Source organism: Microtus pennsylvanicus, chromosome 5 (genome assembly GCF_037038515.1).
Source record: "Microtus pennsylvanicus isolate mMicPen1 chromosome 5, mMicPen1.hap1, whole genome shotgun sequence".
NCBI classification, from domain to species: Eukaryota; Metazoa; Chordata; class Mammalia; order Rodentia; family Cricetidae; genus Microtus; species Microtus pennsylvanicus.
The window spans coordinates 19,054,759-20,208,191 of record NC_134583.1 but is presented as its reverse complement, the minus strand read 5'-3'; the positions used below and the strand labels follow the sequence as shown (position 1 = coordinate 20,208,191).

At 39.6% G+C, this 1,153,433-nt stretch overlaps 4 protein-coding genes and 1 long non-coding RNA gene across 6 annotated transcripts; 3 read left to right on the top strand and 2 right to left on the bottom strand.

The window, feature by feature from the left end:
* Positions 1 to 138,883: 138,883 nt before the first annotated feature.
* Ythdf3 (YTH N6-methyladenosine RNA binding protein F3) lies at positions 138,884 to 171,326 on the bottom strand. 2 transcript variants are annotated; one of them, XM_075971326.1, is made up of 6 exons: positions 171,176 to 171,278; positions 170,738 to 170,762; positions 167,581 to 167,726; positions 165,194 to 165,279; positions 153,180 to 154,778; positions 138,884 to 141,951 (listed from the first exon to the last, which is right to left on the bottom strand). In XM_075971326.1, exons 3-6 carry the CDS (start codon positions 167,636 to 167,638, stop codon positions 141,928 to 141,930), a joined length of 1,767 nt encoding a protein of 588 aa, XP_075827441.1. In that variant the 5' UTR covers positions 167,639 to 167,726; positions 170,738 to 170,762; positions 171,176 to 171,278; the 3' UTR covers positions 138,884 to 141,927. The 2 variants fall into 2 exon arrangements, with proteins under 2 accessions (XP_075827441.1, XP_075827442.1); XM_075971327.1 differs by lacking the exon at positions 167,581 to 167,726 and having other exon boundaries at positions 171,176 to 171,326.
* A 96,295-nt stretch (positions 171,327 to 267,621) lies between these two features.
* On the top strand, positions 267,622 to 292,287 carry Ttpa (alpha tocopherol transfer protein). The gene is made up of 5 exons (XM_075971325.1): positions 267,622 to 268,205; positions 275,869 to 276,022; positions 283,637 to 283,830; positions 286,606 to 286,716; positions 290,380 to 292,287. Exons 1-5 carry the CDS (start codon positions 268,002 to 268,004, stop codon positions 290,551 to 290,553), a joined length of 837 nt encoding a protein of 278 aa, XP_075827440.1. The 5' UTR covers positions 267,622 to 268,001; the 3' UTR covers positions 290,554 to 292,287.
* On the top strand, positions 279,676 to 281,153 carry LOC142849355 (uncharacterized). Its single transcript, XR_012910566.1, has 2 exons — positions 279,676 to 279,888; positions 280,448 to 281,153. It is a non-coding gene; the product is annotated as an uncharacterized LOC142849355 (long non-coding RNA).
* Positions 292,288 to 302,634: 10,347 nt separating the features above from the next.
* Positions 302,635 to 323,554, top strand: Ggh (gamma-glutamyl hydrolase). Its single transcript, XM_075971324.1, has 9 exons — positions 302,635 to 302,848; positions 306,295 to 306,409; positions 310,464 to 310,514; positions 312,779 to 312,863; positions 314,125 to 314,263; positions 317,860 to 317,966; positions 318,063 to 318,153; positions 321,640 to 321,777; positions 323,102 to 323,554. The coding sequence occupies exons 1-9, from the start codon at positions 302,740 to 302,742 to the stop codon at positions 323,221 to 323,223; spliced, it is 957 nt and encodes a 318-aa protein (XP_075827439.1). The 5' UTR covers positions 302,635 to 302,739; the 3' UTR covers positions 323,224 to 323,554.
* A 41,262-nt stretch (positions 323,555 to 364,816) lies between these two features.
* Nkain3 (sodium/potassium transporting ATPase interacting 3) lies at positions 364,817 to 987,643 on the bottom strand. The gene is made up of 6 exons (XM_075974635.1): positions 987,217 to 987,643; positions 678,861 to 678,998; positions 670,178 to 670,258; positions 540,124 to 540,321; positions 408,870 to 408,930; positions 364,817 to 366,223 (listed from the first exon to the last, which is right to left on the bottom strand). The coding sequence occupies exons 1-6, from the start codon at positions 987,268 to 987,270 to the stop codon at positions 366,210 to 366,212; spliced, it is 546 nt and encodes a 181-aa protein (XP_075830750.1). The 5' UTR covers positions 987,271 to 987,643; the 3' UTR covers positions 364,817 to 366,209.
* Positions 987,644 to 1,153,433: the final 165,790 nt, after the last annotated feature.

Here is a 1,153,433-nt window from a genome sequence, read left to right as displayed (position 1 = left end):
CATTCCAGGATAAAAACAAATTTAAACAATACGTAGCCATGAATCCAGCCCTACAGAAAGTAATAGAAGGAAAACTGCAACCCAAGGAATCCAACATTGCCAACACTGCCTACAATAACTCAGGCATCTAGCGACCCTTCACTAGCACAACTCAAAGAAGGGAGACACACAAATTCTACTTCCAAAAAGAATAAGAATATCAGGCGTAAACAACCATTGGTCATTAATATCACTTAATATTAATGGTCTTAATTCACCTATAAAAAGGCACAGGCTAAGAGATTGGATACAAAAACAGGATCCAACATTCTGCTGTTTGCAAGAAACACATCTCAACCACAAAGACAGGCATCAACTCAGAGTAAAAGGCTGGAAAAAGGTCTTTCAAGCAAATGGTCCTAAGAAAAAAGCAGGTGTGGCCATATTAATTTCTAACAAAACTGACTTCAAACTAAAATCAATCAGAAGAGATCGAGATGGACACTTTATACTCATAACAGGAACAATTTGTCAGGATGACGTCTCAATCCTGAATATTTATGCCCCTAATATAAAGGCACCCACGTATGTAAAAGAAATATTACTAAAATTCAAGGCAGACATCAAACCACACACACTAGTAGTAGGAGACTTCAATACACCTCTCTCAGCAATGGACAGGTCAATCAGACAGAAACCTAATAGAGAAGTAAGAGAACTACTGGAGGTAATGAAGCAAATGGACTTAACAGACATCTATAGAACATTCCACCCAAATAGGAAAGAATATACCTTCTTCTCTGCAGCTCATGGAACCTTCTCGAAAATTGACCACATACTCGGAAACAAAGGAAACCTCCACAGATACAAAAAAATATCAGTGTCCACCTGTGTCTTATCAGATCACCATGGATTAAAGTTAGAATTCAACAACAATACTACCTCCAGAAAGCCGACAAACTCATGGAAACTGAACAGTCAACTACTGAACCACACCTGGGTCAAGGAAGAAATCAAGAAAGAAATTAAAGTCTTCCTTGAATTTAATGAAAATAAAGGGACAACATTCTCAAACCTATGGGACACTATGAAATCAGTGCTAAGAGGAAAGTTCATAGCACTAAGTGCCCACTTAAAGAAAACAGAGAAAGCATACACCTGAAAGCTTTAGAAAAAAAAGAAGCAGACACGCCCAGGAGGAGTAGAAGACTGGAAATAATCAAACTGAGGGCAGAAATCAACAAAATAGAAACGCAGAAAACAGTCCAAAGAATCAATGAAACGAAAAGTTGGTTCTTGGAGAAAATGAACAAGATTGACAAACCCCTATCCAAATTAATTAAACGACAAAGAGAGAACACACAAATAAATAAGATCAGAAATGAAAAGGGGGACATAACCACAGACACAGAGGAAATTCAGAGACTCATTAGATCTTACTACAAAGCCTGTATGCCACAAAACTAGAAAATGCAAAAGAAATGGACATTTTTTTAGATAAGTACCACATACCAAAGCTAAACCAAGACCAGGTGAACGATCTAAATAGACCTGTTAGTCGCGAAGAGCTAGAAACCGTTATCAAAAATCTACCTTCCAAAAAAAGCCCAGGACCAGATGGTTTCAATGCAGAATTCTACCAGAACTTCCAAGAAGAGCTAATACCTATACTCCTTAATGTATTTCACAATATAGAAACAGAAGAGTCATCGCCAAATTCCTTTTATGAAGCTACAGTTACCCTGATACCAAAACCACACAAAGACCCAACCAAGAAAGAAAATTACAGGCCTATCTCACTCATGAATATCGACGCAAAAATTCTTAATAAAATACTGGCAAACCGAATCCAAGAACACATTAGAAACATTATCCATTATGATCAAGTAGGCTTCATCCCAGAGATGCAGGGCTGGTTCAACATACTAAAATCTATCAAGGTAATCCAGCATATAAATAAACTGAAAGAAAAAAACCATATGATCATTTCATTAGATGCTGAAAAAGCATTTGACAAAATTCAACACCCCTTTATGATAAAAGTCTTGGAGAGATTAGGGATACAAGGGTCATACCTAAATATAATAAAAGCTATTTACAGCAAGCCGTCAGCTAACATTAAATTAAATGGAGAAAAACTCAAAGCCATCCCACTAAAATCAGGAACACGACAAGGCTGTCCACTCTCTCCATACCTCTTCAATATAGTGCTTGAAGCGCTAGCAATAGCAATAAGACAACATAAAGGGATCAAGGGGATTCGTATCAGAAAAGAAGAAGTTAAGCTCTCGTTATTTGCAGATGATATGATAGTATACATAAGCGACCCCAAAAACTCTACCAAAGAACTCCTACAGCTGATAAACACCTTTAGTAATGTGGCAGGATACAAGATCAACTCCAAAAAATAAGTGGCCTTCCTATACATGAAGGATAAGGAAACAGAGAGGGAAATTAGAGAAACATCACCTTTCACGATAGCCACAAATAGCATAAAATATCTTGGGGTAACTCTGACCAAGGATGTGAAAGATCTATTTGACAAGAACTTTAAGTCTTTGAAGAAAGAAATTGAAGAGGACACCAGAAAATGGAAAGATCTTCCTTGCTCCTGGATTGGGAGGATCAACATAGTAAAAATGGCAATTCTACCAAAAGCAATCTATAGATTCAATGCAATCCCCATCAAAATCCCATCAAAATTCTTCACAGATCTGGAGAAGACAATAATCAACTTTATATGGAAAAACAAAAAACCCAGGATAGCCAAAACAATCTTATACAACAAAGGAGCGTCTGGAGGCATTACCATCCCTGACTTCAAACTCTACTACAGAGCTACAGTATTGAAAACAGCTTGGTATTGGCATAAAAACAGAGAAGTCGACCAATGGAATCGAATAGAAGACCCTAACATTAACCCACAAACCTATGAACACCTGATTTTCGATAAAGGAGCTAAAAGTATACAATGGAAAAAAGAGAGCATATTCAACAAATTGTTCTGGCAAAACTGGATGTCAACCTGTAGAAGAATGAAAATAGATCCATATCTATCACCATGCACAAAACTCAAGTCCAAATGGATTAAAGACCTCAATATCAATCTGAACACACTGAACCTGATAGAAGAGAAAGTGGGAAGTACTCTACAACACATGGGCACAGGAGACCACTTCCTACGTATAACCCCAGCAGCACAGACATTAAGGACCTCATTGAATAAATGGGACCTCCTGAGACTGAGAAGCTTCTGTAAAGCAAAGGACACTGTCGCTAAGACACAAAGGCAACCCACTAACTGGGAAAAGATCTTCACCAACCCCGCAACTGACAAAGGTCTGATCTCCAAAATATATAAAGAACTCAAGAAACTAGACCGTAAAAGGCTAATCAACCCAATTATAAAATGGGGCATTGAGCTGAACAGAGAATTCTCAACAGAAGAACTTCAAATGGCCAAAAGACACTTAAGGTCATGCTCAACTTCCTTAGCGATCAGGGAAATGCAAATCAAGACAACTTTAAGATACCATCTTACACCTGTCAGAATGGCTAAAATAAAAAACACCAATGACAGCCTTTGCTGGAGAGGTTGTGGAGAAAGGGGTACACTCACCCATTGCTGGTGGGAATGCAAACTTGTGCAACCACTTTGGAAAGCAGTATGGCGGTTTCTCAGGAAATTCGGGATCAACTTACCCCTAGACCCAGCAATACCACTCTTGGGCATATACCCAAGAGAGGCCTTATCATACAACAAAAGTATATGCTCTACGATGTTCATAGCAGCATTGTTTGTGATAGCCAAAACCTGGAAACAACCTAGATGCCCTTCAATGGAAGAATGGATGAAGAAAGTATGGAATTTATACATATTAGAGTACTACTCAGCAATAAAAAACAAGGACTTCTTGAATTTTGCATGCAAACGGATGGAGATAGAAAACACTATCCTGAGTGAGGTAAGCCAGACCCAAAAAGAGGAACATGGGATGTACTCACTCATATTTGGTTTCTAGCCATAAACCAAGGACATTGAGCTTATAATTAGTGATCCTAGAGAAGCTAAATAAGGAGAACCCAAAGAAAAACATATAGGCATCCTCCTGAATATTAACCTTCAGCAAGCGATGAAAGGAGACAGAGACCCAAATTGGAGCACAGGACTGAAATCTCAAGGTCCAAATCAGGAGCAGAAGGAGAGAGAGCACGAACAAGGAACTCAGGACTGCGAGGGGTGCACCCACAAACTGAGACAATGGGGATGTTCTACTGGGAACTCACCAAGGCCAGCTGGCCTGGGTCTGGAAAAGCCTGGGATAAAACCGGACTCTCTGAACATAGCGGACAATGAGGACTACTGCGAACTCAAGAACAATGGCAATGGGTTTCTGATCCTACTGCACGCACTGGCTTTGTGGGAGCCTAAGCAGTTTGGATGCTCAACTTACTAGACCTGGATGGTGGTGGGGGTTCCTTGGACTTCCCATAGGACAGGGAACCCTGATTGTTTTTCAGGCTGGGGGGGGACTTAATTGGGGGAGGGGGAGGGAAATGGGAGGCGGTGGCGGGGAAGAGACAGAAATCTTTAATAAATAAATAAATTTAAAAAAAAACTTCCATTTTCAGTCTTAGACTTTTCAATTCCAGGCAAGGGGGGGGGGGCACCGAGAAACCATTCTCCATTACAGTGCAAAAGGAGGGAGCAGGTAGGTGGCCTACTTCCAGAGTATGAGTGCTGACCGTCACTTTTAAAATGATTAAGTAAGCAACCCAAAGAAAAATATACTGAGGGTAAATTTCTAAACCAATCGAGATGAAAGACCTGGTTAGGTCAAACTGTCACCCTCCCTGCTCCATTTTCTTTAATAATGGTCCATTGTGTTAGCAAGAAGCCCAGCCACCCGCCCCTCATGAAGAGCTTCCTACAATATAATTTACATGGTATTAGGGATTATCTTTTTATCTGCAAACTAAACAAGATGAAATTATGTCAGCCCAAGTCTCTACAGACAAGGTATGTCAAAAAGATAAATTACATAATTTATATTTGCATTCCTTTGCATTTTTAATATTGTTATATTCTTTGCATTTCTAATTATATTTGCATTTTAAATATTGAATTCATTTTTTAATTTCAGTGGTAAAATGACATGATATAATTAGGAATAGATGGACATGGGACATGTTCAGAGCCTTTGCTTTGCCTCCGCCGCAATCAAAGACTTCTTTCCTTCCCATGATACCCAAGTACCCAGAAGAGCAGCATAATAAAGCTAAGCTCTGCTGGTTACTAATTTGGTATATCTCAGTGTTGTTTGAAATCATTCTTCTGCTCTCCCCTGTAAGCAGATTATACACCTCTACCCGTGTGATGCTTTCTTGGAGGCAGAATAGGTACTTTTGCTCCACCATTACGCCTCATTATGTTGACAGATAGAGAGGCTGTCCTCGGTCAGCATAGTCCCTTGCCACGAGAACAGCATGCCCCAGACAGGGGCTGTCTCTGCAGCCAGGATCTAGAAATGAGGTAGGGCTGCAGATGGCCCACACACAGCACAAAGCAGATATTTAGCCAACTCACTGACAGCTTTGTTACCTTATGTGAGAAATAAAGAAATGTTTATATGGTAGATCAAGAAAATTATGAACTAGGAAAACAGCAAGTTTACTGATATCAGGAATTAGTATACTATATGATCATCATATATAAGGTGGTCTAAATGAAATACTATCATTTTGTGTCAGCTACATTAGATTTACCAATACAGTTCTCTAGAGAGAGAGAGAGAGAGAGAGAGAGAAAGTGTGTGTGTGTGTGTGTGTGTGTGATAGAAGTAGTAGTTTATTCATTGTTAGAATCCTGCTATGGTTTGAGCACCCTCTGAATGCCAATGAGTTAAAGGCCTGGTATTCATGGCTGTGCTCTTGGGAAACATTTTTAATGTAAAGTCACCCATGGGATGTCCTGACATCACTGTGGTGTACCCTTGAGTGGCATCATCATAACTCATAAAATTTTTACAAGTGATCAATTAATTCAGCAAAGTAGTAGAATGCAAAGACAATGCAGAAAAGTCAGTTTCATTTATATTTACTCACAGAGGAGATTAGGAAAGCAGTTCCGTTTACAGTACCTTCAAATAGCGTAAAGCACTTATTAAACCATGTAGTTGAAAGACTTGTACAATAAAAAATAACATACTATCACCAAAAGAAGTCTGAGGTCTAAATAAAGGGAAACGTGCGCTTCCTGGATTGGAAAACTTAATATTGTTAACAGTGTCAGTCGTTCCCAAAAATTATCTACCAATTTAGTTTGGTTCATTATCAGAACCTAATTTTACAAACAACAAAACCTACCATGCGAATTCTCAAGAGATACTGAATTGCCATAAACAATCTTGAAAAAGGATAAGCAGTGTTGGTGGAGTTATACTTCTTATTTTAAACTGTATTCCAAAACTAAGTAATCAAAACAGTGTGGTATCAAGCTTACATATGTATGTATGCAAGAGGGGGCTGCAGAGATGGCTTTGCAGGTAAAGGCACTTGTGGATAAGTTTGATACCAGAACTTGGAATAAAGAAGAGTATAATCTACTCGAAAGTCATCCTTTGACCTCCACACATGGGCCATGGCATGTAGAATTGATTAATCTATGAATTGATTAATTAATCCAAACTAAAAGGCCCTCCCAAATATACTCAGTCAGTTTCTAAAGAAATGCCAAAACTTGAAAACTGGAAAGATACTCGGTGGTTAAGGGTTCTGACTGCTCTTGCAGAGGATTTGCTTTCTATTCCCAGCACCCATATGGTATCTTATGACAGACTGTAATGCATGTTTCAGTGAACCAATACCCTCTTCTGACCCCTATGAAATGCATACATACATACAGGCCAAACATTCATGTATGTAGAATAATTAAATCTAAAAATATTTTTAAGAGTGCAAGAATATTACTCAATGGACAAAGATCATTTTTCTAGAAAATGTTTTAAGTGTGTGTGTGTGTGTGAGTGTGTGTGTGTGTGTGTATACAAATGAATGAAGTTGGACTCAACTAGCCCCATATACAAGAAGCAGCTCATAGAAAGTAAAAATATAAATAGGAGCTTAAAGCTCTAACAACTCTTGAAAGTAAGCATGCAGTAAAAGTCTCAAAACATTTTAAAATAATTTCTCAGATTTGATGCCAAAGGTGCAGAAACTGAAAGGATAACTGGAGACCCAGGATTCTAGGATAGTTTTTTAGCTTTTATTTATGCTTTAAGAACCTCATATACAAGTACTGACTGCGTTTGCACCATTCTTTCCCTGCCTCCCCTTGCCCCAGCTCTTCCTATGTGTTCCCACTCCTTCTCGAATTAGATCTGTAGATCAAAAAACATCATGAAAGTAAAGTGGCAAGTCACATGATGAGATTAAATATTTACAAATCATATATCTGATAGATGATTAATAGCCAAAAATATAAAGGACTCTTAAAAATAATAACAAAGGAACAACCCAAATTTAAAACAGATGAAGGAATTGAGTAGACCTTTTTTTTTTCTTTTTGGGTTTTTCAAGACAGGGCTTTGCAATGAAACAGTCCTTGCTGTCCTGGAACTCACTTTGTAGACCAGGCTGGCCTCAAACTTAAAAACGATCCACCTGCCTCTGCCTCCCAAATGCTGAGATCAATAGTGTGCGCCACCATCACCCAACCTGAGTAGACATTTTTCAAACAAGTAAGTAACTAATTAGGACATGAAAAGATGCTCAAAAACATTAATCTTCAGAGAAATATACAACAAAATAAGAAGATTCCAGGTCATGCCAATTAGAATGATTGCTAAAAACAATAAAAAGTCAAAAAAACGATAAGTAGTTAACATTGTTGGGGATTGAAATAATCGAGACCCTTGGGCCCTGCAGACAAGAATATAAACCAGTGTAACCCCAAAAGAAAAAATATAACTATCTGAAAATAAAATATCTTATAACTAAAACAATTAGTGGTCTAGCAATTCCAGTTTGGAATGTGTACCCAAAAGAATCAAGAGAAAGGACTTTAAGAGATATGAGTAAGAGTGTTCAGAGCAGCGTTACAACAGCCAAAGTACAAACACTACCCATTTGTTCACCAATCATAATTGGGTAAACCAAGTGAAGCACTTGCCTTGAAACAAAAATTCTGACATAGACTATACATCTATGAGACCTGATGATTGTATACTAATGAGCAAAATGCATCAGTCATGAAGAAATGTGACTCTCTGTTCTATTTCAATCAGTGAGTTACTTATAATAGCAAAATCACAGAGACAGGAGGCAAATTGGGGGTTCTCAGAGTCTGGGGAGGAAATGGGAATAGGAAGTAATCGTTCAGTAGATGTATTGCTCACTTCACAAGATGAAGTGGTTTCTAGGGAGCATATTGGTGAATGTGTTCATTGAGAGGATATTTAGTGCCATTTAGTGGACTAAATACTGAAAATGATTAAGATTGTAAATTACAGTAAAAGCCAAAACTTGTAAAAATAATAATGATAATAACCTGTTTCATTGAGAAGCAAGTCTTGTTATTAGACACTGACTGTGATGAGAAACCCCAGGACATGTTGAGCTGTTGGACCTCAACAAGGGAAATCTTACCGTTCATGATTCAATATTTCTTTCCAACCAAAATACCAATTGATGAGGAAGGCAAAGAGGCACAATGATTTTAAAGGCTTTAAAAGCCAAAGCCTTATTCCTACAAAGTTCTAAGTAGACATTCAATCTTAAATAAGACAAGAAATAAATAGAATAATAAAATGAAATAATATGGCCATTTTCAAAATAGAAATCTAAGGTGGTTAGCACATCTCACATTCCCATTGTTAACTCAGACATTATTATTGAGAGGCATGTGGTTTACAGTTGATTTGAACTTAGAAAAGTATTTTCTGAAAGGCATTTTTTTCTTCATTATATTAGACGTGTGTGTGTGTGTGTGTGTGTGTGTGTGTGTGTGTGTTTTGTTTTGTTTTTTCAAGACAGGATTTCTCTGTAGCTTTGGAGCTTGTCCCTTCTTTTATACCCAAAGGACAGGATATCTTTTAAACTAATTTTAGAATATTTTCAATATTTTTATTAGATCTTTGAATCTATAAATTGCCTTTGGTAGAATTGCCATTTTTACTATGTTGATCCTCCCAATCCAAGAGCAAGGGAGGTCCTTCCATTGCCATACAATGTGTTTGATCATATTCAACCCTTCCCCCAAATCTTCCCAGATCCACCCCACTTTCCTGCCACTCAATAGTGTCTTTTATACACACATACATACATAATACATACATACGTATGCATATACATACATACATACATACATACATACTCCTTCAAGAACAATTCCTCTTGCCCAAATATTCTAGGATATATGTTCTTCCTCCAGGTAGTGGCAGGCTTACCAGGGGCCACGCTCTGAAAGAAAACTGTCTGTCCCTTGCCCTGGAGCTAACAATTGCCAACAACTCCGTAACCTAGGGTAGGATTGTATGCCTAATTCTACTATCCATGCTCGATCTCAGTCTGGCTTGGGCTTGGCCAGGTTTTGTACATGTTGTCACAACCTCTCTAAGTTCATGTGTGCAGCTGCCTACTGTGCCCAGAAGATAATGTTTCCTTGTAGTCTAACACTCTTTCTGCCCTACCCACTTCCCTTTTCTACAATGATCCCTGAGCATTGGGGGAATGAGAAGCTATGTATGTCCTCTTTAGGGCTGATCATTCTGAAGTCTCTTATTCCCAGCACCTTGACTAGTTGTGGGTCATTCTGTTAATCACCAGCTACTGCAAATAGAAGCTTTTTAGATAGGACTGAGAAATTTGTTAATTTATGGGTATAATTGTAAATCATGAAGAGACAGGTCATAGGCCCTAGAGGAAGATCTACTAACAATTCTTTTAACATTTAAATATAAAATTTTGTATTACTTTTCCAAACTTATCATTTTCCAAAGATTTCCAAAATTAGTGTGCAATATGACCCTTAAAAAATAATTAATTTGAGAGTCTGTAAGATGGTGCAGCAAGTATAATCATGTTCTTTGCCTAAAGACCTAAGTTCAATATTTGGAACCCAACTCCTCAAAATTGTCCCCTGACATCTATATGCACACACATACACACTATACACACACACACTACACACACAGTGATAGAATTAAATTTAAAAGAGAAAACATGAGATCAGGCACATTCAGGATGATATGGTCTAGACAAAATAGAACATAATGTTATAAAGGGATAAAGGGAAAGTTAAAATAGGAAGACTAAATGGAATTGGGATCTAGGGGAAAAATAGACCATAAAACAATACTCACAATTACTTCTTATCCTGTCAATTAACGTGATGGTAATAAGTAGTTTTCATTGGGCCTAGTTTTTTGTTTGTTTGTTTGTTTGTTTGGCTGGTTGGTTGGTTGGTTGGTTGCTCTTAGTTTTTGGTTCTTGCTTTGTTTTGTTTTGTTTTGCTTTGTTTTTCAAGACAGAGTTTCTTTGGAGCCTGTCCTGGAACTAGCTTTTGTAGACCAGACTGGCCTCGAACTCAGAGAGATCCACCTATCTCTGCTTCTCTCGAATGCTTGGATTGAAGGTATATGCCACCACCACCCAAAAGGTCTAAGTTTCCCATCTATATTATTTATTATGTAAAGTAACACATGTTCCAAGAAATTATCATGATCATTAAAATGATAAATTCTACTAAGTATTTAGAATAGTGCCTGACACAATAAGCTGAAGATTCTTGAGACATTATTTACTGAGTGTGTAGCAACCAAAGCACTGCAGCTACTGGAAGAGGACACAGACGTAGCCATGAACATGCCATACATTCTGTTGAGTGAGTGCCATGCAGATGCCTGTCCTTACAAGGAGAGAAAGTGTCATAGGCTAAAACAATTGGTGGTTTTCTTCCTTTCTCGAAGGTGACAGTTCCCTCCTCTGGATTCCCTTAGCATCATACCCATGCTTTTAATCTAAAGCTTCAAGCTATAGGGTCTCTGAAGCAAGAATGATCTCTTGTACAAGTGTGTGATAGCAGAGCCTGGAAAACAACTGAAGTTTAATAAGATGTCAATAAATGTCTTCTAAATTGATAAATTTCAATATGTGAAAAAAGAAAGCATACTTCGTTAAAGTAATCCTCTGACCAAACTTTACTCTTAAGGGGAGAAAGGATAGCTCTCAGCAACACTGAACAATTTAATTTAAAATAAAGAGGCAGGAGCAGGAGAGATATCTGAAAGTACACAGCACTTACTGCTCTTGCAGGGGATCTGGGGTCAGTTTTTAACACCCACATGGAGTCTCACTGTGATCTGCAACTCCAGTTTCAGGTGATCCTACTATCTAAGCCTTTCTCTGGTCTCACTGGGCACCAGACATAAAGACAATTACATACACATATGTGCAGGCACTCATATAGATACATAAAAATAAATGCATTTTAATATAAAATTAAAATGATCATGATTCCCAAAGTGTCCTCTCATCCCCATATGTGTCACATGCACACACACAAACAAATAAATGCATAAAAATTTAAATAAAAGATGGAAGCTCATGGGGTCTGCATTGTCATTTATTGAGAGCCTACAGTGGGGAAAACACAATGCAGCATATACAAACAAAGGAAAATATTTCCCTTGTGAATGCTCATATTGAGTAAAGAAAATCAATTTTTACACAAATTCTTCAAAATCCCACCAGTTATTCTATTTATAATAAACAATTTTACTCTTTTAAAAGGAGGCATTTCCAATTGGAGTGGTAAAGAAGGGGAGCTTTAAGGAAAGATACTTAGGTTAGGTATTAGACACAGCAGCCACTCATTGACATGTACATGGTAAGAAAGGATGTGCAGTAAGAAGGTACATATGTTGGCATGTTAGGAGACATGGGGTTAGACCACAGAATGAACTAATGAGTAGATGAATGAATGAATGAGTAGAAAAGCCAGATTCTGGGCATTCTTAGCTCATCTGAGGAAACTGAATGCAAACCTGGCCTTTGTCCCATAATTGAGGGAGATTAATATGCTCTACTGAACACAATGGTCTGACACCAGGAATAAATGCAGTGTGCAAACAGAGATGGAGATGATTAGTGCCAGAACAAAGAATTAAAAAGGTGAGAGGTAGACGAAAACATCCACAAGGTCAGGTTGCTAACATTTGGCAGCTGGCTAGATATGCATGTTCAGCAGAGAGAAGGCAGAGTGACTTTTCATCATTAAAAGACAGTTGACCTCTGGCCAAGAGAAATATCCCTTTCCTGTGACTCATTCTCTACCAGAAGCCTCTGATTTCCTGGAATTATTGATAAAATTTCTAAGTTTCTCGATGATGAATGCTTAGAGCACAATTTTAGTAGTATCTTGATGATAGATTTTTGGGACACAAACTTCCTCCTCCAGCCCTTGAAATGCTTCAGACTCAGTTAACTCACGTTTGAGCGACCGGTCCTATTTCTAGAATCTATGAACAATTGCCAACAGTTCTGCCAAGTGACAGTGAATGGATAGTCAGATGAACGGATCCCTATGAAATAAAAGTGTGTGTGTGTGTGTGTGTGTGCGTGTGCGTGTGCGTGCGTGTGTGTGCGTGTGCGTGTGTGTGTGTGTGCGCGTGCGCGTGCGCGTGTGCGTGTGCGTGTGTGTGTGTGTGTGCGTGTGCGTGTGCGTGTGTGTGCGCATGTGCGTGTGCAAAAGAAAAGATCTGCCATGTCACAATATTGATTAAAAGTCTCCAACACAGGAGTAGAGGGATTGCCACCTCGTTTACTTAGTTAAAAGCTCTAACCCCAGCGCTGAAGGAGCTGAGACAGGAAAAGTACATACGCAGGGAAAGCCTTCTGAACCTAGTGACTTCCAGACTAACCCAGCAAGGCCCTGTCTCAAAATACAAATACAATGAACAAAAATTATCAAAAGGTCTCTACATCCCAGCACTTGGGAGGCAGAGGCAGGCGGATCTCTGTGAGTTCAAGGCCAGCCTGGTCTACAGAGCTAGTTCCAGGACAGGCTCCAAAGCCACAGAGAAACCCTGTCTCGAAAAACCAAAAAAAAAAAAAAAAAAAAAAAAAGGTCTCTACGGGTGAACATAACAGGCAGTTACTCATTATCCTTCAACCCAAACCTGCTTCCTTTCTTGCTCCACTTGTCCAAGTCTTAGTTCCATACCTCCTTTTTAAAAGTCCATTTCCAAACAAAGCCCAGCAGAAAAGGCTACATAGACATCCAACAGCAAACCTTCCTCTTCAGTCGTTCTCCTTAGTCCTCTGGTCTGTTAGTGAGGTCTGTAATGAACACCTGCATGGAATCTCTGAGCTAGCACTACACAGCTTGCTTGGTCTCCATTCTCAGCCTTCTCACACCCACGCACTATGTTACAACTCTAGTTATTCCTCTATTATAAAAATTCAAAGAATATTATTTTACTTGAATCTTGTCACTGTGTTCTACTTTTAAAATTATGTCCTAACTCTTTAGTCTCCTGTGACAGTACTCACTACATTGTATTACAACAGGCTGTTCCTTTCTGTGGGTCCTCCCACATACTAGAAACTCCTAAATGGTTTTAGGATGAAACCTGTTGTTTCATAATTTTATATTACTCAACCCTTCAAGAACATTATCAATTTTTTTGTCTATTTTACAGAGAAAAACATATGACTCGGGGTATGTTATATAATTAAATATAATGACAGACGCAGGATTGAAGTATCTAACTCCAAAGCATTGTAGCTGAACACTTATTCATATTGTTTTATTTTCTGTTCATTGTTTTCTATTTTTTTTTGTTTGTTTGTTTTGTTTTGTTTTTTGAGACAAGGTTTCTCTGTAGCTTTGCAGCCTGTCCTGGCACTAGCTCTTGTAGACCAGGCTGGCCTCGAACTCACAGAGATCCGCCTGCCTCTGCCTCCCGAGTGCTGGGATTAAAGGTGTGCGCCACCACCGCCTGGCTTGTTCTCTAGTTTTACTAGCACTATGTGAATCTGATTCAGGGCTCTACTGTAGAGTGTGCATATTTGGAAAAATCACTGAATAACGAGTTTCTGAAATACAAGTCATATTCACTTCCAAGATCTGGCACCTAGTACAATGCCTTTTATACAAACACACTCTTGGTTTGTTCTGAAAAATGATTTTTTGAATTAAATAAAATGTCACAATGGTGAAGTGATTTTCAAGTACCATTTAAACACTAGTACTTATGAGACATGCAAAAGATTAAGAAAAATATTGGTTAAATTCATTTATCATTTTTAGCTCATGAATTTTAACTACTAAAAGGTCTCCCTCTAAATCTGATTTAAGTAATAGCTCAATAATTTTTGAACAATTTTTTCTATTTAGATTATTAATAGGATTTCACCTTGCTTTGTAAATCCACTCATGGTTGGCTAATGTCTTTATTGAGTCTTTCATCATGAGATCTCTATAGAAAATTTTCCTTGGAGTCGTAACTTCTACCACTAATGGAAACTTCCAGAGCAGGTGAAGTTGTAAAATCTAAGGCAAATGACCTCAAAAAAGCTTCCAACTTCTACTCAGATGACCTTAGTTCTTCACTTACCAGCTCTGACAGAGTGAGCTTAGAGCAGCACATTTTTAAGGCAAAATTTAAGTGAGTAAGAGAAGAAGACACTGAATCATCTTAGGAATGCTTACATGTGTTGGAAGAGGCTAGCCTTGCGAGATGACTTAGTATCCAATGATGACTGGGTATGACTTATGAGATTTTTGTAGAACATCCAGGTAGACCCACCTCCTCTATGCTCTTTGTGTATATATTGCTCCTTCTGGTCCACCCTTTTCCATATCCTGATAGAAAGGCCACCTTTATTCATGACTTAGCATACAGACACAGTAGGTTTTTCTAAAATCAGACCTTGATCCCACCAGAGCAATCACTATTCTTTGCAAGAAGTAGGGGAAAATCACAGTCTTCTATAAGAAGAGCGTATGGGATCATAGCAATCTCAGTTCTCTTCTAGAATGGGGGAGCCAGTGGAGGAGAATGCCTCTGGCTCCATAAGAGAACTCTGTACTTTTCCAAATACATTCTTCTTCATGTTGAGACTAATAAAAGTAGAAAAAATTGATATTCTCAAGCTAAAACATCCATAGTAATGCAATTGGGGTTTCTAAATATGACGGGGTATTGAGGAAAAGCATTACAGGAAATTATACAGTTTAATATAGGTAATATGTGATATATGAAAGAACCATATAGTTGCTATAGAAGTTCATGAATGTGTTGCTGTGTGAATGTCTTGCCCCTGAAAACTTTACAGCAGAGGCTTGTTCTTGATTAGACAAGGATGTAGTTTAGAAGAATAATGGTTCCTAGAACTTAGATGAAATAACTTGTAAGGCTCTTTCATGTTGGGGGATATTCAGTCACACTGTGAACTTTGAGTTTTCATTTACGTTAATTTAATAAAATTAAGCTTGGATCAGGAGGCTGTGTTAACAACTAATTGACAGAAACCCCAGAGGGCATCAGGGAGAGAGACTAGGTAGACACAGGAAGTAGTAGGGTGGGGCTTTGAGTGGCGTGGCTTTTTGTGGTTTGGCAAAGTCAAAGCAGGGGTCTTCCACGGATGCCAGCAAGGAGAGAGGGTTTGCTAACTGCCATTCAGCCTCTTTGAACGGCAGACTGTAGAATGAATTCTAATAGATCTTAATAATAAAAGCCCAGACTCAGATATAGAGGGAAAGGCTGAGAGATCAGATAAAAGGAGACAAACCACAGCCACCTTACCTACTCAATTCACCAGTGGAAAAAGAGACTGAGTTCCTGTCTCCTCCCACATTATCACTTCCTCTCTCTGTCCAGCCGTATCACTTCCTGTCTGCGGTACAGACCTCCAGACTTCTAGGGTTAGCTAGTGGCTCGCTCCAGCCTCTGATCTTCAGGCAAGCTTTATTTGTACCAACAAGATATCACCATAGCAGGTTTCCACCCAACCTTTGAATCTTGAGTTTTATTCATAATTAGAATGATAGAGCTTAAGTTAAGGCTACCTTTGGCAGCAGTGACAGGACTGGAGCCTGCAGGAGTAGAAGTCTTGCCAGGCTGCAGCCTGAGCAGCCAGGTCGCTGCTAGAGAAGCAGGCCAGTTAACTGTGGAGTTGCAATTGCCGACTGAGATAGCAGGAGATTAAGGCACAGCCATTGTGCTAAGTTAAAATAACACTCTCCAACTACGATTTCCAGGAAGTCGTTTGAGGATCCATTTTCAATCTCTTGGTCCCTTGGCACATACTTGACGTGAAATTAGGACCAACCGTCAACTACTGCAGCATCTCTGCTTCCAGCCCTAATAGTTAAGCCCCAAGATTATTTTAAAATCTACTGCTTGGCATAATGGATATAGTCACTATAAATGTCAAGATGAGGGTGAGAACCAGAAAGGGGATGCTGATCTGATGTGAACAGTCTTTAAGGGGACAGTGCTGGTAGGCGAATGAATAAGAGGGAAAGACAAAGGAGAACCGGATAGCTGGGATAGCTATGACCCACCAGATCCGAGACAGTACATCGAGCATTCCCGGCAAGCATACAGTGCCTGGCATGTAGCAGAAAATTAGGAAAGCCACTGGCTGAATGGATGGACAGACAGACAAAGGTTGAGTAAATGAACAAATGCTGGAGAGAGGAAGCAGGTGTGAAATTTATGAAAGAAACTATACGAGATACCTAAAGACAGAAACTAGAATTAACTGTCAGAATTAACACAATCAGTGAGAAGAATCCACCTCTCTAAAAGTCTGGATTGTTTACTTAGGGTCTAATTTGTGATTTCGAGGTTCCTTGTGTTCACTTGGTTTCAAAAGATCCCTACTATCTTTCTAGATGTCCAAAATAAACTATGCATCCCTTCAGAGCTACAAACACATTTCCTCACCATAGCTCACAGCAACAGACTACAGAGAAACTGTATTTCGCTGCCCTTCAACTGGAAGCAAATTCTAAGTGGGCAAGAAATCTCTGAACTAAACAAGTGGTTTGAAAACAATTCTGTTGGGTGGAGATAAGTTAAGGTGCTTAAAAAGCCCATTAAAGTCAGTGAAGAGATTGAGTCATGCTAGCAACAATAGAGAAGTCAGACACTTTGGACTGTGAAATCTCTTGAGTTACATAAGTGACCTAAGAGTGCTGGGAAGAGAAGCCTCCAAGTGCCTTGTTCAGATGCCCATCTCCAGCTCAGGTGCTATGAAGATTAGTTGTTTCTCTCCAGCATTCGTTTCTCTCCTTACATCTGAAGGTCAGCCTCAGGGACTTAACTTCTTCCATCTTACTCCCCATACACCCTTGTCTTTCACCTGTCCTATTCCCTCTTACCTAGTACAGATGCTCAGAAGTCTTTTTGCTATGTGCTTCAAGCACTGAAGGCCAATTAGAGTGGGAAAAATCATTCTTCTAACCCCGGACAGGAGCATTCTAATTATGTGTTTCTGGCACTAATTTCCCATATGTTAACTCAGCTCCCTGCTCTTTTTCTCCTTGACTTTTTTCCTTCAGATATTCCCTTTAAATTGTCTTAGGCCAAACAAGGAAAGATATCTTCATCTTTGATACCAGCAGGAGACAGACTGCGCCATTAGAGTGTTTGCTGCATAACAGTGAGCAAGGACAGTTTGTTTCAAGAACTGAATGCTTCAAAACCTTCCAGCGTAGCTGTATAGCTCTCTCTACCTCAGACCTGGATGGATCTGGACTCGAACTATTTGCCTGATATCACACCTGCTTTTCCTCCTCCAATTTCACATGTACTGATGTATCTATTCCTTCATAGACAACTTTGTTCTCAGTTGAGGAACATTTTCACATGTGAACCTTTGGACTATTGCCATATGCTTTATAATAAGGTAGAAGTTCATTGCTGCTAATCACATTAACTCAGAAATTGCAGTGATTTCAATACATTATATTTATTTCTAGGTGAAGTCCGCCTGGGCAGATGGAACTCCAGAAGCGTCAGTGTCCATTCAGGAACACAGGCTCCTTCGATGCTGCTTCTCTGTGCATGCTTTGATGTCCTCTGTATTATCATGACAACCAGTAATAACGGCAGCACATGGAGGAAGAGGCCACCCAAAGATCACATGTGGTGGTTCCATAGGCTGACCTAAGTAGTATTGTCCTTGCTTCTGCCCAAAAACCAATTCCCACACCCCAGTTTGATGGTCTCGGGTATTCCAGTGAACAGGACAGAGAATAACACTGCTCAAGAACAACAAAATGTGGAAGAAAACTAGACAATCTTTGACATTCATAACACTGAAGAATAACAGTGACTCAGATAATATCTAACATCCCCGGAATGCATTCTTTGTACCAACCATTGCGACAAGAACTTTAACCTTGTTGGTTCATTAATCACTAATCCTCTCAACAAAGAGGAACCGTGAGAGATGAGCCTCGCCATCGACTGCCCTTGGATGAACAGTATGAAGCTGAGGGGATAAAAATCAGAAAATAACTAAGACTGGAGCCCAGCTAGTGTTTCTGGTGCAATATGCTTCAGTATATTCAAGACTTTTGGTGTCCTTGGACCCTGACCTCTGGACCTCCAGTATGCAGTTCCAGCTTCAGCCCCAGGACAATGATGTCCATTGCTTCCTTGGCCATTTATTCCTGGCTGATCTTTCCAATGTAGCTCAATGAATTAATCATTTCTTCACATGAAAATGGATTTTCAGAGCTAGCAGCTCCCTCCCTAAATGTGTTCATAGCTGATGGAAAACTCTTCTAGTTAATAAGGCAGGTATAATACAGACATAGATGTAACCTATTAATTAATTTTGGTGGAAAGAATGCACAATCATACCACAAGGACACTTGCTCAACTATGTCCATAGCAGCTTTATTTGTAATAGCCAGAACTGGAAACAACCTAGATGCCCGTCAACTGAAGAATGGATAAAGAAAATGTACCACATTTTTATATTCACACAACGGAGCATTACTCAGCTATTTTAAAAAATGACATCATGATATCATGAAATTTGCAGGCAAATGAATGCAAGTAGAAAAAAAAATACCCTGACTGGGGCAACCCAGAACCAGAAAGGCAAGCATGATATGTACTATGTACTTACTCATAAGTAGGTATTAGTTGTAAAGTAAAGGATAATGAGGCAACAATCCACAGCCCCAGAGAGGCTAGATGATAAGGAGGGCCCAAAGAGGGATGCATGGATATCCTTGGGAAGGGGAAAAGGGGGAGATCTCCTGGGTCAACTGGGAGTGAGGCATGGGGAGGGTTGCCAATGGGAATATGAGGGAGCAGGTTGGGTAGGTTGGGGGGCAGACAGAGGGGAGAGTAATGCAAGAGAAGTCTTGATGGGGATGTGCATTTCAGGGTCAGAGAGAAACCTGGTGCCAGGGAAACTCCCAGGAATCCAGAAGGATGACCCCAACCAAGACTCCTCACAATAATGAAGGGGGTGCCTGAACTGGCCATCTCCTATTATCAGATTGGTGACAACCAATCTAATAAAACAATCCTAATTTTCATCATAGAGCCTTCATCTAGTAACTGATGGAAACAGATGCAGAGATCCACAGCCAAGCACCAGGGGAGCTCCAGGAGAGCTGCTGATGAAGAGAGAGAGAAAAGATTGTACAACCCAGGTGGGTCAAGGTCATCACAAGGGAACTCACAGAAACTTCTAACCTGGGCTCACAGGAACTCACAGACTCGGGACCAAGAGCTAGGAAGTCTACATGGGACCGAAGTACACTCTCTGCATCTTGGTGACAGATGTATAGCTCGGTTTATTTGTGAGACTCCTAGCGATGGGAACAGGGCCTGTCCCTGATACTTGAGTTGGCTTTTAGGAACTTATTCCTCATACTGGATTGCCTCTCAACTTGATATAGCATGCTTTGTTGATACTTATGGGAGGCCTGCTCCTTTCTGAACAGAAACAGATGAGGAGGGTATAGGGGTGCGTAGGGGAGGTAGTTGAGGGAATGGGAGGAGAGGGAAAACTACAACCTAAATGTATCATAAATGAAAAAATTAATTAATAATAAAAAATAATTTTGGTAGAAAAAATAGCTTTTGAGCTGTTAGGCAACCACAGAAATCATTCTCCATTGAGCTCATACAGTCTCCTTCTTCTGGCTTTTCAGCAGAGACTACAAAGACCAGGCTTCCAGATAAATCCATATCGTCTATATCTATATCATTTATTCCTATCAATGTATATCTGCATCATCTATACCTCTCTATCTTTTTTCCTTCCTCTCTCTTTTGCCACAGACAAAACCAAATCTTCCCACGAAGAGCTGGAATAATTTTTTTTTCATTCTCCGAATGCCCTAACCTTATACATCTGGATTATATCACCATACACATGAGAAATAATAAAGAAGGTAATAGGATGATATTAACTCTAACTGCTGTGACCTGGGTTTCCTGGAATGATTCTTAAGTGTTGCAATGGGATGGAACTGAAGTTGAATAAAAAAACATTAAAGACAAAAGGGGGGGGAGTGATTGGTTGCAGCTTTTGAACTAATTCCCAGTTTCCCATCGTCCTCCAGATAAAGACAATGCAGCCCGAGGCCATGTGATTTCAAGCCAGCTAAGTGAGCCTGAAGCATCCTTTGCAGAGGACTGAAATTCTCAGCAGGCTCTAGAGAGCCCTTTAATGGATTCAAGTTTTAGACTCAAATGCAAAGGTGAACTCACAGAGGCTTCTCTCAACCTGAAGCTGTTAAACAGGCGAGAACAAAAGCTCACCCAGCGCCTCTTTCAAGCGGCTCTCAGCTGCAGGAAGGCTTTTCCCCTACACAGACATGCTTTTGGAGCAATAGACAAGGCTCTTCTGTTTAAATGCAGACAGGATTTGGGCAGGCCCCGTGTTGTGAGAAAACACAAGTCTCATACAGGACATTTCTGGTGGTTTTCTTTGCACCATTAAAGAGGAAGTTGTCTGGCTTGTTGGATCAGAATTGTAGAAGGATGTGTTTCGTATGAAAGCATCATAACTGTTTTAAGAGGACAACGCCATGGTAATGAGAGCAGCTGGGGTACAATTTGCTGAACAGAGCAAAGCGTGAGGAAAGCAAACCTCGGGAATCTAGTTCTTCCCTGTACATCAGCCTTTGTGCACAGAAACCTCTATAGCTAGGATATCTCTAATTAATGTCTTGAGTTCACACTGCTCCAAAATTAAAGAGGTTTTGAGACACATGACAACACAACTGGAAAATTCCACAGCTGAGTTCACGTGAAGGGCTGCAGCCAAAACTCAGGTATACAATAAATTTACATTTAAAAAACATATAGTACAATAGAATATATATGTGTATTAGTTACATAAAAATGGCTTCTGGTCATGTGTATAAGGTTACATAAAGGATATAAATAAAATTTTTAATTTGGACTTTAGTCTCATCCACATGTTATCTCATTACATATGGAAATTTTTCAAAACCTGAAAAACATTAGAAATTAGAAGCACTTGTGCTCCAAGCACTTCTGATAATGGTCACTCATCCTGAATCCCAAAAAAGACTGAGGAGGTTTTCATAAGAGAACTTAAAAGGTAAAATACTTAAATTCAAACGAGCCTCTAACTGAGGTGGGTTCTGTTCTTTGCACACCAGAGGAAGGGGGTCTTCGAGACAGAGGAGGTACAAATAAAGAGTCAGAATCAGCTCTGCCCATCACTATCTGAATGGGTAAGTCCCTTTGCCTCGTGGTCTTGATTTGTGAAATGTTAGCTATAATATTAATTACCACTTCATGAATCTATTTTGGAAAAAAATGTGTTTGTGCGGTCTGTATATGCCACTCCCTAACCAATGGATTTAGCAGCTATGATTTGAAGGAAAATAGAAAACAGCACTGGCTGAGCTGACATGAGACTCAGTCTGGCATCCTGAAGACTAAAGAAATGTCCTCGGAATACCAGATACCACATACTGATTAAGACTTCTGTCTTGCAAAGGATAACCAACCTATAGTCCACAACTCCAGCGAAGCTATGTAACAAGGAGACCGCTAAGAGAAACATATATAGATACCCCTGGGAAGGGGAAATAGACAAGCTCTCTTGAGAAAATTGGGAGCATGGGGATGAGGGGAGAAGGGAGAGTGGTAGGGGAGGATGAGGAGAAAAAGGGAGGAGAACATGAGGGAATGGGATGGTCGAGATGGGAGAAGAACAGAGAGTAAGTGCAAGGAAAGAGATATCTAGATTGAGGGAGCCATTATAGGGATAGCAAGAAACCTGGCTCTAGGGAAATCCCCAGGAATCCACAAGGATGACCCCAGCTAAGATCCTAGACAATAATGGAGAGGATACCTGATCTGGCCTTGTTCTATAGTCAGATTGATGACTACCTAATTGTTATCATAGAAATTTCATCCAGCAACTAGATGGAAGAAGATGCATAGATCCATAGAAAAGCACTGGTCTGAGCTCCCAACGTCCAGTTGAAGGGAGGGAAGAGCGGTAATATGAGCAAATGGGTCAAGACCATGATGGAAATTCCCACTGAAACAGCTTACCTTACTCCTAATGGGAACTCACTGACTTCCAGACTGACAGCAGAGGAAACAGCATAGGACCAAACTAGTCACTCTCAATGTAGAAGATAGTTGTAAGACTGGAGCAGACTGTGGGGGCCACTTGCAGTGGGAACAGGATTTATCCCTACTGCTAGAACTGGCTTTTTGGAGCCCATTCTCTTTGGAGGGATACCTTGCTCAGCCTAGATATAGTGGGGAGAGCCTTGGTCCAGACTCAAAGCAATGTGCTAGACTTTGTTGACTCCCTATGGAAAGCCTTACCCTCTCTGAGGAGTGGATTGGGGCGGGGTAGGAAGGTGGAAGGAGCAGAAGGAGAGGAGGGAGTGGGAACTGGGATTGGTATCTAAAATGAGAAAAGATAGCTTTTTTAAATAATAAATTAATTTTTTAAAAAAAGGCTTCTGCTTTGCCAAACTGAAAGCAAACTCCTGGCATCGATGGCTTGCTTAGCTCTATATTTCTAATGCTTAGAATATACTAGAAATAATAAATGAATAGGAAATGCCCAGATATCTGAGTGAATGATGAAATCACCATCTCATACATCTTCCACCAAATTTAACTCAGTTTGCTCAGCCTCCCCCTCCGCCAGTTTACACTGCAGAATGGAAGGCGTAGAATCTCCATCTGTTGTGGTTAAAAGTGAAGCAAATCTGGGAAAAATAAATGACCAGCATATGTCTCGTTTCTGGGTCTCCTTCACAAATACTCTAGACTTCAAAAATTAGATAAAATAAAAATAACTGCCAATTTGGAGAAAGTCTATTGTCTGATAAATCTATAATGCACTCGTTAGCTAACACTTTTAGATAAATAATGAAGAGACCACTGCTGATTAGTTAGTCCCTGTGTATCTAGCTTTCTCTCCAGCCTCCCAAGCCCCCAGGCATGCTAAGGTTGCTCTTTCCATTGTGTCCTAGAGCACAGTGAGCTGCTGAGCAGAGCTAAACTGTAAACAGGCTCCCTTTGTGGGGGCTCCTCCTCTGCACTCCAAAGCCAAGAGAGATTCCCTGCAAACACAGAGAGCTGCAATGCAGTATTTGCCTCTGCAACTTTGAAGCCATATTAAAGACTATGGATATATAGGGTAGGCTTGTTATTTTCAGTGCTCAAAGGCAATTAAATAGCAGAACTCTCAAGGGAGGCAGCTCAGGAGCACCTTTAAAACTGGCCAATCCTAACGGTATTTTACTGATCTAAATTATTTTAGGTTCTCCTGAAAACTACGTAGCTCATCCCCAGAAAAAAAAAATCAGCTGATAATAACTGGAGTCCTACAGTACCATTATGGCAAGGGAAGCTAGAGTTATTTATCAACAACAGTGTGCCTGAATCTTTCAAAGCCCAGGAAGAAAACTGATACAGCATCAGTATGACATGCAGAGTCAAACTATGGAAAATTCCAAGCTACTCTCCCAGAGGTCATTTGCCTCTGATCCCACTGATACTAAACATGGGAATTCTGATTTTTCACTGGGGACTGGGGCTTTGCTCAGAGTTACCCAGGGGTCCCCTCCTGCTTCTGAGCACTGTGTCTTCCACAGTCTGCACTGCTCCCTTCCACATCACTTTCTTCTTTCTCTGTCTTGCCTGCACTCTCCTTTGTATGCTGCTAAAAACTCCCTAATTTCAAAATTGTAAAAGTATGTCTGTGTCACTTAGTAGAATACACCTCAGCTCCCAACGCCAAAGTTCTGTTTTCAGATATCAGAGGACAATGGAGATGAAGGAGAAGCTCTGCAGCATCAGAGCTCAGTGTCATGCGGGATTATGGAAATGCTAAAGGAAGAAAACGCAGTGTTCTTTATCCACTTACTTTCATTTAGGAGATCTTTATGGTCTGCTGTAGAGATGGAGCTTGATCCTGCACTTTGCGAAGGTAGATATCCAAGAATCCATTAACCCTTCTAACCCCTACGTGAGATAAGCAGCCAAAAGTATAAACCCGGCCTTATAAGTGTGGAAAGGAATACAAACAGGCTAAGAAACATAACAAACACTGCTTAGCAAATTAATGTAGGAAACATGGTATGTGTGTGTGTGTGCGTGCATGTGCTACACTGAGTCATTGTTTTATTTTTCTATTATTTTCTTTGTGTCCTCCATTGGTTTTTTTTGTTTTGTTTCTCTTTCCTGAACTCTTGAAATGATTTGAGCAAGATACAGTAGTCTATTTTTATTTACACAGATGTTTCTTGCTTTCGTCTGTTGCATGGCCTATATGGGTGCAAATACAGAATTTTTGTAAGAACTTTGACTTACCATCAGCCTGCAATCTTAAAAAGAGCAAGAACAGTTTCAAATATGTTTTTCAGGGATAGTCAGCCTTGTATTTCTTGCTTTATTTTTAAATATATTTCCCTCTCCTGTCAACTCACCTTCCTGTCACTAAGTCGGGTCTATGAAACTGTCACATGGTTAGTTCGCATCATCTTGCACAGGGTTAAAATGTTAAAGTTTTAATTAATCTGCACCTTTCCTCTGAACAGCTAGACTCTGTCCTTCTTGAATGCTAGATAGTGACTTCTCTTTCTATGCTAGTATCTGTGCAAGTGTTAGGGTTCTGAGGGGAAGGGTATCCTACCGACCTGGAAATCATGCAATACCTGAAGCTGGGGTGCAGTGGGGGGTGGTCTCCCTTCAGAATGAAGCAATCCTGCTCCTCTCTAAGAGAAAACTGGTACAGTTGAGCTCTTCTCTGTCCCCCTAAGGAAACGTCCTGGCACAGGAATCCATTTCTTCTGCTCTGCTCAGTTTCAGCCCAAGATGTTACTTTGGCTTCACTCTGCTAAAGGGGAAACTCCTGCAGAAATGTAGCAATCTCCTCAGGCTCCAGTGAAAAGAAACTTTTTCTGTTTTATTCCCAAGGGAGGTTCCCAGCAGATGTAACTATTTCTTTTGGTTTTTTGTTTTGTTTTTTGTTGTTGTTGTTGTTTGTTTGTTTGTTTTTTCTGCTTAGCCCTCTTAAGGGAAAGCCTCAACAAAGGTTCTACTCCATGATGGCAGAAGAAGATCTTCACCCAAACCTCTTTTAGGAAAGAGATTTATTTGAGAAAGAATCGAGGAAAACGTCTGCCTCTGCCAGGGTGGGAAAGGTTCGCCCACAACTGAAAAGCAGAGGGCTTCTTAGGGACAGAGTTTTCCTGGGGAGAAGACTTTCTGCTCAGGGATTGGTTAGTTTTCCCACTCAGAGACTGGTTGGTTTAGTTGGTCAAGGGCAGAGTTAGCTCTGGTTTCAGGGCCAAGCTGTGTTTCTTTCACTGCCCCCCCCCTTTCAGCCTTTTTGGCTCTGTTTTCAGGGCTAAGGCGTATTTCTTTCACTGGCTCTGTTTTTAGGGTCAAACTGCATTTCTTTGGCTCTGGTTTTAGAATCAGGGAATAGTTTTGTGTTGTGTTGTTGTTGTTCTAGCATCAGGGCTAAAATGTTTCTTTCACTGACTCTGGTTTCCGGGTCAGGGTGGGTTTTTTTTCACTAGCTCGGTTTCAGGGCCATGATGGGTTTCTAGATTCAGGATGGGGCTCTAGATTCAGGGCCATAATGGCTTTCACGGACTGACCCTTTCTCCCTATAATCTGAAGACGATTTTCACAGAAAAATTTCCCAAAGCCCTTCCTAAGTGAAATTTCTGCTCTCTTTTTTGGTCAAATTGTGCTTCCATGGAGCACTTCAAATGACCTTCTCAAGTGCCATACTTGAGCTGATTCACAGGTTCTGTAAGAGCAGGCACATGCAGATGTGAGAGACCATACAGCTCTTTGGCCCAGGTATCCCATGAATTTAGCAACTGGTTAAACTAACTGGACTCTAATAACATTGGCAATTCTATAGAGTGTGTTATGTGCAAGATAATGACTCTGAAACAGCCATCTTGACTTCTTCCTGTCCTTTCATTCTTTTAGCCTATGATTAGAAGGCAAAAGACTTTCCATTTTACCCTTTGAGGTGAATGAGTCATCAGTAGAGCGGCTGCAGCAGAACCTGCGGTTCCCAGAGGTCCTCTGTGGGAATCCTGACACATGCCCTGCTGCCACAGAGTGAGGAGAAACCAAGAATTTACAATGCCGTGCATTTGAGTTCCTCAGCAGGTACATTTAGGCTGGTTTCTCCAACCTCCCATCACTTCGGAGTTCTGATGCTGTGCTCTGCAGTTCAGCAGTCTGTGGCTGAAAGATATGTGGCAGCTAGGGGCACTGCTTGTTGTGCAAAATAACTATCCAGTGAAGCCAGGTTTCTGGTCCCAGCCGTCCTCTCTTCCACAGAGTCTATGCCTGTGGCCCAGGAAGTCAGAACTACATCAACTGCAAGCTCCCACATCCCATCCATATCCAGATTCATCTTCCTTGCGTATTTGTCCTGAGGAGTGACTTCAGACTTGCTGTTTCTACTGCAGGTTTAATACATCCTGATTCGTTTCTGTGCTCTTAGCATTGAGAGATTGCTTTTCTCTCTTTCTTTTGTATATCTAGTACATGTTTTGTGTATACAAGTACATGTATGTATACAGGTGAGAATATGTGTACAGGTGGAGGCTCAAGGCTTACACCAGGTGCTGTTCTTAAGAAGCCATTCACTTTTTTTTTTTTGAGGAAATGACTCTAATACCCGAGGCCCACCCACTGGTAGGCTGCCTAGCCAGTGGAACTCAAACATCTTCCTATCTCCACTTCCGTAACACTGGGATTTTAAGCACATGTCACTAAGCCGGGCTTTCTGCCCAGGTCATCAAGCACATGTCTTCACAGTTGCACCTCAGTCACTTTCCCAGCTGAGCTATTGTCCCAGCTCCAGTTTTGATTTTTTTTATTTTTTATTGAAAAAAAAATTTCTGCCTCCTCCCAACCTCCCATTTCCCTCCCCCTCCTCCCGCCCTTCTACTCCTCCTCCCGCCCTTCTCCCCCTCCCCCTACTCCTCTCCCCCCCTCCTTCTCCAGTCCAAAGAGCAGTCAGGGTTCCCTGCCCTGTGGAAAGTCCAAGGTCCTCCCCCTCCATCCAGGTCTAGGAAGGTGAGCCTCCAAACTGGCTAGGCTCCCACAAAGCCAGAACATGAAGTAGGATCAAAACCCCGTGCCATTATCCTTGGATTCTCATCAGCCCTCATTGTCCGCCATGTTCAGAGAGTCCGGTTTTATCCCATGCTTATTCAGTCACAGTCCAGCTGGCCTTGGTGAGCTCCCAATAGATCAGCACATATCTTATTTAAGGGAGCCACCTTAGGAGTTGGCAAGAGACTTGAACCTAAAGTGGCTCCCAGGTGCCCAGGGCAATGTCCCCAGTTAGTTCCTTGGGCAGCTGAGGATAGGGAATCTGAAATGACCCTATCCTATAGCCATACTGATGAATATCTTGCATATCACCATAGAACCTTCATCTGTCGATGGATGGAGATAAAGACAAAGACCCACACTGGAGCACCGGACTGAGTTCCCAAGGTCCCAATGAGGAGCAGAAAGAGGGAGAACATGAGCAAAGAAGTCAGGACCACGAGGGGTCCAGTTTTGATTTCTATACTCATCTAGCACCTGTACTTGGTCAAAAGTGGTCAGACTGAAGGAAGATGGACCTAAGAAGTCCTTCCAAATAAGAAGCCCTAATTAGGAGAAAGAAGTAAAGTTGAGAAATCAAATATGAATACTTTTCCTTTCTTGGGATAGAACTCTAATGAAGACAAAATAGAAGCATCCAGAAAGTGAGGAGATGCCAACACAAACATCAAGCGAGGTCACATTACCCAGGAAGCCTGACATGCATGAGAGCATTTGGAGGAATTCCTGCAGTCCAGCCTGCACAGGAGCAATGACAGGACACTGGACAGGAGCAATGACTCTTGGAGTGAGAGGCAAGAGTGCTTTCCCACACCACTGCGTTACACAAAACCCTGTGTCTCTATTTGTGCCAGCAGTACCCTGCGGACTGAGCACTTGGTGAAAGCGGTGAATAAACAGCAGAGATCCATGGTTAGCATAAAATAATTTTGGTAGGTGACAACTTTTAACCACTAAGAAGAGCGAGAATCACAGTATCTAGCTTGGGGATACCAACTTAAAGAGATGCCCAGCACTCGGCAAGGTCAATAGGAAGACAAAAGGTTCTGGCAGGCTCCTACCTCTCCTCACTGATGCTTCATGATTAAGCCTCAGAAGCCACCTCAGCAAGGGACAGAGGAAGGAGGTAAAATGTAAAATCTAAACAACTGTCCTATGATAAATTTGAATATACAAAATATACTGCTTAAACCAAAAGAATGTGGTTTATCACCAATCACAGCTTATATTTCTTCCATACTGGGGGAGAAGTGCATGGGAAGGAACAGTACTGGGGAGATGAAGTAGGAAAGGTTTTTCTGTGTTTAATGTATAAATAAAATCTATGATTGGTAAATCCTGTTGCTCTATAGAAACTAAAAGATAAACTCTAACATGAAAATAAGAAGACATGTAAGTAATCATTTCAGATTTGTTATTGCAAAACGTTCATATTCAACCAAATGTCCCACAAAAGAAAGCTAAGTGCATCAGTTAGACAAGAAAGTGTGTGCCTGTCATCTAAACCTGAGAGACTACAGAAAGGAGAGCCCTACTTTAAGACAGTGTCTCAAAAATAAAATAACTTTAAAAGGAAACAGAAGAGAAAAAAGAAATGAAGGGAAAAGTCATATATATCATGATAGATGAGTACTATAAGCAATATTATGCAAAGAGTTGTATAATGAACATATACATCCCACTAAATCACTTGTACAAACTTTAAACACACAGAACTATAGAGTAGTTGAAAGCATTTCCTCTGGAGCTTTGCATGAGCCGAGTACTCTTCTAAGGTTTTCCATATACTAAACGGATTCTTCTCTTTAACCTTAAGATACTGGCAATATGAGTACCCCAACATATTTTTAGAACCAGATTCTGTATAAAGATGTTTAGTAAATTCTGAAGGAGTCAGAGCTAGTAACTGGGATCCCTGGGATTCAAATCAAGACAGTCTGATTCCAGAGTCTAGATAGTATGCTTGACTCCCTCACTTTCTAACGTGTGAAGCTAAAACAAAGGAATACAAGAAGGTGAAGAATGTGGAATCACAAAGGCAAATATGAAAACAGATTTAACCTCTGAGATAAGGACAAACAACTGTGTGGGGACAGGAGGAAGGAGGGCTTTAAGGATGGCTGCCATTTTATTTCCTAGGTGCAATGAGATTCTTCCTATTATCCTTTGCGCTTCAGTGCAATGCATCTGAAACCCATCACTGAAAAATTTTAGGTAGCTATGTTTTCTTTCCATACTTCAGTTACAGTATACTAAACCAAAATGCTCCAAGTTCCCCCCTTCCTCCCCTTCTCCCTTTTCTCTCCCCATCTCCCCTTACCCCCATCCCACCCCACCCGCAAGATCTCAATTTTCTCTCCGGCAGCTTTGTCTACTTCCCATAGCCAAGAGTATAGCTATATGTTTTTCCTTTGGTTCACCTTCTTACTTAGCTTCTTTAGGATTACCAATTGTAGGCTCCGTGTCCCTTATTTATGGCTAGAAACCAATTATGAGTGAGTACATCCCATTTTCATCTTTTTGGGTCTGGGTTACCTCACTCAGGATAGTGTTTTCTATTTCCATCCATTTGTATGCAAAATTCGAGAAGTCATTGTTTTTTACCGCAGCATAGTACTCTAATGTGTAGATATTCCACACTTTCTTCATCCATTCTTCCACAGGGCAGGGAACCCTGACAGCTCTTTGGACTGGAAAGGGAGGGGGAAAGGAGTGGGGGTAGGGGGAGAAGGGTGGGAGGAGGGGGAGGGAAATGGGAGACTGGGAGGAGGTGGAAACTTGTTTTTTTTTCTCATTTTCTCAATAAAAAAAAGATAAAAAAAAAACCCAAAATGCTTTCAGGTATGGCAACATTTCCTTGGTTCTGCTGTATTCTGAAATCTGGATTCACATCAGGTTAAAATCTAGAAAAGACTTTTTAATATCAGTGAAGTGAGTAGAAGTGGTTTTGGAGAAGAAAGTCAAATGTCCCTTCAATGGTGGCCCAAGTGAGGTTAAGTTCAGGGACACCACTCAAACCAGATGCAGTATTTGGAAGCACACAGTTCAGAGCAGATGTCACAGAAGGGTAAAAATGTCTGTGAGTTCTCTGCAAGATATAAAAGATTATGGTCCAAGAAGGAACCAAATGAATGGAGCCAGAAGCAATGAATAAGTAAGGTGAGATCTGAGACCTTTCCCCCTGTTGCAGACCCCCCAAGCAACAGTAGGCCACTCCTCCAAGATGAATCAGAGCCTGCCTCAGAATCAATATCCCTTATCATGCAGCTTGGAATATTGGCTTCTTCAAATGAAATCTAAAGCATCCATTCAGCAAGAGGGATCTCGGAGATCATAAAGAAGACAGTGATAGGCAGGACCAGCTCTCCCAGTTCTCATGGCTCTGGGGCCAGGTCTCCTGCCTTTCACTAGCTGCAGCACATGAGAGATCAGGCCTTTCAGCTCGCCTGGGGTTAACACTGTTGGTGGGGCACAGGTGAGGTGGTAGTCCTGTGGACACGAGCACAGAGAAGCGGTACCTGCCCTCCCCCTCATATGCCATGTATACATACATGGCTCCCTGCCCCCCACCTTCTTTTCCTCTTGGAAAAGTGGATATAATCTCTGGTCCCTGTCTCAACCCTTCTCTGAGTCAACAGACATGCAGGATCAATGTGGTTCCCATCCTTTCCCAGGCTGCTAAATTATCTGTGACAGAAAAAAATTGAAAAGAATACAAAATAAGGAAAGTGGCTTTAATTAAATAAGTGAGAATACAGGAAGGGGGAGAAGTAGAGAAAAAGGGACATCAGTTTAAACTGTCGGTAAACCAATGAATCAATTTGCATAAGCAAAAGAAACTGGGTAGTTAGTTTACAGATTCTTAAGGAACGGTTCTCAACCCGGTTCCCTAACAGTGATTCACAAGATTCTACAAGATGAAGAGAGCTCTAAAACTGAAGAAGATGGAAAAGATTTGCATGGTGGAGGGGACGAAGACTCCAAATGGTGGGGCTGGGTTCTCTCAAAATTTCTACCCAATGTCCACAGCATTTCTGGGGCTTATAATTTTCCTCATGAGGTCCACTATATGTGCCCAAGGAGGGCAAGCAAGCAACCCTACTCCTGGGAGCCTTGGCCCAAACCCACAAATGAAGTAAAAAACTCAAGAGTCAGCCAACATCCAACAGAAATCCCCAGAGTCGAATACAAAGTAACAATCGTGAACCCCAGAACTGAAATTTGATCCCTCCTCTAACCACTGCTTCAGTGGTTCTCAGTAGGAAGCAACCACCCTACAATGGTGAATTTTGCAACACCTGGAGAAAACTATGGTTGCAGCAAATGGCAGAGGAGAATTCCCACAAAAACCGACAGCAGTACTTGTGACAATGAATTTTGTCTGCCAACCTAATTTACAGGGGAATCAACTAGAATATACACCTCTGTGGGGTGTCTGGAAGAGTATTTCCTGGAAGAATTGGCTGAAGAGGAAAGCCACTAGCCCAGAGCAGGCAGCTCATTTTGACAGAATCCCTGCTGTATAGAGTCTGAGGGGAAAGTAGAGCTACATTCACCTACTTGCCTGCCTTTACCTCTGTTGGTGAGAGTACCAACTGTTGCTGCTGTCAAGCGTTCTTGACTGATGCCTGCAGCCTCTCCTGTCTTCTAACACAGACTGAATACTAGAAATCCTCCACACCGGCAGAACAAGCCGGGGGCTGCCAAACCTGCCAACCTCAAGGACTGAGCAGCTTCTGGGTTCTCTAGCTCCAGCATACAGACTGCCATTGCTGAACTACCCAGCCCATGTTGTAAAACTTCCCTTTATGATATAAAAACAAAATGTTCCAAGAAGTGGAGATGTTGCTGTAATAAACCTCAACCGTTGGAACTGATTTTGAGGAAGAATGTGGAAAATTTTGAAACTTTGGACTAGCAAAGCTCTTATACTGTAATCACAGCATATTGAGCTATTCTAAGAAGATCCTGGAAGACAGGAATGCTGAGAGCAACACCGGCGTGGAGGCTCAGCTCATGAGGTCTTAACGTTTTTTTTTAGGAAATGATGTGGAGACCAATTTTGCTCTATTCAAAGAATCTGGCTGTTCTGTCTGTCCTGAGAACCTGCAAGAGAGTCAATTAAACAGCAATGGACTAATTTTTTGGTTTTTATTTTTATTTTTACAGAATTCCAGTATAGTATTGTAGGTGGACTTTTCCTTGCCACTTATCAGTTCTCAAATAATTGACATGGAGTCTCTTTTTTTTTTTTTTGAGACTTGGTATATCTTTATTAAGATCACATTAAAAGGAAACGTTTCATACAAAACACCAGGGAAAATCACTTTAAAATTTCTAAATAGTTAAATAGTTAGTTAAAACTAAGTTTGGAGGTAGACTGTCACATATTCTGGACCATAGATAAGGCTGCTTCAGGGTGTTTGTAGAGAGACAGGTAGGCTGCAGGTGTAGCACCAATAAGATACTTGAGTCAAGGAACCTGGCTGGTCTGGCTGACATAGTAGAGAAGTAGGGGCCCTGGGCCTGTTCCTAGCCAGCTCTGCAGCAAAGGCTCCATATAACTGTCAGTGTCACGGTGAGTCATATCCCAGAGGTTACCTAGAAACAAGGGGCAGGCCGTCATGATGCACTTGAGCACGATACCAGCTCCCTCCAGGTTTCCATGCACACGAGGGCTGCACTGCCACAGCCAAACAGCAGAGCCATTGCCTGGCAGCTCAACTGCAGGATAACCTGCCCGTCAAGGAAGTGGGCACAAGCTCCGTGCCCTGCATAGATGTATAAATCATGCTCCTGACATGGAGTCTTAATATTAATTATAAATGTGCTTCCAGTATCTCAGGCTTATTACTAATTAGCTCTTACATTTTAGGTTAACCCATTTTCCTTACCTAAGTTCTACCACGTGACTCATGGCTTGTTACCTCATTTCCCACATGTCCGGCTTCCTCTGTTTCTTCCTGGCAACTCCTCTGATCCTACCCTTCTTTTTCCCAGTATTCTGTTTGTCTATACTCCTAACTTTATCCTGTCCATCTATTGGCCATTCAGATTCTTTCTTAAACCAATCACAACGACATATATTCACACAGTGTAAAGGACTATTCCATACAGGATAGCATCCAGGCTGTGGCACAGTTACTCATTGCAGTAATTATGATCTGTAGTGAGAGAAAGCAAACGAAGCAAAGTTTTGAGAACAAATTTCTGTGAGTAAGCTGAAAGTCATGAACAAAGAGAGTTAGGATTATACACATCTCTAACTGTTAAAGAGAAACCCCTCATCTTCACTGGAACAATAAGAAAGCAAATGTTCCCTGAAGGCAAGACCCTACCCTTCAAAGGCTCCAGCTTGTGAAAATGTACATTTTTCTGAATGCAAATTTCATTCTGAACTTAGAATGCCTCAGAAAGGGTTCTCTGATCAAAAACAACTGCCTAGGAATGTTATTTTGCAGATTTGGGTACAAGTTGTACAGAGACTGAGAGAACCATAGTCCACACAGGTCACCACTTGGTAACATCTTCTACATGGTACCAGCATTGCACATATGAAAGATATAAAATGGAGGGGGGTTATGCAGTCTTACACCGTAGCTCCGAAGAGCTGCCGAGGCAAGGCAATCTATGGCATGGCTGGAGTTTTTATGAGGAGACCCTGAGCTAACACTGCACGAATCTGTGAAGGTGAATTTTAAGTTGCAATGAAGATCTCAAGATCCTGGAAACAAAAATCAACATGCGATATCCACCAAGGAGAGTTGTGCATGGGGATCCAGATCAAGAGAGAAATCGTGTGCTGCAGGCAACAGAGCTGGAGAAATGGAGTCCACATGGTTCTCTCCTGAGCTCCAGACTCTGGACAGGAAACTGCAGTATTTGATGTTTGCTCTGATGTGTTTCAGTTTTGCTTTCATCCAATCAATTTTTTATGGACCCACACCTCCATTTTAGGACGGGAATGTTTATTCTGTGCCACTGTATATTGGAAGCACATAACTTGTTTGGTTTGCATTATACAGGGGCTCAGAGTTAAGGATTGTCTGTATCACAGCAGTAACACTTTCAAGTTGTGTTTTTGTTTGTTTGTTTTATTTAATGTGTATATTTTGCCTGCATGTATGTTTATGTACCCCCTACATGCCTGGTGCCATGAAGGCTAGAAGAGGGCATCAAATTCATGGGAATTAGAGTTACAGATGGTTATGACCTGCCATGTTGATGCTAAGAACTTGATCCAATTCTTCAAAAGCAACAAGTACTCTTAATCACTGAGCCACCCCTTTAACCCCAGCACTAACACTTTCAAACAATGTTGGAACTGTTAAAAGAGTATGGAGACTTCTGAACTTGTACTGAGTTCATTTTTGTATTATGAGATGGCCATGAGCCAAAGAGGACAAGAGGAAGAAGACAGTGTTTTACGGTGATTTGTTTGAGTGTCAGGTTAACAAAGGATAGAGCTGTAGCTAATTATAACTGTCAGGTTGATGGGCTCTAGAATTACCCAGGAGATATATCACTGGGAATACCTTAAAAGATGATCAAGATTAGGTAAATTGACGTAGAAGACTCAAGTATAGCAGATAGCAACAGCCTAGCTGGGGGAAGTGGTTCTGAAGGGGCAGCACCATGGGGTTGGGGGAAGTTTCTGAATGGGCTGCACCATTCTGGGGTGGGGGATGTTCTGGGTGGGCTGCACCATCCTGTGGGCAGGAGGTGGGGGTAAACTTAGACTTAGTAAAAAGGAAAAAAGCTGAAAGACATCAGTTCTAACAAAATCTAAGTTCTGACTGCAGATGCATGTGACTACCTCAGGATGCTGCCGGCATGACTCGCCCACAGTAGAATAAACCAAAATGAACCCTTCTTTTGGCAATTATTTGTAATAGCCCTCTCACACTTAACCAAATATACCTCCACGACATGGTGAAATCAAGATTCAGAGAATCAAAAACACTGCTCAAGTGAGACCCAAGCCAAGCATTAAAAGCACAGAAAAAAAAATAAGTGTATTATAATACATTTGTATTCTTTAAAAATCATGTAACAAATTTGTAAAATATATATGAGAATATAGTTATAAAAATACATGCAAAAATATGCAGGCTGGGCTTGGTGGTACATACTTGCAATAGCAGCTCTTTGAGGTATTGCAAGTCCGATGCTAACATGAAAGACACCGTGAGTTCAAGACTGCTCTTGGGAGAAACATGTGAGAACCTACCTCAACATCTTAAAAATACAGAAACATAGCTAACACTAATTCTGTGATCTGAAGGAATAAATAACTCCTTAGATATAAGAATTGAAACAAATATTTAATTAACTTAAAAAGTATTTTGGATGGTTCTTTATAGGAGAAAATACTTTCATCTGTCTGTGAAAATGTTTTTGCTTCCCTTTGAGAGAAATAATGGTTGGTATTATAAGCTGTATGAGAAGAAAAACATGTTTCTATGGCATATTAAGTATATTAAAATATGTCCCTTCATCGAAGTTCTTTAAATTGCTCCAAATCTCATTATTTCTGCTAACTTACTAAACAGAGAAAAGAAATTGCCATTTAAACAACAATGTCTGCTAACACAACCACTTACTGCATAAACACAAGTGTCTATTCATTCAGTCAAATTTATCTGAGTGAATTAAACCCTACTTAGGACCGTTAATTAAAGTTTTCATTCTTTATCTCTGTTATAGCACATGAGGAATCTTGTTTGAGACAAAACACTAGTTCAGGTGAGGAGACCTGAGGTGAGAGCGTCCTCATTTCAGGTAAGAAAAAGAAGGCCAGAGTATCCTTAATTCAGGTAATACTTCAATAGCATTGTCATTTTTTTTGAAGGATGCACATTAATTGAATTTTACATTTTATTCTCTGCTCAGATTTTAGCTCACATTTATACCTTTATGTTTTTATAATAAGACCATAGACTGTGAATTAATCTATGTAAATGAAATAGTATTTCAAAGAAATGAACATCCTCACAAATCCCAGAACTCCTCACAGAGATGAAAAGACTATGTTTAATAAAACAGTATTGAATTACACAGCACCCGTAATTGTCCTGCTTCCCTCTGCCACTGAGAATGGTAATAAGGAAGGTCTCCTCAGACCAGTGTCCACTGTCTTTCAACATCTGGGCAGGTGTGTTGAACAGCCCTACCGATTCTCATTAAGATGACTAAATCTTGATTTAGAAAAGAGAGAGAAAGAGGTTTTAAAAATACAGCATGCTCTAATCAAATAAGAAGATAATTCAGATGTCTTTATTTTGTCCATGAAAATTACTGCCAGTTGAGACACATAAAAGCAAATTTAATCAAGTTGATATAATCTAATACGTAGGAACTGACATGAGCTGCATAATATTAAAAGGAAGTTTTCTGTGACCCAGGCATCCAACATATAATGAATATTGTATCAACAGAATCTACACACATTACTGAAGTTCTTAATGAATGTTTCTAATTATTCTGAATTCCTTCAGCGTAGTTGTCTATATTAAGCAAATGAAACAAATAATTGTAAATTAGCACAGCAGTGACTACATACTGGCTAGTTTTGTCAGTTCAACCCAACCAAGAGTCACCTGGGAAAAGGAATCTGAAACAGAAGAATTGCCTCCATCAGACTGGTCTGGGAGACTAGACTGTCCATGGGACATTTTCATAGTTGCGCATTGGTGTAGAAGGACCTGGGCCCTGCAGACAATATGTTCCCAAGCAGGTGTTTCTAGGGAACATAAAACAGCCAGCTGAGCATGAGCCTGGGAAAGAGTCAGAAAGCAAACCAGGAAGTGGCCTGTCCCTCAGGATTTCTGCTCCAAGTTCCTGCCTTTGAGCCACTGCCCAACCTCCCTCAGTGGTGGACTGTTACCTGACCATGTAACAAGTCCTTTCCTCTCCCAAGTTGTTTTGGGTCAGTGTTTTACATAACAACAGAAAGAAAACTAGGAAAGACCACTTTTTAAGAGCCAGAGATTTGGGGATCATGCTATTGTAGAGCTCAAAATAGAGGAACCTGGGGGTACTTGGCAGCAGGGTGACACATAGCTCACCGACTGGAGGAGCCTGTTTCAATTTAAGCTAATTGTTTGTTTGATTGACTAGTTGATTGGTTGCCTATTAAATATGTGGATTTAGTGAGAACAAGGAAGAATTTGAGGGTCAGTTCTCATTTTGATCGTGGCATAAATTAAGAGATTAAGAGGGAAAAAATGATGCTAGCTTGATGATACCCACCTAAGTGATGTGATGATTCCCGGGTTGGCTAATCAAGTAATCTCCTAAAGAGAGAACTTGAAAGAAGACTGAAGACCACTTGAATCTATTAATCAAGCTGATGACAGAAGCACTGCCCAGACACCGTGTGTGCCCAGACCATGAATATGAAATCATGTTGGGTATCACTTCGCTGTACTTTTGTCAATACTATTTAACCTATTTCTAATCAACATGTAAGCAGCAAACTTATGTTCAGAGCCTTCTGCGGGGGGGGGGGGGGAGAGAGAGAGAGAGAGAGAGAGAGAGACTAGAAAAAAATTTACTTTTGAAGGATAAACAAAAAAAAAAAGAAATCACTCCTAGGCGTATTATAATCAAACTTCCAGAAGCCAAAGGCAAATAAAAAGAATGTTTAGCAGCAGTGAAAGGGCAACAGCAGTATAGAAAACCAAGGTCAGATAAAAAAATTAAGTAAATCTAGAATTAACAATGATATGGAAACATTAAAAGGAATATATCTCAAAGTAAAACTTTCAAGACCCAGATGGATTTATTTTTCAATTCAACCAGACCTATATAAAAAAAGACTAATTCCTGTTCTTCTCAAATTATAGTATGAACTCAGAGAGGGAAGGGTGCTACAAAAGTCTACCTACAAATTCAGCATTAACCTCATATCAAAAACACATAAAAGCACAACAGAACAGAACGTTACAGTCTCCCTGATGAAGATGAATACTAAAACATTCTCAATGTTCAATATATATTTGTATGAAATTTTTCTCTGTAAATAATACCATCTACAATGAATATACACAGTTTAAAATTAAATAGCAAATTAAGAAGCAAGTTACATGACAAGGGAAATTTCACTTTGGACCCTACTCTATATTGATTTAATATAAATATATAGAAATAGATCAAATATAGATTCATTATTTGAAAATCAAAAATCATCACAGCTGTCTTGAGTAAAGCTGAATTTGAAAGGTCTATATCACATTGGAAGGAGGAAACATGGGAGGGCTAAGAAGGAGGACAGGGAATGGGGTAGTTATATAATTATATTTCAATTAAAATATATTTTTAAAATAAGTTTATACCTATTAAAATTTTTAAGTCAAAAAAAATAATAAAACTTTTTCAAAAAAAGTTCTAAGCTGCAAAGTTTTATTGATAAACTCTATGTGGCATTAACAGGAAGATGAATCTGGGAGGTAGCTCAATGCTAGAGCACTTGGCTCATATGCTTGGGGCCTTAGGTCCCATGCCCAGTAAGTGTCAAACAATAAAGCAAAAACAAATAAAACCATTAGAGGAGAAACACAATCGTGAGCACAAAAAAAAAAAAAATCCTCCAGAAAACTGTCTAGGACACACTTCAAAGCTCTTCTTATAGGTTGCAGTTAACTCCTGATATGGGACTTCCCTCTGTGTGCTGTGATTACCATCAATGAATAAAGAAACTGCTATGGATCTTTAGCTCGGCAGAACTTAGCTAGGTGGGGAAAACTAAACTGAATGCTGGGAGAAAGAAGGGCGGAGAGAGAAGCCATGAAGCCACTGATGGATACAAACTTGCTGAAATTTTGCTGGTAGGCCATGACCTCATCGTGGTGCACAGATTAATAGAGATGGGTTAAATTAATATGTAAGAGTTAGCAAATAAGAAGCTAGAGCTAATGGGCCAAGCAGTGATTTAAATAATATAGTTTCTGTGTGATTATTTTGGATCTGAGCTGCCCAGCAGCCAGAAACAAGCAAACCTTACAACAAACTCCAGCACGTTCATCAGATTGGACTCTAGCAAGGAAGTAAAGCCATAGACCAATATTCCTCATGAACACAGATGAGTAATTTTTCTAGTTAGGTTGTAGCTGCTGTGATAAAACAAGGACAAAACCAATTTGAGGAAGAATAGGCTTACTTGCCTTGCAGGTTGCAAGGTGTCATGGGGAAGTCAAGGCAAGAACCTGGAGTCAGGAACTGATGCAGAGGACATGAATGAGTGCTACATATTGCTTGTTTCCCATGGCTGGCTCAGCCTGCTTTCTTATACAGCCCATGCCCATATGCCCAGGGATAATACCCACAGTGATATGGGCCCTCTTACACCAATTAACAATTAAGAAAATGCTGCACAGATATGCCCACTTTCTGGCCAGTCTCACCAAGTTAGTTTGTGTAAAGTTGACAGAAACTTACCAGCATAGCAATTTTCCAGTTTTACAAGTGAAGCAATACATAGAAGGAATTATACATTGCTTTATACCAGACATTTTGCAGAACTATAAAACTGAATTAACATTTAAAACACAATCAAGAAGCTGCAGATATAGCTTGGAGATTAAAAGTACTTGCTGCTCTTCTAGATAAGTTCAGTTCCTAATCCCCACATCCAGCACCTGCACTCATGGACACATATTTCAAAATAATAAAGCAAATCTTCAAAATGGAATGAAAATGGATTCATCAACAACAGAGAGGAAAAGCATACAGTGATCCCAATACAGAGACAGAATACTTGACAGTATAAATCTGACCACCTGAACCTCATAGAATAGAAAGTGGGAAGAAGCCTTCAATAAGTGGGCACAGTAGATCACTTCCTAAATATAACACCAATAGCACAGACACTGACAGCAACAATAAATAAATGGGACCTCTAAAACTGAGAAGCTTCTGTAAAGAAAAGGACACAGTCAATAAGACCAAAAGGCAGCCTACTGAATGGGAAAAGATCTTAACCAATCCCACATCAAACAGATGACCAATCTACAGAATATATAAAGAACTCAAGAAATTAGACATCAAAATACCAACTAATCCAATTTTAAAAATGGGGTACAGATCTAAACAGAGAATTCTCAACAGAAAAATTTCAAATGGCCAAAAGACACTTAAAGAAATGTTCAGCATCCTTAGCCATCAGGGAAATACAAATCAAAATGACTGATACACCATCTACACCAGTCAGAATGGCTAAGATCAAAAACACCAATAATAGCTTATGCTGGAGAGGATGCAGAGTAAAGGGAACACTCATCCATTGCTGGTGGGAATGCAAACTTGTACAACCACTCTGGAAATTAGTATGGCAATTTCTCAGAAAATTGGAAATCTATCTTCCTCAGAACTTAGCAATACCACTCAGGCATATACCCATAGGATGCTAAATCATACTACAAGGACATTTGTTCAACTATGTGCATAGCAGCATTATTTGTAATAGCCAGAACCTGAAAACAACCTAGATGCCCCTCAACCAAAGAATGGATAAAAAAAACGTGACACATTTACACAATGGAGTACTACTCAGTGGTTAAAAAAAAATAACATCTTGAAATTTCCATTCAAATTAATGGAACTAAAAAAATACCATCCTGAGTGAGGTAACCCAGACCCAGAAAGATGAGCATGGTATGGACTGACTAGTAAGTGGATACTAGCTATACAGCAAAGGATAAGGAGCCTATATAACCCATGACACCAGAGAAGCTAACTAACAAGGAGAACCCTAAGAGAAACATATATAAATCCTCCTTGGAAGGGGAAATAAACAAAATCTCCTGATAAAATTGAAAGCATGGGGGTGTGGGGAAAGGGAGTGTGGAAGCATAGAAGGAGGGGAGAAGGAGATGGGGAGGAGAACTTGAGGGAATTGTATAGTAGAGATGGGGGAAGAACAGAGACAGAGAGCAAGAAAAGAAATGTCTTGATTAACGGAGCCATTATGGGGCTAGCAAGAAACCTGGCACTAGAGAAATTCCCTAGAATCCACAAGATGACCCCAGCTAAGATCCTAAACAATAGTGGAGAGAGTGCTGGAATTGGCCTGGCCCTGTAGTCAGACTGATGAATATGTTAAATATCACCACAGAACCTACATCCAGAAACTGATGGGAGCAGAGGCAAAGAACCACAGTGGAGCACTGGGCTGAGATCCCAAAGTCCAGTTGAAGAGTGGGAGGAGTGAGAATATGAGCAAAGAGGCCAAGACCATGATGGGGACACCCACTGAAACAGTCTACCTGAGTTAGTGGAAGCTCACCAACTCCGGCCGGACAGGGAAGGAACCAGCATAGGACCAAACTAGGCCCCCTGAATGTGGGTGACAGTTGTATGGCTGGGACAGACTGTGGGGCCACTGTCAGTCAGGGATTGATCCCTACTGTTTGTACTGGCTTTTTGAAACCCATTCTATTTGGAGAAATACCTTGCTCAGCTTAGATATAGTAGAGAGGGCCTTGAACTTTCCCCAAAGCAATGTGCCTTACCCTCTCTGAGTAGAGGATGGGCATGGGTTGGGAGGAAAGGGTAAAGGGAATGGGAGGAGGGGAGGGAGTAGGAACTGGGATTGGTATGTAAAATGAAAAAAAAAAGATTGTGGTTTCTTTTAATTAAAAAAATCAGCACACCCTGAAATCTCAGTTTCTCACTCACATCCTTTTGGGCATGGAGAGACATTCAATGTTTTGTGATATTCCTTGGTATTTACATTAGTTCCATCTTGTGGTTCTACGTTCCTCACAGTTCATGGAGTTCTTATCTAGTCAGAAAGTGGGACAAGTGAGAAGATATGAATGGGTAGATTTTATCGATCAGATAAAGACTTGGGGCACTTCAGTTCTTCTCACATTCTATTGGGCAGAGCTCAATTCTATAGCACAGATAAAATGGCCTGGGAGTATAATAAATGTACCCTTCCAGAGACTGGAACATTCTATGTCTTTCCCCATCTATCCCAGATTCCATAAATTCAGTGAATTCTATCAGCACATAGGGAAATTAGTATGGTTTATAATTGGGCAGAGACAAATGGTGTGTAACTCATTGACTACAATTCAGTTTCTTGGCCACATTAAATCAATCACCAGAAGCCTAAAAGTTCATATTTAGTTGAGACCCCTTGGAAGGAGATTATGTTTCTAAAAACATGCCCCTCATCACTCACAGACATCCCTTTGGCTGCCAATGTGGTTTGCTTTAAAGAGAGCTCTTAGCAATCTATGTTTAGAATGAGAAATTTAATGACTCATAAAGTAAAATGGTGAAGATCTACAGTAATACAGCTAACCCAAAAGCAAGTGTTGAGACTAAACTTCAGATTTCATAATAATCCATATCTACTTAACTCACTTTGATTAAATACATTCAATGTGGTTAGCTCTGCACTCAACATTTTAAAGACAGGCCTGATAGCTTCACTGAAGGAGCTTGGAATTTATTCTAAAGAAATAATACTTTTTAAAGCATATAAAACGCATACATTTAAGTAGTCTTTAGAGTAAGCAGCAGAGGTGCAACCTCTGTCCAAGTGCTTCACGACAAGAGAGATTTGTGTGAAGTGAGGCCAAGGGCACATTTCCTTCACTGACTTTAAACTCAGTGAGATACAGAGAAGGAGGGGAACTTACTAAAATGACACTGGGGCTGAGAAAAAGCATGAGTGGAAACCTTTTTGGAAGACAGTAAGGAGGATGGGCGGCTCAGGAGAACTGGTATTGGCAATGGTGGCCATGTGAGAAAGTATTTGGAACTCCATCCTAAGTGATTCTGAAATCAGAAGCAGTTAGCTGCAGTGGGGACTTCAGTCAACCACAGCATGCCTATCCGAGGGTTTAACAAATGCTTTTCAGGTGACAATGTGACAGTGTACTGAGCACCTTGAGCAGAGAGAATGCCTTTGAAGAAACTGAACATCAAGACACCAAGGGACTAGATTTAGTGGTACAAGAGAGCCCTTCAGAAGAGAGAATACAGGAGAGAATGACCCCCAACCACAAAATACTGCATTTATAAAACAATACATGAGAATGTCAGTGATATTATGGAAGTAATGCCCAAGCAAGTAATATAGGTCAATGTCCCAATGTGGTGGCCTGCTTGTCCACGCATCCCTGTCCTGTTTACATTTTCATTGCAAGAGAAATTATATAACCACCTAAATAAGACCCAGTGCTTTTCTTGAAAAACAATAATTTTTTTGGCAAGGACATTAAGTAAAGCCACAAGCCTATTAAGAAATGCAAGATTATGCGCATTATCTCTTACAGGCAGGCAGTGATGTTGGTAACACATTGCAGAGATATCTTCTCGAAGGAAACAGATGTTCTCAGTTGACAATAGAAATGCAAACAACAGCTTCAGAATTTTTTTCGTCATTTGGTCTATCCATCTATTTATATGTTGCCTTTGCTAAGAAAATAAATAAAATAGACAAGCTCACAGATAGAAAATAAAGCCAGATAAGAAAAAGTAAAAATAGATGATGGAATCAAGACAAAGAATAATAAAGTAGAAAAATAATGTAGCACAATGAGTAATATCATTGGGGCATTTGCAAAATATATGCACATACATAATACTAAACACAAAAATATGATGGCAATGCCCTAGGAACTATGTGGACATGAATGTTTCTAAAGGCAGTTCGCATAACACAGTACATTAATTGAATTATTTATTCAGAGAGGGAAAGACCATTTCTTGAGACCCCTCCCAAGTACTTTCTCTTGAAGATTTTCTACAAAATAAAAATTAAATAGTAAAATATCATTAATACTGTGTATTTCCCAGTCCTCTTTCTGTTGCAAATACTAGGAAACCCAATTTGGTTCTACTAACTTGAGTACTAAAAATGTGCAATCTAAAAATGAAAATGTAACAACTGAGTTATTACAGTATGGTTGCAGGCATCACCAGGCATAACAACCATGCACAGGCCATGTAGTTAGGACCCTCTCCCTCTGCTCTGCCTTCTGTTGTGTGCAAGGAGACTCTCCCACTTAGAAGCTTCAATGGCCACTCCAATAAGAATAGAACTAAGCCATAGCTTCCAAGACTGTAAATATTACTCTTTCTGCCTACCTCACTTTCATCACTTGCACACTCCCAAGTCATCATTGTGGTCAGAGAAGGGTTATGTGTGCCCTAGAGTAGGGTACAGTCACTAGACCCAAACATACAAGCTTCGTAGTCAGGCGTGGATAGTTCTTTAAAGAAATCTTGGCCATAGAAAACCGTGCTCATGTTCTCTACACATGCTACAAACTTTTTTAAGACTGCTTCTTGTACTTTCCCTTTAGAAGAGTAAAGGGTTTTTTTTCTATACAAATTTGCTGTAATTCTAGTGAGATCAATGTGGAGGTCAGACAGCTATGCAGCTATTGATGTGACTTAGTTGGGCTCTATATGACCAGTTTCTGATACAGATCAATATTCATTTAAGAACTTTAAATTAAAAGACTACTTAGAAAGATATGGGGGAGTAAAGATAAGTATTAGACTTATTGAGGCCCCTAGGTTCTAGTGACATTAAGGAGTCCTCAAAGTCGCAGAGCAAAAAGTGTGAGTTTGGAAGTGAAGCTATGGAGGAGGGAACTCTACAGGCAGGAAGTATGAAAAAGAACTATCCTGGAACCTTCTGCTATGTCTTTCCATTCTTTTGTCTTGTCTACTATGGTTTTGATGCTGGTTCTTTCTTATTATGAGCCCCAGGTTGACACTACTTTTAAGAGACAGAGCCTGGTATGAGGGAACTTAGATCTCTGAGTATGCCTTAAAAGAGCCAGTGGGACCCTTTTTTTTTTAACCTTTCTTTCTCTCCCTCCTTTTCACCCTTATCCCGCCTCCCATCCTCATTTTTACTCCCTGGCCATGAGGTAACCGTTTTGTTTTCTTTTTTTTCCTACACAAACTTGACGTGATGGGCCTTCTGGTGGCCCAGTGCTCCAAAGCCAATTAATCATGTATTGGCACCTACATCACTATAAACAGAAGATCAACTTCTCCCGTTGTGAGTTGATTAATATGAGTTTGAGTGCTGGGTTCACATATGTGCAGGGTTGCATACATATATGTGTGCAAGGAGGCCTGAGGTCAGCCTCTAGTGTCATTCCTTAAAGGAATTTTGTTTCTGAGATAAGGGTATCACTAAACCTGGAACAAAAACAATTTGGCTAGACTTGCTGGCCAGTGAGTTGCAAGGATCCATCTGTGTCTGTATTTCCAGTACTGGATTACAGAGATAACTCATGATGAACAGCTTTTTAGCTTTTTAGGGATCAGACTCAGGCACCATGATGACATAGCAAACACTTTCCCAATTGAGCTATCTCCTCATTTGCTAATGCAGGTATTTCCAGTACTGACGAACAGCTGACTATCATGGTGCCAGCAGAGTTGGCAAAGGGTAAAACTGGTGATGGAGTCTATAGTAATAAGTTTTGTGCATCATAGAGAGGAGAAATGTAAAAAATGTTTCTAAGAGAAGAAAAAAGGGGGGATGGAAACCATCATATCAAAATTTTAGACACATGCACCCACACACAACACACCTCCTTTCTGACTGTCCTCAAGTAACCCAAGAGCAGACACCAACTGCAAGAATACAGCGAATCCTCCTTCTTGACTTTTACTCCTGAAGAAACAACCTTGAGAGTGTAAGAACTGAGTGGTCATAGAGCATCTTCCCCCAGCAAAATCTCCACTGGTTCTGCCACTCGAGTCCACATTCTCCCCGAGTTCCTGCCGTTCATTCCATCGGTTCCTGATCTATTTCTCCTGCAGTATGCACTCTATAGGTATTCATGAAAGAAATCTTGTTTCCAAGTTCTAACCATGGTGGTTTTCTGGCCACAATAACAAATTCTTACTGAAATATTTGAATAGATGATATTAACTCAACCATTAAAGGGAACAGAGTGGCTCAGCATCCCTCAGTGCATCTTTCTAGATTCTAATTCTTTCCAGTAAGCCTTTGACACCAGTGCTGCCATGAGATTGAACACAGACATTATGTTTCTCATTAATGCTCTGTCCTGTGCTCTTTGACACTCAATATGGTCACATCAGGTCAAAGTTGATGAGCTTAATAATCACAAGTTCCCAAACATAAAAGCACTATTTTCAAAATGAGATCATGCAAAGGAAGACCATAGCCAGAGACAGAAATACTCTCACAGAACAATTCGGGTTTAGATCAAACCAAGGAGAAATAAAAGCCAAGGCTACACTGGCTGAATTTTGAAATTATTCAAAAACTTACATTCAGCCTTTCCATTCACTTGGAAATGATTTATACATAATCACTGCAGCTTGTCCTGTTGGGGTTTTGCTTATTTGCCAGCAGTGGGCTGGCCTAGGTTGGCAATCTGCTTCCATCCACCTACATCAATTGCTTCCTCATCCAGTAGCCATGGGGTACAGCACTGAGATGAAGGCAGGGAACTGAGTGAAGAATGAGCAGCCCCTGGCTTCTGAGAGATAGCAGCCTAACACATTCTAAAGCCAGCCGATGGGCTTCTTGCAATAGAAGCAGAGGAGGAGGATTAAGTATGGGTGAGAAGACACAAGAAACTTCACAGGACTATGTGAAATTGGTTTTACTCCCCGCACTAAAACCCAGGGTCATTCTAACAGGAGACAACTGAGTAAGACAGTTTCAGACAGACAGACATCCTCTCAGGACTATATCCACTCACACCTTGGCATCTGTACCTTCCCTCCCTACAAACTTGAACTGCGGTGCTGATTTTTGAACTGAATAAGATGCTCAAATGTCCAAATGAGAATTCACATGGGGAATCTTGTTGAATCTTTTAGAGTTGGGCATTACTTAACTAAACCCTTATATAAAACTTGTTCTAATCAACCCATTTACTACCCTCTTAGTTTATTCTGGGAAGCATAGTCTGTGCATAGTCTGGCACCAAGTTTCCAAACAACACAACCAGAGTGTTGAAGACAGACATTAACCAAAAAAATTGCCCTTTGATACATCCCATAAGGAAAACCAACAGACATATGTCTAAGGCAAGCTTTGTATGGTGATAGCTTGAATAGGACCAGACTGTTCATGGATACTATTCAGTGCCTCTAAATGGGATTGATATCTCATCTGAAGACCCAACACTTCTCTTCTATCCTCCTGTCCTAGTCCTCCATCCTAGGATGTTCTTTTGGTAAGATGACCACAGTCATTGTCACAATATTAACTCTTCCAAGCCACAAGAATGGGATGTGTTCCATCTTCTAGTGTCTTCCTCAATTTCTTTCTCCAGTGTCTAAATTTTTCATTGTGGAGGTTTCCATTTCCTTAGTTATGTTTACTACTAGCGTGTGTGTGTGTGTGTGTGTGTGTGTGTGTGTTGTGAATAAGATTGTTTTTTAATTTTTTGTGCCCAGAAACACACATGTCATGTGTTCTATCTTACACATGAATCCTAATCTCAAATCTTTGGTGTGAGTATCTAATGTTATCTCAGGGATTCTACTGTTGTGATAAAACACCATAACTAAAAACAACTTGGAGAGAAAATTTCAGTCCTGCGTGAAGAAAATTCAAGGCAGGCATTCAAGGTAGGAAACTTGAAGCAGAAGCCATGGAGGAATGTTGCTTATTGGCCTATTCTTTGTGGTTTGCTCAACCTATTTTATTATAGTTCCCAGTATGAAGAGCCCAAGACTGGGCCTTCTCATATCAATCATCAATCAAGAAAATGTACCAAAAGATTGCTCGCAGACCTGACTTGTGGAAATATTTTCTCAACTGAGGTTTCCTCTTCCAGAATGTGATGTGGGATTCCCCTCTGTATGCTGTGATTACCATTAATGAGTAAATAGAACTGGCTTGGCCTGATAGGGTAGAATAGAGGTAGGCAGAGAAACCTAAGCTGAATGCTGGGAAAAAAGGGCAGAATCAGAGAGAAGCCACGTAGCCCCTCCAGAGACAGATGCTGGAACTTTAGCCAGTAAGCCACAGCCATGCGGCCATACACAGATTAATAGAAATGGGTTAAATTAATATGTAAAAGTTAACCATTAAGAAGCTAGAGTTAATGGGCCAAGCAGTAATTTAATTAATACAGTTTTGTGTGATTATTTTGGGGCTAAGGGAACCAATAAGCAGCTCTTCCCTCCTATAAGAATCTCTCTAGCCTGTGTCAAGTTGACATAAAAAACAGCCAGCACAAATAACAACAGTCAAAAACCAGCTTTATTAAATGACACTGCTGTGGATTCCAGAACAGACAGATAGCAACGGATGCTTTCTTATCCCAGAAATATGATGAAACCACATAAACATAGAAAGCCCATGTGGTGGGGGGGGCAATTCTTTAACAATCCCAGAATATTAATCCAAAGAGTTAGAATTTAATATTAGTCACAGAAAAACAAATTATTTTTTACCTAGGTTTATGAACTATTACATTATTATGAGACATTATTGTGATATATATGTGTGTTATTTTTCTTTTATTCTCCCTAGTGTCTACTAAGTGTGAACTATAAAAATTAAACAGGATTTACAATAACCCCCACTCCTTATAAATCTCTAATAGGCTAAATTAATACATTGAGTTCCATGTGTAGCTCCCAGGTTCCCAGCAGTCACACAAAAAAGAAAGACAACAATAGAGCACTGTGAAACAATCTACAATGAGAAACAAGTTTAAATTCTATTTTGACGGGGGAGAAAAAGTACTTCCTTTTTGTTGGATCTCACCCAAGCACAGTTACGTAGCACTAAAGGATTTAACAGCAATGTGTGCCCATCATTGTCTTCCACCCCAGAACTTTTTGAGTGTGCCAAATTAAACAATTGTTGTCATTAAACAATCATTCTCACTTCCTTCTTCCAAGTCCCTGTCAATTGCTTTTATAATCCTTGTTCTTAATGATTAGGGTCTTCTAGATACCTTATATAAGGGAAATCACACATCTGTTCTCTGTCCTGTTATTAAACTTAGCATAATATTTTTAAAGTATATTCATCTTGGGATATATATATATATATATATATATATATATATATATATCTTGTATGTATATGTAGTGAGATATAGGTGGCATACTGCAAGATAGAAATAAATATATCCAAACCTGTTTCCTTTTAACGGTGAATAATAATCTACTCTCTATACATACCATATCTTGTTTTCTCATGCATATATTAATGGTAACATAGATTCTTTCAACCCCTTGGCTATTAGGAATAAATTTGATATGTATTCCTACATATTGGAGTCCTTACTTTTCATTATTTTGAGGCTTATAAACATCACAGAAGGCTGAATCATTCTGTGTGGTGTCATGGTTTGAAAGGGAAAGCCCCCATAGGTTCATATATTTGAATGTTTGGTCCCAGTTGGTGGAATTGTTTGGGAAGGAGCAAGAGCTGTGGCCTTACTAGAGTGGGCGTGATCTTTTTGGAGGAGCTGTGTCACTTGTGACAGGTTTTGGGGTCTCAAAAGTCCACACCAGTGACAGTCTCACCCTCTGTCTGCTGCCTGTGGATAAGATGTAAAGCTTCAGTTTCTGCTCTGGTGTCATGCTGGTCTACCTGCCTGTTACCATGTTCCTTGCCATGACATTCATGGACTAACCACCCAAAACTGTAAGCAAGCCCCCAATTAAATGCTTCCTTTTATATAGGTTACCTTGGTCATGCCATCTCTTCGTAGCAGTAGTAACTAAGAAACATGGTAATTCAATTTTCATTTTAAAGGAATAGTCACACTATCATGCAACTATGACATTGTCTGTTTTCACTAGAAACCTACAAGGGTTCCAGTTTCTACATGTAACTACCAACATATTTCCTTTTTAAAAGATAGTCTGAGGTATCTCTGGTATCTTTGGGTGGAACGACATTCTGTGTTCCCTGCTGCCTTTACTGGAGGTCCAGCAAGAGACTCCCCGTATCTATCATTCTCTTCCCATCTCTGTATGCAGTTTTTCTAGCCTGCCCGCCAATTCCCAAATAACCGATGTAGAGGCTTAATGTGAATTATAACTGCTCAGCCAATTGCTTGGGTTTGTTCCTAGCTAATTCTTACATTTAAATTATCTCGTATTTCATATCTATGCTTTGCTGCATGCCCATCTTTCTTCTCTCTGTATCTTCTGTGACTCCTCTCTTCACCCTTCTTCCCAGCATTCTCAGTTTTGATCTTCCTCCTAACCCATCCTGTCTAGCTATTGGATAGTCAGCTTCTTTATTAAACAGGAAGCAACATATATTTGCACAGTATAAAAGAGTATTCCACACATCTCCCCGCTTTCACCAGTATGACAAAACAGGCCAGGGAAGTCCAGAGAACAGTGGAGTTCATCTTCAGGAAATCTCAGAGTTATATTTCCTGCATACTGAGTATTTTCTCTCTGTCTCTAGCTCAACCTCTAACAGGCCATTCCGGATAGGTAGGTACATCACTCCCCTCCCACACTCTAGAAGTGTTTCTCAATCTTCCTAATATTGTGACCCTTTAATACTGTTACTCATGTTGTGGTGACTCCCAACCATAGAAGTTTTTTTTCTTTGCTACTTCATAACTATAACTTTTATGAATTGTGACAAAAAGATATAATATTTCTGATGGTGTTAGGTCGCCCCTGTGAAAGGGCTGTTCAGCCACAAAGGGATCACAACCTACAGGTTGAGAACCACTGCTCTGGAAGAACCTTAAAAGTGAAAACATCGAGTACATGAGTAGGATGCAGAAGTGATGCTCAGTACAAAGGACCCAACCAAGAACCCACCATGACCTCCAACCTGATAGAAAACTTCAAGCAAGCCACTTCATCTTTCTGGGACTTTGTTTTTCAGATTTGTATCAGATGAAGTCTTTCGTTGAAAAATTTGGAAGTCTCTAGTTTCACCTATGTAAATAGGTACATGTTAATGTCTGCTATGGGACAATGGCCTGTACCCTGTCAATTATATTTTATATAAACAATGATTGCCCAGTAGCCAGACAGGAAGTATAGGCGTGGTGACCAGGCAGGAAATAGAGGCAGGGCAGTGAGAATTCTGGGAAGAGGGAAGCTCTTTCTGCAGTCCTGATAGAGGCAGAGCAAGCAAGATGTTACTGCCTTGCCGAAAAAGGTACCAAGCCACGTGGCTAACATAGACAAGAATAATGGGCTAATATAAGCTATAAGAGCTAATAAGAAGCCTGAGCTAATGGGCAAATCAGTTTACAGTTAATTTAGATCTCTGTGTGATTTCTTGGACTAAATGGCTGGGGGACCTGGTGGGACAGAAAATTCAGTCAACAAACATTCATTAATAATAAACTATGTACTCCATTTCTAAAGTCTGTGCTATCTGATATGAGAAACCTGTCACAGTAAAATTTGGTGCCCATGTAGATACAAAAGAGTGTACCAGAAAACACAGGAACAGACCCATGAACACCAGCTAACTGCTGAACATCAATTGAGCCTCTGGGCACATGCAGGATATGTGCTTTGTGTATTATTGTTCTTCAGATTATCACTTAATCCCTGTAACATGGTAACTGATATAAAAGGCTAATTCATTGAGAACATAATGATGTCTGTTATTTGTTTTCTCTCCTTGCTTAATACTCCTTGGAACCCAACCAAAAGCAAGCTTTACCTAGTCCCCATCAGGGGAGTCAGCAGAGCTGTATTGATAAATTCTAGGCAGAATAACAGTGATCCAAACTGTAAATGCTGCCTCCAAATGGTAAAACAGAAGAATAGATTACTTTTTAATATATAAATAAAATAACTGTTGCCAAAATTTAAAATTAGGCATGTTTTATGTTTTCTTTTATTTTAAAGATCCAACATTTTTACTTCTTTCTGGAAAACAATCACAAAAACAAACAAGAAACTGGACAGCTGGGCAGAAAAGATAGCAGAACAGGTTCTGGGCTGCTTGCAAGGCATACAGGAGCACCTTAGATACCTTTATCCTCTGGGAGAGCTGGACAGTGCCCACAGGGTCAATGAACACCTAACTTCTCTCCAACCTGAGTGGAGGGTAAGAACCTGTATTTCTCTTAAGCTTTCCTGGAGGAAGTGCCATACAGGGCATCCTGGATTTGAAAATTGGCTCACTTGGACCTCCAGAATTCCATGACACAAACAGTTCTTTTCTAAGAAAGTGCACTGGAGAATGGGAAAACGGTGAAAGACTCAAAAACAAGCGTAAGGCTCAATGGCCATCCTGGCAATGATAAACTGACTACTGATATACCTGGTTTGGTAACTGGAGCCTATGTAAAACACCAAAATTCTAATCTACTAATACTATCATCAAAAGTTAAAGGCACCTTTAATTCATAAGCAGTTAATAGCAGTTAGCAGTACGGCATAGATAACTCCTCCTCGTAAGACCCTGGCACACTTTTGGACCTTAACTTTATAGTAATAGTTGTAACTGTTAGGTATATTTCTTAAGATGAGCCTCTCTGCCAGTGCAAATAATTTCAATCAGACCAAATTAGGCCAAATAAAAGACGCCCATGTTTAAGGTCACACTCCTGGATGGCCCAAGAAAGCAAGGCAAGGGGAAGAGAGCAGGGAAGACCACATAAAACCTGGAAATCACGTGTTCCTTTTCTGGGTAGCAGCCTAAATAGCCTGTGGGAGTGGTTCTCCACTTTAGCAGGCATTTTTGACCCTCCCTGGAGAGGGGTCACTGCTTGGTGGGCTTCCCAGAGGTGGAGTCCAGACAAAGACGACTCCCAGGGGAGGGGGCTTGAAATTGAGCTTCCTGCTCCATTCCTGCTCCATTGGAGCTCTTAGGATGAATGCCAGGGGCTGGGTGATGCTTCCAAAACAAACAGTAACCTCAGAATATACAATCAATAAAAGTTTGTTTGAGTAGCACTGATTTCTCTTGCACTAGAAATGAGAGTCTATACTTACATGAGTTCAATTGTGTTGAACACATAGACTTCAAAAACAGACAATCTTGCCTATTTCATATTCAGTCATAGAAAGGAAAGAATGAAATAAAGGAGGCTTGGACAACTTTCCTATGATGGTTACTGCTCAAAAATAACCCAAACAATGTTTGAGTGTAAGATCCCGTTGACTAGAATTAAGGTTCTTGCTTTGGGATGAGGGAGACAGAGAAAATACATTAACCCAAAGGAAACTTCTGTCAGTAAAGAAGAAGAATAGCAGACAGTAAAGAAATGGTAACAACCTCTGTTACACATAACAAATCCTGGTGCCAGTCTCTGCTGCGAAAGTCAAATGGCCTTATCCATAGTTGGTACCTATTCAGCCAGGAGCTGAGCATCATCCAAGAATGGACAATTGGATGCTTCTTCCTAGGAAGCTAAATCTCAAGTTTTGGAGGCAAGGGTGGAAAGCAGCCTCAGAGATTCTATAGTAGAGGGTTGCTGGGGAGCCCACTTGCTGCAGAAGAAGTTGCTGTGCTCCCCTATCCACTCTAGAAACTATGGACTCCTGCAGTCCCCAACCCTGACTCAAATACTGTTGTATGTTCTACAACCACTCTACCTCACCACCCCATTTTGGATGTCTTCCTGGTATATTTCCTCTTGCTGTTCTTGGCTACACTCCATGCTCCACTGAGGAACACTAACTTAGCTCCAGTCTGAGGAAATAAAAAGTGACTCAAAGTCAAGGGGCTGGCAAACACTGGCCCTCAACCTCATGCCTAGTGGGATTGGAATCATGCCATTATTATAACCTGCTTTCAAAGACATAGGACTCACCCCAGAATTTATTACTGAATTGTAATCTTTTTTTTTTTTTTTTTGGTTTTTCGAGACAGGATTTTTCTGTGTCTTTGGAGCCTGTCCTGGAACTAGCTCTGTAGACCAGGCTGGTCTCGAACTCACAGAGATCCACCTGCCTCTGTCTCCCGAGTGCTGGGATTAAAGATGAATTGTAATCTTTATCTGCGTAAATTACTTACTGCCACAGAGCAAACAGTCCCAATTGCCACATTTTAGATGTCAAACATTTATTACCTCACAGAATTTGAACTAGAAATCTGACACTCAGTTGATTGCCTGCGGTTCCTGAGGTAGACAGTCAGCAGTGGCCAAGGCCATTGTCTTCCCTGGATGTGCAGTCAGGGAAAGGAAGTCTGTTTCCAATTTAGCCATGAGCTTGTAGGCAGCTGTGACTCTGCTAATGGCGGCCTTACTGCAGGGATGCTCATAACATGATCTGCTAATGGCGGCCTTACTGCAGGGATGCTCATAACATGATCTGCTAATGGCGGCCTTACTGCAGGGATGCTCATAACATGATCTGCTAATGGTGGCCTTACTGCAGGGATGCTTATAACATGATCTGCTAATGGCGGCCTTACTGCAGGGATGCTCATAACATGATCTGCTAATGGCGGCCTTACTGCAGGGATGCTCATAACATGATCTGCTAATGGCGGCCTTACTGCAGGGATGCTCATAACATGATCTGCTAATGGTGGCCTTACTGCAGGGATGCTCATAACATGATCTGCTAATGGCGGCCTTACTGCAGGGATGCTCATAACATGATCTGCTAATGGCGGCCTTACTGCAGGGATGCTCATAACATGATCTGCTAATGGCGGCCTTACTGCAGGGATGCTCATAACATGATCTGCTAATGGCGGCCTTACTGCAGGGATGCTCATAACATGATCTGCTAATGGCGGCCTTACTGCAGGGATGCTCATAACATGATCTGCTAATGGTGGCCTTACTGCAGGGATGCTTATAACATGATCTGCTAATGGCGGCCTTACTGCAGGGATGCTCATAACATGATCTGCTAATGGCGGCCTTACTGCAGGGATGCTCATAACATGATCTGCTAATGGCGGCCTTACTGCAGGGATGCTCATAACATGATCTGCTAATGGTGGCCTTACTGCAGGGATGCTTATAACATGATCTGCTAATGGCGGCCTTACTGCAGGGATGCTCATAACATGATCTGCTAATGGTGGCCTTACTGCAGGGATGCTCATAACATGATCTTGACTTCTCCCCACCAACAGGGCAGGCATAAGAACCCAAGACCTATGTCACCATCTTCTATAGCCCAAGTGTAAGAAAGCCCCTAATTTCTATAATATCCTGTTTGTTAGACAGGACTCACTAGAGCAGAGTATATATATAATTCCAATATTTGGGAGACTGAGGCAAAACTTCCAGTAAGTGCCTCCTCTAAAGAATCTCAGACTTCCCTCCCACCTGTTGGAAACAGGAGATTCAATCCATCAAGCAAAAGATCAGAAGAGAAACTATCATCAGTAGACTAGATCAAACAGAAGTACAATATCAGGACTAGAAGAGAATGTTGAGAAAATAATGAAGCATATTCAGATTTCAGTACTGAACAGATAAGACCACAACACTTGTAACTCTGGGACAAGATCAGAGGATCAAATGTAAGCATCCATGGCACAGGAAAAGGAGCTGAGGTTTACAAAAAGAAAGAAAGAAGGAAATGAAAAAAGAAACCAAAGGCATTGAGAATCCTATTAAAATATGCCAGAAAATTTCTCAAATCTTGGCAAAGTAAATAACCAGCCACAAGAGACATTTATAGCCATAAAGAGGTGATGGAGGAAGGTCATTGGCTAATAAAGGAACTGCCTTGGCCCATTTTATTGGTTAGGACATAGGTAGGTGGAGTAAACAGAACAGAATGCCGGGAGGAAGAGGAAGTGAGGTGAGACTCGACAGTTCTCCTCTCGGGAGCAGACGCCTCAGCAGAAACGCCATGCTTCCAGCTCCCAGGCAGACGCACACTATGAAGCTCCGACCCAGGATGGACAGAGGCTGGAATCTTCCCGGTAAGCGCACCTAGGGGTGCTACACAGATGATTAGAAATGGGCTAAATTAATATGTGAGAATTAGCTTAGATAGAAATGGGCCAAGCAGTGATTAAATGAATACAGTTTGTGTGTTGTTATTTCGGGGCAAAAGCTAGCCGAGCAGGCGGCTGGGGTGTTGGGGACGCAGCCCCGCCGCTCATATTACTACAAATGGCGCCCACATGGACAACTGCTTCCACATAAAGCCTGAGACAGCTTGGGAAGTAATTCTAGAACAAAATGACAGCTTTGTGCATGGTTTCTTGGTAGCAGCAATTTCTCGGTTCTACTCTGCTTGCTAGAGGCAAGCAAGAGCTCTCATCTAAGAGAGGCTTCCTGACTCAGCTTCAGCTGCAAAACCCTGCAGCTCTTAAGAGGTCCTGCCACGAAACACTTAAACAGTGTTGACGAAAAGCTGAACACATGCTTTTCGGTTTTCAGCCGTAGCAGGAAAAAAGCTGCGCCATTTAAAAATGCCGGCTTTCTGGGCCATCCTGCAAGGGCAAACTCTGACTGTTTGAGGCAGGAGGGCCGGCTACCGAGAGAGGACTTGAGTGTTGTCTGTTGTAGCTCGCTGGCTGGCAGGGACCTTGAAACGCCAGTTGTGGCTATAAACATGGCTACAGCCAGTACCTCAGCCATGAGGCTGGAAAGCTAAGGAATGGGCTACATCTAGCTGTCAAAGCCACGGCTTTAGTCCTACTGATATTGCTTGGTAAATTAAAGACTCATGTGGTCAAAAAACAGAGAGATATACAGTAAAGAGAGATTCAAAGACAATGAAAATTTCTAAATGGTTTACAGTGTGTTGAAAATATATGCAGACTAAAAGTTCAAGTTCTTAAAGTAAAAACAAAAATAAGGAAAAAAGAGAGTAGTTGGGTGTGGTAGCACACGCCTTTAATCCAGTGCCTAAAAGGCAGAGACAAACAGATCTCTGTGAGTTCAAGGTGTAGTAGCAAACACCTTTAATCCCAATGCCTGGTAGGCAGAGACAGGCGGATCTCTGAGAGTTCAAAGACAGCCTGTCCTACAGAGTTATTCCAGGTCAAAGATGTATGCTCAAAAAGCAAAAAGTTAACATAGGAATGTCACAGCTTATATTCTTAAGCGCCTAGTGATTTAAAGGCGCAAATCAAAAGTGCTCCTGGATAGTAAAAAATTGCAGATTCACAATAGGACAGATTCAGACCACTAAATGAGTCACACTGTTGGATGAATGTATGTAGGCTTGAGAGAGAGAAGAAAAAGAATATAGAAAATAAAGTTAATGTTAAAAAAAGGTAAAGTCTTTAAAGAGACAGAATAAAGTAAAGTGATAGAGTAAATATAAGCCACGTAAAAATGGAAAATTCACAGAGAGTCTGGATTATGTACATTGTGCTTTCTTTAAAATTTTTGACTGTAAAGGAGCTAAGTACAGACAGACATTTCATTATATGGACTGCCAAATGGAACCAAAACAGATATGATAAGGGTATTATAATTTCAAAATTTGGGTCTAAGGATATGATGCTTTGGAGAGGGTCTTCTTTTGTTTTCACAGAGGACCAGACCCTTTGGACTTCTTCTATCCTGATTTGGTATGATAGACCACGACCTCCCGAAAAGTTCCTGTGAACACCCTCAAAAAATTACTTCACTCAACTGCCAACTGAGATGACCCTGGCACACAGGTTATACCATGAAAGACCTAATTAACGACGCCCCCATTCAGCAGGAAGCAGTTTGGAGAGAAAAAACTGCGCCCATGTTCCAAAAATATTGTTTATAAATATTCTTTTACATTTAAAGGGGGAAATGATATAGGTATGAATAATTTGCATTGGTGTGGATTTTAAGGTCAATTTTGTTATATATATAAGTGTTTCTGATTTTGATTAAGGTATTGTGATTGTGTAGTTCATTTAAATATGTACTGTATAATTAAGAAATATAGGTTGTTAATGGATAATCATCGATAATAGTAAAGCTTGTAGTCATGTCAGTTAGATTTTCTAGATATATAGAGATATATTTTAGATAGACATTCTTCATGTCTTTCAAAGATTACAGAATAGGACATTTAATGTTTTAATAACTGAGGACTTTTCATGACAATGAGACACTCTGCTCCTGGCAGCACCAATCTACTTCAAGAAGAAGATGGGCATCGAAGAGGATCCTTATGGAGTTTGATAGCCATTTGGGCAAGAAACTGCTCTTGCCTGGACTATTGCATAAACTGGACACAGAGAACCCACAGAGAGAGGACTACTGAATTTGCCTAAGGTGAGATGATCTTTCGGGGTTCCTGATTCATGAAAGAGTCTGTGAGACATTCTGCAGGACACAACAGATAGTGACTGAACTGACTTTGAATTTTCCTGCTTTATGGAAATGTCTGCATGGGCCTGAAGGCTGAAGATGGATGCCCCAACGGTACAGAGGAACTTTGGGTGACTGTCCAGGTAGCGAGATGTCTCTGTCATTTCTAGAGTTTTAAAAGTTGCTTTTTTCTTGTTTGCTTAGGTAGTATTGTATCTTTCTGGAGTCTCTGATGGAGTTAAGAATAGTTAGTTATAGTTATAGTTTTACTTAGTTATGATAAAGATTATTGTAACTTTTACTTGATAACTGTTTTGTTATATGTAATTTTGCTATGTTAAGGTTAAAGCCTTCCTTTTTTTTTTGTTTAAACTGAAAAAGGGGAAATGATGGAGGAAGGTCATTGGCTAATAAAGGAACTGCCTTGGCCCATTTTATTGGTTAGGACATAGGTAGGTAGAGTAAACAGAACAGAATGCCGGGAGGAAGAGGAAGTGAGGTGAGACTCGACAGCTCTCCTCTCGGGAGCAGACGCCTCAAGAGAGACACCATGCCCCGCTCCCGGGCAGACACACGCGATGAAGCTCCGACCTAGAATCTTCCCGGTAAGACCGGTGCTCACAGATTATTAGAGATGGGTTGATCGGTATATCAGAATTAGCCAGTAAGGGCCAGAGCTAAAGGGCCAAGCATTGATTAAATGAATACAGTGTCTGTGTAATTATTTCGGGGCATAAGCTAGCCGAGCAGGCGGCTGGGGTGTTGGGGACGCAGCCCCGCCGCCGCTCCATATTACTACAAAGAGGCATGACCAAAGAAGAGCCTGTCCACACACATAGTCAAAAACCAAGAAATAATATTAAAGATTGGAAGAGGAAAGTGTCACTTCACAAATCAAACAAATCAAAACAATATCAAACCTCTCAGCAAAAGCCCAAAGTCCAAAAAAAGCATGGTATGATATATTTCAAGCCCTGAAAGTAAGTAATTGCCAAATAAGGCTGCTGTAATGTATCCAGGAAAGTTATCTTTTAAAATCAAAGGAAAATACAGGCATTTCAAGCCAAACACAAGCTAAGGCAATTTATGACCATGAAACCAGCATTGCAGAAGATCTTTAAGGCAACACAACACACAGTGAAGAAGGAAAATTCCAATCATAAAACCATAGGAAAGAACACATTCCATAAGAAATACATGAGCAAAGGAGAAATAGGAAAGAATTCATCATACCTAATTTTTTAAGCACATAAACCCTTTAATGCAATGAAAAAAAGATAGGAAGTATAAACAATAATCAAATAACTTGAGAAAATAGCCAACAAAAGTACAGAAATCAGAACATCTCTGTGAATAATGACACTAAACGTAAAAGAACTTAATTCTCCAATTAAACCCTGCATTGTGATGCATGACTATAAATCCAATCACTTAGGGGGTCAAAAACAAGAGAACTATTGGAAATATAGGCATAGCCTAGTCTATTTAATAAGTTCCAGGCAAGGCAGAGCTACATAGCAAGACTTTATCTCAAAGAAAGCAAAACAAAAATCAAATTATTATGATAGATATAGAATGAATGATTGATTTAAAAGCTATTTATTCTGTACAAGAAGCTCACCTCATTTAGTGAGGACACATGCGGGCTGACAGTGAAAGGATGAAATCCATGTACCAAAGAAATGGAAGACAAAAAAGAAGGCAGAATCCCTTTAGGTCTGTTCCAGCAATCTTCAAGCCAAAATTTGAAGAGATATAAGTCACTCTACATTACTAAAGAGAATAATCAGCTAAGGAGGTAAAAGACTTCTACTCTGGAAATGCTAAAATAATGAAGAAACTGAGCAAAAAGGTAGAAGGTGAAAAGCCCTCTCAGGCCACTGCATTGGCAGAACTAACACTGTGAAGATGATTGCATTCCAGAAAATGATCTACGGGGTCATTTCAGTTCCAATCAAAATTCTAAATTCTATGCAGAAAAACTTAATCTGGGTGTATCAAAAGGCCTAACATCAAATTATACCATAAAGTCATAGTAGCGAAAGTAGCATGCTGCTGTAGACAGATTGAGCAGAATAAAAAACCAGAAGTAAAGCACAGCAAAGGAACCAAAACCATACAATGGAGAAAAGGCAGTCTCTGCATTGGAAAGTCCTGAAAAACTAGATAGCCACATATGGGAGAGGGGAGCGACTTTCAACACCCCTCACAGTAAAAAAAATCATAAAACTTGAAACTGCTAAGAGAAAACATAAGGAAATACATCAAGATGTAGGCACAGCCAATGACTGATTGAAAAGAATTCCAGAAATGATAACAGGAATTGAAAAGCAGAATTATCCAAAATTTTAAAGTTTCTACATAGCAAAGAAAATATTTAACAGGGTGAGGAAACTGCTTACAAAATGGGCAGAAATTTTGACAACAAAGTATATAACAGGAAAGTCATTATTCAAATATATAAAAGAACCCAAAAATTAAAACATTAAAAAATCCAATTAATAAATTGGAAAATATGGTGACTAAATATATAAAAAAAATGTTCTACTTCTTTAGCCAATGGGGAGGTATGGATCAAAACTGCTCTAAGATTTCCTCTCCCTCCAGTCAGGATGGCAGCTATCAAGAAGAGTAAAGACAAAAATGATGCTGAAATGTAAGAAAAATGGAACCCATATATCTTTCTGACTGGATTATTCAGCCACCATGGAACTCAGTCTGCATGTTCTTCACAAGAAAACTTAAAATATAACCATGTATGGATACAGTCTAACTAGACTACTCCTGTGTGCATGCGTGTGTGTATGTGTGTATCAACCATATATATCTATGGTATATAGATATACCATTTGCCATCGATGTTAAACTTCAGTCACATTGTCAAGATGAGGAACCAGCCTAGAGGCCCACCAACAGAAAAACACATTTTCAAATGGGTATGGATATATAATGGAGTTTATTCAGCAGTGAAGAATAAAATTATGACATTTTCAGAACATTGATGGAACTGAACATCATCATGTTTAGTGAAACACTGTCTCTCATGTAGACTCTAGACCTCTCTCTGTGAGCATGTGTGTGTTGTGTGTGTGTCTGTGTGTGTGTTGTGTGTGCATGTCTATGTGTCTGTGTGTGTGGTGTGGATATGTCTGTGTGTTGTGTGTGTGTTTGTGTGTGTCTCTGTGTGTGGCTGTGTGTTGTGTGCATGTCTGTGTGTGTGTTGTGTATGTGTGTTGTGTGTGCATGTCTGTGTGTGTGTCTGTGTGTTGTGTGTGCATGTCTGTGTGTGTTGTGTGTGTTGTGTGTGCATGTCTGTGTGTGTGTGTGTGTCTGTGTGTTGTGTGTGCATGTCTGTGTGTGTTGTATGTGTCGTGTGTGTGTGTGATGTTAAAGCTGAAGTAATATATCGATATTAAAATGTTCTAATGGGACCCATTACTTTGTATATTAACTAAAAAATGAATTTAAAAGATTATTTTTAAATGCTACACATTGCAAACCCATTTATTAAATGTCATCCAATGATAAATTGAAAGTATTTCTTGCAAGATCAGGAACAAGACAAAAATGTCCACACTTAGACTTTCATTCACTTGGAAGTAAAAAAAAAAAGAAAGAAAGAAAAAAGAAAAGGGAAATAACTCTGGCAGAAGCAGACTCGGCTGAATTTGACTGTGGATTAAAGAGATCCGTAAGTGAGATGGTGGGGATCCCAGCCTAGCATTGAGATAAGTCAGGCAGAGGAAAACTAGTGGTGAAGCCCTTGCTTAATAAGCCCAGTGGAAGGGAGGGGAGCCAGTGAAGGGAAATGCAATCTCAGACTGCTTTTGGCTGCCATGAGGTGAACAGATTCCCTCTGTCATTAAACACTGTCTGACCATAGCCTGCCCATCAAGAAAACACCCATGAACAAAAATTCCAGCTCAGCTCTCCTTTGGGTTGGTTTTCTTGAGCATTTCCACACCATGATTGAAAGCGGCCTAAAAGATGGGCTATTGGAACTGACAATTTCAATGTAAACCTAGGTTTCTCAGGTTTCTGCTGTCTCTCCAAACAATTGTGTGGAGCAGACTGTTAAGGCTCCTTGTATTAAACATCAATACCAAGAACAGATTCCATGATCATAAAACCTGTCTTAGAATAAGAATAAAAAAGATTTTCTTCGTTTGACGGTAGTAATGATAACAAACAGATACCCTCAAAAGCCCTCAAAATAAACCACAAACAAAAAACAAAAATCTTCTAGTTCTTTGGGCATGGGAGCTTGATAGAGAAGAACAGCCAGCAACAGATGATGAGGAAGGTCATGGGATCTCTCCCTGTACCACCCTCCTCCTGTCCCGAGAGGCCATGTAGCTAGAACCAAGTTGAGGGCTCTTCTTTGAGCCCACACTATGCATTGCCCGTCATTATCTCAAAAATAGCCCTGTATAAATGATTAGTTTATTGCTTCATCTCCAAATCCACTCTCCCTCACCTGCTCTGCAAAACTGTGTCTGGGCCTCTTAGTTTTTCTTTACCAGGTAGCACAACGTCGAATTTTATCAGTAAAGAACTCCTGAGAGATGTCACAGGAAGAAGTGGTACTCTCTTTTGGTTGGGACATACTTTCTAGAATGATACTTGGGCAGCACAGATTAGAAGAGAATGAATCACTCAACAGCCTAGTTCAATCCAGTGACACCAACAGGTTCATTTTATAGGCCAAGCTTTCAGTGTTGAGCTTATTTGATTTTTGTAATTGTGCATAAACTTAGGAAGGATGGTTCAAAGTCACAGTTAAAAAAACTAACTTTTAAATAGAGTTAATACTATATAGTTCAAAATTGCAAAGAAGAAGAAGAAGAAGAAGAAGAAGAAGAAGAAGAAGAAGAAGAAGAAGAAGAAGAAGAAGAAGAAGAAGAAGAAGAAGAAGAAAGAAAAGAAGAAAATTTAAAATGACATCCCGAGGTAACAGAGATGTTAACTGGATCAATTTCATCACTGCCAAATGCGTAGGTATGTAATATCATCTCATTGCCCTCATGAATTCATACAATTTCTTCAGCCAGTTAAAAAATTAAAAATTGAAAAACAAAAACAGGAAAATATCCCAGTGGCTGATGAAGCGCAGGTACTTCTTTGCACACCTAAGTCCTTCAGGTCCTACAGCAGAGCCCTGACCACACAACAGTTTTCAGCCAGTCAGCAGTTTCCATGTTGTGTCCTCTCCAGGACAGTTTGTGATAGTCATCCTCCATTGAGATGCTTCTACATCAGCAGCTTTTCAGGACTTCCCTGCCATTCAGCGACCTCATCACCTGGTCTTCATGCAAATCTTCTCCAACCCTGGGCAGTCTGCTCCATATAGCTGCCACTCCCATACTCTTTTTGATGCCTTTATTCCTAGCCAATCTCTTGAAGTTCTAATTCTTAATAATTATTTCAACCTTCTCTGTTGAAATGTCCATGTGCATTTTTCTCCCCAAAGGACCTAGATACATCTTAAAAGCAGGCACCTCCTAAAGAACTTCCATTAGATCAGCTATCTTGGGCATTTCCTTTTAAAACAAACGAGTAGAGAACATGCAAAGACTCTGTAATTCTCTTTGTGATAGATCACTTTGTCTAAGACAAATTAATAGTATTTTTAGAAAGTTAGCTCATGATATTAAATGAATAATCTCAACCCATTTAACATTTTCTCACAAGGTTTTATTGACTCATTCCACACTTCCCATTGGTCTTTGGGGATCTCCCAAATGTGATGAGGGAATAGGTGATCTCAGAAAACCAAACACACTGCTGGGTACTCTGTCACAACGGTCGCAGTCTCACGGGTTATAGAAAGTGAGAAACACCTGAATACAAAGACACAATTAGTGGGCAGGTAGGTGTGCACTCTTTCTCTCATCTGTATTAAAAATGGAAGTATGCAAACAAGAGAGATAACAAAATACTAAGCAAATGGAAAAGAATCTGGGGGTACCTGGATAGTTCAAAGGAAAGAAAACAAGAGTTAGTGGTCTGTGGAGTTTCAACCTCTGTGTTTTGTGACTCTGTTGTTCTGTTTTTTTTTTAAACATTTCCACTGGCCTTTAAAACTGTCTGACAGAGAGACCCAAAGTGCATATTATCCAATCATTTGAGTTAATCCTGTGTCTGCCTTTGCCTAGAAATAAGTCCAGAGAATTCAGCACATCAAGGTCATTTTCTGTGGCAAGTGCAATAGAATTTTGCAGCCAATGTTAAGTCAACTGGCAGCTGTAATAACCCTAAACCATCTGTAGCCCTGCATTTGGTCTGCAAATGAAATAAAAGAAAGGTCTAGCGTCAGTTGTGATGTCTTAATGTCTGTCTCTCACATTGTTCACCTCTGGTCATGTTTGATTCGTTCATCCCTACCTGAAATATGTGGTTCCTGACAGTCTGTAGGTACTGACTTGACCAGCAACGACAGAGGAACCTGCTCTATTCACTTGATTTCTCATCACTTAATGTTCCACTCCTTAATAGATTCACTTGCTTCCCCCAAAGAGCCAGAATCCACGAGCTATTTACCTCTGCATTCTACCAGCCTCCTAAGCATGATGATGATCTCAGTGTGTTTGATGACCCACTAGCCTCTACAGACTCCTAGGCTAACAACTCACACCAAAGGCTTCATCCAGTTGAGCAGAAGCCTATGGCCACAAAACATTTTTTTAAAAAAAGATCTGTTTTCTTTTTTTCTTCTCAGTGTTTATCCTAATGTGTCTTACTCATTCCTTCAACCATTTCTTTATCTAATCATTGGTATTATCTGAGAAAATTTCAGAATATCTTTTCAAATTATTTAGGAGAATTCCTAGCATCTTTTAGGTACTCTGTGTTTGTCTCAATGCTTTCCATGGATATAAACCGTGAGTCTTCACTGACTCTCGCTGAAATTGTGGCAATTTGACTGCTGCTATCTTCTCAGGTTGTTAAATGAGCCAAGTTGCTGGTGAGAGAATGTTCACATACTGGACAGTGCTAGAATCTGGAGAAGGGCCGTATACAGCTCTAGAGCTGTGGATCTATGAGCAATACCCACTCCAAAAAGACAGCTCAGTGAAAGATCATATGTTATTAACACCCAGCACCCAGGAAGAAGAAGACTAAAGCCTGGTGGGGAACCCTTCTGCTATTTCCACACATCAAATAGATTCATAATCACCACAGAAACAGCTCCCACAATACTCTTTTTGCTCAAGTTCAAACCTGCATCTAGTACAAATACATCTAATTATTAACAGACTGAAGTCACATTCCCGAACTCTAGCTTGAAGGGAACCAAGGAATGTAGGTACTCGAAACTGAAGCTAGAACATTCATGAAAAGACAGGAGAACTTGTGTAACTATGACAAACTGCCAAGAGGCAAAGACTCCTGAAGTGCATTTTTAAATAATAAATAGATTTATTTATTTCTACTATTTATTTTTTAATTAAAATATAATTATTTTATTAGCTTTAATTTTTAAATTATTAATATTTTAAAATACATAGTTAAATTATAATCATTATTTCCCCTCCCTCTCTTTCATTCCTGTTTTTTAAAATTCCATCATTAATATAAGCTTTCAAGCATCATTTAAGCCCTTTTAATGGCTTCCTTTCTGTCATTATATTGCATTTCTGGAAAACTGAAATACAACCAGATGTACATAAAACAAAACTGAAGCATTAGTGCTTCCCAACTTTGCTCATAAGTGTACTTTTCTTCCCTGTGTGGAGTTCTTTCTCCTTCCTGTTGTCCAGTCTTGGCCCAGGGTAAAAATTATCTACCAAAGCAAGGACTGTGACTCAGAAAGTAAAACTTACCAAGGAATTCAGCAGAATGAGAGAGACACAGAAGGAAATGGAATAGAAACATAAGGTCACTATTGGCACCAACATAAACTGCCAGAGGACCATGTGGACCCAAATGGGGGGTTAATGATGATGCTAGGGTTTGAGGGCAGACTCCAGAAAGACTTGGCAGGACAACGTAAAACATCTTGGTGTAGAATGATAGTGCCAGCTGGTACATCTTTTCAACTTTCTTCCCAAATAAAGGGAAGAACAAAACTCCATTGCTGTCTTTGTTTAAAAGCCTGTTCCTTTAGAACTCAGGCCATATACTAGCAGTCTAGGGGGACACACAGCCTACAGCCTACAGCCTACAGACACAATTCATTTAGCTCAAACACTAGTTTTATTGAATTAGAATTGGTTGTCAATATAAAGCAAACAATTTCATGTGACTCTAATCACTAGCTTCTGTTTAAAGCCTGGAAAATTTGCAGACTGTAAATCTACATGCTTCGGAACATCAATAAGCACAAGGTTAGAGGTAACCGCTCTTTTAAATGGACCCAGACCCCACCACTCCCTAATTCCCTGAATTCTCACCTGCTTCAGTCTTTTCTATTCACTAGCATATCCTGTATGAGTTTTCAATTCTTGCTTTAGAAAATTGAGAGAGCCTTTGGAGGGATTATATGAAGAACCTGTACTATAGATAAATAATACAAAAATTAATCTGAACAAAAATGGGTTCTGAAAGATGCCCTGCATAACTACAAGGGATGCAGAACAGTCTTTGGACACAAGAGTAGTACAAATGCAGCCTATCTTCATGACCTTGATGCTCTGGAGATGCCATGAACTCCCTGAGATATAAAACAATTATTTGAATTCCTAATCAGGAAACATTGACCTACACTTCAATGTCCATAGGCCAAAGAGGCACCAGACAGTTGCCAATGGAAAGGAATTAGATGCTTATCAGAAACCTATATTAACATAGTCATGTTCCAAAGGGGTTGTTAACTCCAGGAAAGGAAAAGATTGTGAAGAAAGTTTCTACAACCCTGAAAGAACATATAATGGAAATCAAAATTACCTACATGATTTTTTAAGTGCTAATACACTCTTCCATAAGTTTATAAATAATTATAAAACAACACAAAAGTGCAGAGTGCCATGGGAGTATACAGCAGGTGATTACAAGTATTCAACAAACCATCCTACCAGATGAGTGATTCCTGATGGGTAGCCTCACTAAGAAACATCCATGGGGTTACTAACTGTGGAAAACAGTTCTTTTGCCTGTATTTCCTTCATGTGTCACTTCATTTCTTCCCTAACAACTGCATTTCTTCCCCAAGAACAGCTTTGGGTGTATTCCCACCGCTTGTGTGTTTATCTCATGTAAATATTCCATCTATTGGGCATACATATAGCTGTGGATGGCCAGGAAGATGATTCTTTTTAACCATATAATTTTGATGAATAGAGAAATAATAATGGGATTATTTTACATTACTCTGACTGACAGAGGATTCTCAACCACAAAGCCAGCCTTTTACACAGACAATTAATTTTAGACTTCAGAAAATATTCAGAGCAGACTGCTTGTCCCTGGAGACAAATATCTGGACAAATATGCGATGTCATTTTCCCAGATGCTTTGTTGAATCAAGGTCAGTCTACCACCCACTTTGATAGCCATAACTTTCTCAGTAATTGACTTTTCGCATAGTACTAGTCTCAGGCTCAAGGTCCAACCCATTGTTTACTCTCTTGGAACAATCACCAATTTAGGTTATGTGCATGGCCAAGCATTACTCACTGGCAGGTAAGTGTGACTTCTCCAGCCTAAGAGAAACTACACAATTTATCTTGTGCTGTGAGTACTGATCGGGACCTAAAAATGTAACATAATAATTGTCCAGAATTTGACTGTGGGAAGAGCAGTAGCAGTGTATAGAAGAATGGCTGTGTGGAACTGTAAAAGAGCTATGCAGAGAGAGAGAGAGAGAGAGAGAGAGAGAGAGAGAGAGAGAGAGAGAGAGAGAGAGAGAGAGTTGAGTGAGGGATATAATTGAGTGGGCAGAGAGTGAGTAACTAATGAGTGAGTGAATGATATAGAAGGTATGAGTGTGTGTGTGTGTGTGAGTGTGTGTGTGTGTGTGCAAGAGAGAGAGAGATGTGTGAAAAAGCTGCTGCCATGTAGAGGAGCCATGCTTAGAAACTGTGTAAAGTGCTGTATGGTGGGAGAGTTATACAAAAGAGATGTATAGCTGTGGCTGTGTGGAGATTTGTAACTGTGTAGAGGCAAGAAAGATGAAAATTGTACAGAAAAGAGATGTAGAAGAGAAATTCATGTAAAAATAAAGCTGTGTGGCCATATGAAAATAGATGTAATTGTGTATAGAGATGCAATGTTGTATGTGTGAGAGAGCTCTATATATGCAAAGAGAGACATATGTGTGTGTGTGTGTGTGTGTGTGTGTGTGTGTGTGAATCAGTCTGTAAGAAATATGGCTGTGTGAAGATATGTGGCTATGTGGAGACAAAGAGATCCTCAGAGAGGATATTTGAGATTAAGTAAAAGAGAAATTTACCTCAGAAAGTGTGTATTTTCCTATTTTTCCCTCTCAGATAGAAAAAGTCTAGCCCTAAGATAGACAAGAATTTTCCTTAAACATTCACCACATTCATGGATTTGGTTTTTGTGCATACCCTGGGTGATGACTGCAGGCTGTCTCCCCAAGTCAGTCATAGCAAAAATCTAAAATTAACTAGTATTTACTTTGAAACATAGAAGAAGTACCTCCAGGAAAGGGCACTAACACAGTAGCATTGTGATTCACAAAACTGGCATGCATACATTTGAGCTATATTCTAGAGATTAATATGGGCAGGGTCTAAAAACAGAAAGGGAGCCAAGAAGCTAATCATGAAAAACAGAACAAAAAAACGGAGTTGATTTCCAGGTAACAGAAAGAGACAGGAATCTCAATAGTCCACAAGTTAGATCAGTAGGCAAAAAAATAATTAGTTCAATTTTAGACATACTGGTTTTGAGCTTTCTCTAGTACATCCAAACTGCTATTCCACAGGAATATGGATGAAAAATGAGGCTTGGGATTATTATATTTAGGAAAGGTAGAAACTATTTCACCACTGTAAAGAACTGCCAGACAGCTGGCTTTAGAAACACAGAGAGCTGGCTGTGCTGCAACCGGGTGAGGCTGTTGATGGTGTTATGAGGGTTGCAGTCACACTAGCTGTATGGACTAAAGATCCAAGTGCAAAATGAAAATTCAAAGGTCCTTCTCAAAAACTAGGAAGAAAGAACCACCAAAAACACTAAAATTTACTTCTGACTTCTCTCTAAGTCTCTTCATTGACTTGTTCTGGTGCTTTATTTGCTAATTAAGTTCCACTGTCTCTGAAATGAGGACATAGGTGAGGAAATTCCTAGGGTCTAAGATGCTGACAGCATGACTCACTTGTGTGTATGTTGGTCCACCTCACTCAGAGCCAACTTCCCGTCTACACCACACATTCCAACCTAATGTAGACAGCATAGAAGGATGACACCAGTGTCTTATGTAGGGGTGGAAACTGTGGCCCAAGAAGACCCACAGGCCCATCCAGGAACTTATGCCTGGTCTCTGCTAGCAGAGGACAAGGGAAGAGGAGATAAGGGTGGAAATGGAGGGGCAGGTGCTGGGAATGGAAAGGGATTGGCACTGAAAGAGTCAAACTCAAACAAAACTCCAAGGTTCATACATAGTAGTTAGTATAGTAAGTACCCACTACTTCCTCTTTAAATACTAAAGATGGGTAAGGGAAAGAGGCATGCAGACTTGTTAATGTGGAAGAGACTAAGAGACTAACAATATGGAATGAGAAGGCATATTAGTTTCCATGTATCCTTCTTGGTGTGGTTTGAATTTTTAAGCATATACATATATTTTTTCTAGTTTTGTGGTACTCCTAACAGTGAGAGTTAGTACATCTCTGACTTTTTTTTGCCTGTTCTTGAGACTCTTTTCCTCCTATTAGGCTTTTTTGTTCAGTCTCCATACAAGAACTTTAGCCTTGTCTTGTTGTATCTTGTTTTGTCTTGTTTGTTTGTCATCTTTTGGAGGCCTGCTCTTTTCTGAAGAGGAAGCAGAGGGGAGTGATTATGGAGGAGGGAGATAGGGGGAACTAGGAGGAATGAAGGAAGGGAAAACTGTGGTTGGGATAAATTATATGAGAGAAACTATTTTCAATTAAAACATAATATAACAAAGCCAGGTGAGATGGCATATAGGAAGTAGAAGCAGGAAGATTGGTAAATTCCACACTAGGCGGTAGTAAGTATCAAAACCATGTCTAACTACATACATCAATAAATAAATTAAATGCATGTGTACCTACATACACTTTGCTAAAGAAAGAAAACAAGTGAATAGCAGTGTGAAACAAAGCCAAAGGCTCTGGATATATTTGCCATCATGTGAGTGACTGTAGGGAGTAAGATTGCAGAGATTATTCCCATTGGCAGAATTTTACTGAATCAGTTACCAGGGGAGAGATGTATGCATGTACAGTCTGTGATGGAGGGTAGCCCTGCAGTGCATCCAGCACACGGGAAAAACCTAGCTAGAAAATGAAAACTGAAGTCTTCTGAGGATTTGACGTTGAAGGAGGGGTTCTTTGTTCGATCCTTTGTTGTTTTCTCACAAATATCAGATTGCTGTGACTGTAGAGGACCTGTGGAAAGCCAGCGACTCTTGTGTCCTGTAAAGTTGATAGTGAACTGTCTTTCCAAGACAGAATGAGGAGAGCATCTATGCCCCAACACTGAAAGAAGCAGTAAAATGATTGGCCATTGGTGTGTCTAAAGCATATTGCATTTGCTTCTTTCAATTATTGTACATTCTCCAAATTTTCTATAGATTTAAAATATAATTTAATTACACTGGTCCCACTTAGCCACAATTGGGCTTTCTGCAATTTCATTTGTAAGTTGACTGCCATCCACAAGTGGCAATTGGAAGATTCCACAAACAAGCAAATGACAGAATGTCTATCCTCTCATACATGGGAATGATCCTCCCTAGATCTGTGTGAGTAGCATTATGTACCCAACCTACTAGTCATGGCCATGACTCAGGTATCCATCTGCTGTTTGGGTATCATACTAATGATAAAGTCAGGTAATTCTTATTTTACTTGTGTCCCCAAAACACTGGAATATAGTAAAACAAAAAAAGTCATCAGAAATAAAACCTAGAAGGGGCAGAATAATTATGATACTGTGTGACGGTGACTTAGGGCACATTAGGACAGTATGTTGAGTACTTCAGTGGTAGCAGGTACACATTGCAGGTCTTACAATGTATTCCAGGAAAAAGGAGGATTTTTCAGAGTTTTAGATAAAGTGTATCAGAAATATAAAGGTGACAAATATTATTTTCATTCAAGTCTTAATGTCATGCCTGTGAGTTCACACCAGAAAAAAAAAATGACCAAGGCCACCTGCTGGGCAAAAAATGCATAGTTCATCTCTATGCTGCCTAGTCTGGTCAACAAATTTTTATAGAGCCTTCTCCAACACCAATCAGAAAATATTCCAAAGAAACCTCACAGGGTTGAGCGTATAACTCAGTGGTAGAACACAGCAGGCAAGAGGCTGTCAATTCAATCCTCAGCATCCCAAAATATAAGATTCCTTGCAAGCATCAGGGTCAACAGGGAAATGAATCACAAAGAGGCAAGAAAGAAAATTCAGTTCAGCCCGACTTAGTCAGTGCTGATTCAAACTTCTAGAGAGTCTGACACCAACTGATTTATTTTAAGCATATTTAAACACATTACAATTTGGGGTAACAAAGCAACCTGGGATAATACAATCCACGGTGCACAAGGAGGCATAATTACGTCAAATCTTATTTCAAAATACATGTGACCATGAAGATGGGTCCTATAATTATGAGCCTAGATTATGGTGTTGTCTCTGACCATGACAACATAGAGGGCAGCAGACTATAAAGTGCATGTGATGTCTCCCCTACAGATGGATTCTACTGACAGAGAAACAAAACTAAAGACAAAGATCTAAGGAGAGTGAGTCTGGAATAAGTATTCTGGGGACTTTGGGTGAGGTCTGACTCTACATATAGCAAAGGTAAGATAACCACATCATTAGCAAAATCCACTGCTGCGAAACAATGGTCTGTACCCTGTCACTTACATTTTAAATAAATGCTGATTGGCCAGTAGCCAGGCAGGAAGTATAGGCATGGTGACCAGGCAAGAAGTAGAGGTGTGGCCATGAGAATTAGGAGAAGAGGAAAGCTCAGTCTGCAGGAGTCATGACTCAGCCACAGAGGAAGCAATATGTGACTGCCTCGCCAAAAAAGATACCAAGCCACATGGCTAACATAGACAGGAAATATAATACGGGCTAATATAAGTTATAAGAATTAGTTAATAAGAAGAGCCTAAGATACTGGGCCAATCAGTTCATAAATAATGTTGACCTCTGTGTATTTCTTTGGGACTCTATGGCTGCAGGACTGGGTGGGACAGAAACCTTAGTCAACAATCCACATCCAGCCTTCTGGGTGGAAAACAGGTATTCCTTTGAAGAGACAGCCTTACATGATTAACATTCCTGGTTTCCTTGGTGATCTGCAAGCTCCCATGCCTGCTACACTAAAGTGAAAGAGACAAAAAAAGCAAAAGGAAAAATTATGAATACAGTTGAAAGTGTGTCCTTCCACATGGTACATCATGATACATCAGAATAGCTTCTGAAAAGAGATTTCAGTTTCTGGGAATCCAACCAATCATCTTCCACCTCCTCTGCTAGATAACCCATAGCACCCAGGCTCCCTGGGGCTCCCCTCAACCTGGGCAAGTGCCCTCAAAGGAATCGGAGGCTGTAGAAAGAGCACCCACTTAACAGATAGCTTCCAACAAGAACACATACAGAGATACACTGAAAACGGAACAAACTTGGAAGAGTAGAAATAGTGAAAGCAGAGAGAGGACTTGCAGTCTTGGGACCTAAGCAGACAGAGCTCTGCAGAAGAATTGTTATGCAATAAATGCTTGCATTTTTAACTTTTATTATCTAATTCATATACTCAGGGAACTTTCTGTCATGTTGAGTATGTGACTTCTATGATTATTCAGTCCTATTGGAAGGGAACATCTTACCCCTCCAACAAAGGTGGGAAATAAGCCTCGCATTCTTCTCTAATCTCAGATACTAATTAATCTGAGTTTGTTAATTTATGTCTCAGCTCTCTGAGTCCCTACTGTAGTCACACAGTCTCTCTGTCCAATCTTAAAATCCCTTTGAAATGGTTGGACGGGATTGAAAGGCAGGGTGGCCATTCGACAATCATGCCATCTTACACCTCCTTTGCTCAGGCTCAAAACAGCAAGGAGGGCAACGGGGCTGTTGAATTTCTCCTTGAAATTGACAGCAAAAAAAAAATTAGTAGCTATGCAATTTAAACAAAAATAGCTTTAAAAGTTATAGACCCTTTCAAAATTGATTGAATTTTTAGAAAAATGTGTGTCTTCTTATTACCTCTGAACTCAGGGAAACTAAACTGAATAAATGCCTATATTGAACCAAGAATAGCTGTCTATTTAAACTATGTGAAATGGTGCTGATTTTCATGACTCTTAACTAAAAATTCATTTCCCTCACTCTTAAGCCTAAATCACAATCAATTCCCTTACTGTATGGAATGATTGCGACTTGAAGGCTCACATAATCTGACTTTTGCTGATGACCTGCATAGTGCTAAAAAAAAAAAAAGCTGAGCTGCCTCTTCCCTAAGAGAATTGGCACTGAGGTTAATCCAGCTCATTCAAAGGGCTGCTAACTTCCTTCCCCATCCAGTGAGGCTTAATTCGGACCACAGTTATAAGCATTTTTATAGAACCTTTGAAGTGTGGGAGGCTTTAGAGAGCTACAAGAACAGTGGCACATTTGCTTCAGGAATTCCACATGCTGGTAAAAGAAAAATGCGTCTTCTGACAGTAAAACAAGGTGCAAAAGAATAACCTCAGAGAACCTGGAGCAAACAACTGGGTGTGTAGACAGCCATCTTCCCCGACAGCATGTAGGTGGAAGAAGGTACTTACATTTTTGTCCAGTCTTGGAAGTTAAGTTTATGCTTTATTATTGGACTTTAAATATATTTTAAACAAAGTCAAAGAAATATTTATAGCACTATAGATGACGATATATGTGTGTATATATTTTATATGCATATATATTCTAGCATATAAAAAATATGACAATGCAAATTCACTCTAGGACTTCTCTCAAAGAACAGTGAAAACACTTTAAAAATGCTCTGTTCTCATCCTAATGGAAAATGCTTCATTTTTAATGTTTAGGTTACAGTAACATTTTCCTTATCCATATATAAAAATGCCATATGTTAGGGAATTCTCTAGTGTTCAATGTGGAATCATAAAAGATTCATAAGTAGTGTTGGTCACTGTCATAAAAAGTGTCTTCTCATAAAAACAATGCTACTTACCAGAAAAGCAGCCTGCCCCCCACCCCACCCATACTCCCTGTGTTCTCTGCATCTCCTGCTCACCCTCTCATGGGTGAAGTTCTGAGAAATCTGCTGAGCTGCTTCTCTTAGCTACTTGTGCTGTTTTTGATGCTGCCTAAACTCATAATTTCAAACACCTCCTCACTGGGAGTTTAAGCTTACATATCCAAACTGGAATTATAACCTGAATTTAAACACATGTATTTGCTAACAGTCTGATGTTACTGTTGAAATATGTTATGAGACTCCCCCACCTGCCTCAGCTTCTTTAGCCAGCAAGCAGGCAGGCTTCCTGCATATAGGCTGCTCCTACACCACCACCCTATCGACTGGACCCTGCAAGCTACAAGTCCCACTCTGTCCCCAAACTCTCCTATCCGCCACTACACCCTCCTATCCCCCATGACCTTAGAGGAACACCGAGAGGACCAAGAGGTGAGTGATCACCAACCTAGCTGAACACCCCACTCTCTATGTCTTTGGTAACAGAGGCAAAACCCTGGGCCCATTCCCCACCTGTATCAGCTTCTCTAGACAACCAGCAGGCAGTCCTGCAGGTAGGCTGCTCCAAACTCCAACCCCATCAATCGGACCTGTAAGCTACAAGTCACACTCAGCCCCCAAGACCCCCTATTCACCTGCAACATAAGAGGAAATCTGAAACACAGGCTGCAACTACACAGAGAGGATCAAGAAGTGAATGATCACTCACCCAGCTAGGCACATAACTTCCTAGGCCCTCCATACTAGGGCAAAACCTGGGTCCCTCCTCCACCTACCTCAGATTCTCTCGACAGCCATCAGGCAAGCCTCTTGCAGGTAGGCTGCTCCAACAATCCCCATCTCATCAATAGGACCCTAGAAGCTACAAGTCCCACTCTGCCTCCAAACCCTCCTATATTCCCTCTGTGACATGAGAGGAACTCTGAAGCATAGGTTGTGACTACACAGAGAGGACCAGAAGAGCAAACTAAGAGAGCAGACCATGGGAGTAGACTAAGAGAGCAGGCCAAGAGAGACTTCATCCACTCCCTAAGACACAGACAGAGACAGTGCAGTGCATACCAAAAGCAGTTCCCAAAGACAAAGACAGCAACTGTAAGGATTGGACCAAGAGGCAAAGACACTGCTGGCACCAATTGGAAGAAGAGATGGGTAGGCGCCAATGCAAGAATTCATTCAACAACCTAAAGTGTAACATGGTAACACCTGAACCCAGTGGTCATACAACAAGAAGACTTGATCATCCTAACCCAAAAAGCAGAAGAAATCGATTTTAAATGTAACTCTATGCAGATGATGGAGACCTTTAGAGAGGAAATTAAAAAAAAATCCCTTGAAATGGAGGAAAATACAAACAAAAAATAGGAAGAAATCAATAAATCTCTTAAAGAAACCCAAGAAAACCAAAAAAAGTCAAACAGGTGAAGCAAATAGTTCAAAAAGGTGAAGACTTGAAAACTGAAATAGAGGCAATCAAGAAAATGCAAACTGAGGTAATTCTGGAAATGTAAAATCTGGGTAAATGAATGGGAACTCCAGAGGCAAGCATATCCAACAGAATACAAGAGATGGGAGAGAGTGGTGCGGGGGAGGTCCATGTGGTGGACTAAATCCATAAAAACCTGAGAAAGCTTGAAAAGGAATTCTAGACACAGAGTTTAACACAGCTTCTTGCTGTTTGCTGGCAGTATGCCACAGCTCCCTTAAGAAAGACTTTCCTAATTCAGCCTTGACTGTTTTGAGATGCTGGCTTTCTGGGCCTTGCTGCCGCCGTGACCTCTGTCTCTTTTGGGAAATGGAGCACCTGGATGGGGTTTGTGAAAAGACTGCTGCAGCTGGTCACATGGACTGGCTGTGTGCCTGAGAACGGGACAGTGTGCTTGGCTCTCAGAGGCCCTAGCAGCTCCACCATGTTGGACTGGGCAGGCAAGCAGGAAGTACTATATATATCATAGTAATGGTACAGCTTAAGTTTTAGGCTGGGTGGGCAAGTAGAAAGTACCATATATACCATAGTAATGGTGCAGACCGAAAAAGATAACTATAATCCCAGATCTCCAATTCCTGACTTTTTTTTTTTCAGATGCATCCTCAGAACAACAAATGAATTCTCCAAGTGAGATGGGATTGTTTCACACAGAAGGCCTTTCAGGTTAATATTTATAAATACAACTAGTCTATGTCCATAAAGTTAATCTTCACTATTTTCTAGGACTTTTATATCCCAAAGAGCCATAATTCTAGATATGTTCAGTACAAGTTTTCTAAATCCAAAGCATCTGGCTAGAACATTATACATATAATATTTCTTATTATACATTATAAGAAAGTCCCTTGGCTAACATGATTATAAGGCTGTTCTATGCAGTCTCTTCTCTCCTAGACATGCACTTTCTAGTTCACATTAAGGACAGAGAAAGAAATCAGAAAAAAAGAATCTTCTTTGTGGTGTTGACACCCAAGGAAATAGACAAGAAATAATAGTGGCAATTCCTATGGAAACATAGTTATTAGATAGTTCTTTCGGTTTTAACCTTAGGCAAATGTAAACAAAGTATCAAACTGTTCCATGGAATTACTACATAAGGTCTTGAGAAAGAGGAACTCTTCAAAGGCAAATACCACAAGTTTTAAATAGCAATACATTGAGCCCAGCATAGTGGTGCATGCCTTTAATCTAAGCACGTGGGAGGTAATGGTAATTGGCTTTCCATGAGTTCAAAGACAGCCTGGTCTACATAGGAAGTTCCTTAACAGTCATGACTGTCCCCTGAGAGAGAGAGAGAGAGAGAGAGAGAGAGAGAGAGAGAGAGAGAGAGAGGAGGGAAGAGAAAGAGAGGAAGGGAAAAAAAGGAAGGAAGGAAGGAAGGAAGGAAGGAAGGAAGGAAGGAAGGAAGGAAGGAAGGAAGAGTGAGCAGTATATCCATAAAGCATGGTGAAACATAATGTTGACAGTACCAACAATGATTTAACACTGCTATTTCTAACTATTTTATGCAGAATTATGCAGAAAACATATATTGTGCCTATCCTCTGGTTGTTTACTCAAAAAGTCTTGTTGATATGGTCCAAATCTCATGACTCCTTTGAGAGTTGTTCAGCTGAATCAGGTGATTTGTCAAAACTCTTGCAATGTCAAAATTACCAAATTCCAAGCTGAGTTTTTTGAAAAGCAATGCTATATTTGTGCTTTAGTGCAAGGCACACAGCATACTTTATCCGTTTTTATAAAGTTCTCTCAGGTACCATAAAAAGCAAATTAAATTAAAGGTCTTTGCTCTTAAGAAAATTGCAGTTTAACAGAATCAACAAACTTTTGTAGGAAGGTTGTTGGCAAGGAGCAGGACAGATCTTGGTGTGATGGTACACACCTGAAGCAAGAAGCGACAAAGTCGTGGCCAGCCTGAGGTACAGACAGACGTAGCTACATAGCAAAAACAACAAACACGAGCAAGACTGTCCCCTTTCCTGTTCCTCTAATTAACTTCCCACCTCATCATGGTTTCTTTCAGCACTCTGATGTCACCAATCAAGAAGCGACTCAGCCAAGAAAGTCCTCACCAGATGGCAAGCATGATGAGCCATCAGACCTCAAGCAATCGGCCTCCAAAACTATGGAGTAATTAAACTTTTTACTTTTTGTGTTGTCCAGCCTCAGGCACTTCGTTGTAGCAAGACAACATCATCTAATTTTAAGCTTAACAGTTCAGATGGACAGGTGTCCTGGCAATTGGGGTCAAGGAATACAAAAAAGGCACACTGTACAACAAACCTCACCCAAGAAATTTTCAGGGAGGGGAAAAAACAGGAGGCTGGGTGCCTCTGCACAGGGGAGAAACAGCAGAGAATGGAGCAAAAGGTGGAGTTTATATAGTTTCTTGGGGGAAGGGGGGTGGAACTTTTCAGGGTGAAGCTATCCAGGTTGGGGACTGGTGGAATTTCAAGTCCCTGAGCTTGGACATTTTACTCTGTAGGGTGGGGGCTGGGTCCAGCCATTAGGGAGGCCAATTAAAGTATTCTGGGGATGGAAGCTTGGAAGCTGGCAGTTAGAGGCCCTCAGGAGAAAGACAAGAAAGACGTGGCCACTCATGTGCCTAGAGGGGCTTACACTAGTAAGAATTTCTTCTGTGGTTAGGTAGAAAAGAAAAAGAGAAAAGAGATAGAGAGAAAAAAGGGAAAGAGAAAGAAAAAAAGGAAGAGAGAGGAAAGGAAGGATGAGGAGAGGGAGGATCAAGGGAGAGAGGAAGCAGGGAGGGAAAGAGAAAGGAAAAGGGGGAGAGAGGGAAGAAGGGAAGAATGAAGGGAGGAAGGAGGGAGAGAGGAGACAGGAAGGGAAAGAGCATGTTTTTTTGCCAGAAAAGAAATATAAACCATGACAAACTCTTTAGAAGAGGAACCCAGAATTCTCAGGGCATACATTCATGTACTCTAGTGCACAAGACATTCATGTATTCTAGTGGACACTACATTCATGTATCATATCCTAGGGCATACTTCCATCAGAAGCTAAGCTAACTTCATAAACCTTTGAAGGTTCATTGTCAGTATCTCACTCCTATCACAGCACACTAAAGACCAGGGACAACATGCTTCAATGACTGTAGTAATATGGACGCCGGGGCTGCGTCCCCACCACCCGAGCCGCCTGCCCGGCTAGCTTTACCCGAAATAATTACACGGACACTGTATTCATTTAAACACTGCTTGGCTCATTTCTACCTAGCCTCTTCTAGGCTAACTCTCGCACCTGGACTAGCCCATTTCTTATCATCTGTATAGCACCGGTCTTACCGGGAAGATTCTAGCCTAAGTCCATCCTGGGTCGGAGCTTCATCGCGTGTGTCTGCCCGGGAGCGGGTCATGGTGTCTCTCTCTGAAGCGTCTGCTCCCCAGCGGAGAGCTGTAGAGTCTGACTGAAGGCGTCTGCTCCCGAGAGGAGAGCTGTCGAGTCTGACCTCACTTCCTCTTCCTCCCAGCGTTTTGTTCTGTTTACTCCTCCCACCTATCTCCTAACCAATGAGAGCCAAGCAGCTTCTTTTTATTTAACCAATGACCTTCCTCCATCAAATGACAGGAATAATCTCCCTAGCCCTGGTCACAGTAAAGAGAATATCACCAAGGAGTTAGGAAACTGGCTCAGCCTATGCTGACTGTAGAAGTTATATAACTAGCTTTCTGACTCTAAAAATAAAGAGGGGGGGAAAATTCCAGCTTAAAAATTTTCAGCTTAAGCCTTTTTTTAAAAAAAAAAATCACTTCATAATGAAAGAAACGTTTGGATTTTTTAACTGGTGCCCAAGCACACGGAAGAAAGCAAGATGGATAAAGATTTAAATTCAGTCCCTTTCTTCTATTGTGTAAGATTACGGCATCAACAACTAGCAATTGAGAATAGAGATACATCATTATACTTATTTATAGCGTTAACTACTTTACATTCATCCACACAAGTGAAACTGTAAAAAAAAATGATAAAGGGAGTGTATGGTTCTTTCATTAGCTTGTCTGTAATACTGGATTGGTCCATAAATTAATGTGTGTAAGAGGATGAGAGCAAAGAAAGAATTCAAAGTGTTACCATTGTAATTATAGCTCTTTAAATATCAAAAGGCACAAAGGAAGATTCCTTTTTGAAAAGACTACTGACTCTCTTGGCAAGACACTATTAATTACTCATATAAATCTGTAGTTTGCACAGCCAGAGCTATGGGTGACATCACATTTGCCAAACTCTGGGTCCCCGTTGGTCTCAGCGTGTTTCTTTAAACTCCTGTTTACCAAAGGATCCCTCTGTAAATTCTGGCTTTGTGCTTAGAGGAAAGGAGCAGAGAGCTCTGGGATACAGGTAGCTATGAGCGTCTTGCACAGGCTGCAAGTCATACAATTCAATCAGAAAAACTGCAACATGGGAATTACTAAATTATGCTGGGGAATGCCGTGAGCAATAATAATATCACAGTCTTATTTAAAAAACAATGCATCTAGCTTCCATAAACAAAGTGTTTATGAAAAAACACACAGGCAGGTAAAATATATGAAGTGGACTCCCAACCTAAATTGAGAGGGATAGCCCCAGAGGAAAGAACACTCAGAGAGTCCCAACTACATGGGAAGCATTTGCCTCTACATTTTTAGATTTTATAAGCACACTTAATCAACACTTTTCTTTTGAGCATCCATTGTACAGAAAAGTTAATAGGATTAAAATCTGGCCTGTAGCACTACACTTTTATAAGAAATACTGGCTCTAGGGAGCATCTTCCAAGCTGCTTCAGAAGAGAGGGGGAGATTGTGTTGCTTGATAAAATAAAAGCCTAAATTCAAAGCAGCATATGTGCCCCCTGCTGTTCCCAAGCACCAATTTTTGTCTTTAAACATGCACAAGAAATTTTGAAAATTTTGTGGAAAGGAAAATGGACTTAGGACTCAAGTGAACCTGATCATCTCCTTGGAGAAAGTATAGCAGACACTGAAGGCAGCAAAACCAAAATCCAAATTTGTAAAAGATGCTGGAGTGAGAAGAAAATGGCCGGTGTTCTTCCCAATGTCTACCTGCTGAATGCCACGTCAGACTATTGCCAGGACTGTGTACACTGAGGACGTGAAGACTGAGCCAAGTGGGAATCCCACTCACCTACCTGGTAAACTTGATGTGACATCATTGAATAATGCATGTGTAGTAGGGCTCCTAATTATTCAATAAGCCAATTAGCTATAAGCCTTGGCAAACAGCCAAATTCTATCGGCATCAAGAAACTTAATCGTGCAACAGAGTCTGCCTGTGCTGTGAATACCCCTATCAGAGCTCAACTTTGCAGAATTAAGAGGTGAGTCCAGAAAGAGGTGACTAAGCCATGTCATGAGAGCTTTGTCTATGAGAATGGGCTGCACGTTCATGAATGAGTGCGCAAATGAGGTATCACAAGAGTGGGCCCAATACGAAGCCAGTTTGTTTGTCATATGGATGCAGCCCTCTCAGTGAGTCTCTCCAGTCGCCGCCACCAAGAGGGAATGCACCAAGTGCAACCTGTCAGCCTCCAGTCATAAAGGCAGCAAAGCTCTTATACAAATTACCTACTCTGTGGTATTCAGTTACAGTAACAAACAATGAATTGAGATACTCCTCTACACAAACACAATGGACAACAGCAAGACCAAACAAAGAGTTTCTTCTGGAATAGCAGACAGTTACTGATGCGACTATGTCTTCAGTAGCAGTTCAGTCATGGGCCAACAGAGGCAAAGGAGAGCAAAGGTTCTAAAATGCAAAATGAGGAGGGTCATATAAGTTTTTGTAACAATTGTATTTGATTACAAAAGGTAGCAGAGATGCTCTCCACTTATGGACACTCAGTTAGTGGGCCGACATCTGTAGAAGGTTTCACTGCAAGGTTGTAGCATCCATGCTGTGAGGTTGCATTTCTCCATCCATTGCTGGGAACACCGGCACCACAGGTCAAAGGCATCCTGCCATGGACTTGTCGGATTCACAAGTGACTTTGTTTGGGTATTGACAATTTTTAAAACCTCCTGTGTTCCTAGTCACGTAGATAAGCGCTGGCATGTCTTGAAGTGTGGAGACCCAGAAAAGCCTTGATTATGCATATACATGTGCCAGAAGGCAAGGCAATGTGTAGGCAGAAGAACCCAACCACAGAGCTGATAAGGAAAACATGGACATTATCTTGTGAAGAACTTGCTGGGAGCATCCAAATGCCACCTGGAGAAACACTGCAAAAATTTTCAGCAGATCAATATTCTGTCGATATCCATAGATGAATCCTTTATTTTAATATTTTATTTTTAATTTTTAAACACCACACCCTACTTTCTGTATAGTCTATATATTAAATCACACTATAATTAAATGATTTGAAACAATTTCTAAAAGATAGAGAGAAATTTCAAATTGCGAAACTCCTCCCAGGAGAACAAATTTAGAAAAAAAAAATCTTTTTTTTCTAAGTAGGTCAATGAAACTAATGTATTCAGTGACTAATCATGTCTAATTCCTATTCCACTGATGGTTAAAAGAATTCAAAAGAGAGCCCAACTTTCACAATTACTGACTCAAAGGAGCAATGCATATTGGATTCTTTTGGTATGCAAAACTGAAACCATTTACTCATAAGGAAATAAGTAGGGAATGTGTGTCTTACCCCTCCTGACACTCCACATCGCCCATATGATATGTTTACTTTTATGATGGGCTCTAATTTCTTTTTCTATTACATTCAAGTTTTACAAATAATTAAGACTACCAAGATGGCTTCACAGGTAAAGGTACATGTCATGAAGCCCAGTGACCTGAGTCTGAGTCCCATTCCCATGTCCCACAGTGAAGGTTGTACACCCGCTCCCATAAAGTTGTCCTGTGACCTTCACATGCATGCCATGACATTCACGCACAATCACACACACAAAAATTGATAATAATTTAAATGTAATTAAAAGATATTTAAATGCACTACTCTAATCATCACCCAACCTACTCCTATACTAACCTAAACTGACTTTCTTAACTACACCACTGATTAAAGAACAAAAAGACTATTTGTGGTCTAGTAAAAGAAGAGGAATTATTATGGGCCATTCAGCAGCTTTAATGTGTTGACCTTGGCTGTAGGTCAGGGTACTTGGCTTGACAACTTTCCATGACTTTAACAAAATACCTGAGATAAACAACTTGAAACGTGGCCATGTTTACCTGGGCTTGTGGTATTGGAAGTCTTGGCCCATGGCACTTTATGCACTGGTGTTAGACTTTTGGATGATCTAAGCAGATCATGACAGGAAAGCACTATACAGGGGGAGACATGCTCACCTCACGGTGCCTGGAAGAAAATGAGGTAAAAAACTGGAGCTCTAACTTCTCCTTCGAGGGCATGTCCCCAATGACCTAACTTTCTTTCACTAGGTCCCATCTCCTGAATCTTCCATGCCTCTGACAGTGCCACAAGCTGGAGATTATTAGCATGTGAGCTACGGAGGACAGTGACGATCCAGACAGTACTCTTGGTTTGCACGCTACCATGCTCTAGGGCCAGATTTATGGTAACAGAATGATGTCATTGGTTCTTCTCCTTGCACAGTTTGAATGAGTAAGGTGAATTTCTGCCAACAGCCCTCTCCAAAAAAATGACAGGACCTTCAGTAATCTTCCAAAGTTTGGGCTAGTCATGTCTTGTATGCAGATGAAAGCTCACACCATCACTCCAAAGCAAGCTCTTATTGGTCATCATCTTACATGCTATACCATCAGGATCTGTGCTTACTTCCTTTGTATATTCACATTTATAGTAGACTGGTACATGGGCGCAGGTGTTAGTCACCTTCGCCTTGTCTTGTTGGAAATAATGCTTAAATTTTAAAACATTTAAATAATTTTATATGCTACCTAGTATAACATTGGTTTTGATCTATTTTATTTATAAAACATAATTAGCATCTTAAGCAAATTTTTTATCTGCTCTGTACTAGATAGATTTGTGTCCGTTTGACACAAACTATAGTCGCCTGAGAGGAGGAAACCTCAATTAGTAAAACACCATCATAAGATTGGGTTGCGGGTCAGACTGAGTAGTTTCTTAATTAGTGATCAATGGTGGAGGGCCTAGCCCATTTGTGGGTGGTGCCGCCCCTGGGTTGGTGGTCCAGGGTTCGATAAGAGAAAAGGCTGAGCAAGCTATGTGAGCAAGTCGGTAAGCAGCAACCATCCAAGACTGCTGCATCAGCTCCTGCCTCCAGAATCCTGCCCTGTTTGAGTTCCTCTTCTGGTTTTCTTCAGTGATGAACAGTGCTTTGGAAGTGTAAACTGAATAAACCCTTTCCTCCCCAAGTTTCTTTGGTCATGGTGTTTCACCACAACAATAATAACATAATCATAACATAATAACCCTAAGACATATTTTTTTCTCAGGCCAAGAAGATAGAGATACCGTGTGTGTGTGTGTGTGTGTGTATGTGTGTATGTGTGTGTGTGTGTGTGTGTGTGTGTGTGAGAGAGAGAGAGAGAGAGAGAGAGAGAGAGAGAAAGAGAGAGAGAGGATATTTGATAAGTGATAAGTGTTAAGGAGAACAGAAAAGCAAGATAGGTGAAAGACGATGGGGTTAAGTTGGAAGAAGGCATGTCTGATGGGAAGGTTTACTAAATATAGTGACCTGTACAAGTTGGTCTTGAGAAACTCCATGAGGGAGCAATCCATGACAGTATCTGTGGGAAATGAGAGTCCACGTTCAGGGAATGGGAAGTCCAATTGCATCTATAGGAAAAAGTGCCATTTCAGTGTGTGTGTGTGTGTGTGTGTGTGTGTGTGTGTATGTGTGTGTTCTGGTTATGAAATTTTCATGAGGTTTCCTGTGAGTAAGACACACTCCTGCATATACTTGCCTGTGGTTATAAAACTTACCTCTAGGAAGAATGCATATTTTGACTTCAAATATTTCCTTCATCATGAACACTGTGTTCTAAGGGTACTATCTCTGGTCACACAGTGAGCTAGGCATCAAAACTAGAAGAAAGGTCAGCCTATGCACTCCCCACTCTATCACATTCACCTGGCTTTCTTTTTGAACTTGAGCAAAATGCATTTACTTTTGATATATAAAGTCATACCCCATCAAACGTTTAAGACACAAATGCTACATAGAAAGTTTAAACTTAAAAAAGAAGCCAGTTATGTTGATTTCATAACATTTGAAAATATTTTTAAAAAAGTATTCTGAGCCCACAGCTCAGTGGGATAAATAGACAGAAGAGATTCTACCAGTTGACTGGGGGCAGGTGAGGATGGAAACAGGAGGGAACAGGCAGGAAATTAGGATGGAAAGAAATGGAGGGAGAAAGTGCTGGGAGAGATGACTTCAACTGGGGGCCTTTGGGAAATGATGTAGAAACCCAGCGCAGTAAAAACACCTTGGAATCCATTAGTGTCACCCTAGCAAAATGTCCGAGTAATGAGAGATATGGAGCCCAAATTGGTCCTCTTCTGTTCAGTTCAGGGGAACTGGGAAATCAATCCAGACACAAAACCTTCATCCAACAATCTGTCCTGCCTATAAGAAATGCTGGAGCAATGTTGCCAAACTTGTGTGAGTGGCCAACCCATGACTGGTATGGCCCTTGCCATGAGATGGAGAGGTATTTTGGAATGATATTTTTGTGCACTGTGAAGAAATGTCACTCAGATTGGTTTAATAGAAAGTTAAACTGTCCATTATTAAGCAGGATTTTCCAGGCAGAGAAAATGCTGGGAAGAGAAAAAGCAGAGTCATGAGGAGACACCAGGGGTGCAGAGGAAGCAGCATGAGCTTTACAAAGTGAACGTAACTAAGCCACATAAAAGAATGTAGATTAAAAGATATGGGTTAATTTGAGTTATAAGAACTAGTTAGAAACAAGTCTAAGTTTTTGACTGAGCTTTCATAATTAGTAAGAAGTCTTCTTGTGGTTATTTGGGAGCTGGCAGGTGGTACAGAAAAATCTGCCTACAGTGGAGGTCATGCCTAACACTGCCTGGATGGCCAGAAACCAGGGTCAGGACAGTCCAGAGATACAGGATAGAACCAAATACAATCAGCAAAAAAAAAGTCAAAGAAATTATTCCAAATGAGATTGGGCTATACTCACAGATCAGTGCCTAGCCCAGTTGTCATCAGAGGGGTGTCTTCCAGAAATTGATGGGAGCACATGCAGAGACTAAAGGTCAAACAAAAGGCAAAGTCAGGGGAACCCCAGAGAAGAGGGAGAGGAAGGATCGTGAGAACCAAAGGGGTCAAGGACATCAGAATCAATTTAGCAAGGCTCATAGTGTCTCTGAAAGACTGAAGCAATAAACACCAGACATTTATGGGGCTGAGTTAGGTCCTCTGCATATAACTTATGGCTGTGTAGCTTGGTGTTTTTGTGGAACTCCCAACAAAGGGAGCAGGGTGCCTCTGACTCTTATCTGTATGGGGGACCCTTTTACTCCTATTGGGTTCCCTCATTCAGCCATGATATGAAAGTATGTTAGGTCATGTTTGGAGGATATCCTTGGGAGATTGCCCTTTTATTTTTTTAAGGGAAACATGGGAGAAGTTGATCTGGGGGAGAGAGGAGGTGAGGGAAGGGACTGAGAGGAGTAGAGGGAGGTGAAACAATGGTCTGATATAATGCATGAGAGAAGAAGAAACGTTAAAAATGGATAAATATTGGTTTCCATCATGAATACTAAAATCTTAAAATTCATTCCTGGCTGGAACTTAATCACACATCAGACTTCTGCATAGAAGCAGAGAACACCACACTGACCAAGTCCCTCAGCAGGGGATAACAAACACTACAAGTCTTAGCTCAACCTCTTGGGTTTGAGATGACTTAAGAGGGGAGGTGCCAGGCAGAAAAGGAGAATCAACAACAAAATTATTTGAAATTGTTAAACCCTAATTCTGTATATGCCAATTAGAAATAAATATATAAAATCAATAGGAGTCTGAAGCTGATGGAGGAAGGTCATTGGTTAAGTAATAAAGAAACTGCTTGGCCTCATAGGTTAAAACATAGGTGGGAGGAGTAAACAGAACAGAATGCTGGGAGGAAGAGAAAGTGGGCTCAGACTCGACAGCTCTGCTCTCTAGAGCAGAGACGCCATGCTCCCCTCTCCTGGGCAGACACGATCGATGAAGCTCTGACCCAGGATGGACGTAGGCTAGAATCTTCCCGGTAAGCGCACATTGGGGTGCTACACACAGATGATTAGAAATGGGCTAGATTAATATGTGAGAATTAGCCTAGAAGAGGCTAGATAGGAATGGGCCAAGCAGTGTTTAAATGAATACAGTTTCCGTGTAATTATTTCGGGGCATAAGCTAGCCAGGCGGCGGGGGTGCTGGGGACGCAGCCCCGCAGCTCCTATTACAACATGAAGCAATAGCTCAAAAGTTGAAAGCACTTTCTGCTTTTTCAGGGGACTCAAGTTTTGTTCCCAGAAACTATGTGACAGCCTCCATCACTCCAGTTCCAGGGGACACAATCCCCTCTTCTGGTCACAAGGGGCACCAGGCAAACACATGATACACATTCATACATGAAGGCATTCATTAATACACATAAAATGAACACAAATAAATCTTAACAATAGAACATTAAAATAAAATCCTAAAACACTACCAAGTGATGTGGGAGTGTCATATATCAATCTGTTGATTTCATTGGCTAAGTAATAAACAAACTGCTTGGGCTCATAGCTTAGAACATAGGTGGGTGGAGTAAACAGAACAGAATGCTGGGAGGAAGAGGAAGTGAGCTCAGAGACTCGACAGCTCTCCTCTCGGGAGCAGACGCCTCAGAGAGATGCCATGCCCCACTCCCGGGCAGACAGACGCGATTCAGCTCCGACCCAGGATGGACGTAGGCTAGAATCTTCCCAGTAAGCGCACCTTGGGGTGCAACACAGATGATTATAAATGGGCAAAATTAATATGTGAGAATTAGCCTAGAAGAGGCTAGATAGAAATGGGCCAAGCAGTGTTTAAAAGAATACAGTTTGTGTGTTGTTATTTCAGGGCCTAAGCTAGCAGGCGGCTGGGGTGCTGGGGATGCAGCCCCGCCACTCTTATTACTACAACCAAGCATCATTAGGTTAACCTAACGGCTAATATTTATATGTGTTATCGGTATTCAAAAGCTTATAAACTCTTATGAAAAGCAAGACCATAACTTTTTAACTACTGAAAGAAATAAAAAAGCAAGCTTGCTGATATGGCCTGAGAAGTGTCAGAGTTTAATTTGTTTCAGAGTGTGATAAAGGTATTAAGACGACATTAGTTAACATACTGGCCTACAGTCACACTCCGTTATAGGGTTCTGTTGAATTTGTCGTTTAAAGTGTGAAATCCTTACATTTCCCAGAAACTGCTAATGATGTTAACTCATTCAGTACCGTTATGCTCGAACAGTATTGAGAGTGGGTCTCTCATCTGTCTCGGTCACCTCTGTATCTCAGGGCAGATAAAAGAAACGAGATTAAACCTTGCATTTCCCTGGTCTCCTGCTTCTGTCTTGCTACATGATCTCTCCTCACAGGCCTCTGTCACTATGGAGCTCTTGGCCATAAGGCTTTTACCAGGACTGAGCAGGTAGATTCTGTGACTATACATGTGACTAAATGACTTTCTTATTTCATAATCGTCCCAGCTTCAAGTATTTTATTAAAAAATACAACATGGACCAAGCAACTCCCATCAACACAACTAACTGGTGGTGTTTTTTCAGTCTTTATTTTCATCTAGGTATAATTATAAAGCAGTCATTACTGTTTTCGCTGACCACGTGTGTTTCTCAGTGTTTTTGTTTCTTGGGATAACTAACAACAGGGGTTACATTTGAAAACGTTCAGGTAAACATAGGAAATGTCAAGCTATATCAAACTGAAACCACAGTATCCTGCAAGACTGCCCTGAGCATTAGCGCTATAAACCAGCTCTGATGTGAGTCTGCAAAAGCTTCCCAGACCTTTTCTAGTGACATGCGCTGGGGACTCAAGTATTAAGGAACTCTCTGTGGAAACAAACTCTAGCCTAGACACTGTGGGAAATGGAGGAACTGAAACAGAGACATGACTCTTCCAAGCCAATAATCCTACTGAGCATGTGGAGTTTGAGACAGCAGAGGTTCAGTCTTCCAGGCACCTGGCATCTGGAAAGGCAGCTTAGAGGCAGCAGCAGTTTTTGCAGGTACACTGCGCCCTGGATACAGCGGTATTTTGAGCTCTCTGAAGCTCTGCAGGTGGATATGTATTACACCTCCCAGGTAGATATGTCTAGAGATATATGCCAAATGTCCAATATAAAACTAGGCAGAGAAAAAAAAGTACCAAGAACTTGACAAATAAAAAAAAATGTGAGCTTGGCACAAGAATCAAGTACACTGCCCAACACAGTGGCACATGCCTATAATAATTCTAGTACTCTGGAAGCAGAGACTAAAAGGTTGAGACCAGCCTGAACTACAGGAAAAACAATAGGGATGGACAGATTGCTCAGAGGTTAGAAGTACTCATGGATCTTGTAGAGGACACAGGTTCAGTTCCCAGGACCAATATCAGGTAACTTGCACATTCCAGCATCTACATTCACAACTGCCAAAAAGTGATTCCAAGGGAACTGACACCCTCTCCTGGGTTCCATGGTCCATACACAAACCTACACCGACTCGGGCACACATACACACACATAAAATTAAATAAGTTAAAGAGTAAAAACGTGTGGTCTTCCTTGAGAAAGTGGGGTTGCTGGGATGTCTTCAAGCTCATTTCCTCCCTCATCTTAACCCTTTAGTTCACAGGTGTTTCCCAAATTCAGAGCTCAGGAGCCTTTCCACTCATCTTTGAAATTCTGCCATTGGGGTAAAACTTTCTATGCTTTATGTAATTCTTAACTGAAAAAGAAAAGTAGCTTTGATCAAGATTTAACATTCACTTTCTGAAGTCTCCACAAAATCAAATAAAATAATAAAAACAATATCGAAAATAAAAGTCCTTCAGTAAGCCTGAAAACTCTCTTCTAAAAAGGATGGAATGTGGTGAGATGGCCAAGTGGGTAAAGTCCTGAGCTCAGAATCCCAGCACACATATAAAACAGCTGGGCCTGGAAGTGCATGTCAGCATCCCCAGTGCTGAGGGAGAGAGGCAGAAGAGAGACCAACAGATCACCTGGGAGCTTACTGGGCAGCCAGACCAGCCAATCAGCAAGTTCTAGGTTCTTTAAGAGACTAAGGAAGCCACCTGGCATTGAACTGTCAGACTTTACACACGTGAACACATGCATGTCCACCTGGACACATATCTACACATATGGACACATGTGCACAATACACCAAAACCAGAGAGATGATAAAGAGTATGGCTTGCTTACAGTTTGTTCTCTAAAGACGCGGGGAACCCTTCAACTATGAGGTTGTGCCTACGTGTCTGAGACAATAAACATTTTACACACCAAATACTACCTTAGTAGCTCTTTATAAACATAGTTAAACTACATTGCATGCATATTTGTTTTTATTTTTAACGGATGCATTGAGGTTTACTGACAAAATACAGCAAAAATAATTTAGGCATAAGTTTAGAGATTATTCAAAAGGTTAAAAAAACACTGGTCAAAACTTAAAGAAGAGAAAAAACTTTGCTAATATATAATTGAAATTTAAAAAACAAGATTTTTAATAGCAGAGAGACAACTGATAAAGACCTTATTTCTTCCAGCTGACTAACCTTGGAGCCACAGCAACTGTAGCTGCTTTTCACCATCTTTTCAGAAGACTTTCTGAGGTTGCCATCTGTTGGCGTATGACTGATACAGCAATTCAGCAAAGCAGATAATGAAGCAAAAAACATAGAAAATTGAGGAGACAGATGTGGAAGACACACACAGTCATTTTCTTTTGCATTTCACATCTGTTCTCTCTGAAGCCTTCCCAGTAACACAAATCTAATTCCTGGATTCAGAGCCTTGAAACGTTATGCTATAGAGCAAGCAGCTCGCCTGTGACGTTCCAACACATCATTTATCTTCTTCTCAACATTGAGAGTCTTGTACTCCTAATGCAGCTTCTGTTACCATGGGAGAGTTCACACAGATCTACATATGTATGTGTGAAATTGCATTGATGAATCCATGCTCCACTTGCCTATTCTGTATTTTAAGGAATGATCAACCATACCTTAAACATGCCGCTGTAAAGTCATGAACACATTTTACTGGCAGTGAAAATAACACAAATATTTACCTATTCCTACATGATGTATAAAGCTATTCATCTAAATAGAAAATCTCCTTTTCATATTTTGAACATTTTTGGACCATGCAATTATAGCACCTATTCAAACAATTCAGTTCAAAAAATGTTATGAGATTGGTATTTGATTATTTTAAAAGACTTTTTTTGACCACACACTGCAGTCAAACCATTTTCTATGACTTTCCCATTGTTGAAGCAATGTCATAATGGTCAACAATGGGCAAGTCATTATTTCCCAATTTGAGACGTATAGATTATTGGGGTCATCAGTTATATTCTTGATAGCATGAAGATTACTGGCAGGATACTTGGATTTTCCCCATCTCTAGTAGATAAATCATTTTTTGAGAATTAAAAGCATATTTTTGAATCACATGAATAAAAAAAAAACAGTTAACTTATTAGGACTGAGAAACACTGTTTTTACTCCTTAAACACAGTTTTCCAGAGCCAAACATGATGCTACATTCCTGGAATCTTAATACTTAGGAAGCTGAAGCAGAAGAATTGGAAAGGCAGGCCTAAATCAGGCTACATGGAAAGACCTTGTCTCAGAAAACCAAAAAATAAAGGAAAGAAAAGGCATTAAAACAAAAGGTTCTGTTCAAAGGCTAAATTTAAGGGCCATGGTGCAGTGCTTGGCCTGGCATTTGTTTTTCTGGATGTGTTGGCACCACATGGTTTTGCTTATAAGGCTCAGATAGCACCACAGGAAGTGGACTTCTATAGGAAACCTGTTTTCAGCCAGAGGAAAGCCCTCATGACATTCTAAACTGTACCACAAAAGGATTCAGGGCTCCTATGGAGAAAGATTCCAAGGGCATTGGGCTCTGACTGAAAGGTTGTAAAAATCCTGCTGGTCTTGTACCCTTAAATCAGCCCCACAGGGATAGCATTTCTGCAAACATGTCTACTTGGTCTTCGGATGGCACAAACCTAACAACATTCAACACAAATAATTTACATACATGACATTAATACAAGGATTCTTTTTCATGCAAAGAAGCTATTTATTTATTTATTTTTGCTAAAGTTCAAGAAAAATCATTCATCAATATGACAATCTTAACAATGAGGCTCTCCAGCCTGAGTTCCTGCAGGCCCTGGCTCTTCCTGGCTGCTTGCTATAAGGTGAGATACTCGGGCCTTCTAACCCTGTGTCTTCACTGAGAATGAAGACATGATACCAAGCAATCTGGGAGCTGGTGAGGTGACTCATGGCACAGAACCTGGCCGAGAGCATGAACTCACTGTGGGTTGGCTAATTCTGTTATTCTTTACTCTTTATTATAGCACTCTGGGATCAAACTTACTGAATCCATTTTGCAGGTGAAGAAACAGATGCAAAAGGAACTGAGACTGCCACCATACCATGGCCAGGTTCGGAAACCTGCTGTCTTCCCACTAGGTGGCACTACTCTCCAAGAAGCAGCCAGGAACTCTTCGATAGATGACCGGGCTTCTGGCCGTGGCCAGCAGTCCCTGCCGGAACTGCCTTTTTAACTGGAACTGAGGAAATGGGGGCAGCATTCCTCGCTACAGCGACAAAAACGCCATGATTATCTTCACAAGAGCAGCTTCCCCAGACAAAGGAGAGGCCACTGACTGCTAATGAGACAAAAGCCAACTCTATCCCACCTCCTCCTCTGTCTCCTGGAGCAGAAAAGCATCAGGATCTTATTTCCCTTCTAGTGTGCCTTCTGTGGAGAGTCCGAGAAGGAAAGCGCAGTCGACGCTTGGTATATTTGTTTCCTGACAGAATTTTCCTACTTACCTAGTACAATTCATTGTTCCCAAAAGCAATATAAAAACCAAACAGTCGTGAGATTTCTTTTTCCTGTGAAAGCAAATCCCTTCCACATGATGATGTGCCCTCAGAATCCTGGAGATGTAAAGGATAAGTTGGGACATAGGGAATGTGGTGCCTCCCACTTCAGGCTCTGTGCTGCCGTCACCATTCAACAGGGAGATAAAATTCTCCACACTATCAAATGTGACAAGTCTGCACGGACAGCTAATCCTTCTGATTTCTTGTCATTACGTTGCTCCTCGCTGGTATAATATGCAATAATTGCCCATGAAATGGATGCCGTTAGCCTGGCTGTCAATGACGGGAAAATGGAGGCTTGTGATGTGGAGACTTCAGTGGTGGTGGTGAAGAAGAAGGTGATGCGGGTGTATCGTTAAAATGCCTTCTTTCGAGACCGTGACCTGAAAGATCATGACCAGTGAGGGAGCATTTCACAAGCAAGCTTTTTAAAGAACCGTGGGGAACAGCATGTGTCTTCGCCCGACGTCTTTAGGAGTCCTTTTACAACATGAGCCACAGTACAGGACAGACAGTCTCTGCCATGAGCACTCACCTGTGCTCCTGGTGCTGCATGGAGGCAGAGAGACCAGGCAGGATGGTAGAGCCATGTGAGCAGACCTCGCCCTGCTGCCGTTCTCTTCCCACCCACAGTCACAGGTTCAACTTTCTTGCAGTAAAGTTACAGCTTCATAACACATTAGACCAGCGTATAACCACCCCCCTTGCTGCTTTGGGTGCTAGGGAGGATCTGGAAAAGATGCGACCTCCAAGGAGCTTGGGTCCTATTGCACCGGCCTCTGCAATACAGCATAACAGATGTGACAGGAAGACATGGCATCTCGCTAATGCAGGGTAGCTCTGGAGGCTGGAGGGGAGGAGCATGGAGGAACAGGGATATGAAAGCTGAGCAGGAAGGAGAGAGACGAAAGGTAAAGCCTTAGAAGTGTGAGGATTTGATCTTCCATCTAAGGGGAAAAAAGGCTGTCGTAAGTTTCTAACAGGAAACAGGAGTAACACAGAGACACCAGTAATTTAGAAACTCCCTTCTCGCAGTAGAAAAGAATACAAGCCACTGCTGCGACACACTCAGTAATGGTATACTGGAGGTGGAGGCATGAAGGTCTTGGGTTCAAGGCCAGCCTGGGCTACATACATAGCAAGACCCTGTCTCCAAAGGGAAGAGCACAAAAGTGCTGCAATCTCATGGAGGTGGGTCTTGTATCTTATCTGTTGCTTTCATTGGTTAACTAATAAAGAAAACTGCTTGGCCTGATAGGACAGAAAATTAGGTAGGAGGAGTAGACAGAACAGAATGCTGGGAGAAAGAAGCCGAGTCAGGCAGTCACCATGATTCTCCCACTCCAGACAGAGACACAGGTTAAGATCTTTCCTGGTAAGACAGCTCGTGGTGCTACACAGAATATTAGAAATGGGTTAGATCAATATGTAAGAGCTAGCCAATAAGAGGCTGGAACTAATGGGCCAAGCAGTGTTTAAAAGAATACAGTTTCCGTGTAATTATAAAGGCCTATTGGTGTCAAAATGGAGAAGTGGGTGTCTGAATAGACTTGTTAGCACAATAACGAACAGAAATTGTCAAGTGTGTGTGTGTGTGTGTGTGTGTGTGTGTGTGTGTGTGTTGTGTCTATAGGAGAGGAGAAAGCCAAGCCAGTCAAGGATGGCTGGGGAAGTAAAGGCTAAGCTATTCTTGTTACTGTCAAGGAGATTTAAGGAAGCAGGTTAGTGAGTAGACAGCAAAGTCCAATTTATCCAGAAACATGTAGATATTTCTCAGTTGTCTTTTTCTACGAACTGCTCATTTAACACCTCCTTTTAAACTGTAACATTCAATGCTTCCTAGGATACTCAGGAAAAAGCCATGGCCACCACCATTATCTAAATCCAGAGCACTTTCTTTACTGCAGAAGGAAACCTCATACCTACTAAGCAGATATGCCCCATCCTTCACTCTTCCAGACCCTGAGAGCCAGCAATCTTTTTCTATCTCTGAGTATTTACCTGTCATTCATATAAAAATTTAGGGAGCTACTGTATATAATAATGGTCGAACAATGACTGTTATTCAACCATGGAAATAAATAAAATACCCACAATATTATATGGGTAAACCTTAAAAACATTATGCTATATTTATCATAGCCAGAACCTGGAAACAACCTAAATGCCCATTGACCGAAGAATGGATAAGGAAAATGTGGTGCATTTACACAATGTAGTACTACACAGCAGAAAAAAAGTAAAAATCTTGAGATTTTCAGGCAAATGGATAGATCTAGAAAACATAATATTGAGTGAGGTAACTCAAATCCAGAAAGACAAATACCATATGTACTCACTCATAAGTGGTTTTTAGTCATAAAGCAAAGAAAACCAGCCTACAATTCACAATTCCAGAGAACCTAGACAATAATGAGGACCCTAAGATAATGAGGACATAGATCTAATCTACATGGGAAGTAGAAAAAGACAAGATCTCCTGAGTAAATTGGGAGCATGGGGACCATAGAGGAGGGTAGAAGGAGGGGAGAGAGAGGGAGGGAAGCAGAGAAAAATACAAAATAAGTAAATAAACACTATGCTAACTAAAATGAGCCAAGTTATTTTAGGCTGGATATAGAGCACACACCTTTTAATCCCAGGACTGGGGAGGCAGACACAAGAGGATTTCTGCTAGTCACAGGCCATCCTGGTCTACAGGGTGTGTTCCATGTCTAAAAGAGTTACCAGATTTACAGGTTGGGGGGGGGGAGGAAGAGGCTGATCCCCAAAACCATATTTTTAAATATTTATTTATTTATTTATTTATTTATTTATTTATTTATTTATTGTTTTTTTGAGACAGGGTTTCTCTGTAGCTATGTAGCCTGTCCTGGAACTAGCTCCTGTAGACTAGATTGGCCTTGAAATCACAGAGATCTGCCTGCCTCTGCCTCCCAAGTGCTGGGATTAAAGGCATGTGCCACCACCACCTGGCAAATCATTTATTTTTAAATTTTTTTCTTTATTTTATTTTATATACCAACCACAGTTTGCCTTTCCTGTTTTTCTCCCATTCCCTCCCTGCACCTTCCTTCTGATCTCCCATCCACTCCTCCTCCATCTCCATTAAGATGGGGTAAGGTCTTTCTTCCTTGAGAATCAACAAAGCATGGCATATCAAGTTGAGGCAGTACCAAGGTCCCCTGCATCAAGACTGAACAAGGCATCCCTCCATAAAGAATAGGTCCAAAGAGCCAGCTCATGCATCAGGGACAGGTCCTGGTCCCGTTGCTAGGGGACCCACAAAAGACCAAGCTATATAACTGTCACCCAGATGCAGAGGTCAATCCCATGTCCGTCCAGAGTCCGTGAGCTCCCACAAGCTCAGGTCAGCCAGCTCTGTGCGTTTTCCTATAATGATCTTGACTCCCCCCAACTTGCTCATATAATCCATCCCCCCGCTCTTCAACTGGACACAGAGAGCTCGGCCAGTGCTTGACTGTGGGTCTCTGCATCTGCTTCCATCAGGTACTGGATGAAGGCTCTATGATGACAATTAGGGTAGTCACAATCTGATTTCAGGGGAAAGCCAATTCAGACGCCTTCTCCACAACTGCTTAGTCTTAGCTAGGATCATCCTTGTGGGTTCCTTGGAGTTCCCCTGGTACCATATTTCTCCCTAACCCCATAATGACCCCCTCTGTCAAGATATCTCTTCCATTACTCTCCCTCTCTGTCCCAACTTGTCCTCCAACTTGATCATCCTGTTTTCCTGTCTCCCCATCCCCTCCTCTCTACTCCCCCCACCTCCAGTTTACAAAGGACATCTCATCTATTTCCTCTTCCCAGGGAGATCTATGCGTTCTTCTTAGGCTCTTCCTTGTTACCTAGCTTCTCTGGGGCTGAAGACTGTAGCCTGGTTATCCTTTGTTTTATATTTAATATCCATTTATGAGTGAATACATACTGTTCTTGTCTTTCTAGGTCTGAGTTATCTCACTCAGGGAGATTTTTTTTCCTAGTTTCAATTATTTGCCTGTATTCCTTTGACAAATTCATATGTGCATGTGTGTGTGTGTGTGTGTGTGTGAGAGAGAGAGAGAGAGAGAGAGAGAGAGAGAGAGAGAGAAAGAGAGAGAGAATTCTGTTCTCTGTCAGTCTCATACTCTTCTTTTTCCCTCCCAACCCCACCCCACTGATCCCTATAAGTAAAGTCCCTTTCCAACATTCGGGTTTTTTTTTTTTTGTTTTATGACACACTGAGTTGAGCTACGGCATCTGCGTGACCATAAATTTGAAACATGGTGGGCTCATCAGTTGGTAAACAGTCCCCATGATCCACAGGTGCCCAGCCTTTTACACCCCAGAGCATCCCCTAAGCAAAACAGATATCCTTCCCAGAGCATCTCTTAGGGAATCCTCTCCAAGACGCCATCATCAGATGTGACCTTCTGTGGCAAGTGATAAGACAATGTGGGAACCTGGAAAGAGTCATGTCCCCAAGCATCATTAAGGAGGAAAATGTCTAAATGGTACTTCTCAGGTGTTACCTGCTTCACTCCCTGGAGCTTAAAATGCCAAATCTATAAAGGAGACAGTCTGTCACCAGTTCAGTCCTGGTGGGAGACCCCAATCTATAAAATCAAGAATGGCACTGGTAATAGCCTGAGTCATTTTCATAGTCACCAGATTCAAGAGAGTCAAGAAGGAGTCTGACATGATAAGGGGGAAGAGCAGGAGGGTTGAAGGCTTTAAGGGGTGTATAGGACACTTGCATCACCTGCTAGCCGCACGACTCAGGCCAGATTCCTGCACACCAGGGCCTACATCTGTCTACAACAAATGAAAATGATAACAACACAGAGTGATATTTATACAGTGTGCCTGACCCTGCTTAAATCCATCTTCAAAACATCCTGGTCTCACTTGTCCTTTGGGTCTCATAGAAGTAGGGTCAGAGTTACTGTCTGACAGAAAATGAGATTCTGTGGCAAAGCAAGGTGAACTAGAGTAAACAAAAGGCTCTCCAATCAGCTTGAGGAGAGGGAAAAAAAATTCCAGAGAGAAGGGTTAATAGTTTAAGAAGGTGGATATGCTGATTGCTGTGGGGGTCACCCCTCACTGTGTGCAGGAACTAAAGCATCATACCACAGCTCATAAATATGTGCAGATATTAATGTATGTCAATCAAAAATGTTAAATGCAAAATAACAATTACTCTAATAGCTTAAAAAATATTTTTCTGGTTAAGGACATTGGTATAATCACATGCCCAGAGTTGCTAGAATGCCTGCCCAGTCTCATCCCATGGACCCCACTCTCAGCTAACCTGGTACCAAATTCCTGCGCAGGGTCACCTTGGCAAGGAACTGTTGATGAACATCAGCTCAAGAGATGGAGTCCTTCACTCTTCCCTGGACCACTGTCTCCTCAGGATGCTTTTCTGTGTTGCCTGTGTTCTCTCTACTACAGTCTTTCCTTTTGCATCCTTTAGCTTTGGGGCAGCCCACACACTGAAGCTTTCCACTGCATCTCCCTTCTCCTCAATTTCTGCTCCAGCTTTCCTCCTTGTTGTATTTATAGTTTGATGGCAAAGGGTCTCAGGGCAGAGACTTTACCGTTTAGTATAATCTTACTTTCTGTGTAAAGCTATGTATTCTTCTGACTCACATATAAACTGTAAAATAAACATTACTCAAAGAATAATAACTTACATCAGTTTTGTTTCTTGAGGGGGTGTGTTAAAGCTCCTGTCCCCATCTTTGGTTCTACCCTAGGGCCTCTCTCTACTCAGGTTTTATCTCTTTCGTTCTGGGTTTGTTTTCTAGAGGGTGGGCATTGAACCAAGGGCCTTGGCCTGCCTGGCAAGCATTCATCCACTGAGCTAGAAACCCGGTGGCTCTAACTTTTGGCCTCAAACACTTTCTCAATTCTCCTACTCCTTCACCTTTTCTGGATCATATTTCTTTCTATCAGTAACCACTGTCCTCACAAACGTCTCTCCTCTTCCTTCTGAAGCTTCCCATATAGGTGAATACATCATGAGAGGTATTTCATCTGTCACTCCCCAGTGCACAGGACACCAGGTTCTGGTCTTCCACCACCCCAAGACAACTCCTTCGCTTCCATATATATGTATGTCACTAACTACAGTATGACTAGAGACTGTCCATTATTTCAGGACATCCTCCCAGTCCTCGTGACGTTAAGTCTAGCTTTCATGAAGTGGTAAATGGTAAGTGTAAAATGTTTCTGTTCAAGTTTGTGTGTATAGGTGTGTGGGGAGGATGTATGCAGCCATGCACGTGTGTGCTGACAGCAGAGGTCTGAAATGCTCTCTCCCTTATTTTTTTGAGACAGGATCTTTCACTGAACTTGGAGCTCACTAATTCTCTAGACTGACTGGCCAATGAGCCACCTGGGGACCTGACTGTCTCTGCCTCGGATCACTAGGTGTGCACGGCCATGCCCCACCTCCTATGTGGGTATATGTGACTCAATTTCTCACACTTGAACAGCAAGTGCTTTCTTAAACAGCCCTCCCAGCTCCAGATGTTTCTAATGTACTTGGAGAAATAAAATATTTGCAACTGTAAGTCAGCCCTCAGACGTTCTTAAAATGTCCACATACGCATGTCGGGGAATCATTGTTTTAGGAAAATGACTAGGAAAAGGCACCACACAAGATCAGAAGAATTAGAATTTAGATCAGGTTGCAGCACATTGACAGGTGAGGAGGAAAGGAACAGCAGGACGTGCTAGCCCACACCACGCAAGAGTCTAGAGCTCCTGATACACATGCACATGTGGACATCACCAGTTCCACACTACAGATGGTGAAAAGGAGTCGCACAACAGCTGAGAAAGTAGCGTGCAGCCATCAACCAGGAATGTGGCGTGGCTAGAGGCAGCAAGTGGACAAGAGTCTGCTGACATAGGAGTTGATTTCAGAGGCGGTGGGGTTAACTGTTAGGTTCCGTGACAAAATCTGCCCTATACTATGGGAAAGACAACTGCATTTTCCTGAGATAGAAGTCTGTCCAAGACAGGGCTGAAGAGTTGGCTTGGTGGTTAAGGGCACTTTTTTGTTTCAAGGGATCCAGATTTGATTCTCAGGACCCAAATAAAGGCTCACCACTTCCTTGAACACCAAGCACGCACACGTGGTACACAGAAGCACATGCAGTCAAAAAACGCATACACATAAAATAATAAAACTAAATCTAAAACATAAAGATAAAGATCAATCCAAGAGCCTCGGAGAAGAGCCTCACTGAAACCCCCCTCATAGCATAACCACACACACCGGTAGGAAGGGTCAGCTGGAAATTTCATCCCCTATCTACCACAGGTTTCTGTTGTGATCTCTGCCACAGAACTTTGTTTCAAGTTATTAGGATTTGTTTCTTATCTTTCTGTTATAATGTAGCTAATGCACTCTGACAGAATAATAATGCTAGCCTGGGAGCAAGACTTGTTCTGCATTAGAAAAATAAATAAATGTTGTAGACAGTTACCTTTAGATTCTCCTGCATGGCTGACAAAGGATTGGTACACCGAGCATAAAGGGAAAGACCTCAAAGAACAAGGGAAAGAAACACTAATGATTCCGTAGATGGTGGGAAACCTGGTAAGCCTTGGGTTGGACACCTGATATGGAGTTAAGTGATGTGTCATTCTTTATTGTGATTTTTAAATTGGATAACCCAAGAATGCTGTCTCCAATGTTACAAAGGCTCAGTAATGGTGGCACTGAAAGACATGCTAACTCTTGGCAGACAGACTACCCAGGTCAATCTCCTAAGGGTTGGCACAGAGATAACCCTCTGTAGAATTATGTATTGGTTTACACATATGGTTTTTTGGTGGTGGTGGTGGCGGTTTTGTTTTTAATATGCTCTTTCTGTTTGTCAGGAGGGACATCTACAAAGTCATCAGAGTTTGGAGGTGAAAAGTGAGGTCACCTAGCCCAATATTGGTTTAAAAAGGAATAGAAATGACATGGAAAATCTAACAATAAATGACAATCATAGAATGACACCTAAGTACCTGTCTCAAGTGTCCCCTTGAGACAGTTATCCAAAACTATCTTTCAAATTGTCCTGTCAGGTTTAGTAGTAACAAGAAGCTGTCCATCACTAATTAGAAACTTTATAATTCAATTCATATCAATACAGTGATATTTCCACCAAAAAAAGTCAGCTATGAAAGTAAAGAAAAACAGAGGAATGCTTATTAGAGTGCTACTCTAAAATCTTTCCCAACTTGCATGTCAATCCGTCTACACATTTTTAACTGGAAAATGAAGCAGTCTGTGGGAAAATATTTGGATGATTCTTCAGCGCTTGTTGGAGGCAGTGTATTGTCATTACATTATTATCACAAGTATATCACTATCAAATTTGGATATAGTGTTGAAACATATAATACAATAAACACCAATTCAAACTAACCTGGAAAGAACAATCTAAATAACATACTGTGCCATTAAGATGCTTGGCAGTTGAGGCTGGAGAGAAGGCTCAGCAGTTAAGTTGATGGCTGAGAACACAAGCCCAATTTGTAGACCCCACCTCAGGTGTACACAGCTGCCTGCAACTCCAGATAATCTGACACCCTTTTCTGGCCTCCCTGGTACTCTACTCAAGCGATGAAGCCCCATTCGGACACACAAAAATTCACATAACTAAAACATTACAATTAAATTGTTTTAAAGATGTATGGCAGGGACCACAAAGTTCATAATCTAGAGCAGTGGTTCTCAACCTTCCTAAGGCTGTGACCCTTTAGCACAGTTCCTCAGGTTGTGGTGACCCCCAACCATAAAATATTTTCATTGTTCCTGCATAAATGTAATTTTTGATATTGTTATTAATCGTAATGTAAACACAATGTAAATATCTGATGTGCAGGATATCTGATGCGCAAACCCCAAAGGGATCATCACCCCCAGGTTGAGAATTGCTGGTCTTGTACAATGTTACTACTGCAGTCAGCTTGGGTTTCGTCTGTCTTATAACAGCATAAAAAAAAAAGATTTCTATTTGAAACATGGCTGTCACACGATATGAGTAACATGGTAAATTCTTCTCAAAATAATTTAACCAGTCTTGTAAACACATCTAGAAATGTATTAAAATCCCACTAATCCAAATCCCCAATAATTCCAAAGTTAAGTTCATTTTCTCTATGTCAACATGAAGTTCACTTTTCTTCCAAGACATGTAAAGCTGTGTTTCCATAAAGGACAAGCTGAGTTAATGAAATTTAACTATCTAGTTTTTGAAGAGCTCAACAGTCGAGGCTTTCAAAATCCTACATTGCTGCCATCTGGTGGTAAAATGAAGTTCTTTCTTCTCTTCAAAACTGACTATAGTTCCCAAACCATTTGAACTCTACAATAAATTCTTCTTCACATAAAGCATAAAAGCAGGGAATTAAGCCATTGCTTTTAAAATGTTCACTTTTATTATATGCAGTTTAAAGACCCAAATAAATGTTCCTTTAGAACATGTTATCTTCAAATTACTTACTAATTACTGCCCAGAACAAGCTCTTAGCCTAACAAGTTAAACACAAACAATAAGGAACAGTCTTTGCTAAGCCCACCTATGCTATTAGTATAACATGGTTCTTAATATCTCATGTGTTTCAGAGCTCCACTGCCATAGGCTATCATCAGACCACAACTTATTAGAGAAGTATCTTTGGACGAATAACCTAGCTGTTCTATGCTCCGTTTCCTTACCTGTGAAGTCAAATTTGTTATGAAAATTAACTATATATATATATAGCTATATATATATATATATAACGGTGTATATAGTGTATATATACATATATAGTGTGTATATATACATATATAGTGTCTGTATATAGCATATGTAATATGTGTATGTGTGTGTGTGATACTTATACTGTCATTAACAGTGGTGGTCATTTATTAGCATTCCTGCCCTAAATAGTATAATACATACAAAAGGAGTAGCTCAGCTGGTGTCTGGTCGCTAATCCCAAATGTCTACCATCCGTCTACCTAAAAATGAAATCCATCATGTTTTCTACTCTGTTCCTCCAAGCGTCAAGCGGACTTTCTTTGCCACTGCCCCAACTATGAACTTTACCTCTTGAGAGACAAGCTATTTCCTGCCAGTTTCAAAGAAGCAAAGACTAGGACAACTACAAAAACTTCTGTTCAAGCATGGCTACAATAAGAAGCACAGGACTGATTCATCCTACGCCTTCAAAAACCTTCTTAAAGGATTAAGTGATAGAGCCCGAAGGCTTCCCTCCTATTACTTAGAGACAATGACATCATGAAACGGGGCATTCTGGGTCACCTGCTTGAGCATTCTGAAATAGAAGATGAAATCGGGCTGGCCAGTTGATGCTCACTGCTATGCCCTGTAAGAGGAAACTTGCTGGCTCCCAGGAGCTAGCACTAATCCATCAGAAACTGTTTCTACAGTCTTGTTTCTCACAGGACTTGCCTCAGGTGTTAATTCTCAGATGTTAAGCCTCAGATTCATAATTCTGAATTATCACATTTTGTAGCAAGAAAATCACCTTAGAAGAAAACCATGTTAGCAGAATAATAATCATGGAACACCATGAGTATGCTGAGTTCCCCAATAGATCTAGTGACAAAGAGTGGCCAGAAACAACAAACCAAAACATAATTCATTTTTTTAAAGTATACGATATTTAGCTGGTATGATCTCATAGTGCCAAGAGAGAAATAAATCTAAAAATTGCCTTAATATAATACAAGGGCTGCCGGGCGATGGTGGCGCACGCCTTTAATCCCAGCACTCGGGAGGCAAAGGCAGGCGGATCTCTGTGAGTTCGAGACCAGCCTGGTCTACAGAGCTAGTTCCAGGACAGGCTCCAAAGCCACAGAGAAACCTGTCTCGAAAAACCAATATATATTAAATACAAGGGCAATTCTTTGTAACATGGGAAAGTGAGAACAGGTGCATAGACATGGCTTCCTCTTTGAGTGTCCCTCACTCAAAATTAGCATGTCTACCTAACACATCATATACTTCTGTCTACCACACAACTTAGCCCTAGTCTATCGCTCACAAGGGGTTATCGTCATATCATTTAAAAATACTTTGTGGATCATCAATTGTGTATATGTGGCCAATATTTCCTGAAGGCAATATTTTATCAGTTATCAATTATGTGCATGAAACAATTCTGCATAACATTTTGTGCTGTGGCACACGAACAGAAATTGCTTTATAAACTTGAGTCAATAAGCTTCCAAGCAAACTAGAATGGGATTAATGTGCATTCAGGTGCATTATAACTAACTCCCAGATGCGAAAGTCTAGACAGGCAATAATAAAGATTAACAGTCTTACCAGGATTATGAGCCAGAAAATTATTGGAAAAGATATTTTTGATTTATTATGGTCATCAAAAGAATAATTCCTGGGCTATAGAATAATATGAGTCCAGTTCCAGAGGACACAAAGACTCGATTATTAATCATAGAAATGATTTATATTTTTGTATCTCAAAAATCATTTGAAAATACAGAAAAGAAATTAATTTTGTCTATTTATTTTGGAAAGGACATGAAACTAAGTTATTGGTCTACATTTTCAAGAACCTGAATCACACCAGGCCATATCACGTCTTTTGGACAGAACTAATGAAAGAATAGAGCTTACTTAGACTCTCACAAAACCCTGGGCATTCTTTCAGTGCATATCTCTAAAAGTTCGGCATATCCATGAAGAAAGATGGCATAGCAACGGCAAAGCTGACCCTGAGAATAAATAACAGCGTTGCTGCTCACTCTCTTTCTTCCTGAGACCCAAATGCAACGTAGCAATGTTTTTATATACCTCGCTCGTAAATTAAAAGACCCATCTTAGATCACCCCAATTCTCAAAGCCTGTGATACATCATGAAGAAGGAGAAACAGAGATAAACTGGAAAGAAACTTCTTAACGTGCTGCAAAGAATTCAGAACAGCCAGGTTGTAACACATTGGTATTTTTTCCCAAGAGCTCATTCTCTCTCCCTTCCTTCTCCCCCCACCTTCCTCTCTCTCTCTCTCTCTCTCTCTCTCTCTCTCGCTCTCGCTCTCGCTCTCGCTCTCGCTCTCGCTCTCTCTCTCGCTCTCTCTCTCTCTCTCTCTCTCTCGCTCTCTCTCTCTCTGTAGCTGAGGCAGACCTGGAACTTATGAGATTTTTGCCTTAGTCTCCAGAGATGTGACAATACACATAATGTCTCTGTTTCTGATAAAGAATTAGTATCTTAATTGACCATCACCTTGTCATATGCTAAAGGATGTGATTGAGTCAGAAAACATTTGTTCCATCAGGCTGATATGTTTCACTGTTGATGGCACTTTAGCTATTTTATGTATTAGATGTGAGCTCTGCTAAGATAGGGGTTTTGTGTATTTTTCTACCTGCCACTTGGCAGACTGTTCAACACAGTTGTTGAATGAATAGTAAACATGACCAATAGACTCACTGATGTAATTTGCTGGCTCTGTATGAGATACATACTTTAAACCAGTAGTTTTTCTCTGTAGCAATAATAAACACATACAAATGCAAATGGAATATACTCCATTCACAACAATGACAACTATAGTCACAATATAAGAATGGAGAAATAATTTTTAAAAACAGGAAGAAAGTAAATGACTATTATTATTGGGGACTTGGGAATAGAGCCCAGAGATAAAAAGCTTGTCAAGAATTCTTGAAGCCTTGGGTTTAATTCACAGTACTGCAATAAATATAAATAAATAAATAAATAAATAAATAAATGCCAATTCTCCCTAAAGTAATAAGCAAATAAATATAATTCTAATTAATGTCCCCAAAGATTCTTTTATCAATATAGTTATCTCATACATCATGTAAAAAAATAAATATCAAGAGTAGTTCCCAAAGAGTGTTTTTAAGACGTAATGATAAGCTACCACCACCCCCGCCACCCACACAGGTGCTGGGACAGTAGGTCAATCTCATCCCAGTTCTCTTCCAGCACAGAGGGAACCTGCAGTCCCGCACACCCTGGGTAAGGAGCTGCTGAAGGACCATTTTGTCAGTTTACTTGTCTTTTGTCCTCAGTCCTTTCGGTGAGACCTATCATACACAGGTCAGTGTCATTTGAATGTTACAGAGTTCTCTCAGGGGGCATGGAATGACTTCAAGCCCATTCAAGGATGTTTGCACAGATGTGAACTGTTGAAGAACAACTGTTTTCTGGTCTCTCTGGGCTGCTTTCAAACCCAAACTACTGTGGCTAGTGTTGACGCATACACGGAGGGGCAGATAGATCACCTCAGAACACATATTTGCATTTATTTGCATAGAAGTTATTCCCAGATGTGAAATGTAGGTCATATGGTCCTCCCACTTCTAAACCAGGTAAAGACTTCTGAGCTAGGGCTGGAGAGGTGGCTCAGAGGGTAAGAGCATTGCCTGCTCTTCCAAAGGTCCTGAGTTCAATTCCCAGCAACCACATGGTGGCTCACAACCATCTGTAATGGGGTCTGGTGCCCTCTTCTGGTCTGCAGGCATACACACAGACAGAATATTGTATACATAATAAATAAATAAATTTAAAAAAAAAAAAGACTTCTGAGCTAGGAAAGGTGTACTTCATTCTAGACCGGTGGGAATCTTCCTACTGGAATGAGGAGCAGAGCTATGAACAGAGGAAATTCAAAGCCATAGCCTACACAGGTACTCTGCATGTTGGGTGGCCTGTCTGTAACCATCCAAGAAAGCTGGGACCAACATTTGTGGAACATAAAAGGAGAACATTATGCTGGGGCGATAACTCACTGAGTAAAAGTGTCTGCCATGCAATTCTGACCACCTGAGCTCAGTACCCAGGAGCCATGTAATAGGTGGGCTGTTGGTAGCATACTTCTGTAATTCCTGCACTCCTATAGTGATATAAGAGGTGAAAATGGGTGAATTAGAAGCTCTTGCTTGGCTCTCTTGGAATATGCTGTGCGGCCAAAACAAAGAAGACCCTGCCTCAACAAGGTGAAAGAACTGGCCCAAAAAAGTTGTCCTCAGATAATCATGTTCATGGCCGTATATGTGCTCATTCACATGTGTATGCATGCTCAAGTGTTGACATACAATAATTGTTTTTTTAAAAAAAAAAAGCTTGTTTAAGGAGAGGGATGAATGAAGAAAAGCATTAAAACTTGCCTGGCACCGTATTACAAAGCTGATTGTAAATCACAAAATTTATTCTGAAAGGAACATGAGAGGTTCTGCAGATGTCAGAATGTGCCTTTGGTGACTGCAATGAACGACACTCAAAAGAGGAGGACACCTGGGGACCAAGGAAGAGATGGGACATCCCTCAGATGGCCCCCATTTTGACTCCATAAAAGTCAAACTGAGCAGCAGCATTTTGAAAACAGTGGACAAGGAAAAGCCTTTAGCAGAGGCCGCTCCGGAAAGGTGAGGGTTCCTAGGGACAGCATATGGTGATGTGAGTGGGAAGGGCTGTGTCAAGGGACTTTGCTGAGCTCAAAGGATGGCTCGGGTAGGAGAAATGATTTAAGGAACAGAGGAGACTGCTGGTGAAGAACCGACCCCAGCATCTTCACCGAGCTCATTGGGAGGAGAATGCCGTCAACGTGACCAAAGTGGGACTTATTTGAACATGAAACTATACCCCAGTCACCCTCAAAGAACTCACCCCAAAAAGAAATTTGGTAAATATAATGTGTGTGGTAAAATTTCCCAGAATAAAATCTAAGCCCAGTACACATCAGAAAGTGCACATGGGAGAGAAATCCTACGACCACGGTGAATGTGAGAAACCTTCACTAGCAAATCCCACTGCTCAGTGTCTCACAGAACACACAGTAGGGCGGATCCTGAGCATGTGGTCTATGTGAGAAACCTTCACTAGCAAATCCCACTGCTCAGTGTCTCACAGAACACACAGTAGGGCGGATCCTGAGCATGTGGTCTATGTGAGAAACCTTCACTAGCAAATCCCACTGCTCAGTGTCTCACAGAACACACAGTAGGGCGGATCCTGAGCATGTGGTCTATGTGAGAAACCTTCACTAGCAAATCCCACTGCTCAGTGTCTCACAGAACACACAGTAGGGGGATCCTGAGCATGTGGTCTATGTGAGAAACCTTCACTAGCAAATCCCACTGCTCAGTGTCTCACAGAACACACAGTAGGGCGGATCCTGAGCATGTGGTCTATGTGAGAAACCTTCACTAGCAAATCCCACTGCTCAGTGTCTCACAGAACACACAGTAGGGCGGATCCTGAGCATGTGGTCTATGTGAGAAACCTTCACTAGCAAATCCCACTGCTCAGTGTCTCACAGAACACACAGTAGGGCGGATCCTGAGCATGTGGTCTATGTGAGAAACCTTCACTAGCAAATCCCACTGCTCAGTGTCTCACAGAACACACAGTAGGGTGGATCCTGAGCATGTGGTCTATGTGAGAAACCTTCACTAGCAAATCCCACTGCTCAGTGTCTCACAGAACACACAGTAGGGCGGATCCTGAGCATGTGGTCTATGTGAGAAACCTTCACTAGCAAATCCCACTGCTCAGTGTCTCACAGAACACACAGTAGGGCGGATCCTGAGCATGTGGTCTATGTGAGAAACCTTCCCTAGCAAATCCCACTGCTCAGTGTCTCACAGAACACACAGTAGGGCGGATCCTGAGCATGTAGTCTATGTGAGAAACCTTCACTAGCAAATCCCACTGCTCAGTGTCTCACAGAACACACAGTAGGACGGATCCTGAGCATGTGGTCTATGTGAGAAACCTTCACTAGCAAATCCCACTGCTCAGTGTCTCACAGAACACACAGTAGGGCGGATCCTGAGCATGTGGTCTGCTCAGTGTCTCACAGAACACACAGTAGGGCGGATCCTGAGCATGTGGTCTATGTGAGAAACCCCTTCTGCCAGCCATCATTGTGCAGCAGAGAAAACACACAGAGCAAATACCGCCAGGGTGAAAAATGAAGAATGCCCTTCTGCCAGAAAATACCAGAGAACATGAGAGGACTGAATGGCAGGAACATTTGGCCTCCAAACCCACTCTTTTCTATTGCACCCACAGTTGGAGTGTTTCTCAGCTTTCTGTTGCTCTAAGGAATACCATGTAACTGAGTTCAGCCAGTAGAATGAGAAGACGAGAGAAGATGACCACTTCCAAGCCTGGCACCAAAGCCACTTCCCCACAACTCTCCCTGACTTCTCGGTCTGTGAGACTAAAAGGCAGACGCTGTTAGATGGCCTTGGGATCCACAGGTAGAAGATAGATCGTGACTTTCTGCTGGTTTCAGTAAGAACAGTCTCCACGGGCATATATATTTGGATGTTTGGTTCCCAGTTGGTAAAGTGTTCAGGAAAAACTAGGAAGTGTGGCCTTTTTAGAGAAGGTGTGTCATCTGGGGTGGCTTTGAAGGTTTCAAAGGTCAATCCATGTCAAGCCCAGTCTGGTCCTCTTTGCCTTTAGCCTGTGGATCTGATGTGAGCTCTCAGCTGTGGCTCAGCACCATGCCTGCCTGCTGTCATTCTTCCCACGATGATGATCACAAACGCATTTTCTAAAACCACAAGCAAAATTCTTTTTCATAAATTGTCTTGGTTATGGTGTCTCTCTACAGGAATAGAACAGTAACTAGATACCTGAAAAGCATCAAGTCATTCAACCTCCTCACAAAAAGGTCCCTACTTCTACTCTACATGAATGAGAGATAACAATTTTATTTAAAAATTTATTGGCCAGGCGGTGGTGGCGCACGCCTTTAATCCCAGCACTCGGGAGGCAGAGGCAGGCGGATCTCTGTGAGTTCGAGACCAGCCTGGTCTACAGAGCTAGTTCCAGGACAGGCTCCAAAGCCACAGAGAAACCCTGTCTCGAAAAACCAAAAAAAAAAAAATTTATTACAGGGGCAAGAGACTATGAAGTCACGTAACAAAATCTAAATGGTATGGATATAGATGCAGATTAAAATAATAAATCAGCTGAGGGTGGTACTGCACGCCTTTATTTGCAGCACTTGGAAGGCAGAGGCAGGTGGGTCTCTGTGAATTAGAGGCTAGCCTGGTCTACATAGTGAGTTTCAGGCCAGTCAGAGTTATACAGTGAGACCTGTCTCAACTGAAATAGAATATAAATATAGTAAATCAATGCAATAAAATAGAAATCCAGAAACAGATCCCAGGTGTGTGTGGCAAAGAGACATATTAATGTTCTGAGTAAGGACTTGCTAATTTAATAAAGTAACTAGCACAGTATTGAAGAGAAAGTGATGTAGAGCTTTTATTAATGCAAAACAAACTCCAGGGGTATGATTTAATTCTAAAAACAGATAAAAACAAAAGAAATTGAAAATAGGAAGAAAGCAGAAGACTCTACACATGAAATCCAGATACAGAGAAAAATCTTACTAAGAAAAACCAAACTCTTAAAGAAAAAAAAAACAAGAAATCAGGAGTGCAAAAGAAAAGAACATAGGAGGAAATGAGGGCAGATATTAGATAATCTTTAACTAGAATGGAAGTATCACAAACAAAATTTATACACAAAATGAACTGTGCTTTGTGGAGCTCACATTGCACATTAGAATATCATCAAATTATTATTTATAAATACAAAAGGCTCTTAGGAAATAATGCCTGACACGGGCAAAGCATACAAATCGGCAATTCACAGAAGAGCAGAGTCAAGCAGCCGTCACACATGAAAAGATGCTTAGATTCATTAGTAGTCAAATAAATGCAAAAAGTAGCAATGACAGATCATATTTGACAAAAAAAAACGAGAGGGAAATGAAAGCCCAACACTGACAGGAGTGTGGAGAACAAGAAACTGCTACCTGACAGGGCAAAATGTCCAGCGAAATGGTGTAGCATCTATTACAGATTAATGCACTTCACATCCCTGGACCGAGCAGGACTCCTACATCACATTGGGCATAACATAAGAACACAGGCATCAGAACTAAATATGTATCCAAGTGTGTTTACTGCAGCATTGTAGAAAATGGTCAACACAGCAACAATTTGTTGAGTTAGTTATAGCATAAAATACTGGGCATCATTTTCAAAAAAATTTTATCTAAAAGACTTTTTTTCATTTTACATACCAACCAGAACTCTCCCTCCTTTCCCTCCTCTCACTCCCCCCACACCATCCCCCAACTCAACACTTCATCCACTCCTCAGAATGTGTAAGCCCTCCCAAGGAGAGTCTACAAAGTCTGGCATATCAAGTTGAGGCAGGACCAGGGCCCTCTCCCTGTATCTAGGTTGAGCAAGGTATCTCCTCATAGAGAATAGGCTCCAAAAAGCCAGTTCATGCACTAGGGATAAATCCTGATCACATTGTCAGTGGCCCCAAACACTGTCTAACCCACAGAACTGTCACTCACATTCAGAGGGCCTAGTTCGGTCCTCTGCAGGTTCCTCAAGTATCAGTCCAATGTCAGTAAGCTCCAACTAGCTCCGGTCAGCTGTCTCTGTAGGTTTCCTCATCATGATCTTGACCCTATGGCTCATATTATCTCTCCTCCCTCTCTCCAACTGCTCTTGGCCTTGTACTTAGTTGTGGATTTCTACATCTACTTCCATCAGTTTATATTTACCCTTCATCTAGTCATTCACCCAATTAACCTCCCTCATTCTTTTCTACTTTAAGAAGAACAGCAGGCTAGCCCTGAAGTCCGCAGTTAGTAGAAATCATAGCTCCATCCAGTCCAGACCCTAATCCACGAGAGGCACTCAGCATATTTAATTCATTTAAGCATAATAGCAAGGCAAACTGTATCTAGACCTAGTAGTAGCTCTCCGAAAATGAGGCTTGAGAGCTGATTTTATATACGAAAAGACCTGAGAGGGCGGCTGAAGCTTTGGTTGCTGCTGTTAAACTGACAACGCTATCACTAGCGTAGTCATCAACACCAGAGGTCTGAGAAGGATAAATGTCACTGGAGCAAGCAGGAAATATAAACCAAGCAGCTCCCAATCTACTATAAATGACAGAGACTTGCCTGCTACCTGCAAAATTACCCTCGGTTCCTCAGTGCTATCTTGATTCCGTTGGGGGGCAGAGGTCCTGGGGCAGCAACAATCTTTGGCCACCAGGCCTAGATAGGATCAGGCATATTTTTCTGTGGAGTACGAACTTGGGGAGACTGACCTACCTTGTCTAGGTAATGTAGGACAATAAACTCCCCCATGTTTGTCCACGGTGTTGACAGGGTTTTTCACCCTGTGGCAAGCTTTCCAAGTAGAGATTTTCTGTGCCCCATTCAGATCTTAGCTGATGCCAGGAGCTGCAGCTTTCTCTATTAAAGGAAGCTCTTCCTAACTTTTCCCTTCCATTAAACATGTTAAATGGCATAGTCAACAGATCTCTGAAACGTTTTAAGGATCATTATCTATTAAGTATATCTAAACTAAACGAACTTTGCTTATTTTTAGTTGCTTACCTTGGAAACATACACAGGAGGCATTATGTCAGTACTTAGCAAGACCACAAGGATATTTCTGAACACATTAAAGAGTTTAATCATTTAGAAAGAATTTGATCACTATTAGCTTGCCTGTCTTAATTATCTTTAGTAGTTTACAGTAAGTTAGTAGCTTTCATAAAATTAGGATTTGTAGCGGCATAAATAAATGCAGGCAGATATATTAAAAAATATATACAGCTTTAATGGTTAAATAAACTTACAGAACCGAGGTTCCCGCGAGCACAGGAGGCTGGAAAAAGAGACCACGCAGGCTCCCAGCGCCCAATTTATCAGTCAACATTCCCCCGAGGCAAACCCGCCCCTAAGGGGCTGGCTTAACCCTACAAGGATTTTTACAGCTTTTTCCTGTAAAGTTTGAGGCTTAAGATTTGAGTTGAATTCCTTGCTCATGCTCTCTCTCCATGGAGGTGGGTGGTCCTTGGACTTCCCACACGTCAGGGAACCCTGATTGCTCTTTTAGCTGATGAGGGAGGGGGAATTGATGGGGAAGGGGGAGGGTAATGGGAGGCGGTGGCGGGGAGGAGGCAGAAATCTTTAATAAATAAATAAATTTTAAAAAAATTAAAAAAATAAAAATAAGAAAATCCTAGAAAAAAAAAGATTTGAGTTGAAGATTTAACTGAAGATCTTTTAGCATCAAAATAAGCCATAAAAAATCAGTACATTCTTCTCCTCTGAAACCTCTTAAGCCAGGCCCCCACAGTTCAAATCAAGCTTAGTATCACCATCTTCTATGCTCCTACTAGTATGGTCCATTCAGCAGCACTTAAAGCATTCCACTGCTTTCCTAACACCTAGTCCCAAAGTTCAAATTCCTCCAAACAAAACATGGTCAGGCCTAGAACAACAATACCCCTGGTACCAACTTCTGTCTTAGTCAGGGTTTCTAGTGTTATGAAAAGACACCATGACCACAGCAACTCTTATAAAGGAAAACATTTAATTGAGGCTGGCTTCCAGGTATAGAGGTTTAGTCCATTATCATCATGGCAGCAAGCAGGAAGACAGACATGACGCAGGAGAAGGAGAGCAGAGTTCTACATCTTGATCCACAGACAGCAGGAAACTTGTGTGCTACACTGGGCATACCTTGAGCATGAGACCTCAAAGCCCACCCTTACAGTGACACACTTTCTTAAACAAGGTCACACCTCTTACTAGTGCCATTCCCTGTGGGCTACACATTCAAATATGTGAGTCTACGGGGCCATACCTTTTCTACCACTCACCCTGATCCTGAGACTTCTCAGTGAAGCCTTTCTTATGAAAGTTTCCATGTACTTCGCAGCCTCTACCAATAGAATAGAACCTTATGCTTATTCCAAATCCCTCCTTCTGAGGTCCTTACCCTGAGCACTGCTTATCAGCAATATATCTCAATCTTACTCTACAGGTCACAAGTGATTTGCTATCTTACTAGGGAGTTTGTATATAGTTATACCTAAAGTTTTGTTATAAATACTGTCACATGGAGACTTTTTCCCTACAGTTTAAGTGATATCAAATTCTCTAGAAGTTTTGGTCCATTCTGACTGAGCAAGTCCTGCTCTTTTGAGTTTTCACTTTCACCTCTTCGTGGTTTGTTCCCTGCCAGTGGTGATACCTGATGGACTCCACGACACTTTGCAAAGCTTTTCCTCTCTGGTAGGAATTGTCACTGGGTCTTTCTCCTCGGCCAATTTTACATGTCACTTATAGAAATATTCGTTCTTGTTTCACAGGGTCTCAGATACTTTTCCCTTCTTTGGCACATCTTATCTGAGGCACTGGAGAGCAGGGCCATAGAGGACTAGTGAGCAGAGCAGTCTCCTCAGCATCTCAAGAAGCTTAGAACAATCTGAATCCAACCAGGAGCCTGAAACTGCACAAAAGTTAAAGCATTAAAAAGTTTGCAATAAAAAATTAATGGACTCTGATTTGAGGATGACTTTAATATTGTGTGTGTGTGTGTGTATGTATGTGTGTGTGTGTGTGCGTGTGTGTGTTCACATGCACCATGACGCACATGTGGAGATCAGAGGACAATTTGAAGAATCTATTCCTTCCTTCAACTGTGTGCCAGGGATTGAACTCAGATCATTAGTTTCAATGGCACTTTCATCCACTGAGCCATCCCACCAGCTCAAGGGTAGCTTTTTTAATGTGAGAAAAATCCTACATAGTATCTTAGAACTAAAACTATCTCCAAGGAAAGATAAACAATGAACCTCAAGGGTACAGCTAAGATTTCTCTGAAGAAGATGTAGTTACACCCTTCTGGACAGCAGAGAAGCTTTCTGGACCACAGTCAAAGCAAACGGGAAACAACCATATGTAGGTTGTGCTCTTCTACAAGACCTGATCCAGATCCAAGAACCCACATTAGGTAGCTCACAGCTGCCTAAAACTCAGGTCCAGGGGGTGAGGATCTGCAGTCACATGACATATTCTCACACCAACATGCACAAATAAAAATGAATCTCTCTTAAGCAGAAGCATAGCTGGGCATAGATGGTGGTGCACACTATAGCCCCAACACTAGGTATGTGAAAGCAGAAAGCCAAGCATACAAAGTTATTTTTGGCAATGTAGAGGCAATCCTGGGCTGCATGAGATTCTATCTCAAAAGAGAGTTCACAAGAAAAGAAAACCCATGGCTGATTTGAAAAGCACCAAGGTAATACAAGGACAGGTAGACCATGCCATGGTCTTTCAATGATAAAATACCTAGGTCCCTATCTTAGTGAGGGTTTTACTGCTCTGAAGAGACACCAGGACCATGGCCACTCTTACAAAAGAAAACATTTAAATATGGCTGGCTTACAGGACAGAGGTTTAGCCTGTTATCATCATGAAAGACAGCATGGTGACACACAGGCACACATAATGCAGGAGAGGTAGCTGAGAGCTTTACATCTGGATCCTCAGGCAGTAGGAAGAGGCAGTGACCTAATGGCAAGACTCAAAGCTCACCCCAGAGTGACACACTTCCTCCAATAAAGCCACACCTGCTCCAACAAGGCCCCACCTCCTAGCAGTGTCACTCCCTGTAGGCCTATGCATTTCTATTCAAAACACCAAAGTCCCATAGTGTCCTCATGAACGTCTACTGTATTAGTTATTTGTTGCTATATAATTATTTCAAGACTTAGTAGCTTACTATTACCTTTATTTCTCTCTGTGTGTGCATCAGAATCTTCGAGAAGCCTCAGAGCAGCTTCAGAATCACAGCTTCTCTGTCAGTATCACAGGCCTCCATCCAGGTACTGTCTAGGGCTAATTGTCTCACCTGAAGACCCACCTGAAAAAGGATTTGCTTCCAAGATCCTTGAGATAATTGTTGGCAGGATTAAGTCCCTTAAAACATGTTGGACTTGAAAGAGATTGTTTTGTTGTGTGATGGAGCTGCTAGTAAGTTGTCCAAACTCCTGTAAATAACTCTTCCTATAAGGAACACTAAGTAAACTCATTGGTTCACCAACAAGATGTCAAAGCAGAAAGAGAACTCTCTGGGAAAGGGAAGATATATAACGAATATGTGTTAGCAAAATCATTTTTTAACAAAATGAACCGTTGAATGAAGGTTAACAGTGTAACTCAAGGGCTTGCCTGGCATCTGAGGTACAAAATAGAGCCCCGGGTGGCTGGAGTTTGCCTTCAGTTCAGTTCTCCCTTAGCACGTCCTGCCTATTTTCTCAGTACACTCGCATGAGAAGACTCAAAGGACGCACAACAGAAATGCTAGACTTTTAGTCTGCTTCTGCCAACTCTACGGTGTCCCACTCTTTAGAAGCACAGTGATGTCTAGCACACAGCTAAGCTCACAAGGATGAGAAGAGCAGGGACTGGAACCAAGGAGAGACTGACAGCAGTCATCTGCCACAGTGGCTGGCGCTCTTCGTTTTGATTAGAATAATACATTTTCAAAGTCAAAATTATGAAGGAAATTATTACAAAAGCAGTATCAAAAGAAGAAAAGCCCTTTACAATTAATACTGGATATGGAATGTTTCCTGCAATGTCTGCAAATTAATTCTACAGGCAGATATGAATAGATATTTGTGTTAGCATCTACCTGGCATCTTACAAGTTACACACATACATTCCATACAGCCCCTCCACAACTTACAGTGGTTTGATTTATATAAACATTTGCTTTTCAATAGTATGAAGGCAATATACATCCAATAAAAGGCAGGGATCAAATTTCAAACTTTGAACTTTTCTCAGGCTAGAAATTCACAGTACAGTACTCTCTTGTTATGGCACTTCTAAGTTTCTGAAAGTGTATTATAATTATGAGCATGTTTAAAGCAGGTTGAATTATGAGTTCTGTAGCCTTGGGGCATTAAATGCAATGCTGACTTATGATATAGTCAACTTAGGATGGATTTATTGGTAGATAACTATATCTGTATAATATATTCCCCAATCATATGTATTTATAAATTATTTCTCTAAATTTTATATTATGTATTTCTGGGTAACCAAAACAGTGTTGCACTACATCGCAATGATGAAAAAGTATACATTAAATATTAAGTTATGCCCACGCTGCATGTAGGACTATATAAGGGTCACTCTAGTATTTCGTGTGACATAAAATTTAAGCCTGATATGACTATACATCTATGGCACCATGGCAGGACTCTATTATACCTTTTTAAAGACTTGTTTATCTTTGTGTGTATGTATGTTTTGCTTGTAAATATACATATATATGTGTATGTGGGGGTGGGGGGTGGGGGTAGGGGTGTGAGTGTGTGTGTACCACATGCTTGCAGTGAGTTCCTGTTGAGGCCAGAAGAGAGCATCAGATCCTTTCTAACTAGCATTACAGATGGCTGATAGCTACTAAGCACCAAGGAAGTATTGGAAATGAAAGCTAGTTTGAGCATCAAGTGCATTTAACCACTGAGCACTCTCTCCAGTCTCTGTGGTACATTTTCTTATCTATGCATGGTACCCTTCTAAGCCATTGCATGAATTTATATACTACATTATTGTTAGTTTAATATATTCTTATTAAATGCATGCTGTGGGCCAGTCTACACTTGGCACTGGAAATAGGGAATAAAGAGAGACAATTGAGACATCTGAACACAAGAAGTCTCTGTACTTGGATGGACAAATACATATGTAAACAGATCAACAACAGACTCAGTGATTGTGATAATTGCTACAAAAAATCAATATGGTTATGGTAAGAACAGTGGTTCTACTATGTTCAGCGTTAAAGAAGGGTGTTTTGGGATGAAAGGTGTATTTGCCCTGAAATCCAAAGAATGTCAATGAACTAGATTTTCAAGGAGGTAGGGGAATATACTCCAAGCAGAAGGCAAGGTAAGTCCAAAGGTAGGTGTGGTGAGTTCCAATGGAATTGGCCCCCACAAGTTCACTGAGAGTGGCACTATTAGGAGGTGTGGCTTTGTCAGAGTCGGTATGACCTTGTTGGAGAAAGTACGTCAGTGTGGGGGGGGGGGGCTCTGAGGCCTTGTTTATGCCTAAGTCACACCCAGTGTCTCAGCACACTTATTACCTTCTGATCAAGATGCAGCCCGCCACCATGCTCCCCGTCATGATGATAATGGACTGAAGCTTTGAAATTGTAAGCCACCACCTCAATTAAATGTCTTCCTTTCTAAGAGCTGTTGTGGCCATGGTGCCACTGCACAGCAACAGACACCCTTACTATGACAGACAGGAAGAACACTCTGCAGCAAGGAGTTAGAGCGACTGCGAAATGTAAGAGGTGGTGTGCTCGGTACGTGGTGGCAAAGGAAAAAAAAATGTGTAAAATCAGCCTGGGGATGAGGAGCAGAGATCTGCGTGTGGGGCCCAGAGCCAGAAAACGGATTTGGATTTTAGTTATAGAAATGACACGACTAATTCACATGTGCTAAGTCTCTGATTCTGTGCCATGAATGAACGAGTGTCTAAGCTCAGCAGGAACAGCAGGAACAGCGGGGAAGCTGTATGGGATAGACAGAAGCTGGGCAGTGATGGTTCCAAGCAGATCTCCAGCAGGGCCACTAGAAAGAAATGGGTGTTTTCGGCAATCATGTCTGAAGGGTTAGACATGAAGAGACAAAAAGAAGACTCTGCCTTTGCTAAAGCTAGGCAGAAAGGAAACAGCGCCCCATGCCGATGAGGACTTCATAGCCAATATGCGACACTTCTTACTCAGCTACGTAGTTGAACTTCAAGAAACAAATTAAAACTGTTAAAAAATACCAGTTCTAGTGTAATCAGCAACTAGGTAGCATTGGAACCAAGAGATCAATATGGCAAAGTTGGAAATGAAGACTTAACAGTGTACAGGAATAAGCACAAGGTATTGAAACAAATGAAGAGCAAACAGGCAAGGACAAGATGAACAAGGGAGGAGGAATTGGCAGTGAAGATTTAGTAGAAAGGAAAACCAAGTAAATGCGATGCCAGGGAGTTCAGGAGAGGAAATTCTTTGAAGAAAAGGGAACAGCATCAAATGATGCTGACCTAAACACTGAGACATGTCCTTCTCATATGGCAGGTCAGAAGTGTTGATGACCTTGGTGTGGGTAGTTTTGAAAAAAGTACTAGAAACAGATATAGAATCTAAGTATGTCGAATGGGTAAATGCAGCTTAAGAGGAAAAAAAAAACAAATGATTTGAGAAATACTGGAATAAAGGGAAACTTTGAGTCGATAGCATTACTATCTGAGTAATTCACCCAACAGAACTCTCAAACAGTAGATAGATGTCGGTCAACACTTGTGAATGATAAGATAGATCTACTGAATGTACATTTATTAAGTTCTCTGATTAAGTAAATCACTGATTTTACTCTGCAAAGCAGAAAATGAACTGTTACAATTTCTACCATGTGACAGTCATTTGTTTCTTTAGACATAAAAGATCCAGGCCCTTCCAACACAACATAGAATATTGTAGGACAGAGACAGATACATGAACCCAGACAAAGGAAGGCTGCTCAGAGGTATAACCGCTACATAGTGGAGCCTAAAGATCAAGATTTAAGCACCTACTATATAAGCCAGACTCTCCTTCAAACACATTGCAGATACACACATATTAGTACCTGAAACAGTGAAAAAGAGGTGTCATTATCTCTATTTTACAGACCATGAAATAGAGACACGTAATTTAAACCTCCCAAGACCATCTACCCACCCTCTGGACACTGCAGTCAGGATTCAGAACTGTAGGTAAGACTTCACACTACGTCTTAGTCATCACATCTGAAGGTGTGATTCCAGGGCAGTGGCATTTTCATCACCTGAAAACTTGTGAGAGATGCAAATTTAGGATCTTATAAGGGCTCACCAATCTGAAATGATAGAAAGGGCTCTACAATGCCCCTTCAGTAGCCCCTTCCATTGTGATCATGCTCAAGATGGTGAGCTAATGCAGTTTTAGATAGGACCTCCTTAAGTTAGGCAACCTGACAAGCAAACTAAGGTGGTTAAGACATCAGGAGGAGAGAGCAGCAGAGGGGCAAGAACGAACACAACCTATGTGACAGCTGGTAGTCATGAACTAATCCCCTTTCTGCATCTGCCTTACTTCCAGCCACTGAGCTAGCATTCAGTTCTGCCCAGCAGTGGCCTGCTTGGCACAGGTGTGGCCTGTCAATACCCTTTTTCCCCATACCTTGCATTTGCTAGAGTGCGGGTTCTCTGAAAGCTTGTTATAGGATGCCCACAGAAATCACCTTGACACCCACACTGCATCTGAACCCACCACCTTCCAGCAACAGAGGAAGCAGGATGAATGTTGGCAACTCATTGAGACCTCTTTTCCATTCTCTTAGCAGGTAAGTCTGTGGCGGCATGTGTCAGGAATTGCAGTGACAAGGGAGAATGCCAACCAGGACCATGAAGGAAACAAACACTTATGGGGCACATATGAGACCTGGAGGCAACAAAGAAACCTGGAAGCATGGTGCCAAGGACAGTAGAATTAATACTGCTGAATTCAGCTTCACGTAAGCCAGGGGACAAAACATTTCCAGCAGAGAATGCAAGCAAGATTCAAGGAAGGCAAGAAGTGCAAAGCATGGATTTAGTAACACATTACTGGTAACTGCTGACTCTGTTGGATGCAGTTTCCATTGCCAGCATGAAGGACAACCTACAGGATGCTGAGTCTTTGAAGAAATATGTCTACGGTACAGGAAGAGATAAGTACGGAGGTAGCTGAAAAAAGCAGACAAGAGAAAGTTGCTGATTTCTTATCTTGGGGGAAGGTCAAAAACTTTTATGATCTATTGGGCCAAAAGGAGGCAAAGATAAAAGGCTGAAGGGGGGCAGGAGAAGTGACAGGGTAATGTCTCTTAGCAGGGAGGACCTAGCGTCCTTATGATGGAGGTCATTTAGGAGGAGAAATTCTGGTCTCATTGCCACTCAAAAACAAAAGGGAATGAGAGGAGAAGCAGCCACACATGGGTGCAGACAGGGACTGAAAAGTGCCTGGGATGGCAGCCTGGGATTTCTGTGTTCTATATGAAGCAGGAATGACTGTTGTGTGCTACTGGGAAGGGAGAGAGACTGAGCCTCAGGAGAATGTGAAGTAGGAGGTGTGAAGAGGGCCTGGGTGAAAAGATGGGATAAACTGAGAACAGTGAATCAAGTACCAGAAGAGGCCAGCCTTGAGAGGATGCTCTGCTTTAGTCAAATATATCGCTTACTGTTTCATAAGAATGAACAGAGTGAGCTTATGTAGACTTTCCCCAGATCACAGGAGAGGGAGTATGTGACTGTCTCTCACTTGCTAAGGGCTCCAGGAAGGGAGGAGTGAACACACTGAGCAGCTGCAAGCCTCTCTCCTGTCACTGCCACCACTATCTGGGTTTTTCACAAAATGTTTATCTATAGTCCAGCTTCTTGCCCTACAAGACTGGCTCTTAAAGCAAGATAACATAAAGCCCATCCACAGACATGCAGCATGGGCCTCTTTCCCTGACTCCTTTGGGGGGGGGGCAGATTGGATTTTTTCTTCCTGGGTGTGATCATCTCTAGCGGCTGAGGTTGGTTGTCTTGAAGGAGAATCGAATGGATATAGTTTGGATTGTTAGCAGATGGACACACACATACAGACTCGGCTCAGGGCATGCCTGGAAAAGCCAAGTAGTAAACGTGGTTTCATAAACTATGCTAAGCAGGATCTGTAAGAAAGTCTGTAGAATCCAAAATTGATATGAATAAAAATTTCTGGAAGTACGCTGCACTGGCTGTAAAGGAAACTCCTGAAAGAAGTCCTCTCTGCAGAGACTGACACTGATCAGCATTTCAGTCCTGGGAAGGGGCTGGAATATTGTAGGTCCCGAGGCTAACCACCTTAACTTGGGCTAAGTTCTGGGCCTCTGGAGCAGCCATTGCTTTGCCCCCAGGTGTCTAACTAATATCTTGACAGCAGATAAAACCCTTTTAGAATCTATTGACTTAATGCACAATTACCTCCTACCAATCCAAAAGCTCAGAATACTGTCAGATAGCATCTTCAACCTATAGAAAAGCTTCCCTCATTTTGATTACCTGTCTCTCTGATAGACGCACTAATGTAGTGTAAGCATCTCTTGTTCTCATGCCTCAGATCTCACAGAGGTTAGAGTGGACCTGAGTGTAACACAGGTGTTGTAACTGCCCTGTACCAACAGGTTTAGTTAGGGCTCTCCTAAGCCCCTGTGGAAACAGTCCTGCAGCGCTGGGGGCACCTGATCTGGGAACTGGGACTTGCTCCTCTCAGCTGTGGTCTGCAGCCTTCGACGCTGGGCACAGCACTCACCCTAGCTGCTGACTAGAACTGGCAACTGTTGCTTAGATGGGGTTTGGAAATAGGGTCCTTCACTTCTGGAAAAAGAGGCTCTTCCAGTCTCCTCAGATCCCTCCATCCATTAAAAGACTCAAATTCAGCCAGGAAAGGAAACTTGTGACTTACTCATTTCAATCACAAATTTCAACCATCTTCCCATGCCCCATACTGCCCACCCCCACGTACTTTTTCTCACAATTCCTAATACCACTGTTTGTCTTCAGTGACTTATCCAACTATTTATCTGTTGATCCTTTGGCTTTTCCACCTATAACTTTGGTAGAAGAGATAAAGCTTGTTTGCTATGATCTTAGGAAATATGAAATAATATCTTTAGGGTCATGTGTTTGGAAGAATCCACATTTCAGTGCAGCAACTGACTCAGGGACTTGGCTCCCAACCTCTTTCCCTTGTTGTAGATTCTGATCTTAAATGATTTTTCCATCCATTACAAATTCATCCTTCTTTTCATAGTTGGACCATAAAGAGATTATTGCATTATCAAAAATGTAAACAGCACTCCACAGCTATACAATGATATTCCCTTCCAAATCTCAGGCGGCTGCCACCACATCTCCCTCCCAGGAGTCTGTTGACATAGATAGCTGCTGTGCACACAAAGATGATGTTTCTGCTTCCTTTGTGAAATCACTCCAGAGCTTCTGGGCTAAAGACAAGCAGGTGTTGTTCTACTTACACTATTAATTTGACGTCAAAATTAATCTATCACATCCCTCAGCTAAGGGGAGACAGACTACTCCAGGACCTGTGTAATTCTTCAACCACAAATAAAGCTGCACTTCCGGGTTCTAGAGCCAAGCAGGTGCAGACAAGCCCTCAGGCAGAAGTGCCTGATGTTAAAGCCCTCCCTGATGTGACCCACATGCTCATGAGAGGTTACATCCACTGTGACTCAGCTAAGCCCTTGTGTGCATGCGTGAGCCCGTCATCTGCATATGACGTAGTCAGGCAAATTCCCTGTGCGTGTGGGCCAGGCAGCTTTTAAAAAGCTAGACGCTCCCTCTCCCTCTCCTCCCTCTCTCTTCTCTCCTCTCCCTATCTCCTCTCCCTCTCCCCCTCCTTTCCTCCCTCCCTCCCCTCTCTACCCCCCCTTTCTCTCTGCACACCAATCCCCCAGGCCTGTACACGTCCTCTCTAATAAACTCCTGAGTGGGTTTGTTGTGTGTTGTGTTTCCTTCTCACTCGCGCCAGGTAATTTCAATCATATTCTCGCAATAGAACCTATCCTCATGGTTAATTACATTTATGGAAAGAAAAAAGCAAAAACAACAACAACAAAAAACCTAAATATTCATTTGTAATCTGTTAAAAAATATTTAAGTGTGGATAGCATCACTCCATGTGCTAGGGTCCTAGACTTCATGAAAAGGGGAAGTGAGCTGAGCATCTTTCTGCTTCCTACCTTCAGATGCAGTGTGATCCACCTCCTCAGTCTTCTGCTTCCCATCACCGAGGACAATGCACTCAAACTGAGATCCAAAATTACACCCAGCTGTTTCCAAACGAGAAGCTGCTTACTGGCTTACTTACCACGGCTTTCTCAGCTGGCTCTCATATAGCATCAGGACCACCAGTCCAGGGGTGGCAGCACCACAGTGAGCTGAACTTTCCTACGTCAATCATCAATCGAGAAAATGTACCACAGGTCAATTTAGTGGGGACATTTTCTCAGTAAAGGCTCCCTCATCCCAACTGACTCCAGCTTGTGTCAAGTTAACCTGTAGAGTACAAGAGAAACCTGTGCTGCAGTCCCTCACAGGCTGCTCCTTAGCCTTTCTGTTGTGTCTCTGCTGGTGCATTTAGGGGTGCTTGTCCATAAGTGGGTTCTCATCCTCCTTCTATGTATGCTTACTTAGATCTTGGTTATCTGTAACAGGTTCTCTGGATGAACAGAATGGATACAATGAATATACATAAAGGGAATTTATTAGATTGGCCTACATGATATTGTCTGGGTACTCTAACAATGGCTGTCTTATAATAGAGAAGCCAAAACTCAGCTGCTCAGTTCAAGAGGCTGGTTGTCTCAGCAGTCTCTATCTGGTGCTGAAGGCCCAAATGATTCCTACAAAGATACTAGTCTTCAGTTGATGGAGGAAGGTCATTGGTTAATTATAATAAAGAAACTGCTTGGCCCTCATAGGTTAAAACATAGGTGGGAGGAGTAAACAGAACAGAATGCTGGGAGGAAGAGGAAGTGAGCTTAGAGGCCACGTTCCCCTCTCCCGGGCAGACGCGATCGATGAAGCTCCGACCCAGGATAGACGTAGGCTAGAATCTTCCCGGTAAGCACACCTAGGGGTGCTACACACATTATTAGAAATGGGATAGTCCAGGTGCAAGAGGTAGCCAAGAAGAGGCTAGATATAATGGGCCAAGCAGTGTTTAAAAAAATACAGTGTCCGTGTAATTATTTTGGGGCATAAGCCAGCAGGCGGCCGGGGTGCTGGGGACGCAGCCCCACTGCTCCTATTACAACATTCAGTCCACACTGATGGCCTGAAACTGCACAGGAATGCAGCAGCTGTAGTTACAGAGTAGCCGATGAACCTATCAGATATAGTGGAAACACGCAGGCAAAGAAGTTTCCCTCATTCATCATTTTCATCTGAACTGCAAGTGGAATGTGCCCCACAGACATCTGGGTGGGTCTGCCTATTTCAAACAGTCTGATCAAAGAAACCATTAATAGGGCTGGAAGGTGGTTTCCACTCACATGGTGGCTCACAACCATCCAACACTCCATCTCCAGAGGATCTGATGCCTTCTTTCGCCTTCACAGGTACCAGCACATGGTATACACATCCAGGCAAAATGCCATACACATAAATAAGATGAATATATCTAAAAACTTAAATAAAACAAATAAAATCATTCACAAGCATGCCTAGTAGCTTGTCTTTTAGATGATTCCAGAACCAGTTGACAACCTACAAAAACATCACAACATCCATCCAAACAGAAGTAAACCATCAATTTACAAATACAAGTGGCATGACTCTTCCAAAACTTTGTAATTCTCTAGCAACTGATTCTAAGGTTACTGCAGTAGGAAAATACTTAATAATGAACAATTCTTTCCAAAGATCACCAAATTCTGGAAAACTTCTGAAATGAAAGCCCCAAATACAGGTAATTCTTACCTATTACTGACTTGTCCTGTCCCTTTAAGAGACAAGCCTCGCCTTCCAGCCTGAGTTCTCTTTTCTGTCTCTCCCCCAAAGAGGTAACTTCTCCTCTCCTCTCCCCTGCCTCTCTCTCTCTGCTCTTCCCCCTTCTCCCTTTACCCCCTTTTCCCTCCATAACCCACTAAATAAATATGCCTAGCCATCTCTGTCTCTCACCTGCCACAGCTCCTTGTGGGACCAGCTGCCCCACTGAGGTCTCTCACCTGCTGCCTCCCACCTGCCTGGGACCTACACCCATAGTGGGCTCCTGCTGCACTTGGGGAACTGCACCATTTTACTGAAACCATTACACTACCCCCACTAGTTACTAAGCAGAGCAAGATAGGAAGATCCTAGCGCTGAAGATGCCACATGCCCTGGTAGGGGGACACGGAGAAATCAACCTAGAACTCAGAAATTGGCCCCCACTGTGTCCCCCATAGTATCTAATGGTGCTATCCAGGCTTCTAAAGGACAACTTAACTGCCTTACTCAGCTGTGGGCCCTGCATGGAACACTACTGACTGGCCAGTCTGGTGCAGTGGTAACATGTCTATTACAGGGGTATTACTGTGATTGAACTTGAGGCTCACTCCACAGGAGGAAAACCTTGCCTGACATTGTGCCCTGGTAAAATATCTGAGGCCACAGAGGTCATAGACAGGAGTTGGAAAGCTATTATTGTTATGATAAAAGTAAAATGCTGTGGATCCCCAAGTGGCTGCAGTGGGCAGCGGACCATGAGACCACACCGCAGGTCCCCGAGTGGCAATAGGTAGTGGGCAGTGGATCCGAGAGCAGCCAGTACCAGGCAGGGACAGCGCAGTTCCCCAAATAGCTGCAGTGGGCCACGAGGGATGAGTCCCAGGCAGGAAGCCGCAGGCCCAGCAGGTAAGACACAGAGACAAAAAGGCACGCCATGCAGAGTGAGGTTGGATATTTATTTATTGGGTTATAGAGGGAAAAGGGGAGAAGAGGGGAGGGGGAGTGGGAAGGGGAGTAGTGGAGAAAAGGGAGAGACAGAAGCTGCCTCTTTGAGAGGGAGACAGAAAGGAAGGGACTCAGACTAGAAGCTGAAGATCAGCTTGCCTCTGCAAAAGGGAGGAGGGAGTGGGCATAGCTTATCTCTTAAAGGAACAGAATAGATCATTACAATTGTCTCTTGCTGTAGTTGATGCATTAGTGAGAATTTTTCCCATTGGTTTCCACGATATGGACTATGTAGTTCAACAGTTGCTAAGAATCTGGTAGCTGCCCAGTCTACCACAAGACTGTAGGTCTTCTTTTTCTTTCCTGTATGTAAAAATTTGTACACAAGTTTGCAAACTGGGACTCTCTGCGTATCCAACATATTGAAGTGACTGGGGAGCCCCAAGTTCAGTTGAGGTTGGGTTTTTATAGTAGCAAAGGTAGGGGTGAGGAATTTCTAAGGTTCAGGACCAATGATTGGCTAACATTTGTCTAGAGTGTCCTGGTGAAAAGTGATGGGTGTGTGCTGGGCTAGGACATTAGTTCCTGGGTGGAGCATAGATGGTCTCAGTTTGTGGTTTTTCTTAGAACTAGGTAATACCTTAGAGTTAACGGAGACTCACGCCTATCTTGATTTGTCTTAGTACAAATCTGGTGTTGAAGGCCTGGAGGATTCCTGGCACTGGCCTTCAGTTTGCATCAGAAGATCAGAGAAGCTGAGTCCTAATGTTAAAAGAAAGGCAGCGGTTGTGAAGTAACAGAGTAGCTACTGTGATTAGCAAGTAGCAAATGCCTTAAAGTGGCAGGCCACCATTGTTATTCAACTAAGTAAACATGGTGTAACCCTCAGACTGCCTTCTAAATTATTCATGCATGCCCATAGATTAGTGCTAATATCAGCTCTGGTCAGAGAAGCTTTTGTTTTGTATTGGACAGCAGTTACTGCAGAGACTTATCAAAATGCTGAGAATAAGGAACTGCTCAACCTTACACAGGACATCTAGATCACACCCTTCAAAGAGCAGAGAACATCATGGAAGACAGGGCAGGAAGAATTTAAGAGCCAGAGAAAGAGGAGGAAGTAATGCAGGAAGCTGTCATCTGGGTAAACCACGGACCCTCAGGACCTATAATGAAGAACCTGCACAATATAATATAATGAACCATATGCCCAAGACTGGACCTACCAATTCAGAAGTTAGTGAGGTCTTTCTCCTCCTGGGGATTTAGAGGCTTAAATAGTTATTCCTAGCATCGTGGGGCGGGGGTTGGGGGATCACATGAGGCCCCACTCATACCTCTCTGAGAAGCTACTGGCAGTTAACGGGTTGCTGGGGAGGAGTCTTCTTATTCAATGATGGATCAACATTATGTTGCCCATGCATGGTTTTGTAAATCTCCTCTCATCCATGCTCGTGTTAGCAGTCGTAATCAAAGTCACTGCTGTCCTGATGGCCCTTGACTATCAAAAGGTAAAGAACAGTCCCTTTTGCCAGGAGGTCCTGCCCACATGTATAAGGTCCTTTAATCGGTAGTTTCCACCAGACATGTGGGTCATGATGACAGACCTGACTGGTAGGGATTCACTCTAAAATCCTTTCTCCTACATGTGATAAAATGGGAATTCGCAGCCTACTAGGTGTGATGCTGGGAGGGAGACTTCACTTCCTTTACTATAAGTTACCTCACTCATTCACAGGAATATTCATACCGTTCTTGTGGGGATGTAAAGGGCTATGTAGTGGGCACATGATGGAGGAAGGTCATTGGTTAAAAAAATAAGGAAACTGCTTGGCTAGAATATAGGTGGGTGGGGTAAACAGAACAGAATGCTGGGAGGAAGAGGAAATGAGCTCAGACTCCATAGCTCTTCTCAGAGGCAGACGCCAGGTCAGACATGTTGAATCTTTCCTGGTAAGCGCACCTAGCGGTGCTACACAGATTATTAGAAATGGGCTAAATTAATACGTGAGAATTAGCCTAGAAGATGCTAGATATAATGGGCCAGGCAGTGTTTAAATGAATACAGTTTGTGTGTTGTTATTTTGGGGCATAAGCTAGCCAGGCGCCGGGAACCAGGCTGTGGGAAGAGGCCCGCAGCTCTTACAACAGGCACATGCCAAGAGCTATGGCAGAAGTTCTCAAACTACAGCTGCTAGTTTCCATTTGACCAAATTCCTGCCAAGCTTTCTGACCCCAGTACCGCAGATCACCCTTTTTCTTTCATCTTATGCTAATTCTCTCCCCAAGTTGAGTCTTCCTCTTTACCTTTTCTCTAAGTTCTTTCCTGTTACTGCTCATCCCAAAGCCAGATCCATGTGATGTGACCGATTACGTTTGGTTTCTATCAGGAACAACTCAGTTTAAAGAAATGACTTCTGTGGTCCCCACATAAACCACATGTAGGGACCTAAGGAAGCAACTGTGCTATACCCTCTCACCTTTCTGTAGGCTGAGTAAACTCAGCAGGGATGTTCTGCTGTGAGGGGTTTTTTGGAAGCTGAGATGGGTGCGGTTCTATGTACGCAGTATCATGTGAGCTCACGCATAGGACAGCCAGATTTACATATGTCCAAGAGGGTATCCGTAAATTACAAGACTGGAAGCTGGCCGGCATTTTAAATCTTGGGGTCATTAGGTAAGGTTATCACATCTACTATGTTCTTCTGGTTACACAGTCCCAAGGAAGGCCTCATTCATGTGGAAGACCATCTCTAGTTCCAAAAGTGGGAAAGCAGGCATGATAAAAAGAATAATGACCATTTTTACTTATCCCAAAAGGTTTAACAAAAACAGTACAGAAAGTACTTTCTACTATATTGGCATATTGACCTTCTTGGCAAAGGTTTGCCATGGTGACTTGGGAGTGAACTGATCTCTTAGCTGTGTTTCAGTCTTATTAAGGCACGCTTTCTTTGACTCCATCTTAGATATGGAGAAAAGTGGACCTTTAATTTGCTCTCAGAGACAAGTAGACAGGGCTTAAAACAGAAGATGAGATACTACCACTAGCCTGACTGCTGATAAAAAGCAAAGGGTAAGGCGGGAGGTGGGGGTGACAAAAAATATGAAAGCTAACACCAAGCCCATTTTCAGCTCCTTGCTGGGAGGAACTGCAGCAGCTGGCACTGAATTTTTACAGTATCTATTTCTGCCATGCATTTTCACTCACCTTGGGGTGGTAGTTTTTCACACCATTGCAGGACCGGGTGCAGGAAGTGAAGCGTGCCAGGTCGGCTAGCTGTAGATCAAAGTGCTTCTGAAGAAGCAGGAGGAACAGCCTAACTAGATTCCTCTACATAAATGGCAACAATTAGATACTATCAGAATTGGACAAAAGCCATGGGTTGATTCATGCGTTGTTCACTCAGAAATCTTTGTTGAGAAGATTCTGATAGTGGGCAAATGCTGCTACCAATTCAAAGCCTAAGCATGAAAAGCAGCAGTGAGAAGTGCCTCTGCAGAGGGTGACAGCTAAACCTGCAAGACCAGTTTCCCTGAAGCAGCAGCACCTTGACTCTCTGCTCTCTTTCTCTAAGATGAATCCTCACGCCCAGAAGTGGCCACAGAAAAAATAAACAAGCGCATGATTTCTGGACTGGAGAAACATCGTAGCCGGTAAAGGTTCCTGCCACCAAGCCTTAGTTCAAGTCTCAAGACTCACATGGTGGGAGAGCATGGACAAGTTGTCCTCTGAGTTCACATGTGCGCCATGTTCTCGGACAGCCAGACACATACACACACAAAACAAAGAAATACAATTGTAAAAGTTTAAAAATCCGGTTTCCTGCTAATTAGATGTAAAAAAATACATATAGTGTAAATATAAACAACCTGAATGGCTACTGCATTTTCTATAACTGTTTTCCCAACGGGATGCCTGAAGCCAACAGTTAGATTCACCTAAAACCACTAGAGGGCTCTGGGAGACATGTGAGCAGGCTACAGTATCCAGTCAGTCATAGACAGGATTGCTTATCCAAGTACTTGACACGGAGAGCATGGCTCAGAGTAAATGATACAGAGAAGCTTGAAAAATGCTCTCAAAGAAAACATGATGTTTTATGTAGGTGTCAAGACCCTATGAAAGAAGCAATCACCATTATCAGTGGTTGTGTTTTTTATGGTAGTTTTAGGAACTACCTTAAAGGCTATGTTAAAAGGTGGTATAATATGTAAACTGGGCCTAATAAGAGTCCTTAGGTCACTGGAATAAGCCCTTGAGAATGTCTTTGTTTCCTGGCCCTTACGTAAGCAATTATGTCCTACTGCATGACCCCTGAGATTACTACTCCTACCAAGCACCTCCATCAATAGTATCGGTTACTTGGTGCTGAGACAGAACAGCATGTGGCGAGACACCAGATGCCAGCCTAGGCAAGACAGGGAAACCCTATCTCAACTAAATCACAACCAGGAACAATGCCAGAGAGCAGCAGACCTTCATAATCCAGATTTATGCAGTGTAATCAACTCATGGCTAAAATCTGGATAAATCTACCATTACCTTTCTGACACCAATTATAGTTACAGAAGTGATAAGGATGATAACAGGAAAGATGGGAAAAAGCTTTATTTTATATATAGTTTGATAGTCTTCAAGATAAAATTTTCCTGGATATTGATAACTGAGATGAGAAAGTTAAAATCAAAACATTGGATTTTGGATAGTAAATACCTATCTATAAGTAAAGTGATTGCCTTGCAAAATGGACAGCAGAGGGAGCTGTTCATCCCTAGAACACACCATAAAGATAAAAAAACAACCAAACAAAAAACCATCGCAGCATGTGGTTGTCATTCCACCACTGCAAACACAAACAGATCCCTGGGGCTCCTTGACAAGCCAACCTAGAAAAAGAGGTGCGCACCAAGTCAATAAGATATTTCAAAAAATTAGGCAGGCAGATTCTTGTGCAATGATACCAAAGACCTCCACACACTTTGACTTACACAGGTGCATGCACACACATCCACATGCCTATACACAAAACACAAAATTTTTAAAAAGCATAATTTGAAGTAAAAGCAAAAAATCCAACAAATATAAAAATGCAATCAAGACTCAATAGCTCCCTCTGCTGTCCATTTCTGTAACTGTTGCTCGATTTATCTTTTTTTTTTTTTTTTACTTTTTGTTTTATTGAGAAAAAAACAATTTCCGCCTCCTCCCAGCCTCCCACTCCTCTCCCCGGCCCCCCCACTCCTCTCCCCCTCCCTCTCAAGTCTGAAGAGCAGTCAGGGTTCCTTGCCCTGTGGAAAGTCCAAAGTCCTCCCCACTCCATCCTGGTCTAGGAAGGTGAACATCCAAACTGGCTAGGCACCCACACAGCCAGGACATGAAGTAGGATCAAAACCCAGTGCCATTGTCCTTGGCTTCTCAGCAGCCCTCATTGTCCGCCATATTCAGAGAGTCCGGTTTTATCCCCTGCTTTTTCAGTCTCAGTCCAGCTGGCCTTGGTGAGCTCCCAATAGATCAGCCTCACTGTCTCCGTGGGTGGGTGCACCCCTCTTGGTCCTGACTTCTTTGCTCATGTTCTCCCTCCTTCTGTTCCTCATTGGGACTTTGGGAGCTCAGTCCAGTACTCCAGTGTGGGTCTCTGTCTCTATCTCCATCCATCGTCAGATGAAGGTTCTATGGTGATATGCAAAATATTCTAGCCTTAAATAAAGGTCAGTGAGTCTATAATTGGATATCCTAAAGAAGCTAAAGAAGAAGGTGAACCCAAAGAAAAACGTATAGCTATCCTCCTGGGTAGGGGAAGTAGACAGATTGCCAGGCAAAAAATCGGGATCTTAAGGGTGGGGGGAGGGGAGTAAGGGGAGATGGAGAGAGAAAAGTGAGAAGGGTAGGATGGGGAGAACTTGGGGCAACGGGATGATTGGGATAAAGGAAGGCTGGATAGGGGAGCAGGGAAGCACATATCTTAATTAAGGGAGCCATCTTAGGGTTGGGAAGAGACTTGGACCTAGAGGGGCTTCCAGGTGCCCAAGGCGAGGTCCCCAGTTAGTTCCTGGGGCAGCTGAAGATAGGGAACCTGAAATGATCCTATCCTATAGCCATACTGATGAATATTTTGCATATCACCATTGATTTATCTTTTTAAAACTAGAAGCCAGATTAAGCCAATTTGAACAAAGTTCCTGCAATGCCTGCCACTTTTTTTGAAGCCTGTTCCAGTGTCATTGGTTCAGTCCTTTTCCTGTGTGCTAGAGTACAAACAAGGACTGGCTAGGTTCCTAACGATCAACATCTATGCTTAATTTATATAAACAAACTTGGTCATTGTTGAAGTCACTGGCTGCAATAAGAATCTGTACGGTCTACTGCAAGGGTCTATATTTTGATACAGAAAAAGAACAAACAGTAGTCAAGTTAGGGATAACAGAAGTTCTCAGAAGAGCCAGGGCTATTGCTGATCTTCAAGATGCCACCAGGAGTCATTCTTATTAATCCATTTACCAACTTTAAAATCATTCTGTTTTACGACACATTAGTCAACAACTGAAAATATCTTGCTATAGCTGTCTTTGAAGAGGGAACTAGAAAGTCTAGGCTTACAGTCCTGTTGTGGTCACTAGCTGGGAGATAATTGGGACCGAGGCAAACCCTGGACGTGGCTGAACAGTGATCATGTATTTAAGTTCCTACTGGAATGTGTAGGTCAGGAGGAAAATTGCCAATCCAGTCTTCTTTAACCTTACAGATCGTCAAATTGCACAGAACTGCTTAGCTCCTGACATGACTCCTGACTGGAAATCTTATCCACAACACCCTAAGCTAGAAAAATGATTTTTACTCTTTTGACCACTGGGTAGTCATTTTTGTTATCAAAGGAAAAGCAAGACTAAAGTAACATCCATATTACTCTCACAAAAGTCCCTCTCAATATACAAATCAGGACAGCAGGTGTGCACCTGTAAGTCTCTGCTCTTCTCAGAGGCTGAGCCAGGAAGATCATCTGAACCCATGAGGTCAGAATAAGTCTGAATAACGTTGTACATTTCAGAATAGGAAAATCCAAAGTGCGTTTGTTTGTTAAACCTTTATGAGGTGTGAGGATGGGTGGTGAGACGGTAGGAGGAAAAGGGAAACCAGCAACCAAAGCCGACTGCAAATCCACTAGAACGGATATGCTCAGTGAGAAGTGCACCCGACTGGGTACAGCAAGATCAAGAGGAGGGGGATGTTCACTGCTACGACGGCCAGAGGGCCTGGGTGTGGTGGAGCTTATCCAATAGTACTGCCAAAGAAAATCCATCTATACTGAGCGTGGAAAGAGACCAACTTTTTCATTTTAGTATTATTTATTTTGGTTCTTTGAGACAACGTTTCTCAGTGTAGCCCTGACAGTCCTGCAACTTGCTCTGTGGACCAGGCTGGCCTCAAACTCACACGATCCGCCACCTCTGCCTGCTCAGTCCTGGGATCAAAGAACCACCACCCAGCTTTTTTTTATGTCTGGAAGCCTGGCTACTCCACATTTGGGAACTGGGGATGTTGGATTTGGGGGTGCAGTCCATGATCAATGTTCTAAAAATGTATGTGGGTGAGTGAATGAGAGAGACAGAGTGTGTGTGTATGTGTGTGTGTGAAGACTATGCACCACCATACCACAGAAGCAAACAGGATACATAATTAACAAAGCTCTCTAAAGGAGACCCAGTGCCAGATGGATCAGAAGGGACACACTGAGCTCCTTCACGTGTTTCCTTTCATGTGACAAGAGATGCTGCAACAGGCTGAATGCAGAAGACAACCCGGCCATTCCACTAAATGAAGCAGTGCTTTACTCTTTGTTCTGACTTACAATGTCATAGTGAATGCCAGTACCTAACCCACAGGAAGAAAACATCTTTAGGTTTGCTTGGTGTGTAGAAAGGTCTTGAGATGACCAGTTAATATTTAAGAATAATTAACTTTACATCGCCACAAATTATGTAAATTTTGTAAAATTTGACACTACTGACACTACTATTAGCAAATTATCTGAAGACTCAATTAAGAGTGAAGTCTAAGTTGAGCATCAGTTACTAAACTAGCAAAGGCAGTGTGACATGCTTGTCTTTTGAAACCTGAATCACTGTGCTATCCAGAATAACTTTTGTCAAAATCTCACTTTCTAATTTGATTGTTGTAATGGCTACCCTTGGTAGTCAACTTGACTGCATATGGAATTAAATAAAACCCAAATGACTAGGCACACTTGCGAAGGGCTTTGGTTCTTAATTAAATCGTTTGAAGTGGTAAGACCCACTTCTAATCCAGATTGGTTGAGGTGGGAAGACCTAATTAATAGCTAACATTTGAGGGCATAAAGCCCAGGGACAGAACCAAACGCATGATGATATTTATCTCATCTAATAATTTTGAAATAAATCTTATTATCATTATTTTACTATTTTCTCTCTTAACCCACCAGAAAATACAGACTGACTTAGGCAGGATTCTCAGATTCCAGGAACAGTTAGTTATCCACCTCCACAAAGCTCATGCTCTTGCCCATTATAATAAAATCGCCACCTTTAATCTCGGGAGACAGAGGCAGGCGGATCTCTGTGAGTTCGAGGCCAGCCTGGTCTACAAGAGCTAGTTCCAGGACAGGAACCAAAAGCTACGGAGAAACCCTGCCTCGAAAAATCAAAATAAATAAATAAATAATAAAATCACCTTAGAATGTTCAAAAGAAGTTCGTCAACATTATGGCAAGCAGAGTAAGCCAGGCACAGAAAGGCAAATACCACATAATCTAAATGACCTCTGAGAGCATAAGACAGTGGTGATTTATCAGAACCTGGGAAGAGTGGGGAAGAGAGGTGGTTTCTCTACAAATACCCCCTTGATTCTGTCATTTAGGCAAGCCTTAAACTCCACAGTAAAGAAGCTACAACTGACAACAGTTAATGGTTAGTTAAGTCGGAATGACAGACATGACAGCTATTTTCACCTGATTGTTACATGTTGTAGACAGATATCACAGAACCACACAAACATGTGCAAATGCTATGTTGATTTTTAAAAGCATATAAAAAAGATTCAATTATAAAAGATGCTACACTATTTCACTTTTTCCTTTTAAAGGGAAACACCAGTCCAATTACAACAGCACACATCTCCTACCTCCGATTTTTCTCCAGCAAAAGCTGAATGATTATCACTTCCTACTCACATACAATAGCCAGAACAACCTCCCCATGACCTAACACTTGCTTATCTTCTACCCCTTTAGTAGAATCCCTGCTTCTTCATACAATTACACTTGAAATGGGTAGAAGGCCTATGAAAATTCCTTCAAAGATCTCTGCTGTCCCCTTGAAAAGGGTAGAGGAAGTGAGGTGATGTATCCTTCTAAAGGGAAAATACTGGCATACAAGCTTTCAGCAACTGAGAGTGAATAATTAAGATTCCTATGTTTCTGCATAAAATATAGTATATCAATTCTCCACTCAAATGTGGACTGTGGCTGCCTTTGAATAGAGTAGCAGCCTGCAGGGCACTGGGATGCACAGCTGCACTCCTGGAAGGAGGCAAAGGGCTGATGATAATCTGAGGGCAGTGTGAGTCACACAAAGACCCTGTGCTTTAGTTAGACATTTTCTAATCCTGTGACCAAATACCTGAGGAAACAAAACATTTCTGCTTCCTGGATTTATCATGGCAGAGGAGTGACATCACAGTGGCCAGGAAGTGGAGATGGCTACACTTCTTTGTCCTCCTCCTTTTATTACATCGGAGACCTCAAGTCTTACCTGGGAAAGTCCTCGCTCTCACAGAGGCACCCCAGGGGTGTGCTTCACAATCTTATAAGCTACTTCTCAATTCAAAAAAGCTGGTGTTCAGGGTTAGCCAACACATCCTTGTCTCACAAGACAAAGAGAAGCTAATTAGGTCAGCCATAAAGTACTTTACTAGAATGTGCTAGACTCTAGGTTTAACTTCAGGCACCATACACAAGAAACAAGTACACTGTACATAAGAAAGCTGACAAACCCATCTTAGCCAGTCAACATCAACAGCATGTTACTGTATTCAGTCTTGATATATGGAAGAAAAAGAAAAGCCCTTCATATGTGTAGTCCTCCTCCCTCAAGCTTATGAACCATATAACCAGCCAGATTCCAGAGGAGAAATATTCTACACAGTATCGATCATCATTAAACAGAAGCCCCCCAAAAAAATAACCACCAAGGAGACATGAAAACTAGAAATGCCACGGTGTTCTTGAGGTGATCCTGACAAAAAGAGCATTAGGTAAAAACTAAGAAAAATTTTAAAGTGTCATTTAGGAAGTGAAGGGTCTATACTCGCAAATCTCTAAGATATCTGAAACTAGGAGAGCTGGGTACAAGGTAGTTAAGAACTCTGAGATCTTTTCACATTTTCTGTAAAACTGCTCTAACCTGATTTATGAAGAATAAAAAGATACTGTCAAATGGCAGAACAAAAAAAAATGGACATGTTTTGGGGACATGTGTTCAATATTCTGAATACAATACAGAAAAATCGTATGGGTGGCCAAACTTACTTTCAAAGGAGAAACATTTGACATTGTTATATACTACCATAGCCTACAAATTATCAAAATTCTCTAATTATCTAAATAAATCATGCTACAAAATCTGAAAAATGCATTCCTAGCTGCATTCTATTTGCACACTAATAACAGACTGGCTCAGTGTCGGGCACCAGCTAGATCAAACTCAAGCGATGTATTTCTACATCCCCTAGATACAAATCTATCCTGTGTCTCAAAATGAACAGTATGTAAAAAAAAAAAAATCACCTTGATCAGTTAACCCTAAGGATATCTTAGTTCCTAGAACAGAATTTTCAAATTCAAACTGAGACGATCAGTGAAAAATAATCAGGTTCTAACTGTAGGTGAGGAATGGCTGACCTCAGTTCTATGTACAATGATGAAAAACACACTTTCTCTTGGGGAAATGACCAAATGCAGGCTCCTGCTGCTACGGAGGTGGATGCACCAGACACAGGCAGTCATTTTTGTATACACACAACCAGTTTTGAGAATAAAAAACTAAAGTTTTACTTTTCTTACCTGAATGTTTTTTTTGTTTTTGTTTTTGATTTTCGAGACAGGGTTTCTCTGTAGCTTTTTTTTTTTTTTTTTTTTTTTTTGGTTCCTGTCCTGGAACTAGCTCTTGTAGACCAGGCTGGCCTCGAACTCACAGAGATCCGCCTGCCTCTGCCTCCTGAGTGCTGGGATTAAAGGCGTGCACCACCACCACCCGGCCTGAATAAATGTTTTAAAGAGAGCTAGGCTAATAAAAAATATACCATTCAGAATTACGATGACCACCCACATAAATTCCTTAATTCTAAAAGAAAATGTAAAAATTGTTAGAAAAGCATTCCTTGGGGCCAAGGAGGAGATATGTTTTTAGACGGCTGCCATTACTTTCCTATTACATTTAAAGGGGAGGGGCCCCTCTCTTCCTCTTCTATCATTAAGTATTAAGAACATGTAAGTCAACAGTTTGCTTACATGAGATAAAGGGACATTTCTTGTCTTTAATTCACTTCATTTAAATGACCAACAAAAACGAGTAACTTACATGCAATTGCCAATCAGGAAAACCGTAATAGGCAAAAAAAAAAAAAAAAAAAAAATCTAGAAAGCAAGACATATTTATAAAGATAGATAAAAAGAACACAGATATGAGTGAACAATTTTTATTGAAACCCTCAAAGATTAAAGAGGACCAAATGGTGAGTTCGGTACCATAACAAAAAAAAAAATCTCACCTACTGTACCATCATTCACAGGAATGAACAAACCCAAACACGACAAAATTCAAATTCTCATTGATAACTGCTACAAGTGAATCTATGAACTAATCATTTCATCATACCCTTCCTTTAATCATATGAAAAAGGGAATTTACATGGCATAACAAAAGATATGCAAAACTTAATGAAAACACAATTCTCTTAAAATCTCACAAACTTACTTTTAAAGGATGCAGAATGCACTTGAAATGATTGAATGACTTAAGCTGATTGGGTTTTTTTATTGCAAACTGTTTTAACATCAGCTTAACCCTCATGCATGGTACTCAAAAATAACACAGCTTTTCAATTAAAAGATCACATGTTAAAATGAGGAATTAAGCACTAAAAGGCTGAGTTTTTTGTTTGTTTTTTAAAGGAATTTTCAAGTACCAATATGTATAGTGAGAGAATACTAATTTTGGTTACACTTTCCCCCTTACTGTTAAATATACAAACTATAATACCTTTAAAAATAAAATAGCCACATAAGATAACTTTAATAGAATCATTCAAATGACAAATTGGAAAAATATTAAGCAAGAAATCACGGGACCAATAATGTCTTAATTTAAGATTATTCAAACATTTTATTATAAATCTACCCTTGTAGAGCCCAGGCTCTCTCCCTTTTGGTCCCCGCAGTTAAGAAACATTCCTCTGGTTGTACTCTAGAGACAACCTGTAATGATTTCATTTTATGGAAAAATAATCTTGTAATATACTGACTGACCAAGAAGGAAGAGAAGGTTGGTGCTTTGGGGAATACTTAGGTGAGAAAAACACAAAATTACCAAGTGGAAGCTTTTTTCCCAAAGGAATGCTGCACCCATTTCACTTAAGATTAGAAATTCAGGTTAAAGGCACTGGGATGTTCTTCTCACCACGAACAGACTCAGCTACACTGGCCCTGTCTGCGTCTACTGCAATAAGCCTGCTCGTTGGGTATTTCGATGACATTCCTTACATAAAACCTAATGTAAATTAAACAAGACTGAATTAGTTTATAATGTAACTAGTTTTATAAAAATATCCAGAGTTGCTAATAAAGCACCAAGAAAAAGAGAACCTCAGGGGGAGGACTCAGCTCCTTCCGACAAGGTCACCCTTTTACAGTTTTCTCTAGTAGGAGCTCCAGAATGACAGGTGTCATCTTTGAAATGTCCTACCTATACAATCTTAGGGATATAGAACATTGCTGTGCTGGCTATACCCAAATGCCAATTTTCATTATAAATAGTTAAGAGACATGTTACAAGATTTCATGGCTTAGTCTCAAAAAGGTAAAATAGGTGCAATTTTCCTTTATGAAAGTTCTCATTCTTTAATATACCATTAACATTTTGATGTTCCCTTCAGTAAACACTGACATAACCACACTGGGACTACCAAGTAACTGTGAAGTAGCTATGGTTATCTACAAATACTGTATTCTAATAAAAATACAATATTTGCACATCCTAAAACATTGTACAAAAATTATATAAATCAAAGTTTCAAAGAAATATCCATCACGAGGCTTTCAAGTTGAAGTGAGCAAAGACGAGAGCAAATGAAAATTTCTAAACACGATGTAAACATAAATGGAGTAACGCAAAACATCAAGGTATTCAAATCTACTGTATTGCTATTTTCACCTTTAACATATCATTCTACATAGCTTTCTCCTTTCAAAACAGTAAGATAAGGGGCAGGACATTATTTTCATAACCTTATGCCATCAAATCACTCAATACAGATGCACAACAAATTGAATTATACAAAATCAATTCGTTTCAAGATACAAAATTAATGTTGATATGTAATTAATGAAAAAAATAGGATGTTAAAAAGGTAATTATAAGAATACCCAGTTATATGCTGTATTCCCACTTATATAGATCTGATCAATAAAACATCAACACATTCACTTAGATACTGATTTAATTCATGGATCAAGGCCATATTTTCAAAGTATTTTAAGGATGCCAGGACACTGCAAAAGCTGAAGAATTGAGGAACAGTATATGCTTGCTAAACAAGAACTATGTTTATTTAGCTAGTTGAGTACCTAGAGTAATAAATTTTTAATTCATGATAGCAATCCGCTCGCAAACACCCAGAAACAGGATTGAAGGGTTTTAAATGTAGTTATAAAGGTCATAAAAAGTCTGATTAGACTGAGGTACATTTACTCAAAATGTTGAGATTCATTAAGTGATAGAAACAAAATAATCCCTCAAACCAATACACATTCTCAGTGTACATATAATTGGGGAGGGGTGTGCATTAATTGGTGAAGACCACCAAGCTGCATATCAATATTCTGTTACACCAAATAGTTTGAAGACAAGGGAAATATTCTAATATAATTTTAGATTATGTTTCTTTTGGCTAAAATAGAGCATAAGGTTGCTTTGCCATATTAAAAGTTTACTACAATAATTTTTCACATAAACATTCAGACTTCAACTCCAGGACTAAATATGGCATGATTATTTTGCTTTTAATCTGTCAAATAGCTAAAAATTGACAATTTAAAAACTACAACAAAGAAAAGGTTGAAGCAGTGAGACTCTTACATCATTGAACCACTTCTAATGGTTAACTGTTAGTACTTAACAAATTCAAAGAGTTAATGAATCCTTGCATTCATTCAGTCTTCTGTGCCTTAGCTAGGATGCATAATTACAAAAGACAGCAGGTACTGGTCAAAGCTTCAGGACAGAAAGTGCTTGATGAAGTTACAGTTCTCAAGTGTGTTTGGTGAGAGTATAAGGGCAGATGCGTTGATGAAAACCATTACAAGAAGAGTCAATCTCGTGTTAAAATGTTCAAAGATGTCACCTTAAGCAGAAAGAAAGCTTTGCTAACTTAGTCTTCTCTGACGTCTTAGGCATTTCCAGAGTCTGCATCATTAGTGTTGTCGTTTAACAGGACATCTCCACACGGTGGTTATTGCTTGTTTCTAGTTCTCTCCTGAAAAAATAAATAAATAAAGATATTATAACAGAAGACAGTCATTATGCAGTGATTTTTAACTACAGGAACATATACTGCAAATCATCTCTAAGCACAGTTCTTCAATTACTAATTATTATCTCTATGTATCACAGTGAGATGAGTGTTACAAACCTTTTAAATAAAGAACTCCAAAAACAAGACTATTTCAAGGTAGTTTATATCCTCTTTACTTCCCTAATTTCCTACAAACATTTAAAATAAGAATACTATGGGTTTTTTTTTAGTCGTTCCAATGATATTTAAATAGTGTGATATACCAATTTAAAAGCTTTTATTGACTGAGATGGAGACAACATTGCATTAGATTAAAGGTACATTAAGAGTTCGCTATAGGGCTGGAGAGATGGCTCAGTGGCTAAGAGCATTGCCTGCTCTTCCGAAGGTGCTGAGTTCAATTTCCAGCAACCACATGGTGGCTCACGACCATCTGTAATGAGGTCTGGTGCCCTCTTCTGGCCTGCAGACATACACACAGACGGAATATTGTATGCATAATAAATAAATATTTTAAAAAAAAAGAGTTCGCTATAATTCTGAAATGAGTTTGGTTAAAAAATGCTCATCATTTATTCTCACATTCTGTACACTGTAACTTTTCACATCAAGAATAAAGAAGACCCAAGACTATCTTCCAATGGGGGCTGTTTGCTATCCTAGGGGGTGAAAGGGGGAACAGGAATGAGAGGGCTACATTAGACAGGAATGTATGATAACAGGCAATCAGTTACAATGAGAATAATGTATTATTTAAAAAGAAATAGAATGCTTCAGTTTGAAGTATAATAAACTTTTTGAAAAAGAATTTATTTATTATGCATACAGTGTTCTACCTGCATAAATGCCTGCAGGCCAGAAAAGGGTTATAGATGGCTGTGAGCCACCATGTGGTTGCTGGGAATTGAACTCAGGACCTCTAGAAGAGCAGTCAGTGCTCTTAACCCTGGGCTATTTCTCCAGCTCCTGTAATCAACTTTTAAAGATTCACCAAAATACACAGATTGCATACTTAACTCATTTCTCTTTATAAAGCTTTATAAACTTTCAATTCAGGGGACAGAAAAAGAGATAATAAAGTATAAAAGAAAAAATTCACACTAATCTAAGATGAGAAGACTAAAAAATCATAGATTAGAAAACAGGGTGAACATAAATATACTTACATTTTTATAACAGGAGTCACCATAAATGTACATTGATCCATGAAAATGAAAACTAAAGAATTTTTAACTCATATTACATATTTATGAGAAATAATCCAAAACACACGAACAAGGAAAAGTTAAAAAATAGCAGAAACATATTACAACATAGACCAAACAATGTCAGACAAAATATTCAATAATCCGAAATAAAGGCTACTGCTACAGATAGACATTTAAATGGTATAAACAGTACATTCAAGTTTCCAAAAGCTCTAACTATACTAAACACAACTTTATACTAAATAGAATTACAAGAAATAGATAGTAAATTCATGATAGGAGAATATAACATGTTTTTCTTAGTAAAACAGACAAGTACATCAAAAGTTCAACATAAAAACCACAGAAAACTGAATTTAGACTGTGTATTCTAACTAGGACACCAAGGACCCCATGGCAGCCCAGAACCCAGAATAAAAGACTGATAATGCCAGGTGAGTTCAGAGTTGTTTTCCTCACTTTTTAAAAACCTTTGCTGTGTGTGTGTGTGGGGGGGGGGGGAGTCGACTTGTGAAATCACTTTTCTCCTTCTACCTTATAGGTTCCAGAGTTCAAATCAGCTCATCCCACTTGAGCAAGCACTTTCACCTACTGAGCCATTTTGCTGGCCCAAAGAATCAGTTCTGCCGGGCGGTGGTGGCGCACGCCTTTAATCCCAGCAGTTGGGAGGCAGAGGCAGGCGGATCTCTGTGAGTTCGAGACCAGCCTGGTCTACAGAGCTAGTTCCAGGAGAGGCTCCAAAGCCACAGAGAAACCCTGTCTCGAAAAACCAAAACAAAAACAAAAATAAAAAATAAAAAAACAGAAAGAATCAGTTCTATACACTCTGTTTTTGAACATCAATTTCAGAAGCAAAATGGACAAGGCGAAACACACATCACACCTGAAATTTCTTACACCTCTCAAACTCTTCAAAAAATATTGATGTTAGAACATTTTTCTATGAATAAATGTTAATTATAGTCCAACAAAAAGCTAAAAATTTACATGAGTGGAATTTCAAAAAACATTGAAAGCTAAGATAATAGTGTGCTGGTTACCCAACACAATAAAACAAAAATAAAAAGTTAATTTTTCCTAACAGTGAATGACTGGTTTGAAATCTGAAATAAAGCCAGTCTTGGTGGCATACCACCAATAATCTCTGCACCTGAGGAGCTGAAGCATAAAAACCATGAGCGCTAAGTGAGACAGAAATATATAGGAAATCTTGTCTCACAAACAAATAATTAAATAAATAAATAATCATTAAATTGAAATAAGAGCACCAAGAATGCCAGTAAGTTGAGAAGGTTAAGACAAAATGAACAACTTTTAAAAAGGCAGAGTCAGTGAGAAACTCTGAACCAATATTTAAAGTGTAGACACAAGACTTATTGATGAACTAGATTAAAAGTAAGGAAGAGAAATGTTAAACTGGCAAGGCTTCTCAGTGAAGAAAGGAGCTTGGATGAGAAGATCTGATCCACAGAACCCACCCACATAAGGTAAGGAGAGAATCAATTTTTAAGTTGTCCCCCTAACCTCCACAAGCATGTTGTGAAATGCGATGTTTCCCTCCCCAATTCTTCATGCACAGGAATACAACAATTATACCTACATGATTTTTTAAAAAGAGAAACATCATAGTACCCTGTCTTCTAAAAGATAGAGAAAAAGTAAGGGGCAAGCAAAGAAATAGGGAGTATATTAGATTTAAGATGTTTTCAAATGAGAACTTCAAACAGATACTGAGATAGACACTCCTGGATACAATAAGGACCATTCAGGATGGGACTACAACTGGAAATTACCAGTGCTTAGTAAATGTCCACCAAGAAAACTTGTCTCCCCAAAATATATAATCCATTTCTTTTAAAACAGTAATAAAGCTGAGAGATGGCTCAATGGGTAAAGTGTATGCCTCTCAGACATGAGGACCTGAGTTCTGATCCCAGTATGCACAAAAAGACAGCCAGGAAATACACATCAGTAAACCACACGAGAATTCCTGGAGGCTAGCCTAGCATTTGCACTATTAGTTAAAAACCTGAGACTGTCTCAAACAAGATACAAGGTGAAAACTGATAAGCATACACACACCTACACATGAATACACACACACAACCCATAAAAGAGCAAGTGAGACAAAAAGGGAATGAGACAGAGAACAAAAACTTACATTTACACTACCAAAAGGTAAGGCTGTGTCTCAAAGTATATATTCACAAGAAGGTATTTGTAGGCTATCTGCTACAGATCAGAAGATGAGACTCAGAAATGATAGGCTGCCAATGATCTCATCGACTTGTTATAAAATGAGAATTTACCACACAATTGTTATAAAATGAGAACTTAGCACACAACTGGCATCGCAATTACATGTGCTAAAGAAAGTTGAAGGAAATATGATTTGCATACAAAGGATCACCATCCAGTGCACCTATGAAAGGATTATTTATGCAGAAAGTCATTAGACACTTTTTTATGTTATAATCCAAAGTGATTCAGAAAATTAAATTTTTACTTTAATGACTGCCACTTTAAAAAATAACTTAGGGAAAAATCCTTCCCCCATTTTCCATCATTAGCAAAATACATCCAGTAAGCAGAGACACTGATATAGGAAAGCTCCTGAGTCTTTGAGGAAAACAACCATGTAGTCTAAGTGCTCTCTACCCCAAGCTAAGCCAAAAACACTGGAGAGATGGCTCAGTGGTTAAGAACACCTTAGCAGGTGGCTGGAGAGATGGCTCAGTGGTTAAGAACACCTTAGCAGGTGGCTGGAGAGATGGCTCAGTGGTTAAGAACACTGGTTGATTTGATTCACAGCATACACATGCCATCTAGCAATCATACTGTAACATTCCAGGGGATTTGACAACTTCTTCTGGACTCCATTGCCAGTGCACACACATGGTGCAGTCATACATGCAGGCAAAACACTCTAACAACATTACCCCCCCCCCCAAAAAAAACCAAAACCCCACATAGTCAGTAATCTTTAAAAATACAAGGAGAAACAAGACAGAGAAACTGAAATAGACTGGAGGTAACTGAGACAACATTAACAAAATGCAACTCTGGTATCTAGACAGAGTTTTGAAACAGAGGATAGAAGAAAATACCAAGATGTAAGAAAAGTCTGTACTCATATTAAATGGACCATGACTGAAGTTAAAATAGCTAATAGACTCAATTCTTCAGGAAATTTGCTAACTTATATGAAAAAACATTTGTAAATGTGAGAAAAATTTATGCTCCAGGGTAGAACAGGGGACAGGGCAGTGGCCCAATGGGTAAAGGCAAGTGTTGCACAAACTGATAACAACACTCCCAGAATCCATGTGGAAGAACTGCACAAAACTGCCCTCTGATGGGCACATATGCATTATAATGTGCACCTACTTAATATACACATGTGTGACACATGCATGCACGCACGTACACCACACTAAATGGTGTTAAAAGAGTATGTAGGATAAGGGCAGTTAGTGGATTAAAACCCTATCCACTCAGAAGTCAGAGCGAGTGTGATAGCCTTTCATCCTCTACGAAACTAACTCTAATTAGAAAGCAGAGGACAAGAGAATGTAAAGAAAACACATGTCGGTAGTACACAACAAATCTAAATTATAGCGTCAATAGGAAAAGGGAAACGAGTATGCTTTGAATAAAGAGGTTGTTTGAACTTCCTTTCTATTATAATACCACCCTTGCTCTTTTTTACGCAGCCACCATATGATCTAGAACTACACTAAATCTGCACTTACAAAGTAAGTGTTTCCGTGGTTCATGAGATGGCTCACAAGTTTAAAGCACTTGCAGGACACGTGGCAACTCTCTAAGCCCACAATCCAAGATGGAAGGAAAGACAGATTCTAAAGCTATCCTGTGCACTCTGAAAACACCCCCACACTTATGTAGATATGTTTTGACTATTTCAAGACTTGACAAACAGTCTAGTAATATATAAGCAAATAATATTTTGGCAAAGATCAAATAAACTAAATGTGTACTACAGAAACAGGAAAAATGAAGAAGTTAACAGAAAAGGTTATTTTACAAAGTGTTTCCTGAATGCTGGACAAGCATCCTACCAAGAAGGTGCTTCTTCAGCCTGGTAAAGTAGCTCATTGTCGAAAGAAAACAAGGCCCTTGGTCCAGTAAGCTTTGAACTAAATTCTGCCAAAAATGCCATGATTATAAAGCAAATCTCTCCAACCAATTGGATCTTTAGATGAGACTCTAGGCTCAGCTTAGATTGACACTTTGTGCCTAAATTGACACTTTGTAACAGTCCAAAGCTGAGAATCCATCCAACACTGTGCCCTGATTTCTCAGAAAAAAACTGTGCTAGGTCACTGAGTTTTATGCTATTTGGTAACCAGAGATAACTAATACAGAAAATGTTGTGATCCATGAGCAGCAAAACCCTGTGCATGGAATAGCATATATTCAGAACTGAAAGGGAAAAGAAGTCTTTCTAACTTTATTAGTATTCATTTCATGGGTTAAAATAGACAAGAAATATTCCTAAAGATTGGGGGGAAAGGCACTACTCTAAACTCAAGAAGTTTGGTTTAATACCAAGTCAATTTTTCCTGAGGAATGAATCACATGTAAATTCCTTCCCATGAAATAAATACTTTGGTGATGCATGTCTTAAATCCCAGCATCTGAGAGGCAGAGGCAGGTGGATCTCTGATCCATGCCAGTTGATCTACAGACAGAGTTCTATGATAACCAGGGCTACACAAAGAATCCCTGACCCAAGACAAAAAAGAAAAAAGTCTTTGATTAAAAAAATACAACTTACATTTGTTTATTAAATTAAATGGGTTAAGGTACATTCCTATAATGCCACACTTGGAAGGCAGAAGCAGAATTAGAAATCCTAGGCAAGAAGCAACTAGGGGTGAACCAGTGACTTAAAACAACAAATCCTGCAATACGTATGGATCCTCAATTAGCTGAAGAAAGCAATACACATATTAATTGAAATTCTCTTCAGCTTAAATAATATGGATTCACAATTAAAGTATGAAAGAAATAGCTCCCTGAAGGTCTATGACTAATCTGAACAACCAGAGAGGCCATTAATTCCCTGAAAGCTTCCCCCTTTTTTTTTTCTTGTTTTTTTCGAGACAAGGTTTCGTTGTAGTTTTAGAGCCTGTCCTGGAACTAGCTCTTGTAGACCAGGCTGGTCTCAAACTCACAGAGATCCGCCCGTCTCTGCCTCCTGAGTGCTGGGATTTTTAAGCAACACTGGAATATAACATAACCACTACAAGCTGGCAGAGGGAGGAGGGGAATCAATGCTATAAAATGTTAAGCAAAGATATTGTCATGCCAACAAAAATAAAAATAGGCCAGCTATTAAAACTAAAACTTAGAGCTGGAGAGATGCCTCAGTGGTGAAGAATATGGGGGGGAGGGGGTCCCAAAGGATCTGGGTTCAATTCTAAGCACCCACATGGTAGCTCACAAATCATCTAATTCCAGTCCCAAAAAATTTTATCCCTCTTCTGGCCTCCACAGGAACTGCACATGTGGTAGACAGACACAGGCAGAACATCTGAATCCACAAAAAACATAAGGATTAAATTAAAAAAATACACGCGCACACATAAAACCCCATACCAAATTGTCCATTGACAATAAGGATTTATAAGAGTAAAATAATATAGTATATAAAAAGTGATTCATCCAACTGAAAAAACTAAGGATTACCTAGATGCTGGGTTCTCTAGATGCAGAAAGGGAAGGGGCAGAGCCCGACCTGCTGGGCTTTCCTTGGGGCTTTCCCTGAGTGAATGACCCAGCCCTCCTAAATGGCCAACAAAGAAACACACCCATGAGTCGGGAGTCTGTCAAAGCAGGATCCCATTTAACAGTATCAGGCAGGAACTTATATAGGGTTGTGATGGGGTTGGAGAAGCTTGGAATGGGTTGAGGTGGAGCAAAGAACACAAGGGCCAATAGTATTCTGTCACATTAGTGGTGGCTGGGCAGAGGCAGGCCTAGGTCAAGTAACTAGAGACACATCTCCAAACTCGAGCTAGGCTCAGGAAGTTACACTAGGCCTCACCAAACTCAAGTTAGGCTTAAGAAGTTACACTGGGCCTTATGAGGCCCAACACCTAGACAGTCTACTACTGTGAGGATACTAACATTTATACTAGACAAATACAGTCAGCTCTTCTTTATTTTCCTCTCATGTTCAAGGATTATATTAGCTTTACCAAAGGGGCAACATATACAAATAATTCTTCTGGAAGCAAATAAAGATAATAAAGATTCTACACTTGGGCAAGCACTTGCCTAGAATTCAAGAGGCACGTTTCCATTTTCAGATAAGTTTTATCAAAATCAGTGTTATGTATCAGGACTTTAAATAATAAGCCTAAGGCACTAGTCCTTAAATTACCATAATATCTGAATAAACTTCAAAAAAATAAAAATGGGCATGTGTCCCCCACTCTATCCCCTAATGTTCTACCTAGAACTGAACTTCTATAACTTACCGTTTGCACAAATGGAGAAATCAAATCAACAGACAGCACTTACTAAATACAGCAAACAACCAGTAAAAACTAGAGATTAGACCAGTAAGGAAGAAAAATTCTAAGACACTCAAACTATGAAAAGTCTTTAAAGCACTGGTTTTCAACCTGTGGGTCATGACCCTTTTAAAAGTGAAAGACCCACAGACATGCTCTATAACCATCAGAAAACAGATATTTACATTATAAATCTGTAACAGTGGCAAAAATCAGTTACAAATTAATAAGAAACATAATTTTAGGGTTATGCTGTAAAGGGTCGCAGCATTGGGAAGGTTGAGAACCATTGCTTTTCAGAATTTACTCACTTGACAGTATCTTAACAGGACTGCCTTTTTGACAGTCCTACTACCTGATACTAAGAAATGAGCAGAGAGCAAACTCTGCTCCTGCCTCCTTTCAATCAGCCTCGAAACCCGTCAACAAAGATTATCAACAGGTTTTTTTTCTTCTTCCCATATCCCTTCTCTCTGCAAAGGATAGTGGTTTCTAATCATAAGCCCATTTTGTTTGCTAGGCTTAAAGACTCTTTCTGCTCTTGAGCAACAAATCTGTTTAATTGAATATATGTTCAGAATCCCTGTGGAGGGGGTATTGTTCCAATATAACCAATAGTTAACAGGAATTATCAGCATTTCTTCAATTCTTTTTTTAATTTTGTTGAAATGTCTCTTTCAACCTTTCTTTTAAAAACTATGGAGGCAGCCAGGCAGTGGCATATGTCTTTAATCCCAGCACTAGGGAGGCTGAGGGAAGTGGATCTCTAAGAGTTGGAAGCCAGCTTGGTATACAGAGCAAGTTCCAGGACAGCCAGAGCTGTTTGTTACACAGAGAAACCCTGTCTCAAAAACAAAACAAGATCAACCCCCCACGGCCCCCAAAAAACCCTATGAAGACTCAGGCTCAGTTCTTCTAAGCTTAAACTTTATTGCTTTACCTACCTGAGGGATGTAATTCTATACTCCCTCTATTGCACTCTGAAATAAGATTTCACTTTTCATTCCTAGGGTCAGAGGGGAGAGGAGACACTGTTGATTACCCTACTAATCTTTCCTGTCTTTTATCATTTCAAACTAGCCTGCTAATCATCTGGTAACCCCATTATTCCACCTGGAAACATGGGTTTAGGAAAGTTCCCAAAATATCTTTTACACTAATTGTTTCTTCCTGCTGCTTAAAAAACAGAGACCACTTCTCTTTTCACTATATCTTTTTCCTTTTCTATTTTCATGTCAATTGTTCTACATTTGGTTAACTTTTCCAATTTGAACTTGTGAAACTTCAACAAGATCTAACATGGGAATATATTCACATTAATCTGCTTGCTAACCTATTTTTTTTAACTGTGATAATCATGTTCTAAATTTTCAATAAAACTTTTTAGTATTCTGCTCCAATTATGTAGGAATAGGAATCCTTCCTACAAAGCAAATTGTAACTTTTGTTTTATATGTGTATAATGTATGTGTGTGTGTATATGTATGCATATATGTGTATAGCTGCTTGTTTCTGAAGGATCTCTCTGTATAGCGAGAGCTGTCCTGGAAGTCACAATGTATAACAGACTGGCCCCAAATTCAGAGATCGCCTGCCTCTGCCTCTTGAGTGCTGAGATTAAAGGTGTGTACCACTACACCTGGCTCCTACATTTTAAACTATCTTTTGTTCCACGAATTATCCAATTTTTTTTTATCTTGGTCCTTTCATGAAACTTCATTTTACTCAAATATAATTAAAACCGGCTGTTCAAATCTAAGAATGTGTGCACATCAATGAGTTAGTACCTATACAAATACTGATGAAAGATTTTTCTTGCAGCTTCAAGTTCCCCTGAAACTTCTCATTCTGAAATAAGAAAACCTGACATTTAAACTTATATGGCAGACAGGATATGCCAAATTGGCTCCTCCACAGGAAATCTTGTTGCCTAGAAAAGCAAGCTGGAGAACCCTCATTGCCAAAATAATCATGAGTGGAGAAAACTCAGTAAATAAAATATATATTAGAACATCAGAAACAATAAAACCAGAACTAAATTTTCAGACTAGGTAAAAAAGGGATGTAAAAAAAAGTACTTGGTGGCAGAAGAAAGAAAAAGCTTCTACATATTTCTTTGCCATCTTTTTCTCCTGGACAATCTTATCTCACTTCAAGAGACTCAGCTACAGAAGAACAAAAAGTTCCAAGTCTGATTCCCATGTCTCTCAACTGTCTAAATCAGGAAGGTCCCTACCTGTATTTCTCAAAGATCCTAAAATAAGAATATCCCAAATGACATCTTTACCCACATCACACAGTCCACATTCCAAATTATTCTCCTGATCCACTGTCTTATAATAGCAATTACAATCTATTACTTAACCGATAAGCTGAAAAGACACCCTGGCAACTTCTGATCCTATTTTCCTCACTTCCCACATTTAGCTAGGAGAAAACTCCATTTAGCAATTCATTTAAACAGCTCCTACAAAGGTGCAAACAGCAGTCTGAATCACTCCAAAGCCAAGTTTCTAACTGTTCAGCACAGCAAGACTGGCACCAGCGTTACCCAGGTTGCTTGTCAGAAATGTAGCTAAAGTCCTTACCAAATACAAAAAGGGGTGACACTCCAATAAATACTTCTGAGTCTTATGGTTTAGAAACCATTACAGGTCCTTACCTCAGCAGAATTAACCACTGAGTGCTCAATGTTGGCTGAAGGAGTTTCCTCTGCTCCACATATGTAAGAAGTCATATGATATTTGAGTTCATACAAAGAAATGAATCAGTGCTGTGTTTTCATGAAGACAGAAGTGTGTGCCTTAACATTAAATTTCCCACAAATATTTCCACAGTGGCTAATGTTATTTTATTCTTGCTTATTTTCAATAGAAAGTGTACTGCGCATGAAAAAAAAATTCATTTCCTACCCTTCCCATTCCCTTTACATTTAAAATCAGGCCTTCCAAATTGATGTTTAGTTCTGAAGAGAAAGCAACTCAAGCCTGTCTTGCCTTGGGACCACATTCCAAACTTATACAAATATATGTAAACTCAGGGAGTCTCCCCAAGTCTCACAGAAAGTGTGCTAACAAGAGAAAATCAAATACTACAGATCGAATTCTAAAGGCCATACCCTTCTAATCTCCCACCCTAATGTCAAATTCTTGCTCTATTTTGTTATACATATGTTTTGGTTCTATAAATTATATACTATAGTTACATAACACACACACCACCTTTATCATAAAACAAAGCATTAACAAATACTTGAAAATATAGCAACATTTAAGAGCAGTAACTAGAAGGGCTGCAGATAAAAGGTAGATTAGAGTTCTGTTTCTTAAGCTTTTGGTTTCATAAACTATAATATTCAGAGGTATAAATGGATGCCATCCCATGCACTCCACCCATGAGGATAAATCCTCACACAAAAAATTATTGGATTCGTACTTACCCTTCGCATGGCTTCCTCCTCCTCTTGACGCTTTTCATAATGTGCAAAGTCATCAAAGATTGAGGTGGTATGCTTGAATGTAGCAATTATTTTAAGCACTTGCTTTGCTTTCTCTAGGGGTACTTCTTGAGTGTCCCTTGAATTGGTTACTGGTTTGTTGTCATTGTTTTCTAAGCGAATATGTCGTAATTGGTTATTGGGAACATCTTTGACAAAGATCCATTTAACTTCAAATTTGCCCTTCCACTTATCCTGAGACCAGACACCAGCATATGCATTATAGTCCACAACAGACTTCATTTCAGCCACTCCACAAAAATGTCCACTGCCATTCACACTGAAGAGTAAATAGAGCGGGCCTTTCCCATTCAGGGAACGATAAGCTGCATCCAAACGCTTATTACCATGCTCAGTACTACACCAGATAGAGTACTTAATGGAACGATGTATATCATCCTCGGAATAGCTCTTAATTATAAACACACGTCCATTCTTCAGGTTCCAATCAAAGTCTTTGGGATTATAGTTGTTTATGGCCTTTAGTTTTTCCAGCACTGGATGCACCTCTACACTAGAAGGTGAAGCACTAACTGGTACAACACCTAAACCAAAGTTTTCATTGCCTGCTCCATTATTCTGGTTGAAGCCAGTCCCCCTATTCCGAGGAGCTACCCAGCGGTTCTGCAGTTGTGGCTGCTGAGGCTGCACTTGGTGAGGCTGGGCCTGTGGCTGAGGTCCTTGTTGCTGCTGTGGTTGTGGTGGCTGAGGCTGCTGTTGAGGCAGTTGGCTTTGCACCAATGGTGGTGGTTGAATTAATGGCTGAGGCTGCTGGATTATAGTTTGAGGAGGCAGAACTGGTTGGGTTGGTGGAGCCTTTACCACTGACCCTTTTTCATCCCAAGTTCCAATATTCATGTTGTGTTTTATAGGAGGTGGTGGCACAGCAGAACCCCCAATGCCCACATTGCCCTTGGGTTTAAGTTTCGGTTGAGGTTTGGCAGGCTTTCTGGCAATAGCAGCCCAAGAAGTTGGTTTAGGTGCTGCACTGCTAACAGGGGGCACATTATTGGCTGCAATGCTAGTCATACCACTGCTGCTCAAGGCTGTACCTACAGTTTTTGTCACTGCAGCCGTCAGGTCACCACCAATTTTCAGTCCAGTCATGCCTTGCTCAATACTACTAATGCCAGGCACCTTACTCAAAGTATCATTGCCAAATCCGGCCTGTCCATCAGTAATAGCTCTCCCAAGAGAACTAGGTGGATAGCCGTAACTGCTACTATAAGCAGAATTTTGTGTTGATTGTCCCTGAGATCCACTTGTCCCCCATGTAGAGAAATCAGCATTACCAGGAAAAAAGTTAAATCCATGTTGACCAAGAAATGGAGGGGTATTTCCTAATGCCCCTGGTTGACTAAAAACACCATCTGGTATATAATGATGCTCTCCATTACTCATTTGTCCATAGGGTGTCAGATACGGCACAGGCTGGTCTCCAGCCGTGGACCATGCTGCTTCCCCAAGAGAATATGGAAATCCAATGGATGGAGCATAGTAACTAGGCATATATGGATCTGACATTGGTGGATAGCTGGTATTCTGCAAAACAGAAAACCACAATCAGTAGTGAAATGTACGCTTGAAAGAGAAAAAAGTTATCTGAAATACTGAAAGCAGTTTTAAGTGAATGAAAGAGATGTGCCTAGTCAACATAATTAAAATTTCAAATCAATATTATCAGCAGAAATATTTACAGATGAGTACCATCGCCCTAAAGACAGTCTTGCTGCCCAGCTGTACTCAAATTCACTCTACAGAAGACTGGCCTCAACCTCACAATCCTTCTGCTTCTCCTAGGTGCTAGGATTAAGCATGTAAAAATATGTCAGTGATAATTTTAAAATATTACAAAATTATGGCATTTTTAAGCAGAAAATGTAGGAGTAAAATAAAGATTGTGTTTCTGTCCCAATTTTAAAATACTGAGATTTTTTACAAAATGCTAATAAGCTTTACAGGTACAGAATATAATATACATACAAGATTTAAACAAATTTGGAATACTATGTCCAACAGAGGAATTAAACTGCAGTCTTTATGATGGAATCAAGTACTGCCACTTAAATTTTGTACTTAAGAAAAAAATGTAGAAATGCTGTATCTGAGAATAAAATAAAAATCAGTATTATGCCTACACCATGAAACACAATTAACTGTTTTACTCTTCTCTATTTTAAAAACAAAATACAGTAAAATATACTCTTCATCTTATTGCTGCTCTCTGAAGACACAGATTTTTAAAAGAAAATTCCATTGTCAATAAGGGAGACTCCAGAGGCTCTCAAAATAACAGTCTGTTCCTATAGCACTTTGGATGCCCACCAGAACTAGATGTTAAGACCCCACTACTGAAGACAACATACACTTTTAGTTATAGTAATCAAAAAGTCAAGAGGGAAATAAATTGGAAGCGTCCTCTCTTACTCTACTTGATAGCTTGCATAGTGTAAGACGACATTGGATCTTATGGGAGAAAGGCATCAAGTGTAGACCCAGCTGCAGACCTTTCGAGTTGCAAAACCAACCTGTCAGACAAGATGCCTTCAAAGGTACAACACTGGCATGACTGTTATGAGGGGTAACCAACAGCTTGCTGCAACAAAACTCCTTCAAAATCAGCCTTTCCTGCCCCGGCTCCCAGCATCCCTCCCTGGTAGATCCCAAGTCTTCCCCTCTGAACCCCACACCCTACTTCACCCCAGCAGGCATCACCTGCTGACCCAAAGGCCACTCCTGCCAGGAAAGCTGACTTTCATTTCCACCTCTCCTGCTGCTCCTCCAGCTAAATCCCCCAGTCTATCTCCAACTCAGTAACAGGACATCTGCAGCAGTTTCCCTTTTCTCCCTGCCTCCATGGCCAAGGGATCACACTACTCCAGCCTTCCTTACCCCAACTCATCCAATTATCCCAGCCTCTAACAACAAGCGTTTCCTGGGAATACACCAACTGAGCAGCCCAAGGAAACAGGTCCACAGAAAAACTTACTACCAAGCAACACACTGCTATCATACTCTCCTAAAATTCAAAGAGGAAACAGGAACCAAGGGAACAAACACCCATTCAACAAAGACAAAACCAGATTATTAGCACATAGATCTACAATCATCCCAATACCAAAAGTTGCTAGAAGAAAAACTCCAACCCAAGGTTAACTACAACCATGAAAACCATAGGAAATAATATCAGACCAGCAAAATCAAAATAAAATGGAAACATTCTCTCCGTTATCTCTCTCCACTACAACCACAACAAAAACAAGAAAATAACGGGAAAAACAACGATCGTTTGTCGTTAATCTCTCTCAATATCAATGAACTGAATGCCACCAATAAAAACAACAGACTAACAGAATGGACGAAAAGCAAGCCACAACCTTCTGCTACATCCAAGAAACACACCTGAACACCAAGGATAGACATTACCTCAGGGTAAAGGGTTGGAAAAAGATATAACAAGAAAATGAACCTGAGAGTCAAGCTGGTAGCCATTTTAATGTCTAATAAGACTTCAAACCAAAAGTAACCAAAAGAAATAAACTACATAATCTACCAAGATGATAACTGAATTTTTAACATCTATGCCCTAAATACAAGGGCACCCTAATCTGTAAAAGAAACACAATTAGAGCTAAAATCATACATTGACCCTCACACATTGATGTTGGGAGACTTTAATACCTCACTCTCATCCAGACAAAGACAAAGAAATGATGGGGCTAACAGACTTTCTAAACCAAATGAACCTAGAAGATATCTACAGTCACCCAAACACTTTTAAAAGACTACACCTTCTTTTCTGCATCTCCGGGAGCTTACTCAAAACTGACCACTGATGTGGGATTCCCCTCTGTATGCTGTGAATACCATTGGTTAATAAAGAAACTGCTTTGAGCTTATAGCAGAGCAGGGCAGAAAGAGTTAGGAGGAGAAAACTAAAAAGAATGCTGGGAGAGAGAAGGCAAAGTCAGGAAAAAGCCATGTAGCCCCTCCGGAGACAGACACCAGAACTTTACCCAAGTAAACCACAGTCTCGTGGTGATACACAGATTAACGGAGATGGGTTAGTTTAGGATATAGGAGTTAGCCAGAAATACGCTTAAGCTAATGGCCAAACAATATTACAAATAATATGGTTTCTGTTGATTACTTCGGGGCTGAGCAGACAGGAAAAAAACGAGTGGCCTCATACTACAGACCACATACTCAAGACACAAAGTAAGTCTCAACAGATACAAGAAAATCAAAATGACGCCGGGCAGTGGTGGCGCACGCCTTTAATCCCAGCACTTGGAAGGCAGAAGCAGGCAGATCTCTGTGAGTTCGAGATCAGCCTGGTCTACAAGAGCTAGTTCCAGGACAGGCTCCAAAACCAGAGAAACTCTGTCTCGAAAAACCAAAAAAAAAAAAAAAAAAAATCAAAATGACACCCTCCATCCTATCAGACCACCTTAGAGTAAAGCTAGATTTCAACAATAGAAACAGAAACCCTACAAACTCATGGAAACCGAACAACTTTCTACTGAAGGAACAATGGGCCAAAACAGAATAAAGACTTTCAAGAATTGAATAAAAATGAATATACAAGCCACATGCCTTTAATCCCAGCACTCGGGAGGCAGAGGCTTGCGGTTCTCTGTGAGTTCAAGGTCAGCCTGGTCTATAAGAGCTATTCCAGGAACTGCTCCAAAGCTAGAGAAACCCTGTCACAAAAAAAGAAAAAAAAAGGAGAGAGAGAGCTACCCAAAAAGAGAAAATTGCAAGTTATTCTCAAACTCAGGGCTGAAATCAATAAAATAAAAACAAAGAGAAAAACACAAAGAATCAAAGAAATGAGTTGGTTCTTTGAAAAAATCAGTAAGACTGACAAACTCTTACCCAAACTAATAAAATCAGAAACAAAAAGAGAGGAGTCACAACAACAGACACCAAGGAAATCCAGAAAATCCTAAGAATACACTTCAAAAACTTGTATTTTATTCAACTGGAAAATCAAAAATAAATGAATCATCTTTTCAAAAGATACCACTTACCACTGGTACAAGAAAAATATTTCTGAACAGAACCCCCTTAGCACAGGCAGTAAAATCAACAATCAAGCAATAGTACCACATGAAATGAAAGCTTCTGCATAGCAAGGGACACCATTAATAGGACAAAAATGGCTGCCTAGAGAATGAAAATTTACCAGCTCCAGACTTGAGAGAGCACTAATGTCCAAAATATATAAAGAACTCAAGAAACTAGATCTAAAAAGCCAAAGAATTCAATTTAAAAAAAATGTGGAACAGATATATACAAAGAATTCTCAATAGAGCAATCTCAAATGGTTGAGAAACACTTAAATGTCCAATATCCTTGGCCATCAGGGAAATGCAACTCAAAACTACTTTGAGAGTCCATCTCACACCTGTTGGAATGGCTAAGATCACTAACACAAATGACATCATATGCTAGAGAGGGTGGAGCAAGGCAAACACTCCTCCACTGTTGGTGGGAGCACAAACTTGCAGTCACCATGAAAATCAATAAGGCACCTCCTCAAAAAGTTGGGAAATGATTTACCTCAAGATTCACCATACCACTTTTGGGCATATACCCAAAGGACACTCTATCACACCACAAGGACACTGCTGCTCTACTCATAATAGCCAGAAGGTGGAGGGACCTAGATGTACTTCATCAAAAGAATGTGGTACTTTTATACAAGGGAGTATTATTTAGTTGTTAAAATGACATCATGCAATTTGCAAGCAAATGGACGGAACTAGAAAAAAAAATCACCGAGTGAGGTAACCCATTCAGTATTGACTTTATATAGACATTAGTCAACTAAGTGATAATCAAGCTACAATCCATAGATCCAGAGTGGGCCAGTATTGATGAAGGGTTCAGAGGGGACACATAGATCTCCCGAGAGAGAGAAATAGGATGAACTTTATTGGTGAACTGGGAGGAAGGGATGAGAGCTGAAATGGGAGGATCAGTTGGGGAAAAGAAGAGGAATGGAGCCGAGGGAGGGAATGTAGGGAGAGGCAACTAGATGTAAGGGGCATTTGAGGAGCAGCAAGGAAACCTAGGACAATGAAAACTTCCTAACATATGTAGTCAATTCTAATAAATTTTTCAAATAATGAGGAAGACAGAGTCCCAACTGGCCACTTCTCACCAAGTTTGTTTCATCTAACTTTGGCATAACAGTCACATGGAAATCCCCAAACAACCCAGGTTGCTGCCAAGATAATAAGCTGCTCTCCACAAACTGCCAACAAGACCCCACTGATGACAACACCCACATAACTCATTGAAGATGGAGAATTCGAGCTGGTGTCCACAAAGAACCTTTACCCCCATGTTCTAGTGTCTTTGGTATGGGAAGATACTCTCCAGGGTACCAAGAGAAACTAAAAAACCAATCCAGCCAAAACTTTTACCATCTTCCTACCTAAAATATTTGCTAGGGCAATGTTGACACAAAGCTTATGGGAGTATCCAACCAATATGTGATTTGACTTAAGGCCTATTTCATGAGCTGGAACCCATACTTGACACTGCTTAGGTGACCAAGAACTAGAGACTAGACAGACAGCTCAAAGACCTAAGATAAAACCAATTACTACTAGTCTAAGCATCAACACCAAAAAGATGACTCCTGTGATATCTGCTACACTCATAGATAAGTCGTTTACTCAGCCATCATCAGGGAGGCCTCCTCCTGCAGACATGGGAACAAATGCCCACAGTCAGACATAATCCAGAGAGATTGTACAACACCTAGCTCTAATTGGTATATTGCCATCAATTCTCTCCCCTCAGAGCTCAGGCAAAGAGCAAGAAGAAGAGTAAGTAGGGTAGGTAGTAACTGAGGACAACAGGAGAACAAGGCTTTCTAAGTCAACTGAGCAAGGATCCTATCAACTCCAAAGACTGAAGAACCAAGCACAGGGCCTACATGGGCCATGGACATATGAATTATAGCTTTCACTTTATTTTTACAGAACTCTTGAATGTGTGAATGAGTGAGTCCTTGATTTTTATGGCTTCTCTCAATGTATTAAAGAAGCCAAAGTGTGATAAATATAGTTAATAACTAGTTCATTCCAAAACTGATAGCGGTGGTGTTTCAAGTGTTCACAGCATAAAAATATTATTAAAACTATTTAGGGTATAGTTTAAATCCCTTGATATAATCATTCCATGTTGTATATCCATGAATCATAACTATATAAATGTCTAATTCTAAACACTTGATTCATAAAAGAAAAAAAAATCCTCAAAATATCCCTGGAGGTCAAGACAAATTTAAACTCAAGAACTGAAAATGTTTAATGAAAGACAGTCTATATTTGGACACTGGTTTCAGTTCCATAGGTATACTTGGATTTTGCACATTTTATATAAGTTTTACTTCTAAAAGAAAATAAGATATTTAATACTACTTATAAATGAGAATGCTGGTTCAGTGAAGGAGAACTAATATACGTAAGGAGAATTATAAGTCTGTAATATTTTAAGATAAAAAAATTTAACAAGACATAAAATTAAATTTTAAAACAAGAGAAAGGGGTTAAACCTAAGAGTTGAGAGAGGCAGCTGTAAATGACTTTAAAAAATCCTAAGTGTCAGAGAATTAATAAAAATATTTATTAAAAAGAAAAACATTAAGAAATGGATATGCTGTCCGGGCAGTGGTAGTGCACACCTTTAATCTTAACACTCAGAAGCAGGAGTATCTCTGAGACCAGCCTAGTTTAGCAGAGTGAGTTCTGGGACAGCCAGGGGAACATGGTGAAACCCTGTCTCAGAAAACAAACACAAAAACAAAATAAAGAACCTGAAGTACTTCAGACTCCCAACTTCCAAGCCCAGAATGCTGGCATGCAAATATGATACTAATACATGTGGAAACTGATGGGCTCAGAGCCAAAGCCAATGTGGGCTACATACATCAAAGCCAATCTCAAACAAACACACACAAACAAAAAGGCTCTCCTGATTTCAGAACCAATGGGTTAGTGATTTTTACAGTATCTATAGTGATTTTATTTACTTTCTTCTATTGGTCATTGCAAAAACTGAGATTTACTCCAAAAGCACTGTCAAGGCAATAATCCCAGTACCTGGAAGACTAAGGTAAGAGTCTTAAGTTTGAAGCCAGCGAGGGCTACACAATAACACTATCAAAATACAATCATACAGATATCATGAAAAGTGTTAAATATAATAAAATCTGTGTTTCACCAACTGCAATTTTTCACTCTGCAATTCTACCAAATAGCCTTAACACATGCACTCACTTCGTATCTGTGTCATGAATCCTTTGTCCCTGCCACATACCATCACACCAGTGACTAGGAACAGAAAGATGAAGAACTCATTCTTTGTACTAGAATGCTCCACAATGCAGCAACAAAAACTGACCCTCCAACTTAACTAGTATTATACTCATGTATAAAAAATAAAACAAAACACATCAGCAAAGAGCTAACTCATAACTATAAAACTTCACGGTTTAAGTTTGAAGGTTTACTTAAAAAAAAAAACTAAGGTGCTTATTTTTGGTTTTTTGTTTTTAAGAAATTAAAAAAAAAACCCTATTTTCAGAAAACAGTTGTCTTATTTCCCAAGGATGGGCATTGCTGACAAAAGATGAGATAAAGCATGTAAGTCATTTTAAATGCATTCATATGACAAATATAGCTATTTCTGTGAAACTCTAGTAGTAGTGGTTTTATGTGTGCTTTATTTTTTGTTTTAACTTTTGTGAGACAATGTTGCTATGCAGTGCAGGCTAAACTCAACCTCACTTAGGAAGTTCTAGGAGTACACCATCACATCTGGCAGGTAATTTTTTTATTAGTATTGACAATCACAGAATCAGACTTGGATTTTGGACTGTGGAGTAATACACCAGTAGAAAAATCACATCAATAACCAGTCATTGTTAAAATACAGGACACACAATGCCAAAACAGAATAAAACTTAAACGTAATTATTTTCTCAAGCCTCCACTGGGAAAGCATAAGGACTGGTTTAGTGTCTTGGGATTCCACTTGGTTTGTGGTATATACATACCCCTCTGCTAATAATGTGCTTACTATACACACACTCCTCTCCAATCAGTGCAACCAGCAACCTCAGAGCCACACCCACAGAGGACATGTTTCTATTCTTCTAACAACAATCAAACTTGGAAAGGTTCTATTTAAAAGTATTCTCAATGCATTCTAGTCTGAAAATCAGAGAGATCCAGCCAGGGCTGATTTGGGGTACATGAAGAGTAAAACAAAACTGTATCCTTTTAGGAATTATACTCTTAAATCTACTTATTCCTATGTATATGACAAAATTAGATGCATATGGAAAGGAACATACACAATGGAAAAATTATTGTATGACCTAATCTATCAATCAAAACAGAGAAGCAACCAAATTACACCCTCAGCAATCAGCCCATCCTTCCTTTAGACCTTATAAAGAGAGATCCCAGACAGCAACTTGAGGCCTTGAATATTTTCACTCATGTGCCTGGCTGCTCCCTTGCAGCATATGCTAAATTTTTCTACTGCTTTGCTTTAAATAAAATTTCCTTGCTACTTTTGCAAATCAGCATGGGTTTTAATTTCAATTCTGTAAATAAAATGGCCAAGAATCTGGAAACATTAAACACCAACAGTGATCAACACTGACCACAGGTAGATAACATCAGTATTCCAACTTCTTTAAATAAATGTTATTTTCAATTTACATAGCATCCTCAACAAGAGGGCAACTGAAACATGAAACCTGGACTCAATCACCACATTATTGTGAAGATTAACAGGGAACCAATGATCTGTTTCCTTCCTCCTTTAAAAAACACTATAAAATGGAAGAAGTATGGTGTCAGATGAATAAGACCAACATTAACACAATCCTAGAGCTAGCCGATATTAATCGGATTTAAGTGCAGAAAACAACTTAAATCACCAGACGAAATTAAAACACCTTTCCCACCAGATGATTCATCTTTGTTATTTATACTTTTTAAAATTACATGAAGGAATTAATTTTAAAAGCACAATGTGTAGAGCTGGAAAGTTGGCTCAGCAGTTCCTGCTTTTCTGGAGAAGCCATAACTTAGGGTGGACAACTCACAACTTTTAACTCCCAGGTCCCAAGGATTTAACACCCTCTTATGGCCTCTCCAGGACCACACACACACATGCAACATATATTTGCACACATACACATAAAAATAAATCTTAAAAAGAACCTCATAATCTATCCATTTAACTTTAGCTAAATCAGGACTTCAAGGAACTAATTCATTAAATACCTGAACAACTTTATAAAGTTTGTCAATCATGCTTACTTGAGTTATTCCAGAAATAAACTTAGTTTCCATTAAACTAGCAATTCTCGAGTTACTTTTACAGTTCAGCTAAGAAATTCTGATTTAAAATCATATAACTTACCTTTAAGATCTTAGACAATTTTCCATTTTTTTCTATACAACAAACCTAGTTTCCCAGTTCTGTATTGCTAATGCTTTTAAATGCACGCCTTGTTAGAGGTAATCATTTTTGGTACTGTGGAAAGACAAATGTTGACATCTTTTCTACCCCTTCCTGCCAAGCAGTCACAAATTCTACCACTTGTTTCCATTCCTCCTGATTTATTTACCCCTCTCCAATACATACTAGGAATCTAAGACAGCACACAAAGGAGAGTAGATAAAGAAAAATGCCCAAAGGTAGATGAGGGAGACCAAAGCCGTCACTTCTATAAGCTACAAATCAAGTCTACACATTCCACAAAGCAGAAATCTTTTGTTCAAATTGTCTAACGAATCATTCCATGAGAACACTTAGTGCCTTTTCCTCTTATGCTTTTAAAGGAATCTAGGTTAAAGTTACAGAGCACATTTTTCATATCTTTTTACAAGTGGAAGAAACGATACTAGAAATTTCATTCCAGAATATTCTCATGAACTGGTAAAGGTTGAAATTTTGTTTTCAAAATTGGATTCTACCAGTGACACAAATTTGACAATAAACACGACAGCAAAAATTTTATCAAAATATAAAATATCTTTATTTTATTGCTTCTTAGCATTTAAATTATCCTTAAGAACAAATTCTCAGAAGTTACTAGGGGCTAGGCATGTAGCTTAATTGGGGTACATGACTTAGCATGTACAATATCACAGATTCAAATCCCAGAATTTTGAGGGAAGGTTACTAATGATCTATATTTAATCTCCATGTTCGCAATAAAGAAATATTTATAAAGTCCTTAATTCTATTCTCTAATACTACCAAATTAAAAACTGCAGTAAATTAATGAAATTCAAATTTGAATATCTTAAAGAAAATATACTTAACTAAAGTTGTAAGACACAAACTAATCTATCCAGTGAAAGTTTCCAGCTAGTAAGTTTAATTTGCTTTAGTTAAAAATATGTGGCTGTAGCAGGCAATAGCAGAGCACTTCTTTAATCCCAGAATTTGGGAGGCAGAGACAGGTGGATTTCTGAGTTCAAGGCCAGCCTGGTAGACCAAGTGATGGACAGACAAGGCTACATAGAGAAATCCAATCTTGAGAAGGGGGAGGGAGAGGAAGGGGGGAGGAAAGGGGAAGGGAGAGGAGAAAAGAGAGGAGGGAAGGAAAGAGAAGGTAAGGAGAAGAGGAAAGGAAAGAAAAAAGGAAAAACAAGGTTGCAATAGTAAAAGATTAAATCATGTTAATATTCAAAAATTCTAAGCATAATATATAAAAATAACACTCATCTTTAAATATTTTAGAACCCCATTCAGTTACTTATAATCCTAAACCTTCAAGTGTTTTTCACCACATGTAGGCAAATTTCACATTACATTAATCTTGTATTCAATTAGATGTCTAGTTGAGAAAAAAAAAATCAGTAAAAACTAATAGAAGTTTATTCTTAAATCTGAATCTGCAGAAAACTTACCTGATTTGTCTGGCTACTTAAGTATGGCTCAAAATCATCATCATTTACAGCATCTTTTTGATGAATCGAACCATTTTGTACTGAAACTAAAAAACATATTTGTATTAGAAATGTTGTAAACCTTATAAAATTTATAGCACAATATTAACATTTCAAACACTTTTCAAGCCAACTCTGAAAAAAAGAATAGTACAGAATTTCTTGCTGTTTTGATTTAAGAACTCTCTTAAGGATAACCTTTAGAAATAATGTGTGCCAAAGAAAACCTAGAAATCCCATGATCTAAAACCCAACATTATATAAACCTTATCTATATACTCTCCTTGATCAAAATCTTAAATATCCCAATTTCAAAATTATAGTAAGCAAAGCAAGACAGAAATGTTGGGAAGGCTCCCTAAAACTGTGTATGACTTTAAAATAACCTTAAGTAATGATGTAGATAATATATTTGAGTATGTGACCTAACTTTATAAAAGTCTGTTAATCTGTTAAAGGTAAGAATGTTTTTCTTACCAAAACTGGGTCTTCTTCCTATGTTACCCAGGCTAACCCTGAATTCTCAATCATCCTACTTCAGCTTGTGAAGCAATGGGAATACAGGCATATATACAATACCAGGCTGAGCCTTCAAATAACTATTTATGACCTGAAGTTACAGTAAAAAATTACTTAAATGTCTCCAAAGTGGTTAAAATTGATGATTATGAAAAATCTAGAAAGGCCTAGGTCTGATGCCACATACTGGTTTCCACAGCACTTGACAAGTAGAAGCAAAAGGAGAGAAGATAAAAACCAGTATGGACTACACAGACTGAATATGTAGCACAACCCTCTCATTAAAAAGAAAAGGCCTTATGTTGTTTTGGTTTGGTTTTTGACAGTACTGGGGGTGCCAACCCAGGCCTCGTGTACGTTATGTAAGCACTCTAGTTAACATTCTCTAAGACTTTGATTCTCTAATAAATGTGTGTGCACATACCTTGATTCTCAAAGATTATCAACTCACTGGTGAAATTAGCATGCACTGAAGTTTTGTGTTCAAATCTAAACACCAATAAAGAAGACTTTCACATGAAAGTAAAACTACAATTAAGACACCAAAGATGATGATGATTACTCATGAAACACGTGAGAAAACAAACCAGAATGTCACACTAGTTCAAAACTACTTCATACACTGTAAAAAAGACATTATTTTGTAGTCAAGAAAAAAATACATTTGGACACTGTCCCAGTAGTGCCTGAGTATAGCATTGAAAACCTCCTGGATTTCAATTTCAGGTCTACTACTGAGGAGGCAAGTGGTCTCCAGTCGTGATTTGAGCTCATTAACCTAATAATAACTCAGGTTATTCAGTGCCTATTTCATTTCATCTTTGTATGAGATGACCATATTTAATAATCTTTATTAATACTAAATGCTGCAATACCCCAAATAAAACTAAAAATTATTCTGAACCAGAAAAACAGACAAAGGTTACTGGGAAAGTATCTGATACAGTAGCAGTATTTGTTATTGAACGTGAAATAAAAAAGAAAAGGCAATTTGTGAGGGATGTCAATCTCTTAGAATTACTGCTCAAAACTACAATATCACCAAGTATGGCCAACTAATGTGGAGTTAAATTTACCAGAATATCAACTCTAATTTTGTCCTAAGTGTACATTACCTAAAATGTAACATTAGTGAGCAGTGGCTTATGAGCAAAGATCTATTAAATCCCTTCATTCTTCATCCAATAATGTTCAGCGATAGCTCAAAAGTAAAACTACTCTGAGCATGAAGGATTCAGAGCTGACCTCTATGGCCCAAAGATCAAATGGATCCTGACTCCACTTATAAGATTCAACAGTGTTTCATAATGACTTCACCAGAGTCAGGTTTGGCTAAATGGGCTCCAGAATTAAAATATGTAACTGTTACTACTAACAAAATAAAACGGAGGGTGTCATATGAGGGCTAAGGTTCTTCCCATTGGTTTGACTATTCCTTTATCAACAATAGTGATGCACAGTCTTTTATTTCTTGAAGGACAAAAAAAAAAGTTTCTGACTAGAATAGACTATTAAACTAGTATGAATATCAGCCTGTATTAAAAACAATTTCTATCTCTTGTATCCATTAGTTCTTGGTTATCTAGTCCTTACTGCTAACATAATCAAAAAAGTATCCATTTAAAGGCTCCTAATAAGATACTAACTAGCCCTTTAATTTCAGAAGCATACTTCCTTAAAGCAACTGTTTCATAAGATTTTAGTTGTTGATCATTACTTAAGGACAATCTAATGCCTTGGAGACTGAAAGTCACTGAACATTAATGAAATCTAAGCCACTTCTATATTGTGTAAAAGTTCTTCAGGGGAAAAAAGAACAGATGACTTACATGATTCTTCGCCTGTTTCCTCTGCCCTATGAAGCAAAGTCAAATCAAGATAGAACATGGGCCTTAGAAGCCAGGTGATTCTCTGCTCTGGTCCTGACTACATCAAGTTAGGAAAGTCAACAGATGTGTGCATCATGTTTTCCCACCTACAAAAACAGCGACAATACCATATACCCTCTATCTCCTTACAGGAATGTTGTGAGGATTAGTAAAAGTATGAAGCCAAAATAATGATAGTATGGTGTTTTGAAATCATTTATTAGGGGGGGACAGAGAGAAGATACAACATAATATTGCTAAAATACACTAATTTTCTGAAACATTCAAACAACCAATTTCAACCTAATTCTTTTAAACTGCAGTTGTATAAAATGATGTACGTGTCCCTCCTACAGAAGGAATGAGGAGGAAAAAAAACCAATTTCCACGTCTTGCTTATTTATATAAACTTAAGGAACAAAAGAAAGGAAGGAGGAAGGCCTAAGAGGACATCTGGACACACAAATGAAGACACAGCAAGCAAAAGTTCTTGTTAATAAAGAAAATTATGGACCAACAAATAATTATCTTTACATTTTAACTATCTTTTGGTATTATCTTGCCAAGTATAACAAGCAGGTCTGACATTTTACACAGGAAAAAAAATTTTTAGTTAAAAAAAAGGAATATGTAAAAGTAAACCAAAAATTAGGAATTACATTTCAGAAGCATTTTGTCTTTCCAAATAGACTGACAGAACTCCTTTTCATTCTTTTAGTCCAATAAGCCTTAAGGTTTTGCTTAAGAACACTTTGCAGAAAAAGACACTAAAGCCAGGTGTTAGGCTAATGTCAGCTAAAGGTAATTCATAAAAGTAGCGTCTCAGAAGTCATATTAAGTCAACTAGTTTAAAATCTTAACTGATACCAATTTCTTAGGAACACATAAGGTTCTTAAACTCTGAAATTCAAAAATTATTAACCACATCTTTACAATTGTAAAGCAAGAAAAACAGTTTCTGCTTAATAATAGTACACAGACTTACTATAGGATAATTTCACTAACTTAAAAATAAGTCAGCTAAGACAGACGTTTTTCTCAAATACACAAAAGCTCCTAACTGCCATTTGCTATCAGTCCTGACTTGGCTTGTAATGTATTTGTAAACTTATAATGGTTTCTATCATTTTATAATGGTTTCAACTTACATGACTTTAAGCATACCAATACTTTTGGACCAGTAGCTTTTCTTCTCTTCCTCAAAAGAGGATAAAAATAATCCAACAGGTAGCATCTAGAGCAATAAGCTGTTGTGATTACAGTATCTTAACAACAGGATTTACAGTCACTCTTTTTTTGTTTATAGAAGAGAATTTTTTAAAAAAAGTGCAATGTGCTCAACAAACTTGGTAAATCAGTAGCTATATGTGGTATTGAAACCCAGGACTGTAAGAAATCCCAGTCTTCATCCTCAAATAAAACTATAAACTGAACAAAATGAGTAAAAGAAAAACAAGGAGAATAAAGAACAAGAACTATCCAAAAACCATAATGTGTATGTGTAGCTACATATCAAATCAGAAGTGACACTATCAATTAAAAATTCTCATATAAAAATGCAGTCACCAGGTGATGCAGCCTGTGGCTGGCTTCTGTCTTTAAGATAATTTATAAGTAACTGGTGTGTAACAACAGAGGTCGCTAGGCCACACCAAAGTAAAGTGATTCCTGAGTAAACCAAACTCGTGGTAATCCAGGACAAGCTTACAATACCCAATCTATATGGTGGTCTACATTTCTTATCCAAGAAGAATTTCACAGAAGTCACTTACCTTAAAATGCGTAACACAAAACACTTAGCACTTCAAATAGCCTTGCATAGTTCTAGGATAAAACAGTTTACACTAGGCAATAATGACCACAGATTTCAGATGGTCAGATTAGCCAAAAGAAAAAGAAATTCCTTTTAAATTTACAAATGTTTCAGAACTATTTTTAAATTAACCTCTAATTCTGAAGTTTATAATTATAACTAAAATTCCATAAGTTGATTCCTAAATGTTTATGTGCTGAAAGAAAACATTAATTAAAATAAAGCAGTAAGTTTGTTACCTACACACGTCAATGCGTCTGGTATATACAAATTTTTATATAAAATGCAGCATGACATGAAGGAAATTATTCTGTGAAGAGCATAATTATTTTCTAATTAACCAGCACTGCCACATAAAAACCCCGGAAAAAAATTAAAAGCATCAACAGAAACATGAAAGTTATACCTAAAGGGCTATTGCAGATCTTTATTCTCTAAGCAGTACTTGGTTACTAGGGGGAAAAAAACAGGAAGTATAATTGTATTTAGTGTCATTTCCGGAACTGCAAAACGTTATAACTATATAGTTCATTGGAATGTTCTTTAATTGGCACCACCCCAAGAAAGGAGTTATTGTCCTAAACTACTATCACATGACTTATGTCATAATGTTTCAATCAGCTGACTACTGAGTTCCACGGGCATAAATACAAACTACATTTATGTTTTAAATGCCTTACTTTTAATGGTAGTTTTTAAACAGTAAGTTATATAATGCTAGCAGTAACTGCACGAATAATTTCCTTCTCAGGTTTTTGTAAGATACCAGATTGAGACACACCTTGCAGTCAGGGCTATATACAAAGAGATACTTGCTGTTAGGAGTTCTGTACTGCTGTTGCCTCTTTGCAAGCAACTTTTATGGATCAGTGATTAACCGTACGATTTTCATTCATGTGACACAGAACGCCATCTGAACTGCAAGTATAAATATTATCCAGACATTTTAAACAGAATGTCCACTTCAAGAACGTACTTAACTAGACACAAATGTAGAAAATTGTGACCTAAGTTATATAACAAAGATAAAATAGAAAACTAAAGAAAAATCTTACGTTTTTGTAATACGTTTTGTATTACTGAAATACAAGCAAGACAGCTGTTTATTCTTGCAGAACTTCGGTTTCTACAAACGTAGCTTCAAACCCAGGAACTACCTAAACGTTAGCTGGCTTAGCTGCGATGGATGTTTTTCTAACCTTTACATTTAAGAAGAAAAGCAAAAACAAAAAAGAAGCCGCTGGCGGTTTAAAAATAACATCAGGGCAACATCTGAGAGAGAGAAAATGAAATAACCAAACTCACCTTTATTTCCTTGCCCTTTAGGTCTCTGGAGCAAGACGAAAGATGTGGTAAAGGGAGGGGGAGGGAGGAGAGGAAAGAAAAGTGTGTTAATCAGAGACATTATCGGAGACAAGTTATTCAGAACAATCCGCGTAGGAGTGAACCCCGCCAGCTCCTCCGCAGCCACTCCGCCGTCGGCCTCCCGCCGCCCCTCCGCAGCGCCGCCAGCGCCCGCCAGCCGCCAGCTAGGGGCCCAGGCGCGGCCGCCGGGACATCCGGCCCTCGGAGCGCTCCCGGGCGCCGGCCGCGGGCTCCGCCGCCAGCACGCAAGCCGGCCTGGGCGGCAGCCCCGCCGGACAACCCCCGCCGCGCCGTTACAGGGCCGCCGGCGGCTAGAGGCGCGCGAGGGTGGAGCTCTGCGGCTCGGGCCTTGGCCGAGCCCGGGCCCAGCTCCCTCACCTGATCCACGCTAGTGGCTGACATTCTTCACCGCAAGCCGAGAGGAGGAGCCGCCGCCGCCGCCGCCGCCTGGGCCTCTCCGCGAGCACTCACAGCAGTCGGCTGCCGCCCTCGCGAAGCTCTGCTCCAGCCGCCGCCGCCGCCACCGCCGCTCGCGGGGACTCCGGGAAGCGGGCTCGCTCTCGGGAATCGCCGAAGGGGCCCGAGCTCGCCGCCGGCACGCCGCTCGTCCCCGCTCGCCCTCCGCTCCTCGGGCCCACAATGGCGGACCAACTCCCGAGCCCCACTTCCGCTCCGGGCCGCCCTGACCTTCCGCTATCCAGTCTGACGTCCACGCACACCTCGCAGTTCCTCCCCCACTCCCGCCACGGACCCTGGCTCCGCCCTCGCCGCTTACGTCATTGAGCCGGGGGGGCGGGGGCTGGGGGGGGAACTGCCGTACGCGGGACGCGTGCGTGGGACGGAGCGCGTTTGGGGCGGGCGGGAGGGCGGCGCCGGCCTTCGCGTTCCCGCAGGCGGAGCGGAGCGCAGCGCGGGGTGACTCAGGCACCGTTGGGTGCAGATCCCGCAAAGCCAGCGCGGTGTCGGGGACCGCGCTCGCAGCTGCCTCTTTGTTCCTCTCGGCTCGCGGTTGTTTGGGTCTTTATGAATAAAGTAGCCCTCCGAGAGAGAAACCGTTGCTAGACTTCCGTCCCCCGGAGGGGGAAAAAAAAACAATGTTAAAATTCCACTAGAAACTAGTACTGTTACTTTCTTACCAGTTGGCAAACACAAAGGAGGTCGGTCATTTGAACTTTTGATATTTTTATTGGATTCCCTTCCAAGAAAGATTTCTTTAAAGGTGTAGCGTGGACTCGTAGTAAAGAAACCACATACATAACTAGTAACATCCTTTCAAAATCACCCAGGTTAAGTGCTAACTTATTAAACAGAAAATTAGAAAAACCGTACAGTCTGCTCCCGTAGTTTGACAATATCTTATAAACACTGGGTTAGGTCTGCTTTTCGTGTAAATCCTCAAATAGCATTTTTTGTTTGTTTTTCGCGACAGGGTTTCTCTGTAACAGATCTGGCTGTCCTGAAACTAGCCCTTGTAGACCAGGCTGGCCTCAAACTCACAAAAATCCGCCTGCCTCTGCCTCCTGGGATCTAGGATTGAAGGCCTAAACCACCACCACCGCCCGACTCTCAAATGCCATTTTTAAGGTGTGGTCAGTCCAAATCTCTTCCTCTTCTGTTCTCTTCCGTTCTAATCCCAAACTGTGATTCCTTCAATGTCCCAAGGTTTCTCTTACTCTCCAATGTTGTGCCTCATTTTCCTCTTCCCAGTTTGAGTTTTCAGCGTTTATTGGTAGAGGCACTAAGGTGGGAAATTGAGACTACACAAGAGAAAGAGTAGGAAAGCTCACAGTCTTGCCTTGGGCTCCTAAGAAGCCTGTCTTTGGAATCCCATGAATCTCAGTTGAATTCTTTCCTGGCAACAATTTGTTTATTGCTCCTATCTGAAAAGCCTTGGCTTTGGAATCCCATGAATTTCAGCTTGAATTCTTACCTGGTAATGATTAGTTTATAACCTTGGAAAAGTTACAGAACCTAAACTTGGCTTCAACAAGTAGCAGTGGCACAGGTAAGCTCCCCGAAACCGTGGCCTTGTACTTACTAGTTCTTACTTCCTTTGCTGAGCGAGTCCCAGCATCAAAATTGTAACTTAGTGAGTATTCATTAAATGTCAAGGCATAGTAGTCGATTAAATATTCACTGTATCTTGTGTGTTAACTCCTGTTATAAAAATTGAAGGCCAGGTGAGGTACTTAGGAGGCAAAGGCAGGCAGTCAGATCGCAGTAAGTTTGAAGATAGCCTGGTCTACAGAGTGAGTTCCAGGACAGACAGCCAGGGCTATGTAAAGAGACCCTGTCTCAAAAGAAAACACACACACACACACACACAGTTAGGTTAAAAAATAAATCCAAGGCCAGAAAGGGGCAAGTAAGAGCAGTTGTAACAAAAACTATATGAGTTCTGTACCTGGAACGGATGAGCTAGATGCAGAGAACCAAGCACTCTTAAAAATTTTCCTCTGACCTCCAATGTATATCCACACACAGACAAATGAAAAATAAATAAACAAATAAATAAATAAATACATGCATATATACACACAAATAATGGGCTAAAAAAATGGTTGGTTCATCAGTTAAGTGCAAGTACTGCTTTCACAGCGGCCTGGAGTTCAGTTCCCAGCACCTACCCCTTGTGATTCAGAAACCCCTAACTCATCTCCAGGGGTTGGGTGTTACCCTCTGGCCTTCACTGGAAGCTACACTGGTGTTCACACATCCACACAGAGACACATGCAGCATCTAGGGATATAATTACTAACAGAAGACTTGCCTAGACTGTGAAGGTCGTGTGTTCAAGACTCAGTCCCTAGTACTGCACAAAGGAAAGAGCAGGGATCAGAAAGGGTGAGGAATATCTGATTAGTTTATGTGAGACACAATTTAAACACAGGTCTAGAGTTTCTATATAGCCTTCACGTAATGCTGCCTAATAGCAGTATTCTATGAGTTTCTGTTGTCCTTCATTCCTGCCCTTCCCATCAACTCCGTGTTTCCTGACCATGGCCTTTCCTCCTAACAATGAGGTCTGAACTTGACTAGAATGCTCATTTCCTGCTCATAAAATCCACTCAAATTAATGCAAAGTTTTGGCTGTTACTGGGGATAAATCTCAGCACTTTGCTTAAGCCAGGAAGTTACTCTGTCAGTGAACTTTGCTCCCAACCATTTTCAGCGCTTTGAAGTATGTTTAGAAACTAGCTAAACCCATTGCCAATGCTGCCAAGGATCTGTAGATGAACCTGGGGAAATGCTGCTGCAGAATCTAGATGATAGACAAACTACTCTCTTAGAGGACCACGAGTCCACCAGCCCCAGGGTCTTTATAACATAGTACCCACAGCCCAGAAAGGAAGATGGTTGGCTTGGCTTCGTCATTTACTGTGTCTGACTTGGTGCTCTTATGCAGCAAAGTTCCTTTCTGTCCAACGGTTAACTTTCAGATGTTTTTTGTGTGCATTCAGGTTAGGTTCAACTACAGGTGCCATCAAGTTTAAAATACCAGGAATTTAAATGGCCGTCCGTGTTTCTTTTCTGTAAATGTGAATCTGCTACGGTGTCAGGTTTTTTTTTTTTTTCTCTACTATGCAATATACTAATCAATGAAATGACAAGTTTGGTGAAGGACCAGAAAGTCAGGTGTGTAGAAAGTAACAGGCCAGTCTCAAATTCACCTCCCTAAGTACAGCATTTCGGGATATTTCTAGAAGAAGCCAGGGCACCTAAGGCACAGGGAAAGGTGATCCTAGGTAAGGAAATGTGGCAGGTAAACCATGCATGCATGCTCTAACTCAGTGGCTCTTTATGGAGTGTAGGCTGAAAACATGATGTTAGGATGCTCTCGGGGTCACCCACCAGATGCTGCGTTAAGAGAAAAGGGTTAATGCTTAGCATTGATTTGAGCTGCTTTCATATGCTTGAAAAACTATGTAAACTGATATTGCGTGCATAGGAAGGTTAATAGGAATTATTACTTAGTGCTGTGTATTTTTATATCCCTGTGTTGTAATACCTAGGAAAACAAAAGAGAAAGGATTTATTGTGGCTCGTGTTTTCATAGGTGTCATCCACAGCTACTTGGCTCTATTGCTCCTGTTCCTGGGGAGCATTGAACAAACCAAAATGACTCACTTCCTGCTGGGCAAGAAGCAGAAAGAAAGAAAAGGTCATGGACAGATGGATAAACTCAGCGAAGATGCAGGCACTCCCCTAGTGACCTGTTTCCCCCAGCTAAGCCCCACCCCCTCAGAGTCCATTCGACCCTGAGTGAATCCCTTTTAAGGTTACAGGGCTAAGAAGACAGTCAAAAGCCCATCCACTCCCATCTGCTTTTTGACACGTGAGCCTTCAGAGGACAGTGTCGGTTCAAATCCAGAGTGGGACACAGTATCTAAATTTTGAAACAAAAGTGACAAAAAGTAACTTTTCCCCTAGGTTTCGCCTCTAGGGCACTAACACTTCGGCCAGTGGCTGTGACTGCTTTGCTCCCAGCTATCATTATCACATTCCCATCTTGCAAAAAAGAAAGAAAGAAAAAGTGGGGGAAAGGTAGAGCCCTGTCTAAGGGTATTTCATAGCAGTTTTATTTCCCACTTCTGTCTACCTCCTAGTAACCGCAACATTTGTTTTCTGAAAATTCTTAGTTGCACGGAAACTGGAACATGTATTGTGAAATGGAAGAAACTTAACCACCCAGGAGGAGTACCAGATGACAAGAGAGATACATAATAAGCAATGAGCTGTGTGCACAGTTCTTCCCAGGTTTCACTCTGTTCACTACTAGGATTTAAACTTTTAATTTTGCCCAACATCCACAGGAACAAGTTTAAGCACCTGCATTATGTTCAAGTCACACAGTAAATGAACCAAGCCCAGCGAATTTGTAGGTTTGACCGCTGCATTCAAAGGTGAGATATCTAAATCCTGTACATACAAAGGTAAAACTAATAGTCAAGAACATTGAATAAGGTGAAAATAAAATAACGCTGTTTTGAAGCCCGCGTATTTCTCAAACATACTTGTGGTTATTGCGGGGATATTTACTATGGCAAGAAAAAGAAAGAAGAAAATATGGAGCCTTCGGTTGCCTTTCAGTGATGTTTCTCAAGCGTGACTCTTATCTCTTGGACTAACTACAGCTTTTCCCAGGAATTTGTTATAAAAGCAGTCTCTAGACCTAGGCTAAATGTACTGTCAAGTTTGGAACAAAGTGTATATTTTTAGAAAGAAAAACAGGTGTCTATTTTGAAGTAATTTTAGATTTCCAGACGTGTTGCAAAGATGGTACCCACAGTTCCTACACATCTCTTACTCAGCTTCCCCTACTGTTCTTGTCTTATGCAACCACACTACAATTTAAAAAACAAGGAAATTGCCTGCTGGTTAATAGACTCAAGCTATGCATGTCACAGAGCTCCAGACCTTAGTAGGCCCTCAGACCTTAGCACAACTGACTCCATGATGAGAGTTTCATTCAGGCTGTAAAAGTCGAGACACCTAGACAGCGCCACTAGCTAACATGGAAGCAAAGACCTAATCCATCAAAGCCTCCAATGTACTTACCTTGTTTTCTGGCTTCTGTAGTTTCACTTCTGGCTTTGTGTTAACTATTATATCAACCCAAGACATGGATTTTGTGCTTAAAGCTCACACTGAGAAAGGCCAAGGGCTGCACTGGAATCCTGATCACCCAGTAAGTACAGTTGCTAGTTTATTAATAAACACTTTCTTTTGGCTTAAAGCCATGCCCAGGCAGTCTTCTCTGGTGAATACCCCATAATCCACACTGCTGAGCTTTCCCGAGTTTCCACACTCATAGTCCTTCCCTGTTCGGGAATATCACGTTACATTTCAATATCATGTTTCCTTCACTTTATCAGATCCATGACAGTTTCTTCATCTCTCCTTGTCTTGGGACAATGAGTACAATTGATAGAAGGGCATTGATTTAAGTAAAGCTCCTTCATGGGACCCCAACGTCTACGATAAAACTAAAAGTACAAATGGAGCTGTAGATACTTACGTTCCTCAACACCAAACTCCTTTTCTTACTTTCAGAAGTCAGGATTAAAGAAAACAAAATTCCTTAGTCTAATTTAATTGACACAATAATGGAACTTTCCTGAGCTTTAATTTTTTACAGGAATAAAACCAAGCAATAGGATTTAACTGAATTTTCTTTTGAGATGCGGTCTCGCCCAGGCTGAACTCCTCCAAGTAATGGTCTTCCTGCCATAGTCTCCTAAATGCTGGTGGGATTACAAGTGTGTTCCATCACCCCAGACTTCTCTACCAGTACTTTCCATTCCCACCCCCACCCCCCACTTCCCACTTCAGTGGTTGGGCTTAGTTCTTGCTTCTATCCAGTTTTGTATAACTAAACTGTGACGAGGACCGATGATAACGATGCTTTCCAAGCAAATCAAGCAGTCATATATTCCTCCCTGCCCTGAAGTGAAAAACTTAAACCTCCCAAAGTAGGCATATGTTTTCCTTTTCCATTCCTGAGCTTGTGACAGGAGGACATTCCCAGAAGAATGAGCTTGAAGAGCAAACAAACCGTAACAAACCAGACAGATGTTTTAGTTCTTCCTGAAGCAAACCAAAGCTACGGGCAACACCCATCTCCCAACATCCCCAACTGAGGCTTGCCCACCTCCCCAGAGAGTCCAACAGCCAGTGTTCATTTCACAATCCCCCTCGCCCTCAGTGCAACCACCAGCTTGATGCCTTGCTGCTGTGATCACCATACAACAAACATAGCCTTTAGCTAGTCCTCAGTTTGCTGCTCTCTGTCTGACTATACAGAAGTGGCCCATCCCTGCTTCCCACTATGTGGTGTGGGAAAGGCCAGCATGAGCAGTCAAATGAATCCAGAGTGGGCTTGACTCTAGATCTACATGGCGACAGGGTCAGTCATGGTCTGTGCTGGCTATTTTTATGTCAATTTGAGACAAGCTGGAATCATCTGAGAGGAGAGGACCTCAATGAAGAAAATGTCTGTATGAGCAAACTGTAGGCAAGCCTGTGATAATTTCCTTAATTATTGGTTGATGTGGGAAGACCCAGCTCCTTATAGGTGGGGTCACCCAGCACTGATGGTCACAGGTTCTGTAACAACATTGGCTGAGCAAGCCACATGAGCGACACTCCTCCATGATCTTCGTGGTTCCTGCTGTTTGTGTTCTTGTCTCCACTTCCTTTGATAATGAACTGCGATGTGGAAATGTAAGCCAAATAAACCCTTTCCTCCCCAAGTCGCTTTGGTGATGGTGTTTCCTAACAAACATCTGATGGAGGAGGGTCATCTTTCTAATCTGTTGCTTTTATTGGTTAATTAAATAAAGAAACTGCTTTGGCCCTTTAGTAGGACAGAAAATTAGGTAGGCGGAGTAAACAAAACAGAATGCTGGGAGAAAAAAGCCGAGTCAGTCAGTTGCCATGATTCTCCCGCTCCAGACAGACACAGGTTAAGATCTTTCCTGGTAAGCCAGCTCATGGTGCTACACAGTATATTAGAAATGGGTTAGATCAATATGTAAGAGCTAGCCAATAAGAGGCTGGAACTAATGGGCCAGGCAGTGTTCAAAAGAATACAGTTTCCGTGTAATTATTTCGGGGCATAAGCTAGCCATGTGGGAGCTGGGGTGGCCCAAACGCAGCCCACCGCTCCCACTACTATAATCGTCAGTCTTACTAACACATGGTCAATGATAGAACCTTAAACCTCAGCAACTTGCCTCTTAAGAACTCTTCTAGGCAGCTTCTACTCCAGACAGTAGTAGGGGCAAATGCCACCCACCTCTTAGGCTTCGACTTAGCCCAGAAGTTTCTCCAATCTTCTATCCCATGTGTGTTCTCAGCAGCTCCATTTTCTAAAAGCTGGGGATCCTGTCCCTAATGAATCACCCTGGGTGGGAGCCCATAGCCCTGACCATAGGAAATGTGGCACGGAGAACTTAGGGAAAGTGCCAAAGCACAGGCCATACGACGTCGCTCAGTCTAGGCTCCCAGTCTCCACCCACTAAGTAGGATCCATGCTGCCACTGCGGTGACTAAAGTTATTTTTATGTTATTTTGTCTCCCTGGCCCCTCCTGCCAAGGAAAGTCAAATCCCTGGAGAGAAGGGATTGGGGGAATTAGGGAGGAAACAAGATTGGTCATGAGTTAGTTATTGTTGAGCCTGGGCAAAAGCTTTCTAAGGATGAGTTATATTATTCTGTCTACTTATCTATTACAAGCTCCCAGCAATAAAAATATTTTTTAAATATTTGAATTATGAAAGCAAGTGTTGCTATTCACAAGTTAGATTCTCTGTAAAGTCAACTCAAATGCTGAGTTAACTGTCATAGGACCGTGGCTCCCAGGTGTAACACAGGGTTATATTCCCTCAGGCCTCGAGTCACATTTTTATCAACAGATCATTTACGTAGCCTTGTTTTGCCAATGCTTGTGCTTAAAGACATCTTGTTTAATATAAACTGTTGATTCATTAACCTAAACTCAAATACAACAGCACAGTGACACCTGTCTGAATGAGGCTAATCCAACACACTTTTTCTGTCTATCTATCACAGTCTCTTGCAGGAGGTATATATACTAAATTTCAGCACTAAATGTGGCAACCATTTTAAACAATGAAATCAGTAAGGCAAAGGTTTGAATGTGTGAAATACACTACCAAAAGGAAGCTCGTTTACAAGGTAAGATGTGAAACAAGAGGCCAGAGCATGGCCTGATTCATATCTTCTGGGACCAAAGCCTTCTTCCAGCAATTCTTTTGCTACCCTGCACATCCACATGGATGTGACCAAGAATGTACTATCGGATAGGTTTGGAGCTGGTGAATACCTTAGAATTAGTAAGCATGTTATAAATACAATGTTAGCAAACATAGATATATTTAAATTGACACGTTGCGATAATTGAGTGTTCCTTCTCATTGGTGCAAACAATACTAAATTATTCGGGGTTGATTAAAGGGTTACTGCCAATTTCATACATATGCAATGTATTTTGGTCATTTTCATCCTCCATTATCTTCTCTCATTCTCTCTCGCTCCCGCTGAACCCTTTCTTTATCCAAACAATTCCCTCTCCTGTTTTCCTGTCCTTTAACTGTTGGTTTGTTTTTGTGACTCACAGAATTTAATTACAGTTGCTAAGAGCATAGGTGGCGGCTATTTACTGGAGCTCAGGGAACTGAATCGTGTGTACACCTGGGAACATCACCATGCCTGTATCATTGAGAAATATGACTCCCCGAAAACATTAACAGCCAGTACCTCCTCAGAGAAGGGTGGAGTCTCACGAACCCTTCCTCTATCCCTGATGGGATTTTGACCTGGTACCATCTTGTGCTGCTAAGCACAGCTGCTGCAGTCCTGGGTAAAGCCACGTCATGCCTAGACTGCAGCACTTTGCAGCACCTTCCCAGCCTCCACATCTCCCATTCTTTCTGACTCCTTTTCTGTGATGCTTTCTGAATTTTAGAGGACACGATCGAGATGTCCCATTCAGGGCTGATGATTCAGTAGTCACTTATTCTCGGCACTTTGAGCAGCTGCAAGGTTTGGCATTGGCAGTCACCTACTGTAAAGAGAAACTTTCCGGGCTAAGGTTGAGATCAGATTTAATCAGTAAGTGTAAACAGAAATATTTAGTAGACGATTTGGCACCATGTCTGTTTCACAAAACTACAATAAATATTCCCTACGGGCTATGTATCACCAGTTATGAGCATTTGACCAACTTTACTATATCAAACAGAAATTCTCTCCCATGGAGCAGGCCTCAGATCCAGTCATAAGGCTCTTTGCTACCCCTGTAACAACCATACTAGTGGGTGCTCTTGCCTGATGGTTGGTAGTATCACTCACAATGTCCCTGACTGGGTAAAACACTGGAAACTCTTCCTCCTCATTCAGCCCATATAACTAGACAGTTTTTCAGGGTCTCCCTGACCAACAGTTCATTAAGAGGCATGGGTATTTTCATTAAAAACCTATGGCTTTTGGGAGCAGATTGTATACCCACACAGGGTACCTCCATTCAAACTTTTTTTTTAAAAAATCATATGTAATTAACTTACAGACTAGTAATTTACTGTATAACTTCTCATATATCCTACTATAATTTCTGTCTTTTTTGCTCTTGTGATAAAATAACACAACCAATACAACTTAAAGAAGCGTTTATTTGGGACCTATAGCTCCAGAGGCATGGAGTCTATCACCATCATAGCGAGGAGTGTGATAGCAGGGAGGCATAGCACTGGAGTGGTAGCTAAGAGCACACATCTATAAACAAGAAGCAGAGAAACACTAGGAACGGCTAAAGTCTCTTGGAACCTCAAAGCCTGCAGTGACCCATACCCTTTAACAAGACCACAGCTCCTAATCCTCCAAATCCTTCCACTAACTAGGGACCAAGTATTCAAACAGGAGTCTATGGGGTTCATTCTCATTTGAACCACTACACATCCTTAGCTTGGTTAAACCCCTTTCCCATTCCTTCCTCTCCTATATGGCCCCACTTCTATCCTCCTTCAAAGATTTCTACTCCTGAGGCTGGGGAGATGGCTCAGCAGTTAAGAACATTGGCAGCTCTTCTCGAGGTTGTGAGTTCATATTCCCAGCAACAACATGGTGGCTCACAGCCATCTATAATGGGATCTTAGCCCCTCTTCTGGCATGCAAGTGTACGTGCAGATAAAATATCATATGCATAAAATAAATACATCTTTAAAATATTATAAAAATATTTCTACTCCCAGTATTTTTCTCTCTACCTTCATATCACATGTATTTTATCATCTTTCTTCCCTGAGGGCTTCTCTCCCTTTTCTCCCAGTGATCTCTTTCTAGCTTTCTGGTCCCTATATTGTCAGATAAACCATCAGAGACCACCGCACTGATGCTCTCAAAGCCAACTAGCAAGTCTATATTGCCAGCCAGAGACTGCATTGGGAATTTGCCCAAATTATGCAGCCCAAGCCTTACATCTCTTTTTCTTTTATGCACAAAATCCATATCCTTCTTGGTCCATGTCAATTAGCAAGAATCAAAACTACAAAAGCCAAAGAACAAAGTTAGTACTTTTGGAGTATTTTTTTTTTCACTCAGAGACTTTCCTAGAACTATGGACTAGGTCTTTGTTCCAATTTGGTAGGTCTTGGGGCCTATGTGCTGGCTTTTAAGGTGAGAATGGTGCCTCTAACACAGCACCGGTTGTGCTTAGGTCTAGGGACCTATTACATTCTCCACCAATTCTGTGGGCATGCGTCAAATCAAGGGCTCACCTTGAGGGAGGGGTTATAGGATCTCAGCACTAATAGTTTAATAGAATACATTCTAACTATGCATTTGAGCAAGCAGGATCCTATAGTGAGGGCTAGAAGAAAAGGGATTAATCACCTAGCAATTGCCACAAGTAGAGTAGTTAACCAAGAGAACAAGGATAGCTACTGGCTGTCAAGTTCTTGGTGTCTCTTTTCTTCTTCATTAAGGTTATTTCTGACCATAGTTAAACTTACTCTGACTGGTTGGAATAGGAGCAACAAGTTTCTCCCAGTGCTGTACAGAGGCCTTTTTATTTCAAGAAGAGGTATGAACCTCTGCAAATCTAAACAACCTCCTCTAAGGAGTCTACCTGAGCTTCCAGATGGAAAATAGAATTTCCCAGATGGCCTAGATCTTTGTCTGCTTGAGCACTGAGTTCCTTAAGGTTTTTTATCCCCCACAGTTAATGCTGAAATTCCTACTACATTGGGCCTACAGCCAGCTTCTATGAACAAGAGAACAGGAACAAAGGTGGCATACAGTACACAAGGAAGCTCAGAATTTAGACTTAGGTGGGCTCTGTCCTCTTCTCCGTCATAGATGAACACTGGTGTAACAAACCCCAAAGAATGGGGTATCCTCCAGTGTAAACAATTCAGAAGAAGCACACTTGGTTAAGCCAATAGTGTCAACCAGTCAGGTAGTGTCTGGGGCCTGGAAATCTACTTGACTGCCATTCTGGAGTTAACCTGCTGTGTATGGTTAAAGGTACCTACATAAGAAGAAATATCTGGGGAGTATCTTTGGGACAGTAAATAAGTCTTCCAGGCCCCCCAGAATAAGCTTAGGATGGTCCCATTTACAATTGACAGGATTGGAAGCGGAGCATGTTACCTAATTAATTCTAACCCCAACATAGTATGGGGGCTTGGGCCAATGGACCAGATGACCCTAGGTGGAGGGTTTTTGGATAGCAAATTTGGTGGGTCTCTCTCATTTACATGTAACCCGACTCCCCCAGGTTCTACCAGTTTCTCAATAATGACCTTCTGTTTCCTGCCTGGTTGTAACCCTAATAGATAAGGGATTGCATTGCCCAAGACCACAAGTAGGTTATGATGGTTTCCTTTCTAGGGCTATGAAGGAGTCAGAGTGCCTTCCGGAGGAATCAGTTTTGCAACCCCACTGAGCACAATGTATCTACCTGGCTCTTGGCAGATGGGAGGGTGTATCATCTGGACAGGCGTAGAGAGATCAAAGCCCCCTTTTTTTTCACAGCTCCAGGAAGAGATTCCTTTGTGATTTCTTTTTTCCAATTGCTTCTGAATGTAAAATTTTACAGAAATCACTCTGAAAGGTGGATTCAGTCTTAAGGGATAGAAGGATTGGCTATGACCTTCCAGTTTTGGTCTTTCCTAATTCCCACACTGATGGTCTTGGCTTCTGGGACTTCTGGGCCCTTCCCACAGGGAGACAGAGCAGAACAATTATAGTCATCGGGTCCATGTTGGTTCTGTCTTTAGTGAGTCAGGGGAAGGACCTGGCTAAGACCCATCTATCATTGTCCTCTGTAGCCCCTTCACCTGGGTGTGGTGGACCCACAGGGTGTACACTAGCAACCCTCACTGCTGTAGGGGTGGTGAGAACCACAGGATATAGGACTTTCCACTTGGGCTCCAGGTTCTAGGTCTGGATCCTCCTTGCCCATATAAGGTCAGTACCCTGGAACTTGTGAGCAGGCTCAGATACTGGCAAGGGCACTGCCTCTCAAACCATCTGATGAACAGTTCTCTGGTCTTGTTTCAGGGCCTGTTAAGGACTTGGAGAGGGAACGGTTAGTAACTTCTACCTTATGAGTATCTCTTAGCTTAGGATGGAGAGGGAAAGACTTACAAACATAATTTCAAGTGGGGTGAAACCTTCTCGATGTGGGGGGCAGTAGGATAGTAGGAAGTTGGACCAATATTTTCCGGTTTCAATGATGTTTTTAGCGACTCTTTCCTTCCAGGATCCTTTCTATCTGTTCTGAGCTTTGTGGCCCATAGGCACAATGCCATTTCCAATCAACAAAAAAATCTTTGCAAGATTTAGATAAGCTTTGACCACAAAATTGAGGCCATTGTCAGACCCCAGGGAGGCAGGCAACACAAATCCAGGAACTATCTCTTGGAGGAGTTTCTTGGTGACTATTGAGGCTGTCTCTGGGTGGGTTAGGTTTCCACCCATGCAGAGAAGGTGTTTATGAAACTAACAAGTACTTATACCCAAGAGCCGTAGCTAGTTTGACCTCTGTAAAGTCCCCCTTCTCAATGTTCTCCAAGGGCGCCATCTCAGGCACAGATGCCTTTTGGGAGCTTTTCTTCCTCCATCGGGTTCACTTGTGCACAAGTGGTACATATGGATACAATGGCTTTGACGAGATTATCTAGTTGAGGGATATGACATCTGTGCCAACAACAGTTTTAGGTGTCCCCAGATGGGTGCCTGGTGGCGTTTGGTGACCATCTGTATTCTGATAGCAGCAGGAAGCACAGGTTTCACATCGGGCAAGACACACTGCTCATTTTCCTCCATTTTGGAATCTTCCCCCTTTGTCCACTTGGTTCCTTCCTGTGTGTAGCTTGAGGATCAGAGTAATTCAAGTTTGGGCAGGGTATCCAGGAACTTGAGAGGCCTCACTGATTCCTGAGCTTCTTTCTATGCAGCCAAGTCACAGTACCCTGTCCCAACACCCAGGTCATCTAGGAAAAGAGAGCAGTTTGTCTAGTTGTCCCTTCGACAACCGTCCATCAAGATGTCGCTTGTTTAAGTGGCTTCATCAGGACAGAATGGGCTGTTCCCATGTCCACCAGGACATTTAACAGATTTGCCCCCTACCTTTAATGTTACCTGTGCTCCTGGTGGCCCAGTGAAATGGAGTCCCGGCCTCACCAGTCCTTGCTCACATGAAGAATGGTACATTTTTCTTCTCTCTTTTGATTAGGATGGCCATTCTTCCTGTGACCATTTTGCCTATAATAAGCACATTGGTCCTTGTCTAGCCTCTTTCTTTCCCAACATCTCTGTTGAGAAACAGAGTCAACATCTGACTTCCACCTCAGGGACGTCTTTTATCAGTCTCCCTGAGAACTGCCATGACTGCTCAGGTTAATCTTTTGTTCTGTTTTTCTTCTAGAGAATCACGATTATTGTAAACCTTTTGAGCACTCTCCAGTAACTGGGACCTATTCATGCCTCCATACTTCCTCTTCTATTTTGAGACAGGGTTTCTTTATGTAGCCCTGGCTATCCTGGAAGTTGCTCTTTAGATCAGGCTGGCTGCAAACTCGGATATTCGCCTGCCTCTACCTCCCAAGTGATTCATAAACACTTCTGACTTCTGAAGTTTCTGTGTAATATCTGGGACCCTCTGCATAAGAAAAGCAATATTGATTGCTGGTTTTCCTGAATGTTTGGGTCTATAAGCCTCACAGAAGTGTTTCCAGGAACCCAGTGGATGATTCTGAGGGTTACTGTATAACCTCACTCACCATCAACAGCTTTGTGAGTTTTCTAGTATCTGCCTTCAATCCTAACATCTCCTGGCAAAAAATTGTCCAGAGCATTCTTGCCTTAGTCGGTGTTCAGGTTCCAGTCTGGTTGGACAGAGGGAAAACTTGCTCTATTTAGGCTGTGTTGTCCTCAAGTGATTTTCCACCTGGCTGAGGGCACCTTTTCTATACCCACACCTCAACCATAAAGAAGGTGGCCAAGAACTATTGGCATTTATCCCAGGTCAGCTCATGGGGGTAAAAGACAGTCTTGAGGAGACTAATAAGAGACTGGTCCATCCCCAGCTCCTTGCAAAGAATAGTGGTTTCTGAGTTTTCCAGCTATACAGATCATTGGTTGAAAAGAAGTCATATATCATGAAAGGAGTAGAGGGGAAAACTTAGGCACACCAGAGCTGCCTCCTTTAGGAGGAGGGCAAGTTGCTTTCAACATTATGGACATTCCTCCCAGAGCTCCCTTCATAGCCAGAGGCACTCCATGTCTGTGGAGGGAAGAAGGAGTCTGGGGTAGAAGAGACTACACCCCCTTTCCATGAGCAGGGCAAGGGAAACTGTTTCTCCATCCCCCAGAAATGGGCACCATAGATATCCTCATTGGCAAAATCCTCATTGAAGGGTTTTAACATGCCCTTCCTGGGTCTGTTCACTTTATTTCCCATTTTAGATCTTTTCCCCCAACTAACAAAACTGGCAGAAACACAAAGAGATATATAAAGACAGGCTGACAGTAAAGACAATCAGAGGAGGCCACCACATAGACCTAAACCAGGGGCCTAGTGATTTCTCTCTCAGATACTGGGCCCTGAAAATTTAGGGCCACATCCAGTCTTTTAAAGTGTTCTTCTATTCAGAAGACACCTTAAGCAGACTTATCTTCAAGATGACATATTCAGGAGGCATTCTGTAATTACCCATTTTTTTGGCAGAGGCATTAGGAGAACTAGAGGCGGGAAAATTTCATGGATCCCTAGATCTTCTCAAGGACCTGTCTGTTTTCTGCGCTAGCCAGGACTTCTGAAGAAATCCTAATTCTTGAGTTACCTTAAACGCATTACTTGAGAGAAGTCTGTTAGCTTACTTGGCCCCTCCTTCCCAAGAAGAAACCAGATACTTAGCCAAAGAACTCTTTATCTGAGCTGTGGAGTGTGACCAATCAGTAGGGAGTTGCCACCTGTTTCACCCCAGCAGTGAGATAAGGTTGTAAGGTGCCCGGTCTCCCTGCAGCTCCAAACCACAGCACTGCTCTCTTCACCCAGAGGCCATAGTGACCCATGGCTTCAGACATGGTGAACCTTGGAGAGAAAGAAGATCAAATACACGGGACTTAGAAAGCCAGGAGCCAGAGGGACCATGGCATGGAGTGCAGCTGCCTCTGGTGCTACAAGAGCGGCAATGTACAAGTACAGAGGAAGGCCGTCACTGGATAACTGGCAGTGTCCTCAGGTGGGGACAGAGGATTGAAAACCATTGGTGGTTATAAAAGGGCATTTAGAAACTTCTTAGCAATGCTGGTGGAAATGGACTAGGGATGACAGCTGCCACTACTCTGTAAATAATGATCTTTACTGGTCCTGATTCTTCCTCCCGGCAGTGGCAGCATGCATGAACCTGTGGGCTTGGGCAGACCTTGCTACATCAGTGCCCTCTTTTTACCTATTCACATTTTCCCTATTTTTCTAGACCATCTTTTTTCCCTTGAAATGCCTCCTAAGGTTTTATCCATCAAAATTTATTATCTTGTCCTTCCACCCCCTGAGTCCTTTTCAAATAATAAACTATCATATTGTTCTGACTCATAGATATGATTAATGAGTACCTGTCATATGGCCTATGTGGGTGGAGCTATTTACATATGTTAATTAATTTAGACATATTGCAAGTATGCCTTCATTTTACACATGAGACAACTGATATTTGGAAATATTTAGTAACTGGTGTAATGCCGCTTAAGTAGTCATATTAATTTGTTGCGTGTAGATAAACACTTTGGTTCATGTCTTAGCTGGGGTTTCTATTGCCATGAAAAGGCACCATGACCACAGCAACTTTTATGAAGGAAAGTAATTTATTGGGCGTGGCTTACAATTTTAGAAGCTTGGTCCATTATTATTATGTTGAGAAGCATGGTGGCAAGCAGGCAGACATGGTTCTGTAGAAAGAGCTGAGCGTTGTACGTCTTGATCTGCAGGCAGCAGGAGACCGTGTGTCGTACTGGGCAAAGCTTGATTAGGAGTTGTGGCCTTTTTAGAGGAAGTGTGTCTCTGGGGGGTGGAATTTGAGGTACCAAAAGCCCATGCCAGACCCAAACACATTTTCTCTCTGCCTGCAATTTGCAGGTCAGATGTGAGCTCTCAGTTACTGTTCCAGCTAGGACCATGCCTGCCTACCTGCCTGCCTGACACTCTGCTCCCCATGATGGTCATGGACCCACCCACTGAAGTTATAAACAAGTTCCCAATTAAATACTTCCTTTTATAAATTGCCTTGGTCATGGTATTTCATCACAGCAATGAAACAGTCACTAAGACAGTGGTTGTCATGTTCCTTGTTCTGTAATATTAAAATGTGCCAAAATGTCAAGAGGGCCAGAGTTTCACTAAGAAAGTGTGAGTTCATGTGTTCTGATGCCTTGAGGGCAGTTTCCTCCCTCAACAACTTAGTTCTGGAGTTTGATCACCATTGCAGCAGTGTTGGCAGGGAGCCTAATAGGTTTGAATTTTAAAGGTATTAAAGTTATCATCTCTAGAAGTTGAGTTAGTGATCACGGAAGTTGAACCGTCTGTCTCTCTTCCACATAGAGAGAGTGGCCTTCTAATCTTCGCCAGAGTTGAAGCAACCCAGGATCTTCATCTGATGCAACTTCCCAATCTTGGACTTTTATGTGCTGTATAAGCTTTTTCTCATTTATAAATTACCCACTATCTCATTTTATAATTTTAAATTTTTATTTAATATTTAAATAGATACTCAAAATTATCTCATTTTATAAATGATAAATTTATCTAAAAATGCCAACTGTTTTGTTATATAAAAGTGAACTAAGATTGTGCTAAGTTTTCCTTTGAAGTACCTGTATTCAGAGCAATAATTAAACACCCTCATTCCAATGTGTTAAATTTTATAATGGAGTAAACGCATAGTTGCAGTTTTGAGGCATAAGTGAGGAATTACACCCAAAAGTACTTTGTGGGGCTGGAGAAATGGCTGGGAGTGAAGAGCACTTGCTACTCATGCCAAGGACTGGGGTTTGATTCCCAGCACCCAGGCTGGAACTCCGTCTCCATGGCTCCCCACAGGCTCTTCTGGCTTCTGCTGTGACCTACAGCCATGTGTACAAGCACACAGGCGTCCCACGAGCATGAAAATAAATATAAAAGTTTAGAAACAGTACCCTGTGAGGACTGGAATTATATAGCCCAGTAGTAGGGTGCTTCTCAGTATATGTGAGGCTCTGGGTTAAATCTGTACCAACACAACCAGGCACACCAAATTTTGAAAATATTATTTTATTAATTCGTTATATCAGCAATACTTTTTAAAAGTCAATCTTTAAATGTTTTGAGCATCATAATAAACAATACAGCAGTAGGCATTTCTAAATCTGAAAGTGTCTAGGTAACAATGAGAAACTGACATATTTACTAATAATTTTATTAGTAAATAAATTTATAGGAACTTTCATAGAAACCCAATTCCTCAATTTATAGGAACTTAACCACTAAATGTTAGTTCATTGTTTATAAAAATAACTTGCTTTTTTGGTGATGAGAATTTAGTCTTAAGGTATCTAAAACCTTATGGGTTTAGTTGTTTCCTGCCTAATGTTGAAATCCAAGGCTGGGGCTGTAGCTCAGAAGCAATGTGCAATGCCCTGGCTTGAGTCCTCAGCAACTGGGCTCTGTGTGGGAACCTCTATGGAGGTGTAGTACTTAAAAGCTTGGCGTATCAGCTTACTAGGAAGTAGGGTTTTTACCGGTATAATTACTTAAGATGCATTTATACTGGTGTATACTGGGATCTTAAGCCAATATGACTGCTGTCCATGTAAGAAGAGGAAAACAATACAGACACACATACAGGGAGACTGCCTGTAAAACAGGAAGCAATGTTATATGTGAATCACATCAACAAGCCTTCTGAAACTCGGAAGGGGAACAGAAGGAGCACTTCAGGTTTCAGTGGCAGCACAGCCCTGCTTAGTGGAACTGGGAGACAATATGCTCTTTTTTTGTCTTGAGACAGGGTTTCTCTGTAGCTTTTGAGCCTGTCCTAGAACTTGTTCTGTAGACCAGGCTGGCCTCGAACTCACAGAGAGCCGCCCGCCTCTTCCTCCCCTTAGTGCTGGGATTAAAGGCGTGCACCACCACTGTGCAGCAACAATATGTTTCTTATAGCTGGTTGTTATTTTCCTCATGGTGACCCACGATAGTTAATGAAACAGCTAGTGCATCTTCTTCCTGAACATCAGGCTCAGTCCAGAGCTCTATGAGAGACAGAGAAAATAGTGGAAAGGCCAATGTTTCACCTAATGTTTCTTCAGGTTCTTGCTGAGCTGCCAATATTCAACAGCTCATTGCAATTTCATTTTTTCATCCTATGATAACTGCACTGTGTATGTGTGTGTGTGTGTGTGTGTGCGCGCGCGCGCGTGCGCGCACGTGCATGGTTGCCATACTATGTATGATGTGTCTGTGTAGGTTGGAAGACAACTTTTAAGAGTCGGCCTTTTGTATGTGTCTTGCATCTCACCTTAGGGAAGCTAGGAGTACAAATGAGTTCAGCTACATCAGGCTTTTTTGTAGGATTGCATTACTGATGGCTTTTGCTTTTTACAGGGTGCCTCTATGTAGACCTGGCTGTCTTGGAACTCCTTATGTAGACCAGGCTGGCCTAGACGTCACAGACATTCCCCTGCCTCTGCCTCCAGAGTGCTAGGATTAAAGAGTATAGCACCATGACTGGTCCATCACCTAAGACATCTTGCTGATCCAGTTTTCTCTTTTTAACAATGCAATCACCATGCCAACCTTGCGGGGTTGCTTAGACTCATATTTCCAATACATGGGAACTAGTAGGAACTCATCCAGTTCCTCTGAGAACATGCCAATAGATGGTCCTTTCAGTAGCATTGTTTCACGTTCTCCCGTGAATAATATTTAAAAAAGAAACCCTACATTCCACAGCAAGTATTTCCTTCAGTACTTGTGTTAGTTTATTGTCACTGTGATAAAATACTCAACATGAACAGAACAGAAGGAAGGATCATTTTGCTTCATGGTTTAAGGTCATGTTGGTTTAGATCTGCTGCTCTGGTTCTGAAGTGAGGCTGAGACAGTGGAGAGGCCATAATAGAGTAGATAAACTTACCCCATGGCCTTGCGGGTCAGAGGGAAGCAGGAAGGGGACAACATGGTCCCAGTGACCCTGCTTCCTCCAGCTAGTCCCTCCCTCCCACACACACACTTCTCACAGTTTCTATGGTTTTCCAGAGCTAACCTCAGCCCAGACTTCCATGAGTCTGAGAGAGACAGTTCATATTTAGACCACAAGAGTCAAATATAAGTTATTTATTTTGGATTTCGGGACAGGGTTTCTTTGTGTAGCCCTGGCTCTCCTGGAACTTACTCTGTAGACCAGGCTGGCCTCAAACTCCCCTTAGTCCTGGGATTAAAGGTATGTGCCACCCCTGCCCAGTGCAATGTTTATTTTTGTCTAAATTCATTCTTTCATTTTCATTTTTGTTATTGAGATTTTTACCATTTTGACACAAAACCCCACTCTTCTGTTTTCCCTCGGGAAAGGAATGTGGCTACAGGAAACAAAGCTGAAGTTTCAGTCGGATGGGGCAATGCTCCCTTTACCTTTTCAGTTCTAGAAAGCAGAGGCCAGAAGAGAAAACACAGACACTGAGAAATAGATAGGAAAGAGAGGAGACATAAGTAACTATAAAGTTTCTGCTTCCTCTATCTTTTCTCTCTTCCTCTTGTGCATCTGTTTACATTTTGCACGGAGAAGAGTCCCTCAAGGCCAGGAATTCAGACTCTGGTAGGAGAAGCATGGGGAGGGAACCTGTGCAGAAGCTGAACCCGGTGAGCTGAGGGGCCTTACCTCCAAGGAGCATTCCATGGTGCAGTGAGCTCCAGGGGAAGTGCTGCGTTTCTGTGTCAGGCAGGTCTGCACAACGTCATGGGAAGTTCTGAAGTAGCCCTGAAGAGGAGCAATACTGAGGATCAACTACCTTCTCTCCAATACTGTGGCTCCATGACATGGGAGGGCGAGGACAAGAATCTGACTAACCAAGGTAAAGTTTCTGCTGGCCTCTACAAAGAAACCACAAAGTAGAAGTCATGTTAAAATACAGATAACGCTATACTTTTTTAAAAAATATTTATTTATTTGTTATGTATTCAGTTGGCCAGAAGAAGGCACCAGACCTCATTACAGATGGTTGTGAGCCACCATGTGGTTGCTGGGAATTGAACTCAGGACCTTTGGAAGAGCAAGCAATGCTCTTAACCATTGAGCCATCTCTCCAGCCCAATGCTATACTTCTTATACATCTGAATTTGCAAGCAGAAATTCTTGCCTCTTAGAGCTATTTATATTTTTGGCCTGTAAAGCTCAACTTATGCCAGGAGATGTCCTTGACCTCAAGGTGCTTACCATCCATTCAGGCCGCAGGTTCTAAAAATATATCGCAAATCAAAGAAACATTGCCAAAATGCAATCACATCAGAGCATATTGATAAATTCTTCGCATTTCATGCTGTGATGGTAAATCCTCCTTGAGGAAACTAGGCTAAAGCTAAAGCCTGACGTAAGAATCGTAAGAATCGTCAATGTGAAATGTCAGAGGTGGAGGAATAGTAAAGGGGAGGAAGTAGAGTGGTGTCAGAGCTGCAGAGACAGGACAGCCAGGGATGGAGAGCAAGGCTGAATTTCTGTGACTACAAGCTAGAAGGAAGTTCAGCTTTTGAGCATTATTGTATTTAATGTTATGATATTATTTTAGATATTGGTTTTGCTTCTTTGGGTTATTTTGTTTGTTTGTTGGTTTTTACCTTTTCTTCATTTTTTTGATACAGGATTTCTCTGTGTAGCCTTGGCCATCATGGAACTCCCTCTGTAGGTGAGTGGACCTCTGACTCAAAGACCTCCCTGCCTCGGTCTCTTAAGTGCCAGGATTAACGACAATCTCATTGTCAGAAGATTACTATTTCATTTGTTTTCCAAGCATGCTGACTTGAAAATAAGATAATGTAGCACATTTAGGTCAAAAGCAGAGAGGAAAAGCAGCCATTATTTAAAATAGCATTCTGTCACAAAGCTCCAAATAGCGTGCGTGACTGAGTTTGGGAGTAAAATTATGTTCACTCCCTGTGCCTATTTCTAGGCATTGTCTGCAGCTTCACATGGTTTTCTGACAAGGTTCCTCTCAATGGTTTAGGGCTCGGTAATTATGCCACTGTCTTTCACAGAGTTTATGGTATTTACAAGAATAAGTGAGTGTAGAACTTTAAACCAGTTCTCATTGGAATCCGTTAGTTTTCAAATGGATTAGAAGTTTCCACAACACATCCATGGTATTATGGTAACAACGTGGTGTGATAATTTAGACTTGCCAGTGTATTCTCCCTTTGAACTAGTACACACAGTAGACATAAGTCTGTACCATTACTAAGCTGTTTATTTGGTCCTCTGTTCTTGGATGTCAACACCTCCTGGGGGATCCATCTCATTTCTTTGTTTCTGCTTTCTCTTCCATGTTTCATGTGCTACTTTTCCAAGCCCTATCTGTTTAACTTCTGCAGCGCACTCTTACTTTCTCACTATTCTGCGGCTACTGACTTTTTTCCATCCACATTTCCAGCATTGACAGAGTTCTTTGAACTGTTCTCTGCCATCAGCCACCTGATACTGAAGTTGGGAATTTTACTTTACTTCTCCCTTAAAATCTGTCATGGGTGCCTTCCATTGTCTTCAAATTTCACTAAACCTGTAATTCAAAAATAACTTTTAGCATTCATTATTATTAGGATACACACATATATACATATAAATATATGTACACACATTTATACATATATATATTTGTATTATAAGAAACTTTGCTTAAATATCTTTTCTCACATAACACAGGCTGGCCTCAAAATCACTATGTAGTAGATGACCGTGACCTCCTATTCTGTCTCCATCTCAAGTGCTGGGATTATAACCATACACTACTTTGCCTGGCTGCTATTAAATAGTTAAAATATAAAATAGTAAAAATACATAAAATATCATATAGTGAAAAAATTAAATCAAGAGGAACTATGTTTTACTCACCGCAGAAGACGGACATTAGGCCTCTCTATTCCATGAGCCTGTCCCCTCCCCTCCTTCCCCTGAGTCCTTCCAATTCTCATACTCATGACTCTTGCCTTCTAGTCAGGATGGATTCTATAGAAGGTTCTCATGGTACTGCCTTGCCTCCTGACTTTGTACAGGCTGTTCCCTCTGCCTGCACATAGTTTTACACTTATATCTCCGTCACAGCCCCTTCCTTAACTAATTCACAGTTGTTCTTTATGGGGGACATGGAGGTGCTTCTGACAGAGAAGCACCAGGGGAACCATGAATGTAAAACACCCAGGGATGTCTCTTCGGACAGAGAGATGTCTAACCTGTTGTCCACTCCAATGACTGGGTGGAAAGAACAGATGTAGTTATAACCTGGTGACCTTTTCATTATCTGTGTTGCCGAGAAATACTCCAGATCCTCTACAGGCCCTTATCATGACCTTGTTGTTTTTTTTCCAGCTAATCTACAGAACTTCTCTCTCTCTCTCTCTCTCTCTCTCTCTCTCTCTCTCTCTCTCTCTCTCTCTCTCTCTGGAGGGGGGGTATTTCTATGAGTTTTGGAGTCTGTCCTGGAACTAGCTCTTGTAAACTAGGCTGGCATCGAACACACAGAGGTTTGCCTGCCTCTGCCTCCTGAGTGCTGGGATTAAATGGAATTAAAGGCGTGAGCCACCACTGCCCGGCCCTATCTTTATTCTTTATGGACAGTAACAGCTCTGTTACTTTGTACATGTGTCTGTGAATTTAATCTTTCCTTTCACGAACAAGGAAACACTGATGTTGAAAATTGGAAACACATAAGAACTAAGGTAAAAAGAGCCCATGCAAAAGAGGAAAAAAATCCCTCTCAATTATTTTGCAAACTGTACTACAGTAATGGATTGCTTGGACCCTCTCAGGAGGATCATTTAAATAATTTCTCTGCTAGCCACATCTTGGCAGGTCCTGGCAGGGCAGGCTGGGTAGACTGAGTCGAGTTCCATGGAGTGGTGGTCAGGGTTCTGCGGCAGCGTGAGCCCCAGGACTTACTTGGTTGCCCACTGTTTGGTTTTCATTTTCCCTTGAGTATAGATAAACCAATTGCACCTTCAAGGAGAAATATTGCAGCAGACTTGACTTCTAGTACAAGAGCAATTGCAACAAGGACATAGAGAACCCTCAGTTAGTCTGTGGAATTGCCCTATTTCCATAATTCATAAAAAGGCTAAGGATGCATTTTGACTGTTAAATGATCTCAGGGACATAAATTTTACTATGAAGACAATGTGGACCCTCCAGCCAGAGCTCCCCTCTCCTACTGTGGTTTCTTAAAGACACTGAATTATACTTGACTTAAAAGGCTGCTTTTTCTCTATACTTTTATATCCTAACCTTGGCAAGCTGAACATAAACTTAGAGACTGGGGACAGCCAGAGTCATCAAGGCACCTGACCCCCAGGAAAGTGGAAAAATCTGAGGGGCAAAAATAGGTCTTCAAAAATGAGATGCTGCTGTCTATTGAAATTTATGTGTCAGTTTATTGAATGGACTGAAGAGTAATCAGACGGAGTCTTTCAGTCATAATGGGTAGCTTTGGAGCCCCCGTTGGCACATCTTCACGTAAAATGACTACCCTAAAGGAAGACTGAGCTTCAACATTAACCAACCTCATGTATAAATTAGCATATAAAGGATAGAGATACATTGAGAAAGGTAACTGGCCTAATGAGAGAGAAGAAACATTACAGAAGGGGTGTCCGTAGAGAGGGAGTAGTGAAAGGAATCTGAGCTGAGGTTCTTGAGGAGGGAAGGAAGAGTGAGAACCAGTAAGACACGAGCAGTTTGGAGATAGAAGTAGAAGAAAGGCTTAGTATACCCCATCATCAGTTGGGTTTCCTTGCCTGAAAAACAGTGATCAAAAAAAAATAAATCCAAGCCTGCCTAGCAAACCTGGCAGGCTGCTTGCAGACATTATCCTGTCTCTGTTCTTTCAGACCCAGTCCCTGAGTCTCAGTCCTAGAGCGGCTGCAGAGCGTCAGTTGGGATCTTTGCTCACCCCTGCCCACATCTCCTGTGGATCCCACAAACCATTCCCTCCACCTCCTTCCTCCCACTTGTTGCTTTGCCCCAGACACAAACACCAGCAGCACCGCCTTCCACTGACCCAAGGGCTGCTCCTCCCAGGGCAACAGGCAGGCTGAAGTCCTAACCATACCTCTCTGGTGGCTGTCAGAGCCAATCCCCAAGGCTTATCTCCAGCTCTGTAGCAGAACACCTGCTGTGCCCTCCCTTTCCTTTCTGACACCATCCCTAAGGGATCACAAAGTCCATCTTCTCCGATATCCCTCCCCCACCTCACCAAACCTCCAACACCAACATGCTCTCCCTGAGAACACAACAGCTGAACAGACCAGGAAAACAGGTAACACACAGCCTTCAAAATCTCTGAAAATTCAGGGAGGAAACAGAAACCAAGCAACAAATCATCCACCCAACAAAGGTGAACCCAGAAATCAGCACCAAGACCTTTAGTCATCTCAAACCCCAATGCTGAGATGCCAGCATAAAACCACAGTCAGCAACAGCCAGGACCATGTGTTCACTAGAACCCAGATAGCATCACAGCAGCCCTGGATCTTCCAGCATAGCTAGAGCACAAGAAAACGATCCGAAAACAGTTTTTATGGATATGATAGAGGTCCTTAAAGAGGAAATGAATAAATCTCTCAAACAAATGCTGTAAGAAAATGAATAAAGTTGTTCAAGACCTGAAATTAGAAATAGAATAAAAAAAACCACAACAAACTGAGGGAATTCTGGAAATGAAAATTTTAGGAATTTGACAGAAGCTACAGAGGCAAACTTCACCAACAAAATACAAGAGATGCAAGAGAGAATCTCGAGCACTGCAGAAATGATGAAAGAAATGATTATATTGGTCAAAGAAAATGTTAAATCTAAAAAACTCATGTTAAATATAAAAAAAAACAAAAAATTCAGGTTATTTGGGACATTATGAAAAGACCAAATCTAAGAAAAACAGTAAAAGGAAGGATAAGAAACTCAGTTAAAATGCCCAAAAAATATTTTCAGCATCCAGAAGAAAATCTAGAAGAAAACTTCTCAATAGCCACAAATAACATAAAATATCTTGATGTAATGCTCATCAAACAGTGGAAGACCTGTATTACAAGAACTTGAAGTCATTGAAGAAAGAAATTGAAGAACACACCAGAAAATGGAAAGATCTTCCATGCTCTTTGGTAGATAGAATTAACATAGTAAAAATGGCAGTCTTACCAAAAGCAATTCACAGACCTTGAAAGAACAATACTCAACATCATATGGAAAGCAAAAAACCCAGGAAAGCCAAAACAATTCCATGCAATAAAGGAACTTCTGGAGGCATCACAATCCCTGACTTCAAACTCTATTACAGAGCTACAGTACTGAAAACAGCCTGGTATTGGCATAAAAACAGACAGTAGGACCAATGGTAGTGAATCAAAGACCCGGAGATCAATCCACACACCTACGAACACCTGAATTTTGACAAAAAAGCAAAAAATATAAAATGGAAAAAGAAAGCGTATTCAACAAATGATGCTGGCATAACTGGATAGCAACATGCAGAAGAATAAAAACAGATCCATATCTATCGCCATGCATAAAACTCAAGTCCAAATGGATCAAAGTCCTCAATATAAAACCAACCACACTGAGCCGGGTCATGGTGTGGCACACTGTGGCACACATGCCCGTCTGCGCTCTATGTGCCACCATACAGTCTGTGAACTGGGCAAGGGGCTGGAGATTGAAACACACAAAGACTCACAAGAGAGACACAGGTCATCCTTGATGCCAGAATGCCCCCAAAATGCCCTCGTTATTGTGTCCAGGGGCAGCTTATATAGAGATAGCCATGCCCCAGCCAAACGTACCAGAAACCATTCCCCTGCCATCAGGAACTCCTGAGGGTCACATGCTCAGAGCAGCTGTAGGCACTCAGATCAGGGGAAAACAAATTATTTACAAGAAATTCAGGATCTGGGGGTTCACAGTTCCCAACAGCACACCTTTAGTCCCAGCACTCGGGAGGCAGAGGCAGGTGGATCTCTGTGAGTTTGAGGCCAACCTGGTCTACAAGAGCTAGTTCCAGGACAGGCTCCAAAAGCTACAGAGAAACCTTGTCTTGGGGGGGAGGGGGAACTAGCAACCAACCACACTGAACCTCATAGAAGAGAAAGTGGGAAGTACACTTGAATGCATTGGCACAAGGAACAACTTCCTAAATATAAACCCACAGACTCTGAGAGCAACAGTTAATAAATAGAACTTCCTAAAACTGAGAAGCTTCTATAAAGCAAAGGCCATGGTCAACAAGACAAACCAGCAGCCTACAGAATAGGAAAAGATCTTCATCAACCATACATCAAACAGAGGGCTGATCTCCAAAATATACAAAGAACCCAAGAGAACAAATAGTCCAATAAAAAAAAATGGGGTAAACAGAGAACTCTCAACAGATGAATCTAAAATGGCACTTAGGGAAATGTTCAGCATCATTAGCCATCAGTGAAATGCAAATCAAAGCAACTCTGAGGTTCTATCTTACACCTCTAAGAATGGTCAAAATAAAAAACACTGGTGATAATATATGCTCGAGAGGATGTGGGGTAAAGAGAACACTCTGCCTTTGCTGGTGGGAGTGAAAACTGGTACAGCCTCTTTGGATATCAGTATGGTAAATTATCAGAAAATTAGGAAACAACCTACATCAAGACCCAGCAATACCACTTCTGGGTATATACACAAACGATTCTCAATCATACCACAAGGACATGGCTTAATTATGTTCATAGCAACATTATTTGTCACAACCAGAACCTGAAAAGAACCTAAACGCCCCTCTACCAAAGAATGGATAAGGAAAATGTGGTACATTTGCACAATGGAGTACTACACAGCAAAAAAAAAAGACATCTTGAAATTTACACACAAGTAGATGGATCTAGGAAACATCATATTGAGTAAGTAACCCAGACCTAGAAAGACAAATATAATATGTACTCACTCATAAGTGGCATTTAAATACAAATCAAAGAAAAAACAGCCTACAATTCACTATCGCAGAGAACCTAGACAACAAAGTAGACATATGAGACATACATGAATCTAATCTACATGGGAAGTAGTAAAAGACAAGATCTCCTGAGTAAACTTGAAGAATGGAGATCATGGGAACTGATTGAAGGGGAGGGGAGAGTAAGAGAGAGGAGTGGAGAACAATATAGCTCAATAAAAACAATTTTAAAAAAAGTATGAAAAGATTAAGAATATAAGGAACATACCTAAGCATAATAATGGCAATATACAGCAAACCTATAGGCAACATCAAATTAAATAGAAAAAAAAACTCGGGCTGGAGAAATGGCTCAGTGGTTAAGAGCATTGCCTGCTCTTCCAAAGGTCCCGAGTTCAATTCCAAGCAACCACAGGGTGGCTCACAACCATCTGTAATGAGGTCTGGTGCCCTCTTCTGGCCTGCAGGCATACATGCCAGATAGACTATTGTATATATAATAAATAAATATTTTTTAAAAAAAGTCAAAACAATTCCACCAAAATCAGGAATAAGACAAGGATGTTCCCTCTCTCCATATGTATTCAACATAGTATGTGAAGTTCTAGCTAGAGCAATCAGACAACTGGAAGGAGATGAAGGGGATATCAATTGGAATGGAAGAAGTCAAAGTATCATTATTTGGGGATGATATAGTTGTTATCCCCCTCCCCAAAAAATTCAGAGGCTGGGCGGTGGTGGCGCATGCCTTTAATCCCAGCACTCGGAAGGCAGAGGCAGGCAGATCTCTGGGAGTTTGAGGCCAGCCTGGTCTACAAGAGCTAGTTCCGGGATGGGCACCAAAGCTACAGAGAAACCCTATCTTGAAAAACCAAAAAAAAAAAAAAAAAATTCAGTTGGGAACTTCTTCTAAAGCTGATAACACTTTCAGCTAAGTTACTGGGTACAAGATTAATTTATAAAAATAAGAAAATAAGAAAAGCAGTAGCCCTCCTATATCTAAATGACAAATGGAGTGAGAAAGAAATCAGGGAAACAAGACTTTGACAATATAGCCTCAAATAATATAGGATATCTTGGGGTAGATCTAACTCAAGAAGTGAATGATTTGTATGAAAAATCTTCAAGTCTTTGAAGAAAGTAATTGAAAAAAATATTAGGAGGTGGAAATGAATTGGTAGCATTAACATAGTAAAAATGGCTATCCTACCAAAAGCAATCTATAGATTCAACACAGTCCCCATCAAAATTCCAACACAGTTCTTTACAGATTTTGAAAGGAGAGTTTTCAGCTTCATATGGAAAAATGAAAAACCTAGAATAACTAAAACAAGGATGCATAATAAAAGAACCACTGAAGGTCCCACCATTCCTAATTTCAAGTTGTACTACAGAGGTATAGTAATAAAAACCACATAGCATTGCCATAACAATAGATATATTGATCAATGGAATCAAACTGAAGCTCCAGACAGAAATCCACATACCTATGGACACCTGGTTTTTGATAAATATGACAGGAACACACACTGGCTAAACCGGACTTGCTGAACATAGCGGACAATGAGGACTACTGAGAACTCAAGAACAACGGCAGTGGGTTTTTGATCCTACTGCACGTACTGGCTTTGTGGGAGCCTAGGCAGTTTGGATGCTCACCTTACTAGACCTGGATGGAGGTGGGTGGTCCCTGGACTTCCCACTGGGCAGGGAACCCTGATAGCTCTATGGGCTGACAAGGGAGGGGAACTTGATTGGGAGAGGGGGAGGGAAATGGGAGGAGGTGGCAGGGAAGAGACAGAAATCTTTAATAAATAAATAAACGGAAAAAATTTAAAAACAAACAAACAAACAAAAAGACAGTATGTTCAACAAATGGTGCTAGTCAAACTGCATGTTGGCATGTAGAAGAATGCAAATAAATTCATATTCAACATCCAGCACAAAACTCAAGTGCAAATAGATCGAAGACCTTAGCATAAAACCAGATATACTGAAGCCGATAAAAGAGAAATTATGAAATATCCTTGAATACATTGACATAGGAGACAACTTTCTCACCAGAATACTGATAGTGCAGACACTAAGATCAACAATTAACAGATTGGACCTCAGGAACTGAAAAGATTCTGTAAGGCAAAGGATACCTACAGTATGGGAAAAGACTTTTAATTAATTCCACTTCTGAGAGAGGACTAATATTCAAAATATATAAAGAAGTCAAGAAACTAGATATCAAAAAAACCCCTGAATTAATACAAGTTAAAAATTGGTAAAAGGTCAAAACTGAAGATTGCTAATAGCAGAATCTCAAGTGGTTGAGATTCTCAACATTAAAGAAATGTTCAATATCCTTAGATATCAGGGAAATTCAACTTAAAAATACTTTGAGATTTCATCTTACACCTGCCAAAATGTCTGAGATCAATATCACAAGCGACAGTTCATGCTGGCAAGGATGTGGAGCAAAGGGAACGCTCCTCCATTGCTGGCAGGAGTGCAAACTAGTACAGGCACTATAGAAATCGATATGACAATTCCTCAGAAAGCTGGGAATCACTCTACTGCAAGATCCAGTCACACCACTCTTGGGCATATACCCAAAGGACATATTTCATCCTTCCACAAGGACACTTGCTCAGCAAGTTCTGTTCATAGCAGCTTTCTTTATTCATAATACACAAACCTGGAAACAACCTAGATGTTCCCAACAGAAAATGATAAATAAAATGCGATGCATTTACACAATGGAGTATTACTCAGCTGTTAAAAATGACATCATGAAATTTGCAGGCAAATGAACGGAACTAGAAAACTCATCCTGAGTGAGGTATCTCAGACCTAGAAAGACATATTCACTTATAAGTGGATATTAGCAACTGAGTAAATGATAACCAAGCTACAAACTGCAAACCCAGAGAGCTTAGGTAAGGATTAGGCATCTTGAGGGAGATGCAGAGAGATACAGGAGCTTGGGCTCAGGTTGGAGGGAGATAAGGTGCAGGTAGTAACTATGGGGAGGGACGGCTGGAATTTGGGGGGTTGTGGAATCCTAGTACAGTGGAAACGTCCTGGAATCTATCAAGGTGATCCTAATGAGGATTCCTAGTAATGGGGGATATGGATTATCAATTGGCCATCTATTGTAGCCAGGGAAGGCATCCAGTGGTGTAGCATGAATTCTAATTGATCTTAATAATAAAAACCCAGACTCAGATATTAGCGTGTGAAAGCCGAAGGATCAGAGAAGCAGAGCAGCCAGACACTAGAGTTTTGATCTTTATTAATTCTCTGACTGAAAAGGGCAAGATCCTGTCTCCACAAATCCTCAGAGTGAATGCTCTGTGCTCCTGTTTCCTCTTGTTTTATATTCCTCTCGCTGCCCATACATATCCCTTCCTGTCTCCACCTCCTTAGTGCTGAGATTAAAGGCATATGGATCTCAAGTACTGGGATTAAAGGTGAGAACTACCACTGCCTGGCTCTGTTTCTCTCTTTAAGGCTGAATCAATCTAGTGTAGCCCAGGGTGACTTTGAACTCACAGAGATCCATCTGCTTTTGCATTGCAAGTGCTGGGATTAAAAGTGTGTGCCACTACTGCCTGGTCTCTATGGCTAACTAGTAGCTTAGTTCTGCACTCTGATCCTCAGGCAAGTTTTATTCATTAAATCACAAGCAAAATATCATCATATTTCCCCCTTTTGTATAAAATAAAACATAAGATTATAACTAATATAAGAAAAACTATATACAATAAGTATAGTAACTATATACAATATTTACAGGCAATAAATATATCAACAATGTCTAGTCCATAAACATTGACAAATTCAGAGAAAATACTCAATTAACTATCAGAGACCCACTTATTCTCATTATAAGGCTAAAGAACATTTTAAGCTTATAAAATATTTTATTATAATATATTTATTAATATGCAATCTTGATAAGTAGGTTACTTTAAAAACAACAAGCACCCAGCTCCTTTCTCCCAAGACTTCAGCTGCTTTGTCAACCCTTTTAATATATAAAATCAGGCCATAGGCATTACTCTGTTGTAAATAGAAGTTTTTATTTCCCACAGACATTCAATCCCAATAAAACACATAGAGGTTTATATTCATTATAAACTGTTTATAGCAGCATTATTTGTCACAACCAGAACCTGGAAACAACCTCGATAAAAGAAAAATGGAGAAAGAAAATGTGCTACATTTGCACAATAGAGTACTACACAGCAGAAAAAAATAATGACATCTTTAAATTTGCGGGTTAATGGGTGGATCTAGAAATCGAGTGAGGTAACCCAGACCCAGAAAGATAAATGTAATATGTACTCACTCATAAGTGGCTTTTAGACATAAAGCAAAGAAAAACTAGCCTACAGTCAATCCCAGAGAACCTAGACGACAAAGAGGACCCTAAGAGAGACACACATGGATCTAATTTACATGGTAAGTAGAAAAAGACAAGATCTCCTGAGTAAATTGGAAGCATGGGGATCATGGGAGAGGGTAGAAGGGGAGCGGGGAGGAAGGAAGGGGAGTGGAGATAAAGCATGTAGCTCAATTAAAGAAAAACAAAAATCAAACAAACTAACAAACAAAAAGAAACTGGGCGGTGCATGCCTTGAATCCCAGGGGTGTGTGCCTTTAATTCAAAAACTAGAGAGGATTATAAAGCGAGAGGAGGCAGCTCTCAGTCACAGTCTCATTCTGAGGTTTCCTGGATGCAAGGTCGCCATTTTCAGACTGAGGTCGAGGGAAGAGCCAGTGACTAGCCGCTTTGCTTTTCTGGTCTTCAGGTTGAACCCCAATTTCTCTGAGTTTTTTTTTATTAATTGTACTTCACTCCATAGAACTAGACAGAGTTTATTACTTTATTACCAGACTCCAAAAAGGGTGATAAATTCAAAAATCAAATTTTAATAAAACTTTTTTTAATATGACTTTTCTAGACAGAATTTCTCTCTGAAACTTTGGAACTTATCCTGGAACTCACTCTACAGACCAGGCTGGCTTTGAACTCACAGAGATCTGCCTGCCTCTGCCTCTTGAGTGCTGGAATTAAAGGCATGCTGGCTGCTGCCTGGTTTCAATGAAACTTTTTACTATTTCTTTATTTAAAGGAACTCACTTTACAGTGACTATGAATGATTGAATAAAAATTAAAAGGTGTAAAGTTTATTTAAGGCCTGAGAATAGAAAGCTTAAGCGGTGAGAAATGTTTTAGGGTTTAAGGAGGTGTTTTAAAATGTGCAAATTCAAGTTATACTGGTATGAAGACACAAAGGCTTGGCGTATGAGGGTCTGAGAAGGTGTTATGAGGTAAATGGTTTCAACTTGAAGTTATAAAACGATGGCTTAAGTCTATGAGAAAGGTGTCAGATTTCTTTCCTTTGCTATGCTATTGCTATCCTAAGACTTCATTGTTTTAGCATTGATCAGTGGAGTTTGGAGAAGTTGTTAACCTAATTGTGGTAAAGCACTGTTACCATTCAGACACAAGCTTAAGATTTTAAATTTCCTTTGGTTATCTTCCAATTATAGACTTCTGGGCTAGAGTCATGTCTGTCCAATCTATATCTGGCCCTCTGGACAGAGAAAAAGATGTTCATTTTAACCCAAAGTTAAAGCTTTTGCTAGGCCTGGAAGGCCTAAGTCTGCTTCAGCTGTTTTACAGACAGCAGTTAACTGGCTTTTCTGCAGTGTAAATTTCAGTGACAGGGCTAACGTTTCTGGAACTTCTGCCTGTCATTGTAAACTTAAGCAAGCTCCCTGTAAGCTCCAGGGAATTGGCTTGGATCCACTCACAGGTCAAAGGGAGTCCAGATAAATATTACCAGTCAACAGCCTGTTTCCCTACCTGCCCATTCCTGGGGGTGGGAACTCTTCTCCTTTCCTGTTCTTGTGACTCACCTCACCCAGCTACCGAGATGGTCGACTTCGAGATTTCAAATGCACATCTAAGAAAAAAAATTCCACTAAGATTTCTTAGCTTTGTGTTCTACCCCTACAATATTTGTGTTCCACAGTTATCCAAACAATTAAAGACTACACATTGCTCCAACTGTGGCCTGCACCCTCCTAGCCTGGAAGTTCCTACAGAGCCTGGACAGCAAGTAAAACAGCTGCTCTTCCTGGACCTGGTTAACATTCCAGGTTTTTGGGTCCCCAACTACGATGTCCTAGCGTCAACGGGAAGAAGTCATAGATAATTTCATTGTCCTTTATCTTTCACTTATCACCAGCAAAAAGACTGGGCTGTTAAATTTCAAACCCAGGACAAAAGGCTAAGGGGCCTATTAAACATATCAAAGCTGGACCTGGCCACCAGGTTCTCCAAGCATACCCTCAGTACCTCCCTGTTACAGAGTATGACTTGCATATCCCGCTCTCTACCTTCAAATACCCAGCTCAGGAGCTGAGCTGCTCTTAAAACAGCGAAGTACTATTAACTGTATAAATTCTTCTCACAGTCCTTTTTATTTATAACCAGACAGCCTCCATATGGACTTTTGCAGCTAATCTTAGACAACCCTGGTATGATGATGAAATTGAAAAGCTCTAAACTTCTTGACAGTAGTAAGGGGGGCTGGGGGGAAAGGGAGAGGAGGGGGCGGGAACTTATATGATGTTTTATGTAAATGGACGTTGATTCTATGTAAACTAATCAAGATTGGTTGAACAAAATAGTAACACCCTCGCAAACTCTGCAACAATTTGAAGTCCCAATATGCCTCCAATGACCCTGCCCCCTGCTACCCCAACTCTTCATTGCCTGGCTCTTGACCTTGAGAGACTTCATTGTACCTATCAGAGTCATCCTTGTTGCCCCATGACTTATACAGTTTCTCAAAAAGCAAGTTACTAATATAGCCAAAGTCACCACCAACCAAGCTTTGGTACACTCTCAAACTATTCGTACAGACTTTACTGACTCGTTTGACGACCTGGTCCCATTCTAAAGCACAAAGCCGAAGATGTGGGCTCCCAGTTCAGATGAGGGACAGCAGAACATTGCCCACACCCGAGACACCTCTCAGAGGGCACAGGAGGAATGGAGCCGTTCCCTACCCAAATCAGGCCTGGACCCACTGTACTCCATAGAAACAAAGACCACATCGTGTTAGAGTCAGTTAAACTTCCCTTTCCTCGCCAGAGAACTGGCTCCTCAAAAATCATGTGACTGGCAGTCTGCTAATCTAATGCTCAGAAAATCCCTGCCTCTGCTGCAGTGCTTCCTCCTGCCTGCTTTGGTGTTTGAATTGGTCATTCATGGTTGCCTGACTTGAATCAGGTCTGCATATGCAAATTAGGTGCATTTCCTCCCTGCTCATTTGTCCTCCCCTGTCCCCTGATTCAAGCTATATTATAAGCTGGCCCTGACACAGTCTCCAGGGTTGTTTATGCGTGTCATACTCACCACCGCCCTGCTGAGACCCTGCTCCCCAACTCCTCTGCACCCTGAAACCACTGGGGGACATACAGAGGGGATTGCTGGGGAACCCACAGGAGTCTAATAAAAATGTTAAGCTAACAGGAATAATATATACACAGATGATCTGGTGTAGAGCCGCGTAGGCCCTGCACTTGATGCTTTTCGTCTCTGTGAGCTCTTGTGCCTCGCTTAGTTGATTTAGAGGGCTTCGCTCTCTTGGTATCCTCCACCCCTCTGGCTCTTAGAAAATGCTGCCCTGCTCTTCTGTAGGATTCCCTGAGCTCTGAGGGGAGAGATTTGATGGAGAAGTTCAACTTATACTCTCCCTCTGCATGTTTGGCTGTGGGTATTGTTAAGTTGGGAGCGTCACCCTAGCCCCCAGCATCCATCCCAGCCCCATGGCCTGGGAGTTGCATTGCTCTAGACTCCAAATCCCATCATGCCCCGGGGGAGGGTCAGGACCACACCCACAGGGCATTTATGTGGGCTCCCAGAGGAGGAACACGTGGTTCCGGGGTTTGGATGTGCTCCGTGTTGTTTTGTCTCCCCTGCCATGCTCTAGGCCACCAGAGAGCGCTGCTCTTAATAAAACATGAGCATTTTAATTCGGTTTAATCTGTTTTAATTGAATTTTTGCATGCCGGTGGAGTGGCTTGTCTAAAGATTTTTTCCAAACATGGAGGTCCCACTGAGGGGGTTCAGTTTTTTCTGTGGGCTCAGGCCCAGGGTCCAGGGCCATGCTGGAAAATGCCTTTTCAGTGCGTGTGCTTCACCAGGCAAGTTCAGCTTCACTTGGTGAGTTCCCCTTTTAAACTGCATGCGGGTAGGGTTTTGGGGTGACCCATTTGCTTTTTGGGCATTTGTTGAAGTCTCAGCTATGCCCAAAGCCTGATCCATACACGTGGCAAAGGCCAGGCCTCTTACTGAGATTGAGAATAAAAACCACTCACTTAATAGGAGAGAGTATAATGTTGTACCATGCTGAGAATTGTTTTTAGGAATTTTTATTGCCAGTTTTAGGAATGATTCCTGGAACAAAGAGAGGCCTGTATGATTAGTAAAACTACTAATATTACAGTAAAAATCTTAGCAGAAATTAACCAAGAGATGGGTGAGTTAAGAACCACAGTTTTACGAAATAGAATTACTATAGATTATTTGCTGCTCAAGTATAATCTTGATTGTCAACAATTTCCTGCCATGTGTGATGTGAATATGTCAGATTTTTCTCATATCGTCAATGGTCAAACTACTGACCTGCATAAAGAGATAAACTTTTTGCTTAACTGCCCTAAAATCTAGACCCTGACTAAATCCCAGGTCACATCCCATGCCTCTCCCCCTCCCTTCCTGGAACCAGCAAGGCAGCTGGGCCCTGGCCCCACCTCTAGTGGAACTCCACTGCTCTGATGCAGTCCCCAGCAGCCTGCAAGCAGCTGAGAGACCTGCCTCCAGGTTGCACCTCTACCCCTGCCACTCACTGGATTTTGTTCCTCCAAGACCCACTCTGCTGCCCAACCCTACCCAACTGAACATCCTCCCCATGGCGAGCACTCTCCTGTAGTCCCAGACTACTATACACAGCAAAACTTTGAACAATATCTATCTACAAATTCAGCACTACATACAGAAAGTACTAGAAGGAAACCTCCAACCCAAGGAACTCAGCTACATCCACAAAAACACAAGCAATAGATAATTTCACAGCAGTAAAGCCAAAAAAGGGGGGGGGGGGACACACACACACAGCAGCACCACCACCAAAACCAAGAAATAACAGGAATTAAGAATCACCTATCAACAACATCTGTAAATATCAATTGCCAATGAAAAAACACAGGCTAATAGAATGGATATGAAACTCACCCCAACTTCAAAGACAGACATTACCTCAGAATAAGTTGTTGGAAAAAGATTTTCCAATCAAATGGTCCTAAGAAGCAAGCCAGTGTAGTTATCCTAATATCTAATAAAATAGAGTTCAAACTAAAATTAATAGAAAGATATGGAGAAGGACATTTCATATTCATCAAAGGAAAAATCCATCAAAAGGAAGGCTCAATTCGGAACATCTCTGCACCAAATACAAGGGTACACATATCTGTAAAAGACACATTACTAAAGCTTAAATCACACATCAAACCCCACACATTAATAGTTGGAACTATTCCACTCCCACCTATGGACTGGTCTGCCAAAAGAAACTTAACAGAGAAACAAAGGAACTTACATGTTATAACTTCAATGGATTTAATAAACTCTACAGAACATTTCACCCACATGCAAAAGAATATACCTTCTTCTCAGTACCTCATGGAGCTTTCTCTAAAATTGACCATATTCTTGCTCATAAACCAAATCTCAACAGATATAAAAAATTAGAATAAACCTCTGTATCTTATCAGACCACCACATATTAAAGTCATAAATAAACAACAACATAAACTACAGAAAGCCTGCAAACTCATGGAAACTGAACAACTCTCCACTGAACCACCACTGGGTCAAGGAAGAAATAAAAAAATTAAAGACTTCCTAAAATTCAATGAAAATCAATTTACAACTTATGGAACACTATGAAAGAAGAAGTGCAAAGAGGAAAGTTTGTAGCACTAAATACCTATGAAAAGAATTTGGAGAAACCTCACACTAGTGACTTAACAGCATACCTGAAAATTCTAGAACAAAAAGAAGGAAACTCATCTGGAATGAGTACATTGCAGGAAATAATCAAACTAAGGGCAAAAATCAATAATTTTGAACAAAAAGAACAATACAAAGAATCAATCAAACAGAGTTGGTTCTTTGAGAAAATCAACAAGACAAACAAACCTATATCCAAACTAACCAAAAGGCAGAGAGAGAGAGAACATCTAAATAAGCAAAATTAGAAACAAAAAGGGGACATAACAACAGACTCTGAGGAAATACAGAGGATCATTAGGCCATATTTTTAAAATCTGTACTTGACAAAATTGGAAAATCTGAAAGAAATGGACAACTTTCTTGATAAATAACTCTCCCCAAAATTAAATCAAGACCAGATAAATAATTTAAATAGACCTATGATTCCTGAAGACATAGAAACAGTCATTAAAAGCCCTCCTCAAAAGCCCAGGGCCAGATGATGGTTTCAGCACAGAATTCTATCAGAATTTCAAATAAGAGCTAAAACTAATACTTCTCATTTTGTTTTATACAATAGAAACAGAAGGAACATGGCCAAATTCTTTTTATGAGGCCTTAGTTACCCTGATACCCAAACCAAACAAACATGTAACAATGAAAGAATTACAGACCAGTCTTCCTCATGAACATTCATGCAAAAATACACAATAAAATATTGACAAACAGAATCCAAGAGCACATCAAAAGACCATCCAGAATGATCAAATAGGTTTCATCTTAGAGATGCAGGGATAGTTCAACATTTGAAAATCTGTTAATGTAATACATCAGATGAACAAACTGAAAGAAAAAGCTGCATGATCATCACGTTAGATGCCGAAAAAGCCTTTGACAAAATCCAAAACCCCTTCATGATTAAGGTTTTGGAAAGAACAGGGAAACAAAGAACATAATTATATGTAAAAAAGGCAATATAGAGCAAGCCAACTGCCAGCATCAAATTAAATGGAGAAACACTCAAAGCAATTCCACTAAAATCAGGGACAAGACAAGGCTGTATACACTCTCCATATCCATTCAACATAATACTTGAGGTTCTAGATAGAGTAATAAGGCAACAAAAGAAGATAAAGGGGAGAGCTGGGCAATGGTAGTGCACACCTTTAATCCCAGCACTTGGGAGACAGAGGCAGGTGGGTCTTTGCTCCAAAGCTACACAGAAAAACCCTGTCTTGGAAAACAAACAAAGAAGAAAGAGGAGGAGGAGAAGGAGGAGGAGGAGGAGGAGGAGGAGGAGGAGGAGGAGGAGGAGGAGGAGGAGGAGGGGAGGAGGAGGAGGAGGAGGAGGAGGAGGAGGAGGAGGAGGAGGAGGAGGAGGAGAAAACAAACTGGAAAGGATGAAGTCAAACTTTCACTATTTGCAGATGATATCATAGTATACACAGTGACCCCAAAAATTCTACCAGGGAACTCCTATAGTTGATAAACACCTTCAATAATGTGGCTGGGTATAAAATTCACAAAAGAATCAGTAGCCCTCCTGTATACAAATGATAAATGGACTGAGAAGGAAATTAGAGAAACAATACCCTTTACAATACACACAAACAATATAAAATATCTTGGTTTAAGCAAAATCAAACAAGTGAAAGACCTATAAGAACTTTAAATCTTTGAAGAAAGAAATTGAGAAAGATATTAGAAAATGGAAAGATCTCCATGCTCATGGATTGGTAGGATTAACATAGCAAAAATGACAATCTTACCAAAAGCAATCTACAGATTCAATGCAATCCCCATCAAATTCCCAACAAAATAAATTATTCACTGACTTCAAAAGAACAATATTCAACTTCATATGGAAAAACAAAGAAACCCAGAGAGCTAAAACATTCCTGTACAATAAAGGAACTGCTGGAGGTATTAACCATCCCTGAATTCATGCTCTACTACAGAACTATAGTAATAAAAACAATTTGGTATTGGCATAAAAACTGACACATGGAACAATGGAATCAAATAAAAGACCTTGACATAAATCCACACACTGATAAACAACTGATTTTTGACAGAGAGGTAAAAAAATATACAATGGGGGAAAAAAAGAAAGCATCTTCAATAAATGGTGCTGGCATAACTGGATGTCAGCATGCAGAAGAATGCAAATAGACCCATATCTATTTTCTTGCACAAAACTCAACTCCAAGTCGATCAAAGACCTCAACATAAGTCCAGTTCCAATGAATGTGGTAGAAGAGAAAGTGCGTAGTATTCTTGAATACATTGGCACAAGACACTACTTCCTGAGTATAACACCAGTAGCACAGACTCTGAGATCAGCAACTAATAGGTGGAATCTCCAGAAACCGAAAAGGCAAAGAACACTGTTAATAAGGCAAAATTGCAGTCTACAGAATGGGTAAAAATTTTCACCAGTCCCACAGATGACATTGGAGGATAGTTGTACTAAAAGCCACCAACGTTACAGCACACCAGGCATATTAATACAAGACATTGAGTTTGTCCTGCTTTCTACAGTATCCAAGAAAGCAGAACATTTTGTTTGGAAATCCAAGAGCGTGTCCTGTGAATTCACAAGAGGAAAATGCCGCTCCTGTGAAAGACAAATCATCACAGGCATGACAGCATTTGTCCAAGATCATGAGGATGTACAGGAAAAAAACAAAGAAAACCAAAACTGACAAAACAAAGGAGCAATCTCATTTCATGGGCTCCATGGCTGTTACACATATGGCAGGAAGTAGTCTTGATGATGACAGAGCAAACTTGCTAGCTTTCTTCTGATACACTTCTGACTATCTGTGTGTCTTTAACGACAACTGAATAAAGCTGGGAACCCTAGGAGTGCCTTCCCAGTTTTCAGGTCTTGAGGCCACCCTGCCATGCCTCAAGTCCTTGCCCATCTGCTATAGAAAAAGTTAAAAAAAACCTTTTGAACTGAATTTATTTACTATTTTGTTAATTATGGTTATTTGTGTGTAGGTTGGTCACATGTGTGTGGGTGTTTGCATGCCACAGTGTGTATGTGTGTGTGAGTGTGTGTGTTTCTGCGTGCACATATGCCCAATTGCCTCCCGAGAATTCTTCACACATTTCTTGTCTGCACTCTGTAATTTTTCTAACCACATGTCTTTCTCATCTTAAACAACGCACTGGTTTTGTTTCACACTGACTCCTTTTGAAATTCCTCCCTACAGTGTAGTCTGTAATCCAGCCTTACTTGTCTGGAGTTCCACTAGGGAAGGGACCTTCTCAGGGTGAGGATAACAGCTGCATTGTTTCCCTAACACTTGACACCACCCGGACTGCTGTTGGAATAGTAGTGAAATAAACACGGATGTGCACACATTTATACTGTCAAGTATACATCCTTCAATGACAGAGCTATGAGATTTACCCTAGCGAACCTTTAATGTGTTGTTGGACAAACTCGAAGCTGGTTTCATTTCTCTGCTGTTGTGAACAGAGCAGATATAAATGTGGATGTCAAGTATCTCCATGTCAGGATGTAGAATCCCTTAGATACATGCCCAGGAGTACAACAGCTGGGTCTTATAAAAGTTCTATTTCTTTTGAGAAACCCCCAAACTGGCTTCATCAGTTTACACTCCCTCCAGTTGTGAATAATGGCTCCCCTGTCTCCAGCTACAATGATGCTTTATTAGAAGTAGGTGAGGAGCCTATAAAATATACTGAGTAGACTTTTGGGTGAGTCCTGTTTCACTTGACATTTCGGTCTTTGCAAACTTTTTTTTTTTTTAAATGTGGATTCTTCTAAATTCCCACTAGGTGGCGATAGAGTGAAATGCATCAACCTTCTCCCTCCCTGACACAACTTCTTAGATTTTGTCTGTGTGTGTGTGTGTGTGTGTGTGTGTGTGTGTGTGCGTGTGCTGTTTCAAAGGCAAGCAAAAGTGTCATTCACTGACCTTGCTCATTCTCCTCATTGTATCACTATTAATCTGAAAAATATCAATTCACTGCAAGTCTTCTGACTTAGGGCAGATTTAAGGATTGGCATCCATTAAATACCTTAGAAACTTTATTGATGTATGCTAAATGATAATTTAAGTAAACATTTTAAGTAAATATAAATATTTAAATTATACAATCTAACACCTAGGGCTGTGGGGCCCTTGGAAAAACTGAAAATATGTGGATTAGGGTTTGCGAGTCACTAATTTAAAACACAGTACTTTTACATTGAGTAATGGGTAAAGTACCATCTTTTCTTAACTTTCAAATATTCAACTACAGTAATGCAAAATTATGCACACTGAACTTACTGCCCTGAAATTACTCTAAGGGAAGTTGTGATTGAGTACAAGAAAGCAGGGCAAATGATTTTCTTACTGTAGCACTGCACACGGACAGTAGGGTTGGGATTAGGCTTCACACAGGAATACAATGCACGGTGTCTGTAACATGACAGTAGATCTTTAGACAACAAACACCCAAGTGACTGAAGCATCACACAGCGGCATATTTGCAAAAATGAATGTCCTTTTAGTATAGGGAAAAGTAAATCCTGCATACATCTGTTTGTAAAGATTTGCTCATACATCTTTGAAGTTGCTTGCCTCAGAAGAGCAGGTCATGTATTTCCAAGGACCGTGAGTTTGAAAAACAGAGAAACACTGTAAGACTTTTACAACAGCTGGAACTGTGCTCTAGCAATGCTCCTCACAGAGAAGTGCTCTAAGAGGAGGGGAGATTATTCACAGGAACACAGAACATAAGTCATTTACAACAGCTGGAACTCTGCTCTAACAACACACCTCACAGAGAAGTGCTCTAAGAGGAGGGGAGATTATTTACAGGAACACAGAACATAAGTCATTTACTAGGGCTGCACTTCATAAGGACATTAGGGCTAAGGTGAGAATAGCGTTAGGGTTAGAACAAGAACGGGACAGGAGAAAAGAGAGTAAGGATCTGTAAGTTCAGCAGTACAGGGTACTGTCTTCAGGAAACACACACCCAGGTGACTAAAACATCTCCCAGTGGTGTATTTGCAAAAACCAATGTGCTTCTACTATAGTACAAACTCAATCCTGTTTACAATAGTTAGGAAAGAATTACCCAGACATCTCTGAAGTTGCCTGCATCAGGAGACAGAGCATACATTGCCAGTTTTACTGAGTTCTTAAGAAACTGCAAACACTTTCATACAGCATGAAGAACTTCATTGTAACAGTGCACCTCCTGCAGAAGTACCCAAGGGTATGGTCATTATTCCCAGGAAAGCACAGCACATGACTAATACAACAGAATATTGGTGTAGTGCATAATGGCATTAGGGTTAGGGTGGCATTATGGTTGGGGCTACAATAAGAAAGAAACGTGAGGGGAGAGGATGCTTGCCTGTAACTTTAGCAGCATAGTGACCTCCATAGAAACCACAGGCACCATTGACTAAACCATCACAAGGTGGCGCATTTGCAAAACATGGTGTGCTTTCTACTGAGGTGAAAACTTGTCCTGTTTACAGCAAGGTGGATGATTTTTGTCTTGAGACTCTGAAGTTGCTGCACCAGGAGAGCGGTGAGTGCATTCCTCAGTAAAATGGGTTTGCTAGAAATAGAGGGCAAACTGTGGCACTTTGACATGAGAAAGAACTTTGTTAAAGTAGCGCCACTCTGAAAAATTCTGTAAGGGAAGTGGAGCTTTAGAGTAAGAAAGCAGGGTAAAGGAGCTGATTATTGTAGCACAACACTAGGGCATTTGAGTTGGAGTCGTGGCTGATAAAACAAGAAAGGACTGGAAGAGCCCAGAACGAGTGCCTGCAGCATTGACAGTACACAGTACCAGCTCTAGAAAACACATGCCCTAATAACTAGAACATCACACAGTGGCATATTTGAAAAACTAACGTACCTTTCCTGTTACAAAAAGCTAGATCCCAATTGCATAGCAACATGGACGGTCTTACCCTTACGTCTCTAAAGTTGTTTGCAGCCGAAGAGCAGCGTGTACATCCCTCAGTAAAGCAGGTTGGTTAAGAACACAGTAAAGAACATGCTATGATTACCACAGAGAGTACTTTGTTCAACGAATTCCCTGCATCAAAATTACTGTAAGGGAAACTGTGATTGACTGCGAGAAAGCAGGGGAAATGAAAATTTATTTATTTATTTATTTTTCTTTTTTTAAATTTATTTATTTATTAAAGATTTCTGCCTCTTCCCCTCCACCGCCTCCCATTTCCCTCCCCCTCCCCCGATTAAGTCCCCCTCCCTCATCAGCTCGAAGAGCAATCAGGGTTCCCTGACCTGTGGGAAGTCCAAGGACCATCACCTCCATCCAGGTCTAGTAAGGTGAGCATCCAAACTGCCTAGGCTCCCACAAAGCCAGTGCGTGCAGTAGGATCAGAAACCCATTGCCATTGTTCTTGAGTTCTCAGTAGTCCTCATTGTCCGCTATGTTTAGCAAGTCCGGTTTTATCCCCTGCTTTTTCAGACCCAGGCCAGCTGGCCTTGGTGAGTTCCCAATAGAACATCCCCATTGTCTCAGTGTGTGGGTGCACCCCTCGCGGTCCTGAGTTTCTTGCTCGTGCTCCCTCTCCTTCTGCTCCTGATTTGGACCTTGAGATTTCAGTCCGGTGCTCCAATGTGGGTCTCTGTCTCTGTCTCCTTTCATCACCTGATGAAGGTTAATATTCAGGAGGGTGCCTATATGTTTTACTGAAGCCCTACACAGGGACAGTAGGATGAGGGTCAGTGTTAGGCTTTCCACAGGGATAAAGTGCAAGAGCTGAGCTTGGCTATCTGTAGCATGGTCAGCACACAGCTGCACTTTAGAAAACACATGCAGAAGTGACTGAAACATCACAGTGGTGTCTTTACAACAATTACTGTTCTACTATAAGAAAAAGTAAATCCAGTATACATCAGTTTGTAAAGATTTGCTCACATATCTTTAAATTTATTTATATACTTAGGGATAGATTTACTGGCTGAGAAATGTTGGGAATTGAACTGGAGGCCTTGCAGGTAGCAGGCAAGAACTGTACCAGTGGGATGTCGCTGTAGCCCATGGAAGGAGTCTGTGAGAAGATACGAACCCTCTTCCTGAGAGTCCTTTGCTTTACATATGAAGCATCATTAACACACATGGGGTGGTCTATCTTTTAGGGGATGCTGCAGGAGTGAATTTTCTCCAGTGTCTTTGAGGAATTGTTTCAGTGTCTTTGAAGATCTGAAGTCACGCTTTAATTAACTGTATATTTTTATTTTTATTTGAAGTGGGGTTGGGGCTATGAGTAACACCAGCTTTCAGAGGGAACCTCCAGCCTCCCTGAGATTTATTTCAATGATAGCAACTTTGGATGTTGTGTTACCATTCTTCCTAAGGTGGTTAAAGCCATCAACTTATTTGGAAACTCTTAGAGGATTCTAGTGACAGCAGCTTTCACTAGCATCAAGCGACCAGGGACTAATAAACAGAAGTGTTTTTCTTGATACAGCTAATAAACAAACAAACAAACAAACAGATAAATGATTTTGATGGGATGTATAAGTGGAAAGCATTCCAGCTGATCATGTCTGATACTAAGTGGAAGGGGGGAGAGTGTTCTGGAACGCAGCAGGTGACAAGACCTTGAAAAGCTGCTAGCTTGAGAAAGGGATATATCAGATCTCTGTGGTCTTTTGGGAACAAAACACACCATTCGAAAAGGCCTAGTGTTTGAATCAGGCTATAAAGTGACCTTCCAGGCTGGTTGGCTCACCCTGCATTTTTCTAGGAAGGGTCAGTTCCAGCCCCTCTTCACGGGCAGCAGAGCCTTTAGCAGCAGTAAGGAAATGATTGACGACTGGAGGAATGATTATTATTTCTCACCAGCAGACAGGTCCACAGCATCTGGAGAAATGATTTGGTAGTTTGCAGCTGAGAGCTGTCAGATTAAACCCAGCAGGGGGTGGTTCTGTTGGAATCCTGAGGCTGCTTTATTTCCTCTGCCTTGAATCATTGAGTGACTGTTCTTGCTGGTGTTCTCTTCCTCACTCTAAATCCTACCCTCAGCCCAAGTTCCTTTGCTATTTGCAAAGGTATTGAGACAGCAGCAGACTGAAAACTTAGGTGCTTGGGTGTTGGTCGTGGCGAGAGGACAGTGTTTCATCTGTCCCATCAGTGTGAAAGGTACTTCCAACTTTTAAAGCTGAGATTATTCTGCTCCACTCTCATTCCTGGACAAAAACAGGCCTCTCGTCTGGATCTTTTCTTTTTAACAATTTCTATGAAAAGACTTTTATCCAGACACTGACATGAGTATCAGAATACACATTTCAATGCGAGAGTGGTTTTCCCCTGTGGAAAAGAAAAGTGCTTAAAAAAAAAATCCATCTGCTGGGCGGTGGTGGCGCACGCCTTTAATCCCAGCACTCGGGAGGCAGAGGCAGGCGGATCTCTGTGAGTTCGAGGCCAGCCTGGTCTACAAGAGCTAGTTCCAGGACAGGCACCAAAGCTACAGAGAAACCCTGTCTCGTAAAACAAAAAACAACAACAACAACAACAACAAAAAACAACCAACCAAACAAAAAAATCCATCTGTCCATACACAAGTTAATGCTATTACTTTTTTTCTTTTCTCCCCTCCCTTCTCTTTCTTTCTTTCCCACATTATTCCCCACTCTTTCTTCTTTCATCCCTTTCCAAGTTAAAGCCATAATCTGGTACAAGGCTTGTATGTGTCCTATGAGCTGTCACTTTCATACGTTCATTGATGGCTCTGATTAATTTAGGTTAGATCCAATGATATTGAGTAGCAAGGAAGCAAGCTTAATGTTGATCTCATGCTACTGTTGAGTTTCAATAAGCTGCTTCTTTGGAATCCGGGGCTCATTTCTCTGTCTCTCTCTGTATGTATCGTGGATATGTGAGCAGAATGAGTAATCCGTAGATTAGAGATGCTAGACACAACAGGAGTGGCCTGTGGCATTGGTGAGCAGGAGCTCACTTTGCCTTGAGTTTATGAGGTATTAGTGGGGACTCGGGCTCATGACAGATTGCTGAGCAGTGTAAACAAAAGGGTTCTGGAGCATAGGATGAGTTTGGTAAGATTTCAATTAATGTATGGATGTGCGATTATGGAATTGGCGATATCATATTTTAGTGAGAGAAGGTTGTATCTATTAACTACTCTCTCATCGTTGCTTTCCCTTGTCTCCTGAAGTGTGATGGTTTTATTCAAGGGGAAAGAGTGCAAGCGGTGACATCCATAGCAGCAATGGAAGAAACGGCTACTGAGTATAAGCTTTCAAGTGACCCCTTCATCTCATCTTTCTTTTCTCTTCCATGGTCATGTTGCTTACAGATACCTTGTGCCACCTCCCAAGTCCTAACTACGCTCTCACTGTTGGTTCAGATCTTTTTCCTGTTACTGAAAGTCCCCCAAATTTACCTCTAGTCTGCTTTTTAGTAGGTGTTTTATCTCATTAGGTAGAGTTTATAAGCTACCAAAATCATTAGAATAGCTTTCTCTAATTTCTTTCCTTCTCTTTTGTATTTCCTCCATGTTTTGTAACTTTTCCTCCCTTTCCTATTTTAGAGGGAGAAATATTTGGTTTTATTAATGCAGTTAATAGCTATACATTTTTAAAAACTTGATATATTCTAGGATTTTCTAAAAATTTGGTTCTACTTAGTCTCTTGATTTTTCCCTGAGCTGTCAGCTTACACTTAAAAAAAAGTACAAGTTATTTAGTTATTTACTTGGACGTACCACCTTATAAGAAATTTTAGTTTTATTTTAACAAGTAGTTTCTGAGTTCCTTAGTTTCTTACTACCATAGATGTTTCCTAGCTCAGGTTAGTATTTTCTGAGGTTTTCTCTGCTTACTGTGAAAGTAAAAGTAAGTCAGTGATGGCCTCCCTGTTCTAACAGTTTCCTTGAGGTAAGGATTAGTCATAACTCAGGAGATAGATGCTTTCTTGCTCTTGAGTGTTTGTGGCTTCCCCAAATTCTCATGCTGTAAGGCTAACCCCTAGGAGCAGGTATTTGGATGTGGCATTGTGGGAAGTGCTTGAGTCCTGGAAGTGTAAAAGGCATGCATAGGAAGGCCAATTTTAAGGCAAGGAAAGGGTTCAAAAGAGGCACTTCCACCTTCCACCACATGAGGGCCCAGTGAGAATCAGAAACTCTACCGAAAACTGCGTTTGCCATCTTCCAAAATGCTGAGAAGTAGATAAGTGTTGACAATCTGCCTGGTACGTAGCATTTTTTTTTTTTTAAAAATAGAGTCTGCATGGATCGAGATGGATGCTACAGGAGCCTATCTGAAATTAGCCAGGTGCCTTTAGCTTGTCTTTTCTCTTACCTCTTACTGAATGTCCAACTCTCCAAAAAAGGAAAAGAAGCTAATTTGCTGTTTTATTTTCATCATATATATCCCTCATCATCCCTCATGTGTGTGTATGATGAGTTCTGACTAGAATTATAACTATTTTTTTTTATTGAAAATGAAGTTTTAAAAAATATCTTACAATCTTTAGGTAATGTAAAGCTTTTTCATGTGCCAGACTTAGCAGAGCCTTAACGAGTTGGTGATTGTTAGCCTATGTTTGCACAACAGGCAGGGGTGTTTTCTTTTGATTTGAAGCTAGTCACAGTTTTCAGTTGTCACTAGCCCTTGGAGGGTTATCCTTAAGTGCCATTTCCTCTTAGAGATTTAAAGACTATGAGTATGTCTTGATTTTTTAATATTGAAATGCTTTCTTTCTTTCTTTCTTTCTTTCTTTCTTTCTTTCTTTCTCTTCTTCCTCTTCTTTTGTTTGTTTGTTTGTATTATTGTTGTTGTTGTTTTGTTTCTTTGAGACAGGGTTTCTCTGTGTAGCCCTGGCTGCCCTTTAACTATTTCTGCAGACAAGGTTAACTTCAGACACACAGGGACTAAGAAAAGTGTGTGCACCACCACCCAGCAGAATGTTTTCTAAAGATGAATGGGCTTTTGTTTCTTACTAGACTTTAGGTTATATAATAAACTTTTAAAATATAATAATTATATATAATAATGGTTTTGTTATAACATTTTCGTACAGGCATATGATTTTTTTTATCTTATTTTGTTTCCTTTCTTATGCCTCTTACTTTTTCTGATTTTTCCCTCTTTTTTTCCTATCTACCCTTCATCTTACATTACATTTAAAAATTTAAGGGAAGTTTGGTATTGGACTATAGAGAACTAGAGCAGATACTTACCATATGCCCTCTCTACTCTATAGTCATAACTGCTCCAGTTTGTGTGTGTGTGTGTGTGCGCGCGCGCGTGTGTTGGGATCAAATCCCAAACTTCAGGCATGGGGAGCAGGTGTTGGCTTGCTGAGTTACACACAGCTTCTCCCTTAGTGTTCTGTCTTGCATTCATGAGCACTAGTTATAACTGATGGTCCAGCGTAAGTTCCTAGCGTTTGTCAGAATGTACCTTGTCCAGTGCTGCGGGTGTTGATCTGCTCAGTGCCCATCATTGTAGCACTCTGAAGAACAGCTTCTCCGACTGTAATCCCATCTTCTTCATATGTGCATACCCAATGACCTCCAACAACCAGTGTATTCGGTCTCTGTTGTTTGTTTCTTCCAGGGTGTCGTATGGGGTGAAACCTGTTACGGTGTGCACGTATGACTTTTCTGTTTGTTCTTGGCTGGTTGTTTTTATTTGCATAATAATTTCACGAATGTTCCTTAGTGTGTCCATTCGTCTTGGTTGCTTCAAAGTTTTGCCCAGTGAGACCGCAGAGCCTGTATGTGTTTGTGCAGGGGTGTTTTCTATGCATTCACATTTCAAAAACCATCTTAGTGAAAATTTCACAGCATGACTGCCGAGTCCCATGGTGAGTCCATGTTCAGTTTTGCAGAAGACTGTTAAACTTCCCACAGGTGGCTCTGCTAAATCACACGAACACCCACAGTGCACCAGCTCCTTGCATCACCCCTCAAGGTCATTCTACTGCCATCCCTGGCTTTTCGGATTTCAGTCATGAAGGTTCGGTATGGGCCTCCTTTCTGTCTTAACTAGAGATTCCATAATAACACCAGTACTGTGTTCATTCTTTAATTTGTTCTCTACCTTCTTTCACGAGACATTTGTTTATGTCTTTTGCCCACTTTGTAATGGTAGTGTTCCTTTTCATTATTTTGTTCTACAATATAGAATGTAGATTGTCTTTTAATTCTCTTTATAGTGTCTTTTGCAGAAAGATTTTTATTGCTTTTAGTAAATTCTAGCTTAGCATTTTTTCTTTTCACTTTTTTTTTCTTTGAGGGATCATGCTTTTGGTGGTATTCCTGAAAAGTGGTTACTGAACCCAAGGACACCCAGATTGTCTATATGTTATCTTTTAAAATTTGATTGCTTGTTAAGAGAAATCCATATGCATCTGTTTAAGGGGTACCAAGGGATTTATTAAGATATAAAAGGGAGGAAACACACTCACAAATATAGGATATAGTAAATCTAGTTGCAGAGTCCTTGGAAAGCTGGGGACTGATTACACTTTGCTTCACGCCTGACTTGGTCTTCACCAACCAAGACAGCACGACTATCCCCAGACTATCCCCACTCCTTTCTTAAAAGAGGTCACATAGGTAGACAAGAAGTCCAACCTCAGTCGGGCCAGGTAGCCCAAGGTCATGGGTGGAGCAAATACCAACCACAGTTGAATATATAGGGTTGTTATACCTTTGAGTTGGTTCTTTTTGTGAATAACATTATAGTCTGTGTATTGATGCATTTTATTGTGCATAGTTATTTAGTTCTAACACTACTGAAATTACTACCCTTTTTATATTGAGTTATCTTTATTTTCCTTTCAGAGATTAGTTGACTGTGTGTGGGTGATTATGGATTCTTGTCTAGCTTTTTTTTTTTAAAAAAACAACTTTATTGAGATTTCCTTAACAATGTATACAATCACCCATTTACAGTACACAAGTTACTGGTTCTGACAACACCCACAGAGTTATGGACATAACTCTCCATTTTAGCATTCTTGTTCTGTCACAGAGAAACTGCAGCCACAGCAGGCATCATATCCCATCACCTTTGCCTCCACTACCCACTAATCTTAGCCCTAAGCAAGTACTAATCTACATTGTTTCCATTAGATTTACTTATTTTGGACCTATGTAAATGGAGTCTTTTACCTGGGCTGACGAGGGAGGGGGACTTGACCGGGGGAGAGGGAAGGAAATAGCTATTGTTTTTTCAATATATCATATTGTTTTTTCAACATATCATATTGACTTGATTATTACGGCTTTATGGTTAGTTTTAAGGCTAAGTGTCCTTCTCTTCCACACCATGACTTTCTTTTCCCTATTTGTATTTCGGTGACTGTTACAGGTCTTCTTTCCTTTCCATAGAAATTTAAAAATCAACTTGTCATTACTTACTAAGTATCTTGTGTAAGTGTTACAGCTGTGAAGGAAAAAGTATCCTGATAATCAGAGGCCAAGGAAAACCTATAGCTCTGAAGGGAAAGGTACTAGGTAGTCACAGGCCAAGGAATCTTCAGCTCTTAAGGGAAAGGTATCCAGGCAGTTGGAAGCCAAGGGATACCTGCAATTGTTACAGATTTAAAGGGAAAGGTATCCTCGTAGTCCAAAGTCAAGGATTACCTACAGCTCAGAAGAAAAAGGTATCCCAGCAGAAGTGTTACAGCTTTGTTGTTGAGGACCGGCTTCAACAAAAAACACTTCTTGCAAGGGTAGAGGTGTGGGAAAAATAAAAACACAAGCCACAAGACACTATTGAAAGGGAGTTTCAGGGATTATTCAGATACCCAAATCATCCGTGTTTATTTTCCACAGCTTTTATATGAAATGTAAACCCGGGGAGAAGGGTATTGATCTTTGTCAAACACTTGCTTTACATCTCTTGTTAATGATCACATGTTGATCACCTGTTGATGTAAAAAATTGCATTGAGTTTTGAATGTCAGGTCTGCCCTTTTTATCTGTAATAAGTCTCATGTGCTGTGGTATATAATTCATTTGATATGTATTATTAGGTTTGCATTTTGTTGAAGATTTTTACATCAATGTTCATTAGATATATGGATTACATGTTTCCTTGTGGCTCTACTTCTTCCTCCAGATCTTTGGTGCATTGGTTGACAAGGGAGGAGGACACAGAAGCGGGACAGGATTTAGACAAGCTGTGGATATGTCAGAGATAGCCCTCAGGGAGATGACGTCAGTGAACCAGCTTAACTTTATTCCACAGTTTAGGGAATAGATAGGATTGGGAAGCCTGGAAACAAGCTCTAATTTGCAATAAGTGGCAACAAACTCTAATTTGCAATAAGGCTTAGTATGTGACAGCAGGGTCCCAGAGCAAAGTTTCTATTGTAAGTCTTAGTTACCAGATGTGCGGCAGGGGAAGACTTCTAGCAGGGAACTGTGCCAAGGGTCACGCTAAAGATAAGTCAAGCATCCAGGTCCAGAGATAGCTTTCAGATAAAGTCAATCCTCTAGTTGTAGAGACATTCCTCAAATAAGGGCAGGTAAAGAGCAGGAAGTCTCACTGGAGTGAGGTGGGAGGAAGGAGTTTGCCATGTTGCCAAGTTTAGAGAAAGCTGCCAGGCTATGGTAGACTGCAGCTCTGACCAGCAGGACCTCCCAACATTTCCTTTCTGCTATTATAATAATAATGCTGACTTCATAGGATGAGTTAGGAAGTAGTCCCAATGCTTTTTTTGTTCCCACAAGGATTTCGGACAATTCTAGCATATCCTCCTTAGATGTTTAGCAGACTTCATCAGCGAAACAAGTAGACTTCTGGTACATTGAAAGGTTAGTGATAACTGATTCAACTGTCTCAGTAGATAAAAGTTAATTTTCATATCAAGCTTGCTTGCATCTCTCAAGGAATTGCTCTTTGTTTGTCTAACTTATCTAATATGTGGATTTGGATTCATTCCTATTATTCTTTTGTTCTATTAATATGCACAGGCAAAGTTGCTAGGTTGCTTAGATGCTTCTCTCTTATATTTCTGCTATTTGCAACCTCTTTCTTTCCAACCCTTGAGAGGATAAGCCTGGCTAGAGAAACATCAGTTTTTCTCCAAGAACCAATGCTGTTTTTTGTCTTTGTTGTTTTCATTCTCATTGTTATCTGAGTATAATAATAATAGCTTTGTTTTGGTTAGCTGTACTTGTGTCTCACTACCCTCTCTCTCGTTGCCCTTAGGCTCCTTTCTGCCGTCAGTTCTACCGGTTCCTGCCAGCATCCACTACTCTTCTGTGCATCTGTACACTACACCACTTAAAATTAACATTCTCTTGATGAGTAATAGTCCATTTAATAGTTTCTCCATAATTTTAGTTTTTTGGAGTTTTCTCTATTATGCACAGAGCTCATTAATATGCATGTGTAAGTATTTGTGTTGGTAGCCAGCTTAGTCAGTAAGTGAAAGTGCTGTTGTTGTTTATATGGTAAGTGCTGTTTAGCTTTTTCACTATGTACCATATTGTAGTCCTAACATAAAATGTTCCGGTCTTGCTACTTTTGTGGATTGCAGACCTTTTATTTTTTGGGGGGGGTGTCATAATTTCATTTCATTGTTTTCAAGGTCTGATCATTTATTTGTTTCTTAAAGACTAGTTTTGACTGGTCTCATACTTAGAAGCTTTCAACAAGAACAGACTACATTTCTTGATAATCTGTTTCTGGCATTTTTCTTTGGTTTCCTTCATCATCTTGGTCAAAAGTTTAGCATATTCTGCATCCTTCTCCTTGGTTTTCTTAGTGGACTCTTTCTTTAGTGAGCAATACATTGATATTTGGCTTGCAGGATATGTGAAGTATCAGGACTCTGAATCTTCGGTTTTTTGGTCCTGGGCTTCTTACCTTCTTTGTTTAAGGACTTTCTGATAACACTTTGGAGGATATCATCTTCTTTGGTGAGATTGAAAAGCTTCTGGATTCTGCTAGTTCTTTTGGGTCCCAACCACTGAAGCACAGTATTATCTATCAGTCTAGGAATATCCTTCTCTTCCTTTCTGTAATGACCAAATAAAGAAACCTCAGATGGTTTTCCATAATGCATCTGTTAACAGACTTGGGCTTACTCTAGTTCTTCTTGGTCAAGAATGTCCCTTTATAAACAGTAGATGCATTCTGTCATGTATCTCAAGACACCTTACTCTTTATGGAAAAACCTTGCTTGTTGTTCCACCACTGATTCAGACAACATAACCCTTCCACTCTTCACCCAGAGCACTGACAACTCCCTTCTGTGGCTATGTGTTTCTCATAGAAAGTGTGAAGTTTGAGTTCATCATCCACGTCAATGTATTTTTGATAGCCAGTCGCCAGGAAGGATATGTGCTACTTCATCTTCAAACAACAAACTACCTAGAAGGTACCATGTGAAAAATCTGGCTATAGTTTTAAAATTACATACGAGCCAAAAAAAAGTGTAGTTGCTTCCCAAGCTCCTTCTTCTCTTAGGCCAAGATATTAATGAACCATGAAACATTTGCATTTATGAAAACTTGAAGCTTAATATTTATAGAAATGTGTTAGCTAATGCTACAACCTACTTACACTTTCTCAGTTTTTTTCACTACATCCATCATATGTTCCAGGAACCAGCTGAGGACCCAGTGTTGCATGTAGTTGTCATATCTCTACAGGTTTCTTCAATCTGAGTCTATCCCTTAGTCCTTCCAAGATCTTGGTATCAGTCCATTGTTTTGGAGAACTCCTAGTTTGGATTTGTGTGAATCTCATATCAAAGTTGTATTGAGGTTCTGCATGATTAGGATGGACACAGAGTTAGAAAATGTGTCTCCGTGCATCATGTCAAGGCTACACAATAGTGGTCTGTCACCAGTCTTGATTCCGTGGTTATGTGGTATCTGTCAGAGCTCTCTTGAGTAAAGGTATTATCTCTTTGGAAGACTCTAAACACCTCTTGGCTGAATGCATTAGTTCTTCCTCTGTTCTGTTTTGCTTTCTTTGTTTACCGTCTGTCTGCAACACGAGCACATAATACATGGTCTTCCTGGACATGTACAATGAGTTTCAAAATCAAGTTGTATAGAATCTCCAGTGTTGTTCCTGCTGCACAAAATTGTTTTGTCTCTTGAATACACTTTATCTTAAAATCAATTTGTCAGTTTCTGCAAAAGTCTTTCTGAGACTCAGGTCCTTATGCTTGCTCAGTTAGCATTCTTATCCAGGGAGTCACCTCTCTAGCCCTATTTTTAATTTTTTGAGGGGTGACTTTAGGCTAGGCTAGCCTTGGAGTCTTCCTTGTCTGATTAAGGCTAGCCTTGAACTCTCCATCCTCCTGTGTCAGTCTCCCAAGCATTGAAATTACAGGGATGTGCCTTAATACCTGGCTTATTAATAAGGCATGTTGTACCAGGATATAACGAATATAATATAATATAAAAATAAAAAAAATTATGGTAAAAGAAGATGCTGCTTCCTTCATCGTTTAGGAAATTACATGGGAAGTAAAGGTTTTGTGCCAGCTGCTAAATATGACCCAGTGGATATATTCTTGTTTTTTTTTTTGTTTTTATTTCTTGGTTTTATCATAATGGCATTTCAAAATAGTGTTTAGGAGTCTTTAAAAAGTCTAAGATGGTGGTGTATTTTCTTGGAAAAGTAGCATTAAAGTACATTATTTTTCCAGTGCTGGGAATTGAACTCAGGCCTCACGCATGCTCAGCTTGCGCTTTACCACTGAAATGTATTCCCAAATCTCATGTTTGTTTTTCTTGAGACTTGATGCACTACGATGATGCTAGAACATGTTAGGTCTCTGTAATCAACTTAACCTGACCTCTGCTTCATAGTAATTCTTCATGGTCGAGTCTAACTCTGCTCTCTTTTCAGAGTGTGCAGAGTGTACTTCTGACGCCCAGTTTACCAAGACTATTCCTCTTTGACAGAACCTGACTGTTATCCTGATTTTAGTCCTTTTTTGTGTTTTTAAAAGAGAAATTTAACCACTCCTTATGCTGGCAAATAAGCTAACAAAGGAAAAAGAAAAAAAAAATAAAGGCTTTCACCAGCGATCTTATTTTGCTCATGCTGCAAGCAGTTTTGAACCTACTCTGATGTGTTTTCACCACCTTTCTGGTCATGGCCGGTGCTTTTGGGAGATGACTTTAGTATTTTGTTCATTTTTTCTTATCTGTATTTTGTGTTCACCATCTCCAGAAGGGGACATCCTTTACAGTTCCGTTCCTTACCCTCACCTATGCTTAATTGAAATTTGACTGCATAATAAAAATATGTTTTAATTTTTTTAAAAAATTATTTATTTATTAAAGATTTCTGCCTCCTCCCCGCCACCGCCTCCCATTTCCCTCCCCCTCCCTCATCAGCTCGAAGAGCAATCAGGGTTCCCTGACCTGTGGGAAGTCCAAGGACCACCCACCTCCATCTAGGTCTAGTAAGGTGAGCATCCAAACTGCCTAGGCTCCCCCAAAGCCAGTACGTGCAGTAGGATCAAAAACCCTTTGCCGTTGTTCTTGAGTTCTCAGTAGTCCTCATTGTCCGCTTTGTTTAGCAAAAAACTTTAGCATAGTAAGTGTATTTCTCCATATTAATTCAAGATATAAGTTTTCAAATAAATGGAATAATATTTCTTGATATTTTTGTTGCTTAATTTCTTTTTTTAAATATTTATTTATTTTGTATATAATATTCTATCTGTGTGTCTGCCTGCAGGCCAGAAGAGGGCACCAGACCCCATTACAGATGGTTGTAAGCCACCATGTGGTTGCTGGGAATTGAACTCAGGACCTTTGGAAGATCAGGCAATGCTCTGAAACTCTGAGCCATCTCTCCAGCCCCTGTTGCTTAACTTCTTATCCTTTTTTCCTCTGAATTATTTCCTAACTAGTTGACACTTCCCATTCCTACTTCCCCCCATTTCTATTTCTGGAATCAGAATTATTTACCAGCCCTCTACTGTACACACTTATGAGTGTAAACTTGGTCATTGCTGTTAGCCTACATACCTGCTGTAACAACAAAACCAATTTCTGGTTAGAGAATGAATAGAAATCTTAAACGTCAAGTGCAACACCTGGCTTTAAGTTAAAACTGGGAGCAGAATCTTGTGTGACTGTGTAGTTTTACACCTAGCAAGAAAACATGTCTACAGTGCATTTGAGGAAGATTTTATGTTTCAAATGCGTCCAAGCCATTCTTGTTGTCATATTTTATTAGCTCAGTTCTTTTCTTCTTATGGAAAGCCTGTACTTTGTAACATTATTTTGAAAGAATATGACACCATTAAGACGGATATTGCAATCAGTGTTTTAAAGCTATGTCTGAGCTCATGAAAAGGTCTGTGAAAGAAACACAGCAGAAAATGTGCAGTAAGCAGTCAGGCAGAGTGGACGGGGGCTGCCGGTTAGCCCTGTTTGTAGGCACTCCCGACTCTCAAGGGAACAGCATACTAATTTGGTTTTCCTATTGAAACATGTTTTACTGGTTTCTTTGCTGTGTAACACTAAAGCACTTAAGAATCACATTTATAGACAGGAAGTCCAAACTGGAAATTTCACGACTTCACTTTGATTGAACCTTACAGTCTGCCCTTTAATTTTTCGTGAGATACTTGTATCAGCAGCCGTTTGTATTCTTTTATAAACTAGGCCTTATTTATAAAGCCTGGTGTTTAGGATGACTTCGTTGTCATTTAGACTCTTCTCTATATACTTTTCACATCGAGTGGGCACTAGAGAAATGCCCCCCCCATGTTCTCTGATGCTTTTTCTAGCTGTCTGCCATTGTTTATCAAATTTCAACTGTTGTGGAAAGTTTGGATCATACATTTTATTCACTTTGCTCTTTCTGTAAGGCTTTTCTTTTTTATTTATTTTTAATTAATTAATTAATAATTTTTGTTAAAAATTTCCACCTCCTCCCCTTCTCCAATTACCCTTCCCTTCCTCCCTCCCCCTCCCTCTTCCTTTCCAGTTCTGTAAGGCTTTTCACAGATTGACTAAATTGCAAAGATGGTATTAGATTTTTCCATGGCTACTTAAAATTTTGGGGTAGAAGAAATTTGATCTCTGTGTGATGACATTCATCTTTCCAAGCTTATGTTTTCTGTGGGTGAGTTGGTGGGAGAAGCCTTCAGTGTTAATGAAACTATTGAGAAAACAAGGAAGTATTGGATTTTGACGGACTTTTTGGATGCTTGTTCTATGTCAGTCAGTGCTAGGCACTCTCATAAGAGTCAAGTCATGAAATGAGTGAGTGATATCTTATTTTTTGAAAAAAAATGTATATAGCCAAGTCTGACTTTGAAGTAATGATTCTCCTTCCCCTGCTTCTCAAGCACTATGGTTACAGGTGTGTGCTACTATGCTTGGTTTTGAACTTTGGAACCTTTGATAAAAACTTTGTATGTGGTCAAAGCTGAGCTTTGGAATCCACAGTCCTCCCAGCCTCCCTCCCTCCCTCTGTCCTCTCTCCGTCTCTCTCTCTCTCTCTCTCTCTCTCTCTCTCTCTCTCTCTCTCTCTCTCTCTCTCTCCCCCAGGCTGCAGTTTCCCCTCTCTCCTCACATCCAAGCCTCCCCCACTCCCCTCAGGTTGAGACCTCCCAATCCACTCCTCCACTGACAGTGTTTTCTTTTCTTTTTAACTTGAACTGTTCCAGTGGATGGGAGTCAAGCACAGCACTGTAGTTCCAATTGTTTTATCATTGGAATTTTTTTCCATTCTGTGCAGGTCAGAGCTCATTATAACCCTTCTTTAGACACTGTGTGTTAAAATGTATATATAAGCTTTGCATTTTCAACAGGTTTCTACTATCATTTACAATGTATAATGTCACATTTACAAAGTATAATGCTATGCACATGTGTATTTTTACAGATTTACTTTGTTATCAGTAGCTTATACAGTGGGAGACTGAGTTATAATTGCAAATTTTATCATGAGAGACTTTTTCTTTCAGAAGTTGCCTTATATGCATTTGGATTCCCAATCTTTGGTCTCAGCAGCATCTTACATGGTAAATAGTATACCACTCAGCTTCGCTGGACTCCCAGGATCATGCTTCACTGTCACGATAATTCACAAGATGTAAATTCATCCTGGTCTTTCTAGTTAGCCACAGCAAAGGTGGCACATGCTTTCTATGACAAACAGGGTTGTCTTCTTCATTCTTTCTTCGTCACAGAGCAGCTTGGATGTAGTCTTGGAATTTCTTCTTGTCCTTGAATTTCTTTTTTCAGAAGTCTTTATTTGAAACAATGCCACATGAGTTCTAGTTGGAATTAATAACAAAAACGCAGAGTCAGATATTAGGGGCTGAAAGCTGAAAGATCAGAGAAGCAGAGTAGCCAGCCACTAGAGGTCTTAACTTTACGACTCTTAGTCCCCAAAGGGACGGAGTTCCTCTCTCCACCCCACCTTATCACTTCCTTTGTCTGTCTGACTGTAGAGACCTCCAGACCTCTGTGGTTGACTAAGGACTAGCTCCTCCCTCTGATCTTGAGGTAAGCTTTATTTACTAGAGCACAAACAAAATATCACCATAAAACAAGGTTTAAATCCCAATATGGCTTTTTCTCACATCATTTTTCATTCAGTGTCTAGTAAGCCACGTTAGATCAGCCATATCATTTTTTAATGTAAATGTTTGAGGAAATAAAAAGAGGGTAGAAGACACGAGGAAGTTGCTGGTGGCTTGTCACACTTGCAACAACTTGTTTTCAGATTCCCTTTAAGTTGGCTGTGGAAAGTTGCATGACACACACTCTACGCACCACTAGAGGTCAGTGTTGTGTTGATAAACACAGGCACCTTTTGGTTCTGAACTCTGCATCTTACCGCTGGGAGTCTTGGGGCCTGGGACTTGCATTCTTTAATAAGCTTTCAATTAATGATGTGTATAGGATGTTTCATAGGCACCTGACAGTGTTAATGGTGACTTCTTAGGTTCACTGCTCACATTAGGTAACATTTGCAGCTATGCTCACAACCCCCTACTGATTTCTAGTGGGTTATTCTTTAATTTCAGGGGCCAGATCGCTTTCTCAGACCTAGTCCATTCATCATCTGCTGAATTCCTGTAGTAAGCTTTGAATCTCCATTGACCCTGTGTGTTTCAGGTATCCGGACTGGGGATTCCCGCAGTGGCAAAGCACTGCTTTTCAAATTGAGAAGCACTGTTTAGTATTTTCACCTGAATATCCAACAGACTTATGGTGCTCAACTTAGTGCTTCATGATTTAGTCTATAATTTACATGGTCCCTATTGCTAGAGGTAGCTCCATTGTATAGCCATTGAGGCCAGAATACTTGTTCTCATTGAATGAGAGTTGTTCTCACTTCTTTTTCTCTTTATCATGTTTAGGATGCAAATCAGTTGTCTCCTGTGTGTGCCGCTACCATATTTCAGTTCTCGTCATTGTTATTTGGGGTGTCACAGTGATCTATGCTGCTTTTCCTGCCTTTAGTCTAGTTCCCCCAGTAGCCCTTCCTCTGTGCCTAGATGATTTGCTGACCTTGTAACACTCTGTTCACACTCCATTGTCTCACCTTTGACCCCTTGACATTGAAATTGCTTCGCTCTACAGTCAAGTAGACATTAGAAACATGTTTGTGGGAAAGCAGTAATACAAAAAGCATCATTTTAGTCATATATAAGGAGCACTGCCTTTCTCCCCCCTTCTTCCCTCCCTCCCACCTCCTTTTCTGTTCTTGTTCTCTTTCTTTTACTTATATATTTTTAAATATATAAATCATAGACTAGCCTTGAACTTACTATAATCATCCTATTTTCATCTTCCTGGGATTGCGGGTGTACCCCTCCATGACCGGTTACAAAGACTTCCTATAGGAAAAACTTGATACTGCTTTAGAGAAAACACTGGATTCAGTCATATTATCAGGCAGAAAAATGGTCTAAGTAGGAAAGTACAAACATCCCTAGTATTTTATGTAGGTGGACTTTTTTGTTTTGCCAACCAACTTCCAAATAACCACACATAGACTTATTAATTAAAAATGTTTGGCTGATAGCTTAGGCTTGCTATGAACTCCTGTTACAACTTAAATTAGCCCATTTTATTTTATCCATGTTCTACCAGGTGGTGGTACGTTTTATCAGCATGGTAAGCTCATCTCCTGTTCACTCTATGTCTGACTGGTGACCCCGTGACTCTGCCCTCCTTCTTCCCAGTGTTCTCCCAGTCTGGCTCTCCTGCCTAACCTCTTACTGTCTATCTTTTGGCCAGTTGGCTCTTTATTAAACCAATGAGAGAAAGACATTTTCACAGTGTATAAAAGGATTCTTCCAGAGCGGCTTTAGGATGTGATCTGATATAAAAGGGAGTGATATGGAATGTTTTTCTATATATGTGGTCTTTTATTGATTGATGAATAAAGATGTTTTGGCCAATAGCTTAGCACAGTAAAGCTAGGCAGGAAATCTGTGGGAAAAAAGGTTGGGCCAAAAGTTTATTTGAAAAAGTCAATGAGAAATACAAGCAGAAAAGCCATGAGGAAATCTAGGCCAAAGCCTTGGACAGAGCCTGGTGAAATATCTTGGTGAAAATTCCCAGAGAAAAGCTTGGGCCTAAAAGGTCACGCCAAAAATCCAGACCGAAAATGCAGGTGAACAACAGTTTGGAAAGTTCTCCTCATATTCCTTGGGAGTTGCATCCACTAGAAGAGCTGATGCCAGCTTCCTGTGCAAAGAGGGTGTAGCTGCACCTTCTTGTTACAGCAATGCGCCACAGGGAAAATAGCAGGGCGGGAAGTGGTTATTTAGTGTACAAAAGCAGTGCCCACGAGCTGATCATTGTAGTTCTGCACTGTATTTGGATTAGAGTTCATATTGTTAAAACAAGAAAGGAATGGGGAAGCAAAGTGTGAGTGTCTGTAACATCAGCAGACAGAATACTGCCTTTAGAAAACACAACAACAAGTGACTAAAACATTGTCCAGTGATATATTTGCAAAAAAACCAATGGGTTTCTACTATAAAGGAAACAGAAATGCATTTGCTTACAACAGTTTGGAAATAGTTTCCTATACATCTTTGAGGTTGCTTGTGTCAGAAGAACAGATCTCACATTTCTGAGTAATGTGAGTTTTTAAAATAATAGAGTGAAATTGGTAGAGCTTCTAGAAGAGCAAGAACTCTGTTACACTATGCACCTTACGGAGAAGTGATGCAAGCGGGTGGTGGCTTTTCATGAGACTGCACAGCACACAAGATTACTTTTCTTGCCCTGCATCAAAACACAGATTTATGCTTAGTGTCAAGGGTAGAGTTAGAACTAGAAGGAAACATGGTAGCCCCTTAAAAGTATTTGTGAATCTTTAGAAAACAGACATAGAAGTGTCTAATACAATACACCGTGGAGCATTTACCAAAAGAAATGTATTTCTATGATAGCAAATATAGAAACCTGTTTACGAAAGTAAAATTTGGAAAGGGATTCCATGCCTCATTGAACTGGCATGTCTCAGAAGAGCAGAAGCTACATTCCTAAGTAAAGAAAGCAGAGTTAAAAGACAGTAGCACTTTACAACCGTAAAGACGTATGAAAGAAATGCACCTAAGGAAAAATCACAGCAAGGGAAGTGGTTATTTGGTATAAGGAGCAGGGCACAGGACTTGATTACTGTAGCACTGCACAGGATGTTTGGGGGTAGAGTCATTGCTAACATTATAACAAGAAGGGACTGGGAGAGCAGAGTATTATTGTCTGTTACATTAGTAGTACATATTATCACTTTTAGAAAACACAAGCCCAGGTGACTGAACCATCACACAAATGTGTGTTGGCAAAAACCAATGAATTTTTACTGTATCAAAAACTAAACCCTGATGACAATATTGTAGACAGGTTTACTCTTACATCTCCGAAGTTGCTTGCATCAGGAGACAGAACAGACGTTGCAAGGTAAAGTGAGTTTTAAAAAAGGAAACTAAAAATGTTAAGACTTTTTACAACGTCAGGAACTCTGCTCTAACAACACACCTCACAGAGAAGTGCTAAGAGGAGGGGACATTATTCACAGGAACACAGAACACAAGTCATTTACTAATGCTGCACTTCATAAGGACATTAGGGCTAAGGTGAGAATAGCGTTAGGGTTAGAACAAGAACGGGTCAGGAGAGAAGAGAGTAAGGATCTGTAAGTTCAGCAGTACACGGTACTGTCTTCAGGAAACACACACCCAGGTGACTAAACCACCACACAATGGTGTATTTGCAAAACCAATCTACTTCTACTGTAGTGAAAACTCAATCCTGTTTACAATAGTTAGGAAAGAATTACCCAGACATCTCTGAAGTTGCCTGCATCAGGAGACAGAGCATACATTGCTAGTTTTACTGAGTTCTTAAGAAACAGACTGCAAACACTTTCATACAACATGAAGAACTTCATTGTAACAGTGCCCCTCCCGCAGAAGTACCGAAGGAAATGGTCATTATTCCCAAGAAAGCACAGCACAAGAGTGATACAGTAGAATATTGGTGCAGTGCATAATGATGTTATGGTTAGGGTGAGCCTTATGGTTAGGGCTAGAGTAAGAAAGAAACATGAGAACATGAGGGGAGAGGATGCTTGCCTGTAACTTTAGCAGCACAGTGACCTCCGTAGAAACCACAGACACCATTGACTAAACCATCACAAGGTGGCGCATTTGCAAAAACCAGCGTGCTTCTCCTGAGGTGAAAACAGTCTGATAATTCTTCAAAATACTTGACATGAGTTACACAACGAATAAATACAGATCACACTAATCTCAGTTAACTGAATATCTTCTTATTCCTCCCCCTTTCCCCTGTAGTCCCTGTTAGCCCTGCAGTGACCTTAAAGAGTATGTGATATAGTACACAGGGTCCACAGACTATCCATGGCGTTCACCATGGGACTCTCCTCCTGCTTCCCCTCTGTCATCCTTCTCCCTGTTGACCCTCTCTTCTCCCCAGCTGGTCCCTATGTTCTTGCCCTTTTCTACATATGCAGGTCTTGTGCAGGTGGCCATAGCTGCTCTGTGTTCATGATTGCAACAGCCGTGTCCTGTCCAGAAGAGCATACTTCACAGCACTCCTCTCCACCCTCCAGGTCTTGACTCTTGCATACCATCTGTCCCCTTAAACTTGGAGAAGTTGGTATAAACAGCCAGGTTAGTGCTCAGCACCCAGCAGCTGCTTATTATCAACACACTGACCTTTTATGAGTCTCCATGTTGCCAGAATTCACTGCAATAAGGAGCTTCCCTAACCAAGGCTTAAATCAGCACAGACATACATGTTAGTACTCAGGCAATTCCTCTTGAAATCAATTTAGCAATATAAGCTGGGCGGTGGTGGTGCACGCCTTTAATCCCAGCACTCAGGAGGCAGAGGCAGGCTGACCTTTCTGTGTCTGAGGCCATCCTGGTCTATAAGAGATAGTTCCAGGACAGGCCCCAAAGCTACAGAGAAACCCCGTTTTGAAAAACCAAAAATAAAAAACAAAAAAAACCCCAAAACCAAAAAACAAAAAAGTATTCAACATAATCAACTATCATGTAAATGCAAATTAAAAATACGTTGAGATTCCACTCATACCAGTCAAATTAACACTCATCAAAAAAACAAATAACAGCAAATACTGAAGATGATATAGAAAAAGGAAAACACATTTAGTATTGCCGGGTATGTAAACTGTGTAGCCACTGTGCAAATCTATATGTCTGTTTCTCAAAAAACAAAAACTATTGCATAATTGAACTATCTCCAAAAGTCTCCATATTGTATGACAGAGATACCTGTCTTTGTGACCCTACTCGCAATAACTAGGAAGTAGAAGCAGCCTAGATGTCCATCAACTAACAGGTTGGTAGTGGAAATGTGAACATAAAAGAGGGACCCGTTGGGAAGAACAAGAAGTCAACAGGGAGAGGCATAAGAGAGGGTAGTGGAGTGTGAATATCATCGCAATACATCGAATACATAGATGGATTCGATTATTAAAAAAAAAAGATGGCAATGGAAGAGGGATGAAACTGTCAATCTGTTTTCCCCTTTTGGGTTAGTTGTAGAGAACTTCAGCAGGAAGTCAAGGAAAATTTAAATCAAATTTATAATTTTGATTATTAAATAACACTAAATATTTTATTCTAACTTAAGGCAATGGCAACACTAAATGACAAAGGAAATTGCATTACATGAGAGGGACATGGAAAACACTTCCAATGGACAGTTGGAAGTCTAAGTGGGACATAAAAACAAATTTGATTCTTATTGATTAATTTCTGGTCCTTCCTTACCCAACATGTAGGTTACATTTGTTAAGTTTTTATGATGAATTGCAATGCTCAATGCTTTAGATGAGTCTTATTGAGGTATAATTCACACAGAGTCTAATCCACATTTACACTGTGCAGTTAGGTGGATTTAGTACTTCAGTGGTCTTTCCCTGATGCACAGCCCTCGTACAGTGTATTTTCTGATTGATGTTTAATAATCATCCCTCTTTCTTCAGGATGTAGATCCGGGTTTCTTAAGTATCTCTTCTGGCATTTCTGGACAGATGGTAGTTTTATGCTGTGCTTTCATTGTATGATGTTTGGCACATACCTGGCCTGATGACAAATATTCCAGCTATGGAAACAAAGAACATCTTGACACATCATTAAATGTCCTCAAAGTATGAACTCGTCCCTTGTGGGGAAACCACTGAGAGCTCCACCTCTGCCCCTTCCTTTCTTGTTTTCTATCTGTGGTGTGTATTAGACACTACTCAACACATAAGTTCAGGATTGGACGCTGTTAAGCACATAACATGAAGGCATCTTTGGAACTTGGGCTCTCCCGAAACTCTTCTTGAACAGATTTAAACCATTCCAGGAAGCAATCTGGTCTTTGCCCTCACAGCTGTGAGGTCAAATGACTCCTGGCTGCTGGCTCCTGTCTCTACAGCGTCTATGAGCAGGGATGTGCACTGCTGTTTTCCAGCCAAGAATCAGACACTGATCTGCCAGATCTCCTTTGTAATAGGAGAATTTGCATCTGTTCTCTTGGCCAACTCTTTGGAGAAGAAAAAGAGAAGCTCTTACTGAGTCCTACTGAGGTAAAGTTTGAATCTCTTCTTCAGAGGCCTTCTCATTACATTGACTTCCTTTCATCTCCACTTTTGGTCTTTTATACTGCAAATGAAAATTCATGAAAAGAAGGTGGAAATGATGGGACGCTTAACAAAAAAAAAAGGAATCTCACACTAGCTCAGAACTAAGAAAACAGATAGGTGTTTATTAAGGGGGTAGAGTTACAAGATCAGGATGTTCTGCTTGAACGATGGATGAAGATCAGATCCAAAGCAAACTGAACAGCCAAAACGGGGCCCAGAGGCAAACAGAGAGAGCAAGGAAGGGGGCCGGTCGCGCTTTTGCATCCAGTAAATAGTCCATGAGGCCATGCCCCAGTATTAGCTGTAACCTTACACCAGCAAGAAGCCATGTTTGCAAACACTGAATGACTAAACTGTACCGACATGGAAACGTTGGGATATTGCAGGACCAGAGCCAACTATCTTATTCTTTGCTAACTTTAGCATCCTGAATAGTAAGGCTTTGCTCACTTCTGTGTCATACTAACGTTCAGTGACTACTAGACAAGACCCTTTGAAATCTATTAATTTGGCAGACCTCTAGCTTCTACCTAGTCCCGAAGTGAAGACTGTCATCAGATAGCATTTGAAACCTATAGAAAAACTTCCCCAACTTGCTGCAACAACTTCTCTCGTGTTTCCCCCCAATGTATTTTACATGTGCCTTGACTTATGTTTCTCTTCATTTTATAAACCTGGAAACTGTGCCAGGTGGTGGTGGTGCACGCCTTTAATCCTATCACTCAGAAGGCAGAAGCAGGTGGATCTCTGTGAATTTGAGGTCAGCCTGGTCTACAAAGTGAGTTCTAGGACAGGCTCCAAAGATACAGAGAAACCTTGTCTTGAAAAACCAATTAAAACAAAACAAAAAGCTAGAAACTGCTTTCATGCTGCAATGTGGAATTTGTAGTAACCTAAATCTTTGTTTTGGGGCCTTGGTCACTCAAAATGCTCAAGAATAAGATGTCCCCCTTTCCCTTTAATATGAGAGCTAAGATTTTGTTGTTGCTGATGTTGTTTTGGTATTGACAATACCACACTCAGAAGTGAGTTATGAGAAAATGACTTTGATAACCGTAAGAACAAGTTTCGTATAGTTCAGTATGGCAATCTGGTATTTAAACACCTTGGAATGTTCCATTTTATCTTTCTGTGGCTCTTGATCAGGTTATTTTCCTCTGTCAATTAAAGAATTAGAAGGTAGGAAAGAATTTCAAATGCAACAGGAAAAACTTCAAACGCGGCGGACAGAATCAGCTAGCAAAGAAAGACTATTTTAGGTTTGTGGCAAGGCGCACACAGCCTGTGCACAGAGAAAGATCCTCTGCAAAGCAGAGAAATAACTTAGGAACCCTGAAATCCAATCTCTCCACAAAGCATGGGGCTTTTAAAGGCTCTTGAATTGGTCTTTCTTTCCCAGGGTTGGTCAGTTTGAACAAGGATTGGGAGGCTTTAAGTCCACAGGTCTGTGCTAAACACATTATCCTATCTGGCCTTGAACTTGTTGGACCAATCCATAAGCAGATTGGTTCTTCCATAAGGCCTTCGTTGAAAGCTGCCAGGCCTTTGTCACAGGTCAGCTGGGTGGGGAAGACCTACTATTTGTATGTCTTATGGCCCTCTCCCCATCAGTTAGGCAATCTGCCTCTTAGTCCTTCAAAGGGTTAAATTATTTATAGTGAATTCCATTTGACATTATGCAGTCATTAAACATTAGCATGTACAGAAATACTATCAGAATGTACTGGCTGTAGAAAAGGCTATAGCATTTCCTTGAAGTTTTAATATTGAGAATATATTTATGTCAAGCATGATTGGTGCACACCTTTAATTTCAGAACTTGGGTGGTAGAAACAGGTGTATCTCTGTGAACTCAAGATCAGCTGTGTGTACATAGCAAATTCTGGGCTAGCCAGGGCTACATAATGAGACCTGGTACAAAATAATTTTTTAAAGGAAAAGAAAATTAAAAATATATTTCTATGCAGAAAACAAAAGAAAATACATTTAGGTAATGTTTGTGACAATCTATAGAAGATAGAATTTTTTTCTTTTTTAATATCTGTGTATGTTTGTATGTGTGTTTACATGTTCATGTTCACATGAACTCCTGTGAGTGGAGATTAGAGGACAATTCAGGATCCCCGTCCTTGACTTCTGCACTGACTGATGTAAGGTCTCTTCCGGTTCACTGCTGCTGTTTCTGCCAGGCTAAATGGCCTGTGAGCTTCTCTAGACTCGATTGTCGCCCAGTTCACTGTAGGAGTTCTGGGATTACAGGTACCCATTACTATGTCCTGTTTTTTCTGTGTGTTCTAAAATTAATCCCTGGGTTTGCTGCCTCACATTAAACAAACAAACAAACAAACAAACAAGTAACATAACCCCCAAACAACAATGTTCCCTGGGTTTTTGGGGTGCCTTAAGCGAGGAAAAGCCTGCTGCCCCGAGTCTGTCTTGGAGACCTACATTATGCTACAAAAGGCCAATCCTTACAAGCTGTCCTTTGACCTCCTAAAGTTTGAGGGGTACACACAAATAAAGATGTAACGTTTACTTTTTAAAAGCGCTTTTCCTAAACTATATACCACATGCATGAGCTGTAAATGGAAAGTGGTCATTCATGAAAATTAAAATGAACCGAGGCTTATTCACGTGTTCCTGTTTTAAAACTCAAGTTTAGCAGAAAGCCAGGAAATTTACTCTTTTTTTTTTCTCTAGAAAGCTTCTCTTAGTTTCATGGTTAAAGTCCAAACTCAGCCGGGATACTACAGGCTGCCCGCCTTCCCGCAGGCTTCCTACTTCTTAACACGCCCATCTGTGCCTTCTGTGCTTTAGGTATGTATCCTCTGGGAACTTTGTAAACTTCATTTCCCAGAATCCCATACCAGCTGATTTCAGGTCAGCTTTCAAAAAAGGAAAAAGATCTACTTAGTCTTTGATCCGCTAGTATTTCTGCAGCAGCATTTACAATCCCAGAGAACCTAGACAACAATGAGGACACTAAGAGAGACATACATGAATCTAATCTATATGGGAAGTAGAAAATGACAAGATCTCTTGAGTAAATTGAGAGCATGGGGACCATGGGAAGGGGTTGAAGGGAGGGGAGAGGAAGGGAGAGGAAAGAAAAAAATGTTTATCTCAATAAAATCAATTTAAAATAAGAGTGACTCTTGTTTTACAGGTTGAGGGTCAAATTGTAGGAAAGTACTTTAGCACTGGGCTCCATTTTCAGCTCCTGGGAATTTTGGAGGCAGTGGCTTCTGGGTAGCTCAAGCTGCTCCTTAGGTCACTGAGCAGCCAAAACTGACCTCCAATTTCTGCTCCTCCTGCCTCTGCCTGCCAAGTGCTGAGATGACAGGCATATACTACCACACTAGCCCAGAAGAGGTCTTTTCAAACTACCAGGTCACCAAGGGGCTTTACCTCCTCTTCAGTCCCAACAACAGCATACAGAGCAACTGGAGAGTCCTAGCACAATCCCAGTGGCACTTCGTGGTCTTTCATCAGATCCAGTATCATTTTAGAGGACTTCTGTGGTCCCAGCAACAGCCTAGGGGTACTTCCTCCACAGTTCTGCTGTCTGATGACCCCTTTGCGTTATTGTCCCAGAGGTTACTAACCTTGAATGGCTCCCCCACGCTCCTCAAAAACAAGCATCATTTATCATACTCATCACCACGCAGCAATGATTGGAGTCGTACATACAATTAGTAACTTGGGAACTGTGATCGGTGTTCATAAGCCTCTTCTTTTGTTCAGTTTAGAAAAGTATCAGTTGTTTAGATGATAATTTGCATTGCTGGATTCTCTGAAGTTTAAAGTTTTCAGTGTTAGTGTTCCTAGATAAAATAAACTCTGTATCCAAACTTGACTACATGATAATCTATCTACATTGTTTTTCAAAAATAGCATGGAATATTGCTAAGATGTCTGTTAAATACTTTAAAATTTGTTTAAATTTAAAACGGCTGTTAAGAATTATGTCCCACTATGAACTAGTAGAAACCAACATTTGTGACCTTGTATTCCAGTCTAGTTTCTGACACCTTATAGAGGTGCTCATTATGTCTAATGGATAAAACAGTTAAATCAAAAAGTAGCATATTTGTGATGTCAACTGCATAGTGCAAAACTTATCATTTTCCTGCAATTCCCATATCTTTAGGTTCCCTTCTTTGTAAATCCAAACTGCACCACATATTACTTCTACTTTTAAATCCTGGAAAAGCTCCTCCCACCCTAAAACACTCCCTGGAGATGTGTATCACCTCCCTGTCAATCAATGCAGTTCTTTTTATGCATTGCTGTTGCTGCTGTAGCCGAATAGCTACAGCTGGGCGCTACTGCTGGGCGCTACTGCTGGGCGCTACTGCTGAGTGTGAGAGTCCCATGCAGAGATACTCCACATTGGGCTTTCTCCACAGTCACAGTCCTAGACCACCCATGCTGATACAGCTTGACCAGCTCCAGCGGGAAGGTGCCTCTTGTCATATCTGCTAGGGGGTTTCCATGGGGACTTCAGGCTTTAATTGAACTTCAAATATTTAGTGAGATGAGCAATAAACTTTATTAAATGCAGACCTTTCTGTCAGGTGTGAGCACCTTCCCTGGGTAAGTCTCTGGGTTGAAATGCATATCCTTGGTTTCACGTCGACAGACAATCTAGATGGACACTGTTGACTTAACTCTGTGAAGATATTGGTTTCCTAACGACTTTGTCAACAATCTGTTGATATCTCTCTTTTGACCAATTGTAACCTGATGCACTACAAATAACATACCACTTTATTTCTTTTGTCATGGTTCATGCAAGCTTCTTAAAGGCAAACAAACATACAATGGTATAAAAATGCCTTCTTGAAATATTTAGGAGACTCACAGACCAATTTTATGTGGTGTAAACTTACATAAATGCTATTCCAAAGGATTATTTGAACTTGGCAAAGAGGACAGGAGTTAATTTTCATAACTGGTCTCCAGAACTAACTGAAAGGGCAAGGCTGAGTAAATAAGCCCGAGTTGGTCTTTGGATATTTACAACACCAGGAAGTGTTTGAAAGGCCACTGCTGAATCAACAGAGAGCAACTGTCACATTTGTCCCCAAAACTGTGCTCAGGCACTTCTGTTATTTCTGAAATACAACAGTCAATAATTTTCATGTAAGAGAAAAACTATGTGTTATTTTATTGCTTGTTTGTTTCCCTTTTAGACAGGTTCTGCCTCTATAACCCAGCCTGTCAACAGACATAGACTCCTCCTTTATTGGCTTCCTGAGTGTCACTGTACCTGACTACAGTCATTTAAGTCCTGAAATAAGCTGTTTTAGTTTGATATTACAAAATAAAGTTCCATGCAGCCTTGCACAGGGCCCAGTGCAAGCTTACACTTTACAATTATTTATAAAATGAATTTATTAGCACTACATATGCTTAGTGTTTAATTTGCTGTGTAATAAATATTGGAGAATTTTGATCTCCCCTTAAGTCAGACTGCCAATCTATAACACACAAGACACATAAAGTTTGTAGTACTCTCATTGGCACATTATTGCTATGCATGTGTACTTGAAATGTGAAATTTCCTCTCAAAGTTCTGTGGGCCTTGAGTTACATGACTCTCCCCTGTTCTGTGGTGAACATTAATAATATTAATAATTAATAATTATAATGTTGAATTATAGTGAACATGATTTCCAAAGGCATTACATTGGTTGAGTTTGGGCTCTCTGTGGTAGTGGTTTATAATTGTACTGTTTATTGTGACTACAATATGGTGCCTTATATGATGGGCCCATGTTATGAATAAGAGTTCCCGAGAGATTTTGGTATTTCCTTCAATCTGTTGTGATTGACAAATACTGGTTTGTTGATAGATTTGAGGAACTTTAGGGTACCTTTCATCTCAATAGCTCCTGAAAAATCCAGTTACGTGTATCTAACATTTTACAACAGATATACGTGCCTATGTGGACAGGATAGAAGCTATAAGACACTATGTTAAGAGATATGGCCATAGTGAGTCACCCCTTAATCACTTCTTTAAACTTAGTAGGAAAGAGTTAAAATGGTCCATCAAACATAAGATTTTCCAGTTCTCAGGTAAGTGGAATGCAGAAATTCCACTTAACTAATTACACATTAATGTTTATTAAAAATAAAATATCTGGGGCTAATAAATGGATGAAAAATATTGCTTAAAGTCGCATAGTATCCCTTTGGTCAACATTCAGTCTTAAGACAGTGTTCTAATCCTGCAGGCTTGAATTTTGCTGGTGAGGGAGGGTATTATGTTTGATGAATAAAGTAGGTTGAATCAAAACAATACTATAACTGTGTTAGATTGCCAGCTGCATAGAACAAAATGCCATTTCAAGCCTGGTATGCATTTCTTTTGAATTCATATTGCTGGAAGCAGTATGTTTTGTGTAGTGAGCATTGCCAATGTGTGATGTCATAGCTTAGTTGGCAAAGGTTTTGTTTTTATAACACACATAAAATATTCCTACAATGTGTGACAAGTTAGCATCACTATTTTCCTTAATGCTATTCTAGCTTCTTCATACCTAGATTCCCCTTCTTTGGGTCACCCTTTAGTTATGCCATTCCTGTACATAGTTTCCAGACAATTGTTGCTCTCTAGTGCATCAAGATGAGTCATTTGTTCAAGCAGCTCATGAAGGAGCTAAGTTACATTGATCCGGAACTCTAAGTTATCTTTGAAAGTAGTAAAATTACATTATTCTGACATTGGGTTTGTTGATAAGTAGATGGTAGCACCAACTTCTATCTTTCTTCCATATGACCTTTTTGGGTTATACATTTAACTTTTGAGTTCACTTGGGTTGAAAGATTCCACCTATGTGAAGACTCCATGAAAAAAGTTTGTCAGTTACTGAAAAGGTTAAACGGAGAAGTACTACAGCAGCCATCAAATTCACTCTTAGGTAAATGTCCAAATGAAGTTAAATCTGGACTTTAAATAGGTATTCGCACACCAATGCTCATAATAACCTTGTTAGCAGCCAAGAGGAAGAAACAATTCAGTTGTGCACAGAGAGATGAACAGACAGAAGTATGGACTATAAAATGAGCTACCTGTGTATAATGTAAAGCTTAGCCATTGTTCTAGTTAGTATCTCTGTTGCTGTCTTAAAACACTAGCAAAAAGCAACTGGGAGATGAGAAGCTTTATTTTAGTTCATCTTTGAGAGAAATTAAGATTGGAACTCGAGGTAAGAATCTAAAGCCAAGGAAAGACAGAGGAATACTGTTTACAAGTCTGCTTTCTGGCTTATGTCCAGATACTTTTTTTAAATACATCTCAGACTCACCTACCTAAGGACAGTTGTTCACAGCAGGCTGGGTCCTTATGTATCAATTTGAAACCAAGAAAGTACCACAAACATGCCCAAAAGCTGATACAATGGGAACAATTCCTCTTCCTAGGAATGTCAAATTGACAGCTGGAAACTATGACAGTCATATAAATAATGTAATTTTGTATATGCTACATTTATAAACCTCAAAAATTGTATTAATGTATAGACGGAAGTTTCTGCCCTGCCTAGTCCTGCAGCTGTTCAGTTCCAAATAAACACACAGAGGCTTATATCAATTTAAACTGTTTGGCCTACTGCTCAGGCTTATTACTATCTCTTACAACTTAAATTAACCCATAATACTTGTCTGTGTTTAGCCATGTGGCTTGGTATCTTTTCTCATTAAGGTATTCTCATCTTACTTCCTCTGCATCTGACTGGTAACTGCATCTCTCTTTTCCTCCTCCCAGAATTCTCCTAGTCTGATTGCCCTGCCTATGCTTCATATTTGATTACTGGCCAATCAGTATTTTATTAAACCAATACAAGTGACAAATCTCACTGTGTACAAGGGCATTATCCAACAGAATTTCCTCTTCTAATCTCCTTTGTTTAGCTTTTTTCCCCCCTGACCATTATCCACAACAACTTGAAAACAAAACTCTAAACAAAGACAAATGTCCATAACATTTGGAAATGTGGACATAGTTTTCTAGGTTACTTCCTGTTGATTGGGGTTGCTGGTAAACTTTGGGGAACACTGTGAAAATTTAATATTATGGTCAAATCCTGATTGGAGTATTCTGTGAGGGTGGATTGCTTTAACCAGTCACCTTGAAGCTGTTCTGAATGCAGAACTCAGAGAAGACTGCAACAGAGGTCCTCTGAGATGTTGGATCATCTAGGGCATCCACTCTTATCAGAGATTTTTCAGGGAATCTTCCTTAATCAAATCTGATTTTTCTTAACCCATAATAAATTCACGGCCTCTCATTTCCTGTAGAAATAAAAGCAGAAACTCCTTTCCAAAGTAACATATCTTTTGACTTAAATTTTGAAGTCAAGATATTTAAAAACTATATAGAATGATTTAGTCCAGCAGCATTTATAATCAAATGTCTTTTAGCAGTTGTTGCTCCTTCCTCTGCAGTCGAACAATTCAAAGATAACCCAATAAGATCCAGTATTGAATCTCTCTGTGTATTTTCCATTTTACATCGTTTTTTATTATTCTATTTTTAAAGGACTTTTCCTATCCCTTTTCTCTCCCAAGCTTATTTATATTTTTAAACACATGTAAACCATTTAGAGATTTTTTCCCATTGGAATCTGTCTTTACTGTATATCTCTAACTTTTTCTGACCACATGGATCTTTAAGTTGCTAAGCAACATGGCTAGGATCAAAGCTGGGACTTTGATACCTGCCTTTGCCCCATTCCTTGGCTTCCTGAGAGTTTAGCTTATTGTCAGAGGTACTGGCAGGAGCCACATTTATTGCCAATTCTGTAGAGTTTCTAGGCCCATGCAACCACCAAGAAGCATTTTTTTAAATTTTTCAAGACAAGGTTTTTCGGTAGCTTTGGCACCTGTTCTGGAACTACTTGTAGACCAGGCTGGCATTTAACTCACAGAGATCCACCTGCCTCTGCCTCCCGAGTGCTGGGATTAAAATCTTACTCCACCATCACCCAGCCGATAAACATCATTTAAATGTCTGGTAGCAGGGTCTCTTAAAAGAGCCTCACAGTTTTTGCAACCAATGCTAAGTCAGGAAACCTCTCTTAAGGGAGCCGTGCATCTGCTTTCCTCTAGCAAACAGAGCCCACCTGAGAAATTGCTGCTACTAAGAAGCTGTACTTGACTCTGTTCTTTTATGTCTAGAATCCCTTCCCAAGTTCTCTCAGATTTTATGTGGATATAGTTGCTGAACATTGGGTTCCATTTGTAGATGGAGGTTTCTCTCCTGCCTAGTCCCACGGCTGTTCAGTTTCAAATAAACACTCAAAGGTTTATATTAATTATAAGTTGTTTGGCCTATTGTTCAGTCTTATTACTAACTCACTCTTACAACTTAAATTAACCCATAATTCTTCTCTATATTTAGCCACATGGCTTGGTACCTTTTCTCAGTAAGGCATTCTCATCTTGCTTTCTCTGCATCTGGCTTGTGACTGACTCTCTGCCTTTCCTCTTCCTAGAATTCTCCAGGTCTGATCACCCTGCCTATACTTACTCCCTGGCAACTGACCAATCAGCATTTTATTAAACTAATATGAGTGACAAATCTCAACAGTGTCCAAGAACATTATCCTACAACATTAAGGATAATAAGTCTCATACAAAAAGACAATACTGCTTTATTCCACTTGTATAAGGTACTCAAAATATGTAAATTCATAGAGACAGAAACTAGAATAGAAGCTATCAGGAGCTAGTGATTTCATTGTGGATGAATGGATTTTATCTCAAATATCTAGTTATTAGCTATTAAAGTGATTTTATATATATTATATAAAGTGATAATATAAATATTATGTGTTCATATTTGACTGCCAAAAGTAAATGTATGAAGATTATACCATGACTTTATCTCTAGCTTTACTTCAACATCCCTCACATTTCCTCTGCCAACCTTTCTGTCTACTTTCCTATCTTCTTCCCCTTTTTCTTATTTTGTTGTTAACAAGGTATCACTATGTATCCTTAGCAGATGTGAAAATTTCTATGTAGACCAGGATGATATAGCACTCTTTAGGATCTACCTGCTCTGCTTCTCCAGCGCTAGTATTAAAGATGTGCACCACAATTCCTGATCACTCTTTTTTTCCCTCACTTTTTAACTGAAGCTGATCCTGAAATTCCAAGCCTGCTTTAGCCTTCCACATACTGGTATTTGAAGGGACATGTCACTATGTCTGGCCGTCTTATATGTTGGAGCAACATTCATGATGCAACACATGCGGCTTGACTGACGCTAGCTGTTAAGTCCATCGGTATCTGGATTGGAGAGAACACATGTGGCTTGACTGACGCTAGCTGTTAAGTCCATCGGTATCTGGATTGGAGAGAACACATGTGGCTTGACTGACGCTAGCTGTTAAGTCCATTGGTATCTGGATTGGAGAGAACACATGCGGCTTGACTGACGCTAGCTGTTAAGTCCATTGGTATCTGGATTGGAGAGAACACATGCGGCTTGACTGACGCTAGCTGTTAAGTCCATTGGTATCTGGATTGGAGAGATGGAAGGTGTGAGCAGTGTATGCCTTAGAAGCAACGAAGTTCAAGGACTTGGAATAGACTTGCATGTTCGTAGAGCAAAGATAGAAATCAAAATAGATTTCACTAATAAATAACGAGGCAGAGTCATGTAAGAACACTCATAACAAAGCAGTACTTATGAAGCTGAAAAATCTAAATTATTAGTCAAACCATCTTTAGCCATAAACCAAGTGTGAGCATTCTGGTGTGGGTGCATGTATGTATCTTAAGGTAAAGCTCTTGAACAAACAGAAAAATGCAGGTTATGTAGTAAACTTGTATGTGCCTTCAGTTTAATCGATACATTCTCTTTTGTTTGGCTAAAATACCAACATGAAAGAATAGGAGCAACCCCACCCAGAGAAGACACTGACTCTCCACAGTCTTTCACCAACGAGAAGCAGAAACTGGCCCTGTATTTGGATGCTGAACAAAGGTCCTTAGGGCCTCATCACAGGAAAGATAGTATTGCTAATTTTTCTGGTGTATATGAAGTTTTTTGAGATTGGGTTCTGAGTCAGATGAGCCAAGTATGAGTACATAGATGCATTCTGGGGTTCATTTTCAGCTCCAGAATTTGGCGTAATCAATCATTCACCACACAGAGGCTGTGCTCAAACCCCCACAATGCTCTCAAGTGGCAGTGACTCACTCATGCCGGGAGCCAGTTTTAACCATTCTGTGAGGCACACAAGAACTGACTAACACAAGTTCTCTTTCATATGCATGTAATAAGTGTGTCTGTGTAAGTTTGCATGTTTATGTGTGTAGTGTTTCCAAGGACGGAGCCCCAGACCTCATTTGTACTAAGCCAGTATGCTAACATTTGGTTATACCAACAACACTCAGCCTGACACTGTGTTTCAAAGCAATAAGCATTTGAAACTTGATAGTCTCATTTCTAAACAGGGATAGTATTACCTACATCACAGCATTATGGTGAATTAAAGATAATGTATATAAAATATTCAGTATGATAGCTGGCAAAACAGTAAATATTAATAACTTTTAATATATTCAGTCAATGGTTTTAGTATTTCTCATAATGATGACAATATCTACCTGATCAGTCAGTTCTATATGATAATTTGATTTCTGTAGCTTAAGTTTATATAAAAAGTATTTATAGATTTGAAGATGCATACATATTGACAAAAGGTACTGAGTCTGAAGTTTGATATTGAGGCCATGTCTCAGTTGTCAGAGTGCTGAGATTTCATGCATGAGCTCCTAGGCTTAGCTTAGATATTAATCTTAATTTGACTGATTACTAGCTGTGTGACTTGGGGAAAGCTCCTTAGCCTCGGTTCATCAGTTTCCTTTATAACATATGAGTAATAGAGTCAACTCTGTAGGACTGCAGTGAAAATGAAAGACTTGAAATTAAGCAAAGAAAACCAGCCTACAAATCACAATCCCAGAGAACCTAGGCAACAATGAGGGCCCTAAAAGAGACATACATGGATCTAATCTACATGGGGAGTATAAAAAGACAAGATCTCCTGAGTAAATTGAGAGCATGGGGACCACGGAAGAGGGTTGAAGAGGAGGAGAGAGGAAATGAGGGGAACAGAGAAAAATGTAGAGCTCAATAAAATCAATACAAAAATTTGTGAATAACATATCATATTGCCCAGCATATAATGTAAGTCTGTAAGGCTTTGTTTAATGTATTTTCATATACATTATTAGCACAAGTTGCTTTCAAATAAATTATTTTTTAAAATATTTATTAATTTATTTTACCATCTGACTGCTGTTTCTCCTGCTTTTTCTCCTCCCGGTTCCTCCCCCCAACCCTCCTCTGCCCCCACCATCCTCTCCTCCTGAGTTTCTATTCAGAAAAGGGCAGGTTTCCCATGGACATAAACAAAACATGGCATATCAAGTTGAAGGCCGGACAAGGTAACACAACATGAGGAAAAGAATCCCCAAACCTGCCAGAAGAGTCAGAGACAGCCCCTGTACCCACTGTTAAAAGTCTCACATGAAGATCAAGCTACAGAACTCTAACACATAGGCAGAGAGCCTAGGTCAGTCCCATGCAGGCCCCTGGTTGTTGGTTCAGTTTTTGTGAATTCCTATGAGCCCAGATTAATTGATCCTGTGGGTTCTCTTGTAATGTCTTTGATTCTCTGGCTCCTATAATCCTCCTTCCTCTCTTCAGCAGGATTCCCTGAGCCAGGCCCAGTGTTTGGCTGTGCATATTTCCACCTATTGCTGGATGAAGCCTCTTTGATGACAGTTGAGTTAGGCACCAATCTATGAGCATAGCAGAAAATCATTAGGAATCATTTAATCACTTTTTTTTTGTCAGTTGATTCTATCCTAGGTTTCCAGACTCTGAGTCCTGGCTCTCTAGGCAGTGTCAGGGGTGGGGTCTCTCGTGTGGCAAAGGTCTCAAACTGTCATGGGTTAGCCACTCCCAGAACTTCTCCATCATCTATATCCCAGCACATCTTGTAGGCAGGACACATTATAGACTGAAGGTTATGTGGCTGGGTGGGTGTCCCAGTCCCTTCACTGGAAGTCTTGTCTGGTTACAGGAGATGGTCCATTCAGGCTCTGTATTGTGATGGAGGAAGGTCATTGGTAGAAAACAAACTGCCTTGGCCCATTTTGATAGGCCATCCCTTAGGTGGGTGGAGTAGGCAGAACAGAATGCTGGGAGGAAGAGGAAGTGAGCTCAGAGGCCATGCTCCCCTCTCCCTGGCAGACGCAATCGATGAAGCTCCGACCCAGGATGGACGTAGGCTAGAATCTTCCCAGTAAGCGCACCTTGGGGTGCTACACACATTATTAGAAATGGGCTAGTCCAGGTGCGAGAGTTAGCTGAGAAGAGGCTAGATATAATGGGCCAAGCAGTGTTTAAAAGAATACAGTTTGTGTGTTGTTATTTCTGGTGTAAAGCTAGCCATGCAGGAGATGGGCGGGACAAAAAGCAGGCCCGCAGCTCCTACTACAGTATTGCTAGGAGTCTTAGCTAAGGCCACCTTCGGAGATTCCTGGGAATTTCCATTGCACTAGGTTTCTAGTTCATCCCCAAGATGCCCCCCAAATCCAGTTGCCTCTTCCAGCACTCTCTCTTCCCACTGCCCCCAAACCAATACCTCCTGTTCCCACCCCCACTGCCTGCTCCACCTGTGATGTCTGTTCTATTTTTCCTTCCCAGGTACATTCAAATGGGCCCTTGGACCCTTCTTGTTATATAGCTTCTTTGGATCTGTAGATTGTAGCACGCTTATCTTTTATTTTGCAACTAATATCCACTTATAAATGAGTACATACCATGCTTGTCTTTCTGGATCTGTGTTACTTGATTAAGGATAAATTTTTTCTAGTTCCATCCATTTGCCTGAAAATTTCATGATATCATCATTTTTAATAGTTGAGTACTGCTTCATTGTGTAAATATACCACAATTTCTTTATCTATTCTTGGCTTGAAGGACATTTAGGTTGTTTCCAGTTTCTGGCTTTTATGAATGATGCTGCTATGAACACAGTTGGGCAAGCGTCCTTGTGGTATGACTGAGAATACTTGGGTACATGCCCAAAACTGATATTACTGGGTCTTGAGGTAGATAGATTTCCAATTTTCTGAGAACTGCCATATTGATTTCCAAAATAGCCGCACAAATATATACTCCCACAGGCAGTGGAGGAGTGTTCTCCTTATTCCACATGCTCTCCAACATAAGCTCTCATCAGTAGTTTTGATCTTAGCCATTTTGACAGGTGAAAGATGGTATCTCAGAGTCATTTTGATTTGCATTTTCCTGATGACTAAAGATGTTGAGCAACTCCTTAAACGTCTTTCGGCCATTTGAGGTTCTTCTGCTGAGAATTCTCTATTTAGATTTGTACCCCATTTTTTTTCATTATATTATTTGGTATTTTGATGTCTAGTTTCTTAATTTCTCCATATATTTGGAAATCAGCCCTCTCTGTCAGATGTGGGATTGGTGAAGTTCTTTTCTCATTCTGAAGTCTGTTGTTCTGTCTTGCTGACCATGTCCTTTGCCTCACAGAAACTCTTTAGTTTTAGGAGATCTCATTTATTAAATGTCAACCTCTGAGTTTGTGCTACTGTTGTTATATTCAGGAAATAATCTTCTATGCCAATGCATTCAAGCCTACTTTTGACTTTCTCTTCTATCAGGTTTAGTGTAACTGGATTTATATTGAGGTCCTTGATCCATTTGAACTTGAGTTTTGTGCATGGCAATAGATAAGGATCTATTTGCATTCTTCTACATGTTAACATCTAGTTATGTAAACACCATTTTTTGAAGATCCTTTTGTTCCGTTGTATAATTTTGGCTTCTTTGTCAAAAATCAGTGTTCACAGATGCATGGATTTACTTCTGTGTCTTCAATTTGATTCTATTGATCCACCCATCTGTTTTTATGTCAATAAAATGTAGTTTTTATTACTATACCTCTGTAGTAGTGCTTGAAATCAGGGATAGTGATACCTCCAGAAGTTCTTTATTACAGGATTGTTCTCAGCTATTCTGGATTTTTGTTTTTCTATATAAAGTTGAGGCCTTATTTTAAGGTATGTAAAGAATTGTGTTAGAATTTTGATGTGTTTGAATTCAATTGTGTTGAATCTGTAGATTGTCTTTAGTAAGATGGGCATTTTTACTATGTTAATCCTATCAATCCATGAACATGGGAGATCTTTCTGTCTTCTGTTATCATCTTCAATTCTTTCTTCAAAGACTTGAAGTTCTTGTCATATAGGTCTTTCACTTGTTTGGTTAGAGTTACACCAAATATTTTGTGATATTTATGGCTATTGTGAAGGGTGTTGTTTCCGTGATTTCATTCTCAGCACATTTATCATTTGTATATATGAGGGGTTCTGATTATTTTGAGTTAACCTTGGATCCAGCTGGCTCACTGGGAGTTTTTGTCAGCTGTAAGAATTCCATGTAGATTTTTTTGGTTTCTTATGTATATTATCATATCATCTGGGAAAATATGTTTTAACTTCTTCCTTTTTAATTTGAATCCCCTTGATCTCTTTTAGTTTTCTTATTGCTCTAGAGAGAAATTCAAGTATTGAACAGATATGGAATAGATATGGAGACAGTGGACAGCCTTGTCTTGTTTCTAATTTTAGTGGTATTGATTTGATGTTTGTTTCAGCTTGCTATATATTGCTTTTATTATGTTTAGAAATATTCCTTGTATCCCTGATCTCTCCAAAACTTCTATCATGAAGAAGTGATGTGGGAGTGTCATATATCAATCTGTTGATTTCATTGGTTAAGCAATAAAGAAACTGCTAGGCCCATTTGATAGGCCCACCCTTAGGTGGGTGGAGTAAACAGAACAGAACGCTGGGAGGAAGAGGAAGTGAGGTCAGACCCGACAGCTCTCCTCTCCGGAGCACAGGCCTCAGAGAGACGCCATGCTACCTGCTCCAGGCAGACACACGTGATGAAGCTCTGACCTAGAATCTTCCTGGTAAGACCGGTGCTCACAGATTATTAGAGATGGGTTGATTGGGATATCAGAATTAGCCAGTAAGGGCTAGAGCTAAGGGCCAAGCAGTGATTAAATGAATACAGTGTCTGTGTAATTATTTCGGGTAAAGCTAGCTGGGCAGGCGGCTGGGGTGTTGGGGATGCAGCCCCGCCGCTCCATATTACTACAAAGAAGTGTTGGATTTTGTCTATTTTGTTGATTTTCTCAAAGAACCAACTATTTGTTTCATTGATTCTTTGCATTGTTTTCTTTGTTTCTATCTCATTGATTTCAGCCTCCTTTCATTTACTCCTTCTGCTGAGTTTGTTTCTTTTTGTTCTAGAGCTTTTGAGTGATTACTAATATGAGATCTCTCTAATTTCTTTATGAAGGCACTTAGCACTCTGAACTTTCCTCTTAGCACTGCTTTCATTGTGCCTCATCTCATAAGTTTTGGTATGCTATGTATTTATTTTCAGTGAATTCTGGGAGATCTATAGTTTCTTTATTTCTTCCTTGACCCAGTGGTTGGTCATTCAGTAGAGAGCTGATCAGTTTCCACGAGTTTGTGGGATTTCTATTGTTTCTATTGTTGTTGAAATCCAGTATTAACCTGTGGTGGTTTGGAAGATAGAGGGGGTTATTTAAGTTTTTTGTGTTTGTTGAGGCCTGCTTAGTGACCAAGTATCTGGCCAATTTTGGAGAAGGTTCTGGGAGTTGCTGAGAAGAAGGTATATTCCTTTGTGTTTGGGTAAAATTTTCTGTAGTTACCTGTTAGGTCATTTTGAGTCATAACATCTGTTAGTTCCATTATTTCTCTGTTTAGTCTCTGTCTGGATGAACTGTTCATTGGTGAAAGTGAGGTATTGAAGTCTCCCACTGTTAATGTGTGGGGTTCATGTGTGATTTAAGCTTTAGCAATGTTGGTTTTAAAAATGTGGGTTCCCTTGCATTTGGGGCATAGATATTTATAATTGAAACATCATTTTGGTGGAATTTTACTTTAATGAATATAAAGTGTCTTTCCCCATCCATTTTGATTAATTTTGGTTGGAAGTTCATTTTGTTAGATACTCAAATTACTATAGCAGCTTGTTTTTTGGGTACATTTGCTTGGAAAACCTTTTTTCTAACCCTTTGTTTTGAGGTAATATTTGCCTTTTATGTTGAAGTGTGGTTCTTGTATGTAACAGAAGGATGAATCCTATTTTTGCATCCATTCTTTTAGCCTGTGTCTTTTTAATTGGAGAATTGAGTCTACTGATATTGAAAGACAGTAATGATCAATGATTGTTAATTTCTGTTATTTTGTTGTTGTGTTGGAATATTCAGGGCTTATAGTAGGATAACTGGGTTCTGGTGGTGACATACTGCCTTAACTGTTGTTCCTTGTGTTCTTACACTGACTTCTAGACATCTGGGTTGAGAGTAATTAAAAGTCTAGATATTGATTTCTCAATTTGTCTTTATTGGATGGGTGTTTTGTTCTAGGTTTCTGTTTCCTTTCTGGTCTTCTGGTCTATGTGACCTGGGCTTCTCCCCATCTGTTTGGTTTCTGGTAGTGTGGGACTCTCTGTCCCAGTTGGAGTCTGGGAAAGGCAACAAGGAGGACATAGGACAGGTGACAGTGTGAGTGGATGTTGAGATATTGAGAGAGCGGGAGAGTTTGACCAGCAGGCAGGCACTGATTACATTTAGCATGAGAGGCCCCTCATGATCTAGATTCAGGGCTTCAATGTGGCAGACAGCAGCATTCAGACAACACCATTTAGAGTGAAATTTTATTATTTGTTGCCTACGTGATTTTTTATTGTAGAGTAACAAGATAATGTGAAGTCTTCAAAACTGGACAAATAAATGCCCTGAATCTAGATCATGAGGGGCCTCTCATGCTAAATGGAGTCAGTACCTTTATGGGATTTTAAGGCACATTTATGCCTTCTGTGAGGGGACAGAGCAATGGCACCAAACATTTTTATTTTATTATTTTATTTACTTTATTTATTTTATTATACATCTGAATAAATTTATAGTTATCAAATTTTTGTATCTGTTTTTTTTAATTTTCTTTTTTAAATTGAAAACACTCTTTCATACAATATATTCAGACCGTGGTTCACCCATCACCCATTCCTCTCAGATCCTCCCACCTCCTCACCTCCCAACTCCATGCTGTCTTTCTCTCTCTGAAACAAATAAAAGGCAAACAAAAAGCAAACCAAACAGAATAAAAAATAATGAAGAGAAATCACAAGAAATACAAGCACACACAAAGAGTGAAAGATATAAAAATACAAAATCAGAAATCTTAATATATGAGTAAAGTCCATTAAGACAAAAAAATACCCAAACAAATTGATATGGGACAAAAGTCTACAAAAAATAACCATTGGGCTCATTTTGTGTTGGCCATCTATTGCTGGGCATGGGGCCTCCAGTAAATGTGGTTAATACGGCCATTGAGACCCATTGGGGAAAACTAATTTTTTCTTTGCAGATGATAATCAGTTGGAGAGAGGCTCCTGGTTAGGGAGGAAGCTTGAGTTCTCTTCCCCCTCTAGGCACTGGGATCCCTTTAAACTTGAACCTGCGTAGGCCCTGTCTATTCTGCCACAATCTCTGTAGGTTCATCTGTGTGTCAGTCCTGTTGTATCTCGAAGGCATTGTTTTCTTGGCATCATTTATCCCTTTTGGCTCTTACAATCTTTCTGCGTCCTCTTCATGAGCCCAGAGGGAAGGGGTTTGATCAAGACCTCCCCTTAAGGACTTGGCTGTTCCAACGTCTCTCCCCCTCTGTACATTTTCCAGTTGTGAGCTTGTGTGTTAGTTTTACCATATGTGAGGTGTTTTTTTTTCTGCCTGGGAGCAAGTCAAGTCCCTTCCAGACACACCCTGCAAGAGTGACTATGGGTCACGGCAGTCCAAGAGGAACTTCAGCCATCATTATCTTCCTGCAGTTCTGTGTAGGGGTGAAATTTCCCTCTTCTGTGTTAACATGTCCATTCCTATTGGCATTGTTCCAGTCTTGTTTCTGTAGTCATTTTTAGGACAGACTGTTTCATACAAAACTTCTGGTACCCTGGCTCTTACAAGCCTTTCACCCCACATTTTTGTGATGTTCCCCAAGCCATAGATTAAGGAACTATGGTGTGGATGTATCCACTGGAGCTGGTCTCCTCATGATCAGCTGATCTCTGCTGATGTGGGATTTCCCTCTGTATGCTTGAATACCATAAATGAATAAAGAAACTGCTTTGGGCCTGTTGATAGGGCAGAACTTACTTGGGCAGGGAAGACAGACTGAATGCTGGGAGAAAACAAGGGTGGAGTAGAGAGATGCTGGAGACAGGCACTGGGAATTTTACCCAATATGCCACTGCCATGTGGCGATACACAAATTAATAGAAATTGGTTAAATTAAGATGTAAGAATTAGTCAATAAGAATCTAGAGCTAATGGACCAAGCAATGTTTGGATTAATACAGTTTCTGTGTGGTTATTTCGGGGCTAAACTAGCCAGGCAGCCGGGATGAACAAGTAGCCTGGCTCTCCTTGCAACACTCTTCATTATGTTCAGATGTGGTTTTCTATGATGGTTCTCATTTGCTATAAAGAGAGGCTTCTTTGATGAGGTACGGTAGCTACACTTACGTAGTAAGGATAAAATTTAGAATGTAGCAAGAAACTATACCGATTTAGCAATAGAAGATTATGTTCTAAGGTTCATGACTTCAGTAGCCTTGGGAATCTGGCCAAGTTCTCAGTACCAGACATAAATTTCTTCCTTTTGACTAAGTTTTAATTTCAATTACACAACTATTGGTTGCCACTGACACATGAGTGTCACTTACTGCACTTTTATTCATATCTTGCCATGCTGATAATTATCACGGTCCTTGGTGTTACAGATAAGGAAGACAGTTTAACTGCTTCCTTCCCTTGGAAACTTGTGACCTTAATAATCTTAATAGTCATCTAGTAGTTCTGGACAGATGCAGCTGGAATGATCAAATTAGATAATTAGTGTGGTTTAACAAAAGGATTGTATATAGCACCAAAAAATGTGGAATCCAAAAATCATTAATACCTACCGACCTTGTTCTAAGTCAAATACTGTTCTCCTAAGGTAATTATCTTTCCTATTATCTCAGACTCTGGATATATTTGGGAATAGGGCCTTTGCAGATGTGATTAAATTAAACTAAGGCCACACTTTGTTTAAGAGCCCTAATTCAGTATACCTGGTAGCATGAAAGTATAAGAACAGAAAATAGTCTATAGAAGCATATATAGAGAACACAAATGCTCACAGAAATTGGTGTGATATGGCTAGCTATATGATAAGGGACATCAAACACCTTGGCAAGAAGCAAAAGACAGGAAGAGTGTAACATATCTTACCCAGAGTCTCCAAAAGAGGAGCAAGGCCCCACAACCCTTGGATTTCAGAGTCGCTTCAGGACTGCAGTGATGAATCTCTGTTGACTCACCCCTGATGGTGGTATTTTGTTATAGCAGCTCACACAAACTAATACAGTCTTGAATAGATAAAAGGTAGGTAGTTAAGAATACCTAGAAAGCAAGATCATGGCTACAAGTTAGGCACCATTATGGCATTCAGCAACGGAGTATATCCAATCTGTGAGTTCATGGTGGAAAACCAAGGGAATGATGCCAACCTCAAATTCTCCAGCTGGTACCCTCTGTTCACCAAACATAGGAGCCAGAGGTCAGAAACGCACATTGAGGAAATCAATGAAAGTCAACTTTAGGGTTGGAGAGATGGCTCAGGGGGTAGTATGTTTACTAGGCAAGCGTGAACTAAGATACCCAACACTCACATAAAATGTCAGGACACCTACCTTTAACCCCAGTGGTAGGAGGCAGGGAGATAGGTGAATCCAAGGGATGCAATGCCCAGCTAGCCTTGCTAAATTGCTGAGTTCCAGGTTCAACTTGTCTAAAAAAAAATCAAATGGAGAAAAGAAAGCATATTTAACAAATGGTGCTGGCATAACTGGATATCAACATGTAGAAGAATGAAAATAGATCCATCCATATCTATCACCATGCACAAAACTCAAGTAAAGATGGATCAAAGACCTCAATATAAAGCCAGCCACAGTGAACCTTATAGAAGAGAAAGTGGGAAGTATACTTGAATGCATTGGCACAGGAGACCACTTCCTAAATATAACCCCAGTAGCACAGACACTGAGAGAAACAATTAATAAATGGGACCTCCTGAAACTGAAAAACTTCTGTAAAGCAAAGGACACGGTCAACAAGACAAAATGACAGCCTACAGAATAGGAAAAGTTCTTCATTAACCCCACATCAGACAGAGGTCTGATCTCCAAAATATACAAAGAACTCAAGAAATTGACCATCAAAAGAAGAAATAATCCAATAAAAAATGGAGTACAGACCTAAACAGAGAACTCTCAACAGAGGAATCTAAAATGGCTGAAAGACCCTTAAGGAAATGCTCAACATCCTTAGTCATCAGAGAAATGCAATCAAAACAGCTCTGAGATTTCGTCTTATACCTGTAAGAATGGCCAAGATCAAAAACACTGATGACAACTAATGCTGGAGAGGTTGTGGGGAAAAGGGAACACTTCTGCAATGCTGGTGGGAATGCAAGCTGGTACAGCCACTTTGGATGTCAGTGCGGCGATTTCTCAGAAAATTAGGAAACAACTTTCCTCAAGACCATGTAATACCTCTTTTGGGTATATATCAAAGGATGCTCAATTGGGCCACAAGGACATGTGCTCAACTATGTTCATAGCAACATTGTTTGTCTCATAGCCAGAACCTGGAAACAACCTAAATGGCCCTTGACCAAAGAATGGATGAGGAAAATGTGGTACATTTATACAATGGAGTACTACACAGCAGGAAAAATGATGATATCTTGAAATTTGCAGGCAAATGGATGGAGCTAAAAAACATCATTTTCAATGAGGTAACCCAGATCTGGACAGACAAGTATCACATGTACTCACTCATAAGTGGTTTTTAAACATAAAGCAAAGAAAATCAGACCACAAACCACATTCCCAGAGAACCTAGACAACAAGAGAGATATACATAGATCTAATCTTTATGGGAAGTAGAAAAAGACAAGATCTCCTGAGTAAATTGGGATTATGGGGACCTTGGCAAAGGGTTGAAGAGGAGGGGAGGAGAGAGGCAAGGAGGGGAGAAGAAAAAAATGTAGAGTTCAATATAAATCAAGAATTCTTATGGAAAAAGTGTGATAGAAATCAATTAGGGGGAGATATGTGATGCTGACCTCTGGTCTCCATGAAAAGTGCACCCACAACCACGTGCTTATAAATATGCATACACACACATTTGCTCACACGCATGCCCACACACATGGCCCCATGCTGATCCTGTATATGTCTACCGTATCATATCCAAAGAAGACATTACCGAGGGAAGGATGTATTTGAGATGAGAGTGGGGATTGTTACACACTCTTAACACTGGTACATGTTAGTCAGTGAGATACTCCTGATTTTCTGTGCCTATTTATAAAAAAACACATGAATTTCAGAGTTGTTATCAGTGCATTTGCTTTTTCTGAAGACCCACATTTGGTTCCCAGTAGCCACATCAAGTAGCTCACAATTGCCTATAACACTGTTTCCAGGGGATCCGATACTTCTTGTTTCCATGGACACTGAAAAAAAACCAAACCAAAACATGAATTTCATGTTCACACTTGGATTTCATCCCTAAAATAGTTGAGATGTTTGGGTGTAATAGCAATGCCCTTGTCCTGCCAGGGACACTCTGGTGAAAGGGTTGGCACTGTGCAAAGTGGTAAAGTTTCAAGAGAGATCTTCAGGTCACTGGGGATGTGAGACAGTCTTTGGCCAACCCATTGAGTTTTTTTTGAGAGTAGTACTAGACAAAGATCAAGTCTGCCACTTGATCCTCTTTCTCTTTCTGCTCCTGTTTGAGTCATAACACCTCGTTCCTACATATATTTCTGCTTTTGTGTGGTGCCATCTGCTGCCCTCTGCTGAGGCAAAGTAAGTGGTGGTGGTAGGGGAGTCACCCATATTTAGACTTTGATCCTCAAAAACTGGGTTAAATAAACCTTCTTCTTTTTGATAAGTTAGCTGCCTGCAGGATTTTTGTTGTAGTATCATTACGCAGACAAATATAGCAACAGATTTTAAATTCAAAATCCAAAACCACTTCTGATTCTATATATTTCATAAACCCATTTCTCACACAGCTTTTAGACTGGCAGTGTTGAAAGGGGCCCGGTATTGGAAAAGACTTAGCTGTAGATCCAGGCTCTGGCACTTCTGTCCTGCTATTTGGCATTCTGACTTACTAAATGGTGTTAGAATTATGTACACATTCAAAGAATCACATTGTGATTTTTTAAAAAAAAAAACTAACAGAAGTCCGATAAGCCCTGTCCTATTCATAACACCTTTTAATGAATGCAGCTGTTAGTCAGGTTTTCTTCCTGGGTACCTGTAGTGTTAGCTTTATGGAAAACTGAGGTAAGACAGTTACTTGAGTACAGAAGTTTAATATCAATCTAGGTAACATAGTGAGATACATCTCAAAACAAACAAAACAGCTGGGCACAGTGGTGCATGCTTTTAATCTTAATATAGGAAGACAGAGACAGGGGAATTATCTCAAATTAAAAGCAACAGCAAACAAACCCCACACAACAAGAACAAAACCAACACACACACACACACCAGACCTTCCTTTGTTGTTGGGACTTGTTAGAGTCAGAATACTTGGCCATAGAACAAGGAGTAATTGCAGTACTGTATTGCTTATTATCAGCTTATCTGACCCACCAACCTGTAACTAAATGCTGTTATGTTCTCATCCAGCGATTCTCAACCTGTCCAATGACTCTCACAAGAGTTGCCTAAGACCATTGGAAAAGGAAGATATTTACATTACAATTCATACTATTATCAAAATTACAGTTAAAAAGTAGCAACAAAGATAATTTTACGGTTCGGGACCAGTAACAACATGAAGAACTGTATAAAAGGATCCTAGCATCAGGAAAGCTGAGAGCCACCACTGTAGCCAACTGTACAACCCACACCACATATGAGTGCAGCCTAAATTCTCAAGACACTCATTCCTACTGCTTTGTTATCCCTCCCATCACTCCCATCTGAGGCATCATGGAGATGCCCCTTAAGTCATTAAATGGAGGAAAGAATCACATGGCAGAGTTTCCAAGTAGGCACACACTACAACAGCGTCAGGTGGGTATGGGCAATGATTGCATGAGCGTCCTGTTTCAAGCTAATTTTGACAGAGTGAAGGAAAATCTACCACCGGGCATTGTTCAGGAGGTAGAGCTCAGTTATCTGTCTGTTTTATACTGGAGGACTTCAGGCCTGAATGACATTTTTACTCTGACTTTCAGAAAGTGGCCAATGGTGGAGTCCAACGAGGGACTTGGAAGCAGCCATCCTGGAGAACTGAGTGTCGGGCCAATGGGTGAAAACGTATGTAGCTGTACCTCTTGAATGGGCACAGGCTGAGTACTAATGGTGTTTATATTTGTAGTGGACAGGTGAAGTTAAAAGTCCTCCAAGGGCCTTTCCTGAGATGATGCTTTCCTTTTCAGAGGGTAAAGCAACCCTTCCTAGAGTTGATTATTCTTCTTCATCTGGTCCTGCTCAATGCATCCATTACCACGTGTGAATTATGGCGGGAAAATAACATACCCATGGACTCAAAACTCAAAAACATGGGCTTTTTTCAACAACTCGTATATGCTCTTCACCGGTTTACCCTCAATAAAAACTAGCTTTCAACCTTAATGTAGCATTGTTTCCTGGAGTCACCCCTGAACCCTTTCTCTTGGTTGCACTGAGTAGCTTTCATTTGGGGGAAGCAGTGACAGGTCCTTAAAACAGTGCTAATATGTATGTGTCTACTTTTCTTATAAGAGTAGTTTCAGAGAAACTACGATGGTCCTACAAGCAGCCCCCACAGACGCTTTGTCTTCAGTGTGGTCTCCCATACATATTTTCCCTGACTGCAAAATTTGCTTTTTAGCACAGAAGAATAGCAATGGTCCACACAAATAGAATCTGCAGTGCCTTTTCTATCCCTATAGTTACAATAGCCACTGACTCAAAAACCAGTTGTGTTGACTAATATTGAGTCAACTTGGCAGGTTCTAGACTCTCTGGGTATGCCTTTGAAGGCTTATTAGATTAGGTCAGCTCCTGAGCATGCCTGTGAGAGACTTACTCCATTGAGTTGATGAGGTTGGAAATCCCTTTCTGGACCTGAACCAAAGAAAAAGAAAAAGCAAGCTAAGTTTGGGAGTTCATCTCTCTGTGCTTTCTGAGCGCCACCTTAAGATCCTGCTTTCTGACTTCCTCACTATGACGGATGGCACCCTTGAACTCTAATCCCAAATAAACCTTTCCTCCCTTCAGTGGCTTTTGTTGGGTCTTTTGTCACAGTAGCAAGAAAGGAACTCATACAGTAGCAAAAACTGAGAAAGAGCAACCTAAGGCTTAGTTCCAGGTCTACCTGGAAGAACATTCTGTTGGTTGGTGAGTTATCCCAAAGATCTAGAAATAATTTAAACAGGGTCAGTCGCTACCTACTTCCTTAGCATCCACCATCTACTCAGGAAGCAGCAGTGATCATGTTCCACTTGCTGTGACATCTAACCTACGACTACAGAAATGTTTCCACTTACTAAACTCTGAAGTTTTGGCTTAGAAAACGTGGAGATCTTAATTTCATAAAGGAAAAAAATCTCACTGGGGAACACAGTAACTTAGTTATTCCAGTAAATAAACTGAAACTTCCAATAGTCAGGCAAAGCTTCTAAATAAACCATTAGAAGAGGGGAGTGATTGTTTGAAATCACCATAGGAAAGGACTTTCTATTACACAACAGGGACAAAAGACTATGTTTGCGACCAGAAAGTTCACTCAGGAGTCCTGTGATCTGTGGCAGCAATCTACGGAAGCTCCACTCACTAACATCAGGACCACCGATGTGTCTGGATGCCTGGAGTCCATGGAAGCAAAGGTTTGGACCATCTCTTCAGGTAAAGAATTTTGTGCCACTGAAAGAGAATAAAGCGACCATGGGATGAATAACAGATGAGGTGGCTCTTAATATTAACTTAGAGAAAACTAATCCATTACCTATTATCAACACGTTGCAAAACAGGCAACTTCAAGGCAAGGTTTACTGCTTGCATTTCTGAGCTCAGCCAAGGTTGGCTAACAGGCTCTGCTGATCTATCTGGCTCACTCATATGACTAAGAATCACCTGACTGAAATAGCTTCAGTTTGGAACTTGGCTTTGCTGCAGGTATCGCCCTGCAATGGACACATTCTCATGATGATTTCAGAAATTCAGGTGGAGAGTCAACAGACATATTGATACTCTGCTCAGGATGGCACAGCAATCTTTCTCCTATTCTATATTGATAAGCGCAGGTATAATAAAGGGAGGATGGAGACGTGATCTGCTTACTGAGAGTAACTGATAATTCATATAGTGAAAAGTGAAGACTCAGGATAAGATGGAGAGTATGGGTTGTAGGTAGAGACATACCTTCCTAACAATTTGGGTCTCATTGGGTTGTACAGTTATTCCTCTCCTTGTTCAAGTGAGTAGCATCAATGATTTCCATTGTAGTGGACTCTGTTATGTCTCACGTTCCCTTGGTGATTTCTCTGCCTACATCTGTGAATTAGTTCCCTTCTCTAAGCTCCAGTCAACTGGTCCCTTTGTATGTGTTGTCTATTTCCTGTTGTGACCCTAACTGGTACAGTCTCTTGAAGATTGTCAAATGAGAGTAAGATGTTAAACGCATCCATACTGGAGGTGAAGAGATAGTTTAGCAGTTAAGAATACTAGTTGTTCTTCCAGAGGACCTGGATTCAATTCCTAGCATCTGCTTAGTGGCTCAGAAGCATCATAAAGTCAGTCCCAGGGATCCAATGCCCTTGTCTGGCCACTGAGGACAATGCAAGCACATGGTGTAGACATATATGTAGTCAAAGCTATACTTACAAGGTAAAAATCAATATTGTTGTATTTTGTAAAAAAGTGAAGTATTTAAGTAGCTGAACAATAATCTGAAAGATGGAGATTAGAGACACTGACATACATACACCTAAAGTCTGTAACATTTTTTACCTTTTATTATTTTGTGTGCATACCTGTGTATGGGTACCTGTGTGCATGAGCCATAGTGCATATATATAGGTTAGAGGAAAGTTTCCAGCATCTGAAGTCTGTTCTGTTCTTCTACCATGTGGGTCCTGGAGTCCTATGAATTCAAGTAGTTAGGCCTGCTGGCAGGCACCCTTACTTGCTAAACCATCTTCCTGAAACAAACTGTACCTTTTGACTTCCACCTAACCTAACTGTTATCCTGCTGTTTGCTAGAAGCCTAAATAATAAGAGTTGAGTATTACATGCTTAGTATGCTGTGGTTACTATATAAGGGCAACAATATGTGGCAAATTAAACAGAGATGTATTCAAGGTCAAACAGACATATTTTAGATAAATGGGTGGTCTTCAAACACTTCAGAGCTCTACAGAATATGGCAATTTAAGGTGTTTGAATAACCTAAGGCTTTTCATGACAGTGAGACACATCTGCTCCTGGCAGCACCAAATTATTTCATGAAAGAATGATGGGTATTGAAGCACCTCCATATGGAATTTGCTTTCTTTGTGCAGAAGTTAGCCACTGGGCAAGAAATTGCTCTTGCCTCAATTGCTGACAGTATGCTGTCCAAATCAAATGAGCAGCACACAAGAGGTGACTGACAAATTTTGTTAAGACAATGTAGGAGTTCAAAATTCCTGCTTCATAGAAAAGTGTGTCATGTATTCTAGGCATGTAGGCCAAAGATAGATGCATCAAATGTTGCAGAGGAACCTTGGGTAACTCTCCTGGCAGCCAGCTGTTTCTGTCATTTCTATAGTTTTAGAATCTGTTTGCTCTGTACTTCCTGTTTACTCAGGTAATATTATATCCTTTTTGTGTCTTTGATTGGGTTGAAGATTAGATAGTTAGTTTTCCTTGCTACCAAATTCTGAAAAGAAACTCACAAAGGAGATATGAAGTATGTAAGGTTGAGAGAGACATAAAAGCTTAAATTATTTATCTAGGAAAATGTTTTGGGTCCAAAAAGGTAGCTTTGAGTTGCTAATACAAGTTACGATAGTGAATTAGGCATAACACTTTGGACTCACCAAGATAAGGTAGATAATTGAGTTGTTTCTCTGAATTTGCCAAATAGAAATGGACTGGACATTGTGAATGAAATTCTTAGGAAAATTGTTCTCCTTTTTACTTAGATAAAAGGAAAAATGTAGGATATTTTTACACTGTGTGAAAATGTATTGCTGTAATTGCTGCAATAAAAGTTGAATGGCCTATAGCTAGGCAGGACATGGGTGGGACTTCAGGGCAGAGAGAGAGAGAGAGAGAGAGGGAACACTGGAAAGAAGAGGGCGGATCTCCAGGCAGACATGGAGGAAGCAGCCTGAACAGTACAGAGAGATGAAGTAATAATCCATGTGACAGAACATACATTAAAATAAATGGATTAGTTCAATTTATAAGAGCTAATGGGACAAGCCAAATGTAAGGCCAAACTTTCATAATTAATACTAAGCCTCAGTTTCAGGCCAGCCTGAACGACAAAATGAGACCTGTATCTCAAAATGCCAAAACAAATAACAGTCATAAACCTTAATGACATATGAGAATCCTGAAGTTTTTATATAGATTCAGGATTCATTATTGAAAAATCAGGATGTTTACATTTCCCATTAAGTAATTGATTTTTACTGTAAGAACCCGTCTGTGCATATTTGCTCCACTACCCTTTCTCCAACTCCTCTCTGCCCTAACACAGTTCCTCAGGTGACTTGGTTTCCACAGTTCCCCTGCCACTTTCTGGTGTATTCTGAAACCTTTGCACCTGCCCGTGGGCTGCCAGTAAGCTCTGTTTATATAACCTTAATAGAATCAATAGGAATAACATTGTGCGTATAAATTTTACAGATGCGTAAATAACAAACACATATAGTGAACTTTCCAAAAAGGATGCAATATTCAACATGTTTGAATACTTTACTTTCTTCCTAAGTTCCAAGATGCAGATGCTAATACTAGGAACCATTCAGACGGTAGTTTTGAAATGAATTGTTTCTTGAAAGAGAAGAAAAATGCTGTGTCTGTCTTGTTCTAATATGCTTTTCTGTTGCTGTGATAGAATAATGGCCAACAGAAAATGGTTTGAGAAAGGAGTTTCTTTCATTATATGCTCCCAGGTAGGAATCTATCACTGGGAGAAGTCAGGGCAGAAACTCAGGACAGGAACCTGGAGGCAGGAACTGAAGCGGAGAACACTGAGGCGAATTGCCTACTGGCATGCATTCTGTGGCTTGTTCGGCCTGCTTTGTTCCAAAATCTAGCACCCCCTGCCCTGGGTGGCTCCACCCATAATGGGTTGGCTCTTGCAGATAAGTCATTAACCAGAAAAATGTTCTATAGATGGACCCAGATACCTGATGGAGGTAATTCCTCAACTGCCCAGGTCAGCCTAATTTGTGTCATGTTGAAAAAGAAACTAACTAGCACCCTTGTTAATGTATGATTTATCTCTGTTGCTTTTACCCCCAACCCACACAAGAATGAAAACCTCTCCAAGGCAAGCAGAGTGTTGTTTTGTTCAGAGGGTGCCACCCAAGAACCACTTCATAATGACTGAAACATCTGACATTCTTGCTCCCTTCCCCTTCTGAGTTCCTTGATGGCGAGGGTCTATTTTCACCTGCAATATCAGCCTTTTGTGAGCATGTGCTGAACATTCAAGAGGAATTAGTTTTATGGATTCTCTCTGTCTAAGTGGCAGTTCAATTCTACGATAATTTCGATGGATGGAAGTGAAGAAAAAAGTTCTTTTATGCATTTTCAGGTTTCCGGGTCATCTGTTGGCGTGGTCTTCTTCACCAAACATCCTGATACCATCACTTAAGAGTTTTATGATGAAATCTAGACACATACATTTATGATGTTTAAAAACTGCCTGCCTCCACCCTCACCCCTTGAATTTGTATATGACTCTAACAGAGCTAGATGCCAAGATCTGGGAAGCATTTTCCTGGACAGAAGCAAGGAGGGGGAGGAGCAATAAGACTGCCAAGGCTGTTTCCTTGAATTGCAGTTTGGAACGAGTTACAATACCAGAGATGACCGGAACTCACTCAGTCTTAAGGAAAGAGTAGCGTAGAGGGGGCCTAGAGTTTCTGCCACAGGCTGTTAGATAGCTGTTTAAATGCTCTTTACAGCTTCGCAGAAAGAATCAGAGGGGGAGGGCAAAAAGGAAAGGGTGGGAAAGGTCCTCTGGCAGCCTACTCATAAACATTCCAAGTAACTTTTTGACTTTCAACACCAGGACTTTCCTTAACTGGGACTGGCTCCGGCTACTATAGAAAGCCCTAAGAACGCGATCAGCACCCGAGGGCACCACGTGGGTTCCTTTAAGAGAGTGCCGTGTCCCTTGCCCCGGCGGGGTGAGAGAGTCCAGGGCTGCCTGGGTGAGTGTGCGTGGGGCGGCGGCCACGGCGAGGGGCGGAGGGTGGCGCTGGGCCCATGCTTTTCCCCCCGCCGCCCTGGCAGCGGCGGTGGCGCGGCGGGCATGGCAGAGATGCGGTCTGGGCCAGTGGCCGGGCCACAACTCAACGCGCTGCCCGACAACTCGCCGCTGGTACAACCCGGCTTGAGGGAGCTGAGGCGCCGAGCGGAAGAGGCGGGCGTCCCGCAGACCCCACACCCGCTGACTGATGCCTTCTTGTTGCGCTTCCTGCGCGCCCGGGATTTCGATCTGGACCTGGCCTGGCGGGTAAGTGTGCACCGGGCAGGATCCACGGGAGCCAGGCTTGGAGATGTGGCTGCAGGTGCGTCCCGAGCCCCGGGTGTCCCTCCCCCCCCTCCCCGCGGAAACTGTGGTCCCGACCGTCCGGTCCGACTTCTCTCCGTCCAAGACGGTCTCCAGGATTAGGCAGAGTGGAGATACGGAAACTCAGCCCTTACACTCCTTAGTAAGTAACTCCAAGAGAGGTCAGAGAAAAACGAGATGGACATCTGAAGGCATCTTGAAAAGGACTGTGCTAATAGAGCTAAATGACAGGGCTGTCAGGCAGTTTGGCATGTTTGGAATCCAGGGCGGGAAGCGCGATTCTTTTGTGTAACAGGTATTCACAGCACACGGGGGAGGGATCCTGGTACTGGAGAGGTGCGACCTTGAGTTTGTCCATCCGCGTCAGAGCTCTTCTCATTTAGTAACTGTGAGGACCGGACAGTAGTTTCGAGAATTGTACGTTAACCTGTAACTGGTAGAACAAGATGTGCTCAGCCCTGTGCTTGGCACAGAGTAAGTTGTCAGCGGTCAGCGGGCGATCTGACCATGACCGAGACCTTTCTCCAAGGGAAAACACTAGGGTGCTGAGTTCCAACATCTCCAAATTTATTGAAACCAATTTTATTGGATAAGTGCTATGTATGGCAAAAGCAACACAAATAATACAAAATAGTAAAAAGTGCACAGGAACTTCTAAAAAAAAAAAAAAGAAGGAAAGAAAACTTCCTACCACAAACTTTAGTTAGTAGTAGTTGAGTGCCCAGAAGTAACATTACCTGTTACTTCGCGCATGTGGTCTGTGTTCTCTCAAACAGGTGCCTGTGTTTTTATTTTTTATTTTGTCTTTTCTGGGCCACTTGTTGCATGGAATCATCTCATGTGAGCACAAGCACACACGTCTTACACTTTTTTGGACTCTATTTTCTCTTAAAATGGAGGTATTACATTAAACATACCGAATCAGTTCCCTGTTTGTGGCTGTAGAGATTGTTACCAAGTGGTGCTAGGACCCGTGCTCCCTGCTCATGCCTTCATCCAGTGATGGGGACCTCAGTGTCACCTTGCTCCCTGTTCATGCCTTCATCCAGTGATGGGGACCCAGCACTGCCATACTCCCTGCTCATGCCTCCATCCAGTGATGGAGACCCCAGTGTCACCATGCTCCCTGCTCATGCCTTCATCCAGTGATGGGAACCCCAGTGTCACCATGCTCCCTGCTCATGCCTTCATCCAGTGATGGGAACCCCAGTGTCACCATGCTCACTGCTCATGCCTTTATCCAGTGATGGGGACCCCAGTGTCACCATGCTCACTGCTCATGCCTTCATCCAGTGATGGGGACCCCAGTGTCACCTTCTCACTGCTCATGCCTTCATCCAGTGATGGGGACCCCAGTGCCACCTTCTCACTGCTCATGCCTTCATCCAGTGATGGGGACCCCAGTGTCACCTTCTCACTGCTCATGCCTTCATCCAGTGATGGGGACCCCAATGTCACCTTGCTCCCTGCTCATGCCATCATCCAGTGATGGGGACCCAGCACTGCCATGCTCCCTGCTCATGCCTTCATCCAGTGATGGGGACCCAGCATTGCCATGCTCACCATTTAGCCTGTTATTTAGTGTTCCTCCCCCCCCTTTTTTAATAGCCTCATTCTGTCTAGCAGAACAAAAAAAAATGCCATTGGCAGGTCGGTGTCTATTTTCTTCTATCACTGACTTTGCATTCTAGTTTGTCTTTATACTTCATACATAAATAGGAGCTAACCTTGATGCGTCCTTATTGCACAAGTTCATCAGTTGCTAAAGTGTGCTCCTGTTTTCAGTGAAGAAACATGCAGCATCTTTGCAGGGAGCTTTCACTTTGTGTGCTACACCAATAAAATGTGCACTGCATAATGGTGTCTTTTTCTCCATATATGTACGCTGCCTTACCAAATATGATTCATACCTCCTAGATGAGAAACAGCTTTTCATTATAACATGCATTCATTTTGTTATAATTGAGGTTAACCACATTTGAGATATCTAAAACTCATTTTTCCAGTTATCTTTTTTTGGTTTTAGCCACTTGTTCAATTTTTTTTTTGCTTCAAAAATACCTATCTACTTCAAAGAAATAAGGTCTTTGTCCTAGCTTAGAGCCTTTCTGATATTTAAACCCTGTCCTTTCTGAAAGACTAGAACGTTTAAATATGATTAAAAGTATTGACTAGTTTTTGTTTGCTCTTGGGTTTTATTGGTGTTTTGTTATCTGGTGACGTCAGCAGTGCATCAGAAGGAGGCTTCCAAGCTCACCGTATCATCATCAGGACTAAGTTCTGATGTGCAGCAGCCGTAGAGCTGGGGAAACAAGCTTTCTCCACCCATCCACTGTTCCTTGTTTTTATTTATTTTTATATACATTAATTCATTTTTGAAGAGCCTTGTGATCTTGATAGACACTGACACTCCTGTAGTGAGTTGCCTTTCACAGGACCAGCATTTTCCTCTTGTGGAATTGAACTCAGGTTTTTCACAGGACAAGCACTCACTATACTATTGTTTGAAACCCTTACCCTCTGTTTGGGGTACCGTAAAATTATTTTTCTTTCTTTTTTGAGCTGGAGATTGAACCCAGGGCTATGTACATGGTAGGACAGTTGTCCATAACTGAGCTGCATCCCCAACCCTTTTATAAATGCTTCTACCAACAATTTCTTTAGAAATGGATTATGAATTGCTCTTCTTTTAATGTTGATTTCAATTTTGTGAGATTATTTTGATGTTAGGAATGAAATAACAGCTGCACCTACTAAATTAAATTACCACTTCACTTCTTTTCCTGTTCATGCTGGGTGTGAAGTTTCTGAACACCCTGATCAAGGAATGCACTAGCATGCACTTGGCAGTTACTGAATATTAAAACACAGTTCATATATTTGAAAGAAGCCCTTAAAAATACAGAGAGAGATCTAATAACTAAATCTATGAACTGTTGGTCTTAGCTGCTTTTTAAACAGTCATGAATAAGCAGGTAAGGGTATGGAATCTGTCCGTAGCCTTTGCGAGAATGTGCACATTTCCTGTATTCCGTCTTTTGCTGAATGGTTTTCATTGCACAGACCCTTGATGAACTGCCTAGTAGGACTGTGTCTGAGTCCGCTGGACAGAACCCAAGTCTCTGCTTGTGACCTCTCTGTCTTGTCTGCCAACTGGAAGGAAAGAGGAGAGGGCAAATGTCTGCAACTTTCTATTTTTTTTCTGAAGTGGTAGGTACTGCAATCTCTCCTCATGGTATATAAGCTCTAACACTTTGTAGGAAGAAAATTCCAAAATGCCCTCAGTTATAATGACATTTCTTATTATTCTGGTTTTCTAAGTTATGATAAATTAGTATTTTCTAGTCTTAATAGCTTTCAGTACTCACTGTTAAGCTGTGGCATAGTAGACTAACTAACCCATCAGTACTCACACAGCTGTAGGGTAACCCATCAGTACTCACACAGCTGTAGAGTAACCCATCAGTACTCACGCAGCTGTAGAGTAACCCATCAGTACTCACGCAGCTGTAGAGTAACCCGTCAGTACTCACACAGCTGTAGAGTAACCCATCAGTACTCACGCAGCTGTAGAGTAACCCGTCAGTACTCACACAGCTGTAGGGTAACCCATCAGTACTCACGCAGCTGTAGAGTAACCCATCAGTACTCACACAGCTGTAGGGTAACCCGTCAGTACTCACACAGCTGTAGGGTAACCCGTCAGTACTCACACAGCTGTAGGGTAACCCATCAGTACTCACACAGCTGTAGGGTAACCCGTCAGTACTCACACAGCTGTAGGGTAACCCGTCAGTACTCACACAGCTGTAGGGTAACCCGTCAGTACTCACACAGCTGTAGGGTAACCCGTCAGTACTCACACAGCTGTAGAGTAACCCATCAGTACTCACGCAGCTGTAGAGTAACCCATCAGTACTCACACAGCTGTAGGGTAATCCATCAGTACTCACACAGCTGTAGGGTAACCCATCAGTACTCACACAGCTGTAGAGTAACCCATCAGTACTCACACAGCTGTAGGGTAACCCGTCAGTACTCACACAGCTGTAGAGTAACCCGTCAGTACTCACACAGCTGTAGAGTAACCCGTCAGTACTCACACAGCTGTAGGGTAACCCATCAGTACTCACACAGCTGTAGGGTAACCCATCAGTACTCACACAGCTGTAGAGTAACCCGTCAGTACTCACACAGCTGTAGAGTAACCCGTCAGTACACACACAGCTGTAGGGTAACCTGTCAGTACTCACACAGCTGTAGAGTAACCCATCAGTACTCACACAGCTGTAGGGTAACCCATCAGTACTCACACAGCTGTAGGGTAACCCGTCAGTACTCACACAGCTGTAGGGTAACCCATCAGTACTCACACAGCTGTAGAGTAACCCGTCAGTACTCACACAGCTGTAGGGTAACCCGTCAGTACTCACACAGCTGTAGGGTAACCCGTCAGTACTCACACAGCTGTAGAGTAACCCATCAGTACTCACGCAGCTGTAGAGTAACCCATCAGTACTCACACAGCTGTAGGGTAATCCATCAGTACTCACACAGCTGTAGGGTAACCCATCAGTACTCACACAGCTGTAGAGTAACCCATCAGTACTCACACAGCTGTAGGGTAACCCGTCAGTACTCACACAGCTGTAGAGTAACCCGTCAGTACTCACACAGCTGTAGAGTAACCCGTCAGTACTCACACAGCTGTAGAGTAACCCGTCAGTACTCACACAGCTGTAGAGTAACCCGTCAGTACTCACACAGCTGTAGAGTAACCCGTCAGTACTCACACAGCTGTAGGGTAACCCGTCAGTATTCACACAGCTGTAGAGTAACCTGTAAGTTACTCCGAACAGTAAGCATGAAAATCTTTACATCTGTTCTTTACATTTCTGTCTTAAACTGGAAGGATTCACAATAGAATACTGATAGTTTTTATAAGAGCAAGACAGACCATACTACACACATGCGCCGCATGCGTGCACGCACACACACACACACATACACACACACACACACACACACACGTATGTATGTTTTCTTTGAGTCATGCCATATAATGCCTGGTATTTTTTGAGGACTCTATCAGCAAGAAGACCAACAGTGTACATGGTCCACTAGACCTTGGGCCAGAACTGTGAGCCAAAATAAACTTCATCTCTTTGTAAGTGGCATCATCTGTATTGTTATACTATTAGCAACAAAATAACCCAAAACAATTTTTCTTCTTCCTGACAATTTCCATCAGACTAGCTTCTTTTTGTGAGGTTTATCATACCATATGTAAATTTCAATCTTCATTCTTCTTGGTGGATAAACATAATTTCTTAAGGTTTCATTACCTATGATAATGGTAGTTACTTATAAGGTAAAACTGAGAAGATGGTACTGTACTTCATAAAAGTGGCACGAATACTTTGTGTGTGTGTGTGTGTGTCTGATGTCTATGTCATGGTTTGAAAACAGACAGAAAATGTAACAGGGTACCCACCATAAACCAAACATTTAAATAGACATTTCTAATTTTTGACTGAAATAGACAGCTTTTAGTAACAATAGTAAAAAATATTTATTTGAAGCGTTTTTTGGTTTTTTTTTGGTTACTGTTGCTATGGACTTGAGTTTGGTCTGAGAATTGCTTAGTAGCAATTTGTTTTTATTATTAACATTTATGCCAACTGTATTTGGGAATTTGTTTATCAGTGTAGAATAAATGACCAGAGATTTGGATTCTTAGCCCTTGGAAGATTGAAGTGTCAAGATGCATGGCAGTAATTGTTCATATTCACAGAGATGATTCTTTTCAAGCGTGGGCACAGCTAATGGCTTCACACATTGATCTGTTCTTTCATTCAACCTGTTTTCATCTCCCGAGGCCACAGTCTGAAGATATTTGCTGAATGTGCTGCCTCCATTAGAATGACCTCCCTAGCAAGACACACTTTTACATTCCCAGGACAATAAAACATTATTCTATATGGTCACCAAGGTGTTGCTCTCAGCATTTCCACAGAATACAGATTTAAAGACTTACCTTTGTCTGAGGAAATTGTCAAAATATAACTAGGCATCATAAAACACTATTGACACTGATTCTGATGCCACCTAGGACAGGAAGAGCAAGTATGTGGACAGAATGAATGCATCAGAGCTACAATGTGCCTCTTGTTCTTGCGGCCTTTGGAAATGTCTATTTAGGTCACCAAATATTTTTGCTGGCAAATTGAGTGATTTTCTTCTTTCTTACTTTGCTGCATTTGACTTTTAGCAAGTCTCTTGTTTAGGCTAAGGAGACTTCATTAGATGCAGAAATGACAGAGACAGACAGAAAAAGAAGATGAGAACATGAGAATAGGAATAGGAAGAGGAAGGAAGGAGAGAGAAGAGAGGACCACAGAAGCCCTGTCCTGTAGGATTCCATGGTGATACTTTTCTCACAGTCCAATTGGTCCTTCTCCAGCTCAGTCCTAGCCAGGGACTCATTCCCCAGCTCAGAACTCCCCTTCTGTGTAAGCTATTATACAGGAGGATTATCTGGATTACCACTGTTTTATGGCTACAGCTATCATGTTTATGGTAACAGATTTCAAATGGGAAGTTCCTTTGATGAAGATTCCCCAGACTAAGACCCTAAGTCAGTGAAGGACAAGGTTCCTATGCAGTATCTTCCTAGTATTTCCACAAAATGCTTGCCATTTCTTTGCCTTTCACCTAACTGAGGTTTGACATGGCTAAGAACACCCTTTAAGCATAAAACAATTCAATGCCAATCTAGGAAATAAGACAATGCCAAAAATCAAAAGAAAAAAATTTTTGGTTGACTCGCCAATTATTATGGCACTTCTGTGGGTGGCACAACGAGTTTCCTTTACACTCTATTTTGCCAAGATCAAAGTTGTAGTAATATAGCTCCTTTACTTCTAATTTATTTGATTGGATTTCAGTCCTTCTTCTAAAAGTACTAGGGGCAGTATTTTAGTTATCTATTGCTAAGTAGGAAACCTCCCTTAATGTTTTTGATGTACAGCATGATTTCACACTTGCCTGTGCTCTGTGACTTGGCAAAAGCTCAGGGCAATGATGCATTTTGGTTCCTCATGGTATCCAGTGGTAATCTGACTGAAGTTAGACTATATAGGATGGCCTCTCCACTTCCTGGGCTTCTCTCCATGTGGTCTGCTCCCATCCAGTAATCTTACATATGCCTGGGTCAAACTCAGAAGGCACCAGGCTTTTGGGTCCAGCATACTTTCATTTCCACAGCTACAGTATCTGAAAAAGCTGGGGTGTAAGACCAACTCACATCCAAAGCCAATTCCACGTCTTTTGGGAAGTTATACATCAGAAGGTCTGGACTTGCTGGTGACTATTTTGGGAGACTATTATGGAGGGCAACTAAAAATGACAGAGTCTTGAGTTCATGGCCAACTCTTGCGATCTCGAATTCTTAATGAAAGGAGCTCTGTCTTTTATAATGAAAAAAACCTTCCAGATTCTGATATGATAGATGACAATGTTCACACACAATATCAAGCCTTTCAACTGTTTTACAAAATGTTTACCATGTACATCATTTATGGACACATTTAATTTTATTTTTCAGTTACTGAAGAACTATTATAAATGGCGAGCAGAATGCCCAGAGTTAAGTGCAGATCTGCACCCTCGGAGCGTCATTGGACTTTTGAAGGCTGGCTACCATGGAGTGTTGAGATCCAGAGATCCCACTGGCAGTAGAGTTCTTATTTACAGAATTGGTAAGTCATATGCAGCTCGTCTCCCTCCTGTTTTGTTTTGAATTCTCCCTTTCATTACTCGCTGTTCTGGTGTTTCTTTTCGCCAATGTTTTATCTCACCAGGCTGCTATAGTACAGTCCCATAGACTGGTGGCTTAGAAACACTGAATTTTAGTTCCTACTGCTGGAGGCTGTGAAATCCGACATTAAAGCACCAGTGATTTTGATCTGATGAGGGATCGTTTTTTGGTACACAGAGATTTTCTCAGCCTATTTATACTATTTTATCACATAGTATAAAAAATATAGTAGCCCGTGGGGCATCTTAAAATGGCACTAATCTCATTCATGAGGACTCTACCTTTCTTCCCCAATCATCTTCCCAAATCTACTTCCCAAGACCATGAACTACTTTGTTAGGATGGCTTGGCAAATCAAAGTGTTTGCTACAAAAGTCTGATGGCCTGAGTACAAACTTTGGAACCCATAACAAAAGGAAAGACACGACTCCCTAAAATTATTCTCTGACTTCTACATTTGAACCTTGGCATACGCTCTCTCTGTCTCTGTCTCTGTCTCTGTCTCTGTCTGTCTGTCTGTCTGTATGTATGTATGTGTGCCTGTCTCTGTCTTTGTGTGTGTGTGTGTGTGTGTGTATGCGAGTGTGCATGTGTGTGTATGTGTGTCAGAGGGGTGCAGGCAGAGCAATACCATGAACTTAGAGGTAGATTTCTAGCATATGACTTTGGAGGAGACATAAAATTTCACATCCGTCACTGGTGACCTGTAATCTCTGTTGCTTCTTTAGTTCTGTGTGGTTAAAACTTCCAGTCGAGAGAAGAGACTCTCACTCTCCCAGCTCTGCCTCATGGTCCATTTAAAAGAATGCAGCTAGCTAACCAACATTTCAGGAGCAGAAATTCCTTCAAATATACTTACGAAGAGCTATCTCTGTCTGCCTGCCTGCGTCAATGGAGTCTCAAACTACTGGTCATGCAGACTTTGATCTTTGAGGTCAGCTGGCTTTGAACTTCTTGGGCTCAAGCGATCATCCTGCCTCAGCCTCCTAGTACTCAGTGTGATCACAGGCAGGTACCACACCCAGTAGCTCTCTCTTTAAAGATTTAACATGCACATGTATCAGTGTTCACTGCTCATCTCTACAGAAGACCTTTGCCTTTATCTCAATGGCTTGCTGCTTTGTCAGGATCAAGATACTGTTTTTAACTCTTGAACGTATGATGTAAATGAGTATCACTGGAGTCTGCATTTTTTGTACCAGGTTAATGTATCACCAGCAAGCACACAGTAGTGGCTTTCCTGTCCTTCTGTTGCTCCATGCATTCCAAAGGAAGCTTCTTAGGGATGGGGTGGCCAGCATATATGTTTGAATTAGCAAAGAGACTAACATATTACAAAAACTTTGGGTTTAAAACAGTAGAATTCAAATTTCAGATAAACCACACAGAAGTTTTTAGTGTTCCCAGGACACACTTATACTAAATCTTGTACCCAGTTTATCTGAGATCACCTTTAAGTGCTGCTTATATTTTATGCGACAACTGTGCTTAAGTCCCGAGAGCATAAAAAGTGAAACATCCTGCGGCTTTATTTTAGCCCTCTGCCCCCTTTTAAGTGTCTGGGTTTTGGAGTGCCTGGCTGGGCATTTGTTGTTGTTTGCTTTGTTTTTCTAGTTTAGATACTGAGACAAAATAGGTGAAAACAAACTTTTTATAGTGAAAAAGCCAATATGATTTTTTTAATCACCAATATCTTAATAGCACATTAACAGGTCTATTGTATAGCCTAGGCTTCTGGAAGTATAGTTACTTAAAAGTGTGCTATTTTGGAGCTGGGATAACAGCTCAGTTGGTAAAAAGCTTGTTATGTAAGCATGAACACTTGTTTGTCCAGTTTCCCGGAACCCATGTGAAAAGCTAGTGCATGCCCAAGTACGTGTCTATAATCCTGGTGATGGAGACGGGTAGTTGCCTGGGGCTTGCTGCCCATAAGTCTAGCTGAATCAGTCAGCTCGAGGCTCAAAACATAATGTAGAGAATGATAAAGACGTTCACCATTGACCTCTGACCTCCTCCACGTATAGCCACACACACACACACACACACACACACACAGAGAGAGAGAGAGAGAGAGAGAGAGAGAGAGAGAGAGAGAGAGAGAGAGAGCTGCTGTTAACTCAAAGATATTTAACCTCAAAGATACATAGGTTGAAGGAAGGTCAGAAAAGGAAGGTATATCATGAGCCTCCTGTGTGTTATGTTATTTTAGAATAAAAGGAAGAAACTTAGAAATATTTTATGAATAAAAGGACAGAATAAGATTTTGTAGATTTTCTCAATTGAATTGAATTAATGCAATAGCTGCATCTGTGATAAACTTTCCCCTAGAAGCCCAGTGCAGTAACTTCCCCTCTGTATTATGCTTGCACGGTAAAAGCAGTGAGAAAATGCAGAGTCCTTCCCTCTGTGTGGACTTCTATCAGCACCACAACAGAGGATGTAATTTGAAGCCTTTACTACTATCATACTATAGAAGCAAAAGCAAATTTTAGCAATGAAGATTCAGTTTCAATCATAATTGAGTTATTATGAGTTGAAGCTATGGGGCATGTTGACTTTATTGAAATCTACAAAAGGCACATAGTAAAAACTTATAAACACAGAGTTGCTGTGAGAATTACATCTTATTTTATATAGCACATGCAGGCACATATATATGTATACACACACATATAAAATGAGAACATTAACTGAGACACAATAGTTAATAAATGCTAAGTAGATCCAGGGAAGAAATAAAATTCTAATTTCTCATGTCTTTCTTTATAGCGCTTACTTAGCTAGTACCGTGCAATAGAACCCTCAGTGATGCCCCTGTTTGACAGTAACTACTAGCCTGCACATAACTATAGCATATATATAGAAAAGTGGAATTGAGGCTGCTGGGCTGAGGAACTGAACTTTTAATTCATAGTCACAGGAGGTGAATACAGGGCAGAACGGGTCTGACAGGTCACTTGGCTTGACTCGGAAATGAGTCAGAAACTGTTTTATAGTCTGCAAATCCCCTTTGCAAGCTCACGTTTTGTCATCGTTGCTTTCCGTTCTGAAATTCCTTTCCGTTCTGAAATTCCTCAAGACACTGGCCTCAGACTTCGCTTCACATGCACCTTATTTCTGAAAATTAAAAAAGTTATGTGCATTTGTGCATATCTGTAGTGTCCTAGTTTTGAGCTGAATAAATACTTCCTATATTCTTACCAAGAATCTGAGTTGCTGTAAATCAAAGGCAAATCTCATGGCCATCTCTTCCCTTTCTAGGTCTTTATCTTTTTCCTCACAGCTTTCTAATACCAACTAGCATTTAGAGCTGTTAAGGCTCAGCCTCTGAAAACAAAAACGCCTCCTTGGTCCCACTCCAGCCTCCACCTGCCACCTCTGGTCTCAACTTTCCTGCCCTCAGCCAGACTCTTTGTGTTCCTGCCAGTCACCGGACATGGTTCTCAAGATTCTCATGTAAGCCCTGGTCTCATTTCCCTCCCAACTCTCTGAAAGGACGTTAGGCAACTGTAGTAAGCAATCCTCTTTCCAGAAAATCTGCTCAACAGGCCAAGTTCTATTTGGCTTCTGCAGTAAGCCAGCACTTCTCTCCTGTGAACCACTGTTCTGTGTCTCTGTTACCATGCATTCCAGGAGGTTTTCCTTCATCCAGAGTGGCATTCTTCATTTCTACCACAGGAAGTACCTGCTTTCATTGGCCTTTCAGTTCTGGAATTCCTCGGGACACTGGCCCCAGCCTTCACTTCACGTGTATCTTATTTCTAAAAATTAAGAAAGTTATGTGCGTTTGTGTATATCTGTAAAGAGGTATGTGCATACAAATGAAGATGGCCAGAGATACCAGAGGCAGAATGGGGTCCCCTAGAGCTGAGTTATAGGAGGTTGTGAGCTGCTTGTGAGAAATGTGGGTTCCGGGAATGAAATTCAGGTCCTCTGCAAGATAGAACACTCTTATCTGCTGAGTCATGTTTCCAGCCCATCAGTTTCTCATATGTATTTTTATCTCTCTCTCCTATAAAGGAGGAAAACAGATCTAGTCTAGACAGTCTCTATCATAGGTATTATATAAACACAAATGATTACCAGAACTGTGTCTTTACCATGTTTTATTCTTTGGGGATTCAGATTAATACAATTGGTTTTCTGTTCTTCCTGCATCCGGTTGGCAGTCTTCTGTTCTGCATTGTGGAATGTGTACATATGATCTTTCTACCCCCAAACACAATCTCAATAAATAGCACAGCCAACTTACTTGGATGCCAAAGCAAGGATATTTGAATTTCTGAGCTTTTTCAATTTCTTAGTTATTAAACTTTCTTTTATTCTTCTTCCCTCTTTTCCTCCCTTCTCCCCTTCCTTTGACAAGATCTCACAGAACCTAGACTGGCTTTGAACTCAGTGTATAGCCGAAGATGACCTTGAACTCCAATTCTCTGGCTTCTACCTTCCAAGAGCTGTGATTCCAGGTGTACACCACCACACCCGACCTGAAACATTTTCTGCTTCACACACCCTTGAGGCATTCAGTGGTCTCCAGTCTGAATCGCTATGCATTTTTTTCAACTAAGGAAAAATTTTTCTATCATTAATGTTCCTTTCTTGTTTCCTGCTTTTTGTTTGTTTGTTTCTGACTTATTTGGGTTTTGAAATGTCCAGAGTCAGCTGCATTGGTCTCAATTTTTTTGACAGTACCAGATTGTGTTCTTTTATGTGAGATTGGGAAACATTCTTCAACTTGACTTTTTAAACCATTATTCTTTCACTGATTGGTTCTCCGCTGCCACTTAACCAACCCATCAACTGATGTTTTTCAGTTTATTTTTTTTTTTTTGATTTTTCGAGACAGGGTTTCTCCGTAGCTTTTTGGTTCCTGTCCTGGAACTAGCTCTTGTAGTCCAGGCTGGCCTCGAACTCACAGAGATCTGCCTGCCTCTGCCTCCCGAGTGCTGGGATTAAAGGCGTGCGCCACCACTGCCCGGCTTCAGTTAATTTTTATTTCTGAGATTTCTCTTGAATTTTTAAAAATAGCATCTCTTTTAAAATAAAATATTTTATTTATTCTTTGAGAATTTCATTCATGTGTATATTTTGATCATATCTACCTTGTCAAGCTCCTCGCAGACATCACTCCACATCCCCTTTCCAAACTCCTGTCTTTTTTTAATAACCTATTAAAGTCCAATTGGTGCTGTCCATATGCAAATGAGTATACAACCATCCCCTGGAACATGGGCAGCTGAGCAGGGGTTACATCCCTGAGTACAAGAGGCTATCCCTTCCCAGAAAGGTCATCTGACAATAGCTTCTTGCCAGGATGGGGGCGCACTGAGTCCTTCCCCTATTCACGCTGGAATGTTCACTGACTTGATCACAACTACCACTGCTGTCGTGAGGTCGGGAGTTCATCAGCATTGTCACACCCAGAGGACAGGGCTTCCCAGGAGTCTGCGCCAACTTCTACTTCTTTCAATCTTTCCACTAGGTCTTCTGCGATGGTCCCTGAAGAGGGGTGTGTGTGTGAGTATGTGTGTGTGTGCACGCGCGTGTGTGTGATAGATGTCCCATTTATGGCCGAGGAGACTACTCCACAGTCATTTAGTCTCTCCACTTTGACAGTTTGTAAATGTCAGTGTTAACTGCCATCCACTGCAAAAAGAAGTTTTTCCAATGAGGGCAGAGAGCTGCACTAATCTACATGTAGAAAGACAAGTATTTAGAAAGCAGTTTGATACTATAAGCATTTAGTAAAATCGTAGTAATAGGTTCCCCCACAAGGGTTATGACCTTCCTGTCTATAGTCTTGTGACCAGATTTACAATACCAGGTATGTGGCAGGCCTCACATATAATTGGGAAGGAGTTGCTTGCATAGTGGTTATGCCACTATTGCCACAATGGGCAGATCTGGCTAGATCTGTTATTACGGAACCTCTCTGGGTTCACAGATGGGGTAAGGGTGTTGACGACTTTTATCCTGCAGTAGCATATATTACACATTTCAGCTCCATGATGATGGAAGTGTGTGGTGTCTTCAGCAATACAGTCTTATCGCCAATAATTACCCTCTCCGAAATATTTCTTTATTTACTGTGTGTATGCTTGTGTGGATGCAGGGGTGTCACATCATGGGTGAGGTCAGAAGTCTACTTTACTATCAGGAACCAGTTCTTCCCTCTACCACGCTGCTTCCTGGTATTGGGCTAAGCAGTCAGACTTGGTGGCAAAAGACTACGCCCACTGAACCGTCTCCCTGGCCCTATCTATCCTTACAAATGGCTTCTTCTTCATCCCTTACATCTGTGAAGCTATTCCTTCTTTTCATTCAGCTTCCTCTTTTAACTGTTTTCTTGATTTTTACTGATTTGTCTATGGAGTTTGGTTCCTGTCTTCTTGTATGTGTATCATATGACAATTTTTTAATAAGTCTTGATCACTTTTAAAGACAACCACTTTCCCTGACCATTACTACTATCATTTCTGCCCGCCATGACCTGTCTTAAGGATGGTGGGGAGGGACAGGCTGTGTGGATAGGAATATCAGTACCTACTCTTACCATAAGTACTGTGTTTTCTCTGGGTGTGTACAGCTGCCTTTCCAAGCCAAGCTTCCTGCCCAAGCCTGTAGGGGCATGACTGATCTGTGCTGGTCCCTGAGATCTGGCAGATGACCAGCTTGTCTCTCTGCTCTACAGGCTTTTTCTTTAGCAACCTCTTTGGTTGCTGTGTTAGTCATCTGTCCATCATTGTGACAGGGTTCCTGAGGAAGTCAGTGTGAGAGGAGGAAAGATTGGCTCCAGAGGTTTAAGCCCATCTTTAGTTAGCGTCATTACTGTGGGCTAGTGTTGAAGCAGAATGCCATACCAGGGAGAGCGTGATGGAGGACAGCTGACAAGATTATGGTGACCAGGAGTCAACAACTGAGAACAAGAAGCAAAATATCCTCTTCAAGTGCACACACATAATGACCCACTTCTTCCAACCAGGTTCTACTTCCAAATTCTCAGTACCGGCCGCCTGTCCACTAAGTTATGAATCCATAGATGCCTTAGTTCACGGATGAGCTTAGGGTCCTCTTGAGCTAGTTCCCTCTAGACAGTATGATCTCTGAACACTGATGTACATAAGCTGGTGGGTAGACTTCAGATCCAAACCACAAGCTGCTGCGATTCTTGCTGCTGATTGCAACCCAGGCTCACACTTTTTTATGTCTGATCTTGGAGCACTGTCAGAGGCATTAAACATGTTCATTTCCAGGCACGACCCTCTCTTGAAGTGATGATGTGATCTCATTTATCAATCACATTTGATCTGCATTTCTGGATATGATTCTAGGCCATGTTCTTAAAATCTATTCATATCCAGAAATTTAAGGAAGCAGGGAGAAGCAGGCAAATATTTGGACCTCAGTTCAATCTATTTATTACTTAATTCATGATTCCTTGTTCATGATTTTATTTTTACACATCCTTTAGGCCTTAAAATAATTTGTTCCCTTAAAGAATCTTTCTGGTTCTTCACACAGTGCTAAGATGCAATGTCTTTTTATTTTATTGTAGCATCCTGGGACCCAAAAGTTTTTACAGCCTATGATGTATTTCGTGTAAGTCTGATCACATCAGAGCTCATTGTACAGGAGGTGGAAACTCAACGGAATGGAGTCAAGGCTATATTTGACCTGGAAGGCTGGCAAATTTCTCATGCTTTCCAGATTACCCCATCTGTAGCCAAAAAGATTGCTGCTGTGCTTACAGTGAGTATACATTGAAACTATTAGTGTATATATATATATATATATATGTGTGTGTGTGTGTGTGTGTGTGTGTGTGTGTGTGTGTATAGGTGTGTGTATACAATGTAACTGTTAAATATATAACAGTGTTTAATTGTGTTTGTACATTTTTTGAAACAAATATTATACATGATAGATATATTTAAAGAATGTCAATAGTAAATATAAGTAATTTATTAAAAATGTAACAAACCTCAAAATTAAATACTTTCAAACTAAGTAAATATAGAATGTATACATTTAAATATAAAGTGATTTTATTTTATTCTTGTCACTTAAGGTTTCTTCCTAAACTAAAATGTTGACTCAAGCCAGGTGTGGTAGAATATATCTGAAATTCTGGCATTTAGCTGGTATAAGCAGGAGGATCAGAAGGCCAGCCTGATGAGACCTGATGTCAGAACAATAATAACAACAGGATAATAATAACAAATTTTTGACTCAAAAATTGTTGTGGAATAGAATATTTGTTTAACTGCGTAAAGATGTGTTGCATTTGTTTATGTTGCAGAATATTTTCTAACTATGGAAAGATGTACTGTTTTTGTTCATGTTGATTTGTTTAACTATGTAAAGATGTGTTGCTTTCTCACCTTGCCTGCCTAAGGCATTTGATTGGCCTAATAAAAAGTTAAATGGCCAATAGCCAGGCAGAGGAGGGATAGGTGGGACTGGCAGGCAGAGAGAAAAGGGGAGCCATCTAGGCAGCCGGCTCAGACCAAGTCAGCCGGACACATGGGAAACAGGACAATAGGATGGTTGGTACACAGATGAGGTAAACGAGCCTTGGGGCAGCACAGAAATAAATAGAAATGGGTTAATTTAAGTTCAAAAAGCTAGTAGAAACAGGCCTAAACTAAGGCTGAGCATTAATAATTAATAATAAATCTTATGTCATGGTTTGGGGGCTGGCAGTCTATAAAGCCTGCTACAAAAATATAACAATGATACAATATCACATGTCTTGCTAGCTATAAATTGATATGCCTTTCTTCAGAAATCAAATCTTTGTGTACACACCTGTGTTCGTGTGTGTATACCTACACATGCATGAATGTATGTAAAAATTCCAGAGGAAAACCTTAGGTTTCATTTCTCAGTTGTCATTTCCCCTATTTTGATACACAATCTCTCATTGGTCTTCACTTATTAGGTTGAATGGCTGGTCAATGAACCCCAGGGGCCTTCTCCATCACTCCAGTGCTAGGACTATAAGCATATACCAAGATGCTCAGTTCCCCACAACTCATCAGTTTAGGGATCAAACCCAAGTCCTAATGTCTGCATGACAAGCAGATGAGTAACTAAGCCATCTTTCTAGCTCACAAAGTCTTTTTAAAAAGCCATTATCTTTAACCCAGTAATACTACTTCTGGGACCCAGCTAATGAATTATCTTGAATACAGTAGGTGCACTGTACCTTGTAGCAATAATAGTTTACTATGTGCTAGATACTTTCCTAAGGTTTCCAAATGTTTTTATACTTAATGGCCACCCTGGCTGATGGCAGACAATGACCACTTCAAATCAGCAGTGACCTCAGGATCCTAGTGCAGGTCTGCAGAGTGTAAAAGCTGTTCTACAGTCACCTCTCTTCCTAGACACAGACAGTGCCGTGCAGCGTAACATAGAAGAAAATTAGATCCAACTTACTTGCCCAAATATAAGGAAGTGAGCACTTCAACGATGACATCCATTTGATGGACCATCTTAACAACGTTAAATCTCACAATGCTCACCACAAATCATATTGCAACAATGGGACAGCACAGGATGCAAGAAGGTAGTTAAATTTAAATAAAATTATACATCGGACCTGGGAAAATCCCAATTAATAATACATCTCAAAATGGCAAGAACGGGAAAAATTCTCCGTAAGAGAGAAAAAAGTATGTATTAACCTCAGTTACGAAACTTTTACGTAAGAAAACTGTGAATGGGTTTATTTTCTTTCAGGTATTAACCATTTAAGCTTTCTAAGCAGTGTATGACTTGTACACTAAAGATATATGCCAATGTAAACAATTTAAAATGTGTGCCTATTGTGATATTCTTTCAGTTTTCATGGATGCTTGATGTTTTTATCTAAAAATATTTTTTGGCAAAAATACTAAGTTAAATATGTCTCAAGTTGCGATTGTTTCCTTAGGAGAAGCTTTATGTGTGATTGGGGAGTAGACTTTCTGATCAAAGAGTGCAGATGGCTGTTAAATACTTGGCCTAAGCTAAGAGGATAAAGCCTTTCTACAGGTCTTTTTTGAGTCCACTAGCAGTGATAGATAAACCAGGCTTTGTGTTGATGGAATAAACCATTTAAAAATGGAGTCACACTTTAGAGTCTGTTGTAAATGTGTGTGTCTGTGTGTGTGCATGAGCACACACGTATGCATAGAGGACAGAGGTTAATGTCTTTTATTGTTCTCCATTTTATTTTCTGAGACAGGGTCTTAAAATCAACCTAGAGCTCATCATTTCTTCCAGGCCGGCTAGAGAAGAGATTGCTTGCCTCTGGTCCTCTGCTCTGGGGACAGGCACAGCCATGGCAGCTGTTTATGTGACTGCCTGTGGTCTGAACTCAGGTCTCCATGCTTGCATAAAATCACTTTACCCAATGGGCCATCTTCTAGAACATTATCATAAACTTCTAATGTGTTCATAGAAGAGACTTAATCTTTCTGAATGTAACTGCAGTATTTATGTTGTGTTATTAAGGTCAATTCTTTTTCCTTTCAAAAGGATTCCTTTCCACTGAAAGTTCGTGGCATCCATTTGATAAACGAGCCAGTCATTTTCCATGCTGTCTTTTCCATGATTAAACCATTTCTGACTGAAAAGATTAAGGGCCGGGTGAGTAAAATAGATTCAAGCTATTTTATCTCCTGAGAACATTCTTACTTCTTCCCATGTAAGGACAGTTTTACTATATTCCCATGTCCCTTGGCCATAAACCATTGGAAAAATATTGAAAATCTTATCAATCATGTCAAGGACTCTTATAAATTAAAATTTACTTTAAAGAAAATCTAGCATTACTGGCTGTGAGACTCTGGGGAAATTGACGTGCATTTATCACTGGAGAGTAAGATCTATTCCCTGTAGAGGGCAGTGTGGTAATAGTTATGACACACTATGTCAACATTTTCTGGAAATTCATCAGCTAGATATAGCTGTGTACCAACAAAAACATAGACACAGAAAAAGATTAAAACCATCAAGCATTCACCGTGAGGGGGTGGTCGAAGTAACTGTGATAAATTCACACAAGATTGCAGGGTGTGTTTCAAGGTGAGATACATGTCATGCAGATCAGTGTTGATATTAGGCTACCTTTTTTTCTGGGAAAGGGGGAGAGTAAGAACATATAATTATGTTTGCACCAAAATGTATTTTGTTAGGATAAACAGAAATATGGGTCATTTCCAAATGATCCAGTGAGGGTGGGTGAAGGCAGAGTTAGTAGCAAAATCCCTGTATGTTTTTAATCTTGTTTTGATTTCTAAGTTATGTGAATGTGTTACTTATATAAATAAGAATGTCTTAAATATCAACACGTGTAACTGAAGCATTTCATGCCTGGGGAATATGATTTCATATCTGACAGCTGAATCAAAGGGGTTGGCTTTCACTAACCTGTCCTGCTGAGCTTTACGTAGAATTTTTTAATTCAAGTTTTGTTGTTTATAATGTTTGAAAAGTTTGTTCTTCACAACAGCAACTGCTTCCCTGCACTGATCCACAGAGGAACATTCTCACAGCTTCCATTCAGGGTACTGTTAAGCTGTCCAGCTTGTCCCTTACTTCTAGGTTCAAGTGACCCTCTTATTTCAGCTTTCTCAGCTGCTGGGGGATGCACAGGTTGCACCATTTGCCTGATACAAATGGTTCTGGAAGAACATTGTGACTTAAGCCTAAAAAATATAAGTAGTGATGGCATTTATCATGATGGTAGTAATTATAATGAGATACTTAGAAACTTTTCTTCCATCTTTAGAAAGCATAACATCTTATACCTGGTGAGAATATTATGATCGTATAGAGGTTCTTTGCAGTGTAGGTGATCCAGCTGGTATTTCTTTCTCTTTATTTTCCTTAAATTTATTTCCTTATTCATTGACAATTCTAAGCATGTATCTCATCTATTTTGCTCATTCCCCCATCCCTTACCTTTTCTCAGGCTACCCCACTGCTATTGAACTACTTCTTCCTACCCAGTCCCTCTCCTTCTTTCTTGTATTTTAATTGCTATTTGTGACTTCCAGTGGGTATTTCTGTCTTAAAAAAGATTTGCTCTATTCTTCAGTTATGTATATATCTGTGGGGAGGTATGCATCTATGAGTGCAGGTGCCCCTGCAGGCCAGGAGAGAGTGTCAGATCTCTTGGAGCTGGAGTTATGTGTGGTTGGGAACCACCTGATACAGGTTTTAGAAACTGAACTCTGGTCCTCTGGAAGAGCTTCAAGCAATTTTATCTCTCCAGGACAATTTCTTTCTGTCTGTCAGAAAAGTCATCCCTAAATTGTAAGCTCTAGTGAAGCTGGCCACTTCTGGCTACTTTGCATTTAGTGTTTTGTTGTCCCTTCAGTGTAACTTAGTAACATTGGATACCATCTGATTAACTCTTAAAGTTCTAAAAATAAGTATATCTATTTTGGTTTATATTCTGAACAATTAAAAAAATTGAGAATAACTAAATCTAATGAAAAGAGAGAATATAAACCAAAAAGAGAAAAACTTTAAAGGCTGAGATGTTGGGACTAGAGAAATGGCTCAGTGGTTAAGAGCAGTGCCTGCTCTTCCAAAAGTCCTGAGTTCAATTCCCAGCAACCACATGGGGGCTAACAGCCATCTATAAGTGAGAACTGGTGCCCTCTTCTGGCCTGCAGGCATACATGCAGACAGAACACTGTATACATAATAAACAAAACAAAAAACAAAAAAACCCTCAGATGTTAAGTGAAGCAGCTTGGTGAAAGTTAACTCACATCAGGCTTGCCAAGATGGGTAAAGAAACCCAGGCACTTTTCCTTCTCAGCTTCTTGGCAAACAATATACATGTCAATATTTCTCCTTTCCATAGAAGATAGAATTTCTTCTCCTCTAACTGATTTCATCTTAGATACTCTAAAAACAGTCAAGGGGTTGCAATCTGGAGTTACAAACTGCCCAGTGTTGGTGCTGGGAATGAAGGTTTGCTGAGTTATCTCTCCCTTCCCAACCCTCATTGTTCCTGCAGCTCTGCAGGGAAATGATCCGCAGAGAGGCAGGAATGAAACTCGGTTGAGCAATGGCTTTAGTTAGCCAGGCTGGCTCAAATTTCTGGAGTCTGACTCCAGGCAGTTTATCTCTTACACAGTTAAACACAGTAAACTTTGGGGAACAAGTTTCCTCCTGACAATTGTCACAACAAAGCTTAAGGCGGTGCTACGTGGGAACTATTTTGCAAATTGTATCTCGTTTGGAAAGCACCAGTGACCCCTTCCACAAGAACGGGTTCTGTTGACTGAGGCGGATAAGGGTCTAGGAAGCAAAGGTTTGTAATAAGCATAACAGCAAAAAAGAAAAATAAGCCTCTTGGGGGTTGGAGAGATGACTCAGAGGTTAAGAGCACTGGCTGATCTTCTGGAGGTCCTGAGTTCAATTCCCAGCAACCACATGGTGGCTCACAACCATCTGCAATGAGATCTAGTGCCCTCTTCTGGCCTGCAGGCATACAAGGAGGCTGAACACTGTGTACACAATAAATAAATAAATAAATCTTTTTTTTTTTTAAAAAAAGCCTCTCTTGCAAAATACGTGGGGCTTTTTTCATAGGAGTCTGCGGTATTCAGGTGATGGCTGGCTCAACAGAACAGCTAAAGGTTACCAGATTGTTAAGCAACATCCACTCGAGCCTTCTGGGTGCAAAGATGTCACCCAGATGTCAATTTTGTCCATTGAAGAAAAAAGCCTGTGTGTTTAGCAGTTCTTGTTTCTCTAGTGTAAGCCTGGGGGCCTCGTGCCCTTCTACACCCCTACCTGTGGGAAAGATATTTTTGCTTATTTTCTTTAGTAAGATCCACTTTTGATTTCTATGCCTTGATTTATTTTCCCTTTACTGTTGTGCTACACTTTTTAAAATTTAAAATGAAAATTTAGGGTTCACAACTGTCATAATTTCTTGATGGTATTGTATTCATTGTCTGCAATCATATAAATTACTCCTCTTGAGCCTAATTGTGAATGTAGCTATATGCTTCTGTTTACTATGAATTAATATCAGGTAGTAAATTTTATCATCCTTTTGTAAATATACCAATGCAAATCTAAGAAAACAGTAAAATCATCATCTACATCAGCATAATCTAAATACAAGTACCATTCCTAGATAGGAAAATAATAAAGGATGCAGTATCTGTATGTTCCTGCCAGGCTCAGTGTGTCCTGTTTTGTGAGGTTTGCTTTTCCATTGGAAATGCTTCTATCATGGTGAAGTCAAAGACAACATCTTCTAAAACACCGTGGCTCTTTCAGATTCACCTGCATGGGAACAATGACAAATCAAGCCTACTCCGGCACTTCCCAGACATTCTTCCTCTGGAATATGGAGGTGAGGAGTTCTCCATGGACGATGTTTGCCAGGAGTGGACAAATTTTATAATGAAGTCTGAAGATTATCTCAGCAGCATTTCTGAGACCATCCAATGAGAAGTTATTTCCTGGGAATGACTTTCTCATTATAACTTCAAGGATGGGATCTTGTCTGGTTACTGAATTCAAGAGCAAACCTTCTAAATGAATTGAAGCTTATCAGACCTTTACACATGCAACATGTATATCCGGGGAATGTTTTAACTCTACAATGCTCTGTTCCTTTTGAATTAATTAATGTTAGAAGAGATTCCTGTTTACATGCGAAGAACAAACATAGCTACACCTAAAGCACCTGTTCCCGTGTGTCTTTGTATGGTTCGGGAAATTTAATTTTAAGCAAAATTTTATGATCACATTGCTTAATACTAGATTGATGACTAGTCCACCGCAAAGATACTGTGCATATCGAGTGATGGAGAAACAAACTGTGCTCAGTTGAGTCTGGTGTCAGATTATAATTCAGACGGCAATCTGAATATAGCTTTATGCCGGCAGGATAGTTTATCTCAGGAAAATCCTATGTTAGCATATGAACAGCAGAAGAAGCCTTTGAATGTAAGTCTACATGTCGCCATATTGTATGCAATGAAATCACTATGGCTGATAGAACTGATTTAAAACTTTAGAAAATATTCTGGCCACAGTTGATGCTGTCTTATGCAGTCTTGTGTTTTCAAATAAGTAGAGGATAGAATTGTGGCTTCTGTTTATGTTCTACACAGGCTGTGTATACCTGAAAAAAACAGAGCTACACAAAGAAAGAGTTTACATGATATTTAGCCATCAGCAGTTATAACCAGCACTTTTCAGATTAGTCATAAAAGAATTTGAGTTTTCCTGTTATCTCAGAATAGTCTAAGTTCCATGATTCACGTTTAATTTAAACAGTCATAGGTAGGGTGTGCTGTCTGTGCCACAGTGGGGTTCATTTCTAAGACTTTCATTCATTGGGAAAGATGTAATCTTATCCCATATTCAGTTCAGTCTTAAATTCCTGACATAATTTTCGTACTCAATGTTGTCTATTAATTTTATTTTAAACTTGAAAGAATACAAAGTAGAGAGTTTATTAAATATGTGTTCAATATTAATCAAATATTAGTATCTTTTGTGCAAGGATAGTTTTCATTGCACAGGGTGTTTTTCTTTATAAGAAAATGAGTCTAATCAGATGAGCTGATACTTATGATTCTCTGTACATATACTTCTGACAAAATCAAAGAGGTGCAGATGTTCTTCAGAGAACGTGTTTAATTTTGATTTAGCAATTCGATGCTACTTTTACTATTAATTTTACTAAAGGAAAATCTTGCTTTTTTCTTAAAACGTTAGTCTTCTTTATTAAATCATAAAATTAAAATTGTATAAATAAAAATAGAAATCAGTTAAAGGACTAAACAGCAATAAAACACCTCCAGCTAGTGAAACTTTTAATCTTGGAGGGAAACTCAGATGTTTCTTTATTTGCATGTGGCTATTCAATCACTTGCATGATTCTGTGGAGGAATGGCACATGCCTATAAAGGCTAATGTTGCTAATGCCCTTTTAGTGTGTGCATTAGTGGTGAAATTTTTCTAAAATGCAGCAGTTCAATGAAGACCATTGATGAACAGTGTGAGTAGACAGTTCTGAATGGTTCTGGGCAAATAACTGGAATTCCTTATGTGCCTTCACTGCAGTTGTGCCAGAAGCATTTTCTGGAAGGTGAATTCCATAGGTGTTTACTATGTAGTAGAACTTCACAATAATTTGTTTTAATATTGTTAAAAATAAATATCTTTCTCATACACCATGGTGTCAATTTTTTTTATTTAAAATGTAAATGAGGCACTATTTAAAAAATGCTTTTTCTTTCAGAAAATAACGAAGACAAACTACTCGTTGCCCATTATATGAACGTTGATTCCTTTCTTTCTAAGTCTTAGGTGCAGGCTGCTTTATCCTGCTGCTGAGCTTGGTGGCCTTGGCTGTGTCAAATACCGACACTGAGCCACACACTCCAGTTCTGGCCTGGAGTTATCTGTCTTTGGAGTTCATGTGCAGTTTTACATGGAGAGTAAAAAATACCTAAAAAATAAAACCTAGTCAAGAAAAGCAAATCATTTGGTTGATACAGAAGCACGCTGATTTGTGGCTTTCAGATTTATTTTCATGCTGCTTAGACTTTTAACTCAAGTGTGCATGGCTTAGCTTTCTACAATTAGCTTTGTGGCTCCTTGTATGTATATGCCTGAGGACATGGGTTCTAGTCCCAGCATTTCATAAAACGTAGATAATCCAATTTTAGAACTGTTTCCTACCAACCCAGACCATGATTTTATTGGTTAAACTAGATTTTACTGATGGAAATAGAATTAAAGTTCTTTCGAGATATTTTCTTATTACTTACATTAAATGTATAGATCAAAAATTAAATTATAGAAAGAAACCAACCCAACATTATGCTTTCTGGAACACTCCTCACAGACTGTATATGCCAAGTTTTGCCTTTTGTTAGATGGCAGAATTGGGGGAACTGGGAGTTACAAACCTGGAACCAGAAATAAAGCTAACCATATTAAGACTGATGGAGGCCACTGCTTAACCAAGACACAGACCTGCCTACTCCCCCACAGCCTCAGCGCTCCCCCCACAGCCTCAGCACCCCCCCCACAGCCTCTGTGCTCCCCCCACAGCCTCAGCACCCCCCCACAGCCTCAGCACCCCCCCACAGCCTCAGCACCCCCCCACAGCCTCAGCACCCCCCCACAGCCTCTGTGCTCCCCCCACAGCCTCAGCACCCTCCCACAGCCTCAGCACCCCCCGACAGCCTCAGCACTCCCCCCACAGCCTCTGCGCTCCCCCCACAGCCTCAGCACCCCCCCACAGCCTCAGCACTCCCCCCACAGCCTCTGCGCTCCCCCACAGCCTCAGCACCCCCCCACAGCCTCTGCGCTCCCCCAACAGCCTCAGCACCCCCCCACAGCCTCAGCACTCCCCCCACAGCCTCTGCGCTCCCCCCACAGCCTCAGCACCCCCCCACAGCCTCAGCACTCCCCCCACAGCCTCTGCGCTCCCCCCACAGCATCTGTGCTCCCCCCACAGCCTCTGTGCTCTCCCCCACAGCCTCAGTGCTCCCCCCACAGCCTCTGCGCTCCCCCCACAGCCTCAGCACCCCCCACAGCCTCAGCACCCCCCCACAGCCTCAGCGCTCCCCCCACAGCATCTGTGCTCCCCCCACAGCCTCTGCGCTCCCCCCACAGCCTCAGCACCCCCCACAGCCTCAGCACCCCCCCACAGCCTCAGTGCTCCCCCCACAGCATCTGTGCTCCCCCCACAGCCTCAGTGCTTCCCCCACAGCCTCAGTGCTCCCACACAGCCTCAGGGCTCCCCCCACAGCCTCAGTGCTCCCACACAGCCTCAGTGCTCCCCCCACAGCCTCAGGGCTCTCCCCACAGCCTCTGTGCTCCCACACACAGCCTCGGGGCTCCCCCCACAGCGTAAGTGCTCCCCCCACAGCCTCAGTGCTTCCCCCACAGCCTCTGTGCTCCCACACAGCCTCAGGGCTCCCCCACAGCCTTAGTGCTCCCCCCACAGCCTCAGGGCTCCCCCCACAGCCTCTGTGCTCCCACACACAGCCTTAGTGCTCCCCCACAGCCTCTGTGCTCCCCCACAGCCTCAGGGCTCCCCCACAGCCTCAGGGCTCCCCCCACAGCCTCAGTGCTCCCCCACAGCCTCAGTGCTCCCCCCACAGCCTCAGGGCTCCCCCCACAGCCTCTGTGCTCCCACACACAGCCTTAGTGCTCCCCCACAGCCTCAGTGCTCCCCCCACAGCCTCAGGGCTCCCCCCACAGCCTCAGTGCTCCCCCCACAGCCTCAGGGCTCCCCCCACAGCCTCAGGGCTCCCCCCACAGCCTCAGTGCTCCCCCCACAGCCTCAGGGCTCCCCCCACAGCCTCAGTGCTCCCCCACAGCCTCAGTGCTCCCCCACAGCCTCAGTGCTCCCCCCACAGCCTCAGGGCTCCCACCCAGCCTCAACGCTCCCCCCACAGCCTTAATGCTCCCACAAGGCCTCAGTGCCCCCCCTCCCGCACACAGTCTCAGCACTCCCACCACAGCCTCAGCACTTAACTAATTGCTCTTTTCTCATCAAGTCAATCATATTGTCTACTTTTTAATTATTACTTTTATTTTCTGCGAATGGTGTTTTGCCTCCATATACTTCTCTGTACCACATATTTGCCTGGTGCCTATATAGGCCAGAAGAGGGTACCAGATCATCTGGGACTGGAGTGACAGATACCTGAGACCTACCATCTGCTAAGAATTGCACGTAGGTCCTCTGGAAAGCAGCCAGTGCTCTTCACTGCTGAGCCATCTCTCCAGCCCCACATGTCTTGTTTTTGACAGCACTGTGGATTAAATTCTGTGTTGTGGCAAAAAATTAAAAAAAAATAGAAAATAAAAAATAAAAAAAAATTCATGACCAAGGCAGCTCTTATAAAATAAAGCATTTAATTGGGAGCTTGCATAGAGCTTCAGAGGTGGGTCCATTGACATCACGGTAGGAAGCATAGCAGCAGGTAGGCAGACTTGGTGCTGAAGCAGTAGCTGAGAGCTATATTCCTGATCCACAGACAGCAGGCAGAGAGAGGGAGACTGGGCCAGGCATGCACTTTTGAACCCTTCCTGAAATAAGGCCATACTAACCCTTCTAATCCTCACACAGTTCTATCCATGGTTCCACCAAACATTCAAACATAGGAGCCTAAGGGGGCCATTCTTATTCAAACCACCACATTTCACTCCCTGGTCTCTATGGGCTAGTAATCATATAAAAATGCAAAATGCATTCAGTCCAACTATAAAAGTCCCATAGTCTTTCAGACCCAAGACTGTTTAAAAGTCCCAAAGGCAATCTCTTAACTGCAACCTCATGTCAAAACAAAAGCAAAAAGCAAATCATACGCTTCCAACATAAAATGTAACCGGATATATACTACCATTCTATAAGGGATGAAAAGGAGCATAGAGGGGAAATGCTGGCCCAAAGCAAGGCCAAAAAACCAGGAGGGCAAACTCCAAATTCTGCATTTCATGTCTGATATCAAAGTGCTCTTTGAATCTCCACTTCCTTTCAGCTCTGCGGACTGCAACCCACTTCTCTCTCAAGGTCCAGTTCAAGAACCAGTGTGCAGCTCTTCTTGGCAGGAATCGCATGCCTCTGGCATCTCCCACATCTAGCGGTCTACAACACATGCAGGCTTTACCCTCATAGTTTCACAAAGTGGCTTCTTTGGCCCTTCACGCAGAGAGACCTCGCCTAACACATACCTGGCCTCTGTGGTATTCCTTCGCTGCAGAGGGAGAGTCAAAAACCCCTTTCTTGTGTCTTCGATGTTAAAGCCAGCCCCATATGGCCATATCTGCCAAGTTCTGCTGCTTGCTCATGCTACTAGCTTTCAATTACATTTGCAACAGCTTTCTGTTGTTGATGGTTTCCTTCACTGCTTTCTTTTACTTCCTTCTTACAAGTTGGAAGTTTAGCTGGATGGGATCTTGCCCTGAGGTTAGTATTCCCTTTAATTCTATTTAGCATCCGGTTTTTTTTTAAACTTTGTATGTCTTTGAGCACTGGACTTGCCTCAAAAATTAAAAAAAAAATCTTATTATTCCTTTTTTCCTCAAACTGTGTATTTTATATTTCTTTTTGCTGTGCTTGCTCTTTTTCATTTATTATGGACTTTGAGACTATGGGTAAAGACCACAGACTCAATCCAAATTATGACTGAGTTTATTATTACTGTTAGCAGAGAAACAGCCGTAGAGCCACGTTGAAGGAATGCCACCCAGAAGAAGCTACACATGAGTTTTTAAAGGTGGAATTTGCAGGTGCTTGAGAAAGGGCGTCACACCTCTCAGCTGTGAGGAGTTGTCCCTCTTGCTCACTGCTACACAGTGATAAAAAAGCGGTCTCACCCTTGCTTATACAGAGATAAGCAGGTTTACAAAAGCCAGGGCAAGTGGTTACCACGCAGTAGCCACACCATTCAGGGTAGGGTGTAGGTGGCTTCAAAGGCCAACAGCTCCTAAGGAGGGTATCTGGTACAGAATAGTGCTATCTTAGCTGTCACCCACTGTAGATCTGCCTAAGACTGAGCCCTACTAACAACATGCCAGTCAATCCTAGGCCATCTTGAAATCTCCTCTGCCAATGGCATTAATCAAAAACTCTTCAATTCACCATCAGGTAGATTTTTAGGGCAAGGACAAAAAGCAACCACATTCTTCACCAAACTAGCACAAGAATGGTTTCCAGGTCAGCAGATAATATTCATCCCCCTCTGAAACCTTTGGATTGGGTCCTCACAATTCACATTGCCCTTAGCACCTTTGCTAAACCTAAGCATGATTTCCTCTGCTCCTACAAGTATGGCTCTTGAAGCCCTGCTTCTGGTTTTCTGGTCCAAAGTCCCAGAGTCTTTCACATTCTTTAAGCAATCAGTTTGGGCAAGTCTATCACAGCAATACACTTTCCTGGTACCAACTTTTGTCTTATTCACTGTTCTATTGCTGTGAAGAGACATTGTAACTAAGGCAACTCTTGTAAAGCATTTAATTGGGGGCAAGTTTCACAGGCAAGTCTATTATCATCGTGGTGGGGAACAATGCAGCAGCACCCAGTGACACACTTCCTCCATCAAGGTCACACTTCTTAATCCTTACAGTTTCACTCCCTGGTGACTATGGATTCAAAGATATCCATTAAAAGCATTCAGCAGATATTACTTAGGAGAGAGAAAACAGTCTACCAGAAATAGTTGGGTAACAGTACATTATATAGTAAAGGACATCTGAGTAATTCCAACAATGGCAGCAGGAATGGCTGAGAGCTCACTTCTTGAACAGTACGAGACAAAGAGCACACAGGGAATGTCATGAGTCTTTTGAAACCTCAAAGCCTGTCCCTAGTGACACATCTCCTCCAGCACAATTGCACTACCTAATCCTTCCTAATTGGTTAGTTCTACCAACTGGGCAACAAGTATTCAAACATATGAGCCTGTGGGGCCATTTTCATTCAAGAAAAAAACAACACGGGCAAAGACAAAGAGGGGAACAAGTAGGACAATTATGAGAATAGTAAACAGCCATGCATTGTCAAGAGGGATGGTATGAGAGAGTGACTCAATCATCTTGGAATATGGGAGGCCTTGGATACCAACAGCATTAAATATTATAGATAATGCACAGTAGATTTGTAGACAATGAGTCAGTGGGAGTTCACAGTTCTGCATTATATAAGAACACTTTCATACAAGTATTTAAGGACTAAAGTATGTTTTAAGTTTAAATTATTGTGATTAAGAGATCTATAAAACAGAAATACGTCTAACGTGTAAGCCCCTCTTGCCCAAGGACAGATAAATTCCTGGAATGCTGAGGGCTGTTTATGTAAGATAACAAGCCAGGTGTTTCCACTTCTATAAACATGCTTGGTTGCCCCAACTGCACAGGATGTACTTGATCACACATAGGCAAGAAGTTTGTCAGGATGTATATTTGCTCTCACTGGGTGAAGTCAGGAAGAATACAGTGCCTTTAATAAGCACCTAACATAATTTGTGGCCATCCTCTGGGAATCCTGGTATGGACCTGGTTAGTGTCTTTTGTCCTGGCCAGTATTTAATTAAAGTTTGCGTCAAATTTGGTTCAAAACTTGTGATAGTGGTCATATTCTTTTTTTTTTTTAAGATTTTATTTATTTATTATGTACACAACATTCTGTCTCTATGTATGCCTGCAGGCCAGAAGAGGGCACCAGATCTCATTACAGATGGTTGTGAGCCACCACGTTGCTGCTGAGAATTGAACTCAGGACCTCTGGAAGAGCAGCTAGTGCTCTTAACCACTGAGCCATCTCTCCAGCCCTAATGGTCGTATTCTTGCTAGTGGGATTAACATGCCGAATGTATCCCTCATCCTATTCTTAACTCTCCCCTTTCCCCTTCTCATCTCTTAAGTTCTCTTGGTTCCTTTAGAAAATTTCTACTTCATGCCCTATATACATAAATGATCTTGTATATCTTTATAAAGATTAGAAACCATACCTGAGAGAAAATATTAAATATTTGCTTTTCTGACCATCTCAACTCACTTAATATGATTATTTCTAGTTGCATCCGTTTTCCTTCAAATGACATAACTTTGCTCTTTATGGCTGAAAAAAATTCCATTGTGTATATATACCACCTCTTCCGTATCTTCTCTTTTGTTGCTCCATGTCTAGGTTGGTTACATAATGCACCTATTGTGAACAGTGCTGCAATAAACATCAATATGCAATAATCTCTGTGATATGCTGACTTGGAGTCTCCTGGGTAAATACCCAGGAATGCTATAGCTAGATTTATGATAGATCTACTTTTAACCTAGTTTTAAATTAACTTTTGGGCCTGGAGGGATGGCTCAGCCGTTAAAGGCTAGGCTCACAACCAAAAATATAAAAAAAATATAAATTAACTTTTGTTACATTTTATTTATTCTGTCTGTGTGGAGTGAGCATGCCCATGCCACAGTGCATATGTGGTCAAAAGATAACTTCAATGAGTTGATGCTCTGCTTTCATCACGTGGGTCCTGGGAATTAAACTCAGGTCGTCACACTTGGTGATAGACCCCTTTACCCAATGAGGTTTCTTTTTTGTTTTTTTGAGACAGGGTTTCTCTGTGTAGCTTAAGAGCCTGTCCTTGCTTTTTAGGCCAGGGTGGCTTTGGACTCAGAGATCCGCCTGCCTCTGACTCCTGGGTACACTGGGATTAAGGGTGTGTGCCACCACCACCTAATATCCACTGAGATTTTCAAATAGTTCCTCTTTTGTTCTTTGGAAATACTTCCATACTGATCTGTGTAGAAGATAAACTGCTTTATACTTTAGTCAACAGTACCTTAGTTCCTTTTGTCCATATCTCACTTAGCATTTGTTATTTCGTTAATGTCATTAATGACTGTCATTCTGATTGAGGTGAGGGATCAATGTAGTTTTAATTCATATTTCTCTGACAGCTAGCGGGTTGAATGTTTTTTCATGTATTTATTAGTTATTTGTGTTTCATCTTTTAAGAACTATTTTATCACTCAAGTTGTTAATTAGGTTGTTTAGTTTTTGCTGTTGTATATATTTTTTTGATTTTTTAAAAATGTATTCTAGGTATCAGTCCTTGACAGATGTACAGTTGGTAAAGACTTGGTCCTCCTCGGTAGACTATCCCCTCACTTGACTAACACTTTCTCATGCTTGGCAGAAGCCTTTTGATTTCCTGAGGCCTTGGAATGGTTGATCGTAACTGCCAACTTGATGGGATTTAAATCACCATGGAACCAGAAGTGGTGGCAAATGCTTTTAATCTTAGCACATGGGAGGAAAAACTCTTTAAGTTCCAGGCAAATGACTAAATGACAACATAACAGGCCCAACAATGAGAGGATTCTCTTTAAATCCTGGACAGGTGTTTCAGTAAGAGGGAACGCTTAATGTTAGAGAAGAGATTTTAAAAGCATGGTGACAGGGGAAGCCAGAGGAGCTTTCAGAAAAATCCACTGGACATGGGAAATACGTGGCTTTCATACTTAAAATATACATCACATGAACACACATTGCTATCTATAGCATTTCATTGTGTAACCTCAGCTGACCTTGACTTCACAGAGATCCAGCTGCCTCTGCCTCTTGAGTGCTGAGATGAAAGGTGTGCAACACACATCTGGCTTTCTTTTTTTTTTTAAATAAAAGATGATGGTTGGTAGGACGCTTCACATCACTTGATTTGATCTGGGATTACATATGTGACAAAGTGCACAGAGGAGCCAGGTAGTGGTTAGGAACACAGATTTGTGGCAACTTCTTGACTGCCTGTCTCAGGGAGAGAGTTGCATTGCCTGATTTCTTTAGGCTGTGAGATCTGGCTTCTTAGTGTAAACAGCATTTTTTTTTTAAATTAAATCACTGATGGCCCATTAGCTCTAACTCCTTATTGGCTAACTCTTACATATTAATTTAACCCATTTCTATTAATCTGCATATCACCACGAGGTTGGGCCTACCAACAAAATCTCAGCACATCTATCTCTGATGGCGGGTCCATGGCGTCTCCTGACTCTGCTTTCTTCCTCCCAGAATTCAGTTCTGTCTTCTCTGCCTACCTAAGTTCTGCCCTATTAGGCCAAGGCAGTTTCTTTATTCATTAACCAATACAAGCAACACATAGAGGGGACTCCCACATCACCTCCCCTTTTCTGTTTAAATAAAAAGGTTTTAACTAAAGGGTAGGTCTCTGTTCTAAGAGAAACTAGCATTTGTTGGTTTCAGGTGAGCCTTATGGCCAATGCCATTACAGTTAGCAGAACACATAGGAAGTGAAGAGCTGACATGGTAGAAAAGAGGAAGCAAGAGACCCTCCAAGGGACTAGTCTTACTCCATATACAGTAACACTCCACTCCAACCAGACCAGATCCACACCTCTGAGATAATATCAGTTGATTAATGAAGGTGGAGTCGGACTGACCTATTTACCTTCCATTGGGCCCTACCTTTTAAATTTTCCATGTCGGCAGGGTCTCACTGAGGACAAAGCTTCAAGCATATGTGTGAGGGGAGAAGGGTGCCACACCACAGCAAGGTTACACTGTAGGCACATACTTATTATCTGAGAAATGGTAGATTACAGAATATGTGGTATCTGACATTACCTAATACCTTCCTAAAAGAGTGAAAATAACTAGCAATCTACCACTTTATCACGGACCAACCCATTCATTTTCAATAATACTTCATTGTAAATTTTTTTATGGTCGTAAGCTGGTTTTATGAACACATCTGACCATCAAAGTTATGAACACACACATATACCTATATTTACCTACCAAAGTCTAGTTCTTCACCTTTCCCACTTATCACTTCTCCATCTCGAGTTGATTGTTTTGATTAATTGCAGGCAATTATTCCCCCTTTGTGAAGAGTCAATTTCTCCTCCAGCATAGATGCATACTTACAATAGATCCTTATCAACTCAATTAGGCTCAAACCTGCTTGGCATTTTCACCGAGTCCTTTAGGACTTATCACTCACCACACCCTTCTGCAGTATTCTTCCTTTGCATTTGTTTTTCTTGATGCATGCCAGAACTTTTCTGTTGTTCTTTCCACAAGTCACACTCTCCTTTTTTTCTAAAGCCTAAGCCTTTTACAGAAAGACACCATTCAATAGATCTGTTCATCTTCAATAGATTTTTTCTATTTTAATCTGGAGTCTAACTGAGCCTTGACAAATAGGAACTTCCGTGCTGCAGGCTATGAACGCATGCATTCTTCCTGTACCTTCAAAATACATTTGTCAACCTGAGCCTTTAATTGCTTAGCTATTGCTCTTGTCATTATTTTATATGATAACTAGTACTTTTCTGGGACTGGCGCTCACAACGACGCTCATCAAGGATCACACATCCTTTGAGTGTGGCCTGATCATGCCCTTTTGGGGTAGGTTCCAGGAGTCAGTCCTTCCCTTAACCCAGTTCTAAGGCAAGGGGACCGGCGTGTGAAGGTGTCCTCTGTGGTCTGCTCTTCAGTTCCTCCAGAAGTCCGTGTGCCCAAATAAATTGAGATCAGTAGAATGTCTCCAGGAAGTCATCCCGCGTCCTAACATAGAATGCTGTCAGCATATCTGAGCCAGGGACCTATGCTTTTATGCAGCAGAGTTCTTTGGTGACTTCTAGAACCTCACAGGCCTCCGCTACTTGGTTACCACACAGGGCCAGGCGGGACCCGAGGTCGCCCTCAGGTCCGGGTCTGGTCGCCTCGGTTCTGTGGTTCGGTGTGGGTGACCTCTCCCGGAGACATAATAGTTCTCAGGGAGAACTCACAGCACGCGGAGGCCAGAGGGAGTCCACCCGCCGCGTCTTCACAGTCTCAGCAGCGGTCGCCCGGCGCGTGCCTCTCGCGGGGCCGCGGGTCGCGGGTCGCGCGCAGGGCGATGGGGCGGCGCCGAGCACGCTCCCTGAGCCGCCCGCCCCCGCCCCGCGGCCGCCGCACGCGCGCGCCCGGACTGCATTTCCCATAGGCCTGAGCGGCGCGGCCGTGCGCGCCCTCGAGGCTCGAGCACCGCCCAGGCCGCGGGGCCGCGCCCCTGCCCGACCCCACCAGTGCGCGCGCCGCGCCGCAGAGCCTTTGAAAGGCGGCCGGAGGCGCGGGCGGGCCAGGGGGCGATGGCGAGCCTGGGCCACCTGCTGTGCGTGCTGGCTTTGCTGCTGTGCGGGCCCCCGAGCCCCGGGCTATCCAGACCCCATCAGCGCGGCCCGAAGAAACCCATCATCGGTAAGGAGGCCCGGGACCACTCAGGGTGGGGACGGGTGTCGACGAGGGGCAGCCCGCGAAGCTGTCACTGCTCCGGAGAGGTGTGCGGATCCCCATGCCCGCTGTTTCTCACCAAAGCAGCCTGGGGCGGTCCCGTGAACTTTAGGAAGCACACAGCTCAGGCAAAGTCTGGATTTGAGGCTTCCGCTTTTGAGCGAAAAGAATTTTAGGGAGAGCGAGTTGTGAAGCCGAACTGGGATCTATCAAAAGTGTTAAGAGAGACTGTCAGTGTAAAAATGAAACACACGGGAGAGCATGGAGTCTACACAAAAGACTCCACTTCTAATGACCAAGTGGTCATTGTTCAAGAGATGTCCACAGGACCTCCCTCTTTATTCCTGTTCTCTTTTTCCATGATGAGAATTAAGATTGTAAGGAGGATGCAGAGATATTCTGAACAGGATAAAACCAGAACTTGAAGGGTTGAGCAGAGTAAGGGGTTAGGATATGTCTTACTACAAATGACGTGAAACTCCTAGAAAATTAAAGGTGTACCACAGAGAAGGGAGAAACACCTTTATAAACATGAATCCACTCTTGAGTGTTAGCTGGTGGGAGGATTCGACTAGACTCCAGTGTGAGGGGTACTTTTCCTGCCCTGTGTCCCCACCATTTTCCCTGCCTTTCTTATCCCAGAAATTCTGCACATGGTTAAATTTACTCACATTTCCTTGGTTGAGGACATAAATGAAGACATAATAAATAAAACAGAAAAGTGAAATAGGTAAGGAGTTAAAAGGTGGCTTGGACTTTGCCGTTCTTGGCATCAAGTGACAACGGTGGTTCTGAGGATCCGAATGCCAGTTCTATTTGAAAAGTAGAACATGTAATAGTTTCCAGGATATTTGCATTTCAGATGGTAAAATTGGTTTGCAATCATGTCAGACATTTGAAAAGCCACCAAGGAGAACTTTTGGTTAAAATTGGACAAAAGATGTTTATGGGTAAGCATAAGTAGGATTATGCTGTTTGATTGGTGTTTCAGTTGAGCACTAAACAGAACTAGAAAATTTGTTTATGAATTTGGGAATGACCCAGTTTTCAAATGGGTTGCTCACTAACATTTGGAACCTTTCTGCCAAAGCTGTTTCTGGTGATAGTTAGGTTATTCAAGTTGAATCATGTAACATATGTAGTGAATTGTACTTGTAGGTTTAGGGAAAAGAAAGAAAAAGAAAACAATGACAGAAGATTTATTTTATTTTCTAGAATCGAAGCAACTCTCAGTTGAGTATAGCAAAAGCATGCTTTTGGTTAACCTGATCAATTGCAATTTTTCTTTTATATTTATAGTTATTTTGCATGTGTAGTTTTTCTTTTATATTTACAGTTATCAGCTATATTGTATGCTTGTCACATGCACCTATGAAGGTCAAAAGACAACTTTAGGAGTCAGTTCTCTCCTCTCTCCATGTGGGCCCTGGGGATTGAACTCAGGTCCTCAGGCTCAGCAACAAGTGCCTGTACCTACTGCTAAGCCATCTTGAAGCCTCCTCTACCCAATCAATTAAGATAATATAGTTGATGGAGCACATAGTCTGTGTAAGCTACTACTTTAGGAAACACAAAGGAGTCAAGGACAAGATAGCCACAGAAGTTGTGAGATACCCTGAAGTGCACATGGCATTGGGGGCACATGTTGAGAGACAGGGCTTACAGTCTGAACTCTTTGCCTAGGAATGGGAGAAATGAGTGGGCTGGGGTGTGATGGTGGAATTAATTTACTGTTGCAGGCACTTGGGTTCCCACGATTCTTCATGCAGTCCTTGCAGCACCTCCCCTCCTGCTTTACATCACTCTGTCTCCCAGGGTCCTTCTGTGCTCTTCTTAGTTTTCATTGTGAAGACTATCTTACCTGATGGGGAGGAGAGATACATTCGGACATTTGATATTCAGGAGCGATTCCTGTCAACTATTGTAAGACGCCAAGAATACCAATGCGATTGTCTCGCTGAGACAGTTCGAGTGACAGGCTGTCTCACAGAGTCACAGATAGTCAATGTGCAGATGTGATGTTTTTTCGTTGTTTACTTTCTGGAGGCCAGGGCTGGATCCAAGACACTGTACATGTTAAGCATGCCCTGTCATTCACTGATGAATGTTGGACGTCAGTATGCTGGACTTGGGTTTCTCTGGTAAGGGGAATTCAGAGAGATGAGAGGGACAGAGCATGAAGTCGCAGAGCTTATGAAGTTCCAGTAACCTCTGAGGAATATAATGAAGATGGTAGCCCCTATTGGCCTGCATATCTCTGTTCCATTAACAGTTGCCTTCTTGCTTTCTCTGACATATTTCCAGTCTGATGGACTTCTTGCAGAGTGACTGGCTAACTCATGACCTTGGCATGGTACTGTTCTTTGCCCTGAATTTCTCTTCTTCCACATGTGGGTGTATGGTTCATTGCACCACCCCACTGATGCTTTGGATTAAGCGGCACATTGTATCTTCCCCAGAAGGACTTGCTCCACCGCTCTGAAGACTTGTTCTGCTTTCCCAGGGAGGACTTGCCACCCTGTTTAAGGGACATTGTAAATGGAACACCTATTTCTTTGTCTTCCTTCTTGACACAAGCACCAGCCCTCATAATTTTTTTTTTTTTTTTGGTTTTTCGAGACAGGGTTTCTCTGTGGTTTTGGAGCCTGTCCTGGAACTAGCTCTTGTAGACCAGGCTGGTCTAGAGTCTCGAACTCACAGAGATCCACCTGCCTCTGCCTCCCGAGTGCTGGGATTAAAGGCGTGTGCCACCACCGCCCGGCTCCTCATAATTGGATCTAAAAACAAATCTCTGTATTGTTTGTCTTAACCTCTTTACTCTTCCACCCACTAGCATTAAAGCCTGCAGGGTAAAGATTTTTCTTTTCTTTTTCTTTAATTCCAGTGTCCTTAGTACCTAGTTCAGTGCCTGGCATACAGTGTGATTAAGCCATAGTGAATGGATGAGGGGACGATGATGTCATCAGCTTTATTTCTGTGGGAAACTAAAGTTTGAGGGCTTTTTCAGAAAGGATAAAGACCTGTTAATAGTCTCAATGGGTGTGGTGAATGCTGGTTACCTAGATAGATGGAGATGAAAGGTATTTCCACCTTGACTTTGCTGACAAGTATAGAAATGTGTCTTTGTGGGGCAAGGGGTTGGCACCCTATAGACTTAGTGAGTTGTCTACGGTTGTGTGAAGAAAGCTGGGGCTATTTGAAACATACTTTGGGGACTTCTGGAACATTCCTGGTGTGGTAACAAACTGCGATCACCCTTCTCCACTGCTCTCCCAATGACTATATGTAGACTTGGAGGAGATGCAGGTCTGTGAACTGAGAAACAAAATAGTGACATATGCATTATGCCGCCATTCAGTTTTGAGGAAGAAATAAATTACATTGCTTGAAATTAATACTTTTTTGAAATTTAGGAGTATTAATGCAAAAATGCAGTACCAAGGAGATGAGAAACCTGGGAAAATACTACATCGCTGCGTCCTATGTGAAGTACTTGGAGTCCGCAGGTGCGAGAGTTGTGCCCATAAGGTATGCTGCTGGGATTTCCGCCAAGGGTGTAAAGAGTCGTCTTTTATCTCTAAAATGACTTTCCTATGATTGCGTCATTAAATGGAATGATGTTGCCTTTGATTTCAGCCATAAACTTATTGCCTGTAGACTCCCATTAAGTTGTTTTTAAAGTTCTGTGTGTCTATAATGTCACTGAAAGTATGCTATATGTCTGTTAGCATTGAGAAAGACATGATCGCTTCCTTCACCCCAGAAAAGACACTCCTCACAGACACCATAAAAACCATAGTAGAATCTCCAGTTTAGTCAGCTTCCTGCTGACTACTAGCATAAGGGAACACTTCAGGGATGAAGGACATATTTTAGAAGATGACTATAAATATACTTTCCCGTCTGCTGAAAGTTTGTCAGTGATGACTGTATTAGTATTGCTGTAGGGTCAATGAGAGGTATTTTAGTTTTAAAGGAGTTCAGTTTGGGGTTGGAGACATGCCCCAGTGGTTAAGAGCACTTGATGTTCTTCCAGAGCCTCCCTGAACCTGTGTAGGGCAGCTCACAACCACTTGGAGCTTTAGCTCTGTGGATCCAACTCACATGCGTGCATACACACAAACACACACACACACACACACACACACACACACGCTTAAAGAAATATAGTAATAAAAACACCTTTACAAAAGTATTTATTTTATGATAATATGACTGAGAAAAATAACACAATCTTATACTTTCAGCTCAAAGGCATTGATTTAATCACTCATTTTTCACTTGAAAAAAGTTAAACAAAAATCTTGTAAGCACACTTACTTTGTCAGCTAAAATCAGTGCATGAGAATCTTGTAGACTTCTCATCTAATCTATTGTGAAAATTCATGCACAAAACACTATTGCAACCTATTGTGCAAATAATTGCAATAAGGAGTTATAATTTATATACTATTAGTATTCAAAAGGCAAATATTATGATTTAGAGCAGTGGTTCTCAACATTCCTAATACTGTGACCTTTTAATATAGTTCCTCGTGTTGTGGTGATCCCTCGCTATTAAATTGTTTTCTTTTGCTACTTCATAACAGTAATTTTGCTACTGTTATCTGTCCTAAAGTAAATATCTTTGGAGATAGCGGTTTACTAAAGGGGTTATTACTCACAAGTTGGAGAATCTCAGATTTAAGGTTTTATAAAAAAAAAAAGAGTCTTTATGTTGAGATTCCTAAGGATTGTCTTGTTTCACCTTTCACATTTGACAACTGTCTTTACCCTTAAGGTTTGTGTTTAATTTGTTGGTGCTGAATCTGATCTCATGTGAAATCATTTAGTCAAGTTATAGAGCTGAGTAAGAGGTCCCCGAGAGTCTCCAGCACAGTGTTTCAAAGTTTATGGAAGTTTTAAACCCCTATTTCAGAGGTTGTTGCCGATGTGGGAAAGACACTGCAGAGCCATCGCAGTGGGCAGCCCTGTCCAGAGCTGCTGAGAGTGTGGGTGTGAAATAAAAGACGGGGTGCTGCGGAGGTTATGAGTTGATAGGTGCGTGGCCTTAAAAATCAGTAAAAATGATGACTCATCAAATACAAGGGTGCAGAGAAAGAAATAGGTGGGAGTGATGGGAGCTGGGGAGTCTCGAAACCAGATGACTTGTGGAATATTAGCAGTTATGACAAGATACTGAAAACCTGATTGGCAGCTTGTGGGCTAAACTCCAGCGCTGGCACTAAAGTTGATTTTCAGACTTACTGCTTGAAATTGGGATCATGTGATCCTGTAGTAACTATAATGTATGGGGCAGAAATTCTATGTGTACAATGAAGAGAGTTTTTTGCAGCATTACTGTTAGATTGGTTGCTGGGGACACTTTCTGGTAGAGGGGAGAAGGTGGATGGGAGACCCGGGCAGAATTCTGCTGTAGGTGATGCTTGGCCTTGGTTTCAGCCTACCCTTTCTGATCACCTTTCTCAGGACTTGGTACTTTCAGGTTGCCATTCCCAACTGTGGGACTATTAGAAAAGACGGGTCCTGAAAGGTTGAACACCACAGCCCAAGCTGGCCCATCTATTTTAGAATATGCTCAGTCAGTTCACAAAGCATTTAAAATAGTTCTGAACATTTATAAATCAGAAGACTAAAGTTTTGGCTTTTGAAAATAGTTCCCTAGGTCTTCCTGACAGTAGGAGAGCTGTTGCCGTCTGGCACTGGTGACTCCATGGCTTTGCATGCCACTGAAGCTAGACTTGTGCCATCAGTATTGGGCTCATTTTGATTGTGGAGAGAGGAAGTTATTTCTCATAACTGTTGAGAAGGTTTTTAAAATTTCTCTGACAGTTTCATGCATGTATATCATGCATTATGCTCATACCACTCATTCCTACCCTTTTAAATAATAGTTCAAAGTTTCATTGAAATTTTTATACACGTATACAATGTATCCTGATCATATTCACCCCTTCCCTCTTCCAACTTCCTGTAGGACCCCAGCCCACACCAAGCGCATTTCCCTTTCAACTTCATGTCTGTTGAAAAAATACATTTTTCAGCCAGTACATCCAATTAAGGGCTCATATTCATATCCACTGGGGCATGGACAACCTACCAATATCTCAAAAGAAAAGTGACTCTCCTCTCCCATCAGCCACCAACTGCCATCAGCTCCTTAGCTAGGGGTGGGGCCTTGATAGCCCCTCCCCCATATCTGCTGGAACTTTTGACTGGCTTGATCTTGTGTAAGTTTCATGCCTGTAACCATAGCTACTGTGAGTTCAGCCATGGGTTTTAACTATGTTTACAGTACCATTGATGAAAGCCCGCTTGTGGGACAGGCTTCAAATTCAAGCAAGGGAATGGTTGTTTATTCTCACAGACAGTCTTGCCATTATTGTTCCAGTGGGTGCATCTTTCTTGGCAGGTCTGTTATTTCATCATGTAGAATCTAGTGCTAGGTAAGACCGTTGGTGTCTTTCCTCTGCCAGAAGCCAGTGTAGCATCTTTCAGCGCCAGGAAAGCTAGCCAGCAGGAGAACTTCCTGCTCAGTTTAAGACTGATTTCTTTGTGTCCTACAAAGTGTATGATGTTGTAAGCAGCCTTGTCTTTTACTATTTCCTCCCACCCCTGACAACCACCCTCTCATCCCAGCGAACCCCTTCCCATCTTCATGTCTGCTTTGTTTTTGCTTTGTAACCCTCCTGGTTTAACCAGTGGACAATGTGTGGAGTTCTCCCCTGGAGCCTGTGTCAAAGTCCATCTCCAACATAAACTATCTGTCTGAACCCACATGGAGGCATGGGAATAAAGACACAACTCACATAGATTTATTAGGAGGGAGATTCTTAGTGAACCCTCATGAAATCCTGAATTCACATACTGAAAGTTCCTCTGCATTTATTCTCCAAACAGCCATATATATCAAAACATAAACTGAGGGGGAAATTCACTAGCATTCTGTTTCCCAGGTAACCAGGTGAATGGCTTTAGTCATGCCCACACCTCTGACCACACCTTTCTATGCCCATTTTGTCACGTCTTTCTATCTTCTTGCTCTGTATGCCAGCTCTGTCACGTAGGCCGGAATTAGCATCTCTATTCCAGGACAACTGGACTTGGATGTTCTAGAATAGCAGCAAGAACTTTATACTGTTGAACCATTTCTCCAGCCCCATAAAACTTTCAAATTTTTTGTCTTTATATAAAATGGCTGAATATTTTTAGGTTTCTTGGCTAATAGATATTACTAGTGTCCGGTGTTTGATTATATTAGCATCTACTTTAAAATATTGAATGTAATTAATCCCAGAAAAACAGATTAACATTTCTGATTAGCTACACAGGGTATAATCCTGTGATTTTCATAGCTTGACAAGAATACTTCTAGTGTGGAAATGCAGTATTGTCTGATATTTAGGTAAAAGTGTTGTAGCACTTGCCCTGTATATTCAAGGCCTTGGGTTCAATCTGCAATACCTAAAAAGACTTAATTTTTTATTTAAATGTTTAAAAATTAAGGTGGTGACTTCTTTTTTCTTAGGCTTCAGAAATGATTTCCTTTATAAAACTGTTTTTTTTTTTAAATTATTTTCAGGCTCGATCTTCCACTTACAGAATATACAGAACTTTTCAGATCTATCAATGGGTAAGTTGGCTTGATAGTGTATCAAGTCTTAATACAGTGTGTCAGTGTGCACATATTAAAGTTTTCTGATAACTTCCCAAGTGCTTCTGTTGGCTGTTTTGAAGGGAGATGTAAAGCTGCAGTGAAGAATGAGAGGTAGGACAAGACCTGGAGTAGCCTGTACTGTAATTCCCGTTCTCTGGGAGCCCGAGAGAAGAGAGCAGAAAGTTCACCAGTCTGAGAAAGAAAAAGACAAGAAGGCCGGGAGTGCAGCCCAGTGGTAGAGGACTTGCCTGCTCCTTAAGGTTCAGGGTTAGTCCTAGTCCTGAGCAGGAAGCAAGTAGGAATGTGTAATTGTTACTTACGGGACCCATGATTTTTAACTTAATTTTTGTTTAAGTGCCTAAATATTTTGAAATATTCAAGTCCTATGTCTGAGATTACTGGTTGATCATCTTTCAGAGGTAATTTGAATAGTTCTTTAAAAAATTTCTCTGCTTCACCATAAAATATGTGAGTAGATAGCCCATAAAACGGGATTTGAAATCCAATGAAAACTACTTTTCGTTGCTTCCAGCTTGAGGAGTTGTGTTAAGACACCTAGGAAGTTAAGACACTGACATCATCCCAGAGACTGACTCCCTCTCCACACACAGACTCTGAAGCTGGGCATTAGATTGGTGAAAATTACACTAGACAGTTGTAATTTACTGTCTCTGAATGGAAACAGAAAAAATAAAGTATAATAATGTAAGCTCAAAAAATACTTTCCCTGAGGTAACGTGAAATGAACTTCACACTGTCTTATGGGAGAACACATACTAGACAAAGTATGGAGCCTGTGCTCAGGGAGACTGTTATCTGGGGATGTTGGGCCAGTTTTACTGTGTAAAGAACTATAAGGTCCCATGAATTGGCTGTGGTCAGAGGCAGCTTTTAAAATACGAGCTTAATGGGGATTGGTCTCCTCCAGTCATCCAGGGTTTCCTGCTGTAGTCTGGAGTAGTGTTTCAGCACACAGACTTAGTTTCCTGACAATGGAAACCAGTCTTGTCACAGACTGACACCAAGCCTGAATCATAGAAGAAGAATGATGTATTTCTTCAATGCAAAAATGGCCTCTGGCTGGTAAGAGGGCCTAAATGTGCTTGTCACACAAGCCTAGTGAGCTGAATTCGTCCCCACATGTAGAAAGAAAACATACATTCTGTGCTCATACACCTCTCTCTCTAACACACACACACACACACACACATACACACACACACACAGATAAATTCAAAATAAAAGACTCCAGCGTAATATTACAAACTGATATTCAAATATTTTTAGAACTTTAGAACTTAATATGTTTAGTCCAACTTTTGTTGGCCAGAAAAGCCAGACCACTTTTGAATAGCCTTTGTTATCTCAAGGATATATTGAAAACTATTGTATTTTCAATATAGTGGTTATTTCAATATGTGTTAAAGAATTAAAACATTTAACATTAATCTAAAAACCTGATATAAAAGCATCATAATTTTTTATATATTTTATTTATTTGGTTAGAATGAAAAGAAATTTAACATTTGTGACTCATCTAAGACTTCTGAGAATGACAATTGTGTGGATTTTCAGGATTTCCTAATACAGTGTACATTTCTTTCTTTGTGTGTTTTGAGACAGGGTTTCTCTGTGGCTTTGGAGCATGTCCTGGAACTAGCTCTTATAGACTAGGCTGGCCTCGAACTCACAGAGATACGCCTGCCTCAGCCTCCCAAGTGCTGGGAATAAAGGCGTGCACCACCACTGCCCAGCTCTGTGTTTATTTCTTAAGAAGTGTCAGGACTGTGAAGAAGCAAATTCTTGTAGACATTTAATTCTAATCAAAGTAAATGTTCTGATTATTATGTGCTTTGTAGTCTTATTCTCTCTTGGGACTTAAAATAGATGTGTATTTATAGTTGGCTTGGCCTTACTGATCACCTTAATCATAGCCAGCCACACCTGGAGATTTGCTTCTTCATCTCCACCCTCTTCAGTCTCTCTCCCTTTATTTTTTCTGCTTTTGTTTTGTTCAGGTTATATTTTGTTCAACGAGCTTGTTTATTGAAGTTTTAAGAGAATATGTGCAAAATTATTAACCACAATAGTTTCTGAATGGCTAGAATTATAAATATTATATATGTATACTTGAGTATATATATGGTAATTATGTAATAGTAATAACGACATTTTTAAATGAAGCATATTTATTTACTTGGTGAATGGAGAAAAATATATCTTAATTGATTTTGTTTCAGAATTCTTTTTCCTGGAGGAAGTGCTAGCATATCAGAGTCAGAGTATTCCAATACAGCCAGAATATTTTTCAACAAGGCCATAGAGGTAAATCTGCTATTGCTTATCACTCCAAATGGGTTGTCTCTTTTCATAAAGATGACTATCTTTCATAAAGTATATAGTCTTGCTTCCTTCACAGATACTCCAGCCTTACTCCCCTTAGCAGTCAGACATGTGCTATGCAGGAATCAAGTATCTGTTTCAGCCTGTTATTTTTGCTTCATGTAATTTAGGGATTCTAGGAGTGAGCCACACCTCGTAGCTAGTAGAGCTAGTAGCAAAGCTAGTACAGCTTGTCCCTCTCTTTGATCTGTTCTTTTATGTACCGGGTGTGATGCCTGCACTACTAACTCCCCTCTTCTTGGTTGTTCCATCCAGCTTCACCCTTCTTCAGAGCCACATGTTGACACCAGACACAGCTCATGCTAGAGAGGTTTTATTCTGAGCCAAGTACAAGTCAAAGATAAAGAGTTACAGAACAAAAGGAGTTTAAAAACTGGTTTGCCAAGTTGATGGTGACACACTACAGTAGAGCAGACAGGTCTCTTACGTGAGCTTCAGGTGCTAGCTTACAAAAGTTTTAGCTTTAGGGCTGAGGAAAGCCAGATATTTGCTATGTTCAGCATTGTATTTCAAAGACTGTAGCTAATAGTAATAAACATATCAAGTGAGGCACAGAGGTTGGTAATAAATGCCTATTAAAACAGATTAAAGATAGCTCAGGATAATTCGGGCTCTTAGTCTGCAGCATGCTGTCTCGACACAGGCACAAAGTTCTAGTTAGTCAGTCTAGACTCTGCAAGACACATGTGGCTTTATCAGAAAACTTCAGTTCACATACGTCGGGCCCTGTCTGTTAGCCATGCAGAGCCCGTAGCCACTATACATGCCTCGCCTTGGACTTGCACTTCTGCCATAGTTTCTTAGATTCTTGTTTCTCCCTTATAATATTGTTAGCAATTTTTCATTTATTGTTTCTGGCCTCTCCTAAACATTTTCCTCAATAACAACTCTTTTGAGATACTTGCTTAATAACTTTTAATAGCTAGACTGAATAACTCATGGCCTTTAAAACTCTTTGGGTCGAGACATAATGTCCCTACAACTGCCTTTTTCCAACCTGCCTCAGAGTATTTCTGAAGACAGATTAAGTGTAGCCTACTTATGAATCCCAGAAAATTCTACAGAAATCTGTGTTGCAGTAATAACAAGCAATATTGTGCATTTCTTGTTAGAGACAGACGACAGACAAAGACATACCTGCAAAGTTTGAATGAACATAGTTTTCTCTTTTATTCTCCCAAAGAGTTATGACAATGGAGACTATTTTCCTGTGTGGGGAACATGCCTTGGATTTGAGGAGCTTGCTTTTCTGGTTAGCGGAGAAAGCTTACTAACGCTTACAAACACTGCCTCGGTTCCATTGCCATTGAACTTCACTGAAGGTAAAAATATACTCCAACTCTTCTAAAAATATTTCTCAACAGCACTAGTAAACACTGAGTATCAAGTGAGAAATATTTATTAGTCTTTGAAATATTTGGCGACCAAAGCCATGAATTCACTCTGTTACTCATTTGTGGAGATGACAGGAAAGTTTGTCTTTTGATAATTAATATATTGCTTCTATTGGTCTCAGGATCATGTGATTAAGAATTCAGAAACCATCAGTTTCTCTTAGTCTCATGTCTTTTCACTGAAAAAGTTTTTACCTCTATAAATTCTTTCTGAGAATTAATCAAAATGATGATTTCCAGTTTGCATGTGTAATACTTAAAGTACAAATCTTTTAAGTAGATATTATTGCTCTCATACCAGAATTCTCTCTTTGTCTACACATGTTGTTTTGTCTTGAATGTATTATATTGCAGTTTTATTCTGGTACTAAACACTTGGAATTAGCAAGACTTCACAAATTAAAGGGCTCGGTGCCAAACAAGACCATTGTGTTTGTGTGCTATCAAAAGACAAATCACCAGGCTACACACACACTCTTGCTAGTTGCTGTAACTTCACAGAACTCAGGAAGGTACTTGTATTTGCTTACCGTCTTGGAACTTCCATGACCTTGGGTTTCTAGAGTTCCAGAATTTTTATTGACATTTTCTTTCAAAGCATGTTTGAATTATTGTTCAAATGGCTGAATTCAGTCTCCTGAACCTCTCCCATTTCCAAAGTTTGGGCTGGTTGAAAGTCCTCTAGTCACTGATTAGTCTGTCTGGTAGTCAGCCCCATTCTGAAGTAATGTAAGGGTTAAGTATTAATCATTTCATTAGCATAATATTACTCATGAATTTCAGTGGTTTGAGACACGCTTAGAAATCATAAACAAATTCCATTCAAATTTTAGATCATTTTGATTAAGTACTATCGATTATAGATATTCTCATTAAGGATTTTGGGAGGGAAGAGTAGTGATCATTCATAGAATTCATAGAATGTCCCATACATTCAAAAGTCTTATTTTCATTATTTCAATCCTTGCAAGAGTATTATGGAAGTATATGTTTAAGGTTGGGCTTTTGGGGTTGCAAATAACAGAAGCCCAGTTTATACAACATAGCAATTATTCAGGGTACTTGGGTTCTCAACTGAAGCTGTTAGCAAGAATGTGAGCCTGGCTTGGCATGAGCCTTGAACACTCCAGGACTGTGTTTTCACTCCTCTGCAGGTATTCTGATCTCTGTGCCTGACTATAGTCCCCCATGCCTCTCCCATTCCCAGAGGACGGCTACTTCAAAGTTCTCTAGTCACATGGTTAGTCTCTGGTAATCAGCCCCATTCTGAGGTGGTCCGCGGAGAAACACTGCTTCCTTTGTCTGTTTGCAGAGCAGATCTTTTCTTTGGCTTGGTTAGTGCTCCTTCCTCCTTAGTTGGTATGCTTAACCTTTCTTCAGTTGATTAAACTCGTTGTTTGTCAGTTTCGTACATGAATATAATGTATATTTATTCTCCCACACCCTCTCATCTCCCACTCCTCCATCCTACCCATTAACTGCCCTCTTTCCTTTCCCTCATTTATGTCTTTTTGATTTTTGTTTTGTGACTCACTGATTTTAACCACGCCTCTGTGTGATCATGGGTTTTGAAAGGCATTTCACATTGCTTCTGTCTGTTGACCTTTACACCTTTTCCTCCTCTTGCTGCCATGTCCCTTGAACTGTGGAGAAGGTGGGATGAATGTCCTGTTTAGGACTGAACATTCTTCTGACCTTTACACTTTTCCGCCTCCTGCTGCCATGTCCCTTGAACTGTGGAGAAGGTGGGATGAATGTCCTGTTTAGGATTGAACATTCTTCTGACCTTTACACTTTTCCGCCTCCTGCTGCCATGTCCCTTGAACTGTGGAGAAGGTGGGATGAATGTCCTGTTTAGGACTGAACATTCTTCTGACCTTTACACTTTTCCGCCTCCTGCTGCCATGTTCCTTGAACTGTGGAGAAGGTGGGATGATGTCCTATTTAGGACTGAGCATTCAAGCATCACTTATTCTCATCACTTTGATGAGCCACGAGTCTACATTCATTGCAAAGAGAAAATTCTTTAACTAAAGGCTAGCATTTGTCTGTAGGTATAAACACAAATATTTAGACTGTGGTTTGTCATCATATCAATTTAGCTAAACAGCAGTAGTGAGTTTCCCTTTAGGGCCCATGATCTTCTCAGCATCCATGTTATACATGCATTGGGCCAACCAGAGGCACTTCTCTGGAAACACTGTGTTTTGTTCACCATTTACTCATCCTGATTGTGCCTTAATAATGTCTGCTGTTTAGTTGAAGGTCAGTGACTCAGTGGATTTTATTTTTTCATGTATAAGTCATTTCTCCATACTTAAATTATTTTGCATGCCTGGATTTTATAGGCCCAGGCATATATTTTCTCCTATGAAGGCAGCCTTAAATCTAATCTAAGAGAAGTTGCTTTACTACCGTAGCAATCATGACATTTATCATACCAAGGAGCATATCTTACTTTTCAGTGCCAACTGTAGTTACAGGGTTCACAGCTGGGTGAAGCCATTGTTGCCTTTTCTCTCTCAACAACTTGCACGGCACTTTCTGGCACTATGCAAGCTCTCCAGCAGGGAGGAAGCTTCCATCTCAGTTCCAGCTTGGTTTCTTCATTTTATGTATCCAAGGGGTGTGGTATCCTCAGCAACAGGATCTTACTATTTAGTTCTGGGGGCAACTGAGAGGAATGGAAACCGCTTATATTGCTGTAGGAGTCTCGTTTTCCTCCCTGACCAGCAATTAATGCATAAGGCTATGTCTCACACCTACCACTGGGATTTGTAGAAGCAGCATTTCCTAGTCATGCAGGGTGTCTCTTTTTTTCCTTTTTTTAAATATATACATTTTAAAAGAGGATTTATTTTTTCCTCTTTCTCTCTCTCTGTCGTGTGTGTGTGTGTGTTTATGTGTGTATGTGTGTGTGTGTGTATACACTAGAAGAAGGAGTAGAATCTCCTGAAGCTGGAGTTAGAAGTGATTGTGAGCTGCTATACATGGATGCTAGGAATTGAGCCTGAATCCTCTGCAAGAGCAGCAAGTGTTCTTTACTGCTGAGTCGTCTATCCAGCTCTGTCCCTGAAAAGTTTGACTTGGTTTACAAAGCAGTAGGTTCTCTAATGGCCTTTGGTTTTCATTAATCTGTTCTCCATGTCCTCTTCTTTTAAGTTCTATATACTTTTGAAAATACATTGGAAATGCTACGTCCTTTTCTGGGAACACAAGCATACAAATTTGGAAATTGTTCTTATTTTTCAGAGGTTTCTGAGACCCAGAGTTAAGATTCTCTGCTCTTTCATGGCTAGCCTATTTGTAGTTATTCATATTAGAAACTTAAGACAGGGAATTCCATCTGGAGTGTATCACCTTTGTATCCATGTTTGCCAGGCCTTGGCCCGACTGCACGGCTTACCATTTACTCATCTTAATTATGTCTTAATAATGGCTGCTGTTCGGCTGCAGGTAAGTGACTTAGTAGGTTTGATATGTTTATGTGTTTCAGTAATTTCTCTGTGCTTAAATTATTTTAGGTGCGTTACGGGGCAGAATGTTCCGGAATTTTCCTGCCGAGTTATTGGTGTCACTAGCATTAGAGCCTCTGACTGCAAATTTTCACAAGTGGAGCCTCTCTGTGAAGGTATCCCATGGTTACACCACCATAGCATCTCCTTGGGGAGAAGAACACATTTAGGAGAACTACGGAATTGACCCCTGTTCTATTCTTATATTTTAGAACTTTACAGAAAATGAAAAGTTAATGAAGGTTTTCAATATATTAACAACAAATACAGATGGCAATATAGAATTCATTTCATCTATGGAAGGTATGTGCCACTATAGAGCATATAGACTTAAAATTTTCTCGCTTTAATTTTATAGACCTCTTTTCTTGGGAGTGAAGTTATGTGACTTTAGAGTTCAAAGACAGAACGTCCTGTCCACATTCCAAATGAGGTGAGGTTGACCTGGGGTGATGATGGAGAAGAGGAGTGAGGATCAAGGAAGGGTGAGGATGAAGAACCAGATGGAGATGACACTCTGTCATTTAAGTCAGTGCACATCTCTGTGTTCCTCATTGCGAATGGTCTTTGAAAACAACTTTGAGTTAATAAAAAAACACACGACAAAATATATACTATATTTTTGTTTGCTTTTTGAGGCGGTCTCTCTCTGTAGTGCAGGCTAACCAGGAACTCTGTCCCAGGCTGGCCTCCAGCCTGTAGCGGTCTTCCTGTTTCAGCCCGCTGAGCTTTGTGGTAACAAGTGTGTGCTACCATGTTTCCTCCTAGATGGTGATATCTATTGAATTTAGTTTTCATTTCTATGATCTTTCAAAACGTGATGTCAGGGCAGATCTATAACTCTTGATGGTAACTTGAAAATATTTTTCATAGAGGAGACGTACGATTATTATAATAGTTATTGCACCAAAGGGGATTTGCAAGTGTTGGTCACACTTGATTGTTTTAGTGTGTGTGGTGGTGAATATGGTATTTAAGAGATGTTACTTTCCTGACTTTATGTTCTGTCTCTCAGAATGTGTGATGACTGCATGGCTGTGAACTTAAATGGGACCCTCTGTGAGAAAAGGTTGATGGGGTATTTGGAGGAGCTGGAAACAGGAAAGGGACCCAGAGACAGAAGACACTTTCTCTGCTTTTGTATCATGTAGATTCTTTGATTTGGTGAGGCTGGAGAGAGCAACGTGAGAGGACAGAGTCCTAGGGAGGAGAATACCACAGTAAGGTGGGGCAGTGATTGTTACTTGGAGATTGGCCTTGCCACTGTGACTTCGTCTGTTTTATGTTGCTGTGACTGAATCTCTGAGACAGCATAATCTAAAAGGAATAGAGTTTATTAATCTCCACTTTTCTGGAGGTTAGTGGGTTCTGAAACATAGTGTTAGCATCTGGTGAGGACTTCATAGCTATAAAGAGCATCACTGAGTTTCACATGGCAAATCACGAAGGGATGTCAGGGCAGTTTTCCTGCTTACAGAATCACTGATGTTATAATGGCCTCACTTGTCTAACCTGTTCTAATCCTAATTCCTACAGGTTCCATTTCTGTATACCAGTAACAAGATTTAGGAATTAACTTTCCAGCATCCAAATCTGGGGAAATACTCCTAAACCATAGCATATTTGTTAAATCAAGAGGTGGGAAAAATGTCTATGCAGGAAATCCCGAGAAATGTTGGTCAGCTCAGGGTGAAGTGAGGTTGTCATCTTTCCACCCAGTTGCTAGTATCACCACCTCCCAAACGTCTTGCAGTAGAAATCTTGAGTCCACTTTGGCTTCCCTGCCTCATTGTCTGCTTCTAAAAACTTTAAGCTGATTTCTGTTTCCCAAGTCTATCTTGTATAGACTTTCTCCTCTCTACCCAGCTTCCTCCTAACTGCCCATACCTTGCACGTAGGCATGAAATCTCACTGAGAAACAAGCCTCAAATCACTTGGTCATGTAACCCATGCTCTCTGCTGCTTTCCCTGCATACTGTGTTCCTTTGAGATTGTACATCCATTTCTGCCCTCTCCAGACAGAGCAGTGTTTCCCACCTCTCTTTCCTCCCATATTTTCTCATGTCACCCAAAGCTCCTCATGTCCCTGATGCCTTCTGGTACGCTCTCTCCTGCCTTGAAAAACTCAAGCTAGCTATCTTATCTTTGAGAAGCCTTCATCATTTTCCTCTTCATGTCTTGGTGCTCTGTGTGTTTTCTTTGTGTTCCTTGGTCATGTTGCTCTTTACTTGTATTTGTTCAAGCTCTGTCTTTCCATTTAGACTAAGGGCCAACTGAGAACAGGAGTTTTGTCTTTGCTTTTTCTAGGGCTTTGGGGAAAACAGAGATAATCAATGAATGGCCATTTAAAGTATAAAGTTGGAAATTAGAGATTTGGGTTCCTTGGTTCTTCTGATCATGTCATCATACCAGCCTGATACTTTGATGACAGCCGTGAGTTAGGAGCCCTTGATGCTCTACTTGCATATTTTTATCTCACTTTTGATCTTGTTCTAAATTAGTGACTCGGGTTATAATTTCTACAGTTGCAGAGGAATACCTTTGGGTTCTCAATAACCATTTTCTAAAGAGCAAGTCTTACTTGTTTCTGAATGTCAGCATCTATATGTCTCTGTGTGCCTGATTATGAGATAAATCCTCATTTAGACATTTTTAACCTCAGCCTTGCTTTTGCCTGTGAGTACTCCCAGAACAGAGACAGTGCAGCAGCATGAGAGGGAGAAGAGGCAGAGGGATGTGGGGGTGTGTGTTTAGAGCTGCTCGCTGGCCGTGTTTGCTTCTTGTGCACTCCAGTAAGGCTGGATGCAGTGTTTACTTTCTCTCAAGCTGCTGTGCAAGTGGAGAGTCGGAGTGGGATGTGAGAGGATGGCGTTCTTTCTCTGGACGGCTGTGTTCTCCAAGTGCTTTCTGAGAGCCATCATGGTTTCCATTCTAAAGCACGGATGGGGGAGGGGCAGACCTTGCTTTCTATTCAAACGAGGAAAGACACATGTGGATAAAGACTTTCAGAGATATATACTGTCCTAAAAACCTGAAACTGCTAAAGCATGTAGGAAAGGTGAAGAAGTGATGCATGGCATTTTCTCAGTTCTAACCAGTCAGCATGCAAGGGGCCATTCTCGTATATGACTTCCTCCCCACACGGAACTGTTTTCATCCTAATCTAAAAGTTTAAATAATTTTACTTAGCTAAGAGTATGTAAAATATCTAAGAGTTCTAAACATAATTGACCTACAATCACGCAGAGTACAGCTGTTTTTAAACTATCAAAGTTTATTTTAGCAATTGTTTCCCTAAAGCCACGAATCATCCCATAGGCTGAGACAGATTGGTGAATATAAAAATGATGGCATAGATTGTTCTTATTTCCCTAAGTCATCATGGGATTAGGAAATGTATGAAGAGCGGCAAGGTGCAGACCTAGAGTTGTGTGTCACCATCTGAGTGTGCACTCAGGCCTGAGATAGAACTCACCGGTGAAATGTATACCTGGCGTGGGTGTGGTCCTAGATTAGATGCACAGAAAGAACTGGAAGGATTCCCAGGCCAGCTGTTGTACTTCACTCTCATTTCCTGGAAATACAACTCACATTCACGTTTAAGAGGATACATACAAATCAGTGAGATGCCCTGGCCATGAGCAGTGCTTTGTGTGAGACCATATGTGCAACTTTTGGGGTTTGTGATTTTGGTGAGTTGTAATGTTTTATATAGCATTTATATGAAACAGTATAGGAACATCATCACAAAGCATTCTTTGTGCTTACTACTGTGTGTCCTCCACCCAGGATTTACGTATCCAATATATGCTGTCCAGTGGCATCCTGAGAAAGCCCCATATGAGTGGAAGGACTTGGAAGGCATTTCCCACGCACCAAATGCTGTGAAGACTGCGTTTTACTTGGCGGATTTCCTTGTTTCTGAAGGTAATGTGTGTATGGATGTATGATCTCTTTACTCCATTATGGCTTTGCAGGGAAACTGTGTGCCCTTCTCTTGGCTCCTGTATATTTTTTATTCTTTAGCGGTTAAATAAGGTCTATAGATTTAATTTGAAAATATTAAATAATGTGAAGGCCTTGAAATTGAGATATTAGGTAGTCATTAAAAATCAGGGCAACTATATTTAACAGAGTCATCTGTGATCTAGTGGCCTGAATCCTTGTACAGTGATTTAAAGAATGTGGAGTTTTTATTTCTCCTTGAATACTTTCAATTCTGATTTTTCAAAAACAGTGATGTAATTATAATAACTGTGGGGGCATTATTTGTTATTTTTTCAAGACAATGATATAAATGGAAGTATATCCTGTGGCAGCCTGGGGCTTTATGATTGTCTGTCTGTAAACAATGGGATACTGAGAAAAGTTACTAGCCTGGATTTTCATGCATTCTATATTCGTGGTTGAATGGAGAATTTGGGCGTAGGTATGTTGAGTGATATTGGTGAGAGCATAGAGGCAGTATGCAGGGGACAGACATCATTGAGGTGACCAGTTGAGGACTCGATGAGCCCAGTGTTCATCTTAGCCCCAGCTTCCCCCTATGCTTTTTGTCTACCTTCTTGCTCATATTAGAAATCTAACAAGCTCTATCTGGTCTGTGTTTGAAATGATATATACTTGGATGGAGTGTTGGTCCAAAGGAGCATCTTCCTCTTTGCGGGGGAGTGGACAGCCTTAGTGGGCAGAGCAGGCTTTGCTGTAGCTTAAATCTTATAGTGGTTGTTGGGTCTTTATCTGTCAACATGCTTTATAAAAATATCAGGACCTGTATTGACCCTGACATTATTCTCAAAGCTTAGTTCTCACCCGTCTACAAACTTCTCACTAACCTCCTGTGTTGAATAATTCTGCCTTGTTTCCTCTGCTGGCACTCACTTTAGTTTCTCCACTCCTTTAACTTGTACACCCTCCCAGAGTCCACTCAGCTATACTTACTTCCCTGGTAATGGATCCACGTCCTGTCTCTACATTCATCCCAGGCCTCCATCAAGTCCTGTGCACATGTAGCCTTGTAATGAATGGTAGGCTGACTCAGGGGCAAGAGCTCTAACAACAGCGACTGTAGTTAATCGGCACAGTTGTATTGGTATTGTATGCATCTCTGAGGCATTTTTCTTCTTGTGCTTTCTTCCCCAGTGAATAGTCCTGCTCTCAGGATGAACTATTATAAAGTAGTCTTTTGAAAATCTTGTCAACCAATCTTTTTTAAAAAATGAACATTATTTTTCTAATTTTTCTCTTGCAGCTCGGAAGAACAATCACCACTATGAAAATGAATTTGAGGAGATAAAATCCTTGATTTATCAGTTCTCTCCAGTTTATACTGGAAATATTTCTTCATTTCAGCAATGTTACATGTTTGACTGAAAGTCTTCATTTGGTAACAAAGCAACTTGGCATAATTCAGTGACAGGGATTTCTGTCTACAGATTGAATTGCTAAATCACTGCTCACGGCACTGTGAGAAGGCCACACAAATTCCTTTTCTGTACCTGCTTCTGATTATTTACTTAATACATGATTATTTTTTATCAGATTTGATAATTTGACAATGAAAAAGATAAATAGTCATGGTATCTTTCATAAATAACCTTTTGGTGTCTAAAGATTAGAAAAATATAATTTTTTAAAAATATACTTTTTGTGTGATTTCTTATTGTTTTCAGGAGTAAAAGCCACCCCAAATCTACCCATCTTATTTTGAGTAAAGTCTTTTCAAGTTCTACCTCCAGGTCCCTATGACTTGAATGACAGGCGTGTGTGTGAGCGCATGCATGTATGTGCGTGCACCTGTGTATATATAAAGATATATAAACATTTTTCTTTCTGCTTTGCTTTAGCTCATGATTAATTTACTGAAATCAGGGTCTGTATATTTTAATTTTTATCGCCATAATACGTAACACTACACTGCCAAGAAATACCTGTGGCTACTTGTAAAATGAGAAGTTTCCCACCATGGAAAATAATTGAAAAACACTCATACATATATTTCTGGTGTGTTCCAGTATATTTCTCTTTTGTGCTACTCTCCTCAACCACCACTTCCTATCCCATATACATCCTCAAAAATCTAAAACATAGGTATTCCTTGGGGACCTGTGAGCTGCTAGGAAATAAAGGTTTTTTTTTAAGTTTAAAAAATATTTAATATGTATATTTTTGTGTGTCTCTGTGTGGTGTGTGGGTATGTGTTTGTGAATGAATTATTTAGTGGTGTTGGTTCCCCTGGCGCTAGAATGACAGGTGGCTGGAAGTCACTGACATGGGTGCTTAAAATCTAACTTGGGCCCTTTCTCTGCAAGAACAGTGCATTCTCTTAACTGCCACTCCATCTCCTTAGCCCCAGAAAGAGAGTACTTGATACATGTCTAATAAATGGTGCTTATAATTTGCTTTCCACTCTTGTTGAAGATGATATATGGAGGTGGAATTATCCTGGAGGATGTATGAATGATTTTATGTGCAGAAAAGTAAAAATAGGTGTAAGTTGTTTTGATTTGCATTTCTCTAATGACTAAGGATGTTTAACATTTCCTTGAGTTTCTTTCAGCCATTTTAGATTCCTCTGTTGAGAGTTCTCTGTTTAGGTCTGTACTCCATTTTTTTTTATTGGATTTTTTGTTCTTTTGATGACCAATTTCTTGAGTTCTTTGTATATTTTGGATATCAGACCTCTGCTTGATGTGGGGTTGGTGAAGATCTTTTCCCATTCTGTAGGCTGCCATTTTGTGTTGTTGGCCATGTTCTTTGCTTTACAGAAGCTTTTCAGTTTCAGGAGGTCCCATTTATTAATTGTTTCTCTCAGTGTCTGTGTTACTAGGGTTATATTTAGGAAGTAGTCTCCTGTGCCAATGTGTTCGAGTGTACTTCCCACTTTCTCTTCTATGAGGTTCATTGTGGCTGGCTTTATGTTGAAGTCTTGAATGGCTAAGATCAAAAATACAGATGACAACTTATGCTGGAGAGGTTGTGGGGTAAAGGGAACACTCCTGCATTGCTAGTGGAAATGCAAGCTGGTACAGCCACTTTGGATGTCAGTATGGCGATATCTCAGAAAATTAGGAAACAACCTTCCTCAAGACCCAGTAATACTACTTTTGGGTATATATCCAAAGAATGCTTAATCGTGCCACAAGGACATGTGCTCAACTATGTTTATAGCAGCTTTGTTTATCATAGCCAGAACCTGGAAACAACCTAAATGCCCCTCTACCAAAGAATAGATGAGGGAAATGTGGTACATTTACACAATGGAGTATTATACAGCAGAAAAAAAATGACATTTTGAATTTTGCAGGCAAATGGATGGAGTGAGGTAATCTAGACCCAGAAAGTCAGTTATCACATGTACTCACTCCTAAGTGGTTTTTAAACATAAAACAAAGAAAACCAGCCCACAAACCATAGTCCTAGAGAACTTAGACAACAGTGAGGACCCTAAGAGGGACTTACATAGATCTAATCTACATGGGAAGTAGAAAAAGACAAGATCTTCTGAGTAACATGGGAGCATGGGGACCTTGAGAGAGGGGTGAAGGGGAAAGGAGAAGCAGGGAGGGTAGCAGAGAAAAATGCAGAGCTCAATAAAAATAAAAAAAAAGTAAAAATAGTGATCTCAATATACTACGATAAACCACACTCTCTGGGCAGTGAGAACAAATAGAGCACAGAAATTAAAAGGGATTGCAACTTCAGTCAGCCAAACAGAGCTTTGTAGCAGTGTGCTAGGGTTGGTTTCTTTACTGAATATTATCAAATGTCCTACTCCCAGACAAATTCGTGTCTCTTGCTACTAAGCGAGAGAGACGTGTATGATTTAGCATTGTAGCAGGGTGGGTCAGAACTTCATAGATCTGCTTGTCCCTGGTAGCAAGCCCTAGGAGCTTCTCCTCTCTTCTGCTTGCTCCAGAGCTGCTCACTGGTTTGTTGATGGTAACCACAGCTACATGAACATGTGAATGATCATTTTCCTGCTCATGTTAACTCTGCTAGTTTCCAACTGTGCTTTACATTAGGATCTGTTCATTCCAAGTATAGACTCTCTTTTAAAGTTACCCTCATCTGCCTTCCTTACAGCAACACAGGAAGGCTAGGCAAGGGCTTGACAGTACACTTGAAAAGCAGGCCCTCTCATCAGGTCAGGTGTTCTTCCATCAGGGAAGCAAGAGACAGGGCATTGGGTAGAAGAGCCTGAGGATGCATGACCCTGGAAGATGGGCTCTACTCCTGGTGGCTTGCACGAAACGTGCAACATCCAGAGGGGGAGGACTGCTGCGAGGAAGGGGGCATAGGCTGAAGAGAAAAGGAGGTGGTGTGTGTAGACTATAAAAAGCAACCGGAAGAAAGTGCAGAGGAAGGTTGGGGGCCTGGGCCTGTAACATGCAATAAACCCTCTTCTCTTAGTGGCCAGCTGATTGAGTCTTTGAAGGCTGTTTAGGAAATGTTCTGTGTATTGTTCTCTCTTGCATTTCCCTTTCTCTCATCTGTATAGAATTATATAAATATGTAAGTACAGTGTTGAGGTTGTTCATAAGGAGCCATTTCTAAACTTATGCCTAGTTAACTAGATAGTTCTGTGGGCCCACTGTTACGTGGGAGTCCCCTCTGTGTGTTGCTTGTATTGGTTAATGAATAAAGAAACTGCCTTGGCCTGATAGGGCAGAACTTAAGTAGGCGGAAAAACAGAACTGAATTCTGGAAGGAAGGAAGCAGAGTCAGGGGATGCCATGGATCTGCTGCAGGAGATGGATATGCTAAATTTTACCCGGTAAGTCACTGCCACGTGGCAATATACAAATTAATAGAAATGGGTTAAATTAAGATGTAAGAGTTAGCCAGTAAGAAACTAGAGCTAATGGGCCAAGCAGTGATTTAATTAATATAGTTTCTGTGTGGTTATTTTGGGGCTAAGCTAGCCGGTCAGCCAGGACAAACAAGTGGCACCATCCCTTCCAACACCACTGTGCCAAATTTCAGGCCTGGCACAAGATGGTTCATGGAGGATGTTAAGTATGTCCCCATTCTGTACTGAAGAGTAGGGGCATTTTAACCTGTCATTGCCGTGGCTCTATAGTTAGGATGGGTATACATCTTTCAAAAGCACAGAGATAACTCATGAGGAATTACTGAAGCCTGTAGCCTGGTACAGAACAGGACTTTAATTTATTTCCCACCCAAGTTAGCTTTGTCAGTCTGACACAGTCTAGAAAAATCTTAAAAGAGAGCCACCATTAAGAAGTTGTCTAGATCAGGTTGGCTGTGGTCATGTCCATGGGAATTGTCTTGATTATTAATTGATGTAGGAAGGTCCAGCCCAATGTGGCCAGTACTATCCCTAGGCAGGTGGTCCTAGGTGGGATAAGCTATATATAACTATGCATGAACAAGTAAGCAAGATTACTCCAAGTTTCCTCCTCTGAATTTCTCTCAATGATGGGCCTGGAAGTCTAAGCTTAAAGAACCCTTCCTTCCTTTTAAGTTGCTTTTGATTATGGTGTTTGTCATAGCAATAGAGATCAAACTAAAACAGAAATTGGTACCAGGTAAGTAGGAATGTGGCTACAGCGAACCTGACCATGTGGCTTTTGTGTGTTTGGACTGTTTTGCTGGAGGGTTCTAGAGGATTTTGAGGCTTTGGGCTAGAAATTTCATCTATTGCTCATAGCTTAATGGGCTGTTGTGGAAGCTTGGGCAGTAATGTTGAAAGAAGTGTGGACTGTGGACTCTGGCTTGCAGTGCTTCAGGAGGAGCGAGGACTTAACTGGAGGAGACACCATTCTTGGGATACTTTGACTAATAGTTTGTGCTGGTTGGTAATTCTGTGCCAGGGAAGCCAGGTGTGATTAACAAATTCCACACATTTTAGTGAAAGTTTTTGGACTGTATCAGGACATTATAGGGTGCTGGTCTCCCTGGCTTGAAAAATCACCTGTGGTTAATAAAATGTCAGCATCACTGAGGTGAAATTTGAGCATAGGAAAGTATTTCTTTAGGGTTGGCATACTGGGATCTTTGCTCCAAGGGATTCAGAGCTTCATCTCAAGCTGGCAACTGAAGTTGGAAATAATTAATGACTTCCCACATGGTACTGGTTTTGAAGACATGAAAACTTCAGGACTGAAGAGGTTGTGGAGAGTGATTGAGGCCTGGATTTTTCCCCCTGGTATTTCTCATAGCAAGAAGGCAAACTAGAACTGTGCTTGAATTCTCAGTATTCCTCATTGTCCGCTATGTTCAGCTAGTCCGGATTTATCCCATGCTTTTTCAGACCCAGGCCAGCTGGCCTGGACAATGAGGAATACTGAGAACTCAAGAACAATCGCAGTGGGTTTTTGATCCTACTGCACGTACTGGCTTTGGGGGAGCCTAGGCAGTTTGGATGCTCACCTTAGGAGACCTGGATTGAGGTGGGCGGTCCTTGGGTTTCCCACAGGTCAGGGATCCCTGATTGCTCTTCGAGCACATGAGGGAGGGGGATTTGTTCGGGGGAGGGGGAGGGAAATGGGAGGCGGTTGCGGGGAGGAGGCAGAAATCCTTAATAAATAAATAAATTTTAAAAAAAAAGAACTGTGCTTGAATATACCATCCAGAATTGCACTAGAAAATATACCGTAGGCTAATATACCCACCAGAATTGCATTAGAAAATACACTATAGGCTATTATAGCCTCCAGAATTGCATTAGAAAATACACTGTAGGTTAATTTTCTTATAGGAGAAAGACTTAAGGCCAGTTTCTACCCAGTGGATATTTTAAAGCACATGAGTTGAAGACATCAAAAGATAGAGACTTCCCATGGGTATGGATTGGTAGGATGAATAGGATGAAGATGGTCATTTTATCAAAAGCGATCTGGATTCATGCAGTCCCCATCAAAATTCCAGTTCTTTACAGAAAAACAGAAAAGTTTACAATTCACATGGAAGCACAAAAGATCAATCCTGAACAATGAAAACATTGCTGGAGGTATCGCCAGTCCTGATTTCAAATTAAACTACAGAACATAGTAAAGACATACTGTCCCAGCACACACAAAGCAGCATCACTGTTGGTAGAATAGAAGACCCAAATACAGATCCACAGACCTACAGCTACAGGGTTTTTGATAGAGGCCAAAAATACATTTTGGAGAAGAAAGCATCTTTAACAAATGGTCCTGCAAAACGGAATATATACTTGTGGAAGAACTAACCTTGATCCTTACATCCCACTCGGAACAAAAAGCAATTCTGACTAGATCAAAGACCTCAGAGTTATACCTGAAACTTTAGAGGAAAGAATAGGGAATGAACCAGGATACAGGCTTGGGTAAAGGCTTTCTGAGTAGGATCATGCAGGAAAGAGGTGCAATAATCAACAAGTGGCTCCCTGTGAAATTAAAGATAAAAATCTTCTGTGTTGCAAAAGAGACTTCATTGATGGAAGAGGCATCCTTCATAACCCCCCCCCAAACTATAAAGGAAAACAGTCTTTTTTAAAATTTATTTAGTTTACATACCAGTTCTATTTCCTCCTCCCTCCTCTCCTTCTGCTTCCCCCATCATCCCCCCACCCCATGAGGAGCAGGTGGGAAAACAGTCTTTATCAGCTATATATCTGAAAGGATGAGTGTCTAGAATATACAAAGAACTAGAACATCTAGTTACCAAGAAAACACAACCCACAAAAAACTGGGGCTTTAAACAGAATTCTCAAAAGAAGAAATACATGAGGGGAAAGTTTTATTTATTTTCACTAGTATATTGAATTAAAAAATTGAAGATTCAGTATTTTAAAAGTGTTCTTTTATTAAAGTAGAATGACCAATTTTGAATTCAGTCTGAATTGGACACATGGCTGCAACACAAATGAAACTTCCCATCCAGTGCCCTGACACTGATGTGGTACCCTCCCAAAAAATCCTGGAAGGAATTGCTCCTAAGCCCCCTTGAAAGGGCAATGATGCAGAAAGCCCACAAACAACTGCCAGTGCCCTGACACTGATGTGGTACCCTCTCTCAAAAAATCCTGGAAGGAATTGCTCCTAAGCCCCTTTGAAAGGGCAATAATGCAGAAAGCCCACAAACAACTGCCTGTCTTCCTCCTACTCCAAATATAGATTGAAAGTCAATGGGAAATTTGCCTCCTGTGCAACTTCTACAAAGAAATTCAGGGTTGTTCCTTTACAGAAGGCAAGAACCTACCCAGGCTACCCAGAGGCCAGCTGCAGGGTTGCAGACTGTGAGAGTGAGCCTCCTTCTCAGTCCAACTGATGTGAAGGAAGGGACTTGGAACGGTGTAGACTGCTCAGGTAATGCTGCGACATACTGAGGCAGGATCCAGGGGTCTGGTCTGAGCCACCCTAGGGCTTCCTGGCCTTGTCCAGGTTGTTGATGTTACCCACTACTATCACTGCTCAAGACTCTGTCCCAGGAATTCTGAGAGATAGGGTTTCTATTACTTTTCGTCTGCGGGGGAGATAGTTGTCTTCCTCATTATCGTTTCTTCATTTTGTCCTGGGGCATTTGCTCATGGCAGCTTGTGGGGCCATGTTCAAGGGCAGCTAGCAGAGAGATCTGTGCTCTGATAGCCCCTTGCATCTTGGCTCTAGCCACTCTTCAGTTAGAGGTGGCCAGAAGTGTGTACGCTTCTACCCTACCTATACCAGGGCCACTTCCGGCCCCTGTGCCCCTCTCCTGTGTTGTAGGGAGTTAAGTAATATTTTTTAAGGTGTCCAATATCCTTAATCATCAGGAAAGTGCAAATTAAAACCATTTTGAGATTTCATCTTACCCTAGTCAAAATCAAATGACAACAAATGGTTAGGATGTAGGGAAAGGGGAACCCTTCTTCACTTTTGCTGAGATGCCAAACTGGTGCAGCTACAAAGGAAATCAGAGTGGGAATTCCTCAAAAGCTAGAAATAGAGCTGCTATTTAACCCAGCCACTCTTTGGCATAAACCCAGAGAGCTCTATCTGCTGCTACAGATATGCATGAACATCTGTTTTCATTGCTGCTCTATTCAGAGAAGTGAGAAAATGGAAACAACCTAGATGCCCATCACATACACAATGGATTTTTATTCAGATATAAAGAAGAATGAATTTTTCAGGTCAACAGTTAAAACTGCAGCGGTAACACTGAGTGAAGCAACCCAGATCTATTCTTTTCTCCCTAAGTTGTTCTGGTCATCGTGTTTGTCACAGCAACAGAAAGGAAACTGGAACAAGTCTTCATCCCCAGCCAAAGAGATATTGCTAGTTGATGGCTGACTGGGGAGAGACAGTGGCTTTTGGTATGCTCTAGTGGATGGCATGATACCCATGAGTATATGATTTTACTCAGTGGATTGACAAAAGACAAAGAAGATGGGATATTGGAAGGGAGGATATGCTTGTTAGTTTTATGTCAACTTAACACAAGCTAGAGTCACTGGAGAAGAGTGATCCTCAATATCAATAAAAAAATGCCTCCATAAAATCAGGCTGCAGGCAAGACAGGATTTTTTTTGTTTCTTTCTTTTCTTTCTTTCTTTGTTTATTTTTTGTTTTCCTTCTTCCTTCCTTCCTCCCTCCCTCCTCCTTTCCTACCTTCCTTTTTTTAACTTCCCAGGATGCATTTTTTCCTCCTTATTCTCCTCCCAGTACCTCCCCACTCTCACCATTCTGTCTATACCTAGCAGTCCACACCTCCCCCATTCCTGCTTAGGAAAGGGCAGGCCTCTCATGGTTGTCAACAAAGCAGGGCAAGTCAAGACTTGCAGTAAGACTAAGCACCTCCCCATGTATTAAGGCTGGGCTAGGTGATCCAGTATGAGGGCATTGTGTTTAAATTGTTTGTCCTAAGAAGGTTCTGGGGAAGGGCTGCTTTGTTCATATTTAGTATGTGCTTACTGACATTTATTTACATGTTTTTCTAAATCCAAACAATAGTCTTGAAATCATTACTTTTTGCATTTCATTCATGTATAAAAGTACACTGAAACTTACAGCTTTAGACTGCGGTCTGCCCAGTTCCTCAGACCCCAGGTCCAGCAGACAAGATCTGCTTAGGTTGGTGGAAAAGTCGACAAGAAGGAGGGAGGGAGGGGGAAAGGGAGGGATGAGGGAAAGAAGGAAGGAAGGAAGGGAGAGGAGGAAGTAAGTCTATCCCTCCTCAGAAGCAGCACTTTGTTGACTGTTCCTTGGACTTGTATTCATCTTATTGAAATTATTTTATACTGAAGAGTATACAGTGTTTATTCATATATAATTTCTTCATTGACACTAGCTTAACAGATATTTTGTAGGAATACATGAGAAACACTAGATGTCAGGAGAGAACCGAATCCTCTGGTGTTTAACCAGTTGTGGATTTGAGAAAACTGCTAGAACTCAAACAATAGCTACTGTACAGTTGTAAATATTTAACTACTTATGGCTGTATAAATGTAGGCTTACCTCTAATATCATCTGATCTATGAGGAAGCTCTGACTAAGTCAAAGACAGAAACAAAATAATTCCAACCATCTATTAAGAGACATGGCTTTTAAACACAGAAATAATTATGTAGATTATATCTAATATTAAAATTTCATCTACGCAGATGATTATACATGTCTGCAATTCTAGCATCCAGGAGGCAGAAGCAGAAAGATTGCCAGCATTTCAAGGCTAGCTTTGGCTATAGAGTGAGCTCTAGGCTAACCGGGGCTCTATAACATGATGCTGTTTCAAAACAATCAACCAAAGAAAGCAAAACCCCAAAATGTGTTATTTCCTCTTTCTTTCTAACTGGGCAAAATTCAGGCCCAGAAATGGTTTTCTGGGTAATACAAACCAGCTGCTCCTGTGCAATTTGCTCCTGGAATGTGGGTGCCTGCAAGGAAGGCTCAGTCAGTCAGGGACCATGGGGATGTGGGGGCCTGCAAGGAAGGCTCAGTCAATCAGGGACCATGGGGATACGGGTGCCTGCAAGGAAGGCTCAGTCAGTCAGGGACCATGGGGATGTGGGGGCCTGCAAGGAAGGCTCAGTCAATCAGGGACCATGGGGATACGGGTGCCTGCAAGGAAGGCTCAGTCAGTCAGGGACCATGGGGATACGGGTGCCTGCAAGGAAGGCTCAGTCAGTCAGGGACCATGGGGATACGGGTGCCTGCAAGGAAGGCTCAGTCAGTCAGGGACCATGCCTTCAGTTCTATAAAGACATACAAGTGACACTTTAAGCAAACATGGGCACTGTCTGTTATTTCCCTTGAGGGGAAACCTTGTCAACATGTGCTGAAGAACATGTTTTGGTTTCCCTGGGTTTGTGACAAAGCTCTTACTGCCTCTTGTTCCTGGTGGGTTTGTTCTCTGCACATATAATTGGCAGGATTTTAGGCTTCCATTTTTTGACATTTGTAGTAATTCTCATCAACTTCAGCTTCACAATGAAACTGTTCTTTAGGATTCGCTCTGTCACACTAAATACCTTCGGCTGGAGTTAATTCAACCCAATCTCATCTGAAATCTGTTTAGTAAGAAACACAGGAGGGTTAGAAAATTTCAAAATGGAAGAGAACATTGATTATCCCGGTGAGCAGTGGGGACATTTGATCCCCACTTGTGACACCTATTAGCTACATTACCTCTGCATTATAATGAACTGTTCATAAGCTACAGGTGACAGTTTTTCTTGTCCAAGTCACGTGTTGTATCTTGTATACTTCCAGAGGGCAATAGGGAAAGAAAGTACCAGAAGCCAGGGTGGCACAGATCAGGCCCTATTTCTATCCTTGTCTTAACTGTAGTCTTAGCCTTAAAACTTTATTCTACCCATCTTCTAAGGTCCAATGACAAGCAAAGTTCAGTTCCACTGAAGTTTATTGACCTCTGGAGCCTGGGTGAGGGGTTACGGGCAGCAGGATAGGGGACTCCAAAGCAAACACACTGGAAAATCTGTGCCTAGCATGGGTGATGGCCTGTCGGATGAGTGGATGGTGTGCTTGTCCCCTAGCTCTCCCAACTTATATACTCTAGCCCCTCCTCAAGCCTCCAAGACTCCATGCAGTTAGGGTAGAGTTATTATATACACAAGCTCAGGAAGAGTGGCTGGATCCTCTGGTGAGGGTCTTTAAAAACACTCTCTCCACCACTCCTGTTAGCAGAGAATGCTAGTCGACAAGCCCAGCTGGGAGGGTGTTTGCAAGTAGACCCAGCTGGTCTTCAGAAGATTGCAGTTATTTGACTCAGCACAGTGCTTGCTGTACAACCCCAAGTAGAAATTTTTATAGTGTTTGAAAATCTGGGGAAAATATACTTTCTATAGAGTTAAACAGGAGTTTTTGTCCTGGATCAGAATAGCAATCTGACTTTTCCCATAGAAGAACCTATTATTTCTCCTCCAACTGTGAAAAGTGAGTTGAAGAGAGGAGGGTCATTTGCATTCTTTTTCTTCTGTTGTCAAAGGAATCTAAATTGCTCTTTCCTAGTCTCTAGGCAAGGCAAAAGGAGCTTATGCAAATCTACTGGTAAAATTAAAGATAATGAGTGACCCCAATTTGGAGTGAAAGTAGTTGCATAAAACACATTTTTGAACTATTTTAGAATAGACATTAGAACAATACCAATACAATAATGATAATTTTTAAAATATTGAATTGAAAATCACCTTCTGTGACTTCCCCTTGACATGTTTCCATACAGTTGTACATGAAATTTATACCCTGTTTTTTTCACTTTTACTGGATCAAAAAAGTATGTTTTCACATTGTCACACTGCTAGCCTAGCTGTTCGTTGGGATGACGGGACACTTGAGCTACTGAGCTGTGCAGGTTGAGCTGAGCAGGTTGGGATTGGTCAGTGTAGAAAGTAGAAGGGCTCAACCAGGGCAGGGACTCTCCTTTACGTGGTCCAAAGTCAAGGAATGAGGCAGATCAAAGCACACACGTGGCATCAAAATTACAAGTGCAAAAAGACTTACTATATCTTATTTTTTTTAAAAATCTGAGTCTTACATTTGTTTCATTGGAGATCCCCTAACATGTTTTACATTATCTGAGACTATTGTAAATGGTGTTGTTTCTTTTGCAAACTGTTTGTCATTTGTATGTAGGAGAGCAACTGATTTTTGTTAATTAATTTTTCATCTAGCTACTTTTCTGAAAGTGTTATCAGCGATATGAGTATCCTGATGGAATTTGTTAGGGTTATTTGTGTATACTATCATACCATAAAAGTATCAAATAAAGATATTTTAAATTCTTTCCATCCAATTTGTATCCCCTTGATCTCCTTTAATTCTCTTATGGCTTTACATGGAATAGGTATGGAAAGAGTGAACAACCTGTCTAGTTCCTGATTTTAGTGAAATTGCTTTGAGTTCTCTCGATTTAAGTTGATATTGGCTATGGGCTTCCTGTAAATTGCCTTTATTATGTTGAAGAATGTCCCTTATATCTCTAACCTCACTAGGACTTCTATCATGAAGTTGTGTTGGATTTTGTCAAAGGCCTTTTCTGTTTGTAATGAGATGATCATTTGGTTTTTGTCTTTCAGTTTGTTTATATGGTAGATTATATTAGTTAATTTTCATATATTGAACCATCCCTGCAGGATGAAGCTTACTTGATCATGGTGGATGATCTGTTTTGATGTGTTCCTAAATTGGCTTTGCAAGTATTATTGAGTATTTTTAGATCTATGCTCATAAGGGAACTTGGTCTGCAATTTTTCTTTGTTAGGCCTTCATGTGGTTTGGGTATCAGGGTAACTGTGGCCTCATAAAATGAATTAGACAATGTCCTTTCTGTTTCTCTTTTGTAGAATAATTTGAGGAGTACTGGAATTAATTCCTCTTTATTCCCGAGAGAATGTTGAGCACCAAAGACACTCCACCTGGAGCCTTTCTTTTTGGCAGAACTGGCCTTTGGGCAAAGAAATGCCCATACCTCAACCACTGACAGAGATACAGAGCATGCATCAATGGATAAAACAGGACTGTCATATCCTGCCAAGATAGGGTAAGATAGTTTTGAAAAGTTGCTTGCCTTTGAAAATGGTATGTCAGTTATGTTAGGCCTTAGCCAAAGTTGGTTGCTTCAACGCTGCTAACGTGACTTTGGGTGATTGCCCAGGTAGCTAGTTGTCTCTGTGATTTGTTGCATGTTTTGGAAGTTGTTTTACTGAACTTCCTAATTACCCAGGTAACATTATTTCCCTTCTCAGATCTTCGATGGGGTTGAAGACTATATAGATGTAGTTACTTTTCTCTCATGACTTGGCCAAGTTATTTATTATACAAGACCTAAGCTAGTTAGAATAGGATATTTGTACTTATTGTATATAATTTCATAGTAGGTTTAGAGCTTTCTTACTTAAACAAAAGGGGGAGGTGTTGTGGGAGGTCCTTCCGCTCCTCCAGCCTATAGCCGCTGAGATACCAGCCCATTGGGCGTGGTCTTTCTCCCTTTAAAATAGCAGCCACTTCCCTCTCCTCGCTCTCTTCACTTCCTGCTCCGCCGACGACTAGTCTCCCTTCCTGGTTGCACAGAGGGCTGTTGTCTGGGACGGTGATCTGTAAGTTTTTTCCCCTTTAAATAAATACCACCCTATTAATCATAACTCCAAACTGGTGTGGCATTGTTTGTGACTTACGCCTTCAATTGGCGTGGGAGTGATTTCTTATTAATAAAGAAACTGCCTAGACCCATTTGATAGGCCAACCCTTAAGTAGGCGCAAAAAACAGAATAGAATGCTGGGAGAAAGAAGCTGAATCAGAGAGTCGCCATGATTCTCCCACTCCAGACAGATGCAGGTTAAGATCTTTCCTGGTAAACCAGCTCGTAGAGCTACACAGATTATTAGAAATGGGTTAGATCGATATGTAAGAGCTAGCCAATAAGAAACTGGAACTAATGGGCCAGGCAGTGTTTAAAAGAATACAGTTTCTGTGTAATTATTTCGGGGCATAAGCTAGCCATGTGGGCGGCCAGGTGCGGGGGACGCAGCCCCGCTGCTCCTATTACTACAACAAGACAATGTCCCTTCTGTTTCTCTTTTGTAGAATAATTTGAGGAGTACTGGAATTAATTCTTCTTTTGGCACTAAAGCCATCTGGCCCCAGGCTTTTATTTTTTGGTTGATAAACATCTATGTACTGTTTTTATTTCTTTGGGATTGTAGGTCTGTTTAAAAGGCTTATCTCATCTTGGCTTAACTTTGATAAGTGTTATGCACTAAGAAAATTATCCATTTCTTTTGGGTTTTCTAATTTGATGGCATATAGGTTTTTAAAGTATGGTCTGTGGTTATCTGGATTTCTTCAGCATCTGTTGTTACATGTCTCACTTCATCTCTACTTTTGTTATTTTGGAAATGCACTCTCGGCTGTTCAGTTAATTTTGATAAGGTCTTGTCAATCTTATTGTTTTTTTTTAAAGAACCAAATCTTTATCTCATTGATTCTTTGTATTATTCTTGTTTGTTTGCTTGTTTGTTTCTATTTTATTAATTTCAGCTCTAGGTTTGGTTTTTCTTGGCATTATTTTGGGGTATGATTTTTTTCTTATTCTAGTGCAATGGATCTCAACTTGAGGGTTGTCAACTTTTTTGGGAGGTGAGTACTAGATATCCTGCTTATCAGATATTACTATTAATAACAGTAACAAATTACAGTTATGAAATAAAAACAAAAATAATTTATGATTGGGAGTCATGACAACATGAGGAATGATATTAAAGGCTCACAGAATTAGAAAGGCTGAGATTTCTAGTGTGCTAACTTACTAGTATGAGACCGCTCTAACATTTTTGTGTGTAGGCACTTAATGCTACGAACTTGCTTCTTATGAATACTTTTATTGTGTCCCATATATTTGGGTATGTGTATATTCATTTTCATTCAATTCTAGAAGTCTTTAATTTCTTTCTTAATTTGTATCTTGACCCATATTTTGTTCTGAAATAAACGGTTCAGTTTCCATGAGTTTGGCAGCTTTCTTATGTTGATATCCAGTTTTAATGCATCCATGGTGCTCAGATAGGATACAAGGTGTTATTTAAATTTTCTTGTAACCTTTTAAGACTTGCTTTGTGTCCAACTATGTGGCCAATTGTTGATAGAGGCTGCTTGTTCATTTCTTGGCTACCCAGATCCAAAACAATCACACTGAAACTATATTAATCACAACACTGCTCAGCCAATGACTCTAACATATTCCTAGCTAGCTCTTACATCTTAAATTAATCCATTTCTATTAATCTGTGCATCACCACAAGGTTGTACCCTACTGGCAAAGTGGTGGCAGGCTCCAGCAACCATCTTTTTTTATGGCTTCTCTCTGACTTTACCTATTCTGTCTTTACATCTCTTTTTGGATTTTCTGCCTGGCTTTACTCTGTTAAGCCATTGGCCGAAAGCAGTTTCTTTATTAACTAATGGCAACAAGACATATTTACAGAATATAGAGGAGAATCCCACATCAGCCAATTTTGGAGAAAATTCCATGAAATTCTGAGAAGTAGGTATATTCTTTTGTGTTTGTGTGAAATGTTCTGTAAATATATATTAAGCTCATTTGATTTATAACATCATTTAGCTCCAGCATTTCACTCCTTAGATTTTTCTGGATGTCCCCTTTATTGTTGAAAGTGGAGTTTTGAACTTATCCCCTCTCAGTGTATGAGGGTCAACATGTGATTTAAACTGTAGTAGAGTTTCTTTCATAAACTTGGATGTCCTTGTGTGTGGTGCATAGGTTTTAAGAATTACAATGTCTTCTTTGTGGATTTTTTCATTGATGATTATTTAGTGTCCTTCCATAACTTATCTTCTGATTAGTTTTGGTTCAAAGTCTAAAATGACCATATTAGCTTGTTTCTTAAGTCCATTTGCTCAGAATTTCTTTTTCTGTTGTTTTACCCTGAGGTAATGTCTATCCTTGATGTTATGTTGTGTTTTTGAATACAGCAGAAGGATGGATTTTGCTTTCATATCCATTTTGTTAGGTTGTGTCTTTTTTTGGAGAATTGAGACACTTGCTATTGAGAGAGATCAATAAACAGTGTTGATTCCTGGTATTTTGTGGTTTTGTGGTTGTGTTCTCTCTCTCTCTCTCTCTCTCTCTCTCTCTCTCTCTCTCTCTCTCTCTCTCTGTGTGTGTGTGTGTGTGTGTGTGTGTGTGCGTGTGTGTGTATGTTTCCCATCTTTCAATTGGTTTGTTTGGGATTATTTATTTCTTGTGTTCTCTTGTGTGTGTGGTTAATCCCTTTAGGTGGAGCTTACCTTTAGCATCTTCTTTAGGGCTAGAGTTGCATATAGAAATTGCTTAAAAATTGGCTTTGTCTTGGAATACCTTGTATTCTCTATGATGATTGAAAGTTTTGCTTGGTATAGTAGTTTGGGCTGTCATCTGTGTTCTCTTAGAATTTGTAGAACACATATCTAGACCCTTCTGTCTTCTAAAGTCTCCATTGAGAAATCAAGTTGTATTCTAATAGTCTGCCCTTGTATGTTACTTCATTTTTTTCTCTTGCACCTTTTGATATTCTTTTATCTTTCTTTATGCTTAGCATATTGATTATTATGTGCCAAAGGGACTTTATTTCTGGTTCAGTCTATTTGGTGTTCTGTATGCTTCTTTATGTTAAGGAAATTATTTTCTATGAACATTGAAAATATTTTCTGTGCCTTTGACCTGTATTTCTTCTCCTTCCTCTATTCCTATTATTCTTAGATTTGGTTTTCAGATAGAGTCTCAGATTTCCTAGAGTTTTTGTGCCAGGATATTTTTAGATTTAGCATTTTCTTTACCTAAGTTATCCAGTTCTTCTACCATGTCTTCAATGCCTGAGATTCTTCCTTCCATCTCCTGTATTCTTTTGGTGAAGCTTGCCACTGAGATTCATGTTTGAGCTAAGAATTTTTTAATTTCCATAATTCTCTCAGCTTGTGTTTTTTTATTGATTCTATTTCTACTTTCTTCTGGCCCTGCACTATTTCATTCATTTCCGTCTACTGCTTGTTTGTGTTTTCATATATTTCTTTAAGGGATTTATTTGCTGGGCGGTGGTGGTGCACGCCTTTAATCCCAGCACTCGGGAGGCAGAGGCAGGTGGATCTCTATGAGTTCGAGGCCAGCTTGGTCTACAAGAGCTAGTTCCAGGACAGGAACCAAAAGCTACGGAAAAACCCTGTCTCGAAAAATCCAAAAAAAAAAAAAAAGGATTTATTTATTTTGTATTTAAAGACCACTACCATATTCATAAAGGCTGTTTTAAGGTCTTTTTGTTGTGCTTCAACTATGTTGACTATTATGGTAGGGTTGCTAGGCTCCAGTGGAAAATATTGTACTGTTTGATATTGATTGTAGTTTTATGTTGACATTTAGACATCTGGGTTTGGGAAGGTTATTATTCTAGGTGCTGATATCTTGTCTTATTATTGTCTGGTGGGTAGTTTTGTTCCTTAGTATCGGTTGCCCTCTCTGATTCCTAGAAGGGTGTGGTGGATGTGTGTTGCCTGGTATGGATTCTGGTATTTTCCCTATTGTTTCTGGGTAAAAATGTGTTTCTAGGTATTGAAACTTGATACTTAAGAATGGGGAATGGCTGAGGTAGTCCATAGGAGGGAAGAAAACAAGGTATTCCATCAGGATCATTTACTCAACTAAGAATGGGGGAAAATAGTGAGGAGAGGCCCCAACAGGTAGTGAGAATGAGACTGGGGGGCTGGATATGGAGGGGAGGAGGGAGACTGAAGATCTGAAGCTAGCCCACCTGTTTTGCTGTCCTACTTGCTTCTCTGGCAGGCTTGGCTGTCAAGTTTCCAGAGAACTCCTGCTAGAGTTGGGTGCTGGGATAAAGTCATGAGTTGGGAGGATGGTTAGAAGAGATCTACCTGGAGATGGGAGCAAGGAATGGAGTGAAGCTGCAGTATCTGGTCTACTATGAAGATGGGGGTGAGACTTGGAAATTAGATTTGAAGGAGAGAAGGGAGAGGTGAAGATCTGCAGTTAGTCTAATGCACAATTAATAAAAACTCAGTATCAGAAATTGGGGTTTAACTTAACGATCTGAAAAGCAAAACAGGCAGCCACTGGCTCTTACCTCAATCTCAGTTTGAAATGGCGATCCTTCCTCCTGGAATCTCAGAATGAGCCTGTCTGTTGAAAGCTGTTTTTGCCCATTTTATAATCTTCTCTAGGGCTGGGGCTAAAGGTGTACACCACCGTCATTAAAGGCATACAAACCACCCAGTTCCTATGGCAACTATGGCTACTGGGATTAAAGGTGTATTTTACCATAACCTCATCTGTAAGGCTAACCAGTGGGACTGTTTTACTCTCAGATCTTCAGACAGTCTTTACTTATTAAAATACAATTGAAATGCTACCACATTAGTCTACATGTTTCCCTAGCACCAGTGTCCTTTTGATTCCCAGGGAATGCTTGCTGGAGCTGGGGACTGGAAGTAAGCCATAAGTGTGGGGGAGAAATGTTGGGGAGGGGAGCGAGGAAGGTCTGGATGATTCACTGGAGATGAGGGCAGGAAGGGAGGTGAGGCCGCAGTAGGTGTTCTGTTACAGAACTGGAGAAGTGACTAGGGATTGGATTTGGAGGACAGGAGGAAGAGGTGAGATCTGCAGTTAGCCTATCTGTTTCTCTGGCCTGGAAGGCCATGCCTATTCTATGATTTAAAGAAACTTTAGAAATTATTTGTTTCAAATAATTTTTTGAAATTATTTTTCCATATATACAAAATCTGAAACAAATAAAATCCAAGCGTTAAGGATTCATAGGATAATAATTTACCAAAACTCATATACAAAGCTCCAAAATTATTATTTCGTGTTTTTGTTTGGGGTGTATTTTTGAGACACGGTTTTGTTATGCAGCTATGGTTGGTCTGGCACTCACTAATATCCACCTGTCTCTGACTCCTGAGTGCTGCCATCCATGCGCATGTGCCCATACCCAGGAAAGATTTCATTTGAAGTTGTTTTTATTTCTTTTCATCATTTTTTTATCTTTGTAGCCTCTGAAACAGATGCAACCATTTCCCCCACATGGCTTTTACATAGTTATGTTCTCAGGGAATGCCTGCTGATGTTGGAGCATGGGATAATGGGATAAGTTGGAGCAAGGAAAGTTGGGGGAGAAAGTCCATTTGACCCATTGGAGATGGGAGTCTGAGAGAAAGAGGAAGCTTTAGTATGTGTTCTTCTACAGAGTTGAGGATAAGACCCTGGTACTAGACTTGGAGGAAGGTAGGGAGAAGAGTTTTAAAGAGCAATTAAATCATGATGGTTCTTTAGTTCCTTTCTATTTGTACAGGAAGGAAGATAGAATAATGAATCTCCCTCAGAGCTTATAAGAGCAAACCACAAAAGTCTTTGATCCATCTTATCATTGTGGCTTCTGCTTAGAGCTATTCTCAAAGTGAGGTCTGTTATGAATTGCTCTCACTGCATCTTCATGGACTGAGCTACATTGCCAATCTCACAATGCCCCTAGTGCACCTGCACATGCTTTATGACTGCCAGGATCTCATTTTTCTAAGGTTAACATCTTCAAGGCTTGCCCCTCAGTCTATCTTTAGAAAAGGAAACCTAACTTCCAGAGTGTCAGGCAGTACTTCTGATAATTTCATGGGGTAATGACTCATTCCTGTTCCAATTTAATGGTTTCAATCCTTTAGAGAATCCTGCTTTTGTGACCATTCAGTTGTTGAGATATAAACCGTTGAAAAGAAGCTGGACCTTAGAAAATGGTAGGGCATTAGTCAAACTATTAGCAAGAGGTGAAAGTCTGAAGACCAAGTCTGTCATGGTGTTCTTGCTTGTGATTAAATAAAACAGGTGGGGCAGATGTTGCCTACTACTAGGAAATTCAACTTGCCGGTTTTCCCAGTACTGGGTGTGGAATCTAGGGCCCTGTGAATACTAAGCGGGTTCTCCACTCCTGAGCTACATCTGAGCCCTCTATTATTTATTTTCTTCAACAAATGTCTGTCCCATCTGAAGGACAAATGGCTCAGTGTTCCACTCATCTGTGTAAGCAGGCTGCTGAGAGCAAAGAATCAGAGAGAACGACAGAATGTGTGTGGGTCAAGAACCATGATTCTTGGAAAGATGAATGAATCATAGTATTAAAGGGGGAAGGATACCATTTGCTAGTTCTTTCATTCAAACATCAATTCATTTGTTCTTTGAGAAAGAGTCACACCTGATAGCTGAAATTGGCTTACTATGTAGCTCAGGATAGCCTCTAGCTTGTAGCAGTACTGCCTCTCAGTCTCTGGAGATACAGGTGTGAGTCACCACCTTTATCCCATATGGACGTTAGCTTCTCAAACTCAGCAGCTTGTGAAAACAAATGGAAAAGCAGTAATGATAAAAGAACCCCAGATCTGTGTTTTATGTACAACACAATCCCTGACAGCCAGCCAGTGATGGCTATCAGGTGATCACTGGGAGGCCGAGCATGTAGGGCTTGACACTGCAATAATGGAGCCTCAGTGCTGCTGAGCAACCTGAATGTACTTTCCAAGTCTGTGGCGGTCTCGTTGTCCTAGTAAATTTTCCCCCACTCATCCTCCAAAGTTCCAGCTACTTTTCTTTCTCTTCTTCATTTAAGAAGATCCACTTGCTCCTATAAACTCAGATGAATCAGAAAAGAAAGAAAAAAATGCCTGCAAGCTTCCATTACTCAGCCATGTCAGCTTTACCTGCACACGAGCTGTCTGCTCTCCCTGTATCTTCTTTAAGCATTCACATATTGTGTGTTACTGAATAGCAGGTCCTTCCCATTTCCCAGTGTTTGAGGATATCACACTAACCCACAGTTTTCCTACACCACTAGCCCTCCCCAGATCCAGAATCACTGAGGTCATCATGCTCATATATAATCTTCATTCTCGTTGATCCCATTCTCTCTATTTTGCTTTCTCAATTAACTAGTAAACCTATTGTTTGAAATTTTCTGGGTAGCCTCAGCTGTCCTCGAACTCAGTGTAGACCAGGCTGGCCTAGAACTCATACACATCTGCCTGTCTCTGCCTCCCGAGTGCTGGGATTAAAGGTGTGCACCACCACTACCCAGTTTGCTTCTATATTCTTGCAAAATTATTTCATTGAGGGTAGATATTTTTTACCTTCATGTCTCATTATCAAGGTTACCAATACTTTCCACAGGACTAGTATAATATCTCAAATCCCTTTTTAACTCTCCTGATACCATTTTTCCTTTTTGGAAAATACAATCTTTCCTTGGTGTTATCAAAATAAATTAATTTTAAAATATTTTATAATTTGCAAATGATAATTAGATGTATTTATGGAGTGCGTGGTGATTTGGATCATAATGGCCACCATAGGCTCATATATTTAAATGTTTAGTCATCATGGAATGGCATTATTTAAAAGGATTGGGAGGTGTGGCCTTGTTGGGGTAAGTGTGGTCTAATTGGAAGAAGTGTGTCACTGCACCTGGACTTTGAGATTTAAAGAGCTCAAGCCAGGCCCAATGGCTCTCGCTCTTCTTGCTGTCTATGGACTGAGATGTAGGACTCTTAGCTATTTCTCCAGCTCCACATCTGCTTGCATGCCAACATCCTTCCAGCCATGAGGATAATGGAATAAACCTCTGAAACTGTAAGCAATCCCTGATTAAATGTTTTGTTTAATAAGAGTTGCTGTGGTCATTATATCTCCTCATAGCAATAGCACACTAAGACAGAAGTACAATGTGGATTTTTGATATAGGTATAAAAATATGAGAGATTAAATCAAATAAATTAATGTTATACATCTTTCATTTACTTGTCTGTCATGTGATATTGAATTTGGACTGATGAGGCATTCAACTTTGTGGACTGAACTACTGCTGGCCTTGCCCAGAAAGCAGATGGCCACTGTTGCACTGCCAAGTCCCTATCAGTTAGCTGTAAGCCCTTCTAGTAAATCCTCTTTTATGATATACACACATTCAATCAATTCCATTCTTCTAGAGAACCTTGCCCAACACGCCATTTGTTAGACCACCACATATTTGTATTCCCGTGCCTGACTTTTACAGTTAGCATAACACCCTGTTGGGTATTATTACAAGTGACAGGATTTCATGTGTTTAATGATGAAGTGTTATTCAATTTTCATATATACTGAAGTTTGTGTATCCATTCATTTACTGATTGCTACTTGGACTGATTCCATGTGCTGGCTCTTAGCAATTGTGTTGCAATAACAGAATGAGAGCACAGACATTTTGACACTGGTTTCAATTCTTTTGGATAAATTCCAAGATGTAGGACTGCTGACTCATGCAATTTTTATTTTCAATTTTTGAGAAATTTCCATATTTTTCTCCATAATGACTGAATTAGCTTATATTTGCAACAATAATCTGTGAGTTTTTTTCTACATATTCCTGCCAAGACCAGAAATAATCCATGTATTTACAATCAATAAATTTTGATGAAGATGCTTAAAACGCACCATGGAAAATGACAAATGTTTCAATAAATAATTTTGTGATGTGGGATATCCTTCTGTATGCTGAAAATACGTGAGAGTTTTTTGGTTGATGAATAAAGCAGTTTTGGCCAATGGCTTAGCAGAATAAATCCAGGTGGGGAATCTGAACACACACACACACACACACACACACACACACACACACACACACACACACACATCAATCTATCTATCTATCTATCTATCTATCTATCTATCTATCTATCTATCTATCTATCTATACAGAGAGAGACACAGAGAGAGACAGAGGGAGAATAGGTAGTATCAATGTCGCTGTTGAGGAAGCAAGATGTTAGGTAACAAGCCACAAGCCTCATGGTAAATTATAAACTCATAGAAATGGGTTAATTTATAGTTAAAGCTAGCCAGTAAAAAGCCTAAGCCATTGGTCAAACAATTGAAAGTGATATTTAGCCTCTGAGTGATTACATCATAAGTGGCTGAGGGGACCTAGGGGGTGGAGAGAAACTGGTTCAGGGGCCAGAGTGACAGGCAATGCTTCTAGCTACATCTGGTGCCTGAACATTTGGGGCTAACCTAACTATGTTAGCCAACCCATGTGCCTGCCCCCCATCCACTTCTGATCCAGGTGCTTGTACACCTGCTTAGGGTGAGGAGGAGCCTCAATGGGTCTTCTAGGGGTGCACAGACATTTCCAGGCCTCACAATGCATTACATGGCAGATTTAGCTTTTGCTTAGAAAAAAAAAAAAGAATTTCTGTGTTGCTCACTGCTTCCCAAAGTTGAGGTGATGAGCACAACTCCCAGCTGCTGGCCGCAGAGCTGCCAGTGAATATACCTCCACCATGTTGAAAGGCTGAATGGAGAGAAGCAAAGCCAGAGTCCAGGTCCACGTAACTATGCTGCTTACAATTTTAAAACACTCCTGGTCAGAAAAGGATTCATATGCACAATAGAATAGATTTAAAAATTAAAAAAAAAATTCTAAATAGGTCACAGTGTGTTTAAAAATGTACATGGGTATTGTGTTTATGCAGCTCATTTAAAAATGTAATGTAAGAAATACAGATTGATAGTCATCTACAATAACTTAACTTTTAGCCATGTTAGGTTTTCTAGATATACAGATATATTTCAGTTAGATATATAATCTTCAAAACTTCAAAGACCTATGAAATATAGAATTTAAAATGTGTCAAGAACTTAAGCTTTTCTTTTTTTTCTTTCTTTTTATTTATTTATTTATTTATTAAAGATTTCTGTCTCCTCCCCGCCACCACCTCCTATTTCCCTCCCCCTCCCCCGATCAAGTCCTCCTCCCTCGTCAGCCCAAAGAACAATCAGGGTTCCCTTCCCTGTGGGAAGACCAAGGACCACCCACCTCCATCCAGGTCTAGTAAGGTGAGCATCCAAACTGCCTAGGCTCCCACAAAGCCAGTATGTGCAGTAGGATCAAAAACCCACTGTGATTGTTCTTGAGTTCTCAGTAGTCCTCATTGTCCGCTATGTTCAGCTAGTCCGGATTTATCCCATGCTTTTTCAGACCCAGGCCAGCTGGCTTTGGTGAGTTCCCGATAGAACATCCCCATTGTCTCAGTGTGTGGGTGCACCCCTCGTGGTCCTGAGTTCCTTGCTCATGCTCTCTCTCCATCTGCTCCTGATTTGGACCTTGAGATTTCAGTCCGGTGGAGACCCACATTGGAACTTAAGCTTTTCTTGACAGTGAGACATGTCTATTTCTGGTGTCACCAATCTACGTTAAGAGGATGATGGACATTGAAGAGGCTACTTATAAAGTTTGCTACCCATTTGGGTGAGAAACTGCTCTTGTCTGGATTTCTTGACTGTATGCTGTGTAAAGTGGACATGCAGGACCCCCAGAACAGTACTGCTGAACTTGTCAAAAGACAAAAGGGTCCTTGAGTGTTCCTGAATCACAGAAGAAAACAACTAACCAACTTTGCCAGTAAAAGGCAGAACAGATCTCCAAATTTTTTGCTTCATGAAAAGTCTGCCAGATACTATGGGCCTCTAGACTGAAGATGGATGCTCTTATGTTACAGAAGAACTTTGGGTGACTGTTCAGGCAGCAAGATGTCTCTCCCAATTCTAGCGTTTTGGAAGTTACAATGCACTTCCTATTTACTTAGGTAATTTTATATCCTTCTGCGGTCTTTGATGGATTTGAAGACAGATAGTTATAGTTTTCCTTAGTTATCATAAAAGAGAAATTAGTTCTAAAACTTTAGACTCACAAAGATAGACTAGATGATATTTTCCTTAATTTGTCAAATATAAATGAACTAAATATTGTAACTATAATTTTTGCTTGATAATTTTTTGTATATGTAATTTTACTATGTTAAAAGAACAAACCAAGGACCTCATTACATGACTTTTCCTGGGAAGATGTTAAAAATAAATATTTACCCCACATAGGAAAATGATGACAATTCAAGAAATAATTTTTCTAGATCCATAGTCATCACTCCCGAATAAAACTCAACTCCAGAAGTGTAAGCCAGTTAAATCATCTCTTGCCCTAAGTTGTTTTGGGTCAATGCTTTTATCAGAGCCTCAGAAAGTAATGAAGAACACCTGGTGAGTGGAGAATTCCATCAGCTCTCACCACTGTGGCCATCACTGTGAGGGGAAAGCCACCCTTGTCTTTTAGTGGAGAGAATACTGCCTTGTCTCTGCCTCCTCATCCAAACCTATCTCTACCTTTCTTCACTAGTCTCTGGTTATCAAAGGATCCTTCTGTCCTCTTGCTCCCTTGTCTGAACTCTGCAGCTGATTCCTAGCTTCCTCAGAGTGACATCTGATTTGTACACGGGCCTGTGAAGTCACAGGGTCTGGTCCTGACCAGCTCTTCCATCTCCCCTCCATCCAGCACATGCTTCCTCCTTCTGTACCCGAGCATCAACCTTACACACATTTCTGCTCCCTTCCTGCCTGCCTTTCCCGAGCTCTGCGATAAGTAACGTCTTTTCTTGGCACTGTTGCTCCCGTCTGCCACCTCATTTGTCTTCACAGTCTATAAAACTATCCAACATAATTTTATCTACTTGTTCGTATAATTATTTTCTGCCTCCTTACCTGGAATGCAATTTGCATGAAGACAAGGACTTTATTTTGTTCTATATCACTGTCTGCATATGCCTAGTGGCTCGTAAATAAAGGAAGAGCTGTGTGCTCTGTGCCAGCCACACTCTGGACTGGAATGAACATGAGAGAACAGTCATATCCCTGAGCTCTGCGCTGGAGGGCTGAATTATAGCGTCATTAAGGGAATTTTCACTACTTTTAACACTATGCACTCTCTTTACACTTAACCTCTGGGGAGACTCTGACCCCATTCTAAGATGGCATCCAGGCTGACTTGTTCATAAAATGTGTGACAAGAACCTGGTAACCTGAAGGTGTTTTAATCCTCCCATAATATACGGTAGATAAGTGCTGAGGTCAGTGGCTCTGAATACCAGACATACTGAAAATGTCCCGGGCTCATGCTCTCAATTTTAATAACTCTGCCACAATAATACAAATCCATTAGCACTTGTAGGGGAAAATGTAAGTCTGATTTTTTTTTTAAAGAAAGCACCAAAGATTAATGTAGGTGTCTGGATGCTATCTTCATTTTAATTTTAAAAGGTTAAGGAGGGAGCTCTTTCATTGTGAACAATATATCAAGATTTCATAATCTACTCCCCAAGCATTGTCCCCCCCTTTCCTCTACCCCACGCCACCTCACCCATGCCACCACATAGTGCATGGGGAAGGAGGCAGGGTCAGCTTTCCTGTTCTCAGAGAGAGCTCTCCTGCGCCCCTCAAAACAGGGTCAGCTCTACTCTGTTGCCTGGGCGAGGGGCAGAGCTGACTCTCGTGAGTGTGGCAGTTAGTGAGGGGCAGGACCAGTTCTCCCACCTGCCACGAGCAGTGAGGGGGGAGTGGGGAGGAACATATTTCTCCCTCACCCGCTCCAACACATGTCAGATGAGGGGTGGGGCCAGATACTGTCTGTCTTCATAGCCTTAACTCCCCCAGCCCTCACTCTGCAGCCATTTGGAATAAACTCCCAAGGAGGACAGGGGACACACAGCTCAACTATCCACTGGGATTAAGCAAGCAACAGATGTCTGTGCCAAGCCCATCTAATTGAGCCTTAATGGTTTAATCAAAGAGTTACATAGCCATCTGCTTTCCCTGGGCCTTGATGGGCTAAGCACGTGTGTAACTACTTCCCTTCAGGTTGTCAAGGATGGGGATGGACTCATGTAAATGCCAGGTGTGAGAAGTTTCTCACATTCATCAAACAAACTCTTTACTGTATCCTTAGTCTGGAATTGTCTACTGGTAAAACTTCACAGAATCACTAAAGTTTCATTTCAATATTTAGACCCAGAATGACAAATTTAATGGCTTTAGTTAACCCTCCAAGGCCATTGGATTAATTTTGTATTTCACCTACTTTTGCTTTTTGTTTTTCTGAGCTGTCTTCATGTTGAAAAAGTGGTAAGAAGGCCAAGTTTGTCTGTGGAAAACATTCTAACCTACTTCAGCTAAACAAAAAAAAAAAAAAAAAAAAAAACCTTCAATACCCCTTTCTAGTGAGCACCTAGGAAAGACTCCACTTGGGAAAGAGGGAAGGTGGACCACAGGGGTCCCATACTTTTTTTGAACCTCTTAATGCTTATGAAATGAACATCAAAATAGGTACTCTGCTTGCTAGAATATGTTTCCAAGTTCCCTGAATTCTGTATTCGCAGCCTCTAGTCCTCGGATGCCAAATGGGTCCATGTGTTGAGTGAGGCATGGGAAGCGTGTTGTCTTGTGGATGCCAGGGAAAGAAAGCAAAGGGCCAGTGGAGGGGTGAGGTGGGCGTGGAAACTCTGAGAGTCGAGGAGGTCTTCGCCTGATGTCAAGGCCTGTCTTGTCTGCTTTTCACAGATTTTTCTCTCTTTGTAATTGGTGTTGGGTTTCTAGTATAGATCTATACAGAAAACTCCGACTGATAAAAAAGTCAATTATTCATAATGGTGTCAATGAAATAAGTGTAGAATTCACGATTGGTGAGTCTGGAAACTAGAATAACATGGATTAATAAAAATGATGACCACATAATGCAGAAAGCATAGATGCAGGAGGGAGGAAGTGCAGAGAAGAAAAACAAAAGATAGGAAGGAGAGCAGAGAGCGGGGGTGGGGCATGAGACGTGGTACCCCTCGCTTGTCTCTTCACTGTGCAATCTGGACTGCCATTCAAGGAAAACATTTCCCTCAGTTTTCATTCCCCAGGACACACTGTCCTTAAAGATGTATTCAATCAGAGTTCTAAAAGGACTGCAGTAACTGGAGACACGCCATTATCTTCTATTTCTCATCAACAAAATGACAAGGCCAGAATCAAGTACCATTAATGCCAGGCTTCCTCATTAGAGACCTTTAATACAACTCTTACAGGAGATGGCAGCTTTACGGGAGAGGCATTGTGAAAGCTCACTTAATGAAGTCACTCTGACACAATCTGAAGGCAGAAATGTCTTCTGTGACTGAATTTCTCTATCGACTAATGTCAAATTCTTATGCATCACTCAGAGATAACCAAGAGTGTCCTTTGTTGTTTGTTGTGCCACTGCATCAGTTCGGATGACTTCAGGGAGAAAGATAATTAAATTTAATTTCTGCTTTAGTAAGGGGAAGAATACAGACTCTGTGTCCTTTGTCAAGTATTCTGGTTTCTAAAGGTACATGAGGCAGGATGTCTTGGTACTGGCTTGTTTTTCCTGACCTGGGAAGCCAGAAACAGGAAGATTTTAAGTTCAAGACCATCTTGAGCTGCAGATGGAAACACTGTCTTCAAAGCAAACAGACAAACAACAAATAAGCAGGCAATAAATTCAAATCTTAGCATTTACTAGTTTTCTTTTCCCCCTGAGCTAACAGGCCCTGTTGCAGGTGATCAAATGTGCCCAGGTATGGCTAAGACCTAACTCATGGTGTCAGGGAAGAGAGCTGGAATAGGACGCATGTGTCATGAAAGCAGAAGAGGTCACTTTGAGAGAAGTGAACCAGTGAGTTGGGAACACAGAACATGGGAGAGACAGATAGAGCAAAGTATAAAGAAGACACACGTACGAAAATGCTATAATGATACCCACTACCTTGTATGTTAATTTAAAAAATAATAATAATAAACTAATTCACTCCAGTGGTTTCTGCCGAACAGCCCTTGGCTTCTCCCCACCTGCAAGGCTCCTGAGCTCCTGAGACCTTTGCTTTTTCACCAGGTAGCCTCACTGCTGCTTCTTCCTCAGGTCCAAAGGTGTCTTCCAAGCTTATCTGCATTGCTGGTTGCTCCGTCTTCAGGTCTTGGCTCAGTGGTCCATTCTCAGAGGAAGGTTACGTGGCCACTCTGCATAGGAGGCCTGCCCTCCATCCCACCGCACGCATGGCCACTATCAATCACATCATTCAGCCCATTTTCTAAATCATTCCCAATGAGAATTGATTTTTTAAATTAATTTATTCTTTGACTGTAATACACTCTAGCTGCATTCAACCCTCTACCCTTCCTTACCTCACTGTTACCTCACAGTAACAAGTTCCTATCTCATGGTCAAGTCTTTATTTGGTTGTTGGTTTTGCCTGTCAACACTCAGTATCATGAAGACCCCATGTGGCTCCTGTGAGCTCATGAGTGCTATGACTATGTCACACTCACATGACAGAATTTCATGGTTTTCTCTCCCTTTTCCATAATGTTTTCTGAGCCTTGGAAAGGGTGATGTGAGTGGCTTAAAGTGAATGAATTTTAATAGGCTTACTAATTTGTACCATTTACATTTTTCTTGGGATTATTTCCCATTTAACTTCTACCACATAATTCTTCTAACTTTTTGATGGCACCTATTATCATCACAATTCATTTCTATCTATTTATTTAAAACATGGAACATTCCAGGGGGACAGCATACCATTCCTACACAGGAGCCATATTAATCTTTCCTGCATTCTTCCAATTATTAAATCAGGCCGCTGAGGTGAGCGAAGAAAATTCTGTCGCTTTTATTGGTTTGTTTCAAGTTTACATTGAAAAATAACTTTGTAGCTGGTATCCCAATGTCTTACCCTCTAAGACAGAAAATCAAAAATTTTCTGTCTGAGTGACTTAAAGTGGTCCTCTAGCTCAGCACAGTGCCTGAAAGAGTCTGAAGATCCAACAACTACTTCAAAAATGTTAGATGCCCAGAAGTGCAGGTGGGCCCAGTGTTCCTAGTGAACTTGGAGAATATTAGAGAAAGAGACAGGTGCCAGAAGACAAAACGAGTTATTCTAAAAATGGAAGAAAAAAAGATTTTTATAAATTATCACTTATAAATTTAGAGAAAATCCCAAGGAAGATGTTAACATAAGAAATATTACAAAGTCAGTGAAAGACTTCAGAGACAGTATGACAGAACACAGAACACCTTAGACCAGACAGCTAGCATTTTCATAGCATTAGTGCATTAGCTTCCGCTGGAGAGATGAGAGAGATAATGAACCCAGGCTTCAGAAGGGCCCTCTACCTAGTGCCATGTGCATCCTTATTCTAAGGACTCACTGGGTCCTGCCTGCTCTGCATTATGTGATAGTTTTATTAGCTTTTTCTGGATATAAAATTTTGAAAATTTTGCAAATGACATGAGCCTGAGCCTAATAATTGGTAAGTTGATTCTTCAGAAATTACTATTCAGGTGTTATGCATGTTCAGAATTTAGGATGATGTACTGTCTTCATCTGTTTGCACTACTATAAGAGAATGCTACAGACTATGGAATTTATAAAGTACAGGGATTTATTTCTTATAGTTCCTAGAATTATTTCTTGAGGGTAGCAGATGGTGAGACCTTGCTGTGTTGTCACGTGGTTGATCACCTGTGAGACAGAGCGTGCTGGAGTAATACATATTTGAGCATTTTGTATTATCCTGGAATATTAACTGCACAAAACAATAGGTTTCATTACAATATTTTCATATATGTGTATTTTGTCATATTCAGGGGGCCATTGTTCTCTAGTCTTGCCTTTATAATAGATCGCTTCATATTTGTGAAGGCAGACCTCTCATGACCTGACCCAATCACACAGAAGAGCCACTTCTCAATATGATGCTATAGGGATGACTTTTGAGTACATGACTCTCAGGGGACAAGTTAAGTGATTGGACCAATTATAGTCATGTAAGGATGAGAGAGGAGGGTGATGCTGGACAAAACCCAAGCAGGGATCCATGCTGGAATAGGGGAGCAGCAAAGAAAGGAGGCCAATCATTCAGGCTGTGTCAGGCCATGGAAGATCTCAGACACCAAACTGAAACGCTTTAATCAAGTCCTTGTTTCTGTTTCAACATTTTAACTCTATTGGGACTTTCCCCATCCCTTGCTGTTGAACTCAGATGACATTGAACTCGTGTTGTTCTTTCTGCCTCTTCTTCCCAGAGGCTGTGATCACAGGTGTGTGTCATCATGTTGGGCATCTACTACAGCATTTTAAGAAAACAAAGCTCAGATTTGTTATTTTAGAAACACGGCATTACTTTGCCACCTGCAGAAACATGCACCATGCACCTGTCTTCCTACCCTTTGAAGTCTGAGATGGAACATTTTTTTCTGTCAAAGAATTTAGAACTAGCCTGGGAAAACAGCGGCTCTCTCTCTTTGTGTGTGTGTGTATGTGTATGTGATATTTATAGTAAAGCATTTTGGACACTCGAGTTCCATCAGAAAAGCATTAAATGCAGAGATGATGAGACCCATAACTGAAAAAGGGGTTGTGGGGTTTGAGAGTAGGAGCTAAGAAATGAGCCATACTATCAAAGTTACTTTGACAAAGGCAGAAAATGCAGGAGTGAGAAAACTATGTGATTGATTGTGGTTTAATCCCACAGCCTCGATAGAGTATGGGAAGAAATAATGTCGTGGTTTTTTTTTTTTTTGCCAAACTAGACATAAGAATTTACATGCTAAGTCAAGGGAAACTCAGCATGATAATTTAAATTAGTCTTTGCTTTGTTTTGGAGTGGGTTGGTGCTTTGGGAATAGACTGTATTTTAGTCTTTGATCAATGGAGATAGGGATGTGGTATTTATGGATTTTTATATTGTTATGTTTATGCTGCTAAGGGAACAGCATTGTGTTAGTCAGCCTTCTGCTATTGTAATGACTATCTGAAAGAAGCCAGCTGACAAGGAGAGTGGGGTGGTCTGGCTCACAGTTGTGAACTCATGACTCATTAGCCCCTCCTTCCTCTTCCACTGCCGGTGAGACAAAACATCATGGTGGAGAGAGAGCAGGTGGTGAAACAAAAGCCAGGAGCTTGCAGTAAAGCAAGACGAAAGAAGGGTCATGTTATCTCCTTCAAGGGAACAATTCCAGTGACCCAAGAGCCCCCCCCCCACCACCAGGTGACAGTCTTTACTACCTTGCTGTGGTGCACGGACTGCAGAGTGAGCCTTTAACTCATGGATTTTGGGGGACATTTCAGATCCACTCAAGAGCATCACTAGAACAAGATTCCCCATGTTTAATAAAGTTACAGAAACCACAGAAATATCACGAAGGCAATGCAGAAAGTTCCCATGCAATGCGACTGCCCACTACCTTTTACCTGTTGTTGATGAACTAACAGGGTGAAGATTGGCAGTCACCACAAGGGTAATTCAGTCTCTGTTCCTAGGGATGGAATCCCAGCCTGGGTGACTCAGGTCAGGTATTTAAAACTCTTTTACATCTGGAAGATTATGTTGGTGTTAAGGGGTTGTTGCTCCCTGGCTTGGCTTGGTGGAGGGCATTTTGCATGACTTGACTCATGAACAGTGAAGAAGTTAAAAAGAGTAGGTAACCTGGGAGCAACATGATGACAGGCAGGGGGAACGAGGAGAGGCCTGGCCAAGAAAACTCATTATGACTCTCAGTACACTGGGCCCTGAGGCCTACTTTTAGGCATTTCTTTCCTGCGCTGCTGTGTTCTACATAGTTACATGGTTACTATCAAACTTTGGTATAATTAGTTTAAGGCTTTGTGCTCACTTTGCATGGATACTAAAATGATAGCCCTGGTTTCTGCTTTGGAACAGGTAGCACGAGTGAACGGTAGAGGCTGAGGGGATCATTGGCTGAGAAACCAGCTTAGCCATGTCTAGTGGCAAATCAGCTGAGTGGGTGCGCAGTATTTCAAGTCTTCTGGAGCTTCTTGGAAAAGGGACTGGTTTTGTCTGGTCACAAAAGCCGTAGTCTTTCATTGCATGTGAAATAGAAGTATAAACGCTTGATCTGAAGAACTCAGAAACACTCAGGATGCATGCTTGTCCAAGCTCACCTTTACTAATACACGAGAGAAGGGATGCACGCCTCTCTGAAATACTCGGAAGCGCAGGTCTTGAATTTTAAAATATTTATATTTTTGCAATGAAATTAAGGATAAATTCTAAAGATAAATACAGCATTCCTTTGCTTTGGATGCATCAGAAGGTAATTTTAACATATGCAGATTACTTGACAGGTGAACCACAGTTTCATGGTTTGGAATTCTGGACCTGTGGCATAGTGCCAGTGCTCAAAAAAAGTGTTAAATTTTGGATTTGGGGATTCAGGTTGTTGAGCCATATTACAAAGAAAAGCATTAAAAGTAACATTTGCCTTCTATTTCAATGTACATCTTTATTCATGGTTGAAAATAATAGTTTATTACATCTAACTTATAAACTTATTCAGAATCAATGTGTTCAGAGAGAAATAAAATGTATGTATTTTCTAGCAAATGACAATGTTCTGATGGCTGTAGAATTTAATATACAGGTATATGCACAAAAATGTAAAAGGTAGTTGCCAAAACAAGACCTATTACCAGTGTGTGTAAGAAAAAAGACTCATTTACTCATAGGCTACCAATATTATACACGACAGTCTTTGATCGAGTTTAGTTATTTTCCTTTAATTCACTTGGTAGCTCAAGATGAGATAGAAAAGACACTAGAATACAGTGAAGTCACTTCACAGTGTTACTTGACAATAGAAACGCATATTAATACAAAATATCACTTGAGTTTCACATAGAGGTCCAGGGCCAAGTTTGAGAGACATCTTGGTCAGCAAGCAATCCGAGAACTATTAAAGACCGATTATTTAAAAAAAAATACCCAAATATTTCTGCTGGTAAAAATGTTGATGGTTTAAAAGCAACGAGAAGTAGGCACAGATGCTGTCATCTGTCATTTTACCAGCAGACACAGAGTGAAACGCTCTGGGTGCTTCCGTTCCTTTCCACAAGATGGCAGACTGGGTGTAGCAAAGGAGAGAGCAAATTCATTGTTGATCAGTTACAAAAGAAGGCTTGGAGTCATTCTTCCCTTTTTAATATTGCTATCTGCACTCAGCAACAGTACTAAGAGTTCCCCGTTTGTCAGAAACGACAGCAAGGGAACAGCTGTGTGTGTGTGAACCCCCAACTATACCTGGGTTCACCGAGGACCCTCCTGCTTTGGTTCTCTTACACCTACCTGTCTCTGCTGGGTTTCTTTCATGCCCAATCACACCAGGTCCCACGGCAGCCCTCCAAGGTCATCAGAGCTAACTAGAGGGTATCTGTGTGTGGCTGAGGTAAGTGTAACTGTCCGGACTGGCAGGGGCTGCAGAGTGGCCTACTTTAATGACAACTCAGGAGTGTAGTGGGCTGCACTTGGCTCGTGTGCTGTGGGTGACTATGGTTCTCAGATCTGTTCCTAGGGTCCCGAAGGACAGGGCGCTTATTTTCAAACGCACGCGTGCTCAGACGGGCATGTGGCTCAGACCTCATTGTCCTGAGCATCTCAGAGTGGCAGTGATGTCTCAGAGGCTGCGCTCTGTAAGGGAAGAAGTCTGCCCGAAGCTCTGAGGATTCCGATAATCAACTTCTCGGGGAGAAATGGGACATTTGATGTGTTTTCATTGCTCCCCCCTGGGCTGAGGGGTTCTTTCATCAGCAGATTCATAGCAAGTGTTTCCTGAAAGAATCCCAAGGTAGCAAAGGAAGTCGCATTTGGGCTGACATCATCTTTGCTCACCAAAGCTCAGAATCTGTGGGAAAGGAAGTCCCCCATACTTCTTGCCAGTGCCCAGATAGCCTAGAATGTTGTTAAATGTTTGAGGCTTTGCCGGTGAATATATCTCCTCGTGATTAGACCGTGTGCTCCCCGTGGACGACTCTGCTGCTATTTTGCTTTATTTCTCTAATACCTGAGCAGAGCCCCACACACGTGAGGGGCTCCGCCCGAGTGCTGTGAAGGAACCACAGTAGCCACTGCTTGCCGGATGTGATTCGAAGGAGTTCATGGACTCCTGCGTCCCTCAGTGCCAGCTGTTGCACTGACGAGTGTGCCAAGCATGGCGGTAACCTGCAATAAAATTTCCCCATCAGTCGCAGTTCCTGGGTGCTCAGCTTCACACACCACAGGGCAAGTCTGGCTAATGCAGGAATGAGAAGCACGCCTCAGTGCAGCTGCCAATGGATTTCCTTTTTACCGGTTATCGATAGACGAGAAAATGGGACAGGAAGCAAGGTTGTTTTTGGTGAATGTAAGCTAGAACCCTTGAATTTCAGGGAGAGCGCATGCCAGATCAGTGTGGCATGCTTTGGGGGAACCCCCCTTTTTTCTGTGAAATATTCTAGGACTTTGAGAAGTCTGTGCCTGAGAAAGCTGGCTATTGCTCCAAAAGAGACAATTTGGTAAATACCAGGTAAAGAAAAATCTCTTACAGGGATAAGCCTCAGGAACGGGTTTTAGGAACTTAAATCTTGAAAATCAAATGTTTCTCCACTTCAGACACTTTCTTACCATGCTAAGGCTCTTACATGAGGCACGCAGGGGAGATGCCTGGGATATTATGCCATGTTCTTAATCTAAGTGTCTTTAGCTTAAAAATATTCAGAGACGAAGGTGAGATTTCCATGAACCTAACTGCATCAGAGGATACTTATAAGCACGGGGCCGCTGCCTGCTCCGGGCATATTGTGTTGCAAACAGCAATACGACATTAAAGAAGCGTAAACAATGAGGTCTGTGTGCTCAGCAGCCAAACCTAGAGCGTTTCACTCAGATGAGGGCCCTAATGATTGTGATGCAAGACCACTGAAACACAGTGAGAAAGGTGTGCTCGTTCTTAGTTCACAGGGGCAGGATTTTAACTAAGATCTGGGTTTATGATCATCGAAATGAAACACTGCTTTGTGGAGCAATGCCCTGCTACATGAAGACTCCGTGACAGCAATTTTTACCCCCAAATGTGTCCATAAACCAGCGACTCAGGTCCTTACGCTATTTTCTCCCTGCGTTCTTTTAGGGGCTGTGCTCTAAACGGTTGCCAGTATTTTTCATATTTTATGCAATAGCTGCTTTTTAGGTTTTCTGCTCCTAATCCTAATTATTTTATTAAGATGAATATGGGTTGTGGTTCAATTAAGAGGAGAACATTCTAGGTTGGAGAGCTTCCCCATGAAGAGTTTCCGAATGTGGAATATAAAAGAACCTACTGGGGGTGGCAGAGACCTTTTCGTCTGTCTTTTGCTCCTTGGCTCTGCTAGGTATGCAGGAGGTTGCTAGGCAGTGGGGCTCACTCTCCTCATCTGTAAGAAGTCTCAGAAAATCCTCTGAAGTCAGAAACCTCTCACTGTTTCCAGCCCTGGAGTTCTCAGTGGGAACTCTCACCTAGGAGTTCCTAGGAGAGGATGAGAAGCTGCTTCCTTATTGGATGGCAGGCATTCTCTCTGAGAACTGATGTAGGTACTAATTCCAATTCTCTCCACTTCAGAGTCTCCCCTGAGGATCTGAAAGTGTTTTGAAGTGCTCACACCCACATTTCTCTTGAGTTATGTGAAATAGGAAAAAAAAAAGTGTAACGTCGACATCCTTAACAGAAAACGAGACATGTTTTTATTGCAATTATTACTGATGCTAATAATACTCTGGGCCTGTGGCAGCATCTGTCACATGGCAGCTCAGATCCGCAGCAGAGCTTTAACAAAAACCCCATTTTCTTAAAGGTTCTGTCTAATTATTATGGAGCTCCTAAGTTATAGGTGTAGAAGGTGTGTGTGCAAGGAAATCAAGGAAGCGGGATGGCTACAGGCTCTGAAACAAATGAGAAAAAAAGAAACATGACTAGAACCCGCTAAAACCACTGCCCAAGCCTCCTACTTCGCCAAGGATCTAGCCAAAGCAGACCCCGCAGGGCCTACAGTTACAGGGGACATTTTTCAGCCAGCAGAGAGACTTTGATCTCTGGGTCTATTTCCGGTAGTTTGATATCTGTCATCAGTACTTTTCTTTGTTACATTTAAAAGTCTAACAGTCATCAACTGAGTTTTAAATCCATTATGAGAAGCAAGTGGTTTGAAAACAATACAGCGAATTAATGAGTTCTGCTTATCTTCTAGAAGCAAGTTAAAAAAGCCACAAGACTTGCCCTGAGCTCTAGTCTTGCTTGCAGGCTGAGCATTGTGGCACCTGCTATAATCCCAGCCGACTAATCAGGAGGCAGAGGCAGGTGGGTCTCAGGTGGGTCTCGGTGAGTTCCATGCCATTCAGGGCATGAGACCCCACCTCAAACAAACACAGATATGTACCCTGCTACTTCACACAGTATATTTTGCCGAAAGCACCAAGCCCAGAAAATGGTGGGATCTTAAAAGCATGCTAAAGATGTAAAATGAGAACCCAAATCAATGCCTAAATATTTTGGATAAACAAATGGATTAATTGATGACAATTTATAATTACGCAAAATCTAGGCAATGCAAAGAGAAGTCTGCAGGCTACAAAACAGGTGTTGATGAAGGAAAGCAATGCCTGTTTCCATCGTCAACACCTAGTTCAGTAGTGATCATTGTGATTACATGAGACGGTAGGTGGTCTTCATACACCACTGTAAAACTGTAGTGAGTTTGCTTTTCGCTTTGATAGATATGATGCCAGAAATTACCCAGAGCTTCCCTTTGAGTAATGAGGCTTATGAGGGATGAAAATGTGAAGCAGACCCAAAAGTGACTTTAAGCAATTTCTTAGCACGTTCACTTCCCCAGGACCTGTCCTCCAACTGTTGCAAGTAATCTATCTACATGCTGGCTGGTAAAACACAGTGTGCAGGGTATTTAGAGCCCACACAACTGTGCTTAAGCTACTAGTGAAGAAAGCAGGTACAGTGAGACCAAGCTGCTCTATCCTGTGGAAAGTAAAAAAACAGCGACAGGTGGCCTGGGATTTCCAATTTTCCCTGAGAAGACAAACCTGAAATCAAGAAAAAACCAAAAACCCAAGAAAACACAATGTCCTCTTGCTAGTCACTCTGCTAAAAGAAAAACAGAGATGGGTCACCAACAGTAGGTAGGCTGCAACGTGCACCTGCAGGGTCATGCATACCTGCACCAAACGTCACCACAGAACAGCTGACTGAAGAGGCCTGGTCAGTAGGGACTCTGCAGAGGAGAGCCATGGCCTGTATGCAGAGGAAACAGGGCTAGACTGATTCACAGATCGAATGGGCACAAGGTGACGCCGCTGCTCTGAGGAGCCTCAGTGTCCTCCTCGGCAGGACATAAGGAGACAGCACAGGTCTTTTCAGTGCTGAGTTTAGCTGGCAGAGAAAGGACACACTTTTGTGGGGATGTGTACCTGATTGCACGGAAGGCCAAGAGAAGAAATCGGATGCTCTGGACCTGGAATTATAGGCAGTTGGGAGCTGACCAAGGTGGATGCTGGGAACTTTGATGTGGGAGTGTCATATATCAATCTGTTGATTTCATTGGCTAAGCAATAAAGAAACTGCTAGGCCCATTGGATAGGCCCACCCTTAGGTGGGTGGAGTAAACAGAACAGAATGCCGGGAGGAAGAGGAAGTGAGCTCAGACTCCGCAGCTCTCCGCTGGGGAGCAGATGCTTCAGAGAGACGCCATGTCCCGCTCCCAGGCAGACACACGCGATGAAGCTCTGAACTAGAATCTTCCCGGTAAGACCGGTGCTCACAGATTGTTAGAGATGGGTTGATTGGGATATCAGAATTAGCCAGTAAGGGCTAGAGCTAAGGGCCAAGCAGTGATTAAAAGAATACAGTGTCTGTGTAATTATTTCGGGGCATAAGCTAGCCGGGCAGGCGGCTGGGGTTTTGGGGACATAGCCCCGCCGCCCCTCCTTATTACTACAGAACTTAACTTGGGGTCCTTTGCAAGAGCAGCAGACAAGCAGTACACACTTAACCACTGATCCATCTCTCCAGCCCCTCTTGCTTACGTTTAAATAAATGAATGAATGAATGAATGAATGAATGGTATCTTGCTGGCCTTAAACTTCTAGGATCAAGCAAACCTTCTACCTGAGGCTTCTGAGTACCGAACTCCAGCTATCTGACACTCATGCCCAGTTCACTTAGTCATTTTTAAATCATCTGTTGCAGTGGTGGGATTTGGAGACATTTTATGCTCAGAGAGACTCTAACTGGCGCTCTTCAGTGACTGAAATCACCGAAGAGAAATCACAGAAAAATATCCCTTGCAGGTTAAGGTTCTGTTTGTTCTTAAGACAGTTAAGAATAAGTTCCTGTTTGTCCTATGCAGGTTAAAAACTTTTTCGTAGTTAAAGATTAAGTTCCTGTGTTAAGTTCTTGCAAGTAAAAGTTTCTATTTGTAATTAAGAATAAGTTCCTGTTTCTTAGACCTGATGTAAACTGCCAAGCATGGTTTTTCTCCTAGGCTTGCAACCCCATTTACATGATGTACATCCTTATCCTTGTTCCCTCCCCTTCACTGTGCGTTTCTAACGACATGCAACAGCTGACTCTCTTGATCCTGGGAACACCTTATCTCCCCTGTGAAAGGGGTCTTAAGAGGCCAGCAGGGGCTTAATCTTGATTCAGGGTAAGACAGCTAGCTTTGTCAGTTCTGGGTGTACCCCCAAGTAAAGCTTGCTTTATTCATGCATTTGTTTTTTTCTCCTCACTACTCTCAGATTTTACAACATTAGGTTTGCTTTCTGACTATATAGACTAGATAAAAAAGCAAGAAGTAGAAATTTTTATGACATGGAGCTGATGAGGACATTTTTCACAATGTTGGAAAGTATATTCCTAGTTTTTATAATCTACAATAATTAAGAAATTGAGCCCTCCATTTAGCCGGGCAATGGTGGTGCCACATCTTTAATCCCAGCACTCGGGAGGCAGAGGTAGGCAGATCTCTATGAGTTTGAGGCCAACCTGGTCTTCAAAAGTTAGTTCCAGGACAGGATCCAAAGCTAAAGAGGAACCCTGTCTTGACCCCCCCACACACACCAAAAAAAAAAAAAAAGGAAATTGAGACCTACATTTCAACAAGATTGTGCTCTTGACGTGTGTGGTAGAGACTGCTCAATATTCTTCTCTGTGTTTACTATTCTTAGGTTTAGATGGTTACAATGCATCCAGAATATAGGCTCTATATATTCTGCCCAGCTTTCTTTGCAACAACGTTTGGGGTAGAACAAACTTTGACAAATGATGTAAGTAGAAAACCTATACAGTCAGCTTCTGAGACTTGTTCTTAAGGGAAAGAAACATCACTCTGTATGATTTTACCCCCTCGTTGGCTAGAATTTAAAAAGCAAAGGCATAAGCTTCCACAGTCATTTTGAATGTTGTTATGATTTAAGAATGGTAGTCACAAAGGATGAAACAAGGAGAGATCAAGATCTCTAGGAAGCTCATAAGCTACTCTCTGCTGGCTATGTCCGGAAGTTTAGAATGTGAGGAGGAACAGGCAAGGGTGTTAGCTAAGCCGTAGTCTTTTGTTGTTAGTGGTGTTGATGGTAACGGACATTTATGGTTCAACACGGTTCTCTATAAAAGCAAATTCTGTGAGGAAAACCACCTAGACTATCAATTTCTTCAGACCAGTTCTTCACCTTTGAAGAGGAAGGGGAAAGTGTGCTCCTGGTAGAAAAATAACTCATTTGTTTTTACTCAGTGAAACAAACCATTTGACCAAGCGAGCAAACGGGAGGTAAGGGCTGGCATTGTCCATACCCAGGAGAGGCATTCCGATTCTTTCATCCTCACTCTCACCCTGCTCTTTCTTGTTGTTCTTTTCCCTCCCCCTTTTCTTTTATTCTTTTAACTTATCTCTCAAGTTCAAGCCAAAGCATATTTTGGACTCTTTGAATACATCATTTTTTTTAAAAAAAATATTTAATAGGATTCATGCCCTTTATATGAATGCAAGTTCAAAGAAAATGGTTAATTCTCTGTGGCCCCATTTCCCCCCCAAATCCCAGTTTTTAAGGAGATTTATGCACTTTGTAGAAGTGGCAGTTTCTCTAAACTCTTCAGGAAGGAAAGAGATGCTGCTCACAAAGGCATGATTTTCTTTTCTAGATTTCCACTTTTGAGAGTTTTCCCCAGCCTTTTTTTTAAAAAAATCAATCAGTTCATTCTCTTAATGTTTTAAATGTAATCACTCCCTTTCTGAATGCCACACTACTTATTCACAGAAGGAGTAATTTTTGCCATTGATTTTGCTTTTGGTCTTAATTTGTTGTCTTATTTATAACAAATATTTAAACTCGACTTCCAGACACTTTAAAAGACTCCTTAACTCGGAAATGTTGCAGGCCTTTTGTATATTGAGGGAATATTTTTTAATTTATTATTTTTTTAAACAAACTTTTTTTTTAATGCATACCTATCCCAGTTCCCACATATTTTCTAAGTTCCAAAATTTAAAGTTTCTACATCTTTAAGACAGGTGGGTATGTGTGAGCTCAACAATGGTGCCAGAAATTCAACAGTCACTGAAGTCAGAGTCATATCAGAAGCCAGAGTTGTCCGTCCTGCTGATGGGTGCCCAGGCTAGCGAAGCCAGCTCTCGGGTCAGAGCAGCGCCACCTAGTGGTCATCTCCAAAGCCGCATGTTTTGTATCATCATTGGGCAGTAGTTTTGCTCAGTTTATGGCTGGTTCACTACCATATTAAGGCCGCCCTTGAGTTAGTTCATTAACATATACATGCCTGTCTTGACTTGGCTGTAGCTGAGCTGCCTGTGGCCAGTCCATAACACATTAGTCATTTGGATTTTTTCCTACTTTACTCAACCACCCCTGGAAAGGAAGCAGACACTGTTTTGATCTAAAATGTCAAGTCAAAACACTCAGTTCTAATCAACTGAAAAGTTTCTCCAATTTCCTTGTTAAAGTGACTCACAAGTGGTAAATATTTGTTTTAAAAACTTCCCACCCAGGATGTTTTGCCTAGGGATACCATCTTGGGAATGTCATTTTTAAAATTAAGTACAAAACGAAGGTCTGTTTAATCTCGGCAAGATTCTAATTTTTAGAGATGAAAAGTGCAATATTGTTCTTATTTGTTACCCAGTTTAGCAGTTATGATGGTTTCCCTTGTATTCACAACATGTATTTTATTTGATTCTAATAGAGACAAATTTCTCTTGTCAGGAGTGCGCTGTTTGTTGGATGAGTCATGAGAACTGACTCGGGTTTTATGTATCCATTTGGCCATGTCACTTTGTCCAGATATTTGGTGAAAACCAGATGAGATTAGCATTGAAATCAGCAGACAAACTCAGGCACAGTGCAGTTCATAAAGGGATATGTACTGAGTGTAGACAATGGAAAGGGGCCCAAGGAAGTGTTTTCTCAAGTCTCAGACATGTTCTATATTTTGGTTGAAGCACTGCTTATTCAGTTTGTACATTTCTCAAAATTTCTCACATTGTACCCTTAAAATCTACGCATTTCACCGCACGTGCATTTCATCTCAATTTTAAAAAAACCCACAATTGTTTTATTTTTTTTCAAGATGAACCATTTTCTTCTTAGAAAATTAGGTTTCCAGTGTAATTTTCTTGGTGACTGGGATGGATGGGAAAATGAAAAATTGATGTAACTCAAACATACATATTTTCTTTACAGGTCTCTACAGAGAATACCATAGGATTTGAATGTTCTCTCTGAATATCCTAAAAGTTCCAGACTACAGATCTGTGGTTGTGGTTTCTAGCCCACAGCCTCTGAGCTGTATGCTTAGGTCTGAAATCAGTGTTGGGAGTGAAACAAAGAGCAGAAACTATGAAGAAGAGGGCCAGCTAAGCTCCCTCCACAGGAGAATGACCCCCACCAATTGATTCTCTCCTTTTGTACACACAGTAATAGAACACATACATAAATTTGTGTCTCAGAATATTGCAAGAACAAGATATGTTTGAATCTGGAAATTTAGGTTGCCGTAATATTGTGGAGTCTTCAGAAGTTGAGAACAAGGGACTCGATGTTTTGTCTGTGTCTGGTGCTGTTTAAACAGTGATCTGTGTTTACTGTGAAAGTTGGATCCAGTTCTTTGCAAGCTACGGCAGGTCCACCCTTAGGGTCTGGTGCCTAGAGCCAATGTCTGTTCACACAAACCCGTTCGCTTAGCAGGGTTCAGCAGCACGGACGTCACACCCCCCCTCAGCAACAGACAGTCTCCTTAGAAATAACTTTGAGAATATTTTCACAGATTTTTGTTTTCATTTTGCATGCCTCAAGTTAAATATTGTAAAAAAAAATTAAAAACCATTTTTTCTTTCTTCCTTTTTTCTTTTTCTTCTTTTTTTCTGTTTACAATTTACAAGTGCTCATATGAGGAGGAGATGACTAAAAAATACCCACCCAAGCACCCAGAACGCAGCTAGCAAAACAACGCTAAAGTTACACAGGCTAAGACCAAAGACCTCGCAGCTCTGCAGTCGCTGGCCCGCAGGGGTTGCAGTCCTGCTGTCTGGGAGGAAGGTGACGCTGTAGGATCCCCAGTGCCAGAGGCCAGTGGTTCTTTGTTCCCTAACTCAAGTCCAGGAGCCGCTTTTCAGAATCAATGTCATTACTTATTTCGACCTAAAAAAGAAAATATGAATAACTTTAAAGAACTGGTAAATGAATGATATGCTGATAAATTTAAAAAGCCTGCCCTTTTCTCTAGGCCGCTTGAAATGCAAAGTAGTTTCAGGTGGACCCGCTGCTGTCTGAGTAGCGAGGCAGACAGACGGCTCAGCTCCCCGGCTTTTTGATCAGTTTGTAGCAATGGCAACGCGGATGGGGATGCGGCCTGACAGCAACAAGATTGTGGGATGAAGTGGTCTCGCTGTCTCAGAGGGGAAAGCAGTATATACACCCCCATTCACTAGCCCCAGCCCGCTAGCCTCATTCTAACAGACTGTTAACAGGCGTCTTGGTCTGAGACAAATCATGGACCCGACTTCCTCACAAACATCCTGCCCTGGGATGTGTAACATTAGGTATCCATGTGCCTTGGCCACCGTGGCCAAATATTTGGTGGAAAAAAAATTGCCTGGCAGTGTCCTTAAGATGAGATTAACATCTAAATAAATAGACCAACTAAATTATATTTTGCCCCACAGTGTGGGTGAACATCGTGAGATTTGTTGAAAACCTTACCACAGAGGAACAGGGGCTTGTCTCTCTCTCTCTCCAGATCACTGGCAGCGTTGACTTATCCCTTCTCTTCCATCTCCCAGCCTCCTGGGCAGATTGTAATTTTCCAGGATCCATTACAATATCAACCAATTTCTTAACACTCTCTCCTCTCTTTTCTCCTCCATCCCTTCTCCCCCTCCCTGCCTCACCTTCTACTTCTCCTTCTTTTTCCTCTCTCTCTCTCTCTCTCTCTCTCTCCCTCTCTCTCTCTCTTTCTCTCTCTCTCTCTCCCTCCCCCCCTCTCTTTCCCTCCCCCCCTCTCTCTCCCTCCCTCTCTTTCTCTCTCTCTCTCTCTCTCTCTCTCTCTCTCTCTCTCTCTCTCTCTCTCTCTCTCTCCAGCAGATCCCCTCCATGTCCCCAATGTCAATTTTCTCCTCTGGCAAACAGGAGCACTACACCCTTCCGTGTTGGTCGTTCTGCTGCCCCCATTTGGAGCTGGCCGTGCGTATCACTTCTTTTGAATGCGAGGATCTGAATGATGCGTTCATGCACAAAGTCAGCTTCGGCACAGCACCTGCGTAGCCAGCACCCAATAAAAGCTAATCGGATGGGCGTGTTAGGGCTCTCCATTTCTCTCCTGTGAAGTCTTACCTCTCCTTTGACAGGAGGATGGAAACTGGCCTCTGAGCACTTCTACTGGTACTCAGCGTTGCTGAGGTGTGTTGGGTCACAAGAACTGAGGTGTGCTCTCCCATTCCCTGTGTGCAGCTCGTGGCCACTAGTGTCACCGGTGACTCTACCCTGCTTCTCTCAGTCATCGCAACCATTGTAGTAGCAATTCAGGCTGTTTCAACCAATTTCACAACCCTGTCTCTTCCATTAGCTCAATTCAGTGACTGACTCTATGGCTCAGGGTGGACTTTTCAGTTATCGGTTGAAATAGTTAAAATATCTCCAACTTTCTAAGGTTTTTTTTTTCCCTCCCCTGCACATCCCAGGAGGCCCCTGGTCCTCTGGAGTCACCCTGCAGCATTTACTTCAGACTTCTTCTTCTCTGGAGTTTGGATGGCAAGCCACTAAGTCTAATCCTTTCCCTCTGCTTTTTAACAGGGATTTCCATGGAGAGATAAAGAGATGTGATTATAAAAATGGAATTTTGTACTTTCACACAATCTTAAGTTAGCAGGAAGAGTACAGCTTCTAAAGATTGTTTCTTGTGCACTCACGACGCTGGTCTCGGTGAGGTGGGTATGAACTACTGTATCTAGTATGTGGGCACTAAGGATGTCATTGCATTGCCCTGCCACAGTGAAACAAACCTGACACAAGGAATTAACTGGCCCAGCGACAAAGTGTGGGGGCCAGCACAACCTGCCTAACTGCAAGAATTAGTCTACCGACTTGTCTGCTTGCTTTTAGCTTGTCTCCATCACCACAGTTCTTAATAATATTTAATATAGATTTCATATCTGCATTTCTCTAATTATCTAGATATGTTTCATTACAGTAGATTCGTTGAGATGATAATTTACATTATATTTGACCATTATGTCTTCTCGAGCTATTTAATTATTAACAATTTCTCATATTTAATTTTTTCTTACTTTATTATGCATATCCAGATTTGACTCATTATACTACAATAGTAGATCAAGGTCAGGCCTGACTTTATCAATGGGCACTTTGTAGGTGGTGGTGTGTGTTTCTCACATGGCACATCGAAGAACACAGACTATCTTTTTTAATATTATGAGTGCATTCATTTTGAATCCTTGAAATCATGCCATCCCCTCCGGCTTTAAATATGTACATAAAGTTCAGCGAGGGCTTGATGAACCCTGTTCCTAAGGCAGAGCACAAGTCCATCAGAGGACGATGATGCTAGTTCAGAGTGTCACTGGCTGCATATTCTTGGAAGACTTGCAGAAATTTCTTTTTCTATTTGTTTTCTAAGATTTTTGGCAATACAGCTGGTGTGCATACGTGTGTGTGCATGTGTGTGTGTGTGTGGTGTGTGTGTGGTCTGCCCTTTCTTCAGTTCTTTTCAATGTCTTTATATATTCATTTTTTTACAGCCTTGAAAGAGTGAGGGAGGGGAGGGGGGTGTATCAAAACCCTGACTGGGAAACCCACAAAGACAGTTGACCTGGACTTTGGGATCTCACGCACTCTAGACCGACAACAGGTGGGGATCCTGCATGGGACCTAACCAGGCACTCCACATCTGGGCTACAGTTTTGTAGTCTGATCTGTTTGTGGGACCCCTGACAATGAGACCAGGATCTATCCCTAGTGCATGAGCTGGCCTTTTGAAGCCCATTCCATATGGTGGGATTCCTTGCTCAGCCTTGATGGGGGCGGGGTTGGTCCTGCCTCAACTGAATGTGCTAGGTAGGTTGGGGATAGGGTAGAAGGGGAGGAGGGGAGGAAGGGGGAACTGTAGTTGGTATGTAAAATGAATGAAATGAAAATATAAAAAAAATTCATTTTGATACGGTTGGAATCCCTGTTTTGATTTACCTGTCAATAAAAATTATGCCGCTCAAAAAAAAAGGGAAAGAAATAATATTTTTAATGTGAATACAAACACAGATGGTGGAAGCAGAGGAGGATCCTTACAAAATGTCTTCTCACCTCCATATGTCTGCCATATAGAACTCAAACAGCGCACACACACAGGGGCACACTCGTGTGCGCACACACACACACACACACACGGGAGGGGGGAGACAGACAGACACACAGGCAAACAAATTAAATTACTTCTAAAAATAAATGATTGTGTAGCATCATTTATAGAATTTTCAGAATGAAGAATAACTTCATTCTTGACCTAAAGTGCCTTGTAGATTAATAGGGAAGTTAAAATGACTGTGATTAGAAATCTGAATTTGTATAGTGTTGAATGGCATTATTTTTACAGCAGCACAGTTTGAAAGAAAATGGCCCCCCAAGGGAGTGGCACTACTGGGAGGTGTGGCCTTATAGGAGAAAGTGTATCAATGTGGGGACAGGTTTTGAGGTCTCTTTTCTCAAGCGTCAATCAATGTGACAGTCAGTTGACTTTCTGTTGCTTGCAATAAGTAGGACTCTCAAGTCCGGACCACATCAGTCTGTATGCTGCTATGCTCCCTGTCATGATGATAACGGGCTGAACCTCTGAAACTGTAAAAGCCCCCTCAATTAAAAGGTTTATATATATATATGAGTTGCCATGGTCCTGGTGTCTCTTCACAGGAATAGAAACCCTAACTAAGCCAGGTAAGAACTGGATTTTAAAAAGTTCTAGGGGCAGAGAATGAGTTTGCATTTTACAATGTCACATGAAAGCTTGAAGGAGTTTCCAGTGATAATAGGATAGTTGACTGACCTTCACTTGTAGTGACCACTTTGAACCCTTTTACATCTGCAATGTTGGTGACAACCTTCCTGTCCAGCGAGGACAGGGGAACTTAGCCTACTATAATGATGAAACTTCTACATCTAAACTCAGCATTTCACACAATGGCCACGTTTTAGCATATGCTCTTACAGTAGTCCTAACATTCATATAATCAATCAGAAAGTCACCAAATGCCAGCGCTCCCAAACCAGAGAGAGCAAGGAGCTGGGATGCAGCTATCCTTGTGCTAATAAGGCATGCATACAGGGAATCCGTGGGAGTGTGCTGCAGTTGTAGGGCCCTTGAAATGGTCCCCAAAGGTTAATATCTCTCAAAGTGTCTTCTAGTTCCAAGGACTGATGGTGGCTTTCCATGAGTGTGACTTTGTGCTCAGCAGGAAGAGTCAGTCAGCCACCACTAGGAGCAGATGTCAGTGAAGAGAATTCTGTGTGTCACAGGGGACAGAGCAAGCAGATTTTACATAGCTCAACACACTCTCTTGGTAAGTATTAAACTGCGAAAACCTATCAGGAATAAACGCAGACAGCATAAGACAGTTATCATTTATTTATCTTTAGTCTATTCTAGCCATTATTGCTCAGAGTTAGCCTCTTAAAGGTTTTTTCTTTTTATTATATTTTTATTACTTAAAACAATTTTAAATTTAAATGTAGTATGATCATATTCTTCCCCTCCCCCAAGTCCTGACAGATCTTCCCTCCCTACTCACCCAATTTTAAATTCTTTCTCAAACAAAAACCCAATATAACAACACAACTGCCAAATCAAGAAAGCAAAATAAAACACCCCCGAAAAGAGGAAAACAACAACAGCAAAATCCCAAACAAAACTGTAAAGAAACAAAAGCACACAAAAATCTTTGGAGTTCATTATGTGTTGATCAACGACCCCTGAACATGAAGCCTTCCCTGAAGTGGTTGACAAACCCAGTGTCACTCCATTGGATAAAACTGATTTTCCGTCTCTCAGCAGATATAAATGTCAGTTCAGTTGTTAACATTTACCACAGTGGCAATGGTTATGCATTCATTCATTCATTCATTTAAAATATGATAAAATAAAATATAATAAGATAAAATAAAAAACTGTCACATCGAATTTGGGCAAGATAAACCAGCAGAAAGAAAAGAGCCCAATATCAGGCACAAGAAGGAGTAACCTACTCATCAATACACTCAAAAATCTCATTAAAAACTCTAAGCTGGAAGCCACAGTATATACACAGAGAAGCTGGTACAGGTCTGTGCAGACGCTGTGAGTGTTGCTATAGTCTCCGTGAGTTCATAAGAGCTTTGTTCATGTTGTGTAAAGGGTCTTGTTTTCTTGGTGTCCTCCATCCCCTCTGGCTTTTACACACTTTCTACCTCCTCTATTGCAGGGATTCCCGGAGATCTGAGGGTCTCTGTATCTGTTCCCATCTGCTGCAGGAGGCAGCTTTTCTGATGATGACTGAACAAGGCCCTTATCTATGAGTATAGCAGAATGTCATTTTATGGTTACTGCTTTTTTCTTAGAACAATAGTATTTGGTTTTACCCTAGGTCCCTGGAATATCTAATCTTTGGTTATTGGTGACCCAAGCATGTCAGGTATTGATAGATTCCATCTCATGGAATGGGCCTTAGGTCAAATCAGGTATTGTTTGGTTACTCCCACAAGCTTTGCTTCAATATTGCACTAGCCTATCTTGCATGTAATACACCATTCTAATGAACGGTCTGTGGCTGGCTTGGTGTTTACATTTACCTTTTGATAGCACGCAGAGAACCTGATGTACCACTGCCACTGGAAAGCAGGCATGAAGGTTCCACCAAGGCATGGACTGGACATCTTCATGTTTAATGAATTTGTATAGGTGCTGTCCTCAATAATGGGGCATTTCTGTCAGTTTGTGGAGAGCAACCTACAGTCTTGTCAACAGCCTGGGTTGTTGGAAAGTTCCTGAGGAGTCCCTTAGGAGAACAATTCAACTAGATGTTACCCAATCCCAATACCAGAAGCTTTGTTTGGTGACAAGAGATATTCAGTTGGAGCTCTGTCTCTACCGCTATTGGCAATTTCGTCTAGATTGCCTTCATATCTATATATAATTTAGGAAGTTTCTACTCTATTAGGTTTCCATGCTACTCTTCAAATGCCCCTTAGTTTTGGCTATCTCCCCCAATACCCCCTTTCACAACCTCTTATCCCCCCTTCTCCTCCTTTTCACTTGATACTCCCTTTACAGGCCTCCCTTAAACACTTACTGTCTATTATATTTCCATTTTCTAAGGAGATCAGTCTGTTCTCTCTAGTCCCTTACTGTACACCTATCCTCCCTGCATCTCTATAGTATAGCTTGGTTAACCCTGACCTAGTAGCTAGTATCCAAGTATAAGGGGATACAATACATACTCTGTTCGTCTTTTTGGGACTGGGTTACTTTACTCAGGATAATTTTTTCTAGCCCTATCATTTACCTGGAAATAGCATGATATCACTTTTTAACAGCTGAGCAATATTCCATTATGTAAATATAACTCAATTTCTTTAAACGTTCTTCTGTTGAAAGACGTCTAGGTTGTTCCAATTTCTGGCTCTTATTAATAGAGCAGCACAAACATAGTTGAGTGTCCTTGTGGTGGGAAGAGGCATCGTTTGGACATATGCCCAAGAGTGTATTCCCATCTTGCTGTGGAAGCACCACACTGATTTCCATAGTGGCTGTAACAGTTTGTGTTCCCACTTACTCCACATCCTCTCTAACATGAGTTGCTGCTTGCGTTACTGATCTTAACCATTCTGACAACTTTAAGATGGAGCCTTAAAGTCGTCTTTATTTGTATTTCCTTGATGCTTAAGGATGCTAAATATTTTTTAAGTGTTTCTCAGGCATTTGAGTTTCCTGTATTTAGAATTCTCTGTTTAGATCTGTACCCCCTTTTCTAATTGGGTAAAAAAGTTCTAATTTCTAGTTGTTTTCTTGATATCCAGTTTTTTGGGTTCTTTATATATTTTGGCGATGAGCCCTCTAACTGATATGGAGTTGGTAAACATATATTTCCTTTCTGTACACTACTGCTTTGTCCAAATGATGGTATCCCTTACTATGAAGACACTTTTCAGCTTCATGAGGTCCATTTACTAATTGATACTCTTAGTACCTGAATTAATTGTATTCTGTTCAGAAAGAGAAATCCTGTGCCAATGAGTTCAAGGGTATTTCCCAATTTGTCTTCTATCAAATTCAGTATATCTGGTTTTATGTTGAGGTGTTTGATATATTTGGAGTTAAGTTTTGTGCAGGTGGGTTTATTTGGATTCTTCTCCATGTAGCCATCCAGTTTGACCAGTATTATTTGTTAAAGATGCTGCCTTTTTTCAGCATCTATTTTTGGACTCTTTATTAAATATCAGGTGTTCATTGGTATATGGATTTATGTCTGGGTCTTCAATTGCATTGATTGGTGTATCTGTTTTTGTGCCAATACCATGCTGGTTTTATTACTATACCTTTATAGTACAACTTGAAATCAAAGATGATGACTACCTCAAACAGTTCTTTTACTATTGAGAATTGTTTTAGGTATTTTGGGGGGTATATGAATGGGTTTTGTAGAAAGATATTGCTTAAATTTGGTTTTAACATGAGATATCTTATTTCCTTTGTCTATGGTGATTAAGGTTTTGCTGGGAATAACAGTATGGGCTGACATCTGTGGTCTCTTAGAATCTGCAGGACATCCATCTAGGAACTTCTGGTGCTTAGAGTTTCCATTGAGAAGTCAGGTGTTATCCTAAGAGTTCTATCTTTGTTACCTGTTCTCTTTCCATTGCAGTTTTTAATATTCTTTCTTTGTTCTTTACATCTAACCTGTTCGTTATTATGTGCTGAGATGACTTTTTCTTCTGGTCCATTCTATTCGTGTTCTCTTTGCTTCTTGTACTTTGACAGGCATCTTCTTCTTTAGGTCAGGGAAATTGTCTTTCAGGATTTTGTTGAAAATATTTTTCATGCCTTTACCTGTGCTTGTTTTCCTTCCTCCACTTCTGTTATTCTTAGACTTAGTCTTCTCACAGTGTTCCACATTAACTGGATGTTTTATACCAGGAGTATTTTAGATGGAATAGTTTCTTTGACTGATGTATTCATTTCTTCTCTCATGTCTCCAATGTCTGAGAGTCTTCCTTTCATCTCTGTATTCTCTCGGTGCAGCTTGCCTCTGAGGTTTCTGTTTGTGTTCTTAAATTTTTAATTTTTGTATTTCCCTCATTTTGGATTTTTAAAAAATATTGGTTCTATTTCAATTTTTAGGCTTTAGATTTTTTATTTATTTTCATTCAGCATTTGTGTTTTTATGGATTTCTTTAAGGGATTTATTAATTTCCTCTTTAAGGATCTTCGTCATATGTATAAAGTCTGGCTTTTATTATCCTTCAGTTATATTGGAATATTCAGTTGCTGCTTTGGTAGGGTTACTGGGCTCTACCGGAGACATATTGTCCTGGTTGTTATTGATTGTGTTTTATGCTGGCAGGTAGGCATGTGGGATTGGGAAGATTGTAATGCTAGGTGCTGATACCTGGTCTTGCTTTTGTTGGGTGGGTATTTTATTCCTTTGACTTTTGTTTCTCCTCTGGATCTTAGATGAGTGTGGGAACTGTGTGTTGACTGTAAGAAAACCTTCTGGAGTCTTGATAGGTGTGGGCAGTGGAGGGTTCTAGGTATAAGTTGTTTCTGGATATTAAGACCTGAGACTTTGAAACGAGAAAGCCTATTGGGGAGGAGGGAGATCCATAAGAGAGAGGACAGCAGGGTTTCAACCAGGATCTACCTCATCAGTTCCTTTGGAATAATGGGGGCAGAGACTGAGGAGAGGCCACAGTAGAAGGGCTCTTAGGAGCCAGAGTCGAGTCTGGCAGGTTAGACTTAGAAGAAAGGAAGGAGTGTTGAAGATCTGTATTTATCCTACTTGCTTCTCTGGTCCGAGTGGTCTTGGCCTCCCGAGGAGTATGTGCTGGAGTTGGTGGCTTGGGCACACTAATGAGTGGTAGGAGGAGGTTTAGAGGTGGAGATCTGTGTGATCCACTGGGGATGAATGTCTGCAGGGAGGGAAGTTAGGCGGCAGTACTTTCTGCTGCAGTGCTAGGGATGAGACTGGGGGATTGGACTTGGGAAAGCAGAGGGAGAGGTGAAGATTTGCAACTAGCCTGTCTGCTTACTTTCCCAGAGGGGCCTGCAGGTTCCCAAGGGAGTTCCTGCTGGACTTGTTGGGGGTAGGGGTGAGAAAAAGCATTGAGTCTGAGAGGGAGATGAAGAGGGGAAGATCTTTGGGATCCACTAGAGATGAGGTAGGAGGCTATCATCAGCAGGTATTCTGCTGCAGAGCTGGGATGAGACCGGGATTTGATTTGGTGGAGTAGAAGGAAAGGAGAAAGTCTGGCTCTAGCCTACCTGCTTCCCTGACTGGAGTGGGAACAGCTGTTTTTAAACAAGGATGTGGAAATCCACCGTTCCATTTTCTTACCCATCTACCCCACCCCAGGCAACTTATGATTGTGTACCTGACTTGATTTACTGACTAGAACTCAATTAAAACTCTAAATACAAAACCATCTTGTATGGAGACAACTTACAAAAGGTACCATTACTAACAGAAAAGTGATGTTCTCAGGAAACAGCAAATAGATGTGTTCATTTTGGCATCTGTCCCAAGCCATCATAGGTGAGTTTCTGAGTTTCCTATATAGCTAGGCACTTCGAAACAAACAAACAAACAAAGAAATGAAATGAAAAAATGAAAAAAGAAAAAAATCAGGCAAAGAGTATATTAACTATATTAGCATGCAGGAACATTAGACTTAGAGGCAATCATGACCACTCAATCAGTAGTGGCCACAGAACATGTAGCAATTTTTGTGAAGAAAATTAGTCTTCAGCAAAGGCAATCGGACAAGTCAAGATACTGCAGAAAAGTCAAGCTCTCATTTGGAAGTCCTAGGAAAAGATTGCTTAACAGTGGCAGGCGAGTTCAGAGTCAGCGGTCTCATCATCCAACTTCCTCTTGGAGTTCCTCAAGGAATCTGATCCAGCACTGCTGTGGCTCTGCAACCCTGTTCTGGAACTTGACTGCTATCTTTTATTTGATAGACTGCCTTGGTCTAATTACTTTTATGTGAAGAATTATGGCTACGTGGGACTTAAATGCCTGCTACCCAGATGCTGCTTTTTGAATGGAAATGCATGAGTCATGATTTTGACACACGAATGTAGCCACTCATCATGTTCTCTGAAATCCCATCTCACTATCGTACGTGTTTTATGCTCTGCTGTTTTCCTTCTCAAAGGTAAATTCGCTTTTGTTAGCCCTTTCTCCTTGCTTTCGTTATTGCCTGCAATGTGTAAATGTCCCTTCAAAGCCCAGCTAGCCTCTAGAACACTTGGCTTGGTGCTCTTAGGTGAGAACTTGCTCTTTGCTTTCAGGGGAAGTAGAGTCCCTTGTGAGCCATGGTCAGAGAGGTCCAGGTAGAGATCTCTCTGGGATGAGAATGCGATTGTTCCCTCACTGTCAGCTATGGCAAGATTATGTACTCCAACATAAGCCAACTCTGACCTTTGTCCCATATTGGTGGACCACACTAAGAAGACAACCATTGAAAGTATTTCATGTGTATGCATGTAAGAGGCATGTGTGACTGCATTCATATGTGTGTGGGTGCTCATACACATGTGAACATATGTTTCAGAACATTAGAGGTCAACATTAAATGTCTTCCTCAAGCACCTATCATCCATCCATCCACCTATGCATTCATGTATGTATGTATGTATGTATGTATGTATGTATGTATGTATGTATCTATCTATCTATCTATCTATCTATCTATCTATCTATCTATCATCTATCTATGAAACAGAGTCTCACTCTAGCCATTGCTGGACTTGAATTCACAGAAATTTCCTCCTGCCTTTGCCTCCTTGGTGCTGGGACTAAAGGTATGTGCTACCAAATTTGACCTCTCTCTTATTTTTTTGAGACGGGGTTCATTATTAAACCTGGAGTTCATTAATTTACTTAGACTGTATGATCAGGAATCTTTGGGGAACTTCCTGTCTCCACCTTCTCTTCATTAGGGTTAGGGATTGGTCATGCTTCCACGGCTGCCATTTTAAACAGGTGATAGAGGTCAAACTCAGATATGCATGACTGCATAGGCATGAACTTTAATTATTTCCACTACTGAAAGTATTTTAGACATAGCTGTAGGCATGTCTAAACAGTTTAGAGAGCGGTGATATAAAGAGTATAATGAAGCAGGTAATGGCATGGCAATTGCTGAGCTTGCTTGAACCCTGCCAAGAACTGCCAAGATTTCTGCTCCACCAAGGCATCTAGTACCTTCTTCCTTGCAGATTTTCTCATCTTATGTGAGTAGAATGTCCGACAACAGATCAGAGAGTCATGCAGTTTTTGATCTTGCCCTCTAGAGTCCAACTTCTTACACTGTGGGTTGCCTACAGTAACTACTGGCTGTAAGACTTCCTACAGCATACAGGGGCTACATACATTATGATGTGTCACTGAATTTGGGAATCATAAATAATTTGGTAAGAGTAAAAGGATTCTGAATGCACAGTGAGCAAAAGCTAATTCAACATTGAATGTGTAATGAATGTGGGAGCCTTTCTGGCAGCAATCACCTGGGTTGCATCACAAGACTCCTTATGGCTTACTTCTGAAACGTAATATGCACACTTTACACAGTGTGTATAAGCATGTTATGTAATACCAACACCTTCTGGCTGAATCATGCAGCTCAGACTATTGCAAACTATGAGTTGCTGTGCTTTTGTGGTATAAGTCTTCTGCTGTCACAGAAACACATGATTGAACTACAGAAAACAGAGACTTAATATTTTCTTACTGCCATTATCTAGCATGCAAGTGTTAAATTAGCATATCTTTGATAGCCTTGTGTTTGAATATTTAGCTTTAAAAATTGCTGTTTTAATTTCTGTTTTGCATTTTGTAAAAGGCCATAAAATGAATTTTGATTTTGGATTAGAACAGAATTTCCAGCAATTTCTGAAATGTTCCTAAGCATACTTCTACTATTTTTATTATGTATTTAATCCAATTTGTGCTATAGGGGAACAAAACTAGGCGGGGAAAAACTACAATTGGCGTCCTCTGTAAGAATGAATTATAAAAGCAAAAGCAATAAACTCTGAAAGATAGTGAAGATTCTCTACAATCTGTGCACTAAATTATTCAGCAAAAATTTAATTGTAAAAATGTAAAAATAAACAAAATGTCCATCTCACTGCTACACAAATTTGTTCTATCTTTAATGGTAAAATGATATATGCCAAAATATCTTTTATAATTTTTTACAACTAAGTGTTTGATTTGTATATCTATCCTATGTATCTACAGACTGTGGTGTCATAGGAAATTTTTATTGAGTGAAAAATGGTTGGAAGCAAAGAATGTTTAGTAAAACTCTGCTCTAAAGATTTATGAATAATCAAATCAGTTTCCATATGAGGGGCATTCTCCGGCTTCCTCATCCTCCTCTTCTTCCTCCCTCCATCCTCATCTTTTCTTTTTGGTTCATGATAAAATTGAGAGAAAGGTCCAGAGACTTCCCATTTTTACGTGACCTTTGCCATTGTCAACTGCCATAAGAAGGTGGCTGTATTGGTTATAATTGCTAAACTTACACTGGTACATCACTGTACCCAAAGTTCATACTTCACATTGAAGTGTGTTTTGTGAATTTGGAAAAAGACATATAATGTCTAGTAATGTAGTATCATTCAAAACAAGTTATGCCACCAAAACCTTATCTAATCTCTTTCTCTCCATCCTCTGGTTTGTGCACTGTCTTCCATTAGTGAGTCTCTATGGCCATGTGTTCAGACTCAAACACTTCACAAAGCCTTTTCTGTCATCTTCCTTCTCTCACTAACAATATACAATTACATTTTTATGAGTGATAGCCATTTCTCTTGACTATTGAATACTATTATGCTGCCGTTATTTCTGCAGCATATGCATCCTTTTACCTATTATAGGACATGGTGGTTTCTTCCAAGTGTGGGCCATTCTGAGTAAAGCGCCAATAAACATCATGTGCAGATTTTTGTGTGGACCAAATTTTTCCACTCTTTTGAGGAAATATCCAAAAGGTGAGCTGGTAGGTCATGTGGAAGGAGCATGCTGGGTTTTGTGAGAGACTTCCAAACTGTCTTGCAAAGGAGTCGTCTTTGTTCCTTTTATAAATCCCATACCCTCCTCTCTGTGTCCCTTCCCAGGGAAGCCTTTCTCTATTAAAGAAAACATCTATTTTATTTTGGGAGAAACATTTTGTAAACAGACATTGCACTTTTGCTTCCCAGCTGCCTAGACCAGAATAATCACATAGAAACTATACTAATTACAAAACTGTTTGGCCCATGGTTCAGGTGTATTCCTAGCTAGCTCTTACATCTTAAATCAGCCCATTTCTATTAATCGATGTATTGCCATGAGGCATCTTTCTCCGTTGGCTGCTACATGGCATCTCTTTGACTATACCTACTCTCTCTATAGCATATTCTTGGGGGGATATTGTTTTCAGTTCACCTTTTTAAAATGTAGGTCTCCTTTTCTGGGTGATCAGCTTTGGAGGCCAACACTCAGTTACTATTTATCTTTTTATCTCTGGCTCCCAGGGAAGGGAGTGGTTTAGAACATTGTGGTTAATCAATTAATGATTATAAATTGAATTAAACTTATTAATTAATCAGTGGGACTTGATATCATTACTGTGAATAGAAAGAGAACAAAAAGCCAACTCCATATGTAAACTACAAGATCCCATCATAACTGGTCTCTGTTATATATGTTCACAAAACTGAGGAAATTGATGCTGATTCATGGAAGTGGTGTTTTCCTGTAGAGTTGTACAGTGTTACCTATGAGTGAGCTGTCAGCTTTTATCAATCCCTCTTCAATAGAAAGGCACCTATTCATGTACACATGTCTGGGGATATGCAGGGATTCTTGATTCCCTCAATGAAGGACCTTTCTCATGACATCTGGCTTTATACTCCATGTAGACTAAAGAGGCTTAATGGAAGTTTAAAATCAACTGAGCATTCTCTCTCCTTTCACCAAGTTAGTACAGAAACCTGGCATTTTCTCCAAGCTGGTGTGTGTGTGTGTGTGTGTGTGTGTGTATGCCTGCACACTCACACATTCTATGGTATCAATTTAGCTGAGTGCATTGCAGTCTAATATAAAAGGCCTTAGTAAAGGAAATCAAACATCTGACAGATGCTCTCTGGATCAGTGCTGAAACATTGGCGTACTGGGGAGGAACAGATACTGATTTTTTTCAATTGTTCTATGCACAGTGATTTCAATTCAGCTTAGTTGGATCTTCCAGATTCCCACACCCCTTCACAGATGAAAGGCATCCCATATTCACATGACAGGATAATAAGCATAATGTGTCAAAGTAGAGCCTTGTTCTGTAGCTTTCTGCAGCCTGAAATTTGTGCTGATGCTCCACTCAAGTGGTGCAGGTCCAGTAGTGAATAGGGACAGTGAGGAAACCTCCTAAGGAGAGAGAGGGCTTGATCAAAACTGGTTAGGTGATCTTAAGAGGATGTTATGTGTTCTTGATTTACAGAGATGCAGAGAACATAAAAGGAAGTCACTTGCCCCAGGACATGCCACATGCACCTTGAGAGATGAACAGGTCTTTAATAATCCATCTTTAACGTCCCAGATAAAGGAGATTCTATTAACAACATTAATCAATTATAGTTCTTAATGATCTCCCTAATTCACTCTCTTACACAGCAGCATTTTTACACTGCAATTTCTCTCTAGAGTTATTTTTTTATGGTAAGATGAAAGAGTCCATTAATCATCCTCTTATCTTATAAAAAACATATGAAGGTTTTCCCAGACATCACCAGGAATTGTCTTAGTTCTCTTTCCTTTTCCAGTGTACTCAACATCCTAGTAATTGTCATAATTTCTGCCAAGCTACTCAACTCACAAATACCAACTTTTGGAAGACCTCATTTGTGATGGTTTAAAAACAAATGTAATGAGAGGATGCCTGGTCTTGGGATGTTATATAGTTCCATTGGGATTTACATTAAGAACTCTAAACTTATTTAAATGCCTATCAGATGATGGGCAAAGTGCTGTCTTGAATGGTGTGTGAGTTACAATTGCTTTAGCTAATTCTTTACAGGCTACTTAGGATCTCAGTCTCCAGAGGAAGTGCAGATCTGAGAAGTAACCAATGTGCCAATACAGTGTCAGTGAAGTCCTTCTATGTGTCTGCACACCAGAGGTGGCTTCATGGTGTGTATTCTCCATTACCATGAAATTATGTAAGGTTGGGCTGAACACACAGGAAGTTCATCTGAATACATCTACTCATTCAGGCTAGGTGACCCCCTTATTACCCAGCGATGAAGCCAGCTCCTCAACTTACTAAGAATGAGACTTTGAGAAAGCTCCTTAATTCTTTGTTGAGCTCAGTTTCCTTACTCATAAAATGGGAATATTAATTCATCTATATTAATATACTTTTCACGATAATTAAATGAAATAGTGCAGACAGCATAGTTAGCAAACGGCAGCTGCTATTTTATATGCTTGTCTATTTTCCCCTTAACATTTCCCAAGAGTGAAGTCACTGGGCATCTTTATTTCTGAGTGATTTATCAATCCAGTGACCAAGATTCCTTCTGAATCTGAAACTGGAACAGTCCTAAGGAGGCATTTTGTTTGTCACTTTCCCCATGTATCTGATGAATGTAGAAAATTTATTCCTGAGTTTAAAAAAAAATTATAAATAGCACAGAGTGTAAATGAAAATTAGAAGCAATTGTAACAGGGTCACAGACCTTAGTAGGCCCCCAGATCTTAGCACAACTGATTCCATGATTAAAATACCATCCAGGCTGTAAAGCTCATCATGTAGACAGCACCACCTGCCAAAACTAAAACAAAGGCCTAACTCATCAAAATCCATAGTTCTGGGAGCATCTATAAATGTACTAACCTTGCTTTTTGGCTTCTGGATAACTGTTCTTGTTAACTGAAGTATGTCAATCTGGTACATAATTTTTATGCTTAAATCTCAACTTGAAAAAGGCTCAGGGTTACACTAGGTTCCTAAACACACAGCATAGTTATCAGCAGACTAATAAAGTCTTTCTATTGCTTTAAAGGCATGTCTGAGCAGTCTTCTCTGGTGAAGAGCCCACACCAACAATGGCTCAAGTGAACTGTGCTTACTGAAGATGACCTCCTTCACTGATCCATCTTCCTCCCATAAAGCCACAGGAGAGATGACGTAAGTCTCAGACATGGTAAGGAAGGTACCTGGATTCTGTCACTCTGGACTCTACTCTGCTGTGCTGAACAGAGAGACTCATTCAGTCCCCACTTCTGAAGGATAAATAATCATGTTTTCCCACATGGAATCAATCCACAGCTGATAAAAAAATTAGACAAGAACATCATTTTAGAAGCACATGCCACATCATCTATAGCAAATCCCTTCTGGAATGAGGAATAATGACATCGGGTTACATGGGAAAGATTGTTTTAATATGAGTGAAAATTAAAGCCGTGAAGAGCCGAAGGTCCATAGTACCCCAGGGTTGGTTAGTTTAGTCCAGGTTAGATGGGTTAATATTTCGCACACCATCACGCCTCTACTTACAGGTTTAACAGGCTTTAACTCAACATGATCCTGGCAGTGGGAGTGCGCGTCTAGTCCACCTATGAAGTCAACTGAAATACAGCAGCCCAAGTTGGATCAGTGTGTAAATGAAAATGCACGAAACACTGACTTTTAAAGTAGGCTATATACGCATAAGACCAAAAAATATCATTTCCTACAAAGTGGAAGAAGTGAATATTTAGTATGAATGGCTGCTAAAAAAACATTAGGGAGATTTTCAGAAGCACACAAATAACCTGAGCTTTTAGGACCTGAAAAATTACAGTGCTGTTGATTCTGGCAAAAAAAAAAAAGTGTGGTCATCTGAAGTATTATAAGGTATGAAATAATATGTTTGTCTCCTTATAACTCGAAACACATGCTTTCTCTTTTGGGTAACAAGACTTGCTTTTCACTTTCCTTCGTAAGAACACTCGCTCCATCATTAAAACCACCCTGGGGAAGCCCGCAACCTGCCTCCATGCCTCTGTCTTAAAGCTACTCTTAAGAAACAAGCATTTGTCTCTTGCAAAGGACACCATAAGGCTCTGTCTGGAGTCTCTAGAGGCGTGGTGAGTTTTGTAATCACTTTTGAAATTTTTTTCTACATTACTCTTCTTTTACCGCAAATTCATGTCTTCTATTTTTTTTTTCACTGAAAAATATTACTTTAAAGCAGTGGCTTTTAACCTGTGGGTCACAAACCCTTTAGAGACTGAACATCAGATATCCTGTGTATCAGATATTTACCTTCTGATTCACAACACAAGCAGAATTACATTTATGAAATAGCAACAAAATAACTTTATGGTTGGGGTCAGCACAACATGAGGAACTGTACTAAAGGGTTGCAGCATTAGGAAGGGCGAGAACCACTAAACTAACGTTTGGTTGTGTAGCAGTGGTTTAGTAACAGGTACAAAGACACAAAAGGGCACTGGGCTCTCAGGGACAGGAATATGAGTGTGTGTGCACATGCAGTAAGATCCACAGTATGCAAACAATATCACATTTCAGTTCGAGACAGGCATTCTGGAACTATGGTTGACACATAGATGGATTAGCTCAGAGGTTCTACTGAACTCTTCACTAGCTGGTAACTGGTGGCTTACTCTACTTCCTCTCAGTAGCTGAAGCAAGCCCAGGACAAGCAAATTCTCATCAGCTCAACAGACAGATATGAGCCTGTGGGTGCCTAGCAACTAAACGGCAAGAAGTATCTTTAAGAAGCTCCCTGGTTGACAAGAGAGCCAGAGGCCATCTTTTTTTCTGTCAGGTCCACAGGACACCACCTTAAGGGGAGAAGTGAGGAGAGGCAGCTTGTCTGAGTGAGACCCTGAAAACTTTTTTTCTCAGAGTGTGAGAAAAGCATTGAAGTGTCAGTTTGGATTAAGCATTATGAGAAAGTTAATAAAATATTTGGCCTCATATCTTTGAATCTCTGTGTAGAATTATAGAAAGAAGAAATTATAATTAAAATTGAGTGACTGGATTTATAGGGCACTTTTCAAAAGTAAAGAGGGTATGAAAATACACAAAATTTATAAATAACTTTAATAATGTGTAAATAATAAAATAGTCTGACTTGAAAACTATATTCAAAATTGAACCATTAGATGGTATATATCTACATACATCAAAGTAAAATCAGATGAGATCTGTATATTGATTTTGACATTACAATATAATATTAAAAGAATCATTATTTTCCATATAAATCTACCATTTTAAATCTGTTCCTTAATCATTTCTGTTCTTGGTATATCATATCATTGATATTTTGAGAAAAAATTTTCAATATTAAATATGCAATTTTTATAAATCTATTTACTGTCCTCTCTAAAGTTTCTTTGTAGGATTAGTATGTTTGAATTAAAAACATCTTATTTATATTTTTGTATTTATTTTATATGTATTCATGCGTGCATCATGTGACTGCAGGAGTCACAGAGGTAAGAAGAGCTGTCTAATCTCCTGGAGCTGGAATTACAGATGGTTGTGCTATGCTATGTAGGTGCTCTGTCCCGAACCAAGGTCCTCTGTGAGACCAACGAGTACCCTTAACTGCTTAGCTGTATCTCCAGTCACAACATTATATTTTAAAATTTATTTATGTGTGTGTGCTAGTTTGAATAGGTATGATCCCCAAAGACTCATGTGTTTGAATGTTTGGCCCATAAGAAGTGGCACTATTAGAAAGTATGGCCTTGTTGGAGTAGGTGTGGCCTGGTTGGAGGCAGGTTTTGAGGTCTTACATAGGCTTAAGCTACAAGCAGTGGGTTAACAGTCTCCTTATGCTTCCTGCAGACCAAGATGTGGAACTCTACATCTCTACAGCCCCATGTCTGCCTGAACACCATCATGCTTCCTGTTGTGATAACAATGGATTAAACCTCTCAAATTGTAAGCCAGGCCCAACTAAATGTTTTTCTTTATAAGAGTTGCTGTGGTCATGGTGTCTCTTCACAGTAATAAAAATACATGTGCTTGGCACATATGTAGAGGTTAAAGGACCACTGCAGGAGTTGGTCCTCTCCTTCTACCATGTGGGTTCTGGGGATGCAACTCAGGCCATTAGGCTTGTCAGGATGCATCTTTCCCTGCTGATCCATCTCAATGGCCTAGGGTTAGTAAACTTGAAAGTAATACTGAAGTGAATCTGGAAGTCAAAAAGTTTTTAGTGGGGAAATAGCCTTCTAATACTCTGGGAAATATGTAGCAAATTGGTTAAACTGAAGATATGTGTAAGATATTTTAGTCCATCCAAACTGCCTAGGCTCCCACAAAGCCAGTGCGTGCAGTAGGATCAAAAACCCATTGCCATTGTTCTTGAGTTCTCAGTAGTCCTCATTGTCCGCTATGTTCAGCGAGTCCGGTTTTATCCCAGGCTTTTTCAGACCCAGGCCAGCTGGCCTTGCTGAGTTCCCAATAGAACATCCCCATTGTCTCAGTGTGTGGGTGCACCCCTCGCGGTCCTGAGTTCATTGCTCGTGCTCTCTCTTCTTCTGCTCCTGATTTGGACCTTGGATGCTCACCTTACTAGACCTGCATGGAGGTGGGTGGTCCTTGGACGTCCTAGAGGACAGGGAACCCTGATTGCTCTTTGGGCTGAAGATGGAGGGGGAGGGAAATGGGAGGCGGTGGCGGGGAAGAGACAGAAATCTTTAATAAATAAATAAACAGATAAATAAATAAATGAATAAATAAATAAATAAATAAATAAATAAAAGATACTTTAGTCCAACTTGGGTGGTGGTAGTGCATGCCTTTAATCCCAGCACTCCGGGGGGGGGCCAGAGGCAGATGGATCTCTGTGAGTTCGAGGCCAGCCTGGTCTACAAGAGCTAGTTCCAGGACAGGCTCCAAATCTACAAAGAAACCCTGTCTCAAAAAACAGAAAAACAAAACAAAACAAAAGATATTTCAGTCCAAACACCTTTCTAGGATCTGGTTATTGTATCTTTCTCTTAGTATCATGTATATTATATTTTTCTTTGGAAAAATTTTGTAAGACAAAACCATAAATAGTATCTACTCATGATGGGTTTTATCTGGTAAATATGACAAAAAATTTTAGGTCTCTGATCAATTTATGTTTATTTTGGTAAAAAATGTAAACTTGGACAACTGAAACAGGAACTTTATCAAAAGTATTTTCGAGACAAAAATATTTCAAAGGGAAATTATAAAAATGAATAGTCCAATCTTGTGTAACACTTGAGCATTTATTAAATCTCTTTAGTTTGGCAAGGACAAAGTTTAATAGTTTCTTTTTCATAAGCCTCTATTTATTGCAATTTACTAAAATTTCCAAAAACGAATGCTTGATATTTTGTTTGTTGAATAATCTACTTAAAAAGTTTAAACTAATTTTCACTGTAATAAAACGAAAACACAGTGATTTATAAATCACTTCACAACTCTTATATGAGACAGTTTCAATTGCAAGGTATCCTCCAAAGTCTGGTCACTGAAGAGAAGGAAGGAGAAAACATTTATTCTCCCATGCTGAAGTCATTTGTTTGCAGTGTCTGCGTCATCATAAAAATATAGTAGTATATTTACTTTATGGAAGTGTATAAAGTTTGAAAATTAAAAGTTTCTATTTTCATGGGTAAAGTACTGCAACTTTATTGTTATAAAGTTATATAGCACCAGCGAACCTTGATTCTAAATATACTTTATTTAGAATGTATATGCTTTATAATTGTTTCTTAATTTGGTGAAGAATGCTGTTTTGTGTTTTTACCTATTTATTGTGCTCTACCAAAACTATAAATTTCTATTACTTCCACACCAATAATGCATCTTTAAAATTTTAGTGCTGAGTTATCACAGCATTTAATATACCAGCACTTATCATAACAGTATTTTAGTTTACTGTGATTCCATGGATTGAATTGCCAGCCAAACAAACCCCCAAACTGGTGTGTCAACTGGCATGTAAAACTGGTCTCCTTATTTCAACTCTGAGAAATTTCTTCACTAGTGTATCAACACAGGTGTTTAAACTTCTGCACTTTCTCCTCGAATTAAAGCTGATCTGCTGGAGTGGGCTGAAGCTTGCTAGTAGGGCCTGTGACTACTGGGCTTCTCCATTCTATCATATCCAGGGAGCGGTTGACTTTCTCCAGCCTCTCTGTTTAAGCATGTATATTTACAGTCAGCAACTAGCTTCATACTTCCTTGAAAGAAAAATTTTCAACTATTCTTTAGTCTTTAAGCTCTGAACATTGTGTTATTATTAGTTTTCTTACAGATACAGCCATGTGTTTAAAGGAGAATTCTATTTTCCATATATGCATCTCATGTCTCGATGAGATTTTGAGAGAGCTAGATACTATGGTTCACTTTTTCTTCCAAAGACTTCAGACACAATTATTAATACTGCTTAAAAAAATCTAAGACAAAGTTTGTGTTAGATAAGATGCCAGGCCAACAGCAAACAGGGATTGTTCAGACAAACCAGGATATATGGTTATGCAGTTTATCCAGATGGGGTACTATTCCAGAGTAATGGAAAACTTTCAAATCTCTGAAAAAAGATGTTGTAAGCCATAAATAATATATAAGTAGACAAGACTATAAAGAAATCAAGCACGGAATGAGTAGGAGGTAATGAAGGTGAAAATACCAGAAATTCTTTATGGATGAGTTCCAGCAGTGTGGCTTATGTGTAGTGGCAGCCTACAGGACCACATGCTTCTGACCCACTCAAAAGTACACAAGGCAATGAAGGGATTATAAAGGAGACTTAACAGAAGGCTTGGAGATGACTTAGTGGGAAAAGCTCCAGCTTCAGAAGAAGTTTGCAGAAAGGCTGTTGAGTTCCCCTGCTAAAAATGGAAGGGAAGGATGCGTTCTCAGATGTACTTGGTGAGAGAGAATTGGAAGAACTGCAGTCTGTAGAAAGGCTGGAATGAGTTTCTGTGAAACAGAACTAGGGAAGCATGACCAGGACTCCAAAGGTATTAAACAAGGAGGGTCTGAATGCCGAAAACATTGGAAATCTGTAGCCACAACAGCGAAACGCCATCCTGGAACTGTAGGATAAAGGGTGAGCGTGGGTCGCAGGCAGCAGTCAGCCACAGCATGCCAGGGAGCTGCAGGGCATTGAGGCTGAATTCTGGGTACTCTGGTTATTACATCCCAGAAGTGTGACATGCACTTTAGAAATAAATTAGCACAATTAGAGTTGGCATCCACTCTCTAGAAATTCAGAGCGTCACTGTCTCTTCCATTCCCAGAAACTGATGCATTGCTATCATGGGTCTCATAGGGAGAGACCAGGACCAGGAAAGGCCCCTGTTTTCAATCCTTCAAATTCACTTCCGGTGCCAATTTTCAATCGCACAGCTAAGCGCGTTCCTGGAAGAACTAATGTTGCTTGTAATTGAATATCTTTGTGGTTACCCTGACGAGATCCTCGGCCAACTGAATGAACTCCAGCCCTTTTCCACGGAAGCTTATCTCATTGTACGCGCTCACGTTTGTGCTCGTGACCAGCTGTGACTTCTCGATTCATCTAAAGGGCACTTTGGGTCATGAATGAAGCTCCTATCCATGATACTAAGTGAGTCATCTTTGTTCAGCCATTGCAAACTTCACTTACACAGAAGTGAAGAATATAAACTAGACGCCGTGCGTTACCCTCCGTGTTCAGCATAGAATATGTACAAGATATATGGTAATGAACACAGCAGCTTAGTGTGAGCAATAATTCATTGCATGTCATCTGATAATGGAAAGCTAGTTTCTCCTGGGCTTTTCAGAGGCCATGCAGGCTTTGATGCTTTTCATTCTTCAGGGAGAAACTTCTGGTGCTGTTGATATATGTTTCTTCCTTTCTGAGCCGGAGTCCATTTTTCATTGCATCTGTATTTCTTTGGATCTTCAAACTTCCTCTGAACCAAAAGCTTAGAATATATGTAAAAAGAGTTGGGCAACCAGGAACAAGTTTTTCTTTTATTTTCAAGATATCATGTTAATTATATTTCTCATTTTATAAAGTATGGCAATTTGTATTTTAATTCACTTTTTATGTCTGAGTTTTCCCCTAGAAGTTTTATTGGGGGTCATAGAGGAGGGAGCCCCTTTCATCTGTGGAAGCAGTCATAGGTTCCTCAATCATTCTAGGCTTGGGCTTTGGGGTTCTTATCTGGGCGCATTGGGGAAATTGTCGTTATCATGAACAGGCACTGAGTAGCTGAAGAGTGTGGCCTGGTTAATCATGGCAGCACACTTGGTGCAGGAGCTGCCTGAGGGTATGATTACAGTGATGCTCATATGACTAGTGAGGCTCCCGTGGCTACATGATCAGCACAGCTCCGTTGCTTAGATGATCCTTGAGGAAGGTGAAGAGCCTCTTGGCCAGCTTGGTTTCCACAGCCTCATCTCTGAGTTTTAACAAAAGACATGCTTGGTTTTAACTAGGCATATTTAAGAATTTGAGAAGTTCTTTTTGTTTTCATCTTTGAAAATATATCTATAAATATGTATACTTACAATGCCCAGAAAATATCAATATAAAGGAACAGATTTTTTTGTACTTCCATTATGGCAGATTTTAAAATTAAGCAGATTGTAAATATTTCATTATATTTTATTCAAATTTCTTTTGATTTTAAGAACCACAAGTCACAAAAATGGGTAAAACTCTCACATTATCTTCATGACTTCATTTTACATATCACACTGGTCCTGGTTTGAATTCCAGCTTTGCCACTTTTCAGCTTTGGGACTATAGAGCATCATTTAGCCTCTGAGTAAAGGAATGCTCATATACGGCCGGCTGGTTGTAGTTGCATGTTAGTAAGTGATAGCATACTCTATGGGATGAGTTTAAAAACATTTGCTCATGACTGACAGCTGGGGCTCAGCAGGAAAGCTCATTTCGGCTCCACTCTGTCTTAGCTAGGGGCTCTGTGCGGGGAGTCAGAGGACCAACTTCTGAGATGACTTATTCACCTGGCTGGAAAGTTGGTCCAGGATGTTGTTTTGCTTGGCTGATCTGAGGCTGGGAAATGTATTATTTCCAACAGCAGCCTCTCCTGGGCTGTCCTGAAGCATGGTAGTTGAATTCCAAGGGCTAACAACCGCAGATAAAGAGCCCAGCAGAATCTGTGTGATTTCCCGTGATATAGCCTGAAAACTTGCACAGTCATGTCTATTAAACTCTAGTCATTTAGCCTGACGAGACTTAAGGGAAGGAAACAGAAAATTCTAGTGCTTGAGGGGCTTGTCAGATAAGGAATCCTATGCCTCTCATTTACAGTCTAGCCTGAAACTGTGCTACGGCCTAGTGCTGAAATGCGCCATTTCTAGGAAGCAGTCGAGCGCTTCTTTGTGTCCCAGTTTTAAGTGTATTTGATGTGGGAGTGTCATATATCAATCTGTTGATTTCCTTGGTTAAGCAATAAAGAAACTGCTAGGCCCATTGGATAGGCCCACCCTTAGGTGGGTGGAGTAAACAGAACAGAATGCCGGGAGGAAGAGGAAGTGAGGTCAGACTCCACAGCTCCGCTCTCCGGAGCAGACGCAGGAGAGACGCCATGCTACCTGCTCCAGGGAAGACGCACACCATGCCCCAGCTCCGACCCAGGATGGACTTAGGCTAGAATCTTCCCGGTAAGCGCACCTAGGGGCGCTACACAGATGATTAGAAATGGGCCAGAGCAGTGTTTAAAAGAATACAGTGTCCGTGTAATTATTTGGGGCATAAGCTAGCCGGGCTGAGCAGGCGGCTGGGGTTTTTGGGGACGCAGCCCTGCCGCCGCCCATATTACTACAAATGGCGCCCAACGTGATGGACTAAACCCACTTAAAAAACCTGAGAAGGCTTGAAAATAATGGAGAGAGAGTTTAATACAGATTTTTGCAAACTCTGACTGTTTGAGGCAGGAGGGCCGGCTACAGAGAGAGGACTTGAGTGTTGTCTGTTGTAGTTTGCTGGCTGGCAGGGACCTTGAAATGCTATAAACATGGCTGCAGCCTGTACCTCAGCCGTGAGGCTGGAAAGCTAAGGAATGGACTGGATCTAGCTGGCAAAGCCACGCCTTTAGTCCTACTGATATTGCTTGGTAAATTAAAGGCTCTTGTGGTCAGAAACAGAGAGATATACAGTGAAGAGAGATTCAAAGACAGAGAAAATTTCTGAATGGTTTAAAGTGTGTTAAAAATATATGCAAGCTGAAAGTTGAAGTTCTTAAAGCAAAAAACAAAAAAAGGAAGCGAGTTGTTGTGTGTCGTAGTACACACCTTTAATCCCAACACTTGGGAGGCAGAGGGAGATAGACCTCTGTGACTTCAAGGTGTGGTAGCACACGCCTTTAATCCCAGTGCCTAGAAGGCAGAGACGAACAGATCTCTATGAGTTCAAGGTGTGGTAGCACACGCCTTTAATCCCAATGCCTGGGAGGCAGAGACAGGAGGATCTCTGAGAGTTCAAAGACAGCCTGGTCCACAGATATACGCTCAAAAAGCAAAAAGTTAACCTAGGAATGTCACAGCTTAGATCCTTAAGCGCCTAGTGATTTAAAGGCACAAATCAAAAGTGCTCCTGGATAGTAAAAAATTGCAGATTCACAATAGGACAGATTCAGACCGCTAAACGAGTCACACTGTTGGATGAATGTACGTTGGCTTGGGAGAGAGAAGAAAAAGAATATAGAGAATAAAGTTAATGGTTTAAAAAGAAAAAAGTAAAAGTAAAGTCTTTAAAGAGACAGAGTACAGATAGTTATAGATATAAATAAAAATAAGCCGCGTAAAGATGGAAAATTCACAGAAAGTCTGGATTATGTACATTGTGTTTTCTTTAAAATTTTTGACTGTGAAGGAGCTAAGTACAGAGAGATATTTCATTATATGGGCTGCCAAGCTAAACCATAATGGATATAAGGGTATTACGATTTCGAAATTTGGATCTAAGGACATGATGCTTTGGAAAGGAGTTTCTTCTTTTGTTTTCACAGAGGATGAGACCCTGTTCATTTCTTCAATTCCGATTTGGTATGATGGACCACGTCCTCCTGAAGGGTTGCTGTGAACATCTTCAGAAAATTGCTTTGCTCAACTGCCAACTGAGATGACCCTGGCACACAGGTTATACCATGAAAGGCCTAATTAACGACGCCCCCATTCAGCAGGAAGCAGTTTGGAGAGAAAAAACTGCGCCCATGTTCCCAAATATAGTTTATAAATGTTCTTTTACATTTAAAGGGGGAAATGATATAGGTATGAATAATTTGCATTGGTATGGATTTTAAGGTCAATTTTGTTATATGTATAAATGTTTCTGATGTAACTTTTACTTGATAACTGTTATATGTAATTTTGCTATGTTAAGGTTAAAGCCTTCGTTTTTTTTTTTTTGTTTAAACAGAAAAAGGGGAAGTGATGTGGGAGTGTCATATATCAATCTGTTGATTTCCTTGGTTAAGCAATAAAGAAACTGCTAGGCCCATTGGATAGGCCCACCCTTAGGTGGGTGGAGTAAACAGAACAGAATGCCGGGAGGAAGAGGAAGTGAGGTCAGACTCCACAGCTCCGCTCTCCGGAGCAGACGCAGGAGAGACGCCATGCTACCTGCTCCAGGGAAGACGCACACCATGCCCCAGCTCCGACCCAGGATGGACTTAGGCTAGAATCTTCCCGGTAAGCGCACCTAGGGGCGCTACACAGATGATTAGAAATGGGCCAGAGCAGTGTTTAAAAGAATACAGTGTCCGTGTAATTATTTGGGGCATAAGCTAGCCGGGCTGAGCAGGCGGCTGGGGTTTTTGGGGACGCAGCCCTGCCGCCGCCCATATTACTACATGTATTTACCAATAATTAATCAGAAGGAAAACATTTTATTTCAGATTGAGCCACACTGCTTGTTGCCTTGTCAGGGAATTAAGGGATGGTGAGTTCCTGTACCACTGTGTTTAGCTCAGAGAAGACAAAATTCAGGAAGTTGAGGACCAGTTACTAGGTTCATTATTATTATCCTTTCCTTTCCTTTCCTTTCTTTTCCTTTTTCCTTCCTTCTTTCTTTCTTTCTTTCTTTCTTTCTTTCTTTCTTTCTTTCTTTCTTTCTTTCTTTTCTTCCTTTATTTCCTTCCCTCCCTTCCTTTCTTCCTTGTTCCTTTTCTTTCCTTCCTTCTTTCTTCCTTCCTCCCTTCCTTGTTTTTAATTAATTAATTAGCTTATTTGTTTTCTGTTTTCTTAACACAGGTTTTCTCTATGTAGCCCTGGATGTCCTGGAACTCACTCTGTAGACCAGGCTTGCCTTGAAGTCAGAGATCTGCCTCCCGAATATAAGGAATATTAGGAATAAAGGTGTGTGTCACCACCATCCAGCACTATTATTCTTGTGTGTGTGCGTGTGTGCGTGTGTGTGTGTGATATCAAATGTAGAACTTAGAACCTTTTGCAAGCTATGAAGGTGTTTGTCACTATGCTCTACCCCAGTCCCAAATATTTATTTTAACTTTATCTTCTGGTTCATCACTATTCCTCACTTGCATTGCAATTTTCTTGTTCTATGAGGTGATTCACATGAAAGAAAGATGGGCAGGAGCTTGATGCCCATTCAGTTCATGCAAAGAGAATGCACAGCACCTACCAGAAAGAGGGGCTTTTAGGAGAGACCAGTTATTCCAGAGCCAGGGGCAATGTAACTTTTCTAGTGTTAGCAGGGAACACAAAACTCTACACTGTCACTAATTTGCCACTGTTTTCTGTCTGATGAATCTGAGCTTCCGAAAGGCACAACTTGCTGTGCTAACCCAAGGCTCTGGGCTTGGCAATCACAGCACTCCAAGGGCGTGTGGACACTATGCTGCTGTGTCTGCCTTGCACGGGAACTTGACAATGTCCTACAACATTGAGGATTTCACAGGTAGTGATGGGATGCTTTGCTGCCTAAAACATCGTGACCCCCCCTACAAGGCTTGAGGTAAGGAAATGACATAATACCATCTTCATGGCTGTTCCCATCGCTCTCCATTTGGCTCCGGGAGCTTCTGGTCTTTCACTTCCCAGCAAGGACACAAAACGAAACACAGGAGCACACAGAGCTAACAAAACGTGCCACAGTGCATCAACTCTAGCTGGAATAGTGTAGGACAGGGTGCCAAAAGCTGCCCGTGTCTTGAGCCCAGTGTACAACGTTATGGCTTCCTGCCACTCCCATCTCATCCCTCTCCACTTCCAGTTCTGATGTGTGCTCTGATATGGTTCAGCTGCCCTCAGTGGCAGTTTGGTGCAGAGAATCAGGTCGCATCCCCACTCTGGCTGGTATTCTTAGGTTTTCCTTACACTGGGAAATGAGACAAGAGAAAGTAAGAGAGAAATGGTCTTTATAGCAGGGGTGGGGGTTCCCCTCAGGTAAATGCAGAGTCTTCTCAACAGGGCGCACACACTGGCTTTCTGTTGCTGTCACAGAGTACCTGAGACTGAATAATCAATGAGAAAGAATTTTTAGTTGACAAACCTGGATGCTTCTGCTAAGGACTTTTGTATTGCCTCATAATCCCCATACAAGAGGAAAGGCCGTGAGAAAATGAGAAAGAGAAGGTGTTAGAGGCAGAACAGGCCTGAAGAGGCTGGCTTGATCTCTAGCGATCTTCTCTTTTGACAAAGACATTCACTGTTCTTAAGACCCAGTCTCATGGGGCGGTGGTGGCGCACGCCTTTAATCCCAGCACTCGGGAGGCAGTGGCAGGAGGATCTCCGTGAGTTCGAGGCCAGCCTGGTCTACAAGAGCTAGTTCCAGGACAGGAACCAAAAAGCTACGGAGAAACCCTGTCTCGAAAAAAAAAAAAAAAAGACCCAGTCTCAAAGCCCTGTCTTGCAACATTACTGCAGAGGTTATCAGTGTGCTTCTTTTGATAACACACTTTTCTTCCACCACTGATTTATCATATTTTAGAAATTTTCTTTAGCTTGGGGTTACATGAGAATCTGTAAAAATCACAGCAATGCTGTCTTGTTCCCTCGGGTAAGACCGTGTCCTGATAGAACCTGCATTGAGCTTGTGGTTGGAATATTTACATTTGGAAAGGTGGAAAATCACTCATCAGACATGTTTTGATGCCTTCTATGAATGGCTTCATTCTGGAAATGTACACTTACTTCCCTTTAAACTCTGCTCAGGAAACGACAGGACAAAACTCAGTTGATGAATTTGTGGCCTCAGGTCACCTATGGGAGCCGTGCAGGCTCTCTGTAGACTTTTGCTGGGGGTGGGGGTGGATGGTATGGAACTTGCCAGAGTGTCTATGACATGGCTCCATTCACCTTTCCTTTCCTTTTTGATTGGCACTGACGTTTATCTCTGCTCTTTATCTTCCCCAGTAGCGTGAATTCTGAGGGGCTGGGCGCTCTGTTCTTCCTATTTTATGTGACTCCATGGGATGCTTTTCAGATGAATATGTCTGCTTTGTGTGACACACAGTGACTTTTTCTTAATATTTCCAGTGTTATTCCTTTAGATGCAGGGACATGCTTATTGCCGTTATTCCTGGAGGATCCCCTAGACCTTGAATGATTTAGTATGTCGTCTTTGATTCTTGCATCTGGGATGCTGCTCAGGGTCCCTGTAAGCTGCTTTAATGATAGCATTTGCTATTCGCTGCCTTTGCTTGCGGCTTTGTTTTGCAAGAGCCCTCTCGTCCTTATAACGACGCCAGTAACACAGCTGCTCACATCTTCCTTATCTCAGGGCAACACACACACTTTGAGTGTTTATTTTCTAGTATTTAGAAAAGAACAATTATCGATTTCTTTTCCTTCTCTCTTTTCCTGACAAAGCTTATGTAGACCAGACTAGCCTACACAGATGAGGATTACCTTTAGGAGGTGACCCCTGCCTCTGCCTCTCAACTGCTGAGACCATAAGCAAACATTATCCCATTTACTAATAAGTTTTTTCTTCTTCTGCAACGCTCATTTTTAATGGCAATTCTGTCCTTTCTGAACTTTCTCATCTTTGAGAGCTGCACTAGTTGCGCTCTGTTTCATAAGGGTAGAAATGTCTTTATCCAGCCAGACAATTTTCAATCAGCTGCTTAATAACCAGATGGGATGGTTGCCAATGGCAATGTGTACAGTAAGTTTTTGCAATGTGTCAGTTACTGTCTGTTCATATTTACTGTTGACCAAAAACTGGCCAGTATTAAGGGCCTCATAAGGAGCAACATTTTATTCTAGACAAAGCACAATTATAAAAAACGAAACCCACATCTCTGTTTTTGGAGCTTCCCTGCATTTTTATTGCCTGCTTTTGGCTCTTGTTCCTTTTGTGAGTTCAGTTTTCTGGAACAAAGTCTGTCTGGCATTCTTTGCTGACAGTTTCTTTCCATGTTAGAATTTCCTGAGAGTGTGTGATACTTAAATAATGGACTAATAAATTCTAGAACCTCTTTGAGGTCAATGAAGCAGAAGAAAACGGCTGAAAGGAATAAAAATATTATTCCAAAAAATACAAAGCTAAAGACAGTCCCGAAATTTGTTCAACAACTCTAAGTGAATTCTTGCCCCATTGTAAGGTATTTTCTTACAGTTACCCTGGTTTACCCAATCCATTTTTCTCATTCTTGCTTATGACTAGCCAGTGTTTTACTTTCTTCTATAAATCAAGTGACAAATACTTGCTGCCTTTGAAGTCTCTCTATAATTCCTTTTTATTGTCTGCTTCTACAATGTTAGACGTTTCTCCTTTGAAACACTATTTTTTCTTTTTTTCTTTTTATAACCAAATCATTACTTTTGGTTCTCCATTTCCCAGGACAATCTCCATCTAAAGTGCTATTTCTTTACTGAGATTTCTCTTATAAATTCTTTTCTCGGTGAATTACTTTTCCAAGAAAATTGAATCTGACCCGATCATTCTCAAGATTAAATCCCTTTACCACCTCACACCATCCAGTTGAACATCCCAGGTAGTACGGCCTGAGTGGGTGCAGTCGTGACAGAACGCTAATTCCCTCACTCTCTGACATGTCTGTGTATGAGTGGGTGTTTGTATATTTGGTTCATGTGTATGTGTGTACATATGTGTGTACATTTGTTTGTATGTACGCTCTCATGTATATATGCATGTATTATGTATGTGTCTAAATGTGTTTGTGTGAATGCATGAGTTCGTAAGCATGTGTTGATTTTGTGAGAACTGACCGTTAGGATAGATAGCAACTAGCCCTTTGGGATACCCATTTCTTACTAGGAGAAGAGTTGTTTATGCACTGGGTAATTATAATTTTGACATTCTCTGAGTGGCAAATAAGAAAAGGTTTGGAAACTGCTGGTGCCAAAAGACTTCAATGTCCCTCACAGACTGACCTATCATTCATGTTATAAGCTGGACATGCAGAGCTAGCTGTTTATGGTACCCTATGAGTCAGATTTTCCCCAATTTTTCTGAATGTGTGCTTTTTTTCCTTTAGAATTTTAGCTTAAGAAATATTTTTCCAATTATTTAAAAATGTGCTTTCTTTGTTCTTTTCCTGATGATGTGGTATCCCATGCATATTGACAAGGCACATGCCCTGCACATCCATGCTTGATTCAGTTATACCACAGCCTCTGTTCATTTCTTGGACCGCTTGATTCACTTGGTATAACATCATCTTCTCTCCACTGTTCTGTATGTGCACAGGCCTGGCTTACCTATTAGGATGCAAGACCCCCTGGGAAATGGCTAAGTTCTTCCATTCATCACTGTATCTTGTGGCTTACCACACAGATGCCCCTAAATGTCTATTCCTTGAATGAACAGATCAATAAATCCACAAAAGATTAGATATCTGACCTAGTTTAGACATCCCAAACTAAATAACATGTTGGGTCAGAACAATACATGCTTCCACATCTTGGCAGATTGATGACCCCAGGACAAGAAAAGATATTATGAGTTAAATGCAGATTAATCAAACACTGAAATATCTATAACAGTTGGCATCCTATCTGGGAAATGGAGCAATGCAGAATGCCAGTGGTATGGTTAAATGAATCAAACAGAATGCCAACCAAGTGTGGTCAAGTTAGGCTGGAAGATACTGAAGTGTTTTAAAGTGGTGGCAACTCTAAAGTGAACCCCAAAGGGGATTTGAGTAGAGCAAATATGTTTGTCTCCATCTACTCAAGTCTTGGCGCTCTGGCTGTTTTGTTAGTCATAGTTGTTGCATGTGGTATGAGAATCTTTGTTTTAACAAATATGTATGCACATACATATAAACACACAGACACACATGTATACATATTATAGTACATACACATTATTTAAATCTAGTCATAGAAGGATAGCATTCACTTGCTTTCTACCTGAATGCTCCTGATCATGAAGATATATGTCAGTTTTCATGTGCTAGAAGTTGAATTGATAGTGTCTGATCACAGAGAGACAGAGAGAGAGAGAGAGAGAGAGAGAGAGAGAGAGAGAGAGAGAGAGAGAGAGAGAGGTATGTGATAGCATTAGTGGTCTCCTATTAACTCTAAACTGGGATTTATATCAGCTGAGTATGCAAAATAATTGTGACTCTTAATATAACCTTACAGATTATGTACATAAGAGAGACACTCCTTTAGAGCCAGTTCATGTTTTAATTGGATTCTTTTATTTGCAAGTTTAGGTTGAGTGGACTTGGAAAAATTTCAATAAATTCGAGGGATCTATTTTAAACTTGAAATTTAATTTTTGTATAAGTTTATTTTATTAGATTTATTTGCTAGGGCAGCTTTAAAACCAACAAATAGGCAGTTTTCTTAGAAAGAATCTTTTGAAAATCCCCAACAATGATAACTATGATGACGTCAGTACAGGTTAAATGCTAAGAAACTTTTCAGTTGCAAATGAAACAGATTATGTGAATGAATCCAGACTCCAGACTTAAACAGATCAAACAAAATTGAAGACAGATGGAAAGTCGGATCATTTCTCCATAGTCCTCTTGTTCAACTCCAGTTTTGAAATGAGGCTATAACCTGTTCTCTTTGAGCCACCAGCGTGGGTCACCTCTTCGAACCTACGGAGCAGTTTGTGTGTGGGGGGTATCCCTGAAGCCACACTTGGTTTGGCTGGAATCTTCTTTCAGGAAGTAATTTCCTTTGTGTCTCCAGTTTCTTCTCTCAGGAAAACTGCTTTTCCAGCTTCCCCTTGCAGTTTCATTTGATCCTTTAAGTCTTAGTTTAAAGCTGTTGCCCTAGAGGGCTCTCTGAGTCACACAGGAGAACTCTTGCAGGTTTTTGCTCAAGGATTTCCCCATTGTAAGCACCCCTGGATACTTCTCAGCACCTTGGGTCTCAGAGGCATTTAACATCTTAAATACCATGGCCAACTTTACTGTAAGACCCAGGGCACTTGGGCACTAAGGCACCTCCATTTTAAATATGCTGCACAAAGTATCCACGCCTGTTCATGTCCCACAGTCAAAGGAAAAGACTTTGGAAAGAATCTGGAAGCAGACATTATTTAGGGGGAAGGTGTGAAATCCACTTTGTCGAAGTCAATCACTCAGCTGTGCGAGGCTAAAGCACACAATGTAGCTGTATGCCTTGGAGAAGAACAAATTGGTTTAATGGCTAGCTAGGCAGCCTCCGCTCCAGCTTGTAGAGCTATAGGAAATTTCTCACAATGGTGTTGAATGAATCACTACAAGTTTGCAGCTGATTGAACTGTGGATGGGACGATGTCCTTGAAATAGACCATTAACTCTAATGTAGACTTTCTGTTCTTACGAGCAGCAAATGAACAAAAGGGGAGAGGAAGGAAAGGCACACGCATGTGTGTGTGTGTGTGTGTGTGTGTGTCTAGATTTCTAAGTGGGAAATATGGACAAAGTAGAGAAGCTAGTCAGCTGTGCTCTATGAGACAATTCACCTGTCTTGTGCCACTCAAGCGACTTCTGTTTCTGTCTTTATAAACATGTCCTATAACCTCATTTCAGTTCCAGGTTCAAATATTGCTCCCAGAAGTGGCACTACATATTATTGCTTGTGGTCAGTAAAACACTTACTAGAAAGACATAAGCTTAGCGTTCCATATATGCCTTTTATTGCTAGTTACTTATACGGCACTTCTCAAAAGAATTAAATTAGGTCTTTATAAAATCTTAAACATTTAGCCTGAGACATTAGATTTTTTAAAACTATTATATGCCATTTTGTTATTTAAAAGGTCCAAATATCGCTTTTATTATTTGGTCTTAAAACATTCTGTTTTATTGCCTGGTTTTAACATGCATCAATACAGAGTCATGAGGATAAACCATAAACCTATGTCTGAAGGGAAAAAAATCTAGTGAACATTCTAAAAACAATGAGGACTTATCATTTCAAAAGCAGCCAGAACTGGGGAATCAAATTCTATTTGGTAGTAATCCCAGGGGAAAAAAATCGCTACATTTATGAAGATTTAGAAATGACATTTAAATTGTAAAATATGTACTGTTGAGAAAGAAGAAAGGATTGCTCTGAGAAAACTCAGGAAAAAAGTATACACTGTTGAAAAAGAAAGGATTACTCTGAGAAAACTCAGGAAACAGGATTACCTAGTAAACTAGAAGAACAAAATTTCCATCAGCTAACAGTGACCATTAATTCTAAGGAACGTGGATAAAAGCTAAGAGACTCTGACAACCAGAAGGTCTTTCTGGCCTTTGGGATAAGGTTTTCTTGACAGAAATCCTGATGGCAGCTGAATGGCTGTGAAAAAGGTGGAAAAATTGGGACTGTCAGTCTGGAGACACAAGGAAGAGACATGAAAGAGAAAGGGTGTATGCAAATAGGGTGAGGCAGCAGGTACTCCTTTCTCCTTTTTTCTTTAAAAATGTGTGCCTTCTTAACTGAGGAAGGAGGAAAAGAGGAAACAGTGATTGGGAGAGAGAAGAAAAGAAAGAATAGTAAAAAAAAAAAGCAACAGACCTTCATGTTTGGAGGCATAGAGATAAAAGCCACAAAAACATCCTTTTCCCACACAGGATGGAGAGAATCTTTCTTTTCTACATCAGAGACGTCGGAGTTATGGATAGACAGATGGTTCTGAATGCAGAGAGCTCAGGGTATTTGAGGGTGGGAGCCAGCCCATGGGTTTTAAATTCTCTTTGTGACAATATTTCCATGACAGTCTTTGCGTAGGTGTCATAGATGCACGTGTGTGTAAGCAGGTGTGTACACCTGTGTAGAGGCCAGAGAAGGATGTTATATGTGTCCTGCTCCATCACTCTCCATCTTATTCCCTTGTGGCAGGGATTGTCAATGAAAGTGGAGCTAGACTGGAGCCAGCAAGGTCCAGTGGTCCTACTGTCTACATGCACTGCCCCGCCCCGCCCCTGTGCCTCAACCACTGAGAGGTGGAGTTACAGGCACAAAGGTAACCACACTTGTCTTTACCCAGCTTTTCACATGGGTAGTGAGATCTAAATTTAGACTTTTATGCTTGCTGAGAACTCATTTCTCCCCCAGGGAGCCATCTTTCTAGCCCTCTTTCTAGCCCTCTATGAGAGTCTTGATGATAAGGGCACTTGAAAGAACAGAAGGGACCACGAATCACATCATCACTTTGAGTTCATCAATTTGTCTAATCATCCCTAAGCAGGGATCAGGGATTCTAATATCTCTGAAATGTAGGGTTCTCTAAGGTACCAATAACTCACAATGTTGATCTGCGTGAGACCTGGGGAAGATGCTGACTAGAAACAGATGACAGAATGGCATGACAGGTGGCTGGCTCTCGTGGGATGCCGTGAAGCTTCATCAAGGCAGCTGCTGTTGTCAGCATCACTAAGGATCTCAGGACCAACACAGAGAAAGGAGGGCTCAGTGTGCCCACAGTGCGGCTGGCGAATCTGGACTGGCAGTTACTCATCAAAGTTGAGATGGGGTCAGGATTAAGTTTTTGAAGTCAGATTTAAAAGAGAAATACAGAAATTCTGGCAGAATGTGTCACTTGCTCCAGCTAAATTTTCCACTAATAACCTTACAGTGAATTTCTGCTCATCCTGAATTCCAGGTGCCACAGGGTACGGACAACTTGTCATTTGTACCCCATTCGCTTATGATCACATCTGAGCTGCAAAGTCCCTCATCCTCCATCCTAAACCATCTAGACTGCAGAGTCTTCTTTCTTCCCCATTAGATTAACAAGGCTCTGCACAGCTTGACACTGCAGCTGAGCAGGAGCTCCAGGGATGCAGCTCTGAGGAACTGCCACTCATGCTTGGGTAGGTTTTTCAGTGCTGCAGCTGCAATTGAGTCACCCATGCTCCTGTAGTAACTGTTCACTCATTTCCCTGTAAGGAACTCCAATAGCCAACAGAGGCGCTGTTTCACCAAGCTATACGTGGGTGGACTCACATCCTTAGTCTGCCATCACTACTATATGTGTAGCGAACAGTCATTTGCTCACAGTTAGCCAGAGAAAGTCACACAACTATATGTTCTAAAGAATGCCCACTGTGCTAGGAAATTAGGTTGCTATGGTAAATACCTTGACTGTAGAAAAGTAAAGTTGTGTTAAATGTTTCGAAGGAAAACACATAACGTTCCAAGAAAGCATTGGGTTTTACAGGTCCTGGCTCAGGTTGAGCTAAGGAGGAGAGCACATTGTGACTTGTATGTATACAGTCCCGGCTCGGATTGAGCTAAGGAAATCTGCACTGAATTGGGCAGCAACTGGGTATTGGCTTCACTGAAATTTTAGCCTTTACTTTGAAAATTGTTTGAGAGAAAGGTTTCCCTATCTTGATCCCATGGAAAGTCTTGCTTGGCCTGTGTGTTTCAGTGCTTGGGTGCCTATATAGAGAAAAAAATAGTCTTATGACATATCCAGTAACTGGTGTCCTCTCTCTGCCTTTGATCTGTAGCTCAGGCCCTTCTTAGGTTGCCAGGCCTTCCCATAGGTCAATTGACTGAGTTCACCACCTGCAGATCCCTGATATTTAGCGGTTGCCCAAATCAATGTGCCAGGTGCAATTTGGAAACCAAGATGCGGATCAAGACTAGAATAGAATCCTCAGAAAGCCTGCTAGTACTCACATACACTAGTGGTTTCTTTCAGCATAGTTTGCCTTATCTTCACACTGTCTTGAAACAAAACCTTCCCTGCTGGTAGGTTCGACAAGACAATAACAAGCTGGCATGTCACTTTGGCTGGAACTCACAAAGACTTCAACAGGGTTTTATGAACATGCCGGTTTCACTGGAGGAGTATTCATTAAGACTGATAGGTGAATGAAAAAGAAGGAATGAAAAACAGAAGGGAAACAGATGTGTTGGCTTTTTCATTAGGTCAAATGTTGAAAGTCATGGACCCCACCCAGTGCTCCGTCAGCTTTTATCTCTTTGTCTTTGATCTGAAATCATCATCTTCATAAGAAACAGCAAATAAAGAGGCTGAGAGGTAACTGGGAAGGTGAGTGGTTGGAAATGAATGTTTTATCAAACGTTTACTACCCTTTAGAAACATCCATCTGAAATGGTAGCTTCCCAGATTCTGTAACCAGGGCAGAGGAGAGCAGTGAGCTGCTATTAATGTTTAAGGTGCTGGCAGCTTTCAGTCTAAGAAGAAGGCTTACTTCCATATTTTGAACAATGTGGAGATGTCATTAGTTCGAAAGGAATCAAGATAAATGATAGAGTATTGGCCAAGATACCGTGTCAGCAGGGTAGCTTTGAAGTCACCTTCCAAAATGAGCTCTCCAGAGCTATACTTAGATACATTGTAAAGTTATTAATGCTGTTTTCTTATTTAGTATTTAAATTTTTGAAAAACACTTCAAAGAACACATGCTTCTCTTTGGATTGGCAATGTCACATTCAGAGAGTATCACTCTATTGCACCTAGAATTCTACAAATTGTTGACAGCAGTTGTCATATACTATGAGATCATGGGAATTGCCAGTAAGTTTGATGATGTGGGATTCTCTTCTATATGCTATGAATATGTTTTATTATCATTGGTTAATAAAGAAGCTGCTTTGGCAGATGGCAGGGCAGAATATAGCTAGGTGGTGAAAACTAAACTGAATGTAGGGAGAAAGAAGGCAGAGTCAGGGAGGCACTGTGTAGTTGCCAAAAGAGAAAGATGTCAGAACCTTACCAGTAGGCCACAGTCTCACAGTGATACACAGAGTAATAGAACTGTATTAATTTAAGATGTAAAAGTAGCTAGGAATATGCCTAAACCATTGGCCAAATAGTGTTATAATTAATACAGTTTCTTTGTAATTATTTGGGTCTGGGTGGCTAGGAAATGAAAATACAGTCTCTGCTTGCAATTGTTTCCTTATTTAGTATTTACATTTTTGGAAAACAATTTAGAGAGCACATGCTTCTCTTTGGGTTGGCAATGTCAAATCCAACGAACATCACTCTATTGGACTCTAAATTCTACAAAGTGTTGGCAGCAGTTGCGAAATTCTATGAGATCGTGGGAATTGGCAGTACATTAGATTTTTACTCACTTCTGTTTCTGAGAACTCTGGGACAATTTAATTACACCTGTTTCTTAGGTCCTTCTTTCAGTAAAAATGTAAAATTTCTGTCTTGAAAACTTCCAGACTAAAAGGTTTGCAATTTCTTTTTCACTGCCATCCTGTCTTACATTCGATTATCATGTTATGTTGAGCATAAAGACTTTGCTTTGAACACCCCAGGCTATTTCTGATTCTAAGTATTATTGGAATTGATGGCAACATAACAATAACAGCTGGATGTCACTGAGTAACTTTATGCATGGCTCCAATAGCAAGCACTAGAATTGAACCATTAATAGACTGGGTTCTGAACAGCTGCCTCAGTCCGAGTATGGTGGCATTTTGTTAGCTGATTCAGGGATTTCCATAGAGAAGTCTCACTTAATTAAAGAAATCAAAGTCAATAGGCCTACAGTAGCTGTCAGTAGCAATATAGTCCCTGTCCTTTTATAGCTTGGCTCTAGAGCAGTGATTCTCAACCTTCCCAATGCTACGACCCCCAGCCATAAAATTATTTTTTATTGCAACTTCACAAGTGTAATTTTACTAATTTTAAGAATTATTATGTAAAGATAGGATATGTAACCTGTATGAAAAGGTATTTTACCTCCAAAGGGTTGCAACCCACAGGTTGAGAAATACTGTTCTAAGGGCAGTTTTAGAGAAGTTTGAAAGGCTCTATCCAGCCTAGGTGAGACTTTTTTGAATGTCACTGTGCTTTTCCTACTTTCTCTTAAAAATCATAAGCTTTGAGGAGATGCTCTTCTATATTCATTGTATTAGACACAAGACTAATGGCTAGAGTGTCTTTTCTCCTGCAGCGAGTCAGGACAGACTATTGGCATCTTGTGAGAGTCTTCAGAGAATTCAGTGAGGAGAAAGAAAAAAGGCCCCATTTTTGTGGGTAATGTGTGGGTGAGTAGTCCAAAGTACTTCATCAGAAATTCATTACAGCTCAACAAATGGTGCCTGCATAACTGGATACCAACATGTAGAAGAATGAAAATAGATTCATATCTGTTGCCATGCACAAAACTCAAGTCTTAAATAGATCAAAGACCTCAACATAAAACAACCATACTGAATGTCATAGAAAAGAAAGTGTGAAGTATACTTGAATGCATTGGCACAGAAGAACACTTCCTAAATATACCTTCAGCAGAACAGACACTGAGAGCAACAATTAATAAATGGGACCTCCTAAAACTGAGAAACTTCTGTAGTAAAGGAAAGGTCAACAAGACAACATAGTAGCCTACAGAATGGGAAAAGATCTTCACCAAACCGATATCAAACAGAGGATTGATCTCCAAAATATACAAAGAAATCAAGAAATTGGTCATTAAAAGAAAAAAAATCCAATAAAAAGTGGATACAGACCTAAACAGGAATTCTCAAGAGATGAATCTAAAATGGCTGAAAGACACTTAAGGAAATTCTTGACATTCTTAGCTATCAGAAAAATGCAAATGAAAATAATATTGATATTCCACCTTACACCTATAATAATGGCCAAGATCGTAAACACTGATGACAACTTATGCTGGAAAAGATGTGGAGCAAAGGGAACACTCCTTCATTGCTGGAAGGAGTACAAACTTGTACAGCCCCTTTGGAAATCAGTATGGTGATTTCTCAGAAAATTAAAAAATAACCTACCTCAAGACTAAACAACCACTTTTAGGCATATATCCAAAAGATGCTCAATCATGAGTACAAAGGCATGTGCTCAGCTATGTTCATAGCAGCATTGTTTGTCATAGGCAGAACCTGGAAACAACCAAAATGCTCCTTGACCGAAGAATCGATAAAGAAGATGGGGTACATTTACACAATGGAGTACTACAAAGTGTAAAAATAATGACATCTTGAACTTTGTGGGCAAATGGATGGATCTAGAAAACATATTGAGTGAGGTAACCTAGACCCAGAAAGGCAAACATAATATGTGCTCACTCATAAGTGACTTTTAGACATAAAGCAAAGAAAAATCAGCCTACAATTTACAATCTCAGAAAACCATTCAGACAACAAAGAGGACCCTAAGAGAGACATACATGGATATAATCTGCATGAGAAATAGAAAAAGACAAGATCCCCCAAGTAAATTGGGAGCATGGGGATCATAGGAGAAGGCAGAAGGGGAGGGTGGAGGAAGGGAGAAGAGTGGAGAAAAGTATATAGCTCAATAAAAATAACAAAAAATAATTACAAAGAAAAAAAAGTGCGTCCCAACTTACTACCCAAGCTCTCTGCTTTCTGATCACTAGCATGCCACACTTCTGTCACAGCTGTGAGTCACTCCTGTACCCATGTCTTCTCCACTATGATGGACTGTATCTTCTCAAATCAAAAGCCAAAGTCAATTCCTCTTGTGGGCTGCTTCTTGTCAGGTTTTTGGTCACAGGAGTAGAGAAAATAACTAATATAGGATGTAATTGAAACTTTCAAAAGAAGGGCTTAGTGCAGCCATGTTAGCAGATGGGAATATGGGACACCCCCAAAACCCCTTCCTTTCTCTGTTACATCTCAACCAAGAGTTGAGTTGAGAGGTTTTGCTCAGTAATGTGCTCCTACCATCCTGTACAGAGCCAAAGCAGCAAAGCCAACAATTATGGATGTAACATCAATGACTGTAAACCAAAGTAGAAAAAGATGAGATGTCCTGAGTAAATTTGGAATGTGGGGACCATGGGAGAGGGCAGAAGGGGGAGGGGGAATAAAAGGGGAATGGAGAAAAATATATAGCTCGATATAAACACTAAAGAACTGTAAACTCCTCCACAAAAGAAATTCATTATGGCAATTCAAGTATTTATTTTACCCGAATCTTAGCTTCTTTGAAAGCTCAGTGCAGGTGTTATTCATGTTCAACCAATTGTTCCTGGCTCTGCGGACTTGTGTGTGTGTGTGCGGGGGGTGGAGGAGGGTGCATGGGTCTGTGCTCCTCTTCTGTACCTAGCTTTGTCAATGTGCAGAACCAATGAACTCCTGAAGCCATCGTCCCCTAAGTTCCCCTCCAAGTGAGACAGGGTGCTAGGAATTCTTCCCCTTTTAACATTAAAAGCAAAATATCCCCCAGGTGGGCCTAAACCATGCTGCTAATGTTTGCCTGCTTTCACCACCTGACACCTTTAACCTCAAAGGCTAGTAATTTGTTGAGTTGGCGGAAAGGAGATCACACTGTCATGGATTTTGGTTCAGGCATTACTCCTGCATTTGTTGGTGGGACCATTCACCTTGGAATTGGTTCTTGAGAGGCCACTGTAAAAGTGAGCAGTGCATCCTCATTTTGTTAAATGCTCCATTTTAAGCAATTTGGATAACAGTGGACATGGGTAGATGTGATTTTCTACAGTGATCCAACCTTGAAAACTGGTTAACATTGCTATTGTCTTTCATGAGCACTCCCCAGAGCCGTGTGGAAAGCACTCTCTACATTTGCAGGTGCTCAATAAATGGCTTTTATTGACCTGTGCCTCTAAAACAGAACCTCGAGTCATGATACCCCTTGTATTTGATGCTAAACCATGGCTTATTTTCTGAGCATTCTGTGAGTCACTTTAAGTAACTCTTGATTTTTTTTTTTAAAATTTCGCATGAACGGCTGTGATTTTGTTGTTTCACAAATTTATATGATTCACATACATGTGAATCTTACAAGGCATTTTATTACTATCATTGTTGGTCAAATTTCAAAACTTGACCAGTAGCACACTCCCAAGTGGTGATGACTAGAAAAGCATTGCTTAGCTCAATGGGGGGCCGCATTCTGATGTGACTGACTGTACCCTCCAGGCTTCTGAGGCTCCCTCACGCTCCTGAGCAGCTCAGAGTGTGTGGGGGGGGTCCCTGTTTACTGCTCCTAGCTTGTGTGAGGCTGACTCTGTTGCCTCTGTTTTAACATCACTCTGCCGAGTGCAATCATTTTAGATTTGAAATATGGAAGATTTCCTAGCCTTGGGATGGCCTTTAGGGATCAGCATCGTACCCAGAGGGAACCTCAGGGAGGGATTACAGTACTTACAGGTGTCTTCCTCCTCCATGGAAAGGCTGATCACATAACAGGCATACACAAAACCAACCAGCTGAAAGAAAAGTGAATGCTTTTAGAGTCTATACCAATATATCAATAACTTCTATGAATGTGTAATAGGATAAAAATTATACATCTAAACAATAGCTGCTATTTAACCCTTTTTCATTGTTCAGTAACCTAAATAGCTTTCTAAAAAGTAGAAATAAATGAGAAGTAAAAACAATTTCTGGGTACCTCACTTAGACTCTGATTTAGGACATATGCACCATCATAAATTATTTCATACATATTATATTTTACTTTTTTCATATTTATAGAGCCATTTGTACTGTGTTCATTATTCCTATAACCGTTTTAACGTTTAACAGGCAGAAAAGGACTTGAAACATGTTGCACATAAACAGCAATCATCTACTTAATAATTTAAAACGCTGTGAGAAAGTAAATTCTATTGAGTACTAAATTGTTTTGTTAATTACATCATAATAAGATACATTAACTTACTGACGATTAGTTAGTGGTGAAATACGGCAGAAGGAGAGAAAATGTATATTTTAATAAGTGTCTCAAATAACAAGCATAGCACAGAGCAGCCTTGCAGCTTCTCCTGTTTTTTCCTGCATTTCCCTGAATGATGATTTCTGGTCTACACAGTCAGGGACATAACAGTTCTCCGAGGTCAAAACTGTCAATTAATCTCAGCTAAGCTAAAATTACTCGGGTTCTTCAATAGGGTTAAAAATAGCAGCCTCCTTAGCTCTTGTAATCAGCCATTTTGCCCTTTTCTGTGCGGTCAAAGCATTTTTTTTCCTCCTCCTATCCTCATTATAAAATAACACTGAAACAGAAACATTCTGAGAGCCCCAGGGTCAAAGGCTTCGTACTGCAAAGAGTACCTATGGGATATACATGTGTCCACAACGATTGCTAACACAGGTGTATAACCCTACCACAGACAAGAGAGATAAAGATCCAGGAGTCCTGAGAGGCTCAGTGGGAAGGTAGGGAGCCTGGCCTGTGAGTGCCTACAGCGCGGCTTCCTACTGGGGAAGGCGCTCAAATAAAGAATGCTGGAACTCTGGGTTTGGAAGGGGAGTATGCGTATTAAGCTGTCAGCCAGCAAGTGGTGATGCAGAGACACAAGGATGATACAGAGACACAAGGATGATGCAGAGACACAAGGATGATGCAGAGACACAAGGATGATACAGAGAAATCCTAACGGGGAAGCAGCCTGAGGTTGAGACACCCACAAGATCACTCTGTGGGGAAAACAGCAGCCTGTGGAAACTGTCGTATCTAGGGAGTGTCCTCTGCCAGCTCACCTGTGAGCCAGTCGTGTCTAACCCTTACTCCCTATGTCTTCCATCACTAATACTTCATCTCCAGAATTAACAAGTGAGGAGGAGTTGAGGCTTAGACAGTTAGCTCTATGGTCCCCTCTTACTGAATACCTGGGTAGTGAGATGGGGCTCAAGTTGAGGAGCTTGGGGTTTTCATGAACCTGGTTGAGATAATTTAATATCTGCAAAGGAACCCAAAGAAATTGTAAATTCAACTTGAAATATAATCCAAAAGGTGAAATAAGATAATGTCTTTGGATGTGCCTGAAGTGGCAGTAGAATGGACACAGCTGCCTTTTAATCGGCTTCTACCAGCTCCAGCTGATTTGTGCTGTGTTTCTGTATGGAAATCAGCTCCATGCAGAAAAATGGAGTGACCTATGATCACCACTACAACAGGGTCTGGAGTCCCCTCATGCTCTTGCACAGTCTCCAAGTCCCAGTCCCAGTTCCATGACCATGTCAAGACTGAGTCACTCATGCCTACACAAATACGCACCATTTGAATATTACAATGTACACTATTCTATCATTGTCATTTCATTATAATTCATATTGGAATATTATTAATGTTTTCTATGTATTTATTCCTACTTCTATATTTTGATTCCTAAGGTAGAATATAACAGTAAAGCAACACTTTTTGTTGTTGTTATTTTTACAACTGTTGACCTGTTTTTTAGCGTGTTTGCTTCATTTCATTCAAAATCATGCCTCCTGATGTTTTGGAATAGTCAATACAATAAAAATGTATAATTATTGTGAGTCAGTGAAAAAACAATAAAATCTCTTATTCTACCTTAGTAGTAACTGACAGTACTTGCCTCACCATGTCATTGGAAATAGAGGCTTTGTTCCTAAAAAATGCAAATTCATAAAATAAAACACCTTCTCTTGTAACAGCTTTACTTCATGTGATACACTTTGAGTTTTTATCAGTCATAGTTGTGTAAAGTATATGAAGTTTCTTGGCCTATTTAGGAATTTACATTGTTAGTAATTCGTCTTTTTAAGATTTATCTTTTATTCATGCATATATGTGTGTGTCTACATGAGTGTATGTGTACATGTGTACCATATGTGTGCAGATCCCTGTATGAGCTCGAAGAGGGCACTGACTGAGTCCCCTGTAACTGGAGGTATAGATGGTTGTGAGCTACCATGTAGATACTGGGAACTGAACCTGGGTCCTTTGTAAAGCAGTAAGTGCTCTTAACCATTGGGTAACTTTTCCATACCCCATTCTTAACTATTTTCATGCTGTTTTATGGTCTAAAATAATTGGTAAATGCATTGGACTTTTTTTTATTAAAGAAAGTAAAGGTGGCTTCACAACGTTGGAACAGTTTTCCTGCTAAATTATAGGCTGAGAGGCATCTGCCAATGGACAGGTAGGTGCCTAGCTCTTGTTGGTCTCTCTGCTTGAGAAGTACACACTGTCTACCCAAATATATACTTATGCTTAAACCAGGTACTCTCTTATACTTGTTTTATGTTGCAGGTGTAACAAACTGATATAAATAATGAAAAGTTGTTTTCTTTGTTGAGCCTGGAATAGGCTTCATTGAGCTACTATCACACATCAGCAGGGCTGTAGTCCGACTAGAAGGTCTTACAAAAATCGGTTCCTTTACTGTTACAGCTTCCATAAGCCTTCTGTATTCCTTGGCTGGTGTCACTACCTCTCTTCAATGTCAGCAACACCAGGGCACATTTTTTCTTGTGTTGCTATCATTTTTGTCTTTCCTACTCTGCTTCCTTGTCGTACTTTTCCTGGTGTGGGTCATTGCGTTGAGCCCACGTGGACACTGTTGGACAATCTCCACATTGTTAAGCCCACCTGATCATCACACCTACTTTCATCCATAAACACAAATTATTTCCCTTTGTGTTTAGTAGTTATTTCATCACAGGCTTTATCCTACAGATTGGGACGTAGAAACCCTCTCAGGATATTTATTCTACATCTGTGAACTTGTGTTTTAAGCCATGGGCAGGCTTCCCATAGAACTTCAGCTCTAAGACATGGTATGAGAGAGTAATTTTCTGAGGTCTGCTTTGAGCTGGAATCATGGTATTGGATGGTTTGAACAGAGAAGTTGTGCCTTCATCAATTCCTCTCAGTAAACTCCATTGTGTAATACTGAGATAAAGCAATTACAAGTGAAGCCCATCTTCACATCTGGCTTTATGTCTTTCCAACTTTACTAAAATATGTGTCCTAAGATCAGAACCTAATTGCTTTAAACATCACCCACTTCAAGTGGTTTTACTGAGAACTTCAAATTGTGGAGGACTATCTTTCATTTTGAGGTAGCATGGCTTTTATTTTGAATTGTGCCTGACAGAGACCACACACATACCAAGAGAATGATGCATGTTCACTCTTATTTAACAAGATACATAATTCACAGATGTATATGTAACCAGTTTTACCTTAAAGCCACAGATTTTTGCGGAAGAAGCATTGATAACACTTGAAATTGTTGAACTTAGAATGTAATTTGTAAATGTGTTGAACCCTGCATGAATTCCAGTTAACCTCAGGTTACATGGCTGCCACAGGTAATCTGGCCACACGGTGTCTCCTGCTATGTCCCTCTCCACATACTCCGGGGTATTGCTGGAATCTCAGTGCCATATTTTACCTGATGTGTGGATCTGGTGAGGCTACCACTGGGAAACCACAAGTTAGAAGTTAACTTTTCTTAGGTTAAAGATAAAAGCAAATAAGAAAAATGATATAGCATGTTTTCCTCATGCTGCAAATGTTATTGGTGCATCCTTCAGATACGGGAATTCTGGGTTCTGACTTTGGGTATCTGTTTGGCCTGTGTGGTAGTGTGATTAAGAATGGCCTTATAGGTTTATATGTTTGAATGCTTAGACACCAGGAAGTGGGATTACTTGAAAGGATTAGAAGGATTAGGAGGTGTGGTCCTGTTGGAGGAAGTGAGTCATCAGGGATGGACTTTGGGGGTTTCAAAGAGTCTATAGCAGTCACAGCATCTCTCTCTCTCCTCTCTCTCTCTCTCTCTCTCTCTCTCTCTCTCTCTCTCTCTCTCTCTCTCTCCCTCTCTCCCTCCTCACTCTCATCTCTCTCTCTCTTCACTGCTGCTTGTAGACTAATACATAAAGCTCTCAGCTCCAGGGTCACACCTGCTTGTATGCTGCCATGCTTCTTGCTATGACAGTAATGAATGGATTCTAAGAAACTGTAAGCAAGCCCCTACTTAAATGCTTTCTACGTGTTGCCTTAGTCATGATGGCCGTTCATAGCAACAGGATAATAACTAAGACAACTGCTTTGGCAGCTAACATCGATGAGGGGGATTTTTGCCTGAACAATAGTTTAATGGGTTCAGGCAACCTGTGTTCAGTAACATAAACATTAATGGATTAGATTTCTTTGGAACCATAAGGGCTCGACCAAGCTGTAGCTAAACAAGCTGCAGGTTTCTTCTATGGTTGTTAAGATGACTGACACCCTGGGTCTGCTTCAGCAGTGTAGAAAAGGATGGCCCTTGACCCTGCTGGGGTAGAAACCCACCTGAACCAGTTGTGTTGTTTAATGACACACAGACAGAAAGTTAGACAACTATTTTGAATATTGTTACAGAGGTTGCTATATTATATGATAATTTCGTAGTTTAATTTTCATATCAAACTAAGGCTAGTTAATTCTCACACAATCACCATTTCTCATCTAGATAAGTGACAGGCAATGCTGTGGGGGCATGTTTGGATGAGGGCATTAGGGGCACTCTGAGGCCAGACTAAGTGAGACTTTTATCATAGTCATATTATGAGTATGAATTTTTATTGTTCTGCACTCCTTAAAGACAATGGGTGGCACCTTTATTTACACCCAATTGTTGACTTAAGTTAAGGTGAATTATTATTTTCTTCCTTTTGGGTGCCTTTTGAGCAGGACGTCTAAGTATTTATTTAATTATACATTCACATGTTGCTAGTCTTTTTGACAGAGAATATATATTTTGGTGTTTTCTAATATTGTGCGTTCCATTTGGCACAGCTGGATCCATCAACATTTATTGGTAAGTCCATCAGCATTTCCTGGTTGGTCTGTGGGCATTTACTGGAAGAAAGGCCAGAGGATTGATGAGAAGGCCCCTTAGGAGCAAACAGGCTTGCTGAAACACTGCTCTCACATATCGATATGTGGAGTTAATTTGATGGAATTGAGCCTGGAGACTCAACAGGAGACCACTTTGCCTTGCGCACCCCCCCCCCCCCACCTCACCCCCTGCTCCCTGACAGAGCAACAGAGCAATCTTGACACTCTGGTTTTCCTTCCAGCTGCTAGAACAGGTCTGGAAAGTATTAAGTGGCTCATTGGTAAATCATTTTGATGTACATTTATGTACTTAAAGATACAAATGTAAGTGTCCTCCAAGGGACTTTTATACCGTAAAATAAAATTTTACTTTTTGCCGGAAACTTTTATATGGTTCTAGTTCAAACCTTCTTCTAGCATCACAAAAATATATATGTTGACCAGATGGTTAACATTAAAGATTAGATGTGAGGTTTATTGCCGTTATTTCCTCATCCAAGTAAGTAAAACTGAAATTGAATAAACACTTTGGGGATGGATGGATAGCCTATGGCAGTAAACAAGTCAGGAGAAACATGGAAGTTCATTATACATGGACGTCTGTGAAGGAAAAATAGCAAGCTTTGGGCTAATATTTTCAGATTACATTCAATGTAACTTGTATTTCTCCCCGATGGTTTAAGGCTATGGATTCTGAAAAAGTATTAGGTTAGCTGTATTTCATGAAAATATGTATTGTCTATGTGCTGGTCAAATGTATTTTTTTTTTCAAATATTATATCTTTTGACTGACAGAAAACATTGCCAGATATTTAATCATAGTGACAGTACACTCCTTATCTAGCAAAACAGTGTTCTTGCCAAGGAAATGTGGGAATGCACAGTCCTAAAAGAAAGGAATAATATGGACCAGCAGAGTGTTTGTCAGACCCAGTTGTTCACTAATGGACCTTAATACAGCCTTGATAGATGACATAAAAGGAATTTTGGCCAGGAAATTGAAATATACAGTTCCATTAGTTAGGAACAATAAGATGAAGATTTACCATGCTAGAAACATTAGCTCACTCTCCAGGCCTTCAGACAGAATTTGCTGGTCATAATCTCAATATTATTACAAATGAATTAATTAAAAGAGTTCCTTTTACTTTTGCTTTATTGATAGCCATATTAATAAAATATTTATTACAGGAATTACTCTTGCTATTGTGATTAACCAAACAGCTGTTTAATTAATAATGTTATGCTCCTGAGAGCCTGTCTAGACATCCAGTTAATCACCAAACTGTAGATGGCTGGCTTGTGAGCCTCTCAGTTTCCCAGAATATGAGTTGAAATAGTCTCTGTGGCTCTCTGCTGATCTACAAGAAATATAATGAAATTCTTACTTGCCAAGAGAAAAACACATACAAAATAAATAACACTAAGGTGACAATCCTCACTATTTCAGCCCTTTTGTTTTTTGGATATTTGAGACAGGGTCCTACTCTGTAGCCCAGGCTACAGAGATACGCTGTAGCACAAACTAGCCTCAGATTCATGGACAGCCTTTGCTGCAGTCCCTGATAATTGAAATTACAGGCAGAAACCATTAACCCAACAGAGACTTTTTCCTTGCTGTGCTGACGACTGAACCTGCTCATCAAGTGATGTGACCCTGGGCTCCAGTTCTCGCCTATGTTTGTAATTTTAGTAAAGTTTTGAAAGAGCTAACATTTTGCCTCTTCCCTTAAAGGTATCCACTACCATATAGAATTTAAAGCTATCTTCTCTGCCAGCTTGTAGCGTCCTGTAGCTCCTCTAAGAAGATGGATGACCGCAGGAGAACTTCTACCTGGAGGCTTGCTTTGGATGTGGCAAATCCAGCCATACAGCAAGATTGTCTTTCACCTCATCAGCTCCCTGGACCCTGACTGAACTGGACAAATCGGTCGTTCCATTCTGCCAAGACAGGTCAACCAATCCCTACCCCCTACAGGAGAATCTGTCAGGCCTCCCGGGCTTAGCAGTTAAAGGTAAATACTGCTTCTGAGACTTGTGTTTGCCAAAGACCACAGAGAGACTTGGGATTTCCTGGGAAGCTGGAAAAACTGTCTGTCTCCCTTCTGCTCATTTACTTCTCCCCCCTCAGATCTGTCTGATGGCATCTGATGACTTAGGGTACTAGAAACTCATTAGTTTATTTGTTAAGTGTCCTGCTAAAAGTACAGATGGGTGTAACTCTTTTACAGGCTTCATAATCTAAAATTAACAGGTTTCAGATGCAACTTCAGAGGTTCAAAAGTTTTTAATTTCCTCTAATAGTCTTTTAAAATGTTCATGCCTTTTAATCTAAAGCCACAGTCTTTTGCTATGACACCAAGATGTTAATCTGTTCTAGTTGTTTTGCAGATAACTGCAGGTTCCAGTACCGAGTCACCCTTCCTGCCAGACTCACAACCAAGTCCACCCACAGAGGGTTCTCCAGATAAGACCAGCACCTACACCAGCTCCTGGGACTTCGCCAATGGTACTGTCTCTCCAGGCTCAATTGGGCACCTACTCAGCAACTGAAATCTGGTTTTAAAGGGCACATCTGTTCTTGTATCTTACTCATTTCACCCTTGCCTCTCCCGTACCACCAGGGAACATCTCTGGTCCTTTCATCCTGGCCGTTGTCACCCTTTCCGTTCCTAGCCCCATTCACGGCGCCAATGATAACGACCTTTTTTTTTTTTTTTCTCCCAGCAACCTGACTTCTCAGCTCTTTCAAGGAAAAAACACCTGAGGTCTCCAGGATGGGCATTAACTAGATGCCTCTCCACCCACACCTCCTACTGAGCATGAGCTCACCAACTCCCAACTTCCCACATTGTCCCATGAACGCAAGAAGTAGTCAGACTTGAACCGGTAACCATATACTCAAAGAATCTGGAATGTTTGGGTGGAAGCTCCACCCCAAATCACCTTCCTTATCTCTCTCCAAACCTGCTGTATCCCAGAAAGCCTGCCAAATGATGTCTACTCCCCTAGAAATGCTCATGACCACCCCTACAGGGTATTTAAACTGACCCCCAGAAAACAAACGTGTGGTTTTCCAGTCTTCCTTTCCCATCTCCTCTCTGACGGGGCTGGAAAATCATTCAGAATCATTGTATCCATTAAACCTGGGCTTCTTCTAATTTGGTTTGATTTGGTCTGATTTGAGTTGTTGCGTCGGCAGAGAAGCTTATCAGGGTGCAGAAACTTTTCAAGAATGAAACAACCACTTTTACTATTGTAGGGCCCTGGTCTGCCCTTGTTCCTGGGGTGCATCTGGAGGACAGTTTCTGGTCAGCTAACTAAGCATCCTGTTTGTTTCTGTGTTCTCCCTGCCCCGCCTGGTGATTAGCTGCAGGGCATTGTCTCCATTGTTAATATGGTAATTTCCCACCTGCCTGGGCAGAGATCCTTGTGCAGCATTTAGGTAGATAAGGACTCCCCCAAATCTGAATAAAAGGGCATTCAGCTGATCTCCTTTCGAATGACCCTGGTCTCTTTGTGTGTTCTTTCAATCTCCAGGCTCTTGCCCAACTCGCATACGGTACAGTGGTGCACGGACACAAAATCGGGTGTTACATACTATATTGAATAAAGACAAAAAAATTAATACTTGTTTTTTAACAGCACCTTTGGTGTAAGGGTTAATTCCTTTCCACCATTGGAAACTGACCAGAGGTTTGGTTTGATTTGATCCACAGGCTTTGTGTAAGGACTGGCAGGATTCGATTTCACACACAGAAACATCAGGATCCCAAGCATGTGTTCTAGTTGTTTCCTAGGGAACCACTTCAGGTGAAATGTATGAGTGAGACAAGCTCACCTACCCTAGCAGAAGGGAAAGGTGTTAGGGGAGAGAGCAGGTCAGCGACTTGGTCAGAAGTCAAGCAAGTCTTTCAACAGAAGAAGCTCTAGGAATATCCCCAAAGTTCTATAATTCATGTGCACTTTGAGCAATGTGAAACTGCTGGGACCTTAAGATTCGAGAATATTCTCTATTTGTTGATTTTCATCCCTCAAATTCTGATTAACTCTAAAAAGTTACTGGCTAAAGATAAAAATGGGAAATGGACTGAGGCTGACAATCTGTTCCCGTGGGAAGTTATTGAATATTTGTGAGTATAAAGCTTCAGTATGCAATGTATTTGTCTTACCGTATGCTGAGACGTTAAGTTGCTCATTAGAAGAAGCTCTTGGTATCACCTCTGCTAGAGTTTGGTATTGCTCTTTTACTCACAAGTTAACAGTCCAGACTACAGAGACATGGCACTGTTCCCCATAAGGATTATCCACCTTATGGGGACTGCTGTGCCCCTCAGGCTGTGAGGAGTGCTCTCACCCCAGTGAAGGTGTGCGGAAGGGGAGCTGGGAGCTTCCATCATAGGGAAGAGAAACAGACCGGCTTCTTGTTTGCAAGGCTAAGTGACCCAAAGTTACTTCACCACTGAAGTTCGTTTGCTGCAAATGCAACCTAGAGAAATAGCCCAGGCGGGGGACAATTGCATTTCCTGTAATTAGATGGCAGATGGTGTAGATAGTATTTAAAACCATGTGACTGAATTAGATCACTAACTGAGTGAAGCCAGGGAAGGATCCCAGAACGAGATGTTGAGCGTTATAATAGCTGGGCACTGGAAGACAGCAAAGCAGGGAAGTGTGAGGACACTAATGAGGACAGCCAGCAGTATCTGATCTCTCTCAGGTCTGGACAAGGGGGGCTGAATGCTGATCTCCGCACTGGATCCTGACGTCATAGATGAGTTATTTTTGTGGGGAACGGGACACCTAATTGACTGGAGTTGAGATCATGGGAAATAGGATGCCAATAATTCTTTCAAAAATATTTAGATGAAAAGATGAGTAGAAGCAGGGATTGTGGAGAAAGTGTGATGTCAGTGAGTTTGTTCTTCCTCAATCACCCCCTCCCTTCCTTTCTCCCTTCCTCTATCCTCCCGACTTCCATGGCGATACAGAGTATTTGCAGTATGATGGGAATAAAGACTTTTAAAACCATGATGTGCTGTTTTAGGTATTTAAGAACAAAGATTGTCTTGCCTGTTCGGTGCTCCTGCCCCTATTCCCTGCTGCCTCCCTCTGCAATCTTGACTCCACTGAATGTCAAGGTTTCTCCTGTGCATCTGTGCTCCATCTCCTGAACATGCCTTGTTCTTTGCTATGGTCCTCTCTCACCCTGTTCTCTCATCTCTTCCTGCATAAACACACTTGTCTTTTATTCCACCTGTATATATTTGATTTCTCTAGTTGGCCCAATGCCAACATCGACTGTCCCAGCCCTTTCATTTCAACACCACAAAGCATAAGTTCCTGCTTTCTATAACAATTGTGTACACTTGACATCTTACATTGGGTCCTGGAAGGCAGAGACTGCCCTACAAGTATCTGCAGCAGAGGTGTCTTGGTTTGGTTCTCTCAGGGAGAAACTCTGTGTCTTCCTATACATTGCTTCAGACTCAGGCCCTCCACAGAGGCACTTCTAAAACGATCGTACCATCTAGTCATTTCTAGACCACTAGGCTCTACCACAGAATCTTTCTTCCTTAACTCAAGATGGGATTTCTACCACTCAGAACATGGCCTTATAAGAAGCAGGCATTCATCAAAGTTTTGAATGGGGTGAAGGAGAGGATCCTGTATGTCTACAGAAAAGTGGAGGAATCTCAGAATTCTGAAAGTGTCAGCAAAGTCAGCTGCCACATCACTTGACCAGTGTAAAAGTCTCTTCCCTGTGTATACTGGGCTACTGCATTGATTCAGTAACACAAGAAACACTTTTGACCCCCTGACCCCTATTTCTGAGGAATGGGAATTGAGTTTTGTCTGATGGCTTCCCTTCAGCTTTGGGTTGGTCATCAGGTCTGTCTGTCACTTTAAGGAGTTTTATATAAAAAGAAACAAACAAAAACCTCGGGGACTGAAGAACAGGCAGCAGGTAGACAATTTAATCTTACACTGCTTTGTGGACACATTGCTTTCTTTATTGTTCCCAGGAGGGCCTTTTTGAGGCACTGCTCCCCAGTCTACCTGCCTTTTCCCACATGCCCAGCACAACAGAGGCCTGCTGTCTGAGGAACCTCAGGGGAAGAAGTCTTGAGAGTTACTGATTTGCTGTTTTGTTAGGTTGCTAGAGTTGCTGTGCATCTTTGTAATAACTAACCCACTTGTTTTTTAATCAAACAACTTGTTCTGTTCTTTCCAGGATCCACGATGAGGATTACGTCTATTTATGAAGCCCCAGCGAAGTCTGAAATCACCTAAAGATATTTGGTTCCCTCCTAAAAGGCCCCCTGGCACCTGGATGCCCAATAAATCAATGAGTATGGAAATAAGATGTCCCCTCTACGATGACCATAAAAAGGGACAGAAGGGACAGCACCGAGTTCATCCAGGCCCTGAGGATTTATACCCTTTATGTGCGTGTGGGAAGCACTCCTGTAGACAGCTTCCAAATGGAAAACAAACCATTTGTTGGCTTCCACCAAGGAAGAGCAGACTTTTAACGACCTGCTTTTGTGGTGCAGACACTGCAAACCAGCTTAGCAACATCACGGAGGACATAAGTGCTACTTAAACTCGTAGACAATTCATCCTAGAATTGTGCCCATCAGGTACAGGTTGTTGAGTTAAGTGCAGTGTATCATTTTCCCCCTCAAAGGGTACCCATTTAAGTAGATAGCTGCATCTAGGGATTTTTGAAGATAAATGTTTCTAGCAAAAAAAAAATTTCATATACTCTCTACCCATTTTTACATCCTAAGTATAACTACAACAGACTTTACAACTGTGAGTTTGGGGTTAGGGAGCTGTTCCTGTAACAGTGCCAGATGAGCTTGATTTTGATGAGAGTAGATGTTGTTCTTTTGCCGAACTACAGTTCCCAGCATTCTCCTGGATATGGACATTTCCCAGAAGCCTTTGTATTCCTCGTTAAAAAGCAAGGGTCCTACGATCCTCTCTCTCTCTCTTCTCCCCCTCTCTTCCCTCTTCCATTCTCCTAGTGTATCGGCACACCTTCACCTGCCTGTTGCCCCTCCCCCATTAAAGTGCACCCACGTGGGACTGCCGCGTGTCTGTGTCTTTTCCTCGCGTAACCGTCTTTGCCTTCTACCTTGCAGCCAGAAATTAATTAACAACATTGGTGCCGCCGTTTGACTCGTCTGAACCGACTGCCTGCACTCACTTCCAACTGTTTACCACGGCCATTCACCTCATCCTCATCCGTGAGTTAACCTAAGTTGGCTTCCCCTCCCCCGGGGTGCTCAGAGGCTGTCCTGCCGGCTTTCTTTGGTGCGTCCTGGACTAGGTCGCCAACCTCCCTCCCCCTTCCCCCCGGATTTTTGCCCTTGGCTGAAACCTGCCTTAGTCCGCACTGGGAGTTCGGTGCTCCTGGCCTTTTTCTCCTTTTCTTCTAAACTTTCCTGTCTCCGGCCCACTTCGGTGCGGTGCCTCCGGGCTGTACGCAGGCCCTAAAACGCTTAATTGTCTCCTCCCAGCCAGGGCTTTTTCTCCCCCGTACGGTAGCTGTGTTCGGGCCACTTGAGTGCTAACACGCCCCAAGAACACCGGGACGCCAGCGTTCTTGGCCTTGCCGTGTTCGCGGTACCTTTTGGGTACCTTTTTGCGGGCGGGCTTCAGTTTCAAGTCATGAGCTCTGTAACCAACCCCCGCACCTGAAAGGCTGGTGCAATGCCATCCCTCCAGGGACCCTCTGCTCCTGCCGCCATGGATCCCGGACAAACCTCAAACTCCATACCCCCCCCACCGTGCCTGGAGGGGCCACTCGCTCTCACTCCGCCCAGTCGAGCGATAGCGATTGGCTCACCCATTCCTCCTCCTTCCAAGGTTTACTCGCCTGCACCTTTCGGCAAGCCGCCGGCCGCGGCCCTCCCCCTGCTCCTGCAGTGGACCCTGCTCACCTTCCACTGCTCTCTGTCGGGTCGCACCATCGCGAACAGGGGGGGACAGGGGCGGAGCATCTGGGTACGCATTTTCCCAGGATCGCAGTTGCAACGCGATCCTCTCCGCCAGCTCTTCTGCGGCTCCGAGCCCTTCCAAGGGGACCCCTCCTCATCTCACCCTTTCAACTCATGCATGGGTGGCCGGTCTTAACCCCCGGCTTCTCATCGGAGATCTCTCCCCTTCCTAACCACCTGCTCACTCCCCTCCTTTTCTACTTACGCTCACTACTGTGGGACTTCAAAGATCATTCACTACCTCGACCATGTGCTAATACATGTCCACCGCCAGTTAAAATAGGAGATAAGCTGCCAAGCTTGAAGGGATTCCTCATTGGATTCACCTGTCACATCTTAAACCGTTTATCTCCACAGCTCAAGATAATCCTTCATATACGGTAACTCAAACTGGAGCCTGTTCTCTTAAGTTCCAAAGGACACCTGATCCAGTTCCCCTACCACAGTCTAAGGAGAACACTGGTCCCCATCCGTCGTTGTGTTAACACACCCTCCCTTCTTTAAATTCATAAATAACCGTCTAGCTGTCATTGCAGGTACCCTCATTAAATACGGAGTCAAGTGGTAAGCAGATTCTCCTCTACAAAGCTCTTTAACATAACAGGCCAGCCACTGACTGCAGCAGTGGCCCCTGAAATGTTAAGAAATGTATGGTTAGAATCTATTTCTTTTAAGACAGTTTCTTTAAGCTCCAGGATGCCAGCCCAACCTACCCAAACAAATCAAGCACAAGCGGACCATTAATGATAAGTATTCTTTTTATCATTTTTAACCCCGGACATCCTATCTCCCCCCCACTTTTTAACCTCTTTTTTACCTTTTTAATTTTCTTCCTTTTACTAATGAAACTTTTGCCTTCCAGCATCTTAATGATGACCCAGCTACTCAGGAAAGCCAGACAGATTTCTTCAACTAGCTACCTCAGATGACAGCCGATTTCTCCAATCAGCTACGCCAGACACCAGCGACCTCAGACACCAGCAGCCAGTGGGACATCGCCGAAATAATCAAACATTCCCTGGACCCCTCAATGCCCAAAGCCAGCAGGAAGCAGCCATGAGAGACCGGACTACACCCCCATTCCCTACCCTTCAAGGTTCCCCAATTTTTTTTAATCAAACCAAAAGGGTGTAATGTTGTTCTTTTGCCGAACTACAGTTCTCAGCATTCTCCTGGATACGGACATTTCCCAGAAGCCTTTGTAATCCTCGTTAAAAAGCGAGGGTCCTACGACCCTCTCTCTCTCTCTCTTCTCCCCCTCTCTTCCCTCTTCCATTCTCCTAGTGTATCGGCACACCTTCACCTGCCTGTTGCCCCTCCCCCATTAAAGTGCACCCACGTGGGACCGCCGCGTGTCTGTGTCTTTTCCTCGTGTAACCGTCTTTGCCTTCTACCTTGCAGCCAGAAATTAATTAACAACAGTAGAGAAATCACTAAGGCCCTGAGGTCTGTTTCCTCGTATCTTTTCTACTCAAGGAGTTTGACCTAACAAACTGGAATGAAATCTGGGTGAGGCTGGGCATGGTCACACATGTCTTCAATCCAAGCACTGCATAGCAGGCGGATCTTCATTAGTTTGAGGCCAACCTGGTCTACATAGTAAGTTCCAGGCCAGCCAGGGATGGGGACCTGTGTCCATTCAGACAAACTGAAGTGATCCCAGACTTGCTGGTTGGATCTTCTGCTCCCTCTTCCAGTCTTGACCTGTTGACTTCACTCTTAGACTCCTTATACCTGGTTGTTAAGAGCTGGTTTATAACTGGCTCTGGATTGTGGACCAGAGAAGGAACATTGGGTCTTGGGAGAGAGCTTTGATTTCAAAAGTGAGGTCCAGGTGTTAATATCCTGTTCCCAAGCAGGAAGAAGTGATGATCTGAGTTGGGGTCCAAGATGGGACCCTCAGTTTATTTCTTGCTGCAGAGGAGTTATTTGTAGCCCACACCCTACTAGTGAAGGAGGTAAACATCCTGAATCCCACATGGCCTGAGAAGACAGTGTGCTTCTTCCTAGTTATTCTTCAGCCGAACCACGTGCTATCTACCTAGCCACACCTTAAAATGCTCATTTTATACTTCACATTCTTATAATGGTGTCTAAACCTTTAAAACCTTTTTTCCTTAAGCACTAAAAGTATAACTTTTAAGTATTATGCATAAAACAGCTGCATTACGATGCTGTCTCTGATGATCCAGAGTTTTTGTACCTTCCCTTTAGTTTCACTGGGTATGTTTTCAATTCAGTGAGAACTACTACTCATCTCTCTCTTTTTTCAAAATTTATTTATTTATTTTTCATACCAATTCTGGTTCCTCCTCCCTCCCCTTCTCTTACTCCCTTTCCACCGCCATCCCACCTTCCTTGGGGAGTCAACAAAGTCTGACCTACCAAGTTGAGGCAGGACTAAGCCCCGCCCACTGCATCAAGGCTGAACAAACCCATAAGGAATGGGCTCCAAACAGTCAGTTCATGCACCTGAAATAAGTTCTGATCCCACTGCCAGGGTCCCCCAGAGAGATCAAGCCACATAACTGTCACGCACATTGAGAGGTCCTAGTTCAGTCCCATGCAGTTTCCCCAAGTGACAGTCCAGAGTCTGTGAGCTGCCACTAGCTTGGGTCAGCTATCTCTGTGGTTTATCCATCATGATCTTGGCCCCTCTTGCTCATATGATCCCTCCTCCCTCTCTTCAACTGAAGTCCAAGAGCTCAGCCCAGTGCTTGGCTGTGGATCACTGCATTTTGCTTCTATCACTTACTGGGTTCTATGATGACAATTAGGGAAGTCACCAATCTGATTACAGGGGAAAGCAAATTCAGGTACCCTCTCCACGACTGCTAGTAGCCTTAGCTGGGATCATCCTTGTGGATTCCTGGGAATTCCCTAGTAACAGATTTCTCCCTAACCCCATAATGGCTCCCTTTGTCAAGTTATCTCTTTCATTGCTCTGCCTCTCCTTCCATCCCTTACTCCACTGGCCAATCTCAATCCCTCATGTTCCCATCCCCCATCCCTTCCCTTCTACCCCTTCCCAGTTTGCCTAGGAGACATAAACTATTTCCCCCTTTTTGGGGCCTTCCATGTGTGCCCCTCTTAAGATCCTCCTTTTTATCTAGCTTTTCATCTTCACTGGTGTGTTACCATCAGTAAGAATGCAAAATTTTCTTCTGTTTCTGATACTTATGCTCTTATTGTTGAAATTAAGAGATTTAGGATGGTTTCAGAACAAAACAGAATTATGTGGCCATATTTCCCTTCAGATAGTAGTACCAAGACAGTCCAGCAGATTCATTATTATTGAAGGGAAATAGATTAACTCTATCTTTGGCACAAGATTTATCTAGCTACCATGTCCAAAATGAAGTGAAACGAACTCATAACTCACTTGAAGTGCCCATCTCGACTTTGAGTCTAACTCCTGTGTTGCTTATACTCCTTAAATTATGTTTTCAGTGGTTGTGGAGTGGAGAAAGAGAGACTGTTTCATAACTTCAGGAACTTATCTTTTGGGAAAATGGAACAGGTGCCTACCCCAAAGGAGGAAGCCATAAAAGCGATCTTACTTGTTCTAAAAGCCATCTGTGATTTCTGGAAGGAGAGCGACTGCCTGGCTGGATATGCGGCTGCGGCGATGCTTTGAGTGGAGGCACACGGCAGTGTCCGTCAGTGATAAGCTGTCATAGGCTCTATGGGGAGTGGGTGCGTTTCTGTGGTGCTTGGGCTGGTTCAACATCCCTGGTGGGGTAAGACTTGGTTCCTTTAGAGGACATTTTTGATCCAAGTGGCAAAATCTTCTCAAAGAGAAGACTATTCCAAAACGAAAGACTCCAGAATCAGTTTGGGACGTGAAAATGTTACCATTCAAAAGGGAAGCTTGGGGATTTGATAATTTTTGAGACAGGTCTTTTTCCAACTCCCATACAGATCATAAATTAAACTAATGATCCCTTTCTCAGCCTCCCGAAATCTATGAGTTTTAAAACCATTTTTCAACTATCTTTTTGAGAATTAACATATTCTTTTACTCCACGAACCAGGGAAATGAGCTAGATAATTTCTCATTTTTGTTTAAAAATCTCCTGTGGACACATAGTATGGCTCACAAAGTTCTAAAATGTTTTGTGTGGTTCTGAGGGAAAAGCACCTCTGTTTTGACTTCATCTCTTATAAACACAAGAGCCAACCGTGGGGTTGAAAGTTGCCTTCTGGCTTCATTTCTGCCTTCTCTGTTAGATGTGGAGTTTTCAGCAGCACAGACTAGGCAGTGGGCGGGAGGGTTGGCTCAATAGTAATCAGAGACTGACTTCCTGCTAGGACTTGAAAGGTGGAAACTGTGGGGGAAGAAACTTTGGAGCTGTTTTAACTCAGTGGGAAAGAATGGCATTCAATGAGCTTTAATGATATGAGTTCTGAAAAATGCCATCCGGGTCCCCACAGTGTAGAACCAGCTGCTAAAAGCATGTAGTCCCTACTGATGAGCTGGCTCTCAGCTTCCCTTCGTGGCGGGAGCTGAGCTGAGAAATTGTTTATTATCAGGGCTGTAGAGAAGATCTGAAGAGCGTACGTGCATGGCTCTTGCTTCTGTCAGCACTCTGATAGTACAGGGCAGGGAACATCTCTCTATTATTATGGTGCATGCTTGCATTTCACTATGGAAGAAGTATTATTAATGTTGACTGGGTGGTGGGTATCACCTAGCAATTTGTCTGTTTCTTGATGATTTCGTTTGTTAGTTTGCATTCTATTCCTGCGGCAAACACAATGACCAAAAGCAACTTGGAGAGGAAAAGGGTGCGTTTTATGGTACACTCATGCATTACAGTCTGTTATTGAGAGGCGAAGGCGGGAACTCAAGGCAGAACCTGGAGGCGGGAACTGATGCAGAGACTGAAAGAATGCCTCTAACTGACTCGCTCCGCGTGGCTTGCTGAACCTGCTTTCTCGTACACCTCAGGACCACTGGGTCCTGGGTCATCTGGGGTGACACATCAACAGTGGCCTGAGCCATCAATTAAGAAAATGCCACAGCAATTAGCCCACAGGACAATCTAATGGGGGAATTTTCTCAATTGGTGTTCCCTCTTCCCAAATCACTCTAGCTTGTCTCAAACTGACAAAAACCAAAAACAACAACAACAACAACAACAAAAACCTAACCAGCATAGTAGAAAATTCAAATTTCACATTGCATTTGTAAGGTAAATATTCTCATTTTTTTTTCCTTTGTGAGAAAGCAGAGATCAGATCAGCTTGTATCATGCCAGCAGCTAGGGAGCAGTGGAAACAGCAAACACACATATTTTCTTTTCCAAAGATTTCTGTCTCTAACATAGTGTGCGGTATGTCTACATTTACCAGGCAGACCTGAGAGGATGAATTTGTATACGGGAGACTCCCGAGCACTGAGGAACTGGCAGTTCCTGCTGATTTACCTGCAGCCGTTACTGCTTTCTTCTGTCTTGCTAACTGACCACCATAGAGACCCCAACTCCCCAGCACTGAGGAACTGGCAGTTCCTGCTAGTTTTCCTGCAGCCTTTACTGCTTTCTTCTGTCCTGCTAACTGACCACCATAGAGACCCCAACCTTGTGCTATTTCTGCATGTGCCTTCTGTGAGCCTGTTCTGGAATCACAAAGAATAGATCTACAATGCGCAGACCTTGCAAATGATCTTTTACTGCTCAGTTGCCCTGTTGGCCCTCATCTCTATTCTCAAATTCATCCTTGGCCTCCATGCTGGCCACAGTCTAGCACTGTGGCCCGAACTTGGCAAGTCCTGTCTTTGGTTCAGCTCACGGTCTTCAGGGATTCTGCCAGGTAGTGTCAAAACCTGATGTTCACCAGACTCTCGTCCCTTAAGACCGTCTTAGGGAATCAGTGTATCCCCCTCATTTCTTCAGTGAAAAGAAAACGTGAATAGGTTGTTTCCCTAAGCTTTTGGACTCCATGGAAACTCCTAATCTAATTCAGCAGCCTCCTTGCCTATTACTCTGTGTATCTGTGACTGCTAATGTGTGAACCTGCTGCATGCGGAGCTGGATTCTGTTTCCACTCATTCCTTCACTCACTGTTGGGTCTGAGGAGGGAAGTCCCTCTTCACACGTGACTTTTGTCTGATATCATCCGTATTTTATTTTATTTTTTAAAAAGATTTATTTGTTTATTTATACAGTATCCTGCCTGTAGGCCAGAAGAGGGCACCAGATCTCATTATAGGTGGTTGTGAGCCACCATGTGGTTGCTGGGAATTGAACTCAGGACCTCTGGAAGAACAGCCAGTGCTCTTAACCGCTGAGCCATCTCTCCAGCCCTCATCCGTATTTTAGACACTCGAACAGAGTGTCTTCCTTAGCACAGAGACTTTTTTTTCCTCTGCTTTTGGAAATGACCACTTCTCCCTTATCTTAAAAAAATACCATGTGATTATGTCCTGTCTCACAGCTGCTCCCTGCTACCCATGAGGGTCTGAAGTAGGCATTGTCTTTCTCCTACTTGTTCATTCTTCTGTGATTCCCTGCAGTTTGGCTTCTGGCCCTACTTTTCTGCTGAGTTTGCTCTCTTAAAGGTTAAGAACCTACATTTTGTCAAATCAAATGGTTATTTTACCATTAAAATTTACATAGTATTCATACTTTGCCCCAAATAGATAGCAAGCACTGGGGTTCACTATCATTCCCTAGGTCCATATCTTGGCATTGTAGACTGGTCTCCGAGGCGGTGCTTATACTGGGGTAAGAAGGCACTTAGAGGATGATGGGTCTAAGCGATAGCAGTACCAGTCAGTTTTCAACTACCATAGTGAAGTTCCTGCGTCAAACAACTTAAAAGCAGGAAAGCTTCATTTTGGTTTTTCGTTTCAGCCAATGATCCTTTGGCTTTGGGCTTTGGGTCCTGCTGTGAGGCAGAACTTCAAGGTGGGAGAACACATGGAGTAATGTGCTCACCATGAGACAGCATAGACATTTCTAGGTCTAGTGTCTATAGTTAACTGTTTTTCCACTAGGCACTATCTCTAAAGATGCTAAAAATCCACGAAGATTTACTAGTTTACTTAGAAATAAACATCCCACTCCAGTTGGGAAAACAGGTAGGGTAACTGCAGCTCTTCAACTCTTTCTCCTCTTCAAATCCAAATCCAAATCCAATCCCCCTGTCTCACCTCCATCCCTGTATCAGAGCACCTGCGGTGGCTTTGGCAGCCTCTGTGTCCCGGTCCCCAGTAGATCATACAGATCTTTCCCCTCAGCTGTATCCCCATCATCTCTTTATCCCAGTCTCAGCTCCATTGGGAACTCAGTGCAGGCCTATCAAACACTGAGGACTTGAAATCAGGTAGGTTAACTGCAGATCTTCACCCCACGTGCTTCTCCTCTAACTTCAATCCCCCAATACCACCTGCACCTCCAATTCGTCAGAAGACACCTGCTGTGACCTCCTCATCTCAGCTTCTGTCTCCAGCAGATCAAGCAGTTTGCCTCCTACCCACTCATCCTGTTATCACAGCCCTGAACTACAGGAGACATCCCCTGGGGATCCACCAGCCAAGCCTACCAGATAAGTAAGCAGGCCAGTAATGGAGGTAGGCTAGCTTTAGATTTTTGCTCTCCCTTCTCTCTTCAATGTCTAACACTCCAGTCTCATCCCCAGCTCTGCAGTAGACTACCTGTTCTGGCATCTCTTCAGCCTTTGCCCTCAGTCTCAGGGGACTAAGCAGATCCTGGTAGAAGACCCCGATTTCCTCTTTTCTTTGAACTCATATGCCCAATTCCTCCTAGTTCATCCCAATTTCTGAGTATCAACACTCAATAACTTGATACATATTTTATCAGGAAACCCCAGTGGCCATACCTATCAGGATTACATAAGAATTTCCTAAAAGGCAATATACTGCCATCACACTCTCCTAAGAATCAGAGCAACAGAAAACAAGAACAAAACAACCACCCAAAAAAGACAAGATCATGATATCAATACCTAGAATTACAATCTTTCCAAACCTAGATTGTTAGACCTCAGCAAAAATCTCAATCAATCAATAACAACCAGGACAGCATGTGCTCTTCTAGAGCTCAGCAATCCTACTATAGCAGGGCCTGAAGATTCCAACACAGCTGAAGCACAAGTAAAGAACCTTAAAACATCCTTTGTGAGTATGATATAAGTCCTTAAAGATGAAATTAATAAATCCCTTAAAGAAATCTATAAAAAACAGTGGAAGGAAATGAATAAAATCATTTAAGATCTGAAAGTGGAAATAGAATAAATATTAAAAAAAACAAACTGAGGGAAATTAAAAATTTAGGAACTCAAACGGTAACCCCAGAGGCAAGGTTCCCTAATAGAAATCAAGAAATGGAAGAGAAAATTGCAGGCATTGAAGACATGAGAGAAGAAATGGATATATTGGTCAAAGAAAGTGTTAAATCTAAAATACTCCTGGTATCATCCAGGAAATGTTCACCATTATTAAAGAATCTAACATCCAAGAATAATAAGAATAGAGAAAGAAGAAGAAGCATAGGTCAATGACACAGAAAATATTTTCAACAAATTCGTAGAAGAAAATTTCCCTAACCTAATAAAAGGAGATGCCTATCAAAGTATAAGAAGCATACAGAATACCAAATAGACAGGACCAGAAAAGAAATTCTAGAGCCTGGAGATAGCCTACCACTAGGAGCTAATCAACTCGGCTACCATCTGGACCATAATCCCATATGTCTAGTTCATGCACCCCAGCATTTACTCCATCTATAAGCTTCTGGAGCCTGGGGAGGAGGGAGTGCTGCAGAACTAGGTGTGGGAGCATGTCATCACCATCAAAGATGAAAATCTTGAAGCATGACTGTGATTGAAGATGACAGTGGTTGTTGGCTCCTGATGTGGAACCACTGAGCAGCTCTAAGGAAACTGCGGGACCCATGGAGGCTCTGAGGGGATACAAAGCAGTGAGGAGGAGTCTGTAGAACCCAAAGCATCCCTGGAATAACTAAAAATGGTAAGTTTTATGGAAAGATGCTTTAAAAAACTGAGCTCACGAAATTGGAAAGAAAGATGGCAGAGAAGAACTATGACAATGGGGTGGGGTGTGTGGTGGAACTACAGAGACTACAGATTTTGGCACAAAGGATTTAGGATTAATATGGGAGCAGACAAAAAACATGGGCTTTGACTAGTTTTGGTTTGAAGTCTATTTTGCTATGTCTTACAATGGCTACCCCAATTTGCTACTTACGTTTATTCGCTCAGAATATCTTAGATCACATTCACTTCCCAAGGGCTGGGAGAAAAAGACTGACCATTGGCCTGGAGCTTTTGAAGATCCTGCCCCTGGTTGTACTGTGTAGTAAGTAATAAGAGCGGCGGGGCTGAGTTCCCAACACCCCAGCCGCCTACTCAGCTAGCTTATGCCCGAAAAAGCAACACACAAACGGTATTCATTGAATCACTGCTTGGCCCTCTAGCTCTAGCCCTTACTGGCTAATTCTGATATACCGATCAACCCATCTCTAATAATCTGTGAGCACCTGTCTTACCGGGAAGATTCTAGGTCGGAGCTTCATCGCGTGTGTCTGCCTGGGAGTGGGGCATGGTGTCTCTCTGAGGCGTCTGCCCCCGAGAGGAGAGCTGTCGAGTCTGAGTTCACTTCCTCTTCCTCCCAGCGTTCTGTTCTGTTTACTCCACCTACCTATGTCCTAACCAATAAAATGGGCCAAGGCAGTTCCTTTATTAGCCAATGACCTTCCTCCATCAGTACTGGCTACCCTGACTAGCTGCAAGATCACTCTAACTCTGGGCAATACCAAGATATCTTAGAGGAGTCTCAGCTATGGTCCAGTATTTATGGTGCTCCAGAAAATAGAAATATTGAACCAGACCAGTCATTCATTGCTGTGAGTATTTGCATGTAAAGCTGTTTGTGAGAAAAAAATATACTGTGTGACACACTGCAGTTTGAAATGCCACTTCTACTGCCAAACGTGGTGTGCAGAGGTGGGAAAGGTGGAGGACCAGAGTGGCACTTTTGCAACAGTAAGAGGTGGAACTAGATATTCGATGAAGGTGGCGACAGATGTGGGAGAAGGCTGTGGTGGACAGGGGACCATCTTGTTGCTGAGTAGAGTCAGCAGGGTAGCATACAGCAGCCTGGAGCTCCTGCAGGCTCTGTCCCCAGATAGGCTGCCCAGCCACATGCCCTGACTCTGAGCAACAGCAGGATGTCATAGATGGAGAGTGGCTCATTTTCTGCCCTTCATGATCTATGCTGCCACCGAAGGTCATGTTGATGTCTGTGTTCTATGCTATAGTTGGAGGATGTGCTTGTGTCTGTGGTCTGTGCTGTCATGGATGGCCACATTGTTGTCCCAATTTGATGTCTGTGGCCCATGTTACCACCCAAGGCCATGTGGATGTCTGTAGTCTATGCTGCCACCTGAATCCATGTTGGTGTCCATTGTCCATGCTGCAGCCAAGGTCCTGTTGATGTTTGTGGTCTGTGATGTTGCTGGAGGCCATGTGGATGTCTATGGTCTGTGATGTCATCCAGTACCATGATGGTGTCCATGGTCCATGATGCACCTGAGTACCATATTGATATCAATAGTCTGTACTGCCACTGGAAACCAGGCTAAGGCTTATGGTTAATGCTGACACCAGAGATCATGTGAAAGTCCATGATCCATGCTTCTATGTAGTCGCATTTCAGTAGTATTTTAATACATAAGGATTGCCTGAAGATTAGAGGGTAAAACAGCCCCACTGGGCAGCCTCACAGACCAGGCAGTGGTGACACACACCTTTAATTCCAGTAGCCAAACTAGTTGCCATAGAAACCTAGTGGTGCATGCCTTTAATCCCAGTACATGGACAACACAAAATCGACTTGGTATGCTTTTTTTTACCTTTTTATTTCTCCTTTTTTTTTCTGGAAGGAGGTCTCCAGGGTGGGGGAGTTGACATGGGAGGACTGGGAAGTGAATGTGATCTAAGATATTCTGAGCGAATAGACTTAAGTAGCAAATTGGGGTAGCCATTGTAAGACATGGCAAAATAGACTTCAAACCAAAACTAGTCAAAGGATTAGTTAAGGAAGGATATTAAATACTCATCAAAGGAAACATATACCAAGAAGACATTGGAATTCTTAACATTTATGCACCAAACACCAGGGCACTTGAGTTCATAAAAGAAACACTACCACAGCTTGTACCATATATTGACTATCACAAAATGATAGTGGGAGAATTCAATACTCTATTCTTACCAATAGACAAGTTATCCAAATGAAAACCAATCAGAGAAATGCTGGAGTTAAATGACATTATAAACCAAATGGACCAAAAAGATATTTACCAGAAATTTAACACAAATACCTCATTGTTGGCAGAGGTTTCTGTCTCTTTTGGTCCCACAGCCATTCAGTCCCAAAGAAACACACAGAGCCCCACATTAATCATAAACTGACTGGGCTATTAGCTCAGGTGTCTTATTAACTCTTACATCCTACATTAACCCATAATTCTTACCTGTGTCAGCCTTGAGGCTTGGTACTGTTTTTCAGCAAGGCATTCTCATCTTGCTTCCTCTGTGTCTGGATGATGACTACAGATTAAACCTTTCCTCTTCCCAGAATTTTCCTGTTCTCATCACCCTACCTCTACTTCCTGCATGGTTACCCCACCTATACTTCCTGCCTGGCTACTGACCAATCAGCATTTTATTAAAACAATACAAATAACAGGGCACAAGACCATTATCCCGCAGCACCTCATTGTTTTTTTCTCAGCATTCCATGAAAGTTTCTTCAAATTTGACCACATACTTTGACTCAAGTGTTGTGGAATATTATTTTAACTAGGCAAATATGCATTACATTTGCTTATGCTGGTGGTGATATTTTGTGCTTTAACAAATAAAACTTGCCTGATGATCAGAGTGCAGAGCTAGGCACTAGTTAGCTGTAGTGGCCAGGCAGTGGTGGTATACACCTTTAATCCCAGCACTTGGGAGACAGATGCAGATGGATCTCTGTGAGTTCAAGACCATCCTAGGATACATGAGATTGATCCAGTCTAAGAGAGAATCAAAACCAGGTGGTGGTGGCTCACTCATTTAATCCCAGTACTTGGGAGTCACACGTCTTTAATTCTAGCAGTAGGAAGGTGAAGACAGGAAGGGATATCGGTGGGCAAAGAGAGCAGTATAGGCGGGGCAGGCAGGAGCTCATGGCATTCAGTCTAGGGATTTGTAGAGACAGCATCTTGGCTTTTCAGTCTGAGTATTCAGAGAGGTAAGAACTCTAGTGGCTGGCTGCCCTGTTTCTCTGATTTTTCAGCCTCTACCACCTAATATCTGCGTTTTTTATTTAATAAAACTAGTTAGGATTGTGTTATACATGCTATGGAATATTATTTTAACTATGTAAAAGTGTGATACATTTGTTTTTGCTGCATTTGTTTAATAATGTAAAGATGTATTGCTGTTTTACCTTGCCTTCTTAAGGCACCTGATTGGTATTGTAAAAAAGCTGAATGGCCAATAGCTAGGCAATAGAGGGATAGGCAGGGCTGGAAGGCAGAAAACATAAGGAGGAGGAAGAATCTAGGATGCAGAAGAGAGAGAAGGAGGGAGAAAGAGAGAGATGTCCATGGCCAGCCATCCAGGCAGTTACCAGCCAATAGACATAGAGTAGTACATACAAAGTGGAAAAAAAGTTAAACTCACTAAGAGAAAATGTAGATGAAGAGAAACAGATTAATTTAAGTTATACGAGCTAGTGGGACAAGCATAATAAAATAAGGCTAGTCTCAATAACTTCCTATATCCTATCAGACTATAGTGGATAAAATTTGAATATAAACAACAACAGAAAGAACAGAAATATTCCAAACTCATGGAAACATAACTTACTACTGAATGAAAAAACAAAATAGGTCAATAAAGAAAGACATGACAGACTTTCTAGAACTGAATGAAAATGAACTCACAACATACTCAAACTTATGAGACACATGGAGGTAGCTCTAAGAGGCAAGTTCATAACACTAAATGTCTAAATCAAAAAACTGAACAGCTCTCATAATAGTAACTTAACAGCCTATCTGAAAGTTTCAGAACATAAAGAAGAAATGACACCCCAAAGGGGAAGACTGCAAGAAATAATCAAACTCAGGGATGAAATAAATAGAAACAAACAAACAAACACAGAAAAACAATATGAAGAATGAATAAAGCAAAGAGTTGATTCTTTTGAAAAATCAATAAGATTGACAAACTCTTATCTGAATTAACTAAAAGTTGGAGAGAGGATTTTAATAAAATTAGAAATGAAAAGGAGGACATAAAATGGATACCAAGAAAATTCAGAGAATCATAAGGATATATTGTAAAAACCTGTACTCCACCAAATTGCAACATCTAAACAAAATAGATTATTTTCTTGAAGATAACATTTTCGAAAGTTAAATCAAGATCAGAAAAGCAATGGAAACAAACCTATAACCCCTAATGATATAGATGCAGTCATTTAGTCTCATAACCAAAAATAAAAAAAACAAACAATAGCCAAGGGCAGATAGTTTTAGTAAAGACTTCTACCAGACTTTCAAAGGAGAGTTAGTGCCAATAGTTCTCAAATTATTTCACAAAGCAGAAACAGAAGGAACACTGTCCATTTTGTTTTATGAGGCCACAGTCAACTTGATACCCAAACCACATAAAGAGCATGCAAAGAAAAAAAATTACAGACCAATTTTCCCTATGAACATAGGTGAAAATTTTTTCAATAAAATATCTGTAAACTCAGTTAAAATAAACATCAATAATGTGTTCCACCATGATCACGTAGTCTTCACCCCAAAGATGCAGGGGTGGTTCAATATATGTTATCAGTTAATGTTATCTACCACATAAACAAACTGAAAGACAAAAACTATATGATTATCTCATGAGATGCACAAAAAGCCTTTAACTAAACCCAATGCTCCTTCATGATAAAAGTCCTGGTACAATTAAGCATACAGGAGAAGAATGTCAACATAAGAGAGGCAGTTTACCGACAGTAAGCCCAGAGCCAATGTCAACTTAAATGGAGAAAACTTTAAAGCAATTACACTAAAATCAGGAACCAGACAAAGTTGTCCACTCTCTGTACACCCATTCAATATAGTACTGGAAGTCCTAGCTAGAACAATAAGACAACTGAAGATCAGGGGATACAAATTGGAAAAGAAGAAACTAAAGTATCTTTATTTGATACTTTGATGATAGTATATATAAAAGGCCTAAAAAGGTTCCACTGGGAAACTTTTTCAGTTTATACTTTCAACAAATAGCTGGATACAAAATCAACTCACAAAAAGCAGTAGCCCTCTTATATAAAAATGACAAAACAGTCCAAGAACAGAATCAGGGAAGCAATACTTTTCACCGTAGCCTCAAATTACAAAGACTATTTTGGGGTGACTCTAGCCAAGCAAGTAAAAAAAAAAAAACTATGTTTGTTAAAATCTTTAAAGCATTGAAGAGAGAAATTGAAGAATATATCAGAAGATGGAAAGATTTTTCATGCTTATAGTTGAGTAGGATTAATATAGTAAAAATGCCCTTCCTGTCCAAAGCAATCTACAAAATTCAATGCAATCTTAATCTAAATTCCAACCCAATTCTTCACAGATCTTAAAAGGACAATTTTCAGCTTTAAATGGAGTTCTGGACAGTTTCATGTCAATTTGATATAAGCTAAAGTTATCTTAGAGGACACAATCTCAATTAAGAAAATGCTTCTATAAGATGTGAATGTAAGTAAGCCCGTAGGGCATTTTCTATATTCGTGACTGATCGGAGAGAACCCAGGCCTTTGTGGGTGGTGCCATCCCTGGGCTGGTAGTCCTGGTTCTATAAGAAAGCAGGCTGAAGAAGCAAGGGGAAGAAAGCCAGAAACCAGGGCCCCTCCATGGGCTCTGCATCAGCTTTTGCCTCCAGGATCCTGCTGTGTTTGAGTTCCTGCCCTGACTTTGTTCTATGATGAACTATGATGTGGAAATGTAAGCCAAATAATCCTCCCCAATGTGCTTTCTTTTCATGGTGTTTCATTGTAGCAATAGAAACCCTAATTAAGACAAATGAACACCAGAGAAAGAGAGACAGAGAGAGACAGAGAAGACAGACAGAGAGAGAGAGAGAGAGAGAGAGAGAGAGAGAGGGAGGGAGGGAGGGAGGGAGGGAGGGAGGGAGGGAGGGGAGGGAGGGAGGGAGGGAGGGAGGGAGAGAGAGAGAGAGAGAGAGAGAGAGAGAGAGAGAGAGAGAGAGAGAGAGAGAGAGAGAACAACAACAAAAACCCAGAATAGGTAAAAAACAACCTGCATAATACAAGAACTATTAGAAGTATCACTACCTCTGACGTTAAATTATACTACAGTACAATAGTAATAAAAACACCAGGTTATTGGCCCAGAAATGAACAAGTCAATCAATGGAATCTAATTGAAGACACAGACATGTCCACACATCCATGGAAACCTTATGTTTAATAAAGAGGCCAGAAATTCACACTGGACAAAAGCATCTTCAGCAAATGGTGCTGGTCAAACTGGATGGCTGTATGTATAATAATTCAAAAAGGTCCATACTTATTGCCCTGCACAAAACAGAGCTTCAAATGGATCAAAGACCTCAACGTACAATCAGATATACTGAACATGATAGAAGACAAAGTGGGAATAGCCTTGAATGAATTGGGACAGGAGAAGGCTAACTGAGCAAAATACCATTAGCACAGGCATTAAGGTCAACAATTAATAAATTGGATCCCATGAAACAGAGAAACTTCTGTAAGGCAAAGGACACTGTCATTTGGACACAATGGCAGCTGACAGAATTGAAAATAATTTTTACTAAGTACACGTCTGATAGAGATCTCATATACAAAATATATTATATATACTTGATCTATAATATATACTATATAAAATATATTATATATACTTGATATATAATATAGTCTATATAAAATATATAACTTTTTTATAAATAAAAGTATAGAAAAGTACATATAAAATAAATTACAAGGAAGCTAGATAACGTGAAAACAAATAACCCATTTAAAAAAAATGGGGTAAAGATCTGAACAGAGTCAAAAGAGAAAACTTAAAGAAATGTCCAACATCCTTAGTCATCTGGAAAATTCAAATTAGAACTACTTTGAGGGTCCATCTTTCACATGTTCAAATGACTAATATCAATAAAACAAATGATAGCTTATGCTGGTGTGGATCTGGCATAAGGAGAACACTCATCCATTGCTGCTGGGAGTGTAAAGGACAGACACTATGGGAATCAGTGTGGTGGTTCCTCATGAAGATGAGAACTGATCTACTTCAAGATCTGGCTATAGCACTCATATATATATATATATATATATATATATCCAATATATCCTACCATACAGATACTTGCTCAACCAAGTTTATTCTACTGTTTTATTCATAATATTAAGAAATTGCAAACAATCTAGATATTCTTTATCAGATGAACAGATAAGGAAAATGTGGCACATTAACACAATGGAGTATTACTCAGCTGTTAAAAAGATAAAATTATTACTTCATAGGCAAATGGATGTGGCTAGTAAAACTAATCCTGAGAAGGTATCCTGGACACAGAAAGATAAATATGGTATGTATTTGCTTATATATGGATATTATCTGTTAGATCAATGATAACCCATAGAAATATAGAGGTTAAAAATAGAGTAAGGGACCAGGATGGGGACTCAGACAGATCTCCCTAGGTAAAGGAAACAGAGGGCTCAAAAGGATATGATGTCAGCTTTTCTGAAAGATACTTACCAAAAGTACAATACCACATCTAAGTGTTTACCACTGTCTGGGTTAGCACATGAAGGCGCTGTAACTCCCTAATAGGAATTAAATTTGTATTCAATGACAACACGCACCCTACAGTATCTACAATGAGAAGACTCTGTTCTTTACTCCTTTTGTTTGCTTGTTTTTTGTTTTGCTGTTTGTCATTTCCTTGCTTCTGATTTTGTGTACTGGGGATCAGACCCAGAACTATAGTGAAACACTCTACCACTAAGCTGTATTCAAAGCATGTTCAGAGACACATACACACCCATACACTCATATATTCACACACACACACACATACATACAAACGCTCGCACGCACTCTTTTCAAAAACAAATACTGGTGTATTATACACTGTAGCTTCTTAAACACTTCTCACTCAAAACTCCTTTTTGCCTAAGAAACAGCTATGCAACCTCAGATACATTGATAAAACAGGCATGCAAATAAAGTATTTACTGAATAAAAGTTATAGACAAATTTATTTTAAAGCAATTGTATTGATTACTTTTAATTACGCTATTAAAGGCAGGAAAATTTGCATACTAATGAGATAAGTATGTTTATTTCTTTTTTTCAGTTGCCACTCCCTCAATTTCGTATGTTGAATTTTCTGTTATTGAAAATATAATTTTTTCTTGCATATTATATCCTGATTATTGTTTTTGCTCCCTCTGCTCCATCAAGTTCCTCCCCAACTCTCTCCCATCTGAAAACACCCACTTTCTGTCTCAAACTTAAAAACAAATAGGCAACTAAGGGATAATAAGGTAATATAAAATAATATAATGTAATATATAAGACAAAATTTAATACATCAGAATAGGACTAATAAACAGAAGGAAAAGAGCCCAAGGAAAGGTCCAAGAAACAGATACAGATTCAGACATCCACCCATGTACACATTTAGAAATCCCCCCAAAATACTAAACTGAAAGCCATAATAAATACACAAAGGAGCAAAGGACCTATAGGGTATAAAGGGAAAATATACATATGGACATACACATCATACAAACATACATACATAATACATACAAACATACATACATATAGATAAAAATAAAAATAAGACAACATCTTTTAATAACAGAAATTCCTGGCACAACATTATGAGACAAGGAATCTCAAAAGATTTCATTGAGTTTATTTCCTGTTGGCCATCTACTGCTGGGCCTGAGTCTACCCTTTAAGGGTCGCTTGCTTCCCCAATGAGATTCCTTGGAGAAAATAAAATTTTTATTTGCAAGTGGTTATCAACTGGAGATAGCTTTGGGGTAAGAGATGGGGGCATGTGTTCACTTTCCTTCCAGCTCTAGACCCCATCTAGTACAGTCTCATGTGGGCACTGTGCATATCGACTCAGCCTCAGTGAGTTCATGTCTGCATTGATCCTGATGATTTAGAAGTCTTACTTTTCTTGTTTCCTTTATCCCCTGTAGTTCTCACACTCTTTCTGCTTTCATGTCAGCAGGATTCCCTGAGCCCTGAGAGGTGAGATTGGATGGAGACATCACGTTTAGGTCTGAGTGTTCCTAGGTCTCTCGCTCTCTGCATAATGTCTGTCAGTCTCTATATTTGGTCCCATCTGCTGCAAGAAGAAGCTTCTCTGATGAAAGCTGAACTAGACACTGATCTATGAACATAGCAGAATGTCATTAGGAATTATTTTATTGCTACATTTATTTTTGCTTGTTTTATCACAGAAGTATTTAGTTTCACCCCAGGACCCTAGGACATCTGGTCTCAGGTTCTAGGTGACCCAAGCAGCCAGAAAGCATTAGGATAAACCCTGATCATACTTTGTTTGATTCAGAAACATTTTCTCACACCAGTTAATATGATGATAGTTTAGAACAATTTTCTGCCTTCTCCCTCCCTAGGTGCTAATATGACATTAATCAGAGCTGGAAATTCACTCCGACCAGAGGCAGATGTGAATGCCTTTTAAATTGCTAACCTGTGTCAGCCTCTGTGAAACCATGTTCATCTTCAGCAGTGTGCTGCTTCCTTTGCCTTTCATTTCTGTTCATTGTTTTCTTCCACCTCGTGGAGGGTTTTACCTTCGTAATAACCCAGAGCTGGTATTCAGAAAATAATTATATGGTATATAACATAGAACTATTAAAATACATTTAATCCTTGTTAAAATGAACAAAAGTAGCCTCAGGAATCTATTAAGATGTCTGGCTCATGAATATTTATTGGCAATGGTTTTCTGTTATTTTTATTATTGCAACCAGGGCTGTTTCAACTGTGCACAAAAAGGGCATCCAAGCCTTTCATTTATGATGGATTGTGGGTAGCTGTCAGCAGGTACTTCCCTAGAATCCTTCTCTACCCTCTTATTAAAGATATTTACTGTATGAAAATGGAAGGGGGCAAGAAACAAGAGTAGAAAGAGGGCAGAGAAAAAAACGAATAACATTGTTAAAGCTAAAGCCTTACTGGATTTTAAGTATCTCTTAGAAACAGCAAAAAAAAAAAAAAATGGTAAGAGTAAAAGCTTGTCTCTGCTAGATGCTAAATAGTAATTGTATTTGAACCATTAACCTGAAGGTTTCCTGACTGTGCCTGCTCCCACCTTGCCATTCTCTGCTCGCTGTCCTCAGTGAAATCCTGTGTCATCCTATATTCCCACTTTACCCCATCTCTATTTTCTAAGATGCTTTGTTTTTATTAGACATTAAAATCATAGTCACCTCTTAACTCTCAAATGATGAAACATTAAAGAAAGATTTCAATGTAACAATCACAGATGGATAAAGTTTATTGAATGAGCCATTATCTGGTACATGAGAAAGGGCCATTTGGTTACAGGAAATGGTGTGGATGACAAACATCACACCTAAAAAGAGTGAAGGTGCTGGAAGTTGTGCTTCTGTGTTTGCTAAGAGACCAATGGTAAGAATGTGGACGAGCAAGCACACTTGACTGAGGAAGAGGAAACTAACAGAGTCTAGACTGGTAAATCTTTTATGTTTGAATAACTTTCACACCTGTGGACTCTCTATCTACTGTATAAGTGGGAAAGGACAATGAATGACTTAGCTGGGAGAGAAACTACTTTTCAATTAGTTAGGGAAACAATGTAATAAAACACAGATTGATTGAGGGGGAGGAGTGAACTGCATAACAAGTTCTCACAGGGTTGACGGAGGGAAACACCGGCATGATGTACCCTCTCATTATTGTTCAAATATTCAAACTACGGGAATGGAAAGACAGAGCTGTCAATCTTACTTGCAAATGAAGGGTATGCTGATGAGCACACACGCATCTGCAGTCAGAACATAACAATTTTCCATGATGAACTTTGAAGGGCAGAGTTTTAAATGTTAGCCTACTATCTTCCTAGAAAGCTTATCAAAACATTTTCATTTGGCTTTAGCTCAACAGGTTCAAGAATGGTATTGCAGACTCTTAAGAGGGAGAACTGTCAGCAAACTTGCAGTACATTCAAGCAAAGAAATTGTTTAAAATAAGATGTACTTTACGACTCATATGTGAATTGTGAAGGTGATCATATAATATGAATTAACGTATGTTTTTTTCTGTGTTTCAAGTAGAATTTTGTTGAAGGAGGCTTTTGAATTTGCTCTTTATGATTCCATGATGGTTTCACATTATGAGACTAGTAACATGCACTTTCTTTGTTTTTGAATGCAAAGTGGATGAGAGTCCTGCTCTCCAGCCCAGGATCTCAGTCTCTCACAATGACTATACTAACGCAGGGTAGTTGGAAACCCAGGAGGCTGATCTGAACTCTCAAGTACAGACCCTTTCCCAGCCTCTGGGATTACAGGTGTGAGCCCCCACGCCCAGCCTTTTCTCAGTTTTTAAGAGCCATTAAAACCCATCTTCTCCATGGAAGAGTAATTAAAAGCCTTTGTATGTAAAATATCTATATAATGTACTTTCTAGTGGTTAAATGGAAAGTAAAGGCTTCTTACTACACCCACAGACTTAAGTGTTTTAGTACTTAGTATCTAATTCTATACTGCACTATCTTGATGACTTTTGAGGTTTCTCTTGAAATTCAGCAGGATTTAAGACAATATGTAGGCATATGATGTATGTGCTCATATGTGCACTGCAGAGGCCAGAGGAAGTTGTCTGCTGTCATTCTTTATCACTCTCCTATTTATTTCCTTAAGACAAGTTTTCCCAGTTAATTGATCAACTCAGTAAAACTGCAATAAAATACAATCAAGAGATACTGCATATATCTACAAGATAAATGTGAAGTTTGTATGGAGAGCCATGAGTCTTGAAATGATATGTAGTGTGTGAAAGTCCTTGGGTTCACTAGTGAACTATGCTGGATATTTAGGGAGAAATGAATAATATTTGTTAAGACCTGAATTTAAGATGTAGTATAAAGCTGTAGTGCTAGAATATAGAACTAGCAAAAGAAAGATAGAAATAGTTACAAGCAGAATAGAGAGCACAAAAATTTATCACACAAACATAGTGAACTATTTTATTTTTCAAGATAGGGTTTTTCTGAGTACCCGCTCTACTGTTCTGGAACTCATTCTTAGACCAGGCTGACTTCAGACTCAAAGAGATCCAGCTGCCTCTACCTCCCAGGTGCTGACATTAAAGACGTACACTAGTGTTGCCAACGCGAATCTGCAACCACGACATCTGCTGGGTTGGGCACCAAATGTGGATGGACACAAAAGAAATCCCACACTAGCTCAGAATTGAGAACTAGATGGTTATTTATTTAGGGGTAGACTCACAAATCAGAATCCTCTGTTTGAACGGAGATCAGAAAACGAATCCCGCAACGGAACCGAAAGGCTGGAAAAGAGGCCGGATGCATGCTTTTCATCAGCATATATAGCATGAGAGGGCAGGTAACCACTAGCTGTAAGACTTCCTACAGCACACCAGCACTACCTAGCTCTGATTTTATCTTTAACTACGAAGCAAAGATAATGCAATGGAACAGAATCAATCTTTTCAAAAAACGATCTTGGGAGAATGTCACATCTGAGTGCAAAAATTAAGTATAATTCTCAAATGATTAACTCAGAATGTTTTGTGTACTTATATGTTGAACACAACACTATGAAATTCCTTTAAGATGATATCCAAAGCTAAATAAGGAGAACCCAAAGAAAAACATATAGGCATCCTCCTGAATATTAACCTTCATCAGGCGATGAAAGGAGAAAGAGACAGAGACCCACATTGGAGCACCGGACAGAAATCTCAAGGTCCAAATCAGGAGCAGAAGGAGACGAAGCACGAGCAAGGAACTCAGTACCACGAGGGGTGCACCCACACACTGAGACAATGGGGATGTTTTATCGGGAACTCACCAAGGCCAGCTGGCCTGGATCTGAAAAAGCATGGGATAAAACCGGGCTCGCTGAACATAGCGGACAATGAGGACTACAGAGAACAATGGCAATGGGTTTTTGATCCTACTGCACGTACTGGCTTTATGGGAGCCTAGGCAGTTTAGATGCTCACCTTACTAGACCTGGATGGAGGTGGGTGGTCCTTGGACTTCCCACAGGGCAGGGAACTCTGATTGCTCTTTGGGCTGATGAGGGAGGAAGACTTGATTGGGGGAGGGGGAGGGAAATGGGAGGCGGTAGCGGGGAAGAGACAGAAATCTTTAATAAATAAATAAATTAAGAAAAAGAACAAGAAAAAACAAAACAAAACAAAAAAAAGATGATATCCAAGAAAATCTAGGTGCTCCTATGTATGAGAATGCTTTTCAAAATAACATCAAAGGCAACAATCTACAAAGAAATAATTGACAAGGTTGACTTTATGAAAATTAAAATGTTCTGTTCTGTCAAAGACAATTTCTAAAGAAAGAGAAGAAAGGCCCCAGCCTGGAAGAAAATATTTACAACAATCATATTTGATAAATTACTGTTATCCCTAGTATAAAAAGAACTGTTAAAATTCTGCCCTAAGCTAAAGTCAAAAACACCAAGGATAGCCTTTGCTGGAGAGGCTGTGGAGGAAGGGGTACCCTCATCCATTGCTGGGGGGAATGCAATCTTGTGCAACCACTGTGGAAGTCAGTGTTTCGGTTTCTCAGGAAATTCGGGATCAACCTACCCCTGGACCCAGCAATACCACTCTTGGGAATTTACCCAAGAGATGCTCTATCACATGTCAAAAGCATTTGTTCAACTATGTTCATAGCAGTATTATTTGTAATAGCCAGAACCTGGAAACAACCTAGATGCCCTTCAATGGAAGAATGGATGAAGAAAGTATGGAATATATACACACTAGATTACTACGCTGCGGTAAAAAACAATGACTTCTCGAATTTTGCATGCAAATGGATGGAAATAGAAAACACTATCCTGAGTGAGGTATTCCAGACCCAAAAAGATGAACATGGGATGTACTCACTCATAATTGGTTTCTAGCCATAAATAGGGGTCACGGAGTCTACAATAGGCGAATCTAAAGAAGCTAAGTAAGAAGGTGAACCCAAGGAAAAACATATAGTTATCCTCTTGGATAAGGGAAGTAGACAAAATTGCCGGGGAGAAAAGTGGGATCTTGGGGGTGGGGTGGGATGGGGGTAAGGGGAGATGGGGAGAGAAAAGGTAGAAGGGAAGGAGGGGGGACTTGGGGAAACAGGAGGATCGGGATAAAGGAAGGTTGGATAGGGGAGCACGGAACCACAATTCTTAGTTAAGGGACCCACTTTAGGGTGGGCAGGAGACTTGACCCTAGAGGGGCTCCCAGGTGCCCAAGCTGAGGTCCCCAGTTAGTTCCTTGGGCAGCTGAGGATAGGGAACCTGAAATGACCCTATCCTAGAGCAATACTGACGAATATCTTGCATATCATCCTAGAACTTTCATCTGGCGATGGATGGAGATAGAGACAGAGACCCACACTGGAGCACTGGACTGAGCTCCCAAGGTCCCAACGAGGAGCAGAAGGAGGGAGAACATGAGCAAAGAAGTCGGGACCATGAGGAGTGCACCCACCCACTGAGACAGTGGAGCTGATCTACTGGGAGCTCACCAAGGCCAGCTGGACTGTGACTGAAAAAGCATGGGATAAAACTGGACTCTCTGAACATGGCGAACAATGAGGGCTGATGAGACGCCAAGGACAATGGCAAGGGGTTTTGATCCTACGTAATGTGCTGGCTTTGTGGGAGCGTAGCCAGTTTGGATGTTCACCTTCCTAGATATGGACGGAGGGGTGAGGACCTAGGACTTACCACAGGGCAGGGAACCCTGACTGCTCTTTGGACTGGAGAGGGAGGGGGAGAGAAGTGGGGGAAAGGGGAGAGGGGTGGGAGGAGGGGGAGAAGAGTGGGAGGAGGGGGAGAAGAGTGGGAGGCTGGGAGGAGGTGGAAATTTGTATTTTTTTTTCTTTTCTTTATTCTCCTTTTATCAATTAAAAAAAAATTAGAAAAAAAAATTCCGCCCTAAGAAAATGAATAGTGAAGTAAAATGGCCTAAAGAGCTGAAGACATATCTTAACAAACAAGATACAAAAATAGTAAATAAGTAAATAAAAGGTATTCATAATGTTACTAGAGGATACAAACTATAAGAATAATATAACATTAAGCATGTAGTAGAATAGCGAACTCCCATGTCTTAGTATTTCTATTGCTGTGAAGGAACATCACGACATCTCTTATAAAAGAAAACATTTAATTGGGTGGATTACAGTTCAGAGGTTTAGTCCATTATCGTCATGGTGGGAATCATGGTGGCACACAGGCAGATATGGTGCTGGAGAGGTAGCTGAGAGTTCTACACCCAAATTGGCTGGCAGAAGAAAGAGAAAGTGACACTGGATCTGAATTCTCGAAACCTGAAAGCCTACTACCTCCACCATGGCCACACCTACTCCACCAAGGCCACACCTGCTAATAGAATTGCTCCCCATGAGCCTATGGGGACCATTATTATTCAAGCCACCAAAGCTGCAGAACTATGTCAAGAGCAAATCCTGGGAAATTTTTGCTGAGCACTCTGAGTTCAACAGAAACCCCCATTCATTGCATGCGGCAAAGCAGAACGGCACAGTGGGTTGGGAGCATAGTTTAGCAGCTTCTTAGAAAATGGAACACGTTCTTTTATATGACTCACAAATCACATCTCTTGGTGTTTATATAATTTCTTAAAAAGAAACTTCTGTTTATATGAATACCCAAGTTTAATGTGTACAGCAAATTTATCCACAATTATTACAACTTAGAAGTGACCAAGGTAGAGGATAAATAAACCACGGTTTATTTGGACAGCACATTGTTCAGCTTAAAATGAAACTGGACATAAATGTGGAAAAAAATATGAGGAGTCTATAATGCATATTATTTAGGGAATGTAAAAAGTTTAGACAGCAACATAATGCATGCGCTTCAGAGCAATGGCTATAAGCAAGGTGAAACAATGGAGTGATCCAAGCACCAGCTGTTGCCTGGGTTGGAGAGGGACACAGGGGTTTTCAGACAGTAAGGTATTCTACAGGATACTATAGTAATGGGTGTAGTCATATATTTGTTGAAAACCTATGGAATCTATAAAAATAAAAGAAAATTTAAATGCAAAGTATAGAATTTGGGTTATGGTATTCAAAATAAAACATTCAGCTATACAACAAATACCCTCCTAGTGTGAGAATTTTAATTAATATGCTTTATTCTTACAGCACTATTGGCTCCCCAGCAAAAATGAACAGAAAGTAGAGTTCTCATACACCCGATGGTGTGGCATATTCATACACGGTGAAAGTATCCATATAAGAGAATAAAGGATACTTGGGAAATCCCTGTAATTTCTGATAAACCTTTATGTGGACAAAAATTACTTGTAAACTTAAGGTCTACTAGAAGAAAGATCATTAAAGTGTGCAGATTGGATATACAGCTGAACTAAATATAGTTAAGATTTTTAATGTGCCTCTGAATGTGAAACTTGTAGTCTTCTCTCTGCACTGGTACTCTTAGTTATTGCTTAGCTACACCTCCTACTTCCTGTATTAAGTAGGTTTTGAGCAGTTAGTTGTCAGGTAGGAAAAGGTAAAAGAGGAGAAGAACCTTTAGTTTGATCCTGAACATCTGTGTCTGTCTTGTTCTCATCCCAACATAGGAATCTAAATGGGCTGGGGGTGTGCCCAATGGTCAGTCTTCCACAACTCCTGCTTGTTGGGTTTAAAGAAAATGGATAACTGTTATCTGTATTTAGGCATAAGATTGCAGAAGAAATCTTCCTCTTTAATTGTAGTCTCCTGCCTTCTGTCATCCCAAACACACACACACACACACACACACACACACACACACACCCCACATACACACACATTCTTGATTTAGCTTCATGCTAAATGGCTTAATGCAATACTTCTGGGCCCAGGTCTGGAGTACGGATGTTTCTTTTTTTTTAAATTGATTTTTATTGAGTGCTACATTTTTCTCTTCTCCCCTCCTGCTTCTCTGCTCCCCTTAAACCCTCCTCTTGTCTTTTTCTACTTCCCATGTATATTAGATCCATGTATGTCTCTCTTAGGGTCCTCATTGTTGTCTAGGTTCTCTGGGATTGTGATTGGTAGGCTGGTATTCTTTGCTTTATGTTTAAAAACAGCTTATGAGTGAGTACATATGATATTTGTCTATCTAGGTCTGGGTTACCTCATTCAATATGATGTTTTTTAGCTCCATCCATTTGCCTGCAAATTATAAGATGTCATTATTTTTTTCTACTGTGTAGTATTCCATTATATAAACGTACCACATTTTCCTTATCTATTCGTTGGTCAAGGCCCTTAGCACCTTTCATGAGAAAACTAATGGGAAGAGTAATTTTTGTGAAGAGTTTTGAGTCTGCACTGCTCTTGACAGTTGTCTCCTTTTCTTGCTTAGTGTCCTGCTCTGCATCTCCTATTTCTTCATGTACCACATTCTCTTGGTTATTTCAACGCATCATATTCTGCACTGAAATGCTAATCCAGGCAAGTCACACCCTCTACATGGCCAGTCTCTGCAAGTGATCAGAAAGGTCATGGATTGTTATCCCTCCAAATATCACAAGCCACTGAGCTACTGACCAAGGTCTTGTTGTACCTTCTTCAGTTGCATCCTGGATGTTTGATGTCGTCTGCTTTAATTCTTCCAGCTGAATAGAATCTTGCTCAATGAGTTTATTAATAATTTCTCCCGCATAATGCCAAACTCTTTTTATGAGGCTACAATTACCCTGATACCCAAACCACACAAAGATATTACTAAGAAAGAGAATTATAGACCAATTTCACTCAGGAACACTGATGCAAAAACACTTAATAAAACACTGGCAATCAGAATCCAAGAACACATCAGAAAAATCATCCACCATGATTAGGTCAGATTCATCCCAGAGATATAGGGATGATTCAGCATATGAAAATCTGTCAATTTAATCCACCATGTAAATAAACTGAAAAAACAAAACACATGATATGTTGAAAGAAGCCTTCGACAAATTAACAATATTTCTTCATGATAAAGATCTTGGAGAAAGCAGGGATACAAGGAACATACCTAAACACAATAAAGGCAATATACAGCAAGCCAACATCAAACTAAATGGAGAAAAACTCAATGTGATCCCACTGGAATCAGGAACAAGACAAGGTTGTCCACTCTCTCCATATCTATTCAATATAGTACTTGAGGTTCTAGCTAGAGCAATAAGACAACAAAAGGAGATCAAGCGGATAAAAATCAGAAAAGAAGTCAAACTCTCACTATTTGCTGATGATATGATAGCTTACATAAGTCACCCCAAAAATTCTACCAAGGAAACTTCTACAACTGATGAACACCTTCAGTAATGTAACAGGATACAAGATTAAATCAGAAAAGACCAGTAGCCCTCCTTTACACTGGGCTAAGAAAGAAATCAGACACATCACCCTTCACAATAGCCACAAATAACATAAAATATCTTGGTGTAATTCTAACCAAACAAGTGGAAGACCTGTATGACAAGAACATTAAATCTTTGAAGAGAGAAATTAAAGAAGACACCAGAAAATGGAGAAATTTTATGCTCTTAGGTAAGTAGACTTCACATAGTAAAAATGGCAATCACACCAAAAATAATCCACAGATTCACTGCAATACCCATCAAAATCCCAGCAAAATTCTTCACAGATCTCAAAAGAACAACTCTCAACTTCATATGGAAAAGCAAAAAAAAAAAAAACCCTCAGGATAACCAAAACAATCCTATACAATAACGAAACTTTTAAAGGCATCACAATCCCTGACTTCAAATTTACTACAGAGCTACAGTACTGAAAACAACATGGTATTGACATACAAATAGAAAGGAGGACCACCTGATTTTTGATAAAGAAGCAAAAAATATCAAATGGAAAAAAGAAAGCATATTTAAGAAGTGGTGCTGGCATAAGTACATATCAACATGTAGAAGAATGAAAATAGATCCATATCTATCACCATGCACAAAACTCAAGTCCAAATTGATCAAAGACCTCAACATAAAGCCAACAGTCCTGAACCTCATAGAAGAGAAAGTGAGAAGTACTGATGACCACTTTCTATATATAACCCCAGTAGCACAGACACTGAGAGAAATAATTAGTAAATGGGACCTCCTAAAACTGAAAAGCTTCTGGAAAGCAAAGGACACAGTCAAGAAGACAAAATGGCAGCCTACAAAATAGGAAAAGATCTTTACCAACCCCACATCAGACAGAGGACTGATCTCTAACATGTACAAAGAACTCAAGAAACTGGTCATCAAAAGAACAAATAAATAATCCAGTAAAAATTGGTGTACAGACGTAAGCAGAGAAATCTCAACAGATGAATCTAAAATGGATGAAAGACACTTAAAGAAATGCTTAATATCCTTAGTTATCCAAGAAATGAAAATCAAAACAACTCTAAGATTCCATCTTACAACACCTGTAAGAATGGCCAAGATCAAAAACACTGATGACAACTTATGCTGGAGAAGATGTGGGGTAACGGGAACACTCCTCCATTGCTGGTGGGAGTGCAGACTAGTACAGCCACTTTGGATATCAGTATGGCAATTTCTTAGAAAATTGGAAAAAAACCTACCTCAAGACCCAACAATACCACTTTTGGGTGTATACCCAAAGAATGCTCAATCGTGCCACAAGGACATATGCTCAACTATGCTCATAGAAACTTTATTTACTATAGCCAGAACCTGGAAACAACCTAAATGTCCCTTGATCAAAGAATGGATAAGGAAAATGTGGAACATTTACATAATGGAGTACTACACAGCAGAAAAATAATGACATCTTGAAATTTGTGGGCAAATGGATGGATCTAGAAAACATCACATTGAGTGAGGTAACCCAGACCTAGAAAGACAATTATATATACTCACTAATAAGTGGCTTTTAGACATAAATCAAAGAAAAATCACAAATAATATAGCAGTATAAGTTATGAGCTGTAATCTAAAGGCTGAAAAGTGAACACAGGTCCTCTGTGAGATCAGTGAGTATCTTTAACTGCTGAGCCATCTCTCCAGCCTAGGTTCTCTTAGGAGTTTTAAGGGAAATATTAATTCTGGGGCTGTAGAGATATCTTAGCAGTTATAAGCACTGACTGCTTTTCTAGATGACTTGTATTAAATTCTCAATACCAATAACTGTAGCTCCAGTTCCAGGGGATCTGAACTCCTTACATAGACATACATATAGGCAAAAAAAGATTAATGCACATAAAATAAAGTAAAAAAAATAATGAAGGTAATGGAAGAGGGAAGCTTGCCCTTTTCCTGCCTGCCCTCATCTCGCTGGCAAGTCAATTTTTTCACTGACATGACAGCCTACTTCTTCAGCATTCTGATGTATCCTGAAGACTAGTTAGACACTCAGCCTTGTGGATTGAACAATTACTGGATTCTTGAACTTTCTATTGAGAGACAGCCTTTGTTGCAATAGTCAGATCATAACGTGCATGCCACAACTTCTTCCACATTCTTTCAATTTTCTCTCTTTACTGTGAGGGACTGGAAACCAGTTCAGCAAATGCCTTCATTCAGCTCTAGAAAAGTAGCTTGACATGGAGCTAATACCTCTGATGTATTGAGACAGCATCTGGTGACCGTCCTTCTGGTTAACACTGGAGTGCTGAGAAGCTGAGCTTACCAGGTCTTGGAAAGGATAATTGCAGGCAATTTCCACCAACTAAGCTGTTTAGAATATGCAACGTGAGCAGAGGTATTTAATAAGCACTCATGTGTATGATAATGCAGGCATTGTCACAGCAGCCCCCCAAAACAGGTTGGACCTAGCTCAAGGCATGAATTGCAGTTATAGCACAGCACTGACATCACGTTGTGTGTGAAGTCAAATCATGGCTGTGGTTAATCCAATCCAAAGCAATGTTATCTGGAACTTCCTGCTACTATGAGTGTGAATTGTTTCTTCTGGAGTTACTCACTGCCTCTCTGGCCTAATTCTTAAAGATCTAGCTTGCAGTAGAAACAGATGGGGGAGGGGGAAAAGAGAGAGAGAGAGAGAGAGAGAGAGAGAGAGAGAGAGAGAGAGACAGAGAGAGAGACAGAGAGAGAGACAGAGAGAGACAGAGAGAGAGAGACAGAGAGAGAGACAGAGAGAGAGACAGAGAGAGAAAACAAAAGGGAGTAAAAGGAAAAGCTACTGAATGGCTGGGGTGATAAAATTATTTTTGCTTTCATTATAGTTTAGAGTTTTTATGTTGCACCAGAGGGTTACTTAGAGTTGGTAGAAGGCTCAAATGTTCATAATTTGACTTTTTATTCCAGCGAGCACATCTGCTTCCTTTTCTAAGAGAAATACTTCCTTTTCATTTAAAGCTATCTTTCAAACTCCAGGTGCACTGGTCTCCTAATGCATTCTAGCTCAATCTCTATATTCTTTGCAGAATGACGTGCAGTCTGGGAACGAGGCTTTCTGTCAGTTCAGTGATTTAGTTGCTGATTTGCTGATGTGTTTTAAAGTCACGTATACCTACACAGTTGTGTGTTATAACTCTATTTGTATGTATTGCTCAATGTGTACAATATTTCACAGAGAAAATGAAGGCAAATATCACCAAGATAGTGTTTTTACATATGAAGATATTCTCACTTCTGCATAGTAACATAAGGCTTCTGAAATTAATTGCTTTTACCTCTCCCTTAACTTTAGGGACACATGATATGGAGAACTGAAGTGTCTAGAATCTCCACTAACTTTGCACACATGCATATGGATTAGTGCTATTGATTGACAAAATTAATTTTCTATTCATAATATAGTTACAAGATCAGACAGCTGCCCCTCTATATTTAAAGCAATAGCATGATCCGCCTTCCCATCTAGAAGGCAAAACCAAATTACCATTATTATTAGAAATAAGAAACTTCCCAAGATGTGATCATGTGCAAATAGAACAATTCTAGGGAGAAAATAGTAATTTGTGAAAAACAAAACAAAAGGAGAGATGATAGATAAATAGATAGATGATAGATAGATAGATAGATAGATAGATAGATGGACAGACAGAAAATGAGATAGATGGATAGACGATAGACAGACAGATAAACATGAGAATATAGCATAGAACCAAGGGATGAGATTATAGAAATGTCACATGTACATAGGAAATTATGATTCTCTGTGGATGGGAGTGGGTGCAAATCAGAATACTTCAGTAGTTAAAATTAAAAGAGATAAAAGAAAGTAGATTTATTAAAAAAGAGGATTAGCTATATAGAGAAACCCTATCTCAAAAGTTAAAAAAGATTATTCATATATTATTATGATCATTTGGACAATGATATTATGACAAAAATCAGGTAAATATAATATCTAATCTTGGACACGTAAAAAAGCATGTTTTTAAGTGCTTTAAATTTGTCTTTGACTAAAGAGGCGATTTAAAGGTCAGCATTTTTTTTTCTTATTGAAAAGAGATTCTGTTTTCACAGAATATATCCTAAATTCTGACTCCGTGTCCTGAGATGGGATTGGGAAGAGGGAGGAGAGTCCAAAACAAGGAGGTACCAGTGCATCAAGCCACCCTTGCTATGAAGTACTAAGGATCAGCCCATGTACGGAAACAGAGTAAGGGGAAGTGCTGGCCTGTTCCCTGTTCCAATGGAAACAGTGGTAGTTGCCACCTCCTAAGTTTGAGCATTGAATGAGATGATAGATAAATAGGTGTAGTGACATTTCATTTACTTTAATAAATAAAGCTTGCCTAAGGATGAGAAAAGTAAAACAGCCACACTGACCAGCCTTATAGACCAGGCAGCAATGACATACAACTTTAATCCCAGTAGCCATACTAGCTTGCCATAGAAACCAGGTGGTGGTAGTGCACACCCTTAATACCAGAACCAGAGAGGATTACTAGAGGGGAGGAGATGGCTCTCAGTCACAGTCTCACTCTGAGATGCCCTGAGGTAGGATTACCATTTGAGTCTGAGGTAGCTGTAAAAGTAAGTGTCTGACTGTTTTGCTTTTCTGACCTTCAGGTTGAACCCCAATTTCTGTCCCTGAGTTTTTATTAATTGTGATTCACATAGGTACATAGACAAACATATAGATATATGTGTTATAAATGGCAGTTATTGTTGCATTAATATCTATAAAACACACATATACCCTATTAATGAATCAGGCATATTTTTCCTCCTGTCTCATATGCCAAATGTGAAAATGTTGCTAGGACAAATACAGTTATATACTGAAAAAAAGAGGGGAAAGGGGGCTGAAGGGATGGCTTAGTGGGTGTTAAGAGCACTTGTTGCTCTTGTAGAGGACTGGGGTTCAGTTCCCAGGACCCAGATGGTGGTAACTGCTTGTAACTCTTCTGGTTCCATGGTGCACATACGTATATGTAGGCAAAGCACTCAAATACATTAAATAAAAATAAACAAGTCTTCAAGATAAAGAAAAATATTGCAGTAGAAATATATCACTGAGTATCAAAAGCATCACTCTATTTCACGAATACGACACGGGAGAAACAACGAGGAAATTTTGCATGCCAGAGCCTTCATACACATTGAGGCGAATGCTTCTTCTTGTGTGTTCATTCACTTGAGGTTATTTTATAATGTAAAAGTGAAACTGCTGATTCAAGCACATCTACGACTGAATCATGAAATCACACATAATATCTAACATTCTAACATTAACTAAATGTCAAACTCCAAGTGACAACGGCACTATGCTTTTTCATAATGAATAGGTTAATATAATAAAAATTGCAAAATAGCGTTAGGATTGTACTGCCTGGAAGGAATGAATATACTTTTTTTTTTAAAAAAAAAATAAGGCACTGACGGAATTGAGTTTATTTAGAAAATACAATAAATTCTCAAAATATTTTGAAAATGACAAATATTTGAAAATTGTATCAGGTTGTTCTGATTCTGGTCTAATATATAGCTTCTTAAAGTCACATGATTAAGTGACTGGTTATGTCTGTGTCAAAAACTGGCAACAGTACAAGGTTTCTGGGTACACCATGTCCAACAGTTAATCCATAATGCATCATGAATCTGAGGTGCTTCTGTCAGCATCCACCTGTGGTGCATCACGTGGCTTGTCCCTGATATTGTACACTTTACTCCTCTCAACCCTCACAGTATAATTTGTCTGATGATCTCAATAAAGTTAGTTAATGCATGAGACTTTAGTTTACCTCATTTATATATTCCATTCCCCCAGGTCTAACTACCTCTAGAATAGTAAACAATTTTAATAGTTTCTTATCTTTCACACGTCACTGATGAAGGTTTTGAGTGCTATTTTCTTGACCCACTTTTGCCCTCATAGCCCTATTAATTATCACTGTGTAGTTTTTAGGAATATACATTTTCCATTAGGGATGAATTTATGGGACATTAAGTTTATTCATCAAAATGTTTGGAGTAGATTACAAGGTAGAAAGAAATGTCTTTATGATTACATTGTGGGATTTCAGTAGAGAATATGGGCACACCATTCTTCTCAGCAGCATGACTTCTCATTCCTTAGTAGCCACACAGTGAGCATGCTTTCTGTTATTTCCTGAAGAACATGGTAGAAGCCAGTGAACTCGCAAAGTAATGAAAATGCAGGTGCTGGTGATGGATAGGGAGGACTGGAGAGGAGTCTCAATGACAGTGGCACTTTGTTATACTCTAACTCTGCTTAAAGAAGTAGATGTATCCTATTAGCCTTTTTCTGTTGCCACGTGAGCTTTGCTGTGGCTCTTGTTTGTTCAGGGACAAGACATGGACAGACTGCATATTTATTATCAAGCAAATGAATAGTATGGGCCTTTAGAAGTAAAAATGTAAAATGTATGTATCTGGCATTTTGACTCTGTGGCTTGAGGAGGCATTAGATCTTCTGCAAGATCATAAAGAGAACCAGTAAATACATCTGTTCTTGGCTGACCTGGTTGTTGAGGTTCTACCTGTTTGTGCTGTGGCTGATGGGAGACTTGGCTCCCACCAGAAAGGCCCACAAGTGTTTTGTGAGTTGAGGATGATGGCTTGTTGAAAAATAGCTTCTCAAGTTGCTAGACTTCAGGGAGACAATTCTAGAAATACCCATATTACTTTCTTCCCTGCTCTGTGAAGCAATAAATTTCCATTGTTTAAGCACCCATTCTATGGTATGTTGTTATAGCAACTTTAGAAAACAAATATTCCTAGTGAAATTTCCTTTTATTTTTTTTTTTAAAAGAGCAGAAAGTGTTCTGGAGTTAAAAATATATGGAAACCAGTTCTAGTCTTATGGCCCACAAACTCTTTTTCCCGAGTAATCAGCATCTTCCATTTTCCATCTTCCTACCTTTGCTCAAATTTCCACAAAGCTACTTCTAGACCCATGTCTTAGCTAGGATTACTATTGCTGTGATGAAAAAACATGACCAAAGCAATTTGGGGAGGAAGAGATTTATTTAGCTTCTGCTTCCATATCACAGTTCATCATCAAAGGCGTCAGAATAGGAACTCAAGTACCTGGAGGCAAGACCTGATACAGAAGACGTGGAGAAATACTGCTCACTGGCTTGTTCCTTTATGGCTTGCTCAAGCTCCTTTCTTATTGAACCCAGGGCCACAATTAACTAATTTAAAAAATGTCCTCCAAACTATCAATAGGACAAAACAGTAACCTACAGAATGGGAAAATGTGCTTACCAACCACACATCTGAAAGAGTGTTAATTTCCAAATAAATAAAGAACTCAAGAAACTAGACATCCAAAAACCAAACAATCCAATTAAAAATGGGGTACAGATCTAAACAGAATTCTTAACAGAGGGATTTCAAATGTTCAAGACTCACTTAAAGAAATGTTCAATATCCTTAGCCATCAGAGCAAATGCAAATGCAAATGACTAGGAGAGTCCATCTTAAACCTGTCAGAATGGCTAAGATCAAAATTATAAGTGACAGCTCTTGCTAGTAAGGATGTAAACCAAGGGGAACACTTCCATTGTTTGTGGGAGTTCAAAATTGTAAAGCTATTTGGGAAATCAATAAGACAGTTTCTCATAAAACTAGGAATCAATCTACCTCAAGACCCAGCTATACCACTCTTGGGTATACCCAAAGGATGCTCCATCATACCATAAGGACACTTGCTTGACTACATAGTAGCTTTATTTATAATAGTCAGAACCTAAAACAACCTAGATATCTCTCAATAGAAGAATGGATTTAATAAAACGTGGTACATTTGCACAATTGAGCGTTACTCAGATGTTAGGAACAATGACATCATGAAATTTGAAGGCAAATGGACATAACTAGAAAAAAAATCATCCTGAGCAAAGTAACCCAGAACCAGAAAGACAAACTTGGTATGTACTCAGTTATAAGTGGATATTAGCTCTAAAGTAAAGGAATTCATTCTACATTCCAAAGACTCAAAGAAGCTAAATATAATGGATGTCTTAAGGGAGATGCTAGGATCTCCCTGGGAAGTAGACATAGAATAGATGTTATGGGTCAACTGGAGGTAGGTAGGGATAGGAACGGGAGGGATCAGGTGGGGGGAATAGATGGGGAGAGTACGAGAAGAGAAAATTGGGGACGTGGGGCATTTCAGGGACAGGTAGAAACCATGTACAATGGAAACACCCAGGAATACACAAGGATGACCTAACATAAGACTCCTAGCAATAGGGGATACATACCCCCCAAACTGGCCGTCTCCTGTAACCAAGCAAGACTTCCAGTGGAGGGATTGGGACATCAACCAAGCTACATAACCTTTGACCTGACTACATAATGTGCTGGAGTAAAGGTGACCCAGAAATTGTGGGAGGGGCCAACTAGTTTCTGATCCAGTCTGAGACCAATACCATAAATGCGAGCCCACCCTGACACTGTCTGGTGCACTAGGACCCAGAGGTTAGATAGCCCAGAGATCTACAAGGAAATCAAATATGACTGACAAAAAAATAAAAGTAAAAATGTAACAATGCCTAATCATATTCTGCTATATTCATAGATTCCTCTCCTTAGGAGCGACATGCCATGCAATCAATCCAGAATGAACCAGAAGATGGATCATAAACAACTGATGAGCCCAGTTGTATGGAAAGAGTGTAAGAGAACAACTGGGGAAAAGATGAGGGAAATCATTAAAAACTCTTCACAAATATAGAAAGTGAATGGGAGAAAATCAAAAGAGCTATAAGGAGGCTTCAAAAGAGATGCTTGGTTATGCACAAAGGACAACACCTGCAGAGATGATTAACCTGGCAGAAGAAAGACGGAAACTAAAGAGCAAATGAAGAGGCAATCTGCAGACAGCAACATACCACAACTATCTGTGCAGGGAGGTCAGAGGAAGAGCAAACAAGGATAGAAAGCTGTGTGTACAAGGTACATGCAAAGAGGTCAAAGAGGCTAGACTCCAAAATAAACCACATTTTGTCTACAAAGCTATCCAATGGATAATTGCCAGACACGCTCCTAAGATTTGGGTGATTAAAGATGGGCAAGATAATTCATTAACAGAGTCAGGGGAAGTAACGCAAAGTTGGAGACAATGTTTTGACACACTTTACAATGACCCTAATGCTGTCAATGTAGACTACAATGAGAAATACTTCTGCAGACACTTAAACCACAAAAGATAATAAATAAAGGTTAAGTATCTCAGGAGCGAGATAGAGGAAGCTATCAAGAGAGTTAAACACAGGAAGGATGATCATGCTGAAGGAGTTGGAAGTGGCTACAAAAAGGCTCAGAGGCTGAGACACTTCTCAGACTCTTCAGGGAGATATGGGAACATAAAATGATTCCCACAAAATAGAAGCACTCATTCATAATTCCCATACACAAGAAGAAGGACAAACTGGACTGCTCAAATTACAGGGGCATTAATTTGTTGTGTCATAACAGTAAGAATTTCTCCTCCATTATACTGCAAAATATAAGTGCAGAACAGAGGAAATCCTAGCAGAGGGCCAGTGTGGACTCAGAGCTAACAGGACAACAACTGGTCAGACCTTTACTTTGAGGCAACTGGAAGAATACGAAAAATTTGGAAAAGACTTATATGCTTGTTATATCGACTTCAAGAAGGCATTCAATAGTATTTGGAGGAAAGGACTTTGGGAAACAATGAAGTTCTACAGGTACCCAGAGAAAATCATAAGAATACTAGAAAATGCCTATGAAGATAGCTTTGCATGAGTCACTGTGGAGAACTAAGTGATGAGTTTAAGACAGTTGTAGGAGTGTTGCAGAGATGTGTCCTCTCACTACTACTCTTTAATATATTCCCAGAATTAATAATAGCAAGAGCCCTGGAGGATGAGGAGATAGGTGTTTCACTGGCAATATAGCATTACTTAGCAACGTGGCTAAATATAGACAAGAATTTATGAGTTAATTTAAGTTGTAAGAGATAGTAACAAGTCTGAACAATAGGCCAAGCAGTTTATAATTAATATAAGCCTCTGTGTGCTTATTTGGGACTGAGCGGCTGTGGAACCAGGTGGGACAGAAACTTCTGTCTTCACTTGGCCTCATAGGAGCTCACAGAGACTGAACTGACAACCAGGGATTCTGTATGGGACTGACTTAGACCCTCTGCATATATGTATAATAGTTATATAGCTTTGTCTTCTTGTGGGATTTCTAACCTTGGGAGCAAGGGTTGTCTCTGACCCTTTTGCAGGCTTGTAGGGTCATATTCCTCATAATGGGTTGTTTGGTTCAGCCTTAATACAAGAGGAAATGCCTAGTGTTACTGAAACTTGATATTCCGTGTTTGGTCTATATTGATGGGACATCTTTTCTTTTCTTTTCTAAATAGAAGTAGAGGAGGAGTAGATGCTTGGAGGGGTGCAGAGTGGAGATCGGGGGAGGGAGTGGGAAAAGAGGGGGTGGGGAAATTGCAGTTGGGATGTTAAAAATAATTTAAATAATAAATGAGAAAAAAATACCTTACAGACTTACAGCCTGATCTTACAGAGGCATTTCCTCAACTGAGGCTCCTTCCACTCTGATGACTTTAGCTTATGTCAAGTTGACATAAAACTAGCCAGCACAGCTCAGGAATCCTTATTGGTCCTGAGTCACCTTTAATAGGTAAGCAGTTTCCTCCCTTACCCATTCCCCTATTTCCTCCTACCCCACTCAATTCTGTAGCCATTGCCACACCCACTGGCCTAGCTTCAGATCACGGGCCTTGAACCTGTTTTCTTCAAGAGCCACCTTTGACTGGCGAGAGGCTCCTTTCTTCTTCCATTGTTTCCCTTTGCCTGCTGCCATTTATGCTCTCACAAGTCCAGCTCCAGCTTTGGAGCCAACTTTCCTTGGTTCAGTTAAATACTGCATCCTCCAGCTTAGCCTGGCCTACCTCAGGTCACGCATCTCCTCCACTGGCCCAGTCTAAGGAAGGCCAGGTTATAACATCAGACTTACAACCAAAGAATGAAGTCCACATGTCCAGGTCAAACTGTAAAATCAAAAACAACATGAATGGCCAAGACAGCATCAAAACCAGTTTTCCTATAGAAGAATTCCTTAATGAGAACTGCCTAGATTAATACCAGGCCACAGAATTTAAAAGAACAATCAAAAACTTCATTAAAGAATGCAAGGAATTCAAGACGATACAAATACTTCCTTAAACTTCAAGGTGATTTTAAAAATAAATGCTTGGGTGATGTCCAAAAAAATACAAATATTTGTCTAAATGAAATGACAAAGATAATTCAGGATTTGACACACCAAATCCAATAATAAGATAGAAAGATTCAAGAGAATACAAGCTGAATTGAAGGTGGAAATGAAATACTCAATATCCCATTTAAAAATCTCAGAGGAAAATCTTACTCTTAGAAAAAATTAGGTGGGAAATAGAATATCATACTTGGAGATAAAGAATCTAGAATAAAAAATCTGAAAAAATTAAAAAAGGGACACATCATCCAGGAAATACAGAATATTGTCAGAGGAACAGATCTTCAAATTATAGGCAGTGATTAGTGTTAGGTCTCAAACTCACAGCAAATAGCTAAATGAGATGCCCATTATCATATTAAAAGGGTTACCAGGTTCTTTCTTCATCACTCAGTCTCTAACTGTTGTAGGGAACTCCTGTTTGGCATACCCCACTCCTTCTGTGAACCCTCCAGTCCAGGTCTTAGGCTGGGTTTCCCTTCCGTGAACTCCTCTGGCCCCTATATAAGTCACTCACTTTGGCTATGCCATTCTCTTGGCCATTCTCTTGACCAGGCCACCCCTGTTGGCTGGTAGTTCCTCTCTGATTCTCCCCTCTTTTTTCCCCATTTCCTCAAATGGCCCTGCTCAGTCTGGCCAGCTTCACTCTGGACTCTCCCAGATATCTCTGTCTCTGTCCATGCTCTCCTTTTTATCCATAATAAACCTTCTCTCTCACCATATTTAGGAGCAATCATATCCTTTCTCTTTTCTTTCTTTCTTTCTTTCTTTCTTTCTTTCTTTTTCAGTGAGGAGAAGAATTCCATATTAATGACATAGTCTAGATCATTAACAAGATCATAGAAGAAAAATTACCCATACTAAGGGAAAAAAATCCATACAGATAAAAGAAGCACACAAACTCCCAACTAGATGAGATCAAAAAAGAAGCCCTCTACAGCATATCATAGTTAAAACACTAGATATACAGAGCAAAGAAAAAAATGTTGAAACTGGAAGAGGACAAATAATAGTTACATGTGTTGTAGTGAGAGTTACTGATGAAACACCACGACCAAAGGAGCCTGGAGAGAAAAGTTTGTTTGACTTATATATGCTGAGTCATAGTCCACTGAAAAAGTCAAAGCAGGAACTCAACTTGGTGTGAATCTAGAGGCAGAAGATGATGCAGAGGCCAAGGAGGATTGGTGCTTACGATTGCAAACAATGGCTTGCTCAACCTGTCCCTTATAAAACCAGGATCACCAAACCTGAGTGGCATCATCTATAATGGGCTGGACCTGCCTTCATCAGTCACTAATTTTGAGTTCGAGACCAGCCTGGTCTACAGAGCTAGTTCCAGGACAGGCTCCAAAACCGCAGAGAAACCCTGTCTCGAAAAACCAAAAAAAAAAAAAAAAAAAAAAAAAAAAAAAAAATGCCTTACAGTCGTGCCTGTAGCTTGATCCTATGGAGGAGTTTTCTCAATTGTGGTTTCTTCCTTTCAAATGACTGTAGCCCGTGTGAAGTTCACATAAAAGTAGTCAACACAACATATAAAGGAAAATCCATCAGAATAACATCCAATTTCTCATGAAAACTCTGAAAACCACAAGACCCTAAAGCATTGCACTCTAAGTTCTAAAATGAACAACTGCCAACCTAGATATTGTACTCAACAAGTGTATGCCATAGTTGGAGAGAAAAAAGCTTTCATATTTCAAGCAGCCTAAAGAAACTCATATTAAAAAGGGGGTGAGGGGAAACTGTAATCAGTATGTAAAATAAATGAAAAAAAAAATTAATAACAAAGATTGCTATTGACCAAGAAAAAAGTCACTAAGCAGAACTTAAGAAAGGAATATTCACAGCCAAGAGATTCTAGAAAGAAAATGAATTCATAACTCAGTGAAAAGCCATAATGTAGAATATTATGCTGCAAAAATATGAAAATATTAGCAATTTACACACATTTTCAATAATAACTCTAAATATTAATGACTTTAACTCTCCAATTAAAAGACACAGGCTAGATGAATAGATAAAGAAAACAAAATCCATCTATCTGTTGTCTGCAGCAACCTCATTTCAGCTTTATATATAGGTATCGCTTGAAAAATGAAGGATAGAAAAACGTATTATAAGCAAATGGGATAAAGAAGCAAGCATTTTTGTTATCCTTGTATCTGACAAAATAGTCTTCAAACTAAAATTAATCAGAGGAGATGAAAGGCAATTTATAGTAACCAAGAGATAAATTTAGGTATAAACACAACAAACTCTAGGATGCCAAATTTCATAAAAAGAATACTTATGGAATTAAAAACATAAATTAACACTAACTCAGTAATAGTAGGTTATTTCAACACCTCACTTTCTGCAATACATAGGTCATTTGAACAATAAAATAAACAGCAAAACCTCAGAATTAAATAGCATTTTTCATCAAATGGACCTAGCTGATATCTACAGAATATTTCCAAACATCAAACAATTTGCATTCTATTCAGTAGCACATGGATATTCTCTAAAAGAGGCTGTCTGCTGAGAAACAAAGCAAACCTTAACAAATACAGGAAAACAGAAGTAATCCTATATATTCTGTCTAACCATTATGCAATAAAACTTAAAACTGATATCATACCAAACTCAAATGTACAAGCTCATTTAGATTAAACAACTAATTAATTAGTGAAGAGTGAGTTAAAAAGGAAATCAAGAAAGAAATAAAAATATTCCTGGAACTAAATAAAAACAAAACACAACAAAACCTCTAGGGCACATTTAAAGCAGTTCAAAGAGGGAAGTGCCTACATTAAAAAAAGCAGAAACAACACAAATAAATAACTTAATGATATAACTCAAGAATTTGGGAAAAAAAACAGAGTAAACCAAGACCAAACCCAGAAGAAAGCAAGAATAATAAAAATCAAAACAGAAATTAATATAATAGATTCAAAGAAAACAATACAAAGAATCAATGAATTTAAGAATGGTTCATTGAGAAAATAAACAAGATCAAGAGGTCTTTCACCTAACTAGCTAAAAGAAAGAGATACCCACACTAACTGAGTCAGTCATGAACAGAAAAAGATTTTAACAGAAATCTCTGAGGGAATGTTCTAAAAACCTGTTCTCCATTAAGTTGGAAATCTATAATAAATGGTTGAATTTCTTGATTCATTCAAACTACTGAAACTAAATCAAGAAGAAGCTTAATAACCTCAGCAGACTCATGACTAATGAAGAAGGAGATTGAACCAGTAATAAAAAGTCTCTTAGGCCTAGATGAATTCAGAGCATAATTCTACCAGAATTTCAAAGAACTACAACAAATCCTTAAGCTCTTGAAAAAAAAGAACCCATGAATGCAAAAGTACTCAGCAACATACTAGCAAGAAGATCATTGACCATGATCAAGTTGGCTTTATCCTGCAAACAAGGGATTGGTTCAACATATATAATAATTTAATAAATCATATAGATGGACTTAAAGACAAAAATCACATATTCATCTCAATAGGTGCAGAAATAGCCTTTGACAAACATTCAATGTGTGTTCATGATAGAAATCCTAGCAATTTACAGATTCAATGCAATACCAATAAAACTACCTCCAAGTTCTTCATAGAAGACAAAAAAAATCCTAAAATTCATATAGAACTAAAAAAGACCCCATATAGACAAATCAATCTTGAGATAAAATAAAAAAGAATACTGGTGGCATTGCCATTCCAGACATCAAGATAATAAAAATAGTATTGGGCTGAACTCCCAAAGTCCAGTTGAAGAGGGGGAGGAGTGAGAGTATGAGCAAAGACGTCAAGACCATGATGGGGACACCCACTGAAACAGTCTACCTGAGCTAATGGGAGCTCACCATCTCTGGCTGGATAGGGAAGGAACAAGCATAGGACCAAACTAGACCATCTGAATGTGGGTAACAGTTGAATGGCTGGGACAGACTGCAGGGTCACTAACAATGGCACCAGAGTTTAGCCCTATTGCTCATACTGTTTTTTTGAAACCCATTCTCTTTGGATTGATATCTTGCCCAGCCTAGATATAATAGGGAGGGCATTTGACACCTTCCTCAAAGCAATGTGCCTTACCCTCTCTGAGGAGTGAATAAGGGGTGGGGTGGGAATGAAGGTGGAGGGAATGGGAGGAGGAGAGGGAGTGGGAACTGGGATTTGTATGTAAAATAAAAATAGATAATTTGTTATCTTTTTTTTAAAAAAATAAAAAATAATATGGCACTTTCACAAAAACACATGCATTGACCAATGAAATAGAAGACCCCAAAATGAGTATTTGTAACTATAGTCACATGACATTTGACAAACAGGCAAAAATATACACTGAACAAAACCAGCACCTTTAACAAATGGTTCTGGTAAAACTGAATGTCCTTATACAGAATAATAAAATTAGATGTTAATATATCATCCTGTAGAAAATTGGATCCAAGGGTATTAAAAATCTCAATTTGGAGTCTGAAACACTAACATTGCTAGAAGAAAACACAGGCAGTTTCCTAAAAGGATATAGGTGAAGAAGACTTCAGTGGTCAAAAAATTAAGGACAACAAGTAACAAGTGGGGCCTCAAGAAACAAAAGAGCTTCTGCACAGCTAAAGGAAGCAATCAAATGAAGAAGAATCTCACTGAATGGAGAGAATCTTGGCTAGCTGTGCACCTGACAGTGGATGAATATCCAGAATATACAAAGAACTGAAATAGTCAGGACAACAAAATGACTCACTTAAAAATGGGTTAGGGATCTAAACACAGAGTTATCAATAGAAGAAATAAATTGGCTGAGCAATATCTCAAAAAGTGCCCATCATCCTTAGCAAATAGGGAAACACAAATTACTTTGCTATTTCATCTCACCCTAGTCAGAATGGCTAAAATCAATAAAACAACTAATACCAAATCCTGGTGAGATGGGCAGGGAAGAGGAAGCCTTGTTCCCTGATGGTGGGGATGCAAGTTGGTGTAGTCACTGTGAATCCTCAAAAGACTGAGCATAACTCCACTATATGTCCCAGCTAAGTACTCCTTGTCTTTTGTCCAAAGGACGTGCCATATTCCTCTGCAGATACTTGCTCAGCCATGTTCGTTGCTGCTCTACTCACAAGAGCTAGGAAGTGGAAAGAATGTTAAATGTCCTTAACTACAAATGGATAATGAAAATGTGATACATATTATACAAAATGGGATACTATTCACCTGGAAAGAAAATCATAAAATTAGCAGGCAAATGGATGAACCTAAAAAAAAGAAAATTAGACTGAGTGAGGTAACTTAAGAAGTGCCATTTGTTCTCTCTCACAGGTGGCTACGAGTTCCAAACACTCAGATCCGAATATACAACATTGAGGAACCACAGAAACCATGAGGATATGAAGTGACTACAAGTTAGGAGGCCTGAGAGGGGGGTCGCAGGATATATGTGATACAGACTGGGAAGTGGAATACTGATGGTTTGGGGCTCCCACTGAGCAGTAGTGAGGAAGGTCAAAACCGAACAAAGAGCGATGGAGGCAATTAACACCAAGGTTGTTTGATAAAGCCATAAGAAATCACATTATTTTATATTTGCCAAAACTATATATATGGGCTGAAAATGCTCCCCACTAGAAACATAAACTAATAAGACCCTTAGTCTCCCAGGTGAGTAAAACTTCTTTTTGAATGATTGGTCAGGGTAGTCCAAGTGACTTCTGAAACAATATAGACCATCACTTAATTGTATCTCAGAGTGTTGTAGAATATTAGTTAAATGTGTTACATTTGTTTATACTGTGGAACACTGGTTTAATGAGGTAAAGATGCATTACATTTTTTTGTAACATGTGTTTAACTCTGTGAAGCTGTATTACTTTGTCTGCCTAAAACACCGAATTGGTCTAATAAAAGCCGAATGGCCGTTAACTAGGAAAGATAAAGGATTGGCGGTACTGGCAGACAGAATAAATAGAAGGAGAAAAAGAGAAGAAGAGAAGTGAGAAGAGGAGGAGGAGGAGGCCAGGGGCCAGCTCCACAGCCCCACAGCCACACAGCCCCACAGCCCCACAGCCACACAGCCACACAGCCACATAGTCCCATAGCCACACAGCCAGACATAAGAAGGAAATAAGAATAAGAAGGAAAGAAAAGCTATACAGAAATAGAGAAAGGTAACAGCCTATAGGCAAAAGGTAGATGGGATATTTTGACTTGAGAAAAGCTGATTAGAAATCAGCCAACTTAAGGTAAGAATAAGTCTCTATGTATTTATTCGGGAGTTGGGTGGTGGGCCCCACAAAAAGTAAAGAGTAAAATATGAATTACACCAGAGGTTAAATTTCAGTCCTTGTTGCTGAAGACACTGCACACTTTGGACACTGGACTCATGATTCAAGCTGTATCTAATCCAAAAGCCCCATTTTTCAGAGTCTAGCTTCTGTGGTTTCAGAAAATAATATGCAAGCTTCCAATGGAAGAAAGCAGTTAATAGTGCTACCCCTTGGTATGGCTGGAAACCCAGTTAAGTTTCCAGGCGCTTAGAGCAGCTGTGGAACTTAGACAAGAATCTAGCACTACCACTTTGTTAGATCACCATAACCCCATTCTACCTCCTAAATTGAATCCTTATACTCACAGATAAGTGTAGATAATACCTCTCATCAGAGACAATTCTCTTTACAGCAAATGAAAACAATCATAGAAAACACAACTAGATATAATGTAGAGATTAAAAATAATTGTGGGGAACCCATCCATACTAGATCCATCTACATCACATCCCCATCCTTTATGGCCTAGGGAACACGATAGGAGAGTGGGCAGAACAGTTGATAAGAGCCAGAATGCCAGGATGTCAACTGTGAAACATCTCTCCTAGAAGTGGCTGCATCTGTAAGATCAGAACAATTGTCATATCAACGGACATTCTAACATGGAAGGGGGAACTTTTCATGGTGTCCCACCTATAAACAAAGATCTATGGCATCTAGTGACTGCTGGGAGGAGAACTAGCCTCTTCCAGAGATGAGCCCACTTACTGGTTACCCAAGAGAAAGAGGCTAACCCTGACACTGCATACCCGCAAGCAACACAAATGGATTAAGCAGGTTGTATTTATATATTTGTATATGCATATACTATGCACACACATGACAAAATAATCAATAAAAATGTGGCTACCAACTTAAAATTGGGGGCAGGGGAGTGGCTGAGAGGATAAAAGGGAAGCAGAAAGTGATGTACTAATAATTTAAAAAGCAACTTAAAAAAGAAGAAAACAAAAAGGTGCTGCAAATGTCTCTCAGCTAGTAGAGAGCATTCATGGCAAGTATGAAAACCTGGCTTTGGTGTTGATTTCCAGTGCCACATACACCAGATGTAGCTCATACTTACATAGGGAGTAGAGGCAGAAGGATCAGAGGTTCAAGGTTTTTCTAAATATACTGGGAGATCTAGGCCAGCCCTCACTACTGAGTCTATGTTTTACAAAAAGTGAAAATTTATATAAAAATATAATGTATAAATACACAAAACTTAGTATTTGTATGAAAATTATTAAATTAGAGAGAGAGAGAGGCCAGATTTAGAATGATGTGTGCTTTTAATACATGGTTATACTGCTAAAATGACCCAGATTTCAACTTCTAAAGACCTTACCAAGGCAAAGTGGAATGCCTTTTTTTTTTTTTAAATTTTTTCGAGACAGGGTTTCTCTCTAGCTTTGGTGCCTGTTCTGCAACTAGCTCTTACAGACCAGGATGGCCTTGAACTCACAGAGATCCACCCGCCTGCCTCCACCTCCCCAGTGCTGGGATTAAAGGCGTGCACCACCACCGCCTGGTGGAATGCTTATTTTTTGACATGAGTGTCAAGTTGGTGATGTGACTGGTGCTACACAGTTTTAAATGAATGAGAGAAAAGATATGTCACTCAATCACTAAATTATGTGATAGTCCAACAGAATTATAGTCAGAAAAGTCTGAGAGACCTGTAATATTCAAAATGACCACAATACTTCAAAAATAGAGGCTTTCTTTTTTCATGACTCTGACCAGTGTATGCCCTCAAGAGTCCCTGTTTTGTGTAAACGGGCACATCTGTGCTAATGCTGTAAACCTGGGGTAAATGTGAAGGTATTGATTTTTGGATAATGACTTTGGGTAGCATCTGGTAATAGTTGCATATACAAGTATGACTACATCTCTTCTTGAAGGACAGAATGGATCTTTGTGCATATTTCTTTCATTAAATTCTCCAGGGGAGGCCAGCACTGTCTGATCACGAAAACATACATCCAGCAGATTGATTGCTCAGGCACAGGGATAGAGGCAGGAACAGTTTTGGCTTAAAAGCCCCACTAGATTTTAATTCTGTGTTTTCTGTTTGAAATAACACATTTTGCTTTGCTTGGATCCCCCACCCCCACCCGTGATTGCGTACCTTCTTGAGACCTGCTGTTGGAGTGATTCTGAAATGACCCTGATCTTGTCTGCTGATGGTGTCCAATAAAGCAATACTATTTTAGTTAAGGTTTATATTGTTGTGATGAGGCACCGTGGCCAAAAGCAAGTTGGAGAGAAAAGGGTTTATTTTGCTTACACTTCTACATTGTAGTTAACCACTGAAGGAAGTCAGGGCAGGGGTTCAAACAGGGAGAGGATGTGGAGGCAGGAGCTGCTGCAAAGGCCATGGAAAGGTGGTTTTTACTGGCTTGCTCCCCATGGCTTTCTCAGCCTGCTTTTCTGTGAGACCAGAACCACACTGGAGCACTGGACTGAGCTCCCAAGGTCCCAATGAGGAGCAGAAGGAGGGAGAACATGAGCAAAGAAGTCGGGACCACGAGGGGTACACCCACCCACTGAGACAGTGGGGCTGATCTACTGGGAGCTCACCAAGGCCAGCTGGTCTGTGACTGAAAAAGCATGGGATAAAACCGGACTCTCTGAACATGGTGAACAATGAGGGCTGATGAGAAGCCAGGGACAATGGCACTGGGTTTTGATCCTACTTAATGTGCTAACTTTGTGGGAGCCTGGCCAGTTTGGATGTTCACCTTCCTAGACATGGACGGAGAGGGGAGGACCTTGGACTTTCCACAGGGCAGGGAACCCTGACTGCTCTTTGGACTGGAGAGGGAGGGGGAGAGGATTAGGGGGAGGGGGAGAAGGGTGGGAGGAGGGGGAGAAGGGTGGGAGGAGGGGGAGGGAAATGGGAGGCTGGGAGGAGGCAGAAACTTGTTTTTTTTTTCTTTTCTCAATAAAAAGAAAAAAGAAAAAAAAAAAGAAAACCCCTACAGGCTTACCTACAGCCCAATTTTATAGGCATTTTCTCAGCTAAGACTCTGTCTGAGGGTCTCTGTTGCTGTGGAGTGACACTATGAGCATGGAGAGGAAAACATTTACTTGGTCGGCTTACAGTTTCAGAGGTTTTGTCCATCATCACCACGGCAGACCGTAGAGGAATGCAGGCCCACAGGGTGCTGGAGAAGGAGCTGAGGGTTCTACATCTTGATCCACAGACAACCGGAAGTGAATTGTGTCACTGAGCAGAGCTTGAGCATAGGAGACCTCAAAGTTATCCCCGCAGTGACACATTTCTTCCTACAAGGCCACACCTACTCCAACAAGGCCACACCTCTTAACGGTGTCACTCCCTTTGGAGTCCATTTTCCTTCAAACCACCATAGGTTCTCTCTTTCCAGTTACTCTAGCTCGTGTTGATTCGATATAGAAATATCAAGGACAAGACAAATCCCCAAACTTCAAGAATCCTAAAGCCATGAGGTACCACACGAAGCATCTACGAGTGATTGTCTCTGTGGTATTTATATTAGTGGGTATGGAACCTCTTTTGACATTGACTAGAGGTTGTAGTTGTTTGGGGCACTGGGTTCTTAAAAGTGTCATCCAGGTCAAGGTGTTACCTGACCTTGATACCAAACGTTTTGTGTATCTTTTTTTTTTTTTTTGAGATTTTACTTTTACTTAATGTATGAGTATTTGCCTGAATGTACCACTAGTATCCAGTGCTCTCATAGGCCAGAATAGAGCAACAGATCTTCTGGAACTAGCGTTATACACAGTTTGGAATGATGCCGTGCTGGGCATTGAGCCTAGATCTTCTGGAAGAGCAGACAGTGCTCTTAACCAGTGAGCATCTCTCCAGCACCATATTGTTAGTATTTTATTAGACTTGAAAGATTTCAATAAAATGAAGTTACTTCTAACCCACACCCACACTTCATAGTTGCCCTTCCCAGTCCTCATGGCAGACTCTATCATATCAAGCCTATATTCCTTATGATCCCAGAGCCCTGGGAATTATTGTATCACATCTTTGTGAGAAGTTGTGATCAATCAATAGACAAGTTTGCCATGCATGGCAAGGTGATTTGCCTTAACTCTCTTTAGCACTCAGCATCATGCCTTCCTTCTGCTTGCTCTGAAATGAGGCCAGTCTGCTGGCCCAGTTCCAGCGAGTTCCAGGGGGCCCCACAATGGAAAGCTGATGTGAGTGAAAATATTTAGGCTCATATATTTGCTGTACAAATTAGAAGTGGTTGATTTTTGATAACAAGCTATGCACAAGACAGAAGACATTCCACACGCCTATTGCAACTGTCACGTCTTACAACCTAATTCAGAAATCAGGGCTCAGGCCATGCCATACTGGAAAAAAGGAGTCCATCTGATGGGGTCATGTCCCCGACTCCTGACCTTAAATATGCAGGCAAGAAAATGTCGGGAAGTACTGCTGACTATTCAAATGTCACCAGGATTTGAGAAATACCGAGATTAAGAGAAAGAAATAGGAAAAAGTTCTCCTTAGTGAATTAATTTTCCTTCACATCTGTTGAGTAGAGTCAGTCTCGTACACTGGCTTTGGGACTAGTTTTTCATGACCCATTATTGTAAATGGTTTGTATTGGTAAAACCAGAAGCAAGGAAGCGAAGGCATGCTGCCACCCGGAGGCACTGGCACTCTGTATATGCAATGTGATTAATTTTCACAACAGACCCAAGGGGTGCATGGCATAGTTTCCTTTAATAGAAGAGAACGGTAAAGCTCAGACACTGGACCCTGTCTGAGGTCACAAGGAAGGGCGGGCATGAAATTCTGTTAGGTCTGCACAGATACTGTTCTCACTCCTATGGAATCTGCTCCTGCATGCTGCATGCCTTGTTGAAAGGAAACAACTCCTATCATAGCACACATTTTGCCTCTATGATGTTTTCATGTGTAGTGTGTATATGTGTTCATGTGCCTATAGGTATACTAGTATGTGTCTGTAGGGCAAAGGTCTAGTTTTACTTGATGCCTGTTTTCCTCTCCCCCCTTCCCTTTTTTCTTGTTTTGTTTTCTTGAGACAGGGTTTCTCTGTGCAGCTCTGACTGTCCTGGTACTCACTTTGTAGATCAGGCTAGCCTTTAACTCAGAGATCTGCCTGCTTTTGCTTCCCAAGTGCTGAGATTGAAGGCATGCACCACCAGCTCATAGCTCCTTGATTTCTTTCAGTTTTATTTTTTGAGATGGGATCTTTCACTGAACCTGGATCTTGTTGATTTAGCTAGACTGACTGGCCAACAAGCTTACTGAATCTGACTGTCTCTACCTTATCAGTGTTCAAGTTACAAGCACTTGCCACTACACCCTGGTCTTTTTTAATTCAGGCCTTCATGCTTGTGTGGCTGGTGAGACTGGTGTGGCTTGCATTTTACTAAGTGAACTCTCATCCCTCTCCACCCCCTTACCATTCTCAAATAGCTCATTATTATTGTTACTGGTCCCTACTTGTTCAAGTCAACATTGAAACAGAAAGGCCTCAACTTTTCCATCTATTCGTGCTTAAGAGTTGCCATTGGCAATAATTTTGACATTTCTGAGGTCACCTTTCAACACAGAGACACGGGAAAACACAGTCTGGCTCTACAATTCAAAGTGAAAGAGAAAATGGAAACAAATGTCAAGTAGAAGAATGATTCTTTCAGACAGAGCACTAAGGGAGCAAAGCTATTAAAATTCCCTTCTCCCTTCCTTTCTTTCTACCTGACTGTATCCTTTTTATGTGACTGAAGTCCGCACTGTCACAAGCAATGTTTCCTGGTATCGTATAGGACACAGAAACTGGAACTGTAGCTGTGGATCTTCTACAGAAGACTGTAGAACATTTGTTCAGTCCTGGGCATGGTAAAGACTGAGGAAACCCCTCAGCAGGAACAAAGAGATGAAGGTTTTTTGTTATTAAAGCAATTGAAGCTCTTGAATAATTATTTAATTTTGGGTTACGTAGGACTACCTTTTCACTTGAAGCAAAACTGCAGAACAAGGTAACTGGAAAGAGAAGCCATTATTTGAAAGGAAACTGAACTGGGCTGGGATATAAGTAGTGCATATAAACTTAAAGCAGAGACAGAACTGAATTTCCTTCCAGCAGGACAAAGGCAGCAAGAAAAGCATACACTCTATATGCATTTGTCACTGCTCCCGTGGAAGCATAGCAAAGTTTGCCACATGCATAACAATACAGCATGATGTTAGTTCTAAAACATAAACCATCTTGTGATTATAAAAAAGGAAAGCCCGACCACTGGTTGCACTTCTGTTCTGATAATCTTGTCCTTGCCAGCTACACATTGCTCTCTGAGAACATTCATTCCTCAGATCTCGCGCTTCTCTGTTACAAATTCACCATCTTCTGGATGGAAAGCACGCGGCCTCCTCCCTTGCCCTTCACATGTCAGGTTCCTGCTTTTGATCTTCATCCTTCATTCTTTTCGGGTAGCTACAGGATCATGTATGGACTCCTAAAAACTCAAGTTCTGAGGAGGAGGGCTGTTTCGCCTTGGGGGTAACTGTCAAATGTGTGAAATTTGACAGTCTGAATCTATCTTTTATCTTCTCAAGTGAACGAAGGTTTTAATACAGAGCTAAGAATTGCAAAACAGGTACATTTTACTAAATAATGCAAAGGAATACAGAAATCAATGGGGACTACATATTCAGAAAATTTGTATTTACTCTGGCAACACACGGAAGATTCAGGGACTTCAGAGGATTGGTCTGAGCCAAATCTGTCTTCTCATTTTCTGTCCTAACACATTGTCCAATCTGTGCTTGATAATGCCAGCTCCCTTCTGTTTCCTGTCCTGCCTGCCAAGAGATTTGCCTCGTCAGCAGTCTGCATGTCAGCTGGCCTTACTTTGAATGACTAACATTTTATTTGTGTCTGGTTTATTTCACATGAGCTGGGATAACTGTGGTAAGTCACAGAAATGAGAGAAATGCAACATCAGTCACTGCAATGTTTTCCACGCAAATCCGACTCTTTCTTCTTCCTGGGTTTTACATCTACCCACACCCTGGTCATTACTTCTGCTATACAGAACTTATGTTCAAATCCCAAGAGATGATAATGACAAGAGTGTTAAAGAAGCGCCAAGTCTGTTTTTATAAAATTTCTTATTTGGAAGCAATGAATAGGTGGAAGAAAGGGTAGTTATATACATATAGGCAAGAGGTAAATTCTGCTAGATTTAATATTGTTTGCTTTATGAGTTAACAATCAAATCACCGATTAATGTCAGAATAAGAAACTGAACATATGACACTGTTAAAGCAACCTCAACGTGAACATCTGCCTTTCTATTAACATTAAAAGGGCTGGAACAGCAAAATTCTCTTCAATTTCTAACGATATCCAAAGAGGATATGGGTCTAGAACATGGTTTGATGATGATCCATAATTTTATATGTTATTTCCTGTTGGTAAAACTTGCCCCAGTTTCTCTTAAGATGTGGAGCATGAAGGCAGGTGACCCTGGAGAGCAGAGACACAGGATGACTGTCTAAGGGGTATTTCCCCTCTGGGGAACAGCGAGATGACTCATGACATGCTAGGTATGCCGAGACTCTTCTCCTGTCAAAGTCTACGGCTTCTTCCTTGTCATAGTCCTAGTACCTATCGTCATCTACGAGACAACCAATGAGACAGCTAATGGAGACAGCCAATGGGGACAGACACCAAAATAAAACAAGCACCTTTCACAGCAAATTCTTCATTTTTATCTTTTGCTTCATGATTCCATTTTACTGGACTTTGGGGAAATCACATTCAATTATAATTCATCTTCATTTGTATTTATTTATTATTATCAAGGCATTTATAGTATGATCCAGCTATGAATTAAATCATAGGGATTTTAAAAACACCTTGTGATTGCAGTGGAGTGAAGAGAAAAGGTTTGTGTTCAGCAATAACGCCTTTCCTATATTCTTTGCTAAAAAAATTGTTTTAACTTGACTTTGTATTTTGTTGTAAGAACTAACCTAAAGATTAAATTATCAATAATAGCAGTTGATTTGATATGTTCTGACAGGAATATATAATCCTCATCATCTTCAGAGGCAAAGAATTTTTTTTGAGTGGGCATGGGCACAGATGGTTAATGAGGAGTTGCTTTTTTTCTGCAGATGCTCTCATTTTCTACTCAGTAAAACATTTAATGGCCTGGAGATTTCCTCCACTATGCCTTCCATAAATCACAGGATCACCATGTTTAACAGCTCAGGGTAGAAATGCAAACCAGTTGGGATGCAGGAACATCTTTACGGCCAAGGAGGCCCTTTTCTCTGAGACAGATCAATGTTCTCTGTTTTGGGGGCCTTTAAGGTCTTGGTTCCGCTCATGTCCTGGCTGTTACTGTTACTGTAATATTAAATCGGGAGGCAAACACTCTTTATCAATGCAGCTGTAAAGAGACTGAAATCATTCTGTCACAATAGATCTGTGGTGCTATGCGTGGTTGTTCTGGGTCCCTATCACTGATAAACTACGTTTATAGCTTTCTGACTTTCTTGGTGGCATTTCTTTCGTACCACCAGGAGAGGTTATAAATTGGTATACATATCAGCAAAGGAGAGGAGTGAGCCATGCTACAGTATGGAATAGATTCAGTAGGATTGTGCACAGGAGTTTCAAAACTTCTATCTTTTAGACAAGAAAACCAAAAGCATGAAAACAACAGTCTGTTTGATATTGTAGCAAATCATTCCAATGTAGTCACCTGAGGACACCATACACCTTGGTTGAAAGACGGAGAGAAATCGACCTCTAACCAATTGGGAAACTTTCTTCATGCTGACTAGCTGTCATACGGCTGAAAGATGAAGACTTCTTGGGAAGAGATGATATTAGTGGTCTTGTCCAGTTCTAGACTCTGTATTCTCTAATACCAAAGTACAACTCTTATGCCAGAGGTTTGATGGGAAGAGTCTCTTTCTCTGACTTGCTTAGCTTCCAGACAGAGTCAGGAAAAGTGTTGGATTCTTAGGTCTCGTCTTTAACTAACTTACTCTTTTGCCTCTTTCCTTCAGTTTTAAACTAAAGATTTTACTGGGTTCCTCCAGGTAATCCATAACACCTGTAAGTCCTTAACCACCGTTCCATCCTCCAAGTATTTTCTCTTAGGCAAGGCAGCATAGTAACAGGTTTTAGGGTGAGAACTCGCTTTCCTGGAGTGTGGTGTGAGCATGGTGGAACCCACCTCAGTGCCTGAAGAAGTATATTGGGGAAGCATGTGGTTGACCTCTTTCATCTCAAAATCAAGTGGAAAAAGAAAACCTATACAGCAAGCATTCTGGTCCTGTCTACTGTGGAGAACCACTGTTCAGAGTGGCTGGTGTGCCAGCCCAGTTTCAAATACTCTGAATGATATGATGTGGAACTTTCTGTCTTTCCTTTACCAGGGTTTCATTTTTCCTTCAGATGGGCTAAGCCATTAACTTAAATGATTCTTTACTGGTATACATTCATTGTCCACAGTGTAGAGTTTTATAAACAGAGTTTCTTTCAAACATGCCACATATTTGATCATGGTTACTTCCCCTCCTCAACCCTCTTTCTGATGTCTTTTTTCATACTCTCCTTCATTTCCTTTGGCTCCCCTATATTCTTGTTATATAGACACAAAAATTGGATTGTGTTCTATAAAATATCTAGGATTCACAGGAGAGAATATTTGCCTTCTTGAAGTTGGCTTAGTTTTTGCTTAATATGATGACCTCCGTTACATGTAGTTTTCAGCAAACAACTCTGTTTCCTTCCTCTTTAAGGAACAATTTTTAACATAGCAATGGGAGCTGAATGTATTACTGATATAATGATAACGAAGGAGCCCAGGAGTGTTTGCTTTATTTAGAATTAGAGCATTTATTTATGAGACTTCTTGCATTCTGAATGGTCAGTAAGCACTGGGGTAGCAAAAATGCGATCTGACCTTACTAGGAAGTTATCTCTCATTGGTCTCTTCCTGGAAGCATTATCTCACACACAAAATTGAGAGATTTCTTTTTTCTTTGATTTCTCTTTTTATTGATTTTTTTGACTTATTGATTTTTATTGATTTATGGATTTTCCCCTTCTCAAGATTTAGATAGATCACCACTCAAAAAGGAACACTTACATTAAGATCTTAGGAAGCCTGATGGATATGCCTATGTGAGTGACACATGCATCGTAAACCCTATTCATAGTCAGCCACGGGTAAGTCAGTATCTCTTTGGGATCTCTGTTTTCATATCAAGCCTATCATTGAAGAATTGTAGGAGTTAGCGAAGATATGCTCTGGGAAATATACTTTTTCCATTCAGTAAATATAACAAATATTTTACTCATATTTATAAAAGCCACTTATAAAACTATTTATTGTGTGTTCACTAAGAGCAAAGCTATGGGAAGACGAATTTGAATGTGAATGTGTGATTGTAAGAGCTACTTTTACCAATACTCAGCCTAGATTATAACCTAGAGAGAAGATATTTAAATTAATTTGTGACTCAGTGTAGTGAATATATTTTATAAAGTTTGCTCTTTTAATTTAAATTCCTCTTCATGTTTTACACATATAACCAATGCCATGTCATGGAAAATTAAGCCTATAAAGTATCTTTATTTATAATTTTAAAAAGCTAAAGCACCACTATTAAAGATGTGAATATATTATTTTTCTATAATTTATAAAGAACATTTGGGGATATTGAATTTCATTTGAAAAAGGCACAAGTGATCTTCCTTCCTTTATTTCACATTGTGTTGTTGTAAAAGTATATTTTAAAAAATTCGTATGTGGAAATCAGATAGTCTATCCGACTTTCTGTATTTAAATTGGCCAATTAAACAACACTGAGATTGTGCATGAATATAGAAAGTAAAACTGATGACAGATAAAGACATGCTTGCTAAGCTACTGGAAGGAGGAAGGAACTCGAATGAAATGATAGGACGTAGAACAGCATCACCAGATCTGGCTGTAGTAGGGACATGGCAGTGGCTATATTAGCAAGGAATGAAATTATACCAAACAGATTTACTCTGTGTGCTTCTCAGGTGTGGAGTCAAATAATTTTTATTTCCTGGAGAAGATTCTAGTGTCTATTAAAATTTATCTCCTATTTGCACAAAGTTCTCGAAGTTAATTGAAATCATTTCCCACTATTAAAATTCCAAGCAATCCTGGTAATTTCCACAAAAAAAATTCTCTTTTTTTCCTCATTCTTATTGAAGGACTTCCAACATGTCTATAGTTTTCTTGGATGTCGGAAACTGGCTTTTCAAATAATAAGGAGTTCTTCTTTGTTTATGATCTTAGGTGACTCTGTGCACATTAAAACACATATGTAATGCTGTTTCTAGCTCTGATACCCAATGATTGCATCTTACAAATGCAAAATATATCCACCTATGTAGGCAGTCACCCCTTGCCGAACAATGCTTTTGCCTTTGTCATAAGGTTGAAATTTCTCCAGCTGAGGTCTACACAGATAATATGAGACAAGAGGATGTCTCACACGTCATCCTATTTACAAAGTTTTATTTGATTGCATCTTCTTTAACTAAGAATCTTCTGGATCCACAAGTCTATATGTCACGCTAATGTTCCTTGGTGTGCGTGCATACATGTGTGTGTGTGCGTGAGAGAGAGAGAGAGAGAGAGAGAGAGAGAGAGAGAGAGAGAGAGAGAGAGAGAGAGTGCATGATTTTTTGCCTAACTATTCCTTTTTTATGTTTTTCTGACAAGATTTTAGAATTTTAGTAGTTCAATGTAATTGCCTCATCTTGATAATTCTCATTGACACTAGGATGTACCTTGAACATGATAGAGTGAACAACTAATCAAATTTCCACCAAGTTTGATCCCTTCTAGAAACCAATCCTCAGCTATTGCATATTCATTCCCATGACAACATTTGCTTAGGTAAGGGGTTCTGGACTGTGTTTAGTTAAGGCAAATTGTCCTTGTACATTAAATTCACTTTTAGTATGAGAGACAAAATAAATTATTTAATGATCTTTTATTCTATGCTAATCTCAAAGCATTCTGGGTTTTGAAAACGTGTGAAGACATGGAAAAAGAAGAAAGCTACACAGTTTAAGTAAGATTGCTTCTTTCTGAAAAGTAGTACATTCTGGTACTGTGACATAAGACCATATATGTATGTTTATATGCTGAATATTAAAGGTAATATTAAATTTTTACTGGAATTTTTTAGCATCAAAAGTAACTCATTAATTTGACTGACAAGAATTATGGACTATCTCTTTTTGTCTCTACATAGCTGAATATCTACCTGTAAATCAATTGTGACCATTATTAAATCATTAATCACTGATTTAAAAAGATCATGAAGTGATGTTTTAATCTTAAATAGGACAGTGTTACTTTCCTAAGCTTCTAAAGGAGCATAGAATCAATTGACTTCAAGCATTTTAAAAAAGTTTTTCAGGTTTGTAAGGACAGAAAAAAGATAACGCTCATTAAAAATAAATACTAGCTCATTATCTGCATTGTTGTTCACTGGGGAAGACTTGCTAATGTTTTCATAGAAAACAAATTGTAGAATTTTGAAGGAATGTTAATTAGAGAAAGGATTGGGCATTTAGTTTCTACTTTAAGAGTATGTGTCAGAAATGACACTTATTTTATTGATGAATGTATGCATCACATTTCCATTCTTAAGGCAAACTAGGTTAGAGTTTAGTAAAATGTTGTGTCACTTTTCATAGAGATGCTTGTGTTAACTCTCTGAACATTCTAAGTGCTGCCTAAGTTCCTGGGTTGACTCCCAGTTCTGTGTTTTAGAAATCTCGATAGTACTTCATACTAGGGTTATATACAATGTGGAGATGACTTTATCTTCACAAAGACCTTGTGGTCAAGTCAGAGACTGAGAAAGAAAGGGAGAGAAAGGGGGGAAAATAGATGATTTATTTTGATGTTTTTTTTGTTTGTTTCTGTGAAGAATGTTATGAGGATTTGTGTTGGGATTGCATTGAATCTATAAATCTCTTTTGGTAGAGTAGTCATTTTTACAATACTAATTCTATCAATCCACAATCATGGGAAATCTTTCCATCTTCAAGAGTTTTCCTTGAACTTTTCATTCAGAGACTAAAGATATAGAGTCATCTGTATCTCCTTTGTTAGGTTTAGTCCTAGATACTTTTTAAGACTGTTATAGATGGGGCTGATTCTATGATTTTCTCAGCATGCTTGTTATTGGTCTATAGAAAGACTACTGATTGCTTAATTTGATTTTGTACCCTGTTACTTTGTTGAATGGGTTGATCATTTTTAGAAGTTTTCTGGTAGAATTTATGGCATCTCTTCTGTACAAAATGGTGAAAATGGTGCTACTCCATTGTAAAGCCTATTCATTGATCACAACAATGACTAAATTGGAACACTAATTGCAGTGGTTTAGTACTGGCAATTTTAACTTGGTGATAGCCAACAACTGTCAAGTTGGATGTCAGGTAAATCTAATAGGAGGAAATATATGCCTGAGATTATAAACCTAGCCAAATATCTGTGTCTGCAGAGAGATCATAGTTTCTAGAGAATAACCTATTGCTGCCATTTTCCTAAACCAATATAGTTTCTAACTCTTTTTAAAACACTTACTTTTATACTCATAGATACATGTAGTTCATACTTTTTGTCAAAGAAGCTTCTTTTACAAGAGATAGAGTCTATTACAGAAGTTCACAACTGGTTGAAATATAGAAAATAAGTGAGTGTGATTGATATGTCTACAATGTAACTGCTACACCTAAAACTCAGATAAAAATTGAGGGAAAGGGCGCAAAAAGATTGAAAGAGTCCGAGGACAAGAATACCTGCTGTTATAGTGGACAAGGACACCTGCTGTTATAGTGTCTTCTATATGTATGAAAACTGTACTTATGGAACTTCAATGATATGGTCACCAGACAATACCTGATCACAAAAGACAGTGACTTGCCAGTGTGGATGGGGGAGAAGTCAGAATGCACCACCCACAGATGAACAACAATCAATGGATGCCAAAAGAAGGAGGAGTTGTTTTCTCTAGGGACCTCTAGTTTCCTGATAGATTATCTAATCTCAATTTGTTAGCTCTAAACACAGGTACATATGATCAACACTAAATGGGCTCAGTTGGTTATATAACACCTGTACACACAAACACACACACACACATACACACAGGTAGAGAGAGAGAGAAAGAGAGAGAGAGAGAGAGAGAGAGAGAGAGAGAGAGAGAGAGAGCACAATAATAATTAAAGAGGAGGTCATGAATTTGCGAGGGTTTGTTGGTGGACAATGGACGAATTGAAAGGGGGTCAGACAGGAGTAGAAATGATATAAGTATTCATTTCATGTGTCAAATTCTCACATATTTTAAGTGAAAAATGCCTTGTTAATCTTTTGTCTTGATGTCAAGTTAGTCTCAATTTGTTAAAAATTAATACGTCAATAATATGTATAATAAACAAATATCTCAGACATTTTTAAAATTGCATCTGATCTCATTATCTTTTAAAAATCTTATTGTGGGTGGGACCAGAGCGGCAGCAGAGGACACAGGCTGCTGGCGGCGGGAACCGTCCCAGCAGCAGAAGCAGGCTGCAGGGACCGCGCGCAACACCAAGAACAGATCGCCCCACTACAATTAAACCAAAGAGGTAGGCCTTCGGTTGGGGAGGTCCCTGGCAAAGGAGGAGCCGGGTCCTATTCCTGAAGACCTTTCTGAGGGGTGAGAGGGATCTTGGCCCCCGGCAGGAACCAGGAAACAGAGCAAGGGCATTTTGTAAGGGGAGCCCCTGGCCAGCAGGGGAACCTGAACCAGTTTTAAAAGACCCCTTAGATAGCATCGATAGGAGGAGATGGGCAGGCGCCAAGGAAAGAATTCACCCAATAATCTGAAAAACAACATGAAAACACCAGAACCCAACGATCTTACAACAGAAGGTCTCCAACACCATAACACAGAAGAAGTGGAAAAAATTGACTTTATGAAAGCTGTAGAGTCCCTTAAACAACATGTGAAAAATGCCCTTATAGAAATGGATGAGAAGTATAACCAAAAATTTGAAGAAATGAGTAAATACGTACATAATATCCTGGGAAACCAAGAAAGAACGATCAAACAGGTAATGGAAACAGTTCAAGAATTGAAAACTGAAATGGAAGCAAGGAAGAAAACACAAACTGAGGACCAGCTGGATATGGAAAATCTAGGTCAACGAGCAGAGCCTACAGAAACAAGCATAATCAATAGAATACAAGAAATAGAAGAAAGAATCTCAGATTCTGAGGACAACATAGAGAAAATAAACGCTCTGATCAAAGAAAATTGCAAAGCCAACAAATTCTCATCACAAAACATTCAGGAAATATGGGACACAATAAAAAGACCAAACCTAAGAATAATAGGAATAGAAGAAGGAGAAGAGTCACAGCTCAAAGGCCCAGAAAATATTTTGAACAAAATTATGGAAGAAAACTTTCCCAACATAAAGAAAGATATTCCTTTGAATATTCAAGAAGCATGTAGAACACCAAACAGACTGGATCAAAGGAAAACATCCCCTCGCCATATAATAATCAAAACACAAAATATACAGGTTAAAGAAAGAATACTAAGAGCTGCAAAGGAAAAAGGCCAAGTAACTTATAAAGGTAAACCGATCAGACTTACACCTGATTTCTCTATGGAAACAATGAAAGCCAGAAGGTCCTGGATAGAAGTACTGCAGAAGCTAAGAGACCATGGATGCAAGCCCAGACTACTATACCCAGCCAAGCTTTCGTTCACTATAAATGGAGAAATCAAGACATTCCAGGATAAAAACAAATTTAAACAATACGTAGCCACAAATCCAGCCCTACAGAAAGTAATAGAAGGAAAATCGCAACCCAAGGAATCCAACATTGCCAACACTGCTTACAATAACTCAGGCATCTAGCGACCCTTCACTAGCACAACTCAAAGAAGGGAGACACACAAATTCTACTTCCAAAAACAATAAGAATATCTGGCGTAAACAACCACTGGTCATTAATATCACTTAATATTAATGGTCTCAATTCACCTATAAAAAGGCACAGGCTAAGAGATTGGATACGAAAACAGGATCCAACATTCTGCTATTTACAAGAAACACATCTCAACCACAAAGACAGGCATCTACTCAGAGTAAAGGGCTGGGAAAAGATCTTTCAAGCAAATGGTCCTAAGAAAAAAGCAGGTGTGGCCATATTAATTTCTAACAAAACTGATTTCAAACTAAAATCAATCAGAAGAGATCGAGATGGACACTTTATACTCATAACAGGAACAATTGGTCAGGATGAAGTCTCAATCCTGAATATTTACGCCCCTAATATAAAAGCACCCACGTATGTAAAAGAAATATTACTAAAACTCAAGGCAGACATCAAACCACACACACTAGTAGTAGGAGACTTCAATACACCTCTCTCAGCAATGGACAGGTCAATCAGACAGAAACCTAACAGAGAAGTAAGAGAACTACTGGAGGTAATGAAGCAAATGGACTTAACAGACATCTATAGAACATTCCACCCAAATAGGAAAGAATATACCTTCTTCTCTGCAGCCCATGGAACCTTCTCGAAAATTGACCACATACTCGGAAACAAAGGAAACCTCCACAGATACAAAAAAATATCAGTGTCCACCTGTGTCTTATCAGATCACCACGGATTAAAGTTAGAATTCAACAACATTCCTACCTCCAGAAAGCCGACAAACTCATGGAAACTGAACAGTCAACTACTGAACCACATCTGGGTCAAAGAAGAAATCAAGAAAGAAATTAAAGTCTTCCTTGAATTTAATGAAAATAAAGGGACAACATACTCAAACCTATGGGACACAATGAAAGCAGTGCTAAGAGGAAAGTTCATAGCACTAAGTGCCCACTTAAAGAAAACCGAGAAAGCATACATCGGAGACTTAACAGCACACCTGAAAGCTTTAGAAAAAAAAGAAGCAGATGCGCCCAGGAGGAGTAGAAGACTGGAAATAATCAAACTGAGGGCAGAAATCAACAAAATAGAAACGCAGAAAACAGTCCAAAGAATCAATGAAACAAAAAGTTGGTTCTTGGAGAAAATCAACAAGATCGACAAACCCCTATCCAAACTAATTAAACGACAGAGAGAGAACACGCAAATAAATAAGATCAGAAATGAAAAGGGGGACATAACCACAGACACAGAAGAAATTCAGAGACTCATTAGATCTTACTACAAAAGTCTGTATGCCACAAAACTAGAAAATGCAAAAGAAATGGACATTTTTTTAGATAAGTACCACATACCAAAGCTAAACCAAGACCAGGTGAATGATCTAAATAGACCTGTTAGTCGCGAAGAGCTAGAAACCGTTATCAAAAATCTACCTTCCAAAAAAAGCCCAGGACCAGATGGTTTCAATGCAGAATTCTACCAGAACTTCCAAGTAGAGCTAATACCTATACTCCTTAATGTATTTCACAATATAGAAACAGAAGAGTCATTGCCAAATTCCTTTTATGAAGCTACAGTTACCCTGATACCAAAACCACACTAAGACCCAACCAAGAAAGAAAATTACAGGCCGATCTCACTCATGAATATCGATGCAAAAATTCTCAATAAAATACTGGCAAACCGAATCCAAGAACACATTAGAAAAATTATCCATTATGATCAAGTAGGCTTCATCCCAGAGATGCAGGGCTGGTTCAACATACGCAAATCTATCAATGTAATCCACCATATAAATAAACTGAAAGAAAAAAACCATATGATCATTTCATTAGATGCTGAAAAAGCATTTGACAAAATTCAACACCCCTTTATGATAAAAGTCTTGGAGAGATTAGGGATACAAGGGTCATACCTAAATATAATAAAAGCGATTTACAGCAAGCCGTCAGCTAACATTAAATTAAATGGAGAAAAACTCAAAGCCATCCCACTAAAATCAGGAACACGACAAGGCTGTCCACTCTCTCCATACCTCTTCAATATAGTGCTTGAAGTTCTAGCAATAGCAATAAGACAACATAAAGGGATCAAGGGGATTCGTATCGGAAAAGAAGAAGTTAAGCTCTCGTTATTTGCAGATGATATGATAGTATACATAAGCGACCCCAAAAACTCTACCAAAGAACTCCTACAGCTGATAAACACCTTTAGTAATGTGGCAGGATACAAGATCAACTCCAAAAAATCAGTGGCCTTCCTATACACTAAGGATAAGGAAACAGAGAGGGAAATTAGAGAAGCATCACCTTTCACGATAGCCACAAATAGCATAAAATATCTTGGGGTAACTCTGACCAAGGATGTCAAAGATCTATTTGACAAGAACTTTAAGTCTTTGAAGAAAGAAATTGAAGAGGACACCAGAAAATGGAAAGATCTTCCTTGCTCCTGGATTGGGAGGATCAACATAGTAAAAATGGCAATTCTACCAAAAGCAATCTATAGATTCAATGCAATCCCCATCAAAATCCCATCAAAATTCTTCACAGATCTGGAGAAGACAATAATCAACTTTATATGGAAAAACAAAAAACCCAGGATAGCCAAAACAATCTTATACAACAAAGGATCGTCTGGAGGCATTACCATCCCTGACTTCAAACTCTACTACAGAGCTACAGTATTGAAAACAGCTTGGTATTGGCATAAAAACAGAGAAGTCGACCAATGGAATCAAATAGAAGACCATGACATTAACCCACAAACCTATGGACACCTGATTTTCGATATAGGAGCTAAAAGTATACAATGAAAAAAAGAGAGCATCTTCAACAAATTGTGCTGGCAAAACTGGATGTCAACCTGTAGAAGAATGAAAATAGATCCATATCTATCACCATGCACAAAACTCAAGTCCAAATGGATTAAAGACCTCAATATCAGTTTGAACACAGTGAACCTGATAGAAGAGAAAATGGGAAGTACTCTACAACACATGGGCACAGGAGACCACTTCTTACGTATAACCCCAGCAGCACAGACATTAAGGACCTCATTGAATAAATGGGACCTCCTGAGACTGAGAAGCTTCTGTAAAGCAAAGGACACTGTCACTAAGACACAAAGGCAACCCACCAACTGGGAGAAGATCTTCACCAACCCCGCAACTGACAAAGGTCTGATCTCCAAAATATATAAAGAACTCAAGAAACTAGACCGTAAAAGGCTAATCAACCCAATTATAAAATGGGGCATTGAGCTGAACAGAGAATTCTCAACAGAAGAACTTCAAATGGCCAAAAGACACTTAAGGTCATGCTCAACTTCCTTAGCGATCAGGGAAATGCAAATCAAGACAACTTTAAGATACCATCTTACACCTGTCAGAATGGCTAAAATCAAAAATACCAATGATAGCCTTTGTTGGAGAGGTTGTGGAGAAAGGGGTACACTCATCCATTGCTGGTGGGAATGCAAACTTGTGCAACCACTTTGGAAGGCAGTATGGCGGTTTCTCAGGAAATTCGGGATCAACTTACCCTTGGACCCAGCAATACCACTCTTGGGAATATACCCAAGAGAGGCCTTATCATACAACAAAAGTATATGCTCTACAATGTTCATAGCAGCATTGTTTGTGATAGCCAGAACCTGGAAACAACCTAGATGCCCTTCAATGGAAGAATGGATGAAGAAAGTATGGAATTTATACATATTAGAGTACTACTCAGCAATCAAAAACAAGGACTTCATGAATTTTGCGTACAAATGGATGGAAATAGAAAACACTATCCTGAGTGAGGTAAGCCAGACCCAAAAAGAGGAACATGGGATGTACTCACTCATACTTGGTTTCTAGCCGTAAACCAAGGACATTGAGCTTATAATTAGTGATCCTAGAGAAGCTAAATAAGGAGAACCCAAAGAAAAACATATAGGCATCCTCCTGAATATTAACCTTCAGCAAGCGATGAAAGGAGACAGAGACAGAGACCCAAATTGGAGCACAGGACTGAAATCTCAAGGTCCAAATCAGGAGCAGAAGGAGAGAGAGCACGAGCATGGAACTCAGGACCGCGAGGGGTGCACCCACACACTGAAACAATGGGGATGTTCTATTGGGAACGCACCAAGGCCAGCTGGCCTGGGTCTGGAAAAGCCTGGATAAAACCGGACTCTCTGAACATAACGGACAATGAGGACTACTGAGAACTCAAGAACAATGGCAATGGGTTTCTGATCCTACTGCACGCACTGGCTTTGTGGGAGCCTAGGCAGTTTGGATGCTCAACTTACTAGACCTGGATGGAGGTGGGGGTTCCCTGGACTTCCCACAGGACAGGGAACCCTGATTGCTTTTCGGGCTGGGGGAAGACTTAATTGGGGGAGGGGGAGGGAAATGGGAGGCGGTGGCGGGGAAGAGACAGAAATCTTAAATAAATAAATAAATTTAAAAAAAAAATAAAAATCTTATTGTGTTGCCTAGACTGGCCTTGAACTTGCTATGCGGCCAAGAATGGCCTTGCACTCCTGTGTCTCCTGCTCAACCTCGTGAGTAATGGTATTACCAGCAGGCACCATCTTGTCCAACCATCTCTTAATTTTTGCTTTCCATGTAGAGTGTCTCTCTGTTACAGTTGACTTTGATTGTAGAACAGATGTTCTGAATCTCTCCATCTGCTTTACTTGTAGCATTTTTTCTTCTTCTTTTCTAATTTTCTTAACCCTTACTGCTGGTGACATATGATGTCATCCCTTGGTTTAAATATTTTCCGTGACCTTTTTAAGGTAAGAGCAAGGAAGTAGGATAAACAAGAATTATGCAGGCAGTTTGTTGAAACGGAGCATCTGGATCTTCAATTCAGATGTTTCTGACTAAGGTGTGGCATGAGGTGAGGTTTTGAATTTTTAATTTTTCTATAGCACTTGAGCCATTCTGACTCTGGTGGCAGAGACTGATATTCTGAACAACTCTGCACTAAGTCTGACTGAGCCCCTGACTCTGAGGCCTGCTTTTCCATAAAGAGCTCCTCAGTTCTCTAGGGTCCTCCACGCTGTAACATTTCTCTCTTTATCACCAGTCCTATGGGGGATTTCCTGTCTGTTTATGGTGTCTACCTACTGTAGTAGTGTGTTGTCTAGTCTCTGACTTGGTGTGGCAATGGGGGTGGTGTCTGCCGACTGGATATCCACTAACAACATGGCTCACGCACATGGTGGGGAAGCTGGTTCTCAATGTTTCCCCATCAGATTCTCTGTTGAGTGGCTTGGGCTTCCTTACTGAATGGCATCCTAAATGTATTCTGGTTGTCAAGATGCTAAAAACCAGTGGATTTTAGCAAATAAACCACAGGGATTTAAAATTAAGCAGACATGTTCCTCTCATTGTAGCATTTGCTGAACAAGTATTTAAAATAGTTCATGACTACCTTAAAAATCATACAATAAAACTGAATAGGAGATCCTACCAGGGTCTGCTGTGCTGCTCTTGTTTAACTTTTGCTGTTTTCCAGGACTAAGTGCAGATGAGTAGGTTCATGGAAACTGGATGTGCTCAATGTGCCTCATATGTAGAGCGATCCTAATTGGTAGAAGCCTTTTGCTGTTAATGTCAACAAATAATAAAAACTAATAATGGGTAATGATTTTAGCATAAATGCAATTCTATAACGTTCACACAGAGGGATTGGATTCATCAGAATTCAGTACATTACTAGTCTTTCTTTAAAGTTACAGCTTTAGCTTAGGCCGGCAAATTACCTGTTTGTAATTTATCATTATTGATCTATTATTTCCTTTTCAAACACTAGGACCAGTGTAATAGTGTCACTCAAACCTGCCAGATGACAAAGCGATCTCCCATCTCCGCTCGTAGGCCTTGGTAGCTCATTCTAATAAGAGGAAACACATTGAAGAAAGTGATATAAAGCTGTTTTCAGACAAGCAGAGGAATCTTGCTTCAAAACAAATGACTGTAATTTACACTGTAATTCAGCATGTCTCAGCTACTTAAGTTCTGCCAGGCTATTCTGTATTCCTAGCTACAGTACAAGGAGAACGATGTATTTCTAATAAATAATGTATAATTAATTAGCATTTCCAAACACATCATATCGTTCACATATAATTGTCTTCTCCCTACCCAAGCAGCAGGTACTAATGAAATCAGGCTTTTGTCTCGGAGCGATCAGTGCCTGTTATTTGGTAATTACGGAATGTTTAGGGAGTGGAACTCAATTTCTCTAGGCTTATCCATTTAAAATCAACCTTGTTACTACAGAATGGATAGATTTTTTTTTTTGCATGGGGAATCTTATTTAACAAAGTTAGAGAAAAGGGATTCTCACTCTAAGGAAATTTTAGTATGTACCACCTAAGAGAACTCAATCATCCTGAATTAAACAGAAGTCAGAGATGCAGGCTGCATTTCAGAGTAGGGCTTTGTCTGCAATTGTGATGTACACTAAGTTTGCTAGAGGTAGCTTAGATAAATATGTGATTGTTTACCTGCATGGACTAGAGTTTTAGGGTTTACATACACATGCATGCTTAGTTGTTAAAAAACTATTACTGCAATATTTATTTTGTTTATGCCTTCCACATATTGTTCAGTGACCTACTGTTCTCTTAAGAAAGAGATCATTGAAGTGCCGTCACTATTACAAGCATGATCATTAAAAATGAACAGATAGAGGTTTACAGGTGGCAGCTGGGTAATGACTGAGAGAAAGATCTGAAGAGAAGTATGGATTCTGATCTTAGTATGAAGCATTTCTTGTAACTTACGATGTGATCCATGTGCATGTAAAACATGCACTTGCAATTTCCAAAGCTCCCAGCTGCTGCCTTCCATCCTCTTACTCTATTCTTGTGACTGACATAGTTGCCTGAAGCTGAGCAGCATCCTGGCCATAAGCCATGGGAAACATCCCTGTTAACATTCAACAATAATGACAATAGTGGGACACTCATGAAAGTCCCCTTGGAGCTCTGCTTCATGCACAGCCTGTGAAACCCATGTCACATCTAGTCATTGGTTAACTTCAGGAACGGAGTCTCAAGAACCTGGGTCATTCTCATTGTCAATCAGGCTTAGCCACCTGGGTTTCAGTCAGTTTAACTGGTTTAAACTTAGCTGTGCACAAACATAACACAAAACACATATAATATGCACGAAAGGTGATTAAGCCATTGCTTCATTTAGTAGAGTGAATTTCATCTCATAGCAACATGTAGTCTCTACTGGAAGCAGAGTACATAGATTAGAGAGAGAACAAAAATACTGTCAGTTCTCCAACAGTAGCTCAGTTGGGTAAACATAATATATTGTGGATTCTCCCCAACTACCTGTTGGGTTTACAACATAGACACACATTAATGTGTGTGTTGTATGTGTGTATATATATATATATATATATAATATATGTATATATGCATGTGTACGTATATATAATATATCTAACATGTGTGTGTATATCTATGTGTGTACATGCTGTATTAGAGAAGAGGAATATGGTCTTGCCTCATCGCTTATCACCAGGCTATTCGACAACTTCAGGTAGCCCTGGTAGTCATAGAGGTTTCTAGATTAAAGTAATGGAAGATACCATATTTGTCAGCCATATAGACACTTAAAATGAATAATATATAGGAATTATAACTAGTATTTTTTAAAATTGTTATTTTAGAAGAAGTAATCTACTGACCAACCTGTACTCCAGTTTTGTTAAATTTGCTAAGTCTGATTGTCATGGACTGTTTAATTGTTGCAGGAGACAATGTGAGGCAGTTGGATGGATGTTCAATTACTTGCTCTTTATCTTAAATCTTTGCTTTACTAGATGGAAGACGATAGGACAAGCTTTATTTCCCTGCTTATATCCCACACTACACTGTCTATGCCTAATATGGGATTCTAAGTCAAGATCCCTGTGGGGATCTTTCTCAACTCCATTCTGATTCCTGAGTGTTACGTGGTCCTTGTTGTAGTTACTATTTAGTGAGAGAGGCATGATGCCTGTGAAACTGTGTGTGATATTTAGAATTGAGGAGACTGCATAGTGAGACTGTCAGGGCACAAGTTACCAGGATGAATGTGGATGGAGAACGGTGGGATCCAGAGTGAGAAGAAGTTCAGGGTTAAACAGAGGTCCTAAAGAATGAAGGAGTGGAGATGTTTATGGAACTTAGAAGTTGAAGCCACTCATCTGCTAGAAAGTGAATGCCTGTAATAGTCACCCTACAGTGAGGATGAAGCTGGAAGAGATGGTTTTAACTGGGTGCACAGCAGAAGGTGGCAAGGTAAACTGTGGCAGCTCATGAAGAGCTTCATTACTCAGTCTGAGAACTTCATCTTTCCAAAGCAATGCCCTTGCTCTTTCTGAGGTCAGAGGCCCTTTGCCTGGTGCTGGGTTTTAAAATAAACTTAAACAATGATTACTTTATTATTATTATGAAAATTTGCTATTAGACTTAAACTCTCTAAAGCATATCTCTGTGTTTATTCTGTTCAACATCATATATAATTTATCTAATTTTCTACAAGAGATTCCTCCAGTACCCCCATGGACATCAAAACCTGAAAAGGGTCAAGTGTCTTCTATAAAGGGTTTTAATATTTGCATATATACTATACACATTTTCCAGTATACTTTAAGTCACTTCCAGATCACTTATAGCATCTAGTGTTACATAGTTGTTATGTGAACAGATGTTACTTAAAAAATAATAAAAGGGTTATCAATGTTTAGTTTAGATACATTTTTTTCCAAATACTTTTTATTTAACCCCAGTTAATATGCACAGGATAAAAAAGGCTTGCTCTCTTTAGCACAACAATACCAAGGAGGAAATTATCTAAGTTTTTCCTGGATTTGTATGTTTTTTGAAAGAGAAATATCTTTAACAAAGGCTGAATGCTCCTAGGGATAGTCTCTGAGACTTCCAGGCTTCACACTTAATACAAACTTCAGCATAATTTAACACCAGTCACCCCAACATGGGTGGGAAAATGAGGCAGTTAAAAATCATGGTTCAAACATAAGCCTTTCTTAGATTGATCCTACGTAAGTGCATGAACATTAATTGAGACATGTACACATTCTATCATAGTTCTTTCATACTACCAACCACAAGACATTACCATGTAAAAGTTATTTGCATAGAGTCAGATGCTAAAATAAAATGCTTTAAATTTGATTAGTATATAATATAACTTGCATCACATTAATGTTTTCTATTGAAGAACTCTTAAAGATCTTTTATTAAGTTACTGTTTTTATATATTTAATAAAATGGAAGTTTCTATTGATGCCTTTGCTTAGATCCTTCAAATAGTCTGTCCCCTATCCCAGCCAGAGGAAAGAAATTATGCCATCAAGAAGATAAAATCAGCAATAAACCAACCACTATAGATCAGCTGGTGCCTTTTCCTTTTGACAATATGCTTCATTTTGATAACAGAAGGATTTGGTCACCTTTCTCAACCCAATTCACACTCCATACAGGGTCGTAAATGAGTAATGAGAAACTGAATTTCCACAGTGGTGTCTTGAAGGAAAACCAGTGTAGCTGTGGTTATCAACCTCCAGGTAATGGCTTTTCAAAGTAAGACTACAGGAACACAGCCTCAACAAGCACAGATTGTGTGGCTTCCTTCTCAAGTGTGCAGAAAATATGAAACTTACTAGTTTCTCAAAATTTCTCTTTTGATAACATGCTGTTGTTTTCTAAAATTCATATGGGAATATGAACACAAGAACTTGGAGAGGTGGACTTATTAAGAATCTCTCATTTGCCTGGTTCTCCAAATGAAATGGATATGGGAGTTTAGAAAAGGCATATTTAGCAAGTTCATATATTATGTTTTATAAACTCAACTAACATTTTATTTTACCTAGACTAAATATGTAGCTCATGGCACATGTATGTACCCTTTAGTATATGATACAAAAATTTATAGTCATTAAAATGACAATTAAAAATGAACTAAGAATGTTATTATTCCGATTCTCTTTCTTTGTTCAAAAAGTTCTTATTGTTTCTTATCAGAGTACCTACTTCACTGATGAGAAATACCTGTGAACAGTCCATGTCCTGTTCCCTTTCCAATGTAGAGAATTTTCATGACAGAACATTTTTCTAATGATAGGGAAAGGCATTACTGTTTTGAGTATTGCTAAACTTTGGTGTGGAGATAAGACTCCAGACTTGATACATTGGAGAGAAACTGAAGTTCTCCATTTCCCATCTCTCTTATAATGGATGGTGAGTTTGTATACAGATGATCATCTGCTTGACAGTGATGTATTTGAGGATGGCTTTGCCAGGCACAAGATAAAAAGCAATATTTATTATCAATAAAGAAGTGAAAGATATTCTAGTAGAGAATAATTAGTATCATTCCAACTCTGTTTTCATTTTATAGAAACCAAGAGCTCAGAGTTTATCTCTGCAAAGATAATTTAGGCTTTGAATTTTGTATGTCTCTCTTGATAAAATACAATCAGCATCAATTAACATTCTCTTGCTTATAATTATGCCTGTTATAGGTTCAGGAGAATACAAACAAGCAAGAAACAAGTACTGTGAAGACAAACAAAAAATAAAGGCTTTGTAAGCTCAGATTGCTTCGAGTTACTTAACTAACGGCACATTTGTGTTTGTGCTTGCTAGCTGTGTAATCTGCCACTCTAACATCACCATGCAGCCTGAATTCTCACCTGTTCTTTAGGTTCCTGTGTGATTCTCTCTTTTTCTCTGCTGACTGCTGGTTACTTAGTGACATTCGAATTCATATATTACTGAGTGGGTTCATTAAAGATTGACCTGGGATCTTGTTCTTGTTCCAGTATGTCCAACCTTTGTACATTATGACCCAACATCATTATGTGTAAAGTTTAAAGTTAACACTTTGGGAACACAAAATCATATTACAAAAAAACCTTAGAAATAATATCTCATACTATTTAACTAAGTTTATTGTTTGATGTTGGACCACATTCACATCTCTCTACAGCTCATGGAATGTCAGGCTATGGGCAATAAATTTACCTAACCTACAGTTCTAAGTTGCTTGGGCATGGTCTCTCTAAACTGCTTCCTGTTTTTTGTTGATTGAAGTATTTGGGGGTTCATGGAGACCTTTGGGGGGTCTTAGTCCATCAAACCACTTTAGTCTGTAAGGAATTCATAGCTTTTTATTCTCTGTGAAAACAAAAGTAGAACCTCTTTTTCAAAGTAACTTATTCTTAGACCCAAATTTTGAAGTTAAGATACCTTTAAAATACATATGTTGGTTTAGCTTAGCAGCCTGTACAATGAAATGTCTCTCTGTACTTAACTCATTCATGGTCAAAAAATTCAAATAATCCAGAATAAACATAATCCATAATCTCTATGTATATTCCATATTTATGTGGCTTATTTTTCTTACTCTATTACTTTTTCCACAAGTTTAATGTTTATTTTATTGTCTTTACTCCTTTAATCTATGATTGTCTGTATTCTTATATTATACCTGTCTATATTCTTATTTTCTCTCTCTAACCTATGTACATTTATCCAACACTGTGACCCATTTAGAGGTCTTTTCCATTGGGATTTGTTGGCTCTAACCAGTCCAACATGGTGGAGGCATGTTCACTGCCTCTGAGAGCCATGCAATTGCTTCAGCAGGTCTATGCCACAATTTAGCAATTTGTAACACACTGCTCACAGACCCCACTTAAGTGCTCGGCCTCCAGAAAGAGCCAGGGTTGTTCATGCAATTAGCATGAACCAGGAAGCTGCCATTTTGAAACCACATATTTTTTGCTGCTAATGCTGAATAAGAAGACCTCTCTTAAAGGAGCTGTGGTGCCCTTGTTTGCCGCCAGCAAACAGAGCCCATGTGGAAAAAAAATGTGGCTACCAAGAAGCTGTGCTAAACTCTGTTTTATGTCTAGAATTTCTTCTTAAGCTCTCTCAGGTTTTTTGTGGATGTAGTCAGCCCACATCGGTGCACCAGCGATACACTGTCCACTAGACATCTTTTAGTAGAACACACCTCATATTCATTTCTGTCTTCCTTAAATCAACTCTAGGTTCTGTATTCTCAAACATGATTCATGATATTACTGTCAACTACTGCTATGTATTTATAATAGTGTTTTAGTCAAGAATAAATCAAATAGAAATGGTGATCCCTTAACACTACACCAGAGCTGAAAAATTCATATCATATAGTATTGTTACTGAATATTCTCCAAAGCTAGTCATATTTAGATGCACAAATAATTATCATTATGTCACAATTGCTTATAATATTTATAATGTTATATGACATGCAGGTTTGTAGCCTAGGGCCAAGAGGCAGCTCCAGCTGGCCTGGCTTATCAGGAAGCTCTAGCTTAGTATATGTATGAAATCAGTTGGCAATGTACCTTCATAACTATCTCCCAAGGTGACACAAGGCTGCAAACTGCTCACCTTTCTCCCACTTTAATGGAGCTTCCAAGTCAATCTTCTCAGACAAGGTGTTTCCTTGTATGCTGAGTGTCCAGATATGCATAGCAATGTACATAGGGTATTTTAAAAGCTTTTTGCCTCATTTCTGTATGTTTGGTTCTTGCCACACACTCTATACTCTACACCACTATGTGAGATCTATGTACAACAAATATAAGTCTTTCGTCTTATTGCAAATGGGCCTTGGTTCTCTTAGCCTATAAGTTTAAACAAACGTATTAGGACACATTTGCTAGGAAAAGTCCTTAGTCAAGTGGTTCTAAATTAGCCTCCAGTTTCATGCCCTTTCAGGTTCTTGGCTCTAGTTAATCCATGGCTTCCTTGAATTCTCCAATACTTTCCTAACATAGAGATTTTTAAATTAAAATCAGCACTGTTATTCTGATTAAAATAATTTTTTCTCCTCTTTCAATATCAAAACTTGCTAGTTGTTGAAGTTAAAAATTGCTAAATAGAAAATAGCATTTACAATTTTCAAATTGATTTAGATTGTTAGGTATCAACAATTTAGAGTGATAACAGACTTTATAAAGGATGAAACGTTATTCACTCCATCCTTTTCATGTATGTATCTGTAATACTAAACGGCCTTTTAAGATCATTATTACTGGACTTTTGAAGAATTTGTCCCTGAAAACAATAAAGATCTTACAGTGTTACTATTTAAAAAAAACTTGCTATATTTTACTTAGTGTCTTAAAACATAAAACATGTAATCTAAAATAACATCATACAACACTTTTGCTAGAAAATTTCAAAATCTTACTAATATCAAAAGTGTGCACTTAATAATTTTATACATGATAAAAATCAATCAGAAGAGGGGTTGGAGAGATGGCTCAGGAGTTAACAGCCCTGTCTGCTCCTCCAGAGAATGCTGGTTCAATTCCTAGCACCTGTATGGCAGTACAAATTATCTCTACTTCCAGTTCCAGGGGATCTGATGCCTTCTACTGGTCTCCGAGAGCATCAAGAACACACCTGATACACATACACTCATGAAGACAAAACACCCATACACATATCAAAAATATCAGCCATCAGACTAATAGTAATAATAATGAAGGAAAAATGATCTTTTCCTCAATAATTGTTCTTGAAAAATGAAGCATTCAGCTTTATGTAAGTTACGAGGAAAATGGTAAGAGGCATAATAAATTATTTTTACTCATTATGTATGGTTGAAACATAATTGGAATAGAAAAAATATGATGCATATAGTAGAGGATAACATACTACTGTGATTGAAAAAAATTAACCAGCATGTTTTCTGTAACTCATAATAAATTAAAATGAAGTGTGAGCTAAAGTGGCTGAAATTAAAGTAGTGACTGAGAAATATTTTACTATATAAATTACAAACATAAACATACCATAGAAAGAATAGCCTTGATGACCTCCTGTTCACCAGCAAACTAACTTAAACACTTACTAACTTTTTGTCAATTACCATTATCTATTCCCCACATTTTAATTTTTGTGGCAAATGCCAGTTATCATGCCATTTGTGCATCCCTCAGTTTGTGCTCACGGCATAAGTATTCAGCAAAACAATATTACTAATTCAAAAATTTAAAATGTACAATGAAATTAATAATTTCTCAACCTACTATAAATGGCACTTCATATTTATTTTTATCTTAATTATGCAATTTTATTCTTTGTTAATTCATTACTAGCCTACATCTGTATATATTTTGGTTGTCCCATTAATGTGTTTTTCTTTCTCTTGAGGATTATTGTTTGGTCATTACAGAAGGAACCGGTGTTAATATGACCTTGAGTTCAGAATGTTGCCAGATATGCCATCCCTCTTTACTTTGAATGAAAAATAATGCTTTCAACAAGATCAGAAGTAAATCTTTCCCAGACAGAGATGGTCCTGGGATGGACATTAGTATGCTGTGTTAGAGTAAATTTCTTCCAGTTGTACTCAAAATTTTAATATCACTTTTCTAAGTAAGGGTAAATTCAATAGGATTCTGATACATTAAAAACATTTATTTGAAAGCAGTACAGTGAAATATTCTAGAAAGAAAGTGGTGATGATGTTTTGGAATGCATTTAGAATGCATTGACGTCCTCATGAGCATCAGGCAGAGCCACCTCTTTTGAGTTCCAACTTGAAAAGCATCACGATAATCACTCTGAAATTTTCAGTCTTCTTTTCTATGTCACAGAACACACACTGCTATTTCATGTAGAAGAAAACATTTTCTAAGCATGAGTATATTGTACTTTATTCAAGTGAAGACAGCATAATGCATCTCATTGATGTGTTTCTGCGACAATTTCTCCAATTCTCTTTTTCTAATTTACCACTTATTTGTTAAATGGATTAGTCTGTTTGTCCCCTAAAATCTTTTCAAATTCCGAGACACCCCTTACTTGACTGTTTATGGCATTTGTTTACTTTACACATGTCAAAGTGTTCTGTGTCTTGTGTGTGGAGGCCAGAGGAGAACTTGTGAGTGTTGGTACTCTTTTTCCACCTTGTGGGTTCTTGGGATTGAAACCAGGTTTTCAGGCTTCATGGAAAAGCACCTTTATCCACTGAAAAATGTTAGCAACATCTTACTTAACCTTTAAGGCCTAGGGTTTTTTTTTTTTTTCAACTCTCATATGCCATCCCGGTTCCCACAAAGTTCCTCTGCTCTGTAGTGAAAGTCCATAGAACTATCTGGAGTTTTTTTTTTTTATTGTTTATTGGTCTTCCTTCCTTCCTTCCTTCCTTCCTTCCTTCCTTCCTTCCTTCCTTCCTTCCTTCCTTTCTTACTTCCTTTTCAGTTTTCATTTTTTTGTGTGTGGATTTCACATCATGCACTCCAATCCCACTCATTTTCATGTTTTTTTCATTTCTTTTGCCCTTGAAACCTCCCCTCAAAAAATATTAAATACAAATAATCTCATCATGGAAGCTGCAGTGTGTCACAGTATCCTTTGGTACATTCATCTCTACTTGTGAATGTTCATTGTAGTGCATCACTGGTCTGGTTCAAGGCCTTTAGCTTTTGCTTCCTTATCAATATGGGTCTTCGGTTGTTGCCCTGTGTCATGGAAATACTGCATCTTTGGATCTACAGGAGCTTCTCCTTTATGTGATCCAGCCAGCAGTTCACAGATGGGGTGGATGTTGGGGTTGGCCAACTCATAACCCTGGATCTGGACCTGGGTGGTGGCTGAGTTGGTCAGTCTGCTAGCTAGCTTTCTCACATACTGGACAGTGCTCTCAAGTACAATCCAGGCTGGTTCATCTAGTTCACAGGCAGCAAGGGACAGGACCAGTTTTTCTCTTCTCACACCAGAGGCTCACCTGTGCCACATCAATAGGGTCAGCTCTACTTAGCTGCTCAGGCTAAATACAGGGCCCACACTCCTGAGACCTGAAGCTGGTGAGGCCAAGGGTCAGCTCTCCTGTTCCTATGCCCTCCCCGTCACCCCACCAACAGGGTCAGCTCTATTGTGCTGTCCAGGCGAGGTGTATAGCCTGTTCTTCCAAGTGGTGCAGCCAGTGAGGGTGCACAGCAGGCCCAGCTCTTCTGCTCTCATGATCTCAGGGCAGGCTCACTGTGCCCCGCTTGCAGGTCCAGCCCTACTGTACTGCTCAAGTGAGGTGCAGAGGCCCTCTCTCCTGAGTGCTGCAGCCATCAAGAGGCAGGGACAGCTCTCCCTATTGCTCCATGCAATGAGGGGCGGGATCAACTCTGTGTAGCCCTTGGATATCAATGGGGTCCCAGGTGGCAATCTAGACCATTGACCTTTGGCCTTTGGTGGTAACAAGGGACATGGACATCAACACAGACCCCTTGCTGCTGCATGTCTATAGGACCAGACATGCCTCTCAGTGACAGCACCATCCTGGACTTCGCTATGGCCTCGGGTATCTTTATAGGCTACTCATATCAGGCTTTCCTTCCGGTCCTCCAGTCTCTAGACGTCCCTCTCTGTGTAGGGCTCAAGTTGTTCCACTTTTCTTTTGCTCCCACCTTCTGCCCCATACTCACACTTCACAGTGGCTCATGCTGCAACTGGGCCATTAATAGGGTGGGTCTCTGGCTGTTTTCAAGTGTTTGTCCAATTCAAATTTAAAGGAAATAAATCTCTGGTCAAATTAGACCCAGCATGGTAAAACTATAATTCAATATAGTCTCAGGGTCGAACCGCCACCACAACCAACTAGCCGCCAGTATCATTTTATCCTCTCTCTTTCAATCGATGAAAAGACTCTTGATGACAGGAATTCTATTTACCCACGTTTGACCTGGCAGGGTCAGAGGTGGTGCTTGGCCCATAACTGGGTCTTTATAAATTTTTTAAGTCAGTGGTTCCCAATCTTCCTAATGTTATAACCTTTTAATATAATTCTTCATGTGGTAGTGACCCCCCAACTGTAAATGATTTCCATTGTTACTTCAAAACCATAATTTTGCTGCTTTTATGAGTTGTAGTGTGAATACTTTTAGAGACAGAGGTTTGTCAACCGGGTTGCAACCCACAGGTCTAGAACCATTGTTCTGAATGACTGAATATATGAACTGTAAGACAGAAGGCATGGCTTACATAAAATTTGACAAAAGAATGATTAGAAAAGGAGAGAGTAAAATTTAACATTTTCCAGGAATCATATAAGATCCATGTGACTTCACAGCATGTCCCATTTATTTAGTTATTTTCAAATGCTGCTTAGTTCTTATAAAATACTCTTTGCACTTTCAAGTTTTACAACTTTCCCTCCTTCCTTTCTTTTTTTTCTCTTCACCTCTCTCTCTCTCTCTCTCTCTCTCTCTCTCTCTCTCTCTCTCTCTCTCTCTCCTCTCCCTCTCCCTCTCTCCCCCCATCTTTGAGATGGAGTAGCCTAGCGAGACCTGGAAGCATAGCCCTGTAACTCTTGATGCCACCACAGAAGCCTCTTGGCTGCTAGGATCACAGGTGTATACTATGACACATTTTCTTATACAAACTTCTTATTTTGGTTTCTAAGATTTACTTTTTAATGGCCAAAGAGATAATAGCTCAGCAGTTGAAAGCTAAGCATTTTTCTTGTAGGGAAACATAAGATTGGTTCCTAGCACACTTGAACATCACACGAACACCTGTAACTCGAGCCCCAGGGGGATCTGATCCCTCCAGCTTCTGTGGCACACATGTGGCATATGTACAACTGGCACACTCACATAAATAAAAAATTTCAACACAAGTAAATATCTAAATATCTTAATTTTTAATTGTGTGTGTGTGTGTGTGTGTGTGTGTGTGTGTGTGTGTGTGTGCATGTAATGTTGAGCTGCCTAACATGGATTCTGGGGTTTAAACTCAGGTCCTCTGGAAAAGCAGCAGGTACTCCAGCCTCTACACTTTTTAAAAAAATAATCACAGTCTTACAGGAAATTGTAAACATGGTTATATAAGCCCTTCATCCAGTTTCTCCATTGATAAGAACTGTAATGTGATACAAATATCAAAAAAGTTGTAATTATAGTTGTAATTATTCATTTTCACAGACTACCTTGCTTTTCTCAGTTTTTGCATCAGCATATTGTGTTTGTACATATGTAGGTATAGGTTTATACAATATGCTAAATGAGTTTATATAGACCTTTGCAATTTGTTAGAACTCTAATTTTGATAGGCAGATACATATTTCAATGAAAATTATATGAATCTTAAAGTCAAATAGAAAAATGTTAGTTCTAGGACACGTTTTGGCTTAAGATATACAATTTTAATGTGAGTACATTTCTTCTGCTTCAGATATCCAGTTACAAAATATGAGAAGAGACAAAATAAAAGATTGATAGGCTCAAATAGTAAGATGAATTAAACATGAAACAAAACGAAGCACGAATGATTCATGAAAAGGGGTCAGGTTGGCTGTACCCTGGTGTCGCATCAAGAAGCAACTATAAAGATTATAACCACCAGAGACAAACTCCACAAATAATGCACCCAGGTTTTCTGAAGCCCTTGTCTGCTAGGTAACTTTTGTCCCAAGCCCTGGATTCTAAGGACTTTTCAGGGATCTGGGAAAAGAGAGGATACACACTCATCTCCATGAAGGAGCTGGACCTCAGTGAGTGGTGGGAATGTATGGTCCTCCACATCTCAGAGCAGAGATCTGACAATTGCCTTGAGACCTGGTTTATAAATGAAAGTCTGCAGGTTGTGAACAGGAGTTGCTGGAGTCCAGCTCCGGATGAGGTAGGGTCTGAAGATGGGTTGGATGCAAGAGCCGGGACCAAAGGAATTAGACACAGAACACTTCTTAGTTTCGTTTTAGGAGAGATGGACAGAGATGAAACACATTTCCATATGGCTTATCCTACTCTGACAACCTGTATCTCTCACAGACCTTATTTATACACAAAACCATTTCCTCTTGCACAACTTTTAGTCATCATTGATAAACTACTGCAGAATAAATTTATTATTTTCAATCATTTTCCCTCAAGTTTTGACATCATAGATATGATCATGGAGGCCCCTTTTAATTTGTTTCTGTAGAGGAGTAGCAACTTAAAGAAGCTAGGAATGCCAAAGGGTAAAGAATATAGACGAAGAGAGAAAAACAAAAGCCTCTTAAAAACACAGTATCAAATAAATTTTAATACTACATGGAAAGCTCCTGCTTAGAAACACTACCCACAAATCCAACTAGAACATGGATGTATTTCAGGAGTGAGCCAAGAGGAGTCTAGCAACAGATGGGTGTGTCCTCAACATTGTAAACAAGAGAGCCAAAACACTGATGGGAGAAGGCAGGTCTATGAAGAACAGAAGTGATAGGAGAATAGTTAGGCATGAGGAACATCCTTTAGACATTTTAAACAAACAAAAGCACACACACAACTAGGGTGAAGAAATGGCTCATTCAGTAAAGTACAAACATGAGGATTTGAGATTGGACACCAGAACCTGTGTTGTGGAGATGCATGCCAGTAATCCTAGCTCTTGGGAAGCAGAGTCCAGCTGGCCTAGCTGAACTGGGAAGCTCCATCTTCAGTGAGAGATTGTGTTCCCCAAAAGATAGGTAGAGAAGCAGTTGAGGAAGACATTTGAGGAAATTACAAACTTTCTTTTTTATTGCGAAAACCTTGTTAAGGAAACAAATATGTCAGCTACAGACTGAGAAAAAAAAATTGTACATCCAAAAGAGTACTGGTATCTAGAAAATATGCAGAAATGTCAAAATGTATCAATAATAAAATAAATAGCACAATTAAAGATGGGCAATAGACATTGTTTATCCAGCTCTCTGCTACTGTTACAGAACATCTAAGATAGTCTGCTTCCAAGAAGAAAGTCCACTTATTTTGGTTTGCAGTTTTGGAGGTTCTAGTTAGACTCAATTGTTCCATTGGTTTTAGGGCTTCAGTGAGGCAGCACACAAAAGGCAGAGCTGAGCTGTGCCCTTCGTGATTAGGAACAAAAGGGAAAAAGAGAAGAGACCACAATACTCTTTGAGGGTACGCCCTTAGAGATGTCAAACTTTCCACTGACCTTCACTTCTGCACTGTTTTACCATCTCCCAACAACCACTGTGACAAATACTGTAATACACAGGCCTGAAAAACATTTCACATTCAAACTGTAGCAGACCAGGTAAGCATTGCACTGAGGAGGTCACACAAACAGCAAGAATAAGCATGCAAAACATTTTTTATCATTATGAGCTATGAGGGAAGTGGCAACTACGAACTATAACTTAAAATAGTGACAATACCAAAAGCTGGTGAAGATTTGGAAAATTAGGTCACTCGTATATTGCTTGTCAGATTGTGCAAAGGCATGAACGCTTGGGAAGAAGTTTATAGTTTCTTTCACTTCACACATTAGAAGACAGATGTCCAGCTTAACATTTACAAATGAGAAAACTGAAGCCTGTGGGTCTCTGTGGCTTGGAGCCACTCTCAAGGCAAATTCGCCCCCACAGTGCTGACTGAAATGCAGCCCCTCTCTCGTTCCCATGCTTTCATGCTATAAATATTTTTCTCTCTCCTAGAAATGACCTCCTCCTCCAAATACATCCCATCAGACTTACTGGCATGTCTTGAAGACTCTTCAAATCGTAAAAGAATTGTAAGGTGCATGAAAGCTGAATTACATTTTTCTTCAGAGTAAAAGCTCGTCTGTATTTCAAAGATCATTTGCTTTTCACTTTCCCCATTTCTCAGCTTCTCAACATGTGGTTGGGAACCGACCCTGAATCTAAAATTCATGAGCACGATTGCTCAAGCAAGCAGCTGCATCCACAACGTTCAGCCTCCTAGAATGGAGGGACTTCCCCAGCTCAGGGGCATATCAGGGTTGCCGTTGTGAGCTCTGAGTGAAACTTTCCCCTCGGACCTGGCAAGTAATACTATAATCTATTATATGATTATTACATAAATGACCAAAGTCTATATATACTAATGTTGTCTTTTCCTTTAGTCATAAAAGTAAGCAGAGCTAAACTTAAATATTGTTGCCCCTATAAGCAATTTAGACAAGACGTGGAATTAGAAAATCTAGTTTTCATGGCACAGATGTAATTTTTTTAAAGCAGTGTGTCACTGGTCTTCGCTTTTTATCTGTGAAGTCTATAACAATTAAAATTATTTCCTGAATTGCAGGATTTAATAGGAAAAATCTGTGAAAGCCCAGGATTGCACTGAGAATTTAACACACTTGTCAAAGAGCTTTGGATTATGTTGCAAACTATGGTTGCGGTAGTAGAACTACATTGTTTCCTGGTATGGACTGCATGGTGACCACTGCTTCTTGACAAAGTTCCAACATTTTTATATTGCAAATCACATTTCTCCACTACCTTTTTACTTTCATTTTTAATGATTCTCGATTTTTATGCTTTTTTTTCCTTTGGAAATTTTATGTGAACCTTGGTAAAGGACAAAAATGTGTACAACAGTAGTCTGTCTAAACAAAATAATTCTTTGGAAAACATTCCATACCACCGTGGAATCGGGAATTCTATTGTGTGGAGTAGGAGGGCCTTCTGTCTATGTGTTACTTTCTTTGGTCAAATAAAGAAACTGCCTTGGCCTTTTGATAGGGCAGCAGCTTAGATAGGCAGAGTAGACTGAACAGAATGCTGGGAGAAAGCAAGCAGAGTCAGGCAGACGCCATGGCTCTCCTTGGATGCTGGTTAGACTCATCCCAGTAAGCTACAGTCAAGTGGCAATACAGATTATTAGAAATGGGTTGAATCAATATGTAAGAGCTAGTCAATAAGATGTTAGAACTAATGGGCCAGGCAGGGTTTAAATGAGTATAGTTTCCATGTAATTATTTCAGGTGTAAACTAGCCAGGTAGCAGGGCACTGGGAACGCAGCCCTGATGGAGGAAGGTCATTGGTTAAAATAAAAGAAGCTGCTTGGCTCTCATTGGTTAGGAGATAGGTGGGAGGAGTAAACAGAACAGAATGCCGGGAGGAAGAGGAAGTGAGGTCAGACTCTGCAGCTCTCCTCTCCGGAGCAGACACCTCAGAGAGAGACGCCATGCTACCTGTTCCAGGGAAGATGCACGCTATGAAGCTCCGACCCAGGATGGACTTAGGCTAGAATCTTCCCGGTAAGACCGGTGCTATACAGATGATAAGAAATGGGCTAGTCCAGGTGGGAGAGTTAGCCTAGAAGATGCTAGGTAGAAATGAGCCAAGCGGTGTTTAAAAGAATACAGTGTCTGTGTAATTATTTCGGGGCATAAGCTAGCCGGGCAGGCGGCTTGGGGTGTTGGGGACCACCGCCCTTATTACAACACAGCCCACTTCTCCTTATTACTACAATTGTACCCTCCAAATTACACCAAGAACAGGAAAGTTAGAGATTTACTAGACACACCTGATCCCAAGGATAAAATGCCTACAATTCAGATGCAGAGCCCGAGGCCATGAACGGCAAGAGTTCAGTTAATAAATACAGAGAGATCAGAATGGTACAGAGTAAGGCATCAGTACTTTCCCTTTTGGGATTATTATGAAGGAAAAATGTCCATATTGTAAGACTGAGAATTTATATTATAGTGTCTGCTCCCCAGAAGTCCTATTCCAAGGTCAGGCATTTGGATAAGGAATTTCCATTTCCTTAAAAATGGAAATTACTGCTTGATAAGACAGTAATTCTTCATATCTTTCTATAAATAGGTACTTGGAGCCCTTCCTTTAACATACTGCTGGTGCCTATTGTCAAGGTGAATGCTAGATTTCAGGGGCTTGAACCCCTGATTTCAAGCCACACCCCAGTTCAACTGCCTCCTGTCTCCCATTTAATCCTATGTGCAATGATAGAGTATAAAAAGTATAGTCTTTTTTTTTTTCCAGTTAAACTCTGCTGACAGCCATCCTGGTTCACCCTCAGATCTCAAGATGGTGTCTGCCTCCTGCTTTTCCACTCCCACCCCACCAACACCATGCACCCTCTTTGGGGCCTGAATTAAATACCCTGTCAAATAGTTTTCTCATTCATATGTGCTCCTGTGAGTACATAAGGTAGCTGTGTGGTTAGTAATAGGAGACAGCAGCTGTAGTCACCACACGACAATGTGCTGATGGAAATTACTGTCAACCTAGAAGAGCCACTGAGACAACCACCATAAAGTAAAACAGAAAGAAAGAACTATTAAAGATTTCTCAAGTTTGTTTGTTTGTTTTGTGAGAAAGCTTCTAAATTATAGGCTTCAGGATGGGATGCTGAACTCAGGGACAAAGGAACCAACAAGTGTGTTTGACACACAGGAAGAATACAGCTGAGAAAGCACTAAAGTGAAGTGGAACCCTGCTTTAATAAGTGGGTCACTGGCCAGGGTTGAGGGGGGCAGGCTTGCAGTTTTATAGATCTGTCCATTTCCTGAGAATTCCCTACTTCCTGACAGTGGTATATTGTGACTTTCTGTGGTGCTTTCCTGTTGCTCTGCCTTCCCTGAAGTGATGCACTGTGCATCTTGAAACTGGGAAGCAAAATCAACCATGATTCCCCTAAATTTTTTTCTCAGCACTTATCTGGCTAAGTAAAGCAGAAAATGAATAATACAGGTGTCAAGTTGTGTTCATTACAAATGAAGTGAACTGAAAAATTAGATAAAATCAACACAAATAAGACAGAGGTGATTGAAATTAAAGCTGTGTAGTTACTATTGCGATCAAAAGGAGATAAAAATATGAATTGAATTTAGAGTTTTAAAATAAAAAAAATATGCAGAAGTTAGAACTAATCATTGAGAGGCCAGAAAAAGATGAAATATTTTTCAAATAGCAAAAAAGAAATAAAGACAGAAAAAAATTCATCAATCTCAGAGAAATTAGGAAAGAAAAAAAGCAAGAAAAAGGCATGGGAAGTAAACACAGAAGGATTTTTGAAAATCTATATAGATTAAAATTCCATTACTAAGACAACAGGAGAGGAGGGGCATGCGTCGGCGCTAGGATAACAGCTGCCTCAGAGTAGAACGGCAAATCATTCTCATTTGCTCAGTTAGTACATGGATACCTGGTGTACAAGCCAGGTATGCTGGGCACACCTTTAATCCCTGTAGAAAAAGTCCAATGAGCTGAGTACTCCGCACATACAGGAATAAAAGAATAGCACAGACACACAGCTCAGTTTGGTTGCTTGCAGGATGAGTTTCAAAAGTGTTCCTACACGATGCCAGGAGCACAAGTTCTCATTTCCCAGTGACCGTTGTAATGTGAAAACAAGCACAGTACATGGCTACAGGGCTGTGAGAACTCCGCTGAAGACAGAGCTCCTGTGTCGCTAGTGACATAAACAGTAGAAGAGCACAGCACAGAACTTCACCGTCTGTAGCAGGGGATTTCAATAAACACTATGCCCCTTTATGGATTTACTGTAGTATAGCTTTTAAAGTCATTTTAGAGTGTGCTTTTATTCATAAGAAATGTAAGAGAAAGGGTTAAAGGCTGTTCCACAGCCTCAGGTACTGATGCTCCTTGTTACTGAAGACCTTCCAGGGAGAAGGAGGAAGATGGTGATGAGCCTGCATGGTACTGGCCTAGTTTAATATCTGTGTCTTTTGTAACATTTACCAAAGACATTTCAAGGGGAGAAAAAGTCATTTAAAATTTGAAGGACACAAAAATATTAGTAGAATAACTATAAAAAGAAATAAGGTTTGTGTACAAATGCAGTCCATCTTTGAAGCTGTTAGTGGGAAAAAGTCAGAAACATTAAAACGTAAAGTAATATTTAATGCATTATTTTTAAGTATGTGCATGTCTTAGCACTGGTGGCAGAGTGTGAATGAATCTGAGTGCAGTGCTGGCAGAAACCAAGAGGAGGGCATAGGCTCCCCCAGAGCTGGAGTTACTGGTGGTTCTGAGATGCCTAATCTTCGTGGTAGCAACTGCCCTCCAGTCCTCTATAGGAGCAGAGAGCACTCTTAAACACCAAACCCTCTCGCCAGCTTCTTGGACTACTACTGAAGGAAGAATTAAAAATTAAATGTGTTGCAGGATATGTTTGTAGTGTTTTAACCTATACAATCAGAGTGCAGCAATGGCCCTGGGCTACACATGCCCCTCTCACACTTACTCCCTGATCAATGCAACTGCTTCCAGGCCTGACAGTCCCTTTAATGGTCAGGGTCTCACACAGGTTTATTGTTAAAAGCAAACAAACAAATCCTGTAACCTCTGAAACCCTAAGTGAGCCCCCTCAGCCACTGTTTTCCTTCTAGGTGCTCTTCCCAGCGATAAAACCCTAATTCAGACATCCTTGCATCATATAATGTAGATAACTGGGAAAAATCAAGACATTTTTCTGACTTTTACTTTTTAGACAGGGTCTCACTGTGTAGCTCATGGTGGCCTTCAACTTACAATCTTCCTGTCTCAGTCTCCTGAGTAGAGACATTTCAAGTGTGTGGTCACCGTGCATAGATGTTTCTTTATTATTTATTTTAGGAAGAAAGGACAGCTTTATTTAAACCCACCATATTAAATCAATGGTTGGAGAAATCCCTGAAGTTGCAGACTATATTTTATGATTGACACCACAATTTTCAGTCCTATGTAATGGGATCTCCTTCTTCTAGGAATAGATGTGATATTAAAGTGCATCAGTTACAGCATGTAAGTGGTGAAGGGGTCGCCTTCATTATCAGTTTTATTTCATAATCCTACAAGTCTCTGTCTCTGTACCTGTCAGAGAACCTCATGGAAATTCCATCTGTACAGCAACTGGCAGAATCCACTCTCGGCTTAGCAAACATAACAATTAAGAGCTGAAGACACAACTCAGTATGTTTAGTGTTTGCCTTATAGGCATAAGGGCCTAAGCTTGACTCCTAGAACCACACAAGAAAAACTGTCAAGATGTTGCATACTTGTAACTCCATTGTTGTTGGGGAGGTGGCCGAGCAGACAGATCCCTGGAGCCCACTGACCATCGTTCTAGGCTATTTGGTGAGTCCCAGGTCACTGATAGACCCTGTTTCAAACAGAGAAAGGTAGATGACCCTTGAAGAACAACACACAGGGTTGTCTTCTCCACATGCACATATACAAGCACTCCATATACATGATTAGGCACATATACATTTACACACATGCGTGTATATAAAGAGTTGTATAGTTGTATGTAAACTATAACCAGTTTAGGTAAGAAATACATCCTATGCATTAGTTACCTTTCTTTTATTGCAACAAATATCTGTGATATTTCAGTGTAGGTAATGAGACAGATCTTAAAGCAATTTAAGTCATTGCATGTGATAGTAAATGCTTGTATACTCGGGAAGCTGAGGCAGAAGGCTAATGAGTCTAAGACCAATTTGGTCTACATTGTGAGTAATGGTAGCCTGGTGTACGTATAAACATTCTGTGCCAGCCAAAAGTTGTTTTGATTTTTAATGAGGAAATATTTATTGTGACTCCTAGTTTGAGAGATTTCTATCCATGGTTGGCTAGTTAGTTTACTTTAACCTATGGTTAGGCAGCATATCACGACAGGAAGGAAATGGAGAAGTAGCAGGGGGTAGGGACAGGATCTCAATATACTCTTTGTGATCATAGCCCACAGCAGTCTAACCTTCCTTCATTTGGCCATTCCTCTTAAAGTGTCTACAACTGACTAATAATAGCATTGCCAGCGAGGGAACACACACTTAACATGTGGGCCCTTGAGAGACAGATGGGATTCAAAATCTATCTCCACGGCATTCTCCATTGGAAAGGCTCCCCATCTATATATCTCTTCTTCTTACCATAGTCACATGCCCCACCCCCACCCCCAGAATTTACACACAAACTCAAATGGTACTGGAAGTCACTATGCATGCTACCAGAGGAGAAAGTTAAACACCAACCCAACTACAAATCCCTTGCTTTACAATGGTGACCTGCTTGCTTGTTATACTGCTACTCTAGGAACACAAATACTGTGGGAGTAACTCACCATTCTCTGATTAGATTTAAGGCCCACTCCGTGAGATAGAACCTGTGCCTGACATCTCTTTGGTCAAGAACCAAAGACTAGAGAGGTTATGGACCCAGGGGGATAACTAGGCACATAGCAACACAAAGAGCCCTCATGACATCCTGTTTTTACACATACGCCACTGTCTGACGCCGCCATCATCAGAGAAACCTTCTGTAGTAGACAGAAATGAATACAGAGACCTACAGCTAAACAATGAGCAGAGAGGGAGAGACCTTGGAACACTCATTTCGGGATGTTTTCACCAAACCCCTCCTCTTCAGGGCTCAGAGAACTAGGTGGAAGAGGAGGCAGAAAAATCGTAAGCGCCCACAAGGGTAGACACGAAGGAAACAGTTGTTTCTGACACAACAGGGCTGACACACAAAAGAACTCTCAGACACTGCAGTGGCATGTATGCAGCCTGCACAGGCCCAAGCCAGATGGGGTCCCAGCACAGGAATTAACTCTCAGACACTGCAGTGGCATGCATAAGGTTTGCACAGGCCAAAGCCAGATGGGGTCCCAGCACAGGGAAGGAAAGCGAACAGAAGCTTCCATCCTAACCTGGAAACTATCGCCACTCAACAACTACTCACAAAGGAAAATTTAGGTTTTTTTTTCCAATGGAGTCTCACTGAATATACAAACCACACTTAAGGAAGGGCCCATGTCCAGCAGCCAAGGGCTAACACAAAACAGACTCAGTGGTATTTTTTGAGACATTTTGTTTCTTAATGCTTTGTTTGGACATTTTAACCTTATCTGTCTTTTGTTATTTATTATGATTTCCTTGTCTATTGTGTTTTTATGGTAGATATGTATGTGTGTCCATGTTTTCCTCTCACGGTTTTTCTTACTTTTTAAACATTTGTGTTTCCGTTCGTATCTCTTCTTCTCTCTTTATGGGCTTGTTTGTTTCCTAGTGAGAGGAAGGAAAGGTATGAATGAGTGCTTGTGGAGGTGGTGAGGATCTGGAGGAAGTGAGGGAGAGAACACTGTAATCAGAATACACTGTGTGAAAAAGTGCTTTTTAATTTGCTTTTTTTAAAAAAAAAAAAACAACCTTTTCTTATTTTAAATACCAATCCCAGTTACCACCCTTTTCCTTCCTCCAGTTCCCTCCAATTTCTCCCCACCCCACTCCCACCCATTCCTCAGAGAGGGATCACCCATAGGGAATCAACAAAGTTTGGCACAACACTTGAAGCAGGACCAAGGCTCTCCCTACTATAGCTAGACTGAGCAATGTATCCTCCAAAGATAATGGGCTCCAAAAACTCAGTTCATGCACTAGAGATAAATACTGATCCCATTGCCAGTGGCCCCACAGACTGCCCAAGCCACCTAACTGTCATCCATATTCAGAGGATCTAGTTTGGTCCTATGCAGGTTCCTCAGCTGTCAGTTCAGAGTCAGTGAGCTTCCATGAGCTCAGGTTAGCTGTTTCTGTGTGTTTCCTCATCAAGGTCTTGACATCTTTACTATATTATTGCTCCTTTCTCTATGCTACTGGACTCCGGGAGCTCAGCTCAGTGCTTAGTTATGAATCTCTGCATCTGCTTCCATCACTAACCCCACTTTGGACAGAGGACTTATCTCCAATATATATATATATATATATATCCCTCAAGAAAGTAGACAGCAAAATACCAAATATTCCAATTTAAAAAATGGGGTACATCTCTAAACAGAAAATTCTCAACAAAGGATCTCAAATGACTAAAAGACACTTAAAAAATTGTTCAGCATCCTTAGCTATCAGGGAAAGCAAATCAAAATGATTCTGAGATTCCATGTCACACCAATTAGAATGGCTAAGATCAAAAACACCAATGACAGCCTATACTGGAGAGGATTCAGAGTAAGGGAACACTCCTCCATTGTTCGTGGGAGTGCAAACTTGAAAAAATATTTTCAATAAAATCATCAAAAAGTACAATAAATGAAGATGGAATAAAATGAGTTTGCAAAGCCTCTTGAGAACAAAATCTCCTGCTGACCAACTTTTGAGTTCTGTAAGTCCTCAGCTTAAGAGACACTTTACTGGGTATATGACCAACTTCAGGTAGAGTGGACAGGAGATGGAGTAGCTTCAGCATGAAGGACTGCTGTTCTGGTAGCTCAGGGATGGTACTGATTTCTGCTTTTGTATGGTGACCACTTACTTATTAATAACATTAATTAGTGACAGTTGAATGAGATTCTCTTGTGCTTACACACATTAGATATGTAAAAGTACTTTTCTGTGATATTTGTCTCATGCCCCATTCGCTATTTATTATAATCAGACAAGAAGCTACATATGTCAAAAATAATCACCTCATTATGGGGTCATTTATTGCTAGACAAGACACATTACTTTTTTGTTTAACAGAAATGGCATGCTCTATGGCCCGAGACCCCTAAGAGTGACAATAGGAAATCAGATGACAAGATGGTAAAATGGGACAGATCTGCCAGTGCTGGAGCTCACAGGCTTGCTGGGGCCTTTGGCTTTATGAGAATCCTTTTATCTTGAAAGTCAGAGAGCAGATATTAAAGCACATCTAATTTGAGTGATTAGAAAAGCAATGACTATCAATTATTGCTTGTATTCTCAGGAGGATTTAATCAATAATAGCTGGCATCAGGCTGTTAGGCTTAATCAGTGATTTCCCATCTCAGCCTTGTATTCCAGCACTGATATGAACTACTTAATCCAGAAATGTCAGGTTTGATGAAGTTAGTGATATTCTGGGTAATGATAATTCGAATGCATACTTTAAGTGTTCTAACAGTTACAGATGAAATAAATGTTATTGATTTGGTCTTCTTCTACCTCTAGTACCAGCTCAGGTGCTCACATTAAACTTCTGGGGTGGAGGTGGCAGTAGCCTACAGTGCTTTTCTGCTACATCCTCATCTCATGAATCGGCACCACTATTGCCACCCACGGCCATTTTATTCCTACCGTCACAGATGATTATCCTACTGGTTAGCATCAAAGTCAGAAAGGCAGCTGGTGTTTAAACTGGCTGAGTTTTGCAGCTAGGTACCAAAAACAAACAAACAAACAAACAACCCATAAATGAGCTGTGTGGATGTGTTCCATTCCATGCCTGTAGTTCTCAGTGGACCAAGAAGCCTGGAGGCAACGGTTAGAATTCAGAGATGTGCTGGGTGTGCTAGGAGCGCGGCAAACATAACTGATAGGGCAGCAATGCCATGGTAAAGTGGGGGTCGTTTCCACGTAACTGACAATTCAGCAGAGTCCAATGCTTGTTCTCGGAGTTCTAGGAGAGCTGTTTCTGTTTCCCCAACAAACGTTTTGTCTGAGAGGGTAACTTTTCTCATAGGCAAATATATCTCCTTGACAAACTCATTCCCAAATGTTGTTAAAGACAAAAAGCAATGTAAGAATCCTGAGACAAAATTTGAAGTATCTGAAATTTAATATTTGAATTTTTTGACCTCCAAAAATGACAGTTTCATATGGCTAACACAGCAGTCGTTCCTTATCCTTGCAGGACACATTGCTGCTTTCTAGAAACCCTTTGGATATGCAGAGATCAACACCATGTCTGGCTACTCTGCATCCCAGTACCTGGAAAGCACCACACACCCAGCAGCACTTAGGGAGAATGGTTCTTTTCCTTTTATGACTCTTGTTCTGAGAGTCTCAATCTTCAAACTCACAAGTAACCTTTGAGCTTCCTCTTTAAGCATTTGTAGACATTTACACACATAAACACAGAGACACCTGCTTACAGATGCACATGCACACAGGTACCAGACACACACACACAAATACATACACATACGAATATACATGCCAGATAAATGCAATACAGACAACATTCGCGCGCGCGCGCACACACACACACACACACACACAGAGCCATGCACTCACTATTCACTGACCATTTGGATTTACTTTCATACCAATATAACAAGAGAAACAAATGCGGTATTGATGGTACATAGGAGAAATTCTAATAACATTTTTAAATGCCAGGATAATCATATTCTTTTGCCGAATTTCCCTTCATTCTAGTTTTGCAAAAAATATTCCTATTTATCATGTTTAATTAGATATTCCTTAGCAGAAGCCTGCAATTTCTTTCCCTACCTTTCTCTTTTATTTTAACTACTTTATTTTATTAATAGATGCTTTAGTCTTTTTAATTTTTTCTGTTCTTGTTATTTGCTGCCTAAATCTTTTGTGGAGTAGACAAGGATGTAAAATAACCTGCAAAAGCACACATGGTATATTTTTAATATTTGCTCTTGGACACACACTGCATAAAGAATTGGAATATGCTCATTACTTGAGTTATGCCATTCCATTCAAAGAAAAGAAAATGGTTTATTTCCACAGTCAGTGTGAAGGATGAACATTAATGCAGTACATAAAGACACAAAATTGTCTCAGGGAAAGTGCTTCTTTTTCCTGCCTTCCTTGTTCTCTTCTGCTGTTCATTTTATTCTATGGGCTCATTCTACTTCTCATTCAAGATTATGTTTGCTAATCTGTGGGTTCAGGTCAGAGCAGAGAGCAGCTGTGGGCACTGTAGATCTCCAGGTGAATCATATGCTTACCCTTACCCTCAAGAGCATGCCTTAAGCAGCTGCAGTCAGCCTGGGTGCATGTGCCAGCCCGGCCAAGCCTTTGACAAATTAAGAAGCAACCAAATCACTGTGTTTTCATACTTCACTGACACCAGGCACGTTACAGACCTTTCTCAAAGGGTAAAAGCTTATGCCGCTTTCTTTCATTTAGCAATAAATATGTATGGGATTACCAGCCCATTGTAAATGGGCTAACCAAATGCATTCTAATGCAAAATTGCTGGCTGCTTATCTAGGAGTTTGACAAAATGCAATTACAAGACCAATTATTTTTCTCTGCCCTTTTGTTACTACTCCCTGGATCAATAGTGATGGACTCTGAAGGCTTTTTATTTTTTCTTCTTCCAGTTTTGCTAAGTAATTTGACATGCATCCTTCTCTAGTAACTGTATAGTGAAACAGAGCCTAGCCAGCCTGGGAGCAGGTGGCAATCCCTGAGGAGCACCGGGATGGGCAGGACTTGAAAGATGACACCAGCTGCCCTTCCCCAATATACAAAAGTGGAGGGTGACTTGAAAATATTGTCTTAGGTGGGAAGAGAACGGTAGTACTGTGTGAAGTACAATTATTCTCATCCCCTTATGTACCTCACAAAAATATTTAATCACAACTCCAAGTTTTAATTGTAATTTCTATATCTCTGGCACGAACCTCCTGGACTGTTAGGGTACACGGCTCTCTATTCCTTGCATATACGTTTGGAGGATATAAGGGTCTTTGCTGAGTTTGAAAGCACTTGAGTTCAGCTCTCTTATCTTTTTAGAGGCTGGTGGTAATGTGGAGACAGAAATGGAAGAGGCAGCCTGTCTACAGGGAGCACCTTCTGCCTCTGATCTCAGCATCCAGCCTATGCAAATTTTGGTATGCTGTGGTATTGCTTCCGCTCAGTTCAGTTTTCTCATGGTGAAATACCATACCAGAGCCACTTCTAATGCATCAAGACTTTCCTTGTGGAGTGTTTAATGGTCTCTTGGGGAGAAATGTTCTGTAGACTCTGGGGCAGTCTATGCATCCTGCTGCTGGGGATAGAACCAAGTGGAATCACTCTCATCACCATGGCATTGGTGCTGTGCTTTTATTATCAGTGTCTTAGGCTACTTTGCCTGCTGTAATCAGATACCATAACTGGGTGGTTCAACAACCCCAGAAGTGTTCTCTCATACTTCTAGACTCTGGAGTACAGGATTATGGTATCACATAATCAGATGCTTCTAAGGGCCCTTGTCTGGCTTGCATACAAATTGCTGACTTACTCTCACTTCCTGCAGTACACAGGGGTACACAGTTAGTTCTCTGGGTGTAACATTCTTACAAAAACACTGACCCCACTCATGAGAGTAGAGTCGTGGATTACTTGCCACCCACACCTCTCCTCTTTCAATGTCTCACCTTGATTTTAGGATTTCAAAACTATGAATGAGTATTAGGTCAAAAAAAGTCTACAGTGGTCTGTTCATTTGTTTGATAAATAATTTTTGAGTGAAATATCCAACTATATATTTTATTTTAAAATTTTATACAAAATAATATTTTATCATATTCTTTCCCTTCACCAACTCCTTTCAGATTCTACACACTTCCATGTCTACCCAACTACATGTTTTCATGAAGTGTTGTATTCCATATTTTGAAGACTTTTCATTTAGGTCTATATTCCATTTTAAAATCTGGACTATATGTTTCCTTGCTGTACATTTTTTGAGTGCTTTAGATATTCTAGATACTCTCTATTAGATCTTTTCTCATTCTGTAGGCTGTCACTTTGCTGGAATGATGATGTCCTTTTTTGTACAGAGAAGGTTTTTAGCTTCCAGATGTCCCATTTATTAATTATTGGTATTAATGCCTACACTATCAAAGTTCTGTCCAGAAAGTCATTTGTTGTGAAATATTACTTTAACTAGGCAAATATATGCTACATTTGTTTAATGACAGAAAGATGTGTTGCTTTGCCTGACTAATGTACCTGCTTGTCTAATCAAGAGGTGAGCAGCCAATAGCTTGGCGGTAGAGGGATAAGCAGGGCTGGTGGAAAGAAAGAATAAGGAGGAGAAATCTCAGATTGAGAGAGGAGAAAGAAGAGAATGAGGGAGAAAGAGGGAAATTCCCCAGGGCCACCCAGCCAGGCAGCTGCCAAACAGACAGACTAGAAGAAGCAGGAAAAGTGGGACACAAAGAGTGAAAGAAAGGTAAAAGCTCCCAGGCAAAGTGTAGATGAAAAAAATGAATTAAATTAGGCCATAAGAGCTAGTGGGACAAGTGTAAAGTACGGCGAGGAGTTCATAACTAATAGTAAGTCTCCATGTCATAATTTCAGAGCTGGTGTATGCCCCCCAAAATCTGCTACAGTCCTTTCATGTGCAAAGAAATTTAAGCACATTATTATTATTATTATTTTGGTTTGTTTTTTCAAGACAGGGTTTCTCTCTGTAGCTTTGGAGCCTGTCCTGGCACTCGCTCTGTAGACCAGTCTGGCCTTGAACTCACAGAGATGTGCCTGCCTATGCAAGGAAATTGTTAAATGTTGTTTTAGGACTGCAACTTACATATATAGCTTTTTATATGTTCATTTATTTTTTAATATACTCAGAAACTTTCATCTTTTTTCCATAGTGCATGTGTCTATTTTTTAAGTTTAATTTTGTGATGTTAATATAAGATATATTAATATTGTCTTCTAAATGGAATGTTTTGTGACTTATACTGTGACCATTTACTTTTTCCAATTTGCCTTTTCTTTTCCATATGTTTTCTAAGCTTTTGTTTCTTTGTTTCTCCGTTTATCTTTGTTTCTCCGTTTATCTTCTCCCGTTGAACAATATTTCCCCTCCTCCTTAGCTAGTGCACCCTCTTGTTTTTAGACAGTCCCATGTAGCCCAGGCTATTATTATGTTTCCTATGGTCCACCCTACTCATTATTTTTGTTGTTCTACCCACATTCTTTCCACGTTAATTTCAAGTGACATTTTAAATTTATTTCTTTTGGAATATTTTAAAGATTCAATATGTATTTAAATTTTACACAGTCTACTTACTCTTCAAGCTAACACACACTTAATTCTGAAACACTGTAGACTTTTTGCTCTGTTTCGTCTTTTCCTTTCTTTTGTCTGATGTGATACATCCCAATATACTTCAAATCCTAACAACACATTGGGACAAATACTGTTTCTTTTACAACCTTGTATCGTTCAAGTAAATTAGAAAAAGAGAAATAATACATTCATAGAGTCTTTTACATTTATTCATATATCACTCCGATACTCTTAATTTTCCTTTTAATTCAACTTATTATCTGATGTTGATTTCTTATAGCATAGACATTTCCATCAGTATTTTAAAGATGACAGGTAGAGTAGACACGGAGTTTTCGGGCTTTGTTTATTTTTGAATATCATTACTTCATCTTCAGATTTCATCTGTATGTTGTTAGAGAGCAGATTGTTGATTGTCTCTCTGTTTTTTGTCTTTTTAAATGAACCTTGCATAACTTAACTGATTCGAATGGGAAGTCCTCTGTCCATTTTATTTTGATTTCCTGAGTCTCGTGCCTTGACTTTCTATTGTTACTTGTGAGTTTAACCATTTGAATTTCAACCATTTGGCTAGGGCATAGTGTAGATATGACTGTCCATCACTCATCTTTCTTGAAGTACAAAAGTTCTTTGGGTCTGAGGATCATATTTCATCACTGTACTTAATAAGTCGAGGCTCATTCATTCTTTAAAAGTTTTTGACCACTCTTTTCTCACTCTACCATTATGCTTATGTTGTTGTGAGTCACTAGGTCCTTCTCCAACGTTTTAATTATTTTTACAAAATATGTGGTATTAGATAATTTATTCATTCATTTTTCTTCTGCTTGATAATTCTATCTTCTGCCATTGTAATTCAGATATTAAACCTGTTCAGTGGATTTCTCATGGAAAAATTTTTGATTTTAAAATAGCCTTACATACATATTTGATTCTAAAATAGCTATACGTACATATATACATGAATATATATATATCTTCTAAATTAGCCACATATAAAATTTTTTTTAATAATTAAAATGAGAAATCCACTGAACAGGTTTTTAGCTGAATTATAGTGCCCAAAGAAAGAATTATCAAAAAGAAGAAAAATGAATGAATAAATAAATTACCACTTAAACCAACATAACCTTCTTGCATTCAAGGTTTCCTTGGAATGTTAAATTCCCGAATCTAGGATATACTGCCATGATCTCAGAAGGCTCTGTCTGAATAACTGGAGGCACATTCCTATACCCAAGGTCCAGTATGCTCTGTTGAGAAATAAAAGTTCTACTTTCAAACCTATTGAGTCATGTCATTGTAGATGCTGGTTATTTTGTGGGTAACACCTACCTGAGAGGAAAATCGATCTGTGAAAATGAGGGACACACAGAACAGCAGCAGGCAGGTGGAGATGATCCAGACATGCTCAATCCAGCTGTATCTCTGACCTTTTCTCCTGCACCATGTATATAAAACAGCTATGATGTGTATATATCATATATGAGATTTCCTATCACTTAAACATTGTCATATTTTCTTTTCATTATCTAAATGAGTTTTTTAATGTTGAATGTATTTATAGTTGCTGATCTGAATTTTTTTCTGCTAAATAAAACATTTTAGCTTGTGTAAAGAAAATTGTATAACTGCTAGGAACCTTGTCTAGTATTTTATTTAGCTGTCCCATTTCACCAACATATTTAACTTACTCTGCAAAAGATTCTTGGTAAAAATCATAGAGTCATGAAGAATGAAGGAAAAATATTTTCTTGTTTTTTCTTCTGTGCTTTCAGGACTTTCTTTCAGGCATATAGTCAGCAGCTAGCAGAGATCTTGCATCTCTTAAGTTTGCTATTACACATTTGTAGCCTCCCAGTTCTATACAATGTGAAACCATCATGGAGGGACACTACAGCTTTATGCCATATAATTTATGTCTGGAAGGATGGACATTCTCATATTTGCAATTGGTTAAAACCAACTCTGGGTGTTATCCATTCTCAAGGGGGAAGGGTTGCATTTTGCCAGGACATGAGTATTAGGTAAGTTATTGAAGGTCACCTCAAGATCATTAAACTAATAGGAAGAATTCACTGGAGGAACTGTAGTTCCTAGCTAGTCTGTGGTTGAAGACCTGAAGGTATGCTTGAGAAAGTTTTCAGAGTATGACTTAATTTGTAAGCTATTTAGGGGAATTGTGTAAACACTTCATTGTCCATCATCGTCTAGAGCCCACAGCCACAGAATCTTAGCAGTGTTTGGTCTTATGATGTGGAGAGACTCCTGGAGCTTGGAGAGAGGTACATAGGGATCAGAGAGTTACTGTACTGTAAATGGAGCCAAATGACTTGCTGAAGTTGTCCTGTTTATAGACAATTTGAACAAACCATTATAGATTCCCTAGACTGTCCGGTCACTGTTTAAAAAAAATAGCTCATCAATTCTTTGTAATAATTTTTTGTATTTGAACTATCTGGGTTGAGTAAATAGAATTAGCTAGATAATTTGGCATTATATAGCTAATACTTTTATTTGTGATTGCTGATTATAATTTTAATAAGGTAATTGTGGGGTGTGAAGGACTGTAGAATCTCTTAGTGACTGTAAATTTTTTGAAATAAACTCATCACTGTACCGTTTATTCTTTCATAAGTTGTATGTCTGAATAACTGGAGGCACATTCCTATACCCAAGGTCCAGTATGCTCTAATCAGGATCTGGACTGAACTTTAGAACTTCTCTCATATGAAGTTTTACTAAATATTTCATTTGTAGTAAGATGTTTTCTCTAGTTTAAAATAAATATTGTTAGTGTACTAAAATGTAAATCCTATTGATTAATCAAGTGTTTGAAGTTGCAACAAAGATCAGTAGAAATAATAAGCTTTGGCCAAATGTATTTCTTTTGCTGTTTACAAAAAACACATCTTAACCTCAAAGACAGGCAGTTGGGGCAGACTGAGGGGCCACAGACAGTGGCACTGAGATTTGTCTCTACTGCATGTACTGGCTTTTTGGGATCTAGTTCTCTTTGGATGTATACCTTACCCAACCTAGATGTAGTCGGAAGGGCCTTGGACTTGTCACAGGGCAGGGTGCCTTGTCCTCTTTTGGGATTGGAGGGGGAGGGATGGGAGGGTATGTGGAGGGAGTGGGAAGAGGGGAGGGTGGGAATTTGGATTGGTATTTTTTTAAAGTAATAAAATAATAATAATAATAAATCTCAGTTATGTTTTCGTTTGGTGCCAGTGCCCATACCCTGAATATGTGAATTTGTCAAATATTCAAATAGTAGTCTTTCAGTTTTATTTATTTTTGCAAGAGTTTGGAATTCTGCTTAATCATAAGAGAATGCATCTAGAGCTAGAGTCCTTATCCATTTATAATATGTGAAAGAACTAACCAGTTTTATTAAATTTCATTTGAGTGGATTTGTAAAGTAAAAAACGAATCTTTTGTCACGGGTGCTCATAATAAGGGGCAATCGCTTATCACTATCACCAACACAGTCTGTCTCAGTCCCCAGATGTTGGCACAGGCTCTATGTCTTCAAAGCAGGCTCAGAACTGCCATAGTCTTTCAATACTTGTCTTTTTGCTCAGCCAGAGGTCAATGCTATTTTCCATGAAATAACTCAAGGCAAGACACAGCATCTTTGCCAAGTGTCTGTAATGTGTCTTTCTTTCCAGGCCATATATTCTGGAATAGAGAGAACTATCCCAGTCTCCAAAGAAGTCGATGCTTTATCTGTTCTATATTGGATGACAACTTTCCTGTAACAAATCAGAAGAGCTGAATGCACATGAGAAAGTAGGTTCTCTGTGAAACACAGGAGGCAGAACTAGAGGGAAGTTCCAATGTGATTAATTGCAGATCAATCAACAAGATACCATTTTATTGCTTAGAGGAATCAGTAATAGATGGGTCTGACCAGAGGGTACATGAGTGTGTGTTTAATCAGGGATTGTATCAACATTTATCAGGGATGTTCTAGACCAGCACTGTCCAAAAGAAATGTGACGTGAGTGCATAGATAGTTGTAAATTGTCCTTCAGAAACATTCAAAGATTTTTTAAAAGAGTATGTGAAACTAATTTTAATAGAAGATTCAATTTAATCCCAGAAGATCCAAATTATTTTTATTCTGATATAGTTAATCAAGAGATAAATAACCAGGGAATTATTTTATCTCTCTCCATTTGCATTGTTTTCAAAATGTGTTCCTGTAGCATGGATTGAGCTGCACCTGCTCCATTCTATCTGCTCTAGAGAAACATGCAGCTGATACTGTAGGTGGCTGTGAATGGCATTCGAGATGTAAGAAAATTGAACTAGATTACTTCAAATTTCCTTTAAGAATTTTAAGGCAGAATGTGTGCCTGGCATGTGTGAGGCTCTGGGTTCAATCCTCAGCAACACACACACACACACACACACACACACACACACACACACACACACACTCACACACACACACACACACTCACACAAACACATAGACACACAGACAGACAGACAGACACACACCAAAGCAAAACAACCCCTCTTTCCAAAAGTCCTATGTTCCTAAGTGAATATAGGAATTAAGAAATTAAGAGACTGTAGGCATTCAAAAAGTCAATGAGGAAGTGGTCTTGGTAAGAGACACTGTCCCTCTAAGCAAAGTAAACAAGAAAGCATTTATTGACTCTGTTGCTGGAAAAGGCTGGAGATAAAGCTGGTTTGGGCATATGTGGATCATCTTTGCCTGCTGACTGCTGTTACTGTGTGTCCCTCATTTTCACAGATCGATTTTTCTCTCAGGTAGGTGTTACCCACACATAACCATCATGTACAATGACATAATTCAATAGGCTTGAAGGTCAAAGTAGAACTTTTACTTCCCGACAGAAGAGCCTTCTGGGGTTCTGGAAGTATATCCTAGATAAAGGGATTTAGCATTCCAAGGAAACCTTAAATAAAAGAAGATTATTTAGGTGTAAGAGAACAGAATTGAGGAGGAGCAGTCCCAGCGTATGAAGTCATGGTCAGAGTGACATCTTGCACAAGCTACTCAAGTTCCCCTTTTCACTTACAGTTGCTAACATCACCTCTTAAACTGTTGTCTTCATTCATCATTTGGTTTAGACAAACAGCACCTAGGACATCTTTCTCCCGTAATGGTCAAAGAGGACTGAATATAAATTATATCTCAATAGTTACAGTGAGCTCTGAGAATCTGAAGGTTCAAAAGTCTTCCTCCCGATGCTTGTTAGCTGTGTGGCCTGGGACAATCTACATAGCAATTTCTTGCCTCAGTTTCCTTATTTAGGAAATGCGACTAGTCGTAAAATTGATTCTACGATTAAATAAGTTGAAAATTCCTCAGAACAGTGTGTATACATAACAGCTGCATAGTAATGTTGCCTTTATGTCTCTATTGTGTGGTAGTCAGTAATGACCTGTGGAGAACTGTGTCTACATGGTTTACATCTGATATAGCGAGTCACTGAATGCACCTGGTCCCACCTAGGCCAGAGCAAATGCTTAGTCATTATTTGTTGCTGATTACTGTTTCAGAAATAAAGCAAACAATGGGGATCCTATTCTCCATTACAAAGTAGTATTGGAGTAATTACAACATCCATTTTGGGTTTATGTGAAAACTTAATTATGAGTTCCAATTATATTTTAAAATAATATTGAAATAAACTTACTTCAGTGCTAGTAATAATTCTACAGAATTAAGTCCTGCATTAAAATAGAAAATAAAATATTGAATTCAATATAACACATAAAAGTATTTTACTTAATGGCACATATATGTAATTATATATTGACAGTTTATAGTTGGTGTATATTTAGAAGAGTGTGGTTTAAGGTTTATGCTCATTCTGTTAAATTTAGTAGAAAATAGAATCATCTGCAACTACAACTGTAAGACACATCCGGAGATTGGTATAATTAAGTTCTAATTTTAAAGGTATTGAATTTTATTTCAATTTTTATTTTTTATCTAGACACTGTTTCTCTGTGCAGCCCTGGCTGGCTAATCTGGGATTTATGCTGCAGACCAGGTTGGCCTTGAACTCAGAGATCCACCTGCCTCTGATACCTGAGTGAATGTTAAGATTAAAGATGCGTAACACCATGCCCAGCTAAGGTAGTACATTTTAAATAACTCATCCATTCCTACATAGAGAACTTATGTAAAAACAAAGTTTTACTCAACTTTCAGGGAACGTTAAAAAGTGAATTTGGCCTGTTTACCCCAGGTAAGAAAGAATAAACATCAAAGCACACTTTCTGATGAGATGCAGGCAAGTTCTGCCTAGGCAGGTCCTCGCATCTGAAAGATGCCAATGCTAAGAATGTGCTGGGGGGCTAAGAAGAGTCCTGAAAGCATAGACAGAGGCTACACTCTCGGTTTCCGTTCTCCTTATTTGTTCTCTAGGGACTTCAACCAGGCATGATTTCAGGTGTTCTCTTACTACAATATATCTATGACAAAATATGTGACAGAAGCAGCTGAGGGGAGCAAGGACTTGTTTTGTTTCGTGGTTGCACAGGACACACAGTCCATGGATCTTTGGTCTCCTGCACTCGAGCAAGAGATATCTTCATCATGGACAGTGTTGACTTCGTGGGTGATCAGGAAGCAGACAGTAAGCAGAAGAGGTCAGGGATGATATATCCCCAAGGACTCGCCCCCAGTTACCTACTTTCTCCAGATGGGCTTCAAGCCTCACAGTTTCCCAAACTTCTAAAAATAGTGTCACCAACTGCTGGGGCACAACTGTCCCAAATATAGATTCAAGGCAGGGTACCATGTAGGAAGTACACACACACACACACACACACACACACACACACAAGATTTTTACTTAAAAGAATTATTTATTATTTTGAATTTCTAATATATGATTAATTTTACCAATGAGAATAATTTGGCAAATATTTTTCACTTTGAAATCTATGCAGGATAAAAAACAATCTCATATGAAAATTTTGACTTACATGATAGAGCCAAATAAACAAAATTTACAAATTGACTCTTTAAACCTTAATGTCTTTTTAAAACACACATTAATGTAAATTTATTTATATTAATTTTTGCTTCATATATTAACAAAGCATCCTCAGTGGGTATAGTAGAGAGACACAGAGATAGGACAGATCCAGGTGGGATGTTCCCTCAAACCACTTGCTGCAGAGTTGTCCTAGCTTTGTCATAAATACATATATTTGAGATAATAAAGTCCATTTTATGTGACTCTGAAGTGAGTGCATGACATCACATCAAAGGAAGATGCCAGACATATAGAATATGCTCACTAAATGAGAGTGATGGTTTGTCACTACAATTACTGGCACGAAAGCCCTTTAGAGCCAAACCTTATAGCACAGCTCCCTGTTTATTTGGATTAATTTAGCTCATTAATTAAAGGCTGTTGTGTATCCCAAGATTTCAATTGGTTCATGTTCCAATGTCTGTAGGATTTACTATTTATCTTTGCAGCTAAGAAATGATTACGCACTACAAACATTTTCTTGAATTTTACATAAATCAATTTTCAATAGAGGTTACTTACATTAATCAGTTTCTTATTAGTGATTTTGCTTTCGGTCAGATGTGAGTGGCTGATGCTGCAGTAATTGCTTTAAACCATTGCAAAACGGCAATTGATTCTGATCCAATGGAATGGTGGGATTAGATAACCTGAGAAGACATACTTTCTATTTCTAGAATATACTCCTTTAAGTTTATACTAAATATAGACCACTTTTTGTATGACCTGAAACATTTTTATTATACAAACTTACATTTCAAAATACTTTGTGTTTTTGATTTTTTAAGATGAAGAAAAGCTATAAGTACAGCCAGGCGGTGATGGCACATGCCTTTAATCCCAGCACTTGGGAGGCAGATGCAGGTGGATCTTTGTGAGTTTGAGGCCAGCCTGGTCTACAAGAGCTAGTACCAGGACAGGCTCCAAAGCTACAGAGAAACTCTGTTTCAAAAGGAAAAAAAAAATAAAAAAAGAAAAACAAAGACCCTAGACCTCATCTCAGTAGCTACCAGCATCCTCCACTCTGTCACTCAAAGCCAAAGTTTCTTCCTCATGCCTCCCTTTCCTCCTTTCCTTCATACATCATTTCCTCTCTTCCCATGAGAAGACATTTCTTTTAGTACAGCCACCACCAAGTCAATTTCTCTCTTCTACCCTATTTTTTTTTTTACCTTTTCCCCCTTGTCAATCTATTCTCTGAACATTTTTAAAGTCCTAAACACAGATGGTGCTTCTTTCCTGAACTCGAATTCTTCCTCTTCGGTCAGTATTCTCTTTCCTCCTCTCCTTCTTCTAATTTTGACTCTCTGAATCAGGGTCAGTCTCTACACCTTTGTCCTCATCTTTGAATACACAGTCCCAACTCAGTCTCTTCAGTGCCAATACCGCAAGGGTGCATGATAATCTGCAGACCCTGTCATTTCTTCAGGCCTGCTTCTCACTTTTGATCACTCTTTTGATTATTATATCAAACCTAGCCACGGAAGTGAATATTTGTTTATTCTGGAATATATTTAACATTACTCATTAAATGAGTTCATTCATGTCTCAAATAGAACGACTAACTTAAAAAAAAGTACCCTGAACAATCTGACAAGCATTGGCTAAAGCAGTTTAGTAACCCAAGCTGTCTTTTGTCAGGGTAGTTATTTGGAAGAAACCAAGGAAAAATGGTTTCCTTTCTTATAACCTTGTTAGCATAAAGCAAACAAGTTTCAGTAGAAACTCTCTCACACATACAGAAGTTTATATCAAATAGCCTAAAGCCTGTCATAAAACCTGATCCGTAGAACCTATGAAGTTCCAGCCATGCATCCTTTTTGACAATCTGAAAAACACTCCTTTACAATAGTCTAGTAGAAAGATGGAGAGACATACATCAAATTAGAATGACGAAACAGAATCCTAAAATATGTGCGATGGTGAGACCCATGCAGACCACCACACTCCAGGTAGCAATACCAGGTCAGTTAGATTAGGATGTTCTGTGCTCATCTACCCTCACCTTCCAAAGTCACTTTTGGTGGTGACCATTGCACCTCTTCAGATAACACCTCAGTTTTGTAAATCTGTGCATGAATAACTGGTGAAACATATACTGGTATTCTACATCAGTAGCAAGTCACTAAGTCATCTTTAAATTAAAAAATATCAGAGAAAAATTCATTATATTTTGTATTCTAGATAAAGATACTGGGGAAAATAGTGAAATGACAGTAAGCAATGATAGGATTTAGTAGGTGTAACATCTCACTTTATACATGCAGCTGTTTCAGAAGTGTCATTGCCTCCCGGCACATGTATAGGTCTTTGAGTGTTAGGGACCTTTCTTTCATCATCCTCCTTAAACTAAATTTAAACATTTGCTTAGTTTTATTGGTTGATTTCTTTCCCTTCTCTTCTCTTCTCTTCTCTTCTCTTCTCTTCTCTTCTCTTCTCTTCTCTTCTCTTCTCTTCTCTCTCTCTCTCTCTCTCTCTCTCTCTCTCTCTCTCTCTCTCTCTCTCTCTCTCATTATGTAGCTCTGGGTGACTTGGAACTCACTGAATAGATCTGAGTAAACCTAGAACTCAACAGTTATCTACCTAACTCTGCTTTGAGTATGCTACCATGCCTTGCTTATGTGCTTTATTTAATCACATAAACTTAAATGAGTTAAATTAAATTTTAAGTAATATGCATTCATTATTTCCCTCTTTCCATAAAATTACTAAAATTCTATTTGTCACTTGAATTTAGATCTTATATTTGAGATTTTCCTTTCAACTGCTGATTCATCTAATTAATGATCAAATCTGGTTTTGCTTCTGTTCAAAAATGTCTCTTCTGTTGCATTTTACACACACTGTTAAGGGCTCTATCTGTTTGTAGGGCTGTTCTCTGAATTCCAAATTGTCTCTAAAAATAAAATTGACAAGATACATAGTTCAACTTTGATGTTGGATTCTCCCCTGCATTCTGTGATATATTGTATTACCACTGTTTAATAAAGAAGCTACTTTGGCCTATGGTAAGACAGAATAGAGCTAGGTGCGAAAGCTAAACTGAATTCAGGAAGAAAGAAGATGGAGATAGGCAGATGCCATGTAGTTGCCAAAGGAGAAAGATGTCGGAAACTTACTGATAGACCACAGTCTCATGCTGATACACAAATTAATAGAAAGGGGTTAATTCTTGTAAAAGCTAGCTAGAATTATGCCTAAGCCATTGGCCAAAATGTGTTGTACTAATATAATTTCTGTGTGATTATTTAGGTCTGCGCAGTCGAGAAACCAAGACATAGTCTTCATTTACACAACTTTGTTAACATTTTTTCTGCATGCCCCATGAGGAAAAAGACTGTCAGTCTCTGTCTTTACTAAAAAAATTTAAAGCTCCAATACAAAAGATAAACATACGTATATATATATGCATATATATATATACATATATATAAAACAACTCATTCCTCAATACTTCTATGTAATTTATATAGTAAGTCATTATACTGAGTATGTTTTCAGAAAGATGAACACAGGCAGAAAAACCAAAATTTTTGAGAACAATCTTGTTACTCTAACTGACTGAAAGTTGTCATTTTTTTCTGTTATTTGTTCTGAGAATGTGTCTGACTACGAAGTAAAGAATACAATTTTTAAAAAAAATCATATTAACTCTTAATTGGTTCACAGTTTGTAGAAAAAATGAGTGTAGTAATTGTGTCTTTACCAAAAATAATGAGGTACCAGAATTTTACAACCTCTGAGGATCTCCAGGAGCAATTTTTATGTGAAAGATTTCAACATCCTTAATAAGAAAAATGCTATTATGTAAAACAATAAAATAAATTTGTGTTCTTAAAATTTCACATTTGTAATCTTGTAAATTCTTTATGGATAAATTTGCCCGTTCTTTTCCCCTTTTTTGAGATGTTTTGGGCAATGAAGAGGCAGAGACGGGGTCAGGGAGACGATATCAGCATCTTCTTACAGGTCACTAGTTTTATGTATACGCATGCACCTTACTGCAGGTGACTATATATATATATATATATATGCACCTTACTTCTGGTGACTAGCTGCATGTGTATACACACATCTTACTGCGGGCGACTAGCTGTATGTGTATGTATACATATTATTACAGGCGATAAGTTGTATGTATATGCATGCACTTTACTGCAGATGACTAGCTATATGTATATCATGCACTTTACTGCATGTGACAAGCTGTATGTGTATGCATGAACCTTAGTACAGGTGACTAGCTGTATGTATATGTGTTCATCTTACTGCTGGTGACTAGTTGCATGTGTATACATACATCTTGCTGCAGATGACTAGCTTTCTGTATATGCACGCATAAGACAAGCGCAAGAACAAAGTGCATCCAGTGAATGGTCATTTAATCTAGCACCCCATTTCTTTGCCAATATCACCTACCCTGCTCTCATTTGACATGCAAGATAAACACTTTTTTGTTCTTTATTTCTTGCAGATTTGTTTGCAAGTTTTGTCAATGTTTTAGAATTTCTATTTCCAGTGATACTTTATTTTTTTAAAAAATATTCTATTGTTTGCCAAACCATTTCTTTGAGTAAATTTTTTTGGGGAATTAAAATTTTTTATTATTCTAAAAATGGTTTTATGGATAAAAAGAATATTAGGAGCACTGATTGCTTTTGTAGAGGATCTGAGTTTTGTTCCCAGAACCCACCTCGCAGCTCACAACCTTCATCAAGTCAAGTTCTATGAGATTCAACACAAACTTTAAGCCTCCATGGGCACTGAATGCATGTGATGTACTTACATGCATACAAGCTGGACATTTATACACATAAGAATAAATAAATTTTAATATTCTCAAACTTTCACTTTGCAATAAATTCAGACTTACAGTAAATTTGTGAAACATAGTATAAAAGATTCCTACATATTCTTGAGCCAGATACCTTATACACCTACAGTACAATAAAAAATAACCAGCAATTAATACTTACATAATTCTGTTTTCTAGTATACAGATATATTACAAAATTATCCTAAATTTTTATTTGATCTATTTTTAAATGTATATACATTTTAATTAAAATAGATTTGAATCACCTTCCCCCTTTTCTTCCCTCCTTTCAACTCCTCCTGTGCTTATTATTGTTACACACACACACACACACACACACACACACGCACGCGCAAATATATAAATGCAATGTGCTGAGAGCACTTTTTGTTTGGTTATATAAGCTTCCAGAGCTCATCACCTTGTAGTGGATAACCAGGAGGGCTCAATCCCAGGAGTGACTAGTTCTCCCACTCCCAGAAGTCTTTAGTTGCCTGCAGTTCTTTGGCACAGGGGAAGACCTCTTGAATCTGCCCCTTCCATGTTCATATTTCTATTGCTCCTGTCACTCTTCCACTCTTGTTTATGTGCCCATATAGAGCAGAGACTGTTTCATAGCAACATTTCTGGCTCTAATAAAAATTTCAATAAAAGTCTCATTGTGGTCTCTTCTCAATCTAAGACATAGATCCACTTTTACTGTAGATGCTTTGTGATATCCGGTGACTTTTGTTCCCCTAATCTAGAAGAGTTCTTCATGCTGTCTTAATTTTAGGTGACTATTTTTTTTTCAATAGCAGGAGGTCTTAGAAGCTTTAATCCTCTGACTTAAGAGTGTATCGTCTCAGTGTGAACAATACACATACACACCACCAAGGACACAACACCTCATTAGCTTGGTATTCAAACCTCCTTCATTGCAGCCACCCCTTCCTTTCAGCTTTAAGCCACTCTTCCGTCCAAGACTACCCACTTTTCTCCTAAAACGTTTTTGTTTTTATATTTTTTCTTGTAGTATTTTTCTATGTGGAATTTTTTTGCATTTATTATTACCCAAGAGAACTTCCAGGACAAAAGATAAACATTGCAGCTTCTCTGAATGCTACTTTCTCCTGTGGTTTCTAATGGCACATAGAAATTAATTTTCTAATTAATCATGTAATGAAATCAATTAATGCTAAGTGTCTAACATTAATACTCATTTTATATCTGGAGTAATTTTATAGCTTTCCTGGTCTTCTACAATAGATCAAAACATATTATAGTAAGGACAACACCAAATTCAAGTTAACACATCTCCAACCTCTTACCCCAAGGTTCTACTATAGCATTTCGTGGAGAGTAGGGAGCTACAACTGTGTTTGAATAAATGAAACTACTTGTCATTTAGAAAGAATACAAAATGTGAAATGACAAATTTTTCTTCATGAAATTTATACAAAATTTTGTTTGCAGGTAAACGCTTTTTAAATCATTTCTCTATTATGAATAGCTACGCTTTCAACCTAATAGTTATTTCAACAAAGAGATAAAGATGAAAGTCTGCCAACATCCAAATGACATTAAATTACCCTAAGTAAAATGTCAGTAAAATTAAATTTCTTTTCTCTAATACCACTAAAAGCCCATAGCCACAATGTTTGTCTTGGTTAATTATTTAACAGATTTTAGATTTTCTATATTAATGGATTATGTGTCAGATAGTGTTTCTAATTAAACTTTGAATTTCTCTGATGAAACGGTATTTAAGTCTATAGAATGTCATAACTCACCTTTGCATTTAACAATGTCTAGCAGATCATTTAAAAATAATAAGGTAGTAATAATTCATAAAAACTCATGAGCATGTCTAAGATACTCATGGATATTGAAGCTTAGGAAAATGAATTTCTTTGTTTGGAAATGACAAGAGAGTTTTGATGGCTGTGAGAGTTGATTAACATGCAGAATAAAATTTAACTTGTACATTTTATTATGAATAAGATACAAAATAAATCTGATCTTTAAATATTCACATTCTTTAAATTATTAAAACCCATAAATCCTATATATAATTATGGACAATATGAATATTATGCTTACATAAGACTAGGTAGTTTGATAAGAACAAAAACCTGTAAATCGGATGTTTCTATAAGATGATAGATATTCATAGACAGGTATATGATGGATTGCTGAAATTCCACTGGGAGTTTTATCAGTGGGAAGGTGAATGCTATATAAATTTGAATTATAGTTCTGAAAATTTGACCCAATATTGTGTGTGTCTATTGCAGGGATAAGAATTAAAATCAAGCATATGATAGAATATTATTCAGCAATAAAGGGAATGAGGTTAGAAGCCTTAAAAATGCTGCTAATTGAAAGAATGCAGGAGAAAGACTTTCACTGACTTCACATCTGATAGATGACTAATATTCAAAATAAAGTACCCAAGAAACTAGACATCAACAAACCACACTATATACATTTTATAAATTTTTAACAGACTTAAACAGATAATTCTTATTAGAGGAACCTGAAATGGATGAGCGACAGTTAAAGAAATGTTTAACATTTAAGTTATTAAAAAATACAAATCAAAATTACTTTGAGATTCCATTTTACAACTGTCAGAAACGCTAAGACAAAAAAAAAGCCGACAAGAAACAGTTCTTAAAGGTGAGGATGTAGAGCAAGGGAACACTCCTCCATTGCTGGCTGGAGTACAAACTTATAGAGCCACTATATAAATCAATATGGCAGTTCCACAGAATACTGGGAACCAATCTACCTCAGGATTCAGCTCTACCACTCTTGGGCATATAACTAAATAATGTCCCATCCTTCCACAAGGATACTTGATCAACTATGTCTATAACAGGTTTATTCATAAAAGCTAGAAACTGAAAACACCGTAGATGTCTCTCAGCTGAAGAAAAGATATGTGGTATATTTACATAATTGAGTGCCACTCAGCTGTTAGAAAAGGTGATATCATGAAAATTGTAGGCAGATGGATGGAACTAGAAAAAAATCACCCTAAACTAGGCAACTTGGATCCAGAAAGGAAAACATGTATTCACTTATAAGTGGATACAAGCTGTGTAGTAAATGATAATAACACTATAGTTACAGATCCAGAGAAGTTAAAGACGAGATGTCTAAAGGGTATGCAAAGATCTCCCTGGGAAGGGGAAATAGAATAGATTTTGTGGGGATGGTGGAAATGGGAACAGAAGGGATCAGGTTGGAGGAGGACTAGAGGGAGAAAATGATGTGGGAGTGATTTCTTTCTAATCTGTTACTTTCAATCCAATTATAAAATGGGGCACTGAGCTGAACAGAGAATTCTCAACAGAAGAACTTCAAATGGCCAAAAGACACTTAAGGTCATGCTCAATTTCCCTAGCGATCAGGGAAATGCAAATCAAGACAACTTTAAGATACCATCTTACACCTGTCAGAATGGCTAAAATAAAAAACACCAATGATAGCCTTTGCTGGAGAGGCTGTGGAGAAAGGGGTACACTCACCCATTGCTGGTGGGAATGCAAACTTGTGCAACCACTCTGGAAAGCAGTGTTTCGGTTTCTCAGGAAATTCGGAATCAACCTACCCCTGGATCCAGCAATACCACTCTTGGGAATATACCCAAGAGAGGCCCTATCATACAACAAAAGTATATGCTCAACTATGTTCATGGCAGCATTGTTTGTAATAGCCAGAACCTGGAAACAACCTAGATGCCCTTCAACGGAAGAATGGATGAAGAAAGTATGGAATATATACATATTAGAGTATTACTCAGCAGTAAAAAACAAGGACTTCTTGAATTTTGCATACAAATGGATGGAAATAGAAAACACTATCCTGAGTGAGGTAAGCCAGACCCAAAAAAAGGAACATGGGATGTACTCACTCATATTTGGTTTCTAGCCATAAATAAAGGACATTGAGCTTATAATGCATGTTCCTAGAGAAGCTAAATAAGGTGAACCCAAAGACAAACACATAGGCATCCTCATGAATATTAACCTTCATCAGGCGATGAAAGGAGACAGAGACAGAGGAGCACGGGACAGAAATCTCAAGGTCCAAATCAGGAGCAGAAGGAGACGGAGCACGAACAAGGAACTCAGGACCGCGAGGGGTGCACCCACACACTGAGACAATGGGAATGTTCTATCGGGAACTCAACAAGGCCAGCTGGCCTGGGTCTGAAAAAGCATGGGATAAATCCGGACTAGCTGAACATAGAGGACAATGAGGAATACTGAGAACTCAAGAACAATCACAGTGGGTTTTTGATCCTACTGCACGTACTGGCTTTGGGGAAGCCTAGGCAGTTTGGATGCTCACCTTAGGAGACCTGGATAGAGGTGGGCGGTCCTTGGGCTTCCCACAGGTCAGGGAACCCTGATTAGAGCAGATGAGGGAGGGTGACTTGATCGGGGGAGGGGGAGGGAAATGGGAGGTGGTTGTGGGTAGGAGGCAGAAATCCTTAATAAATAAATAAATTAAAAAAAAACAAAAACAAAAAAAACAAAAACAAAAACAAAAAACAAAAAAGAAACTGCCTAGGCCCATTTGATAGGCCAACCCTTAGGTGGGTGTAGAAAACAGAACAGAATGCTGGGAGAAAGAAGCTGAGTCAGTGAGTCGCCATGATTCTCCTACCGGATACAGATGCAGGTTAAGATTTTCCCTGGTAAGACAACTGGTGGTGTTACAGGGATATTAGAAATGGGTTAGATCGATATGTAAGAGCTAGCCAATAAGAGGCTGGAACTAATGGGCCAGGCAATGTTTAAAAGAATACAGTTTCGGTGTAATTATTTCGGGTAAAGCTAGCCGTGCAGGTGGCTGGGTGCCAGGAAAGTAGCCTGCCGCTCCTAATACAACAAGAAAAGTATGGGGAGAGACAACTGGAAAAAGTGAGTATTTAGGGGGTGATATGGAAACCTAGCATAGTGGAAACTCCCCTAAACCTACGATGGTTACCCTAGCAAGGACTTCTAGTAATGGAGGATATGAACTGGCCATCTTCTATAACTGGGACAAGTTTACAGTGGTGGCTCTGGGACACTAATGCCACAAACCCTTCGACATACAACCTGTCCTGCCTACAAGACATGCTAAGATATGGTGGCTAAGAGCTTCTGGGTGTCATTAACTACCAATAACTGGTCTAACTCGAGGCTCAAGCCACAAGAGGGAGCACAGAGAGGGAAATTAAAGCCTTTTGTGACTAACATAGCAATGAATTTATGGGACTGTGAATTGCTACAGCAGTGGAATACCAATCACAGAAACAAACCATATATATGTATGTATGTATTGTATGTATGTATGTGTGCATATGTGTGTGTGTGTGTGTGTATATACTCTTACTGTTATTTTCAATTCATGGAGCTGCCAAGTAAAATCATGATTCTGACATGAGATACACCACCTTACTTTTCTGTGGGTTTAAAACTTAACTCAGCAGCTAGGCGGTGGTGGCACATGCCTTTAATCCATCACTCGGGAGGTAGAGACAGGTGGATCTCTCTGAGTTTGAGGCTAGTGTGGTATACAAGAGCTAGTTCCAGGATAGACACCTAAGCTATAGAGAAACCGTATCTTGAAAAAACAAAGCAAAACAAAAAGCAAAACAACAACAAAAACTCAACTCAGCAGTAGGCTCTGGGAACACACATGCCTTTCTTTGCCATGACATAAGGATGCTTAGTGGTGTGGGTGAGAGCATGAAGTCTGGAGTCTTTCTATCTTCATCTGAGGTTCACATTCACTCAGAAGATATAGAACCCAGGAAAATCCCTTTATCTTTGTGTAAGTCGTATTTTCTGATGTGTAAAATGAGTATAATAACATTTACCTAATGCGCCATTCTGAGCATTGAGTTCATACTCATAAATCATTTCGTGCAGCCTCAAGCAAATGTGAGGTAGGGGAGAAGAAACAGAGGTGAAGGGAGAGAAAGGGGCAATTTTAACTGTGCTAACCTTTTTGGTGGTGTACAATCAATAGAAATTTAATCCAGGGATTGGGGTTGCACTTATTTTTGTACTGTTTTTGTAACTCCGTAAGTACTGAGTTAGTTTTAGTGCTATCTGTGACTGTCACTGTAAAACTGACTCTGAGACAGAAGAGGATGCTATCTCTACAGCCTTTTGAAGACAGAGATTGTGCGGGTAGACTAAGGTTTTTTATTTACAGCTTATAATATGCAGTTTTAATGTTTATTTAGGCTGAATGCATCTGATATGGGTGTCTGAGAACAGCAACAGATGAAGATGTGCAAAAGAAAAATAGCTTAAAGAATGTGGGGATAACAGAAAACTGGTTCTCAGAACTTTGCCCCCAGTTTCAACATGAAAACTTGCTTCTACAATGTGAAATAATGAGACTCACGTCTGTGAAACCTAAGAGAAAATATCTTGACCCCAAGAACTCAAGACAATATATGCAAAATTAGTTCCAAAGAGAGTTAGAGGTGGTGAGTCTTAGAGATCTTTTCCAGGTTTGTGGGAGAAGGAACAGAGGGATTGGATTAGTGTTGTGTAATAATCTTCCTAGGAGAAGGATCGAGGGTGACAGATGGGGCAGAACCTGGCTCTACAAAGTTCTTTTGACATTTCTGACCATCTTCCAGGTGAGGAATGAACACACGGATGTAGACTGAACAGCCAGGCTTGCCACAAGGAGCTCAGATCATCTCACAGCTGGACCATAGCCATGGACTCTGATTTCTCATCTTGACATATTCCCTTGAAAAGAGCTTCAGCTCCATGTGCTGACAATTTACAGTAGCCCTGCGGAATGAGGGTAAAAAGAACCTTTGTTCGGACTTGCACTCTTTGATTCCTGCTTCCAAGCACAGAATGCATGTATATTGTAGTGTGTGTGTGTGTGTGTATTTAGAATCTGGTCCATGACCATCTTTGCTAGCTGTTATTTTTGTCATTTCTATCCAACTTGTACAGTTTTTTTATGTGAAAGTTTTGACTAGAGACTCCTTTCTTCTATTTCTAAGCAATAGCTTAAATGCAGAATTGTTCAGTTCACCAGCAGCGCTATATACCTTGGCAGATCATTCAAACATTTTCCTCTAATTTAGTGAAGAACAGCTGCCCTGAAATCCTTGGAGGCCCTCACCCAAACATCTAGGTGGTATGTAATAGTATTCCTTTCCTAGGCTCTTTTAGATGGTTTTATCCATCCAGTAGGTTAAGAACATAACCTTTGATGTAGCTGAGCCTGCAGGATTCTGTCTCATATCAAAGAAGTCTCTGTTTCTTGACTACAGCCTGCTCCACACCTAAGAGAGTATTAGCCAATCAACACACAGAAGCCATTAAATTTAGAATACACAAACAATTTTGTATGATCAGATTGTAATAGTGCCCATACTCCACCATAAGAAAAAAAAAGAAACATAAAAGTCAACCTCAACAATAAAATGTAATGTAGAAAATCAGTTTCATTTTATCCATAGTTTTGGTTGTCCCCAGTCAATTTTTATTTAAAACTGTTAAGTAGAATGCTCCAGAAACTAACATCTAAATATTTTTAACTGTACCTAGTTTTGAGTATTTTTGTGATGAAATCAGTCACTTTTCAACCATGCTTGGACATGAATTATCCCTCTGTCCAGTGTATCCTTGCTCTGTCCTCTACTCTTTGTCTGAGATGTTGGGTTGGTAGCCATTATATGGCACTGGCTGTGTTCTCATTTCTTTATTTTCATCAATAGCTTTCCAGAGAACAACTGCAATGGTTTTGAAAACTCAGAGAAACCAGAAAAGACATAAAGTACTTCCTGTAAATGAAAAGATGTAGGTTCTTGACTTAAAGTGAGCAAAAATGAAAAAAACCAAAAAACAAAAAAACACACGCTGAGCTTGCTAATGTAAATTATTACTTCTAGTCTTTTACTGGGCATAATTAAATTGTATCCATAGATAAGCATATATATATATAGGAAGAACAATATATTATAGGATCCAGGAATATCTGTGAATGACAGACTGTAAGCATGTTGTAGGAATGAGGAATTTGTTAGAGGTCTTTAAGTAGTTCCTATTGATGGGGAGGTCTACTATAATCCCATAGCTGTGAACAATCAGAGCACATTATATTTCAATGTAAAAAGATAAAATATTGCATATTTTGTCTTTTAAAATGCATTATACAAGAAACCTCAGAGAGCAATGGCTAACCCATTTATTCCGTAAAGGCTGCATAACAACATAAGAACTATGAATGCACACTGGCAGCCTTGACTGGTCACTAAAAGAAATTAAGAGATTCATTTACAAGTGACAGGTACATTTGGGCGGCAACATACATAGCTTATTTTAAATTTCCTTTTGGGTAAGCTTTTATGAGGCAGTCCAGCTCCTTCCCAAATATCCTCACCTTGCTCTGCATTTAGCTTGGTGTTACTCTGGGGAAATGGCCTTTTGGTACCTGCATTCTGTCTCATTGTAGACCTTTGGAAAGTATGCCATCGTCTCACAAAATGGTTTAGCAATTTACTGTGAACATTTTCAAGTGAAGTTAATTTTTCTACCTATAAGGCTAGATAAGTGTTTGGATTTTAAAAAAAATATATTAAAAACCTTAGAATGTTATTTAAATGGAGGGTTCTTTTGTATTTTAAATGGTTAGTTCTTTTGTAGTTTAAACCAAACTGAAAAATCATAAGAGAATGCTAGCCTCCAGATTTCTAAAGCGAAGATTTCATCACACACATTTTACTGGTTTCACTTGAAACTACTGATTAAAGAAGGACCAGAGGCTTGCAGGACCTTGGTTCTACTGCAATTTAATGTGCCAGGTTTTGTTGACTCCCCATGGGAGGCCTTACCTTTCTGAGGAGTGAATGGGGGTGAGTTGGGGGAAAGCAGGAGAAGGGGAGTGAGGGAGTGGTACTGTGGTCGGTATATAAAATGAATAAAAATTTTAAAATAAAAGAGGACCAAAGGAAAAAAATAAAGACTCATACAATTATGTGGAAAATGATGATATATGATAATTATAGAGCAAGACTGTAAAGATCTAGAATAAGCTAAATTCTTGATGGAACTTTAAAAACATTTTACTGTTTCCACTTGAATCTACTGATGAAACTACACTCACTAGATGCCTTTTGTTGTGTCAAATAGTGGCTAGTTCATGTGCAAAATAAAGCTGATAATGTTTATATTATATTTTGACTCTCACTAAAATATTAACTCCTTATTGGGTCTCCAAGACACACTGTACCTATCTGGAAGTGGTAACACAACACTTTAATCTCAGGACTTGGGAGGCAGAGGCAGGTTGGTCTGTGAGCTCAAGACCAGTCTAGAGTTCCAAGCCAGTCACGAGCAAGATTCTGTCTCAAAAAGAAAATAAACCACTGTACATTGTTCTTGATGCTACGCATTTTAAATAATTCCCCTCCATACAATGCTCAGAATGTAAGCAGGCATCTAAAGCAAAGAAATTACCTAACAGAATTCCTGGTACGTAAAACTTTCTGTAGCATAATCAAGCCAATTCCTCTGTTCCTTTATGGAACTGTGCTGGAACTGTGTCTTAACATAAAATATTAAATGTCCCTGGTAGGACTTAAATTTTTAAGGAATAATTATTTGAAACATGGGGTACATAATGATAAGCAAGCCATTGGACCTGCCTCCATCATTCCCCAGGAACAGAAGCCCATTTGAAGAATGCATTAGCAGCGCAGCTTGCGGTACTTAGTGGATAATGGACCACTTTGGGTGGTGATGATATTATTCCACTGTGTAGTGCAGGTTGGGTCTCAAAGTGGAAACCATAGTAACGACTTGGTCCTAAACAAAATGTCTATGTGAAGAAAATTAACTGGAAAAAATCCAGTTAATATGTATCATTAAAGACTCCATGATTGCCACTGTTTCTGTGGCTAATGCTTTCTGTGTGCTTATATGAGGCCTTATGTACCAGGTTGCAGATATAAGATGTCAACGAAGAAGACTTTCTATTGGCCAATAATCCAAAAGTGAGACTTACAGATAGCAGTATCTGTACAGCACTGTGGATGACCTCTAGGTACTGGAAATCGACGACACAGCCTGTGACTGAGACATAGGTGTAGTCATCCATCATGCCATGGGCCGATGGGGGCAGCACTCTCCGGACACAGCCAGGTCCATGTTCTCTCCACCATGACCGGTGTACAGAGATGTTGAAGGTCATCAGATCTGTGTCCTACATGACAGTAGACAAGAGAACAAAAGAGACAACCTCATTTACATCATATTTCTGGCTTTGACATCGGAAGGAGTTCAGGACAGGTGAAAGTGCTGAAATGATTTTAATTTCAAATGGAAAAAGAAGAAAATTCAAAGTCAAAGAGGCCTGTGAATATTACATGACTGCACTACTGAGTTATCATTTAACCTAGAGACTTAGTCCTTTGGGCAATATTAGCCTCATAAGGTTAGTACACATCAAAAGTCCAGCAGAAGGGGGCTTTGCTTACATAGATTTTTTGATGCATTTTTTTCTGTAATATCATTGGCATCATCATCCTAAATTTATATTTACTGAGTGTTTCATTAGATGATGTTGTGCAAGAATTTCACACACTATAGCTTTTTTTGAAAAATCTAATAGGGGATTTGTTCAGAATCCTCTATAGATACCAAATGTAAATGATGCAATATTTACATATAAACTTTAGCTATTTTTACCTAAATCCAATTCATCTCTATATTTTATAATATAATGCCTAATAAAATGAAAATTCTGTGTAAGTAGTTGAGGAAATAATGAGAAAATAGTTTGAACATGTTCTGTAAAGACACAGTTTGGTCTTACCTCACTATTTTCAATCATTGATTGTTAGAATATATGCATATGAAATCCACTGGTATGAAAGTCCATCTAAGCATTATTATCAACAAAATTAGAATTTAATGAATAATTATTCCCTCTAAAATGCATGGTACATTTCTAGAATCTGTTAATTTTATTTTATATATCAGCAATCAAACCTTTTCAGACATGATTTAAAATTTATTAGAGTGTTTAGTGGAGACAATTATGGATTTTTCATCTTCAAGAGAAGACTTTTAATATAGGGTGAATATGTCGAATAGTAAAAGCATCCCCTAACTTTTTGATGTCAACAGGAAAGTATCATTGGAAGTATGACACTTGACTTTCTGTGACAGGTTCCTGTGCATTGAAAATTTTGTTACATCTTCAGGTTATGTGTATAAGGAATACATACACATACTATGTAATTAGACTGGGGTCCCACACCCAAATTATCTTAGGTATACATAAATACTACAAAAAAACCAAGTAAATCTGAAAAATTTGCCCCAAACACTTTGGATACAGTATTCATTATCTATATTTCTACAATATCACCTGTGGAAGACTAAAATATTAACATCTAAAATTCTGGATAAGATGGTAGACAAGAAATTCCCTTTGTATGACTTGGTGAAGAGAAAGAATGAGTGAAGAAAGAAAAAGATTCTATTCCAAAGACAGAGCGATTGCTGTAACTGTACAAAGACCAATACAGAACTTCTGAAAACTGCAAAGAAAGAAGAAAGGGATACCATGAGTAGAAATAAGCCAAACACAAGACATCGCCATTTGTGTGAAAGAATAGAAAATGAGTTCTTATCCAGAAGGTAACAGGACATCCTTGTGAAAGATTTGCTTTAGACAAGCTCACATCCCTGACAAACTTCAAATCCAGTTGCCAGTTTTGACAAGACAGTGATGTCTTAGGAAATAGGTCAGTACTGGAAAGGAACCCCATTTTATCACTCTAATTGTCTCAGATAGTACCATCTTGAGAGGGAACCTATTGGTTGAAAATGAGTTAACACGTGGGGCCAGCAGATGGGGAACAATCGCTAATCTGGAGGCTCAACTTAACTAGTCCCTATATTAGGGTAACAGCTATAAAGTGGCCATGATGAACAATAACAAACCAAACAAGCGAGAGCAGAAGAGGTTTCCGCTCAGGAAGTGAACTGTGTGTGGAAGGGCAGTTCCATCTAGGTGCCAAGAAACAGACTGCATCAACTGAGGGTAATTGTACACTTTGGAGTTGAGAACTGTGAGCCTGACGTCAGCATGTGGGTCAATCTCCAGAGCCACCCTTCTAACATTTACTGCTGAAGACTCTGAAAATTATGAAGCTCCAGTAGGAAAGTTGACATCCACATGTTTGTCAACAGGGTAATTAATACTGGAGAGATCTCCAAAGAGTAATGCCTCTTCTGCCTTTGCAGTATTGTTGCTTCCCCTAGCACATTTAGAGTACACCTCTCAGCTAGAATATTAGCACGGCAGAGGATACAATCTGAGGAGCCTTGTAAGGTGGAGCATCTGCGAGCTAAGAGTAGCTGCTAGTATTAATGCTACACAGATGCACATAGAAGGGAATCTACAAATACACTAACACCTATGGTAGACACCAAATGCTTGTCCAACATGGGCTAACCCCAACATAAGTGACTGGAAAGAAGAGTCTACAAGTACAACTGACTTTCATCCTTGGTCTATGGCCTGCTGAGAGTGTGGATTCCATATCTGTTGGATGAAATATTCTGGGAATATTGGTTGAGATCACTAGACTAAATTCTACTTGAACTGAATTTTTAAATTTTTTTAAAAATTTAGTTAGTATGACCTATTTAAAGTTAAGGGAACTGAAGTAAATCAAGTAAAGGTATTTGTAAAACAAACCTGGAAACCTAGGTTTGAACACTAGATCCTTGGTAAAGGTGAAAGAAAGAACTGACTTTACAAGTGGTCCATAAATTCCACATGTTATTCCCACCCCAGTCATCATAATACGTATACACAATAGTAATAATGAACAATTTAAAAAATATGATGTGGGAGTATTAATGATACCCACTAATAATATTTCAGGATCTGTGTGACCTCTCATGTCCATTGTGCTTGTTTTATAAAAGTGGGAGGCCCAATATTTGTTGTGCATATATTTGTAATACTTACATAACAATGATGAAGTATTCCGTTTCTTAATATTTTGTGGCCTTCTTTATCTCTTTGGACTATTTTTGTTGCATGTCTATTTTTATCATATATCAGAGCAGCTATGCCTTTTTGCCTTTGTTTGCTTACTGGATTGACTTCCACTCTGCAGCAGTCTTTGCCAAACCAGAGTCATTTTTGTAGTTAATAACAGTTTAAATTTAATTTCTAACTTAGTAACATGCTCTACATCTGTATTTGTGAGCTAAGTTTTTGTTGATGGTTATTATTGAGGGATGATTACTAGCTTGTGTAATTTTGTTGGCTGTGTTTTGGTGGGATGACTCTTCCAAATTGTTCTAGTTCTTTTTGTCAACTTGAATCAAGCTAGAGTAAGAGGAACCTAATTGAGAAAATGATTCTATCAGATTGGTCTATAGGCAGGTCTTTGGGGCATTCGTTTTTGAATTATCAGTTGATGTGGGAAGACCCAACCACTGTGGTTACTGTTGTCTTGAACAGGTGGTCCTGGAAGTATAGAAAAGCTGACTGAGCCAAATTGGATAAGGAAAAGCCATCCTACACAAAGAATTACAAGTAAGTGAGAAAAGCGGGGAACTAAAGAAGTGACCCTCCTCAGGGAAGAGCACCCTAACTAGTTGTCCCCTGCCAAATGGTCATCCCTGAAAACAGACATACATGTAGCAATATTCTACAACAGTTTATATTTAGCAATATATATATGCATGTAATAACAACCGGTGGCAAAAAGAGGCTATGAATTTGAAGGAGAGTAGAGAAGGGTATATTAGAGAGTTCGGAGAAAGAAAAGGAAAGGAAGAAACAGTATAATTAAATTACAATATGAAATAGTCATCATAAAAAATAAGCAGACTGAGCGAGCTAGGGAAAGCAAGTTAGTATGCAGTGTTCCTCCATGTCAAATGCTTCAGTTCTTGTGTCTAGCTTTCTACCTTGAGTTCCTGCCCTAACTTCCCTTCATGATGTAAACCAAATAAACAGTAAAGTAAATAAACTCTTCCTTCCCGAGTTGCTTTTTGATATGGTCTTTTTCACAGAAATAGAAATATAACCAGGATACACGTGAAGGATTTCAGTTGCCCATGTGAAGCAGGAGAGATAATGCAGGGCGAGCAGGTGACACCCAGGCCTAGGCACTGAACAGTTACGCAGCTTGGAAAGGGAATGGTCTCTGGGCTAGATCATTGCTTAACTAGGAATCTGGGTGAGTGGAAAGAAGTCAGACCAGGAGACTGCACAGGGGCAGCTGAGGGAGGGGTGGGTGAGCAGACTAGGGCATTGCATAGCAGGGAAGTTGGGGAGGAGAAGCAAGGTCATATTCTGTAGGCTTCAGAGCTTCCTCTCCTCCTAAACAGATCCTGTTGTCATTCAGGCCAGAAATTTTTGCTGGAGCAGTTCCATGTATGACCAGAGGTTGTTAGGCAATTGCACCTGCTAATAATTGCTCCTCTAGTTACTTTCAGTGCTGTCTGAGGACAATTTCCACTTTAATAGCTTCTGAAAGTGGGGATTGAGACTCTGAGAGCATATGGAAACTGGTAGGAAGTAGAAAGCTCTTGAGCTTACGGATGGGTAACACTGAATGCCACTGGTTTTGAACTCCGTACAGTGCAGTGGGGAAACTGAAGGTTATACTCTCTTCTGCAGAGGGTGAGCAAGGAGGTCACAAAGATGCTACAGTATGTTCCTGGGAAAAACTACTTTATGTGGTTGGATTTTCCTCAACTTAAGGGATGCAAAGAACTTTTATGGGCATGCTAAAAATCATACAGTAATAAAACATCATATATATATATGCATGCTTGTTGGTTTGCTATTCAATTACCTTTGCAGAAATAGTGCTTTATTGACAATAAAACATTTCAGTTCATTTTTAGGGTCTGTTGATTTGCTACATGAATCATTTGCAATTACTCTCGGAGGGAAAAATATTATAGAAAAATAATTGCTTTCATTGGTGAATTTGGTTTAATGCAATGAAATTTACCTGCAGGCAAACTGCAGAGATTTGCACCGACTGCTCTATTTTCTGGTCATCAGATTTAATCTCTTACAGTTGGTCCTGATTAATATAGAAGAAGCTGTGTGTTTCTTCTCGTCTTAACAGAATTCATTAAGTTCAGGATGAATTAACATGATCTCAGTATCCATAGAAATTTCTCTTTTTTTTAAAGCCCTCACATCCAGTGAACTTTGCTATTGCAGAATATAAGTTCTTTTCAATATGACTTTGACTAAAATGTATACAAATAAAACACAAATCAATTTATGAGTCAGTCATACATATTTGTTACACTCATAAAACCTCTCAGCATAGCTCTCTCTCTTACTCTAGAGATACAGCCACTCATAAGCCTTAGTATGTTTTTTTCACCAAGAGTATTAAAATTTGACAGTGAACATTAATACAATAAAATTATATTTAAAGTCCAGACATGAAAAGTTTGCTATGGAGTTTATTTTAGACTTGTATCTAATTTCTATGCCCTTCACTTCTGGATTTATAACACACAAAAAAACTACTAACCACATGACAACTGAATTTCCTGTACAAGAAAGATCAGACAAAAGGAATGCATAAAATGTAGTGTTTTTATATACATAAATAAATACTTGAGGCCATTTATTTTGTTGAAACTCTTAGTTTCCAAGTCAAGACCTGTAGTTTTTAAACACAGGCAGGTGTATTAATCTGAAACCACAATTATATTAAAGTAATTTTGAATATTTTAAATGTCATTTCTCCTTCTGATTCTGTAATTAGATTAATATATGATGATTTAAGCTCACCTTGTCAAGAAAGTTGAAAACAAAGGCAACTGATGCCTTTGAGATACAGGATTAAAAATGAACTAATGGAGTTTGGATTCATGAAAATATAGGTGAGGGTAAAATTTGGCATCCTCAAATATGACACCTTGCCATGAGGATTACTTTGAGCTAGAGAAATTTAAAAGAAAAAAAAAGCTTTATTTTTCTTATTTGTTTAAAGCAAGGTCCTAATTTACAAAGATGCACTCCTTCAGTGCCTGCCAAGGGGAAGGCTAAGCTTGATCATCTAACAGGACTCTCCTTGCTGCCAGCCCGGAGACAACACAGATGAGTCTACAAGGCAGTGCTTCCTAACCACCATTGTCTATGATTTTTTTCTTACACACACTTCTGCGTATGTGTTCTGAAAACTGGTATTTGAGCAATTTCTTTGATAATCATCCATTCTGTGGGTATCTGTCATGTATACATGCCAATGCTCTTATTTTTTCTATGTTATTGTTATTCCATTCCATCATTTGCTAGTCAGTGTCTCGGCAATGGATTTAGGATAGAAGAACAATGTTATTCTATTGGTAGAGGGTGGTTTGTAGAACAAGGAGGAAAAAATGAGAGAAGAGAAACCAGAAAAGGAAGCAAAGCAGTGTGGGGAAAGAATAGATGCAGACAGGGCCACAAAGCTGTAAGGAGAGCATGTGGTGTCTTCCTTTTGTGGTCATCAGTGAAGGCAATCAAAAAATAGAATGATGATTTTGAGAGAGGGTAAGAAAAATAGCTGTTGATAGATCTACATTCTATGGTTAAGGCCATGTTCTTCAAATATTTGAACTACAGAAAATTGGTTCAAGAACCCTTTGAAATGTTGCTCCTTAATTACACATATAGACATGGATGCCCACATGTTATTCAAATTGTTTCCAATGTATTATTTCACATGCAAAAAATCATTATTCATTATTTATGGTATGTAATGTAATTATACAAGTTTTCATTAGCCAAAGAGTTAGAATTATTCTCTTCATTCTTTATATCATCTGCTTCTTATTGTGTGTGCTTAATTTGATTTTAGACAATCTCTGTTTCTAAAAACAGATCCAACTAAACAATAATATTTATATTTATATTTAATCTTAGTTGCAGATCAAAGGGTTGTTGAATTTGCCATTATATAGACATCTGTCTTCTCGTCTTTTAACTTTGTTTTTATTAGTTGCCAGCACTACTGGACGTAAAAGCGATGACGTGTTACAGAGAAGTCCATCTGTGGTTAAATAATTTGCTTATATGCCTTTAATCCCAGCACTCGGGAGGCAGAGGCAGGCGGATCTCTGTGAGTTCGAGACCAGCCTGGTCTACAGAGCTAGTTCCAGGACAGGCTCCAAAGCCACAGAGAAACCCTGACTCAAAAAAAAAATAATTTTCTTATTTTTCAATTGTTGGGTAGAATTTGTATTTATACAATAAAATCATGTGAACAAAATACTTGTGTATTTACGAATGTGAATTATAAGAGTAATACATATCTAATGATCTTCTCTACCCTAAACATTTTAGGGAGAATGTAGATTTATATGAAACACAGAAAATCATGCTTCATGGGGGGAGGTTTAAGTACTTAGATATTTTAATACAAAGACCGACAGAATTGGCCCAACTGGGACAGTAGAGGAGGAGGTAGATCAGTTAATTTCAGTAAGAGGTAGGGGAGAAGTCTAGGGTTTTCATCATCAGGGAGGAAGAAGCTGTGGTTGGTGGCTTGTGCATATATTAATTTTAGGTAAAGGACAATCAGTTATAACACCTGTGCTTGGACTAGAGGAAGGGTTTGCCATTCTTAGGGAAGGCTTTGTCATTTTTATGGGTCTGAGAAACTGGGGTCCTTGACATGGCCATGATCATGCCAATGATACACATTTACTCAGGACTTCATTAATCCTCCACAACTTTTTATTGATTCAATAAAAATTCAATATCAATTTTATTGATATAGCAGTGATTATATATCCCTTTTCTACAATAAGAAGAGCTGCTATAGAAGTGCCTACAGGATATTCAAGCTTCCAATGGAGAAAACATGTCATTTGTTGATGCTTTTTAAAGTCATTTTGCAAGTCACAACAATAAAATGTGTACCTCTGATGTTGAATATAATAGTCTGAAAGCCTAGGAGTAAAGATACACTTCTGTAATCATGGCACTCTGGAAGCTGAGGCAGGAGAATTGAGACAATTTAAGGATAGTATGGCTCATAAAGAAACCTTGTGTCCACATACATACATACTACATACATACATATATACCCACACACTTAAAAACCAGTCTTCAAAGTGGGGACTGGTCATTAAGCATTTATATACTCAACTTCTCATCCTTATCGCTGTGTATTTCTGGAGTTTTTCAGTTAACTGACTGTTGGCCAGATATAACCTTTATCACTAAACTGGGGTTTGATGCCATAGTTTCAGTCACTTCATGAAGAAATGAAAGCCTATCCATACATTATATGATAATATTAGCATAGCTAATATTAGCTACACTTGGGATTTAGAGAGAACATAAGAGTTCTTATCTCTTTTTATTAGGAATGTGTATTACAGAGGGAAAAGCACGTGCCAAGGAAAATACACACATAGCAGTTACATAGTGAAGGGGTAGTTTGATATTGGTGACTAGGGTTGCTTTATATAAGATGCCCAGGATTTGTTGTTCTAAAAGATGAGTAGATATTTATGTTAAGACCTACAGAAAGGGTGATGGAGAAATGGCTTTTTGGTTAAGTGCTCTTTCTCCTGCACAGGACCAGAGTTTGATTTCCAGAACCCACACGGTGGATCGCAACTGCTTAGAACTACAGTTCCAAGGAATCCGACAGTTCTGATCTCTTTGGCCACCAAGTACGCACATGACACAAAGATATACATTTGCAAAAAAATACACATACACATATAATAAAATACATAAAGAAATCTTAAAGAACTTTTAAAAAATCTATTGAAGAACTAGACAAACTATTAATAGAAGTCAGTATCAGTGAAAAAGAGTTTCCAGGCTAACAGATTACACAGGCAGAAGCTGTAGATGGTAAAGAAGGTTGGATATTCAGGGAAATGGCAAAGGCTCTAGGGATGGAGGTAATCTAAGATGAGGATTGGGTGGCTTAAAGAGATGTTGAATCCATAGGAGACAAAGTTCTGATAAAAAATAAAGACATACCCAAAGACTGTCTTGGCATCCAAATATTGATATCATTTATTCTGGATTGGCAGAAATTTATACAATGTATGTTATTGGGCAAAAATGAAATAAGCTCATCAAATTGTGTCTGTAGTGATAGATGTATAAGATTGCATAAGGAACAGAATGCTGTGGCATATTTCAGAATAGTCTCTTTCCCTTCCTTGATAGTGGCACATGGAGACATTGCTGAGTGTTGTGAGAAGTGTGTTGAACACTGAATGTTAAAACTGAAGGAACTAGGTGGTTCTCATGCTGCCTTTCTTGTTTCTCTGTGGCCTTTACCCCTATCACTGGACACAGAAGACTCTGTTGTTCCATAGTTATCGAGCTTTCCTGCCAAGGTCCGATCCCACGAGGAATTTATGCTTATGGCATTCAGTTTAATTCAATGTCATTCTCTTTATCCACAGCTCTAATTTTGAGTGTCAATTCTCGTGTTCTCACTTGCTGCTCACTCGTCTGTTTGTAGTTTTATACATGTTAGAAAGTGACACATTGTGAGGGTGGCACACACCTTTAATCCCAGCACTTGGGAGACAGAGGCAGCTAGCTGGATCTCTGTAAGTTTGAGGCCAGGGTGGTCTACAGTGAGTTTCATGACAGACAGGACTGTTTCACAGAGAAACCCTGTCTCAAAAAGTCACAAAAAAAGAAGGGTGGTGATTTCCAAGATGTTTCCATGCTGATTTAAACACTAGAAGAATCCTCTTTTCTTCTTCCCTCCCTCTCACCCTTCCTCCCTCCCTCTCTCCCTCCCTCCCTCCTTTCGTCCCTCCCTTCCTTTCTTAAGGATTTCTCCTAAGACAATAATGCTAAGTGCAATTGTAGAGAACATAACTAAATGGAGGAAGTTCCATCATCTCTGCAGAGAGGAGTAGCACAAGTCTGTGGTGTAATCAACAGGAAAGGCTTGACTATGCTGTCAAAGTCTCATGTTTTCCTTTACATAACATTGGGAAATTTCTACAAGTTAGAAGTAATCCAGGATTTTTTAATTATTCTTTATTGTCTCAATCACTTAAGTTAAATATTTAAAAACTTTTCAACTGCTGTATCTGAATCATATTTTATAGGGTACAATGTGTATAAAATGTGATATGATCATGTCAGCTGTTAGCATTTCCCTCATTTATTCCTGTTAGAATATTCAAGGTTTTTCTTTAGCCATTTTGGAATAAGTAGTGGTTTGTTGTTCACTGTGTTGTGCCTTGGAACACTTGAATTATTCCTTCCTAACTGTATTTTGGGGCTTCATCTTGAACCTCTACTTAGTATCCCTCCATGCCACCCTTTCAGCTTTCTGCTTCCTAATGTCAGCTTCCAGTCCATGACAAAACCCCAGAGGTAATTAATTTAGAAATATTTTTGGTTCATGGTCATGGAACTTTCAATCCATAGTCACCTGGCCTATTACTTTAGTCTTTTGGCCATGTGAACAGTACGCAGTAAATGAAATGGAGAAAGAAAAGTACTCACTTTGACAAAGTCAAAAGCAGAGACTGACAAACAGACAGATAGATATGATCATTGGTTTCCCACTATCCCTTGCAAGGGCATATGCATATTAACCCTTATTCCTCTCAGGAGCCTCAACTAATGTTTTTACCCTCTTCCAGTTGGTTACTGGTACTAAGCCTTTAACACACATGACTTGGAGGGCACTCTAGATTCAAAGTGTATTATGCTCAGGTAATGACTATTTTAGTTTGGTCTGTGGGATCACGTGTTTTACCTAGTCTCATAGAAGAAAAAAGGAGGAATAAAAACATGTCACCTCTCTGTTTTTGACTCACTTTACATTAGTCTCCTTCCTGTTCTTGCAGATGAGATTTCATTCAATATTTATAGCTCAATAATCTCCTATTGAGTATTACCACACTTTCTCTGTCAGTAGACCTCTGGGGTTATTTCACATTTTGGCTGATGTGATCAGTGCTTTAGAACCCTTCAAGGGTTGAGAAGAGCACATTGAGGATTCATAGAACACCAGCCCTCTGCAAGAAAGCACATCAGTCTTTTAAATGCTATTATGCGTCTCCTACCAGTGATTAATTTTTACTTGGAACATTCCCATCCACATCTTTGTTCATATTGTTTCTTCTACTTTTAAGAAATACAAAATCTGTCCATATGGCAAAACCAGGATGCCTTGAATATTGTCTTCCAAAGTCTTCTAATACTTGAATACTGACACATTATGTAAGTGATGTCCCAAAGAGTGTTATTAAACAGACATAATGCAATTCATAAATATATACACTTACAATATACTTATTTTGTATATGCATATGTTAATATGTTTTTCATTTAAGTTTTATTGCAATGATGTACATTTCATTTTTAATCAATGCATTTTTAACATCTGTAGTTTACTTAGGTAATTACCAGCTGATGATTCAACACATCTGGCTTCTTTGTCTTTGTGTTAATCAATAATTGTTTGATTACAATATTATGCCTCTTATGCTAATTAGACTTTTGAGACCATGAAATTGTTCTACCTTTGTGCTTCATGCCGGCACTAATGTGTTATATTTATAGTTCAGTGTATTCATAAATCATGAACATATTTGCATGTCTACACACATAATACTTAATTTGCACAAAGGGAAATTTTCTATTCACGTTTGTTTTTATTACATTTACCACCTGGAAAGAATATCCTTGCTTGTTTTTTAGTTCAAATTAAAAGAAAATCCTTGTTAGAGAGAAAAAATAATGTTCTAATGTGACAGAATTCTTTAAAAGAATGAAATGTCATACAATATTTCCATTGAGGTCTTTTAGAAAGCTAATTTGGTAAATAGAATAATACTGCTACTTTTGTACTATGGATGCTGTTAAAATCTTAAGCTAGGAAAGAATATTTTCTTAATAATTTCTTTTGATCAAATAATTATGAAGTCTAGAAAGAAATCTGATTATTTATAAAATTGCCTGTGTTTAAACCCTATTCTACCGAAGCTTTTCTGTGACCACCTGTCTCCGTTGACTGAGTGTTCATCTTGGTTGGCTTGTAGAAGGTATCCTAAAAGATCTGGAAGCTTTTGAGACAATCAGTCAAATGCAGTTCCTTGGGGTTGATTTCTGTTGAGAGCTGAATGTGTGTTAGCCTCTTCCCAAGGCCTTGATCCTCACATGTGATTTTGTATGTATTGGTTGCATTTACATTGTTATTACCAAATACATAGCAAAAGCTTAAGGGAAGAAGGACTTATTTTGTCTCACGTTTAAGGAGGTACATGAAATTACGGCAGCGAAGGTATGGGACCAGCTCTTATCCACAACAGGTGAACCATCGGGCTGCTTGTTCACATCTCAATGAACCAAGATGGACTAGAGGCAAAGCCAGGAAGTCCTCCCAACCCAGGCACCCATTTACTCTAGTGGAGTGCCACCTACTAAACATATTATTACTAGCTGGACACCAACTGTTGAAATGCATAATCCTACATGAGAAATTTGACATTCAAATACTAATGGTGTATCCAGGGAAGAGAGGGCTATCGCTTTGCTGTAGGGGTAGGTAAGCTGAGGTTTAAAATGCTAACTCTACCATCTACTGCAGCATTCATGTTGAGAATATTTCTAACAAATGTCATTTAACTTTTGATTCACTTTAAGAGCTAGTTTGGAAATTCAGTGATTCCTTTTATTAACATTGGATGTATCCTTCATCTAGTGAAGTAATGACTACCTTGATAGCCTGAGAGTATACAAAGCATAAGGAACAGCTAAAGAGCAGACATTGTTTTATTGGTACTCAATTATGTACTAAGAGAATGATAGTGTAGGACATTTTCCTGAAATATTTTTGGTATAGATCTGAGTTATGGGAATATCTTCTTTTGTCTGGAAACTGAGAGTGCTTCCAAGTCATTAATTCATTCACACTGGAAAGTGAATGATCTCATTTATGCTAACTGCCATAAACCCAGTTAGTTTTAATTTTCCTAATTAAAAGAAAACACTTTTAGCTTGTCTTAAAAATGTTAGAATTGAAGCTTTCTGAACAGTATTTGGAATCCTGTCAATCAGTATACAATGTGGTATATATTTCTTTCAAGAGGCAGTGGCATTTGCCTTATACATACTGACTAGTCTTAAAGCCTGTGTGTTTTTTACTCAAAGCATTCTTATCTGTAATTTTTGTAGGTATCTACATGAACATATATCTTATTATTCAAACCAGATTTGCATCTATCCACACAGTCCCCTCAATCTGTGGCTCTTTCCAAGAACGGACTTCTAAGTGGAATCTAATTGACTGTGGGTAGATCACTGTGATCTTTCAAATGACTGCTGTATGACGTTATCACATATGAAGATTAGTAAAAGAAGACATGGCAAGAGAGTGAACAAAAAAGTTAAACATTGAAAAGACGAGAAAAAAGTGAACAGAAAACTCCCGGCATTACAGATTTTTGATAACTTCTTCTGTGCTTCTTCTGAACCCTTCACGGGACTCTAAAGTGCTGATCTCAATAGTTAAGACTCAGGAGCACTGGCTCTCTTGCCCTGTCTCCTTTGCCAAAACACAAGAGTCTTCAAACAGCATAGGTTTGCTCCTTATGAAAAAATGTCACTATAGATAGATCATGATAAACTTAAAAGTGTCATGAGGCTACAATATCTGAATCATTGTTCTTAATTTAACACAGTGTGAAATAATTCATGTCCTAACTAGCTCTTTATAATCTAGGGTGCATAATCTATGTCAGTTAAATACATTAGAGAATACAGAATCAAAACAGCTTGATTCAGAATTGTTTATGTATCATGTGCTTTTTACAAAAATTGATATATTCTGATGATATGATGCTTAGATCATATTATCAACCAATGATAAGGCCCATTGGCATGCTATTTATTATTTAAAATAGTCAACTGGGTCTACTAAGAAACATTATAAAAGAACCCAGGTTTGAGGGGAGGGGTGAAAGTCATTAATTTAGTAAGTAGGACATGCCATTTTTTCTGAGGCTATAAGAACCAATCTATCCTGGGCCAACTCTTTTTCTGTGACTGAGACATTCTGTAACTTTAGAAGTTAATTTAGAGATTTTGAAGGAAAAGATCAAGGACAAAATGATAAACATAAAATTTTTATTTCTCCTTTTTGAAAGACAGTGTTTTCGGGTGTGTTTGGCTAAATAAGGCCTCACAGAACTCCCAGGTGGACACTGCACAGCAGGCATGGTGAATGAGATGTAGGCAGCACTTCCTTGACATTGTAACCCTATATCACCATCAGAGAAACAGTAACAGAAAGTTTCTGTGCAGCAGGTCATGGGTTGAAGTTCGTACTTTAAATAAATGGACAATTAGAATACTTGAACTTATGTCAAGTTATCAATTATCCCTCCTTATTTCCTGGATTTTTATTTCCACTAAATAAACTCTTTAGCATTATCTGGTTTCAGACTAATACCAAATCTCAGCACAGCAACTCTTGAGGCACATTGTGTAAAATTTTGATTTCTATCCCAGGGTCTTTCCTTACGTTTTAGTACTGAGGAAGTCTGTTATATGAGGTTGCTTGTTCATTCCCAGCCACCCAAACTACCAAAATAATCACACAGAAACTATATTATTTGCAACACACATATTTTTCCTCTAGGCTCCATGGTGTTTCTTGACTCCACATTTTTTCTTCCAGCATTCAGTTTAGTTTTTCCCACCTACTCTATTCTACTCTGCACAGGTCCAAGACAGTTTCTTTATTAATCAATGGTATTCACAGCATACAGAGGGAATCCCATATCATCTCCCCTTTTCTGCTTAAACAAAAATGAAGGTTTTAACTTTAACACAGAAACATATAGCCCAACCAGAGACAGATGCTGAATGGTCAGTACCATGTGACGATATACAGATTAATAGAATTGTGTTAATTTAATATGTAAGAGTTTGCTAGAAAAATTCTAGAGTCATTGACCAAGCAGTTTTTTAAATAATATAGTTTCTGTGTGATTATTTTGGAGCTGAGAAACCATGAGCGAACAAGCAGCCTCCTACAACAGAAGTCTACTTCAAAGATCCATCCTTTATGTAGGGAAAGATATATACTAAATTATATATTATATACTATAATATATATACTATATACTATAAGATATATACTATATTATATAATTTTGAATTAGCTGTTTTTAAAATTGTGTGTGTTTCTGTGTATTGCATATGTGTGTGTGTTTGTGCGTGTGTTTGTATGTATGTATATATGTGTGTGTGTGTGTGTGTGTGTGTGGTTTTTTTGTGTGTGAATAATATGTGTATGTGGGTGCATGTGCCATAGCATATCTGTGGAGATCAAAGGACCACTTTGGAAGTCAGTTTTCTCAGTTCCTTTTTATGAGGGTTCTTAGGATGGGATTCATGTCACTAGGATTATACAGTAAACACCTTTACCCTCTGAGACATCTTACTGGTACCCCAAAATGAACAATTTTAACACATGATTTTGAAAAGGACATTTTACACTAGTACAGAATAAGCCATAGGAAACAGGAATACGTGCCATCAAAGTTATATAAAATATGAGTATTTCTAACTCTCTTCTCCTATGATTCTGCAGTATTATAAATTACAGCAAGCATTATTACATGATCATCAGTAAAGGCCCAGGAAATAAGGAAAGGGACAGACACATAGTGCACACCAAATTTGTTCACATAAGTCTAGATGGACATCACATAACCAAAAACATGCAGTTAAATACTTTTTCAAGCTGCAAATAGGCCAGTTCCCTTCTGTCATGGGCAAGGTAACCTGAGGAAGAATGAACCTCTTCCTCTCAACTCCTTTTCATATTTGTTAAGGATTGAAATAGTATTCTCCCAACACAGCAAACCAACAGCACCAACTCAAGTGAAAGAACAGGTGAATTACTTCGTGGATTTTGCCATCATTGACTTTGGAGAGTAATGAGTGGAGAAAAAAAAAGATAGCAGGAAATAAAAACTGTAATTATCAGAGAAAAGATGGATTGGTGTGTAAGAATTTTATGGAGAAATTTAGTAAATCTTGCAGTTGATTGGTCAAGTTTGGACATGATTTACAATTAATAAAGTATGAATTCATTGGTAATTTTGACAGCTAATAATTCCTAGTATTCCATAGTCATTTACTTTATTCATTATGATGAAATTGTTCTAAAGCTCAAATGTGCAAATAGCCTATAATAGAGTGTATCACATACAATGCATATTTATTTATTAACAGAGAAATAAAGGTGTTCTTATAATTTAATGGAGATGCATAAATGTGTTAGGGCCATCATTTCATCATAAAATACCAGGAATTATTATAGAAAACATTCTGGGTCTTTTATATAACCATTCTCATTGTTATAATAGATTCTACCTTGGGACGTATAAATTATAGCTTCATAGCTTGGTTACTCAATTTGGTTATAATTTCACATAAATTGGGTCTCCTAGTTAGTGTCTCTGTCTGAAATGTGGTTATTATATTTGGTAGCTAGTGCAATTTTTTTCTTTTATATTTATTTATTTAGTTCTATGTGTGATTATATTGCCTGCATGTATATCTGTGCACCATATGCATGCCTGGTGCTTGTAGAATACAGAAGCATCTGATTCCCTGGAACTTGAGCTATGGGAAGTTGAGAACCACTATATGAGTGCTGGGAAGTGAACCAGGTCTTCTGCAAGAGCACCAAGTGTTTTTAACCACTGAGCTACTTCTCCAAACCCAAGTAAATTCTCACATCTGATGATAATGCACACAGATGATCAGAGGAGCAGAGCGCATTTGCATCAGTGAGGGCAGAGACTTATTTGTCTGACAAAGCATGACACAGATGGAGTGTTTGCTGCTATTTTTCTGACAATCAATTGAAATAATAGTCAAGGAAATAGTAGAGGAAAGGCAAAACATGATCCCAGCTGATTGCTGAACAGTCATTCACAGGGCCAACTCATCCCAGATGTTGCAAGGGTTCTTAGGCAGGATTGCAATCTTCAAAGCTAGTTCCTGAGAGAAGCTAACCAGACTCCTGTTTGACATAAGGAGATGGCAGATAGAAGGAAACAGCACCAGCGGAAAGGAGACTGACCTATTTTAGCAGTAGGGTTGTTGTTGAGGTTCTTAGATTTCTGATGAAGGATCTGACTTTTTATATTCTGAAGACCATCTTATGCTGAATATTTACCCATGAAGTAGTCAAGATATTCTACTCTAGTCTTTGTATACTTATGAGGTAAGAGTGATTTCATCGATTCATTGTGTCCCCTAATGCATATATCTAATGTTCCTGACCTGACCTGGTCATTAACATTAATCCAGCCTTTCCTTATTAATATGCTTGCCGTTTGTCTGCTACCATGAATTCTGATTTGTTAAAATAATTATTCACCTGAATAATTAGAATCCTAGTATAGAAAGAAGCAGAACACTGGTCTATAGGGAAACTATGATCACCAGCAGAGTTGTGTTCTTTTGATTCCTGGAACCTCCTGTGTCAAACCATTACTTCTCTCTTTCTTCCCTGTCTTTCTCACTGTTGTTACAGTTACCAAGACCCAACTTGAGTTCGTCTTTGTGTGCATGTGTGTCTGGCAAGCATATAATGAGTTTCTGTTGGTGATTTTTTTCTCAACTAAAGTCAATAAAATCTACATTTGCTCAAATCTACACATGCTCAAATCCATGTATTTCAAAGGCTTAATCATAAACTTTAAACTAAAATTGAACATGAGAAAACAGACATGAGCATTTAAAGGTGACACTTCATATAAAATAATCAAAAGGAAAGAAAAGAAAATGACTAAATATAGGTATGCTTGCTTCAGTTGACACTCAAATGAAGTAGGGTTGGTGTCAGAGGATAAAGTCATCTGTTCCCTCTTGTTTCATTAAGCTACTTTGAAAAATGGTTCACCAAATCAAATATTTTCAACCACATGCTAAAATGAATAATATTCATGGTAATAGCAGCATGTTTAAACAGACAAATTGGCTTATTGTATTAAGGAAAAACATTACATGGATTAAGCAAATCATATTAAAATGTGTAAAACTCAACAAACTGATTTGACTGTATTTCTTGGAATTTAGTCAATAAAGCCAGCATCCCTTTGGGATCATTCATGCCAGAGATAAAGTACCAGGGAGCTACTTAACAGTAATTGCAGGCAGCTTTACAGCTCCAGAAGGGCATGACAAAAAAAAAGGTCCTTCCATTACCACAGCCTCCTTGCTGAGGTTGCTTTACTTAAAGTATGCGATGCTCACTGAGAAAATCCATGACCACAACTGAAGGGAACAAAGAAACAATCTACAGAAGACCAGCACTGAGAAGTTAGGTGCTATATTCTTTCATGCATAATTTTGTATCTAATTTGCTACCGTGAAGGTTTAGAGGTAAACTGTTTTGTGCAATAAATTGTAAAGGTTTGTTATTCTATAATGAATCTCACTTTTTTATTGATTTTTATTGAGTTCTACATTTTCTCAGCTCCCCTCCCTGCCTCTCCCCTCCCCTTCAGCCCTCTTCCCAGGTCCCCATGCTCCCAATTTACTCAGGAGATCTTGTTTTTTTCTACTTCCCAGGTAGATTTGATCCATGTATGTCTCTCGTAGGGTCCTCATTGTTGTTTAGGTTTTCTGGGATTGTGATTTGTTGGTTGGTTTTCTTTGCTTTATGTTTAAAAACATGAAGCTCACTTTTTATATTCACATATAAACATATTTGAAACAAATTAAAGCCATGCAACTGAATTAGTTATCATAACTTACACTTCCCATTTTGAATATGGAACTATTTTCAGCCTTGGTTAAATCTGCATTTGTGGTAAAATTCATAGTTACCTGTATATCATTTGCTATTTCACCACAGTGAGGTTTGTACATTTTTTATATTATTTACATTTCACATATATGTAACCTGAGCTTGGGGAATTTCATTCCCTCAGTCACCTTTCCTCCTCCCTCCTCCCCCATTGTAGTCCTTCTTAACAAGCTCCTCCTACTTTGATGCTCTGTTTTGGACCCACTGAGTTCAACTGTGGCTGCTTGTTTGAGTATGGAGGGAAGATGGAAAATTTATCAGTGGCTACACCTGAGAAAAACTTCTCTTCTTTTCCCAGGACCCAAAACCTGCCCATAATCCTTCAGGTCTTTCATAGTAGTTTGTGGGTGCAATGGACTTGTGATATCCTGAAGATACTGGTTCTTGGCACTCCCATTCCATCTTTTGGCACTTATATGTTTTTCCTGACTCTTCTGGGAAGTAGCTTGAGTCTTGAAGAGGGTGATATAGATGAGCTATTTTGTTGCTACATTTCTCTGGCTGCTGTGGTAGTTATTACCTAGCCTTGAAACCATGGCAGTCCTCCCGCTCAGCTTCCCAAAGCTGGGTTTCTAGGTGAGAACCACTATGTAAAGTTCTTTCTACAGTAATTCTTAAGGAAGCATTGAATAATTCTACTGTTGCTGTGAACTCCTAATTCATTTACTCAATCAGATACATCTTTGATGGCAGGATGGTAAATTTTGGTTGGGTTTCTTGAGAAATGATTTCAAACAGCTGTTTTTCTCTGAATCCTAGTTTCCAGGCCAAAGGGGGAAAGTCTCCATGTGTATATAAACATCCTGACACTGGCTCTTTAGAACAATATTAATCTCTAAGCCACAGACTCATGTATTTTTTAATCTACTTCACGAACAAAAAAAATTATAATGGCCCATTAGGAAACATTAAATCCCGATCATTTTTGTTAATGTTCTTGCTAATATGTGTTCCATAAAGTTGTTCACTTTTATAACTATGATACTGGTGTCCTGGGTTAATGAGCCATGCAGGTCCTAATGCTGCACATCTGCCATTAATCCATTACCAGAAAAGGGTAATCTACCAACCCTGCAGATGGATCGGAGTCCTGGAGGGGTAAATTATCCCCATCCTGTGTTGCTATGTAGTGTCTGGTGATTGACAGAGCACTTTCACATACATTCAGATGTGGTTTCTAAAACTATTCTCTGATAAAGAAGTATATGCAGTATGAGTCTTCCCTGTTTGTGGACCCTGGCAAGGAACCATGGTATCTGTGTGTCCTTGACCAAAGAGAACTGACAAAGTGTTCGTTTATGAGGATGGCCATTGGCTGAGTGTGCAATTCTCATAGAAACACACTGGAAATAGAGACCTAGGAAGAAGATGCCATTCAGTCAGTTTGACAAAACATTTCTGGGTAACACTGTCCCCATTTTGGGGTGAAGAAACAAGATTTTCAACCAATGGCAGCCCCACAGTAGAAAGTGTACCCAGCCTTTGGCTATATGTTGCTTCTCGGTTTTTCCATTAAACCTATGCTGACAGACTCTTTGTTATACCATATAAAGGGAGGCTGTTGAAAATCTGTGTGGACCAGGGCTTTGCTTGGAGAGGATGATGTTGCCTTCAGGTCCTTATGGAGCATCTATTGACATAAAGGCAATCCTGTTACATTATCTTGTGACTATGTTAGGAGAGAACTAAACTCCTGTCATTATAACCATAGAAGAGGAAAATTTGGAATGAAAAAAAAAACAGGTTTCTTTATGTGTGTTTATCATTTATTTATTCATTTAGTACTTTTGCTGTATTAGAGATTGAACCTAGGGCTCCAAACGCGTTAGGTAATCACCGCACCACTGAGCAATATCTTCGGCCCTCTCTTTATGTTTTTCCTTTTTATTTTTCACCAGGATCTCACTAAGTTTTACAAACTGGCCTTGAAATTGCAACCCTTTAGCCCCAGCCTCTTAAATAGTTGAAATTGTAGGACTGTTCAACCATGCCCGGATAAATAAGCTTATTCAAATCTGTGAAAACAGCATTATTATTTCCTTCTAGATGTTGTCATGATAACATAACAACAAAGATGAGGAAGTCAGATGTAGCACTTCAAGTGGGCCAGCCCCAGTTCTTAGCTCCCCATAGAATTTAATTGTTGTGGCTTAAGGCTCACAACAATCCAAAGGGACCATGCACCTCATAAGGTACGATGCTGAGTGTCCTGTGTACTGCTCTATTGCTGTGAAGAGATACTACAACCAAGGCAACTCTGATAGAAGAAAGAATTTAATTGGCATGCTTACAGTTCCAGAGGGTTCATCCATTATTATCATGGCAAGGGCCAGGTAGGAGCATGACAGCACTGTAATTGCATAAAGAGAAAGAGAAAGATAGATAGATAGATAGATAGATAGATAGATAGATAGATAGATAGATAGATAGATAGAGAAAGAAGAAGAAGGAGGAGGAGGAGGAGGAGGAGGAGACCATCACACAATTTTACACCACTCTGTCTTTCCCAGGGTGAAAATCATCCTTCATATCTTTGTAGCCATTTTCTGCCTTCTCACAAGCCAAATGCAGGTGGGAAGCATAGGAAATGTAGCTTTAGGAACTCTGCAATTTCAGACATCCATCAGTAGCCTACACTCATAGCCTTTAAAAAAAGGAGGAGGAGGAGGAGGAGGAAGGGAGGAAGAGAGATGTTGCGGGAGGTCCTCCCACTCCTCCAGCCAATAGCCGCTGAGATACCAGCCCATTGGGGCGTGGTCTCTCTCCCTTTAAAAAAGCAGCCACTTCCCTCTCCTCTCTCTCTTCACTTCCTGCTCCGCTGGTGACTAGACTCCTGGTTGCGTAGAGGGCTGTTGCCTGGGAAAGTGATCTGTAAGTTTTTCCCCTTTAAATAAATATCACCCTATTAATCATAATCCCAAATTGGTGTGGCATTGTTTGTGACTTACGCCTTCAGAGAGATAGTGAGAGGGAGAAAGAAGGAGAAGAAAAAGAAGAAGAAGAAGAAGAAGAAGAAGAAGAAGAAGAAGAAGAAGAAGAAGAAGAAGAAGAAGAGGAAGAGGGGGAGGAGGAAAAGGAGGAGGAGGAAGAGGAAGAGAAGGAGGAGGCAGAGGAGGAGGAGGAGGAAAGGGAGAGAGAATATCTCGGTCTGCCACAGCTTTTGAGACTTCAAAGGCGACCCTCCATGACATACTTCCTCCACCAAGGCCACACCCACTCCAACAAGGCCGGACCTCCTATTCCTTATAATCCTTTCAAACAGTTCCACTCCTTGGTGACTATATATATATGTGTGTGTGTGTGTGTGTGTGTGTGTGTGTGTGTGTGTGTGTGTGTGTGTGTGTGTATGTATATATATGTATATACATATCATATGCCATTTTTATTTAGACCACTACACTAAGTTATCAAAACACCAACCCTGACAAGTTTCCAGTTTTTATGTTCCTACTTGCAAACTGAGACTACAGTTTCATTGTCCCCAGTTACATTTTAATATGCTTGGCCGTCGTGAGTTTAAATAATTTGCCTTTAATAGCTTATCATCAAGTAAACCTGATTTTTAAAGGCAATCTGAGAGAGTAAGGAATGACAAGGCCTCAATGGGACACCACCATTTCTTCACGAGGATCATGAGTGAAGAAGAGGAGGTGAGACTGTAAGGTCAGAGGTTGCCGAGGACTACTGTGAATCACTATGTTCTGGATATGCTAGGGCCTTCATACACAGGAACTCACAGCAGTTGAGCCTGTGTGCACAAGACCAACTAAGATCAAACCACTCAAAATTTCCATATGAATGGGGAAATTCATGAAACCCACACACATAGCCAAGGAGCTATTTCAGTCATGGCTGCTTAGGGAGGGGAATCATCATTTTTCTTTAGGAATGCTGTCCCAGGTCTGTACCCATGTTCTGGTGAATGACTCTTTACCCATGCACATGCCATCAACATCAAATGAGTTCCATGCTTTAAAAAAACATATGGAGCGATGGTTTAGAGGTTAAGCACGCTTCCTGATCTTGGAGACAACCCGAGGTTAGATAGCAAAACCCACATATGGTCACAGTATACTTCTACCTCTGTGTGTACCTGCACATGTCCACATGAACATGCAGAGAGACACACACTCATACTTTTAAATAGAAATAAAATAAATTTTAGATATCGAGCATATAGAAGGTATTTAGTAAACAACAGTTATTTTATTTCCAATTAATGCATATATACATATGACAAAAGAATCATAAAGTGCTAAATACTTACAATCAAAGAAAGGAGTCTTCTCTAGTTTTGAACTATGTATACTAGTATATTATTTTATTTAAAAAATATGTGTATATTAGGGTAGGAAAAATGACTCAGAGCAAGTAAATGGAGTTGCTTGCCAAGCCTGGTGACCTGAATTCAATACCTGGAATCTGTATGGTAGAAGGAGCAAACAGACTCTTAGATATTGTGCTCTGATTTCCACATGCATGTTGTCATACACAGAAACAATGAATAAATACAAGTAATATACTTATGTACATCTGTTAAATATGCTGCTAACTTTTATGTAGACATTCGGTTTTTAATAATTCTGTCAGAATTGAAACACATACTTTGTTTTTCATCAATGAAATACAAGTATAGTCCGTACAAATGTTTATAAAGGAATGCCCTATTTTACAAGGAATTGATTTGCTCCTAAAATGGAAAAAGGAAATATCTATGGAAAATTATATAGTTTACATATATATAAACTATATAATTTTACTAATAATACATATAGTATATATATACATACACACACACACACTCATATATATATATATTATATATATATGCTGGTACATGGGCTGCAGATCAAATAGTCAAGTAAAAATATCTAATATACCACTAGGAAATACTATATTATCTAGAAAAAACTAAGTCTGATTTATTGAAATCTAGTGGCTTTAGATATAATTCTGGTTGAAAGAAATATTAATAATAGTAACCTAATTCTAGCCAAATTTCTAATACATTTTAATTATATTCTTGCTTCCTTAGAAATCTGATAAAGTTTTCTACAGAAGGAATAAACTAAAACTACATTTGCATTATTTCATTTAAACAAAATGAGATACTCTACATATCAAAGTTGTGTTTAATGATATACATAAGCTGAATAAATGTTTACTTCGATCCACTATTGATTTGGGAAGTAACAAATCTCAACTAATAAACATTCATAAAGAAAGCATTCCTACTAAATGAATTATTTGCATTTTATAATAGGCACATTTTGTGATAAAATACAAACAATGATTATTAATAACATCGTGGTTCCTCAATTAGTATTTATTGAATAGATCAGAATATAGAAAAAATACAATGCCCATCTGAATTATTGTGAACTTCATCTTCATATAGATATTATTTTAATTCACAAGACTATGTATTGCTGCATTAGCAGAAGGAAGAAAGTAGCATTGAGTTTGCTAAATAAAAATGTCTGTACTATGTGATGTATGATCCATTATATATCTTTGATGTACTCAAAGCACCCATCTATTCAATACTACAAATACCAGTTTTGTGTCTGCTACATGCAGAACATTGTTAAATGCTGTGGGAGTCAAAAGTGAAAATTGTACCATACAGTGTCTTCTCAAGACAGGGCTCTGAAAACATATTCAGTAAATACTTGTAAAAGGATAGAATCCAAAGACAATCACAAGGGGGTTCAGAGAAATGGATGGAAGAGGGCTCACAATTGTAAAAGTTAGGAACAGGTGACAGATGGAAAAGCTGTGGGAAATCCAAGTTACGCTTGCAGAATCACAGAAAGCATTCTCTACTTCTAGAGAATAGAGAGGCTGCTTAGCAACCATCACACTCTGATATCCTCATTTCTTTGCTGTTCTGCCTTTCCTTCCCACAAGCCTGGAAATGTGTTCACCAGAGGAAAAAGCAAGCATTTTAAAAAGGAGATGCATACCACAATGGTCACACTGGACTATGATCAGGTCCCAAATAAATACCTAACATAAAGGCCCCAGCTTCTTCTCAGACCCTCCTGCCCCCAGATAACTCTCCCGTAGATAGAAACGGAAAGATTCTTTGCTGGGGAATTTGATCTCCTAAACAGTAAGACAAAAATCCTGACTCCTGCTATTCCCCCAGAAATTTAACAATGTAGCTCAGAGTTGCAAAGCCCCTCATGTGTACAACAAAGCCAATCAGGTTTAAAATCTCTTACTCATAAATTAAGTTTGAATAGTGAGCTAAAGATGGAAAATCTGTGGGAGGCACTCAAGATAGAGATAGAAACAAATGAACAGGCAAAAGTAAGCAAACAGGAGGTTGTATCAGGCAGCAAGAAGAAACCTAATAGATTATAGACTGGGCACAATGGTATAAGCTTGGAATTACAGTGCTCAGGACTCAAAGAGATATCTTTAAACACAAGGACATCTTATCCTAAATATGGGGCTTCAGATCAGCCTCAAAAATATAATGAGATGCTGTTGCCGAAAAAGAAAGACAGACAGATAGGAAGAAAATAAATAAATAAATACATACATACATACATACATACATACATAAATAGGAAGGGAAAGGGAAATAACAAGAGGGACAGAATGTCAGGAAAGAGTTAGTAATGTGCACAAACCCAAACCATGATGTTATTAATACAAAAGATAAAACAAGGATATAAACTTGCAAATAAAAAGATCAGCAGATTTTGTTGGTATAATATTTACAAATGTAAAAGTAGAGAAGAAAAAAAGCTGTAAAAAGATAGAAAGCACAGGTAAGAAATTCAGAATAGTTCAGAATATGCAAGGAAATCTCATTGGAAAGCAAAGCCCATAAGTGGAGGAAAATTTTGACAAATAACTAAAGAATAATTTCCTACAAAGGCCATGGGTCTCCAGAAAGAGCGTCTGCTAATTGTTCTACACAGGATGTTTATTTCATAAAAATTCCTGTTCCTGAAAACTCAATCACTAGATCCAATGATGTCTCAAAGGGGCTCTTACAGTAAATACCTCAGTAATTGTAGCAAGTGTTTAAAGCTAGATGATTATTCAGGGTTTCTGTTTGGATTTTCTTCTCATTAACCTCTCTATGCTCCCTGAACCATGAATGAATAAATTTTAGAATTCTTTGATGATAATGCAACTGAAAAAACAATAAAGCAATATAAAGCAAACTCTTATATGTTTTAATTTTTATTATGTTATTTGTTCATTTGAAGCAGGGGTATCAACCCTTGAGTGCATGGGAAGGTCATAATAAAATAAATGAATATCAGAGAACAATTTTGCATGAGTTGGTTTTCTGCTTCTACCAGGTAAATACCAACGAGGATCAAACTCAGGCCATAAGGCATGGCAACAAGTGGTTTGTCATCCGACTAGAATATATTTAACAAAACTAAAAATAAACAGGAGAGGAAATTTGTCCAGGATATTACAGGCTTGCAGAGATTTTAGAATATTAAATCAACTTACACATCCCTTAGCATAAGGATTATTACCATCTATAAAAGTGATGTCTCGTGGCTATGAATTGTCCTAGATATTCATGGGACAAGAGTGATTCTTAAAGTGATTCATTCCACTGGACCAAATCATTGGTCTCCTCATCAAGTAAGCCTTCTCATTGGTTAAGAACCTTTGTCAGGAAGAGTAGACTTGAATTCATATTTAGACTTTCCTTTCGTAAAGGACTGGGACTGTAGCGACTATACCTTCTTGCATTCTTCTCATTATCCCGTTTTTTAATTTATTTTTTAAGACGCTATTTTTTCTCATTTTACATGCCAAATCCATTTCCTACTCTCTCCTGTCGTCCTGATCCCTCCACTTCCCCCCTCCAAGTTCATTACTAGAGAAGCCCCTTCTTTGTTTGGCCTGTTTTTTTTTAAAGATTTGCAGAAAGACCATTATCACATGTACTCACTCATTAAGTGGTTTTTAAACATAAAGCAAAGAAAACCAGCCTACGAACCACAATCCTAGAGAACTTAGACAACAATGAGGGCACTAAGAGAGACTTACATAGATCTACATGGAAATTAGAAAAATTCAAGATCTCTTGAGTGAATTGGGAGTATGGGGACCTTGAGGGAGGGTTGAAGGAAAAGGGAGAAGCAGGGAGGGGAGCAGAAAAAACTGTAGAGCTCAATAAATCAATAAAAAAGATTTGAGAATTTCATACATGCACATATCTTTTGATCAAATTAATCCCCTTTTCTGTCTGCTCTAATTCCTCTTGTAATATATATATATATATATATGTGTGTGTGTGTGTGTGTATAATATAATGTATATATACACACACCCAAGCACATATGTGTGTGTGTATTCCTCCTCTACTATAATTCTTCTAATTCCTCTATCTACCCTACTTTCCCTCCAAACATCAAGTGCTAATTTTAAAAAACCCGCTGAGTCTACTTAGTGATACCTGTATGTGCATGGGCATAGAACCATCTACCGTATCATAGTAGCCTCTCAGGGTCCATATCCCTGAAGAAAACTGACTCTCCCCAGCAACCACCAAGTGCCAACGGATTTCAGATCAGCCTGGGATTTCTGAACCCTTTCCTATCCATGCTGAGATTTTGTTGGCTTGCTTTTGTGTGCAGCCACAGCTATTCTGAATTCATGTGGTACTTTTCTTACCACAAAGACCGCTTCACTGTACACGTCTACAACCTCTGGTTCTTACATTCCTTCCATCCTCCCCTTCCACAATGATCGATCAGTCTTATAGGAGATGGAGCATGATATAGCTATCTTATTTGGAACTGAGCATTCTGCAATCCCAGAGTTTGCATGTCAGCCCGTTGTGAGTCTCTGCATTAATTGCCATGCAAAAAGAAGCTTCTCTGGTGAGAGTTACGTGACATACTGTATCTATGGATATAAAATTAAGAACTTGGGACAGTTCATTATTACATTAATTTACATGGCTAATAGTATTAAATTGTCCCCTAGGACTATGACCTAGCCGGGACTTTACATCCAATCAGAAAGTGGCTGGCTATTCCTGTAATATTCATGTCCATTGTACCAATGGAAAAATCTTGCCAGGCCATTATTAGTGTAGCTTGAAAAATTCACAGATGGTTAAAACTGTTATTTTTTTTCTCCTGGTATCTGATGCAGCACCTTCCAGCCTTATGAAAGCTGGCTGGCAGGGCAAGAAAGTCAAGCCAAGTTTACACCCTCTGTGAAGGAAGCCATAGGACCTGGAGCACAGCAAGCATAAAAAGCCTTTAGAGTGCTTACTGTTCTTCCAGAGGACCGGAATTCTGATCCCAGCACCTACATTGGTCAGGCTCTTTAGCTCCCGGGCATCTGACACACTCTCCTCACTTCTTCTGATGCCCACATGCATATCCCTCTGCATCTCCCCCACGTAATTAAAAATAAATCCTTTATTGAAAATTATTCATTGAAGAGGATATTTAAGGGAAAGATCACTTTTTGTGTATCAAAATATTAACATGTAAAGAAAGCATTAATTTAGAAGTGTCAGAAAATAAAGAAATATTCCAGAAGTGGGTTTTTTGTTGTGGTAAATATGGAAAGGGGGAGAAAAAAAGATAAGAAAATTAAAGAGACAATCAGAGAAGGTTTGTGCCCAAGTATCTCTAACTGCAAAACAGAATAAGAGGAATTAGATGTCAAATTAATAAGAAAGTTATTGAGTGGGCTTATCTGAAGCTTTGTTCTCCTCCAGGTGAAACTGTTTTGGGAAGCTGTAGAACCCTATGAACATAGGGACAAGCAACTAAAGCAGCCCACAGGGGTGGGTCCTGGGGGTTACTCTCATAGTCATACACACTCTTGGATTCTTGATATGCTTATATATCAGCCGCCTCCTCTGCATCACATGACCTTGTGCCACGGACCCGCTCTCCCCTCCATACCTTCTCCACCATGATGGATCAACATATTTAAATCTGTTAGCAAACTATAGCTTTCCTTCCTTCTGTTACTACTGGTTTTTTTTTTTTTGTCAAATTTAATGAGAAAAGAAACCAATACACTTACATAGAATTAGCAGTGAATACATATATATCTAGTATATATAGTTATTACCATGTGTTTTATATATATAAATATATGATATGCACAAAGACTTATATATGCATAAGTATATGTACTTATATATGCATAAGTATACACAAAGACTTATATATGCATAAGTAAATACCTCAAAAATACTCTTTCTGGCACACCAAGACTATATTCCATTAAAGGAGGGAGTAAGTCAAGAGAGAAGGCATAGATTATGGAGATGTTTATTACAAAGGGAAGCCGGGAAAGTGACAAGTTCTTTTAGAAAGGCGAGCTTCCAGGAGAGCAGGCTACATGAATTACCAGATCTAGATTACATTTCCTCAGTTGACTTGTGGAGCAGGTCTTAGATGAATGAAATTAAAAATTAACTACTATTAACTACTTTGTGAAATTAGAATAAAATTGACTGAGTAGTTCATATATTATCTATTATCTTTAAATTATATTTGGATAATTTGGGGGAAGTTTTGGAGTAATTTCATGATGAACACATAGAAAACTAAGCAAGCAAAATAGAATAGGTAATGTCTAAGAATCTCAAAGTTCTTTCGGAAAGAAAAATGTCTATATTCATAGCACATCACAGGTACCACGAACATTTCATAGCCTTAGTAAACACTGAATAGTAAAAATGGCATAGCAATATAAAATATAAAGTCAAAGTCACCTTATTAATCCGTGAGACTATGAGTCAAATCTATATTTAATGATTCTTCTACTGAAATGTTCTGTTGACCTTCAAAGTCCAAATTAGAAAAGAATAGTTAAAATGAAAATTAGAATTTGCTTCAGAGGAAAGCTAATGACAGATGTTCAAAACATTATATATTATGAGATTAAATAATTGTATTACCCAGTTAACTGGCTTTAGGTAATATATTTTTAATAAATTAAGTAACAAACATATGTACTACTTGCAGAGTAGGGACTATTAGATTTAGTGTTGCTGTCATGGAAGAACACCCCTGCTTCCTTGTCGCCCATAATGAGCTACTTTGGAATACATTACAGAGATAGTGTTCTTTCTTACCATGCCACAGAACAAAAGGATGAAATATTGGGGCAAATGGAGGCAATCACTAATGCCGACAGTCTGAATCAGTGCAACAAAGCTCCCAGAGAGTTTAATTCATCTGTTATTATGTAGCCTCACTGAAGTTTGCATGATTTAATGTAGGATACTAATATTTCTAAAAGAATAATCAAAGTTTAACTTGAGAATCAAGATGAAATGTGAATGTGGCAAAATATCTCATAATAGAAACCTGGAAACAAAACCTTATATTATGCTTAAGTATCTTCCAGGTTTCATGACAGAACAATTTCAGTTAACTTTAAAGTGGAACCAAGCAGAAGTAATTTTGTGCATGTGTGCACAAAGGTGTGCGTGTGGGTGTGTGCGTGTGCATGTACACATGTGTATGTACACATGTGTATGAGAGACAGAGAGAGAGAGAGAGAGAGAGAGAGAGAGAGAGAGAGAGAGGGAGGAGTGTGGAGGCTAAAGGTTGATGTCTTGTCTTCCTCAGTTCCTCTCCAGAGTCTCTCACTGAGCTGAGAACCCAGTGATTAGCTATATTGGCTATACAGTAAATCCCAGCGATTTCCTGTTCCTTCCTCTCCAGTGCTTGGATTACAGGAGTGCCCTTTGGTGTCTGACTTTTCACCTTTGCTGAGGATCCTAGCTAGATCCTCATGCTGGCACAGCAAATGCTTAGTAACTAAATCATCTTCTGGGCCTCCAGAATTAAAGCAAACAAACTAAACTAAATAACAGCATGGTGATGACATCATTTCTAAGGACCATTAAACACAGCTCTGGTTCCCTTACTCCAAGTTTCAATTGTGTATCAAAGAGAATGTCACAAAATGATGTTTGTTTTAGTCATCAGTGCTTGTCCTGGGTAACACAAACAAAACTATTAATTACACAAGGAATCAAATTTCTTAGAAAGATCTTGTCTTTCTACACACATTATTGGCATGTGCATCTAACATTTGAGATCATAATGAGCAAACATTTTTTTGACTTTCAGTCTGCTTCCATTAAATAAAATTCCATTGTGTAGTCTGTTTAAATCTTAATGCTTTCTGAGAGGAACAGCATCACAAATCCTGGATTTGAAGTTTATCCCCAATAAGTATAGTACACAGGTACATTCTAATGCTAATGGGCATTGATAGTCACTTCAGAACTGAAAACTGCTTAATTTTATGTGATATGCCATTTACTATTTGCCTACGAATACTGAAGTGTAAAGACACCCTGACAAAAACCTATGATGTGGACACGAAGACAGACATGCAATGAACAAAACCATCAAACAAAGAAGAATTAAGACATTCCTCCTTCCCAGACACACATGCTAGCACTTAGGGCCTCTTAAGTAAATTAACAGGACTCTCCTGTGTTCGCCTTCCACACCCTGTATCTTGTGTGGGTGAGAATCCCAGGGACAAACACTTTGGCATTGTGGTTGGTAAGTCAGAGCTTTGAAACTGCATCAGCAAAGTTGGTTCCAAATGGACTCACACAAAGAAGCTTCAGGGGAGACTGTGCTTGGATGTTCAGGGGTAGCAGGTAGTTGAGAGGTTTGGAAATGTAATACAGTTTTCACTCTGGCCTATTTTGAAGTGATGTTATTAAGGGTGGTTTTGAAGAAAGCTTTTGTGAACAGTCTAGATAAGACATTGTATCCTTCACACCACTTTTCTTACTTAAACCACTTTTTCCTACTCTGCTGTATTTGACTCCAAAGAGTTTCCTTGTCCACTTCACTGTACACCACAAACTGGGTTCTGCTTTTATTTCACCAAAGACTGAGTACAGTAGCAATGGTCACTCATTGGACTGCAAGGAGTCTCCTTGTCTCATATTTAACTGACTGCCATATATTTTTTAGCTTCCTGACCATTCCAAGACCTCCTTATGTTTCCAAAGCCCATAAAAATATGAAATAACCAAATCTGACATTTTTCTAATTGAGAGTTAAGAAGCATGACAAATGCATATTTTACCCCTATGTACTTCAGGGTGCAGGCTGTACATTTTTGACAAATGGTTGGCAGCATGCATTCAAAGGTGAGCATCAGGTTCTACACCGAGCTGAGGCCTCCTCCAACATGGTTGGATGCCATGTTTTAAAATGTCCAGATGGCCAAATCCTAACATTTACTGCATTACAGTGGCAGTATTATGAATCAAACTGTGAGAAAAAGATTCTTTGGCCAAAGTAGTTATTGCATGGTGATAAAAAGTTAACTATCTAAGCAATGTACAGGGATTTATAAAAAGGTAAGTCTGGTTGAATTTAATGCTGACCTTCAACAGAATCATTTACTTTCTATCAAGGACAGGTGGGTTTATAGGAGAAAAGACTTGCTATATATAGCATTTATGGCTAACCTAAAGGATCAAAATGCAAGCATAATATTTGGAAATAATTTCTTTCTGGCTCAGGGTACCATGGGGCAGTTCAGGTTCATAAAGTAAGCGGATGGAAGGTAATAATATAAATTGTCATATTCCTCAGCTTAGAAAAAATGGTACAGTGATGATGTGTTTTATTTTTCATACTACAAAAGGTCTAGTTTCACTCTGTGGTTATTGCACAAAACAAACAAAATTAAGTGACTTTGTTTTTTGAAAAAAAAATGTGTTTCCCAAGATAAATTTATTTTTTAACTAAATAAATAAAATGTGTGCTAAAGATCATGTATTTAAGTTCTTAAAACATAGGATTTATTTTTGTGTCTCCATTTTCTTTAATAAAGTTGGTTAATAGGTGATTCAACATTCAAGTAATATATATCTTCTGAATTGATTATTCTCATGAAATCAGAGTACAAACATGGAAAAAGATTACACTTGTGGAAAGCTAAACCAATTTCAAGGTTTAAAATATCCTTCCACATTTGAGTATAATTAGATCTGCGTAATTCTAGAAAATAGTGCTTCTTTATTTCTTTAGATAAGGAAATAGTATTGCTGAGAACTCTAACATCCTCACAGTGGAGACACAGCATATGGAACTAGTAAAATCATTTTAATGTCCAGATCATTGTTGGAGCCCACAAGACTCTACAGTGAATACATAGCTGACAGACCAATAGGAAGATCTACAGGAAGTGTATACGTACACATCCACATGGAATAACCTGTTTGGTTCAACTGCGGGAACACTTGTCTTTTGGAAAAGTCACTGTCATATCTGTAGAAACCTTATGAAGCCATGATTCTTCCCTTTGAAGTGGGATTTATTCCCAAATCACCTCAGCAGTTTGACTTCTGCACAGGCAACAGAGTAACCTTGCTCCATTCCCCTACACCAGGAGGCCTTGGAGTGATGGCATTCATGCTTTGTTCTAATAGTCAAATTTATGTAGAGTCAATTCCACCATTACCTGCTAACAGACCACATAGAAACTGTGGTAGACAGGCACTGAGCAGGAAGTCAGCAGGCCCCACCTTTGCAAACAAACCAATCTGAGTGTCCTGAAAGCTGGCTACCACAAAAGAGATTAGATGAGGAGAATGGGTGAATCAGGATTCAGGGATGTTTAGTAACTTTATCTAATGCTTTGGAATGTCAGGCACTTTTCCTTGAATGCCAGCTCATTCCTAGGTCAGGTCACCTGTTCTGGAGTACTGTTAGGTTTTACCTGCCCCTTTTGTGGTTTTTATATGAATATTATCATTGTCCTTGCCTATGGAATTTTCCAAATTCGTCTGTAAAAACTAGAAACCTACTGGAGATTAGCTCTTACCCTTCTTCTTCTTCTTGCTACTTCTTCTACTTCTTCCCCTTACTCTCTTTCTTCCCTATTCCTCCTCTTATTCTTATCATTCTTCTCCATGCCCTTCACTTCACTTTCTCCCCCTCACACAAAAAACAAAGAACATGCAGAGGTAAAATATTTGAGGGTTTTTTCCCCCTCAGATCCTTGCTTGCCATAAACATCCAATTCTGAGCCCTGAGGGGGTACTGAGGCTGGTAATCAAGGCCCCTGATAGATTATCACTAGCCAGTTACACAAGTGAGCTCTTTAAAAGAATCTTATTTAAAAATGACTATGGTTCTGTGGTGGTTTGGATACGAATGGCCCTCAGAGGCTCATGTATTTGAAAGTATTATAAGGATTAGGTATTGCAGAATATTTGTTTAACTATGCAAAGATGTAATGCATTTGTTTGATTATGTAAAGATGTGTTGCTGTCTTACTTTGCCTTCCTAAGGCACCTGATTGGTCTAATAAAAAGCTGAACAGCCAATGAAGGAGATAATAGGTAGAAATTCCAGGCAGGGCTAGTAAGTAGGAAGAAGTATTTAGGTTGGAAAAAGAAAGAAAAAGAGACTCTAGGAAGACACAGGGGCCAAACAGACAGACATGGAGAATGCAGGACAGTAGAACATACAGAGTAAAAGAAAGGTTTAAAATTCTGAGGCAAAATATATATGAATAGAAACAAATGAAGTGAAAAGAGCTAGTGGGACAAGCCTAAGCTAAGGTTGAGTATTCACAATTAATTATTAATAAAAGTCACCATGTTTTTATTCAGAAGCTGGTTGATGGCCCAAAGAAAATTCCAACTATAATTAGGAGGTATGATCCTGTTGGAGTGGGTGTAGTGTTATTGGAAAAAGTATGTCTTTGGCCGTGTGCTTAGCACAGTGGTTCTCAACTTTCCTAATGCTTTGGCCCTTTAATACAGTTTCTTATGTTGTGGTAACTCCCAACAATAAAATTATTTTGTTGCTACTTCCTAACTGTAATTTTGCCGCTGTTTTGAGTCATAACGTATCTATTTGATACACAGGATATCTGATAAGGGACCCTAAGGTTCGCAACCCACAGGTTGAAGACCACTTTCCTTGAAGTGTCAGAAGTCCTTGCCAGAGACAGTCTCTCTTTCTCTGTCTACAGATAAATACGTAGAACTCTTCAGATACTTCTCCAACACCATGTCTTCCCAAGTGCCATGGTGCTGCATGCCACCATGATGATAATGGATTAACTTCTGATACTATAAATAAGCCCCCAATTAAATGCTTTCTTTTATAAGAGTTGCCTTGGTCATAGTGTCTCTTCGCAGCAATAGAGCCATTACTAAAACAGGCTCTAACTAATAATTAATTCAGTTACCTGAGTTTAAACCTGAGGTGGTAGACATAACTTTGAGTCACATAAAACCCTGTCAATTTACTTCTTGTGTTATTTTATCACAATGCACATAGTGAAATATTAATCAGACATTAATTAATACATTAAGGATCACCAAGGTTAGAGATCTTCCTTTGATGAGACTGGGAGACAACAAAGGTTCAGTAAAACACGATGAAAGGGAGGATATTTATTCTTAGAGGTATGATTTTCCATCCTTCTCTTCTGCCAAAGGAGTGAAAAAAGAAAATGGAAGAAGAAAGGCTATTTAAAAGCAGTTGGTATGCAGATTTCCCCAAGTAAGCACAGTAGTAATCATTTAATCAGATATATTTCAGAATATTGAAAGCAGCTTATTTCATTAGTGTTAATTTCATTTTGAAGGGCAATGCCATTTAAAGAAGTTCTTAATTGGTCATCATTCAGGGTTTAATATGGAGTCTCGATGTAATCGATTTAGAATTAAAAGCATAATTACAGAGAAATCTAGTAGTGTGCTTTATAATCATGGAACATAGTGCACTAATTTCCTTGAACCTGTTTGACCTTTTCTAATGAGCTTTTGTGTAGTTTTTATCACATTAAATCCTCAGTTTTAAAAAATTGGGCAGAAAAATTATGCATACTTGATATGCATCTTAAAAATATTTCAGAGTATGTTCATAAGAGAAATTGTGTAACTATCTCAGAGAAGGTCATAGAAAGGCATCATATCTAATGATAATAACATGTCAGGATTTTTTTTTTTCTGTGATGGGTTTAGCAGACAGTGAGTGTAAAGAAATATTTTTCTGGTGATAGCTCTTAAATTGGCAAAATTTAGACAATATTTTTACCTTCACATTGAAAAATCATGTAATTTCAACAACAGGTAAATGACTCAGTTACTATCTAAATCACCCTAACTCAATAACTTATTAATAACTGGAAACTAATCAGCAGGGATACTTTCAGTGGACTGCCAAAGGGTCACATCTCCTCAGCTGTCCTTCTCAGCATTTCTCCAACTAAACTTCCTAGATAATTGGAAAGTTCCCTCAAATTTGCAGTTGATTCTAGGTACTTGATTAGTGAGTCTGCTGAATCCAGCTGTTCTCGGAAAAGTTGTGCATAAACTGAAATCTCCCTGCGCACTAGTTTGCAAAGTGTCAAAGTGATTGAGCTCAATGTGTAATGTGCGAGGAACTAAACTTGCCAAGGTCTGCATGGGACTAATGGATATAGCCTTCAACAGAGCAAACATGCTACGGCTGAGTTCCGAGAAGCAAAACTTGTGGAAGTCAGAGGATGGTAGAGCTCCTCTGGTAAGGGAGAAAGCTGAAAGTTTTGTTCGGTTGTGGCTGTCACTCTGTGAATCTACTAAAGGAGAAATAATGTCTGCAGAAAGCTGAACTCTTAAAACTCATGGATGCTTTTGTCTTTAAGCTGCTTGTGAGAGACTAAGTCCTTGGGTAGAGCTCAATAGACTTTAAGTTTGCACCACATTATGTTATTCACAAGTGAAATTTAAGGAACATACTTATCTTTGAAAGTTTAAGTGTATTTATCTTTGAAAGCTGTTTTCATCCTAAAATTATGTATCTTGTACTGCTGTGTGAAAAATTAAACTTTGTTCTTTTTCTTTATACATTGTATATTTTTTCAATTTATAAAATCAATTTCCCAGTTTTTATTGATAAAATTTGTTTTTATGCATCATATTTAGAGAAATTATTTTTACCACATAATGTACTCTCTCCAGAATTATTTTGAAATGTGTATTGTTTTAATAACATTAAAATGATTGAGATTCAATTAGTAACTTATTGGTATTGATATTCAGTTTTGATTCTTTTATACATTACCTCTTCACATATTATTTTGAGTCATGCATCTTTAATTCAAATTAAGTATAATTTTAAACAAACTTTTAGCAATGGCAACATATTGGTTTTCTAGCTATAGAATGCTCTCCTATATAAATCATACCTCTTAGAAAAGTAAAAATATTTTTTAAAAAAGCACCCATGAGTCATTTTCAGTCCTTTTCCCTCTAAGCAAATAAATTTTAGTTCTTTTGCCAAAACCATTTTGTTGAGACCTAATATGTTCCTGGTAATATTTTGGGTGCTAGAGATGCATCACAGAACAGAAAACACAAAGGTGCTTTCCCACGAGCAGCAGATGCTGCAGCAGGTGGGAGTTCCTAAAGGCTGCTGGAGATAAGGACAGAAACGGGCTAAGTGAATAAGCAAATACTGAAGTATGGCAGAGAAGAGCATACACTGCTCAATGATGCAGTTTAGAGTAAGGCAGGCATTCTACATAGGATGTTATGGGGATGCTGACAGCCATGGGTGTAATGTGAGAAAGGCAATTAGAACTTGCTAAGGCCCTGAGGCAGGAGTGTTCCCTGGAGACTGATGACAGAGAGGCAGATGTGGCTTGGAACACAGAGGGTAAAAGAGGGTGACAGACAGGGAAGGAGGGGGTTCTGTAGACCATCAAGAACCAGTGGAAAGTAGCAAGGACTTACCTGTGCTTTCTATTGGAACAGGAGCCATGCAGGGTATCGAGGAGAGGACTGTGAGAGTCTGAGATGTGGTTGAAATAAATTGGAAGAATGACAGTTTGGCAAACACACTATGGAGAGGCAAATGTGATGATTCAACTCATGCTTCCTCTAGCAATCAGGAAGCACCTTTACTAACAGTGTGCTTTCATGCCTATTTATTCAAGTGTTCTGACTTTTACTAGGAAAAAGTGTAAGTGAGACTAACAGAGAAATACTGAATCACACTACTGGAAGGAACCTTGAAAATGAGCCTATTTTACGTTGCCTGAGTAAACACCCTAACCAATGACTCAGACACACCTAGTGAAGGCTTCAAAGCTTCTTAACATCTATACTCCAATGCTTTGCAAATACTGCTTTCACAAAGTTCTCCCTTATGCCCTATTCTGTAACCTACAATTCATTCTCACTTTTTAAAACAGGGGAATAGAAAGCAAAGGGCATCAGATAGAGAACAAAAAAATCCAGATTTCTAATCATTTGGGGTTCTAATCAAATTGACCTACAGTATAACCCTTGTCAAATTATACTTGTCCTATAAACTATGTCATAGATGCGGACCTTCCCTTTAGCTCCTAGGAAGAAATGAGCTCTTAAGTCCAGATATAATTAGAATCACTGTTGTTACTATTCTCTTCTCATTAGAAATGGGCAGTTAATCTAGTTCCTTCCTGGGATCTTAACTCAGCAAGACGGTGCTTGTTGCCTCTAGATACGGAATCTTCAGGGAATAGTAAGTCATCAATTCTGAGTAGGGGAAACCACTCTGAACGCACCAAAGCTTTTAATCCTGATTTAGAGCCATTCCCCTCCACTATAGTGAGTGACCTTTAAGGAAACATTCCTAACCATTATTTAAAAGTAGCTGAGCAGAGCAGTTCAGCATAGTCTTCTGAATTGTACTTCAGGTGTTAGAGCACAGTAATCCAGTTAAATATTTGACTTAGAGAAAATTTACTAAAAGATATTAAAACATGAAAAAAAACAACAGCCTAACTTCATAATATAAAATGTTGTATATTTATATATGTAAAAATATAAAATGCATACACCTACATAAATAATCTGTTAAAATACCTCCTTGTTAGGAGAGGTTACTAGCTCATTTCCCAACCACTCTGACTCGAAATAATCACACAGAAATTATATTATTTGCAATAATGTTTGGCCAATAGCTTAAGCATATTTCTGGCTAACTCTTATACCTTAAATTAACCCATTTCTACTAATCTGTCTATCTCCATGTGGCTATGGGCTTATCAACAAGTTTCTGATGTGTCTGTCTCCTATGGACACTACATGGTTTCTCACTGACTCTGCCTATGCTCTCTCTATATCTCTTTACTCTGTTAAGCCGTTGGCTGAAAGCAGATTCTTTATTAACCAATGGCAATACAACATTCACAGCATACATCACCTCCCCTTTTCTGTCTAAACAAAAAGGAAAGTTTTAACTTTAACATAGCAAAATTACATGTAACAAAACAGGTATCAAGCAATAATTACAGTTAAAATATTTATTTCTACTTTATATTTTATCATAACTAAGGAGAACTGTAACTATAACTATAAATTTATAGTTATAGTTACTCCATCAAAGACTCCAGAAGAATATAATATTACCTAAGTAAACAGGAAGTGCATTGAAAATAACTTCCAAAACTCTAGAACTGCCAGAGACATCTCGCTGCCTAGACAGTCACCTAAAGTTCTTCTGTAGCATTGGGGCATCAATCTTCAGCCTACAGGCCCATAGTATTCAATAGGCTTTTCCATAAAGTTTTGAAATTGCTTACAATGCACTTCCTGTGAGCCATCTAACTGACATGAATACTAGTCTGGGGGACTGGGTCTTGGATGCAGATGCTGAGACATAAGCACCAAGAATATCTGATCTTGGGTAAAGTGAGGAACTTCTTAGTGATTGCATTGCCTCAGTTATGAAACAATGATATCTAACTCTGTAATTCACAAGGAAATCAGATGGTCTGTATGTTGAGAAAAGTGGTTTCTTATGCTGCCTCTTCCAGAGTTCAATGCCAGACCCTTGAAATGTAGGGATGGTGGGCTTCCTAGGGCTCTAAGCCACACAGACAGTATGCTTTCCGAAAACTCACCAAAGCACACTTTCTTGACCATGCACATTTTTGACCAGAAGAGCTTTTAGTTTCCATGAGCTGCTTCGGAAATAAGAAAGGGCAGCAGTCACCACTAAAAAACAAAACCCAGATAAATATTCCTCTTTTAATGCGGTATAAACACTTAGATTTTGGGTGAAGATCAAGCAATGACTCAAAGATGTGATGATTTCCTCAGCTTTAAGTTGATAATGATGTCATGGCGTCAGAAATCTTTGGAATTATGTTTATCAAATTAGGGAGTCTTTAACCCATAGCAGGTTATGAGAACATTCTCTTACTAACAATATATGAGGACATACAACTCAGAGAACCAAAAACCAAGTCAGGAGCCAGGGAAGAGGGAAGGTGCTTGGGAGTTTTGAATGGTTGTCAGTGGCATTTTAACTAAAAGGAACAAAGAGGGCATGGCTCGCTGTGAGACGAACTGAAGTATATGTGCCGCACCCAGGAGTCAGTTAGATCAACAAGCTCACGCTCAGGAAAGACTCTCCAAGGTTACAGATCTGGAAGCTGTCAGAATTGCATTAGAGGAAATAACCAAGCAGGTAAGTTGACTGACAAGGAATTTCTGAATGAGGAATCAAGGCTTGTTGGAATTCCAATAAAAGAAGGCAGGGTGGGCTATACTTAGGGAGAAACAAACAAAGCAGAGAGGTAAAAACTATAAAAATAAGTACACCAGTGTTAGCGTCACTGACTTCACAGCCAGTGGGACTAAAGGTTAGTGTTACGGGTAAACATCGCTTTGCTCTAACTCTAGTTTTCTTTAACTGAACAAAGCACTGATTCTTTAGAGTGGATGGGGGGGAGGTCTCCCAAGAAGTTTCTGTCTTAGACTCAGTCAGCCTAGCTGGCTGCACTAAAGGGTAGATAGTTGTCCCAGGGCTGGGTGAGTAGGATCTGAGCATCCTGCCAGACACTGTGTGTGCAGGCTGACTTGACTGCAGGAGTCTATGTCCTGCCTCTGTCTCTTGTCTCCTATTCCATTGTCAGTGCTCCAGGATTACAGACAAACTGCTATGGTCACATCCATGTGAGTTCTGAGGATTCCAACTCACGTCCACACACCTGCTCAGTAAGTGCTTCCCAGTGGGCTATCTCCGCAGTCTGACATCTTCTAACGGTCCATTCTGGGCTTTTTGTCACATAAAAGCCCAGAGCTAAGACAGAGTGGAAGCTCTCATGACCACTTGAAACCTAGACTCTTAATGAGGCAGCATCACAGTGTGCTTCTGTTGTCTATGGTGAGTTAGGAAACAAACAAGATTCAAGAACTGGATAAACAGGTTCCATTCCTTCAAGAGGGATATTCAAAGTCCTGTTGTAAGGGTATAGAAGCAGGGGTGAATGTGTGTAATCAAAGCCACGCAGAGGAAAAGCAGAACCCAAGTGGCCAAGCCATGCACAAAAATATGGCCAGCTAAACAAAGGCTCGTAAAGATGAGAACTACTGTTGCATGGTATGTGTGTGTGCGTGCATGTGCGTGTTTGTGTGTGTGTGTGTGTGTGTGTGCAGAGAGAACTGGAGGTTTATGTGAATGAGGATTAAGATAATTTCTGATGGATTTTTGTTCAAAATATTAGAATCTAACATTTTTCAACTACAACACATTTCTTTTCTCTCTTGGGTCAACAAAAAAACAAAGCCAACAGCAACAACACACTCCTAGTATGATGTTGAAACACTATGAAATCTTGAAACAATGAGAAATCCACACAAAGGAGCTCAGGAATCATGTTATCTAGCTCTTGCTGGCACACCACAAGGGCACCAACCATGGTACTCAGCCCCACCTTTTACCACCCTCCCAATCGCAAAGCCTTTCCTTAGAGGCAGTTCCCACCAGACAAAGCATCTCACTGTCTTTCTTGGGGTACATCCCCACACAGGTGCTTAAGATCTCCCACAGTTCTTCTCTGCCAGCCTCTCTCCAGTGTCAGAGCCACCTGCACAAAGGAGGAGATGGTGAGTGACCAAATGAAGGGGCACTGTCGCTGCTCAGCGTCAACGATTTCTTACAAGAAAAACACTGAACATCACAATTCAAACGGAGGAAACCTCTAAGATATGCAAATGTTTTGTTGTCGATGGCAAGGATGATGCACCTGTTATCCCCCTGCACTCTATCAAGGGGACACATTGTCTGCATAATTTATTCGTTGGTTTCCCAGGGATCTGGAGTGTCAGGCAACACAACGGAAATTGGCGAAGCGGTTAACACAGGCAGTGTCTTCCTCCACCTGTGCCGGAATCAGTCACAAAGGCAATCGCTCAGGCATCTCTCCCTTGTAAATGTGGCCCAGCGAGGCTCCCAGAGACTGCACGCTTTCCCAGAGTATCGCTTATCCAGACAAACTCAAGCTGTCGTCTCAGCAGTGGGACGTTTTGCTTGTGTGAAATGTGCGCAGCTGTCAGAGGAAGCTTGATCTGTACTACAAACTGAGAAGCTGGAGAGAAGTATCTGTCAGAATGCTCAGCTCCTACCTACCCAGCCTTGGGGCAACTGTCTGCTTTGAACTGCTGCCAGCCCGGCTGACTGAGGCTGAGGAACCAAGGCACTAATGCTGAATACCCCGTTTCTCTGTGCCGACTTTGGAGAGCTTCCCAGTTTGTGCATCTGCCTTGGCTTCAGAGCTTGTACTTCAGAGAATGACGCTTTCAAGAGAGACACTGAGAGCAACCACATCCATTCAAAGAGGGAGAGTGACATTTCTTCTTTCTTTGAGGGACAAGTGCCTACCTCGTTACTTTCTGCCCCCGACATTGTAGCTGCTGGTGAATGTGTGGAGACAGGAAACATTTCCTGGCGCACAAAGTCCTGTGACTAGGGCCTTTGTCCAGCTGCACTGTCCAAAGGAGGCTCTTATGACAGCGGGGAGAGGAGGCTGAGAAGGGAGATGGCGTTATGAATACAGTCAAGCTAACGAGTCTTCTTAGGCTCCTCGCTCCTCTGTTCAACCTGTGGTACATACACACACATGCACACACACAAACACACATATACACACTTTGTATTTGTTTCATTTTCTGTATAGTAGAAAACACCAATGAGCTGTTTCTGGTTACAGCTGAAGAAATTGAAATATAATATATTCTAATTTCCTTAAAGAATGAACAGACCCCTTTGGTATTTTGCAATATCCTCTGTATCTGTGTGGTATGCCAATAATCTGACTTCATGATTAAAATATATATTATATACTAAAAATGAAACATCCAATTTCTAGAGATTTAAGAAAGAGATGTTGATAGTGTTTAGGAGGACTCGGTGTGTGACTTGGGGTGGTGTAGTTAACAGGACTACCAAATATTCTTTAAGATGTGCTCTTTTGACCCACCGTTTGTGTAAGAAGTCCTAAGATGCTGTTCTGTAAAAGGAAAGAGTCCCTCAGGATCATGAATGTCGCAACTGAGGCTTTGAAATCTGGATTATCAGATGAATCTGGCAGATGAACAGACACATCAATGGAGCCAAGGATCTAAAATGAGCCTTTATTTGGAAAATTCTGATGGGGTCAAATCTATGTCTGCTTGAAGTGAAAACGTGAGCAGGCATTGTCCGCTTGCAGATTTTTCAAATCAGAAGAAAAGGAGCAGAGAAAGGCAAACTCAGAGTGATGGATGGAGAGAGGCGAAATGAACTGTATTCTCTGTGGAGGAGCTGAGGGCCAGCTGGGCAGAATGCACAGAGCATGCGCCCTCCCTCCATAGAAGGGATGGTTCACTGTCCTCTGGGCACTTCACTATAGCAACAAATCTGGAGGCGCAACTATTTGCACACAGCCTGTCTTACCACACTCATGAAGGAATTAATGTTGGTTTTTCCAGAAATAAGTAAGTTTCTTCCAAAGTGGAGTGGGTGCTGGCTTCTCCCCCACTCCCTTGTTTCCCTTCTGCCACATGATTTCTCTTTCAGACTTGCTCGTGCTCCCCGAATTCCCTTGCTCTCCCATTTCTCTCACTACATGATGCTCTGTACCTTTTGGGGATACTGCCACCAAGGACACTATCAATAGATGCAGTCTGACATTGGATGAGAACCGCAATCCAAGACAAACCCTTTCCCTTCCAAGTTAACCAGTGTGTTGTGTGATGTTCTTAACAATGAAAGGCTGGCTAAACAAAGTAAGAAGGAACAGCTTGGAGTCTCTCTCTCTCTCTCTCCCTCTCTCTCTCTCTCTCTCTCTCTCTCTCCCCCTCCCCTCCCTCTCTGTGTACACTAGAAAGCAGACTTCTTGATGCCTGTCATTATGTGTGTCCTTTTACCAAATGAGTGCTTTCAAGCACAATATTTTTATGTTAGCTAAAGTTAAAGCAATTTTATATATCCAATATTTTCTTTGAGGCAATATATACATATATTGCTTTTTTCTTTGCTATATTATCAGAGTTTATTCCAAATTTTGGAGTAAGACTGGTATTCAATTAATATTTTATGAGAGTATTCACAAATGAGTGAGTTTGAATCATTATTGAATATTTTATTTTAGGGCACACCAAATTATCAAACACCTTTTAGGAAAATCACTGTGTATTTAAATGTATTATCTCACTTAATCTTCCGTATACTCTAAAACGTAGATTTCATCATCTCCATTTTGCAGATAAAGAAATTGAAGCTTATAGAGAATATCTGGGCCATATCTGTCTGACATTCAGGTCTATTATTTCATGATGGAAACAGATAGATGTCTACACGCTATATGAATAGACTGTCTGGGAACTGAAAGCATTTTAGAGTGCTCTTGATGAGGAAGTAAATATCTGTCACTGAATTATTGAGTTTGTTTGACCATCTGCCAGGGTCATGTAATAGAGAAGACTGGAAAAGACCTTGAATGTCTTCTCTTAAATCTTAATTTATTGTTTAGACACATGCTTAACTGCCAGAATAATGTGGCCCTTTTCTTTTTTCTTGGTATTTTTCTTGTTCTCATTTTCATTAAAGCAGATGGCTGTTCTAGTGCTGACACCCCCAGGAGAAAGACACTCTGACTGGCAATCAGAAATCCTCCAATCTTCAACCTTTCTGCTCCAAAACATCAATGCTTTCGGGAAACGGGGAGCTAATGACATATAGACAAAATATGTGAAAGAAACATCTAAGAAGTGAATAAGGTTTTCTGACCAACTATGAGAACACGCTGATTTTGAGATCAGTGCATGGAACATGGAGGAGGAAGTATGCACCTCACTACAGACAAAGAGGTACCCTTACCATTTATGGAAGCCGTACAGAGGGAAGCTGCTTTGAAAATGAAGTGAGGGCGTTGAGAATATGTTACACATCTGTTTTCACAGAAAACCTTGGGAGGATGGATGTCTCTGCTGAGAAAGAGACACTGCAAAGGCAGAGTGTGGGACTTCCTGACCAGGCAAAGGGTCCCACATGAACAGTATCACTGTGCTCTGTGATGAGCTTGGAGCAGGCAGGAAGAGGAGGGTACTGGCAGGAAACTGGTCTCGGTCCTGAGGGACCTGTCCCTCCAGGATATCAGCCAGAAGACGTCCTCCCACCAGGCACTGTTCCTGGAAGGAGTTGCAGTGGCGCACCACCGTGGCTTTCAAAGTGACCACTGCTTACTTTCAAGGTATAATTCTTTTCTGTTCATGGATATTGATTTAGAGTGGTCTCATGAGTTCTGAAGAGGGAAAATTGTAAAAGGGTTTAGGGAAAGAAATATGAATAAGATTCTCCTGGCCTAATTTATCTGCCAACATCAGATACTTATCCAGGCCTTGAAAGTCTTCCTGTCAGAACAAGTCACTCTGCCCCATCCCACTGTATAAAAAAATCTTAAATGTGCCCACGCAAGGTTGGCGGTACCTGTTTAAATCCCACTCATGTAAAGCTCTTGGGGCAGTTATTTCAATGTCATCAATGCCATAATAGCATCTGGGCTAAAACAAAATAAAATTCAGCATTTGATTATAAGGACTGTAAAGAAAAGGAGGTTGCTGAACTCTCTCTGAGATGAATGTTGAAAGCCTTTATGGTTCATTTGAATTGATTGTTATTGACAAATTTTCTCCCAAGATGAGAGTAGAAAGCAAGTAGGTTGGAAGTAAAAAATGTAGCTGATTAAATTCAGTTCATTTACCTGTGAGGATTAGGAAGTTAATGAAAACAAATAAAATGGGGACTATTTTACAAACCGGTGGCTGAAAATGAGGACAGAACATTTTTAATATTATTTCTTTCTAAACAAATTGCATAATAATAAGAACTAGACGTTCTCACCCAAGTCTTTGTCTGTGGATCCAATTTGCTCCCCTGAGCTCTGGTGAATTTAAGTTATATATTCTCCAGACAGAGAAAATATTAACAGCCGTTCTGTCTATTGCTTTGTTGTAAACCTCTGTCAATGGGAAAGTAGGTCTCCTTGGGAGGAACACCACCATTGTGGGAAAAGCCTTGTTCATAACATGCCAACAACATCTTCCAGTGCTTTAGAAGAAGACACAGGGACAGAATGGGATCTTACCCCCTACTGAATTAGCTCACTAGGGCCTCTTTAATACGCAATCCTTAGACAGTTATCTTCTCAGAGCTCTGGAGGCTGCCTTCCAGGATTCAGGTATAGCCCGAAGGGGTTCTTTAGAGATTTTCTCTGCTTTCAGGTCATCCACGTTCTTATTTCCCCATGCAGTGTTCCCTCTGTACTTGTCTGTCTTAGCTTTTGTAGCAAGATGTCCATCATACTAGATTAGGGACCATCCAGGGTTCTCATTTAACTTTGTCTAGTGTCTCCACCTCGAAATACAGTTATAGCTATGACTTCTTCATTTATGTGTGTGTATTCACATGAGTGTATATTTGTGTGTATGTGTGTAGCTCTAAGAACTTCTGGTGCCATCCCTCAAGTGCTCTCTACTTTTTCAGTCATTGCCTTTCACTGGCCTGAGGCTCGCCACACAGGTTAGACTGGCCAGCCAGTGAGCCTCAGGGATCTGTCTGTCTGAGCCTTCCCAGCACTGCGGTTACAGGTGTGAGTTGATACAGCCATGTTCCAGCTGTGCTATAAATCAGCACTGAGTGTGGGAAACATTGGTCTCTAACAGTGAAGTGCATTTTAATTGGGGATGACAGATACTAATGAAAAGCTATCATTCTTGGCTTTCTTGTGTCTTGTCCCTGATGGGAACTCTAAAAGTCACGTCCACGGAGAATTCACAAGAGCCATTGGGTCCTTCATTACACGGCATTTTAAAACTCGTAAAACTTATTTCAGACCTCAGCTGTTAGGGGGAAAAGGTTCTGGAGCACCCAGAAACTAGAAAGAACCCAAGGACAGCTGGTCAATTTAGTGTTACCCTGTATCACAATAAACAAAAAGAGGGCCAAAGATGTTGTTCAGTAGTGGAGTTGCCAAGCATGCACAGGATTAATTCTGTGTTTAGGAAAAAGCAAGAAAGAGTGAAAAACCTCCCTGTATAGTACTAGTTCTCATTGGACCACCTGCCCAGAACTTAGAACACTGAGACTTATTATTAATTATGAAAGTTTGACCTTTAGCTTAAGTCAGTTGTCCTCAACTGACTCCTATAATTTAAATGACCTCATTTATATTAATCTATGTTCTATCAAGTGGTGTTATTGCTCTTCTATCTTGCACCTCCTGTTTCCACACCATATCTCCTGTCTCCGCACCATATCTCCTGTCTTCTCCTGTATGCCTTTCTCCTGCCCTGTCCAGAAGTCCTGCCTCACCTCTTCCTACCTAGCTATTGGCCATTCAGCTCTTCATTAAACCAGTCACAGTGACACATCATCACACAGTGTATAAAGATCCCACAACATCCCCGGAAGAAGATGATTTTTTAAAATTCTCATCCCCACCTAAATTCTCGAGGACTGGTACAAGCGTGGATAACAATGTGGTCTTGAGTCTGACATTTGGTTGAGAGAACAATTGTGTGTGTTACCAACCTAACATCAGAGTGTCCTTGAAGAGTTACATCCACCACTTAGTAATCTCTCCTTACTTCCCTTTTCTACCGAGTTTTCTAAAACATTGTAGTTTTGTGGATTATGAGTCCTCTAATTTTGGTGTTACTTGTCATTTGTAGATAAAAATTGGACCGCTCAGTGGGTAAAGTATTGGATGAACAAGCAAGGACGTGACTTCCTATCTCAGAACGCAAATCATGCCAGATGTGGTAGTGAGTATTTTAATTCCAGCACTCATACGCTGATATGGGAGTTGGCCAAAGGATAATCCTTGGAAGCACCTGGGCCTGCTAACCTGTTGGATACAGCAGTGAGGAACAATATTACAGCAACTTAGGTTTTCTTTGGTGCATCCAAATTTCAATATCAACATGCTGTTATTCTCGGAGATAACTATTAAGTAATAAATGCTTAGAAACATTGCAGTAACATGGCATTTGCTCTGACAGCTGTGATCTGATGAAACAAGGGACAAGGCCATTTCACAACACAATACACTCGATGGTGGAAGAAAGTTGGCATGAGATTTAGCTACACTTTTCAGGACAGGGCCCAGCTTAAAGACGATGAATTTTTTGTGGATGGTTTGCTCTTTTTGGACCTCAGCTGGCGAGAGGTAGGGAAAGCATAGACTGTGAGCCTGCATGAGGGGAAGGAGGGTGGCTCTACACGTCAAGTGCTTGTCTGAAGTGCTTTTTCAATGTCACTTCATCTTGCGTGATTCTTAGAGGGAATGATGAGTCAGGTACCATGAAGTAGAGTGACAGTCTTCGTTTTAAAGATCAAGGTAAGCTTAAATAACTTCTCAAGATGATAAATTACTGGCCATTACAACCAAGATTAAATGTGATAATAGAAAGTTGACCGAGTATCATACTCCCTTAATATAGAACCAGATTAGATCAACTTTCCCTTTGGTGGTATATGAGTAAGGCTATTAATAGAACAAATACATAACAAAGCATGACTTCACTCTATTGCATTTTGAAAATTCATCTCCCTATTACTTTGAATCAAGTGAAAAAAATGTCTATGCAGTACATTTTCCCTTCCATCATCCCAAGCACCTTTAATGATTGATTGTAATTGAGAAGCTAAGTGTGAAAGTCAGTGTTTAAGAAGGGAATATGCCAGGATCCCTCCACATTGATCTTCATACCCATAGAAACAAACCACACCCCCACAAGCTAAAGCACCAAATGGTAGCAATGCAACTACAAACACAATGTGAAATCATAGGCACTTTATCCACTTCTAAAACTGTCATTCAGACGAAGCATTATCATTGCTGGGAATAGTTTACTAGTACTTAAACAGTTCTTCTTATTAAGTAAGATAATTCAGATGAGAAATGTCAAGCTTCCAGGCTGAGCAGATAAGTAGTTATCAAGAAAGCTTTTCCCCTTTTCTGAAATTGTTCTAATTTTAACTGCATATAAATAAAATTATGCTAGTTGCCACTATTTCAAAAAGCTTGGAGAGCGTATGTGTGTATGTGTGTGTGTATGTGTGTGTGTGTGTGTGTGTGTATTTACTTCAGTTCACTCAAAACATTTACTTATTATTACAACTTTCTTCTAAAGTTCAAATTACTATAATTTGAGGCTAAATTAGTTGTAATTGATGACAATTGTCAAGGAAATTTTATGCAACTAAACAGACATTTATTAACCAAAAATAGTTTAATGTAGAAACTTAGTGCCCTGTTTTTTTGTTTGGTTTTGTAAAGAGACATTAAACTGTGTGTACCTACCGACTCATGTCCCCCCCACACACACATGGAGAAACACATATTTTATTGAATTTTTGGATTCATAATATTGGAAAAGAGATTGTTTCAGAGTTCTTCAATGAAAGTTCCAGGAGATCACCAAGGCCATCCTGTCCCCTCTCTGATTGAGATATTCTGAATTCTCCAGTATTGTGAGAATGTAGTATCTTTTCAGCAGTGAAGAAAGGAAAGTGAAAGGGCAGCAACCAAAACTCTCGTTAAGACATCCATGTGTCCACAATTACAGATTTGCTTCCAATACAAGCCTCCTACATTTGCTAAAACAAATTGCTGCAATTTGAGTGACTTAAAAGAGACATTTATTATCCCACAGTTCTGCGTGTCAGAGGAGCTGGGATTCTGCTAGACACACATGGCATAGCAGCTGGGCCTGCCTCTAAGATGAAGTTCAGATGGAACCTGCTTCTGCTTCTAGTGGAAGTCTGGCTGCTGGACAGATCTAGTTTTCAGCTTCTACAGGATCTACCTCCTAATGTGCGGCCTTCTTCAGCTTCAAATTCAGGAATGGAGGTTAAATTGCTCTCATGTGTTAACTCACTTGACAATTGACTTTCTCTGCTTCAGTTAGGAAGCTCTCCAAGCAGAGGGCAATCTCTGCTTTTAAAGTAGTGGTTCTTAACCTGTGAATTATGAATCCTTTGGGGGTCACATATCATGTGTCCTGAGTACCAGATATGGACATTAATATCTATAGGAGTAGCAAAATTACCAAGTAGCAATGAACTAATTTTATTATTGGGGGTCACCACAACATGTGGAAATGTATTAAAGGGTTACAGCTTTAGAAAGGTTGAAAACCAGTGCTTTAAACATTCATGTGGTTAAGCAGAGTTCACCTGAGTAATTCCAGACAACCTGAGTTGCCTATTTTGAAGTTTCTCATCTTTGTTACAAAGCCATGCTAATATCGTCACAAGTCCCTGGGATTAGAGAGTTGTGTTCTGTGGGGAAATCCACCTGCTTACAACATGATTAAAAGCTAGCAATGTCTTTGTCTGATTACCTATTACCTGCACCAGGTACCTCCCTCCACCTCCACTTGCAAATTCTGAGCATTGTTTGCTTCAGAATGGGGGGTAAATGCAGGTACCTGTCAGTAATGTCCTTCTCCTTCCCAATTTCCAAGTGTTCCATTCTTAGTATCCTCTCAGGTTCTGACTCTGCTGCCCTGCAGTCCTGACTGGTGTCTTCTGTGGGGCTCAGTCTGGCACGTGACTGTCCGATGTGCTCTCTGCAGGTCCCGTACAGACTCATCATCACGGTTTCTAAACTTGTCAATTCCAACCAAGCACCTCCAAATGTGCCTTTTGGGAAGTTCTCTAGGCTTTCTGTAGCTTCTCTAGGCTTTCTGTAGCTTTCCTAGGCTTTCTGTAGCTTCCCTCTGGTTCTGGTTTGAGTAATCATCCTTTAGCACAAGGCTCCGCTGCCCTCCAGTCTTGTATTTGTCAAGAGTTTCCACTTGGTATGGAATAATATGAAAATGCCTTGTGCTCAAGTAATACTTATCAGATGCAGGACATTCTCATCAACTGACTTGAATCCATATATGATGTGATGAAGCATAGCTAAATAAGAACTTTTTTTTGAAATTATATGTGCCTCAGTTAATAGAAAAAAAAACTAGATAGCTAGATCAACAGTTTTCGATAAACTATTCAAGAGTGGTATATTATGGTAATGGAATTAATGGACTTGGAATGACAAGGTTCTAAGGTATTCACTTTAGTAATTAGATAATTTTAATAAGTGAGATATATTGATGAACTATATTAATATTAAAATATGATCAACTATTTGGGGCTAGTTGTAGGGATGAGGTGGGGTAACCATGGGCACCGGGTAGACACTGTCAAAGCTCATAGAGTCCTCAAATACTATGATGCCATAAGCTAAATTTATAAATAATTATTTAGTACTTACTGGCTTCAGTTCACTTCAAGTCAAATAAGATGCGTTTGGATTCCTCCTTCAAGGCATGAACAACCTTTTTGATCAGGTAGCAGATAAATGAATATCTGGGCTTTAAGGAAGGAATAATGTCTGCTGCAGCAAAGACTCACATAAAACACGGAAGGAATAAAACGAAGAAGGTAATTCCACTACTGAGAATCACACACAGTATTTTGTGTAGACACTTTGTAAATGTTATTGACACTGTTGAGCCCCTCACTTGCATTGAATCTTCATATATACTAGCATCAACAAAAGAGTGCTTTCAAATGGAGAAATAGGAATGGTGTCTCAGGAGCAGCCCAGCTTGCCCGCCTGATACCTTTGCTTCCTGTTGGGCTCACACACTGTTCATCCTGTCATTTCCTGAGCATAGAATCCTATCCATCATTAAAATTTCTCCTGGCGCAATCTATCAAGTTCCCACCGTGTTCAGTCTCGAAGTTACAATTATCCGCATTTGGCACATTTTAAGTTTGTATAAACTTTCCCTACACTACATTTGATGTTCTCTCAATTAATAAAGTTAAAACCAGATTTTTTGAAGGGTAAGTACATGATGCCTCATTTTATGTCATCAAGATGGTTGAGAAGAAGTAAAGGGCCGGTCATGGTTTAATGAGTAGATGGGTGTCTCAGTCAATGTTATATTCTTGTAAAGGGACAGGGTGACCACAGCAATTCATATAAAAAAAGAATTTAATTGGGACTTGCTTAAAGTTTCAGAGGTATAGTTCATTATTGTCATCGTGAGAAGTATGATGACATGCAGACAGGCATGGTGCTGGAGAAATAGCTGAGAGTTCTACATTTCTATCCACAGGCAGCAGGAAGAGAAAGACAGAGCCACTGGCCTGGCTTAGGCTTCTGAAATCTCAAAGCCCACCCCCAGTGACACATTTCCTCCACCAAAGCCACACCAACCCCAACATGGCCACATCTAATTTTTCTCAGGAGTGCCACTCTCTGACGACTAAGCTGTTAAATATGTGAGCCTGTGGGAGTCATTCTTAAGCAAACCATCGCAATGAGTGTGATTGGTCCTTCCTTGGCAAAATGTTTATTTATTGTTTGATATTTTTCTAATTGATTGGTTTGTGGCAGAGTATTCATCAACATACTCTTTCATTTTCTTCTGTAATGCTCAACAATAATAGGGTCCTCTGTGGTAGAGAATTCACTGAGACATTTCCAGTATGGCAGAGAGTACATTTAGTATCTGGAGGAAATAGTGAAGTCTATAATGGTGCAGCAACTCTCAGATAAACTCAACCTTGAATCCTGGCTCAGGTAACAGAGGCTGTGGACCCAGGAACAATTTATTCCAATTCTCTTCTAGAAAAAGCAGTGTTCTATAGGGTGGTAGGAAGGACTAAATGAGATGATATATGCACCCACTAACATTTCCCTTTAAATACACGTCTTGCTATGTGCTAAGACCTTACTTAACCTTACAAAGTTAGAACTACTACTATTATTATTTTCATAGGGAGAAACATTTTTCTTTCTTCACAACAATCATCTACTTTGAAAAGGTCTCTTTTCTGAAGGCTTTGTTGAGCTCACTGGCAACTTTAATCCAAACTTCCTTTTCTTTTTCTTTACACAATTCTAGGATTACAATAACATTGGTTCTTACCTCACAGTAACAAAATTTTTAATTACTAATAAAATATTGCTCTGTGTCAATGGTCACACAGCTGGAAATGGCTAGGGTCAATACTAAGAGCCAGGTGATCTGACTCCAGAGCTAGCATGAGGAATCTTTAGTTTACTTTATATGTTCTCCACCCTAGCTCCCAAGGTCTCCAGATTCAAACGTAAAAGGAAACGAAATCACTAAGGACCTGAGCCCTGGGTTAACTATGCATATTATTTTCCTGGTGTGGCTGCAATTTATCACCACAGGTTAGTAGTCTTGAAATGACAGGAATTTGTTCTTCTACCCTCTCTTCAGCCAGTATTCAAAACCAAAAAGAATGCTCCTTTCACCCTATGGGACGGGGCAACTTTCCTTTCTGTCTAGCTTCAGCCATTCTAAGATTTCTGGCTATGCCCCTTTAAACTTTGAGGTTATTATGTTCAGTGTTTCCTTGGCTCTGACATTGTCTTCTCTGCTATGTGTTTCTAGTCTCCCTTTTCATGTATGTTTTAAGGACGCTTGCAGAAACACTTATGGCCACTTAAATAATCCAGGATGAACTCCCATCTCAAGAGTCTTAATTTAGCTGCAGATGAAACACTTGACCATGGAAGAAAACCTTCAAGACTTCAGAAAGGCTGGTATCTCCGGGAGGCATTGCTGAGTGCACTCCAGTGGAGCCCTGTGAAACTACTGTGTCCTTGAGTGCGTGGATCCACAGTGATAGACTGTGAAAACAGCTGTATGGGCAGGTCACCCAAACGAAGTTCTTTACTTCCAACTATTATCACCTGCCATGGATAAATTTAATAAGAGGCCTGAGTCTCAGTAGTTTACCCTGAGGCAATGCCTGCTTGCAGGAGGAACCATGAGCTGAGATTACCCAACCTCCACCCAAGAGCAGATCATTCAAAGAAATGCCTGGCAATCCAACCACTGTAAATAGGAACTCCTGCCAAAACACAGTCACCAGGACACCACTAGACAAATGTCAGCCAACCACAAGTCCTAAACCTAAGAGACCCCTCACTCCCATCTTTACTATTATAAAACCCTATTCTAATTGAGCTCGGGGCTCTCTGTTTATTCCAAAAGGTTGGACAGGCGGAGAGACTGAGTTTGCAAGCTTGATTTAAAATAAAGGCTTTTTGCTTTTATATATGGGACTTGGTCTCCTTGTTGGCTTTTGCAGGGACTTCGTGGATTTGGGGATAACATACAGTACTATTTTATATACAATAAGGAGAAAAAAAAGCTAGTATGGTTAATCAATTAACACACATGCCCAACAAAAAGCTTTAGTTGATATTAGAGGGAAGAAATGAACAAAAAACAAAATCCATCACCATGGCTTGTCTATTTTGACCTTGGCAGTAGCAGAGGGAAAAGAGTTTCTGTGAGTTTGGGCACAGATTATGTCTTAGTGTCCTGTCCAGATTCAGTGTTGGAGACATACCTCTGAGTGAAGTGCAATGGCCTAAGGAGGGGACTATGTGTTCAGAGTGGCTCATCTGTGGCCCCCTAGGTATAGGTGCAGAAGCATTGGGCAAAGGTGAGAAGACTTCAGAATGGGGAGTTAGTTAGTACTCATGTGGCTTCCTGGCTACACAGCACATCAACCTTCCTTTTATAACCGATGGCGAGGTTTTGAGGGCTATCACATGCCAAGTAAATTTGTTTCAGGAGTCCGGTGAAGTCTGAGGACACATGAGCAGCCTGCAGTGCAAGCTTCTCTGAACCAGCTTAGGTTCTCTGTTCTGTCTCTCTTGGGCAAGGCACTGTGAGGTGAGTTCTGTTCTAAGACCTTTCCTATGTGGAATAATACAATGTGCCTATGGTTACACCCCGTTGACAATATGCTGCTCTATGAGGGAGAACAAGGGCCCAGCTTCTTGTTCTGATGGGTGACAGTAAAGGTTCCTTTAAGGGTGATACAGGCATCTGCTGCAAGTCTGTCACCTCGCAAAGAGACTTCTGCTAACCCTGATGTCATCCTCTTCTTATAGGGATACATCTCAGAAGTCCTTTACCATGCAGTATCTATCCTCAAGATTGTTTCTTTGTGAATCTGACTTAGTGAGTATCTGAAAAAGACTAAAACAAGCAAATAAAACAGGATCTCCCAAAGTGTAAAGCCCAAACAGCCTCATGATTTGACTGGCTGTACAACATGTTCAAGGACAGTTATCCCACAGTTGGCTTATAAATATATGAAACAAAGCAACTCAGCTACAAAGTGAGATTTTTCTTTAAGTTTGTAGAGCCAGTGAGTATTTAACAAGACTTCCAAGACAGTGAATTTTCAACTTGTGTTCTGATATCAGTTACTAACCATGCTACAGACTTGTATATAAATTTGTGTATCTTCCACAATTTAGCTCCTCTGATCTCCTATAATAGGAGACTAATGTTCCTTAACACTCTCAAGGTGATTATAACTATTAAATGAATTATGCTCCGCAGAGAAAACCTGCTTACCATGGAAAAGCATCCAGGCATGTTAACTTCCTGTTCATTCACCACAGGCAGTCCCAAACCCTTCTCTTTTCCTTGTAATCGTCCTCAGAGAAAAATTGCGGAAGAACAGGAAATATGTTTTTTCTATGTGTTTACCTTTAAATAAATAAAGATACTACATGGAAAAATAGTATCAAAATGAATTCTTTTCTTCTAATTTAAAATCAGATTCAAAAGCCGGGCAGTGGTGGCACATGTCTTTAATCCCAGAACTCAGGAGGAAGAATGAAGCAGAGCTCTGAGTTTGAGGCCAGCCTGTTCTATAGAGATAGTTCCAGCTAGGATTGTCATACAGAGAAAGCCTGTCTCAAAACAAAACAAAAAACTAGACTCAAAATACAAAGGTCAATATGTGTTTTCTAGAAAGCACAGCTGGTCTGTGTGTAGCCTATACATTATCCAGGGGGACCTGATGAGTAAAAATGGCATATACCTACCTGATCCCATGGTTCTAAAAGTGCAGCCTGTAATGTTGGATGAGGTAGAAAGGAGTAAATGGATGTTTTTTGATAGAGGGTTCCCTTCCTTCTTAGTCCATGTTTCAGTCTTAGAACTCATGATCTTCAGTGACCAGCACAAAACTTCCATAGTTTCTGTCTGGAAGCCCTTTGGTCTAGGTGCTTATAACATGGCTGCTCCTCCACACTATAAGGGAGGAGAACTAGCCTCCTTTTGCTACTTTTAGTTGCTTGCATAAGTTGGGCTATCATAAATTATAGATGAAATTTTTACTCTTTAGAAGAAAATATGTATATGCCTTGCCAGAATAGAAAGGTCATAAGAAAAAAATCTTAACTTTGATTTGCTATAAATTATTCAATTACTTTATTGAATACCCATTGGTATGATTTGAAAAGAGGAATGTGAGAGTTGATAGTTCACAGAGACTAAAATTTAATAAAAGTGACACAAATATAGAGGTCTCAATGTAGGTAGGAATAATCCTCCCTTTTTAATTTTACGCCATGTTGAAGTTTACAAAACTCTTTTGCATATATTAATGGGAATGATAATCCTTTGAGAGGTAGGTTACATATCCATAACCTCATTTTGCAAACGATCAAACTGAAATTCAGAAGCATTAATATGAAAAATAATTAACTGTTGTGTTTCCAGACAAAAGCTGTGCCATCCCACCCTGTTTTTCCCCATTTAGAAAAGGCCTGTGCAAAAGCTGTGTGTGACAATCAGATACATTGGAGCACAACCTAGGACTAGTTGAGGAATATCCAGGGCAGGACCAGATACCTAAGCTGTATTCCCCTCCTCCACTATTGTCGCTATCTAGACCTTAATTGGCCACAGATGTCATGGTAAGGATACCCAATTTGTTCTGTGAAGTTAAAGCACTAAAGGATGCTCACAGCCTTTCTCTGCTTATCAGTCTCTCAAAGAGATGTCTTCCCGTACAGGGATTTCCAAGCATCTCCACCTCCTTGTGTGATTGGTGGTACTAAGATGTAATCTTAACAAATAGTAGTATTGCTTCTCCCCATATTAAGCTAATTGATAACAAAGCCCAAGTCACATAATTTCATTTAAACTGTCAATTCCTTGATTGTCTATAGGCAAACACATAATCACTTTGAAGAAAGACATTTTTCATTTCATTGGGGAAAATGGGGGCTTTGTTGGGTTATACAGCAATTTATGGAGTCTAGTATAGAGTAGTGTTTCTTAGTTCACTTCTAAGACATTCATAAACATAGCAATCTAAGACATTCAGATTCATGCTACATTAAACAGTTTATTCCATCTTGAAGTACACTTACATTGCCTCACATGTGAAAGACTTCTTACAATGAGTTGGGTGAACTTGCATCTTCTAGCTGCAACTCACAATGGCTATTCAGTGAGGGTGTATGTTACTGGGCACATGAGCATTGCCCATATGGTGTCATTTTCTTCCTTTTCTTTACCTCAAAGACTTCTTTTCAGAATTTATGTGGTTTTGGAAAAGCTGAGTCTACCATAATTTCATCAATGAGACAAATGATTTACAGAGAGCAGGCAACACACCCCAAACCCAATGACTTATGATAGGCATATTATCCATTTTAACAGCCATACTGAGATCCAGAGTGTCTTAGAATAGTGAAAATGTGAGATACCATTCTCTAACTAATTTATAGGTATGACTGCCACACTTTGGATATCTGAAGCCTTTCTTCTGTTTGTTTTGTTTTGTTCTTGTTTTTTGTTGTCTGTTTCCTGCTACCAGGAAATCTATGCAAAAAAAAATCTTGGCCATGGGGAATAGAAAAAGTATAATGAAGCAGGTACAGACCTTAATATCATTATCTTAAGAATTAATTGCGTCTGAAGTCCAAGCCATGTATGCAAATAGATTAGGTTAGTAGAGTTGAGATTTCATGTTGCTTATAAAATTAAAGTTTCATATATAAAATATTACCCCATAGCATCATTGTAATTTTGACTTTCTCATTGAAAGAGAATGAATAGCCTTGAAAGAAAAACATAAAGGTATAGACTATGTACTTTCTCAGAACAATTTATGTCAGAATTTCCACTTTCATTCTTTCAAGAGGATCTACAAATTAAGCACCTTCCTGATGTTATAAGGCACATGGGTAGGGTGTCTATAGTGAGAGCAAGTCTCTGTTCTCACAGTATCAAATGTCTATTTTCAGGAACACTTGAAAGACAACAGGACATTCTTGGTATGGGAGTTTTTTGTAGTGATGAACTGCGGGCAGGCCTGCTTTTTGTTCTGCCCAGCTCCCGCATGGCTAGCATAGCCCTGGAAATAACAACACACATTGTTTTCTTTTAAACACTGCTTGGCCCATTAGTTTTAGCCTCTTATTGGCTAACTCTTGCATCTTGCTTTAACCCATATTTAGTAATCTGTATAACACTATGAGGTGGTGGATTACTGGGAAGGCTCTTAACCTGCATCTATCTTGGAGAGGAGAGCTAAGGCATCTGCTTGACTCAGCTTTCTTTCTCCCAGAATTCTGTTCTGTCTTCCCCGCCTACCTATGGTCTGACCTATCAGGCCAAGCAGTTTTCTTTATTAATTAACCAATGAAATAACAGATAGACAGATGACACATTTCCATCAGTTTTTAAAGCTTAAAAGCTGCAGAGGCGCTTCTCTAAACTCGCAACTTTTCAAGGGAAGCAGGATGAGGGGGTAGCCTGTCTTCATCCTCCTGATTCATCTTTCAGAGAGACGGAAATATTTCAAGTGTGTGAGAATGAAGAAAAAACATATAACTTAAAAGCAACAGGAGCCTACAAGAGCAGATGCTACTAGACACAGTGCACATAAGAAGCAAAAAAGACTAAATACTTGAGGATTCAGATGAAGATTTCACCTGGATTTTCTCCTTTGCTTTCTGTATGTAATACATAACATTATTAGTCATATACCAATTTATGATATGATTTCATACACCAATATAATTGCAGTACTTAGTTTTAAGCAAGAGAAAGCAACTCCTATTTTATGAGTAAATATAAATATATTTGAAGAAAGGTGGCACATACGAATGCTTATGAGATGCATCAAATAGGTGCTAGGTTGGAAATATTGTTTTAGAAAGATTAGAAATGAAAGAAGCTATAGAGTAGCAGTAACAAAGCAAGGTGAAACAGAAGCCAATGTCTATCGAAGACTCCACCAGCATTGTTGAAGTTAAAAGATAATGTGTATTGTTGTGGAATAATCCTTTTGTATACTGTGAATATGTATTACTCTCATTGGTTAATAAAGAAGCTGACTCACCAATAGCTGAAGAGGATAAGGTTAGGTTAGAGAGCCAAATTGAGAATACTGGGAGGAAGAAAGGCAAGTCTGGATTTACTACAAGATTCCGAGAAAAGTAAGATGAGCATGCTGTATTAAGAAAAGGTACCAAGCCATGTTGTAAAGCATAGATAAGAAATATTGGTTAATTAAAATGTAAGAATTAGCTAGTAAAAAGCCTGAGTGATTGGCCAAGCATTTATAATTCATATTAAGTTCCCAAGTGATTATTTGGAAGCAGTTAATGGCATAGAGAGCTCCAACTACAGTGTAACATTGTTACTTTCAAGGTTCAAGCTGATTGTTCTAAATCACCAGAAGAGAATTCTGTTAAACAAAGACTTATGGGTAGCCCTTAACTTCTTTAGTCAACAGTTGTTCCCAAAGTTGTTTTCTAAAGAGGATCATATGCATTACTGGGGTAGGCTACTTCTCAAAGGAATCTGTTCATTCCATAGGGAATACTTTAAAACAAACAAACAAACAAACAAAAACTACTCACATTTATACAGCAATAACCGAAGATCAATGAAACCTGACTCTGATTCCTGCCTGTTTAAATAGGGAAGAATGTCAACGAAGTTAACTGTAAGAGTTAGAACAAAGCAAAACAAAATAAAAAAACAAGTTTCTTATCAAGATAACAGAATTTCTATCATGAGTGGAGGCCTAGCACTCAAATTCCTGGCCAAGGAAACATCCCTAGAAAGGCTGACTCACCTTAAGCTATACTAAAACGATGGGAAAAACCTACTTGTCTTTAAAAGATATTCCCTTTGTAAGTATGATTTCCTTTTCACTTTATGTTTCCTTCATATTTTCAGATTCCTTACTGTGGTGGTTTGAATAGATATGGCCCCCATAGACTCAAGTATTTGAATACTTGACCAATAGAGAGTGGCACTATTGGAGTAGGCGTGGCCTTGTTGGAGGAGGTGTGTTACTGTGGGGTCATGCTTTGAGGTCTCATGTGCTCAAGCTGCACCCAGTGTGGGAACACAGCTCACTTCTTGTTGCCTGAGGATCAAGATGTAGAACTCTCAGTACCATGCTGTCATGCTTCTCATCACAATGATAACAGATAAAGCCTCTGAAATTAATTATAAGCCCAGCTCCAATTAAATGCTTTTCTTTTGAAAAGTTGCCTTTTAAGACATAGTCTCTTTTCACAGTAAAGAAACCCTAAAACATCCACTCATTCTCCACATCCTCCACATACATTTCCATGCCATGTTCTTGTGTGTCTACCATGTGTCCAACATATGGCAGCTTAGATAATATGGCTTTTTTTTCCTTTTCTCCTTCATTCTCCTTTGAACAATTGTTAACTTTAAAGGTTGCCTGCCCAATTTTTTTTTTTTAACACCAATAGACGTGCCCTTGACCTTTCATTTAGGTCCATTCTTCAGGGGTTTTTGTTTGTTTGTTTGTTTGTTTTTTATTCATGAGATCAAGAATCCCAAGAGCAAACCCTGACATTCCTATATCAATAGTCTGGCAACTGGTTTCTGCATTGTGTCAGAAAGTTAAACGTATAAGTCTAGTAAGATACATCTCAAGGAGAAAGTGTCAATATTATGCCTGGTGTGAGTCAGTACAAGCATTTCTCAAAAGCAATGTCTGCCCAAGATGCTCTTCACACAGCAGGGCCATGCCTGAGGATATCAGACTTGGCCCTTTTTAAAAGAGAAAGGAATCCCGAGAAAGAAATGCAAGATACTGTTTTTATGTGTTCACTCTGTCTTTCTTCAAGAGCAGTAATTTTTGCTGCTGTTCATGCTATAGATTTGATTCCAGGAATTAACTTTCCTAATTTGGATTATATAAGTTCAGATCAAAAACATACACTTAATTCTTAGATGAAATTTTTTGTACACAGAAACTTTGCTTCCATCCTAGTTTAGCAGTACAAAGCTATAGAAGAAAGGACAATCCACTGTTGTTTTTCAGAGAAAATTATTTCTTAGTTACTGATTCCCTTAACATGCAGAACACACAGAATAAGGGACAATCACGCTTTCCTGCAGTAGAGCTATTTGTAAATGTAATGCACTAATGCAATATCTAAATACTCAGTAGGTTTCTGACAGTTCCATCTATCACAATGCAGTGCTCACCATGTCAGGGCCCAGATGAATGGATACAAAGGCAATGTCATTCTAATGAACTGAGCCAAGGAGAAGAAAGGTGAATAGACTCCAAAGCACAGTGGTCATTGGAATAATTTTGCAATGAGTGTCCTTTGTACCTTAACTTGTATTTCTTTTATTTTTTCCTGCAGATATAATTATGCACTACAGCATGATTGTACAGTAAGCAGAAAGTCACTTGATGAAATACATTCCTTCCCCCAAATGAAAGAATGAAAAGAGTTTAGAAAATTGGCCATTTTGATTCTCTTGGAAAAGGATTCTGAGACAATGTTAGGAGGGCAAGAGTAATGGCTAGTGTTTGTGTGCATGGTGGATGGGGAAAGGCTTCAAACTGAAATTCTCGACTTATAAAAATCCAGATTAAGTGAATCAACTCTGGAGGAAATCAGTGGTACATAGGGTAGACATAGAAGGGCCTGTTCAGTGAGGAGCACTGTTACATTTAACATTACTGAAATAACAGTAACAGTAATACTGTTACTGTTACATTATTGAAATACTGTTACATTTTCTTTAGGCCAAATCCTTTAGTCTAATGACTACTTGATATGCTCTGAATAAATGGAAAGCTATAAGGGAGCTTCGGGCTTGTAGATAGAAACTTTAGCCAAGAATCTCTAACAAAGAGGAATAAGAGAAAAATCATCCAATCTCTTCAAGGGTATTAAGATTGGAATGTTTTGAGCTAGAGAGATGGCTCAGTCAGTGGAAGCATTTGTCAGAAAAATGTGAGGATGGATTTTTGATCCCTTGCACCCAAACAGAATGCCAGGTGGAGAGAATTTTGTAGCAGAGTGCTCAAGGTGATGAGACAGGCTGATCCCAGATCTCACTGGCCAGTCACTCTAACTAAAGCCATAAGCTCCAGGTTCACTAAGAGATCCTAGCTCAAGATAAATAAATAAATAAATAGATAGATAGATAGATAGATAGATAGATAGATAGATAGATAGATAGATGGATAGATAGATAAACAAACCAAACCAAAGCTCCAGGTTCGTTAAGAGATCCCAGCTCAAAATAAATAAATAAATAAACAAACAAACCAAACCAGCCAACAAACAAAACAAACAAAACAAGTAAAACTACAGTGGACGATGACTGAGGAAGACCACCCAACATTAACCTTTGTTTCCCACGTGCACATAAACATACATACACACATGTGCACACACAAACATGCATATATACATCCATCTCTAACACATATATACACAGGAGCATAAAAAAGTTTGAAATGTTTTATTCTAGTGCATGTCAAGCCTACTTGAGCATGTAAATTTCTTGGGAATCTTGTAAGAATCCTGATTCTGATTTAGTTTTGAGGCAAGCCTTGAAATTCTGCATTTCTAACATGCTTCTAGGTGGTACCAGAGTTGACCTGACTCATGGGCACTCATGGGCCTATGCACAAAGGACTCTAAATCTTATCACAGATAGTTGTACATCCACATCGATTGCTGCACTCCTTGTAACCGCTAAGAAATGGAACCAATTTACATGCCTATCAACACATGAATGCATATAGAAAATGTGATTCACATACACAACAGAGTTTTACTCAGCTGTGGAAGAAAATGAAATTGTGACACTTTCAGAAAAAAATGGGTAAAACTGGAGTTTATGATACGTGGAATAATCCAGATCCAGAAAGATAAATACTGTATGTTTTCTTACACATGACAACCCTGGATTTGAACCTTTATATATATACACACACATATATATATATGTATATATATATATACACACATATATATGTATACATTCTGTAAATATAAGTCACAAAATTAGAAAGAGGAATGTGAAATAAGAAGGGGAACAGGACATTTTTTGGGAAACGAAAGAGACTAAAACACAAATGCGTAGGAGCACAATGGATGGGAGAGGTGGGTGAGGGAAGAGGATCACGCAGAATGCAGTACAATGAAAATATTCTAAAGAAAGGCATTTCTTTAAATGATAATTAATAAGCTAATAAAATTAATTTAAAAGGCACCATGTCACAGAAATAAACTAATTTTGAAATTGATTTATATTTTCACTTGTCTGTGGTGTACATGGGTGTAGGTGCATGCCTATGTGTGAAGATGCGCATGAACATGTGTGTGTACTCCTATGGAGGCCCCTGGTTGATACTTACGTGTCTTCTTTCATCGTTCCCCATTTCCATATTGAGATAGAGTCAGTCCTTCATTTGGACCCAGAACTTGACAACACTGCTAGCAGCTATTCTGACTTACCAACTAGCTCTGGGTATCTGGTGCTTCTGCTTTCTAAGAGTGCTCAAATTACAGATGGGGCTGGGGGACATGGTTTCTAGGCACTTAAGGATCCAATCTCCAGTTCTCCCTCTTCCGTTAAAAGTCCTTTAACCACGGAACTGTCTCTCCAGCCTGCCACAATATTTTAGAATTATTTCAGGGCCCATGGGATTACTCATCCTCATCTCCTATAGAGGATGGTGCCTATCAATCACTGCATATGGACAGGGAATGCTGCATCCCTGCATTCCTTGGGGCTTTAGAGGTTCATGCTCCGGGGAGTTTTGTCTGAGAAAGGCAGATAGGAGAAATAATTCTTTTCCAATGAAGACACTTGCAGCAGTGCTTACTAAATTTGATCACCAGAATCCACGGGAGGGAGGGAGGGAGGGAGGGAGAGAGAGAGAGAGAGAGAGAGAGAGAGAGAGAGAGAGAGAGAGAGAGAGAGAGACTCTCCCAAGTGTTGCCTCAGAACTTCACATGTCCACACATGCACTGTATCATGAACACTCCCAACACAAAGATACCTCTCACTCATACATACAACAACAACAATTAAAATCAGGTAACGCAAATAAAGATTACAAATGTCACGAGAACCTAGTGGAGATAATGGGTTAAGAGAAGATTTTGGGACTATCATCAGCACAAGAACATCTGCATTGCAAAGTTAGTTATAGATGAGCAAAGGGTAAGAGCTGAGCTTCAGGCGACACTGAAAATTCCAGCGGCCCCTTTCATCTGAACTCCCTAACACCACCTACCAGCCACTCCAGATGAGCAGGGAATGTGACATCCTGGATTCCTTTGAGCCTTAGCTTATGCTCTGGGGAACTTTGCCTGAGAAAGGCTGGAAGGGAGAGATGACTCATCACAGTATCCTGGTAGTTACTGGCTAGGATGCTGGAGGAATGTTAAAGCTTAGATCTCCATGGAGAAACAGACCAAGAATGAAAAGGGAGGGAGCCATAGGCATAGATAAGAGGTCAAAGAAATTGAGACAGGTTTCATGATTGTCCCTTCCTCCTACAAGGCCATCACAGAGAAGTGTCTGAGGAGAGCAGGAAAGTAGAGTTTGAGAGAGGTCAGAGGTAGAGTAAAATATATTAGACAGCAAGTATCATCACCCTCTACAAATTGAATGGAGAAATGGGATCTGGATGGATTTTAAACAGGAGAGTTTATAAGTATTTGGTCATTAGATAAAACAAATTTTTGATGTTAATCAAAAATGTTCCAGCAGAGAAGACTATCCAATAATTCAGATTTGAAAGGATGTAATCTTTAAAGTTCTAACCAGACGATGGATGACCCACTAAGCTAATTATGATCCAGTAGGATAATTCAGGAAGCAAAGAGGATGAATGATCTTAAAGAAGATATTGTTGATTAACTCACTGTAACAAGAAACAAAGTTGATACTTTGAATCAGTGACTCCTTACTGTTTGCTAAATCATGGGCCAGTCTTCTTGAAAGTGGCCATTTAAAGAAACTTTAAATATATGGGCTCAGGTATATGGCCCAGGCATCTAATGAAGATGGTGCAAATATAAGACAAGGAAGGTATTGTCATTCTCTGCTGCATTCTTTACTCCATCAGTGAAGGTCTTGTAACCCATATCCTCTTGCTTAACTTAAATGCATCCATTCAGCAAATGCTCACACAGGAAAATCTGGTAGGAAATACTTTACATCTGTGATTGGATTCATCCACTGGTTATTGAAAATTTGAAAGTAAAATCCACAGCACCAGTTAAGAACAAGATGAAATTACCTGGGTTCTGATATCATTATCTTGGCATCAAGATGAAGATGGATAGCCTTGGAACTTTCAGGCCTGATTTAGCCAACACATCCAGTATTGGGCAGGAATACATGAAGTAGTTCAATTTGTTATAGTTGAATGACTTGTGATATCTCTTTGCTCAAGCACATGGCTCTCCCAGACATCCTAGCTGGAAAAACACCTGGACACACTGGACCTTCCTCAGCTACTTACTAAATTAACACACTTATAGTGATGTTTCTTAAATGTTTTCATTTTTTTGCCTATTCCTGACTCTCATAGCTTACTCTTTGAATTACTGAAGAAATGACTGTCATATTGATACTCTGAAGCAGCAATTTCTTACTCTGTATGTTAACCACCAGTCTCCTGGAAAGTTGCCATTTATAGAAACTCCAAACTCATTATGGTATTTCTTTACTGCCAGTCTAAGATTTTCCAATTCATTCACATCTTTAATGCTCGAAACTATCTTTTCCTGGAGCTACATATGGGTACTTGGCCCTGTATGACTGACTTCACTTCCTAGGCCCCAACATGTTTTCTTCATTATTTCTATATTGCTTATTCACATTTGAAACACAATATAAGCTTATCTTGGTTCATATTTCAAGAATTCATCCTTAATTCTGTCTTCTACATAAAGCCCTTTTGAATATTTTGTAGTAATATGAGCGGCGGGGCTGCGTCCCCAACACCCCAGCCCCCTGCTCAGCTAGCTTATGCCCCGAAATAATTACACAGACACTGTATTCATTTAAACACCGCTTGGCTCATTTCTACCTAGCCTCTTCTAGGCTAACTCTCGCACCTGGACTAGCCCATTTCTTATCATCTGTATAGCACCGGTCTTACCGGGAAGATTCTAGCCTAAGTCCATCCTGGGTCGGAGCTTCATAGCGTGCATCTTCCCTGGAGCAGGGAGCATGGCGTCTATCTGAGGCGTCTGCTCCAGAGAGGAGAGCTGTGGAGTCTGAGCTCACTTCCTCTTCCTCCCAGCGTTCTGTTCTGTCTACTCCTCCCACCTATCTTCTAACCAATGAGAGCCAAGCAGTTTCTTTTTATTCAACCAATGACCTTCCTCCATCAATATTTCAAGTAAGAATGAACAGTCATTATTTCTGAATCTCCATATGAGTTAAATTATATAGCCATTACAGTACTCACTTCCATTTTGTGCAGTAGATAATGTGTGTTTTCCTACCTGATTATACACTTCCTGTATAATAGAAAGAGATGATATTTACTCACCATTGCATTATCTCCCTAACACATTGGCATAATGTCTTCTCGAGTGCTTTGTCCAAAGAATTTGTAATGAGTTTATAAACCAACCATTAAGGAACCCTGATTGCTCTTCGAGCAGACGACGGAGGGTGACTTGATCGGGGGAGGGGGAGGGAAATGGGAGGCGGTTGCGGGGAGGAGGCAGAAATCCTTAATAAATAAATTAATTTAAAATAAATAAATAAATAAATAAAAGGTGACAAAGAAAGTTAGGAGTCATTTACTAGATCATAAGTTGTACAAGACAGAAAGTTTTATCAACTTCTGAAAAACAGAGAATGTGTTGGTTTGAATACGATATGCTCCCACCAAACTAACGACATGGCTGAATCCTTCATGGAACAGTTGGGAGGTGGGCTCAGTGAAAGATGTCTGCATCATTCAGCAGGAACGTTCAAGAATGGGTTAACTTTTCCCCTCACTATTAAGTGAGTTCTCACTCCCAAGGGCCTGGAGTGGCAGCCTTAGTAGACCATCATAAAGCAAGGGTTTTTTTTGTGTGTGTGTTTGGATGTTTATGCACACGTCTGCTACTTCCTGCTTCCTTCCATAAAGTGAAGCAGGACAAGACCACCACAAAACACATTAGTTCAATAAGGAAAGTCCATGTTCCCATGAATCTGCACTCCTCCTTATAAAGCACCTGGGTTATTCTAATATAACAGTAGATAAAGAATCAAGATAAAACAAAAAGAACAAGGTAAACTCAACAATAATTGCATAAATGTTGGTCCTCAGATTTTCTGAAATGTCTTAACAAGGTGGTGACTTTACAGATCACCATGAGTGACATGGTGGCTTCTCATTCCTTCGCAGGCATTACCAGGGGTGGTGAGAGATGGAAAGTTTAAAAAGAATCTATTTGAAAAAGCAACCAATGAGGAAAGAAGGAGAGTACAGAAAGGGAGGAATAGCTCTTTTAGAAGGGGAGTCTTCATCCTCGAACCATTGCCCCATAGAAATTGCCTGATCCAAAATAAGTAGGAGATGACCAAGTACACACCATTTCCTCATTGCTTCTGCCCTAGTGAAGCAAAGGCTCGTATAGGCGGATATATCACCAATAGAAAAAAAAAGAGGAAATTCTTAAATTTTAATGAACCCAGTCTTTTAAAATCATCAACAGTTGATTCAAGAGTTTGTGTGGCAAGTGAGGAGCTAAGTGGTACCTATAGCTCATACATGCAAGGGTATCACTATCCTTGTGGCCTAAGGAGTGTTTATTTAGTGGTAGAGGGTAGAGAGAAGCCAGAGCAGAAGCTTGACCCAGGCAGTGGATCTATCTAGTGAGAAAGAATTGCACATAGGCCCCCATGTTTCAACTAACTGAACATCGTATACTTCTATAGTATTCCCCATGCTGCTCTCATGCAAATCTGAAAACGCACTAAAACCTTGTAAAGATACTTTGTGTAGATAAATCCCTTTACTCTACTGCAGGCAATCTGCATCAGATGGAGCTGGGTGATAAGAGCTGGAAGTCCCCTGGTACTCTGGGGAGACCATTGGATTGATCCAGTGGACCCACAGTCCACATTTCATTTTCTCAGCTGCTCAAGGTCCATTTCTAGTCATCTTTTGTTTAGCTGAGAGTTGTAGACATGGAAAGGAATCTTGACCATATGAATTCTCAGAGATTTTAGTGTTTGATTTTACCTTAACCACATGTCTATATCCAAAATTGGTTTACAACCCTAAATATCACCTATAACCACCTTTGATCAGGCCTCTTTATTTATTATTCAAAATCAGTCTTTCTTTGTGAAGTCTCTGACTGTTTGATCACTTTTAATCATTTCTCCAGTTAAGACCACCATATGGATTGTCGTGGCCCGTGAGGGTCCAACATAAATTCCCTAATTCCTCAAACCGGCTGGAATGGAGTCGCGAGGAAAAGAACCGACACAGCTTACACCGTCATCATGGAAATGGCCAGATTGCCGTTTATTCTCCAAACATTTTATATACCCACACCAAATTGAGCGGGGAGGGGGAAAACCAATTACACCATCACCTAGGCAACCAGGTGCCTTGGCTCAAGTCACATCCGCATCTAGCAGTCAGGTAGGCCCTGAATTAGCATCTCTATAAGACATCCTGCCAAATTACAAAAGGAAAGAAGCACCAAATATCTGAACTCTTAAGTCATCAGCTTCAGTCAAACATCTCTTCTCAGGTAATCCACATCTTAACAAAAGAAGCTAGGAGCAGGCATCCTGGCCTTTGTTAAGGGCAGAGACAGCTTGTCTGCAGAGCTACGTGGTCAGCTAGGACCGGGCTAATGGCTTTTGTGCCATATCGAAATATGGGCCCACAATGGATCATTCCTCCCATAACATAATCCAGTGGGATTTTCCAAGTCACCATCTCTACTGATATGAGCTGGAGTATAGCTGAATTCTTTACTCTTCATAGAGAGGGAAAAAAATAAGGTTTAGTTTTTGAATATTAACTTCTAATATAGATACCTTTGCACTATGCAGACTTAATTATAGATGATTGAACTAATTGTGTGCTCTGTAGAGTCTCTTTTGAAAGTGCTTTAATCGTATTCTACTCTTCTTCATTACATCTTTGTGAGGTATGACCACAAGATCAATTATTTTCCTTTAATAGAAAGAAGAGGAGGAAAGTGGTTTCCTCAAGGTCACTTACTAAATAATCCCTGGACCCAGGTGGCGGAAAGATCAGCTCTCAGAAAGAGCAAGAATCTGTTTCAGTTTTCAATCCAGGAAATCCTGTTGCCTCCCAAACCATGGCATGATTTCATGTCTGCTTAGCAGCCAGGCCTCCTGCTGAGTTGTTCAGTTAGCCAGAAAGGATGCAACAAAATGTGTAGACAGAGCTCTTCCTCTCCCCTGAGGAGAACACAGCACACATGTCTGATTGGACCGCAAGAGATGGAAGGCCATCATGGTTCATTCATTAATGGAATGAACCATGCTAGAGAAGCTGAATTTTATATATACCTCCTTTTCTGTCACAATGACATTAAAAGCAGAGGTATTCTGTCTGTATTCATCACAATCTACTAAAGAACAAACACCCCCAAAGAAAGCAGAGACTTTTGTATTTCTTATGCATTATCACTTTTTGATACACATCACGAGCTTCCTATAATAATCTTAACACAAATCTGGCAAGAGCCAGAGCTGAGTTCTGAATCCAAGGCTGCCTCATTCCCATTTTTCTTGATATAAGACACTGAATGAAGGTGGGACTTTATAGGACAGATTGTTGTTCCGCAGGGGATGAGAGAGACAGACTTGAGTAAACCACTTTTGGAGGCCAGCTTGGTAGAACATGAAAATGAAGTGGAATAAATGTCCTTATGGGCTGTGGTACTAATTTAGCTTTGTGTTCTTGGGATGGTCAAGCCATAACAGAGAAATTATATAGAGCTAAAAAACAACAATTGATTGTTGTGGACACTTAAAGCATACAAAGCGATGACTTTCCATATGGAAGTAGGCACTAGGGACATGTGCTTCCACTGGATTGGACCTCTCTCTTTCTCCTGTCACTTCATCCTCATCATTGCTCTATCTTAGTAGCCTTGAATAATCTCTACACTCCAGATATATACTGCTGTGTAAATATGCAGAACATTCTGACACTTAAAAAATATGTCCAGAGCAAACTAGGAGGGGTGAGAATTACAGTGTAGCCTGCAGGCATAAGGGAGAGAAATGAGTAGGTAATACTTCACTTTCCAAAGGTTCAGGAGTAGTTTTCCAACCAACTGATAAACAGGGGGATGAAATTATTAACCAAACCGACAAATACACAGGCTAGCAAACAAATAAATTATTTCAGCAGTATTTTAAAAACCATGTTTCATTCATGATAAATCACCAAGTGCAAGGGAAGCTATAAATTATATACTTATTTTAAAGACTCAGCATCTTGATGGTATGATACTATTTATTCAAAAGTAAGCCATAATATATGAGTTGGTCATCATAATTAAATATGATATAATGAAGAGTGATCAATGTTAATTATGAACAGCGACTGCCTCAATTTGCCAATGATAAACTAAATTAATTTCTGCAAATAGGTAATAAAAATAACCATTCCCAATGTGAAATGAAGACTCCCACACTGAGCCCTTATTAGAAAATTGGATTTTTACTAAGGGATAAAATATTCTGATTTTGATGCTGCCCTCGTAGATGACAGCGGGCTGAGAAAGCATCTTCACTGAATGAGAAAACTAAGATGATCATAAGTTTTCCCCAAAGCCAGGCTTCAGATGGAGCTGAACCTTCAGACTGTGATTTCAGGGTTTGTAAATCCAAAACTAAGCAGAAGTGCTAGGGTGTTTCATGTCTCAGCTGTCGTTGTTGATGCAAATGATTAAAAACCCTAGAGAAACAGAGATACATGGAGGGCTGAGGTCAACACAGAGGTCTGATTATTTACAGCTACTGTTTCTCCTTGTGTGAGTTTTCCTGTGTGGATATACACAGGGTTTTCCTAATAGGCTCACTTAGTGTTTACAGAGAACACAGGACAGGGAATTTATTCTCATTTTCCACAGCAAGGTTTCCCCACGATGGAACAAAAGCTGTTTGGAGTGCTTTTGCTCAAAGGGCCACAAATCCCAGGTTAGGATTCTTTCTACTAAGTTGTCACCAAGGCAAATTTTACAGGAAGCCATGGAGTACTCAATTTAGCAAGCATGATGTCTACTCAACAGTATTCAAGGTTCAGAAAGTAAAATGATGAACAAGACAATGACTTTGCCTTCTTGATGCTCTGGGGTTGATAACACACAAGGCAAGTTACTCAGTTTTAGTTAATTTTTTCTGATTTGTAGTGATAGGAAAAATAAATAGCAATGACAGAATTCACTTTGAACATAAAAGATGACAAAAAAAAGTAGCTTTGTAAGAGTCCCGATTTCCTGTTATTGACATTGGCAGTAGGCACACAACAGGATGTAATTTGCTTTCTGTATAATACTATGTAAGATGGATCCAAATGGAGGTAATTTAGTGTAGAATATTGACTAACCAATCCACTCAAGTGAATATTATTGAATAAATATAATCATGCATTATTACAATTTCTAATAGATTCTGACATTTAGAGCATTTTCATTGTGTGCTTATGAAATATTTATAAGATTGTCCAGATAAGCTAATAAATAATAAGACATTTAAAATATGCTTTAATAGCTACTTTGAAAGAAAAATTCATATGAGTCTGATGTTTAAATCATATGAAAGTTGAAATTGTTCAAATACTGCTTTTTTTTCCAGTACAAACAGCATAACTACACTGAAGACAGTTATAAACAGGAAGAACTAACACTGCCTCATCTACTGGAAATTGATCTTTCTAAAGTTTCAGTTTAGAAAACACAGAAGAACTTTTTTATTTTAAAGGGATTCACTTCACACAAACGGATTTTTAATAAAATCTTCAATTATTTGCTACCATGTGGATTTACTGGTCACTTCATTTTTCTTGTCTTGTTTATTGGTTTCTTTATCTCCCCTGAACAGTCTTAGCTGGAGGCAACCTTGGAATTGCAGAGCACCAAATAAGAAGAAAATGGAAGAGGTGAAGTCTGTAGAGGAGCTGCTGGGGAGAATGAGAATTTTGCTTAGTGGGGACCATGGGATGACTGGGCCTACACAGAAAGAAACCATAAACACATTAATTCAAATTCACAAATTAGAGACTGAATTAACTCAGGTTTTAGAAACATATAATTGTAAAATATAATTATAGTCTGTAAAGTGAGGCTTAATTTGTGACACTTGTTGATTGCATAAAACTACCAAAGAACCCCAAGCAGGATTTTATAATTCTGTGCAACTGTTTTTCACTCCTTTAATTTGCCAACCGTTTCATGATATATGAAAGAACAGCCATTGGAGGTATCAGGACCCGTATGTCACTAGCCTACCTGACATCTCTGCCACTCTGCCATTCTCTTTACACTCCCTGTTTCCCAATTTAGATAATGTCATTCAGCACCGAGTTCCAATGTTAACCATAAGATTTGGGACATTGGCTTTTAAGCAGGAGAATAATTGCAGTAGTTTCTGAAATTCCAATGGCTGTTCTATACTGCCATGAAGCTGTCGTTCTGCCCTTTTTAGGAGAAAATACTTGAGATTTTTCCACGGGAGAGGACTTTTGTTTGACTTTATTTGTATATTTGAAGGAAATGTGATTATGCAATCTCTACCCCGACCCTCCCAAAGCTTCAGTTATTCGCTGTTTACACCAAGAGTTTGCTTATGAGATGCTACACTATCACTCCACATTGTTCTCCCTGTTTTATTCTTTCTTTATAGGTGACCTCCTTTGTACTTAATTTGCTTAGGATGCCAAAAATACACACATCTCTCCCTCCAAAATGACAAACCACACATTCTGCTGCCTGTAAGACATCTCTATCTGCAATTGCCATGTCTGAAGTGAATGTCTTCCTTTTCCACAATAACTGAGTTCCACAATCTTATCTTTGTCAGCCTGTGTTTGTATTTGTGCAGTAAACTGCCACGAACACAATCATATAGAAGTCAGAGTTATTCTCTCTCACCTCACCTCTCTGTGTTTATATCAGTTCTCCTTGGTTTTCTATGGATGTATTAGGGCCTCTCCTCTTTGTGTATTCCTCTGTTCACTACCAGAAATTCAGGAGATTAGTTATAATGCCTGTACTTTACTACCATAGCTTCCTATATCATTTCATGCTTCTAATCGTACATCTTTCTAATCTAGTCTCCATCCTGGAGTCAACATCATAATTTAGAATTCAAATCTGATTATGTGAGTTTCCTGTCTAAAATATGTCAATGACAACCTGAATGACAGAGTAATGATACTTTTTGTAATATTTTCTGTCAATGTGTGTGTGTGTGTGTGTGTGCCACATCTCCCTAGGAAAGATCTGTCACACAATACTAAATAAGTCTGTATTTTTTGGGGGGATGTGGAGTTTCTGGGATACCCATGACTGGGCTTTGTATTTGACCATCTATTTCTGAGAGGAGAATTATTTCTTATTTATGGTAACTTCAATTAAATTCTTCCATATAAACACAAACACACTCACACATGCACACACATACGTGCACATACATGCACATGTACACACACACACACACACACACACACACACACACACACACTTCCATGTTGCCTTTCAAACATTCTTAGTGTTAGTTTTCATTCCTTCTAGCTCTTTGGTCCAACCATCCTTCCCTCTTCTCACCTATTCATTTTCCCCCTAATATATCTCCTGTGTTCTACTAACATCCTCCTGTTTAGTCATATCCATGTAAAATATGTCAGAAGCAGAGCTTGCTCTTGAAGTACAGGAAGAGGTGGCCCCCTCAGGCTCATTGTGCTGCACCCTTATGTCATCTACAAACAGCTGCCTTGTCATCAGAACTCTGTCTCTGTAACTTCTTAGCGGGGCACAAATTGTCTTTTCCTACCCCAACACTGGCACCTTGTATTTTGGACTTGATCTGAATTACAAAGTGTGCATATGACATCCTTGCTTTGTTTGATCATAGACTGTCATCCTCCCCAGATTTGTGCATGCCTATGCATAGCAATACTCCTGGCATCCTATCTCTCTGTAACTGTGAAGATTCCTATCATTTACCTCCTGTTTGACAGCTTCTATGTCTCTTGACTTCCTCTTGCTTATTCAGTGTCACCCCTGTGTCAGTGTGTGTGATTGTGGGTGGTAAACTCCAGAAGATCTGTGTTTGAAAACCTTTTTATTATATCTCTACTACACTGATAGTTTGGTTTAAACTACATTTTAAATGGGAAATCATTTTCTTATTAACTTTTAGCTTTGAGACTTTGCAACATTATCTTTTGGATATGATGTATGAAATAATTCTTAAGTATTAAGTGACCTTATTGACCTATCATCAAAGGTGTCAAGCATATGCCTCCCAAATTGCCAACTGAATATTTGGCCCTCTTTCCCCTTGTGGCCCAAACTTACATGCTAAAATCTCAAATCCCATGCTGATGATGGCTTAGGGGGCAAGCCCTTTGGGAAATCTTCATCCTTAGACTTGGTTATATCTTAGTCCTGGACTTTCCAACCACCATGGCTATGAGAAATTAATACGTTCTCCGTGTAAACCTCCCAGTTCATGATATTTCACTATAGCAGCCCGAATAGACTAAGATATATCTTCCCACACCCTTGTGGGCACTTATTTGCCAATAAGATTAAAGAGAATGATTGTAGTAATATGAGCGGCAGGGCTGCATCCCCAGCACCCTGGCTGCCTGGCTAGCTTATGCCCGAAATAACAACACACAAACTGTATTCATTTAATCACTGCTTGGCCCATTTCTATCTAGCCTCTTCTCGGCTAACTCTCACATCTGGACTAGCCCATTTCTAATATTCTATGTAGCACAGCTAGGTGTGCTTACCGGGAAGATTCTAGCCTAAGTCCATCCTGGGTCGGAGCTTCATCACGTGCATCTTCCCCAGAGCGGGGAGCATGGCGTCTCTCTGAGGCGTCTGCTCCCGAGAGGAGAGCTGTGGAATCTGAGCTCACTTCCTCTTCCTCCCAGCGTTCTGTTCTGTTTACTCCTCCCACCTATCTTCTAACCAATGAGGGCCAAGCAGTTTCTTTTTATTTAAACAATGACCTTCCTCTATCAAATTATTACTAAAGAATTACGCAAATTGCACTATGAGAGTTGACAATTATTCCTCCCCTGATTCCTTGGGCGTTTCTTTTGAGCAGTTCAGATCACAAAGAGGTGCTTTTTAAAAGGATGCAGAACCCCTTCATCATGCATATATGAATATAAAGTGTGAATAACAATTTAATCATGAATTTGAAGGAAAAAAGGCAGGGAATGTCATTGTGGAAAAAAAAGGAAAAAAATCTGAATCAGAGTGGCAGGGAGTTTGCTGTGATACTGTGCCTTCCACAAATGTTAGTGAAGCTACATCCATAAAAATCTCACCAACATGGTTCCCTAAACAGGAACTTAAGAAGAAGGATGCCAATAGACATGCTAATATGGAGGAGGGAAAGCTCATGAGGCCTGAACTCTAGACAAAGAGCTACAGGCAGTGAAGGACAGGTCTGAGGGAGTGGTGTAAATGGGGAGGGTTGAGAAGGAAGAAAGGAAGGGGACATGATGTAACCATAATCTCAAAAATATTTTAGAAAATCTGTTACTCCTGAAGGGAAAATATATTGTGAATTCATTGTTTTTCATTTAGAAAATGTTATCTTTTCTTATTTTTCTTAGGAACTGGTGGGAAATTAAAATTACATTCAGATGAAGGTATGTTTAAATTTCAAAACAATTCATGTGAAAGATTAGAATATACCAGTGGCAAAATTTCTTGAAGTGTAGATTTATATATACAGTTTTGGTCAATGTAAAATCTTTTGTTATTTTTATAACAACTTCAGCAGTGTTTACCCTATGCTCAAAAACATGTCAAGAATGTGTCACCAGCATTGATAATGACCTCCATTTTCACCTCTTCTACAAAGTAATGAGACAAATAAGCAAAGCAAGGACAAATATCTGACCATAGGCTCCCATCTGATATATACCAGGTGTGGGCTCTCATGTGGTGCTATTCATAAATGTAGAACTCCGTATCTCTATGTTCAGCATGCTGTATGTAATCAGTTATGCAAGGCATCTCTATTTCATTTTCCTTAACCCCAAGAGAAGACCAACTGAAAAACAGCTTTCATGGTGTGACTACAGCTTGTGCCCTTTAAAAATGACATTGAATCTTGATTGCTATTGTGGTGGCAATGGTGGGGAGTCAGGAAGAATGCCTGTCTAGAAGGAGTTCTAGCTCTCAGGAGCTCTATTAGGTGCTGTGAGAAGAGGCTCTCATGAATGTTCTGTTTGCATTACAGTCCCAATTTTTTCTACCACTGGCTACTGAAAAAGCATAGCCTTTATCATGTCCACTGACAGGAGAACTCTGCAATCCCTAGCCTCCAGGCCCCATTAGACTGCAACCTGGGAAATTCTGTGACCTCCAAATGGCTATCTGAAGAGCTAATTCCTAGAAGTGATGAAAGCCAAACTGTGCTCATTAGGAGGCACAATTTTGAAGGGAGCAGAAGATAACAGAGTACACACATTTCCACAGTCAGACCCATTGGGGAACAGTTCTGTAGGGTCATTATGGGGAGTCAAGAAGAACCTCACAACACTGAGAGCTGGCTATGCTTCCTGTGAAGCTGTCTAGATAGTGCAGCACTGGAGACCACCTCTCCTGCCTCTCCAAGTCACTCCAGCATTTACAATCATTTGTCTTCAGTGATCTGCCATAGCACCCTCCACTTCATGAAGTGTGAGGATGGAGCTTTGCTTTATAATGAGTGTTCACTGAGACCCGGGCCATTATTATTATTTTTTTTTACTGTTTGTCACACCTATGATGCCCTTAGGGTTTCTCCTAGGTTACCTGTCTTGTTACCCATTCACCATTTTAGTAACTGGTTGCAATTATAATCTGATGACTCCTCGAACTCTGTCTCCATACCTGCCTTAGGCCCTGAGATCAAGGTTATAGTATCCTGCTTTTACTGAATAATCACCATGCAGAGAACGGACAGCTATCTTCAACCCAACATTCTCCAACTGGCCTCAACTATGTTCACATGCTAAAGCAAGCTGCTGTAGTCCTGCTCTCATTTTTCATAGTAACTGGTACCACCATGAAGAAGTCTCCTAAACCGGGAACCTGAAAATCATCTTAAGGCATTTCTATCTCTTCCTCCCACTCTGCTCATCCATTCTCTCAGAAAACCTTGAAAATTTTGCCTCTAAGCTCATAAACTCCATTCCCTCTCTACTGACCTTTCTTCCTAGTCACCCTCTGAACCGCCATAATCCTCAGTTCATTCTGTACAGAGTGTCCCTTTGAAAGAACGATCTCAGCGTGTTTTGTTGTTGATTTTGTCTTAAGTAAATTTTTAGTAGAATTAGGCTGGATCATTATCTACTAATTTTCACTTTTAGATAAATGCCTCCCAACTCAATGTCCCTTCGACACCTGTCCCATATCTTTATTCCCAAGTCTGTTTTTTGTCCTCAGGTGATTCAAGGGATTCAGACTTAGTAGATTTTAATTTCCCTATAAATACCTTTACTATTCCATACCTGAGTCTTTTAACACTCTATTTCCTTTGTCTCACATAGCTTTAGTTTGCCAAAATCTGCTTCATCTTTATAAGCATCTCCCCAGGAAGGCTGACCAGATCCCCTCTTCATTTCTCCTCTCAGGTCAATGGTTCCTGCCACAGCAGCCTCTCCACCTGTGTCATTTGATCCCTTCCACCAACACCACTCAGTCAGGCTTATTGCTAAAACTCCTAGAGATCAACCCTAACCTGGCCTGCTTATAATTTGGTTCCTCAGAAGTTGGCACAGTGACTGGTCTAAAATTCTCACAATTTGATTTGCTTTTCTCTGATGGCTAAGGATGTTGAGCATTTCCTTAAGTGTCTTTCAGCCATTTTAGATTCCTCTGTTGAGATTTTTCCATTTAGGTCTTTACTCCATTTTTTTTAAATTGGATTATTTGTTCTTTTGACCAATTTCTTGAGTTCTTTGTATATTTTGGAGATCAGACCTCTGTCTTATGTGGGGTTTGTGAAGATCTTTTCCCATTCTGGAGGTTGCTGTTTTGTCTTTTTGACCGGTGTCCTTTGCTTTACAGAAGCTTTTCAGTTTCAGGAGGTCTCATTTAATAATTGTTTCTCTCAGTGTCTGTGCTATTGGGGTTATATTTAGGAAGCAGTCTCCCATGCCGATGCGATTAAGTGTATTTCCCACTTTCTCTTCTATGAGGTTCAGTGTGGCTGGCTTTATGTTGATGTCTTTGATCAAGGTGGACTGAGATTCCATCTTACACCTGTAAGAATGGCCACGATCAAAAACAATGACGACAACTTATGCTGGAGAGGTTGTGGGGTAAAGGGAACACTCCTGCATTGCTGGCAAGAGTGCAAGTTGATATAGTCCCTTTAAATATCACTATGGCAATTTCTCAGAAAATTAGAAAACAACTTTCTTCAAGACCCAGTAATACCACTTTTGAGTATATACCCAAAGGATGCTAAATAGTACCACAAGAACATGTGCTCAGCTATGTTTATAGCAGCATTGTTTGTCATAGCCAGAATCTGGAAACAACCTAAATGCCCGTCGACCGAAGAATGGATAAGAAAAATGTGGTACATTTACACAATGGAGTACTACACAGTATAAAAAAATTAATGACATCTTGAAATTTGCGTGCGAAAGGATGGAGCTAGAAAACATCATTTTGAGTGAAGGAACCCAGACCCAGAAAGACAATTATTTTTATTTATCTCAATGGGTTTTCTAAAGTTGGAAGGGTTCATGGAAAAGCTCCACAGGTTTTGATTCAATAGAACTCTTTGTAGTGTTAATGTCTTAGTGTGAAGTCCTGGCATATCATCAATAGGGTTGAATGAAGTCTCTTGCTAATTCACATTCTCAGCCTTATTTAAAGCTGTACATTGTGTTTGGTGGTGGGTGGTTGGAAGAATGAAAATATTCCATAGACCTGCAAGTGAAAATGTAGCAGTGAACATGTAAGCACATAATTCTCCAGATGATGTCTGTCTTAGTGCTGTGAAGAGACATTATAATCAAGGCAACACTGATAAGAGAAAGCATTTAATTGCAGGTTTGCTTGCAGATTCAGAGGTTTAGTCCATTATGATCATGGAAGGAATCATGCCATCATACAGGCATAGCACTAGACTAGTAGCTGAGAAATAAATTCTGATTTGTAGGTGTGTGGTCAGGGGAGAGACTTGGGCTTGGCATCAGCTTTTGAAACATTAAAGCACACTTCCAGTGACATTCTTCCTTTATCAAGGCCATACCTCCTAATCCTTTTAATCCTTTCAAATATTGTGACTACATGGTGACTAAGCATTCAAATATATGAGCCTAGGGGAGCCATTCTTACTCAAACAACCACAACAAGAAAGTGACACTTTTATGTCACTCTACTATTATAAATCTTATAACATGTACTTCATAGCCAAAGTTTTTATCATATATTCCAACATAATTAATACAACTATTGATTACAAGCTAGCAGATAGCTTTTGAAAACAGCAATATTTTGAGATGTATAAAGTAATACTTTCATGCATATGAGTCATTAGATTGACTAGACAATATTTGTAAATATTACTCCCTGTTGACTAACGAATGAAAAATGAGACCCTTAGATGATCTGAGATATAGATCTAGAATAATGATGGGAATAGTAACAGAGAGTGGAAGTCCCTTCCAAATTTTACTTTAGAAAAAATATGTCTTCTAGATTTTAGAGAATTTGTCTTTTCTTATAAATTAGATAATTAAGAAAAACTTAAATCTAGTATGATATTAATTTATGTTTGTGGATATGCACATGCATGAATTTGAGAGTGTGGGTACACTCTGCTGTGTATGTGGAGGTCAGAGATCAGTTATGAGTGTCTTCTACTGCTGCTCATGTATTTTTTGAGACAATCTCACTGAACATAGATCTTATTGTCTTGGGTAGACTGGATGGCCAGCAAGTCCTGAGAATCTGCCTGTTTCTACTCCCCAGCACTGGGTTACAAATATGTGCAACCTCATTTAATTTAATGTAGATGCTAGGGTTCTAAACTCTGATTCTTATATTTGTATGGTTAAGAGTTTATCCACTGACCCATCTCCTTTGTCTCCGTGACTTTAAAAGAGGATTGTTGGAAGTTGTACATATTTAGGATTGTATAGGTAATATCATTTCTTCCTAATTACTTTTTCAAATGTCCTTATTTATTTTTATGTAGAACCTCAGCAAAATTGAGTTCACCCTTCCAATCTTATCCTCTCTGCTTACTATTATCTTTTTTTTTTTTTTTTTTCGGTTTTTCGAGACAGGGTTTCTCTGTGGCTTTGGAGCCTGTCCAGGAACTAGCTCTTGTAGACCAGGCTGGCCTCGAACTCACAGAGATCCGCCTGTCTCTGCCTCCCGAGTGCTGGGATTAAAGGGGTGCACCACCACCGCCTGGCTTGTTATCTTTTTCTTAAAGCCCCTGTTTTATTACATGTTATCAATAAGATGTTGGATCAGTTCCCAATTCCCTTTCTTATAAAACACACATACACACACATGCATACACACTGGTAACATTTTTCTTTCCTTAAAAACTTCAAACAGGGATTAATGGAAAGTTTTGTATAAAGTATGAATATGCAATATCTTAAAGAATGGAAACTCAGCTCTTCTTTAGAATACCTTCTTCCACTCTGTTCTGTGATCTAACCCACTAAGGATAGAGTTCGTTGAGTTCATTATTAAAGAGTTATCCAAATCTCTTCTCACATCCCTTTGCTTCTCCTGCCCAGCTGGTTCTTAATTAGTGCTGTAATCAGAGCATCAAGAGATTTCTATGATTCCAGTCAGGTGAGTGATAACCTAATCAAGCAAAGTTAAAGACTCTTCTTACAAGGAATATTTACTGTATAATTTCCCTCTGGGTTTCAGTTTAATCTATGTAATAAGAAAATGCAACATGGTTCACATTTTCTGGAGATAATGTGACTATAGAAGGCCTGTGTGCATTCCGAGCTACAGAGCAAATGTAGGTAACTACATTAGCAATTAATTATGCAAGCATCTTCATCAGCCAACAACTATTACTCATTTGGTGTTTGTTGACATTGTTCTAGCTTATGCTGACAACAGAGAACAAAGGCCTTTACATTATATTAATTAAGTTCCTGTTGGAGTGTTGGGATCCCCCTGGTGACTTATTCTTGCTAGGTGAATCCTCCATGAAAAAGCTAAACCTCATCCATGCATTAATTTCTGAGATAGGTATCATTCAAAAACTAATAAGCAAAAGTAATAAAGTATCGCTAAAATTAATACTTATAATCATTATGTAGACATTGCTGTTTAAAGCGACAACAAAAGCAACTATCCATAACTCCTCCCACAGATTTCATTATATCTTTATGTGATAAAAAAGCTTCAAAATCTTAAATCTGAATTTTTTGGAAATTTGTGGGAGATGTATAGATTGCTCATATAAAAAAAATAGACGCTTATTCTTTGCATAGTTAAACGTGTCGTTTTGAAGCATTTCTGCCTCCTAATATACTAAGAATGTCAGTCTTGCTATGTTCTTTAGTCAGAATGCTCATCCTGGTGTGTTTCTATCTGTGCTGCCAATGGGAAGAACGAGGCATGCAGTTCAGATATTCTTAATTTACAAAGGCAATGTTAACAAAGACAGTGAAAAGATCTAGAAGACTATGAATGTTTTAATGAGAAGAATCTTCCATAGTCTCAGTCATTTGAATACCTTCTCTCCAGTTGGTGGTGCTGCTTGGGGAATTGTAGGTGGTACAACCTTGCTAGAGGACTGGCAGTGAGTTTGAGGTTAAAATGCATCACTTACATCGAGGTTGCTTTCTCTACTCCCTTCTCAGCATCTGTCTTCAACCTCCATACCTGTAACTTACTGTCAATCTGTCTCCACCATCATTAACTCTAGACCTCTGGAACCATGAATCGAAATAAATTATTCTTTAAGATGCCTTGGTAATGCTGTTTTTTTTCAATAACAGAAAAGCAAGTAATATAAAGGGTTTTATAGGATGGTACAGGAAGCATCTGTCATCAAGAGAGGCAGCCAAGAAGAGGAAAGGTTAAGGGAGGATGAGTCATGCAGACCAATGATATGATGTCAGTAGCCCATCAGCCTAGTGTTACTGTACAGTCCCTTTCTTTCATAACTTACTGGCCCTTCTCATTTGCTAAAACCAACTGGAAACCAGAGGACATAGGATTACATCACTGGAATCCATCGGAAGATAGTCTGAACACTTATGGGAAAGAAAAGTACAAAATAAAATGAGAGCTATCTAGCCAATTTTTGTGCATCACTATGACAACTACATTAGAATAAGAGGTCTAACAGGCATAGCAGCAGAAGCATTTCTCAGCTAATACTAATCCCACTTAGATATGCTTGCTGTGCGGATTAGAAACCTGTAGGTAGATACTGAGTCACAAAAGAGAAGAACAAATCACCACACACCAAGGCCTCCTGAAGCAGTGCTAAATTGAGGAACAATTGTGCGATCTCTTTAGTCCACTGCTTTCTGGACAGCACATGGGAATTTGTAAAATTCTTATATGTAGGGAGAGCCCCTGGCTAGGGATTTGGTGTTAGTAAGGTTTGTAACTGGAGCATCACCCACTCCTCTCTATCAGGACTGGAGGCAGGGCCAAAGCTGAAAATCACTTGGTACACTTTTGGCCCAGTTCATGTTCCTGTGAGGACTGGTTGACAGCATATAACCAGCTCCCCATCCTGGCGCGGGGGGGGGGGGGCAACATGAGGAAATTTAGTGTTGCCTAAGATAACCTTCACTCATAGAGGGTACCATTTTGTCACATTCTATTCCCTCTTTTAATATTTAACTCATAGAGTAATAGTAAATGTACAAGGGGTTAATAAATCTACCTGTAAATTAACCTCTCTAACTTAATGAACTTGGTAAAGATACTTCCTTGTTTTGCTACAAAATGCCTGAAGCAATGAAGGGCTGGGTAAGAGAACTTCAATAGGTTCTCTCATCAAGAGACTTTTTTGGTCATTTGTACTGACTTTTAGGACATCAAGAAAATGTCCTCAAAACTATACAAAAAAGAAAACATTGAAGGTGATTTTTCTGAGCTTAATAATGTGTCAATTCTAATGGGCCATGGTAGCTCACAGTTCTGGAGAGGCAGATAGTCTTGACCACCAGTTCAAGGGTAGCCTAAGAAACATAGTGAGGTCTAGGCCAACCAAGACTACATAAGTAGACCCTTAGCCTACAAAAGTCCATAAATAAAATAAAAAAAAAATCAATGTATCAACTTCAGAAAGTGCCAAGAAAGTTATTTGATCCAAACTCACTTTTACAGAAAATTAAATTAATATTCACCAATAAACCTTTCTGCTTATCCACTGCTCCCATATGAACTAAATGAGAAAATGGTAACACAGGTTTCTACATTTGTTTCAGGGTGGGGAGATATAAAACAGGTAGGGAAAGCCATGTCTGCTGACTGCATTTTAGTATATGATCTCTACTTAACAACTTTTGTACAGAATAGAAAAAAAATAACTGTTTTTCATATGGGAAAGGATTAAGAGGATTGCTATTCAAGGAAAGAAATGAACATGACCTTTTATTGTAGAAAACCATTACGATGAACAGTCACTGGGATATATTTACTTTGGCACATGCACACATATACATACACACCCCCAAAATATGTATTAACTATCTCATTAATTTTTTGAAAACAATGCCATTATGTTGTCTGGGAAAGTGACAACAGGCCAGGAAATAGGAAACGGATCATCCTTTCATAGTACAGCAGTTAGAATTCAGCACCCACATCACTAACTTCAACTAGCTGCTCAGCGCCTGTGAGACTGTGTGCTGCTAACAGCGGATCACAGGGCTCTTGGTGAAGAACTATATTGCATTGTTTTCTGTGATCAAGTGCCCGAGGGAAGCAATGTGAGGAGAGAGTGGGTTACTTCAGTTCGCTATCCTGGGGATACAGACTACAGGGCGGGAAGCAAAGCTGCGAGAGCAGACCATTTCATGGTGGCAGGTGTGTGCAGCTGAATTGCAGTCTCCGCACATCCCTGTGGACCAGGACATGGCTAGACAAGAAGTAGAGGGCCCGATGTCCTCATCGCTAAAAGAATCCTCAGCCTAACAAAGCAGTGCCACCAGCTAGGGATTAGCCAGCTTCTCAAACACATGAACTTATGGGGACATTTTCCAGTTCGACCTTTGTAGTCTCCCGAAACGTACTGCCTTGAGAGATGCAGTTGTCTGACAAGTCTCAGTTTGGGTTCTTTGTTGCTGTGCAACATGTCATGTATTGGGGTACTGAGTTCTTTAGGAATACAATGGTTATCTCTGGAGTGGATAAATGTAGGAACATTTTTTCCAATTATTTTATTAGTTTCTGAACTCTCAACAAAAGACATTGCTCTTATTTTTAAAATGTATTTTTGTTGCTTTTCTGGAGTCCTACTTTTAGAAAGTGTAATCTGATTTTCTGGAATAGCAGATTCCACTTTCTAAAAGTAGTCTGATTTGGTCCATGCGTCTCCCCTGGAGTTCCTTAGCCAGAAGGAAGCATGGAGCTCATGAGACCCAGGGAGCTGGTACAACTTACAAGGCTGGGGTGCTCAGAAAATTACAGGTGCTTCAACCTCTTCCGAAGGTTATAAAATCAGTAGATAGTTGCTGGGTAGAGGAGCCTGCACGATCAGCCGCCTGCCGGGACACTGGGCGAGGCGCTCAAGGAACACAGCTTTCTAGAGCAGTCATCCACGCTGGGATGGAGTTGCGCCTTACTCATCCATATTCCTGTACGGAACCTCAGAATCTTACTGGCTGCTGAGCTAGCCTTGGGTGGAGGAACAGATGTTTGTTCTCATCTCCTCAGAAAAGTCCCAGGTTACTTCACAGTATTCATTCTAACGTGCTCAGAACGCCTTATCTGGTGACTCATACTCCTCTCACGAATAAGGTCAATTTGGCCAGTAAGAGCCTCATCTATGGCTGCTATTCACTTCTATGTAACAGCAAAAACACATTTTGAATTTTTTTTAATTTATTTATTTATTAAAGATTTCTGTCTCTTCCCCGCCACCACCTCCCATTTCCCTCCCCCTCCCCCAATTAAGTCCCCCCCCCCAGCCCGAGAAGCAATCAGGGTTCCCTGTCCTGTAGGAAGTCCAAGGAACCCCCACCTCCATCCAGGTCTAGTAAGTTGAGCATCCAAACTGCCTAGGCTCCCACAAAGCCAGTGCGTGCAGTAGGATCAGAAACCCATTGCCATTGTTCTTGAGTTCTCAGTATTCCTCATTGTCCGCTATGTTCAGAGAGTCCGGTTTTATCCCAGGATTTTCCAGACCCAGGCCAGCTGGCCTTGGTGAATTTTTAAAATTGATTTTAACTAAATATATGATAGTATTGAACAGATAGTAATGCTTTGGTAGATGTTCAAAGGACATAATACTTCAAAGTACACAAAGCAAGTTGTATCTAAATTTCTCTTCCATTTTATTATTATCTTATACAATAGCTCTTTTCTGAGCTTGCATCTTACCTCAGCAGTGTAGCGTGTAAGTTGTTAAGCAGTATTTTAACCAAGAAATAAATCCCTGTTTAGGAGGTTTGAGGCGGCTATGGATTACCATTTTGAATATGCTCTGTTTACTGCTTAGAACCCCAGTTGTCTTTCATGACTCAGAAGTCTACAGCGAGCAAACAGGATACAGAGCGTTACTGGATTACTGAGCCTGTGGTGATTCTGTAATCAGAAGTTTCATCACTATATGGAAGTGTCAACCGCCATTAAACAGAGCTCAGCTCTCCTCACAGTGAATGCATTTTCTGTTTGTTTTTGTTTTTTGTTTTTGTTCTTTGTTGGCTTAGCTATAAAAACTGTGTGTTGTCTGTTGTTCATGAACAAAAATCAAAGCAGCATCATATATTTCTTAAGAGGTTCTTTTAGCATGATTAGATGACCTTATTTATAAAGCATTCCTAGTGCCTAGCATACTGATTGAGTCTTGGTGGCCTGCAAATCATTACCTCTGCATCTTGTTAAAGGGCAGATTTACGTGCGATGACTATGGACTGGAGCCATGTGCCTTTAGCTGTTTTCTTTAAAGGATATTTTCATTATTAACAGCAGATTATAAGTATATGTTTGAAAATACTATTCTTTATTTAATAAGCTCCTAGGTAATGTTGACATTGAAACAAGTGTCTGAAAGAGTGAGTGACAATTTTTTTTTTCTGTATCTATGTCTGTTGCTACCATAACACTCAAGAGTAGAAGTTATTGATGAAGATGAATTTGAGTAACAAAATTATCTGAAATGGAACTGGCCTGCCTGTTGATTTTTCAGCAAAAGGAAAAGATATTTTAGCAAAAAAACATGCATACAGTGAGCCACCAGGTTAGCAAAAGATCATACTAGTAAGAGACCAGATTCAAGGAACAGAAGTGAGATCTACATGGCTGGGAAGTTGACTCCACATCCAGAGTATGAAGAGGCTTTTTCCTGAATCCCAAAGCCCAGATCTATTGGCGAGGTACGTGTAAAGGAAAGACAGCAACAACAACTATGAGCATCTGTTAAATAGTTACAGAGAAATGTTTGTCTTGCGCATAATGTGCAATTCAACCAAGGGTATTCAATTATTTGAATATTTATGTGGTGTCTGACTCACAGAGCACTAAATTATGACCTGGAATAAGATGCAATGTAGTATATGCATCAGATTCTCCCTTTGAAAAACATATAAACAAGTTAGAAAGTAATATTTTCATTTCAAAATGTTATAAAAAACAAAGGGGTATAATAGAGTCAGAGGAGAGTTTTAATATGCTATAGAGAGTTAATAATCTAGCTAGCTTATTAATCAAGTATTTCTATATAGCCAGTAAGAGACTTTTGAATGTTTTCAGTACAAAGAAATTGAAATTGTGTGTCTCAGGTGATGTGCATACTTACTGTCCTGATTTACAAACTGTCATGTGGGTTGAAATGGCACAGTACATTGCATAATGTAGTAATTACTATATGTCAATCAAGATATGTATAAATAAACACAATGCTCACAAATATGACATAGTATACTCTAGACAGAAGATCAGATTTGGTTGGGTAGTAGGTTAGGACTTTTACTGCCACCCCACATTCCCCCTATTCCCCTTTCTTCAAGATGTTTACTGATTTTTTTTCTTTTTCCCAGTGTCTTTTTCATCATTTTCAGCTGTCTTTCTTCTCATCCTGTTTATTAAAAGTCAATTCATTCGAAAAACCTCTTCAATACCACCCATCACCAAATCAGCTCACACTGTGACTCACAACACCCCACCCTCCCTTTCCTCTTCTTTCTCCATTCTGTTCACAGCCCACAACTTCTCTTTCTTTCTTTCTTTCTTTCTTTCTTTCTTTCTTTCTTTCTTTCTTTCTTTCTTTCTTCCTTCCTTCCTTCCTTTCTTTCTTTCTTCCTTTCCTTCTTTCTCTCTCTCTCTCTCTCTCTCTCTCTCTCTCTCTCTCTCTCTCTAATCACATCTAGTTTACTGTCAGATGCTTCTGGGGTTTTTGTAATTTCTTCACTATCCTTTATAAGACCAACTTACTCCTCTTAGGTCTCTCAGCAGGTACTTACAAACACACTTTGGTACTGTCTAGACTTCTTTTCCAAAAGAGAAATACCTTTTGATGTGCATGCCCACAAACCACTGTCTGATGCCTTAGCAACATAAATCTTCAATTCAGGTCACTTGCATCTCACCCATACTGTACCAAGGTCTGTCTATTCTGGCCACAGTCGGTGAAACATTCATTTCTTACCCACCCATCAGCATGGAGTTGATTTTGACAAATCAGATGGTCCATTTTCTAACCTCATCTCACAGTAACTTCCTGCAGCATGTGACTTGGTGATCACCTCGACTCTCTAAGAAGCCCAATTTTCTTGGCCTCCTTACCAATATGTTTGTGTGTTCCCTGAAGAATCACTGAAGCTTCTTACCAGTGAAACCTCAGAATTTTGTAGCTCCCAGGGCTCAAACCTCATCTCCTTTCTCCTCTCTGTTTCTTTCCAATTCAGCTTCCAGAAGTTTCACTTGATTCACATATTTTCAATCAACTCAAAGTCAGACTTGGCAGCCCAAGTTACTTGGGAGTGTGGGGCAGGAAGACTGGAAGTTTAAGGCTGGCCTGGAATAGAGAAACAGTACCAGGCCACATAGTGAGATCTTGCCCCAAATAACATGTCAAAGGGGGAAAGGGGTAGATCTTTGTGGGCTGTTTGCCCAAATGACACAAAGTCCTCAATTTGGTTCTTTATATTATTACATGAAAGAATGACTGAATGGATGAACAAATAAATAAACAATATGCATTCTGTGAGCCTTTGAGAATTTCTGTGATTATGAGATATGAGAAGATTCCTGATTTAGGACATTGCATAGGACATAGCGGCAAAAGTCTCCAAGGCGATTTATTTTTATCAAATCTTCGAGCTAAATAGTCAGAACTATGGCAGTTTTATCATAACAAAGAATAGGGCTGAATATATCTGTGGGAAGAACACAGAGCACAAGGGTCGCCCAACACCCTCTGGGCATATTTTGCATATGAAAGCTGGGTGGGTTGGAGATGAGGGAACAAAGAGATGACATCTAGTTATGGGATGAGGGTTGAATCTGTAGCATTAGAAATGATTGCCTTTATTAAGAAAATTGAATTGGGGTGTCTCGATCAAAGAAACAGTAGTAGTGATTTGGCTAGGTATTGCCTTTTGTGGGATTTAGAACAAGGAAGACCCAGGTGTATTCTAGTTCTGCACTTGTCAAATTCTGCTTGTTAAATCAGTCTGTCATAGCATGTAAATTGTAGATCTGAAGCTTAGCTCAGCCATTTAGAAGATGTCCAACCTAGCTATGGGAGATTTGAAGGGAAGATGCCTGCAGCATCAAAGGTCTAACATAATCTGACTCAAGCTTCATTTGCCTCTTTGCTTCTACCCTAATTTCTACAACAAAACTTCGTTGTGGAAGAATTAGTATACAACCAAGAACTAATAAGAATTGACTAAATTGTTCCATTAAGACAACTTTGATCTTATTATTACTTCTTTGACAAACACTGGCGTGCATGGGAATGCACATACACACACGTGTGTGTGTGTAGATGCACATGTACATGTTTGTGCACATAAGCGGAGGGCAGAGACATTAGATATCTTTCTCTTTATATCTCTTTATATATATATTTTATATGTAATGTCTTTACTGAACCTGGAACTTACTTACTGGCTATACTGAGCTGGACAGCAAGCTTAAGCTTTTGGGATCCGCCTATATCTGATTCTTGAAAGCACTGAGATAATATGTTAGCAGTCTTGCTTGGCTTTTTATGTCAGTACTGGGAATCAGTATTCAGTTCTCATGATTGCATGAAAGGTAATTACTTACTAAGCTATCTCACTTGTTCTTATATTTTTGGTTGTGAGCCTAGCCTTTAACGGCTGAGTCATCTCTCCAGCCCATCACTTGTTCTTTATTAAAACTTTCCAAGTAGCTTGATAAAGGATTTTATGGTAAGATAAGTCAAACACTTTTCCTTCATTCCTTCATTCCCTTCTTCCTTTACTTCTTTTGGCAAAATTTTGGGTCAGGTGTCAAATTCTCTGCATAGTTAATTGTGGAGAATTCATATTCAAGACTTACATATTTCCACAAGGCAGAATGCTTTAGGAATCCTCTGAAAGCTATCGTACTGTGTCTTAAAGCCCTCGACTCTCCCGATGATTCTTTTTGGAAAGGATGAAAAGCTGTGATAAGTGGAATCAAGGAGCAGGATAACTGAAATACTAGTAACACACCGGGGAAACTCTGTGTTATTGAGCTTTCTGTTCCTTTGGCCAGAATACTTGAGAGAATAATGTTAAGGTAAAATTTATTTCAGCTCAGTTTAAAAGGCTCCGTTGTTCTGAGCTTGTGATAAAGTAGAACATCATGACAATGAGAACGTGTGGCATAGGTGGATGGGAACAGAAAGTGATGGAAGGTCATCAAGGACAGGACTGAACCCCTACCAAAAATGTGGCCCCCGTGCTCTACTTCCTATAGCTTTGCCTGTCTCCTTAGTTCCTAGAATCATCCAGAACAGCACAGATGAGGGTGAACCTTTCTATCTGAGACATTTTATATCCAAACCAGAGCACTTTCCCAAACTGTCACAGAAATGACGCCTAACCTGTCCAAGATATTTTTTGTAATGGACCAGGAGGAAAAGGGTCACCAGAAAAGCATAAACTGTCTGAACCTCACAGAAACCCAATCCTTATATTTTCTTGTATGTTCTTGCTCCTTCTTTCCACTTTGGATTCCATTGTTTAGTGTAGGACAGGTGGGTCTAGCTCCAGAGTCTCCTGTGCTGTCTTATTTGTATTATTTTGTTGACTCTTCACAATGAATTAATGACAGTGCCTAGGATTCATAGTACTCCCTCAAAGTTAGACAGCATAGCCCTGGGAGTCAATTTAGGCTCTTTTACTAGTGCTTTTAAAGGCTGAGGATTGCAGTTGGTAGAAGATTGAATACACTTACATTTTTGTTTGTGACCCTACCCTTTAATAACCCTGCTATCTATGAGCCTGAACTGGCCATATTCTCTAACCAGGCAAGACTTCCCCTTGTGGGACTGGAACCGGAACACCATCCTAGCCACAAAACCTTCAGCCTAAACTTGTCCTGCCTGCAAGATGTGTTTAGGCATTGGTGGCTCAGAGCTTGTGGTAGGGGCCAACTAATGACTGGTCTAACCTGAGCTACAAGTCACTAGAGCCCATGCCCAATACATTCCGGATGGCCAAGAACATGATGCTTGATGACTCAGAGACCTAGGGTAGAACCAAGTATGACAGGATAAAAAAAAATCAATGAAATGATTCCAAATGATGTTCTGCTATACTCTTAGATTAGTATCTAGCCCAATCATCATCAGAGAGGCTTCCTAAAGAAACAGATGGGAGCAAATGGGATCTACAGCAAACTAGGCAGAACCTGGGGAATCCTGAGGAAAAGGTGGAGGGGGAGTAAGAATTGTAGGAGTCAGGGGGGTTGAGGACTTAAAGAGAACACAGACCGCTGAATCAATTAAACAGGGCTCATAGAAGCTCACAGAGACGGAAGTAGCAGTCACAGAGCCCGTATGGGCACACACTAGGTCCTCTGCCTATATGCTGCGTTTGGGAGGCTGTGGTTGGGATATATTGTATGAGAGAAGAATTTAAAAATTAGAATATTTTATACAGATGGAAAGAACATCGTCCACTCACTGCTTGGATTCACTAATTTTGTTTCCAATGTAGGAAATTCCAGGTAGAAGAGCATCCTATGAGGGAAGAATAAAAACTCCTTGTCCCCACAGGCTCCTGTGCACACACATCCCTTTGCTCTTTCCCCCCATTTCTTTCACAACTTGCTAATGCAAGCAAATGTTGCTCTGGGCTCTTAGAGCAGCCTCCGAGGTGCTCTTTGAAGATGCAAAGCAGGCTAAGTGGTAAGATCTTTTGGATGAACACTGAACTTTGTGAGTGAGAGAAAAACAGATGTCTTTCTGACACAAATAGATTGTTTCTTTAAAGTGTCCCACTCATAAGCCTGAAACCATATTTTACGAAAACAATTGGATTCACACCTAAGATGAATCTGATTCTTGCATAATCTTTTAAAAAATGAGCTAAGATGAGGAAGTAAACTCTCTCCAATAAAGAAAGACTTCAATTTTAAATAATAAGTGTGAGAGCATATTAAAGTCATAATGAAATCAGATTAGCTAGTTTTTGTATATTTTCATGTACCAATTTACCATTGCTGATGACTGTCATAGAGTAATATGAACATAAGATCAACAGCGATTTCAGAGTCCTCTAGTGAGATCTTTGAGGCAATATTTATATCATGAACATAATTTCCATGTGTTAAAATGGAGTATGAGTTAAAATAAAAAAAATTATTTGCATAAGTAATGTCTTGACTTCAAATAGAGGTTTCACCCTGAAAACCATCCTGGTGTCCCCAGAAAAAACACTCTCCTAGAGTTCATAGGATGCACCAGTGCAAGGTCAGCTGTAGAGCACTTTCCATTTGGATTGGTACTTTTTTCATATTTGAGGGGCTTAAACCTACCATAAGCATGGAATTTCAGAATTAGCATTGGTCAGAAATATGTTTATTAAAATATAGTAATTTTTCTGCATTGATGTAATTATAATGGAGCTGTTGGTATGTATAACATATGCAATAAATTGTGTGTGTGTGTGTGTGTGTGTGTGTGAGAGAGAGAGAGACAGACAGACAGACAGACAGACAGAGAGGAGAGAGACAGAGAGAGAGAGAGAGAGAGAGAGAGAGAGAGAGAGAGAGAGAGAGAGAGAGAGAGAGAGAACAGCATAGCTCCAATTTTTGGAAGGTGCAAAAAGGGGAAAATGTCTCCTCCTTGAAATTTATCATAAAGCTCCTACATAGAATATCTTGATGCCTTTTTCGGTTGGGAAATGGGTCTTATAAATAAATTAAGCACCGCTAGGTTAGAGATTTTGCCTTCTCAGACAATGGTTCTCCACTTATTTCTGAACCCACATTATGGAAGTCAGCCATGGGTATTTTCGTACTTGCCTGCTACAATTGTCCTGAGCCTGCACCTGTATGATTAGAGATCCTTATCCTGTGTCTTCATTCTGAGCCTCGTAAAACCCTTCTTATGTGGCCTGAACTGGTGGTTGTTTGTGTATTCTGTGCAGACAACGTAGAGTCAGCATGTAGGTATTTCCTCTTCCCTTTCCCCCACATCATGGTGTGGCTTCTGCTAGCAGTCTATCACTGATTGCCACCATTATAAGATGGTGATGGGAAAATACACAGGGATTTTCATTCTCTGTCTTCTCAGGATACTGGGAAAACTTGCTGTAGCCCGGGGCAGTGTGGCTTATAACCAGCAGAAACCCATTCCTCATTATTCCAGAACCAGATGACTCATTTAGTTTTTTTTTTTGTATTTTGTTTTTGTTTTTTTGTTATTGTTTTTTTATTGATAAGAAAAGAATAAAAAAAAATTTCCACCTCCTCCCAGCCTCCCATTTCCCTCCCCCTCCTCCCACTCTTCTCCCCCTCCCCCCACTCTTCTCCCCCTCCCCCCACTCCTCTCCCCCCTCCCTCTGGGATCTTGGGGGTGGGGTGGGATGGGGGTAAGGGGAGATGGGGAGAGAAAAGGTAGAAGGGAAGGAGGGGGGACTTGGGGAAACAGGAGGATTGGGATAAAGGAAGGTTGAATAGGGGAGCACGGAACCACAATTCTTAGTTAAGGGAGCCACTTTAGGGTGGGCAAGAGACTTGACCCTAGAGGGGCTCCCAGGTGCCCAAGCTGAGGTCCCCAGTTAGTTCCTTGGGCAGCTGAGGATAGGGAACCTGAAATGACCCTATCCTAGAGCAATACTGACGAATATCTTGCATATCATCATTTAGTTTTATGTAAGGGTCCAGTTCCTGATTCACAGGTGGCTCCCCACACTGTGACATTCTGTGGTGGAAAGGGCAAGAGGGAACTCTCCTCCAGGGCTCACAGTCTCTCAAGGTCCTCACTTCCCAGTTCTCCATTCTGAGGTTAGGATGAAAACACACTGACCTGGAGACGAGTGTGAGCATCCTGATCACATCGCTTCCCTAAGGAGTTCTCACGTAGTAATCCTGTGCATGGCTGTGCAGTTGGGGAGGAAGACCCTTCTACAAACTTACCTTCTCAGAATATTTTAATGTACTACATATCACAATTTATGAGAACCTCAGGATAGAAGAGCATACAACGAGAGAAGCCATAAAAGAAATTTCTGATTTCTTTTAAAAGAACAATCTCAGGCAAGGTGTTGGGTATATTTGTTAGTATTTGTTTGTTTTGTTTTGTTGGGTTGTTATTGGAGGCAAAATCTTCCCTTTTCTACTTTACTGTTCTATTTGATCTTTAGTTTATTTATTCTTCATTATTCCAATACAATCTGACCCCTCTGGCAATGCTCATTCCCTCAAGTTCCTGAACAAGTTCTCATTCACTTGTCTGTCCTAGCTCTCATGCCCACACTCTCCTTGTTGAAAGCCACCTGACCTACTAGGTAAATTAGAATTCCTGATTCTCAGAGTTTTCTCTGTTAGGGCGTGACTTCTGCATTTTTTCTTTCTTTTCTCAGAACTGAGACTCCTATTTAAAACAGCATCCTGACTTTTTCATTTATCCCTTCCATTCATTCTCCCCTTTCCCATCTTCCTTCATTTCTTTCTTTTCCTTTTCCTTCTATCTAAAGTAGTGATCTAATGCCACTTAGAGCATCCCTTCTATTCTTGTTTGGTTTATTTTAAATAAGTAAGTCCATTTATGAACACATCCCCCCTTTCCCTCTATCTATAAATGAAAGTGTATAGATATTCTTCCCTCCCTCTTTTCTTCCCCCTCTCCTCCCTCCCTTCCTCCTTCCCTCCATTACGTTCCTCCTTTCTTATTTCTCATAAATTTACACTGGTACGTCTTTGCATGCTCATAGCTCTGCTGTCTTTTCCCTCTAAGATCCTCCTGGCAACTGCACTAGCAGCTGCCCCCTTCTAGTTCTATGTTTGTTCTTGCCCAAAAGGTTGAGAAATGATTCAGTCTCTGATAGGCACAGCCACTATTTTCTTGAGTCATACCTACACAGGGAAAATCAAAACCAAACAAAAATTACTATTGCATGTAATTATATTTGTAATTTCTTGGTTTCAAATGTACTAGATTCATAGTCTGCATGAAACTCTGTATCGGTCCTTTGTATTCAGAGAGTACAGATCCTACCCAATAAATGCTAAAAATTCTGCTGCTGTTTGCATTTTTTAACACTTGGCCAGATAGAGAATAGAGATAGGAATAGAGCAATGGGAATGTAGTCTTGAATACTTCTTATAAAGTGCCTCTTAGAGGAGGTGTACACCCGCTCTAGGTGTAGATCCCACCAGTGTTAAGTGATAAGCTCTGGTTCTGGGCCACAAGGATCCAGCTCTACCTAAAGTGTGAAGTGGGACATGCCTTTCTTTCCTCTTCTCTCACTTCCCCAAGAAGACAACGCTAGAAACGACTGGTGACTGTAAGAGCAAAATGACCAGTTACATGAATTTTCTGTTTTCCATTGCAAGAAATGTGATCCATATTTGAGAAGCTAGGACTACAGAAAGCTCTTGTCAAGAACCTAAAGTTATTGAGAGTAACTTTTGTAATGATCAGGTAGTTCTGAATATATTTGGTAGGATATAAGGTTTGCAAAAAACTGTTGCATAGAAAATAAAATGGATAGGGAACTCTATAATCAGAGATACATTTTATTATATATACTTTAAAATTTCACTTTTATTATGATGTTATTATGTTGACATCGGCATTGTGAGTTTCGAATTAATTTTACCTTAATTTACAAAAGGAGAACACGATACTCTGAGAGCATGGGTTAATTGTTTAGCTCATAGCTGAGAGGCCTAAAGGAAGGTGAAATCAAGACTCCCTCCATGACGCTCATTCTGTGCCTCACAGCCTCCCTATCTCCAGAACCAGATGGTCCTTAAGATGATGGCTTCAGGGTTAGTCACACTTACTGATTTCCCAGATGAGCAGAGTTCCACTCCCAGCACCCACTCCCATATCAGATGTCTCCTAACTGCCTGTAATTTTGGCTACAGGAGATCCCACACTATCTTCTGGCCACATGAATACTCATAGTTATGGGGGAAAGACAGAGACATACATATATACAAATAAATGGCAAGTAAAATTAAATCTTTTTTTTATTGAAAAAAAATTTCTGTCTCCTCCCAGCCTCCCATTTCCCTCCCCCTTCCCCACTCCTCTCCCTCAGCTCCTCTTCCCCTCCCTCTCCAGTCAGAAGAGCAGTCAGGGTTCCCTGCCCTGTGGAAAGTCCAAGGTCCTCCCCAATACAACAGAGAATATTTTTTATTTTTAAAAGGTATCTTGATTCAACTCTGCTTTCCTCTGTAGCTACCTGCCTCTTTGTCTCCATCACTAGGCATCTATTAACCACTTAACCACTCCAGAAGAAGAAGAGCCGGGCCTCTGCCAGAGCACTCTCAGTAGTGACAATGTTGGGGTACATCTTTATTATATAACCTCTCCTACTGTACAGTGCACATGCCTTCAGCAGTCGTTTAATGTAACTCTTTCTTTTAATGATTTTTTTTTTTGACAGGGTTTCTCTGTGTAACAGTCCTAGCTGTCCTGGAACTAGCTCTTGTAGCCCAGGCTGGCTTTGAACACAGAAAGATCCTCCTACCTCTACCTCCCGAGTGTTAGGATTAAAGGCATGTGCCACCACTGCCTAGATGCAGATCTTAATTAAAGACCTTTGTCAATAAGCTCTTAGAACTTTACTATTCAATTGCTTTTCTGATTTCAAATTTACAATGTTTCACCTGGAATGGAAAGAAGCAGTCTAATGTTTGCATCAACAGTTGCAGATTGTATCTGATATTTTATACTCTAGTCAGCATGATCACTGAAGTACATTTGGACACATTGGCACAAGAGACCATTTCCTAATATAACCCCAGTAGCATAGACACTGAGAACAACAATTAATAAATGGGACCTCCTGAAACTGAGAAGCTTCTCTAAAGCAAAGGAAAAGGTCAACATGACAAAATGGCAGCCTACAGAATGGGAAAAGATCTTCAGTAACCTCACATCAGACAGAGGTCTGATCTTCAAAATATGCAAAGAACTCAAGAAACTTGACATCAAAAGAGCAAATAATCCAATAAAAAATGGGGTACAGTCCTAAACAGAAAACTCTTAGCGAATGAATCTAAAATAGCTCAAAGACATCCAGGGAAATGCAAATCAAAACAACTGTGAGATTCCATCTTACATCTGTGAGAATGGTCAAGATCAAAAATACTGATGACAGCTTATGCTGGAGAGGATGTGGAGTAAAGGGAACCCTCTTCCATTGTTGGTGGGAGTACAAACTTGTATAGCCACTTGGGAAATCAGTATGGCGATTTCTCAGAAAATTTAGGAATCTACTTCAAGACCCCGAAATACCACTTTTGGGTATATACCCAAAGGCAGAGCATTGGCATCACAAGGACATGTGCTCAACTATGTTCATGGCAATATAATTTTTAATAGCCCAAACCTAGAAAAAATCAGATATCCCTCAGCCGAAGAATGGATATAAAAAATGTCATACATTTTCACAATGGAGTACTACTGAGTGGTAACAAAATAATGACATCTTGAAATTTGTGAGCAAATGAATGGATCTAGAAAAAAGATTGATTTTGGTAAGTGATATTTATTCTGAAAGTTTTCCATATCCTTTAACTTTTTCAATTTTGTGGAAAACAGGTTCTCAAAATATGACCTGATAAATCTCTGTATTCCCTCTGTGTCTGTGATTATGTCCCCACTTTCATTTCTGATTTTTGTTAATTTGTATATCCTCTCTTTGCCTTTTAGATAAAGGTTTGTCTATTTTGTTGATTTTCTCAAAGAATGAACTCTTTGTCTCATTGATTCTTTGAGATTAGATCTTACATCTGTAAAAATGGCCAAGATCAAAAACACTGATGACAACTTATGCTGGAGAGGTTGTGGGGAAAAGGGAACACTTCTGCATTGCTGGTGGGAATGAAAGCTGGTATAGCCCCTTTGGATGTCAGTGTGGTGATTTCTCAAAAAATTGGAAAACATCCCGTATGCAGATGGAAGCCTGTGGAAGACTCCAAGCTACAGTCTGCTTGGAACAGATAGAATGAAAACCACCTGTGTGGGAAGTTTGAGAAGAGAGGAAGCAGAAAATTTAGCAAAGATTCTTCCATAAAGGTCTCTAGGAAAACTTGTTAAGTATCTTGGCTCTTCTTTTGAAAGGTGTTAGGAACCATTGAAGTATTAAAAATAGAGGATTGACCATATATTTTTTAAATATTTATTTATTTATTATGTATACAATATTCTGTCTGTGTGTGCCTGCAGGCCAGAAGAGGGCACCAGACCTCATTACAGATGGTTGTGAGCCACCATGTGGTTGCTGGGAATTGAACTCAGGACCTTTGGAAGAGCAGGCAATGCTCTTAACCTCTGAGCCATCTCTCCAGCCTCCCATATTTTTTCAATTTTAGGAAAAATGTGGCAATGGAGGAAGTGGAGGGTGGAAAACGCATAGATAGATTCTTTATTTATTTTTAGACTGTGAATGAAGATGACCGACAAATGACCAAGATAGGGAGAAGGGATGGAAAAGCAAACCTCTGACATGTTATGAGGCCATCGTGGATATACTGATGAGGAAATGCCCAGGAGGCTGGAGTGGAGGCTAAGAACCATCATTTCTTCTGAGAACATGCATTCTGAGAATGTAGTAAAAACTTCCAGTGCTCCAGAAATTCCAATTAAAAAGACACTGCTAAGTGTATAATTGGTGGGTTGAGCTGGCAAGGAGATGTCACTGGTGACTATATAAATTTGTCCCTTTGGAGAGTGAGGAGACTGTTCTCTTTGGGGAGCAAATTGGAAGCTGGGAAATGCAGGCAACTGGAATAAGGTTGTCCTTCTAGAAATGTGATAACTAAGAGAGGGATCCAGGGCAGGAGCTAAAATAAAGACAATCTTTTTCTAATATTCAAGGGGATCAGATCTCCTGTTAGCCTGTAAGAAGCAAATGTCCTTCAATGATCACATGGTTATGAAGGGTAACTTTTCAGGATAGTCTTGGTTTCCCAGTACTAGTTAGGTCAAATCCTATTGTAATGGTTTTCTATGTGGTTTCCATCTCCATTTCTTGCATAATTGGTATCCAACACTCCATCCTACAATATCCCTATATCCAGACTACCTCTTCTCAAACAACTGTTTAATGAAACTGCATAAAATTTTTAATTAACACCTTTAAAAATATCCAAGAGCAGTTACACTATTGACTCACAGTTTATATATAAGCTCCAAAATTGCAAATAAAATGAATTAATTTAAAGTATGCTATTTAATATTTCTCCAGCCTAAAACAGCTTGTGTTGTGGCAAAAGTTTTGGACCCTTCACATTCCAACATGTAGAATACTTTTTCTGCCCATAAATTATTTACATTGAACTATTGGTTTTTCACTTTTTCCATAGTAAATATAAAACATTGATTTGTTATTTCTGTGTGTATCTCTGTAGACTAGTTGGGTATGTCAACATTTCTCTTGATTATTTTGCTAGTAAACTTGACTTGCTGTCACCATGAGTTTGTATCCATGTATTTAAGCAACAACAGACTAATAAAATTTGAAATAAAAATTTTGTCCATGTTGACAATGGACTTTAACTTGCAGTATCATTTCGTAAAGAATGTAGTTTAAAAGCTATTTACATAGTGATTACAATGCACTAGACACCATAAATAATCTAGAGATGATTAAAAGACTATAGGACAGCGTATGCAAATTATATGCAAATGCTACTCATTTCATACAAGGGGCTTAGACAACCATAGACTTTTGTGTCTTTGGGATGTACAAGACTTAATGCCTTAAATGATACAAAACAGCTCTACTATTTATTTAATACTCCCATCATCAGCACAAGGAGGAGCCACAGTAGATATAAAACCACAGGATAATGTGTGTTCCCTTTTGTGTATTACCACTGTCTGGCAAAAAGCAGACTTTCATTCAATAACTAAAACCCTCAGATGAGAAAACAAAGCACAGAGGAGATAAATAATTTTCCTTTTACTTGGGATAGAATCATCAAGTAGATAAAGAGGTAAGGCAGTGGTCAGGATGAACCTGTGTATGTGAGCTGTTGTGTCAAGATCTGATAGAAAATCACCCTATGTACGTGACTGACAAAATTACCAGAACTACATTTTACTTTTGTGTCTCCCTTTATGTGTAGGAAAGACCTATTCTTTTTCTACTGTCAAACCCTAGGACAGTGTCTTATATAATTATTAGTATACAACTAGGTTGAGAAGGAGAAAGTGTTGTCAAATAGAGAAAATGCTTTCAAATATAAAATTTTGGGAGCCTAATATATTCATTGTTTGAGTGTGACTAAAATGAATTGAACCCATGTATTATCTATTAAAAATATGTGACAAAGAGAATTATATCCCACACAGTCCACAGGAGTTAAAAATACAATGTGTTAAAAGGTTAAAATGAACATTACTGTCTTTAATCGAAGATGGTATCAAGGAATGGACATAGAAGTCCGTTCCATATCCAAAAGAAGTATCTCTGCTTTTTTTTTTTTTTTGCAGGAGAAAGAAGTTGTCAGAAACCATGAATTTTATATGAGAAATCCATAAAACTTTCTTGATAAAGAAGAACACAAAGTGTAACCATGATTAAAAGCATGCATTACATGAAGACATTAAAAACACTGCATATGTATAGATTTTAGACAAATGAAATGGAGAGGAAAGAAAACTACTCATTAACATGTGGAAAGGTGGACCAGAGAATTACTTACAGTGATTTATCAGTGCTTAATAAGAAGTAACATTATATACCTCAACAAAATGAGACATTTATTTAGATTGGAAATAGGAAAAAAAAAGTTGGTTAGCTAATGGTACAATTCATCAAGAAACGTTCTAATTTCAAATACAGGTGATGGCAAAATGTGAAAATCTTGCTATACAAACAGAGGATTAGCCCAGCAGGAAACCATTAGCAAAACAATAATGTAATTTCTTGTGCAGCAACATGTATAAGCACTTCGTTCTGCTTTGAGATAATAACATTTTAGCATCTGACGAACATAAACTTCCATTTGAGGGTCATTCTCCTTGCAGACCTTTGACTTTTGAGAACTTCAGTGTCTCCGACTGTTGTGGTCTATAGCTGTAGGAGGTATGATGGAGGATTTTAAAGTCATAGGCAAGTTCTAGGGGAATCAGGAATGTTAAACACTCAGGGATGTCTCCTCAGTAGAGGAAATAGAAACCCTGCTTTTCACCCAGAAATCTGGGAATGGAATTTGTTAGTGACCTGTTAACCTTTACTATCTGTAGAGCTAGGCCTCACCCAAATCCTTCAGAATGTTTATCTCAGACCCTCCCTCATTATACCTTTATAGAAGCCATCCTGAGGGGAGAGGTCACATGTACTCCATGGCCTGCTGACCTCCATACTGTCTCAGTCAGAAACCACACGAGATGCTAGAACCTTAAGCTAGAGAACCCATCTTCATGGTCACATGTATTTTCTAAAGGAGTTTCCATGTTGCCATGCCTTATGCTTTACTGTGTACATGGAATTGGAATGAGAACTGTCTGGCATCAGACACCCAAAGCTTGATCTAGCCCGATTAAATCAAGCTGAACCAAGTTCTCAATCTCACCCTTTGCAGTCCATTTGGTACCAAACTTTTGATTGCAGGGGATCTTACACATAATGATGTAAGGCAACATGCATGGAAGCACTACTAATATTTAACATGTCCCATCAAGCTTCCACATGTGTGCGTGCACATGTGCATGAGCACGCACACACGTGTGCATGTGTGTTAGTGTACATCTGTTCATGAGCATGCGCACTGGGAGGTCATAGGTTGTATTGGCTAATTTTATGCTAACTATGTTAACTTGACACAAGCTAGAGCCATTTGTTGGTGTAGGAAGACCTTCTGTATATGCGTTGCTTTTATTGGTTAATGAATAAAGAAGCTCCTTAGGCCTGTGACAGACAGGGAAGAATAGAGCTAGGCGTAGAAAACTAAACTGAATTTTGGGAGAAAGTAGGCAGGGTCAGAGAGATGCCATGTTGCTGCCAAAGAAGACAGACACCCTGGAAACTTACCTCATGGTAAACAAGCCTCGTGGTAAAATACAAAATAATAGAAATGGGTTAATTTAAGATGTAAAAGTTAGTTAGAAATATGCATGAGCTAATTGGCCATGGAGTGTTGCAATTAATATAGTTTCTGTGTGATTATCTCAGGTCTGGTTGTCTGGGAAATGAATGTGCAGCCTCTGCCTACAAGTTGAGAAAAGGAAAACTCACTTGAAAAAAAATGCCTCTACCAGACTGGTAGGTGGGTAAGACTGTTGGGCATTTTCTTAATTACTGGTTGATGGGGGAGGACACAGCCATTACTGAGAAAGTAGTCTCGGTGCTGTAAGAAAGCAGGGCAGGCAAGTCATGAGGAGCAAGCCAATAGACAATACTCCTATATAAGAGAATGTATAATTGGAATGCTAAAGTAAAAAAAAAAAAATGGAACACTCTCAGGACTAGACAAAAGAGGCAGTTAAAAATGCCTATTGAAGACTCAGATACTGGATTAATGAAGGAACAACTCCTATGCCCAAGAGTATGGCTGTTGCAGCATCTAGTTAACTTGAAGATTTCAATTATCACAGATAAAATGTCCTGGTCTAAAAACAAAACAACAAAAAAATGAGATGTGGGTTTTTTTGTGTGTGTGTGTGTGCTGAGTTCTATTTTCTATGCTTTACATAGCGAATGGTACTGGTAACTACTCTAAAGTAGACGTGCTATTTTTATAAGAAGTGTGTGGGCAGGGCGGCGGTGGTGGCACACGCCTTTAATCCCAGCACTCGGGAGGCAGAGGAAGGCAGGTCTCTGTGAGTTCGAGGCCAGCCTGGTCTACGGGAGCTAGTTCCAGGACAGGAACCAAAAGCTACGGAGAAACCCTGTCTCGAAAAAAATCCAAAAAAAAAAAAAAAAAAAGAAGTGCATGGATGATAACACAGCGGCAAAGTTTAGTGACTTGCCCAAGGGATGGCAGGTGAGGCTGGGATGTACATCCTAACAGTATTTTGCCAAAGGACCTGACTTCCAAAATGCCACCACTTACCTTCCAAGGGTTTCCTAATTCACTCTGTGGAGCACTGGGGAACTTGGTACTCATGAGGAAGGTAATAAATGCCTAATAGTCTAAAGACAATCATGCCCTCACACCTGCAAAACTTTCTAACCTGTGCTCAATGCACCATATAATGTGTTTGTTCAGTAAGAATATGCTATGTATTTATTGATTTAAATTTAATCTCCCCACTCATGGGACTCATCCAGTTCAAACTGAAATGAGAGTCTATTAAAGAAAAAGGCAAATCATTCTTTGACTCCCAATTTTTCTTTATAGAAATCATTGATCATTGAGCATCTTATGAGGGAACGTCTACTATGTGTTAGTGGGAGAAGCCCTGGTGGAACTATTGGGAGTCCTTCCTGTATATTGTGGTACAGGAAGAAACTCTCTATGGTTCTCTCCTTCCATACTGGAACTAATGAATTGAAGACTACCACAAGGACCAGAAAACTGAAAAACAGAATGTAATGTGAAGAAACTGCATGAACTACTATTAGAATCAAACCAGGCATGGTGACATAGCTTTTAATCCCAGCACTTGGGAGATGGGGAAAGGCAGATCTCTATGAATTGGAGAGGCAGGGATGGTCCACTTAGTGAGTTTCAGGTCAGCTAGGGCTACACCATGAGAATTAAAGCCAAAGTCAGATTAATTTATTTAATTTATTTAAAAATGAATCCTCCCATATTTCCTCCATCCCCCTCATACAAATGTGCTCTTTCTACATATATTTATTCATTCATGTATATGTATTCTATAAAGGAGATGATTGACAATAAAGAATCAAAGGAAAAGTTAGGAATATTTCCTTTTTTCTTTTATGGGTATTAGAGTTTGTTTGAAATGTACGTCTGTATAGTATAAGTATGCAGTGCCCACACCCTTGTGAAACAGAAGTTTCTGTAAGGCAAAGGACAACTTCAATAGCCTAAAATGGCAGCCTACAGAATGGAAGAAGATGTTCATCAACTTCACATTAGACAGAGGGCTAATATCTAAAACATTTAAAGAACTTAAGAAAGTTGATATCAGCAAACTAATCCAATCTCAGTGCTAGGAGCCTTACAAACAGACCAAGCTATACAACTGTCACACTCAAGTAGAGAGTGTAAGTCAGTGCCATGCAGGATCCTTAACTGTTATCTCAATGTCCATAAGCTCCTACTAACTCAGGTCAGCTGTTTCTGTGGGTTCCCCATCATGAGTTTGACCACCCTAGCTCCTACAGTCCCTCCTCTCTTTCTTCAGTAGAACTCCTGGACCTTGGCCCAGTGCTTGGCTGTGAATCTCTGCATCTGCTTTCATCAGTTACTTGATAAAGGCTCTTTGATGACAATAGGGTTGTCACCAATCTGATTATAGTAGATGGCCAGCTCAGGATTATTGCTACAAGTTTTAGCTGGGGTCATCCTTATATATTTTTGGGGGTTTCTCTGGCAACAGATTTCTCCCTAAGCCCAAAATTCTGCAGGCATCAGAGACACATGGTGTACATACATGCATGCTGGCAAACACACACATAAAATAAAAATAAATAAGCATTTATTTTTAAATTTATTTTGCTTTAATGATTTTATTTTATTTAGAAAAAATAATTGTTATCTAGAACACAAAAAGAACTCCTTAAACTTAAGAGTAAGAGAGAACAACTCCCAAATTTAAAATTGTCAAAATAGATGAATAACCTTTCCTGTAGAAAAGATGTGCAGATGGAAAGTAAATATATGAGAAAGAGATCAACACGTCACTAGAAATTGTAAGTTAAAGCTTCGTAGACACCAGAATCTACTGGAATGGGCTAAACCCTGAAGGATGACAGCATAAATAATACATGCTAGCAAGGATGAAGAGCAAGAGGAATACTTATTTGTTACTGATGGGAATTCAAATGGCAGAATATGTTGGGAGACAACAATTTCTTACAAAACTAATCATAATTGCACCATTGATCACAAGATCATAACCCTCTGTGAGTTTCCTTCATACTTGCTCAAACAACTTGAAAATTTATGTCTACATGAAGAGCTGCCCATAAATGTCTATTGTGGCATTTTTAAAGCCATCACAATTTAGAAACAAGAGGTCATTCAGAGTGAATGAGTAAATAGACAAATACATCCATTAAGTATAATGTTATTCAAGATTAAAACAAAATGAGCTATCAACTCATGAAAAACAGACAAGAGACTCAACTGTGACTCATAGGTAAGAAAGAACAAATCAACTGAAAGGTCTATGATCTAAAATAGTTACAGTTTTGATATGACACTGTGGAAAGGGCAAAACTATAGTGATGAGAGGATTAGTGGTTCTCAGAAGGCGAAGTGGGTGTAGGCATGGAGGATTAAAAGGAGAAACATGGATGATTTTTGAGCACGAAATCTATTTTTCTTGCTACTGTAATGGCATTATATCCTTGTAAAATCCATGGAATGTTGAACACCAAGAGTGAATTCTAGTGTAAACTGATTAGAATGAATTCTAACATAAAGGAAAACAATTAGAATGAACTCTAACTAGAAAGTAATATAATATGAACCATGATATTTGGGTATAATGATGTGCCAATGTAGGTTTGTCCCTTGTGACAAACACACCCCTATAGTGAAGGCTTTAATAATGGGGCAGACAGCACACTCTTATTGGCAGAATACATGCAAATTCTGCAACTTCTACATAGGTTTGCCACTTATTGAAATATTCCCTAAAGTTTATTCACAAAATTATGAGAAAAGTGCTTGCCCACAATCAGTAGGAACCTAATTTGTGAGCCCAACTTTTATTAGAAATAACTGCCACTCACAATGCCCAATACCCAGAATCCCATGACAACTGCTAAACAAAATAATGGATGCATGAACAAGACATGATGGATGAACTTGTGCTGAAAGTAGCATGCTTTGAAATATACCAAAGCAGTGCTGATAGCAGTTTTTAAAAATCATGATCTGTGGTATCGTTGCAGTGGAATATATTCTATCCTGAACATTTTGTGCATGAAGCAATGCTTATAGGAGAAATTACAACAGCATAAATGTTGCAAACATATAAATGTTATAAATACAAATAAATAAACTAAGACTAAGTAAAACTTGTCATATAAAAGTTGGACATGGGAACCCAACAGATAGAAAAGAGTCCCAGGAGATGGCTCAACTCACAACCAAAAATAAAACTATAAATTTTATAATGGCTGTGCAAACCAATAGCTTAGTACTTAAAATATCTTGAACTGTATAATGCATTCACTAATTATAGTATTGATTTGATCTTACATTGCACTATATAGAAACTCCTAGTGTTACTATACTGAAAAATCTAACAAAAATATTTATTCCCCAGGACATTTTCTTTCTTAACATTGTTCTTAAAATAGTCATCTAATTATTTGTGATATATTGATCATCCATTTATATATTTAAGATAATTTACATTATTTCCTCTGACATAACTGCTCTTATAGAACAAATGGGTGAGTAACTGGACAAATTATGACACAAGCAGAACATAGGATACCATGTGGCAATAATAAGAAATGAAGTATTGATACATATAACACCTTAGACAGGTTATCAGAGAATTGGGCTCAATGAAATGAGTTAAAATATGTAAGCCATACACTATGGTATTCCAGTTACAAAACATTTTGGTAATGATAAAAACATGGAAAGCAGACATGGTTTCCAGGGGAACATAAACAGCTGGATGAGAAATATGGGAAGTTATAAAGGGCTAGCTAGAGGATCTCCTCATGATATACATCCCTCCTTCCTTCCTCTCTCTCTCTCTCTGTCTCTCTCTGTCTGTCTCTGTCTCTGTCTCTCTGTCTCTCTCTCTCTCTCTCTCTCTCTCTCTCTCTCTATATATATATATATATATATATATATATATATATATATATATATATACACACACACACACCCCTAATTATTGTTGTGTTATGGCTGGGAAATGCACTAGATTTTGTAAGATGTCATCATTGAGGAAACTGGGTAAAGACTATATTGGACCTCCTTGTTTAATTTATTATAACAGTTTACAAATAAGAATCTTAAAAAAATGCTTTACAAAAACATTATCTTAAAAGTGTTTGTCACATAAAAACATTCTTATTATGATGTTTTTAACAATGACTAGTTTAAGTAGACTATACCTAGTTGGTTTAACAGAAGTATTTCTCTATATATTAATGAATTTAGAAATATAAGTGACAATAATAACTAAGGAAAAAGAGGTCATGACTTTGAAAAGAAGTGAGGAGTGAGGGCATGAAAGGGCTTGGAGGAAGGAGAGGGAAAAGGAATTGATATACTCATACTTTAATTAAGATTATATTTTTAAAAATTAAGCTGCCCCCCAAAAGAATAACTATTAAAAAGCTGGCTTATCTTTGAGTGGCAGATGGGAAAAAACAGATTCTGACTCCCAGAAACATTCTAATATATTTCTCAAGTTGTAGAATATATTTATATATACTGCATTTAAAATCAGTGGCAACAAAACAGATCTGCTTAGGTTATAATCATCCATTTGGCCGGAACTTCAAACTTGAAAACTTTCCAGTAGGCTGGCAGAAGAAGGGCCTTAATGGATACCTGGTTCTGATATTAAATAAATGATCATTTCCTTCTCTTCAGAAAGAAGGTTGTTATAATTAATGGGCTAATTTAATGGCACATCTTCAAGGCAGTAATATTAATTAAGAAGAAGGCATGTAAATGACCTTCTGAAAAGGACTTATCTCTTAATTTGCCCACAAATGAGCACTTGCAATGTCTTCTTAATCGATATCAGGAAGCTGGCAAGAATTAATGCTGGGGTTCTTAATTTCAACCACTCCAAAGAGCTCTCTGGTTTCCCACAATCAGACTAACCCACTATCATCCTTTAATTTACCTGGCCTTTCAGGCAGAAGTGAATTTAAGGCATTTATGGTTTTGACCTAACTATCTGACAATTTTCATTACTTTAGTCCTTGACCAAAAAGCTTTGGAAAATGTCAGCCTTTCTTAGGCCATTGTTGAATATGTTAATTATATCATTAACATCTTGCTTAGCAGAGAAAAGGACTCTGCATATAGAAAGTGGTATGAGACTAGAGTAGAGGGATTGAAGATAATCATACCTTTTTTTTAGGGGAAAATTTGGGACTTTTTTTTTTTTTGCTCTCTTCTCTCCTAGACATAACATGACTACCTATCATGTCTCTAAGAACAAACACAGATGAAGTACAATTGTCTCAGATGGGAATATCAGAATATAGCATTAGTCTATTGGAAAGACATCAGTTGTGAAGTATTCAGGATTATCTCTGGCATCTTTAAATTGTCCAATGAAGATACTACCAGAAAACATCTGTATTGGAAGTGGGTCCAGACGGAGGTTAACATATTAGCCCAAGAGATAGCAATATGACATGATGGGTATTTTAAGGTAAAGGGAACTGAGAAACAGAATGCACAGGAGCAAACTCCCCCTGCACCTGATTATGAAACCTTTATATGAGAGGTGTAGAACCTATCTACTAAGAAAAGAAAAACCATTATTTTGGAAGACACAGGGCCAAAGGATCTGAATGAATTGACTAATTTAATTGTCAAATTGACTCGTGCTAGAATCATTCAGGAAGAATCTCATTTGTAGCTGGCCCATCTAGCAGAGATGAATACACTTCAAACAGATGCTTTTACTCCCATTTGGCTATGAGACTACAGAAAGAATGGATCCCAAGAAATTAGAAATTCTCCAGGAATTCTCTACTGGGAGAAAAAAAATGGCTGAAATTCTGAAAGCAGCCTGAAAACTTGTCATCTGTAGAAAGACCTAACAATTTGTTAAATGATCTTGACTAGGGGCTGAGAAAATGGTGTTTAGGGACCATTCCTTGACCAGACTACATAGTTATGTATACCTTTTGCTTTCTACTTAAACCCTTCATCATGTCACGACCCCAAATAAAGAATAAGGGAGGATATTTTTGTCCTTCCTGCCAACATGACTAAGTTGATGAAATGTCCTTTATGTGCTTTTTACTATTAGTTTAGTTCTTCCAGATGACTTATTGGGGTCAGGTGGCTAAAATTTTTGGGGTGCGGACTTTAACTCCTATGTCTGATAATACAATGAGGAATGAACTTCGTTAGGTTGGGCGTATCTGTGGGGAACTATTTGAATGAAGTTAACTGATGCGTGCATTCTAAGCCCACTGTGGGTGGCATCATCCCCTATACATGATAGCTCTTCAGATTTGATGGTGCCTGGTGGGTGTAGGGTTGGGGAAAGACTCAGTTTTCTTTAAAAGGCTGGACACTGGGAGTTTGACCATGCTCCACTGGGCAGCACAAATTGAACTGGACTTTTTTTTTCCTGTTCTTTTTCTTGGGGGAGGTCACAAGGGTCAGTGGGTGGCGAACTTGGGAGGATTGGGAAGAGAATATGATAGAGGTCACTACGTGAAACTCATAATGATCAATAAATATATATTTTTTAATTAATTAATTTATTTATTATGTATACATGTTCAGCCTGCCTGTATGCGTTCAGGCCAGAAGAGGAAACCAGATCTTATGATGATTGTGAGCCACCATGTGATTGCTGGGAATTGAACTCAGGTTTTTTGGAAGAGCAGCAAGTGCTCTTAACCGCTGAGCCATCTCTCCAGCTCAGATCAAAAAAAAAAAAATCTTATGTTGAAAAAATGAATACTAAAAACATCAACCAACCAACCAACCAAACAAACACAAAGAGTAGAGAAAGTTAGTTGAGTGAGCATCAACTGTGCATGTATGTACTCAGCTCTCTTTGCTTCTTACTGTGGATGTGATGAAACTTGCTACTTTAAGTTTCTCTCACCTTGACATACATGCTATGATGGACTGGGAATTTTAGGTCAAATAAATCCTTTTTTCTGTAAGCTGCTTTTGGTCTGAATATTTATCACAACAACAGAAATAAAACTGGAACACTGGCTTTGCTATGCAACCCCTCCCTCCATCATTAGCATTACATCCTACTCCTAGGTCCTTTCTCTGTGACTAAAAACTCGTCATCAAACACAGACCTAACTATTTCTCCAGGTCTTTGTTTTCTGACAAAGTTAAACTAAATGCATTTGTATGCTAGTCTCTTAATAAGCTTTCATTGCAGGAGTTCCAGCTAACGAACCAAAACTGGACAGAAGGAAAAGTTGTTTTGTCTTTCCCACAATATTTATCATATCCCCACACCTTCAAATCTGGTACCCAGTTTATTAATTTTACGTTTCATGGATGCACCTTGCTACTTTTTTGGCCATATTAACAAGATTTACACTAAGAGCTAACAAGACTACTTAAAGTAAAACATCTCTTCACAACTTCTTTCAGCTGCATGCCTGTCTCATGCTTGAACACTTCTATTTCACCGTTAAAGAAAGCAACTCCACTTGGAAATTGTCAAGTTAAATCCAGTAAATGTAAACAAATAGATGTGTCATGCAGCTGCACAATGAGAAGTAGGCAAGGACCAGTCTCTTCCTCTGCCGGGACATCATCACCTTCAGAGTACTAGTTATATTAGACAGATATTTCTACAAGTTGGAGCCTGGCATCCATCAAACATCACAGCCAAAGTGGAATGAAAATGCTGAGCTCAACAATGGAAACAATGGAGACTCCTTCCTTCCTTCCTTCCTTCCTTCCTTCCTTCCTTCCTTCCTTCCTTCCTTCCTTCCTTCCTTCCTTCTCTCCTTTCCTTTTTCCTTCCCTTCCTCCCTCCCTCCCTTTTTAGTTCCTTCCTTCTTTCTACCTATACTTCCTCTCTCTTTTTCATTCTAATTATTTCCCAACCTCCCTCAGAAAACAAAGCAAAATAACAAAAATGAGGAAAAGAAAAAGTGACCATAATTTATTGTTTTATATATGGGGAGTAATCATGTAGAATAACAGTGATTGATAATCAGAACTTCATAATACAGCAGCATTAAACTGCTTTGAAATTAGGACTTGTCTCCTCCTTACTGGCCCTCTGACTTCTATGGGATGCATTTGGATTCTGATAAATCAGTTAGATTCTTCTAACCCTGAATTGGCATCACATCTCTGAAACAGCCACATTCTTGGGTGTGTACATTTAGGGTTAGACTACCTTTTTAGTGATCATCTTTTATATCTTTACTGAGAAGTTCAGTTTCTCAAGTGCAATTCATTCAGATGCAGAGTGAAATGAAATGAGTTGGCTAGGACAAAACGAGAAAAAGTGGGGGGAGCTACAGTAAATTGAAGATTCCATGGCAGATTTTGTGCTATGGATGATTAGTGAGTACAGCAAGTGGAGTGGGCAGCATTTCAAAATCTAGTCCCCAAGCTAGGTCAAAGACTTTATGAATTCTGGAACCGGAGTGATGATTTAGGACAGCCCCCAGTGCTTGAATTCACAGGGTGACTATGCTAAGTCTTCCTACCATCTTTTGTTATGTAGCCTTGGTGCCATGCAGTGAAACAAACTTCTGTTTATTCATAAATCTCTGATATATGAAGCTTTTCTACTCCTTATAGAAGACAGAAAGCCACTTTTGGGAAGGAGAGAAATGTATAAAACAGTAAAATATCTGTCTGGTTCTGCTTTTTTTCTTTGCATGTTGTGTCTCTCTTATGTAGTAGTTGTTAATAATGGAAATGATCTTAGCCTTGGAGAGATCAGTCCAGATTGAACAGTGAATTTTTCAAGTATCATTTGTGTGACCATTGAAAATTGTTTATCTTCTGCAATATTCTATTTAATTACGTATGTAATAGACAAACACTTTTTATGCAAGAGTGAGGGTACTGGAAAATGAGTTCCTGAGGCAAACCTGCTTGGCAACCAATAGGTCTTCAATGGCCGAACTTCTGTCTTCCTACTTGAGTCTAAGTTCTTTGCATCTAAAGATGGTCTCATTCTGATTTAACCTCAACATATGCTGTCAAGGCACACTAGTAATTAAAGATGATATGATTAGTGTGGTATAATTAAAGAGTATGTATTTATTTGGTATATTATACCATCCTAGGACAGAGCTTCTAAGACCCCATGGATCTTCTGAGTGGCAGTAATTTTTGTTTGTTTTGGGGTTTTTTTTTTGTACTGTTAATATGGAGCTCCTTTAAATTATAATTGATTTTGTTACTAAAATGACTTTTGGAAGTAGGGTGGGATTACAAAGCTTCATAAAAAGAACTGGTTGTCAGAATAACAAACTACATAACTAGAAAGCTGGACCTGTCAGTCCACACTTGTTAGAGAATAAATTCAGCCACTGAAGGTGATTGATTTAACCAACCTTGACTACATAGCAAAACCGAGGATTAATGCCTACAATATTCACAGAATTTTAAAATCTCAGTTAAGAAATCAATGAAATGAATATACAGGCTAGTAAATTTAACAAGAACTTCTCAAAAGAAGAAACACAAATGATCAATAAACAAAAAAATGTTTATTCTTCAGGGGAATGCCAATCAAAATTGCTTCAGATTTACACCTTACCCCAATCAGAAGAAAGGCAGTCACTAATAAAACACTACCAAATGTTGGTGAGATTATAAACAAATGAACATTCTTGTACAACTGGTTTAAACCATTCCAGCTGTAATGGAAGTTGGCACAGAGATATTTCAAGAAAATGAAAGTAGATTTGCTATGTGACTTACATGTACTATTCCTATGTATGTAACCAAAGAACTCCAAGTCAACGTGCATTTTGTTTATGACAGCACTATTCATGATAGCTAAGTTATAGAACCAAGCCAGCTGTCCACCCATAGAAGAAGGGGTAAAGAAAATGTGAGGATTTTTTTTTTCAGCTGTAAAGAATGAAATAATAGCATCTACAAGAAAATGTATGCAGCTAATGTTTAAATAGATAACCTAAAATTATACATGTACTGGAGAAACTTCTAAAATATTTGAAAAACTCTTGAATAATTTAATTCTGGGAACATGTTATATGTAAAAATGTTAGACTGGCAAGGACATGGAGACCTCCTCTCTCCCCATCTATCTTTCACATGGTTGTTTCTGCTTTGTATCCCTTATGACAAACTCCGAGTCATTACGGTGGTTCTAAATCTTCCTAATACGGCAACCCTTTAATATAATCCCTCATGTTGTGATGACCCCTAACTATAATATTATTTTTATTGCTACTTTATAACTGTAATTTTGCTACTGTTATGAATTGTAATATAAACATCTGTCTTCCTAAGGTCTTAGGAGACACCTGGGAAAGGTTCATTTGACTCCCAAAAAGATTGGTACCCATAGGTTGAAAAGCACTGTCTTAAAGTGACTAACTAATCTCTTGTCCTACATTGTTTTCTTGCCAGCACTTTATAATACATTATATTGTGATTAATTATTTGCATCTCTTCCACCAAAATAAGAGCAAATTCTTTTTATCCCCAAGTTATATTGTTAGTATGTACAATATCACTATAAGAATAACAGAAAGAAACTGGGCAGACATGGATCTCAAATCAGAAGCTACAGTTCAGGATCTTGTCCTTGGCTATAAGTTGTACAGTCCTTGATTCTGTCCTGGTCTATGACTTATAGTGCCAGAAATGTTTGAGGTCTTGGGTTTCTACTCTGGCTTCTTGCTCTTTCGTTTCCTATTATACAGGCTGAGCAGCACTTCCTGGAAGTTGAATGTGAGGACAAGACTGAAATTGAGGGGCATGAACAACTTAGGAATTGCTCAACTGCAGCTCATCCTCCCAGGCAGCAACCAAGTAAGGCCTTAGAAACTGTAGATGGGAAGCTTCCAACCATCTCTCAGGACCTGCTCCTGATTTCTCGAAAGTTCTCATCTGTGAAACTGTAACTGAATTCTTTTCTAAAAGCATGCTCTCCTTTGTCTGTGAAATTTATTATTTGGGTTCAATAGCTAGAAACCACTGGCTCAGGAGACTTTTGTAGCTCTTTATTTTTTTTTTCAGAACCCGGGCTCCTTACCCTATCCCTGAGCAATGGGGCATCTGAGGTGAAATAGTCTTTCTTATTCTCAAGGAAGCCTTCTTTTCTTCAGTAACACTAGTGTTATTAGAACTAAATGTTCAATAAATGGTTTGGACAACTGTTTGATTTGGAAACTAAGAAAAGAAATGTTTAAGAGAGTTGGAACTCATGTAAAATAAAAATTCTAAAATGATTTTTCTGTAAAAAGCATATAGAAAGTGAACATTTTCCAGCAAACAGCACGCCTTTGGCACATCTACAACGCCATTATTTCTTACCTCACATACCTGACAAAGTGTTTTGATTGCTGCTGTCATGTTCTGAAAAACACCTAGAGCTACTGGAAGGAAAATACAATATAAATGCAAACTAATAATACACGGCCTCTGTTTGATGCCCCTAATAAAGTATGTGGAGTTTTCCACGACCCAGTGAAAAATGAAATAGGGAGCTGTAAGGGTAAAAGCTAGATCAAGTTGAAATCATTCCAGGCTGACCCAAGCAGCCGGACAGCTTAGAATGCAAATCTCTCTTGATTTTAGCCATAGAAATTATTTCCTGATGCTTTCAAGCTTTCTTTCTGCAACAATTAGGAAAATATTTGTTATTTTTATAATAAGGCTTAAAGCAATGAATCTCATTCTTCCAGGTGGTAGTTACAAATGCCCAATACTACATAAAGAACAACATTTAGATTCAAAAGAAGTTGCTTATTGATATTCCAAAGCAACACTTCCAAAATTATCAGGTAAAATAATTTGTACCTGACTGATGTGGGAAGAATATTGTGTACCCAACAAGCAAATTCTAAAGACAGCCAAGCCACTCTGGATCTGTCACTCTTCAACATAATGACCTCAAGGTGCTCCATTCATGTAAACTTTTATTGCATTAATATTTATAATATAATGACAAACTTGTGAATTAAGCAAGAATCATAATCTAATACTAAATGTGATTTATTAAGCAGTTCAATGCTTGTCCGTTATGATGAATTAATGAACATTTACATTTTGCATTTAATATTTGACCTGAGACAGAAATAATTAAACAAATGGTCTTTTTGCCCTCTTCCCCGCCCTCAGTTTTGAGAACAAAATTTTGCGAGGCGATCAGTGCCAACAAACAAGAGAGTGACCACCATTTTGGAAAGGATCTCCGAGACCCAACTGATAAGTCAAAGACAAAGTAAGAGTGGGCACTTTGTTCTAAATGATAGCAAGAGACAATTGTGGAATCGGTAGAAAGAAGCTGATTTGGATTACTGTTCAGAGAAGCCTTATTGGTAGATCAAAGAATGAAGGGCGCAGGCAACCAGGATGGGTACCAAAGAAAAAGGTACTTCAGTCCCAAAACAAAAAGGGCATTTCTTGCTGTTTTAATTTCTGGAGCGTGTGGGAGGTGTTTCAAGACATATGAATTCGGAGATGCCAAACTCACAGATGCAGGAAGTGAAGCCATCCTTGGGTCTGGGTATCAGGGTATCTGGCTTGCTCAGGGCTCTCAGGGGAAGAGAAGGTAGGTCTGCAAAGCCACAACATGGACATGCTTTCCCTCCCAACTCTAGAGGGGAGCCGCCTGATTTCAGAGAGAGATTCTACAGCTAGAGGATCTTAACTTAACTAGTATGTCTCAGGTTTCAGATTCATTTAATTGGTAAAAATGACACATGCTAGAGTTTCGCATAGAAAACTCAATTCAGTGTTTTTAAAGGACATTGGCACAGGCAATTTTAGATTATGAAGAGCAATCACAACTCAGATTTGCAAGATATAAGCTTGCTAAAATTCACCAGAAAAAAAATAATTGAAATCAATGTAAACACTGAGAATTTCAAAGTATATCAAAAGTTCCTTTTTGGTAAGCTCCAAAAATGATTCATTATGGGCCACACTTTGTTGTGTGTAAATTATGACGTGCTGCAGCTCATGAATATTCATCCACCAGCAATCGTCCTTCCCCATCCCCAGGATTACAAATTCTCTGGAGGGTTGAACCTATTTTCAAGCATGAAGAAATTCAATATGAAGAAATTATTTTTACTGACTTAACACCAATGGGGAGAATAAGTGGAAAGAAATTACACTAATAAAAAGGGGATTTTCCTTTAATCATTTTCTTATGAAGAACTGCCAAGTAGGCTCGTGATGGGAGGTGCAAGCGATGATATCCCCCACGATGGCGCAGGACTGAAGAAATATGGACAGTGATTTCTTTTCCAAGAAATAAAAGCTTAACACCTCCCCCTCATAAATGCATTGCATTAGAACACCTAGGCTGCGAAGGTGCTTAATGGTTGCGAGAGAGAATACATCACCCTTCTGTGACAACGCTCATCTGCATACACCAGCTAGGCTCACCAGGGGATGTGGGCTCAGAGGCCTCCCACGTAGAAATATAGGCATTCTCAGGGAAAAGCAGTTCCTCGATAAACTTTATAACCTCATTCCCAACTCCAGCTGTCAGTTTACAGCTTTCCAGATTGACGTCTTAAATCAAGAAAATGCCACACGCATACAGTAACTGGCCTAATCTTTTCTGTAAATTGCTGCCTGTGGTTTTCAAAAAACATAGTAAATTGCCGGCAATTGACAATGCTTCGCTCTGTGCAGCCAACTTCACTCCTGCAGTTAACAAGTCAGTGTCAATTATTCATACACATCACCCAATGGCTAGGCTCTTTCTGACATCCATTGATTTCAGACATCAGGAAGCCGCCTTTCATACTGGACTGAAATCCATATTGTGCCCTCTGCATGCAAAATTGGATGCAAGAATAATAACCCCAGTTATTATTATGCCTCAGTATCTCAGTTAATGGTGAGCACAGCTCACTGGACATCTGGTGCTTCTGATGCTGTTCCAAAGCAGGGCAGAATCATTTCTCAAATATCGGGACAGCCTCAGTGCCCTAATATTTCAAATACTCGGGAGAAATGTCTTCTTTATTAATTTTATAATTAGAGGACAAAAAGAAATGATGAATTGTATCTACTAAGCAAAGCTTCGGATGGCCCCTTTAGAACTATGTTTTCAAATGGCTGCACTTTGTTCTAGAAAGAGAGTCAATTCCTGTCTTAAGAATTTGCTCAAGCAAATTGAATCTTCATTGCTAAAATGAATGTAGAAAGAGGGTGCTTGTTCTTAAAGGATTTCTCCGGCATTTTTGCTTGCATCGTCGTGCTTCCTTAAGGGGATTCTGTGGGAAGCATATTTACCTGTCTTTGAAATAGTGTTTGAGTCATTACTGGCTCTGAGCTAAACAGTGGACGATGAAGAGTCTTATTTTTGAGCAGTACACTTGTCTCTCTACGCTCAGGAAAATGAACCCCAGCAACATCAAGAGGATCCTGTAGACGCAATTGCCCCTTGTGTATCAGAAGGCATTTTTAGGTCACTGACAGGCACAGCACGTAACTTGAGACTTGTATTTTGAACGTATCTCAGCACAATCACCTCTGCAGAACAGTGACCCCAGTTCTGACCCCTGTAATCCCATGGAGTTTTCTCTGCAGGGCACACTGACCAAAGGAGAGTGTGAAAAAGGAGTGTGTGCTGAGGTGCAGTGTTTGAAAAAGTCATTAGAGAAAAAAATTAAAAGTAGAACCTCAATGCGCTTTTCTGAAGGATAGTAGGTCCATGCTAACCTCTCTGTGAAGGTCAGACAGTCACTTGAAATGCTTTTCTTTACACCTAAGCTCATGTTCTCTGGGAAAGCAGCTGCTGATCCCGGGAAAGACTGTGCTCCCTGCCCGGGTTTACAGTTTGTCCTCTTTCCATTATCACCTACCCACTTGATACATCCTCTTGTTAGTACTCATTGAATGTTTGCCTGTTCTGTTATCCACAGCTTCTAAATGGCACTGCTTACTTATTTTCCCCCTAACTTTACAAGAGTGTCAAGACTATATAGACTCACAAGACTTGGTACACTTTGAGTGTTTGCCCTTATTCTAGTGATACAAAATTAACTTTGTCTGTCAGATAAGTATCCCTGAAGCATCTAAATGAACAAGAGGAGGAGTGGTAGGTACACTGAAGTATATTTTGTGTCTAAGATATACATTAGTTACTTTTCTAATGCTGCAGCAAAACAACATAGCCAAGGTAACTTATAAAAAGAGGGGTTTATTTAGTTTATGGTTCCAGAAGGATAATAGTGCTTCATGATGGGGGAGTGGCAGGAACAGGAAATTGAGAATTCACATCTGCAAACCACAAGCATAAAGCAGAGAGCCAACTGGGAATAGAGTGAGTCTTAGAAAGCTCAAAGCCTGTTCCCTGTGATGTACTTCCTCCAGTACATCGTATCTGTCCTGAACAGCACAACTAACTGAGAACTAAGGATTGAAATGCCTGTGATGGCGGGGACATCTTGTTCAAACCACCACACAATTTAATAAAAGCATAAGCTGAGGATACCGTACGCTGAACACATTAGGAGGCTAACACTTGTAAATAGCCAGATCTTTGGGCATGGTGCTTAGGAGCCAGTAATCAAGATAAGAGGAACTGTTCACTTCTGCTTGACTGTTGAGATGATGTTTTTGGCATCATATTGCAAATTCTAAAACAATGGCTTATGTATATATTTTAATAGAAAAAAGAACACAGAGGGTTCAATTGATTGTGATCCAGTGTCTAATGCACTGTTGACATTTTCAAGGTCATCACAGAACCAACATGATTGCCATTTCTGTAGTAGCAAACTAGTGGTCACTTTATTTCCTCATCTTTAGAACAGGTCAGTGCTCTTTTACATGAAGCAATTTTGCAAATGTGATTGAAACAAGGTTTGTCAGATAGAGGGATTATCCTGTACAACCAGCTGAACCCAGTTTTAATTCCAGGAGTCCTTAAAAGTATAGGATAATATCTAGTTGCAGAAAATTGGAGATTTCCTTTTGAGAAGCTCGTGACCAACACTTGAAGGTATATAGATCATTTTCTCTCCAGTCACCAGAAAGAAATACAGTAAAGCCCTACAGACACCTTGATTTTGGCCCTTGGAGACCTATGTATTTCTAACCTACAAAAAAAAGGTGGTAAATCCGAATTAGTTGACTAAGTGTAGACCTGTTTTTAATAACTCTTGAACAGCAATTCCACTGTATTCCACAATATCTCAGCTGCCAGAATTCTCCCTGTGTGTGTGTGTGTGTGTGTGTGTGTGTGAGAGAGAGAGAGAGAGAGAGAGAGAGAGAGAGAGAGAGAGAGAGAGAACTGCAACTTCAGATAAAAGCAGGATTTTCTTAGATTCCTAACCAGCAATGGGACTGGGTACTAACAGGCGAGCAGAAGCCTTTTCCACCATGGTTAACGAAAGGACGATTAAATGGATGTGGGCATCTAGGAACAGGGAAAATGGAAATCTACTGTTTATATTTGTAATTTAATATAAAGGGACATTTTCATTTGAATTTTATTAAATTTTAGTCATTTGCCTCATCTGATGTAGTTCAAATATTCAAGTTCCTTTAAAAAGCTGTCAACAACTAGGAGAGTAAAGTAGATTACTTTTAAGGTCTCTATTCATACAATAAAAGTAATCCTTATATAGTTTTATCAGTCTCTCCTCTTCTCACCTCTCTGTAGTCCTCTACCTTCGATGACCATTGTCCCACTCTACTTCTTTGTGGTCAGCATATTTTAGTTTATACATTTGAGAGATAGCATTTGGAATTTGTCTTCTGGCATTTGCTTTGCTTCATTTCATATTAGGTTTCGCAGTGACATCCATACAGACACAAATGACATGAGTTAATTATTTTTTTAAATAAGAGTATTAGTCCATTGTATATATGCTACATTCTCTTTATCCATTCACCCGTTACAGAGCACATCAGTTGATTTCGTATCATGGTTATTTTGAATAGCACTGCAATGAGCACATGCGTTCAGGTATCTTTTTAGTAGTCTGAGTTCATTTGTTTGGATATATGCCCAGTGGTGGGTTTTGTGCTGATTTTGACCTGCACACACACTGCAATTATTCTTAAGACAAATGCATGCTGAATGACTCCTATATTGCTTCTATTGCTGAGTCAGGAAGCAGGGAAAGGTGAGTCAATGATGAGGTCCTCCAAAGGGCAGAGAGTCATCAACTCAATCCTGACATTGCACACCTCAGTAAATCCTTTGTTGCCTTTTTGTCTCAACTTCTGGCCTCCATGCCACACTCTGACTGAGTCAGGTCAGCTAATTCTGCCAAATCAGAATAATCTTCACATTAGGTGATTCTTCTCCTTCCTCCTCTGGCTATATACAAGTGCGACCTTCCTAATGCGTTCAGTGTACAGTGTTCACAACTTATGCTTTTATTAAATTGTGTGGTAGTTTGAAAAAGATGTCCCCGCCATCACAGGCATTTCAATCCTTAATTCCAGTAGGTTGCACTGTTCGGGATGGGTACAAGAGGACTAGAATCTTTTATGTTTCCTCACCTGTCAGGAGCCAATTTCCTCCTAAAATCATTACAGGAACCATCACCCTGGGGAGTCTGCAGAGAACCTCACACCCCTAATTGTGTTAGGAATCGTTCTATTGACAGAGCCTACCCCACACCCAAATTGGCTGTTTATGGAGAGCTGTTAGCGGAACCCATCCCACATTCCAAACTATCTAAAGAACTAGGTGTGTCAACTCGTGACTTCCTGGCCTAGGTGACCTGACTGAAGGTAGCCTCTGTGACCAATGTGAACCACATGGCAAGAGCCCAGGCCCCTGTGCCCATCCCCCAACTCTTTACCCTATATAAGCTGTACCCCATCTCTAATAAACTGAGGCTTTGACAAGAACCCCGCTTAGCCTCCTTCCTCTTTCTTAGCCCATTTATCTTCCAGATAGTGCCTCTCCGTGACCCTGGAATAACTGAACTGCCAGGCGGGTTACTAACCCTAGACTAAGTAATCCGCCAAGGCAATCAACACTCACCCCTTCCCTGGGTATGTCCATGATATAGCTGGCACACCATATTGTCCCTCTTGTAGGTAGACACTGGCGCGTGTTAGGATCATTTCAACGACTTATGGGTTGTCCTTATGCTAACACCACTTTGAGTCAACAAGTCAATAGCAAGAAACCCATCTTCCTGTTCCATTCTCATATTTGACACTACACTTCTCTGCTAAGTCGTTTATCACACTCTTCCCAATATATACGTTTGGTTCCCTCATCATTCTGCTCTTCTTACATTCATACACTTATCCTTCCTCAACCAGGGATCCACAGTTCTTGTGCTAGAACAGCATGTTGGGAAATATTGGACCCTCAGTGGCGGCTGTAATCAGACAATTAGCCAATCAGGTGCCCAGGTACTTTCAGAGGCATCTGTGTTCATGACACTGGTCCAATTTAGTCTCAAGTCTCAGACCAATAATTTTTCATGGTGTCACAACACCTGCTCATAGATTTGCTGTAAAAAACCAATTTAGTAGAGATTATTATTATCTATGATTTTATCTCATCAGGCCATAGAGGAAAAAAATGATAAAAGCCTTGAAATGATTTGTGATCTGTATCTGCAACATTCCTAGGAGGGGTGTTGTTGAGTGATTGTCAACATGGGTTCCCCTCTCAAGTACAGGGTCATTCTACACACTTCATTCAGCAGAAGACTAGATGTATAATTTTATCTTATAAGTCTGCCAGTAGTATGCACTGTCATTTGTGCTTAGGGAAGTTAGTAAATGTATCTAAATATGTTTATAAGATTTTTTCTTTGCAATGTAACCACAGAAAATGTCACCTGAAAATCATTGCCATGATTTACTCTTAATTGATGCTTAACAGCAAAGAGATTGTGCTCTCTAAACAAACTAATTACCAGCATAAGAAAATCCCTAATCTTAATGGCAATTACATGTGTTGTGTTTGTTTTACACGTTGTTCTTCCAAAGCAATCTCATGTTCAATTGACTGCATCACAAACTCTACACTAGCATCCTTAAATTGCCTTTCAAAGGCAGCAAAGCCTTTGAATACAAGCTGCAAAAGTGAGCTCTCGGCAGTACCCAAATATCCAGATCATAATGCGTATACAGAATTCATCATCTGAGGTCTACATCAGTGTGGCCTAGGGTTATGTAATAGGGTTTTTTTTTACCGAAATAATTGCAGATTTTCAAATAGCTGCTTATTGAATATGGTCAGATATTTTATCAAATTTAGATGTACATCAAGGCAGGTCACTTCATGGGTGGGACAGAGCCATAACTGCCTGAAATAAGGATCTCTTGAAACTCCTAGTATCAATTTAAAACTGGCTTTGTAAAATACCGACTACTTCCCAATTTCTTTTTCAAGGTGAAAAGTGGGAAGGGTGAGGGAAATATGTCTATATGCATTAGTTCTTTGTGCATCACTGAGAACAAAACTCTTGATATTAACAACTAAAGGGAAGATGTTTTATTTTTGTCTCACGGTTTCAGAGGTGTTGACCCATTCTGATGGAAAGGCCAAGAGAAAAGATCCACATGGTGACCAACAAGTCTATAGAAGGAGAATAATATCATAATAGGAGCAGGGTATTGTGACCCTTATCTATAATTCCAACACACAGGAGGATCAGGAGTTCAGGGCCTGGTCTACATGAGATGTTGTCTCAAAATCAAACAATAACAAAGCAAACAAAACAAAACAAAACAGGAAAGCAAATATGAGCAGAACTATGGCAGGAAAGGTGTATAGGTACATAAAGCAGCCAAGACCATGCCTCAGTGGTCTATTCTTCTAAGCAGATTCCACTTACCATAGATCCATCAGTCTTTCAGATGCTATAAACATTTGAATCAATGCATGGATTAAGTCATCATTCTATGAAAGCCATGATGACCTAATGGAATCTCGACATGTCACTGCAGACACAGTCAGAGTTGTGCTTCACTCATTTCCTAGGTGAATCTTTATCCACCCAGGTTCAGATTTAACCTCTGAAAAAGTCTCAAGAGGTTGGCTTGGGTGAATGCTTGAAGACGATGTGAAAGAACAGATTTAAATCTCTTGTTGCAAAGATGCTAATTTTTCATGTACCTCACTGTTAGTCATTTTATTACCCAATTTATTAAAGAATGGGATGGAGATTTGAGACAGGATTTGATCACTTATTTAATCAGCAAAACAAAAACCATTTCATGATTATAACATGATTTTTAAACAAAAGTCATGATACATACATATCATTCTCTAAAGTTTTATCTCAGTTATATTTTTAGTAAAAATAAAAAACAAGAAACAATAAAATACAAAGAGCAGAGCTTCAGCAATTCTAGGTAAATTTTCAGAGTTGTGATGCCACATATCTATAATCCTATATGGGAGTTGAATCAGGAGGATAAGTACATAGGCCTTTTCAATGTAGTGTCTCTAATCATAAAACATGACCACCAGCTATTAATAAAGACATATTTGAACTTCAACAGAAACATATGAGATTATCACATAAAATTCTAATTTACATCTCCTGATATTACTTGGGATTGCTGTAATCATGCGGTAGTTTGTGGTTTCTGCACGTTCTTGTAATACAAACAGCATTAAGTTGATCTTTTAGTGTAAAGATCACAATAATGTTGGTATTTGATAAAGTTTATAAAAGTACAAGATGACAGCTGGGTGGTGGCGGCAGACACCTTTAATCTCAGCACTTGGGAGGCAGAAACAGGTGGATTTCTGTGAATATGAGGCCATCCTGGCCTACAGAGTGAGTTCCAGGACAGCCAGGATTACTTTCTGCTTCACAGAGAAACTCTGTCTTAAAAAAAAAATTACAAGACTATGTTCAGTCTTGCTTTACTGAAGAAAAGCTCCAGGAAGAATCAGCCCCTCAATGAACACAGGTGCTGGGACTTTGTCTTTAGGCATTCCAGGCACTAGCTCCCACACCAAAGGAAAGGGTGTGGTTTAAAAATCTTTGGAATAAGGTACACATAGCTTCTTTTATGTTGCTTTCTACTTTAAAAGAACAATTTTTGCTTTGCCAGAGATAGAAATGAACATCTTTATAACTCAGATTTATTGTCTGAGAACATCCTGTCATATTTTTCTTTAATAGCTGGACAGACACACTAACAACCCCTGATGAAGATTAATGATGAAAAATGTTCTTTTAGAGGGGCATGGTTCGTGTGCACTAATATATTAATTCAGAACCAAAGTGCTTTGTTATCATAGAGAATGAGCATTCGTACAATGTCTGTTGTCCTGCATACCCCACTTTTGTCAAGAAACAGTAAATAAACTGTTTTGCTAAGAGTCTAGGATTTTATTCTGAGTTATTTGCCACATACATTGTTTTTGAACAAGATATTTAGCATCCAACCTCTAACCCTTTATGAATATGACATTTTAAGATCCTTTCAGCAAATATTGAGATAGGAATAGCTCATTAAAAGAAAAGGTAAAACTGAGTTATAATAAAATCTGTAAGTTGTGTATTTGTAAGTAGAAAAGGAAATACACTGTACAGTCTTGATTTACCTTGAAACTGTCATCAGAAAAAGAAGTCTATTAGGCCAAAGGAAATAAATAAATCTCAGAAACTGTAAAGCACTAAAACAGACTGCGAGTCGTTTGCCATGCAATGCTTTGTGTGTAGAGATCAGACTTCATTGTCTGATTGTCTTGATTCGTTGTCCCTGCCCAAAAGACAAGATTGCTGGAAGGATTTGACCTTGAAGGGAAACAAATATTGACCAAGAAAAATAATTTACTAAGTAATTACACAGACAGATCTCCTGATGACAATACGCCTTGAAAAGAATGACTTCACTGGGGCTCCCAGGCTGCTAGCTGGGACTGTGTACATGAAGATTCCACAGAGGACTCTCACGAGCAGCCTTGTCAGTTTATGTAAAATGAGACACACGGAGTGCTATTATTGCCTTTGAGAAATAAATGGCTTACGTTTCTTTAAGAACTAAAATACCTACAAGCAGAAAATGTGGGTGGAACAGGACAGAGAAAACAAATGTTTGGGTTATTTTTGGCAAGTGGGGGGGGGATGCAATGTGGTGTGATGGGAGTCATCAGGCCTGACATTCCATTATTGCCCACATGCCTTGAGCAAGGCAGCTTCTCCTCTTTGAGGCTCCTTATCTTTAAAATGAAGATGATAATATCTACTCTGGAGTTATGAACAAAATAGCAAAGGCAAAAAATAGTACCTGTATGAAGGCCGCGATGAGTTAGCTCAGTCCTCCTCTTGCAGTGTTTAAGAAGGCTTTTGGTCAAAGTTCATAATTAAGATTGGATAAATTTTCGTAGAACTGACTTCTTCTTATGACAAATTGATGTTCATATAAAGTAATACACATTCAGAATTCTATGAAAATGTGATGCATTTGACATTCTCTAAGGTCACTAATATACAGGTTTTACAGATACTTCAAGAAAACTCAATAAGAATAAATATTAGCCTAGTGTTTCTACCATTAACAAAAAACTTAAAAAGATGTTATTAAGATAGCTATCTAATTTTTTTAGAATGAAAAAATATAACTCAAGTTCTCACTGTAACTTACAACTTTCAGTATTTCTAGAGGAAGAGAACTACAAGGGATGAGTGAGATCCTGAGCAAATACTTGTTATCACAGGAACAGAAATGTCAAAGACCTCAAATCCCCAGTCTCATGGGAATGGCAAGGCTTTCCCAAGGAGAGGCTCAGAGGCATTGCAAAGCCTTCCTCTGGTTCATCTGTGGAGATTAAGAGATATGTTTTGATCAGAGAGGACAGAGAGATTTTCTGATGTATCTGTACTTTCTTTATTCCTTTGCTATTACTAGTCTGGGTTCAAGTGAAACAAGCATGTTGTAGAAAATGAGAGATTTTTGCATTTATGTTCTGAATATATTCCTCAGGAGAACTTAAATTCCAAAGAAGTGGCATTAGGTTATTAATTGTGTCCCTATTGAGCTTTTTAAAATGGCATTAAAAAAGACAGAGGCTGTCCAAGATGCTTGAAGTATTTCTAACAGGAGCAGCAAGGATACACAAAGAACCTATTTGCTCATGTAGATTAGGAAGTTGTTTACATGCTGAAGGGAAGAATTTAAGGAACAGCATTGCAGTTAGGAAGTTAATGTGCAGAGCTGAGATCCTGTCAGAAGGGACTGCTTCACACTTCTCTAAACCACTGAGTCCTACAAATCTCCATTATGCAGCCCTTGCATGCTAAAAAACATATGCCCTCATGCTATGCCAAAGAACTTTCTAATCCCTGCACTTGTATTATCTCATTCAGTTCTGCCAACAATTCTGTAACATGGTTGCTTTGGTTTTCCTGGTTTTGCAGAAAAGGGAGCTGCAACTCAAGAAGATGACATTATTTTGGCACTTTTGGTTACCCACATACAGTCATCTGCAAAAACAATTTACCCATCCCCTTCAAGTGCTAGAAGATGTGGGAATAATCAATGTATGCAAGATTATAGGGGCAGACACTTGCTGCATGGCTAGGTAGCACATGAGATAAATGCAAAGGGAACATCTTAAAGCTGCCACCAAAGGCCTCGTAAGAATTTAACTGGGTTTCAAATCATTCGTGAGAGTGTGCACTATCCATTAATAAAAATGATCAGGCTGAGCTCTGAGATGACCTCAGTTGTCCCTGACTCTTGAGACTGCATCTAGTCCTTTCTGAAAAGACCTGGCTTTGTGCAATCAGTTAGACCTCCAGTCCAGACCCTGGTCTGCTTGGCAAAGCAGCAGATGGTGGCTCCAGATGGGACAATCACATCCTCTCCCATCACACCTTAGTCATGTAAAGCAGATGAACAACAGCTGGGCCCTCTTTCCAGTTTAGCAGTAGCTTTCTGAAAAGACTGCCACTGCTACTGGGCCTCTGAATGTTTCTAAACTCCATTCTGTAGCCTCTTGGTTATCTGAGCCTCTGTCTTTGCTTCCTTCTCTGTCTGGGTGAAACTCACAGTGCAGGGTAGCTTCTGTTAATCCACTAAAGTGGCTAATTACAGGAAATGCTTTATGAAGTAGCAGGAGATGGAGAACTCTCTCCAATAAGTTCAGTACATAAGCTATCGCACATGGATGTGTGAGTTCTTGGAAAACAGAATCCACCTGGAAGCTTGGCAGGGGTGTTTGTTTGTCAAGGGTCCTTAACTTTACTCTATCAGAGTAGTTTCCTGGAGGCTCCATTTGAGATTAAACTGTGGAGAGCCAGAAAGGCTATAATAAACGATCAACAGAAAATAGGAAAAGTGTTCTTTTTGGAGTCAAGCATTTTTTTAACCAAAAATACATGTTGACAGTTTAATGGATTTTGAATGGGATAAAAATGAATAACCAAGATGACAAGTTCATCAAACTGTTGACTCAACATGGTTCTGGCTTCATACATGTTTTTCTAATGATGCTATTCTTACAAGGAATTTAGCATGAGCACTGATGCAAATGCAGCCACAGAGAGGCGTAAGTGGAGGTCTCTTGGCACTCCTAAATACGTGTATCTGCCCCGGTCCCATACGTCCTAAACATGTGGATCTGCCCAGCTCCCATTCCTCCTAAACAGATTCCATCCCCGTCAAGTCTTGTCTCATACCCTGACATCTACTGTCCAATAAAAGGGGACCAAAACAAAAGAAAAAAGAAAAATCCTTTGACATACACATTGAGGCTGGAAAAACAGTAACAAAGAACAGCCCATAAACTAATCTGGAGCAATAGGTTACTAGACTTGTGCAGAACAAATGCCTGCTGATATTTATCTTTATTGTCCCACAGCGTTGTTTTGAAGCTTACGTAGTTACCACATATGATAAGCATAAATGGTGCCATACAGTAAACCAACATTTACTGTCACCATTACTGACAAAGCTGGCCCTATTACGATGTTTTCCACAGGCTCGGGGGGGGGGGGGTGATTGGTTCACAGCCCACACTAAATGTGAAAGTTGAAGCCTGAAGAAAATGCTAATTATTGGAACGCAGTATTCCTCAGGCTAGCTTATTCCAAATCAATTCATGAGGAAGACAATAAAAGACAATTTTCACTCAGAGGAATGAATAAAACCCATGAATTCAAGTTACAATTCAAGCCACCAGGTAGAAAATTAGGGGCTGAATACTGTGTTTAACTTTAACTCATGATGCTTTTATTTGTCACACTTGCATTTTAAAATGCCCAGTTATCTGCATTTACAGGCTTCACTACCTAGATGCAGAGCTGAGTCAAACTTTATATCCTATAAATTAGTGATGATGAACAATCAGCAATAAAAATCATCAAGGAAGCAGCGAGTGCAATGGTTCTCAACCTTCCTAACATTGTGACCCTTTAGATAGATCCTGGGGTGGTGCTGACCCCAGCCATAAAATTAGTGCATTGCTACTTCACAACTGTAATTTTGCTACTGTTATGAATCATAATGTAAATATCTGATATGCAGCATTTCTGATATGAGATCCCCATGGGAGTCACAACCCACAGATTGAGAACCACTCTGCTAGAACTTGTTTGGGAACCTCAGTAGCAGAAATGTCATTTCTGGCCTCTGAGCACTCCGATGGGACAAATGATGACAAGATCCAATTTTGAAATCATCATAGTATAGGAAAAGTAAACAAACCACTTCTGCATGCTCTACTAGAAACCCCTCATAATATCTACAATAATATCTACATCAATAATATTCAAATCTGACATGCTTCTTTCGCTATGTACTTCAGTAGAGTTCAAGAGTTATAGGACCTGTGGCTATCATCGTAGAATTTTAAGATCGGGACCCTACATGCAGGTAGAGGACTATGTGCTGTGTACAACTTCAGATCATCAGAAACCAACAGAAATATTGGTTCAAATTTATTTAACAATAAAATATCTAAAATTAAAAACTTCCACACACAATAATAAGCTTCCATACACAACTCTCGGAATTATACTGCAACGTTTCTTTTTTTCAGTGAAAACCCTGCCAAATAACAGTATTTTCAAGAATAATAATAAGAAATTTAACAAACATTTATATTTTAGTAACACTCAAAAGACATGTTTTCAGGAATCCAGATAAAAATAACAGCTGTAAAGAGTGAGAAATAACATCTGTACCATCTTAAGAGGAAAGAACCTTCTGTGTGATGGGAACCTCAGGACAGAAATCACCACACACATGTGCTTACATGTTGGTAAATGAGGCTCCGCTGTGATCTACAGAGTTTCCGTTTTTCTTTCTGACCACTCTCTACAGTAAGCACGAATGCCCAAAGCCCCTTTTACATTAATTTAAGTACTGATGTCCATTGTGATATCATGCATTAATCAATGGGCGAGAGAATTATCTAGAAGATTAAGTTCAACTTTGGTATAACAAAGAGAAATTTGAAATTCCTTTATATTAGCATGCATTTCTCCAAGTTTATTTTCTCACAAATAGAATATAGACAGTATTTTTTTTTAAGGTAAGGTCTCATATAGCTGACTCTGCATTTACTATGCAGCTAAGTATAACCTTGAAATTATCCTCACATCTCAACCTCCCAAGTGTTGTGATTACAGACACATGACTCATGCCAACTTGGACTATTTTTGATTAGTACTATGGCTAACTAATCTATATTTCTTTACTTAACTATAATAATACAAATGTATATCATAGTTAATTCATAACTGTCCCGTTTTATAGTGTATTTTAAAGGCATGGTAAACTCACCTTAGAGAGGCCACCTACTTCCAAATAAAAGCAGATGATGAACACATTCCAGGTGACCCAGAGGGCAGTCCACACTGTATACTGGATAGCAAAGAGTTGAGAGAAAGAGAGAAAAGAAGTAGAGATGAAAACCACATATTTGAAATAAATCAGTAATAGAAATGTCAGTAAATATGTCCTTTGTGGGAAAAGAGGGTACAGTAAAAAAAAAACCCTCTTTTTATGAGGTACCCTAAGATTTAAAATTTGAAAGTCCAGTTACTCCTACTGTTTTCAGTGTATGTCTAGAAGCCTAGACTTCTAAAACTCTTTTCTATCTTAAAGGTCCAACTTAACTCTGAGTGCTCATGTGATTTCTGTTTTCTGTGCATTACCTTTTCAAAGGAAGACAATGTGCAGTGTTCTGTGAGCCATCAGTATGCCTATACCTGTCTATGTATCTAGGTACTACCATAACCTTTACCTGCTATCTATCTACATCAGTATATCTAACTCTTCAGATAGATTAGACAGACAAATTTCCAGTTCATCATCATACATTGCCTAATTTTAGCGATTTAGAGACAAGAGAACCTCCACATCTCTGCATGAAGACTGTGAGAATGGATATGTGTTGTAAAGTTTTCCAACTCTTCTCTGTTGTGTTATTTTACTAAAAATAAAGCTCATGCTCCTGTAATCAAATGGTGAACGTTTAACCATGTGAAATATCTTTAACCTCTCCTTGCTGTTTAGCCCGTATGGACCTGAGTGTGAGTCTCTTCTACTTTACAGGTAATATCCACTTATAAATGAATTAATAGAGGAGGGATTAAGAGGGGGTGCAAGAATTTCCCCAGAAAGAATTAATAGAATAGATTTCGAGGGGTGTGCTGGGGGGCAGTTGGGGTTAAGAACAGCAGGGATCAAGGAGGGGACAGAAGGAGAAAATACTGGGAGATATGACTGGAATTGGGGGGCATTTTGTGCAATGGAAACCCCACTGGATCTATGATAGTAACCTTAGCAAAGACTCCTAGTAACAGGGGACACAAAACCTGAATATGGCATCTTCTGTAACTAGACACGGCCTCAAGTGGAGGGATTGGGACACCATCCCAGCCACAAAACAACCTTCAACCTACAGTTTGGTCTGCCTGTTCTGAAACAGTAGTCTAGTATTATCATCATCAAAGAGACCAGAGCGACTTCATCCAGTCACTGATGGGAGCAGGTGCAGAGTCTCACAGCCAAACATTAGGCAGAGTTCGGGAAGTCCCGTGGAGGAGGGGAGGAAGGATTGGAGGAACAAGAAGGGTCAGGAACATCAAGAGAATATGTTCCATAGGATCAACTGACTGGAACTCATGGGGGCTCACAGAGATAAGGGAGCTGTAGGGGTGTGGCCTAGGTCCTCAGCATATATATTTTGCCTGAGTAGCTTAATGTTCTCGTGGGATGCCTAACAGTGGGAATGGGGGTGTCTATGACTCCTGTCTGCATTTGGAACCCTTTCCCCCCTACTGGCTAACCTCATCTTGCCTTAATATGATATTATCTGCCTGGCATTATTGTAACATATTATGGCATGTATGGTTGATTTCCCTGGGAGGCTTTCTATTTTCTGAGGGGAGACAGTGAGAGACTCTGGGAGGCGGGAAAGGAGAGAATGTGGGCAGGATGTAATATATGTGAGTAGAATAAAAAAATAATGAATAAAAATGTCTCTAAAAATCTCAGAAATTAATAACTAAGAGAATGAGCAAATAAATAGCAGATTTCTATTATGAAAAATACCTTTCATTCACATCCTGCTGGGAAAGGTCAGAAACAACATCAGTAAGAGCATTAGTCAAACTGATTTCATATAGTGGAGATTAGACTCCTCCATGGAGATGCAGGGTCCTAGATAACTGGAGGTTGTGTGTGTTGTAAGCACAGCTGACTGGTTAAATTCAATAGTTTGCAAGCTCATCTTAGTGTACTGGAAAAATCTATGAATTCTTGAAATAGGCATGTAAGTCAAATCATTCTTCTCTATGAATGATTTCAATCATTGCAGCCTGTTCTTAAAACAACATTTTGAATTTATTTCCCTTATATTATCTTATCTGGGTCAAATAACAGAAATATGAACTTTGGGTACTACATTAAACACCATGATTTTATCAAATGTTTACTAAAAGTGTTTATAAGATTCAAGTTACAGTGCATTTGTAGTGATGATTTTAAAGGGATTACAAATGATCTCATGCAGATGTCTAGACTGTGTGAATATATTTGACATAACATTATTCTTTTCTGGGAGTGTTTTGCCTTTTGAAAAAAAAGATAATAAAATAATTTAGGGCTCCATCGTCACTGTGATTTTATTATTAGATCATGTTATAGAGGTCACATACATAGTGATAAGTTGTGATAGCTGTTACCAAAGGCATTCAAATACATTTTTCTGAGCCATGCATTATCCCCATGGATACTGAAAGGAGCTTATCTACATCCTTACTGGGATAAATCTATACATCACAACTACAGAAATAAAGACGCTCTGCTAATCAGAGGGCAGCTAGCATGATGATGCACACTCCAAATTAATTAAGTGTCTCAGAGTAGCCAGCAATGCTGAATATCAAGTCGGGAGGACACATCAGTGAAAATGGATAAGGAAACGCTTCAGCTGAGGCCAAGACTGATCCACAACAGACGGTTTTTTTTTGTTTTGTTGTTGTTGTTTTTCCTATACTGGGAACTAAAGCAGTCCCTTGAAGATTCTAGGCAAGCTCTCTATCATGGGACCACATCCCATGAAAAACCATCATTCTTCATCATTACACCCCAGTTCTAAATCCCTAAATATTGAGAATGTCCACAGTGTAACTAAGGTAAAATAAAACAAACCATTTTCAAAAATCCCAGCACAAACAGCTCCTGAAGGGAACTGAGGATCTCCTGTAAATTGTATTATAGATTCTGATTCTGACCTTTTACAGACACCGGTGGTAACTGTCTAGTTCTACACATTTGGCTGCAACAAATGCCATTATGACACTTCCTGTGTTCCTAGTTCCAAGTGGCATATCATTCAAGTTCTTGTATTAAACCCCTGAAGAATGGGTCATCCTTTGATACCCTATAGAGTGTCAGTGTTGTCCTATGAAACCTGGCAGTCTGCTCCAGAATCAGCATGCTTAATTTGCTAGTCTTTATTGCAAACCATCTTAGCAAAAGGACTCTATAAATTGACCCTTCTCTAAAGTTTTCACCTCATTGGATGACAAATGAATCAAATGGCCATTTTAATAAAATTTCATTCATTTATGTAAATTCTCTAACAATGTTTTATAATTTGTAGTTGATATGTCACATGTGGTAGGAACATGACAGGTTTTTGTTGGGGGGATGGAAAGTTCCATCTATGCTGCTGGTTGAAAGTGATGACTGCATTAGTGAATTTTGGTTTGCATGGAATTATAAATGACACACTTCAATATAAGAGACTGCATGGATCACAGACATGCAAATGTTAACCTTAGTGAGACCAATCCATGGATGGGCATTTTCCCTGTCAGAAAAAGTAAGTTGTCACCTTCGAGACTGACTATCTATTTTGCCTTGTCACGGAAGTGGGTTATTTTAATTAACAATTCAGTTGTTATGATATTTATAGAGCAGTATGACCTATTTTTGGCAAATACCTTTCGGTTAGTATAGAGCATGGCAACAGACTTGTATATGTATGTGGGTTAGATAGAAGTATAAATGACTTGGCTTCTTCATGTTAAAATTAACTGCATAATCTCCCCCCCCTTTGTTTCCTTAAACTGAGTATACATATTTTAAGTCCTATTCCCACAGACAATGAGTGCATGGGTTTGTGTGATTTCCTAAACATTTCCTCATCTGATGAGGATATGTTAGCATTTGGTAATTGAAATAAACACTTTATAAGTTTTCCAGTCTGCATCTCCACCACTGAGCATTAGTCTTTAAAATGAGTGATTTTTACTAAAGCAACATTTGCTCACAATATGCCATGAAACAAATGGGATAAGCACTTTGCTTCTCCATTCTTCTGCTCTCTCCTGGCAATTAGCATTTTTTTTCTGAGAAAAAAAGGGAAACCTACCATCCTGGTACCTTATTAGTAAGGAAGGCAGAGTGAAGGAAAAATAAAATAATTAATAGTTACAGTTAATCATGTATCAAGAATCAGTCTAGGCTAGGCCAGATCAATCCTGCCACGCATATTCTGACTACTAAAACCAATCTATGAATTGGGTTGTATAAAAGAGGTAAATATGACAATTATAAAATCAAATCAATGTTCCAGTGCTTCACAGACAGGAACATATGGAATAAAGTCACTTCATCTAAAAACCTTAAATTCGTTTACTATTTCTTCATCAAACATCAAGACTGAGGTAGAATACGGCAGTAGGGGTGGGGTGCAACAGTTCTGCACATGCTGATACAGTGTGAAAAACAGAGGCTGTGCTCATTATGTAGGGGAAATCAGGAAGTGACCAGAATCTGTGCTAATTGCCAGGACTAGGCACTTGGTCCTGACTAGGTAAATAATATAGGACAAGCTTTTACTAAGGGACAGTTGAGCTAAGGGAAGATTCAAAATGTGCCCCTGAGGAGGCAAAAGAGCATGTGGCCCATAGAACTCACCAGAGGTAATTGAGAGGAGGGCAACATTCACAGAAAAGCAAAGAAACAATTTTCTCCAATTTAAATTCATGCTGTATATGATGATAGATGCCGGAGAGCTTCTTCTGCATAGTCATTTAGCTAAACCGTTTTTATAAGGGTGATTAATTCTTTGAGGTCAAGTACAGCAACCCCCATCTGTTGTGAGAAATGGCAGTAACTTAACCCGTGTTGCTATACATTGAGCTCCATTAAACTCTTGCAGCAGCAGACACCATATTTTATTAGTTTCTGAGTAAGCACTTGGCACGTACCTGGTGCTTTAAAGCATTTGTTAGTTTGAAGTGGATTAAGTGTAATTGGCGCATGAAAGGAAGGAGACACAAAGAATTGCAGATGCGACTTGGAGATAAAACCTCTTGCAATCTAAATGTTAAACTGTCACTGTGGTACAACTATGGAATATGATAAAAATTGAAGGACCACAGTGTGTTCTGAGATGTCTGATGAGGGACTGGAAGAGGCAGGCTCTCTGCAGAAGCCCCTGGGCACTGAGACCTTCTCTGCGAATCCTTAGACCTGCTGTGCGAATCCTGAGGCAAGAAGGAATTGAGAGGATTGCTGGGCTGGAATCACCAGAACACCTACAAGTTCAAAGCTGTAGCTGTCATTCATTCTTTAAACACACAGAAAATATTGTGCTCCAGTGAGGCTAGGTGGCGAGAAAAGAAATATACTAGACATATAAAAGCACTCCATCTTTCCAGGAGTTCCCCACCAAAGGAAGGAGGTTGGGGGAGTAGGTTCCCGGGGTTCCAGAGGTGAAATGCGGTGAACGTGGAATGAGAGCAGCTGGGCAGTGGCCGGGCAGATATTTAAGCCAGGGGTAGAGACTTGGAATAGCCAGTGATTGGGCATCTTAGCTCAAGTGCGCACGGCTCCTGCCCACCTCTCCAGCCTCTGCCCCTCTGCCTGGTATTTGTGGCCCAGCTCAGCATTTCCTTGGGCACATATCTTTCTATACAGTTTAATGAATAATGGCTCTGCTCCTTTGTTTCTATGTCATGAGCATGATTAATACTTTGTTCACATGCAAATCTTATTTGTTAGGCAGAACCTTTGAGAACACTGAGGGCAATGGAGTGTCTGTGCACACGTTTCCATCTTCTCATTCTTACACCACGTCAGCTCACAAGGTTCCCTTGGAAATTACTGGCATTACTTCTCTTTCTGCTTCTTTGCTTTTGCTTTCTTCCTCCCTTCTAACTTTCATGTAAGGAAAATCTTTAAAGACAAACCCCTACAAGATAAGAACTTCATAATTTTGTTCTTACCATTGTCTTTTTTAATGTGCTGTGCCATGTTTTTTCCATTTTATTTACAGTTTTCCAAGAATCTCAGGAAGAGGAAGAAAGAAACAAGAAATTGATGGGAAAGCAAGACCCCCATGACAAATGCTTCATTTCACTTAGTTTTTCCCAGAACCCTGGGAGATCTGTTTTAGTATCACTAATTTATAGTCGAGGAGGGGCTCATTAGGTAGTTAAGGGACTTGGTCAGAAAAACCAATCTGGAACAGGAGAACCAGATGTGTACTGGTTCTACCCTCTTATTGGCTTCATGAAGTTTCCTTACCAGATCCCAAACCTTAAATGTCCTCGGTGTATGTGCTGACCTTGGAACTAATTCTGCTTTCTTTCCCCAACAATCACACTGGCTGTGATGGAACCCAAATCCCAATATGACTACAAATTGCTGGTGATAGCAAGTTTTAAATTGTCAACTTGGCATAATATAGAATCAACTGGGAATAGAGTTTCAGTGGAGGATTGTCTACATTAGCCTAGCCAAAAGCCATGTCTGTTGGTGGCTGTCTCAATTATAGAAATTGATGTGAAAAGACTCAGTCTAAAAGTGGCTGGCCCCCTGCCGGTATTTAATACTAGACTGTATAAAAAGAAAAAAAGTGGGATGAGCCTATGTCTGTCGTAACTGAATGTTCCCACCTCTAGACAACAGATATTACTACTTCTGGTTCTTGTCAGCTTGACTTTCCAGCAATAATGGATTGTAACATGGAATCATGAGCTCAAATAAACTCACCATCCCCTAAAGTTCTTTTGTCAGTGTATTTTGCCACAGGTAAAAAATCACAAGCAGAAGATGTCTGTTTAGAAAGGTTCCTTCCTGCAGAGTGCAGGTTACTGCTGAGGAAGATCACTGCACTACTGAAACGGTGCTAATTTTCCTTTGTTTAATGACACACAAGTCAACTGCTTCTAAGTTTGTTTGCTTATTTATTTATTTTGATGGATAATTTTCTTTGACCCTACAGCTAGTAATCTGAAATTAATTATAGTGCTTTTTTAAAAAGATAAAAAAATGGCTGTTATAAACCACAGAAGTGACTCAACAACTTTTTAGTGGCAGCAGGAGGAGACCTAAATCTGGAAACTAATGATAACTCCATTCTGAATTTCAGGAAGAAAAAAAAATCAAGACCATGATGCTCATGATCCAGACATAACAGAATATCTGAAACTAAAGACAGCTTCTGGACCATGAGAGGAAGGGAAGCCAAGACTGTGTTATTATGCTTCACATATAAGATGAAGTCAGACTTTTAGCTGAAAGTAAATGGCAGACATTTTGAATGAATGGCTGAATAAATAAAAGAATGAAAGAAGATAGGAGAGAAGGGTAGAAAGAAGGAAGGAAGAGGAAAGAAAAGGGGAAAGAAGAGAAGAGGGGAGTAGTTGTGAGGTAGCAAGGAGATTCTTGATCTTATCCTTCTAAGGAGTTTATGACAGATTTAGTTAACAGTTTAGGAAAGCACAAACAAATCCTAGGGAAAGACAAAGGCTGGAGGATGCAGGAAACTCCATGTATAGAGGAAAGACAGAAGAAACTTCAACCAAGCACATGCTGTGGGAAAAAGCATCATACTAACATTTAGAGGATACAAATCACCAGAATTAGACAATGTCTACAACACAGCCTCATTCTATACATACTTTTGACTTTGTAACAATCTGGTAATTGAAGCCTTAGAAGAATAACAATAGCAAAAAGATAAAGTCACTTGAGACTACTTCTATTTAAAGTTCAATAATAACCTAATATTATGAAGACTTTAAGGGAACTTAGCCATATTCCATTTCTAGGGCATCTCATTCTAATCATCATATGGTAGCCCAAATGATCGCCAAAAGAAGAACAGGAATTGCTTAGGATTAGACATCAACTACTCCTCACTACTAAAATCCTACAAAATATTTCATATTTACAGGCCTGATGGCCATCTTATAGGATTTACTCCTATTTATAACAACATACATTATTATAACACATTACTTCCCATAAGTCTCCTATACAAGTAGCCTGTATTTCTGTTTTATTTTTATAGGAAAAGACAAGCAAATACTGTGAATGCCATCAGTGTAGACTACTGTGTGCACTTCAAGTTCTCTACAATAGAATCGGTTGACCATGCATGGCATACCTTGCAAGATGGACATGTGTTTAAAGTGTCAAGTCTTGACAAGTGAGATACATTCAATTTTAACAATCAGGAAACAAAAATATGAGAATATACTAAACACTATATATTGTGTTAATACAGTTATGATGCCCAATGTTAATTAAAATTTTGTTATTGTATTCAGTAATCAAATCATTGTGCCGGATAGTTTTGCTTTCTAAGGTTAGTGGGGTTTCACTGAAGGATAAGGGTACCTGAATACAAGGACAGACTATGCATGTGCACTGCATCTCATCATAGCATCACGTGTATCATCCTGTCTTCTACTCTAACCAAACCTGTCTTAAATCTTCTTGTAAACTTCAAAGTCAAATAAGCCATGAATGACCCTGTCATCTCAGACTTAGGGACATGACTTTGCTCTGGGTGAACATTGTATTGCACATTTGAGCATGTCAGAGTTAGAATAGCAATACCATCTCACATCAGAAGAGCTTACAAAGTATTGCATTTGTTTTCTTATAGAAAAATCATAATGTTTATATGAAGAGATGTTACAATAACACTTACCACCATGATGTAACGTGGTCTATACTGAATGGTTCCAAATAAACCCAATATGACAACTATTATATGCAGGAAATTTCCAAGAATGGGTGCCCACTGGAAGCCGAGGAAGTCGAAGATCTGCCTCTCCAGGGCTGAAATCTGTAACCAAACAAATGTAGTTTATGAGTGCTACCTGTACTCCATTGCATCTTCATCATGTACTCCCAGTTACAGAAATCTATCTGCATATTCAATTCTAATCATTCTTGAAGAATTTATCATTTCAACTTTTATTTCTTCCTTTCTTAATTTCTCTCCCCCTTTCTTTCTCTTCCTCCCCCTCCTTCTTTTCTCTCTTCCTCCTTCCCTTCTTTCTTTTATGCGGTCCTGGTGATCAAGCTGAAATGGTCGTGGTTATGGAATAAAATATTTCTTGTCTATGAAAAGATGTGTCCAGTTTGTGTTGCAGAACAATTGTTTACCTATGTAAAGACATATTGTGCTTGTTTAACGCTACATTTGTTTAATTATGTAAAGGTGTGTTGTTTTCATTTATGCTGTATTTGTTTAACATGGAGGAAGCAGCAAAGCAGGAGAGAGAGTACATAGAGGAGGTAAATGAGCCTCAGGGTAGCACATATGTTAGCAGAAATGGGTTAATTTCAGTTACACACACACAAAAGAACTAGCTAGATATAAGCCTAAGTTAAGACTGGGCATTCATAATTAATAATCAGTCTCTGTGATATGATTTTGGAGCGGGTGATCCAAGAAAGCCTGCTGTAATTGCATATGCTAGACAAGAACTCTATGACTGGTCTACATCATCATCAGACTTCTTCACTAGGAACTATTTAATGAACTGCGTAATGTAGTTTTCCTCAGAAAATGTTGTAAAATAACATTGAACATTCTGACTTCAAGTATAGATTTTGAACCTATCTCACCTCATGATCTAGATGCACGTATTTCTAAAGTCATTGTCTTCATAAAAAAATCCCAGGCATAGAATATGCCTTAAATAATTTACTATTTATGACAACTGCATAGAAAAGACCAAGAGGTGAGTGACCAGCTCTTCAGTTGGACAGCCCAGTCTCTATGTCTTAGGCAGCTTCACTAGCCTGCTGGAAGGCAAGCCACCTCCAGGCAGATAGCACTAACACCCCCACATAGATCAGACCCTGCAATCTACATGTCCTACTCCACCTTCAAACCCCGCATTCCATGCAACCTCAGTAGATTTCCGAGGCACAGACTACAACTGTACAGAGTGGGCCAAGAGGTGAATGACCAGCTCCCCAGCTGGACAGCCCAGGCTCTAGACCCTAGGCCCCAGGACAAAATCCCGGGCCCCTCTCCCACCTACCTCAGGTTCACTAGCTGGCCAGCAGTCAGCCTCCTATAAGCAAGCTGCTCCAACTTCTTCTCAATGATCAGATCCTGTAATCAACCAGTCTCATTTCAGCCCCAAACACATCCATTCCCAGAGACCTCAGCAGCTCCCTGAGGTACAGACAGTGACTGAACAGAGTGGTCCAAGACCAGCTCCCTAAGAAACAGACAACTACTGCAATGATTGGTCCAAGAGACAATCCCTGAGACACAGAAACCGACTGCAAGGATTAGACAAAGATGCAAAGAAGCTACCTGCACCAATTGGAAGAAGAGACAGGTAGGCACCATTGCAAGAATACATTCAACCATCTGAAAAGAAACATGGCAACACCAAACCCCAGTGGTCACACAAAAAGAAGACCTGAATATCCTAACCCAGAAGAAGCATAAGAAAACAACCTTAAATATAATTTTATGAAGATGATAGAGACCCTTAAAGAGAAAATTAAAATTCCCTTAAAGAAATGGAGGAAAAATCAAACAAAAAATTGGGAAAAAATCAATAAATCTTTTAAAGGAAATCAAGAAAAAAAATCAAAAAGGTGAAAAAAAATAGTTCAAACAGTTCATGATTTAAAAACTGAAAGAGAAGCAATAAAGAAAACACAAAGGAGGGAACTCTGGATATGGAAAATTTGGGTAAATAAACAGAACTACAAATGTAAGCATAACCAACAGATTTCAATACATGGAAGAAGGAATCTCAGGGGTTGAAGATACTATAGAGAAAATAGATTCATAGGTCAAAGAAACTGTTAAATCCAACAAATTATTAAAAAAAGTTTCAAGGAAATCTGGGATAGCATGAAAACACCAAATCTAAGAATAATAATGAGAGCTCCACCTCAAAGTCACAGAAAATATATTCAACAAAATTATAGAAGAAAATTTCTCAACCTAACATAGGATATGACTATAAAGGTACAAGAAGCTTACAGAACACCAAAGAAATTGGACTGAAAAAAATTCCCTTAAAATATATACCAGACAGAGGATTGACCTCCAAAATAAAGAACTCAATAATTTAGATATCAAAATACCAAACAATCCAATTAAAAGTAGGGTACAGATCTAAATAGAGAATTCTAAACAGAAGAATCTCAAATGACTGAAAGATACTTAAGGAATTGCTCAACATCTTTAGTCATCAAGGAAATGCAAATCAAAATGACTCTGAGATACCAAATTATACCAGTCAGAATGTCTAAGACCAAAAACATCAATAATAGCTTAAGTTGGAGAGGAAGTGGAGGAAGGGAAACAGTCCTCCATTGCTGGTGGGAGTGAAAACTTGTATAGCCATTTTGGAAATCAGTATGGCAGTTTCCCAGAAAATTGGGGATCTACATACCTCAAGACCCAGCAATACCATTCCTGGGCATATATACAAAGGATGCTCAATCATACAAGTACAACTGCTCAACTATGTTCATAGCAGCATTATTTGTAATACCAGAACTGGAAACAACCTAAATGCCCCTCAACTGAAGAATGGATAAGGAAAAGGAGGTACATTTACACAATGGAGCAGTAAAAATCATTGACATCTTGAAATTAGCATGCAAATGGATAGAACTTGAAAAAAACTATCCTACGTAAAATAACCCAGACCCAGAAGGACAAACATGGTATGTACTTACTCATAAGTAGATATTATATGTAAAGCAAAGGATAACCAGAATATAGTCCACTACCCAAGAGAAGTTAGGTAAGAAGGAGAATCCTAAGACAGACATTCATGGATCTTCCTGAGAAGGGAATGCTCAACTTGCTAGACCTGGATGGAGGTGGGGGTTCCTTGGACTTCCCACAGGACAGGGAACCCTGATTGCTTTTCAGGCTGAGGGGGGGGGCGTAGTTGGGGGAGGGGGAGGGAAACAGGAGGCGGTGGCGGGGAAGAGACAGAAATCTTTAATAAATAAATAAATTTAAAAAAAAGAGAAGGGAAAATAGACAAGATCTCCTGAGAAAATTGGGAATTAGTGGATTAGGGGAGAAGGAATTACAGAAGGAGAGGAGGAGGGGATAAAGGGAAGCCACAAGGATGACCCCACCTAAGCAATAGTGAAGAGGATGCCTAAACTGGTCTTCACCTGTAATCAGATTGTCATCATAGAACCTACCTTAATTATCATCATAGAACCTTCATCCAACCACTGATGGAAGCAGATGCTGATACCCACAGTGAAGCACTGGACTGAGTTCCCAAAATCCAGTTGAAGACAGCAAGGAGTGAAATATGAGCAAAGGGTTTATACCATTATGGGGATACCCACTGAAATAGCTAACCTAAGCTAATGCAAGCTCACTGCCTCTGGAGTGACAGTGGGGGAACCAGCATAGAACCAAACTAGCCCCTCTGAATGTGGGTAAAAGTTGTGTGTGTGGCTTGGGCATTTTGTAGCGCCACTGACAATGGGACCACCGTTAATCCCTAGTGCTTGAACTGGCTTTTTGGAGCTCATTCTTTTAGGAGGGATACCTTGCTCGGCCTAGATAGATAGGGCCTTGATCCTGCCTCAGAGTGATATGCTAGACTTTTTTGACTCCCTGTGGGAAGCCTTACCCTGTCTGAGGAGTGGGTGTGGGGTAAAATATGGGAAAGGGAAGAAACAGAAGGGGGGAGAGGGAAATGGGATTAGCATGTAAAATGTGAAAAGATATTTTTAGAAAAATAAATAACTTTTAAATAATGACTATTTTCCAACGAGTTATTAGCTTAGCACAACATACTTAAGAAGAGTAACAGTAGCTTCAGGTTTGCAATAAAAGAACTAGTACTGAATTGGAACAAAGAAAAGCAAACCCTTACTTTCCTATATGAGTTATATGTAAGCAATCTTCTATATGAAGAATTGCTCCAAAGATAGTGTGTTGAAAACTTGGTGCCCATTCAACAGCGTCAGGGGTAGGACAATTAGGAGGTGATGGTCCCTCACCTCAGCAGTGGACTAATTACATGACAATGGATTCTTTGGCAAATAAAAGGGTGAATTCCTGCTATAGCAAGTAGGTTGTTAGGAGTTATAATTTTGAAATATACATTTTATCCTTATTTATTCTTTCTCTTTGGTTCTTGGCTGTCTTAATGTGATCAGCTTTATTCTAGCATATATTCCCTCCCCTAGTGCTCAGCCTCATCAAAGGCCTGAGAAAGCAGAACCAATTGGCCATGGACTACAACATGCAAAGTTATAAGCAAAATAAAGGTTTCTTCCTCTTGTTGATTTTTTCAGGCCTTTTATCATGATGGCAGAAAGCTAGCTAATATATTATGTTGAATCTATATGCTTTCTTTTACCTTCACTGGACTGCCAATAGTAATGCCAGCTAAATACTTTCTCAATATGATACCTAGTTATTTAGTTATGCTAAGACTATGATCCTAATGTAAAATTGGAATGAAATAGTTCCTCTGAATCTTTGTGAAACCACATACTAATGCTCAGACTAGGTAAAATCCTTTTTGAATACTCTAATAAAAATTATGTCACCATAACAATTTTAGAAATACCATTGAAAATTACATTTGCATTATATATAATTACGTTTTAAATTGATTCTCCAATGAGTCAAACTATATACTTAAACGATTTATGATTAAACAATGAATTTCAGAGAGTCCAGTAACACTGGCAATGTCATTATCATGTACAAATGGTTTCTTGTATTTTAAATCTAGAAATTTTATAGTCCCACCTGCCATGTTTGAACACTAATCTTACACAATTGAGGTCTTTTTCTAGATATCCTTTGATAAAAAGTAATTATAATAAAATGATCCAGCAATTAGCCATATTGATAGGAGTAGAAACTGAATCTTTAGAATGCAAATGGCACCCCAGGTGTTTTTCTACTTCTGCAGCAGGTGTATGCCTGAATAAGTTTAATTTCCTTGTACATAAAGAAAAGTCCTCTGTTCAGTAAGTGAAATTTGAGCTGTGGAGGAAGAGAGAGAGAGGTGATGCTGAAAGACAATCCTACCAGCCACGAGGATGTCACAGGTGCATCTTAACTGTGATATGTGCTGTTACCACTTCCTGAATGCACAAATGTGTGGAAGTGCCCAAGAACAGAATAAACGGAGCAATGAAAGATGCTGAAATGTATTTTCAATCTCGGCTTTTCTCTGCTACTGATTCTAATTAGTTCCCTGGAAACTTCTCCTAAAGGAAGCAAGATTTTATTTATTGGCCTATCAGAGATATAAATATGCACTGTTTTTATGTTCAAATAGGACAAATCAGCTCAGAAGAAAGCAACCCTGAAGAGCAGCCACAGGCAATGCATTCGGAAATGGAAGCCCTATTTTAAAGCTGTCATGCATCACAGAAACCTTTAAATTGAACTTTTCAAACAAAGAAAAACTCGTTTCTCTGCTGATAACACATGATTACCATTCCCTTTTATAATATAAAAAAACATAATGAAGGCAGAAAAATTAATGATAATTATTAGAAATATGCTGTCTTCATTCAAGACACTCTCTCTCTATTAGCATTTATTTTCTGAGCACTTAACTAATGGATTTGAGATGAGTTGAAATAAAAGTACAAGCAAAATCCATCAAAAAATAGGCAGAGGCTGATGTGGCAGTGCACATCCGTATTTCTATCATTTAGAAGATTGAGGCTGGAGGGTTGCAAGCTTGAGATAAGCTTTGGCTACATAGTAAGACCTTGTCTCAAAATACTCAAGTGGACAATCAAAAAGTAGGGGCAGGGTTGTATCAAGAACAAAAGACAGGACTTCTGTGGCAGCTATGTTTACTGTAAAATTGAGATTTGTGTGTATTTAAAATCAATAAGTGTAGCAACAACAGAAAGTACTTTAAAGACAAAAATAACCCAATTTTTCTACTTCTAACTACTATCTTTACTATCTAGTTATTTAGTTCACCATCAAAAATTTTCTCTCTCAATGCCATAATCTCTTCAAGTAACAAGGATATGAGAGTAGTGATTTGCAGTTACCAAATGAAATGAAATAATAGGAAGTCATTTTATTATCTCGGCAAAGTATGAATATACTCTAGAAGTGGAACTTTCAGTGTGATAATAAAGCCCAAGACGTGGTAATAAGAACCACATTAATCTCTTGCCAATCTAAAGTCACTCAACTCCTGATCAAATTTTGAATTTGGTTTTCACCAGGAAGGGAATATTTACAAAATGGAAATTGTACAATGCTGCCTACAACCAGGGCTCCTTTCATGTTTTGAGAAACTAATGTTGAACATTTACATGCACATCATCATCATGTTTAAACAGCACTTTGGTCTTGACCAATTTGCTCATATTCTCACTCCTCCCACTCTTCAACTGGACTGGGCGAGCTCAGTCTAGTGCACTGGTATGGGTCTCTGCCTCTGTTTTCATCAGTTGCTAGATGAAGTTTCTATGGGGATATTTAAGATATATTTAAGTCTGACTACAGGGCAATGCCAGTTCGGTACCCTCTCCTCTATTTCTTAGGGTCTTAGCTGGGGTCATCCTTGTGGATTCCTGGGAATTTCTCTAGAGCCAAGTTTCTTGCTAACCCCATAATGGCTCCCTCAATCAAGATATCTCTTTCCTTGCTCTAATCTCTCTTCTTCCATCTTGACTATTTCATTCCCTCAAGTTCTCTTCCTCTCTCCCCCTCTCCCCTCCTCTTCCCATTCTACTCTCTCTTCTCCTCCCGCCCCTATGTTCCCAATTTTATCAGAGGATATTGTCTATTTTGACTTTCCAGGCAGATCTATATACATTTTTCTTAGTGTTCACCTTGTTACTTAGCTTCTCTAGCACCATTAATTATAGGCTCAATGTCCTTTGTTTATGGCTAGTATCCACTAATGAGTGAATACATACCATATTCATCTTTTTGGGTCTGGATTATTTCACTCAGGATAGTGTTTTCTACTTCCATCATTTGCATGAAAAATTCAAGATGTCATCGTTTTTTACCATTGAGTAGTACTCTAATGTGGAAATATACCACCTTTTCTTTATGCATTCTTCGGTTGAGGGGCATCTAGGTAGTTTCCAGGTTCTGGCTATTACAAATAATGCTGCTATGAAAAAAGTTGAACAAATGTCTTTATAGTATGTTTGGGTATATGCCCAAGAGAGGTCCTCAGGTAGGTTGATTCTCAATTTTCCTAGAAACCGCCATACTGACTTCCAAAGTAGTTGTATAAGTTTGCATTCTTACCAGCAGACCATGATGGGGACACCCACTGAAACAATCTACCTTAGTTAATAGGAGCTCACCAACACTAGTCGGACTGGGAAGGAATAAGCATAGGATGAAACCAGTCCCTCTGAATGAGGTTGACAGTAGTATGTCTGGGGCAGACTGTGGGGCCACGGGCAGTGCACCAGGATTTATCCCTACTGCATGTACTCGCTTTTGGGGAACCTATTCTCTTTGGATGAATACCTTCCTCAGCCCAGATATGGTAGGGAGGGCCTTGGACCTTCCCCAAGGCAATGTGCCTTACCCTCTCTGAGGAGTAGATTGGGGGTGGGGTAAGTGGAAGGAAAGGGAGGAGGAAGGGAGGGAGTGGGAACTTGGACTGGGTATATATAATGAAAAAAAAGATAGTTTGTTTTCTTTTGAAAAAAAATTTAAAAAATGAATGAAGGAAAGAGCTATGTAAAGGAGATGTGCTCAGTTACATGTAAACTATACTTTTGTACAGTTCTCTAAAACATTTATGATTGTTAAAAATCAGGTGTCTTAAAAAAAAAAAACCCGGCTCTCTGGAAACTGTGGTTGTATCTCAGTGGAGCAAGAACAGCTAGCCAGCACTTTGTGAAGTACCATGAACAAAAGCAAGCCAGTCCACAGGAGAGCAGCAGGATAAAGGGTAGGAGCAGCAGGAGGTAGGGGGTGGTTAGGATGCTCTGAAAGGTCTAAAACTGCAGCAAAGAAGAGAGGGAATGAGACACGCGAAAGAAGGGAGACTAAAGTAAAGGGAAGAAATTAAGGAAGCATAAAGGCAGTAAGACCCTTCAGGAAACCAAAGACAAGTACTACTTAAGCTGAAATAAAGGAGTAACTGCTAGCCCTTGCCAAAATGAACAAAAAACCCAAGTGAATCATTTTTAAGTTAAAGTTTCAGTACGCAGTAACAAGGGAGCTGAATAGAGTATGATTAAAAGTGGGAATGCTTCTTTCCCTAATGAGTTAAAAATTAAAAGCAATCCAAATTTTAATAAAAAACACCAAGTTCTAGTGTCTTACAGATTCACACATTGCCATTAATCCTTCACCTGGTATCTCAAATAATTTCTTACAATTTTGTTCATAATCATGACAATTAATTACATTCAGATAAAAGGTTGTGAAATCTCCAGAATACCAGCAGGCTTCTGGGCATTTTTTCTAAGGCTGTGTCTTTACAATAAGCATCCAGCAAAAGCACAGAGGAAGCTCATTCTTTGCTTCATTCACTCATTCATTCATGTTTTCTTTTTCTTTCTTCCCTCCCTTTCTTTTTTTTTAATTAAAGAAGACCCTTGAGGACTACAAAATCAAGTTGAAGTTATATTTGACTTGTTTATTTTTTATCTCATCTTGTTGAATTTAATTGTACCTGTCTAAATGTTAGTTAACATTTTAAAAAATCTGGCAGCATAGGTGAATGGGTTTCAGAAGAGAGAGGGGCTTTTATGCCCACTCTCTTTGAAGAGTTCCCCTGTTCACTATAGGCAGATTCGATTCAAAGGCTAAAATAGGGTCCCACTTGCCACAGAGACACAAGAAAACACTGAACTAACCATAGATCACAAAAGACTGAATTTAAAGCACATTCTACAGATGCTACAAAGCAGGGAGGAAACTTTTCCCTTAAGAATTCATGGGGTATCCTAAGGTGAGCATCCAAACTACCCCATGAATTCTTAAGGGAAAAGTTTCCTCCCTGCTTTGTAGCATCTGTAGATTGAGGTGGGCGGTCCTTGGGCTTCCCACAGGTCAGGGAACCCTGATTGCTCTTCGAGCAGACTAGGGAGGGTGACTGGATCGGGGGAGGGGGAGGGAAATGGGAGGCGGTTGCGGGGAGGAGGCAGAAATCCTTAATAAATAAATAAATAAATTAAAAAAAAAATAAAAAAAAAATAAGAAGGAGAACCCAAATAAAAACATATAGGCATCTTAAAAAAAAAAAAAAAAAGAATTCATGGGGTAAGTACTCTGTAACCACAAAAGGATTAAATAGGATTAAATCATCTCTTAAAGAGATTCAATACCTACAATTAACATCTATATTAGTATAATCCTATCTCTTAGACTGTGTCAAAGAAGCTATCTATTACTAAAGAATGTTTCTTGATACATGCCAAGTCTCTGTCACCCCAATTTCACTAATATGTTCTTTGCTTGAAAATTGTCTATCCACAAATCATCCAAGAGAATTTCAAGCTCTTTAAGGGTGACTCATAGCTTCTGTGCTCATATAAATGGCTTATTCAGTTTGTGGTCACATGTGATATGCTAGAATTTAGAGACGTTTTTCATGTTTACAAAATTATCAATAACATTTGCACTGATATTACTTCTTAGTGCTGAGTTTTAACTTTTATTATTTCTTTTAGCATGTGGGTTCTGGGAACCAAACCCAGGTTATCAGGCATGGTCATAAATAGCTTGCCACTGAGATATATTTCCAGTTCTTGGTGCTTTTTTATTTTTATGGTCATATCTTGTAGGCCAGAAGTGTTTGTTTGTAATAGCTGGTGGGGAGGAAGTAGGAGGCTCAGAAGAGAATGTTCCTTAAGATGTGTAGTTTTCTGCATTGTTCTTGAACTGGCACCAGTAGGGGAAATATGTGACTCTAGTCCACTTGCAAAGGTTCCTTGGGTTTCAAGTCCCTTTTTCTCAGGAAAGGGAATTGGTTTTTCATACTCATATGAAGGAGCAGGGCCTGCTTGTTTATCCTGGCTGCCTGGCTAGCTTAGCCACTAAATAACCACATAGAAACTGTATTAATTAAATCAGTGCTTGGGCCATTAGCTCTAACTTCTTACTGGCTAACTCTTAAATATTAGTTTAATCCATTTCTCTTAATCTGGATATCACCAAGAGCTCGTGGTCTACCAGCAAAGTCTCAGAACATCTATCTCTTGCAGTGGGTCCATGCCACCTCTCTGACTCTGCTTTTTTCCTCCCAGAATTCAGGTTTGTATTCTCTGCCTACCTAAGTTCTGCCTTATCATGGGCCCAAAGTAGTTTCTTTATTAACCAATGAAAGCAACACCAAGACAGAAGGCTCCTATACTACTCTTATATTTCCATAATGAAGGATTATGTTTCAAGTAAACAATATAGTATCTCCCAAAAAGCAAATTTCTTGACTGTCGTTTTTGTTGTTTGTTTTATTTTGTTATTTTTATTTTCTTTTAGAACAGGGTCTTATTATGTTGTCTTGGCTGGCTTAAAGCTCACAATGTAGACTCAGCTGGTCTTGAACTCACAGAAATATTCCTACCTCTGCCTCCTTAGTACTGTGATTAAAGACGTTTGCAACCATGCCCTGCCACACTAATTTTGTTTTTTTTCTTCTTTAAAGAAATATAAAAAACTCAAACTATAATATCAAGAAACTTTTCCACGAGGGGTGTGCCCACCCACTTAGACGGTGGGGCTGATCTAATGGGAGCTCACCAAAGCAAGGTGGACTGGGACTGATGGAGCATGTGATCAAACCAGACTCTCTGAACATGGCGGACAAGGAGGGCTGACTGAGAAGCCAAGGGCAATGGCACTGGGTTTTGATCCTACTACATGTACTGGCTTTGTAGGAACCTAGTCTGTTTGGATGCTCACCTTCCTAGACCTGGATGGAGGGGGGAGGACCTTGGACTTCCCACAAGGCAGGGAACCCTGACTGCTCTTTGGATTGGAGAAAAAGGAGGAGGGGAATGGGGGGAGGGGAAGGGAAATGGGAGGAGGTGAAAATTTTTAAGTAAAAAGAAAAAAAAGGAAAAAAAAAAGAAAGTTCATTTCTTTTGAAAGAAACACATGGGCATTTCTCAATAAAGCTTGTAAAGAAGTAAAAAAATTAAATAAAAGGGAAATAGATTCTATCCTGTAGATAGACAAGTTCATGAAGGCAGATGGCAGAAAGCCTGTGAGTGGAATTTGTACATCAGAAATTCACTTAGAAAACTTCTGTGTATGTGTTGTACATTGATGCAATGTCTGAGCTGTCGGAGGACAACTGTTTAGCCAGTTTCTCAATATGTTAATAAGCCAATGGATTAGAGAAATGACCCAAAGCCTGAAAACACCAATATTCTATATATGACGTGGTTCAACACTCATTTTATCCAAATTTGTTAATCTACAGTGCTAATAAATGTAGAACAGATAGATCTTTTCTATAAGGTTTTTAAAAAATGAACATTCAACTAAGTTACATAAAACTGAGAGTAGTTTCCATCCCCCACCATCTGTACCACTATGAAATCATGTAGTAAATTGGTTAGCAAGGTTAGATCAGATGACTGCAGAATCAGTACAAGAAGTATCGTGATATTTCAGAGTTTAATACTCTTCCTTCTCCTCATTTAGTTCCAGAAGGGCTCTTATTTCACTCTTCCTCTTTCAAGGGAGGGAACTATCTTTCAGAAACATCATCTGTGCTAGTTGACCAACCATCAGTTTCTTCATCAAAATAAATCCTAGAAGCCTAGAATTTGTCTCAACAGGCTAAGGTCAGAGTATTGGTGGGGCTGCATTCTTGTGGGTGGTTTCTTTGGCTTTCTCATATCCTAGGAAGATCTTATCCTCCATCTTCAAGGCAGCCACAGTGTGGAAAGTCTTTGTGTAGTCATGCCTTTCTTCCTTTCTCAGCCTTTCCTCTCTTATCCACACAACGACATTTATAAACAACTTGGCCTCTCCATTGAAAGGTAATGCTCCTCCCTACTGCAAGATCAACTAAATACTTATTTCTACCTATTGTGTTAATTTCCTTTTCTCATTTTAGATAGAATCCACATATTCCAGCCATTTGTATGTAGGCTATTTTGAGGCACTGATATTCTGTCACACAGGTTATATTTCCTGCTCTTTGGTGAGGGCTTTCTGGGGGACAATATATTATCTTCTAGTAAGGATATATCCACGAAAATTCTAGAGCTTTGCTTTACTTTCTTTCAGTTCTTAAAAAAAAAAAATCTGTGGTAAGGACATGTCAATGCAGCTATTGCTATAATCAATGACTTTACTGAAGTGATTAGGCCTTCTTCCAGATCACCCCTTACTCAAATGAAAATTGGTTTTTAGAAAAAAATAAAGTTAATATTGGCATTCCATAGGCAGAGGCAGACATATCTCTATATCTTTGAGATAAGTCTGTGTACATAGCAAGTTCCAGACCAGCCAGGACTACACAGTGAGACCTTGTCTGAAAAAAAAAAATCAGTTGATATCAGGTTACTTCTATAATGCCTCTTGTTCTAGTTTTATTTTAGAATGTGGAAACTGATGTATACTAAATACTACATAATACATAATTATAGTACTGATGAGTATAATGTGGAAAGATTGAGAGGTAAACATAAAGTATTTAAAACTTACTTTAAATACAACAATTGTACTATAATTAGATATAATTAGACTAGTTTTCATGAACTTAAAATCATGAACATATTTTCCTTGTTTATTCATTAATTCAGTGGTGCCATTGATCACTTGCTATAGAGCTACATATGAGAATGGCAGAGCTATCGGCCTTAAGTAGCTAATTCTCAGTCTCTAGTGGGGAGGAAAGATACAGATGGAGTAGTTATAATACAACATTGCAAACACTACAACATAGGAGGGCTTAGAACAGTAAAGGAGAAAAGAGGAAATTGTTGGATCTACTGCTGACAGACCAGAATTTCCTAGACTTCCTTGCAAGGAGGATGCTGTTGTGTGGGATTCTCAAGGTTCTGTTCAGTTTTCTAGTACGGAAAAATTAGACAGGAAAGTTACAGGTATGGGAAAAACATGCCCATTCTAAGATCCAAGAAATGGCTGATGAACCTTTAAGTTATTTCTTTAAAATGTTCTCTTTTTAGAAACACTAAGTTAAATTCCATTCCTAGAATTTACCTGATAGTACAAGTGATAAAAACAATATTGTGGATACAGTGTCTGGCAGTGGTCTTTCAGCTAGATTGTTTTAAAATCTTGGTTTCCAATTATTCTAAATTTTGATCTTTTAAGCATTTTTATTTCATTGTATTATTTTATGTGTCTGAGTGTTTTGCTTGCATTATATGCACTATATACACCCCAGAATGATTTCCTAACTAGCAATGGGCCAAGAATTATATTCTGTAAAATGTTTATGAAGTTCACATACTGTGGAAAGTTGCTCATCAAGGAAAACGAGGGAATCTAGCTATGTTTGGCTAAAGATGTTGGGATTTTTCACTGCAGGTATTGTGAAACTATTAGAGGATCCAATTCTTGGGCACTGGAGTTTCATAGCAATACTGTGCTTTAGGAAATACCTCTGGAGTATGGAGGTGTTCTGATCTTACTTGTGATGGCAGGAGGAGCTAAGGCAGATGAAGAAAGACTTGGACTGAAGAAGATAACACTGTGAGCACCATTACAGTCCTCAGGTAAGAGAAGACGGAACCTAAGCTGTTGTGGGATATTTGTATACCATGTTGTAGTGAGCCGGACAGGATCGCCATTACAAGATGGCGGACATCCTGTCTTGTTGGTTATAAACAACTCCATATTTGGCTACGGCTTTGAGAGCTGCGCGTCCCCACTTCCCGCATGAGCGGTGGATGAGGATCCTTGAGCCTATCCCAATGCGGTCTGGTGTCAGCTGTTGGTGGCAGCCAATCACAGGGCGACCCGTGTGCCAATTCCCTATTTAAGCGGCTGCCTAGGTGCGCCCCTCCCCTTCGCTTCCTGCTGCCTCTCCCCTTCGCTCCCTGCCCCTCGGCTCCCTGTCCGTCATTTTCCCGCCCTCTTGTTCCCTGCTCCCCCATCAATCAAGGGCACTCCAGTAAAGCGTGATCTGAGTGGAATCCTGGTGTGGTGGTCGGTCTAGAAGTCCGTCACACCATGTGAATGTGTATTTGCTGTGATTAGTTTAATAAAGAGCTGACTGGCCAATAGCTAGATAGGAATTGGCTAGGTGGGAGCTCCAGGGACAGATAGGAGGAGTCTGACAAGAAGAAAGGCAGAGCCGCCATGAGTCACATAAGAAGCAGGACAGGTGGTACGCGACAGAACGTAGACTAATAGAAGTGGGTTAGTTTAAGCAAAAACAAGCCTAAGCTAAGGTCAAGCTTTCATAATTAATAATAAGTCTCCACGCTCTTATTTGGGAGAACGTTTTTTTGTTTGTTTGTTTGTTTTACAATAAGCTACAGCTGCAGCCAAGGGAGTTTAAAATGTGGACAATGTAGAAATATTGAAACAAAAAGTCCTGAAATCTAAATGAGAATTACATGTGCATGTGAGAAGTGAAGTATAAACCAGGTTAGATCAGCTTATATCTTCATTCTCCACAAAGCAAGCTAACAGGTAGATTCTGCCGACTCACAGAAGGCAGGAGGAAACTTGTAGCTTTGAAGCTAATGTGCTTGTCTTTCTTATTAAAGATTCTATACAGCACTAGATTTCAAATTCCAACTGAGCTGTCCTTATCCTTTGATTAAAGTCAAGTTAAAACCAAGTGTTGATGATTGACCTGTAGTTTCTAGACTTGGGGGGGGGGGGGGCTTAAGGCAAGCAGCTTTAAACTTTCCCTTTAAGTTGAATACTCTGCCTCCAAATCCTCTCCTCCCTGTCTACTAGCAAGCCACAGCAAAGGCAAATGGTTTACATGGGAGTTAAGCAAAATGTAATATGAGTAGCTTCAGCAGGCAAGAGTGGGCCACTAAATATTCTATAAAGAAACCTAAAGCCTCATAAACTAACTTTTGGGTTATTCGTAACCAGGGATTCTTTTCCTCCCAAATTCTCTGTTACCTATCCAGTTAGCTTAATTAAAAACACGGGGCTTCAAGCTGTTTTATAGGAAAGGAGGTTCTTACAATTAAGTTAGCACTAATGTTCTTCCATTTTATAGGTAGGTTGAGGGAATGGTTTTGATACTTGTTTTCTAAGAACAATGAAGTCATAAAACAGGCATAAAACAAAGCATGCCATTAAAACCTAAGGTAGGAAGTCTCCCACCCTGGGTCCCCTGCTAATCAATAGCCTGGATAAGACTACTTCCAAATTAATTCATTTCTTAATGCTTGCCCAACGAAAGTCATTTGGTCTCTAAAGATGGTCATTTGTAACATTTGACTCAGCTTCCAAGAACAGTGTCTCTGCTGCAAAATATCCCACATTCTAAATCTTTCAACTTGAACCCTAATGTCCACACAAAAGTTGTTGACCTTAAGAAATGCAGCGATTGCTCACGAATAGCTCAAGTCAGAAATAGGGGAACTATTTCCACAAAAGCACAATGCGGCAATTTGTTATAGAACAGTGGTCGAAGATTGAATTTCCACCCTTCAGTGGAACCATAATGGACTCGAGAGTACTAACGTTAAACCCCTGGGCTGGCTGACCTATACAATCCTACAAACAGCTGGCAGGACATGCCTACCACGGCATTTAAGACTCCCACGACTGTGTTACATAAATGGCAACCCAGCATGAGCTGGATGAGAGGCTTATGGGCCAAAAGTTTCTTAAAAAGCCCTTTTCTTGTTTTTGTTTGTAGGCAAGACTACTTGCAAGAATTCTCTGCAGTTTCTGAAGAGCTATACCCTGCTCTAGAATGAAATTACATTTCCTCTTCAAATACAATATAGAAAAATGAAAATTTTGATTATGTCCAAATACTTTGCTATAGAGAGGTAATTCTTTTTTTCTTCTAAGTTTATTTGAACAACCAGATCACTGTTTCCCTTCCCTCTTCTCTTCCCATTCCAGGCCCCTATTTCCCCTCTGCCCCACCCCAATCCACACCTCCTCCCTTTCTGTTCAAAGAAGGGCAGGCCTCCCAAGGGTATCAACAAAACAAGGCATATGAAGTTGTACTAAGACTAAGCACCTCCCCTTGTATTAAGACTGGGCAAGTGATTAGAATTTATTCTAATTTTAAAATATAATGTATGGTATTTTTATCATTTAAGCAATGAAGAATTGATGATGTTAAAGTGGGCTAACAATATCAGTAGTTTACTTATCTTTAGTTTTTCTGTCCTTTTTATTGCTACTTTAAGGCTCCTGTTTCAATATCTTATTTGTGCTCATATAATAGAGGGAAGGTAAGCTTCTAGCAGTTATGTTAAACCACTAGCATTAACAACAAACACACTATGTTCCTGGTTGAAGAACTAGTAGAAACTTCAGAAAACATTTGGGGTGTTTCTTAGGTTACCTTGTATTTTACCTTTTTCTTTACATTCCTTGTTAAGTAATGACCAGCTTCAGTGCTATAATCCTCATCGCTTTGACCTGGGTGCCTCTGCTGTCTAAGCCTTAAAGGAAACACTGACTCCATCTGTCTCATCATGATGATATGTTGGGGCAAGTAAATTGTTTTTCAAACAACCAGAAAAGCTTGATAAAATTCTTAGCTTTCAGGTCTCTCGATTACAGGTATAGAAATAAGATAAATAAGAAAAAAACGCTATTATATTTTCTATCTTCTAGATTCTCTTCTAATGACAGGAGGCCAAGGATAGCTGACATTAATTTAATCTACTGTTGGATAAGTTCATATATGTGTACATTTAAAAAATCAAATCCAATCTATTCTCTCTCTTTCAATGATTCCAATAAACTACCCTCACTTCACGTTCCCCCTCTTTAAAAACCACAATGAGTTCATTTGTCTAGTATGTGTGAGAAGTCAAATATGCTGGAAGAAAATTGACTCTCATTCCCGATAGTTCCATGGCTGTAGGTGAGACTTCATGAACCTCTACCCTATTTACACTAGAATTTTTAGTGACTTTATTTAGTGCTATTTTGTTCATTTAACCCTGGCCTTTGGTAGTACACGTGTGCAACAGCTCTGCCATGTCCTAAAACCAATGTTTTGCATCATTCCTTTGCAACCTGTCTCAAACAGTCTCTCTGACCTGTCTCCTGACATGACTCCTAAGTCTTCAGAGGAAAGCATGTCATATGGACGTCCCGTCTAGAGCTGAGCACCCCACGAAATCTTATTCTCTGCACTCTGACCAGGTATGTTTCAGTATTATTTGCCATCCCTAATATTTCTCTGTTGTGGGCCGAGAGCTGCACTAGTCTATGTGTATAAAGACAAGCGTTTAGAGAACAGTGATTTACTGTGCATTTAGCAAAATAATGGTAGTTGTTTCTCACACGCAGCATTATTACCTAGTCAGCCATGGGCTCGTGGCCCAGTTAACAGAACTAATACAAGTTCCATCTTGCAAAGTAGAACCAAATCTAATCAGAAAATTATTGGCTACTGCCATAATATTCATTACACGATTGAACTAAAGGGCATATCCTTCCTGGCTAGTTATTGTAATTCTCGAGTTCACTTTTGGGTAAGGCTGTTGATTACCTTACACTTCCTAAATTATATATGTTGAGGGTATAAAAAAAGAGTTTTAATAGAGTTACTTTATATAGAAGGATAAAGTATCAATTTCTTTAACCCTTATGTACCTATGTTGGTCATAGGATAGACACTCTCCATAACCTGAGTTTGCATCTCCTGTTCTATTTTTGGAAAAATAGTAAGCATTAAGAGTTTAATCAAGGGTAACTAATTAACTAGAAAATATCGATTATAGCCTCAAGTCAAAATCTTTTATGAAATCTTTTACACTTAAGCATGTACTAGAAGACACCATTTTCTTGCATCATTGATGAAGTTGTCAATCCATCTAAAACTTGATATTTTGCAGTGTTATTTTATTTTTCTGTAAGAGGTTTTGACATCTTTCCCCCTTACCCTATTTAGCCATGTTCATGCATATCTGGGCAGCTTTAGCCCTGATCTGTCCACTGAAAATTTTCTTCACACCAGGCCTTTGCTAACGCAATTCTGCATTAGTCTCCATTCCATTGGTATAACCCAATGATGGCTACCTTATATTACATAGCAGAAAAATTAATTAGTATTCATTTTTGAAGCTTAAAATTTTGTGGCTGGTTGGCACAATTTGAGTGATTTGTAAAATCCTTTACAAGGACAACGACTCTTTACAATTTTATGGACAATGAGAGTTCTTCCTTGCTCTTCAATGTTTCATCCCAAGCAAGTTTTTATATTATAGTAACATATATTCATGATACTATCATACATTTTTGACTTTCATGTTTGGAAATAAAGAATGATTTTGCAAGTATGCTTCCATTTCTGGTAAAGGTAGAAGAAAAAGTGAGAGCTACTCTTTCCCCATCATCTGTTTTCTGGTGCACTAGCATTGTGAATGATAGATACCTCATTAGTCCTTGGAAACTTATGAAGTTGGCATTTTATGTGATTTTTACAGATATGCACAATTAGCAAAAATTGGAAGTGGCATGGGAGTCAACCTTAGTTAAATCTCTACAACCAGATCATTTAGAAAACAGTATGACCTTTTCCTGAAGGCTAAGATTAATTTCCTATTCACTATAGATTAGTAAAAATAGAAATTTGAAAATGTAAAACTGACAGGATATCAGGAAGAGAAAATAAAAGATAAAAGTAAAAACCAACAAAAATGTCAAAAAATTTGACTTAGCCCTAATGAAAGAAGAATAATATTAGGTGTAAATGATCTATATGCTAATTAACAGAAATTAGCATTTGCTTAAAAACATGACCATTGTGTATGCCACTAACAAAAAATTCACTTCAAATGATGTAAGAGATTGAAATAAAAGGATAAGAATAATTGTACTATACAATCATTGATCAAAAGAAGACATAATGAATATATTAGGATCAAATAAACTATATTATAGCTCAAGGAAGATGACTAGAGACACAGAGAGATAGTATGTAATTACAAAAGTGTTAGGCCACAAAGAAGATACATAACTAAAATCAAGAGTAGAAAATACATGAAAAAAACATGATAATTTTGAATGAGACACTTTAACATCCTTTATTTCATCAAATATAATCATCAGAAATATACACAAAATTTGTAAGAATGACGATGAAAATCAATATTGTAAAGAACAATGGGATTGAGTTAATCCTTACAGGACACTGGACCCAGAAACAGCAAGGTCTTCAATATTTGCAATTTACTATTGAGCAAATCCCCAGATAAATCACATATGGGGTCACAACTAAAGCTCAGTGAATTAAAAATGAATTGAAATTATTGTAATCACGTTGTATTCTTTCTTTAAGGTTGTATTCTTTCCATTTGTATTCAGTGAAAATTAAGCTAGAAATTAGTAACAGAAAGATAAGCTCTCTCAAAACTGGGAAACTATAAATTGCCAGCTTTCATTTTTTGTCTTCAGAACTAATAATACTTTCTACTACATTTTCTGCCTTTTTTCAAGTATTTATTTCAAGTATTTATTTTCTTTAAATAGTTACTCAAGATACCATAACAATTGTACAGAAATTATCAATCCCTAAAGTTGTTATTGTTGTTCTTCCTAAATAATACAGTACTCTTGGACTACTACACTCTCCAAAATAGGTAGTTCCATTCATGAAATTATATTGGCATTAGTGTTTCTATTTATATAAGTTTTTTGCATCTAATTTATATACATATTTGACACTTTCGTGCTTACCATTTTTTCTTGTCTCTTAGGTCATATTTCTGGGTAGGCTTTTTTCCTCTAAAATTTTACTTTTAAATTTATTAAAATGGGTTCCTTATCAAGCTCACATACTCACCTCATCTCACAGAGCCCAGTTTGAACCTGGAGGATACTGTTCTAAGTGAATTGAACAAACCAGAGGAAAATGCTGCATAATCACATTTAGATGTTACAACTAAATAAATAGACAAAATCAAAACCAGAAACAGAGTAAATGGTGAGTGGCTATCTATTAAACGTAAGGGAGGAGAAGACAGAGAGGTAGAGCACGAAATGTACAAAGTTGCCATTGTGTCAAGGTCCCATCAAAATTCTTCACAGATCTTGAGAGGACAATAATCAACTTTATATGGTAAAACAAAAAAAAAACCCAGGATAGCCAAAACAATCTTATACAATAAAGAAATTTCTGGAGGCATTACTATCCCTGACTTCAAACTCTATTACAGAGCTACAGTATTGAAAACAGCTTGGTATTGGCATAAAAACAGAGAAGTTGATCGATGGAATCAAATAGAAGACCCGGATTTTAACCCTCAATCCTAAGAACACCTGATTTTCAATAAAGGAGCTAAAAGTTTACAATGGAAGAAAGAAAGCATCTTCAACAAATGGTGCTGGCACAACTAGATGTCAACCTGTAGAAGAATGGAAATAGATCCATATCTATCACCATGTACAAAACTCAAGTCCAAATGGATCAAAGACCGCAGTATCAATCTGAACACACTGAACCTGATAGAAGAGAAAGTGGGAAGTACTCTAAAACTTATGGGCACAGGAGATCACTTCCTACGTATAACCCCAGCAGCACATTCATTAACATTGAATAAATGGGACCTCCTGAAACTGAGAAGCTTCTGTAAAGCAAAGGACACTGTCACTAAGACAAAAAGGCAACCCACTGACTGTGAGAAGATCTTCACCAACCCTGCAACAGACAGAGGTCTGATCTCCAAAATATATAAAGAACTCAAGAAACTAGACTTTAAAATGCTAATTAACCCAATTAAAAAATGGGGTACTGAACTGAACAGAGAATTCTCAACAGAAGAAGTTCAAATGGCCAAGAAAGACTTAAGGTCATGCTCAACCTCCTTAGCGATCAGGGAAATGCAAATTAAAACAACTTTGAGATACCATCTTACACCTGTCAGAATGGCTAAAATCAAAAACACCACTGATAGTCTTTGCTGGAGAGGTTGTGGAGGAAGGGGTACACTCATCCATTTCTGGTGGGAATCCAAACTTGTGCAACCACTTTGAAAATCAGTGTGGCAGTTTCTCAGGAAATTTGGGATCAACCTACCCCTGGACCCAGCAATACCACTCTTGGGAATATACCCAAGAGATGCCCTATCATATGACAAAAGCATTTGTTCAACCATGTTCATAGCAGCATTATTTGTAATAGCCAGAACTTGGAAACAACCTAGATGCCCTTCAATGGAAGTATGGATGAAGAAAGCGTGGAATATAAATATTAGAGTACTACTCAACAGTAAAAAACAATGACATCTTGAATTTTGCATGCAAATGGATGGAAATAGAAAACACTATCCTGAGTGACATAATCCAGACCCAAAAAGATGAACATGGGATGTACTCACTCATATTTGGTTTTGAGCCATAAATAAAGGACATTGAGCCTATAATTTGTGATCCTAGAGAAGCTAAATAAGAAGGTGAACCCAAAGAAAAACATATAGTCATCTGCCTGGATATTGGAAGTAGACAAGATTGCAGTGCAAAAATTGGGAACTTGGGGGTGGGGTGGGATGGGGGTTATGGGAAACGGAGAGAGAAAAGTGAGAAGGGTTGGATGGGGGGGCTTGGGGGGATGGGATGGTTGGGATAAAGGAAGGGTGGAAATGGGAGCAAGGAAGTATATATCATAATTAAGGGAACCATCTTAGGGTTGGCAAGAGACTTGACTCTAAAGGGGCTCATAGGTGTCCAGGGAGATGTCCCCAGTTAGTTCCTTGGGCAACTGAGGAGAGGGAACCTGAAATGACCCTATCCTATAGCCATACTGATGAATATCTTGCATATTACCATAGAACCTTCATCTGGTGATGGATGAAGACAGAGACAGAGACCCACATTGGAGCACCGGACTGGGCTCCCAAATGAGGAGCAGAAGGAGGGAGAACAATGAGCAAAGAAGTCAGGACTGCGAGGGGTGCACCCACCCACTGTGATAGTGGGGCTGATCTATTGAGAGCTCACCAAGGCCAGCTGGACTGGGACTGAATAAGCATGGGATAAAACTGGACTCTCTGAACATGGCCGACAATGAGGGCTGATGAGAAGCCAAGGACAATGGCACTGGGTTTTGATCCTACTGCATGTACTGGCTTTGTGCGAGCCTAGCCTGTTTGAATGCTCACCTTCCTGGACCTGAATGGAGGGGGGCGGACCTTGGACTTTCCACAGCGCAGGGAACCCTGACTGCTCTTCAGACTGGAGAGGGAGGGGGAATGGAGTGGGGAGAGAGGTAGAGGAGTGGGGGAAGGGGGAGAGAAGTAGGGGGAGGAGGAGTGAAATGGGAGGCGGGGAGGAGGCAGAAATTTTTTCAATTAAAATAAAAACAACAAAATTGCCATTGTGTAGCAGGAGGGTGGAGATCTCACATACAGCATGCCAGAGTTCGTGATAGCTTTCAGGATTTTGGTAATTTATTGTGAAGTTAAAATATCTTCAGGGTTAAACGTTCTTATTCTTGTTATTTTATTTATACTCTGCTTCTGAATGTTCATGTGTCGTTGTCAGCTATCTGGAAATAATAATACCCAGCACCATTGTTTGTTGTTTTGTTTTGATTTTCAAAACAGGATTTCTCTGTGGCTTTGGTGCCTGTCCTGGAACTTGGTCTTATAGACCAGGGTAGCCTCGAACTCACAGAAATTCGCCTGCCTCTGCCTCCTGAATGCTGGGATTAAGGGCGTGCACCTCCACCACTCAGTAGCCCAGCACCATTTTTAAACATCAAAGTAGGATAAATTAATTTACATATTCATATGAAATGAAATATTTGTGAATATTAATGCTGAACATTTTCCTCTATCATATGGTTTATGACATACGGCTGGTCTTTTGTTATCCAAGAGTTTTAGAAAGTGAAGTTCAAACTCAGAACCACTTAGTTCCTTGTTAATTCATTACACCAACTTTCAAAGTCAATGCTTATAGTGTTTAGTGGATGTTCAGGGGTTTATTCTATGATGCTTCCAAAGAAATATTCAAAGAAACTATTCCAAATTTTATAAACAAGCAAATTATTGGCTCTATTTTACATCCCTGTGACACAATTACCAAGAAATCTTTCTGTTTTCAAGGAAGCCAGGTTTTTATTCTGTGGCTTATCAGGAAATAAGCATAAATCTCCTCTATACTTGCAGTTGAACTTGGCAATTATCCCCCTTTAGTTTCCTGTAAAATAATAATGTTGCTTAATGATAAACAGTGGGACTAATAAAAACAGACACTCCCTATAACAGCAGTGATTAAAATCTGCCTGTTCATTAATGAGTTACAATACTAGTAAGTTGTAGACTAGAGTGTGTTAACTAGAAAAAGAAATACAACGTGCTCATTTGACCATTTAAATACCAGCAAATACAACTGCTTACTGCCTAAGAAACATGGTTTTAAAAATCTAGGACCCAGATCAGCTGATATGTTTAATGACAGCATTTATTTAGTGTGGTAACAATGGTACTTATGGTATGACTATACAATGTATATCTACTCTATGATACTTTTCTTCCAACAGAGAAGATAATTTTAAGAGAGCTGGTAACAAAAATATTTTGTGGGAAATGTTGTTTGAAATTATGATTAATTTTTTAAATAAGTAGGCACTTAGGTGAGCTTTATTAAATGCAGGAATGGTTGGTAAGTGATGTAAACGAGTAAACTCTGAACTTGTAGAAAGCATAAGAAAAATATGGTGATTTTACTAAGATGCTTCTAAAATAATGTGCAAAATATTAGCCCTAGACTTCTATGGACCCACACACCCTTCTTTCTTGAATAGTTTAATTTCATACAATTTTTGCATGAAAGGAGATTTGGGTGTTTTATTTCATGTCTCCATCATCACCACCATGACCATCATCACACATTTCTTCTTGTGACTGTCTCTCCATGGCAATACATACTGATTTATTATCAGCACAATTGCAATTGTATGGCCAACTTCTGTTACCCTGGCCTATCAGCCTGAAATCCAGCAATTTTCTATTTTTACTTCTGGCACCTTGTTTACTTCAGAACCACCTTCTACTGGTTTTATTGACACGTTCGGGCACAGCAGCCAGTGGGGGCTTTGAAGGTTTTAAATGAAAGGTACCTCTTTATCACAGCAGCCATCTCAAGGCCAGGACTTTCCTAGCAGTTCTTTTGTGCAACTTAAGACCTGTTTGGCACCCAATAGTGTGTGTGCTTGGCAATAGAATTAGCTGAGATTGCAACATATCAAAGTAGACAAAAGCAAAGCCAGGGAACTGGCAGCAAGCTTAGAAATTGTTCCTTTCCTTTATGTTTGTTTCAAACAGTGGCAACACTCATCAGGCATTTAATTAAAACTAGCTCAGTTGTGAATAGCAACACCGTAACAATGGATGGTGTGCATGAATTGCCCATCAAGGCTGGCCTTCATGCATCTTTATGGTTGAACTGAGCTTGGAAATGTGGCATTATGACACAATATTCATGTGAATCAATTAATAATCTCTCCACCAACAAGACATTATAGTAAGTCATGTTGTGACTAGCCTGCTAAAATTAGCTAGTATGTTTGTCTAAAGGTTTTGTAGTGGTATAAGAGTATCCAAGGTGTTCAAAACATTATCCCTTCTTTTATCATGAATTTTGCATCACTGACCATATAAAACATGGCTTGGGTGACAGCTCACTGATGCATGAAACCTTAAATTAAGTCACCAACACTGCAAAACAAACAAGCAAGCAAAAAGCAAAAAATAATGCCACAGTAGCCATGCTCAGTACTGCATGTCTATATATCTACATTTATGTACTTCAATATATTTGTGTTTATTATGTAAATATATGCCATATATTTTTGAATATATAAATGAAATTTCTAAATTTTTGGAATAAGAGGATTTCCATGAAATTTTCCTAGTAGTGCAGATCATTTACCAGAGAGGAAAATGTAAGAAGTTAGGGACAGAGAAAAGGGCAGCGGAAGACTGAGGCAAAGAAATGAAATGAATTTCTACCCAGAGGAAAGATGACACTGGTCAATAAGGAGCCATGTTGTTGAATTGTTGACCAGAAATTTTATTTATGTGATGAAAATATAGAATATGAGAGGTATTATCAGCTACAAAGTAGTTTTATGTGGTAAAATATTCAGATATATTAGTTACAGACAGAAAGATAAAGGCTTTTTGTATGATTTACTGATTTTAGGTAACAAGTCTAGATTTTTCACATCATAACAGAAAGCTTTTTAATTAGAAAAAATAATCCGACTAAACAATGAAAGAGCTGAACTGAAAGTAATTCAGTGGAGAGTTCACGATTGTGGTGTTTCATTACTTTGCCTCAGATGAGGAGTGCATCTGAGAAACAATTCCTTATTTTGTATATTGAATGCATGAAGATAAGATATAATGCATGAGAAATCCTGCTTTCTGTCAGGGCCCTGTGAGCTTTGCTAAATTTCAGGAATACTCTAATATTTAAAAGTATTAAATATTTAAAACATTTATAAGTAAAATAATGCAAATAAACACTTAAAAATTCATTTATTTATCACTTTGCTAAGTGTTGTAAAAAAAACCTATCTTTTATTTCTCAAAAGACTTGTAGAGAAAGTTGCTACAGTTAGGCAGAAGCAAGAACAGTCGCTGACGGCTTCAATTCATTATCTGCTATAGAGATTTGCATTGGTATGGATTTTGGTATACTGACACAAATTTAAGGTCAATTTTGTTATATGTATATTTCTGATCATTATTAAGCTATTGTATTTGTGTAATTCACTTAGAAATGTGATGGATAATTGAGAAATACAAGTTAATAGATAATCATCTATAATAGTCAAGTTCGTAGTCATGTTAGGCAGGTTTGCTAGATGTACAGAGATGTATCTCAGATAGATAGATATTCTTAAGATCTTTCAAAGACTACAGAATATGGAATTTAAAATGTTTTAAAAACTTAGGACTTTTCATGACAGTGAGATACATCTGCTCATGGCAGCACCGATCTACTTCAAGAGGATGATGGGCATCAAAGAGGGTCCTTATAGAGTTTGTTAGACATTTGGGCAAGAAACTGTTCTTGCCTGAACTGCTTGACTGGACTTGCAGGCCCCACAGAAAAAATGACTATTGAAGCTGCCTAAAGAAGGTGAGACAGTGCTTCGGGGTTCCTGCTTCATGAAAGAGTCTGGAAGACATTCTGCAGGACACAGAAGAAAGTGAATGACAAGCCACTAATATCGGTGGAACTCTCTTTGAAATTTCCTGCTTTATGGAAAGTCTGTCAGATACTATGGGCCTGTAGGCTGAATATGGGTGCATACCATGTTACAGAAGAACTTTGGTTGACTGTCCAGGCAGTAAGATGTCTCTGTCAATTCCAGAGTTTTGGAAGTTGCTTACAATATTGTACTTCCTGTTTATTTAGATAATATTATATACTTCTGGAGTCTTGGATGGAGTTGACGAATAAATAGTTATAGTTGCAGTTCTCCTTATGGGTGATAAAAGATAAAGTATATATAAATATTGTAACTATAATTTTTGCTTGATACCTTTTTTTGTTATATGTAATCTTGCTATGTTAAAGTTAAAAACTTTCTTTTTATTTAGACAGAAAAGGGGAGGTGATGTGGGAAGTGATATATGCTGTGAATATGTTTTATTGCCATTGTTTAATAAAAAAGCTGCTTTCAACTAATGGCTTAATAGAGTAAAACCAGGCTGAAAGAGATATAAATAGAGAGAGTAGGTGGAGTCAGGAAGAAGCCTTGTAGCCAATACCAGACACAAATGCCTCCGCTGGAGCCTGTGACTTCACGATGATGCACAGATTAATGGCGATGGGTTAGTTTACAATATAAGAGCTAGCTAGAAATACATTTAAGCTATTGGCCAAATAGTATTGCAAATAATGTAGTTTCTGTGTGGTTATTTTGGGTCTAAGCTGGCAGGAATGAACAAGCAGCCTCCTGACAACAATTATCCATTGTAGTTTTTGTTTTTTAAGTTTAAAACTATAATGAATAAAAGATTATTTGTAAGAAGATGCTAAACCATGCACAATGTATAATTTTCTTAGCCACCTCTGTTTTTATTTATACCTATACTATATACCTATATAATAATATATAACTGTTAACACAAAATATATAGATATATTTCACTTATTATACATTTTTGAAATTTCTATTGTTGGTATGTGTCTTAGTTACTTTTCTATTGTTCTGATAAAACACCATGATTAGGAAACATATAAACATGCCAGGCAGTGGTGGCATATGCTTTTAATCCCAGTACTAAGGAGGCAGAGGCAGGCAGATCTCTGTGACTTCAAGGTGAGACTGGTCTATGGAGCTTGTGCTATAGGTTACAACGCTATAAGAGAAACTCTGTCTTGAAAAACTAGAAAAAGAAAAAAAAGAACACCCCAAAAAAGAAAGAAAGAAAGATAACATTTAATTTGGGGCTCACAGTTTAGAGAGTTAGAGTCCAAGATGACAGAGAGAAGTCTTGGTGAAAGGAATAACTGAAAGCTTGCATCTTGATCCAAGAGTTGGAGGCAGAGAGAGGGAGAGAAGAAATGACATAAGTCTTTTGAGACCCACCTATAGTGACACATCTCCCCCAACAAGGCCACATCTCCTTATCCCAAAACAGTTTCACCAACTGGAGACCAGACTATAAGTATTAAAATATATGAGTGTATGAGGGCTGTTGTCATTCAGACGACCAGTGTGTGTGTGTGTGTGTGTGTGTGTGTGTGTGTGTGTGTGTGTGTGTGTGTGTGTGTGTGCGCGTGCGCATGAAGGGGCATATGCCATAGCACACATGTGGAAGTCAGATAATAATGTTGTGACATTTTCTTCCTTCCTTCCATGAATTCTATGGATCATACTCAGGTTACCAGGACTGCATAAAAAATGCCTCTTCATGCTGAGCCATCTCACTAGCACCAACAATATAAATATTTTTAGCGACTATTTTTACAATTGTTATTTTCTTGGGTATGTGTGATTCTAATAAGTTGAAATGCCATGATTTTATTTATTTATCTCTTTATTTTAATAAAGATGCCTTTTTTTTTACCATAAGAACACTTATAGATTACGTGTATTCTGATGCTACATATGACTGGGTGGAATTTGAGTTGTCTTTCAGAGCAGGGAGATGTCCACACACTCAGGAGGAACCCTGGAGCTATGAGAGTACTAATCCCTGGCTCAAGGAAGAGATGAACTGATTTCTGGCAGGGCAATAACATTTTGAAAACATTCCAACCCAGTTGGCCACTATGTCTTAAACACTACTAGTCCTACCAAATTTTCTAGGTATTGCACAATGTGGAATGTTTCAAACAATAAAATACTGAATGTTGCTTCATTTATTAATATTCAGATTTAGCTCTATTTGCTTTGTGAAGTCATAAGTAATAAAGTGACCATCAAAAATAAAGCAGCAATCATCCTTATTCCATTGTAGAAATAAAATTTCTTTCATTGGTATTTGGGTAAGAGACCAGGTGGGCCTTGATTGCGCAGAGGTGATGCAAAGGATCCCAAATCAACAGAGCTGTGTTTCTACCTCTAGCTGCAAAGTTCTCATTTAGAACATAAAGTTTTACATACTCAAAGTTTAGCTTGTGGTTTAACAAACAGAATCACCTGGAAACAGATGATCAATGCAGAATCTTGAACACGCCATTCAGTCTGTGTTCAGCATGCTCCTCAGATGATTAAACACACATGCAGTCTTGATTCCTAGAGGATGACCTGATTTTAATGAAAAGCTACATGCATCCATGGCAGTGGCAATGGGATCTCTCTTTTCCTTATGTCCAGTAGTCACCGACCTCCTCACTTCATGTTACTTTCTGGGAGCCATTGGAACAAACATATCATCTTGAGATGAGCAAAGAGATCAGGACCAATCTGCATTTTATTTTGTTTTATGTTTGAGGCATAATTTAATGTGGAGTTGAGATTCTTTAGAACGTGCTATGTAGCCCTGTCTGGCTTAGAACTTGCAGATTTTTCTGCCTCAGCAGTTGAGTGAAGAGATTATGGGCCTGTGCTCCTATGCCAGGCACCAGTGATGATGCTAAATAATGAGGTTTACACTCTAGTGTTTTAAAAACAGATTCAGACAATGAAAAATTGAAGATGCACTGGTGTGGAGACTTTTATTTTTTCACCGTCATATTATGTACTTCTGAATATGTCACTGACAGCAGCTGGAAATAATGCATTATAACTAATAATCAAGGATTCTCCTCTTTCAATGAGTGTTCTTTTAGTTTCATTTGTTTATGACAAAGATGTCCAAGAGACGTGAATGCCTGAGGGATGGAGAGGAGACAGGGTACTTCACTTACATATGCTCCCGAACTAAAAAGGAGCAAGAGCCAGCCAATGGATACCTTTGTGGCACAGGGATGAAGTCACTATGCTGCTAATGTAAGAACATCCTGGCAGCTCTGATAAAACTCGGATCACTAAGGAAACTATCAAGTCATTAAAATGTATTTGATGGTGACAATTGCTGCCTTTAGGGGCACAGTTCTAATTCATTAACAATCCAATATTAGCATGCCTCCCTCCAGCTAGTTCTTTATTCCTGTTTCAGACACTAGACAATGATAATGAAAAAGATTGTCTCTGGTGTAGGCTCAGCTGCACCAGGTCCTCACAAATCCACTCTCCTCCCTGGGGTTACACAAGAGATGATAGAATATTCATTGTTCACGTAAGGCCATATGCTACGTTGGCACAGGTCCCATTGTTCAATATTTAAAGCACTGCTGAGTCTTCTGGCACCCTCTGTCAGAATCCCCAGGACAGCACACTAAGTGTATGGCAAGATTTAAACCTCTACAGTTGTGTTTCCCTTTTAAAGCCATTTCATTTAAAGCTTATGTTTAAATAGAAGTGAAATTATATAGAATATTTTATCTAGAAGCCGTCAAGACACTGTGGTTTAAAACACTGTCTGGCTCTTCTTCAGGACATAGATTTTCCAAATTCATATAATTATAATGATGAAGACATCAAATGTAAAAATTCTCAGTTGGACTATCTGAAAGAAACAACCATGGATACAACAGAAACACCACAAATGCACACCTGAATTTTGTTACTTTGAAACCAAAACAAGATGGTAGTTCTGAATACAGGTACGAGCATGGCAGCCATTCTTGTCCATTCAGGATCTCATGATGTCCTCTTGAGATCAGAAATGGTCCACAGCAACCCTGGAACCACTGGACTTTTAGGTAACCAATGAACTTCCTCAGCTTCACCTATCACAGTGACTTCCTACTGTCCAACCTTACTAGGACTTCCAGAAAAGGAAAGGGACTGCAATAAAACCATCTGGTGAAGGACTCCTAAATTTCACCCATGAATTCTGGAAGAAAAAAAAGTCAATGAGGCACTGCTCTAGTCTGTTGTAGACAGTCAGAGAAAACCCTGGAAGCAATGCATGTTGGGGAATGTGGTTTTCATCTGCTCTATAGGATGTGAGTGTGTGAAGTAAGTTACCCATCAGCAACAGATAGAGGATCTTTCTAGAAATAATCAAACTCAAGAATTTAAAGAAGAAAGCACGTTGTTCCTTTCAGATTAGTAAACTAATACCAGAATATTTGGTATTAGTGAGGATATGAAGAAATAGTCATGTTTATGTATTTTGGGTTTAACTTACACTGACTTTTTGGAAAGAAACCCGATTTTCATCAGTATTAAATATTTCTATGTACCTTGATTAAATGTTTCTATTTCTAGAAACGTATGTGAAAAAACAGACAATTTACATGCACATGCAAATCGATTTGTGCATGAAGATGCACCCAACTTCATATTGTGTGGTCACAAAAAGGGGGAAACAACATGGCTATCAACTGGTGAGCTTTCACATGAATTATTGATCATTAATTTTATTCTATTATTAGAAAGATTAGATAGATTTATATCTTCTGATTCATAAGTGTTCATTTTAATGACCATTTTCAGAACCAAGTTTCAGAGTAAGATATGTGTTTGAACTTTAATTATGTAAGTGATTTTGATGATTGGTCTGTTCAGCCAGTTATTTTATTCTACATTATAGGATAGCAGTAGCTCTGGATATTAGAAAGGATCTGTTTACAGAAATATTGTGAATGAACAGAAAGTGGTTTAGAAAAAAGACAAAAGAAGCTTTAAAGAGTATGGGCTTTGGGGGTTCTAGGAGAATTTGTTTTTTCATCATTATTAAATTACATGTGTGTCTGTGTGTATGTGTAAGTAGGTGCAGGTGTCCACGGAAAACAGAAGGATCAGATTTCTTGGCGTTGGTGGTAGAAGTGGTTGTTGGTTGCCTGATGTAAACCCAAATTGAAGATCTCTTAATCACTGACAATCACTCCAGCACCTCTATTTATATTGTTAAATGGCAATTGCTTAATTCTGTATTGTAAAGCAAAGGCCATATCTGAAAAAATATACAAGATTTTAGAACAGTTATATTCTTTACATTAAAAAAGTCAACGCATGGGCCACATAGGAAATCGCAAGTATATAAAATACTTTGAGCATATCCATCACCTTGTCCTTTCCTGTCTTCATCCTCACCATGTTTCTTTTGTTCCTGCAGGCAATTTTGCTTCTACTTTATGTTCTTTGAACATAAATGATCATATGAACCTATAAAGTCAAGGCTTCTGGGTTTAAATTTCTTGTGCATTTGTCTATTTTCCAAATTTTCATTATTGAACTCATGTTGCTATAATTTGAAAAGCATATTTTTCAATTTAGCATGCCTAATTTGTTTCTGTCATCACAGAAATAATGCAAAATAGCTTGAGAACCGTATACATGTATCACCCTTGTTAAAGTTACTTTAAATAATTCTTTAATGTTTTTATTTATTTTATTTTATTGTTTTTATATATTTTATATATAATATTGGTGATATAATATTTCAACAAGAAAAGATGAAACGGATGATAAATTGAAAATCTTCATAGTTGTGGGGGATTCTAGGTAAGCATCTGTGCATTTCCTAACATGTAAAACAGAAGGAATGCTGAAAATGGAAAATAATTAAATTAAAAACTGCTCTGTGACTTCCCTCTTGGTATGCACCAAAGATTCTATATATTGGTAAATATTTTACCATATAGTCAAATAAATGAACCTGTATACAGTATATGATGATTAGAATGTGTGCGGGTTAAGCGTGTCATGTTTATAAGGTGTTACATTCTAGTCTAAGATAACCAACAGTATAGGGCATCGTCTATTGACATGGTAGGTCCTTCCCATGCATGTGCATCCCCAGAAATGTACAATGTAATTGATCACGTCTTTTATGAGATCCTCTAATGTGTCACATCAAAGCCACCGAGCATCTTCAAAGGCACAATTTCTAATGCACTTAAAAGTTCTGTAAATACTGAATAAATGGCCCACGAGAGTGAGGTTTACATGATTCTCTCACATTACTTTAGGATGGACATGAAAAGAAAACAATGGTTTCTATGGATACGAGATGGGACATCTTTGAGCATAGTCAACCAATGAAATGTTACTTACAAGGTTAAAATGCTAGGAAAGTCCAGAGAGTGACAAACTGGCCCAAAGCATATCATGAGTGTGAAGCTGGCTCTCCTAAAGCAAGGCTAATGACATTGTTGTTCAGTAAAAGGGCTTTCCTACATTGACTAAGGTATTATTTCTGCTAAAACATTTGCCCTTTAATATAATTTATCTCATTGATTGAATGTTGGAAAGGAAGATCTTATACCACCTAGTAACATGTAAAATGCTACAGATTGCTTAGGTGTATGCAACTGTGGTGAAAGTAAATAGAAAAAAAGGGAAAGAAAATAAGAGCAAATACAAGAAATATTATATTTGGTTTTTGATACAAGAGTACACAATGTATCACTTTAATATGTTTCTATGTACTTTATCTATAGGAGAATTACAGAGTTAAGCAATGTAACCTTAGATGCCTGCCGGTCTCAGTCTGTGTAGCTCAATGGTTACCTCTTTTAGTTCTACCAGGGAATAGAATATTTCTTCCCTGGATACTGTAGCTCAGAGAGAACTTAGACTTTGTAACACAAAGCTTAATTAGCACTGTAATATTCATAATGAGAACTGGAATATCTCCTGCAAGTCTACAGACCCACATTTTCTAGGATCCTTTCTCAAGAGGGATTTTAGAGCACTTGAACCAAACCAATCTGTGGCTTTCTGTTCAGAGCAACAACAACAACAACAAAAAAAAAACCTACTCTGGGGCATCTTGACAAGATCAAGAGAAAACACATGGCCACCATGTCATTCAGGTCTTCCAGAGAATTAGCCTAGCCTAACTGACAGGAAAAATCATAATCAGCAAAGAACGTATGTTGGGAACTCCATGATGGCTCATTTTTAAACTTCAAAACTCAACTATCACCACATCACACCTTTAAAATGAAATATGTGGAAATTCACAAAGCAGTAGAGAAGAAACATAGGACAAGAAGAAGAAAATGCAACAACAGCAGCGTGGAAAAACACAGAGCCCATCATTTTTGTTCATGAGGAGAAAAAGAGCAGTCATGTTTGTGAAGCAAGAACAGGAAAACCACCACCTTCAACCCAACACTAAAGGATTCACAGCTGGAGTGACACTGGGATTTTTTTTTCTGTTGTTTTTCACTTTTATTGATTGTGGGTTTCACATCATGTATTCCAATCCCACTTACCCCCCCTCTCCCTGAAAAACTGCCCTCTGCCCTCACAATGTCACCCCAAAACAGAACCAAATTTAAAATAATAACCAAAATCCAAACATAAGAAAGAAACATAACAAAAAAACAAGAACAACAATAACAAAAACAATCTTGCTGTGGAAGTTGTGGTGTGGGCTATGGAGACACACAGTTTAACCTTTAGTCCATTCATTTTAACTTGCGAGTGTTCAATACTATGAGTCATTTTTCTGGTTTGAGACCTCTGTTTTTTTCTATATCACCAATAGTGGGCTCTGAATGGAACTCCTCTTGGACATCCTGTTGTCCAGAGTCATGGAGATCCTGCTGTTTGGGATCTTAGGTTCGTCCCCTTCATATGCTTTGTCAGATCATATATTTGGTGGATGTTGGGGTGGGCTCACTCATAGTCCTGGTTCTGGAACTGGGAGGTAATTGTGTTGGTCAATTAGCTAGCTTTCCCTCATCATCCGTACCCAAATGAACTCTCCAGTACTGCTTTGGACACCTTACCCAATGTAGCATACAGCAAGGAGCAGGGCCAGTTCTCCTGCTCTAAGGCCTCAGATCTGGGTCCCCCTCACTCATATCATCAGGACCAACTCCACTGTTTTGCTCAGTCAAGGTGCAGGGTCCTCTCTGCTGATTGTTGTACAGATGATATGAGGGGTGGCCAGGTTAGCTCTTTTGCTCTTATACCTTCAGGGTTAGCTTACCCATGGCCCAACAACGGAGTCAGCTCTAGTGTGCTGCTCAAACAGAGTGCAGAGACCTATTCTGTTCTGTGTGCTGTAGCTGATGTAGGACAGGACTGGTTCTCTCACCCTTGTGACCCTGAAGCAACTCTTTTTCCCACCACAGACAGCAAGGGGCAGAAGAGGGAGAGTATCTTTCACTCGCCCATGCCAAGTTATGGCAGTGAGTGATGGAAGCAGGGTCATCTCTCCTATTTTCATGCCCTCAGGGATGACTCAACAGTGTCCCCAACCAGAGGGTCAGCTCTAGTGTTCTTCCCAGATGAGGTGCACACCTATGGTGGGGGTTGGAGCCATCTTTCTCAAGTGTGTGTAGAGAAAAAAGTAAGCTCTCCCCTGAGGGGCAGAACCAACTTGCCTGCTGCAATATTCAGTGAGGGGCAGGACAGCCATCCCAGGGCTAGTGAAGCATGGGGCTGTCTCAGAAGAGCATGCTTCCAATGATGCCCATGCTAACACTGGCCATGGACATCATCACAGACCCCATCCTCCATGGGCCATGAACCCAGACTTGCGCTTATGAAGATATTCCTTATTGTGGAATATTTGTTTAACTATACAAAGATGCATTGCACTTGTTTAAGTGTGTAAAGATGTGGTGCATTTGTTTATGTTATAGAATATTTATTTAACTATGTAAAGATATGTTACATCTGTGTAATTATATAAAGATGTGTTGCTGTTTTATTTTGCCTGCCTAAGGCACCTGATTGGTTTAATAAAAAACTGAATGGCCAATAGGAAGGGAGAAATTATAAGTGGGATTTCTGGGCAGGAAGAATAAATAGGCTCAGGGTAGAAATAAAAGGAGACAACAAGAAGATACCAGGGCCCAGACGGACAGACACAGAGGATGCAGGAAAGTAGGACATACAGAATGAAAGAAAGGTAAAACACAGATGAATAGAAACAGGTTAAATTAAGTTTAAAAAGGAAGTGTTTCACACTGAAGTTAAGGCCTAGTATTTATATTTAAGAAGTCTCTGTATCTTTATTTGGGAGCTGGTTTGTTGCCCAAAGAAAATTCCAACGACAGGCTCATGGCTCACACATCTCCATGACTCCAGGTGGCAGCACTGGCCACCCAGATCATCATGGCCCCAGGGACAGTATGGTCATCAGATATCAGACCCAGACTCTCTGCATGGCAGAGGACATGACATCAATACAAACCCTGGCTCTGGTAGGACCACAGACCTAGTCATGGTCCTAAGCAGCAGCCCAGAACAGGAAGCTATCATGACAAGGTGGCAGTACAGGCCAACTGGACCAGCACTGCTTCCAGCATAGCATAACCCTTAGATAACAACATGGCCCCAGGTAGCAGCCTAGACTCCTGGCATCAGCATGGTCTTTGATGGTTTCAGGAGCCACAAACATCAACACAGACCCTGGATATGGCAGGGTCATGGGTTCAGACATGGTCCTCAACCATAGCCCTGGTCCAGATGATATCATGAGCTCAGTTGACATCCCTAGCCACTGAAATCAACCTGGCCCCAGCAGCATCATAATCCTTGACACCAACATGGTCACAGGTTATGGCCCAGACACTGCGCATCCATGTGGTCCCTGGCAGCAACATGGGCCAGGAACATCAACACAGACCCCAGCTATGGCAGGACCATGGACCCAGACATGGTCCTCAGCAACAGCCCTAGTTGGGTTATTACCATGATCTAATGTGACTTTATAGAACCACCCAGATTAGCCTGGCCCATGTGACAATATGGTCCTCAGACACCAACATGGCCCAATCACAGACACAGTTCCCAATAATGACAGGAGTCACAGACATCAATTTAGGCTCCTTAGCTACTCCATGGCCCCATTGGTCAGAGTCCAGGTTAGATATCTGCCTGTGTTGCAAGGAGGAGGCCGCTTGTTCATCCTGGCCAACCAGAACCTAAATAACCACACAGATACTGTATTAATCAAATCACTGCTTGGCCTATTAGCTGTAACTTCTTATTGGCTAACTCTTACATCTTAATTTAGCCATTTCTGTTAATCTGTATATTATCACGAGATCGTGGCCTACTAGGAAAGTTTTAGCATGACTATTTCTGGCAGCTCCATGGCTTCTCCCTGACTTCGCCCTTCTTTCAGTCAAGTCCTCCCCACCTACCTAGGTTCTGCCCTATCAACAGGCCAAGGCATTTATTTATTCATTAATAGTAATCACAGCACACAGAGGGGACTCCTACATCGTCCCTGGACTTGGGTGATTGGCTGGTCATTCACATGAGCCAGCTCCTTACCACCCTCACTCTCTGTATCTGCCTCTCTTCCCAGTCCACAAATCATTCCAACTCTATTCTTCCTCCTCCTCATCCTGTACTTTCTCACCACAATGGTGCCCAATCACCCAGTGCCAATACTCAATTGGATCACAGGTGGCACTTGGTTGAACACTGATCAACCCCGCCATAAGGGACAATATGAAGCTGTTGCCTTTCCCCTCTCCCCTGCCTGGGCCTAGAGGCTTTGGGCAGTACTTGGTACAATGGTATCTGATTGCCTGGCACCTCCTGGCACCAGGGAGACTTCTGGGTGATTGTGGCCCACGCAGTTCCAAAAATCTGGGGAGGGCACCATCTATGTTCATCGCAGATTCATGCTTAAGTAGAGTTGGTCACTCTAGACAGATAGGACAGAAAGTAGTAACGTGGGGTGGAGAAGGATCTTGCGCCTTTCGGAGGAAGGAACAGAGCAGGTGGAAGAGGACTCTGCTCTCTCATTCTTTGGGTTCTCACCCCAGAATCTGATTCTCAAAGTTTTAATGATACAGAACAATTAGAATAATGCTTCACACTATAATGTAGAAGTGTAAGTCAAATAAACTTTTTCCCTTCTAGCTGGTGTTTGGTGTTTGATCACAATAACAACTAAATAAGACAGGACCTTTTTAAGCCCTAGTAATCCCAACCTGAGGGCAATTGTTTAAGATTTAACACCTAATTTTAAATGATAATATAGTCATAAAAATAAAGCAGAATTATACTGGTGAAAAATAGACAAAGAGTAGTACATAAAGTCTATAAATAAACTCACATAGTTACAAACAACCTATTTTTGATAAATGTGTCAAAAACAGGTAATGATTAGAAACAGTCTTCAAAAAGTCAATAACAGATATTTCCATATAGAATAACAAAGCAAAATCTCCACATCTCAATTTGTAAAACACAATTCAAATTAGATTCACCATGGACCTGGATTTAAGATCTGAAACTGAAATCACTAGAGAAACCACTAGAGGAAAACACTTCAAGGTAAGTGTACAGGCAGGAGATTTCTGAAAAGGACAAATAGTTTGGAAAACAACTGAAAGAATTGCAAATAGATTCCTACAAAATTTAAAATCTCTTCACAGTCAAGTGTCATCAGCAGATGTGAAGAAGAGTGTACAGAGTTCGAAAAAATATTTCCCAACTGGATATTTGGCAAGTGCCTGATATGAAGAATTTGTAAAGAAGCTCCAAAATTAAACATTAACACCTTCCAAGTCATCCAATAATCAAATGGGCAAATGAATTGTGCAGACTGTTCTCAAAAGAATAAATATAAACAATCAAAACTGCATTTAATATGTTCAATATACTTATCATTAGGGAGCTATAAATTAAAATTACATCACGATTCCATCTGGGCCCAATAAAAATAGCTATTATCGAAGAGACAAATAACAACAAATGTTAGTGCGAATTCAGGGAAAGAAAATCCAGTATTCACTGATGCTGAGAATTTAAACTGGTGCAGTCAATATAGAAATCAATATAATATTTTCTAAAAAAATAACAAAAATTGAAACAATCCTATAATCTACTTGTTCCACTCTGGATATAAACTCAAGTGAGTCTATGTCAGCACACATAGAGATATGTGTAAATCTGTGTCTACTGCAGCATTTTCAGAATAGCCAAACATGGAAATGGCTTAGATACTCATAAACAGAAAATATGTATGTGTGTATGTATAAAATAGAGTTTTATTTAGTTGTAAAGAAGAGTGAAACCATACTATTTATAAGAACATGGATGGAACTTAAAATTTTGTTGGAAAAAATAGCTTGAACTTAGAAAGACAAACACAGCATGCTTTCTCCCATACGCAGAATTTACATTTAAATATTAAATTCACTCTTTGTGTCTGTATGTATCAACACAGCTGAAAAGAATGCATGAGGGGGTAGAAATACACCAAATTGAGAGGAATGGGGACCAAATGTATGGTAATTCTGGGGGGAAGAAGGCACGTATCACATTTTCTCTCACAGGAAGATTCTAAATTGAATAGATTTAACCACAGTCACATGTACAAACATACAGACACTATGAATGCTGAAGAGGACCTATCTGAATGGAATAAAAGTAACAGAAAGAAGAACAGAGGGGAGAAATAGAGCTGATGAGGGGAATATAAGCAAAAAAAATGGTATGTATTTATAAGAGTGTTACAACAAAATTCATTGTTTTATACAGGACTAAAAGGTTCATTTGAAATGCAGGAAGGGAAGGAAACGAACAAAGATAAATTTGGGGAGAAAGGAAAACTTACACACCACTGATGAGAATCTACATTAGTCTAGCCACCACAGGAAGCAGTGTGGAGATTTTTTTTTAAAAATCTAAACTAGAATTCCCTTATTACCTACTCTGTCATTTCTGGAACATACCTGAAGGAGTCATCCATCATGCAGTAGAATGGGTCAGAGAGTCACACTTATTGTAGCACAATTCAGAAAGTCCAACATACTAAATCAGCCTGGGTGCCACCAGTGGGTGAGTGGTTTAAGAAAAATGACACGTATTTACATAATAAAATATTACTCAACTTCATCATCAACAAAACATGTCATTTTAAAGGAAGTGGAAGGAAATGGAGATCACCACATTAAGAGAAACAAGCTTGTCTTCATTAGTGTTCTATTGCTGTGAAGAAACACCATGACCACAGCAGCTTTTATAAAAGAGAGGATTTAACTGGGGATCGCTTAGAGTTTCAGATGTTTGGCCCATTACTATCATGCTGAAAAGCTTGTTGGCAGGCAGTCAGACATGCTGCTGGAAAAGTACCAGGAGTTCTACAGCAGGATCACAGATAGCCACAGTAGAGAGATAATGGGTTTGTCTTGGGATTTTTTAAACCCCAAAGCCTGTCTCCCATAACACTCTTCCTTCAACAAGAACACATTTCCTAATCCTTCTCAAGTAGTGTAACTCTCTGATGATTGTGAGCTTATGGGGATCATTCTTATTCAAGCCATAGATAGATATCACATTTTTCTCACATGTTAAAATCTAGGAAGAAAAGATTTTAAAAGAAAAGACAAAGCAAACAGTCGGCTATTTGTTGGGAAAGATGACTCCGTTCAATTTAGGCATTAGAGAAGGGAATGGGAAAATACACCCACATGCGTTCTATGCAGTCTTAAGAATACAACCACACCATTTTATTTTGTACAGTTAATAATCTTGCAATAAAATGACCAAATTAAAAAAAATGTAACACGTCATGTCTCGAAGATTTTTCTTGCTCTCTCCAAGTCCGTTGTGCATACAATAAGACTGTCACTTGCTTTCAAGTAGCATTTGTTTTCTGGAAGTGCTAACGCGCTATAACAAGTATTTGTAAAACTACATATTAATGCTGAAGTTGAGCATTAGTGTCATGATTGAGAGGTGTTGGATGACTAATGTAGAAACACAAGGGGAACAGACAGAGCATTATGAGATCCAACCAGGTGCAGTTAGAGAGAAGTGGCTCGTCTTTTTTTTTTTAATTTATTTATTTATTAAGGATTTCTGCCTCCTCCCTGCAACCGCCTCCCATTTCCCTCCCCCTCCCCCGATCAAGTCACCCTCCCTCATCTGCTCAAAGAGCAATCAGGGTTCCCTGACCTGTGGGAAGCCCAAGGACCGCCCACCTCTATCCAGGTCTCCTAAGGTGAGCATCCAAACTGCCTAGGCTCCCCCAAAGCCAGTACGTGCAGTAGGATCAAAAACCCACTGCGATTGTTCTTGAGTTCTCAGTATTCCTCATTGTCCTCTACGTTCAGCTAGTCCGGATTTATCCCATGCTTTTTCAGACCCAGGCCAGCTGGCCTTGGTGAGTTCCCAATAGAACATCCCCATTGTCTCAGTGTGTGGGTGCGCCCCTCGCGGTCCTGAGTTCCTTGCTCGTGCTCCCTCTCCTTCTGCTCCTGATTTGGACCTTGAGATTTCTGTCCCGTGCTCCTCTGTCTCTGTCTCCTTCCATCGCCTGATGAAGGTTAATATTCATGAGGATGCCTATGTGTTTGTCTTTGGGTTCACCTTCTTATTTAGCTTCTCTAGGAACATGCATTATAAGCCCAATGTCCTTTATTTATGGCTAGAAACCAAATATGAGTGAGTACATCCCATGCTCCTCTTTTTGGGTCTGGCTTACCTCACTCAGGATAGTGTTTTCTATTTCCATCCATTTGTATGCAAAATTCAAGAAGTCCTTGTTTTTTACTGCTGAGTAATACTCTAATATGTATATATTCCATACTTTCTTCATCCATTCTTCCGTTGAAGGGCATCTAGGTTGTTTCCAGGTTCTGGCTATTACAAACAATGCTGCCATGAACATAGTTGAGCATATACTTTTGTTGTATGATAGGGCCTCTCTTGGGAAGTGGCTCATCTTAATGGCAGACTAAGAAAAGAGAACACTTCTGATGAGTAAGAAAGGAAAAGAATTTACTCTTAATGCAAACGATTTGGCTCTTCAGATGTCATTAAAGCATGTTGAACACTGTTCAACAGTGTTAGCAGCACAAGGGAAATGCCAAGATTCCCCAATAACATGTAATCAAGGAAGGCATTTCAAATTCTGCTGGTATTCTCAGTAACATCCAGCAATCACAGTTTTATCTTATTTCTAACTATACTGCTGTCTCTGGGCCACACTCATACAGAAAGTATTGTGGAGCCTCTCTGTAGTTAGTCACTGATCATTTTTTTAAAACAATGGTTTATATGTTTAGTCACTAGGTCACTTAGACATTTGTCTTTATGAAGACTCAGAACTATTTCCCCCAAAAAATTGTGTTTTTTTTTTATTTTGGTCCTGAAATACTTCAGTGCTTAACAGAGGAATCCAATGTGAGCTTATCTTTTAACATATGTGTGTCCTCTTCTTAATGAAATGACAGGCCTCACGCTTGATGATGGTACCTCTGTTTCGGATCACCTCCCTTGTTGGTAAACAGAGACTCTTAGCAATGCTGAATGAGTCTAAGCATACCTGATATATTATTGCTACAGCGTAGTTGGATGACTGTTTGAGCTATGCATAAAAACATATCAACATGGGGAAGTTGAGGGATGCTGGACATATTGATGGTATTTAAATATCTTTTCAGAGAATATAGGCAGTAACCCATCTAACTCTAACTCATTTTGTCATAAATTTTAACCTAAGAGTCAAGAAAAGGCAGCAAATGTTTCAAGAGCACTTCAGAGGTTCTCTCATAGACCCATCATGGGCACAGAATTTGTTTCTTTGGGTTTTCATCACAGTGTTCTTAAATATACTTGATGTGGGAGGTGATATATGCTGTAAATATGTTTTATTGCCGTTGGTTAATAAGGAAGATGCTTTCAGACAGTGACTTAACAGAGTAAAGCCAGGCAGAATATACAGAGATATAATGACAGAATAGACAGTCAGTGAGAAGCCATGTAGCCCCATGGGAGACAGACACTGGTTATTACCTTACCTGGTAAGCCACAATCACATGGCAATACACAGATAAATGGAGATGGGTTAGTTTAGGATATAAGGTTTAGCCAGAAACACGCTTAGGCTATTGGCCAAACAGTATTGCTAATAGTATGGTTTCTGTGTGATTATTTCATGGTCTAGGTAGACAGGCATGAACAGGTGGCCTCCTAGTAGAAATACTGACCAGGGTACAAAAGAATACTCTGCTGAACAGCACCCAAAGAAATTCCACTCAGTGATTTTACTCAGAGGGGAGCCTCTTACCCCTTGAAAGAAAGAACACACATTACTATCATAGGGAAATGTACATCTAGTATACACATCATAGGTTTCCATAATTGTTATATATGATTAATTCTTTAAGAATTTATTTTATAGATTAAGTGGGAAAGCAGTTTATTAGCCTTGTCTTTATTGAAAAACTTATCCCCATGAGATGGCAACATTGAGTTAGAAAGCATGATTAGAGTGAAATGTTTATAATAAGGGGTGTGGTGGTTTGAGAAAGAATGACCCCTACAGGCTCATCTATTGGACTGTTTGGATCCCAGTTGTTGACTTGCTTAGGAAAGATTAGGAGATGTGACCTCGTTAGAGGAAGTTTTCCACTGAGGATAGACTTTGAGTTTTCAGAAGTTTATGTCAGGCCTACCCCTACTGTCTTCCTCACTGTCTATAGCTTACTTATCAAATGTGAGCTCTCAAATACTGCCCTAGCACCATGCCTACCTTCCTGCTGCCTGCCTTCCTGTTGCCATGCTCTCACCGTAATGGTCATGGACTAATCTGAAACTGAAAGTAAGACCCAAGTTAAATATTTTCTTTGATAAGTTGCCTTGGTTTTCGCCATAGCAATAGAACAGTAACTAAGATGGTGTGGGACAATGGTCTGTATTCTGTCAATTATATTTTTTAAATAAATGCTGATTGGCCAGTAGCCAGGCAGGAAGTATAGGTGGGACAACCAGGAAGAAAGTAGAGACAGGTCAATGAGAACAGGAGAATTCTGGGAAGAGGAAAGCTGTTTGTGCAGTCCTGATCTGGCCACAGAAAAAGAAAGATGTGACTGCCTTGCTGAATAAGGTACCGAGCCACATGGTAAAAACAACACATTGACATATGCTGTGAGTACTGCCGTAAGACAAACAGAGTATGAATTCCATCCCATGCTCATTTGTTAGCTTGGCCAATTTTGAATGCAAAGAACCACTTAGTGTTGAGCTGAATGGCAGAAATGTCTCCATAAAGACAGTCCAATTCCAGGCTTTATAAATAATACTACTCACAAGGAAAGCAAGTATACAAATCAATTTAAATTCTAATTATACATCTGTTGTAGTTAGAGTGTTATTTGTCTAGCTATGTTTTGCAAAAAGCTGATTATGAACACTTTCTTGGGGACCATTCTAGGCACTTTGAAAGAGTCAGAAATGCATCAGAAAGAAAAATAATACATGTGATGTTATTATATTTCTACAATAAGAAATGATGCACTTCTTTGACAGGGAGGAACACCATGCAAAGAGGCATCTGGTGGACCAGTCATTTTGAAATGTGGCCCAGGAGCACAGACAAATTCCAATTCTTCTCTACTCTGTTAGGAATACGAATGCCTCTTTTCCCATCTCACAGAAGGAAAGCTGCCACTGAGGATAGCGTTCTGGTGCTGTAAGCCCTTCAGGGAATTCTGTTATGAGCGATATACAGAAGTCACGGTGCTCATTTCCTCATGATAAGGAAAACCTGGTGAGTTATACAGTTTACAAGTAAGACTCATCCTACATTAGCTTAAGGGGAGTAAAATTACTGTTTAATTATGACTGAGGTTACATAATTTCCAATTAATAAATGATGCGTGGGTGGATATGACTTGATGGTTTTACCAAATCAGCACTGCAAGAGAAAAGCTGCCCTCCAGAGTCAGTCCAGCAAGTGAGTTGTTCTGTTTCCTGGCAATCTTGTCACCTGGCATTCTTTTAGATAGGTCTACCTATTTCATCCCACCAAGTGAGGTGGTCATTAATCTTCCTAAGAAGTCACTCACCTCTGCCTGCCCATGGCCACTGTTTCACTGTGACTCAAGCCTCATGTGCATTCTTACTGGACACAATGAATCAGTTTAGAGAGTAGAAGAACTTTTAATGAATGACTACAGGACTTAATGACAACTGTAGATCCAAGGTATATATTATCAGAGAATAGAGAATGACCCAGAAAACTTAGAAGCTGGGTGAAGCTCAAACTGTCTCTTGCTTCATGACTTGGTGATAATGTGACTCATGTCAGGGATAATTAGGGCAGGCTTGAGGTATTTAGTGCTTCAGGGTTTCATCCCAGTATTCCATCTTTATTTCATGACCAACAACACAAGTAAACATTATTATGATTTTGCTTCATATTCAGAGTGGGAAGCATTTTAAAATTCCAGGCACATTTTTCCTTTCTGTGAATGCAATTGTACACTTGAACTATTAATTTATACACATGAATTTTATCTTTCTAAGGAACTAATGACCAAGAATGTTAGGAAAGACTATAACAATTTTGCAAGTGAAAGAGACTTGAAAAATATCTACAAAGCAAAAGCAAAAGTACAGGAAAAGGATAACCTTTCCTGGAACTTCAAAGTAGAAAGAAACTCAGCCTCCAAATTGTAACCTAGACTCCTTGAAGGTATTTCTTCTCGCTGAAGCATCTGCACCTCCCAGGGAGGACAGAGGATGACTAGATAGGGGTTAAGTCTGCACAAGGGCAAAGTACAGAGTGGGAGAATCTTTTCTCATGTTCCTGTGGAGTTTCAGACTCATTCCCATAATTGCAGAATTACATATTTTATGCAACTGGTTTATATTTTTAATTTTTCTCCTCTTAGAATGTTAGAAAGTTTTGCTGGTCAACTCTTGTTACACAGAGCACACACTTGTTACGTGATATTTTTCCACAGATTACAACATATGACTAAAGTGTTATAATACAAACAGTAATGATGTTATTATATGCATTAATAATAACAATAAAGACATCAACTATGGAATCAACATCCATATCAATAGAAAACAATTTTCTAGCATTCCAGAAATGGTCTATATTTTGAATGTTTCCCCACGGCATGAAGGTGGTTCAATCGCCAACACGTCATGCCATTTGTAGGTGACAGAGCCCTCAGAACTTGCTCTTTTAGGAGGAAGTTGGGTCATTGGGGGCATTCCATTGAACTGGATTTTAGCACTTCAGTGTCTTCCTTTTGCTCTTTCCTGAGTAGCTTTGGTCCACCACACCACAAAATTGTTAATGTTGATTTTTCTCAAGTGTTTTGCCACAGAAACAGAGAGATGACTGAGAATACATTCACATGTTTGTTACATGAATGAAAACAAAAGAATGTTCTGTAATGTAATATTGGCTAGGTCTAAATCAATGACAAAGCAGTACTTGACACAAAGTGCCAAAGTCAAGAATGGTATGGAAAGTGGTCTGGAATTTTTCATTCTAGTACAGCAAATATCACTACTACAGTCAATTTGTAAACTTAGCCTACCATGAGGAAAAGAATTCTGAAGCTGTTGATGAAGATATTATAGCCTTACATAACATTAGTAACCTTTCTCATGGGGTGAAACTGAAAAGCAGAGCCCATCCATAAATGATTCTAACAATATGAGCTTCTAATCAGACTAAAACAGGAAAATAGTTACAATGTGGTGTGCATCCAAATATTGCCAAAATGCTGACATACACACATTACATGGCCATGTATCATCACAAAGCAAATGCAAAATGCTGAGCCTGTCTGCCAGGGACACTAATTCTTAAAGAGATTAGCATTGTAGCTCTGTGAAAACATGGATAATTATAGCATCATGTTTATTATGCTGTTGCTTACAAAGCATGCATTTATTGTAATGCAGTTTTCTCCCGTAGGGCCATAGCTACAAATATAGATATTATACTTTGCATTAAATGGTGAAGGTGCAAAGCCTTGGCCCTGAGGACTGAATAGAGGGATACTGCTCCAGCTTGCATCATGTCATAGGCAAACGGCTTTATTTCCTTGTCAGGCCTGTGTGTTTTCTACCTTGGGGACTATCGGGCTTCTCCTAACATTTAGATAGCAGTCCTACTTAGTGTGATGACAAGATACGTGAAAAATAGTCCCTTCAGTTCTCATGGGCACCACTGACAAAGAACTATGTAATGAAGCCCTCAGGCCCAAATAGGTTGTGGTCAAGAACGCAGGCATTAGATTAGCAGCTTTTACCAACATAAATGCCAAAGTTAGTCAGACAAACATGACTGTAGGGGCTCACAGAAATCCTAAGTGACAGGGCACTTTTCCAGGCACGCAGAGGTGAGGCACATTAAGCCTGTACTTCATTACTGTCACCCCAGGGAAGCAGCAGTCACAGTAACATTTAATGGGAAGCTGAATACAAGGACATTGTCCAGATTTCCTGTTGCCCAGGAGAGAGAGAGAGAGAGAGAGAGAGAGAGAGAGAGAGAGAGAGAGAGAGAGATTGATTTTGAGCAGCTGTGAGTTGGCCACCATGCCAGGAGGGTAGGTGACCATGTGGCTACTCAACAGGATAGGGTCTAGTGGTTTCATTAAATCTGTCTGTTTATCTCCAATTGAACCAAACTCCATCTGAACATGAAGTGAGGTCAAATAATCTGTGATCAATTATTTACTTTACCCCACCTCCATATCACTGTAAAATAAGTTATGTGTTGAGCTAGTCTCTTTACTAAACAAAGTATCTACAAGTCATTAGTCGGCTCTAAATGAAAAAGAAATGTAACTTGTATTCCTGAAACTGCTTGGGGAAAAGGTGACATGCAACAAATTCCTTCCAATTTTCCAGCGAGGCTGCTGCAATTGCTATTAAGTAAAAGAGGAAAGAAAGACTGACTGAGAGACACACAGTAAAACCTTACAATAAAGGCTGCAATAACCACTAGATAAGAAGAGCAAAGAGAAAGACATCAAACAATGAGTCCTCGTAGTAAAGAAATTGTGTTTTGAATAAAAGAGGAGGGAGGAAGAGAGGGAAAGAGATAGATGGAGCAGCGTGCAGAGTAAACAGGAAGTACACAGAAGGCGCAACTAATTACATCTAACTCTTACGCTAGCTATAAAAGCATATAGCTTATGGAACAACCAGCATTCACATTACATTTTCAGGACAGAGAAGTAAATCAGCTCTGACCCACAAGGCATGTTAAGGAAAGGAAGAAGAATATGTGTGGTGTGTTTATTATCAATGGAATGGAAAGAAGAAGCAGCTATGTGTTCGTTGTCATGTACAACTAATGACTTGGAAGACATGAGGCACCCTTAGGTCTTCATAGAATTAGAGACATACCAGTAGTATTTGCTATTGTATCCTGAAGAGGTTGCACTCAAGTGTGTCAGGGCCCATGACATTTTGCTTCGGGTCTCTAATTCTGGTCCTTAGAACTACACCACCAGAGAGAAAAGATGTTTTAGCAGAGACAGGAAGAATATATGAACAAGATGCAAAACATGTATCTTTGAGAAGTCCCCTTCCTTTGTAAGAGAATAGACTGTTGTTAGAAACTGATGTTTTAAGTAAAATAAACAGACAGAGCAATAAACAAAATTAGAGCAAAGGAATATAAAGAAAAGCAGCGTTCAGTATTATTCACATTTCCCTTATTTTTAAGAGGAATTTATTTATAGAGGAAAACAATCAATTTGAAGAGGTCTTTTGACACTTTATTCCTTCCTACTCTAGACTCATTAGTAACCACAGCAGTGAGGATAAATATGGCCTGTCCGAATTAGTGCGATTCCAGAAACAACTACTGAGGGATGATTTCAAGGAGAAAGGATAAAGATCTCATTTTCAAACTTTTTTTTCACTGTGACAGACTATTTAATTGAAATTACGTAGAAAATACATACATTACAGCCACCTGATAATGATCCTGGGACCATGAGATAGAAACAGCAAACGCATAGCAATGTTTGAGTTACCTTTTAGGTCAACCTCATCCTAAAGTCCTAGGACTCTGGCTTACTAATAAAGCCCGTTTAGCCTTGCTCCTGCCAGATTTTTAACTTTACTGCTGCTTCATTTCTCTTTGTTCTTTTTTCTAATTTTATTTTTAAAACAATCTTATTTTACATACCAATCCTAGTTCCCTCTCCCTTCTGTTCACACTTCCCCAGTCTTCTGCCCACCCCACCCACCATCCACTCCTCAGAAAGAGTAAGGCCTTCCATGTGGAGTCATCAAAGTCTGGCACATCACTTGAGGCAGGACCAAGGTCCACTGTATCAAGACTGAGCAAGGTGTCCCTCCATAGGGAATAGGCTCCAAAGAGCTAGTTCACACAGTAGGGATACATCCTGGCACCACGACCAGTGGCCCAATGAACTATCCAATCCACACAACGTCACCCACATTCAGAGGACCTAGTTCGGTCTTACATGGGTCCCCCTCAATTGTCATCACAGAAACTTCATCCAGTATCTGATGGAAGACGATGCAGCGATTCACAGCTAAGCACGGGGCCGAACCCCTGGAGAGCAGTCATACAGAGGGAGGAGTGATCTTACAGGCAAAAGGGACAAGACCATGACAGGGAAACCCACAGAAACAGCTGACCCGAGCTGCGCCATTTCTTAGCAGATACATTCTATGACTTTATTTATTTTTTTTATTTTTTTTAAATTCATATAATTTTTTTTTATTGAGAAAAAAAAAACAAGTTTCCACCTCCTCCCAGCCTCCCATTTCCCCCCCCCTCCTCCCACCCTTCTCCCCCTCCTCCTACCCTTCTCCCCCTTCCCCCACCCTCCTCCCCCTCCCCCCACTCCTTTCCCCCTCCCTCTCCTGTCCAAAGAGCTGTCAGGGTTCCCAGCCCTGTGGTAAGTCCTAGGTCCTCCCCCCTCCGTCCATATCTAGGAAGGTGAACATCCAAACTGGCTAGGCTCCCACAAAGCCAGCACATTACGTAGGATCAAAACCCCTTGTCATTGTCCTTGGCGTCTCATCAGCTCTCATTGTTCGCAATGTTCAGAGAGCCCAGTTTTATCCCATTCTTTTTCAGTCAGAGTACAGCTGGCCTTGGTGAGCTCCCAATAGATCAGCTCCACTGTCTCATTGGGTGGGTGCACCCCTCGTGGTCCCGACTTCTTTGCTCTTGTTCTCCCTCCTTCTGCTCCTCATTGGGACCTTGGGAGCTCAGTCCAGTGCTCCAGTGTGGGTCTCTGTCTCTAACTCCATCCATCACCAGATGAAGGTTCTATGATGATATGCAAGATATTCGTCAGTATTGCTATAGGATAGGGTCATTTCAGGTTCCCTATCCCCAGCTGCACAAGGAATTAACTGGGGACCTCGGCTTGGGCACCTGGGAGCCACTCTAGGTTCAAGTCTCTTGCCAACCCTAAGGTGGCTCCCTTAACTAAGAATAGTGCTTCCGTGCTCCCCTATCCAACCTTCCTTTATCCCAATCCTCCTTTTTCTCCAAGTTCCCCCCTTCCTCCCCTTCTCCCTTTTCTCTCCCCATCTCCCCTTACCCCCATCCCACCCCACCCCCAAGATCTCAATTTTCTCCCCGGCAACTTTGTCTACTTCCCATAGCCAAGAGGATAACTATATGTTTTTCCTTTGGTTCACCTTCTTACTTAGCTTCTTTAGGATCACCAATTGTAGGCTCCGTGTCCCTTATTTATGGCTAGAAACCAATTATGAGTGAGTACATCCCATTTTCATCTTTTTGGGTCTGGGTTACCTCACTCAGAATAGTGTTTTCTATTTCCATCCATTTGCATGCAAAATTCGAGAAGTCATTGTTTTTTACCGCAGCATAGTACTCTAATGTGTAGATATTCCACACTTTCTTCATCCATTCTTCCATTGAAGGGCATCTAGGTTGTTTCCAGGTTCTGGCTATTACAAATAATACTGCTATGAACATAGTTGAACAAATGCTCTTGTCATATGATAGGGCATCTCTTGGGTATATTCCCAGGAGTGATATTGCTGGGTCCAGGGGTAGGTTGATCCCAAATTTCCTGAGAAACCGAAACACTGATTTCCAAAGTGGTTGCACAAGATTGCATTCCCACCAGCAATGGATGAGGGTACCCCGTCCTCCACAGCCTCTCCAGCAAAGGCTATCATTGGAGTTTTTTATTTTAGCCATTCTGACAGGTGTAAGATGATATCTCAAAGTTGTTTTGATTTGCATTTCCCTGGTCGCTAAGGAGGTTGAGCATGACCTTAAGTGTCTTTTGGCCATTTGAACTTCCTCTTCTGAGAATTCTCTGTTCAGATCAGTGCCCCATTTTTTAATTGGGTTAATTAGCCTTTTAAAGTCTAGTTTCCTGAGTTCTCTATATATTTTGGAGATCAGACCTTTGTCTGTTGTGGGGTTGGTGAAGATCTTCTCCCAGTCAGTAGGTTGCCTTTTTGTCTTAGTGACAGTGTCCTTTGCTTTACAGAAGCTTCTCAGTTTTAGTAGGTCCCATTTATTCAATGTTGCCCTTAATGTCTGAGCTGTTGGGGTTACACATAGGAAGCGATCTCCTGTGCCCATCTGATGTAGGGTACTTCCCACTTTCTCTTCTATCAGGTTCAATGTGTTCTGACTGATAGTGAGGTCTTTAATCCATTTGGACTTGAGTTTTGTGCATGGTGATAGATATGGGTCTATTTTCATTCTTCTACAGGTTGACGTCCAGTTATGCCAGCACCATTTGTTGAAGATGTTTTCTTTCTTCCATTGTATACTTTTGCCTCCTTTATCAAAAATGAGGTGTTCATAGGTTTGTGGGTTAAAATTCGGGTCTTCTATACGATTCCATTGGTCGACTTCTCTGTTTTTATGCCAGTACCACACTGTTTTCATTACTGTAGCTCTGTAATAGAGTTTGAAGTCAGGGATGGTAATGCCTCCAGACAATCCTTTATTGTATAGGATTGTTTTGGCTATCCTGGGTTTTTTGTTTTTCCATATAAAGTTGATTATTGTCCTCTCAAGATCTGCGAAGAATTTTGATGGGACATTGATGGGGATTGCATTGAATCTATAAATTGCCTTTGGTAGAATTGCCATTTTTACTATGTTGATCCTCCCAATCCAAGAGCAACGGAGGTCCTTCCATTTTCTGGTATACTCCTCAGTTTCATTCTTCAATGCCTTAAAGTTCTTGTCAAATAGATCTTTCACTTCCTTAGTTAGAGTTACCCCAAGATATTTTATGCTGTTTGTGGCTATCATGAAAGGTGAAGCTTCTCTGATTTCCCTCTCTGCTTCCATATCCTTTGTGTATAAGAGTGCGACTGATTTTTTGGAGTTGATCTTGTATCCTGCCACATTACTAAAGCTGTTCATCAGCTGTAAAAGTTCTTTGGTGGAGTTTTGGGGGTCGCTTATGTACACTATCATATCATCTGCAAATAACGAAAGTTAACTTCTTCCTTTCCAATTCGAATCCCCTTGATCCCCTTATTTTGTCTTATTGCTATTGCTAGAACTTCAAGCACTATATTGAAGAGGTATGGCGAGAGTGGACAGCCTTGTCGTGTTCCTGAGTTTAATGGGATGGCTTTGAGTTTCTCTCCATTTAATTTGATGTTAGCTGTCAGCTTGCTGTATATAGCTATTATTATATTTAGGTATGACCCTTGTATCCCTAATCTCTCCAAGACTTTTATCATAAAGGGATGTTGAATTTTGTCAAATGCTTTTTCAGCATCTAATGAGATGATCATATGGTCTTTTTCTTTCAGTTTATTTATATGCTGGATTACATTGATAGATTTTCGTATGTTGAACCAGCCCTGCATCTCAGGAATGAAGCCTACTTGATCATAATGGATAATTTTTCTAATGTGTTCTTGGATTCGGTTTGCCAGTATTTTGTTGAGGATTTTTGCATCGATGTTCATGAGTGAGATTGGTCTATAATCTCTTTCTTGGTTGAGTCTTTGTGCTGTTTTGGTATCAGAGTAACTGTAGCTTCATAAAAGGAATTTGGCAGTGCCTCTTCTGTTTCTATATTGTGAAATACATTAAGGAGTATAGGTATTAGGTCTTCTTGGAAGTTCTGGTAGAATTCCGCATTGAAACCATCTGGTCCTGGGCTTTTTTTGGTAGGGAGGTTTTTGATAACCTCTTCTAATTCTTCGCGACTAACAGGTCTATTTAGATTGTTCACCTGGTCCTGATTTAACTTTGGTAAATGATATTTATCTAAGAAAGTATCCATTTCCTTTACATTTTCCAGTTTTGTGGCATATAGGCTTTTGTAGAAAGATCTAATGATTCTCTGAATTTCCTCTGTGTCTGTGGTTATGTCCCCCTTTTCATTTCTGATCTTATTAATTTGCAAATTCTCTCTCTGCCGTTTGATTAGTTTGGATAGGGGTTTGTCAATCTTGTTGATTTTCTCCAGGAACCAGCTTTTTGTTTCATTGATTCTTTGGATTGTTCTCTGTGTTTCTATTTTATTGATTTCAGCCCTCAGTTTGATTATTTCCAGTCTCCTACTCCTCCTAGGTGAGTCTGCTTCTTTTTTTTCTAGAGCTTTCTGGTGGGCTGTTAAGTCTCCAATGTGAGCTTTCTTTGTTTTCTTTAAGTGGGCACTTAGCGCTATGAACTTTCCTCTTAGGACTGATTTCATAGTGTCCCATAAGTTTGAGTATGTTGTTTCTTTATTTTCATTGAATTCCAGGAAGACTTTAATTTCTTTCTTTATTTCTTCCTTAATCCAGGTATGGTTCAGTAGTTGGCTGTTCAGTTTCCATGACTTTGTAGGCTTTCCGGGGGTAGCATTGTTGTTGAATTCTAACTTTAATCCATGGTGATCTGATAAGACACAGGTGGTTAGTGATATTTTTTTGTAACTGTGGATGTTTGCTTTGTTACCGACTATGTGGTTGATTTTCGAGAAGGTTCCATGAGCTGCAGAGAAGAAGGTATATTCTTTCCTATTTGGGTGGAATGTTCTATAGATGTCTGTTAAGTCCATTTGCTTCATTACCTCCATTAATTCTCTTATTTCTCTGTTAGGTTTCTGTGTGATTGACCTGTCCATTGGTGAAAGAGGAGTGTTGAAGTCTCCTATTATTAGTGTGTGCGGTTTTATGGCTGCCTTGAATTTTAGCAATGTTTCTTTTATGTACGTGGGTGCTTTTATATTAGGGGCATAGATGTTCAGGATTGAGACTTCATCCTGATTAACTGTTCCTGTTATGAATATAAAATGCCCCTCTCCATCTCTTCTGATTGATTTAAGTTTGAAGTCTACTTTGTTATAGATTAGTATGGCCACACCTGCTTGTTTCTTAGGTCCATTTGCTTGATAGGCCTTTTCCCAGCCCTTTACTCTGAGTAGGTGCCTGTCTTTGTGGTTGAGGTGTGTTTCTTGTAAACAGCAGAATGTTGGATCCTGTTTTCTTATCCAATCTCTTAGCCTGTGCCTTTTTATAGGTGAGTTGAGTCCATTGACATTAAGTGATATTAATGACCAGTGGTTGTTAACTCCGGTCATTTTTTTTTAGTCGTAGAGTTTGTGTGTTTCCCTTCTTTGGTTTGTGTTGACGAAGGGTCTCTAGATGTCTGAGTTATTGTGGTCATTGTGGGACTCCTTGGTTAGTGATTTTCCTTCTATTACTTTCTGTAAGGCTGGATTTGTGGCTGCATATTGTTTGAATTTGTTTTTATCCTGGAAAATTTTATTTTCTCCTTTTATAGTGAACGAAAGTTTGGCTGGATATAGTAATCTGGGCTTGCATCCATGGTCTCTCAGTTTCTGCAGTACATCTATCCAGGACCTTCTGGCTTTCATGGTTTCCATGGAGAAGTCAGGTGTAAGTCTGATAGGTTTACCTTTGTAAGTAATTTGGCCTTTTTCCTTTGCCGCTCTTAATATTTTTTCCTTATTCTGTATGCTTTGTGTTTTGATAATTATATGGCGAGGGGATGTTTTTTTTTTTGATCCAGCCTATTCAGTGTTCTGTATGCTTCTTGCACCTTCATAGGTATATCTTTCTTTAGGTTGGGAAAGTTTTCTTCTATAATTTTATTAAATATATTTTCTGGACCATTGAGCTGCACTTCTTCTCCTTCTTCTACTCCTATTATTCTTAGGTTTGGTCTTTTTATTGTGTCCCATATTTCCTGAATGTTTTGTGATGAGAGTTTGTTGGACTTGCTGTTTTCTTTGATCATAGTGTTTATTTTCTCTATGGTATCTTCAGAATCTGAGAGTCTTTCTTCTATCTCTTGTATTCTGCTGGTTATGCTTGTTTCTGTAGTCTCTATTCGTTTACCTAGATTTTCCATGTCCAGCCGGCCCTCTGTTTGTGTTTTCTTCTTTGCCTCCATTTCAGTTTTCAAGTCTTGAACTGTTTCCATTATCTGTTTGATTGCTTTTCCTTGGTTTTCTAGGGTATCATTCACTGATTTATTCAATTCTTCAAACTTTCTGTTATATTTCTCATCCATTTCTATAAGGGCATTTTTTACATGCTGTTTAAGGGCATCAAACACTTTCATGAAGTCAATCTTTTCTTCATCTTGATTAAGGTGTTCATGTCTTCCGTTGTGAGGTCGCTGGTTTCTGGTGGCTTCGTGTTGCTTTTCAGTTTGTTGGGTGAATTCTTGCCTTGTCGTCTGCCCATCTCTTCTTCCAAATGCTCCCTTATGGATCTTCTTTTACCAGATCAGGTCTCCTTGCCTACCCAACGCGGCCTCCCCAATGTTGGCTCTCCTGGCACCAAGGGATCAGGTCTCCGTGCCCAACACTGGCTCTTCTGGCACGGAGAGCTGGCGCGGAGAGATCAGGCCTCCGTGCTGGTTGGGCAGCTCGCAAACAAAGCACCTACCCTGCTTGGTGCAGGCAGGCCACAGAAACAAAGGAACTGCAGCCCGCCTGGGCGCCCCGAGGACTGGGACCCAGTGCCCAATGCCACGCGCCGAAAGAGGGCGGTGGGGCCGAAGGGGGGGGGGCTCTGGAAGGAAGCTGGGTGGGCCAGGAAGGAAGAGGCAGTACCCAGGGAATAGAGGCCCTGCAGAGAGCCCAAGAAGGACAGGGGGCCTGGAACCCCCGAGCTCCCCTTCCCAGGCTGGTGCCGCGGGCCAGAGACTCACCCCAACGCTGGTTCTCCTGGGGCCGAGAGATCAGGCCTCTGTGCTGGTGGGCAGCTCGCAAACAAAGCGCCTACCCTGCTTGGTGCAGGCAGGCCACAGAAACAAAGGAACCGGAGCCCGCCCGGGCGCCCCGAGGACTGGGACCTAGCGCCCAGACAGCCTATGACTTTATTTATTGAAGCTGCTTCTAACCCTGTTTCATATAACAATTATATTCAAACCAAAGTGAATCTACTCCTTGCAAAGTAACAAAATCAGGCCTAACAGCAAAGTCTGTTGAAAGTTGAAGTCCTTCAAAGCCTACTTTTGATGATAGTGTAGAATATTTCCTGTCTGAGAAAAACAGCTCCACCTGATATAATTGCCCCTCTTACCCACTATACGGATCATGAATCCTTATGCCTCCAACATATCACAAATGTGCAAACAGATACTTTATGGGGGTGATCTTGGCTGATTTGTGTTCTTTTAAAAGACTATGATAGACTGGTGGCTTATGAACAACCTATATTTTCTTTCTCATATTTCTGAAGGTTAAGAATACTGGAATCCAGGTATTGGCACACTTATTGCCTGGTGAGGGCTGTTTCTTGGTTCAGAGATATTATCTTCTCATTATATCCTTGCACAGTGGAAGAGGCTAACTAGATCTCTAGGCTCTATTTAGAAAATTTCCAAAATCCATCTGTAAGATTTTCTACTCTCATAGCTTAATTACCTCCTCCAAACCCACCCACTGATGTCCTCATGTGGGTCATAGGTTTAATATCTGGATATTGGTGGAAGAAAGACATTTAACCTATAAAATACATAGTGAAGGGCAAAAACGTGCAGGTGTCAGTAAGATTTGTCAGAAATTATTTTATGTTCGTCTACATCAGGTCTCAACAAAATACCTTTTTGCCTGGGAAGTTAAAGAAATGTCAAGGTTATCCTATAAGACTGACATTCCATTTGTAATTTTGTCTGTTTTCTGAAGGAGTAGATAAACAGGTTTAGTTATTGGTAGAGACAAGAACTTATACTTATATCCATTTCATGTATTCTCATGGGAATGTGTTTGTAAGTGTATATCTTCTAGGTTAAGAACTGCTGGTCCAACAGAATGAAAATGGATTTCCTTTTAGGCAGACCTGATTATAATTCTATTTCTGTCACTATGGCTTCAGACAAGTTACTTAACTACCCTTAGCCTCAGTTTTCTTATACGTATAATTGGAAAAGGCATTTCTACCACTTACAAAGATAAAAAAAATGTGGATCTTTGATATTTTACTTTGTTCTCATTCTTTCCCCAAGCTTCATAAACAGTGATTACATAGTTTAGCAAGCTTTTTATAAGAAGAATTAAAAATGGCATTGACTGTGACATGCATTGGTCTGAGAAATGAGCAGTTATAAAGGGTAAGCATTGGGGATGTTGCATCTGCTGTCTCGTATGGGTCAGCAAGATGCTTGTCTGTCAACTCTGCTTTGTCCGACACAGGGGAATATGGCGTCTGTGGTTCTCAGGACTAGAGAGAAGATGATTGCTGAAAGTGTAAATTGATGATGTCTTTCAATCAGCATAGTTGCCACAGTAGCAGATTAGACTAGATACTGCCAGGGAGAATTACAAGGTATACAATGACACACTGGTACTTTACATGTTTTCTTATGAAAAAATTTTATGTTACTTTGTTGTTGTGGCTATTGAAACCTTTTCTAACTACCTGTCTGAGTCTAGAAAGGATTTATCTCTTTGGCTGAATTGAGTGAAGCATGAATCAGGGGCCAGTCACTTTGATAGTCATGTTACTTCCTGGTCTGGAATCCATAACTTTTTATAGGATTGCAACAACAGTTATGATGAAAAAGCAGCCAGCTGTACTTTCCTCCTAATGACACATGCATACAGATGTGTGAGAGTAAACATCCTTTTCCAGTTCCTTCCTAACAAAACAGTTGCTTACTGTTATTAAGTCTCAAGACAGATCTAGCAAGAATCCTTAGAATTCAGTATTTTTTGACACTTCAGACACTTTTATAAATGAAGTATGAATATTTCTGATTAGTGTTGATTATTGGATCCTGATTGGATTTCATAAGAAGCATATATACTAATATATTTCCAAGCCTTTGGTTCTTAACCTGTTCATCAATTCTACTAAAGGAAAAAGGCCATTTACATTTTACATACGACAAAGTAAACTGATGTTTTGGACATGTTAAATACCATATAATCACACTGAATGGTGAGACCTACACTTTTAGCATACTCTTGGGTCAAACTATAAAAATTTCTATCATCAGATCGTTGAATAATCTTCAAATATTTTTATTTTTATTATACATTTTTTATATTATTAGAAATAGACTCTCCAGCCATTCTCTTTCTCATTCTAGTCCTTTAGCCATTCTTTATAGTTCCTGGATCTTTCATCCTACAGCTTGCCCCAAGTGATCTGTTGTGAATTAGCAATGCCTTTCATAAAATGTGCCAGACACATGTCCCCTGATAGAGTCTGGCTCCTATCAGCTAAGTATGAATCCAAATATCAAAGCACAGAAGTAGGTTGTATGATGTCCGTCCCTTGCAAAGATGTGGTGTATCTTTCAACCTTTACAAACCCTAAGCCTCTAAAGAAATCACAGCTTGCTTCCAAGCTAAATGTTCAATGAGAGATACATGTTGCACTGCCTATAGATAACTAGCATGTCCTCATCATGTGACTGTTCCATGAATATCCCAGAATCCACAAGAAAAAAATACGACTCAGTGTTCTCAAATAACTAACTCAGAATTTTGCAAGTCTAGTCAGAAAGGTCAAAAGCAACAATGTGGTAAAAAACCACAAAAGTTTTAACATACCTTAGTAACTTTGAATGTTTTCTATTGAAGCTGATTAAACTCTCTTGGGAATATGCGACTAACTCTAAATACGAATGCTTAAAGGGATAATTTTTAATATCCATGTCCTACATTTTTTTCTGTTTTTATTTTGTGAATTATCTCAAAGATATATAATGTGCTGAATGCTGCATTACTAGCAGAGTACCTATTTACTGATTTCTTTTTGTTCATGAATATGTGTGAACATCTGTGTGAGCGAGATTTGTATATATGGGAATGCCTGAGGAAGTGAGAAAACTGTCACATCCTCTGGAGTTGGAGTTACGGGAGGTCATCAGCTACCTAACATAGGTGCTAGGAGCAAACTCCAGTCTACTGCAAGAGCAGTAAACACTCATCACCACTGAGCCATTTCTCTAGCTCCCTGCTCATTTTTTGAAGCGTAAGGCATTGTGGACTCAGCTGACATCCAACTCACAGTGCCACCTGCTTGTTTTCTGCAGAGGCAGGCATGACTTCAAGCTGGAGTTCACCATTGCCAAGCTTTCTGTCACTACATATGTTAATGAATGCAAACTCCCCATCATGAGTTTTCTTCTATTTCTGATTATATATACATTTATGTATATATAATATATAAATATATACAAATACAAATATATAAATTTATATATATGCATATATATTGCTGTGCTGTGTATATTTCCCCTTTTTCTTTACTGTTATGTTTCTAATTCTGCTCATGCCAATATATGTATACCTGGATAATCACCCATTAAGTAAATCTGTAACAAATTGTTAGACAATTATGAGTTTAGTAGCAAACCTTTTGTAGAAAGGTCACTTGATTACATGTGCTATCCCCCTGCTGCAGGAATGCTGTAATTAACAGGTCATCATCATAGTACATGTGGGAGTTCTCATAGCATCTATCCTACAGGGTGGATTAGCTGTGTCAGGGCAGAGGCCATGTAACGCACTCAGCGCTGCTAGGTTTTAAAAATATGTTTCTGAAAATATCTGCTCAGAAAATATTTTATATAAAAATAAGAACAAAATGATTCTCTGGTTGAGAAAAATGTAAAATATCTAGAATTCTCAACAACCTTATGTATAAAGATAAGAAATGGTCAGTAGATATAGTTTTAAAAGATAAGCACACACTCTAAGCCTGTTGTGAAATGTTCTCATTGAGGGAGATTACGAGAAGGGTGTTATGAAATGCTCCACCGTCCTTCCTAGTGCAGGGGAAAATGGTGATGTATAGTTGTTCATGGTATGATATAATACAATATTTCTTTTAGGTCCTATTGGGAATGTCCCATTCTGCAGGTGGTAGGAAAGCTGTACTTCTTGATATCCTGGTGCATTTCACGTTATACACTTATCTAAACTTTATAATTGTTGGTATGTTCCTCTTTGCTTTGACCACATACTGAAATATGTCACTGCTATGATGCAAACTGAGTGGCAGGCTCAAACAGTGTTTGCCCCTAGTTGGTTTCCAGCTTATGTTCTCTTGCCAACCACTTCTTCAGCTGATGTGTTTCATCTTAGTACTTTCCCAAGGTGCTTATAGTCAGTCTTTTTGGAACAAACCGAGGTATATTATGATAAACCAATGAAGCAATCAAACAAGTGCCAATGAAAATATACTTAAAATGCAGAGAACAGCTGTGGGAGCTCAACCCCAGTTGTTACATCCACAGTGCATTCCAACACCAAAGGCTCAGGAACTATTGTAGAAAAGGGGATAAAGAGATTGTAGGCTAGAGCTCAGGAAGTTTGCTGTGGGATTGTGTCTTCTTGTTAAGGCAGGGAAGATAATACTCATAGAGTCTCAACAATATGCCAGTCAAAACAAGGCTTGAACAATGATAATGCTAGATCACATGCCAACTGTATAGGGGGTATCTGATGAGGTCTACCTTTAGATAAAGTGCTTCAGAAAATAAATGACTACTGTCAGAGAGAGACAATTATTTCTTCCTAGGGATGAGCTGCCCCCATTGTTTATCTAATACTAAGAGGTCAATCCTAAAACAATATATGTGCAAGCAACACTAAGCATACTAAACTGATATTATTTACATAATTATTTACATAAATACATATATACTTACATATATGTACATATGCATAACAATAGTAAATAAAGAATAAGAGGTAATGAATATTAAGAGGGGGGAGGGCCATGAGCGGAAAACAACTAACTATAAGCATTATTTCTAGTGTCTGAATATGACATACTCCCTTTACTTACTGCTGGTGATACAAAAGAAGTAAGTACAACTCCTACTGTATTTGTTTTATGATTTTGTGTGTTTATTCAAAAGAGGGTGATTCTAGGCACAGTGGTGTACACATTTACTCTCAACCCTGGGGAAGGGAAGGATCTGAGTTCAAGGTCTGTTTAACTATACAGCAAGTTTGAGACGTGACTAAATGATAAAATATATACTGGAAGGTAATGTTAGGTTGGCTAAATTTTAAAATGTAGGGCATGGTGGAAACCTTGAGTGAATAAAGTCTTGAGTTGATATGCATTATTGACATGGGCTCTGCGATGTCAAGGACACCAGCCCCGTAAATATGGTAATATCTTACTTGGGCAGACCTAAGGGAAATAATAAAGCTTTCTCCAGGATCTGAGTGTGTACAAAACCAAGCAATTCCAGCTTCTTTCTCCTCTGGAAGTTTACAGCCTAAGACTGCTTGCCTACAGAGACCTCCTATGGAAATAGCTGTTCCACACCCCCTACAGCCTGCCTGTGCTTATAAAACAGTAAGGGTCAGTAGTAGGTGTACGTCTGTCAGAGCCCACTAATCCTACCAGACCTCCGTTCTCCTGCACTGAGTCTACGTGTCTATGTGTCGGTCCTTTTTCCGCTCCTTCACAGCCCCTAGTCAGAGTTCTCAGACCAAAGCCTCATTCATGCATTGGTGTAATAAAGAAAAATTTAGCTCCTCTTCTAGATACAGTAGTTCAAACTAATGCATAATCATCTATCAGATCACAGGAGGACTCTTATAAGTAAGTCACCTCAGTGGTTAAACAAAAGAAAATAAATGGCTGAATCGAGAAGGGTATATGTGAAAAACTCAGGGAGTGGAGGTGCCAGATCTGCTTCACCCCAACCCATCCTTGTGGTTACTAGTTTAATCCCACTAAAACGAGAACTCCCTGCCTGGGGGAAAGCCCCAATCCCTTTGAAAGACCTACGCACTCCTTCAATGTACCAAACACAAACACAAATTAGGAATTTCAGTCTTGACATGATCTCTTGGAGAAGGCAAACCGTATCCACACTTTCCACCTGCCTTTAAGAAGTGTAAGCAATGTTATGATCATCTTCCTTTCTGTCTTCACTTACCTTATACACATAACTGCCTAATGTAATTTTGTCCTTCTACATTCTTATCTTCATTGTCTTCTTTCTTACATTCATATATAGTTAACAGTGCTCACAATTATTTTGTACTAAGAGAAAAATATCTAGTGTAAAAAATAGAAGAGAAGGAAGATATTCTCACATGTCTCTATGGCTTGGCATATTCACCAAAAACAGGGGCTGCATCAGATACTCTCCTTTGGTTATGGAATGGTAGCTTCATCTACCACCATCACCTCCAATGCAGTTAGTATTAGTTTATTTTGAAATGCCAATTTTGAAAAGGTTACAATTCACTCTTTAGTATGCATTTGTGCAAGCATTTGAGAAAAAACTCAAACAGCTCTCATTATTGGTTTTGCTGGCAGGATTGCTACACAGTTACATTGTTAAAAAATACCATTTGTGAGTGTACTAGATAGCTGACATAAGGAAAAATGAAAGCTATTGCTAAGAAATTTATAAGGAGCCATCTACCTTTTGATGATCTTTCCATATTAGCTCTTATTATATGTAGCCTTTGTGAGGAGCTAAATGATAGAGCAATGGATGGTTATGTGTAGGTCCTTAAGAAAGAATACATTGGCAACATCAATCCCTATGTGCAATTAATACACCTTTAATATGATAATACACAACACCAAAGTGAAGCAGCTATTAAACTAGAGTACTTCAAGAATTCACTGGAGACATGCATTCATTTATAAATTGGTAAGACGCATTCAAAAGAGTAAGCAAATAACCAAAACGGATGGACAAAGTGCTCTTAAAAATTAAGAGTGGACCATTGAGCTGCACTTCTTCTCCTTCTTCTACTCCAGTAGACAAAATTGCTGGGGAGAAAAATGGGATCTTGGGGGTGGGGTGGGATGGGGGTAAGGGGAGATGAGGAGAGAAAAGGTAGAAGGGAAGGAGGGGGGACTTGGGGAAACAGGAGGATCGGGATAAAGGAAGGTTGGATAGGGGAGCACGGAACCACAATTCTTAGTTAAGGGACCCACTTTAGGGTGGGCAGGAGAATTGACCCTAGAGGGGCTCCCAGGTGCCCAAGCTGAGGTCCCCAGTTAGTTCCTTGGGCAGCTGAGGATAGGGAACCTGAAATGACCCTATCCTAGCGCAATACTGACGAATATCTTGCATATCATCCTAGAACTTTCATCTGGCGATGGATGGAGATAGAGACAGAGACCCACACTGGAGCAATGGACTGAGCTCCCAAGGTCCCAATGAGGAGCAGAAGGAGGGAGAACATGAGCAAAGAAGTCGGGACCACGAGGGGTGCACCCACCCACTGAGACAGTGGAGCTGATCTACTGGGAGCTCACCAAGGCCAGCTGGACTGTTACCAAAAAAGCATGGGATAAAACTGGACTCTCTGAACATGACGAACAATGAGGGCTGATGAGACGCCAAGGACAATGGCACGCAGTTTTGATCCTACGCAATCTGCTGGCTTGGTGGGAGCCTAGCCAGTTTGGATGTTCACCTTCCTAGATATGGACAGAGGGGGGAGGACCTAGGACTTACCACAGGGCAGGGAATCCTGACTGCTCTTTGGACTGGAGAGGGAGAGGGAGAGGAGTGGGGGGAAGGTGAGAGGGGTGGGAGGAGGGGGAGAAGAGTGGGAGGAGGGGGAGGGAAATGGGAGGCTGGGAGGAGGTGGAAATTTGTTTTTTTTTCTTTATTCTTTTATCAATAAAAAAAATTAAGAGTGGAAACATCACAGCTGTTCAGGATAAAACCGTTGCAAGAAAAGCAAAACAAATTTGAGATATTCTAGACCCTGCCTTGGAAGGATGGAGTGTGCCCGGATGGATCACATAATTGAGGAATGTCATGAGGGTTAATTGATGTCAGTGGAGCCAAGGCTGAGGAAAGCACTCACTGCAGGTGGAAGGTGAATAATTGGCTCTGTCCAGGGCTATTTTCTGAGTGACCTATGCTGATTCCTATCAGCAGGCAGAATTAGTTATCACTGCCAGAGTGTCCCCTCAGGGTCTGCTCATTTTTCATTGCCCTGCCGTTCAGTTGAGTTATTCCCTAAATGAATCAATCACTAATTTGTAATTAGATCCAATGCTGCCATTAGATCTATAGTCAAAAACTTTGCAGATGACAACATGAACTGTGGGACAAATAAGAACTATTGCCTGTTTGTTTCTCATAAAGGCAATTGAATCTTGAGTTGCTTAAACTGATTGTTCACCAAAATATTATTCATCTTTCTTTGTCTTCCATATATATATATATGTATATATATATATACATATATATATATGTGCAGCTGATTTTCTAAATTTGTGGATTTATCAACAGCATTGACAGCCAGTCTTGTCGTCTGCTTCCTATAGTAACTACTAAGAATGTAAGATCAGATCACTATCCTTCAGAACCAAAACTAAAGTGTAGGAATTTTATGAATTTCTTTCCACTATTATGTAATGGAATATAGAAGATAAAGGTAGAGAAGCAAGCTGAGTTACAGCTGTAATCTTTCTCTTTATAAAACTTTAAGGCCCTTGACTCCCACATAGTGCTATTAGCATCATAGTCAGACCTTCCTGCGTCCCTTCTTTGGTCCACTGTACATCCACAAGTAAATAAGGTTGTGCACAGAAGAAAGAACCCGACTTGCTACTGATGCCTTACTTCCTTGCCCTCTGACAGTATTCAGAGACCTGGTACCTTTGTGGTCATAAGACTTCCAAGAAAGTCTCCCAACTGCGGTAAATCATGAGACTCAAAATATTCTTTAGCATATTCCCAGTAGTATGAAAATTTTCATTCCCTGCTTTTGCACCAGCAATTAAATTAACATATTAATTTCTAATATATAATGAAAAGTATCTAATTAATTACTCTCAGATAACATTGCCTAATACTTCCTCTTTCACTGTGTTTCAATAATATTTTGCACCCAATGGTAAATCATTAAAGAACTTGAGAAAGACTGTCACCGTTGAGAAACTTTCCCAGTGCAGCATGATACCCCAAGGACTAAGATTCACCAGCATTTAATCATCTAGCATAGAATTAAAGAGCAAATGATTAATGTCTGAATAAGATGTGATCGAATCTGAGATTTCTAGCATATTCCCTGTCCTCTTAGCCTCTTTTCTGTCTGTGCACTCTCAAGGGAGTTTGGTACCTGGATGGTCATAGCTACCAAGTCTAAGAAATCTGTGCCTAGTCTCAAATATCACAGCAGCAACTACTAGTGCCCTATTTAAAATGTTTAAAAAAGGCACTTATAGTATGTAAGAAGCCAGATTTCTCAACACTAGTAAACAAAAGAAGCTAGACAAGAGCTTAACTAAATATTACTCAAGAAAAGATTTTTACAGCAGCAGCAGAAATGTTTTCTGATATCAAGAGTCACTGTTTGGCCAAATTGACAGCCCCAAAGAATTTATCACTAATGAGTCTTCTGAGGCAAACTGTACATGATCTCCAGGAAAACTGGATATTGCAATCTAGTTATGAGGTGTCCTCTTCTTTCATGACGCAGGGGCATTGTGAACAACCAAAGCAATCTAAGGGAATCACCTGGGAATCTAGTTCATGGGCCCACATATGAACTTAGTTCAACATGAACATGACTTTTGCAACAGTAGCCTTTTGTTGATCATTTATGTGAGGGGCATGAATTTCTCAAAGATAGCTGTGGGATTCTCTGCCTATTGATCACCCTTAGGGGCACAAAAAGTACTTTAAATCATTCCAGTGCTTTTTCAGAGTTCACAGCTAAGTAATACTTCAGTTACCAACTTAGTTCATCTCAGGGAAACAAACATTAAAAATCTCTATATCAATACTTATACAGTCAAAAAGATCAATTGCTCTCCCAGCATTTTAAAAACAACTGGAAATGTGGATCATTTATCCACAGGTGATCATTAGAATCACAAGCTCAGGGCAGGAAGAGACGTTGGTATGTTCATGGATGCAGTCCAGGAAGGCCTGCAACTAAATCACCCCAGCAGAGTCACATTTACCCTAATTTTAAAAGCTACAGGGATAGAGCTCTTGGGACTTCTTACTGTGAACAGAGAGAAATTCTTTCTCAAATTTTAATAATCTCTCCCATTAAAGACCAAATCCATTCATCTTTGCCTGGCTGAGACAGAGGAAAGCTTCTCTTCGGCGGTCACACACACTTTCCACACAGACCAAAGTAGGCTTCTTCTTTGAGAATCATATTTTCCCTAGAATTTCAAAGATATTTAAAAATAGATTTTATGGCATTTACCTTGTTTCTTAACTTTATCTCATTTTTCTTAGTTCTCAAGCTTATACCTGTCTATTCATTTCGAGTAGATGAGAGACGCTCTCCAGGTGTCCTGGATGGTGTGTCCTTGCCATAGAGCTCCTTGAAAGGGACTAGAGGGATCAACAAAACAAATTTTAAAAAAATTAAATGTTTACTTGATTTGAATTTATATCTAAAAAACAATCCTTCTGTATTAGTAGGGCTTTAAATAGGTTTGGAAGAATTTTTAAATCGTCCCTTTCAATTGTAATTATTTTACATAAATAACATTCAGTTATCATTGCTGGAAATATAACACATGGTTGGAAAATGCCTTAGTATAAAAAACACAGGGTTTTGGAGTTTTAGCTTGACACAGAGAATTTAGATACATTAGTATTTTTATGTTGATTACATGCTAAAATGGTGGTATTTGGGGGTTATGAAAATATTATTTTGCACTATTTTTATGTTACTAGTCATAAGTTCAGCAGAATAATTACTAAAAGAATAATCCAGTGGAAGCACTACTAGCTCATGATAGTTCCGCCTACAAGTTTAAAATGCAAAGGGTTTGAAGGTTAAATCAGAATGAAAGAAATGAGCAGAGCAGGATTCAAATGGTGTGCCACAAGTCATGCTTGACACAGCCCAAGAGACACCAAACACTCTCCAGTCCCAGTGACCATTTATTAACAAATACAATGTAAAGGGGCATATGCACAGCCTACACAAACAGGTTGGTTTTAAAGTTGTGTTTAGTTTTCTTTGTTTGCTTGTATATGAGAACTAGGCAGTTTCAGGTAATGAAAATTAACTTAAATTAAATTTATTTCCATTGGACTTTCAAAACTTAGAAAACTGAAGATGTCAGAAACAGAAGGCTTCATGTACACTGTATAAGAACATATTTTAATATGGTCATTCCGGAAGGCAATTAGACTACTCTTGTTCAACTGATCATTATTAAGACCTTTGATGCCAGATTCAAACATGTATATGCTTATATACGCTATGTTATTTATTCTAAATACAATTGTCTTACAGACATAGCAGAATGCACAATAAACTTATTGATGCATTATTTGCAGCATGGGAATAATGGTATTATAGGTAGAGCAATAAAATGTGTTATTTATGCTCTAAAACTCCAAGCAGGCATGAGAATTAACATCAAAAGGCATACATATCTCAAATAAATCATGTTCCATCATTAGTAGGTGCTATTTTTTTCAATTAAAATATTATGAATTATGTATAGCAAAATAAAAAATTGAAAAATTTTTGGGCAGAAAACTACTAAAAATAAGCCTTTAGCACAATTTTCTTTTCCTTAAATATGTCATGATTTTGTGTACTTTGAAATGCACATAAAATATTATTTTGTTATATGAATACTCAAGGAAATCTTCCAGTTTATTATGATAGGGTCCTGGAAGTGAGGAGGAACAAGGTAGTTGTGCTCAGGAATGATTGGGAAGGGACGTTTAAATAAATTTCATGACCTTAGTGTTACAGCTGTCTTACCAATTAATCACATATTCTCACAAATCAATAGAGGTACTTTTGGGATGTTAAGGAAGAGGAAGACAGAAGAGAAAGTGAAATTGAAGTGGAATTTAAAAATATGATGTGAAATGTTGCTTCATGTATGAAGGGTGGAGGGCAAGAGGAGATGGAGGCTGGTGGTCCAGGTATTCCATCTTTAATGGACTGGTCTATCTAATAACATTGGTGAAATAAAAGTTTATCTATAGTGTTGAATGAGTTGGTATCTCTTAAATCACAGAAACCTAAAGGGTGGGTAGTAATGGGGCATTTGAGTCACTCTACTGTGACTGACTTACATTTTATTGCATTTGAGCCACAATCACCTCATTTATTTCAATACACGATGTTAGTGGTAAGGAAATTATGCTCCTAAAGAAATCTCATACTCATTCTCCTTTTAAATCATAAAATATCTGTGAAAAGTGAGAAAATATAATGGTATTTTATGATTATTAAGTTCAAGTTATTTCATTTATTATCGCCCTAATGATATATAATTTCATCTAATAGTGGAGTATTTCTTGGTTCTGTTTTTATAAATTTTCATTCTAATATACATCTCATAAGAATATGGGGTGAATTATAGAGAAACAGAACTGATAGAATTATATAAAAGAATTAAGACAGCAAAAAACCTTCACTAAAATTAGCAGGGAGAACAAGTTTACACTTGATAAACAGGTTTTAAGAGAATAAAAGAGGATGAACACTAATATAGGTGAATTCAAGTCTAATTCACAATCCATTCTTTATCAATATTGAGCATTTTTATAAAGGCTTTTAATCCCACAGCAATTGAATTCTTAACTTCATGGCCATACAAAGATAAACTAAAGTCAAATCCTTCTTGGAAAATTGCCCCAATTCACAGATTTATTATGAAAAAAGAAACTAAGGTTTACCAACAGTAAATCATTGGGCAGTGATATAATCAACTCCACACAAACACATCCCCCTGCACAAATAAAATTTGACTTAATTACAGAGTATGCATGTTCTATGGTTTGACTGTGTCTCCCAACATTCATTTGCTGAACCCAGTACCCTCATACAACAGTACTGAGATACTAGTTAGGCATTTAAGTGTTGCTTCCATTATGAATCATCTGCCTGCATATATTGTTTAGTATCTATCTATTTGAGATCCTTGTTTCAGGAATGGCTTAATTATCCTGGAAGTAGATTGTGGATAAAGGAATTATGCTTATCTCTCCTTCTCACCCTCCTATTGTCTCTTCTGCGATGAAATATAAGACATCCACCAAAGGCAAACCCTTTGGCCTTGGTCTTAACAACTTTAAGAAACAAATTTCTATTCCTTACCAATTACTCAGTCTCAAATATTTTGTTACTGGAACACAAAACAAAGTCTGTGTAACAGTATATATGTATATGTGTGTGTGTGTGTGTGTGTGTATATATATATATATATATATTTATATATATATATATATATATATGCGTGTGTGTATGCAATGATAACATTTTAGTTTGATAATACATACTGAAAAAATGTACTGACAACTCTGTACTGTTGCGTAGTGTGTCTTATATTTAGAAATTCTGGACGAGCAGTTTATGATGAGTATGTGTTAATATGATTGATAAGGCCTTGCAGATATGTGATCTGGACACTTTGTCATATTTATATGCAGTTATTGGCCTTGTTCTATAACTCCCCACAGGTATGAAGTATTTAGTTATTACAATTCAGAGCAGCACCTTACACAAGGCCAAACAGGTCTGCTGTCTTCTGGAATACCAATTTAAAGCCAGAGTAATATTTATCTTCCCAATAATTGTGTTCCCAGGTAAGTATATATGACGGCGAGCTGACAAATTCTGTTTCTTTTGACTTTCTCTTTTCCTGAGGCAGATGCTCCGGTTACAGTTGGAAAACTATGTGCTGGACTCATTTACTTCAAGGGTTTCCACACCCTCCATTGCTATCCTATCGATCATTAATTGCATTTGTTTCCAAGCACTTCCTGGGAAGAGAACAATTTGTCACTTGTTGATGATGGACCGTCTGTTCACAGACAATGAAAGTCATGAATAAAGAAAGTTCTCCTGGGGAGAAAGGAGAGCATGTTTGAGAGGAAACCAGAACTTTACACTAATGTCAGCATGGGCTCGCATACACAGGCTTCCCAGACAGAGGGCATGGCTCTCAGCAGGAACAACAGCTTAGAGACAGTTTGACTAACTGCTTCAGGAATTTTCCCTGACTGCTGGGAACCAACATCTATTCAACCCATTCAGGGCCCCAAATGTAATGCTTCCTCCCAAGTCTAGCTGTGAGAACTGATGAATTTAACTATTTGGTTTCCTTGCAGAAGCTTTGGTGAGGGGTTTCACTTACAGAGGCATAGGTGACACCAAAACCTCCGAGTCATTTAAAATTCCCGTCCTAGCGTGGATGTCAGCTTCTGCAGATCTGTACCACTGGAGTCTCAATTCCAGCTGTGTGCTTTCGACCCTTTATATGCTTTATCATCTCGCTAAGCAGCCCGTACCTGGGGAAGGCTTACTAACACCTGGCCAAGAGGCTCAAGAGGGAGTGGTTTGAACTTCGGGTGAGTGTATAAAAACAAAACCAATTCTTTCCCTGTACAAATGGTTGTCAAGAGGCCTGATCTTGCGAGTTGCTTTCAATTAATAATTTATTTTACATCCCAACAGTAGCCTTTCTTCCTTCCTCTCCTCTCAATCCCCCTGCACTCCTCTAGCCTCCTCATAATAGCTCAGAGAGGGGCAGGCCTCCAAAGGGCGTCAGCATAGCATGGCATATCAAGCTGCCATAAGACCAAATGCTCCCCTCACCTCCCCGGTATTCCAGCTTGGCAAGGCAATCCAGCATGAGGAATAGGTTCCCAATAGCCAGTCCAATCATGTTGGGCAGCCTCAGTTCCCATTGCTCAGAGTTTCATATAGAACAAGCTACAGATCCTTTATTAAACATTGGACCATTGAATCCTCCTGAGGAGAGGGAGGAGGAACTGTACGAATTGGGTCAGGAACATCTCAGGAAAACCCACAGAAACCACTAACCTGGCTCATGTGAACTTAAATTTGAACTAACAACCAGGGAGCCTGAATAAGACTGATGTAGGCCCTCTGCATATATGTGCCCATTGAGTAACTTGATCTACATGTAAGAGTTTCTTATGGATAATCACAGCCGCTCTAATGAAGATGGTAATGACTGTTATGTTGGGGGTCTGAGTTCCACAACCTCAACACACAGTGTTCACTGCCCACTGAGCATTTCCCAGCAGCACCAAGTGTAGCATCAACACAGCACTTTCGGGGTTGAGTCTGTGGGAGGCCAGTCAAGTGCCTGTTTCCCCAAGCAGCTTTCATGAAAAAGACCCGGTAAGGGTTACATTGGAGTTCAAGATCAAGACAGGCATTTCAGAAGACCTTTCAAAAGCAAAGCAAATAGAAGCCTAAAGCAGAACTGACTACAAAGTAGAGGAGGAGGGTAGGAAATAAACAAGTCTTTAAAACATGCTCACACATTGGAGGCATTTGGGTTCTTTAGCCTGAGCTCAAGAAGTGAAAGTGAGCATATGTTCCAGGGTCTTCATCAATTATTTAGAGGGGAAGACATGGGTAAAAAAAGGAGGATTTAAGAGAACCCAACAGAAAGGTAAAAAGGAAAGTACCAGAAAATAGTAAAAGCCTTGAGCCTTTCACCAACATGGTCATCCATCAGTAGTTACAAGTTCATCGGTCTCATAAATCACTCATTACTTCAGCCTGATATGATCACACATTAATTCAATCAGTTATGCATTCATAATTTTAGTAATTACCATGGATAAGAAGTTTTTTGAAGTCCTCTCAGCAAGACTGTGTTTACTAAGGGTTTAGGCTATATAATAGAAAGTAAATGAATTCTTAATAAAGGTGGTACCCTTATTAAGCATTGACTACATACTAGAAAATATGCAAGGGACTGAGACTACTAGAGAGAAAAACAGATATTAATCTAACAGGGACAAAACTTAGTGATTGTCAGGGATTAGTGACTGGAACCTGAATGGGGCTGAATGAAGACAGAGAATGGAAGTTACCAAAATACAGCTAGATTGGAGGAATAAGTGTAAATCCTATAAGGCATAATGGGCTGAGGATACGATAGACTTACTCTAGTATCACAAATGGCTTAAAGGGAAAATTTGAAAGTCTCCAACACAGAAAAATAGTAACTGTTTCAGTGGGAAAAATGGTAATTAGACTGATATGATCATCATACATTGTGTATACATATTGAAGTATACATATATATTTATACAATACATTGTGTCCCATTATAAACAAATTAAAGGATGTGAAAGTGAAGAATTACTTTAAGCTGAGCCAAGGTGATGAGAATGACAGAGTGAAAGAGAAAGATGAGTCCTTGGCAACTCACCTGTCTCTGAAGAAAAATGGGACAAAGTCTCTAGGCTTGTGAGAAAAGCCCTGCATGTGGACCGCCATACTGCCATACTGCCTTCCAAAGTGGTTGCACAAGTTTGCATTCCCACCAGCAATGGATGAGTGTATTTTCCAGTCCCAGGCCAGCTGGCCTTGGTGAGTTCCCAATAGAACATCCCCATTGTCTCAATGTGTGGGTGCGCCCCTCGCGGTCCTGAGTTCCATGCTCGTGCTCTCTCTCCTTCTGCTCCTGATTTGGACCTTGAGATTTCAGTCCTGTGCTCCAATGTGGGTCTCTGTCTCTGTCTCCTTTCATCGCTTGCTGAAGGTTAATATTCAGGAGGATGCCTATAAGTTTTTCTTTGGGTTCTCCTTATTTAGTTTCTCTAGGATCACTAATTATAAGCTCAATGTCCTTGGTTTATGGCTAGAAACCAAATATGAGTGAGTACATCCCATGTTCCTCTTTTTGGGTCTGGCTTACCTCACTCAGGATAGTGTTTTCTATTTCCATCCATTTGTATGCAAAATTCATGAAGTCCTTGTTTTTTATTGCTGAGTAGTACTCTAATATGTATAAATTCCATACTTTCTTCATCCATTCTTCCATTGAAGGGCATCTAGGTTGTTTCCAGGTTCTGGCTATCACAAACAATGCTGCTATGAACATTGTAGAGCATATACTTTTGTTGTATGATAAGGCCTCTCTTGGGTATATTCCCAAGAGTGGTATTGCTGGGTCCAGGGGTAAGTTGATCCCGAATTTCCTGAGAAACCGCCATACTGCCTTCCAAAGTGGTTGCACAAGATTGCATTCCCACCAGCAATGGATGAGTGTACCCCTTTCTCCACAACCTCTCCAACAAAGGCTATCATTGGTATTTTTGATTTTAGCCATTCTGACAGGTGTAAGATGGTATCTTAAAGTTGTCTTGATTTGCATTTCCCTGATCGCTAAGGAAGTTGAGCATGACCTTAAGTGTCTTTTGGCCATTTGAAGTTCTTCTGTTGAGAATTCTCTGTTCAGCTCAATGCCCCATTTTATAATTGGGTTGATTAGCCTTTTACGGTCTAGTTTCTTGAGTTCTTTATATATTTTGGAGATCAGACCTTTGTCAGTTGCGGGGTTGGTGAAGATCTTCTCCCAGTTGGTGGGTTGCCTTTGTGTCTTAGTGACAGTGTCCTTTGCTTTACAGAAGCTTCTCAATCTCAGGAGGTCCCATTTATTCAATGAGGTCCTTAATGTCTGTGCCAGCTGGCCTGGGTCTGGAAAAGCCTGGGATAAAACCGGACTCTCTGAACATAGCGGACAATGAGGACTACTGACAACTCAAGAACAATGGCAATGGGTTTCTGATCCTACTGCACGCACTGGCTTTGTGGGAGCCTAGGCAGTTTGGATGCTCAAATTACTAGACCTGGATGGAGGTGGGGGTTCCTTGGACTTCCCACAGGACAGGGAACCCTGATTGCTTTTCGGGCTGGGGGGAGACTTAATTGGGGGAGGGGGAGGGAAATGGGAGGTGGTGGCGGGGAAGAGTCAGAAATCTTTAATAAATAAATAAATTAAAAAAAAAAAGTTTAAACTACATATTGACCCTCACATATCAACAGGGGTAAATTTCAGTACCCCACTCTTACCAATGGACAAGCATCCAAAAGCTAAAGAGAAAAACCACTTTAGCAAACAGATGTTATAAACCAAATGGAAGTAACAGATACAGAGGATTTCACCCAAATACAAAAGAATGTATCTTCTCAGCAACTCATGGATGTTTTTCCAAAATTGACTAGATACTCAGTCACAATGCAAATCTCAACAGATTTGGGAAAGTTGAAATAACCTCCAGCATCCTCAAAGGTCACCATGGGTTAAAACTAAACTTCAACAACAGAAACAGCATACTTATGAGTCTACAAACTCATGGAAACTGAAAATTTTTCTACTAAATGAATACTGTGTTAAGACATAAGTAAATAAATTAAAGAATTCATAAAATTCAATGAAAATGAAGCAAACTCATACTTCAATGAAAACAATGCTAGGAGGAAAGTCTATAGCCCTAAGTGCCTTCATAAAAAAAATGGCAAGATCTCTTACTGGCAACATAACATACCTGAAAGCCCTAGAAGCTAGCACACCCAAGGAGAGTAGAAGGTGGGAAATAATCAAAGGGTAGCAAAGTCATAAATGAAAAGGCAGACATAACAGCAAACACTTAGGAAACCCAAAGAATCATTAGGTCATATTTTAAAAACCTGTACTATACAAAATTGGAAAATCTAAAAAAAATGGATATTTTCTTGTCAGATACTTCTTACAAAGGTTGAATCAAGATCAGATAAGTAATTAAATCGACCTATAAAACTTAAGGAAATAGAAATAGTCGCTAAAAATTAAAAATCTCCAAGCCAAGAAAGAAAGAAAGAAAGAAAGGAAGAAAGGAAGGAAGGAAGGGAGGGAGGGAGGGAAGGAGGGAGGAAGGAAGGAAGGAAGGAAGGAAGGAAGGAAGGAAGGAAGGAAGGAAGGAAAGAAAGAAGAAAGGAAGGAAGAAAAAAGTCAAGAGTCAGATGATTTTAGTGTAGAACTCTACTAGGCCTTCAAAGAAGAGCTAATACCAATACTATTCAAATTATTTCACAAGATAGAAACAGTAGGATCATTGCCAAATTCATTTTATGAGACTATCCTTATCCTGGTACCAAAACCACAGAACAATTCAACAAAGAAAGAAAAATTACAGGCCAGTTTCCCTAATGAACATAGATGAGAAGATAATCAACAAACTATTTGAAAACCTAAATCAAGAACACATCACAAGGTTCATCCATCATGATCAGGTAGGCTTCATTCCAGTGATGCAGGGATGGTTCAACATAAAAATAAATCAGTAAATGTAATCTACCACATAAATAAACTGAAAAAAAAATCTCACATGGTCATCTCATCAGATGCTGAAAAGGCCTTTGACCAAAGCCAACACCCTTTAGGGACATGTAAGTCAAAAGGACTTTAAGATTGCATCTCAGCTTGTCAGCATTACCTAAGATCAACAACACAACCGACAGCTCATGCTGGTGAGGATGTGGAGCAATAGGAACACTCCCCCATCGCTGCTGAGTGTGAAAACTCCTACAGGCACTATGAAAATAAATATGGTGGTTCCTTAGAAAACTAGAAATTGATCTACCTCAAAATCCAGCTGTATCACTCTTTGACATAAACCCAAAATAGACCCCACCATACCTCAAGGACATTTGCTCAACTATGTTCATAGAGGCTTTAATCGTAATAGCCAAAAACTGGAAACAACCTAGATGTCCCTCAACTGAAGAATGGATGAAGAAATGTGATATATTTACACAACAGAGTATTTCTCAGCTGTTTAACAAATGATGACACCATGAAATTTCAGGAAAATGGGTCGAACTAAAAATAAAAAATATCCCAAGTAAGGCAATCCAGACCCAGAAAGACAAACATGATGCGTACACACTTATAAGTGGATATTAGCTGTTAAGTAAAGGATAATCACACTGAAATTCACAGATCTGGAGAAGCTAGATAAAATGGAGAGGTTTTGGGGGGATACATGGGTCTCCATGGGAAGGGGAAATAGGTATTGTGGTTGGACTGAAGGTGAGTAGGGATGGGAACAGAAAAGATCAGGTGGGTAGGCAGGAAGGAATGAGAAAATAAGGGATATCAATAAAATAGGTGGGCATTAAAGGAGTGATAATGGAACCTGGTGCAATTGAAACTTCCAGGAACCCCGAGGGCCTCTAGTAAAAGAGAATATGGAGCCTGAACCAGCCATCTTGTGTAACCAAGATAGGTTCTCAGCGTTGGGACTGGGACTCCAACCCAACCTCAAAATCTATGACTTACTATCTGTCCTGCATGCTAGATGTGCTGGGGCAATGATGATTCAGAGCTTGTGGGTGTGGCTAAGAAAAGACTCGTCTAACCTGAAGAACGAGTCAGCAGAGAGAGCCCATTTTGGATGCTGAGCCAGGATCCAGAGATCAGACTGACAAAAAGACTGACAGAAAGAAAAAAGTCAATGAAGTAGTTCCTAATAAAATTTTACTTTACTCATAGGGTCAGTGCCTAGCCCAATAGTCATCAACAATTAATAAGAATAAAATCTATATATCTTCATCTTTTGGTATAACTTTATTTTCTCAAGAACAAGACCCATGCCACAAATTGTCTTCCTTTCACATTGTCAACAACTTTACTTGTGAGAGGTGCTCTGTTATAATAAGTGTTGCTGGACAGAACAATGAAAGGATATGCAAAAAAGCATCTCCATTTGATTTAGACTAGTACTAAAATGTGTTTCTGAGAATAATAAGAAAGAAAATCATCAGAAGTACCAGAGACAGAGAAAAGAATACATAGCAATTTTAGACACCTCTTATGGAAAATGGTGTATTTTGGATTTATGGCTTGTGTTTCATGGCAATTTAGTTACCATATAATGTCCTGACACTTGAATGCTTTGGTGTTTAGAGATAAGGAGGCAACCACTATTGCATTTTATTGTTCATAGATCACCAATGACAAACACAAGGCTGCTTTTGTGAAGTCAGGGATACTCAATGTGTACAGGAAAATAAAGGAAGAGAACATGTAGAGGAGAGTCATAAGAAAGGCTGCAGATAACAGGAGACAAGAACAGAGCCACAAATGCCACCAATAAATCACCCCTGCCACCCGTGGGTTCATAGACTATTAGATGTTTGGTTATTGTAAGGCAGCAAAGTAGGTTCTAGGATGTGAATTGGAAAGGGAGTGGAAAGTAAATGACTTCCTCTGACTTGACCAAAGCTTGACTTGATAATACAATTCCACATTATCATCTTCTGCTCTGATTGACATCTGGATTTCTGAATTCATGCTGTCCTTGTAGACACAGGAACAGTCTTTTCACTGTGCATCATTTGTATTCAGAAATTTTGATCTTTCAACATCAAAGGCTAAAGCATAAAGAAGAAGTACTAAAGATAAAAAGAGGAAAAACTAAAGCAGACAGATTTGTTCATACATTGAAGGAATAACAAATTCTTATAGAGGGAAGTCACTGGTTTCCAAAATGACCAATATTCAAACACTTGTTGGCTCTTAAGAGCCAGATTTGAGAATCAGAGTATTAATGACAGGAAGGTTGTATTTCCTGATCTGTGCTTCTTTGACATGGGGGCATAGACTTTGTGAAAACTTCTGTCACTATGTGAGGATTTGTATATATCTCTGTATTACATGCTGGTAAATTGTAACTTAATAAAATGTCCTGAAAAACTCATATTGCAATATGTCTAGTCTGAAAGAAAATTTATTAGGAAGTTCACTCAAACACAAGGATTTGTTGGGGGATGACCTAAATCACCATGTGGAGGTACCTGTAGTATATGTGTATGTGTTCTTGTGAATGTATGTGTAAATATGTGTGCATACATATAGAGGTCAAAAATTGACTTCAAGTGTCTTCCACAGTTGCTTTTCCCTTTGCTTTTTTGAGACGGGATCTCTCATTGAACCGAGAATAGGCTAATTAGGCCAGAGCAGCTGGCAGACAACCTCTAGGGATCCATCTGTTTCCACCTTCTCAGCTTTCTCATATAAAGATGAACTTCATAATTTGGCTCTATGTGGTTGCTTGAGATCCAAGCTCAGATCTTCATGTCTGTTCAGAAAGCACTTTTGTGACAGAGCCACCTTCCTAGCTTTTAAATGCCATTTTACAGAATTTCTTCTCATTGATTTAATTGAAATTTTCCCTAAGGACACATTTATTAAAAGCACGTCCCTCTGTGCTGTGTCCCTGAAGGGAATACTGGAATATTGCTTTCTTCATCCCTTGCCATTTTTTTTTTGTTCCCAGCTATGAGCTGAATGCTTTTGTGCCTTTCTATGTTCCTTTTATGATACATTGAATTGCCTAAAACAATAGAGCTAACTAGTTGTGGACTAGAACCTATAAAACTTCAAGCCAAAACTAACATCTCCTGTTTATAAGGTGATTATCTCCTGTATTTTAGACAATAATATGACATATTGGAAGAATGCTTTGCACCTGGACAGCCAAGCCAATATAAACTACAGATGGCCTTGGATTTGCAGTGGTTCAGCTTTTAGCTTTGTGATGACATGGAAGCTACTTGTATTCAATAGAAAGTGAGCTACACAGAAGCCTGGTTTCTTTCCAGCATAGTGATAAAATATTTCTTGAGATGCTCAACTACAAGGTAGATGTAAATGTTGTGAGTAAATTTAAGGTAAGTGAGAGGTTGGATAGATGATTATATATACTAAATGAAATTTAGAAGTACAATATTTTCAAATTAAAATGAAGTTTTCTAAATATAACAATATTGCAACTAGAAGCGCAACCGCATTCTATGGAGTCATCCCAGCCAGCCAAATAATTGCATCTAACTGATCCACAGCAAATGGAGTTACGTCTGACTTCCCCTGGTACTACAGGAAACACAGAACTCAAAGTGACAATTGACAGGGCTATTGTTATACACAGGAAAAGGAGAGTACTGGTTGATGCTTAGTTTGAGTGAAAGGCAAAATGAATATAAAAAGAGATCCAATTTTGATCACTGTACCAAACTACCTAACTAAAGCAGCTTAAGCTTAGATTGGTTCATGATTTCAGGGGATTTCAGGCATGATGATAATGAATGGCCAGGTGCAGGTGTCTCTCTGCCAATAAGACCCCATTTTTCCTAAAGTTTCCACAACTTTCTCAAATTACAGGGACATTGCAGGCTCATACCACAACAAAGATTCAAAAAGGATCAAATTAGATAGAAGGGAGTAGAAAAAATAATGGGTTTGTTACATATATATGTGCAACATATATATGTATATATATACATATATGTACACACACTATATATATCTATATCGATATCTATCTATCTATCTATCTATCTATCTATCTATCTATCTATCTATCTATCTATACCCAAGGAGAAAAGTACTTAGATATTGGAAGCTTTGTTCAGATGGCTCAGAATAATCTGGGTCTCTCTTGCCAGGGATTCCTTCTTTATTTTTGTTCAACCTCTTTACATTTAAAGGGAAGCCTCATTTTTTTCCTCCTGTAAGATTCTTCACTGAATCATACCTGCTTTCTGCCTGGACAAGTGCATTGCTTTCAATTGGTGACTATGGAATGTTTCACTAGGAATGATATTCTATCAATAACAGTGTGATGTGAGATTCCCCTCTGTATGCTGTTATTACCATTAATGAATAAAGAAAACTGGCTTGGCCTGATAGGGTAAAGCAGAACTAGCCAGGGAAAATTGAACTGAATACTGGGAGAAAGGAGGTGGAGTCAGAGAAGCCATGGAGCCCCTGGAGAGACAGATGCTGAACCTTGCCAGTAAGCGACAGCCATGTGGCGATACACAGATTAATGGAACTGGGTTAAATTAAGATCTAAGAGTTAGCAAATAAGAAGCTAGAGCTAATGGGCTAAGCAGTGATTTAAATAATATAGTTTCTGTGTGATTATTTTGGGAATCTGGGCAGCTGGGAAATAAATAAGTGGCCTCCTACAACAATAGTATATTAAGAAGTAAAATTACTAACTTATACTAAGACTATAAAACATCACAGTAAGATGTGAGTTAGCACTTTTTAGTACTGAGGAACTGAAATATGGTACCTTCAGGCCCCACTGTATGAGCTTGTAGAATCTCTCTGAAGGCTGAACCATGTAGTTTCAGCCTGTCCCATCTCTCACATTTTTCCCTCAAGCCTTCAGTGTACATCTGGCCCTTGCAGTAAGCCAGCATCATGCAAGCATCATTTCTTTCTACAGATCCCATAAGGAAAGGCTTTTAATCCACTGAATAGTTTGTAGACAGGCAAGCACTTTGGAGCAGGAAAGAAGTGAGAATTATATTCATAATGTCTCCATCTACCATGAGACTTTATTTTTAATAGAGAATAGGAAAAATAATTTCAAGACAGAGGGTGGAAATGAAATGGCAGGAGTTTTGTGGTTTTCCGCTAGTAATGTATAATTACAGTGTGCCCAGGAAGGCGGTAAAACCTAGCAGAAAGTCTAAATTGCTATTAAAAAGAAGAGTCTGGAAGTGGACTAACTTTTGGAATGAGGAAGGTGGATAATTACAGGATGAGGCTCTATACTGTCACATCTACCATATTTGCTTGATTCAAATTAGATTGAGAAGAAAGAATACAATCAGGCTACTATTGACTAGGAAGAAAAAAACTAAACATGATACTCTTGTAGAAAATTAAGCATTTATTGAATGCTTGCTGTGTATAGAAGTAGATATTGCTGAGGTACTGATTATGTTAGTCTTAAATCTCAGAGAAACACATTCAAGCACATTTTCTTTTGTTTCTCCCACATCCTAGACTCAAATGGACAATCTTCATCAATCTGGCTGCAATCACAATATCTAAAATTATTTCAGTTTTATACAGTGAAACTGATAGATGCATAACATTTTTGTCTAACCACACTACTTATGTACTTTGGAAACAATTGGACATTATTCACATAGTGAAACTGTATCCTTTTTTTCAGAAGATCATGTCAGCACTATGCTTACAATCAAAAGCATTTTACATTCTCAATAAACTCTAATCATTTAGGAAAGCACTTACCAGGGTTGGGAGGGTGGTTTTGGTTTGTTTGTTGGTTGTTTTTGTTTCTATTCTTCTTTTTTGGCCTCATTTGCTTATAGTGAAAGAGACTGAAAAGCTGCTTTTTTTAAAAAAAAATAAATGTTTAATTCTATATTGAGAGAAATGAACAGCCCTCTCCTAGAAAGGGAGGGGTCCTCTGTGTTCTTGTGGAGGAAGCAGGATTGAGCTGATTATTCTACACATTCCCTCCTAACTCCAAATGTTATTTATAAAAAGCAGAAGAAACTTCACATGTCCTAAATCATGCACATACATATATAATACAATTATTTCTATATTTTGTGAAAACATAACTTTAATTTCAATTTGATCCTTGAAGCAGATATTTTTGCATTCATAATCATTACTATAAAATTGGCTGTATAGGAATATTATGATGAAGGTCGACTCTTTGCCCAGAAATGTCCTCATACTGTCTCTTATAACCTGTGAGTACATGGTCTTGTATACTAAAAAATAAAATTTCACATATGATCTTGGTATGAGGTGGTCATCCTTGATTATTCAGATGTACCTAATCTTTAGAAGGAGAGGATTACTAGCTGCTTTTAGAGAGAGAAATAACAAAGGGATAACAATCAAAGAAGGGAGTCTTATGCTCTGTATTTTAAAATGGAGAAGAGGCCATAATCCAGGAAAGGACCATGTCTGCTAAGGTTAGAAAAGGCCAGGAAACAGATTCTTCCCGAAGTAACCCTATAAATGCTACTTTCTAGATTTTAATCCAGTTAGAACTAAGTTGGACTTCCAGCCTAATAAATGTCAGATAATGAAGTTGATTATTTTATGTCATTAATTTTATATTAATACTTATAACAGCAATGGGAGTCTAATTCATGTAGGCTAGATGGTAAGAGATAATTTGCATTAGTATCTCTAATATATGATCCAAGATATTTATTTAGATGTTAATGATACTGTCTCTGACATTATTCACAAAAGACTGTCAAATTTATAATAAAGTTCATATATAGTACTCTCCAGTCATTCTTCATATGTAAAGACATTTTACATTACAATTGTACCACACAAAAAATCTCAGTGAAAAATTATGGGGTAGCAGCTAAACTATTGAGTAAACTATTTCCAATAACTTGGTCAGAGCTCGGTTTGCTTTAGGGCCCCAGTAGTTGTCCTCATCCCAATGTTGACCTGATTGTTGGAAAAAAATTACTTTTCTTATTTATTTGACTATCTTAACTGTATTTTTGCTAGCTTTACTCTGTGTACCTTTATTTCTCTCAAAGAACTTAGTATATGTGGAATAGAATACTTGATATAAAAATCTATATAATGCAGAATGCAAAAAAATATCACTAAACAGAGGTTCACTCAATGTCCCTGGAACCAAAAGGAAGTTTGCATGTTGTTTAGGTAGAAAGGGTACTCCAAAGAGAAAGGATGGCATTGACTTGAGGACCCTCTTTAGATGACACACACTACTCTAGTATTGCTAGAATAAAGTGTTTATGAAAGAAGTTGTAGGGAAGATATGGCACCTAGAAAAGAAGTAGGAATGCAATATAATGAGCAAGGGCATTTAAGATTATCAATGATGCTTGGTATTCTAAGCAACAAGGGCATACTGCAATGTCTGAGGAAGACTAACTCAGCTACTGATGAATTTCAGAAAAACAAGATTCAGAGAAAAGCTTTGATGATGTTTGGAGAAATCAGAGGCTACAAATAGAGAAATTAACTTATTAAAACAGCAATGCACATGACAAATGTTGAAAACTAATAAATAGACATTTGGCAAAGGATTGAATAAAATCTAAGAAGTAGAATTAATACAACATAAACAGTTATTGGGTGTGAAAATGGAATGGAGAGAGAAGGAAATGACCGCGGCATGATGTTGTGACAATGAGCAAGAGACTGCAGTGGAAAGGACAGGCATTGAGAAAGAAATCAACAAAACAGTCCATGGACAAATGATAACTATCTGCCACATCTCATTTCAGGTCATTCATATTCACATTTTTACCTCAGGATAGGGTTTTTCACCTTCATTTTATAAGTGCATAGAAAATGGAATGATCTTCTACAAGGTCCTGTAATAAGTGAGAGTCATAAATCTACCATTTCTCAGGTGAGTATGGAGGTCAGAAACTTCACATTATCCCTTATATATATCCCTATTTCATTTTGGTTCATGGGTTTATGTGGGTTGAACTATCCACACCTAGCAAGAAATTGTATTTGTTGTTGGGGAGAATAAATGATGTATATACCATAGAGAATTCATATGGCACATAGGATTTGTGGCTTGAAAGTGTCTGAGACTTTATGAAAGCATGAGAGCACATGAAAGAAAAGTCAAGAATGAAAACTAAGAAGGATACTAAAAATTAAGAAATGAGCAAGAATGAAGCTTCACAGAAGTTGGAGAACAGTGTGACAGGAAGTGAATGACCTATTGGAATAGACCCTGAAAGTATATTTGAGGGTAAGGAGTCACCGAGCTTCCACCAAGACATTCTTTATGTCACCAAGACAGCATTATGTCAATGTTCAGGCAGAGGTAGACAACAGGACAGTAAGACAAAGGATGGTCACTAGTGAAGATATGAAGCCTCTTCTTTAAGATGCTTAGCAATGAAAGAAAAGGAGACAGGAATGAGCAACCAGGGGCAGGGAAGACCCGGGTGGACATTGGCTTCTGTACATATCAATGTCTGTAGGAAGGTTTGGTTGGGTAGAAAGAGGAAGTACAAAAGGAAGGACACAGAAGTATGAGAAAGGCACAACTTTTCTGATTTTGTAGATGTGCTCATCACTTTTCTCACTGCTGTTACAAAAGACATAATTCAGAGAAAAATGATTTATCTTCCCTCATGGTTGGAGTGATACTAGTTCATATAATGGGGGAAAGTATGGTGTTGGGAACTTGCTGACAGTGGTAGTTCAGGAAGCACAAAGAAACTGTCACCTGATACAGGCCTGAAAGATTTAACCCATAAAGCTCTACCCAACATTAACTTTCATTTGATGTGGGATTCCCCTCTGAATGCTGCGAAAATGCTTTATTATCATTGGTTAATAAAGAAGTTGTTCCAGCCAATGACTTAAGAGAGTAAAGCTACTCAGGAAATCCAAACAAAGATAGAGAAAGTAGGTGGTGTCAGAGAGACACCATGTAGCTGCCAAAGGAGAAAGACACCCAGAAAGTTTCTGGTAGGCCACCATCTCATGGTAATACACAGAGTAATACAAATAGGCTAATTTAAGGTGTAAGAGCTAGCTAGGAATATGCCTAAGCTATAGGTCAAACATTTTTTGCAATTAATATAGTTTCTGTGTTATTATTGTGTCTGGGTAGAATGGAAATTAACAGGCAGTCTCCATTTACATTTATGCTTCAGTGAGACCCTATGTCCTGAAGGTTCCACAATTTCCCCTAATCAGCATCACCTGCTGAGGACCCAGTTTTGAAATGCATGAACTACATGAGACATTTTAAATCTACACTACCCAGGTTTTTTGGTGGCACTGTAAACTGACCCACTTTGCCCATGTGATATCTGTGACATGATGGGCTGTGGAGTGCTCTGTGCAGCTCTCTGTTACATCTAGAAAATGTATTTGGTAATCTTCTGTTACTATAGATGACTGGCACAAACCTCTTAAAAGAAGAACCAATTTATTGTGACTCATGATTTCAGTCCATTGTCCTTTTTCTTGTGTCATATTTTATGGGTGTGTGTTGAGGGGAAGTCTGTGGCAAAGATCATGGCAAGAACATGTAAATGAGGAGGCCTGCTCATCTCATAGGGCCTTGGAAGCCAAAAGAAGAAAAAAACATGGGACTGGAGTATCAACATCCCTTGCTTTGGCATTCTTTATAATAGATATCACATTTGATGATTCCATAAAGCTACAGTATGGGGCCATTCCATTAACATGTATTCTTGGGAGGGCACTCTACATCTGAAATGTCAGAGTGGAGACCAAATAACCCTCTATAAACCGAGCAGAATATCCATTTTGGGTTCTGTAGGTATTTGTAGGCATCCATTAACAAAAAATGCTGTATTCTAGAAATGACTCATCACGTAGCTTTTTTATACTGTTAGTAAATACCAAAGATTGCCATGCAAACTTGTGATTTCGTTTTGCATGCATAAAGCAGTTCAGATTTAAATACTTGCACACAAGTTCAGTGGCTTATGTTGGCTACCAAAATGTAGTTCCAATTTAAGTAAGCAATTACAGAAAAAAAAAAAACATTTAGGACAGCAGTGAGAGAGTATTTATGAAGGTTGTGGATTGTTTACTACATGCTGTACAGAATTTGCAATAGCAATAACATACGTTTTACATAATGGCTAGACACAGAGCCTGAAAAATAGAATATAGCTTGTTTCCATAAAAAGAGCAATAGAAACACTAAGAGCTTTGGAATCTGTAACAGATACAAGAATATGAGGAATGGGGTAAAAGAGAAACTCACAAGTAAATATAGAGAGAGTTGAGAAAGCAATGAAAGATGCGGACAAAGGATAGTGGTTCCAAGGAGAAGGAAACAAACTGAATAATCTGTCCTACACTATTTTGTCCCTGTAAGACAATTTACAAAGCAAGGAGAAGAGACAGGTACCAGAGGACTTAGAAAGGTTATGAGCATTGGGTTGGGATGGGACTTCCAATGGTTACATCAGGGAAAATAATATATGATTTGTTCCTCTATCTCTCAATTTTTCATATACTCACTGCATGTTTATACTGTATTTGTAAAACAAGATTAGTAGACATGGGGATAATTTAGTTATAACTCATTTTTACTTTCCACAATTCACAATTCAATCTTGTCAGAACTATTTAAAATGATAATGATAATACATAACTAGAGAAGAAGACATATATTAGAATATGTACATGTGACTGTAACAAACATATGCACAGATAGTATACATATACTGAATTTCTTTTTTTGAGAAGATGAAATGTTTTGCTTTACAGTAAAAATAGGCACAGCAAACTCCAGGATTCCCCCAGGAAGAGTTTGTCAATGATTTTTGCAGAACCCTGGATGAACACTGATCCAACCAAGCTTCCCTTCTGGTGCTTTTTAGCTTCGTACCCTCTCTTATTCTTTATGACAAGCTCCCTTTCCCTCCCAGAAATCCCTTGCACTCACTGCATAGAGAGATGTTCCTCCACAGTGACATCAGAAAAAGTCTATTCTTTATGGTCTATTCCTGATGGTATTCTTTTTTCCTGCCCATATGTGACATGGAAGACAAATCGCGGTGTTTTCTCTCCTTCTCCTTTCAATATCTCTCTCCCACTTTTCTCTACCATTTCTCTCATTCCCTTTCTTTGTCTAGAATAAGTTTTGATACTTCCTTTTGATATGTAACATCCCACACAGCACTGTCACTGGATAAAGAATACATGCTGTATCATTATACAAAGATTCTATCTTCAGAAATAAATCTCTGACTAAAAAGCTAACCGGATCCAAAGAGCAGAGGTTAGAGGTAGAATGGGTTCAAATCCAAGGTAGTCCACCAGATTCCAGTGTTCTCTAGCACAATAGACTTCTTCATTCCTCAGTGATGCACACATTCTGACCCATACTCAGGAAGTGGAACACTGAAGTCGGTGCCAACCTTGGAATGTCAGGCCTCATTTTGTTCTTGAAATAAATCACCAGGGTTCCCTGTCTGTTAAAGACATGCTTCAACCATGACAATACATAATAGAAAGGAAGAGTAATTGTTGAACTGGAAAATTCTTACAGTGACAAGGACAAGTGAGGTAAAAGAAAAGAGGAAGAGAAGGGAAAAGTGAAAGGGAGGGAAGAGAAAATAAAGGAAAAATATGAGAGAGAAAAAGCCTGGCTACTATATTCTTTTGCAATCCCTGTTTAGCTTAAATTTCAGGGTTTTACAGTATCATGACCAGGTTCTGTCCTTAAAAGTCTATCGCCTAAGCTATAAATAAAGGGGAATTTATGAGTCCCATTTGTGTTACTGAGTAGCTTTGATTAAAGCTATGTAGTATGACTTTCAACTGCTTAGGCGACCTGACATTGAATCCTCCCTTCTTTATTTCTTTTAACTCACAGGAATACAATTTAATTCCACATGGAGACCTTCAACAAAACACCCCTGTAATAAATTTGCAACACGATGGAGTATTGTGGAGTTGGTTTTGAGACTGAACTTATTCAATGTCATTCCCTCCTCAGCAGGCACTGAAAAACAAAAAGACAATTTCTATGTGGAAAGTATGTGGCTATCACAGTTACCTTTACCAAGTCTCTCCATGGGCCACAGATGTCTTTCTCTTCTACAGTCATGAATTTTGGTGTCTAGTAAAGTGTAGGTGCCATTAAGATCTCCATCTTCATTAAGTTTGGACCAACCTAGAGTACATATTCTGATAAAAGTGAGAGAACATGGATTAAAAGGGATTAAAGTCAGAAAGCAATTTACTGTAAAAGGTGGTATTGAGTGTATTTTGATGCAATTTTAGATACAAAATTACTGGAATTGTGGAGAAAGGCATCCCAGAAGAAAATAAAGTGATAAGGAAGAACAGAGAAGGAAGACTGTGCAGCAGCACTGGGTAAGTAAAGTGCTGAGTGATGTCAAGGACTCAAAGGCCTCAGTACCACTGGGTGACCAAACCCTCCTCAGATGAGGCTCAGGTTTGGTAATGGCTTTTTCAGTTTTCTGAGCATTAACATCGACATTGCACACGATGTACACCATTCCTCTTCTTTCTCCACACTGATATTTATGGCCTGACTGATTCCCTAGAGAGACTTCTATAGAGATTATCTAAACCTGCTCTCTTGATTCTGTGGTACACCACAAATCCTGCCTCTTTATTCAGCTGCATACAATAATTGAATATTCCTGTTTAACTGTGTATGATAAACATACTGAGCTTCCAAGTTGCATCACTTCTGTATTAGGGAGCTTAAGTCACCCAATCCTAGGTTTTCTGTCCTTGTATATGTGTGTCTATCCTTTCTTTATTCCTTCACAGTCCAAGTCAAGTCTAGTTCCTGCAGCCTGTCTGGAAAACTCAACAGAAGTCCTTATCACTAGTGTGATATTTCTGGCTAGGTGTTCAATGGCTCCCTCAATGTGGCGCTAGGGAAATTCCCAGGAATCCATAAGTATGACCCACCTAAGACGCTAAGCTACAGTGGACAGGATGCTTAAACTGGCCTTCTTTTATAATCAGATTGATGATTACGTTAATTATCATCATAGAACCTTCAACCAACAACTGATGGAAACAGATGCAGAGATCTACAGAGAAGCAGTGGACTGAACTACCAAAGCCCAGTGCAAGGGAGGGAGGAGCAATAATATGGGCAAAGGAGTCAAGACCATGATGGTGATACCCACAGACACAGCTGACCTGAGAACTAGCAAGAGCTCACTGACTCTGCACTGATAACAGGGGGAACCTGCATAGGACCAAATTAGACCCACTGAATGTGAGGAACAGTTTTGAGGCTTTGGTAATCTGTAGTGCCACTGGCAGGAGGGCCAGAATTTATCCCTAGTGCTTGAACTGGCTTCTAGAAGTATCTTCTCTTTAGAGAGACACCTTACTCAGCTAGACATAGGGAGGAGGGCCTTGCACTTGCCTAGAAGCGAAGTGTCGGACTTTGTTGACTCTCCATGGGAAGCTTTACCCTTTCTGAGTAATGGAGGGTGGAGGGAAGATGAGAGGAAGGCAGGGAGTAGAAACAGGGATAATTATGTAAAATGAGAAAAGATTGCATTAAAAATCTTTTAATAATAAAAAGAAAGAGCTGGGTGGCACACTCCTTTATTCCCAGCACTTGGGAGGCAGAAGCAGGTGGACCTCTGTGAGTTCAAGGCCAGTATATTTTACAAAGTGAGTTCCCAGGACAGCCAGGGCTGTTACACAGAAAAACCCTGTCTTGAAAAACAAACAATTACAAAATATCTTTATCCAAGTGGTAGTGGTACCTGCTTCTAATCCCATCACTCAGGAGGCAGAAGCAGGTGGATCTTTGTGAATTTGATGCCAGCCTAGTCCACAAAAGCTAGTTCCAGAATAGGCTCCAAAGCTGCAGAGAAACCCTGTCTCGAAAACCTAAATAAATAAATAATAAAAGAAAAAGGCCTTTCACAGCAATCACCACATTTATAACTGTAACTGTGTTCAATTTTTTGTGAGCTTTCTTTTTCCCATTTTAAAACTCAAGGGGCTTGAGACTATTCTGCACCTTCCCAGTAAAAGTGAGTATAATGTGGATCATGAAAGCTTTGAAAGCTATTACATAGAGAGGGCCTGTAAGAAGAAACAACACAAAGCTGGGTATGTCTGAAAGTAGAAAGTTAAAAGTAGGCAATAAGGTGAGGAAAAAGTAGTTAACAAATAGTCTTAATAATAAAATGCAATAATTTACATTTCAATAGGGAATTTAAGGAGAAAACAATGTCTATTGAATAATCTAAACCAGAAACCACACACACGCACGTACACACACAATTACGTGGTACTCCCACATATATACCATGTTCAGTCTTTTCACTATAAAGGTGGGATAGGTTGTTAAAATTATTTCCTTGTGATAACAGTGTACAGACACAATCTAGGTGTACTTGTACCCAAATTTGGCATGTGCCAAATGTTCTAAAACAAAACCCAGGCAAACAAACAAAAAGACACTAAACAATAAAAGAGACCTAAATTTATAAATGCAATGGAGGAAGGTCCAGCCCACTTCTCTTTGCCTACTGAGTCCCTTCACTAGTAGGTGTTCTCGGCCTTACTGATGATAATCATGAGTTTTCTAGCTACTCCTCTCATGCTGAAATGAGTAAACTTATTTCTTAAGGCAGGGATCCCCAACAATGATAATTACACAAGATCATAGGGGTCATCGAATGTACAATGTAGTATTGTTCTTCAATTGTAGACTCAAACTCAGTGGGCAGTGAGGCTTATGTATGAGATGATTTGGGTTTCTGTTAAATATGTAGGGTCTGCTTCTAACTGGAACTGGTCTGATAGAATGATAAAAAAAATACAGGATGAAAATTTTTGATACACTTCCATTTAAATGTAGCCTATAACCAAACTGGAACTGGTAGGCAAAAGAGATAAAAAAGAAAGACCAAAGGAAAGCAAATGATTTGTTTTCCCACGAAGTAGAAGCTTATTCTAAAGGGAACTGTTTGCAACGCTATGCACACATGCGAGCTTATGGAGAAAATGGAAGGTAGTCCTAGAACTCAGTGCTATAGATCAAACTCCACCAAACACTGTTTGGGTAACCAGTGTTCCATCTATTGCTACAACAATCTCTACTCACTTTTCTGCTTTGAAACAGAGACACTACTATACTTTTCAATAACTTTCATACTTTCTTTGCCCAGAATAATATATTTCTATAACTGGAAACTACTGAAGTAGTTATAAGTAGTTATAAGTACTGAATTACTTATTTGGGTCTTTTTTTTTTTAAAAAAGAGCAATCCAAAGAGTTTAGTCAAGGTAAAACTGCAGATTTTATCCTGAAAACAGAAGAAGTAACTTGTCTTCCAGTTTATTGACACTTTTATGGCAGTTCTATCATTTAGAAAATGTCTTTCCTTTTTTTTTCCAGGAAAGACTTTGAAGTCTCTGTTTTCCTATTGGTGAAATCCCTTATGTGTTCAGAAATGACATTGTTCTCCAGAGCTCATAGCCATTAAGCAGATCAAGCATTGCAATTATTAAGATATCAGAGAATCAGTACATCAAGAAGAAGACAGCAAAATGCAAACACATAGACCAAAATTAAAGCACCCACTCCCTAAGAAATGCATCCCACAGAAAAAGCAGGCGACTGAGACTTTGGCTCCCCAAAAAGAGATCTAAAGACTGCCCGATCTGTTCTCATGTGACCCAACATTCTCAGTTGTTTCTTTGTAAGAATCATTTAGCAGCCTTTTGAAACTCTCCAAACTCTCTGATGCTTCATTGTATAATATATGTCATGCAGTCTGTTGAATAAATGGATGGCTAAATAAATGAAGATAGGTATGACTTCAGTCTGTGAGCAAAAACTCAAAGCAATTACCTACTGCACCATTATAGCAACTTTAGATGATGATAGGAATCAGGGAAGAAGATAGGAACAGAATCACTTGTTCTGCAACTCTACAATTGTCTTAGGAGCTCTGACAGTCTTTGAGAACCAGCAAAAAAAACCACCCTGAACAAACCCCAGGAAACTAGTGCTTTTAACGTCTTATGCAGGGATATGGTGCAGATAGACATGCATAGATGTTTGCCCATGCAGTAAAGTTCTGGTAAAAATAGAACTATATTAGTTTTTCTATGGTTTGAAAGCTATAGAATGGGAGCCTCATTAGTAGTCGTGTTTAAGTTGATAACTTTTTCTTGGGACAATCATAGTTATCTGCTTTTATTCTATTTAGATATTATAAATACAGACAAAGCATTGAAAGCTATTCAATTACTAGGGCTTGAGGAAGTCAACAAAAGTATTTAGGTGTGAATTTATTTCTCAGTTATTGGAATTAGTGCTCCTTACTCATATCAAATACAGCAGCACCAATGAAAGGACCGAGGTGATGGAGCCCCACTGTGCTGAGGGGTGAAAATTGCGCTGAAGCCAGAAGCTAGGCTATTCGTTCATAGAGCTGTTCGCATACTGAAATAATGAATGTGACTTAGTATTAAAGTTCATAAATGACAGTTAAAAGCATCTTTATTTTATATGTTCATTCTCTAGAATTCGACTTGCACCATTTTTCACTTGTTATAAACTTTTAATAGTCTTAGTCCCCAATAATATTACTGTATATCATTTTAAATATATCTCTGTCATACTCTTTTCCAGGAGCAGAAAGAAACTCTGCTCTTGTATCCTTCATAATACTTGCACCATTCACCTGACAGAGTTCTTGAAAAGAGCCAATTTTACCCTAGAGAGATATTGGCAAAACTGATTCCATAATTTTCAACTACAGTGCTTTTTAAAAAATTAAATTCAATATTCTCTCCTCATTTATTTATTTCTAGTTCTCAACTGTAGGTTTCCTTTCCTTTTACCTGGTATCCACTTTTGCAACTTTAACCATAGTTTTATTCTAATCATACTGATCCCATATTCAAATTTAGTCTTAATTTTTAGTGCAGATATGTTTAATACAAGTTCAGATAACTGCTACTTAATTGGAACTGACATATTTATACTAGAACTGGTGCAGAGAAAGTAGGATGTTTTAATTACCACTGGTGTGGTCAGATATCACAAAGGACAGTGAGAGAGAGGAAGCACCCAAAGAACCCCGTGCAGCTGACAAAGGAGAAGATGATTTCAACACGGTGCTTACACCAGAATCTGTTCTTTCCTTTAATACCACCACCTACTAATTTGCTGATAGTATTCTCTGTTATTCGCATGCAGCAATAAAGACCATAATTACAAAATCGATGTGAATTGTATTTCTGACATTTTTACAGACTTGGGAAATAAAAAGTGAGGATATGTGAATTATGATTCAGTAGATCAATAGCTGAAATATATGCATTTAAATTAAAATGTTTAGCCATTTCAAGTAGTAGGAAATACCTTGCAATTCGTATTATAGCTGTGATATAAGACTAAAACAATCTAATTTGGTAGGACTCAAATAATATATACAGTACCTGGTAAGATGGGAAGGAAAGCAAAACAAAAGCAAACTCATTTTGTCCCTCAGTCACTAGTTCTGTACAAATGGTGCTTTGAGCATTTCTTGTTTCAATTTCATAGATCAATCCGGTAAACCACCTAAAGGAAGTGGTCTCAAATCTCAGGATGATAGCTGCTAAGTACATACTGAAGTCTTTAAGAAAGAAGCTGCCGGGGGAGGGAGAGGGAAATGGGAGGCGGTTGTGGGGAGGAGGCAGAAATCCTTAATAAATAAATAAATAAATAAATAGAAAATGTTAAAAAAAAAAGAAAGAAGCTGCTGCTTCATATGTTTCATTGAACACCTCCATAAAGTAATAAGGCTCACTCGTATTCTTGGCACATTCCTCTCCTTATTCTTTCTATCTTAATAGAACCTCTTGGAAAAGGGTTGCTACTATTTGTGGTGTCCCTGCTTACCACCGTTACAGATTCAAGCTATTGCAATCTGGAACCTGTACTCAGGCACCACTGAAAACAGTCTCATTATGGCCAATGGTACTGTCTTGATGGATAATTTAGCAGGTAATTTTAGTTATAATTTTCTTCATGTATGTTTTCAATGTGAATTGGCATTACTACCATTACCTGGTTCAAAAAACTCACATGCTCCATCTTCTCTTTTGACATTCTTTTTAGATATTTGCAGATTAATTTTTAGCATTCTCCAAAGAAGCAGGCCTGTTCTCTTCTCATCCTAGATTTCTCTGATTAAGGAAGAGTATGCTGATTTTGCTCAGAAATACTTTCTAACCTAGGCTTTTCCTTCCTACAGCGAGACAAATGAGACACAACTCTGCTCAGCATGGCGTTATCTCAATTACCCTTAAAGTCTTCTAGCATGACACCTTTTCTGTTTCCTCTAATTCTATGCTTTTATGATTCTTTAACTTCATCTTGGCTACAGTGAATGCTAATGCCTGTGAATGCCAGTGCACATCCAAAGGATGACATTCTTCTTTCCCTCTGTCAGAAATAAGGAAAGTAGAAGAAGGTAGGGTGAAAATATAGAAATTCTCTTAAATAGCAATCCATATGCAGCGATTTCAGAGAGTTTTCACACTCAGAGTCTCCCAAAATGACTCAGTTTATTAAAAAATGGGAATAAAATCAATGTATGCAAAAGAGCAGAACTCACATGAAGAAAGTTAGGATAACCACTGATCATTGGCTTGTAGGAGCTATTTATAATACACCTGCAATTTATGGTGTCTGTTAATGATATAAGAAGAACCATAGAGGTACTTGGGGGATCATTTCTAGGGAGAAAGTTTAATTAAATTTATAAGCAATATTTATACAGAAATTGGGAAGTTTGATATAATGACATAATTATTATCTGGCCATTAACTATTGTTCATTGCTTGTGGAATAATGGATAGGAAAGTGTATCATAGACACTCTATAGTTAGTAGAGATGATTGCTCATTGATTCTGATTCTAACAAAAACATTCAAGAAATAGGAATTGGTATGCAGTTGAAATCTACACTTTCATTGGACATCTATTAGCTTCTTCTCCTTCTTCTTCTCCTCCTCCTCCTCCTCCTCCTTCCTTCTCCTCTTCTTCTTCTCCTTCTTCTTTGTATTATTATTAACTTTGAGACAAGATGTATGTAGTCCTGGATCTTCTGGAACTTACTGTGTAGTACAGGCAAGTTTTGAACTCTTAGAGATCTATTTCTGCCTCCGTTTTCAGGGATTAAAGTTGTGCACTAACACATCTACATTAATTATTTTTGAGGTTTATTTGTTTTTATTTAATGTGTATGTCTGTGTTATTTGTCCATACTGCACTACATATGTGCAGTACCCACAGTGTCCAAAAGAGGGCGCTGGAACTCTGGAAGTGGAGTTATATAAATGGTTGCAAACAACAGCCTAGGTGTTAGGAACTGAACCCAGACACTCTTCCAAAGCTGAAAGAGCTCTTACCCACCAAGCCATCTCACCAGGTTTGCTTTTTTTTTTATTATGGGAGATAATAAAAAAAAATACTAACTGAGTATATAGGAAATCTGAAGTTTATATTGAAAGCTTCAAGGCAGGGCAATTTAGAATCCAGGGCCAGAGAACTTTAAAGTCTTTCAGTTGACTGAATCAGGGTCAGGTAGATTGAAATAAAATGGTTATAGACTTCTATAATGTTCAAATGGTCTATAACTTCAAAAATGTTGCAGCAGTTTTCATGCTGAATAGTTATGTACATGACAACACACATAAAACTGACACATCAAATGAGCTTTTATGGATACTATTTCTATTTTAATAAGAATAAAAACATGACAAAATATTTTATTTTAAAACCTATCCAAAAGGTTGGAAATGCATTATTACTATTTAATAAACCTAAAATAAAATCAAAATTTATTTTTTACTTAGGGCCATTTCTAAGAGAATAGAGTTGGGTTTGAAAACAGTCTCGTTGTTCTGGCACACTCTTCACAGTACACTTCCAGAGGAATTGTTACTCCTTTTTTTTTTTTTTTTTTTTTTTGAAATCAGAGTCTCTAGACAATATCTATCTTCAACTAGCAAGGTCACAAAGTTCTGTCTGAGACAAGTTTTTGGCTTATATTAAACTCCACATATTAAGCACTTGGTTTATTGATTGCCTCATTGATATTTGTTATGATTGAAGAACATAATTAAAATAAAGGGCAAACGCAGCTCTTTTACATGTGCTGTGTTTCTGAGCCAGAAAGCTGACTCAGCAGTTAAGAGTACTCACTGCTTTTGCAGAGGACCTGGGTTCCATTCGCAGCACCCACGTGGTGTATGTATATGCTCTGCTCTGTCATCATTTTTAAAATGTGTTATTCCTTAGAGCACACCTACAGTAGAATTTGACTTTGAAAAGCTCTATTATCCAGACAGAAACAAGGTGCAGCTGTAGACTCCTGCACTCCAAAGGTTACCAGAGACTCTTAGAGTTTTCATTCATTTCCAAACACATTTCTGTAAAACAGTTGATACAGTCAATATTACCTATAATTTAATAATATATATATTTTAACAAACTCAATCTAAAATTTTTATTTAATGGGTATGAATGAATAAATCACTCTACAACATACCGTTGTGCCTTGTGCAGACACATGTATAGCTTTGAAAATCAAAGAAAGAAGTAATCATCATATAATAAATAGAATAAAAAGAAGAGCAACTGCTTACTGAACATGCAGAAGTGCTCATTTGAATAGAAGACTTGATAGAAATTTTCTTGATCCAAGTAAGTTTATGTGGGACCCACAGCTGTAAAAGAGGCCGTAGGCACAGGCTGCTAAGAAGGAGAGCCCCAAGGTGAGCTAAGAACTGCTTCCAGGCTCTTAGCACTCAGCGTCACTAGAGAGCTACCTACCTCATATTAGGGCAGCTAATTCTTCTAAGTTATTCTTCTAAGACTCAGACTTTGCAAGTTTGTTTGTTTTGTCATGTTCATTCTAACGCCCCTTTACTTTTATTGGGTAGATGCTCTTCGGGCATCTGTACTATTTCTACTGATACCATTCTAGTGACTTCTACGGTACATTTTCCAGGGAATGTAAAGTAGAACAGAACGTTCATTAGGCAGTTAGACACATTACTCAGTATCCCCATATTAAGTCATTCATGACAGATTGATGGTGAGGAGATGAAGAGGAAAAAAGAAATAATTTTAGCTTCCAAAGAACTTGCTCCATGTTGGAAATAGGAAGCTAAAACAATTGTATAAAAGCAGTAGGGCAAATATAATAATAAAAGATACACATATTATTAAATCAAGGCTCAGAATTAGAAAAGGATAAAGAAATATCTTCATGTCACAAGTTCAGAAAACTTTCGAGAGAGCATCAAAATGAAGGTGGAGACAGGAGTGTTGCAGAACACTGAGATTTTCACTGTGCATGAATGAAGAAAAGTGTGTAAAGAAGTTGTGTACTTGAGATGTTAGAAGGCTAAGTAAAAACTTTTCTTATCAATTGAGTATGTGACATTCTCTGCAGCCAAAATGATCTAATTTAATAGGGTTTCTGCTTAACGATGCAATGTTTATCTCATAAAAATAGAGATTAGATTTTAAGGTAAAAGACGGCCAACAATGAAACAGTCTGATGACATCCCTCCATGACTCAGTTGCTTTCTGAGAGCTATCAAAGTGAGGTTCTCACATTCACGGAGACCATCACAGCTCCTGGAGGGATTTACTTTTTCATTTTAATGATGAGCTGCCCTAAAGTCTATTCCCATTTATACGCTGTAGGCAGCAATAAAACTGGCTTACATGAAGCTGTCACCAACAATGGCGATGCTAAGACATCAAGTGCATGTGTTAGATTCACCAGACATGGGATAGTCATGGGACTGAATAACATGCCTATTAAAAGCTTTTGACAAGTCCCCTTCAAACTGGTTATAATTCATTTGGTTATCACACACAATTTGTGATTACATTTGACAATACAAATGTGATACCTGAAGAGAATAAAATTTTAAAAGCAAGAGTCATTCAAATCTTAAAGCAGTATCATAGCTATGGCGTCATTGTGGAATTCAACCATGGCTATTTTGTCATTACTTCTGTGTTGAGTGTGGCATTACTCAGTGCTGTCTTCACATACTTAAAAAAAAGTAAAGTAAAGAAAAAAGAGTGTGTTGCCATTTTAGGACCATGCTCAGGAACGTCAATGTCTACCTTCTCTTTCTCCTTTCCTCGGTATACAGTCTTTCCCAAGAGAATTACTCCTGGCACCATCCAGAAGCAGGGCTGTTCTGCTTCAGCGGGCAGTTTCTTGATGACCAAAGGAAGCACACATCACTGCAGCTCCTCGGCATACTAATTCCAGTCTGTGACACATGGCGTCTGTCTGATTAGATGTTTCCAAACTCTTGGTACCTTGTTCAAAGGACTGGAAACGATGCACATGGGAAGCAATGTAGCAGAAAGTTTTACTTAGAGCAAAACAAAAGTGCAAGTTATAGGTACCCTGCCAGAATAGACAGCAGGCTGTGACCGAGAGGGTATTCAGAGGCTCGGTTACTACTTAGGGTTCTCTTTAGGAGGGTCAAAAGAAGAAGCTGGAGGCTTTAAGCATAGTTTGTGTATTCCACTGTTTTGATTGACAGATAAATTATGTAAATTTTTCTCTGTTCCATGTACCTTTCTACGATTCATATGTTTTTTTTCCAGATGTATGTCCAATTATATACAGGCATAGATGGTAAATAGTGCATTCCCTCTAATATTTTCTACAAAGTACACAGTTTATCATACACCAAATGCACCCAAAACTAGCCCAGGCCAGACTGGCCCTCTGTTTCAAAACCCCAGACACATTTTTGATTGTATTTGAATGGCAATGGTATAGAAGTTGCTAAAGGAATAATATATTTGTGTTGTTTAAGACAAAGCAGTAAGTACATAGGCTTTTAGATGCAGGTGATAGGGGTAGGAGCTAGTTCGACAACAGGTTACTAAGTGCATTGCTAAGAAAAGGAATGTGTTGTTCCTGATTTTAGTGGAATCACTTTGAATTTCTCTCCATTTAATTTGATGTTAGCTGTCGGCTTGCTGTATATTGCTTTTATTATATTTAATATGATCCTTGTATCCCTAATCTCTCTAAGACCTTTATCATGAAGGGTTGTTGAATTTTGTCAAATGCTTTTTCAGCATGGATGATTTTTTGATGTGTTCTTGGATTCAGTTTGCCAGTATTTTATTGAGAATTTTTGCATCAATGTTCATGAGTGAGATTGGCCTATAATTCTCTTTCTTGGTTGTCTTTGTGTGGTTTTGGCATCAGGGTAACTGTAGCTTCATAAAAAGAGTTTGGCAACGACTCTTCTGTTTCTATTATGTGGAACACATTAAGGAGTATAGGTATTAGCTCTTCTTGGAAGTTCAGGTAGAATTCTGCAAGAAAACCATCTGGCCCTGGGCTTTTTTTGGTTGGGAGGTTTTTGATGACAGCTTGATAATAGCACTGGGATTTGTCTCTACTGCATGTACTGGCTTTTGGGGACCCTAGTCTATTTGGATTCACACCTTTCTAAGCCTGGATGTAGTGGGGAGGGCCTTGGACTTCCCACAGGGTAGGGTAACTTGCCCTCTCTTAGGACTGGAAGGATTTGGGGAAAGGATGTGTGGGACAGCAAGGGGTAAGTGGGAGGAGGGGAAGAAGTGGAAATTTTAATTGGTATTATTTATAAAGTAATAAAAATGAAACAAAAAAAGAAATGTGATTAGTGTCCAAGCCAAGCAGATTCCCTAGTTACTAAATTATTCCCTATGCTTACCTGCCTTGGTTTTAAAATTTCAACCCAGTAACCCTGCTGAGCCCTCACTACTTCACATACACTAACACCAGTGACTTTTTGAACTGTGCAGGAAGCCAGAACGTTTGTGCAATGAGGATAACTCATGCCCTTTGGGGCAATTTAAATGTTTCGACTTTTGTTTTGATGTGTATGGATTCTGATTAAAGTGCTTAATCACAGTGAAAGGGCTCATTGAAACAAAGAAAACAAAAATGTGAAAAAATGCCTATGCTTGTGGGGCAAACTTGGTCTGCATGAGATGATCAGTTGTCAGTGTGCTCATTCCCCCTCCCTTCCACTCTGAGATATTTAAGCAGCACTGGCGCAAATGTACCGGTGCCTATCATCTTTGTTTTAAGTGTCCTATCTCCCCATTTTCTGCCTTTTTTTAAGTCTCCCATTAGAACAATAAGAAACAACAACAAAGGATGCAGACTGAAACTCTTGCCAGTTTTTGTTAGAAACCCTTAAAACAGCTGCCACCAGTACCATGGAAAACTGCCCTAGGAAGATTAATAACAGTGTTCTCACTCTTCCAATCCACAGGGAGTGTTACACGTTCTCTCTATGCGTATTTAGGAAACTGCAATAAAGATGATTGCTTTTTCCCATTGCCTTAGGTCAAGAACTCAGTGCTGAGAATCAAAGGCGTGTGAGGAAGATGATGATCTATTCACCAGTGATTGCTGTACTAGAGATGAAACTGTCTGTCTCTCAAGCTGAATTTGGGCACACTTTGAAATACCATGGGAGAATATTATGGATTCCTAACCAAATTCACTATTTGAATACAAAATATTTAGATAAAAGAAGCATTTTCATTTCAAAACCAATTGACGTGGCTATGAGGTAAACATAGTGAATTAATCAGTTTGTTGTGACTTCTCATCTTTGATCTGAACAAGTCACACACATTGAGCTCTTTCTCCTTGATCTGATGTGTACTTCCCATCCCTAACCTCTCTGAGAATGGCCCACCCCACCTCTCTGAATCTCCCCTTTCCCTACTCACTCAATCTCCTTCACTGGCTCCTTTTATTTTGCATCTTAAATGTTGGGATGCCATCCTTTTCCCGTATACTTTTCCTTTCTGTTTGATTTTTCTCCGACACCTTTACCTCTAATTAAAGGTTTAATGAGTCACCAACAGTTTCACAAATTGTTTTTCATCTCGAGCCATGATTCTACACCTAAAATAACACTTCAATTTGTGCTGCATGGTCTCAACCCAGAGCCCACCGCTATTTTCCCATTAACTGGACGAACTGTCATCTCTCAGACTAGCCACACCCATATCTCATACAGCAGTTAATGCATTCACAATCCTCAGGGCCCTCAAGCTAAAACACTTGCTTCAACTGTCATTCGATCTCTCAAGTTGACCTCTGGAATTACTCGCAAGTCCATTTCTTTCTCCCTCTTACCAGGATAATTAGACTGTTTAGATGCAAGTATCTTCTCTTAAAAGAAATCTATTGTCTTTTTGGCTTTCTTCCTTCTTCCCTTCCCCCACCCTCTGGACTGCCACATGTATCACCTCTGGGATACACCTGTCCTCTGCACTCTGAGGAACCACACTTTCAAAAATTCCTAACTTTGAGCGCATAATATGCAGTTTTGTTTTGTTTTTCCTGAAACAGGGTTTCTCTGTAGCTTTGGAGCCTGTCCTGGAACTAGCTCCTGTAGACCAGGATGGTCTCAATCCCACAGAGATCCATCTGCCTCTGCCTTCCCAATGCTGGGATTAAAGGCATGCACCACCACCGCCCAGCCTATGCAGAGTTTCTGGTCTAATACCCCTTTTTAAATGCAGAAGGATTCCTAAACATAGTGGACTCACAACAAACACCTGATGAATGAAGAAGTGAATAGTTAGCTTTTTTGCATGTTTTAGCAACATCTATGTCATAAAATGCTCTTTTCTTCTCAACATGCTTAGAATAAATGAAAATCATCTTACACATTTATTCTGAAATTAAACAGAACTCACGTGTCTTCTAAAGCCTGCAAATAATAGAAATGACAAACACATTTCCTATGAGCCACATAGATTTTCACTTCACAATTACAAATGATTCTTTTTATTTTATTCACCTGTTTCAGGGAAGGGTAATAAAACTATTAATTCTGCAGTATGGTTTGTGTTGAGAAAACTATATGAAAAATAAAGGAAAGGAAAGGATGCGACCAAGTTTTGTACACACTGTGATGGAAGACCTAATTTTGGAATAGTCCTAACCATTCTCTCCTGCCCCTTGGACTGGCATCTGGGCTTTGAATTCATGGCCAGAACTTGATTAGTCAAAAGAAATGTAGAATTGGTGTGTAAGACGGTAGAGTTGATCACAATGGTACACAGAAGTTTCTTTGTCTTGGGTGGATGAGAAAGGCTTTTGCCACTATGTCTACTGTTCATATCTGGATGCATACCTGTAAGAACACTGATGCTGCCGTACAAGGTACACACATAATATTTGTTGTGACAGTCTGTGTCTGACAGACAGAGCTGTGGGATCCACTGATACAAAAGTTATGGCTGGGGACCTACATTTCCCACATTCTAGATTCTTTATATAACAAAGTGGAGAGAATAAAGCAGTCAAAATGACAAGGAAGGTAATAGACTCATGTTTAAACGGAAGGAATTATCTGGAGTTCATTTTTCATTTGCTATATAAGTGCTGCAAGATCCTTTCCCTTTTAGTTAACCAATTAATACTATATCCGAACGTTTGTGAGTGGAGATTTATGGTTTGAACCCAGAAATTCTACCTCAAAGTTTGCATTTTAAAGTATGACGCTGTGCTTTCTTTGTCTTTCTGACACAAATGTTGCTTAGGACAGGATCTGCATAATGTACACGGAGAGGAGGAAGAAAGAAACTGTAAATTGGGTGACTTTTTCTCTAATGTTTTTCTCTGCCCAGTACATGAAATTCAAATTATCCCAACACTTGTATGTAAATAGTCTTTAAGATTTTTTCCATAGGTCATAATCACTACCATTATCCACTCCACGTACACAAAGAAAGACATTAAAAAAAGTACACCTCACATGCAAACATTTTTAAATCACCTTAGTAAAGGTCTATGTAAAGCTGATTAACTAGACAAACCCAGATGTTTGTGTATCCGGTTGAACTTCAGTGTAGCCCAGCTTAAAATCAAACTAAGTAATAAAGGGCTCTGCTGACCCAAGAGCCAAGGGACAATGTGCACTTACATGCTGGAATTTGCATCAAAACTGTTCCAGAGTTACCACACAAACATCAAAGCCAAAATGTCTATTGGGTCTTCCAAGCTTATATGACATCAAACTTCATGTGAACGTATCACACACTTTCCTATCCCTCCTCAGGATGTGGTACCTAACAATTCTACTTGCACACAGGGTATCTCTGGGCTCGACTCAGCTTACTTAGACCCCCACTGTCTCCTTCCTTGAGGAAACTGCACGGCTGAGAGTCTTATGACCATCCAACTCTCTAGCTTTGGACTTGGCCCTGGTAGAAAAAAGCTCCATATGAAGCTCATTTAATGATGGCTTTCAAATATGCCTTATATTGTTCAACTGCCTTTCTTTATAAAACATAGAACATAGGTATCAGAATGTTTTAAAGCACAGAAATGAGTAAGAGGCAATGAAAAAGGTCACAGACATCTATGCTCGATTAAAGAAAATCTCTGCATAGGATCAGAAATTGTCAGTCCAAAGGCAGACACAGGGAGTTGGGGACTCTTAAAAGGACTTCCCGGCCCTTAGTATATTTGAGTACAGAGAACCAGCAACGATATTTTCTCTAGGGAGAGAAGCTGAACTGCATTAGGTGTTACAGAAGATTTATTGAGCTGATAGGGTAGTGTGAATGCAAAACCACCACTCATAAAGCAAATCTATCCTGTAAACTATTCTGTGGTTTAAATAAATGGGGGTTTCAGCTGAATGGAACACAGTACAAATGTACAAATTAGAAGATATTTATAATAGATGATTTCGTCACATCGAGCATCAATCCCAAAGGTACAGTGGTTTTTGGATTAGCTGACAGGTTGATACATGTTTTGTAGTCAGAGGAACTAATGGTAGAGTTATGTTTAATACTTGGTCATTTGTACTGATGTGTAGACAGCTTTTTAAAGGCTTTCCTGTAAAATTTCCTATTTTTAATTAAAATTATATCAATAGATATTTACTCAATGATGCCTTGTAACTTTCTCTATTCCAGTCTATAAGGTATAAATATAAGTATAATCTAGCTCCAACCACCAAGTAAGTTACATATCTAGTTAGTCTCACAGAAATAGTGTGTGATATGGAAGTTCAATGAACTAGAGATTTTATTTCTGTACTAGATGGGTATCTGAAAAAGTTGAAGACTTCTCAATCAAAGCTGCACATGAAAGATGTCTTAAAACATAAATTAGAAAGCTAGACAAGAAGGAGTCAGAGACAGAGGGTGGAGTGCCCACTGCATCCAAATATTCTGGGCTCAATGGAGTTAATGAACAGATTAAAAAACATTTAGAAGTGATTTGATCAGTACTGCACATGCGTGAGTTTTCCTATCACTATTCCCTGAAGAGTTCCATGTAGCATACACACACACACACACACACACACGCACACGCACACACACACACACACACACACACACATATATATATACACCACTATATTACATTAGGCATGAAGATACTTAGAGATGGCTCAAAGGCTCATTTGAATAAAATAGGTCTTATTAAAGTGGGAAATCATGTAAACTTAACCACCACTTAGGTGGCTGTCCATTCTAAGGAAATATCACACGGCAGACAATCTGTCAAAAACTTCCTGGCAGATTATGCATCTCCTCATGGCAGGGCTAGTAGTGATACAAAAACACAAACCAAACATCAACATTTTTAAGACCTTCATGTATTTGGTTCACATGGTTATCTACACTGCTTATGCTTACCAGCAGACTTTGATATTCTAATCCTTTCCAGATTATCTGATCTAATAATCTCTGCACCATTAATTTACTTATGTGAATGAGTGAAACATGGACATTTCTTTTTTTCTACATGTCAAGATGCTTTCAAATCTTGTGTTGGATCTGTTTCTTCTCTTAGCACCAATTTCTTACTTTGATCTTGCCATGGGAACTTGTCACATGGGGTTTTATGCTTTCCCCAAATTTACTATTTTTGAGCTGCTTTTCAAATTCTCTGTTTTTCTCCCTAAGGAATAACTTTGTTTGAAGCCTCCTGAACATCTGCAGCATCGGACAGGCTGCTCACAAAACTTGGTTATTTCCTCTTTCTCTCTGTTCCCTTATTATAGAACACACAGCAACAAAACACAAGATATCCCTTTTCACCATATCTGTCAATTTCCATATTTTGTTGGTTCTGTGAGAAGATACTGCTAGGGATTTTTAGCACTTTTTTTGTCGGGGGGGGATATTTGCCTTCATTAGGGCCTTTATATATGTACACATTGCAGGATATATATATATATATATATATATATATATATATATATATATATATATATCCTCAGCCATGATCCTAGGATGTCATCTTTTTTTTTCAATCTCTGGGCTGTGTCCACAAGCACAATTGCTTGCTGATATGATTTCAGTGGGAGTCACAACAATAGCCTTCATTTCTTGCTAGTTTCTCTTTTCCTATTTTTTTCTCTATGTTACATTTTAGGTTCTGAAATACATGCCTCCCTGAAGCTCCCTTCATATAATAAAGCAAGCACTCTCATCTTGAAATCCTATATCTGTCAATCAAGGAGACATAATATAAGCAAGTATAAAGAAGAGAGTCATACAAGAGCGATCCATAAGAATCCCCCTTGTGAGGGAATGGTTTCTTGGGATTTGTATAGCCAAAGAGCATGCACCAGGAGCTTTTGAGAATCCTGAATCAATAAACAAGTAACCTCTGTGAGTTGGTCCCAGAGGATGAGTCCAAAACTGCCCATTCATCCTATTCACCAGGTTACCATTTCTCACTCCCTGTGAGGGAAAAATATGTTTCTGTCCTTAGGAAAAGATGCTATAAGACAGAGGCTTGTGTGTGCTTTCATAGACCTGCACAAATGTGTGGATATAGGTAAACATGTCAATGTAAGACTATACTCGTACGTACTCAGTCTTGGTAAGGTCACCACACCCTCACCTGCTTAGCACCACGGCTGCTCCCCTTTCTGCCTAACGTTCCTCCTCCTGCTTCCTCTATTTCCCTCTGCAGGAACATTTCCTACACTGACATTTTCCTCTTCTCTGGAGACCCCTAAGGTTGCCCTGAGTGCTCCTGTACCTTCCCTGTGTTTTCTTCATCAACGCTGCATCTGCATCTGTAGTCAAAACACATCTCTTTCTATCTCGAAGTCACAGCGTTCTCCCTTGCCACTCATTCCCCCGTCTAAGTGTAGCAATGCACTTTAAATTTTCTGTAACCCTTTTACATTGTCAAAGTAAAGCAGCATATTATTTGTGTGACAAAAGGCAGGGACAAAAAGACAGAAAATGATAACAAATCCCCCACAGAGGCTGCGTGTGTGAAGAGCACAGCGCTGTGAATTACGATAGAAACAGGCACTAATAAGGAGACTGCACATGTGTGCTAGTGATATTCCTGAACAGCGAACAACGCTCGCTTGTGCCTATTGATCCTATGATAATAGTTTAAAAACTAAGCAGACTCAACTTTTCTAAATTCAATTTGCGTATAATGAACAATTTACTATCCTGCCACTTCCCAAGGTACATTCATACATCCATTTCCTAAGGTGCATTCATACATCCATTTCCCAAGGTACATTCATACATCCACTTCCCAAGGTACATTCATACATCCATTTCCCATGGTACATTCGTGCATGCACTCCCCCAAGGTACATTCATACATCCCTTCCCACTATCAATTTTCTCTCAAAACAAATGTACTGGCTGCAAAACTTAATCTTTCTTACTCTATGATGGAACAGAGCAACAGATTGCTCCAAATTGTTCCTCACACAACTCTAACATTAAATTCCTTCCTATGAAGTATGAACTGACATGGCAAAAGAATAGAGGTGAATATGATCAAAATCATTGTAAAAATTATTGAAAGTTAATTAAATGTTAGAGCATTAGAAAGAAGAATTGATACATATTGAATACTTACTATGTGCAATTTTTCAGATAATTTACACAGTTTGTTCACTTTGTTCTCAATACCACCTCCGGAAGAATGTTGTTTCCAAGAGGGACACTGAGCTCCCGAATTTGTAGCAATTTTCCTGAGTTTACAGGAGCAGAAAGCTAGTTTGCTCCACATATTGGTGTACTTTTGTTTTAACTCATCACTCTCTCTGCTTTTTATTAATTAGATTAAGTGGGCCATGGATTTAAAGAAGAGTATGAGGGGTATATAGGAGGGTTCAGAGGGAATAAGGGGAAGATAGAAATATAAATAAATACAATCTCAAAATAAACAAAAATGTATGTGTAATCTTTAGGAAGTATTTGCCATCTTGAATCACCTGTGTCCATGATGGGCTCTTACAATACAAGAGGAAGTCCACTGAAAACATGTGTTCTGGAGTCCACAGCAAGCATGTCCTCTGAGGTTAGGAGAAGTCCAGGTATACTATTAACTTCAATGGATTTATTCCTAGCTCTGCATAATAAAATCCTAATAAACTTCCAATATCTATTGAAGAGGCAGGTGAACCAGGTTGGATGAGAGTACAGCATGATTACTGGGGTAGTTTTCAAATGCTAGAGTTCTTAAAAACACCTATCAGAACTAGTTATACGCTTGCCTGGCCAAGTGCCAGTGCTCAGCAGCTTTTATTCTTTCTATTTAGTGCATGTAACTTGATGTACATAATCCTTTAGAAGCATTTGCGTAAGCTGGAGCTTTTGTATCTTATGTGATTCTAGATAACTGGATTCCATGAGTTAGGAGTAGATTTTAAGAAATGAAATTAAATAAAAATGCCTCACTGGTGCATGCTTCTTTAAGGAAAATGAAATATTCTAAAAGAAGGTGATGACAATGGCTCAAAATTCCCTACATATCCTAAAATGTACTGGATTAGTTGGTGCCTTTAAATGGGTTAAATACCTGGCATGTTAGTTGTACTTCTTACAAAGAAACAACACAATGAGCACAAGGCAGAGCCAAGCAAGGCTGAAGACTCAAAGATGCCAGAAGAGGGATGACAGCTGTAACCAGGAATTACTGCTTTTCCCATTCATTGTTTAAAGCAAAGTAGTTTATCATAAAATGTTCTACTGAGATATATATTATGTGATGATTACTATTGATCATCACCTTGACAGAACCTGGAATCACTTAGGAAACAAGACTCCCAACAAACCAGTGATGACGTAGGAAGATTAGACTTAATTGTGGGTGGCACCGTTATATGGATGGGGTTCCTGGACCGAATAAAAGCAGAAGGCATGCCAAACACTGGCATCCATTGCTGTTTTCTTCCCAGTTGGAGCACAGCATGGCCAGCTGTTTCAAGTCACCCCTGTCATGGTGAGCTACACCTTTGCACTGCGAGCCAAAATAAACCAGTTTTACCTTGAGACTTTTTTTTTTGGTTTTAACCTAATTCCCAGAATCAGGAATAGTAACTAAGTCGTGCTCTCCTCTTTGATCCTTTTGGTTCTTTGTTCCTTTTCCCTCATTTCTCCATACTATAGCGTTCTTTATCTGGGCTTAATGAAAATATGTTCGAACATGAAATGATTGCCATTCAAGCAATGATTCATTATTTCATGCTCATTGCTATAGGATTTCAATAGACATCCTTAACATGTCATGCTCCATATTGAGTCAATATGTATCTTCATATAATACTATAAAATTTTTCATACATATTGCTTTCTCTATGGTTTCAATGATGTCATATCCTTTCCCTTTTGGTAGTGGATATCTTACTTTTTCTAGCTACCAGCTTCTGAGGCATTTATACCTCTCCAGTGAACTCTACTTCCTTAATGAATTCTGCCTAGAGAAAGGATTTATAACCAAATATTATGAAGATTGTCTCGTGAGCAACCTGAAATCAGCCACAGGAATCGGTCTGTCTCCTTTATATCAGCTGGTCTGCCTTAAGATTTCTTTGTGCCTATAACTCGTCAATGTCTGTCAGGAGAATTTTGCTTTTATATTTGTTTGTAGATCTGCCTGGTGGCTCATATTTTTAATACAGCAATGAAGATATCTCTGCCCTGCTTCCTCCTGAGAAGAATTCTGGAAACACTTTAATTGTTTCCATGAGAAATGGCACAACAGTAGTCAGATGTTAGGTACAAGTAAATGATGAAGACAGTAATTTTAAGAAAGACGAAGAGTTGTCAGATAAAATACATCACCCAGTAAGCCTGTACTTTCAATACATAAGGAGTACATTTTTTTTGTAAAAATCCATCCCAGATATTGCATGATGTGACATCTTCTGTTACTCTAATAAATCCATGAGATGAACCAACTGATAAAATAATCTAGAAACTTTATGTTCATAGTTAAACTTGATACTTTGGAACTAGTTAGAATGAAGCATATTATGGTAAAGAGTGCACAACGGAGCAAAGAAAACATTCACTTCCTGGTAGAAAGGAAGGAAAAGAGAAAACAAGAAAAAGATGAGACTCACAATTCTCCTCAAACACACACCCCAATGACCTAAAGACCTCTTGCATCCTAAAGGTTCCACCATCTCCCAAGGTACCATAAAGTACAATTAAACTTTAACATATGGCCTTTGAGGGACACTTGAGCATGTATAATATACTTAAAATAAAATAACTTGTTCATTTGTATAGTATGGAGGAGCGGGCTGCATCCTGCCACCCAGCTAGCTTAACCCCCGAAATAACCACACAGAAATTGTATTAATTAAATTACAGCCTGGCCCGTTAGCTCTATCCTCTTATTGGCTAACTCTCAAATCTTGATTAACCCATTTCTATTAAATCTGTGTATCACCACGTGACTGTGGCTTACTGGCAAGATTCTAACATATGTCCATCTCAGGCGGGAGATTCATGGCATCTGTCACACTGTCCTTCTTCCCAGAATTCTGTTCTGTCTACTCTGCCTACCTAAGATGCTGCTCTATCAAAAGACAAAGGCAGTTTTCTTTAATAACCAATGAAAATAATACAAACACAGAACAACCTCCTACACTACATTTGAAATATGAATTTAGCTGATTATCCTGTATTTTTATTTGCTGAACTGTGCCTATCAGGAAGAGACCGATAACAGGGTATGGCTAGCTCAAGAGGAATGCAAAGATTGAGTTCCTTCTTATGAAGGAATATGAATGTGTAAAGATTACAAATCATGTATATGCAGGTTGTTAGCAAGAGAAATAGTGAGAGGGACATCTGAAGCTCAAAATCCCCGAGGATTCGAAGCAGCAATTGCAGAAGAACCAACTTTGTGTTGTTGGGGAAGAGGAATAGGAAAGACTCTTTGAAAGTCACTCATTTCAACCCCTTTAAAGGTAACGTAGCAGTAAGAATCAATTTTATGGTTTAGGTCTTCCACAGAGAAGCCCTTTTCAGGTTTTATAGGGCTTTTTGCTTCAATAAGATCCCATTTTCCTTTTTATGTTTTTCTTTGGGTTTTTATAGCTCTCCTTTGTTCAGGATAAAAATGATGATGGCTCTAACTTAGGAATGTGCAAGGGATCAGGTTTTCTATTACTGACAAATAAATGAAAACATAGATGGTGTAGAAACTGACAAAGGCCAAACAACAGAGTCTTAGTCATATTGCTCTGAAGCAACTTGCTATATTTCAGTACAGATTACAAGTCATCCTCCCGAGCCCTGCTGAAGCTCAGGCCTGCCAAGAGTTAGTTAGCTGCGCTGACAGCGGGAGGATGAGCAACAGAAGGCTCAGTTTTGAAATGATTATGAGGTATTTAATTTGAATAAAGGGAGCATCGGAGAGCAGCAGTGAGCAGGAGTAGCAGCCAGCCAGAGAGTGCACTTGTGCATGCTCATTTGGTGTCAGACCCTCCATGGCAAACGTATACTGGCATAAATGTGTCAGAGTCGAGGACAGCTTCCTGAAGCAACAGCAGAAGCAGGTGGCTACTACAGTTGTGTGGAGACTGCTTTCCCTGCAGTGATTGTATTGTGCTTTGGTCCCTAAATGTGTTTCTGCACATGTGATCAGTGTTCAGGGCATGATGGGGAATGCTTGGTGCTCAAGGTTATGAATGATTGAATACCGAGCTAACAGACTTTCACTGATATGCCAAACACTTCCTTATGCTACTTCATTGAACGCTCTTACAACTGTCACTATGATAATGCTACTCTCATTTTTGACATAAAGAAGACTGAGTATCTTGCCCATTACTCCCACTCAGCTGTGTTGATTCCTCTCTGACTTCCCAAAGTCTGAGAACACAACAGTGCCTGCATCTTCAGCTCTGGTTTTCTGTGTGGCTTATCCTCACTTCCGTTCTAATATGAAATTTCAAAAACCCGTACTTTCATTCTCACCCGAGGGTTGAATTCTTTATCCGTCTGAGTTGGTAAAATACCTGGATGCAGACCGGGTTGGCCTGTCCTGTTTCACATGGGTCACCTACCTGAACGAATATTCTTCACCACTGACCTCAGTGAGTCGGTTAGAAAGCACTGTTTACTTGGGAATCTGCTGCTATATGGAGAATTGCTTTTTCTTCTTTTCAAAGCCGATTTTTTTAAATTTATTTATTTATTAAGTATTTCTGCCTCCTCCCCACTACCGCCTCCCATTTCCCTACCCCTCCCCCGAACAAGTCCCTCTCCCTCATCAGCTTGAAGAGCAATCAGGGTTCCCTGACCTGTGGGAAGTCCATGGACCGCCCACCTCCATCCAGGTCTAATAAGGTGAGCATCCAAACTGCCTAGGCTCCCCCAAAGCCAGTGCGTGCAGTAGGATCAGAAACCCATTGCCATTGTTCTTGAGTTCTCAGTAGTCCTCATTGTCCGCTATGTTCAGCCAGTCCGGTTTTATCCCATGCTTTTTCAGACCCAGGTCAGCTGGCCTTGGTGAGTTCCCGATAGAACATCCCCATTGTCTCAGTGTGTGGGTGCACCCCTCGCGGTCCTGAGTTCCTTGCTCGTGCTCCCTCTCCTTCTGCTCCTGATTTGGACCTTGAGATTTCTGTCCGGTGCTCCAATGTGGGTCTCTGTCTCCTTTCATCGCCTGATGAAGGTTAATATTCTAGCCATAAATAATGGACATTGAGCTTATAATTCGCGATCCTAGAGAAGCTAAATAAGAAGGTGAATCCAAAGACAAACATATATACTTTCAAAGCCGATTTTTAGAAACCAAACAGAACTTCTTCTACAAGAGATGTATACATCTTTAAGGGTTTTTTTAAGCATATGTTTAGGCTTCTCTTGTAGAAGAAGTTTTGTTTGGATACATCGAGTATTTTTTTGTAGAACATACAAGATTTTCTCTTTAAAAACAACACCCGATAACTTCCAATATAGCTTATGAGACATTTCAAGTGTGATGTGATATATCGAGGAGAAGGGAAGTCTGTATAATTATCACCAAGGTGGCACAGATGTTAATACATTGCCATTTGGTACAGATGATTTGTTAGAAGAAATAGAAGGTTATATATGTTGCTAGGTTGCAATTCTATCTCTTACCCAGCCTTCTCTCACCATCCACTCTGTTGTAGGTGGTGTGAACTATTCCTATGCTTGTTGTGAAGCGTCTGTGTTCCACCATTGACAATGCTGTCAAGTTTAAGAGGTTAATATAGCTAAAATCCCATCACACACCTTTTATAGTATGCTTTTCACCAAAAATTCTAGATGTCTATGTGGAAGAAGGATGAGCACAGGATAGAGGTATGAGTGTTCACTGAGTGACTGAGCTTTCCAGTAAACAAAGGCATTGATAACAACCCAATTGTGCCATGTTCTCACCATTTGATTTATTCATTTAATGTAATCCCATCAATACTATCTAGCCGTAAAAATAAATCAACAAGAGCCACTCATAGCTATGGAATTTAAACCATTTTAAAGGCACATAGGCCAAAGAAAACAATGAATATAAAGTGGATTTCGTGTGAGTGTGACAGTAGCTTTTCTGTTTGATTTAAAGAAAGATTAATCAAACTATTGAATGATTCAGTCCATAAATTTCTTAGTGTTCTTATTCAGGGAGTAAAGCAATATTGTGGGATAATGTATATTTTATCTCACCTCTTCTCTACCTTCAGTTTATATGTTGAATTCAACAATGCTTTAATGAGAAGATGCAGAGTTTAATTAGATAACAAATTACACCAACTCATCTGCAAACTATCAGTGAACTTGCTAAAATGCTCTGGATAAAGGACAGTATACCCACCTCCAATTTCTGTAGCATGGTTTCCATCTTCCAGTCTTGGGTATGGTATTAGATCTGGAGTGCCTCTCTGAATCTTGCTTTTTCTTATTCTTTTGTTGCATCAAGTTAATTCTAAAAAGACTGGATAGCTCATCTGTATGCAAACTTGAGTTTCCAAATTGGCAGTTCTACCTACCACAGCACTTGAACTGTCATCTATAGATGACAGTAAATTACTTTCTATATTACCTTCAAGCTATTAAAGCTACAGTGCACCGGAATAATACATGGGCCCATATTGCTACCGTCAGTAGGTACTCAATCAATAAAACAAGATTGGTCAGTATTTCAGCAAAGCACAAGTCTCATAAGGTAATGGTAGCATGAAATATGTTAATAAATTAACTCAGTAAAGCCTTTACTAGTGAAGAACACATTGCTATGAATTGGAGTTGTTAGCATCCCAAGACCTGGGTTCCTCAACGATTATATTCTAAAGAAATTTTTGCTGTTGAACCTAAAGAGGAAGTTATATACAAGTCAGATAAAAAAAGGCTGAGCGACTGATAGCTGGGAAACCTGCATAGGATCGAACTAGGCCCTCTGAAGATGGTGACAGTTCTGAGGCTTGGGTAGTCCGTGGGACTGCTGACAGTGGGACTAGGGTTTATCTCCAGTGCATGAACTGACTTCTTGGGGTCCATTCCCTGTGAGAGGATACTTTCTTCGGCCACAGTACACTGGTGGGGGAAGGGAGGGGACTTGATCATGGTAACTGCCAAAAAAAAAAATGCTGAGCTACTCAATTGTGTTGATGAGCAAAACAACCTTTTTCTTATCTTCCAGAATTGGTGAGAATACCCCTCATTTACTTTTGTGGTATATTGTAGACTTCTTGGTGGAGCTTGTCAAAACTTTCATTATGCAATTTTTGTAAATATTTTATCAAAGTTTATTTGATCTGCTAGTCTCTAAATTATAGACAGACTAAACCTGTTTCATCACATTTTTTTTTTCAGGGCAAAGAAAGTCCTTCTACACAGTTTTAAATTGTGTCCCTTTTGAGTAGCATGGTGACATTTTGTAAGCTCCACTCTGTCCCAATTAGGACATGATTAAACTTTGTCCAGTGTGTTCATGCTGTATCACCCACTGATCACTGGGAAGCCATTTAGTTAACAGATCCACTATCGTGATAGCACACTGCTTCCTTTACATAACCCTTTTTTGTTACTTAACAATAGCCATGAAGTACAAATTAGTGATAACGATGCTTTGGATAGAAAAATAAGAAGCCACAAAGTGCTCTTTTGAGTTCTAAACAGAAGGAGTGATTAATATCGTATGTTGAGTTGGCAATAGCTACAGTTAGAAAAAAACATGGTAAGAACTATGGTCCCTGTAGTTTTAGACATATACCTTAAATTAATCTCCTTGAATATAAGAAAGAGAATTATAGTAGAAAAATAGGAAAGTAGAAACATTATTTTAGTGTCTCTGTCTCATCTCTGGCCAGTCTGACAGAAGAAAGCAAGCTAGTGAGTTGAGTGCAAAGTGGATAACACAGGTTCAAGTGGGACCACTAGGGTCATACTCAAGTCTATTGCTTACCTAGTAGGAGACCAGGGAGTTTATTCAAATTTCCTAAGCTTTTGTTATTCCAAAACCAAAATAAAAATCAGCTGTGAACTATTTTAACAAATGAGGTATAGTATAAAAAATTTTTGTTCAGTACCTGTCTTCTACTATTACTATTATTATTCAAGATTAAAACAGATGCTAGTGGAAATTGCTGAGTTAACAAAAATCATAGGCACAACACTAAGCTCCAGCTATTAGTTTGGGTTAGGAAGGGTTTTCATTTCAGATATGGGAAGTCTCGGAAGGGATCATTAGCTTAACTTAGAAAATGACCTGGCTCATGATCCATGCTCAATAAGGTGAAGTGTGTAGAGAGGTTGTTGAAATTTGAGGTATTCAGGACACGAGCTGGAAAACTAATAGACTATTGTTCTAGATGAGAATAACTTTCACTCTTAGGAATAACAGAGAAATCTAATAAATCTTTACTAGGTGCTGACACAAGGACCATTTTATTTAGACTGAGTTGATGCAATTTTGAAAAGCTAGCAATGAGGGAAGAAATAAGCTATAGACTGAAAAGTCCATTCTGTTGGTACCTATGACTTTCTGAGAGTTTATGCAGGAACGTAAGAGTGACAATCAAAATAAAACTCTGAAAGCCATTGGAAATGGGGCATGGCAGACACACAGGTATGATATGACTACTGAAATTTAATAACCTCAAGGCAGAAACTTCATACATTACAGAGCTTGGAGTGAGGAACTGTGTGCAATCAGTGAAGATTTAATCTCTGCAATCTGGTACAAGAAATGTCACAGCATACCTGTTGCCATTGTTGAATCATATTCTTAGCAGACTTGCGGGCAAAACCTTTCTTTTCCCCTTGAAAGTTCATATGCAACCTCAAGATGTTTCTCAATACAGAGCACCCTCTTCTTCTAAAAAGCCATTGTCTCCAGAGATGTGCTCATCATCCCTTACATGGATTAAATCCCTTGGTATTTAGGTAAGAAAAACAGATTCTTACTGAGACAAAGACACTTTCAACTTCAAATCCTAAAGTCAGTTGTTACATGTCCTCTATTAACTTCACTTAGGCAAAGTATAAGACTGTAAATAAATACAGAAGTCAAGGAAATGACCTATCTTAAAGTTATATAGATATCCTTTCAATGAAGGAAACATTTATTGAACATATCAGTGATTCTTTTTTAGTATAAATAAAGTTGCCTGCAGAAGAGGGCATGTCAGAAGATTTTTGAGTGAGATTTAAAGTTACCAATTATCTTACTTTCAAGTGCTATAAGTTCAAAACTATAAAAATAACTGCAAAGCTTTTTCAGCTTCTATAAAGACTAAAAATAAATTTGCAATCAAGACAATCATATTTTGAATCAAGAACTTTTTGCATCTATAGTACACTGGTCAAAGAGAAACACTAAATCATTTCACAATTATCTAAATTGGTTGTAGGAGATGAGGCTGGCTTTGGATTTCTTTTATCATAAGGGTGGTTTCATTGATTCAAAGACATTTGGTGTGAATTTCTCGAACTTCTTTCCTAAGAGTATACTACCTTTTTATTGTAACCAAGATTCCCAGAAATACATAGAAATAATATGAATGAAACTGAATGTGGAAACTGATTTGGGTCAAGTGTAGGATGTGAGAGTAAGGGTGGCTTTCCAAATAGAAGTTAGTAAGAACAAAGGGACCAGAATGCTAGGTGACATTTAGGAGGAACATAGCTTTCCTGCGGCTGTTGCTCTTTAGAATAGGAGAGCAAAGGGAGGGTGGGGTGGAAGAAGGAATCAAGTCATTTGTAGTCTCAAAGCCCTTGTTGGGAGTTACCTTTGAGTTAAAGTTCATTGGGAAGTCATCTGTGAAATTTAGACAGATATATGAATGATGCACTTAACCTTTGAAAATGAGGGTATTTACTATTTTGGAGTTAGTGTTAGTCGAATCAAGAGCCAGACTCAAGACTTATACGGAATGCTGCATTGCTTACTCTCTGGCATTGTTGACTTCATAACACAAACTAAGTGCTACTGAATGACTGAGATATTGACTGTGCTGCTGAATGAAGGAGTTCTGAATTCTGAATCCCCTGTTCATAAAACTCAAGAGACACACTGAAACATGTCTAGATACATCAAAAGTCTGCATAGAGAAGAGGTCTTAAAATTGCAATTGGTATTTATAGCCAGGGCTGTAATTAGCCCCCAAACATATTCTCTTTTCAAAAGTTTGTTTATTCTTTGGTTCTGTGAAAATTCCTACCTTATTTAACTATTTTTCTTCTGATACTCATGCATATATGTAACCAGGGTAATTAAGTCAAATTATATTAATTTAAAGAGGCAAATTACCAGTAATTATATATTTCCAATATATAATTATATGTAAATCTGATAATGGTATATTATTTACAATGTATACAACAACAGTAATCCAAAAACGTTGGCATCGATTTAGGGCTTTAGATGCTATTAAACAACCCATTCAGTTCATTTGAAAAACTGTCCATACAGACAGACTGTCATGATAGGAAACAAGGCCTTGTGATGCTAAAGTACATTAAAGTAGTGATTTTTTACAACACAATAAGGATAGTAAATTCAGAAAAAAAATCAAATTTTTATTTTCTCTATGATTTCACTGTGTATTGGTCATGTCTCCATTACATTAACAAATACTTAATACATAAGGAAAAAGGGTTCCTTTTGACTTACTGTTCCGGGATTTTGGTCCACTCTTACAGTACCTCACTGTAAACCAAGTGTTTTGCACACAGATCTTTGAATGATATTTTAGACACAAACTATGGGACATAGATAATTTATAGCTTATATTTATATCAAGGTGCAATAACTAAATAATATATTTATGTATTTGAAATGTCATTGTTATTAAAATACTTGTCAGAGTCTGGTGTAACTGGAAGGTTCACTGGGCAATGGACAAAAATTTTGCTTTCTAAAAGTATCTATGTATGAGGATCTTCTTGCTCTATCATAGAAGACAATTTTTCAATGCAAAAGGTCTACCTTCAGCTCCTTATCTGTTAGCTCTAGCTCTAAACTATACCCCATCTCTCTTGATTTTTAAATATTAGAATAATTTGAATATTATAGATATGTTCACTTGTATTGGATCTAGTGCTTAGGATAAAGACTATCTTTATACTTCTAAGATACTAAAATATAGCTTAAAAGAAATAAAAATTTCACACTCATTTTTTAAAATTGACTTCTTGTATCTAATACAATTAATGTCTTCTTTTCTACCATGCTTCTATATGAATCCAAAGATAAACTTGACTGCATTTGTGATTGAAAATTCTCTTATCAAAAATAATTACAGGGATGAATAGTTTCCTCAGAGGGTAAAGGCAGTTGCCACACAAACTTAAATATCTAAGTTCAATTCTAAAACTCACAAAAAAATGAAAGGACAGAAAAAACTCCACAACACTGTATGCAAACCTTCACATATGCACTGGGGCATATGTGCCCATTCATGCACCATGCATACACATACATAAGCAATAATAATAATAATGGTCATAATCAATAATTTTTCTTACAAACAGCAATTACATTACCCTATGATCTTCAGAGACTTCTGCATGTACCAAATTTCCAAGTATTTATTGATAACACTCTAAACATTGCACCACTTCCATTTGCTGTTTAATAAACTTAATTTGGTCACATAAATACATTTGATGAAGTGTTGCATGGACAGGACCAACAGTCCTCATATACTATAACCTAAATTGTCCTTATTTTAACATCTTATATTATCATATAGTATTCAAAATAAGAAACCACTAACTTGTTCTTCAAAATTAAACTTCACATTTTTATATAATTAGTTTTTCTCATAACCTCCTATTTCTATTCTGGTATATATGCAATTTTTAATTAGAAATGTACATAAAATTATACATGTCAATGGAATTCGCATATGAGTTCTTAGGGACAAAGCAAAGGCTTCAGAGACAGAGATCCAGTAAAGCAGTAGGAGTTGGGTTAATTTCTAAAGCTGTGACATGGTTTTATATACCACACACCAAAATCCAAAGTGACAAGTTTTTATAACAAGTCAGCATTTAACAGTCCTTTGGGTTTCTGTGTCAGGAATCAGAAAACCCCATGATGTAATATAATGTAGAGTATAATGGAAAATTTGCATATCTCAAATTATTAACACAAGCTAAGTTCCTGTGCATTTCATAATGGTTGAACTCTTGACTTTCAACACATTAGTAATTACCTGTATTTATTGTTACAAAGCACTGTACTGTGCCTAAAATCCCAAGTTTACTAGTCTCTTCAACTAAGTCATAATAGATTTGGCTCATCCACTTTATATTTTTGTTATTTCTATCAATATAGAAACAGTAGTAACTTAGTGGAATTAGAAAAATGAATTAAAATGTTGGCCATAGGCCTACGGTGATGGCTGAGTGGTTAACAGCATATACTGTTCTTCCAGAGGACTAGAGTTTTTTTTCAAGTACCTACATCAGTTAGCTCACACCTGTGAGCTGTAAGTCCACCTCCAGAGAATCTGATTGATGCTCTCTTATGGGTTCTGCATGTTTGTGTGTGTCTCTTTGTGTGTGCCTGTATGTGTGTGTATGTTTGTGTTCACATGTGCAAATAAATAAAAAATTAAATTAAAATATTAAATGATAAGCCTCACTTTAAGGTGCTCAGAATCTAAATGGAGAGACAGAAAAATAATGCAAGTCTTACAACTAGGTTAATATGAGAAGTGGCATAAGGCTTGAGATATTGAGAAAACATAGCTAGGAGGAAGAAGTAAGATTTGGGGGTACTCAGTACCATGGGAGCAAGACACTCATTCTAGGAAGCAAAGATGGTATGTATCAGGTTTGGCAGAGCCAACAGATGGAGGCAGGTGGTCTGTAAAGAAGCCAGTTGCTCTTCAGTGCCAGATACTTGGTTTCCAACTGGTTCACTTAATCATCTATTCCTCTGAAACTACAGATTAGACACTTACATTTTCAATTTAAAAGCCTCTTTTTTTTTTTTTTTTTTTTTTTGGATTTTCAAGACAGGGTTTCTCTGTGGCTTTGGAGCCTGTCCTGGAACTAGCTCTATAGACCAGGCTGGTCTCGAACTCACAGAGATCCGCCTGCCTCTGCCTCCCGGGTGCTGGGATTAAAGGCGTGCACCACCACCGCCCGGCTTTAGAAGCCTCTTGATTGTTGAGTATTTCTTTCAGTGTTGTGAGAATCAAAAATATAACCCCTGGATCAGGCTGCCCTATGATCCCAGTTTGTAACTTCTGATCATTTAAAGATAATAAATGTACCCAAAGAGAGGAAGCAGAAGAGTATTTTTTTAAAAAAAATGTTTAATATAATGTGACAGAGGATTAATATTCCAACAGTAGGATCAGTGAACCACAGGAATTTTGCCTAAAGTGCTGACATTCTAAGATATGAAATTGTAAATGAATGTAAAACTCTCAGTATCAGTCACCAAATTATTAGCACAAAGAGGAAGCCAGTAATCACATGCTATGCATTGCTAATGCCAGTGAAAAGCATCTGTATTTTAAGTTGTATGTCTTGACCCCTGTACTGATTGACTTTGCACAGTAACTGCTAATCATGTTTCTATCTCCATTCTTTCTAAATAGTTCTTTGTCATACTTTATGTTGATAGTATTGTTTCTTACATAGACTAGGATTTCCATGGGTTTTTATCACCCAACAACCATCATTCCTGCACCTCTACTTCCTTCTTTTACAACGGACCGTGTACCTATACAAGATCATCTGTCAAGCTTCTCTAGCCAGCCAGCTGGCAAGCTTTCTGCAGGTAAGATGCTCCAGCATCTCCACCCTATCAATCAAACCTTGCAAGTTACTAGTCTCACTCTGGCTCCAAAATCCCTTCTATGACCCGCAATTTCATAGGAACTCTAAAGCACAGGCTGCAACACAGAAATGATCAAGAAAAGAACTCTGAAGGACAGGCTGTGGCTGAACAGACTGAAAAGAGTGAGCCAAAATAGCAGACCAAGAGAATGGAGCAAGTGAGCATGCCAAGAGAGATCTCAGCAGCTCCAGAGAAACAGGCAGAGACAGCACACACCAGACCAATAACAGTTTCCAAAGACACAGTCAGCAACTGCCAATATTGAACCAAGAGGCAAAGACATAGATGATACCTTCTGTTGTATAAAAACAAACAAACAAAAAAAAACCCCACCTCAACCTCAAAGAGAGACATTACCCAGAGTAAAGGATTGGGAAAAGATTTTCCAATCGAATGTACCTAATAACCAAACCGGTGTAGCTATCCTAATATCTAATGAAATAGACTTTAAACTGAAATCAATAAGAAGAGATGGAGAAGGACACTTTATACTCATCACAGGAATAATCCATTAAGATGAAGCCTCAATCCTGAACATCGATGTACCAAATACAAGAACACCCCATATGTAAAAGAAACATTACTAGAGCTTAAATAACACATCAAATACCACACACCAATAGTAGGAAATTTCACCACACCACTCTCCAAAATGGACATGTCAACCAGACAGAAACTTAACAGAGAAATAAGAGAACTAACAGGTGTCATGACTCAAATGGACTTAACAGACATGTACAGAACATTCCACCCAAACACAAAAGAATATACCTTCTTCTCGGCACCCCATGGAACCTTCTCTAAAACTGACACATACTTGGTAACAAAGCAAACCTCTACAGATACAAAAAGTTTGGAATAACACCTTGTATCTTATAACTGACCATGTTTTAAAGTTAGAATTTAACAACAACAACACTAATTGCAGAGAGCCTACAAACTCAAGAAAACTAAACAGTGCTCAATTGAGCCACCCTGGGTGAAGGAAGAAATAAAGAAAGAAATTAAAGACTTCTTAGAATTCAACGAAAATGAAGGCATAATGTACCCAAGCCTATGGGACACTATGAAAGCAATGCTAAGAGGAAAGCTCATAGCACTAAGTGTCTACATAGTGAGGACTACTGAGAACTCAAGAACAATGGCAATGGGTTTTTGATCCTACTGCACGTACTGGCTTTGTGGGAGCCTAGGCAGTTTGGATGCTCACCTTACTAGACCTGGATGGAGGTGGGTGGCCCTTGAACTTCCCACAGGGCAGGGAACCCTGATTGCTCTTTGGGCTGACGAGGGAGGGGGACTTGATTGGGGGACGGGGTGGGAAATGGGAGGCGGTGGCGGGGAAGAGACAGAATCTTTAATAAATAAATAAATTAAAAAAAAGAAAATAGAGAAAATTCACACTAGCAACTTAACAGAACACCTAAAATCTCTAGAACAAAATGAAGCAGATCACCCAGGAGGAGCAGACAAGAGGAAATAATAACCAAATTGAGGGCCAAATTCAATAGAATAGAAACAAAGAAAACAATACAAAGAATCAATGAAACAAAGAGCTGGTACTTTGAGAAAATCAACAAGATAAACAAACCCTTATCCAAACTAATCAAAAGGCAGAGAAAGAATATCCGAATTACAGAATTTAGAAATGAAAAGGGGAACATAACCACAGACACCTAGGAAATCCAGAGAATCATTACTTCATACTACAAAAACCTGTACTCCACATCAATGGAAAATGTAAAAGAAATAGATAATTTCCTGGGTAGGTACCACACACCAAAATTAAACCAAGATAGGGTGAATAATTTAAACAGACCTATAACCTGCAAGGAAATAGAAGCAGTCATCAAAAGCCTCCCAACCTGTTGGGGAAAACCTTGTTAGCCAATCTTAAGAGGTGGAGTCCAGGTAAGGCATGTTTTTTTTTTCAACACCCACATAAATAAGTCTAGCATCGTACGGTTTCAGTGCAGAATTCTACCAGAACTTCAAAGAAGAGCTAATACCTACACTCCTCAAAGTATTCCACATAATAGAAACGGAAGGAACATTGCCAAACTTTTTATGAGGCTATAGTAATAATAAGGGATTCCCCTCTGTATGCTATGAATATATTATATTACCATTGGTTATTAAAGAAACTGTTTAAATATAGCTTAATAGGGTCTGAAAAAGCATGGGATAAAACTGGACTCGCTGAACATAGCAGACAATGAGGACTACTGAGAACTCAGGAACAATGGCAATGGGTTTTGATCCTACTTCAGGTACTAACTTTGTGGGAGCCTAGGCAGTTTGGATGCTCACCATCCAAACTGGATGGAGGTGGGTGGTCCTTGGACTTTCCACAGGGCAGGGAACCCTGATTGCTCTTTGGGCTGATGAGGGAGGGTGACTTGATCGGGGGAAGAGGAGGGAAATGGGAGGCGGTGGCAGGGAGGAGGCAGAAATCTTTAATAAATAAATTAAAAAAAAAGAGTAAAGTCAGGTAGGAAATCTGAGCAGAGCTATAGAGGGAAAGTAGGCAGAGTCAGAAAGAGGCAGACTCAGCCAGAGCCTTACCGATAGGCCACAACCTAATGGCAATACACAAATTAGTAGAAATGGGTTAAGATGTAGGAGTTAGCTAGAAATATGCTTAAGTTATTACCCAAATAATCTTGTAATTAATATAGTTTTTGTGATTATTTAAAGTCTGGGCAGCCGGGAAATGAACGAGCAGTCTCTGTCTACAAAATTACCCTGATACCGAGACCACACAAACACTCAACCAAGAAAAGTCTCATTTACTCATTGTTGCTTTCAGTGTCTGTGCTAACTGTGTTATATTTAGGAAGTGGTCTCCTGTGCCAATGATTTGAAGGCTACTTCCCACTTTCTTATCTATAAGGTTCAGTGTGGTTGGATTTTCCTTGAGGTCTTTAGCCTATTTGGAGTTGAGATTTTTGCTTGAGAATATATATGGATCTATTTTCAATTTTCTACATGTCAGCATCGAGTTATACCAGCACCATTTGTTGAAGATGCTTTCTTTTCTCCATTATATAATTTTAGCTTCTTTGTAAAATATCAGGTGATCACAGGTGTGTGGATTAATATCTGGGTCTTCAATTTGATTCCATTGGTCAATCTGTCTGTTTTTATGCCAAAACCAAGCCCCTTTTTTTTATTACTGTAGCTCTATGATAGATCTTGATGTCAGGGATGTTCTCCAGAAGTTCTTTTATTGTATAGGACTGTTTTGGCTATCCTGGTTATTTTTTTGATTGTTTGTTTGTTTGTTGTGCATGGGGTGGTAGAGATAAGTGGCAGAGAATGGAAGGAGGGAAGGGAGTGAGGGAGTGAGAACTGGGATTGATATGTAAAATGAAAAAAAGATAGTTTGTTTTCCTGTTTTTAAAAAAATAAAATAATTATCATCTTTCTTTTATCTTCCAACATTCTTTAGTGTTCCCCTCTTTAATAAACAAGTAAATTTTATGTCAAATTTTGACATGTTATACTTAAAGAAAAATTACAATGTTATAGGCTACGTCTACACAGGAAAATAGGAACTACAGTGGAAAAAATGAGATACATACTGTCTTTTACAATTATTCATTTTTTTTTCCTACTGTGGCAAGAGTAGTTAAGTCTACTCATTTAAAAGTTCTAACTCATCACACCTTCATCCCCTAGGTACTCCCTTCCTTGTGCTGAAACTATGCTCTGGTACTTTTTTAACTTTTCTTCTAGTCCATCTCCATTCCTTTGTAACACCTGCTGACTTATAGAACTGCTCTCTTCCAGGGTTCCCCAGTGGCCACACTATGCTGGGACTTAATAGGCCGTATTTATTGTCCTTTCTGTCCTCAATTCTGGTCTCTCTGGACTTCCTACTAGTCCAACTGAAGAGTGCTTGAGAGAACTTCTCCTATTGTCCCATCTCCATACACTAGGGACTTCACCTCTTTGTGAGAGTGCAGGGTCAACCTAATTCTTTCTCAATGACCATGTAGACTGTCCTTCTCTTCCATCTCTATTTATTTGTGATACCCACCAACCAGCAGAAACATTCTCCACAAGAGACCCCACAACTAACAACTACACTGGTCAAGGAGCCATAGTGAATAAGAAACAGACTAACCACCCAACAAAGACAAGAACAGATATTATAAAACGAATGAGTTGAAATATCATAATTCTAGATGGCTAGATTCCACTGCCAATATACAATCATAAACAATAAAGACAATGTGCCTCCTCTAGAAGGAAACCCTACGGTAATAGGCCCTGAGAAAGGCAATTTAGCTGAAGCATAAAGTAAGAACCTAAGAATAGCACTTACTAATATAATCCAAGCACCCTAAGGATGACATAAATTAATACCTTAGTGAAAACTTCAAGAATTGAGTGAAATAATGAAGTCACTCACAAATATAACAAAGAAATAGACTCAATAAAATACCCAAACAGAAATAGAATTGGAAATAAAAAAATAGGATGTCAAATGAAACCAAAGAACTAAGCCTCATCAACAGAATAAAAGACATGGAAGACAGACTTGGGTTTTGAAGACAAGGTGAAATAAATGGATACCACAGTCAAATAAAATGCTAATCTAAAAAGTTCTGGGTACAAAACACACAAGGAAATAATGCACACTATTAGAAGACCAAACTTGTGAATAATAATTATATAAGAAGGAGAGGAAAACCAAGTCAAAAACATAAAAAAATTTTAACCAATTTACAAAAGAAAATTTCCTCAGTTTAAAGAAATAGATACCTATCAAGTTCCAAAATTAAAAAAAATATAGATACCATCAAATACTATCAGGAAACAAAAATTCTCATGATTTATAATAATAAAAGCACTAAATGTATAGAAAAAGAATAAATATTAAAAGCTTCAAGGTAGAAAGACAAAAAGGGCATCCTCATTAGACTATTACTGGACTGCTGAGTGGAGACACTGAAAGACAGAAGGTACTTGAATGGATGTTCTACAATCTCTGAGAGGCCATAAATGCCAGCCAAGAATACTATATCCTGTATAACTATCAGCGACAACTGACAAAGAAAGAAAATATTTAGGCAATATCTGATCATCAGTCCACTTCTGCATAAGGTAATGCAATGAAAACCTGAGTCTGCAGAGAAGTTTACACATAAGAGTACATGAGCAATCATAACTCCAGAACAATAAATCAAATCTGGAGGGGAGACTCACAACACAAAAGCAAAATAATAGGAAACCATAAACATTTCAATTCTAATTAGTAACTCTCAATATCAATGTCTCAATTACTCCTATTTAATAAAACATAGGCTAACAAATTATATTTAAAAAGTAGATCTAGGGGCTGGAGAGATGGCTCAGTGGTTAAGAGCATTGCCTGTTCCTCCAAAGGTCCTGAATTCAATTCCCAGCAACCACATGGTGGCTCACAACCATCTGTAATGAGGTCTGGTACCCTCTTCTGACCTGCAGATATACACACAGACAGAATATTGTATACATAATATATACATACATACATATATATATATATATATATATATATATATATATATATATATATATTAAAAAAAGAAAAGTAGATCTATCTTTGTTGCATTAAAGAAAAATACCTTACTATCAAGGACAGAAATCACCTCAGAGGAAAAGTATGAAAAGAGGCATCCTAAGCAAATGGACCCAAGTAACAAGGAAAGATAGCAATTTTACTATGTGACAAAATAGACTTCAACTCAATTAGTCAGGAATGATAGGGAAGGACACTGTATACTTACTTAAAAATATAAGCAACAGAAAGAGCAGGAACTTTACAAACTCATGGAAGACGAACAACTTACCAGTGGATGAAGAGTGGGTCAAGACAGAACTCAAGAAGTAGATCTAAAAGTTTTAAGAATTAAATGAAAATAAAAATGCGGCCTACTCCAAGCTATGAACACAATGAAGGGAGTTCTAAGAGGCAATTCATAGCATTAAGAACAACAACAGCAAAACAAAACCACAACACAAATCAATACAAGGTATCATTAAAATGAAGAGGTTGTTCTTTGAGGAAATCAACAAAATAGAAAACCCATAGCCAAATTAGCTAAAATTCAGAGAGAGAAGACACAAATTAATAAAATTAGAGATGGAATGAAAGACTTTACACCAGTCATCAATGAAACTTAGAGAATAGTGCAGGCATAAATTAAAATATGCATTCCACCAAAAACTGGAAAACCTAAAATAATTAGGATGAATTTTGTGAGATGCATATTATGTAAAAAGTTAAACCAAGATAAAATAAACATTTTAAATAGACCAATTACCCTAGTAGAATAGAAGGAGCAATTCAAAGTATCTTACTCCCCAAAAAACCCACAAAAACAAAAACAATAAACAAAACAATAACAACAAAAACCTTTTAGACTAGATGGATTGCCACACGGAATTCTACCAGAAATTCGAAAAACTTACTTCAATATCTGAAACAATTTTTCTGATACCATATCACTCAATTTTCTGCTTCATTAAAACCCTTTATTGCAGTTATCATCAACTGACATTTTTTATTCATTCAGTATCTTCTTCCTTCACTAAAATGTAAACTGTAAAAGAATAATGACTATTTCGCATTTCATCCACAGAGTTTAGAACAGCACCTAAACAGCATTTAAACAGGTACTTATTATATAAATTATTCTTGTCTTGGGTTGAGTAGTGGTCCTCTTCAGACTAACATAACCTGCCTTAGAATTATTTTTATTTGCAAAACCTTCAGAAATTTCAACAGCACTGGGGTGAGCCAGATTTTACCTACAATAAACACAGTCATTAATTCATATGTCCAGATAACCACGACAGCTCAAGGTGCCAGCAACTTTCAGGACACAGTTTACCAAGGATATCAACACCAGTTTGAATTTATAGACCAAATGGCAATGGAAGCTCTAATTTGAATTTGAAACTTTCAAGATACATCAAGTGGCTTCATGATAGAGTCCTGAGGAAGATGAGTCCTAAGTTGGAATCCAGAGGCTCAAATGTCGTAGACTTTGACAAACTACCTCTTCTCTTGTCACTGAGTCAGAAAACTGACCTTTCCCCTCATCTGCATGTCTGCTGCTAGAGAATCTGTAAGCAGTGTGGTTCTGCTTCTGCTGACTTAATCCTGCCATGGCCTTCTTCTCAGAAAGGGCACTGTGAACCAGGGAACTGGGTGTTTTCCAGCCTTAGACTGTCAAATGTATACACACATGTTTTAAGAACATCCCAAAGACTTTCCAGCAACAAATAAATTTTGTTCTATTAAGGCAAACTCGTATAAGTTTGCCTCAGCTGCCTAAATTTGTCCAAATCAAGACGGCTAACAAGGCATGCTTTCTTGCAGTTCTTCACATTAATGGATGATTCAGAGCCAGGCATTATTTTACTACAGGCCATTATTCATTGACATTGTTGTAAATTTCAATGATTTGCCTCTCACCCAATGGCACATCAGTCTGCAGTATTGGCTGTGAAGCAGACATGTTTATAATCTTAGAGTGGCTCTTTCCTTTTATGTGAATATTAGTCCACTTAACATGATGGTTCCATGTGATCTCTGTGACATTTTTCACTCTGTAGGTTTGGTAAGTAGGTTCTTGTAGAGATAGCACTGGAAGGGAGGAATGCAGTAGGCAGGCAAAGATTTATGACATTAGCTCTTTTGGAAGCAGCAGCTAAAGAAGAGAGAGAATTAACTCCAATAGTCAGGCATGCTGATGCTTAGACAGGAAGCCAATGATACACTTAAAGTCGTCTAAAATAATGCTATTATTTTTGTTTCATGTAGAACTAAAATAAAGCACTAGAAGACAAGATAAAGCTGAATTAGTACTTAGTACACTACTTAGTACCCTCATGACCCACTGATAGACAGAACACAAACAAAAGTGATAGCAAATCTATAGGTAATCAATAGTGGGACAGTTAGTTTAGAGGCTCAAATAGCTGTAGCCATAAGATTATTTGACCAATGTGAAAAAGATTTAGATAGACCTCCATGAATAAAAAATTAATAGAGTCCAAGCAAATGCTAGTGACCATGGTCAGATAAAATGATTTAAAATATATGGCAGAAACAGATTGTTGCTGATTACATGCACATGTGCCTCATTTAGAGTATAAGAACTCTGTGTGCATTCGAATCTGTGGTAAGCTTAAATCATGAACTTAGTGAGTGATTTTTGATAGTAAGCATCATACTAGAAAAATAAACTAAAAGGTTAAAAGAATGCAAAAATGGCATTATGCTTTTTAAAGGGGAAGATACAAGCTAGAGATCAGAAATGGAAGTCTTTGTGGTCTCAATTACTGAAAATCACATTTTTTTTTTTACTTGGCGTAGACTTCATGTTTATATGCCTATCCTCTAACATACCCAACGGATCAGTTCTGTCCCCCACCTCTGCTAGAGGATTGTCTGATATCTATTTGACACTCTTGGTTTTAGAGAGCATGAACCAGACAACAGAGCACTGTGTGCTCATGTGTGAACAATCTAATTTATGCTTAAATCTTCCAGAACCAAATCATTATCAGGAGTTTTAACTCAGTCACCAATTGTGTACCCCCCTCCCATAGCAGAATAGCCTAATTAAAAAAGATTGCCTTTTATGTTACTCTATTAATTTTCTTTTAATTATTTGCAGATGTGTTTCATATTCCTTCCTGCCATGATATTTTCCTTTTATAGTTCTCAACCAATAACGTGAATTTCCTATGTGCATTTTCCAAATTATTCATGAGTTTAAGGTCTAGGTTTGTTCACACAATAAATACTAAGCCTAACTATATGCCAAGCACTCAGGATATACTGATAAATGGAAAGATTCAGTACTTGTATTAACATATACTGAGACAACAAATACTTTAAGCTAGATTACTTAAGATGCAATGAGTACAATGAAGGGTAACATTATGAACTTTTATTTTATTTTAATTTATTTTCTTAATTTCATTTTACATTCCATCCACAGTTCTCCCCCCTCTTCCCAGCCCCCATCCTACCCTGCCTCAGCCCACCCATCATCCACTCATACCATCCATGGGTAAGGGCTCCCATGGAAAATATGGCACATTAAATTAGGCAGGACCAAGACTCTCCCCACTGCATTAAGGCTGATCAAGACATTGCACCATAGGGAATGAGCTCCAACAAACTAGCTCATGCACCAGGGATAGATCCTTGTCAATTTTTTTAAGTGACATAAAAGATAGTGCCTGGAACCATTAACAAAACCTCCAAAATTTTTTATTGAAGACAATAAGAATTATTTATCAAATTAGATCCATCATGATTCTTCCCCCCAACATGTTTGTGTGTGTGTGTGTGTGTGTGTGTGTGTGTGTGTGTGTGTACACTGACCACCAAAATAAGTGTCTCATGCCTATAATGAAATCAGTCTATATGGTCTCATGTTCCTTCCAACTTGTCTAAATATACAAATTCTGAAGTAACAGTACAGACTACAGTAGGGAATGGTTGTATTAAGGCTAAGAACAGCTGCAAAGCCTATGTACATTTAACTCGTCTACTTTCTCCTAAACCAATGTTACTACTGTGGATAAAACTGAAAGCTAACCCCAGAAGAAATCCTAAGAAACCCCACAGCTCAATGAGACACTGAGCAAGTCACATAAGCAACATCTATAGGGTTTGCCAGAATACCTAAACAAGCCTTTCAGTTCTTCATAAAACATCATTTTTTTTGTATAATACTTTCAATTAGGGTGATATACTTTGATCATATTCACTCAGAATTTTATTTTTTATTTTTATGAATTCCTCGAGGATCCCATACAGTATATCTGATCATATTCAGCCCTTTCTCCACTGCTCCCAGATTCAACTTCTCCTTCCTTACCCACTCAACTAGATGCCCTATTTTCTTAGTTTTAAATTCACTAAGTACAATCAGTGCTATCAATATGCTCTTAAGTGTGTGGCCCTCCATGCAAGCATGGTCAAAACATAAGTCTTCTTTTTTAAAATTAAATTGATTTTTAAAACAATCTTTTCTCATTTTACATACCAATCCCAGTTTCCACTCCCTCCCATCCTTCTGCTCACCCAGGTTTCCTCCACCCCAGCCCACTATCCACTTCTCAGAGAGGGGAAAACTTCTCAAGTGGAGTCAGCAAAGCCTGACATATCACTTTGAGGCAGGAGGGGGGCCCTCCTCCCATATCTAGGCTGAACAAGGTATCCCTCCAAAATGATGGGTTCCAAAATGCCAGTTCAAGCACTAAGAATAAATCAGGTCCCACTGATCACAGACTGCCCAAGCCACACAACTGTCACCCACATTCAGTGGACCGAGGAAGGTCCTATGCAAGTTTCCCCACTGTCAGTCTAGAGTTAGTGAGCTCTCATTAACTCAGTTCAGCTGTTTCAGTGGGTATCACAATGATACCATCAGTGGGTACCATGACCCCTTTGCTCCTCCTTCTCTTGGACTGATCTCCAGAAGCTCGATTTAGTGTTTAGCTGTGGATCTCTGCATCTGCTTCCATAAGTTGTTGGATGAAGGTTCTCTGATGATAATTAAGGTGGTCATCAATCTGATTACCAGGGAAGGTCATTCAGGCATACTCTGAACTACTGCTTAGGGTCTTAGATGAGATCACTCTTGTGGATTCCTGAGAATTTCCCTAGTACCAGGTTTCTTGCTAGACCTATAATGGTTCCCTCAATCAAGATATCTCTTTCCTTCTCTCCCTCTCTGTCCTTCCACCATCTTAACCATCCCAATCCCTCATGTTCTCCTCCTTTTTCTCACATCCACCATCCCTTTCACCTCCCTTCTCTGTCCCCACTCCCATTTTCCTCAGGAGATATTTTCTAATTCCCCTTTCTAGAAGGATTTATGTATGTCTCTCTTAGGGTTTTCCTTGTTACCTAGCTTCTCTGGGGTCATGGATTATAGGCTGGTTATCATTTGATTTATGTCTAATATCCAATTATGTGTGAGTTCATGTTCATCTTTCTGGGTCTGGGTTACCTCACTCAGGATGGTTTATTCTAGTTCCAGCCATTTTCATGTAAATTTTGAGATGTCATTATTTTTTATTATTGAGGAGTATTTCATTGTGTAAATATACCACATTTTATTTATCCATTCTTCGGTTAAGGGGAATCTAGGTTGTTTCCAGGTTCTGGCTATGCCTTGTGGTATGAGTGTGCATCTTTTGGGTATATGCCCATGAGTGGTATTGCTGCGTCTTGAGGTAGATTGATTCCCAATTGTCTAAGAATCTGCCATACTGATTTCCAAAGTGGCGGTACAAGTTTGCACTCCTACTATCAAGAAAGGAGTGTCCCTTACTCTGTAACCTCTCCAGCATAAGCTATCCTCAGTGTTATTGATTTTAGCTATTCTGATAGGTGTAAGATGGTATCTCAGAGTCGTTTGATTTGCATTTCCCTGATGACTAAGGATGGTAAGCAATTTCTTAAGTGTCTTTCGGCCACTTGCAATTCTTCTGTTGAGAATTCTCTGTTTAGATCTGTACCCCGTTTTTGGATTTGATTATTTGGTATTTTGATGTCTAATTTCTTGACTTATATTAAGTCGTAGGACAAAAAACTTTGTGCCCAATATTGCTGTTGCCTCAAATTTGCATTTCACTATAACTGAATATCTCAACTTCATTTTCGTCATTCATTTTGCTCTTTGCAGAGGAATGACTGTTGCTTGCATTAACCCATCTCTGGATTGCATGAAGTCTAACTAGAATGCATAACTTCTTAATTTTTGCTTCTATTCTTTAATCATGACACTTGGCCTTCTATGTCAGAAGTTGTGTTCTAATGTTTTCCATGTTCTCTAGGTTTTTCTTTATTTTTTCTTTAAATGATACAAGATGTTTTTGAAATTTATTCTTCTCTTATATATTACATCCCACCTGTGGGTTTCCCTCCCTCTGCTCCTCTGTGGACCCACCCACATATTTCTCCTCCCCCCCCCCAGATCCACTCCTCCTATAGTTAGAAAGGGTACACACATTATGTACACTGAAGAAAGTTACCATTAATTATTGTGGGTATAAATTCTGCTTTAATTTACTAGTTTTATTCCTTCCTATATTTGATAATAAAAATGTACAAGCAACAGTTGTGAAGTTCTCTCAAACTTACTACCTTCCTAACTCAGTATATCATTCAAAATGTCTATGTTATGGGGAAAAAACCTACAGTACTGCATTTTATGGATGTTTATTTAGAATTCATCAGCTAAATAACTTTGAGTATACTCAAAATCTCTAGTATTAAGTATTTATGTATGTTACATGATATATAAAATAGTAATTTTAAAATGTTTTTAAATTAAGTTTTAGAGACTTAATTTTTAAAAAAGAAATTGTAATGTCTTTACTTGAATTATAGTAGTGTTTCTAAAATGAAAAAGTATATGATTTGAACTGTTTTTAGTTATCATAGGCAACTAAAACTTAAAGATTTATTAGTTTTATAGTTTATTGACTTGTATTTTAAGCAATCTTGAATTATTCTTTATTACACACAAGTAAACATACACAAAAATGATTTGTACTCAGTTTTGAAATGCCATTCCTGGTATGATTCAATACAGATACTCATGAGAAAAGATAGTGCTACATGATTTGTCCAAACTTAACTTCAGAGTACTTTATCATTACCTTGTTATACCAAGAGAAACTTCTTCCATAAAGTAAAACACAAAATGAAGATCCACACATTTCCAAATTTCTAATTATGAGTTTTAGACTATTTCAAGGCTACAACTAATTTGTTAATTTATTTCATTTTTTTCCCAAACCAATGCTGAGGGCCAGGGGAAGTCTTAGTTAGCAAAATGCTTACTAAACCTATATCTGATGCCCAGGACCCACATGCTAAAGAAGATAATGAATTACCATCATTGGTTCTTGTATATGGTATTCTCCTCTGAATGCTATGAATATGTTTTATTACCATTGGTTTATAAAGAATAAGCTGCTTTGGTCTATGGCAGATCAGAATACAGGTAGGTGGGAAAACTAAATTGAATGCAGGGAGAAAGAAGGGGGAGTCAGGCAGACATCATGTACCTGTCCAAGAACCAAGATGGGAGATAACAAACCATGAGCTTTTGGTAAAATATATAATAACAGAAATGGGTTAATTTAAGATGTAGGAGCTAGCAAATACTAAACCCAGGACTTTTGTTAGCTCACTCACTTACTACAGCAACAAGAAGACCTTTGTTGAGACTGAAAGTTGTGATACCACTGATAACACAAAGCCATCTTGCTAGTCACACTTATGAAGACAGTGAACACAGATTTAGTGGAATTTTTAAAGTACAATTTGGTACATGGCATAATATTTGTAATTTGATAATAAATTTTAACCTAACATTGTTATTTCCAATACTTCAACATTCTCCACTATACAAGTTAACAAATAATTAAGATAAATTCTGAAAGTATTCAGTTATTAAAAGTATGATAAAATTTTAATATTTTACCTTCAAAACTGTGATAAACATTAAATAAAACTCATGCTCAATAGTAACCCACCAATATACATTGAGATTAAAGCATAAATATTACTTATTACTGAGTCTGTGGTCTTTGATATTATGCATACGGTTTTGCTAAGACAAATTCTGTCAAAGTCATTTCATAACCGATATTAATTTATATCAATGAACATTGGAAAGCCTTTATTTTATGTGGTGGCTCTCTTTTTGACCCTTGCAAATGTAATATGTTTAATGTGGCTGATTGTATTACAATAAGAACAACTACTGATAACTCAATGAGAGGAATTCATCAGGAAGTAAAGGGTAAAATGAAGAGCATGTGGTACCTCTCTCTCTAAATCATAAAAAAGACCTTTTAGGAAAATAAAAAAAAAAAAAAAGATAGTTCTTACCAGTTGCATTTTCAAGCAACTTCTTGCTTTGCTCAATAAATGGATCTTTTTCCTATTCATTTCTGAAACTTTTCCTTCAAACAAAATTTTTATCTGAACTTAAAAATATACACCAGTCCCTTGTCCAGTCATCATCAAAGAGGCTTACTCCAGTAGCAGATGGCAGCTGATGCAAAGACCCACAATCAGATATTATACAGAGAGAAAATCTGCATTGGAGGTCTCCATTGGGTCCTTCCTCTAGGAGCTCAGAGAAGCCCTCAGAAGACAAAAAAGAAAGACTATAGGAGTCAGAAAAGATGAAGGACACCAGGAAAATACAGCCCACTGAATCAACTACTCAGGGCTCATATGGGCTCACAGAGACTGAAGAAGCAAGCATAGGGCCTGTAGGGGTCTGCACCAGGTTCTCTGCTTATATGTTGTGACTCTTAACTTGGTTTTTTAGGGGTACTCCTAATTGTGGAAGCAAGTGTGTCTTTGACTCTTTTGCCTGTCCTTGAGTCTCTTTTCCTCCTGCTGAGTTGACTTGTCCAGCCTCACTGTGTGGGCTTTTTCTTATTTTGTTTTGTTTTATCATGTTTGGTTACTGTCTCTTGGAAGCCTGCTCTTTTCTGAAGGGAGACAAAGTAGGAATAGATCTTGGGGAGGGGGGAGGTATAGAGGAAAATCTGGGAGAAGTGGAGGAAGGGAAAACTATGTTCAGGATGTATTATATGAGAGAAAAATCTACTTCAATCAAAAATAAATAAATAAAATTAAAATAAAAAGACCTTTTAGCATTTCAACACTAAAACCTAACTACCTTTCTCAGTCAAGAACTGATGGAGGAAGGTCATTGGTTAAAAAATAAAGAAACTGCTTGGCCCTCATAGGTTAAAACATAGGTGGGAAAAGTAAACAGAACAGAATGCTGGGAGGAAGAGGAAGTGAGCTCAGAGGCCATGCTCCCCTCTCCCGGGCAGATGCAATGAAACTCCGACCCAGGGTGGACGTAGGTTAGAATCTTCCTGGTAAGAGCAGCTTGGGATCCTACACACATTATTAGAAATGGGCTAGTCCAGGCGCGAGAATTAGCCAGTAAGGGCTAGAGCTAATGGGCCAAGCAGTGTTTAAAAGAATACAGTTTGTGTGTTGTTATTTCGGTTAAAGCTAGTCAGTGGCTGGGAGCTGGGTGGCAGGAACGCAGCCCGCAGCTCCCACAACAAAGAACATGTGATCCAAAGGCTATAAAAAAAAAAGAAACATAACTTCAAATGCATTTCAACGTTTGTTAGATTTACAATATAACCAAATGAAGTATAAGATAGCAGGAATAGCAGCTATATCTGATAGAAATAGGAAAATCTCTTTTAAAAGCCCTAGTATATGGCTATAAAATAGATCACTTTCGACAGTCCTGAATGCTTCCTGTGCTTTAAATATTTTATGTCTTCCTATTTGTTAATGCTTACAGTCAAATACCAAGATAGAGTAGAATGGATCAGGTTGATGGCCTAAGTCATCAGATATAGATTTGCCAGACTATGGAGAGGACCTGGCTTGTAAACAGGTTTCCTTTTCTTCAGCCTTTGAAAACCAAGGTATAGACAGTTTTAGAGAAGTTCTCACAAGACAGCATTACTTTGGGGAACTGTGTTGTTGTACACTCCAGTGTAGCTTGTCTCATCATAAATAAGTATGTTGAGGTTTCTGGTGCACTTTAGTCAGTGTTTCTTTCCAAGATCACACAGCAGCCTTCTTCACATAGTAATCTATTGAGTTTACAATACATTACACTATAGAAGGAAAGAGAATTGCTGCATCTTAGGGATTCTAAAACAACTTTTCTTGTTCGGTGGATGCCAGAAAAGGCTATGTACACTAACTGAGGGCTGTGATCTCAGTGTCAACCCCGCCATTCCACAAAGCTGGAAACATAGCAACAGATGGAATGGAGAATTTTGTGTACATCTAAACCACTACACTACAACAATAAGGCTTATCGTGTTCAACATTGGTCTAGGCTTAAATCCTTTGAATTTGAAGTGTCCTCCAAGATACTTAACAGCAGCAGCCTTCAACCCACCCTTTTACTGGCTTTCGGGTGTGCTTATGCTAGTTCAGCTTCCTTCTCATTGTCTTTCTAAAGGGTCTGTTTCAAATGCTGCCATCAGAATATTGAAGTTTATGAAGTAATGGGATAAAATAACAATCAGACTTTTTGTATAAACTAACTCTGTGAGGTAAACAAGAAGCAAATAGAAGACTGTCTTAGTCTATTTATTGCTGTGAACAGATCAGTTTAACTCTAAAAATAAAGCATTGAATTAGGGACTTGCTTGTAGTTTTAGAGGGTTAGTCCATGAATATTGTGCTAGGAAGCAGACAGACAGGGCACTGGAGCAGTAAGTGAAAGCTTTACACCCTGATCTACAGGCAACAAGAAGCAATAGAGATAAACAACGGGTTAGGATTGGGCTTTTTAAACCTCAAAGCTTACCCCCAGTGACACACTTCCTCTAACAAGGCCACACCTACCCCCAAAAGACCACACTTCCTATTCCTTTCCAAACAGTTCTAATAAATGGGGACAAAACACTCTAACATATGAGCCTCTGGTAACCATGTTCAAACTACTACAGAAGTATTCTCTTGAGTATGCTTGGTTTTCCTTTCTTGTATTTTTTTGCATTTTCTGATCAAAAATGCACTGGTATTATTTTTTCATTTTATACATAAACACTATTACATGTCTTGAGTCCATTACCATTGTCTGTGTCTAAAATCCCTAAAGTATATAATTTTGATATCTCTTCCCCTGCCAGACTTGGAAGTAAGCTATTGTTCTTTTTGGCTCTCTTGAGAATATCTTCCTGAGCAGAAATGCCAGCGTGTTTGCATGTATTTGTTCTGTCACTGGCCCCATTGGGGTTCTTACAATGTCTGTGGCAAATACATCATGTTGTATTTCTAAAACTTGAAACTGTCTCAATTCTGGAATTAATCTCAGTCAAATATCGGATCAAGCATTGGAAATATATAGTAATTCTTTTAAAATAAAGCATTCCCTGAGGCTATAATACTACACATGATCTGATTACAGTGTAATTCCATAGATAGAATAAATTCTTTATGCCATGATAAATCTTTACCTGCAGCCTAGCTCTCTGCTTCCTGTATGATCAAGATGTGAACAAGCTGTAAGCTTGCATTAAAAGGAACAAAGCTGCTCTAGCCTCTCTGACTATCCTGTTTTCTCTCACTCTCCCTCCTGATACGCTCTGAAGTAGGAGCCAAAAATAATAATCTTTCCCTTAAGCTTCTTTTGCCAGATATTTATCATGGTTAAGAGAGAAGTAATGAATATAGTGGCAATGTTCAGAATGGTAAAACTATTGATCCTGGAAGTAATTGGGAATACCTCAATTATAACAATTATTTCTAATTCCTGTAATCACAGGTATACTTAATGTTTTGTCTTAATGTTTTGTTTTTATGGTACATTAAAAGTAGCTTTTTGTTTTCTTTTTTAGTCTACTTTTATAGTTTTGACATTTTTAAGTATTATTTAGAAAGTGAAAGCCTATTGCATGTTTGTAGGCACACTTACATAAATATATATGTACTTTAAACATACATATATTTATTTTTATATATGATATGTATATATCAAGCACAGGCATACATGAAGAAAAATAAAGAGTTCACTATCTAATTTATTAAAATGAGGTTCTGAGTATATACAAATTGAGGGGGACCTTTACACAATATACATCTTCATGAATTCACAGGGATATTTATTTCACATGGAATATATTGGATATTAGGTCGAACATCACTTAGCAAACTATAGAATGAAGTTAGTAATACTGTATTTGTTCCACTAAGGGGTGGGTGTGTCTTCTTGATAAACACTAGGACAAATGTCACGTAAGCCAGGTTGTTTCAAATGAGATACTGTTGAAATTCCTTTCTAATATGTGAAGCAGAGTAGGATACAAAGTGTCCTTTGCCTGTTTAAGGTGACAGAAACACATTGGAAATAAATGTAGCAAGTGTAAAAGTAGCATATCTCTGGGTGCTGTGGTTTGGATATGGCCTGACCCCTAAAGACTTATGTATTGAGTGAAGGCTTCATCTGCAAAGTTGTGTTCCCAGGTGGAGCTTTTGGGGAAAGCAATTGGATCATCAACATTCTGACTTAATATCCCTGATTAATCTTTTGTTTTGTTTTGGATTTTTCAAGACAAGGTTTCTCTGCAGCTTTTAGCAATCAAAATTTAATGACCTTATTGGAAGGTGGTGAAAATTAGGGTCAAGATGCCGAGACTACATAACTGGAGATATACTCTTGAAGGGTAGACACTGTCCATGTCCTTCCTATTGCTCTCACATTCTCTCTCCCTCTCTTTATCTATCTCTCTAGCTCTCTTGCTGTTGAACTCTATACCTCTTCTTTTCTTTTCCTTTCTCATTCCCTCTCCTTCATCATGCATGCACGTCCTGAAATTATAAGATGGAAAAAAGATTTCCCTCTTAGGAGTTTTTCTTTTGTGCATATTATCACAGCAGCAAGACTCACGAACAGACGGGTTTTACGTCTCCCGTTCTAAGCTGTCCATGGAAGATTCATCACATAGATGTACTCATCTCCATGTCATTCTGGAGGACACGTACTGTGTGGTTCTTTGGCTCTATCTATGTGAGGTCCCAATGGAGTAAAACCTTGGACACTGGAATAGTGGTGATCAGGGATAGTAGGGGAGGGAATGGAGTGCTACTGGTACAATGTTTTAGTGATAATGGGAAACTTCTAGTTATAGACAAAAAAAAGTTTAAACAATCATGCCAATGAATTTAGTGTCATGAAAGTGTATATTAAAATTATTTTGATGGAAAATATTATGTTCTGCATGTTTTGTCACAATAGAAGTCATGTGTTTATAATCAGCCTTTAAAGATTTATAATCAATTTCAACATATATTTTAATTATAGATTGCGGCTATGCACCCTGAGAGCAGTAAGCTCCTGCCTAGACCCTACAAGGGCTTTAACTGGACTACTTCTGCCTCCAGTATCACTATGATGTCTGTTCACAGAGGCTTCAAAACTCCTCTGGTTGGTGTCATTATAATCTAGGAAAGCTCCAGAAATACTTAACATAAATTTAGTCAACTGAACTGCTAAATGCAGATAGAATTTTTACTTTCATTTACATTTACTTACATTACAGTTCTATTCTGAAGTTAGTAAAGTGTAAATATATGGGGATTTTGACGCTGGCTCCAACAGAAAACATTTTGGTATATTTAACTGTTAGTATCACTAAAATGTTAGTAATTGCTTTTGCTTTGAATTGGCAGTCTGAACTGCAGTCACAAAGTTTCTTATGTTCATTCATTTTCATAATTTTTTAATCTATGATTTTCAGGATTTGTTGATCAGGCACAGATCTTTCTTGTGCTCTCAGTATTATAGAGTCTGTGAATTTTCTCCCATGCTGTTTCTTATCATTAGATCCCACTTAAGTTATAGCCCACCAAAACCAACACTTTCCTATGAGCAAGATTTTTAGATCTGTGGGCCATCTTTAATGGACTGGGGGAAACATTTATGGAAAAATCAGGCTCCTGGGGAAGAAGAAAACAAATGATGAGGTCAGTATAAATAGAGGTTCCTGATGGCCAACCACAGCGCTTCTCATGGGGAACTGGCACTTGACTCCCAGGTCTGTGGGGTTTTTTGTTTGTTTGTTTGATTGATTGATTGGTTTACTTTGTTTTGGTTGAACTTTTTGTACCTCTTCTAATTTTGGCTTTTCTACTCTCCTTTGTGTAATTATAATACAAAAAATAAAACAGAATCACCACAAGTTGCACTTGGGAATCAGAATGTTTAGGTTAAAATTGCAGCCTTAGCATTGACTGTGTAAACTTGCACAACTTCCTGAACCTTATGGAAACTCAACTTCCTTATTTTAAAAATGGGTATAATAGCACACACACTTCAAAGGGTAGAATGTGTAGAATACATACAATGCTTAGGATAATGACAAGCATATTAGGAAAATGTAATGCTATGAACTATCTTTATGAATATAATTCCATCTTCTCTAAGGCTCTCCGTCTTTATGAGATATCAGAACTCTTTCAAACAACCCAGTTAACTTGATTGCTTTTCATCTTTCCATCATTCAATTTACCTGTATATGTTCACTGAAAAGGATTCATCTTTACTGTATTTCTTGATAGTGTTAGTGGGGCATAATGCAGAGATGCAAATTCTAGTTAATGTGAGTGTATAGTTTAACCCAATAAAAGACAATTCCCTAATTGGGAATATGGGAATATAGCCAACACCTATGTAGTGATGTATATTAAAATAATTAGTTCAATGTTTATTAAACAGTGCATCAAGAAGTAACATACATAAGTGTCATATATTAAGACAGAAAACAATTCTTTGTGTACAAAGGAGAAATAGGAGGTCCAGAAACAATAAAGGTTAGAAACATTATCAAGGACTAAAGAGAAAAGAGTGGTAACATAGCTACAATTAGACAATGATTTAAAAGAACCTACTGAATATGTGAAGTATGAAAATGTAATGGTTAAAAAATGACCTTATTTGATAGTTGATAGCTTAAGATGAATACAATAGAAATAGTCAGATTTCGGCTTTGTGGGAGCCTAGGCAGTTTGAATGCTCACCTTACTAGACCTGGATGGAGGTGGGTGGTCCTTGGACTTCCCACAGGGCAGGGAACCCTGATAGCTCTTTGGGCTGATGAGGGAGGGGGACTTAATTGGGGGAGGGGAAGGGAAATGGGAGGCGGTGGCGGGGAAGAGACAGAAATCTTAACTAAATAAATAAACAGAAAAAAAAGAAAAAAAAAGAAATAGTCAGATTTTCTAAAAAGAACTGGGGCCAGGAAAGACAGTAGAAAACAGAGTGATGATACAGCCTTCAGAGGTAATAAAATATTTGCTAATTCTTCATCTAACAAATTATCAATATTCAGAATACACAAATAATCAAAAAAATTCTAATTGTCAATGGGGGAATATTTAGATGTTACATTATAACACTGAAAAGTATACAATAACGACTGATAAAAATATCTAAAGCAGATATAACCAAATACAACATAAAATAGGAAAATACTATTCACACCAGGAAAAAGATAATATATCTAGAACTTATTAAAATCTTGCAAATAATTATAAAGTTCTAGAGTTTTTAGCCTTATTAAATCTATTTATAATAAAAGACTCAAATGAATAGTTAGACCATATTTGCTGAGAAACAAACTATATATGCTTTACTTCTCAAAGGATTTTATAGCAAAGAGTTTGGAGAAGAAACATAGCCATATTTCAAGACACAATGAAGAAAAAGAAAGAATTTAAATGCCTCCAGAGTTAGTGGTGAAAATAAAATGGAGATGAATCATTACCAACAATACTATGTGCTACTATGTCAAAAATAATAGAAAGGAAATAACTCAAGACTGTAGAAGCTAGAGCTATGGATGTACAAAGCTCCAAGCTCAGTCCCAGGAATACACAAAATAAAAGCAAATAAACCTATTTTAAAAGAAAAAAACTAGAGAGGCAATAAAAAAAAGATAGTAAAAATAGAGAAATCAATGCAAATCAAGATGAGAGCAAACTGCTACCAAAGGGGGACTTCAGAATGGGGCAGGAAGAACAGCAACAACTGGTAGGAGTGGTACTTTGAGGATGAATTTGACAGGACAAATGTAAACAGTCCTGACAGTTGACACATTTGGAACAATAGTTGCTGTGAACGAGAATTTTCATATCGCCTCACACTTCATAAATCTTGCAAGAACCGAAGCACTAGTCTGCTTGCCTCTATACTCCATGACGAACATTAAAATAATAAAAACAAAATAACTTGCATTCATGTCCCTATTTAAGTCATTTCCTTATTGTTTGCAATCTTTACCTTCCTTCTAGGTCTTCTATGGTATACGCTAGGTTAGAGTAGGCTGTAATCAGCCCGCACTTGATGATACACTGGAACTTGTTGCTACCTGGCATTTGATACTCGCCTTCCATTCTCACTCTAGCTCCAATATCCTTTTCCCTTCTTATTTTGCAGGAATTTATATTCTGTTTTCCTTTTTTGGGGAGGGTGAGAAAGGATGTTTTCTTTTCTGTGGCTGGATTATTTCACTTAGCCTAGGGCCCTCTAATTCTACCACGTAGCAGAATTCATTCTTCTGATACTTGAAAAATGGTCCTCACTACATAAATATTTCCACTATTCATCCATCAGTGAATATTATAGATTATTTAATCATTTTACAAATGAGATATATTGGTTATCATGTCCACCTTTGATGTGAATATTTTGTCTCATCTTATTATATTTTATGTTGTCATGTTTGGTTGTTATCTCTGAGCATCTTGTTCCTTTCTAATGAGAGACAGATGGAGAGTGGATCCAGGTGGAAGGAGAGACAGGAACTTGGAGGAGCAGATGGAGGGGAAACTATAATTAGGATACATTTTATGAAAAAAGAATCTATTTTCAATAAAAAAGAAAACTCATGCCATTTTTTTTTTTTTTGCCTATTGTGACTACTGCTATTCTGAACACAGGTGAACCTGTGATGAGCTTTGATGAGCTATGTCTAGTTAGGGGTTTTTATTGCTGTTAAGAGATATCTTGGTCAGAGCACTTCTTATGAACAAGAATGTTAAATTGAGGATGTTTGCTTATAGTTTCAAAGTTTCAGTCCATTATCTTCAGTATGGGGAGCATGGTGGCCTTCAGGCAGTTGTGGTGCTGGAGCTGAGAGTCCTACAACCTGGCTCAGAGGCAACAGGAAGTCAATTCACATACTGGGTAGTATCCTAAGCACTGGAAACCTCAAAGCCCACCCCAACAGTGACATAACTTCCTCCAGCAAGGTCATATCAACTCCAACAAAGCCGCACTAAATAGTGCCACTCCCTATGAGATTATGGGGGCCAATTTCATTCAAAATATCATGAGTTTTTTTTTTTCATTTGATTTAGATATAAACACAATAATAGGGAAAGTGGATCATATGCACATATGTTTTTAATTATCTAAGGAGGCTCCATATTTTCTATAGTAGCTATACTAATTTACATTCTCACTGAGTATATTATAGTATTTTCCCTCTGCATTCTCACAAACAGTTGTTAGTTTTGAAAATCTTTGTGATAGCAATTGTCTATTGTCCTGCTTGAATTTAATTTTGTATTGTGCTTTTAGTTTACAATTCCCCAATGGCTAGTGATATTGTATACTCTTTCATGTACTTCAAAATTTTTTAAATGTCTATTCCAGTCACTCACCAATTTTACATTTAATGGTTAGGCTTTCATTATTTGTTTATTCTGAATGGTGACACTTTGTGGAATGAAGACTTTGTAAGTATTTTCTCACCTCTAAAGGCAGCTTCATAACTCTTCACCTTCACTGTATGGAGGCCGCTTAGTTCACATAATCTTTTTGTATATTTTAACTCTTGTTATCTGACGTGGGATTCCCATCTGTATGCTGTGAATACCATTGGTGAATAAAGAAACTTCCTTGGCCTGTTGATAGGGCAGAACTTAGCTAGGCAGGGAAAAGTAAACTGAATGCTGGGAGAAAAAAGGTGGAGTCAGGGAGAAGTCATGTATCCTAGCCAGAGATAGATGCCAGGAGTTTACCTGGTAAATCACAGCCACGTGGCGATACATAGATTAATGAAAATGTGTTAAATTAAGATGTAAGAGTTAGCCAGACATATGCTAACGCTATTGGCCAAAGAGTATTGCAAATAATATATTTTCTGTGTGATTATTTCTGGAGTCTGGGCAGCTGGGAAACAAACAAGCGGCCTCCTCCAACAGTTGTCTATGGTTTGAGCTTAAAAAAAAATCACTATGCCAATCTCTCAAAGTGTTGCCTTTATCCTTTTTTCTAGAAGTTTCATTGCTTTAGATCTTACCTTAAAGTAGTTGGATCATTTTGAGTCAACATTTGTCTAGAAAGAGAGAAAGGGATCTAGGTTCAATCCTCTGTGTGTGAATATCCAGCTTTTATGACACCATTTACTAAACTCAGTAGTATTTTATATACCAGTTATGAGCTTGCCAAGTAGCTTCAATGAATAAGTAAGTAAATATAGACAGCATCTATGAATAATAAATTTAGTATACAGATTTCTGTAAGGAACATTTAACAACACTAATAAAGGAATCTAAGAAGAAAGAACAACTACAAAGGAAGGGCAACTGATGTTCACGAATTGGAAGAATTAATGCATAGTGTCCATCCTGGATAAAGTAATTTTCATCTTCAACACAATTACTATAAAAATATCAAAGGCATATTCTAAAGAAATAAAAAGAAAATGTAAGTCATATGGAAACAAGAAAGTTCCAAACAGGCAAAGTAATATTGAGATGAATATACTAAAGCTGGAGGCATCAAGACACCTGTCTCAAGCATGCATAATACTATAGTAACAAAGATACCTTGGCACTGGCATAGAAATCAACAGAAATGGGGAAGAATGAGTGTTCAATAAATAAATCTGCACCTATAAGCAGCTAATTGTTAGGAAGTCTCTAAAACCAAACATTTGAGAAAGAGTAAACTCTGGGGTCTTTTTTTATTACTCACAAAGCAGGAAAATCACGTACAAAAGCTTTGAAGAACTGGGAATGCTTGTTGTTTTCCTTATTAAGACTTGAGCAAATAATACTGCTATGAACATAGTTGAACAAATGCTCTTGTCATATGATAGGGCATCTCTTGGGTATATTCCCAGGAGTGGTATTGCTGGGTTCAGGGGTAGGTTGATCACAAATTTCCTGAGAAACCGAAACACTGATTTCCAAAGTGGCTGCACAAGATTGCATTCCCACCAGCAATGGATGAGGGTACCCCTTCCTCCACAGCCTCTCCAGCAAAGGCTATCATTTGTAATAGCCAGAACCTGGAAACAACCTAGATGCCCTTCAATGGAAGAATGGATGAAGAAAGTGTGGAATATCTACACATTAGAGTACTATGCAGTGGTAAAAAACAATGACTTCTCGAAGTTTGCATGCAAATGGATGGAAATAGAAAACACTATCCTGAGTGAGGTAACCCAGACCCAAAAAGATGAATATGGGATGTACTCACTCATAATTGGTTTCTAGCCATAAATAAGGGACACGGAGCCTACAATTGGTGATCATAAAGAAGCTAAGTAAGAAGGTGAACCAAAGGAAAAACATATAGTTATCCTCTTGGCTATGGGAAGTAGACAAAGTTGCCGGGGAGAAAATTGAGATCTTGGGGGTGGGGTGGGATGGGGGTAAGGGGAGATGGGGAGAGAAAAGGGAGAAGGGGAGGAAGGGGGAACTTGGAGAAAAAGGAGAATTGGGATAAAGGAAGGTTGGATAGGGGAGCACGGAAGCACAATTCTTAGTTAAGGGAGCCACCTTAGGGTTGGCAAGAGATTTGAACCTAGGATGGCTCCCAGGTGCCCAAGCCGAGGTCCCCAGTTAATTCCTTGGGCAGCTGGGGATAGGGAACCTGAAATGACCCTATCCCATAGCAATACTGACGAATATCTTGCATATCATCATAGAACCTTCATCTGGTGATGGATGGAGATAGAGACAGAGACCCACACTGGAGCACTGGACTGAGCTCCTAAGGTCCCAATGAGGAGCAGAAGGAGGGAGAACAAGAGCAAAGAAGTCGGGACCACGAGGGGTGCACCCACCCACTGAGACAGTGGAGCTGATCTATTGGGAGCTCACCAAGGCCAGCTGGACTGTGACTGAAAAAGCATGGGATAAAACTGGACTCTTTGAACATGGCGAACAATGAGAGCTGATGAGACGCCAAGGACAATGGTAAGGGGTTTAGATCCTAGGTAATGTGTTGGCTTTGTGGGAGCCTACCCAGTTTGGATGTTCACCTTCCTAGATATGGACAGAGGAGGAGGACCTAGGACTTACCACAGGGCAGGGAACCCTGACTGCTCTTTGGACTGGAGAGGGAGGGGGAAAGGAGTGGGGGGAGGGGGAGAAGGGTGGGAGGAGGGGGAAAAGGGTGGGAGGAGGGGGAGGGAAATGGGAGGCTGGGAGGAGGTGGAAACTTTTTTTTCTCATTTTCTCAATAAAAAAAAGATTTAAAATAAAAAAAAAAGACTTGAGCATGAAATTAGCAAGGGCAAGAGCTTGAATAAAGAACAGTGATGCCAACAAGAGAAGAGATAGAGTTAAGCTGAAAACAGTGATGCAGGTCAGAGAAGTGGCCCTTATTTTCTAAGGCCATGTGGGTGAAAATGATTCTTCTGACATCTGAACAAGAACAAAGGTTCAAAAGAAAATCCTATTATGAACATAGTTGGGTTGGTTGGAGACTGGGTATTTTTCTTATGAGTCCTCTTTCTGTTCTGCTTTCAATGATAATTAAAAGTAAGACAAATCACTATTAAAGATAATGGTATTTTTCTAATCTAGCAGCTACCATGACCTTGGAATGACATGAGACAGTAAATAAAACATACCTATTGGAGGAGCAAGTCTTGGTTAAAAGAACAAAGCTGATCACAATGAAAAGGTGGCTGTACGATAGCTTTCCATTAATGTCTACACCTAGAGTTGCAAACGAGCAAACCTTTTGCACATACTAAAATCAGCTTCTCTACAGATTGAAAAAGCCAATGCTATAAACCCCAAACATTCTTACAGCAATAGTTATTCCAGTGGAGAAAAGGGAACGCTCCTGTAAACCAAGCACATTCACAAAACTCAAGAGCAAACAAAAGCCTCTATCTGCTTGACACACCTCGTGTTCAGTTGCAATGGCTGTTCTATGCAAATTATCTAAGAAAACAGAGAGAGAGCATCTTTGACAACATCTGCCCGCAAATGTTCAGAACACTTGGCATTTGAATCCATGTGGCTAAGTACAAATGTTAATGACTCCGAATTAGATTGGATGGAGTGTGGAGAGTGCCAAGCGTGGCACAGAGATCCACATGAGGGGAACAATCTGTGTGCTGGACACATTTCTTACTCCAGATGAATGCTAAAGTGCTGAGACACTTCAAGGAAATACACGCATTAGCCAAAATGATGCTGGGATTTTTAATTTGCTTTCTTGCTTCCAGGATCAAACACCTGCTAAATTTGTTCTTTTTAGGAGCTAAAAAGCATGGGTTGGCTACCACAGAAATTGGAGCTAGATGACAACCGTCTTAAGAGTATCTTCATATGTGGCGCCTCCCTGACAAGGGGTAAAGTGTGCCTTGTGCTGAACACGGTTTCCTCTGTTTCTGTGGAGAGTAACCTCAGTTGGGCTTTCACCCCGTTCTATCTCCTTTCAGCTGCTTCAGTGTGTACTTATGAAAAACTGCTCACTTTTCACATCAGTGATTGTCACTCTTTTTTTTTTTTTTTTTTTTTTTTTTGCTTGATGTCCTTAAGAACTACCTCAGAGGCACTTGGATAAAACTAAGCATCCTTAATGTATTGGGTGCTTACCTACTTACCTCTTCATTCCAAGTGTGTACCATGCTCAGCTTGCCTGCCATTGTCTCCATTGGTCTCTTTCACTTTCCCCACACCTTATGCCCCACTACCTTCAGAGCACAGCTCTGAGAAAGAATAAGGAGCCCTGGATCAGATACTGGCATTCTTGTGATACCCACTGCTGACACTGCCATCCAGAGCAGATTTACCAAGTGGTAGCCAGAGTAGAAGAGAAAGAACTTGGTAAGTGACCGAAAGTGTTTCTAGATGACAGGCTGAGTACTGGGCTCAGAGATTTCTATGTACAGAGCCCATTTGCAATAAGGTATGAATAAAAATGCCACCTGACTTGTGAACACAGGTGACACTTGATTCGAGTAAAATGACTTCTCAAATAGTTATAAGAAGAGAAAATAACAGGTCATCATTGTGGATTCCTGGGAATTTCTCTAGTGCCAGATTTATTGTTAGCCTCATAATGGCTCCCTCAATCAAAATATCTCTTTCCTTGCTCTCTTCTCTGTCCTTCCTCCATCTCGATTATCCTCTTGCCTCAAGTTCTCCTCCCCCTCCCCCTTTTCCTCCCTCTTCCCCTTCCCTCCACCCTTCTCTCCCCACCTCCATGCTTCCAATTTTGTCCGGTGATCTTTTCTATTTCCCCTTTCCAGGTGGATCTGTGTATGTTTTTCTTAGGGTTCACCTGGTCCTTAGTTTCTCTATATCCTTTGTTTTAAACCTATTATCCACTTATGAGGGAGTACATGCCATGTTCATCTTTCTCGTCTGGGTTACATTACTCAGGACTATTTCTTTCTAGTTCCATCCGTTTGTATGCAAATTTTAAGATGTCATTGTTCTTTACTGCTGAGTAGTACTCCAATGTGTAAATGTGTCACATTTTCTTTATCCATTCTTCAGTTTAGAGGAATCTATATTATTTCCAGCTTCTGGCTATTACAAATAATGCTTCTATGAACATAGTTTAACAGGTAACAAAGCTGAGGTTTCTGAGGAAGCGGTTGTTCTCCAGGCTCAAAAATCATCACTTTGTCATCTACAAAGCAGACTTCAAAAGGAAGGAAGCAGCCAACAGTCCTGCCCATATTTTAAACCTATAATCTGAAACAATGAACAACAAGTTATGAAAAATCTAAGGGTACAGTAGTTGCACCTAAACCTTGGTAGCAACCAAGACCTCTGTAATTAGATTTAAATCTCTCTCAACAAGAGGGAAATCATGCCTGGCACCATAAATGTAGATGAATATCCAGGGAGGGTAAACTCATGAATTTTGGAGAACCTACAGGAGCCATTTTACTAAACCAGCACAATCACTACCTACATTCCAAATATTTGTTTATATACGGACAGATAGGTCTACTAGTCATCATCTCTCATCAATAAAACTTCTTTTTGCACCATATAGAGACTACAATAGAAAAATACAACCAACCATAATGCAGAGTTGTGGATCTTACTAATGAATACCTCTACAAAACACAACTGCCACTCATAAGGCTCAGGAATCACTGGGTAGGAGGGGGTAGAACGATTCTAACAGCCAGATAAAACTTGAACAGGAAGTTTGCGCAGAAATTGTGCCTCCCAAGGGGGTCAGAAGCTACACAGATAACATGACCTGAACAAGGACAACAACAACAAACATGCTAACATGTTTGGGCAAAAGGCCAAGAGGCTTCAGTCTTACATACAGAGCTACATAGAGCTGAGGGATACCGAGGGCTAGAGAAATAGTCTTGCCTAAAGATCAGTACCTCAACTGGTTATATAATACCAAATGATAATCGCTGAAAACACCATAAAATAATATTGCACAGACTTAAGAAATTGTACTTATGTATTTAGGAGTACACACACACACACACCACACAAATGTAACAACAATTAATAAAAAAGAAGCCATAAATTTGAAAAATAGAAAGGGGGATTGGTGGACCATTTAGAGTGATGAAAGGGGAGAGGGAAATGATGCATTATTTTATAAAATCAAAAGATAAAATAAATGATTTTTAAATTATGGAAATGTGTGTCTAGTGATAATTATATAAAATTCCTGCATTAATTAATCTAATGTTCACAGATGCTGACAACAAAGAATGTGATGGCTTTATAATGCCTCCTTCAAACTCTGTATTAAATATTGCTTGGTAAATGGAAGATATATGAATAGTTTGGAATTTGTAAAAAAGTTATTTTTATATGAAATTCTCAGCCATGAATTTAATTGCACTCAACATCTAGCAATATTTCACTCATCAGGTTACCTGGATATGTTTGGATATATAAAATAAAAAAATTTTAAAAAACTTTATAAGAAGATACTTTTAAAATCTTAATAAATTGGTAAAGATGTGGAATACTTTGTCATCCACAAACTTGCTTATGGCCCTGTAAGACACAAAATACCTTAAGGCATCTAAGCAATTCACTGTATTATAGTTTGTCAAGTGTTCATAGAGTGTGGTCTAGAAAGTTACTTTATAAGTTTGGGAAATTTATCTTGAGAAAACAAAAGATCTAAGAAAAGACAAGCTATATACACAGACAGTTATTCACTCAAGCACTTGCCTATGACATTAATATACTGAGAAACAAGAGAAAGACCAATTATAAATATTGAAGAGTTATAGTTTACAAATACAAAGACCGGGAGCATAGAACATACAACGATGACAGAAAGTATTGCCATTGTATTTTTGGATAAGGAAGACTAACAATTCTTTGCTTTATGACATAAAATTTGAAAAACCACATATTTGCTTTAAGTGCTAGTCTGGCTTTTGTACAATTTCATTATGGGAATTCTGCTAACAATGTATCAAGTATAGAGACAGAAACTAGGGAGAAAAGAGGCAATCTTTTTCATTTCTTTCCCAAAATTGTGTATTTTGGGATGCTGAATATTCTTTAGATAATTTTTGATCTGTAAAATCTATAACCAGTCCTCCTAAGATCAAGGAAGACAATTATCCTATCATCAGATCAACTCAGCCCTAATAGCCTGGACTCCTTCCTAGCTGCCCATAGCATTGCTGCACTCAGGAACTCCTCCCTGTCTGCTCGAAATGTCACCCTATACTGTTGCTCCCTTTTCTCCCTATGTTTCACGTTCTCTTTCTCACCATGTGAAGCTGGAGAGCAGGAAATTTCACTGATTTAGTCTTATAGCATTCATTGTTCTGAAAAAAGAGTCTGTCTTACTGTGCATTCATCAGTCACTATTGTTGGTGCAGCCGTTATGGAAGTCGGTGATGTGGATGTTCCTCAAAAAGTATATCAACCACATTATCCAGCTACACGGCTTTTGGGTATATATCCCTTACTCTATAGATAACTGCTAATTCATGTTCAGTGATGCTTATTCACAATAACCATGAATCGACAGTAGAAACAATGGAAAATAAGTGTGGAACTTCTAGGACTCAGTGATTACAGCAGACCTAATCCTGCTGAACTCTGAAACTCAGTCCACATGCCACTTTCTAATGTTCATCGTCACTGACCTTTCCTGCTTCGTTTTGTGAGTTACTCTGTGTGTATGGTGTTGCGGTGTGGAGGAGTACCTTGTTAAGCCGCTTATCCTGGCCTTGAGCTTTGAACCTGCTGCATCTTTCTGACTTTTCTCAGAAGAATGAAGCTTCCCTGATAGTATAGAAAGAAACCTACTCTGGGCTTATTTCAAGTTGCCAAGGGTTTATTTTATGTGAATTTCTTCATTAGATCTTGTCTTATGCATGTCTGAAAGTTGAGAATTGAGCTCACACAGACCGTAAAGTCCATGCAAACAGACAGGCATTCTCCTTGCTTCCACCCGTGCCTGCACAATGATCACAAACTGTAAGAAAATAGAGATCTTCTGGATGAAAGCAGGGAAGGCTGGCGAAATACTGAGAAACTGATTATACATCCTGCTGAATTTAATATTCACAGGTTAAAGGCTTCCAAACCCAGGAATCAGAGAGAAGACTCAGTGGTTAGGAAAGCACACTGCTCCCGCACCCTAAGTTCAGTCTCAGCACACACAAACCTTGCAGTTCATAATCAGCTGTAACCGTAGACCAGGAAATCTTATGCCTTCTTCATGCCCTCAAGGTCACCTGTATTCATGGGGCTGTCCCTCTTCTCTAAATATACATAGCTAAAAATAATAAAAGACATTTTAAAAAGGACTTCTACTGGACAGGTAGTAGGCTTTTTCAGACTGCCAGCACCCAAATCACGGCACGGTGACTTATTATAAGCTAGAAACGCTTGGCCTTGTCTTATGTCTGCCTCACTAACTCTTAGTACTTATTTTAACCTGTTTCTATTCATCTACATTTTGCCTCAGGGAGTTTTACCTTTCTTTCATTCTGTACATCCTATTTTTCTTGCTTGTTCTGTGTCTGGCTTGATGGTGGCTGCCTGGCTGGCTGGTCCAGGGTGTCTCCCTTTCTTTCTGCCTTATTCTCTCCTCTTGCCTCATTCTTGCTTTCTGAGCCTCGATTGCTCCTACTGCTTATATTTCCACCCTGCTAGCCCTGCCTATCTTTCTCCTTCCTGGCTATTGGCAACTCAGTTTTTTTTTTTTATTAGACTGATCAGGTACCTTAAGCAGGCAAAGAAACACGTTTACATCATTAAACAAATGCAGTATAAACAGATGTAACACATCTTTGCCGGATTAAAATAATATTTCACATCACAGACTAGCTTTTAACTCCTCTTAATTCAACTAATTTAATTAATACAATTTGCTATTAGAGAAATTTAAGGTAAAAAGAAATACAAATGGAAGACTTGCTTCAGTAAGAATCCCATCATCTGATAAAATCAGATGGGAAATCAAAACTTCCATTTCTGTTTGTCCATCTTACCATTGTTTCAACAGTTAAAGCAATTGAATAGAGATGATCTGAGATTGAAAGTCCAGCATGGCTCTAGGCATGGCTTGTGAGCTCCTGTGTGCCTTATAGTGAGTGTCAGATTCAAGGTAAGGACTCAGATACCATGATACATCTCAGCCCTAATCCCACAGGAAACTCTGCTTTGGGATCAGCAGGACTGAGCTAGTGTGAAATGCATGTTGAACTTACTCAGTGGTCAGACATCATGGGACAAAATAGTCTCTGTTCTTAGACTCACTATTCCACACCCAGGTCAAAAAATACAAATGCTCAGAACAAATATGAATCATGCATTCAGACTTCAGTTTACCTGCGCTAAGGGGTTTAACCTTGACTGTGTCTTCATTGCCACGGTACATTCCACTTTAACTAGGCTATTTTCCCATGGCACGACCCAAGGAAAGATCAGAGACAGTCGTGAAGGAAGCTAATGCGCAGTCTTATGACAGGTACCAAGTATCACGCCAATGTACATGTCACAGCTTAATTTGATGCATAAACCCTAGAGTCACATCGCTATCACAGGGAGTCATCTGAGTCGCCACTCTTAATCGTTCTTCAGCCTTCTCTGCTATCACACAAGTCTTTCATTGAACTTATTCTGTAGTTTCAAGGACATTGTTTGACTAGAAGAAGGTTCTCACGGCTTCTTGAAGTTCCTCCAGGCTATTAGAGCTCCAAGGCTAAAGAAAGGCAGCAGTCAGCTGGAAGGTGAAATAAAGCAACTTCGGCAGGATTCAGAATCTCTGGTCATTTCAAACCAAAGAACACCCATCCTAAGATTTCCCTTAATAATTTTGTCAAAAATATCTCTGTCCACTTTTATGAATGAGCTTAAGAGATTTGTGTATCTTTAAAGAGATGAAAATTGAAGAGACTATGAAGAAGAATGGCCATATTAGGAGTTTAGAGGTTAAAACAAATATTTACCTACTGGATTGCTTATTATGCTGCAATTATTTATTATGTTTCACTAGTAATGATATTTACATGTCTATATAACATGACAATGAATGAGTCATAGAGAAATGGGGCAAATGCTGGTTCAGCACAAACTATGCTTTTTCTATTATAATCCTCTCTGTGGTCATTCTTAGACCATATCAGATAATTAAGTGACTTTTATAGTCATTTTTGTATTGATTAGTAATACGACATAGCAGAAAAATGAATCATTTATTTTCAAGTTTCCTTAAAAATTTTAAATCCTTTGTTATTTTAGGACAGAAAAAAGCCAATGACTATGGCTGTGATATTTTTAATGTACAGGTCCTGAGTAATAACAAACACAGTAGTGTTATTTGTTTCCTGCTATTATACTTGGACTTGGTTTATCTATCAAAAGGACCCTTTACCTGAGATTACAACTGTTTCCCCTTGACTCGCTCTCTATATTTATGATTTCAAATATAGTATTGGTACACATTTGATTGCAGATATTGTCAATTTCCTATAAATTGGTTCTTCCAGAACTCTGGGCAAATAACAATATTATTGACAAAGTAATTATAAATATGAGGAAACTCACCTAACAAACAGGAAAATGTTTCTCAAATGATAATGATATAAATGCAGGACAACATATTTCTAAATCTGTAAGTTTGTTGCCACCCTTTCTTTATAATCAACTTCCTCTTAAGTTACCACTTGAATTCTTTCACACCCTAGGTGTGTGTATGGTGCTTGCTGGCATTTCAGAGTCTGCAAGAATGCTTCCAAATATTCCCTGCTTATCAACATCGACTTCCAAACCCTCCATAGATGTTTCATCAGTGGCTCTTCCCAAAGAAAGTCTATTCGGCAGTCACACAATTTACAGATCTTGCTTCCATTGGAGAAGGTGGAGCTTTCTTTTTCTGCAATGTTTATTACTTATCTCGTTGGTATTCCTCGTTCATTATTCAAAATTGTCAGTTTAAGCCATTTTAGCCTCATAGCCTAAAATACCTCATATGTGTATGTATATATGATTTTTTTCTTGGCTACCTTTAAAGATTCACTATAGTAGATCTACAGGGAGGTGACAAGATTGGGACTGTGTGCAATGTTACAGTCACACTTAGAAATAAATTATTCATCCTCAAAGGATTAAAGAAGAATATATGACCAAGAAGTACTACTTCTAGGTATATTACCAAAAGACTTTAAAGCAGCTCCTAAAAGAGATTTATGTTTGTAGAAAAATTAATCCTAAATGTTGCAAGTCCAAAATCCTGGGCTCCAGTGACATAGGATCAGAATAGCCAAATATAAGTATAGCAATAGAACAAGATATGATCTATTAAAACGAAGACATTCTAAAACATACCCTAAAGTGAAGGAACATTGTAAAAATTAGAGCAGTGAAACTAGGTAAGATCAAAAAGGGAAAAGAAGCTACATTATTATACATATAAAACATACTTAAAATTACAGAAAAAGGATTGGTGATATTGCTGATTTTTATTCATGGAATGGGTTTAGGGTTATGGGCACCTTAATGGGTGTAGTGCTTCAGTTTTCTCAGACTTATAAAAGTGGGTGATATACTATGTAACACATTTAACACTGAACTATACACTTTAAGGGCCAGGGTAGGAGCTGCAGAGATGTCTCAGTAGATACAGCATGTGCCCCCATAAGCATGGAAATTGGAGTTTGCATTATCGGCATCACATAAAAATGGCAGAGGGTTGCAGTCCCCTATAATCCTGTTTCTGTCTAAAAGATAAAGGCAACGATTCTTGGAGCAATTTGGCTAGCTAGACCAGTTGAATAAAAGAGCTTTGGAAACATTTATAGACCCTTCTTCAGTAAGTGGATTAGAGAGAATTTGAGGAAGACATCTGACATTAACCTCTGACCTCATTCATATGCTCACATGTGTGCACTCATAAATACACATATATTTCCCACATACATGTACACACACATACAATATACATTGCACAAAATAGTTAATACAATAAAATTTATAATAAAAATATGTATATATAAATATATATATTAAATATATACTTAAAGATAAAAATAGGTGCATATTACAAGCTAAAATCATGATGGCTTACAAAGACATGCTACAGCCAGAGATTCATGGAGCCAGAATAAAGGGTCCACATCACAGCCTTAGTCTTTATTCACTAGCATTTATACTATTCAGTTGATCTTCCAGGTTTGGAGAGGAGAGCCCTGAGCATATGGAGAGTGCCAGCAAATTTCAAGCTTTTGAGATTTTAAAAAACAGAGTAACAATGCCCGGTTAGGTTTCTAAAACTTGTGAAATACTTACACTTCTATCTACAATATTAATAATTTTATGTTAAAGCAATCTCATTTGCATATAATACCAAAAGTATGTATTTGGTACAGAGACCGGCATCCAGACATCACGCAGAGAATGAGAGACCTCAGAACACTCAGCACTAATCAAGATGTCTACATCAAGTCCCTCCCCTAAGGGCTCAGGGAACCCTGTAGAGGAGAATTTGGAAAGAGTGTAAGATCCAGAGAGAATGGAGGACAGAATGTACACAAGGCCATCTAAATCAACATGACCAAAGTGCATATGAATTCACAGAGACAGAATCAGCATGCACACAGGTTAACACGGTCTGCAGCAGGAAGCAGCATGCACACAGCTCAGCACAGGTCTGCAGCAGGAAGCAGCATGCACACAAGTCAGCATGGGTCTGCAACAGGAAGCAGCATGCACACAGGTCAGCACAGGTGTGCAGCAGGAAGCAGCATGCACACAGGTCAACACAGGTCTGCAGCAGGAAGCAGAATGCACACAGGTCAACACGGTCTGCAGCAGGAAGCAGCATGCACACAGGTCAGCACGGGTCTGCAGTAGGAGGCAGATTGCACACAGGTCAGCACAGGTCTGCAGTAGGAAGCAACATGCACACAGGTCAGCATGGGCCTGCAGAAGGAAGCAACATGCACACAGGTCAGCACGGGTGTGCAGCAGGAAGCAGCATTCACACAGGTTAGCATGGGCCTGCAGCAGGAAGCAGCATGCACACAGGTCAGCACAGGTCTGCAGTAGGAAGCAGCATGCACACAGGTCAGCACAGGTCTGCAGTAGGAGGCAGCATGCACACAGGTCAGCACGGGTCTGCAGTAGGAAGCAGAATGCACACAGGTCAGCATGGGTCTGCAGTAGGAGGCAGATTGCACACAGGTCAGCACGGGTGTGCAGCAGGAAGCAGCATTCACACAGGTTAGCATGGGCCTGCAGCAGGAAGCAGCATGCACACAGGTCAGCACAGGTCTGCAGTAGGAAGCAGCATGCACACAGGTCAGCACAGGTCTGCAGTAGGAGGCAGCATGCACACAGGTCAGCACGGGTCTGCAGTAGGAAGCAGAATGCACACAGGTCAGCATGGGTCTGCAGTAGGAGGCAGATTGCACACAGGTCAGCACGGGTGTGCAGCAGGAAGCAGCATGCACATAGGTCAGCATGGGCCTGCAGCAGGAAGCAGCATGCACACAGGTCAGCACAGGTCTGCAGCAGGAGGCAGCATGCACACAGGTCAGCATGGGTCTGCAGTAGGAGGCAGATTGCACAGGTCAGCACGGGTGTGCAGCAGGAAGCAACATGCACACAGGTCAGCACGGGTGTGCAGCAGGAAGCAGCATGCACACAGGTCAGCATGGGTCTGCAGTAGGAGGCAGATTGCACAGGTCAGCACGGGTGTGCAGCAGGAAGCAACATGCACACAGGTCAGCACGGGTGTGCAGCAGGAAGCAGCATGCACACAGGTCAGCATGGGTCTGCAGTAGGAGGCAGATTGCACACAGGTCAGCACGGGTGTGCAGCAGGAAGCAGCATGCACACAGGTCAGCACAGGTCTGCAGTAGGAGGCAGATTGCACACAGGTCAGCACGGGTGTGCAGCAGGAAGCAGCATGCACACAGGTCAGCATGGGTCTGCAGTAGGAGGCAGTATGCACACAGGTCAGCATGGGTCTGCAGCAGGAAGCAGCATGCACACAGGTCAGCATGGGTCTGCAGTAGGAGGCAGTATGCACACAGGTCAGCATGGGTCTGCAGCAGGAAGCAGAATGCACACAGGTCAGCATGGGTCTCCAGCAGGAAGCAGCAAGCATACAGGTCTGCATGGGTCTCCAGCAGGTCTTCTGCACATATATTATGGGTTCCAGCTTAGTGTTTTAGGGAATTCCTGAGGAAGAAACAAGGGGTATCTGTTTCTTATGCCTTCTTTTGGGCTCTTTTCTTTATGTTTGTTTCCAATTCTGATATGATAGTTGTTGTTTTATCTTATTTTATTTTACTTTTTTATTACCCCTTAGAAATTTGTTTGTTTTTTAGTGAGAGACAGAAAGGAGTACTTTCATATGGGAGGGAAAGGGGGAAGTAATTGGGAAAAGTAGAGGAAGGGGAAACCATAATCAGGTTATACTAAGAGAGAAAAAAAATCCATTTTCAAAAAAATTTACATACACAAAACAAGTCTGTATTGGGGTCATTCCTTCCCTGAGAAAGGATGCAAACTTCCTTCTTCTAACATCAGCTTTGCTAACAGTAACCTGCAAGCAGCTTCAAACACAGACAAAGTGCTTCTGTAAGTGTGCTACTTGTACACAAATTTCATATAAGATAGGCACGACAGTACATCCCATCATCATACACTAAAAGGCTAAAGCTGGAGGATGATGAGTTCCAGTCCCCCTGAGCTACATTGTGAGATTCAGTCTCTCTCTGTTCCTCTCTCTCTCCATCCCTCTCCTTCTAGCTCTCCCTCTCCTGCCACACACACACACACACACACACACACACACACACAAGTCTAATTATGAGAGGATGTTTGAGATATACAAATGTTTACAGTATGATATGTGTGTTTCTTATTTATATAATATCTGAGCTAATAGATAGGAAAGACATAATTGCTTCTTGCCAGTTATTAGATTCTGAGATAAAATCTTAATATGAATAAATGTTAAAAAGAAGAAACCTGCCAAACAAAATGAAAAGCTGGTCAAAATAAACTAAAGTTCAACAATGTTCTGTGATCCATTTCTGTGACAAGTTAATGGCAAGCTTTTTCACTGACAGCTCCTAATCAAGAAGTATGTTCTAGCCAACCACATAAAACAAGCAAAGGGGAAATAGAGTACATTTGTGAAAGCATGGCAGATACACAAAATCCCTCAGTAGTAAATTTGTAAGCAGAAGGGCTGCATTGCAAGATAAATGTGTTTTCAAATATAACATTCCTACAATTTTAATTATTTCCATCTCCATGGCAACAGGTACCAACTATTACTGATATTCCATAAACAAGTCATTGATTTAAGATGTTGTTTGATCCACCAAAAGAGAAGTTCTAAATTTGCATTAAACAGTAAATTACAAAGGATACATAAGTTTGTTGCGGGGGTGCTTGAGAGGATAATAGCAGAATGCAAGTGATATGAAGCTGTAAATTAAAAAAATAATGAAGAGGGGCCTTCAACTCAGGTCAGGGGAGAGAGTTCTATACAGAAAGAGAAAGAGGGATAATGGACAAAGAATGTTAATGTTGTTTTATAAACTTCAAGAAATCATATTATCATATTTACCTATAATTATATACAATACATATATGTCTTAAGGAAGGTTATACCACTTGGATTGACAAGGCTTCAGACAAGAACCACAGAGTAACAGAAACTCAGGGCAAGGCAAAGGAAGCCTCCTTTGAACTGTTGGTCAGGGTAGCCCAAGTGACTTGCAAACCAGTGTCTTCTAATGCAGCTTTTCAGTTGCTGTAGAGGCTCCAGGGTAGGCCTCTGTTGTAGAAGACACTGTATATGCGCACTTAAGACATGGGACTCAGCTGATCTTTCCTTCAGTCTAGCTTCCATGGTACCAGAAAATGCTCTATGGGATACCAATGAATGGAGGGAATCAGTTAACCGGCTGTGACACCTTTTAACCACAACTCTAACCAGCATGACAATAGATCCATAAAGTAGTAATAAGCAGCACTCATATGTTGGCAACCAGCTGGTATCAACTTGGATACCAGAACTACTTAACAAGAGGAAAATCATAACTGGTACTGGAAATCTAGTCAACTATCAGAGTCAAAAAGGTCATGGATCTTACAAAATAATCTACTACCACCACACTTCTAGATGAGCTTAATTTCTTACTTCATTCTAAATCTAATCCTTATACCCACATATAAGTGTAGTTATCATCCCCCATCAAAGAAAAGACCCTTTACATCAAGTGAAGACCATAAAAGAAAATAACAGAACACAATGTAGAGACAACATAACATGGATAAACCAACCCCTGCGGATGCATCTACTTCATAAGTCCTTTATCTACACTTTAGGGAACATGTTAGAATAGAGCACTAGGAAAATGTAAGAGCCAGAATACTAGGAAGTCTGCTATAAAACACTCTTCTAGTAATGACGGCTTAACAAAGATATGGACAATTGCAATACCACTAGACATGTTAATGTGAAAGGGAGAATTTTGCACAGGGTCCTAGCCCTAGACAAAGAAAGAGTTCACCTCTCTCAGGGATGGCCCAGTAATACAGAGTGGTCAGTCTTGAAATGTAAAACCATGTACATACAAACAACAAAAATAAAGACAGAAAGTTGTATTTATGTGCACATATCCATGGAACAATAATCATCAAAGAAAAAGAAGCTAACAATTTAAGAGTAGGTGTAACATGGGAGAGGTTGGAGGAAAGGAACCTGGGAGGGACTGGAGGGAGGAAAGGGAATGAGGTAACTGATGTCATTCTATTTTAATTAAACATGTATAAAATATATTTGGGTAGAAAAAGCATTAAAATATATAATTAAGCATCTTGCCAATAATGACCAGAGACTTTGCTGATAAGACTCATTGTGGAGTGTGAAGACTTTTGGTAAAATAACCATTGCTAAAAGTTTTATGTTTCTTTTAGACTCCTGAAATTGGAAAATGGCACAGGTAAATCACTGAGTGTGACCATTTGTACATATTCATTTATTCTTTCAGTATCTGCTTGTGAATGACAAGACTTTTGCTTTTGTCTTTAGTGTCTTAAAATTATTGCCATGAAATTTCTATAAAATGCTTGTTATTGATCGTGAAAATACAGATAAAAATTTTCAACATTGTGAAACTCTTTTGTATACCTGTGCAATCATTCATGTATGTTATATTTAGACAGATAATTTTATCATAAAATTAAATATCTTACTACCTGATACATTTATAAAAATTTCATATTGCTAGATGATATTGAATATTTTAGACGGACATGAGGCTTTGAGGTAGAGGGTACTAGAGTAAAGAAAAATCACTCAATTACTCAGTAAAGGATATGTCCAAAACACTTCCATTTTGAAGAATGCAAGCATTCATTTAAAAATACCTATGGTCTTTATTTGTTAGTTTCCCAAATAATTTTTCTATATTTAATAAACCTGGTTAAATAAAGTAGAATGTAGAGAAACCAATGATAATATGGACACAGAAAAGTAATGATGAATAGGTATATCTACTGTAACAAAAAGAAGTGCATAACTTCTTGTAAATATGAGAAAGATGGATAATAGGCATATTTATATGTGTATGCCATTTATAAATATATGACTATCACATTTCATAGGTATATAAATGGTCATAGAATTTTTTAAATGGGAAAACTATGGGAGATGGAGGACTTGGCAACAATCATAGATATGGGTAAAGTTTTTATTAGAAGATAAATATTATGAGTAAAGGGATGACATCTTCATGCAGAATTAGCTGGATAGTCATTGAAATACCAGGCTGCCTTTCCTCATATTTAACATAAGAAGAATTTCAGACAGTGACTATATTCCTTGCTCCCCTTGCATTATTGAAGTAGATTTACCCAGTGGCTTTTCTGGCCTAATATCTATAAAGTGAATAATCTGTATCAGATCCATGTTGACTCAGTAGTCTTGGTCATGGTAGAGGCACTGTAGGAATAATCAGCTCTCTCAAATCAATCCTTGAATAACAGCTGCACTTTGTGAGCACCTCATTCTAATATCTGCAAAGAACTTCACACCAATGACAAATTTATCTGTTAAATTATTGAGACTGCAGGACTATTTTTATAACAGTCTATCAAGTATTATCCTAGCTTTACAACTGTTCAATTCCCATTGCTCAGGACAGACGTAAAATATATTATCAATCAGATATTTCCTTTTAAGTTATGTGCTTAAGGTGGCAGAGATGTTAATGAACTTCTTAAGTCATACATGGAAAATCAATACAAACTACTTACCAATTAAGTAGTAGGCAATTAAGTGTATCTTCTAAAAACCTTGTCTTGAGTGTATTCTGAGACAGCATGTAGTTTTTTGTGGCCAACACTCTAAGGCGGGCCAGTAATGACCCACACTATTGTGAAATAAGGGTGATGGGGACATGTGTGACTCATTGCCACTTGTGATTTTCTAAGTCTCCCAAGTAAGATACTTACAGTCAAATTAAATCATTCATTAAGTATCAACCAACTGGAAAGTGGGTGTTTGGCTCTCATACTCTCCGGGGAGTCACTGGCAACTGAATTTTATTATTTTTATAATCCAATATATTTTCCATTACAATTTTCTTAGTGTTTTGTGATTGTAACAAGGTACAATTCATAATCTTGATGGTTAATTAAAATTTCCATTTGAACCAAATTATTTTCCTAGGATAGATAAAATAATGTTAGCAAAGAATTTTATTAATAGAATTTAAAAATTTATTAGTCGCTTTAGTGTTTGATAATGTATTGCATCCAATATCAAAATAAAAAAGATGCATAACTTTATAATGTTTCTTCTCCTCCAAATAATCTAACAGATTTCCTATATAAGACAAAAGATTTAATACTTTCTACATATTTTCGCATGAGATGAATAAAGTGATCATCACACTCTTAGTATGTTGCCAGTCCTCTAAAATGATGGGATCCAAATCCCTACACAATCTGGCATTTCTGCCGACCACTGTCGAGCGGTAAAGTGGAAGCTTTGACACTTGAACTAGAATCACAGCTTCCCAGTCCATGGAACCATATGACTTTATAATGTTCAGACATTTAATCAATCTATATCTAAAGACACCCCCAATATAAAAAATAGTCCAACTGTCTCATATTCCAAGGCTCCAATGTGGGTTTTAATGTAATGGTATAACGTATAATCAAATCATTAATTGCAATTCACTTCTCAACAGTGAAGTACTATGTCCTGGTATCCTTTAAAGCTTTGATCCACAGAGAAGTGAAAAGCGAGCGGATGCTACAGACAGCCATATCCCTTTGAGATGATACAGAACAATGAGCTCCACCCCAGGCAGATGGTATGTTCATGTCTCCAAATAGGCTACCTCCCTTGCAAGCCAAGCCATGGAGCAAGATTCTTTTCTTGCACTACTAAAGCACACACTCACTGATACCTTCATTGAGGAATTCCATGTCAGAGAAGGTACCAGGAAATAGGAATTCTCAGAAACTGTCAACAGTAGCAAATTTTGGTGTAAACTCTCTGATACACATTTAGGGCCTGACTATACAATGGCAGTGACAAGAGCTTTGAACAATTTATCTCATACTAACAAAACAATATTCTCCTACCAACTCTACCTGGTTGTCTGGAAGCCTGAGGTTAAGAATTGAAAGAACAACAGATGTGCCACCATGTGTAGAACCAGATAGCTGAAGAGATGGATTTGATAGAATTATTTTAAACACGCTAAATTCATTTTTCATGTGATTTCCACATCTAATCATATGCTTAAGGCCAGTGGAATCAGAAAGAGATATAAAATGTTTACTAAGAAAATAATATTTCAAGCCTAGGCTCATTACTCTGATCCTTATACATAACATGAGCAATAGCGAAATGTCAATTACATTTTATAGATGAATTCCTGACTGTGAAATATAAATTAATTATACAATCTGATTGACCTTAATAAGTCATATGTAACTAGATACGGTGACTCATAAGTTTACAATGGCAAAATGTGAGCCTTTGCTTAGCAGGATTTATCTGTCTGGCAACTAGGCCTCTTTGGATTCAAAATAAATGAGTTACCAAATCCCATAAAACCTACTTCATTAGGCAAGTTACTTCTTTCTTCTTACAAAAATGAATGATCAGACACCCTACAACAAAACCACAGTAAAGAAAGAACTCTGACTTGGCTTAATGATGCTACCCACGTGCTATCTGGAAGATAACTGGTGTCACCTGATAGCTGTACTAGCATGCACTGTTCATGAACTTTAAGCCTGTCCATTTATTTCATATGTAGGTGAAAGAGTCATTGATCATAGAAATGCATATTCTCTTGGCCGGTTAGACACGGAGTTGTAAACAACTGAAAATAGATTGTGTCTGGATTTATGGACTTGTACTAAAAGCATTTTTATCTTTCTGACATATACTAGTGTTCATTGGAAAATACCTTCCATTGTGAGATCTGACATGAAAGTGAGAAGAAAAATTACTAGATGACTGCATGCCATAATTTCATTTTGATTATCCCAGGGCTACTGTACCTACTGAGCAGGACAGCCATGAGGTCAGATACAATGATTGTGAATACACTCACCACTGACTATCTGTAGGACTCATGAATTTTAATCACCACCGAATCTTAGTCTATCAGTGGCACATGCATTCACTAAGTCCTTCCTGTGACTTAAGGATATGAGTTGGTCATTTCCAGATAACTAATTTACATCAGAACTTCTGCACTCTGCAGAATGGCATTTTTCTCCAACTAAAGGTGATAACTTCTGCAGATGGTATAGCTTTCTAAGATGTGCCTGAGCTATTCATTTGGTGCCATGTGCATTGGCTCACTACCTGTGGCAAAGAAAAAGTAGTAATCATGACCTCAGCATGGGATTATCAAAACTAGTATCCAGAAGGAGCCATCTTAAGCATAGAAGAACGGCTACTACAGTTCTAGGCAAATTACAGGCTGAAATCCAGTCTGATGATTGATTTTTGTACAGATACTCAATAGCTGAACTTAAAATCTATGTATTTGTTACCTAGAGCTTTAATTCCAGAAACCAAGGATAGAAAAGTAAAGCTTATCCCTTTTAGCATCACTCAGTGAATATTCTACAAAATACATTCCTTTATCCCTTAAAGTTAGGTAGTAAAGTCTTATACGAGGCAAAATAATGACATTCCTATTCAACCTGGAGCTGTAGTGCTTCCTGGTTCACAGTGTATCTTAGAAACATAGAGCAGTTCAGTGTTGATTGAAGTAAACATTTATAATGTCAATAAAGAGTCAACATAGCTGCCAAACTGATGCAAACAAGAATACGTTTGATATTCAAGAGATCCCACAGGTTATCACTCAGTGCTTCCATACCCAGTTCTGAGAGTAATGTAGGAAACACAGAATATAACCACCAAACACAAAAGATACTAAATATTATATAACAGTGAACATAACATTTAGATCTATAAACTACGTAAGTCACTTGATCCAATCATATATTTGCTGTAAGATGAGGGAAATTTGCAAGAGATAGTGTAGAAAGGAGGTTCCAAATTATGATGGCTGTCCCATGACCAACTACAGTCATTGAGACATAGATGACTTAGTTGTGTCTCTTAAATAAAGCTTTCCAAGGATTGAAGGAGTCTACATTTTAAAGAAAATTCTCTAATATGCTTGATTTATTTTATCATTTACAGAAGAACCTTTTTTTGTTTGAATAGGTACATAAAATAGGGGATCCTAAACCTGTTTAGAAAAATTAACTTTGGTGGTGAAAAGAAAATGAAATAGAAGGCAAGAGAGAAAATGTTGTACAAAGAAAGCATGTATGTCCCCTTCATCTTGACAAAACCAGATAGAAGTAGACTCTGAAAGTGTGTTAAGCATAAATATCTGGAAGGTAAGGAGTAATGCAGGTGCCTTCAAGAGTCCCAGAACATGCCATCAAAGTTTAAAAACACCTCCTAAAATCAGGGCATAAGAACTGGAAGCAAAAAGTGACCAAAAAAGTTATTCATTTCTTAAGTATAGAAGGTAATAATTCTTAATAAAATAAGAATCCTGTGTCATCAAATGAAAAATGTTTCTATAGTTAGATTTATAACATAGAATAATATTTCCTTGAGAAATAGTTAATAGTATCAACAGGTGCCTTAATCCAAAGCTGAACCTTGACTTACTTCTAAGATACATCTTATGACAAAAATCAGTACATGCAGAACAAAAAAATATATACATAATTAATATTACCATATTTTGTCATTAAAATATTTTTTAAGAATTAGAAGCTGAGATATCCAGATCCTTAACAATTTTTTCATGGTTGATGATGATAATATTGACCACAATGAGAAAAGTTGGTACTGCAATGGTACCTTAGTACATTCTCACCTACTAAAACTCACATCTATTATAAGAGCAGCACATATTTTATTTCACTAAGAAACTTAGCTTAGACCAAATTTCCTGATTCAAATTTTAGACTCTCTTTCAATGTGTTAAATTACTTCAGTAAACAAATTTGGCATTGGGCTCTAACTAGTTGAATTTGATTAAAATATATTAAATAAATGAAGTTGTGAGTGATGGGAACTGTTACCATACTCTGTATTTGCAAGATACTTATTCGCTGAGCAATTCTAAGACCAAAGGAAAATGAAAGTCTGGGACTCAGAGAGAAAACAAAGAATGGACTCACAAGTAGCAATCAAAACAGATCAAGTTATCTAGCATTTGTCCCAAACATTCAAAATGCTTGGGAGAACTCTCTGTACTCCAGCCATATGATGGCACAGCCCGAGAGGACAAGAAAATAAAAGCCAGCATTTTAAAGATGCTGGAATATAAAATGAAGGACCCTGAGTATTATAAATGTCAATGTAATATAAAAGTATATAAATATTTAATACATTTGTGAACAAATGTATAAACAGTTTATTACAAAAGACAAATCTGAAATTGGCTATTTCTTTTCTTAGAATTAGCACACAAAAAGAATACATAGAAACCCATCTAGGCAAAATAGTATTTGAAGAAAAATCTAAAAAGATATTTAAATTATAGTATGACATATTCATGAACACTAACTGATGAATAGAAATTTATTTTAAATATAAGAAATATAAGAAAAATACATAGAAATTCATTTTAAGTATAAAAAACTAAAAACATATATAATCAAATATATTTGAAATGTAAGAATTTCTGTGTGGCAAAATCATCATAAGCCTTCAAGCCATCATTCTACTTCCCCACAATCATTAATTCTTTGTTGTCAGCTACTTCAAGAAGAGCACGGTCCACAACAACACTAATAAACAAAAACATGCGGTGATTTTTATCTCTCTTGCAGTTGGCTTCAGGTAAGTGTATAAGTTCTGATTGATGCGATATGAATAGAGGAGCTTTTTTTTTGAAAACTTAAAAAGTTTTAGAACATTAATTCTGCAGCTCCCTCATAGAAGGATTTGCTTTGTTTTGCTTTGCATGATGCTGTCTCGAGGGTGAATAATGTCTTAGACCACAAAGATAGATGAAAATAAATGCTGTAAGGAGGGTTGGAGCAGAAAGCAAGGTTCTTGGTGAGATTTGTGGAGAAAAATATTACTGCTGAGCATATTGGCCATTGTTCAACTCTAGACCTTTATATTACGGGTAAATAACAGGGGCACTCTGAATCTGTGGGTTCAATACACACGGATTTCATCTCTGCAAAGCGCCGTCAATGAACATATATGAAAGCAGGTTCGCTTGTTATTGCTACCCAATTAAATACTGTGGCATAAAAATGCATATATGTCATTTGAATGTAATATGCACTAAAAGTATCTGGGGATGATTAAAAACACAAGAAATGATATCTGTCAGCTAAATGCTTCATGAGTTCACAATAAGAAGTGAAGCACCTGTGGGTTAAGGTACCCATGAAAGTCCTTTATGAGAAAAGATAGGACTTCATCTTGCTCTTGCCACAATTTTTGGAGAGTACAAAATTCAGTTGAGTGAATCAGTTATTAAAACTTTCATAATTTTAGTAATTCTAAAGTGATTATATTGACAGTGACTTTTAAAAACAAATTTTGAAAGTACCCATAAGGACTCTTACGAGACAATCATTCTAGCAGAAACTTACTGAGATATTATATGACAAATTAGCAAAACAATATTACAACTTTGCCTTCCAATTTTCATCACCTAACTTTTAATAATAGAAACCATGAGAGGATATAAAATAAATGTTACAAAGCAAAAAGTAGATTATACACAAATGTAACAGCTAAGTACTAACATATTTTTGAAAAGTATCTATTCTATTATTGAATTCAGTGCATGTTTATTTTTTAAATCAATAAATATTTATGCCACCACTGTGGTGGTTTGAATGAGTATGCTCCCATATGTTCAATATTTGAGAAATTAGTTTGTAATTGGTGGAATAGTTTGGGAAAGATTAAACAGTGTGACTTTGTTGGAGAAGGAGTGTCACTGGGGGGTGGTATTTCAGGTTTCAAAAGTCTACCCATTGCCAGTTAGCTTTATCTCTCTGCCTGCTACTTGTGGATCAGAGATAAGCTCCCAGCTACTGAGTCAGTGGCTGCCTGTCTATTGCCACACACCCCACCATGAGCGTCATGGACTCACCCGCGGAAACGATAAGCCCTCCTTAAATATTTTCTTCTACAAGTCACTATTCCCCTGGTGTTTTGTCATGGTAATAGAAGGGGAAGCAAGACAACCATAATCCTAAAATTGTTCTTGAGATAGAAAGAATTATGTGAGTGCATGTTCACATATAATAGATTAGAGGATAGTGAAAAATATTAATATGTTTACCTCTAAATGATGTGTTCTATTATTTCTTCCTTTTATTATATAAGAAACGTATATTACTCTTAAAGTCAATTAAAACAATGATTTAAACACATTGGTCCTTGGGATCTGAATTACTACAAAAGTTTTATATTACAATGTCAAGGTTGTCTTTAGAGTCAGTCTTGTTCTGTGGTTACTATACCGGCAGTATGAAGAAAAAGATTAAAAAGGAAATATATATTTTATTCATGACTAAACTTATTCTAAGTAGATATTGTTTATTAGTTTTCTGACAAAAATATATGTAAAAAAGAAAAGATGTCCATTTTGATTTATTTCTCATAGTCACATATATGTCTGATAAAACTTTAATTTGCCTTCCCAGAATATAATTAGAAATAGACTATCTTATATAAAAGGGAATGTTCTGATATGTTTATTGTGCTTAAAGACATTAATCTAATATAATGAAACTTAATTAAAATGGTTCAGTTCCAAATAAAAATGTAATGAACAATCTCCCCCTCTATACACACACACACACATATATGTATAATCGATAGATATAAATGTACACATATATGTATGTATACATACATCGTTTTAATTTCTTGAGAGTTTCTTACATTTAGATCATGAAATGTGATCATATATATGACCTTTTTCTTCCCTAATCCCCCAATAAAAATAAATTACAACATGCCAAGCCTCCTCTTAACTTCGTGACACACATATTAGACACATATATAATATATGTGAGATATACTTAGTGAAATATATATGTATCTCACTATATACATATATAGATATGTGCATACATAACACAAATTAAAATCAGTGTTGCCCATATGTGCACAGGTATAGGGCCCTCCACTGACTCATGGAAACTTCTCAGTGGCCACACCCTCAGAAAATAATGATTCCTCGTTTCCAGCGACCATCTCCTCTGACTAGCCCCTCAGTAAGAGGATGAATCTGAGATCATATACTCAACTGCTGCTGGGATTTTGCTAATTGGGATAAATATGATCACTTCTACACTGTTACAGAACTGGCAGTCTTAGAAAAGATAACATAAATAAGTTGGATATTGGTTCAGTAGAATTATCAGCCACCTATTCAATGAGTAAGTACAATTTCTTCTTAGTTTAGTAGTCAAAAATGGGCTTGGACCTTCCCCAAAGCAATGTGTCTTACCCTCTCTGAAGATTGGCTGGGGGATGGGGTAAGCAAAAGTGGAGGGATGGGAGGAGGAGAGGGAGTGGGAACTGGGATTGGTGTGTAAAATGAGAAAAATAGTTTTTCATTTTTAAAGAAATAAAATAAAGGAAAGACACGAGTTAGGATGTGAAGAAAGCTTGTGTCACAAATAATGTGCAGTTTAAGCTTAAGACATGAGCAAAATTGTGGTGGAGTAAATTGGTGGGGATAGCACCCAGAGAAAAATCATAAGAAAATGTCTGAAAAAAATGTCTGTAAAATAAGTAGCCATGACACACGGACAAAGAAGCTAGGTTTGAAAGCTTCATAATCTAGAATTACAGAAAAAACAGTGTGACCACCCCAAGAGGTAATATTTTGTTCCAATGTCCTAGGTAGATATATATTAGTAATTTTGTGTAGCCAAAGAAATGAGTCAAACCTGAGCAAATAGCTAGGACTAGAGCAGACATACAACATATATGAACAAAAATATATAACATGGTTTCTGAGTCTTTGTAGGGAAGAGAAAATGTTGGGAATTTCACACAAGTCTCCTGTGACCAAACAGAAATTATTTAAAAGATTATCGTAACAATTAGATTCTAAGATCATTGCCTGCTGGTTTTCATAAGGTCTGCCTTTGGGAGGCCTGGATTGCTTTCTGACTGAAGGTTGCCTACAATCAATGGAGCACAGATATAATAGTACTGGGACGTCAAATCTGTGGCTGTGATGCACAAACCCGTGACACTTCTCTTACACGAGACTTTTCTTGCTGGTTTTGATGAACCGATCAGTCAGGCAGGGCAACTATGAGAAGACAGCTAGAAACTGCTTCCTTTAGGGGAACAGCTCTGAAGAACTGAAGCTTCCAAAGCCGCACCAGGAGGATGCAGACCGAAGAATGAGACCATAATCCTGGTAACACTGCAGTTAAAGTCCTGTGAGATGCAGTAAAAACAAAACTTCAGCCATCTGCTGAAATTCAGAATAGCGTGGGTTGAGTACATTGCTGGTTAATGTTTGTCAACAAAACAAACCGGACAGATCTAGGAGGAAGAATCTCAGCTGAGAAATTGTCTCTACCAGATTGCCCTGTGAATGTGCCTGTAGGGTACTTTCTTGATTACTCATTGATGTGAGAGCCTTCAGCCCTCTCTAGGCAGAGCTGCCCAGGGCCAGGCAGTTCTGGACTGTGTGGGAAAGGAGACTGGGCAAGTCATGTAGGGAAAACAAGCAAGCAGAGTTCTTTAGTGGTGTGTGCTCCAGTTCCTGCCTCTAGGTTCCTAACCTTAGTTCCTACTCTGCTTCTCTCTGTGATGGACAGTAACCTGCAAGTTGAAACAAAGCCTTTCCTCCACAAACTGTTCCTTAGCCACTGTTTAATTACAGCAATAGGAAAGCAAACTGAAAGAAGGAGTGGGAAATCTCTTATTAATTGAGAGTCAGGGTTATAATGACGTTTAAGAAAAAGTCTCCCATCTGTGACTTCTATTGCTCACTCTGGGATGGATGTGTAGACATAAGAATGACAATGCAGGTAGCTCTTGGGGTACCAATGTCATGTAAAAAAGATGCTACTCATCGGGATTAGATTTTTCTCACGGGCTCACAACAAAGTTCTATGCGAAGTAGACCATAAGGAAATAACTGACAGTTTTAGATGCTTATTTCATGCCAATTCTCTTAGCACTTTACAAATACTAACTCATTTGATTACCTTTATACTGTATAAATATTTATTTACATTTTATAGATGAGAAAAGAGATGATAAATAACTTTCCCAAGCTTAGAAAGTAAGTAAAGTGGCCAACCAGGAGATAAGACATGGCAGCTGATTTTAAAGCCATAATTTTTGCTCACTAGAAATGAATATTGTGATTTGTGGAATGGTTTTCTTTGCTTTATGTTTAAAAACCACATGTGATAATTGTCTTTCTAGGTCTGGGTTACCTCACTCAAAACAATGTTTTCTAGCTCCATCCATCTGCCTATAGATCACAATCCCAGAGAACCTTAGGCAACAATGAGGACCCTAAGAGAGACATACATTGATCTAATCTACATGGGAAGTAGAAAAAGATAAGATATCCTGGGTAAATTGGGAGCATGGGGACCTTGGAAGAGGGTTGAAGGAGAGGGGAGAGGCAGGAAGGGAAGCAGAGAAAAATGTAGAGCTCAATAAAAAAAAAATTAAAAAAAGAAATAAAAGAAATGAATATTGACTAGCTGATGGTAAACAAGAATTGCTCACAGGCAGAGGTTTTCACTGGTAAATATGATCAAACTTGTTCAGTCTGATTGAAAGTTTGGTGTATCAGCTGATCCCCTATAACAGCATTGTGTCAAACAGCATCTCTGCATGATTATTTTTGAGATTGAACATAATCTCTCTCTCTGTCTCTCTCTCTGTCCCTCTGTCTCTCTGTCTCTCTCTGTCTCTGTCTCTCTCTCTCTCTCTCTGTGTGTGTGTGTGTGCGTGTGCACGTGCAGGTATATTCTTAAATATAACCTGTGCATCTGCATAATGCTATTTGTAGAAATATTTTTAGGGTTGACCATTTGGTATTCAATAACTAATTGTTGTGTTCTTCCTTGGGCAAGTCTATTTCTCCTGCTCACAGCTCTTCTCGATCCTTTGGAGTTCTTTGTATAGGGTTGAAGCCTCATTGGGTTTTCTCATCCACTTTGGCAAGTTTATTGGTACTGTCCTTATTCAGCTCATGTTCAGTTAGTCATCATCATGAGACTTTATGGTTGTAGCTTCTGACATTCCTAGAAGACACGATCTCTTAGCAAACAATCTTTCTAGCCTCATAAAGCCTCAACCTACAAATAACTACAGAAACTGAAGAACGCTGAGCGTGGGTAAAATAGTTGTCTTCCTCGGGGAAAAAGACAGCAACTGAATATTAAATACCAGTCCTAGAATAATATATAAATAGCAATATACAGATTGAAAAAGTTATATTTATAAACACACACCTATATAATCTGAAAAATAAAAAAGTAAATATAATTTTAAAATCTATTAAGATGAACAAATAGTTAAATATAAGACATAAAACTGAAATTTCTATAAGTAAGGCTCAGGGGAAATCCCTAAAACATCAATACTGAGGATGATTTTTTGATATAATGTCAAAAGCACAGATAACAAAAGCCAAATAGACACGTGGGATTATATTAAAGAAAGCACTGCATGACAAAGGAGAAAATTAAAGAGAGACAACACATAGAATGGGTAAAATATTTGTGTTTTCATCTTCTGTTCTGCAGATTACTATGACAGTGGTGTGTATGTGTTAGAGATAAGTGCTCACTCACAAGCTCATCCACTTCAAGCCAGAAATTTCATCTTGTGGTGGTGCATTTTCAGCATGTTTCACAGTGCCTGGTACATGGTAGAATCATTAAATATTTACTGACTATAGTAATATGAGATAAGATTGACACTGGTCTATTAAATTTTACTGTTTGCAATTTATTCAAATGTCTGTGAGATTCAGCAGTGCAATCTGATTCCATATTTATGAAGCTTATGAAGCTCAGTAATATGCAATACTTGTAAATGCCACTTTTCTGTTATTTCCCTTTTAGAGCTATATTCTATTTAATTTGTTTTTTATCTCTCTTCTACTGATAATTCCCCAGTGACCTGCTTTTGAAAAACAAAGATGTCCTTGTTTGTACATGAATAATTTATTCATGCTTTGTTCCACCCACCAGTTTTACTGACATTGAAATGTGGCATAATCAAGCATATTTTCATTAATATTAAAACTATGTAAAACTGGGACAGAAATCTGTTTTGCATTAATAAATGTCCTTATCAATGCAAAATATTTTCACATAAAAATTAGCATTGAAAAAATGCAAATGTGGCTCTCCAAGGGTTCAAAACCTCACTTTCTCTGGAAGGTAGATATTCTTGGGATGCCTATACGGCTTTGGTTGAATTATACTGCTGTGGTAAGTTTATAAATTTGAAGAAGTCACTCTATTTCTGTGATAACAGATGTGAGAATTAGTTAATTTATACTAAAAATATGAAAAATGTTTATAATTTCTCTTCCTTCAATTCTCTGAGTAAAAATAAAAACAGCTGGAATCTATGTATTCCAGTAACATATCATATAATTATTAAGAATAAAGTAACCCAAAGTGCTTTTAATTTTAGTATTTGGGTTGATAATGATGCATTCCGGGTTCCAATATATTACTCAGGGTTTCTGTGAAAGATGATTTCTCTCCATATAAATAGCACTATCACTGGAAATTCTCTAAACTATTATCTCAAACTTTCAATTATGTCATTCTCTTAGTATTGGATACCTAGTAGTTCACATGGAATTTGTTAACAGAGCACCAGAAGGACAATATATTCACACAAGTCTGAAAACATCTATTTCACCATTTCAATATTTGCCGAGTTTGTGATTTAAATTTTCTTCACTATGGATGTATTTTTGATTATGGAAAATTAATTGTAAATATGGAAATCCAGAGCTGGAGAGAACCAGTGAGTGTCTTAGTTAGGGTTTCTATTGTTGTGAAGAGACACCACAACCATGGCAAATGTTGTAAAAGAAAGCATATAATTGGGGCTGGCTTACAGTTTCAGAGGTTTTGACCATTGTCATCATGGTGGGAAGCATTGCAGCATACAGATTGACATGGTGTCAGAGAGGTAGCTGAGAATCTACATCTTGATCAGTAGGCATCAGGAAGTGAACTGTGTCTCATACTGGGCATAGCTTGAACCTATGAGACCCCAAAGTCTACACCCACAGAGATACATTTCTTTCAACAAGGCTACCCTATTCCAAAAAGACCACACCTTCTAATAATGCCACTCCGTGTTGGCCAAACATTCAAACACATGAGTCTTTGAGGATCATATCTATTCAAAGCACCAGAATGGTAACATACCTGTCACATAAGCGTGAAGGCCTGACTCCAAATCTCTAAGATCCGTGTAAAAACTATGGATCACAGTGAAATATGCAGCCACTGTGCTAAGGACTCAAATGAAGAGATACAGAATTATTTGGGCTTGCTGGCTTACCATTGTTGGTGACTGAATAATAAATAAAGAAGACAAAATTCTAGGTGGATACCTGATATTGACCAATGGTCTCAACGTACACACATGCGTATTTTCATATCCACACACAGTTGCACACATACATCCACTCACTCACACTCATAAACCCATTGAAGAAATGAATCAAAAGTCTCATTTATCTGCACAAAAGACAGCACAATATTGACCACATAACTGTAACTGTCATTCAGCTCCCAATGCATAATTTTTCAAGCTTCTCTCTGCTTTACTCTTAATGTTTCTTTATATTTTTTCTACAGTATCAACAAGTCAGTAGGCACAACGAATTCTGCAGTCACTTACAATTTAATGGAGAAAAATAAAACAAGTATAAACTAACAACTTTATAAATTCATTATAAACTGTGGATAAGGGGGAGTTAATTATTTATCAAATTTATCATCAGTTTTCCAAAGACAATGGAGCATGTAATTCAGTTCACAGAGCTAATTCGGAATCAATCAGGAGATCTAGATCCCATCCTTTTGTTATCCAGTTTCCAAGTATTGTGAACAATGTATGTAATCCATGGATACAGAGCTAACAGGGAGTCAATAGACACAGATTCCAACCCAGCTCCATGAATAACCCCATTTTAAATGTATGTCCTATAACTTGGATACAGTAATTATTGCCTACAGCTCTTTGGAATTCAAAAGATCTAAATGAGTGTACAAGTTTCGAGTGGCTGGTACTCCAGATCAAAAAGAAGTGCATTCTTCACGGCAGATATGCGTTGCCTTAAGCACTACAAACAACTTCAGTACATTGCAATACAGCAAAAGGAATTTCTGAATTGTTGGATGTGTTTCTATTTCTTTTCTTTGAAAAACTATGCAACAAAAGGCACAGATGTAATCACAAAGTTTCTGTTTCTATTCAAATTATATAACAGGACTGTAGCAAGAGTCAATGTTTTCACAGCAGTAAGGAAGCCAATAGCATCAGAATAAATGCTACATCTTAGCGACCAGAGGCAGATTTCACTGATAACAGACATGCCAGACTTTACATGCTTCATCTTCAATGTGCCAAAGAACAGCCCAAATTACCTGTAGCTAATATCTAATAATATGGACACCATAAAATTGCTAAACGTTATATTATTTAATTTTCTATTCAGGAGAATTCTTGTCTTTCTCTTCATGATACATGCAGGGAGGACAGTTAAGCTTCCCAGTCACATAGCACAGAAAATGTCCCATCAGTCAGCTTAATGTGATGCCCTGAAACAAAGTAACACTGAGACAATATATATGAACTCAGAGATGGGGCCATTTTCCCAATGGTGCTCAACATATCACAAGAGCAAAATGAGTGAAAGTCTTGCCCTGGGGTAAAGTGTAAACAAATTTGATTTAGATTCTGTGAAATAGGCACCATTAAGTAGAGGCTGGATGATTAGAGTAAAGAAATGTCACACATATCAAATTCATTCTTCTGGAAATTAGGAGGATTTCTATCACAAAGGGAAATAAAGGAAACTGTCACCCCGAGCATGTTAGTACTTTAATCAGAGGTGTATTCAGAAAATCACCTCATCCTTTCAATAAAAGCGATGTCTGAAAACACATTCATTTTAAAGATTTTGTTTTAAATTATATGAATATGTTCATTTGTGTGAGGAATACATGTAAGTTTAGATACCTGTGGAGACCAGAGGCAAAGATACCTGTTGGAACTGAAGATGCAGGCAGTTAGGAGACATGCAGTTGCTGGGAATCAAACTTCGGTCTTCTCTAGCTCTTAAAATGTGTTTATTTACCGGGTACTGGTGGGACACACCTTTAATCCCAGCACTCAAAAGGCAGAGGCAGGTAGATATCTGTGAGTTCGAGGCCAGCCTGGTCTACAAGAGCTAGTTCCAGGACAGTGGCAAATCTACACAGAGAAACCCTGTCTTGAAAAGTCAAAACAGAAAATAATATTAATTTTAAATTCACTTTCATTGTCATGTTTGGAAAAAAAGATTTTTATTGAATAACTGCCTCGTAGAACATGATACAATAATGAGACAATGGGTTTGGACACCAAATCAGAAGTCCCATGTTTAAGAATGGACTTCTAGTCATTTGGTTTTGGGAGGAGGGTCATGGGTCATCACCCGCAAGCATGAAGATCTGAGTTCAGACTCATGAAAATGACACGGCAGTACACATCTGTAGTTCCAGGGCCGTACATGATGGAAGGCAAAGACAGAAACTTGGTTCCTTGGCCTGGTGCTCACAATAGTGAAGAAAAGAGTAGAAGCTGAAGACCAACAACTAATATTCTTTTTTCCCTCCATGCTTTCCTGCTGTCATCAATACGCACATCGCACATGAGTGTGGGCGCACACATACACACACATGAGAGGGAGAGACAAGGAAGTGATATAGAGACAGACAGAGAAAGACAGACAGAGATCCACTCACATGTATATAAAATTTACTATATTATAGTGATGATTATTAACATTTTTCCTATCAGCACAATTTTCTACTGGTATGTGATTAAAATGACTCAATAAAAATTTAAATTTATCTCATTTCTTCAAAAGAAAGTACAATTCTCTAAATCTCAGGACTTAAGATCCATGTGCAAGTACTAAATCAATTTTTATATACTAGCAATAAACTACTAGAATATAAAAATAAAAAATTATTGGAAACACCAAACACCATTGTCAGTCCAATGTATAGGAATTAAGAAAGATGTGCAATGAATGTAGACTGAATATTATGAAATATTGTTGAAAGAAAATTAAGGTCTATCTGAATCGAGATATTTATTGTTTTGTAAATTTTATAATGAGGTCAAATTTCCCAAAACTGACAATATATTCATTGCAAACAGTATCAGCGTTGTAAAACTGTAATTTGGTCAGTTAATGTTAGCATTTGAACAGGAAGGAAAACAGGTAGGAATAAAATTTTAGTGAAGAGCAATCAGACTAGTTGTTGCTTTAGACACCATAAAAACATGCTAATTGAGGAGAATGAGGGTAGGCAAGGCATCAGGGTGAACTCATCAAGTAATGGAGAGGGCTGTGAGAATACACACACACACAATTGCTGCATTGTACATCAATTTTCACCCTAAATGCCAAGAAAGGACAAGGGGGCAAAGGCTGTGATTTCAATGAATAATCAGAATATAGTAGCCGTGTATGTGTTGGCAAATAAAATGCTTTGTCCCTTGTTTCAAACCATACATGCATACAAATACAAATTGTGTCATTAACCTAAGTACACGATGGGAGAATCCAAATTTTAGAAAAAAACTTAGGAGGCAATCTTCATGAACTTTTCCAGAAACTATCTTGGAATATTAATTCATAGCATACTAAAACACATTGGTCCTTAAGGAAAAAAGTGAGCACACATCATTTTGGTGACCTTTCCTACCTGACAACCCTTAACCAACACTTTACAGGAACTGTGAACGTACAACTGAAGCATTACTTGGGATCCTTGCAGCCTATCTTCTTAAAGATTAAATCTTTCTCACAAGAATTTCAGTGTTCTGCATTTGTCAGTGTGTAGATTTGGGCTGTGGTTCTAGTTCAGGGATTTGTGAATATGGATTTCAAATATAAAGTATGTTTTTACTTTTCAGTTGCATTTTCTTTTTCCAGTTTATATATAATCTTCTGCTTTGAAAGATTAATTGTGATGATGAAAATAAAAGATAACTATCCAAAATAGTTGCTTCTTTGGTCATCCTGTTGCTCAGATACAGCCCTCAAACAGGTAATCAGGGTTTTAATCTTCCTCCCTCCTATCTACTAGCTTAAATGGTTTACTGTACTACTATTGAATGGTTCAATGACAATAACATACTTTCAAATTTTCATAACAACATGACCAAATAAGCAAGGTAACTTCCTGCAGTTAACAAGAGGCTGCCAAAACAATGCAATATTTTGACTTTCAATTCCTAGTAATAATAAGATCTACATTCTTCCATTAAACTTAGAAACTGGCTCTAAATTGACTTTGCTTCACTACAAATGGTATCTTCAGAATCACAAATATTATTAATTATTTATACTTTGCACAGTAGTCTTTATAATGGTACAGTATTTTCCCTATAATGCAGGCTTATTTAGTTTTAAACTATTGTGGACTCAAGTAACAAATAACTTCTCTGTTTAGAAAATAGTTAATACTAAGAATTTTCAGTGCTATATACACTCCAAAATTTCTTAGTTTTAATTATATTACATTATTGAAATAATTTTATTTACTAAATTCTGATCACGGATTTTACAAGAACATTCACAAATTGACTGAATGTTTTGTTATCATGTCTGAAAAGAAACAGATAGATATCCCCCCAAAAAATTACTACAGGTTGGACAAAATAATCAAAGCAACAAGTCATTGTGTGACTCCTGAGGACAAGTCTGTGGTTACAGCTACGAGTACTTGTTAGAGAACCCAGGATCTGCGTACATGCACACACCCAACTTCACATCATATTACGTGGGACTTTAAAGATTTGCCTATCATTTCATGTTGTCAGTCATCTTCTCTGAATTATAACTTAAGTATTGACATCAACCCTTACTCTGATCACTGTCCTATTTTCTCTAAAATCTATTTTCTAACATATTTTGAGTGCATCTTTTGACTTTAAGAATTCATTATTTTCTTAACTTATGGCATGCCTGTGTATATTTTCTCTTCTGCTTTTATTATGTCCAAATATCACTTTCTTATTTATATGCTACCTTCCCTTGTCCTTAGCGCTTGTCTTTCATCTACCATGTTGTCTTTCATCTAGTTTCTTATTTCTGGCATAATTTCAATAACTCTTCCCTTTTTATTTAATGTTGTCTCATGATATTAACCTTATTTCACAGGATGTTTGTTCTCATCAACCAAATTAATGTCCTTTCTTGTAAATGTGATTTCTGAAGCCCTATTTCTAACAGACACAGCCCTTGTCCGTAAAAACTACCCGAAATATTTTGCTCCACAAGAGCACTTCAACAAAGCTCTCAGAAGCTAAAGGAAGAAGTTGAACTAATGCACAGGAGACTGCTGCTCCCAGGAGTGCCAGTCCCTGATGAAGCAGAAGAGATAAATCCCACTCTTCTTCCACTGACCAGAGTGTCCTTTATTCTCAAATGCTAACTTATAAGCAACTAAAATCTCTGAAAACAGCAATAACCCCACCTTAAAATAGAGCAACCCAGACATTTTCCTCAATTGTCCTTCTATGGCCAGACGAGGATATATCTGTTTATCCTCATTTCCCAACTTAACTTATGTGTAGTGTGTGTATGTGTGTGTATGTGTGTGTGTGTGTGTGTGTGTGTGTGTGTGAATGTATATGCATTTGTGTAAGTGAATGTATGTATATATGAGTATGTTGTTATTTGGTTTTTCAGGAGTCAATCACTTCTATTTTGGGACATGGTATCTCAACTCTTTCTGAGACTTGGGTCTTGCCAATTAGGCTAGTTTCCCTAGTCAGTCAGTTCCGGGGATCATTCTGTTTCTGTTTCCACAAAACTGGTGCTACAAACCATTTCCACCATCCCTGGCTTTTTACCTGCGTGTCACAGATCAAATTTCTGTCCTCGTGATTACACATCAATAACTTTATACAGCTGAACTATCTTCCTAGCATCACCAACTTGAGTTTACTAAACCAGCCTTTTCTGTGAGCATTATTCCCTAGAAAAGTGCTAAGAAAGCCATGTCTACCCAGTTATTCTTCTCCACATGATAGAAATCAGATGTCAGGTGATAATCCAGTGTGCTATGTGTCATGTCTCTTCATCAGCTGAAATCAAGGTGTGTAAGAACAATCTGTCTAGTGTCTCCATTTCTTTGTTACCACCACCATTTCATAACAGCTACAAGAAAATATTAAACTATCTCAACTGATGAAAAGAAAAATAAAAAAGCTGGGCAATGGTGGCATATATTTTTGATTTCAGTTCTCCAGGAGGCAGGGGCAGGTGGAGTTTTGTGACTTCGAGGCCAGCCTGGTCTACAGAATGAGTTCTAGGAAAATCAGAGATACACAGAGAAAAACCTGTCTCAAAAAACCTCCCAAAATATTTGAGTTGATAAATATGTTTATTCATTTGATTCATACATATGTAGTGAGATATATGCATGTTTATACAAATAAATATTTTGCATTGTACTCCACAGGCATGTGTTTGTGTATAAATATAATATATAAATGATATAAAGTGTCTACTGTGACACTATAGCTTCTAATAATTATCCTATAGATAAAATTCACTCTGATTTGGGGCTTTCAGTTTCCAATTTCCAACTGGCTACCTTCTTCCTTGGCTGTCAAACCAGCTGTTTGTCATGGTTACTGTCCTGGATAATAAGCATATGGGAAATCTGCGATTTCTCCTCTGATCCTCACAGTTCATCTGAAAAACTTTATTCTGGAATTGTTGTTCTGCTCCGTGAATAAAGGGAACAGGTGATGTTGAGTTGACTAGAGTAATTTCAATAACTGAAAGAGTTTGTGTACTGGGAACAACTAACACCCTTAGAATTGATGCACTGATGTTTACAATACCTTGCAACATCTGCAGTCCATGAAGCAACCGCAGATGGCTTTTCTTCTCATTTGGAGTCAAAGAATTTAAGAAAGTTCTATCATCTCAATAAACTCTGGGCTCTTAATTTTAAAATTAATATAATATAACCCTGATTTGCTTAAAATAATTAATATAGACTTATGGCTGTCAAATACAGAAAGCAGTGTGTGGTATGCAATTATGGTAATAGGGTATACAATTATGTATGAAATAGTTATCACACTGATGCTATAAAATTTCTCTCAATCCTCAGGTTTGCTTGTAACCAAATATTGTATCAGTTAGCAGCTAAATATGTAGACTGCTTGTTTGCTTTCCAGCCACCCAGACCCCTTAAAAATCAAATAGAACCTGTATTAATTACAACATTGGTCGGCCTATAGCTCAGGCTTCTTATTAACTAACTCTTACATCTTAAATTAACCCATTTCTATTAATCTGTGTATTGACACGAATCTGTAGCTTACTGGCATGTATCTGGTGTCTGTCTCCTTTGGTAGCAACATGGCTTCTCTTTGACTCCACCTACTCTTTCTCTCTATCTCTGTTCTGATTTCCCACCTGGCTTTACTTTCCTAAGCCATTGGCACAAACAGATTTATTCATCAATCAATAAAAGTAACATCATCTATAAAAAAAGGTTTTAACTTTAACATAATAACATGACATATACAAAACAGGTATTAAACAAGAATTACACTTACAATATTTAGTCTATTTGTATCTAGAAAGTTTCATATCTAATTTATTGTTTATCATAACTAAGGAAAACTATAATTATAGCTATCTGTCTTCAACTCTTCAAAGACCCCAGAATGATATAATATTACCTATGTAGACAGGAAGTACACTGTAAGCAACTTCCAATGTTCAGAATTGTCAGAAAAATTGTGCTGCCTGGAGAGTCACCCAAAGTTCTCCTGTAACATTGGGGTATCCATCTTCAGCCAAGAGTCCCATAGTATCTGGTAGACTTTTCCATGAAGCAGGAAATTTGGAGATCTGTTCTACCTTGTAATGGCAAAGTTCATCACATGCTTTCTTCTGTGTCCTGCCGAATGTCTTGCAGTTTCTTCTGTGAAGCAAGAACCATAAAGGGACATCTTGCTTTTTGGAAAGTTTGGCAGTCACTTTTCTGTAGGTCCTGAATATCCAGTTTATATAGCATGCCATAAAGCAGTCCAGGCAAGAGCAGTCTCTTGGCCAAATGGCTAGTTTTGTCACACTGAAGGCAAATTCCATAACAAGTTTCTTCAATACCCATTAACCTCTCTTAAGTAATTGTTGCTGCCAGAAGCAGACATGTTTCATAGTCAAGAAAAGTCTAAGTTCTTAAAACATTTTAAATGCCATATTCTGTAGGTCTTTGAAAGGCTTGAAGATTATCTATATAACTGAAATATATCTCTATATATCTAGAAAACCTAATCAACACGACAACAAGTTTAACATTATAAATGATTATTAATCTGTTATCTTTATATACTATATTTTAAAATGATCTGTATAAACATAATGCCTTAAACTAGATAAGAAACACATATAACAAAATTGACCTTATATTTACATCAATAAACCAAGATACTTACTACAGCAAAGAACTCATCTCTATATTATATCACCCATTAAATAAAAACAAACATTTATAAACAATTATTTTGAAAATTTGGGCATAATTTTCTCCAAACTGCTTCCAGTTTTTTGTTGGGTAAAGTAATTTTAGGGTTAATGAAGAACTTTGTGGGGTCTTGTTCTATCAAACCACATTAGCCTGATAGGAATCAAATGTTTTCTTCTTCTGTGGAAACAGAAGCAGAACCTCTTTTACAAAGCAAAATATATTTAGACCCAAATTTTGAAGTCAAGATACCTTTATATTGGTTCAGTTTAGCAGACTCCAGAATCAAATATCTCTTTGCAGTCAAAAAAATTCAAAGAAAATGCAATAATATTGCATTTCTCTGTGTGTATTCCATCTTTATGTGGCTTATTTTTCTTTACTCCTTTAATCTATGACTGTCTTACGCTTTTCTATTACTTTTACTGTCTCTTTAAAGACTTCATGTTTTTACTTGTCTATATTCTTTTTCTTCCCTCTTCCAAGCCTATGTACATTTATCCAACACTTTGACACATTCAGGGCTTTACTCCTTTCTGAATCTGTCTTTATTGTGTATTTGTAATCATTTTCTGACCAGGAATGCTTTTAAAATGATACACAGCTTGGTTGCAGTGGCCCTGAATGCTGACTCTACCTCTCTTGGCCTTTCAATATGGCAGAAGTATGTTTACTGCCAACTCTGTGATACATGTTCACTGCCCCAGGTCCAGGGACACAACAGATCCATGTCACCATTAATCAGCTTGTAGCACTCTGATCACAAACCCCATTCAAATGTTCCATAGCCTGACCTCCCAAAAGAGCCAGAGTCATGTGTTTGTGCTGCCGTACAAACCAGGAAGCTGGGTTTTTCTTTTTTGTTTTGACTTTTTTATTGATTTTTATTGAGCTTTACATTTTCCTTTGCTCCCCTCCCTGCCTCTCCTCTCCCGTTCAACCCTCTCCCAAGGTCCCCATGCTCCCAATTTACTCAGGAGATCTTGTCTTTTTCTACATCCCATGTATTTAGATATATGTATGTCTCTCTTAGGAAGCTGTTTCTTAAAGAGGCCTCACCACCACTCACTGCTGACAAACAGAGCCTATCTGAAAAAAAAAATATGACTGCCAAGAAACCATGTCTTACTCTGTTCTTTTGTGTTTAGAATTTCTTCCCAAGCTTTCTCAGGTTTTATGTGGATGCAGTTGGCTCATCATGTTGGCATACCATTTGTAAACAGAGACTGCACATTTGCTTCCTGGCCACCCAGACCCGAAAAATCACACAGAACCTGGATTAATTACAACACTGTTCAGCCTATTAGCTCAGGCTTCTTATTAACTAACACCTACAACTTTAATTAGCCAATTTCTATTAGTCTGTATGTCAACACAAGGCTGTTGTTTACTGGTATGGGTCTGGCGTCTGTCTCCTTTGGCAGCTACATGGCATGCCTGTGACTCTGCCTATTCTCTCTCTCTCTCTCTCTCTCTCTCTCTCTCTCTCTCTCTCTCTCTCTCTCTCACGTATTTATTATCAGACTAGTAAAAGAAAACCTAAAACAAGTTAGTGTGAAATATATTTTAATTATTTAAAGATGTTTGGAAGCTGCTTTCTATAGCAGTAACTTAGTGGGATGCCCCACAATGTCATTAATACCTGTGAGGTCAGCTGCAGAAGATACAGGTCACAGATGAGAAAACCCAGGTAGGGTAGATAACAAGCACAAGGCCTTGGTCAGTTCTGGAGCTGGTGATGAAAGTCTAGTCTGAGATCAAATATCTTTTATCTAAATTAGACAATACATATTCAATAAGGATTTAACCCTCCCATAAGTTCTGTAGATCAGAGCCCATCATAAACTCACCCAGGCATTTACCATTATTTTTCTTGTTCTTACAATTTATTTAAAAATTAAATACAAAAAATTAATTAACCTAAGATCATATTTTGCCATGTTTGACAATCAGAAACTGGCATTCTTAATGAGAGAAAATCATGCTTTCCCAGTTTCCTAATCTTCTTGCTTCCAGATATTCCAATGATAATGATAACTGCAACTTATCAAGAGGTATGCCTGCTTAGAACCTATCCATTAAAATAGAATAAGTTTCAAAATAGTAAGTTTAGATAGATAAAATATTATTGGAATTTTACAGAGGCTCAGATGAAAGTAGAAAGTGATAAGTAAGTTGTCTGACTTTTGAAACTAGCAATGTGACTTTGTCTTTCCAGAAGTAAAGCCTGTTATCATATCCTAACTCTGTCTGAAAGAACTCACTCTTTACTCCACCGAACAGTAGGAAATTAGGTGGAAGAAGAGCATGAAATATCATCAGGCAGTCAAGAGGGAAGACCCAGGACAAAGCACCTTCCCAGCCAGACCCTTGAGGAAGCTGAGCCCTATGTAGAGGAGAGGTCACTGAGAGGAAAAGAGATGAGCCTCTCTGGTCATTTACTCTAGGAAGAGTATTATCCCAGATTGTTGAATTGGTAAAAATACAGTAGCTAGTATGAACCTCACATATATTATGATGTGTGAAAGCAAACAGTGCAAAACTCTCAACACTTTAGATTCTGCTATACTGGGTCACTCTGGAAAAGGCAGAAGGGCAGGTGTAAGAAAAACATTAGTAGATACTGGAGGCTGGGGCTATACTGACTACAGAGAGACACTGTGGGAGAGTTCGTAGTGCAGTGAGACCAGTCTATATATTGATTGCTACTGTGGTTACAGAGTACATGTTGCCAAATCCATACAGCTGTAACAAGGAAATATGAGTGTTATTGAACTCAATTTTAAAAGTGCTTCCTTATCCCACATGCTAACTTTGAAATTGTTTAAAGTGATTGGAGCTGACAATAGAAAGTTCTGAATCATTTGAATTCTTGATCCATTTTTTTTTACCACTGGAATGATTAAATAGCTATAGTAATTTTTCTAAGTCTTAGTATATAAATAAAGACAACTCAATTCACCTTAGTTTTTCCTGTCTTCATACATGACATTAGGGAATACTCTAAAGTCAATATACAGAGTAAAGTGAAATGTAACCACTCAATATGAAAAAAAGACAGTGCCGATGATTTTGGTCATCTCCACAAGAGGGACATTATTCACATTTGTGCCTTCAGAGATGTACTATTGGATTGGGATCATATATTTTCCCAAAAAAGCCTCATTTTACGGGTGATCACATTTTAATAATTAAACATTTCCAGAATGAATGAATTCATCATTTAATATAAGTATCTATAATGTACAGAATAACACCAAATAGATGTCCTATATAATCCTTTAAATAATAATTTCTTGAAAGCATTTTATATCTATAATGATAACTGGTGTACTGTTGACATTTTGTTTGATTTGGGATATCCATTCTTAATCTTCTTGCTATCTCTGAGATCTGTGTGGCAGTCCTAAAGGATGATAGAATTTCAAAGTATAGCTATCAATTTTATGGGTGAAAGTTTTTTTTTTTACCGTATTTTACTTATGTTTTGTATGTCAAATTCTTCACATCAAGAAAGTCATTTGTACAGAATTATTTTTGGTGGTTATGGATGAAGCTACTAATACAAAGTAATAGATCAGATACATTCAATGCAAGCCCTAATATAGACGGGACACCTTCACTGGAGGGAACAAATGGGGGGTCATTGAAAACAAGACGTTTCTCTGTCCCACCCCATCCTAGAACCACATCCAAATAATTATTCAGAGGCTTATATTAATTATTAATGCTCTACCAATAACTCAGGATTATTACTAGCTAACTCATAGTCTTAAATTAACTCATATTTCTATCTATGTTTTCCACTAGGCTCATGGCTTCTTACCTCATTTTCTATATATTCAACTTGTTTGGCAGCTGGCTGGCATCTCTCCCTACTCTACCCCTTCTCATCTGAGCTCTCAGTTTGATAGTTCTGCCTAACCTTATCCTTCCTGGCTATTGGTCAAACAGGTTTTATTATTAACCAATGAGAGGAATCTGTATTCAAAGCACATAGAATAACCATCTCACAGCAGGCTTTGATACTCTACAGTCAGAGTCATAGACAAGAGAAGCAGGCTCTGATATTCTACAGTCAGAGTCATAGACAAGTGGTTCAATTCAATCCAGCTGTTTAGGTAACTATTTTTCCTACTTGGGGAAGTCATAAAGAAATGAATGTACATTCGTATTGTTAAATATTACTTCCATCGCTTGTTCTATGTTACATTAGAGGTGTTAATTTTGTTGAAAGCACTAGCTGGTAAAGTACTTTTAATGTTCAAGAATTAAATGTTTGACTATTGAGGCTTAAACAGAAAACAGGAAAATTACATTCTTGTATAAACTGGCTTATGCATAAGTGATGGTCTGGGCTAAAAATAAATTTTCAGTTTTAATTTGATTGACAAGATAACAATGTCTTAGTGAATTGCCAAGAACAAAGATTGTCCATATTTTCAAAGTTGCTCATACACAGGAATAATGTTTGACTACAGGAGAAAAGGTCAGTGCCAAGGGAAAAGAAAAGCAAGCTAATTAAAGCTCCACACATTCAGAAATAATAAAGGGTCTGGGGAAGGGTGGAAATGCACTTTATTCACCCGTATGGTTCTAGAAAAGTAATATGGAACAAAGCATTGTTAATTTATGATTTTAATTGTATAACTAAGCCATCAATATTTTTTAAAATGAGTATATCTCCATGGGTTTTGTTCAATAGGCCCCATAAGAAGTAAATTAGGAAGTCCACATTTGCGCCTCACAGGAGAACACTCCATTACATTTGCTCTTTATTGGCATAATAGTTCTTCAGAGCAGCATACCACCCAGCCTATATTTCACACAGGAAATCTGATTGACTTCGCCTGTTGTGATCTGCCTTAAGTGCCTGCATTTTCAGTCACAGCGGCAGGCTGCCAGATCGGAGGCTTTTACGATGTTTGAAACTAATGCAGAGAGCTTTTCTTTCTTTTCTTTTTTTCTTTTTCTTTGTCACACTTGAATGTTAAAGAGAAATTATTTAAGTTTGAACTAAGGATTGACAATCCGTGTTCTCTTATCTAAGAGATTCAATGAGGGCAGCTTCATCTTCACTTCCCTGTAACAAGGCTTGCCTCAGCATCAGTATGGGAGGCCACCTAGCCCTGCTCACTGTCACATTGGCTGACACCTTAGCATATGCATGTACTTAGTAGCTGCATTGACTATGCTACAGGTGCTCCTCACCAGTGCTCGCTGTGGGCTTGTTTAATAAATCAGGAGACAATGGTATCTAAGAATGTGACACCTGATAGGAGAAGGGGACGGGAAAGCCCATGAAATAAAAACAGCTTTCTATCCAGAGGAGTAAAGACATCTGTACTTACTGCAAAAGAAAGTATCCAGAGGCCCAAGTGGTTGTCTTAGCTATCCTGAAACATCACACCAATGTGTCATTTATCTTCTGCAAGCACAAAATATTTACAAGCAAAAAAAAAATTTCTCATGACCTCCTACTCATTAAAACTATGCAAATATTTTTGATCCTTTAGGCAGAATTCTACATAAGCTCCTTCAAGCAAAATTTTAATTGTATGTATATGTGTCTATGTGTGACTCGGTGCTCATGAATGTGGTTGTTCACAGAAGCCGGAAGAGATAGTGTCTGATCCTCTGGAACTGGAGTTGGAGTTGCATGTGGCTGTAAGCCACCCAACCTGGGTACTGGAAATGGAACTTGGGCCTTCTGCAGGTGTAGTACCTACTCTCAACCACTGTGCCATGTCTTCAGTCCCAGGAAAGACATCTAGCCCATGATACACATGGTAAAGTATTACCCACTTAATCTTGCTGCTCAACCAGTTTCCTTGTAGACAATTTTCTCTACGTATACTAGCTTGCTTCTGACAGAGGTGATCTACCCAAACTCGATTACAGCTCTGTGGCCTGTGAGTTTGGCCTAAGTGTTGTTTTCCTTATCTGTAATATGTCCATGTAAATAATGTCTGCCACCTAGTAAGTTTGAGAATATATATATATATATATATATATATATATATATATATGTCTCAGACTTTTGAAAATGCAACACCTCATATCAGCCATATCCTTCCCATTCCTCCTTGCTTCATATGTAGGTTCAGAGTCCACTAAAGCAAGCCTAAAATTAAGGAAAAAATTTCAAGATAGAGCTAACATTCTGAGGGTGATTCTGAGTAAAGAGTCATTTAACAAACAAGCCCTTTGCTATTCTTAAAGTCCTAAGTAAAAAAGTTGGGGCACTTTGTCCCACAGGAAAAATGAAGGAAAATGGAGCATAGACATGTTTAAGTGTATGAATGCATCCTGGGTGGGTGTGTGCATATGTGTATAAAACAATAGACACTTTAAAGACTGCATATTTTCCAAGAATCAGTAATTTTCATACTTAAAATAAAAGTTCTGTTGTAATTAAATGCTAATTAGATAGTAAAGTGCATTTTAACTCTGTTAATTTTCCATTACATTAACCTTCTCATCAAAGCATGTTTATATACTAAGGCTTTCTAACAATTGAACTTCATGAAAAGGGTTTAGAGTGCTTTTCTTAAGATGCAGGACTTCCAACAGAGCTATTATTCTGTGTACTATAGAAAAATTTTAAAATGCACATAAAATAAGTATAGAAGTAGCTTTTGTGACTTAAGTGTTTTCCAAAGAGGCTTGATTCTAGATAGGTTAAATAAAAAAAAAAAAAGGATAGAAAATTACCAGTCTCCACAGAATCATATTTTTGTCTTCCTTCTAAACTGGGTACAACAGAATTAAAAATTAATGTTCTCCTAAAGAAAAAAGGCTAAACATATTAGCACTTCAAAGTCCTTTAAGAAGATCCCTCTTATTCTCCATGTACAATGTCAGCCTTTCTGCAAACTTCTGAGGAAGGTGGGTTTTGGCATGCCTGTCCTCCAGTGTTATTCACCGTTCTCCATGACAATGCCTCTTTTCCCACCAACATTTATTCCATGGAGGTGGTCAACCAGAAAGCCCTCTTCTTGTTTCTTCTGCCCACTTTGTCTGAATCTTTAAGGATCAACACATTCATCACCTTCATAAATCTTCCCGTTTGAACCTCTTGCTCATACTCCTGCATTCCCATCATCACCCTAGCTACATGTGGGTACATACTGCCACGGACAGAGCAAGAAAGTCAGAATTGCACTGTGCTGTCTTTCAGCATGAATTCTACACTGGATATCTGTGTAGGAGTGAGAACAACCCTTCAGCTGTTACTATAGTTTTTCCAAAATGTAAGTCTATATCCAGATAAGTCTTTAGGAAAATAGAGAAAAAGTCAGAACAAGCATAACAGATTGGCCAAGGTGCAAGGGACAGGTACTCTTTTCATTGGAAAGGAGGTGTGGCTTATAGGTACCCATCACATTACTGTGGTTTTCAAGGATGAGGCTATAGTGCCAGGAAACACTGGCAGCCTAGAAATGATGTGGAATTCCCCTCTGTATGCTGTGAATACCATTGGATAATAAAGAAACTGTCATGGGCCTGCGCAGAGCAGAATAGAAGTAGACAGGGAAAACTAAACTGAATTCTGGGAGAAAAAAGGCGGGGTCAAGGAGATGCAATGTAGCTGCTAGAGGGGAAAAACATGAGTTGCCAGTTGGAACCTTGCTCGTAGGCCATGAGCTTCATGGTAAAATATAATATAATAAGCTGGGTGGTGGTGGCACACACCTTTAATCCCAGCACTCGGGATGCACAGGCAGGCAGATCTCTGTGAGTTCCAGGCCAGCCTGGTCTACAAGAGCTACTAGCTCCAAGAGAAAAACGCTATCTTGAAAAACCAAATATATATATATATATATATATATATATATATATATATATATATATATTAGAAAAAGGTTAATTTAATATGTAAGAGCTTGCTAGGAATATGCTATAGTGATTTGTCCCATAGTAAATTAATAAAGTTTCTGTGTGATTATTTTGGGGCTGAGCAACCGGGAATGAATGAGCAGGCTCATACAACAGAGAGATTATGTTGTGACAATCGCAGAACTATTGGTGTAAAGGTACAATCAGAGCCCACATCCTTTGAGAGTTGTCATTTAAGGAACAAAGTACAGGCTATAGCAAAGAGGGTATCCTGGAAAGCTTTCCTGCAAAAATGACCATTTTTTTATTTCATTTTAGATATTAGCAATCAAAATTCCATTTATGTCTTCTAGTACCGTTCATGCATACAGCATCTATGTTGGATCATAATGTAAAGGCTCAAGGGGTTCAGAGTAGAATGGGAAGAGCTCCCTGTCCCTGGGTGGGAGAATATTCTCACAGCCTTGCATCATCTTCTGTCAAAACAATCAACCTGGATGTATTCTGCATTTTATGGCTTCACTGCAGTGATTTGTGACAGTGGCTTAATGTGAGAAACATTCAGGCAAAGGTGATGTCTCCTCTCTTTTTTTTTTTTGTAAGTTCCAGCATCTGTCATCATGCTCATCAGAAAGAAGAGAAAACAAAGTAAAAAAAAAGGCAAGGCAAGGCAAGGCAAGGCAAGGCAAGGCAAGGCAAGGCAAGGCAAGGCAAGGCAAGGCAAGGAAAGGAAAGGAAAGGAAAGGAAAGGAAAGGAAAGGAAAGGAAAGGAAAGGAAAGAAAAGGAAAGAAGAGGAAAGGGGAGAGGAGAGGCCAGAGGGAAGGGAAGGAAAAGGAAAGGAAGGAAAGGGAAGGGAAGGGAAGAAAAGGGAAGGGAAGGAAAAGAAAGGAAAGAAAAGAAAAGAAAAGAAAAGAAAAGGATGGGTCAGAGCAGTCATGAGTAACATGATGACCCAGAGTAGCAACAGCAAGACACATCAACCAAAACTTTGGCAAAGAAAATTTGAAAAGGCATTATCATTAAACACTTTCTTTCAATTCAAATTGTAGGTACTTGTGAGTTCAACATTTTCAGATTTGTTAAATCTCTGTCTGCAATCTGTTGAACTTTGTGCCAAGCCGTCCACCCGGATAATAGGGTGAGTTCTGTCACCTTACTTGGAAAATTCCACCTTTCATCTCTGATCAATAAATTAAGCATTTAGATTGGTATTTGACAGTCCTTTATTTATCTTTATAGATCAAAACCCTAACTGATGTTCCAAATAACTGAATAAATGGCAGTTCACCTCATGGCCAAGATGCCTGCACAATGTTAAAATCAGCCATATGACTTTCCAAACCTAAGCATTTCGTACAGCACATGGCCCAGAAAGCATACCATGCCCTACGGCTTGCAGTTAGTAATTTTCTGGGCAGACCAGGGGCAGGCTTTAAATGTGCTTTCAAAGGTAAATCCTACAGTGTTTATCAATATTGACACACGGCATCTGCCCTGCACTTCAGCCTGTATAGCCTTCCATAATGGATATTCACATTATGTGAAGAAAACATTCCTGACCACATTAGTCACACATTATAGGAACCAGATTTGAATCCCTGAGTCTAAATAGGGTGCTTACAATCCTGCAGCTGGTGGGCGAGAGAGCCAATCATATTCACGCCAAACCTATCAGGTTGACTTTGAATGACACAAAGAGCCATCCATTTGCTTCAATAATGCACCTCCACTAAAGGAGTGATTTAATTTCTGTTGGGAATACAGAGCATTTACACAAAAGAACCATTCAAACTGGAATGCTAAAAGGTTAGCAAACTCCTTATTAGGAGGGAAACCTTGGCAGCTATTAGTCTGTATATTTGAGTTTTAATTGTAATTACTTTTCTTGCCATTCCGTTTCTCATGTACAAATCACTCACTTTATTTCAGACCCTGGACTGGGCAGATGACATGTAGCAACAGTGCACACTGGTGCACAACTGTGCACACTGGTCAGCTTAGAAGAGCTCCCTGCCTGTTTGCTGAGTTTCCACTGACTTCAGCTATGTCATGCCCCCATCAAACCCTCTCTCCCCAATATTCTGGATGTTGCAGGATTTCCTTTGGAAGGTAAAAATCATGATCCTATGAGAAAATAAAACCAAGAAAATCAATGTGGAATTTGCCATTAAGAAACCCTCATATTGTGATCCACAGTCACACTTGAAAACGACAATCTTTTAGGAAAAATCTGTTTTCTTGTTTCCTTAAAGTGGCAAATCCTTCATCTAAACCAGACTCCTAAGTCCTCTAGCACCTGATAAAGAATATCACTCCTGGGAAATCCGGTCCATAGTTTTACCCACTTTTCCAGTTTTGGTTAACTAGACTTAGCATGCAATTTCCAGAAACCATCAACATACTTATTCTCAGTAATATAACATATCTAGTCTCAGTAGAAAGCCTAAATATAATAAAGAAAATAATTTATATAACATTGCAGTGAAAATCACTAGAAAAGAATGATTTCATGCTGAAGATGACCACTAATATTGGTGTTTTGAGAACTGTATTTGCATGATAACTTTCTGATGTAAGGGAATATTCTACTGCCGGCACCCAGCTCAAGTTTCTAATTATTGCAGAGGCAGTGAATGCTCCTCTGATAAGAAAGTGCCTTAGTGATGGACTGCTGCAATTAACTGCGATTCATTTCCTCTGTAAAATAAAAATGAAAATTAAATCTCCATTTAGGAATGTTTTGTACTTACTTTGTTGCCTTCCAGCCTTCCATCAAAGGAAGGGCCTACTATTTAGACTGTAAAGGTGCTACATGGCAACCCAACTGTAAATCTAAAATAATTTATCCCCCAAAGCCTTGGCTTAGAGGAATAGTAAATTTCCAAACTGACAGAACACACTAAGATTTGGGAACAAAGAATATCAATATAATCCCAGATCTCTTAGTAAGAAAAGGGTGACCCTAACATGCTAGTGGGCTGACAAGATCTCAAATGTTGGCTCATGTGACCTTCTCCACATTTATGAAATTGTATTAAATTTTAAAATAACATTTGAAGAATTTCAACATAGAATATTCCCATCCCATATGTTGTTTGAAATAATTATTATATAAAATATATATGGCATGATTCAAATGAGAATGGTCTCCAGAGGCTCGTGGTCCCAGTTGTCCAGTTGTTACCAATGTTTTCTAAGGATTAGGAAATTCAGTCATATTGTAGGTGGTATCACTTGGCAAGGCTTTAAGCTTTCAAGAGCCCCTGTAAAATGCCGTCACACACTCTGTCTCTCTGCTGCTTTTGGATCAGATGTAAAATTCTTGGCTACTGTCCCAGCATCATGCCTGCCTGCGTGCTGCATTGCTTCCTGCCATGATAGTTAGGGATCTACTGTCTGACAATGTAAATAAGCCCTCAGTGAAATGCTTTCTTTTCTAAGATGCCTTGGTCATGGCATCTCTTCATAGCTGTAGAACAGTAAACAATACAATATAAATATTTTCTTTTATTTTCAAAATTTCATCTAAAAATAGAGTAAGCTTATATCCTGTGCCCCACACCCACCCAGCAAAGCCCAAGAGTCTTGGGAGCAACCTTCCCATAACTGCAACCAGTCCCCACTGTATCTATGACCACCTGAACCTTGTCCCTGACTTCCCTTGGGAAAGTGAGTTTCTGATTTTCCAGTTGGAGGGCCCTGCTCTCTAGGTCTTAGCCCAAAAAGGGACATCCCATGTCCCACCCCAATGCACCAAAACCCAGAAACCCCAGAGCAGCCTCCCCACACCCACAACCAGCTCCCATCACATCTGTGATCACCATTTCCTTGGCCCTTACTGCTTCTGGAGAGGTGAATGTCTGGGCTTCCATTTGGAGGACCTTTCTCTCTAGGCCCTAGCCCCCAGATGCATACCCAATAGCCCATCCTTACCCACAAAAGGGAGCAGCCTCCCCATACCCGCAACCATCCTCCACTGCTTCTGTGATCTTACTGTCTTACCGCCTAGAAGAAGTGTCTGGGCTCCTAGCTAGAGGGCCTTGCTCTGTAGGCCTTTATCCCTGGAAGCACATTCCGCAGCCTATCACCATCCAAAAGAGTGCCAGAGACCCTGGAGCAGCCTTTCCACACCTGCAACCATCCCACACTGCATCTGCCACCACCAGAGCCTTGGCCCTGATTGCACCTAGAAAGGAGCCCCCAAAGGCACAGCAGTGACCACCAGAGACATGGCCTGCCTGAACCTGAAGGAAGAGCCACTGACCACCTAAGCCACAAACCCCACCTAAAACCATTGGAGGAAGAAATGGGGAAACAGCAGCTTAAAAACACAATCAACAGCGTAATGATTAATATGGCAACACCAGAATATAGTGGTTCTACACTAGCAAGACCTGAACATTCCAACCCAGATGAAGCAGAAGAAAATTACCTTAAAATTATTTTATGAAGATGATAGAGGCTTTTAAAGAGAAAATAAAAATTCCCTTAAAGATATGGAGGAAAAGACAAAGAGAAAATTAGAAGAAATCAACAAATCCCCAAAAGACAAAACAAGTAGGTGAAGGAAACAGTTAAAGACTTGGAAACTAAAAGAGAGCCTATAAAGAAAACACAAACTGAGGGAATTCTGGAAATGGGAAAATCAGGGTAAATGATCAGGAACTACAGATGCAAGCATAATCAACAGAATACAAGAGATGGAAAAGAGAATCTCAAGCATTAAAGAAAATAGATTCACTGAACAAAGAAAATGTTAAATCCAACAAATTTTTAATACAAAATATTCAGGAAATCTGGGATACTATGAAAAGACCAAACCTAACAATAATAGGAATAGAAGAAGATGCATTCCAGCTGAAAAGCAAAGAAAATATATTCAACAAAATCACACAATAGAAACAGAAGGAACATTGCCAAACTCATTTTATGAGGCTACCGTTACTCTGATACTGAAGCCATACAAAGATGCAACTAAGAAAGAGGATTACATACAGATGAATCTGCCTCATGAACATTGATGCAAGAATACCCAATAAAATACTAGCAAACTAAATCCAAGAAAACATAAGAAAAATCATCCATCATGATCAAATAAGCTTCACTGCAGAGATGCAGGAAAGGTTCAACATATAAAAATCTGTTAATATAATCCACCATATAAACAAACTGAAAGAAAAAAATGACCATCATATTAGATGCTGGAAAAGCCTGTGACAGAATACAACATCCTTTCATGATATAGGTCTTGGCTAGATCACGGATAAAAGGCATATACTTAAACATAATAAAGGCAATATAGAGCAAGCCAAGAGTCAACATAAAACTAAATAAAGAAAACCACAAGACAATTCACTAAAATCACAAACAAGACAAGGTTGTACACTCACTCCATATCTATGGAACATAGTACTTAAAGTTCAGTCTAGAGCAAAAAGACAACAAAAAGAGATTAAGGGGACAGATTGGAAAGGAAGAAGGTAATTTTCATTACTTGCAGGTGATATGGTAGTATACATAAGTGATCCCAAAAATACTACCAGGGAACTCCTACAGCAAATACACCTTCATTAATGAAGCAGAAAACAAAATTAACTGAAAATAATCAGTACTTTTCTTATGTACAGATGACAAGTGGGCTAAGAAAGAAATCAGATAAACTTCACCATTCACAGTAGCCAAAATTAATATAAAATACCTTGGGGTACCTCTAACCAAACAAGTGAAAGAACTGTATGACAAGAACTTTAAGTCTTTGAAGAGATAAATTGAAGAAGATATCAAAAAATGGAAAGCTCTCCCATGCTCTATAATATGTAGGATCAACATAGTAAAATGGCAATCCCACCAAAAGCAATCTACAGAGTCAATGAAATCTGAATCAAATTTCCACCCCAATTCTTCACAGACATTGAAAGAAAAATACTCAACTTCATTTGGAAAAAAAAAACAAAATAGCTGAAATAATTCTGTACAATAAAGGAACTTCTGGAGGCATCACTATCCCTGATTTCAAGCTCTATTATAGTGATATAGTAATGAAAACAGCTTTGTATTGGCATAAAAACAGACAGGTGGACCAATGGATTTGAACTGAAGACCCTATGAAGACTGGATTTTCAATAAAGAAGCTAAAATTATACAAAGGAAAAAAGAAAGCATCTTCAACAAGTTGTGCTGGCATAATTGGATGTCAACATGTAGAAGAATACAAGTAGATTGCCATGGACAAAACTTAAATTCGAATGGACAGAAGACCTCAACAACCCCACTAAACCTCACAGAAGAGAAAGTTGGAAGTACATTTGAATGTGTTGGCACAAGAGACCACTTCCTAAATATAACACCAGTAGCACAGACACTGAGAGTAAAACAAGGAATAAGTGAAGACCTCCTGAAGCTGAGACACTTCTGTAAGGCCAAAAATACAGTCAACAAGACAAAACAGCAGCCTACAGAATGGAAAAAATATTCACCAACCTCACATCTGACAGAGGACTGATCTCCAAATTATACAAGGAACTCAAGAAACTAGTGATCAAAATACAAAACAATACAATTTTAAAATGGGGTAGAGACATATACAGAGAATTCTCAACAGAGGAATCTCAAGTGGCAGAAAGGCACTTAAGGGATTGTTCAACATCCTTAGCCATCAGGGAAATGCAAACCGAAACAACTGTGAGATGTCATCTTACACTTCTCAGAATGGCTAAAATCAAAAACACTGACAACTTATGCAGGAAAGGATTCAGAGTGAAAGGAATACTCCCACATTGCTGGTAGGAGTACAAACTTGTACAGCCACTTGGGAAATCAGTATACCAGTTTCTCAAAGAATTGGAAATCAATATACCACGGCACTTAGCAATACCACTCTGGGGCATATTCTCAAAGGAGCAACACTACATTTGATCAACTATGTTCACAGCAGCATTATTTGTAATAGCCAGAACCTGGAAACAACCTAGATGCCAATCAATCAAAGAATGGATAAAAAGTGGTACATTTACACAATGGAGTATTTACTACTCAGTGGTAAAAAGCAATGATATCTTAAAATGTTCAGGCAAATAAATGGAACTAGAAAAAATCATCCTGAGTGAGATAAGCCAGACCCAGAAAGACAAGAACAGTCTGTACTCACTCATAAGTGGATATTAGACATAAAACAAAGGATAACCAGCCTAAAGTCTACAACTCCAGAGAAGACAGGAAACAAGGAGGCTCCTAAGGGAGACATCCATGGATTTTCCTGGGAAATGGAAATAGATAAAATCTTCTGAGTAAAGTAGGAGTGTGGGGGAGGAGAGAAGTGGAGTGAGGAGGGGAAGGAGAACATGAGGGATTGGGAAGGTCAAGTTTGGGGAAAGCACAAAGAAGGAGAGCAAGGAAAGAGATATCTTACTAGAGGGAGCCATTATGGGGTTAGTGAGAAACATGGCACTAGGGTTTTCCCAGGAATCAACAAGGATAACCCTAGCCAAGAATGTAAGTGATAGTGGAGAGGGTGCCTTAACCGCCTGTCCCCTGTAATCAAATTAATTACTACCTTAGTTGTTGTCATAGAACCTTTATCCACTAATTGATGGAAGCAGATGCAGAGATCCACAACTAAATACTGGGCTGAGCTCCTGGAGTCCAGTCATAGAGATAAAGGAGTGATAGAAGTAAATGGATCAATACCATGATGAGTAAACCCACAAAATGGCTAACCAAAGCTAATTGGAGCTCACTGACTCTGCACTGACAGGTGAGGAACCTGCATAGGACCAAACTAGGCCCTCTGAATGTGGCTGACAGTTGTGTGGCTTGGGCATTTTGTGGAGCCACTGGCTGTGGAACCAGTATTTATCCCTAGTGCATGAACTGGCTTTTTGGAGCCCATTCCCTATGGATGGATATATTGCTCAGCTGAGATACAGAGAGGAGGGCCGTTGTCCTGCCTCAAGTGATGTGTGGCACCCAACATGGGTCTCTTTTGGCTGGGCAGTTGAGTAGGTGAGATGGTTGTGGTTTGGTTCCTTTTTCTCTCTTACCTCTCAGCATTTTCTCTTATATCTAATTTGGGGTGTGTGTGTGTGTGTGTGTGTGTGTGTGTGTGTGTGTTTATTAAGACCTATTGGAACTCATGCTATAGATGTGACAGTCTTCGTTGACTCTCCACGGGAGGTCTTAACCACTCTGAGGAATGCATGGAGATTGAGGTAGAGGGAAGGTGGTATTTGAGAACAAGCTGATGGGGGATCAAATTAATTGTCTAGAAGCAAAATTTTTGATGCAAAACGAATTCACAAATTATGCAATTAAAAATTATTTCATAAGCTTCTTTCTGGAGTGTATTTGTCTTACCAATAGATAGAAAATAATTGGCAAAACCAAAAATGTTTATTTGGTTTTAAAATTACTATAAAGATGAAAAACAAAAATTTTAAAAGAATTATTATAAGATTAAATCGTAAGGCACATTAAAGACAGAGATAAAACAAAAGCCCACATTCCCTTTATTCTTCTGTTTCTATCATTTTTGAAAATGTTTTAATTATAAAGAAAGCAAAGGTGATCCATATCATAAAGATAAAATTTCTATTAAATTTAGTTAAACTACAGTATTACTTAATGCACTGATGTTAACAGAATTTTCAAGTGATATATGACTACCGACGGTTTCATGAAGATATACTGTTAGATCCATCTCCGATTGACTTGTGGGAGAAAAACAAATGAACAAAACTAGAGGAAAGACGAGGAGAAAATCTACAGTGTGGTTCACTGTCCTAAGCAATGCCAGGAGCTGAATCATCTCTGTAGGCGTTGATGACTTCAGAATAACTTTTTAAGTCTAATTAGGAATAAAAGAACACACCCTCCAGCATGACTCTGTGGTCTGTCCATGTTGAGACTATGCTCCTAAGATACAGGCTTTTGCATTGGTTGAAATGGGGGAGCTCCCACAAGCTTTTGTATTTACTCAACACTTTAAGTCACATTGGGAAGGCAAACACTTTTCAAGCAGGTGTCATGGGCAATAGAACCCAAGTGAGAAGGAAATTTTAGACCAGCAGCTTTGGAGATTCAGAACTTTTAATGACCAAATAACATGATATCTCGAAGTCCAGATCAAATCAGTGGCCACTTAACCCTTCTTCTCAATAAGTAGTTCTGGCCCTATTTCTAATTTCTTTCATGTAGCCACTGGGGAGATTCTATTTGTCTTGTCTTCCAAAGTTTATATGGAATCACAGATAAAAGAAATTTAAGCCATAGCATTTATTTAATATTATACAATCTAATTCATCAAAAAAAACTTTGTTAAAATCCATTTTTTTAAACCAATATTAATAACAAAGCAACAGATACAGTAAATTTATATTCTCTTTCATTTTTGCATTGGCCCTTTCCTTGCTTTGAAATTCCTTTAAACACATACTTTCCATTAAAAAATTAAGACATAAATACAAGAACAAAATCTGCCAATTTTAGCAAATAGTTCCTTGAGTAATGGTAGATGTAGACAATCAGATAACCTTAATCAGAATCAAGATGTTGAGTACATCTTGTTTCCCCAATTCTCTTCCCTTCAGCACTTGATAAACAATTTATCTACAATGTTTCTTTTTAGAGAATACCATGGAAATAGAATAACGAAATACTTATTCAACCTTTGTACCCAGCTTCTTTTAATAGGCACAGTTCATTTGAGATTCATACATGTCATTGCTTATATCAGCAGTTCTTTATTTGTACTGCTGAATAGTGCTCAAGTGTGTAGACATACCATTTATCCATTTGAAGGCATTTTCATTATAAGATTATATTTTCATGCTCTTTTTCATGTACAAAGGATATTTATAGCAGTCATGGATGAGCATATATGGAATCCCAATAGTTGGGAGATAAAAACAGAGGGATCTGGGGTACTAGGTGGGTTTTAGCTACTGAGCAAGACTTAGCCTCAAAAATTAAAATATCAGCAAAGGGAGCAGAGAAAACTGTATAGTTCAATAAAATCAATAAAAAAACTAACAAGGACATGGGCTTCTTTAAAAAAATTAAAATACCAATATATAAATAAATAAATAAAAATTTAAAATACAATTGCATCAACAAATTTGTCTTTTTCAGCCAGTTTTTAAACCTCTTGTCTTCAGATTCTATTCATGTTTTACTTTGAATTTTCTTAATCTTATGTTATCATTTTTTCCATTCTTTTATTATTAAGAAATGTAAAGTAGATAATAAAGCTGTTCAACTTTTTTTAAGTTGTCATCTACATTTCAAAGCAATATTTAATCAAATGAACGCACAAATTTCCAATAGCAGAGCATGTCTGAATCTATTATTACCTTATTAAATGAATCAAGGACCAGGAAATGGAAGGCTGTTTGACATCATGGACATGGGTCCATGCAGTATGTGGAAGTTTTTCCTCAATAGGGAAGAAAACAGTTATTTTTTCTCTGAACTTACCACTGAAGTTGTCCTTGGGCCATGATTAGAATAATACTATATGACTTGAAATTTAAATATTTGCACAAATTGGATTTAATAAAATATTAGTATAGCATAATATTGAATCTATTACAAAGAGAAGCCTATCTGTGCCTTTATGTGTGTTTTTTTAGTAAGTACTTCACAAAATTGTGACTTTATAAAGTTAGTATTGGTTACCGTAATCTTCATAAAATGGCCTGGAAACATAAAAAGGAATTGAAAACAATACTATTCTAAAATTGAAGACAGCATGCAAATAAACATAAGATTCAAATTCTATTTATCAAAAGAATAAACAGGCATAGCCCTTGTTAAGTAACTTTTAAATTTCCAATTGCTTATGATATAAAATACACAATGAGAACATCTAAAAGCAAAGATTTCCAAATATTTGCATTTTGCTGATGGTTTTTGCCTCCATTGAAAAGATAATTGCATATTTTGTCAGAAACACAAAAAGTATTATGCTAATGCAACAGTTCAGAAAATTTAATAAGCCAAACCTCATAAAAATGAAGAGAAAAAGTTTTAAGGAAAATAATGATATATGGACTCATGTAGCCCAAGCTAGCTTTACACTTTGTTTGTAGCCTAGGATGATTTTCAACTTTTGAACTTCCTGCTTTGACTGTCTAAGTGTTGGAATTATACGACTGTACTACTATGCCTGATTTGTTTTAAAAAATTAGATACATCTATTAATAAGAGTATATTAAGTAAAGCTTAAAGAAAAATAGTATCAATTAGCAATGTGACTCATGTACATAAATATTTAAAATATAAAGGTCTACATAATATAATGCATTCTATTTTTTTTTTTTTTTTTTTTTTGGTTTTTCGAGACAGGGTTTCTCTGTGGCTTTGGAACCTGTCCTGGAACTAGCTCTGTAGACCAGGCTGGTCTCGAACTCACAGAGATCCGCCTACCTCTGCCTCCTGAGTGCTGGGATTAAAGGCGTGCGCCACCATCGCCCGGCGAATGCATTCTATTTTTAAGTGAACTCTCAAAAAAAGGCAGATAAAACTCACATGAGTATATACAGGTTGATAAAATTCCTATTCTAATCTTTTGATTATCTGCCAATATCAGCAAATCTAATCAGAGTGGAATTCATTCTACATTGATTAGTTGAAGCAGTACTAAGATGTAGATATATAATCAATATCCTTATCATCAAATATTAGAAAATATTAGAAAAGTGTGACATTTTGACAATTCCTCAGGAAAGAAAAATGAAGGTTTTAAGAAATGACATAAGGGCGAGAGATAAATAAATCAGTGTAGAAGAAAGGAGACTGTAGTAACTTGCTTTACATTTTCTCTTTGCTGAGAAGAAGAAAGGGATAAACTGAGAGCAGCACTACATAGTGATATGGAATATATAAAATAAGAAATCAAAAATTCTCTCAGAATTCAATAGGAAACCCAAAGATCATCAGTACAAAAACTACTGAAAGTACATAGGGCAGAAAATCATCATCCATCCCAAGATGGAAGAATGCTCTTGTACACTGTAAAGACTTGTCACTTGCATTTGTTTAATAAGATGCTGATTGGCCAGCAGCCAGGCAGGAAGTATAGATGAAACAACCAGACTAGGAGAATTCTGGGAAGAGGAAAGACAGAGACACAGTCACCAACCTAATGTAGAGGAAGCAAAATGAGAATGCCGTACTGAGAAGAGGTACTAAGCCATGTGGCTAAACATAGAACAGAATTATGAGTTAATTTAAGATGTAAGGGCTAGTAAATAGCAAGCCTGAGTTAAAAGGCCAAACAATTTGTAATTAATATAAGCCTCTGTGTCTTTTATTGGGGGCTACTGGCCCAGGAAGGTCAGAAATTTCTGTCTACACTCCCCAACAAAAACAAAGAAAATAATTAAATATTATATAAAAATGTATATATATATATATATATATATACAATCTTAAAAATAAAAGAAGGAAAAAGAAGAAATAATAAAGGAAGTAGTGATGAGGGGAGCAGGACAGTAGAGAGAGAGATTGGTGGTGAGACCAGGTAAGGAATATGCAAAGGGAAAAGGCAGAAAAAGAATAAATTTAAAAATAACCACATTTGAATAACAGCAAGAGTAGATGTCTTTCCTGGATTTGACTTTACAGGGATGCAAGGCAGGGTTCTGAGAACAAAATGGTAACTATGATGATCCTTCAGGACAATTACCATTATAGAACTGAGGTTACTCAGAGTGAGAGACATAAAGACACATGTGTGTCATGCAGATGCGCATCAAAGAGTGACTCCAGCAAAGGAGTTCAGTAATCAGGTGGATGGGATGCTGCATTCTGTGGACAGTCAGATTCTTGCTATTGCTCATTGGCCCAGGAACAAGTCATCACAGTAGCAAAGATGTAGGCTATGCGTGTTCTTGACAAGATGGGCTTCCATGTACCAATTCTTATGCTGCCGAGGACAAAATGTACAAGAAACAATGGTCATCACTATTCCCCCAATATAGCACTATTCACCAGGTGACCAGCCAGTGACCATGACAAACCTAGTGACCCACTATGAAATGTTTTCCTTCCTTCCTGTCCCATGATGTTATGCTCTGCTGGTTTAGAAGGTTTTGGGTTTTTTTTTTTTTTTTTTTTTTTTTTTTTTTTTTAGCTTTTTTAGACCTTTTATTTTTAGCACCACTGAGTTTCTTTAATTGTGTTTCAGGTATAGTCCCCTAAAGTATACAATGAGACTTTTGAATCTTTGTCAGTGTTTATGGTGATTATTCTTTAACATATTTTCTGTACATAAACAGCAGTTCCTTATTGGAAGTGGCCTAATTACTTTTTTTATTAATTTTTTTTAATTAAAAATTTCCGCCTCCTCCCCACCTCCCTTTCCCCTCCCCTCCCCCCACTCCCCATACCCCACTCCTCTCCCCCTCCAGTCCAAAGAGCAGTCAGGGTTCCCTGCCCTGTGGGCAGTCCAAGTTCCTCCCCCCTCCATCCAGGTCTAGGAAGGTGAGCATCCAAACCAGCTAGGCTCCCACAAAGCCAGTACAAGCAGTAGGGTCAAAACTGAGTGCCATTGTCCTTGGCTTCTCAGCAGCCCTCACTGTCCACCATATTCAGTGAGTCCAGTTTTATCCCATGCATTTTCAGTCCCAGTCCGTCTGGCCTTGGTGATCTCCTAATAGATCAGCCCCACCATATCAGTGGATGGGTGCCTCCCTCGCAGTCTTGACTTCCTTGCTCATGTTCTCCCTCCTTCTGTTCCTCATTTGGAACTTGGGAGCTCAGTCCATTGCTCCAATGTGGGTCTCTGTCTTTATCTCCTTCCCTCACCAGATCAAGGTTCTATGGTGATATGCAAGATATTCGTTAGTATGGCTATAGGATCGGGCCATTTCAGGCTTTCTCTCCTCAGCTGCCCAATATAGTGCTTGAAGTTCTAGCAATAGCAATAAGACAAAATAAGGGGATCAAGGGGATTCAAATTGGAAAGGAAGAAGTTAAATTGTCATTATTTGCAGATGATATGATAGTATACATAAGTGACCCCAAAAACTCTACCAAAGAACTCTTACAGCTGATAAACTCCTTTAGTGATGTGGCAGGATACAATATCAACTCCAAAAAATCAGTTGCCCTCCTATACACTAAGGATAAGGATGCACAGAGGGAATTCAGAGAAGCATCAACTTTCACGATAGTCACAAGTTGCATAAAATATCTTGGGGTAATTCTGACCAAGGAAGTGAAAGATCTATTTGACAAGAACTTTAAATCTTTGAAGAAAGAAATTGAAGAGGTTACCAGAAAATGGAAGGATCTCTCTTGCTCTTGGATTGGAAGGATCAACATAGTAAAAATGGCAATTCTCCCAAAAGCAATCCCCATCAAAATCCCATCAAAATTCTTCACAGACCTTGAGATGACAATAATCAACTTTATATGGAAAAACAAAAAACCCAGGATAGCCAAAACAATCTTATACAATAAAGGAACGTCTGCAGGCACTACCATCCCTGACTTCAAACTCTATTACAGAGCTTCAGTATTGAAAACAGCTTGGTATTGACATAAAGACAGAGAAGTCGACCAATGGAATCGAGTAGAAGACCCGGATTTTAATCCACAAACCTATGAACACCTGATTTTTGATAAAGGAGCTAAAAGTATACAATGGAAAAAAGAGAGCATCTTCAACAAATGGTGCTGGCAGAACTGGTTGTCAACCTGTTGAAGAATGAAAATAGATCCGTATCTATCACCATGCACAAAACTCAAGTCTAAATGGATTAGAGACCTCAATATCGGTTTAGAAGTTTTAGGTCTAGAGTGAGGAATGGTCCTACCAAGAGAACAATAAACATTCCATTGATCTGAAAGCTAAGAAGCACCCTAGCCATCGTGGACCTCTGATGTCCTTAAAATCCACAGAAATAATAGTGTTCAGAGGAGTTATTTATGTAGGCCACCAGGAAGCAATTGAACTGTTTATCCACAGTGGAGTTACAGAAGATCAGATTATGTCTGAAGTGCTGGAGATTATTTAGGGAATCTCTTGATGTTATCATGTCCTGAAATTAAGGTTAATGGAAAACTATACCAATCCAATTATAAAAGAACGACAAAGAGCCCAGAGTCTTCAGAATTGAAGGAAAGAGTCATCCCTCCAGAAAAATAACAAAGACTCACTGAGGTGCTTGATGACAGTGGAAGAAAGACAAAATAGGCAGTAAAGGAAAGTGATTATAAATATCAGCTAAGGTCATGTGACAAGTTCAGAAATGAGCATTGTAACAGTAAAGGTATTTTTGTCTTATTTTATTAAGAATAGTTTTGTGCATAAGTAAATATATATTGTGTGGATAGCTGAGTTTTATTTTATTTATTTCTGTATCACATAATTGGACAATTGGCATAATATCAGTTTTGTAGGATAATATATTTTCTAAGCTATTATAATATACCATTATCACATATAATTACCGTTTCATAATTATATAATTTATAGTGGTGGTGGTTGGTTGGTTATGCTAAAGATTGCCTTGACTGAAAATTCTCTCTCACAGGAGAAAAAAATTCTCATGTGTGTAAAAGGCAAAATGTATAGAATGGCTCACTGCATTATTTATATTAATAAAAATTAGAAATGACAGGAATGTCCATTTTCCCACATAGAATACTGGATAAAACCAAAATCTGAGTTTAGTAAGCCATGTAGACTGTTGCTTAGATCTTTTTATACTGGAAGTATATCATACAAATTAAAAGTCAGGTCAAATTCAAACTCTGGTACAAGTCCATATCTGAAGTTACCGGGAGCTCTATGTCACGCCAATTCAGTAGTGAATGAGACCCTTGGTTTTGATTAAGTCATCAGAATCAAATTCCGAGATTATACATACTAAGTTAAACAAGGGGGATTATTTCTACAAAAGTTTCACAATCACCTTTGAAGCATTGCTATAAATCTTGATTTGGTAATTGACTTTTCATATTTTAATAGTCTTGGGTCAATTAACAGACACTTTAAATAGTGCCCTGATTTGTTTCACTGCTTTCATTTAATAGAAATTCAACAGAACATATACAGAAAGCTCATTAGCATGGCTAATAAAAATTCACTTTTCCTTATATGCCAATGGATTCTTAGTGAAAAAGATACATGAGAAAAATTAAACTCACATAGATCTCTTCATGGAGAAAATTAAATGAAAAATGGCCTTTGGGTACCTATTTCTCATTATTAGAGAACAGCACAATATCCTACATAGGTTTTCCTTTTATTTCTAATCTTTCTGAAAAATAGAAATGGAATCACTAATTAAAATTTTCTACTTCCAAACCAGTGTGTCGTGTCTTCTGCCTAAAATGCTGAAGCTACATCAGTCTTTCAAGCAGAATGAGCTACTGCTATGGCAGAGGTCCCAACAACTTTGGATAAACATTGACCTGCTGAGAAGTTAACTTATCGGACACACACAAATTAATTTTGCACAAATCATTGCAAATTACCCTAGTGTAAAAGTAATTTTCCATCGATGATATCTTAGTCACTTGTGATACAGAGTTTGAGTTCGTAATTTTAGAATAATGTATTAATCTACCCCAATAATCATCACAATTTCCTACCACATTAGCCCATGCCATCACAGAGTCAATGACAGGTGCGTTAGAAAGGAGAACAGCAGCCTGGTCTAAATCTTCATGAAAAGCCCCCAAGAGAAGTCTTAAGTCAGTGCAGTTTTGGTTCTAGTCACTGCAAAGGAGCTGCCTGCTGTTTTCCTACAGAGTCTCAAGTAGTAAGAAATCCAAGTTACGGATGGTAAAGAGGAAGATACCTTGCCGAAAGAAAGCTTCAGTAACAGGACCCTGGCTATCACTACATTAGTTCATGATTAAGAGAACACAAACTGCCAGAGGATTTTCAAGGGTGCAGGGAAGCATATGTGTGGTGATGGCATCATCGGGGCATCACAGGGCACTTTTCTGATGTCTGCAGAATACAGTTCAAGCCTACTTGTTTTGCAAGTTTCACTACAGTCTCCAAAACCTTATCTTTTTCTACAGGGATATATTGCTGAGTCCTTAGGGTACTATCTTCCACATAGTCATTGTCATCCCTGCACTAAAAGGTTGTCTTTCTATTATGCATGTGCTCATCTTTACCATTCCTCTAATTTCCCCCCATTTGCGAGACTCTCCCTGGATTTGGCTAGACTTACAGTGCTCTAGCTCTAGCCACTGCTTCTACACTGGTTTGTCACTAAACATTTTCCTGAGTGTTATGATCCGTTCTCCTTTGCTACCACAATTGCAAGTGAAGATTCATAATTACCTAGCATTATTAGACAGGCAGAGCTAAGTTCTTAAAAGCGAGTAGCCTCATGATAACTGAGTTATATAAGACAGTCTGAGTTTATTCTGATTCTAGCCTCCTGGTCTATTCTGGTTTCCTAATACAGGTCCAGTTGAGAACAAATCTCAGAGCATGCCCACTTGTTTAAGCCTTGATGCTCCTTCATTCAGTCTTCCATTAATTCAGTGTTTATTAAAATGATTTGTTATGGCTCTCCCACCAGGGTTAAAGAAATTTATCACTGTTTGGGAGAGTAGACCAATGGTTGCAGTGTATCATAAAAGTAACTGGAGTAGGTAACTCAGAAAGTATGTTATGCCCATCCTAGGGAAGGAACCTTGATGAAAGATGTGGAAGTAGAATTACATAACAAATAGGAACTAGCCAAATGAAGGGGAAAGAAACGCACGCCAACAGCAGGGGAAACGGGATACATCAATTCCAGAGCCAAAGTGAAGCCAGCACAATCTGGTCCTTGCCGAAATTGCTAGGAAGAATGGAAAGTTTCACTTTTCAACACTTAAGTCTTCACAGATCACCTTACACCAATTGGCAAAAAATAAGTCATTAACCACACACTTGCACAGAGTATGAGTCACTGAGTATATTTAATTTAAATAAATCGTAGATCAATGAGGATTTGCAAGAATTAATTTATCTCATCTCCTTAAATATTTTGAGTTATTAATATTTTTTCTGCTTCACAGTATGTAATAAGATAACAGCCTAAGTAAACAATATTTTTAACTTCATTAATTCATTTAATAATTATACAAATATTTAACACAGTCATGCTATTCCTAACCACGTCTTTCATGGTGCTTATTCCACGAATGAAGAAAGTCAGTGCCAACACTAAAACAAGCAAACCGTTAAATCAATTATACAGCACTTCACATAAAATCATCAGAGGCAAAGCAGAGGCAGTGATCCATAAAACTAAGGCCAAGCCCCATAAAATGTCCATTTAGTAAAAATATCTTTTTCAGAATCAAATCAAACACTAATGTTTTCTTTTAACAAATGACATTGGTTATATTCCATTTACAACTCCCTAAATAACTGCAAGTCACAGATTAATGGTCTTAAATCAGGCAGTTTGTTAGAGATAACTGGAGGATCCATGACATCTATCGGAACCAGTGTGATGCCTGAGCTGTGTGATCTGACCATAAGAGGCCAGACCTTCTCATCCTCTTGCCAGAATTTCAGTCAGTTGTTCAAACTTCTAAGAACACCACTGCCTCTTTCTTAATAAAAGAAGAAAATTATAATAACAAGTGCCAAATACAAGCTACATTGGAATTTCCAATGCTTTGGATTCACTCTAATCTAGATAATTATTGGGCTCTTAGGACAGTGCACTATACTTTCGAAATACACCAGCTATTTGCATTTCACTTCATTAGCAAAAAAAAAAAAAAGAGAGAGCCTTGTTCAGAACCACTATAAGTTTTATGTACTGGCTCTGCTTTCTTATACTCTCAACAGCTGTAATAAAAGGGCTATTTATTACTATGCTACATGGGTTTCAAATAGCAAAGAAAGTTTATTTCTTTGCAAATGACCCACATAAGAAGAGTATCAACACTCTTCTTATATTCTGATTACAAATTTCGTTAATATAAAATAATCATACCAGCATTCTCATGAAGAGTTATGGCTTTCAGCAAACTCAATTATTAGGACAGATACAGCTTTCCCTCTTCCCAGTACACCTTCTTGGTGGCTTCCATCTGAGAACTTGAATAGAGCTTCCCAGGACCCATGTATATGGACTGAAATTGCTATATGCTCAAGAGAGTATCCTGATGTGGTTCAATGACTGGGTTAGGAGCCAACATAACAGCTGGTCTGCCCCTGTCTCTTCAACCAGGAATTCTAGCAGCAAGCTCCACTGAAATTCTATACAACAAAACGAGACATACATTTGTATATTCATGCTTTCTTTGAGACAATACAGGATAGTGACAACTACGCTTACTAGTGTACACTGTGAGTAACCCTATCAAAGCCTTCATGTGTTACCCAAAACAGATTTAATAAGAGTTCATGAAAATAAGCAATAATGGTGTCCCTCATCTGTTTTCCAGAAAAGACATGATCTGGCTTTTGCTTCCTCCATAGTGCTCTCCAAGGAGAAGGAATGAGTAACTTTTTGGTGGATAACAGACACTGTCCTTTTTTTGGGTAGAATATAGGAGATTTTGCTTCATCTGTCTTCCTTTCCTGAACCAAGGACAAGAAGGAAATGTCTTTGTTGTACTGGGTCTTCTCTTTGGAGTATTGGTTCACACTCTAGTCTGGGAATCACAAAGTGTGAGTTTGTCCATCTCTCGAGCATTAGAATCGTTGAAATGCACCGCCACATCTTATTTATGTGAGGCTGGGACATGAATCCAAGGCAGTATAAACATACTAGGCAAGCAGTCTACCTAGTGAGCTTCACCTCCAGTTCTATATGTGATGAAAATGAATGACTATTTCCATAAGTCCATTTCCATGTGTCAATTGTTTCTAAACTAAGTAAGTAAAATGAATGGTTTCTTGATACCTTCCAGTATCAACACTTAGTTGTTCGAGACAAAGTTACTTTAAGAGGTAAAGAGTTATCTAGGATAGTACTTTGTCACAGATGCTAAAATCGCCTTTAAGGAAATATAATCTCCACCAGAATTTACCCTTTCCACTAGTAATTTTTATGGCTTATAAGATTTGTTTACCTATGTAAGTCTTCAATCTATAGTCTGTTGTAAATAAGATAATAGATAATAATAGATATAGGCAAGTTATTCTTTTGTATTTAGAAGTAAACATGAAAACATAATGACAGATGCTATATTGAAAACTGACTTTACAATTTCGAGTATGATTTTTTAGGTTTCCCAGTACTGAAAGTATCTTTCCCAAATATCAATTAAAAATCTATTGTATTTAAGGAGCCTAAGGTGAAGACATGCTGGCTGCTGGACCCATTTCCCACATATTGTGCTTACTCATATCTAAGAGAAAGTGTCAAATATTTGGAATGAATACCTGAGTATATAAATTGAAACTCATTTATATCCAGAGTTAACATATAATGGATTAAAACTTTTTCATTTGACTTACATAGCATTTTGCACCTTATCAGCTACCATTAAAATGCATTAAATGATTCTCATAATGATGAGCGATTGATACTTCAGCTCTCCACATCATGTATAATGAAAATGAAAACAGCAAAATTATTAAACTACTAATCTCAGGCCTTTTGAGAATATTAATGTGCACATACACACACAAAGACATAAATTTTATTAGTTTCAACTCAGTCTTACAGATGTGCGTGCCACCCACTGAAAGCATTAATGGCATGAGTCATGTTTTGGCTGTATCTATTTCTCCAGGTTATGAACAAATCCCAGTCTTGATAAGTCACATACATCTTATACTGCTTTTTTACCCCTTATCTTCAGTGTACGAATTACATCAGAGTGAAATCACTATAGTGATTTTAAACACCTTACTGCCAAATACCAATTGGTGTTTAATTTAATCTTACAAAAGATAAATGCTATCCTCAAAGAACAAAAGACTTGATAATGTCCACATGTGTTGCAGAAAAAATAGTAAGTGCAATATTGTTATTATCTAAACAAATGTAATAATGAATTTAAATGACAACATTACATTTATTACACCTTTAAATATGGAAGGGATTACATATCACTTCTGGAGGAACTTCTACCTCTTTCTTGCTTAGCCATATTTTCAGTCCCAACCTTAAGAATTTTGAATATAATATTCTATAGAATTTTAAATTTTCTTTTAGTGGGATGCTTTATTAAGAAAAAACTTTGAATTTGACCCTGCATAATGTATTTTGGGTGTGCTTAAGGAAAGGGGAGCCAGGTGGAACCTACACTAGAGTAATGGCACTGTTAAATTTTGATTATTGATAGACATCCTAAATATCATGGGAAAGATGCTATCATGGGAACTATGTAGTTTGTCAAGACACGATGAGCAAGTTCAGAACAGGACAAGAGAATTTAGGAGAGGGAGCTCTGATTTTGTTGTCAACTTTACTGAATCAGAATTCAACTTAAACACAAGCTGCTGGATACCTCCTTGAGAAATTTTTTTTGATTTAATCATTTGAAGTAGAAAGACACATTGCAAATTATGGTGGTGCTTTCTGGTGGCAGTCCAGATAAAAGGACATGAAAGAAGGAATCACTGCTTTTGACTTCTTGTCTTGAGTCCTTCTGGCAGGCTTATCTTCTATTTCTGCAACATTACTCCACTGATGTTTGAACCAGCATCTTCTGGCTTACAATACAGACTGAAGACCAGTAGCACTCCAGGAATTTTCCAAGCCTCCAGCACCAGATTGATTGTGATGAAACATCCGGGCACATGAACTAAGCAGCTATTCAATTCCTAGATTCTCCAGTGAGACTGCCTCTGTTGGACTACCTGGACCATATTGGATAATCCAATCTAATAAGTTCTCTTTCAGTATATCTACACATTCTACCAGTTCTACTCCTTTAGATAATCCTGACCAGTACAGGGCCATAGGATGGGAATATATTGAGAAACCAAAATGACACAGTAGAACTTGGTAGCTTGTTTATTAGAAGTATAGATGAAAGAATCTGTCCATATGAAATATTTAAATGATGATGAAGGTTAATGCCAACTATAAAGAGAGAAGGGTAAGAAGGAATTAACTTAAGTAAATATATAAACACACACAAATTAAAATTCTTTTAATATTCCCAATAACTCTGAGGGTTTTGCTTAATGTATATTTTTGTTTGTTTCAATAATAAGGAAACAGAATAAAATGGGAAATTTCTCATCTAAAATAAGTTATTGATGCTAGGCTAATATCATGTGCATAATCATGTGATTCTCCTCTCTTCCCATAGAAAATATCTCATGGAAGCCCAAGATACAATATAACTTTCTTTTGAGAAGACTGGCTGCATCTCCCATTTCTTCCAAATGACTAGATTCAGGGTCCAGCAGAATGAACTGACCAAAAGAAAGGCCCAGAAATGAAAGCTTGCCTTTAGAGTTAGGCTTAGGTCAACATCCCTGCCATAATTTGTGTCATGTAATTCAAAATATTACCTGGAAAAACTACGGTCACTTCTAACTAGTTCTGACCTACACTTACATGCTGCAACACCATATATGGATGTGCATGTATGTATTATATATACATATAAAAATTAACATATACCTTTAAGATATAAATGCAATTAATGTGAAGATTGAGCAACAAAGACCCCAAAGCCAACTTCTATCCTCTTCTCATACCTGTATCTATATGTACCTACAAAAACACACACACATACAGGCACACACAAAAATACACACAAACACACCACAGGCACACACAAATACATACAGGCACACACAAATATACGCACAGACACACACAAACTTTATTAACTTAGATTATCAAAAAACTAGTCCTCTAATGTGGGATTCCCTCTCTGTGCTATGAATGTGTTTTATTGCCATTGGTTAATAAAGAAGCTGCTTTCAGCCGATGGCTTAACAGAATATAGCCAGGCCGGAAAAGTTATAGAGAGTAGAAGGAGTCAAAGAGATGCCATGTAGCCATGAGAGGAGAAAGACATGAGCCTCCAGCTAGAACCTTCCCCATAAAACACAAGCCTCATGGTAAAATATAAAATAGAAATGTGTTAATTGAAGATGTAAGACTTAGTTAATAAGAAACCTAAGCTAATAGGTCAAGCAGTGTTTTAAGTAATACAGTCCCTATGTGATTATTTCAGGTTGGGTGGCCGGGAATGAACAAGTAGCCTCCATCTACAGTCCTTATTAAGAAAACAGGAAGATTAATTTATTTGGACACATTTTAACTTGTCAGATACTTTCATGCATATAATTCGGTCACTTACATGATTCCCAAGAGTGTGGTTGTATAAGAAAGACACCAACTATTTACATCCTGTTCTGAACATTTTATGTTTACTTCTCCACTTAGAGGGATCAAGATTTCTAAGCACTGAGAAGAAATGTTATTTAATGCTTTCTATGTTTATGGAGAAATAACATGGCAGTCTGAAAGAGCCCTTGGCTTTCAGGACCTTCCACAAGTGACATTCTACTGTGAGAATTCTCTGTAGACTCTCATCCTCTATAAGTCTTGGCAGCAAAGTGCCATTACCCTTTGTTTCTTTGTTTTCTAAGTTGTTTTAACAGCCAATAGTCCAGGAAGACAAAGACAGTAGTTCTCTCTAGAGAAAAAGGCTGACATGTTTATTCTGGCGCATAGTAACTTACTATCTCCCAGCAAGGGAGAAAGCAGACTTGCCTTTTTACTCATTGGAAAAGGTCCAAGTCCTTAAGTTCAGGATCAATTCAGTGTCCCACTGCCTCTGCATATGCCAGATGCCCAATCCATTTTATTTCCTCTAGGAACTGAGACTTGGAGGCAATGTGTTTAAATGCCAACAAAGTGACCACTAAAATCCCAGTGAGCTGTGAACTCTCTTTCACCTCTTACCCGGGAGCCTCATTTCTTCTGCTAGTATTTATGAAACTGTGACAAGCTAACTTTCTATGTTGCAATTAGTGGTAAAAATCTCAGACTTTGCACAGCTCCGTTATTATTATTATTATTATTGTTGTTGTTGTTGTTGTTATTATCATTAGTTGCTCATACAATACATCCCAGCAGCAGCCTTCACTCCCTCTACTCCTCCCAGGCCCCACATTCTCCTCTCTTCTCTCCAGATCCATTGCTGCTCTATTTACTTTTAGGAAAGAGCAGGCAGAACTCACAGAAATATAAAAAAAAAGTCATACAAGATGCATTAAGGCTAGGCACAAATATTTACATTGAGGCTGAAAGAGGCAACCCAGTAAGAAGAAAAGAGTCCCACAAGCAAGTGAAAGAGTCAGAGACACCCCCACTCCACTGTTATGGACCCCACAAAACCCCAAGCTAAACAACCATGCATGTATGCAGAGGACCAAATTCAGACCATGCAGGTTCGATGATTTACACTTCAGTCTTTGTGAGCCCCCATGAGCCCTGCTTAGTTGATTCTCCCTGGACCATGTTTTCCTGGTGTCCTTGACCACTCTGGCTCCAACAATCCTTTCCTTGTCTCTTTTACCCTGCACAGTTCTTAAAAATTATTTCATTCTTCCCTTTCTTCAATATCATTTGTTGCCTCCCTGGCTGGATCACTGCACATAAATCGTATTAAGGACTATCAGCAGCAATAGCAGGCACAGATCTTGCCTGTGTGACAGTGTAGCTGCTCTTAAAGTTGTGTTTCCTAAATACCTCTACCTTTCCCTGATTCTTTTTAAGAAGGAGAACCCAAAGAAAAACATATAGGCATCCTCTTGAATATTAACCTTCATCAGGCGATGAAAGGAGACAGAGACAGACACTCACATTGGAGCACCGGACAGAAATCTCAAGGTCCAAATCAGGAGCAGAAGGAGAGAGAGCACGAGCAAGGAACTCAGGACCGCGAGGGGTGCACCCACACACTGAGACAATGGAGATGTTCTATCGGGAACTCACCAAGGCCAGCTTGCCTGGGTCTGAAAAAGCCTGGGATAAAACCGGACTAGCTGAACATAGCAGACAATGAGGACTACTGAGAACTCAGGAACAATGGTATTGGGTTTTTGATCCTACTGCACGTACTAACTTTGTAGGAGCCTAGGCAGTTTGGATGCTCACCTTACTAGACCTGGATGGAGGTGGGTGGTCCTTGGACTTCCCACAGGGCAGGGAACCTTGATTACTCTTTGGGCTGACGAGGGAGGGCGACTTGATTGGGGGAGGGAAATGGGAGGCGGTGGCAGGAAAGAGACAGAAATCTTTAATAAATAAATAAATTTTCAAAAAAGATAATGACCTGCTTACATTTCAACACACAACCTGCTCTATACAGAGCCCCCTGCCAAGCATTTCCAGAAGAAATATAATAGCTTCAAACCTCTGCAAGCCTCCAATGATAACTTGGTTCTTTTGAAAACTTCTTTTAGATATAGCTTTAGTTTTGAAATTTTCCCAACACATAAAAATGTCTATTAACATTGTAGCTGTGAACTCTCAAAATAGTTTATCTGTTTTATCTCCAAATCCTGTTTCATTTCTTACAATATTCTATACAAGAAAACACTAAAACACTACTAGCCCCAGCTAATAAGAAAATTACTCACATTCACAAAAATTTTCTGAGTAGAAATTTATTCATTACAAAATATTTATTGAGTTCCTACTGTGAACTACAAAGCAATAAGTTTTATAATACAAAATTAACACATTTTTGATAAAATGTTCAATGATACAGAAGTCTAAAAATCTAATGGCATATCTTTTATAGTCTCTATTTCCTTAGAAACCAATAATATACAATTTTTACACTAATAAAATGCTTTGAATGATAGCTGAATAAATGAATAGATGAATAATCAATGAGTAAATTCAAATATGCAAGCAGAGAAGATACCAACTTCTCTACCAAGAGTATGTTTGGGAGGCCTGAGGATTTCTGGAATCATTTCAGATTAGTGATGTCAATAAAAACTCATTTCTTTGTAGAACGTAGGATTTAAATTCTAATTGCACTAAAATCCTACAGCTATTGCTATAATGAAGAATGCACATGCAAACTATTAAATTACACTTAAACTAGCTGTTAAGATTGACAATTTTGCCTTATTTCACGAAGCATGCAAATGTTCATCTGGCTGTGTGTATTCACTCCTGGGTATCAGTAAGCAATTGGTTTAAGGACCCGCTCAGATGTAAAAGTCTATGGATGATGTATATAAAATAGCATCTTTGAATTGCTTACAATACTTCATGCATATAGGATATGAATTGTTATACTGCATTGTTTAGAGAAATACAAGAAAAATACTGTGTGTTTGTTCAGTGCACACAGAGGTCACATTCAAATGAAGACCGAAGAGGAGTAATGCTGAAGCAGTGGGTGCGGGACAGGGACTCATGGTCTGTATATTCACTGGCAGGAAGCTAGAGCAGGGCATGCTGTATATCACTTCATCTAAAAGGATTTACTATGATAATGCATATGGCAACCTGACTTTTTGCTTTGGTTTTGGAATTTTCTGTCATTTCCCTTGCTCCAACTTTTTAAAAGTACATTGATTTACCAAGAATGATGCATTTTAGAATTATAGTTCTCCAAAGCCAACTTCTCAGTTCTTTCCCAACATTTTAAATAAATAGTTAATTGACTAATGGTTGTAGAAGCCAGGTAGTCACACCCGTGTCACAGACGTGTTTCTCAGTTTCCTTTACAGAAGTCACAGGTCTTCCTGGTACTGGGATGCACACTCAGGCTTTGTGGTTTGGGGCTTTTAAGGCACACATTATCCTCTATTAGGGAGTGTGGACTGTTGGTTTCATTGCTGTTAATCTGACATGTAGACAGGCAGAGGACAATTCTTCCTCTAATACCAACACTCAAGAATGTCTTAAGCTACCAAAAGCAACAAATGGGCCTTCAAGCTAGAGAAGTCTTTGTTATGTGGTGAAGTTGTTGAGCTTTACATCATTGTTAACACTATCAGTGCCATAGTGTACACCCTAGGAAGAGTTGTGGGAGACACCCAGAGATGGACAGCTTGGTGAGCCTAAGCCTCTGGTTCGGGGAAGGACGAGTGATGTTCTCTTGTGGGTAGGACCTCCTGTGAATTTTAGCCACTTTGGGATGACGTGATTACATGAGATAACAAGCAGTCATTTTCTTTATTCTTCCTCTTCTAGATTAAGTGTTTCTTTAAGATCAGCAGAGCTGGAGAAAATGTACTCAGCTTAGTTCTTTTCTCACTGAGAATCTTCCAAAACCTTAGTGGCTCAAGCACTCCATGGCTGGATGCTAAATGTTGGTTTTTGACTTAACTGTATCTATACTCAACTAGTAGGTATGCAACTGAGCACACCTCTGAGGCATGTTCCTCTTCAGTGTAACTGAAGTGGGAAGATCCAATCTAAATGTGAGCCTCAAATTTGACAGCAGATCAGGTAAAGAGAATTCTGAAGAGGAAAGTGTTTATGGTTTTGCCTGTTTGCTTTCACATGGTGCTGGCAAGCTCATCTACTCTGTCAGCATCTTGCTGCTGCCCCAGCTGCCATGGCTGTTGCTGTTATTTGCTAGCAGAGATGTGCCAACGTCTGTTTGTGCTTCTGCTTTTCATGCTTACGTGTATATACTCAGAAGTGAGACTGCTACATCACATAGTAATTTTGTTGTTGTTGTTGTTGTTTGTGTGTGGCTTCCTGGGAACTGCACTGTATTTTCCATAGCCGCTGCACCATTTTGCTTTCCCACAAGCCATGGACAGGAGCTTGTGAACCCTACAGAGTCAGTCACAAATATTATTTTTTCCAGACAAACGGGTGTCTCTCCAGATACAACTTCACATCTCAGAGTAGCAAGGATGTTGTAGGTGAGTCCTTAGGTCCATAGAAAAGGAAGAGGGCTTCCCCTGGAGAAGATCATGTTGAGTCTGCTTTATCCTCTGGAACTAGAAAGGCTGAAAGCTTACCTGCTGGCTAGAACTAGTCTGGCAGACCACACTCTCTTTTCCTTGCTTAGACCGACCTTGTGGGACTTGTCACTGGTCCTGGCTTTTTTCTTCCTTCAGATGAACCCAGATCAGTTTTCTGTATGCTGGATTCTCTTGAGTCTCTGACCCATGACTAATGTCTGATTAGCTTCAATGTTTCTGTCCAGGGCAATTTCAACCTCCTCTCAAATCATCCTTTTTCGAAAGTTTTAGCTCTTTCACAACTTTATGTAAATGTTGTGTTTGGAGCCAGTGCTAATCACCAAAAGCAGCTAAATCACAATCTGTCTCTCTTCCATATTGTATCTAGTCTTTATGTGTTTCAGTTGGTTTCTGCTTCTAAGATTCCTAAATCCATTCGCTGTTTCAAATTTGTCAATCCGAAACTCTGGTCCTGATGGAACTTAGTGGTTAATGACAACATTCCCTTGCAGAGTGAAGGAGTAAAGAGCCCCACTGTTATGCTTGCACACAAGGCAACGGGGGAGATGAGTCTGTTGTTCACACAGCTTCAGCAAAGGAAATTCTGGCAGTTTGAAGGTAATCGGCCCCCATAAACTCACAGGGAGTGGCACTATTAGGTGATATGCCTTTTTGGGGTAGGGATGGCCCTGATGGAGAAGTGTGTCAGTGTGGGGATGACTTTATGGTCTCACATATGTTCAGACCACACCCAGTGTCTCAGGCAACTTCCTGTTGCCTGTAGTTCAAGACATAAGAACTCTCAGCTCCTTCTCCAGCATCGTCTCTGCCTGCATGCTGCCTTGCTTCCCACCATGATGACAATGGACTAAACCTCTGTACTATAAGTACGCCACCAAATTAAATGTTTTCCTTTATAAGAGTTACTGTGGTTGTGGTGTCTTCTCACACTATAGAAACTCTAACTTAGAAGGTGTAGAGTAGCCTAGATAAGGTATCCAAGATGTTAAATAGTTAGATTTTGTTGTTTGTCACAAAGATACCTTTTATATGACTACCATGAGTACTGCATACTGTAGACCAAGGTACGTTTGAATAACTACTGCTTCTAGACATGTAGCCTGAAAACAAAAGCTATCACCTCCACTAAATTAAAACTGGAAACTTAAAGCAGGCCTGTCAAAGAAAGAGATTGTCTTGTTCAGTGGGACACATGGGCTTTTAGTCTGTTTTCCACGTTTCTTTCTTTATAAAACTGAAATTAAAATATAAGTATATAATTTTTTTCTTTCCTTTTCATCCCTCCAAACCCTTGCATACAGGCCCATTTTATACTCTCTCAAGTTTATAGCCTCTGGCCTCCTTTTCATTACTTGTTGAAAACATAGGCAAGTATAATGCAATATATATTAATTATTTCTAATTATAGTAATACAAATGCTCAGTTCATATAATGGTGTGTGTGTGTGTGTGTGTGTGTGTGTGTGTGTGTGTGTGTGTGTTTCCAGTTTCTCCTTGGTATTGGATTCCCACCTTGGAGACTCTTTTCTGGAGAAAACTATCTTTTTCTCCTTTCAGTTTTTTCTTCCCACACTTTTGTGGTGGTTGCTTTATTTGTTTGGTTTGGTGTGGTTTATTTTTGTTCTGGTTTTGATTTTTAATTTGAGCTTTGACTCAAATTATTATTTTTTGCATTTTAATATGCTTAATACTTTCCAAGTTAGTGTTCCCAACAGTTTCAATCTAACACCTTGGTTTTCAGTAACCTAAGATAAGGATATGTGTATCAACACATCTTACAACTCACATTCCAGGAAGATGGGATGCTCACAATGAGAACTTCTCTGTGGAAAAGTCCTGCTCCTCTCAGATCTGCCTGCTCAGAGCATCTTCAGGTGTTATGCACTCTTATTATTAGGCCACATATATACTGAGCTAACTTTGAGCTCTCGGTTTGTTTTCCGATGAATGTTATTACTAAACAGTCCTCTATCCTGTGTATGATAATTCAGTTTCTCAAAGTATAAATTATCTCATCTATTTGTTTTCATCATGGAAATATACACATATATATTCATAATGTATTTCAGTAAGGTCATTAAATTTATCTTCAACTCTTTAAAGACTAACTCCTGCTTCAAGACATGTAGCCTGAAAACAAAAGAAGCCATCTAATAACTGTATGCTTTGTGTTACTAGCAATCCACTGGGAAGGAGAAATTTGTTCAAGTTGGATGTTTCAAAAACGTTATTGAGCTTGCGAGGCCTTTGAGAATGACAAAATGATTCTCATGGTGTGTGTATTCTGTTTACTAACACTTGCCAGGGTTTAATAAGCATCATAATTAATTTCTGACTTGTTCATTTGTTCCTCAATTATGGAAAGTGGCATCAAGCTTGCTTACTTCTGGCGGTCTACCCCACTTAGGAACAAAGAGATTTCTTTTATAAAACAGTTATTCACATCGACTCAAAATTTATATCTTCAAACTTGTGCAAAAACTAACAATTCTCCTGTTTGATGTTTGGATTATTTAACATCATGTACACTCTTACTTTCTAATCCTCTATCTGAATAATGAAGCTGCCTCAAATTAAAGTGCATTCTCTTTCTCAGATTAAATGCGTGAGTGGGTGAACATGCCGTTCTTGCTATTTGTAAATTCACCCTTTGACTTGTTCCTGTTTTAACAAGATTGCAAACACATTCCTTAATTGATTAATCTTAAAATAAAACCCATACGCAGTACTGTTCTAGGCATTGTTCTGGCATTGTTTATCTATGTTTGCTTGTATTTTCAGTCTTTTTGAGAAGAGATGCCCACTCCCTTTGATACTTTATCTACTACTACCTCGTGAAAGGTTGATTCATTAAAGAACTCCTTAGATCCCATAGAAATGGTTCTTTCTGGTCTTCATCAAGATCATCTGTAGCCAGCATTTGCTTTTCAAATTTTTCTATTTCAGATAACCTCTCTTTTTATACTTCTGGGGGGAAAAAGATATTTATTTATTTATTTACAAAACTCTCCTGATGCTTTCTTTAAAAGCATTATGATAAAACAAACAATGTAGACATCTGTAAAGTCATACAGAGAGAACATAAATTCAAAATATGTTCATAAATATATAACATACAGGTACTATAGGTAGCATTTACATCATCTGTTCCAGAAAGAAGTCACAGAGATTAGACTCCTTGACATTTGATGTTGCTAAACACTTGTGTATCGTGGACATATGAAAAACACATTACATTTAGAATTCAAACCAACTGCTCCAAATGGAAGTTATGAACTTGCTGCTACTTGACAACTGATGAACCTATAGACAATTGCGTGTTTTTAATTGTGAAATAAGCATGGATAAGATGAAAATGTAAAGTTTTGGGGGGGCCAAAATAGTTCATAGCTTCCCACACTAAATCATAAAGAAAAACTTATAAAATAAAGAAAAGGTATAAGATATAAGATAGAGGAAATGTACCTTTGTCTGTGGAAACCCTGTGGATTTTACTAGTCTCAAATCTGTCATAATTTTTTTTTCTCTTTTCAAATACAACTTTCTTAGTATTGAAGTAGCAAAATCCATAAAACACATAGATACATGAAGAAATTAACAGAAAAAAAACCAAGATATTCCACACAAAACCAGATTTAAACAATATCTATCCACAATTCCAGCCTTACAGAAAGTATTCCCAAGGAAAAACTCCCAAGGAAGTTAGCTGCACCCACAAAAACACAGGCAACAGAAAACCTCACACTTCATGCAAGCAAATGCCAAAAAAGAGGCAAACACATAAACACTACAACTGAAAAACTAGAATTAACACAATTTGCCATTAATATATTTTAATATCAATGGACTCAATTCACCTATAAAAAGATACATGTTAATAGAATGGATTCGAAAATAGGAGCCATCCTTCTGCTGCATACAAAAAGCACACCTTAACCTCAAAGACAGAAATTACCTTGGAATGAAAGGCTGGAAAAGAATTTGCAATCAAAAGGAAATAAGAACCAAAATGGTGTAGTTATCCTAATATCTAACAAAATAGACTTCAAATTGAAATAAGTACGATTAATACTCATCACAGGAAAAATCCATCAATACGAAGTCTTAAATCTGAAAATCTATGCATCAAATACAAGAACACCCACATAGATAAATGAAACATTACTAAAGCTTAAATCTCATATCAAACCCCATACACTAATAGTAGGAGACTTTAACACCATACTCTCACCAATAGACAGGTCTGCCAGACTAAAAGTTAACAGAGAAATAAAGGAAATAACAGAAGTCATGACTCAAATGGACTTAATAGACATCAGTAGAACATTCCTCCAAACACAAAAGAATATACCTTCTTCTCAGCACCTCACAGAATCTTCTCTAAAATTGACTATATACTCAGTAAGAAAGCAAACCTCAACATATACAGAAAAATTGGAGCAACTCCCTGTATCTTATCAGATCACATATAGTTAGAATTCAATAATAACATTAACTATTGCTAATTAATTTGTCTACAAACTTATAAAGATTGAACAAGGCTCAACTGAATCACCCCTGGGTCAAGGAAGAAATAAATAAAAACAGAAATTAAAGACGAGAATTCAGTGAAAGTGAATGTACAACATACCCAAACCTATCATACACAATGTCCTTCCCCATCTCAACCAGTCCATTTTCTCACGTTCTCCTCCTCACTCCCCTTCTCCCCTCTCCTCTACTGCCCTCCATTCTCCCTCCTCCACTCTCCCAATTTTCTCAGGCGATTTTGTCTGTTTCCCCTTCCAAGGGGAATTCAGATAAGTCTCTCTTAATGTTCTCCTTTTTACCTAGCTTCTGTGGGGTCATGAATAATATCCTTTGCTTTACATCTAATATCCACTTATGATTGAGTACATACCATGTTTTTCTTTCTTGGTCTCAGTTACCTCAGGATGTTTTTTTTTTTCTAATTCCATCCATTTACAAATTTCAAGGTGTCTTTTTTTATTGTTTTGTTTTTTTTGTACTGCATTGTGTAAATATACCACATTTTCTTTATCCATTCTTTGGTTGAGGGACATCCAGACTGTTTCTAGTTTCTGGCTATTACAAATAATGCTGCGATGAACACAGGTGAGCATGGTTCTTTTGTGTATAGCCTACAGGTGGTATTGCTGGATCTTGAAGTAGATTGATTCCCAATTTTCAGAGAACCTGCCATACTGATTTCCAAAGTGGCTGTGCAAGTTTGCACTCCCACCAGCAATGCCGGAGTGTTTCCCTTACTCTGCCTCCTCTTTAGCATAAACTATCATCCATGTTTTTGATCTTAGCCATTCTGCAAGGTGTAAGATATCTCAGAGTTGTTTTGACTTGCATTTCTCTCATAGTTAAGAATGTTGAGCAGTTCCTTAAGTGTCTTTTGGTCATTTGAGATTTTTTTGTTGAAGATTCTCTGTTTACTTCTATATCCCATTTCTAATTGGATTATTTGGCATTTTAATGTCTAGTTTTTTTAGTTCTTTATGTATTTTGCAGATCAATCCCCTGTGTGATGTAGGATTGGTGAAGATCTTTTACCATTCTCTAGGCTGCATTTTGTCTTAACTGTGTCCTTTGCCTTACAGAAGCTTCTCAGTTTCAGGAGGTCCCATTTATATAATTGTTGTTCTCCATGTCTGTACTATGGTGTTATATTTAGGAAGCGGTATCCTGTGTCATTGCATTCAAGACTGCTTCCCACTTTCTCTTCTATGGAATTCAGTGTGGTTGCATTTGTGTTGACGTCTTTGAACTATTTGGACTTGAGTTTTGTGCATGGAGATAGATATGGTTCTATATTTATTCTACATGTTGACATCCAGTTATACCAGCACCATTTGTTGAAAAGGTTTTCTTTTTTCCATTGTTTAATTTTGGGCTTCTTTGTTAAAATTCAGGTGTTCATAGGTGTGTAGATTAGTATCAGGGTTTTTTATTTGATCCTGTTGGTCCTTCTGTCTGTTTTTATGCCAATATCAAGCTGTTGTCATTACTGTAGTTCTACAGTAGAGCTTGAAGTTGTCAGTGATGGTGATGCCTCTGGAAGTTCCTTTATTGTACAGGGGTTGTTTTGACTATCCTGGGCCTTTTGTTTTTACATATGAAGTTGAGAATCATTCTTTCGATGTCTGTGAAGAATTGTGCTGTGATTTTGATGGGGATTGCATTGAAGCTGTAGATTCCTTTTGGTAAGGTTGTCATTTTTATTATGTTGATTGTACCCATCCAAGATCATGGGAGATCTTTTCATTTTCTGATATCTTCTTCGATTTCTTTCTTCAAAGCCTTAAAGTTCTTTTTGTACAGGTCTTTCACTTGCTTGGTTAGCACTGTCCCAAAATATTTTATGATATTTGTGGTTATTGTAAAGGGTAATGATTCTTTGCTTTCTGTCTCAGCCCATTTATCATTTAAATATAGGAGAGCTACCAAATTTTTTGAGTTGATCTTGTATCCTGCCAGATTCCTGAAGGTGATTATCATCTGTAGGAATTCCCTGGTAGAATTTCTGGAGACACACGTTTCTATCATTTCTATATTTTTATCTTTGTGCTGTCATGTGGCTTATGGCTGTTACCTCCCCTCCTGTATGTCCCATTTGTTCTCTGTCTCCTGGTGTCTCTCTTGACGCCAGGAGATTCCTCTGCCTACTTCCTTGCTCTCTCTGCCTGAAGTTCCTTCTATACTTACTGCCTAGCTATTGGCCATTCAGCTCTTTAGTAAACTAATCACAACAATGTATCTTCACACAGTGTACAAATATTCCACAACAGTAACCTACTTCCAAATTTCCTGAAGATAACAGAGAAGAAACATGAGCCTACGTCCCCCTCATTTTCCTTTAGCTTGTTGATCAAAAAAATAAACCCTTCAAGTTTTAAAATTTGACTCAAATTACAGAGACAACCTTTATCTTCACATAAATATTTTTGTACAATCTCTGAAATCCTTTTCCCCCTCTAGGGATACATTATCAAGCATGTGAACACGTTTCTGGTTAGGATAGAGTGAACTGAAATTTGTACTGTAAGCCATCAGAGTTTCAGTGTGTTCTGTCAGTGCATTTGTGTCTGAATGAGTTACAACTCCATAGCTCTCTAACAGCATCTGTTTTCTTTTTTCCATTGTTTAATTTTGGGCTTCTTTGTTAAAATTCAGGTGTTCATAGGTGTTAGATTAGTATCAGGGTTTTTTATTTGATCCTCTTGGTCCTTCTGTCTGGCAGTTTGTAAAATATAAACATAAAAGAACAAAGAGAGTGAAGTGGGATATCAGGAACAATCTAGAGAATAAATGGGTTAACTTCCATAGTCCTTCTTCAGATTACACTACAGGTTCCGAACACAGCGAGCAAAGGAGATAAGTCAATCTCAAGAGTATGCCCAGAGCTAACAGAAAACCTGTCAAGTCCTTCTCAGAGACAAGAGTCTGCTTTTGCTTTGTTTTCTGGAAAAAAAATGCAGAAACTATAAATGAAGGCTAAGGGTATTTGAATTGTTCTTGAACAAAGGTAATATTTTGGGGGAGTTAATCCACTCTGTTCAAGTAAGTTGCTTTTGATGTTCTAAACTGACAGAATGACATCTTAGTAGCAATGTGACTTATGTCGTAGTAATTATGTCACCTTTAAGGCCATAATATAAGGGTTTTGATTAGTTGAACTTCAAATTTCTTCTAACTCCAAAGCTGTGTCAGCTTTAGGATGAACCTAAGAGTTTTCTATAGTACTGAGAAAATTGTGTTCAATTCATAAGGCCAGATGGTCATATACCATAGCGAAACAACACTGTGGTCCAGACCTATCACATAAGTAGTAGTGACCCCTAAGATTGTCAAAGCACCAAAAATAACAAGATTTATATGCAATAGTGGCCCCTGAAATCATATAACTGAAAAATTTCTGCTTCCTAGTGGAGTCGTAGTATCAGCACCATGTTATAGTGTGTTTTTATTAAATGTCTACATCGCTTGTGGTTGATGTAAACCTACTGTGAGGTCAGACATATAAATATAGCATAGGTCACTATGTAAAGCACAAGACTTTACAGTATAACATGTGGCTATCCCACTGCCTTATGTGTTATTTACATTCTACTTTTATTGGTATTTTATAGTTAGCTTCTTATATAATTAAGAAAATGCTGCCTGTAAACACAGAGGTCCTGGTTGTCCATGCCTCACCATGCCATCCATGCCTTCTGTATCACTTGATGATACCTGTTTACTGACTGAGACCATTTGGGTTTGTGCAACTACACTCTATGATATTTGCACAACAAAATCATCTAACGGCATGTTTTTCAAAACAGGCCCCATTGTTGTGTGATTATTGACTCAGTATAAATATTTCAAAGTTCCCATTGCCAGTTTAGTTCTTTCAATGGTTCAGATTAATGGCTAGCAAATCTCTGTACATTCTGTAAATTTTAAAATGAACTACAGAGAAGCCTTGCCATAGATGGGAATAGCTCCAAAGGATATAGTTGTAATTTCTAGACAAATAAAAAATGTAAGTACTTTAATAGGTAGCACATAAAATATAACCATCAATCTATCATGCTTCGTGGCAGCTGTATCGCAAGTCTCTTTTAAAGGATGACGGCAGAATGGCAAACTGCCTTTGACCAAACTTTCCTCAGGCTCCTATGGCCACTTCTTAAAAAATCTTCACCTTGGTCCTCTCCAAATTCCAGTCTTCTCATTCCTATTGTATACTCTGCTTAGCAAAACCCTGCCCAGATCTCACCCCTACTCTATTATTGTGCTGCTCTGTTGTCTAATTTGACTTCCTATGGCTGTAACAAATAACTGAGGTAAAGTAATTCAAAGGAAGAAGATTAATTTTGACTCTGCATTTCAGAGATTGTAGGTATGCTCAGCTAGTGCTGTTAATTTCAGAACAGGATGTAGAAGACCCTTGAGGTAGAAGAGCATAGAAGAACAAAGTTCTTTATGTTATGCTGGCCAGGAAACACAGACACAAAGAAAGTCAAAGGGACAGGATATCACTGTAAGGTATATCTCCATTGTCCCACTTCCTTCAAATAGGCCCTGTCTTCTAAAGTACCTACAATGTCCCAAAATGGTCCCACCATCTAGGGCCTAACCTTTCAACATGATTCTGCTGAGGATATTCCACATTCAAAATAAAACTGCTATTCATGACAAAAATTCTGTCACATCCATTCAGCAAGCTTCTCCCAGTCTCCTTCCTGATTTCTGTCAATTTCCCTGTAACCGGTTCCCTAGCTATTGCTAGGACTCAGAACATGATGTCACAGAATGCATTGTTTTGCCAGGAATTCAAGGAAACTGATGGACCTCTGAAGTCTTAAGTAGCTTCCTGAGTAAGGAGCTCATGAAATTCTCTCTGACCTCTCAGGCCCTCTTTCTCTTTCCCCTATTTCCTTCAAGGAAGGACTACAAAGTAGAACTCCCCTCCCCCAAATAAGTCATAACAGTCTAGAAATAACACTTTTGACTTCACGTTTCTCTGCAGCAGATTTTCAGATGGCAGTGGTCTCAACTGTACCTGGAGGCAGGATTGAAACACAAAGAAGGAAAAATACTTGAGACATAAAACTTTCAGGGTTCCTCTGTTATGTTTCTTGCCTCTAGGGAACACCCTTTCTTATAGAATCACATCTCTACATGACCATCCAATCTTAATCTACTTAAATGAAAAACCAGTTTTGCCCTGATCTTCAGTGTGAAAACTCCCATATCATGCAAAACTTTATAAAATAAAGTTCTCTATGCTTCCTCTTCCTAATCTCTGAATTCAGGAGACTCAGCCATGACTTCAAGTGAAAAGAAAGTGACATACTTTTTGCATCTATGCTATACTTTCAACTTGTATTTGAGTGTATTCAGTGTTAAAGCCCACTTAATTCTTTTGCTATTCTCAATACCTATAAAAAGAATCATGAATATAATTTTCCTAACAGGGTCATGGGCTATATAAGAAAATACCCATAAACCAAGCACAACAAACCTCTTTTCACATTGTTGGTTAGGGGCATTCAAGAGATTCTCCAAAAACAACATAGGGAATTGCAATTGCCTTTGGTTTTGTCTCCCATAATTTGAAAGTAGATTATAATTTCTTGAAGATACCACATGGTTCAGACACAGGATTGGTAGAATTGAACTGGAACTCACCTGGATGCCTCTTCCTTGAGGATTATCCTTAGAATACAAAGACACAATGCAAGTTGCCAAGGGAAAAAAGAAAATCAATACTCCAATGCAGATGTGACAATTTCGAACTACAACAATGACCAGTTCAACAAGATTTCCACAAAAGTGCCGTAGTGAGACTTATATCATTGCAATAACATACATCTGTCTAATTGGATTTAAGTCCCACTCACTAGAAAGGAATTCTCCCCTGTTACTGTAAACTCAGCCAGCCAGTTTTGGCTGTAAATGCCATGAAGCCTGGAGGAGAAACTGCTACGGCAATGGCTACAGTTAAGGGGATTCTCTCTTTAGGACACTGTTTATTCACCTGAGCTGTACAGAACACAGACACAAAACACTGCTGTGACCAGAATGTAAATGCTATTCATAGGCTTGTGTATTAGAGTATTTGTTTCCTTACTCTGACAACTGTATCTCCTTAAATCATAAGCCAAATAAGTTCTTTTCTGTCAGACATTTAGTAGTAGCAATGAGAAAAGTGACAAATACATACTCTTAGGCCACTTACAAAATAATATGATTTATACAATGAACTATATTTATATTCATGATTTTTCTTTAAAAATGAAGTGGTTGCATATTTTTCCCCAAACTGGTCACCTTTATGGAGTAAATTATACCCAATTAACATCTTAATTTTCAGGAGAAAAACCTCTCAAAGGCAAGTGTTGCTCCCAGACCAGATTTTCTTCCACTTCGGGTCCATCTCCGCATAGTTACTCAGTTGACCTTATATATGGAAATAAAACTCATACATAGCTTCTTCTGGGTTCAGAAATAAAGAACAAAAAGAAACTTCAAGCTCCACCGTGGACCGGAAGGCCCTGTCAGATGTGCTCCTGTCCACTCCTGTTGTCTCTGCCAATTACCTCATTTCCTGCCATTCCCACTAGGCTTCACTAACTCTGGGGTTTTAGCCCTCCAAAGACAGAAGCCACCTTCTGGCCACAGAACCTTTCACTGTTCTATACCCTGTCTCTGGAATGTTCTTTCTGTGCCCCAGTCACAGGCTTCTCAGTATGTCTCACTCTATGCATGAATACCCTGCTGTGTCTGATTATCCTATATCAAGGACTTGACTGACCTATGTAGCCTCCCTTTTTTTCTGTTTGTTCTTTGCTAATACCAATTACAGCCTATATTCACTTCATTTGACTTTCTTTCTCTTATATATCCTTAAAGAATGTAAGTTCTTTGATGGAAACCTCTTGTTGACTTACTCTTGGTTGCATTCCAAGCATTCAGTTCAGTCCATGGATTCTAAAGATGGTTCTACATCTTATAGTAATATTACAAGCAAATTTACTCCATCTATTTTCCAATGTTTTGTTTTGTTTTCTCCTATTTCAAATCTTCAGCATAAGTTCACAGTTTGGGAATACCCACTGAAATAGCTAACCTGATCTAATGGGAGCTAACCAGCTGCTCACCAGCTCTGGCCGGACAGGTAAGGAACCAAACTAGACTCTCAGAATGTGAGTGACAGTTGTTTGCCTTGGGCAGTGAGACCAGGATTTATATTTACTGATTGTACTGGCTTTTTGGAACCCATTCTCTTTGGAGGAATACATTGCTCAGCCTAGATATAGTAGGGAGTGCTTTGGTCCTTTCTCAAAGCAAAGTGCCTTACCCTCTCTGAAGAGTAGATGAGGGGTGGGATGGGGGAAGAGAGAGGAAAAGGAAGGAGGGGAGGGAGTGGGAGCTGGGATTGGTATGTAAAATAAAAAAGATAGTTTTTGTGTTTTAAAATAAAAATGAATAAATGCATTTTATCAAAAATTATGGCAACTTCTAACAGCATAATAGTTTTATTCATGATCCATCGATATTAATAAGGTTTCATGGTTACTTTAAAGTACTGTGATATCAAAGAGTAACAGAAACATTGATTGTAACATGTCAAATAACACATACCAAAAAAAGAAAGGCCAAACTCATTGCTTTGTCCAGTGTTGGCATAGGCTGCTTGTTGGTTTCCCAACCACACAGACCCAAAATAATCACACAGAAACTGTATTATTACAACTCTGCTTGGCCTATTAGCTCATGCTTTTTATTGGCTAGCTATTATATCTTAAATTAAGCCATTTCTATTATTTTGTATTTTACCACAAGGCTTGTGGTTTAACAGCATGGTTCCGGCTCTCCGTTCATGTCTTTCTCCTCTACTGTCTATATGGTGTCTCTTTGACTCTGTCTACTGTTGTGGGAGCTGTGGGTTGCATTCTGCCACCCAGGTCCCACCACCGGCTAGCTTTACCCGAAATAACAACACACAAATTGTATTCTTTTAAACACTGCTTGGCCCATTATATCTAGCCTCTTCTCGGCTAACTCTCACACCTGGACTAGCCCATTTCTAATAATGTGTGTAGCACCCCAAGGTGCGCTTACTGGGAAGATTCTATCCTACGTCCATCCTGGGTCAGAGCTTCATTGCGTGCACCCCCAAGAGCTGAGCTATGGCGTCTGTCTGAGGCGTCTTACCTCACTTCCTCTTCCTCCCAGCATTCTGTTCTGTTTATTCCTCCCACCTATGTTTTAACCTATGAGGCCAAGCAGTTTCTTTATTACTTAACCAATGACCTTCCTCCATCAGTCTACTCTCTCTCTCTCTCTCTCTCTCTCTCTCTCTCTCTCTCTCTCTCTCTCCATATATATATATATTCCAAACTGGCTATTTTCTGTTAAACCATTGTGACCCAAAGCAACTTCTTTATTAACCAGTGGCAATAAAACATATTCATAGCATACATAGGGGAATTCCTCATCATTCCTAGAGTCATTAGGCAAAGAATTGGTGTGAAAATGTTTTTATATTTCCATGATGAATCTATCACCAGAACATCACTACACAATTGTGACTCAAAGGGCCCATGTCTTCTGTTTCTTCCAAAGCATTCAGTTATCACTCTTTAGGTAATGGAATGAAATTGCATTGTGAAAGCAATTTGGTAGCCTTTCCGGAATTTTTAGAATTAAAGACAATGGGAGGAATGGAAATTAGCAAACAATGGTGCATGGGTTGATTTGAAGAGCATCGTTTAGTTATATATTTGACTGGGTGTATGTGTAAGTATGCATGTTTTATACACATGTATACAGTTTTGCTCATGTACATGTATATTCATGTTTTGTGCTATGTACTTCTGTTCTATGTCACAATGTAAGTCGTGGGATGGACAAAAATTCAAATCCATTGCATTTGGTAAGGAAAGGAGATAGAAGCAGGTGCTAACAGTTACATTTTAAATACAAGCATGAGCCCAAATTCACACATTATTGTAAGAGTTCTCACATATTAAATCTGTATCTGTCTGTGACACACTCCATTCTGTCTTGTATGTCACCAATTTTATATGTCTGTTTTCATACTATAACATAAGCTCTTCAAAATTTAAACATCATACTCTATCAGATATGGTATTCCTTAAAATAAAGATGACCTTTCCATGAACAGTGTTCACAAAATTCCGTCTATCTTCCCTTTCAACCTGAAAGAAGGATTCCATGATTGGATTGATTACTGAAAATGGCAGAAGTATTGAGGTCTGCATTTTCTATCTGACCCTCAGGGTGCTGGTAACTCACACATTCTGATAATTCTTGATAATGATTCTTTGAGCTTGAGTTTCCATGTATGAAATTGGGCTCCTTTGATAGAGAAAAAGACATAGGGAGGCCCTTAAATTACCTAAAAACAGAACAAAGGCCTCTTGAGCCCACCTGGCTGTCTCCATAAAGGTGAATATGAAATATAAAGACTTCTCTGGTCCTATGGACCAGGCACTGACTGACGATTCACAGGGAAGTCACCTATTTGTGTCAATCAACTCAATGGCAGAACTTATTGACTGTGTCAAACAATATAGAGCACAAAATCTAGAATACTTACTGCACAGTCACTCATAAATAAGTTTCCTGACCTCTGCTCTCATAGTGGTGGACTCTTCTCTGTGGAGGCCTAGAAATGCAGGCCCATTCCCACCTTGTCTGATAGTCACAGCGTTTGGGGACTTAAAGGTTTGATTGCACCTTCTAACTCAGGAGGTGGTTACCTGGTCCTTTTGAAGTTCAGATAGCTCGCTGCCATCCTGAAGGTGGGTGGTCAGAATATGCAGATGTGCTTCTGTGCCTTTCTTCTGTAACTATGAGGTCTCCTAGGGAATGGCTGTCTTCAGTGTACCTGACCTAGAGTATGTGACGTGGGGTATCTTGTTACCTAGACAACAAAATGCTAATAACTGGATGTCTCAGAGTTGACTGTGTGAGTTAACCTTGTGTACATGCTAATGAAATCTTTTATTACCTTCTCCTCCAGTTTACACTGGGTGGAAAAGCTGTGGAAAAACAAACAAGGGTGATTTCAGGGTTTGAGTAATCCCTGAAATACCCTCCAGATACTGTCTTATGGTTTCTGTCTTGTTATTTTTATGTGTCTTTATATTCCTTACTTATATTTCTTTAATTCTGTCACCCCCACCCTGGCAAAAGTACTTTTATCGAGGCCCGTCCTCAACACTTTCCCAGCTACCCCCTGTGACCACAGTGGGCAGTATTCAGAGTAATACTCTCTCAGGCAAGCTCAGACTATAATTTTAGCCCACATAAATTATAAAATGGAATAAGTGATTCATGTAGGCTAATATGCAACAACAAAAACTAGACATAATCACTGGAAGTTTGTCACTTCTCACCATCTATAACATCTGTTCCTGACTCTAGAAACAACAGTAGATGGCAAGAGGAAAAGGCTCTTTGAGCCTAAATGGAAAGGAGGACATCACAAAGACCTGGAAGAAAAGGCCTGACACCAACTGAACTGTTGTAATGCCTTTCAGGACATGAACACATGCTACAGGAAGATAAAGATACAGGATGCTTCATGTGTACTGGCAAAAGTTCTGTCTTGTTTTTGCAAGAAAGAACAGAGAAGAGTAGACAGGAACCTAATGAATTCATAAATCCATCAAGGATGATTAACTAGCAGGATAGAGAAAATAACAATTGGCTTCAGCTGTCTAGGTGAAATATGAGATGAGAGATAAAAATGGAATTCCTGAGATGAGTTTGTGAACAGAACTTGGAGGAAATATGAGGATGCCAAGCTAGGCTAAGTATGAAAAAATTAATGCTTCCATTTCCTGTCTTGTCCAGAAATTGACCTGTAAATTCAGAAATTGTTTTAAGTGTTTAAGGTAAACTGTCTCTGGTTAGATTTAAAATTATAGAAACAGATGTACTCCCAACCCTCAGCTAGCTTCTTCTTCTTGGAGAAGAATGTTTGTCTAGCTTCTGTCTCACCACAGCATATCACATTGAGAGAAGATAAATTGTTACTTTTCATTGCAGGTCTTTAGATGAAGCACAAGCATACTAAAGAGTCTCATGTGTATATTGAGTTGATTTGCAACACCAGAACCTCAATTTCAAGACAATTTTTAAATAGAGTGAGGTTTGAGAATATGAAAAAAAAACATGTAAGTGAACTATAACCAAAAGCTGGAAACAGTTCCTCATAGGGAGTGTTTTACTTCTCCCCTTAAGTCTGAGAGTGCTTTGTGGCTCCACTGATCAAAGAAGAAAGTTATGACTATATTGTCCATATTGTGGGGCTCCTCTCCTATGAGACTAGACGTCACTGATTCCTATCTCTTTCCAGGCTTATTCTTGCAGCATTCAATTGCCAAGTAAGAATTCCTTTAGAGTCATGAAGATAGGTATCCAGCCCACATAGAGGGTGAAGGACTATGCAAATTTAATCTGGCAGGGACTGGAGCTATTTCTACTCTTCAGCAGAATCTTTGACAGAATACAGTATATATGTCACAGGAAAGGAATTGTATGGCCAGACCTGGACAAAATATGGACCAAGAAAATCTCAAGATAGATGAGGTACTGTTGTTTGGTGATAATTTGTTCAGTAGCAATATATTACAAACACATGTCATATTGACATTGCATAACGTTACATTTTTAATATCATCAATTTCAAAGCCTTTGAGTTAGGCAATGTATATCTCTGTTGAATCACGAAAATGGTCTTTGCAGGTAAATTAAGGAAAAATCATACTAATTGTGATGGATCCTGTTCCAAGAATTAGCATCTTTACATGGGTAGCAGGAAATGTAAACACAAACACACAGGGAAAGCAACTGTGCAAATGAGAACAGAGATGGTAGACAAGGGGCATAAGCAGTCACTGTCAGAAACAGGAGGAATCTTTCACCTGTGCCTATAGAAGAGACTCACCCTGTGATATTTGAGTTTGGATGCTAGGCCTTAGAAATATCCACCCACTGAGACAGTGTGCCTGAGCTAATGGGAGCTCACCAACTCCAGCTGGACTGGGACTGAATGAGCATGGGATCAAACTGGACCCTCTGAATGTGGCTGACAATTGGGCAGACTGAGAAGCCAGTGATAATGGCACTGGGATTTGTCTCTACTGCATGTACTGGCTTTTTGGGATCCTAGTCTATTTGGAAGCATACCAAATATGCTTATGGAGAAGGGAGCGCCTTGGACTTCCCACAGGGCAGGGTACCCCTGTCTTCTCTTATGACTGGAGAAGGTGGGGTAGGGGGTGAGAGGAGCGGGAGGAAAGTGGGAGGAGAGGAGGAAGTGGAAATTTTGATTGGTATTACTTATAAAGAAATAAAAAAATATGAAACAGTATAAGTCACTGTTTCTAGTAAAAGAATTTTGTTAGAAAGTATGTCTCCTCAGCAGGGAGGGGATTGCAGAATGTATCTTTATTATTAATGTGGCTGACATCATGCTATTAATCCTGGGGAACAATCTTGACATGATCAACACTACTGACTCCAAATGTGTAGGCTACATCTTCAGTGTTATCAATGTTCGCTTATGTAACGATGCTATAGTCATTCTTGGTTTCCAGTCCTCCTGGTACTTCACCTCCATGTAATAGAAAATTGACTTTACAGAGGAGGGACAGGTAGAGTCATTAAAAAAAATGGACAAAACCCAGTGAGTAAAAATCATTACTCACCAGTCATTTGGTGACGGATAACTGTAATCATTCTTTAAAATGAGATTTGGAAACTACCTAAGGCATTAGTTATTCATTAAAAAAATCAGATAATGACACTCTGGGCCAAGAGCCATGATAAAGCATTAATGGTACATATTTATTTTTTCATAAATGTGTAATATTCTAAAAACAGGACACCTTGTGCAGCTTAAGTTTAGGGAAAGATAATACACATCTCTAAGTGATAAATCATATCAACACTTAGTAGGTCTTCCTCCTAAGGGTGGGGGTACACCTGCTTCATGAAATGACTGTATAAATGTGACTTCTATGGTGTTCCATCAGGGATTTTTCAGTATTGTTTTTGATACCAAGTCTCACTTAAGAAATATCTGGTTTCCCTACACAGAGTCCATAACAATTCATTTATCAATATTAAAAATGTCTGCCTTATTTCAAAATGGTATTCATTTGACCAATGGGACATGTGCTGTAACAAACCAATAACAGATTCATCTGAGCTATAAAAATAACTAATAACTACATGATAATTTTTTGATGTACAGAATCATTTAATCCTAGAGTCATTGAAGGTGAAATGAAGCACAACCATAAAATGCCTGTGAGTATTCAAGAAATAACCTTTAGAGGTCAGTTGCTATAGCTTTTCACTCAATGGAAAATGTTAATTCCACTTGTGAAAATTCATAATTTTAGCAATTTCTTTATGTAGCATTGATAATGAAAAATCTGAAATGATACCAAAATAGTTTCATATATTTTTCTCTAAACGCTTCTAGAAATAAATTCTTAAACAAAAACAAAACCAGATCTGATGTGGTACACACCCATAAAGTATTAGCACTTGGGCGGTAGAGGAAGGAGGATAAAAATTTTAAAACTATATTTAGTTATGTAGCAAGTTTAAGGTTAGAGGTAAATAATAGGTAGACAGACAGACAGACAGACAGACAAATATTGGATGACAAATAGTTATTGTGCAGCATGGTGTTATATCGCAGTGCTTATGATCATGAATTCACAGAATTTCTTTTTTCACTTTACCTTCTCAGGTGATAGTCTCCATATGTATGGGCCAAAAATCACTTCAAAATTACTTCAAAAGCATGGCATGAGTGTTATATCATTTATTAGAATAACTGAAAAAAAAGTCATCCCAAGTTCCTATAGGCTTTTACATGTATTCTCTATACTTTAAGGTTTTTGAACTTAGGTTGTATTTGGTTTGTCCTTATTGATTTCTAGTGATGAACTTTATTTTAATCAGAATATAAACACATGTATTCCAAAGCCGTGGTTTATAAGCAGTGGATATTGAGGGTGTGAATAGCAGGCTTTTGGAGTCAGGTCCATATGCATCCGAGACAGTCTTACTGATCTTTAGCAATGTCTGCTATTCAGGTTAAGAGTGTAAAGCTAGAGAAGCAGCTTCTTCCCTGTGAAGTATTTATGATTTCACACTTCTCCTTTTCAAAGTTTTTTTAGAAGCTCTGACATATGCCCCATTGAAGTTTCAGCAGGAGTGTAGATAGGTTGAAGGACACACAAGTAGAAAGGTTTGCTATGAGAATCAAGATGGAAATAAATCATTAATCATTCTCTTCACATTCAGATGCAGGTCATTTGGTTCATGTTGCTACCCAGGCTATCCAGCTGGGGAGGTGCCCCTGGCTTCAAAGAATTCTCCTCTGAGAAAAGGCATCACTCAAATCATCTAACAGCAAGGTTAAGCATAACAAAATGGGATTTTCAAAAATATATTTTAAAGTGCCATTACAAAGCACTCTTTAATTTCTCTTGCTTAGAAAAGCACAAAGACACACAATAATCTATTGTTTCTGGTTGGTGCAAATTACTTGTCTTCTGTTCAGGTGGGAGATATTTGCTTGATAAGTCACTTCCCAGACGATTCAGGATAAAATCAAATTCCTTTCTATTGCTCATGAGAAGCAATTACTTCTTTTCCAGATATCAAAGGTAAAGAATTCTTAATCTCAGGACTTTCTTCTTTGTATTATATGCTTCCGTGGGGAAAAGGTGAGATTTTCTAATGCTCTGTTCAAAAACTATCCATACTCATGTGGTAACTCTTTTGTGCCAGAAATTGTGCTGACAGGACCAGGCACAAGAGAAATGGCTGTTGCCTCAAGAAGTTGAAACTGAGGATGACCTTCATGTGACTCAATATGGAAAATAACAGGATGAGAGCAAGGTGAGACGAGAATCCCAGACAACAGCACCTGGGATCAAGACAAGGCAACAAATAAGCTATCTCCAAAGACAAAAGCAGTTGCCTGGGGAAGCGGGCATCAACACAGTGCAAGAGTCAACTGAAGGTGCAAAACAGATGACAGCTGTATTTGATATGACTTCCAACAGGAATCCGAGGGGAAAGGAAGGGGAAGAAGAGGGAAAGAAGAAGAAATGGAGGGAAGAAAAAACAGAGGGAAGGGAAGAACAGAAGGCAGGGGACAACAAAGGCTTTAGGAAACTGATCTGCATCCAAACCAAAATGTTCTTTGTTTCCTCAGTGACACAAGACTAGGCAATATCACAAGGTAAGTGAACAGGCAACTCTCATTCAAGAATTCATGCATGTGTTTGTTTTCAGTGGATCTTCTATAGTCACAGAGTGTGACAGTATCTGTGATGTATGTCACACAAACGCGGGAAAGAAGTGCCTAAGAGTTTGTTTGTGCCTGGAAAGGAAAGGAGAGAGAATGAAGCTGGAGTATTTTCGACACTTGGCAAAAATAATAAACAGAGTGGTAAGTGAAAGTGAAGCATGTTTCAACTCCAGACAAAGCATGGTCAGGAAAACAGCATTAGAATATAAACACCAGTGGTTCATGTCTAGGTGCCAAAAGAATGCTTTGCTGAGATTACCAGTGAGTAACAGTAGTCTGTAAATGAAGCTGGAAAACAGAAATCCACAAGAAAGCAAAGGACACTGGGCCTTTATCCACACCATTCATAACAACTTTCCAGAACTGGATCAACTCCCCCCCCCAAAAAAAAAATAAACCCACAGTGCAAAATTTTTACACCCTCAGCAATGATTCCTTGGCTACAATATCAAAGGCACGCACTACACACATGCAAAATAAAAGATTTGGACATCTTAATGTTTTAAACATTCTGTACTTCAAAGGAACACATCAGCAGAATGAGTATACAATTAAGAGAATGACAGAAAATACTTGAAAAATATTTATTGGATAAGGAGTTAATATTCAGAAAATATATAGCACGCCCAAGCTCAATAACAATTATCCAGATTAACAATTTGGTAAAAGACTTGAGTAGAAACAAATGCCAATATGCATGGCTGGACAGTGGTGGCGCACGCCTTTAATCTCAGCACTCGGGAGGCAGAGACAGGTGGATCTCTGTGAGTTCGAGGCCGGCCTGGTCTACAAGAGATAGTTCCAGGACAGGCTCCAAAGCTACAGAGAAACCCTGCCTCAAAAATAAAAAAAAATTCCAATATGCACATGGATAGCATTTGTAGCATTATAATTACCAGGAAAACACAAGTTAAAGGCACAAGGAGGTGCCAGATCATGATCATTACATTAGGATGGTTTCCACTTTGAAATGTCTCAGAAAATAATAATAACTAATGAGCATTAGAAGCCTTATACTTGCTATACTTGCTGATGGGAACATAAATGGTGCAGTCACTGTGGGAAGCAGTATTTAACAGTTTTCTAAGAAAATAGACAGTATTAGTATATGACTTGGCAGTTACTCTCCTTGCATACATACCCAAAAGAACTCAAATAACATCCATCTTTTTCTCATCCTTATCTCAAATGTAGAAGACAGAAGGAATAGCATGGTGTAAACCCTGTTTTAGGAAAACTAAATACAAACAGTTTTCTTCTTTTAAACAACTCCATCAGAACTCATTTCTACAGGAGAGTTCTGATACTCATACCATCACATTTTAATTTAATTTATTACATTTTAATAACTCATGTGGAAGACAAAACATTAGTAAAGATGCAACTACAGCATTACATATAGATCAATAAAAACAATAAAAAATTTTTTTAAAAAAAACAGTTTACCTTAAACACTTAAACAGCAGCTGGAGAGATGTTCCAGCAGTTAAGAGCATATACTGCTCTTACAGAGCACTGGAGTTTAGTTCCCAGCACCCAGACGGGGTGACTCACAACTGCCTGAAAGTCTATCTAGCTCCAGGGGACTCAACACCCCCTTCTGAGTTTGTGGGAATCATGCTCAAGTACACATACCTACACATAGGCACGCGCGCACACACACACACACACACACACACACACACACACACGAGCTTATGCATGCACATACATGGGCAATTTAAAACAAATATTTTTAAAAGGAAACAAAGACAACAAAATAACTGGGAGGTAAGGAACTGTAAGATGACATTTCTTTTCATACTGTATCTTTTCTTCAACATCAGAAAGGGCATGAAAGTCCAATAATTCCATACCCACAGACAAAAGATAGAACACTTTACCACTTTTGGATAATCAACAAACTAGAAAGTTGTCTTTCATTCTCTAGGGTAGGATACCGAGACCTACAAAACTATTATTCTCAAGGATTCCACTGTCCCTACTAGGGAACAGTCAGCACACATTATGTGTGCCTTGTTCTGATGGCATTTCTGGAATTACTGCCCTCTTCTGCTTTTCAACTGAGAAAGTACCTACCTTTATACTTAAGGCCACTTTATTTTTTTTTTTGAAGTTAAGACAATAAAACTGTAATTTTTTTATTAAAATTTAAAGGTTGAATAAACAGGAAGCAGATACATACTGGTTGTAAATTTCAAAGTACAGCCAGTGCTTTTGATGTTGTTGCTTTTTAAAATTGAAATAATGTCTCACTCTGTAGCCCAGGCAGGCCTAGAGCTCATTATGTAGCCCAGGCTGGTTAAGGCCACTTAAAAAAAAAATGGTGGCTCTAGTTTTAGCCACCTTTTATAAGGAATAATTCTTTATAAATAATGTCTATGCAAAAAGTTGCTAAAATAGCCTTTCACAAAAATAAGTTATTAAATCAGTATATTGTTACAACTTTAAAATCAAATAAGTCTGGACTTCAAAATACTACTAAAAAGCTTAATTTTGGATTGGAAGAGATTATGACACAGAAAATAATTAATATAGTTTTGATACTAACAAATATATTTTTTAGCTTATAATCTTATTTATATGTTTTTCTTAAATACTTTTAATGGTCCTGCTTAATGAAGGTTTATGCTCCATTTCAACAAACTATTTTGTTAAAGAATTTTAAGGTTACAGAAATATAACTGTATGGAAAGTTTCTTTTTCTTTTTTAAATTTTGTTTTTATTCATTTCTTATACATTACATCCTGACTTCAGTTTCCCTTCCCTTCCCTCCCCAGAGTCTCTCCCACCACCTACCCTTTCTCCCAGATCCTCCCACCCACCCATCCTCATGTATTTTTTAAAAAAGAGCAGGCCTCCTAGGGACATCATCCAAACACTACATAACAAGCCACAATAAGACCAGAAGGAGACAAAAGAGTCAGAGACTGCCCCAGCTTCCACTGTTAGGAACCCACAAGAACACCAATCTACTCAGTCATAATATATATGCAGGGACCCAAGGTTGGGCCAACACAGACTCCCTGAAATCTGCAAGCTCCCATAAGTCTTGGTCATATGATTCTGTGGACTATGGTTTTTTGTTGTCCCTGATAACTCTGGTACCTCTGATTCTTCTTCCCCCTCCTCTGTAGGACTCCTCAATATTTGTCTAATGTTTGGCTGTGGGAATCTGCATCTGCTCTCATCAGTTGTTGATTTAATTCTCTCTGGTCTCTTTGATGACTCTGCTAGGCTCCTGTCCCAGAAAACTCTGTAGGCAGGAAAAACTGTAAGTTTTGTGACTGGGTTAATGTCCTAATCCCTCCACTTAAGGCTTTGCTATATAAAGTCAAACTTATTAGAATAAAACTCTACTTCTCAACAGAGACTCTACAAGCTGGAAGGGCCTGGGTAGATGTTCTGTAGATTCTAAGTGACCACAGATGCCAACACAGTCTACTAAACCCAGCAAAATTTTCCATCACTATAGATGGAGAAAACACGATATTCCATGATAAAGTCAAACTAAAACAGCATCTATCCACAAACCCAGCCTAAAAAAGGTACTAGAAAGAAAATTACAACCCAAGGAGGTTCACTACACCCAAGAAAACATAGGAATTAATAGGAATAATCTCAGTTCAGCAAAATCAAAAGAAGGGAAACACACACACACTCTACTACTGCTACAAGCAACAACAACAAAACAATAGGAATTGGCAATCACTGGTTATTAATATCTCTCAATGTCAATGGACTTGATTCCCCAAGAAGATACAGACAAACAGAATGGATAGAGAAACAGGATCCATCCGTCTGTTGCATACAAGAAACACACCTCAACATCAAAGAAAGACATTACCTGAAAAAGAGCTGTTGGAAAAGATTTTCCAAATGAATGTATCCAAGAAGCAAGCTTCTATAGTCATCCTAATATCCAATAAAATAGACTGCAAACCAACATTAATAAAAAGAGATGGAGAAAGACATTTCATACATATCAAAGGAAAAACCCACCGAGATGATGTTTCAATTCTTACCATCTTTACCCAAATGAAAGTTTCTAGACACAATTCCCACCTCCACCCTCAGATTTTACAGTTATTGACATTAGGCAATACTGTGGTATATCTGCTAATCCAGTTTTGGCTTTTGGGGAAAGACAGAGTATCAAATCATATGACCTGTGGCCTTTAGACGTTAGCACCACACATTTATGCTTCCTCCATGTCCTTCCTTGTCTCTTTATTGTAGAAGAATATCCCATTACTTGAATGTACCCAAGTTTACTGCACATATCAATGGAAATTTTGCTGGTTGCTAAGTATGGGCAACATAAATAAAACTGTTTCCAGCACTGCATAATTTTGTTGTAGATACAAGTTTCATCTAAGGAAATACAGAAGGAATATGGAGAAAAGGCCATGCTCTGATGTCCTGATAGCCTTATTACAGACTGTCAGATTGTCTTCCAAAGAGAATGTAGCATTTCTTCATACCCACCATCAGTACAGGAGCATTCCTGCTGTGCCCCACTCTCATCTTCTCTGGGAATGACCAAAGTATCTTGCAGCAATGTTTTACTACTGTTTACTTTGCATTTCCTAGTAGTATATGAAGTGAGGCATCCTTTCCTATTCTTACTGGCAACCTCTACATACTTGAAGGAGTTACATGTTCTGGTCTTTTTTCTTCTAATATGTAAAAGTTTGTGATATGTTTCAGAAACTAATTGTCTCTGAGCTATGTTCTTTAGGGGGGTATTTTTCTGCCTCTATAGCATGGTAAGGTCTTTTTTTTTCACCCCACTTTACCATGCTGTGTTTTTAACTTAGTTTTAAACAAATGAAACTGAATCTCCATAAAAATGCATACTGCCTGAAGAGAAAAATCCAAATGGTTCCATACATGTAGAAAATGAATAAAAGTTCTAATAGTAAAGCTTTATTTATGCCTGAGATTTTGCATTATCTTTTTTTAAAAAATAAATTGTCTTAGAACACCAAGTCCTGTTATAGTTAATTTTAAGATGCATATTGTTACACATCTAAAGCTCTTCTAGAATACATGAGTTGAAGTAGGGCTCCTGCCTCAATTTCCTGAGTGATCCTTTTAAAAATATTTCCATAAGTTCTCTCTTTTCATCTTAACTGATTTTTTTCCACATATTGTATCATTATTATGGTTATTTCAACTCTTCTGAGATCCTCCCCACTTCCCCACCCACCCAAATCCACATTTTGTTTCTCTTTTTCATTAGGATACAAACAGGCATATAATAATAATGATAATAATAATGATAGATAAAATAAAACAAACATAAGAAAAAGAGCCAAAGAAAAAGCTCAAGAAACATACAGTTGCAGAGACACAGACATTCACCCAATAATCCCCAAAATCCCATAAGACACAAAACCAGAAATCATAATATACATGAAAAGTACCTAAAAGGAAAAAAATTTCTGGCAAAATGTTCTGATATATTGTGAAACAGAACCTCTGAAAATACTATTGAGTAGTTTGTTTGTGTGTGTGTGTGTTTGTCATCTATCTTTGACCATTAATTCTCTTTTAACCTGTTCATGACTGTCAAAAGTTAGAACAGTGCCACAATAGTGCTTACACAGCACATGTTTAAAGATGTCTATTTCATGTGCTTTCCCTTTCTAGTACAAAAACATTTGTCTGTGGTAGGGGTATTTCTTCCATCATCATAAACAATAAATAAGCATACATCAAAATTTTAGTACTTGAACCAATCCAGAAAGTTGATAAACATATACCAATTTCAAAATGTTTAGAACTACTAATCAATTTCCAAAGAATTACCTGGATTTTAGAAGAGAAAACTCATATTTTTTTCTGACACTCACATAGTAAAGAGAATTATGTTCTAATCTTGCTGCATCAACCATGATTGCCACAGCCAATGTCTGCCTTTCTTACCTCTCTGTACCTGCTACTTTCTTTCTTACACCTTAGATACTGAAGCAGGGCTGCTCTTTCATCCAAATGGTCCAAAGAGAGCAGCTTAATAGACTCTCCTGTTTAACCAACTTTACTGAGGAAATACAACCAAAATGATCATCCAGATAGAGATTTGGAAAGATCTTATCACAATGTGTGCATTGAATCCCTGCAGGTATCCAAGAAATTGGGGTGAAGACATTTGATAGCTGGTTCCTGGGCTGGAAATATAAGCAATAAAATGAACAAAAAAAATCACAGGCAACAGTGCCACTCATGACATTGGCTTTGCTGGGCAATTTGGGAAACTGACTGTGTAAGAGGTTTGGTGAGTTCCATTTGAGATAATCATTTCGATTGCGGTTTCTTCATAAATAACTGTAATATACAGTGAAGTAACGACTGCTGCTTAGATACAATGTCTTTAGCACATTTGGACAGATTTGTTATCCTGTCCCGTGATGTCGCTGTCTTAACTTTAACCTATAGAAAACCTTTTTATACAATGAATTATAGCAAGCACTAGGCTCTTCTAGCTCCTCTAGTGAACTCCTCCCTTCACACTAAGTATACTTTTGTATACCAGCAAGCTTTTAACTACTGCAAGTTGGAGATTTCAAGATTTAGTTACTTGAAACAAAGGTGTTATTTTTCATCAAGGAAGAACATTGTAAGATCTGCAGGATGAGAGAGTTTGCTTTGAGATTGCATCTCCAAGTAATAACAGAGGTGATACCGATAAAGTCTCACTAAGATGATTATCAAATATGTCCTGAACAAGGATGAACATGCCAACTAGATAGAGAAATTCCCATGAGCCTGCGACCCTACACAAGGAATTATAAGCAACCAATGGATGCCAAGAACGGGAGAAGTGGCCTTCTTCAGGGAAGAGCACACCAATTGGTTGCCCAATTCTAAATGATACTTCCTGAAAACACACATATATTTAACACTCCATTGACAGAAGAGGTTAAACTGAGGAACATAAGTGTAAATGCATATGTTATATGCAATAACAAGTAATGAAAAAAGAGGCCACCACTTTGAAAGAGGAGGTATTATATGGGAGGGCATGGAGCAAGAAAATGGGAAGAAAAATATAATTAAATTATAATAGCAAAAATAAAGATAAGTAAACAAGCAAGAAAAAAGAGTTCTGAGTTGTGTTCATAATCTCTGTTATGTTGAGGTTGTCAGCTTTAGATAAAGTTTAAAACGTATAATGCACATATCCACTGCCAAATAAGTTTGTTTTGATTATTGACAAATAATACTTAGCAAGACACAACCTTATTAATGGTCAATCCCCAACTGAACAGGTGTAGTAGAAGGCTGCTTGTTGGTTCCTGGTCACCCAGACTCCCAAATAACCACACAGAAACTTCATTAATTAAATCACTGCTTGGCCTATTAGCTCTAACTTTTTATTGGCCAGCTTTTACATCTTAATTTAGCCCATTTCCATTATTTTATATTTTACCACGAGGCTAGTGGCCTCCTGACAAGGTTCCAGCATTATCTGTCTCCAGAGCAGGCTCCATGGTTTTTCTCCTGACTCTGCCTTCCTTCTCCCAGCATTCAGTTTTGTTTTTTCTGCCTAGCTATGTTCTACCCTATCAGGCCAGGCCAGTTTCATTATTAATCAATGGTATTCACACCATATAGAGGGGAATCACACATCAAATAGGAGTCTCTCCAACTAAAGATACCTCTTCAGAAAAAAATCAGACTCCCAATTCAACACAAGTAAGGGAACTAATTCTCAGGCTCAGCTTTTGCCAGGGAAGAGGTCTGTGATGTGTGGCAGGTAATGACAGCTGACAAGCCAGTCCCTTCCACATGAAAAGATCCAGTTACATCCATACAGTTAAGCTGTTCTTCAGAGAAACTGATCTGAGATCAAGACAGAAGTTTTGTTTCTCTCACAACAGATACAAGGACATTTGCTTTGTGCAGTTGGAATGAACAAAGTAAATACTAGTCAGAAACCTGACTATGGAACATTAAAATTGTAGTCTCCGGAGTAAGTCAGCAGAGTGACAGATGTAGGGTAGGTATTCTTAGATATTGAAAGAGTCAAAATCTACCCAGTAACTGAATGATTTAAATTTTTCATCCTCTGTGTTGTAAATTTAATTAAACATTGTAATAACTAAACAATATGTTAACTCATCCCTTAGCAGAGACGTAATTCAGATTTTCTGCAAAGAAATTCAAGAGATAATTACCCAACGGCTGTTGAGATGGGTCAGTGGGTGGTAGAAGCATTTGCTTCCAAACCTGATAACCTGAATTTGAACCTTGTGATCCATTCAATAGAAAGAATCAACTTCTACAAGCTATTCTCTGATTTCCACATGTACACCATGGCAGGTGTAAACACACACACACACGCACACACATATACATACATACATATATACACACACATAAACATGGATGCATATAAAGTAAGTGAAATAACATTTTTGAAGAGATAATTACTCAGAGGATAGAATCACCTACAAGAACATACTTATACTGAATCTAATGTGGGGATTTACAGACATGATCATTTTAAAACTACACTTGTAGATTGCTTCTACTTCCAATCTTCCTCTGGACACAGATGAGAGTCACATTATTTGTAGTAATATCTGCAGTTCTTTATACACAAAAGATACTTAATAAATACTATAGAATGGACAAATAACTGTGTGGAAAATATGGAGCATTCAGGGTAAAAATATCTTTGGTGTGAATATGGACTTGCGGCATCATGAACGGCTGTGCTAATGAATTATATTTATTATAAAAATATTGACATACTTGCAATATTTTATGTAATATGAAAAGTGGTGGTCATGTCCTTTGGTACATGTGAATGAAATATTTAGAAATTTCTCAACATAGAACCAACCAGTTTTAGGCATTTCCTCCTCTGTCTATTACTCATGACAGTAATGTCTACTTTCCCCCTCAAGTCTTCGGTGATGAACAGCAGCTCCTTCAAATTACTCATACTTTCACCCTTGAGCCTTGCCTCGCTAGAGAAACAATCTGATGTACATCCTAGGGAGATTTATGAAACATATGTATCAATCCTCACATAATTATACTTTCTGCAGCTTCCCAGATGGATAGAAAGAAAAGTATGAAATTTTATATATAGTTTTGTAAAAAAATTAATGTATTGTTATATAAGGACATAACTTCCTTTTGTAAATGGCTTAGAGCAGTGACTTCACTCCATTCAGTCTGCAGAAATTGTTTTCAAAGGAAATTCTCCATCATCTGTTTGATCAATAGCAGAGAATGTTTGAATGAAATAGTCTACACAAGCCAATGTTGGGCAGCGGTTTCTGCAATTCAAGTCACAGATGCAGGACTACTTTGTAACAGGGATATAAAAAGTCAATAGCCTTTGCTTCTTTTCTGGAAATAAGATATAATATTGTGATGAAGACTAAAGCTGCTAACTAAAGGTCTATATTTCTCTATGCATCTATTAGTCTGATGTTCATTGCATATGTTCCTCCTCCTGACAACCATCTACTTTACTCCCCACTTGAAAACAGGAGTTTGAAATATACATGGCAGTTTATTAAGAAGGAAGTTTGGACATTCAGCCTCAAATATAGTCTTCTTGCAGTAATTCCTTGAAATTTACAGTCTTTAGTTTATAATCCCAGAACATGTCAATAATCCAAAGCATTTTTTTAATTTTAACTAAAACTGTGAATGTACATTGAGACTAGAAATGGAGACACTCTTATACGTTTTTCCTTTCTTCACTTACCAACCCTCGCCCTTTGTAGATTGGTGGTAAATAAGGTGCCATTCAACTCAGAAGTACCAGAAATGATATTACCTAGCAATATGTTTGCTACATTCTCATACCCTTTGTTATAGTTAGGGTATGAAATGTACCTCCAAATATTACATAGTCAAGATTTAGTTTTTAAGGCAGTAATGTGAATAGGAATGTAGTGGCATATTATTTGTATTTTAATAAATTAAGATTGCATGAAAATCAGACAACAACATAGCCATACTAGTCAGCCATACAGGCCAGGCAGTGGTAGCACAAACCTTTAATCCTAGAACTTGGGAAAGAGAGGTAAACAGATCTCTGTGAGTTCAAGGTCACCCTGGGCTATACAAGACTGAATCTGTCTTAAACAGAAATAGAGCTCATAAAAAGGTGATACCAGCAGTTAGGATCATACACCTTTAATCCCTGCACTAGGGAGGTGGAGACAAGAGTTATATGGCTGGGTGGAGAGAGGAATATAAAGGGGAAGAGACAGGAACTCAGTGGAGTGTGGAGCCTGAGGTTGATAGAGAACATTGCAGGATCACCCCTTTGTTTGTCTGAGCTTTAGTAGAGGTAAGATATCTGTAGTGGCTGGGCTGCTTTGCTTTTCTGATCTTCACCTTGAACACCAATATCTGTCTCTGGGTTTTTATTAGTCATGCTCCAAAGAGGTGAGATTAGAAGGAAGTAATCAAATCATGAGGTTTCTGACCTTATTAGTGGAGAGGTCTGTTAATGGAGTCATAACTTGATGAGCTCTGGAGAAGAGACAGAACATTTGGAAGGTGGGAAAATTCAGAGAAAATTATTCATTGATAATATGTTGTAGGAAGATATATTTTGTTTAAGTCATTTTCTCTCACTCTACTTCCTGATTGTCATAAGATAAGGAAGGAATGTTGCTCCCCACCATGATGTCATCCTCAGCAGAGGCCCAAATCAACAGAGGCCAAGTGATCATGAACAGAAATTTCCAAAACTGTGACTTTACAGAATTATTTTTTACATTTGTCAGGTACTTTTTTAAAATCATAGTCAGGCAAAGTTAACTATTGACCCCTTTATTTACTTCTTCCCAAACCCTCACATAATTTTATATAATTAGCATCTAAAAGATTAAGCAATTACAAAAGGTGATGTCTGCATTATCCAACAGAGTCTAAATTTGTCCATCAATAGATATAGTAAATCAAATATCATCTAACTCCAAAAAATATGACCAAGTACTATTATTAAGTGTCGAAAGTCTTAAGTACTCTTGCTCTCCTTGAATGACCTTGAATACTTCCTTCCCCATAGTGTTTTATTCTCTATAAATTTTTATTTCAAAATTTTTCTTTATTCTCAATACTTCTTCAATCAAATTGTCTATAATTAAGTTTTTTTCTGTCATTGTGGACTACTTATCTTCCAAATTATAAAATATTCTCTTGGAAAGTTCTCTTGTCTTGACTTTGACTTCTCAGAAGACGATAATATTGTGGAATTATTAGTGGGCCAGAGGTAAGCCTTTATTTCTCAGGGGAAAAGAATGAAATTTAGAATTCAATGTGGGAAAAGAAGCATACTTCAAAACAGAAGTATATTTTAAACATAACACTATATAAAAGATAGTATGAATATCAAGAACTTCATAAACATAAAGCAAAGAAAACCAGCCCATAAATCACAATCCTAGAGAACCTTGACAACAATGAGGACCCTAACAGAGATATACATAGATATAATCTACATTGGAAGTAGAAAAAGAGAAGATATCCTGAGTAAATAGGGAGTGTTTGTACCTTGGGAGAGGGTTGAAGGGGAGGGAAAAGGCAGAGACGGGAACATAGAAAAATGAAGAGTTCAGTAAAAATCAATTTAAAAAAAAACTCATACCAATCTGACGTCTTTGTACACAGCAAAGCCGTAAGTGATCTCTACAAGCTAGTTGCAGAGCACAAACTCCAATCTGAAATCTACCCTGTTCAAGGCTTGCTACTACCAAGAATCAAACACAACCTTCAGTGACTTTGCAAAAGTTCACACCAGCCATAAGTTCTCAAGAAAGCCTGGGGATGAGGTCATATGTCCCTTCTTCTTGTTCTCTATTAAACAAAGCCTTGGGAACTAAGGTCCCATGGAGCATGCAGTTAAACAAACATGAGTCAGATAACCTATGTCTCTGAGACTGAATTTCATCAACTTATAATTGGGGATAATAATGTCTGCCTTTGTTAGGCTTAACTAAAAAACATTCTTGACCTGTCTATCATGCTTCACATTATGCTTCTTTTGACACTTTTCTATCTTCCTCCTTCATCCAGTAAGCCAACATCTCCTTCCATATTTATCACATTAAGTGTGTGTGTGTGTGTGTGTGTGTGTGTGTGTGTGTGTGTGTGTGTGTGTGTCACTGGGAATATATGGCAGTTGGTTATAGGGCCCTCGGTAGATACAAAACTCACTGATGTCTGGTCCTTATAACAACCTGTATAATGTTTACATATAGCCTACACACTTTAAGTAATCTCTAGGTTACTATATCCATTACTTCAATATAACTGCCAGGTAAATTAATATTAAATTGAATTATTTGGGGAATCATAACAAGCAAAGACTATACAGATCAGACTCATCCTTTACAAATACCTTTAATATGCAAAATTTGCTTATGTAAGATCATGGATAGTCATACTTTTAAAAAGATTTATTTTTCACTTAAAATAAAATGAATTAAAATAATATCAAATGATGCACTTTGCATGTGTCCATATTTCCTCCCTCCCTCCCTCCCTTCCTCCCTTCCTTGCTTTCTTTCTTCTTTTTTTTTTGCACTTTAAATAAACTTTCTAGGTCTGCATCTAAGGAATGATCCTTCCAAGGATGAGATTTCAGTTATAACCCAGTAGTGAGATGAGTCTGAGAGCTGTGTTACATTTTTCACTCTTTATTTTCCTCTTCTTTTAATCCACTCCCCTCCATTTCCTTTCAGGAAAGAGAAAGCCTCCAAAAGACAACAAGCAAACATGACAAAACAAGATACAAGAAGACAAGGCAAAAGCTCCCATATAGAGGCTGGACAACCCCATAGGAGGAGAGTCCCAAGAACAGGCAAAAGAATCAGAGACACACCCACTTCCAAGGTTAAAAGTCCCACAAAAACACCAAACTAAAAGCCAAAATATATACACAGACGACCTGGTTCAGGCCCTATGCTTGTTGCTACAGTCTCTGAGTCCTATGAACCCTTCTTAGTTGTTCAGTGGGCCATGTTTTCCCAGTGTCCTTCACCCCTTCTGACTCCTACCATCTTTCCTCTGTCCTCCCCATCTATCATGGGGTTCCACATTCTCTGAAAGGAGGGACGTTATAGAGACTTCCAATCTAGACTCTCTATTCTCTTAATGTCTGGCTGCAGGTCAGAGGAAGCCTCTGTGATGATGACTGGACAAGGAACAGATGCGAGGTCTCTTAGCACATTCTGCTTGTCAGATTCTCTGAGTACAACTCGGGATTACCTCAACAGTCCTAAAGAGAGGAGTTATGAATGTCAGTATCCACATTCACCCTGTTCTCTCTTCCAAGACTGCCACAGCACTTCATAGAAAAGGGTTCTTTTCCACAATGTGCGAATTAATGTCTGCAATGTTCTTTGTAAGGTTTTAAGCACAGCCACCTCTCACATCCTGGCTTCTCTTCCCAACAGCGATTACCTCCCAGTGATCATTCCCTGAGATATAATACTTTAAAAAATCCTGATTTTGCTTGCATGGAAACTAGTTCAACTATATTTCCTATTTTTCTAAGTTTTAAAGCAACTTTCTTTCCAAAAAATATCACTTACATACTGAAACATGCCTGTAATCTCAGCACTGAAGCAGTTATAAAGAGGAAGGTGGAGAGTTTAAAGCTATTCTTGGCTAGATAGAAAGAATATAAAAAATCATATCCTTTCCATTTATCATGTAGCTTCTCTCATACTGCAGCATTTTTTAAGTATCAGTGGAAAGAAGACAATATCAAAGTAAATGACAGCAAATATTATTTTATGAAAGCAAAATCTGCTAGGTCATCAGGCCAACATAGTATCATTAACCATTCTGCTTCATGAAAAATGTCCTGGCTTTGCATACCTGTATACAGGATACGAGTATTCATTCAACATTTTGGAATTTTCTTCATAAATCATAGTTTGTGAAATTAGTTTTTGGTTGTATTAGAAAGTAAATATATGTGTTATGTAAAACATATTTTTAAGTAAAGGCATGCACCTATTTCTACGTAGAATTATGAGAAATAGACAAGTTTCAGGGACATTCTGTCATATCTATTTTATGGTAAACAGTATACAGATTCTCTGGAACTTTTGGAGATATACTGGTATCAAAAAGTTTGATTACACCTATTCTTCCTAGAGGTGAAGTATAAAAATGACATGTGATCTCATTGAAGCTGAAAGGAGAGTGGTGGCTGCCATAAGAGGAGAGACTAGGGCATTGGCATGCAGAGCTAGTAGTACTGCTACTATTACATAGGAACAAAATAGTGTAGTGTGATACCGCATAGTCAGTTGAAACAAAAAAAAATGAGAAGAAAGGATATCAAGTGTTTTCACCATGAAGAAAAAATGGTACTGTTAAGAATAAATGTCAGAGAGCATAGATATCATCTAAGCATTATACAATGTTCTCATGCATAGAATTTCATAAGTTGTACAGCTTTAAGTTTGGTATCAATTAAAAATAAGATTTGATTTAAATGTAATAGTTTCACTGTAAACTAACATGTCTATTTTAAACATCTTAGAGTCCTTTCTTGCCCACCAAATTATAACAAAGAAACCTATTTGAACTTAAGAATGCTGTATGCCTACACCATCTCCTTACTTCTAGGCCTACCTAAGCCTATTCACCTTCTACACAGCCTAACTGGATGAGTGACCCCAACACTTGATCTCCTGTGCAGTCTCCATTCTTGCAGAAAGTTCAGCTCAGACTGTGCAACTCATTCAAAATCTTAGCTTGTTGATATCCTCAGAACACCTAATACATTTTTATTTCAATTAAAACAGAAGGTCTGAACAATCTCAGTTATGGATATATAGATAATGTTTTTCCAAATTTGTATGGCATGGGTTCAAAGTCTTACAGTAGTCACGTGTTCTCTAGGACAGCCACCTAAAGTTTGCGGTCTCCATGCACAATTATCAACTAAGTCCTCTTCTTTTCTCTTCACCTATAAACTTGGAAACATTTCCACTTCCAAGATGTTACCAGACTGAAGTGAAGGATTAGTTTTGTGTTTCATCATGGATTAGAATCTAGAGACTTCTGTACCTCTGTGCTTTTCAAATGTATCTGAATGGGACCCGTGCACATTATCTGAAAAGAAAATGTTCCAGCAAGACGTTTTTTTCTTCTCTGTAAACACAAGATGCTTCTTACAAGCATATGCGACTTAGGAATTCAGAAGAAAATCAATTTTGACAAATTTTTCATGCTATGCTAGAAGATTTTTTGAATTGTGACTGAACAATCTTGTTTCCATTTGAACATACAACAGATGGGCAAATACTACTACTTTTTTAAAATTCATTTTCACACATGAAAATGAACACTACTTTTGAGAGGGAAACTTGTGTTTGAGTAAAGCTTCATAATATGTGGTTATTTGAAGTGCTGAAATTATGTTTTGTATAACTCACTGTGCTATGGGACAATGGTCTTTTATCCTGTCACTTGCATTATTTTTAATAAAATGTCAATTGACCAGTAGCCAGGCAGGAAGTATAGGTGGGGTGACCAGGCAAAAAGTAGAGGCAGATTGACAAGAACAGGAGAATTCTGGAGAAAGGAAAACTCAGTCTGCAGTCAACACAGAGGAAGCCAGAACGAGCAGATGAGAATGCCTCACTGATATAGGTACTAAGACATGTGGATAACATAGACAAGAATTATGGGCTAATATAATATGTAAGAGTTAACAAGTAGCCTGGGCTAATAGGCCAACCACTTTATAATTAATATAGCCCTCTGTGTGTTTATTTGGGGCTGAAAAGCTAAGGAACCAGATAGGACAGAAACCCCTGTCAACCAATGGTACCCAATGTGGGGCAATTACATTCTCATAAAGCCTGAGAGAGCTTGGGAAGACAGAAAAAAATAGAGTTAAGCCTGGATTATTGATAGCAGTACTTTCTCCAGTGGGCTCTGTTAGCTAGTTGCAAGCGCTCTCATTTAAGAGAGGCTTCTTGACTCAGTTTTAGCTACAAAACCTTGCAGTACTCTCAAGATTCCCTGGCACCAAACGTTTAAATGGTGTTCATGAATTGCCAAAAGCATGCTTCTTGGTGGTGTCAGGGACCTTGAAACGCCATAGGGTTGTGGCAATAAACATGGCTCTGGCCAGTACCTCACCATGAGACTAGACTCTCAGAAAGCTAATGAATGAGCTGGATCTAGCTGTCAAAGCCAAGGCTTTAATCCTAGCTATATCACTTAGCAAATTAAAGACTCATGTGGTCAGAAAAAGAGAGATACAGTAAAAATAGTTTCAGAAGAAAAAGCTTCTAAACAGTTTACACGGTGTTTAAAAATATATGTAGGTTTGAGAGAAAAAAGAAAAAAGGATAGAGTCCATAAAATAATAAAAGAAGGAAAGAGAGTAGTTGGGTATGGTGACACACACCATTAATCCCAACACTTGGGAGGCAGTGGCAGGTGGATCTCTGTGAGTTCAAGGTGTGGTGGGACACACCTTTAATCCCAATGATTGGGCAGCAGAGCAGGCAGATATCTGTGAATTCAAAGACAATCTGCTACTCCTCCCCAAACTGTTCCATAAACTGGAGACCAAGCATTGAAATGTATAAACCTATAGGGGCCATTCCCACTCAAACTGGCATAACCACCATGCTCCATGACATGCCTTAAAGTCTTCCCACTTCTGTATTAACTAACTTCTCATTTTTTAAGCTGTAAATTGCTTTCACGGATCCCTTCATATAGATGCAGGTCTTCTAACCTGCCCACCAACATGCATGAACTCATGTTCCTCTGTACTGACAAGTTCTGAATTTAACTTATACTCTTTCTAGGTTGGGAGTAAGGCAAGAAGGTGTACATGACTAAGGACTCTGGGAGATGAATAAACTCTGAGGTAGAGGTAGCTCACCAGAACACTGGAGGCCATACACACACACACACACACACACACACACACACACACACACACACAGCAACACACACCATCCTGTAAAATTAGTCAATTAGTAAGATCTTCCTACAGTAATTGGGGGGGGGCTGCGTTTCAGTTTAGCTCTCCCACTAAGCCAACTCTACCAACACTGTAGATCAAGTTCCAAACTTGCCGTGCTCTCTTAACTACAGAGTCTGTGTCTGTAGGAAACCTAAGTCCTGGTGTCTCGGTCACGTCCCATCAGTTCTGTCACATGCCTATGCAAACGTGCCTTCACTCTGTCCCTAGATCTGACATTCATTCAGTTCTTCAGTCAGTCAGTCAGCTCTTTCCTCCATAGCCTGCAACCACTTACCAGACCCAAGGGTACATTACCTAAATGTACTATTGCCTCTTATCTGCACAGCATGTTGCATAATTCAAACATGACTTTTCACGCTCTGCACAGAAGTTTCTCCTCTCATAGTTCCTGAACATTTAATATCACTTCCTAGGACATAAACAACTGTGCTTCGAGCCTTATGTAATTTTCAATTCAAAACAAAACAAACAGAAAACCCAACGATAAAATAGTGCCTGAGCAGAAGAGACGGAGGGAAATGTTATGCTTTGGGAATTGAACTAGAGTAATGCTGCAAACCAAAAGTGTATTGATGTTTCTTCCGAAGCTTTGTTTTGTTATGAAACAGTTTCACTGTACCACCCAGGCTGCCTAGAATTTTCTGTGTACTGAAGGCTGTCCATGGACTTATAATCACCCTGCTTCAGTGTTCTAAGTACTGGGGAGAATAATGCCATGCCACCCCATTTAAGTTTATTCCTTCCAGAAAGATTACAGGGATTTTATATTCCCATTACTCTATAAAATGTCTGGTACACAAAAGTGTGAGTATGTACACATGCTTAAACACACACACACCACAAAGAGAGGTAGAGAGAAGACAAGTAAATAAGAAAGGTGACAAAGGCATGGGACGGGAGAATAAAAGAAGGGAGAAGAGAACATGAGAGGGGAGGAGGAAGAGGTGAAGGGCAAGGAAAAGGAACAGGAAAGAAGTAGAGGGAAAGCTAGTGGAAGTAAAGGAGAAGAGGAGGAAGGAAGATGAGGTAAACATGTTTCATATCATTTTTTGACTTAGTGATCTCCAATGACTTTCAGGAGAAAGAGTCTATTTGTACATAATGTTTATAAGCAGAGAATGAATTAAATTATGAGCAAAAGAAATGATGGTTTTCTATAGTTAAGTTGGCATTTCAGATAGAATCAACTGTGGAGCAGTAATGTGTTGCACAAAGCCTGCTCCAAGTAAGCCCAAGTGTCCCAGGACAGCACCAGGCTATCAGAATCAGTACCTTGGTTCCATAAGCGTGGGAACATGTTGCTACAATGAGAGACTTCTCTGGAGGATTTACAAAGGCCCAAACTCTCACAAATCAAAGTGACAGACTCCGTACATGTGCACTGAAGACTGACAAAGCCTTGCACAGCTGTGTCCTTGTGGATATATCCCTCATGATTTCAGACATGAGGGCCAGTGGTGTTTGGTAAGTAAAGAACTCAGGATCTGGGAAGCTTATTCCATGCCTTCAAAGGGCAATGGCAAAAGGCTAAGATGATCTGAGTATCTCTCCACTCAGTAATGATTCTGTAATCTTAATCTTTGAATATAACTATATATAACTATAACTATAACTATAACTATAACTATAACTATAACTATATATATATATATATATATATATATATATATATATATATATATATATATATATATATATATATAATGGCTATGATTCTACTAAAAATGTCAGTGGGCCTGACTTGTCTTCCTAAATGTCCCACTCATGATTTAGGTCTATATCCCTCTTTACTTGCTTCCTTTCCTCCATCAAAACACTTGTATCACACACACAGAGCCTTCTCTTGACACAATAATTTTAATCTTATGATTATATTCATCCAGTTACTTATATGGCCCTAAAACAGTATTATTCAAATATCTACACCTTTTCTCTTATTCCATTTCATTTTAATATGGTCTATTCTTTGCAGTGTTTTATTTCCAATAATTCTAAATTTTGGGGACATGGCACATTAGTGCTTATACATCTTCTATATGCAATAAAAATATCAGTGCCCTTATTTTAATAAATCTTTAAAAGTTATAAACTTTTGTTTTTCCGTAAGAGTAAAACATTACAGAAAGAAACATAAAACATACAAAATATAGAGAGTAATACTGAAAACAATAAGAAAATTGGCAATGGTGTTTAAGTATGGAATTTAATAAACAGTAAGAAAAATGTAGCAGCATTGAACTTATAGATGCAATAAATTGAACTGACCTTTAAAAGATGAAGAGGTAGTTCAATAGTGTCTGATACAGGAAGTTGTTGGTCCTTCAGGAAGCAGAATTCATGGAAAATGGCAGATTATGAGGCACTTCCTTCCTCTGCCAAATTCCTTGGTGCTCCTCTGAGCACTGTTCAATCTGACTATTTTAGGTATCAAGGAAGTTCAAGTTATAAGGAGCAATACAGAAAGCTCATGGCTGTGTTGAACAAGATCTCTATTTTCCAATGACTTGACTAGAATTGAGTCAATGTTTTCAAGCTTCATCTTTTATCCAAGGATGGAAAGTATTTATAAATCAAGGAGGATGCAGTTTGAGATTGGCCCTACGTTTTATTCCATCCATAGCTGCAGTGGATCCCATTGTCAAAAAGACTACATAGTACTACAACACTTATATCTCTAGAAGACTTACAGGATCTTGGACAAACATCTTAAAATAACACAGTAACAGAAGAGTGACTTCCACAACCTTTAGAAAGGAAGGTCAACATTGCTTTATAAGGTAGTGCTTCCTGAAAGTAGTTTTTCTTTTCAGTGAAAAGCCAAGAGTCAGTGAGTACTAAAGAAATGCATGAGACCATGTGTGTTCAGCTGTTGTGGGTTTTTTTTCAACAGTTTCTTTCCAAATTTCAGTCTGCATACATTATTGAATTCTCTGACTCAATTTTTCTTTTTTCTATTTAAAACTCACTTTCTACCAGGATGATTAGTAATAAATTAGTAATAAAAGCTTTAAAGTAACATTTACTAGAAATGTGTTTTATATAATTAAGAGTTAAGTGATATATTAGTGAACACAACTAATGATTAAAGAAGGCCACTGTGTTCCTATTTCATTTCCACGGGGCCCCATGGCTGCCTTCCCATTTTGTATAAGATATTTAGCTGACCCAGTATCTCAGAGCTATGAAGATTAAAACAGATTTGGTCACATTTTAGCTCCGTGTATCTTGTTCTTCCAATATAATAAAGGCTTTCCTAAGAAACAAAATAGAAAAAGAAAAACGTTTCCTTTTTAATTTTGTTTTGGCCATGATTAGGGTTGAAAGCAGCATCTCTCACCTGTAAGGCAAAAGCTGTACTACTGAGCTATAACAGTAGTCCTACATCTTCCCATGTTGGTGGTAAAGCAGCTTTTGCTGACTTTTGAACTTTGAGCTAAATATTCACATACCATGGGCATGACCCCAGGAGGACAATGCAACTCATATGAAGTCAGAATAGGAGCTAGCATGTTTGCTAAGTTATCCAGTGGTGTTTGAACTTCAGGCTTATGAACATTTTAAATCATAGACTTTAGACCTCACGGTTTCAGCAATTGTGCTTAAACACCTGGCTGGCCAGCAAGAGTTTGAGACTACACATGCTGTCTCTCTAGTCCTTTCTGTCTTATTCCATGTGCCTATTGCTGTGGCATAAATGACCTCTCCCAAATTCCTGCTGAAATTCAACTGCCACAGTACTGAGGGAGAATCTGAGACCCCATGAGACTGTGAGAGCCCTGTCATCATGAATGGATTAGAGCTTTTTTTATGGAATCAGGCTAGTTATTGATAAAATAGAATAAACAATTTCTCCTCTGTACCTCACTTGCTTGCTTCTCTCCTACCATGTTACAGTATAGCACCAGCCTTTTCCAGTTCTACTACCATGCTATAGGACCTCCCAACCCCAGGAACATTAAGTCACAGACTCTTAATTTCTTCCTGAGGTACAGTCTGTGGTATCCTGTTACAGCAGCAGATAATTGGAGTAAGATACATAATTCTATTTCAATAGTCATGTGGAAATACCTTGACCTAGGATAATTGTAGAAGATTGAATTATTGTTCATTGAAAAATACTTGTTTTGGAGCACAGTACAAACATAAAGCAAAGTAGAGTACCACAAAGAAATAAGAATATTTCTGTCATGATGTGCTACCTTCCAGTGGCCTCTGACTGGGGCCAATTGGTCATGACAGTCTCCAGCATGATCTGTCTTCCTGCTGGACAGGTCCATCCTGGTGGGACTCAGCAACCACACATTTGGCAAAGTACTTTCACTCCATCCCTTACAAGGTCTTCCTGTGGTTGGCTAGGCCTGTCCTATTTCACATTGTCTAGGACCCTTAGGTCTTCAGGGAAAAGATAAAGTTTAGTTACATTGTCTGCTTCCTTAATCCTCACAACATTATTTTTGTTTTTGCTTTTAACTATCTTTCATGCACTACATCCAAACAACAGCTTCCCCGTCCCCCCAATGTCTCTCTACACAACTTCTCTCTTCCCCAAAGTCTCTCCTCCTTCATTTCCCTTCAAAAAAGAGCAGGCCTCCCAGACATATCAGCCAAACATGGTATAACAAGTTACAATAAGATGAGACCCAATCACTCTTCTCAAGACTGGATGAGGCAACACAGAAGGAGAAGCTAGGTCCCAGGCGCAGGCAAAAGAATCCGCACTTCCACTGTTTGGAGTCCCATAAAATCACCCAGCTGCACAATGATAACATATATTCATAGGATTTTGCTCATTCCCACCATACAGGGTCCATGTTTGTTCCTTCAGTCTCTGTTATCTCCTATGAGCCCTGAGTAGTTGGTTCTCTGGGCCATATTCTCATGGTGTCCTTGACTCTTTTGGCTCCTACAATTCTTCCTCCCCCCCCCCCTTTTCTATGAGGTTTCCTGAGCTCCAATTAGTGTTTGGCTGTGGGAATTTGCATGTTCCCATCAGTTGCTAGATTACACTTCTCTGATTACAATACTAGGCACTCATTTGTGAATATAGCAGAATATCATTAGGAATTATTTTATTTGCTTTCTTCCAGTTGTGTTTTGCTTCATCTTAGATCTCTGGGCTACCAATCTCAGGTTCCTGGCCCTCCAGGCAGTGTCAGGCATGGGCTCCTTCACTTGGCATGGATCTCAAGATAACCCTGTCATTGGTTGATCACTCCCACAAGTTCTGTGCCACCATCACCCCAGCTTATCTAGCAGGCAGGAAAATTGTAGGTTGAAGGTTTTGTGCCTGGGTTGATGTCCCAGCCCTGGTTATAGAAGCCTGGCCTGGTTATAGAAGATGGCCAGTTCAGGCTCTAAATCCCTCATTATTGAGTCTTCTCTAGGGTCACCCTCACTTTAGGGAGTTCCCACTATCCTAGGTTCCCATATTGTTCTCCAAGTTGCAACCAGTTTCAGTAATTTCTTCCAGTACTCTCTTCCACCACATCCCCTGCCTGATTCCTTCTGGTTGGGTAGCATCTAAGTTGTTTCCAGTTTTTGGCAATATAAATAACTTCTATGAACACGCTTGATCAAGTGTTCTTGTGGTATGACAGAGTTTCCTTTGGGTATTTCCCAAGAATGGTATACCTGGATCTTGAGGTAGATTGATTCCCAGTTTTATGAGGAATTTCCATATTGATTCTTAGGTAGCTGTACAAGTTTGCATTCCCATGAGCAATGGAGGAGTTTTCCCTTGCTCCACACCCTCATCACCATGAGCTGGCCCTGATGTTTCTGATTTCAGCTATTCTGACAAGTGTAGAATGTAATCTCAAAGTAATTTTGATTTTATTTGCATTTCTTTGAAGGCTAAGGATGTTGGACATTTCTTTAAGTGTTTCTTCACCATTTGAGATTGTTCTGTTTTGGATTCTCTGTTTATACCTATAACCCATTTGGTTTTTTAACGTCTAATTTTTTGAGTTCTCTTTATGTTTTGAATATTAGCCATATCTCTGATGTAAAGTTGGTAAAAATCTTTTCCCAGTCTGTGGGTTGTCATTTTGTCCTCCTGATAGTGTCCTTTGACTTACAGAAGTTTTTCAGTTTCATGAGAATCCATTTATTAATTATCTTAGTTCCTGTGCCATTGGTGTTCTGATCAGAAAGTTATCTCCTGCGTCAATGCTATTTCCCTTTTTCTCTTCTATTAGGTTTAGTGTGTCTGATTTTATAATGAGGTCTTTTATCCACTTGAAATTGAGTTTTTGGCAGGGTGATAAATATGTTTTCATTCTTCTATATTCAGATATCTAATTAGACCCACACCATTTGTTAAAAATACTATCTTTATTTATATTATGTATTGCTAGCTTCTTTATCAAAATACAGTTATCCATAGATATGTGAAATTGACATCTGGGTCATAGATTCAATTCCATTGGTTAATCTGTCTATTTTTATGCCAAATACCATGCAGTTTTTATTACTATAGTTCTATAGTACAGCTTGAAATCAGGGGTGATGATAACACCAGAACTTCTTTTCTAGTTTAAAAGAAAGTTCTAATATTGTTTTGAAAAGAATTGAAATTTGAAATAGTAGATTAAAAATTCCCTTGGAAATTAAATCTATAGATTATAGCAATTTTAGCAATATGAACCACTTATTTGTATTTTATGCATTTAAGATATTATAACACTAAAAATAAAACATTTGATAGTAAGTTTTTGTACTCCTTTTGTAAACTGGGTAATAATTTCAGTATGTGCTTTAGTTATAAAATTTGAAGAAATTTTCTGGTGTCAAAGTGATCCTATTTTCCAAGTTAAAGTTTTCAAAAAGGATGTTTTATATATTATTTTTTAAATATTTTATGGTCTATTTAACTTTATTTTATATGCATTGGTGTGAAGGTGTCAGATCCCCTGCAACTGGATCTTCAGACAATTGTGAGCTGCCATGTGGGTGCTGGGAACTGAACCCAGGTCCTCTGGAAGAGCAGTCAGTGCTCTTAATCACTGATCCATCTCTCCATCTCTTATATATATTATTCTTAACTAAGATGTTTCATGTCCTCTTTGAGACAGAAGAAAGTTTAGTACTCGGTGGTGCTACTTCCTGATACCTTCATACAGCATTCAAATTACATATGCAAATTCTTTTAGCTTATTAACCTATAATTCCAAAGAGAGTCCCCATTTTAAGGCCATCTTTCTGCAATTATCATGATCTGATTTGGCAAAAGGCCACTTGGGTTCAATGAAGTACAGCAAAATGCTGTCAGCAATCAACTTTTGGGAGGAAAAAAAAGCTATTAAAAACACCAGAGGTAAGCAATGCCTGGACTGGTAAATTGGATCTTCAGTCTTCAGCGGCTTTTCAAGGGCTAGGTGAGAAGCTTGAGCAAATTAGAATGGGAACTTTATTCCCATGGTGGAGCATTTCCAAAGTGCTTAGGCATACCAAGGATCACGCTGCAGTTTCAGGCATTTCATTTTAATTGTCACAGAATTAGTATCCAAAGAGCACAACTGTTACAAAAAGAAACAGTAAATCATCCACGGGAGAGCACACTTCCCAATTCTTCCTAATAATTTGCATTCTAAACCTCACTTTGAATAGTGGTAAAGAATCCAAAGCCATGACAGGGAAAGGAAGGCTCTTAACTATATACCCCTCCACACCAAGCAGTCTGGAAGCTCCTTAGGAGATCTGCCACATGGACACTACAAACAACACATCACCAAGTGTTTGAGTGACACAATGCAGGGAATATTAACTTACCAAATCTCTGGAAAACAACACCCACACGTGGTGAGCAAACAGCAAACACGCATCTTCTGACAAATACCCCCCAAGTCCTGTTCTGCTGATCACTTGAAGCCCTCCCATCATGTGTGTGTGTTTGTTTATCAAGAAGAGATCAACTTTTACCATTTGCTCTGAATATCAGCTATACGCCACGAACTGTGGAGCAAGGTGGAAAACAGGATTTTATGTGTATGCAATTCATAGCCATAGAGTGCACTCCATGAGCCTGGCATTAGAACAAATGCCAGGCATAATTTTAAGACCTCCAACTCCTATAGTAATGTACCTTATGGTCAATGACTTGTCCTAGTCTAACTCCAACAGACCATAAGGTTAGTCAAAATGATATTTTTAATTAAACTTCCTTTTCTTAAATTACTGTTTTTTAATTACTTCCCTTTTTATTAAGTCTGCATCTGAAGAAAATCTAAAGGGGGAAAACTTTTTGTATAATTAAGCATGAATTATTGTCCTGAATAGCCCCTAGAAAAGGGGTTTTATCTTTGAAATTGAGCTATTTTCATGTCCATGGATGAAAGGTTTTACTAGAGATGTTTGGAACCCATCAGAGGTAAGAGGGAAAACTGTCTTTCTTTGGTATTGTTTATGGAAATAGAAGAGATTAATGAGCAAGTATGGAGACATCCTTTCTTCCTAATGACCCGTAACACACATGCAGGTTCTGGTTTGCCCATATAGCAGAGCTGAAATAGAAACAAAGTCCAGTCTCAATCTGGGAAATCTGAGCATGGAAGAGACAGCATGCAAAGAACATGTCCGTGCTTTTCAGATGAGATTCAGAGTGGTTTGGCCTCAGATGAAGGAGGATGTTTTTACTCACCTCCAGTCCTTGTAGGATGTACGGAAGTGAGGATGCTTACTTTGCTAAGCATGATATTTGAGTTCATTGTAGTAAAGCTTGTGGTAACCACTGACCTAAACCAAGAATGGCCAAGAGATACTTTATAGGGTTTCGTGAGACGGGGCCTGAAGGGAGAGGCTATATTGAGATTTCTATTTGATTTCATCTTTGATTATATGGAGCAAGCATAACACAACTGCTGTATTTCTTTGTTCGCACTGCAAAAAGAGTGATTAGTTCATAATGCAAAATCTACTAAGTTTTCAAGTGGTAGTGTTGTTTGAGTAAAGGTCAGAAGCAGTTAAGCGTGTGTGTGTGTGTGAGATTTGAGTGTGCATGCGAATATGTATGAGTGTATGTATGAGATAAAGAAGGATACACAAAAAAATAAAACAATAAATAGAGACAGAAAAACAAAATTTGAAAAAAATAAAACTTTTGAATATGTTCACATTTTCTCCTTTCAGGTTTGCCAGCGTAAGTTCAAATGTGACTTGGTTCTATTAGGGACTATTGACATGATAAAACCCTAAATATGCTCTGATTTTCCATGTACCCTTACTGGGAACTTACCAGAAGGTCAGGCCTTAGGTTGCATGAGACCCAGACCTGGGGAAAAGCTGTGCAAGCAACTATTAGACAGCAGGGATGTGCCCCTTTTCTAAGGGCAGGATTCATTCTGTTCCTAATTTGGCTCTGGTAGGTGGACAAATGTCCAGCCTCCAGGAGAAGGAACGAGACAGAGAGTACTAACAGCGTGGAACACTTCTCAGCATTCCAGAGAGCCGTTCACACAGAGCCTGGCATCTCTGCCATTCTGCCAGGAGAAAACTGGAGTTACATGTCCTCACTGTGATGCTCTTCGGGTTTATTCACTGCAGGATAAGAAACTGAATCATAATGCTGAAGCTGCTTGCTTTTTCCCCCTTGAATGTGCACTCTAGCACATTGGGTTACACAGTAGAAAATGTATGGGCTCTAGACCTGTGAAGCATCACATGGAAAATGTCAAATGTCCACTAACTAAAGGATTCTTGCTTGCTCAAACCATCCACATTTCCCTCCACTGAAGCTTCCTTCTCCTTTTGCTCTCTTCTATCTGAAAATGAGTATTAAAAGATGTTTACCTTTGCAAAAGCTCATTGCTTGGCCTGTTTTGTTTCACACATGACACAAACATTTTACAGAAGGAAAGACAGAGGGAGGGAGGGGAGGAGAGAAGGAAAAAGGAAGGGAGTAGGGCAAGAACAAAGATTGAATGCTCTGATACTGAAGGGCGAGCGAATATGAGGAATGAACAGCAGTGTCAGTGGCAGCAAAAATGTATGCCGAGTCTATTGAGTCAGTTCCCCACAGTGTGGGTTTCCACCTTGGCATCACGGGCCTTGCAATATGCGACTGTTTACTTCTCTGTGTTTATAAAATGAAGTTTTAGAATGGACATTACGAGAACATCTCGTATGGAAGATACTATATGTACAAAGAATTTTGTCTGAAAGAGACTCAAGAATGATGGAAAAGAAATGAACTATGACAGGGTAAACCTGCTTTGTGTCTCACACTCTGTGGTCAAGCGAGCACCATATTATTCCTTTGGGACTCTTAATGACTTCATCCAAATGGCAAGGCTAGAGAGTCTGAGTATATTGATCCACTAAATCATTTTTACAAGGGGAAAGCTTAAAACCAAGTTCTTTGCAGAAAACAATCACAAGGCACTTAACCATGAATCACACTTCAGAAATGGTTCTTTAGGAATATTTGTAGCATGTGCTTCTTCACACTCATTTTTTCATATGCAAAGTCACCTACAATAGATAAACATTGCATAGCTCTCGTGTGGCTTGAAATGAGATTCATATGTGTATTCATTGATTTATTACTCTTATCCAGTTTGTGAGGCAGAACACCAAGGACAAGCATTACCACAAAAAGAAGGCCAAGTCTATCTTCAGTGAGATCTTGTGGGAGAAAAAGACACAGATTTATCACTAATAAACCATAGTTTATAACATGTGGTTCGTTGTTGGTGTTTGTGGATATCTCCTATGATTTCTGCCTTCCTCTTCATCTAGCAAATCCCTTTGCATCTTTCAGGACTCAGCATGAGCATCACCACCATAAGGACCCTTACCATCCTCTACACCTCTGCACAGTGCTCTGGCTTCCTCTTATTTAAAAAGCCCACCTATTTCTCCTTTCTCCATGTCTCTGAAGTCAGTCTGCAGCACACACAAAAAAAGTTTCCATGGAGTTTGATTCCACATTGCCTGGCATGTGAAGACAACTGTTCCATCAATGCTAGTAAATACATTTCAGGGGCTGGAAGTCAACTCTCATGGAAACAGTGTTATGTAAAACTGAGAAAATGCAAAGAAAACTGAGAAATGCTCTATAAAATTCAAACAAGGTCAAAGTTTAAAAAAAATATTTTTTAAAAATCTATGTCACAGTGAGAAAAAAAATCTGTGCTAAGGCCTAAAGAAAAAGGATCATGGAAGCAAGAGAAGACAAAGTCTATTTGATAAGCAAGTTAACATTGAGAAATTAAGTTGACAAAGACAGATTGTAAAAATACACAGATAAAGTCCAAGGAAAAAGACAGGAGGAAAAGAGATAGAATGTAGATAAAACAGACATATTTAAGAAAGTAAACATGGAGGCCATGTGTGGAAATCAATACTTGAAGCATTCTAAATGTCAAAGAATTTGTCTATAATTTATAAAGTATTCCCAATAATCAATTATATATATCCAACAGAAAATCAACAACGGTGCTGATCAACCCTCATCTGATACAGAAAATTCATAGAGTCAGTAAGTAAAACTATAAGACAATCAGGCATGCTAATAATCAAGGATAACTATGTTAAAGACACCATTAGGTACCCTGACATCCTTGAAGAAAAGAAGGCAAAAGACATACAGATGGTAATTTATTAACAGGTAAGAGTGAAGAGTGGACAATCCAACGTGAACGTCAATGACAGATGAACTTAAAGTGACCTGTCATGATTTGCCCCAGGCCATGAAATATATTCTATGTAACAGGAAAATAACATTCCTAAAACTCTTAAACACCTAGTCAAACTTTCAGACAATGGAATAAGACAATGTAATTATAACACAATGCTATTTTTATTATACCATTTAAACCTTCAATGCAGATGGATGATTGCATTCACTCAAGGGTAGGAAACTGCTGAGCATCTACAGAAGTTGTTAAGGGGATTGAAGCCATTGACATAAAAATAGTTAAAATTTTGTTTGATTTAAAGCCAACCCCACAAGATGTATAAGTAACAAGATACCTAACACTGCTTGAGTGGCCAAGAACTTGAGACTAGATAGGCCATGCGCCTAGAAGAAAACAAAATAACATTTTTTTTTCTGCTGAAGGAACATAGCCATTAAATGACTCCAATTATATTCCTATATACTCATAAATCAGTGCCTCACCCAGCCATCATCACAGAACCTTCATTTTACAGTAAATGGGAACTAACACAAAGATCTACAGCCGGACAATGTGAAGAAAATAAAAGGTTTTGGAGCATTCAGTCCTAAATGGGCTGTCTCCATCAAACCCTTCTCCTATAAGGAATCAAGGAATTATTTACAACACTCAGTCCTAAATGGGATGTCTCCATCAAACCCTTCTCCTATAAGGAATCAAGGAATTATTTACAACACTCAGTCCTAAATGGGATGTCTCCATCAAAACCTTCTTCTGTAAGGTCAGGAGCTGAGAAGAAGAGGAGATAAAAATAAGAGTGTAAGATCCAGAGAAGATGGATGCCCCCAAAGAAACAGTGTCTTCCAAACACAACAGGATTGATATACATATGAGCTCACAGAGATGGTGACCACATACACAGGTTCAAGCCAGATGGTGAACCAGGACTAAGATGGGTATTTAGACATGAGCTGATATTCCTAAACAAGTAGTTATCTCCAATCAACAACTGCTTCCAAAGTAAAAACAAACAGTTTCCTCCAATAGAGTCTCACTGGGTATATTAATCACACTTAATGGTGGGCTCCATGCCGAGCAGTACACCAAACCCAATGGTATTTTTTGTTATAATAGGGGCGGCGAGCCGCTTCCTGCCACCCGGCTAGCTTTACCGGAAATAATTACACGGAAACTGTATTCTTTTAAACACTGCCTAGCCCATTAGTTCCAGCCTCTTATTGGCTAGCTCTTACATATCGATCTAACCCATTTCTAGTATCCCTGTAACACCACGAGGTGTCTTACCAGGGAAGATCTTTTGTTTGTTTGTTTGTTTGTTTGTTTTTATAAATTTATTTATTTATTAAAGATTTCTGTCTCTTCCCCGCCACCGCCTCCCATTTCCCTCCCCCTCCCCCAATTAAGTCCCCCCCCAGCCCGAAAAGCAATCAGGGTTCCCTGTCCTGTGGGAGGTCCAAGGAACCCCCACCTCCATCCAGGTCTAGTAAGTTGAGCATCCAAACTGCCTAGGCTCCCACAAAGCCAGTGCGTGCAGTAGGATCAGAAAGCCATTGCCATTGTTCTTGAGTTTTCATTAGTCCTCATTGTCCGCTATGTTCAGAGAGTCCGGTTTTATCCCAGGCTTTTCCAGACCCAGGCCAGCTGGCCTTGGTGAGTTCCCAGTAGAACATCCCCATTGTCTCAGTGTGTGGGTGCACCCCTTGCGGTCCTGAGTTCCTTGCTCATGCTCTCTCTCCTTCTGCTCCTGATTTGGACCTTGAGATTTCAGTCCGGTGCTCCAATGTGGGTCTCTGTCTCTGTCTCCTTTCATCACCTGCTGAAGGTTAATATTCAGGAGGATGCCTATATGTTTTTGGGGAAGATCTTAACCTGCGTCTGTGTCCGGTAGGAGAATCATGGCGACTCCTTGACTTAGATTCTTTCTCCCAGCATTCTGTTCTGTTTACTCCACCAACCTAATTTTATGTCCTATTAAAGGGCCAAGGCAGTTTCTTTATTTAACCAATGAAACAACAGATAGAAGATGACCCTCCTCCATCAGTTTTTGTGGACTTTTTGTCTCATAATGGTTTGCTTGAGGTTTTCTTTCCTTCTTATTGAACTTTTCGTTGTAGATTATGTTTTCTGATTTTAGGTTGTAATAATTTTGGGGTGTGAGTGTGTGCATATGCATGTGCTTTGTTCTTTTTTCTTGCTTTTTTAATAATTTGTTAGCCTTTTTGTTTCCTGTTTACTTTCGAGAGGGGCATGGAATTATGTGGATTGGGGTCTGGGAAGAGTTGTGAGGGGGGAAGCCATGATCAGAGTATATTGTATAAAAAACCCTGCGAGGTGGATCCTATGAATAACATTAGAAGTTTTTCAAATCATCAGCAAGCTACATTTCTGGCAAAGGCCATTAAACCAAGCTGTGCTGGCTCCATTGTGTGTGAAACATCCATGATACTGCCTTCATCTGACTCCGATCACCAGAGAGCACTGGTCCACAGCAAAAACGAAGCAGTTCTAGCAGCATGGGAAAGAGGAGAGACCTTTTTCTTCTTTGCACTGATCCACACAAGTAATGTGCAAAAAAATTTTCTTTACAAGAGATAAATAACAAGCCAAAACATTCTGCCTTATTCATAGCTCCACGTTAGTGCATAAACACTGGCACTTTACAGATATGAGAGAATAATCATTTCCATACTATAGGATAACCTTAGAAATACAATGTGAATATCTCATTTCCAAACTTTCATTCATACACTCATTTATTTATCAAACTCATCTACTTCCAGGAACTGTGAAAAACTACAAAGGGAACAGGGAAAGACTCCCTGGGATTTGAACATGAGCTAATACATAGGTACAAGTTATGCTAGATGTGGGGATAGGATAAAGTCTTGCATAAATGTATATTTTTGGCATGAGCAAGGCCATATCAAGGACCACACTTCCTCAGACTAATGAAAGTAGTAAGGCCTTTCCCTGGTCAAGCTTACAGAAGGGGTGAAATCTTCCCCTAGTCTAAGTACAGGTGTTGCCAGTGTGTGCACTGTCCACCTAAGGTCCCTCCTCCTGAATAACTGCAGACTGCTCTCCTACAGAGACATGCTACAGAGATTTTCTAAGCAACCTCCTCTTTCAGTAGTATATACTAAACCTGCCTTATCATTCAGCTGAAGATCAAGCATGCTGATTTTATGGGTTGCTGATGCATCTCCATTAGAGGACATGACCTATCTGATTCTTTTTTCTATATGCATGTCTGTCATTTCTTCAATCCCTGTTTAATCAGTCAATAAGGCAATCCTTAAACCATGAATGTCTTGGCTTAAAAATTAAGGGTTTGAACTGGTGCCACAATTTCAAGCTAGAAATAATCTCTTTTTCAGAATGCTAGTACACTCATCCTTAAAAGAAAGGCAGGGAGCCCAGTACAGTCAACCTAGGAGAAATAGCATGTGGGAAGGATCAAGAAAGAAAGAACATGGGGAACTGTGGGGGACAGAGAGAAGGTCAGTACAGCTTCAATACACTAGACAATAGGAGATGAAGTACACAATAGGAGAGGGACACAGAGCACAGACTCCACAGTAAACTGAAAAGCAAGCATTATAGTCATTGCAGGGGGCAGGTATTGTCAGAACAGGGAATGCACTACACTGAAATCAGACCTAAACTATAACTCAATGGCTACCATGTGGAAGACAAGAGTAAGTGGGGCAGTCTACCTGCCAGGTGATGTCAAGTATACACCAAAAGGCATTTGCTATAGCAGGCTGCCACAGGGGAGATGGATGAACTCAATTCATTAGAGAACTATTTGGAGATGAGGGCTAAAGAATGTGGGGATGTGTCTGGGAAAAATGATGAGGAAGACAAGGTAGCTAGATTTCTGTTATACATGCCTGGGTGGATAGAGGTATTACAAGTGAAAAAAATGTGAATTACTAACATACATGGAAGGAAGAGAAAGCAAAGAGTGTACTCCAGGAAGCTTATCTGAGAGAAACCAAGGATGAAGCAGTAACTGGACACTTAGAAACTGGAAGTCAGGAGGAAGTCTGGAACACAGAGAAACTGATAAATAAGTGGACACCAAAGGGACATAATCATTTTCTTCCTTCCTGATGTGAATGAGTAAGATTAACTCTTTTTACAGTAGTTTCACAGTTAAACTGAAAATTCAAGGTGATGTTTTGAAGATACTAATTATAGTAACCATAAAATATAGGATTTTTTTTTAATTCCAGAAGCCTGGCAATGCCATGATTATGAGATCATGCATTCAGAGATTTTATTTCAGATGTTAAGTCAGATACTTCTTCAAAATAATTATCAGAGTAGAATTTTCAATTTCTACCACATTCAACTTCTTTATAAACTAGCAAACACGTTTTCCAGTCAGCCTTGCAAGCCAGCAGGAGTTCCCTCTAACCTCTACATATTCCAACAAAACGAACAGAAACACCCTGGCATTCATTCCTTCAGTTTCTCCATGAACAAGTACTCATATATCCTTGTGTCGCTGTAATTTATTTTTCTGTTCTCCAAGCACAACAAAGAGTTGTAGCTGTGAGTGGAACTGCATGGATCATAGCAAGCATGAAGAAAGGGTAAATTGACCTAGTGAAAGCCCGAAATGTTATTTGAAATGATTTAAATATATTCTTGAAGATCAAACAAAATGCATAGTAAATTAATTCTCTGATGTTCACATTGGCCAGGGCTAAAGTGGAATGCTTACACTGTCATGTGAGTACATAGAATTATGATGGTTGTCTTAGTCTGTTTTCTGTTGCTTTAATCAAATGCTACAGAAGGGTAAATAAATTTACACTTTTATAGAAAAATAAACGTCTATTCAGATCATAGTACTAGAGGCTGGCAGGCCCATGATTGAATAGAAACATTGTATAAAAATTTTTTCTTGTTGTTAGGGACTCTACAAAGTCCAAAGGAAGCCAGGAATATGTATCAGTGAAAGGAGAACACTGAGGGAACAGAAATGTATGTCCCACGAAAATACATGGAAGCTAATCTAGCATTGTTCAATTAAACAGAAAGATGTAAGCAAATGTCATGAAAACATCTGCTTTTTCCATAATATCCTCCATCTGAGAACAACTTAAACATCTATCAATGGAAGGAAGATATATAAGTTGTGTTATTCCTCACTAAAAAGAATGAGTTGCAAATAGGATAATACTTCATTAAGAGAAAGAAGCCATATAGAAACTTGTAGAAGAAAATACTGGGATTCTTGTTGTGTAATATATTTACATGAACTTTCAGAAAACACTTCATTTTGGTGGTTCCTTATGAGTGGAAGATTGTGACTAATGTATCCCTAAAGCAGGACAATGGGGAAGGACAGAATTCATGACAACCCAGGGTCCACATCATGCAAACAGATTATCTCATTTCAACCTCAAGAAGATTCAAGGCCTTCCTTCCTCATGCAATTCATATCTTTGTTCCATTACTGTTTTAATGGAGAATTTAAGATTGTAATATTTCACTCACTCATTTGTCTTGCTTTGGGATGTGTATTCACTAAGCCTTTTTTGAAAAGAAGCACAGCACTACAGAAACAACATAAAATTCATTTTATAAAGTGAAATCAAACTACAACAGAATGTATGTTTCTAAATGTAGTCTAAATATGGATAAATACCACAAGGTGATTTCCATTAGCTCTTTGGTGCACCCCTGTAGCTCAATCTTGTAAAATGAACTTGAGTTATTCTGTCCAGAGAACATCACAGATCATGTCCTAAGCCATCCACCCTTAAGGATCAATTCTGACTCTCCATATTAAGATTTGAAAGTAAGAAATTATTTCTTCAACCAGGAATGACTTCCTGTGACACAAGCACCCACTAAGAAATCACAATGTGACACGGCAAACATGTCAAAAACACTCGTACTGGGAAGTGATGTTTGTCAGGATCCCACTCGTTTAAATTGTTTAAAGCCTTTTGTGCTAAAGCACAACACCAGCAGGAAAGTCCTACACAATATTCACAGAAAATTCTATGGACAAAATACAGTTCCGGTTCATGTCTGCTAGCTTGGAGTGCAGCATTGGAAAACTGATTCATTAAAACAAAATTCCCAAATCTCATTTTATACAAATAAAAGTGGCCAAGATATTCACCACTGTATAATTCTTTTTCTTTCTTTCAGGTTAGGTAAACTAAATTGTATGTTCATTAATCTCCAAGGTAATGCTGGTATATTCTGTTCTGTCAGAAATCAAATATTGAACAGTTTGTTACAAAGTGAATAGTGTAGTAAGCTTCAGAGCTCAGAGCGAGACTGAGGAGCCAGCTGCAATCTGTCATCATCTGATGTCCAGTGTTGTGGCTTCTTTCCCATACATCACTGTTGGTCTAATTTAAATTTGATTTGATTTGACAAACGTATTAGGTGTTTACAATATAGCAAACACTTGATCAGCCATTTGGATTACAGATACAAGTTCTTATATTGTATTTTAAAATAATTATATAAGCCAGTGTAAGAGATATATCTAATAAATATACCCACATTCATACCATACAAGATCAGTTGTTTGTGAGAAAGTTCTGCCCAATTTAAGCTTTTTTCTAATACAGATGGAGATAAGATTGAATTGGTAGATCCTGTAAGATTTTTAAGGAATATTGGTGCTGTTTTCAAGCCTTCTTATCCTAATTTACAATTATAGGTTAACAGTACTGGACATATTAAGTACCAGATTTATATATACTTATAAGTACTATAGACTATTAAGTACCAGGTTTCACCTAGACTTTAGGAGATTAGTTATATCAAAAGTGAATGGTAATATAAGAAGTCACATTTGCATAGAGAACCCTGAAGGCCACTTTAATGGGGGCAGTAGAAGGCCTAAATCAGAGTCATGATATTAGTCAAGGTCCTCTAGAATAGTTAAATTTATAGAATTAGTCTTTCTGTCTGAGAGACAAAGACAGAATAGGTAGGTAGGTAGGTAGGTAGGTAGATAGATAGATAGATAGATAGATAGATAGATAGATAGATAGATAGATAGATATGTACCTAATAAATCATATATATACATATATATGTGTATATATATACATATATATATATATATATACATATATATATATATATATATATATATATATGTCAGGGATGTTGTGGTCCATCAAATCCAACAATAGCTACCTATGAATGTAAGGTCCAAAAATCTAGTAGTAGTTGTTCAGTTCATGAGGCTGTGTGCCTCAGCTAGACTTTTGTATTCTTTGGAATCCCAAAGAAGTAGTCTCTAATGCCAGTGAAGGAATGGTTGTACTAGGGAGCTAAAGAGCAAGCAGGCAAAGAGAGTGGCTCCCTTCTTCCATGTCTTCTACATAGGCTTCCAGCAGAAGGTTTAGGTCAGATTAGAGGTGGGTCTTCCTACCACAAAAGATCTGGATTAAAGATGGATTAAAGATCTTCCCACCTCAAAGATTTAAATTAGAAGTGAATCTTCCCACTCCAAATAATTGAATTATGAGAAATCCCTCACAGGTATGCTCAGCCATTTTTAGGTTTCAGTTAATTGCAAATGTAGTCAAGTAGACATCCAAAATAGCCATCAAAGACTGCCAGGAAGAAATACCGCAAAGGACATCCCAGGAACCAGAGCTCAGAGTCTCTCTTGCGGCCACCCTTCATCATCTGCTCTAGCCGCAGTTTCTGGTTCAGCTTTTCATACTTTGGTTCTCATGACAAGGATCCCTATAAAGAATATTTTCACTTCTGATTACATACATCATGTTAGAATTTTCCACAACAATCAGATTCTCTTTTTTTAGGTGAGCACATGATCTCTCAATTTTTCTCCATCATGAAATTCACAATTCAGTAGGAGAATTATTTCACCAAGAGTATATAGCTGGAAACTCCAGATCAATGGTTAAGAGGGCATCCATTCTCAGTTTTACAGTGACTCTTTCTTGTCTAATGGAAGTTATACTGTGGGGTACAGGGCTAGTGATTATGAAACCTGAGATACATCAGGGAAAAGATTGAGGGAGAGTTTTTATGATGAGCACAGAAGGACCCAACGACAGGGCCTCTTCATTTTCTAGAAATAGCAATATACTTGAGATAAAATTATAGTCATCTAGTGCACTCCTGAACCTGCACTTTCAGATGTAGCTGTGAGAGCTGATGTTTGGCTCCCCACCAGCATACTCACAGATCATACTGGGGTCACTGAACCCTTGATGACACTGGCCGGCCATTCACATAACCTGAATCTAGGAAGCCCTACTGACTTCCTATAATAACCACTGGTCATTTGCATGGGAGAGATGCTCCAGGCCTAGAGTTTATTTATGCAACTTATTTAAAGCACATTTCTGTTTTACTCAGTTCTTTCCTTAATGATCATTTTGTACTGGCTCTCCTCCATTGCTGCTGAGTGTCAAATGAGCTTCACACACCCCAAAAGCTAAGTACCACGGTCTTCTAGCTTCCTCATAAAGATGAGGTCAACACTAATTAAAATGAGGGTATTAAGGCCACCACTGTCACAACTGTCTTTATCCAAGTAGCACCCACAGAAGTGTATTAGTTACTTGTCTCATAGCTGTAACAAAATACTTGACAAAAGCAATTTAAGGAAGGAATGATTTATGTTGGCTCACAATTTAAAGGTAAAATTTATCGTTTCAAGAAATCACAACAGCATAAACTTTGAAGCAGTTGGTCACATTGACTCTGCAGTCAGAAAACAGAGATGAATTCTAATGTTTTGCAGTTCAAGACCCCATGGTACCATTCATATTTAATGTGGGTCTTTGCATCTCCATCAGCTTATTCTAGGTAAACCCTCTCTGGCATGACCAAATACTTGTAGCTTGATGATCTCATGGGATTCCAAGCAGTGGGAACAGGGGCTGTCTCTGACTCTTTTGCCTACTTGTGTGACATTTCTCCTCCTGCTGAGCTGCTTTGTCCAGCATTGATGTAATAGTATGTGCCTGGTCTTATGATTGCTTGTTACGTGGTGTTTGGTGGAATGCTCCTGAGAGGGCTGCTCTCTTCAGAGAGGAGGTAAAGAGGGTAGTGGAGAGAAGGGAAGGGAGAAAGAGGAGAGGAGGGAAGGGGTACCTCAGTCACGATATGATACATAAAAGAAGAAAAAATTATTTTTTAAATAAAATAAAAGTATCAATGCAAAATTTCTACCATAAACACAATGGTTACCAAAGAGTAGAATGACCAAACACAGGCAAGAGTAACACAAACGTACGATTCAGCATCAAGGGCTCTGTTTGTCTATCCCATTTATGTATTTTTTTTTGGAACCCCAATGTCTTGGAGACAACATATCCACATAGCCTTCTGGACTGCAAGAAAAATAGAGAAGGTTCATAAAAGACAAACTAGGGACCTTAGTTCAGTGTACACAAACAATATTTCTGAGCTAGTTTCAACCTTATACTTTCCTGGTCCCATTTAAAAATTATTTATTAAATCAACACATTATTAAAAAAAATAGAGTCAGGTATGGTGGAGATCACCTTGATCTCAGAACTGGAAAGGGAGAGGCAAGTAGATCTCTGTGAGTTCAAGGCCTGGTTTATGTAGTAAGTCCCAGATCAGCAATGGCTGCACAGTTAGATTGTGTCTCAAAATAAATAAATAAATATGTAATCAAAGAATTCCTGTGTCTTAGTTTTCCTTTTACAAAACATAAAATATAAAAGTTATAAAATAAGCACTTTAAATGTCATCAAAATAATCATAAGGACTATACTTTGGGTAGCAGTGACAATAAATGAAGATAAAATTATCAATATTTTTAGTTTATAGATTTGTATCACTTACAAAAGACAAGGGAATCTTCCGACATATTATTAGATTCAAGATGAAAAACACATTATGCTTCAATGTTCAGTGCATAGAAAATGTAATGCTAAGCAGACAGAATATTCAGATTAAAACACTGGACAGGACAGCACAAGGATCTAGAGAGCTGCCACAGTCAAGGATCCCAATGGGAGATGTGGCTCTGCTGATAAGAAAAAAAAATCCGGTTTAAATTTTCTTTTTGTTCTATTTTCTTGTTACCCTTGATAATAAACTAGCACACATACCCCTGTCTCCATGACAACCTCAGGCAACTGAAGGATAGTTCTGTGCCCATGGCTAAAGCTAATATATTTAGGGGATGCCACCCAGGAGAGAGTCCACAGTCAGTCAAGGCTAACCTGCAGGATGTTTTAGGACAAGTGGCAATGACAGAATGAGGGACCTGGCAGAGGGAGCTTGTTTCTTATTTTGCCCCTTCAAGCTATGGCATTTGTCGTGAGAATTCAGGAAGTGGAGAATGTGCTGCCTTTGATTTGAATATATGCTTCACATTAAAAAGTAATGGAATCTCAGAATGCAAAGTGTCTGGATTACACATGCTCATACATTTATATACATATCGATCACACAAAAGTAGTATGACTAAACACCAATTATATTATAAAGTCAAAGCAATCTAGCCTTATAACTGGTTTGTCACAATGGATAAGTCTTTTCCTATCTTTATTTTCCAAATTCTCAAGAAATCTGTTATTTTCGTCATTAAAATGAGATTTTTAAACATAAGAAATATTTGGGGCTTTCAATCAAACAAATTACTTTCCAGGAAGTCTCCTCTGATCTTTTGTGAATTAGTTTCTGCCTCCCCCCCAATAGCACTTTTCATAGCATGCTAAGATACCATATCTTTAGGTAGATATTTTTCTTTATAACCTGATTGCAGAAACCATACTTGTTTGTAGCTCTCAACAGAACACATAATTTTATACAATGGCCTAATACTTGCTGGATTTAAATACTTTGAGTCATGACTTCAAATTAAGGATTTTGCACCCATTGTCATCATGAATGCCAGCAATTTCTTTTAGAAAATTAAGTAGACAGCATACAGATAACCCATAGCTGTGACTCCTGCGGTGTCATCTTGTTTTCCATCCCAAGATCTGATGTTATTAGAATCTGTTGTCACTGATACTCTTAAGCATATTTATGTCACAACTTGTCTGCCAAACAGTACTAGGCATTTGGAACTCCCCTAGGGAATATATGTGTTTGTTCCCTGAAACAATAAATCTCAGAAAAAAAGAAAATGAAAATCAAACCTGGAAGAGAGTAACCTATCTTAGTCCCTGCTGTATTATTATAAAGAAGCACCAGGACCAAGGCCACTCATATATAACAAAACAAAACAAAAAGATTTAATTGGGGACTTGATTACAGTTTCGGAGGTTTAGTCCATTATCATTATGGCAGGAAGAAGCATGGTAGTGTGCAGGCAGATGCTGGAGCAGTAGTTGAGTGCTACATCCTGCCTCATAGGCTGAGATTGATAGATTTGAGAAACCTCAAAGCCCAGCCACCAGTATCATACTTCCCTCAACAAGGCCACATCTCCCAATTCTTCTAATCTTTCAAATAGTTGCATGCCCCGCTGTCTAAGCATCCAAATATAGGAGCTATGGGGGCCATTCTTTTTAAAAACACCATTGAGTCTAGTCACCTATTTTACAACAGTCCAAATGTGCAGAATGGATAATAAGATAGAGGAAATGCTCTCTTCACTACGAAGCCGCCCAATGGAAGGAGAAGGTGCAGAGTGATGAGTGTGGCCATCAGGGTGAGCAGCTAGGGAAGGTAATCAGCAGAGTAGTTTGTGTTAAACATTAAACCTCAAAGATTTCACTTTCATACCACCACGATGTGTATAGAAGTGGCTATTTATATGCTTTTGATTGAGGGAAGACTCAAACCCAAGTGAGACATCAAGGTCTCCCATGATGCTGTGAGTGTGTATAAGTCATTCGTACACTCATCAGCTATCAAGAAAACTGAAGCAGGGAATTTATTCAGCCTTTGCCACCAGAAACTACGAAAACATTGTGGGCCCTGAAAGTACACAGACATATATCACACACTAAGAATTCCCGTGTTTTCTTCAACAGGGTTATGTCTGGTTTCTCTCTTCAATGAGGTATTATGTTATCTGTAATTTATTCCTTTCAGTGAGGGATGACACAATTTGTATGTCATCTTCCCACTGATAGATATTTAAGTTGTTCTCAGATGGAGGATGTTATGGATAAAGCTTTTATAAAATTGTATATAATAGTGTAACATTATTTAGCTGTCTAAAAAGCAGTACTAGTACTGCAAGTTACAACATGACTGAGCCTGGAAGACTTTAAGTGAAATAAACCAGCTGCAAAAAGACAAATATGTATGAACTCATTAACATGTTGACACTAGAAATATTGAACTCATGAGTAGGTTGGAGGAAACTTGTTGGGAAATGCTGGTCACAGCACACAAAATTCCCATTAGAAGGCAGCTCAACAGATGCAACTGTACAACATGGTGACTGCAGACAATAACTCTCTACCATTTTATCCTTGAAAATTGCTGAGAGTAGATTTTTAAATGCACTTATCACAGAAAATAAGGGAAGTAATCCATATGCTAATTATCTATATTTAGAGATTATGCAAATGTGTACATATTTTTAAAACATGTTGAACATAACAAGTCAATGTGTTTTAAACTCCTCCATCTGAAAATTTTTAAAATATAAAACTGTAAGCATTTTTATATTGACTCATTTGCTTTTATTATATAAATACCTGATAGTATAATTATACATAACAGAATTAATATTTGTTTAAGTTGCTGAGAAATGGGCCAGTATTCTCAATGGCTGTACCATTACTTACTCTCCCAACAACAGTAGTGTACTATTGCTCCAGAATCTCACTACTGCATGCCACGGTCCTTCAGTGTTGGATTCTCCTGAGCAAGTAGTGTTTCAGTTATTTCTGCCATCATTTCCTGGGATGCAATAACTGTAAGAATACTTTCCTATGCTTACTGCCATTTCTGTGTGTCTTCAACCCAGATATATTAACTGGCCTACTTACCTTTTAATCATTAGTTCTTGAAGTCAGTTAAACACAAGTCCTTTATCAGGGAGCTGGAAGGTGTAATTATTTTCTTCTCTGATGCTGAGACTCAAACCCAGCACTTAGTACTTGGAGAAGATTCTCTACCAGGCAGTTATGTCCAGAACCAAAAAGATCTTTGATGATGAACACAGTTTTAAACTTTCGTAATTATCTCTTACTTTGATTTTATCCCAGATAGTTTGCACTGTGTGGGGACCTACAGAACCTGGATCCTGGTGCTCCTTTTTCAAGGACATTAGGGATTATTCTGCCAGACAGTTACAGTAATGACAGGACAGCCAGGCTGGGAAAGAGAAACAGGGTCAGTTTTATGTTTTATAGGGTAGAGCCATTTGCCTTCATTACTCAGTGCTGGCATGTGACCATGGCTCTCAGGTGTAATGACCCCCTCTCAGCATTGAGTGCATTGTTTCCTTTGTTCCACAGAAAGCCAGGACTCCTAGGACCACAGGGCCCATACCTCTCTGGCGGTACACTTACTGAGTTAGGGCTCATGAAGTTTTATTTTAAGCAATATGGTCCTTTTCTCCATAGAAGAACTCTATTGTTCTGAGTGGCTCCTGCTCTCCATTACCTATATAGATTCTGTCTTTACTTCTTCCACCCACTTTCTGATATCAGAATGAGAGCAAATCTCTTGTCACAGTCCAGATCTCTGATGCACACTGAAAAGACACCTGTAGAGTCTCCCTTCTTTCAAGTTCAGAGTCCCATATTGTCCAAGTCCACAGTAAAAACTGCCTCTTAGTTTGTTTCCTACCCTAGAATTGAATTTTGTTCAATAAAATTCATCCTCAGATAGTTAATTCATCCTTGCCAGAAGCATAAGCCTAGAGGCCATTAAAGAGGTATTTTAAAAATGGATAAAGTGAACTTTGTTCAACAATAAACCCTGAACTCATGTTAACTTGTCTTAATCCGTCTCATAACAGGAAATATTTAAATTTCTTTTTTTTTGGAATTTCTAACTAGAAAATGGCTTTGTGTGAGAGAACATTTTTCACACATAAGAATACCAGACTATTAGACAGTTTTAGCGGAGATGATAAATGTCCTGTCACAGCATTGATGCTCATAACAGATAACGAGTCATGCCTCATCCCAACGAGAGGCAGTAACTATCAAGGCAGAGCAGACATGCCTGCAAAAACACTGGTCAGCTCAGGGGGTTGGAGGGTGGGAGAGAGTTGCCAACAGTCATCGGGAAAGGGGGTCCTCTCCCACTCCTCCACATCTCCACAGGTCTACCCAGGCAGACATCTAGTTTTTAAGACCAGGTGCTCAGAGATGCATACCTGCCTCTGTCCAGTTACAAACTAGGAACTATACGGATTCCTTGGATGCCTTCATTTTCAAGTGTGTCTAAAATACTCTAGCTTTATCATAATGAACATCTATTCATTTCTAAGGAATTTGTCCTCAACTTTCAATTAGAATACACAAAAATATATAATTTGTGACATCACTAAAACTGAAATCTAATGCCAATTAAACTGTTTATTTACTAAAAATTAATCAAATAATACATATCGAAAGAAAAATACACAAAGTTCAAATGCATAGGGTGCAGTAAAAATACTGATTACTGAAAAATTAAAATTTAGAAAAATTATCCATTTCACTTTCATTGAAAATAAACCATAAAAAGAGTTCAATAAAATAAATCAAAATGACTTTAAAGTCCTGACTGACATAAACAATTGAAACCACTCCCACTGAAAATAGCATTGAACATCACCATTCTCATAAATCAAAGCCCAGCTGCCAGTAATTAAAATTCTTGGCTTTTGAAATGTGATCTTTCATTGCACAGTACTAAATATTTCCTGCCTCTATCATCAAAGGAAGAGATATGCTAATAATACATAAACTTTCCAGGCTAATTAGAAAAATTATTTCAATTGTCAAAGCTCAAATATGCAGAAAATTCCCACTTAACCTGAAGTACTTGGACAGTTCAGGGCACCCCCATCTCAGTTGCCATGATTGGCACAGGACAGAAGTTAGGGTGATCTCAGGTACCAGGGCTGCTTTATTTCCAGTTCCTCTCTGAAGTCCAATGACATCACCTACCAGTGCACTGATGTTTGTCTTGTAGATTTTCAGTTTGTTTGTTTGTTTATTCAATTGTTTCTATTCTTTGGTTTTAAGTTATTTTTGTTTTGTTGTTGTTTTTCCTGATTTTTTTTTGAGGGAGATAGAGAAAGAGAGAATATGAAGTTAATTTCAGATAGGAGGTAGAGAGAACCTGTAAGAAGTTGGGGAAGGAGAAAGTACATGATCAAAATATATTGTATGAAAAAAATTTAAATGATAAAAATAAAAAAAACTACCTTGATGTAATTATCAGTTAAAATATAAGAAGCAGGACTCACATAATTGACTGCACAAGTAACCAGTTAAGCCTTCATATCTATTTTTTCTAATGGCACAACACTATTCTAAGATCTTATTCCTTAGTTTTAGCCTGAGAGAAACAGAATCTGAACTTTTTCACAGCTACATTATTAGACCTAATAAGGTCATTTTATTTCAACATCTGAAAAATTCTAAGAACAAAAATGAATGGCAGGCTTCAAATTTGAATGAGTAAATATTACCCAATATATTACAAACATTTATAAATAATTAAGATTCACATTATGTAATAATATTAAAATAATTCTGCCCATAGTATTTTATTACAAAAATACAAGTTTTATATTTTGATAAATTATACTAAATAACCTGAAATACTTAAATCATTATATTAAGTAATTTAAATTATAAAATTTAAAATACCTTCAGGCCATTGGTCTAGCTCTGTGGTGGAGCATCTGACTTACATTGAGTAGACACTGGCTTTAATATCCACCACCAAAAATAATTACTAATAATTTTTCTACCTCTTTAGAAATAGAAATACTTTATTATGTTTCATAGTACTCTGTTAGTTCCTTATCAATTTGTTCTACAGCTGAAAAAGACAGTCTGATGAGTATGTTTTAAAGAAACAACAAATATTTGGGATGGATATGAGGGGAGAGAGAGGAAGGGAGGAAGGGAGAGGAAGTATGTCTGTGCAAATAGAAGTAATAATCTTACAATCTGGTAAAAATGAGAGAGAAAAATTAGAATTACACATTTTATTTCATTTTTAAATCCCAAAATGCTATAACTGATGCATTAAGGTGGAATTGGATTCTAGAAATCAGTAAAGTCTATTAATGACAGTTTTATTTAGAGTAGGCAATAAAAAATATTCTGTAAAAGAATTTATAGATATTTTCTTCTTAGAATAATCAGTTACTCATTCTCCTTGAATAGTTAGTTAGGAGGTCAGGTAGAGGTCAGATGTCCCAGAATTTCCTGGACACCGAGGTGCCAATGGACAAACAGAGGGTCTCAGAACCAGGCGGGCGTTTGATGAGTGATGCTACAATCTCATAGATAGACACCGTCACAAATATCTTAACAAAGAGAAATGGTGTAGATCTGAAGAGATTTATATCTCTTCTCATCAAGCTGTAAAAATACTTGAACAAACAGATGATGAAATAAAAACCTACTTTATATGACCATTATTGCATGTGTTGGCTTGACTATAAAGGCAAGACAGGACCTTGTGATAGACATCAGTCAAGTTCAGGAAAACAACTCTTATGAGGGAAAAATTATTCTGTGTATGCTAGGAGCTTGAGGCCTTGTCATAAATGAATTGATGTTAAGCAAAAACATGCTTATCAAATTATACCACTGATCGTTTCAATCTAAAAACTAAGAATGAAGTACAGGGTCTTTTGACGTATTATATGTACTTATGTTAAAAGATTATATGTTTATAAAGAGTATATGGATTATAAAGTATTACATGTTGTTTATGAAGAAAGCTCTATTTATTTTCCTAGATAATAGAAGAATAAGTAGAAGCCAGAAGGTTCTCGGAGGTGGGAATTGTTGGCTGAAATCAACAAACTAATATAAACAGTCATAATAACCAAAAATTACACTTGAATTTTAATCCAATAAGGTTTTGTACATAGACTAGCCAAATATTTTTCTTGAGCCAAATCTATTTACTATATACACTTATAAATATAGCCTATTGTAAACACACTTACATGCATTCACTTTTGTTTGTGTGTGGCCACATTCATGTTTGTAAGAATAGTTGATGGCTTGGAAGATAACTTACTGGGTAAAGTACCTATTAAGAAAGCCCTGAGTTCAAATCCCCAGCACACATGTTGGCATAGCAGGACATTCCTATAACACCAGTGGAAAGGGTCAAAGATCCGGGATCCCTGGAGTTCCCTGTCCATTAGTCTATTACAAACAGCAAGTTCTAGGTTCAGTGACGACTTGGTCTCTAGAACTGTGTGTACTTCTGGCCTCCACAAGCAAGCACATCCACATATATGAACACACATGCCAACAAACACCAGCAATGGTTACAAATTACAGTTGAATGACAGAAACTTTGGTCATCTATAGTTCATGTGAAAAAGATTTGGAGTTGTAACTGATAAGCTGAGAACAATTTAGAAATCTTAGAGGACATTAATAAAACAACAGCAGCTAGTCATTCTGAAGTGCTCCCCCTCCTGTGGCCTGTGAAATCATAACTGGGGACTAGTTCAAGTTACACCTCTGCTCACATGAAGATAACCTGGATCAGAAGGGAGTAAGATGCGGAAGGTCAGTGGATACCTACAGGAGTAACATGACTACAGTTGACACTCAGTTGACAAGTGTCAGTTCCCTTGGAGGGCAAAGATAGGACTATAGTTATTAATAGGATTTCTGAGCTTCTGACTAACTACAGGGAAGTCTTTTTTCTGCATTATATGCCTAACAAGATACTCAGTCATGTGATAACATTGCTTTGAAGACTGAACTTTACAGAATCCAGACAGAGCCTTGCTGCTTCTCGGTAGACTGTTCTGTGGTATCTTAGCCAGGAACCTCTCACTGTATTGGAATTCCTATTCATCAGGGCTACACAGTGTTATCATCCCTTTGAAAACCTGAGCGCCAGGAGCATATCATGATCTGTGGAATCACATCACTGTAATGAACAAAATGTCCCATGGGGGTCCAGATGTCTTCAGTGTACAGAGTTCCAACTCCAAATGGCTTAAAAGTCAAATAGGGATGATCCGATATTGGAATCCAAAAGGAAAAGAGGTGAATGACCGAACCAAGAACTTCCACTAACACAATCAGCATATGTCAAGTACCATGTGCCTGAGACACATGAATCCACAGTTCATCTACTTTCTCTATTGCTTATCCACCAATGTACATCTCTTTATGACCTCCCATGTAAGAAGTGTTTCCATCTCCAAAGCCTGCCCAAACTAACACAGACGAGACCTATGCTCTGGCTCCTTGGGAAATTTGCTTTAGTGTATGTGTGTGTGTGTGTGTGTTAGTGAAGAATAAAAATGAGGATTCAAGTATTTCAAGATTCTATAGAACCATTTGAAGGGTCGTTTGATACAAAATCCACTCATATGCATTGTGTGTGAGCATGCTTGTGTGTAGGGGTGTTATTTGCTTGTTTGTTTTTGAGAAAAATTTTCATTCTATACCCTAGGCTGACCTGAAAGTTCCTATGTAGCCCCCAGACAGTCTGAAACTATAACAAACCTCCTTCAAGCTCCACAATTTCTCTGTTACTTCAACAAATCTGAATAGAAGAAAATGACTCTTTTTTTCTGGCGATCATGCCAATAAAACCCTCAGATTCAGACAGAATTAGAAGAACTTACCCTGGCATGGTAACTCTTGGCACCCTTTATTACAAGGACAATACAGCAGGAAGAAAGAAACAGTATACTTCTTAGATATATTGTAACTGATATGCTCAGTTTACATGACTTATAGACTTCCTAACACTGTCATTGCAGAATAGGGATTGATTTCTGTTGCTCAGCCCCCTTTTTTTTATTAAATGTATCCATTTATAATATATGATAACTGCAGTTTCCCCTCCTTCCTCTCCTCCCATTCCCTCGGCCACATCCTCTCCATCCCCCACCCCTAGTTCACTCTTCCTCTGTTTCTGTTCAGAAAGCGCCAACCTCCCATGGGTATCAACAAAGCATGGAATATCAAGTTGAAGTAGGATTAAGTCCTTGGCCATCTCCCCCGCCTTATAGTAAGGCTGGACAAGATGACTCAGTATGAGAAATAGGTTCCCAAAAGCCAACCAAAGCATTAGGGACAATCCCTGCTCCCACTGCCACAAGTAGAGTAAGCTACACAACTGTCACATATATGTAGAGGGCATAGGTTGATCCCATGCAGGCTCCCTGGGTGGCAGTCTAGACTCTGTGAGCTACTATGAGCCAAGGTTAGTTATTTCATTAGGTTCCCTTGTAATGTTCTTGACCCACTGACTGTTCCAATCTCTCCTCCCTTTCTTCATCAGGATTCTCTGAGCTCAGTCAAATGCTTGGCTGTGGGTCTCTGTATCTGTTTCCATCAGTTACTGGATGAAGGCCCTCTTATGACAATTGGGGTAGTCAACAATCTGTGACTAAAACAGAATATCATTAAGCATCATTACATTGAATTTTTCCCCTCCAATGATGATTGGTTCTATCCTAGGTCTTTGGGCCATCTAGGCTCTGTGCCCTGGCACTCCAGGCAGTGTCAAGGGTGGGCTAATTTTTTGGTATGGATATGAGGCTGGACCAGTCATTATGTGACCACTCCCACAATTTCTATGCCATCCTTGCCCACTCTCCTCTTATTGCATATCCCATCGGCAGGGCAGAGTGTAAGATGAAGGTTATGTAGCTGGGTTAGTGTCCCAGTCCCTCCACTGGTTATAGGTGATGACCAGTATAGGCTATGTACCCACCATTTCTAGGAGTCTTAGCTAAAATAATTATTGTAGATCTCCGTGAGTTTCTTTTGTACCGGGTTTCTAATTGGCCCCCAAATACCTCCCATTTCCCACCCTCTCTTTCAGTACTCTCCCACTCTATTCTGACCCTGACTTGATCCTTTATGTTCCCATGCCCACCAGTCCCCACTTCACCCACAAGATCTCTTCTATTTCCCTTTTCTTGGGAGAGCCATGAGTTCTCCACCTTGGGCCCTTCTTGTCACCTAGTCTCTCTGGGCCTGTCAGTTGTAGCATAGTTATCATTTCCTTTAAAGCTAATATTCACTTATAAGTGAGAACATAACATGTTTGTCTTTGTCTCAGTTACCTCACTCAGGATGATTTTTTTCTAGTTATATCCATTTGCTTTCAAATTTTATGATGCCATTGTTTTTAACAGCTTTGTATCTCATCTTTTAAGCATACATTGATATTTTTTTTAAAAAAGATACTCTCAATTCTATTTCTTTCTTCTTAAAATTTTTAATATCTGGGGCTTATCACAAATCTTAGTTCCAAAGCTAGCTTTAAGAATAGAGCTTATTGCTTTAAACTCTTGTTTATGGTCCTGTCTTATTTTTTAAACTCTTGTTCAAAGATCTGGTTATAGTCAACTCTTGGCACAAAAAGATGCCCTTAATGGAAAATCTTGAACCATCCCAATGGAAACTGAAGCATCTTGTGAACACTTCAAAGAATACTCAAAAAGACAGCTCTGTCTTTTCCTTTAATTAAATGTGAGGAATGTGTATGTTTAATGAGTGATATCTAAAATATATTAGTTGTATTTGTAAAAGCAATCTTAATCTTCTAGAAATTTTGTAAAGAAGAGGAAAAATATATTACTTCTCAGGTCCACCTAAAATTCACCATTACTATTCTTTTCAAATATAGCAAAGTTGATAAAGCAGTATATTTGCTGTATAAAACCTGTAAGTTTTGGATGATAATATTGTGGGAAGCCCTGCACATTCGTTAATGAGCATTATCAAAGGTTGCACAAGTCAGAGTTGCTGACCTGAGATAACATGCAGATGAAAATGATTGGTAACATGTGACTACAAGAGGAATAACACACTTTGAGGTAGACCACCAAGGCTTGACAAGTGATAAAATTCTTTGAAATACAACATGAACTCTGCATATGTAGGCACCAAAAATCTATATTGTCGGAGTGATATTTCACTACCCTATCAAGTTGCTACCCAGCATGCCTTAGCTAGAATTGAACATCATCAGTAAATAATAAATAAATAAACATGATTGGGGGTGGGGAGATAAAAAAATGACTGAAAATAATTAGGATCCTGTGCCTAGCACAGTAGAGGAATGATAAAAAGCACTTGTCTATAGATAGATCATCAACCCAATCACAAAGGCAATTTTCTAGAGAACTAAAGTATGAGGAACTAAATGATAAACAGCAAATTCAGCACAGGGGATGTTTACCAAAAAGTTATTACAAAGAAATATGTATCAGAAAATTGGTGACTCAGTACTCTTAGTGGTTAAAGAAAAAAAAAATCCAGTGTAAGCCTCAGCGGTGCTGGTAGATAGTCTTTCCATTAAAGTTGGGAATGTACAGGTGATGCATATCCATGACGACATGGATTTTCATGGCACAATTCTTCTAGATGCCAGCATTACAGAAAAGATATCACTTTCACACTGAGTCCTACTCTCTGACAAAGGAAAACATTTGATTGCTGGAGAAACAATGGCAAATACTATATAGGATCCCAATTCCATGAATTAAAAGGATCTATGAGCCAGAAACACAGTATTTTTTTTTATTTCAGTGTTAAGATTTTTCTTATTTCCTATGAATAAAATTTATGTTTCAAGCCAGTTTCTCTAGGACAGATGTTCTCACGTTTCTGACACCGTATATACAAGTATCACCTGACCAGATCACATCAGCAACCAATCTTTGCGACAAAGGAAAGAGAATATGAACCTACATATTCTTGGGGCTGATTAAAAATTCCACTCCAGCTCTGCTTACCTAATGGTGTGCCTTTGGACAAGAGAAGGTGCTAACCTTTCCCGTGTCTCCCTTGGTATAAAGGAGAAAACACTGGAAATACTTAGTGAAGCTATAGGAAATACAAATAAAAACATGAAACGCCAATTATGGATAGTTATTGCTCAGTGACTGTATTTTCTGAAGTGTTATGTGAACTTCAGACACAATAGAACTTCAGAGGATTGCAGAACAGCCATTCTTCAGGGGATTTTGCTGACAGAACTCTGCAGTGGCGATGCTCCAAGGACTTGGGCATAACAGTGTTGCAGGGATCGTACAGGACAGAGCAAAGAAAACAGTCTACATCAATCACAGAGACATGTCGGAAGTGTTTTCTTTCCAGATGAAGAGACAGACAGGAGAGGTGAGGCTCTTTTGCATCTGTTCATTTCTTTCTTAAGCTGAATATTTTCATGAGAAAATGTGAGCTTGGAAGTACAGAAGATACACTGAAATGAGTCAGAAGACCAGAACAACCCCAGAAAGGCTAATGAGACACTAATATTGCTCAGTCTCATTGAATCTCAAACCAGCAACTTTTTCCTTATTGATTTCTTGTGATTTTATTAATGAATACCAAGTGTCTAAAATCATGCTACCCAAGCAATCTGTATTATAAAAATATATTGTTTAACCAGGCAGTGGTGGTGCATGCCTTTAATCCCAGCTCTTGGGAGGCAGAGGCAGGCAGATTTCTGTAAATTCATCAGTGAGTTCCAGGATAGTCATTGATAGACACACACACACACACACACACACACACACACACACACACAAATAACTCTTCACAAAGGAAGAAATGCCAAAAATAAAAACAGTATGGCATAAACAAATTCATATTAATGCTGCAGTAATCATCCCCAAAAAGCAAAAATAAGGAAAATCATGAGCAGCTGGTGATATTTGACCAAAAATTAATGAGATTTCAATAAAGTTCACTGATTTTTTAATAGTCTACTAAAATTAGGGTGTGATTAAGTTTTCTGTATATGAAAAAACATTTTGCAGAAAAAAATCAACTAAGTAGCCTGTTCTGCCACACCAATTCTGAACTGTATCTGCTGACAATTTCACTGTGAAAAACAATGTCTATTTTCTATAACCCAGAGACAAGTTATTATGCTTCTGAAAATACAATGTACTGTAAATGTGCTTGCTTGGAATATGTTTGTACAATAAAGAATGGAGTTTTCTTTCTTTAACTCTTTCTTGGAGTTTAAACTGTAATTATTGAGATTTTCCTACCACTTTCCAAAGCCAGTGTCATCCCTAACTTCACTTTGAATGTGTGTCTTATAAGTACAGATAAGTGAGGGCCTTATCCTTCATCAAGGAATCTTCTCTGTGCAAAAGACAGAGATGACTTCAGAAAGCCACACCAATGAAAACGTAGAGTCATGGAGCCCAGTCCCAGGTGATTCATCGCCAGTTCAAATCCTTCACCTCAGGTTTAGGGACCATTATGTAAGAGGCACAGAAAAAAATTTAAGAGTCAGAGTATCAGGGAGTTTGTTAGATTGTGTCTCCTAGGAACATTAGAAGCTATACCCATAGTCTCAGCAACATGACTGCCTAAACATGAATAGAACAAGGACAACAGACATCTTAACATGGATGAGAAGAAGCCCAGGAGGCTTCAACCCATATACAAAGAAATGCAAAAAAAAAAAAAACAAAAAAAAAAAACTTCTAAATGCAGAGAATGGGGAAAGTCTTCTCTAGGAAAAAGCATGCAAATTCACTATGGTTATACAATAAGAAATGGTCAGCCCTAAGAACACATACACAAGTAATATCATAAAAATTGAGCAGGTTGTACTTATGTATTTAGAAATATATATTTATGTATCAACAATTAACAGGAAGAGAGGCAATGAATTTGAAGAAAGAAAGGCAGGTGTAGCGTTTTGAATGGAATTGGCCCTAATAATTTCAGAGTAACTGATATTTTTTGGAGGTACGACTTTGTTGGAGTGGGTATGGCCTTTTTGGAGGAATTGTGTCACTGTGGGGGTGGGATTTGAGGTTTCCTATGCTCAGAATACTGCCCAGTGTCTCAGTCAACTTCCTGTTGCCTGAAAGATGTAGGACTCTCAGCTGTTCCTACAACACCTCATTTGCCTGCATACTATTATGCTCCCACACCATGACAATAATGGGCTAAACCTCTGAAACTGTAAGGGGGTCCCCTCAGTTAAATGTTTTATTTTCTAAGAGTTGCCATGATCATGGTTTCTCTTCAGAGCAATAAAAACCCTAAGACAGAAGTTAGTACCAGGGACTGTGTTAGGAATGACCATGCTTCTGTTTGGGTGAATTTGGACTTTGGTACTTTAGGTTATGAAAGAATGAAATGCTTTAAGCATTTATTAATGGGCTATACTAGTAGGAGCATGGAAGACAAGCATGCTAAGAACTATTTGAAATGTCCAGGACTCACTCAAGAGATTTCAGGGGAATTTTATTATGTTGCCTAGAGCTCATTCTTGTGATATTTTGGTGAAGAAAGTAGCTGGCTTTTGCCCATGTCCAAGGAGTGTGCCTGACACTAAAGTGAAGAGTTTTAGATTATTTATGTTGGCAGAATAGATTTCAAAATAGCCTAGTATAGACTTTATAATATGGTTACTAGAGTACATGCTTTAAAAAGGTTTACAGTTAAAAGGCAGAAGCTGAGCAGGGAAAATTACAAAATGTAAATTTTGAGAAGACAAAGAGCACCAAGAAGTGGAATGTAGCTATCTAGCTAAGTTCTGTGTTCCAGAAGATAAATTAAGGAATGGAATACAGGGAGTGGTAACCTCAGGGCAAGATTCCACTCAGCTAAATTTCCAACCCGTGAAAAGGAACTAAAAAAAAATCATAGAACTGAGTATGATGAAGCAAATCTTTAGTCCCAGCACTAGGAAGGCAGAGGCTGGCAGGTCTCTGAGTGTGAGGCCAGACTAGTGTACAGAGCAAGTTTCAGAACAGCCAAGCTCAGGCAGTGAAAAACAGAAAGCTGGTTGTGATGTCATTGAATGAGGGGGATTTGTTCCAGCTCCAGAAAGCAGCAGAAATTGGAAACTTCAACTTTGTGGTTCTAGTTTTAGAGGTAAGAATAGAAAAAATGGGTTATGGAATTTGCCTCCAGGCCTAAAGAAAGTCATTGAGGCCAGGCATGTGCACAAGGTGTCCCTGTACAAAAGCCTAGAAAGGCCATTTCCTGAAGCTGTGAGGCTGAATCCTGAATTATTTTGGAAAACCCAAGATGATAGAGATGTCAGAGTCATGGGATACCTGCCAAGTATAGCTCATAACAGAAACCAGCACAAGAGAAAGAAGTGTCTTGCAGTAAAAAAATAAATAAATAAATAAATAAAAGCTGAACAGAGTTAGAGATCTAAAGAGAATTTGACGTTAGACAGGAAGGTAGAATTTGGAGATTGTCCAGCTGGTTTTTGGTCTTGATTTGGTTCAGTATTTACTCACTATGCTTCCTTCCCTACATTTTGAAGTGGTAATTTATATCCTGTACCATTATATGTTGGAAGTATTTCATCTGATTTTTCATCTTAATTTTGCAGGGGATTACATCTACAAGATTGCCATAAGACTCAGAAGAGACTTGGGACTTTGAAACAAGTTTGAGACTGTTATACCCTTGGGAACTTTTAAACTGGACTAAATACATTTTGCATTATGATATTGTTACAAACTTATGGGAGCCACGGTGTGGAATGTAGTAGTTTGAATGTAATTAGCTCTGATAATGTCATAGGGAGTGCCTCTATTATGAAGTGTGGCTTTGTTGGAGGAAGTGTCTCATTGTCTGGGCAGGCTTTGAGGTTTCCTATGCCCAAGATACTGCCCAGTATCTCAGTCAACTTCCTGTTATCTACAAGATGTAATACTCACAGCTCTAGTATCACATCTGCCTACACATCGCCATGCTCCCCACCATGATGATAGTAGACTGAACCTCTGAAACTGTAAGAGAGTCTCCTCAATTAAATATTTTACTTTCTAAAAGTTTTTCATGGCCATGGTGTCTCTTCACAGCTTAAAAAAACATAAAAACGCAAAGGGGGAAATAATGTAATCATATTATAATCCCAAAAATAAAAGAACTAAAAAAACACATTATACAAACTGGTATTATAACTTCAATATATCAGTAAAGGTTTTGATAATGCCTATCTAAAATCCAATTTTAATTTCATATATGTGCTTGTATATAAAGATATTTTAGATCACATCAAGTTATACAAGAAGCAATTTAATTTTTTTAAGTTGAGAAATTCCTATAAAGTTTATACCATGTCACTTCACACCAAATAGTAGTTTTAAGATTCTTGTCCACACTAAGTTCATTTTCCAAATTAATTTCTACATAGAGTTCCATGTCTTGTGAAACATACTTTTTCTTTCTTTTCCAGCTTTTTTTGGTTGTCATGTGTGTATTTATGTGTGAGTATGATGTAAGTATGTTTTCTGTATACGTGATGGTGCATGAGCCTGTGTGGGTACATGCATGCATGCCAATCTCTCTGTTTGTGGAGATCACAGAAGGGCATTAAGATCCTCTTCTATCACTTTCCACTTACTCCTTTGAGACAATGTCTCTCCCTGACGGTAACACTAAGCTGACAGTCAGTAACCACAGTGCTCTCCTCTGTCTCTGCCTCACCCAATGCTGGGATTACGAGCACTCCCCAAACCTGTTACCTTATTATATGCCTGTTGGGTTCTCCATGCTTAAATCACAAACATTCCTTTTACTACAAAAACTATTCATTATTTATATTCTACCTATGTATATGTGTGTGGCCCTACATTAAAGTACATCAGAAGTTTGCTGCTGTGCACAGAGGTCAGAAGAGGCTTCAGATCCCCTGGAATCAGAGTTACAGATGGTTATGAACCACCAGTTATGAGTTCTGAGAGACCTTCTCCAAAAGCAGTAAGTATCTCTTCAGCCTGGAAATGCAGAATATTAACTCACCTGTTTACAATGCATCGAGCCTCGGGTTTTTGTCTTTTAGTTTGTTTTGTTTTGTTTTGTTTTACAGAAAAAGTCACAAATGGAATTCTGGAGCTCTGTCTTTGGTTCCTCTTCTTTTCCCCTCTCAGGAGCTGAGGACCTTTGATGGGACTCTAAGATTAAGTGAAAGTAGAGTGGACAGAGAAGAAATGGACCAAGAAAAAAAGCACCCAAGAGAGCTGCTCACTCTGAAGCAAAGCAGAGCTACATTTTAATCAGCCCTTGAGTCATGGAATATCTTGAGAACTATGTCTTGGAGTTGGGGGTGTGCCGCCTTCTACATAAATTCACCAACACCCAGCATTTAAATACACAAACTCTCAGTGGAAACTGGGGAGGAGCTGGACAATGTTACAAGCTGACTTGTTCCATAGCTACATAGTGGATAAATCTCACGTCCTTTGATGAGAATATCAACACCCAACATTCATCTAAAATGTGCACTGAACAACAACTCTAGGAGTTTACCATACAGTTTTTCAGATGCTCCATTCCTAGCTGAAAACTTACGGTAACAAAGTAACTGACTTATATGCATAAATAAAGCATAAAATACATTTGATTTCACATTTGAATGCAAATAGTTATTCAAATTTACTGTAGCAATGAGTAAACATCAAGTGTTAGATTTACAAATAGGAGGAGCACTTGTAGGTCTATACATGCTTATATCATCTGTCACCAATACCAACTGTTTCTCTTTTCCAGGACAAGCAGATCCATTCTATTTTACCTTTTAGATAACCCTAGAAATAGTTTCCCAAATCTTCCAGAAGCTACAGAACACATCTTGCTCAGAAGGAAGTATTCATAGAATTTCATCATTCCTGTCATTTTGTAGAAAAGCATAATTACAAAGCAGTCACCACAATGGATTTACAAGGAGAGAAAAATCAATGGAGTTAGAGAGTGGTGCATTTATCAACTCCCGAGCCCCAGGTAGCAATTTTAAATAATTAGATGGGAGGTAGACAATTAATAGGTGATCACTTACACGCTGAATTAATGTCAGACTCTTTTTCTATGATGGCACCTTTTATGCACCTGTGTAATCTGTGACACTCACCATAAGGTATTGGTTTCTGATGCCACTTGTTCTCAAAATTGTCTTTACTAGAAATTTCTCAGCCATATGGGGAGGAAGCGACAGATTATAAAACATTGCTCCGGGAAGCCCCTGAGAGTTTCCATTAGAATGCCATGCTAAAAAAAGAAAAATATATATGTGATAAGTGAGAACTTTGGGGAGACACAGTCAGACTGCTACCATGGGAGCCATGGAATTCATGCCATGAATCTCAGTGGACATATCATGTCACAGCTGGCAGCTGCTGGACAATAACATAGTGTACCTAATATCAGAATGGGCACTTGTGTGTCCTCTTCATTCTTAGCAGGAAAACACAATTAAGAGATCAGCAGGGCAGGCAGAGCTAATTTAGCTTCAGATGTGCCTAACTACCCATCTATCCACATATCTATCTAGCATAGAAAGGAATCACTGCTTACTAGCTATCAAGCCTTGGGAGCAGCTAGGAAAACTTGGAAACCATCATAGTAGAGTGAAAAGGGGCCCTAGTTTCTTAGTAAGCTCTCTGCTCTTATTATTCTTCATTCTTCCTGCTTCTAAAGAAAGGACTTAAGTATATTCTTTACAGTCTCAACAGAGTCAGTTGTGGTGACAGTGAGGTGCTCACTTTCACCTCAAAGCAAGTGCAAACCAGACTAAAGGTCTTTTGTGTATAGATTATGAGTTTAAAACCTTGCAGTCAAGTACAAGTTCAGGGACCAGATGTCCAACCAAGGTTACTAGGAAAAGCATGCCAATTCTTTAATAGTCAGTCTACTTGGGATCTGTGTCTCAAAATTGTCGTGGGTCACTGTGCCTACCCCAAATTGCAGTTTTGTTCCTATGGCCTTTGACCCTTGTGTTGCCACGGTAAATCACTTAGCCTAAGAATGTGCTTCTGACCAATGAGAGCTATTCTTGTAGCTTCTTTTTTTGCTCCAAGCTTCCAGGGGAAGAGAGATTTTGGAAAGACTAGAATAGAAGAAGAAGAAGCTAGGAGAAAACACACACCAAATGAATGGATAAAATGAAGAGTAAGGTTATTCAAAAAGAATTTGATAAAGATTTCAAAATAATGAAAAAAACAAAACAAACTAAAGTTAGAAATAAATTCAACATAGCAAATAAAAAGCACAGGAGAAAAATCTCACTAACACAATTGATCACATAGGGGACAGATTATCACTATGGAAAACAGAGCAGAAGAATTGGAATATTTAATCTAATAAAAAAGATAACTGTAAAAAAAAGTTGAAGAACTAAAGACAACAGATATATGCCCTTGGTTCTGGAAAAACTGGCTTATCAAGTGGGTTGAGTCAGAACTCACAGCATGGGACAGTGGTTCCAGGAGAGAAGAAAACAGAGATGAAAAGAGGTGAGGGCAATGTTTTCTTGAGCGTTCTGACACATTTGCTTGAAATTTTAATAATTCATTATTAACCAGTGTTTGAATTCATTCATTTCCCTTCTCAACTACATGTGTTTCCAAACTACTTTTCTGATGAAGTTTGAACATATATATTTCAAAATACTTCACTGTAAGAACTAGAAAGTCACCACTCCTTTTTAAGAACTCCCTGCTAATTGCTACATAGGATGCTGACAAATTTGGGATCTAATATTTCTTGCTTAAAATGCTATATAATTGACTCATCTTTTGTCTGTAATTTGTTCAATCATCATATCTAGGATACTCTTGTAAAATATCGCCACTACCCACGCTGAAGTTTATATATGAATACATAACGGAATCCAACCCCAAACATCATTTTTCCCAATTACTTGAGAGGCACAGAAATCAAGAAATCTAAATACCAGGGACTTCTACAAATGTTCAATGGCTGTATTCCTTAGGGATGCAGATGAGGCATATTAAATTTGTCCTACTTCACTGCACTCTTTTCATTCATATTTAGTTCATCCAGACAACCTATTTCTAATGTCAACCTGTTTCTATTATGATATGCCTGCTCCTAACAGTGATATCACATTCAGATCTGCTCTCTGCTTGTTTAACTTGCAGCACAGTGCTATATATTGCCTGCCCATCACAAAGGCAGCTTCTGTTGAGCAGGTTGAAGAGTTTGGCTCTCATCAGTTGACCATCCCTCAGGGTAATTCTTAGGCCTATAGAAAAGAAGTGTCTCATTCGCTTCTCTTTTTTTTTTCATCTCAGAGAAAGCATCTGATCACTCTAAATCTATATTTAGATCACCTCTTAATTGAAAATTATTCTGAAGTCCAAAGAATGAAGTTTTATTTACATAAGCCAGTCTTCTGAAGGCACTTGAAACTTTTTATCAGTAAAATAGCAACTAATTTATATTGTGTAGTCAAATTTTTATGTGACAATTAAAAACTAAAGATGCAAAGTTTATACATCTGAAATATATTTAAATGTAAGAATCTCTTTAATCTTGGTACAACCTTCCATATGTGAAAATGACCTAAATGTACTGTGACTAAATTATCTGAAATAAAATTTATCCTAATTTTTTTCAAATGCCAAGATAGTTCATCTTCATTATAGAAAGATACACTAAGAAAATCAGTATTCTATACTTTTGGTAGTTATAAGAGAAAAAGGGAGCTACTCAATCATGATATTTCTTATACTGAAGTCCCCCAAACTCTGCCTTCTAACAAAATTACCACTAGTAGTGAAGGAGTTAAAAATATTGTGTTAAGACACTCCTGGTCCAGCCAAACAAACACATGAATAATAGATGACCAAGGATCTTCCGTATGATGTAGGGACTGTGAAATGTTATAAAACATTCAGTCTCCTACTTGTGAAATGACTCAACAAGGCTTACATGTGAGGGATCCCTGAGGACAGCTCCATCTGCTTGCTTCCAACCACAGCTCTCTGTGAGATGAAAAGGCTGTTAGAGGATCTTGGCAGGCCCTTAATGGTTGCAAGCCTTCGTCTAATGCTGCTTTCTAAGAGGCCCCGCATTTAAGCCATCCATTCAATGATGTGGTTATAACATTCCGATTTTTAGCATGTGAGTACTCCAAGGCCAAGTAAGAGTTTCTTGTCAGACAGCAAAAAGGATTAGTGACTGGAACTCTACAGAAGAGAAGACACTTGTGAGTACAGATCCCAGTGGGATTAACAGGTTATATCGGGCAGCAAGAAAGCTTGTCAGAAGTGGTTCATCTGCTACAGAAAATGGAGCATGCAAAAGGCACAGATAGCTTGTGTTTCAATCTTTTGTTTCAAATACAACAGGGTACCTCCTGAGGGACCCTAAAAATAGATATCACTAATGAGAAAAGCTACTTTCTACTGAAATTGCAAACAAAACAAAAGCTGTTTCCAAGAGTCCAACATATCTAGTTGGGACCCAAGTCATCCACATCACACTTTAAACGTCACATTTCCTGTGATGAAATGGCTTGCTAAAATAATTACACTTTGTAACATCTTTGGCATTAGCCCATTTATTTTAAAACAGCTATAACATTCCACGGAGTTCTTTTACCACATTTTCTACATATTATGATATAACTGAAAGCATTATATGCCTTCATGCATTCAAGATGTACAAATAAGAAAAATATATCACTTCAATACACTCCTTAATTTTTCACATTTCTGCTTTTTCATCTATAAATGACAATATGATAATACCTGCCTCCTGAAGACATTTTAAAGAATGAAGCAAACAAATTCTGGATGTAAGTGGATTGGGTCCATGTTGTATCAATGACTTCTTTTTAAAATATCAGATATTAAATATTATATACTAAATACCTTTTAGTGTATGCTTACTACTTCTTGGGATCTCCTTTAAAGTTAAATGTTTACTACTATTTAATGTGGAGACAATGGAAAAGAGAAGTTCTTTCCAGGCTGAAGAGCCAGATGTGGGTATAAAAAGACATTTGAATCCTTTTGATGTTGATTCTTTGACATCCTCATGGGAAGAACTAATTAGGACCAATAATACAGACAGCTCACTGTGTATTGGAGTTAGCCCTTGCTCGTGGGACCCAGTCAATACAAAATAAGTAGAAATGAGTCTCTCATGGGGAAGGATTCTTGTTTTAGCCATTTGCCGAGAAATAAGTCATTTTTTAATTCCTGACTTACTTATACATCAGCAAAATATATGAACATTTTAGAGAAAGATGAACATGATTATTCAAAAGTCAATACCATGATTTTTTAAATATATGCAGGAGTTAGTACAGCAACCTTTAAAATAAAATCTTGTCCATTATGTCTCAATAATTTTACAGATGCACTCAAAGAAATAATCAAAATATCTAAATTATACATTATGCTTTCATCACATGAATTAGTTAATGCATAAATTAATTGTATAAAGAATTAATCAAAGGCTTTTTAATAAGTTACCATTGATAGACAGAAAACTAGCCCTCTGATGAAAGACTTCGCCTGTTGGTGAGTTAGTAAATGTTTAATGATGGGCTCTATAAGACAGCAGAGTAGCCTGACATTTGTATACTTGCATATGAAAATACATCTTCCATAATAGAATTTTTGCTACCAATTTGATGGCACTAGTTGCAAAACTTGGATGAAATGTTCAGTAAACTGCACACTTCCGTATGAAAGTTATACCCAACAGTACTGTAAATGTAAATCATGCCCAGATGGTAAATATGTTGACTTCTGAATATGCATTACTTTTGTTTCTAAATAATTTAATTATAGCTTATATAGTTAATCTTTAATAAAACTTTGTTTAACAATTGGCTCACAAAATTTCTGAAAACCTTATAGTAAACTCTTCCCAGCTGGGACAAGCTGGCTCTAGTGCCCAAGTGCCTTAGCTTACTGTTGGCCAGCTAGAAATAAAGCTAAGGTGGAGCAGAAAGTAAAAACTGAGGCAAAATTTCCATTCTAAAGGATGTTTAGGACAGAGATTTCAATGCTGAAAGGGCATATGCATTTCTGTCTTGTAACTAAATACAAATCTAAAGTATGTTCTTCTCATAAAACACAGTTTGAAAGATTTCCTTCATTAGAAATTTAGGCTTTAGGAACTCAGTGCATACTTACAATTCCAATGCTCATGAAGCAGAAGGATCATCACAAATTTGAAGCCAGCCTGGACTACGTAAGGCTCTATCTGAAAGTGTGTGTATGTGTGTGTGTGTGTGTGTGTGTGTGTGTGTGTGTGTGCGCGCGCTGTGTATTGTAGTTATATTAATGTCTATAACTAGACAAGCATTTCCATGACAGGACATTCAAAGCCCATCTCCCATTTTATTTGAGAATCTTTGCAAAATATGCCAAAATTAGAACATATATTAGATTGTTTTATGAGGCATATTTGTGTTACCTTAGCATTCACTTCAATCATTGATAAAAAATGATCCTTGAGCCGAGCAATGGTGACAAGCCTTTAATCCCAAGCACTCAGGAGGCAGAGGCAGGTGGGTTGCAGTGAGTATGAGGCCAGACATATCAACAGAATGAGTTCCAGGAAAGTCAGGGATACATGGTGAAATCATATCTTGAAAAACGAAAACAAAACAAAATAAAAGAATCATCCTTAAGGGGAAAGATGATAGTCTATTGTGGATGCATGTGTTTTTTAACAGTTTAATCTAAGATTAAAACATTTAATTTTACAAGGAAAGCTCCCTAAACAGGAAGGTAAAAAACTCAAAACAGTTTCAGGAAGTCCCTGAAACTGATCTGTTTCAATCGGCCTTTCCCTGCCAGAGTAAACAATAAAAGCTGAATGTCCCTCTCCCAGGAAGTGAAGCTGAACTTTAAGGAGGATTCTCAGAAGAGTAGTGTTGAAAAGCCAGAGTAGAAAAGCTGCAATGACTCTGAGCCCAAAACAACTGCAAGAAAGGTTAGACCAACCGAGGCACCTGGAAAGGACCATCTCCAACCTGATCAGCTGCCTGAAGGCTGTGCTGTCTGCTCAGGCTCCCAGTGTTATCAGCTGTCACCCATGTTGTGATGGGTTTTGGTGATACTGCCGTCTCTGAACCATTTCTGTACCTAGAAGTAAACTCTCACCCGTATTTATGTAAGTAACCTCAACAAAATATATTGGTTCACCAAACTGGACTTTGGTAGTATCCATAATTTGGTCTACTTGGGTTCCTTATCTAGGTCGATTAGCTGTATGTGTTGTATCTCCCCAGAAAAAGCATAGAGATTTGTAGGCATTAACACAAACTCATGTTAAGAGGATTAAAAGCAGGAATCTTTGTTGCACCTAAAAAGAATGTTTTTTAACCTGTAAGTTTATAAAATATTCATCAACGAGTATCCCTAAAACTGAAATTCAAAACGTGGTTTGAAGGGACACTAGCCCACTCGAACATGTGGCCCTTTTCCCTCTCTCTACTGTTCCCTCTGCCTTGCTGAAAATTGTTAGATTACTTTCCTAACACTAGCCACCACCACCCTTGTTTGGCCATTTCCTCCTCCTGAGGCTGACTACCAAGGTCAAGCTATAAAAGTATTAAAGTCCAGCAATCAGTCTCCCTTTGGCTACCCTAATTAACACACCCAATTATAATTAAATGCCTTGCCCTGACACATGGTTTTCTCCTTTACCTGTCATTTGCCTATGTGCCAAGTCTGTCTCCTGTCTATCCAGAAGCAATCCTTTGTCCCTCTTGGACAAACACCCCTTCCTACATTTTCTTTGCCCCCTTTACCTTCTCCTTTGCCTCCTATCCCCTTTACCACTGCATCCTAGCCCATTCTAACGCAGACCCTACCTCCCCTTCTCCTCTTAAAAATTACACCTGCAAGGTCATTTGCTGTCCAAGCTCCCACATTTTTCACTCACAGCTATCTTTAGGGAACATTCTAAAATTCTCCTCTGAAACCTTTTGACCCAGGTCCCACAGTTCAGGCCAACTCAGTACCACTGTCTTCCATGTTCCTACTAGTATAGTCAATTAATCAAGGCTTAAAGTATGCCACTGCTTTCCTAACCCAAACTCCCAAAGTCCAAATTACTCCAAACAAAAGCATGGTCTGACCTATCGCAGCAATACCTCATCCCTTGCCCCAACTTTTGCTATAGTTAGGGTTGTTTCTATTGCTGTGAAGAAACACCATGACCACAGCAACTCTTTTAAAGTAAAAGCATCTAATTGGGGTGGCTTCTATTTACAGAGGTTTAGTCCACTATCATCATGGCGTGACATGGGGCATATAGGCAGACATGGTGCCTAAGAAGCAGCTGTGAGCCCTACATCTTGATGCACAAGCAACAGGAAGTAATCTGAGTGTAACACTGAGTGAAACTTGAGCAAAAAAGACCTCGGAGTCCACCCCCACAGTGACACAGTTCCTCCAGAGAGGCCACAACTATTCCAAAAAAAATCACACTTCCTAATAGTGCTACTCCCTATGAGCTTATGGGGGCTAATTACATTCAAACTACTACACCAACCATTCGAAAATACTCTTTAGGAATCCATCAAATTGACTCTATGGCTTGATAGCCAGTAAGCCTCAAAAAAAAAAAGCAACACATATGCAAAGCTTATAGAGACAACACATTCAGTGACCCAATCAGCCTAGGAGACCCAGCTCCTTTCCCTTTCCATTCAGAAATGAAGCATCTATCTCCTTGATAGTTTTAAGGAAAGTCCAGAGTCTTTCTAAGTTTTCCCAGCCCAGACAACTTTTCTCACTTGAGTGCTAGTCCATCCAAACCTTGTGCTATTCAGAATATGCAATCATATTGTCTCTCATACATCCCATGTGTCATTCTGATATCCAGGTCCAACACCCCCATGAAGGAGCCACCTGATACAGCACCTCAAGCCCAATCTGCCATGAGAAAGTTTAAAAAAAAATAAGTTTACAGTCTTACAGTTCAGACAGACCAAAGTACATGACTAAGTGTTCAGCAGAGTCAAGGTCCAGTAGGGAGCATTATGCCTCTTTCTAGATCGGGGTGGTTTGCCTGCAGTTTCTGAATTTTCTGGCCTGGGGTGGCTCACTGTCATCCTATTCTTCATTAGCATTCTCTGGGAAACATCCCTTCACCTTCCTCTGTGCTTGCACATGTTTTTGTACAAATTTCCCTTTTACAGAGACAGTAGCCATACTGGCCTACGATCTATATTAATTGTTTTATTTAATTACCTTAATAAAGACAACATCTTCCGATTAGATCCTAACATCAGGTACATCAACCTGTCATTTGTAGAAGGCATAACTCATCTCAGAGAATTCCCATCCGTTTTCTACTTGTAGGATTGTCTCTTTACTAGTCTGCATAAAAGCAAGCTGCCATGTAACTTTATTGGTGATTAAGCAAAGACACAAAGCTCAGCTTAGCACTGTGCTAAATCAATAAAATTATTAATAATTCCCATGAGATAAAGTATCTCTATTGCTAAATCATGAAATATGACCCAGAAGCCTTTTCATAAAGACTATGATATGAAGTGACTTGGTCTCCAGAAAAAGAACCCAAAGTATCAGTATTCATATGTGTGTGTGTGTGTGTGTGTGTGTGTGTCTGTGTGTGTGTGTGTGTGCATGTATGTATATCACATATAATAGTAATATGTTCTGTGATGGCTAATCTTGGTTATTAAGTCTACTGCTGCCTGAACTTGACCCAAAAGTGAGGTCATTTATATGGGAAGATTTCTGAGTGCTTGTGGGAAAATTCCAAGAAACAGTCAAGAGTCTTGTGACCTCAGTTTCTTCAAAAACATGAAACTCTTCTTGGATTATGTTTTTGACCTTCTCCACCTCATTCTGTAGCTCCATATTTTGTAACAGCACAGCTCATTCTTCTGTATATGATGTGTAGGTCAACCGTCGGCCTTGGCTAATACAAGGTGATTTCCAGAGCGGACAAAATCTCACCATCAGCCAAAAATTAATTTTCTTAACCTTTTTTAAGTTTCATAGGATGGAACAGAATATTGAAATAAAGGCAAAGAAATAAGAATTACATTGCAAGACTGAAGAGATGGCTCAGCAGTTAAGAGCACAGAATATTCTTCCAGTGGACAAGGAAGGGTTCAATTCTCAACACCCTTGGGGCAACTCAAAACCTTCTTTAACTCCAGTTTTAGGAAGTTGGATGCCCTCTTCCAGTCTCAGCAGGCATTGTATAAATGAGGTGCACAGATAGTCATACAGACAGAACACCAATATGCCTAAAATAACATAATCCTTGAAGGGGAATTATAATGCACAGAATAAAGAGAGCTATTTAAATTAAACTATGTAAATAAATAACATCTATATTACAAATAAAAAATGTTTCCATACTGTCCAGTATTTCTGGGAGGAGAGCAGTATATTTCACAGGACTTAATTCAGAACTCAGCACAGATAAGCACCATCATTAATGCACCAACACACTTATGTGAGCCTTCGAATATCGCAGGTGCTCTGCTCACAATATGGCTGGAAGTTAGAATAGAAAGTCTTGAAACTTTGCTTTTACTGACAGCAAGTAAATGCTAATTTTCCTTAACTGGGGAGATTGCTCTCTAAAACAAAACATACAGCCCATCTATATGTTAATAGCTGCTTGTTTAGGCAAATCGCTTAGGGGTTCCGTGACTATAAACATGTCATCTTACTTCTGACTTTTAATGGGCTGATTACTAGCTCTGACAAGAAATACGACTCTCGTGGCAAAAGAATACAAAATATAATAAGTTCTCCAAGTAATGGCATGCCTGGTGTTATTGAGGCTGATGTCTGCCATGCTGAAGATGACTAATACTTTGTGGGAACCATGCCTGCCGTGGTGTGTTCAATACTTTCCTGAGGCAGCTCAGAGAAAATGTTTCTGAAATGCCATGTGGCAGGGATGGAAGAATTTAAAACACACAATTAAGTTTCATTTAAATACGGTGAGTAAAGCTTATTTAGCATACGTATGACAGGGTGTTCATTTTTGCTCTAGACCCTACACACCTGATAGCAGACTACTTGCTATTAGACAAACAAGCAGCACCAAGAGCGTCCTTGCATAAGATGTATTTAAAAGTTCTTTATTTTTTGCTTCTTTTTTATTGATTCTCATTGAGCTCTATATTTTTCTCTGCTCCCCTCCCTGCCTCTCCTCTCACCTTCAACCCTCTCCCAAGGTCCCCATGCTCCCAATTTATTACTCAGGAGATCTTGTAATTTTCTACTTCCCATGTAGATTAGATCTACACATGCCTCTCTTAGGGTCCTCAACAATGAGGACCCTAAAAGTTCTTTGGTGACTTGATAGATGAGTGAACTGGAAACAAATCACTTTTCGTAGGGAGAATCACTTTACAAAGTTTCCTATGCCCCTGTCTTTATTCTTTCCATCTTCTCTTTAATCTGGTCTCGCAAAGTCAGAGCATAAATGTGAATTGCGGGGCAAGCACGTAGCACATACATTTGCATGGATGAAAGGCAATAAATGAATACTAGGGCAGAAGTAGTGAAGTAGAAGACAGAGTTCACAAATCGAAGTTCATAAACATTAGCCATATAAAAATGACAAGTTCTGGCTAGTTAGATTTCCCATGCTGGTGCTTTTCACTCAAAAGGAAAACCCAATGCAGTTCAAATGAGATGGATTGAGATCACAGAAAAGCTCCCATTTCTTTGGCTTTCAGGCGGAGCTCTTGGGCTATCCAGGTGTGATGTGTAGGTGACTCTTACTGTTACTATATGAACTCACTGCATCATGTCTGAGCAACAAAGGGCATTCTCTCTTCATCCCATTGCTTGTTAAGGTTTCATAATCCCCATCTTCCAAGAGTTGGAGGGTGTAAGGGACAGGGGAGAACTGTATTCAGTGGGAAATGTGCCAGGCCTGGGAAGCTGGGGTTCTTTCACAAGGCATTCTGGAACAGGCCAACATGGGCTCAGAGAGTTTATTTCTTAAATTCTCAAGATTTCTGTGAGACAGTTATCAAACATAATTATTATTGTAAATTGAATTATACACATTCAAATAAATCATAATCAAAACAGAAGTGCTAAATATCTGAAGTGTTGGGAAGCTCCACCCAGCCCAGTTACTCTCTTTTCAGGCCTAGCCCTTGAGAAAGCTCATTCCAGAGGGCATTAGAAGGCCCCTCCCCATGGTTTCTCTTAGTGGTTTTCTCCTCCTCCCCTGGGACCATCCAAAAATGTTTTGCACAGATTCAACCTGAATTTATTAATTTGGTATAACTGGCTTATTACATCAATAAAGGTGGATATCCAATAACCAAGATTCAAAACTTATCATAAAGTTCATTCCTTTATAATTATTTTGACACATCCTTCTTTATCTGTGCTTTTAAAGATTTTTGTGTCTCTTACTTTATCTGGAGAGTAGAAATATTATGCAAATGTTTGCTGTAAGTAGCTGAAGCGGGGATACTTAAAGCAAAGACACTGGAAACGATACAAATTGGGGTGTGACTTATTGTTCACTGAGCAATGGTCTTAACAAACTTGTGAGTAAACATATTTCAGTAATGCATGCTGAAACTACAATATGTACTATCTGTAACCACTGTATTCTCAAATGAAATTCATAAATTATCTTTCAGTGCCTGAAAATTATTATACAGTTCAGAAAAATAAATCTGGTCATAATGGTGATGAAATTCCAATATTGTTTCAGTGTCTTTTTCTCCTTAAAGCAAATAAAAATATTAACCAATATTCATGTCAAAACTCTGAATTCAACTATCCACTATAAACCCTTTATATAAATAATGTGAGCATGTGTGGTATAAGAAAGCAATAGGAAAAAAAAGTATGCTAGCTGACGCTTTGTTTTTCTTGTCAACACAAGCTGTCATCATTTCAGAAGAGGAAACCTCAGGTGAGAAAATAAGCCTACCAGATGGGCCTGGACATTTTCTTAATCGATGATTGATGTGGGAGTCCCACTCACTCTCAGTGCTATCACTTCTGGCATGGTGGTACTGTGTATGAAAAAGCAGCTTGAGCAAACCTCGGGGAGAACCCCAAGAAGCTTCATTCCTCATGGCTTCTGCTTCAGTTTCTGCTCCTAAGTCCTGCATGGAGTTCCCACCCTAATGCTGATCATGGACTGTGATATGGATTGTGATATGGATTGGTAGGTGTCTTGTCATAGCAATAGAAACTCTCTGAGACAACACATTTGCTTTCTTTAGTGTGGGATCTAGTTCTCACATGCTCATAATCAGCCTTCTGCTTTTACCAGAGAACAACAACTTACTTTGGGAGGAGGAGTTTAATTTTATGAGATCCCCTTAGGCAAATTAGTGAAATGGTTATCTCCCAGAGAGTAATTTCAGGAGTCAAAAGAGATGTTTGTGGAGAAACGCTATATAGACAGAATGTAGGCATTGTCATAAATTCAGCAACTATGTTCCCGCTTCTGAGTGCTAAACATTTGTAGTGTTTACAAAGAATGACTTTTGATCCTAACTTCATATTGCTTACAATGATTAGACAATCACAGATGTTTCTGTGCATATATAAAAATCAAGGGTTGACCGAATATACTCAGTTTTCTAATTTAAAAGTCAAGTTCATTTCTAAAAATCACTGTGTAAGTTATCCATTGACTTTTTCCCTAAGGTTGAAGAAAAAAAGCTCACGTGCAGTTTTATATATTTCAAGAAAACACAATAAATACGTTTGGTGCGTGTTTCTCATAGTGCAGAATAGGTTGTCCAACAGGCTTACGAATTTATCTCTTTTGCGTGGATTAAAGAACAATGAGCAGGTACAAGATGAAGCTTTAGGGGGAAACTGGCAAAACTGGAAAAGTGAAAACGTACAAAAGCCTTCAGGAACAAAGACTAACTCATTACCGTCGCCGGATTAATGAGCCCTGCTAGAGTTACAGCCGGTAAAGTTCGCGCAAAGCTTCTCCCCTAGCTTGACTAAATACCCTAGTTACACCTCTGAGATTTGCGACAAAGCAAACGCAATGCATTGCAGAGGGCAAGTTAATCTCACTCACAAAAGTCTGGCACCAGAGGTTACAGCCTTGATTTCTGGTGACCATGAAACAGACCAGTGTCAGCCCCATAACAAAAGGATAGCGAGGATTTGCCTAGAGCCAGAAAGGTCTTTTTCTTTCCACCCTGGTTTCCAACTTCCGATTCCACCCATTCCATGGGCAAGGCGCCAAACCGAAAAGAAGCCCTGTCCACTCCCCCAAGACTGCTGTCAGCCGGTAGCAGTTCGAACATGCAACATTTCAAGATAATCAAAAGCAGAAACGAAATGACAGAGGCTCAACTTGTGCTTCCCAAGCACATCCGCATCCAGTCCTGGACCCCTCAACTATCACCTTCCAACTGCTGGAAGAACCACCAGAAAACTGAGGCTCCTGCTGTCTCAGAAGCGCCAGCTTCTAATTAAACATTCTGTCTCCTGATGAGATAGAGCCCTGAACCTCGCTATAACTTCAGCAGGTTTGCAGAGGGTGCACACGCCAGGTGTCCGACAGGGGGGCGGGGAAATCACTCTCCCGGAGCGCCACCCCAGCTGCCCTAGGACCGCGTGGCGGCGACGCAGCGCACCGGACCAGAAGTAAGACCGCGCCCTCCTGCGGGCAAGAGCTAAGGGGCTGAAGGCACAAACGTCCTGGATGGGACAGCGAGGGTGGGGATCCCTCCATTGCTTTCTGCGTGCTCAAGGGTCCTTAGCCCTGAGCTGCGGATCCAAGGAGAGACCTCCACAAGCCGGTTCGGGAGGACGGACTGCTCCCAAAACCCGGACTCAACGGGGCACTTACCAGCTGCAGCGCGCAGAGACAGATGAGCGAGCAGCGCCCGGTGCAGCAGCCCATGGTGTGGCTGGCGTCCCAGCAGCGCGGCTTGAGAGAGATCTGTGAGCTCAGACACCGGTGCCCGTGACTTCTGATCACCCCGCGCTGCGCGCTCGCCGCCTGAGCAGCCTCTGGGCCCCGTGGCCAGCTTTCGGCTCCCGGCAGTCGGGTCGGACTGGGGCTCGCTGCCGCCTTTGTTAATCTGCACGCAGGGCAGGCGGAGGTCAGTGCGGAGCTCCGGAGCCGCTGCTTTGCCGGGGGTCCCTGCCTCCTAGCGCGCGGGTCTGCTTCTTGGGGAGGGTGAGCCGGACGGGAGGGCGGGGGACCAAAGAGGCTACAGCTGGTGAGTGGGTGAATGCCTTTTAGGGGAGGGGAGGTGCTGGAGGTGGGCGTCTGGAAAGTGCGGTGGGCTGTCTGAGTAGGCGTGTGAGCTTGTGTGCCTGCGAGTCTCTCTCTCTCTCTCTCTCTCTCTCTCTCTCTCTCTCTCTCTCTCTCTCTCTCTCTCTCTCTCTCTCTCTCTCTCTCTCGCTGTGTGTGTGTGTGTGTGTGTGTGTGTGTGTGTGTGTGTGTGTGTGTGTGTGTGTGTGTGTGTGTGTGTGTATAAGAGAGAGCCACTGGGGAGGATCGCCTTCTCTTGTTAGGAGTCTAGGGAAAGAGAAAGAGATTGTGACTGAGAGAAAGCGAATGAATATGAATGAGTGACAATCTTGGAAGCCCCGGGGGATTTGCGTCCATAGTGCTCGGGTCAATTTCAGGGTCGCAGGCCTTGGGGTTTTTCCTTTGGGTGTGAAGAGTGGGTTGGAAACCTCTGCTAAACAGGGAGCTACGTTTAACCAAGCGGCCTCGAGGAGGGACAAGTTCAGTTTGGTGGTGTATGGAGAAGAATGGCCCAGAGGCTTGAAGCTGAGAATGAACGCGCTCTACACAACGCAAGGCAAGATCCAGACAGTGGATGCAGCCACCGCGGAAGGAGGGAAGAGGCTGTGGGCATGACCATAAGAGGATGTTCTATAAGGGTTCTGGCACACAGCTCTGGGTTCAGGTCATGGTCACTATTTTCGCGCAGGGCGTCCCTGCTGGAACCTTGTAGAAAAAGTTGACTAGGATCTCAGCAGAGAATAATGTTCCCCCAGGAGCTCAGAGATCAGAAACACTGTGAAAATTGGCTTAGGGATCTAATTCAGAGTGCCCTGGGATTCTTCACTGAGACATTCATTGACAAGGGGAAGGCGAGGACAGTGCATGGCCTTTCAATAATAATGAGGTAGTCCTAGAATAAACGCAAATATGAAGTTGTGCAAAGAGAAATAAATTGAGAAAAGTCTGAGAATAAAACCTCATTCTAGTTTGTTAAGGTACCAGACAAACTCCATGAATTCTAAAGAAACTCTCAGATTCCTCTGCCCAGCAACAGAACGGAGCCTGGGAGTTCTTCTGACTTAAATTTCCGCAGGGCTCAGCACAAGTAGCTGAAATAACTCTATGAGAAGCAGGAATAAAACCCTGACCAATTGCGTTTAAAGAGGCCGATTTCAGAGTAAGACTCCAAACACTGTTTACCCACCGCTGCCCTCCTAGTAGGTTCCTGATTTATAGATTAAGAAAAGGTGAAAGCTAGGTGGTGTCTCAGGCCTGCTGTTTCAACACTCTGGAGGCCTAAGTCAGCTGGTCTCTTTGAGCTGAAGGTCAGCCTGGTGTGTAAAGACAGGACAGGTGATGGATTTTCGTGGTACCTTTGCTCCTTATTTGGAGATTTTCCCAATCCATTCAGGCATAAAAGATATTTGGTTTTTGTTTATCTTGTAGTTAAGTGTCCCGAATTTTTCCAACAGCATTCATTGTTTTTCTAATTTAGCAATATTGTTTCAAAGAAAAATCTACTTATGATATCCCTGGAATTGTACTAAAAACACACAAGTTATCTCAAATTGCTGTCTGAAAAAGTCAAGAGGGTTTATTGTTGAAAGTCCAATTTTTGTTCATTCTTGTGAGAAGGAAGACGGGTGGTCAGAAGTCTTTTTATTTATTTCTTAACCTCACTTTAAGACATCCCTGTTCAAGGACCATGAGGGAGTGCTGGTTTTATACACACAGAACATATTCATGGCCATCACTGCAGAGCGAGAGCAATAAAGTGATAAACACTGGCAAACAAATAGTTGAGTGTATGGGGAAAGACTTGCAGAAGGTCTCAGCACTGACTGCTCTAGTGGCTGAAGGAAAAGGTTGCAGAAGAGGGAACAGATGAGTCTGCCTACGTCTTACATAAACTGTAGCCACCACTTCATATCCTGAGGCTGTGATGAACCGTGAGAAGGAAACCAGTGGTCCTTCTCTTCAGCTCACCCACAATGGATTTTACTTGGGATTTAATTCATCTATTCAGGAAGCGCTATACCACAGTTAACGTGCTCCCAAGGCTTGTCAAGTGCCAGGCAGCAGCTGCTGTGCCTATTCATTCATTTGATCCCCACAATAACCCCACTGAAGTAGATGCATGGACAAGCTGTGGGTACGGACAGAGAAAGTTCCCTGATGACCACATGGAGGCACAGGGATACAGAGGCAAGTCAATCTGACTTGAAAGCCTCTGGGCATCAGCTCACCTTGCTGTCACTAAAACCTAGGGCACAGAAACACTCACCTACTGGCCAGGGCATGTAGGGACATGCTGGGGGAGGGTGCTCTCCTAGAGGAAGCTGTGGTGATTTGTACTGGCCACTCCCCAGAGGCAGTGTTAACAGGTGGTATGGTTTTAAAAAACCTGAAGCCCGCTTATGCTTCTGCCTCATCTCCCAAGAGAGCCAGATTGGAATTTTGTCTTAGTATAATTCAAACAGTTGAAAATGCATTGGTTTTAAATGTATCTTTTTAAAAAGGCAACTTTAATAGCAATTTTAGAGGTTTATAAAGCTTTGCTTTTTGCTGGTTGCATCCTTTATGATTCATCTTTAAATGGTACTAGAAATCCCGAGCTGCAGACATACCTGTTATTAAACATATTAGTGCATTGCAGGGCATTTTGTTGCTGTTCATTTGTTTCTTTTCTTTGTTTCTTTCCCCCTCTTGTATCTTATTTATTTATTTGATAAATCTCCTTTAATAATCTTTCTCCCCTAATACTCTGAGATTTACAAATGAAAAGGCCTATAAGGGGAAGAAAACACACCTAAAATATCAGATCTGAAAGTGCAGATTTCTGGATGTCTTAGTTGACTTGTACTTATTCAAGGAACTTGGGATCACAGGTATTTTGGAATATTTTCATAAACACAACAAGATACTTAAGGGATAGGACCCAAGCTTAACCATGAGATTCTCTTATCTTTCCTATGCATCCAGTCTAAAGGAATTTTCACACATGCTTGAACCTTGACAACAACATTTTCACAGGTGAAGTTTCATTCATACCTGTGGCATCATTCTGAATTTTCAGAATTTAGAGTGTCTCATTTGAGCAACTGGTTTCTTGTTTCTCCTTAAATAAAGACTCCGTCTGGAAGTTTCTTTCTGATTATTTTGTGGACTTCATATTTCTTTTGCAGTTTTTCTTGGGGTCTGAAATATGTAACTAATGCAAAATAATAATGTATATTATTATTTTGTGTGTATCGAAGGCTTTTACAATTCAAAATCTATTGCTTATGAAAATCATTTTAATTATTGTCTTAGTTACTGTTCTATGGCAGGAAAAAGACACCATGACCAAGGCAACTCTTACAGAATAAAGCGTATAATCAGCGAGCTTACTTGGATTTTCAGAGGATTAGTCCCTGGTCATCATGGCAGGGAGCATGGCAGCACAAAGGCAGGCATGACCCTGGAGCAGTATATACCCTGAAATATACAGAGAGCTTTATACCCTGGTCCACAGGATATGCGAGAAGAAGAGAGAGTCACCAGGCCTGGCCATGGGCTTTTGAAACCTCCAAGTTCACTCCTAGTGACACACCAGCTCTTCATCCTTCCCCAAACGTTTACAAATTGGGGGCTAAGCATGCCAATACACGAGGCTATGGGGAACATTTTCATTCAAACCACCGCAGTTCTCATTTTTTTCCCTGGTATTTTAGCATGCACATAAAATCCTGAAGAAATACACAAGTACACAAAACACACTATTATCTTATTTAAAGGAAACATTAAGCTAAACTTACAGTTCAAAATGAATGCTGTTTTAGTTTTTTCCTGTGTGTTTAAGTGTTTGCTTTCCTGATTTGGCATAAGAGGCAGAACACAGGTCCTTGGTCTAGCTCCGTCCATAGTACTTGCTCTGTCCATGATCTGAATCACTCACTGTCCCATCGGGCATTTTCATTCAGGTAATTGAGATGAGGTTTAAATGACCATTAAAATAGCAAAAAAATGCATACCATCCAATAAATTAGTAACAAGAGAATGAACAATTATTTCTTTAATCTGTACTGTGATATATAACTAATGACTCCAGAGAGAGTAAGAATCAGCCTCTCCCAGAGATGAGCCCCTAATTGGTCATCTAATACCAAATGGCCAGCCCTGAAACCACACACACACACACACACACACACACACACACACACACACACACCACACACACACGCACAGGGTAGTGTTCATTACATTATCTAATACAAAATGGTCACCCCTGAAATCACATACACACACACACACACACACACACACGCAGTAGTGTTTATCTGATCAGGGTAAATTTATTTCATTGTGTATTATTATACACATAGGTACATATACAGATACATAAGCTGACATACATATGTAATAATAATCAAAGAAAAAGAGGCTGTTTGAGAATGAGGTTGCATGGAAGGAATTGGAGAGATTTGGAAGGGGCTGGAGAGAGGAAAGTGAAGAAGAAAGTGATGTAATTATGTTTTATTTAAAAATGTATAAAAATTTCACCCAAGGTAATCCAAAGTTCACAGGAGTCAAAAGAAAACCTCTTTATGAAGGTATTTTTTTTATCCTATGTAGCCTTTTGCAAACATAAAGCTTGTTTGGATATTTCAAAAAATATATTTCTGGGAATGAGAAGTAGCATTTGAAGCTGAACTGTATCTACCAGCTCTTTTTGTATTTGGAGTCTATGTGTGTCCTCAGTAATGCCGTAGGTTCTTCAGAAAGAAGTCTAACTCACCATGAGAGAGCATGTTTCTAATGTGTTTATTTTTTACCAGTGGACTTTCTGTAATGTGCCTATGTTAAGAGGAAATGAGGAATGGATTTTTGAAAGTAAAAGAAAGAAACACAGCTTGTTTTTTTTTAATTCTAACTCAGTACAAAGATGTATTTATCAAAATAAAATAAAAAGCAAAATTGTACCCAAATCCACTGTCCGGTTACAAAATCACACAGACACTTTCATATAAGTACTCAGGTATGGTCAGACTTCTGCTACTGTAATAGAGAAAGAAGAAAACACACAAATTCATATCACCAAACAACAAATCCAGTCAAAGCAACTCTTTAAGGACTGGGGCAGGTGGTCTTGGGAACAGGAGGGAAAGAGTTCTGGGAGAGAAAACTAGAGATGAAGAGGAAGGAGCTCACCTCATCTGTGGTTAAGCTTTGGGGAGGATCGAACGTATAAAAATACACTTCGAAAAATATAGCTAGGGCTGGAGAAATAGCTCAGAGTTTAAGAGCACTGACTGTTCTTCCAACAGTCCTGAGTTCAATTCCCAGCAATCACATAGTGGTTCAAAGCTATCTATAATGAGATCTGGTGCCCTCTTCTGGCGTGCCTATGTACATGCAGGCAGAACAGTGTGTACTACATAATAAAAAGATAGCTTAAAACATTTTTTAAATAGAAAATTATTACTAGAGGAAAAGGATCTGTGATTCATGCGGACCATAAGTGACTGCTCTTAGCTGCCAGTATGTGGATCCCAAATTCTTCTCTCAATCTGTGTACACTGGAGGTTCACAGTAAGACTTTGCCCAGATAAATGGTTCTAGCATGCTATCATATATTTTAGTCCAATGAGTCCCCAAATCACCCCACACTCCAGAGGTTTAGAACAAGTAACCAACACATTACTGGTAATCTCTATTTCTTTTCCTAACCTCATCTGCCCCTCCCTTTCTTCTCTCTCCCATCACCACCTCATAGTAGTCATTAATCAGCAAACACATATAAAAATTAAGGAAAGTAGTCTTATCAGGTAAAATAAGTATCCTGAATTATAGTGGCTAAAAGTGTGAAAATTTATATCTTAGTTATACGAACATTCTTAGTTGATAAGAACTTTCCATCTGGCATGCCAGTGAATTACATCTGTGATCTGTATGAACTATAGCTCTACCCTTCTCATGATGCGCTGAGGTGGGAGATAAAGTAATAAAATGTTGCACATGAGTTTTTGAAGACTAGATATTAAAGAAAATATATCTGGTCTGGAGTTACAATCACCACCTGACCACAGGATATTGCAAGGAGACTAGAAAATCTGATTCAGCCACGAATAAGAGGAAAGAGAGTGGATTTCAAGGACAGGTGGATCTATCTATCTATCTATCTATCTATCTATCTATCTATCTATCTATCTATCTATCTAGATATACATATATGTATATCTACTAAACTCATTTTTCCTGTAGTTTCCTTTGCTTAACCTACCCACCCAGAGAAGGCATTTCCAATCAGGGTCACTAAGTTCGCATGCTGAAAGACTCCACATAGACTGTTTTCCTTGTTTCATTTCCACTTCAATTGTACTTATTTTATTGAGTTAACGAACTGTAATGACATCTCTAATATAGCTAGGGTGATACGTTTTGCTGAATCGGGAAGTATTTGTTGAGCTTCTCAAAGAAGATAATTCTTCATTCTTCTCCTAAGACAAATTCTCAAGTGGCACCAAGATGATAGTCTTATAAAGAGTAGAGCAGCACCTGGATTACTACACCCAGCACTTGTCCCCACCTGGTCATGTCTCCTTTCTTGCCCTGGGGACACAATATACCTCTCGCCCAAACTGACCTTAGGTTGTCTGTGTGACTTAGCTTGGCTCCAGAAATATGGGCAGATACATGCTGTGGGTTTGTATAAGTTGTACTGTTTCCTTTTCTCATCACTTCTGTAACCAAATATCTCAGAGAAACAATGGGGAGGATAAATTTGCTTGGGCTTACATTGAGAGGGTAAATCCATCATGAAGAGGAAGACATTATATCTGGGCAGGGCTAATCATGCTGCTTTGCTTTAACAGTAGATATATATATACACACACAAAACTTTTTTCCAGGAAACTGTGTCAGCTGACCAACTTAGAAATCCTGGAGTAGTATGCAGAAGCCAGACGAGCACATAGGTGGTCCCGCTGAGGGTCAGATCAGCAGATGCTGTAAGGGAGAACAGAAACTTAAGGATGGAACAGCTATGTAGCTCAGAGTAAGAGGGGGGGCAGAGAGAACAGATCCATTGTATAGAGAATCCCAGCATGACCAGATCACATGCCAGGAATGAGAGAGAAAAGTATAGAGATGAAGACAAACAGCAAATGCAAGAGAAGCATGGGGAGGGTTTGGGTGGAGAAGGTTGGGAGCAGAGTATCCAGAAACTGCATATGGGGGTTTTGTTACTTGTCCCATACACCAGCAAAAATTTTTAGGTGCTAAGGATGTGTCAGATAGCCCCAATTTTAAAAATATTTTATAATAGGCAGCCCAAGGCTATTTGGGGATCTGTCTTGAATTGCAGGTGACCATTTTGGGACCCAAAGCCTAGTGCAATGAGTCCACCGTGGTAGACTTTGGTTCAAAAAAAAAAAACAGAAGGGTATGAGAAATTCCCTTGAACTAAACATGTTCTGAAAAAGAGATCCCACAGGACAAAGCAGGTCCTTGTCCCAGTAACAGGCTGGGAGCCAATGACGGCCTCGTCTCTGAAAATCACAGGAGTCCCTGGGCCTCTAAAACAATGATTTGGAAAGGTCAACTTACCCAGTTGAAAGTCAATCTTAGCCTGGTGAAGAGCGGGTACAGGATAGAAAGGTGTTTTCCCACCATGTGGTCCTGGGCTGGTGAGAAAAACAGCGCCTTAATGGAATTTCCAGATAAAAGTTTCTGCGCCCTGATAAGCCTCTCTGCTATGCAATCCAAATCAGACCAAATCAAACCGAATTAGAAAAGCTCAGGTTTAATGAATACCAATGTTCCCAAGTGACTTTCCAGCCCCCCAGAGAGGAGACAGTAAAGGAAGACCAGAAAATCAAGTATTTGCTTTCTGGGGGGCAGTTTAAATACCCTACGGGAGTGGTCCCAACCATCTCTGGAAAGGGGTCATCTTTTGTCAGGCTTTCTTAGGGCAGAGTCTGGACTGAGGCAACTCCCAGGGGAGGGGGATTGGAGTGGAACTTCTACATGAACACTTACCATTGCCTATAAACATGGACATTTATTTAACAAACATTTATTGAAGCCCTATATATACAAACTGTGCTCAGAGTAGGGCAGATATGTAATATGAGCCAATACTGACTGTACAGGAACTATAAAGGAATCCTGGTGTCTTCTGATATAACATGGATGTCCTTTTGATTACAGCTCTGTATTTAAAATGAAGATTATTATCCATTGTTTACAAATGAAAGAATTTTAGTCTCCCAATGTGGAGACTAAAATTAGTGTTCTTACAGTAGCCTCTCCTCCTTTTTTCTCCCAGTGGCAAATTGAAACACATTTATCCCCTCCACACCTTCTCTACTACAAAAAAGAAATAGCACACTTCTAGGGTTTTTTTTGTCTCTCCTTATACTGTTACACATAGGAGCAGTCGTGAGTCAGGACTTTTACTATCTACTACAAGTCTTCAAGTGTTGTTCAGACCCAGAGTACGTATGTTACTGGAGAGTTTGTCATCCCATCAGCAGTGCTGAAAACAGGAGATGAGAAAAATCACTCGAGGTGCCTAATACAAATTTTGGTCTCATAATATTTTTGTGTTTTGTCTTTGGTAAGCAAACATTGCTCCAGCATTTTGAGACTAGAAATAGCTAGAAATTAGGATTATATGCACCAGAAATATAGGGGCAAGTTCAAAAGTATAAGCACATAGACTAATAATTGTGCTTCCATACTGAGCTATTATGCTCATTTCTATGGACTAAATAGTTGAGCAAATTATTTTATCATTTTTTATATTACTTCTGAATTAAGAGATTTAACTCTTCTAATAAGACCCTTTTAATTCTGTAATAGAATAATGAATTTGGGGTTGGACAGATGGCTCAGTGATTGAGAGCACTGGCTCTAGAAGGACCGGTGTTCAATTCTCAGCACTCAAATTATGGGTGGCCCGGATGGTTTGTAGCTCCAGTTCCAGGGGATCCAAAGGCCCCTTCTGGCCTCTCTTGTCACTGCCCAGACATGGTAGACATACATGTGCAGGCAAATCACCTACATATATAAAATAATAAAAATAGGATTTAAAATGAAGCAATGAATTTAAAATGAAAGGTAAAAATACATTAAAATATATCCTGCATATAGATGAATACAGTGGTATTGCCCAAACTAAGATAGGAGGGTTTCATCATTTCTTAAACCAAGGCTTCGTTTCCTTCCCAACCTCCTGCTGTTTCTGGGTCCATGTTTGTCTGCCACTTGACAATTACTGGGACGCCAAAATATTCCATGTGTTTTGGAGTCCTGCCTCGACAGGTTTATATGTTCCAGAGTAGGGGTGTAGGGATTAGAAATGTTAGGCAGAATGAACAGAGATACAAAAGAAATAGACAGAGACATAGGACAGAGTTGGCAGGGCAATCCAGTGAATGCTGAATTTACCGTTAATTTTTTCACAGGCTTTATGTACCCCAATCAAAGAGGAGGGGGACAACAAAAGACCTTTTTTACCAAAATGCAAGGGACAAAAAGTGATTATCTTCTCAAATACCCAAAGCTGTGAGCTGTTGCTGTGGCATTGCAGCTTTTTGTAAATAATGCATTTCATTTGTATACTGACAGTCATTACATTTTTAAAGTTCTTCAGGTTGTAGAAACTACACCCTGCGTATGAACTAATAATAGTCAATTTAAAATACTGTTCCAGCAAATTTAAAATGCTATTTATCAAAGAAAATCACCATGCTTTGTGGGTCATATTAGGGCACATTCAAATCTTCCTGGTCCATTGACTGAAGGTAATGCCTTAGCTCATGACTTTATCTCAAGTCAAGCTTGCTCAGTGGTCATGTGCTTTACATCACAGAAGTTTAAGAAAACAATTCTGGATTAACAAGAAAAATTGCTCATTAGATTGCTAAACATAAATGTGATATATGTCCACAAGATTTACCTGTACCTCATCTTGGAGTCAATCCTCAAGGCCTGCTTCCTAATCATTTATGGCAAATGGACATTACCCATATTATAGAATATCCAAAGCTCAATCACGCCATACTATGTTCATAGCAGCATTATTTGTCATAGCCAGAACCTGGAAACAACCTAAATGTCCTCCTTTTGTAATTGATATTCTGCTCTACTTGACCAGCATCCCTTTGCTCAATCCTTTTTCCTTGGCCACTGGAATACATGTTACTTTATGTTTCTCTAGTTCTGAATCTTTAAACTTTATATATCTCTCTTATTATAATACTTTACATGTACTTGAGATCATACATGATTTGGTTTCCTGTGCCTCCCTTATTTCACATTGCACAATGTCCCTTAGGTTCTTTCATTTTTAAAAAAAAAAAAACAAAAGGTTTTCCTTTCCTTTCAAAGTAAACTAGTATTCCATGGTATACAATAGCATACATATTTTTCCTACACGTTCATTCCTTAATATACAGTTGTGCTAAGTTCATGCCTTGGTAATTGTGATGACTAATCATGTGACAAGACCCAGAATTATCTAGGGACATACTCTGAGCATGTCTCTAAGTGGGTTTCCAGAATGCATTAGCTGAAGAGAGGAAGCTGTTTTCTCATGATTTTTTCCAGTATTGTTTTTTATTTTGTTTGGGATCCTTAATCCATAACAAACTGATTTTTATGGTATGAGATAAAGATGCAATTTTGTTCCTGTGTGTATCTAGCATTTCTGCCATCCTCAGGGTGGGTGGAGCCTCCAGGCAGGGACCCAAGTGTAAGGAAGTGTGAAGACAAAGCATTGCTGTTGCATCTGCCGTCCTCTACTGACACTGAAATTTAACTTTTTTTTTTTAGCTTGTCAATGTGGGCTACCATGGGCTCTTCAGGAACCTTCCGTCCCAGACTGGGACCGTGGAAGCATCTAACCATGAAAACAATACAACTGACCTCCACACTGGGTTTTCTTGAACCATTTTTAGCATTATTTTATAATTTTAGTGTTTAAGTAGTTCTATTTGTTTCTATGTATTAACTGCACTGTTGGTGTAAGTAGAATTCTTTTTTGAGATAGGGTCTCCCTATGTAGCCACGGCATTATTTACTCAGTGTCTTTAGCAACAGTTTGTTGATGGTGTAAAGAAACGTCACTGTTGCTTGTGTGTTGATTTTGCATTCTCCAGCTTCACTGAATTGGTCTGTTGCTTTAGGTTTTGCTTTCAATATTGGTATTTGTATTATATAGGATCATATTATCTGCAAAGATGCTGCAAATTCCTGCTTTGTGTTCCTTTTACTTTTTAACGGCCCAAATTGCTTTGACTATCACTTCCTCTATTAATGTAAAAAAAAAAATAGTGACGATGGTTGCTTTGCTGTATTCCAACTTAAAATAGATAAACATTAAAAAAATAGTCATATAACCACTAATTTATACACAATATGAAAATTAGTAAATTATATGAGCACAAGGTGGGACTGCATAACAAAATTATAGAATGGTTGCCTATAATGGCTAAAACTTTATATATATATATATATATATATATATATATATATATATATATATATATACACATATGCTTTCATTTTCATTGAAAATAATTTTATACAAGATATTCTGATGAGAGTTTCATATTCCCCAACTCCCCTGAGCCCTCACCACTTTCCATATACCCAAAGCTACACCTTTTCTTTCTCTCATATTATAATACAAACAAGCATCTAAAAACAATAATATAAAGGAAACAAATAAGATTATGGCAAAACAAACAAAATAAGGAAAAAAGAGCCAAAGAAAAAAAGCACAAGAAACACATATTGACACATAATCACACATATTCACACATGCAATAAAGCATTAAAAACAAAATTGGAAATCATATTATATAAAAAAATATCCGGAAAGGAAGAAAAGAGGAGGGCAAACAAGGTATTATGAAACAAAAAAAAAGAACTTCAAAAGAATGGTTAAGTTCGTTTTGTATCGGCCATTTTATGCTGGACATGGATCTGGCCTTAAGTGTGTGTTATATATTCATTGAAACTCCCTTGAAGAAAACTAATATTTCAGTGCAAACCACTCACAACTGGAGAGAGCTTCTGGATGTGGGGTGGAGCTTGTGCCTACTTCTTTCAGCCCTGGAACCCCATCTGGCTTAGACCTGTGCAGCTTTTCTGCATGCACAATAGTCTCTGTGACAAGATCATATGCACATCAGCTCCATCGTGTTTAGAAGGTCCTGTTTTGTTATGGGAGTTCCTCCCACTCCTCCAGCCTATCGCTCAGTGGCGATAGGCTGGAGGAGTGGGAGGACCTCCCGTAACACTGTTTCTTTGATGTCTTCCATCCCAAAGGCTCTTAGAAACTTTCTGCCTCCTCTTCTGCAGAATTCCCTGAGGGGAGGGAGGGGCTTAAGAAGCACACCCCACCTGTAACTGGGTTTTCCAAAATTGTCTTTTGTTTCTGAGACAGTGTCTCACTACATAGCTATAACCAGCCCAGAACTCTCCATATCAACTTGGCTGGTCCTGAACTCATAGAAATCTGTCTGTCTTTGTCTCCCAAGTGCTGAGATTAAAGATGTGTGTCACTATGACCATCCTGTAGAATTTTATATATAAATACCTGAAAATATTCTCTGTAATCCTCTGTGTAACCACTGACTTCATAGAATATATCACAAGTAAATGGGATAGAATAAATATGCATGTTCACGTTAGCATAGCAAAAATGTTATATCCTGTTTTGAAATGAAAAACGTTATATCATTTTCCCCATTCCCTTTCCTTCTCTAACCCTTCCCCTGAACCCTAACTACCCTCTTTCAAATTCATAGCCTCTCTTTGGTTTTTATTTCACACACACACACACACACACACACACACACACACACACACACACACGAGGATGAGTAGTAATTGTTTAGAAATGCATGAGGTGAATTGCTCATGATACAAAAACAGACAATAATAACAGGTGGAAACTATCACCCACTTTAGAGTGTGTCTGTGCTCTTGTAGTGAGGGATATGGTAGGATAAGGAAAATATAGAGCTTGTTTACAAATGATGCTGTAGTCCAGTAGGCACTGGGTATATATAGTATGAGGAGAAAGAGCAAACAGTACCTGAGATGAGTCCACGGTGAAGCAGAGCCATAGAAAGTAACCAAAAGACACTACTTCTGGTTAGGAACACAGACAATTACCAAGAGGAAAGGAATGCAAATTTACCAGCCTAGATAAGTCTTTTTGTGTAATAGATTATTTTAATACTGGAATTTGAGGAAGATATAAGACATCATCAGAGTCCGGTGGATCAGAACTTCCTTCTGTGTAGTACTCTGGTTTTCTTTTCACCTCTATTTTTCTCTTACTATTTCTCGCTCTTTCAACTGTGCCCATTATGACAGACAAGCAGCCCCTGCTTCACTGTCTCATCCAGACCATATGGACAGTAAATCCTGGCAGCTGTTCAGAAGAAGCTGCACAGTGAAATGTGTTTAGTGCTGTAGCAGAACCTGACTCATTTCTTCTCCTAGCAGCGCCTGGTTTTAAGACTTGACGTCTATTTATTAGTTAGCAGGCTGCTGAGGACAGCGTTTTGTGGCTTCGTTTCCTGGAAATGTAACTAGCTCAACACTCGCCAATCCATCATAGCTTCACCAAAGAGGCAATGAAAAGCAGGCCTGTCTCCTGCACTTAAAATTGAGATTAGCCTGATTGGACTGCACAAGAATCTTCTGGAACCAGCCTTGGTTGGTTTCAATGGACCCATATTTGTTCTGCTTGGGCACTTTTTCCCTTATTGGTCTTTTGCTTTTTATTTTGATTTCCTGTTTTGTTTTTGTGTCCATGTGTGCATATTTACTGTTTACTTATTTTTCAGAGTGTGAGAGAAAAAAACGTAAGTTGAGTAAGTAGGGATGTGGAGAGGATTTGAGAGGCTAATTAGGGGAGGAGAAAAAAAAACATGATCTTAATATACTGTAAGAAAATAATTTTTCAGTAAAAAATACTACACATACTTCAGAGTCTATATAAAACAATACCAATAACACAAAACTATAAATGTTTTTAAATGAGAAGTATTATAGAAAAATTCAGCAATTATTGTATTTATTTGATCAAACTCTGTTATTCCATAGCTACCAATGGTTTGAATATTTCTACTGATTATCTTCCTGCAACATCATGTAGTAATGAGTAAAGAAATAAGATGATATTCCTGAAATTTTGCTAGTCATTGGCCCTTTACATTAGTCCTAACACTAGCAATGTGTGAAGGCTGGGCCAGGTGACATAGTAGGGTAGTATGAGCGAGGAACTGGGATGCAGGGCACAGGAAATCAGTGAGAAGGAACAGCAGCCATTTCCAGCCACCTGAGTTAGTGCTGCCAGGCCAGCTCTGAAGAATATTAAGAAAGTATTGAAAATGGCATGGGAGGCGGTATTTATTTGTATGCTTATTTTTATTTCTTGTCTGTGAATGTTTTACCTGTATAGTAAGTGTATGCCATGTCCATACCTGGTACCCATGGAGGCCCAATGAGAATGACAGATTCCCAGTTGCTAGCCATAGGGTGGATGTTGGGGACTGAGCTTGGGTCCTCTCCAAGAGCAGCCAGTGCTCTTGGCTTCCGAGCCATCTCTGATTGTATGTGATGTGTTCCAAGTTTCCACAGTTATGATTAGCTTAAGCCCTTAAAGCACAGTGAGGACTAACAAAACAATGAGCAAGTTTATCCTAGAAACCATGGCCAGCACCTCTGCTAAGCAGCCTGTTTTATAGTTATCCCTCTAAGGAATGATTTTGAGCTTCTTGTGTTGGTTTTAGTTTATTTCTGTTCTTCTACCACAATACATCTGCCAACCTGGAACTAGTCTAGCACAGTGCGGTTCCATAAATAGCACTCGGCAATATGAGCATCAAGGTTTGCAAACTGATCACCATAGATACATTCTTCTTCTTTTTCCATCTGCTTCCCCTGCTCCTGCTCTCTATCCAACTCCTCCTTTCCCTATGGAAAACAGACAACAGTTAATATTGTTTGATATTCATTCATTTATTTGTATATTGTATTTATTAAGCTTGATAAAATAGCTGAAAGTAAGGTCTGTTGATATCAGAATTTAGTTCTTTTTTTTTTCTTTTCATTTCATTTCCCCGGGGGGACTGGAGCTCAGTGGTACAAGGCAAAGGTGCTATCATGGATCTAGCACCCAAAGTCTTTTCTTATTTCCAACATGTTGCCTCCAAATAAAACAAGTTCCTCTTCTTCCCCTTGTTTTCCTTCTCTTCCTTCTCCTCTTCTTCCTCCCCTTCCTTCTCTCTCCCCCTCTCTCCCTCACTCTTTCTTTGCTTCTGAAACCAGGGCATGTGCCTTCTAGGAAAGCACTTCCAATCAGCTACAGCTACATCTCCAGACCTAAAAATTTCTTTTTTATTTTATTCCGTGGGTAATTCTAACAATTTGTCACTCACTTGAACACTGTGAAACAAAGAGAAAATGAGAAATCCATACTAATATCAACCTAAATCCAACAAACTCTGTGACTTCCTTACACAAAGACAGAAACAACAAACAAAACACCAAGCCAAACAAAGCCAGAGCATAACCATGAGACTGGAGAAAGGCCAAGAGGGTGTGATAACCAAGGGAAACAGGGGAAGATCAGAGAAAATAATTACATCTGCATCTACAAAATGCAAAGGAATGTTAAGGAATCACATGAGTGCTGATTATAAAATTGCTTTTAGGATGTTAAGGACAATCAGATAGTAGTGGGCTGAGTGTGAGTTCAAGAACTAAGAAAGTGAGTCAGTGAGAAAGAACACAGATTGCCATATTTATGTAAAGAAATCCATCCATTTGGGACAAAAAGGCATCTCCAAACTATGAAGAACACTCCAGGGAATTTTCCTTTTCTTCTATAACACTTGGAATCGGAGAGCTCATCCTGTGCTCCACGGTACCCCAACTGCACAGTTTTAGAAAGACTCATTCCTCTTTGCTTACATCTAGACCAACTATCTCTTCCAGTAGATTTATGATTATTTAATATTATTTTTATTACTTTATATTTTATATTATTATTTTATATTAATTATTTTAGTAGTTATGATTTTTAGTGGATTTATGATTTAGTCACTAGATTTATGAGTATGAAATGATAAATTTTTGCTCCAGGGATGAAATTTTGTAAAGCAATTGTCCAACCTCCACTTTAACCATTTACCAAACATCCTTTCCTGGAAAGCAAAACATGTAAACCAAGAAAATCAAAATTTACAAGGCAGAGAAGACAATTCTACAAGTTTCATGCTAAATATAACATTGAGAAGAATCATTCCCACCACTTGATTTTCAGACTTATGTTTCTTGATTATTACATTAATCATATAATGCAATGGTTACTAATTCAGAGTATAACATATGCCATAAGACAGAATCATAGCCTGGAAGTGTGTTGGTTACTAATCGTTTATTAACATTTTCTAATATACATAATTCTATTCTTCCATTTAAGGTTCTTCTGGAAAAAAGAAGGTACAGTAAATTTCCTAACTATATATATAGGTGTTCACAGCCATATCTTAAACTCTATGATTTAAACATTTTAGTAAAAACAATAATGCATTATGAGATGCTGCAATGATGAATGTCAATTTGTAGGTTCATTCATCGTAGTTCTGACAAAATGATTGCAAATTCAGAAGATGAATAATATTCAGATTAAGTACCCATTTCATTGAGGACAAAGTCTGTGGTTTGTAAACTTGCAATTATCTGTAATTGCCTGAGTAGTTACTCTAAAGAAATTGTCCTATTGATAGAAGTCGCCTTACATTGATCCAGATATAACTTGTTCTGAATTACCTCTGTTCTATCACACAATGTCACCTTGGCTGTGATCTCATTAAGCAAGATCTAGGTGACTAAGAACTGTGGCACAAGCAACTTGTGCATCTGATTCCTGAGACTATTCTGCAGTGGGCTTCTTTTGGGAAAAAAAATGCATTTGGGGCACAAATGTCTTTTATATCTACTTAAGAGTTATATTCATTTCTCTTCTATGCTTCAGTCTCATCCAGTCTTGTGCTTTTCAACTATAATTATATACCCTAATCTCTCTCTCTCTCTCTCTCTTACACACACACACACACACACACACACACAGAGGGGAGAGGGGAAGGGAGGAGAGGAAGAAGTGAGGAGAGGGAAAGGGTGATGCTAAGATACTAGATATATCATAATCAAACCAAAATTGGGAAATTTCTAAGACTCTGTGTAAGTGGTGTGGTTACACAAATGGTTCCCTGGGGCAATTGTGTGATGATTCCTGAATGACACTATCATGTGATGACCATGAGCTGAAATTTGTCTAACTTTTGTAAAAAAGTTAAAGAAAAACTCAAATATTCATAAAAGCAACAGTATAGCTATTCTCCACATACTCTATACAGCATGAAAAAAGAATGCATGAACTCACATTTTGAACTGAGGAGTCAGAAAATATTACTGTCTCCACACGTTCAGGGTCTAGGCAACCCCAGAAGTTCAGGTAGTTATTTTCTCCATAGCAGAACATAGTGTGTACCTCTGTTTATCCTGTGGAGATACTCCTTTGTTTTCTATATCATTCTTAGCATACAAGTAGGATAGATGAGTTGTATACTTTAGAAGTCTCTATTCCTGGTTCTATCTGCATACAGGAAATGAATGGTAGGGGACTGGAAGACAATGAGAGAGAATAGTATATGTCTATCCCAAATCTTCTCTCCTCTATAGTGACAGTACAGGTTGCTGAATGCTCGTCTGACACTTTCCCTTCAAAGTCAAAGTGCCTCTGGGTTCACTGGAGGCAAAAATCAATGATTCATTGCTACAAGGCAAGACGAGTGCTTCTTCTAGTTTATCTGTGCCTGATACCCTGAATTGTAAATTGTCCTTTTGTTAAAATATGATATAATTTGCAATTCCATATAGATAAATAGGTGGTCACCAATCTTGTATGTTCTTAGAATCTATTAGCTTTCCTCGAAGATCATTGAGAGTCAAATGTTCCATTGGCTCTGACATTAGTTATTAGAATTGGTTTTCAAAAATTATAATGAAAAAAAACATAATGAAAAGGGAAATACAAAATTATTTTGTAAAATAATGTCTTGGCAAACATTAAAATTTATTATAATTGAAATACTTTAAAATAGTTAAACTTTGTGAAACATTAACAAGCCAATCCAATGAAGAAAAATGTGTTCAACATCAAGGACAAAATCTATTGCTGGGCTATGGTGGCCATAATCACAGTACTCGGGAGCCAGAGGCAGGCAGATCTCTGTGAGTTCAAGGCTAGCCTGGTCTATAAGAGCTAGTTCCAGGACAACTAGGACTGTAACCCAGGGAAATCCTGTCTCAATCCCTCCCTCAAAAAGAACAAGATCCATAAATAAGCAGAACTTGTTGGCCTATAATTAAAGATAAACAATGATGAATCAGTAGAAAAACCTTCCTGTTCACTAAAAGAAACTAGAATGACACTCTACACAAAAATTAATTTTTAATTTATGCTATGTCACAAATCCTCTCATCTATTTCAATTAAAGACAAATATTAAGATTAAAATTTTAGAATATTTAAAAGAACCTATAGGAAACTAGTAACTTTAATGAATGATTTAATAAGAACATAAACAAAAATACAAAAACAGTTTCTCATACAATAATTTAAACATTTGCATTATGAGTGATGAAGATTAAGTACAAACAAAAAACTGGGTGAAATGCAATTGCAAAATATTTAATTGAAAGATAGATTATCCATGAGGAATTGACACCTCCTAATCATAAAGATAAAAATTTAATAGAAAAGAGTAAAAATCTTAGACAATATTCATCTAATCTGACACAAAGCTCAGCTAATGTAAAAATACAGTTTTAAAACAGCAAGACACTGTTTAACGATTTACTGTAAGATTTGTTTATTTACTTGTTTGGGGTTTTCAAGACAGGGTTTCTCTGTGTAACCATTCTTGCTGTCCTGAAACTAGTTCTGTAGACCATGCTGACCTCAAACTCACAATGTCTCCTGAATACTATGATTAAAGGTGTGTGTCGCTAATTATAGGCTCAATGCCCTTTATTTATGGCTAGAAACAAATTATGAGTGAGTACATCCCATGTTCATCTTTTTGTGTCTGGGTTACCTCACTCAGGATATGTTTTTTATTTCCATCCATTTGCATGCAAAATTCAAGATGTCATTGTTTTTTACCGCTGAGTAGTACTCTAATATGTATATATTCCACACTTTCTTCATCCATTCTTCCACTGAAGGGCATCTAGGTTGTTTCCAGGTTCTGGCTATTACAAATAATGCTGCTATGAACATAGTTAAACAAATGCTTTTGTAATATGACAGGGCATCTCTTGGGTATATTCCCAAGAGTGGTATTGTTGGATTCTGGGGTAGGTTGATCCAGAATTTCCTGAGAAATCGCCACACTGATTTCCAAAGTGGTTGCACAAGATTGCATTCCCACCAACAATGGATGAGTGTACCCCTTACTCCACTACCTTTCCAGCAAAGGCTGTCATTGGACTGGGACTAAATAAGCATGGGATAAAACTGGACTCTCTGAACATGGCAGACAATGAGGGCTGATGAGAAGCCAAGGACAATGGCACTGGTTTTTTTTTTTTTTTTTAGTTTTTCGAGACAGGGTTTCTCTGTAGTTTTGGAGCCTGTCCTGGAACTAGCTCTTTTAGACCAGGCTGGTCTCGAACTCACAGAGATCCACCTGCCTCTGCCTCCCGAGTGCTGGGATTAAAGGCGTGCGCCACCACCGCCCGGCGGAACTGGGTTTTGATCCTACTGCATGAACTGGCTTTGTGGCAGCCTAACCTGTTTGAATGCTCACCTTCCTAGACCTGGATGAAATGGGGAGGACCTTGGACTTCCCACAGGGCAAGGAACCCTGACTGCTCTTCAGACTGGAGAGGGAGTGGAAAAGGAGTGGGGAGAGGGGGAGAGGAAAGGAGGCAGGGAGGAGGCAGAAATTTTTTTTTATATTTTATTTTATTTATTAAGGATTTCTGCCTCCTCCCCGCCACCGCCTCCCATTTCCCTCCCCCTCCCCCCCGATCAAGTCCCCCTTCCTCATCAGCTTGAAGAGCAATCAGGGTTCCATGACCTGTGGGAAGTCCAAGGACCGCCCACCTCCATCCAGGTCTAGTAAGGTGAGCATCCAAACTGCCTAGGCTCCCATAAAGCCAGTACGTGCAGTAGGATCAAAAACCCATTGCCATTGTTCTTGAGTTCTCAGTAGTCCACATTGTCAGCTATGTTCAGCAAGTCCGGTTTTATCCCATGCTTTTTCAGACCCAGGCCAGCTGGCCTTGGTGAGGACTTCTTGAATTTTGCATACAAATGGATGGAAATAGAAAACACTATCCTGAATAAGGTAAGCCAGACCCAAAAAGAGGAACATGGGATGTACTCACTCATATTTGGTTTCTAGCCATAAATAAAGGACATTGAGCTTATAATTCGCCATCCTAGAAAAGCTAAATAAGAAGGTGAACCCAAAGAAAAACATATAGGCATCCTCCTGAATATTAATCTTCATCAGGCGATGAAAGGAGACAGAGACAGATACCCACATTGGAGCACCGGACTGAAATCTCAAGGTCCAAATCAGGAGCAGAAGGAGAGGGAGCATGAACAAGGAACTCAGGACCGCGAGGGGTACACCCACACACTGAGACAATGGGGATGTTCTATCTGGAAATTTTTTCAATAAAAAAAAGGTGTCTGACTCCTCTTTGGACTGGAGAGGGAGGGGGAGAGGAGTGGGGGGAGGGGGAGAGGGTGGGAGGAGGGGGAGGGAAATGGGAGGCTGGGAAGAGGTGGAAACTTTTTTTTCTTTTTCTCAATAAAAAAAATTTTTAAAAATTGACAAATAATTAATCATCACAGGAATTTACCAAAGCTGCTGTGAGAAGTTCTCTTTTTATTTTTTTTTAAATTTGTGATGTTAGGGATCAAATCCAGAGTCTCACATGCTACACCAAGCTACACCCTGAATCTCTAAATTTTTAAATATTTGATTAACAAATAAAGATCATATATACAACATGATAGCAATGACTATACCAATCAAATAAATTAACACACCTGTTACCACCTTAGCTATCAGAACTTACTGAATTTACAAGTGAAGGTGTGCGCCTTAGTCAACTCTCTCTTTTCTCTCTACTGATATGATTCCCTTCTTCAAAAGATCAACCACCTTCTACTTCCTGCTCCACTGTCCTTCAGAGGCCCAAGTAGCTGTCTTTGTTTTTCTATTTCATATAGAGTTTTGTTTTATAGAACTATATAGGTTGTTTTGCTTTGTTTGAGGCTGACTTCAAGCTGGTAATCCTCCTGCCTTAGCCTCCATAATGCTGAGATTACAAACATGTAGGACGTAGAGAGTTTATGTTTACATCTTATCCAGAGTATAGTTTATTTTGTTCTTATATCTATATGAATACACCAGGAGCTTACTCAGCTATCCTAGATAGAGGGTCAGCCACTATTTCCAGCCCTCTGCCTTCTGCGCATGTGGGTGAATCATGCTTTCTATCCCCCTTAAGGGTGGGATGGCAACATATGAGATATGAGAGAAAGTTCTGCTTGCAGTGTTCCAAACATTGCAATCTGGGACCTCAATGGACAGACACCTCAATTGATCTTTGTTTTCAGTGTATTTTGAACAATTAACAAATCTTTTTTTTTTATTGAAGCTACTAACATTAGGGAGTTATATGTTATTATAGCTTCTTCATCTGATCTATCCAGGCCTCATTTTGTATTAGTTTCTGGGGCTGCTGGGACAATTCAGCTTTAGTGAATTAAAAATAAAAAAAAATATATCTAAAAATAAAAAATAAAAAGAGGTGTGTGCCACTGCCTGGCTAACATTTTTTGATATTTTTAAATATGAAAATACAAGATTCTTAAAAAGGCTTTAGGAACCAGTAACTCACATTGCTACACAAGCTGTTACATTAGAGAGTACTTAGGAATGTGTATGACTAAGTCATGTGTATGCAGTAATCTATGTACATATTTATAACAAATTGCCACCAAGTAAATCTTCTTCTTTGAGAAACACATCTGGATAAAAAAAAGACATGAGTGGGATGTTAGCGAGGTTGCTATTGGTTATTACTGGTAAATATTGGGAATGGAGAATAGTGAAATGGAAAATTAAATTAAGGTTTGTGCATAGACTGGGAAAACTGTATAGCAATAAAAATTGATGATCTGAGTGTAGCAGATCAACTTGGGTATATCTAGAAAGTAAGCTGAGTGAAGCTAGAAAATACAAAAATGCAAAATATAATTTTGTGGATGAAAAAAGCACATATTGCAACACAGACTGCTTCTGGCTGCACAGAATGTGAATACAGAAAAACTGAAATATGTCAGGAATTGGATGGAAATAAAGACTTTAATTATATATATGTATAAACTTTACTTTTATGTAAAAATATGCCAAACCAAAATATTAAATATTTACATTAGAAGAGGTAGGACTCACTTGGCTATTTTACTTTTGGGTTTGTTTTTTCTGAGTCCTAATTTCTTGTTTTGATATCAGCATCTATGATTTTCTATAATTCGCAATCCTAGAGAAGCTAAATAAGAAGGTGAACCCAAAGAAAAATACATAGGCATCCTCCTGAATATTAACCTTCATCAGGCGATGAAAGGAGACAGAGACAGATACCCACATTGGAGCACCGGACTGAAATCTCAAGGTCCAAATCAGGAGCAGAAGGAGAGAGAGCACGAGCAAGGAACTCAGGACCACGAGGGGTGCACCCACACACTGAGACAATGGGGATGTTCTATCGGAAACTCACCAAGGCCAGCTGGCCTGGATCTGAAAAAGCATGGGATAAAACCGGACTTGCTGAACATAGCTGACAATGAGGACTACTGAGAACTCAAGAACAATGGCAATGGGTTTTTGATCCTACTGCACGTACTGGCTTTGTGGGAGCCTAGGCAGTTTGGATGCTCACCTTACTAGACCTGGATGGAGGTGGGTGGTCCTTGAACTTCCCACAGGTCAGGGAACCCTGATTGCTCTTCGAGCTGATGAGGAAGGGGGACTTGATCGGGGGAGGGGGAGGGAAATGGGAGGCGGTGGCTGGGAGGAGGCAGAAATCTTTAATAAATAAATAAATTATAAAACAAAAGAAAGTTGTAACATAGAATATTGACACAATCAGATTTTTTCTTAGTATTCAGCTTCCTTCTTGTTTATTTGGATCTGGACTTAAGATTTAAATGATTATTATGAACAAACTCGACTGCTTACCAGAATCTCATGTACAGAAACAATCTTTCCATCATGGAAAGTTGAGAAAGACCTTAGACACTCTTTGGCACTTCTTCTCATTGTCCTGACTCTCTTTTAAGGGCTCCCAGCATTCAAGAATAGCCAAAAAAAAAAAAAAAGAAATAGAGATATGAAGTTCTGCCATTGTTCATGCCTACCCATTCTGCAGTGAGTTGATGAATTTTGTATTTATTTCAACTTATTTTTTCTCATTTTACATGCAAATTTATTTTCCAACCCCCTTCTGCTCCATCCACCTTCCCCCCGACTCCATCCTACCCCCCATCCACTCTTCAGATGTGAATCCAAGCTTCCCATAAGGAGCAATGAAGTCTATCCCATTGCTTTGAGGCAGGACCAAGACTCTCCTCCACTATATCTAGGATGAAAAATGTATCCCTCCAGAGAGAATGGCTTCCAAAAAGCCAGAACAAGCAGTAAGGATAAGTCCTGGTCTCACTACCAGTGACAGTCTGCCCCAGCCATACAACTGTCATCTGCTTTCAGAGAGCCTAGTTTGGTCCTGTGTTGGGTCTGTTGCTGTCAGGTGGAGTTGGAAGGCGTCCATTAGCTCAGGTAAGCTGTTTCAGTGGGTATCCCCATTATGATCTTGACCTCTGCTCATATTCTCACTCTTCTCTTTCTTTGATTGGACTTTGAGAGCTCAGCCCAATGCCTGCTGTGGGTCTCTACATCTACTTCCATGAGTTATGGATGTAGGTTCTATGATGACATTAAAGACAGTAATCAATCTGACTACAAGGGAAGGCCAGTTCGGACACTCTCTCCATTATTGTTTAGGGTCTTAGACGAGGTCATCCTTATGGATTCCTGCAAATTTCTCTAGTGTTAAGCTTCTTGCTAGACCCATAATGGCTCCCTTAATCAAGATCAATTAGGTTACAATTTTTCTTCCATCCATAGGTTATAAATTTGCTGGAGTCTACCTCATGATTTTCCACTGCATATCACAACTGGATGTTCACACATACTCACACACACAGAAACATAGATACACACATACAAACATACACACAATCAAGGTAATACTCTTATATTTCTGTATACACTCAAAGAGCTTGCCTTCCCCTTCTCTAGCGTGGAAAACTGGAAAGTTAAATATGCTTCAGCTGACATACTAATGAAGTTGTCTAAACTCACTCATAAAACTTGAACTCCCTGTTGGGATTTTCTGCCATGGACTCTACCGGCAATGTAATGATGTTTACTTTAACATAACCACTACTAATTGAAATTGCATGAGGATTTGTTTATTCTTATTGCATAGATCTGAGAACTCAGGCTCAGGTAGACTAATGACATGCCCAGTGTAGCACAGTGAGATTGGGAAGAAACATTTCTCCTTATTTAAAATATTACTTACTTTTGAGAGACCAAGCAGATGGCTAGGAGTTCAGACAGGTAGCCTGCTCACCAAACTCCCCCACTCTCTAGCTCTCTTGGTGTCTGCCCACACCACCACCAGTCCCAGATCCTCCTAGTCTCTGTCCCTGCCTCCAACCAGAGCAGAGACTCCCTGCTCTACCAGACATCACTCCTTATGCCAAAGATCAGCTCTCAGCTAGAGTAAAGATTCACTGTTCTACTGCAGGCTTCCATGACCAGAAGACCAGAGAGGAAACAGAAACTAAGGATCAAAACATCCCTTCAACAACAATGGAACCTCATAAATCAGCAATTAGATTTAAATGAATAACCACCCTAAACCTAGATGCCTAGAGGCCATCACAAGAACACAGTCAACAACTTCCAAGATAATATGTGGCCTCCAGAATCCAGCTATTCTAGCACGACAAACCTTGAGAATTCCAACACAGCAAAAGTACAAGAAAAAGACCTTAAAACTAATTTTATGAAGATGGTTGATGTCCTTATCAAAGAAATGAATACACCCCTTAAAGAAATTTAGGAAAATGCAAGCCACTAGAGGAAATGAATGAATCCCTTAAAGAAAGTCAAGAAAAATTTAAAAGCAGTTTAAGGAAAGAAATACAGCTATTAAAAACCTAAAAATGAAAATAAAAATAATAAGGAAAACAGAAACAGATGGATTTCTTGAAATGAAAAATCTAGGTAAGTGAACAGAAAATATAGACACAAGCATCACCAATAGAATAGAAGAGATGGAAAAGAGAATTCAAATATTGAGATAATATAGAAGAAAGAAATACATGAGTCAAAGACAATATTAATTCTAAAAGTTCATGACACAAACCATCCAGGAAATCTGGGACCATATGAAAAGGCCAAGCATAAGAATAATAGGAATAAAAGAAGAAGAATTGCAGCTCAAAGGTGCAGAAAATATTTACAATGTAATCACAGAAGAAAATTTTTCTAACCTAAAGAAGGAGATTCCTACAGGTTGACATCCAGTTGTGCCAGCACCATTTGTTGAAGATGCTTTCTTTCTTCCATTGTATACTTTTAGCTCCTTTATCGAAAATGAGGTGTTCATAGGTTTGTGGGTTAAAATCCGGGTCTTCTATACGATTCCATTGGTCAACTTCTCTGTTTTTATGCCAGTACCACACTGTTTTCATTACTGTAGCTCTGTAATAGAGTTTGAAGTAAGGGATGGTAATGCCTCCAGAAGATCCTTTATTGTATAGGATTGTTTTGGCTATCCTGGGTTTTTTGTTTTTCCATATAAAGTTGATTATTGTCCTCTCAAGATCTGTGAAGAATTTTGATGGGACCTTGATGGGGATTGCATTGAATCTATAAATTGCCTTTGGTAGAATTGCCATTTTTACTATGTTGATCCTCCCAATCCAAGAGCAAGGGAGGTCCTTCCATTTTCTGGTATCCTCTTCAATTTCTTTCTTTAATGCCTTAAAGTTCTTGTCAAATAGATCTTTCACTTTCTTGGTTAGAGTTACCCCAAGATATTTTATGCTGTTTGTGGCTATCGTGAAAGGTGAAGCTTCTCTGATTTCCCTCTCTGCTTCCATAGCCTTTGTGTATAAGAGGGCGACTGATTTTTTGGAGTTGATCTTGTATCCTGCCACATTACTAAAGCTGTTTATCAGCTGTAAAAGTTCTTTGGTGGAGTTTTGGGGGTCGCTTATGTACACTATCATATCATCTGCAAATAACGAAAGTTTAACTTCTTCCTTTCCAATTCGAATCCCCTTGATCCCATTATGTTGTCTTATTGCTATTGCTAGAACTTCAAGCACTATATTGAAGAGGTATGGCGAGAGTGGGCAGCCTTGTCGTGTTCCTGAGTTTAGTGGGATGGCTTTGAGTTTCTCTCCATTTAATTTGATGTTAGCTGTCGGCTTGCTGTATATAGCTTTTATTATTTTTAGGTATGACCCTTGTATCCCTAACTCTCCAATACTTTTATCATAAAGGGATGTTGAATTTTGTCAAATGCTTTTTCAGCATCTAATGAAATGATCATATGTTTTTTTTTCTTTCAGTTTATTTATATGATGGATTACTTTGATAGATTTTCGTATGTTGAACCAGCCCTGCATCTCTGGGATGAAGCCTGCTTGATCATAATGGATAATTTTCCTAATGTGTTCTTGGATACGGTTTGCCAGTATTTTGTTGAGGATTTTTGTGTCGATATTCATGAGTGAGATTGGCCTGTAATTCTCTTTCTTGGTTGAGTCTTTGTGTGGTTTTGGTATCAGAGTGACTGTAGCTTCATAAAAGGAATTTGGCAATGACTCTTCTGTTTCTATATTGTGAAATACATTAAGGAGTATAGGTATTAAGTCTTCTTGGAAGTTCTGGTAGAATTCCGCATTGAAACCATCTGGTCCTGGGCTTTTTTTTGGTAGGGAGGTTTTTGATAACAGCTTCTAATTCTTCGCGACTAACAGGTCTATTTAGATTGTTTACCTGGTCTTGGTTTAACTTTGGTATATGGTATTTATCTAAAAAAGTGTCCATTTCTTTTACATTTTCCAGTTTTGTGGCATACAGGCTTTTGTAGTAAGATCTAACGATTTTCTGAATTTCCTCTGTGTCTGTGGTTATGTCCCCCTTTTCATTTCTGATCCTATTAATTTGCATATTCTCTCTCTGCCGTTTGATTAGTTTGGATAGGGGTTTATCAATCTTGTTGATTTTCTCCAGGAACCAGCTTTTTGTTTCATTGATTCTTTGGATTGTTTTCTGTGTTTCTATTTTGTTGATTTCAGCCCTCAGTTTGATTATTTCCAGTCTTCTACTCCTCCTAGGAGAGTCTGCTTCTTCTTTTTCTAGAGCTTTCAGGTGGGCTGTTAAGTCTCCAATGTGTGCTTTTTCTGTTTTCTTTAAGTGGGCACTTAATGCTATGAACTTTCCTCTCAGGACTGCCTTCATAGTGTCCCATAAGTTTGAGTAGGTTTTTTCTTTATTTTCATTGAATTCAAGGAAGACTTTAATTCCTTTCCTTATTTCTTCCTTGATCCAGATGTGGTTCAGTAGTTGACTGTTCAGTTTCCATGAGTTTTTAGGCTTTCTGGGGGTAGCATTGGTCCAAGAAGCTTAGAGAATGCTAAATAGATTGGATCAGAAAAAAGTCTCCTCACCACTTAATAATCAAAACACTAAAGTTAAGAACAAAAAAATGAATATTGCAAGCTGCAAGGGGAAAAGACCAATTAACACATAAAGGCAGACCTATTTGAATCATACCTGACTTCTCAACAGAACCCAAAAGCCAGAAGGGCCTGGACAGATGTGCTACACATTTTATGAGACCACAGATTCCAACCCAGACTAATAAACCCATGAAAACTCAACCACCACACATGTTGAAAACAAGATATTCTATGATAAAAATTTGAACAATATCTATCTACAAATCTGGCCCTACATAAGGTTACCAGAGTGAAAAATCCAACCCAAGGAGGTTAACTGCACCCATGAAAGCACAGGAAACACAGGAGTTATAGAGGTTCAGGATACCAGGAGTACATGGGCCACCAAATCAAATAAGTAGGACTCATAGGTGCTCATGGAGACTGAAGTAATAATCATGGAGCCTACAGGGGTCTGTGCTAGGTCCTCTGCATGTGTTCTTGTAGGACCCCTAATAGTGGGGATGGAAGTGTCTCTGACTTTTGTTTGCTCTTAGGACCATTTTGTTCCTTTTGGGGTACTTCACCAAGACTTGATATGAGCGTTTATGCCTAGTCTTATTGTGTCTTTTGTGAATTGGGGAGCAAAAGGTTTATATAGCTTACATTTCCATATTGCTGCTCATTACTGAATGAAATTAGAACAGGAATTCAAACAGTGTAGGATCCTGGAGGCAAGGGCTGATGAAGAGGCCATGGAGGTGAGCTGCTTACTGGCTTTTTTCCCCTGGCTTCATCAGTGTGCTTTCTTATAGAATCCATGGCCAGCAGCCCAGAGATTGCACCACCTTCCATGGGCTGGGTCCTCTACCATTAATCACTAACTGAGAAAATGCCTTACAACTGAATCTCATGGAGGCATTTCCTCAACTGAGGCTCCTTCCTTTCTGGTGGTGACTCTATTTTGTGTCAGGTTGACATAAAACAAGCCAGGACAGCATCCTGGCTTGATATATATATATATATATATATATATATATATATATATATATATTCTCAAAAATTGTGTTATTTCTTTCTGTTATAAAAATTTGTAATTCTCCTGTTTCTTTTTAAATAAGCAGAAGATACTATTGTTGTAAGTTGGTCCATAGCAATGAGATTCATGGAGAAGGCAAGCTATGTTCTGGAGTTCTATTGCTCATAGGAAGATTTTTTTTTATAGCCCCATCTTCAAGCCTTCTACAGCTTGGAAGCCTACACCACCCTCCAGTACTAACCTAAAACCACAGCCATGGTCTGATCCCAGAATCATTTTGTCAGACAAAGCTATCAGTTAGATGGTTGAAAAAGTCTCAGCTTCATGAATTCTGAAAGACACTTCTTGATCAGTTTATCAGTGTTTTATGAAATACTTAAAGCACTAGAAAGGGATGCCAATTTAAGAGAATCATGAACAACTATAGAGTAAAACCTTTTGCTAATGTTTCATTGAATGAATGTATGTTTTTTTCAATGGTTAAACCACAAATGCTTTAAAAAGCCCATGTGAAAGGGATTCACCCCAAGTCCTCATCTGGACTCATCTTTTTGTTGTTCTTGTTTTATTTTTTTTAAGGCTAGCTTCTATTTAATGTAGGCTCATTGTATTCACGTCAGGTCCACAATCCCTTGAGACCTGTTGGTGTCTTTATAACCCATTAGTAATTAGCCAGACGAAATGCAACATCTGAAGCAAATTTTCTAGAGAATAACCTTATTCTTGGAAGACAATTAGCTGCCCAAAAGATTTGGATGCCCCTTCTTTATATTTTAAAACTATCAAAGTTATTCTCAAGTAAAATATAATGAAACAAAATTAAATGATTCAAGAAAAAGAATGCTCCCATAAGCCCTTTCCAATAAAGATAATTTCCTACTCTGTTTGAAGTCAAAACTCACATGCAAGGTTTCTATGAACAAAAGTTAAATAATAGCAAGCAGTTAAGGGGACACTGAAAGAGTAGTGTTTCAAAGGGGCTATATGGTAATGATTTCTACTTATTAACCAGAATCTTGTAGATTTTTACAAATTCAATTCTTTGAGGAAACAGGATGTTCTGTTCATATAGAAAAAAGAGTTAAATGAAACAAATGAATTTAGTTCCTCTTTCTTAATAAAAATAATGACCAGTGATATGCATGATTAAATGCACAGGAGAAATAGGAAGGCAAATTCTTGCTTTCTTAGTGTATAGTTTCCCCCCCTTGAGATGATAAGATGCTCGAGCACAATGGATTACTGATTCCAATTTTGATGAGCAAAAAGAAAGAATTGAAGGCAGACGTTTCTCAGTTACCCCTGTGTGTGTTCTTAGTCCAGAAGCTCCCACATCCTTACTCATCATATGAGTGAGTCTCAGCATTCACCTTGCCCTGGGGTTTCCACACAGTTTTCCCTAGCACTATCCAAGCAGCTAGAATTCAACCCAACACAGACAGCTCTGACCTCTTGCTCTCTAGCACAGAGGTGTCATAAACTAACGACCTGATATTTTATAAAATACACACAAGTCCCTCTCTTATTCTGCATGTATTGCATGTTCTAAGGCTTGTATATTTAATAGTAGAAGCTTTCTACATTATTCAAAGCATTTAACTCAATCAAGATAATTGGTCAATTTAAAAAACTGTAATTGATCCCCTCTCTTCATCTCACTCTCTTAACTTTTCTTCCCTCCATCTCTCCTTCTTTTCCTTCCATATAAATGTTAGTCAGTATTTCTAATACTAAGTGAATTAAAATAAAGATATTAGTGGCTAATTTTTCATAGTTAAGAGTCTATAGGAGTATAATAATTCTAAGCAAACAGCATATAACAAAGACCTGAAAATTTCCTTGAATTTATGTGTAAATATAATATAGGCTTTTCTGAAGCTAACTGCTTACAGTGCCCAGCATTATTCTCCACATCTTCTCTTGTCCAAAATTTCTTAGCTTTTGAAATTGTTTCTTCCAATACTTTTTTTTGCAATGCTGGAGTTTTGCTGGAAACTAACTTCCATTTAAAAAGTAAACTCTTTTATCTCTGATACATGTGCTGAAGTCACAGCTCACTCTTGCTACTAACACCTACAAATGAGGAATAAATTCCTGGGAGTAGAGCTGACTTATTCCTGACATCACAGTAGGTAATGGTGGCTACAATCAGTGTGAGCAGTGGTGCCAGAAGTGGTTTCTCCTTTTTCAATTCTTTGGAAGCCTTGTCAGCGCACCTAGGATTCCCTTTCTCACTTCTTAGGGCAGGTCCCTCAGTACAGAGAGCATCTCCTCATTCATCTCTGCTGTCAACTGCCCTAAAGCACATGTGTCCTGGACAAATCTGTACATATTGAGTACTTCTTGTCTCCCAGCTCTGACCTTCATGCTTCCCACTCCCTGTACCACAGCTGGATCCTGAGCAGCACTTGGCATAAAAGTCTTGTCATTAATGTTCTGTATCAGTTAAGAGAACCGAGTGACACATCATGATTGTTTCCTGAATGTTGCAATTTAGTGTTTAATCTACTGGAAGGGATTACATCAGTGATATGTGCCCCGTCTGAAGCATTATTACAATTCTTGTTTCCAAACTAGCAAATTTATTTTATAGCACGTGGAAGAGAGAGTAAATGCCTACAAATCAATTCTGATTGTTGTCTCTTTTGTTGGGAACTTTTTTAAAAAAATAAAATAAAATAAAATCTCCCCGCCTCAAAAGTCCTTTCCCTGTAGCTGCTTGATCTGGCTTGTGTGACATCAGAATTTTGCATAGATTATTAAAACCTGTTCCTGGTTTCAGCTATACTGCATTGAGACTATCATCTTAAAAATAACTCAAAGATATTTTAACTTTCAAGAGTAAAACCAGCACGAAAAATTAAAACTCACTTCACTACATAAAAGGAGACATTAAAAACTAGCACTAAGACAAACAGGAGAATCCAAGGTCACAGGAACCTTTTCCATCCCTACTATGGACCTTGTAAGCCTGGTTTATGGTGGGACTGAAATCAACAGCAATCAATAATAACCCTGATAGTGTGGCCCTATTTCTGCAAAACTATGTCCATAAATTTTCACTTAATGGAATTGAATAGAAAGCGGTTTGAAAGCATTCACAGTACACTCTCTGTCGGTAGGGACACAGTGAAAGAAGCCTTCCTAATCACAAGATCTCAAGGTTAGGGAGACAAGGGAAACTCTCTGCCTTTGTGTTTCTGCTGGTCTTAAAAGCTAGCACTGTGCTACACAGATACTCAAGGAAAAGTGAAAAACAAGGGTAGAAACCAGCAAAGTTTGCCTCCAGGAACAGCAGACAGAGCATATAATTGGAGCAAACCCAAAATGTGTTTAAGAGAAAAAAAAAATAGGCCTTTTCTCTTGCTTGAAATAAATAGAATGAAACAACAAAATAAGAGTATGCACACAATGACTCGTGCTCAGTAATGTGTCTCTTATTACCCCCATAGTCCTTTGCTGACTTTGATTCTGTATTCCAGGAAATTGGTTTCAATTAAAAACAGTAGGATAAAAAAAGAAAGTAAAGGGTCATATTAAGCAGGCTGATACAAACACTAGACGGAAAAGGTGCCAATGCTTATGTTATATTACCATCAGAGATCTCTGAAGACAGTACATCCATGATCCTCACAAAAGTGATGTGGTACACTGAACTGTTTTCTGTGATGTGCTGACAGGCTTAAGTAATGATGACGCTGAAAAGGCATATAATGTCAGGGGAAGAAGTGCCGTATCCAGAGCTGATCTGGGCTTTATCTGGTGACATCTCCTGTTGACAGTTTGCCTGACAATCTCTAAGGAGTATTCTTATACCTGAACTTCAGGGGGACTCAGGGAAGAGTCACCATTCAAGGCTGTGAGCTGCTTATCACCCCATCTTCTTTCACTTCATACCTGCCACTCTTAGCTTTCTGGGGAGATAAAATCAAGAGACAATTGTGCATGCCCACACCAAAACCTGACTTAGATACCTAGCCCACTTCACGTGGAAGAGCAAACCTGAGGCATTCAATTTGTCATGGTGCAGAATGTTGAAAGATAAACGCTGTCTGGTTCTCAGTTATCACCCAAAAAAGATAAATTGCAACTGACTTATGCAGGAGTGTCAGAAGTCTCAAACATGCTGGGCTGCTTATATCTTCTGCAATGTTCTTAACAGTAAATTAGAAAAGATACTGTACAGCATTACAACTGACAGAGCATAGAAACCGGTATCAATAAAATGACTTGGAAATGGAAGAAAGACCCAGCTTTAAACATCGAGTCCAAATTGATCTGTAGACAGAGAAAGACTCCTTCCTAGAGAAATAAAATACAGCCAAAAGCTCATCGATACAGACAAAAGATGAACTTGGCAAACTCATTACAGGGTCTGTGAAGCTGTCTGATAAACTGCAGGACGGACACAGAGCTTTTTGTTAAAAGAGCAGTGTGAGATCTTATACTCCATCTGCCAGTTACTGTCTACAAGAACATCTTTCAGGAAGACATGCGCAAGGCGTGAGGAACTGAAGGAGTGGGTTAGTGTATGAGACAGACAACTTTAGATCGCTCAAAGGCATCACCTGGATTGTCTCCAATCTGTCTTCTGCTAACTCCCGACGATGGGGCAAATATCTTCTATCAATGGTTATGAAAAGATCAACATTTGGTAGAATCAAAACTTAGCTAACCAAAGATCACCTGAGAAAATTGGGAGTGCGGGGACCATGGGAGAGGGTAAAAGGGGAGGGGGAAGGGAAGAAGTGGAGAAAAATATATAGCTCAATAAAAACAATTTAAAAAGTCCTCCATATCTCTGAATGACAGTTGTAGAGGCATTGCATTTGTATTTTAATAAATAAAACTTACCTGAGGATCAGAAATGTAAAAAAGCCACACTGGTTATAGACCAGGCATAGGTAACACACACCTTTAATCCCAGTAGCCTCATTAGTTGCCATAGAAACCGGATATGCCTTTAATACCAGTGGTGTTTGCCTTTAATCCCAGCCCTAGAGAACATTATAAAATGGGAGGAGACAGTTCTCAGACACAGTCTCTTTCTGAAATTCCTAAAAGCAGGATCTCTGTTTTCCAACTGAGGTTGAGGTAAGAGCAGCGGTAACTGCTTTGCTTTTCGGTGATTTAGGTTGAACCCTGATTTCTCTCTCTGAGTTTTTAGTAATTGCACTTCAGTTAGGTCTGAATGGGCCAAGCCAGTGTCAATGATATTGCTCATTGATTGTCAGAACAGAAATCTCTTCCTGGTTGGCTCAAAGATACCTTGAATATTTTGCCTTCTTCGGAGCATTTGGGTCTGTATGTGTGATCAAAATATTCAGGTTTATAGATTTAGCACTATCTTAGTTAGGGTTTCTATTTCTATGAGAAGACACAATTACCACGCCAACTCTTATAAAGGAAAACATTTAATCAGGGCTGGTTTACAGTTTTAGGGGTTCAGTCTACTATCATCATGGCAGGAAACACGGTGGCCTGAAGGCTAAGTGCTGGTGCAGTAGCTGAGCTCTACATCCAGATCACAAGCAGCAGGAAGAAGACTGTCAGCTGGTTTTGACTTTTGACACCTCAAAGCCCACCCCCTAGTGAAACACGTCCTCCAACATGTCAACACCTCTAACAATGCCACTTTCTATGAGTCTATGGGGGTCATTTTTATTCACACCACCAAACGCTATAAAATGATTCCAAATCTTCTAGTTTAGAAAGATTCACCTCATACTATTTACAATGTTGGAGCTGGAAATTACATGCTCAGTTATTCCAAATGGAATAGCTACTTTGAAAAAGAGAGAGATCTGTAGCCATGGGGATGCTCTGACATCTCCATCATGAGGATGCCAGTTGAGGACAAGCAGCCTGCAGCCGAGTTCTCTTTAGCTACTTGTTGCCACAGTTCGAGTGAATAACAGAGCACTAAAGACCTGGCACAGGAAGTGAAGAGGAATATTTTCCTGTGGCATTCCTGTCTACCTGGTGATGCTTTCAGAATTGTAATATAATACGAGCCCCTTCCTTACTCCCAGACCCCCTGCAGCAGAGCCATTCTAAGCAACTATCCTTGTACTCTCCAATATCTTCAAGATATTCAAGTTGTCTTTCAAATTATAGTAACTTCCTGCTTCAGCTGTGATAACCAGCATTTGCCACATATCTGGCTCCCTCTTCCTCTTAAAGGACCACGTCGATATTAGAAACTTAAAGCTCTTCTTTCCTACTCATGGCTCCTTCGTCTTTATCTTAGGGCATCACTCCATTAAATATCTTGCACATCAAAAGTTTCCTTGATAATAACATCTTTAGGGAACTGAGGTAGCAAGAACATGTATCCAAAAATTAAAAATGACTGTCAGGCTTTGATTTGACTATCTAGAACTACTAATGAAAAAGTAGGGAGTGCTTTATCAAAATGTTGGAGACGAGTTAATAACATAGCAGGGCATTCTGGTTTTTAAGCCATGAGAGATTTCAGTAATTTTTATATTTCCACTGGGTCCTAAGTAGAAGGTAAAACTCAATGTATTTCCTTGAGGCATCTAATAATGTCACAGGGGAATCTGTTTTGGTCCATGCATGTTATTGGACCCTGATGAGGGACAGCAAATGATATTCAGAAGGATGTATGGGAAATCTGTATTATGCAGAGTTGGAGAAGACTGGGCAAAGGCCCAGATGGGTAAACCACGCGGGATACTTACAAATTATTGGCTTTGTACCAGCAATGAATAAAGCACATTAAACACAGTATGCATATAAATACAAAACCAAGATGTAATCCATCTGACAAGTCTGCAAAAGAGATGACATTCCTCTTGCCAAGCATGAAATAGCCTAAGCTTGGACTATTGGCTTAATTTGACAAGTACTGTAGATTTTAAAGAGCCAGCATCTAAATGAAGTTCTGTCATTCACCAAGCTCTTGGAAAACTGCAACCCGCATTTTCTATCTTTGGAGAATGATACCAAATTTCATTGTTAAGTTTCAGTAAGCAATATGAGTAGAGAGACACAGGTTCCTTCTGTAATGTAAATCACTATTTTCCCAATCAGTCTCAGCCATAGCTTGATACCCAAGAATGCAGAAGAAAAGGGGCATGGTTTGTTGCCTGTTTTCCAGCACCTCCCCAAAAGCCTTGTTAAGGGGTTGTTTGTGGGCAGACCAAACAGCAGGACAGTGGAGGTAGGTTGAGTGAAGAGATCACATCTCCCCTGAAACACTGCATCTCAGAAGACAAGGGTACACTCTCCTCAGCACAGTGGGAACTGGTCTTGATTTCAGTTCTAACTGTAGTGTCAGTACCAATGAAATGTAGAAGACTTTTTGTGTTGCCAGAATTCTAACTAATCAAAAACTGTAGACTTTTGACATTCTTTACAAAATGTTAACTAATGTGGCAAGATCTCAATTCAGGTTTTTGCTCATTCGTAGCCTAGGCATTCAAAATATCAAGTCCATTAAGAGAAGCACAGCCAGTAGATATTTCTGGGAGAATTATTTCTGCTTTAACAGCCCTGGGATAATTGTGCTACTGCTCCCTATAAAAGCACCATTGCCAGTTTTCCTTTTATGTTATATTTATGCCTCTTTGTCTCAATTTTCCATTTCTTTCTTTTCCTGTGAACCTATCTCCCTTTGAAATAGCTTCATTGTAGTCTCTATCATAGGTTTTCCTCTCAGAACACAGACTATGGTACTTGGTGTAACAAATAAGCCAAGAAAATACTTGTGATGGTATTCTAGAAATAAATCTCTCAAGGGCATTTAATGTCAGTTAATGTCTCGGATATGCCCAGAATCTCAACTACCACAACATATTTGGAGAATACAGGGGTAAGAGAAAGGAAAGAAGGCTGAAAATTAGGTCACCCTGGAGTACTGGAATGATGGAGGAAGGTCATTGGCTAATAAAGGAACTGCCTTGGCCCATTTCATTGGTTAGAAGATAGGTGGGAGGAGTAAACAGAACAAAATGCTGGGAGGAAGAGGAAGTGAGCTCCGACTCCACAGCTCTCCTCTCTGGAGCAGACGCCTCAGAGAGACGCCATGCCCCAGCTCTGACCCAGGATGGACTTAGGCTAGAATCTTCCCGGTAAGACCGGTGCTCACAGATTATTAGAGATGGGTTGATCGGGATATCAGAATTAGCCAGTAAGGGCTAGAGCTAAAGGGCCAAGCAGTGATTAAAAGAATACAGTGTCTGTGTAATTATTTCAGGGCAAAAGCTAGCCGAGCAGGCGGCTGGGGTGTTGGGGACGCAGCCCCGCCGCTCATATTACTACACTGGAACCTAAACAGTGTGGGTCAGTGGTAACTGTGAAGACTTTGAAATTCACTGGATTTTGCAAACTGTATTGGAAGCATTAAACAAAACAAAACTACTACTAACCCAGGACTCTAACATCCCATAAACTTTCATGGTAATATTCAAACATCCCCTGTAGTCTTAGGGCAAAGAATTAAATAAAAGGTAGGCCAGAATTGGATCACAAAGACAAGAGGTATATGGAGAATCAATATGCAATTTGAAAATGCATTATTTCCTAGACCAAGGTCCCTTATAAGAATTAATGGCTTTTGGAGATTGGGGATAGAAGAATATAACTGTCTCCCCAAGGAACAGAGGTACAAGCAAAATTTCCTTTTGACCTATCGTTTCCAGGACCATAACCCCAGAAGATGTGTGATATAGATATTAGGCTCACTGCACTGGAGAGAAAAGCAGAGGCAGTCTTTTACCAAGGCATCTTCTACTAAAACAGGGGCTGGGTTACTGCAAGAAAATGGAATTCTGATTGTAAATACTGTTCTAGATGCCCTCTAGGGCTAAGAGGAGAGTATGCCTGCAGTGCTCAGATCATGGGGTGTTCTTTGGTAATGCAGTGCCTGATGATTACTGTGAATGGAAAATTATAGCAGCAATAGACCAACAGTGCAAAGCAAGTAAGAAGAGAGACTCGGATATGAAGGTCTGTGATGTGGGAGGTCCTTCTGTATATGTGCTGCTTTTATTGGTTAATGAATAAATCTGCTTTGGCCTATGGCATGGCAGAATATAGCCAGACTGGAGGAGATAGAGTAGGCAGAGTCAAAGAGATGTGATGTAGCTGCCTAAGGAGAAAGACGCCAGAAGAGAACCTTATTAGGTTAGCCATAGCCTTGGAGTGATACATAGATGAATAGAAATGGGTCAATTTAAGATGTAAGAGTTAGTTAATAAGAAGCCTAAACCATAATATATTTTCTGTGTGAATATTTGGGTCTGGATGGCTTGGAAATGAATGAGCAATCACCCTTTACAGGTCTGGGATACTCACTTGGTGAGCAGCTTTGCTTTGCAGAATTATTGAATGAGCAGGAGAAATTTAACAGCACTAGATGAAGAGGGGGATAATAGAGGCTACTTAAGGTTTTGACAGCATGTATGCTAATGCTTATTTCACTAATTACCCTTAAATAAGCTTTGGGATAAGAACTGCACTGTCTTCACTTTGAAAACGTAGTTACAAAATGGATTCAGTGAAGAAGCTTAAACAAACAACCTGTGTTGGGGCAGATGCCACTTGGCATATGCCATCTTCAGCCTCACCCTTGGTGACAGGTGATTTCAGACATGTAAAATTCATCTCAGCTTGCTGTACCACATATAAGCACAGCTTGTGTCAATACCAGTGTTTTATAGCTTTCACAGAGGCCAACAAGAATGGCTGTGTTCTTCTGCACAAACAGCCTGAAACGAACACCCTTGGTGGTGACCTTGAACCAGCAGGAGTAGTGTCAGTGAGAAAAAAACCCCGAAGTCACGATGGCATTGCTGGGATGGACTCTGTTCATCTCCCAGCAGTTCTGGATGGACTGAGCTCAACTGCCTTTAGCAGTGGAAGCAATCATGTTCACTTATATTGGCTTCTCTCTTTTCTCGGTCCTTTCCTCCCTCTCTAATTTCTGACTTTCAAGATCATCTCTCAGACAAACTTCCTGCCCTGGAGCCTCTTTGCAGGCTCCACTTTTAGTAGAAACTAAACTAAAACACATAAAATGAAAATTTTACCTTCTTCCTCCCAACTTACCGCTTTGACAAACTTGCTCACTCCTGCTGGAAGGGTAGGCAGGTAACACTGAAGAGAAAGGATATTTATTATTTAGAGCACCTGAGGTATGTGTCTCGTTAGTTGCCCAATTACAGATGTCTATGGATTATCAGAATGTTTACCATAACCTATGCTAAAAAAATCAACCATCACAGTCAGACAAGTCATTGCTATGGGAATTTTTAACGTGCACATAGATAACAACAAAAAAAATCTACCCATGAGCAAAATTAAAAGCCTTGAAGGAAGTGTATATCACAGACGTATAAATTTTTACCTTCCAGAGACCCATACCCATCTCTTGCCATAATTAATACCACTTTTGGAGCATTCCAAGTTGTTCTTGGTGAGCTGTCTGTTTCTAATTTTAATCACCACATTTTAAGAAATATAACGTACAAGAGTGTCTAAAGGCTTAGATCAATGACTCACGAAAAAGCTAAATGGCATGCCTAGACTCCAGGGCCTGGTGCAGCATGGGGAACATTGATAGGTGCTCTCTTCTTATTGTGTTTAAGTTCAAAAGATTCAAACTGTAATGCCTCTCACAAAGTTGTTCTTTTCCCCTTTACATGACTGCTTTCTGTGCACTACATGCAAATGGAGTCAGTGACTTCTTTGAATGGGTGATTTGTCCCTACACTGGTGGGAGTCCTAATCCGTGTCTCTGAGGTTACCAAAACCTCTAAAGAGTATTTGCCAATCCTTGTTTAAAATAGAGGAAAGTGAAGGTGTCGACCAGAAGAGAGTTGGCAGAAATAGAATAGAACTGCCAACTTATTCCGTGTCTGTGGTAATCTACAATGAAGGTGCCAGTCTTTCTGTGAGTTTAGATTCTCATTTATACAAATTTCCAAAGACTAGTTTTGAGGACTACTGTGGGTTATCAACTTGACAACATCTGGAATTAACAAATGTCCAAAGCTGGAGGGTTCACTTGTAAGGAATTTTTGCTTAATTTGAAATAGGAAGATCACTTCTAATCTGGATCTTTGAGGTAGGAAGATCTTTTGAGTTGGTAAAAGACACGCCTTTAACCTGGATCATACAGGAAGACACACAGCTTTAATCCATATTTTGAATCAGAAAGACACACCGTTTGTCTGTACCACACCTCCTGCTGGTAACTGATATACAGACATGGAAGGGAAGAAGGAAGATTTGGCTCACTTTCCTAATAATTTGATTCCTTCAATGGTATTGGAGCCTACACTTCAGGATTGCAGTGTCTACTGAAGACAAGCTGAGACATCCAGCCTTGTGGACGGAGCAACTTCTGCGTTCTTGGACTTTCAAATCATAACTCTCCATTCTTGGATTATCTGAACTACAGCCTGTAGGTTATTCTAACAAATCCCATTTATGAATATATAATTTCACATGTATAAAATTATAGAGTGCTTATATATTTATATATTTTCTTTCTAGATATATAATATATAATTATATATGCATATATATTAATTCTTTTTTTAAGTTTTATTTCTTTATTTTATTTAATTGCCACACTCCATTCTCAGACTTCTGGCATTACAGAAGCTATTCCAATTCTGAAAAAAAAAATGCTTTTTTTTTTTAAGGTGTCAAGAAAGCCTTTTAATGAATCTATTTTACAAATGCACCTGAGAGTCATGCAATGCTGCCAGCATTCGATGCAATCCTGGGCCACAAGTCTGCACACTCCTTTGCAACTGGACCCGTGATAGCAGAACCTTTCATCTCGCCTTTATTGTGTACTATGACCCCTGCGTTGTCTTCAAAATAGAGAAACACCCCATCTTTTTTTTAGTTTTTAAATTTATTTATTTATTAAAGATTTCTGTCTCTTCCCTGACACCGCCTCCCATTTCCCTCCCCCTCCCCCAATCAAGTACCCCTCCCTCCTCAGCCCGAAGAGCAATGAGGGTTCCCTGCCCTGTGGAAAGTCCAAGGAACCCCCACCTCCATCCAGTTCTAGTAAGGTGAGCATCCAAACTGCCTAGGCTCCTACAAAGCCAGTACGTGCACTAGGATATTCTGTTACTCTATATACTTCTGACGAAAATAGGAGTGTAAGGAATTCATTCTTTATGTGCTACAAAAGTTCCCACAAAATGTGATGAAAAGTGACTATGTGATTACATAATATTTTCACATAGACATAATTCTAAGAATTTTAGGTACACCTGTACACCTGGATAGAGTTTCTTAAATGAGATTAATTAGTGAAGAACTGAGAAGTTTAAAATAAAAGAACCATAATAATGTGTATAAATTTCCAAAATTTTTAAACAAAATACTTACATAGATGACTTAAATAGAACAATGAAAAACAAAAGTAAAACCTTGAAATACATTTTTTAAAAATACAGATTTCAAGATCTCACTATCAATGTCAGAATCAAAATGTTTTAAAATAAACACCCAAGGTTGATGTTTTCAAAGGAACTCCCTCTTCCTATCCATTGGTTATATCAGGTTATTTAGGAGCTAAGTTATAAGACTTTAAGAAAGAAAACTACATGTTGTATTTTTGGTCCATATATGCTTAGAGTAGCAACTTTCAGAACATCTCAAAGTGACTTGTTATGGAGAAATCTAGGATCTAGGTGATGGCTCAGAAGGTAAATTACTTGCCTGTTAAATGTGAGAACTGGAGTTGGCATCTCCAGTACCCTAGTGCAGATAAACACAGTGATGTGTTTGTAATCTCAAAACTTTAGTGGCCAAAATACAGTATCCATGGAGCAAGCTTGTTACATAGAGTGACTGAATTGACAAGCTTTTGGTCCAATGAGAGAGCTTGACTCATAAAGTGGAGAATGGTTGAGGGAGACACTGTGCAAAACCTATGGTGTGCATGAGTGTGTTTGTGCATACGTGCACACACCTACACGCACACACATTCTTTTTTTTTTTTTTGGATTTTTCGAGACAGGGTTTCTCTGTAGCTTTTGGTTCCTGCCCTGGAACTAGCTTTTGTAGACTAGGCTGGCCTCGAACTCACAGAGATCCACCTGCCTCTGCCTCCCGAGTGCTGGGATTAAAGGCGTGTGCCACCACCGCCCGGCTCACACACACAAATTCACGTACATTACACATGTGTACACATGCAAAAAAATCCTGAAAGTAGGAAGTCAATAGCTTCTTGATTCTAAGCCATGTGTCTATGTATCCTTTCTATGTATCCTATGTACCTCTTTCTCACAATTGCTTCTTAGTTAATACTTAAAACCTTGATGTTCTCAAAAAATACATCCCCTGTCATATGGGGATATCTAAAGTCTACAGTAGCCTTAAAATTGTTTTATATCTCTTCTACCAGCCTTTTTCCTGAGCTTTAAACCTTGGATGCTACTTTCTATGATTGCATGGTATGTGCATACTTGGATGTCTTCTCTATTTCACAGAAGCTAGAGGGATACCTCTTAAATCCCTGTTGGGGAATTTTCTTCCTCAACATGTAGAGAGTCATCACAAACCTTTCCCTTACTTCAGTTTTCTTTGTTTTTTTTGTTTTTTGTTTTTTGGGTTTTTTTTTTTTTTTTTTTTTTTGGTTTTTTTCGAGACAGGGTTTCCCTGTGGCTTTGGAGCCTGTCCTGGAACTAGTTCAGTTTTCTTTGTTGACAGCTAATCTTCAGTCTTCTTCCTGTGGTAAGAGGCTGCTTCTTTGTTTCTGGCTGCTCATCCCCACAATAACCACACAGAAACTATATTATTTAAATCACTGTTTGACCTATTAGCTCTAGCTTCTTATTGGCTAACTCTTACATCTTAATTTAACCCATTTCTAGTATCCTGTGTATCACCACAAGGCTGTGGATTACTGGGTAAAATTTTGGCATCTGTCTCCAACAGGGCTACATGGCATCTCACTGACTTTGCCTTCTTTCTCCCAGCATTTAGTTTAGTTTTCCCTGCCTAGCTAAGTTCTGCTTTGCTATAGGCCGAAGACAGTTTCTTATTCATTAACCAATAAAAGCAAAACATAGAGAGAAGAACCTCCCCCATACCATCCTTCTCTTTTATATAATTAACAACCTCTTTTCAAACCTTCCCCTTGAAGTCATTATTATATTTAAAGTATAAATCCAGGATTAACTATCTGAGTACACAGGGATAAAGTACTAGAATGTCTGAACTTTCTGTTATGATTCTTCCCTGATGAGCAGGGTATATAACCTTCTATTTACCTGGGCTCGGGCATTGACCACCTTGTGTTGGAGTGACATTTCTGAATGGTAAGCAGGATGTTGGCTGAGGTCAGCAGATTCAGGTCATAACAGCGTGAAAGTGACATATTATAGAGAATCTTCTGGATTTATGGCTGCATTGTTTATGGAGAGACACTGTGCTATGAGGAAATACTTGTACAGGAAGTGAGGGCTGACATCTAAGGTTCCTTTGGAAATACATTCTGCAAACTATATCTAGGTAAAAACTAAAACCCTGGCAGCTTGCTTCTCCTGATAAGATGCCATCATCCATGACTGAAAACTATAGGGAAACTATCTTAATTAGGAGTTCTACTGATTAGAAGAGACACTATGATCACATCAACTCTTAATAACAAAAACCTTTCATTGGGGCTGGCTTACATTTTTAAAGGTTTAGTTCATTTTCTTCACGGCAGAAAGCACGGCAGTACACTTGCAGAGATGGTGATAGGAAAGGAACTAAGAGTTCTACATTTGGATCAGCAGGCAGCATGAAGAAACAGTGACATTGGACCTGGCTTGAGCTTCTGAGCCTTCAAAGTGTACTCCCAGTGACCCACTGATTCCAAGACCACAGCTACTCCAACAAGGCTACACTTCCAATAATAGCACTCCCTATGAGTCTGTGGAGGTCATTTTCATTCAAACCATCACAGAGACAGTCATTCATCCTTGACCACATTAGAGTGAAGCTGCTATGATGTACTCTCAAGTCAGGCCTTGGGATAAGATGGCTATGACCAAGTATAGCCAAGGGTGCTGTAAGCAATGTTCAGTAAAGTTTTCTGTCTCTATTTTCTGTGTGTTTTTCATATGATTGACAAAAATCTTTAATAAATTAAGTGATTGCTCACCACTTCTGACTACCTTTGTGGGGATGAGGTATCAGGAGCTCCCTACATTGCTCTGGACGCCATTTCTTTTCATGATTTTTAAGAACTTTAATCATACTGGAGTTCTGTAACTCAAGCCACAAATACTTTCCCCAAGCTGTCATTTGCCATTTGTATATCACTTTGTGGAAGTGTTATATTGCCATTTAATATAAAGTTTAAAGTGTGTGTAACTTAACTAAACATTTTCCATTAACCTTCTTTGAAGTTTGAGTTTCATTTGGGAGGAGGATTGGGAAAATACTTTTACTGGTTAGTTTTTGTCAACCTGACAGAAGCTAGAGTCAGGTGGGAAGAAGGAACCTCAAGTGAAGCATTAAAGCCATCTGACTGCCCTGTCGGAATATCTTCTTCACTGCCAAGTGCTGCAGGAAGGCACAGCCCATCATTGAATAGGTGGCTTTGTGCTATATAGGATCAAGTAGGTAGCTGAACAGGTGGGGGAAAGCAAACCAATAAGCAGCAATCCTCCTTGGTCTTTGTTTCAGTTCTTGCCTTGAACTCTAGCCTTGGTTTTGTTTTTTGGGGTTTTTTTTTTTGATAATGGATTATAAAGGGAAATATGAAATAAACTCTTTCTTCCCCAATGGGTTTTGGTCATGTAGTAGTTTGAATGTAACTGGCCCAAATACGCTCATAAGGAGTGGCACTATTGGGAAGTGTGGCATTACTGAAGTAGGTGTGGCCTCGTAAGTGTGTCACTGTAGGAAAAGGTTTTGAGGTTTCCGCTGCTCAAGTTAGGCCTTGTTCAGTTCACTTCCTTTTGCCTGAGGGACAAGATGTAGGACTCTCAGTTTCTTCTCCAGCACCATGTCTGCCTGCATGCCACAATGTCACACCATGATAATAATGAACTAAACCTCTAAAAATGTAATCCAGTCCCAACAAAATGTTTTTATTTATAAGAGTTTCTGTGTTCATGGTGCCTCTTCACAGCAATAAAACACTAACGAAGACACTGACTTCCTTAGTTTGGGTTTCTATTGCTGTGAAAAGACACCATGAATACAACAGTTCTTAAAAAGGAAAAGCATTTCATTGGGGTTGGTTTGCAATTCAGAGATTTATTCCACTTCCAACATGGTGGGAATCATGATAGGGTGCATACAGACAAGGTGCTAGAGAAAGAGTTGAGAGTTCTAAGTCTGGATTGGCATGTATCAGGAAGACAAGATGACAGTAGCCCTGATTTGAGCATCTGAAACCTCAAAGTCCAACCCCAGTGACATACTTCCTCCAGCAAGACCACATCAATTCTAACAAGACACACCTCCTAATAGTACCATTCTCTACTAGCCTATGGGGGCCATTTTCATTCAAATGACTATATTTTGCTCCTTGGCCCTATGAACTTGTAGACATATCATAATGCATAAATGCATTTAGTCCAACTTCAAAAATCCCCATAGTCTATCAGTCTGAACATGTTTATGTATACGAAGTTCAGTCCCTTCTGAGACTCATGCAATCTCTTAACTGTAATCTGCTGTGAAATCAAAATCAAAAGGCAGATCATGTATTCACAACATAAAATGACACAGAATATGTATTACTGTTCCAAAAGGGAGAAGAAGGACCACACTAGAGAAATCTGGAAATCAGCTGAACAAACTCCAAACTCTGAATCTCCAAGTCTGATGTCACAGCACTCTTCAGATCTATATTCCTTTCCATTTGTTAACCACAACACATTTCTTTCTCTTGGGCTGGTACCACTCCACATTAGCAGTTATCAGTAGGTATCCCATGCTCAGCCATGTCCAAAATTGTGAGATCTCTAAGACAATCCAGGATTCAGTATTTGATCACAGTAACAGAAAGCAAACTAGTAAAGTTATTTTGGAAAAGCATCCATTGCTCTTATGCTATAACATAAATTATTCAATTTCCCTAGAGATTATGTGTATTACTTTTTAGATATCAGTTTTAATTTATTAAAGTGGATAAAATGTGAGATATGATTGCCAAATTATTTTGCTTTGAATTGTTATTTAGGTATATAAGATTAACAATTTAAATTCCATATTTTCCTTGGGAATTTAAGTTTGCAACTTTATCATGTAAATTTTTCCACATATGTTTTGTGCTTTCTGACTCTGTTCTGTTTGAATGGCAATCAAGAAGACAGAGTGTATGTGCATGGGTGTGAGTATGTGCGTGTGTGTGTGTTTGTGTGCATGTGTATGCATTTCAACTCAATTGATTACATTTTCCAGTGTACCCAGGATAAATTTTATGGATACATTTTCTTAATATTAACTTTAAAATTACATGATAACTTCAGACTAATAAAACACAACAATATAGTTAAATTTGATGGTGGGCATCACATTAAATACATACATTAACTTGAATAGTTTTGACTGAGTTTTTCCACCCAAACTTTTTCCAAAATTTTATTGACCCTATTTTCCCATTTTCCTCGTTAGGCTTTTCATGTATATTGCCAGAATAATTTCTAGATATGTGATTGTTATTGCTGTTATGAATGATGTTTTTGTCTCCCAAAGTATTTCTTATCATATTTTTGTATATAAAGATATTAATTTTTACATTTTAGTTGTTGTGGAAGAATTGTCTGTAATGGCACCCACGTGGATAACTACATCCACAAAAAGCCTTAAAAGCTTAAAAAGCTTAAAGCATTTCGGTTTTCAGCTGTAGCAGGAAAAAAAGCTGCGCTGTTTTAAAATGACATTTTCTGGGCCCTCTTGCCAAGGAAAACTCTAACTCTTTTAAGCAGGCGGTCAGACTAAGGAGCTATGGATACACTGTTGCTGCTAGTTTCCCAGCAAATACCTTGAAATGCCATAGGAGCTTTTGAGTGTTGTTTAGGAACACACTGTTGCAGCTTGCTTCCTGGCAAGAATCTTTAAATACCATACCAAAGACTTATGACAATAAATATGGCTCTGGCCAGTACCTCAGCCATGATTGCTTACTAAATTAAAGGCTCATGTGGTCAAAAAGAGAGAGAGATACAGTAAAGAGAGATTCAAAGAGAAAAAAACCTCTAAATGGTTTACAATGTGTTAAAAATATATACAGGCTTAAAAAAAGGTTTAAAGCCTTAAAATAAAAAAAGAGAGTAGTTGGGTATGGTGGTACACACCTTTAATCCCAGCTCTGGGGAGGCAGAGACAGACAGATCTCTGTGAGTTCAAGGTTAGCTTGGCTTACAGAGGACCTGTCTCAAAAATTCAAAAGTTAAAAGTAAAAATAAAAGAAATAGAGGTTAAAATAAAGCCACATAAAGATGGAAAATACAAAGAGAATCTTGATACTGTATGCTATTATGCTCTCTTTAAGTTGTTTAAATGCTGAGGAAGGAGCAACAGCTGCTAAAAAATATCTGTTTATAAATGCTGTTGAATTAATCCAAGGTAGGTATTTTGAAAATACCTTGGCTTCAAAATTGAAGTCAAAAGGTATGTTACTTTGGAGAAGAGGATTTGCTTTTGTTTCCATAGAAAATGAGAGGCTGTGGATTCATTCTGAGATAAGAAAAATCCAGTTTGATCAAGGAAGACCACTGAGAAGTCTCTGGTAGGAACAGATGGCCCAGATGTCTGAGTTCTTCATCCAGAACAGGTTCAATACTGCTGCCTGAGATGATCAAGACTCACAGGATACTTCAGTCAAAACTTGATCATAACTCTAAATTTTCTTTAGGTCCCCATAAAATTATCAATGCCCCCAACCAGTTGGAAGTAGCCTGGTATACTATGCCCACATTCCCAAAAAATGAACTATGGCTATTTTCCTTTGTTTTTTTTTTTTTTAAAGAGGGGGAAGTGGTGCAGGAGAATTGTCTGTATTCTGTCAATCATGTTATAAATAAGCACTGATTGGCCAGACAGGAAGTATAGACAGGAAAACCAGATAGGAAGTAGAAATGATGCAAAGAGAACAGGAGAATTCTGGGAAGGAGGAAGTTGATTCCCCCCATTCCTGCATAGACCACCAAAGCAGCAGGATGTGATCTGCCCCACTGAAAAAGGTACTGAGCCACATGGCTAACATGGATCAGAAAAATGGGTTAATCAAGATATGAGAGTTAGCCAGTGGGAGGTTAGAGCTTATGGGCCAATCAGCTTATAATTTATGGAGACCTATGTGTGATTTTCTTTGGGGCTAAACAGTTGTGGCGTAAAGGGTGGGACAGAAACCCCAACAAACAAGCCAGCCCTCATGTTACAAATTGTAAATTGCTAAATTACTGATCTTGATGTTTCTAGTTTCTTACTTATTAACTTTAATGTTAACCTACTCTACCACATAATCTATGAAAAGATTCATTCTCTTCCTTTTAACTTATATTTCTCAGATTGCTGATTCTTTTTCAGAGGGACTTCCTGCTTTCTCTACTACAATATTAATGAAGCTGTAGTTATTTTTGCTTTTTTTTTCACAGTTTTACTGGCATAGAAAATATGCTTCCTCCTTAATTAAAATTCTGGTGTTGATCTGTCTCTATGTCCCTGAGATAAATCCTACTTAATCATTTTGCATCTTTTAAAATGAATAACTGACTTAGTTTGCTAATGGCTTCTTTATAGCTTTACATGAATATCTGTGAGTGGGATTAAGCTGTGATTTAGTCATTCAGATGTTTGTAATTGTTGCAATAATCACCTGCTTTGAGATCAATTTTATATTAACCATTGTGAAATCCATCTCAAAGACATTCTCATTTACAAACTCTAGAATGGCTTAAACAGTGATAGCATGCTTTTTTAATAACAATGTCATTGCTTTGTTTATGTTAAATTTTCAGAGTATACTCTGGCACACAACAGATGTAATAAAATTGTTTAGAATAAAACATATTTTAAGGAATAAAGTACTATGGGAAAGGAATACAATGTGACTTCCTTCTAATTAAGACATGCGGGCTATGTTTCTTGTCTTCAAAATATTTTGAAAGTTGTTGCTTTGAGGTGAGACTTGTACTTTCTGATGAAATAAAAACATGATGGTGATTCATTCCTTTTGGATAAGTGTGTGTTCACACAATCTTCCTGACCAGAAATAAAAAGGTCAAATTATCAAGAAAGAACACCCTTAATGATAGCAAGTGAGGGCACAGTAAAGCCACGGAATTAAAAGCCGGGCTGCTCCATGGGTAGAAAGAAAATTTACTAGGGGGACGAATTACATGTCTACTTCCAAGAATAGAGGACAGTCACTTGGTGGTAAAGCAAGCAGATTTTATGTGATATTCAGTAGGGTGTAATCCTTGAGCTGATTCAGGCTGTTCAGATTAGAAACTAGATACCCTTTCCCAAGGTAGTTGACCACTAGGTTGAGTAAGGGAAGTAGTTGTTTTCCGGAAAAACAAAGTTACCTGAGGAATGCTGAGTTTAGGCTTCTCTTTGCTCAATCAGTTTGATTACCCAGTCAGAGTCCTTTTGTTTAGGGAAGTGTTACTGGCATTGTCATTTGAGGGAGAGGAGCTGATTCAGACCTAACAATGATCACTGGCAGTTTTAAAGTGATCTGGGAGTTCCTAATCTCTCATTGAAGGTTCAGTGATCAAAATAGTTGACTTCCCACAACAAAAGCATTTTCACTGACAAATCCTTTGTCTAACGAAGCAATTGTGACAGGGATATTTTTTTAAGTCACTTGCCGCAGTGAAATTAGGATGTGTGAGTCATAGAAATAATAAAATGACAACTGAGTTTCAACTGTTTCCTCCCTGTAAAGAGCTCAAGGTTTTAAATAGCCATCTACAAAAATCTATAGGAGTTTGTCCTACAGTGTTCAAAATGTGTGTACCTTGGTTATTTGCAAGAGTATCTTTTATTCTTTGAAACTTTAAAATGATTCCTGGGAAAATGTCTGAGTTATGTCCTTCTACTCACTTAGTGCCTTTGCATTGTCTGTTTAAGCAATGCTGTAGGTCAAACACAGGACAGAACCAGGTATGCTGGACAGGTATGCTCTCATGAAGCCGTGTACATGGTTGTCTATTCCTGTCAAAGGACATTGAAAATCAAAATTTTCTGCTTCCCTCGACCGCTCTGGAAAATTCATGTCAAGACATTTACATTGGGGACCTGTCCTGAACCAATGACCTGAGTGAGAGCAGGCCCAAGCCAGCAACCTCTGCAGGACCAGGCTCCAGCTAGTAACCTCCACTGGAGCAGGCCCGAGCCAATAACCTCTGCTGGAGCAGGTATGTGCAAGTGACCTCACCAGGAACAGTCCTAAGCCAGTGACCCCTGCCAGAGCAGGTATGAACAAGTGATCCCTGAGGGAGCAGGCTATTGCCAGCAAACACCACAGGACCAGGCACAACTCAGCTACCTCCACTGAACCAGTCCTAAGCCAGTGACTTCCTCAGGACCAGGACCAAGCAAGTGACCTCAATGTGAACAGGCACAAAGGACCTCTAGAATTGCAGAGTGACCTCCAGGAATGCCGAGCAACCTACAGGATGCCAAGTATCCTTCAGGGTGACTAGAACCATGGCCCTAACTCCAGCACAAGGAGAAAGTATCTGAGCCTTGAATCCAATGGCACCTGGAAGTGTGATCACCAAAGACACGCCACAAGTACACAAATCAGAGGAAAAGATGGGTAGAGAAGATAAGAACATACTCAACGCAACAAAAAGCAATATGGCACCACCAAAAACTAGTGGCTTTAAAAGAACAACATTTGAACACCCCAATACAGATGAATCAGAAGAAAATGACATAAAAATAACTTTAGGTGAATGTTTGAAGTCCTTAAAGAGGAAATAAAAAATTCTCTCAAAGAAATGGAAAAGACAAACAGAAAACTGGAAGAAATCAACAAATCCCTTAAGTAAAACCAAAAAAAAGCAATCAAACAGGGGAAAGAAATGATTAAAGACTTGAAATAGAGGAAATAAGAAAAACACAAATTAAAAGACTTCTGAAAACAGAAACCATGATCAGGAACCACATAGGAAAGCATAAACAACAGAATACAAGAGATGGAAGAGAGAATTTCAGGCATTGCAGATAGATTCATTGGTCAAAGAAAACATTAAATCTAACAAAAATCTAACATAAAGCATCCAGGAAATATGGGACAGCATTAAAAAGACCCCTAAGAATAATAGGGATAGAAGAAAGAGAATTCCATCTAAAAATCACAGAAAATATATTCAACAAAATTATAGAGGAGAACTTTTCCAACATAAAAAGGTATGTATATGAAAATACAAGAAGCTTACAGAATTGCTTACAAATAGACTGGGCCAAAAAAAAAAAACCCCTTCAGCACATAATAATCAAAAAAATAAAAATACAGAATAAAGAAAGAATATTAAGAGCTGCGAAAGAAAAGGCCACGTAAAATGTAAAGGCAGACCTATCAGAATTACATCTGACTTCTCAATGGAGACAATGAAAGCCAGAAGGTCCTGGTCAAGTGTTATGCAAACATTAAGAGACCACAGATGCCAAACCAGACCACTATACCTAGCAAAACTTTCAATCATCATAGAAGGTGTTAGTAAGATATTCCATGACAGAAACAGATTTAACCAATACCTAACCACAAACCCAACCAAACACAATGTATTAGAAGGAAAATTCCAACCAAAGAAAGTTAGCTACATCCACAAAAATAAAGACAATAGATGATCTCATCAGAGCAAATCCCAAAGAAGGGAAAAACACACACAATAACATCATCAACAATGAAAACTAAAATAACAGGAACTAGCAATCACTGATCATTAGTATCCCTTAATGTAAATCAAATCCTCTTGCCTATAAAAAGATACAGGCTACCAGATTGGATTAAAACACAGAATCCATCCTTCTGCTGTACACAAAAAACACACCACAACCTCAAAGACAGATATCGCCTCGGAGTAAAGGGTTGGGAGAAAATTTTCCAATCAAATGGACCTAAGCAAGAAGCTGGTATAGCTATCCTAATATCTAACAAAATATACTTCAAACTGATATCAATCAAAAGAGACAAAGAAGGACATTTTATATTAGTCACAAGAAAAATCCATCAAGAGGAAATCTTAATACTGAACATCTATGCCCCAAATTCAGAGGTACTCTCATATGTAAAAGAAATATTACTAAAACTTAAACCTCAATTAAGCCCCACACACTAATAGTGGGAAACTTCAACACCCCACTCTCACCATTGGACAGGTCTGCCAAACAGAAACTTAAGAGAAATAAGGGAACTAACAGATGTTATGACTCAAATAGACTTAATAGACATCTATAGAACATGCCATTCAAACATAAAAGAATATATCTTTTTCTCAGTACCCCATAAACCTTCTCAAAAATTTACCACATACTAGGTAACAAAGGAAATCTTAACAGTTACAAATATTGGAATAAGCCCATGTATCTTATTCATCAGCATTGCTTAAATTTAGAATTCAATAGTAACACTAATTTCCAAAAGCCCACAAACACATGGAAATAAAACAATGCTCACATGAATCATCAATGGGTCAGGAAGAAATAAAGAAAGAAATTAAAGATTTCCTAAAATTTAAAGAAAATAACCACACAACATAGCCAAATTTAAAGGACACAATGAAAGTTATGTTAAGAAGAAAGTTCATAGCTGGAAAAATCACACACTAGTGAGTTAACAGAACACCTGAAAACTCTGGAACAACAACAACATAAAAAACTCACTCAGGAGGACTAAGGAAATAATAAAATTGAGATCTGAAATCAACAAAATAAAAATAAAAAACAGTACACATAATCAATGAGATTAAAAGTTGGATCTTTGAGAAAATCAACAAAATAGACAAACCTTTACCCAAATTAACCAGAAGGCAGAAATAGAAATAGAGTATCCAAATTAATAAAATCGGAAAGAAAATGGGGGATAAACAACAGAGACAGAAATTCCAGAGAATTAATAGGTCATACTTCCAAAACTGTAGTTTATAAAATTGGAAAACTTAAAGGAAATGGTTAATTTTATGCATAAATATCACTTAACAAAATTAAATCAAGACCAGATAAACAAATTAAACAGACATATAATTGCTAAAGAAATAGAAGCAATCATCAGAAGTCTCTCAAGCAAAAAAAAATAAAAGGCCCCAGATCAGATGGTTTCAGTGCAGAGTTCTACAAGGTTTTCAAAGAAGAATTAATACCAATACTCCACAAACTGTTCCATATGATAGAAACAGAAGAAACATTTCCAAACTCTTTTTATGAGGCTAAAATTACCCCGATACCCAAACCACACAAAGCAAAGACAGTAGTAATAAACATAATTGCAGACTAATATTACTCATGAAAATTGATGCAAAAATACTCAGTAAAATTCTGTTAAATCAAAATTAGGGAAATATTACTTTTATTTGATTATGTCAACAACAAAAAAACTATCCAAACACATAGAAAAGCTGGTAATAAAGGTTTGGCAGATGCACTCATTACACAGTATAGAAGGAAAAAAGAATAGTTATACTAGGAAGTTTGTAGAATTGCTAGGTTGTGAGCCTGGGTAAGTCTAGCTACTTCAATGAAATGTTTCAGTTTGGGAAAGAGAATGTGAGTGTTTTGATATTAAGAAGGCAGCTGTCTGATAGGCTATTTAATTCCAAGAAATCAACCTTAAACACTTACACATGTGAGAAACACTAAATGGACTTACAGTTTGTATTTGTATGCATGTATAAAGCAATAATGAAGAAGTTATAATTTGGAAGAGAACTGGGGGGGGGGGGGACACAGCAAGTCCAGGGGAGAATGTGGTGGAAGTGTTATAAATACAGTACCTACATGTGAAGTTCTCGAAAGATAATAAATAAAAAAGTGTGGGAGAGGCAAAGAAAATAAAGGTATGTTGTCCCTTCTGCTTTGTTTTATTCTGGTAATTATTGATATATACCTTGGATGTCTATGGAAATGCAACCACTATAGTTAGATTACTGAATTGGATACTTGAAATTACAGTTCAGTGGTGAGTTTGGGTTCCGTATAATTGTTAGTTTTACTGCTACAAGCAATAAATGACTTCAGAATTCAGGCAAGTGAGAAGATGAACATGGAGGACATCGTTGAACTCAGATGAGAGACAGGAAGCTGCAGAAAGAAAGCACCACAGCCTCACAGCTGTGGAGAGAAATGCTTCTTTTCCGTCTTCCATGAAGCCTAACGCAATGCTGGCTGGTAAGAAAAATGCATAAATTTTAGTTGAATAACAAAGACAGTCCTGCACGCAAAATAAAGTATTATTGCCTTCTTTAAAAAGCTGCAAGATTTAGGATAGCACAAAAAAGGCGGGGAAGAGACAGAAATCTTTAATAAATAAATAAATTTAAAAAAGAAAAAAAACATTAAAAAAAATCAGGTGTCAAAAAAAAAAACTTTTATTGTTTCTCAATGTTTCAGAAAGTATGGAAGTCAGATCCCCAAATCTGAGACACCAGACACATGTTGGTTTAGAATGGGGAAATGGTATCATAAAAAATTAATATTTAATTCAGCAATGATGAAGCATTAATGATGGCCTGCCAGACTGATGTTACTTTTCAAGGAAATCACACTGTGGTAGCGATTAGAATTAAGATGGTATCAGAGAAGTCTGTGTGAATCTCTGATTTCTCTCATGTGAAGTGAATTAAACACAGAACAATGAGTAAGTTTCTATACACACTTTGTAAGTTATTTTCATGTCAAAATCATAAGAGGAGACACTAAACTGTGCATCACCGCTAGGTGAGTATAGGTGTTATAGTCAGAACAGCTCCAAAGAGGGCCTTCCAAGGACCACTGATCACTTCATACAGTATTTATCTCCAGCGTTATCTCCTAGGGCTAAGAGCTATTTGAGTCAGTGTTCAGAGGAAAGTCTTTCCCTCATACTATTTCACAGTGAACCAGAATATTTAGGGGAAAATTTTCAAAAACAAACTAAAACAAAAAGACTTAATCGATCTGGCATTTCTGGGGTCATTTGCTTGCCTACTAGATGGTGTACATAAATACAGTGCTGTATTCTTCCAGGAAGAGGAAAGTCATTGCCCTGGAGCTTTATCAGAAATTTATTTTCATTACTAAGTTTGTATTTGCACAAGATGATTTTAGTCCAAACACACTATACCATGTAGTTGAGGTACACCTGTAAATATCAACATATTAAAGCAATACCATTAATGACTATTCTTTTTTTTGTTTTGTTTTGCTTTTTGTTTTTGTTTTTTCGAGACAGGGTTTCTCTGTGGTTTTGGAGCCTGTCATGGAACTAGCTCTTGTAGACCAGGCTGGTCTCGAACTCCCAGAGATCCGCCTGCCTCTGCCTCCCAAGTGCTGGGATTAAAGGCGTGCGCCACCACCGCCCGGCTTAGAGACTATTCTTCAAAACATACTTACCAAAAGCCTACAGTAATTCATAAATATAAGAATTCCTTGACATATTTGATAATTAAATTTTAGTAATCTTTTCATAGAAAAAATTAATCTGCTTATGATACACATTACATATTGGAGCTAAGAAATCGTTTTGTTTATTCTTTATTTTATTGATTAGAACACTGAATCTAGGCTATAAAGAGAAACGTCCCACACAAACAATTTGGATTTTATACTGCTGTGGATAAGAATTAAAGTGTAGACTTATTTTCACTAACTGCACATGAGGAAATGATGGTTTCTGTTTGTGTCATCGGTTATAAACATACTAAGGTATTTATAACACACTGTTAGAGGCAACTGAGTGGTGTCTCTCAGTGTCAGTCTTACATAAAAGAGCAGAAACTGATATTACCACTGGACTGCTGCTTTAATCAATGCTTGACACTTTATAACAATACTCATGTTTTGTTTTTTTATAAAAAGGGCTCTAACAACAGATAAGATTACCAACAGATAAGATACATAAAGAAACGGAATAGAAAGATTGTTTCATAAATTAAAAAAACACCATGCATTATCTTATTTAAAAGTTTATTGATAAAAACTCAAGAAACTAGACTTCAAAAATCTGAATTGACTTCTTTTTCATCAGGCTTAGAGAAATGTTGAAATCCCCCTGGGAAATTTCCTGTGCTTTCCCCAAAGATGAAGAATACAGTTTTCATATAGATTAATAATCCTAGCATTCTATCTTCAAAGAAATGTTTAATAGCCTGGCGGATTGTGGTGCAGAGCAAATGACTTCTATGAAGTGGTCTTTTAGTTGTTTTCAGCACAGCAGAAAAGGACCTGGTGTATTTTTACTCTCCTGTCCTCAGTGTAGCTTCCATTACTCCCCAAGTTTATCAGGAAGAAGAATGATGCCTTGATTTAAAAAGGAACATTATTGCTGCTATAGTCAGGGCTCACCAAGGGCAGATCTGCACATTTTTCTTTTACTTGCTTCTCCACGAATGTGACAGAAAGCAATGGTAAAATGCATCAGATAATGACAATTGTGCAAATGCTGTTATATTTCTTCCGTTCCTCACGGAGCATTTCTAACTAGTGCCATGAAGAAACCCTTTCATCTTTAGTTTTCTTATTTGAAAATATAGAACAACATGTTGAAGGACACAGCTCTACCAACCTTTAGCTCATTAGCCTGGTGTGGATGGTTCTTTAGCATGATTCTAGGCTTTAAATAGAGGGCAAATAAGAGTGTTCATGTATTCCCTCGTTGCTTGCTCACTATTCATCCAGAGCTGCTTTGGCTCTATCTAGTTTTTATTACTGGACCTCCAATTGATTTGCCTGCTTCTGTGTCTTACCTTCAAAATGTTTCTTCACACCATTGCTAATGTCAAGCACAGGCTCTCTCCATACCTTCCAAGAGGTTGGCATTCTTTTTGTGTAGTTGTGACCAAAATTTTGAAAAAAAAACACCTAAAGTGGTTTTGCCCAGTTTCAGAGATGTCAATCAGAGTGTATGGTTCTTGAATCCACTGTGTCTGTATTCACAATGAAGCAGAACATTGTAGCACCAGGACCATGACTAACAGGAAGCAGAAAGTGAAGACAAACCAAGGATGAAATAGAACCTCAAAGACATGTCTCTATGATCCACTTCTTCCAGCCAAGCCAACTGCACATCAACTTTCAGAAAGAACCATCAACTTGCAAGCGAAAGTTTAATACATGAAATATTGAGGACATGGGACAGCCCTGTCCTTCTCATCTGTCAGTTTCAGCCAATGAGACGTGTCCTTCCTCAGTCATTCAACTTCCAGTTAACTTTCTTGATCTTTTCTCTGAGATTGCTTGCATTTGGACAGCTTTGTCTTCTCTTCAGCTTTGACTCTAGGCTTCATGATGTTTCCCATGCACATTTGTGATTTAATGAGATTTCCTCAAAGCTGAAATTTGGTGAGTTTCCAGCTGGTTCAATTCATGCTGTAGAAATTCCACATAAACCTCTACATGAAACTACTGGAATTTCCCCTTGCCTTGCTTGTTAATGGTATTTTCCTACATTATCCAAATGAAATAACTTCTACTCTCTTTTTTTATTTTAGTTATGTTAAGTGTATAAAACCTAATTTGATTATTACATGGTACAGTAGGAAAACTTTTGAACACTGGAAGCAATCTCCAATTGTCATGAATCTTTCATTTTATATAACATTAGTATAAAATATTAGGAATATTGTCTGTGCATACAGTTCCATATGTGGCCTAAGAGACAGTATGCATGCAGTATTAGTTGCCTGGGCATGCCACTAATAACATATATGTGAAAACAGTTTCAGAATGATGTAATATATCATTTTGTTATTGAGTAAAACAGTGGGATTTTATAAATCTATTAATACCATTGGCAGCAATTTTACAATTCAAACTGTAGAAAAAACTGAATCTCAGTACAAATAAGTTTTGGCATCTTTCTGCAATTTTATTTCACCAAAGTATATTTTTGAATGCCTTTGAGATGAAGTCTATTAACATTTATATTCACTCTATGGAATTAATTAAAATATCTACTATGCCCTAAAGCAAACACCATACTAGGAAATATCTGCATACTATCATTTAGGCAACCATTGTGATCAAAACATTTTTCTAAATACAAAATTTTTCAAGTTTTACACAAGCGAAAACACTGCATAAGTTGTCTACTACAATGAAACCCACCCCACCTGGAGGCACTGAGCAAAATTCCGTAAGCATTCGCATGGCATTAGTGAAACTCATGTGTATTCACCTAGGCAGAAGAACTTTTATAAATGATTTCATTCTAAAGCAAACCTATGTTTGCAACCAGATGAATCAATGAAATTTTTCCATTACGTTTTTTATGAGAAATACAGATGCAAGCCTGTGTGTCTGTGGTATTAATGGAAAATTATTAAAAAGCCACTGCTTTTAGAGAACTTACAGATGTTTATAGCTTAGCTAGATTATACTGATAGGGCTGGATTAGTGTTACAATATTGAATTTCTTCCCTCACTCATTAAATGGCCATAGCCTGAAGCCTTCCAAGGACTTGTCCCCTAGTGTTCACTGATACTAGATCTCTGGTATTTCCTTTGTGTTCACTCTATAGCCAGCAACTAAGGCAAAAACATCTTACTCCAAAGCTCATCTATGAGTGATGGCTGCTATCTATGTGAAGCCTGTATGTGTACCACTTGTCAAACCACAAGGGATGGGTTGGCAGAATAACCCAGTGGTACAGCACTTGCCTGGTATGTGTGAAACCCTACGTTAAATATTCAGCATCAGAGCAAATAAATAAATGAATACACGAATAAATGATAATTTACAAAGCAGTCAAGTTTCTCCTTGCAGTAGGCCCAGAAAGTTTTGACAGAGTGGAGAAAGGTTGGGGGAGTTGAAGTGTGAGTGTCTTTTCTGCGTCCGCTTTTCTGGGTCAGAGGTTTGAGAAAAGAGAAAGCCAAGGTCTGTTACTCATAAGTTTACTTTGTGCTGTTCCGAATCAGACAACTTGGACTCAGGAGTGGGAAGAGTCAGGAAGAGCCTGCTTCATGATTTCTTAGCATGGCTTTAGTGATGCCGTTCATTGTTGTGCCTCATTTGTGGGACATTCCATGTGTCCTCTTTCCTAAGCTGCTTCTAAGGCATGTTCTGTATTGATATAGCATCAGGATGAGAGACAAGAACTTGACAAAAAGTTGTTGTTTAGACAATAATTTCTAACTTCAATGCTAAATACTTCTTTTTCATTTCAAAGTGAGCACAATAATTTTCACTTGATTACAGAAATTTTGTAAAAACTGAGATAAAATGTATTGATAATCTAAACACATAAGACTGCACCTAGTTTATTTTTATTTTATGTGTTATGGATGTTTTGTCTGTAGATAGGTAAGAGTGCTACATGTATGCGTGGTGCCCTTGGAAGCAAGAAGAGAGATCCTTAAAAAAAATGGAATCACAGAAGGTGTTGAGCCACCATGTGCTTGCTGGAAATAGAACCCAGGTTTTCTGAAAAGATAGCCAGTGCTTTCAACTGCTGAGCCATCTTTCCAGACACAATTTGATAAAAAATGATATTCTGTGGTTTTCTTCTCTTTATCAGGACAGATGCATGTGTCAGTGGATGCACTGATTAACCTTCACCCTCTCTTTTGGTCCAGATGTTAGGTCAACGGCCTCAGCAAATATTAATTGGCATTGCCTCTCTCTTTCTCTCTTTCTCATAACTCCTTATTTTAGGTTTGATTAATGTTGATTTATCAATAAAATAATGTGCATCTATTGAGTACAAAATGGTGTTTTTAAATGTATATACATTATAGAAGGATTAAATCAAGCTAATCAAAATATTTCTTAATTAGGACTTTTATTGAACTCCCCTCTGTGCTAATGAATCCTGAGAAACATTACCATGCAGTGAATGAAAACCTGAGTTCTAGAATGTGCTCATCTTTATTTACTTTTCTACTTATTGTAAAACTAAACATTACTAAATTGAAATTTAGATACAACACAATTCACTCATGTGAAGTGATCGTTACAGTTATCTGGAGCTATGCATCCTTCACTGTTAACAAGTCCAAAACATTGTCTCATTTTTGAAATAATCTTACTGAGATACCAAGGACAATGTGCACTGTGTTTTATTTGATGTTTTGACACGATATATTTAGCTAACTAATCTGCCTATTACTTCTACATAATCTACACTTTTCATACATGGAAAACATATTTAACCTTTTCATCCCACGTTTCACAAAATTTCTAGAATGCATAAATTAAAAAATTTCTAGTTGCTTCTATTAGCACCACTATACATTAGGCTTCTATAGAATAATGCAAGGTTTCATAATATTTAATGTTCAGACTCTGGCTTCTTACTTCTCTCTGCTTCTATGAGTTTAACTAGTTTACATTCTGCCCCTCCTCTTGGGGGTGATGTTTTATATTGTATTGTTATTCACTTGTCAAAATTCTTGTTCCAACCATCTGATAAAAAGAAAAAGTATTATTTCTTCTTGTACTTAATATTATTTTTCTATTTCTCAAAAATTTAAATATGTCTTAACTTATCAAAGATTATTTAAGCTATATATATGTCTTGGCTATTGTGAATAATGCTACAATAAATATTACAATTGATATATTTCTTCAGGGTTCTGTTTTCATTTTAGTTATCTATATTTTCAGTAATGAGATAACTGAATTAGCAAAAACCACACATGATTGCCGGAAAAGCCTGTGGCATCAGAGTGCCACTTGGCATGTTGACTAGGAAGCAGAGATCATGACAGAAAGGAAGACACAGTTATAAAAGAAAAATACTGTCCCCAGTGACCCAATTCCTAACGGTTTCAAAACTGTCTGAAAACTCACTTAAGTCTGATTTCGCAGGTGTAGATATCATGTAGAGGAGGTTTGAGCACAGGAGGTCCGGTGGAGGTCAGTCTGTCCATCCCAGACCTCCATGTGATCTGCATGAAAGAAAAGCTATGGGTGCCTTCTGGGAAAGTCCAGCTGAACACCACTGAGCAACAGCAGACAATTTCAAGTACAGAAAATCTCCCAGTGAAGGTCAAGCTTCCATAAACAATAGCACAAACTTTGATTAAATGCATGTGGTCTGAAGCTGCCCTGCTTTCAGATCATTCGTTTTTTCAGCAAGAGATAATCAGTGCAGACCCTAAGAAAGGACATCAACAAGAACTGAATATTATTTTTATATTTACATCAGGGGAAGCAATAGATGAGTAAAAACATAGTATTTGGGGGGTTTTTTTGGGGGGGGGAGATAGAGAATAAGCACAAATTATAACCAAAGGGGAAAGAAATAATTCCTAGTCTCTGTTTTTGTTTGTTTGTTTGTTTGTTTTGAGACAGGGTTTCTCTGTAGCTTTGGGGCCTGTCCTGGACCAGGCTGGCCTCGAACTCAGAAATCTCTCTGCCTCTGTCTCCTAAGTGCTAGGATTAAAGGTGTGAGTCACCACTACCAGGCTCCTATTTCTTATTCTATGTAAACAAATAGCTGATAATTGGAAGTCTCTGACTGCTTGTGTAATAAATATCATCACCTGCAACCTATGTACTTATCCATCCCCAGAAAAACCTTGGAAGTAATGATCACTCTGGATAAATTCAGGGAATGGATTTGGGGATAAATTAGCACCTAAGGGGTTGATGGTGAACCTGTGAGATTGTTCAATGTGCTAAAGTTCCTTGACTACAACCATGCAAACAAAGATACTTATGGCATCATCAATGTATAAAAGTTAAACGTCAATGATGTTGCAAATTCAAACAAGTAACTATGTCAAGGGATTTATAATGGAATGGAACAGAAGCATGGAAGTAACTTCCATTCATAAAATGAGGTAACAGTGTTTAGCACTTGGAGAAGGTCAGCTGACTCTAGGTTTGAAATACCTAGTCAAGGAACTCCCTAAGTTTAAGATGAGAGAAATCAGCCACCAAATGTCCTAGGGCACCAGACAAAGACTAAGGAATAAATCAGATTCAATTCCACGAAACAATTCAGTGCATCTATGATTTCACACTAAGGCTGTGTTGTCCTGAGTCTAAGTCAGTTCAATAAGCTCTTAGACCCAAAGGTAACTGGAAATTTATATGTGGGAGGAAAAGCAAATGACCTCAAAATGATCCCAACAGAAGAGCACACACTAGAATCAGTAATACCAAGTTAGGTGTCTGCAAACTCATAGAGATGTAACTACTCAAGGTTACAACGAGGTCTGTTGGATAGAATGTATCCATGGTCTGATCAGGAGGAAATTCTGGTTAGCCCCACTGTTCACATGCCACCCCACTTGGTCTCTTTTTCCCCTCTAACAAATGGACTTTTATCACTAAATTCAAGTAAGGAAGTCACTTATATGTCTTTCAGCTTTCCCAGCTCCAGCTGTATTCAGGCTCTGTAATACAAAATCATTGAAAAGAACTTTTTACTGCATATTACTATGAAAAGAGTATCTTGCAGATCGTAGTTGTCATAAATATTTGTTACTAAAGAAATATGGAAAATTTCCTCAAGCTAGTCAGCAGAAACAGTTTATTTTCTTCAGGAAAATATTTTCTTACATTGCCCCCTTTCTTTCTACCTCGGATGCTGATAAGAAATCTTCATTGCAGCAGCCTTATTGCAACAAGTAAGAGTCATGAAGATGAACTGGGCCACACGAAACAGAAAAATTCATGTCACTGCTGGCATCCAGTTTTCGTATTAATCACGTGTTTCTTTAATAAGAGCATACTAAGTATTTTAAATGAGGTCACAGTTGGGCAGGTCTTCTGAGTGCTGTGGAAGAATTTTCATTATAACTATGTTCCACTAAATACATAATGCAGTCATCTGGACTCTATCTCATTATTCACTGTAGCTGTGTAGAAGGCAATGGCCTTCAAGTTATACATCATAAAAGTATCATGTGTCATTTAGTTTAATATTTATTATTAAAATCTTTCTAACGTTTAAAATAATGTCCAGGCTTGGTGGCACATGAGTATAAATCTTAGCACCCAGGAGGCTGAGAAAGAAGGATTGTGGGCTTCCTTGGCTACAGAGTGTGACAATGTCTCAAAAATAAATTTAAAATTTCCACATATTCTATTTGTAAATGGATTAGAAATTGGTTTAAAAGATTTGTTAGTGTGCCATTAAACTTTATAGCCAAAATACTAACTTGTGAGTAATTTTATAGTTGATTATCTCCAATTTTCTTGATTCTTCTACATCTTTTCTAGTATCCATATGATGCAGCATTTCTTAAGCCCATTCATAAAGCATGCAATCCCAATGTGGCTCTTGATATTTTTTTGGATATCAATTTTTATAACTTTATTTTGAAAATGTTGCTAAATACATGGTATTAGCAACACCCTCCAGTTTTTCTCCAAGATAGGAAAGAGGTGTAGATTTATTTTCCTTTGGGTTTTCTTCAAAGTCGCTGTCATTCAGTCTGAAAGGCTGTGCTTGGTGGTAGCTGATAAATACACATCTTGTGCAATTTATACCATCAGTTAAGATAGACATCTTTCCACCAGCAAAGGGAAAAGCCACTGAAATGGATATGAAATACATTTTTCTTATGTCTGGTGTTACAGAAGCCAACTCTACAATGAAGAAATTGATTATGGGAGTGCTTACAGAAGAAGGGCAAGGAGTGGTAAGATGTCCTCTCAGAAGGGCATTATTTGATAAGGTATTGGCATAGGAGAAGAAAACCTAACTACAGAGTCTCCATTAGATACCAAATCAAGTTTGGACAGAGAATTTTGGGTTTAATGTGCCAGAGTTAGTTCCATTTAGGCAAGAAGAGAAAAATTGCTCTTCAACATCTGATGTCTTTGACTGAGACTACTATAGAAAGTGCAGAGTGTGTGGATCCTATGAGGTGGGGCATGTTTGGCCAAACATATTAGAGAATGTGGTCACTGCTTGAATGTGCCAATCACTTGAACATTGAGAATGGCCTGCCTTTCTCAGAATGTAAACATGGAAAAGACACCGAAAGAATCCAACAGTCTACACATTTAACAACCTAGATCCCATTTTCTTCATGTGAAGTTCACTCTATCTAAGCACCGTTTCTCCATTATTCTGACTGGTCATAATTTTGGGGGAAGCTAGTAGTAAGAAGCTTAGTGGAGTAAACCATGGCACTGTAGACGTGGTTGATCTAGAGGATACCACTGATATCTGGCATCATCTCTCTTCACTAGCAGCTGTTGCCTTCCCTCTTGTCAGTCAGTAGTGCCTAGGTAAGGGTAGTTTCTTTATTGTTGTGACTTGAGCTGAGGCACCTGTTGGGTTGGAAACAAAGTTTCCACATTGTTATGTGACCATACTTAAATCTATTTGCAAAAATTTGGGCCACACTGAGCTTTCAAGTGCTACACAGTTTATTCATTAAAGTACTGATCATCTACCCTTTTGCCCTTTTCTTACAGATCATGAGCCTTCCTGTAATGATGAATGTCACTTACACATATTCCATTGTGTTCTCCTGTCAAAAATAGGAAAACCAAGCTTAGTTATTTTTACAATGAATAGAAATATGACAATTTATTCTTTTGCAAACCAGGATATTCAGGAATGTTCAGCCTAATGCTGTGATATAATTTCATCAAATGGGTTCATCACTCTAATTAATGGTTACTGTCCCATTATTATTTTCAAACTACTGTAGTCTCTGTGTGGACAATGTACCACATAATGATCACTGATTGAAAATTTCTACCTTCCATTGTACAAATGCCATGTCAAAACTGATACCTCAATTGAAACGTGAAAAAAAGTGTTGGAGTGTATTAAGCAGTTTCTCAATAGTGTAAACCCAGGAGATGACATAATTTCAGAAATATCACTGATACCCTCTCTGTTGGAAACTGGGTCCTTAGGTCTTAATAACATCATGTAGCATGTCACGTTAGAATTAAGGCATTCTTAAAACCTTCAATAGTTGTGTTACTTAAGAAACTTCAGGCAAAAAAAAGCATATCTAAATCTAGAGTAAATGTCACTTCAATAAGAATGAAAATTACTTGCTAAATTATGGATTATACTTAGCATTTTATCTTGACAATTGTGCCTGTGACTAGAAGGTGGAATATTTAGCAAAGGCAACAGGTTTCTACTTTGTAAAAGGAGCAAACACAGCTAGCACATTTATAACATCTATCTTATACCAAAGTGGTGACTCTATTGGAGAATTGTTGCTCAAGTCTGGAGCTATCTGGTCACATAGACAGCTTTGGATGTGCTGGATGAGTCATTCTATTCATTTGAATGTTTAGCATCTTCTGTACTAGATGCTCTCAGGTATACAATACTTTGTGCAATAATTTCATTTCCAATAGCTCCAGCCAACAGACAATGTCAAAAATATTCTACATACCCATAGAGGCTCCATACACGATCTGGTTTTCTGACAATTTTCTTTTTGATTTAAATTCTCCAGAAACTCAAACACATCATGTCTTATAGACACACATAGATGATGAGGTTTCTTTTGTCTTTTGTATAGATTAGGAAATTTAATTGAGCACTTACTTACTGTCTTTTGGGATATTTGGTTTTGGTATTTTTTTAACTTTGTTAGCAAATGGTCATGTCAAGGGTCTAGGCAATTTTGAATGAAGAGTATAAACTGTCAAGCCCTACCTCTCATCATGTCATTATAGAGCCAGGTACTCTGATCTTAGGAAATAATTATGTTAGTTGACATGCTGTAGATGATGTCATAGAAGGATAGACTTCTTGTAAAAGCAAGTGACTGAGTAATTTTGGGTGGAGAACCAATAGAGTACTAATTGAGTTGTTTCACAGTCAAAATGGAAAAGCTATATAATGTGTAGTTAGCTATGTGAATGCCATGGTCATTAACTAGGAATAAGATTCTCCTAAATATTTGCTCTGTTATTACTAGAGAGGAAGGAGCAAAGGTTTTACATATTCCTGTTCTCCTTCTCAGATATAGGAGTCTTTAGAGAGAAAAAATACTAGAGTCCCTTTCAAAATAGAACTACATTTTTATTGTTAACCCCTGGGAATCTTTTTTACCAGACAATACCCATCAACTGCTGCAAGAAGATTGAAAAGTCAAACAATGTAACGATGGCTTGACATACATCATGGCTTATTGGAAGAGGCAGGCCAAATGCACAGTACAGTAGCTCTTGATCACCCTGACTTTTCCTGGAGGAAAAAGTCCTCTAACTTCTTCTCTAGATTTAGAGGTGTATGGCAGACAGAGAATAAATCCAGCTGTGGGGAATAATCACATATATAAGCTGTGTGCAAATGATAATGAACTATTCTGATAATTAGGATCCCATAGTCCTGTAAGGGTAGGAATTGGCAACAGCAATTATATTGTTAAGACAATATAGAGAAAGCTAATGCGGGTGATTTGCGACAGAGAAAGAAGGATACTTTTCTTGTTAATCAATGATGTGTTACTGGGACATTTTCTGTGTGCATGGTAAATAATTATTTCAGACAACAAGTCATGCTTATACTCATAAGCAACACTATTCAAGAAACTACTTTTCTTTTAGGAGAGATGAGGGCTAAAGTAGAAGATGGTACCAGACTACATAAGCTGCTTTTTTTCATAGTTTTTTTCTTTTGTTAGGCCATTCCATGGAAAATAATTTATCCCAAATGACAAGACAAAAAAGATTAATCCTAGCCAACCTCTCCTGAGCATACTAGAATCTAAAACAATGTATTTCTAGGATTTTGTGATTATAGTAACTCAGGAAGGACCAAATGTAGATGTACCTTGCCATCAGGACTTTCAGCCCATAAATAATGACAGAGACATGTTATTAATTATGAAATCTTGGCCTTAGCTTAGTCTTGTGCCACTAGCTCTTACAACTTAGATTAACTACCTTCTATTAATCTACATTTTACCATGTGACTTGCCACCTTTCTTTCATTCTGTATGTCTAAGTCCCTTCATGTCTCACTGGCCTCTCATTGGCATAATTCACATGTTTATATTCCCCTCCTCTTCCTCTTTCTGCCCAGAAATTCTACCTATCGTCCATGCCTAACTATTGGCCATTCAGCTCTTTATTATACCAATCATTGCAATACATTTTCACAGAGGTGATATGGGTTTCCCTCTGTATGCTGTGAATATGTTCTATTACCATTGGTTAATAAAGAAGCTGCTTTGGGCTTGTGGCAGGGTAAAATAGAAGTAGACAAGTTAACTAAACTGGATTCTGGGAGAAAGAAGGCAAAGTCAGAGAGATGACATATAGCTCTCGAAAGAGACAGATGCTGGAGAACCTTACTGGTAAACCATGAGCCTCATGGTAAAATATACACTAATAAAAATGTATTAATTTAAGATGTAAGAACTAGCTAGAATTATGCATAAGCTACTGCTCAAAGAGTATTGCAATTAGTATAGTTTCTGTGTTATTATTTCAGGTCTGGGCAGCCAGGAAACAAATGAGCAGTCTCTGTCAACACAGAGTGTACAAATATCCCACAATAATTGACCTTCCTTCAGCAAAATTTTTGTACAACTATTCTGTTCTGCTGAGAAGTCCTATACCTCATGGCCTGCTGCATGACTCCTGATTGTGCAGGCCATTAGTTGGATTTAAGAGTGCATATTTTGCTATAAAGGGATATGAAAAAGCACAAATCTTTATGGGCTGACTGAGAGAATAAGCACACTAAAACTAGGTTACACTATTTAAATAGCACTTCTAATATATAATTCTAGGCAAGAAAAACTAAAATAACTTAGTAAAAAATAAAAAAAACATAAGAAAAAGTAAAGACTATGAGAATTAAAGTGATATAAAATGAAGTTAAATATTCAGAAGAACTAGAAATTTTGAAATAGGCACAAAAAGTAAAAGACAAATAAAGGGCAATGATTATACACTAAGGTTTAATGCCACAGTATGGCTATCCTTGTAACAGAAAACCAATGCCCAGATTATAAAATACTTTGCCTTGCATGCATAGGGCCTAGTAAAGTATGCATCAGGTTCTCTGCTTATACATTTTGGTTTCTTATTTAGTGGTTTTATAGAATTCCTGAGTGTGCAAACATTTGGGTCTCTATTATGCCTTCTCTTTTTCTTCTGATTGTTTTTCTTGTTTACTCTTTTAATTCCAGCACTCAGTGATAGTTTTTGTTTTATTTTATCATATTTCATTTTGTTACATTTGATGATCATTATCCCTTAGAAGTTTGCTTTCCAAGAATGCTAAAATAGAGAAAAAAGTAAAAAACCCCAAGGAAAAATGGGTAAGGGAATGAACACACAATTGGCAAGGGGAGTTTGTGATGTGACCCTTACTTTTACATCTCCGTATTTATTTGTTTGTTTATCTATTTATTTGAAGCAGGGATTTTCTGTGATACCCTGAATGTCCTGGAACTCACTCTGTAGGACAAGCTGGCCCTAAACTCACAGAGATCTACCTGCCTCTGCCTCTTGAGTGCTATAGTTAAAAGAGTGGATCACCACCCAGTCTCATGTGATCTCTTTTGCAGCTGTGGAGTGGTAAAAACTGGAGAGGCTGCATTATTCAGGAATTGAGGAAATGTATAGGGGAAAGAAAAAAAAGGACTAAATGAAAGATGGTCAAAATCTTCTTGGACCAACCACAACTAATGGCCAATGGCAAAGACGTTCAACTGTTGAACAACCAGTTTCTGTACCATTCTTGCAAATTCTGTAGGTTTTAGATTATTCTAAAATATTTTTAAGTAATAACTCTTAAAACTGAATGAGCTTATTAAACTGAAGGAACTTATTAAAATTAGGTCTGTGGGATGAAAACACATGTAGAGTCATTCAAGGACTTTATAAAAATATAATACAGAATGTAATTTTCAAAGCATAATTATATTTATGTTGGCAATAATTCAGCTAGGTTTAAAAATGATTAAAAATAGTTTTGCTAGCTGTAACATTTTGGGGTCACTTTTGCTTTTTGTCTTTTTGTTCTAACTCCAAATTAGCATAAGTTAACATGTCCTGCTCTTCTAAGAAAACTTCTTAAGAATTACACAGGTGTCCTTCATGGCACCCTTCTCCTTGGCTTAAGTATGTGCACTTGGAATAGCAGGTGAAGTCACCATAGAAATTTTTTCTACAGAGAAACAGCTACCATCAACTTCTAGAAGATGTGTCTCTTGAACCAGAGAGAGCATAGTTGAACATTCTTGTCAGAATTTTTTTGAACCTACAGCTCCAAATAATGGAACAGGGTATATTTATCATATTGCATTATATATTTCTACCTTTGATTAAGATATTTATACATTGTTTACATTTTGATGTCACTGCCTTCCTTTACTGGACAGTTGTTTAAAGATTGCTTTTGATATGAAGTCTTAATCTTTAACTTATATAGGTATTAAGTATTATAGGTCAATAGACATTCATGTTTGTTATACTTTTAGTCAGATTAATTAGGTTCTTTAGATACATAGAGATTGTATTCTGCATAGATAGGTAACTGTCAACCACTTCAAAGATCTGTAGAACACAACATTTAAATAATTTAGGATTTTGTTGATGTGAGACAGGGTTGCTACTGGCAGCACCAATCTATTTCCAAGAGTGTTGAGCACCAAAGACACTTCACTTGGAGTTTGTCTTCTTCTTGACACAACTGGCCTTTGGGCAAGAAACTGTTCATGCCTCAACCAACGAGAAAGTGCACAATGTCCAGACTGGACAAGCAGGATACAAGAAAAAAGGCAGTCAAATATTGCCAAGACAGGCTAAGGTAGTTCTGAAAATTTTTCCTGCCTCTGAAAATCGTCTGTCAGTTACTCTAGGCCTTAGCTGAAGTTGGTTGCTTCAACATTGCAAATGAGACTTTTGATGATTGCTCAGACAACTAGTTGTCTCTGTCATCTACTGAACATTTTGAAAGCTACTTGATCGCACTTCCTGGATACTCAAGTAATATTGTCCCCATTCTCAGGCCTTCAATGGAATTGAAGATTAGATAGTTGTAGTTACTATCCTCTTATGATCTAGCCAATCCATTTCCAATATAAGACTTAGACTCATTAGAATAGAATATTTATTAAAACATCTAGCATACATTCCTTGCTTAACATTGTTTATGCTGGTTGTAATTCTAATCTTATATTTTATAACTGTTCCTAGTGAATATAGTTTTGTATTGGGTTTGGAACTCTGTTATTTAAACAAAAAGGGAAGGTGCTTTGATGGTATCTTTAAGATACCACTTGGGCATGGTCTCTTATACTATAAATGCAGCTGTAAAGCCTGTGCTCGCCTCTTTCTTCTGGTTTTCACTTCCCATTGCTAGACTCAGTTTCTGTTCCCTGTTCGTGTAGAGGATTGTGATCTAGGACAGTGATCTGTAAGTCTCTTCTAAATAAATAACCCTTCAAATTATATGTAATTCTGAACTTGTGTGGGGTTATTTTATATCTTCCAACATTAATACAGTCTGTTTTAGATTATACTGAGATTTTGACTATGTAAAGAGTGTGTTGAATTTACTTTTCTTAATAATGCATTTGGATTGTGAAAAAATGGTACAAATTATTTGCTGTTTCCAAAATACTGAAAATCAGTCCTGTTATGTAAGTGTGTAATAGTGAGAGAAAATAGTATTTTTGGTGCTACTATCTGCTTCTTTTTAGAGCTTCAGAATGGCATAATTAGTTACTTTTACTTAGGGCACCATGACCCGGGCTTTCTGATTTAGAGAAGCACATAACTTTCCTGTGGTTTAAACCCCTGGGTAGATGGTGGTAAGTATGGGATACCTCTCTTTGAGCCGTGTGAGCTGCTGCTCAGGAAAGATTTAAAAGCAATAATACATATGTTAGTATTAATTTATATACAATATATTCAGTACAGTCAATTTGCCCACCAGAACTAGATGGTACAGCACCAATCCTAAATGCTGAAGAAACCACATACTTGACACAGAATGACTCTATCTTATGTCAAGTTGACATAAAACTATCCAGCACAACACAAGAGGATACTATGAAACACTGTCTTCTGGATGTGTCATCCTTACAATCATAAACATATGGCATCTACAGATAAATGCAGAAGACTCGTGCATGCAAACAGCACTCATACACTGAGTGGTGGGGAGGGTGATCAACAGACAGATGGGAAGACCACATACACATAAAGCATGAGGGATACTGACTGGGAAAAAAGGGGTTGGTAAAAGTGGGAGGAGAATAGAACAAAGTAATGGGAGGTGATTACCACAAACCAGTGTGTGTGGGACAAGGTATGTAATTGTCAAATTAAAATAATAATTTTAAAAAACATAACCCCAAATAATCTTTGTCTAAGATTTGCTTTGGTCTGGTATTTGTTACAGTGATGAAAGAATGAATGGCACATCATGCAGTGACTTATTTATAATTTCATAAAGACTTTTCCATTAGGAGGTGCAAACCCAAAATTTCCAGTCTTATAGAGGTTAAAATAAAAGGCTTCTCTGTGAATATCTGCATGTATATGAGCTGAACAAATAAACATAGACAATGATTTGTCTATTCCTTAATTTACTTACTTCTCAAGGCTATACATATGTTTCCAATGTGAGAATTTTTTATCTGTTTGTATTTTGCTGAGAATCCAATTCTAATTAAAATGGCCCTTAAGGTCTCGGCTTAATGTCTCATTTTTTGAGATTATGATACATCTCCTTACCTTTCTACTTTTACACTTAATTTTTTTGCAATTTCTGTTTGAGAGACTTTATGTTTCTTTGCAAATCAGGACTAAGTTTATGTGTATGTGCACTTGTATGTGAGATTGGTGATGTATAGGGCACACCTAAACTATTGATAAGTTACAAACATATGCATGAGCACTCATCTACTTAAGCTTCAAATGATACTTTAAATTTAGATTTTAATTAATGCTTTTAATTAATTTGCAGTGGTATTTTAGATGTGTGGTAAAAAGCTGTGGCCTTGCTCATAGAATTTCTATTTCTGAAGGACAGAAATATGTAGAAGAATGATAAAGTCAGGAAAATGCATGCAATAATGCATGTAATAATAAAGGAAAATAAATGAAAGTTGCTTGTAACTTTGCAAAGTGTCTAGTAAAATTTTAATATAAAACTTAAAAGTATGCTCTCATTTTAGCTTTCAGGGGGGATCTCTTATCTAATCATCTTTGTGGCTGAAAAGGTGCAAGTGAGGAATCAGACAGTTAGTGGAAATTCACTAGCGCTAACTAGAGTTTCTGATGTGGAAACAGGCTATCCTAAGCCTGACCCCTAGTGTTAACAGCAAATAAATATGGATTCTGTCAATATTTTTTTAAAGTTAAGAGTTGTAGATAACAATTACTTTTCTTAATAAAAATAATTTGCCTCTTGAGTCATGCACTGCATGCAGAAGCATGGACCCAGAGGGTGTGCAAAGATCATTTCATTCCTTCACTAAGCACATAGGACATCTGAGTCAGTGTTTAGAAATGTACGATTATTCTGAATCGACTAATTAAGGCCCACTTCAGACCTTCTCTACTGGCCTTAGCACTGTCCTATGACAAGATCTTTCATTTTCTAACCTTGTCATTGCCACAATTTGAGCACTATGATTGGATGCTTTTGTGTTCAGACAGATTCAGGTTATGCAACAAGGGGCCAGAGAAACCACCTGTGTTTTGTTAATGTAAACTGAGTTTAGAGATGTCTGAATTGGCTCCAATCAACTGAAGCTGTCTCTGGAGTAATCCCTACTCACATATAAGATGCTTTTAAATAGCTTCTTATAATGAAACTCTAGGCCAGGTGGTGGTGGTCCACGCCTTTAATCTCAGCAGGCAGATCTCTGTGACTTTGAGGCCTGCCTGTTCTACAAGAGCAAGTTCCAGGACAGGCTCCAAAGCTACAGAGAAACCCTGTCTCGGAAAAAAAAAGAAAGTAACTCTAACTTTGGTCTGGTCTTACAACAGAAGCTTTATGTGTTTTTCTCGAATGCATACACTGGGATGTCATCTGCCAATGGTTACCTTCCACTCAGATCTTCAGCTCTTTCATCCTCAGTAGATATAAAAAGGACAAGTTCTGAATTTGTTTGGTGTGTGTGTGTGTGTGTGTGTGTGTGTGTGTGTGTGTGTGTGAATCAATACAGTCTGGATCTTTTGATCTCCTTTGCCCTTACATTTCTCCCGCATGTGTCTTTTGCTGTTGTTTGTGTTGCTTGCTTTATTAGGTCATTGTTGTTGCATTTGTAGTTTTTGCTTGTTTTATGTGTGTTTTTTGTTTGTTTTGTTGGGGTCACAAACATGCTTGCTTCTGACATGTATGGACATGTGAAGGCCAAAGGTTGTGATCAGATGTCTTCCTTCCCTCTCCAGATCACTTTTGACATCATCTATTACTAAATAAGGAACTCACAGTTTCAGCAGACTGACTGCCAGTAAGCAACCAGGGTCTGCATATCTTGAACCTCACCCACTTAGTACTGGGCTTATACCATCCTTCCCAGCTTTATACCTGAGTACTGGGAATCTGAATTCGGGCCCTTATGTTTGTGGACTTACCTACTAAGTCTTCTCTTTAGTCCTGATACCCTCATTTTGATTCACTAAATCTATATTCTAAAAGATTTGCAAACCATTACTCTTCTTTTAAATAGGATTTTATTTTTATTACATTACTTAAAGCAAATTACATTTCACAGTTCCTTCTTTCCTCCCTTCAGCTGCTCCCATATTTTCTCCCTCCTTCCTTCTTTTCCCCTCACTCTCAAATTTTTTATCTATCATCTATCTATCTATCTATCTATCTATCTATCTATCTATCTATCGATCTATTGATCTATCGATCTATCTATAGATCTATCTATCTATCCACATCCATAAATACAACATGCCAATGCTGTTTTTATATTTGTGTTTATTCTTTTTTTGATCCATTTTCAATTGGCTTCTAAGTTTCCTAATAATGACTGCCCAGCTTTAAATATTGCATAAATCAACTTTGTTTTTCATTATTATTAAATTAATAAAGGTGCTCCAGATACCTATAACATGAAGCCTACAAGTTTATTTTCAGCAGAAGTCTAAGTAGTTAGTGTTCCAATCACCACTCATTTTCTTACTTTGAGTACATCAATTGGCTAAAGGAGTTCTTGCTTACAGGCAAACAAATTGTAATTAGTTTCAAATGAACACAATTATCTTTCTTCTTAATCTCTTGGTGTACTCATGGAAACATTTGATCTAAAAACAGAAGTTCTCCTTAGAAATGTTGCTAAAACATACTTACGATAAAAGTTTTGTGAATCTTTGATGGCACAATTACCAGTGAATCATATAATGTGTACATGTATTTTCTTTCCGTTTAACTATTTGCCAAGATTAAAGAAAGACACAGCATACATGGCATAAATAATATACCCTATCTCCTATCACTTATTTTATCCAACTTTCTCATTCCAATGTGTGCTTCAAATATGAGATCCACCAATTTAGTGTTTTATACTTTATTCAGTTGTAGTCTGATATATCACCCTCATGTAAGTTTAGTTTCTGCTTTTACATCCACAACTTCTAACTGACCCAGGTTGACAAAAGTAAACAACAACCTTGCAGAAGCTGCAACTGTTCCCAAGCTGGGTAAGTCAGATGGCGATATTAGTTCCCAGCCATGATCCCAGGGGGTTTAGTGACACATTTCATGGAGCCTAGTGAATTGATTAGCTACTTAAATAACCATCTACCCATCCCAAATCAAGGTCCTATGTATGAAAGGGATTTGGGAGATCCTACTGTTCCTGACATATAAAAAGGAGAAGCTGTTATAGACCACAAAGTGTCAAATGTCAAGCCTTCATAACCTCTAAAGTAAATATGGCTGACATAGACTACTTAGGTCTGGTACAGTAAGCATAATATTTTGATTCATAGTGCTGTCATGGTAAATTGAGTGTGAATTTTCTGAAAGCAAATAAAGTTGCTATGCATACTATTGGAAGAGACAAACAATCAGCAGTCTTATCCAGCTGTGAATGCTAAAAGCTAAAATAATGCCCAATCTGACATGATATACCCACTGGTAAAATAGTGGATAAACCTTATGAGTAACCAATCTTCTGTAGATTTTTATTGGATTTAAATCACATTCCATAAAGTAGAACCCATCCTTGGTAATATTAACTGGGCAAAGAACCTGTGAGAGAAATTCATAGCATGGTTCTGTTGAATGGATTTAGTAACAAGCCGTCCCTAAAGTTCTCATTTTATGTCCAGAGATTAGGGCATCTCTCAACCTTCATCAGAAAAGCTTTTTTTTACAGTGGATGAGAATTAATGAGAGACTACTCAACACACAAAACATAAGATACTATGGAATGATCAGCTCTAAATGGGACAACTACATCATACCACTCTTCTCTCCAAGGCTTCTGGATTGTTGAAGGAAAAAGAGATAGAAATATAGTAGGAGCAAACCATCTGAGGATGACGAGGTCATGGACTGTAGAAGAAAACCGACTCTTGTCACTTTCCAAATGAATATACTTCCCAACTACAATTTTTTAAATATGTATCTTTATATCTGCAGATAAATGTAGGTTCCACTCCTCACTAACGAAGCTTCTTTTTGCATAAGATAGAGACATCACAGAAATCCACACTAGTCAAAATGCAGAGGAGAGTTGATCAAGGGACTCCCAATTATAAATGGTATATCTACAGCACAATTCTTACACTGAAAATCCAAGGATCACTTCAGAAAAGGGGACAGAAGGATTTTAAGACCCAGAATAATATGATGTCGGTTATTAGATAGTATCTTCTATACATGAAATGGAATGGCATTCAAAAATATTAACAAATGTTTGCTTAAGCAAGACCTTATCAATGACAATACCAGTTGATGTGGAAATATGGACACGAAAAATTTCACATGGCCCACCCCTAAATGAAAAGCTACCGAAAAATATTTGCTTGTGGAAGTGAGAGAAATAAGTCTTCTCTAGGTTATCCAATCCCAAATGCTCATCCAAAAACATAGAAACACATAAACAACACTAAATGGATTCAGCAAGTGGTGTGTGTGTGTGTGTGTGTGTGTGTGCGTGCATGCGTGCGTGCGTGCGTGCGTGCGTGTGTGTGTGTGTGTGTGAAGCGAAAACAAAGAAGAGGCCATAAATTTGAGAAGCAGTAAGAGGGACACAGGAGGAGTTGGAGGGGGAAAAGAATGTGACAGAAATGATGTAAATATACTACTCATTTATGAAATTATCAAAAATGTAAAAGTAAACAAACAGGAAGATAGGATTGTTTAAGAAACATGGGTTTGTACATAAAGAAGCAAGTTTTTAGTACAGATATCTTGATAAATTGTTTATTTCCTTCTATCTGAAGCTTAAAATTCTTCTATAGTCACTTTCTTGGGGTAATAGCATTTATCCAAATTCCTAAGGTTTTTTGTTTTTGTTTTTGTTTTTTAAAAAAAAGCTTCACATTTGCCCATTTTCCTATCACTGTAACTTTGCTTGGTTGCACGTCTTCTCTCTCTGGCCTTCTCCAGCTAATAGTTTAGTTGGATGGTCAGCTTTGTGTCTGACATTCATGGGAAATTCTTCCCTGTGACTCTACCATAGTTACATATTCTTCAAGGATAGGAACATGTTCTCATAAAACACACATTCTGGTGTGATTTCATAGTTTCATGCTCTGACTTCACGATGGCTACACCAAAAAGACATAGGGTCTCTTTTCCACATGTTTCTCAGCCTATATGATACATCAGTAGAACATTAATCCATCTTTGAGGTCACATGACAATTTAGGGCTTGAGTCCTGTGACAGAGTGTGTCTCAGTTTCAGGCTATATGTTTGGACATTCAGTCAGCTCCATTGCAGTCTTATAGAGCCATAGTTCTGTATGAAGTCTATTGCTGATGAAACATCACTGCCAGGACACATTGAACCTGTATTGCTTCTCTGTATTTTACACAGTTTAACCCATGTGGACACATCTCTCTCCCATTTGCCTTCACAATGTGTGCAGGGTGCTTTATATCCAGGAAAGTGATACAGATAACACCTCTGTATAGGAAGATTTAAAACAAGATAGTAGAGGCAAAAAAGTAGCTGTTGACACTAGATGTACTAACATTAGGTTGTATTATTTTGACCAGACTCTAGTTCTTGACTCCATTTCTTGCTCTGATTTCCCTCAATGATTTACTATAACTGGAACATATACAAAAGTCTTTCCTCTCCCAGCTTGCTTTGGGGTCATGGTCCTTATTACACAAACAGAAACTTAACTAGAGTCCTCTGAGTATAGGAATATGTTAGCTACTAAAATAATGGCATTTGTGATCAAGTTCTCAATGGTTGTGGCTAAAATATAAGAAATAAAGAAGAACAAAAGCAAAGAACCATATTCTCTCTGGCATCTTTGAATTGTGCTCTCTACAGAAGATACATAAAAGCCATCATTGTCTAAACCTCATTTAAAAATAATGTGCACTATAGTTACAAGTCAACCTGAGGTCATCCTGGAGCCAAAGGACCAAAAAGATCAAGATGACCACAGCCATTTTAAGGGGGCTAGCATATGAAAATGGACACACAGGCAGAATACTATGTGAGGTCAAAGCAGGGATTAACGTGAGAGAATTGCAAAGACAAGATAGCTAGACTTCTCAGGGTACTATCAGAAGCCAGAAGAAAGGAATCTTTCAGTTTCAGAGAAGGCATGACACTGCTCACGCTCAGTCCCCAGCTTGCAACCCTGTTCCCCAGGCCTCCCCTCCCCACTTTCACCATTCATCAGAGTAGTCAGTTCTTGTATTCTTTCAGAGCCAAAAGTAATCGATAGCTTCTTAGGTGATTAAACAAAGAGGCCATTTTTAACAAACTGGCAATCAAGGATTTATCTTCAGCTTAGCAAACTGTTGACTTGATCTTAACTAGTTTTCTATTACTGTGATAAACAACTATGACTAAAAACTTGGAAAGAAAGAATCTGACTACATTTCCACATCATGGTCTATCACTGAATGAAGTCAGGGCAGGAACTCAGGGTAGGAATCTGGATGCAGGAACTGAAGCAGATGTCAGACAGAAGTTCTGCTTCCTGTTTGTTCCTTTTGATTTGCTAAACCACTTTCCTTTTTTAAATTAATTAATTCATTTATTCTTCTCTTATATATTACATACCAACTGCAGTTTTCTCTCCTTCCTCTCCTCCCAGTCCCCTCTCCCCCATATCCATTTCTCCTCTTTTGATTCCTTTCATAAAATAGCGGGCCTCCCAAAGATATCAACCAAACATGACCTAACAAGTTACAACGAGACTATGCACCTCATATTAAGACTGAACAAGGAAACTCGGTAGGAGGAACATTGTCCCAAAATTAGGCAAAAGAGTCAGAGACAAAGTCGGGCGGTGGTGGCACTTTAATCCCAGCACTCGGGAGGCAGAGGCAGGCGGATCTCTGTGAGTTCGAGACCAGCCTGGTCTACAAGAGCTAGTTCCAGGACAGGCTCCAAAGCTGCAAAGAAACCCTGTCTCGAAAAAAAAAACCAAACAAACAAAAAAACAACAAAAAAAAGAGTCAGAGACAGCTTCAAACCCCACTCTTTGTAGTCCAACAAGAACAACTAGTTATACATACACATAGAGTACCTACATCAAACTTATGTAGGTAGGCTCTGTAATTGCTGCTTCAGTCTTTGTAAGTCCCTATGAACTCTGGTTAGTTGATTCTGTGGGCTATGTTCTTACGGTGTCCTTGACCCCTCTGGCTCCCATCCTCAATCCTACCCCTTTTCCTCAGGATTCTCCAAACTCCAACTAATGTTTTCTGTGGGTCTCTCAGTCTGCCCCTCAGTTCATTTTCTTATATACCCCAGGACCACCTGCCCAGTGATGGTACCACCCAAAGTGGGCTGGAACTTTCCTGCATCAATCATGAATCAAGAAATTGCCTTATAAACTTGCCCATAGGCCATTCTGATGGGAGCATTTTCTTAGATGAGGTTTCTTCTTCCCAAATAACCCTAGCTTGTGTCAAACTGACAAAAAGCTAGCCAGGGCACTCTTCATTTTGAGTGTTAATATTTCAGATAAGGATGATAAATGACTAAAAGGTAACAAACTGTGTAGATTCACTTCATGTTGTTAGACTCTAAGTTTTAGATATCAGATGAATACAAGTAGATCTGATAAAGAGGAGAAGCAGATAAAGGAAGAAGAAAAGCAGGAGGGGGAAGAAGAGAGAAAGAGGAGGAAGTATACCTGAGAAAGCAACTAGAATTCCAGCTTAGCTGACACAGAATTTTGAATCTCCTGCCTGGGATTGAGTGGTCCCTACATAACAGTTTGATGATAATTGCAGGCAAATGAAACATTAGTTAAGATGTTGTAAAGCTGAAGGAAGCAGAGGAGAAAAATACTCATAATAATCTTCCATTAGAGGCTCAGCAAATTTTGATTATTTTTCAGCTTCGAAGCTAAATCTCTTGGGAAATAGTAGGAGTTGCTTAAACAGCATTTCTGTGTACCTTCTGCGGGAATTATTCCAAAATGTCCTGCTCTGTTTACTTGCAATCCACATGTGCTTGGTAAACTATGGATGCTTGCTTGATTCTAAAGTAACTAAATTATTTTTATGAGAAAAAAAATGTTATTCCTACAAAGTGAAATGGAAAGCCTGGTGAAGGCAGTTTGAGATCTTTCAAATTATTCTTTTCCTCACAGTACAGAAAAAGAATTTTTGGCTCAAAGAGACTATTTTAAAATGATGCTAAAATATAGTTAATTTTTACGAATAATGGCTAACTACAAATTCCAGTTATTAATTCAGAAGGGTTTATTAACTTGAGAAAGTACAATGTATCCTCTGGGGGCTATAGGAAATACATACAGATCTGTGACGTAAAAAGCTTTTTCAGGCAATAAAAATTAAAGGTAAATTATTTGCAGAGTCATATTTTTCTCTTAAAACCATATGGACATCAGGGTTGATAATTATACAAATGTGTATGGCATATTTATATCTACTAGTTTATTTTATTACAGATTATTAGTATTCTCATAATTCACCTGTGTATTATAGTACATAGATTGAAAGAATAATATAAATTATCAAGAGAACCAAAAGTAAGCAGATCTTACAGTCAGTGGAAGAGCCATGGTTTATGGTGTTAGCCTGTCCCACCCTCGAAAAATAACTAAATATACTGTAGTTGTGTTCATGGTGTTTTCATTGTTAGAAAGTTGGAGATGGTCAGGTCACAAAGAAAAGTTTTGTATTGGGCCACGGTGTTAGAGATTTCAGAGATTAATGATTGCCCTCATTGTCACGTGCAAAGATGGTGGAAAGTACATAACAGAACAAAGCTATTTATCTTATGACCAGGATCCAAAAGTACGTAAAAGGGGCTGTGGTCCCACATTCCCCTCAAGGACATACCAGACTCTATGCTTCACTGTTCCAGCACTTCCATATAACATCAAGCTGTAACCATGTTTTTAGTGCATGGATCCTTGGAAAGCGTTCTTGATCCAAAGATATCGAAGTCTTCTATGATGAATGAATGTGATATTTTCTATTAACACGTGCTATAGATAGATGGCGACTTGACCCTTGTACCTTGATATCTTAAACTCTGAATTTTAGTTTTAGAAAGAATACATTTTTTTAACTTTAAAAAATGTGTTTTGACAATGATAAATAAACGCAGTAGTCACTTAGAAATTTCACAGTGAACATCAAATTATTTTAAGCAATATGTAGTTTTGCAGCAACCAAGTCCATAAAATTATAATTCATTGCTTCTATGATTAAAGAATAATTACAAAATGATTATGTATAAATATCACATGGAAAATCTTCAAAACATGGATTATGTGGAGATTAGACTTAATTATATAACCATGTTCATACTTCTCATATTCTTTCAAACATGTCATGTATTTCTATTTTTGTGTGTATGGTGGCCCAGTAGGTACATTATATCATGGTTACATCTGAAAGTCAGAGGATAACTTCGTGGAGTTCATTCTTTCCTTTTAGGCTTACAAGGATTTCCCAGGAATGAACACAGGTTTCAGGCAGCATACACATTTATTTACTGCAATAGCTTGATAGTCCTCGTATTCCCGATACTTAGCCTTTAGAATCGTTACTAAGTAGAATTATTAAAGTTCATAGATTTATTTAATCCAGATTCTAAATTACCTCCTAGTATAAGTATGATTTATAACCAGTAATTGCATCAACATTGATCCAAAAATTTTATTAACGTATTAAATTCTAATTACACATGTTTTTAAGGGAAGGCATATATTTGTATAAACAAGAGAAGTCGCAGATTATCCTTCTTGATAGGATCTTCCTGAGAATTGAATAAAAATATTAGGTAGCCAATGAATGACATGACAAATGCCTGTATTTCTTTTCTAGACCAGGTGACAGAGGTAGAATCTCACTCAGGGTTTCCCTAGGGCACAGTGGTTAAGGAAAGAAGGAGATGGGAAGTTTTATCTTTCCAATTTGTCATTGTTGCCACAACATAAGCCTTACTATCGCAGAAGGACAGTCAACATGGCAGTCTGAAACTTGAGGAGGGTATTGTAGGGTAGTGTGTGTGTGTGTGTGTGTGTGTGTGTGTGTGTGTGTGTGTGTAGATTACATTTAACAGCTAGTTTTCATCAATGTGTATTAACTGTATAATAGTGGTGTTCAGTGTGATTATTTCCACACATGCGTCCACCACGCATTGATCAAATCCAGTCCATCTTTATTCACCTCCCTGAACACCTATCCTTCCCATTTCTTATTAATCACTATTTTATAAGCAAGTAGATGCTTTTTTTCTCAGATTCTACATATGAGAGTAAAGAGCATTTTGTTTCACAATGTCTGCTTTATTTCGCTCAACATAATGTTCGATAACACTGTCCATTTAAATAAAACACATAGGCCTGCATCTTACTCATAGCTGAGTAATACATCATTTTATATGTATTTTTATTTATTAATCAGTTCATGGGTATTCTACCTTTGCTATTGTGAATAGTATCACAAAGACCATGTGTACTTAGGTGACATTGGTATGCTGATTCCATTTGCTATGGATACATTCCTAGCAATAGTGTTTCTCAATTATATGGTAGTTTTACTTTTAGTTGTTTTGGGTAAGGTACCTTTATTTTTTTCTCCATACTGGCAATCCTAATGTACATTTCTACTTATAATATATGGCATTATTTTATGTTTTCTACATTACTTATTGTATTGTGTAAAATGGCATTTTTCTCAAAATCCTTGCCAGTATTAGGCTTTTTTTTTTGAGTTTTAATGCCAGTCATTTAGCTAGGATGAGATATAATTCGAGTGTACTATTGCCCTAGTTACTAACCTTGACCTTTGCTCCCTGACATGCTGCTAAATTGATCTAACTGAATTACAAATAATTTTTAATAAATAAGATATTTAGTAAAAAAAATTATTTACTATTTTAATCTGAAAAATTGGCCTTTACAGAACTGGTATAACTTTCAAACTAAATTATCCATTCCTCCTGAGCAAATGACAGTAGCAAGTCAGAAAGGACTTGGTACTCAGAATCATCATTATGTGCTATTTGCAATGTCCTTTTGCCAGCCAAATGTATGCAAACACAAAGAAAAAAGAAAATGTATTAGTACATGGGAAAGTGGTGTGGTTATTTGATTGAAAATGGATCTCAGAGGCTTAGATATTTGAACATTTGTTTCCCTTGTATTGAAATTTTTTGGAAAGGATTAGGAGGTGTGGCATTGTTGGAAAGTGTTATCACTGGAGGTAGGTCTTGAGGTTTCAAATCCCATGCCAAGTCCTCCCCCACCTCACCAACTACCTGTGTATCAGGATGTAAACCTCACACCAACTGCTTCAGCACCAGCCCTCTGCCTCCCACTGTGATGACCAAGGCTAACCCTCTGAAACTGTAATTAAGCCTCCAATTAAATGCTGCTTTTTACAAGTTTCATTGTTGACGGTGTCTCTTCACAGCAATATAACAGTAACTAAGAGAAATGGGATGGAGAGATGTCAGCAAAAGTTGTCTGTGAGGGGATCCAAATGTTGAACTTCTCAGAATGACGTTAAATTATACATTATAAATATTGGCAGACACTAACCAAAGTCATTATTGAAGTAAAGGAACATAAGCAATCAGTTTCAGCTGGGGCTTTGTGATGCCTACTCTCAAAAATCAAAAGAAAATGTCAGTAAAGATATAGAAATTATTTAAAAAAACAAATGTAAATTTTGGACTTGGTTGCACACCAATGCACCCCTAATGCCATCAGGAGTCTGGGGCGGGACAATCAGGAGTCCAAGGCTTAGTAGGCTGTGTAATGATAACTTGGTTCACAACACCAAAAAAGATAAAGGAAAGAAGGGAGGAGAGAGGAATTAAACAAAACATTTTTTATAGAGATTCAAGTAGATTTGAAGTGTCATGTAAAAGAAATTGTGACAATACTAATCAAACCCCAAAGGGATACTATATCACACTAACAAGAATGGCTGTGACAAAAATAACAGGTAACCACCATCATGTCAAAATTGTGGATATACTGGGGCCCTCACAGCATGCTGAGGGAACTCCTAGACAGAATGCTGTCACTTTGGGAAAAATTCAGTAGTTCATGAAAAAGTTAATGTATGATTAACAACTCTGCTCCTAGATACATATCCAAGACAAGTGAAGATACAAGAAAATCTGTAAAAATATTCATAGAAGCATTCTTTCTTTCTTTCTTTTTTCTTGCAAGGAGTTTGGTTTATTGAATGACTGAATCAGATACTTTCTATCATCATTAATGATATCTTCATGAAAAGTGTTGAAATATGAGCGGAGGGGCTGCATCCCCAGCACCCGGCCGCCCACATGGCTAGCTTATGCCCCGAAATAATTACATGGAAACTGTATTCTTTTAAACACTGCTTGGCCCATTAGTTCCAGCCTCTTCTCGGCTAACTCTCGCACCTGGACTAATCCATTTCTAATAATCTGTGTAGCCCACGAGGTGAAGATCTTAACCTGTGTCTGTCTGGAGTGGGAGAACCATGGCGACTTCTTGACTCAGCTTCTTTCTCCCAGCATTCTGTTTAGTCTACTCCGCCTACCTAATTTTCTGTCCTCTTAAAGGGCCAAGGCAGTCTCTTTATTTAACCAATGAAATCAACACAAACAGCAGACTCCCACATCAGAAAAGAGAAGACAAGTAAAGCACACAGCAATATGAAAACACACACTTCTGCTGTCTGATAGCCATGTGGTTGGGGAGGCTTTACTTGTTAGATCAAAGTCTTAGTTTTCTGCCTGGTGCTGTGATAAAGCATTCACAGAACAATGGGGGAAGGAAGGGTTGATTCCATTTTACAGGTTATGGCTCATTGTTGATAGAAGTCAGGCCAGGAACTCCAGCAAGTCAGGAGTTTGAAGCAAAAACCATGGAGGATTTCTGTTCACTGGAGAAGCACTATTTCTAATAGCTGAAAATGAAAGCCATTCAAATGACCACTATCTATTTGCCTAAATAATATGTGGTAGAACCAATAATTAAACCTTATGAGAAATATGCTACAACCCACAGACTCAGAGAAGCTAATAAACATAGAGGGCTGAAGGTGGGGGAAGGTGTAAGAATCTCACTATAAAGGGGAAACTGAATGGACATTGCCAGTGAATATAGGAGAGAAGCCTGACGGAAGAATGGGAATAGGAACAGGAGATAACAGGTGGGGAGACAATGTAGGTAGAGAGTACTGGAAGAGCAGCTGGAATCTGGGGGCCAGTTCTGGGGTGAGCTAGAAACCTAGAACAATGGAAATTCCCTGGAATCTGTGAGGATGACCCTAGCTAAGACTCCTAGCTACAGGATATATGGCGCTTGAATTGACCATCTCCTCTAGCTAAGCAAAACTTCTAGTGAGGGGTTTGGAACATGAACCCAACCACAAACCCTTGACTGCCAATTTGTCCAATCTACCAAATATGTTGAGGTAAGGAAGGCACAGAAATTATGGGAATGTTAAACTAATGACTGGCCCGGTTGGAGACCAATACCCTGAGAGGCAATTCGCCCCTGAGGATTTGGACCCAGAGGTTGGATTACCCAGAGATTTAGGATAGAACCAAACACCAATGGCAAAAGAAGCCAATGACATGATTCCTAATGATATTCTGCCATTCTCATAGATTGCTGCCTAGCCCAACTGTCATGGAAGATGCTTTACCCAGTGACTGATGGGAACAGAGGCAGAGACCCACAGCCAAACATTAGGCAGAGCTCTGTGAATCCTTGGAAAGATGGGGAGAAATGAGTGTAGGAGACAGAGAGGGTAAGGATACCACAAGAAAATTTACAGAATCAACTAACCTTGGCTCATAGGGTCTCAAAGAGACTAACCAAAAACATGTGGGGAGCCTGCATGGTACTCACCCAGACCCTCTACAAATATGTTACAGTTGTGTAATGTGGTCTTCTGTGGGACACCTAACAGTGAGAACAAGGACTGTCTCTGATGCTGATGCCTGCTTTTGAGACCCAATCCACCTACTGGATTAGCTCATCCAGTCTTACAAGAAGAGGAGGAGCCTAGTCTCACTGCAACTTGATAAACCGTGGCTGGCTCATATCCCTGAGAAGCCTGCCTGTATCTAAAGAGAAACAGTGGAAGAGGAGTGGATAGGGAGAAGAGGAAGAGGTAAAGGGAGGGGGAAGAATTTGGATCAGGGGAAGTTTTGGTTAGGATGTAAAAACAAAAGTAATAATAAAAAAATATTTTTCAGCAACTAAAAATTAATTCTGGTCAATGGTACAACAAAAATCTCTAAATTAAAGGAATTAAAAACACTCTTTATTGTATAATGTGTCCACACTAAATATTGGTTGTAAGGATACAGACAGGGTACTGAGGTAGGCATGCTAGTGTTCGCTTTGGAATTTCTTTGTGAAGTAATAACACTGATTGTATTGCTATTTCCAAACATGTGAATATAATAACTACTTCTTTATTTTAAACAAATGAATTTTGTGGTATGTAGATTGTATATCAATAGTTCCTTTAAAAAAATAGTTCCTTTAACAAAAAAAAAAAACTTTAAATGCTTAATTTTATAGAAGCCATCAAATAATGTAAATTAAAAACTGACCCAATATCTATTAGCACAAAATATTGGCATTTTGTATATAAGAATATCAATTTAGTTTAATGTAATGGAAAGTGGTTTCTGTATCAGAAACTATTGGGGTGTCAGTGTTTTTATGTAGTCTGAGGCAGGGATAGCCACATGGCTCCATGTGAACAATCTCAATAGTTTTCTCTCTCTCTCTCTCTCTCTCTCTCTCTCTCTCTCTCTCTCTCTCATTTACAGGTATTAAGTTTCTCAGCGTATTAGAATTAGAATTTTGAGTGAAAAGGGGTAATTACAATTGGAGGCTTAGAGGTATTTTCCAAATAAACCATATAGGATTAGAGTAAGGGACATATTGTTTCTAGGACTTATATATCATCTGCCAAAAGAAAGTCAAAAGATCTATATATGGAGAAATATGCAGGAATTTAAGACTAGAGACTTTACTGTAGAAGGAAGGGAGAGGAAATGGAATGATATTTAATATTTTTACATTTATTTTACTTCCTCTCTGTATGTGTTTGTGTGTGTGTGTGTGCTTATGCACATTTATACATGTCTCAGATCACATATGTAGAGGTCAAGTAACAACTTGTAGTAGTCAGTTCTGCCTTTCCACTATGAGAGTCCTGGAAATAAACCTTGCGTTTTTGGCTTTGGTGGCAAACTCCTCTTTCCACTAAATCACCTGCTGGTCCAGGAGTGCCATTTTTAGAAAATTAAAACAATAATTAAAGAACAAATAATCAATTAAAAAATGGTGTACAGACCTAAACAGAGAAATCTCAACAGAGGAATCTAAAATGGCTGAAAGACACTTAAGAAAAAGGTCAACATGCTTAGCCATCAGAGAAATGCAAAGCAAAACAACTATGAGAGTCCATCTTAGACCTGTAGGAATGGCCAAGATCAAAAGCACTGATGACAGTTTTTGTTGAAAAAGATATGGGGTGAATAGAACACTCCTACATTGCTGGTGGGAGTGCAAACTGGTATAGAAACTTTGAAAATCAGTATGGCAATTTCTCAGAAAATTAGGAAACAACCTTCCTCAAGACCCAGCAATACCACTTATGGGTATATATCCAAAGGTGGCTCAATCAAGGACATGTGCTCAACTATGTTCATAGCAGCATTGTTTGTCATTGCCAGAAACTGGAAACAATCTAAATACCCCTTGACCAAAAAATGGATAAGGAAAATGGATGGAGCTAGAAAACATCATATTGAGTGAGGTAACCCAGACACAGAAAGACAATTATTACATGTACTCACTCATAAGTGGTTTTTAGTCATAAAGCAAAGAAAACCAGCCCACAAATTACAATCCCAGAGAACTTAGACAACAATGAGGACACTAAGAGACACATACATTGATTTAATATACATGGGAAGTAGAAAAAGATAAGATCTCCTGAGTAAATTAGAAGCATGGGGACCTTGGGAGAGGGTTAAACAAGGGGAGAGGCGGGGGGGGCAGAGAAAAAATGTAGAGCTCAATAAAAATCAATAAAATAATAAATAATTTTTTAAAATACAATTATGTGTTCTACTTTAGCAACCGTTTTAGAGATTTCTGAAGCAATATAGCCAGCAAGACATAAGTTATCTGATTTGACCCTATGAATACAGAGATCCACACAGATGTGACAGGGTCAGGACCTGGGAAAGTGGCACAGTTGACCAAGTGCCATGGTCACTGTTTTTTCTGTGTGGCAAGCAAACCATTGCAGACACATTAGTGAAGTTTAGGCCATTCTGAACATAATCGTAGTTCTTAAGTTTATAACTGGCATTTATTGAACACTTCACATGATTATATTAAGAGTAACTTAAAATTGTATAATCATGGGGCTGCAATTACCAATCATGGCCAAAAAGGAAGTATATCCCCAAAGTGTGGCTGGGCTATCCATCCAATAAAGACAACCTAAACTACAGGTACACTACAGAAGCAGGCTGAGAAGGAATGAAAAGGGTTGTCTCCACTAAGAACTTCAGTGATTTACTAGAAGTATTTTGCTATGTGATGAGAAAGCTGATGGACATTGGTTTATACCAACAGGGCTCAGAAACTAGGGAGTGCATTAGAGCCGTATGCTCCAGTGAACCTGCAGGCCTAATCTCTAACCATCCATTAAAGGAAAATCTGGAGAGTGATAATTTTCACATGAATATAGAAACAAAAGGATTTCTTTAATAAAATATACTAAATAATATGTATTTTCCATATTTCCCCTTTATTATTTGGAAGATGTTTGCATTTATTTCTATACTTTCATTGTTCCCAAGGAAGACTGTAGTGGGACATTACTAAAAATTCAAATTGGGAAAGAGTTTTATTATTCATCCTACTCCCTACTAAACAACATCTTCACAAATAATATAACATAGCATTGTTTTACGCTGCTTCTCATTTGCTTCTAGAGGTTCTCAGACATGTATTTTACAGCTTCTCTTTCTATTGCTGTAGTCTTCATGTTATTTTCTTAAAGAGAACACACAAGAGCAAATCCAACAACATTTTCCAAGTAAATAATTTGATTGTTCATGTTTGTTTCTTTAGAAATACAAAATACGTGTCATCATAGCTGTTGTGGGGAGCTGCGGGTTGCATTCGGCCACCCAGCTCCTGCCACCGGCTAGCTTTACCTGAAATAACAACACACAAACTGTATTCTTTTAAACACTGCTTGGCCCATTAGTTCCAGCCTCTTATTGATCTAACCCATTTCTAATATTCTGTGTAGCACCACTAGGTGCGCTTACCGGGAAAGATTCAGCACGCCTGACCTGGCAGCTTGCTTCATCATGTCTGGCCCAGAGAGGGGAAGCAACCATCTGAGCTCACTTCCTCTTCCTCCCAGCATTCTGTTCTGTTTACTCCTCCCACCTATGTTTTAACCTATGAGGGCCAAGCAGTTTCTTTATTATAATTAATCAATGACCTTCCTCCATCACATAGCTGATCACAATGAAGATGGAATAGTAAGATCAAAATGAGCTTATTTGTTACATAGAGAATGTCTTAATACTTTTCTGAACCAGAATGGAACAAAATAGAGCATATAAAAATATTGTGTTGGTATTTCTATATGTTTGACAGAGTGACTCAGAGGGAGACAAAACCAATCAATATAATAAATACAAATTTTGTTTTATAAGAAGAAAGCAATACTATTTCAAATGTTCTCTTTTAACTAATAAAGTATTTTCTCTTAAAAGAACAATAGGATATAACCCTTCTTCATGTAGTAAATTATTAAATATAGCAAATATAGTACCAAATAGTTCTAAAAATCAAAATATAATTTATATAAACCAGAAGACACACCCAAACATCCAAATATGTCTAAAAGTTTTAAAAGATAGGTGTTGAGGCTGGAAATTCAACACCATGTGGTCCTGCAGCTCATTACTGGCTGGCCTTTGGTAAGGACTTTTGTGGGAGCGCATGGCAAAAGTGCCTGCGATTTTGTCACATGATAAGATGTACCTTCAGAGAAGTAGGAACTGCATTTTTTCTTATTCATTTAATCCCTGAATCTCAAATTATTATGTCAGGAATAAAAAAAAGAACTGAGAAGCTTGGTTTTTTTTTTGTTGTTTTTTTTTTTTTTTGCTCTATGCTTCCTAAAATGTATCACTGTTATTGAATACAGTACTTTACAAATTAAAGAACAACAAACAGTCACAAAGGTCTTACAGTATTAAGTATGTTCTGGAGGAACATCTCAGTGGATGGGTTACACTGCACTAGACCCCACCTCCTGACCATTCACCACCTCTCTACATTGCCACATTGAAGAGTGAACCTCTATGCATCTGAAAGGAACATGGAAACCATATTTAAACCATGATAGATACCATGCAGTGTGCGGAGGAACCCAAGCACATTCACATATAAAGTACGTATGAAACTGAAGACTGGGGATGTTTTTGCCATGTGGGTAACAAATAAGGTTAGGAAATAAGAACTCATTGGCCATAGAGAAATTTGTACACAGAGGTCATATTTGATTAGGACCTGAAAGAAACCAGATTCAATCATGTATAAGAAATTTTGTGGAATGCAATAAACATGCATTTAGAAGGAAGCATGTTTTACATATCACAGTAAATTTACACTGGGGGGTTGCTATGAAGGTAACAATCTCAACTGTCAGTTCAAAAATGTAAATTCCTATTCTCTGTATAATTTTTAGCTAAAATGTTGCTGTCAGTCATTCAGATAATAGAATGAAGTGACAAAGTGTTCAACATCCTTATGGATGGAGATGACATTTATGCAAGTAGCCAAGATATGGGTTTCTAGTGACAGCCTGATCCAAGTTATGGACCTGGCCCTGCAAACACTCAGCTCCATAAGCTGGGCAGTTATTTCATTTCTCTCAGGAGTCTCCATAAAAAATATACCTTTATGTATGTTTCAGGATTAAATACCATGGGCACAGAAAGAGCCTGGTTCAGTGTTTGGCACTCTGCCAGTTCCATAGAAGGACTTATGTTAGCACCCTTATATCAAGCAACAGACCAGGATGACTTTCAGAAACAGGGTGGTCTCAGAAAGTCTTCTTGATGAGATACTGAGCTTACAGGCAAATTCAGCTAAGCTGAAAGCAGTAGGTAGGATTTAATGAGTCTTCTGTGCCCTAAATGCAAGGGTGCTGGAATTTAAAGCTACTGAGATTAGGATTCAGGCTCTGGATTAGGATTCAGGAAGAGAAATCAGAGAAAAAAGAAAAGATGCTGGAAACGGACCAAGTTCCATCACTTTTTTCTGTGTTTAATGTGTTATTTTTGAGTCTTCACCTCCAACAGTACTGGGGTGATGCTTCCAAACAGAAAAACCTATTGAGTGTTCTGGAACTTGGTGGCTGGAGTTCTGAGAGCTTCTTCCTTCTTAATATATAAACTTGGGGTATAGTAGGTGCAGACACAGTGGAAAATTAAATTTTCATTTCTCAAATACCTACATGTGTAAGGTTGTTGAAATCATGCATCTCACAGGTAATTTGTAGAGAATGGGTTACATAGTGTATTCAAATGTTATAGGGAGAGGTAGGGAGAAAGCAGGAGAGAGAGAAAAATCCCATGCTCCCAGTGTGAACAGTGGCTCATTATACTCACGTATAATTAGTGCAGACATCGGGTCATCCTAACTTGGAAAAGTGTTTTCATAGTTTAAATTAACGAGGGCTCTGGCTTATCCTCTGCTGAAGCAGAAACTTATTTCTAAATCCCACTGGCTTATAACCACAGAAAAGTTCAGTTTGCTCATGAATCTGTACTTCATTCAAGGCCTGACAGGGACAGCTCATGTCTGCCCCATTTGGCAGCAGGGAAAATGGAATTATTTAATTAACGTTTAATCACATTTGTAGGAGTTGATGCTAGGTGCTAGCAAGCAACTTGGCTGAACTGTATCCACCCAACTGACCACTCTGTGCAGTTGTGTTACTTCCTCAGGAAATGGCAAATGGTCCTGAGGGCAAATGTCCTGAGCAAGAGAAGATCTGGTGGATGTCAGCTCAATTTCCCAACATGTTCTTTAAAGTCGTGTGTCATGATTTTATCCATTAAGCTTTTCATTAAACCATTCATGCCAGCACATGTTCAAGGTTAAGTAGATTGGAGTCTAACTTTTGAAGGCATAAGTTCTTACAGATGTACTAGCATGTTTTTAAACTAATGTAAACTGCTTTTCTCTCTTCAGGGCTGCTCTTCATAAGAGTGAATTTTCATCCAGAAGGAATCCTGGTGTGGGATTTCCCTCTGCATGCTACGAATACCATTGGTAAAAAAAGAAGCTGTTTTATCCTATGACAGGACAGAATAGAACTAGGTGGGAAAACTAAACTAAGTGTTGGGAGAAAGAAGGCCACCTCAGGAGACAGATGCCTCTGCCAGAGCCCACTGAAACGTTGCTGATAGGCCAAAACCTGGTGGTGATACACAGAATAATGGAGATGGGATAATTTAGGATATAAGAGCTAGATAGAAATATGCTTAAGCTATTGGCCAAACAGTATTACAAATAATATATTTTCTGTGTGATTATTTTGGGTCTGAGCAGCCAGGAATGAACGAACAGTCTCTAGCAACAGAATTCATCCCTATTAACTCTCAAAAGTTCCATCTTCAACTATCACTTTAGGGTGTAGGCTTTAATATGAGTTACATGGGAGTGGGCACAATCCATATCCATATGTTCAATGCATAATACCCTACTTCTCATCCAGTCTTTTCAATAATTATTATTGTGTCTTGGTTATATTGTACTTGACACGTCATCTACATAGAGCTCAAAAGACACCTTTGTAGAACTGGTTCCAGAGTTAGAACTCTAATAGCCAGCTCTGCAAAGCAAGCACCTTTACTTGCTGGATGTCTTGCCAATCATACCTCTTACTAATATTTCTATGTTTGTTTCTTCTTTGATTGAAAATATTCATACAATATATTCTGATTAAGGTTTTTCCTCCCTAGCTCAACATTAAGATTTTATTGTCTCATGCAAAGGTGTAAGAGGTGAATTAATGATATGGTTTCCTTTCTCTAGAGCTACACTTCCTAGGCTCAGGTAGAAAACAGGCATGCAAAGCAGTGATGTTCAGCAGTCTTTCCAAGCTTACACTCAAAAGGCATCTTTATTTGGGCAGCCTCAGCAGTATAAAGCATGGTTGGCATTCATCCCTGGAAAAAAACTCATGCTTTAAGGCAGTATTCATGTGGGATCAGGAAGAACTCAGAGCAGCTGAATAATCAACCCACCCTTCTATTTGAAAATTTATGAATAGTCAGTTTTTTACAAAGGCACAAATTTTGAATACTTTTCTATATCTGTCTTCCTCAAAGCAATGTAAGCACATGTGTCTAATAACAGAGGGTAATTATTTAACTTCTCTGGTTTTCTGAAAAGCTAGAAGTCTTGTTTATTGAGCCTCTTCCTGATAGGGTTTCATAATGAATGGAATCCTACCAACTTTTCAGGCTCCATGAAGATCATTTTAAGTAATTAAGGAATATACGTCTTAGAGAATTAAATGCTTCTTTCAATAATTTTTCTCTAGATAAGATAAACATTGAGATAACACCATAGATGTACTTTACTTAGACCCCCCCCCCTGCACAATTTCAGGAACCAGTAATTACCCACTAATTGCATGAGGGTTTTCTCTTGTAAGTATAGTCAAGGACACTCATCCCTGTTGCATATGAGAATGCCACACCGCATGGTAGCATCCAATAACACCCTACCATGGTTTTGGAAGGCACAATGAGAGTTTCATTCACCCTGAAGGTCTAAAGTACATCATGTGAAGGTCCCAATGTACAAAGCAAAGCAAATATACACAGTTCTTAAAAGTGGGGTGGATCAAAATCCACCACAATTTATTGACAAGAGTGAAGACACAATCCTCGCTATGAAATAAGGTCTCAAAGGGAATTCTCATAGAATTGGAGGACAAATGAAAATGAGCATAAAGAAGAAATAAAAAAAGGAAGTAGAAGAAGAGGGAAGTAGGTGCAGGGGGAAAGATGAGATAAACATTCAAAGAAAAAAGAGAAGGAAGAAAACAATGTTCAAAAATTATTTAAATATAATGAAGACAAATTATGACTGTGTTCAAAGGAATACATAAAATCTTATGGCTAAGAAAAGGCATCCTGTGAGTGGTACACATATGGTTTCCAAAATCACTGTGAATGTGTGTTTTATTCCCCTCAAATTCAACAATTTCTCATTAAATTTATATTTAACTTTTGAATTTATTTTATTTCTTTTTATTTTATGTATATGGGTGTTTTGCCCACATGGGCATGCATGACTGCTGTCTGTGGAGGTCAGAAAACAACAATAGATATCCTGGACCTGGAGTTACAGATACTGTGAGCTGTCATGTGGATACTGGAAATCAAACTGGACTCCTCTATGAGAACAAGCAGTGATTTTACTTACTAAGCTGTCTCTCTAGCTCCTCGACTTATGTGTAAACTTATCTAATTTACAGTCTTGACATTGTCTCCCCTCTGACTGTTCTTCAGGCTACACTTGATGGCTAGCAATCTTTTGATCTGTATGCATCCTCCATTGTTGGTCCTCAAACTTGAATCTGCATCCAAGTTCCCTTGAGGATAGTTACAAAACAGCACTGGCCCTGTTCCCAGAGTTTCTGATTCAGGGGGTCTGGAATGAGATTTATTGCATTCTGACACTCCAGAGACTGCCAATAAAGTTATTCCTTGAATCAGGGGAAGAGCCAGTGACTAACAGGCTAGAATTGGCCATAGGGAAGCCAACAATTTGGATAGAGAAGGTGCACAGGAAGAAAGGAGTGGGGACTTGAATTTGGTGCTTCTGTTTGGTTTTGGGACAACCTAGATGCTCCTCAACTGAAGAATGGATAATAAAAATGTGGCACATTTATACATTAGAGTACTACTCAATGGTAAAAAAAGTAATGACATCTTGAAATTTGCATGCAAATAGATGGAACTAGTAAACACCATCCTAAGTGTGGTAACCCAGATCAAAAAATATGAATATCATATGTACTCATTCATAAGTGGATGCTAGCTATAAACAAAGGATATTGAGCCTATAGTTCATGATCATAGAGAAGCTAAGTAACAAGGTGAACGCTAAGAAAAATGTATATAGGTCCACCTGAAAAGTTGAAATAGACAAGATCACCTGACAAAATTGGAAACATATGGGTGGGAGGAGAAGGAAGGGTGTAAGGGAAAGAGGAGAGGAGAAGAGGAGGGGCGAGGAGAACTTGAGGGAACAGGATAGTCAAGATAGAGAAAGGACAGATATGAGAGCAAGGAAGGAGATATATTGATTGAGGGAGCCATTATGGGGCTAGCAAGAAACCTGGCTCTAGAGAAATTTCTAGGAATCCACAAGAATGACCCCATCTAAGAACCGGCAATAGAGGAGAGGGTGCCTGAGCTGGTTTTGCCCTGTAGTCAGACTGATGAATATCTTATTTTTTTTATTTATCTTTTAAAGATTTCTGTCGCTTCCCCGCCACCGCCTCCCATTTCCCTAACCCTCCCCCAGTCAAGCCCCTTCCTTCTTCAGCCAAAAGAGCAATCAGGGTTCCCTGCCCTGTGGGAAGTCTAAGAAACCCCCACCTCCATCCAGGTCTAGTAAGGTGAGCATCCAAACTGCCTAGGCTCCCACAAAGCCAGTACGTGCAGTAGGATCAAAAATCCATTGCCATTGTTCTTGAGTTCTCAGTAGTCCTCATTGTCTGCTATGTTCAGCTAGTCCGGTTTTATCCAATGCTTTTTCAGACCCAGGCCAGCTGGTCTTGGTGAGTTCCCAGTAGAACATCCCCATTGTCTCAGTGTGTGGGTACGCCCCTCGCAGTCCTGAGTTCCTTGCTCGTGCTCTCTCTCCTTCTGCTCCTGATTTGGACCTTGAGATTTCGGTCCAGTGCTCCAATGTGGGTCTCTGTCTCTGTCTCCTTTCATCGCCTGATGAAGCTTAATATTCAGTAGGATGCCTATATGTTTTTCTTTGGGTTCTCCTTATTTACCTTCTCTAGGATCACTTGATGAATATCTTAAATATCACCATAGAACCTTCACCCTGCAACTGATGGAAACAGAGGCAGAGACCCACATCAGAGCACTGGACTGAGCTCCCAAAGTACAACTGAAGAGTGGGATGCGTGAGAATATGAGCAAAGAGATCTTGACCATGATGGGGACACCCATTGAAACAGTCTACCTTAGCTAATGGAGCTCGCCAGCACCAGTCGAACTGGGAAGGTACAAGCATAGGACCAAACTAGTCCCTCTGAATGTGGTTGAGAGTTGCATGGCCGGGGCAGACTGCGGGGCCACTGGCAGTGGCACCAGAATTTATCACTGCTACTTGTACTGGCTTTTTGGGAACCCGGTTTTTTGGATGGCTACCTTGCTCAGCCTAGATTTAGTATGAAGGGCCTTGGACCTTCCCCAAATCAATGAGTCTTACCTTCTCTGAGGAGTGGATTGGGGGTAGGGTGGGGAGGTAAGTGGAGGGAATGGGAGGAGGGGAGGAAGTGGGAACTTGGATTGGTATGTATAATGAAAAAAGACAGTTTCTTTTCTGTTTTAGAAAAGTTAAAAAAAAAGTAAAAAGAAAAATTTAAAAATGAGGTTAATCCCTCCAAAAAATAAACAAATGTAAACAAATGTCCCACTATAGGCCCTGGTTGTTGTGCATGCCTTTAGTCCCAATACTCGGGAAGAAGAAACAGGTACATCTTTGTGAGTTCAAGGCCAGCCTGCTCTATGGAGTGACTTCCAGGCTATACAAAGAAATCCTGTCTCAAAACAAAAGAAAACAAAACAAAATTTAAAAAATTGATTTTAAAAAAGTTCCCCTCTGTAGTTCCTCATGAAAACCCACACACTGTGCTCATATTTCACACAGTAGCCTAGAAGCAAGACCACGTGGCTAAGGTCTATGGTGTGCTGGGGCAATCAGAGCTGAGTATAGAATTAGGGTAAATAATGCTGGTGAACAGTAAGGGCTCAGATTGCAAAGTCAAGGTGCTGCCTATACCCAGACATCCCTAGGAGCAGTGTATCTGTGTCAAGTAGTGCACCTGCGAGGAGTAAAGGGACCTAGGAGACTTTTGGGAAAGCCCTGTATGAGGAGAAGACTCAGACAAAGGGACCCCAGGAGTGACTTCACTTCCTTAACAATGATGTAACAATGCAGAACCCTGCAACTAGGCAGCCAGCTGCTTAGAGACAGCCAAGCAAACTCACTTGTCTTGAGACAGCAAAGGAAACAGGATACTCTTCTGTTCTTTTCAGATTACTGGAGGCTCAGACCTCAAGAAAGACAAAATTGGAGGCCATGGTGGAGGCCATGGTGGTCCCCAGAGACTCCGGGTTCACTCCTGGCTCCAGCGCCTCTCGCCATTTGGCCAGAATTAAAAAAAAAAAAAAACTGGAAGTAAGGGCAGCCAGGGCCACACAGATCCAGTTGAGAAGGAGTCTGACCCAAAGGACCTGAAGGAGTCTGTCCCAAAGGACCCAAAGGAGTCTTTCCCAAAGGACTCACAAGAGGCTGTTCAAAGAGCAATCAGGGTTCCCTGACCTGTGGGAAGCCAAAGGACCGCCCACCTCTATCCAGGTCTCTTAAGGTGAGCATCCAAACTGCCTAGGCTCCCACAAAGCCAGTACGTGCAGTAGGATCAAAAACCCACTGTGATTGTTCTTGAGTTCTCAGTATTCCTCATTGTCCGCTATGTTCAGCTAGTCCGGATTTATCCCATGCTTTTTCAGACCCAGGCCAGCTGGCCTTGGTGAGTTCCTGATAGAAAGTCCCCATTATCTCAGTGTGTGGGTGCACCCCTCGCAGTCCTGAGTTCCTTGCTCGTGCTCTCTCTCCTTCTGCTCCTGATTTGGACCTTGAGATTTCGGTCCAGTGCTCCAATGTGGGTCTCTGTCTCTGTCTCCTTTCATCGCCTGATGAAGCTTAATATTCAGTAGGATGCCTGTATGTTTTTCTTTGGGTTCTCCTTATTTAGCTTCTCTAGGATCGCTTGATGAATATCTTAAATATCATCATAGAACCTTCACAGTGCAACTGATGGAAACAGAGGCAGAGACCCACATCAGAGCACTGGACTGAGCACCCAAAGTACAACTGAAGAGTGGGAGGAGTGAGAATATGAGCAAAAAGATCTTGACCATGATGGGGACACCCATTGGAACAGTCTACCTTAGCTAATGGGAGCTCACCAGCACCAGTCGAACTGGGAAGGTACAAGCATAGGACCAAACTAGTCCCTCTGAATGTGGTTGAGAGTTGCATGGCCGGGGCAGACTGCGGGGCCACTGGCAGTGGCACCAGAATTTATCACTGCTACTTGTACTGGCTTTTTGGGAACCCGGTTTTTTGGATGGCTACCTTGCTCAGCCTAGATTTAGTATGAAGGGCCTTGGACCTTCCCCAAATCAATGAGTCTTACCTTCTCTGAGGAGTGGATTGGGGGTAGGGTGGGGAGGTAAGTGGAGGGAATTGGAGGAGGGGAAGAAGTGGGAACTTGGATTGGTATGTATAATGAAAAAAGACAGTTTGTTTTCTTTTTTAGAAAAGTAAAAAAAAAAAGTAAAAAGAAAAATTTAAAAATGAGGTTAATCCCTCCAAAAAAATAAACAAATGTAAACAAATGTCCCACTATAGGCCCTGGTTGTTGTGCATGCCTTTAGTCCCAGTACTCGGGAAGAAGAAACAGGTAGATCTTTGTGAGTTCAAGGCCAGCCCGCTCTATGGAGTGACTTCCAGGCTATACAAAGAAATCCTGTCTCAAAACAAAAGAAAACAAAACAAAATTTAAAAAATTGATTTTAAATAAGTCGCCCTCTGTAGTTCCTCATGAAAACCCACACACTGTGCTCATATTTCACACAGTAGCCTAGAAGCAAGACCACGTGGCTAAGGTCTATGGTGTGCTGGGGCAATCAGAGCTGAGTATAGAATTAGGGTAAATAATGCTGGTGAACAGTAAGGGCTCAGATTGCAAAGTCAAGGTGCTGCCTATACCCAGACATCCCTAGGAGCAGTGTATCTGTGTCAAGTAGTGCACCTGCGAGGAGTAAAGGGACCTAGGAGACTTTTGGGAAAGCCCTGTATGAGGAGAAGACTCAGACAAAGGGACCCCAGGAGTGACTTCACTTCCTTAACAATGATGTAACAATGCAGAACCCTGCAACCAGGCAGCCAGCTGCTTAGAGACAGCCAAGCAAACTCACTTGTCTTGAGACAGCATAGGAAACAGGATACTCTTCTGTTGTTTTCAGATTACTGGAGGCTCAGACCTCAAGAAAGACAAAATTGGAGGCCATGGTGGAGGCCATGGTGGTCCCCAGAGACTCCGGGTTCACTCCTGGCTCCACCGCCTCTCGCCATTTGGCCAGAATTAAAAAAAAAAAAAACTGGAAATAAGGGCAGCCAGGGCCACACAGATCCAGTTGAGAAGGAGTCTGACCCAAAGGACCAGAAGGAGTCTGTCCCAAAGGACCCAAAGGAGTCTTTCCAAAAAGGACCCAAAAGAGGCTGTTCGAAGAGCAATCAGGGTTCCCTGACCTGTGGGAAGCCAAAGGACCGCCCACCTCTATCCAGGTCTCTTAAGGTGAGCATCCAAACTGCCTAGGCTCCCACAAAGCCAGTACGTGCAGTAGGATCAAAAACCCACTGTGATTGTTCTTGAGTTCTCAGTATTCCTCATTGTCCGCTATGTTCAGCTAGTCCGGATTTATCCCATGCTTTTTCAGACCCAGGCCAGCTGGCCTTGATGAGTTCCTGATAGAAAGTCCCCATTATCTCAGTGTGTGGGTGCACCCCTCGCAGTCCTGAGTTCCTTGCTCGTGCTCTCTCTCCTTCTGCTCCTGATTTGGACCTTGAGATTTCGGTCCAGTGCTCCAATGTGGGTCTCTGTCTCTGTCTCCTTTCATCGCCTGATGAAGCTTAATATTCAGTAGGATGCCTATATGTTTTTCTTTGTGTTCTCCTTATTTAGCTTCTCTAAAATCGCTTGATGAATATCTTAAATATCATCATAGAACCTTCACCCTGCAACTGATGGAAACAGAGGCAGAGACCCACATCAGAGCACTGGACTGAGCACCCAAAGTACAACTGAAGAGTGGGAGGAGTGAGAAAATGAGCAAAGAGATCTTGACCATGATGGGGACACCCATGGGAACAGTCTACCTTAGCTAATGGGAGCTCACCAGCAACAGTCGAACTGGGAAGGTACAAGCATAGGACCAAACTAGTCCCTCTGAATGTGGTTGAGAGTTGCATGGCCGGGGCAGACTGCCGGGCCACTGGCAGTGGCACCAGAATTTATCACTGCTACTTGTACTGGCTTTTTGGGAACCCGGTTTTTTGGATGGCTACCTTGCTCAGCCTAGATTTAGTATGAAGGGCCTTGGACCTTCCCCAAATCAATGAGTCTTACCTTCTCTGAGGAGTGGATTGGGGGTAGGGTGGGGAGGTAAGTGGAGGGAATTGGAGGAGGGGAAGAAGTGGGAACTTGGATTGGTATGTATAATGAAAAAAGACAGTTTGTTTTCTTTTTTAGAAAAGTAAAAAAAAAAGTAAAAAGAAAAATTTAAAAATGAGGTTAATCCCTCCAAAAAAATAAACAAATGTAAACAAATGTCCCACTATAGGCCCTGGTTGTTGTGCATGCCTTTAGTCCCAGTACTCGGGAAGAAGAAACAGGTAGATCTTTGTGAGTTCAAGGCCAGCCCGCTCTATGGAGTGACTTCCAGGCTATACAAAGAAATCCTGTCTCAAAACAAAAGAAAACAAAACAAAATTTAAAAAATTGATTTTATAAAATTCCCCTCTGTAGTTCCTCATGAAAACCCACACACTGTGCTCATATTTCACACAGTAGCCTAGAAGCAAGACCACGTGGCTAAGGTCTATGGTGTGCTGGGGCAATCAGAGCTGAGTATAGAATTAGGGTAAATAATGCTGGTGAACAGTAAGGGCTCAGATTGCAAAGTCAAGGTGCTGCCTATACCCAGACATCCCTAGGAGCAGTGTATCTGTGTCAAGTAGTGCACCTGCGAGGAGTAAAGGGACCTAGGAGACTTTTGGGAAAGCCCTGTAGGAGGAGAAGACTCAGACAAAGGGACCCCAGGAGTGACTTCACTTCCTTAACAATGATGTAACAATGCAGAACCCTGCAACCAGGCAGCCAGCTGCTTAGAGACAGCCAAGCAAACTCACTTGTCTTGAGACAGCATAGGAAACAGGATACTCTTCTGTTGTTTTCAGATTACTGGAGGCTCAGACCTCAAGAAAGACAAAATTGGAGGCCATGGTGGAGGCCATGGTGGTCCCCAGAGACTCCGGGTTCACTCCTGGCTCCAGCGCCTCTCGCCATTTGGCCAGAATTAAAAAAAAAAAAACTGGAAGTAAGGGCAGCCAGGGCCACACAGATCCAGTTGAGAAGGAGTCTGACCCAAAGGACCAGAAGGAGTCTGTCCCAAAGGACCCAAAGGAGTCTTTCCAAAAAGGACCCAAAAGAGGCTGTTCGAAGAGCAATCAGGGTTCCCTGACCTGTGGGAAGCCAAAGGACCGCCCACCTCTATCCAGGTCTCTTAAGGTGAGCATCCAAACTGCCTAGGCTCCCACAAAGCCAGTACGTGCAGTAGGATCAAAAACCCACTGTGATTGTTCTTGAGTTCTCAGTATTCCTCATTGTCCGCTATGTTCAGCTAGTCCGGATTTATCCCATGCTTTTTCAGACCCAGGCCAGCTGGCCTTGGTGAGTTCCTGATAGAAAGTCCCCATTATCTCAGTGTGTGGGTGCACCCCTCGCAGTCCTCAGTTCCTTGCTCGTGCTCTCTCTCCTTCTGCTCCTGATTTGGACCTTGAGATTTCGGTCCAGTGCTCCAATGTGGGTCTCTGTCTCTGTCTCCTTTCATCGCCTGATGAAGCTTAATATTCAGTAGGATGCCTATATGTTTTTCTTTGGGTTCTCCTTATTTAGCTTCTCTAAAATCGCTTGATGAATATCTTAAATATCATCATAGAACCTTCACCCTGCAACTGATGGAAACAGAGGCAGAGACCCACATCAGAGCACTGGACTGAGCACCCAAAGTACAACTGAAGAGTGGGAGGAGTGAGAATATGAGCAAAGAGATCTTGACCATGATGGGGACACCCATGGGAACAGTCTACCTTAGCTAATGGGAGCTCACCAGCAACAGTCGAACTGGGAAGGTACAAGCATAGGACCAAACTAGTCCCTCTGAATGTGGTTGAGAGTTGCATGGCCGGGGCAGACTGCCGGGCCACTGGCAGTGGCACCAGAATTTATCACTGCTACTTGTACTGGCTTTTTGGGAACCCGGTTTTTTGGATGGCTACCTTGCTCAGCCTAGATTTAGTATGAAGGGCCTTGGACCTTCCCCAAATCAATGAGTCTTACCTTCTCTGAGGAGTGGATTGGGGGTAGGGTGGGGAGGTAAGTGGAGGGAATGGGAGGAGGGGAGGAAGTGGGAACTTGGATTGGTATGTATAATGAAAAAAGACAGTTTGTTTTCTTTTTTAGAAAAGTTAAAAAAAAAGTAAAAAGAAAAATTTAAAAATGAGGTTAATCCCTCCAAAAAATAAACAAATGTAAACAAATGTCCCACTATAGGCCCTGGTTGTTGTGCATGCCTTTAGTCCCAGTACTCGGGAAGAAGAAACAGGTAGATCTTTGTGAGTTCAAGGCCAGCCCGCTCTATGGAGTGACTTCCAGGCTATACAAAGAAATCCTGTCTCAAAACAAAAGAAAACAAAACAAAATTTAAAAAATTGATTTTAAATAAGTCCCCCTCTGTAGTTCCTCATGAAAGCCCACACACTGTGCTCATATTTCACACAGTAGCCTAGAAGCAAGACCACGTGGCTAAGGTCTATGGTGTGCTGTGGCAATCAGAGCTGAGTATAGAATTAGGGTAAATAATGCTGGTGAACAGTAAGGGCTCAGATTGCAAAGTCAAGGTGCTGCCTATACCCAGACATCCCTAGGAGCAGTGTATCTGTGTTAAGTAGTGCACCTGCGAGGAGTAAAGGAGACTTTTGGGAAAGCCCTGTATGAGGAGAAGACTCAGACAAAGGGACCCCAGGAGTGACTTCACTTCCTTAACAATGATGTAACAATGCAGAACCCTGCAACCAGGCAGCCAGCTGCTTAGAGACAGCCAAGCAAACTCACTTGTCTTGAGACAGCATAGGAAACAGGATACTCTTCTGTTGTTTTCAGATTACTGGAGGCTCAGACCTCAAGAAAGACAAAATTGGAGGCCATGGTGGAGGCCATGGTGGTCCCCAGAGACTCCGGGTTCACTCCTGGCTCCAGCGCCTCTCGCCATTTGGCCAGAATTAAAAAAAAAAAAAAAACTGGAAGTAAGGGCAGCCAGGGCCACACAGATCCAGTTGAGAAGGAGTCTGACCCAAAGGACCTGAAGGAGTCTGTCCCAAAGGACCCAAAGGAGTCTTTCCCAAAGGACTCACAAGAGGCTGTTCAAAGAGCAATCAGGGTTCCCTGACCTGTGGGAAGCCAAAGGACCGCCCACCTCTATCCAGGTCTCTTAAGGTGAGCATCCAAACTGCCTAGGCTCCCACAAAGCCAGTACGTGCAGTAGGATCAAAAACCCACTGTGATTGTTCTTGAGTTCTCAGTATTCCTCATTGTCCGCTATGTTCAGCTAGTCCGGATTTATCCCATGCTTTTTCAGACCCAGGCCAGCTGGCCTTGGTGAGTTCCTGATAGAACATCCCCATTATCTCAGTGTGTGGGTGCACCCCTCGCAGTCCTGAGTTCCTTGCTCGTGCTCTCTCTCCTTCTGCTCCTGATTTGGACCTTGAGATTTCGGTCCAGTGCTCCAATGTGGGTCTCTGTCTCTGTCTCCTTTCATCGCCTGATGAAGCTTAATATTCAGTAGGATGCCTGTATGTTTTTCTTTGGGTCCTCCTTATTTAGCTTCTCTAAAATCGCTTGATGAATATCTTAAATATCATCATAGAACCTTCACCCTGCAACTGATGGAAACAGAGGCAGAGACCCACATCAGAGCACTGGACTGAGCACCCAAAGTACAACTGAAGAGTGGGAGGAGTGAGAATATGAGCAAAGAGATCTTGACCATGATGGGGACACCCATGGGAACAGTCTACCTTAGCTAATGGGAGCTCACCAGCAACAGTCGAACTGGGAAGGTACAAGCATAGGACCAAACTAGTCCCTCTGAATGTGGTTGAGAGTTGCATGGCCGGGGCAGACTGCGGGGCCACTGGCAGTGGCACCAGAATTTATCACTGCTACTTGTACTGGCTTTTTGGGAACCCGGTTTTTTGGATGGCTACCTTGCTCAGCCTAGATTTAGTATGAAGGGCCTTGGACCTTCCCCAAATCAATGAGTCTTACCTTCTCTGAGGAGTGGATTGGGGGTAGGGTGGGGAGGTAAGTGGAGGGAATGGGAGGAGGGGAGGAAGTGGGAACTTGGATTGGTATGTATAATGAAAAAAGACAGTTTGTTTTCTTTTTTAGAAAAGTTAAAAAAAAAGTAAAAAGAAAAATTTAAAAATGAGGTTAATCCCTCCAAAAAATAAACAAATGTAAACAAATGTCCCACTATAGGCCCTGGTTGTTGTGCATGCCTTTAGTCCCAGTACTCGGGAAGAAGAAACAGGTAGATCTTTGTGAGTTCAAGGCCAGCCCGCTCTATGGAGTGACTTCCAGGCTATACAAAGAAATCCTGTCTCAAAACAAAAGAAAACAAAACAAAATTTAAAAAATTGATTTTAAATAAGTCCCCCTCTGTAGTTCCTCATGAAAGCCCACACACTGTGCTCATATTTCACACAGTAGCCTAGAAGCAAGACCACGTGGCTAAGGTCTATGGTGTGCTGTGGCAATCAGAGCTGAGTATAGAATTAGGGTAAATAATGCTGGTGAACAGTAAGGGCTCAGATTGCAAAGTCAAGGTGCTGCCTATACCCAGACATCCCTAGGAGCAGTGTATCTGTGTTAAGTAGTGCACCTGCGAGGAGTAAAGGAGACTTTTGGGAAAGCCCTGTATGAGGAGAAGACTCAGACAAAGGGACCCCAGGAGTGACTTCACTTCCTTAACAATGATGTAACAATGCAGAACCCTGCAACCAGGCAGCCAGCTGCTTAGAGACAGCCAAGCAAACTCACTTGTCTTGAGACAGCATAGGAAACAGGATACTCTTCTGTTGTTTTCAGATGACTGGAGGCTCAGACCTCAAGAAAGACAAAATTGGAGGCCATGGTGGAGGCCATGGTGGTCCCCAGAGACTCCGGGTTCACTCCTGGCTCCAGCGCCTCTCGCCATTTGGCCAGAATTAAAAAAAAAAAAACTGGAAGTAAGGGCAGCCAGGGCCACACAGATCCAGTTGAGAAGGAGTCTGACCCAAAGGACCAGAAGGAGTCTGTCCGAAAGGACCCAAAGGAGTCTTTCCAAAAAGGACCCAAAAGAGGCTGTTCGAAGAGCAATCAGGGTTCCCTGACCTGTGGGAAGCCAAAGGACCGCCCACCTCTATCCAGGTCTCTTAAGGTGAGCATCCAAACTGCCTAGGCTCCCACAAAGCCAGTACGTGCAGTAGGATCAAAAACCCACTGTGATTGTTCTTGAGTTCTCAGTATTCCTCATTGTCCGCTATGTTCAGCTAGTCCGGATTTATCCCATGCTTTTTCAGACCCAGGCCAGCTGGCCTTGGTGAGTTCCTGATAGAAAGTCCCCATTATCTCAGTGTGTGGGTGCACCCCTCGCAGTTCTGAGTTCCTTGCTCGTGCTCTCTCTCCTTCTGCTCCTGATTTGGACCTTGAGATTTCGGTCCAGTGCTCCAATGTGGGTCTCTGTCTCTGTCTCCTTTCATCGCCTGATGAAGCTTAATATTCAGTAGGATGCCTATATGTTTTTCTTTGGGTTCTCCTTATTTAGCTTCTCTAAAATCGCTTGATGAATATCTTAAACACCATCATAGAACCTTCACCCTGCAACTGATGGAAACAGAGGCAGAGACCCACATCAGAGCACTGGACTGAGCACCCAAAGTACAACTGAAGAGTGGGAGGAGTGAGAATATGAGCAAAGAGATCTTGACCATGATGGGGACACCCATGGGAACAGTCTACCTTAGCTAATGGGAGCTCACCAGCAACAGTCGAACTGGGAAGGTACAAGCATAGGACCAAACTAGTCCCTCTGAATGTGGTTGAGAGTTGCATGGCCGGGGCAGACTGCGGGGCCACTGGCAGTGGCACCAGAATTTATCACTGCTACTTGTACTGGCTTTTTGGGAACCCGGTTTTTTGGATGGCTACCTTGCTCAGCCTAGATTTAGTATGAAGGGCCTTGGACCTTCCCCAAATCAATGAGTCTTACCTTCTCTGAGGAGTGGATTGGGGGTAGGGTGGGGAGGTAAGTGGAGGGAATGGGAGGAGGGGAGGAAGTGGGAACTTGGATTGGTATGTATAATGAAAAAAGACAGTTTGTTTTCTTTTTTAGAAAAGTAAAAAAAAAAGTAAAAAGAAAAATTTAAAAATGAGGTTAATCCCTCCAAAAAAATAAACAAATGTAAACAAATGTCCCACTATAGGCCCTGGTTGTTGTGCATGCCTTTAGTCCCAGTACTCGGGAAGAAGAAACAGGTAGATCTTTGTGAGTTCAAGGCCAGCCCGCTCTATGGAGTGACTTCCAGGCTATACAAAGAAATCCTGTCTCAAAACAAAAGAAAACAAAACAAAATTTAAAAAATTGATTTAAAAAAATTCCCCCTCTGTAGTTCCTCATGAAAACCCACACACTGTGCTCATATTTCACACAGTAGCCTAGAAGCAAGACCACGTGGCTAAGGTCTATGGTGTGCTGTGGCAATCAGAGCTGAGTATAGAATTAGGGTAAATAATGCTGGTGAACAGTAAGGGCTCAGATTGCAAAGTCAAGGTGCTGCCTATACCCAGACATCCCTAGGAGCAGTGTATCTGTGTCAAGTAGTGCACCTGCGAGGAGTAAAGGAGACTTTTGGGAAAGCTCTGTATGAGGAGAAGACTCAGACAAAGGGACCCCAGGAGTGACTTCACTTCCTTAACAATGATGTAACAATGCAGAACCCTGCAACCAGGCAGCCAGCTGCTTAGAGACAGCCAAGCAAACTCACTTGTCTTGAGACAGCATAGGAAACAGGATACTCTTCTGTTGTTTTCAGATTACTGGAGGCTCAGACCTCAAGAAAGACAAAATTGGAGGCCATGGTGGAGGCCATGGTGGTCCCCAGAGACTCCGGGTTCACTCCTGGCTCCAGCGCCTCTCGCCATTTGGCCAGAATTAAAAAAAAAAAACAAAAAACTGGAAGTAAGGGCAGCCAGGGCCACACAGATCCAGTTGAGAAGGAGTCTGACCCAAAGGACCTGAAGGAGTCTGTCCCAAAGGACCCAAAGGAGTCTTTCCCAAGGACTCAAAAGAGGCTGTTCAAAGAGCAATCAGGGTTCCGTGACATGTGGGAAGCCAAAGGACCGCCCACCTCTATCCAGGTCTCTTAAGGTGAGCATCCAAACTGCCTAGGCTCCCACAAAGCCAATAAGTGCAGTAGGATCAAAAACCCACTGTGATTGTTCTTGAGTTCTCAGTATTCCTCATTGTCTGCTCTGTTCAGCTAGTCCGGATTTATCTCATGCTTTTTCAGACCCAGGCCAGCTGGCCTTGGTGAGTTCCTGATAGAACATCCCCATTATCTCAGTGTGTGGGTGAACCCCTCGCAGTCCTGAGTTCCTTGCTCGTGCTCTCTCTCCTTCTGCTCCTGATTTGGACCTTGAGATTTCGGTCCGGTGCTCCAATGTGGGTCTCTGTCTCTGTCTCCTTTCATCGCCTGATGAAGCTTAATATTCAGTAGGATGCCTATATGATTTTCTTTGGGTTCTCCTTATTTAGCTTCTCTAGGATCGCTTGATGAATATCTTAAATATCACCATAGAACCTTCACCCTGCAACTGATGGAAACAGAGGCAGGGACCCACATCAGAGCACTGGACTGAGCACCCAAAGTACAACTGAAGAGTGGGAGGAGTGAGAATATGAGCAAAAAGATCTTGACCATGATGGGGACACCCATGGGAACAGTCTACCTTAGCTAATGGGAGCTCACCAGCATCAGTCGAACTGGGAAGGTACAAGCATAGGACCAAACTAGTCCCTCTGAATGTGGTTGAGAGTTGCATGGCCGGGGCAGACTGCGGGGCCACTGGCAGTGGCACCAGAATTTATCACTGCTACTTGTACTGGCTTTTTGGGAACCCGGTTTTTTGGATGGCTACCTTGCTCAGCCTAGATTTAGTATGAAGGGCCTTGGACCTTCCCCAAATCAATGAGTCTTACCTTCTCTGAGGAGTGGATTGGGGGTAGGGTGGGGAGGTAAGTGGAGGGAATGGGAGGAGGGGAGGAAGTGGGAACTTGGATTGGTATGTATAATGAAAAAAGACAGTTTGTTTTCTTTTTTAGAAAAGTTAAAAAAAAAGTAAAAAGAAAAATTTAAAAATGAGGTTAATCCCTCCAAAAAAATAAACAAATGTAAACAAATGTCCCACTATAGGCCCTGGTTGTTGTGCATGCCTTTAGTCCCAGTACTCGGGAAGAAGAAACAGGTAGATCTTTGTGAGTTCAAGGCCAGCCTGCTCTATGGAGTGACTTCCAAGCTATACAAAGATATCCTGTCTCAAAACAAAAGAAAACAAAACAAAATTTAAAAAATTGATTTTAAAAAAGTCCCCCTCTGTAGTTCCTCATGAAAACCCACACACTGTGCTCATATTTCACACAGTAGCCTAGAAGCAAGACCACGTGGCTAAGGTCTATGGTGTGCTGGGGCAATCAGAGCTGAGTATAGAATTAGGGTAAATAATGCTGGTGAACAGTAAGGGCTCAGATTGCAAAGTCAAGGTGCTGCCTATACCCAGACATCCCTAGGAGCAGTGTATCTGTGTCAAGTAGTGCACCTGCGAGGAGTAAAGGGACCTAGGAGACTTTTGGGAAAGCCCTGTATGAGGAGAAGACTCAGACAAAGGGACCCCAGGAGTGACTTCCCTTCCTTAACAATGATGTAACAATGCAGAACCCTGCAACCAGGCAGCCAGCTGCTTAGAGACAGCCAAGCAAACTCACTTGTCTTGAGACAGCATAGGAAACAGGATACTCTTCTGTTGTTTTCAGATTACTGGAGGCTCAGACCTCAAGAAAGACAAAATTGGAGGCCATGGTGGAGGCCATGGTGGTCCCCAGAGACTCCGGGTTCACTCCTGGCTCCAGCGCCTCTCGCCATTTGTCCAGAATTAAAAAAAAAAAAAAAAACTGGAAGTAAGGGCAGCCAGGGCCACACAGATCCAGTTGAGAAGGAGTCTGACCCAAAGGACCTGAAGGAGTCTGTCCCAAAGGACCCAAAGGAGTCTTTCCCAAAGGACTCAAAAGAGGCTGTTCAAAGAGCAATCAGGGTTCCCTGACATGTGGGAAGCCAAAGGACCGCCCACCTCTATCCAGGTCTCTTAAGGTGAGCATCCAAATTGCCTAGGCTCCCACAAAGCCAGTAAGTGCAGTAGGATCAAAAACCCACTGTGATTGTTCTTGAGTTCTCAGTATTCCTCATTGTCTGCTCTGTTCAGCTAGTCCGGATTTATCCCATGCTTTTTCAGACCCAGGCCAGCTGGCCTTGGTGAGTTCCTGATAGAACATCCCCATTATCTCAGTGTGTGGGTGAACCCCTTGCAGTCCTGAGTTCCTTGCTCGTGCTCTCTCTCCTTCTGCTCCTGATTTGGACCTTGAGATTTCGGTCCGGTGCTCCAATGTGGGTCTCTGTCTCTGTCTCCTTTCATCGCCTGATGAAGCTTAATATTCAGTAGGATGCCTATATGATTTTCTTTGGGTTCTCCTTATTTAGCTTCTCTAGGATCGCTTGATGAATATCTTAAATATCACCATAGAACCTTCACCCTGCAAATGATGGAAACAGAGGCAGAGACCCACATCAGAGCACTGGACTGAGCACCCAAAGTACAACTGAAGAGTGGGAGGAGTGAGAATATGAGCAAAAAGATCTTGACCATGATGGGGACACCCATGGGAACAGTCTACCTTAGCTAATGGGAGCTCACCAGCATCAGTCGAACTGGGAAGGTACAAGCATAGGACCAAACTAGTCCCTCTGAATGTGGTTGAGAGTTGCATGGCCGGGGCAGACTGCGGGGCCACTGGCAGTGGCACCAGAATTTATCACTGCTACTTGTACTGGCTTTTTGGGAACCCGGTTTTTTGGATGGCTACCTTGCTCAGCCTAGATTTAGTATGAAGGGCCTTGGACCTTCCCCAAATCAATGAGTCTTACCTTCTCTGAGGAGTGGATTGGGGGTAGGGTGGGGAGGTAAGTGGAGGGAATGGGAGGAGGGGAGGAAGTGGGAACTTGGATTGGTATGTATAATGAAAAAAGACAGTTTGTTTTCTTTTTTAGAAAAGTTAAAATAAAAGTAAAAAGAAAAATTTAAAAATGAGGTTAATCCCTCCAAAAAATAAACAAATGTAAACAAATGTCCCACTATAGGCCCTGGTTGTTGTGCATGCCTTTAGTCCCAGTACTCGGGAAGAAGAAACAGGTAGATCTTTGTGAGTTCAAGGCCAGCCCGCTCTATGGAGTGACTTCCAGGCTATACAAAGAAATCCTGTCTCAAAACAAAAGAAAACAAAACAAAATTTAAAAAATTGATTTTAAAAAATTCCCCTCTGTAGTTCCTCATGAAAACCCACACACTGTGCTCATATTTCACACAGTAGCCTAGAAGCAAGACCACGTGGCTAAGGTCTATGGTGTGCTGTGGCAATCAGAGCTGAGTATAGAATTAGGGTAAATAATGCTGGTGAACAGTAAGGGCTCAGATTGCAAAGTCAAGGTGCTGCCTATACCCAGACATCCCTAGGAGCAGTGTATCTGTGTCAAGTAGTGCACCTGCGAGGAGTAAAGGAGACTTTTGGGAAAGCCCTGTATGAGGAGAAGACTCAGACAAAGGGACCCCAGGAGTGACTTCACTTCCTTAACAATGATGTAACAATGCAGAACCCTGCAACCAGGCAGCCAGCTGCTTAGAGACAGCCAAGCAAACTCACTTGTCTTGAGACAGCATAGGAAACAGGATACTCTTCTGTTGTTTTCAGATTACTGGAGGCTCAGACCTCAAGAAAGACAAAATTGGAGGCCATGGTGGAGGCCATGGTGGTCCCCAGAGACTCCGGGTTCACTCCTGGCTCCAGCGCCTCTCGCCATTTGGCCAGAATTAAAAAAAAAAACAAAAAACTGGAAGTAAGGGCAGCCAGGGCCACACAGATCCAGTTGAGAAGGAGTCTGACCCAAAGGACCTGAAGGAGTCTGTCCCAAAAGACCCAAAGGAGTCTTTCCCAAAGGACTCAAAAGAGGCTGTTCAAAGAGCAATCAGGGTTCCCTGACATGTGGGAAGCCAAAGGACTGCCCACCTCTATCCAGGTCTCTTAAGGTGAGCATCCAAACTGCCTAGGCTCCCACAAAGCCAGTTAGTGCAGTAGGATCAAAAACCCACTGTGATTGTTCTTGAGTTCTCAGTATTCCTCATTGTCTGCTCTGTTCAGCTAGTCCGGATTTATCCCATGCTTTTTCAGACCCAGGCCACCTGGCCTTGGTGAGTTCCTGATAGAACATCCCCATTATCTCAGTGTGTGGGTGAACCCCTCGCAGTCCTGAGTTCCTTGCTCGTGCTCTCTCTCCTTCTGCTCCTGATTTGGACCTTGAGATTTCGGTCCGGTGCTCCAATGTGGGTCTCTGTCTCTGTCTCCTTTCATCGCCTGATGAAGCTTAATATTCAGTAGGATGCCTATATGTTTTTCTTTGGGTTCTCCTTATTTAGCTTCTCTAAAATCGCTTGATGAATATCTTAAATATCACCATAGAACCTTCACCCTGCAACTGATGGAAACAGAGGCAGAGACCCACATCAGAGCACTGGACTGAGCACCCAAAGTACAACTGAAGAGTGGGAGGAGTGAGAATATGAGCAAAAAGATCTTGACCATGATGGGGACACCCATGGGAACAGTCTACCTTAGCTAATGGGAGCTCACCAGCATCAGTCGAACTGGGAAGGTACAAGCATAGGACCAAACTAGTCCCTCTGAATGTGGTTGAGAGTTGCATGGCCGGGGCAGACTGCGGGGCCACTGGCAGTGGCACCAGAATTTATCACTGCTACTTGTACTGGCTTTTTGGGAACCCGGTTTTTTGGATGGCTACCTTGCTCAGCCTAGATTTAGTATGAAGGGCCTTGGACCTTCCCCAAATCAATGAGTCTTACCTTCTCTGAGGAGTGGATTGGGGGTAGGGTGGGGAGGTAAGTGGAGAGAATGGGAGCAGGGGAGGAAGTAGGAACTTGGATTGGTATGTATAATGAAAAAAGACAGTTTGTTTTCTTTTTTAGAAAAGTAAAAAAAAAAAGTAAAAAGAAAAATTTATAAATGAGGTTAATCCCTCCAAAAAAATAAACAAATGTAAACAAATGTCCCACTATAGGCCCTGGTTGTTGTGCATGCCTTTAGTCCCAGTACTCGGGAAGAAGAAACAGGTAGATCTTTGTGAGTTCAAGGCCAGCCCGCTCTATGGAGTGACTTCCAGGCTATACAAAGAAATCCTGTCTCAAAACAAAAGAAAACAAAACAAAATTTAAAAAATTGATTTTAAAAAAGTCCCCCTCTGTAGTTCCTCATGAAAACCCACACACTGTGCTCATATTTCACACAGTAGCCTAGAAGCAAGACCACGTGGCTAAGGTCTATGGTGTGCTGTGGCAATCAGAGCTGAGTATAGAATTAGGGTAAATAATGCTGGTGAACAGTAAGGGCTCAGATTGCAAAGTCAAGGTGCTGCCTATACCCAGACATCCCTAGGAGCAGTGTATCTGTGTCAAGTAGTGCACCTGCGAGGAGTAAAAGGACCTAGGAGACTTTTGGGAAAGCCCTGTATGAGGAGAAGACTCAGACAAAGGGACCCCAGGAGTGACTTCACTTCCTTAACAATGATGTAACAATGCAGAACCCTGCAACCAGGCAGCCAGCTGCTTAGAGACAGCCAAGCAAACTCACTTGTCTTGAGACAGCATAGGAAACAGGGTACTCTTCTGTTGTTTTCAGATTACTGGAGGCTCAGACCTCAAGAAAGACAAAATTGGAGGCCATGGTGGAGGCCATGGTGGTCCCCAGAGACTCCGGGTTCACTCCTGGCTCCAGCGCCTCTCGCCATTTGGCCAGAATTAAAAAAAAAAAAAAAACTGGAAGTAAGGGCAGCCAGGGCCACACAGATCCAGTTGAGAAGGAGTCTGACCCAAAGGACCTGAAGGAGTCTGTCCCAAAGGACCCAAAGGAGTCTTTCCCAAAGGACCCAAAAGAGGCTGTTCGAAGAGCAATCAGGGTTCCCTGACCTGTGGGAAGCCAAAGGACCGCCCACCTCTATCCAGGTCTCTTAAGGTGAGCATCCAAACTGCCTAGGCTCCCACAAAGCCAGTAAGTGCAGTAGGATCAAAAACCCACTGTGATTGTTCTTGAGTTCTCAGTACTCCTCATTGTACACTACGTTCAGCTAGTCCGGACTTATCCCATGCTTTTTCAGACCCAGGCCAGCTGTCCTTGGTGAGTTCCTGATAGAACATCCCCATTATCTCAGTGTGTGGGTGCACCCCTCGCAGTCCTGAGTTCCTTGCTGGTGCTCTCTATCCTTCTGCTCCCGATTTGGACCTTGAGATTTCGGTCCGGTGCTCCAATGTGGGTCTCTGTCTCTGTCTCCTTTCATCGCCTGATGAAGCTTAATATTCAGTAGGATGCCTATATGTTTTTCTTTGGGTTCTCCTTATTTAGCTTCTCTAAAATCGCTTGATGAATATCTTAAATATCACCATAGAATCTTCACCCTGCAACTGATGGAAACAGAGGCAGAGACCCACATCAGAGCACTGGACTGAGCACCCAAAGTACAACTGAAGAGTGGGAGGAGTGAGAATATGAGCAAAAAGATCTTGACCATGATGGGGACACCCATGGGAACAGTCTACCTTAGCTAATGGGAGCTCACCAGCATCAGTCGAACTGGGAAGGTACAAGCATAGGACCAAACTAGTCCCTCTGAATGTGGTTGAGAGTTGCATGGCCGGGGCAGACTGCGGGGCCACTGGCAGTGGCACCAGAATTTATCACTGCTACTTGTACTGGCTTTTTGGGAACCCGGTTTTTTGGATGGCTACCTTGCTCAGCCTAGATTTAGTATGAAGGGCCTTGGACCTTCCCCAAATCAATGAGTCTTACCTTCTCTGAGGAGTGGATTGGGGGTAGGGTGGGGAGGTAAGTGGAGAGAATTGGAGCAGGGGAGGAAGTAGGAACTTGGATTGGTATGTATAATGAAAAAAGACAGTTTGTTTTCTTTTTTAGAAAAGTAAAAAAAAAAAGTAAAAAGAAAAATTTATAAATGAGGTTAATCCCTCCAAAAAAATAAACAAATGTAAACAAATGTCCCACTATAGGCCCTGGTTGTTGTGCATGCCTTTAGTCCCAGTACTCGGGAAGAAGAAACAGGTAGATCTTTGTGAGTTCAAGGCCAGCCCGCTCTATGGAGTGACTTCCAGGCTATACAAAGAAATCCTGTCTCAAAACAAAAGAAAACAAAACAAAATTTAAAAAATTGATTTTAAAAAAGTCCCCCTCTGTAGTTCCTCATGAAAACCCACACACTGTGCTCATATTTCACACAGTAGCCTAGAAGCAAGACCACGTGGCTAAGGTCTATGGTGTGCTGGGGCAATCAGAGCTGAGTATAGAATTAGGGTAAATAATGCTGGTGAACAGTAAGGGCTCAGATTGCAAAGTCAAGGTGCTGCCTATACCCAGACATCCCTAGGAGCAGTGTATCTGTGTCAAGTAGTGCACCTGCGAGGAGTAAAAGGACCTAGGAGACTTTTGGGAAAGCCCTGTATGAGGAGAAGACTCAGACAAAGGGACCCCAGGAGTGACTTCACTTCCTTAACAATGATGTAACAATGCAGAACCCTGCAACCAGGCAGCCAGCTGCTTAGAGACAGCCAAGCAAACTCACTTGTCTTGAGACAGCATAGGAAACAGGGTACTCTTCTGTTGTTTTCAGATTACTGGAGGCTCAGACCTCAAGAAAGACAAAATTGGAGGCCATGGTGGAGGCCATGGTGGTCCCCAGAGACTCCGGGTTCACTCCTGGCTCCAGCGCCTCTCGCCATTTGGCCAGAATTAAAAAAAAAAAAAAAAAAAACTGGAAGTAAGGGCAGCCAGGGCCACAGAGATCCAGTTGAGAAGGAGTCTGACCCAAAGGACCAGAAGGAGTCTGTCCCAAAGGACCCAAAGGAGTCTTTCCCAAAGGACCCAAAAGAGGCTGTTCGAAGAGCAATCAGGGTTCCCTGACCTGTGGGAAGCCAAAGGACCGCCCACCTCTATCCAGGTCTCTTAAGGTGAGCATCCAAACTGCCTAGGCTCCCACAAAGCCAGTAAGTGCAGTAGGATCAAAAACCCACTGTGATTGTTCTTGAGTTCTCAGTACTCCTCATTGTACACTATGTTCAGCTAGTCCGGACTTATCCCATGCTTTTTCAGACCCAGGCCAGCTGTCCTTGGTGAGTTCCTGATAGAACATCCCCATTATCTCAGTGTGTGGGTGCACCCCTCGCAGTCCTGAGTTCCTTGCTGGTGCTCTCTATCCTTCTGCTCCCGATTTGGACCTTGAGATTTCGGTCCGGTGCTCCTGTGTGGGTCTCTGTCTCTGTCTCCTTACATCGCCTGATGAAGCTTAATATTCAGTAGGATGCCTATATGTTTTTCTTTGGGTTCTCCTTATTTAGCTTCTCTAGGATCGCTTGATGAATATCTTAAATATCACCATAGAACCTTCACCCTGCAACTGATGGAAACAGAGGCAGAGACCCACATCAGAGCACTGGACTGAGCACCCAAAGTACAACTGAAGAGTGGGATGAGTGAGAATATGAGCAAAGAGATCTTGACCATGATGGGGACACCCATTGGAACAGTCTACCTTAGCTAATGGGAGCTCACCAACACCAGTCGAACTGGGAAGGTACAAGCATAGGACCAAACTAGTCCCTCTGAATGTGGTTGAGAGTTGCATGGCCGGGGCAGACTGCGGGGCCACTGGCAGTGGCACCAGAATTTATCACTGCTACTTGTACTGGCTTTTTGGGAACCCGGTTTTTTGGATGGCTACCTTGCTCAGCCTAGATTTAGTATGAAGGGCCTTGGACCTTCCCCAAATCAATGAGTCTTACCTTCTCTGAGGAGTGGATTGGGGGTAGGGTGGGGAGGTAAGTGGAGGGAATCGAGGAGGGGAGGAAGCGGGAACTTGGATTGGTATGTATAATGAAAAAAGACAGTTTGTTTTCTTTTTTAGAAAAGTAAAAAAAAAAAAGTAAAAAGAAAAATTTAAAAATGAGGTTAATCCCTCCAAAAAAATAAACAAATGTCCCACTATAGGCCCTGGTGGTTGTGCATGCCTTTAGTCCCAGTACTCGGGAGGAATAAACAGGTACATCTTTGTGAGTTCTAGGCCAGCCTGCTCTATGGAGTGACTTCCAGGCTATACAAAGAAATCCTGTCTCAAATCAAAAGAAAACAAAACAAAATTTAAAAAATTGATTTTATAAAATTCCCCTCTGTAGTTCCTCATGAAAACCCACACACTGTGCTCATATTTCACACAGTAGCCTAGAAGCAAGACCACGTGGCTAAGGTCTATGGTGTGCTGGGGCAATCAGAGCTGAGTATAGAATTAGGGTAAATAATGCTGGTGAACAGTAAGGGCTCAGATTGCAAAGTCAAGGTGCTGCCTATACCCAGACATCCCTAGGAGCAGTGTATCTGTGTCAAATAGTGCACCTGCGAGGAGTAAAGGGACCTAGGAGACTTTTGGGAAAGCCCTGTATGAGGAGAAGACTCAGACAAAGGGACCCCAGGAGTGACTTCACTTCCTTAACAATGATGTAACAATGCAGAACCCTGCAACCAGGCAGCCAGCTGCTTAGAGACAGCCAAGCAAACTCACTTGTCTTGAGACATCTTAAGAAACAGGATACTCTTCTGTTGTTTTCAGATTACTGGAGGCTCAGACCTCAAGAAAGACAAAATTGGAGGCCATGGTGGAGGCCATGGTGGTCCCCAGAGACTCCGGGTTCACTCCTGGCTCCAGAGTCTCTCTCCATTTGGCCAGAACTAAAAAAAAAAAAAAAAAAAACTGGAAGTAAGGGCAGCCAGGGCCACACAGATCCAGTTGAGAAGGAGTCTGACCCAAAGGACCTGAAGGAGTCTGTCCCAAAGGACCCAAAGGAGTCTTTCCAAAAAGGACCCAAAAGAGGCTGTTCGAAGAGCAATCAGGGTTCCCTGACCTGTGGGAAGCCAAAGGACCGCCCACCTCTATCCAGGTCTCTTAAGGTGAGCATCCAAACTGCCTAGGCTCCCACAAAGCCAGTAAGTGCAGTAGGATCAAAAACCCACTGTGATTGTTCTTGAATTCTCAGTATTCCTCATTGTACGCTATGTTCAGCTAGTCCGGATGTATCCCATGCTTTTTCAGACCCAGGCCAGCTGGCCTTGGTGAGTTCCCAGTAGAACATCCCCATTGTCTCAGTGTGTGGGTGCACCCCTCGCAGTCCTGAGTTCCTTTCTCGTGCTCTCTCTCCTTCTGCTCCTGATTTGGACCTTGAGATTTCGGTCCGGTGCTCCAATGTGGGTCTCTGTCTCTGTCTCCTTTCATCGCCTGATGAAGCTTAATATTCAGTAGGATGCCTATAGGTTTTCTTTGGGTTCTCCTTATTTAGCTTCTCTAGGATCGCTTGATGAATATCTTAAATATCACCATAGAACCTTCACCAAGCAACTGATGGAAACAGAGGCAGAGACCCACATCAGAGCACTGGACTGAGCTCCCAAAGTACAACTGAAGAGTGGGAGGAGTGAGAATATGAGCAAAGAGATCTTGACCATGATGGGGACACCCATTGAAACAGTCTACCTTAGCTAATGGGAGCTCACCAACACCAGTCGAACTGGGAAGGTACAAGCATAGGACCAAACTAGTCCCTCTGAATGTGGTTGAGAGTTGCATGGCCGGGGCAGACTGCGGGGCCACTGGCAGTGGCACCAGAATTTATCACTGCTACTTGTACTGGCTCTTTGGGAACCCGGTTTTTTGGATGGCTACCTTGCTCAGCCTAGATTTAGTATGAAGGGCCTTGGACCTTCCCCAAATCAATGAGTCTTACCTTCTCTGAGGAGTGGATTGGGGGTAGGGTGGGGAGGTAAGTGGAGGGAATGGGAGGAGGGGAGGAAGCGGGAACTTGGATTGGTATGTATAATGAAAAAAGTTTGTTTTCTTTTTTAGAAAAGTAAAAAAAAAGTGAAAAGAAAAATTTAAAAATGAGGTTAATCCCTCCAAAAAAAATAAACAAATGTCCCACTATAGGCCCTGGTGGTTGTGCATGCCTTTAGTCCCAGTACTCGGGAGGAATAAACAGGTACATCTTTGTGAGTTCTAGGCCAGCCTGCTCTATGGAGTGACTTCCAGGCTATACAAAGAAATCCTGTCTCAAATCAAAAGAAAACAAAACAAAATTTAAAAAATTGATTTTATAAAAGTCCCCCTCTGTAGTTCCTCATGAAAACCCACACACTGTGCTCATATTTCACACAGTAGCCTAGAAGCAAGACCACGTGGCTAAGGTCTATGGTGTGCTGGGGCAATCAGAGCTGAGTATAGAATTAGGGTAAATAATGCTGGTGAACAGTAAGGGCTCAGATTGCAAAGTCAAGGTGCTGCCTATACCCAGACATCCCTAGGAGCAGTGTATCTGTGTCAAGTAGTGCACCTGCGAGGAGTAAAGGAGACTTTTGGGAAAGCCCTGTATGAGCAGAAGACTCAGACAAAGGGACCCCAGGAGTGACTTCACTTCTTTAACAATGATGTAACAATGCAGAACCCTGCAACCAGGCAGCCAGCTGCTTAGAGACAGCCAAGCAAACTCACTTGTCTTGAGACTTCGTAAGAAACAGGATACTCTTCTGTTGTTTTCAGATTACTGGAGGCTCAGACCTCAAGAAAGACAAAATTGGAGGCCATGGTGGAGGCCATGGTGGTCCCCAGAGACTCCGGGTTCACTCCTGGCTCCAGAGTCTCTCGCCATTTGGCCAGAACTAAAAAAAAAAAAAAAAAAAAAAAAAAACTGGAAGTAAGGGCAGCCAGGGCCACAGAGATCCAGTTGAGAAGGAGTCTGACCCAAAGGACCTGAAGGAGTCTGTCCCAAAGGACCCAAAGGAGTCTTTCCAAAAAGGACCCAAAAGAGGCTGTTCGAAGAGCAATCAGGGTTCCCTGACCTGTGGGAAGCCAAAGGACTGCCCACCTCTATCCAGGTCTCTTAAGGTGAGCATCCAAACTGCCTAGGCTCCCACAAAGCCAGTACGTGCAGTAGGATCAAAAACCCACTGTGATTGTTCTTGAGTTCTCAGTATTCCTCATTGTCTGCTATGTTCAGCTAGTCCGGATTTATCCATGCTTTTTCAGACCCAGGCCAGCTGGCCTTGGTGAGTTCCTGATAGAACATCCCCATTATCTCAGTGTGTGGGTGCACCCCTCGCAGTCCTCAGTTCCTTTCTGGTGCTCTCTATCCTTCTGCTCCTGATTTGGACCTTGAGATTTCGGTCCGGTGCTCCAATGTTGGTCTCTGTCTCTGTCTCCTTTCATCGCCTGATGAAGCTTAATATTCAGTAGGATGCCTATATGTTTTTCTTTGGGTTCTCCTTATTTAGCTTCTCTATGATCGCTTGATGAATATCTTAAATATCACCATAGAACCTTCACCCTGCAACTGATGGAAACAGAGGCAGAGACCCAGATCAGAGCAATGGACTGAGCTCCCAGAGTACAACTGAAGAGTGGGAGGAGTGAGAATATGAGCAAAGAGATCTTGACCATGATGGGGACACCCATTGAAACAGTCTGCCTTAGCTAATGGGAGCTCACCAACACCAGTCGAACTGGGAAGGTACAAGCATAGGACCAAACTAGTCCCTCTGAATGTGGTTGAGAGTTGCATGGCCGGGGCAGACTGCGGGGCCACTGGCAGTGGCACCAGAATTTATCACTGCTACTTGTACTGGCTCTTTGGGAACCCGGTTTTTTGGATGGCTACCTTGCTCAGCCTAGATTTAGTATGAAGGGCCTTGGACCTTCCCCAAATCAATGAGTCTTACCTTCTCTGAGGAGTGGATTGGGGGTAGGGTGGGGAGGTAAGTGGAGGGAATTGGAGGAGGGGAGGAAGTGGGAACTTGGATTGGTATGTATAATGAAAAAAGACAGTTTGTTTTCTTTTTTAGAAAAGTTAAAAAAAAAGTAAAAAGAAAAATTTAAAAATGAGGTTAATCCCTCCAAAAAAATAAACAAATGTAAACAAATGTCCCACTATAGGCCCTGGTTGTTGTGCATGCCTTTAGTCCCAGTACTCGGGAAGAAGAAACAGGTAGATCTTTGTCAGTTAAAGGCCAGCCTGCTCTATGCAGTGACTTCCAGGCTATACAAAGAAATCCTGTCTCAAAACAAAAGAAAACAAAACAAAATTTAAAAAATTGATTTTAAAAAAGTCCCCCTCTGTAGTTCCTCATGAAAACCCACACACTGTGCTCATATTTCACACAGTAGCCTAGAAGCAAGACCACGTGGCTAAGGTCTATGGTGTGCTGGGGCAATCAGAGCTGAGTATAGAATTAGGGTAAATAATGCTGGTGAACAGTAAGGGCTCAGATTGCAAAGTCAAGGTGCTGCCTATACCCAGACATCCCTAGGAGCAGTGTATCTGTGTCAAGTAGTGCACCTGCGAGGAGTAAAGGGACCTAGGAGACTTTTGGGAAAGCCCTGTATGAGGAGAAGACTCAGACAAAGGGACCCCAGGAGTGACTTCACTTCCTTAACAATGATGTAACAATGCAGAACCCTGCAACCAGGCAGCCAGCTGCTTAGAGACAGCCAAGCAAACTCACTTGTCTTGAGACATCGTAAGAAACAGGATACTCTTCTGTTGTTTTCAGATTACTGGAGGCTCAGACCTCAAGAAAGACAAAATTGGAGGCCATGGTGGAGGCCATGGTGGTCCCCAGAGACTCCGGGTTCACTCCTGGCTCCAGAGTCTCTCTCCATTTGGCCAGAACTAAAAAAAAAAAAAAAAAAACTGGAAGTAAGGGCAGCCAGGGCCACAGAGATCCAGTTGAGAAGGAGTCTGACCCAAAGGACCTGAAGGAGTCTGTCCCAAAGGATCCAAAGGAGTCTTTCCAAAAAGGACCCAAAAGAGGCTGTTCGAAGAGCAATCAGGGTTCGCTGACCTGTGGGAAGCCAAAGGACCGCCCACCTCTATCCAGGTCTCTTAAGGTGAGCATCCAAACTGCCTAGGCTCCCACAAAGCCAGTACGTGCAGTAGGATCAAAAACCCACTGTGATTGTTCTTGAGTTCTCAGTATTCCTCATTGTCTGCTATGTTCAGCTAGTCCGGATTTATCCCATGCTTTTTCAGACCCAGGCCAGCTGGCCTTGGTGAGTTCCTGATAGAACATCCCCATTATCTCAGTGTGTGGGTGCACCCCTCGCAGTCCTGAGTTAATTGCTGGTGCTCTCTATCCTTCTGCTCCTGATTTGGACCTTGAGATTTCGGTCCGGTGCTCCAATGTTGGTCTCTGTCTCTGTCTCCTTTCATCGCCTGATGAAGCTTAATATTCAGTAGGATGACTATATGTTTTTCTTTGGGTTCTCCTTATTTAGCTTCTCTAGGATCGCTTGATGAATATCTTAAATATCACCATAGAACCTTCAACCTGCAACTGATGGAAACAGAGGCAGAGACCCACATCAGAGCAATGGACTGAGCTCCCAGAGTACAACTGAAGAGTGGGAGGAGTGAGAATATGAGCAAAGAGATCTTGACCATGATGGGGACACCCATTGGAACAGTCTACCTTAGCTAATGGGAGCTCACCAACACCAGTCGAACTGGGAAGGTACAAGCATAGGACCAAACTAGTCCCTCTGAATGTGGTTGAGAGTTGCATGGCCGGGGCAGACTGCGGGGCCACTGGCAGTGGCACCAGAATTTATCACTGCTACTTGTACTGGCTTTTTGGGAACCCGGTTTTTTGGATGGCTACCTTGCTCAGCCTAGATTTAGTATGAAGGGCCTTGGACCTTCCCCAAATCAATGAGTCTTACCTTCTCTGAGGAGTGGATTGGGGGTAGGGTGGGGAGGTAAGTGGAGGGAATGGGAGGAGGGGAGGAAGTGGGAACTTGGATTGGTATGTATAATGAAAAAAGACAGTTTGTTTTCTTTTTTAGAAAAGTAAAAAAAAAAGTAAAAAGAAAAATTTAAAAATGAGGTTAATCCCTCCAAAAAAATAAACAAATGTAAACAAATGTCCCACTATAGGCCCTGGTTGTTGTGCATGCCTTTAGTCCCAGTACTCGGGAAGAAGAAACAGGTAGATCTTTGTGAGTTAAAGGCCAGCCTGCTCTATGCAGTGACTTCCAGGCTATACAAAGAAATCCTGTCTCAAAACAAAAGAAAACAAAACAAAATTTAAAAAATTGATTTTAAAAAAGTCCCCCTCTGTAGTTCCTCATGAAAACCCACACACTGTGCTCATATTTCACACAGTAGCCTAGAAGCAAGACCACGTGGCTAAGGTCTATGGTGTGCTGGGGCAATCAGAGCTGAGTATAGAACTAGGGTAAATAATGCTGGTGAACAGTAAGGGCTCAGATTGCAAAGTCAAGGTGCTGCCTATACCCAGACATCCCTAGGAGCAGTGTATCTGTGTCAAATAGTGCACCTGCGAGGAGTAAAGGGACCTAGGAGACTTTTGGGAAAGCCCTGTATGAGGAGAAGACTCAGACAAAGGGACCCCAGGAGTGACTTCACTTCCTTAACAATGATGTAACAATGCAGAACCCTGCAACCAGGCAGCCAGCTGCTTAGAGACAGCCAAGCAAACTCACTTGTCTTGAGACATCTTAAGAAACAGGATACTCTTCTGTTGTTTTCAGATTACTGGAGGCTCAGACCTCAAGAAAGACAAAATTGGAGGCCATGGTGGAGGCCATGGTGGTCCCCAGAGACTCCGGGTTCACTCCTGGCTCCAGAGTCTCTCTCCATTTGGCCAGAACTAAAAAAAAAAAAAAACAAAACTGGAAGTAAGGGCAGCCAGGGCCACACAGATCCAGTTGAGAAGGAGTCTGACCCAAAGGACCTGAAGGAGTCTGTCCCAAAGGACCCAAAGGAGTCTTTCCAAAAAGGACCCAAAAGAGGCTGTTCGAAGAGCAATCAGGGTTCCCTGACCTGTGGGAAGCCAAAGGACCGCCCACCTCTATCCAGGTCTCTTAAGGTGAGCATCCAAACTGCCTAGGCTCCCACAAAGCCAGTACGTGCAGTAGGATCAAAAACCCACTGTGATTGTTCTTGAGTTCTCAGTATTCCTCATTGTCTGCTATGTTCAGCTAGTCCGGATTTATCCCATGCTTTTTCAGACCCAGGCCAGCTGGCCTTGGTGAGTTCCTGATAGAACATCCCCATTATCTCAGTGTGTGGGTGCACGCCTCGCAGTCCTCAGTTCCTTGCTGGTGCTCTCTCTCCTTCTGCTCCTGATTTGGACCTTGAGATTTCGGTCCGGTGCTCCAATGTTGGTCTCTGTCTCTGTCTCCTTTCATCGCCTGATGAAGCTTAATATTCAGTAGGTTGCCTATATGTTTTTCTTTGGGTTCTCCTTATTTAGCTTCTCTATGATCGCTTGATGAATATCTTAAATATCACCATAGAACCTTCACCCTGCAACTGATGGAAACAGAGGCAGAGACCCACATCAGAGCACTGGACTGAGCTCCCAAAGTACAACTGAAGAGTGGGAGGAGTGAGAATATGAGCAAAGAGATCTTGACCATGATGGGGACACCCATTGAAACAGTCTACCTTAGCTAATGGGAGCTCACCAACACCAGTCGAACTGGAAGGTACAAGCATAGGACCAAACTAGTCCCTCTGAATGTGGTTGAGAGTTGCATGGCCGGGGCAGACTGCGGGGCCACTGGCAGTGGCACCAGAATTTATCACTGCTACTTGTACTGGCTTTTTGGGAACCCGGTTTTTTGGATGGCTACCTTGCTCAGCCTAGATTTAGTATGAAGGGCCTTGGACCTTCCCCAAATCAATGAGTCTTACCTTCTCTGAGGAGTGGATTGGGGGTAGGGTGGGGAGGTAAATGGAGGGAATGGGAGGAGGGGAGGAATTGGGAACTTGGATTGGTATGTATAATGAAAAAAGACAGTTTGTTTTCTTTTTTAGAAAAGTAAAAAAAAAGTGAAAAGAAAAATTTAAAAATGAGGTTAATCCCTCCAAAAAAATAAACATATGTCCCACTATAGGCCCTGGTTGTTGTGCATGCCTTTAGTCCCAGTACTCGGGAAGAAGAAACAGGTACATCTTTGTGAGTCCTAGGCCAGCCTGCTCTATGGAGTGACTTCCAGGCTATACAAAGAAATCCTGTCTCAAATCAAAAGAAAACAAAACAAAATTTAAAAAATTGATTTTAAAAAAGTCCCCCTCTGTAGTTCCTCATGAAAACCCACACACTGTGCTCATATTTCACACAGTAGCCTAGAAGCAAGACCACGTGGCTAAGGTCTATGGTGTGCTAGGGCAATCAGAGCTGAGTATAGAATTAGGGTAAATAATGCTGGTGAACAGTAAGGGCTCAGATTGCAAAGTCAAGGTGCTGCCTATACCCAGACATCCCTAGGAGCAGTGTATCTGTGTCAAGTAGTGCACCTGCGAGGAGTAAAGGGACCTAGGAGACTTTTGGGAAAGCCCTGTATGAGGAGAAGACTCAGACAAAGGGACCCCAGGAGTGACTTCACTTCCTTAACAATGATGTAACAATGCAGAACCCTGCAACCAGGCAGCCAGCTGCTTAGAGACAGCCAAGCAAACTCACTTGTCTTGAGACATCGTAAGAAACAGGATACTCTTCTGTTGTTTTCAGATTACTGGAGGCTCAGACCTCAAGAAAGACAAAATTGGAGGCCATGGTGGAGGCCATGGTGGTCCCCAGAGACTCCGGGTTCACTCCTGGCTCCAGAGTCTCTCTCCATTTTGCCAGAACTAAAAAAAAAAAAGAAAACTGGAAGTAAGGGCAGCCAGGGCCACAGAGATCCAGTTGAGAAGGAGTCTGACCCAAAGGACCTGAAGGAGTCTGTCCCAAAGGATCCAAAGGAGTCTTTCCAAAAAGGACCCAAAAGAGGCTGTTCGAAGAGCAATCAGGGTTCCCTGACCTGTGGGAAGCCAAAGGACCGCCCACCTCTATCCAGGTCTCTTAAGGTGAGCATCCAAACTGCCTAGGCTCCCACAAAGCCAGTACGTGCAGTAGGATCAAAAACCCACTGTGATTGTTCTTGAGTTCTCAGTATTCCTCATTGTCTGCTATGTTCAGCTAGTCCGGATTTATCCCATGCTTTTTCAGACCCAGGCCAGCTGGCCTTGGTGAGTTCCTGATAGAACATCCCCATTATCTCAGTGTGTGGGTGCACCCCTCGCAGTCCGGAGTTCCTTTCTGGTGCTCTCTCTCCTTCTGCTCCTGATTTGGACCTTGAGATTTCGGTCCGGTTCTCCAATGTTGGTCTCTGTCTCTGTCTCCTTTCATCGCCTGATGAAGCTTAATATTCAGTAGGATGCCTATATGTTTTTCTTTGGGTTCTCCTTATTTAGCTTCTCTAGGATCGCTTGATGAATATCTTAAATATCACCATAGAACCTTCACCCTGCAACTGATGGAAACAGAGGCAGAGACCCACATCAGAGCACTGGACTGAGCTCCCAAAGTATAACTGAAGAGTGGGATGCGTGAGAATATGAGCAAAGAGATCTTGACCATGATGGGGACACCCATTGAAACAGTCTACCTTAGCTAATGGGAGCTCAACAACACCAGTCGAACTGGGAAGGTACAAGCATAGGACCAAACTAGTCCCTCTGAATGTGGTTGAGAGTTGCATGGCCGAGGCAGACTGCGGGGCCACTGGCAGTGGCACCAGAATTTATCACTGCTACTCGTACTGGCTCTTTGGGAACCCGGTTTTTTGGATGGCTACCTTGCTCAGCCTAGATTTAGTATGAAGGGCCTTGGACCTTCCCCAAATCAATGAGTCTTACCTTCTCTGAGGAGTGGATTGGGGGTAGGGTGGGGAGGTAAGTGGAGGGAATGGGAGGAGGGGAGGAAGCGGGAACTTGGATTGGTATGTATAATGAAAAAAGACAGTTTGTTTTCTTTTTTAGAAAAGTAAAAAAAAAGTGAAAAGAAAAATTTAAAAATGAGGTTAATCCCTCCAAAAAAATAAACAAATGTCCCACTATAGGCCCTGGTGGTTGTGCATGACTTTAGTCCCAGTACTCGGGAAGAAGAAACAGGTACATCTTTGTGAGTCCTAGGCCAGCCTGCTCTATGGAGTGACTTCCAGGCTATACAAAGAAATCCTGTCTCAAATCAAAAGAAAACAAAACAAAATTTAAAAAATTGATTTTAAAAAAGTCCCCCTCTGTAGTTCCTCATGAAAACCCACACACTGTGCTCATATTTCACACAGTAGCCTAGAAGCAAGACCACGTGTCTAAGGTCTATGGTGTGCTAGGGCAATCAGAGCTGAGTATAGAATTAGGGTAAATAATGCTGGTGAACAGTAAGGGCTCAGATTGCAAAGTCAAGGTGCTGCCTATACCCAGACATCCCTAGGAGCAGTGTATCTGTGTCAAGTAGTGCACCTGCGAGGAGTAAAGGGACCTAGGAGACTTTTGGGAAAGCCCTGTATGAGGAGAAGACTCAGACAAAGGGACCCCAGGAGTGACTTCACTTCCTTAACAATGATGTAACAATGCAGAACCCTGCAACCAGGCAGCCAGCTGCTTAGAGACAGCCAAGCAAACTCACTTGTCTTGAGACAGCATAGGAAACAGGATACTCTTCTGTTGTTTTCAGATTACTGGAGGCTCAGACCTCAAGAAAGACAAAATTGGACGCCATGGTGGAGGCCATGGTGGTCCCCAGAGACTCCGGGTTCACTCCTGGCTCCAGAGTCTCTCTCCATTTGGCCAGAACTAAAAAAAAAAAAGAAAACTGGAAGTAAGGGCAGCCAGGGCCACAGAGATCCAGTTGAGAAGGAGTCTGACCCAAAGGACCTGAAGGAGTCTGTCCCAAAGGACCCAAAGGAGTCTTTCCAAAGAGGACCCAAAAGAGGCTGTTCGAAGAGCAATCAGGGTTCCCTGACCTGTGGGAAGCCAAAGGACTGCCCACCTCTATCCAGGTCTCTTAAGGTGAGCATCCAAACTGCCTAGGCTCCCACAAAGCCAGTACGTGCAGTAGGATCAAAAACCCACTGTGATTGTTCTTGAGTTCTCAGTATTCCTCATTGTCCGCTATGTTCAGCTAGTCCGGATTTATCCCATGCTTTTTCAGACCCAGGCCAGCTGGCCTTGGTGAGTTCCTGATAGAACATCCCCATTATCTCAGTGTGTGGGTGCACCCCTCGCAGTCCGGAGTTCCTTTCTGGTGCTCTCTCTCCTTCTGCTCCTGATTTGGACCTTGAGATTTCGGTCCGGTTCTCCAATGTTGGTCTCTGTCTCTGTCTCCTTTCATCGCCTGATGAAGCTTAATATTCAGTAGGATGCCTATATGTTTTTCTTTGGGTTCTCCTTATTTAGCTTCTCTAGGATCGCTTGATGAATATCTTAAATATCACCATAGAACCTTCACCCTGCAACTGATGGAAACAGAGGCAGAGACCCACATCAGAGCACTGGACTGAGCTCCCAAAGTACAACTGAAGAGTGGGATGCGTGAGAATATGAGCAAAGAGATCTTGACCATGATGGGGACACCCATTGGAACAGTCTACCTTAGCTAATGGGAGCTCACCAACACCAGTCGAACTGGGAAGGTACAAGCATAGGACCAAACTAGTCCCTCTGAATGTGGTTGAGAGTTGCATGGCCGGGGCAGACTGCGGGGCCACTGGCAGTGGCACCAGAATTTATCACTGCTACTTGTACTGGCTTTTTGGGAACCCGGTTTTTTGGATGGCTACCTTGCTCAGCCTAGATTTAGTATGAAGGGCCTTGGACCTTCCCCAAATCAATGAGTCTTACCTTCTCTGAGGAGTGGATTGGGGGTAGGGTGGGGAGGTAAGTGGAGGGGATGGAAGGAGGGGAGGAAGTGGGAACTTGGATTGGTATGTATAATGAAAAAAGACAGTTTGTTTTCTTTTTTAGAAAAGTAAAAAAAAAGTGAAAAGAAAAATTTAAAAATGAGGTTAATCCCTCCAAAAAAATAAACAAATGTCCCACTATAGGCCCTGGTGGTTGTGCATGACTTTAGTCCCAGTACTCGGGAAGAAGAAACAGGTAGATCTTTGTGAGTTCAAGGCCAGCCCGCTCTATGGAGTGACTTCCAGGCTATACAAAGAAATCCTGTCTCAAAACAAAAGAAAACAAAACAAAATTTAAAAAATTGATTTTAAAAAAGTCCCCCTCTGTAGTTCCTCATGAAAACCCACACACTGTGCTCATATTTCACACAGTAGCCTAGAAGCAAGACCACGTGGCTAAGGTCTATGGTGTGCTGGGGCAATCAGAGCTGAGTATAGAATTAGGGTAAATAATGCTGGTGAACAGTAAGGGCTCAGATTGCAAAGTCAAGGTGCTGCCTATACCCAGACATCCCTAGGAGCAGTGTATCTGTGTCAAGTAGTGCACCTGCGAGGAGTAAAGGGACCTAGGAGACTTTTGGGAAAGCCCTGTATGAGGAGAAGACTCAGACAAAGGGACCCCAGGAGTGACTTCACTTCCTTAACAATGATGTAACAATGCAGAACCCTGCTACCAGGCAGCCAGCTGCTTAGAGACAGCCAAGCAAACTCACTTGTCTTGAGACATCGTAAGAAACAGGATACTCTTCTGTTGTTTTCAGATTACTGGAGGCTCAGACCTCAAGAAAGACAAAATTGGACGCCATGGTGGAGGCCATGGTGGTCCCCAGAGACTCCGGGTTCACTCCTGGCTCCAGAGTCTCTCTCCATTTGGCCAGAACTAAAAAAAAAAAAGAAAACTGGAAGTAAGGGCAGCCAGGGCCACAGAGATCCAGTTGAGAAGGAGTCTGACCCAAAGGACCTGAAGGAGTCTGTCCCAAAGGACCCAAAGGAGTCTTTCCAAAGAGGACCCAAAAGAGGCTGTTCGAAGAGCAATCAGGGTTCCCTGACCTGTGGGAAGCCAAAGGACTGCCCACCTCTATCCAGGTCTCTTAAGGTGAGCATCCAAACTGCCTAGGCTCCCACAAAGCCAGTACGTGCAGTAGGATCAAAAACCCACTGTGATTGTTCTTGAGTTCTCAGTATTCCTCATTGTCCGCTATGTTCAGCTAGTCCGGATTTATCCCATGCTTTTTCAGACCCAGGCCAGCTGGCCTTGGTGAGTTCCTGATAGAACATCCCCATTATCTCAGTGTGTGGGTGCACCCCTCGCAGTCCGGAGTTCCTTTCTGGTGCTCTCTCTCCTTCTGCTCCTGATTTGGACCTTGAGATTTCGGTCCGGTTCTCCAATGTTGGTCTCTGTCTCTGTCTCCTTTCATCGCCTGATGAAGCTTAATATTCAGTAGGATGCCTATATGTTTTTCTTTGGGTTCTCCTTATTTAGCTTCTCTAGGATCGCTTGATGAATATCTTAAATATCACCATAGAACCTTCACCCTGCAACTGATGGAAACAGAGGCAGAGACCCACATCAGAGCACTGGACTGAGCTCCCAAAGTACAACTGAAGAGTGGGAGGAGTGAGAATATGAGCAAAGAGATCTTGACCATGATGGGGACACCCATTGAAACAGTCTGCCTTAGCTAATGGGAGCTCACCAACACCAGTCGAACTGGGAAGGTACAAGCATAGGACCAAACTAGTCCCTCTGAATGTGGTTGAGAGTTGCATGGCCGGGGCAGACTGCGGGGCCACTGGCAGTGGCACCAGAATTTATCACTGCTACTTGTACTGGCTTTTTGGGAACCCGGTTTTTTGGATGGCTACCTTGCTCAGCCTAGATTTAGTATGAAGGGCCTTGGACCTTCCCCAAATCAATGAGTCTTACCTTCTCTGAGGAGTGGATTGGGGGTAGGGTGGGGAGGTAAGTGGAGGGGATGGAAGGAGGGGAGGAAGTGGGAACTTGGATTGGTATGTATAATGAAAAAAGACAGTTTGTTTTCTTTTTTAGAAAAGTAAAAAAAAAGTGAAAAGAAAAATTTAAAAATGAGGTTAATCCCTCCAAAAAAATAAACAAATGTCCCACTATAGGCCCTGGTGGTTGTGCATGACTTTAGTCCCAGTACTCGGGAAGAAGAAACAGGTAGATCTTTGTGAGTTCAAGGCCAGCCCGCTCTATGGAGTGACTTCCAGGCTATACAAAGAAATCCTGTCTCAAAACAAAAGAAAACAAAACAAAATTTAAAAAATTGATTTTAAAAAAGTCCCCCTCTGTAGTTCCTCATGAAAACCCACACACTGTGCTCATATTTCACACAGTAGCCTAGAAGCAAGACCACGTGGCTAAGGTCTATGGTGTGCTGGGGCAATCAGAGCTGAGTATAGAATTAGGGTAAATAATGCTGGTGAACAGTAAGGGCTCAGATTGCAAAGTCAAGGTGCTGCCTATACCCAGACATCCCTAGGAGCAGTGTATCTGTGTCAAGTAGTGCACCTGCGAGGAGTAAAGGGACCTAGGAGACTTTTGGGAAAGCCCTGTATGAGGAGAAGACTCAGACAAAGGGACCCCAGGAGTGACTTCACTTCCTTAACAATGATGTAACAATGCAGAACCCTGCAACCAGGCAGCCAGCTGCTTAGAGACAGCCAAGCAAACTCACTTGTCTTGAGACATCGTAAGAAACAGGATACTCTTCTGTTGTTTTCAGATTACTGGAGGCTCAGACCTCAAGAAAGACAAAATTGGAGGCCATGGTGGAGGCCATGGTGGTCCCCAGAGACTCCGGGTTCACTCCTGGCTCCAGAGTCTCTCTCCATTTGGCCAGAACTAAAAAAAAAAAAAAAAAAACTGGAAGTAAGGGCAGCCAGGGCCACAGAGATCCAGTTGAGAAGGAGTCTGACCCAAAGGACCTGAAGGAGTCTGTCCCAAAGGACCCAAAGGAGTCTTTCCAAAAAGGACCCAAAAGAGGCTGTTCGAAGAGCAATCAGGGTTCCCTGACCTGTGGGAAGCCAAAGGACCGCCCACCTCTATCCAGGTCTCTTAAGGTGAGCATCCAAACTGCCTAGGCTCCCACAAAGCCAGTACGTGCAGTAGGATCAAAAACCCACTGTGATTGTTCTTGAGTTCTCAGTATTCCTCATTGTCTGCTATGTTCAGCTAGTCCGGATTTATCCCATGCTTTTTCAGACCCAGGCCAGCTGGCCTTGGTGAGTTCCTGATAGAACATCCCCATTATCTCAGTGTGTGGGTGCACCCCTCCCAGTCCTGAGTTAATTGCTGGTGCGCTCTATCCTTCTGCTCCTGATTTGGACCTTGAGATTTCGGTCCGGTGCTCCAATGTTGGTCTCTGTCTCTGTCTCCTTTCATCGCCTGATGAAGCTTAATATTCAGTAGGATGACTATATGTTTTTCTTTGGGTTCTCCTTATTTAGCTTCTCTAGGATCGCTTGATGAATATCTTAAATATCACCATAGAACCTTCACCCTGCAACTGATGGAAACAGAGGCAGAGACCCACATCAGAGCAATGGACTGAGCTCCCAGAGTACAACTGAAGAGTGGGAGGAGTGAGAATATGAGCAAAAGATCTTGACCATGATGGGGACACCCATTGGAACAGTCTACGTTAGATAATGGGAGCTCACCAACACCAGTCGAACTGGGAAGGTACAAGCATAGGACCAAACTAGTCCCTCTGAATGTGGTTGAGAGTTGCATGGCCGGGGCAGACTGCGGGGCCACTGGCAGTGGCACCAGAATTTATCACTGCTACTTGTACTGGCTTTTTGGGAACCCGGTTTTTTGGATGGCTACCTTGCTCAGCCTAGATTTAGTATGAAGGGCCTTGGACCTTCCCCAAATCAATGAGTCTTACCTTCTCTGAGGAGTGGATTGGGGGTAGGGTGGGGAGGTAAGTGGAGGGAATGGGAGGAGTGGAGGAAGTGGGAACTTGGATTGGTATGTATAATGAAAAAAGACAGTTTGTTTTCTTTTTTAGAAAAGTAAAAAAAAAAGTAAAAAGAAAAATTTAAAAATGAGGTTAATCCCTAACAAAAAAATAAACAAATGTAAACAAATGTCCCACTATAGGCCCTGGTTGTTGTGCATGCCTTTAGTCCCAGTACTCGGGAAGAAGAAACAGATAGATCTTTGTGAGTTCAAGGCCAGCCTGCTCTATGGAGTGACTTCCAGGCTATACAAAGAAATCCTGTCTCAAAACAAAAGAAAACAAAACAAAATTTAAAAAATTGATTTTAAAAAAGTCCCCCTCTGTAGTTCCTCATGAAAACCCACACACTGTGCTCATATTTCACACAGTAGCCTAGAAGCAAGACCACGTGGCTAAGGTCTATGGTGTGCTGGGGCAATCAGAGCTGAGTATAGAATTAGGGTAAATAATGCTGGTGAACAGTAAGGGCTCAGATTGCAAAGTCAAGGTGCTGCCTATACCCAGACATCCCTAGGAGCAGTGTATCTGTGTCAAGTAGTGCACCTGCGAGGAGTAAAGGGACCTAGGAGACTTTTGGGAAAGCCCTGTATGAGGAGAAGACTCAGACAAAGGGACCCCAGGAGTGACTTCCCTTCCTTAACAATGATGTAACAATGCAGAACCCTGCAACCAGGCAGCCAGCTGCTTAGAGACAGCCAAGCAAACTCACTTGTCTTGAGACATCGTAAGAAACAGGATACTCTTCTGTTGTTTTCAGATTACTGGAGGCTCAGACCTCAAGGAAGACAAAATTGGAGGCCATGGTGGAGGCCGTGGTGGTCCCCAGAGACTCCGGGTTCACTCCTGACTCCAGAGTCTCTCTCCATTTGGCCAGAACTAAAAAAAAAAAAAAACTGGAAGTAAGGGCACCCAGGGCCACAGAGATCCAGTTGAGAAGGAGTCTGACCCAAAGGACCTGAAGGAGTCTGTCCCAAAGGACCCAAAGGAGTCTTTCCAAAAAGGACCCAAAAGAGGCTGTTCGAAGAGCAATCAGGGTTCCCTGACCTGTGGGAAGCCAAAGGACCGCCCACCTCTATCCAGGTCTCTTAAGGTGAGCATCCAAACTGCCTAGGCTCCCACAAAGCCAGTACGTGCAGTAGGATCAAAAACCCACTGTGATTGTTCTTGAGTTCTCAGTATTCCTCATTGTCCGCTATGTTCAGCTAGTCCGGATTTATCCCATGCTTTTTCAGACCCAGGCCAGCTGGCCTTGGTGAGTTCCTGATAGAACATCCCCATTATCTCAGTGTGTGGGTGCACCCCTCGCAGTCCTGAGTTCCTTGCTGGTGCTCTCTCTCCTTCTGCTCCTGATTTGGACCTTGAGATTTCGGTCCAGTGCTCCAATGTTGGTCTCTGTCTCTGTCTCCTTTCATCGCCTGATGAAGCTTAATATTCAGTAGGATGCCTATATGTTTTTCTTTGGGTTCTCCTTATTTAGCTTCTCTAGGATCGCTTGATGAATATCTTAAATATCACCATAGAACCTTCACCCTGCAACTGATGGAAACAGAGGCAGAGACCCACATCAGAGCACTGGACTGAGCTCCCATAGTACAACTGAATAGTGGGAGGAGTGAGAATATGAGCAAAGAGACCTTGACCATGATGGGGACACCCATTGGAACAGTCTAACTTAGCTAATGGGAGCTCACCAACACCAGTCGAACTGGGAAGGTACAAGCATAGGACCAAACTAGTCCCTCTGAATGTGGTTGAGAGTTGCATGGCCGGGGCAGACTGCGGGGCCACTGGCAGTGGCACCAGAATTTATCACTGCTACTTGTACTGGCTTTTTGGGAACCCGGTTTTTTGGATGGCTACCTTGCTCAGCCTAGATTTAGTATGAAGGGCCTTGGACCTTCCCCAAATCAATGAGTCTTACCTTCTCTGAGGAGTGGATTGGGGGTAGGGTGGGGAGGTAAGTGGAGGGAATGGGAGGAGGGGAGGAAGTGGGAACTTGGATTGGTATGTATAATGAAAAAAGACAGTTTGTTTTCTTTTTTAGAAAAGTAAAAAAAAAAGTAAAAAGAAAAATTTAAAAATGAGGTTAATCCCTCCAAAAAAATAAACAAATGTAAACAAATGTCCCACTATAGGCCCTGGTTGTTGTGCATGCCTTTAGTCCCAGTACTCGGGAAGAAGAAACAGGTAGATCTTTGTGAGTTCAAGGCCAGCCTGCTCTATGGAGTGACTTCCAGGCTATACAAAGAAATCCTGTCTCAAAACAAAAGAAAACAAAACAAAATTTAAAAAATTGATTTTAAAAAAGTCCCCCTCTGTAGTTCCTCATGAAAACCCACACACTGTGCTCATATTTCACACAGTAGCCTAGAAGCAAGACCACGTGGTTAAGGTCTATGGTGTGCTGGGGCAATCAGAGCTGAGTATAGAATTAGGGTAAATAATGCTGGTGAACAGTAAGGGCTCAGATTGCAAAGTCAAGGTGCTGCCTATACCCAGACATCCCTAGGAGCAGTGTATCTGTGTCAAGTAGTGCACCTGCGAGGAGTAAAGGGACCTAGGAGACTTTTGGGAAAGCCCTGTATGAGGAGAAGACTCAGACAAAGGGACCCCAGGAGTGACTTCACTTCCTTAACAATGATGTAACAATGCAGAACCCTGCAACCAGGCAGCCAGCTGCTTAGAGACAGCCAAGCAAACTCACTTGTCTTGAGACAGCATAGGAAACAGGATACTCTTCTGTTGTTTTCAGATTACTGGAGGCTCAGAACTCAAGAAAGACAAAACTGGAGGCAATGGTGGAGGCCATGTTGGTCCCCAGAGACTCCGGGTTCACTCCTGGCTCCAGCGCCTCTCGCCATTTGGCCAGAATTAAAAAAAAAAAAAACTGGAAGTAAGGGCAGCCAGGGCCTCAGAGATCCACTTCAGAAGGAGTCTGACCCAATGTACGTGAAGGAGTCTGTCTCAAAGGACCCAAAGGAGTCTTTCCAAAAAGGACCCAAAAGAGGCTGTTCAAGAGCAATCAGGGTTCCCTACCTGTGGGAAGCCAAAGGACCGCCCACCTCTATCCAGGTCTCTTAAGGTGAGCATCCAAACTGCCTAGGCTCCCACAAAGCCAGTACGTGCAGTAGGATCAAAAACCCACTGTGATTGTTCTTCAGTTCTCAGTATTCCTCATTGTCCGCTATGTTCAGCTAGTCCGGATTTATCCCATGCTTTTTCAGACCCAGGCCAGCTGGCCTTGGTGAGTTCCTGATAGAACATCCCCATTATCTCAGTGTGTGGGTGCACCCCTCGCAGTCCTGAGTTCCTTGCTCGTGCTCTCTCTCCTTCTGCTCCTGATTTGGACCTTGAGATTTCGGTCCAGTGCTCCAATGTGGGGCTCTGTCTCTGTCTCCTTTCATCGCCTGATGAAGCTTAATATTTAGTAGGAGGCCTGTATGTTTTTCTTTGGGTTCTCCTTATTTAGCTTCTCTAGGATCGCTTGATGAATATCTTAAATATCACCATAGAACCTTCACCCTGCAACTGATGGAAACAGAGGCCTAGACCCACATTAGAGCACTGGACTGAGCTCCCAAAGTACAACTGAAGATTGGGAGGAGTGAGAATATGAGCAAAGAGATCTTGACCATGATGGGGACACCCATTGAAACAGTCTGCCTTAGCTAATGGGAGCTCACCAACACCAGTCGAACTGGGAAGGTACAAGCATAGGACCAAACTAGTCCCTCTGAATGTGGTTGAGAGTTGCATGGCCGGGGCAGACTGCGGGGCCACTGGCAGTGGCACCAGAATTTATCACTGCTACTTGTACTGGCTTTTTGGGAACCCGGTTTTTTGGATGGCTACCTTGCTCAGCCTAGATTTAGTATGAAGGGCCTTGGACCTTCCCCAAATCAATGAGTCTTACCTTCTCTGAGGAGTGGATTGGGGGTAGGGTGGGGAGGTAAGTGGAGGGAATGGGAGGAGGGGAGGAAGTGGGAACTTGGATTGGTATGTATAATGAAAAAAGACAGTTTGTTTTCTTTTTTAGAAAAGTAAAAAAAAAAAGTGAAAAGAAAAATTTAAAAATGAGGTTAATCCCACCAAAAAAATAAACAAATGTCCCACTATAGGCCCTGGTTGTTGTGCATGCCTTTAGTCCCAGTACTCGGGAAGAAGAAACAGGTAGATCTTTGTGAGTTCAAGGCCAGCCTGCACTATGGAGTGACTTCCAGGCTATACAAAGAAATCCTGTCTCAAAACAAAAGAAAACAAAACAAAATTTAAAAAATTGATTTTAAAAAAGTCCCCCTCTGTAGTTCCTCATGAAAACCCACACACTGTGCTCATATTTCACACAGTAGCCTAGAAGCAAGACCACGTGGCTAAGGTCTATGGTGTGCTGGGGCAATCAGTGCTGTGTATAGAATTAGGGTAAATAATGCTGGTGAACAGTAAGGACTCAGATTGCAAAGTCAAGGTGCTGCCTATACCCAGACATAACTAGGAGCAGTGTATCTGTGTCAAGTAGTGCACCTGCGAGGAGTAAAGGGACCTAGGAGACTTTTGGGAAAGCCCTGTATGAGGAGAAGACTCAGACAAAGGGACCCCAGGAGTGACTTCACTTCCTTAACAATGATGTAACAATGCAGAACCCTGCAACCAGGCAGCCAGCTGCTTAGAGACAGCCAAGCAAACTCACTTTTCTTGAGACAGCATAGGAAACAGGATACTCTTCTGTTGTTTTCAGATTACTGGAGGCTCAGACATCAAGAAAGACAAAATTGGAGGCCATGGTGGAGGCCATGGTGGTCCCCAGAGACTCCGGGTTCACTCCTGGCTCCAGCGCCTCTCGCCATTTGGCCAGAATTAAAAAAAAAAAACTGGAAGTAAGGGCACCCAGGGCCACAGAGATCCAGTTGAGAAGGAGTCTGACCCAAAGGACCTGAAGGAGTCTGTCCCAAAGGACCCAAAGGAGTCTTTCCAAAAAGGACCCAAAAGAGGCTGTTCGAAGAGCAATCAGGGTCCTTGACCTATGGGAAGCCAAGGGACCGCCCACCTCTATCCAGGTCTCTTAAGGTGAGCATCCAAACTGCCTAGGCTCCCACAAAGCCAGTACGTGCAGTAGGATCAAAAACCCACTGTGATTGTTCTTGAGTTCTCAGTATTCCTCATTGTCCGCTATGTTCAGCTAGTCCGGATTTATCCCATGCTTTTTCAGACCTAGGCCAGCTGGCCTTGGTGAGTTCCTGATAGAACATCCCCATTATCTCAGTGTGTGGGTGCACCCCTCGCAGTCCTGAGTTCCTTGCTGGTGCTCTCTCTCCTTCTGCTCCTGATTTGGACCTTGAGATTTCGGTCCGGTGCTCCAATATTGGTCTCTGTCTCTGTCTCCTTTCATCGCCTGATGAAGCTTAATATTCAGTAGGATGCCTATATGTTTTTCTTTGGGTTCTCCATATTTAGCTTCTCTAGGATCGCTTGATGAATATCTTAAATATCACCATAGAACCTTCACCCTGCAACTGATGGAAACAGAGGCAGAGACCCACATCAGAGCACTGGACTGAGCTCCCAAAGTACAACTGAATAGTGGGAGGAGTGAGAATATGAGCAAAGAGACCTTGACCATGATGGGGACACCCATTGGAACAGTCTAACTTAGCTAATGGGAGCTCACCAACACCAGTTGAACTGGGAAGGTACAAGCATAGGACCAAACTAGTCCCTCTGAATGTGCTTGAGAGTTGCATGGCCGGGGCAGGATGCGGGGCCACTGGCAGTGGCACCAGAATTTATCACTGCTACTTGTACTGGCTTTTTGGGAACCCGGTTTTTTGGATGGCTACCTTGCTCAGCCTAGATTTAGTATGAAGGGCCTTGGACCTTCCCCAAATCAATGAGTCTTACCTTCTCTGAGGAGTGGATTGGGGGTAGGGTGGGGAGGTAAGTGGAGGGAATGGGAGGAGGGGAGGAAGTGGGAACTTGGATTGGTATGTATAATGAAAAAAGACAGTTTGTTTTCTTTTTTAGAAAAGTAAAAAAAAAAGTAAAAAGAAAAATTTAAAAATGAGGTTAATCCCTCCAAAAAAATAAACAAATGTAAACAAATGTCCCACTATAGGCCCTGGTTGTTGTGCATGCCTTTAGTCCCAGTACTCGGGAAGAAGAAACAGGTAGATCTTTGTGAGTTCAAGGCCAGCCTGCTCTATGGAGTGACTTCCAGGCTATACAAAGAAATCCTGTCTCAAAACAAAAGAAAACAAAACAAAATTTAAAAAATTGATTTTAAAAAAGTTCCCCTCTGTAGTTCCTCATGAAAACCCACACACTGTGCTCATATTTCACACAGTAGCCTAGAAGCAAGACCACGTGGCTAAGGTCTATGGTGTGCTGGGGCAATCAGAGCTGAGTATAGAATTAGGGTAAATAATGCTGGTGAACAGTAAGGGCTCAGATTGCAAAGTCAAGGTGCTGCCTATACCCAGACATCCCTAGGAGCAGTGTATCTGTGTCAAGTAGTGCACCTGCGAGGAGTAAAGGGACCTAGGAGACTTTTGGGAAAGCCCTGTATGAGGAGAAGACTCAGACAAAGGGACCCCAGGAGTGACTTCACTTCCTTAACAATGATGTAACAATGCAGAACCCTGCAACCAGGCAGCCAGCTGCTTAGAGACAGCCAAGCAAACTCACTTGTCTTGAGACAGCATAGGAAACAGGATACTCTTCTGTTGTTTTCAGATTACTGGAGGCTCAGAACTCAAGAAAGACAAAACTGGAGGCAATGGTGGAGGCCATGTTGGTCCCCAGAGACTCCGGGTTCACTCCTGGCTCCAGCGCCTCTCGCCATTTGGCCAGAATTAAAAAAAAAAAAAACTGGAAGTAAGGGCAGCCAGGGCCTCAGAGATCCACTTCAGAAGGAGTCTGACCCAATGTACGTGAAGGAGTCTGTCTCAAAGGACCCAAAGGAGTCTTTCCAAAAAGGACCCAAAAGAGGCTGTTCAAGAGCAATCAGGGTTCCCTACCTGTGGGAAGCCAAAGGACCGCCCACCTCTATCCAGGTCTCTTAAGGTGAGCATCCAAACTGCCTAGGCTCCCACAAAGCCAGTACGTGCAGTAGGATCAAAAACCCACTGTGATTGTTCTTCAGTTCTCAGTATTCCTCATTGTCCGCTATGTTCAGCTAGTCCGGATTTATCCCATGCTTTTTCAGACCCAGGCCAGCTGGCCTTGGTGAGTTCCTGATAGAACATCCCCATTATCTCAGTGTGTGGGTGCACCCCTCGCAGTCCTGAGTTCCTTGCTCGTGCTCTCTCTCCTTCTGCTCCTGATTTGGACCTTGAGATTTCGGTCCAGTGCTCCAATGTGGGGCTCTGTCTCTGTCTCCTTTCATCGCCTGATGAAGCTTAATATTTAGTAGGAGGCCTGTATGTTTTTCTTTGGGTTCTCCTTATTTAGCTTCTCTAGGATCGCTTGATGAATATCTTAAATATCACCATAGAACCTTCACCCTGCAACTGATGGAAACAGAGGCCTAGACCCACATTAGAGCACTGGACTGAGCTCCCAAAGTACAACTGAAGATTGGGAGGAGTGAGAATATGAGCAAAGAGATCTTGACCATGATGGGGACACCCATTGAAACAGTCTGCCTTAGCTAATGGGAGCTCACCAACACCAGTCGAACTGGGAAGGTACAAGCATAGGACCAAACTAGTCCCTCTGAATGTGGTTGAGAGTTGCATGGCCGGGGCAGACTGCGGGGCCACTGGCAGTGGCACCAGAATTTATCACTGCTACTTGTACTGGCTTTTTGGGAACCCGGTTTTTTGGATGGCTACCTTGCTCAGCCTAGATTTAGTATGAAGGGCCTTGGACCTTCCCCAAATCAATGAGTCTTACCTTCTCTGAGGAGTGGATTGGGAGTAGGGTGGGGAGGTAAGTGGAGGGAATGGGAGGAGGGGAGGAAGTGGGAACTTGGATTGGTATGTATAATGAAAAAAGACAGTTTGTTTTCTTTTTTAGAAAAGTAAAAAAAAAAAGTGAAAAGAAAAATTTAAAAATGAGGTTAATCCCACCAAAAAAATAAACAAATGTCCCACTATAGGCCCTGGTTGTTGTGCATGCCTTTAGTCCCAGTACTCGGGAAGAAGAAACAGGTAGATCTTTGTGAGTTCAAGGCCAGCCTGCACTATGGAGTGACTTCCAGGCTATACAAAGAAATCCTGTCTCAAAACAAAAGAAAACAAAACAAAATTTAAAAAATTGATTTTAAAAAAGTCCCCCTCTGTAGTTCCTCATGAAAACCCACACACTGTGCTCATATTTCACACAGTAGCCTAGAAGCAAGACCACGTGGCTAAGGTCTATGGTGTGCTGGGGCAATCAGTGCTGTGTATAGAATTAGGGTAAATAATGCTGGTGAACAGTAAGGACTCAGATTGCAAAGTCAAGGTGCTGCCTATACCCAGACATAACTAGGAGCAGTGTATCTGTGTCAAGTAGTGCACCTGCGAGGAGTAAAGGGACCTAGGAGACTTTTGGGAAAGCCCTGTATGAGGAGAAGACTCAGACAAAGGGACCCCAGGAGTGACTTCACTTCCTTAACAATGATGTAACAATGCAGAACCCTGCAACCAGGCAGCCAGCTGCTTAGAGACAGCCAAGCAAACTCACTTTTCTTGAGACAGCATAGGAAACAGGATACTCTTCTGTTGTTTTCAGATTACTGGAGGCTCAGACATCAAGAAAGACAAAATTGGAGGCCATGGTGGAGGCCATGGTGGTCCCCAGAGACTCCGGGTTCACTCCTGGCTCCAGCGCCTCTCGCCATTTGGCCAGAATTAAAAAAAAAAAACTGGAAGTAAGGGCACCCAGGGCCACAGAGATCCAGTTGAGAAGGAGTCTGACCCAAAGGACCTGAAGGAGTCTGTCCCAAAGGACCCAAAGGAGTCTTTCCAAAAAGGAACCAAAAGAGGCTGTTCGAAGAGCAATCAGGGTCCTTGACCTATGGGAAGCCAAAGGACCGCCCACCTCTATCCAGGTCTCTTAAGGTGAGCATCCAAACTGCCTAGGCTCCCACAAAGCCAGTACGTGCAGTAGGATCAAAAACCCACTGTGATTGTTCTTGAGTTCTCAGTATTCCTCATTGTCCGCTATGTTCAGCTAGTCCGGATTTATCCCATGCTTTTTCAGACCTAGGCCAGCTGGCCTTGGTGAGTTCCTGATAGAACATCCCCATTATCTCAGTGTGTGGGTGCACCCCTCGCAGTCCTGAGTTCCTTGCTGGTGCTCACTCTCCTTCTGCTCCTGATTTGGACCTTGAGATTTCGGTCCGGTGCTCCAATGTTGGTCTCTGTCTCTGTCTCCTTTCATCGCCTGATGAAGCTTAATATTCAGTAGGATGCCTATATGTTTTTCTTTGGGTTCTCCATATTTAGCTTCTCTAGGATCGCTTGATGAATATCTTAAATATCACCATAGAACCTTCACCCTGCAACTGATGGAAACAGAGGCAGAGACCCACATCAGAGCACTGGACTGAGCTCCCAAAGTACAACTGAAGATTGGGAGGAGTGAGAATATGAGCAAAGAGATCTTGACCATGATGGGGACACCCATTGAAACAGTCTGCCTTAGCTAATGGGAGCTCACCAACACCAGTCGAACTGGGAAGGTACAAGCATAGGACCAAACTAGTCCCTCTGAATGTGGTTGAGAGTTGCATGGCCGGGGCAGACTGCGGGGCCACTGGCAGTGGCACCAGAATTTATCACTGCTACTTGTACTGGCTTTTTGGGAACCCGGTTTTTTGGATGGCTACCTTGCTCAGCCTAGATTTAGTATGAAGGGCCTTGGACCTTCCCCAAATCAATGAGTCTTACCTTCTCTGAGGAGTGGATTGGGAGTAGGGTGGGGAGGTAAGTGGAGGGAATGGGAGGAGGGGAGGAAGTGGGAACTTGGATTGGTATGTATAATGAAAAAAGACAGTTTGTTTTCTTTTTTAGAAAAGTAAAAAAAAAAAGTGAAAAGAAAAATTTAAAAATGAGGTTAATCCCACCAAAAAAATAAACAAATGTCCCACTATAGGCCCTGGTTGTTGTGCATGCCTTTAGTCCCAGTACTCGGGAAGAAGAAACAGGTAGATCTTTGTGAGTTCAAGGCCAGCCTGCACTATGGAGTGACTTCCAGGCTATACAAAGAAATCCTGTCTCAAAACAAAAGAAAACAAAACAAAATTTAAAAAATTGATTTTAAAAAAGTCCCCCTCTGTAGTTCCTCATGAAAACCCACACACTGTGCTCATATTTCACACAGTAGCCTAGAAGCAAGACCACGTGGCTAAGGTCTATGGTGTGCTGGGGCAATCAGTGCTGTGTATAGAATTAGGGTAAATAATGCTGGTGAACAGTAAGGACTCAGATTGCAAAGTCAAGGTGCTGCCTATACCCAGACATAACTAGGAGCAGTGTATCTGTGTCAAGTAGTGCACCTGCGAGGAGTAAAGGGACCTAGGAGACTTTTGGGAAAGCCCTGTATGAGGAGAAGACTCAGACAAAGGGACCCCAGGAGTGACTTCACTTCCTTAACAATGATGTAACAATGCAGAACCCTGCAACCAGGCAGCCAGCTGCTTAGAGACAGCCAAGCAAACTCACTTTTCTTGAGACAGCATAGGAAACAGGATACTCTTCTGTTGTTTTCAGATTACTGGAGGCTCAGACATCAAGAAAGACAAAATTGGAGGCCATGGTGGAGGCCATGGTGGTCCCCAGAGACTCCGGGTTCACTCCTGGCTCCAGCGCCTCTCGCCATTTGGCCAGAATTAAAAAAAAAAAACTGGAAGTAAGGGCACCCAGGGCCACAGAGATCCAGTTGAGAAGGAGTCTGACCCAAAGGACCTGAAGGAGTCTGTCCCAAAGGACCCAAAGGAGTCTTTCCAAAAAGGACCCAAAAGAGGCTGTTCGAAGAGCAATCAGGGTCCTTGACCTATGGGAAGCCAAAGGACCGCCCACCTCTATCCAGGTCTCTTAAGGTGAGCATCCAAACTGCCTAGGCTCCCACAAAGCCAGTACGTGCAGTAGGATCAAAAACCCACTGTGATTGTTCTTGAGTTCTCAGTATTCCTCATTGTCCGCTATGTTCAGCTAGTCCGGATTTATCCCATGCTTTTTCAGACCTAGGCCAGCTGGCCTTGGTGAGTTCCTGATAGAACATCCCCATTATCTCAGTGTGTGGGTGCACCCCTCGCAGTCCTGAGTTCCTTGCTGGTGCTCACTCTCCTTCTGCTCCTGATTTGGACCTTGAGATTTCGGTCCGGTGCTCCAATGTTGGTCTCTGTCTCTGTCTCCTTTCATCGCCTGATGAAGCTTAATATTTAGTAGGATGCCTATATGTTTTTCTTTGGGTTCTCCATATTTAGCTTCTCTAGGATCGCTTGATGAATATCTTAAATATCACCATAGAACCTTCACCCTGCAACTGATGGAAACAGAGGCAGAGACCCACATCAGAGCACTGGACTGAGCTCCCAAAGTACAACTGAATAGTGGGAGGAGTGAGAATATGAGCAAAGAGACCTTGACCATGATGGGGACACCCATTGGAACAGTCTAACTTAGCTAATGGGAGCTCACCAACACCAGTTGAACTGGGAAGGTACAAGCATAGGACCAAACTAGTCCCTCTGAATGTGCTTGAGAGTTGCATGGCCGGGGCAGGATGCGGGGCAACTGGCAGTGGCACCAGAATTTATCACTGCTACTTGTACTGGCTTTTTGGGAACCCGGTTTTTTGGATGGCTACCTTGCTCAGCCTAGATTTAGTATGAAGGGCCTTGGACCTTCCCCAAATCAATGAGTCTTACCTTCTCTGAGGAGTGGATTGGGGGTAGGGTGGGGAGGTAAGTGGAGGGAATGGGAGGAGGGGAGGAAGTGGGAACTTGGATTGGTATGTATAATGAAAAAAGACAGTTTGTTTTCTTTTTTAGAAAAGTAAAAAAAAAAGTAAAAAGAAAAATTTAAAAATGAGGTTAATCCCTCCAAAAAAATAAACAAATGTAAACAAATGTCCCACTATAGGCCCTGGTTGTTGTGCATGCCTTTAGTCCCAGTACTCGGGAAGAAGAAACAGGTAGATCTTTGTGAGTTCAAGGCCAGCCTGCTCTATGGAGTGACTTCCAGGCTATACAAAGAAATCCTGTCTCAAAACAAAAGAAAACAAAACAAAATTTAAAAAATTGATTTTAAAAAAGTTCCCCTCTGTAGTTCCTCATGAAAACCCACACACTGTGCTCATATTTCACACAGTAGCCTAGAAGCAAGACCACGTGGCTAAGGTCTATGGTGTGCTGGGGCAATCAGAGCTGAGTATAGAATTAGGGTAAATAATGCTGGTGAACAGTAAGGGCTCAGATTGCAAAGTCAAGGTGCTGCCTATACCCAGACATCCCTAGGAGCAGTGTATCTGTGTCAAGTAGTGCACCTGCGAGGAGTAAAGGGACCTAGGAGACTTTTGGGAAAGCCCTGTATGAGGAGAAGACTCAGACAAAGGGACCCCAGGAGTGACTTCACTTCCTTAACAATGATGTAACAATGCAGAACCCTGCAACCAGGCAGCCAGCTGCTTAGAGACAGCCAAGCAAACTCACTTGTCTTGAGACAGCATAGGAAACAAGATACTCTTCTGTTGTTTTCAGATTACTGGAGGCTCAGAACACAAGAAAGACAAAACTGGAGGCAATGGTGGAGGCCATGTTGGTCCCCAGAGACTCCGGGTTCACTCCTGGCTCCAGCGCCTCTCGCCATTTGGCCAGAATTAAAAAAAAAAAAAAAAAAAAACTGGAAGTAAGGGCAGCCAGGGCCTCAGAGATCCACTTCAGAAGGAGTCTGACCCAATGTACGTGAAGGAGTCTGTCTCAAAGGACCCAAAGGAGTCTTTCCAAAAAGGACCCAAAAGAGGCTGTTCAAGAGCAATCAGGGTTCCCTACCTGTGGGAAGCCAAAGGACCGCCCACCTCTATCCAGGTCTCTTAAGGTGAGCATCCAAACTGCCTAGGCTCCCACAAAGCCAGTACGTGCAGTAGGATCAAAAACCCACTGTGATTGTTCTTGAGTTCTCAGTATTCCTCATTGTCCGCTACGTTCAGCTAGTCCGGATTTATCCCATGCTTTTTCAGACCCAGGCCAGCTGGCCTTGGTGAGTTCCTGATAGAACATCCCCATTATCTCAGTGTGTGGGTGCACCCCTCGCAGTCCTGAGTTCCTTGCTCGTGCTCTCTCTCCTTCTGCTCCTGATTTGGACCTTGAGATTTCGGTCCAGTGCTCCAATGTGGGTCTCTGTCTCTGTCTCCTTTCATCGCCTGATGAAGCTTAATATTCAGTAGGAGGCCTGTATGTTTTTCTTTGGGTTCTCCTTATTTAGCTTCTCTAGGATCGCTTGATGAATATCTTAAATATCACCATAGAACCTTCACCCTGCAACTGATGGAAACAGAGGCCTAGACCCACATTAGAGCACTGGACTGAGCTCCCAAAGTACAACTGAAGATTGGGAGGAGTGAGAATATGAGCAAAGAGATCTTGACCATGATGGGGACACCCATTGAAACAGTCTGCCTTAGCTAATGGGAGCTCACCAACACCAGTCGAACTGGGAAGGTACAAGCATAGGACCAAACTAGTCCCTCTGAATGTGGTTGAGAGTTGCATGGCCGGGGCAGACTGCGGGGCCACTGGCAGTGGCACCAGAATTTATCACTGCTACTTGTACTGGCTTTTTGGGAACCCGGTTTTTTGGATGGCTACCTTGCTCAGCCTAGATTTAGTATGAAGGGCCTTGGACCTTCCCCAAATCAATGAGTCTTACCTTCTCTGAGGAGTGGATTGGGGGTAGGGTGGGGAGGTAATTGGAGGGAATGGGAGGAGGGGAGGAAGTGGGAACTTGGATTGGTATGTATAATGAAAAAAGACAGTTTGTTTTCTCTTTTAGAAAAGTAAAAAAAAAAAGTGAAAAGAAAAATTTAAAAATGAGGTTAATCCCTCCAAAAAAATAAACAAATGTCCCACTATAGGCCCTGGTTGTTGTGCATGCCTTTAGTCCCAGTACTCGGGAAGAAGAAACAGGTAGATCTTTGTGAGTTCAAGGCCAGCCTGCTCTATGGAGTGACTTCCAGGCTATACAAAGAAATCCTGTCTCAAAACAAAAGAAAACAAAACAAAATTTAAAAAATTGATTTTAAAAAAGTCCCCCTCTGTAGTTCCTCATGAAAACCCACACACTGTGCTCATATTTCACACAGTAGCCTAGAAGCAAGACCACGTGGCTAAGGTCTATGGTGTGCTGGGGCAATCAGTGCTGTGTATAGAATTAGGGTAAATAATGCTGGTGAACAGTAAGGGCTCAGATTGCAAAGTCAAGGTGCTGCCTATACCCAGACATCCCTAGGAGCAGTGTATCTGTGTCAAGTAGTGCACCTGCGAGGAGTAAAGGGACCTAGGAGACTTTTGGGAAAGCCCTGTATGAGGAGAAGACTCAGAAAAAGGGACCCCAGGAGTGACTTCACTTCCTTAACAATGATGTAACAATGCAGAACCCTGCAACCAGGCAGCCAGCTGCTTAGAGACAGCCAAGCAAACTCACTTTTCTTGAGACAGCATAGGAAACAGGATACTCTTCTGTTGTTTTCAGATTACTGGAGGCTCAGATATCAAGAAAGACAAAATTGGAGGCCATGGTGGAGGCCATGGTGGTCCCCAGAGACTCCGGGTTCACTCCTGGCTCCAGCGCCTCTCGCCATTTGGCCAGAATTAAAAAAAAAAAAACTGGAAGTAAGGGCAGCCAGGGCCTCAGAGATCCAGTTGAGAAGGAGTCTGACCCAACGGACGTGAAGGAGTCAGTCCCAAAGGACCCAAAGCAGTCTTTCCAAAAAGGACTCAAAAGAGGCTGTGCGAAGAGCAATCAGGGTTCCCTGACCTGTGGGAAGCCAAAGGACCGCCCACCTCTATCCAGGTCTCTTAAGGTGAGCATCCAAACTGCCTAGGCTCCCACAAAGCCAGTACGTGCAGTAGGATCAAAAACCCACTGTGATTGTTCTTGAGTTCTCAGTATTCCTCATTGTCCGCTATGTTCAGCTAGTCCGGATTTATCCCATGCTTTTTCAGACCCAGGCCAGCTGGCCTTGGTGAGTTCCTGATAGAACATCCCCATTATCTCAGTGTGTGGGTGCACCCCTCGCAGTCCTGAGTTCCTTGCTCGTGCTCTCTCTCTTCTGCTCCTGATTTGGACCTTGAGATTTCGGTCCGGTGCTCCAATGTGGGTCTCTGTCTCTGTCTCCTTTCATCGCCTGATGAAACTTAATATTCAGTAGGAGGCCAAATGTTTTTCTTTGGGTTCTCCTTATTTAGCTTCTCTAGGATCGCTTGATGAATATCTTAAATATCACCATAGAACCTTCACCCTGCAACTGATGGAAACAGAGGCCTAGACCCACATTAGAGCACTGGACTGAGCTCCCAAAGTACAACTGAAGAGTGGGAGGAGTGAGAATATGAGCAAAGAGATCTTGACCATGATGGGGACACCCATTGAAACAGTCTGCCTTAGCTAATGGGAGCTCACCAACACCAGTCGAACTGGGAAGGTACAAGCATAGGACCAAACTAGTCCCTCTGAATGTGGTTGAGAGTTGCATGGCCGGGGCAGACTGCGGGGCCACCGGCAGTGGCACCAGAATTTATCACTGCTACTTGTACTGGCTTTTTGGGAACCCGGTTTTTTGGATGGCTACCTTGCTCAGCCTAGATTTAGTATGAAGGGCCTTGGACCTTCCCCAAATCAATGAGTCTTACCTTCTCTGAGGAGTGGATTGGGGGTAGGGTGGGGAGGTAAGTGGAGGGAATGGAAGGAGGGGAGGAAGTGGGAACTTGGATTGGTATGGATAATGAAAAAAGACAGTTTGTTTTCTTTTTTAGAAAAGTAAAAAAAAAAGGAAAAAGAAAAATTTAAAAATGAGGTTAATCCCTCCAAAAAATAAACAAATGTCCCACTATAGGCCCTGGAGGTTTTGCATGTCTTTAGGCCCAGTACTCAGGAAGAAGAAACAGGTAGATCTTTGTGAGTTCAAGGCCAGCCTGCTCTATGGAGTGACTTCCAGGCTATACAAAGAAATCCTGTCTCAAAACAAAAGAAAACAAAACAAAATTTAAAAAATTGATTTTAAAAAAGTCCCCCTCTGTAGTTCCTCATGAAAACCCACACACTGTGCTCATATTTCACACAGTAGCCTAGAAGCAAGACCACGTGGCTAAGGTCTATGGTGTGCTGGGGCAATCAGAGCTGAGTATAGAATTAGGGTAAATAATGCTGGTGAACAGTAAGGGCTCAGATTGCAAAGTCAAGGTGCTGCCTATACCCAGACATCCCTAGGAGCAGTGTATCTGTGTCAAGTAGTGCACCTGCGAGGAGTAAAGGGACCTAGGAGACTTTTGGGAAAGCCCTGTATGAGGAGAAGACTCAGACAAAGGGACCCCAGGAGTGACTTCACTTCCTTAACAATGATGTAACAATGCAGAACCCTGCAACCAGGCAGCCAGCTGCTTAGAGACAGCCAAGCAAACTCACTTGTCTTGAGACAGCATAGGAAACAGGATACTCTTCTGTTGTTTTCAGATTACTGGAGGCTCAGACCTCAAGGAAGACAAAATTGGACGCCATGGTGGAGGCCATGGTGGTCCCCAGAGACTCCGGGTTCACTCCTGGCTCCAGCGCCTCTCGCCATTTGGCCAGAATTAAAAAAAAAAATGGAAGAAAGGGCAGCCAGGGCCTCAGAGATCCAGTTGAGAAGGAGTCTGACCCAACGGACGTGAAGGAGTCAGTCCCAAAGGACCCAAAGGAGTCTTTCCAAAAAGGACTCAAAAGAGGCTGTGCGAAGAGCAATCAGGGTTCCCTGACCTTTGGGAAGCCAAAGGACCGCCCACCTCTATCCAGGTCTCTTAAGGTGAGCATCCAAACTGCCTAGGCTCCCACAAAGCCAGTACGTGCAGTAGGATCAAAAACCCACTGTGATTGTTCTTGAGTTCTCAGTATTCCTCATTGTCCGCTACGTTCAGCTAGTCCGGATTTATCCCATGCTTTTTCAGACCCAGGCCAGCTGGCCTTGGTGAGTTCCTGATAGAACATCCCCATTATCTCAGTGTGTGGGTGCACCCCTCGCAGTCCTGAGTTCCTTGCTCGTGCTCTCTCTCCTTCTGCTCCTGATTTGGACCTTGAGATTTCGGTCCAGTGCTCCAATTTGGGGCTCTGTCTCTGTCTCCTTTCATCGCCTGATGAAGCTTAATATTTAGTAGGAGGCCTGTATGTTTTTCTTTGGGTTCTCCTTATTTAGCTTCTCTAGGATCGCTTGATGAATATCTTAAATATCACCATAGAACCTTCACCCTGCAACTGATGGAAACAGAGTCCTAGACCCACATTAGAGCACTGGACTGAGCTCCCAAAGTACAACTGAAGATTGGGAGGAGTGAGAATATGAGCAAAGAGATCTTGACCATGATGGGGACACCCATTGAAACAGTCTGCCTTAGCTAATGGGAGCTCACCAACACCAGTCGAACTGGGAAGGTACAAGCATAGGACCAAACTAGTCCCTCTGAATGTGGTTGAGAGTTGCATGGCCAGGGCAGACTGCGGGGCCACCGGCAGTGGCACCAGAATTTATCACTGCTACTTGTACTGGCTTCTTGGGAACCCGGTTTTTTGGATGGCTACCTTGCTCAGCCTAGATTTAGTATGAAGGGCCTTGGACCTTCCCCAAATCAATGAGTCTTACCTTCTCTGAGGAGTGGATTGGGGGTAGGGTGGGGAGGTAAGTGGAGGGAATGGAAGGAGGGGTGGAAGTGGGGACTTGGATTGGTATGGATAATGAAAAAAGACAGTTTGTTTTCTTTTTTAGAAAAGTAAAAAAAAAAGGAAAAAGAAAAATTTGAAAATGAGGTTAATCCCTCCAAAAAATAAACAAATGTCCCACTATAGGCCCTGGTGGTTGTGCATGTCTTTAGGCCCAGTACTCGGGAAGAAGAAACAGGTAGATCTTTGTGAGTTCAAGGCCAGCCTGCTCTATGGAGTGACTTCCAGGCTATACAAAGAAATCCTGTCTCAAAACAAAAGAAAACAAAACAAAATTTAAAAAATTGATTTTAAAAAAGTCCCCCTCTGTAGTTCCTCATGAAAACCCACACACTGTGCTCATATTTCACACAGTAGCCTAGAAGCAAGACCACGTGGCTAAGGTCTATGGTGTGCTGGGGCAATCAGAGCTGAGTATAGAATTAGGGTAAATAATGCTGGTGAACAGTAAGGGCTCAGATTGCAAAGTCAAGGTGCTGCCTATACCCAGACATCCCTAGGAGCAGTGTATCTGTGTCAAGTAGTGCACCTGCGAGGAGTAAAGGGACCTAGGAGACTTTTGGGAAAGCCCTGTATGAGGAGAAGACTCAGACAAAGGGACCCCAGGAGTGACTTCACTTCCTTAACAATGATGTAACAATGCAGAACCCTGCAACCAGGCAGCCAGCTGCTTAGAGACAGCCAAGCAAACTCACTTGTCTTGAGACAGCATAGGAAACAGGATACTCTTCTGTTGTTTTCAGATTACTGGAGGCTCAGACCTCAAGGAAGACAAAATTGGACGCCATGGTGGAGGCCATGGTGGTCCCCAGAGACTCCGGGTTCACTCCTGGCTCCAGCGCCTCTCGCCATTTGGCCAGAATTAAAAAAAAAAAAAATTGAAAGTAAGGGCAGCCAGGGCCTCAGAGATCCACTTCAGAAGGAGTCTGACCCAATGTACGAGAAGGAGTCTGTCTCAAAGGACCCAAAGGAGTCTTTCCAAAAAGGACCCAAAAGAGGCTGTTCTAGAGCAATCAGGGTTCCCTACCTGTGGGAAGCCAAAGGACCGCCCACCTCTATCCAGGTCTCTTAAGGTGAGCATCCAAACTGCCTAGGCTCCCACAAAGCCAGTACGTGCAGTAGGATCAAAAACCCACTGTGATTGTTCTTGAGTTTCAGTACTCCTCATTGTCCGCTACGTTCAGCTAGTCCGGATTTATCCCATGCTTTTTCAGACCCAGGCCAGCTGGCCTTGGTGAGTTCCTGATAGAACATCCCCATTATCTCAGTGTGTGGGTGCACCCCTCGCAGTCCTGAGTTCCTTGCTCGTGCTCTCTCTCCTTCTGCTCCTGATTTGGACCTTGAGATTTCGGTCCAGTGCTCCAATGTGGGTCTCTGTCTCTGTCTCCTTTCATCGCCTGATGAAGCTTAATATTCAGTAGGAGGCCTGTATGTTTTTCTTTGGGTTCTCCTTATTTAGCTTCTCTAGGATCGCTTGATGAATATCTTAAATATCACCATAGAACCTTCACCCTGCAACTGATGGAAACAGAGGCCTAGACCCACATTAGAGCACTGGACTGAGCTCCCAAAGTACAACTGAAGAGTGGGAGGAGTGAGAATATGAGCAAAGAGATCTTGACCATGATGGGGACACCCATTGAAACAGTCTGCCTTAGCTAATGGGAGCTCACCAACACCAGTCGAACTGGGAAGGTACAAGCATAGGACCAAACTAGTCCCTCTGAATGTGGTTGAGAGTTGCATGGCCGGGGCAGACTGCGGGGCCACTGGCAGTGGCACCAGAATTTATCACTGCTACTTGTACTGGCTTTTTGGGAACCCGGTTTTTTGGATGGCTACCTTGCTCAGCCTAGATTTAGTATGAAGGGCCTTGGACCTTCCCCAAATCAATGAGTCTTACCTTCTCTGAGGAGTGGATTGGGGGTAGGGTGGGGAGGTAAGTGGAGGAAATGGGAGGAGGGGAGGAAGTGGGAACTTGGATTGGTATGGATAATGAAAAAAGACAGTTTGTTTTCCATTTTAGAAAAGTAAAAAAAAAAAGTGAAAAGAAAAATTTAAAAATGAGGTTAATCCCTCCAAAAAAATAAACAAATGTCCCACTATAGGCCCTGGTTGTTGTGCATGCCTTTAGTCCCAGTACTCGGGAAGAAGAAACAGGTAGATCTTTGTGAGTTCAAGGCCAGCCTGCTCTATGGAGTGACTTCCAGGCTATACAAAGAAATCCTGTCTCAAAACAAAAGAAAACAAAACAAAATTTAAAAAATTGATTTTAAAAAAGTCCCCCTCTGTAGTTCCTCATGAAAACCCACACACTGTGCTCATATTTCACACAGTAGCCTAGAAGCAAGACCACGTGGCTAAGGTCTATGGTGCGCTGGGGCAATCAGTGCTGTGTATAGAATTAGGGTAAATAATGCTGGTGAACAGTAAGGGCTCAGATTGCAAAGTCAAGGTGCTGCCTATACCCAGACATAACTAGGAGCAGTGCATCTGTGTCAAGTAGTGCACCTGCGAGGAGTAAAGGGACCTAGGAGACTTTTGGGAAAGCCCTGTATGAGGAGAAGACTCAGACAAAGGGACCCCAGGAGTGACTTCACTTCCTTAACAATGATGTAACAATGCAGAACCCTGCAACCAGGCAGCCAGCTGCTTAGAGACAGCCAAGCAAACTCACTTTTCTTGAGACAGCATAGGAAACAGGATACTCTTCTGTTGTTTTCAGATTACTGGAGGCTCAGACATCAAGAAAGACAAAATTGGAGGCCATGGTGGAGGCCATGGTGGTCCCCAGAGACTCCGGGTTCACTCCTGGCTCCAGCGCCTCTCGCCATTTGGCCAGAATTAAAAAAAAAAAAAACTGGAAGTAAGGGCAGCCAGGGCCTCAGAGATCCAGTTGAGAAGGAGTCTGACCCAACGGACATGAAGGAGTCAGTCCCAAAGGACCCAAAGGAGTCTTTCCAAAAAGGACTCAAAAGAGGCTGTGCGAAGAGCAATCAGGGTTCCCTGACCTGTGGGAAGCCAAAGGACCGCCCACCTCTATCCAGGTCTCTTAAGGTGAGCATCCACACTGCCTAGGCTCCCACAAAGCCAGTACGTGCAGTAGGATCAAAAACCCACTGTGATTGTTCTTGAGTTCTCAGTATTCCTCATTGTCCGCTATGTTCAGCTAGTCCGGATTTATCCCATGCTTTTTCAGACCCAGGCCAGCTGGCCTTGGTGAGTTCCTGATAGAACATCCCCATTATCTCAGTGTGTGGGTGCACCCCTCGCAGTCCTGAGTTCCTTGCTCGTGCTCTCTCTCTTCTGCTCCTGATTTGGACCTTGAGATTTCGGTCCGGTGCTCCAATGTGGGTCTCTGTCTCTGTCTCCTTTCATCGCCTGATGAAGCTTAATATTCAGTAGGATGCCTATATGTTTTTCTTTGGGTTCTCCTTATTTAGCTTCTCTAGGATCGCTTGATGAATATCTTAAATATCACCATAGAACCTTCACCCTGCAACTGATGGAAACAGAGGCAGAGACCCACATCAGAGCACTGGACTGAGCTCCCAAAGTACAACTGAAGATTGGGAGGAGTGAGAATATGAGCAAAGAGATCTTGACCATGATGGGGACACCCATTGAAACAGTCTGCCTTAGCTAATGGGAGCTCACCAACACCAGTCGAACTGGGAAGGTACAAGCATAGGACCAAACTAGTCCCTCTGAATGTGGTTGAGAGTTGCATGGCCAGGGCAGACTGCGGGGCCACTGGTAGTGGCACCAGAATTTATCACTGCTGCTTGTACTGGCTTTTTGGGAACCCGGTTTTTTGGATGGCTACCTTGCTCAGCCTAGATTTAGTATGAAGGGCCTTGGACCTTCCCCAAATCAATGAGTCTTACCTTCTCTGAGGAGTGGATTGGGGGTAGGGTGGGGAGGTAAGTGGAGGGAATGGAAGGAGGGGAGGAAGTGGGAACTTGGATTGGTATGGATAATGAAAAAAGACAGTTTGTTTTCTTTTTTAGAAAAGTAAAAAAAAAAAGGAAAAAGAAAAATTTAAAAATGAGGTTAATCCCTCCAAAAAATAAACAAATGTCCCACTATAGGCCCTGGTGGTTGTGCATGCCTTTAGTCCCAGTACTCGGGAAGAAGAAAGAGGTAGATCTTTGTGAGTTCAAGGCCAGCCTGCTCTATGGAGTGACTTCCAGGCTATACAAAGAAATCCTGTCTCAAAACAAAAGAAAACAAAACAAAATTTAAAAAATTGATTTTAAAAAAGTCCCCCTCTGTAGTTCCTCATGAAAACCCACACACTGTGCTCATATTTCACACAGTAGCCTAGAAGCAAGACCACGTGGCTAAGGTCTATGGTGTGCTGGGGCAATCAGTGCTGTGTATAGAATTAGGGTAAATAATGCTGGTGAACAGTAAAGGCTCAGATTGCAAAGTCAAGGTGCTGCCTATACCCAGACATCCCTAGGAGCAGTGTATCTGTGTCAAGTAGTGCACCTGCGAGGAGTAAAGGGACCTAGGAGACTTTTGGGAAAGCCCTGTATGAGGAGAAGACTCAGACAAAGGGACCCCAGGAGTGACTTCACTTCCTTAACAATGATGTAACAATGCAGAACCCTGCAACCAGGCAGCCAGCTGCTTAGAGACAGCCAAGCAAACTCACTTTTCTTGAGACAGCATAGGAAACAGGATACTCTTCTGTTGTTTTCAGATTACTGGAGGCTCAGACATCAAGAAAGACAAAATTGGAGGCCATGGTGGAGGCCATGGTCGTCCCCAGAGACTCCGGGTTCACTCCTGGCTCCAGCGCCTCTCGCCATTTGGCCAGAATTAAAAAAAAAAAAAAACTGGAAGTAAGGGCAGCAAGGGCCTCAGAGATCCAGTTGAGAAGGAGTCTGACCCAAAGGACCTGAAGGAGTCAGTCCCAAAGGACCCAAAGGAGTCTTTCCAAAAAGGACTCAAAAGAGGCTGTGCGAAGAGCAATCAGGGTTCCCTGACCTGTGGGAAGCCAAAGGACCGCCCACCTCTATCCAGGTCTCTTAAGGTGAGCATCCAAACTGCCTAGGCTCCCACAAAGCCAGTACGTGCAGTAGGATCAAAAACCCACTGTGATTGTTCTTGAGTTCTCAGTATTCCTCATTGTCCGCTATGTTCAGCTAGTCCGGATTTATCCCATGCTTTTTCAGACCCAGGCCAGCTGGCCTTGGTGAGTTCCTGATAGAACATCCCCATTATCTCAGTGTGTGGGTGCACCCCTCGCAGTCCTGAGTTCCTTGCTCGTGCTCTCTCTCTTCTGCTCCTGATTTGGACCTTGAGATTTCGGTCCGGTGCTCCAATGTGGGTCTCTGTCTCTGTCTCCTTTCATCGCCTGATGAAGCTTAATATTCAGTAGGAGGCCAAATGTTTTTCTTTGGGTTCTCCTTATTTAGCTTCTCTAGGATCGCTTGATGAATATCTTAAATATCACCATAGAACCTTCAACCTGCAACTGATGGAAACAGAGGCAGAGACCCACATCAGAGCACTGGACAGAGCTCCCAAAGTACAACTGAAGAGTGGGAGGAGTGAGAATATGAGCAAAGAGATCTTGACCATAATGGGGACACCCATTGAAACAGTCTGCCTTAGCTAATGGGAGCTCACCAACACCAGTCGAACTGGGAAGGTACAAGCATAGGACCAAACTAGTCTCTCTGAATGTGGTTGAGAGTTGCATGGCCGGTACAGACTGCGGGGCCACTGGCAGTGGCACCAGAATTTATCACTGCTAATTGTACTGGCTTTTTGGGAACCCGGTTTTTTGGATGGCTACCTTGCTCAGCCTAGATTTAGTATGAAGGGCCTTGGACCTTCCCCAAATCAATGAGTCTTACCTTCTCTGAGGAGTGGATTGGGGGTAGGGTGGGGAGGTAAGTGGAGGGAATGGAAGGAGGGGGGAAGTGGGAACTTGGATTGGTATGGATAATGAAAAAAGACAGTTTGTTTTCTTTTTTAGAAAAGTAAAAAAAAAAGGAAAAAGAAAAATTTAAAAATGAGGTTAATCCCTCCAAAAACTAAGCAAATGTCCCACTATAGGCCCTGGTGGTTGTGCATGTCTTTAGGCCCAGTACTCGGGAAGAAGAAACAGGTACATCTTTGTGAGTTCAAGGCCAGCCTGCTCTATGGAGTGACTTCCAGGCTATACAAAGAAATCCTGTCTCAAAACAAAAGAAAACAAAACAAAATTTAAAAAATTGATTTTAAAAAAGTCCCCCTCTGTAGTTCCTCATGAAAACCCACACACTGTGCTCATATTTCACACAGTAGCCTAGAAGCAAGACCACGTGGCTAAGGTCTATGGTGTGCTGGGGCAATCAGAGCTGAGTATAGAATTAGGGTAAATAATGCTGGTGAACAGTAAGGGCTCAGATTGCAAAGTCAAGGTGCTGCCTATACCCAGACATCCCTAGGAGCAGTGTATCTGTGTCAAGTAGTGCACCTGCGAGGAGTAAAGGGACCTAGGAGACTTTTGGGAAAGCCCTGTATGAGGAGAAGACTCAGACAAAGGGACCCCAGGAGTGACTTCACTTCCTTAACAATGATGTAACAATGCAGAACCCTGCAACCAGGCAGCCAGCTGCTTAGAGACAGCCAAGCAAACTCACTTGTCTTGAGACAGCATAGGAAACAGGATACTCTTCTGTTGTTTTCAGATTACTGGAGGCTCAGACCTCAAGAAAGACAAAATTGGACGCCATGGTGGAGGCCATGGTGGTCCCCAGTGAGTCCGGGTTCACTCCTGGCTCCAGCGCCTCTTGCCATTTGGCCAGAATTAAAAAAAAAAAAACTGGAAGTAAGGGCACCCAGGGCCACACAGATCCAGTTGAGAAGGAGTCTGACCCAAAGGACGTGAAGGAGTCTGTCCCAAAGAACCCAAAGGAGTCTTTCCAAAAAGGACCCAAAAGAGGCTGTGCAAAGAGCAATCAGGGTTCCCTGACCTGTGGGAAGCCAAAGGACCGCCCACGTCTATCCAGGTCTCTTAAGGTGAGCATCCAAACTGCCTAGGCTCCCACAAAGCCAGTACGTGCAGTAGGATCAAAAACCCACTGTGATTGTTCTTGAGTTCTCAGTATTCCTCATTGTCTGCCATGTTCAGCCCTTCCGGATTTATCCCATGCTTTTTCAGACGCAGGCCAGCTGGCCTTGGTGAGTTCCTGATAGAACACCCCCATTATCTCAGTGTGTGGGTGCACCCCTCGCAGTCCTGAGTTCCTTGCTCGTGCTCTCTCTCCTTCTGCTCCTGATTTGGACCTTGAGATTTCGGTCCGGTGCTCCAATGTGGGTCTCTGTCTCTGTCTCCTTTCATCGCCTGATGAGGCTTAATATTCAGTTGGATGCCTATATGTTTTTCTTTGTGTTCTCCTTATTTAGCTTCTCTAGGATCGCTTGATGAATATCTTAAATATCACCATAGAACCTTCACCCTGCAACTGATGGAAACAGAGGCAGAGACCCACATCAGAGCACTGGACTGAGCTCCCAAAGTACAACTGAAGAGTGGGAGGAGTGAGAATATGAGCAAAGAGATCTTGACCATGATGGGGACACCCATTGAAACAGTCTGCCTTAGCTAATGGGAGCTCACCAACACCAGTCGAACTGGGACGGTACAGCATAGGACCGAACTAGTCCTTCTGAATGTGGTTGAGAGTTGCATGGCCGGGGCAGACTACGGAGCCACTGGCAGTGGCACCAGAATTTATCACTGCTGCTTGTACTGGCTTTTTGGGAACCCTTTTTTTTGGATGGCTACCTTGCTCAGCCTAGATTTAGTATGAAGGGCCTTGGACCTTCCCCAAATCAATGAGTCTTACCTTCTCTGAGGAGTGGATTGGGGGTAGGGTGGGGAGGTAAGTGAAGGGAATGGGAGGAGGGGAGGAAGTGGGGACTTGGATTGGTATGTATAATGAAAAAAGACAGTTTGTTTTCTTTTTTAGAAAAGTAAAAAAAAAAGTGAAAAGAAAAATTTAAAAATGAGGTTAATCCGTCCAAAAAAATAAACAAATGTCCCACTATAGGCCCTGGTTGTTGTGCATGCCTTTAGTCCCAGTACTCGGGAAGAAGAAACAGGTAGATCTTTGTGAGTTCAAGGCCAGCCTGCTCTATGGAGTGACTTCCAGGCTATAGAAAGAAATCCTGTCTCAAAACAAAAGAAAACAAAACAGAAACGTAAAAAATTGATTTTAAAAAAGTCCCCCTCTGTAGTTCCTCATGAAAACCCACACACTGTGCTCATATTTCACACAGTAGCCTAGAAGCAAGACCACGTGGCTAAGGTCTATGGTGTGCTGGATCAATCAGAGCTGAGTATAGAATTAGGGTAAATAATGCTGGTGAACAGTAAGGGCTCAGATTGCAAAGTCAAGGTGCTGCCTATACCCAGACATCCCTAGGAGCAGTGTATCTGTGTCAAGTAGTGCACCTGCGAGGAGTAAAGGGACCTAGGAGACTTTTGGGAAAGCCCTGTATGAGGAGAAGACTCAGACAAAGGGACCCCAGGAGTGACTTCACTTCCTTAACAATGATGTAACAATGCAGAACCCTGCAACCAGGCAGCCACCTGCTTAGAGACAGCCAAGCAAACTCACTTGTCTTGAGACAGCATAGGAAACAGGATACTCTTCTGTTGTTTTCAGATTACTGGAGGCTCGGACGTCAAGAAAGACAAAATTGGAGGCCATGGTGGAGGCCATGGTGGTCCCCAGAGACTCCGGGTTCACTCCTGGCTCCAGCGCCTCTCGCCATTTGGCCAGAATTAAAAAAAAAAAAACTGGAAGTAAGGGTAGCCAGGGCCTCAGAGATCCAGTAGAGAAGGAGTCTGACCCAAAGGACCTGAAGGAGTCTGTCTCAAAGGACCCAAAGGAGTCTTTCGAAAAAGGACCCAAAAGAGGATGTTCGAAGAGCAATCAGGGTTCCCTGACCTGTGGGAATCCAAAGGACCGCCCACCTCTATCCAGGTCTCTTAAGGTGAGCATCCAAACTGCCTAGGCTCCCACAAAGCCAGTACGTGCAGTAGGATCAAAAACCCACTGTGATTGTTCTTGAGTTCTCAGTATTCCTCATTGTCCACTATGTTCAGCTAGTCCGGATTTATCCCATGCTTTTTCAGACCCAGGCTAGCTGGCCTTGGTAAGTTCCTGATAGAACATCCCCATTATCTCAGTGTGTGGGTGCACCCCTCGCAGTCCTGAGTTCCTTGCTCGTGCTCTCTCTCTCATTCTGCTCCTGATTTGGACCTTGAGATTTCGGTCCGGTGCTCTAATGTGGGTCTCTGTCTCTGTCTCCTTTCATCGCCTGATGAAGCTTAATATTCAGTAGGATGCCTATATGTTTTTCTTTGGGTTCTCCTTATTTAGCTTCTCTAGGATCGCTTGATGAATATCTTAAATATCACCATAGAACCTTCACCCTGCAACTGATGGAAACAGAGGCAGAGACCCACATCAGAGCATTGGACTGAGCTCCCAAAGTACAACTGAAGAGTGGGAGGAGTGAGAGTATGAGCAAAGAGATCTTGACCATGATGGGGACACCCATTGAAACAGACTGCCTTAGCTAATGGGAGCTCACCAACACCAGTTGAACTGGGAAGGTACAAGCATAGGACCAAACTAGTCCCTCTGAATGTGCTTGAGAGTTGCATGGCCGGGGCAGACTGCGGGGCCACTGGCAGTGGCACCAGAATTTATCACTGCTACTTGTACTGGCTTTTTGGGAACGGGGTTTTTTGGATGGCTACCTTGCTCAGCCTAGATTTAGTATGAAGGGCCTTGGACCTTCCCCAAATCAATGAGTCTTACCTTCTCTGAGGAGTGGATTGGGGGTAGGGTGGGGAGGTAAGTGGAGGGAATGGGAGGAGGGGAGGAAGTGGGAACTTGGATTGGTATGTATAATGAAAAAAGACAGTTTGTTTTCTTTTTTAGAAAAGTAAAAAAAAAAAAGTGAAAAGAAAAATTTAAAAATGAGGTTAATCCCTCCAAAAAAATAAACAAATGTCCCACTATAGGCCCTGGTTGTTGTGCATGCCTTTAGTCCCAGTACTCGGGAAGAAGAAACAGGTACATCTTTGTGAGTTCAAGGCCAGCCTGCTCTATGGAGTGACTTCCAGGCTATACAAAGAAATCCTGTCTCAAAACAAAAGAAAACAAAACAAAATTTAAAAAGTTGATTTTAAAAAAGTCCCCCTCTGTAGTTCCTCATGAAAACCCACACACTGTGCTCATATTTCACACAGTAGCCTAGAAGCAAGACCACGTGGCTAAGGTCTATGGTGTGCTGGGGCAATCAGAGCTGAGTATAGAATTAGGGTAAATAATGCTGGTGAACAGTAAGGGCTCAGATTGCAAAGTCAAGGTGCTGCCTATACCCAGACATTCCTAGGAGCAGTGTATCTGTGTCAAGTAGTGCACCTGCGAGGAGTAAAGGGACCTAGGAGACTTTTGGGAAAGCCCTGTATGAGGAGAAGACTCAGACAAAGGGACCCCAGGAGTGACTTCACTTCCTTAACAATGATGTAACAATGCAGAACCCTGCAACCAGGCAGCCAGCTGCTTAGAGACAGCCAAGCAAACTCACTTGTCTTGAGACAGCATAGGAAACAGGATACTCTTCTGTTGTTTTCAGATTACTGGAGGCTCAGACCTCAAGAAAGACAAAATTGGAGGCCATAGTGGAGGCCATGGTGGTCCCCAGAGACTCCGGGTTCACTCCTGGCTCCAGCGCCTCTCGCCATTTGGCCAGAATTAAAAAAAAAAAAAAAAACTGGAAGTAAGGGTAGCCAGGGCCTCAGAGATCCAGTAGAGAAGGAGTCTGACCCAAAGGACCTGAAGGAGTCTGTCTCAAAGGACCCAAAGGAGTCTTTCGAAAAAGGACCCAAAAGAGGATGTTCGAAGAGCAATCAGGGTTCCCTGACCTGTGGGAATCCAAAGGACCGCCAACCTCTATCCAGGTCTCTTAAGGTGAGCATCCAAACTGCCTAGGCTCCCACAAAGCCAGTACGTGCAGTAGGATCAAAAACCCACTGTGATTGTTCTTGAGTTCTCAGTATTCCTCATTGTCCGCTATGTTCAGCTAGTCCGGATTTATCCCATGCTTTTTCAGACCCAGGCCAGCTGGCCTTGGTGAGTTCCTGACAGAACATCCCCATTATCTCAGTGTGTGGGTGCACCCTCGCAGTCCTTAATTCCTTGCTCGTGCTCTCTCTCCTTCTGCTCTTGATTTGGACCTTGAGATTTCGGTCCGGTGCTCCAATGTGAGTCTCTGTTTCTGTCTCCTTTCATCGCCTGGTGAAGCTTAATATTCAGTAGGAGGCCTATATGTTTTTCTTTGGGTTCCCCTTATTTAGCTTCTCTAGGATCGCTTGATGAATATTTAAATATCACCATAGAACCTTCACCCTGCAACTGATGGAAACAGGGGCAGAGACCCACATCAGAGCACTGGACTGAGCTCCCAAAGTACAACTGAAGAGTGGGAGGAGTGAGAATATGAGCAAAGAGATCTTGACCATGATGGGGACACCCATTGGAACAGTCTGCCTTAGCTAATGGGAGCTCACCAACACCAGTCGAACTGGGAAGGTACAAGCATAGGACCAAACTAGTCCCTCTGAATGTGGTTGAGTGTTGCATGGCCGGGGCAGACTGCAGGGCCACTGGCAGTGGCACCAGAATTTATCACTGCTACTTGTACTGGCTTTTTGGGAACCCGGTTTTTTGGATGGCTACCTTGCTCAGCCTAGATTTAGTATGAAGGGCCTTGGACCTTCCCCAAATCAATGAGTCTTACCTTCTCTGAGGAGTGGATTGGGGGTAGGGTGGGGAGGTAAGTGGAGGGAATGGGAGGAGGGGAGGAAGTGGGAACTTGGATTGGTATGTATAATGAAAAAAGACAGTTTGTTTTCTTTTTTAGAAAAGTAAAAAAAAAAGTGAAAAGAAAAATTTAAAAATGAGGTTAATCCCTCCAAAAAAATAAACAAATGTCCCACTATAGGCCCTGGTGGTTGTGCATGCCTTTAGTCCCAGTACTCGGGAAGAAGAAACAGGTACATCTTTGTGAGTTCAAGGCCAGCCTGCTCTATGGAGTGACTTCCAGGCTATACAAAGAAATCCTGTCTCAAAACAAAAGAAAACAAAACAAAAACGTAAAAAATTGATTTTAAAAAAGTCCCCCTCTGTAGTTCCTCATGAAAACCCACACACTGTGCTCATATTTCACACAGTAGCCTAGAAGCAAGACCACGTGGCTAAGGTCTATGGTGTGCTGGGGCAATCAGAGCTGAGTATAGAATTAGGGTAAATAATGCTGGTGAACAGTAAGGGCTCAGATTGCAAAGTCAAGGTGCTGCCTATGCCCAGACATCCTTAGGAGCAGTGTATCTGTGTCAAGTAGTGCACCTGCGAGGAGTAAAGGGACCTAGGAGACTTTTGGGAAAGCCCTGTATGAGGAGAAGACTCAGACAAAGGGACCCCAGGAGTGACTTCACTTCCTTAACAATGATGTAACAATTCAGAACCCTGCAACCAGGCAGCCAGCTGCTTAGAGACAGCCAAGCAAACTCACTTGTCTTGAGACAGCATAGGAAACAGGATACTCTTCTGTTGTTTTCAGATTACTGGAGGCTCAGACCTCAAGAAAGACAAAATTGGAGGCCATGGTGGAGGCCATGGTGGTCCCCAGAGACTCCGGGTTCACTCCTGGCTCCAGCGCCTCTCGCCATTTGGCCAGAATTAAAAAAAAAACTGGAAGTAAGGGCAGCTAGGCCACACAGATCCAGTTGAGAAGGAGTCTGACCCAAAGGACCAGAAGGAGTCTGTCCCAAAGGACCCAAAGGAGTCTTTCCCAAAGGACCCAAAAGAGGCTGTTCGAAGAGCAATCAGGGTTCCCTGACCTGTGGGAAGCCAAAGGACTGCCCACCTCTATCCAGGTCTCTTAAGGTGAGCATCCAAACTGCCTAGGCTCCCACAAAGCCAGTAAGTGCAGTAGGATCAAAAACCCACTGTGATTGTTCTTGAGTTCTCAGTATTCCTCATTGTCCCCTATGTTCAGCTAGTCCGGATTTATCCCATGCTTTTTCAGACCCAGGACAGCTGGCCTTGGTGAGTTCCTGATAGAACATCCCCATTATCTCAGTGTGTGTGTGCACCCCTCGCAGTCCTAAGTTCCTTGCTCATGCTCTCTCTCCTTCTGCTCCTGATTTGGACCTTGAGATTTCGGTCCAGTGCTCCAATGTGGGTCTCTGTCTCTGTCTCCTTTCATCGCCTGATGAAGCTTAATATTCAGTAGGAGGCCTATATGTTTTTCTTTGCGTTCCCCTTATTTAGCTTCTCTAGGATCGCTTGATGAATATTTAAATATCACCATAGAACCTTCACCCTGCAACTGATGGAAACAGAGGCATAGACCCACATCAGAGCACTGGACTGAGCTCCCAAAGTACAACTGAAGAGTGGGAGGAGTGAGAATATGAGCAAAGAGATCTTGACCATGATGGGGACACCCATTGAAACAGTCTGCCTTAGCTAATGGGAGCTCACCAACACCAGTCGAACTGGGAAGGTACAAGCATAGGACCAAACTAGTCCCTCTGAATGTGGTTGAGAGTTGCATGGCCGGGGCAGACTGCGGGGCCACTGGCAGTGGCACCAGAATTTATCACTGCTACTTGTACTGGCTTTTTAGAACCCGGTTTTTTGGATGGCAACCTTGCTCAGCCTAGATTTAGTATGAAGGGCCTTGGACCTTCCCCAAATCAATGAGTCTTAACTTCTCTGAGGAGTGGATTGGGGGTAGGGTGGGGAGGTAAGTGGCGGGAATGGGAGGAGGGGAGGAAGTGGGAACTTGGATTGGTATGTTTAATGAAAAAAGACAGTTTATTTTCTTTTTTAGAAAAGTAAAAAATAAAGGAATAAGAAAAATTTAAAAATGAGGTTAATCCCTCCAAAAAAATAAACAAATGTCCCACTATAGGCCCTGGTTGTTGTGCATGCCTTTAGTCCCAGTACTCGGGAAGAAGAAACAGGTAGATCTTTGTGAGGTCAAGGCCAGCCTGCTCTATGGAGTGACTTCCAGGCTATACAAGAAATCCTGTCTCAAAACAAAAGAAAACAAAACAAAATTTAAAAAGTTGATTTTAAAAAAGTCCCCCTCTGTAGTTCCTCATGAAAACCCACACACTGTGCTCATATTTCACACAGTAGCCTAGAAGCAAGACCACGTGGATAAGGTCTGTGGTGTGCTGGGGCAATCAGAGCTGAGTATAGAATTAGGGTAAATAATGCTGGTGAACAGTAAGGGCTCAGATTGCAAAGTCAAGGTGCTGCCTATACCCAGACATCCCTAGGAGCAGTGTATCTGTGTCAAGTAGTGCACCTGCGAGGAGTAAAGGGACCTAGGAGACTTTTGGGAAAGCCCTGTATGAGGAGAAGACTCAGACAAAGGGACCCCAGGAGTGACTTCACTTCCTTAACAATGATGTAACAATGCAGAACCCTGCAACCAGGCAGCCAGCTGCTTAGAGACAGCCAAGCAAACTCACTTGTCTTGAGACAGCATAGGAAACAGGATACTCTTCTGTTGTTTTCAGATTACTGGAGGCTCAGACCTCAAGAAAGACAAAATTGGAGGCCATGGTGGTCCCCAGAGACTCCGGGTTCACTCCTGGCTCCAGCGCCTCTCGCCATTTGGCCAGAATTAAAAAAAAAACTGGAAGTAAGGGCAGCTAGGCCACACAGATCCAGTTGAGAAGGAGTCTGACCCAAAGGACCAGAAGGAGTCTGTCCCAAAGGACCCAAAGGAGTCTTTCCCAAAGGACCCAAAAGAGGCTGTTCCAAGAGCAATCAGGGTTCCCTGACCTGTGGGAAGCCAAAGGACTGCCCACCTCTATCCAGGTCTCTTAAGGTGAGCATCCAAACTGCCTAGGCTCCCACAAAGCCAGTAAGTGCAGTAGGATCAAAAACCCACTGTGATTGTTCTTGAGTTCTCAGTATTCCTCATTGTCCCCTATGTTCAGCTAGTCCGGATTTATCCCATGCTTTTTCAGACCCAGGACAGCTGGCCTTGGTGAGTTCCTGATAGAACATCCCCATTATCTCAGTGTGTGTGTGCACCCCTCGCAGTCCTAAGTTCCTTGCTCATGCTCTCTCTCCTTCTGCTCCTGATTTGGACCTTGAGATTTCGGTCCAGTGCTCCAATGTGGGTCTCTGTCTCTGTCTCCTTTCATCGCCTGATGAAGCTTAATATTCAGTAGGAGGCCTATATGTTTTTCTTTGCGTTCCCCTTATTTAGCTTCTCTAGGATCGCTTGATGAATATTTAAATATCACCATAGAACCTTCACCCTGCAACTGATGGAAACAGAGGCATAGACCCACATCAGAGCACTGGACTGAGCTCCCAAAGTACAACTGAAGAGTGGGAGGAGTGAGAATATGAGCAAAGAGATCTTGACCATGATGGGGACACCCATTGAAACAGTCTGCCTTAACTAATGGGAGCTCACCAACACCAGTCGAACTGGGAAGGTACAAGCATAGGACCAAACTAGTCCCTCTGAATGTGGTTGAGAGTTGCATGGCCGGGGCAGACTGCGGGGCCACTGGCAGTGGCACCAGAATTTATCACTGCTACTTGTACTGGCTTTTTAGAACCCGGTTTTTTGGATGGCAACCTTGCTCAGCCTAGATTTAGTATGAAGGGCCTTGGACCTTCCCCAAATCAATGAGTCTTAACTTCTCTGAGGAGTGGATTGGGGGTAGGGTGGGGAGGTAAGTGGAGGGAATGGGAGGAGGGGAGGAAGT

Coding starts and splice junctions, on each gene's coding strand:
- Ythdf3 (XM_075971326.1), bottom strand. CDS start 167,638: ATGTTCTATCTTGATTTGACTTTGCTTCATAGGGCAGAGGAAACAGGC. Junction 165,280..167,580: donor GGAAACAGGCGAAGAATCAT/GTAAGTCATCTG, acceptor TATGTTTTTTAG/TTTCAGTACAAAATGGTTCG. Junction 141,952..153,179: donor AGGAGGAAGCCATGCGAAGG/GTAAGTACGAAT, acceptor TTATTTTTTCAG/GAGAGAACTAGAAACAAGCA.
- Ttpa (XM_075971325.1), top strand. CDS start 268,002: ATGGCAGAGATGCGGTCTGGGCCAGTGGCCGGGCCACAACTCAACGCG. Junction 268,206..275,868: donor ATCTGGACCTGGCCTGGCGG/GTAAGTGTGCAC, acceptor TTTATTTTTCAG/TTACTGAAGAACTATTATAA. Junction 286,717..290,379: donor CTGAAAAGATTAAGGGCCGG/GTGAGTAAAATA, acceptor TGGCTCTTTCAG/ATTCACCTGCATGGGAACAA.
- Ggh (XM_075971324.1), top strand. CDS start 302,740: ATGGCGAGCCTGGGCCACCTGCTGTGCGTGCTGGCTTTGCTGCTGTGC. Junction 306,410..310,463: donor GCGAGAGTTGTGCCCATAAG/GTATGCTGCTGG, acceptor AATTATTTTCAG/GCTCGATCTTCCACTTACAG. Junction 317,967..318,062: donor AGTGGAGCCTCTCTGTGAAG/GTATCCCATGGT, acceptor CTTATATTTTAG/AACTTTACAGAAAATGAAAA.
- Nkain3 (XM_075974635.1), bottom strand. CDS start 987,270: ATGGGCTGCTGCACCGGGCGCTGCTCGCTCATCTGTCTCTGCGCGCTG. Junction 670,259..678,860: donor GACCACGTTACATCATGGTG/GTAAGTGTTATT, acceptor TTTGCTATCCAG/TATACAGTGTGGACTGCCCT. Junction 408,931..540,123: donor CTGTACAGATACTGCTATCT/GTAAGTCTCACT, acceptor CTTTTCTTTCAG/CTGGTTGGTTTTGTGTATGC.